General features: G+C 37.7%; 2 protein-coding genes and 3 non-coding genes across 7 annotated transcripts; 3 read left to right on the top strand and 2 right to left on the bottom strand.

The window, feature by feature from the left end:
* The first annotated feature begins 62,555 nt into the window (after nt 1–62,555).
* On the top strand, nt 62,556–62,659 carry LOC127483612 (U6 spliceosomal RNA). The gene has a single exon (XR_007910053.1). It is a non-coding gene; the product is annotated as a U6 spliceosomal RNA (small nuclear RNA).
* Nucleotides 62,660–336,107: 273,448 nt separating this feature from the next.
* Nucleotides 336,108–629,323, bottom strand: SPATA17 (spermatogenesis associated 17). Its single transcript, XM_002717401.5, has 11 exons — nt 629,177–629,323; nt 613,204–613,293; nt 611,317–611,398; nt 590,095–590,145; nt 575,905–576,008; nt 491,121–491,244; nt 451,798–452,001; nt 440,782–440,930; nt 404,757–404,892; nt 339,788–339,870; nt 336,108–336,386 (listed from the first exon to the last, which is right to left on the bottom strand). Exons 1-10 carry the CDS (start codon nt 629,242–629,244, stop codon nt 339,790–339,792), a joined length of 1,089 nt encoding a protein of 362 aa, XP_002717447.2. The 5' UTR covers nt 629,245–629,323; the 3' UTR covers nt 336,108–336,386; nt 339,788–339,789.
* On the top strand, nt 407,129–407,264 carry LOC127483626 (small nucleolar RNA SNORA24). The gene has a single exon (XR_007910064.2). It is a non-coding gene; the product is annotated as a small nucleolar RNA SNORA24 (small nucleolar RNA).
* On the bottom strand, nt 611,764–611,866 carry LOC127483619 (U6 spliceosomal RNA). The gene has a single exon (XR_007910058.1). It is a non-coding gene; the product is annotated as a U6 spliceosomal RNA (small nuclear RNA).
* Nucleotides 628,809–809,409, top strand: GPATCH2 (G-patch domain containing 2). Of its 3 annotated transcripts, none has more exons than XM_002717402.5 (11): nt 628,809–629,104; nt 629,460–629,711; nt 636,587–637,303; nt 641,567–641,628; nt 645,400–645,582; nt 646,050–646,129; nt 740,348–740,415; nt 756,757–756,796; nt 764,222–764,292; nt 792,945–793,033; nt 805,723–809,409. In XM_002717402.5, exons 2-11 carry the CDS (start codon nt 629,656–629,658, stop codon nt 805,941–805,943), a joined length of 1,587 nt encoding a protein of 528 aa, XP_002717448.1. In that variant the 5' UTR covers nt 628,809–629,104; nt 629,460–629,655; the 3' UTR covers nt 805,944–809,409. The 3 variants fall into 3 exon arrangements, with proteins under 3 accessions (XP_002717448.1, XP_051677302.1, XP_069911425.1); XM_051821342.2 differs by lacking the exon at nt 805,723–809,409 and adding an exon at nt 791,237–791,310 and having other exon boundaries at nt 628,812–629,104; nt 792,945–793,008; XM_070055324.1 differs by lacking the exons at nt 740,348–740,415; nt 756,757–756,796; nt 764,222–764,292; nt 792,945–793,033; nt 805,723–809,409 and adding an exon at nt 646,256–666,882 and having other exon boundaries at nt 628,817–629,104.
* The last annotated feature ends 19,842 nt before the right edge of the window (nt 809,410–829,251 follow it).

Genomic DNA, 829,251 nt, shown 5'->3' with positions numbered 1-829,251 from the left:
GAAGTCATTGTACTAAGCCATGCTTAAAGCCAGGTCCACGATGCTCTGCAAAGCTAAAGCCATCTAGTAAATCCATATTTTTTTTTTAATTGATGTCCATCAACTCTATGTCTATTTGTTATTTATGTTTTAGAATATAGCTTTCTAGAGCATAACAGTTTCCAAGTTTTTAGATATTGCTTTATAGAAAAAGACATAATAGTGTCTAGGAGCAGATATTGTAATCAAGTATATCTGAGTTGAAATTACAGCTCTGCTGTGACTTTGGGCAACCCAGTTACCTTCTTTGAGTGTCAATTTCCTTTCCTGTGTAATTAGATGTCATTGGTTGAATTAAAGAATTGTCATGATGGTTAGATGACAAATAATAAAAATGATTGGCAGAAGAGGTGATGTTGCAGCAGCTTCAAAATGGCAATATTAGCGTTAGTAGGGTAAACATTGTTGACTAGTAGCATAGGAGACATTGTGATTAGTACTTCTACCAAATTTTTCTCATTTATTGCTCACAAACACTCTCAAAGATAGCTATCTCCATTTTATAGAGTGATAAGTGAAGTTCAGTGGTCAATAGCTAAAATGTGGTAGAGCCAAGATTTGAAATCAGATTTTAAAATATTTATGTCTAATGTTTTAATCTACTCGTTTCTGACTTCTGAGGATTAGAGATAAGGGTTCCTTTCTGTTTCTCAACAGTTTCCAGTTTTGTACTGGATGGAAGCATGCTCTGTCAATACAGAGGAACAGGTCCAGGACGATTTGGAATATTTCCTGAGCTTCTACTGTATGCCAGGCACTGTAACACAGAGTGAGAGTACACTTAGCTCTAGCATCACCCTCGACATTGAGTCACAGCAGTTTTACAGAGAATTTTATTACAGCAAGGTATGCACTCAAAGAGAGATAGCAAAAAGGGTAACATGGCACAATGATGAGAGAACAATTTATTTTGTCGTAAGTTTGAGGATAGAAACGAAATACGGGCCGTATTGTGGAGTAGAGGTTAAAGCCGCTGCCTGCAGCGACCCATATGGGAGCCGGTTTGAGTCCTGGCTGCTCCACTTCCAATCCAGCTCTCTGCTGTGGCCTGGAAAAGCAGTAGAATATGGCCCAAGTCCTTGGGTTCCTGGCAGCCATGTGGAGACTTGAAAGAGGCTGCTGGTTCCTGGCTTTGGATCAGTACAGTTTCTGCCGTTGCAGCCAACTGGGGAGCGAACCAGCAGATGGAAGACTTTTTTCTCTCTCTCGCTCTCTGCCTCTCCTTCTCTCTATGTAACTCTGACTTTCAGATAAATAAACAAATCTTTAAAAAAAAAAAAGAAACGAAATCTGAAATGGGTCTATTTTGAAGTATTTAATACAAAAATAAAATCATTTTTATTCATGTCTATTAAATTGAGAACGTCATCGTTGATGTTAGACATCTTGATTACAAACCCACAGACCAGTAATAATGCTATATGAGATGGCTTATAATAATTGATGAGATTATTTTAGAAAAATAATCTATCTGCTTTAACAGATCTGGCTTTTGTAAAGTCAAACAGCTTTCCTGAATGCATAAATTCAAATTCCAAAACTATCTCTTACTTCATATGTGTGCTTGAGATATTACTTGTCTTTCCTAAGTTCAGCTTTATTTTTAAAAGAAGATTTTGGTAAAATTTGAATATTAGGAAGAGACAGTGAGATAGTAAAGGCTCAGCCTCTGGGAACAGCCTGCCTAAGTCTGAGCCCTGAAGCTGTGGAGTGTGACTGTGGGCAAGTTAACCGAGCCTCTCTGTGCTGGAGTTTCCGCATTTTTTTCTTTTTTTTTTCTTTTTTATTTGACAAGATAGAGTTATAGACAGTGAGAGAGAGAGACAGACAGAGAAAAAGGTCTTCCTTCTGTTGGTTCACTCCCCAAATGGTCACTATGGCCAGCACTGTGCTGATCTGAAGCCAGGAGCCAATTGCTTCCTCCTGGTGTCCCACACGGGTACAGGGGCCCAAGCAGCTGGGCCATCTTCTACTGCCTTCCCAGGCCACAGCAGAGAACTGGACTGGAAGAGGAGCAACCGGGACTAGAATCTGGCGCCCATTTGGGATGCCGGCGCCGCAGGTGGAGGATTAACCAAATGAGCCACGGCGCCAGCCTGAGTTTCCTCATTTGTACAATCTAATGCTAACCTACCTTAACCATACAATTTAGTGAATAGTCTGCCATTTCCACATTGATTGCAAAAACATTTTTATTCTATGCTAAATTCTCATATAAAATAAGTAAATTTGGGGCCTTTGTATTCATGTTTCATTGTTCCATCATTTGATCTGCATATTTTGTTAACTTTTTCATTATTTAAGACATAGCCCAATACATAAAATTTCAATTCTCTGCTCCTCATTCTCATGTGTCTATAGAGACAAGCATCTGCAAAGGTTTTCCTAACTCATTTATTCATCCTGGCAAACTTAGAGTCATTTTGTAAAGATAAGAAATAAAATCTCATTGAATTTTGATAGGAATTGCATTAACCCACAAATTAATTGGAGAGACATTGACTATTAGGTCTCACATGCCATAATTAAGACAATTGTTTTCCAGGCTTCTTTGATGTCCCATTGGAAGATTCTGTAATTTTCCTCAAAAAAGCCCGTGTCACTCCTGTTGCATTCATTTCTTATTCTGTTGCATACATTTGTTGTTAATGTGAATGGAATATTTTCCATTATTTTTCTGATTAATGCTTCGTATAGAAATGTCATTGATTTTAATTGTTATTTTGCAACTGGTCACTTTCTGAATTACCTTATAATTTTCCATAGTCTCAGTGGAACATACCTAACAATTAACTGGATTTTGCATTTATGACTTCTTTTTTTTTAGATTTATTTATTGGAAAAGCAAGAATTACAGAGAGAGAGAGAGAGAGAGGAGAGAGAGACAGAGACATTTGAGACTTCTTTAAAAAGAACTGAAATTATGTTTATAATGTTTTATGAGTTATTTCTAAAAATGAATTCAGCTAATGTATGTGGATTTATAAAATAAAAACTAACAAATATTTTACTCCAAGAAAGTATCAAGATTTTATATTAAAATATTGACAATTTATAGTCAACATACTCAGTAGGAAGTATAAATTAATTAATAAATATAATTAATAATATAAATTAATTCATTGTATGAATGTTTCGGCTGGCGCTACAGCTCACTAGGCTAATCCTCTGCCTGCAGCGCTGGCAGCCCGGGTTCTAGTCCTGGTTGGGGCACCGGATTCTGTCCGGGTTGCTCCTCTTCCAGTCCAGCTCTCTGCTTGGGCCCCGACCCGAATGGGAGACCAGAAGGAAGTACCTGGCTCCTGGCTTTGGATTGGCGCAGCTCCGGCTGCAGCGGCCATTTCCGGGGTGAACCAATGAAAGGAAAACCTTTCTCTCTGTTCTCTCTCTCTCACTGTCTAACTCTACCTGTCAAAAAAAAAATAACCAAATGTCTCACAATTAATAATATTTTTTCTAAATTTTGATATGCCATCATTTTTTGTCTGCTAGGGTTTACTCCTACTCTCTAAATTGTAGGAAAATTAAAGGTCCATTAAATGGTGTACATTAACACCAAATCTTACGGGTTAGCAACAGAAAGTGGGCAACTGTAATACTTGTAAAATTTGATTGCTTTGATGTCTGAACACAAGATTGATTTAATGATATTTGTTTATAAGAAGAAAAAAAACCAGGAAATCATTTGTTTTGAAACAGGTCATTGGCAGAAATGCTAAGTCTATTCCAAAAGCAGTCTGAAAAAGAAAATCTTTAAGCAAAGGGGAAAATACATTGAACTGAAAATAGAGCATTTTTATTAATGAAGATAAAACTAACAGACATTATATTCTTATATTGCTGATATATCCAATCTACACTTTTTTTTTGACAGGCAGAATTAGACAGTGAGAGAGCGACAGGGAGAGAAAGGTCTTCCTTCCATTGGTTCACCCCCGAAATGGCTGCTAAGGCCGGCGCGGTGCGCCGATCTGAAGCAAGGAGCCGCGGCGCCGGCCACTGGCCATACACATTGGTTTACTGCAAACTAGATTGAACTTTCTGATGAGGTTCTCTTAGTGAAACTATTTCTTGTCTGGGGGTTTTATTTTTTATTTTTTAAAGATTTATTTATTTATTTGAAAGTCAGAGTTACACAGAGAGAGGAGAGGCAGAGAGAGAGAGAGAGAGGGAGAGAGAGAGAGAGAGAGAGAGAGAGAGAGAGAGAATCTTCCATCTGATGGTTCACTCCCCAATTGGCCACAACCGGCAGAAGCTGCGCCGATCCGAAGTCAGGAGCCAGGAGCTTCCTCCGGGTCTCCCATGCTGATAAAGGGATCCAAGGACTTGGGCCATCTTCTACTGCTTTCCCAGGCCACAGCAGAGGGCTTGATTGGAAGTGGAGCAGCTGGGTTTCGAACCGGCACCCATATGGGATGCCAGCACCTCAGGCCAGTGCATTATCCTGCTATGCCACAGCGCCGGCCCCTATATGGGGGTTTTATTAAACCACAGTATAACTGAACATTAAAAATTACAAATAATATTTATTCTTATGAGCTTTGGCTGTAAAGATGTCTAAATATCTAAGACCTAAAATTTTAAGATTTGGGATTGTGTACACAGTGGATGAGCCATGCAATTGTTTATCTGTCTACATATTTTATTTCTGCCAGCAGCTTCCAAAGAACTGAGTAAATTTTCATTATGTGAAATAAAGTGACAGCAGAAAAGATTTTGAATGCCAAAGCTGCTGTGAAGCAATGAAAAGCAAGCTAAATAAGTAAATAAAAAGTCTATGGGAGGCATCTCAAAGGATTCCTAACACTAGTGCCATCAGAAAGCCATTTTGTCAGTAAAGCACATAGATGTGATTGGGAATTGAATCTGCTGTCATTGCTGAATTGCATGTTGAAAGGTAAAGTTGTTTTTTTAAGATTTATTGATTTATTTGAAAGTCAGAGATAGAGATAGAGATGGAGAGAGAGAGAGAGAGAGAGAGAGAGAGAGAGAGGGAGGGAGAGAGAGTCTTCCACCCATTGGTTTACTCCCCAAATGGCCACAATGGCCAGAACTGAGCCAATCCGAAGCCAGGAACCAAGACCTTCTTCCAGGTCTCTCCCACAGGTTCAGGGACCCAAGCATTTGGGCTATCTTTTCTGCCTTCCCAGGCAAATTAGCAGGGAGCTGGATTGGAAGTGGAGCAGCTTTGTTCATATAGGATGCTAGCACTGCAGGCAGAAGCTTAACATTCTATGCCACAGCACCAGCCCCAAAAGGTAAAGTTTTATTCATTTAATATCATTTGTTAGTTTTATGAGAAAAGGTTTTCTTTTTTTAAAGATTTATTTGTATATTTGAAAGGCAGAATTACAGAAAGAGGGGGAGAGACGAAGAGAGAATCTTCCATCCACTGATGGCCACAACGGCCAGTGCTGGGTCAGGCTGTATCCAGGATCCAGGAGCTTCATCCAGGTCTCCTGTGTGGGTGGCAGGTTCCCAAGTACTCAGGCCATTGTTTTACTGCTTTTCCAAGGCCTTTAGCCAGGAGCTGGATCAGAAATGAAGCAGTTAGTACTGGAACCAGTGCACATATGGGATGCCATAGCGGCTTCACCTGCTATGCCACAATGCCAATCCTAAGAAAGGTTTTCTTCAAAATCATAACATCAGAAAATATTAACATAGTCCATTGTTATATGAAGTGAGTGGGATATTTAAGGTTATAAATATATTTGATAATGTATTATAGAGAAATTACTTTTAAGACAATGCATAATGAAATCTCACACAATAAACTCTGCTATTCCACCACAATAGAAGCCTATCTCATTGTTTTACACATTTATCTCACTGATATATCCCAATTGGACTATTGTATCCGTGATTGACTAACAAGTAACTTGATGAAACATCTGTATATTCCATTATCTATTCCACTATTTTATGTATAAGAGGCACTGAATAAATAGTTTTATTTGAAAGAATGATAATTCCATCAGATACTTCCAACATCATAGAAACTTTAAATTTAAATCTGGTTTGCAACTTCAATCCCATGAACAAAGGCCAACATTTTCTATGTACTCTCATTTCAAATGTTTTTCAAAACTGGGGTGGGTGTTTGGTCTAACACTTAAGCTGCTGATTAGAACACTATGTCCCATATCCATGTACTGGGGTCGGGATCCTAGCGGCAGTACCTGATTCCAACTTCCTGCTAACGCAGATCCTGGGAGTCAGTGGTGATGGCTCAAGCAACTAACTCTCTGCCATCCACATGGAAGACCAAGGTGGAGTTTCCAGTTCCTGTATTCAGTCTGGCCCAACCTCAGCCATTGGAGATATTCAAGCAGTAAACTGGGAGATGGGAGCTGTCTGTCTGATGGGTGTATGTCTCTTTCAAATAAATAAAAATTAATAAATCAATACACATTATTAATGTTATAGCATTCCATAAGATTCTTTGATATCTATTATTATGTGTAAAGCATGAACATTTTTTTTTGAATGAGAATATAATACTTTTTACACATCACCACATTTGGCATTATATTTCAAGTAAGAGGATCATTTGTAATGAAAAATTAAAAAAAAACTAATCTGTAAAAATATAGAAAACCATAAAAAGGGCTATGTAACCTAGATTCATTAAATACCTTGCTTTATAAAAAATCTTATGAAACTACAGTACCAAAAATCATAAAATGAAACTATACTACTAAGTTAAGATGATCTGTTGGGTATTCATAGTCATTCTTGATCACTTACTCCTTCTCAACTTTTGTATCTATCTCATCCCTAAATTCTATTGATCTCCAGGCAAGTCACTCTGTCCATTTGTCCAACATATTTGTATTGCTTAAGCACAGCTTCAGTACTGTCTAAGCACAGCTTCAGTGTTGGAGACTGATGGGCCTGAGAAACTCAGTGAGATCTATGGAAATGCTCTGTTGCTCAGACCTATGTGCAAGTATTATGCACTGTGGGGGGTGGGCAGTAGTACAATATCTTGGATGACGTATTGTAACTAACTCCTAGTTGTCATCTTGTTTGCAATATGCACCCAAGTCAATAATATAATGTATCTTGGATTATTTCCTTATCCTGGGTGTAGAATTGGCAAATACAGTCAGAGTAACAAATGATAATTATCTAAAATCATGTTAAATATATCATAGTGGTGCATGAGTCGGAGAAAATGAAATTTTAGTGGCCAGTATAAAAGACTGAATGAAGATGTTTAAATTTAAATCTATTCCTTTTCAAAGTTGGTGACTTTTTAAAAATATCTATTATCTCCTTTGTCCTGAAGGAAATATGAAAAGACATGTCCAAGTAATTTCTGACGACATGACTATAAAAAGAAAAGACTTAGAGACTTGGCTCTTTGCCAATAAATCTTTCCTTTCCATTATTGGCTACTGTCTATTTTATGAGCTTTGAATAAGCCACAAATACTCCAACAGCATAATACCCTAATTTAGTGGAAGATGCTAATGAGAGAAATGTCTTCTATATTCCACAGGTAATGAAATACCTTTTCAAGTAACGTTATTATAGTGTTTGCCTTTTTATTTTCACTAATATCTAATCATCCTGAATTAATTAATTGAGATTCAAGAGTAGTAAATGTACAATTACCTGACACACATACACAGCTAACAAGTATAAAATATTTGCATTATGCACCATCCATCAGGTTTATGTTATTTTCCATGTCCATTATGATTGTAGGCTCAAATAGCAATGGCCATTAAACTGGTGAAAATACTGGTATTCAGGAAGTTGTGTGGTAATGAAGGCATTTGGACTTGTCTGGTTTCAATGTATGTATTTATGAAGAATTTAAAATATCATGTTACTTTAAAAAATAATCATGCTCCACATAACAGTGTCTCGGTCAACAGTGGGCTGTGTATGATGGTGGTCCCATAGGATGATAGCAGAGCTGAAAAATCCCTATCTGCTAGCAATGTTGCAGCTGCCCTATTGCTGTAACTCAGCACCTTCCTCATGTGTCTGTGGGGATGCTGGTGTCAGCAAACTTGCTGCCCTACTAGTCCTATAAAAACGTAACAGTACGGTTATGACTGGTACATACTACTTGATAATGATAATCAATGACTATAATGCCAATTTATATATTTACTGAACTATTTATTGTTGTTTAACAATGTGCTTCTACTTCAAAAATATTCACTTGAAAGCAATATGCTGTTCCACAACAATCTTTTTTTTTTTTTTTTTTTTTTTTTTTTTTTGACAGGCAGAGTGGACAGTGAGAGAGAGACAGAGAGAAAGGTTTTCCTTTGCCGTTGGTTCACCCTCCAATGGCTGCCGTGGCCGGTGCATCGCGCTGATCCGAAGCCAGGAGCCAGGTGCTTTTCCTGGTCTCCCATGCGGGTGCAGGGCCCAAGGACTTGGGCCATCCTCCACTGCACTCCCGGGCCATAGCAGAGAGCTGGCCTGGAAGAGGGGCAACCGGGAAAGAATCTGGCACCCCGACCAGGACTGGATTAGCCTATTGAGCCACGGCGCCGGCCCCCACAACAATCTTAAGAGACCATGTGGAGGGCTGGCGCCGCGGCTCACTAGGCTAATCCTCCGCCTAGCGGCGCCGGCACACCGGGTTCTAGTCCCGGTCGGGGCGCCGGATTCTGTCCCGGTTGCCCCTCTTCCAGGCCAGCCCTCTGCTGTGGCCAGGGAGTGCAGTGGGGGATGGCCCAGGTGCTTGGGCCCTGCACCCCATGGGAGACCAGGAAAAGCACCTGGCTCCTGGCTCCTGCCATCGGATCGGTGCGGTGCGCCGGCCGCAGCGCGCAGGTGCGCCGGCCGCAGCGCGCCGGCCGTGGCGGCCATTGGAGGGTGAACCAACGGCAAAGGAAGACCTTTCTCTCTCTGTCTCTCTCTCTCACTATCCACTCTGCCTGTAAAAAAAAAAAAAAAAAAAAAAAAAAGAGACCATGTGGAGGGATTGACCTAGGCCATCTCAAATTGTGTAAGTACGCCCTGTGCTGTCCATACAATGCCAAAGTCACCTAACAATGCACTTCTCAGAATACATTCCTGTCATTCGGTGAGGTATGACTGTGTATGGATAATTCTATCACTTAGAACACAAGGATAAGTGAATGTAAAGCATGCATTACTTTTATCAGAATTGGGATGGGTAAGAACGTGTTGCTCCCAGTTCTAGCTGAGCAGTCGCTTCCAGCAGAAAATCTTTCCAGCACACTCCTGCTTGTCTAAGAGCCCCTCCTCTGTCTTTCAATTTGCACAACCATTTGTAAATTTTTTATGGCTCTGAGTAACTCTATGAAAATAAATTTTTAACTTACTATCCACATGTTTATCATCTTTGTATGCCCAGGGCATGGAAAAATACAACAGATAAGTGCTCAGTAAATATTCATTGAACTAACTAGTTGGGTAACTTTTATACGCAATGTCTTAAACTAAGTATTATTTCAAAATATAGAACCTAAAATAATCTTTTTAAAGCCTATAAAGCATAAATGCCTCTAAATCACATTGCCCTAATTTTTATCATATGATTGCATTTTAAAAATACCATATTCAGGTGTTATATATTTAAATGTTTAAAATACTATCATTGTGGCATAGTGGGTAAAGCTGCCACCTTTGACGCTGGTGCCCCGAATTGGTGCCAGTTTGTGCCCCACTGATCTACTTGCCGTCCAGCTCCCTGCTAATGAGCCTGAGAAAACAGTGGAGGATGGCCCCAGCACTTGAGCCCCTGTACCCATGTGGGAGACCCAAATTAAGCCTCTGCTCCTGGCTTCTGGCTTCTGGCTTCTGGCTTCAGCCTGGCCCAGCCCTGACTGTTGCAGCCATCTGGGGAGTGAACCAGCAGATGGAAGACCTCTTTCTTTCTTCTTTTGGTGTAATTGACTTTCAAATAAATAAAAAATCTTAAAAAAATACTATATGGAAGTGTCAGTCCTCTTTTTCTTTAAAAGATCAGTTAATAAATGGTTTCAGTGATAGCTTCCATCCTAACTACACTCTGCTGTGTAGCACAAAAGAAGCCATATGAAATATACAAAGGAATGTTTCAATAAAACTTTATTTGACACATTGATTTTGAATTTCATGGAATTTTAATGTGTCATTAAATATTTTTCTTTTGATTTTTTTTTCACCACGTAGTGTTTTCTTGACTATTGTTCAAAGACACGTGGCCAATCCCCACCATACAATATTAAATTCCACATTGCTATCATTTTCACCTCATCACTGTAATGGTCATTTCCCTAGACTGTAAGTAAAAATTTGTGGTCTATAAATATTTGTGAAATAAATGAATGCATGAATATTGGACTCTACTGACTATGCATGTTGAATTTGAAAGGTCAAGACTAGAAGCAGGTGGCTTTTATAATAAATCTCGTTAGAGGAAATAATGACCTCTACTAGTAGGAAGAGGAAATTATCAATTACAGCTTAGCAGTTCCAGGCACACTTATATCATTGGGTCTCTATAGTTGATTATAGGGAGATGAATCCGGGATAACTTAATGACTTTGAGGTCTTTGTGGACAGTTGTACCATGAAGAGAAATTGGAATACAGAAAAAGGAGCAATTTGAGAGAAGGGTGCATCTATTTTAGATACATTGAGTGTTTAGTTGTTCAAGTAATATCTAGATGGGCTTTCTCAGTATAAAGGATGAATAATTGAATCTGAATCTAACAAGAGGTCTTGTATGAAGTCATAAATTTGTTAGTCATTTTTATATAAATGGTGCAAAAATTTTTGAAATTGTATACAAGGAGTCTTCAAAAACTTCACAGAGGAGCCTGTGCTGTGGCAGAGCAGGTTACTCCACTGACTGTGGTGCCAGCATCCCATATGTGCACCCATTCAAGTTCCAGCTGCTCCACTTCTGATCCAGCTCCCTGCTAATGTATCTGGGAGAGCAGCGGAAGATGGTTCAAGTGCTTGGGCCCCTGTACCCACATGGGAGACCTGGAAGAAGCTCTAGACTCCTGGCTTTGGCCTGGCACAGCCCTGACAATTGCGCACATTTGGGAAATGAGCCAGTGGATAAGAAATCTCTCTCTCTGTCTCTCCCTCTCTCTATATATACTTCTGTCTTTATAATAAATAAATAAATCTTTAAAAAAACTTCACAGAATATAATTTGGCCTTGAAAAATTATTATTATGTATTATGAAAAACTGTACTCATTTAAAATATTTTTGCAGAAATATGAACTTATCCTTTAATTCCACTTTTCTATAAACTTTTTGAAGTGTCCTCATGTATGTAAGCTTTTGTTCTTATTTCTGTCAATTTCAGGGAGTATCTTTTGACTTCCCGTAATATAAAGGGATGAAAATCCTGATACAGCCCTTTGCTTTATCTCATTCTTCTCTCCTTATCTTCCAGCTTCTCTCAGGTTTCCCATAACTACATGGTCAAAATTTTTCATGTGTAGACCCATGTCCAAGAAATAGTTTCTAGATCTTCAGTGTTGTCTTTAGCCATGATACGCTTTGGCTGGGCATAGAACTCTAGACTCAGAATAATTTTCCACTTAAAGTTGAAAGATTTTGCCAGTGGCTTCTACCTGACATCCAATATTGCTAATGAAAACTCTGCTGAAAATTTAATTCCTTTCCTTATAACTGATGCCCCTTTTTTGTGACTCTGGAAGCTCCCGGAGTCTTCCTTTGGTAGATAGTATGACATTTCATATCCAAGAATGTGCATGGGCATTTGGTGAGCTCGTTCAATGTGAAAATCATGTTCTTCTTCAGCTCCTAGTAAATTTAATTAATGTGTTTAGCTTTTTTTTTTATTTTTATTTTTTATTTGACAGAGTTAGTGAGAGAGAGAGGGAAACCAAGAGAAAGGTCTTCCTTCCATTGTTTCACCCCCTAAATGGCCGCTACGGCCGGAGCTGCGCCATAGCCAGGAGCCAGGTGCTGTGCCAGGAGCTGCGCCAAACCCAGGAGCCAGGTGCTTCCTCCTGGTCTCCCATGCGGGTGCAGGAGCCCAAGCACATGTATATTACCTGGGGAAACTTGTTAAAATGCAGACTCTAATTCAGTGAGTTTGTAGCGGGGCCTAGGAGTTTGGATTTTGAACAGGTTCAAGGCTTTTATTCTGGAGATCACACTTCAAGAAGTACGGCCCTAGCAGGGCTGGCATTGTGGCACAGTGGATAAAGCTGCTGCCTGCCACATCTGTCCCAGCTGTCCCACTTCTGATCCAGCTCCCTGCCCATGGTCTGGGAAAAGCAGCAGAAGATGGTGCAGGTGTTTGGTTCCCTTCCACTCATGTAGGAACCTGGGTGAAGCTCCTGGCTCCTGGCTTCAGCCTGGGCCTCCATTGCAGCCATCTGGAGTGACCCAGCAAATGGAAAATCAATCTTTCTGTTTCTGAACTCTGACTTTCAAATAAATAAACAGAATCTTTTTAAGAAAACTAAAGTATGACCTAAGAAATCCTCTAGCTTCTTTCTTACCTTCGAGGATTTTCTCATAATTATGCTCAGGCATGTAGATGGTGAAATCAATTTATTGTAATTTGTCGTAAAATATGGGGATGCTTTTTGAGCTATGATTGGATGTAATCCATATGAAAAACCCAGTGATGGTCATGGCATAACGCAATAACTGCCACTGGGAGAACAAAGTTGATTGAGATCAGGAAGATTATCTTACGGAAACATTTACGTATGTTTCCATGAACGTTAAGAATGACAAATCTTGTCAACAAGTCCTTGAATGTGAACTTGGAAAACAGGTTGGCAGAATAATAAAGGAAAAAGCTTTTGTTATAACGAAAGCCAACCATGAACACATACTCTTGGAAACTCACCATTATGTATAAGAAGAAAACAACATACATATGCAGAAAAATCAAGGGGCAAGTTATTACAGGGTTAAAACTGAGTATGTGGGCAGCTAAAGTACATGCCACTTTTGAGAATAAAAATAGTGTGTACCTTATTAAAAGCCGCCTGACAGGGTCAGTACCCTAGTCACAGAATACCTACCAAGAACAATTTCAATTTTAATAGGTTTTACTATGTATTTCATAAGCATGCCCATTGAAATTGAGTCATCAAAGCCTCCCAGTTCCTCCAAGACAGATTTTAGCCTGAGAGCTTGGAGTAATTATCCCACTGGATGTTAGCCTGTGTAGCTATTTCAGCCTCGTTCATCATTTCAAACAGCTACATACTCTGCCTGCTAATTTCTTCCGATGGATTAGCTGCTCTCACTTGTCTATCTTTTTTTATTTCTGGGGGGTGAAATATTGCCTTCTTCCCATGTTTTAATAAGCTGAGCAGGCATGCACCACTGCACAGCTCCTGACTCCTATTTCTTTCAGCTCAAAGAATGATCTTCTGGGGGAAGAGCTGGGTGTAAATGTGAAGGTGAAAACTTAGCCATTACTACCTGCAGCCTGAAGCCAGCTGCAGCGAAACGAGGCTGGACACAGTGCCGGGCTGCTCTGCACTTACCTGTTTATAGGCCACTCAAAGCGGTCCTTCCTCCACCGTATTTCTTAGCTTCTGTTTCTTCTAGACTCTGATCTTTTTCTTTTTTTCTTCCCTGAATTTCACCTCTGTGCTGCCTGTGTGTCTCCCATTAAAAAACCACAATGCACAGGATATAACTGTAGGATATAACTTCCTCAGTTCTTCACAACAATGACCCGGTTTGAGCTTTTTAATTCAAGGGTTCCATGATTTTATTCTGTGACCTCCTGGTGGGAACACACAACTTTTCACACTAGAATCTGACTCCTGTATAGGTAAGTGGTGAAGAAGAAGCATCCCAACAACAAACAAAGCAAGATTTTCATCCCTGAAGCTCTGTGATTTTGGGTAACATTCTCAGCCTCTCTGAGCTCCAGATTTCTCATCTATGGAAAAGAGGTTTTATTTTATTTTTTTAAAATGAGTTATCATGAGAAGTAAGCAAGTAAGGTAATGTGTATCTTTCAAGTGGTTGACATTTCACCACGTGAAACCCATTGTGTTTCCTTTGTCCAAGTAATTTAATAAATGGACTTTTTCATCACTTACACTGGCTGTTAATATTCATTTGTTGTTAGAGCAAACAGCTTTGCATGAATCTTTAAAAATCTAAAGGGAGTAGAGGCACAAATTGAGGAAGCCTGCTCACTCAGCTCACAAGTCTAGTCTAAAACTCACAGCCATCCGTACTGAAAAAGTGTCTGAATTTCTATAACATCAGTCTAGGTCACTTACTTAATGCTGTCTCATGACGCATTTGAGTCTATTTTTTTAACGACAGATTTTTAAATTGACATATAACAATTGTAAGCATTTATAGGGTTCAGTGTGATAATGATAAGGTGTAATGACCAAATCATAGTAATTAGCAATTACTCATCTCTGTAAATATTTGCCATTTATTTGTGTTGTGAACTTGAACTTCTCTCTTCTAGTTCTTTATAAAATAAATAGTAAGTTGTTGTGAACTATCATCACTCTACTTTGCTGTGGAACTTTTGAACTTACTCCTTCAATGTAGCATACTGGTTGGGAAGGCACTCATTTTCACTGGAGTGAAGTGGAAAAAAACAGCCTGGAACCTACAGAGAAAGGGACAGTAGGTATACTGCTTCTTGCTCAGTTAAAATTTTCGAAGAGATAAAGGGAAACGTAATGGGGGCTAAATTTTCTAACCTTTAGAAAAGACCAGTCCCTGGAGAGCTGGCAATTTAAGGAAAAGCTTCTTTGACTCTTGCCTCCTGAACTATAATGTATTTTCTGATAAATTGGAGATGGATAATTTTTATCTAGCTCAGGAGGACGTGTGAAAGATAGTAATTGGTAATTCTTAGAGAGAGTGTTGTAGCTCTCAAGGTACTCTCTAGAGATTTTTTTGGAAATGTGATATCATTTGGAATTATATTAATAAGGGCATTGCCTTGGATCAGAAACATGGAAGTGGCAGAAGTTTTTTTTTTCTTCAGAAACATAAAGCACCCATATTCTTCATTTACACATAAATTATGTAAGTGGATAAAATCATCATAATTATAGAATGACCTTGATGTTAGGACACATTGATATTATGGGTGATGTTCTTTGAATTTTTGCAAATTTTTGACATTAGTTATGGTTCAGTGCCAGTATCAAGATCATTAGTGTTGAGTCAAATACTTTTGTATTCACAAGGTAGTAATTAAAACGACGTTTCCAACTATTTATATATTTCATCCAATGAGATTTTATGTATATATTAATATTTCATCTTCAATTTTTCATTCTTTGTGTCCTCTTATCTCCTGTCCTAATTTTTTTTTAACTATGGATGAGTAAGATGGAAATGTTTAGATTCTAGCAAACAGGCACCATCTCAAGACTTAGCTGTAGACAGTCACCTTCTTAGAGCTGGCATGTGGTATAGTGGGTAAAGTGCCTCCTGCAATGCAAAATCACCATTCATTTTTTTAGATTTATTTATTTATTTGAAAGTCAGAGCTACAGAGAGAGAGGAGGGACAGAGAGAGAGTGAGATATTCCATCCACTGGATTACTCCCCAGGTGGCTGCAATGGTCAGGGCTGGGCCAGGCAGAAGCCAGGAGCCAGGATCTTTTTACAGGTCTCCCACATGGGTGCAGGGGCCCAAGGACTTGGGCCATCCTCTGCTGCTTTCCCAGACCATTGGCCCATTGGCAGGGAACTGAATCAGAAACAGAGCAGTAGGGACTCAAACCAGCACCCACATGGGATGCCCACACTGCAGGCAATGGCTTAACCAGCTCCCAAATCACCCTTCTTATATATACTTTGCTCATTTTATTCAGGAAAATTCCTACCATATGTGTGTCTTTCTTTACTTATTTATCTCCATTCCTGTCCCAATGCAGCAATTTCAAAATAGCTCTATAATGTTTTAAAAGTTAAGATTTATTGATTTCCATTTTATTTGAAAGGCAGAGAGACAGTGGGACAACAGATGGAGAGAAATTTTGCATCTGCTGGTTCACTCCATAAATGCTCACAAAAACTGGGACTGGACCAGGTCAATCCTGAAAACTGGGAAATCAAACCACGTCTTCTACGTGGGTGGTGGGAATCCAAGTACCTGGACCACTGCCTGCTGTCTCCCAGGGTACACATTAACAGGAAGCTGGATTGAAAGCAGAGGAGCCAGGACTCAGAGCAGGCACATCCATATGGGATGTGGGTGTCCCAAGAGGCAACTTAACAACTGTACCCAATACCCACTTGAGTTTTATTATCTTAACTGAAGAAATAAAATTAGGTATAAAGCAAACTCTCCTTTCCAAAAGTAGGCAGCTTCTGTACACCCTAAATTCAATAGGATCTTTATTGTGACCATTTAATTATATTAATGAGAAACTATTTATAGAATAAAACTATCTTATGTTGATTCTGTGAATCATTGTGTTTGTCTCACATATGAGATGTTGTAATAAAAGATTGAGATTTTTAAAGTGAAGTTATCTTATCATGTCTAGCCAAATGTCTGTTATCCTTCAAAACAATCTCTGGTTCTTAATACATCTACAAAAAACAATTTCCACAGACATGTGGCACATCAACATCCTTACCCAAGAGAACAAGTGAACTTTGGAAAGATGCTACACATTCATACATCCTGAAATACGAAGTAAATGAGTCACATTAACTCAATACTTTGTATACTTGAAACTGAAGCCAATCATGTGTCAATGGAAAACTCCAGTGCTGACAGTGAGGATGAGGAGACTTGAATTCACACAAGTGGTTAGCCATTAAGAAAGAATAAGTAGAACTGACATGAATGATTTGCCAGGTATTCTCTAGTTCAGACATTACGGTTTGTGTTTTAAACAGGTTTAATATAAGGGATGAAATATACATAATACATAGAAGTTTGAAAAGAAAGGTAAGTAAATTTAAAAAGTTCACTCACCAATGCACACAGAACAGAATTATTAGTTTGTAAGTTTCCTTCTATATTTTATGTGCACATATATCTGTATATATTTACCATTTTTAATTAAACTTTGCATGTTACTTAATGACTTTTTTCCTTTTAGGTATTCTCCCTGTCTTAACATATTCATTGGTCATTGGTTTAAATAAAAATGATACATTCTATTGTAGAGATTAATTGAAGTTATTGCTTCCATTAATGGACATTACAATTATTTTCAATTTTTGCGAACATTAATAATTCCATGACAAACTTCCTTATGCATAGTGTTGTCTTCAAGCTGAGTATGAATTTTTTAGAATAAATTTTCAGAAAGGGTGTTACCTCCCTAAATGAATGAAAAAAATCTTAATTTCAAAAGAGGTATTTTAATTCATCCTAGTTTTAGAACACCTTGAAAAGCAAAAGTAGAAAGCTATAATTATATACAATACTACAGAATAGAAAAATAATTACTAATAGAATCTTGGTGTGCTTTCACCAACTTTATTTTTTCTATGCATATATACATAGGCAAAATATATGATATAAAATTGAAATTTTACTGTGTTGCAGATATAAATTCTACATTTCTTTTCACATTGAGTGATAAGCATTTTCTCAGGTCATTAGTTTCTCAAATATTTTTTAATGGTTATATCATTACTCATTATTCATTTCCTTATTGTTGAATTTTAAAGTGTTTCCAAATTTTATTGTTATAAATAATGTATCTGTGTATCTATTTCTGATATTTTCTCTTTATAATGGAGTTCCAGAACTCTTATTTCTCTGCTCTGTTAGTAATTCACACCACTCATTTGCTTCCCAAATAAATGGGGTCAAAGCGCCTTCTTACTGGGGGTGCACGAAGGGACTTGCCTTATTGAACCCTGGATAATATTTAATATTGTCAGATTTTACTAATTTTTAATTATAGAAGCACCATATTCAAACATTTCACTCATTTTAATTACTGATGAAGTTTTCTTTGACCATATGTTGACTGCCAGCTTTTTGTTTTTTCAGCTGTTTATGTTCTTTGCATGTTGATGATTTTCTAGTTGATGTGAAACTAGTTTTTATATACCAAGGGCTACGTGCTACAAAGTTTTGCAAATTTGTATTGCCTTTTAGTTAGATGTCATATTCTTCATTTTTAAAAATAGATTTATTTATTTATTTATTTATTTGAAAGGCAGAGTTACAGAGAGAGAGAGAGAGAGAGAGAATCTTCCACCTGCTGGTTCATTCCACAAATGGCTGCAATGGGCCGATTTGAAGCCAGGATCCAGGAGCTTCATCCAGGTCTCCCACATGGGTGCAGGGGCCCAAGTATCTGAGTCATCTCCTATTGCTTTCCCAGGTACATTAGCAGAGAGATGGTCTGGAAGTGGAGCAGACAGGACTCCAACTGTTGCCCACAGGGGATGCCTATGCTGCAGGTGGCAGCTTTACCTGCTACACCACAGCACTGACCCCTAATATTCTTCATTATTTTGTATTGCTTTTTTACTTAGATATACTGAAATCAAATAAACATTGAACTCTTTCTAACTATTTTTACTTTATAAGATTTAATCCTTTAATTTAAAAGAAAATATTTGACAGGTAGAGTTACAGACAGTGAGAGAGAGAGACAGAAAGAAAGATCTTCCTTCCATTGGTTCAATCCCCAAATGGCCACTACAGCCAGAGCTGAGTCAATCCGAAGCCAGGAGCCAGGTGCTTCCTCCTGGTCTCCCATGCGGATGCAGGGGCCCAAGCACCTGGGCCATCCTCCACTGCCCTCCTGGGCCATAGCAGAGAGCTGGACTGGAAGAGGAGCAACCAGGACTAGAACCTGGTGCCCGTATGGGATGCTGGCACCTTAGGCGGAGGATTAACCAAGTGAGCCTCGGCGCCAACCCCTATCCTCTAATTTTTTAAAGATATATTTATCTGTTAGAAGGGCAGAAAGTGAGAGACAGACAGACAGACAGAGAGCTCTTCCATCTGTTGGTTCACTCCCCAAATGCTGACAACAGATATTGGAGCCGGGAGTATAATCCAGGTCTCCCACCAGGGTGGCAGAAACTACGTAAGTGGTCACTGCTGTCTTCCAGTGTCTGAAATGACAGGAAGCTGGAGTCAGGAGCCAGGACCTGGAACCCAACAAGGGTGCTCAGTTACGCATGCTAGCATTTTAACTGCTAAGCTGCTTTTTTTTTTTTTTTTTTTTTGTATCTTTGCATTCTGACATTCCACTGCCCATTTTTGTGAAGTGGTTAACTTGCTTACAGTAAAGTATTATTTGAATACTCTGACTATTCACAGTATGTGCAGAATATTGATTTTTCAGAAAAATAGACATTTCTATTACAAAAAATCCAATTACAAAGAGGAAAGTAATAATTGGTAAAAATCTTATCATCATATATAATCAACATTTATTCTGAGAGACCATTATTCCAGATGGCCTCATTCATGTACACATTTTGAAGCAAAAATAAATTGATATATCGACACAAATAATATTTATTACAATGAACTCACTTTAGCAATGGCATTGTAAATAAAAAGCCTTTAATTTTGTTTTGACGGCAACCAAAGAAGTTAAGTTGAAGGATGTGTTGAACTTCTTAAAAATATGTTCTAATTGAAGAAGAATTAAGATTTAAAATCATTATTTTAAAAACTAGTTATTTTTTAAAAGACAAGTTTCACTTTTAGACAATATCACAGACTAATCTCCTACTGGGCAAATTAAGGAAATTAGCACATTCACAGTTCTTCCTACCTCCTAAATTGTATTCATTATGTGCTATTTTTCTTTTCTTACAGTTTGTACTATTTACTTTCCTGTATTCTTACAGCTGCAATTCTGATAGTTGTCTTTTTTATTTAACACACTGAAATGAATTTAAAGCTTATTCCCAGTTCTATCATTGCTTTTCTATTCCTGAGGTCTTAATTTTAATTCATTTCCTAACTGGATAAACCTCATTTCCAGGATTTCTTAAAAGATTTATTTAGTTATTTTAAAGGAAAAATTAGAGAAAGAGAGGGAAAGAGACACAGAGAAAGATTTTCCATTCATTTGGTCACTCCCCAAATGGTCACAAAATCCAGGGTTAAGCTAGTAACTTCTTTCAGGTCTCCCACGTGAGTGGCAGGGGCCCAAACACTTGGACCACCCTCCACTGCCTTCCCAGGCACTGCCTTCCATTTTAGGGAGCTAGACTTGAAGTGAGCAACCAGGACAGTAACCCATATGGGATGGCAACATCACAGGCAGCAACTTAACTCAGTGCAGCACAATGACAGCCCCAGGATTTTTTTTTTTAATCAGAGGCAAGAATGGCTCCAAGAACCAGTGGAATAAAAAAGCAAACACTTGAGTGACAAACTACCACCTTTCATTCCTTAATGAATGTGGCATCCCTCACTCCAAAGTCCCCTAGAACTTCCTCTCGGGGGTCCTTCTATTCCCATTCTGAAGAGTTTGTCCTCAGAGTCTGAAATATTGCTAAGTATGTGCATTATGCATGAACATTTTGTATGAGACGGTGCTATGAAAACTTTTCAGTCTGGAATAGAGTTGCACAGGCACTCCAAACTGTGAGATTTTTACTCTAACAGTATTTTATTCTTCATATAACCTTTTTTTTTTTTTTACAGGCAGAGTGGACAGTGAGAGAGAGAGACAGAGAGAAAGGTCTTCCTTTGCCGTTGGTTCACCCTCCAATGGCCGCCGTGGCCAGCGTGCTGCGGCCGGCACACCACGCTGATCCGATGGCAGGAGCCAGGTACTTATCCTGGTCTGGGGTGCAGGGCCCAAGCACTTGGGCCATCCTCCACTGCACTCCCGGGCCACAGCAGAGAGCTGGCCTGGAAGAGGGGCAACTGGGACAGAATCCGGTGCCCCGACTGGGACTAGAACCCGGTGTGCCGGCGTCGCAAGGCGGAGGATTAGCCTAGTGAGCCATGGTGCTGGCCTTCATATAACCTTAATATAGATTTCCAGCTCCTCACAGATTCTGTCTGCTCTGTTAGCCTTATATTGTGTCTTGTACAGTTTATGAGGATTTATACATTAAAAGTTGTGTTATATTAACATTAGTAATAGAATTGCTTTGGGCAAACACTTAATAAATCTTTTGTTGATTATAAAATGCTATTTTCCAAATTCTTCAAATTTCAGAACATATGCACATTACCAGGAAGCTGGAATCCAGAGCAGAGCTGGGACTCAAACCCAGGAACTCCCCTGTAGGATGAATGGATCTTAACCACTAGGCAAAATATCTAACTCTAGAAAAGATTTAGTGCATGATCTTATTTATTCTTTTCTTTAAAAAAACAGCCTCTTTTAGGTAGGAAGGCAGCTGTACATTTTAACATCAGTAAAAAATTAGATTATTCCCTTTAGTACCTAAGAACATCTATGTTGATATCAAACTGTGTGGTACATTTAACCAGAACAATAAAGAATTCAATTGGAGTTCCTGAAGGCATGGAGAGAGGATTAGAAGGCCTTTTTAGTGAGATACTAGCAGAAAATTTCCCGGTTTTGGAGAAGGTCAGAGACATCCTAGTACAGGAAGCTCATAGTACCCCTAAAAACATGACCAAAATAGATCCTCACCACGACACGTTGTGATTAAACTCACCACAGTGAAACATAAAGAAAAGATCCTAAAATGTGCAAGAGAGAAATGTCAGATTAATCTCAGAGGATCTCTAATTAGACTCACAGCTGACTTCTCATCAGAAACCCCACAGGCTAGGAGGGAATGGCGAGACATAGCACAGGTGCTAAGAGAGAAAAACTGCCAGCCCAGAATATAATATCCTGCAAAGCTCTCATTTGTGAATGAAGGTGAAATAAAGATCTTTCATAGCAAACAGAAATTGAAAGAATTTGTCGCCACTTGTCCAGCCCTGCAAAAAATGCTTAAAGATATGCTACACACAGAAACACAGAAACACAGTCATCAATATGAAAGAAGGTAAAGGAAGAAAACCTCCCAGTAAAAGATCATTGGAAGCTTAAAGCATATACTAGAAAATATCTTTGGGAAAATGGCAGGGCAAAGCTACTACTTATCAGTAGTCACATTGAACATTAATGGCCTCAACTCTCCAGTTAAAAGACACAGACTGGCTGAATGGACTAAGGAACAAAACCCATCTATTTGTTGCTTACAAGAAACACATCTTTCCAACAAAGATGCATGCAGACTGAAAGTGAAAGGTTAGAAAAAGATATTCCATGCCAACAGAAACCAAAAAAAAGCAGGTGTAGCCATATTAACATCAGACAAAAAAACTTTAACACAAAAACTGTTAAGAGAGACAAAGAGGGGCACTATATAATGATTAAGGGTTCAATTCAACAGGAAGAAGCAACTATTATACATGTATATGCACCTAATTACAGGGCACTGGTTTATTTAAAAGATATGTTAAGGGACTTAAAGGGAGACTTAAACTTCAATACAATAGTACTGGGGGACTTCAATACTCTACTCTCAGAAATACACAGATCAACCAGACAGAAGATCAACAAGGAAACAGCAGATTTAATCGACACTATTGCCCAAATGGATCTAACAGATATCTACAGAACTTTCAATCCTACATTTAAAGAATTTACATTTTTCTCAGCAGTGCATGGAATCTTCTCTAGGACTGACCACATACTAGGCCATAAAGCAAGTCTCAGCAAATTCAAAAGAATTAGAATCATACCATGCAGCTTCTCAGATCACAGCGGAATGAAGGTGGAAATTAGCAACACAGGAATCCCTAGAGAGTATGCAAACACATGGAGACTGAACAAAATGCTCCTGAATGAACACTGGGTCACAGAAGAAATCAAAAGAGAAATCAAAACTTTCTGGAACTAAATGAGGATAACAACACATCAAAACTTACGGGATACGGCAAAAGCAGTGTTGAGAGGAAAGTTTATAGCATAGGTGACTACATCAAGAAATTGTAAAGGCACCAAATAAATGAGCTTTCAACGCATCTCAAGGATCGAGAAAAACTGCAGCAAACCAGACCCAAACCTAGTAGGAGAAGAGAAATAATTAAAATCAGAGAAGAAATCAACAGGATTGACTCCAAAAACACATTACAAAAAATCAGCCAAGTGAAGAGCTGTTTTTTTGAAAAAATAAACAAAATTGACAGCATTGGCAAAACTAACTAAAAAAGAAAAGACCCAAATCAATAAAATCAGAGATGAAAAAGGAAATGTAACAAAAGACAAAACAGAAATAAAAAGAATCATCAGAAATTACTACAAGGACTTGTATGCCAGCAAACAGGGAAATCTATTAGAAATGGACAGATTCTTGGACACATGCAATCTACCTAAATTGAACCATGAAGACATAGAAAACCTAAACAGACCCATAACTGAGAAAGAAATTGAAAAAGTAATAAAGGCCCTCCCAACGAAGAAAAGTCCAGGACCAGACGGATTCACTGCTGAATTCTATCAGACATTTAAAGAAGAACTAACTGCAATTCTTCTCAAACTATTCAGAACAATCAAAAAAGAGGGAATCCTCCCAAATTCTATGAAGCCAGCATTACCTTAATCCCTAAGCAAGAGAAAGATGCAGCATTGAAAGAAAATTACAGACCAATATCCCTGATGAACATAGACGCAAAAATCCTCAATAAAATTCTGGCCAATAGAATACAACAACACATCAGAAAAATCATCCACCCAGACCAAGTGGGATTTATCCCTGGTATGCAGGGATGGTTCAATGTTCGCAAATCAATCAATGTGATACACCACATTAACAAACTATAGAAGAAAAAACCATATGATTATCTCAATAGATGCAGAGAAAGCATTTGATAAAATTCAATGCCCTTTCATGATGAAAACTCTAAGCAAACTGGGTATAGAAGGAACATTCCTCAATACAACCAAAGCAATTTATGAAAAACCCAAGGCCAACATCCTATTGAATGGGGAAAAGTTGGAAGCATTCCCACTGAGATTGGGTACCAGACAGGGATGCCTACTCTCACCACTGCTATTCAATATAGTTCTGGAAGTTTTAGCCAGAGCTATTAGGCAAGAAAAAGAAATTAAAGGAATACAAATTGAGAAGGAAGAATTCAAACTATCCCTCTTTGCAGATGATATGATTCTTTATTTAGGGGATCCAAAGAACGATACTAAGAGACCATTGGAACACATAGAAGAGTTTGGCAAAGTAGCAGGATATAAAATCAATGCACAAAAATCAACAGCCTTTGTATACAAAGGCAATGCTGGGCTGAGAAATAGCTGCTAAGATCAATCCCATTCACAATAGCCACAAAAACAAATACCTTGGAAAGAACTTAACCAAGGATGTTAAAGATCTCTACAATGTGAATTACAAAATCTTAAAGAAAGAAATAAAAGAGGATACCAAAAAATGGAAAAATCTTCCATGCTCATGGATTGGAAGAATCAATATCATCAAAATGTCCATTCTCCCAAAAGCAATTTATACATTTAATGCAATACCAATCAAAATACCAAAGACATTCTTCACAGATGTGGAAAAAATGATGCTGAAATTCATATGGACACACAAGAGACCTCGAATAGCTAAAGCAATCTTGTACAACAAAAACAAAGCCGGAGGCATCACAATACCAGATTTCAGGACATACTACAGGGCAGTTGTAATCAAAATAGCATGGTACTGGTACAGAAACAGATGGATAGACCAATGGAACAGAATAAAAACAGCAGAAATCAACCCAAATATCTATAGCCAACTTATATTTGATCAAGGATCTAAAACCAATTCATGGAGCAAGGACAGTCTATTCAATAAATCGTGCTGGGATTTCCACATGCAGAAGCATGAAGCAAGACCCCTACCTTATACCTTATACAGAAATCTACTGAACATGGATTAAACGCGTAAATCTACTATCTGACACCATCAAATTATTAGAGAACATTGGAGAAACCCTGCAAAATATTGGTACCGGCAAAGACTTCTTGGAAAAGACCCCAGAAGCACAGGCAGTCAAAGCCAAAATTAACTATTGGGATTACATTAAATTGAGAAGTTTCTGTACTGCAAAAGAAACAGACAGGAAAGTGAAGAGGCAACCGACAGAATGGGAAAAAATATTTGCAAACTATGCAACAGATAAAGGATTAATAACCAGAATCTACAAAGAGATCAAGAAACTCCACAACATCAAAACAAACAACCCACTTAAGAGATGGGCCAAGGACCTCAATAGACATTTTTCAAAAGAGGAAATCCAAATGGCCAACAGGCACATGAAAAAAATGTTCAGGATCACTAGCAATCAGAGAAATGCAAATCAAAATCACAATGAGGTTTCACCTCACCCCAGTTAGAATGGCTCACATACAGAAATCTACCAACAACAGAGGGTGGAGAGGATGTGGGGAAAAAAGCACACTAACCCACTGTTGGTGGGAATGCAAACTGGTCAAGCCACTATGGAAGTCAGTCTGGAGATTCCTCAGAAACCTGAATATAACCCTACCATACAACCCAGCCATCCCACTCCTTGGAACTTACCCAAAGGAAATTAAATTGTCAAACAAAAAAGCTGTCTGCCCATTAATGTTTATTGCAGCTCAATTCATAATAGCTAAGACCTGGAATCAACCTAAATGCCCATCAACAGTAGACTGGATAAAGAAATTATGGGACATGTACTCTATAGAATACTATACAGCACTAAAAAAAAACACAATGAAATCCAGTCATTTGCAACAAAATGTAGGAATCTGGAAAACACATGCTGAGTGAAATAAGCCAGTCCCAAAGGGACAAATATCATATGCTCTCCCTGATCTGTGACAACTAACTGAGCACCAAAAAAGAAAACCTGTTGAAGTGAAATGGACACTATGAGAAATGGTGACTTGATCAGCCCTTGCCCTGACTGTTGATGAACAATTTAATACTTTATCCCTTTTAGTATTTTTTGTTCTATTTAATACTATTGGTTGAACTCTGTAATTAATACACAATTATTCTAAGTGTTGAAACTTAACCGAAAAGTGATCCCTGTTAAATATAAGAGTGGGAATAAGAGAGGGAAGAGATGTACAATTTGGGACATGCTCAATAGGACTTGCCCCAACTGGTAGAGTTAGAAACGTGCCAGGGGATTCCAATTCAATCTCATCAAGGTGGCATGTACCAATGCCATCTCACTAGTCAAAGTGATAAATTTCTGTCCACAATTGATCATAATGTCAGGTCTAAGAGTCAAAGGGATCATATAAACAAGACTAGTATCTGCAAATACTATCTGATAGAATAAAAAAGGGAGAGAACGATCCAACATGGGAAGCGGGATACACAGCAGACTCAAAGAATGGCAGATGTCCTAAATAGCACTCTGGCCTCATAATCAGCCCTTAAGGCATTTAGATCTGGCTGAAAAACCCATGAGAGTATTTCAGGCATGGAAAGCCAAGACACTCTGGAAAAAAAAAAAAAAAGACCTAAATGAAAGATCTCTTTGTGTGAGATCCCAGTGGAAAGAACAGATCATCAAAGAAGGAGGTACCTTTCTCTGAAGCAGGGAGAGAACTTCCACTTTGACTATGACCTTGTGTAAATATGATCAGAGTCGGCGAACTTAGAAGGCTTCCATAGCCTTTGCAGCTCATGACAAGAGCCTAGGGTGCTTACTGACGCCATAAACAAGAGTGTCAATTTGTTAAGTCAACAACAGGAGTCACTGTGCACTTACTCCTCATGTAGGATCTATGTCCTTAATGTGCTGTACATTGTGATTTAATGCTATAACTGTACTCAAACAGTATTTTACACTTTGTGTTTCTGTGTGGGTGCAAATTGTTGAAATCTTTACTTAATGTATGCTAAACTGATCTTCTGTATATAAAGAGAATCGAAAATGAATCTTGATGAGAATGGAAGGGGAGAGGGAGTGGGAGATGGGAGGGTTGCAGGTTGGAGCAAAGTTAAGGGGGGGGGAAAGCCATTGTAATCCATAAGCTGTACTTTGGAAATTTACATTCGTTAAATAAAAGTTAAAAAAAAAAAAAGAATTCAATTGGGCCGGCGCAGCGGCTCACTAGGCTAATCCTCCACCTGCGGCGCTGGCTCCCCAGATTCTAGTCATGGTTGTGGCACCGGATTCTGTCCTGTTTGCTCCTCTTCCAGTCCAGCTCTCTGCTGTGGCCCAGGAGTGAAGTGGAAGATGGCCCAAGTCCTTGGGCCCTGCACCCACATGGGAGACCAGGAGGAGGCACCTGGCTTCAGATTGGTGCAGTGCATCAGTCGCAATGCACCGTCTGTAGCCGCCACTTGGGGAGTGAACCAATGGAAAAAGGAAGACCTTTCTCTCTGTCTCTCTCTCTCACTGTCTAACTCTGCCTGTCAATAAATAAAAAAAGAAAAAAGAAATAAAGAAACGTATAATATTAAAATTATCTATTAAATTATCTATCTATTATCACTATCTAACTCTGCCTGTCCAAAAAAAAAAAAAAAAGAATTCAATTGATCATTAATAGGCTGTATAGATCTAATACCCTGCATTAATGTTATTTTTGGAATTTTCCCTCTGTATCCAATTTGCTGAAATTTGATCTGAATTTATTCAGGATCTCAGTGTCCTATTGAAATATTCTCCATGTCAGATCGTTGTTCTATACAGCTAACCTAAGTTCTCAATGATATTCTTCTTGAATATTGGAAAGCCCTTGCTTTTAAAGATTTTATTTATTTATTTATATTTGAAAAGCTGAACCAGGAGGGAGAGAAGAGAGAGAGAAAGGGAGACAGACACAGACACATGCAGGGATTCTCCAAATGCCCCCCATGGCCAGAGCTAGGTCAGGCTCAAGTCAGGTGTGTGGAACTCAATTCAGTCTTGAGTCATCACCTGCTGTCTCCTAGGGTGCACATAAGCAGGAAACTGTATCATAAGCAGGACCAGGACACAAACCTTAGGCACTGTCATACGGCATGTGGGTTTTCACAGCAGCAGCCTACAGCTATACCACAATGTCTGCCCCTGCCTTTTGCTTTGTTTGTTTGTTTGTTTTTTCCTTGTCTGTGCTAGACACACTTCTGGGATCAGGGCTCAGTGGTTCTTGGGTAGCACAGTGTGGAGCTGCCCACCTAACCCTGCACCAACCAGTCACCTTTCATTTTCACCCTCCTTTGAGTTTGATGGTGCGGTACCCTCCGGAATCTTTTCCACTTTGTCTCACAGTAAGCAGATTGTTTAATAGAAGGATGGATCTGAATATTAAATTAAAAAAAAAAACAAAATTTAGGATAATTCTTTGAATAATTTCAGCCTCACAAACTCAGAGTTTCCTCTTACATGCTTAGGTACATTATTTTTGCTTGAGATACTTACAAATATTTCTAAATTCCCGTTTGGATGTTTGGAGACAGATTTTGCATGAACCCATGGTATCAACAGAATGTAACCAGACTGAAGACAGGTGCAGACGTCAAGCCAGTGTGCTGTGATGGACCTGAAACTTCCCCTGCATTCATTAGTCAAGTACCAAAGCTGAGTAATCAGGAAGTGGGGGAACTAAGCCCAGCGAAGCAGTGCCCCAGGATGGGCAGACAGAGGAAGACAGTAAGGTAGGGTCATACCAGACTTGAGAAAAAAGCAGCAGAGGTGACAAGGTTGCAATTAAGTCAACAGCATGGCCTCAACTCTGCCAATAAATCTCTTGTTATTGGCCGGCGCCGCGGCTCACTAGGCTAATCCTCCGCCTAGCGGCGCCGGCACACCGGGTTCTAGTCCCGGTCGGGGCGCCGGATTCTGTCCCGGTTGCCCCTCTTCCAGGCCAGCCCTCTGCCGTGGCTAGGGAGTGCAGTGGAGGATGGCCCAGGTGCTTGGGCCCTGCACCCCATGGGAGACCAGGAAAAGCACCTGGCTCCTGGCTCCTGCCATCGGATCAGCGCGGTGCGCCGGCCGCAGCGCGCCGGCCGCGGCGGCCATTGGAGGGTGAACCAACGGCAAAGGAAGACCTTTCTCTCTGTCTCTCTCTCTCACTGTCCACTCTGCCTGTCAAAAAAAAAAAAAAAAAAAAGAAATAACTCTGGCAAGCTATATTATCTTTCTGTGTCTCAAATTTCTCAACTGAATATAGAGAATAATAATAATAATAGTCTCAGAACTGTTAGGAAGAGTGAGGTAATTCACATACGGAAATGAGGCTAGTGCCTGACATGTGTTACTCTCAAAAAAATGGTAACTGGTGATTATAATTATAAAGATGATGATGTATTTTTTATCTATACTTTAGAAAAATAGATGATTTAAAAGAGACATTTAAATGCTAATGTAAAAAGTTATCAAGTTCTAGTATGAATATTGACTGTGAATATTGACTTTCTGAGGAAAGTGAATATGAGATTATGGTGATTTAATCCAAGTAGTTACTATAAGAAAAGTGCATAATGGTGAATTTTATAAAAGACTGTATTGAAAGAATGATCAGTGGGAAATACATTTAAACCTTGTTAAATAATTATGAAGATTCACAGTTTTCTATTCTCTCCCCACTTGACCCTTCATCAAAAAAACAAACACAATTACCTCTCTGGTAAACAAATTGAGCTTTTGTTTCTTTTAAAAATATTTATTTATTTATTTATTTTCATTTTATTTAAAGGGTGGAATAACAAAAGACAGAGAGATTTTTCCTTCTACTGGTTCACTCCCCAAATGCCCACAACAATGACAGTTGAGCCAGGCCAAAGCCAGGAACCTGGAACTCCACCCAGGCTCACCTGAAGGTAGCAGTGACTCAAGTACTCAAGCTGTCATCTGCTGCCTCTCGAGATATGCATTGGCAGGAATCTGGATCAGAAGCAGAGTAGCTGAGACTTGAATTGGGCACTGCAGTCCCTGAGTGTCCTAAGTGGGTGCTTAAACACCTGTGCAAAATGCCCACCTCCAAAGTGGGGTTTTCAAGACCAACTTCAACATAACTGCTATAAAACTGTTGAAATATGTAGCAAGAAAATAGAAAGACATATCAGAATACTAAATACACATCCATCCAGCGGCAAAACCAGATGCATGTTACATCTGGGCCAGTAATTAATATACTGAAGGAGAAAGCTCAATGAACCATTGGCAAAATTGACTTCAGCAATAGAACTGTTGGCTCTCACATCATATCAATGCCATACTTTGCTATAATTTGAGGATACTTGCAAGATATTTCAGTTTATAACTGAACAGATCTATTCACTTGCATGATATGAATCAACTATTGGCACCAATCAGGTACAGATGACTGAGAAAAGATTTTATTTTATCAGTGAACACTCATGCTGGAGATGATTGGTTTTAGTTGGTCATTCCCTCAGTCATGTTTCTCTGAGAAGGTGAGTAATTTCAGTTACTAATGTTGGGCAATAAACCATCTCCAAATTCAGTGGCTTAAAACAACACCCATTTAATTATATCACATCAATTTTCTAGGTCAGGATTCAAAGAGGTGTGAGCTGGGGGTTTGTTCTAGCCCTCATTGCCGTGAGGGTCACTCAATAGAATTCACCTCGTGGATAGGCTCATCTGAGAGTCACAACAGCTTAATTCATGTGACTGGTGCCTTGGTAGCAGATAGCTGGGAGGCCAGGTGCACCTGGGGCCCGTACAGTTTGAAAACCTTAAGGGAGTCAGACAAAGCAGCTGGATGCTCCAGAACCAGTGTTCTGAGATAAACCAATGTGCCCTGCTGACCTAGCCTCAGAAGTCTTGCGGTTTTGCGTCCACCCCTTGCACTGGTTATAAAAAAGTTCTACGCTTGGCCCAGATTCAACCAAGGGCAGTTAGACCTTCTGAGGGGAGAGCTGTGAAAGGATTTGTGGCGTGTTTTACAAGTACCCTAAGTGCAGAAGGCAATACCTGGGAATCGAACAGAAGTTGTAGACGCAGCAAACCCAGATCAAAAGAACTGGTGACAACTAACTGAGCACCAAAAAGGAAACCTTTAAAGTGAAATGAACACTATGAGAAACGGTGACTTGATCAGCCCTCACCCTGACTGTTGATGAGCAGCTTAATATTGTCGCTCCCCCTCTTCATGGAGGAACGACACTAAACCCTGCACTCACCACGGAGGTGAGGGACGGTAGCCAACCCGGGAAGAACCAGCAGCAAACCCAGGGAGGGTCAAGCAGACCAAAGAACAGCGCAGGGTCCTGTGTCGTTCCTCCACGAAGACGGGGAGCGACATAATGGTGCCGAAACCCGGGAAGAACCAGCAGCAAACCCGGGGAGGACCGAGTAGACCAAAGAACAACGCAGGGTTTAGTGTCGTTCCTCCATGAAGAGGGGGAGTGACATAATGGTGCCGTGACTCGGATAGGAAACCTAGGAGGGAAGAAACGGGAAAAAGTGGGAAAATACCGGAGAGAGAGACTAGCAAAGAGCCTAGGGAAAAGCCGGACGGAAAAGGTGCCGGAAGAAGCTATTGAAAGCCTAGGCATAGACTCGGATACGGACTGTGGGAAAGAAGTTAGGATTTAAAGTGAAAGCAAGAAGAAACTTAGACTCAGATACGGACTGCAGGTTGAAAGTGAAAGTGAAACCTAGAAGAAACTTAGACTCGGATACGGACTGTGGGGAGAAGCCAGGAGAAATGAGAGGGGAATATTGTTGGAAGAAAACTTAGGGAAACATACCGGGTAGAGAAAAATGTTAGGGAAAATGAAGCTGCGGGAGCAGGCTGAGGCGGAGACGTAAGCCAGCTTGGGATTCTTCAAGTCAGCCCGAGGAGCAAAAGGTGAAAATCTGGAACCAGAGGCGGAGACTTGGGCCAGGTTGGAATTCACCAGGTTAGCCCGGGGAACTTAGACTGAATACCAGTGGCGGAAACATGAGCTAGGCTGTGCGACTCGCGGAAGCTGCCGCGCGCAGAGAGTGCGCGGGGCACGAACAGGGAGAGCGCATGGGGCGCTAATAAATAGGGAACGAGGGGCTAGCGCGAAGGCCGTGGTGCGGGCGCAAAGGGGCGTGGAGACCGCGGAGAGCGCGTGAAGCCGGGAAGCAGCTCAGAGCCGGGAAGCCGCTACGGGGCGAGGCACCGAGAAGCAGCCTCGGGGCGGGCGCCGGGAAGCCACGGGGATAAGAGAAACAGAAGTTTAGAAATAAAATGAGAGAAATAGGAATGCTGGCAGATAGAAGTAAAATAGGAGAAATAGGAATGCCTGGAGGTAGAGAAATAGAGAAAAATAAGGCCTCCCCACACCATGGCAATGAGAGAGCTTGGATTCGGTCTGCCTGATTAGTAAGACGATAAGCACTTGTGGGCGGCTGCAGGTCACCGAACACAGGCACGTTATCAACACCAATAAGTCTCCCCACAAGACGGCAATGAGAGGGCTTGGATTCGGTTTGCCTGATTGGTAGGGCTTGTAAACACCTGCAGGCAGTTCTAGCAGAGCAGAGCATGCACTGCAGGGCACCGAACACAGGCACACATCAGCGCCTAAAAACCTCCTCACAACATGGCGAAGAGAGGATCCGGATTCGGTTTGCCTGATTGGTAGGGATTGTAAGCACCTGTGGGCAACTCCAGCAAGCAGAGCAGAGTGTGTGCCACGGGACACCGAAGACAGGCGCGTATCAACGCCAAAAATAAAAAGAAAGGGGGATCTGTGGGGAGCAACTGGGAGCAACTCGGACTAGACTGTTACTGGAATTAAGACTTATTCTATGCATCTGCTCTCCCACAATATGGCGCTGGGAGAGGAGTAACAGCTTCTACACAGCTGCCTCCAGTTCAACCAATAAACAGCAGGACCTGCTCCTGATTGGAGGAGAGCAGCGTGCTCGGCATGTGGGTAGCAGAGTTGGGATTGGTGGAAGAGGACTATAAAGGAGGAGAGAGACAACATGCACCAGGAACATCTGAAGGAACACCTGAGCAGCCCCCGAGAGAGCCGGCTGGCGGTGTGCCGCTCCCCTGCGGAAGTGGGGAAAGTGGCAGGGGGCCCGCCCCTCCACGGAGGTGGAGGGACGGTAGCCAACCCGGGAAGAACCAGCAGCAAACCCGGGGAGGGCCGAGCAGACCAAAGAACAGCGCAGGGTTTAGTGTCATTCCTCCATGAAGAGGGGGAGCGACATAATGGTGCCGTGACTCGGATATGAAGCCTAGGCAGGGTTTAGTGTCGTTCCTCCATGAAGAGGGGGAGCGACAAATATGTTATTCCTCTTAGTATTTTTTTTTGTTTGTTCTACTTAATACTTTTGGTTGAATACTGTAATCAATACACAATTCTTCTTAAGTGCTGAAACTTAACTGAAAAGTGTTTGCTGTTAAATATGAGTGGGAATAAGAGAGGGAAGAGATGTGCAATTCGGGACATGCTCAAGCTGACTTACCTCAAACAGTAGAGTTAGAAACATACCAGGGGATTCCAATTCAATCCCATCGAGGTGGCATGTACCAATGCCATCTCACTAGTCCCAGTGATCAATTTCTGTTCACAATTGATCGTAATGATAGGACTAAGAACCAAAGGGATCACATAAACAAGAATAGTGTCTGCAAATACTAGCTGATAGAATCAAAAAGGGAGAGAATGATCCAATATGGGAAGTGAGATACACAGCAGACCCATAGAATGGCAAATGTCCTAAGAGCACTCTGGCCTCATAATCAGCCCTTAAGGCATGCGGATCCGGCTGAAATGCCCATGAGAGTATTTCAGGCATGGAAAGCCAAGACACTCTGGGGGAAAAAAAACCTAAATGAAAGATCTCTGCGAGTGAGATCCCAGTGGAAAGAATGGGTCATCAAAGAAGGAGGTACCTTTCTCTGAAGGGAGGAGAGAACTTCCACTTTGACCATGGCCTTGTCTAAAAATTATCAGAGTCAGTGAACTCAGGGGGCTTCCATAGCCTTGGCAGCTCATGACAAGAGCCTAGGGTGATTACTGATGCCATAAACAAGAGTGTCAATTTGTTAAGACAACAACAGGAGTCACTGTGCACTTACTCCTCATGTAGGATCTCTGTCCTTAGTGTGCTGTACATTGAGATTTAATGCTATAACTAGTATTCAAACAGTATTTTTCACTTTATGTTTCTGTGTGGGAGCAAACTGTTGAAATCTTTACTTAATATATACTAAATGGATCTTCTGTATATAAAGATAATTGAAAATGAATCTTGATGTGAATGGAAGGGGAGAGGGAGTGGGAAAGGGGAGGGTTGTGGGTTGGAGGGACGTTATGGGGGGGGAAGCCATTGTAATCCATAAGCTGTACTTTGGAAATTTATATTCATTAAATAAAAGTTAAAAAGATTAAAAAAAAAAAAAAGAACTGATTGAAATAAATTATATACCCCCTGATCTCGATTTAAAATTAAAGAAGTTTGAGACTATGGCCAGACAGTAGTCACTAAATGAATACAAGGGGGGAAAACCCAAACTTAGCTTTTTCATATAAGCATACATGGACTCAGGAGCTTTGGAAGTACAGTGTGATTGGAAAAATGTTCTCCATGACACTGTGAATTTCATTAAGGGCCTTGGCTACGCAAGTGGCCTATTACTATGATATGCTCACTTCAAGGTATGTCAGAAAACTTTGTGTAAAAATGGAGTTAAAAGATCAATCTGTTTCAGCTCAAATTTGAAGTCCATGCATAAGTTTTTCATAATATATATTTTTTTCCATAAACTTTTAAAGTATTTTTGTATCTTGAAAATTGCCTGAACTTATCATTTTAGGGTTGAACTACTTTGGTTTTCATGAGAAACCTAAACAGTGGTAAAAACAAATTCCATTGCCAAGAGTTTTCCTCTTTTCTGACATTGATCTTTACCACATTACGAAAGAAAGAAATGATATGTTGAATTTATTTGTGAACATTTTTTTACAAAAAATTTAAAAGATTGACATTTTTATTTGCTTGAAAGGCATAGTAACACAGAGAGGGAAAGGGAGTGAAAAATCTAACATCTGCTGGTTCATTCCCCAAATGCCCACAACAACCAAGGCTGGGCCAGGACAAAACCAGGAGCTAGGAACTCTAGTTGAGACTCCCATATGGATGTCAGGGACCCAATTATTGAGCCATTATCTTCTCCTTTTCTGGAGCATTAGCAGAGAGCCAGATAAGAAGCAGAGAACCGGATTCGAACTGGCAGTTCAATATGGGATATGGGCATTCCAAATATCAGCTTACCTTCTGGACCACAATGCCAGCCTCTCAAAAATTTTAAACACACAAATATAAGTTTAAAGAATTATACAGCAAAAAAATATGTAATCCAGATTCTATAATTAACATTTTACTATACTTACATCTCTTTTTGTATATTTCAAAGTAAGTTGTAGATATTTGTACATGTTGCCACATTTTAAATGCATATCTTGGTGCTAGAACAAACTATGAAAATATTCTTTCCAGAACTAAATGCAACTGAAAGGAGGTTTAGATTTTACTGGCTGCTATCTGTCAAGTTTAAATTATATTTCCTCTTTTTTAGTATGATGTGCATATTCACTTAGCATCTGATTGAGCATAAAAAAATTTACATTACACTCCATCATTTTTTAGTTCAAATTTACTTGTAATATCCATAACTCAGATAAAGTCACTTCCTTCAATTTCCAGTGATATACAATCATTATTTTCCAAATTCCAGTTTAGAAATAAAATGAGTAAAAAAAATTGTAATTAAAAAAAGAAACTGTGAAACCAGTCTGTAATGCAGCCTATATTTGACTCAGGTATAAAAAAAAACTTAGGTCAAAGATTGCAAATAACATTACAGTTTCAAGTGACATGAAACTGTCATTATTCAATTTGATTGTGCTTTTAGATACTTATATTTTAACACCTCAATGAATTTTTAAATAAACTCTTTGAAAATGATGTATATACCAAGTTCTGTTAGGCCTCAGATGCAACTTATACTATACATAAGGCCTTAAATAATAAAACAATTGGTGGGGAGTGAAGCTGTGGTATAGTAAGCTAAGCTTCTGCCTACATTGCCAGCATCCCATATGGGTGCTGGTTCAAGACCTGGCTGCTCCACTTTCAATCCAGCTCTCTGCTATGGCCTGGAGAAGCAGTGGAAGATGGCCCAAGTGGTTGGGCTCCTGCACCTGAATGGGAGACCTGGAAGAAACTCTTGGCTCCTTGCTTAGGATTGGCCCAGCTCCAGCTGTTGTGGCCATTTGGGAAGTGAATCAACAGAAGGAAGACCCTTCTCTCTGTCTCTCCCTCTCTCTGTCTGTAACTCTACCTCTCAAATAAATAAATAAAATATTAGAAAAAAGAGAATAAAACAATTGATATCAGTTGTCTATGAGTAAGTAAGTAACTCATGAAAGTGATAGAAATGTGGTGCCAGGGACATTTGGGCTCATGTTCCAAGTTTGCAACTATATATATCAGGGTGTCTCATCACTACAAAACGAGGTTTTTTTTTGTTTGTTTGTTTGTTTGTTTGACAGGCAGAGTAGACAGTGAGAGAGAGAGAGAGAGAAAGGTCTTCCTTTGCCGTTGGTTCACCCTCCAATGGCCGCCGCGGCCAGCGCGCTGCGACCGGTGCACCACGCTGATCCAATGGCAGGAGCCAGGTACTTCTCCTGGTCTCCCATGGGGTGCAGGGCCCAAGCACTTGGGCCATCCTCCACTGCACTCCCGGGCCACAGCAGAGAGCTGGCCTGGAAGAGGGGCAAACGGGACAGAATCCGGCGCCCCAACCGGGACTGGAACCCGGCGTGCCAGTGCCGCAAGGCGGAGGATTAGCCCAGTGAGCCGCGGCGCCGGCCACACATTTGTATCAATTGCAAGAAGACTGATGGAGCCAGAGAAGATAAGGTAAAGGTCAGAGAAACCTTAGCATTGCAATGGGTAAAGGCATTCGTGTCCTTTTTAATGCGCCATCTAAAATTCACTCTCACTGCCACTTCTTTTACACTCCTTGATCAATATGGATCAAATAAATAAAAAACACATCTTGACTTTTAGTGTTGACACATAAATATCTTAAAAACCATGGAATCAAAAAATTATGCCAATATTTAATTTTGTTCTAAAATATTATATATTAGTTCTGACACAAAAGAATAAAATTATATAGTATAAACTTACTTCAATCTGTGTGCAAAGAAAAACAATCAATAAGAACTATGAGTTTTGCATTAAAGGTATTCCAAGGGTTAAATCAATAGCACAGTGGCTTCAAATTCTTCTTAAAATATGCCCCCTTTAGAGAATAAAAAAAAGAAAAATGATGGGTATTCACATGATTGACAACCTTTCCAAATAGAAGTGTTGCTATAATTAAGCAATAATGTATGAGTGAGTGTACATTATGACAAATTGGAAGCTTGGTTGATTAGATTGAGCATATAAGATGTCAGTATAATTATCATATTTTAATCATTTTTCTCCATTTTTAATAACAGCATTGTCCTCAGCCTCATTTGGTGCTTATTAGATTGATATTCTAAGAGGAATTGTACAACATAAAACATGTCCTTAAACAGGATGAACTTTAGATAAGGCTCTAGTTATATCTATAAACATTTATAATGATTGGTGTCATGTTTCCACTTTCTTTTATCTGCTGTTTTACTTTGTATACGAATGAAAATTTCTCTTCCAAGATAACACAGATAAATTTGAGAATATATGCCTCTGAAACTTCACTATTTTTCAACAGAAACATATGAAATATTTATTAAAACTGCCTTCAAAATGTTGGGCTTTTTCCCCTTCCATTGCCTGATTTATCTGCAGACAGATTTTTCAAATTGATAACTCAGTCCTTTAGGGCAAATGCTTTGGTTCTATTCCTCAGTTTGACTCTCTTTAATCACAAATGTTGAACTGCTAGTCACATAAGGGAATTTTTTGGCAGATGGAGGAGGGTAGTGATGGTCAAGCTTAAAAGGGCTGCTCAGGCAACCAATGAAGAGAGAACTCAAGAGATAGACAAGATGTCTTTTAGTATTCAAGTTTTAAATGCAGGTGCAAAGCTCATAACATTATTTTGATGGCACGATGCAGAAATTTAAGAAAGACTTTGAAGGACTTGCATATTAATGTTCATTTCTACCTCGAATCAGAAAGCTACTACCTTCCAAGAATCCATTATTTTCTCATCTCTAAAATGGGGACACTTATCTATGCCATAGGCATTTTGAAGATTAATCTACAGTATTTTTATGAAGATGTTTATAATTTTACTGTTCACTTCATTATATGCTCAATAATGAATTGATTAGCCTGAATAATAAATATTTAAGGAGCATATAGTATGTGTTAAGTATTCTGGGTGTTTGGTCTAAAAGATGAATAGGTCTCTGTCTTCAACAATCTATTTATTTACTTAGGGAGGCAGATTTGAAAGACAAATGACTTCTTTACTGCGCAAACAAATTAACCTAAAAATTCAGTTAACACAAAAGTCATCATCCAAGATGTTTATTTGAGTATGTATGAATTTAATACTGCAACCTGGAAAGCATGAGTTACTCACCAGTACCTTCTTTTCTAAGTGCTCGGGCTTGATGGGTTTTATTGTCAACAGCCCTTTCTTTTCCATCTTTACTCAATACATGCTTATGGGTGACAGAATAAAGGTTATGCATATATCAGGACAATACAGTCACAACTGCAGTTTAATTCTTGAAGAGTCCACTTGACTTGATTGTTCTCTATCTATTGTCTTTGTACAAACGTAACTTCCCTTAAATCAAAGTCACTAGTCGAAGAGGAACAGGTGGGCATAGAGCCACAAACACACCTGCGCATCTCCCAGTTCATCTCTGACCTACAGTAGCTGAAGTGACTGTTCATGCACTCAGGCAGCCTGCTGCAGGCTCTCTCCACTGTTTGGGCTTACAGCTTTCTTCAAAGTTTGCTCAGCATGCATGCAAGCACAGTTTATAAGTGCAGAAGAGTTATCACCAGCTGGGAAAATTCGTGATTTTGGTGAGCAGGAGTCTATGAGTAAGTGCCCCAGATTTCCATTAGTGGTAAGGAAAATTCTGAGGCACGTGGTTCCTTGGAGGGGTTCCAGCTCATGTTTCTTCATGTCCTCTGTAGTTTACTAGGCATTACAGAGACATAAAGGACAATATTGAGGGCTTTGTCTACAAGAACTGTATACCATGTGTTGCATGCAATTACAATGGTACTCAATTTGTTTTGGTGTTGATCATATGGATTGTTGTGCCTAGGTTGATCTACTGGTTTGTAAGATCCTTAGGGAAAACTGTGCCATCAGCTTCTTTTTCATATAATTTCTTATGTTATTCATTCAATGAGTATTGAATAATGTTATTGGTGATGACACTATAAAAAATTTACAGTCATTTGCAATATTTAGACTATTTTTTTAACCTGGTTGAGTAATTTTGATTTAAAGCTTTAGTCAAAAAAGTAATATTAAGCAGAAGAGTTAATATGAGTATATATTCTTCAATAGTCAAAATTTGATGTTGTAATTAATTAAAAGATTAAAAGCTTCTTGGGCCAGCATTGCAGCTTAGCAAGTAAAGCAGCTGCCTGCAATGTCGGCATCCCATATGGGTACTGGTTTGTGTCCTGGCTGCTCCATTTCCGATCCAACTCCCTGCTAGTGGCTTGGGAAAACAGTGGAAGATGGCCCAAGTGCTTGGGCCCCTGCACTCACATGGGAGTCCTGGAAGATGCTCCTGGCTCCTGGCTCCTGGCTCCTGGCTTCGGCCTGGCTCATCCCTTGGCCTCTTGGAGGAGTGAACCAGCAGATGGAAGATCTCTCTCTCTGTCTCTCTGCCTTTCAAATAAATAAATAGGCCTTTAAAAAAAGATAGTTTCCCACAACAACCTGAGCTATAAGCTCCCAAAGGACTGTTCTCCACTACCCAACAGCCTGGAATTAGAGAGATCTGTTAGGAGGTTACAGTCATGATTTAGGCATTTGGGGAAAAAAAACTAAAAAATTTCCAATGAGTCTACAAGTTGATAATATGTATGTCATCAAACTATTGTATCAGCAAGGAAGGTAGAATTTACTGAATCAAGTACGTTATGGTTTCTGGGTTGAACTGTTTCTTACAGAATACAACCACAAGTAAGTCCTTGGGTTGTAAGTTCATATTCCAATTATATCATATATTTCACCCAAGTTGCTTGTTTTCTCTGTTCCTCAGTTTCCTAATCTGCAAAATGGGGCTGAATTAGTCAATTATTCATCACTATAATGAAAATATCTCAGATGAGATACCAAGGAGAGGAGGTTTACTTTGGTGAAGTTTTGGAGGTTCCCAGTCCAAGATCAGTCAGCCCTATCAGTTCAAGCATCTGGTGAGGTTAGGCGATTGTGGAGGACAACCACTGGGTGAATAAAGGGAGAACTACTTGGTGACCAGAGAGACACAGGTAACAAGTCCATCTTATAAAACCAGTCCTATCATAAGAACTATCTTCTAAAGCCAAGCCTTCAATGAATTAAAGATTTCCCACAAGTTCCACATCCAGAAACTGTAATTAGGTCAAATCTCTACACTTAATCCATCAACCATTAGAATTAATCCATTAACCATTAATATAAGAGCTTGGAACTTAAATGTCTGAATGAGTTTGGAGAGAAAAATACTTCTCAAATAATACCAGGGAATAATCACATTGCCTCATAGGATTTTTGAAAAATTAAATGAGGACATGCATGTAAAGAAAGCATTTATCTCATACACTTTATGAGCTAAACAAATGTTTCTAGCAAAACACCTCTTCACCCTGAGAGAACCTAAAAGTCCTATACAAAATTCAAATAAAAAACCTATAATCTTTTCATGTTTTATGTATCAAATATCATGAATACTAGCTTATTTTGGCAATGTTCTATATTGATGTTTTATTTTGTGCAGACAGTAAATTAGGGTGAAATTTAAGCAGTTCTTTTGAATGAATCTGATTACGATTCTGCCCTTGAAATTACTTGAATTTGAAAATATCCCAGTATCATACTGCTAACTGGATTCTTAACAGAACTGAAAGATCATATACATTTATGTGCATTACCATTGTTTTTATTATAGGCCTGTATGAATATTTTTTCATCCTATGAATTCAGCATATTATGTATACGCAGACTTAGTCATGTACCTGTTATTTCTTGAATTCTCAACTGATTAATTTTCTATTTAAATCTAAAGTTTTACTCTAGTTGTGTAAAGCAGTGGTATTATATTAAAATGGGGTGGACTGAGGGGGCATTGTGGTGCAACAGGTCAAGCCTCTGCTTGAGATGCCCACATTGCATCTCACAGCATTGATTCAAACCTAGGTTGCTCCGCTTCTAGTCCAGCTCTCAGCTAATGTGTCTATGAAGGCAGTGAAGGATGACCCAAGTGCTTGGGTCCCTGCTGCTCATGTAGGAGATCAGATTGGAATTCCTGGATCCTGACTTCTGTCTGGACTAGCAGTGACTGTTGCAGGCCTTTGAAGAGGAAGCAGTGGATGACTCCTTCTGTCTGTCATTATGCCTTTCAAATAAATAAATCATAAAAAAGACAATTTATATTATAGTTACTTTAAGGGGCTAAGGTGTAGAATCAACATCTCCAATTTATGAACAAGTTCAGATATTCACAGAAAGCTAGAGATGACAACTAATTCCTGGCAAATCTTCATATTAAGTGATCAGAATCTGTTCCTTTGTTTGCTTGCTACTGCAATGATATCCCAGTTTTCTTGACTGCAGGATATCACATGCTAAAAAATCCAATTTTATACCTACACACTTAAAGGGATTATGTTTTTTCTACCTGGATTTTCCCATTCAAACATTCCAGAATATGGACACAGGCCCTCTTCTTGAGTAATATCCTATGTCTTCCTACAACATTATTCCACTGATTTGCTAGTGAAATGAAATACTGCAGTGACCTTTTTAATTCCCCAGACTTTTTACAATCTTGGAAATTTAGCACAACAGCAAGAATTTAATCATATTCACTGATGTAAAAGACAAAATAAGGCACCTTTAAATTCAGAGGGAGGTACGACCTCCAAGGTGTCACAGCTTTCAGAGATATGTGGCTACCCTTAGCGTTGGCTGAAGCTCTCAGTCCATTTTCTCTGGATGCATCCCTCATCCCAGGCTGGTGCATCCATCTCCTCCTTACATTTGATTTTAACCTGTAGACCACAAACGCCTGCCTCTGGACCACATTTTGCAACTTTCTTGCCTGAAGCTTTATATTCTGCATTTTTTTCCCTAAGAATGTAACTTTTTATTTGTTCAAAATTGCATTTATTCAGAGGTTGCAAAGTCCCTAATTTAATTTTACAGATGTAACCAGTGACATTGGATATTTAAAATGTCTATTGTAGTAGACTGTGGTTTCACACGACATGGCGGCAAACACCGGTGTGTTTGCACGAACGTTTAACTGGTGGGATGTTTCTCTAAACCCAACTGAATGTTTACTCTGATTCCTTGTGGATTTGGCAGTGCCCAATCACTTAGCCAAGTGTCATTATATGTGTTTTTTAGTTTTAGGTCTCAATTGTTGTGTAGTTCGGTTGATGGATGAGATGGCCTAAAGAAAAGAAAGGAAGAAAAAAAAAAGAGGACTGTTCTTCACACAGCCCACAGTGACAGAACAGATCAGCTCTCTTAAATCCCCTGTCCATACAGCCATTGTGATCAAGGTGATTGATGAAGAATCCTATCAGCTCTGAGCTGCTGAGGTGTCAAACTGATAGGAAAAAGCAGTACTCACAGTATCCTGCAAACAGTTTGAGAGGTCAACATCTCACGCATCACTACATAATGCCCGTGGCTTCTGTCCTTTAGATGCCTGCAAGTGATTATCAATTTACATTTATCATGAGAGTTCTCTCTCTGCAGCTTTCTATGCCATCACCGTTAAAAAGAAAATAACTGCAATGTGGCATCTTCCATAACTACTTCTTCAAAGTTTTAAGTTGAGCCCTGTTAATGAAAATTGGGATGCTGTATTATTAGCAAAAAGAGGCTAGATTCGGGTCACTTGTGAATTGCAATGCAAAAAGTAGGATGCACTAGGCTTTATTTATTTTTTAACACTTCTCAGGTATTTTGTTCACTGCATGATTAAAGTGGCAGAGAGCAGACTTGCTCTCTTTCAAGTTAACAGTTTTTCCTTTCCAAAAGAATGTGTGTCTTTCAATGACTTGTGTTCATAACTAGCCCCTCAAACATGAGTCCTCATTAAAACATGAAACCAAAGAAAAATGAGGAAAGACTTTGTATCACTTATTTTCAGGCCTGACTTTACTAAGATCCCTGCATATCAAAATATTGATGATGACTGGAGAATTCTCCTTAGCCTACAAAATAGATTTTCTGATAAATCATAATTAATACAAGCCCAAGTTATATTATCATTAACCAAAACCAAATATAGTTGTAAGGATATATACTTAGTAAAGTTATACTTACCTTAATCTGATTACTATTTGAATTCTAAAATGTCATGCATTTCTACTCATGTATGTAAAGACTTAGGGCAAGGCAGTTCTTTTCCTGTATTTAAAACTGCATGTCTCTTAGTTGAGTTGCAAATAATAAAGGTGTCATTGATTTGATCTGAGACTGGGGAACTTCAGGCTCCATAAATTTGTCTTATTTGATTTGAACTAGGTAGTAGATAATATATCTGGACACAGTTGACAAGAATTAATTTTTTTTATTTAAAGAAGAATAAGCTCATTAAAGAAAACTTAGAGGGCACTGGGAAAATAAGCCAAACAATCAAATACACAAATGGTTCCATTACCCAAATTATAGGCAATGTATTACTTGCATTTTGACATGCTGTCTGGTCTTTTTGAACATGCAGACTTTTTACATATAGTTTTGAATATTTTCATATAGTTATAAAATTATGCAAATATATGTATATATAAAAAGATCTTTGTTATTTGACCCAAATACTTCTAAATTACTATCTAGTTTTCACAAACCAAAAAACCACATATTCTTGGAAGTTTTTTAGGCAGACACTGTTGGCTATCTACCAAATATACTTTCCTCACTGAATCATTACAGGAAAAACTCCAATTATTTCAAATAACCATTCCTCCCCTACATGACTTGGAGGAAGGTGATCTTCTTTCCTTGGAATATCTTGAATTGGTCTCAATCAATCATAGCAGTTTGTTCTTCTTTCCACTGAGTGGCTATAGGGTGCCATGTAACACATTTACATCCAGCGAGGTATAAGCGGAGGTCTGTTTTGCTCATAGCTGCAAAGCAAGCATTTAGAATATTACATGGCATTCATCAGGTGCTGTACAACTATCTGATGAGTGAATTTTAAATGCAAAAGAGTTTTTCTTTCAAAATAAGAATTTGTTGCAAGGGATGGTTCCTTCTGGATGTTGCTGTGTCTGGAAGAAGTATGACAGCAACCGCATTACTACCACAATAAGGATGAAGTCAATTTACAAATAAGGCAGATCTATAAGACTCTAAGAGTTCAAACTATCCCTCTGGAGTTCTGATTTATGAATTTCTTCAGATACTATTTCTTTGTTGAAGGCTTTCATTTAGGGGCTTCTGTTATTTGCTGCGAAAATAATCTTAATTGATACATACCATTTAAATCAGAAATTTTCACATTTTTTAGCAGTACATTTAAAAAGATTTAACATGCTCCATTTGACTATGTACCATTGCAAAACAAAACCATAAAAATCTGTTGGCAGCTTTAATGAAGATAGATATTTATTTTTAAGAGATTGAATGAATAGAATATGCATTTTGTAAAAATTTAACAGTATTTTGTAAAACATGGTAAACTAAGTATAGCCATCCTTCTGTATCTGTGGATTCCACATTGAGGAGATGCAACCAACCAAAGATTAAAAATATCCAGAAAAATGGTTGTAAATGAACTTCACATGGACAAACTTTTGTTGCCATTGTTCCTGAAACAACACAGTATAACAACTATTGACATAGCACTTATATTGTATAATTTAGAGACAATTTAATGTGCACAGGAGGATTGCATGGGTTAAATGCAAATTCTACACAATTCTGTGTAAGGCACTTAAGCATCTGTGGATTTTGGTATGCACAGGAATCCTGGAATCAGTGTTCATTTCAGTACCAATTTTCTGAAAGTTGTTGTTCCTGTTATCTATCACTGCGTAACAAATGACCACAAAATATAATGGCTTAGAACTACATCTGTTTTATTATGCTTTATGGTTCTTGTGGTTCAGGAATTTGGGGAGGGCTAACTGGGTTGATTTTGGATATGGGTCTGTGACTGCAGTGAGATGGTGACTGGTCCCAAAAGAGGGGCAGGGCATGGGCTGAGGCAACATTCTGCTAGAGACCAATGTTGCATCTCACTTTCCTCCCATGGCGTCAGGACCTCTCCAGTGACTCTCAGAGGCTAAAGTGACTTTCCTCACCTCAGGGTGGCCTCCAGTTATCAAGTTCTTAAGCAGCAGCTGAGGGCTTCTAGACAGAAGTGAGCCAGGCAGAAGGTACATTTCCTTTTAGGATCTAGCCCAGAAGTCATTAAACATCTCTAATGCCTGCCTCATATTATTGCCTTTCCAGAGTCAAGAGGAAGAGAATTATCCTCCATTTTAATCAGGAGCGGCAAAGTTGCACAAAATGGGTCAAGAAACAACATGGCAGCCATCTTTGGAAAATGCAATCTGTTGTGACTATTAATATTGTGGCTTTTTAATTCTTGATTCTTGAATTTCCATGATCCTTTTAGGCTAATTTGCCTTTTTCTCTGTATGTCTAAAGTCTAGGGAGTGTGCCAAGGTGCACATTACTCAGGAGAAGAAATGATTCTCCCCATACAATTCCAGGATCACTTTCTTTCCATCACAAGCAATCAGTTCAGTTGAGAAAGTGAGAGCTAAAAATAATGGTATACGAGACCATGAGTTTGAATTGAAAGAATATGAAGAGAATGATGTGTCTCAATGTGAGTGATAAGCAGCAGCAGGCATGTTTCTAAAAAAAAAAGTTAAGATCAAAGGAAAGAACTAAGAGAAAAAAAGGAAGAAAATAGTAATATTTGAATAATAAATAGTAAATATTTTAGATGCAGTTTTCACCCTGCAAACTGATTGTCTAGTTACAAGCATACATCATAGCATGTAAGCATCTCCATTTAAAATTTTATGATCAATAACTTTATATGATATGATTGATGACATGTATTATTTAGTACAAGAAACTAGTCATTTGATTAATGATCTAAATGTATATAAAGAGAATTTTTGCAATATCCAATCCAATGCACACATTGCAAATATGCAAGTTCTAAAACTACACAATATTTCTTCATAATAATAACATTATATTTTACAAGAAAAAATATGAAGCTTTATCTAGAAAGTCAATCTAGTTTCCAAGAGAACAAATAAAATTAGGACACAATGATGTCTTAGCAGCTTATGATAATATCTTATCTTATTTTTAAGTAAACCAAATGTAAACTCTTCTTTTAGTTAATTCTCTCCATGCCTGGGACTCTGTTAAGGCCAGACTGTTACCACATTGAGAAAAACTCACAAATTTAATTTCAAAATTAGCCTCTAAGTAATGAACCTCTTTAGGCTGGGAGGAAGGAAGGACAAGCAGGCAGAAGGGTGTGACATTGCACATCTGTTTTAGACTCAGCACAACTTGGGGCTGCCTCTCTTCTGAACCAGATTTTACATTGGTCCTTTTTGATCTTGTACTTCTTATTCAAGCATTGTGCTTAACATGTGTTATGAACATAATGTGTTTAATTATCTGTCTCTCCCATTTGACTATGTGGACATGAAAGCAGGGATTGTTTCTGTCTGGCACACCTAGCAGAGTGAACGAGCAATGTCAGCAATGTTTTATTCAAAAAGGAAAATAAGTGTGTGTGTGTGTGTGTGTGTGTGCGTGCATGAACGTATTGGAAGAGCAATTATGTAGAAATTGACTTGTTTTTATAGGTCCGTAGAGCAAAAGGAGAACTTGTGCATGTCTCAGCAAGCCAGGCATTGAGTCATCATAAGAAAGACCTCTCTAAAAACACTAGCTTTCCCAAAGTGGCTCTGGTTGCTGCAATACATGATGACCTTCATATCATGAGGATATAAGCAGAACCCACCGGAGTATCTCACAGGCATATTATACAGTAGATTCTTGCTCTGCATAGACAGTGAGAACAAATAGACTCTAAATTCTTTTATAACACTATGAATCTAATCTTAGTAAGATATCAATTCTCTATAAAGGGAAAATTAGAACTTATTAAGCACCTCTTGTAGAGAGACAAACTTTTAGCCCTTGCAGGCAAAACCAAGCACAAAGCAGAAAGGCGCCTGTCCTCATGGAGTTTAGATGCTCGTGAGGCATATAGATGACAAGGAAGTAAAAACAATCCAAAGAACAAAAAAGTTATTTTAGATAGCTATTAGTACTATGAAAAAATACATTAATGTACAAATAGTGAATGTTGTTGGACTGGACCACATTAGATGAACCTGCAAACAAGAAAATCTTTTCTATATAATATAATCTCTGTTCTATTCTGGTAGCATTTCTGCAGAAACAAACATCCAGGGCATATGCAGTGCTGGCACTTCACAGTTAACATTACCCCTGAAACGCTGGTTGTGTGTAGTATGTGAATGCCAGAGGGGAGCCACACTCCCTCATCTGGAGAAGAAACAACTGTTTGGGAAAGACAATGGGGTCCTTAGTAAATAGTCAAACAGTAAAACACAGTTGTGAATAGCAAATGAGAGGCTAGAGAGTGACTATTGTAAGATAGAATCAAAGGGGAACAAATAACATGGTTGGGAGTCATCAGGGAAGATGTGGAAATTAAGAGGACTCTAAAAATATATAATTTTACAGTAAAAACATCAGCAAACCAAATGTTCGCATTATGGTTAACATGATAATGGAATGCCTATTATGGACCCACAAAGTTGATCTGTTACAAATTTCTGACATGCTCCTGCATGTAAAATATATCATTGCAAGCTCAGGGCCCATTAATATGTGCAAATGTTCAAGCAGCAGATGGCATCTCACTGTATAAACATTATCAATGCAGATATTAACAGATAAAATGTTACCTATTTCATGTACCTACTCCTGCAACATGGGCCCCAAGGATTGCTTAATTGTAAAGGTTTGTGATGTACAAATCTCATCTTTTGCTCTCTTTTTGTTGTTGTTCAAAGAAAACAGCCTTCAAAGTCTTCACACATAATGTACCTATGTGTTGTAATAATTTATCTTACTATTTTCTCAATCACACATATTGCAATTTTGTGTTCTCATTTAGTAAATTTCAGTACTTATACTCGGGGGAAAGAAAAAATAATGTTTGACTTTGTGCATGATTTATTCATTAAAAAATTTGTTGATATCCTACCATGTACTAGACACTGAGAAACCAGAGATGAGATCCTTTCATCCTTCAGACTTGTGCAAATAGCAAGGAGCTCAACAGCAGGCCAGGAAGGGTGAGATGAAGGAAAAACACATTTGCTCATCTAAAGAGCCTTCAGCAAGTATACTCTGGAACTCAAGTATGTTCATTTTTATGAGAAAGAAAAGTTGGCTCCTTTTCTGGGGAAGATGAACACATTTATGAATGGACTTACAGAGTTGTTTTTATTCTAAATGCTTTGAAATTATGTTGCATTACTTATAAGTCTCTGCTAAGAAAAAATTCTATCTTCAAAGCGTTTGGAGAGTGTTGATATATAAAATAACAACATCAATAATTGTTCAATATAGGAATAAAATTTTTTTCTGAATCTATGCCTATTATTTGATAAGCATTCTTATATTAATATGGACAGTAAGAACAAAGTAATTTAAAACTCTTTCCAATATGTAAAAAGATGATCAACTTTCATGAATAAATCAATAGGAACAGTTTTATGTCTTTGATTGCAGTGGTATGAGGGCGGGGGGATTCCTCTCACCCTCTTTTCTGAGTATCCCTGACCATCTGAAACGGCCTCTGGAAAGTGCTTTAGGGAATTCACAATGCATTATGAATTCAACTTCCTGTACTACACAAATGGCATAAATGTGGCAGACCAATAACCAAGCCAGGATAACCATCATCCCTTACAGGAGTTCAGTTTAAAACTCCAGGGAGAAAAGGGACAACCAGAAGTTGATGTTAAGATACCACTGCACATCTGCCACTGGAGAAGGCTTTATGAAATGCTATACTGACAGGAACCTTTTCCACACTGGCAACATTCTCTATGGCTGAGTGTCACACTGCCTCTTGGATGAAGACATCAAAGAGCCACAACCAGTGACAACAAAGTTAGCTCTAAGCTTCTGCCTACAAACACTAAGCAAAACAGAAATTCAAGAAAATTGCCAGTACATGTTTTTATAACTACCAACAATTGTCTCACTGTTTGGCCAAATCTTTTAGGGAACATAAATCATGTAAAAGTCTTACCCTTTGGCTACATCACTTTAGTTTGAATATGTCGGAGATATCAGATTGCACATTCCTTTCTGGTTTTGTATCTTGAAATTTAAAGGTATAATGAAAAGCTTTCTGTTATATGGTAATATTTTTAGAAAGTATTTGAGGAACATGTGAAAATAATATTAACTATCTTGAAAAAGTATTTTGCAATAATTATTGTTACTAATTTCATTTTTAAAATTGACATTGTAATTTATTTACTGCATAATTTATGCAAGACCAATTGTAGCCAGTATAAACAGATTCCATTGTAGAACACAGTTTGCCATATCAACTTTCTCATTCTTTTAGATCATTTTAATTAAATGTAGTATTATGGGTTAAGAGAATAATTTCATGTCAATAGTTTTGTTCTGTGAATTACATTTTCAATATTTATCAGGAACTAGGATTATCTTTCAGTTTAAAGGTTTAAAGTCTTTCATTGTTATTCTTGCTCTTTACTGATAATGGCTAAATTTCCTTATGGATTTTTTTATGTTTTCATTTTTCATTGGGAAGATTTAGGAAAGTTTCATTTTGATTCCAAGAGCACATATAAAATTGATTTTCAATGATTTTAGTATTAACATTTCTAACCGTATATCCATTACTATTTGAAAAACATCTGCTGATCAATATTTTGATCTTCAGAAAATAGCTTTAACATAAACAATATATAAATATAAAAAGGACTCATGGAAAAATCACTAAGAAAAAGTGATACTTTCATGTAAAATGTTTAAAATGTAGACAAAACAAAAGAATTTCTTGTAATCTTTTTTTTCCTATTTGCTTGAAAGGCAGGGCAATACAGGAAAATATCTTCCATCTACTGGTTCACTCCCCAAATGCCCGCAACAGCCAGGGCTGAGTCAGGGTGAAACAAAGGGCCCAAAAATTCATCCAGGTGTCTCATTTGGATGTCCAGACCCAAGCCTTGGCGCCATCACCTACTGCTCCTGGGCACATTAGCAGGAATGCTGGATGGAAGCAGAGCATCTGGGACTCCAACCACACTCCAATATGGGAAGGGGGTACCCCAAGAGGCAGCGTCAATGGCTGTGCCACAACGTCAGCCTCTCTTATAATTTTTAATTCGGTTTTTATCTTATAAAAGCCAGATGGGTTTTACCATAGCCTCTTCCTCTTCCGATGCTCCCATATTTGGCCACCAGATGTCAGACATTCACTGCAAATTTAAATTCCTTCATTGTACAGCAGACACCATTATCTTTTTATTTGTAAATATTCACTATTCTGATATCATCTGTCTCTTTAATTTCCAGAACCGAGCTTACAAAAACTCACCTTTGCATATGAATTCAAATACAATGGTGTTAGCTGTTTCAGGCATCTATTTACAGCTTCTAATTACAGTATTCCAAATTCCAGTTCACTCAAGTGCTTTCATGTACTTTGAGATACCTCTTTACCTTTATACATGCACATTGAAACTGCCTTTGGAAATAAAAATGGCATACATGTCAAAAAGGCTATGTTGAAACAAAATTTAGAAAAAAGTATAATTTAAATTTCTTCAATTAGTTTATTTTTGATTTCAGCAAAATAAAAAAACGTGTGAAACTAGTATTTTTCACATAAAATATTCTACATAGATGTTGTTTTCTCACAAATGTCTGCAATGGCTATGTCAAACTTCTTAATTTTCTCATTTGAGAAGCAATTTATTAACCTTTATCTAACATAACTTGAACCAGAAAAAAATAAAAATCAGAGTACAATACTTTCTTTGATTTGTCATGTTCCTAAAATACAAGTTTAGTCTTTCATGGAGATATATAAGGTGTTCTGAATATTGAATTAATTATGTAATACTTTATTGCATGTTCTCAAAGAATGCTTATTACCCTGTGTGTAACCCTGAAATGCATTAACAAAACTATGGTATATGAAGCAATATGTGAAAATAATGGAAGGATTTGGTTGTTACTGTTTTTATGCATAATAAGATTTTAAGTTTAACATTAAGTAGATTAGTTAATATCTGATTCTATATAATGCTGAACCTAAGTAATCTCAAGAAGTATGTCACTGGAATAGGATAAGCCAGGACAAAGCATATTCTGTTTGGATCACTCAAAATGTGTTTTTAAAAACATCTAAACCCTATCATAAGCATTAAAATCTTTTAGTAAGTTGGTAAGGAATTGCAAGCATGCTACTATTATTTCTGCTTCTGACCCACCATTTATAAGAGCAATTGTAAAGTTACTAAACAATTAGTTACAGTGAATTAACATGAGACAGTTATCTTTAAAGAAAGGAAAGGAAAAGAAAGAAAAGCAGAGAATGTTGGAATGTGTGCACCAGGGAACTCTCTTATTTAAATCCCAGCTCCCTTCCCTTTTAATCTGCTTGCTTCTTGGCAGTGGATCAAAAATAATGCAATTGACATTGTTCTCTGTCTTCACTTCTGTTAAAACTTTAAGTTCTATTGTTCTTTCCAGTTGAAAAATATCAAATCCCAAGAATTTCTAAGACTAGCAGTGGGTAGTTGTGATTCTTTTATGATAATATTTTCACTGTGGTTGGTTTTAAAAGTTTTATTAAAATAAAAATAGAAATACTTGGTTATTTTTCAGTGTTAATATAATTATTGCTTACTCATTTTATTATATGTGCTTTTGAAATCTTTCTCCTTCTAACATCACCTGAACATATTTATCATCACTTTTTGCCTTTAATTCTGCTAGATGTCCTTAATTAAAAAAAAAAAAAACTTCATTCTGATCTCTTTGAGGAATATGCACACATGCCTTAGGAAGCGAATACAACTCTGCTTTCATTTGATAGTAGGTACTTCATCCTCATTATTGAGACTATGCTGAAACCTTGAATGCTTGTCAAAGATTCATTGTATAATCCCGAGGTTGGTGTGGCATTCCGTGATTTACGCAGGGGCTCTGCTTACAATAATTGATTCATTCCATACTTAGAACCCACTGATCTCATTACAATTATGGGAAGGCATTTTAGCTGTTGCAATTTAGACTTACATCAAAGAAAAAAAAAATAAAGGCTCCCTCTACCCCCACTGGATTTCTGCAACACATGAAAGAATTAGGTCAAATCATGTATCAAAATAAATTCCTGTGACTGCCCTTTCTAGAGTCAAAAGGTTGCCCTGGAAATATAAAATAATGAAATATTTCATTTTGAGCAATATTTGCATAGTTGAGAATGAAAATAATATCAACCATATGATCTTTATATATTTTTCCAATTAATAATTTAATAATATTACAGTGGCCAAACACACTTTTGTACTATAAATTCTAAAAAGAAAGTCAGTTTCCACAAAGGAGCTATCCTAAGAACTCAAAACATAAAAAAGCAGCATATTAAGCACACGTGCTGAATACATGGGCATGCATCCTTATCGTTAAAGGCAGATATCCTATTTCTTTATTTCATATACCTGTTCTGGGAAAATAAATGAAAAAATTCTTAAAACCAATTGATCATATTAATTTTGCATTGGTATGTTTTCCATAATTTGGAAACTTTAATAAAACTGCAGTACTTCCTAAATAACACCTGGAGTGAGTTCTTTTTATATTCTAATATTTTGAACATTTAAGAAGATGGAGAATAACTGGTGAAGTAGTGGTCATGAAAGGCAAACTAAAGTAGCATTTTAATTTCATAAATCATTTAAAGCTATTAAAGAAGTAAGGGGAGTGTTACACATCTCTTTATTCTTTTCGTTGAAATTTTTTTATTATTGCAAAATATAATTATAGTATATCAGCATTGTGATTTTAACCACGGTAGAAAACATGCTTCAGAAAATAAAGGGGATAATCTTACAAGAAGCATTTTCAAACATTTATGAAGAGCTACATGAAATAAATACAACAGAAATTATGTTGAGTGCACTTAAAGTTTATTACTTGTGAAACATACTCTTTAAGCTAACATAATCATTTCGATGACTTACCAGCTCTTAGCTATGGAAGGCTGTTTCTCTGGTGGGAAAAAAGAAACTTGGAGTTACCCATCAACTGTGAATATTCTTGATTTGGCTGATGGGAGTCTTGATCTCCCACTCCTAATATCTTCAAGTGCAGGGAAATCTAATTCATTAACTTTTCCAAACGTTTTAAAAATTTCTTTTCATCGGGGATCATTTTGACCTTCTTTATCCATACCACTCTAGAGATCAGAAATACAAATGACAATAACTGGTAGTTAGTAGCTCAGAATCCCACTCCACATGACCGTACACTTTAAAGGCAAACTGTCTTTGTACAAAAATATCCATATTTTAAACTGTCAGATATACAATGCCCTGATAAGTCTTCTAAGATCAGTCTAATATCATTTTAAATGTTTTGATCTTAACAATGTGAGGCACAAAATATTTCCTAAATTATGTTTACAGCAAAATTTATTTTCACTTAACTCTCTTCTACCATTTATGTTTAAATTAAATGTTACAAGTAAAGCAAAAATCCTAATAAATGTTCAATTTTCAGACAAAAGAGACTTGTTTTGTCTTAGTTACTTCAAATTTGTAGGGGAGTTGGGTTTTAAACTTGCATCTGCCTGAACTACATTTACACATATGTTCTTCTTACTGAATAACCCCTCAATGCTTAGAATACTGGTGTAAGATGTGTTCTGAATAAAGCAGTCCAAAGGATAGTATCAAATGCATTTATCAGGAATTTTTAGTCATTAACTAAAACTATTTTAAAGAATTATTTTATTTTCATAGTTAAATAAAATACTTACAGTTCATTTGTTACAAAATACTATAATTCTTATGTAATAGAATATTTAATAGAAACAAAAAGGGTGTTATGGTTCAAGTTTAGGTTATATTAGAGTTTTTAAGAAATCATGGACAAATTATTTAAATGTTTTTCAAGATTAAGACAAAATGATTATTTTCCAAGGCTATCCACGATTGTGGGTGGTGTTACTGAATTTTCCAGACTTTGTATTTGTATTTTTTTGTTTCATAAAGTTGTGTTACACCCACCAAAGGAGAGGGAGTTGTAAATTGAAAAAAAATTTGGAAATTTAAAACAGAAATGTTAAGGTAAATGATAACTGTTAACTTTCCTTAGCCAACCACAAGTATCCTCAGTAAGGTCAGCAAAATTAGTAAACTTCAATGCTTGAAAAATAAAAAAGTTAGAATTAACTAGAAAATCAATTCTGAAGGGCAATACCAGTGAGAATAACTACAAATCTGACAAGTAATTTAAAACTTCATCTACAAAAGAAACTGTCTTAAAACTGACTTAATTTTCTGTCATCTAAGCCTGTCCCTTTTAGTCTACACAGTTTAGACTTTAGATACACTCCTGTTCTATACATTTTACAGAAATCACGAGATGTACAAGCTTAATATATATTAATCAGACATTTCAAACTATAGCCATACTTAAAATGTCACTAGAAAAAATAATAGAAAGGATTTTAAAATAAACCTGGAAACATTTGCATTCTAATAAGCTTCTCATGGCCCCAGATAATTTCTTCATTAGGGTGTTATAATGTGGACACAGAAGGCACCTATACATGGAGTTTTGTTACTCTTGAGAAGATTTCCTTCTTCTCAGGAATAACTAATATACTGAACTCACTCTCCCTTCACTTCCATAATTGCAACCATTAATAAACATTTGTGTGGCGGCGATAGAACCGCAGCACCTAGGGTAAACAGGTACTTCGCACATTCTGGATGGTGTCCTCAATTTGCACTCCATTTCCTCTTTCCACTTGGTTATCCCACCCCCTCCCCCAACTTCCCTTATGTTCTTAATCACACCTTCCTGGACCTGTCCAAAGAACTCCCGTGATTATGATTACAAACAAGGGGTACAAACACATTTGTTTTTACAGCCAGTGCAGATGGATATTGATATATCTGGGTGCTTTTCATGCCACTCTACTTTTTCTGTCATTTTCACATCTCCTTATTAGGGGCACTTAATTAATTTTCCTCTTAGTTAGTTGTTGATTTCATCCCTCCCCCAAGTATTAAGCCCCTTGAGAGACTTCTCCCGGATCTCTTTCTGTGCTGGGTACAGTAACTTCAATTTTAGAAACTGGGTTTCCTGTGAGCGTTGGCTTTGTGATGGGTTATTCAAAATTCTCTTTGCATTCAGAATAACAGTATACAGAAATTTCCTTCTGTTTCCTTTTCTCATTCTCCACCATAATGGCAAATAAGGTGAGATTGCATATATTTGACAACTTTGAAATCCAAATCATGCTTCACGTTGTAAGCCTAACTTCCTGAACAAAATTTCAAAGAGAAATAATATGCCGATAGTAACCCCCTTCAAGACGGTTCAAATTTTTTTTCTCATTTGCATAGCAAGATTTAATTTCCATCCCTTAAATATGACGAATTGCTGAGATTTTCTCCAGTTAATGCTTTTAACAGCTCCCAATAAACTTCATTAATCAGGCGAGCTCAAGGCCCAACGTGGAGCCTGGAAGCAGCTAATTTGCTTGATGAGACCCCGACTTTAGTGAATAAACAGGTGTATAATCCGAGGGCTTTATGGCCTTAATTACAGTCTAATCAGTTCAGCCCATGGCGGGCAAAAGAAAGGGAAAGGGCTGCGGGCGGGGGCGGGGGTGCACAGAGCCACTTTCTCTTTCTGGATCCCCCGATTCTTCTCCCCTCTCTCCTGTCCCCGCCGCGGCTTCGTCGCGGCCTCGGGCGCCTCCCGCAAAGCCCTGGGCCCCGCACCTCGGCGGAGCCCGGCCTCCTCCCTCCCTCTGCGGGCGGGACGCGTGCGCTCGCCGCCCGCCGGCTCGGCTTCCCCCTCTCCCGCCCGCGCCCCTCGCCCCCGCCCCCCGCCGCACATCCTCCCTGTCACCCGTGGGCCGCCTGACAAATCACTTCAAGGGCAGCCGAACTTTGAAGGACAAGACAAAGCGCCAGCATATGGCCCGATCCCCAGATGTTTGTCTTTCCTGCTCCGGCCCTCGCCCGCCGCCCCTTCCTCGGCCTCGCGCGCAGCCCTCCGCGCCCCGCGCCGCGCCCGCTCCCCCACCTCCAAGTGCAGAGCCCACCGCGAAGTCGCCTACTTTTCCTTAACGTCTTTTGTTTCGCCGATTAGTGGGGGCGGGGGGCAAGGCGAGATTTGTTTGGATCTAATGGTTTCTGTCGAGCTTGGCAATTAAAGGGAGTCCCCGGTGGCCCAACACGACGTGGGTGCGCAGGCGGGACGCGGACAGGCCCGAGCGGCCCGGCAGTCGGTACCCTAAGCCAGGCACCGTCCCAAGCCGCTTTCGCCCTCCGTGGCCCCGCGGGGGCGCGGGCTGGGGCCGCTCTGGGTCCCCGCACCACCGTGAGCACGGAACCTCCCCAAAAGAGAGAGGAAGGAGTGCGGCAGCAGCTGGGCTCTGGCGTGACCCACGCAGCTCCCGGTCGGGGTGCCCCCCAGGCCAACTCCTGAAACAGGGGTGTCGGAGGCGGCATCCCCAGCTTGGGCGGGTGGAAGTGGAGAAAGGGCCCCGCGCGGGAGCGGCCTCCTGCTGGGGAAAGTGCGGGACCGGACGCGGAGGAAGGAGCGGGGCGAAGGCGGACTGGACCCCGCGGGGTTCACGCGGGAGCGCCCCGCGAGCTGAGCCGCACCGGCTCGGTGATGAACCCGCACTTCTCCGTTTGTCTCGGACCAGCCCGACCCCCCGCCCCGTCTCCCGGGTGCAGCTGATGACCGGAAGCTGAGGAAGACTGGCTTTGGGTCGAGTGGCGCACATGTGGCCACAGCTCCAGGGCGAACGAATTGTGTTTGCACTGAGCCAAACTGCCTGGCAGTTGACGGCATCCACCCGGCCCCTGCATCCCCGCAGCGGCGACTGTTCGTGGGCGCCCACAGAAAGTCACTTCCCTTCTTTCTAACCAGCTGCCTCTCTCCGTGTGTAGCCACGCAACTTTGCCGGCAACCGGTCAACAAAGGCGCGGAGCCGCCAACGCTCGGCGGTGCAAACAATGAAATAAGCGGGACGTGTGTGTTTGCATATACATTACCCGGTGAAATCGGTTGTCTTGCTCCCAGCACTCAAACGCTGCACACATTTTATTTCTCCGTAATTTTATTTGCCTACATGGTGGGAAGGTGGAAGGCAATAGTCCTGCAGAGAAAAATAAAAGGAGACCGACAAACAATCTAATGTCTAACACTGCATTTTTTTAAGAAGTCTGAGCATGTGTTGATGTCTTACAGTACTGCGAATGGTCGTTCGGGAGAAATGCAAATTCTAACCCAAGAAACTGAGTTTCTGTATTCGGATGTTGTTATTGTGTCTGCCCATCCTCCACTCAAAACACACACACACACACACACACACACACACACACCCCACAGAGTTTTCCAATTTATTGAGTGGTGAATTGTTTGCGTTTTGATCATTCCCTTCTTCAGACTTCCTTTAGTAGGTGATACTGTTATTTTCACAAAAGTATTTGGTCATTTGAGAAACCTGAATTCGAGTTACAAGAGCAACGGACATAATAAAATACGTTATCAATATTCTTTATTTCTGTAGAATAGAGAAACACGTATAGTTCTATAGAGCAGGATCAGCTCGAATAAAATATTGACTACTGTAGAATAGGCACTTTAAAATATATGTTCACTCCCTATTTTCATTAAGTGGTTGAATTAGTAGAAAATTATTTAAACTGCATACACTGATTTCTTAAAATCAGACCACGGCACTAACTAGATTAAAGTAGTAAATCAGAGGTTTCCAAAACATAGCAGAAAGAACTTAATAGATGAGATAAGAATTGTTTTTACTGTTGTGCTAAATTAAGGAGATTCTACAGTCATTTTGGACAATAGGTGCGCCTGGGCCTTTTGTTCTTTTTCTTTTATGTGATCATAAAGGAACAAATGTCTGTTTGGCGAGGACTGAGTGAGACATCTCCAAGAGCATGACCACGACCAGCAGCCTCTACTTATCTAAACTAAATTACAGCTTAATAATAGCACCTCATGCGCTGCCCTGCTGCGTTCCCCACCTGAGTGGACTGAGGCATCTTTCTGCTTAATTTCTCTCCTGTATTATGTCTTGATAATCAAAATGCATTATTATTTCTTTTCGAAATACAATGGGAATCCCTCCCACATCCCCCAAGTTCTGAAAATTCTCAAACCAGCCCTGGAGAAATACAAATGCACAAAGCGACAGGCGAAGCAGGCCCTGTGTTCAGCACTCAATCATTTCCTGTCACAGGTGCAGCCACTATGCATTATCCTGCCATGATTGATAGAGTGGGTTTGTGCAGACTGGGGGAGCTGGGGAGGCTCAGATGGGGTCCTGTCATTTGGGCTCCATTTCATACTACCTGTAGGGAAAAGGAAATTCTTTGCAGGGATTGGCTGTTTGGTGAGTTTTAAATTTTACTTCCTTATATACAATAGAAAGGTCATATTTTCTAAAAGATAAGTATAGCTTGGAGCCTTATCTTAAACTTCATGCGCAGCAAAACAGAACAACTAATCGGAACACAGTAGACTTCATTTCTTTTAGAGTTGACATGTTATAGAAGCGCATCACAACATTCCATGATTATGTTAACTATGTAGAATCATTTTCCTTAAACCTTAGTTTTTCAATAGGAAACACACATGCACACACACAAAACCTCAAAACATCTTGGTTTTTACCCCTAAATGGCTTAAGGAATAACCAACTAATATGGAGCTTGATGTCTGTGTAACAAGGCTAAAAAATGCACTTAAAATATTGTAAATCATTTTAGTAGACAGTGAATTATATTATATGCCATTCAATAACACAAGAAACAGGGGCACTATGATATGAAACAAAGTGGAAATCTTTATTATTTTAGGTTGTGGCTGTACTTCATTTTAGCTGGGGACTAGATTTTTGAGTTTGCTTTTACTGTGATCAGTCAAGATCTTAACTAATTAATGTAAGATCAAAGTTGACAACCATCTCACCAGTGTTATGTAAAACTGTAAAATCCTCTAGGTCCTTCATTTCTTTTTGAAATGGCTAAAGGCAAAATGATTTGCATAAGGAGATCTCAGATTCTAAAATGTAAAACTTCTTTCATTGGGATTATTAAGTGACTTTCAATGATGTCCACAGATGTTCATGCACCCACTGTAATGCTTTAAAATTTTTCCTTGTGTTTTTTTATAACCAGCCTAATAGATGGTCTAAAATTAGAGGAATGGGGAATGAGGTAGCCTTTGAACTATTACCAATTTTTTGACACCAGAATGTTCTTTTGTATCAATATATCTTCATTTTATAATTGCAACACATGATATTGAATTGCTCTGAAAAATTTACCAACTAAATTATATTACCAAATATCAGCTTATACTTTGTGTGTTTTTCCTAAACTGGTATATTATGCCCAAATAAAAAGAGGATTAACCATTTTAGCTGATAAATGCCTTTTTAGAAAACAGATGGGCATCTATAAAATATTTTTGTTTTATAGTTATACAGAAACAGCCTGGCAAATACAACAGTTTTAAACATCTGATGATCCAGGTAATCATTTGGGGTAAACGTTTTATATAAGAAGCATTGTAAATATATATTAACAAAAGGAATTTTATATTGCCATTTTCTCTTTTTTACAAGAATGAGAATGAAAAAGGATATAAAATCTTAAATATTTTCTAGTAAACCTTTAGTGACTAAAAAAAGCATTGGCCAGGTCTCACACATGGGTGGCAGGGCCCCAGGCGCTTGGGTTCTCATCTGCTGCTTTTCCTGGGCCATTGGCGGGAAGCTGGATAGGAAATGGAAAGGTCAGGATAGGAACTGGCGCCCATACTGGGTGCCACTGTCATAAGCAGCGGCTTTGGTCGTTGTGCCACGATGCCAGCCTCAGAATCCACTTTCTTTTTTTTTTTTTTTTTTTATCACACATGAATTTGATTGAAAATGAGAGGTAAGTCAACCAATCAGGACTGGCTACTGATCAGGACCGACACTCCTTACCAGAGTGCGGCCCCCAACAGCGGGTTACACAACTTTTTATAATATTCTGTCCACTAGGGCTCACAATTTTGAACCAAACCCCTGGTATGCAGTGAACAATAAACATTCATTAATTGCAATACACAACTTAGATATGATATAAGCTTAGATAATTCATTTATTCAGAAAATCACTTACAATTGTGAGTATGTTAGCTATATAATAAAAATTATTGTAAAAATATTTTATATATCATATCTATGCTTTTAAAAATATGTGTTTGGGACTGGCATTGTGGCATAATGGGTAAAGCCACCACCTGTAGTGCCGGCATCCCATGTGGGCGCCAGTTCAAGTCCTGGCTGCTTCACTTCTATTCCGGCTCTCTACTATGTCCTGGAAAGGCGGTAGAGGATGGCCCGGGTCTTGGGACCCCTGCATCCACATGGGAGGATCCGGAGGAGGCTCCTGCCTTGGCTTTGGATCAGCGCAGCTCTGGCCATTGTGGCCAGTTGGGGAGTGAACCAGTGGATGGAAGACCCCTCTCTCTCTGCCTCTCCTTCTCTCTCAGTGTAACTCTGATTTTCAAATAAATAAATAAATCTTTTAAAAAAAAAAAAAAAAAAAAAAAAGCATTGGCCATTATTTGAATGAACATAATACTGAGGAAATGTGTGGACGGATGTATTTTTGGATGTTTCAGAATGTTCCTTCAGTGTGTCATTTATTTTCAGATGAAAAATGTTCTCTACCTTATAACACTACTATTTTTAGGTTGTATTCAAGAAATAAGTAGTTTTCTTGAATACCAGTGAGTATCAGGTATTGTGTTGAATTACATTTATGACTTACAAATAAAATCAATGCAAGATGAAAAATGATTATAGTTAAATACAACAAAAACTTTGTGAGAGGGTGAAACTTTGACTGGCTTTGGATGTGAGTATGTGTCTGTCCTTTTCACGTTGAGAATTAACAACCTTACTTAAATATTCATATATTCCCCAATAAACCCCAATTTGACTAAAAAACCAAATGAGTTAATGCAAGGGCAGTTCAGCAGGTAGGTAGGTAGATAGATAGATAGACAGACACTTCAAGCAGTTTATGGAAAATTAGAATTAAAAGATAAGTTTATTTTTGTGCAAAAATTTTATGAAATCTATTTTTTCAAAATATGCGATTTTCCATGAGCTTTTTGAAAATCCCCTGTATTCGTGGGTTTCAAAAATTTTTTACAAAATTAATATCTTTCAAAAAAAAATGTACCATCCACTGGTTATAGTCTCCAGATTCCAGCAAAGGAGCTGGCTTGTGACAGAACCAGGGAATTCAGTCTAGGTCTCCCACGAGACCTAGCTACTTGAGCCAGCACCACTGTGTCCCAGAGTGTGCATTGGTGGGAAGCTGAAGTCAGAAGTTGTAGCCAGGAATTGAAATCAGGTACTTCAATGTGGGACCCAAGCCCCTTATCCACTTATCCACTAGGTTAAAGGCCTGCTCCATCATCTTTAAATTCCATACATGATATGCTGAAAAGCGGACCCAAGGCTGCCAATGTGACCACTAAGAAAGTCTGATGAAAGAGCCTGATGCTGCAGTGGGAAACATTTTCTTTGTCTTTGCAGCTGTTTGCTGTGATGTCACCTCAGAAAGAAGAGAAGTGGAGAGGGTCTACTTCTAAATGATAGGTGATATTGATCATGAATAAAAGGGAATGCACGTTTCTTTCTCTCAAACACACATACACAATGGCATTCTTGAGAGCATACTAAAATGCCCATTGCTGGCAGTGAAGGAGGGAAAACAATGTAAGAAAGTATGAAAGCTGAAGCTTAAAAATGTTTTTGACTGGCTGGAAAAATAACACTTAATTATTTTCTTTGCATTTTTCTTCTTGAGGGCTGTAAGTACTGGTTATCAGGTTCAGTGCTCCTTCAGCACCTTTTGGCTGAAAGCTAGGACGACAACTGTGTGGATGTATCTCGAGGAGACTGAACAAGCACACGAAACAAGTGCCTGAGGAAGCTATCCCATGACCATATCCATATCCCCTTTTGGAAAGACACAATTTTCACCTTTTAGCATCTCCTTTTTTCTCCCCCCTCTTGTTTGTGTAATATACTGTAGCTTGTGCTCGCTTTGGCTGTACATATCCTAAAATTGGAATGATCCAGAGTTCAGCATGGCCCCTGCACAAGGATGACTTGCAAATTCATGAAGCATTCTGTATTTTATATCTCATTAATTGATATTCTTCAAATTTTTAAATAAAATTCCTGAATTGCAATTGAAAAAAAATATATTATAGCTTTTGTTTATCTATGGCCTATAAGCCCAGTTTATTTTCCCCTGATTGGTATCATGTATACAGCTTCCTAAGGAAACTTTTTTGAAGTAGACTGGCATAGTGTTTGCTAGTGGTAATATTACTAGTAATATACATAAGAGTATTTCCCAAGTGAAGCAATATAATTAGTACTACCAAGAATACAGAGAGAGAGATTCAAATGCCTGTCTACAAACAAGATAAATATCATATAACCAAATCAGTACACAGTAACCCATTCAGCTCAAGAGAAGATTTTATGCAAATTATTTTCCTTTTAGCTAAAGAACGGTTTAGAAAAATTAGATAGAGCTACAATTCTAAATCATGTAAATCAATTGAGTCAACAAAAGGCATTTAGGTAGAAACTTGGTTTTCCAACATTATAGTTGCAACTTATTGGCCTTAATAATAACCTAGTTTGCAGAAAAGTTGGAAACAATATGAATTTGCCACTATTCTGAGGGAATTCTGCTAGCAAACAATTCAGTGCAGTTAGTGTGAGTATGGGCTGTGAGTCAGCAGTGTCAGCAATAGGTCATCACTCACATTCTTAGTAGATGGGTTCCAGGTATCTGTTCTAATAAGCTCCTGGTAATTCTTATGCATGACAGAGATTGAGAACCACTATTGTAGAGTGTAGCAGTACGTCTTAGTCTTTGTCAGGAAAGCACTTCCTGAAATTTTATGTAGATTTCTATCAGAAGATTTTTTTAAAAGATTTATTTATTTATTTATTTATTAGAGAGGCAGAGAGAGAGAGAGAGAGGTCTTCAATCCACTGGTTCACTCCCCAGATGGCCACAACGGCTGGAAATGTGCCAATACAAAGGCAAGAGCCAGGAACTTTTTCCAGGTCTCCCACATGGGTGCAGGGGCCTAAGGACTCGGGCCGTCTTCCACTTCTTTCCCAGGCCATAGCAGAGAGCTGGATCAGAAGAGGAGCAGCAGGGACTGGAACAGGCACATATATAAGATGCTGACACTGCAGGTGGTATATGGGATGCTGGTACTGCTATGCCACAGCAGCAGCCTCAGAAGATATTTTTAATATAAAAAATAAAACATGGTCATCTTAGAAATGTGGAATCTATCTAAATGAAGTTTATAGACTCTACTTTGCTTCAGTTGAGGCCAAGTTGAGACAATATACAAACATTTCCTATAGTAGTTTTTAAATTTTTTGTTTGTTTGAGAAGCAGAGAGAGAAAGAGAGACAGGGAGAGAGAGAGAGAAAGAGAATGAGAGAGATATTCCATCCTTGTGATGGCTGTACCTGGGTCAAGCCACAGCCAGGAGTAGTAAACTCAATCCAAATCTCCCATATGGATGGCAGGAACCCAATTACAAGAACCATTATTTGCTGCCTCCCAGGGTCTGCATTAGCAGGAGGCTTAAGTTAAGAGTCAGAGACAGGAATTGAACTCAGGTATTCTGATGTGGGACCCAGGCATCTTAACCACTAGGCTAAACACCCACCCCATTATGTGAATTTAAATATCATAGAGCACAACAGTGTTAAATAGATTTATTATGAAGCAGTTTGCTCTATTTGTTTTATATGTATGTAAAGAGCTTCCCTGAAAAACCAGCCATAGTTTTGAGGGTGTACGGCAGGTCTGCTGTTGCTTGTATCCCTTCCCAGCCAGGATCACATACAAAATGAGAGCACAGCGGAAATACAACAAGGCAATGATTGTTGCTTGATAAAAATGATGTCTGCGATTTTTGGAAAGACCTCAGTGAATCTGTCAACGCTGAGATGCCCATAAGAGATAGGTAGTGGAACATAGATTTAGTCAACAGACATTTGTTGAATAGACTCATAGAAGTATAGTAAAAATCGGCTTAGAGAGCTTCTCATCACCTCATGTATCTCCTCCTGGACATGGGGGGTGACAGTGACTTCTATACTGCCATCCAACAGAGCGCACTCTCCCGATGGAGTGAGCAGGTTGTAAAGCATGAGACACAACTGCCTGAAGAAATGATGTGTTTGTCACTGAGAAATCAAACCATGAGTGTACACTGAATAGTGGCCACAGGGTACCAGCACAATGGAAGGTGTCAGGGAGAAAGATAGGAGAATCAATGGACAAAAGGCTTTCAACTTTGTTGAAGACAGAGTGACTGCCTACTAAAAAAAGCAAGAACAGCCACACTAAGCAGAGTCTGTTTATTATAAATACAAATTGAGTCCAAACAAGAAAGTAGTGCTTTTTATTACAGAAACTGAAACTCAAAGCGAATACTCAGGTCACAAAAGTGAGGAATATTTGTACTGGCAACTGAAAAGGCCTCCCTGAATGATTCTCCAGAGCTCTCATTTCTTCCCTTGTCTCTGCCTTACCCATGGCACTGTCAGCCTCATCCTAAGACCAACTTTTCCATTGTTTCAAGGTATTCTCAACAGCTTCTACACCTGTGTGTTTGTTTTCACAATTAAGAAAACAGTGCATGTGTGCATGTGTGTGTGTGTATGTTATATATACATATATATATAGTGTATATATATATATATATATATATCAGCATTTTAGCAAAAACCCTAACAAATTTCATATGCTTATCCTGGAACCAAATATGCCATCCAAAGCAATTCTGTGCCTAGGTTTAGCCGATGTCTCAAGTCCCACTTGTAACGTGGAGGAGGGAAACAGCAGGGTTGAAACCACTGTCTTGCCAAACACATCTCGTGACTGGTAAGAAGGAAGGAGTGGAAGATAAGGAGGCAGACACCAGACTCTTAATAGAAGGGGAAAAGGGAGGCAAGAGTAACAAAGGAATACTTCCTGTAAGAGGTGGTTCCAGTCTGGCTGTAGAAGGATGTAAATGGAGGGAATGCAAACACTCCAAGTAGTGAGAAGTGGAAAAGGAAAGGTGAAAAATTAGTGTGAACAATGGGAACAATGAAGCAGTGCTGATGAAATCAAAAACCATCGCACGGGAGAGTACAGGAACTGCATTTGGGTTGGGGGCCATATTTCACAGGGCAGACAGTGTAGATTTAATGAAGCGCTGGGGAGTCATAGATTGGTAGAGTAGAGAAGTCACAAAGTGCAAGTAGTCACATACACTATTTTGCTCTTTCCCAAACCAATTCCAAGTGTCTTCTTTATCTTAAGCAAACAACCAGGCACAAGGTGCTGGATATACAGAGATAAAAGGCCCAGATTCGGCACCTGGAGGAGTTCCCCGCCTGGCAACGCCACAGACTTCATGACGCAAACCACGCCCAACAGATTTTACCTCACTAATTCAGTTATCACTAGAAATAGAAAAATATGATAACATAGGATTTTATATTTTGGTATGACATATTACATTCCCTGAATTTTGGAGTCTTTATATTCTGATTTAAGACAGGTTTGGTCTTCCTTCTCTCTGGCCACAGTAAAATAAGGCCTCATGAGCTGTGGATGTGAGAAAGAAATTGAGAAGTATAAGCTGCAAAGGATACTCAAGTTATTTTGGGGAAAAATGTATTACCAGATCTTGAAAAGAAATGCCCTACAAAGGAAGTTGCAGGGCCGAGAGAGAGAGAGAGAGAGAGAGAGAGAAGGATCTCTTGCATGCCCCACGAAAGAGTCCTCCTGGCTCCCAGTGGGGCTGGGCAGCTTGGCTGTTCTGTGCAGCAGGGACGGGTGTCAGGTTGCTGCAGGTGTCGCTGACGGCCGGTGAGTGATTGCACCATCAGCTTCCTACCGCGATCCATCATGCGGCCCCAGCCGGTGAAGAATCACAGCCTCTGCAAGGTGCTGAGCCCAGCAACATATCATTAAACAAGGTTACCACCGGCAGATTTGTTCCCATGATCAATCTGGTCAATAACCGTTCCACCTCACTGTACAATCTCTCCCCCACGCCCCCACCCTCCAACATAAACAAGTATTATGAAAGCACTTGCAGAACAATGTAAAGCTTTCAGAAGTCTTCATTTCTCCCGTGGCATTCTGCAAGCTTCTTTAAAAACCCTTATAAATCATGAAAAATAACCTTTACTACAGGATATACCCTCAGGCAAGTGCTCTATCCTAATTCCATATTTTATTACCTGATACTCACTGATTTTTTTCCTCCAATTGATTACTGAATAGCATTGGGACAATTTCTTTTTTTATTTCCCCTCAAGTCTGCATAGCTCACTAGTTTCTTCCCTTAGGAGGTCCCAAATGAGATAGAAGTAAAACACTTATTGCTTTTACTGCTCAACTTTAATTCTTGTGTTTTGCATTTAACTCTCCACGTGCCTTGGCCGACAAATCATTCAATGGTATTGGATATTTGACTAACAGAAATGTCTTGACTTTGTTCTGGTGTGATTGAGACCAGTAAGTGTTATAATGATTAGAATTGAGGAAAAATGAACAGTAATTTCCTGAGAAAAACCTAGTAAGTGTGTCCTACTTGCTAGTTTGACAGAAGATCCCAATATATATGAGAAATTTTAAAAAATGAAAAAGCCTATTTATGTGAGTTTTTATCCCAGAAAAGAAATAACATTTTCCAAAAATAACTCATCATTTTCCACTGAGTTCCTGTGATTAGTTTAGGAAACTTGCATGCCAGTCCAGTTAGTATACTTTCAGTATAAAATCACCTAGAATATTAATCTTGCTCTAACAGAAGCTCTTTCCCCATTCCAAAATTAAATTCATGATGTGATTGCTTCTATGAGTCACTTATGGTTGTAAGTTTATATCCATGTAATTAACAGATACCCATCTATGTATATCTGATTAAAAATGGACACTGGTGACTATGGCCTTCTTGAAAGGGTTTGGTTATATAACCAAGCTGAATAACTGATTCTGGAGAAACTTAATTAGCAAATATGAACTCCAACGCCATACCAAACTTTGAAAACTTTGACTAGTACGTAAAGACTATTCTCACTCATACATCTTAAGCATTCTCCTTTGAATCCCAAAGAGAGAAATCAGATTTCATTTTCAAGCCCTTCTAGAAAAAGATTCCTAAAAGTATTCTTTAGTAATTGCATTTAGCAGGAAATCCATACAGCAATTCAAACTGTGGGACCTGCTTTTCTTCATTCGTTTCTTTAAATCCGTTTCCTCTGTTCCTTCTCTATCTGCTTGGTGGAGATGAACTGTGGCTGAGGATTTTCTCTGTGTAAAATCCTGTATTCTTAAGTAGTCACGCATGGAGATTAACACCTTTAAATTTTCTTGATACAAAGTGTACCTATGGCTTCATAGGTCTGAGAGTTTCTGCCAAAAAAATTTTACATTTTTAGGGAAACAGAACTCATTGTTTAGATTTTAAAAATCTATAATTTTTCCTCTTAAATGTATGATATATTTACTGTTTACTAATGGAATTCAGCCATCACATATTTATTTTAAAATATTTATTCTTTAGTATCTTTGCAAATATTCTCCAAGTAATTCTTGGCAATGAAGCCAGTGTTAAGGGGAATCTCTAACTTATGTTGATATGAACATTAGGAAGTGACAGGCTACTGGTATGGATTAAAAAAATGTCTGTCCCTTCAGAAAATGTATGTTAGTCTATTCCATTGTGGCAAATGTGAGTTCCAAATTCTCATTTGGAATATCATTTCATATATCAAGGCTGATGACATGATAAAAATGTTATAGATTGGTGTCTCTTAATTCAGTTTAGAAGAAAAATAGGAAAGATTTGTAGTAGGCCCAGGTCATATCTTCAGTTCAACAAATATTTATTGTATGCTCATTGTGTATAAGCCACTATGTTTTAGTTTTCTCTTATAATAATTCCATGGCTGCAGATTACATTGCTATGTTCAGAAGATACTAAATCTGAGTCATGTAGTAGGGACTTAATTTGGTTAAAACCAAGATGACTTATAGTCTAGACACAATATTCATGGCAGTTTTGTAATGGGCTTAGGTGGCTCTTACAGTACAATAATGCAAAAGATTGAAGGAAGCTATTGCTTCCATAATATACTATAATTTGACTTAGGCTCTGCATAGATACAGTCATCAATAACTCAGTAAAAACAATTTCACATCTAAGCATCAGCTGTTACGACAACGCTTCGACTCTTGAAAGGAAGGTGATGGAAATACAAAGCATTCTTCCTCCTATCCATTATCTGACTTTTGTATTGATTTAACTAAAGACCAAAACACAAATTTTGAGAGGGTGTAAATGAAAAGAAAATGCATGAAAAACAGATATCTGAAAATATATTAGTTGTAGGTGATGTTAAGAGCATTTTCATGGCTTTTTTTGTATCCTTCATAAAATTAGTTTCAATCTTCATGAAATTATTCTCAAGTATTAGTAAACAACTAGATACTGTTTAGTAATAGCATTTCATTTTTAATTCAATAAAAAATTTTCATCAACATGGACTAGGCACAGTTGTCCTTATTTATTATAATATAAAACTTCCCCATTTGGGTGTTTGTATTTTTTGTTTTCCTGGGTTCTATTCTGAGTCTTAGCTATGTAACTTTCACCAATTAGATAATTTTTGAATGCCCTCCAATTCTATCTCATATAACTTTTATTCTCAGTGGAAATGTTGTGAGAGAGCCAATCAAATACTTTAGAGATTCAATCATGACATTTAGCACTCATTCTGCTTTTAATTCTTCATTCGCAAATCGTTCCCCTTAATTCCACTCACCTCAGATTCCATGTGTTAGTTGGAATGCATTATGAATTGAGCATCACTTAATGGCAGAGAATATTTTAGTCTGCTTCCACATTTGTGTGTGTGTGTGTGTGTGTTTCTGGATCATTCTTTTTAGACACCGTATGGTGAGCTCAACATATAAGAAAGCCTTGAACCTTTGCTTTAACAGAAGTTGACTCCTTTCCTCACATCAGGTACATTACCAGGTGGCAAGAGTCCATTGACTTAAGACTTGAAGCCAACTGTTATATATTTTAGAACATTCTATTCTGTTTTCAGTTCCAATTCCTCTGAGAAATAAAATTCCACATATGTCTTTAGGACAAAGGAAATCCCCTTTCATTTGAGAGAATGGGTTCATTTCAACAATGATGAAGTTCTGGAATAGGGAGTGCGGATAATATGAAAGGCAAGATTCTTGTTTTCATTTGTTTTTAATTTCTTTTAGGCTATGAAGTGAGCTTACCAAGGCATTACAAGTGGAGAGCTCAACAGTATAGAGAATGGCTTTTTCTAGGTTTTGGCGCTGATGCAAGTAAAGATGTGCAGCAAGTTATTCCTGAAGGACTTTGTCTTGGATTTGCCATTTAGGCTCTAACTCATGGCCATCCTGACTTGCATACTTTCTATTCATTAAGGCACAGCTATGAGAGGTCAGCACGACAGAGTGCATATTAGACACTCCAGCAGTACATATTAGGGAATTTTCCATTGGTATTATTCCAGGTTTGGAGTCCTTTGAATGGCAACAATCTTATAAATGTTGAGACTCTGGAAGATATATCACCTCTCTTTCTGCTAATTCAGGCAGCTGTATAGCATTTTGTTATCATTTCTGGATAGAGTTGTATGCACCATGGCCAAACAAGACTAATTGAGAGTTTCTGTGTGTCCAATCAGCCATGATGCATTAAGATGGCTAAACATGAACAGCAGGAACCTGTAAGTTCAGGCTCTTGCAATTCATCTCACTAGAGTAGACAAGTTGCAGCAAATCACATCTACTAAAACACTAAATGCACTTGATTTTGCTGTGTTCTTGATGTTTTGCCTGTTCACTTGCTTCACTCAACAAACATGATAGGAACTTGGGCAGTTTGTGTATTAACTGGGGATTTAAAAACACAGCTCCACCGCCAAGCATTTAGCCTACCAATTAAGACACTTGGTTAAGATGCTTAGGTCCCATATCAGAGAACCTGTGTTCAATTCCATGCTCCAGTTTCTGATTCCAGCTGCCTGCTAATGCAGACTCTTGTAGGCAGAAGGTGATGAGTCAAGTGGTTAGATCTGTGCCATCCACATGGGACACCCAGATTGAGATTCTGGCTTCTGGCTTCTGGCTTTGGCCTCACCAAGTCCTTGCGGTTGCAGGCATTTGGAGAGTGAAACAGCAGATGAGACCTGCTCCCCTCCCCCCTTTTGTGTGTGTGTGTGTGTCTGTATGTGTCTCACTGCTTCTTATATAATTAATTTTAGAAAGCTCAAAATTCCAGAAGCCCAAAGTCCAAAGCAGTAGCCAGACAGGTGATGAAATCATTGCAGGATTATGTGATAAGAGCAACAACAGGGTGTGCATACGGTGCTCTGAGAGCAGGAGTCAGGAAGTTCTATGTTCACCAGCATGTCAGAAAGGGATTTGTGAAGCAGTTAATATTTAATAGTAGGAGACTACTCCTCGGTGAAGCAGGGGAAAAGAGCAGCACAGATGTAAAGAGGTACAGATAAGGAAGCAGCCAGCTTCCCCTTCCCAACTCCAAATGAGAGCAATTAGTCAGCTATGAGTGGATGACAAATTACCCGTAGAGTACAGGTGTGAGGAGAGGTTGTCTCAATGGGCAGGACCCACCTCCTGAAGGAATGTGCTGAGAAGTCTAGATTTAATTTTTACTTGCAGAAGGCAAATAACTCATCAATGACCTTAGGAAAGGATTCTCCCTTTTCTATGAAACTTCAACTCACTGACAAATCCTTTAAAATGTGTTTCCCATTATACACTTGCAAAAGCAGCTAACTCTCATTGTCAGTGTTAACACAAATTCCAGTTCTTTAGACGTTTATCACTGCAGTAGCCATTGAGGAAGAGATCAGTCCATTCTGTCTGCAAGTCCTCTACAGAAAGGGAAATAGCAGTATTACAGAAATAAGTACTATCCAAAGCAGCAATAAGGTGAGTACCACGTGAACTGCAAGGAGCCCACGTACCCAGTGGAATTGTACTGAAGAGAGAAATTGCGTAATCACTCTGCACATGTTTTTTCATCTTCTTTAAGAAATATTGCTGATGAAAGGATTTTAAAAGATCGACTAGGGGCCGGCATTGTGGCATAGTGGGTAAAGCTACACTCTGCAGTGCTGGCATCCCATATGGGCACTGGTTAGTGTCTCAGCTGCTCTACTTCTGTTCCAGCTCTCTGCTATGGCCTGGAAAAACAGTAGAGGATGGCCCAAGTCCTCGGACCCCTGCACCCACGTGGAAGGAGCTGGAGGAAGCTCCTGGCTCCTGGCACCTGGCTCCTGGCTCGGTTCGATATAGCTCCAGCCATTGCAGCCAACTGGGGAGTGAACCAGCGGATGAAAGACCTTTCTCTCTGCCTCTCTTTCTTTCTGTGTAGCTCTGACTTTCAAATAAATAAATAAATCTTTAAAAACACAAAAGATAGATAAAATGGGAGGTGAGGAGGAGGAGCCTCCAGGTATTGTTAAGGACTGGAGACCTAATATTCGTTCAGTTTGTCAGCTTTTCCTCTGTTAATCCTGTGCGGGACAGGGCTCCCCATATCTTTTTGTTTCCACTCTGAAAGCAGAAACAGTTGCACTTAGGAGCCGTTAGTGAGAGGCTTGAGCTGGACGCAGGTAAAGCATCCAGTGGTCACCTTGACGGGTATATTTGAGGTAAGATAGGCTTCAAGCCAGCAATAGTAAAACCCTTTCCCTAACATTTATTACAGAAGTTAATTGAGAAGATCTAAAGAGAGGATATTGGAGTCGTATACAAAAACAGCACGTATTTCCACAAGGACTATATTATGATAACTAATTTTTTAAAGTTATTTGTCTTTACACACAAAACTCAAATTGGAAACACAAACATCATACAAAATATTAAACTTAAGATTTTCAGGAGCCATTTACATTTCAATTTCATAGCTAATAAATATTTTAGGCCAATTTCTGTATTTTTATCTTTGTGAGAACATTTGGAGATATTGGACAAATCCTATTCAAATTGTAAACTTATTTTATATAAAATTAGCTTATACTTTATTTTCCAGGAAATTTTACTTTTTTTCTTTTTAATTTGAGGTATAGATGGACCCACAGGCAAAATAGAGTTCTTTTTTTTTTTTTTAAGATTTATTTACTTACATTGAAAGGCAGAGTTAGAGAGAGGCAGAGAGAGAGAGACAGAGAGACAGAGAGAGACAGAGAGAGAGAGAGACTTCCATCCACTGGTTCACTCCCCAAATGGCCAGAGCTCAGCTGATCTAAAGCCAGGAGCCTGGAGCTTCTTCCAGATCTCCCACATGGTGCAGGGTCCAAGGACTTGGGCCATCTTCCACCACTTCCCCAGGCCATATTTGAGAGCTGGATCAGAAGTGGAGCAGCTGGGACTCGAACCGGCATCCAAATGGGATGCTGGCACTGCAGGCGATGGCTTTACCCTCTAAGCCACAGCACTGGCCTCTGCTTGTGAACTTTATAGAAATGAAATCATACCTTGTACTTTTTTTGTATATTGCTTTTTTGTTAAATGTTATGTTTATGAGATTCACACATGTTGTATGTTCAGCAGTCTTTTAGTTGATGTACAATATTCCATGCTATGGCTGAATAGTAATTTATTTTTATTATTGTTTGTAGGTTTTAGGGTATAAACTTATTACAATCAGTGCTGCTGTGTCACTAAAAGACAAAGGATGCACTGTGGTGTACTTATGTGCCTATTTCTGGCTGGTAGATAGCTGAAAGTGGAATTAGTAATTGGATATGTGTTCAGCTTTAGTGAAGAAGTTTTGCTAAATAGTTGTACAAATTATATTCTTGTCAGCAGTGTCTAATTGTTGCTTCACATTCATGCTAACTACTCAGTAGTGCTTGTGATTCTTCTTCTTCCTCTTCTTCTTATTATCATCATTATTATTATTCCTTATTCTTTTGACCGTTTTGGAGCATATGAAGTAGTATCTCATTTGTGTGTTAAACTTATATCTCTCTGATGGATGATGTTGAACATCTTATGTATTTATTGGTTCTTGAATATACTATTTGTAATACCCCATTTAAATCTTTTGTTACTGAGATGTCTGTATTTTTCTTAGTGATGTGTAAGCAGGTAATGCTGCCGCCTGCAATGCCAGCACCCCTCATGGGTACTGGTGTGTGTCCCGGCTGCTCCACTCTGATCCTCCATTTTGTTGCAAATGACTGGATTTCATTGTTTTTTTTTTTTAATACTGTATAGTATTCTATAGAGAACATATCCCATAATTTCTTTATCCAGTCTACTGTTGATGGGCATTTGGGTTGATTCCAGGTCTTAGTTATTGTGAATTGAGCTGCAATAAACATTAAGGAGCAGACCACTTTTTTGTTTGCCAATTTAATTTCCTTTGGGTAAATTCCAAGGGGTGGGATGGCTGGGTTGTATGGTAGGGTTATATTCAGGTTTCTGAGGAATCTCCAGACTGACTTCCATAGTGGCTTAACCAGTTTGCATTCCCACCAACAGTGGGTTAGTGTCTCTTTTTCCCCACATCCTCTTCAGCATCTGTTGTTGGTAGATTTTTGTATGTGAGCCATTCTAATCGGAGTGAGGTGAAACCTCATTGTGATTTTGATTTGCATTTCCCTGATTGCTAGTGATCCTGAATATTTTTTCATGTGCCTGTTGGCCATTTGGATTTCCTCTTTTGAAAAATATCTATTGAGGTCCTTGGCCCATCTCTTAAGTGGGTTGTTTGTTTTGTTGTTGTGGAGTTTCTTGATCTCTTTGTAGATTCTGGTTATTAATCCTTTATCTGGGCTGGCGCTGCAGCTCACTAGGCTAATCCTCCGCCTTGAGGCGCCGGCACACCAGGTTCTAGTCCCGGTCGGGGCACCGGATTCTGTCCCGGTTGCCCCTCTTCCAGGCCAGCTCTCTGCTATGGCCAGGGAGTGCAGTGGAGGATGGCCCAAGTGCTTGGGCCCTGCACCCCATGGGAGACCAGGAGAAGCACCTGGTTCTGCCATCAGATCAGCGCGGTGCGCCGGCCGCAGCGGCCATTGGAGGGTGAACCAACGGCAAAGGAAGACCTTTCTCTCTGTCTCTCTCTCACTGTCCACTCTGCCTGTCAAAAAAGAAAAAAAAAAAAAAAACCTTTATCTGTTACATAGTTTGCAAATATTTTTTACAGCTCCAGGGACCTAGAGGAAAACACCATCTCTGGAGTCAGATGACTAGCTGAGAGTTAAAACTAATTTAACTTACATGACTTTAGATAAGTGTCACTGAATTCACATGGTTCATTTGTCTTATTCTTAGGTTTAGTGTATGTTTTAAATATAACCATAGATATAAAATCCAATTTTTTATGAGATTTATGCATTTTCCACCAAAATGGACTTTAATTATGAACTTTATTTTTAAAGTTGTGAGTGTGTATTAGTGGTGCACAGCAATGCAATTTCTTTCCACTCTGGGGAGTTAACAATTTTCAAATTTCCTAGGAAACAGAAGGAAAGAATAAATAACAACAACAACAAATAAGTAGGAAAAATTTTTTATTATTGCTAGTTTTGGACAATTGCTCTTTAGTTCTTCTTTTAAATAAAGCACAATTTAGGTTGGGGTGACCTAAGTTCTAAGAAAATTCTCCAATGGATGTCTCTTTAGAATATTTTACTTTTTGTTATAAAATAAGCACTTGCTGTAGGGATTATCTTAATTTATCGCAATCTATTTTAGACTAATACTGATTTGTTTACAACTTATCATGACACTTTTTGCTGTAATAAAATGTTTTCTGCTCTTTATTTGGTGCTATTATTATCATTTATATTTCATTTTATATGTTACAAACCCAATAATACAGCAAGATCATCATTGCTTCATTAAGTTTTGGATTTTAAATAAATTAAGATAACAAAAAACTATATAGAATTTTTTATATTTACTCATATAAATTTGCCATTTCCAATGCAAAGATCAGTTTGGTAGCATTGAATTTTCTCAGTCTTCATTAATTTGCTAATGTTTCTTTATTCTTCTTTGCTTTTTGAAGGATAGTTCTTCTGGATATAAAATTCTTGATTGGCAGTTATTTTTCTCACAGAACTTTGAATATAACTTTCTGCCTTTTTTCCGGGCTCTGATGTTTCTGAAGAAAAGCTGATTGTTCATTATATTACTGCTTTCCTTTACATGATAAATCAATTTTTCCTTTCTTCTATTTTCTCTCTCTCTCTCTCTCTCTTTTTTTTTTTTTATAACAGTTTGAGCATGATGAATGTCTTTGGTTTGATTCTATATGATACTTCATTAGCTTCCTTGGACCTGTAGGTTAATGTTTTTCATCAAATTTGGGAATATTTTGCCTCTTCCTTTGCCGTTGGTTCACCCTCCAATGGCCGCCACGGCTGGTGCACTGCAGCCAGCACACCGCGCTGATATAATGGCAGGAGCCAGGTGCCTCTCCTGGTCTCCCATGGGGTGCAGGGCCCAAGCACCTGGGCCATCCTCCACTGCACTCCCTGGCCACAGCAGAGAGCTGGCCTGGAAGAGGGGCAACCGGGACAGAATCCGGCGCCCCGACCAGGACTAGAACCCGGTGTGCCGGCGCTGCAAGGCGGAGGATTAGCCTAGTGAGCCGCGGCGCCGGCCACCTCTTATTTCTTTGTATATTTTCCCTCTTTTCTCTCCTTCTCCATTACTTCTGAGACTTCTGTTTATGATATGGTGAATATTATCCCACATGTCTTTGTTTCTGTGTTTAATTTTCTTCTATCTTTTTCCCTTTTATCTTCATATTAGATAATTTCTATTGGCCTACTTTCAAGTTCATTGATTCATTTTTGAGAATTTCCCTCAGTTATTTTTTATATTTTCTGTTTTTTAATAAGATTTATTTGAATAGATGGTATGTTCTGTCATAAATTTTTGTTAAAATGTGGAAATCAGATAATAAATTTTGGTGGTTTTGGATTCTGATTTTTTCTTTAAGGACTTTCATCATGGTTTGTTTTTATTTAGTTTTGTTCACTTTTTTTTTTTTTTTTTTTTCAGGCAGAGTGGACAGAGAGAGAGAGACAGAGACAGAGAGAAAGGTCTTCCTTTGCCATTGGTTCACCCTCCAATGGCCGCCGCGGCCGGCGCGCTGCAGCCAGCACACTGCGCTGATCCGATGGCAGGAGCCAGGTACTTATCCTGGTCTCCCATGGGGTGCAGGGCCCAAGCACTTGGGCCATCCTCCACTGCACTCCCTGGCCACAGCAGAGAGCTGGCCTGGAAGAGGGGCAACTGGGACAGAATCCGGCACCCTGACCGGGACTAGAACCCGGTGTGCCGGCGCTGCAAGGCGAGGATTAGCCTAGTGAGCCGCGGCTCCAGTTTGTTCACTTTTTGAAAACTTGCTTTTACTTCTCTCTATTGAATCTCTCTTGCTATAGTGTTGCTCTGCCGATTTGTCTGCTGATTTCTCTTTTACATTCCTTCTCAAAAAAATATTTTTTGGAGTTTGCCATTGGCACAGCAGGGTAAGCCATCACTTGTGATGGTGACATCCCATATTGGAGTGCTGGTTCAAATTCTGGCTCCACTTCCAATCCAACTTGTTGCTAATGTACCTGGTAGGGCAGTGAAAGATGGTCCAAGTACTTGGGCCCTTACCAACCATATGGGAGACCTGGATGGAATTCCTGTCTCCTAGTTTCAGCCTGGTCCAGACCTGGTTGTTGTAGCCATTTGGGAAGTGAACCAGTAGATGAGATTTCTCTCTCTCTCTCTCTTTTTCTACTCACCCCCTGCTGTCCATCTCATACTTTCCCCCTCTCTATGTTGCTCTGCCTTTCAAATAAACAAATAAATAAATCTTTAACAATTGTTTTTCATTTTAATTTGATATCCTAGGAGTTGGTGCTTCACAGGCTTCCTTGTCAAATTAATGGTGAATCTTCAGGCTTTTGCCTAACAAAGCTGCAGTTTTTTGCCCTGCATTGAGTTTAGTATTTTTTATCAACAATACCGCTCTATATGGACACCTCTCATATGGACACCTCTCCCTTTGCTTAAAATAAACTGAACACCTTCGTCAGCAAAGCTGATGATTTTCACAGTGAGCACTTCCCTGGGAGCACCAGAGCCCCAAATTAGCTGGGATTTCCAGCAAGAGTTCTCCACGCTCCCACTATTCTTTTTTTTTATTAGACAGGCAGAGTTAGACAGTGAGAGAGAGAGACAGAGAGAAAGGTCTTTCTTCCGTTGGTTCACTCCCCAAATGGCTGCTACGGCCGGTGCTGTGCGGATCCGAAGCCAGGAACCAGGTGCCTCCTCCTGGTCTCCCATGAGGGTGCAGGGGTCCAAGCACTTGGGCCATCCTCCACTGCCTTCCCCGGCCACAGCAGAGAGCTGGAGTGGAAAAGGAGCAACCGGGACCAGAACCTGGAGCCCATATGGGATGCTGGCACTGCAGGTGGAGGATTAACCAAGTGAGCCACAGTATGAGCCCAACTCCCACTATTCTTACCTGGGGTTCAATATACTTCGTTAATAATGTGTTTAAGTTTGTTGTTTGCTTTTGGTCAATTTTCAGAGCCTTGAAATGCTAGTGTTGAGCAATTCTGTCTAGGTTTATAGTCATATTTTTGAGGGAATTTGATTTCATCTTGTTGCCATTACCAGAGTTACCACCATGTTGTCCCCAGGAAGGTTTAATAAACTTTCTCAGTTTTTGATTGCTCCCCCAAAAGATATGAAATATGTTGATGTTATAAGCCCTGGCATCTGTAAATATGACTTTATATGGAAATAAGATGTTGTCTGTAACCAAGTAAAGATGAGTTCATATGGGACAGCACTATGGTGCAGGGGGATTAAAGTCCTGGCCTGCAGCACCGGCATCCCATATGGGTGCCTGTTCAAGTCCCAGCAGCTCCAATTCTGATCCAGCTCCCTGCTAATACGCCTGGGAAACAGTGGAGGATGGCCCAAGTCCTTGGGCTCCTGCCCCTATGAGGGAGACCTAGAAGAAGCTCCTGGCTCCTTGCTTCAGATCAGCTCAGCTCTGGCCATTGCAGCTATTTGGGGAGTGAATCAGTGGATGGAAGACCCCCCCCCCCCCGTAACTCTTTCAAATAAATAAAACAAATCTTTAAAAAAAAGATGAGATCATACCAGATTAGAGTGAGCCCTATTCTAGTAAGTGATACCTTAATAAGAAAAAGGAGAGAATTATTTGGATGCATAGACAGACACTCCCAGATGGAAGATGATCATATGAAGATTTAGGAAAGTTGGATTGATATGGCTGCAGTAACTATATATTATTTTTATATAGATGTATATATATTTAAAAAAAGCCAAAGGATTCCAACAATCATCAGATTCCGGGAAGAAGCAAAAAAGAATGTTTTCCAGGAGATTTCAGAGGGAGCATAGCCCTGCTGACACCCTGATTTAGGAATTTTACCTTCCAGGACCATGAAAAAAAATAATTTCTATCATTTTGACCTATGAGTTTGTGAAACTTTGCTTATGGAAGTCCTAGGAAACTGATTTTAGAACAAATAAGCAAAATCAGCAAAAGATATATAGACTATTTGAGTAACATAATAATATCGATTTAATGGACTCAGAAAATACTTTGTGTTTAATAGAAAATACACATTCTTCAGTGTACAGTCATATTTGCCAAAATAACAACCTCTAGTCCATGAGTCAAGTGCCCTCTTATTTTGAAGACTCAGTATCATAAAGACAGAAATTCAACTGAACAGGGGCCTGCATTGTGGCACCGTGTATTAAACTGCTGCAAGTGACACCAGCATCCCATATGAGCACTAATTTAAGTCCTGGATGCTCCACTGCCAATCCTCTCTGCTAATGCACCGAGGAAAGCAGTGGAAAAGAGTCTCCTGCCACTCCTGTGGGAGACCTGGATGGCACTGCAGGCTCCTGGCTTTGGCCTGGAGCTTTTGAGGCCATTTGAGGAATGAAAACCAGTGGATGGATGATCTCTCTCTCTCTCTCTGCCGGCGTGGCAGGTAGAGGATTAGCCAAGTGAGCCATGGCACTGGCCAATGAATTAAAAGAATATGGTACTAAGAAGAACATTCACAGTGCTGATAGGCTCATGTTGGCAATTTCGTTTTCTTCACCTGGAAGAATTAGCTCCACTAACAAGAATGGCAGCTCCGAGAGGATGCAGAGTAATGTAAAACTCTGCAAAAGTCTCATGAAAACATTCTGGGGAACCAGCCTGCTTACCTAGTGACTTACTCCCCCCAGGGCATCTGGTCCCCTGCTCTCAGTGCCTTCCCAATTGTAAACAAAACAAGTTTAGTAAACCCTGCCTAATTCCCTGTGAGTTGTTTATGAGACACCATTACCCACTTCAGGCTGACTTTATTCTCAGGTGGGGCTGTGCTGTGAAATGAGCAGGTGGTGGAAGGATAGAGTTCCCGCACTGTCGTGAGGAAAGGGAAAGGCACTGACACAATGCCTGTCTACCCTTCAGCTCATTTCAAGTCACTGCCTGACATGCATAGCACCTGGGAATATAATAATTCTGCCTACTCTAGCTTTAAAGGTGAATTTTGCAATTTTTGAAAAGGTCCTTAGAATCACATTGCAGAATTAAAGGGTGTATTATAATTATCAATATCAATAGTAATAAAAGTTTATTAAAGGTCATTAAAATGAAAGGGGATGGCTCTAGATCCCATCAATCTGAATTGACTCCCTCCTCTTGTGTTAATTAGAAAACTCAGATAATGGTTCTATGGGGGAGTACAGGGAAAATTTAATTACGAAAGTTTAATGGGCCACTATCTACTTCCTGCCAGATTAAAAACTGATGATTTACGCAATTTTAGATACTACCACAGGCTTTTCTAACAAAACATGTTGCAGAGTAATGTGAAAGTTTACTGAGAAGGTTCTTTCATTTTAAAACAGTGCCAGCTAAAGCCACATTTGCATGACCCGTTGTAAAACGTAGGCCACCTTTGAAGTCATAGATCCTCTGTTAACCAATGTTTATAACCTTCAAATAAACAGCAATCAGGAAATGCAGATTTTTCCACATATATGGAATATATATATATATACACCAAATATACATACACACACACATTTTGATGGGTAGGTAGATTTTAAGCCACCAAGGAAAGAAAGTATGTCTTGATGTTTCTGATTGGTTTTATGTGGAGAGCTCTCTCCTTAGTCTCAGCATCAGATCCTTCTCGCTTGAAGCAACAGCTGCCTGTGCCCAGTACAAAGTGATAGGTTCTATGGAAAACCTGAAATCTAAGATATTGTTGCAGTGGAAAGAAATGTGATACAAAAGAGACAAGAAAAAGAAGTAGCAGCTCATTCTTAACCCTGACTTAGCTTTTAAATGTTAGAGCATGCGCTCACTGAGAAGTTAGATTTTTCATCCTGGCTTGGAGAATATAGAATATTCTAAATATGTATATAAAGATGCTCATGAATTTAATGTTGGGTTTAGAATTTTAGCAAGCCCTCTTGATCTGCACTATTCAGGATGGTAGCCAATAGCCACATGGCTAGTGACCACTTAACATGTCACTAGTCCAAATTGAGATATGCTGCAAGTACCAAAGAAATAACAGTTATTAAAGACTTGGTATTTTACAAGGATGTAAAATGTCTAAGAATTTTTAATATAGATTACATCTTAACATGATTAATCTTTTGGAATAAATAAGCTATATTAATTTCACTTGCTTTTATTTTTTCAGTATGGTTACCGGAAAATTGAAAATTAAACATGTAGTTTCAGTTTTGCTTCTATAGGACAGTGCCTCTCTAGTTATCTGATAATGACATTCAGGGGGAGTGATGGCGTCTAGGATAGAACCCTTTGAAAATCACTTTAGAGATCAGCAGGACACCTCTTTGAGGAAAGACAAGTGAGATTCAGTTCAAGGGCAGCTAAACAGGCAAAGTGTGATGCCCTGAATATCAGCCTGGCTCACAGCTACAGGGATCCAAACAGCTTTCTGAGAAGACGCATGGTAGTGTCATATGATGCACACTTTTATTTGAAAGCCATACACACATACAAACACAAAGATACATATATATATATATATGCACACACACACAGAGAGAGAGAGAGAGAGAGAGAGAGAGAGAGTCTTCCATCTGCTGTTTCACTCCCTAAAAACCTGTAAGAACCTAGGCTGGACCAAGCTGAAGCCAGGTACCTGGAATTTAATTTGGGTCTTCCCAATGTGTGGCAAGGATTTAAGTACTTAAACCCTCACCTGCTGTCTACCAGAGTGTGCATCAGTGGAAGTGAAATCAGAAGTGAAGGAGCTAGAACTCAAACCACACACTCCTAAGGCATCCTAAGTGGCATCTTAATAGTTGCAGCAAACACAGATCCCATACATATTTTTCACTTGTGCTAAAGAAGAAAAAACAGAGAAAGACCTAGACTGAGCTGGAGAGAGTATGCAATTTAAAGAGGTCGGGTTGTTCAGCATTGTCTTCCATTTCATTCTTTGACCATGTGCCTCAGAATAATAGAGTATGAAAGAGACAGAGGAATTTTACATTTCTTTAGCTTCCATCCCTTTGAACATCTCACGATATGGGAATCTGTTGAGTATTATCTAAAACTTAAAGATGATGAACTCAGGCTAGTTTGTTTCCCTGACATCACACATTTTAAAACATCAATTTTTCTCAAACCAAAGACAGTGGCTATTTTAAATTTACAAAGGGTCTGTATGTCTTCATCTAATATTTTGTGTGCTATGTAAGGGAATTTTCACCATGACTTTAATCACATATAATAAAGTCAACATTAAAAAATCTTTCCTGTAGTGGATTTTCACCATGTACAGGTGTCACCATATATTTCTTTTGGAAATCTGGTGATGTTTGAAGCCATTTCTGGGTTAAGGCTTTACAGATTGTGAATGATAGCTTGGTCCTTAAAAAGGATAAGATAAAGATAAAATAAGTAACATTTAAAAATAACTTTTCTCCCATTTGTTGTTTGGTATAAAAACAAAATATCATAGAAATTGTGATTTAATATGCTTTATTAGTTTTGAAAATTTTGGAGTTGATTCTTTGAGTACAGAGATTTGAAGGTCTGGCTTTAAGGTCTTTCATTGATGGCAAAGTTATAAGGGCTGTCAGTGCTGGGAGAGAAACTCCTTACAAAGAAAGAGAGATCTAAATGGAAGACATTCGTCCCTGGCTCATCTGACTAAATCATGATGCTCATTTTTTAATCCAAAGCTCCAATTACGCAAAGGTACTTATTGTTGGCAAGACTGCAGGAAGCAGACACTCTCATATATTGCTGGTAGGAGTGTAAATTGGTACACCACTTATGAAGATAATTTGACAGTATCTTTCCATATTACAAATGCACACCCTTTTTGATCCAGTCATACTAGCATGTGTGCAAGATGGCACACAAAACATTATTATCGAATGCAACATTGTTTACAATAGCAAAAGACTAGGAACAACATAAATGTATGTTATTTGGGGACAGGAAATCAATCATGGTATATCATTATAAAGGGATATTGTGCAGCCATAAAAAAGAACATGAAAATTCTTTGGAGATTGATATGGAAGTATCTATAGGGTATAGCGAGTGAAAGAAATTAAGGTGCAAAGTGCTGCTGCTATTTTTACAATTAAAGAGAAGGAGTAAAAAGGGGAATATGGAGGCTCTTCCACTTGTTGTATATGCTTAGCAGATCTTTAGAAAGACCCATAATGAGCTTGTTCCTCTGATTATTTCCAGGATGCAGACTGAGGATTGGATACCTGAGTGGGAGAGTGACTTTTTATACATTATTGTCTTAAATTTTCTGTATTTTTTACAAAATGGAGGTGCCAAATGTTTATTTTTTTATTATTCAAAGGACTAGTTTTTACAAAATTAGGCACATTGATCACATCCTATAGTATGTAAGTTACAATATATTGCAATTAGTAAATTAAGTCCAGGGAACTATGCTGTTAGCCTTTCATTGTGTAGTTCTTCCACTCAGAATACAGCACACTCCAGCTATCACACAGAACCAAAAGGGTAAGTGGTGCCTATCCCTACATGAAAGAGCAGCAAAAATTAATTTATTTCTATGATTAATATATAAAGTAACTCTAAATAAAGTTGCATATTATTATCATTGGCTCTAAGGAATTCTTAAAAATCCTCCAAATGCAGGCAACATGCTTTGGGGTATACTGGGTTCAGATCTGTCAAAAGTCATGGTACCATTGATACAGCAGTCAAACACTGGCATAAACAAAGAAGCAAGACTTTACCAATGTGTCCTACATACTCAAATTATTAATAGCCAACGTTTCCCATGATGTAAATTCTATTTAATAAAATCCACATCAACTCAGTGGGAAGGAACAGATCGTTCCAAAGCCTTTGTACCATTCTAGTTCTGCAGCACGCACACTAACGATGGTTTACATTAAGGTCACTTTGGACATTAACATGAATAACTAGTTTTGATTACTCATTTTAACATCTGAAATATTTCCCTTTACAATAAAGGGACATTTATGTGAAGGGCAACAAAGGAGGCGCCCCAAAGCAAAACAAACAAACAGAAAAACTGAGTTTGTGGTGTTTTGTTTCCTAGCTAGGTTTCAATGTCCACACTGAAGACTTCTGCACTGTAAATCCAGGGCTGGATTGTCAGCTCTAATTTAGGCAGCTGCAGACAGTTTTCCACAACAGCTTTCTGGCCTGAAGCTGTCTATCTGGCTTCTAGACACCACTGTGTCAAAAGTGTGTCCTTGAATATTTCAGGTGCAGATAGAGTTAGCTAGTGGTTCACAGCAGAGAGGAGACACAGAAACCAAAACGCCAAGCAAGTGGAGCCATGTGACAGTAGATATTAGATCATCCTCATAGTCTCATTTTATAAGATGTACAGTGAACCCAAAGACTCAACATAGCACAGAACAGTCGTACCATGAACACCTAATAAATACATTGCAATGAGCTTTTCCCAAAGTTCTTCCATGTTTTCTTGGAAGAGAAAGGCATGCCACAAATAGCAAGAGAGTGTAAGTCGAAAAAAAAATTGTCAAGTATGGGAGCTGGTGTTGCGGCACAGTTGGCTAGGTTGCCACTGACATCAGTAACATGTATTAAGAGTGCCACTTTAAGTCCTGGATGTTTTGCTTCTGATCCAGCTTCCACCTAATGCACCTGGGAAGGTAGTGGAGGATCCCACATGCTCGGATCCAGGCCATCAATTTGGGAGACCTAGATGGAGTTCCTGGCTTCTGGCTTTGGTCTGGCCCAGATCCTGCTATTGTGACTATTTGGGGAATGAACCAGCAGGAGGATCTCTGTCCATCTCTCTATCATTCTGTTTTTCAGATAAATAAATAAATACTTTAAAAAATGCATATCATATATACATCACGAGACAGGCATTCTGCTTCTTCCTGATGTTCATTCGCAAACATCAAACTCAAAATCGGACCAGCCATTTCCATCTTGCCCATCTGACCAGTGCCTACTCTTTATCTCAGTTTCATCTGCATTGAAGCCTCCTGACTGTAGCCTTCCCCAGATTTGACAGTCCCTACCACAATGCAGAAGTAATTGCCGCCTCTCTCATAGCAATAGCACGTTTGGGCAATGCCAATTCCTGCACTTCTGTGTTACATTCTGGCTTTGCCCTCATGTCCAATTCCACTACTACAATGAGCTTCTCAGGCAATGACTATAGGAAATATGCTTGATTTGTGTTTGGTCTTTTGGGGCCTCGTGCTTTGCCTGACACTTTAGGATTACTCATAAAAAATTTAGAGCAGATGAATAAATAAAATTTGATTTGATTGAATACACATTAAATTCTTTCCTCTCGAATCTTTAAAAAAATTTTTTTAAAGATTTTATTTATTTATTTGAAAGGAAGAGTTAAGGAGAGGCAGAGGCAGAGAGAGGTCTTCCTTTCACTGGTTCACTCCCCTGATGGCCACAACGTCTAGAGCTGTGCCGATCTGAAGCCAGGACCCAGGAGCTTTCTCCATTCTCCCATGTGGGTACAGGAGCCCAAGGACTTGGGCCATCCTCTACTGCTTTCTCAGGCCATATCAGAGAGCTGGATTGTAAATGGAGGAGCCAGGACTCAAATGGGTGCCCATGTGGCACCTGCAGTAACGGCTTTACCTGCTATGCCACTGCAAAAGTCCCCTCTCAAATCTTTCAACATTATGTTGAATTTTCTAGTTACTGTACATAGTCTGTGGCCTACTGTGATTATTGCAGATATAAATACTTCTTCATGTGTCCATAAATCTGTGGCTATATATTTTAGTTAAGAAAATGGTTGGGGGGCCAGCACCATGGCTCACTAGGTTAATTCTCCGCCTGCTGCGCTGGCATCCCATATGGGTGCCGGGTTCTAGTCCCAGTTGCTCCTCTTCCAGTCCAGCTTTCTGCTGTGGCCTGGGAGGACAGCGGAGGATGGCCCAAGTCCTTGGGCCCCTGCACCTGCATGGGAGACCAGGAAGAAGCACCTGGCTCCTGGCTTCGGATCAGCACAGCGCCAGCCATAGTGGCCATTTGGGGAGTGAACCAATGGAAGGAAGACCTTTCTCTCTCTCTCTCTCTCTCTCTCTCTCTCTCTCTCTAACTCTACCTGTCAAATAAATTTTAAAAAAAGAAAATGGTTGGGAAATAATAATCAATGACTGGGAAAGAATGAACTCTGATTTCAGAACGATTTTCTTGTTCCTATTGAATCATTTTCATAAAGAAAAACTCCCCTCAACTCTACACAAGTTATAGGAAACAACCAGAATAGAAATTAATTAGGCAGATTGGTTTTTTTTTTGTAGTTGCCCAATTACTCTTTCCTTGTGCCTTACTCTCTAATATCCTGTGTCTACCTTATCACCTATCTTTCATTTGGAAATTTTTTGAAGAAAAAGTTAAACTCTAAATAGAAACTCAGGATTTAGAGATGAAGGGTACAATCATTTGAATAAAAATATTGGGTGCCAGCATTTTTCTTGTGGTTAAGATGCTGGTTGGGATGCCTCAACCCATATTACAGCACATGTTTTCAATATCTTGACTCCAGCTTACTGCTAAAGCAGAACTCGGGAAGCAGCAGGAATGATCCAAGTGATTAGATTCTTGCTAGAAAAATGGGAAATCTGAGTTATGTTCCCAACCCCCAGATTTGGACTCAGACAAGTGTCCTTGCTTGCATCTAGGGAGTGAACCAACAGATAGATAGGAGCTGTATCTCTGACTCTGTTTATGTATCTGTTTTCTGCTTTGCCTTTAAACTGAATAGATGTATTTTAAAGAATATTTATAGAATCTTTGCCTAAGATATTAAAGAAAAGTTTTTAAAAGTGAATATATCTTTGAGAATAAAAAAAAAAATCTTTGGTAAATGAGTGAGATGATGGGGCTGGTGTCATGGCTCTCTTGACTAATCCTTCGCCTGTGGCTCCAGCATCCCATATGGGCACCAGGTTCTAGTCCCGGATTGCTCCTCTTCCAGTCCAGCTCTCTGCTGTGGCCTGAGAGGGCAGTGGAGGATGGCCCAAGTGCTTGGGCCCCTGCACCCGCATGAGAGACCCGGAAGAAGCACCTGGCTCCTGGCTTCAGATAAGCACAGCGCCAGCCCTTAGCGGCCATTTGGGGAGTGAACCAACAGAAAAAGGAAAACCTTTCTCTCTCTCTCTCTCTCTCACTATCTATAACTCTACCTGTCAAATAAAAAAAAAATAAATGAGTGAGATGATGTGGTACTGTGAGCAGAGTTTTGAACTCAGAATCAGGAGCTCTGTAAGAAGTTGGAAGCCTGCTGCTTGGAAAAGGGCCCTAGTCACTACCCAACTAGACTAGCACCCTGATCCGTGATGTTCAGTTTCCAGAATGTGAATAATAAATTTCTGTTGCATGTAAGCCACTCTGTCATGATACTTTGGTGTTGCACCTAGATTGATTATAACATTTGCTCATCTCTTAATATTTCTGAAATCAGAAAACATCTGGTGATCAGTGACATATTATAATTTAATTGACATTATTTTTTCTTTCTTAATGGTTCATGAAATAATGATACATTGTATAATGTGGGGCATTTTAGAGTCATTAAAACATTGTAGGGGCCGGCGCTATGGCGAAGTGGGTAAAGCTGCCGCCTGCAGTGCTGGCATCCCATGTGGGAGCCAGTTCCAGTCACGGATGCTCCACTTCTGATCCAGCTCTCTGCTATGGCCTAGGAAAGCAGTGGAAGGTGTCTCAGGTCTTCAGGTGCCTGCACCCACTTGGGAGACCTGGAGGAAGCTCCTGGATTCTGGCTTTGGATCGGCGCAGCTCCGGCCGTTGCAGTCATCTGGGGAGTGAACCAGCAGATGGATGATGTCTCTTCCTTTGCCTTTCAAATAAATAAATAAATCTTTTAAAAAATGGTAGGGGCAGGTGTTGTGGTGCAACAGGTTAAGCCATTGTCTGGGATGCCTGCATACTATTTCAGAGTGCCAGTTTTAGCCCTGGCAACTCAACTTCCAACCCAGTTCTGCTAAAGGCCCTGGGAAGGCAGAAGACAATGGAGTAAATAAAGAATGGTGAGATATTGTTTAATTAGCTTAAAATAGTTCCAAAAATGGGTAAAGAAAAGTAACCAAATATGAATATAAATACAATATAGTAAATATTACCAAATCTTACCAATAATACACTAAATTAAAATGGAATAGGCATTTTTGTTCAAAGAGTACTACCTACAAAAGATACACTTCAAATATGAAAATATGAACAGAATAAAAGCAAAAGGACAGAAAAGCTCCACCAGGCAAAACGAATCACAAGAAAGTTGAGTAACTAATCACACAGTGGATTGGAAAGAAAGGACATTGAGAAAGTGAACTCTAATGATGAAAGTCAATTCATCAAGAAGACACGCAGCAATCTTCAATGTACATGAATCTAAGAACAAAGCTTAAAAAAATTTAAAGCAAAAATTGAAAGGACTGAAGGGAGAAATAACGAAATTCACATAGTTGAAGATTTTTAGCAGCATTTTTTTCAGTAACTAAGGGAACAAGTGGACAACATATAAGAATATATATTTACTTATGAAAAATATTCTCAACATTTTTGATCTGTGATTTTTTTGAAAACACCATACCCAACCATCATATACTGTATTCTTTTCAATAGTTCATGGAACATTAATCAAGATAGACACTCAATAAAAGTCATGTCAATCTTGTGCTCAATCTTAAACATTGATAATAAAAATATAATTGGAAACCCCTCTAAAATTTGGAATTAAGTAACACACATTTCTAAGTAACATACAAATTAAAAAAAAACAATTGTTTTGGCTAAATGATAATAAAAACACAACTTTAAAATTTGTGAGATCAGCTTAAATGCTCAGAGGAAATTTATTTGTTTAAAATGCTTATGTTGAATAAGAGAAAAGTTCTAAAATCAATGATCTAAGTTACAGCCTTAAGATTCTTGAAAGCAAAAATGCAAATTAAGAAGTAGATTGTTGCTCCCCCACTCACGGAGGAACGACACCGGACGCTGCGCTGTTCTCTTTCCCAGGCCCTTCCCCAGTTTGCTGCCACTCCCCTCCACCTCCGTGGAGGGGCAGCATCCCCGCCGCTTCCCCCGCTTCTGCAGAGGAGCGGCACACCGCCGTCCAGCTCTCTCAGGGGTTCCTCAGATGTTTCTCCTGCATGTTGTCTCTCTCCTCCTTTATAGTCCTCTTCCACCAATCCCAACTCTGCTGGAGTTCTCTCCCCACGTGCTGAGCATGCTGCTCTCCTCCAATCAGGAGCAGGATCGGCTCCTGGAGCTTGTTAGTCGAATTGGTGAGGCAGCTGTGTGGAAGTTGTTTATTCCCTCTCAGCGCCATATTGTGGGAGATCAGATGCGTAGAATTAGTCTTAGCAGTTCCAGTAGTTTAGTCTAGTCTCGGTTGCTCCCCACAGTAGATAGAATAGGGGCAGGCTCTGTGGCGTAGTGGGTAAAGCCGCCTCCCGCAATAGCAGCATCTCATATAGGAGCCTGTTCAAGTCCTGGCTGCTCCACTTCCAATCCAGCTCTCTGCTATGGCCTTGGAAAGCAGTAGAAGATGACCCAAGTCCTTGGGCCCCTGCAGCTGAGTGGGAGATCTGGAAGAAGCTCCTGGTTCCTGGCGTTAGATTGGCACAGCTCTGGCCATTGTGGCCATTTGGGAGTGAACCAACAGATGGAATACCTCTTTCTCTCTGTGAAACTTTGCCTTTCAAATAAATCTTTAAAAAAAGTAGATAGAATAAAGATAATAATAAAGATGAGAATGAAATTCAGTGAAATTTAAGACAAAAGAAAAATCAACATAGTTGAAAGTTCATTTTTTAAAAAGATTAATACAATTAGTAAACCTCTAGACAAACTAATCAAGAAAAATGAAAAGAGAAAAGAAGTTAATTACCAGTATAAGGAGATAAAGTGAGGATAGCACTACAGATCCTACAGATACTAATTTTTTGCTTGTTATTTCCTCAGTGGCTATTCTAGGGCTTATTATATATATCTATTTATCAAAATCTACTTTAGATTTATTCTAACAATTCCAGTAAATTATAGAAACATTATTCCTATATGACTCCTTTCCTTTTTCCTTTTTAACATATTATGATTATATATGTTGTATATACATGTTACAAAACCACTAGTATGTTGTTATAATCATTATTTTATACAATCTTATACTTTTTAAAGAACCTAGGAGAAAAATTAGATCACAAATACACATGTATCACATATTAAAGGAAAAAAATGTACTATTATATTATCCTTGTACTTACCTACATAACTTTTTATCAAAATTCTTTGTTGTTATTGCTTTCCAATGAATTCAATTTTGTATCGTGCCACTTTCTTTCAACCTGAAGAATTTCCTTCAGTATTTCTTTGAAGGTGATTCTAACAATGAATTCTCCGTTTTTGTTTATCTGGGAATTTATGTATTTCATAATTGTATTGGATGTGGATTTCTTGGCTGACTGAGGTTTTTCTTTTCTTTTTTTTGGGGGGTTTGTTTGTTTTTTCAATACTTAAAATACATTATCTCACTGCCTTTTAACTGGTATGTTTTTCTGATGATAAACCTGCTATTAACCTTATTGTGCTTTCTTTGTACATTATGAGTCATTTTTCCCTGGCTGTTTTTAAGAATCTCTGTCTTTCAACAATTCAGTTGTAAGCTGTTAGGTATGGATTTCCTTGAGTTTATTCTACTTGAAGGATAAGCTTGTTACACTTCTTGAATGTGTAGATTAATGTCTTTAATCAAATTTAGAATGTTTTCAATAATCATTTCTTTATATTTTATTTATATTCTCTTTTTACTCTCTTTGCTTTCTGATACTCTTATTATGTTGCTGCACTGAATGATGTTCTTCAGTTCTCTAAGGCTTGTTAGGTTCTTTTCATTTTTCTCTTCTTTCTGTTCTTCAGATTACACAATCTCTATAAACCTACCTACAAGCTTGTTGATTCTTTCTTCTGCCAATTCAGATGTACTGGTGAGCCTCTCTAGTAAGTTGTTTTTAGGTTATGGTATTCACCAACTTTATAATTCCAGTTAGTTCTTTCTCTCTCTCTCTTTTTTTTTTTTTTTTGTAAGCTTTTTATTGTAGAACAGTTTAAGATATACAGGAACATTGAAAACACAGTACAGTGGATTCCTGAACACAATTTCTCCTATTACTAATATCCTATACTAGCAAAGAAATTATGTTACAGTAAATGAACTAATATTGATATAGGTCATACTTTCCTGTCTATTTGCATGTCTCATACCTTTCTATTGAAACTGAACACTTTATATGATATATTATAGATGTTCTGGATACTGATTCCAACCCTCTGGGACTGATTATTGCTTTCTCAGTTAACTGTATATTTTTTCACTGACTTGTTTGGACTAATTCTGTGAAGTCTTTTATCTGTAGTGTTCAATCTATAACATTCCTGCTCAGATTTTCACCTGGCTTATCTTTTACCATTTTGTGGGTCACCTCAGGTCATTATAAACCACTTGTTGGTCAAAGTTTGTACTTAAGCCCCCTTAGCCAATTAGGTTTTCACTCTTTATTAGTTGGATATGGTTGTATCTTGGAGACTGTTTGCACAGTTCAGGGAAATAATGATTGTGCTCTGCATTTAACTAGTGGTTCAGAGATGCTGTTTCTGGTAACTCCTGGTCGAGTGCAACCTTGGGGATGTACCTAATCTTTTGTCTCAGGAATATACTAATGTGTTTTACTTTTAATCCCAGATTCCCTGGTGTTGCCCTTGAGTCAGAGTAGCTTATTGTTCTGCTAGTGGTTGGTCAGAGATTGTACTGAAGCCTCCTGAGCCAGAAGAATTTCTGATGGATCTGTTTGTGGCTTGGGGAATGCTTTCAGGTCTTCCCAGTCCATCTCTGATTAGCCCAGAAATGTGGTACTGCCTTGTGCATGTGCTCAGCCCAAAGACTGCAGAGTTGACAGTGATCCTAGCAGGGCTTTTTTTTTGGTTCTTTCTTTTCCTGGATCTAATTCTAAATGTCTGGCGCACAAGGATTTTTGCTTGTTTCATGGAACTAGTAGGTTCCTCTTAATGGCTGTCCAAAATGATCTCCAATGTTTTTAATAAGAATATTGAGCATGGAGTTCTCCTTATATTCTGTTTCAAATAAAGTCAGTACCCTTAGGCATAGTTAAGGGACTATCCATTTTATAGTCCATCTTTCTTGAGCAAAACATCAGCTTTTCCTAGAATGAGACATCTGCAGACTCCTGGTCTTACAGACTACCCCCTCAAAACACACACACCCCTTCTTCCCCTCAACACACGCATATCCCCACTTCAATGGCCCAACATGTAACCTCTGGTCTACAAGCAAGATGGAGGGAGACATGGGATGTGTATGTGTCTGTGTATGTGTGTATGTGTGTGTGTGTGTGTGTGTTGGGAGGGGTGATCCAGCATCAGACACTAATAACTGGCCTGCTGAAACTAGCATACATATTCTCATCCAAAAGCTGAGTAGGAAAAGACAGCCCAGTCCCCTGGGTCATGTGTGTTCAGAAAAGACCTGTAACATGAGCTAGTCTGTCCCTCCCAGGGTGAAACCATGGTCTAGGCTGAGAGCTGAGAGAAGCCTCCATAAAATGGAGATGGCTAAAAGGAGAATGGGGACTAGTCTTTGGTTATTCTTATTGCAACAGAACAAATTTTCTTGGATTAATGTTGTCTATTTGCTGTATGTTCCTGGTGAATTCTAGACACTAATATTTAATACAGTTAAATGGTTAAATGGTTGTTAAGAAGAGGGCTGGTGGTAGGCATTTTTCATAATATGCTGGTTAACATGCTCTTGTCCCATATTGGAATGCCTGGGTTCAAGTCTGGGCTCTGCTCCTGATTCTAGCTTTCTGCTAATGTGCATCCTAGGTGGCAGTGGTCATGGCTCAAGTAGTTATATTCCTGCCAACCACATAGGAGGCCTAAATTGAGCTCCTGCATCCTGGTTTCAGTCATTAGTCCAAATTCGTTATGTGCATTTGGGGAGTGAATCAGCAGAAGGAAGTGTCTCTCTCTCTCTCTCTCTCTCTCTCATTCAGAGAAGAAGAAAAAGAGGAGGAAGAGGAGGAGGAAGAGGACTGTTCAAGTTCCTCATGGGGCAGTTTCAGAAGTACTGCCTCTACAGATGGGAACTCACAATAGTGGAGTATTATGAGTAACTTTATGCCAATAGAGTAATCAACTTAGATAAAAAGAATAAGTTAATTAAAAATTACAACTTACTGAATGATAACAAAAAGATACAGAAATAATCCTTTTTTTCCTTTAGATATGAAATTTGATATAAAATGCTGCAGCTTATAATAGGTATTAAAATACTTGTTGATAAGTACTGGATTACCGTAGGTGGAAAGGAACAGCATCATCCATTTAGCTGAATTAGATGATTTCATCTAATTATTAGTGGGACAGTTTTACTACTCACTATCCAGTTGGAAAGATTTGAAAAATCAAGGATTTAATTTCTAAAGCTGTGTAAAAATTTAGTTTAGAAATATAACAACAAATTATATTAAGAAGAAATCACTGACATTAAATCATTTGAAAATCAAAATGGTTTATCATTTTATCATATTTATTCAAATAGATTTCATGAATAGTCCTAAGAAAGCTTATTTTTTTTTCTATTTTACCACTACCTTTTTTTTTTCTTTTTTCTTTGACAGGCAGAGTGGACAGTGTGAGAGAGACAGAGAGAAAGGTCTTCCTTTGCCGTTGGTTCACTCTCCAATGGCCACCGCGGCCGGCGCGCGGAGGCCAGGGCACCGCACTGATCCAATGGCAGGAGCCAGGTGCTTCTCCTGGTCTCCCATGGGGTGCAGGGCCCAAGCACTTGGGCCATCCTCCACTGCACTCCCTGGCCACAGCAGAGAGCTGGCCTGGAAGAGGGGCAACTGGGACAGAATCCGGCGCCCCGACCGGGACTAGAACCCAGTGTGCCGGTGCCACAAGGCAGAGGATTCGCTACCTTTTTTTTTTTTTAATAAAGATTTTATTTATTTATTTGAGAGATAGAGTTACAGACAGTGAGAGGGAGAGACAGAGAGAGAGGTCTTCCTTCTGTTGATTCACTCCCCAAATGGCCGAAATGGCCAGAGCTGCGCGGATCTGAAGCCAGGAGCCAGGAGCTTCTTCCAGGTCTCCCACATGGTTTCAGGGGCCCAAGGACTTGGGACATCTTCTACTGCTTTCCCGGGCCACAGCAGAGAGCTGGATTGGAAGAGGAGCAGCTGGGACTAGAACCGGCACCCATATGGATGCCAGCGCTGCAGGCGGAGTATTAACCTGCTGTGCTATGGCACCAGCCCCTTACCACTACCTTTGAGAATATACTGAAACCACCACTTTCAGACCTGGCTAATCTATAAAATCAGTTGTCGGATATAAGTTTACTTCTTTCTTTATAAAGTTCCTAGAGGTCTTACTAGAAATGATGGAATAGAGTATAAAAGGGGAAAGAATCATATTCTAAAATAATGACTAACACATATGCAGTTGCTTGTTTTGTAGACCATTTCTATTCATGAAAGGCAAAGTAGAGAGTTGCTGTCAGTGTCTGTGTGCTTTCAAGTTCCAAATACTCTTGTTTAAATTGCCTTAGTGTTGATACTAAAGTAGTATTGAACTTGGGTAAATTTCCTCAGTTTCCTTTTATACTTTGGGTGAAGAGACACCACCTGGAAGAAGTGACTGAGGATGTTATTCTATAGGTACCTTGCAGCTGTTCTTTTTAAGACTGGGACACTGCATCATTAATGATGATAAATGACAAAGTTGAAGGACAAGAGGTGAATTTGGCAGCTTATCCTGGAATATGGTAATGGAACATTGTAATAGCACTTGGATTGGCTTCAGTAACTCCATGTGCAGAAATGTCTGATGCATCTGGTGTCAAATTATTGAGTTCTACCTCCAGGAAGGAGTGATGTTAAAAATATACCTGGCTCCTATTAGCAGTGATGGGGACTTCAGAAGAACCAGTGGATAAACTTAGCAAATTTTTCCTAACGTAGAACAGCACCCTTATTTCAGTTGTTCTGTAAGCCTTTAATGTAAGTTCTTTTTTGTTTTTTCACAAACTTCTGCCAAAGATATCCCATACTATATAATCGAATTTTTCATCCATTATTCCAGCCTGCTGAGTGATGTTGAAGTCTGTTTTAATGCCCTAATAGATAATTCTCATCTCAACTTTATGTCATCTCAAGATATGGTCAGCATGTCACTGTGTCCTAGTTTTCTCATCTATGAAAAGGGAATAGTAATAGTATCTAATCCAAAGAGTTCTTGAAAGCATCAAATGAATTAATGTAGGAAAAGTTTAAATTTGCAATATTCTATTTTATTTTTAAATATTTATTATCCTAGTTGAAAGACAAGGTTACAGGGAGAGGGAGGGAGAGAGAGAGAGAGTGAGAGAGAAAGAGAGAGAGAGAGAATCTTCCATCTGCTGTTTCACTCCCCAGATGGCTACAATGCCTAAGTCTGCCAGGCTGAAGCCAGGACCCAGGAGCTTCATCTGGGTCTCCCACATGAATGCAGGGGCCCAAGCACTTGATCCATCTCTGTTGCTTTCCCAGGCTCATTATCAGGGAGCTGGATGGGAAGTGGAACAGCTGAGAATTGAACCAGAGCCCATATGGGATGCCGGTGTTGCAGGCAGTGGTTTAACCTACTATGCCACAGCACCAGCCCCTAAACTCACATTATTTCAGATGTTATCACTGTTGTTACTATCTAATAAATTGATTTAAAATGAAGAGTTCGAAGTCAAGATGTCACCCCATATGTCACTATACATGCTACTGCAAACCTCTTCCAGGGGATGATGAATGGTCTAATAATCAAAATGATTTGAGTTGTTTATCCAGTGACATATCCATGTAGCTGGACCGTACTCTGTCCATGTTTCTCTGTCTCCTCACAAGAATAAATGAGACGTTTTGTCACATGAGTTGTTCAAATCAAGGTGTGCCATGATATAATAAATAATCCCCAAAGAGGAAAGACAGTTTTCTCAAGTATGATTTTTCCTCTGTGAGTATCTGACATTCCAGAGACCACCATAGCCTTTCAAAAATGTTTATAAACTCTGAATATACTGATTCTTTCTTTATTTTGACTTGCTATTTTATTTTTAAAAATTATTTATTTATTTATTTCCATTCATGTGAATGGCAGAGAGAGAGGAAGAGAGAAAGAAAGAGAAAGCACTCTTATGCACTGACTCACTTCCCAAACTTCTGCAACAGCCAAAGCAGGGTCATCCCAAAGCCAAGAGTCAGGAACTCTGTCTGTAACTCTCATGTGAGTGGCAGAGACCCAAATACTTGAGCCATCACCTGTTACCTCCCAGGATACATATTAACAGGACACTGGAATTGAAACAAACAAACAAACAAACAAAACTGGGACTCAAGCCCTGAGACAGTCCCAGAGGGATGTAGCCATTCCCAGCAGTGTCTTAACTCCTATGCCAAATACATACCCTCTAATGAGTACTTTAAGTGTGTTAGATAGTGGCCTAATGTTACAGATGAAGAAATAGATGTAAATTATTATTTGGGTATCTTTATAGTCTAAAGAAATGTAGATAATCATCAAAAAATTTATAAAGATTTTATTTATTTATTTGAAAGGCAGAGTTACAGAGAGAGGAGAGACACAGAGAGAGACATCTTCATCAGCTAATTCAGTCCCCAAAGGAGGCTAGGCCAAAACTGGGAGCTAGGAGCTTCTTTTGAATCTCCCACATGGTTGCAGGGGTCCAAGTAGTTGGACCACCCTCTGTTGCTTTCACATGCACATTAGCAGGGAGCTGGATCAGAAGTGAAGCAGCTGGGGCTCGAATCGGTGCCCATATGGGATGTTGGTGCTGCAGGCTGTGGCTTAGCCAGCTGTGCCACAGAACTGACCCAAATCATCAAATTTTTGTAAGGAAACTATCACAGAGGGAACCATGAAGCCTCCATAGAGGGACTAAGGCGAGGTTTCTTTTAGGATAGGACATATGAGCTAAGTCCGAAGTAAATCCTAGCAAATAAAACAAGTAGGACATTCTAAGAAGTAAGGGTTTGTTTGAAGGATGAAGGTGTTTGAGAGAGGCAACAATTGAGACCAGGGATATAGTTAGTGTATTCAGCAGAGTTGTAGGAAATTAGTGGGAAATGATCTTGAAGAGGTGGGTTACACATACAGGTTGAAATTAATTAGAAGATAATACTATACGGTATACTATTTAATGATAACTTGATTTGGGTGGGTGGGTGGGTGTGTGTGTGAGAGAGAAAATGCATTTATCTATTTATTTGAAAGGAAGAGTGGCAGAAAGAGAACAACACAGAGAGATTTTCCATATACTTGTTCACTCCTTAAATGTCTACAACAACCAAGAAGACCGTGTGGAAGCCAGGAGACCTGGAACTCCATCTGAGTCCCTCTTGTGGTAGGGACTCCAGTACTTGAGCCATCATGTTCTGCTTCCAAGGTCTATTATCGGGAGCTGAATGGGAAGTGGAGTAGACAGGGACTTGAACCAGGGTTCCAACATGGGATGCAGGGCATCCCCAGTGACAGCTTAACCTACTGCACCCCAATGCCATCACAGTTGCTGGTTAACTATGGTAATGTTAAAGGAATTGAAGGTAAAGGATAGCTCAAGGATGGGGAAAGGTTGGATAATTTTATGAAGAATGGAGTCTACTTGGAATATGACTGTGCTCCAAGACCCATGTCTAAATACTCTCAAGTGTTGCGTGCTCATTGAGAAAAAGGTCATGGGGAGGTCAACCTGTTCCCAATATCAGTGCAGATCATCAGGCCCATCAAGCACCAGACACTGGGATGCCTCTGACCAGCACCCTTGGGTGGCAGAGCAATGACTCTTGCCATCCCATTTCATAGACCTTAGTGAAGGCAGCCCATATGAGATGGCTCACTCCTTTCTATGCCAGAGCAAAAGGCAGAGAGAAGTTCCATTTTTAACACGTGCCTTCCTCTGTATATGTGAGTTCTTTTGTTCTCCATGCAATGGGAAGGAGAGGAAACTTTCCAGGATAACTAACATTAGAATTGTGATTCCACTTCAATCCATTCTTAGTTCAGACCTCACTTCTGACTCACCAATTTTTATATTTGACTCTCGTATTACTTGTTTGAAAACTATTAGAAAAAGTGGAGATGAAATTTCCATGTTGTACACAGAAATTTTAGTTCAATAAATTTCCTAGGATCTAGCCATTATGGGATATAAAATTTTCCTTGAGTTGGAGCTTAAGATATCAATGAACAATAATATATTAAGGGTCAAAGAGTGTCACCAACCACTCTGACCAATTCTTGCTGACTTAATCCCAAACTGATTAGTTTAAGAACCCCAAGAAGAAGTGTCTTACTTCTCAAGATTGTTGTCACAAAATCTTAATGTTCCTTTCAAATGAAAATGTACCTTGCAGGCCTGGTAACTGACCTATTTGATTCCAACATAGATCATAATAATTTGACAGTGTCACTTATTTTAGAGTCTGATTGCCTTCTTTGCCTCCGGGTGCTAGAGAAAAAGGGATTTGTGACTGAAAGGGTTAAGTGGATTTTATTATAATGTGCTCCTATTTCATTTCCCTCCCTTCAGCTCCTTCACAAAATGTTAATCTAATTGTGATACTATCACTTTGATGACAATATGACAAGACAGACAAATTTGATTTTATTCTCCACAGAGCAAAGCATATGCTGCTTGGGAGGCTTTGACAGAGAGAAGGACATAAAACAAATGGAGTTCATGAATATACAATTTTTATTGTACACAGTAGTGACATCCAAACTTCAGAGACTAGGTGGGTGAGACTGAGACTTTACTATTGAGATTAATGGGTACGTAAAAAGGTGCCAACAGAGAGTACTACAGTTTGTGTTAAAAATGTCGATGTGGATAAGAATAATTTTCTTCTCAAGATAAATGATACACTTAATGGCTGTGAGACATTTGTGCCCAGTAGCAGTTCCTCCGAAGTAATTTTTTGTTGTTATTGTAAATTATATAATCTTAACTGCAATTATAGTCCTGTTTAGGTAAAGGTCAAGTTAGTGCTGTGGATGGTTATAAAGCAAAAATGAAATTGGTGTATGGATTCCCTTGTTGATAGCTTATGAATGATTTCAAGTAAGATGATTTTTTGGTAACTCTATTTCTGGTTTAATGTAATATAGCAAGTAAAGACAGCACACATTAACAAAACACAAATTAGATTTCTCTACGTAAACATGTATCTTCTAAAGGAGTGAGGCTGTTGGAGAAAGGACAGTTTGAAGGTGAAAGAAACTGTGAGGAAAGGGGAGGCTCCTTTTCGAGAAAATTGGAAGCATGAGAAGTATTGAGAAATTCTCATTGTTGGGTTTAAACCTCCATTTTTTTATTAAGTTGGCTTACTGAAACACAAAATCTAACATGACTTCTGGTCTTGGCTTTTAAAAACTGTCTCTGACATACAGTGAAATTCCAGATACCTTGTCTAACAGGAATAAAAATGATTGTGTGAATATCCTGGTTGCTAAGCAATAGAGTTTAGATCTTCATCTGATAATGAGTTTGGGGTGATGCAATGGAGGTCCAATATGAATCTCAAAGTTTTTTCTTTATTTTACAAAGAAGAGTAAATACCAAGGTCGTAAATGCAAACTCAGTGTCACACTTAAAAGATTTTTTAAGAAACAAAAATTAATATATTTCCTGAAATTGAAGACCTAAAAATAAACCTGAAATTAATTGAAGTAATCTATCCCAAGAAGTACCAAATTCTATGATTTTACTATGTGATTTCCTTCCAGTTGAGCATCCATATGGCTTTGGTCAACAGAAAAACCTTCACAGAATGTAATCTTGAATAGTATAACCATATTTTCTCTCTCTTCAGAACTGCATTGGGGAAATGCCTTTTCTGGAATCAGATGGTGCTGCCTGCTCTCCCAGGATCTGAGAGTGAGTTTCTGAGCCAGATGTGTCCTCTGCATTTTCTCCTGGAATTGTTTACTGGAGAGTTCAGGAAAGTGGTACTCTCTTTTCTCACTTAGCTGTCTGCTTGAGTGTAGCTGTGGAGATACACTTTACTATGCTGAGTTGCTGTAATTCCAGCATTAAAGTAAACCTGGTGTTGGTTTGTGCTGGATCAAACCATCTAGGTACAGGTATGATTTCCATGGGGCCTTTCACTGTACTACAAATATCATATGGACACCTTTCAGGGTCTTCGAGGGAAACTTTGATGAACTTGGCCTTGGATTGTCATAATTGCTTCTGGATTTGATTACATGTTTTGGAATCCTTTTCAGCTGGAGTTCAGCTCCCACATCAACAAAGAGTTCAACTGTTTTTAGTTTATCTTGGGTACATATCGTATGCAGAAAGGTAACTATAAATGTAGTTTTGTTTTAACTTTACATTAGTTAATTTTAATTATTAAATTTTTGGTGTTACACAACTCAGTTCATTTAGAGGCCAAGCAGTCTAGCCTACTGATTAGAAGGTAGATTCTGGCCCTAGATTGGGTTTGAATATTGATTTCTTACTAGATGTATGATCCCAGGAAAGAAACTTAATATATGTTTTCTTAGTCTTCTTCTCTGTAGATTGAGGAATAGAATAGCATTATTGTGGAGGATTAAATTAATGAATATATGCAAAGTACTAAGGAAAGTGCCTGGTACTTACTATGTAAATCACACTTGGCTATTATTATTATGGTTAATTTCTCCACTTGTATTGCCTGTCTTTTCCCTGAAGGCGATCAGAATGTTCTGGTTTGGCATAAATATTCTTTTGGGTTGAAGTCAACTGAGAAAAGCAGTCATAGGAAAAGCTCTCTGCCGTCCCTCTATTTGCCTAAACGCTTGGCATAAATTTCTCCTGTGTAGGTGTCCCCTACCCCTTGTACCTGGAAAGGAAGAACAACCTTTATTACTAGGGATGGAGATAGCACTGAAGTAAACCTTACTAAATAATACTTATCTTCCATTTTTTTCCCATTTATCTACCTTTCCACAACTTACCACTCTTAAAAAGGTTAAGCCTCTTTTCCTGTGTGGTGTCACTTCTCCACAGTTTATTGCCTTTGTTAAAATGGTATATATGCCCTTGAGTTTAACCAGTTTTTATTTTTATTAATATAGAAAGAACAGATTTCATGTGTTTCATAGGTACAATTCTATGATAACTATACTTCTTTCTCTTACCTCAATCTCCCTTTCTTTCTTTTTTTTCCCCTTTAATTTTTGTAATAGCATACTCAACCAGTTCTATTTTGCTTTTTAGTTTTTTTCTATGAAGATTTCCAAGCATGTGAAAACTAAATTAGTGCCAAATTAAATTGTATGCCTTTTTTTTCTGTTACTCTTTTTCTTTAAATATTTATTTATTTGAAAGACAGAGTGGTACGAAGAGAGGGAGAAATGTAGAGAGAGATTTTCCATCCAGTGGTTCAATCCTCAATTGAACTCCATGCCATGTGAGTGGCAAGGTTCCAAGTAATTCAGCAATCTTCATTGCCTTACCAGGTGTATCATCAGGAAGCTGGATTAGAAGTAGAGCAACCAGGACCCAAATGAGCACTCCAATATGGGCTGGCAGCATTGCAAGTGACAGCTTAAACTGCTGTGCCACAATGCTGTTCTTGCTGTTTCTATTTTTGTCAGTTTAATTCACAGACACACCTACAGAATCTCACAGGGTTCAGAAAAAGACTTTTTTTCCTCTTCCCTATATCTGCTACCCACTGCTTGCCAAGTCGGTAATCATTTTCTCTGAAGTTTCTTCTAGGTGCTGTTAGAACTATCTAGAACCCAAGCCATTTGTTCTCATCTTGGCAGCACAGCAGAATCTGAACCCCTGAATCAAAGTCCCTGGGAGCATGAGTTGGACATCAGGATTTTACAGTTTTTGAAGTTTTTAGGATTATTTATTTATTTGAAAGTCAGAGTTACAGAGAGAAATAGAGAAAGAGGGAGAGAGAGAGAAAGGAAGAGAGAGAAAGAGAGATCATCCATCCACTGGTGCATTCTCTAAGTGGCTGCAACACCCAGTGCTGAGCCAGGCCAAAGTCAGGAACCAGGAGTTTCATCTGGATATCTCAAGTGGGTAGTAGGGATCCAAGCACTTGGACCATCTTTTGCTGTTTTTCTCAGGCCCTTAGCAGGAAGCTGGATCCCAAGCGGAGCAGCCAGGACATGAACCAGAATCCCTATGGGATGCTGACATCACAGGCAGTGGCTTTACCTGCTATGCCACAATGTCAGTCCAAGCATTTTTTCTTAAACTTTTAAGCATGATCATAACACCAGGGATAATGCTGAAGCAATATTGTTATCGGGATCCTACTCATAAATTTTCTGATTTAATCAATCTGGATGGCGCATGGAAGTGATATTTTTAAAAGCTTCCAAATGAATAAAATTTTCGATAAGGATTGAGAACCAGTAGGGCATAGTTACTAGAGAGATGAAAATTTGCAAGAATGGTTTCAGAACCGGAAGAGCTGAGTTTCCCAACCCATTTTTAGAGTCCAGCTCAGCTGGGGGAAGGGTACGAGACTGAGCAAGTAGAAGCATGCCACATGATCACAGCAGTATTTGAAATAGAAGAGAGTGCAAATGGGAAACAGAATTTATAAGCAGTTAGAGAGACATCTGACTGTGGGGGAAGAAAGGTTGTGCAAGGGAGAGTGAGTCTGATTAGAGCAGAAGTAGAGAATGATTTGTGGTGAGTCTGGAAAGGCAGGCAGAGGTTAGCAAGGCGCAGACCTGCAGGCCGTGTTATGGACAAAACAGAAAAGCACATTAACAATTTTAAACAGGGAGCACTGACCACTTTTCCCCAGGTCCTCATGTTCCCCCTCCTCAGGCTGTAGGTTTTCTCCATAGAAAGTTACCATCATCACTGAAATTTAGTGTGTTGAGCCACATGAAACACCTGACATTAAATCATTTTGAACTACAAAAATGGAAATTTCATTTAACACAATCTAAGATTTGTTTAGTCTTATTTCTCTTTCGCTAGAATGCAAGTTCCATGAAGGTTTGGAATTTTGACTTTTCTATTCACTCTTGCAACCTTATAGTTTAAAACAGTGAGTGGCACAAAAAAAAATTCCATTTATATTGTTGAATGTATAAATAAATCTTATTAAAAGGATACTTTGAGAATTAGTCAATGAAAAAATCCATATTTTTTATGTTTGCTTGGTGAGATGTTTGAATTTAAACAGTAAAAAAAAATGTCAACACATATTCAAGCAAGAAAATAAGAGACAAATTAAAAGTTTTCCTGTAAAAAAAATTATCCTCTTTGCTCTCTAATTTTGCCTAATACTAAATTACTCAGGAACCCTTGGAACACACTTCTCAGAAATTTGATGGAAAAAAATAATTGTTCTGAAATTTTGTATTTTTCATTTTTATGCAAAAGCACATTCAGATTCTCAGATAGGAGAGTAAAATAAAAATACATTTTTCTCACACTTTTCTAGAAACAATAAGATCTCTCAAAGGAAAACTGGAAAACTGAGAAATGAGTCACAATAACAAGCATAAGAAAGAGAAATCTTAGTTTTAAAAAACACAGTGCTAGGGCTGGCACTGTGGAGTAGTAGGTTAAGCCTCCACCTGCAACACGTAATCCCATATGGATGCCAATTCTGGACTGGGCTGCTTGATTTCTGATCAAGACCTCTGCTAATGTGCTTGGGAAAGCAGGTAAAATGACCCAAGTGCTTGAGTTCTGCACCCACGCTGGAGACCTGGAAGAATTTCTGAGCGCCTGGCTCTGACCTGGCACAGTTCCAACCATTTGGGGAGTGAATCAGCAGATGAAAGATCCTTCTGTCTCTGTAACTCTGCCTTTAAAATGTTAAAAATAAATATTGAAAAAACATACAGTGTTGAGCAATGGAACCATAAAATGTGGAATTAATTCAGTGCCAATACAGTGTTTATGTGTGGGGTTCCCTTCATACTAGTTGTCAGGACAGTTATGAAACAATGCAAATGTTAAAATAATTACTGAAAGATTCATAGCTTATAAAATTAATTACATATTCCACATCTAATATTCCAAATTATCAACAAAATTTTGGAGAGATGAAAAGTTTAAAGAACGTGATTTCTAATGACAAAGGAATACATTTACATATTTCTTTTACTTATGTAAATAGATACTTGTCTTAATTGCTAACTTTGGGACCACTATTCAAAAAGAATTTTGATTTCAAGAAACTTAAAATATCAAGATAAGTATAGGACCTTTCTCTCTGTCTCTCTCTCTCACTGTCCACTCTGCCTGTCCAAAAAAAAAAAAAAATATTATAGCCTGAAAAGGTGTTTTGGCTCAGCAGGTTAAGTCACTACTTAGGACACTTGAATCCACGTCAGAAAGCCTGGGATTGAGCCCTGCCTCCAGTTCCAATCCAGCTTCCTGCTAATGAGCACCCTGGAAAGCAGCAGGTGATGAACCAAGTACTTGGATCTCTGCCACCCATGTGGGCTACTCAAATGGAGTTCCTTGCTCCTGGCTTCAGTCTGGTCTAGCTCCAGCTGTTAAGGGCATTTGGAAAGTGAACCAGTAGATGAAAGGTGTGTGTGTGTGTGTGTGTGTGTGTGTCACTGTGCCTATCAAATAAACAAAACTTTAAAAAAATAGGACTTATCTTACTTTTATATACATAAAAATTGTTAATAACGCATCCCTCTTCCAATATAGATGGGATAATAGATATGCCATCCCTTCTTAGCTTCTGCAAGCTACCACAAATGCAAATACATTTAAGCCAATTCACCTTATCAATAGCTTTGTTTGGAATAAAATTACTAATTCTCTTTAAACTGGGGTCTGTGTGTTTCACTTAGTAGGAGGAACAATATGTGAATTCCTGCCCCATATTAAGTGGGACACTAGCAGAGAGCTCCTGAATTCATCATACCTTCCAAAGCACATCAGTGGTGACATGGCTTTGCTCTGAATGAACGCCAAGGCTGACCTCTTTCCTTTTTCCTCCCCTGGGGACCCAAGTCATTCTCACGAACCAAAAGTTTGTGAAAAATCATAAATTCTGCCATTTGCGTATATTAGAGTGTTTATAAATATCCTATGTAATGACATCATTATAATGCAGTTGCAATAGAGCTTAAAAAAATACCAGTTCTATCAATCAAGGTGCGGTAGAATTGTAAAGCAATGCTTTCCTGGGCTACTTTCTTCCCTTTGTTATTTTGGTGTACCCTTCTTTCAGAGTGATCATCAGAAAGATCTTTCCTTCTTCCCTCTTTTTGTTCCTTCCTCTCTCTCTCTCTCTTTCTCTTTCTCCCTCCCCCTCTGCCTTTCAAGTAAGTGAAAAGAAACAAAAATAAATATTAATAAAGAATTAGTAAAATATGTTTATTTGTTGCAAAAATTTTTAAAGCTATGCATAATTGTTCATAATGTGCATTTTCCATGAATTTTTTGAGGACTCCTCATATCTGGCAGCTCAGGATATCAACAACCAATTCTGTTTCCTATGGATGCTATATTTCCACTATAGGATGAATTTCAGCTGACTACATATCAGAACTGTGTTTTTCAGAGTCCTTCACTGGTTTTAAACTCCTTTAAGATAAACCAAATTTGGTTCTGTATCTCTTCAAACATCTAGATAGTGGCAGGTAGAGAAACTTAAGTAGCCTTCAGGCAGAAAAATATTTCTTCAAACTTCATTTATCTTCCTGAACATCTCTATTCCATCAGAATTGCATTTCTGTTTACTCCCACCATTTTTCATTGGCCTTTCAAGCTCTGATCATTTTGTCTTCTTAGGTATCTTCTTAAAAAAATTGATCATGTTGGTCAAGATATCATACCCAGCATCCAAACAGTTTTCTCCTGCCCTTTGTGGTCAATCTCCACCTCCATTTCCCAACCCATAAAAAACCATGCATCTAATTTCTCTCACTTTAGATTTACTTGATATTTTCTTGAATTGTTTACAAAAAGAATTACAGAATACATTTTTTTCTGGTGCCTTACATTAAACCTAATGATTTTCACCTTAATTCTTTTGTAAATGTCAGTAATTCATTCCTATTGGTCTGCATTTTTACTTTCTTGTATTACCTTTCAAGTTTGGGTATTAGGGTTATGCTGCTCTAAAAAAATGTTTAAATAATTTGTGTGGAACTGGGATTCCTTCTAAAATATTTGACAGAATTCATTAATGAAACCATATGGATCTTGAGTTTTCTTTATTAGAAGGTTTTTGAAGATAAATTCAACATTTTTGATATAGGACTATATAAGTCTTCTGTTTCTTCTCATGTTAATTTTGGATTTCTTGTAATTTTAAACAAATTTGTCTACTTTAACCTGCTTTTGTTAATTACTTGTTCTAACTACTATATTCTTTTCATGTTTCAGATGTCTTCATTATAGTATTCATTTTTTATATTGATATTATTTATTGATTTTATTTCTCTTTATAAAGAAGCAATTTTTATTTTGCTAATTTTCTCATTGTTTCCTATTTCAAGTAACATCTGCTCTATCTTTATTTTCTTATCTCTACATACTTTGACTTTTAATTTACTCTGTTCTAGCCTGTTAAGGTAGAAGCTGATTTCATTTTCTTCATATATTTGAGCATGATGGGCCTCTTTGACTTGTTTGTGTTATTATCTATGAAATTTATGAATTTTCAGTCATTTTTAATCAGTTGTTTCCTTTTTCTCCTTTCTCTCTCTTTCTTTCTTTCTCTCTTTATTCCTTTCTTGTTTTGTTTGTTTTTTTGTCTTTGTCTCTTCCATCTCTCCTCTCCTTCTGGAACATTTAAATGCATGTATATTTGACTTGTACATATTGACTTATTTCCTTAGTACCTTGCTTTGTTGGGATTTATTAGGCTATTTTTCTCTGTCTTCATTAGATCAGATAATATAAATATCCAGTATTTGTCCTCGAATACACTGACTCTTCTGCTATTTTCATATTGCTGTTGAGTTGTTTTGGAGTTTATTTTTTTTTTATTTTAAATATTATGCTTTTCAACTCTAGACATTTCCATTGAACTGTCTTTTCATCATTTCCATATCTGTGCTGAGAACCCCTATCTCTTCATTCACTATAAAAATCTTTTCCATTAAGCCTTAGAACATATTTATAAAAACTCTTCTAAAGTCTTGGATAATTCCAGTACCTAAGGCATCTCTCTATTTCTCTTAATTGTTTTTATTCTTGATTGTGGCCCATATTTTCCTACAAGTTTGAAACTCCTTAAATCCTATGTTAAGAATCTTGAGTGATAAGTCATAGAAATTCTGAATTATATTAACTTCTTTTGATTCTTAGTTTTGTTCTGAAGACAGTTAAATTAATGACAACCTCTTTTAGACCTGTAAATCTTGATTGTATTTTTTGTTAGGGTGATCTTTTTTCATTTTGACTTCATCCCCTTAGTGTAGCATGATACTTATTTCTAAATTGTATCTTTTAGAGGTGTTAATGAAATGCATGAGGAGGTTATGAGGTCTCCTCCTCTTGGTTGAGCTGGACCTCAGTTATCTCTCAGAATTTTACACCTCTAATATTTTCATATTAGACCATCCTGCAGCTATCACTGCCTGCTAACTCTTTCCCCATTCATACAGCTTGGCTTGAACTAAGAGTTCATGGTAAACTTTCCATGCAAATCTTTGGTGATTGTCCCCCAGTCCTTGTACAATTCCGTTTTCTCAGGACAACAAAGATGTCCTACAAATTCAGCAGCTTGGCATTTGATCTGTCTCCCCTCACTTCACTGTGACTGCTGCTGCTCTCTTTGACTCTACCTCCTGCACTAGCTGTAGCAGAAGTGGCCCCATACAGAGGACTGTGTTACCCATGATGCTTACTTCATGATTTCCCCTTAGGTCTTCTGTCGCTTAATATCTGAAAACAGTGCATAATATGATTGGTCCAGGTTTAGACTAGTTTACTGCAAAAGGTTTACCCTACCGGTATTTACAATCTCTTTCTACCTTGCTTTCCTTGCAGAAGTCAAAGTGTTAGCTCTTAAATGTGAATCTGATTATGCTGTCTCATTGCTGAAGATGTTTTATCATTCTTTTAGGCAGAACATAACTTATCTCAAATGGGCTGCTTGGTCCTGTCTGAATGCCCCTCTTCAGCATCCACTTAAACAGAGCTCACTCATGATCTCTCTCTGCCCCAGTCTTGCCAGATTTGCATATCCAGGGCTTTTGCATATTCTGTTCCATCTCCCCGGAAGTCCCTAAGAGCCCAATTTAAGCATTACTTTCTAAATGACCTTGACAAAATTATATTCTATTAAAGTAAGCTTCTAGGGCATGCATTTGGCTCAGCAGTTAAGGCGTTGCTTGAGATACCTGCTCATATTATAGTACTGGGTTAGAGTTCCACCTCTGCTAGTGTACATCCTCAGAGTTGACAGATGATGACTCTAATACTTGAGTTCCTGCACCCATGGGAGAGTTAGGCCTGATCCAACCTGTTTGTTGCATGTATTTGGGGAGTGACCAGTAGGCAGGATATCTCTCTGTCTGGTTCTGCCTCTGTTTCACTCCCTTTCAAATAAAATAGAAAATAAACTATTTTTTTAAATAAAAAGCTCTGTAGCACAACAAACCTCTCCTTCATTTCATTGCAATTTCACACATATTTCTATAATTATTTGGCAAATTCATATGACTATCTCCCTCACTAGACTGTAAACCTCACTAGGGAATGAGTAGTACATGTTTTTGTTCACTATTATATAATCCAAGCATAGGATAAGTATTTGCTGCATGAAAGAATTCCTATAGCAGGTCCCTAGATTCTTTGTAAGCTTATATACATGTAATTAATATAATTTACCCACTAGAAAAATAGAATAAGCAAAATTATGATTCAGTTAGGGGAATTCAGAAAATATTGTAAAAGTAGCTTAACTATGAAGGAAAATCTTGGCTATATTTGTGCAGTCACACTATACAATGAAAATACAAAAAGTCAATCAACATTTATTATAGTTAAAAGCACTCATATGTATTTATGAATTTAAACATGAAAATTTACAACATGCTTTGTGGATCTTGCAATCAAAACTGATGAAATTCATTTAAATAATTTTATTTGATGACAATGTTTCCTTTAAAAAATGTGAGTTGCCAATTTTTTTTAAATAAATTGTTTTAAAGATTTTTTTTTATTTATTTAAAAGGCAGAGTTACAGAGACAGGAGGAGAAGTGGAGAGAGAGAAAGGCAGAGCCATCTTCCATCTGCTGGTTCACTCCCCAAATGGCTGCAACGGCCAGGGCTAGGCCAGGCAGAAGCCAGAAGCCCAGGGCTTCTTCCAGGTATCCCACATGGGTACATGGCCCAAGCACTTGAGCCATCTTCTACTGCTTTCCTAGGCACATTAGCAGAGGGCTGGATTGGAAGTGGAGCAGCTGGATCTTGAACTGGGAGGTTGGCATCACAGGCGAAGGCTTAATCTGCTGTCCCACAACGCCAGCCCAGTTACCATTTTTAAAGGCTCCAACTCCTGGCTTTTATGTATAGGACTTAGTTACAGCACACACATTTTATTTGCTTGGTATAAATAAGAAACATCTATCAGTACTCTATGAGAATTTAAGCTAGGTTAATACAAAAGTATTTTAGGGTGAAACTGAGTAAAATACCACATTGACATGATTTTACAAATCAATCCAAAAAGTCCACTCATGAGACTTAAAGTTTTCTGGTGTTGATCATTATTATCTTTATTTTACCTCAACTACTACTAGAAATGCTGTCAATCAGCATAAAAATGCCTTTCACTGATACTGTAACTATAATTTGCATTACAAGATTCTCCTATGAATCTTCAGTTTTAGAATATCCAAGCTAAACTAAATGGTTTAAATACAGCTAACTATTACCCATATGTTCATATACATAAATACTTACATATGTGTATATATTTACATATGTAAATACACTTGTATGTGTTTATTGCATATATGATATATGTATGATGTATCCTTTATTAACTAGCATGAACACATAGTGAGACAGCAGGTAAAATTCACTGATTGTTGAGAGAAAGCACAGACTATTATGTGTGAACTGCAACCAAGACTCTTTCATAACTAAAGTGAGATTGGCAACTATCAGAATATTATTGATGAGTTTTGTTTTAAAGAAAAATCATTTATTTATTTATTTATTTATTTATTTGAAAGGCAGGGTGATGGAGGGAGGGATGGGAAACAGCAAGAGAGATCTTCCATCCACTGTTTCATTCTTCAAATGACCACAAAGGCTATTGCTGGTCCAGGCTGAAGCCAGGATCTCAGAACTCCATCTTGGTCTCCCACATGGTTGGCAACCTCCACTACCTTCTCAGGCACATTAGCAGGGGCACAGTTCAGAAATAGAGCAGCCAGGACTCAAACTAGCACTCACATGGGATGCAGGCTTTGCAGGAGGTGATTTAACCAATGTGCCATGTCCTATAGTGGCTTTGATATGAATGTGCAATTCAGATATCATCTTAAGTAAAGAAACTGGTTAAAAGACAAACAATTGTGCTACTACACAGTTGAGAAATCAATGGCTAAATGGAGTAGCATTTGGGTATTTTGCCTATATATTCTTTGATTTTAGAAGCATGCATTAATCATGAAAAATCAGAATGGGCATTGTGGCACTGCATGTTAAGCCACCACTTGGGACACCCACATCCCATACTTAAATGCCTGGGGTTCAGGCCTGCCTCTGCTTCCAACACAGCTTTCTGCTAATGTACCTGGGAGGTGACAGATGATGGTTCAAGTGCTAGGACCCCTGCCACCAGTATGGGAGACCTGGATGGAGTTCTTGGCTCCTGGCCTTAGTTTGGTCTAACCCAACTGTTGTGGGCTCTTGGGAGTGAATCAGCATATGAGAAACAAATCTCTCTCTCTCTCTTTCTCTCTCTCTCTCCTCTCTTGCTCTGCTTTCAAATAAAAATAAAATCTAAAAAGTGAAAGATCATGTGTTAGGGGTAAAAAGTGACAGGATTTGTGCACTGAAAAACACATTTTGATGTGAGATTCTGATCATGTTGTGGCACAGATGTAATTTCATCCTTCTGATCATAAACTGAAAGGGATTAAGATAGGAGTAGTGGAGGGAAAGGGTATGGTAAGGATGGAGGGTGGAGAAAAGGGAAGGATCACTTTTCCATTTTGCTTGCTTCTGTTTTTGCATCCATTAGATGCTAGTCACTTCATATAAATTACCTAACTTAATTTTGGAAAGAACTCTCTCAAATAGCTATTGCTATTTGGTTTGTTTTATTTTCAAGGAAAAAAAACTGAAATGCAGAAAATTAAGTACTGTGATGATTATGAAGACCTGATGGACTTGGAATTCAAGACAAATCGAAAGGAAATTTTGAGAAATTTCTAGCATAACTTTCTAAGAATCAGTCTGATCCTTTATTCTACAATTTCTATCATTTAATATTTTACCTATGGCATTAGCTATCAAAAGGCCATTTTAAAATCTCTTGGGTAAATAGGATAATAGTATCATAAAACTAATAAGATGTAACACAAAATATAGGAAAAGATGGTGTCTAAAGAGGTTGGTAAGATGGTTGCTGTGACCTACTCAACAAAAGATCATTTTTTTTTTTTTTGACAGGCAGAGTGGACAGTGAGAGAGAGACAGAGAGAAAGGTCTTTCTTTTGCCGTTGGTTCACCCTCCAATGGCCGCCACGGCCGGCGCACCGCGCTGATCTGAAGACAGAAGCCAGGTGCTTCTCCTGGTCTCCCATGGGGTGCAGGGCCCAAGGACCTGGGCCATCCACTGCACTCCCGGGCCATAGCAGAGAGCTGGCCTGGAAGAGGGGCGACTGGGACTAGAACCTGGTGTGCTGGCACCACAAGGCGGAGGATTAGCTTAGTGAGCCACGGCACCGGCAAACATCATTCTTACACTTTCTGTTAGCACTGTCTGAAGGGAGGACTGTTGATTGGAGGGCTTGCTGGAGCTGCAGGGAATCTGGACTGGATGATGTGCTGTCTCCTCTGCTCTTCCACCTCCCAGCTGCTAGAAGGCTTCAGTCACTCACAGGGCACTTTCCCAATTTCCCCCCCTTCTTGTAGTGGATGGTTGATCCAGGGTTGGTTTTCTCACATTTCTAAAATTGCTGCTGCAACTGCAAATCAAATAGTTGTTTCAAAGCATAGTAAGGTATATTTATTTTCAAAATTTCAACACATGCAGCAATTATGATTTCCATGGGTTTATGGTTAAAGACGAAGAGAGCCAATTAAAGACATACCTGTGTGAATATTCTGTCTTCTAGCAAAGTTTAGTACCAGGCAGTATTTACACAGTTGTTAGGATTTAAGTAGAAGGAATATACTTACATATTTTCTGCTAACCATTTAAAAGGCCTTAAGTATGTCACTTCAGTTTTCAGTAGCTTAATATTTTCATCTGGAAAACGTATGATAAGGCATATGTGTGAGTGACTACTGAGATTTTGTTCATCCATCCATCTCTAACCTGTCTAAACACTGATAATTGAATAAAAATAAATTTTATTATAAGGCTAGGCAAATCACAATTAGGGAGATAAAGGCTCCAGTAAAGTTACATAATAAATCTCAAGCCAAGTACATGTGCACATTTGTGTACAGGTATATATTATGTGCACATGCACATATAAAAACACACATTTGTGAATTGTATATACATGTGTAATTTATTTATTTTGACTGATCTTCATCATTATTCCACCTCATTTTACTGTATTCAGAGGATTTCTTCATCTGTATGGTGCTTACATTTTGTGCTCCCTACCACAGAATCAGCTCCCACAGAATCTGGAAGTTGCTTATTCTTCCTATGAGAGTTGTACCTTTCAGCTGTGGTTTTACAATGTGAGATGATCCCCAGAATTTAAACTGCTTTAGTCACAAGTGGACTCGACCCAGTTTGGGTCAATGAGGAGAATGGGTTTGGGTAGGGGCCGGTGCTGTGGCACAGCGGGTTAATGCCCTGGCCTGAAGCGCCCGCATCCCATATGGGTTCTAGTACCAGCTGCTCCTCTTCTGATCCAGCTCTCTGCTATGGCCTGGCATAGCAGTAGAAGATGGCCCAAGTCTTTGGGCCTCTGCACCCACGTGGGAGACCTGGAAGAAGCTCCCGGCTCCTGGCTTCGGATTGGCGCAGCTCCAGCCGTTGTGGCCATCTGGGGAGTGAACCATTGGATGGAAGACCTCTCTCTTTCTCTGCCTCTCCTCTCTCTGTGTAACTCTGACTTTCAAATAAATAAATCTTTTTTTTTTTTAAAAAAAGAAAGGGTTTGGGTAATGAGCCAAGGGCTAGTAGACATAGGAGATTTCTGAGGGGGGCATGCTATCTACAGTTTCACCAGGACATGCAGAGGAAACTGGCCTGCAAAGCAACAACAACAAAAAATGGGTAGGATGGATGCCCGGAGAGGAGCAGAAATACAGATGAAGAACTAGTACTGAAAGTGTCCAGGCCTAGTTCCAAAGCTTGTTACAAACGCCAATTATATCTCTGCCATCCAATTCTGTAAGGCGCTCTTATTTTTATGATCGAATCCCTTTTTGCTTAAATTGGCTCCAGGGGCATTTTGTTAGTTTCAACAAAAATAGTCTTAACCAATGTAGTCTCCAGCCAGCCAAATGTGTTTAATCCTCTCTCTGTATAGTAAATACTGTGATCTGCACAATCGAGGTCTATGTAATGTGCATTCACTTTGATCAATGTATGCAGCTACCATAACAGCCTTTCAAGGTAATTTCCATTAAAAATATTCTTTACTCCATTTTCCCCACCAGCTGCAGAGCCGTTGCTCTGCAGCAAAATGCCTGGGCAGAGTTTCTGTCTCCAATTAGTGTCCTCCCATTCTCCATGTTGCCTACTCTAATCTACTTTTCCATCTTTCTATCTAAAATGCTTTTGCTGTGGTCACTAATAAACTCCTTCAGAAAGCCCATGGTGGATGCTCTATCTTTGCTTTCCTTGGCCCATCACCATTTTATAGTTGATTATTCCCTCTTCTGTAATATACAGACACTCCCCAGCTTACAATGTTTCAATTTCTAATGGCTTAATTTATGATTTTTCAACTTCATGGTGGCAATATGCGTTCAGTAGACACTGAACTTCGAATTTTTGTCTTTTCCTGCAGTAGTAACTTGTGGCGTCATGCTCAGAAGCTGAGCAGGGAGCTGCAGCTTGTGGACAGCCCTATGTCATGAGAATGAACTAATACTCTGCTGTATGTTATGTTGCTAAGTTATGATTTTGGGTAGGCTAGGTATGTTAAATGCATTTTCAAGCAACAATATTTTTAATTTATGGTGAATTTATTGGATATAACCCTGTCATGCATGTGGTGACTTTGCTTTATAACAATCCACTCTCAAGAGAACTAATCCAATTACATAAGTGCTAAAGCACTCCCACATGACAGCATTAATTTATTCACAAGGGTGGAGCCTCTGTAACCTGATTATCTTCCACTGGGCTCTATGTCTTAAAGATTCCACCACTTCAATACAGTCATGCTAGGGACCAAAGATCTAGCATATCAAGCTTTGGGGAACAAATTAGATCCAAATTGTAGCATTTAGCATTTCCAAAGAGGACAAGGCCGCAAGCCTCACAGGTCCAGTGAGGGGTGGGGTAGGGCATCCATGACACATATGCTTTACCAGTGGACAGGAAGCAAAAGAGAGAGCAAGGGGTTTGTGGGATCCAAGGCATTCCCCAAGCAGGCTTTCCTTCAAGAGCTCTAATTGGTGGATTTATAGCAAGCAGGTAAGAACTCCATGGAATTGCACTGTGAATGGAGGAGGTCACTGTGATATATCTTAGAAGACCATGTGGGGTGGAGGGTCAGTGGGGCAAGTGTCTCTAGTGGCTCTAGTGGTCTCAGAGTGGGGTGGGTCACCAGGAGCAATTGTGTAAGGCAGATGCCTGGATCAACCACACTGGGAAACTGGGAGGAAGCAGAGAAGTAGAAACTGTGTGAAGAGTGATGAAGCACTGAGTCTGGAATGAGAAAGTCCAGCTTATTATCACAATGAGTTTTAAGATAACATAAAATATTAATAATTCACTGCAAGGTGATGAGAAAAAAATGTGATATATTCATATAATGAACCATAAAAAGGAACAAACCACCAAAATATACAACAACATATATGGATCTCAACATTACTATGCTGAATGAAAGGAGCAAACACACATGAGTGTATGCTGTGTGATTCCACTTATAAAATATTTTTTAAAACTGTAGAATACTATATAATCACAGAAAACTGATCCATGAAGGAGCAGGTGGAATCTTTGGGAGCCAAGGAAATATTTATTTTCTTGACTATGGCATTGGTTTCAGGGGTACATAAAACTGTCAAAACTTGTCATGTTATATACTTAAGTATCCTTTAATACAGTTTATAGCACATAGATTTTACTTCAATGATAAAAAAAATTGCTCTAAGTTGAAAGTAAACCCAAATTATAGACTCTTCACCAAAACTCAAATGAAACAACTCAGTTGGGTTTCTCTCACTTTCTGAAGTCAAGAAAAGAACTTGTGGGGCCTGTACTATGGCATAATAGGCTAAGCCTCCACCGAGAGTGCCAGGATCCCATATGGGTGCTGGTTCATGTCCTGACTGCTCCTCTTCCAATCCAGCTCTCTGCAGATGGCCTGGGAAAGCAGTAGAAGATGGCCCAAGTGCTTGGGCCCCTGCACCTAAATGGCAGACCTGAAAGAAGCTACTGGCTCCTAAGCTACTAGGTCAGGTCAGTTCCAGCCATTGTGGTCATCTGGGGAGTGAACCAGTGGATGGAAGACCTTTCTCTCTGTCTCTCCTTTTTTTTTTTTTTTTCTGTAAGTTTACCCCTCAAGTAAATACATAAAAATCTAAAAAGAAAAGAAAAAAAAGAACTTGTAACTACTTTGTTTATGAATATTTAAAGTAAAAGATCATAGGCATATTGGGTGATGTCAATCATACTGCAAGCACCTTTACCATCAAGTCATGAAGCATTGGATCCCCTTTGTGATGGTTGTCAAGATCATAGATGGCTATCAGAGAAGATGAAAATTCACCAGAGGCAAGTATGACTTCATTTAACCTTGCTGTGCAGCCAAACCACTAATTCTCTCAAGAGATGTAAAAATACAATTGTTTTGATATTTTCTATTAGGGTGTGATTGCCAAAGTTAGTATTTATTTTTAAATGTTGAAACATTTTTTTTACAAATACGTATGACACTTTGCCATAAGAAATTCCAGTGTTCTCCAGATTGTTAATGAAACCCTAGCATAAAATAGCAATCAACGGGCCTCGCTTTTCTTCAGTTTCCTGTGTGCCACATCTGTCTGTTTCTAAAACCATACTGTAATTTCGAGAAACATGTGTGAACTACGGTTTGCAGTAGGATACATTGTCCAGAAGGTCCCCGGCCAGCGTCACATAGGCAGCACAGGTCCATCACACTGCTACAGCGGCAGATGGCAGCTTTTAGAAATCTAGTGACATATGGTCTGCATTCACAGTGGTGAGGCGTGCTTGTCACCCTGTGGCTGGATTGCTGCAAACACCACAGTCCTCCTTGCCTCTGGTTCATCTTGCACAGACCATACTCATAACATCTCACCCCTATTTAGAAATAACATTGCAACACACCAACATGTTATTTCATTTAGTTTTTACTTTGTACCCCTTGGGGTACTCAGGTGGCTTCCAGTTACTAATCAGATGACATCAACATTCTTTAGGTGAGAATTAAGGTATTCATATAATATGCACCCTAGCAACCAACGTGTCTCTCAGTACTCCTTATGATGTTGTGCCAGTTAGGGCAGTTCTTCCACTTTTTTCTTCATCAGAACAACTTCCTTACTCTTATCCACCTACCGTGATTTTCAGCTTCTTCAAGGCTCAGATCCATATTACCTTCTCCAGGAAGCCATTCTTAACTAAGGGACTCCCAGGATACAAAGTGTTCTTTTCCTACTATCTTTATCCATTGATTCTGTGCCATGCTGGTATAGACATGTCTAGAAATTGCTTTGAAATAAATAATTGCCTAGATTTTTTCATAATTTTGAATTTTTGTTGAAGTGGCTTTTAAGCATCTTAAATACCTCATTTTATTTACATATATAGACATTACATATATATGACATTCAAAAAAAGTTCTTGTTAATGCAATTTGTTTCTTTGGGGGCAAAATTTTGAAATCTATAGTTTTTTCATAATCATTCTCTCATAATATGCATTTCCTTGAATTCTATGTATGAGAGGTTTTCACAAAGTTTGTGGAAAATTCATTTAAAATATGTGCATATGGCCGGCGCTGCGGCTCACTAGGCTAATCCTCCACCTGGGGCGCCGGTACCCTGGGTTCTAGCCCTGATTGGGGCGCCAGATTCTGACCTGGTTGCTCTTCTTCCAGTCCAGCTCTCTGCTGTGGCCCGGGAAGGCAGTGGAGGATGTCCCAAGTCCTTGGGCGCTGCACCCTCATGGGAAACCAGGAGGAAGCACCTGGCTCCTAGATTCGGATGGGTGCAGCGCACCGGCCGTAGCAGCCATTTGGGGGGTGAACCAATGGAAGGAAGACCTTTTCCTCTGTCTCTCTCACTGTCTAACTCTGCCTATCAAAAAATATGTGTATATATATAATTACATATATAATGTATACATATGTATAATTTGTGTATGGACGTTATATATTTATAGGCATCTCAAAGTTCCTAAGGAGTCATCTATAGCCCTAGTCACTAAAGTTAATCATTAAATTGAGTTCTATTTTGTGAAAGAATATTTTAATATGTTTGCCTCCAAGTTAAGTTCAAGATCCCTTGACTCAAAATATAACACTGAGCACCTGAGCTTGTGTTGTGAGGGGGATTCATTTAGGTTCTTGTCTCAATCAGGGAACATCCCGTGTGGTGATGACTGGTGCACAAAGACCTTGGGAAAGTTGATGCTAGGGCCCAGAACCTCCTCTCCACCATATTGGTCGTAGTCATCTTTCTCCTTCAGAGATGCCTGGTGGTACAAAAGGGATTCAGAAACTCAATTGGGGATTGGTGTTGTGGCTTAATGGGTTAAGCTGCCACCTGCAATGCCAGCATCCTATAAATGCACCAGTTCGATTCCAGACTACTCTACTTCCAGTCCAGCTTACTGTTAATGCACCTGAGAAAGCAGTGGAAGATGGCCCAAGTCCTTGGGCCCCTGCACCTACATGGAAGACCCAGAAGAAGCTTTTGGCTCCTGGCTTTGTCCTCATCCAGCACTGGCCATTGCAGCCATTTGGGGAATAAACCAGCAGATGAAAGATATCTCTCTGTGTATTTTTCCCTCTCTCTCTGTAACTCTGCCTTTCAAATAAATAAAATAAATCTTCAAACAAACAAAAAAGGAAGCTTGACTCTGTAAGAAGATGGCAATACAAAGAATGTCAACCAAGAATTTGAATGAGTGTTTACTGAATAAAGTGAATCAGAGCCTCATGTTCTCTTGGTTATATTATCAGAAAAGACTTCTTGGTCAACAGGACCCTTACAGTAGTCTGTCTTTATCCTTGGTTTTGCTATCTGCTGTTTGAGTTACTCAAAGTCAACCAGTATCAGCATGGCTCAATGAAGTGCCCCCTGCTGTATCATCAGAAGGTCAACACAAGCCTACCTGTGCCACAATGCCTATCTCATTCACTTCGCTTCATTCTCATCATGTCGGCATTGTATCTGTCATCTTATAGTATCACAAGAAGGGTGACTGCAGTACAACGCTTTGAGTGAGACCAGCCACATAACTTTTATTAAGGTATATTTTTATGATGATCGTACTTTATTATTATTGTTATTAATGTCTTACTAGGCCTAACTGACAAATGAAGCTTTTTTTATTGGTATGTATATACAGGAAATATACATAGGCTTTGGAACTGTTCATGATTTCAGGAATCCACTGGAGGTCTTGGAACACATGCCCATGGACAAGGAAAGATTACTGCACTCTTCTGACATACAATGTCCTGTCTCTGTGAGAATAACTTGGTAAAGAAGTGCAGTGCTCAGCATGAGAGAGTACCTTAGACTTACAACTCCAAATTCCAATTACTTTGAACCAATGGCCATCAGTTGTTTTCACCCTTCTTATTATGGTTACTTAAATTATAGTTTCTCTATTTCAGTTCTACTAAATATGAATGAAGCAGGTGAAGTGTGGCCCAGTTGGAACGCTACAGTGTTTGGGGCTGGTTACTATCTTTAGCAGAGATGCTGGAATTCATTCTCATCTCATTTGCTGAGCGCTCTATCATTAAAGTGTCATTGAGAACTGACACCACTTAATTTTAGCAGCTTTCAATTCTCGTTTGCAGCAAGAATAGCTTTAAATGGAGAGGAGTGCAAATTACAGAGAGAGGGATATTTTTACACCACACTCAGCATTTTATCAAACAAAGCAGCCTCCAGGGGAATAGAGGACAATACATTATAAAACCAAACTCTCCTCTGATGCTGGTAAATGGGTATTTAATCTTCCGATTGCAGGCAGCCACTCTGATGAGCCTGTCATGAATATACTGGCAGGGACATTATCTGAGCTGTTGTGCTTTCCCACTCCTCAAGATATCCTTAGTTTTTATTTTGGGTGTGGTCAGAGTAGGGTGGGGGGAGAAAAAGAAGCAAAAAAAAAAAAAAACAGGCTTCAGAGATCAGCTGTCCCCTGCAGGCCAGCGTGGAACCTTTACCTCTTTGCAAATTACAGAGCTCTGGAGATTTTTCCCCTATTAATTGCATAATTGCTTTTCCTGCCAAAGTAATTTGAACCCTTGGGGGTTAAGAAAATCACTTACTGTGAAATAGTGGCATTTTTTAACCCATTCAGCTGGAGTTTCTTTGCCTAATTAAATGTAAAACGGCTGTTGGCTGCCCACGCTGTATGTTTCTAAGGCTGCTCGAATTGCTTTGCATTGGAAACCTCTAAGTATTTAAGCCTTGATAAAATTATTACCCTTAGCATGTGTGTGTTCTGACTACCTACGTCCACGTTTTGTGCAGCAGAAAATGTTAAGTATTGATCTTCATCTCTAATATTTGTGGTTTTTTGCACATGAAAGACATCAGTTATAGAGAATATTTTGGCTGCTGGAAAAATATCTTGTCTCATGATGGCGTTGAGAACCACTCAAAGGGTTTTTGTCAAAATCCAAGTTCTTATTCCTATTCCATGGTGTAAAAACTTGGACCCAGAGGCTTCATGACTTTTCCAAGGTCACACCTGAAGTCAGCTTTTGGATTTCCAAATTATCTCTGCATTTGTTGCCTCTTTGTTTCTTGCTTTAGCACACACCACATTCTTCTCTCATGAACCATTTGTTAGAGGCAATTTACCCAAAGTTTTATAGTTCTTGTTACTGGATGGAATTTGGTGTCTTGGAAGATATAAAATCGACCTGTAGCAAAGAAATTATAAGCCACAGTTCTATACTCGGAACAGATCTTGCTGCTTTGCCATGTCTGCACATATACAGTGCAGGAAGAGAGTGCCTGGCTGGGCTCTGGGTTATAAACTGATAAAACAGGAACCTCAATTTAGAGTCTGTTTTGCCAGTGTATCTGTTTTGGCTCTTTTTTTTAAAAAAAAAAAAAAAGATTTTTTTTTTGAAAGGCAGAGTTAACGGAGAGGTGGGTAGAGGGGAGGACATCTGTTCACTCCCCAGATGGCCACAAAGGCCGGAGCTACACCGATCCAAAGCCAGGAGCCAGGAGCTTATTCTGGGTCTCCCACACGTGGTTGTAGGGACCCAAGGACTTGGGCCATTTTGTACTGTTTCCCAGTCCATGGCAGAGAGCTGGATTGGAAGTGGAGCAGCTGGGACTAGAACCTGTGCCCCTATGGGATGATGGCATTGCAGGCTGTGGCTTTACCCACTATGCCACAATGTTGACCCTGTTTTGTCTCTTTTTAATATCTAAAAATCACCTGTTCCTTTCTCTCTTATTATTTTTTCTTAACACTTTCCTTTTCCATTTCTAGCCCTATTGTTGCATATGTTTGACCTTAGGGATCTTTCTCTCTCCTCTCTATCATCTATCTCTATCACTTTATACAGAGATAATTCGATTGGTAAAGAAAAAGGTTCTTATTAAAGCAAAACTCAGCCTTTGTAAAACTCAGATATCAACTGAAAAATAAAGGCATTGTACAGTCAGAATACATTTTTATCCTCGCTTCACCAAAGGAATTATGCTATAAGGAATAAATTTTCAGTGGATATGATTTGTGGAAGGAAGTGGGTACAAGGCAGGAAAGGAGGGTGGGGTGGCATTTTGGGAGTTTCTTCTTGGGCTGTTTGGCCACCCCAGTGTGGAGAAAATGAGGATGTATGAGCAAGTCTAGAAAAGAAGGGACAAATCTGGAATGAGATACAAATCACACATCATATTTCTATAATTTTGTTCACCTCCATACTACAATGTCATACATTGAAGACATTAAATCTGAAATATTTTGTATGCCCTTGCATTACTTTAAGTGATTAAATCATAGCATCAGTAATTATAAGGTTGTATGTGCAAACTTTTCAGCTATCTGCATCCTACAATTGTTACTTTAGCTTGTTTCTGTTAGAGATAGATTCTCAACATCTACAGTCATTACTCACCCTGGCAATTTCTTGACCTTCTTTAGGGCACAGACCAAATCATTAATCCATTCTGAGTGACCCTCTAAGCCACTGTGTTCTTGTCATCATGGATATCTAAAGTAAATAGGACTACCCTTCGCATCTACTGTTGGCAAATAACCCTGATCTATAGACTTGTTTCTAAAAGGCACCCACACTGAAAAGCAAGCAGGATTTGAGCATAGACAGGTAATTTGAGCTTGTTGGAGAGTACAAAGACAAGCACACACAGACAGGCTACTTCTGTGTATGGATGGGAAATAGTGAGTAACTGAGTTGGACTCTGGATTGAGAAATTGAGATCATGGCAGACTTCAAATACTGGATTACAGAAGGAATTCTTTACTTTTGGGGCAATAGGGAGCCTTTCAAGTTTCAGCTTTTAGTAGCACTCTCCAACATGAGAGCCAATGAAGGAGAGACTTCTAAGGCTAACTGGTCCATGTGTTAAATACTGCAGTGAAGCAGCATGACAACCAAGCAAAATAACCTAGTAAATTAAGTGACATTTTGAAGTGGTAGACTTAGGAAGCTACTGTGATAGTTAAAGAGTTAATGAGTACAGAAAAAAAGGCTAATTTTAGCTTAGCGAGAATAACAAGAGAAGCTTGGCAGAGAAAAGAAAGAAAAAGACTGAGCAACAGAAGGAATGAAAGAAAGTTTTTATTTGAAAGAGAAGGCTCTTCTTTTTTTAAATAAAGAGACCAATTATGTAATCGTGACAAAGAAAGAAGGAGAACAGCTGTTGGTGCAGGCTCTTGCAATAGGCAGCAATACAGGCAAGTATGATTAACAGTATGAAGTACCAGAGATACATCAATCTCAGGGGTTGGCTAGGCAAAGAAAAAGAATGGATGAAATTAAAAGGAAATATTGAAATGAAAGAGAAGGAAAACAAATCAGCTTATGTCAAATGTTATTAAAACACTACTTGAGGCCGGCACCGTGGCTCAATAGGCTAATCCTCCGCCTAGCGGCACCGGCACACGGGGTTCTCGTTCCGGTCGGGGCACCAGATTCTGTCCCGGTTGCCCCTCTTCCAGGCCGGCTCTCTGCTGTGGCCCGGGAGTGCAGTGGAGGATGGCCCAAGTGCTTGGGCCCTGCACCCCATGGGAGACCAGGCTAAGTGCCTGGCTCCTGCCTTCGGATCGACGCAGTTTCAGTCCTGACTCTTCTCTCAATTCAGCTTCCTGTTAATGTTCATTCTGGAAGGCAGTGGGTGATTGCTCAAGGGGGAGACCTGGATCGAGTCCTACCTCCCGGCTTTGGCATAGCACAGTCCTTGCTGCTGCAGGCATTTGGGGAGTGAACCACAGAAGATGGGATATCTTTATCTCTGTCTCTGTTTCTTTCTGCCTTTCAAATAAAGTGAAGATAAAACATTTTAATCTTTAAATGTTATCAGTAAAATAGAGACTAAGTTAACTGAAGAGAGGAAGGGAACTAAGGTTAGGTGTTGCAAAATGTACTGGAGTAGATACAATAGAAACATGAATTATCATTATTATTATAACAAGCACATGTACAGTGCTTATAATGTACAAGCACTGCTATAAAAGTACTATTGCTATATTAGTTTATTTAACACTTTTAACAATCCTGAGTGTTACTATAACCTGCATTTTACAGATTGGGAAATTGAGGTACATGGAGCCTAAGAAGTTTGGACAGAGTCATACAGCCAGAGTCAGGATCCAGAGTCTAGCAGCAGAGTCAATACCACCCAGGAAGCCCTGTTCCAGGGTTCCTCTGCTTTTCTCCTAGTAGCCGACCATGGACTACAGGCAAAGGGAATGCCCAGCAACTCCAGTGACATGGGCAGATCCTATTACTTTAATAGGAGTAAATTAATTGGTCCATCTGGAACTCTTCATCAACCCAAAGGCCAAGGCAGTCTGGTAAAAGTGCTGAGGGTAAGCATGGAATGAAGAAGAGCCTTTTCATTAGGCCTTCTCCAACTATCTGTGGGAACACAGCATATTCTTGTTGGTTTGCTTGTTTTAATTTCCGACTTGGTATGATCTGATATTTTTGTAAACTAGAATTTAAGAAATGATTTTTTAAACCTCAAATGGATGCAAAATGCAAGCTCAACCAATTATTCTATCTAATGTCCATAATCTGTCTAAACACTCTCAGTTGCGGCACCCTAACATTTCATCATAAACACTTCAGAGACCAGCTCCAGTTCATGAACCATACTTTTAACACCCAGAGTTTACCTTTCCTCTACTTGCAACTATGCACATGTTTTGTGCCATCTCTATGTTTCTCTCTGAAAACCTAGAGCCAGGGTTGGTTGCCTAATTTTCAGAGCTCAGCGGAAAATGAAAAATGCAGGGTTTGTTTTTCACATCCCTCTGTTCTCTCCCACCGCCCAGAGGACGTCCTCTGTATACCTTGAACTGATTCTTCAGGGTGCAGTTTTTGCATTAAATTCTTCAGAGATTTCCTTAATATTCAGATTGTGTTGGAAAATTCTTCTCTTGGTTTCTCTACAGCCCCTTATTGTGTGCTATATGATCCAGAGTCTTCTTGCTACAGCTAAGACCTCTCCAAGACAGGAGGCTGTGTGTACCCACCTTGCCCTTCACCAAACCAGTTAGTAGGCATCTAAGAAATGTCTAGGAAATGTTTGTTGAAATACATTAGTTAATACTTAATAATTAGTATTATGTATTAATTTGAGTTATTATCAAATCCCCTTCTGGGGAATATTTCAATGTGGAGGAAAGGGGAAGAATCCTATCTCCTGATGTTCTAATTTAAAAGGACTTCTACTTTGTGTAAAGGATGTGTATGTCTATGTATGTAATCATTTTTGCTGAATTTTTATTTTTAAAATAAATTTTACTGGGGCCAACACTGTGGCGTTAGTCCCCAGATCCTCCACTTCCCATCCAGCTGTCAGCTATGACCTGGCATAGCAGTAGAAGATGGCCCAAGTGCTTAGGCCCCTGCACCCACGTGGGAGACCCAGAAGAAGCTCCTGGTTGCTGGCTTCAGATCAGCACAGCTGCTAACATTGTAGCTAATTGGGGAGTGAACCAGTGGATGGAAGACAGCTCTCTCTTTCTCTCTCTCTGCCTCTCATCTCTCTGTGTAACTCAGGCTTTCAAATAAATATAAATCTTTAAAATAAAATAAAATAAATTTTATTTTAAAATAAATTTTAATGTATTACTCAGGATCTGTTTTTCTTTTCTTTTCTTTTCTTTTTTTTTTTTTTTTACTTATTTGACAGGTAGAGTTATAGATAGTGAGAGAGAGAGACAGAGAGAAAGGTCTTCCTTTTCCATTGGTTCACCCCCCCAAAATGGCCGCCACTGCTGGAATGCTGGGACAATCCGAAGCCAAGAGCCAGGTGCTTCTTCCTGGTCTCCCATGCGGGTGCAGGGCCCAAGCACCTGGGCCATCCTCCACTGCCCTCCTGGGCCACAGCAGAGAGCTGGACTGGAAGAGGAGCAACCGGGACTAGAACCCAGTGCCCATATGGGATGCTGGCGCCGCAGGCGGAGGATTAACCAAATGAGCCAGGGCGCCGGCCCCAGGATCTGTTTTTCATCTTCAACTTCTCCATCTTTCAAAAAAAAAAAAAAAAAAAGTGAGTTTCCAAAAGTTGAATGTAGTATAACAGAAAAAAGCACTAGTGTTAGAGAAACTTAGATTTTAATCTGAGCCCAGCCTCTTAACAGTCTCTAATATCCTTAAGAATCAATATTTCCATCTTCAAAGGGAGACTAAGTGTGGGGAGCAAACCGGACTAGACTGAGTTACTGGAATTAAGACTTATTCTATGCATCTGCTCTCCCACAATATGGCGCTGGGAGAGAAGTAAACAGCTTCCGCACAGCTGCCTCCAGTTCAACCAATAAACTGTAGGACTTGCTCCTGATTGGAGAGCAGCATACTCGGCGTGTGGGCAGCCGAGTTGGGATTGGCGGAGGAGGACTATAAAGGAGGAGAGAGACGGCATGCACAAGGGAACATCTAAGGGGAACATCTAGCTGAAGGAACACCTGTGCAGCCCCCGAGAGAGCCGGCCGGCGGTGTGCCGCTCCCCTGCGGAAGTGGGGAATGTGACCAGGGGGAACTGCCCTTCCACGGAGGTGGAAGGGATAGTAGCCAACCCTGGAAGAACCAGCAGCAAACCCGGGGAGGGCCGAGCAGACGAAAGAACAGCGCAGGGTCCTGTGTCGTTCCTCCACGAAGACGGGGAGCGACAACTAAGGATTACTGCCTTAGTGCCTAAGACATCTTTCCCAGAAACTCTTACATAATAAGCACTCAATGGGCAGTTATTATTTTGATTCCTAAATATAGAGCTTAGAATCTGAGATAAGAACTGAAATCATTCAAAATACTACATAAAATGGTAACATGTTAGATAAAGAGGAATTTGGGGTTCCCTACTTGATGCTTTATAGATGAGAAGACAAAGTCTCACAGCAATCAAGTGATATACTTGTCTGAGGTTTTACAGCTAAAAAGGACCACGTTGGGCCTCCAGTCTTGATCTTCTATTCCCAAGTACATTGTTCACTTTCTAACTGCCATTTTTAAAATTCCCAGCGACAGGCAGCTCTAAGTGGAGCGCTGACTACTGAAGAGCCTGTTTGCTCTCTGAATATGACTTCCATCCACTATACTCTAGTAGCCAAGACTATCTTCCCACAGTTTGATGCTCATATTGGCATCATAAGAGCACTTGTTTAGTCAAAGACTGTAGCAATGAGAGTGAAAATATAGGAGAAAGAGGAAAAATAAAGTGCTCATTGGCCAGAAAGTAAGAAAAAGAAGCCGACACTGTGGCAAAAAAAAAAAAAAAAAAAAAAACCTAAATGAAAGATCTCTGTGAGTGAGGTCCCAGTGGAAAGAACAGGCCATCAAAGAAGACGGTACCTTTCTCTGAAGGGAGGAGGGAGGAGAGAACTTCCACTTTGACTATGACCTTGTCTAAATAAGATTGGAGTTGGTGAACCTCATGACAAGAGCCTCGAGTGATAACTGACACCATAAACAAGAGTGTCAATTGTTAAATCAACAACCAGGAGTCACTGTGCACTTACTCCCTATGTAAGGATCTCTGTCCTTAATGTGTGGTACTGTGTGAATTAACGGTATAACTAGTACTCAAAGAGTACTTTACACTTTGTGTTTCTGTGTGGGTGCAAACTGTTGAAATCTTTACTTAGTATATGCTAAATTGATCTTCTGTATATAAAGATAACTGAAAATGAATCTTGATGTGAATGGAATAGAAGAGAGAGCAAGAGATGGGAGGGTTGCAGGTGAGAGGGAGGTTATGGGGGGCGGGGAAGCCACTGTAATCCAAAAGCTGTACTTTGGAAATTTATATTTATTAAATAAAAGTTAAAAAAAGAAAAAGATGCCTTATTCCTCTATATTTTGACCTGCTGGCCTTCTGAGATAGAATGCCACAAAGCAGATTATAGTGGCAAATTTGCTTTCTGCTATCTTGCCACTCACCAAAAACATTCCTCCTTGGCATCACAGCCTGGCAAATCAATGATGCTTATTGGCTGATGCCTATTGGCTGTGAGCACCTGGCTATTTTCCCCTGCAATTGAGAGACCACTTAGTAATAGATCTACAATTTAGGCCATTATAATGAATGCATTATAATGCATGGATTTCAAACTTAATTCAGTGTAGATGTTGAGATTGAGCAGTTGAAAACAGTATTTTCCACGAATTTGCATTGACCTTTATTTATTCATTCAGTAACTTAACTAGAATTGTACTGGAATGGTACAGGATGTCTCACAGTTTTATCACTTTATTTTGCATGATAATGGAGCACATATTAAGTGGACTTTAGCCTTTTTATGTTTCTTCCGGCAAGTACCTGAACTCCCACAGCATGTTGTCATTAGAATATCTCAACTCTTGTACATGTCATAGGTGAATCTGCTGTTCTTCAAAGCTTGCACTGCAGTTATTCGTCCCACAGACAGGCAGAGTGTCCTTTGAATTAGACTTTGGGATTACTTTTGTCGTTTAGGGAATAAATTTGTAATGATCCACACACCTTGCATACAACCTCTTTCTTTTTTTAATTTTGTTTTTTAAAGATTTTATTTATTTATTTGAAAGGCAGAGTTAGAGAGAGAGAGAGCGCCAGAGACAGAGAAATGTCCTCCATCTGCTGATTCACTCCCTAAGTGATCACAACAGCTGGAGCTGGGCCAATCTGAAGCCAGGAGCCAGGATTTTCTTTCAGGTCTCCCACACAGGCATAAGGGCTCAAGCACTTGGGCCATCTTCTACTGCTTTTCCAGGCCATAATTAGAGAGCTGGATTGGAAGAGGAGCAAATTGATTGAAAAATATTAAGTCAAGGGTCCCAACTGACTTGAAGAGTGAGTAAGGGGGCCAGGACTGAACCGGTACTTATATGGGATGCAGGCAACACAGGCAGAGGCTTAGCCTACTATGCCACAGCGCCAGCCTGACATACAACTTCTTTTCTTTTTTTAATAGAAAACTTTTATTTCATAAATATAAATTTCAAAAGTACAACTTTTGGATTATAGTGGTTCTTCCCCCCATAATAACCCTCCACCCTCAAACAACCCCATCTCCTACTCCCTCTCCCATCCCATTCACATCAAGATTCATTTTCAATTCTCTTTATATACAGAAGATCAATTTAGTAAATACTAAGTAATGATTTCAACAGTTTGTACCCACACAGAAACATAAAGTATAAAGTACTGTTTGAGTACTAGTTATACCGTTAATTCACATAGTACAACACATTAAGGACAGAGATCTACAAGGGGAGTAAGTGCACAGTTGTTGATTTAACAATTGACACTCTTATTTATGGCATCAGTAATCACCCAAGGCTCTTGTCATGAACTGCCAAGGCTATGGAAGCCTCTTGAGTTCACGAACTCCGACCTTATTTAGACTAGGCCATAATCAAAGTGGAAGTTCTCTCCTCCCTTCAGAGAAAGGTCCCTCCTTCTTTGATGCCCCGTTCTTTCCGCTGGGACCTCACTCACAGAGATCTTTCATTTAGGTCAGTTTTTGCCACAGTGTCTTAGCTTTCCATGCCTGAGATACTCTCATGCGCTATTTATCCAGATTCGAATGCCTTAAAGGCTGATTCTGAGGCCAGAGTGCTGTTTAGGGCATTTGTCATTCTATGAGTCTGCATGGAATCAATCTAAATGCCATCAACAGAAGACTGGATAAAGAAATTATGGGAAATGTACTCTATGGAATACTACACAGTGGTAAAAAAAATGAAATCCAGTCATTTGCAACAAAATGGGGAATCTGGAAAACATCATGCTGAGTGAAATAAGCCAGCCCCAAAAGGAAAAATATCATGTTCTCCCTGATCTGTGACAACTAACTGAGCACCTAAAAGGAAATCTGTAGAAGTGAAACTGACACTATGAGAAACAATGACTTGATCAGCCTTTGTCCTGTCTGTCGATGAACAGCTTACTATTTTATTCTTTTTAGTTTTTTTTCTCTTTCTACTTAATGCCATAGGTTAATTAACACAGAATTATTCTTAGTTATTTAAATCCAACTTAAAATTGATCCCTGTTAAAAATAAGAGTGGGAATAAGAGAGGGAGTTCGGCACACACTCCTTTGGAGTTATCCCTAAGGGTAAAGCTAAAAACTTGCCATGGGACTCCAAATCCCATTAAGTTGGAAGGTACCAATGCCATCCTACTAGTTGAAGTTATCTGTTTAAGTTCATAAATGATCATAAAGATATGCTAATAATAATTGATAGGATTAAAAAGGAGACAACTTCTTTCTAAAAAGATGCTTCTTGGGGCCAGTGCTGTGGCGTAGCAGACATATGGGAGTCCCAGCTGCTCCACTTCCCATCCAGCTCTCTGCTATGGCCTGGGAAAGCAGTAGAAGATGGCCCAAGTCCTTGGGCCCCTGCACCCACATAGGAGACCCAAAAGAAGCATCTGGCTCCTGGCTTCAGATCAGTGCAGCTCCTGCTGTTGCGGCCAACTGGGGAGTGAACCAATGGATAGAAGATCTCTCTCTCTCTCTCTCTCTCTCTCTATATATATATATATATATATATATATACACTTCTCCTCTCTCTGTATAACTCTTTCAAATAAATAAATAAACCTTTTTTTTTTAAACGCTTCTTTCCAAGGAAGCTGTGTAAAGTTACAGGTAAAATCAGAGTCTGGGCAAAGAATGAGAAAGTAAACTAACTTTCTTTCTTTCTTTCTTTCTTTTTTTTGAGAGGCAGAGTTAGACAGTGAGAGAGAGAGACAGAGAGAAAGGTCTTCCTTCCATGGGGTTCACCCCCCCGATGGCCACTACAGCTGGCATGCTGCACCGATCCGAAGCCAGGAGCCAGGTGCTTCCTCCTGGTCTCCCATGGAGTACAGGGTCCAAGCACTTGGGCCATCCTCTACTGCACTCCCGGGCTACAGCAGAGAGCTGGACTGGAAAAGGAGCAACCGGGACAGAATCCGGCACCCCAACCAGGACTAGAACCCGGGGTGCCAGTGCAGCAGGCGGAGGATTAGCCAAGTGAGCTGTGGCACCGGTGAGAAAGTAAACTTTCTAATTGTAACCTGAATTCCACTCCTCTGTTCCTTTTATTTTGTTAAATAAACACAGAGGCAGAGACAGACTGATAGGCACACAGAGAGTGAACTCACATTGCTAGTCCACTCTCCAAATTCTGAGAGCCAGGGACTCAATCAAGGTCTTCCACGTGGCTGACCAGAACTCAATTACTTGAGCCATCAGAAGTGCCCCCCAGAATCCCACTGTTTTAAGCAAATGAAACACTGGGCAAAAATTGTTACTATGGCACCAACAAAATAGGATTTGGCTCCAGATCTTGATACTGTTATTTTTCATCTCCTGGATGGTACAAGAGTGTTTTCTTTCTTCCCTCCTTATATCTGGCATCTGTGACCCCCCTCCACCTTTACCAACCTACTGAAGAAAAACTCTCGCTGATGGTGTCCCCTTTGCCCTGCCCATACCCCACCTTCTCTTTCCTTTTTAAAGTTCATTTTTGTTCAATTAACTATCCTTAAGAAGTCTTGCTATTTCTTTTACTGACTTTTGGTTACTGACACTCTTCACTTTTTTCATTCCATTTTGTATACCCACCTTTGTTTTCATAGCAATACTTTTCTTGTCAGTCATCTCAAGACTGCATTTTTTCCTGATCAGTTAGACACCAAATACTTAGCTTTCATTTAAGCAAAACCAATAGTATTTTTATTTGAGGTGTTCAAAAACATGTACCTTAAGACTTTGACAACTGTTAGTTTTTATTACCAAAGCAGGTGCTAAAGGGGCCTGAAATATTATTGCTTTCATGCCTCCATTCTCAGTACTATGAGTATGATAAAAATAAAGGCACAGAGATATCCATATACCAATTTCTTTACTCAAAGAGTATCTATATGGTTAAAAATGATATTTTAGTTAATAAGTTACAATTAATTCACCCAGAATGATACCCCCTTCAAAGTTGACACCTTGGAAAAACAAATAAATTCCATTGATATATTCATGATCAAAAACATTGTTTAACTCCCTTTTTGAAACAACCTTGAGAACTTGAGAATGTCCTGATTATGGGCAAAGGTACCCTTTTTTGAAGATGGGATTTTTTTTGGAAGCAGCCAAATGTCATGTAGGAGTCAAACTAGATGTATAATTTGATCATTAGTGGTATAATATCGTCCATGCATTAAAAAGAAATTTTACCCTAAATAACAGACAGTGATGCTCAAGGCATTTCATATAGAGTTATAGGACTTTTTGAGCAATGACATCATTAAAGCAACCAAAGGCTTTTGTATGTTTGTTAAATTCAAAATATGATTTAGATTCAGTTTACAACTTCCTTCACCATGTAAAGTCCCATTTTATCTAGGATTAGGCCAAAGAATTATAGGTCCGAGGTTCTGGGCTGCTTTCTTAGACTCAGAAGACGCTTTCAGCTTTCCTGGCCTCTGGTTTTCATGAGACTCTTTTCTGTCTTCCATTGTGTTTTCTCACATTTGGGTTTCTTTTTTTCTCATATTTTTATTTCTCGGTCCAGGTAAAAGGGATTGAAATTGAATGTAGAGCCTAGTTGGGACAGCAGCAGAAAGAGCAGTTAGGATCAGGGAGAACAATGCTTCCATAGCAATGGAGCTGCTGCTTTTATTGTTTAGGTCATAGCAGAGAGCTAGATGGGAAGTGGAGCAGCCAGGACTAGAACCAGCTCCCGTATGGGATGCCGGCACTGCAGGCACTGGCTTTACCTGCTACGCCACATTGTCGGCCCTGCGGAGCTGCTGCTTTTAAGCATATGGGAAATGGTTTCTTTGTTTTTCCTCTTCTTTGCTATTATAGACTTTATTGATCTTGTTAAACTTTTTAAGACAATAAGTAATAAACATTATCAATCTTTTTAGGTAACATATATGATGCTTCTAACTATGTTAAAATTACCCTCTTCTCTCAGTGCCATTTCATTCATGGAACAACTGCTATTTGACACGGTACACCAGAAGTCAGCACTGAGTCTTTCTGAATTATCACAAATCTTTAATTAAAGTGCGTACATTTTAAATATGCTGCTGAGGCTTATTTAACACCGTTAATCTGAGACTTCAATGTTCATCAAAAAAATTTACCTGCATTTGGTATCAGCCTCATTTCATCTTAACTTTAATCAAATTAGTATCATAACCCAAACCTTAAAATGACAAACATGACTTAATATCCTGCTTTAAAGCTTGCAATCATTTTTCATTCGCCCTCATGTTTCTTCACAAGCATCAAGATAAGGTGTTTTCTCCAAGTGGATGGGCAGAGCCGCCTAACGCTGCATGGGAGATCCTCATATTCTTTCTTATTTCAGAAATGTGTACTTGACTTGTGTGGTAAAAAATACTATCTCATTCCTTAACCTAGGCATTTTTGATATGACATGTGTTAAGTATTCCTTCGTCTAGTAGCCTAAATTCAGTGTAATATCTTCTAAAAAATAAAATCCCTTCGACTTTTATGCATTTCGTGTATGTATCATCCTTGGAGAAATGGATCACAACAACACACAGTTGCACAATTGTAGGGGGAAAGCACAATTCGAATCATTGAAAAAGATACATTTCATTATTAAAAGTCACATCAAAAATGGGCATGATGCCAATAGAAATGCAATGCTACTTTCCATGCAAGCAAGCTTTGCAATAGCTGATTATATTTTTTACAGCTTCAAAAATCTGACTTCAATGTGTGTTCTGTTTCTGAAGAAAACCATGATTTCTGCTCTTTTTCTAAAAGTATTTATATCTCTTTTTGAGTTGCCTGTGATTTGGTGTATATCACTCTTTGCTTCACTTTAGCTAATATGTTTGGATGTTCAGATTGGGTTGTCAAAATTCCCTGTGCTCCGTTCTGAAGTCCCAGTTTTAATTCCTTTGTCATGCTGCAGTTCATGGTTATTAGATTTCCCTTGGACCTTTATTCAAAAGGTAATACATCAAAAACACAACGTGCCAACTTTCTCTCCTCTACATGCTGAAAAAAAAATATGCGCTTTTGTGTTTGGAACAAGATATGATACCCACATACATAAACATATTTGAAATCCAAGTGTCTCCTTCAGTTCTTTCTGTAAAAGAAGCCAGAAAGTAGATCGTGGTAGGGACAGAAAAGGGATGCGGGGGCGGGGGGAGAAAATTGAACTTTCCAAGATCAGTACTTAACATAAAAATTTCATCACAATCTTTATCATCTTGCAGCGGTTGCAGAAAAGGCCTAGGCTCCCTCCACCTTTAACTTCCTAAAGTCGCCCATTTTACCTTCAAATCTGATGAAGTGTCAAAGTCATTTACCAGTAATGAGTTCTGCTGCAAATTTTATTTTGCTTGGAATTTAATTAATGGGCCAAAGACTTTCCATTGTGATTTGAGCAAATGAATAATAAATCAAGAAAGGAGATTTGTCAGGGAAAGAACATCTGTTTCTTACAAGCGTTACAACATGACTACAGCTTGGCTGTGCATTACCAGCACAAAGACAGTAGGAGTCCTCTCCGGTGAAGCTCTCTTCATTTATTGCTCCAGTGAAGGTGAACAGAGAGCACTCTAATGGGCCTCTGGTGTTAATAAAAGCTTTGCGCTTCTCCAGTTTGGCTGGAGCCTCTTCCTTGAGGGTGCTACTGTCCTTAGTCCATGGTTTGTTGAGCCACGTCAGGATTCTGCAGTGTCAGTACTTTATTGGATGATTAATAAGGGAAAGACAAATTCATAAGCAGAAACAGTATGAAATTACCATCATATTAGTGTTCACTGTCATGCTTTTTATTTTGGGGGGTTTGCAAATGAGATCGTGATTGAAGTTAAGTACTTTGACTTGCACTGTCAAAAAGCAAAAATAGGTCACCCGACCTGTTGGGCTTTGTCTAGTTAACCAATAACAGACTATCTAGAGTAGTGTGACTTTTGTAATCGTGCCAGAGCATCCAGTCAGTGGTGAAAAGAGAAGAAGAATGTCTGATCCACCAAGGGCTGCACTTGTGGGGGGAAAGGAGACGCGATAGTGCTTTCTGTGCTATTTATTGCTGGAACACACTTTGCTCCTATACACAAAGGAGGTTTAACTGCCCACTAGGCAGGAATAAATCGCCTTATGAAAATTTGCACTGCAGGGTTCATGATGACCCTTGTGTAATGTTTATAATGTATGCAGAACAGTAATGGGCGCTAATGTCATACAGAAATAACACGGGTCCTCCGCGTTACCCCTTTTCAAAAAGCTTTTTTTCAAGGCTGCTAAGATGATAAGAAGAATTTCAAATTTTATGATTTTTTATATGTCTCTGGGATACACCTTAGAGAAATGTTTCCCTGATGAACCGAGTAGTTCCCATCATTAGAATAATGAGCAGATCCCTAAACAATTCTTTGTAGCATCCTGCACAAGGTTGCTTTGTTTGATATGACAAGCTTCATGCACTTTCTGGTCAGAAATAGCTCTTATCAGGTGAAAGTAAAAGCAACATACTTAGTAATGATGGGAAAGAAGACGACATGGAGACCGAGACAGGAGCTATTTTGGACAGAATCTAGTAAGCACTGAGTCAGTGTGATGGGCTGGGCTTGTTGCCACGTTTCAGTGTCTGAGAATCCAGAAAATAAATCTCTCCCCAAAGTTACTGTACTGAAAATCCCTCTAGCAATTTTCTCCATTCATCCATTTTAAACATGAAAACAGTAAATTCTTAATTCACCACAGGAAAAGACTACAGATAAAATGCAGGTCATTTGGTGATATTTGAATTTGAGAGGAACAGCTGATCTTTTGTAGTACAGTATGTTTGGAATTCTGCACAGGACAAACTTACATTTAAAAAATGCATTGCTCATCTGAAATTCAAATTTAAGTGGGCATCCTATACTTTATTTGCTAAATATGGCTGCCTTACTCTTAAAAACATTAAAATTTTAAGCAACCAACATATTATCTTCTGACTACAATGACTTAAAATACACTTGCAATGATAAAATAAATGAAAAAACAAATATAGACACACTATCAACAAATAATTCTTAAATGGGGGCCAACGCTATAGCCTGGCAGTTAAAGCCACTGCCTGCAGCACCAGCATCCCAATGGGCACTGGTTCATGTTTCAGTTGCTCTACTTCTGATCCTGCTAATACGCTTGGGAAAGCAGTGGAAGATGGCCCAAGTGCTAGGGCCCTTGCACCCATGTGGGAGATTCCAGAGAAGCTCCTGGCTCCTGGCTTCAGATCAGACCAGCTCCTGATGTTGGGCCCATTTGGGGAATAAACTAGAAAATGGAACATCTCTCTGTCTCCCCTCACCCAACTCTGGGACTCTGCATTTCAAATAAATAAACAAATAAGTCTTAAAAATTTAAATGGTAAATAATGATGCTTGGGTTTAAAGCAAATGAATAACTTACTTGAGTTGGGCAAAGGCTAACACACTTAATTCTGAAGTGTAAAAGTATAAGCATAATAAGCATAATACCATGTATGTCTATACCTAATATGAGCTGAAATACAAGATGAAATACGATGTTTCATTTCTTTCATTAAGATTAAAAAGTCATTTAACTTGAATAAATAATTTTGAGCTACATTGGAAATAATCAAATGTCAACTTAAATAATTGACTTTAGAGATTCACATATACATTACCTAATGCACCAATTTTAAAAATAAAAGCGTTTGCTCACTTTATGTCAATCTTTTTAAAGAGGCAGAAACAGAGAGAGAGAGAGAGAGAGAGAGAGAGAGAGACATATAGAGCTCCCATCCACTGGTTCACTCCCCAAATGCCCACGATGGCCAGCACAGGACCCTGAGTCAAAGCTGGGAGCTGAAAATATGAGCTAAATAAACATCTTTCATTTATAAAGTTAGTTTGTCTTGAGTATTGCATATTTTGTTATAGCAACAACAAATGGAAGAATACAATGGTATTTTTAAATGATCTTTAAAAGACTTGATTACAGTGGCAGCCATAATTGTAATTGTGGCTTATACTCCCAGAATAATTATTGACCTATGCTATATTTTGTAGTTTTTTTCTTAAACCATTTCCATCAGCAATATAAATTTATGACATGTAGAGTTGTTCATTTTTAGCCCCTGAATGCTATGTTATCTTTCAATATGAAGTCATTGAGAGTATACCCTTGAATATGAGAAGATTCATAATGACTAAAATATAAGATGATGCTCTTTTTTCCAAGGAATAATTTTTGAAGATACTTTCGCCTTGTAATATGGCACAGAATAAAACTGTGTGAATCACAAAATCTTGCAGGTAGATTTTGCAATTAGACGGTATCAAGGTCACTTTTGGAGCTCACAACCCTTTCAAGCCCCATCAGTATGGCTATGTCCATTTTTCTTCTGAGTCACAGGAAATCAGAAAGACTTTCTCTTTGGATGGATATATACCAGGACCTTAGAAATTGGGAATCTTCCCAGGTATGGTCAGGAACAAAATAATTAATCAAGGTAGAGGGCACAGAGTGTGGGGAGCAATCCGGACTGGACTGAGTTACTGGAATTAAGACTTATTCTATGCATCTGCTCTCCCACAATATGGCGCTGGGAGAGGAGTAAACAGCTTCCGCACAGCTGCCTCCAGTTCAACCAATAAACTGTAGGACTTGCTCCTGATTGGAGAGCAGCGTACTCGGCGTGTGGGCAGCCGAGTTAGGATTGGCGGAGGAGGACTATAAAGGAGGAGAGAGACGGCATGCACCGGGAACATCTATGGGGAACATCTATGGGGAACATCTAAGAGAACCCGTGCAGCCCCCGAGAAAGCCGGCCGGCGGTGTGCCGCTCCCCTGCGGAAGTGGGGAATGTGGCCAGGGGGAACTGCCCTTCCACGGAGGTGGAAGGGATAGTAGCCAACCCGGGAAGAACCAGCAGCAAACCCGGGGAGGGCCGAGCAGACGAAAGAACAGCGCAGGGTCCTGTGTTGCTCCTCCACGAAGAGGGGGAGCGACACAGAGTTGTAAGCATTTTATGTTCTTGTGATTCCATCTTTCTTAATTGTCTAGGTAAATTATATATAAAAGTGAGGGTAAGAGCTCTTGTATTTTATTTTATGTTTGAACATTTGATAGTAATTAAATGATCAAGCTCATGTGGCATATTACTCACCTAATTCTGGACATTAATCTTTGGTTTAATATAGTTAAATTGTGTGTGTCTTCTTAATAAGGGTATTTAGACATGTGTATATAATATGTAGTTATACAAACATGCAGAATACAAAAATAGAAGACTATTTATGGCATGGTTTTTAGAAAACCCTAATAAGAGAAATTCACTTCTAATATTTAAAACTGACTTTTGTTTAATTTTATATTCCTAAGACTGAAATGAATTGGGCTGATTTTTAAAGCAATTCAAGACTTTTTAATGCACAAGAAACTAGCAACAAAAGTTACACAATAAGAAGTTACTGAACCCAGTAGAATATAGAGAAGTAGATCCATCAAAAATGTATGTTAAACAAATGAAAACACAAATTGAAATTATTTCTTGCTTAAAATCACTTGCCTATCCCAAAATCAATTATGTAGAAATATGGTCAAGGTAGCAATTTTGTTTCAATAACCTCACACAGTTATTGAAGTTGGCCATTTCAATCAGTGTTACCTTGTTTTCTATCTCAGTTTGGTTGTATAGTACAATCTTAAAATTGGTCTAGAAGTCTAGTCTTTGAAAATGGTGACTTAAATACCATAATTGATGATGTCATTTTCAGTGTGAGGCCACTGAGACAGCTCACTCATAAAACGCCTCATTTCTAAGTCTTTGCCTCATGATGGTCCCCTAGGGGGACATCTGAGAATCACCTGAGAGACTTTCCCAAGTCCCTCCCTCCATCGAAAGCGGAACAAGTCCCCTCCCCACCCCTTGAGAATTACTCTAACGGATGGGGTGTTTTGTAACCCTCAGGTGTGTTCAAGTAGAAAATAATTTGAAAACAACCAATCAAATGTAAAGCCAAACATATGGCCAATTATCAGCTATTTTCCATTCAGTTGATGTACATGACATCTGATCATTCAAATAACAAAATTTTTACTTTAACTCAGCTTTTGCCATCATGCAAATACGGCTTTAGACTCAGTGGATTTTGTGGAAAAAATTTTCTGACATTCAGAAATTTTAACAGTTTTTCAAGGGAGGAGTTCAAAACATGATTGGCAGTGAAGTTGCCTCCTGTGTTCTGATAACTTTTCTTTCATAAACATCTAACAATTACGAAGAAATTTCTATTCATAAAACAGGGTCTTAACATCAGAGGAAATTCAAACTGCAGTTTCACCAATCAAAACTGCACTGTCTAACTCTGGTTATCGGGGCAGAAGTACAGCCAGCTTTCACACATTACATTGGTGAGAACAGCCAATTTCCTGCCCCTTGACTGTAAGAGTACTAGCAGTTCATTCCTATGCACACCCACAATGCACTTAGCACTGAACAGCCACCTTCGTTCACACATGAAGCACTAAGTGTTAGCCCTTCTCTGGAGTCATTACTGTACTCAACTAAGAGAAAGTTTCATGACACAATGAAGTGGTGACCAGCACTTCTCTATAAAATAAATAGATTACTCTCTCGATCGCTAATTGTGTTTATTTCATTATGGACTCAGATTAATTTTTCTGAATTTAATATAGTGCGTACACAAGATTGTTCTATAAAAATAACTTACTTATGGAAGGAGGCTGAGAACGGGGACTGTGAAAGAAGTTCTCTAAAGATGGTGGCAAAAGTTGTTCCAATGGAGTATTTCAGCTGCTGATCAAGTCATTTTCACAGGGCTCATTTTTAGTGGGAGCCACACATTTTGGGCAGAGAAGCAACAGCTTTTGTCTGATCAGAGATCAAGCAGAGTGCTGCATTTGTAGTAAACTCAGACTTTTCCAAGCAGTCACAAGAGTCGTATCCTAGAACACCCATTTGGGGGCGGGGTGGGGGGGAAGCTTGAGTCTTCTGCCTGCATGTTCTCACCTGATAGGAAAAGACAATCTTTTGGGGAGTGGGGAAGGGAGGGTAGACAGATCTACATTTATGAGTGGGACAAGAAATCCCTTCCCACTTTGCCAAAGTTGCAAGAGTTTCTATGTCCCAGTTACAAAAGGCCTCCTTTCCCTTCTGAGAAGTTGCTTTTGTTTTCTCTTTGTCTGTAATGCTCTCTGCATTGCTCTCTCCCGTCCACTCTCCTTATTTTTTAGGTCTCAACTTGTATATCCCAAAGGAGATAGGACATCAGCCCCAAATAGATCAAATCTCGACTCAGCCAGCTATCCCTTGACTCTTTGCTACCACTGCATCCTGATGGTGGTCTTTGTAACACTGGGGAACTTCACTATCTTCTGTCCCAAGGATTCTTTTCTAGTCCACTTACTGGAAATCATTCATATCAGGTGTAGTTAGTTCATAATTTAGATTTTTATTTTTTCAGTAAGATGATGTGCTGCATAAACAATATTTTAAAGAATAGTACAATCCCTTGTACTCCAGCACATTAAAATTTCTGTAGTGAAACACACAAATACTTCCACCAAGTGGGATGGATGGATAACTAAGCAAACAAATAAATTAGGTTTTACACATAAATAGATCAGATTTTACTGTCAAAGGAATTAAGAAAACACTTTCTGCTAACTAAGTTTTTTATATATCAAAATAATTGACAAGGGGTTTTGGACGTGTATATTTCTTGACTTATGCGGTTATGGAAAGTAACTTATGTAACTTCCATTAGAGGGGGGACAAGGTCTTTTCTGTTCATCCCAGGTTCTCTGTTACCTTGCGCCATACCTGATATAACAGGCATTCAAAAGATATTGAGTTAATGGATAAATAAACAAAACTACATTTTTTTTTTTCTGAAAAGGTCTGTGCAAGTCCTTGGCTCTCCCATACAATTCCTGTATCACTTGTGGAAGGTCTACAGAAGTTTCTCCATTTTTTGTTGGCATTTGTTGTCTTGCCACAGCATGCATGACACTGGAATGTGTGACAACAGAAACCTTTTCATCTTTATTTTATCATTTCATTTTTATTGTATTAACCATCTTTTTCTTCCCTGCCTAAACAACTGGAATCAGCATATCACATGATACTATTCAGGTAGGAAGAGTATCTGTATTATTTTAATGTATTCTATTACAAATTAGCAGTCCTAAAACAATACAAAGGTTATTGTTCAAAATATTCCCTTAGGGGCCGGCACTGTGGCGTAGCGGGTAAAGCCGCCGCCTGCAGTGCCAGCATCCCATAAAGGTGCTGGTTCGGGTTCCAGCTGCTTCGTTTCCAATCCACCTCTCTGTTATGGCCTGGGAAAGCAGTAGAAGATGGTCCAAGTCCTTGGGCCCCTGCACCTTTGTGGGAGACCCAGAAGAAGCTCCTGGCTCCTGGCTTTGGATTGGCGCAGCCACGGCCTTTGCAGCCATTGGGGAGCTAACCAGTGGATGGAAGACCCCCTTTCTCCAGCTCTACCTCTCTTTGTAACTCTGTCTTTCAAATAAATAAAATAAATCTTTTTTAAAAAGATAATAATACTCTCCAAGTTGGTTTAAAAGTTCAGTGCAATGTCTATCAAAATTCCTCCTGTCTTTATCATAAAAATGGACAAAGTTACTTCTGAAATTCATATAGGAATGCAATGATCTAAGAATAGTCAAACATCATGAAAAACAACAAAGTTGAAGGACTCATGCTTCTGGATTTCAAAATTTACAGTGAAGTTGCAGAAATGAAGACGAAATGATAGTGCCAGGAGAAGAGCCATATTGCTCATGGAAGAAATCTGAGAGCACTGGAGTAAACTCAGACATCTGTGGTAAACTGATTGTCAACAGGCTGCCAAGGCAACTCAATGGGAAAAAAAGTCTTTAACAAGTGGTGCTGGGACAACTAGATATCCATCTAGAAAAGAATAACCATCTGCAAAGAACTTGGATCTTTATTTCATATCATAGCAAAAAATGAGCTCAAAATTAATCAAAGCCTCAAATGTGAAAGCTAAAACTACAAAACTCAGAAGGATAAATCTTTTTTTTTTAAGATTTATTTTATTTGGGGCCAGCACCCTGGTGCAGTAGGTTAATCCTCCGCCTGCAGCACCAGCATCCCATATGGGCACCGGTGCTAGTCCCAGCTGCTCCACTTCCGATCCAGCTCTCTGCTATGGCCTGGAATAGCAGTAGAGGATGGCCCAAGTCCTTGGGGCCCCTGCACCCACGTGGGAGACCTGGAAGCAGCTCCTGGCTCCTGCTTTGGATCAGTGCATCTTCAGCCGTTGCAGCAAATATGGGAGTGAACCATCAGATGGAAGACCTCTCTCTCTCTCCTCTCTCTCTCTCTTTGCCTCTCCTCTCTCTATGTAACTCTGACTTTCAAATAAATTTTTAAAGATTTATTTATTTATTTGAAAGTCAGAGTTACACAGAGAGAGAAACAGGCAGAGAGAGAGAGAGGTCTTCCATCTGCCAGGAGCTGCTTCTCACGTGGGTGCAGGGGCCCCAAGGACTTGGGCCAGCTTCTACTGTTTTCTCAGGCCATAGCAGAGAGCTGGATCAGAAGTGGAGCAGCCAGGACTCGAACTGGGGCCCAAATGGGATGTCAGCACTGCAGGCGGAGCTTTACCCACTAAGCCACAGCACTGGCCCTGTAAGTATAATTCTTGACCTTGAATTGGGCAATAGTTTCAAAGATATGGCACAGAAAGCACAAGCAACCAAATAAAAAGTATCTCAGTTTGACTTCATTTAAAGTGTTTGTGCATCAATAGACATCACTCGGGGCAGGCGTTGTGTCGCGGTGGGTTAAACTGCCAGTTGAGATGCTGTCATCTTATCACAGTGCTTCAGGATTGAGTCTCACAATCCAACTTCTTGCCAATCTGCCTGAAAGCAGCACGTGGGGATTGCTGCCACCCACATGGGAGACCCCAATAAGTTACGAGCTCCTGACTGCAGTCCCAGCTGTTATGGGCATTTGGGAAGTGAACCAGTAAGTGGAAGGTTGCCTGACTCTCTCTTTCCTTTTGTTTCTCCCTCCTTCTCTGTCACTCTGCCTTCTAAATGAACAATTAAAACAAAATAAGACATCATGAAAGTACAAGGGCAGTTCAGAGAATGGGAGAAAATATTTATAAAGCACGAATCTAATAAGGTTCTAGTGGTATCCAGAATATGTAAAGAATTCTTACAACTCAACAAAAAAAATTAAAAGTTGACAATGAGTTTGAATAGATGTTTCTCCGTGGACTATGTGGAAGTAGCCAAAAAGCACAGGAAAGATGATCAACATTATTAGTCATAAGAGAAATGAAAATCAAAGCAACAATGAGATACCAATTCAAATCCACCAGGATGGTTTAATTTTTTTTAAGTAAAATATATGTGGACAGGAAAATAAAGAAATAAGAACTCACACACATTGCTGGTGTGAACATAAAATAATGCAGCTGTTAGGGAAAAGAGCCTGGTATTCTCTCAAAATATTATATATTTGCATATGATGTAGGAATTCTTTTTTAAAAAATTATTTATTTATTTGAAAGGCAGAGCTACACAGAGAGAAGGAGAGACAGAGAGCTAGAACTTCCATCCATTGGTTCATTCCTCCAAATGCCTGCAACAGCCAGAGCTGGGACAGACCAAAGCCAGGAGTCAGGAGCTTCATCCTGGTCTCCAACATGGCTGTAGGGGCCCAAGCACTTGGGCCACCTTCATTGCTTTCCCAGGTGCATTAGCAGGGAGCTGGATCATATGTGGAGCAGCTGGGATGTGAACTGGTGCCCATATTGGATGCTGGTGCTGCAGGCAATTAGCTTTAACCCTTATGCCACAGCTGGCCCCATGATGCAGGAATTCTATTCCTAGAGAACTGAACACATGTACTCTCTTAAAAACTTGTACACAAATGTTGAAAACAGCATAATTAAGTAACTACAAAATGCAAACAATACAAATGTTTCTCATGATATGTACTAATATAACGAAATATTATTAGGCCATGAAAAGGAGTGAAATACTGATTCATGTTATACCATGAAGGAATTTTTTTCCTCTTTTTTTAACTTTTATTAAATGAATATAAATTTCCAAAGTACAACTTATGGATTACAATGGCCTTTCCCCCCTCCATAACTTCCCTCCCACCCGCAACCCTCCCCTCTCCCACTTCCTCTCCCCTTCCATTCACATCAAGATTCATTTTCAGTTATCTTTATATACAGAAGATCAATTTAGTATATATTAAGTAAAGATTTCAACAGTTTGCACCCACACAGAAACATAAAGTGAAAAATACTGTTTGAGTACTAGTTACAGCATTAAATCACAATGTACAGCACATTAAGGACAGAGATCCTACATGAGGAGTAAGTGCACAGTGACACCTATTGTTGACTTAACAAATTGACACTGTTGTTTATGGCATCAGTAATCACCCTAGGTTCTTGTCATGAGTTGCCAAGGCTATGGAAGCCTTTTAAGTTCGCTGACTCTGATCATATTTAGACAAGGTCATACATAGTCGAATTGGAAGTTCTCTCCTCCCTTCAGAGAAAGGTATCTCCTTCTTTGATGACCTGTTATTTCCACTGGGATATCACTCGCAGAGATCTTGCATTTAGGTCATTTTTTTTTTTTTTTTTTTTTGCCAGAGTGTCTTGGCTTTCCATGCCTGAAATACTCTCATGGGCTTTTCAGCCAGATCCGAATGCCTTAAGGGCTGATTCTGAGGCCAGAGTGCTGTTTAGGACATCCGCCATTCTATGAGTCTGCTGTGTATCTCGCTTCCCATGTTGGATCATTCTCTTCCTTTTTTTTTATTCTATCAGTTACTATTTTCAGACACTAGACTTGCTTATGTGATCCCGTTGACTCTTAGTCCTATTATTATGATCAATTGTGAACAGCAACTGATCACTTGGACTAGTGAGATGGCATTGGTACATGCCACCTTGATGAGATTGAACTGGAATCCCCTGGCACGTTTCTAACTCTACCATTTGGGGCAAGTCCAATTGAGCATGTCCCAAATTGTACATCTCTTCCCTATCTTATTCCCACTCTTATATTTAACAGGTTCAACACTTAAGAATAATTGTGTATTAATTACAGAATTCAACCAATAGTATTAAGTAGAACAACCAAAAAATACTAAAAGGGATAAAGTATTAAGTTGTTCATCAACAGTCAGGGCAAGGGCTGATCAAGTCATTGTATCTCATAGTGTCAGTTTCACTTTAACAGGTTTCCTTTTTGGTGCTTGGATAGTTGTCACTGATCGTGGAGAACATATGATATTTTTCCTTTTGGAGCTGGCTTATTTCACTCAGCATGATGTTTTCCAGAATCCCCATTTTTTGGCAAATGACTGGATTTCATTTTTTAGTGCTGTATAGTATTCTATAGAGTACATGTCCCATAATTTCTTTATCCAGCCTACTGTTGATGGGCATTTAGGTTGATTCCAGGTCTTAGCTATTGTGAATTGAGCTGCAATAAACATTAAGGTGCAGACAGCTTGTTTGTTTGCCAATTTAATTTCCTTTGGGTAAATTCCAAGGAGTGGGATGGCTGGGTTATATGGTAGGGTTATATTCAGGTTTCTGAGGAATCTCCAGACTGACTTCCATAGTGGCTTAACCATTTTGCATTCTCACCAACAGTGGATTAGTGTTCCTTTTTCCTCACATCCTTGCCAGCATCTGTTGTTGGTAGATTTCTGTATGTGAGCCATTCTAACTGGGGTGAGGTGAAACCTCATTGTGGTTTTGATTTGCATTTCTCTGATTGCTAGTGATCTTGAACATTTTTTCGTGTGTCTGCTGGCCATTTGGATTTCCTCATTTGAAAATATCTATTGAGGTCCTTGTCCCATCTCTTAAGTGGGTTTTTTGTTTTGTTGTTGTGGAGTTTCTTGATTTCTTTGTAGATTCTGGTTATTAATCCTTTATCTGTAGCATAGTTTGCAAATATCTTTTCCCATTCTGTCGGTTGCCTCTTCACCTTCCTGTCTGAACTTCTCAATTTGATGCAATCCCAATAGTTAATTTTGGCTTTGACTGCCTGTGCCTCCCGGGTCTTTTCCAAGAAGTTTTTGCCAGTGCCAATATTTTGCAGGGTTTCTGCAATGTTCTCTAATAATTTGATGGTATCGGGTTGTAGATTTAGGTCTTTAATCTATGTTGAGTGGATTTTTGTGTAAGGTGTAAGGTAGGGATCTTGCTTCATGATTCTGCTCGTGGAAATCCAGTTTTCCCAGCACCATTTATTGAATAGACTGTCCTTACTCCAGGGATTGGTTTTAGATCCTTGATCAAATATAAGTTGGCTGTACATGTTTGGGTTGATTTCTGGTGTTTCTATTCTATTCCATTGGTCTATCCTTCTGTTTCCATACCAGTACCATGCTGTTTTGATTACAACTACCCTGTAGTATGCCCTGAAATCTGGTATTGTGATGCCTCTGGCTCTGTTTTTGTTGTACAAAATTGCTTTAGCTATTCGAGGTCTCCTGTGTCTCCATATGAATTTCAGCATCATTTTTTCTAGATCTGAGAAGAATGTCTTTGGTATCTTGAGTGGTATCGCATTGAATCTATAAATTGCTTGGGAGAATGGACATTTTGATGATGTTGATTCTTCCAATCCATGAGCATGGAAGATTTTTCCATTTTTTGGTATCCTCTTCTATTTCTTTCCTTAAGATTTTGTAATTCTCATCGTAGAGATCTTTAACATCCTTGGTTAAGTTTATTCCAATGTATTTGATTGTTTTTGTAGCTATTGTGAATGGGATTGATCTTAGAAGTTCTTTCTAGGCCGGCGCCACGGCTCACTAGGCTAAACCTCCGCCTTGCGGTGCTGGCACACCGGGTTCTAGTCCTGGTCGGGGCACCGGATTCTGTCCCGGTTGCCCCTCTTCCAGGCCAGCTCTCTGCTGTGGCCAGGGAGTGCAGTGGAGGATGGCCCAAGTGCTTGGGCCCTGCACCCCATGGGAGACCAGGAGAAGTACCTGGCTCCTGCCATTGGATCAGCGTGGTGTGCGGCCGCAGCGCACCGGCCGCGGCGGCCATTGGAGGGTGAACCAACGGCAAAAGGAAGACCTTTCTGTCTCTCTCTCACTGTCCACTCTGCCTGTCAAAAAAATAAATAAATAAATAAATAAATAAACCTAAAACCCTACACTGAGTAAAAGTATCTTTCAAAAAAAAAAAGTTCTTTCTCAGCCTTGGCATTGCACTGATTTTATATCCTGCTACTTTGCCAAACTCTTCTATGAGTTCCAATAATCTCTTAATAGAGTTCTTTGGGTCCCCTAAGTAAAGAATCACATCGTCTGCAAAGAGGGATAGTTTGACTTCTTCCTTCCCAATTTGTATCCCTTTAATTTCTTTTTCTTCCCTGATGGCTCTGACTAAAACTTCCAGAACTATATTGAATAGCAATTGTGAGAACCACAAAGGAATTTTTAAAAACATTACACTAAGTGAAAGAAGCTAGACACATGAGACCTCTTAGTACATGATCCATTGATGTGAAATGTCCAGAACAGCCTATTCCATAGAGAGAGAAGCCGGTGAGTGGTTTCCAGATGCTGGGGGCAGCATGGACCTGCAGAGTAACTGCTGATAGGGACAGAGTTTTATTTGGGCAATAAAAATGTTCCCAAATTAGAGTTAAAGAGTGATGATGGTTGAACAACCCTATGAATATATTAAATGATGAACTGAGAGTATGTGAACTATGCCTTAAATTTTGTTTTTAAGTTGAAGAACTATTTCTGAGGACATAATCTGTACAGTAAAGGGTTGAGTAGCTTTGTTTTTTAAATAAAGCACTCACTCTTTGATATTATTTTGCTTAAATTTCATTGTATTATATTTATTATTATTATTGTTTTATTTTAAAGGTAGAGAGAGAAACTGATAAAGATCTTCAGTCTCCTGGTACACTTCCCAGATGTAACAGCTGTGGCTAGACCAGGCTGAAGCCAGGAGTTCTGAAATCAACCCAGGTCTTCCACAAGAGTGTCAGAAACCCAGTACCTGAGCCAATTACCTGTTGCCTCCCAGAGTGTGCATTAGCAGAAAGCTGGAACTGAAAACAGCCTGAACTCAAACTCAGGCACTCTGATAGAGAATGCAGGCATCCCCAGTGATGTCTCAATTGTTGCTTCAAACTCCAGCTAGTGAGTGGCTTTATTTGAAAGAAATAGAAAGGAAGGAAGTGATAAGAAGAGAAATTGGAGACAGCTATAATAAAAAATCTATGAAACATAAAATATAAATGAAATGTAAGCTCTCATCGAAAGCTGTTTAGAGCAGAAGTGAAACTGCAGAAGCTTTAAAGGGTTTCTAGCTCTACCATTAGGGCTAAGTCCAAGTGAGCATGTGCCGAACTGTACATCCCCTCCCTCCCTTATTCCCACCCTTATATTTAACAGGGATCAATTTTCAGTTAAATTTAAACACCTAAGAATAATTGTGTGTTAATTAAAGAGTTCAACCTATGGTATTAAGTAGAAAGAGAAAATAATAAAATGAATAAAACAGTAAGTTGTTCCTCGACAGACGGGGCAAGGGCTGATCAAGTCATTGTTTCTCTTCTGCAGTTATCCTTTTAGTTTCTCAGTTAGTTGTCACAGATTAGGGAGAACATATGGTATTTGTCCCTTTGGGGCTGGTTTATTTCACTCCGCATGATGTTTTCCAGATTCCCCATTTTGTTGCAAATGACTGGATTTCATTTTTTTTACCGCTGTGTAGTATTCCATAGAGTACATATCCAATAATTTCTTTATCCAGTCTACTGTTGATGGGCATTTGGGTTGATTCCAGGTCTTAGCTATTGTGAATTGAGCTGCAATAAACACTAAGGTGCAGACAGCTTGTTTGTTGCCAATTTAATTTCCTTTGGCTAAGTTCCAGGGAGTGGGATGGCTGGGTTGTATGGTAGGGCTATATTCAGGTTTCTGAGGACTCTCCAGACTGACTTCCATAGTGGCTTGACCAGTTTGCATTCCCACCAACAGTGGATTAGTGTGCCTTTTTCCCCACAACCTTGCCAGCATCTGTTGTTGGTAGATTTCTGTATGTGAGCCATTCTAATTGGGGTGAGGTGAAACCTCGTTGTGGTTTTGATTTGCATTTCCCTGATGGCTAGTGATTGTGAACATTTTTTCATTTGTCTGTTGGCCACTTGGAAAAATGTCTATTGAGGTCCTTGGCCATCTCTTAAGTGGGTTGTTTGTTTTGCTGTTGTGGAGTTTCTTGATCTTTTTGTAGATTCTGGTAATAATAATAATAATAACAACAGGGTACAAAAACTGATAAAATTTCATAAAGATAAAATGAAAAACAAATAAAAACCCCAAACAACAAAAATAAAATAAATGCTTTACTTAAAAAAAAAAAGGTGCTGAGGCAGGGGTCGCGCTCTGGCATAGTAGGTAAAGCTGCCACTTGTAGTGTTGGCATCCCATATGGGCACTGGTTCTGGCTGCTCCACTTCTGATCAAGTTCTCTGTTATGGCCTGGGAAGGCTGTAAAGGATGGCTTGTGTCTTTTGGCCCTTGCACCCACGTGGGAGACCTGGAGAGACGCTCCTGGCTCCTGGCTTTGGGTCAGCCCAGCTCCAGCTTTTGTGGCCATTTGGGGAATGAATAGCAGATGGAAGACTCCCCTCTCTCTCTGTCTCTTACCTTTCAAATAAATAAATCTCTTTTTTTTTTTAAAGAAAATAAAGGTGATAAGCAAAAAAACTTGAAAGAGTAATGTAAAATGCAGGTGATAATAATGGAGAAATAAAACAAAATAAGAAAATGGCAGGAACAGAATAAAGAACAAATATCTACCACCAATACTGAAATATACATCTTTTAGGAGCTAAGATCCTTTAGTTTTCCTCAATTGCTATGAATTATTTTGTTTATAAACATGAAAAATCAAGGTATAAAATGCTACCTTATCCACTCATTTTCTAACACAGGGTTTAGCACATAGAAGATATCTGTAAAATTAATTGTATTCGAGAAGCACAACCCAGAACAAAAGGACACAATGAATCACTGTTATAATGAGGAAAATATAATCTGAGCTCAACAAATATCAATCAAGATTTTGAAGGGATTTCTAAAATGTAGACACATTTGATTATCGAAACCCCCACAGTAGAAAAAAAATGAGTTTTAATAACTAAAGTAACTAGAGCATCCAAGTAGAAATAATAGGTTATCCACAAGGGAACTGGGCTCATACTTCTCTTCTACTAGATTTAATGCCAAAAGACAAGAAGTAAAACAGAATGACCTAAGAATTTGAATTTAATACCCAGCCAACTTACCACGCTCCCACTAAGCCAAAATTAAGATGCTCTCTGATAAAGAAAGGCTCAAAAATTGTCAAGTTTGTATGCTGTCTGGGAAAACAATGTCCTAAGGATAAACCCTAGCAAAATGAAAAGCTAAATAAAGCACAGGAATGTTGTAGTACACAGAAATGTATAATAAACATGGAAATTAGTTCATCTGAACTGATGTGTTGTTGTTGTAACAAGTGATAATAATAAGTATGGTTAAAAAATTAACACAAATATCCAAAAATATTTACATAGAGAGAAAATGCTAGTGCATTGTGTTGGGTATAATCGGATGAGTGTGTTGGCAGGCTCAGACCCTCTACGTAGCCCTGTTTGCTGAGGGTCGACATGAAGGTACATCTGTAGCTCAGTGTGTCACATGTGTAAATAGACTTAGATTTTGCTTTCACTGAAATGGAAAACCATTGGAGAGTTCTAACAAGTAAATGATAATGAAAAAAAATACTCATGGGACAAATTGGGGTTAAAAGCATACTTCCATTTTGGCTAAATGTATTTCACACAATTGGCATACATGAAATAGCATATTATTGGGATAGTGGGAGAGTTTAATTTTTGTCCTTATACTTTCCTTATTTCCCATTAAAATGTGTGTTTTCATAATCTCCAAGATGCTGCAGATTTTTTTTACAATATCAACAATAACTATGAACAAGTCTTTTAAGAAGTTCGTTTTTGTTTTTTCATGGCACAATATAGCAACAGATTAAGAGAAGAGCTCTCAAATAGATTCATTCATATACTTGTATGAATATATTAAAATAATGTGTAAAAATAAATATATAAATAAAACAAATAATTCAAATTTGTAGGCAGGTTAATAGATGTATTTTTCTATGTAATATATCCATTAATTTTAAAGAGGGCATTAAATAGCAGTTATTTTATTAATAATATTAGTCACTATTATTTCCAGAGGGACCTTAACTTATTCCTGTTTTAAGCACTTCGACTTTTCTGGCACTGACTTCCCTTAATTTTATCTGAAAGTTGTCTCTCCTCCAGTTCCCTTTCTTCCCAGTCCATGAGATTGAACAACTTAGTGTTAAATGACTTCAATACTATTTAATTTATTTTCCTTAGAAAACCCACTGTCTTTCTGCTTCCCATTGATCCCAACAGGTGCATCTTCTGCCTTGTTCTGTCCTAATGAACTCTTTCATTTGCTCAGCTTTGATTTTTTTTCTTCTCTGAGCAACATGAGAAAGAACAGCTCTATAATTCTGAGAGTTCTACAAACCTAATGTAGAATTGGTTGTCTCAATAAAACATTTGTCCAGTTTTGGGATCACTGCTACTTGTTTTCTCCCTTTTCTGCATAACTCAGGGAATATTGAACCAGCTGCCTCAACAGATAAATGCTCTTGGTGGCTAAGCAAAAGTTAATTTCTCTTTCATGTGACAGTCTAAAACTGCACTTTTTTGTGTCTGAACTAAAGCATTTGAAAGTTGTGGTTCCAGGATTACTAAGAAAAGGAAAAGGAGAGCTGAGTTCTCAACAAAATGTTTTAATGGCCAGGCCTAGAAATGACCAATATCATTTCCATTCACATTTCATTAGCTAGAATTTAGCCCACCACAACCTCACTGCATGAGGATCTGGGAAACATAATTTTGCCATGTGCCCTGGCTTAGAAAATGCTGTGGCAGCACACTGCACTGCTTTTGCTGCATCCTCTGAAACAAACACGGTGTCTATTTACCAGCTCTGACTTCCATCAACTTTTTGTGAAACTGTCTCCATATGGTACTTTTTCCAGATTAGCAAAATACTGAGTACACATTAAAAAGTTTTTCATCACATGCTATAGGCCAGAGTACTCAAATGTTAGTTGTAATTATGAACAATAATCCACCTATCTTAATTTCATTCTCCAATACATTAGATAACAGGCACAGGGAGGGACAGTCTATGTCCTTTTGCAAATCAACATAATTATTGATACCTGGAGCCTTGCTGATTCATAGACCAGAAAATATTTCAAACTTATGTTAAATTTTCTCACCTAAAGTTTGAAGTGAAAAGGCCACAAACCTTCCCTTCAGTGGCTGGACTAGGATGTCGTACACAGTAGGCACTTGATACACTCATGTGTATTGTATGAGTCTATTTCCCATCATCTACTTTGAGAAAATGGTTGTTGAGATAGAAGGGAAGGGGCTTTGGGATTCCTGATACCACTTTACTTCTGCTCATTCTTGGGAACATGGGGTCAGAATGTAAGTTTTAAAGTCCCCCTTTGTGCTTCCTCCCTTCTCTCTTCTGTTTTTCTCTGGTCCAAATACAGATATGATGCAAAAGGGGTCAGTGAATAGTTTAGTTGAGGGGGAAAGCAGGGAGGTTTGGCCAATACAGAAACTGCATACATGTTCACATAACTAAACTGGTAAGTTGCAAACTCAAAGCTGAGGGTTGAGCTATACTTGTTGTCCTTCAAGAAGTAGAAGTAATATCATTTACTATTTTGCTAGTATCAGACGTAGTGGAAGCATTGCTCAGATGTTTTTAGTTGACATCAGGTTACCTGTCAGAAGACAGGCATTTCACTTTTCCTTTTCTAATGCCTTGTTGAAGCAAGAGAATAATTTATCAAAAACAGCAATGAAGTAAAACTGATGCACATTTCCAATATTTTTTCTCACTGGAACCTGTGTGATTGCAAACAAACATTCCACACATATGCAAACTGGAATCAGTTAACAATGTTTCACTGGTTAACCCAAACATTCCAATGAAAGCTTGCATTGAAAACATCAGAACCACTCTGTTCCACTCTGGGTTTCCAGCCAAAATTAATTAGGGCCTAATCAAGAGGAGCACTCACCTTGACTTTCAATGAGCCATGGATAAATAATGAACTAAGTTTCAGTTGACAATAAAAGGGCTTTAATACTTGGTTTGGGAACAGTCACCTGCAGTAGGTACCTGTGATTTTTCCTCTTAATATCTGTCTGTAAAGCCTCATCACCACCCTCTGACATGTGCAATGAGAGTGTGGGTCAAAATTGCAACTACATTTTGATAAAGGCAAGTTTGGCACTGCATGTCTGCCTTGGAGAACAATTTTGCACAAAACAACCAATCTCCTAAAATAAACCATATTGAAGCTATTATGAGAATGGAGTAGTAAGCAGAATGGTCTATGCATCTTACACTGAAATTTTGATCCAGAATCAACTCTTTCCCTCTTCATTGCTGTGTGAGTTCTTATCTCCCCATGACATACACTTCATTGTACTTTATGCACTGGACTTTGATTTGACCTCAGAACAACTCCTGTTGACATAACTTTTGATAAGAATGTGGAACATTTATTTATGCAAGGAAGTCTTTACTGTAATTTTCATACTTCCCAAATCTGAGTTAAAACTTACGTGTGTGGAAGAGAACTTAAACATTGGGTAAGACACATTGATTTTACAAAGTGAAGACCACATAAGACACATACCCTCAATCTGGGTGAAAAGTTTGTGGGTTTGGCGTTATTATTTCTCTTTCAACCATGTCCTATTTGGAAGAGGATAATAGTGCCTGACAGATCTTTTGTTTAGTGCTTCTTATATATAGTAAAATACTGTAATTTAACAGCTTTCTGGGGGAACAAGAATTTGTTCCAGTTCCTGATTTAAATGTTTATGCTAATTGCTATTTATTGGCCCAGATGCAAATGATAGGTTGGCCAAAGTGAAATTTTATGACGAGCAAACTCCCCCCTTTTGTGCAAATTGAAAAAGTGAAACAAGAGGAGGATGAAATGAGCCGAAGATGGTCTTAATGGCTGCTTTTTAATGGGGAAGATAAAATTAAGACTGATTTACGTGGCCAACTCCCCTGTTTTCTCTTATCAGCTCATTTGGCAGGAAAAATGGAAAAGTAATTGTTCCTCTTTCAATGTGGGCCTCAAACCATTATTTATTGGCTGAAATTAATCGCTGTTTATCCTTCATTCACGTGGAAACCGCTCTATCAGCATTATGAACCCCAGCAACTCAACTGGTCCCTTGCAATTTAGTCGACAGCAAGCTCGGATCCTGATGAGGCGTGCCTTAATTTTCTGGGCTGTGGGAGTTAATGAAGACTCCTTTCTGAGGTGGACATATTTGTATTTCTACAACATTAATAACAAAGACCCACTCTTTCTCTTTGGCAGCAAATAAAGATTTTTTTAAAAAAAAATTATTGAAAGCTCAGGGCTTGGGAAAAAAAAAACAGAAATAGAATAATAAAACCAATTTGTTTTTACTTCAAGCACATTTAAAACAGTAGGAGATGTGTAGACCTTCTGGGAACCCTTTGTGGACCCAAGGGCTCCTGGGAACGTCTTCGGATTGGTGCACGGAAGTGAAGATGCTGCAAAAGCTAGCTACTGAAGAGCAAGTTCGAGTTCATTTTTGCTTCCACGGTGCCTCTTTTCAACATTGCTTGATGCATGTCGTTGACAGCCTGTGGCTTTTTTGGGGCAGATTCCTGGATCACCTCCTGTTCCTCCTCAGGGGACCATCTGGAACTGACAGTCTGTCTTCCAGACTCGTAACTTCCTCTTTTCAATCAACCAGTCAATCACCAAGCTTTTGTGCACACCTTATGTGCCCAAAAGGCCTCCTTTGCTGGGGTAAAGGAGCAGAGCCAGAGTGCCCTCCACATCAACTAAGTGTCAAGACTTAGGTCAGATCTTTAGGGAGCAAGGTGTAATTGCAGGTATTTTAAAGATAATATTGGATATTTCTGGGAGCGCCTTTGGATCTTATCTCCGGTATTTTCCCGCCAAAGCCCAATCTTTCTACCCATGCCTGCTGATTATATGCTAAGGCTTTTGATCTAGGAGAGTATATTATTATGTTTTTATATTTATATTAGTTTATGTTTTCCTGAGTCCCTAATTTCCACAGTCAAAATTTGAATCACCTCACCATGTAATAGCTCAACAGACGCTTTGAACATTTTCAAAGTGTTCATACAAATGCACGTTATGAAAACCATGTATGATTTCAAAATTCTTTTGTATGAAAATTAACTTTAAGTCCACTTTTCTGTGAACTTTTAGAAGTATACCCATAGATTCTCACTTGAAATTTTTTTAGCTTTTATTTACTTTTTTTGAAGGAAGAACAAATAGCATATTTCCTTCAATTTCTAAATGATTTTTATAATAAAGTTAATCATGGACGTGCACTTTTTTACCCTATGTTTAAAGCCATTTACACAGTCTTTTATTCAACATGCATTTAATGCATGTTATTTATCAGATGATATTTAGGCACCTAGGGATAAAGCAGTAAACCAAAGAGACAAAAGTCTCTGACTCCATGAAGCCTATTTCTAGTGGATTTTAAGTATTCCAAGACTTTCCTAAATTCTCTATCTTCGTAATTATGTATAGGTGCATGCTTGTCCATTTATATGTGACATGATTACTTAGCAATTCATTAATTTGTTATTAGAAATAATGCAATGATGATATTATTAGAAATAGTGCAATGATGAGCACCTTCATGCATGCTTGTTTTCTTCATTTCTTATTATTTCCTTAGGATGTCCAGAAGTCTGTGCTTTCATTTCAGGTTCCCATCCTGGCTGCACACCAGAATCACATGATCCCAGGCTTAATAAATCAGCAAATCCATGGAACTTCCAAGCACAAGTGTTTCTGGTTCTTTGCCAAAGTTTGAAATATTATCTTATTAAGATCAGGCAGCCCTCCTTTGGTTCCTCTTTTAATTACATACTTATATTTATTATATTATATATATTTAATGTATTTATGATTCCAATTTTTTATTTTTAATAATATTGTACTGAAATCAAACCATTATTGAAAAGCTGGTGTGTTGGTATTTTTCTCATGAGAGTTAGGCTCAGTCTTCCTTATTCTGCTGTAATGCATAGTTAAAAGAATGCTACCAGAAGAATGACATAAACTTTGCAAGTGAAAAGAGAGAAAATGGTTTGTTTTATCTGGACACTTCCTCACCTTCCCTAAGAAGCATTTTCTCAAGTCATGTTGAAATATTGACTTTGGAATCCATATTATAGATTTTTATATACTGATGCTGTCTTTCAACCATTTCTATTGACTCTCCATTAGCCCTTAACTGTGTTTTTTTTAAAAAAAAATCATTTGTATTAATTCATTGGTTTTTTCAAAAAAAAATCCTATATCTAAATAAAATCCACTCTAATTGATTTAAACAAAACAAACAAACAAACAAAACAAAAAGCTCTGGATTGAGGCAGAGGGTGGTAAGAAAATGTGTGAAGATAGATGAGAAGTAATGCTTAGTGAGAAAGCTAGAGAGATTTTGCAGTCTAGTACTTTAGAAATCTTACAAAAAATTCATTCTGATTTTTTAAAAATTAAGATGTCTTAAAAAAAAGCAGAGAAAAATTGTATTTTGGTTTGGAAATTTTAAAGCATGACTACAGTAAAAAGAAAATGAAGATTCATATGGGAATTGGTCACTAAATTTGGTTTTAATCTTCCTGGGAGCCAAAGCAAGAAAGAGCAATCTGTAGTCCTCATTATCCTACTGAAGAAGCCAATATCACTCAGAAAAGCAATGTTTCCTTCAGCAGGCTTTGTAAAATCTAGCCTAAATTCTCTTGAAAATATGATGGTTACTGTTTTCTGAGGGTTAGAATGACTTCCAAAACCTTTCATCCTCCCCTCTACTCGCTTAATCTCAATGTATCTTAATTCTAACACTTCTCTTGTTATTGTTATTTCTTTATAATTTGGTATTCTGTATTGGCTATGAAATGCAGCCATCAAAGACAGTAGGACAAGTCTTGCATGATGGTTCCAATGACAGCTCTACATCTGCCTTCCTAGCACTTGATCTTCTATAGTACAAGTGAGGAAAACTCACCAGAGAAACAGAGAGGGGAGGGAGAGTGGGAGAAGAGGGGGGGAGTAAGGGGGAGAGGAGTAGAAGGGGGGAGGGGGGAGGGGGGGAGTGAGAGGGGCCTTTATATTAACCTTACTAGTTTCTTCTAATTATAGCATTAAATTCTATTAGATAAGGGTCAAGAAAGAAAATTTTTTAGCCTTAAAAGTTTTCATATTATTTTTGTGATTTAAATGATTAAAATCATATAACATTGTTCTTAGTCATTTGTTATTTTTGTTCATCACTATGAGAATCAATTTCAGTGATTTACAGTTGAGCTTTCAGTGAAGTTGTATGACTTGTTGAATACTCTCTTTGGCCTTACTGATTAGCTTTGTAGTGAAAGTTTTGACAATAAACATACCCTGATAATATAATTGTCACAAGATAGCAATATTTGCTTTCTAAAAGGAAGTATTAACATTTTGGAAATAACAGTAACTTTTACTTGCAAGATGTAATTTAAAATTTTTATTTAACATATACTTATTTATCACTTAAGAATTCTCAGTTCCATGGAATAAATTATCTAAAAAACACTCTGTTTAATCACAGTGAAAATCCTATGAAGCTGAAGCACGGAGAGATTTAATCATTTGTCTTAAATTGCACAACTAAGAAGTGGCAGTCCAAAATTCAAATCCAGGCTACTCAACTTCTAATTCTTTTCTTAAATTTACAAAGCTCCTAATTCCTCTAACATCCTTTACTAGCAAAACTAAACAAAAAGCAAAGCAAAAACAAAAACTCTCCATCTTTGGGATTTCTCAGACACAATGAAATTTCCATACTTCAAACCTTTATAAAATCTCTTTTAATTTGTACATTTTAAAAATGTGCATTTATTTATTTTATTTGAAAAGCAAGACAATAGAGACAGAGAGGGGGAGACACACACACACACACACACACACACACACACAGAAAGAGAGATCTTTCTTCTACTGGTTTACTCCCTGAATGCCTACAACAGTTGGAGCTGGGCCAGACTGAAGCCAAGAACCAGGAACACCAGGTAGGTCTCCGATGTGGATGGCAGGGATCCAAGTCCTTCAAACTTCATCTATGCCTCCCAGGGTGTACATTAGGAGGACTCTGGATGGGGGTGGAGGTGGGACTAGAACACAGGCACTGCCACATGGGATGGGCATCCTAAGGAATAGCTTAATCGGCTGAGCCACAACATCCACCCCAATTTGTGTATCTTTTAAAATTACCATTTTATCATTCTGTTGAGTTACCAAACGAGATAATTAAATTTGAATTTTTATAATCATTTTTTGCATAAGCATGTCCCAAATATTGCAAATTTAACTGGGCATCCAATATTTTTATTTGCTAAATTTGGCAATTCTATCATCTTCCCCTTGTCTTGAAACTTCTCTGCCTTCACTTTCTATTATTTTCCCTTTACTCCTTTGTGATACAACTCTGCCCTCAATTCTATGCTGACTCTGCTTTCTCAAAGGGAGCCATAGTTAATGCCCCATCTCCGTTCCCATAATACCAGATCTCTCAGTCACGCTACATCATTTTGGAGGTGGGATCACCTAACAACATTCAAATTAGGTACCTTCACCCAAGAGATGAAACTGTATAACAAAAATCAGGGCTTATCACCCAACTATATATTGGTCATTCCTTCCTTGTTAGGACTTTATTTTTCATAGTTTCTGGCTGATGCTATCCTGTTTCTTGCACATTTAACTCAATACATACTCAAATCTTCTTCACTAGTATTTGTGTTTTCTTCACTTTCTATAACTAAATGCAGGCATTGTGATTTCCCCACAGGTTTATATGTTGGGACTTGATTGCTTCCAAGAAGGTATTTTCCATTTTCTTCTAGACACACTCACCTCATGTCTCCCAGACATAGCAAATGTCATGTAGATGACAGATAGATAGCTATAGATAGATAGTTGATATAATCATCTAAATAGTGCTTATTTATATTTCACATAGGTTGATTTTTATTTTTACAGTTCATTAATGATACATAGATTGAATCATTTGCATAGAGCTTATTCATACATCATGTATACTTTTTTATTTTTACAATGCATTATTGTACCTATTTTACAGAAACTGAGGTGCTAAGAGGTTTAAATTTCAAGTCCAAGGTTTTACTACCTCTTAAAATTGAATGTGGACGGCTAAAAGTGTCACCCCTTCTCCAGATATATGCTTCCTCTGGTATTAAGGGCTGGAAAACTTGCCAAGAGCAGCTTTCCACAATGGGGTGGATCTGGCAGCCACTTCTGAGCTGGCCTGGTTTTCTATTTCCTGCTTCCTTTTTTTGCACAAAGCACAAAGCCTTGGCCAAACCCTTGCCTCTTCTCCTTGTGCTAGCAACCACCACTGTTATCTTCTGAACCCTGTCCTTAGCCTGGTTGTCACAATGTCTCCAGCAATGCCCCTTAATACTCCCCACTAAGAACAAGCACATAATATGGGGAACAGTGCAAGTTTTAACAAGAGATCACAAATATAAACATTCAGGGAAATAATCACTCAAACTTCTAGCTCATAATCCTGCTCTAGAATTTTTGTGTCTTCCAATAGAATAGCTAACTATAAGTCCAATAGAAATTAGCACTTTTCTTTGATTACCTTTAAAGTACATTTCATCAGCTCCTTATCTGACATTTGACCCTACATAATGATGAAATTTCAACATTTATTTGACCTTATTGTGCAACACAATGTCTAATGTATGATAGAGGTTCAAACAAATGCATTAAATGAAAGAGTAAGTACCTAGATGCAACCAAGGACAAGGTCTCTCTTACATATCGGTGGAGTAGACTTGAGAGTTCAGAAATAAATTCATTCATGGCCAACTGAATTTCAATCAAGTGGAAATATCTACAATATCCATTAACTGGTGAATGGATGTACCATGTGTGGTGTATCAAACAATGGACTATTATTTTGTAATAAAAAGGAATTCCAAAAACATCATGCTAAGTAAAAGAATCCTGACACTTGTGATATTATTTCTTTTATGCAAAAATTTAAAAAAAACAACCCTAGCATAAATACAGACTCAGGGTGGGAATGGAAAATGACTGAAAATAGACATGAGCAATGTTTTGGCATTGATAGAAATCTCTGGAAAGTGTTTTATTATGGTGATTTCATCAACTTATTTACCAAAGAACACAGGAAATTTATGATGCGATGGTTATGTTTGATACTTTGATTGTGATGATAGAAAATTGGGAATTTCTGCATACAAGAGGTCTTCAAAACATTTGTGGAAATGTGTATTATGAAAATAGTATGTGTGGATTTCAAAATTGTTTTGCACTGATCTTTGCATTGTATTTTATGATGAACTTATGGAAGTACTATTGTTTCTCCAAACTCATCTAGATTATAATTTTATATACACTGTAGGTAATTTTTATCAGGTCTACCTCAAGAAAATTAATAAAATGAAATAAAATGAGAGTTTATACAACAATAAACATATTCTAAAAACTAAAAAAATTCAAAAACGCTCATCCAATTTTTTCACAGTCTCCACAATTCAGATCCTGGCCTCTTTCCCCAGATACAGCCACTGTTGTAGATTTTGTTTACTTATTGATATTAAAAGTTATTCTTGAGCATCTAAGGTGTGTCAGGCCATGTTCTAGAAACAGAGGCTGCAGCAGTCCATAGCAGAACCTTTTCCATGTGGAGACAGATGCTAGATGTGAAAACACAAGTCTCACCTGCCTAACTTGAAAGGCAGGATCTGCTGCCTCTAGTGGTCACTCCATAGAGGCCATTTTTTCATCTGTGAAATGGGAATTCTAATCTGTGTGCTTATCACTTGACTTTGTAAAAAGAATCCAGGGAACTGAGTTTTATGAAAATTCCTAATGTTAAGATGTATTACAAATGTAAGATTAAAACACAGAAAGTGTATATTCAAAGAAAAGTTTATAGCTAAATAGAAAAGTTGCTGTGAATCTGAGATAGAGTTTTCTCATTCACCTTTCTTGGACCATGTATTAACTTTTTGTGATGGTGCTTAAGGTTGTATAACTGAGTATTTGATCGAAACAGTCAAGATTACCCTTTAAAGCAGTCATAGCACTATCTTCTCCTAACTCAATACAGTTACCTTAACAAATAAAAACAGCTTTTAGATTTGAAAAACTCACTGAAGAAAAGGAGAAAAGAAGAAGAAAAAGAAGGACAAGGAGAAAGAAAAGAATACATTTGCTAAACTTGCAGTTTTTTTCTTAGAAAAATGAGCTTAAAATACTTGGAGGGAAAGATTTTTCACATGATATATACTTTGAAATTTTTTAAAATTTTAATAAAGGTAAATTTGTTATTGGTAAAGATAAACATTTGCATATAGAGTTTCACAGTCTATAGTGTATATTTAATTCGCTGGAGTTTAAAAATGATTGCCCTGGACATACTTTTTCTTTTTCTTGATTCCTTTATTTAACTTTTGAATTTAGGGGGAAAAAAGTCTCAGTTTTATTGCAATTCAAGAGATTAAAGATGACCTTTACATTTTCCTTTTTTAAATTCAAAACATTGGTCACTGTTCTTTCATAATGAGACAGTTATATAAAATTGCTCCACCTACAAATTAGGTAGGAATTTGAGGGCTTCTTGAGATGAGCCCCTATTAATTAATCATAAGATGCATTAATTATACTCTAAGTGATAATGCCTATTCTCTAATCTGTTGTTTCTCATTGGTTTCATGCTTGACTTTTTACAAATCAGAATTTAAGCTAGAAGAAGTTTGGACACTTTGAGTAAAAAGTCCTGCATCATTAAGAAGTTTGCGAATTTTGTGTAAGCTGGAAAAATATTATAAAACTGTAAGTTAATAACAGTATTTATCTTAGTCTGTTGCAGACTGCTGTAACAACATACCGTGGACTATGTGGCTTATAAACAATTGAAAATTATTTCCAAGAAGTACCAAAACCATGACCTCTATAGATTTACTATCTGGTGAACACTCTCTGGATACCAACGTTTTCTTGCTATTGCCTCACCTGGGAGGAGGGAATCTCTTGGAGTCTCCTTCATCCCTTCATCAAGGGCACTAATCCCATCAGGGAGTGACCTGATAATCTCCAGAAAGCTCTCTCCTACACTGGATCTCCTAATGCCTTCACCTTGGGATTGAGTGTAAGGCCACCACAAAACACACCAAATACCGGAGTTAGAGGAAAGGTTTATTGATGGGAAGCCTAAAGGGCTGGGGGCGGGGGGGGGGGGGGGGGGTGCGGCGAGAGGAGGAGAGCATAAGAGAGATCAAGAGAGCATGTGTTTGGGAACAGGTCCTGTTAAACCTTTGCCAAAAAGCGGGCAGCAAAGTAGGAGTAGTGAATCTCATTAGGGTGGGGGTGGAGCTACACACACTTGATCTTAGCCAAAAGGCCAAGAAGTGATGGGGGTGGAGCTGACACCGGTGGTTGGGCCATGGGGCTTAGAACCAAAACCTACTGTGCAACATAGCGATGGGAGCCAGGGCCTAAGATGGCATCCGGGGCATAAGATGGTGCCACAGATAAGACTGCGCCATTTTACTAACCTTGAAGATTTCGCCATACAAATGGGCAGCAAGCGTTCAGACCTTACATTCAGCCTCAAATATCACCATCTCCATGGACAGGACACCATTTCCTCTCACTCCAAATTTCCACAGAAATGTGTTTCTGTTCTTCTAATTCTGCATATTTTAAGTATCCTGTTACATATAGCCTGATGCTATGGGTATGTATGTTCACCGACGTTAGTGAACCATCCCACAGGATTTTCCTGAGTCTCCCTTCCCAAAGATGAAAGGCCAGCATTCCATAAGGGTGCTCCATATTTCTTGAACCATGTACATTGAGGAGAGAAAAGAAAACAGCCCTCTGGGGAATTTTGAAGCATCCTTGAAGGGTGTGAAATTAATACAGGAACCCCCAGGCTTTTTCAATTGTCTTCTGATATATGAAAAATGCCTATGTGGATTAAAAATCCATCATTAGTGGGTGTTAATGGGAGCAGGACCTGTGAAGGTAAAGCAGCTAAGACAGAGCCATGTGGAGCTGAAAATGCCTTCATGGCAAAATGCTCTGCCACCTTAAGACCTGAAGCAAATAAACTTCAGTAAGAACACTTCTATAAAGACACATTCACCATTATCTCTCCCCTCCAAGGGCAAGGGATGGATCTCAGTGTCTTTCTTTGAGTCATATCATCCTGTTCATCCTGAAGTGGTACTCACTTGTAAAATATCGCTTTGTATTAGAATATTAAAAAATACTACTTCAGGCTTTCAGAGTGATATTTATGTCTATTGTAGAGGAGATCTGCTGCTATTTAAAAACTACAGGGAAAAACAGACACAATACTAGGCACCCCTGGGAACTGGAAAAAACTACATGAGAACAAGAATTACTTGAACTCCAATTTACCCTGAAAAACCAAAAAAACTGAGATTGTAATTGTGGTAATTGCACTTGAAGAATAATAGATTGCTGGCATTGGAATAGTTTTAATTTTAGTATCAACTACCCCACGTCCTAATCTTCTTTGTGATAATCTAGTCATGAGAGTAGCACATAGTTGTTTTTTTGTCTCAAGGATCTGCTGCCAACTCTTTGAATGAACCAACCCAATCTGATTCCTAAGGTCTAATTCTGAGAATAACAAATTCATTATCTTGCACCTTTATTGTTGGGGAATAATTTCCTAGATGTGGAAGGCAATTACATAGCTTCAGAGTACATTTCCTAATATATACGCAGTCGAATTCTCTTTTTTAACAGCTTTATTATGATATAATTCACACCCCATACAATTCACCCATTAAAGTGTACAATGCAATTGGCGTATTTATAGATAAGTGCAACCTTCGCTATAGCCAATTTTAAAATGATTTCATTACCACCCAAAGGAACCCAATACCATTTAGTTATCATCCCCGTACCCATCCACTTCCACCTCTCCTCACACCTCAACACAATTCCCAACTGGCTTTCTGTTTTCACAGATTTCCATATTCTGGACATTCATAGGAATGGAATCATATAATGAGAGATCTTTTGGTTGGCTTGCTTCATTTAGCACAGTGTTTACTAGACACATCCCTGTTGTCATATGTATCAACATATTCATTCCTTTTCATGGCTGGATAATATCCTGTTGCATGAATATACTGCATTTCATTTTTTAAAGAAAAGCTTTATTTATATGAGTTACAGAGAGAGAGAGAGAGAGAGAGAGAGAGAGGGAGAGAGAGATGTGGTGGGAGAGAGAGAAAGGACTTCCATCTGCTGGTTCATTTCCAAAATGATCATAATGACCAGGGCTGGGCCAGGTTGAAGCCAGGAGCTAGGAGCTTCATCTAGGTTGCTATCAGGGGCCCAAGTACTGGAACCATCTTCTGCTTTTCCCAGGTACTTAACAGGGAGCTGGATTGGAAGCAGAGCAGCCTGTACACGAACTGGTACCAATACGGGATGCCAGTGTTGCAGGTGGTGGCTTTACCTGTTATACCACAATGGTGTCTCTGAAGATTTTACATTTCCTATATCAGCTTGTTTACTGATGGTCATTTGGGTTATTTCCACACTTTGGCTATTACGAATAATGCTGATGTAAACACTCATGAACAAATTTTTGTGTGAACATATCTCTTGGATATATACCTCTGAGTACAACTTCTGGGTTATGGTAACTCAATGTTTGATCCTTTGAAGAACTGCTAGTCTGTGTTTGAAAGTGACTGTACCATTTTATATTCTCATTAGCAGTGTATGCGGCCTATGATTTCTCCTTATCTGCTCCAAGACTTGTTATTATCTAAATTTTTTATTCTAGCCATCTCAGTGGATATAAAGTAGTATCTCACTGTGATTTTCACTTTTAATATACTAATGATGTTGAACATTTTTCATTGGTTTATCAAGCATGTGTACATCTTCCTTATAATATCTATTCAGATCTTTTGTCCAATTTCAGAAGTTAGATTTTATTATTGAGTTATAAGAACTGTTTATATATTCTACAAGTATATACCAGTCCACTATTGGATTACTAATTTTCAAGTATTTTATTCCATTCTTTGAGTTTCCTTTTCAATTTGTTGATGGTGTCCTTTGAAGCAAGAACACTTTTTAATTTTGACAAAATTCAATTTTTTTCTATTTTTTGCTCATGTTTTGGGTGTTATATCTAAGAATATCATGTCAAATTCAAGATCCTGATCATTTCTTTAACCTTATAATTTCTTCTAAGCATTTTATAGTTTTAGCTCTAATATATGGGTTTTTTATCCACTTCAAGGACCCAACTTCATTCTCTTGCATGTGGTTATCATTGTCTTTGAACCATTTGTGGAAAAAAAAAAAACTATTTCTTCTCATTGAATGATGTTGTCACTGTTGCTGAAAATCAGTTGAGGGGCTAGCACTGTGGCATAGCCGATAAAGCTGCTGCCTGCTGTGCTGGCATCCCATATGGGCACCAGTTCAATACCTGGCTGCTCCACTTCCATCCAGCTCTCTGCTATGGCCTGGGAAAGCAGTAGAAGATGGTTCAAGTCCTTGGGCTCCTGCACCCATGTGGGAGACCTGGAAGAAGCTCCTGGCTCTTGGCTTCGGTTTGACACAGCTCCGGTGGCTGTTGCAGCCACTTGGGGAGTGAACCATCGGATGGAAGACCGCTCTCTCTTTCTGCCTCTCCTCTCTCTGTGTAACTCACTTTCAAATAAATAAATAAATCTTTTAAAAAAGTCAGTTGAGGGGCCAGTGCTGTGGCACAGCAGGTTAATCCTCTGCCTGCAGCGCCGGCATCCCACATAAGCACCGGTTCTAGTCCCAGCTGCTCCTCTTCCTATCCAGCTCTCTGCTGTGGCCCAGGAGGGCAGTAGAGGATGGCCCAAGTGCTTGGGCCCCTGAACCCACGTGGGAGACCTGGAAGAGGCTTCTGGCTCTTGGCTTTGGATTGGCACAACTCCGGCCGTTGCAGCCATTTGGGGAGTGAGCCATCTAGGGAGGGAAGACCTTTCTCTCTGCTCTCCCTCTCACTGTCTGTAACTCTGCCTCTCAAATAAATAAATTAAAAAAACTTAAAAAAAATTTCAGTTGAACATAGATGTATGGATTTATTTCTGGATTATCCGTTCTATTTCACTGATTTACATGTCTTTTGTTGTGCTAGTTTTTTGTTTTTTTTTTTTTTTTTAAGATTTAGTTATTTATTTGAAAGGCAGAGTTACAGAGAGGCAGAGAGAGAGAGAGAGAGAGAGAGAGAGAGAGAAATCTCAGTTTCACTCCCCAGATAGCCACAATGACCAGAGCTGTGCCAATCCAAACCATAAGCTTCTTCCAGGTCTCCCATGCGGGTACAGGGGCCAAAAGACTTGGGCCATCTTCGACTTCTTTCCCAGGCAATAGCAGAGAGCTGGATTGGAAGTGGAGCAGCTGGGACTCAAACCAGCGCCCATATGGAATGCCGGCACTTCAGGCAGTGCTTTACCCACTAGGCCACAGTGCCGGCCTCATTGTAATAGTTTTGAAGTGTGAATTCTCCAACTTTTTTTCATCAGTATCATTATACCTATTTTGGATCCTCCATATACAATTTAATATCAAATTATTAATTTCTGTGGAAAAAATCAGCTGGGATTAGAGATTGAGTTGAATCTCTGTATGAATTTGTGAAACATTACCATCTTAATAATATTAAGTTTTATGATTCGTGAACACCAGATGTTTTTCATTTGTTTGGTCTCTCTTAGTTACTTTAAACAATGTTTTGTGGGTTTCAGGGTATAAGTTTGTGCTTCACTTATTAAATTTCATGACAAGTATTTTGTTATCCTTTTTTGAATGGAATTATTTTCCTTAATTTCTTTTTCGGATTGTTCATTTCAAGTGTATAGAAATACTATTGACTTTTGTGGATTGATCTTATATCCTACAACCTTGCTGAACTTGTTTATTAGTTTATTGGTAGATGACTTGGGATTTTCTATACACAACATCATCTATGGATAGAGATAGTTTTACTTTTTCCATTTCACTATGAATTTCTTTAATTTCTTTTCCTTGCCTAATTATCCTAGTTTAAACCTTTAGTACAAATGCTGAATAGAAGTGACAAGATCAGAAAATCTTGTCTTGTTCCTGATGTAAATGAGAAAACATCCAGTTTTTTAACATTAAGTATAATGTTAATTACACCTTTTTGTTTCATGGATGTTCCATTTGTTGATTGTGTTTATTATAAAAGAGTGTTGGATTTTGTTAAATGCTTTTTTCTGTATCTATTGAATTAATATTGTGAGGGCTTGTCTTATTCCATTGAAATGTTTTATATTAGTTGATTAGGGAATGTGAAACCCATCTTTCTTCACTAGGATAAACCCCAAATGATTGTGGTGCATAATTCTTTTCATGGTTTTGAGTATGCTCCATGAATCTTGTCCCTTGTATAGAGTGTGGTAATGTTCTTGGCAGCATGAGAGATGCAAGAGAAATGCAGGCATTGCCCTGAAAGTTCTGCATTTTATATTCATTACAATGGTAATACTATTTGTAGGCTGCATTCTGAGCATTATTAAAAATACTTGGTTTCTTTAAGGATTATAAGGGAGTTCACGCAGTCATTTAATTCACCACCAACAGTAATGTAACCAGTTCCTTACTGTTGCAGAGTAGGTGCTTTATACATACTCATGGAGTAATTAAATGATTGGTTTGTGTTTTTGTAACTGGGTCATGAGACATGCAAGCAGCTCACGTGGCAAGTCTGATATCTTGTGCACATTCGTCAGTCATCCATACAGAGAAGATCAGAATCATCATGAAGAGACAATTTGGGAGAGCCAAGTTAGAAACTTAGAAGGAAGCAAAGTGGGTACTCCCTATTCTGGAAGCATATCGCCAAGCCTCTTGGGTAGTAGATGCATCGTGAGCTGAAGTGAAAAGGGAGATATGGAAGTACAGAGCACAACTTTATTTCAACTGTTAAGGAAGTGCATGATAGACAGCTTTCCCTGAGTTGCTATCTTCAGGTAAAAGACTCAGTCATAGCAGTTATCACACCTCCAGCACCAGAATGTCCGCATATTGAAAGTACTTAAAGTGTTCACTCATTGCTTGACTGAAGAACCCATGAATAGAACGCTGACTGATCTCCTTGGTTGGTTGACAATCAGTGTTGTCATAGCTCTGGCCATATAAAGCCAAGGAAACAGGCAGAGATTTCACAAAAGGCATTTTTAAAATATCAGTAGCTACTGTGATCAAGTAACAGATTTTGATGTCTTTGGCTTTAGCAGAGTATAATTTACTTCCTTTATCAGAATTATTGGATACTGTAAGCAATGCCATTTATACTCCAAAGGCTAAGCTGCCATCCTCAACGGCTTCTTCTCTTTATCATTTCTAGAAAATAGCAATACCAAAAAACAGTTTTTCCAAGGTTAACATATACACAATAGATCAAGATTAGAGAGGGGGTGGTTACATCTTCAATCAATTCACTCTTTATTCCAAATCTAAGGCACTCTCAATTAAAAGAGATTTTCCAGGACTTAAAAATGTACTATTAAATATAAAAATTGCTTGCAATTTGGGTCCTAATTTTCAAAACATTAAAATAAATCTATATATATATAAATGGTCTATTTGCTTTCTCTTTTCAACTCATGATATGCCACTAGAAAATCAAATCACATTTAAAACATATGTTTAATGTGGTGCATTCTTTTCATATCAAGATGACAATGAGGTACTTTAATGATAATACTAATGACCATAGTACTCTTTAAATCTCTCTAGGATACTTATCCAACAGGGCTTAGCTTGTGGGTAAATAGATATCTGATTATATTTATGCAAACCAACGGCAATCATTCTTATCCTTCAAATAATAAAGGCTTCTCACTTTGGGTGGTTTCAAAGAGAAACATTTTGGTCTTTAAAATAAACTAACTAACTATAGGCAGAAATCAGAACAATATTTAAATTCCTGGGAAAAAGTTATCACTTTGTCAGAGAGAAGGTGCTTACAAGCCAGGGAAAGGATAGCATGTGGTTTCCAGTTTAGTGTTCTTTGGCTTAAGTTCTCAGTTCTCAAATCTTTCTAGGTTGCATAGTTGATTTCACATAGAAAAAAAATCAATAAATGGGAAACACTTTTACCCTCCAACTATATAGCTCAGCCGAGACAGCAGGAACGAGTCCATTTTGGGCTTGGTAAAATGTATCAGGTATTTTCCTTCCACTGGATGATGTTGTAGCCTAAAACCTAGTCTCCTAGACCTTTTTTGGGTTAAAGGTATCTGAATGGTGAAATTTTCCAAGTTCTGGCTCCCTCATCCCACACATCTGATGTAAGAGATGTTCTAGTTAATCTTCTTTAAGGTCCTATTCATTTAATGGAAATGCTTAGCTGCATAATTGCTTTGAGCCTATTGCTATTCCAAATGAAAAATATAATAATCTAATGGTATTGTCTCTATAAGCGAATGAGAATTTCAGGAGGGGCTGTTGGTGCCACCCATGTGATCCAGAGAGGTTAATGCAGTTAAAGTTATTTCACAGTCCATTAAGGAGCTTACGGTGACCTCATGACCTTTGCGCCAACAACACGGAATCCATTATCATCACAATGGAGGGGCTGTGAGTTCGGCTGACTTGACAATGGGCCGGGGAAATCCCAAGTTAGTACTTAGTTTAAAAAAATGCACTTTTCTTTCTGCTTCTTGGGTATGGCTATTAATATGCCCTCCTATAATTTGTAACATTAACATTGCTGAAGGTACAGAAAAGGACATTGAAATGAAGATGTCAAAACTGCTGACTTAGTTCAGTGCATGATAATATTGGCTACCTATTGAAGTAGTAGATATCTAACAGGAAAATCAAGATGAAGAAAGTCAAGGAACTCAGTTAAATTAATGATAAATTATCATAGATTGTGAGATTCATTTAGGCCAATAATAGCTTTCCTCCGTATTTAATATCTTATTCCCTTCTGAGATTTAATATTTGATTGGGAGGTAAACACTTCTAAATATACCAATATAATTAATCAAAACTTCATTAAAACACAAACTTTACCAAAGTCCACATTTCAGGGAAATAGGACGCACCATATATTCTTAAACACATCTCACCTTGATCAGAAATGCCGCTTACAGGCATCAATTGTTTATCTTTCTTCTATATGTGATTGGCTGAAGGACATCACTGTCACATTGAAAGACAGATTTAAGGCATGGGGTTAAAAATAAAGATTTCATAGAATACTGGCTAGTGTGAAAGTGTCAATTAGCAGTTTTACCCTCCAGGATGAAGCTGACTGAACAATTGCCTCCTCTGGAGATATTAACAAGCATGGAAATTAAAATTATATTTTGCAGTACTTTGTATAAAAAGAAAAAAACAGTAGATCAACTATTCCTTATACCAAAAAAAATTATACCAGATTGTTTATAGATAGAAAGGTTAAACTGTAAACACTGGCTGTGAAAGAGACATTTATAGTCCCAGAACCTAGAAAGGAAGCATTTTAAAATAATTTAAGGAAAGCATTTAAAAGTAATTAAAGAATCCAGCAGTAGATTTCAAAGATAGTTATTGCTGATGGTAGTTAACATATCTTACCTCATTTAAACACAATAAGGTTTCAGCACTTATTGCTGCTCCAAATGCCTGTAATATAATCACTAAAACTGAAGCTGAGATCTCGAGTTAATTTTCAGGAACACATTGTGATGATGTCTTTTTATGGTTTGCTATCTGAGAAAATAATTGAATAAAAAAGTTTCAGTTACTTCTGATGATTCAAAAGAAAACAGCATGGCCAAACAGTATTTCCTAAACAATTCCAGTACCTGTTTTATTTAAGAACAATCATTCAAATAATATAATCAATTTAGTGTTGGGAATGTATTAAAATTATCTGTTTAGAGTGTTTAGAACTAACAGAAAACTATCAGATAGTAGTAGAACATTAAGTCTTAATAAATATACTTTCAAATAATATATGTGATAACAGTTATTTAATCACTTCTTATTAAAGAAGGTATGGAAGCTATAGTCACGATCATAGCTAGAATGATGCTAATCCTAGAAGAACAGCATTTGGCTTTTGAATTTGTGCACTGATTTTTAAATTTTTGGATATTTAAAGCAACCGGAGACTTCTTTTAAAGAGTCATTGAATTTGATTCTGTAATTCATTATATCATTCACAAATCCAAAATGACCAGAAAATAAACTTTAATCATCTGCTCTAATTCATTAGCATGAAATGTTTTGCAAGATGTTTACAATAGTTGGAAGATGTGTTTTTAACTTATGAAACTCTAAAAGGTATGCTGTTAAATTTTTTCCTTGTGAGCATGTTTTAATGATTAATCTTTACCTAATGCATTTAATACAGCTCCTGGTAAGCATCTTATCTTTTAAATGAGCCAGAATTCCAGACGCGAACAGTACAATAACAGTGCATATGAGGATCTGACAAATGGGAAAGCAACCACAATAATAGGATTAAAAACAGTATTATTATAAAGGTAAAAGCAACAATATAAAGCAATCACAGATCAGAATTTTATGTGTGTAACCTAGGTTGAATGCTGATGGGAGTCTTAAGCCATAATATATAAATTATTCTCCATAGTTTGAAAAATGCAATGTTAAAAGTCATTGTAAATACTTTTCTACATATAATGCACCTGGCATTAAAAACTGCTGTAACCGTTAGGGTTGACTTTCTCATAGCGTTATCAAAAACAACAGCTATCAGCACAGGTCAGAAACTGAAGATTCAAGCATCACTTTTGTTTTTGTTCAACTTTTTCTTTAAAAATGTCAGTTCCAATGGTTCTGTTTTCCTAGGGCTTTGTCTGGAATGAGACTCCCTCCATCAAAAAATCTATTATAGACCTTTAAGAATTAATAATCGAACAGAAAAAAAAAATCCTCAACACTCCATCAAGCTATACAACCTGACTCTTAGAGAAGAAATGTGCAACTCCAAACTCGAAGGCAGACAGCAAATTTGCTCTGTGAAGACGCCTCTATTTGACTAAAGGGAAAGTTATCACCGACAGGCTGGCAAAAAGCGTGGAAGTGTAAACGCTGCTTGCAAAGTGAGTCTCAGACTTCAAGAGCCAAAAATAAACTGGCTCCTGGCTGAAAGACATAAGTGCAATTGTGAAATTGATATCCCTCCTTGGCCGAGTCCCAGACAATATGTTGCCTTTCGGGGGCTGATCAACGTGATTGATGCGATCTGTGAAAGCCAGGGGGGCGCTCCCCTTTAATCAAACCCACCGTCCTCGACAGAGAGGCAGCTGTGGGCTTGCAAGTTCTTCAAGCTTTTTCCCTCCGCGGAGATCTGACAGCCCAGAAAGGAAAGGTGACAAAACCAAAACTCCTCTCTGGAAAAGAACAGGGGAGGGAAGAAAGAAAGAAAAGCCCAGCTATTGATTGAGACATAAGATGGCAGCAACTGAACAGTTTATCGCCTTTCAAAGAGTAATTCAGACTTCACTTGCAATGTCATAGCAAACTTAAGACAGGTGCGCGGCTAAGTTTTTCTTCTCGAAACAGATTTTTCTTACCGTCTAGCTAGAAGGGAACAGTGTCATCATCTACTCCCCTGTTTTCGTTTTTCTCCTCAGTTTTCATGTTTGCCTCCTAGATTTTAGAGTTGTGGTAATCTGTCCCCCAAACATTGTGAAGGGAGAGTCAGCGAGGAAAGCAACCTGAAATCTTCACGGGAACATTGGGGTGCAGGTGCTCTGGTGTTCAGTGTGCTGAATTCTCACCATCAGCTCCTTCATCTCCTGACCACTGACTGATCCCTAAGTCAGACTTGAAAGGACAGGGATATCAAATTGGAGTGAGTTTCTGCATTTCCTACAGTAAATATTTCTAAACCTAGAGCAAATTGGCATCGTTCACTTCTCTTATAACCATCATAACAACTCAAATTGGATTCTAGCTGAAAAGATCAACACTAGGATATAATCTATTTTTTCAGGGTTTCCTTTAATGTTGAGAAGCTTCTAAATTGGTTAACTTTACCACACTCCCCGACACTGTTGTCCTATTTGCACAGAACATTCTAGTGCCAGATTGTCAGCTCATTATGTCACAAGCAATCAGCTAACAAAACACAGCCATTCTCGTCTGGTGAATGAACTTTGTTTCAAAGATGCTCCAAGGAAAAGATAGACCCCCTTTCATTAAAGAAATCTGGAGTGAGGATTTTATTTAACTCTGCATCCCATTACCAGCACTGCTGTTTCTTTGATGTTATTTCTTAAGTAACTGCATGGGAGAACATCCTGGAAAGCCGCAGAGCCAGTGGTTCAGCATACAGAGAAAGTGGGAAGACATGCAACTACTGTGTAAACCCTATTATGGAAATTTGTAAAATGAAAATCAACAAGTTATCTTCCTCCAAAGGGTCTTTTCTCATTCGATTACCTTTTTCCTCTGTAAAGACTAAATGTGGAACAAAAATACAGCAAATGTTCAATGATCTGTTTTAATGAAGATAAGATTTAGTATAGGCGTGCAAACCATGAGAATACTCAGAGCTCACTGACGGTTGAGAAGCAAATTTGTGATAACAGTATGGAGTCGCCTGGGTGTGTTTTCAGTGGAAGATAAAATCACATCTATCAAGTGGCTAAAGAGCCCAGGATGATGTTGGCACTTTGTAAAGAACAGCTCCCTCTTTTATGTAGGGAAACTTTAAGATTAGTTCTCAATTTTTGAATGCATGCCCACTTGCAAGAACAGAGAACTAGCCAAGTGATATAGCACTAAGCAGTTCCCTTGGATAAAATATAAGAATAAATGAGCTGCATTAGTAGCCCTCTCTTAAAATAGTCCTCTTCTAAAATTCATCTATTTAAAACTTTAATGCTATTTATTATCTACTTAATATAATAATCACAATTCAATGATGAATATATCTTAAAAAATCCTACTGGGGAGACAGATATAACACACAAAAAGAAAATGGATAGATCATTTCAATACACAACTAAGTGATGTATTTTTTAGCATGAATAATCAATGCAGCAGGGATCCAGAAAATAGTAAAATTTTCTAACTGCCTCTTCATAAGGTTCTTACATTGTTTCTGAATTGTGAAGCTAAAAAGAGCTTTTGATTCTAGGTTATAAGGGGAATAATCTCTTGGAATGCTCATTAGTCTAATACTTTACTCTAATAATTAACATTTTTAAACTTTAAATCCTAATAAATTAGGAATAAGATCTAAACTAAAATTTTCAGTACTCTGATCACCAGGATCCCAAGGACTGAGGCATTTTTCCTATCCCTCCAGTGGTTCCTAAGGGAATTTCCTTACAATTCTCACAGATTTCTTTAATTGCGTAGATTTACATAAACAAGCCCTTCAAAAATTACCAAAGAATCAAGAGTATTAATGGCATCTTCATGGAAAACAGAGAGAAAAAAAATTGCTTGCAATATATGAAACACATTCTCAGTAAGGCATACTGTATTTTCATCTAGTGTAACAGTAAGCACCTTTATCCAAAAATGGTTTTTATTTTATAACAGATGATTCAGGGAAAATAAAGCCTCAGCTTGAAAAATGAGGAGGTAGATATGCAGAAATGCTAAAAAAAAGGTGGTATCATTTCATAAGCTGAATCTTATTCAGCTTTGTAACATCTGTGTAAGAGCTTCTTCTTGACAGCACATATAGAAATCAGTCACTAAACTTCTTGTTATATTGGCAATAATCAACACTTCATTTCAAGCTTTTTAACTAAAACTAGATAGGCTAAAATCATAGATAAATCTTAGGAGAGTCACAGAAACTTAGGGGAGGTTAAAAGTAACCACATGACAAAAACTTAAGAGGTTTGTATTTCCTAGCTTATGAAATGATCTGTGATTAATATTTTAGAATAGAAGAAGTTATAAGAGATTAAAGTAAATGTGGTCAAATATTTCCAGTTTCAATCAATAGAAGGAAAAAAGAATAAATTCAAAATATGTGGGGCTGGTGCTGTGGCATAGCGGGTAAAACTGCCACCTGCAGTGTGGGCATCCCATAAGGGCACCAGTTCGAGATCCAGCTGCTCCACTTCCAATCCAGCTCTCTGCTATGGCCTGGAAAAAGCAGTAGAAGATGGCCCAAGTCCTTGGACGCCTGCACCTGCATGGGAAGACCTGGAGGAAGCTCCTGGCTCCTGGCTCCTGGCTCCTGGCTCCTGGCTTCAGATCAGCGCAGCTCCGGCCGTTTTGGCCAATTTGGAAGTGAACCAACAGATGGAAGACCTCTCTATCTGCCTCTCCTTCTCTCTCTCTGTGTAACTCTGACTTTCAAATAAATACACAAATCTTTAAAAACTAAAATAAAATAAAATACATGAGTGGGATCAAAGTTAGAAATATAAAGATGGCCTGAACAGAGAAGGTTATACTGAAATTTATAACTAGGAAATATTTGAAACTATTTTCCCTGGAGATATTTGAAAATAGTCAAGAAATTATGAATTTTGGCCCAGAATGATTTTAATGCCATACTGTCTAGAGTCAAAGAAAGAAGTGACTACAAATGTTGCATCCTGGCTTTGAAAACAAGATCATTGCAAAGTCAGCCTACTTCTTTCCATTAAAGGAATATCCACAGGGAAAGAACAATTTGATCTTTGTTGATGAATTACTGGGTTAAGTTTAACTTTTCTATTTATAAGTTGCACACTCATTGGTAAATTTCGTCAAATGCTCCCCATATACAGACCTTAATGAACTTGTTGGATCTATGATTAGGGAACATTAGTTAGAGCTTTATATTCACAAGGCTTTTGATGTTTGACATTTGACAGGAAATGCAGGATTTCCAAGACATTAGTGTAGTATAATTGTACCTATTTAGGATTTGTTTTGGCAAATTTGTTTTTTAAAAGAATTATAGATGTTTGGTTTTGCATTTGTTCTCTTTAGATAACAGAAAGGATAGAAGCAAAGATTACATGAAGTAGCAGTCCATAGTCAGATCCAGTTACAGGCTGGAAAGCTTTAAAAAAAATCTATTTAACATGTACATGATAGAAATTGTGTTTTAGTACCTGTTTCAGAAGTAAATAGAAAATAATTTAGGGTTGTACATGCATAAGTGATGATTTTAGAAGTTTTGCTAATCACTGTATTTATGTACACATGGAAAACAGTTTTTGTCAAGGACCCCTTGCCCTTGGGTCTGGAACTTCTATCCTAAGAAAGTGACACTTGCCCTTTTTGGCATGCCCCCCCCCACCACCACCCCGAACCTATAATTCAACATCATCAGTGGAGAAGAAAATGTCTTTTGGGTGAATTAAAATATGAAATAAATGACTCAACAGTGACCAGAGATGACTAACTACAGAGGAAGACACTATGCTATTTACAGTGAGAAATTTTATATTTGTTTAACTCATTTAACCACTTAGGGGAAATTTATTTATTCAACTACTAAAGTTTAATAAATCAGTAAGGGATCAATCTCTCATTTATGATTTTTCAATTTATCTTTTTTAAAACAGCACCTTATATATTGCATAGTTTCCAGATCAACATTTAAAAGGTCTTCCTCCAGCCTTTGTCAAGCAAGCCTATTAGGAAGAGAGGAAATTTAATAAACACACAACTATGCTGAGTATGCATCACCTCATTTGCATGTCTGTGCGGGTACAAGTGCAGTCAGTGTGGGTAAACAGCTGTCTGCTCTTCCTTTGTGAGGGTATGTAAATGAAGCACTTAGAAAAACGTGTCCTTACCAAAAATATCAAAACTGGGGCTGGAAGGGAGTTCCAGAAGCCATCCAGGACATCCCTGAGCACAAGGTGTTGGTCTGCTTGCTTAGATCACTAGGGAAAGATATGCCTCTAAAGGAGTTAGAAAAGAACAACACATGCATAGAGAAAGGAGGGAAAAAACAGTATATGGTGTATTCTTCATTTTTTTAAAATTTTCAGTCACATAGGAGGTATAGCACAATTATTTCATTCTGTTATGTTCATTATTTTAAAAAATTGGATTTGAACCCTGTTTGTTGTAAAAACGAAATGCTTAAGTAAATTAGTTGCTAGCTTCACACACAATGGTGACAAATATTTGCACTATACAGCATGAGGCGTGTAACACCACATAGTGACACCAAGCCCTCTACAGTGCCTTGGATGCAGATGGTATCATCAGGTCTTAGTCTCCTGCCACAATCTCCCAGAATCTCTCTCTTAGCTTAAAGCTTCCTAGCCTTGCTTTTATGATTGCAAACTAATCTCTAACTAAAATTGACTCACTGAACTGAGGGAGACATGCAGCCAGCCCTACAAGGTCCCTGATCACCCCCGATTACCAAGCTTATGAGGTGATTTATTTCTCCAATAGCTAGCATCTTGAGTTCCAGTCTTGACTTGAGGGGTTTCTTTGCCAAGAACTTCAGGTCCTGAGCAAAAAGTGCCATGTGCATATAGCTCCCAGATTAATTGGAACCCATTTTACCATCATCAAAATTCTGTAAAGAACATGATAACATCAACCAAAGGAAGGCTAAGAATACTGCAGCCCATCCAGGGATCTGGACACATCATGGGCATGCACCTCTCAACTCCAAGTTCAAACTATAGAAACCTTTACCCGTAATCCCTTGAGGAGCCCAGGAGTCAAGTGCTAGCAGCCTGGCTCCTGCTCTGTGCTTTGCAATAAAAATCTGCTTCCTGGCACCATCTTAGTGTCAGTGATTTGTTTGCTGCATGTCAGGCAAGTGGACCCAGTTTGGGGGATTCTCCAGCAATTTCTCCACCATCTTTGAGGGGTTCTATAATGAAAGGACCACAATGTTGGAAAGGGTAAGAAGGTTGGGAGTCATTTAGTGAGGGGGTCCTCCGTATGTTTGCATTAGGTCCACTCAGATAATTTCAGCTTTCAAAACAAGTTCACATCTCTAAAATTCTATTACAAAATACAATTAAGCCCCATCAACTTTTTCTATGTTCAGATTTTATGATTAAAATGAAATGTAGCCAAAGAACTTCATTTTCTTCATGTAAATACATAAATAACAACTCACAGTTTTGGTTTGGTTTGGTATGTCAAACCATATAGGCTTTTGTAAAAGGAAAGAGAAAAGTTAACAAGGAGTTATAGGCTTGGACGATGGGGGGAGATATCTTCGATTTCTTAATTTAGCTACACCATAAAAGATAAACATTTCTAATGTGAATCAGTTCAGTAAATATAAATACATATGCAATGATTATATGTTAATAGGAATGCTCACAATCCCAGGCATTCATTGGAAATGCTTTCTCAATGACTATTCCATTTAATAGAGTCTCACTAGAGCCACGCTCCAAAAGACACCATGTTCTGCTATGAGGGGACCCTGCAGAGGTGCTGCAGATCTTATCTGGTGCACCGGAGCTAAACTTGGCATATGTTGCCAAGTTCCTGTTTGTCCTTCACATGAAGTCCATATTGACTGCTTCAAAAACTCTTTGTATGAGCTATTATTTTCAAATTGTTTCCCAACTTATACTGCAATTGAAAATTGGACAGCTTTTCAATTGCTCTCGCATTCCGATTGATTACCAATACAGTTTTTCAGAATTAAGAATATCACTCTATTCTGTCCCCTGGCATCGTGTGGTTTTCATTTAAATACTGCAGTCCAGTTTGTGCCTGACTCTGTGTTGAGATAACGTACACGGCGATCAATTAGATTTATTATCTCTTCTCTCCACTCTACCGTATGTATCACTGTGAAACAAAACAACCTGAGACATAATGTTGCCTTCACTTCAAGGTCTCCTAGGATTAGTATCTGAACTTAGTTTCTGCTGCATCAGACAGGTCTCAAGGTTTGTGATGTATATTTCAGGTCAAGGCAATTGTAATGATCAAATAACTAATATGTTTTCTGAATAAATGCATTCTAACACTGTTAGGTTATCAGATCAAATCAATAAATATTTATTGAGTGATTACTATGTATAAGCTACTGGGCCAGGTCCTGGGGGAAGGGAAAGGAAGTGTTACATCTTAGAATGGAACCTGAAATTCTCAGAAACATCTCAGAAAATACTCAAATGCTAAATCAATAGGAAAACAAAATTTTATGATGTAGAAGGAAATTTGGAGTATTTTAGAAGCCATTCCCGTAATGTCCTGGGTATAAGGTCCTGTATTAAAGATGGAAGAGGTTAAATATTTTTCTCAAGGTCACACAGCAGCACAGCTGAGGCTGCTACTATGTATAGATGGCTGTCTCCTGGATTTGCGTTCCAACTGTTCTGGAACAGATGTTCCAGGGGTGGGACTGTCCCTGCTTTGGCTTGGCTGTGCTCTGGAAACTGGTGTTAATGGCATCATTGGCACAGGATTCCTACAATTTAATACACATGGTACAACCAGTCTTTCTCTATCAATTCAGATTTCTTGTGCAAATGAGTCTAAATTCTGTTTTTTAACATAACCAATTAAAATAGAACATAGTTGTTCCATCCCTCAAAATCCTAATGTCCCAAGGACACTGATTCCACGACCCCTCCATGGATGCTAAAATCTGCAGATGCTAAAGTCTTATATAAAATGGTGTTATATTTACATTAAAACCTACTCATATCCTCTCAACTATAATAAATCATTTCTAGATTGCTTACAATACCTAATAAAAAGGACATATCATTGAATAGTTGTTATACAACATTGTTCAGGGAATAATGAAAGAAAAATTGTCTGGACATGTTCAGTACAAATGCATTTTTACCCAAAATATTTGATCTTTTTAAAAGATTTATTTATGTATTTGAAAGTCAGAGTTAAAGAGAGCAAAAGATGCAGAAAGAGAGAGAGGGAGAGGGAGAGGGAGAGAGAGAGAGATCTTCCACCAGCTGGTTCACTCCCCAGATGGCTGCAATGGCCAGGGCTAAGTCAAGCCAAAGTGAAGAATCAGAGGCTTCATCTGGTCTCCCACCCGTGTAGCAAGGGCCCAAACACTTGGGCCATCTTCTGCTGCCTTCCAAGGCCATTATCAGGGAGCTGGATCAGAAGTGGAGCAGCTGGGATGCTGGCATCACAGGTGGTGGCTTTATTTGATATGCCACAATGCTGTTCCCCACCCCCCGCCCCGAATATTTTCAGTCCACAGCTCTTTGCATCTGTGGTTACAGAAACTTCCGATATGGAGGGGTGACTGTATATCTCTCATTTTAACAAGTGTTCCATTTTCTTGTGAAAAATTTTTAACCCACAAAATATTGAAAGAATTTTATAGTGAACACCATATACCCATGAATGTCATTTGTATTTATTGCTTTATCATATATATATCCATTCTTCTATTTATCCATCAATCTATCCCAATTTGGAAATATTTCCAATATAACCATTTGGAAATTGTTTTTTTTATTTATTTTTAATTTTTTTGACAGGCAGAGTGGACAGTGAGAGAGAGAGACAGAGAGAAAGGTCTTCCTTTGCCGTTGGTTCACCCTCCAATGGCCACTGCGGCCAGTGTGCTGCGGCCGGAACACCATGCTGATCCGATGGCAGGAGCCAGGTACTTCTCCTGGTCTCCCATGGGGTGCAGGGCCCAAGCACTTGGGTTATCCTCCACTGCACTCCCTTGCCACAGCAGAGAGCTGGCCTGGAAGAGGGGAAACCGGGACAGAATCCGGTGCCCCGACCGGGACTAGAACCCGGTGTGCCGGCGCCACAAGGCGGAGGATTAGTCTAGTGAGCCGCGGCGCCGGCCGAAATTGTTTTTTATTGCAGAGCAAAGAAGTTTCTAACAGTGGCATAACAGTTTGGGCAGAAATAGCAATTGATGTTTAAGCAAATTTGTTCAGAATTCTCCAAAGGACTGAATAGTCTCTCTCGGGTGGTGCTGCGATCATTAGTTTATTTGATCCAAGCAATATTCCCATCTGGTGGAAAGGCAGATGGAAATGACTCCAAAATTTACAAATCACTAAGCTCAGGTTTGGAGATTGACGGTCAACTTCAAGGTCACCAGGAGGTGGTTTATCTTCTTCCAGATTCTGGTCTTTCTTGTGTTCTCTATACTAGAGTTTTCCTTCTTTTGTAAAGACTTCAAGGTAAGTTTAGTAACAAGTTCTACTAGCTCTTTTTTTTTTTTTAAGATTTATTTTATTTTATTTGAAAGGAAGAGTTACAGAGAGAGGGAGAGACAGGCCTTTCATCTGCTGGTTCATTCCCCATTTGGCTGGCCATTCCACAATGGCTGGAGCTGTGACAATCTGAAGCCAGGAGCCAGGAGCTTCTTCCTAGTCTACCACATGGGTGGCAGGGGCCCAAGCACTAGGAGCTGGATCGGAAATGGAGCAGCCAGGACTCGAAATGGTGGCCATATGGGATGCCGGCATAGCAGGTGGTAGCTTAAACTACTACACCATGATGCCAGCCCCAGGAACAAGTTCTTGAACCATAACTATTTTAAGAGCCGGATATATGCCATAGCCCTGCATTCACACACTTACAAACTTGTTTCACTGGTATTTTTTTAAAAGATTTTATTTATTTATTTATCTATCTATCTATCTATCTATCTGAGCAGTAGAGTTACAGAGAGAGGGAGAGACAGAGAAAGGTCTTCCATCTACTGGTTCATTGCCCAGATGGTTGCAATGGCTGGAGCTGAGCCAAACCAAAGCCAGGAGCCAGGAGGCCTCCTCCAGGTCTTCCATGTAAGTGCAAGGGCCCAAGCACTTGGGCCATCCTCCACTGCTCTCCCAGGCCATAGCAGAGAGCTGGGTCAGAAGAGGAGCAGCCGGACCTGAACCGGTACCCCATAGGGCGCCACAGGTGAAGGTTTAGCCCACTGTGCCACAGCGCCAGCCCCCGTCCACTGTCCACTGGTATTTTTGTTAGAAACACTTGCCAAATTTCATTTGAGGAAGAACTTCAGGGTAAGGTGTTATTTCAACTCTGATACAGCTCTGTTTGAGCAGTCTATACCTATTTGTTTCTAAATATCCAAATGATATTGATTCTACTGGCCTGTTTGTGGTTTTCTTATTAAAATTGAACACGTTAAAAAAAAAACTTGATTTAGCAACCTTTATGTTAATCCTCATTATCTCCATTTTGCCAAGCTTGTTAAATTTGTCTAATTTTGTTTATTTTCATTTTATTTGGAAAGGCAGAGACACAGAGAGACAGAGACAGACTCAGACAGTTGGGGATCTCTCATCTGCTGATTCACTCCAGAAATACAACAGTCAGGGCTCTGCCAAGCCGAAACCAGGAGCTTGGAATCTAATCTGGGTCTCCAAAGTAAGTGGCAGGGACACAAGCACTTGACCCATCACCTGCTGCCTCCCAGGGTGCACGTTGGTAGGAAGTTGATAGAATCAGGAGCTGGAGAGTGAAGCCAGGATTTGAATCCAGGCACTCTGGTATGGGATGTAAACATCCCAAGCCAGATCTTAACCATTGTGCCAAATGCCTAGCCCCTGATGTTTAGCTAAGTGATGAAATATTGTCTTGAATAATCTATCTTCTACCCCCGGCTATGAATAACCCATCCTCTACTCATTGCTCTGTAATGATCCATTTCTCATAAAGAAAAGTTCCACATACACTCTTTTCTCTACCTAATTTAATTAATCCATTCTATACAATGTCAGATATATTTTTTATTGTAGCCTGAAATATATATTTTGATATATGATTAGGTGGATTTCTCCTCATATTCTTTCTAGGATATTTCCCTATATATATGTATTTCCCAAATAAATTTTTTAAAATTGTCAAATTCAAAAAACAATTTGTTGGTCTTTTTCAGAGAATTATTTTATATCATTATTAAATGAAATGGCATCTTTAGAATGCCAAGCATTTCAGTTGAACAACAGGCTTGATGTCTTCATTCATTTCTGTGTATTTTATTGTTCTTCCATGACAGGTTATGGTTCCCATCTCATCCAAGACCTTTACGAGCTGGGCTCCATCACCATCACCCCCATTCCCACCCCAGGTGACTTTCGGCACACTGTCTTCTCCTTTTACTCTCATTCATCCTACTTCAGCTGTCCTGGCCTTCTGGTTGGTTCAGGAACGTGTCACACCCCTCTTAAGAGTTTCTGTGTTTGTTATTCCATCTGCCTGGAGATCTGTTAACTTCCCAGGTAAGCTTAATGGCTCACTCCTCACTTTCTTCAGCTCTGCTTGTATTAGTCTGCCTTTCATTACTTTGACTAAAATACCTGAGAACAGCTTCTTGGGAAAGAAAAGGTTTGTTTCGTCTCACAGTTCGGAGGTTACAGACTGGGACGAGGCAGACCCATAGTCTGAAGTCTATGGAGGCTGCTCATGGCAGGTGCAGAGAAACAATCACATGGTGAGAGAAAGAGAGAAAACAGCTGCGATGAACTGGAACTCAAATAATCAGATCTCCCATGAGAATCACACTTCTGGTGACCCAAAGTCCAACCTCCAGCCCCACTCTCAGAACCATCATTAGATCAAGTCTCCACCCTTAATTCATTAATCATTGACTTGAAGATATCCAAGTTTAAACATCTGCATGAGTTTTGGGAAGACGGGTCCTGCTTTATCCATAACATCATTCAAATGTCAGCCTCTTGGAGAGGTTTTTCTTGACCATACTACATAAAATAGCACCCCCTTTCCTTCTTCTCCTGATTCTTACCCCTCTGCACACACACATACACACACACATATTGTTTAAAGTCTCTCTTCAGCGTTATTCCTACCTCAGTTACTACACATTACTTTGTCTATTTGTGTATTGTCTCTCATCACCTGGGAGAATGTGGGCTTCAGGAAAACAAAGATTTGCTTTAGCTTTTGTCCCACTGCTGTGTGCTCAGTTGCATCATTCATTGAGTCATAGCTCCTTCTGTGAGAAGAAATTTCACTATCTTCTCATCCCTAACTCCAGTTAAAAGAAGAAAAAGCCTGCACACAGGTAGTGACTGGTACAAAGTCACAGTGTTCGGGTCTGCAGGCTCAATCCCATGTCAGCACTGGGGATAACACCGTGGGTGAAAAACAGTTTTTTCCCACAACTGGCTAAGAATTTAGTAAAGATTCCAAGCATATTTTGTTAATAAACCACACCTCTCTTTTACCAAAGAAAATTGTGAAAATGGTCATACTATTTATTTTCTAAAGCTTCCATAATGCAATGAAAGATTAATTCTATTTAGAGGGACAACAGGAGACTACTTTTAAATGTTACCAAGGAAACTAATTTTCCTATAATTTAAAAATCTAAAGGAGTTGGTCCATAAAAATGAGCCAGCCACCAGCCAAGATCATCTGAATGAAACTATATTTGCAATGTTATTTTTAATTTTGCAAATTTCTATATTTACATAGGTAAAGTTGTAAGAATAAGCAAATGCAGCATACCTCCATTTTAATTTATGTTAATAACATTTACATACTGCTTATTTAAGGATAATTTTTAAAAATCTCATTTGATACACATGTTTAATATGTCTTTTTTTCAAGGATATATTTTATTTAAAAGGCAGAGTGACAGTGGGGGAGAGACAGACAGATAAACAGATCTTCCATTCACTCTCCAAATGGTCACAGTGATTAGAGCTAGGCCAGGCCAAAGCTAGGAGCCCTAGACTCTATTCCACCTGTGTGGCAGGGGCCCAAGTACTTTGGTTATCTTCTGCTTTCCAAGGCACATTAGTAGAGAGCTGAATCAGAAGTGGAGTAGCTAGGACTCAAACTAGGACCCTGATGTGGGATGTTGGCACAACGCCAGCCCCCATCTACTCTATGTTCCAGGAGAGGTCATAATGGGAAATGTAAATAATCTAAATAGGATTTTTTAATTGTTCAGTTTGGACAGTCATTTTTATTTTCCAGAATAAATTTGTGAATTGTTAGCATGGTCATAATTATGATTATGGAATATTCCTCTAGACAATGGGTAATATGTGTCAAATCAAATTTCCATATGTTTTCCCTGATCTGAGGTAACTAATAGAGTACCTAAAATGTAATGTACTGGAGTGAAATGGACATTTTGAGATTCTATTTATAGCCCTTGTCTCCTTTGTCGAGGATCGGTGTTTGTTTTCTTCACACTATTTGTCCAACTCTTTTATGATCATGAAGTAAATTAGAAGTAGATCTTTATAAAAATTAAGAGTGTGGATGAGAGAGGGAGGAGGAAAAAGGATTGGAGTGTGAGCGGGAGGGAAGATTGGGTGGGAAGTATCACTATGTTCCTAAATCTGTATATATGAAATACATGAAACTTGCATAACTTAAATAATTTTTAAATCAAATTTATACTTTGTTGCTCCCCCTCTTCGTGGAGGAATGACACAGGACCCTGAGCTGTTCTTTTGTCTGCTCGGCCCTCCCCGGGTTTGCTGCTGGTTCTTCCTGGGTTGGCTTCCGACCCTTCCACCTCTGTGGAAGGGCGGTTCCCCCTGCCACTTTCCCCACTTCCGCGGGGGAGCGGCACACCTCCGGCCGGCTCTCTCGGGGGCTGCTCAGGTGTTCCCTTTAGATGTTCCCAGTGCATGTTGTCTCTCTCCTCCTTTATAGTCCTCTTCCGCCAATCCCAACTCTGCTACCCACACGCCGAGTACGCTGCTCTCCTCCAATCAGGAGCAGGATCAGCTCCTGCAGGTCATCACTCAAGTTGGCGAGAGGCAGCTGCGTAGAAGTTGTTACTCCCTTCTCAGCGCCATATTGTGGGAGAGCAGATGCATAGAATAAGTCTTAATTCCAGTAACAGTCTAGTCCAAGTTGCTCCCCACAATACTTCTTAAACAAAAAGTACTTATTTTTATATTTGAAAGGCAGAGAGACAGAGGCAGACAGAGAAATGTTCTACCTACTTGTCCACTTCCCAAATGCCTGCAGGAGCCTGAGCTGCGCCAGTCTGAAGCCAGCAGTTGGGAACTCTCTACTTCTCTATTGCTTCTTGCATTTTTTTTAAAAAAAATCTTTAATCACAAGAACACCTGCCATAGTTTCTTTTCGCATCAGCAGCAAATGCTTAGTTTAATAAAGGGGCCCCTACAGTGTCAATTGTTTGGGTTCCTTCATATAAGGATACAGCAAACTTCTTTCTCTGTCCTGGCCATGTCAAGTAGTGCTGAACCTGAAATGAATTTAAAATACCAATGGGTTCTTGAGTGAATCTCTGATAACCAAGTTGCATTTCCATGGTTTTTGTTTAGTTTCTTGTTTGACTCCCAGTGATTTCTCCAGCAATCTGTTTTGTCTGTAGAGGCTGACAGTATCTCAGGAAACCCAGCTCAGTAAGATTGATTGGAACCTCCAACTTGGCCATTTCCTTGCAGAATGGCTACTTCCCTACCTCCTCCTGCCCCCTTTCTTTCTTCCTTTTTTTCCCCCTAATGATGTTACATTTGTCCTGTGGATGATGTAGAGCACACTGCGCAGGATGAACGGCTGGGCTCAGATCGCTCCTTTCTTGGCAAGCTCTCACACTTCACACCAGCCCTCCTCGGCACCATTAATATTATATATAGATACCCTTGTCACAGATTTACATTCTGCGATCCGAAATCAGGACGGGAGGGTGAAGTGTGTGTGAGGAGGGGCTGGGGGAAACTGGGCTGATTTATTGTGGGGAATGTTAGAGAATAAAAAGGAGGCGATCAAATTTTTATTAATGTCCTGACCTATATTCTTAAAACTGCTTTTTGCTCATTTCAGTTCTTAAGTATTTTGCTGCCTGAAGCCAAGAAAAAAAAAGAAACAGAAAGAAAAAGAAAGAAAAAAAATTGAGCACTAATTCATCTTGTTGCGTATTTATTTTATTTCCTGGAAACTTGTTCAAGTTATCACCAGTGTGCGAACTTCAGTAGAGAATATGGAGATTGATTGTTTTGTAGATTACAGTGTTGCCTGTTTCTGCCTCTCCATAGAAGCAAACAGCAGCTGGAAGTCTATGAGAGTTGGTAGGCAATAGTCTGAATCAAATTAGATGTGTTGTTTGTCCTGACCTGATCTAGTTTAACATAAACCACAAAAACCTTAGAGTGGACTAACACCACTTTAATACATGTGGGTTCTATGTGGAAAGTCAAAGGGAAGATTTACTTTATAAGATATTGAGATGGGGCTGGTGCCATGGTGCAGCAGGTTAAAGCCCTGGCATGAAGCACCAGTTCAAGTCCCAGCCACTCCACTTCTGACCCAACTTCCTGCTAATGCGCCTGAGAAAGCAGTGGAGGATGGCCCAGGTCATTGGGTCCCTGCACTCAAATGGGAGACCTGGAAGAAGCTCCTGGCTCCTGGCTTCAGATCGGCTTCAAATATTTGGGGAGTAAACCAGCAGATGGAAGATCTCTCTCGCGTCTCTACCTGTCTCTGTAACTCTGTCTTTCAAATAAATAAAGTAAGTCTTTATTTTAAAACAATAAAGATATTGAGATAACTTTTGCATATTTCTGTGGCTGGGTCCCCAATTTTTCAAACAGCATTAGAACTAGTGTATGTTGACTTTAGTTATACTCTAAAGTAGGTAGCAAGATTCTGAAGTTTTTGTCTATATTTTATTGTGTGATTACATATGGATTGTTCATTCTATAAGATATTTGTCATTCCTAAAACTTCAAATTTCTTTTTACCAGTTCAATACGAACTAGTCTCCAGTGAGTCTGTTTGGGAACTGAATGGAGGACACCTGTAATTGCAGTCTCCTTGTTAGTTGTACTGTCATGGATTTGTGAATATCTCAAGTTTTTATTGGCTATTCAGGACTCATTATTGAAATCAGATGCTTAGTGCAAATAAAATAGTCACATTTTATATTTTTTCATATTATTCTGAGAAATCTTACTTGCCAGCTTTTAATGGTACATTTTGCATTTATCATCTCTCCAAAGAGACTCCATACAGAATCAAAATCATTACATCTTAAGTATGAATAGTAGAACTACTGATAATCATTGGTTGGGTGGAAACTGGGGAATGCTGAGGTCAGTACTAAGAGTTGTAACTGTTTACAGTTCAAAAATATCTATTTTTTCTTTTAATTTATTTGAAAGGCAGAGTTACAGAGAGACAGAGAGAGAAATCTCCCATTCACTGGTTCACTCCCCAAATGGCAGCAATGGCCAGGTCTGGGCCAGGCCAGAACCTAGAGCCAGGAGCCTCCTCCCAGTTATTCCACCTTGGGGTAGGGGTCCAAGCACTCGGGCCACCCTTAGCTGCCCTCCCAAGTGCACCAGCAGGGAGCTGAATTGCAAATGGAGCAGCCGGAAGGAACTGGCACCCATATGGAATGCCAGCTCTGCAGGCAGAGTCTTAATCTTCTATGCCACAGTGCCAGCCTCTAAAAGTTATATTTAAATTCACAGATGCTTGAGCTTGCTCATTCGATTTGCTATAGTTTTGCATTTATTGATAATCAGTTGTGAGCAGAATTTTGTTGCAGGTTTTGGACTAAGCCATAATTCAGGAGTTGACTTTCCATCCAATTCGGGCTTGTTGTGGCATCTTGGCTATTGCTTTTGTACTTGTATCTATTGCCTCTTGTGAATTAAAGAAATCATAATATCATAGGCATCTACGAGATATGTAATTGAAGATGATATTTCTGTGAGCCCCTTTTTGTTAGGGCAAGATTAATAAGATTTTTAGATTATGGCTAGCCTTTTCTAGACCGGAACCATAATTTTTATTACCCAGTACTGTCATAAAGCTGCTTCATAGACCGAGAGTTTGCACCAGAGTTCACAATCCATTGTAATTATTCTCTTCCTAAATCTATGTGCCAGACTCATCTGTTCATGGTTTGATTCTCCACAGTAGATGATTGTATTTCATTATTTAAATTTGTGTTCTAGAACTTTCTAAACATTATTTTATTCTTCCTTTACAGAGCAATGGTTCTACGCCAGAACCCTCAAGTAGCGGGGTTGGTTGGGCGTAACCAGGACAGGTGGAGCAGGAGCTACCACCATCAGAAAATGGCTGGAATTTAAGTCAATCAATTACACTCCTATTGGTTTGCTTCTTGGGTCCTGCATACTAAAAATGAGGAGGTTCTTTCAGTTCTGCCCTTAGATCAGGCAAGCGAGCCCCTGGATATGTATAGTAGACTGAACAATGAAACATGAACCCACAGTATTTTTCCTAAGAAACTTTATTGATTGGGGCTGGCACTGTGGTGTAGCAGGTAAAGCCGCCGCCTGCAGTGCTGGCATCCCATATGGATTCCGGTTCAAGTTCCGGCTGCTCCACTTCCAATCCAGCTCTCTGCTATGGCCTGGGAAAGCAGTAGAAGATGGCCCAAGTCCTTGGGCCCCTGCACCCACATGGGAAATCTGGAGGAAGCTCCTGGCTCCTGGCTTCGGATCAGCGCAGCTCTAGCCACTGCAACCAAATGCGGAGTGAACCAGCGGATAGAAGACCCCTCTCTCACTCTCTGTCTCTCTTTCTCTCTGTGTAACTTCGACTTTCAAATAAATAAATAAGTCTTTAAAAAAAGAAAGTTTATTGAAATATCTGTAACTGATGGAGCAATCAGGTGTTATAGAGGAATGGAAATGGCAGAGCTGAGAATGTGTAGGTGCCTATGAGGGAGAAGAGCCAGTTCCTATCCTGCCCCTGCAAAGGAAGACAGGCTAATGTTGCTTAAACGTGGCTGTTCCAATTCCCAAAGTGGATGCTGCCTCCCTCCTTGGAGTGCAGGGATTTAGTTTTAGATGTATTTGCAACTGCCTGAGACTCTCGAATGGGACAAATATGGGGAAAGGGAAATTGCCCCTCCAGGCTCCCTTGGGAGTTCAGTGTGCACCATGCATTCTGGGTTTGTGCTAGTCGTGGTGCCTTGAGCTAGGCTTGCCCCAGCAGATCCAAGTTCACACCCTGGCCAGCAGCCAGCAGCCAGCAGCCAGCAGACTTCACAAAGGTCCTGGGGGTGGGTAAGAACATGAGCAGAGGCTTGGGCAGAACTTGAATTATAACTTTTAAAAGATTTTATTTATTTATTCGAGAGGCAGAGTGAGAGAGCATTTTCATCTGGTGGTCACTCTCCAAATTCCTATGACAGTCAGGGTTGGACTGGGACCACAATCCAAGTCTCCCATGTGGGTGGCAAGGATCTAATCACTTGAGTCATCACCTGCAACCTCTCAGGCCCTGCATTAGGCGAGAGCCAGAGGCAGGCATTCCACTGTGGGACACAAGCAGCTAAACCATAGTCTTAACTTCTAGGTCAAATGCTCCCTCTGAGTTACAATTTCAAAGCATAAGACATGAGATGTGGGCTTTCATTTGTACTATTGTTTTGGGCCTCAACCCTTTGAGGGGTGATCCAGGACGCTTTCTCTTTCCAATCCGGGTTCTGGCTTTTCTCTGTCTTTGAGGTTGATTTTTCAATGTGATTCTGACCGTGTTCTGACTTCACTTTACATGTGTACCCCTCTCTCTTCTCCTTATATCTAATGATCATATTTCAGACCCAAGCTTCTTCCTTTGCTTAATGATGTAACACTGCTTGTACTCTATTTGTATGGCTTAGGAATTCCAACTAATACACCCACTCAGAAAAGTTTACCTAGAGGAACATATCATTCTCTGACTAAACTTAAATATTCATTTGGGAAAAAGGAGGACAGCACTGTGTGTTTGGTGAGGGATAAGCAATTTGAAGCAAAGCACAATTGAGAGAGAGAGAGAAAAAAAACATCACCAGCAGTATACTTTCATCAACCCTGGTGACATGCTTTTGTTGTAACACTGATAACGTTAATAGCAATTCAGGAATCACTGTTCAGTTCCCTGAGTAGAGCTTGTCTCATGCCACCTTGACACTTACTAAGAAGTTGAGTGTTAAATGGCAATGTAATATTAGAAGCACTATTCAATTTAGATTAAGCTGCCCTCGTTTGTTCAATAGGAGTTCCCCGGCTGATTGTAAAAGGCAGGCAGCTAATGGTGCTGGCATCTTGGCCAACATTTTTGCTGTGGGAACAAAAGTTGCACATACAAACTGTTCACATTGACAGGAATCCACTTAGTCCACAAAATCATTGCAAATTAAGTCAAGAGGTTTCCTGATAAAATGATTTAGGAGTCAGTGGGGGAAACACTACCATTTTCCCTGTTTGGCAGCTTTTCCAAGACGATGAGGAACTTTGTTGTTTCCTCTTTAAATACTATAGAAAGAATCTTAATCAAATTTTCTTAACTTTTTATTCTAACAAATATTTGAAAAAAATTATCGACTTATAAAAGCCTCAAAGATGGAGGTATTGAGGCATAGACTGAACTTCCCTTGAAACAGTGAAATTTCAAAGCAGTCTTCCAAGCTCACAGAAAGTACAGCTGGCTGAGGAAAAACAGACTCTTACGCTGTTGCTTACCAGAAAACATTTTTTCTAAAGTAAACATCTTAGGACTAAAGACAATAGCTCCTAGGTTGTCTCATTTGTATCTTTCAGGTGCTTGTTGCCCATTTTCCACTTATCCATTATTTTAAAAATAAAATATTATCTGAGGGATGAGAGTATTGCAGTCTGTCAGATCTCAGTTTACTACCAACTCTGCTCCTTACTAGATATGTGAATTGGTTTTCTACTTACATTCTCTAGATAATCAGCTTCCTGATTTCTAAGCTACAGATGGTATATTTTCTTCATAAGGACCACGAGGGGATTAAATGAGAGGACCTGTGCTAAACAGCAATCGAGAGCACATTTTGGTTATCCAGCTATGAAGAAAGGCCTAAGTAGTAAGAACACACATGTTCCTGAAGCTTTTTCTCTGCTCTGTTAACAGACTCTGATCTATACTTCATTTCTATGGCCTTTATCGTATTTGATTCTCTTTGCCAGTGGGGCAACAGTTTAATGTTGTATGTGCATCAAAGTAGACTGTATGGGCTGGCTGTCAGGAGCTTACTTTATGCCGATCTGAGATTTAGTTTGAAACAATACTACACAGAAATTGTATCTTTAAAGACAAAGACTTGATCTGTCTTGTCACCACTCGAATGCTCAGCACACAGCCCAGTGCTTAGCATGTAATAGATGTTCAGTACATTTTTGTCACAAAAATTTAAAAATGCATAGAAAACTTTGTGATTGGGTGTGAGGTTTATATGGCAAAAGAGGCTACCAAAATGGGGAATTTGTATCCTTGCATTAGACTCTGCAGTTAGAAAGCAACAATGCATTACAACAAAATAAGCCATTCTAGATGCATCGCTCTCACCTTTAAACAGAAAAAACAGGGGAAACCAACATTTCATTAGCAGGATGTGAATTTAGTTGCATTTGGGACATCAAGTGATTATTGTTGATGTAATTAGAGATAAATGAATTTCCTTCAAGTATTGTTCATAAGTTTTATAAATGCCTTTTAATGTTTTAAATGTTAATTCTGTTATGAAGTGAGTATATTTGGATTAGGGAATTAAACTAAATTAATTTAAATGCCCAGGATTCATAATTGCCAATCTCAGAAGTCTCTTCTTGCCCACTTTATAATTAGCCTTAATTATAGGTCTATAATGTGTTTATTTAGTTATTCAAAGCTTTCTGTGCCTTGAAGTATAAAACAATACAAGGAGTGTTTAAATTTGTGGCAAATAAAATTCACTGTGGTCATTAAAGTAACACTGTCAGGTGATTAGGATACCATCTACCTACCTATATATTTTAAATGAGTTCCTTAGAATAAATGCATGTGTAAAGAAAGATAAATCTTTAAGTTACAATATTATAATGTTGTTCATAAAAGAAAACAAGACAGTGATCCCTTTACCTATTTAACTATGGTAGCCATACTTATTTGCTTAGTGAGTTATATCAAAATCATAGAGCAACAGTGTCATGTTCATGTTGGGATCCCAGAAGTTCATGGCTAGGGTCAGAAATGAGAATACTGAAAAGAGGGGAACATGAGAAGAAGAGGTAGAATAATTGATAAAATGACAAGATACTTGATAGAACATCCAGTTTTTGGTGAAAGAGCTAAATTTCAGAATTTGTGAAGTTGCAGGGAAGCAGCCCCATGTGATTGAAGAGTTCACAGTCTGTGCCATCTTCACTGGAAAAAAAATGACAGGAGTTGGTGGAAGGTGGGTGAAATGTGTTACAAACCTTAGTCACTGCTTTAGTTTTGGTTCATATTTTGCCATAATTGTATAATTCCACTGAATAAATAGAACTACACTTATTTATGCTGGGGAATCACATAGTATTGATGTTTGTGTTTAATACAGCCAATTTTCATTCTTTCATACCAGAATAATATGTTGAGATTTCTTTCTTCTTATACTCCAGGACATTATGATGGGAAGATGATGTCTCATATACCGGGATCATATATTGATATTAAATTATTCTCACACATGATGATAATATAAAGGTTATATTTTGCTGTGGGCAGAGTGCCGCTTCAACCAACACACTGTGTGCACCCTATCCAAGTCAAATAACTGAGATTATTCCATGTTTGAGAATTTATGTCTTATTCATCTCTGTATTGATTTTCTTTTTTTAAAGGTTTATTTATTTATTTGAAAGTCAGAGGTATACACAGAGAGAAGGAGAGGCATAGAGAGAGAAAGAGAGGTCTTCTACACGCAGGTTCACTCCCCAGTGTCTGCAACAGCTGGAGCTGAGCCTATCCAAGCCAGGAGCCAGGAGTGTCTTCCGGGTCTCCTATGTGGGTGCAGGGGCCCAAGAACTTGGGCTATCTTCCACTGCTTTCCCAGGCCATAGCAGAGAGCTGGACCAGAAGTGGAGAAGCCAGGACTAGAACCGGAGCCGGTATGGAATGCCGGCACTACAGGCAGTGGCTTTACCCTCTACGCCACAGCACCGGCCCCTGTATTGATTCTTAGCAGAATCTCTCATACTTAGGAAATGTTTGATGACTATTTGGTGAATGAAAGAGTGAATGAATGAATGAACTGAGGGGAGCAAGAGCAGAACATAAAATAAAATTATAATTCAAGTTTGCAGAAAGTGGAGAAATGAAAACAAAGTTCAATGAGTGACATGAGGATGAGAAAAAAGTGGTCTCTTTAAATGAAATTAACTTCAAATGAGAGAGCGCTATTGAATTATGCTTCTGGAAGCAGTTCTGGGGAATGAGACGAATTCAGGCCCTTCTCTGAAGCATTGAGGAGGGGGCACGAGTGAGGTGTCAGCAGGGAGAGCCATAAACAGTGCTGAAGTCCTTCAAGGAGAAGTGATTCACAGTAGCACTGTGTACCTATTAAAAGGATGTGACATTTGCCTTGGTGCTTGGCAAGGCATATATTTTAAAGTTTGCTTGAGTGTGGCTTTGATCTTTCAAGAAGTCTGAGTAAAGATTAACGCTTATTTGCTAAATATTTCTTACAGAATTAATTTTTCAGTCTTGCTTTTTATATAGCTACAGTCTGCATAACATGATTTAAAATTCTGGTCTCATGTGGCTAGTTCCAAAGTACAGTTTTGATTAATCAGAGAATTGGTTTAATCATTTGTTGCAAGGAATTATAAATTACTGCAGCTGACGACTCTACGGCTGTCTCTGGAACTAGGTCTGTTATGGCCTACTTCTAAATATTTGACATACTGTGCCATGTTCTCATGTTCAAATAGGATTGAAATATGTATAAGCTCTGAAATGGAAACTAAAACAATGGTATGGGGATTAGCAGCAGGGAAACATATGAATTATATTAGGTTGTTATTGTTTTACCTAATGAAAGAAGAATAAAATGCAAAAGGCTGGCAAGTTGCCTGAAGACTGGTTTGTAAGTGTGTAAAGTGCACAGATGGTGAAACTAAGGAATCTTACACAGTTTGGAAGTGAGTTGCTGCAAGTTCAGAAATCTTTGGCATAGGACACTTCAGATTCCGAGTTTCGTACTTAGAAATATCTACTATGAGAGACAGAGGCCATTCTCCCATTCCTATAATACTTTACCTAACATTGTAGGTTATTTGCTATCCATTGTAGTCTTTAATACCAACTACTACAATAAGGGATGAAGACATAAATGTCACATAGCATCAAACAAGTTAAATAGCAGAACTGAGGTGTTACCTGGTAAAATATTCATAAAACAGCCTTCTATTGTTGCAAGTAATGAAGCTGCCGTATACAGTTCCTGACAGGCCTTTCACAGTTCTGGGAATTCAGGAAAAAATTCAGAATTCCTAGGAAAGTAAGGACAGTAGGTATTTATTATTATTATTATTATTACTATTATTATTGAAGAGAATTCTACATAAATAAGTTCACCTGTCAGAGTCTGGTGAATTGAAGCAAAAATGAATACCAAACTGATGTCATGGATCAAAAGGAAATTTTTCAAAGAATTTAATTTCCTGTCATGCGTCAAATCTGTAGAGAGAAAAGAGAGGAAATTGACAACTTTAAATACATAAAAGTTTTTTTCTTCGGAATGTTATTTCCTTGCATTTTATCTTTGCCTCAGGAGTCTTTTACCCCAGCGCTTGAATCATCATCTACTCCCTCCTGGGTTGCGCATTTGCAGGAAGCTGGATCAGAAGTGGAGGCAAGACTTAAACGCATGCACTCAGATATGGGAAGAGGGCATCCCTCTTAACCCCCTGTGCCATACTGCTAGCCCACCTCTGACCCACTTCTGTCTAAACTAGGAGTCCTGAATAGAATGGGAGAGGAGGGGAAAGAAGGGATGGCACCATTTTTTAGAGGACATTTTGGCTGTCACAGTGATGGAGGATACAATTGGCTTTAAATGAGCAGATCTCAGGAGGTTAGATGTTGCAACATACCTGTTTATTTTCTGCATGAATCCTTAAAGTTACAGATTTTACAGTACTCATCTTTGTTCTTCCAGCACTAAGGTCAACACGTGTTTCTTGAATGACTGAGAAAGACAAGAAGTGTGTGTAAATGTAGTTAGAGACAATGTTTGATCGAACTAATGAAGTTTTAAAATTTACTTCGTTATATGAAAGATTTAAGGGACACAAGAACTTAAAGGAGTTACAAACTGTTGATTGGATAAAGAATTATATTCTTAGTAGCCTTTCAGATTTATTTACTCCAGGAATGATTGCGTTTTGGACAGTCTTTGTGATTGATGAAAATGGCCAAGGAAATAATTGCCTTACAAAAATCAAGAGACTCTCGGATCCTCCTTTTGAAGAAAAGCTATTTCCTTAACTGATGAATATTAGAACTTGCTATCATGACCCCGGACGGAAACATGTTCGGAATCTTAAGAGCGGCTCAAAAGGAGACCTTCCTGGAAGCCTGTTTCGTTCAGAACGGTGTCACTTCCTTCCGAAGCCCCAGCTGTTTCACTGCACACAGTTAAATTAAGTGTAAGCACTGTTAAATAGGAGGTAACCATTAGGATATTTTTTTAGCAACCAATGTTTTAATCAAATAATTTGCTAATCATTCACTGCGGCGCAGCCTCCCAGGCAGCGGCTTCCTCCCTAAGTCTTCCCCGCTGCCTGAGACGTGTGCCCCTCCCGCCTCCTCCCTGGCCCTCCCCAGCCCACTAGGCCCTGATTTCTCTTTGGAATGTTCCTGGGAGCCCATTAAGGAGCGCTTTAATCCAAGAGGATCTAGATGATCAAGAAAAATTAAGCTCCTAATAACAGCAAAATCGTAAGAAATTTGGACAAAATGACTCTCCGCATCACAGATTTTGTTTACTAGTGGGTAATTAATTCTCCACATATGCTGGGAACATCTGTCGCCGTGACCTGCCATCGGAGCTGCGAAACCACTGCTGTGCAGCGGCTTCCCCGCAGGTCATTAGCAGCGCTCTGAAAGGAAGCTCTTTCCTCCTGCCCGCAGCCCGGGCAACTTTCTCTTTCGCCGGGACTTTCTCCGTGTAAGTGCCTCGGCCTGAGCTGCGCTCCACCACTTTTGCCTCTCCCTCTGGCAGCTTCTTGTTCGCCCCCACCAAGTTCAAAGGAAGAGGAAAGCGAGCTGGTGGGTCAGACGCGGGAGGAAGCTCCCCTGCTTCACTGGGCCCAAGTCTTCCAGCAAAGCTGTATGGGATCCAACAGAAATCTAGGCATTTCTGCCCTGCAACTTCCGACTCTAATGGATGAAAAATTGGCCTCAGATTTCTAGGGTACCATTGCCAAGCGACTTTGTCTTGACAGAAACTAAAGATGGCAAAGAAGTCTGGGAAGGGGCTTTGGCATGCATTGGGAATCTCATTCATTGCTTGGAAGTGAGTGAGCGCCGGAGCGGGGAGGCTTGTGAGAAAGGGAGAGCATTTGCCCTTCTCCCTGAGTGTCTGATAAGAAGCCAGCGCTCCTCCTGGCAGCTGCAGGGCCCACCAAGAAGCCAGGAAAACCAGTGATGCAAAATGACAGATATCTAGGAACTTCTAAAGTACAGTGGTGCTGGAAGGGACTCAGCTGACCAGCAGCTGCACACTATGACACAGCGCTGAACATATTTTGTTGTCCCTTGTTCCTCTCACTAGAGCAGTAAGCTTCTTGGGTACTAGAAATTTGCCTTACCCATCTTAATATCTTAAGCATTCATTTTTACCGATTGCAGAGCAGACACTCAAAAGAAAAAACAAGTATGTGATCAATGCATGGGTGGGTGTCACAATTGTTTCTCACTACAGACCTTCAAGGTCAGCATGAGCATGTCTACTCTTCTAGTAAACAAACCGAGGTTCAGAGAGTTCGAGCTGAGCCAATCTCCACCTCCACCACATCTGTCGCCAGCTTCTAGGTCTTTCTATACAGTAGTGCTGTCTCTGAATAACAGCTTTTGCCTAGGAAGATTGGGTGATGTTCTCCCAGAAATGAGAAGGATTTATAATTTTTTAATGAAATTGGTGTTAATTTCTTTTTAAAAATTAAGTCCTTATTTATTCAGCATGTGGAGGGATGAAGAACACAGATGTTGAAGAGGAAATCCAGACCTCCTGGGTTCTATTCTGAGTTCCTGGATCACTATTGGCAAGGACGTGATCTCAATAAGCCACCTGTAGAATTAGGATGTTAATAGTTTTCAGTTGGTAGGATTGCCATGAAGATTACAAAAACAATGTAAGCACTTTGCCAAAGTACTTATTTGCACACTGTGGTATATAGTAAATGCTCAATTAATTGTGCAAAAGAGAAATTCACTTTTTCCTGTTGGCTTTTTTTTTCTAATATTTTTTATTTTATTTATTTATTTGAGAGGTAGAGTTACAGACAGTGAGAAGGGGAGACAGAGAGAAAGCTCTTCCTTCCCTAGATGGCTCACTCCCTAGACGGCCGCAACTGCCAGAGTTGTGCCGATACGTAGCCAGGAGCCAGGTGCTTCCTCCGGGTATCTCATGCAGGTTCAGGGGCCCAAGCACCTGGGCTATCTTCTGCTTTCCCAGGCCATAGCAGAGAGCTGGATCGGAAGAGTTGCAGCTGAGACTAGAACCGGCGCCCATATGGGATGCCGGCGCCGCAGGCAGAGGATTAACCTACTGCGCCATGGTGGCAGCCCCCCCTGTTGGTTTTTTAAAATTACACTGAACACACATCTCATGTAACTAGTATTTGTTGGCTAATTATGATTATGTTTCTGGTTACCAGAAGTGTACTTAGTTTACCATAATTACAAGAGTAGTTGTTTCTAAGTGTTTGTTTAATACCTGCTTTCTCTTTTTAGAGAATGCCCTCCGAGATGGCAGGCGCTAGTTTATATACTTTAGTGCTCCTGGTTCCTGCTTGAATCCTAAAAGATTGCATTAGGTTGAAGTTGAGTGAATCATAAATCAGTAATAAATAAATAAATATTCCATAAATTCCTTTTTTTAAAAAAGATTTATTTATTTGAAAGGTAGGCTGACAGAGAGAACTGGACAAAGAGAGAAAGAGATCTTCCATCTACTGGTCCACTCGCCAAGTGGCCACAATGGCTGGGACTGGGCCAACCAAGTCAGGAGCTCAGCACTGCCTCTGGGTCTCCCACATGGATGGCAGGGCCCCAAGTTCCTGGGCCATCTTCCTCTGCCTTGCTATGGGTACCAGCAGATAACTGGATTAGAAGCAGAGCAGCTAGGACTTGAACCAGCACTTCAATAAGGGAAGCCAGCATTGCAAGCTATGTCTCAACCCTGCTCTGTCACACATTGGCCCCATATTCTGTATATTCTTAAAATGGCTCATCTAATTGCTTCCACAAATAACAGTTTCTTACTAGTGCCTGAGCCAACTTTTAAGCTAGTGTTATGTTTCCAGATATATACTTTTTGACCAGGAACAGAATATAAAGTTGGGACATAATTGTAGTTTCCTGTATAGGAATCAGGAGAAGGTGTAGCCAGTAAAAGAATCATGATCTTTTGAAATATGGAAAAATGAGTATCTCTTTTTACCTTCATGCTGGGTGTTTTCTTTATTTCAGTGCTGTCCTTTTATGTGACCCATACAAACTTTTGTTAACAAGAGTAGGAAAAATGGGGAATGATGGTCAATATGATGTACTTGTAAGTATCAAGTTCAGACAAGGGTAGGAGCCAGTCCTACCATTTGAGGGAGCATTATGTAGAGATTTTGGAAAAATGGGAGCATCAGGGACACCTTTCCTGAGTAACAACCATGATCCAGGTATTATAATTATAAGGGATACACAAACTTAGAAAATAGTCCCTGTACTAAGATGTTTACCACAACACAGACTACACTGAAATAAAATGGGATGAAGCAGTTGGGGTGTGTTCAAGTGCTGTTACCTTTAAGTTTGGGAAAAATGAGATAGATGTCCCATAAAAAGATGCCATTTGATTTGGCTCTTGAAGGATGAGTAGGAGTTAACTGAGCTGCACTGTAGATAGGGGTTTGGACTTGGGAGCTGCTAGGGTTCAAATTCTGGTGCTGTCAGCCATGAGACTTTGAACAAGGTACTTAACTTCCTGTTCCTCAGTTTTCTTACCTGTAAAGGAAGGAAATTAATAGTACTTGCCTCAACGCGTTAAAATGAAATTTCTAGAGGTTCATACAGATAGTACCCAATCATGATGGTTGACTCAAAATTTTTCAACTTTGCCATAGTGTGAAAGTACTATGAATTCGGTACAAACTATCTTTTACATTTTTACCAGATCTTTTCCTGAACTAGCAATGTACATTACAATACATTCTCATAATGGGGACCAGAAGCAGCCATGCTGTCAGGAGGGTAAACAACTGATCCTCTACACTTCAATATGCTGCTGAGATAAGATACTTGGTGAGAGTACTAAGTGCATTTTCAACTTACAATATTTTTCACCTTGAGATGGCTTTATTAGGAATTAGCCCCATGGTAAATTGAATAATAAAATTATTAGAATTCTTAGCATATTCTCATGTTATAAAAGTGCTACACAAATAAAGAAAAATACATAGACTAAACCAAGGAATGGAAAACTGTTGTGTCCAGAAATCAAAAAATAGTTGATGTGAGTGGGGTGTAGTTTATTTACTGGCTGGTCCCCTCTGGATAATAGCCATGAAAACCCAGAAAAATTATTCTGCATTAGAATTTTCTTTCCTACATGATCTAGTTTTACTGTCACACATTGCTTCACTCCAGCTGGGACCCTAGGTAACGCTAATGTTGCTTCGTATTCACTTGGATAGCTGTCATTCAATCTCAATGTGTATCCTTACAAGCAGCTCACTCATTTCTACTGAAATTTCCATTTGCTCACGGTCTTTTGGTTACATAAGTTGTAAGTTTTTATTGTTATCTGACATTGCTGATTGGAGAACATTGCAGTCCACCATGTTTGTGGAGAGATACGTGACAGCGTAAGACACCCTCAGAACTCTTTATGCCTGACCTCCTGTACTCCATATTTTATATAAGCATAGCTGGGGCTCTCTACCCTTCCTTTCACATGGAGACTTCTATATTTGCAACATACAGTAGCCAAAACACAAGTCTCTGTGATCTCTTCCACTTAGATTCTAATGTCTACATGGATTTTATATGGGGTCCATCTATGCAGAGTTTGAATGACAGTCTGAGGAATTTAAATTTAAGTCAGTGAACAATGTAAATATGTTAAGGGTCTTTGTTTAAGAGGGTGTTATAATTCATAAGGTTATATGAATCCTTAGGATTTAAGATTAGAAAAACAGCATAAGGAAATGCAAAAGAAAATTTTAAAAGACAAGTAAAGAGCTCATATATCATGGAGGCAGTCAAGAAGGAATTTTAAGAATGAAAGGTTGGTAATCAGTACTAAAACTATTCTAGGAAGATTATGCCTGAGTTTTTTGTTTTGTTTTATTTTGCTTTGAGAGGGAGAGGGAGGGAAGGAGAGAGGCAGAGAGAGAGAGGGAAAGAGAGAGAGAATAGGAAAGATACAGAGAGAGTTCCCTTCTGCTGGCTCACTTCCAGAATATCCACAATAGTTGGGTGCTGAAGCTGGAAACTCAGTCTAGGTCTCTCAGGTGAGTGTTAGGGACCCAACCACCAGCACCATCACTTCTGTCTCCCAGGGTGCTCATTAGTAGGAAGCTGGGTATCAAATCCATGGGTCAGACAGGAAAGAGACTTTTTGTTTGCTTGCTTTGTCTTTTTAAATAGTGTAAAGTGAAAGGGAAAAAAGGCTCTCTCATTGCAGCCTTTGTGTTTTCATTAGGGAACTGATGCCTCCTCAGGGATTTTCCTTCCTATCTTATTGCTCAGAATGGTGCCATATTGCTACCCCTGCTGGAAAGAAGAGTAGGAGATCAAGTCGTTAGCCCTTATTTTCTTTATGCTAGAAGGGGTTGGAAATTGTGGTTGAGTCAACCAACTAATAGCATTTGGTTTCTATCCACTCTTTTCAACTGTTTAATCCATAACTTCATTTTTTCTTTCTTTTTTTAAAGATTTATTTATTTATTTGAAACAGCTACAGAGAGGAGAGAGAGAGAGAGATTGGTCTTTCATCCACTGGTTCACTCCCCAAATGGCTGCAACAACTGGAGCTGAGCCGATCCAAAGCCAGGAGCCAGGAGCCTCCTCCGGGTCTCCCACGTAGATGCAGGGGCCCAAGGACTTTTCTATTGCTTTCCCAGGCCACAGCAGAGAGATGGATCAGAAGAGATGCAGCCGGGACTAGAACCGGCACCCATATGGGATGCCAGTGCTGCAGGCGGCAACTTTACCCACTACGCCACAGCACCAGCCCCCCATAGCTTCATTTTTTTAATCTCAACATAAATACCATCTTCTCCAAAAAGCCCTTTCTCATACCTGTTGAATCCAATTGTTACAAACTTGGTAGATTATAAACTGTCCAGCAGGGCAGAGATCATATCTCTGGTATACTTAGCAGTCGCACAAAACCTAGAACATAGTCCTGGCAGTCCTGGTAAGCACTGCAAGCTATGAAATACTGGGATGCCATCTGCCTCTTCTACTGTGTCGTCTTTCCAGAATTTTGTTGAAGTGACAGAAAATGGGAATTCAGTGAGATTACCAATAGGGTCTCTTTGCTTATGACTAAAGTTGTCATTCTTGCAATCTTGAGAAAGCCATATAATTGATTTTTAGCATGTGGAAGAGGAGGCACTTATATAGAGAACCCACACACACAGTCTTCAAGACAACTCCCCTAGCATAGCCTGATAAAAGCATCCAAGAGGACCTGCCTATAATTAGCTATCCTCATTTACTGGAGGATTTCTCCACTACATACAAAACATACATAACTATCGTTCACTAAAAGAAGATTCACTGTCCTTCATCTACTCATCAGTCTGTTCTTTAAGATTTTGCAGGAGACCAAAAGCTTGGGCTGTTATCTTAGCTATTTGGATGCTGCAACTGAAGGGAAAATAGCTTTGCTGTGACCTTGGTGAGATGTTAAAGACAATGCAGTGGATTAGTTTGATAACCACCCCCCTCTGTATTCATCCTCACCTTGAGTTCTTCAGTTCTCTCATTAGCTGGGCTAGCTTGCTTACACAGGAAACTTTAGTAAAGACTTCAGCTTATTCTCAGGAAATCAGATATGTACTGATGAGGTTTTAATCGTTTACATAGCTAGATATCAGGTTAATACCTGAGAAATATCTTAATTTGTATTTTCTGATAGATGTCAGATTAAGATAATAGAATGAAAGCTCAGTAAGAGCAAGGACTTTGTTACTGTTGCTGGTATCTGTGTGTGTGTGTGTGTGCGCCCCATGTTGGTCTCAGAGTCACGAGCAGTTCCTGGCTTATGGGCACTCAGTAAATATTTGTAGAGTACATTATTACAGAGTTATGAGGTGGTATTATGTTTATACCTGTCACTCTTATCCTATTTATATGATGAATCACATTGATTGAATTTTTAATGTAAACCCAGCCTGCATATCTGGCATAAACCCAAGTTGGCAGTTGAGCTAACACATGCAACTAACTCACTCACCTGATCAAACCTTACTAATACTTTTGAAGAAAGAAGCAAAAAAAGTGGGGAAAGTCTGTGAAAACACACTTACTTCTTGGTTACAACTTTTCTGCATTGAGCACAGGCTTTCTGGACCAGAATGAAAGTTGAGGTCCATGGGGCCGGCGCTGTGGTGTAGCAGGTAAAACCGCTACCTGCAATGCCAGCATTCCATATGGGTGCCGGTTCAGGACCCAGCTGCTCCATTTCTGATCGGGCTCTCTGCTATGGCCTGGGAAAGCAGTAGAAGATGGCCCAAGTCCTTGGGTTCCTGCACTGGTATGGGAAATGGCAAGGGAGACACAGACACAGAAGAAGCTCCTGGCTCCTGGCTTCAGATTGGCACAGCTCCAGCCATTGTAGCCAATTGGGGAGTGAACCAGCAGACAGAAGACCTCTCTCTCTCTCTCTCTCTGCCTCTCCTTCTCTTCTCTGTGTAACTCTGATTTGCAAATAAATAAATAAATCTTAAGCCCATGAGAGTTTCTCAGGCATGGAAAGCCAAGAGACTGTGGCAAAAACTGACCTAAATGAAAGATCTCTGTGAGTGAGATCCCAGTGGAAAGAACGGGCCATCAAAGAAGACGGTACCTTTCTCTGAAGGGAGGAGAGAACTTCCACTTTGATTTGTTTTAATAAGGTCAGAGTTTGTGAACTCAAGAGGCTTCCATAGCCTTGGCAGCTCATGAAAAGAGCCTCGAGGCCGGCTAATCCTCCGCCTAGCGGCGCCGGCACAACAGGTTCTAGTCCCGGTCGGGGTGCCGGATTCTGTCCCGGTTGCCCCTCTTCCAGGCCAGCTCTCTGCTGTGGCCAGGGAGTGCAGTGGAGGATGGCCCAGGTGCTTGGGCCCTGCACCCCATGGGAGACCAGGAAAAGCACCTGGCTCCTGGCTCCTGCCATCGGATCAGCGTGGTGCGCTGGCCGCAGCGCGCCGGCCGCGGCGGCCATTGGAGGGTGAACCAACGGCAAAAGGAAGACCTTTCTCTCTGTCTCTCTCTCTCTCACTGTCCACTCTGCCTGTTAAAAAATAAAAAAGAAAAAGAAAAAGAGCCTCGAGTGATTACTGACGTCATAAATAAGAGAGTCAATTGTTAAATCAACAGCAAGAGTCACTGTGCACTTACTCCCCATGTAGGATCTCTGTCCTTAGTGTGTTGTACTATGAGCATTAATGGTAAAAATAGTTCAAACGGTACTTTATACTTTGTGTCTGTGTGGGTTCAAACTGTTGAAATCTTCACTTAGTATATACTAAGTGGATCTTCTGTATATAAAGATAATTAAAAATGAATCTTAAAGAAGAATGGGATGGGAGAGGGAATAGGAGATGGGATGGTTTGTGGGTGGGAGGGGGGCTATGGGGGGAAAACTGCTGTAATCCAAAAGTTGTACTTTAAAATTTATATTTATTAAAAAAGTTTTCTAAAAAATTAATTAATTAATTTAAACAAATGAAATAAAACACCAATTTCTCAGTAAAAAATAAATAAATCTTAAAAAAAAAAAAGAAAGTTGAGGTCGCTAAGTAAAGTCATGGCATTATGTTACACATTGGAGAACATTTATGTCATGAAATACTTCCTGGTCGGCGCCGCAGCTCACTAGGCTAATCCTCCGCCTGGCGGCGCTGGCACACCGGGTTCTAGTCCCGGTCGGGGCGCCGGATTCTGTCCCGGTTGCCCCTCTTCCAGGCCAGCTCTCTGCTATGGCCAGGGAGTGCAGTGGAGGATGGCCCAAATACTTGGGCCCTGCACCGGCATGGGAGACCAGGAGAAGTACCTGGCTCCTGCCATCGGATCAGCGTGGTGCGCCGGCCGCAGCGCGCCAGCCACGGCGGCCATTGGAGGGTGAACCAACAGCAAAGGAAGACCTTTCTCTCTGTCTCTCTCTCTCTCACTGTCCACTCTGCCTATCAAAAAAATTTAAAAAAATAAAATAAAATAAAGAAATACTTCTCTCTATGCCTCTAATATTTGTACATTCTAGGCAGCATTCTCCAGGGATGCATATCTCCATCGTCACTAGATTATATATAGGTTTGTCTACCATACAGTCTTTTTTTTTTTTTTAAGATTTATTTTATTTTATTTTATTTGAAAGGCAGAGTTACAGAGAGGCAAAGGCAGAGAGAAGTTCTTGTGTGGCCCCTTGGGTTCTCATGCCAGAGTTGGCATGAAAGCCTGTTGAGCCCAGTGATTCTCTCTTTGCTTCCTTGCTCACCAAGTGACCCTGTCTCTGTATAGGTTCCACTATCCACCATCCACCACTTAACATGGGCCCTTGGCCAAGGCCACAGTCTCCACTATGCTGTTTGTACTTTCAGCCTCCGAAAGTGAGAGGTAAATTAATGTCTGTTTTCTTCATAAATAGCTTATCTCAGTAATTAAAAGTTAACTAAGACAGTTGGGGTCACTTGCCTGGTTTCACTCCTGGCCCACCCCAATAATTCAAGGATAAATGGATCACAGTTAAGTTGCTTTTAATTACTCCAGTTATCTTATGTGTTTATACACACACATGCACATATGAAACTGGGTAAATTTTTTGAATCCCTATTCATGGTTTGAAATTTTCTTTCCTTTTACTGTCTGGTAATTTAGTATTGGATTCAGAAGTGAGTTGGGATTCAGTTCCTCCTTTTCTATATTCTGAATGAGTTTGTGTAGTGTAAGTGTTGTATCTTCCTTTAATACTTGTAAGAACTTACCAACAAAGTTATGCAGGTATAGCCTTTTCTGCGTGGAAAGGGCTTTAATTACAAATTCAATTTATTTCATTGATAGGGGCCTCTTAATGTTTTCCATTTTTTCATGAATTAACTTTAATAATTTGTGTTTTTCAAGACATTTCTCCATTTTATTCACTTTGTCAAATTTAGTGCATTAAATTTGTCATGATACTCTCATTACATTTTAATGTCTGTAGAATCCATAATTGTGTCTCTTATTTTATTTCCAATATTAGTTTCTTGCTTCTTTTTATGAGACTAGCTGAGGTATGTTGGCTTTATTGTTTGAAAGAACTAACATCATGTTCCATTGTTTATTATTATGTTTGTCCATTCTCTATTTTCCTTCCTCCTTCTTACTTTGTGTTTAATTTGTTCTTTTCTTAGTTTCATTTCTTCAGCTAGAAATTAATATTATTGATTGTAGGTTTTTCTTACTTTCTAATGTATTTTAAGCTGCAAATGTATCCCTAAAAACTTCTTAAACTACATCCAATATTAAACTGGTTCTTTGAAAAGATAAAAGGGAAAAACATACATTAGTTTCTAGAATTTACCAATATCTATAATGTAAATACTCCCACAGTGGTCAGTTTCAAGTTAGCAATGTGATGTAATTGCAGAATTGAGAATAGATGTACACACCTAACTTTTGTGAGATAAACAAAACAATTCTAACATTCCACTGACTACATCCACAAATTTTGCTGTTTTCTTTTTATTTTTTACTCATTTCAAAATGTTTCTAATTTCTTATGATTTCTCCTTTAACTTATGGTTGTTATTTCCTTTCCTTATTTGGTGATTCTAATGATTTAGCTATATTTCTACTTCCAATTCTGTTTGAATTAGAGAACATAGTCAATATATTTCAGTCCCTTTATGTGTACTGAAATTTGTTTCTTTAGACATTTTATATACTAGTATACACTCTACCTTAGCAAATGCTTTGTGTGTACTTGAGAGGGTATATACTCTCCTGTTAGGTGGAGTCCTCTGTGATTGCCAGGTTGATCTAGTTGTCAATGTGTTCACGTCTGCTAGCAATAGTCTATCTCAACAGTCATCATATTATTTTTATATGGCCTGCAAGCTAAGAATAGAACTTACATTTTAAAGGTTATTTAAATAACATACAACAAAGACTAAATGTGACCTGTAAAGCCTCAAATATCTAATTGGTATTTTAGAGAAAGTCTTCTACCTCCTAGTAAATCTCTTGATCAGTTACCAAGAGAGGACTGTTGAAATTGTCAGTTGTAATTAAGTATTGGTCTTTCTCCCATTTCTTTTATTTTTTTTCCTTCAACAATTGGATTTATGTACACAGAGATCATTGGTGAGATTTACAACAGAATTTTGGTGAAATTTAGGGAGTGTAGGCCTAATTAGAGTGGTTTTAGAAATACCTGGAAGATGAGAACAAGTTCACTTGGGAACACCTTTAGTTTCTCCCCAAAACAAATAAATCAGCTGGGATAATATAACTAAAAGCTCATAAAGAACATCTATAGCAGCAGCACTGTGTGAGAAGATAACCCCAACAAATCTCAAATCCTAAAATGTGTAGAGACAATCAACGAGGAGCTAGAAGACCTATGTGGTGTCAAGCTATCAGAAGAAAGACATAGAGAGCTAGCAATGTGGTTTTTGAAAACGGAAGATCCCCTCTCCCCACCCCTACCACCAAATGCTAACAAATTCTGACTACAAAGAACACTGAGTCACCTGGAAACAACCTTTGAAAGTGGAAGATTGTGTAGGATCTAATTTACGGGTAATATAAGTGCAAGATGATGAGTTCTGTAGGCTAAAATGTTTGTGCCACATGAGCTATCAAAGGTAACAAAATGAAGCCTTGCTTCTAGGGCATAGCTCCATTCTTCAAGAGACATTGCTGCGTGTGGAATCCAAACTGATCAGGGCAGGGCCAATCAGGGTATAGGAAAAAGGAAGCCTAGAAGAAATGGGGAAGGGGACATGGGGAGACAAATCTCTGAAAATGAGTATATACTTTTTCCTTCTGAGAAAACAGTAGAAAGTGAAGTTTAGACCTAAGAAGCTGGAAACATTGTAATGGCCCATTCTTTTTCCTTATGTCTATTGGAAAACTAATTTAATGATACATGAAAGGATTATAATCTGATACTGTAAAAGTGCTTTAGAAAAATAAAAAAGAACAAGGAGCAGAAAAACATTTTAAAGATAATTGTAGCACACCAACAATATATATTCACCAACTGATGAAAACTGTAACCTACTTATCTAACTCAGTCAAAAGAAATGTTAAGTGTTAGAATCTATGAATCCTCAGCCGGTGCCGTGGCTCACTAGGCTAATCCTCCGCCTTGCGGCGCCAGCACACTGGGTTCTAGTCCCGCTCGGGGCACCGGATTCTGTCCCGGTTGCCCCTCTTCCAGGCCAGCTCTCTGCTGTGGCCAGGGAGTGCAGTGGAGGATGGCCCAAGTACTTGGGCCCTGCACCCCATGGGAGACCAGGATAAGTACCTGGCTCCTGCCATCAGATCAGCAGGGTGCGCCGGCCGCAGCGCACTGGCCGCGGCGGCCATTGGAGGGTGAACCAAAGGCAAAGGAAGACCTTTCTCTCTGTCTCTTTCTCTCCCTGTCCACTCTGCCTGTCAAAAAAAAAAAAAAAAAAAAAGAATCTGTGAATCCTTACTCTAGGTTAAAGTTAATATACAATCGAGATTAAATGTGGCCTGCAAAACTTTAAATATCTAATTGACCTTTTAGAGAAAGTCTTACGCATCCTAGTAAATCTCTTGATTGGATACCAAGAGAGGACTGTTGAAATTATCAGTTAATATTGAGTATTGGTCTTTCTCCATTTTTTTAAAATATTTTTGCCTTCCATAATTGGATTTAGAAACAGAGATTATTGGTGAGATTTACAATAGAATTTTGATGAAATTTGGAGGTGAAAGCATAATTAGAGTGGTAAAAGTATTAATATCTAGAAATAGTATAATTGTAAAAAACTTAGATTCATGAAAGAACATGGATATTTAGAAGTGAAGGAATTGATCACTTCAGAAATGAGAATTAGAAGAAACATAAGAGTAAATATATGCAACATACAATGCTTTAAAAGACATGGCAAATAAAAAGAAGTAAATCCTAAAAATTAAAATAATTAAGTAAAAAATAAAATAATTAAGTAAAAAAAACTTGAAATGAGAGTGAAAACTATGAAAAATAAACAACAATGATAATATATACATATGAACATATATATCCAATATCCAATATATATCATATATATATACAATATATATATTCTAGGACTACTATATATTATAGAAATGATATACCATATGTCATAGGAGTCCCAAAAAAAGAAAAACATATCAATGAACAGGATAAATTTATAAATTTTATTTCAAGTTAACTTTCTTAAAATTAAAGGTGACTTAAAACTATATGTAGAAAGGCAATACTACAATTAGGAAAACTGAATGAGTGGCCAACACTGAGAAATTCTAGTAAAATTATTGGACATTAAGTAAACTTACAAATAATAACATATCTTTGTCCAAGTGAGCAAAACATGATAAGGAACAGAATATAATTTCATCAATAGGCTTTTGACAGCTAAGCTTTATTCTGATACACAATGGTACAACATTTAAGATATCCAAAGCAATATATAAAAGCCAAAAATTTTATACCCAGCCAAACTTACCTTTTAGAATAAACATTATAGACTATAACATATATGCAAAATTTCGGGAAACATTATTTCAGAAAATATTTCAAAACTTCACAAAATATCTAATATTGAATAAGCCTCCAGAAATCACAATGATGAGAAGATATTAGCATAAAGATCAGCAGTGACTATGAAATATGTGTATATCTACAGAACTATGTTAAAGCAATGGATTTAAGGAGTTATTTTAAAATTTAAAGATTGGTGCTTTACCAGTGCAGGTACTGAATAATTATCAAAAATTGCCAGGATGAACTTCTGCTTTTGGGGAGTGAATCAGTGGGTGGAAAATTTTTGTCTTTCTCTGTTTCTCACTCTATAAGTTACTCTGCCTTTCAAATAAATACATAATTTTTTAATCCAGGAATCAGTAATGTAAAATTTGCAGCACTCAATCAAAGATATTAAAAATACAAGGGCCAGCACTGTGGCACAGCAAGTTAAACCACCACCTGTGATGCTTGCATCCCATATGACCACCTGTTCAAATCCCAGTTGCTCCACTTCTGATTTAGCTCTCTGCATATGGCCTGGGAAAACAGCAGAGGATGCCCCAGTGCTGGGGCCCCTGCAACCCACATGAGAGTTCCAAATGAAACTCCTGATGCCTGACTTAGGCCTGGCCTAACCCTGGACATTGCAGCCATCCATGGAGTGAACCATGGATGGAAGAGCTCTCTCTCTTCATCTCTCTCCCTCACTGTAATTCTGCCTTTCAAATAAATAAATAAATTTTAAAAATAAAAATATTAAACATATAAGGAAACAATAACGTATAACCCATAATAAAAAGAAAAATTAGTCAATAGAAAGGTACCAAAAATGAGAGATAATGAAACTAGCAGACAAGATATTACCTATTATAAATATGTTCAAAAATTAAAGGAGAAAATGAACAAAAGGATGAGAAAGTAAAAGATAAAATGGAAATTTCTAGAGACAAAAATATATCTGAAATACAATTTTCACTAGATGAGATTAATAGCAGAATAGATATTCCTGCAAAACGGAATGTTAATTTGAAGACACAGTAACAGACTACCCAAACTAAGCAAAAGATTAAAAGAAAGAAAAGGGAGGAAGGAAGGAAGAAAGTAAGAAGGATGAATGGATGGAAAGAAGAAAGCACTTGTGGCTTTTGGGATTAAATAAAGTGTCCTAAATAAGTGAAATTGAAGTATCAAAGTAAGGTTTAAGGGTAATAAAAATAGGGGTTTCAAAATATCGGCCAAAATATAATGAAAAATATCAAGCTATAGTCAGAGAAATTCAGTGAACTCTATGCTAGATCAATACAAATTAAACTACAGGAATGTATATCATAATCAATGACTGAAGATCAGAATAAAGTTATAATCATTAAACAGATAAAAATGAAAAATGGGAACACAGGAACAAGAATGACAACATAGTACTCTTCATTCAGAAAACAACAGTGTTTTCAAACACTAAAACATAAAAATAATATCAGGATTCTATATCATTCAAACTATTGTTCAAAAATTAAGACAAAACAAAGGAATTAAAAGAAAGAAAATTTGAAAAAATATATTGCTAATAGACCTGCACTATAAAATATTAAGACAAGTTCTTCAGGAAGAAAGAAATTAAATCACATGGCAGTGATGTCTATTATAAAAAAGAGGATATTCAAAAACGACATGTATAGTAATATATAGTTCATAACATATATAGAATAATAATAGATGATAATAGCATATAATAAACTACAGGAGGGACAAGCTAAAGACTACTTTTATAAGGTTCTTATATTCAATATCAAAAGCCATAATAGTATTTGAAGGACCTTCTGATAAAATAAAGATGGATATTGTGAGACAGAGAGAAGCTATAAAAAAATTAAGAATTGCAGCTAAGGAAACATTAATGGCTAAAAAAATGCAATACTTAATCCAAATGAACTCAAGAAGAAAAAAAATAAAAACAGCAAAACATGCTACTAATAAAAATAATCTATAATCTTGAACTCAATTTTTATCTATAAGCAATCTAAAAGATTCTAATCAAAAGGCAGTAAATCTCAATGAGATAAACAAGCAAGACCTAAATAAATGCTGTTTATAAGAAATCCACTTTAGGTGTACAGTATAAAAAATAGGAATAGTTTAATATAGCTAGAGTCATATATTAATATTATACAAAGTAATCTTTAGGAAAGGAATATTATCAAGGTTCAAAAAGAATGTTTCCTAATACTAAAATACTAATTCAGTAAGAATATGAAAAGTCTTAAAATATTTTTAATATTCATTTTATTTATCTGAAAGGCAGAGAGGCAGAGTTACAGAGAAAGAGAGAGAAAGAGAGAGAGAGAGAGAGGTCTTTCATCCACTGGTTCTCTCCCCAAATGGCCACAACAGCTGGGGCTGGGCCAGACAAAGCCAGGAGTCAGGAGCTTTGTCTGGACCTCCCACATGGACACAGAGGCCCAAGCACTTGGGCCATCCTCTGCTGCTTTCCCAGGTACATTAACAGAGAGTTGGATTGGAATTGGAGTAGCCAGGACCCAAATGGGTTGCTAGTGCTGCAGGCATGCCATAGTGCTGGCCTCAAGTCTTCAAAATTTTTATAAACAGTTTATCTTATGAAACTTATGCATAAATTTCAAATTTTTGTACCAAAATAAAGTTATCTTTTTAATTCAAGTTTTTCCACACACTGCTAGAAGTACTCTCATACTTAGCATTCCTAACAGACTATGAACCTTGAATGGATGAAGCAAAAAGGAAGAAAAAAAAAAAGCTGAAAAAAGAAAGTATACAATTACAGCTAAAAAGTTCAGCACTGCTCTCATGCTAATTGATTAAGAGCTACAACAAGGTTGGTAATACTTTCTCTAAAGTGCAAAATAGTAAATATTTTAGGCTTTGCAGGCAACACTGAATTTCTGTTGTATATTCTTTCCTTTTTAAATAACCATTCAAAATGTAAATACTATTTTTAGCTTGCAGACCATAGAAAAATAATTTGTCTTTCTGGCAACTAGTGCACACCCTGAAGCTATCTTGGGACCTCCAGCCATCAGTCATCTCACTAGCCCACAAAAGAAACTCATATCACTCCAGAGATTCCAAGAGTAATAGTACTTCTGTGCTAGAAAACTGTACAAAGTCCAAACATATATTTTCCAATGTCATACAGACCAGCAGACAAGGATGGAGCTCATCGTCCCTTTCTGTTTTTTGCAAATATTTACTTTGTTCTCTGTTCCACTCTCATGATTTCAAATACTATCTACATGCTGATGACTTTTACTCTAGTTCAACCATCTTCAGATGCTAGACTTGAATATCCCATTGTCCAGTCAAGGCCTGTTGAACTTGAATCTCTGGAATTTGGAACTTAACACATCTCAAACTAAGTACTTGATAGCCCTTCTCACCACCTACACACTTTCTCATCTCGGTTTGTGGAAATTCCAAAATATTAGTACTCAGACCCAAAGCTGTGAAGTCATTGTTGATTTATAGTACTCTCTTCCATTCTATCCAGTCTCTTGGGAAAAATCTTATCAGTTCTACCTGCAAAATACTAGTCTATAGAGAGTCTGACCACTTCTCATCTGTTTCACAGCTAAAATTCTGGTCAAGTTAACTCCTTGTTCTCATTCATTAACACAATAGACTCTCTTATAGCCCATTTTGCGCTGCTGTAACAGAATACCTAAGACTAGATTATCGATAATGTACAGAATTTTATTGGCTCACCATTCTGGAGGTTTGAAAGCCAAGGATCTCAAGGTCAATATCTGTTGAGGGCCTTTGTGCATCATCTTACAGGAGATGGGCAGAGTGCAAAAGATTGCAAAGGATTGAAGTTGCAGCCCCAAGATCTTCTATAATTATCTAGAATATGTCCATAAAGACAGATTTTTCATTACCTTAACACCTACCATTAAATTCTAACTCCCAACACTGTTGCATTGGGGGTTAATTTTCAAACACTTTTTGGGAAACATCCAAATCATAGCAGCCTCCTAACTAATCTTCCTGTCTCCAGCATTACTTTCCTATGTATGATACAGAGGGATCCTTTCAATATTTAAGTCAAATCACCTTACTCAAAATAGAGTAAAGGTCACATCCTCAATGGTCTACAAGACTTTGGATATTCTGTCCCACGTACTTTCTGACAGCAATTCCTACGTCTCTCCTACTTGCTCTAGCTACCATGATCTCACTCCTGCTCCTCCATGATGCCAGCCATGTTCCCACTTTTGTCAGCTGTAAACCTCTATGTGGAATGTTCTTTGCTAAAATAAATGCTTTGCTAATACCCTCACCTCCTTCGAGTATCTGCCCTTATATCACCTCAAAAAGACTTCCTGGCCAGCGCCACGGCTCAATAGGCTAATCCTCCGCCTTGCGGCGCTGGCACACCGGTTTCTAGTCCCAGTTGGGGCACCAGATTCTGTCCCGGTTGCCCCTCTTTCAGGCCAGCTCTCTGCTGTGGCCAGGGAGTGCAGTGGAGGATGGCCCAAGTACTTGGGCCCTGCACCCCATGGGAGACCAGGAGAAGTACCTGGCTCCTGCCATCGGATCAGCGTGGTGAGCCGGCCGCGACAGCCATTGGAGGGTGAACCAACAGCAAAGGAAGACCTTTCTCTCTGTCTCTCTCTCTCACTGTCCACTCTGCTTGTCAAAAAAAAAAAAAAAAAAAAAAAAAAAGACTTCCTGACTATCATATTTAATCCCTTTCAATCTAATGGAGTTTGTATGCTACATAGTTAAACGTATGTTACATCTATTTCTTATTTTCTGCATCTCCTGTTATGTCAGCTGCACGGGAACAGGGATCTTTGTTTTCTTCAATTATGCAGTTAAAGCAAAAAGAACCCAGTCTAACATATCATAGGTATCCAATAAGTTGAGGGTAAATGAATGAATTTTTTCAATTCATTTTGCTCCTGAATCACCTTATATTTTTGTTACCAAAAATCCGGTCCATGTCATGGTGCTGAATCAGAATAACGAGGACAAAGTTTGAGGAAAAATGAAAGAGGGAGTTCAATCTATTGATAGATGAGGAGGTAGCAGACTGACTTTTTTTTTTTTTTTTTTTTTTTTGACAGGCAGGAGTGGACAGTGAGAGAGAGAGACAGAGAGAAAGGTCTTCCTTTGCCGTTGGTTCACCCTCCAATGGCCGCCGCGGACGGCGCGCTGCAACCAGCGCACCGCGCCGATCCGATGGCAGGAGCCAGGTACTTATCCTGGTCTGCCATCCTCCTGGGTGAGGACAGTTCAGGGTTTTTAAGGAGCTCAGAGGAGAAGCTGTGTTTGGGAGGATATGATTAATGGCACATTGAAGATTAGAGTTAGGGGTTCAGGGATGAACAGCCAAACACTGAAAATGGCTGTGGGTCCAATAAGAGGATGTTTCTTAAATAAATTTCAAATGTCAGTACCATTAGTTGAGTAACATGCTGAAGAAAAATTTATGGCTTTATCTTAACGTGGTTGGCACAAAACAGCACATTATGCATGGGTGCATAGAAGAAAACACTATTTTGAAAAGCATTGTGAAAGAGATTCTAGTGCTGTATTAACCATAAAAAGCCCACTTCCCTAAGGTCTATGATTTGTAGAATTTATTGTGCCCTTAATCACCTACACACCATTATACCCTTTTAAGTTACCTGTACCCCATTACACCCTGATATATATTTTCTGGATTTTTCTTCTTTCTTTCCCTCATTTTATCTTTCTTCCTCAGTTAATAATATGTAGGCACTAATGCTTGCTGTTTCTGATGTCTAGTTAACCAGGATCTTCTTTTTCCGCATTGATTCTCACCATCTTTTCTCATATTTATACTTTCTCTTTTTAGGGAGCTCTTGCTAGATAGTAAAACTGATGAGCTTCTCAATGTTTTCTTTATTTTCAAAATCATTGGAGTTTTTTTTTTTTTTCAAGAAAATGAACTCAAACTCAAGGATTCTTTATTATCAGGAACATGCATCAAATTTTTAATCTGTATATAATGCTGCTTTGATAAGCATTATGCAAGAAATTTATTCATAAGTGGGCCTTGCTCTCTAAATTAATAATTCACCTCACCTTTTGTGCTCGCTATCAATGAATGCTAAAAAGCAAATTACCACTTTTCTATATTTTAATGGAAGGATATCCTGTCTTAACATTTACAATACAAGGGCTTTTCTAAAGCTGTACTGCTAATAAACTCTAGTATATTTAGCAAGTCATCAAACTTTTGCATTTCCACATTAACTGTAAAATGAAGGCAGCACAAAGGAATGCAACCAACTACATACCAATCCATGTGTTACAGTTGCTACAACTTTTCTCTTGTTTACTACTAACACTTCCTACTGAAACAGGGATGATTTAAAATCTGCTATGGTTTTAAACTGCCAAACTTGGTTAGAGTGATTGTGATAGAGCCTCCAAATCTGGTCTGATCAGCAAGTCAATTACTGACGCTGCAGTGGTAGAAAAGAAGCAAGAGTTTATTTGCAAAGTGCAACCAAGGAGTCAGGGAGCTAATGCTCAATTCCCAGACTTCCTAAGGGATTAAAGGCAGTGAATGTTACAGTTCAAAGTTGGAGATGAGTAGCGCATGATTGACTTGTGTGTAGGCCTCAGGTTGGTCCACAGAGCATGTTTTCTTGCTTTTTTTGGCTCTTTGATGGGTCAGTGATAAAAGCCACTCTTTATTTTTATTTTTCTAAATTTATTGATATGAGCATGTAAGTTTTCTTCTTTAGCCTGTTAGTATGATAGATAATAGTAACTGAATTTTGAATGTTGAACCAGATTTGTATATCTGTAGTAAATACTACTCAATCATTGTATATAATCCCTTTTGTACATTGTTGGATTTTATTTGCTAATATTTTTGAGGATAATTGCATAATGTGTTCATGAGATATACTGTTTTGTAGTATTTTTCTCTTGTAGTATTTTTGTCTGGTTTTGATATTAGCATGATGCTAGCTTCATGGGATGAGTTAGGAACTATTCTTTCAGCCTTTATCTTTTGAAAGAGAGTATAGATTAGTATAATTTCTTCTTAAGTGTTTAGTAGAATGTACTACTGATTCCATTCAGGCCTTGGTGCTTTCTGTTTTGGAAGATTACTAATTACTGGTTCAATTTTTAAAATAAATATATGTTTATTGCAGTCATCTATTTTTTTTCCTCTTTGAGTTTGGCAGGCTATGTCTTCCAAGAAATTGTTCCATATTATCTAGGTTATCAAGTTTATGGGCATGGAATTTGTCACAGTACTTCTTTATTTATCCTTTTAATGTCCATGAGATCTGTAGTGATGTTCTCTAATTTCTGATGTTAGTAATCTTTGTCTACTGTGCTTTTTTTTAGTTAGCTGCCTATGAGCATATCAATTGTATTGATGTATTTCAAGAACTGACTTTTGGTTTTGCTGATTTTATTTGTGGATTTCCCATTTTAAAATTTCACTGTTTTTTGCCCTGATTTTTATTACTTCCATACTTCCACTTATTTTGCAGTTAACTTTCCCCTCTTTTTCTCATTTCCCAAGGTGGAATATTTAGATTATTGGTTTTAAATCTTTTTTTCTTTTCTAATACATTCAAGCAATGCTATAAATTTCCTTCTAAGCACTGCTTTTGCTGCATCTCTCAATTTTTCTTGTTTTGATACTCATTTACTGCAAAATACTTTCAAATTTTTCAAGATTTCTTCTTTGAATATTTTATTTTTTAGAAATTTTCTATCTAATCACTACATATTTTGAAATTTTCAGTTGCTTTTTGATGATTTCTGGTTTAACTCCACTGTCTGAAAGCAGGCATTGTATGGTCTCCATGTTTTTAAAAAATTATTAAGGTGTATTTTATGGCCCAGACTGTGGTCAGTCTTGGTGAATGTTCGTGTGACCTTGAAAAGTATGTGTATTTTGCTGTTCTTGGATAAAGTAGTCTATAAATGCCAATTGCATCCAGTTGATTAATGGTGTTGTTAAGTTCAACTATGTCCTTACTGATTTTCTGCTTGCTGGATTTTTCCATTTCTGATAGAAAGGTGTTAAAAATCTCTGTTGCTTCTTGCAGTTCTGTGACCTTTTGCTTCATAGTTTGATGCTCTGTTAGTGCATCTACATAAAGGATTTCTGTGTCTTCTTGGAGAATTGACCCTTTATCTTTCATCTTTATCCTAGATAACTTTTCCTGCTTTGAAGCTTGCAACGGCTTAAATTATTATAGCTATTATTGCTGTCTTTTTTAAAAGATTTATTTATTATTTGAAAGTCAGAGTTACATAGAGAAGGAGAGGCAGAAGCAGAGAGGTCTTCATCCACTGGTTCACTCCCCAGTTGGCCGCATCAGCCAGAGCTGTGCTGATCCGAAGCCAGAAGCTAGGAGCTTCTTCCAGGTCTCCCACATATGTACAGCAGCCCAAAGCCTTGGGCCATCTTCTACTGCTTTCCTAAGCCATAGCAGAGAGCTGGATCCAAAGTGGAGCAGCCGTGACTCGAACTGGTGCCCATGTGGGATGCTGGTACTGCAGGTGGTGGCTTTACCTGCTATACCACAGTGCCGGCCCCTATTACTTTCTTTTGATTAATGTTAGCATAGTATATTTTTTCGTGTTTTTTTTTTTTTTAGAGTGAATTTCTTGCACTTTGTTTTTAGATATACTATGATGATCTTTGTCATTTGGTTGGTATATTTGCAATATTGACACACAAAGTGATTATTGATATGATTAGATGAATACCATATTTGTTACTGTTTTCTATTTATTGCCCTTATTCTTCATCCTTATTTTTGTCTTCCACTCTTTTTCTGTGTTTTTTTTCTTTCTTTCTTTTTTTTTTTTTTTTTTGACAGGCAGAGTGGACAGTGAGAGAGAGAGACAGAGAGAAAGGTCTTCCTTTGCCGTTGGTTCACCCTCCAATGGCCACCGCAGCTGGCGCACTGCGGCTGGCGCACCATGCCAATCTGAAGGCAGGAGCCAGGTGCTTCTCCTGGTCTCCCATGGGGTGCAGGGTCCAAGGACTTGGGCCATCCTCCACTGCACTCCCTGGCCACAGCAGAGAGCTGGCCTGGAAGAGGGGCAACCGGGACAGAATCTGGCACCCCGACTGGGACTAGAACCCGGTGTGCTGGCACCGCTAGGCGGAGGATTAGCCTAGTGAGCCACGGCACTGGCTTTTAATTGGGTTTTTATAGTTCCGTTTTCTATTTTCTCTTGGTACATCATTTGTACTTTTTTTTCCTATGTTTAGTAGTTACCTTATAGTACACAGTATGCTAATCCAAGTCTACTTTCAAATAAAATTCAATTTCATGGGTAGTGTAAATCCCTTATAATAGCAAAATAATTCACATCTCTCTCTCCTGTCTGTCCCAGGGATCATTGCTGTCATTCATCCCACTTTTATATAAGAATATTAAGTATATTTATACACATATATATGTATGTGCATATGACATACATAAATATACATAATTTTTGTTATTACTTTAGACAAGCTATAGTTAGATCAACTAAGAATAAGTTTTTATTTTATATTCACTTATTTCTTCTTTGATGGACTTCCTTTCTCTGTGTAGATCCATGTTTCTGATCTGTATTATTTTTCTTCTCTCTGAAGACTTTAAACTTTTTTTTTTACATTTCTCACAAGGCAGATCAACTGCCAACAAATTTCCTCAATTTTTATTTGAATGAGTCTGTATTTCTCTGTCACTTTTGAAAGATAACTCCACAGGGTACAATTCTAGGTTGCCAGATATTTTTTCTGTCAACATATAAATATTATACATTCTCTTCTTGCCTTCATGGTTTCTGAGAAGTTAGATGTGGATTCTTATCTACTATATGAGATATATATTTCCCTCTGGCTTCTTATGGAATTATTTTTCTTTATCTTTAATTTTCTGTACTTTAAAAATGACGTGCCTAGGATTTGTGGGTTTTTTGCTTTTGCTTTTGATTTTTGTATTTATCCTGTTAGGTATTCTCTGAGTTTTTTTGATCTGTGATTTGTTGTTTAATTTGAAAAAATTCTATTTCAAATATTTATTTTATTCATTTCTCTTTTCTTTCTGGAATTACCATTTTACATTCATCACACTTCTACAATTTCCTTGGATGTTCTGTGTATGTACACACATGTTTTAAGTCTTTATTCTCTTTACTTTTCTATTATAGAGGTTTTTATTGATACGGCTTCAAATTTCCCCTTTCCTCACTTGATCCCATTTACTAAGAAGTCCATCAAAGATATTCTTCAATTCTTTTAACAGTGTATTAAATATATTATAAAATATATTATACCGGATATATTATATATATAATTACTTTTTTGCTGTGCTTTAAGATTTTTTTCTTCGCTTACATTGTTCATCTATTCTTGCATGCTATCTACTTTATCCATTAGCAGCTTTGGTGTTTTAATCATAGCCCTTGGGGCTGACATTGTGGCATAGCAGGTAAAGCCACCACTTGTGATACCAGCATCCCATATGGGTGCCTGTGTCCTGGTTGCTCTACTTCTGATCCACCTCCCTGCTAATGGCCTTGGAAGAGCAGCAGAAGATGGCCCAAGTATTTGGGGCTCTGCCACCCACATGGGAGACCAGAGGGAGCTCCTGGTTTTTGGTTTCTGGCTTTGGCCTGGCCCAGCCCTGGCTGTTGTGGCCATCTGGGGAGTGAACCAGTGTATGGAAGAGCTCTCTCTCTGTCTCCCTCTCTCTTTGTAACTCTGACTTCCAAAATAAGTAAATCCATGACACTTTCTGCTTGTGTCTTGCCCCTTAAGCTATGACTCCCCATATTCATTTGTGGGCCTCACATATCTTGAGGGCACGGTTTGCTCTGTGTCTTCATTTCTCTTCTGGATTCAAGAACTGTTCTTGATGTTTCAGTCAGTTCAGTTTCTCACTTGTTAGGAGAGAGTAACAGCACTCAGATTAAGCCAGAAGCCTATGTATAAGTGTCTTAAAATTTTTCATAGTAAAGTAACTATAATATAGTTCAATTAAGTTCTCATTTACCCTGTTTTCAGTATATTGACACTTTAAAAAAAATGTGTGTGTATGTGTTTATATGTGTGCCTGGGCTAAGCTTGTCTCAGGGGCTGTCCAAGACACTGTCAAGTGGGCAACACTGTACCTAATTGAGATTTAGAAGGTGGAAGTAATGTGATTAGGGACCTGCCCCTAGTTGGTGACAGAGGTGAGGTAGGGAGTTGGGTCTTTCTAATATTACAGTGCATGTCTACACTAGCCTATTGCACTTGAGGATAAAGCAAGGTAGCAAACATGAGCATAAAGTCTATCAACTCCTTCTATTTTAATAGAGATTTATGACAGTCCATAGCATTGTGAATCTTTTTAGTTTTTGGTTAGAGTTCATAAATGTAAATAAGTAGGCATTACCAACAGAAGCTACCTATACTGTCTCATTCATTCCAAGAGATAGCTCTTTCACATGTTAACATCTCTGAAGTAAGGATATATCTTATAATAGCATCTTACATTTAATGAAATCCAGTAATATATTAGAAGAGCTTATTTTTCATCAGGCATTATTCTTTTATTAAGTATTCCCATTAACCCTATGTGGTAATGATACTATTAATTTCATTTTCCAGGTGTGTGTGGTGGGGCTAAGGTATAGAAAGATCAAATAATAGGGCAGGAATTGTGGCACAGCAGGTTAAGTCACCATTTGGGACACCTGTGTCCCATATTGGATTGCTATTTCAAATCCTGCAACTAGCTAATCCACTTCTGATCCAGCTTCCTGCTAATATATATGGGAAGGCAGCCGCCAATGGGGGAAACTCAGATGGAGATTTCAGCTCTTGGCTTCTGCCTGGCACAGCCCCCAGCTGTTGCAGGATTTAGAAGATAAACAGGCAGATGGAAAATCTCTCTGTCATTTTGTCTTTCAAACAAATAAATAAAAATAATAAATAAAATTTTTTAATTATTCTTTTTTTTTATTTGACAGAGTTAGACAGTGAGAGAGAGAGAGAGAGAGAGAGAGAGAAAGGTCTTCCTTCTGTTGGTTCACTCCCCAAACAGCCGCCACAGCTGGCGCTGTGCCGATCCGAAGCCAAGAGCCAGGTGCCTCCTCCTGGTCTCCCATGCGGGTGCAGGGGCGCAAGCACTTGGGCCATCCTCCACTGCCCTCCTGGGCCACGGCAGAGAGCTGGACTGGAAGAGGAGCAACTGGGACTAGAACCCAGTGCCCATATGGGATGCCGGCACTGCAGGTGGAGGATTAGCCAAGTAAGCCACAGCACCAGCCCCATAAATAAAATTTTTATCAAGAAAAGAAATACTAAATGCATGCCCATGGCCACAAATCTAACAAGAGGATACTTGAAAAACATGCTTAAAAGGGGCATTTTCCATGAACTTTTTGAAACATTGTCATATGTGGTACAAATGAGATTCAGGCCTTGAAAATCTGGCTCCAGAGCTTACAGGATTAGCTAAAACAAACAAACAAAACAAAACAACAACAACAAAAACCATGTAGCTACTCATTGCTCCCAGAAAGAAAGGCAGACTGAGGCTACTCATGGCTGTAAAAGCTCCCGATTTAAAGGTTAAATGAAAGTTGACTGCATTACCTAGGCATAACTTCCTTCCCTTGCTCTCATATCTCCTTCCAAATCTTCTAGCAGTGTGTTTCACCCAGGATACAAGTTGACCTATCAGCTTGCATGAATCAAACATTATGTGAAAAAGGAAAGGAGAGGGAGGCAGGTGTCAGGAGAATGTGATGCTGGGAGTTATAACAGTGTTGGGCTCCCTGAAGGCAACTTGGCAACCTCCCATCGACATTTAGAATCTGCTCCAAATCTGACCTCCACAATTCCTTGTCCTACCATGTTTTTTGGTCCTGAATTTTGTGAAATTGTTTATCATTTTTGTGCAGTAACAATAGCAGGAGACATGAATTAGGGATGGAGAGAATCATTCTAAGCTTCCTGCTCTGCCTTCCAAACTCCAGATGAAATGAGCATTTAAAGAAAAAAAAAAAAAAAAACTAAAGCCTGTACAGATGTAGTTCTCATGATAAATCACTTTTTAATCAGTCATAATTTTGCATTAAGTGCTGAATAAATGCCCTTTGTTTCATACTTAAACTGTCACAGACTAACATCGGGAGGGCAGACTAGTGCCTATCATTAGAGCAGAGGAAAATCAATACCATTTTTAATTAAAGGCAGGCACAGCCGAGCTTTGAGACAAGCAAATCTCCTTGTCAGATCATCTCCCCTTTAAACTCTTTCAGAAGTTCAGTTCAGAAGTTAACAGACAGCTAAAGGCAGGAAGAGAGTGACACACATGCTTTGGGGGAGGGGAGTAGGCAAACATGAAGATGACCGAGGGAAATGCCTGCTTTTACTTAGCCTGTCTCTAGGATAAAAGGTAGCTACAGGCTTAGGCTACAGAGATGATCTTTCAATTCACAGACTAAAAGAGAATCGAAGAAGAGTCAAACAGGCCTTCTTGCCAGTCATATTTTATTATGGTTTAGAAGCCAGCACACAGCATATTTTAAATAAGTCCTTTCATATTACATTTTACAACTTGAGATTTTTCTCACTTTGTAGAGCAGGAGTCCAGCAAGACAGAACCCACAGCCTCTTATAACCTAATGACAGAAGTGACATTTCATCACTTTTGCAGTATTCTGTTTGCAGGAAATCTGCACTCAAGGGGAGGGGATTACACAATGTAGGTATCCCACAAGATGGGGGCATTGAGGCCCTTCCTTGAAAGCTCCCATCCTATACCCTGATATCACACAACTTTTACTCTACTTGGAGAGGGAATACAAATGAATTTGGAGCAATAGAAGAAAAGTAAGAGAAAGCACTGAATCAAATCCGGGTGTAAACAGTGAGTCCTAGGGAAAGACAGGAAGGATAGAAATGACACGAAATGAATCTAATTAATGAAGGCTGATGGCACTCTGGTACAGGTACAAGAACATTCAGAATAACGTTACTCTTCTCCTGGTTATGACAGAATTATTAGGGAAAGGAGCCTCAGGGGCCTCTCCTTAGTGCTCCGAGTTTTTTAGGCTATGGATCGATCTACTAATTACTGTTCTATTCTTCTTGGGATGGGAAATCTCAGGCTGGTTTTGTAGTCAGTCCTTTTACCAATTAGGGTCTCTTTGGTTCTAAGTAATTTTCTTTTAAATCCATCTCAAAATGTCTTAAGAATAAAATAGGATTAAGTAAGTAGCTCATTGAATCCAAAAACACAGAGGTGAGTTAAGCCCGAGGCTCACTGTGGTCCAGGAAAGCAGCTCCTTTTCTGGGATTCTCTGAGCTCTGCCCTCCTTTGTGTGTTGGTGTCATCTGCAGGCAGTTCCCATCCCAGGGTCAAGATGACTGTTGACAGCAGCCAGGGCAACAGACATACTCACTCCCATCCAGGAATCCCTATTTGCCCTTCACTCCAAACTCAACGTTTTGTTTCCATAGTGGCTACGAATCTCTGCCTAAATTCCCATGCTTTTGTGAAACCCAACAAAAATGGGCCTTATTTTAAATCAATACCTTGGAACAAGACAGAAGCAGGATGCACAAAAGGCATTATACAATAATCAATAAATCAGTCATTTACATTGTTATTAGACCACATGGGTGGGTGGGGAAAAGCATTGCACATTTCTAGGTACTGTTCTTAGATTCTGTCAAGGAAGTCCCTATCACTTGCCCTCTCTATTTTAGAGTTCTTTCCTCAAAATGCTCAAGCTCTCTCCCTCCATCAGACAAGACAGGAAACCCAGGGTACCTGTTTCTGCCCATTTTGGATGGTACTCTGATCCTGTGCCCTCCATGGTCAAGTAAATGCCCTGAAGCCAGAGTGGTGCCAGCAGACTAATTTGGGGTGACTGCCACTCATATCAGACACAAGGAAGAGTTAAAGGACTACAATGAGCCACCACTAGATTCCTCTCTGCTGGAGTTATGCCTTTGTTCTGATCACAGTGTTACTTCCAAGGGCAGCAGGCTTCCTTTTTTCCTTTAGACTATGTGTCTGAGGCTGCCACCTAGGACAGGCACCCACCCTCTCTTCAGGATCCATCACACAGGACAGGCAATCCTAGCATAGCCACTATTCAACCAGGTCAACAGGCTCTCCCAACAATTCAACAGGCTTTCTCAATGATGTGACTGTTGACGCGCGCGTTTCTGAGTTGGTGTTAAGGATGTTATGGGAAAGGGGCTGCTCTTTTCATGCCAGCAACTAGGTGCTATATAGAAGGCAAGTGTATGTTCAACAGTGAAGAATCAATGAAGTCATTGATCATTTTGTTTCATGAAACTTTGGTTTAAGAAGTTGTAGACTCCCTGAAGAGTCATCAGAAATTATTGCCTTTACTGCTACAGCAATTATTTGGATATTAAGCACAAAAACTGCACAAAAATGTTGCAATTCCTGTTTTATCTTACATGTTTTGTTGTCTTTTAATACTGTGCTTTTATTCTCTTTTGCATTATCCTAGGCAATTGCACAAAGTTGATTGCCATTATGTATCTATTGATATGTAAACAGATTTGATGGGATTCCAGACAGTTGTTTGTCCCAAGAAGTAACTGGGCCAGCTACAATCATCTTGGTAGAGTTGGGTAAAAGAATTGGGGACAGAGTGGTACACATGTGTATGACAGAAAAATGACAGGATAGTATTCTATGCCACTTATTGCCTTACAGGAAGAACTTGTAATAATTATAGTTAAATAAGACCTATCTTTAAATTTTAAAAAATCCCTTAGTGAATTTCTTATAACATTTCTTCTATAATTGTAGTATAAGCTATCAATTAGTAGTTTCAGATATCAATAATGATTTGCTAATTTAAAAAAAAATTATTTGAGAGACAGAGAAATACAGACAGAGACAGAAAGAAAACAATTTCCCATCCACTAGCTCACTTTCCAAATGCCTGAAGGCAGGGGCTAGCAACTCAGTGCAGATCTCCTACATGGGAGTCATCACAGCTGCCTCCTGGGGTCTGTATTAGCAGCAGGCCCCAGTCAGAAGCTAGAGCTGGTGATCCAACTCAGGTGCTCCAATACGAACATAGCATCTTAACTGGTGTCTTAACCAACAGGCTAAACACCCACTCCTCTGATTTTATTTTAATCGTAAAATTAAATTTTGGTAATTTTTTATATTTTCTGCTAAGCATGGAGAAAGGAATCTATTATAGAGATCTTTGAATTCTTTCCCACCCTACTGCATGTTCTTTGTGAGCACAGCTATGGTATTCATTGTTTTGATAGACGATGTTGTAGAATAGAAAAACTGAGAAGACAGTGCAGTGTTCCTATATACATATGTACTTAGTTTCCCCTATAATTAATATCTTATGTTACTATGGTCCATTTGTCAAAATTAATGACCCAATAGTCATAAATTACTATTAACAAACGTTCATACTTTACTCAGATCTCTTTAGTGTTACCAATGTCCTTCTTTCTTTTCCAGGATCCTCTCCAGGGTACCACATTACATGTATTTGTCATGTCTCTGTAAGTTCCTCTTGATTGTAAAAGCTTGTCAGACTTTCCTTATTTTTGTTGACCTTAACAGTTTTAAAGAATACTAGTCAAGTATTTGGAAGGATGCTTGTTTATCAGAAGTTACCTGATTTTGTGTGTGTGTGATTAGAATAGGTCCATGGGTTTGTGAAAGCATGACCTTCATTCCATCATATCAAGGATAATACAATCAAAAGAACAGCACTGTTGGTGTTGACCGACATCACCTGGTTGAGGTAGTCTTGTTAGGCCCACTTTCCATACTGAACTTTTTGGAAGTCACTATGCACAGCTCACACTGCTGCAGTTGGGAGAAATATTCATATTCCCTAAGAACAGAGTATCCACATAAATTACTTGGCATTTTGCCCATTCCTCCCATTTATTAATAAGTTTACATTGATTTGACCTCATGAACACATAGGTATTTATCTAGTACTTTGAGTTGTCATCGAATACTGCTTTATTTTATCACTCAAATTGTTCCAGCTTTGGTCATTGGGATCTCTTCAGTTGGCACCTGTGCCCTTTGCAGTGTTTGGGGATTAGGGTTGTTTGCTTTTAGCCTTTCCCTACTTCATGGTACAGTCATTCTAATTCTTAATAACTCAATTAACTAATTATTAAATAAAGATAATAAATCTTGATTTACAGTGCAGTTTATTTTGCTATCATACATATTAGTTTAATTTCCAAAAATAATAACACCTCCTGTTGTAGTCTCTCCCTTACAGAAATACACCCATATTTTTTGACTAAATAAAAATGCATTTTTCTTTCCTGAACATGTCTCCCTCTATGTAAGTGTACTTTAAAATGTTTGAAGGAAAATATATTTAAAAGATAAGCTTATTTTGGTGCAAACTAATTGTAGAACCATGAATAGATTTTTACATAATAATAGATTTCCATGAATTTTTAAAATATCCCTCAGATTTATTATTGGCAAATGTTTTCTGGAGACATTTCAGCAATTTTTTTTCTGTAGCCACTTAAAAATTCTAAAGGCTTTCTTAAATTTAGAGAATAAAATCAAAACTCTCAAAGCTCAAATGAGTCACCATGGCCAAGTTGGAGATGGGAGCTTTGTTTGTACTCTTCTCACCTTTGGTCTCCCTGTTCCCTCACCCACAGCCAACATAAAATGAGACATTGACCTGGGAGTTGAAAAAGCAAAGATAAGACCCTGGCATGAGTGTGGGTAGATATAGTCAATTTATGTCTTGGGTCAACACAATTTACTCCTGCCTCCTCCCCAGCTCTCTCCTCTGCTACCCCCCAGACTTGCTTCAGACAATGAATTTCCAGGGAGTTTTTGCCTTTTGATCTCCCCACTGATCTAATGCAATTGTCCACTGGCAGAAGCGCTGTGAGGTGCAGAATAAAGTAATGAAGTTAATTTGATTTCCCTCCACCCCCACCCTTAAGATCTACATGTCTTGATTATATTAGATTCCTAATGAGATTCTCTGTCTGCAGTGCAGCAAGAGACTCCCAGTGTGGTGGCTGTGGGAGGGCTTCATCCCAGGAGACTCTCCCATTTACATCCCATCTTTAATGGATGTGGACCCGCCTGCCCTTGAGCCATAAGGTGAACATATTTCACTTCCAGGACCCTACTGGTCAAGGCGTGGGGAAGCAGTCACTGCTGCAGGGAAGAGTGGGGCCTCTGAAATTCCAGAGGAGAGAACACAGGACTGATGCTTGCAGTCCAGCCAGACAGTGCACACACAGAAAGAGCTCCAAGCGAATTTCCAGGCCCAAGTCGTCTATTTCAAAAGGAGAATGGCTCCTGGGTGGAAGGCTTCTTATTTCGAATTTGCCACCAGCACTGTAAGTAGCAAACAACAACAGCAAGATAACATTTCACAAGGCCTTGTCCAGAGCACGGAATTCCCTGAACTATTTCCGTTGCACTGAAATGAGTGCACGGATTTCCAATTAAGTCCTATCCAAAATATAGCTGGCCAGGGACCAGCTGTAAATACGAATCTCATTCTAGAGAACCCTGTCCCTTCTGATGCAACCTTATTCACTCTCTCCTTCCTCCCCTACCACGAGGGTTTAGAGACTTAAACCATTTCACAAACGCCAGCCCTCCATTAATTGGACCACTCTTTATAACCTCCAGGACTTTTCCAATGTTACCTATATTACCCTTTACCTACTTTCCTGATCCAAAATAGCTCCTTTAGCTGTCTCAAATTATACACTTGGAATACAGTTGGAATATAATATGATGTCATTTTGCTGTTGCTTGTTTTTTTTTTGGTCCAAAGCTACTTTTGAGCTGGTTGATGACCTTGCTGGACACTACATAAGGTGCACTTACTTGCATAGTTCAGTGAATGATTTTAACTCAAGATAAGGGTTCACGGGAACAACCTTGATAATTCACAATCACGTAACTCCAACTTAAAAGGGTTTTTGACTATTTCAGATCAATGAAAGGAGAGAGAAACCAGATGGCCACCCTAAGAGTGTTTTATAAAAGCAAACATCACTCAGTTTGTTTTAGGCCTCTCTTGAATCCCTGAAGTCACAGGAGAAAAGGAAAGGCGAGGTGATTGGCACCATGACGACTTTTCAAGGGGGGGAAAGGTAGTTTATATCTAATCTAAGGTCTTTAAGAGGAATCTATCAGCTTTGGTTTGGCTCTCAGCGGACAGGTGTCTGTATCATAGAAGCACCATACATAATTCACCACCAGAGAGCCCCAGAACTTAGCAAGAAGGCTAAATTACCTGTCACTTCCAGAGAGGGTGTTCCCTTCAGGTCAAGGTTGAAAGCTCCGGGAAACCCGTGTGAGGAAGAGCACATCAGTCTGTATTTAAATGTCAACGCTGCTTCTCAGCTGTGGGAAACACAGGCTGGCAGATTTGCCCCTTGAATCTGCCTGCCACCTCTGCAGGGCTAATTAACATGCTCTCATTCTCAGGTCGTATTGGAAAGAAGGAAGTGAGGTTTGTTTTAATGATCAAAGACCACTTTGCTTACGTCAAATCAAGGAAAGCCAGGAGAACCATGCTCTTCGTGGAGGGGTGCACTTGGGGTCCTGTCAGAGGTGCTAGGCATTGCAGCCTCTACTGAATACAAAAACGTGGTTATTACCTAGGGATAGAACACGAATCTAGTCCTGGAAAGATTCTGATTTAGGAACATAGTTCATGAAAGGTGCATGCCACCTGGCTGTCATTAAGCTGCTGATTCTACCCCTCTCCTTGATTGACTGGTGATTGATTGGCAGGTGAGAAGTAGAGGTGGATGCTGGCTATGTCAGGGAGATGGGGGTGTTTGTGTTTGGCCTCTGTAGTTTTGGGGGACTTAGAGAAGTCATACATGGATTTCCCTTCAAATTTATCACCTCTACTTCAGGAGTTTTGGTTTTGAAGAAATATATACAATGTAAAACTGAAAACCCAGACCTATCTCACACTCACAGGGAAGGGGGGGCTTTTTAAAAAATAGTTTTACTTTGCTTCGGACGTTCCATTTACAATTCTTTGTACTTTTGAGACAAAATTTTAGTGTCAAATAAGAAGTTGTTCTTATTTCTAATTGTTCTTTATTTCTAATCAAATGAAAGAGTGACTACTTCAGATTTCTTGAGGATGTTTGAATACAGAAGGATATTTTGTTGCACAAATACTTTAATCAAATTTAAGTGCTAATCAGATTAGTAAAATCAAAATTAAGGACCAATTTGGTAATATCTGAAAAATTTGCTGCCTTTGCTATTTCAGAGCAATGGGAAGGGAAAATTCATAACCATAAATATTTCTTTTTTTAAAGGTTTATTTATTTTTACTTGAAAGAGTTACACAGAGAAGAGGATAGACAGAGAGAGAGGGGGGTGTTCCAGCCACCAGTTCACTCCCCAACTGGCCGAATCAGCCAGAGCTGCACTGATCTGAAGCCAGGAGTCAGGAGCTTCTTCCAGCTCTCCCACACAGGTGCAGGGGGCCCAAGGACTTGGGCCATCTTCTACTGCTTTCCCAGGCCATAACAGCCGGATCAGAAGTGGAGAAACCAGGACCTGAACCAATGCCCATATGGGACGCCAGCACTGCACCAGCGCCCATATGGGGTGCCGGCACAGCACAGGCGGCCGGTGCTGTGGCTCAATAGGCTAATCCTCCACCTGCAGCGCCAGCACACCAGGTTCTAGTCCCAGTCAGGGTGCCAGATTCTGTCCTGGTTGCCCCTCTTCCAGGCCAGCTCTCTGCTGTGGCCTGGGAGGGCAGTGGAGGATGGCCCAGGTCCTTGGGCCCTGCACCCACATGGGAAACCAGGAAAAGCACCTGGCTCCTGGCTTCAGATCAGTGCAGCGCGCTGGCCACAGCGGCCATTGGTGGGTGAACCAATGGAAAAGGAAGACCTTTCTCTCTGTCTCTCTCTCTCACTGTCCACTCTGCCTGTCCAAAAAATAAATTTTTTTTTAAAAAAAGCACAGGCTCCAACACAAATATTTCTAAGGAAGTAAAATGCCAGACATTTTGGCACAACAGTGCCATTTGGCACACGGACATCACTTATGAAAGTGCCTGGGTAACAGTCCCAGCTCTAATTCTGATTCTACCTTCTTGCTAATGTGCACCCTGGGAAGTAGCAGGAGATGGCTTAATTTCCTGGGCCCTGCCACCCACATGGGAAGCCCAGATTGTGTCCCCCGGGTTTGGCCTGGCCCAACCTCAGGTGTAATGAGTATTTGGGGAGTGAATCACTGGATGCCAAATCTCTTGACTCTCTGATGCTCTACCTTTTTGATAAATACATTTAAAACATTTTTAAAATGCAAGGCAATTGTGTATCAGTATTAAATCAGATAAATATTTGATTAATTGATTGAGAGCTATTTGTGTCAGCTTGGAAAAATATCCAGTGTTTGAATTCAAATGATCTTTTTGCTGAGAAAACTTTTTCAGATAAAAATTTTCAGTTAAAGGTATTGCTTTCAAGGCATGTAAAAAGTGTCTTTATTTTGGTAAGCTCAGGAGAGGAATACATAAAAATGACTAACTCAACAGAGCACTTTCTAGGTTTTTGGTGGTAGAAATTATTTTCTCTACAGAGCATTATTATGAGGTGATATAGATAAGACTACTGAGCTTTAAAATCTAGCTTTTATAAATGTACCTAATTTATAAAAGTAGTACAATATGAAAAGTTCTTATTAACTACTGATTCAAAAGTAATTTTTTATATTTTATATGTGTTACTTGTGAAAATGTATACTAGTTATACATAGTCATAGTATAATTTTTCTTGTTTATATACATAATCCAAGTTTTCTGCCAGGTTATACCTCAATAATTCTATTTATAATCAAATGAAATCTATTTTAATAAGAGACTGTCTAAACCCAAAGATCCATTTAAAATGTATATACAATACACACACACACACACAGGAACTTCCTGAGTGTCCTCATTATAAAGGACATTGCTGGGTGTATGTGTATCATTGATATAGCTAATATGAGACACATGGATGAGAGCCCTTAAAACAGTTCAAGGAAAAATGGAATTAAAGATAAGTTTGTTTTGGTGAACAAAGTTTTTGAAATTCATGCACAGTTTCTTCCTAATATGCATTTCCATGCTTTTTGAAGGACCCTCATAAAACAGAAAAGATTATACAGAATTCTCAGAAAGCCGGATATGAAGAGAGGAGGAGAATCTATTGCTATCATTTCAAGGCTTTCTCACCTTCGAGTTAAACATTTGGAAAATCTCCTTTCGTGCCTCTCACTCAGATTTCTGGAATATATGTGGGGGATAGGTATAGTACTTGAACCTTAGAGCTGTTTTCTGTCTTGCAAGGGAGTGAGTATTTGGATACACCTATGGGGCAAAGACTCTCTTTGCTTGAGAAAATGATTTGCATGGTTCCTCTGACTTTTAATAACATCTATTCACTGATTACTCTCAAATCTCTTCCTTGAGTATTTCCCCTGAAATCCAAACTTATATATCTAACTGTTCACCAGACATCTAGCTCCACTTGGAAGTTCACATTTCAGACATAGTAAGTTCACAAATTAACTCATAATTTACAACTCACAATTTTGGCTTCCAAACCAATTCTTCTACTGCTTTCCTCATCATAGACAATATCAAATCCATCTTTCAGGTTATCAAGCCAAAAAATTTGAGTCCTCCTTGACTTCTCTCTTTTTCTCACATTCTTCATCCATTCTGTGATGAAATTTTGTTATCTTTTCTTCCAGATCCTCATTTATCTAGAATTACTCTTCCTCAGAGTCACCACCACCACTCCAGCCCAAGTCTCCTGTATCTCATCATTGATGGTTTTAGCCTTCTGATTGGTTTCTGGCTTTCATTCTCCTCCCTACCCAAACCAATTCCATTTTCACATAGCAGACAGAATGATCCCTTTAGAAGGCAGATTGTACTGCCCCATCCCCTAGAACCCCACCAATAGCACTCCTCACACCACTCAAGTTTTCACATGTGTTAAGGAGCCTTCCTTGCCCTACTGATCTCATCTTTCAGTTCTCTCCCTCTGGTCCCCCAGGTTGACCAGCCCTCCTCTCCTTGGACTGCACCAAGAACATCTCTCCCTGATGTCCTTGGGACCCTTCATTGGCTTCCCCCAGATGACCACAGTCCCACCCTTTCATCTTTTTTAAGACTTTCTCAAGCATTTCTTCTCTGAGAAGGCTCTCTCTATTCTTTGCTTCTCTTTCCCTATAGCACTTACCATGATCTATACAACTTAGTACTTTTGCCTTCCCCCACTAAAACGTAAGCTCTTTGAATATGGGGCCTTTTCTATTTACTGCTCTGTCCCTAGAGCCAGCCATTGTCTATAAATCAACAGCACTCAATAAATAGTTAGTGAGTGAATAAATACATTTTCTTACAAAAATGTAAAACTGAGACCTGATAATTCTATGGTCTATGTTCTTTGAATAATATTTTTGAAATTTTCTTTTCAATGTAAATAAAGTAAAATGTGTTTTTCAGTGTACAGTTTTATGAATTTCATAAATGCATACAGTCATATAACTTCCAGTTTTGTCAAGGAACAGAACAATTCCACCACCCTCAAAGGTTCTCCATGCTAGCCCTTTTGGAATAAACTTTCTTCCCCACCTCTAACCTCTGGAAACCATTGATCTGTTCTCTGTTCTACAGATTTGCTTCTTTCAGAATGCCATATAAATGCAACCATACAGCATTTAGCTTTCAGGTCTGGCTTTATTTATTTACTTATTTAACTTGAAAGTCAGAGAGACAGAGAGATTACACATCTGCTGGTTCACTCTCCAAATGCTCACAACAGCTGCAGCTGAGTCAGACTCAAGTCAGGAGCTAGGAACTCAATCCAGGTCTTGCATATGGGTGGCAAGAATCCAAGTACTAGAGCCATTACCTGCTGCATCCCAGAGTGTGCATTAGCAGGAGGCTGAAATTGGGAGCAGAGCCACAACTGGAACTTAGGCATTCTGAAATGGGATGCAATTATCCCATTTAACTGCTGTACCAAACACCTGCTCCATGGCTTCTTTAACTTAGCACAGTGTATTTGAGATTTATCCATGTCATTGCATATATTAATAGCTTGTTCTGTTTTACTGTTGAGTAATATTCCATTATAGGAACATAATAGCTTGAATTTTAGAAATTCCCAGGGATCCAGGAATAAAAGAAATATACTATCAAGTTGTGTATATCACAAAACCAAGATTCTAAGAGAATACATACACTTTTGTAGGGATTATAGAAATAAACTTACATACCAAAATATTAATAGTGACTGCTTTGGTGAGTAATTTTGTCTTTTTATTCTTATTTATCTAGATTTTTCTAATAAATGATATATGAGGATACTTCAAAAAGCTAATGACAAATGTGTACTGTGAAAAAAAGCATGCTTGAATTTCAAAAATTTGCACCAAAACTAACACAGTTTAATTAAAAATTTTCATGAACTTTTTGAAGTAACCTCAAATATCCTTTTTATGACAGAAAAATATTATCTTGGAAAATATGATACATTATTATAGAAACTAAAGTATTCAGAGGGTATGAGTTTAGGAAATGAAGAAACTATTTCATTTCCTTTCAATTAAAATTGTTTTTAAATAGTTTTAGTCACCTACATTTTTAATTGGGGAATAAGAAAAAAATAGGATCAAAAATTTACTTAACCCGAGGAAGGAAAATAGATGCTAATGTTAAGATGCTAATTTACAATTTTTTCAGAAACAATTTTATACATGCTATCAAGAAGGCTGCTGCTTTTTTAAGAAATGAGGGTCTCCAAACAGTTTATGAAGTAATAGATCATATATAAATAGGTTGTTTGCTCTCCGTACAGATGCCATCATTACTAACTACTTTCAGGCTCTTTGAGAGCTAAATAATTCCGTAATGCATCATTGAACATTTAGTTGCTTCATAGCAGATGGTTTCAGGGGTCCATCTGCTCACAGCAATGTTTTCAACAAGCCCCCTTCACCTTCACCAAAAGGTTCGGAAGCATTAGAATATTTATTCTCCACTACAGGTGCATTGTCTTAGCTCCCCTGTATTAGGGAAAGGGCCACTACCGTCTTTTTTATTTTTTTACACAAGAAAAAAGATGCTAGCCTATATACGTGTTAGAAGGCTTACTGTAAGTGTCAAGGAAACTACTGGAAAAGGTTCTTGATCTCAAGAATTTGTAGATTTACCCAAGTTGTTGTGTGTATGTGCATATGTGAGTGTGTAAGTAATTGCCTTCCTAGACTGATGATGTTTAAAACAAAATTATTAGACAGTCAACTTTGTTCTGTTTTTCTTGCCCCTAATATGTGTAGAAGCAGTGTCCGCTTCTTCTGGGTTTTCTGAGAAAAAAAAATATATATATATATATTCTCTCTGCCTTCGAGGATGTGGGGGGAGTCCCTCAGGCAAGGTCAGGATGATCATATGAAATACATGAAGGAACTCCAACTAAAACCATATGGATAAGAGCAAACTGAATATAATATCAGAATGCTGAGGGTATCCAGGAGTCAGTGTTATGGGGACACAGCTAGTTTTATTCCAGAAATCCCAAATGCCCCATTACCTATGTGATCACTGAAATTTGCAGTCAGGCTGCTGGAGCAAACAGAATGGTGGCATGCAATGAATAAGACATGTGCAGCAGCTGCTCTCTAAATATGTAGAGTTTTCTTTTCCAAATTGGAAAATAATAAGGAAATACAAAGTTGGTGAAGAGGAAGCCCGGAAAAGGCTTTTGATGGATTACAATACACTAACAAACAATTTACTTGGATTGAGTCAACGGACACCCCCCAATCCAAATACATCAAATGCATGATTCAACCCTGTGAATTATGTCTATACTTTTCAGGTCTGAATAGTTACAGAAATGTCAGTTTATCACCCATTTCTCAGCAAAGCACACAGTGAAGACACTGCTATTTCACAGAACAGTGTATATACCAATTATTGCTCCTCTCCGTGGCCAGAGAGTGTTCAGAGAAGAGAATAAGTTGCTTTGTGTTCAAATGACTGTGTTTTAAATTGTCTTTCTAAATGGAACAAATGGAGTCAGATTAGGAAATTGAAGAAAACTGCTATAGCTTTCAGAACCACATTTCAGAGAGCTGTTTGAAGGCAATTTAATTATGGTTTTGTAAAGATACAAAAATTTAGGAAAAAAAATAAATATCTTTGTCTTGCTGAAATGAATGGTACATATTTCCAACTTCAAGGATCTTCTAGTTTCTAAGCTGAACTCCCTGCTAAATGTTTTGTAACAAAGGTGAATGATTTATTACTAACCACAAGTTTGTAGGAGTGGTCTGTGTTGGAAGCCTGGGAAAGTACATGTTCCCCATATTAACATCAATGTCATCTTGATTATCCTGTCAAGAAAATCCACTGAAACTGACTTTATCATCACTCCTGCCTTTGCAGCCAAAGCAAAAATACTACTTCAGATGTGTTGTCTGTGCTTACAAATGCTTTACAATTCATTTAATTTAATCAAATTTTCTGAATACTTAAGTGTTCTAAGCACTAGTAGCTCTACGAGAAACCTAAGTAAAGGACCTGTTTCATGCCCTGAAGGAGTTTATTACCCAACTGGAGAAAGAAGAGAGACCTGTCTGAAACTGTAGGAAACAACTCTCAGAAGCATTGAAGGACTTCAACATTAAGGAATGAGGGCATAACAACCAAGGAAAAGGGAACAGAGGGTGGTGCATCTGTCTTTCTGTGCTGTCATGGACTTAGCCAGCATTTGGGTTTTTAGAACAGAAGAAGGGAGACAAAGAGGTTCAAGCAAACTTTAAATAATTTGAGACTGATTTTGAAAACATCGAAGTGGTTGTGTCTGTGTGTTTGGACAAGGCACAGTCTGAGTGAATATACAAAGGTAGGAAAAAATGTAATGCAATCAGGAAACAGCTGGGAAAGGTATAAGGGAGTACCTGGCTGGAGCTAACAGGCTATGTGGTAAGAGGAAAGTGTGGCTGGATAAAGAGGAGTCTGAGTGTGGCTGGTCATAAATATTTGCATATGGGAGCTAAACTAGATTTACTCTGTGTTATATCCAGCTCAATATAGCACAGCTGTTGACACATTCAAGACTGAGGCCTATGCAGATAGCAACCTGAGCACTGGAGGCTCTGGATATAGTGTGCATCAAACACATTGTCTCATAGATTAAAGGAAGATCAACAACCAGTAAAAATGAGTTTACACATCAGAAAACAGATTTGATTTCAGAAAACAAAAAAGTTACTGCAAACCTGGAAGGAGCAAACTCCTTATACGAAGCAATTTTTTTTTAAAGATTTACTTTATTTATTTGAAAGACACAGTTACAGAAAGAGGTAGAGACAGACAGAGAGGTCTTCCATCCAATGGTTCACTCCCCAGATGGCCGCAATGTCTGGAGCTGCGCCAATCCGAAGCCAGGAGCCAGGAGCCAGGAGCCAGGAGCTTCTTCTGGGTCTCCCACGTGGGTGCAGGGGCCCAAGGACTTGGGCCATCTTCTACTGTTTTCCCAGGCCATAGCGAGAGCTGGATAGGAAGAGGAGCAGCCGGGGTTAGAACCGGTGCCCATATGGGATGCCAACGCTTCAGGCCAGGGCTTTAACCCGCTGCTCCACAGCACCAGCCCCTATACAAAGCATTTTAAAGAAAAGGATCATTGTTGGGGGGAGTGGGAGAATATTAACTAGTGGTTATGAGTTACACTCTACACTGGAGCGCCTGGGCTTGATTTCCATCTCTGGCTGCTGATTCCAGTTTCCTGCTAACACACACCTTGGGAGGCAGTGGTGATGACTTAAATGATTGGATTCCTGCCAGCCACATGGGAGAACTGGATTGCACTCCTGGCCTCTGCTCCCAGACCCAATTTTGACTGTTGCAGGCATTTGGGAAGCTTGCATCTCTCTCTCTCTCTCTCTCTCTCCCTCTCTCTCTCTCTCTCTCTCTCTCGCATTCATTGTCCCCAGTAAAGAAACAAAAATTTAAAATATAACCCAGGGCTAGCGCCATGGCGTAGCAGGTAAAGTCTCTGCCTACAGTGCCGGCATCCCATATGGATGCCAATTTGAGTTCCGGCTGCTCCACTTCCAATCCAGCACTCTGCTATGGCCTGAGAAAGCAGTGGAAGATGGCCCAGGTCCTTGGGCCCCTGCACCTGCTTGGGAGATCTGAAAGAAGCTCCAGGCTCCTGGCTCCTGGCTTTGGATCAGCACAGCTCTGGTTGCTGTGGCCATCTGAGGAGTGAACCAATGGGTGGAAGACTTCTCTCTCTGTCTCTCCCTCTCTTTGTGTAACTCTGCCTTTCAAATAAATAAATAAATAAATCTTTTAAAAAAAAGTTAACCCAACAAAATTTAAAATTAAAGAGTCAGTGGAATGAATAGCATTTTTCAGGGTTGGAGAGCTTCTTGCAGTTTTCAATCAGAGACTAAAGATGCCAGCAAACTAGTTTAATTCTTTTGGAAGGTTTGAGTTCAGTTAAAAAACAAAGTAATGATTAGAAGAATTGTTTATTGCTAAGTGTGGATTTAGATATTCTCAGACATTCATCCTGTGATTTTAAAGAATACTGTGAAACATTTTGTTTCAGCAAACTCGAACTCTGGATTGCTTTATCTATTGATAGATAGGCATCTATCTTTTGCCTAGAGCACCATAAGATAGACAATTTGGAAAGGTTGTATGAAGAAAGAATGCCAAACCAATCATATGAGTTATTTTTTAAGAAGCATGACCCTGTTTTCACATGAAATCTTGTCCAGGACCTCACCATATGAACTTGTGAAAATAAAAGTGGTTTTGGGGCCAGTGCTGTGGTGCAATGGGTGAAGCTGCTGCCTGTAACACCGGTATCCCATTTGGGCTCCGGTTCAAGTCCCAGCTGTTCCACTTCCAATCCAGCTTCCTGCTAATGCACCTAGGAAAGTAGTGGAAGATGGCCCAAGTGCTTAGGACCCTGCCACTCATGTGGGAGACCTGGATGAGGCTCCCAGCTTCTGCCTGGTCCAGCCCTAACTTCTGGGGCCAATTGAGGAACAAACCAGCAGATGGAAGGTCTCTCTTTCTTTCTCCCTCTCCTTGTGTAACTCTGCCTTTCAAATAAATAAATCATTTTAATGGCTTTTACTGATGCAGAGAAGGAATTCTGAGGCTCTGTGCACTTACAGTCCTGCTCCTGGCAACTGTCCCTGATGCCCTAGCATCAGGAATCATAATGTGACCAAGTAAGCTTTTCTTTTTTCCTTTTTCCCTCTGTATTTTTCTTTTTAAGATTTAATTATTAACAAACTGGCACCCATATGGGATGACAGTGCTACAAGTGCTGAATTAACTCACCATGCCACAATGTCAGTCCTTCTTTTTCTTTCTTTTTTTTTTTTTTATTTTTTGGACAGGCAGAGTGGACAGTGAGAGAGAGAGAGAGACAGAGAGAAAGGTCTTCCTTTGCCATTGGTTCACTCCCCAAATGGCCGCTGCGGCCAGCGCACCATGCTGATCCAAAGCCAGGAGCCAGGTGCTTCTTTGGTCTCCCATGCAGGTGCAGGGCCCAAGGACTTAGGCCATCCTCCACTGCACTCCCGGGCTACAGCAGAGAGCTGGACTGGAAGAGGAGCAACCGGGACAGAATCCGGCGCCCCAACCGGGACTAGAACCCGCAGGCGGAGGATTAGCCTAGTGAGCTGTGGCGCCGGCCAGTCCTTCTTTTTCTTAATATCACTTAATATCACTTCTGGGGAATCTAGATTGGAGTTCCAGGTTTATGGCTTCAACCTAGCCTGGTTCTAGCTGTTTTGGCCATTTACAGAGTGAACCAGTGGATGGGAAGACCTTTCTCTCTTTGTCTCTCCTTTTCTCTGCCATTCTGCCCTTGAAATATAAATAAAATAAAATAAAATTTTAATATATATGTAGTTGACTAAAATTATATATTTATATAATATACAACATGATATTTTGGTATATGCATACTTTGTGGAATGGCTAAATCAGGTAAATTAACATAGCTCTATTTTACATGTTTATCTCTTTTTGTGGTGACAACTCTTAAAATCTGCTACATAATATGTTGTTGTTAACTATAGTCCCAACTTGCACTCCAGATCTCTTGAACTTATTCTTCTTGACTAATCAATATTTTATATCTTTTGACCAACATCATCCCAATCCCCCTAGTAACTATTACTGTGCTCTCTGAGTCTGTGTATTTGACTTTTTTAGATGCCATATATATGTGAGATCATGTAGCATTTGTCTTTCTCTGTACCACTTGGCAAGCATAGCACCGAAACTGATTGGCCCAGATTTCTCATGTTCAATCAATTTCTATGACACTCAGAACAAAATGGCCTAGATTATGTCACGTTTGGGTATTAGATAACTTCTACCTTCCCATATAAGCGTGCCTTTTTTCTCTGTTTATTCTCCTGGACAATAGATGATCCTGTGTTATAAGCATCTCCAGCAGCATATTCTGTCATGTATAATCACCAGCATATAGTTTATTTGCAAAGTACTCAAGAGATATGTAAAAAATTATTTGATTTTATACACTCTAAAATGAATATATTTTCTTTACAAAATTTTGCATAGAAAACTAGACATTTGTGTCTTTGGACCAAAAAAAAATCATGAAAAACATTTTCCTATTATTTCTAGAGACAGAAGTCATTTAATTAAAGGCCATTATCTATAAATCTTAGTGGAAAGCATGTACATTAGTTTTCTCAGGCTACTATAAAACAAATTGAGATGCTTAAACAATAGACATGGCTAGTCTCACAGCTTTGGAGGTTAGTGTCCACATTCAAGGTGTCATAAGGGCTGACACCTTTAGAAAACCAGGAGGGAGAATCTGTCCCAGGCTTCTTCCCTTGCTTCTGATGGTTTGCTGGCCATCTCTGTTAGTCCTTGGCTTGCAGAAGCATCCCTCCAGCCTATGACTTCATCCTCATATTGTGTTCTCCCTCTGGTGTATGTTTGTCTCTGTGTTAAAATTTCCCTTTCTCATAAGGTTGCCAATTATTTCAGATTAGAGACCATCCTAATAACATCATCTTAACTTTATTACATCCAAAAGGACCCTGTTTCTAAATAAGTTCACATTCATGGGTGCTGGATCTTAAGACTTTAACATTTTTCAGGGAGACACAATTGAACCCATGAAAGAAGAACTATCTGATCAGCTGAAGTGTGCCACTATCTGCCTACCCAAAGACCATGGCAGCAACTTCCAGCGTCTATAAGCTGAGATAATTGCAGGCTCACAATTCAGTAACAGGTAGAAATGTATCTATGTTACTATAAAGGGAAGCAGCCTTTTTGAAGAAAGCTTTTTTTTTTTTTTTTTTTTTTTTTTTTTTTTTTTTTTTTTCCCAACAGGCAGAGTGAGAGAGAGACAGAGAGAAAGGTCTTCCTTTACCGTCAGTTCACCCTCCAATGGCTGCTGTGGCCAGCGCAGATCCAAAGCCAGGAGCCAGTTGCTTCTCCTGGTCTCTCATATGGGTGCAGGGCCCAAGCACTTGGGCCATCCTCCACTGCATACTCGGGCCACAGCAGAGAGCTAGACTGGAAGAGGAGTGACCGATAGTATCCGGCGCCCCGACCGGGACTAGAACCTGGGGTGCCGGCGCCGCAGGCGGAAGATTAGCCTATTGAGCCGCGAAGCCGGCCTGAAGAAAGCTTTAAGGAGTGATAGATTGCAAGCTAATGTTAGTGATTCAGTAAAAATGAAAGTACTCTCAGGGACTCTTTGGATATCTACATTGGTTCTACCAAATCTTATGGGCTATTTACATCTGCAATTATGGTATAGCACAAAGGTTAGGAGTTGATTTCAAGTCTCTAACACTTAGAGATAGTGAATAAGAGAATGATGAATAAGAGAAGAGAAAGCCTCATACAAGTGACAGATAGGCAAACAGATGATTAAGCTAAAGTGATCACGTTTGGGGTTTTCCTCCCTTGGAGCCGCGCTCCATGCTGCTCTGACTGGATGTCTTTGACTCTAATAAATCTTGTATTAAAAAAGAAATAAATGATCATGTTTCACATTGGCTGGCAGTCTACATGGAAAATGTAAAGAATAACTGAGTCACTGAGAACTTCTTGGGGACTTTCCCTAAACATGGCACCATGCTAGGAACTCTGAGCGAGATATAAAATGGAATACTCGATTGTGATGAATTTGACATGTATGGATTTTGAGACAAAAACACCATGGAATATGAAATTCAAAAGCCCTGACTTTAAATACTGATTTCATCACTGAAGAATGAGGTCACTGTAGGCAAGTTAGTTAATGTCTCTGAGCTTCCATCCACTCCTCACTTGTAGACTGGCTGTGGTTGTGCTTTCTTCACATGACTGTGAGGGTGGTATGAAATAGCAGCACTTGTCGGTGAGCCTGCTGGACGGCAGGGACTCACAAGTGTTTTAAAGTGCTTGACTGGGAGATGAGACAAGTCCTTATTAAAACAACAACTAGCAGGAGGTGGTGTATTCAAACACAAAGGAATGACCTTATGGGATTCAGAGGAGGGAGACTACAGGGCTTCCTTGGAGCAAGCTAATAAGGGGACAGGGGTGCTTATTTATCTAGACATTCAATAAATAAGGATGTTCCATGGCCCTTACTATGTTGGCTAACAGACAGGTTATGAAACATTTATAGAAATGAGCCCTAGAATATGAAAATATAAAAGTCTCAAAAGGTAGGCTATATAGCTTTATATACAATTTTTATTATGTTTTTACAAAAGGAAACAAAGAGAAATCCTTGCAACTGAGAATAACTCAGTGTCCTGAAGTGTTACCTTTCAAGCACCTCAAAATAAGAGGGTCTATGAATGAATCACAACCTCAAAACAATCTCACTTCAGCTCTGTTAAATATAAAGTCTCATCAAACAGATAGGTCAAGAGCAATGCAGATTTGTACTTCAAAATCTATAAAGCATGTGGAATGTTAAGTGACTCCCTAACAATTTCATGTGATTCAAAACCAGGATCAAGTTTGTCAGCTTGCCACTGCCTACACACAGAGTTGCCATTATCTCCCTTATCCCTGGCTTATGCTACTTGCTAACAGCATAACCTCCAGCCTCAAAGAAAGGGGTCCCCATCATCTCTTCAAACATTAGGAACCTACATAGCCACCTGCCCACCTGATTGAAAATATGTCTGTTTTCAAAATGTGGGTAAAGGAAACAGGAAAAGTAAGTTGAGTAGGGATTTTTCTGCCCTAATTTATGATAGGAGACACTGCTCACAATCTGCACTCTGAGCACCTATCTGCCTTGCAGCCCTGTTTAAATTCCCTTATAGACCCAAAGCCAAATGAATGACCTAAAAATTGGCAGGTAATCAGGTCAATATATACTACTCAGATAATCATCAAATCTCCCCTCCTTTTATTGTTGTTGTGGTGGTAATAAAGGCAATTTTTATACACAGTCTGGTTGAAATATAGGGAAAAGAAAATTGTGAAATGAAAATTACAAGTTTTCATGGTTGCTGCAAACACCTAAATAATTTTTGTTAAAAAACACTAGTTTAGTCTGAAATGCTAATGCAGTCACCATGAAGACTTGATGCAGGCTCAGCCACCTCTCTGCAGAAAGTTTGATTTGCGCCATATATTCGGAGATCTAATTATAATGATTCATTGATAATTTTGTTTAGAGTAGGTTATCAATCTGAAGATTATTAGTGGGAAAATGTATTTTAAATAAAAAGCATCACTACCAACAAATGGCTGACTTGTCTTTCCAAAAATGACTAAATTACAGTGATTAAATTTGAGGCAATTTAGGCATTTTGTTACAATAGGAAATTGAGCTTCTTTGCCATGTTTATTTTGTGATACTCACTGCTCATTTTAGCATTTGGCTCAGTCTTTAAAATGAGCAGCGTCTTATTGTTTTAGAAACAAAAAGAATATGCACTGAATTAAAACAACACTTTCTTCTTTCAAAACAAAGTCTGATTCAGTCAAATGTGCCCATTCAAAATTACCATAGCAGAGGGTTTCACAGACCACACAGATAAAAGGTGGTGACATTCGCATGTTTGGAGTATTTCATTTGGGGATGTGTAGTCACTTGGTTTTTAAATTAAGCTTGGGTTTCTCTATCAGAGGCACAGTAAAATGAGCCTACCTCTGGATGCTAAAGTAGGCTTTTTCTCGCAAACCTTCTCCCTCGTCCCTGTTCCGTTTCATTTGTACCTAGCGAATGACCAATAAGCTCTGACTGAAGCCGCTTTCCTTCTTAACATTTCCAGTCTCCCAACATTAGTTCAGACGGGATCAGAGTCATTTACTTTTCAGTCTGTAGTGCCCCTGGTGCCAGACCAGCTGGAGAGGGTGACACGGCTGAGGAGCCTGCTAATCTCAATGGCCCTTGGGTCTTTCCTCTAAAAGACACAGCAAGCAAACATGCCAAGTGCTATCTATAAAAAGGTGGGATGTCACTGCTTCGCAAAAGCACTCGTGGTGTTGCTTGTCCACCGCCACGATTTTTGAGATCAGGACAACCTGGAAACGCACCAGCGGCAAGAACAGTTGCCACTCTGAATCACGGTTCCTTTTTTACCATTCTGTGGAAATAGGGCTAATAAAGCTTTTAATTCCTCTTTGTAAATGCGTGCAGACAGAGGTCTGGCATGCAACTATACAAAATGCCTCATCTTAATTATTGTCTAACTGCAGAGACAGGCAAGTTCAGGAACGGTAAAAAGTCACTTTGGAGATGACTAAGGACCATCTCTCTTTCCAAATACTGTGATGAAAATGTCTTCTAAGGAGAGATACAGTCCTTAATTAAGTGAGGTAAATAAAAATCCTCTACTTGATGATAAAACCCAAACTAAACGTGCTCTGAAAAAAAAAAAATCTCTGGATGCCATTGATACCCAAAAGTATCATATTTTCCAAAATTTTTGTTCATAAAACATGAGACAATTTCTATTTTAAAAAGTATGAAAAGGAAAAGCTATGTTCTTACATGTTAGTTGAAAAGCTTTTATAGTAGCTGAATTGCTCCAGGAATGACACTAAATCTTGTTTTAGATAAAACAAAAAATAGATGAATGCTGACTTCCTCAAATAAAACGTGTCAGTGTTTTAGTGAATAACTCTGTCAATCCCTTTTCCAAAACTCATTTGTAATAAAATTTAAAGGTTTTCATCAAGTGGCATCTATTGTACTAAAAGAAATATGGCTTTCTCTATTCTTGCCTCCCTGTACTCACAAATTATCAAAAAATAAAACATTTTACATGACTTCACAATAAAATTACTGTATTTTATATGGATATGAATTAATTTAGTTTGGGTTTATAATCTTTAAAGGGCCAATGCTACCTTTAAATGTTTTTAAATAACATTAACAAAAACAAGTAATTGTAAGCATCCAATAGTATTTTTAACTAAGAATTTAAACTTAAAATATTTTCTTTGAAAATTGTATTATCACACCTAGAATTCTTGACTGTGTTAACAAGAGAAGCATGTTAAATTCCATTCTTAATATATGTAGTTAAAAATTTTATGATTATTTTGTGATGATTACGTCATTATTTTGTCATAATTAAAAGCGATCTTGTAGGACAGAATTACTCACCTCATAAAGCAATTCCCACTTGACCGAAAATAGCATAATTTTCATTTTAATGAGACTTGAAAATATTAGAATTAATTTTTCTCTGTGTATTTGTGCTTAGTTTTACAAAGCAGAATTTCTAAAGAGGAAACCATAAATGAAACTCTTATCTCAGTCTTAAAATGTCCAATATTTTAGCATTAAGAAGGAAAAGAGTGTGATTATTTAAGGTCTTAAACATTAAACTGATCCAAGTGCTCTTTTCCTCTTGAATGCACATATTTTAAGTTCAGAATCTTCCTGGGATTTGTTGCCAAGATACAAACCCTGGAAGCCAACATGGGGGTGGCAGAGGGACGAGGGTGAGGATTGTGGGGCTCTGTTTTCATTTCTTTTCATTACTTGTGAAATGCTGTTCACCTTTAGTAGCCATCACTTGAGGTCTTAAATAGTTTGGCCCCACAGCACTTGAAACCCTATAACCTCAATTTTTCAATGGTGTGCTTTGCTGGCCTAGTTGGGTTGTGACATTATTTCCTCTGCCTTCCGAGTTAAGAAAATTACTTTTAGCAGGTCATAGTCAAGGCAGGATTATTACATAATTGGAAGAAGCATGTTCCATTTTTCAGGAACCACACAGTATTATCAAGGTACGTAGTGTGTGTGTTTTCTTTCTTCCCCCACTATTTACACAAGTGCCCTGTGTTCCTTTTGGATAAAGACAAGACTTCTCAGCACCCATTTCGCCTCCAATTTAATGAAGTTGTTAAAGTAGCAAGACTGACAGGTTAATTATCCTTTATAAAAGGGGGACAAATTGAACTGTGTCTTTCCATCATTTTTTGATATATCAAGAAGCTCTGGAGGTGCCCAGATGCGGCTCTGGTGAATAGAACAGCTAATCCACTCTGCAGTTCTTTGCTGACCCCGCTCTCCCCACCGGGGCCTCACTATATTGCAGTTGGTTTTTGTTTCACATTCAACAGATTCCACTTTATTATAAATTCAGAAGGATTTTTTTTCTCCCTCTCTCCATATGTTGGCTGACAGCTCCCCTGAAATAACTGATGGCTAAATTTAAACTCTGATGAAAATTAACCCAAGTGTTAAATGCAAACAGGAGCTGCTTGGAAGAGAAAAGAGTTATCATGGTAGATGCCAAACAGTGGAAATGTGTGTAAATTAATGGAGCCTCGCTGGTGACAAGCCGTCAGGCAGTTTGATGGCTCTGGCTCGGGCTTTAGTCCCACTGAAGTTGGCCAGAGGGCAGAATGGACAAGTCCTGCTTTTCAAAAAGACGGCGGGAAGCTTGACAGTAACGCTAACTAGATCATCGAAAGTTCATGGTCAAATAAGAGATTTTTTTTTTTTTTTTGCAAAGCTTTGCACTAAACAGAGTTTGCAGACAGGAGAGCCATGAATGAGATATAAAATTGCAAGTGCAGCAAAATGATCGAAAAAAGAGGAAGCCAGTGAGAAACGATTTAAAAAAATAAACTGGCTTTAAAGTTAATATTGAGAAATTGGTTTTGTTAACAATAATAAGCACTTAACTTGAAATGGTTCCTACTTAGGGAGTAGTGCTTTGCTCATGTTAGGCATTTTTCACAGAAATTACATTTGTATTTCTCAGTTTTTCAGGTTAAGATATGTGATTGTACTGGAGCTCACTGAAAAGAAATGGAAATCTGATCAAAAATAACTCCAATTGTGATGTATTTGTGACATTTGTAAGAATCTAAGGAAGAAAGTGCCACCATTCAATTATGTTTCATCATGAATGAGGCAGCTTTTGCTTCTCTACAAATATAGCATTAGTAATGTGCCATTATCACCATATATTAATAAGCTATAATAAGGCTTTGAATTATGAGACAGAAAAACTACTTTCACCCTAGCCTCAAACTCTTGACAGTACTATGACTTTGAACACATGAGTGAAATTTAGTTTGTGAAACAGAATAACAGTATTAGGATTGAATGGGATTCTGAAGGTGAAAGTTAACCTTTTGCCAGCTGAACTAAAGGAAACTTACAACACCCACAGGCAAACTTTTAGACACCAAAGGAAGATCCTGATCATGGGACAGTGAAAAGAATGTGAGAATAAGAATCTGGTAAGTTCTATCAAGTCTAAGCTTTTGCCACTAGTGCATTGCATGTCCTTGGCCAATTACATAATGGGAGACTTGTTTCCTTACTAGATTATTGTGAGTGCTAAGTATGATGACTTACATGAAAATGCCTTTTTTTTTTTTTTTGTAGGCTGTGACATCCCACATAGATGTTAGCTCATATGACTTTCCTTCCTTCACCTGCCTAAATCTTGCCCCTAAAATGAAGGTAGACCTCAATGCTCACCTGCCTCACCTTCTAGGGCTTCAATCTCCCCCATTTGTTGTGCTGTTTTCTTCAGCAGGGTTCAGCAGCCTGGGGATAGGAGAGAATTTAGAAGATTGAGGTTTCGAAGAGTCAATGTGTCAGAAAGACAGTGAGGTATGATACATACAAATTGGAGTCCCCAAAGCTGGTAGGTGACAAGAATTTTTTCCTATGACTAAATTGAGTTGCTCTCTTGAGCCCCCTTTTCTTTTTTTAAGGAAGGCAGTTTAATAATTCCAGGTAAAATTCACTTATTGATCAATCACATTAGTACTAAATTCAGGCAAATTCAGGATTTGTTGGTCCTCCTCTCTCCTGCACCTGGGGATTGCATAGGATCATGGGATCAACACCTGTGATCTACTGACATGTAACTCTTCCCATGTGTTTTTCAGGTATCCCATCTCCACAGAACTTCTGCTGACAGATGATGACTGATCTTCCCTGGCTGGCCCAGGCAGATTCTTCCTTTACAGCTCCTCAAGCAGTTGCAAATGTCCCTACAGATCTATCAAATGACTCAACTTTCAGCCCCTGGGGCTGGTAAGAACCTGGGGAATCATAAAGGCCCTTCTTGTTCTTTTGGGGCTGAGGGAGATTGCACCTTCTCCTTACTGAATCCCTAGTAACTCTTCAAGCATCACTGCCCTACCACCTCTAGGCCACTTGAGTTGAGAGCAACTCCTTAAGACTTGCTCCCTCCCAGGGTTCAAGAGTGAAACCGAGCATCTGTGTATGCCTTCAGATCCCAAGCTACACAGGGCAGGGGGTAGTACAGTTACCTCCCACAGGATGCATTCCCATCTCCTTTTTCTGCCTTCTCACCTACTTTCTTTCTGCTTTATAGCTGGATATTTTTCCCCCTTGCAGGGAGAGAGGGTTATTCAGTAACAAAGAATGAACTTTTTTTTTTTCAGTCTTTCCTATCTGAGCCCTAGATTAAGGCTTTTGAACAAAGAGATAGGGATGTGGAGTCTTAGTCCACAACAGCTTTCTAAAGCAATGGTTAACCCCGCTAGTCCAGCTGCTTAACCTATATAGAGGCAGGCAAAACATCAACGGGATACTTCACATAAGGACTGAGGTTTGCATGTTTCTGTGCAAGCAGTAGATAGAGGGCCAAGACCTTAATAAGAGAGATAGTGGTTGGATGAAAGAAAATAACAATTTGATTAGAGAAAACAGGAAGTTAAGACAGAGTGGGAAGAGAGCTATTGAAATATCAAGATTTGCCTAAGAGTAGTGTGGACTAAGCAAATGAGGGAGGTAACCAGAGGGACTGAAGGTCCTGGTAAGAGTACAATGGTTTTGTTTATATTTCCAAAGTGGAATCATGCTAAGTATTTCCAATAATATGGATTCCCGACAGAAAAACCTGAAGTTAAAAAGTTTAGCAAATTAGTAAACTCCTGGACCTTGAGCTTAATTTACTAATCACTGAATTCTTACATCATCAATGATACTTACTACCTATTTTGAATTGTGCCATTTCTTTAGATTGTGTATGGTGAGTGCTATTTCAGGTGAGTTAGAGTTAGAGGGAGCCCTGTTCCTTGGGTCAGAAACCAAGCCTTTCCCTGCCCTCCAAGGAAACAGAATAAATGTAGACATTTTATATATGCACATAAACATAATATTTTTTCCAGGGAGAAAAAAACATAAATACTGCAGCATTACATTTGGCTAATAAACGGTTTCCTTGCTGTGTAAGAACATGTAACATGCTTTAGAACTTGAGAAAAATATTTTGAATTATTAGTTGGTTATTTTTGGGGGAGGGGGTGTTTCTGTGCCTGTTTTCCCTTTCGAATAGAATTAAGAAAATGAAGAGCTGATTAAAGAAAAAAAACCCACCGCTGGTGATTATAGTCTTCTTGTATCTGCCTGTAGGAAACACAGAGAATCTTATGCACAAAGCAAACTCCCCCTAAAACCATTTTACACGTCTGAAATAGTTGCTATCTTCCATAGTAACCTCTAATTCATAAGCAATTTGGCGAGGATCTGATCAGCTACTCTCATTGGCAGAGTTGTTAAGCAACTCCTTTTGGACAGATACGTAACGAATCGGTGCACGGGCCGGCCTAAAACGTGTGCTTCCCTTCGTTCAGGCGCTCTCAAAATAGCATGCTCCTTTCTGATTTCCTCAAGGGCTTTCACTTATCCTGGAAAAAAAAAAAATCCTCTAATGCCTCTGTTTATTTTCTTAAAGTGCTTCCGTTCACTCAGGAGCCCTGCCTTCGAGTTAACGAGCCAAGTATACCCATATCCAATGCATTCTAACTTCTGGAAGGGCAGGGAACTCGGGGCGCAATCCTACGGCCGGGCTGCGTCGGGGCCAGGAGCTGGGCAGCCCCCTGGGCCGGCCGGGAGTGATGATGGAAAGCTGTTGACATCCCACGGCCCTGCCAGTGGCCTCTGCCAAGAGACCAGGGAGCGGTTTTCGTCCCCAGCGGACCCATCTCTGCATCACAGCTCCCACTAATTGGTCCTCTCGTTGGCCCTCGCGGCGGGGAGGCGGGAGATTGGCAATGGAGTCTTGCCGCCCGCCCCGGGGCAGGGCGCGCCCAGGACCTCCAGGCCCCGCGGGCCGCGGACGCACAGCGCGGCCGCCGAGCGCAGCGCCTGGGCGGCTGAGTCAGCGCGCACCGCCGCGCTCCTGAGTCCCCGCGCCCGGGCGCACTGGCGGCGAGGAGAAAGGGGACCTTCCGGTGAGATTGACGCCCAGCAGGAGCAGGCAGCCTTCTGTTTAAAAACATTGGCAGCGATTCACTGGGAAATATGGAAATGGCTATTTTAAAAAAAGTAATCTGAGTTAGTTAACCTTGGGTCTCGTGTGTGTGTGTGTGTGTGTGTGTGTGTGTGTGTGTAAGAAGCGTGTTCTCTTTTTTCTCAAACTTCACTCGTGGTGATTCCCTCCTTCTTTCTGGAATCCTATAAATCCTCTTACCTGCTCACTGCATGCAACAGAGATGTCATCTCTTCTTTGGTTATTCATGTAACCTCTATATACTGAGACGCCAAAGTGTAAGTTCATGAAGTGAGCCCTTCTGTCTTAGAGGTAAGCACGGGACTTAGATGCCTCTCCCCTTCTGAGGCGTGCTAGGTGTACCGCATGGGCTTCAGGTGCTCACCAGGGCCCACAGGCTGCTGGCGGCAGTAACTGTAAGGGTGCCAGGTGGCTGTGACTTCTGAGCGCCCTCTGTGTCAAGGGTGCAGGCATTTTCTAGGACCTTGGAGCTTGTATACAGCCTTGAGCCTCTCCCCTGTGCACTTGCACACACATAGCACCGAAGGGCACACATCTGGAGAGATGGAAAACATGTGCTTCTCATCAGTCACACTGCTTGCTCTCCTAGGGAGTGGGTGCATCCCATTCACTTCGTTAATACAGTGCTAGCTACATAAAGGATGATGCAGTGGAATACTATGCAACCATTTAAAGAGATTTGTTAGTCTTATGAGTATTTATTCGCAATGAAAGTCCATGATATTTGTTTTTTTTTTTTCCCAAATGGCATGCCCTATTGTTTGTTTTTGCAAGAAAACATTTTAAAAGGTCGTGTGTGTGTGTACGTGTGATGTGTGTGTGTGTGTGTATACAGAAGAAATCTGGAAGAAAATGTTCCATGGGCATGGGTGACTTTGTCTCAGACTGCATTAATCATCCCATTTGGCAATACCAGAAGTCCCTGTTCCTAGATTCAGGTAAGAGTGACTGCCCTCCCCACTCTCAGTCAGGGAAACAAACATATGCCTTGGCATTGCCTGTCGGAGAACTTAGGCAAGTTGAGAGTTTAACACAAGAGACAAGATGGGCTGTTCAGAAATTTCTCAGAATTTTTTTCTTAGAGATCTCTTTGGGATGAAACAATTTCCACTGGGATTACTCCTCTAATTTTATGCTCATCTAAGGCCTGTGGCAACCACTGTGCTCTTTGCAATAAGACACTGGGTAGCAATGAAGAACCCAGCGCCCAAGATGGCAAGGGGTTCATCTCTAGATCATCCACTCCTGATGATCTAACTCCTGACCGTTTCAGGTACCTGAGTTAAACTATTACCTTTTTACTCAAGCTACATTGTGTAGAAAACTTAATGGGTTGATTGTGTTCCATTTTCTATATGTTTTTATTTTCTAAATCTTTTGCATTTCAAAAAATTTCTATAGTCAACCAATACATTTTATGTACTTTCACAAGCTATTTAAAGAGATGCATGACACATCCGAGGGGATTACTATGTTCCAAATAATGGACGTAGGTAATTCTATTTTTTTTTTTTTTTTTGGACAGGCAGAGTGGACAGTGAGAGAGAGAGAGACAGAGAGAAATGTCTTCCTTTGCCGTTGGTTCACCCTCCGCTGGCCACCGCGGCCGGCATGCTGCGGCCGGCGCACCGCACTGATCCGAAGCCAGGAGCCAGGTACTTCTCCTGGTCTCCCATGGGGTGCAGGGCCCAAGCACATGGGCCATCCTCCACTGCACTCCCTGGCCACAGCAGAGAGCTGGCCTGGAAGAGGGGCAACCAGGACACAATCTGGTGCCCCGACCAGGACTAGAACCTGGGGTGCCGGTGCCGCTAGGCGGAGGATTAGCTTATTGAGCCACCGCGCTGGCCAATTCTTACAACACCCCTTTGAAGTAAATGCTATTGCCCTCACTTCATAGAAAGAGAGCCTCAGAGAAGTTAAATAATCCAGATCACACTGCTTGTTAGTAAGCAGGGAATGGAACCACAACCTGAGATTCTAAAGCCTATCACTACTATTCTTTACTCCCTAGAATAATTGAAAGGGAAAAAAGAATAGATCTTTAAAAAGCAAGTCTTTTGTTGTTTGAGTTATGTATCTGTATACCTATTTAATATTTATCATAAATATACTTGAATGTATGCATATATGTATATATATGAACATATGACAAGTAATGACTTCCCCAAACCTTGTCTTTTCAGAAATTACCACCAACTCTACCTCAGTAAGTGCTCCTTAAATATTCCTATTCCATTGGTTTTATCTTAGAAATATTTGATCTATTTGTTATTTGGTTGTTTGATCTATTTGGTTATTTGATCTATTTGGATTTATCCTGCATTCCAGCTTCCAAAGTTGTCCAGGTTTATGCCTGTTGTCCTACTGTTTTTATATATTACACCCCCTACTCTCAGCAGCATCCCTGTGATGACGATAAATTATTGTATTAGTCATCTTTCTCTTAGTCACTACAGTGAAATACTTGAGATAAACCACTTATGAGAGAAAGAAGGGTTTCTTTAACTCAAAGTTTTGGAGGCTGGATGTCCAAATGGCCTGATGCACGCTGTAGGGAAGAGCCCATGGTAGACTGTGGGGCATGTGTGGAGGAAGAATCACACAGAGAGGAAGCAGAAAGACAGGAGGTGGGGCCAAGCTCGGGCCTTTATAACAAACTTCTTGAGAGAACTTGACTTAAGCACCTCCCATACAACCCCCCTTTCTAAGAGCTTCATCACCTCTCAACAGCATCACTCTGAGGACCAGCTCTTTAGCATATGGGTCATTGGGAGATATTCAGCATAAAAAACATAGCACTATATAGTCACTTCAGGTGTCTTAAAGTCTGCCCATGATGACATAGTGAAGCCATCCTGAGTCTCAGCCCTCCATTTTGACCTCTTCCTAAACCTTAGAACGATATTGATTATCTGCTAATCCAGCTGATGTTGCTGCCTTGTCCTAAAAGCTTAAGTGCCCTCAGAAGTCTTCCAGATAAAGTCAAGAAGAGAAGCAAGCCACCTGAAGAGCTAACTCCTAAAGCATACAGAAAAGGAAATTGGTAAAATAAGTTCCTACGCCATCTCTCTGTCTCCCTATTAGATTTGCAAATATATAAATGTTTCCCTCAACTGCCATCATAGCTGGAAAAAAATCTTGCTGCATGCAGCTTCTGACCAGATCTGGTCTGCCCCAGTCTTATATCCTGTTTGCAATTTACCCAAATAATCTCTTTATTCTTCTGTGGAGCTTCCTTGTTCAGTCATAGGTCTCAAGATTTCTTTTCAGTTCAGGGGCCATTTCACATTTTGGCCACTGATGCCCATGTACCAGATACATATGTGTGTACTTGCAGATCATGCCTGGTTCATTTTGGAGAATGCCCAGCATGCAAAAATGTATAGGTTAATGCACAATGTGGCTTGAAACCTTAACTGAACAAGTCTACCCCACCCCTGGCATCATGTGATAACCAGCTGTGCCAAAGTCACCCCTTTATCTAGAGTGCCCATTGTCCTCTACCCCATGGGTCCACATCTCTTTCAGATTTTTCCTGTCCTTACAGCATTTGTCCATGTTTCTAAGCTAACACTCTAGCACTAAGCTTCTGTGTCCTGTTAGATTTCTACATAAGCCTTTTAATGTTGACCTTTATCCTCACTGCCATCCCTCTCCCCCATACTGCACCCAATTCTGTGTACCATCAGGCTGATTAATCCCAGTGTACTCCAGAACAGGCCACTGCTGTCTACTCCTGAGAAGAATTTATCCCTTTCTTACTAATCTGGTGAAAAATCTATTTTTCTTCCAATACAACTCTGGCAATCGTCTTTCCAGAAAGCCTTCCTACACCCTCATTTTGAGATGTGCCTTCTTGCACTCCAGAGCACACTGCACACCTCCTTTCATGGTGCTTGCAGTTCTATAATTGCCCAATAGTTCTCCATATCACTTCTGGAGTTCATGTCTAGTGAGGACCAAAACTCCAGGTTCAAGTGTTAAGTATTTACTTATTTATTTATTTACTTATTTATTTTGGTTTTTGTCTGTTGGGTCCAGCCCAATGTATCACATAAATGTTGGAGTGTTATTTGTTCTGTTCCTGCTGGTCTGTGAATCCATGGTCTGCTCTGTAGGAAAGAATCATGTGTGTGTGTGTGTGTGTGTGTATTTTAAAGATTTTATTTATTCACTTGAGAGGTAGAATTACAGACAGTGAGAGGGAGAGACAGAGAGAAAGGTCTTCCATCCGCTGGTTCACTCCCCAAATGGCCACAACAGCTGGAGCTGAGCCGAACTGAAGCCAGGAGCCAGGAGCTTCTTCTGGGTCTCCCACGCCAGTGCAGGGGCCCAAGGACTTGGGCCATCTTCCACTGCTTTCCCAGGCCATATCAAAGAGGTGGAATGGAAGAGGAGCATCTGGGACTAGAACTGGAACCGGGGCCCATGTGTAATACTGCACCACAGTGCCGGCCCCAAGAATCATGTTTGATTCTTTGTTGTACCCCAGTGCCTTGAATAATCCCTACAAATAATAAGTTCTCAATAAAAGTATGTTTAATACACTATTAAAGGACAGTATTTCAAAATAAAAAAAACCCTGTGTTTTATTCATGAGCATACCTTTTGACGAAGCCTTTTGAAGAAAATATTGACTTCTGTGTCTCTGTATTATAGATCTCATAGTGACTAGCACTGTATCTTGTACACAATCAGTAAACACAGAACAATTTGGAAAATTTGGTAACCCTGGCTCTACTAGTTACTAGTTGTGTTACTATTGGGCAAGGCATTCATGGGCATACAGTCTTTCAATCCCTATATAGTCACCTAAGAATGTGCCTTGGAGTGGGAAATTTTTTCTTACAAAGAGATTAAGAGCTCTCACAGCTGGTCCTGGGCCTATTTGTTCCTTTGGGAAAATTCCTGTTGTAGATTTGATATATACCTTTTTTGTTGTTCTAAAGTGTGTGCATCAGATGGCACCTGGCTGACCCAAATGCTCCATCCATTCCAGGTCAGGAGGGAATGGCAAGCACAAAGAACCTACAGTTTCCTTTCATAGACTGCAGTGAGAGACCAGCTGGCTACAGGGACAAGTGCTCACTATTGGAGAAAATCTTTCTGTCTCTTCTCTACATGATGCTGTAGGGAAGTATTATACTATCAGTGCCTGTGTGAGTCATGACTTTCTTGATGACACCAACACCTGCTGATCATGCAGTGGGTTGACATACTAGGCTGACTATTCTTTGATTTAGGCATTGTTATGCTCTTTGCTGTCTGCCATCCAGTGGGACTTCTCTCCTAGAGGTGGTAACAGGTGTCACTTCCTTGACAGTGACTTTCAGAAAATTGCTTCCCTTTCTACCTTTCTACTATTTCTTTCCTCCTCCTCCTCCTCCTCCTTCTTCTTCTTCTTCTTCCTCCTCCTCCTCCTCCTTCTCCTCTTCTTGATTTATGTTATTTATTTGAAAGACAGAGTTACAAAGAGAAATATAGACAGAGAGGTCTACCATCTGTTGGTTCACTCCTGAAATGGCTGCAATGGCCAGAGCTGGGCTGGTCTGAAGTCAGGAGCCAGAAGCTTCTTCCAGGTTTCCCACATGGGTGCAGGGACTCAAGGACTTGGGTGATCCTCCGCTGCTCTCCAGGCACATTAGCAGGAAGCTGGATCAGAAGTGGAGCAGCTGGGACTCGAACCAGTGCCCATATGGGATGTTGGCACTGCAGGCCGTGGGTTTAACCTGCTGTGCCACAGTGCAGACCCTCTCTGTTTCTTCTTTAAAATAAGAAAATCACACTTGCTGTATATATGAATAATACTAATAAAACGTAACACTTTTAGATATTTTGTGTGTTAGCATACTCATTTCACAGGTTAAGAATCCGAGGCACAGAGAGATTAAGTGAGTTTTCCAGAGTCTCCTAGTAGGAAGTGAGACAAGGCACATACGTGCATATTGTTATTGCACAATGAGTGGTTGAGTCACTGTGGTGGTAGTTATTGATGCTCTTTCCACCATCGTTATCATTAAGACAACCCTAGTAAAATCAGGTACAGACAATATCACTACTGCACTACTCTAAACAGAATGCCACATCACCTTGGGGGTGGAGACAGAAACGAAGTCTCATTGCTAAGTGTGCAGGGGGCTCCAGAATGCAGGTGGAGGTGCTCATGGTATTCTGCAAATCTCTCACTGCTTTGAGGACTCTGTTCTCCCCAGTGTAGATATAATGTGGCTAAAACCAGCCTCTCCTAAGACCCTCCTTCCCAGAATTCCACAGGGGAATCCTGGGACTCTTTTGTTTCACAGGTTTCTAGTTGTGGACCTGGCAGAAAGTCCAAGTTTTGCAGTAACCACTGGGACAGCAGCCCTTCAGGGATATTCTAACTTCTTGGGGCCTCTCTCAGAAGCTTTTTTGGGTGGGAAGAATTGGAAACCTGTGTATCATATTGTATAGTACTCTAGCACTTCCATAACTACTTCAAACTGAGGTGATTAAAAACTGAAAACCTCTTGTTTGTCTAGTGAAGAACTTGTGGAGTTCTTTTTTTTTAAAAAAGATTTATGTATTTATTTGAAAGTCAGAGTTACACAGAGAGAGGAGAGGCAGAGAGAGAGAAGTCTTCCATTTGATGGTTCATTCCCCAATTGGCCGCAATGGCTGGAGCTGCGCCTATCCGAAGCCAGGAACCAGGAGCTTCTTCCGGGTCTCCCACATGGGTGCAGGGGCCCAAGGACTTGGGCCATCTTCTACTGCTTTCCCAGGCCATACCAAAGAGCTGGATTGGAAGTGGAGCAGCCGAGTTTCAAACTGGTGCCCATATGGGATGCCAGCACTTCAGGCCAGCGTGTTAACCCACTGTGCCACAGTGCTGGCCCTTGAAATTGTGGAGTTTAGAAGGCTGCGATCAAGGTATCAGCAGGGCCATGCTTCCTCCGAAGGCTCCAGGCAGGCATCCCTTCCATGCCTCTCCTCTAGCTTCCAGTCTTAGCTTGTGACGGAAACACTCGTCTTCACAGGATATTCTCCCTGTGTGTGTGTGTGTGTCTGTAGTCATGTTTTTTTTTTTTTTTTTTTAAATCAGGGCACTAGTCATATTAGACTAGGGGTCCCCGCTACTCCAGAATGAGCTCATCTTAAATAATTACATCTACAATGATTCTGTTTCCAAACAAGCAGACATTCTGAAGTGCTAGGAATTAGGAATTCAACATAGGTGAGTTTGGGGTAGGAAGTGGATCTTAGTTATTCCCGTGTAGTATTATGCAGGGAAAGCACAGAGCCAGCAACCCAGACTCCATTTCCACCCCTCGATGGCATGGCAGAGGACAAATGGGACCATGGGCCCCTTCAGCAGCTGGGCCAGAGTGAGGCCCCTGTCCCTAAAGAGGCCTGAACTTGATTCCTCATGCCAATCGCTACATTCCTCCTGGGAGAGCAGCCTGAGAGAAAGCAAGGCAATAACTAAACTTCAAAAACCACCCAGGGAGGCAGCAGGGGAGAAGTGAAGAAGTAAATGGCCCAGCTGCCAAGTAATTCTCTGAACACTGCTGTCCTCCCAGGCAGCACTGTAACTTCAGCGCTGGGGAAGTGAATTAAGTGAGAATGAGAACCCGCAGACGGGTTGTTAGCTCACTGTTACAATGCAATGTGACATTTACGTTAAAAATCATGTGGAAGCAGTTAACAAATTCTGTTACAGCATTTACAGAACTTCCCCGCAGCTGCTGTTCCACAATGGTGCCCAGAGTACGCTGCGCAGGCTGCAGGGCAGGGAGAGGAGGCCCTGCAGCTGGTCAGCGTTTCTCCGTTCTTACCTAGAAAAATAGGACCACAATAAAGCAATCACCTGTGCCAGCCAGCATCACAGCCTGTGAGTCAAAAAGGTACACGCGAAAGAGAAAAATGTATTTCAGGTTAAAAAGGTGCATCCATTGAGATGTCTGAATTTAAAGGCTCTGGATTTTTTCCATGTGAACTCAAGTGGCTGTGAGGCAAAACTTCTGTTGTGCCTCAGTTTCTCCTTCCTCTGCATATTACCAAGATTAGTAGATATCAAAATTTTTGGTGTTCTGAAGGGAGACACTTTTGGAAAAGCTGTGGGAGGCATTTGAAGACATTCAGCAAGCATTTATACTTGACTCTTCATGTGCTCCAAAAGGATTCAAGAAATGGCATGATTTCTACATTGTTCCTACACAAGACAGAATGCTTCTTGTGCTGACACCTAGCAGCCAAGGCAGTGTTTTCCAAAGGCCAGAGTCATTGGAAGCCCATTCAGTAGACAGCATAGATAGTAGTAAAACTGCTATCAATTCAGGACTTAACCATGGATTAGAGGTGTGGAACCAGGAAGGACTTTCTGACTTAGCTCATTAGGGTGAGAAGTGATGATATCACAATACTAGGTACAAACAAAGTAGGGCAATAGGAAGAAGACAAAGCTCGCAGGGCTGCATGGTGTAGAGTGGGATGGAGGAGGCAGAAGGGAACCAAGAGCAGTGACACCACCCAGCCAACCACTAAGGACCCTGGCACGCACGTCCCAGCTCTGCATCGTTCTTGGCCTTTAAATAGACTGTATTTCACAGGGATGTTGTGAGTACAAACCAAGATAATCAAAGCGAAAGGGTTATAACATGTAAAAGGCCCAGTGCAATTGCAAGGCATGATTACAAGTCTCTAGCAAGCCCTCTCCAGCCTTTCTGTAATCAGTGAGGTGATTGGAAGCCGTGATTAAATCTCTACATCAAGCTCTTCCTCACTTCTCTCTCTGCTTTTTCAGTAATGTGTTCCTGCAGTGTAGGCAGTGTCCAATATTTCCAGGATTTAGACCATGGGAGTCCCACACTACTCTTCAAACAAGAATGCCACTTGAATCCTCCAGGAGGCCAGAGAGGTCTTTGAGAAGGCTCATGGTGATCAGAGACTGTGGGGTGGACCCAGCGGCCTGGTCTGACCTGAATCATCGCATCAGCTAACAGAATATCTAACCTGGTCCATGTGCATCTTTTCTGTCTTATGAATATCTTTGAAATATTACTCTCAGTAGGTTGTTTTCTTGCCTTTTCCTCAAGCCTACATCTTGGCTGAGACTGTGGGAGAACACAGAATGAGCAATGACCTGTTCCTGTCCCAGGCCAGCTGAGGCTTTCTCTATAGCGATGTTGTGGGGCTGTGGCAAGTGTGCCCGTGTTGGTGGAAAATGCTGCCTACCTTGTGCTTGTGAGGAAGAAAGGCAGGGATGGAATAACACTTGTGAGCCTGAGGGTCAGAAGGCTGGATGGAGCCTGAGGAGCCCACAGTTTCTCCAGCCTGGTGCCACCTTGGAGCATAAGACCCACAGCTGTGTGTAGCAGAGAAGGGAGGAGGGAGGAAGAAGAAATGGAGTAACCAAAGAAGCCCCACCCCACTCCCAAGCAGCAATCCCGACAGATCTCCACCACCAAAGACTGCAGGGGATGATGGACAGTGAGCAATGTGGACACAGGGTGCAATGTGTTTTCCTTGGAACATTTTTTTAAAAAATAGTTTTCTTTTTCTTTTTTTTTTAATTTTATTTGAAAGACACACACACACCACGCACACAGAGATCTTCCATCTGCTGGTTCCTTCTCCAAAAGCCCAGGCTGAAATCAGAAACCTAGAACTCCATTTGGGTTTCCCATGTGGTTGGCAGGGACCATTATCTTCTGTCTCCCAGGAGCACATTAGCAGGAAGTTGGATTAGAAGAAGAGTAACTGAGACTGGAAGCCAGCATTCTGATAAGGGATGCAGATGTCCCAAGAGTCAACTTAACTGCTGTGCCACAGGCTCACCCACTTTGAAAATTTTAATAAATTCTAGAGGAAGGGAGGATGCTGAATGAAATAAAGTTTCCATCATTCCCGAAGGGTCTGATCAGAAAATGAAATGAAGTTAACAGAAAAATAAAGTTATATATGTTTTACACACTTGGATTTGCAGACTGCCATTCATATGGGATGGAAGCAATGGACTCCCATTCTCCTTTCCTTTCCTCCTCTGTGGACATCCCCTTTTTGGAAAAATAATGCTAAGTGCACAGAAAGAGAAAATGGAACATAGGCCTGGAGCAGACAAATAACGCACAGCCATTGGCAGACAATGCCGTTAAGCACAACTCCAGGGCTCCACTGCTGTCAAGGAAGGTGCAGTGTTTAAGGACAGTGAGTGCGCACCCTGGCCGGTGCACTGTGTCTCACCGCCCAGCAGCCGACCCTCCACCTTTCCCCAGTCTCTCCAGCAAGTTGGGCTTCTCCGTCTTCCCCTCCTAGCCATCTGTTCCTGCTGCTGCGGCAGCCTCCTCACTCCCTACCCGCCAGGGCCTGTCTGAGCAGGAGGGTGTGGGGGCCTCTGATGAGGTGGGCCTCGGCCCCTCCATCACACTCAGCCTCGAGGAGAGCACCAGCTGTCTGGCTTCATTTGCATTTTTCTCTCCCAAATAATGAAATTAGCCATGAGTTTCCTGAGGTGATGCAAGACGCAAATTTAGGCTAGAAGTGTCAGTGTGTGATGGAGAGGGAAGGGGAAGGTCAGGCAGCATTTTGATAACCAATTTGCAGCACTAAAACAGAAGGGGAAATGATACCAATTTCACTGGAGACGCACCTTTTAGCTCAGAGGAAAGTTAGATGAGGCTTTTAAAAGGCAATTTCCCCCCTCTGGGATAAAGGCACAAACATTTTATGAACAAACAGAAAAAGATGCTGGCCAAAGCTGAAGCAATTCTCAATTACTGAACATTTCTTTGGCCACATTCAGAGCTACCCTAAAAGACCCACCTAAGCCAGGGAGTCAGACGTGGCTGCTGACTGCGAGCAAGGTGCAGAAGCTGATTGCCTTTTTCTCTGAGCTCTCATTTGAACTCACTCTGCTGATTACAAATAAATCAACACTCTTGTCATTGGTCATGAGGATTTGACTACTGGATCGGTGAATGTTTCTTGAATTTATCATTCCTTTTTCATATTTTAAAACTAATCATTTAGTTAGCCCTGAGGCAACTATACAAACCCTTGGTTCTGTTTTGAATCAAGTCCAGAATGAAGGCTTTTTAAGATCCTGGTGTCATCAACAAGTTCTGAGGGTTCTTCAAATGACCTTCTTTAAGGGCAGAGAAAATTGGACCCTAAGATAGGCAAAGGAAGAATTAAATACTTTACACGGTTAGACAGCAATGTTTCTCCTGTTCTCGGAAGAAAATTTAAATTTTTTCCCAGAGTTTAAAAAGCCCCTAGATAAAAAGGCTTTGGACATCTTTCTAACTTTATCTACTACCTCTCTTCATTCATTTACTCATTCACTTACTCATCAATTTTTTTTTTAGTATCTTCTATGTTCTAGGCATGCTATGAGGCACATGAAATATATAAAGGAGCAAAATAAAGGTTCCTGCAGTATGGAGCTTACTTACACTCACCATGTTTATGTTGAGGGAATGGACAATTATTATCATATACAATAAATAATTAATTGTATAATATGTTAGAAGATGATGATTACGCTGGAAAACAAAGTAAGAATAAGTGTGATGTAGGAGGAGGCAGGAGAAGGTTATGTAAAATAGGGTGCTCAGATAAGCCCCATGGAGAGGGTGACCTTCAAGACAGAGGCTTGAAGGGAGGGAAGCAGTGAGCCATGAGAATATCAGGAGGTGGAGTCATCCACGCAAAGGGAGCAGCCTTTGCAGGGACCTGGGGTGTGGTGGGGGAGGAGTAAGGGAGGAGCAGAACACATCTGACGTACAGAGGGAGCATATAGAGATCAGTGTGGCCAGAGTAGAGTGAGGAAGGGGAGATTGATTAGGACTCTCTGTACTACTGTAAACACTTGGGCTTCTATACTATGGAGATGACTGGGAGTTGGTATAGTGTTTTGATCAGGGAATAATGTGATGCAATTTATTTGTAGAAGAGTTATTCAGTCTGGTAAGTTGAGAATAGACCATAGAGAGATGAGCAGAGTGACCACTTAGGGGGCTATTGCAGTATCCGAGAACATGGTATCTTTGAGGGTTATGGAGGAGGAGGTGGTAAAGTGTCCTTTGATTCTTGATCATTTTTGAAAGGACCATGTGTTAGTTCCCTAAGACCTCTATAACAAATTACCAGAAATTTAGTAGATTAAATCAAGAGAAACTTATTCTGTCACAGCTAGGGAAGCTACAGGCATGCAGTCAAGGTGCTGCCAGGGTTGGCTCCTTTTAGAACTGGGAGGGAAAAGTCGAATCATGGCTATGCCTTTCCTTTGGCTTCTAATGACTGCTGGCAATCATTGACATTCCTTGACTGTGGCATCATCATCCCAATTTCATGTTAGCCTCTTCTCTTCTGACTCTGTATTTACTCTCCTCACAAGGACATCACTCATTGGATTTAGGGCCCATCCTAATCCAGTGTGATTGCACTTTTATTCTTCACTAATGACATTTACAATGGCTAATTTAAGGTCACATTCTGAGATTTTTGGTGGATAAGAATTTTGGAGGTGGTGCTATTCAACCCACCATCGACAGTCATCAGGATTCCCAGGTACAATGAGTGAGATAGAAGAGAGGGGCCAAAGATAATCCAAAGTTGTTTGGCTAAGCAACTGGAAAACTGGAGCTTTTACTTACTGAAAGGGAATGATGGCAAGGGGAATCAGCTTGCAGTGGGAATGGCATGAAGAGTTTCGTTTGAGGCACATTCAGATTAAAGTATCTTTAGATATTGAAGATGAGATGTCACATAGGCAACTGGACATGCAAATTTCCATAAAGCAACTCATTCTGGTGTCATCCTGGACTCATTTAATGCAGAATAAAACACTTTAAGACTCCATATTTTGAAAAGCCAATTATGAGATGTTTTTAGACTGCCCTGCAGGTCATGCCAGCCTCTCCCACTTTCACAACTTGCCAAATTTACTCAGATAATTTAGGACTACTGTCCCTGGCCATTTTCAAATTCTGTCATTTATTGTGTGGCTTTGGGCAAGTAACGGAGCTTAGGCCCAGTTTCATCATTCATAAAATAGGCATGAAAATCAGCCTATTGCTATGGTTTGGCTATAAGTTGAGTGTGGCCCTCAAGGGTTCATGTGTTAGAAGCCTTTTCCCCAGTGTGGCAGTGTTGAGATGGTGGAAACTTTCAGAAGTGAGGTCTTCAAGGAGGTTGTTAGATCATGGGGGAACCACCCTCCAAAGGAGTAAGGCTGGACTAGCAGAGGGAATTAGCTCTGTGACATCAACTGGAAAACTGGAGCTTTCACTTACTGAAAGGGAATGATGGCAAGGGGAGTAAGTGTGCAGTGGGAATAAGTGAGCAGGTTGTTGGGGGCTGGCGCTGTGGCTCACTTGGCTAATCCTCCTCCTGCAGTGCCAGAATCCCATATAGGCCTCGGGTTCTAGTCCCAGTTGCTCCTCTTCCAGTCCAGCTCTCTGCTGTGGCCCAGGAAAGCAGTGGAGGATGGCCCTGCACCCGCATGGGAGACCAGGAGGAAGCACTTGGCTCCTGGTTTTGGATCGGCGCAGTGCGCCGGCCGTAGTGGCCATTTTGGGGGTGAACCAACGGAAAAGGAAGACCTTTCTCTCTGTATCTCCCCCTCACTGTCTGTAACTCTACCTGTCAAATAAATAAAAAAAGAGCAGGTTGTTGTAAAAAGGACAATCCTGATCTGTGCTGGGTCTCTTGCTTCCTGTCTCAATGTGTATCTCTTTTGCAGGTGCTGCTGCCTTTCTGATGCCATGCACAATGGGGCCAAGCAAGCAGATGCTGGCTCCATGACCTAGACTCTACAGAGCTGTGAGCTAAAGAACCATCTTTTCTTTATACATCACCCAGAATCAGATTCCCTGGTATAGCAACACAAAACTGACCATGACTTCTATCTTTAGATGATATTGTTAAGAATTCTGTTAGATAAAATAATATGATAGATGTAATGCACTAGTGAACACTAAGCAAAAGGATGTGCTTCAGGACTTTTACTGACTCCTACACCGTTATAAAGGGAAGTGCCTGAACAATTTTACTTTGAGAACTTATTCTGTGTTGTGGCCCTGTCTGATTTTCAAGTGGACATAGAGTCAATTTTGTAGGAACACAAGGAGGAGGTATAGGTAGTACTGGGCTTATACAGGCCAGAGTCCTAACAGCTGGTATGCCCTGCTCCCCCAAAAAGAATATTCAAGAAGTATTAATTTGTAAAGAAACTAATCAATAAGATATAGATGAGTTGTGGAGACCACTAAGGATACTTTGAGATTCAACAGTCAGCTATAGCAGACCAGTCACTGCTCCTAGGTTCAAGAGAAAAGAGGGGAAGGAGAAATGTTTGGACTCTTGAAGAGAGAAGAGCCATAAAGAATAGCCTCCTAGAGAGGCTCCATGACCATCTGTAGAGGTGACTCGTGAGTAACTAGGAGAATTCAAGCCAGAGTCTTGTTCAGCTCCTTCCTTCATTTGTTCTACACTCTAGCACTGCTGTTGGGGGCTGGATGACACTACAGCCCACTGCAGCAGTCCCTGAGGATCAGTGTTGGGCAAAGAGCAGGGAAAGATGGAGATGGGGCAACAGAAGTGATGAGCACAGGCTTCTTCTAGTTACTCCAAGACTAGTTTGGGGTGGGGGTGCCCAAACCCCCCTGGCCCCTTCAAGTCTGGGGATTATTTAGGCTCAACTCTGCTCATGTAATAGTGTGATTTTGATGTCACTTTCCCAGAATATTAATTTTAGAAAAGGATAGCAAAGAACTAATATTTTGTGAGTATAAGCAGGACCCACCATCCCCTATCTGTCTCCAGCTTGGTCTGTGCTGCTCTTCGCAGTGTGATGACATCCCAAAGGTGCTGACAGTCTTATTCTTTTATGTATAATTCCAATTGTATTAATAATCAAGTGTACTTGGTCCTTGGGCTGGTTACTTAGCCTCTCCGAGGCACAGCTTGCTCATCTCTAAAGAGGTTGTGATGGTGTCAACTTCTCAAAGATTGGTGGTCAGCATGAAAGTTGATGTCACAGTATCTGCTGGGGAAGAAGCATCTCTGAGGAGCAACAGCAAAGGCTGCTAAGCAAAGGACAGGCTAGTTTTGGCTGGGGTAGGGGGGCAGCACGATTTACCAACAATCTTACTATCTGTCAGGAGGCATCATCACAACTCAAAAGAGAGAATCTGAAATTTAAAATTACAGCTTCTTGACAGGTGAAGTAACCTAAGTGAAATAACTTTGCAAATATTTGTTGGAAAGCCTAGAAAAAATATGGACAGAATAAATGATATGGTCAATCTAGCATACATTCTACTGCATTTTCCTTGAAGAGGTCATGGGTCCAAATATGACCTAAAACAGGAATAACGCAGTTTAGGACACTTCTGGACCTCTCTAACATTCACTGCATGTTTCTTTTCAAGGGTGTAGCTGTAAACTTTCCTGTATGATAGCATAGGAAAAGTTTGCTCTATATCTAATGTTATTCCTATAGTCATTTTGGAAAGGGGATTAAAAATATGAATGATAATACTATATTGAATTGAGACAGATGTTTGCTTTTTTCCAAATCCCATTCATGGAATTCTCAGACTTGGATGTACTCCCCTCCTTTATCCAGCATAGGTTCTGAATGTCATTTTGAACATGTAGTTGCCTGGGGTGCATCTAGAGGGCCCAGCTGTGTCCACCAGGGAGTGAGATCCTTTCCTGGGCTTCTCTTTTCCCTCTCCCCTCTCCTCCTGTCTTGTTGTCAGCACTGGAAAAGAAGATTTCTTCTTGACAGCTCTTCATGTCAGTCACAAGTCTAGGTCAGACACTTATCAATTGACCTGGTGTTAAAGGTAGACACTCATTTCAGCATCTGTCAATAGACCTTTTTGATCCATTTAGACCAGAGCCTGCATGGCTGCAGTGATTTAGATGGAAGCGTGCACTGACTTTTGAAGACAGGGAAACATTTCTACAACTAGAGAAATCAGCTGGCATGTGTGCTGCTGCTTCTGGTGCTCTCACACGAAGAATCCTAGGGAGAAGAGTATGCCTGGGGAATAATCCCTGAATCCTTCTGAGATTCTCATTATAGCGTCTGGCTGGAAAGCCACTCACTCTCCAGGGCCCAGGTGTGGAGTCTCAGCATCCATCCTGCAAAGTGTACTTGCCGAGCCTCTGGCCTTGTGCTCTGAGCAAACTGGGAAGGGCTTCACCAGGTTTGCTGAGCTGATTCCTGAGTTACTAGGCTGTGGAGGTGCATCCCCAAGGGTCAGAGGCCATGGCTAATCTATACACTCTGTTGGAAAAGGGCCCACAATTCTAGGAGGTAGGGCCCATGTGTGATGTCCCTCTGGACTGGCCAGGCCTGCTCTCCCCTCCCATTTGGCAAAGGACCAGCAGAGACGCCACACTGAAACTCAGATGTCTTTTCACCTCCACACCTGCCTGTTCCTAACAGGGATAATGCATTTTTCTTTCCCAGGTGTTTGTCATAAAGCTGCCAATCCCTCTGTACTTGTGAGACAGGAAAAGAAATGTGAACATGGAAGAAATTCAGAGGGGCTCAGGAAATTTTCCTGACATGCTCCTGCTGTGACACCACGGCAGTTGAAGAAGGCCCGTCATTGGGCTGTCAACCTTTAACCTCCCCCAGACATATTTTGAAATGCTGTGAAAAGCATTGCTGTGCCCTACCAGCGGCTCCTTCCAGCTCTGCACGTCTGTCCTTGATGTCAGTCAAAAGTAGTTAACTGGCACCCATGGAGCCTTCAAAAAAAGCCTCCAAAAAATACCAGTAATGACTTTAGTTAGGAAGAGTAGCTCTTGTCAAGTAATGACTTTTTGACATAAGGTATTGTTTACCTAGGCAACGTTCTCTTACTTGCATTTTAATGAGCCTAATTAATAATAAGTTAGGAGTCCTCAGCTATTTCTTCACAGCTGGACCATATGCACTAATTACACTGAATGTGCAAACCTAAAATAATCCATTTAGTCAGATGAATAGTTTAAATATAGGAGAAAGCTTGTTTATGTATATTTCTTCTTCATATCCTCCATGGTGTCCACTGTGATCTCACAGTGGCTCTTGGTCAACAAGGCAGAAAATACCACTAGAATGTAGGTTTTCTTTGTGTTTTCTGGTTGAACTGTGCACTGGTAAAAGTTTCAGGATGAGGAATTGACTGATATACTTGCTTGATACATCCTATGAATAACAGACCAGAATAGTTCTCAGGTTAAAGACTGAGCACCAATAACATGTATAACGAATAAACACCTGCAAAGTTCATTTCGGGGCTTATGAAAATCTTTTCTATATTACATAAAGCATGTTTCAGCCTCCCCTAATATTAAGCTCCTGGTTAGCTTCTGCACTGTCCTTAACACCATTCTAGACACTAAAATGAATGTTTGAAATCAGGACAACTCCAAAGGCAAAATGCCAAGTTACTAGATGGGGTTTCTAACTTTTCCAACCCCCAACCCTGTCTGGTGTGTAAAAATGCAAGATACCCCTATGGGGACTTTCCTTGGGAAAGTGCAGGGAATCCTATCATCTCGGAGGGAGCTCAGCCCTATCAGCAGCTGAAACTTCAGTGTGATCGACTTGCACACAGGTATTGGGACTGTCGCAAGGATACCATGAGCTGAGATGCAGCTGCCAAAGGAGAGATAATCTGTGATATAATATACCATTGATCCCTTGAGCAGGAAGTCAGTTATTAATTTGTTTTTCAAAATGAGTCATGCACTTTAGATTTTAAGATGTGGAACGATTCTTGAGGAAATGTCACAAGAAATGCTTCAGGGAAGGCGTTGCTGGCGATCCTTATTGGGATTCTGCCAGAAGTCACTCTGCAAACTTGAGCACTAAGATGGCTAACTAAGTAAATCCGAGCCGTTTGAGAAGACTTCATTCTCAGAGTGACTTTTGGACTTCACCAGGTCCCCATCCACCCATGTTTTAACAAGACATAGTTCAGAGCAGTCAGAGACGATTTGAGCTAATTGGTTGATTCAGCAAGAAACCTGGGAAAAGGTGGTGCTGAGGTTGGAGGCATCAGGCTGGCAGGGTTAGCAGATGCTCTCCAGAAAGGGCTTTGGAGTGGAGGTGCACCCTGCCAGGCACCATATGTGTGACGGACATGACAGAGAGCACAGGATGCCTGAGCGAAGGTGACAGCCTGGCTTGCATTCACAGAGAAAGAAATTTCCCTTGGAGTAGACACAAGTGAAATAATGTCCACAAAGTGGGCACAATTGCTTCTGGCCACTTGACAGGATGTCTCTGCTGTAATTGCCTCTTCCAAAGGAGGTGGGGAACCTACACTCTTTTCCATGACAGGACACTCCAAGACATCAGAGGAGGAATTCCCTAAGGCAGAGACGTGGGCCCCAGGAACTTCGTGAATACTCCGCAAGCATGTTCACAGATAGTAGCTCTCTGGATCCTCAAGGCTGCAGGTTGAGGCGGACATGCAGTGCATCAGCAGTAGAGCCAGAACTCAAAAGCCTCCAGACGCAGTGGCCCATGCTAATTTCAGTGCCTTCTTGAGTTTAAGTCAGAAAAATTCAAGAGAATGTTATCACAAACTTTATGTCGAAAATCCTTTATGTTGAGACAGATGCCATTCTTTGAGGACATTTGCTGGTCTCTCTTAAATACCCGAGGTTTCCTCTTCCCTGCCTCTGCTGGGAACTTCTCTCCATCCTCAGCCCTCTTGCCCTGTCTATGCATTGTGAATCTGCTGTTTGTGACCCCCAACCTATACATCTCCTGTACAAAAGAGATTTTTAAAAGTTTGTACAAATGTACAAAGCACCAGCCTGTGGGGTAAGCTTGAGAGAGACCTCGGATAAGTGTTAAAGTGCTGAGATCTGTACACACAGAGAAGTTAACCTGGGACTGAGCCTAAACTGTAATTTATCTTCCTTATTCTCAGCTGGAGGTCTCAGGACAAGGTTGATTGACATCCAGGCTAGAATTTTCCTTCTGGCCTCTCACACTTGGCACAGTTTAGACCAAAATGATCTTTCAGAGTGCAGACAAAGAGAAGATGACCCAGGGTATGTTTAGAGGATTTTCTGTTGCCCAAACAGGTACTGACTGAGCTTCCACTTTCTTGCCTTTAACTCAACTATTCCCTTTTGGGAAAATTTCTCTCCAACCCTACCTCATTTGTCCATTTTTTTTAAATTTAAAACCTACCCTTTAAAAACCACATTTAATCTTCCTATCTCCTTATCCAGAATTATTCCTGATTCCTATTGCAAATGTAAGTTTGCCCCCTTTTTACAATGATGTTCCTTTGTTTCTGTCTCTTTTATGGCCATTTCCTAAGTGTTAGTTTGCTCTTTCTGTCATAACAAATGAGCACAAGTTTAGCAGCTTAAAACAATCCACACTTAGGATTGTCTCACTGTTGTGTAGGTCAGAAGTCTGCTCACAGGGTGGTTCATTTGGATTCTCTGCTTACAGTCCTGCTGGCTGAGAATCAAGGTATCTGCCAAAGTAGCAGTTCTCACCTGAGGTTCAAGTCCTCGTCCACATTCCTCGGTTGTTGATAAAATTCATTTCCCTCTCACGTCTTCACATGACCCCTCCATCTCCAAGCCAGAGATGGTTTTAAAACTCTTGAGCTTGAAATTTCTCTAACAACTCGTTCTGATGCATCTCTCTGCCTTCTTCCACTTCTGCTATCAATAGGGGAAATGTCTTCCTTTAAAGAGCTCATATCATTACACAGGGTTGGCCAGGTAATCTAGGATAATCTCCCAATCTTCAAGTTCCTTTTTCCATGCAACATCACATATTCATGCGCATAATTCCAGAGGATGGAGGTCACAGAGGCTTACATTTTGGTCATCACTTTTATCAAGCAGCCTCTAATATGGTGGTAGCTCAGAGAAGTGGACAGTGACCTCCTGTAGAGAGTTTTGGATTCCCATTTCCCTTTTTACTTAGGTAGGTTGGAAGAGGTCATTCACATTCAGTAAAGGGATCCTTGGAGGTCCCCAAATATCCAGGTCTAATTCCAGAGGATTTTAGGATTTCCTAGGTATCCTTTTACATAGGTAAAGAAAGTATACATTTGAGAGTCCAGGTCAACTTACAAATAGCTAAAGACTCTTAAGTTTGGGATGTCCTATAGTCTCTGTGTTTCCCAGAAATTAAAAAGATTACACATGGTCACATATATTAAAATATCTAAAAACACTAGAAGTGTCATACAAAATAGAGAGATAGTTTCCTGTTTCTGCCATAAATAAATTACTCCAAAGTTAGTAGCTTAACACAATACAAATTTATTATTTTACTATTCCTAAAGCCAGAAATCCAAAGCAGGCCTTGCAGAGTTGAAATCAAGGTGTCATCAGAGCTGCGTTCCTTTCCGGAGGTTCTGGAAGAGAGTCTTCCTTGGATTGTGACCCTCCCCACTTCCAGTTTCAAAGCCAGCAGTGGATGGTGAGGTCTTACATCACAACACTCTGACACTGACTCTTCTGCCACCAACTGGGCTCACTCAGATAACCCAAGATAATTTCCTGATTTGTCAGTTTATTAGCAAACTTAATTCCATTTCCAACTTAAATCCCCTTATGCCATATAACATAACAGTGTCATGAGTTCTGGGGATTAGAACATGGGCATATTTCAGGGGGCATTGTTCTATCTGTCGGCCACAGTGATTATGAGAATAAATGAGGACTCCAGCCTTTGAGATTGGTGTGCCTATCAGGCACATTATTGGGGGTAAGACTACTTCCACAAGATTAGAGAAGCGACTCCCAATAATTTTCTGTTTTGTTGTTCCACTCTCAACATACACTCCTATAGGCATGCCAAAGTGAGATCTGTTTTGCCAGTTTTCTACCCTGGAATTTGCAATCAATTTCCTTGGACATCTTTCTGTCTCTGGACCTCCAAGTCTCTCTGCAGCTACTGGAGTTGTAGCAAATGGATTGCTATCCTGTAGCCTCCTTCTCTGTGAGTCAGCTTCAGCTACTTCCTGCTGTGTTGGTCCTCTTCTCTCCAATTTCTCTATGTAGTTTGTATACTAGAGTTTTTCAAAACATTCATGGAAAAATGTATATTATGAAAAAAAAACTAGGCAAGTATTTCAATTTTTTCACCCAAATAAACTTATCATTTAGTTCCATTTTTCCATGAACTTTAATAAGCATGCTCACTTACCAGTGAGCACAGGACTCTGTCTAGCACCATTACCAAGCTTTAGGGTGCAAATCTTTTGGCTTCATTGATTCATTCACTTAAATATTCATTGAGTTTTATTAAGTGTTACACTAGCACTCACCGTCAGCAGTCACTAGCGGGACTCTCATTAAACTAACTTTTTAAAAAATATATATTTACTTGAAAAGCAGAGTTATGGAGAGGCAGAGGCAGAGAGAGAGAGAGAGAGAGAGAGAGAGAGAGAGGGAGAGATCCTCCACCTGCTGGTTCACTCCACAGATGGCCACAATGGCCAGAGCTATGCCGATTGGAAGCCAAGAGCTTCTTCTGGGTCTCCCACATGGGTGCAGGGGCCCAAGGACTTGGGCAATTTTCTACTGCTTTCCCAGGCCATAGCAGAGAGCTGGATAGTAAAAGAAGCAGCCGGAACTCAAACCAGTACTCATTTGGGAATGCCAAAACGGCAGGCGGTCGCTTTACCAGCTACACCACAGCGCCGGCCCCTAAACTAACTCTTAAAAAGATATAATTGTTTCTAGTTATTTGCAGTAGTTTATTCTTTGAAGTAATTGCAAACACCAAATTAGTAAATATTGAACCTTCATTCCTAAGGGAAATGCCAAGTTAGGTTCCTGCAAGCTTTTGGTAACAACATTTTTGTCAACTGATCAAAAGACAACCCTGTTTTATGAGTGCATCTGTTTGCACCTTATTTAACATGTAGTGTCCATTCATTAACATTGAGGTCATACCTAACAGTACTATAACTCATGCTTAAAGAAAACATATCTAATACATGTGGTTTCTTTCTTCCTTCTATCTTTCTTTTCAATGATTTATTTATTTATTTGAAAGAGTTGTAAAGAGGAAGAGACAGAGAGATCTTCCATCTGTTGGTTCACAGCCAAGATGGCTGCAATGGCGAGGGCTGGGCCAGCCTGAAGCCAGGAGCCAGGAGCTTCATCCAGGTCTCCAACATGGGTGGCAGCGGCCCAAACACTTGGGCCATTTTCTGCTACCTTCCCAGGCCATTAGCAGGGAGCTGGATTAGAAGTGGAATGACTAGGACTCGAACCAGCATCCATATGGGATGCCAATGTACCAGACAGTGGCTTTACCCACTACATACAATGCTGGTCCCCACATGGGCTTCTGGTCTCTACATGGGCTTTCTTCCTAAGGCACGTCATTGCCTTATTAGGCTTAGAAGCACTAAATAGACTCCTAGCACTCCACTTGGATCTATCTGAAGAAGCAAAATCACTAATAAAATTCACAAAATAATGGAAACTGTAGTATTCAGTAAACCACAGAGAAGATTGTCTATCACATGAGACAACTGAAACAAAGCAGAGAATCACTGTGTTTGACCTCAACTGAGAATGTTCATGTTGTGTTATTCCAATTTTTCACCTCTCTGTGCATGTCCTCAAATGACCATGAGAAGCATCATGAGTATTGATTTGGGGCTTACAAATAAATTTTAGCAAGCAGGCAAATTCACAAATATGAAATCCATGCTTGATAAGAATTGACTGTTCTTTATTAAAAAGGTGTGCTTGAAAAATCAATTAAGAGACAATATTGACACAAATCCCCCAAATGTAATATCTTATTTTTTTAAAAGAAGTATCATTGTGCTTATATGAAAAGAAACCTATTCTGAGACAAACTTAAACTTGCAGGAGATTTGGGTTCAGTCACACTTACTGGCTATCTAAGGCCATTGATGACTTGTCTAATTTATATTATTTTCTCTTTGTCTCCTTAAACAGATTGATCTGTTTTGCTACCTGATCTGCCTTCAATTATACATTTTACCTTCTCAATGTTTTAGCCTCTCCCAAGACATGGAGTTCACCTACTTCAGTGCAACCTCTCCCTGCTTTCGGGAGGTGGGTCTGTTGGAGTAGCGTGCACTGTTGCTGCCCCCTGCCCCATGGTTCTGGCCTGCCTGGAATTCACAGTGCTCTCCCAGCAGAGGAGCCCCAGCATAATGATCTTCAGAGGGCGATGAGCTGAAGGAGGAGAGTGAGCCTTGTGTTGAGCTCTTTAAGCATCATGCTCATTTACTCTGTTTCTTCACGTATGAACCAGGGACGGCGGTAACTTCCCAGCCCTCCTCACATGACTGTTCCTCTTGGGCTAGAATCAGGAAGAGCATGTTGGAGGAACTCGGAGACTGCAGATAAATATGACGATTATTTAACCTTTTGAACTCTTGACTGCTTTGTTTCTTTTCTTCTCCTTGTCTCACGTTTTCTCAACCTTAGGAAAATAGCTGAAAATCTAATAACCCTATGAGATTATTTGTGAATGGTTCTAGCAAAACTGAAGAGAACACAAGCCTTCTGACTAAAGCAGGGGTTTGTGGATTTTTCTGTCCCTTTTATTGAGCCCATAAGTAATGTATATTGCTTAGGTCTTGACTTCTTTTCCCTTATTTGTCAAAAACCAAGCTCTTAGGACTTGTAAGCTAAAAGCAGTGCTCTTTTGGCAGCTACATTTTGTAAAACAATAATTCAAATGAAACATTTGTCACCAGGAAGCACTTATTAAACATTCACAGTGCTCAAGACCCAGGCTTTACACTGTAGTAGATAGGAAAGAAGTGTTAAGTCATGGCCCTTAACGTTGAAGACATCATGTAAATAAAATCTCTTGAAAATAGTTGGAAGTATCTTTTACTTACCAATGCATTTTATTTTTTAGAAAATTATTTAGGCAAAGGGAAACCATTTAAACCAAGTGTCTGGTGCCTAGAGAACTTCTGGTAACTTTTCAAAGAGTATTTTTGTCATCCAGGAACCCAACAAGCACATCTACTGAAGGTATTTTCTGAAAATAGTATGCAGCTATGAAAGGAATATGTGTATTAGAGTCAAATAGACATGCATTTCATTCATTCATTCATTCATTCATTCAAAAGGCAGAAAGAGAGAGAAAAGAGATTTTCCAACTATGGGTCCATTCCCCAAATATACGTAACTACCAGGATTGGGCCAAGTCAAACTCAGAAGTCTGGAATCCCATCCAGATCTCCCATATGTGTGTCAGAAACCCAACTAGTTGAGCCATCGCTGTGTCATTCCAGGGCAAACATTAGCAGGAAGCTGGAATCAAAAGGACAGTCAGGACTTGAATCCAGGCATTCTATTAGGAGATACAGGTATCTCAAGTGGTGTTAACCACCATGCTAACAGATAGGGATTTGAATCCCAAGTCTCCTACTTACTGACATCTGAGCGTGGGTTAGTTATTCAATCTATATGAACTTCAGTTGTTTCACATATCAAAAGGAGATAATCAGATCCTTTTCAATGTGTTTTGTTTTGTATATGAGAGCTCTGAGTTTAGTGACTGGCACATGGGAGATGAACAAATAAATAGTAGGATCCTTTCCCTCCATGAGCCTCCAAATGATATGATTCAGACAGAATCTATTCACATGGCCACATTCATTCACAGTGCATTTTTCTGCAATAAGCCCTCAACTGAGTGGGGAAAAGAAAAAATAATAAAATAATACATACTTTTTAACCTAAAGGAGCTTACAACCTATTGGATTTAATCAAAGGACAGGTCACACTCACTACAAATTGAATAGCACTTTACTTTACTCAAAGAGGAATATTCTTCATGAAGCCAATTTCAGGATCCCTCATCTCAGTCTTTTCTGTGCCGAGACTCTATGATGATGGCAGAAGTTGTTCTCTACATTTATTTGTTTTCCCACTGAGATCTTTTTTTGAAAAATCTACTGAGTTCTGCCAGAAGAAGCTCATGACATGTTGTAAGTTTAATTATGTTCAATTCATTAACACAATTAGAGCTGTGAACAAATTTATTGACACAGCCAGAATCACTTAGTAACAGGCAGTAAGTCATAGATTAAAAAACTCATTCTTGTAGGCCTCTAAACTCTGGGAATGAGAAATGGGAAATTCATCTTTAGTTCCTTGGAACAGTTCTAAGAGACCTGACCAGAGGTTGCCACTAATAATTCATTGCAGGAATCGTTCATATTTTAAGGCTGGTTCTTATGTCCCTTGGATCATAAATTGAATCCCCTTGAAATACTACTTTTCATTTTAACATAATAAGTGACCCAAACAGGGAGATTTGATGAATATGGATTTGATTTCAGCAGAGCTGAGCTGGCCTCTCTTAACAAATAGGGGATGGAGACTCACTCTTGCTTTTCTAGTGAAGGCCAAAGGGAAACGGTAGGTTGAGAAGAATCTAGTGATCAATTGCCTTTCCCTCTGGATTAATTCTTTCCAGGCAAATTTCTGTCCTTCATCTGAGATTGATTTGCACAAATGAATGGTGAGGAAACTTGATGTACATATATGAGGTAGTGCTCCCAAAGAAAGATTTTTGGATCTGAAATAGTTTCAAGAATATTCTTTTGGATGGAAATTTATCTGTCATTCTCCAGGCAAAGAATTTTTAAAGAGGCCATAATAAAGTAGCATTTTGCTTTTTGGTTGTTTTACAATAAGAAGTTAATCAAAATAAAGTTTTCACTCTTCTAGTCATTTTTGTCTACTTCCCTTGCAATGTTTAGTAGATATCATACTATTAGCAACTTGGTTCTCAAAAAGTAGAACGCATACATTTTTGACAACCAAGGCTAGGATAGACACCTGATAGCTATCTGATCTATAGGCTTTACCTATGTTAAAAATATGTGCTTACATGGGACACTAGCAAATGATTAGGTCTGCAGCCTTTTGAGCAGATTGCCTGGATCTGAATTCTGCACTCTGCCAACTTAAACTATACCAAACTTCAGCGCATTTTCAGTGTTTCTGTGCCTTAGTTTCTGCCTCTACAAAATGGCCACAACAATTGTGTCTCTCCAAGATATTTGCTTTAAATTTAAATGAGATTTGTGAAAAAAAAAAAAAAAAGAAACAAACCTTAGACTACTAGCTGGCACCTTGTAAGCACTCAAAAAATGGAAGCAATTATTACCATGTACAAGTCATCAATTCCATCCCTTGCCCAGAGGGCCTTGTAAATTGTCCCTTCCCTGGGACTAATAAGGAACCTAAGACTTCCCAAGTTTTCTTTGTTGCTTCTCAGATAATTTTGTTACACTTATAAGCTTGCCACCTTTGCAAAACAAGATACTTTAACTGGAACAAGCATCTGTATTTTGTTCCTCTTCAAATGTAGTCTTACAATTTTCAGCTGACATGTGGTACAATTTAGCAAAGAGTTAAGAAATAGAGTTGCCAAAAAAAGTGGCTTTAGAAATTCAAAGCTATGTGACTTGGGAAGCTATGGTCATAGCTGAATCTAATATGAATGAAACACAGGAGACATCAGAGATGAGCAAGCAGCACATTGTTGGGTCTCTGTTATGCTGTGTTTATTGAGTCTCATGAAATGGTGGGAAGTGGATATTCTAGGAGACAGGAGGTGGCTGGCCCCCTCCATGCTGTACACTCAGTGGCACCCAGCTGAGGCTGACAGTGGGATGGTAAAGAGGAGTAAGGGAGCAAACGCCTGTGCTCAGGAGCAGATAGGGGCCATCATATTAGAGAAAACTCAAGAGATCAATAAAAATGATTAAGGGAGTCAGGGAATTGATTTTTGAGAAAAGATTAAGAAAAATAAATGTGCAGCTTGACACATAGCCAGGGAGGAGTCTGATAGCCGGGTGGTCAAATGAGGTCTGGGAGACACCGCCGAGAAGGCGTTCTTCAGAACGGGGAGATGAATTCCTCAATGCCTTCCCTGAGGATACATCTTCTCTAAGATGTGGGGGATGCCCTGCCACAGATGCACTGGTGAGCCAAGTGGCCAGAGACTCTTGGAATATCAGTGGCAGGTTGTGTGGAAGCAGACAAGATAACCAGGCACATCTTCTTATCGTGTGATTTTAGAGATTCCCAAGTGCATCAGGACAGAGTTACAATTTCAAACAAGCTCCTATTTTCAGGTGAAGGAAGGTACGAGTATTAGCTTATTTCAGACTACATAATTCAAAGGAAGGAGTGAGGAACAACTGTACTTCCCAATTTTATACACCCTTAAAATAAAGACATAATATTGCATGTGTATGTATGAACGTATCTGTACTACATACCTCTACATATGGAGCAGAAATTCATATGTATAAACAAATACACACACAAACACACACACACACACACACACACACATATATATATATATAACAATTAAAATGTTTGTATTTAGTGATATGCCACCATTTCCAAATTGGATTGGATGATGATGGAGCCCCTTAGTGAATTACTTCTGTCCTTTGTCCTGGCAGTTTCCAGAAATGGCTCCTAAGCCAAGTATGAATCATCTTTTTCTGGCACTGGAAAAGCCATTTTCAGCAGAGCCACATTGCAGGGTCATTATTCTTAGGGCTGCATTACAGGGCATCAGAGGAAATGACATAATCCAACTCAATTCACAAAGAGTGGCAGGTGGAGGAAGCTTAAGGCTACATCACAGCATCTATATATTCTCTTCCCAAAGTCACAAAACTTCTTAATACAGTCCCTGGGGGAGAAAATCCTCTCTGAGGATGAATGGGGGGGGCAATGATGAAGATACACACTTCTGGTATAAAACATCCTTCATATATGTATTATAACATATAGTAACACGTTTTTATCTATATTACAAAAAATACTATACTCAGTGTTTGGCTGGTATTTTCATATTTTCTAAATAGTTTATAAGACCCTTTAATACCTATCATAATAATAAAATGCTTAGAAGATAAAAGGACTGTGAAAAAAATGTTGACCCATGGATTTTGAAGAGGTGGCCTCACATACACTGTATAGTGTTACTTAGATTTACTTCTCACATTATCAGAAGGATGCAGGGGGTTAATGTGCCACCTTTTCACTGCTTGAGGATGGAAAGAAAATTTGATTTTCCTCTCAAGTGAACTGTGTGTGGGACTCCACTGAACAGCTTTCCCAATAGGCCCCTGAGTGTTGTTATCCCTGGAAGAGAGCTTGGTACCACTCAGCATGGAAGAAGATTGGACTATGCATGTCATTTTTTTAATTTAAATTTTATTTTTTAAAATTTATTTGACAGGTAGAGTTATAGATAGTGAGTGAGAGAGAGAGAGAGAGAGAGAGAGAAAGGTCTTCCTTCCATTGGTTCACTCCCCAAATGGCCGCTACGGCTGGCGCTGCGCTGATCTGAAGCCAGGAGCTAAGTGCTTTTTCCTAGTCTCCCATGCGGGTGCAGGGCCCAAGCACTTGGGCCATCCTCCGCTGCCTTCCCGGGCCACAGCAGAGAGCTGGACTGGAAGAGGGGCAGCCGGGACTAGAACTCAGCACCCATATGGGATGCTGGTGCCGCAGGTGGAGGATTAACTAAGTGAGCCATGACGCCAGGCCCCTATTCATGTCATTTTAAAAAATTTATAACCACATTTCTTGCTGTTTCTTCAAGTGATGCTATCACTGACTCATTCTGCTCCAAAGATGTCTAAACATGACTGCTGATAATTCTAAAAATGAAACAAAATGAACCAATCTGATCTAAAATATCTTGTATTCTGGGAAATAGCACAGTGATTATTCTGTGAATTAACAGAACTTGGGAATCAAGCTGTAGGTATTCTAAGAAAAAATAATAACAAAAAATCATTTTAATGTAAACGGAACAATATTATGGGAATATTGACTGAGGTATATGTGATGCTAGATTGAGAGGAAATGATTTTTACAGCAAGTGGTTGAGAAGTCTCTTCATAACTCCTAAATCTCTCCCTCACATTGCGAGTATAAAAGGGCCAGTGCAGGAGATTGGAGGAGGATTTAGGAGGCAGATTTCAAGGGAAAGGTAGGTATGCTGTGAAAACAACTCCACCCCAGGGAAATGGTGATGGGTCTTTCTTTCACCTCAAGCCAAGAAGATAGACTTCAAAGAACAGCTTGAGGGTAGGTTAATCCTCCGCCTGCAGCGCCGGCATCCCATATGGGTGCCGGTTCTAGTCCCGGCTGCTCCACTTTCAATCCAGCTCTCTGCTGTGGCTGGGAAAGCAGTAGAAGATGGCCCAAGTCCTTGGGCCCTTGCACCCACATGGGAGACCAGGAAGAAGCACCTGGCTCCTGGCTTCAGATCAGCGCAGCTCTGGCCATTGTGGCCATTTGGGGAGTGAACCAATGGACTGAAGACCTTTCTTTCTGTCTCTCCTTTTCACTGCCTGAAACTCTACCTCTCAAATAAATAAATAAAATCTTAAAAAAAAAAAACCCAGCAGCTTATAAATTACTGTATAATCCACATAGTATTTGGGCATATGAATTGTTTCTGAGAAATAAGGAGAGTGTTAGCCTAAGATGGCCAGTGGTAGCAAAGGGGAAGTTGTGGCTTGGAAGGAATTATGATTTGGAACATCTTCAGTGCAAACAATATGTGAGTATACCCTGTGCCTCAGATGAGGAACTTTTACAAATTTGGAGACAAACTGACAGTTTCTTGCTCTTACTCCCTAGAAATCCACTTGGAGGAACAAGAAAACCTCAGGAGAAAGCAGCTAGAGGTGGAGCCTCAGATGACCAGTGGCTGGAGGAATCACAGATCAGGAGAGAATTCCAGGGCAGCCAGAATATAGCTGAACTCAAGGGCACTCCAGGGATGTATCTGTGGTATTAAATCACTGGAAAAAAATCCCTGAAATATCCCAAGAGAGAAAGAGTCATCTGAAACATCTGTCAGGTCCAAGAGCACTGAGCTCAATCACCTGACAGTACCAACCAAGTGAGAATGTTTCTGTGCTCTCTCTCTTTTTTCTCCTCTTCTTTGAAACCAAAGGGACCAGATCCTGCGTTGGCAAGAGACAGGAAGAGGAAGAGAACAACAGGGAAGGCAGGGAAGAAGAAATCAACTGGAGAAAGCCCAAGATAGGGAAGGAGAGATACTGCAATTCTAACTTTTATTTATTACATGGAATGGGACACTATTTATTGAAATGGGAGGATGTTTTGTGTCTCAATGAGATCATCAGGACTTTCAGGATCTGAGCACGACTGTAAAAGTCCTGGACTTGCCTGCATCCTCACGCAATGGCAGACGACCCGGAGGAGTAGAATATATTTACAGGGAAAGGAGGAGAGCAAAATAGCTGCTTGTGAAAATGTTCTGTGATTTGTCCTCATGAATGAAACAGTTACATATTCCATGGTACTTCAGAAAGTTTGTGGGGAGATGTAATTAAAACACAAACTTCTTTTGGTGTAAAAGTTTTGAAATCCATAGATAACTTTTTCATCATACACATTTTCCATGAACTTTTTTGAAGATTCCTCATTTGCAATGCTTTCAAAAATTTTTGTGCGGAAATAAACTTAAGTTTTAGTTCCATTTTCTAAGAATTTTGAAGACCCCTGAAATATCTTTGTGTGCACCATCCAACCAGAAGAACTTGGTCAGCATGTGATAATCTGATTTATGAGTGTATATGTGGCTGCTGACTTCAGAATCCCACCCCTAGCGCTTCCAGACACTTTCTGAACTACTTGTGTATCCGAGTCTTGATGGCCTCATTATTGCTGCTGTACTGAGCCATACTGATTTTGTAACTCAGGTCTGTTATAAAAGCCTAATCATGATTTGCAGAGCTCAGGAAGTTTTCATTATATTTCCCTCTCACTGGTTGTTTCATCTCTTTCTCCTCTATTCCTTTCCTTCTTTTTATATTTGCTTTTCTCCTTCCTCTATAAAATCTAAAATGGAAAACAAGTAAGGTATGTAGGTCACAGGGGATGATTTTGATTGTTTTCTCCTATTTTGGTAATCCCTCATGGCACTACAACATTATTTCTCTTTGTGTTTGAAAAAAGAGTTACTTAAAATAATGTCTTACACAATTATATATGATGCATGGGTGTGTATGGATTCCTTTGTTTTAACTTTTTCCTTTGGAATAAGTTTAGATTTACAGAGAAGTTGCCAAGATAGTATAGAGAGTTCCAATATTCCTAAGCATCCCGGAAGTTAATGTCTTAACATAATTGTGTTATAGCCATATTTGTTAAAACTAATAGTTTGCTACTGGTTTAATACTATTATCTAAATTACAGATTTTATTCATCAGCTTTTCGACTGACATCGTTTTTTCTATTCTAGGATCCAATTCAGAATGCCATGCTGCATTTGTTTGCATTGTCTCTTTTGCCTACTCCAATCTATGATAGTTTCATAGTTTTTCCATCTTTTAAAATAATCTTGACATTTTTTGAAAGATGCTACTCAAGAATTTGATTTCCCTCAGTTTTATTTTAAAATAGGGTTAAGAATTTGGGAAAAAATACCAGAGAGGTGAAGTGGGGATCATATTAAGGGGTATAAGAAATCAGCATGATTTATCAAAAGTGATGTTAACCTTGATTATCTAGTTAAGGTGGTGATCCACCAGTTGTCTCCACTGTGAGGTAACCGTTTTTCTGTTTCCATGTCGGTTCTTAGGAAGTGAGTTACTAAGTCTAATGCATACAGGGGAGGGGAAATAAGCACCATCTGCAGGGGAGACTACCTATATAAATTGGGATTTTTTTTTTGTAAGGAAGACTTGATTTTCCCATTTAATTATTTACAACAATGTGCACTTGAAGAATATTCTTTGAGTTATAATTCAATATTATTATTATTATTTTATTGCTAAAATCACTCTAGCTGTGGCTCCTGGGAGTCTTTTTGAAATAGCCCCATGTTTTTTTTTGGGGGGGGGGGGGAAGTACTCTTTTACTTGTGTCACTAAAATGCTTTAGAATTGGCTTGTTGGGTCTTTTTTGGCATCTTGGAGTTATTTTTTGGCACAGACTTAGGATCTGCTATTTCTCTGAGGAGCTCTGGTTCCTGTTATTTGAGAACGACATTTAGATAACAAGATTGGATACTGAATGTGCTCATTGTTACTGAGGTATCACTTATCTAGCCTGCCTCTGGAGATGGTACTAGAATATATGTAAACTATCCAACATGTAAACATGTACTTCTGAATTCATCTATTTATGTATACATGAAGGTAAATCATATTGGTATCTCCAAGGCTAAGACATCACTAATGGAAGTATTCTAGCCTCCCCCAACCTCTGCTTGCCTATTTGTAACTTATTTCTGGAATAACAAGGAAGTTTATTTACATATTTGCTCAATCCTAGTCTACATGTAAATTAGTTTCAGAATTGATAACACATACCCTAGTGAGAAACAAACTTATCAACCAGAATACAGTATTTATGCATAATTATTTTGTCTTTACAGAGTTCAATCCAACATCATTTTCTCAAAATTACCCAGATTGGCTTTTCCTCTCCAACACACATGCCTTCATTGTACCATACATTTATAATACTCTTAGGTACAGTCTTTATTCCTTCTTGGGATCCCCAATATCTTGGTTGATTTTATTTTAAATGTCCATACAAAAAGGCTCACTCTGAAAGGCTTGCTATTTGATAGTCAACCCCTTTAGACTTCCTGGCAATCACTGATCTATTTTCCATCACTATAATTTTCCTCTTTTCATAACATCATGCAAATTAAATTAATAATATACACTATGTTGCTTTTGGCTCTTTCTTCCTTCACTTAGCAAAACTCATTTAAAATTTTTTCATGCTATTGCATGAATTGATTAGCTTATGCTTTCCTTTTTTTTTTCTCTTGGTGAACAGTAAACCAGTATAAGGATGTACCATCCATTCACCTTGGTTGTTTTCAGCTTTTAGCAGTTATGAATAAACCATTAATATATAGACCTTTGTGTTACCATAAGTTTTCAGTTCTCTCAGGTAAATACCTAGGAGTAGGATTGTTGGTTTATATGTTAAATGTATGTTTACCTATACCAGAAAACATCAAATTGTCTCTCAAAATGGATGTACCATTTCCTACCCCTATTAGCAATGAATGAAATTTCTTGTTCCTTGTATTTGGCATTGTCAGTTTTTATTATATATTCTACCAGGGAAGTTCCACAAAGCAAAATTTAGATTTGCTGCATGCCCTCTGCTGAATCCATAAAAATAAAGTGTTATATAGGCACACCTTTCTGTGACTCCTCACCTCTTCATAGACCCTTGGTCTTTCTCCAGCACACTTTATTTGAGCACTCTTTGCTTCACATTTCTTTCAGGTTTTATATATTTATACATATAAATGTATATATTTAGCTAGCCTTAGGATGGTTGCCTCTATACTAAACATGTACCAGCACTACTTTCTTTTTATATAACCATTTACATCATATTAAGTATTGTAAGTAATCTAAACATGATTTAAAGTATGAGAAGGAGGATGTACAAAGGTGATATCAAATACTATTCCATTTTAAATAAGAAACTTGAGCATCTAGAGATTTTGGTATTTTGAGAGGGGGCTGGCATCCTGGGAACAATCATCAGAGAGTATCATAGGATGACTGTACTTTGAACGTTTTTGGAAACTAACTGAGGCTAAAGATGTCATTAAGTAGTAGTTCTGACTCAGAGCCTTGCCTTGAATAAGGAATTCCAATAGGAACAAAAGGATTAAAAACATATATGGGTCTCATTTTTACCATGGCACTTTGCCTTTGGATATTCCATCTATCCTGTAGTATGTGCTCTCTAAGTAATGAAAACCCATAGTTCACCCTATTTTATACAATTTAGTACCTAATATTGATATGCTAGGGCAACGTCTATTTGGTAGGCATCTGGTCCAATGAATCAAAGCTTCTGTCTGCAGGGTAGAGGCCCTTAAAGCATTCCCTACTATTTGGCCCTGTAGTCAGTCATTCTCATATTTAAAGGGATTGCTACAATAGTGTTTCTGCTGTCAGTTGTTACCCCTTTGACTTTTGGAGCCAGTAAGCTCAAGATCTATTGCTTTTTCTAAACCACAGAACTATATCTATTAGTAGTGGAGTTACTGGGCATGACTTGAATGCACAGAAGCTGATTGATGGAACATGGTGCATCTCTTAATTAAACAGAAGCTACTAATAAAAATGAGCTTACTGGATGATTTGTAGGGTCCTAGCCACAGCCATATGTGGCTCACAGCAATAAGAAGCAGAAGTGACACCCGACTGGTACCAGCTGGTAATGGAGATCAGCATTTTATTGTAAAGTGGGGAGAACTTGTGGCCTCTTTCATCTTTGCAGAATGAAAAAAATGAGAGCACCTGGTGTAATAAGTTATTTATCTTGTTTATTCTCCTTTGATTTAACTGTCCTGGAATTTGCCCCCTTCTTTGGTTCTCCCTGATGTGGAAGTATGAGACTGGTCTAATTGGAGTTCTGCTAGGTTTATCCAAGGCTCTAGAGTGGAGTTGGACCTCAGGAGCGAGAGGGTTGGGGAGATGGAAGGACTGGGAGGGTGAGGATAGGGTGAATTGGTTTGGCTGCACTTATCTTGCTAAAAGATAAATTTGAAAATTCTCAATTAATGCATTCCATGGATAGGACACTCTGTACTGAGAAAATTATTATTCTGGAGAAACGCTACAATGTGGTCAGATTACATTAGCCTTCTCTTCAAGGAGCTCCTCCAATCTCACTTCCTCTATGACAACATCATAATGAAGTACAAGCTCGACACAGACACTTGTTTCTTGGCTAACACCCTGGCTGATACTAGCACACAATGTCAATGTCTGCTTTTACTGCCTTCTATTCCTAGCTGTTCTTCCTTTTTCCACTATACTTGTGGATCAGATAAGCTTACCCACTCCTAAATCAATCATCTTCACAGTGAGGTCTTAGATAGTTGGTACTGGCCATCTACATTCCTAGGGAGACCTTCTCTGACCCCTATGTCAAATTCCAGCTCTCCCCCTATTAGCTCTACTTGCCATTTTGCACTATCCCTATACATTTACTTGTAACTTGTTACTGTATATATATTTTACTTATCCTTACTGTCTTTCTCCAAAACTTAAGTTCTGAGAGATGAGGAATTTGTGTTTCCTATCACCATTACTACATCTTCAGCTTATAGAATAGTGCTCAGCATAGAAGTGATTCAGTATATATATTTATTGAGTATACTAAAGAAATGATCTTTTTTATAGCAATTTTCCAAAGATGAGATCTATGTCTATTTAGTTCACATGGTATAAGCCATTGCCATGAGTGGTCATTTATTAATGTCTTCAAGGCTAATATGAGGGAGAAGGGAAAATTTCCCCTTTACCCTCTGAATATTCAGTGGGATGAACTGACAATAGAACATTAAGAGAAAAAGGTATGTAAATATATTTGCTATGCACAAGGGACAGCCACAAGAGTATTGCTACACAATGCTAGAGTTTGAACATGACTTATGTTTAATACAATGCTTATCAGTTCATATAAATGTCTAAACCCCAAAGTCAAATGTTGATGGTACCAGCAGGGTGAAAAGTTAATCTGATTATAGTGTCTAGAAGGTGGGCCTAGTGGAAGATGTTTGGCTCAGGGAGTGTGTACCTGGTTGGCAGTCATCAGGAGAGCGTTGGTTATCAAGGCTTGGTTGGCCCCTGAATCTCTGCTTTCCAACTCACTATGCACTCCATGATTGCCATCTTTGGTTTTCATTAAACAGCTGCACCAATGGAGCCCACACAATTTTGAACTGTGAACCTCCAAAACCATGAGCCAAAATAAACCTCCTAACTTCATAAGGACCTTGTCTTTGACACTGAGTTGTAGTAACAAAAAGTTGAATAATATACCCAACAACCTGGTATGGTTAATATGCTTATATATCCTTTTTCAGTGGGAAGAAGGAGATGGGAAATGTGACAGTTTTGAGGAGTAGTAAATGATTTTAAGTGAACAAATGTGTCCAATGCTCAGACAATAGTAAATGATTCTCTTTGAGAATTCAACGAACCTAGGAGATGCACAACAAACTGTGACAAAAATCTGGCCTGGTGTAGTTAGATTCTCTAATCTTCCTTCCTGCAGATATGAAATTATTTAATGACAACTCAAGGAAAGAACCAAAAGTAATTGTTTTCTTCTTTGTCAGGTCCATTCTTTAGTCACACAAGGAAATATCAGAGTAAAGCATCCTTGAGTACCTGCTGTTACAGACATTTAATTTAAAATGATCAGCATACCAGGGGGTGGCACTGTGGTGTAGCAAGTAAAGCCTCTGTCTGCAGTGCTGGCATCCTATATGGGCACTGGTTCGAGCCCTGGCTGCTCCACTTCCCATCCAGCTCTCTGCTGTGGTCTGAAAGGGCGGTAGAAGATGGCCCAAGTCCTTGGGCCCCTTCACCCACATGGGAGACCCGGAAGAGGTTCCTGGCTTTGGATTGGCACAGCTCCAGCTGTTGTGGTCAGTTGGGGAGTGAACCAGTGGATGGAAGACCTCTCTCTCTCTTTCTCTCTCTCTCCTTCTCTCTACCTCTTCTCTCTCTGTGTAACTCTGACTTTCAAAATAAATAGATACATCTTAAAAAATAGTCAGCATACCAAGGCACCATATTTTAAGGTGCAATTCCCTGGACTCTTTCAGTAAATATGAGGACTTGACTTTGCTTTGTGATAGATGCTAGGTATTTAGAATAGTAAGCCTACAGCTACTTATAATGTTAGGAAGCATAGCCATTGTGTTTGTTTTCCCTGTCCAGGGAAGATGTCACCTTTTTTCGCAGTGAAATCTTCCAGAAAGCCTGCTAACTCTCAGGCAGAGATACATGGAAATCAAAGCCCATCAATTTTTTTTCCCCCAATCTTAAGATCAGGTTACCATCTGGCTGCAATAAGCATTTGGTGTCTGGATAAGGTCATGAGTCCAAGTTAATGTCAACATTATTTAGAATAAAGCCCTTTTTGTATACTCATATTGATGGCTAACAAACAATACATATTCATAAATTCTGATAAGGTGATAGATCTGACATGGTTTCCAAAGAGCAATAGGACAAGTGTGGGCCGGGAAGTGGATGGACAGTCATAAATGTACTGCATACCTCTGTCATGAATGGAAGTTCTGTCTTACTGGCTATTTTCTTTTCTTTTTAATGTAATTTATTTTCTTTTTGAAGACAGCATTTATATAGCGCACCTGTAGTGAAATTTTGGGTCTTTTCGACTTCTGTTAAACAATGCTTTTTTAATTTCTATTTTTTTTTCTCTCAAAGAGATCATACAACTGACATTTCTTCAGTGTTGATTATGTAAAGGGCAGTGTGTTAAGGACCAGAAACAGGGCCACACGTGATTGTGTCCTCTCAACCAAGAATCACATATTGACCTTTATTTCGGGTCCAGCAATTATTATTTTGCTACTCAAGTCATCTTTGTAGGAAGGTAAGAGTTACATTCAGAAAATTATAAGAGAACAATACAAACTGACTGCTGCAGTTGGTAACTCTATTATTTAAATCCTGGTGTTCAGAGAAGGGAGACTTCATGCACGGCACTACGCTTGCAGTGCACCTTAAGATAATTTTTTTAAGGTATAAAATGCCCGTGTTTAGTACCTCACACTCCCCTCTAGAAAATAAGATGGCTCTCATAGATTATTTTTACACAGCTTATAAAACGAAAATTCTCAAATTATTTTCATTCCCTTTCTTTCACTTATCTTGAAATCTCTTTAAAAGGAGAGAAGGATAAGGAGTAGTACTTCTAGTATAAAAGGTATGAAGTCTTACATTTAAAAAAATTTTATTTATTTATTTGAAAGGCAGAGCTACAGATAGAAAAGGAGAGGCAAAGATCTTCCATTCTCTGGTTCACTCTCCAAATGGCTGCAATGTGCTGGGGCTGGACCAGGCCAAATCCAGGAGTCTCGAATACCATCTCTGTCTCCCATGTGGTTAGCAGGGGCCCAAGCAGTTGGACCATCTTCCGCTGCTTTCCTAGTCAACTTAGCAGGGAGCTGGATCAGAAATGGGGCAGCAGGAACTTGAATGGGTACTTATACAGGATTGTTAGCACCACAGGCAGTGACTGAACCACTGTGCCACAACAGCTCTGAAAATCTTGGATCTTTAAGCCTATGTTAGCCTAGATTTTTTTTTTTTAAAAGGGCAGTTGCCATCCTATCTCAACAAAATAGGGAAAAATATTGTAGACTCATGAGATTAGCAAACCTTTTCTGTAAAAGCCAGATAGTAAATATTTTAGGTTTTGTAGAACATACAGCCTGTCACAAATACTCATCATACCACTGTAATGGAAAAGACATCATGGATAAGAAGTGAATGAATGCAAAAAGTGTGACTCATTAATTATAAAAAGAGGCAGTTAGCCAGATCCGCAAGTAGTGATTTTCATACTTGGATGGGCATATGACACTGAAGTTCTTGTGAAAAACGCAGATTTGAATCCTGCAGTTTTGCACGGGGGCCTGATTTCGCACCTCTAACAACCTTCTAAGCACAATGCTGATGCTGGTGATATAGGTTGTAAGAGAGCATACAGGGAAACCGTTCTGATGCTGTACTACTATACTTACATCATTTGACTGCTTAGGTGGAGTGTCAATGTCTGACAATCAGTCAATGAGCTCATATCAAGAATATATTCACCATGTTTATGGCCATGATTCTGATCATGCCTGATATGATATGATCTAGGAAGAATATATTTACCATTACTTCCTCCATGAATCTTTGATGATTTGTGTGTATGTACTGAATTTTACTACTTAGTGAATTTAATACAAATTTTCTTGAGATCAAGAACATTTCTTCCTTGGTGACTTTGTCATTTTCTCTTTCTCTCATTTTGGTAATAAATGAGCTCTTAAGTTGATGGGATTGTCCCAGAATTACACAAACTGTAGACTGGCCATCATACCTACTCTACATGATGGTTTTTAATGATACATTATCCTGGTCTCCTCCAGGAGTAATGATTTCTAAGGCAACATGCTACAATATTTGTGAAGATACCATTCCATAAGACCAGTGAATGAAGTGTCAATCAAGCAGCAAGCATTTGGTATATTAGTGGAAGTTGTTGGGACTCAGGTGAGCATGGTGCCTTGGCAGATGGAATACTTTGAACTAAAGGAAAGAGTCTCAGAAGCAAGATCTTTCTTTTGTCTGCCTTTCTTTCTCTTGCTCCCCTTTCTTCCCACAAGCAAGAAACCTTCTCTTCCAAAGCCACCATAAATCTAGAAATATTACTCTAATCTTCACCCACATTTTTGTATAAGGACTGGCTCTAAAGAAATTTTTGACTTATATTGACTGATGGTAATGATAAGATATTCATTCCAGAATATACTAAGCTCTATATTCAAAAAGAAGAAAAATCACACAGAGAAGTCAAAAATCTGAACAGACAGACCTCACTCACAGCCTTTTTGTCCAATCTTATTTCTGTACAGCTTCCCATTATTCATTGAACTAAAGCATAAAAACAGTTTTCCTGGGCCTTTTTAATAAAGACTTTATTTTATTTGAAAGGCAGAGTTACAGAGAGAGAGAGACACAGATGTACAGAGAGAGATCTTCCATCCACTAGTTCACTCCCCAAATAGCTGCAATGGCCAAGGGTAGGCCAGGCAGAAGCCAAGAACCTGGAGCTGCTTCTGGATCTCCACATGGGTTCAGGGGTCCAAGCACTTGGGCCATCTTCCACTGTTTTCCCAGGCCATTAGTAGGGAGCTGGATCAGAAGTGGAGCAGCCAAGACATGAACTGGTGCCCGCATGGAATGCTGATAATGCAGGTGACAGCTTAACCCACTGTGCAACAGTGCTAGTACCTTCCCTGAGTCTTTAAATATTCATTTATGAAATCTCCTGTGTTACCAAAAACTTTGTTTAAACAAATGTGTTGTGCTTGTTTTTCCTGTTAACCTGTATCTTGTTATAGGTGTGTCCCTTATGATGGGTAAGGAAAGGTGTCACACCTTTCTGCAACTACTATGTTAATTGGCATTGCCCCATGCTGAGTCAAGTTTATGTGCTTGACTAGTTACTTATGGATTTGCTCTACAGACAGAAAATCTATTACTATAAAAGCATGGTAATTGTGGCTTTCAAATTCATTTTATCTTCCTTTGAGCAAAAGCCTATTCCTACACAGAGCTGGAATACTCGCTCAAACATAATTCTATGTTCTATCATTTCTCGTCCCAGTGTAATATTCAAAATAAATCCATCTTCAAGCTGAAGCTTAAACTGAAATGGAAAGTGCCATAAATATGCCCTGTCTACTAAAACTTTCTAGTCTGCATTTGGAGCCTGAGATGCTGAGTTTATTTTGGATATGGTTTAACTTCTGAGTTTAAGGAGTTACAACAAAAATGGCATCTTTGTAAGGTCAGATTTAAACATAAAAGAATACACTTTCTGAGGTTTTCATAGACCAGGAGACTCCATAAACCTTGATAACTTTTTTAGTTTTTCATGTTCCTTGCAAATTGTCTTTAAATTGAACATAAATTCTTCCATCTGCAATATAAATCTATCCACTATCACCCCTGCTGATTTTTCCCTCCTTTTATTTTATTTTATTTCTTGTGTATTTCATAGGTACAGTTTTATTTTATTATTTTTAATTTATTCCTCCTTCTTATTTTAAACAGCTAATAAGCCCTATTTACCCAGCAGCAATTAATCTGAGCTAATTTTCAAAAGTTTCCTGAGAGGCACTCATTTTTCAGAGATTTGGGTGGGGATTCTAGGTAGGGTGGAGGGCCAGGAGGAGTGTGGCTTGGAAACAGAACCATTTGCCTTTGCAAGCTGAACATGAAGAAAAAGAGAACTATTCCCCAATTGAAATGTGTCCTTGCTTCACTCTCTGGTGTTTCTTAAATGATTTGTTGAATGAGAATGGTCTTTTAAAACTTACTTATGTGTTGCTTACTTAAAAATTTAAAGCACTGTTACATTTTAAAGCTAGTCATTACTTTGGCCCAGTTTGCTTTTATCCCAAGGTATAGAAGACATAGGAGACAACTGGGCAAAGACAGAGGTTAAATGATGAATAATATAGGGTTAACACAGGGTTGCCGATACCCTGCACATTTCAAAACAAGGTTTTGGTCTTGCCAGGTTCCTGGAAGTAACCTCAAAGCCTCTGCTATGTCCTCCTTGATAAGAATGCCTTTGTTTATCTGGGGGCTTTGGGCCATGCCGGAGAGTCTATGCTAACACAGTGATTAATGGTGGAGGTCTTGGACCATGCCAGACAGCCAGAAAGTCTACGCTAAATATGTGATTTATGGTAGAAGCCTTGGGCTATGTGCCATCAACTTGACCTCTGGTGGGGGTTGAGACTAAGGTTAGCCTCATGGGTACTCAGCAACACTTATGTGCAAACCCTGGATGCCAAGGCTCAGGTAAGCTTTCCCTGTTGGCAGTGCTCCCGAATGTCTTCACACTACTGTGGGAGAAGTGTAGGGTAGTGTGAAGTTCACATATCTCTACTGGAAGTGAACAAATGGAACTATGCCTTGTGTCTTCACCTTACACATGTTCTTCCTCTTCTGTGGATGATTTTAAACTATATCCTTTGGTTGTATAACAGCTGTAACCATGAGCATAAAAGCTTGGCTGAGTTCTGTTGTTACTTATATAAAGTGAGTTCTTGGTGAGGGGATAGCGAAACCTTCACTGGAAATAGTTGTCACACAAAGTATTTTTTTTTATTTGTAGCAAATAAGATCACGAGGAATCATTTCTAAAGCCATAGCTCCCTGAGTAAGGGAAATCAGGTTCTCTTAGTTTGGGTGAGGCACGAATATTGAAAAGAGGAAGTTTTGTCATTACATGTAGCGGGGGATATATGCTTACACAGGCACAGTTTGCAAACATGCTCTGATACACAATGAACTTATGCTATAGCAATGATGCTCAGTCTCCTCCTGGGACAGAGATCTTATTACTTCATCTTAATTAGAATCAAGCAAAGGGTGAATTTTGGACACTTTTGGGCCCATCTATGTAGGCATCACTTTTATGGTAGGGTCTGGGCCAGTTCAGAATGGTTTGTGATCAAATCTCTTGAAATGTAACTGAAAAACAACTTGGAAAGACATCAGGGGCTTTGAAAGCTTTAGGGATTTGAACTAGAAATGATTCAGGATCAAGATTTTTGAGACTTGGGGCATTAGCTGGTGATGCTACAATTCTTTCCAGAGAATCGCTGAACCTCAGGGTGATCCTGGGGACCCTTAAGCACAAGATTTTTTTCCAAGTTCAGCTATTTTGTAGCAGAATCAGAACAGATTTGATCTTTTTCATAGCCACTCCACATAGCTAAATGGTTACCCCTTAGATAATTTATGTGCATATAGACAACCATTAAATACACCGAGAGTCCACCATTAGCAGGAGCCAGGAAGGCAATGGCAAACCTGACAAGCTTCCTTCCTTAAGGAGTTAACATTCTAGTCCACGGTGATCCTCTTCTTCTTATATGAATCTAATCTTAAAATTCTATTTTTAACTAGCTGGTTCTTAGATTATAAAATTTACATTTCTGATTAGTTTACTGTTGTGAAATTCTTTAGCAGTTGTGCTATCTTTCTATCCTGATTTGAAGTGTTGTCCAGATGCAAAATCTGTCATGCATATCTGCAGTCATGCTTCTCCCCAATACCAACCATAATGAATCATATGTTCAATATATACTTATATACAATGAATCATACATGAATGAGTAAGTACTGAGTGAATATTGGTAGCACTGAAAATGCCTTCAGGTTCAAGTTATAATCAAATGTTTTCTTCAGGCTTTGTGGACTAATTATGGTGGATAGACCACTGAGTAAGTGAAATAAAAGTGCCCAAAAACTTAACACTGAAGATATATACAAAGAATTTTCATTACTCAAATACATTTTTACATGTTGTATTTTCCAAAATACAATAAATGCAACAGTTTCTTAAAACTGTATCTTTCAAAGTGAAAATATCTCAGTAGTCCTCTGTGACATTGAATCCTTGTGTAAAACCATCTGAAGCAATGTGACCCCTCTTGTAGGCAAAGAAAATTAAAGGCAACAAAGTATCATTCCTGAGACTCAGCCTTGTGCCAGAAAATTAGCCAGCATAAGAGCAATCTCATACTGTCCACCAGACTTCCTCCAGCAACATAAAGCTAGGATACACTCGTCCGGGAAAAAAGGCTCAGAGTGGTTGAGCTATGGGCTCACGCAGAGTAAAAGAAACCTATGTCTGTGTGAGAGATAGGAATGTGAAGACATAGGTGGATTCACCAGCATGTTAACAATACAAAATCATCCTTTCTACTGAGCATTCAAATATAAACATTTTCAAGAAATTGAGGAGATAGAAGAGGACAATATTTCCAAGTAATCAGTCAAGTGTATGTATCATAGTGCACTCTCTCACAGATAAATACAGACACAAACACACACACACACACACACACACACAACACATACATATCCCAAGTATATAGATTGCATTAAAGAATGTACTCTTTTTGCCAGTTACTAACTCACTGCTTCTAAGCTCTAACACCACATAAAATGCCTGGTCTGTAAAAATAGATCTGGGTCTTTTAGACACTTCCCCTTTGTCAGCTGGCACCATGGCAAATTTGCCAGTAGAGGGCACTAGAGAGACATCTCAAGAGGGAGGGCCTCGCTTCCCAAGTTCTTTGTGTCCCAAGGCCCTTGCAGCAGGTGCTGCTTCTCCAAGATGGACCACTTTGTAGGCCCTCAGCTCCTGTGACTTCATTGCCAAGTTGCTACAGATGACTTCCCCCACGCCAGTATCCTAGAGTGTTGGAGGTTTCTCCAGCATCTGGCTCTTGAAGTTTCAGCAGCTTCTTTAGTGCCTGAGTCCGGCAGTGTTGGCAGTCAGCAGCAGCCACAACCAGCAGATTCTCCCAGTGAGACACCTTTTGTGAAAAATTTTTTCCAGCATCCTAAAGGCTACAAGTTCTACTAGGGTGGCACACAGCAACTTCTCTGCCATTTCAACTATCCTAAGTGGTGGGTGCTCTTCCTTGCATGCTCTAACTCAGCCCTAAAGATATTGACTTCTTTTATCTGCTGTTTTATATTCCTTAGAGTTCCCCAAATTTCTACTTTTTAATTATCTATTTGAAAGGCAGAGAGAGTGAGAGCGAGAGAGAGAGAGAAAGAGAGAAAGAGGCTTCCATCCTCTTCTGTTTCACTTGCCAAATACGTGGAATGACTAAGAGTGGGCTGGGCCAAAGCCAGGAATCAGGAACTCAGCCCAGGCCTCCCACTTGGCTGTCAGGGACCCAGTCACCTGAGCTATCACATGCTGTCTCCCGGGGTCTGCAGTAGCAGAAGCTGGAATTGAGGGCAGAGCTGGGACTTGAAGTCAGGCACTCTGACATAGGATTCAGGCACCTTAACTGCCAAGTGCTCACTCAATTCCAGTTCTTCTCACTCGCCAGTTCCTTAGAATGCCAGAGTTAAGTTATACTTACTGTTTATGGAAATAAACAAGATCCATAAAAAGGTTAATGCAAAGTTTATTCAGGGCAGAATATGAGAGACCTAGGCCCTGGAGACACAAGCATAGTGACTTTCCATGAGACTTGGTGAGTGCTCCACAAAGTGACCGAATTCTAGTCAGAATTTATGTATCATACAGTAAGTAAGCATACATTGGTTTGGCCCAAAAAGGAAGGCTTAGGTGAGCAGGGGCCAATTTCTCACTGGATGGAGATTATTTTCTTCAGAATATGATTGGCTATCAGCACCTTCAGAGACAGGGAGGGGTACTGTCTCTGTAAAGAGGCTACTAAAAAGAAGGCTACTTATTAATTTTAAGAAGGACATTGTCTAGAATAGACAAGAAATAAATAAAGAACAAAGGATTGCTCAAGGTTGCTCCAGATGGCCAAGACAAAACAGACCCAATGTGCACATTACTCAAGTCAAATAGGCCTGATAAGATAAGACTAATAGTTCTGTCCAGCCACTCCTCAGTCAAGTCTCTGTAGAGGTTTCTCTGGAATGCTTTGCAGGCTTTTTAGGGACAGTTTGTACTTATTACTAATTCTTTCTAGCAAACTTTCCCTATTCAAATTACTGTCTTTTTTTGTGTCCTGATTGTGTACAACTTCTATCAGGGGGATTGAGACTAGCAGAATTGCTTTTTCTTTGTGAAATTAAGTAGCACATAATAATCTAGAAAATTTTTATACCTCACCAAGTTTATAGGAATGAGGAAAATTCTCTGTTCTCTGAAGGGTTACTGAAATGAGATGACAAAAAGCATGCAAACTTAGGAAGGTGCGCTGGGGCATTACATGGAGGTGATTGCTCTAATAACTCAATGAGGTTCAGAAACTTATACGCCCTTCTTCAGAAGGGAGAGAGAAATGCGGAATGTAGGTGATTTAGAACATTAGTAAATGATTTTCAGGGAATTGAATGGGTACAAAATGTGTACAAAGGGACAGTGATTTGTCAGTGATTCTCTCTGGAAGTAGAATGGACCAAAAAACAGACGGTACTTTGTGACAAAGTCTATGCACTCAATCTTCTGTCCTTGGATGTAGGTTTAATCTTGTCTGGTTAACTGAACCTCAAGGAGCAGACAGAAGACTACTGTGTCCCTTTTTGGTGCATCCAGTCTTGAGGTAGATAAGGGACTTTCAGAGAAAAGCCGCTCCCTGAGCTTGGGAGTGTGTGGGGGGGGACCACAGAAGGTTAGAGATTTTGATTCAAGAGCAGCTTCTAAGACCTTTCAGTTTCCTTTAATCCAGGAGGTATCATTCTCTGATCCCCCATAACTGTTATTAAAAATTTTACTCTTGATGGCATTTGATATGTATTGGTTATGTTACCACAGAGTTCTATTCAGAGAGCGCCTCAGCTACACAGCTTTCAGTAAACATGACACTACAGCCAAAATAGCTTAAACTGTTGCAAGCCTTTTTGGACAACATTATGTGAGAGAGTACATAACAGCTTTGGAAAACTGATCTCACTGCCTTCTCCTTTCTCTTAATCGCTCTCATCTCACTTGAAAAATTCTAAAAGGACTTCTCATTGTCCTCTTCCATCTTCTGCCTCTAGAGGATATCTTCTGGGCTTTGAACAACTTGGGAGTGAATTAAAGGTGTCTAAATTCAACCTCTAAATCCAAGCATAACAGGGCAATTAGAAACTTGGAAAATCTCCCGATTTCTTTTATGTCAGTAACAAAGGTTTAAAGAAGTAGGAATAGGGTGCCATGGTCACTTACTCAAACATCTTTTCAGTGAGATTCAAGACCTTATGCTTTGTAGGTTTATAAGACTCAATATAGTTACATTCCAGGAAGAGAGAAATAAATGTCCACTTTTAAAAAAAAGGGTTTAAAAGCAAGATTTATTAGAGTCAGAGATCTCCAGCGAGAATGACATGGTGGGGAGGGGGTCCAAGAGAGGCAAAACCCTGAACTTAATCTTACAATCTAGAATACACAAGTATCACAGTGAAGAAGTCTTGATTATTTTTTAAGTATGGAGAATCAGAGAGAGAGAGAGAGAGACAGAGAAAGAGAGAGAGTCAGAGAGACAGAGACAGAGAGAGAGAGAGAGAGAATCACTTAGGAGGATGCTTTGTTTGACTCCTTCCAGACACTCTTGGGGAAGGAAACTGGATGTTGTCTACAATTTTCTACATTTATGTTTTAGTTTTGCCAGGAATCCACATCAAGTTCCCATACAAGTGTTCATTTGAAATCTTCTTATATAACTTTATAAATCACTTATTTATTAATAGCTATTTGAAAATAGCTAATTTAACCAGATATGTTTATGTAAATGTTTATGAAAAATGGAATTAAAAAATAAGTGATTAGTGTTTGGTTTAGCTGTTCAAACACTGTCAGAGTGCCTAGGTTGGAGTCCAGGCTCCACTCCTGATTTCAGCTTCCTACTAATGTATACTCTGGGTAGCAGCTCTGATGGCTCATGTGGTGGGGTCCTTGCCACCCACATGGGAGACTCAGAATTCCCAGCTCCTGGCTTTGGCCTGGTCCAGTCAGGTTGTTGTGGGTATTTGAGGTGTGAATCAGTGGATGGGAACTGTCTATCTGCTTGATTCACAAATAAATAAATAAAAATGTTTAAAGATAAATTTACTTTGGTGCAAAAAATTGAAATACAAGCATAGTTTTTTCATAATATGTACTTTCCATAAACTTTTTGAGGTTCAAAAGAGATGGAGGTAGAGAGATTTGAACATCTGAATTGAAAATAAATCAGATCATGTATGAAGTAGATAAGGATTGTTCATCAACTGCAACAGTAGAAACAGAAGGTATATTCTGAAATAAAGGAAGAAAGCTATGTACAGAATACATTTATATATAGAAAAAAATGAAAAAATTCATTATGGCAAAAGGTAATAGGCATTGGCAATGCTAGGGTTTAATTAAAGTAAATCAAATATTTGATTTCCTACAATATATCAGAAGTTCAAATCAACAGAAGGAAATACTAATAGCATTTAATGAGTGCTTATTATATGTTAGAGAAGCTAGACTATTATGAGTGATTTACATGTATTTCTTCAAAACAGATCTGTTGATTATCATCATTGTTTAGGATTTTTAAAAGTGATGCAGGGAGAGATTACATAATTTGCCTAAGATCACTGTTTAAGTTGCAGAGTCAAGATGGAATCCAGGAAATGGAAATTAGAGGCTCTAGTGCCCACCCCCTCTTAATGTTTTCTGTTAAGAGGGGAAGAAGAAAAGAAGGAAGGTAGGTTTTCAGGGAGGGAAGATGGAGCTGGTTCTCATACATAGTAAGAGCACCAGGGGTTGATGACTAAGTATCCTTTCTTCTGGCTAGTACTTGGATGGGCACAATAAGCTTTTGCCTCTGTGCCTCTATGTTTCAAATAATCTACTTTGCGACTGAACCTTTTTCAGATACATTAAGCCTCATTCCAGGGCAGATGTACTGGTCAAGGAAACCATCCATCTCCTCTTTGTTCACTCATTCATCCATTCAACACGTATGGTACCTACCATGTACCTGATATTGTTTGAGATGCTAAGACACCATTAATAAGGAGACAGAAAACCTGTTGTTCTTTGGAAGCACACATTCCAGGGGAAATAATTCAATAAACAAATGAACATCAGGTACTATACTACAAGTAACTATGAAGAAACTAAAACAGGGTTGAGAAGTGATAGCGATTGAAGGATTAGAGACTTTCGTTCAATTTGGTTAGCAGGGAAGATCTCTCTGATAAAATTATATCCAAATTGTGACTTGAATGGTTAAGATAGAGTCAGCCTGCAGCTTTGCATATTTCTGTTCTGTTCTGCTCTGTGTGGATTTTACAGTTTGATACATAGGGTTGATATATTTCCTTTCTCATATGTGTGGACAAGCACTTCCCTGAACTCTCTAGATTCTTGCAGCGCTAAAAATATTGCTGGATTTCCTTTGTAAATTTTGGATGACAAAATATCATAAAATAAGTTTTAGATGTTAGGACTAAAGCAAAGTTGGAATTTGAGTGGTGCTCCCAACACCTGCTGTGTTATATGCTATCTTTTGGACTTTTCTGTAGTCAGTTTAAGATTTCTGTGGATAAATTCAAGTCATGAGCAGGAAATGATCACTTGGCCTTCCACCCTGAAATATATTTTTATATTAGATTTTAAGCTCAGAATATTTAATATCAATGCAATACTTACTTTCAGAGTGATCCCACTGCTTCACATCTTCCACATCGTTTCTTCAGATTGTCTAATCAATCATCTCTGTGTACTGTTCCACATTAAGAAGTCTATATTACTAAAACATAATTCCTTATAAGAGTTTGGTGGGGGCTGGCGTTGTGGTACAGAGTGTTAAGCTCCCATATCAAAGTGCTAGTTGAAGCCCTAGCTGCTCGAATTCTGATCCAGCTTCCTGCTAATGGGCCTGGGAAGGCAGCAGAATATGGCCCAACTACTTGGGCCTCTGCCATCCAAGTGGGAGACTAGAAGAGGGTTCCTGCCTCCTGGCTTTGGCCTGGTTCAGACCCCTACCAGTGTTGAGGTCATTTGGGAAATGAACCAGCAGATGGAAGATCTCTCTCTTTTAAGTAAATAAGTGCATCAGTGTTTAAAAAAAGAATTTGATGATAAGTTTGAGAATGATAAGCCATCTGGCCTTGAAAACGTCAGAGTTCTAAGGAAAAAGACACCATCTGCTAATGACAAATTAGTTGATCACTGCATGATGAGCAGGAAGTTGAGCAGAAGACTGAAGAGACTAGAGGATGAAAAGAAAAACGAAGAGCTGACTGGGTCTTCTACTTCATTCAGGAGCACATTTTTTTTTTTTTTACTTTTATTTAATGAATATAAATTTCCAAAGTACAGCTTATGGATTACAATGGCTCCCCCTCCCCATAACTTCCCTCCCACCCACAACCATCCCCTTTCCCGCACCCTCTCCCATTCCATTCACATCAAGATTCATTTTCAATTCTCTTTATATACAGAAGATCAGTTTAGTATATATTAAGTAAAGATTTCAACAGTTTGCATCCACACAGAAACACAAAGTGAAAAATACTGTTTCAGTACTAGTTATAGCATTAAATCACAATGTACAGTACATTAAGGACAGAGATCCTACATGAGGAGTAAGTGCACAGTGACTCCTGTTGTTGACTTAACAAATTGACACTCTTGTTTATGGCGTCAGTAATCACTCTAGGCTCTTGTCATGAGTTGCCAAGGCTATGGAAGCCTTTTGAGTTCACTGACTCTGATTATATTTAGACAAGGTCATAGTCAAAGTGGAAGTTCTCTCCTCCCTTCAGAGAAAGGTTCCTCCTTCTTTGATGACCTGTTCTTTCCACTGGGATCTTACTCGTGGAGATCTTTCATTTAGGTCATTTTTTTTTTTTTTTTGCCAGAATGTCTTGGCTTTCCACGCCTGAAATACTCTCATGGGCTTTTCAGCCGGATCCGCATGCCTTAAGGGCTGATTCTGAGGCCAGAGTACTCTTTAAGACATCCGCCATTCTATGAGTCTGCTGCAGGAGCACATTTTTTACAAGATGGATCAACACTGTAACCAATGAGTAAAAGGTTTATATTGGTCAGCTAAATACCTAGAAGAAATTATTTCCCACATTGCTTCTCCCTTCCTTCTATTTGGAGGCTATAAATTGTTAGGAAGAATTATCTTCTTTTTGATTGTCTGACTGGAAAAACCTTTTTATGGATTAGCATTGAAGCAATCAGGCAATATACAATTTGAACCAAGCGTTTAAGCTAGTTAACTCAGGTGATCATGATTATTATGTCACCCAAAAGTCATAAACTTTACTTTTGTACAATCAGGTTATCATTACAAAGAGACTGACTTCATTCCATAACCAGCATGCCATCCTTATCCTTAGTAAGTAGCTGAAGGGTGCCATCAGGGGATAGAGGATAATGCAACCCATTATATTTACTCAACAAAAGAACTTACAAGTTCATGTCCTAGTGATGGTGATCCTGTTGGATTGTGACTCACAGAGCAGCTGATTAGAAACAGAATTATTTGGTTACTGGAAACTGAGAGCAACTATAATAATCAGTGATAAGGAAAATCAGTCTTCCTGAACATTTTTCTCTCCAACCATTTGACATCATATTGCTAGGCACTGTGTGCAGTTGTTGACCACCGACCCTGAATTCTCTTTCTCAGGTTTTTGTGACAACTGAAAAGATTCCAGGGACAGGCCTTTGGTGTAGTGGTTGAGATGCTGCTGAAGACACTCACATCCCATCTGGAGCGCCTGGGTTCCAGTCCTGGCTCTGCTTTGATGCCAGTTTCCTGATAGTTCCCACACTTGGAGACAGCAGGTGATGGCTCAAGTAGCTGAGCTCCTGTTATGTGGGATCTGGATTGAGTTCCCAGATCCCAGCTTCAGCCTCGTCAAATGCCAGCTGTTGTAGGTATTTAGGGGAATAGACCAACAGATGGGAGATATCTCTCTCTGTCTCTCTCTCTCTTCTTAAATAAAAATAAATAGAAATTTAAAGAAAAACATACCTACTATTACTCTATTTCTTGTTTTCTTTGCATTCACTTATGCCCAATTCCCAGGCTGTTTACTTTTACCCAGTTCAGTGAACTAATCCCCTATCATTGATTCTAACATAACCTATGAATATATCCTGATTAATATCTAAATTTATATCTTCAGTCATGTTTTTCACCAGAACTACATATGTATAACTTTATATTTTGTCAAAACTTTCACATATATATCAAAGCCACTTCAAAGTTAATATAATATCTAAGACTAAATGATCTTCTTTCAGAAACTAGGCCCTAGTCCAACATTCGCTAAGTCATTGGGACTCTTCATCGAGGGTTTGCATTCATTCTGCCCCAAGGCTTTTATTTTTAATCCATTTAATCATATCCTTGGAGTTCATTCTTTTTAAAAATATTTTCACCAAAAGAATAATTAAAGTTGTAATTTTTCCACTGTTACTAAGGAAAGACATTTGAGCCATGATTCAGTGTTCCTAAGTAAATGAGTACAGTGCTATGCACTGAAGTCCAGCCATTGACAGATACTTGATGTTTGTTTAGTCTGTATCACCAGCAAATATAGAATACACAGGTAAGTGAAGAGGAATTAAGTGCTCTGTTATTTGGAAGCAACTTTTCTACTTAAAAAAAATTAATCTCTCTCTGCTTCAGATCTGGCTGAGGAGCCCATGAGAGTATTTTAGGCGTGGAAAGCCAAGACACCCTGGCAAAATAAAAAAATAAAAACAAAACCCTAAATGAAGGATCTCTGTGAGTGAGATCCCAGTGGAAAGAACGGGCCATCAAAGAAGGAGGTGCCTTTCTCTAAAGGGAGGAGAGAACTTCCACTTTGACTATGACCTTTTCTAAATATAATCAGAGTCAGTGAACTCAAAAGGCTTCCATAGCCTTGGCAACTCATGATAAGAGCCTAGGGTGATTACTGACACCACAAACAAGAGTGTCAATTTGTTAAGTCAACAACAGGAGTCACTGTGCACTTACTCCCCATGTAGGATCTCTGTCCTTAATGTGTTGTCCAGTGTGAAGTAATGCTATAACTAGTACTGAAACAGTATTTTTCACTTTGTGTTTCTGTGTGGATGCAAACTGTTGAAATCTTTACTTAATATATACTAAACTGATCTTCTGTGTATAAAGAGAATTGAAAATGAATCTTGATGTGAATGGAAGGGGAGAGGGAGTGGGAAAGGGGAGCGTTGTGTGTGGGAGGGAAGTTATGGGGGGGAAAACCACTGTAATACATAAACTGTACTTTGTAAATTTATATTTATTAAATAAAAGTTAAAAAAAAGAAAATAATCTCTCTCACATGTAGAAGTTACCAAAAAATGTAAATCTGAACTTAGAATAGTGATGACTACAGACTGAGAAGGGTAGGGGAGACATGATAGAGGCAGGAGGGATAAAGTGTACCAAAACACAGTCAGATAGATGTGACAAGATCTGGGGGCAGGCAATTAATTGAGTGATTAAGATGTCCACATACCACATTGGAGGGCTGGGTCTGACATGGCTCTGGCTCCTAACTCCAGCTTCTTCCCAGTGAAGATCCCAGTGATGACTCAAGTAATTGGGTTCCTGCCAATCATGTGGGAGACTTGGATTTTATTCCCAGCTGCTGGCTGTGGCCCTGGCCGTGGCCCTGTCCCTGGCCCAGTCCCAAAAACTGTAGGCATTTAGGAAATGAAACAGTGGATGGGGGAGTGCTCTTTCTCTCTAATAACAATTTAAAGTGGAAGCAATAGGTTTTAGTGCTCAACTACACAATAGGGTAATTATAGGTTATGATGATGTATTATATAATATCTTAAAACTAGAAGAGAGAAACTGATAAGCTCCAAGGATGAGGAAGGGGCATGCGGAGGTGGAGGAGCTGATTGTCTGAGTTCATCAATTTATTCTATATGCATATGCTGGAATATTGCAGTATACCATAAAATTGTGCAAGTATTTTATATTCACAGAAAAATTAGAAAATAACTAAATCTACTAAGTTTCATGTTGATTTATTTTAATTAGTCATTAAATTTGCATGCTTAACTTCTCAAAACTTTGCACCCAAAGGAAGAGTCACACAATTTATGGATGAATAATCATATGGATGATTATTCATCCATAAATTTCAATGGTTTCATGGTGCTGACAGATGGAGAAATACAAACTCTGGTGACCTCTCTGAAGTTTGGCAGTAGATGTGTATGATCTCATACAACAAAGACAGAACATTCCCAAGTTCTCTTGGCAGAAGGTGATGAAGAATGTAAAATAAGGTTAATCTTTTGAGCAATATTTTCCTTCTAAAAATCTTCTACAAGTATTTGATAAAGAAATAACATGCCTAAAGTAAAGCTAACATGAACATTAGCTACACATTTCTGTCAAACAAGGATAGGCTCAATTTTAAGTGTTTGACACAAGCTGTGAAATATATAGTCTTGAGTAAAAATGAATAAAATCTAATTAATCATTTCTTAAATGACAGCAAACCTCAATTCAAACATATTTCCAGCTATCACTCAGGCAGTTGATCTTTGTTTTTATTGTCTTGTTCTCTTAGTAATCTAACATGGAGGACCTTGCCAAATACGGTCCCAATGATCAGCTTAGGAACAATTCTTCTTAATGGAAGTTGTATTATCAAGGACACAGTTGACATCCTAAAGAATTTGGAGTCGAGGATACACTGACATCAACCTTGGATCAGTACTTAAACTAGAACATGTTCCAAATGCTAAAGAGTTTTACTCCACTTCCCATTCTTCGCTGATCTTTGTTATAATGAAATCAGAATGTGCAGGATGAAAAGATGGGCTTCAGTTTATACACCAATTCAAATGGAATAGTGGCTGTCTGGGGAGGCCTGTGGAGAGATTCTAAGCTCAGGTCAGTAGAAATAGGGATGTTAATTAGCAATTACTGCAAAGCAGAAATAGTGGGAGAGACAAGCAGGGGATTAAAGTCGTTGTGGAACCTAAAGATGTTTAGCACAGAGAAAAGAACTCTCAGGTATCTTTTCCAAAAGCTTGACAGACAACTATAGTCAAAGGGAATCAACTGGTTCTAAAGTACCAAGTTTGTACCAGTAAGTGAAATCACATACTCCATACAACAAAGAACTTTTAAGTAATTAGAAAAGCCCAACATGGAATAAACTCTGCTGAGAGGAGTTTGACTTCCAAGACTTACTTCCATATATTTGAGACAAGATTCCAGAATAGAATAAGTGATTTATTAGGGATATCCCATCAAATCTGCAACAAAGAAAAACATTGCCTTCTATACTCTGATCACTTGTCAGGGAAACAAACATACCAAAAAATCCAATTATTTTGGATAAATTAATACACTCAGCATTTTCACTGAAATTCATCTCAATATGAGGCAAGTCTGCATCCTGCTATATATTTTAGGAAATATTTGATTCAATTAAAAAACTTTTGAGATTAACAGAATATTTTTAAGGTCTCAGAATTCAGGATTGTAGTGTGTGAATGTGGACACATTTGAACAAATAGTCTATGCCAAAAATGAAACTTGTCAAAAGATTTGTGCCATAGATTTGAAACCAATTGGTTGCCTTGGAAGGTTAGGTATTGGATCAGTTATTGTCCCATCAGAAACCAGCATCTTTGCCATAAAGTGAAAGAGATGGGGAGAAAATCGCACAAGACAGAAATGAAAGCTGTGTAGTCAGAAGAAAAAAGCCTCCTTTGATTATGCTGTGGACTTTCTGAAGTCTTTAATTCTCCCTCTAGCCCATCTTCAAACTGGCATGTGGGACGTACTCTAGATGGATGGTGATGCTCATCAGGAAAAGCACACACATATATCTTCTGGGTTGATTTTTTTATTTGCCAGCTCAAGAGGAGCAGGGAGATTTATTTGGAAGGATGGTAATGAAGGTGGGGAGGCACTAGTTAGACTGCAGTTTCTGTTCCCAGTATGTTATTTGCACTTTTTTTTCTCCTTGGTGCTGACTTATTTCCTTTATTTTTACTTATATTTCCTTAAAAGAAAATATTTTGATATCATTTCCAGTGACTTCAGAGACTATGGTAGGGAAGATGTGGAAACATAGAGTTTCTGTGTATAATATCTGCTAGGATATTTCAAATGTTTTCATTTTTATTTATTTATTTGAAAGGCATACTTCAGAGTCAGGGAAAGAAAAGGAGAGACACAGAAAGAGACAAAGAAAGAGACATACAGAGAGAGATCTGGTTCACTTCCCAAATGGCCACAAAGGCCAAGGCTGGGTCAGAACAAAGCCAGGAGCCTGGAACTCCATTCAGATCTCTACATGGGAGGTAGGGGCTCAAGCACTTGGGACATTTTCAGCTGCTTTTCCAGGTACATTTGCAGGAGCTGGATCAGAAATAGAGCAGCCTGGACTTGAACCAGAGCCAATACGGGATACTGGTGTTGCAGGCAGATGTTTAATCAGCTGCGCCACAACACTGGCCCCATACATTTTTTTATTGTATGTGTGCACACACACATAAATACTAAGTTATACACAATTACATATTGCTTGCTTCATTCTTCATGTCCCCTTTCTTTCACTCTGTCTTACAAGAATGAAATAATGCATAACAATAACCAATCACTTTCTTCCTTCATAATAACAGCCAAGGAAATGAGTAGACACTGTTGAACCTTAAAAAGAGAACACCACCATCATCCTGAACCAAACCAAAGAATGGGATTATTCACTAAAATGAAGGAGTAAATTAATAGGCTCTTGGTTTCCAGAATGCTGTTTCACGCCAAGGAGACAGCATGGTCTGGGAGGACTGCTATCCACTTGCACCAGGAGAAGCATTTTAATGCGACAATTAAGGACCCAAGTTGATGGTTATCTACTAGACCTGAGTCCAACCCCAACTTTGTTATTTATCATGTGACATCAGTTAATTTGCTTTTCTTGCCTTAATTTCTTCATCTGAGTATCAGGATAATAAATTCTAACCTCACATAGTTTTGGAAATACTAATCAGAATCAAGCAATCAATATTTAGTTATTAAATATTACTTATTTTCAACTTATATATTTGGTAAAAGAGCTATATGGATAAGTACCCCCAAAATGCTTTCAAATGCCTAAAATTAACTGCAGGTGGTCAAAATATAGTACAGCAAATTCTCGATTACATAGATGATGGCTAGTCACTTTATGAATTACCCTTAAGATTGCCTTCTCCCTGCCAACCTAAGTGTTTTTTTATTTCAATTATTTCTTCAAATATCAAAACATAGGAATAGGGGGCCGGCGCTGTGGCACAGTGGGTTAACGCCCTGGCCTGAAGCACCAGTATCCCATATGGGCGCCGGTTCTAGTCCTGGCTACTCCTCTTCCAATCCAGCTCTCTGCTATGGCCTGGGAAAACAGTGGAAGATAGCCCAAGTCTTTGGACCCCTGCACCTATGTGGGAGACCGGGAAGAGGCTCCAGGCTCCTGGCTCCTGGCTTCGGATTGGCGCAGCTCCAGCCATTGTGGCCAATTGGAGAGTGAACCGTCGGATGTAAGAACTCTCTCTGCCTCTCCTCTCTCTAACTCTTTCAAATAAATAAATAAATCTTAAAAAAAAAATAGGAAAAGGGATTTTGGAATGCAAAATATTTTTATTTACTACTGGTTTTGTAAAATTTGAGTTCCAAGAGCTAATATGAAAATTTTATTATCTATGGGCTCTCATTTCATGAGAACATCTTTAACGGTTTTGTGTACAAAATATATGAAATTGAAGCATTTTATTATTGCTGTATAGAAATTTTCATGCTAAAAAATAAATATGTGGCAAATTTTCTTTTTTTAGACAGTTTGGAATTGCTAATGCATGGGCCTCAGAATATAATGCTATACTATAATATTGTCCAGGGCAGTCCACAGAAATCTATTCCAGTGCTACCATATATTCTCTAGACTAGGAAAACAATTTTATAAGTAAAATTCCATGAAAAATGGTGTTTCTGTGAGGAAAAAGTGGGTTTGTATGGGACATAGATCTCACACCTGCTCCATCTGATCTCATTCTGTACAAGTTGGGGTGGCTCAGTGGTTTTTAGTAGGGCTGTAGCAAGAGGGGAGTTAAGCTTGGAATGCAATCAGTGGAAGAGAAGGGAGATAGTGATAGAAAAATATGGGTCTAGGGAACTGTAGCTGTATGTTTTTGTTTGAAGCTGTTACCATTTTTTCCTTTCTGTTATTCCCAGAGAGTACTTTGGCAATATAAAAATATTGCCAATATAAAATAAAATATATTATATATATAATTATATATTTCATTTATTGAGAGCTTACTGTACTAGAGACATAGGATTTAGTGATTTTAACATGCAGTCAACCCTCTTAAGAACCCTAAGAGGAAAGTATTGTTACCCTAATTTTTATAGATGAGAGAATTGAGGCTTAGAGAGATTAAGAAATGTTGCCAAGATCACATGTACAGTGTGTGTCAGAACCAATAGAAACAGCCATTGCAGTTGCCCAAACTGTCAACCAAAGGAAGAATCGAGCTCTAGTTGTGCTTTGTATGGTTTTCATAACAACTGTTTGCCAACACCTAAAAATGGGGAATTTCATGTTAACATTTGTATTGTCTCTTAAAATTAGACGGTAAGTTATTGGGCCTCCTTTTCCATACGCAAGATTGAGGTGGTGGTGGGGGGGTGGGGTGCTGAGGAACAGCTGCCATTTACATAAAGAATAGTGCCCAGAGCTTTGGTTTTTTGTTTGTACTACTCTTACACTGTTACTGCACCAACTTTGTAATGAAACAAAACATACACATAGGGAGGTATAAAATTCATGAAAAATATTGTTCATTGAAGTCTCACAAATGGTGAGACTCATAAATGTATCCACAACCTAGGACAAAAACCATGAGGGAGTTCCAACAAGTTCATGTAAATGAGTATAATGAAAAAATCTACTAATGCATTTCAAATTTTTTTGCACCATTATAATTTTACCTTGCAATTCAACTTACCTACAAACTTTTTGAAATGCCCTTGTAGAACATTTGCACACATCCCAGAAGACCCATGGTTTCCTCACCGACAGTATGACCACACCCCAAATCACAATGCTTTGGCCTATTTTTAATGTTAGTAAATGGAATGGCGTATTTGTGTGTATGTTTTTTTCTGGTAGCCTGTACTCATGATTGTTTAACAGACTCTTCTATATTAATTAGAATTGTGGTAGAGCAGCTAACTATTTTTGTGTTGTTGCCTTCTGTTTTGTGAATATGAACTTCAATTTCTATCTCCCAAGCCCCATGAAACTCTGTCAACCTTCACTTTCCAGCTCTCAGCTTCCACTTTCTGCACTGATTCTTAGTTTCTTGATTCAGCAGTGTTTAGAAATCCAGGAATGCTTCAAGTGGAGGAGCAATGGAGCATGTTGGGCAATTTATTTCTTCTCATTAGTGTCTTGGCCCCTAAAGGTGGTCCTGCATTATGAGCTCCTGATGTATTTGAACAGGGGGTATATTTTATCCAGTGTTACTAGTTGTTTTATGGCAGGAGGGTTGTTGTTCCAATAACATCTCCTTCATAGCAGGAAGCAGAAGTGGAAAAATAACTCCACTCATTATTGTTATCTATTTGTACCTCCAAGTATCACTTACACTGCTGTCTCCTGGAACATCTGACCAAGGTCTCTCTGAACCACCCTGAAACAACACTCTCTCACTGAAAAGTTTTCTTCTTTCTTTTAAATAGACTCTTTGGGGATCTTCTAAAGATTTGAGCAATTGGCATAAATGTAAGCATATCCCAGAGAGAGAACTTTCTCTACTAGGCTTCATTACTCTACTCTCTAATGTCCAATAGAAGAATGATCTACTCACATGATATGGGGTATATTGTATGTGCTTTAAAAGAAAAATGGGGGCTGGCGCCATGGCTCACTTGGCTAATCCTCCACCTGCGGTGCCAGCATCCCATATGGGTGCCGGGTTCTAGTCCCTGTTGCTGCTCTTCCAGGCCAGTTCTCTGCTGTGGCCTGGGAGGGCAATGGAGGATGGCCCAAGTGCATGAGCCCTGCACCCACATGGGATACCAGGAAGAAGCACCTGGCTCCTGGCTTTGGATCAGCACAGCACCGGCCGTGGCGGCCGTTTGGGGAGTGAACCAACCGAAGGAAGGCTTTTCTGTCTGTCTCTCTCACTGTCTATAACTCTACCTGTCAAATAAAAAAAGAAAAATAGACACTTTTCTAATCTTATAATTATTTAATGATATTTGGCTATTTTGAAAACACTGAGTGAATGAATGGATACAAATTATGAGTTTTCTAGAGAGGGCTTTTATATCATTTGAATATTGTCTCTAATTATTTAATTCCTTCCTTTAGTTTATTTCAAACCAAACTATTTTAATGTTTGTGTTACCTGCCCAAAGAAGATTTTTAAAAATTTCCTTCTACACACATCTTGAACATTTCTGTTTCAGTGATTTTGCCTAGGTAATTTTCTTAGCCAGATAAGCCCTCTCACTCATATTTTCAATTCAGTTAATTTAAGATCCTTAATATTTAGAGACTTAATATTCGCTTCCTCTAAGAAATTTTCCTTAACTATTCCCATTACACTATATGTCTTACCATTTATGGATATAGCAAACTTAGTTTTAAAAAGTATACATTACGGCCGGCGCCGCGGCTCACTAGGCTAATCCTCCGCCTAGCGGCGCCGGCACACCGGGTTCTAGTCCCGGTCGGGGCGCCGGATTCTGTCCCGGTTGCCCCTCTTCCAGGCCAGCCCTCTGCTGTGGCCCGGGAGTGCAGTGGAGGATGGCCCAGGTGCTTGGGCCCTGCACCCCATGGGAGACCAGGAAAAGCACCTGGCTCCTGGCTCCTGCCATCGGATCAGCGCGGTGCGCCGGCCGCATCGCGCTGGCTGCGGCGGCCATTGGAGGGTGAACCAACGGCAAAGGAAGACCTTTCTCTCTGTCTCTCTCTCTCACTGTCCACTCTGCCTGTCAAAAAAAAAAAAAAGATAAAAAAAAAATTAAAAAAAAAAAAAAAAGTATACATTACTTAATTACACACAATTATTCTTAGGTGTTTAAATTTAACTGAAAAGTGATCCCTGTTAAATATAAGAGTGGGAATAAGAGAGGGAGGAGATGTACAATTTGGGACATGCTCAATCGGACTTGCCCCAAATGGTGGAGTTAGAAACGTGCCAGGGGATTCCAATACAATCCCATCAAGGTGGCATGTACCAATGCCATCTCACTAGTCCAAGTGATCAATTTCAGGTCACAATTGATCACACTGATAGGTCTAAGAGTCAAAGGGATCACACAAACAAGACTAGTGTCTGCGAATACTAACTGATAGAATCAAAAAGGGAGAGAACGATCCAACATGGGAAGCGAGATACACAGCAGACTCATAGATGGCAGATGTCCTAAACAGCACTCTGGCCTCAGAATCAGCCCTTAAGGCATTCGGATCTGGCTGAAGAGCCCATGAGAGTATTTTAGGCATGGAAAGCCAAGACACTCTGGAAAAAAAAAAAAAAAAAAAAAAACCTAAATGAAAGATATCTGTGAGTGAGATCCCAGTGGAAAGAATGGGGCCATCAAAGAAGGAGGTACCTTTCTCTGAAGGAAGGCGAGAACTTCTACTTTGACTATGACCCTGTCTGAATAAGATCGAAGTCGGTGAACTCATAAGGCTTCCATAGCCTTGGCAACTCATGACTAGAGCCTAGGGAGATTACTGATGCCATAAACAAGAGTGTCAATTTGTTAAGTCAACAGCAGGAGTCACTGTGTACTTACTTCTTATTTGGGATCTGTCCTTAATGTGTTGTCCAATGTGAATCAATGCTATAACTAGTACTGAAACAGTATTTTTCACTTTGTGTTTCTGTGTGGGTGCAAACTGTTGAAATCTTTACTTAATATATACTAAACTGATCTTCTGTGTATAAAGATAATTGAAAAATGAATCTTGATGTGAATGGAATGGGAGAGGGAGCAAGAGGTGGGAGGGGTGTGAGTGGGAGGGAATTTATGGGGGGGAAAGCCATTGTAATCCGTAAACTGTACTTTGGAAATTTATATTTATTAACTAAAAGTAAAAAACAAAAACAAAAAAGTATACATTAAATAAGGTATTTTTTCTGATTTTAATTACTCTTAAGATTCTAGTGAGTGATTCCATTTTCTAATTACTAACAAACTTTCTTTGCTCATATTACTTATTAATACATAAATGAAAGATTCTCTATTGAATTTATGACATCGATGGGTAAACTATCTAGGCTCCCAAACTCAGAAAATGACGTTGCTTTGTATTTTCTTTTCCTGATCAGTGATATTAATACGGTACAACAGTAAGTATGAATGAGGGACATTCATACTTTTTATATTTAGTTTCCATGTTTCTTTCAGTTACATGTATTATTTTCACACTGGCAGAAGTATAACTAATTTCTGTGGGATAGTTTGGAATGAAATATAAATGCCTTGAAAATGCATTAAATAGCACAGGCTAATTCCAAGTTGAAAAACAGGTAAGTTATGGAGTGATTAGAATCTAGTAAACAATCATTATTTGATTTCATAATAGGAGTTAGGGCTTCACTTGCAATTTGAATGATCTTACAGTCCCTCCAATGAGGCAGCAATTCATTTTGCAAGTTAACATTAAACACACACCATGTTTCTCCTCTACTTACTTCGGTGATCTATCCAACGAGAATGTCCGGTTGCATGATTCAATATAAGGATTTTAAAAAAATTTTTTAAGAGAGCGAGAAAGAAAGAGAGATAGAGAGAGACAGAGAGAGAGACAAGAAGAGAGACAGAGAGAAAGAGTGTTTCTATCCACTGGTTCACTCTCCAAATTCCCACAACAGGCAGAGCTGGATCAGGCTGAAGCCAAGAGCCAGGAACACCATCAGTGTCTCCCACATGGGTGGTGAGGACTCAATTACTTGGACCATCAGCTGCTACTTTCCCAGGTACTATAGCAGAAAGCTAAATCAGAAGTGGAGCAGCTTCAAACTGGCACTCTGATCTGGGGTGCTTATCCTGCTCTACCACAATGTTGGCCCCTTCCTGCTCAGACATGTCACTTTGTGGCAAATTTTGCTTAAACCCATGGTGTACTAATGGATGCCTAACTGTGTCCCGTGATCACAAATATGAAGTTGAGAACTACAAATTAAACTCAATGTACTGTTTTTTGTTTTGTTTTGTTTTGGTAAGTGACTGCACCTGCTAGGACCAATAGCAAGGTGATTTCTTCATTAACGCTAGTTTAGACATGAAGAATGCCTAGCACGACCCTACTGTGCCCTGTGAGAGAGCATGCTGGGGAAACTGAGCCTCAAAAGAGGAAGCTAAATACCAATCACATTTCAAATTGAGATTTCACTGCATTCTCATAGAAAAAATTTTTGAATCACAAAATGAGAGGAATGAACAGTTATTTTTTATTTATTTATTTATTTATTTTTTTAGGAATGAACAGTTAGGTGTGGGGAGCAACTCGGACTAGACTAAGTTACTGGAATTAAGACTTATTTTATGCATCTGCTCTCCCACAATATGGCGCTGGGAGAGGAGGAAACAGCTTCTACACAGCTGCCTCCAGTTCAACCAATAAACAGCAGGACTTGCTCCTGATTGGAGGAGAGCAGCGTACTCGGCGTGTGGGTAGCAGAGTTGGGATTGGTGGAAGAGGACTATAAAGGAGGAGAGAGACAACATGCACCAGGAACATCTATCTGAAGGAACACCTGTGCAGCCCCCGAGAGAGCCGGCCGGCAGTGTGCCGCTCCCCCGCGGAAGTGGGGAAAGTGGCAGGGGGAACCGCCCTTCCACAGAGGTGGAAGGGACGGTAGCCAACCAGGGAAGAACCAGCAGCAAACCCGGGGAGGGCCGAGCAGACAAAAGAACAGCGCAGGGTCCTGTGTCGTTCCTCCACGAAGAGGGGGAGCGACATAATGGTGCCGTGACTCGGATAGGAAGCCTAGACAGGGTTCAGTGTCGCTCCTCCACGAAGAGGGGGAGCGACAGTTAGGTGTTTTGTCGTCATGGACTCTTTTAGTCTTTTTAGGACACATCAAACAATCCTTCCCATTGTTAGTCCAGATTAGCGCCATCACTCTCAGTTAAAATCTTTCACTTGCAGTGGTACACTATAGAAGAATACTGGAAGATGTAACACAAAATACATGGATAGGCCGGTGCCGCAGCTCAATAGGCTAATCCTCTGCCTAGTGGCACCAGCACACGGGGTTCTAGTCCCGGTCGGGGCACCGAATTCTGTCCCGGTTGCCCCTCTTCCAGGCCAGCTCTCTGCTGTGGCCCGGGAGTGCAGTGGAGGATGGCCCAAGTGCTTGGGCCCTGCACCCCATGGGAGACCAGGAGAAGCACCTGGCTCCTGGCTTTGGATCAGCGCAGTGCGCTGGCTGCGGCGCGCTGGCCACAGCGGCCATTGGAGGGTGAACCAACGGCAAAAGGAAGACCTTTCTCTCTCTCTCTCTCTCTCTCTCTCTCTCACTGTCCACTCTGCCTGTCAAAAAAAAAAAAAAATACATGGATAAAGGAGCAGATAAAGGAGCAAACTGGAATTTAAATCACAAAAAAAATAGACCAAATGAAAGATCATCCCTCAGTGGTTCACTCACTCACACACTCATTCATTCATTTTCCAGTGTAGCGGCTTATTATAATCTGAAACTTGGGCCAACTAAATTCTACTGATACAGCAATATTTTAACTTTTCAGGCATCATTACTGTATTTAAGAAGTTCTGCACATTGCTTTGTGAATTTGTTAGAATTCCATCTTGTTCCTAAAAGTTTTGTGCAAACTTAACAATGTAAAAACAACAGAATGGAAGAGAAAATGAGGAAAATGTTAAAAGAGATGGGTTAAAAAAAGTTGAAATTGGGAATAAGGTTAAGCACAGAAATTGGATACCATGTAGTTGCAAAGAACCATAAATGTGAATGGACAGCATAACAAAGGTAGGCAATTGATGTTAAGATTAATAATTTCCCTAAGAATGTAATGTTGAGTTTGCAACTACATTCCATAAATATGAATTACTCCAAAGTTTCTTGACAAATATTTTCTCAAAGGAACACTTTACTCAAGCAGCAATCCTAACTTGACCTAGTGATAAATCAAGGTAGTATATGTCAAAACCTATATCTAAAAATTGCATAGGATGTAACTATAAGTTAATGAGACTAGTTAGAAATCAGACACCACAATGTGTGCACTGAAGTGAGCAACAGTGTTTTTATGGCATCACATTAGGAAGCCATATGATACGTTAGAGCTTCTATTCCTTGAAGCATTTTGAATTTCTTTATCATTGAGTCATTCATATTGATATGACAGGAAGGAAATTCTGTATAAGGCAATGGAACTAAATCGTTTTCCACAAGAAACAGACTCTTTTTCCTTTCTCTGTTCTACTTTCTAATAAGATTCCATTGCAGTGTTCTGTCTCCTTAATGCAAAAGTGTGATTTATTCATCGGGATACCCCTGTAATTATCAAAAGCTTATGTGTGTGTAGGGGGAGGGGAACAGTGGTGAAGAACAATGGCATTACTTGCATACTCTGGCTTTAAAGCACTGTTAGAATTTTTAAAAAGACCTTGGGTCTCAGTGAGAAATATGAAACAGATATTCTGATCAATAAAAGACTTAGAAATTTTCAAGAATATATCAAAAGCAGGAATTAATTTGTTTACATCTATTGATATAACTTGAAAGAAAAAAGAGAGTGATGGAGAAAGCATGTAAGGTTGGTCATTATATACGTGAACTGGCAACTTGAGATAGACCAATTCAAATTTTCTGAGCAGAAAATTCAGATGTCTTTTATAATTGCTTTTGTTTCTGGATTTCCAAGGATTGGTATCTTTGTAGTCCTAAAGCCATGATACAGTTCTGAATCATTTAAATCAATTTTTAAAAAATGAGTTGTCCCCAAATTTTGGTTTTGTTAAGAATACTAGAATAAGATTTCTTTCTTCTAAATGATTATTATAAAAGAATCACAATCAATAATTCCACAATACATCCTAATTTTTAAAATAAGAATTGAGGTAAAAAAGACACTAGGTTTAGAAGAGTTACAAACTATTGTAGCACACAAGGCCAAATTATATAGACCATCCTCCTAAAAATGTCACCTTATGTTTTCTTTTACTAGTTGTTTACAGATTAAGTGAAATTTTTTTTAAAGATTTATTTATTTACTTTGAAAGTCAGAGGTACACAGAGAGAAAAGGAGAGGGAGAGAGAGAGATGTCTTCCATCTGCTGGTTCACTCCCCAATTGGCTGCAAAGGCTGGAGCTGCGCTGATCTGAAGCCAAGAGCCACGAGCTTCCTCTGGGTCTCCCATGCGGGTACAGGGACCAAAGGGCATGGGCCAACTTCTACTGCTTTCTCAGGCCATAGCACAGAGCCGGATCGGAAGTGGAGCAGCCGGGTCTCGAACGGGTGCCCATACAGGATGCCGGCGCTGCAGGTGGCGGCTTTACCCGCTACACCACAGCACTGGCCCAATTAAATGAATTTTGATAGGTGAATTATGCATTTTGCTGTATGGGATATATTCGATGCATGATGCTTCAAAGGAAACTTCTCTGTTCTGAATTTAGCTATTTCTACTGAATTTCTTATACTATAAAACTTAAAATAATTCTTTATTCTCTTCCATTATTTTGTGTCATATTGAATAATAATATATTTTCTATTCTATTCCTATTTTTCTACCTTACAATGTCAATAAATTCTTCCTTGCAGTAAATGTTGTCTTACTAAGAAAGCATGTGCCTTTGCTACTCATTTGAATTGCCTTCAAACACATATTTACTATAATGCCTTCTCTATTCACCAAATTTGACTACATGCATGCTTTTTTTTTAATTTGTTTAAGGAACACAACTGCATGCATTTAATATATACAGATTTGGGAACATATTTCTTCCCTTTCTACCTCTCTCCCACCCATACTCCCACCTTTCTTCCTCCTCCTTTCCCATTCTTATTTTTTACAGGGATCAATTTTTGGTTAATTTTTACATTCATAAGATTAACCCTACACTAAGTAGAGAGTTCGCCAATTAGTATGAAGAAAAAAAAAAAAAGAACAAAAACAAACAAGAAAAACATTATTCCCTGATAGTTAAGGCAAGGGCTGTTTAAAATCATCAGATATCAAAGTGTCGGTTTTGCTCTTATAGATTACATTTTAAGTTCTTTATTAGTTACCACAGTTCAGAGAGACCATATGGCATTTATCTTTTTATGACTGGCTTATTTCACTAAGTATAATGGTTTCCAGTTGCATTGATTTTGTTGCAAATGAAAGGATTTCATTTTTTTTACCACTGTGTAGCATTCCATAGTTTATATATAAATCATAATTTCTTTATCTAGTGTTCTCTTGATGGACATCTGGGTTGATTCTACATCTTAGCTATTGTTAATTGAGTTGAAATGAACATGAGGTTAAAGATAATTCTTTTATATGCTGATTCATTTCCTTTGGATAAATTTCCAGGAGTGGGAATGCTGGGTCATATGGGTCACATTACAGCTGAGATATCTCCATACTGTCTCCCACCGTGGCTGTTCCAGTTTACATTCCTACCAACAGTGGATTAAGGTTCCCTTCTTCCCACATCCTCATCAGCATTTGTTGTTTGTTGATTTCTGTATGAGAGTCATTCTAACAGGGGTGAGATGAAATCTTATTGTGGTTGTGATTTGCATTTCTCTGATGGCTAGTAATCCTGAGCATTTTTCCATGTGTCTATTGGCCATTTGAATTTCTTCTCTTGAAAAATGTCTGTTTATGTCCTTTGCCCATTTCTTAATTGACTGTTTTGTTGTTCTTGAGTTTCTTGAGCTCTTCATAGAATCTGGAAGTTAATCTTTTGTCAGTTGCATTGTTTGTAAATATTTTCTCCCATTCTGTTGGTTGCCTCTTCACTTTGCTGAGTGATTCTTTTGTAGTACAGAAGCTTCTCAGTTTGATGTAATTCCACTTGTTAATTTTGGCTTTGATTTCCTGTGCTTCTGGGGTTTTTCCAAGAAGTATTTACCTATGCCAATATCTTGAAGGGTTTTCCCATTGTTTTCTAGTAATTTGAGGGTATCACATTGTAGATTTAGGTTTCTGATCCATTTTTAGTGGATTTTTGTGTAAGATGTGAGGTACAGGTCTTGTTTCATACTTCTACATGTAGAGATTCAATTTTCTCAGCAAAATTTGTTCAAGACACTGTCTTGGCTCAGGATTTGATTTTAGCTACTTTGTAAGATAAATTGGTACATAAAAGATAAATTGTAGATGCATGGATTTATTTCTGGAGTTTCTATTCTGCCCCATTGGTCTACATGTCTGTTTTTGTGCCAGTACCAAGCTGTTTTTATTTAATTGCCTTATAGTATGTCTTGAGGTCTGGTATTGTGATGCCTCTGGTTTTATTTTTGTTGTTTAAGACTGCTTTAGACATGAGGGGTCTTTTGTGTTACCATATAATTTTTTTAATATTTTATTTATTTATTTGAAAGTCAGAGTTACACAGAGATAGGAGAGGCAGAGAGAGAGAGAGAGGTCTTCCATCTGCTAGTTCACTCCCCAGAAGGCCGCAGTGGCCTGAGCTGTGCCGATCCAAAGCCAGGAGCCAGGACTTCTCCTGGGTCTCCATAACGGGTGCAGAAGCCCAAGCATTTGGGTCATCTTCTACTGCTTTCCCAGGCCATAGCAGAGAGCTGGATTGGAAGAGGAGCAGCCAGGACTAGAACCGGTACCCATATGGGATGCTGGCGCTTCAGGCCAGGGCATTAACCTGCTGTGCCACAGCGCCGGCCCCTCCATATGAATTTTAACATCTTTTTTTTTTCTAGATCAGAGAATATTGTTGATATTTTGATTGGTGTCGCATTGAATCTATAAACTGATTTTGGTAGTATGGTATTTTCTTTTTTTTTTTTTCTTTTTTCTTTCTTTTTTTTTTTTTTTTTTACAGGCAGAGTGGACAGTAAGAGAGAGAGACAGAGAGAAAGGTCTTCCTTTTGCCATTGGTTCACCCTCCAATGGCCGCCGCGGCCGGCGCGCTGTGGCCGGCGCACCTCACCTATCCAAAGGCAGGAGCCAGGTGCTTCTCCTGGTCTCCCATGGGGTGCAGGGCCCAAGGACTTGGGCCATCCTCCACTGTACTCCTGGGCCACAGCAGAGAGCTGGCCTGAAAGAGGTGCAACCGGGACAGAATCTGGTGCCCCGACCAGGGTTACAACCTGGTGTGTCGGCGCCGCTAGGTGAATGATTAGCCTATTGAGCCATGGCGTAGGCCGGTATTTGTTTTTTTTTTTTTTTAAACTTTTATTTAATAAATATAAATTTCCAAAGTACAGGTTTTGGATTACAGTGGCTTTTCCCCCCCATAGCCTCCCTCCCACCTGCAACCATCCCATCTCCCACTCCCTCTCCCATTCCATTCACATCAAGATTCATTTTCAATTCTCTTTATATACAGAAGAGATCAATTTAGTATATACTAAGTAAAGATTTTAACAGTTGGCACCCACACAGAAACACAAAGTATAAAGTACTGTTTGAAGACTAGTTATACCGTTAATTCACATAGTACAAAACATTAAGGACAGAAATCCAGAAATGGGGAGTAAGTGAACAGTGACTCCCATTGTTGATTTAACAATTGACACTCTTGTTTATGGCGTCATTAATCACCCCAGGCTCTTGTCATGAGTTGCCAAGGCTATGGAGTCCCTTTGAGTTCACCAATTCCGATGTTATTTAGACAAGGTCATAGTCAAAGTGGAAGTTCTCTCCTCCTTTCAGAGAAAGGTACCTCCTTCTTTGATGGCCCATTCTTTCCGCTGGGATCTCACTCACAGAGATCTTTCATTTAGGTGTTTTGTTTTGTTTTTTGCCAGAATGTCTTTGCTTTCCACGCCTGAAATACTCTCATGGGCTTTTTAGCTGGATCCGAATGCCTTATGGGCTGATTCTGAGGCCAGAGTGCTATTTAGGATATCTTCCATTCTATGAGTCTGCTGTATATCCTGCTTCCCATGTTGGATAGTTCTCTCCCTTTTTGATTCTATCAGTTAGTATTAGCAGACACTATTCTTGTTTATGTGATCCCTTTGACTCTTAATCCTATCATTATGATCAATTGTGAACTGATGAAATCCTTACTTAAGGTATACTAAGCTGATCTTCTGTATACTAAGATAATCGAAAATGAATCTTGATGTGAATGGAAGGGGAGAGGGAGTGGGAAAGGGGAGGGTGGTGGGTGGGAGGGACGGTATGGGGGGGAAAGCCATTGTAACCCATGAGACGTACTTTGGAAATTTATATTCATTAAATAAAAGATAAAAAAAAAAATTGTGAACTGAAACTGATCTTTTTACTAGTGAGATGGCATTGGTACATGCCACCTTAATGGGAATGAAGATTTTGATTCTTCCAATCCATGAAGATGGAACATTTTTCCACTTTTTTATGTCTTTTTCTATTTCTTTTTTAATGTTTTGTAATTTTCATCATAGAGATCTTTGACATCCTTGGTTGAATTTATTCCAAAGTATTTAAATTTTTTATAGCTACTATGACTGGGATTTATTTAGGGAGTTCTTTCTCAGCTATGGTATTGTCTGTGTATTTAAAGGCTATTGAATTTGTATGTTGATGTTATATCCTGCTACTTTACCCAAACTCTTTTATGAGTTCCAATAGTCTCTTTGTGGAGTCTTTTGAGTTCCCTATGTATAGAATCATGTCATCAGCAAATATGGATAGTTTGACTTCTTCCTTTTCTATTTATATCCCTTTGATTTCTTTTTCTTTCCTTATGGCTCTGACTAAAACTTCCAGGAGTATATAAAACAGCAATGGTAAGAGTGGGTATCCTTGTCTGGTTCTGGATCTTACTGGGAATGCCTCCAATTTTTCCCCATTCAGTAGGATGCTGGCTGTGGGATTTTATAAATTGCCTTGATTATATGAGGAATGTTCCTTTGATACCCAGTTTGCTTATGGTTTTCATCATTAAACGGTGCTGACTTTTGTTAAGTGCTTTCTCTTCATCTGTTGAGATAATCATATGGGTTTTGGTCTTCAGTATGTTAATGTGGTTAATCACATTTATTGATTTTTTTTAGATGTTGAACCATCCTTGCATATGAGGAATAAATCCCACTTGGTCCTCATGAATGATATTTCTAATTTGTTGTTGGGATTCTGTTGGCAAGTATTTTGTTGAGGATTTTTACATCTATGTTTATCAGGAATATTGGTCTATAGTTCCTTTCTCTGTTGTCTCTTTTTTAGATTTAGGAACAAAGTAATGCTGGCTTCGTAGCAGGAATTTGGGATGATTCCTCCCTTTCAATTGTTTTGAATAGCTTGAGAAGAATTGGAATTAGTTCTTCAAATGTCTGGTAAAATTCAACAGTGAACCCTTGGGACCTGGACTTTTCTTTGTTGGAAGGGTCTTTATTATTGATTCAATCTTCATCTTGGTTATTTTTTTTGAATTAAAATGCATTTATTTATTTGAGAGAGAGAGAGAGAGAGAGAGAGATCTCATCCAGCAGTTCACTCCTCAAATGCGAGCCATAGCCCTCAGCTGAGGCAAATCCAGGATCTTAGAAATCAACCCAGGTCTCCCATCCATGAACCCAATTGCTTGGGTCATCACAGATGCCCCCCAGAGTGTGATCAGAAGGAAGTTAATTGGGAGTTGATACATGAACCCAGACACTCAGATATGGAATGTCTAAACTGCTATGCTCAAAGCTCACTCCTCTTCCTTTTTTACTGGTAAATACTGAATTGATTATATCAATGCAAATAGTTTTCTTTCTTTTTTTTTAACTTTTATTTAATGAATATAAATTTCCAAAGTATGACTTATGGATTACAATGGCTTCCCCCCCATAACGTCCCTCCCACCCACAACCCTTCCCTTTCCCACTCCCTCTCCCCTTTCATTCACATCAAGATTCATTTTCGATTCTCTTAATATACAGAAGATCAGCTTAGTATACATTAAGTAAAGATTTCAACAGTTTGCTCCCACACAGAAACATAAAGTGAAAAATAATAGATGATTTTTTAAATGATGATGAAATCAGATCAGACCTATTGTCATGTTTAACCCCAGTAAGAGTAAAGTTGGGAATTGATAATTTCTTGTTTTTTTTTTTTTTTTTTTTTTACAGAAGATCAATTTAGTATACATTAAGTAAAGATTTCAACAGTTTGCACCCCCATAGAAACACAAAGTGAAATATACTGTTTGAGTACTGTTATAGCATTAAATCTCAATGTACAGCACACTAAGGGCAAAGATCCTACATGAGGAGTAAGTGCACAGTGACTCCTGTTGTTGACTTTACAAATTGACACTCCTGTTCATGGCCTCAGTAATCACCCTAGGCTCTTGTCATGAGTTTCTAAGGCTATGGAAGCCTTTTGAGTTCTCTGACTCTTATCTTGTTTAGACAAGTTCATAGTCAAAGTGGGGGTTCTCTCCTCCCTTCAGAGAAAGGTACCTCCTTCTTTGAAGACCTGTTCTTTCCACTGGGATCTCATTCACAGAGATCTTTCATTTAGGTGTTTTTTTTTTTTTTCCAGAGTGTCTTGGCTTTCCATGCTTGAAATACTCTCATGGGCTTTTCAGCCAGATCCGAGTGCCTTTAGGGCTGATTCTGAGGCCAGAGTGCTATTTAGGACATCCGCCATTCTATGAGTCTGCTGAGTATCTCGCCTCCCATGTTGGATCACTCTCCCCTTTATTCTATCGGTTAGTATTAGCAGGTACTAGACTTGTTTATGTGCTCCCTTTGACTCTTAGTCCTTTCATTATGATCAATTGTGAACTGAAATTGATCACTTGGACTAGTGAGATGGCATTGGTACATGCCACCTTGATGGGATTGAGTTGGAGTCCCCTGGTATGTTTCTAACTCTACCATTTGGGGCAAGTCAGCTTGAGCATGTCCCAAATTGTACATCTCTTCCCTCTCTTATTCCCACTCTTATGTTTAAGAGGGATCACATTTCAGTTAATTTTCAACACTTAAGAATAACTGTGTATTAATTACAGAATTAAACCAGTAAAATTAAGTAGAACAGACAAAAAAAATACTAAGAGGGATAATGTATTAAGTTGTTCATTAACAGTCAGGGCTATGCTGATCAAGTCACCATTTCTCATAGTGTCCATTTCACTTCAACAGGTTTCCTTTTTGGTGTTCAGTCAGTTGTCACCAATCAGGGAGAACATATGGTATTGGTCCCTTTGGAACTGGCTTATTTCACTCAGCATGATGTGTTCCAGATTCCTCCATTTTGTTGCAAATGACTGGATTTCGTTGTTTCTTACTGCGGTATAGTATTCTAAAGAGTACATATCCCATAATTTCTTTATCCAGTCTACCATTGATGGGCATTTAGGTTGGTTCCAGGTCTTGGCTATTGTGAATTGTGCTGCGATAAACATTAGGCTGCAGACCGCTTTTTTGTTTGCCAATTTAAATTCCTTTGGGTAAATTCCAAGGAGTGTGATGGCTGGGTCGAAGGTAGGGTTATATTCAGGTTTCTGAGGAATCTCCAGACTGACTTCCATAGTGGCTTGACCAGTTTGCATTCCCACCAACAGTGAGTGAGTGTCCCTTTTTCCCCACATCCTTGCCAGCATCTGTTGTTGGTAGATTTCTGTATGTGAGACATTCTAACTGGGGTGAGGTGAAACCTCATTTGGTTTTGATTTGCATTTCCCTGATTGCTAGTGATCCTGAACAGTTTTTCATGTGCCTGTTGGCCATTTGGATTTCCTCTTTTGAAAAATGTCTATTGAGGTCCTTGGCCCATCTGTTAAGTGGGTTGTTTGTTTTGACGTTGTGGAGTTTCTTGATTTCTTTGTAGATTCTGGTTATTAATCCTTTATCTGTTGCATAGTTTGCAAATATTTTTTCCCATTCTGTCGGTTGTCTCTTCACTCTCCTGACTGTTTCTTTTGCAGTACAGAAACTTCTCAATTTGATGCAATCCCAATAATTGATTTTGGCTTTGACTGCCTGTGCCTCCTGGGTCTTTTCCAGAAATTCTTTGCCTGTGCCAATATCTTGAAGGGTTTCTCCAATGTTCTCTAATAACTTGATGGTGTCAGGTCATAGATTTAGGTCTTTAATCTATGTTGAGTGGATTTTTGTGTAAGGTGTAAGGTAGGGGTCTTGCTTCGTGCTTCTGCACATGGAAATCCAGTTTTCCCAGCACCATTTATTGAATAGACTGTCCTTGCTCCAGAAATTGGTTTTAGATCCTTGATCAAATATAAGTTGGCTGTAGATGTTTGGGTTGATTTCTGGTGTTTCAATTCTGTTCCATTGGTCTATCCATCTGTTTCTGTACCAGTACCATGCTGTTTTGATAACAACTGCCCTGTAGTATGTCCTGAAATCTGGTATTGTGATGCCTCTGGCTTTGTTTTTGTTGTACAAGATTGCTTTAGCTATTCGAGGTCTCTTGTGCCTTCATATGAATTTCAGCATCATTTTTTCTAGATCTGAGAAGAATGTCTTTGGTATCTTGATTGGGATTGCATTGAATCTATAAATTGCTTTTCGGAGAATGGACATTTTGATGATGTTGATTCTTCCAATCCATGAGCACGGAAGATTTTTCCATTTTTAGGGATCCTCTTCTATTTCTTTCTTTAAGATTTTGTAATTCTCATCGTAGAGATCTTTAACGTCCTTGGTTAAGTTTATTCCAAGGTATTTGATTGTTTTTGTAGCTTTTGTGAATGGGCTGATTCTCAGCCATGGCATTGCTTGTGTATACAAAGGCTGTTGATTTTTGTGCATTGATTTTATATCCTGCCACTTTGCCAAACTCCTCTATGAGTTCTAATAGTCTCTTAGTAGAGTTCTTTGGATCCTCTAAGTAAAGAATCGTATCTTCTGCAAAGAGGGATAGTTTGACTTCTTCCTTCTCAATTTGTATTCTTTTAATTTCTTTTTCTTGTCTGATGGCTCTGGCTAAAACTTCCAGAACTATGTTAAATAGCAGTGGTGAGAGTGGGCATCCCTGCCTGGTACCAGATCTCAGTGGAAATGCTTCCAACTTTTCCCCATTCAATAGGATGCTGGCCTTGGGTTTTTCATAAATTGCTTTGATTATATTGAGGAATGTTCCTTCTATACCCAATTTGCTTAGAGTTTTCATCATGAAAGGGTGTTGAATTTTATCGAATGCTTTCTCTGCATCTACTGAGATAATCATATGGTTTTTCTTCTGAAGTCTGTTAATGTGGTGAATCACATTGATTGATTTGCGAATGTTGAACCATCCCTGCATACCAGGGATAAATCCCACTTGGTCTGGGTGGATGATTTTCCTGATGTGTTGTTGTATTCTATTGGCGAGAATTTTATTGAGGATTTTTGCGTGTATGTTCATCAGGGATATTGGTCTATAATTTTCTTTCAGTGCTGCATCTTTCTCTGGCTTAGGGATTAAGGTGATGCTGGCTTCATAGAAAGAATTTGGGAGGATTCCCTCTTTTTCGATTGTTCTGAATAGTTTGAGAAGAAATGGAATTAGTTTTTAAATGTCTGGTAGAATTCAGCAGTGAATCCATTTGGTCCTGGGCTTTTCTTTGTTGGGAGGGCCTTTATTACTGTTTCAATTTCTGTCTCAGTTATGGGTCTATTTAGGTTTTCTAGGTAGATTGCATGTGTCCAGGAATCTATCCATTTCTGATAGATTTTCTTGTTTGCTGGCATACAAGTCCTTGTAGTAATTTCTGATGATTCTTTTTATTTCTGTGGTGTCTGTTGTTACGTTTCCTTTTTCATCTCTGATTTTATTGATTTGGGTCTTTTCTTTTTTTAGTTAGTTGGGCCAATGGGGTGTCAATTTTGTTTATTTTTTCAAAAATCCAGCTCTTCGCTTGGCTGATTTTTTGTAATGTTTTTTTGGATTCAATCCTGTTAATTTCTTCTCTGATTTTAATTATTTCTCTTCTCCTACTAGATTTGGGTCTGGTTTGCTGCAGTTTTTCTAGGTCCTTGAGATGCGCTGAAAGCTCATTTATTTGGTGTCTTTCCAATTTCTTGATTTAGGCACCTATTGCTATAAACTTGCCTCTCAATACTGCTTTTGCGGTATCCCATAAGTTTTGATATGTTATGTTTTTATCCTCATTTATTTCCAGAAAGTTTTTGATTTCTCTTTTGATTTCTTGAATGACCCAGTGTTCATTCAGGAGCATGTTGTTCAGTCTCCATGTGTTTGCATACTTTCTGGGGTTTCCTGAGTTGCTAATTTCCAGCTTCATTCCGCTGTGGTCTGAGAAGCTGCATGGTATGATTCTAATTCTTTTAAATTTGCTGAGACTTGCTTTATGACCTAGTTTGTGATCAATCCTAGAGAAGGTTCCATGCACTGCTGAGAAGAATGTAAAGTCTTTAGATGTAGGATTGAAAGTTCTGTAGATATCTGTTAGATCCATTTGGGCAATAGTGTCGATTAAATCTGCTATTTCCTTGTTGATCTTCTGTCCGGATGATCTATCTATTTCTGAAAGTGGAGTATTGAAGTCCCCCAGTACTATTGTATTGGAATCAAAGTCTCCCTTTAAGTCCCTTAACATATCTTTTAAATAGACCAGTGCCCTGTAATTAGGTGCATATACATTTATAATAGTTTCATCTTCCTGTTGAATTGAACCCTTAATCATTATATAGTGCCCCTCTTTGTCTCTCTTAACAGTTTTTGTATTAAAGTTTATTTTGTCAGATATTAATATGGCTACACCTGCTTTTTTGTTTTTTGTTGGCATGGAATATCTTTTTCCAACCTTTCACTTTCAGTCTGCATGCCTCTTTGTTAGAGAGATGTGTTTCTTGTAGGCAACAAATAGATGGGTTTTGTTCCTTAATCCATTCAGCCAGTCTGTGTCTTTTAACTGAAGAGTTAAGTCCATTAACGTTTAATGTGACTATTGATACATAGTGACTGTGCCCTGACATTTTCCCGGAGATATTTTCTAGTATATGCTTTGAGCTTCCCATGCTCTTTTAATGGTAGGTGTTCTTCCTTTACCTTCTTTCATATTGATGGCTGTGTTTCTGTGTTTCTGAGTGTAGCACATCTTTAAGTATCTTTTGCAGGGCCGGACGAGTGGCCACAAAGTCTTTCAATTTCTGTTTGCTAAGAAAGGTCTTTATTTCACCTTCATTCACAAATGAGAGCTTAGCAGGATATAATATTCTGGCTTGCAATTTTTCTCTCTTAGCACCTGTGCTATGTCTCGCCATTCCCTCCTAGCCTGTAGTGTTTCTGATGAGAAGTCAGCTGTGAGTCTGATTGGAGATCCTCTGAGAGTAATCTGACGTTTCTCTCTTGCACATTTTAGGATCTTTTCTTTATGTTTCACTGTGGTGAGTTTAATTACAACGTGTCATGGTGAGGATCTCTTTTGGTCACGTTTACTGGGGGTTCTATGAGCTTCCTGTACTAGGATGTCTCTGTCCTTCTCCAAACCCGGAAAGTTCTCTGCTAGTATCTCACTAAAAAGGCCTTCTAATCCTTTCTCCCTCTCCATGCCTTCAGGAACTCCTAGAACCCGAATGTTTTTTTTTTTTTTTTTAACAGTATCCTGTAGATTCCCCACAATATTTTTTAGATTTCTAATTTCCTCTTCTTTTTTTTTGGTTTGACTGTATCCTTTCCTGTTCTCTGTCTTCTAAGTCCGATATTCTCTCTTCTGCTTCACCCATTCTGTTTTTAAGGCTCTCTAATGTGTTTGTCATTTGATCTATTGAGCTCTTCATTTCATTTTGATTTCTCTTCACTATCACACTTTCCTGTTCTACTAGTTTCTGCATTTCATTTTGATTCTTCCTTAAAATTTCATTTTCACGAGAGAGATTTTCAATCCTGTCCATTAAGGATTTCTGTAGTTCAAGGATTTGCTTTTGAAAACTTCTAAATGTTCTTATCATAAATTTTTTGAAATCCGTATCTTGCATTTCTTCTATCTCATCATCTTCATAATCTTGGCTTGGGGTGTTTTGTTTATTTGGAGGTGTCATAGTGTCATCGTTGATCTTGTTCCCTCGATTTCTGTGTTTATTGCTTGGCATGGTTAATTCTTTTTCCCTCACTGTGTGTTTTTTTTTTTTTTTTAATACTATGTCTGTGTTAAGTGGACTGCCTGCTGTTGGAGGAGCCTTGGAGGCTTGAGATGGGGGTGGCCTGAGAGCTCTGCTTGGTTCTTCAGGGTTACAGGTGTGCAAAGGTGACACCCTCAGGTTATTCGTGGTAAATATCTCTTTATTTATTTATTTATTCATTTATTTATTTTATTTTATTTTATTTTTTATTCAGGAGGTAAGTAATACTGCAAGGCTGAGCAGAATGGATGGTATTTAGCTTCCGATCTCTGGCTTCTACCCAAAGAGTCTGTGCAGACTCCTTTTCTCCTGTAGACTCCCACTGGGTTGCCTAGGCTACTGAATTGTAGCCTTAACTCTCCCCTTTTATTATGTATATCCCAGCTCTTTTTCTCTTGCTAGCCTTTGCAAGGTTGGCAGAGAGAGAAACTTGTCTGTACCAGTATGCCCTCACCTTTTTTTTTTTTTTTTCCTTCTCTCCTGTAGTCTGGTGAACTTTCCCGCTTCAAAGCCCGCTTCCCTCTAAAATTCTGTCTGCCGTTTCCCCGCCAATGTCTCTGGTTACTGAGCTCACCTCCGCTTCCAGCGCCGATGTGTGGACTCGGAGCCCTGGGCATCCCTCCTCTCCCCGCCTGTGTCTGTGTCACATCGACTCCCCTTCCTGCACTGGCACTCAGACTCTGTGGCTCCCGTGGTTTGGCTTCCATGCGGTGGGCGACCCTGCTCTCCCAGTAGGTCCTCTGAGTCACAGCCACTAGATCTGGAAGAGTTTCCTCTGCAATTTTTTCCTGATCCTTTTTCTGAGGCTACCGTAACTCCACTTTTATTAAGCTAAATTTTCCCAGACTATCGGTGGGCGCCCTCACTATTCTGCCATCTTGGCTCTGCCCCCGCAAATAGTTTTACCATCTTGGTTATTGTTCTGTTTAGATGTTCTATGCCTTCATGACTCAGCTCAGTTACATTGTATGTGTACAGGAATCTATCCATTTCTTCAAGGTTTCCTGATTTGTTGGCATATAGCTCTTTGTAGTAATTCTTTTTTTTTTATCTTTTATTTAATGAATATAAATTTCCGAAGTACGACTCATGGGTTACAATGGCTTCCCCCCCCCATACCGTCCCTCCCACCCACAACCCTCCCTTTTCCCACTCCCTCTCCCCTTCCATTCACATCAAGATTTATTTTCGATTATCTTAATATACAGAAGATCAGCTTAGTATACCTTAAGTAAGGATTTCAACAGTTTGCTCCCACACAGAAACATAAAGTGAAAAATAATAGATGATTTTTTTAAATGATGATGAAATCAGATCAGACCTATTGTCATGTTTAATCCCAGTGAGAGTCAAGTTGGGAATTGATAATTTCTTTTTTTTTTTTTTTTTTTTTACAGAAGATCAGTTTAGTGTACATTAAGTAAAGATTTCAATCGTTTGCACCCCCATAGAAACACAAAGTGAAATATACTGTTTGAGTACTCGTTATAGCATTAAGCCTCAGTGTACAGCACATTAAGGACAGAGATCCTACATGAGGAGTAAGTGCACAGTGACTCCTGTTGTTGACTTTACAAATTGACACTCCTGTTTATGGCATCAGTAATCTCCCTATGCACCAGTCATGAGTTTCCAAGGCTATGGAAGCCCCTTGAGTTCTCCGACTCTTATCTTGTTTAGACACGGTCATAGTCAAAGTGGAGGTTCTCTCCTCCCTTCAGAGAAAGGCACCTCCTTCTTTGAAGACCTGTTCTTTCCACTGGGATCTCACTCACAGAGATCTTTTTGCCAGAGTGTCTTGGCTTTCCATGCCTGAAATACTCTCATGGGCTTTTCAGCCAGATCCGAGTGCCTTTAGGGCTGATTCTGAGGCCAGAGTGCTATTTAGGACATCCGCCATTCTATGAGTCTGCTGAGTATCTCGCTTCCCATGTTGGATCACTCTCCCCTTTATTTATTCTATCGGTTAGTGTTAGCAGGTAGTAGACATGTTTATGTGCTCCCTTCGACTCTTAGTCCTTTCATTATGATCAATTGTGAACTGAAATTGATCACTTGGAATAGTGAGATGGCATTGGCACATGCCACCTTGATGGGATTGAATTGGAATCCCCTGGTATGTTTCCAACTCTACCAATTGGGGCAAGTCAGACCGAGCATGCCCCAAATTATACATCTCTTCCCTCTCTTATTCCCACTCTTATGTTTAACAGGGGTCACATTTCAGTTAATTTTCAACACTTAAGAATAACTGTGTGATAATTACAGAATTAAACCAGTCATATTAAGTAGAACAGACAAAAAAAATACTATGAGAGATAATGTATTAAGTTGTCCATTAGCAGTCAGGGCTATGCTGATCAAGTCACCATTTCTCATAGTGTCCATTTCACTTCAACAGGTTTCCTTTTTGGTGTTCAGTTAGTTGTCACCGATCAGGGAGAACATATGGTATTTGTACCTTTGGGACTTGCTTACTTCACTCAGCATGATGTGTTCCAGATTCCTCCATTTTGTTGCAAATGACTGGATTTCGTTGTTTCTTACTGCGGTATAGTATTCTAAAGAATACATATCCCATAATTTCTTTATCCAGTTCTTTGTAGTAATTCTTGATGATTCTTTTTATTTCTGTGGTATCTGTTTACATTCCCTTTTTCATCTCTAATTTTACTTATTTTGTTCTTCTTCCTCTTTTTTTTTGTTTATTTGGGCCAATCACGTCAATTTTGTTTATTTTTTCAAAAAACCTGCTTTTCATTTCATTGATCTTTTGTATTTTTTGTTTCAATATTGTTTTATTTCTTCTTTAATTTTAATTATTTCTTTCCTCCTACTAATTTGGAGTTTGCTTGCTGTTTTTTTCCTAGGTCATTGAGATGCATAGATAGATCATTTATTTGGTGACTTTCCAGTTTCTTGATGTAGGCTGATTGCTATAAACTTCCTTATTGATACTGCTTTTGCTGTATCCCATAAGTTTTGATATGAGGTATTGTCATCTTCATTCATATCTAGAAATTTTTTAATCTCTCTTTTGATTTCTTTTATGACTCACTGTTCATTTAGGAGCATGTTGTTCATTCTGCATGTGTTTTCATATGTTCTTGAGATTCTCAGTTGTCAGTTTCAAGCTTCAATCCATTGTGATCAAAGAAGGTGCACAGTATGATTTTGATGTTTTTGAATTTTCTGAGACTTATTTTATGACCTGGTATATGGTGTAATATGGACAAAGTTCCATGCATTTCTGAGAAGAATATATATTCTGCAACTGTGGGTTGAAAAGTTCTGTAGATGTTAATTAGGTCCATTTGGTCCACAATGTTGATAAGCTCTATTGTTTCTTTGTTGGTTTTCTGTCTGGTTGATCTGTCCATTGATGAAAGTTGGGTGTTGAAGTCCCCAATTACAATTGTATTGGAGTCTGTGTCTCCCTTGAGAACTGTTAACAGATCTTTTAAATAGCCAGGCACATTGTAATTATAGTCATGTCTTCCTGTTGTACTGATCCCTTAATCAAGATAGTGTCCTTATTTATCTTTTTTTTTTTACAGTTTTTGTGTTAAAGTCTGTTTTGTCTGATATTATGATGGTTACAGCTGCTCCCCTTTTTTCCCATTTGCATGGCATATCTTTTTCCATCCTTTCGCTCTCCATCTAAGTGTATCTTTGTCAGTTATGTGTATTTTTTGTAGGCAGCAAATAGATGGGTCTTGTTTTTTAGTCCATTCAATCAGTCTGTCTCTTTTAACTGGAGAGTTGAGGCCATTTATATTCAAGGTAACTATTGATATGTAACTACTTGGTCTTGACATTTTTCCATGAATATTCCTATCATTTACTTTGGATTTCTTTTGTACTTCTATTGGGCGATTTTCTGCCTCACATTCTTTCATGATGGTGGGTTTCCTTTTGTGTTTCTGTGTGCAGAACATCCTTTAGTACCTTTTGTAAGGCTGGATGCATGGTGATAAATTCTTTCAATTTCTGTTTGTTATTGAAGGCATTTATTTTGCAGGGTACAGTATTCTGAGTTGACAACTTTATTCTCTTAAGATTTGAACTATATCTTGCCATTCTCTCCTAGCTTGTAGGGTTTCTGATGAAAAATCAGCTGTAAGTCTAATTGGAGATCCTCTGAAGGCAATCTGGTATTTTCTCTCATGCACATTTTTGAATATTTTCTTTATGCTTTACTGTGGAAAGATTGACTACAATGTGTCATGGTGAAGAGCTCTTCTGGTCATATCTGATAGGTGTTTTATGTGCATCCTGTACTTGGATCTTCCTTTCTATCTCCAAGTTAGGGAAGTTTTATGTAATTATTTCACTAAGTAGGCCTTCTATTCCTGTCTCTTTTTCCATTCATTCAGGCACCCCTAAGATCCATATGTTGGGTTGTTTGATAGTATCCCATATATCTCCAAAACTGTTTTTAAGTTTTCTAATTTCTTCTTCTTGTTTTTGGTCTGACTGTAAAATTTCCAGAGATTTGTCTTCTAGCTCAGATATTGTTTCTTCTGCCTAAACACCTCTATTGATAAGGCTTTCCACTGCATTTTTTATTTGATATTGAATTCTTCAATCCCAGTATTTCATGGGAAAAATTTCATTCACATCATATATGGTTTTCTTTAGCTCATGGATTGCTTCTGATTACTTTGGGTAATACCATGATTAGTTTTTTGAATTCCATTTCCAGCATTTCCTCAATCTCTTCATCTTCAGATTCTAATATTGAAATGTTTTTGTACTCCTTTGCAGACATCATAATGATCTTCCTTATTCTTGTTTCTTGAATTTTTGCATTATTTTTAGGCATTTTTAGAATTTTTTTTTCTTCTGATGGCTTTTTACCTTTGAGCTTTGCCTCTGTGGCTCATTGGAATATTTAGAATGTTTATACTTTCAGTACCAAGAGATATGCGGTGTGTGTGTGCCCAGGGAGTTCTGGTCAGTGCTTCAGGATGGGGTGAGTATCCAGGGTAACATCAAGTTTATAGCTTTCCTTTGGTTAACTGGGTAGAGAGGAATGGTCACCTCTGTTGTTGGGACCACTCCTTCTCCTCCAAGCTGAGAAGTGCCCGGGTGTTAGCTCCCAGTGTGTTCAATCTCATCCACACTACTGTATGAACTGAACATATGGTCTGCACAGATCCTCCTGTGAGCACTGTTCTCTCTGCTATGACTCCTCTAGGCAACCAAGGAGCTCTGAGCATGCACCATAGCACCCTCTGATTGCCCAGATCCCACTCTATTGTCTTAAAAAGGGTAAAGTAACACTGAAGATGTTCTAAAATGAATCTTTCACAAAAAATTTACAAAACATAACTCTTGCATAATACCTCATTTACATAAAACAGTTTTAAGATTTCCAGCTCCAAATATTATATTGATATGAGCATAATTAAGGATTGAATTATAAGACTTGTCATATGGCTTCCAAGTGAGCAATGTTTTGATTGTCTTCAATTACAGCTAATTGTCTTACAAATTTGCGTTAAGGTTAGATTCAATGACTATTTACTGAGGAACTACAAAATATCTAACTGATTGCTAATTGTTAGTAGAGAATAAGAAAGCTAGAAGACATACTCTGAATCTTCATCATCTAATTAGGCAGAAAATTGTCTTTCACTTAGAAATAACTTTCTGTCCACAAGATATGAGGTACTATGTGAGGCAAAATATATATAAATAAAACTGAGGAATAATATTATATATAACAATAATTCAGTAATCACCAGGATTACATATATGAAATCCATTGTGACTGGTAAAACAACAACTTTCCAAATGTAGGCCTAATAGAAACAATCATAATAAATATTTATTGCGTGCTTGATCCATACCAGATATTAGTGGTAAGATTCATTGGGGAACCAGAGAGATTTGAGATTTGATGAGTTTATAACAGTTGTGAGAATGTCAACGAATTGCAAGATTGATCTTATACGAAAGGAGACATATGACTGCTACAAGGAAGATAGCAGATTTTTAGTTTTTGTGACTCAGGGAAAACATCTCTGAGAAAGTGATTTTAGGTTCTTAGTTGAATACTTATGAAGCTATTTTGTAGGTGGATGTAGGGATAGCATTTCAAGCTAATAGAATAACAGATATGGTAGCCAGAGAAATGGAAAAAGACATTGAGAAACTGAAAGAATTCCGGATTATACAATGTGAAAAACAACAGTATTTAATGATGATACAGCTTCCTGCTAATATGCCTAGGAAAGCAGATGGATGTCTGCCCAAGTAGTTGGGCCCCTGACTCCCATGTAGGAGACCAGGATGGAGTTCCAGGCTTTTGGTTTCAGCTTGGCCCATCCTAAGCTGTACAAGGCATTTGGGGGAGTGAACCAGTGGATGGAAGACCTCTCTTTGTGAGTCTCTCTCCCTCTTTCTTTGTCATTCTGACTTTAAAATAAATTAATTAAACAAATGGATGAATGGAAGGATGTATGTATATATGTATGTATGTATGGATGGATGGATCTTCAAAAATAAAGCCATTCATACCTGATTCAGTTAGGGGTATTGATGTCATTTGCACAAAACTAATGGGAAGAAATGGCTTCATAATCAGATAGAGATGGCCAAGTATTTATTTTATTAAAACTTTACAAAAGCAGACAAAAATCATATTATAAACACATATATACTCAATCACCAGCTTTAACAAAAATAAGCTCTTTATTTTTCATTCATATATCCTTCCACTTTTCTGCCTCCTTAATTAAAACACAGAGATCATATCACTGCATCTATAACTATTTCCATATTTAACTCTAAACAATGTCTTTTTATAATGAAATAATATAATTATCACACCTAAAACACTAATAATTCCTTCCTATTACTGAATATCCATTCAGTATTCAAACTCCCAACAATTATATCAAAGGATCTTTTTTTATTTTAAGATTTATTTTTTTAATTATTTGAAGTCACAGAGTTCCAGAAAGAGAGAGGGAGAGACAGAGCATCCACCTGCTGGTTCAGTCCCCCAGATGGCCGCAGTGGCTGATGCCAGGAGCCAGAAGCTTCTTCTGGGTCTCCTATGTGGGTGCAGGGGCCCCCACACTTGGGCCATCTTCCACTGCTTTTTCCAGCCCATTAGCAGGGAGCTATATCAGAAGTGGAGCTGCCAAGCTAGAACTGGTGCCCATATGGAATGCTGGCATTGCAGGAGGTGGCTTAACCCACTATGCTGCAATGCTGATTCTCTCTCTCTCTCTCTCTCTCTCTTTCTCTCTCTCTCTTACACTTCATTTATTCAGGTCAGGAACCAAAGTGTGCACATAATGTAATTGGTTGATACATCTTTTTAATAAGTTCCTTTTTTTTCTTTCTCCAGTTTGCTGCAGAAAAGTTTGTTGAAGTTTGTTGAAGAAACAGATCATTTGGCCTGTAACATTTCCCAGAGTCTAGGTTTTGCTGGCTACAAATTTTAAATTAAGGCTTTTATGATCAATGAATTAGGTTTTCTGTCTCTGTATGCTATCATTGGCTCCAGGCCCCAAATCACATGCAACGAGATTTGTATACACTTCAGATGCAGGATACAAAGGTTCATTTGAGCTACTCTATCTCTAGTGGGAAATTTTATTGTAAGCATATACATGGGATGAAAGCAAAGGGTACAGGAATCTTATTGCTGGATTAACATCTGAGGATTCCAGGAAAATTTAGGCCCCTAATAAAAAGCAAAATCTCACAAAAGCCCAGCTTCTGGGAAACCAATCATAACTCAGAGTCATGCAGGTTCTGACATTGCCCTAGAAAACAGATTACTGGTGTGCTCTCTTCAAACCAGAGACCTGCAAATATCTGCTCTATTTGGTAGCACCTGTAGTTCTACTCCTGAACCCTCTGGTTTATGTCTCTCGTGTCTGTGAGTCTTGAGTTCAATATCCTGAGTGGTTTGTAATTTGAGTCCTTATTTCCTTTAGGAATTACTTTTATGCCAAAGTACTTCATATGATCCACACTGCAAATCACTCATTCCTACTTACATGTTAGCTCCCCTTACTTTAGGTATCAGACACTGACACTGTCATTTGTGACCAGGGTGATGTGGTCAGAATATAGCCACTTTAGTGGAAATATTTACCGTGATTTTGGTCATGAGGGGCTGTGATGGTGACACATTTTCAGAGGCAAAAGACTCAAGTTTAAGCATTTATTCTAAAAGATAAATCTAGGAGATTTAATATACAACCCCATACAATAATTAATTCATAACCAGGGCTGTAAAATATACTTTATTGGATTGTAGTAAGTATGGTTTAAGTGTATTTCCTATAGGGTCCTAATTTTATTTTTTTTTAGAAGTATACAGGATTTTTTAAAAATGAACAAGAAATGGTTTCAATTTCTTTCTTGACAGATAAGAGATGGAGAGGAAACAGCCTCATGTCATGATTACTCACTGGCCCTAGAGGTACAATCCAGAAATCCAGAGTGGGGTCTTCTATTTCACACTCACTTCACATCTTAACCGTAGTTTTACATTTTGTCTTCTTTCAGTTTCTAAAAACAAATCAGTAGCATAAGAGGAGAAAAGAAAACTCAGTAACAGGAGTTGTCAAATTCTCTGTTTAAATATTTCTCTCTTGGCTTTAGCTGGGCTAGGATCTGGGAGGTGATCGTCCCTGACATGACTCATTTATAGTCCTACTGGGTCCATCCTGTTCTCTGAACTGTTTGTACCACTGTAGATCCTGATGAACAATCCTGAGCACGTCTGCCACCGGATACATGGAGTACTCAGAAAATCTATCTCAGTAATGGAAAAACACAGTAAAACACATTCCTATAGGCAGGTGAGATACTTATAAAATCTTCAGTAAAGGACGACTTGACCAAGAGAAAGATACAGAAGATATTTTTCTCTTTTCTTTGCCAATTTATTATGATTAAACTTAAAAAGGCTTATAAAAACTCACACAATGCCAAGCTGACAAATTTTAATAATTTTTCATGTCAAATAACTTTCAACTCCCAAGAGGAATATACATAATTTAAATGCTTGATTATTACTTCCTCTTCTTATAACTTATTTTTCCTCACACAGTTGCTAAGGTTTTTTTCCCTCTGGATATAGACAATGGGATGTGACCCCTTTCCCAACCCAGGTTCTAATCATATTTCTTTTTCTTTTTCATTTTTATTTCTGTTTGAGTTATTTGTATGCCAAATTTATGGAAAAGGAAAAATGGTACATTGTTTTTCATGTCTAACAAGTAATTTGATTAATATTCATTTTATCTGGCTTCAGAATGAACCACATTCTAGAAGGAAGCCAGCCTGGACCAAAGCCCGTTGTGAAGAAGAATCTGAGAAAATTAAGAAGCACACAATGCATGGAAATTCACTTGATGCCAGACTGAATTGGATACATTTTTCAATTCAGAAAATTATAACCAATGACTTCACCCTTTTTGCTAATTTTTTCCACTCTAATCTTTATAGAGACTCTTTGGCCTGGAAAGATGAATTGAGTTAAAACGTTGGCAAAGTCCTCTGACAGCACATAGCACACTAGCACACTCTGATTTAGACAAAACTGTTTTGGGGAAACTACCAAAGGCTGTAAAAAGTGACCATTTATAGACAAAGTAAAGAAAGTAAAAGGAAGCATAATATTCTAGTCAGGGTAGTATTAAAATATGTGTGCGTGTAAAATTTAATTCTCTCTGAGCAATTTTAGTGGGTAAACCCTTAGCGCATTAATGGTAATGGGTAAGTCCAGGCTCTGTTTATCCTAAATTCAGACTGCTAAAGAAAAGAAAGATTAGTATGGTAAAGGCATCACTATTTCTAATCGGACTGATGGGAAAATGTAGTATTGGGTGTAAGAGGTAATGTCAAATGAATTATAGTGAAGTGATGAACTACCTTGAAGCCGAGGCAATCAAATAGATAGCTCTAAAAATGACTACAGCATCTTTATTCAACAGTTTGGAGCAAGTGTCCTCATCTTGGCCTTCTTTACAAAGAGCAGAAGCACTCTGTATTTGGTGAAATTAAATCTTAATAAGAGAGCCTCAGCTGAGGCTGCTACCCTTCACTTACCAAAATTAAACACTCAATGTTCATTCTCCCATCTAAGAGGAGAAGGTGGTATTTTGATATTATTGTTGATTCACACAGTTTAAAATGCAAGGACAGAGTTAGCAAACACTAGAACGAATTCAGTCACAAATTTGTGTCTTTGCATTGCATACATTTTTAAATTAATAATTGGAAACATTTGTTACTCATTCTTGCCTTACTGTATAAATAATTAAACAAGCAATTATTTTGTCTTCAGAAAAAAGATAATTATCTCTAAATGATTGTGATTAAATAGGATAAAGTCAAGATGTTTTCATAATTGGCAGAGTAAAACAAATACTCCCTACTGGAGTATTTTAATAATTTGTTTTTGTTTGATTACATAAAAAATATCAAAACATGGAATAAAAAGAAGCAACTCCCAAAAAGATATTCACAATCATATCACTCAAATAAGACCACCGTTAACATTTTTCCAATATATAAAAGTATGCATATTAATATATAAACATATGAAAGTGTGCTTTTACACACAGACATATCAATATAAGCATTCATGTATGTATATATATATTATTTAATGAAATCTGAATATACAGATTGCTTTGCATTGAGCTTCCTTTTTTAAAAAATATATTTTAGGCATTTTTTCTTATTAATAGGTAAAGACTTATGTTAACATTTTTAATGCCTGCATTATATGTTTAATCATTTATTTAACTTAGCAAATATTAATGAAAGTTCAAGTTGTTTTCAACATTTCACCTTTACAAATAGGATTAATGTATCTTTAAATTAAAAACTGAAGTCACACCCAAATATATAACACTTTATTTAGACTACTTTACACGGTGGCTCATAAATGCCAGATGAAGGCTCTAATGGGTAATAATACTTTACACACTTTGGAAACAGCATTATCCTTTGGTATTAGATATACATTTTGCTACTGGCTTAGAATATTTCATCGTTCCCTTTGTGTATTCCTTCAAAGGAGTTAAAAGGTGGATAATAGTATCTGCATTTAATATATTAACCTCCAAGTTGAAGCATTCAGAGTTGTAAGTGGAGTGGAGGAAATATTCACACTAAATCTAAGGAACTTAAGTTCCTTGAATCTGTCCTGTGTGCTATTTCCAATGGATGGGTGGTTCTTTGTTTGAGAGGATATCAGGGACATCCTAACCAGCATGATTTCTCATTCCTGCCTCTTGCATTCGAGTACAGTAATCTTTGTTTTCTTTACTCAATACCTCCTTTAAATTTAGTTGAAAAATGCAAGAATGCCTTCTATTATTCTCACTTCAAATATAACTATGTTTCTATTCTAAAACATATTAGATACAGTATTTGTTGAATGCTAATTTTATGATCTTGAATTTTATGAGATTATCTCTATCCTTGTTTATCCTGTAAACTTTGATAACCATAACCAGAGACCCTAGATTCTATTTCTTTGGGAGCCCCTAAAGATGACACATACTTCAAATAATGTGCATGTCTAGCACACTATTTTAAATGATATTGTAAAAATATAGTAGAAAGAAGCATTTTAGCTTTTGGATACCATTAGTATTTTTGATTATATTTTATATAACTATTTGTTGTATTAATTAATTTCAAGATGAATATTACAGATTTTTGTCAGTTTTACTTCTTAATGTATTTTTGAACTATTTTGGAGAAGACAGTGGGAAAATAAAACCCATTATTTTTAGATGTTAGAAACCATTAGATTAGAGTGAAAGCTTAAGCATTCTTATTAGGTATAAATATTATAGTATCATTTTAAAAATTCTTGAAAGGTCAAACTCATTTGACTTTTTATGTTATTTAATATAATTTTTGAAGCACTTCTCAGCAAAAATGCATACCTTTATATAATCTGTCCAGCTTTTGAATATGATTTTCCATATTTTGAGAAGAGATCAAATGATGGTAACACAGTTTGGAAATCCTAGAAGGAAAAAGATCAAAGATTAACAGGAAGATCAAACTGATTTTTTTTTTTGACAGGCAGAGTGGACAGTGAGAGAGAGACAGAGAGAAAGGTCTTTCTTTTGCCATTGGTTCACCCTCCAATGGCTGCCGCGGCCGGCGCGCTGTGGCCGGCGCACCGCGCTAATCCTATGGCAGGAGCCAGGTACTTATCCTGGTTTCCTATGGGGTGCAGGGCCCAAGTACTTGGGCCATCCTCCACTGCACTCCCTGGCCACAGCAGAGGGCTGGCCTGGAAGAGGGGCAACCAGGACAGAATCCGGCACCCCGACCAGACTAGAACCCGGTGTGCCGGCGCCGTAAGGCAGAGGATTAGCCTAGTGAGCCGCGGTGCCGGCCCAAACTGATGTTAAACTGTACTTCAAATGGAATTTACATCATACCCTTAAAACAAAATTTGCAGGTAAGTTTTCTAAGTTTTTTCAATTGAAGACTTAATATATGGAAGCCTTCTTTTTTTTTTTTTTTAACTTTCATTTAATGAATATAATTTCCAAAGTACAGCTTATGGATTACAATGGTTTCCCCCCCCTCCCATAACTTCCCTCCCACCCCCCACTCTCTCTCCCCTTCCATTCACATCAAGATTCATTTTCAATTCTCTTTATATACAGAAGATCAGTTTAGTATATATTAAGTAAAGATTTCATCAGTTTGCACCCACACAGAAACACAGAGTGAAAAATACTGTTTGAGTACTAGTTATAGCATTAAATCACAATGTACAGCACATTAAGGACAGAGATCCTACATTAGGAGTAAGTGCACAGTGACTCCTGTTGTTGACTTAACAAATTGACACTCTTGTTTATGGCATCAGGCATCAGTAATCCCCCTAGGTTCTTGTCATGAGTTGCCAAGGCTATGGAAGCCTTTTGAGTTCACTGACTCTGATCATATTTGGACAAGGTCATAGTCAAAGTGGAAATTGTCTCCTCCCTTCAGAGAAAGGTACCTCCTTCTTTGATGGCCCTGTTCTTTCCACAGGGATCTCACTCGCAGAGATCTTTCATTTAGGTCATTTTTTTTTTCCAGAGTCTTGGCTTTTCATGCCTGAAATACTCTCATGGGCTTTTCAGCCGATCTGAATGCCTTAAGGGCTGATTCTGAGGCCAGAGTGCTGTTTAGGACAGCTGCTATTCTATGAGTCTGCTGTGTATCGTGCTTCCCATGTTGGATAGTTCTCTCCCTTTTTGATTCTATCAGTTAGTATTCGCAGACACTGGTCTTGTTTGTGTGATCCCTTTGACTCTTATACCTATCATTATGATCAATTGTGAACAGAAATTGGTCACTTGGACTAGTGAGATGGCATTGGTACATGCCACCTTGATGAGATTGAATTAGAATCCCCTGGCACGTTTCTAACTCTACCATTTGGGGCAAGTCCGATTGAGCATGTCCCAAATTGTACATCTCCTCCCTCTCTTGTTCCCACTCTTATATTTAACAGGGATCACTTTTCAGTTAAGTTTCAATACTTGAGAATAATTGTGTATAAATTACAGAATTCAACCAATAGTATTAAGTAGAACAAACAGAAAAAAATACTAAAAGGGATAAAGTATTAAGTTGTTCATCAACAGTCAGGGCAAGGGCTGCCCAAGTCATTATTTCTCATAGTGTCCATTTCACTTCAACAGGTTTTCTTTTTGGTGCTCAGTTAGTTGTCACCGATCAGGGAGAACATATGATACTTGTATCTTTGGGACTGGCTTAATTCACTCAGCATGATGTTTTCCAGATTCCTCCATTTTGTTGCAAATGACCGGATTTCATTGTTTTTTACTGCTGTATAGTATTCTATAGAGTACATATCCCATAATTTCTTTATCCTGTCTACTGTTGATGGGCATTTAGGTTGCCTTCTTAAGCCCATAATTTTTAGTAGCTGTGGGTATTATCTGCATACAACCCTGATTCATGCATAAACCACACATAGCTACCCGGTCTTCAAGAAGCTCACAATCTATTAATTTTTTTTAACCTTAGCATGTTACCATAGTTGTCACCACTTTGTTTTGTGAAAAAAAATTTGTTGAATGCACATATGAAAAGGGAAAGGTGATATATATACCCAAATAACTCTAATAGAGAGCAAACTGTCAGGTATCACAGAACTGACTCAAATTGATGTTAAACAAGCTCTAAAGGTAAAGAGGAGAAATAATTTTTGATTGGTTAACTACAGAAACAGCATTTAGTTGAGGATAGAAATAAATGTTTTCCATGTTTGTTAAAAAGGTAAAATCACTGAAAATTTATGCTATTAAAATCAACAACAGTGCATATGCAATAAGCTATATATAAAAGTATAGATTTCTTCTTGGAAAAGAGGCCTTTTCCTTATTAGAGGTAATTTTGACTGAATTTTTCTTTTCTTTTCTTATGAACACCCAGGAGATTAAGGAACTCTACCCTGGCCCCATAGCTTTTGATACCTCCATACATCACAGCCACACAAAAAGTTAGCATTTTGGCAGGCACTGTGGCACAGTAGGTGCTGGCTTCACATATGGGGGCTAGTTCTAGTCCTGGCTGCTCCTCTTCAAATAGAGCTCTCTGCTGTCGCCTGGGAAAGCAGTAGAAGATGGCCCAAGTGCTTGGGCCCCTGCACCCGCGTGGGAGACCTGGACGAAGCTCTTGGCTCCTGGCTTCAGATCGGTGCAGCTCCATCCATTGCGGCCATTTGGGAAGTGAACTAGTAGATGGAAGACCTATCTCTCTGTCTCTCCCTCTCACTGTCTGTAACTCTACATTTCAAATAAATAAATCAAATCTTTTTAAATAAATGTCAACGTGTCAGAGATCATGCGGGCATGTGGGTGCCTCTGTGACGAGGAATCGGCATCTGAACTCTAATACAACAGAGGCCCTCCCCCGAAATATCTGCTTCAATAATTAATGCATTTTTATGCCCCAGGGAAAAGCTCTGCATCTGTTGCACTGTCTGTCATGTCCAACTGACATGAAGCATGGGTGTGACAGACACTGTTTAAGTGCAATGAAAATCTGAGCAGCAAAAATGCTTAGACAAAAGACAAATTAATTCATATGAATAAAGCCTTCTTCTTGAATAGCATGAATACAGTTGAATTTTTTTTAATTTTTAAAAATCTATCTGAGAGGCAGAGATATAAGACAGACCAGAGAGCTCCTTGCCATTTATTCACTCCCCAAGTGCCTGTAATAGCAAGGATTGGGATGGGACCAGAGTCAGGAGCCAGCAACAAATTTAGGTCCTCTACATGAGTGGAAGAAGCCCAGTTATTCCATCCATTACCATTGCCTCCTAGGCCCTCCCTGCATTTGCATGACTGGAGTCAGGAGCTAGAGCTGGGAATCCAACTCAGGAAACTCTGATTTGGGATGTGAGTGTTTTAGCCACGAAGCTGAATATCTGTTCCTCCAGTGTTTTATGTAATATAGTGTTTTCCTCTGGTGCTGAGCATCCAAATTCTTACTTTCTCTTTTTTCTGAATTCTAATTCTGGAGAAATCAGCATAGTATTTGCAATAATTACAACTATTGAGCAATAGTTAATAGTTCATATTACAGAAATATTGAGCAATAGTTAATAATTCATATTACTATTTTTTTTTTGCCAGGCAGTTAGACAGTGAGAGAGAGTCACAGGGAGTTATAGACAGTGAGAGAGACAGAGAGAAAGGTCTTCCTTTCATTGGTTCACTCCCTTAATGGCCGCTACGGCCGGTGCTGCGCAGACCTAGCCAGGAGCTGGGTACTTCCTCCCGGTCTCCCATGTGGGTGCAGGGGCCCAAGCACTTGGACCATCCTCCACTGCCCTCCCGGGCCACAGCAGAGAGCTAGACTGGAAGAGGAGCAACCGGGACTAGTACCCGGTGCCCCAACTGGGACTAGAACCCGGGGTGCTGATGCCGCAGGTGGAGGATTAGCCAAGTGAGCCATGGTGCCAGCCCATATTACTATTTTTAAAAAAAACATTATTTTTTTTTGTCTGTTCTACTTAATATGACTGGTTTAATTCTGTAATTAATACACAGTTATTCTTAAGTGTTAAAAATTAACGGAAATGTGACCCCTGTTAAACATAAGAGTGGGAATAAGAGAGGGAAGAGATGTATAATTTGGGACATGCTCAATCGGACTTGCCCCAAATGGTAGAGTTAGAAACATACCAGGGGATTCCAATTCAATCCCATCAAGGTGGCATGTGCCAATGCCATCTCAGTATTCCAAGTGATCAATTTCAGTTCACAATTGATCATAATGAAAGGACTAAGAGTCGAAGGGAGCACATAAACATGTCTACTACCTGCTAACACTAACCGATAGAATAAATAAAGGGGAGAGTGATCCAACATGGGAAGCGAGATACTCAGCAGACTCATAGAATGGTGGATGTCCTAAATAGCACTCTGGCCTCAGAATCAGCCCTAAAGGCATTCGGATCTGGCTGAAAAGCCCATGAGAGTATTTCAGGCATGGAAAGCCAAGACACTCTGGCAAAAGATCTCTGTGAGTGAGATCCCTGTGGAAAGAACAGGTCTTCAAAGAAGGAGTTACCTTTCTCTGAAGGGAGGAGAGAACCTCCACTTTGACTATGACCTTGTCTAAACAAGATAAGAATCGGAGAACTCAGAGGGCTTCCATAGCCTTGGAAACTCATGACTGGAGCATAGGGAGATTACTGATGCAATAGACAGGAGTGTCAATTGGTAAAGTCAACAAAAGGAGTCACTGTGCACTTACTCCTCATGTAGGATCTCTGTCCTTAATGTGTTGTGCATTGAGATTTAATGCTATAACGAGTACTCAAACAATATATTTCACTTTGTGTTTCTATGGGGGTGCAAACTGTTGAAATCTTAATGCATACTAAACTGATCCTCTGTGAAAAAAAAAAAAAAAGAAATTATCAACTCCCAACTTGACTCTCACTGGGATTAAACATGACAATAGGTCTGATTTGATTTCATCTTCATTTAAAAAAAATCATCTATTATTTTTCACTTTATGTTTCTGTGTGGGAGCAAACTGTTGAAATCCTTACTTAATGTATACTAAGCTGATCTTCTGTATATTAAGATAATCGAAAATGAATCTTGATGTGAATGGAAGGGGAGAGGGAGTGGGAAAGGGGAGGGTTGTGGGTGGGAGGGACGGTATGGGGGGGAAGCCATTGTAATCCATAAATTGTACTTTGGAAATTTATATTCATTAAATAAAAGTTAAAAAATCATTATTTATTTATTTGAAAGGCAGGGTAACACACACAGAGAGAGGGACAAACAGAGAGAGAGAGAGAGATCGTCCATCTACTGGTTCATTCCCCAAATGGCTGCAATGGTCAAAGAGCCCAAGGACTTGGGTCATCTTTTTCTGCTTTCCCAGGCACACCAACAGGGAGCTGGAACTGAACGTAAGTTGAGATGACCGTAGGGGATACCAGCACCATAGGCAGGACCCACTATGCTACAATGCCACAAAGCCAGTACCTCTTATTAATTTTTTTAAAGATTTATTTATTTATTGAAAGGCAGAGTTAAAGAGAGGCAGAGGCAGAGAGAGAGAGAGAGAGAGAGAGAGATCTTCCATCTGCTGGTTCACTCCCTAAATGGCCACAACAGTCAGAGCTGGGCTGATCTGAAGCCAGGAGCCAGGAGCTTCTGTGGGTCTCCCACGTGTTAGGGGCTTAAGGTCTTAGGCCATCTTCTACTGCTTTCCCAGGCCGTAGTAGAGAGCTGGATCAGAAGTGGAACAGCCGGGATTTGAACCAGTGCCCATATGGAATGCCAGCACTGCAAACAGTGGCTTTACCTACTATGCCACAGTGTCGGCCCCTCTTATTACTCTTACAATTGAGTCTAGGCATATTGTGAACCATGACAAGGAGTTCTTATGTTGGCAACTTGATGAAAATTGAAATCTAGGACTGTGAATAGCCTTATTTTTATTATGTAACAATATTTTATTTTTTTACAAATGGACCTGTAGTGCAGGAAGACTTAGAAAAAGATTTTCAGAGAAGGAAAATGATACATGTTAGAAATTAAACTCTATATAAAGAAATGAAGAGTTATAAAGAGAGAAAAAAGAAAAGGTAAATTTTCTTGTTCTTAATTGACCTAACAGTTCAACATACTAGTGACAACAATGTAGGTGATTAAACCTTGTGGATAAGAGAAATGGATGACAGCAATGTTAGAAAGGATAGGAGGAGCTGGCGCCGCGGCTCAATAGGCTAATCCTCTGCCTTGCAGTGCCGGCACACCAGGTTCTAGTCCTGGTGGGGGCACCAGATTCTGTCCCGGTTGCCCCTCTTCCAGGCCAGCTCTCTGCTGTGGCCCGGGAGTGCAGTGGAGGATGCCCAAGTCCTTGGGCCCTGCACCCCATGGGAGACCAGGAGAAGCACCTGGCTCCTGCCTTCGGATAGGCGCGGTGCGCTGGCCACAGCACACTGGCCGTGGCGGCCATTGGAGGGTGAACCAACAGCAAAAGGAAGACCTTTCTCTCTCTCTCTCTCACTGTCCACTCTGTCTGTTAAAAAAAAAAAGAAGAAAAAAGAAAGGATAGGAGAGGGCCAGCACTGGAGGGTGAACCAACGGCAAAAGGAAGACCTTTCTCTCTCTCTCTCTCTCTCTCTCTCACTGTCCACTCTGCCTGTTAAAAAAAAAAAGAAGAAGAAAAAAGAAAGGATAGGAGAGGGCCAGCATTGTGGCACAGTGGGGTAGGCCTCCACCAGTGATGTCAGCATCCCATGTGGGCACTGATTCATGTCCTGGCTGCTCCACGACCCATCCAGTTCCTAGCTAATGCTCTGGGAAAAGCAATGGAATATGGCCCAAGTGCTTGGGCCCCTGCCACATATGTGGGAGACCCAGATGAAGCTTCTGGCTCTTGGCTCCTGGCTTTGGCCTAGCCCAGCACTGACCATGCCATCTGGGGAATGAACCAGATAACAGAAGATGGATCTCTCTCTCTTTTTGTCTCTCCCTTTTTTTTTTTGTAACTCTGCCTTTCAAAATAAACACTTAAATCTTAAAAAATAAAAAAGAAGGAATGGGAGGAAGGCATTTCAGATAATCTAAGTTATGTGCACTACTCATGAAGTAGCACAGAGTTATTTAAAAGTGAATTTGAATTGGCAAATATGTACTCCGAACTCTAGAACAACCACTTAAAAAACTATAAATAAGGATTATAATTGATATGCTAAGAGTAGAGACAGCAGAATCATAAAATGCTTAAAACCGAAGAAGCCTGAAAGGATGGAAAGCAAAAATAAGACAAAAGAATAATGATGAATAAGGGAAAACAGTAACAAATATGGTAGATATATAACCAACTATATAATAATCACTTTGTGAAAGGTTTTAAAGCATCAATAAACGACAAAGCATAAAAAACACACAAGATCTAGCTATATGCTTTCCATCAGCATATTGGAAATATAGGGATGGATAACAATTTTCTATGCTAACACAGATCAAAAGAAAGCTAAAATTGTTAATGTCAGACAAAACAGACTTCAAAATGAGAAAAATCAACCATAATAAAGAAGGGCAATTCATAAAATAGTCGTGTCTAATAAAATGTAACAATTTCTAAAGTGTATTTGCCTAATAAAATGGTTTAAAAATACATGAGACGAAAATAGATGGAACTGCTAGATGAAATAGATGAATTCTTATTGTTCTTGGAGATTACGACACTTCTTTATCAGTAGATGACAGATCCAGCAGGCAGTAAATAAGGTTACAATTGACCTGAAAAATACTATCAATCAACTGGATATAATTGATAAGTAAAGAATACTTTATCCAATAATAGCAGCATTCCCAAGCTCACATGGAACATTCCCTAAGATAGACCACATCATGGGCCAAAAAATGCATCTTAACTCATTTTAAAAAATAGAAATCATGCAAAGTATGTTCTCATAACACAACAGATTTAAATAAAAAAATCAATAATAGAACCATAGCTGAAGACATTCCAAATATCTGAGTATAAAAAATACACTTCTACGTAACACATAGGTCAAAGACAAAGTTTCAAGAGAGAAAATATTTCAAAATAAATGAAAATACAATCTTTAAAAATTGTGGGATGCAGCAAAAGCAGTGAGTAGAGGGAAATGTATAGCATTGAATGCATAAAGTAGGAAACGAAGAAAACCAACAAAATCAAAATCTGGTTCCTTGAAAATATTAGTAAAATAGATAAACTTCTAAGGAAAAAGAGAGAAGATATAATTACTAATATCAAAACTGAATGATAATCATACTTCTCTGATCCAATTAACATTAAAAGGATAACGAAGAAATATTATGAGGAACTCTAGGACTACAAATTTGATAACTTAGGTGAAATGGTCCAATTCCTCAGAAGACAGAATATAACAAAACTCACATAAGGAAAAATGTATAATCTGAACAGGCCTGTATCTATTTTAAAAACAACCAAAAATTAATAACCTTCTAATACAGGTCAAGATGGTATCATTGGTGAATTCTACTGAAAGGGGGAAATGATACCAGTTCTCTATAATATGTTCCAGGAAATGGAAGCAAAAGAAATATTTCCCAATTTATTCTGTTTTATCATCTGTAACAGGGGGCTATCTTCTATGCAGTGTTTTCATAATAATTAAATTGGATAAAACATGGGCACACTTAGCAATAGTATTTTCTTCCACTATTCTTTCAATGATAGAAGTCAGTTCATATTCTATTTACCATGTTCTTTCAAAAATCAGGTTAAATAAATTCCATTTAAACCTACAGAAGACTAATTTGGAACAATAATATAGTAAAAGAGGACTTTGATCATATACTCCATCAGTGGAATTTTTTTTAAGATTTTTTTTTATTCTTCTAGGTCTCCCACATGGGTGGCAGGGGCTGATCACTTGGGACATCTTCTGCTGTACTTCCCAGGTCATTAGTGGGGAGCTGGATTGGAAGGGGAGCAGCTGGACATGCACCAGCGCTCACCGGTGGTGATTTTACCTGCTATTCCACGATACTGGCCCCTTATCAGTAGAACTATTTTGAGCAAGCACCCTAAATATGTGTAATGTTGTGGTATGATAATGCAAAGATACATACACACACACACACACACACACACACAGAAATGAGATAAAAATATCAGTAGCAGCTCCATTGTTTTCTTCCTTTAATCCCATGGATCTATTGTGTGCTTAATATTGGAATCCTCTGATCTAATAAAGCAACAATTAATTCTGAGTAATATTTTTATCTGTGCAGTGAACTAGCATTTGAGCATCTACACCGTGTCAGGCACTAGCCTGGCTTCCAACCTGTGGTAATCAACACCTAGTCTGGTTTAGTGTTAGACACTGGTATTCAGTTGGGCAGATAAACAAAGATTGACTCAAATACCTACCTTCTATATCCTCTAAATAAAACATTTCAGAAACTCCTTATCACTTTTATTTATTTCATTTTATTTTATTTTTTTATTTTTTGACAGATAGAGTTAGACAGTGAGAGACATTAGAGAGAAAGGTCTTCCTTCCCTTGGTTTACCCCCCAAATGGCCGCTACGGCCGCTACGGCCGGAGCTACTCTGATACAAAGCCAGGAGCCAGGTGCTTCTTCCTGGTCTCCCAGGGGGGTACAGGGGCCCAAGCACTTGGGCCATCCTCCATTGCCCTCCCAGGCCGCAGCAGAGAGCTGGACTGGAACAGGAGCAACCGGGACTAGAACCTGGTGCCCATATGGGATGCCAGCGCCACAGGCGGAGGATTAGCCAAGTGAGCCACGGCGCCGGCCCATCACTTTTATTTTTAAACATAATCCTGAAATCTCATTTAGCATCCATTGTTAATATTAGCTCTTGTACAAGAAGAAGTGAATATGCCATTAGGACAACTTTGGTTTTGGGAATAATGTGGTGCTGATAATCATTAAATCATTAAAATTTGCCTCTGATAAAATAAAACAGATCATCCTGCCACAGAAAGCCATTTATGAGCTCAAGACTATCACCTTGCACGTCACTTGTGCAGTGTCACTTTCTAAATGGGGGGTGGGGGAATTGCTTTTCTGAAAAATAACCTCATCAAGCAAAAACACTGGGGATGGTAATTCTAAATCCTGCCACAGCTCTTGCTTGCCAGAGCAGACAGCTTTTGCTATTAGGATGCCCAGCCAAACACAAATAATCCACTGCCAAAATGAGCTCCTTGGGACAATTTAGGAGTCTCTGGAAGTGAATGGCTCTTTGAGCTGGAATGAAGCCCAGGTCCATTTTCAAACCCAAGTCAAAATGACAAAGAGCAAATTTCCTGGGCCACTCACCCCCTAAGTGTAAGATTACTTTAGGTTGGCAGCTGCACTGTTTATCTAGTTATTTAAAGCTTTTCACCAGATATTCACAGCTGAGTACCTAACCAGCTTCAATGTTAGTAAGCAGGACAGTGGTAATATACCATCAGAGACAGAAATCTCTGGGATAAGTGGAACAAGGTAGAAATCAAAGGTTATGCATACAATGTTCAAGTTAAAGTATTTTTGGTTATTAAGCTTGAACATATTGCAAACTTTTTTTTCTTGGAGTTTAAGAATAAAAAGAGGTGATGAAACTTTTGGCTGAATATCAAACACTATTTTCATACAAAATACCTTCTGCCCCCGGCCCCACCATGTTGAGGTGCAGTGTCTTAACAAGCCTCTGTTTACTATACCATGAGCTGTAGTACTGGCTTCTCTGCTTGTGATCCAACTTCCTGCTGATATACATGGGAAAGGAGCAGAACACGGCCTGAGTATGTGGGACCCTGCCACCCCTGGGAGACACAGATGGAATTCCTGGCTCCTAGCTCAAACCAGCGGCTGAAAGACCAATCTCTCTCTATCTCTCTCTCTTTCTCTGTTGCTCTTTCATGTAAATAAATAATAAATCTTAAACAAAAAGACCAAAATATTTTTGGAATAGGACCTCAACTAAGTTAGCCTCACATTTGGAATTTTCCATACTCTTCAAATGAGGGCTCATGGGCAAGTTTAAAAGATCACCTGTCATTATTCCTGAAAGATCAAACTTTACTTTCATTACATAGAAACTCTGTGATGATGTGAACATCTATGCTTTGAAAAAATGAATATATAGACAACTATTAGAGCTTTAGGAGTTATCCCCTTCTTTCTGCTCACTTTGAATTTTCAGGAAAATATCCTTTGGTATTTTCTACTTTTTTTTTTAAATCCAGAGATTTAGGACTTATCATGTATTCTTTCAAAGAAACCATTTTAAACACTCCCAATGAAACAAACTGTAGCTGAGAGGAGTTGATCATGTATTATCAATCTAAATCTAAAAAGGAAGAATATTATCTTATACTCAAAGTTTTATTAATGATTGTAAGCTTGAAAACCTTCTGTGTCTTCCACTTAAAGGTAGTACTGCCTTGGAGTCAAGATAAATGGGTTTCAAATCCAGCTTTATTTATTTATAAAGACTAATTTTATTTATTTGAAAGGCAGAGTTACAAAGACAGAGAGAGAGAGAGAGAGAGAGAGAGAGAGAGAGATCTTTATCTTCTGGTTTACTCCCAGATGACTGCAACAGCCATGGCTATGCCAGGCCGAAGCCAGGAGCCAGGAGCCAGGAGCTTCATTTGGGTCTACCCCATGGGTGCGGGGGCCCAAGCACTTGGGCCATCTTCTGATGCTTTCTCATGTGCTTTAGCAGGAAACTGGATTGGAAGTAGAGCAACTGGGACTCAAATCTGTACCCATATGGGATGCCTGCACTGCTGTCAGTGGCTTAATCCAATATACCACAATGCTGGCCCCTAATTTTTTTAAAATTGTATTTATTTCAGAGGCAGAGAAAGAGAGATATCTTATCCATTGGTTCACTCCTGAAGTTCCCACAACAGCCGTGGGGTAGGCCAGGGCTGGGAACTCAGTCCAGATCTGCTATCCGGGCAGCAGAACCCAATTTCCTACCAGGGGTGGGCAACCTCGTATAAGACCTGTGAAATCATTTGGTTTGTCCCTGCCAAAGCAACTGCAGGTGAGATTCAAATTATCAATAAATCTATGGCAGGCTAATTTGTTTAGTTGATATTTTTGATGGCCTGCAAATGACGTTATAAATATCCAACAGTCCTTGACAGAAAAACATTCCCTCAACCCTGAAACTATCACCACTGCCTTGCAGGATGTGCATTAGCAGGAAGCTAGAGTCAGGAGGAGGAAGAGCTTGGTAGCGGACCCTGGCACTCTTGACTTGGGATGCAGCATCTTAACTGCTAGGCCAAACAAGACTTTATCCTTAAGAGCTTTGTGATTTTGCTTACATTATCTAACCCCTGCAATGTTTGTTTCCTGTCAAAGATCTCTGTGAGTGAGCTCCCTGTGGAAAGAATGGGGCCATTAAAGAAGGAGGTACCTTTCTCTGAAGGGAGGAGACAATTTCCACTTTGACTATGACCTTGTCCAAATATGATCAGAGTCAGTGAACTCAAAAGGCTTCCATAGCCTTGGCAGCTCATGACAAGAGCCTAGGGGGATTACTGATGCCTGATGCCATAAACAAGAGTGTCAATTTGTTAAGTCAACAACAGGAGTCACTGTGCACTTACTCCTAATGTAGGATCTCTGTCCTTAATGTGCTGTACATTGTGATTTAATGCTATAACTAGTACTCAAACAGTATTTTTCACTTTGTGTTTCTGTGTGGGTGCAAACTGTTGAAATCTTTACTTAATATATGCTAAACTGATCTTCTGTATATAAAGAGAATTGAAAATGAATCTTGATGTGAATGGAAGGGGAAAGGGAGCGGGAAAGGGGAGCGTTGCGGGTGGGAGGGAAGTTGTGGGGGGGGGAGCCATTGTAATCCATAAGCTGTACTTTGGAAATTTATATTCATTAAATAAAAGTTAAAAAAAAAAAAAAGTAATGTCAAAACTCACTAAGCCACCCTAACAAGACCTATCCATTTGCTCTGAGATGTTTTTAGGGGGCAAAATATTCCAAATGACTTTGGCATCTGCAGTGTAGAATATAGACCAGCATTGATTTTTCTCTGGAAGCTACAAGACAGGGGCACCATGGCCTTGTATATGAAAAAAGTACTGTTAATTTCACTTCTTTCAACAAGCACTTTCAAGTCCTAATGCCATCACACAGGTGCATTGGCTCTGTCATGGTCCCTGAAAAAGAAGAGTGCCATAGTTCAGCCAGTGAATGGGACCTAGCCCATAATTTCTAATCTCTAGTGGTGTATTTATATTCCTGAAGCAGCACTGCCCAAGAGAGACACCTGGAGAAATAAAAAGGACTGTTAATAATGATTACTTATTTCTTTCATTGATGCTACAAATGGTGTCTAATGTCAAAAAGTAATTAGCCAAAAAAAAGAGATTATGTATAAACAATGTATAAACAACATTTGGTCTATTGTCTGGGCAAGTGGCAGCTGAAATTTTTTGTTTGTTTCTTTTTTTTTTTTTTTTATATAGTAGTAACTGAACTTTATCAAGGTTATGTGTTCCTTTCGAGACCATGGGCTCTGTTAAAAAAAAAAGTGATCTTTTACAAGAAAAGTATTAACAACATGCATTTTTCTTCCACTTGCTTTTTTGAAATTGTTCATGCCTAAGTTTTTGTGATGGGATTTACTGTTTGTTGGTTAGTGTTAGCTGGAGGGGAGGCCTGTGTACAACATGCCTTGTTCATTTTCTAATTACCTCCTGAAAAGGCAAACATCCCCCAAAACAATAAGCTGGCTAATTTAAAAAGGCAAAGCTGACAAAAATGAAGGGCAATTTTCTATTTATTTTAATGGCTTTTAAAACACAAATCTTACCCTTGGAATCAACCAGTCATTAGATCTTAAAATAAAAAGCAATATTGTCTTGCCTTCATAAAAGCTAGTTTATCTCCTTCTGTATACCATTTTCATCAAACACTGTTTCTACTTGTTGGTTTACTCTTTTACTGTGAGAATGTGTATGATAATGTGTGGTATAAAAATCAAGAAATTAGTCTCACAGCAGGGAGTCTGCTAACAGCACCATTTTAATCTTATCCTTCAAGCAGCGGCAGAAAACATATTAATTGCCATTTAATTTATGCAACAAATATTTCATTTTAATTATGCTTAATTTTTGCCAAGTTATAAAAATGTCAATAGTTCTGACAGTTTTTTTTCTTAAAAGATTTTTTTAAATGAAAGAATTAAAATCAAGTGCCATTTCTGAAAGAAATTATGAAAGATTTCTAATTACTGCTTATGTTTTTGAAAAGTTGCTAATCTAGTAGTCCCCAAATACCATCTGGGAACATGTGAACTTGAAGCTTTATTACTCAATATGTATAATTCTTAATAATGTACATGCTTCATTACTATCATGGGATTTCACAGGAAGGCTTTTTTTTTTTAATTATAGGATATATCAGTAACTGTCATTGAATGGTGAATTTTCTCTCTAGAAATGCTTTCATTTTTCATTATTTCTTCTCAGGGAAACTAAGACAAAAATAAGTGGAACTGATTGCCGCTGAGACAGCAATTTGAAGAAAGGAATATTTACCATTAAACAAAGTAGAAAGAAAAATGTCAAACCACCAAAGCTGAACAGTACTAATTATATTCAGCAAATATTTATGAAATTTTAGTTGGTGAAAATCATGCCAAACATTAAGTCTCAAGTAAAAATTCTACTTCCTCTAGGAAATCTTTCTCTCTTCAGATGTGATGAAGACTTCCGTGCCTTGAGTATCCATAGCGAATTCTGATACTTTCTCAGGCCTTTTACACACTTTGCATCATAGTAATTTCCTCACAAATTTCATCTCATCTACTAGATGGCAAGGTTCCTGGGGGTAGGATCCAAAGTTTCTGTGTTTATATCTGGTGTGTCAGTCTGTTGTTTTTTTTTTTTTTTTTATAAAACTGAATACCACAGACTGTATAATTTATGAAGAATAGGCATTTATTATGCTCATTCATCTGGAAGCTGGGAAGAGTATAGTGTCACCAGCTGATGGGCACCTGGTGAGGGCCTTCTGGCTGCCATAGAACATGGTGGAAGGTATTATGTAGTGAGACAGAGCAAGTATGCTGCCTCAGGTCCCTCTTCCCCTTCCGATAAAGCCACTAATGCTATCATGGGGGCCATATCCTAAAGACCCCATAAAATCCTAATTACCACTCAAAGGTCCTACCACCAAATATCATTAACATAGGAATTAGGGGATTATATTGTCAACACATGAACTTTTGGAGGACATACTCAGACCATACATCCTCCATCTACCACATTCAAATATATGTGAAAATGAAAACTTAGAGGCATGATAAAATCTTCTCTGTGTTATGATTTTGAAAATAACATTATTGAGGTATGTGTATGTGTCTGTGTGTGGGTCCAGTGGGTTAAACTACTGCTTGGGATGTCTGCATCCTGTATCAGAGTGCTGGTTTGAGTCCTGGCTACTCCACTTCCAATCCAACTTCTTGCCAAGGTGCCTGGGAAGTAGAAGATGGCAGAGTTGGGGGGGGGGGGCTTACTGCTCTAGTCTAGGAGAAGATAGTTTTAAAAAAAGTGGAGAGAGTGAAGTCTCAGGGGACAGTTGGGGAGAAAACAGCAGAGGAAACTAAGCAATTAGAGGGACACAGTGGACCTACAAGAAGGGTGTGGATGCCCACAACTCAAGACTCTAGCAGCCAAGAGCCTACACACCAGTTCTGGAAAGTGAAGTGAGACCAGACTGCAGCAGCCCAAGCTGCTGGTGATAAATTGCAGGAAGAGCCTAAAGGAAAACTGGCTTGGAGCCCCGTGGGGAAAGTATACCTACTAAACTAAAGAAGAAAGAAAAAAAGGAGGGGCATTTATCTTTTCTAGATCACTTTACAACGGAGATAGAATGGGTGCCATTTTTGATACGTAATGGCTGTGCCAGCTATGTCCATGCCCAGCAACCAGCCGAGTGGAGATTTCTGACTCTTGGGGGGAGAACTTACAGGGGTCTGGGAGCTTGTGACTGTAGGAGGCTTCTCTGCTGGGACTATGAAAAACCTGAGGCTGTGTGGGAGGACTCATGGCTGTGTGGTTGGGACTCTGAGCAGTCACTGTGGGAGCCTCCACACACTCAGGGATTCCTGGTTTTCTGGTGAGGGACATTGCTGGGGAATCTGAGCTTACACTGATGACTACACAGATCCTTTGTGTGGTATTTGGGGAAGAGTGGGTAACTATTATACCCACTGGGACTAGCACTCAGGCACTAGTCTCTTTTGAGGAGAGGAGCTCAGTTGAGAATAAACTTCCCTTCTAATTAAAAAAAAAGATTTACCATGCCAAAAAGAACTTCTAAGATCAATCCCACTCAAAATAGCTACAAAAATATCAAATACCAGAATAAACTTCACCAAGGAAATAGTAAAAGAAGAAACATTAAAGGAAGTAATAGAAGATACAAAAAAATGGAAAAATCTCCCATGTTCATGGATTGGAAGAATCAATATCATCAAAATGTCTATTCTTCTGAAGCAGTTTACAGATTCAATGTAATACCAATCAAAATACCACAGAAATTCTTATCAGATATAGAAAAAATGATGCTGGAATTCATATGGAGACATAGGAGATCTCAAATAGCTACAGCAACCTTATACAACTAAAACAAAGAGGGAGGCATCAGAATACCAGATTTCAAGACATACTACATGACAGTTATAATCAAAACAGCCTGGTACTGGTACAAAAACAGATGGATAGACCAATGGAACAGAATAGAAACACCAGAAATCAATACAAACTTCTACAACCAACTTATATTTGACCAAGGAGCTTAAAGCAATCCCTGGAGCAAGGACAGTCTCTTCAACAAATGGTGTAGGAAAACTAGATTTCCACATGCAGAAGTATAAAGCAATACCCCTACCTTATACCTTATGCAAAAATCCACTCAACATAGATTAAAGATCTAAATCTATGATCCAACATAATCAAATTATTAGAGAACATTGGGGAAATCCTGAACGACATTGGCATAGGCAAAGAGTTCTTGGAAAAGACTCCAGAGGAGCAAGCAGTCAAAGCCAAATTTAACAAATGGGATTACATCAAATTGAGAAGTTTCTATATGGCAAAAGAAACAATCAGGAAAGTGTAGAAGCAACCGAAAGAATGGAAGAAATCTACAAAGAGATCAAGAAACTCAACAACAACAAAACAAACAACCCACTTAAGAGATGGGCCAAGGACTTAAACAGACATTTTTCAAGAGGAAATCCAAATGGCCAACAAACACATGAAAAAATGTTAAAGATCGCTAGCTGTCAGGGAAATGCAAATCAAAACCATAGTGAGGTTTCACCTCACCCCAGGTAGAATGGCTTTCATATAGAAATCAACAAACAACAAATGCTTGTAAGGATGAGTGGTAAAAGGTACCCTAATCCACCACTGTTGGGAATGTAAACTGATAAAGCCACTAAGGAAGACAGTTTAGAAATATCTCAAAAATCTGAATATAGACTTACCATATTACCCAGCTATCCAACTCCTAGGAATTTACTCAAGGGAAATGAAATCATTGAACAAAAGATATATCTGTAGTTCCATGTTTATTGCAACTCAATTCACAATAACTAATACATGGAATCACCCTAAATGCCCATCAACTGAAGACTGGGTAAAGAAATTATGGGATATGTACACTATGGAATAGTACACAGCAGTAAAAAATGAAATCCGGTTATTTGCAACAAAATGAATGAATCATGAAAACATCATACTTACTGAAATAAGCCAGTGCTAAAGGGACAAATACCATATGTTCTCCCTGATCTGTGACAACTAACTGAGCACCTAAAAGGAAACCTGTAGGAGTGAATATGATATTATGAGAATCAATGACTTAATCAGTCCTTGTCTTGACTGTTGAGGAATAGTTTATTACTCTATTTTTTTTTACTATTTTCTTTTTTTAATTAATACCATTAGTTGAACTCTTAACTTAGGTGTTTAAATCCAATTGAAAATTTATCCCAGTAAAAAGTAAGAGTGGGAATAAGAGATGGAGGAGAATGTTTGTAGCTGTAAAGCTGTATACTGCTACATACCTTCCTAGGGACTTACTTCTAAGGGTACAGTTTAAAAACTTATCATAGGACTCCAATTCCCATTAGGTTTGGTGGTAAAAATGTCATCTTCATTGTTAAAGTGATTATTTTAAGTGTTAAAATGAATAAATGAATATATAGACAGGATTAAGTGTTAAAATGCTCATATAAATAAGATCAATTGTCTGGTAATCATAATAGATAGAATTAAAAAGGAGAGAATGATCCAACATGGGAAGCAGGCCAAACAGCATACTCATAGACTGACAATCACTTTAAGTAACACTTCAACCTCAGAATCAACCCTTAAGGCTGCCTGGTCTTGTTGAAATCCAATGAATGCATTTCTTGCATGGAAAGCCAATATATTATGGCAAAAAATGTTCTACATGAAGGATCTCTGTGAGTGAGACCCCAATGGAAAGAAGTGGCCGTCAAAGAAGGATGTACTTTTCTTTAAAGGGAGGAGAGTACTTCCACTTTGCTTACGGCCTTGCCAAATACTGATGTAATTTGTGGACTCCAAAGGCTTCCATAGCCTAGACAGCTCATGTCAAGAGCCTCGGGTGGTCCCTGACATCATACATAAGTGTGTTGTTAAATTAACCACAGGAGTCATTGTGCACTATAACTCTCCACGCAGGAACTCTGTCCTCAGTGAGTTGTATTATGAGAGTTAAGTGTAAAACTAGTTCTCAGTTTGTGTGTGTGTATGTGTGTGTGCAAATTGTTGAAATCTTTACTTAGTATAGAGTTGGTCTTCTGTGTACAAAGTTAATCGAAAATCAATCTTAATGGAGAATATTATTGGCAAGGGGAGAGGGAGGAGTCGGAGGAGTAGGAGGGAGGATATGGTGGGAAGAATAACTATATGCCTAAAGTTGTACTTATGAAATTCATATTCCTTAAAAATAAATTAAAAAAATAAAAATAAATTAAAAAAAGATTGTGTAACATCCAAGCTCCTTTCCCAGGTTACTCCCAGAAATCCTTATCCACTTCTCCAACTAGATTTGGAAGAAGTATCCTCCAATGTGAGGGAATTGGCGAACTGGAGGCACCAGGCAAGTAGAGGGCAAGTTTAAAGTTTAGTCTATACTGAGAATGAAATGAAAGTCGGCATACTGAATGGTGAGAGCACTCATAATCCCCACTCACATTCCCATTTCCCAGGATCCCAATATACTTCATAGGAAATTAGATTTTTTTTTTGTTGGAAAATTTGAATTGGTCATAGCCCCTGCACAAGTCACCTATACAACAAAAATCACCATTTCACAAGCCTTGACCAACTATATACAATGATTTCAACTAGCATTTCCATGTCTCCTTTCAAAATACAGCTGAATAGCAAAAATTCAACAGAAGTCTAGGAAAAGCTTCTCATATTAAAGGTTAAGAGAATCAGGTGTTTAGCCCAGCGGCTAAGATGCCAGCTTAGATGCCCACATCCCCTATCATAGTGCCTGGGTTCAAGTCCCAGATCTGCTCTGAAATCCAGTTTGCTGCTAATGTACACCCAGAGGGGCAGCAGGTGAGTGCTCACATAGCTGAGTTCTTGCCACCCACATAGAAGAACCTTGACTAAGATTCTGGTTTCTGGTTTTGGCTTTGCCCAGCTTCAGCTATTGTGGGCATTTGGAGAATGGATGGGTGGATAGGAGCTCTCTTTTTGATTCTCTCTCTCTCAGATTAAAAAAAAAGTGGACAAAGATAAGAACACAAACACATGAAATTTAGGTGAATTTGAGAGGATTCAGGAAGCCGAACAAAGTACCACTAAAATCTATAATAAATATTCTGAGACATTATTAAAAAACAATGTACTCATTATACAAATGGAGCCTTCTATTTGAAAAAATTGAGCAGAGCTTTAGGGAAGTATAATAAGACAGCGAAGAACACACCTTGAAGAAAACTTGCAATTTTGGGTGGGTTGTTGGGACATCCACATCCCATATCTGAGTGTGTGCGATTGAGTTCTGCTTATGCTTCTGAAACATAAGCCTGCAAACATAATTCCTGCAAAATAAGCCTGAGATGATGGATGATGGGCCAGTTTGGGTTCCTGTTATCCACATGGGACACTTGGCATGGAGTTCCTGGCCCTGACTTTGGCCTGGTCCAGTCCCAACTGCTGCAGGTATTTGGGGTAACAAACAGGTGAATTGAAGATCTCTATCCCCCTACCCCCTCTCTGTGTCTTTGTAACACTCTGTCTTTAAAATAAATAAATATTTTAAAAACAAGAAAAAAATTAGAATTCAACACCAATCAATTCTCCTATAAAGAAAACAAAAGGATAATGAGGTTGAAATAGAAACTTAAGACCAAAAAAAAAAAAAAAAAAAAAGGTACAGCTCAATTAAAGAATCTGATCTCTGCCTAAAGGAACTCTGGTTCAGAAAAAAGATTTGAGAAAAGAATTAGGAAAAAAGCAATGCAAGGATATTTCCCCAAAGCAGAATGATATATAACAATGACTTAAAACAGAGAAGAAACATCGTGCAACTTAAAATTTACATTGAATCAAATCTATCAATTTTGTGTGAGATGAAAATTTTAGGCATAAAATTTGTATTAAGATAAGCTTATGGGGAAAAATAAGAGATGATTAAAAAATTAAGCAATTGGAGAAAAAGGCAAGTAATAACCCCAGGAAATACAAAAGAAAATATAAAGTAAAGATGATCATAGCATATTTCTTGTTGCAATAATAAATAATTTTTAGATAGTAAAGTCTGAATATTTGTTTCCATAAGACTTAGAGCTACATTACAAGAAAGTGAACTCCTTATCTGTCATAGTTGAAGGCAAATGGCTAACAACTAAAGATGCTAAATCAGAGATACCATATTATTTATATAGAAGACAAAAGAGCTGAAAGTGGTATCCTTTGGGAATGAAACCCAGACATGTAGAACATGGACAAGTGAGTCACCAATTTGTCAGTTTTCATTATAAATCTTTGAACATTTCTCTTTAACTATGTACATGCTTTACTTTGATATGAATAAAAATAACTGACATATCAAATGTTTATGATTCTTAGGTCTGTATCATTTCTACTTGGACAATTAGTCATATGTTTCTCAGTAACTGATGCCTTATTTTTAAATCATTTATATAAAATACTAGCTACATTTATCCTAAATACTTAAGCATATGGGTTCACAATATTATTTTTTTTACCACATTCATCTATTCCTTTCTGAGCATTTTAACAGTGTTTCCCATAAGTAACTCTAGACAGTAAAACATATTAAAATGCAGATAAGATTGTACATAGAAACAAATGTGTTTTATAATGCCAGTTTCCTCTATAGACTATTCTGTGCACAATGCTTAATGTCTATATTAGAACAAAAATTATTAAAGATCTATTTTCCAAAATAGTGTCCTTTTCCATAACTAAATCAAATTAAGAAAGCAATGTGAATTCTTCCACAAGCTATTTCATACTTGGATACCCTTGAACTTTACTAAGTGTGAACTAAAAAACATGTGTATGTAAAATACCCTGGTATTCAAAATACTAGGGAATGTTTGTTTGCTGTTGCTTTTCAAAGAAGAACTAGTGCAGAATATAGAAACAGAACTCTAAACTGTGTAAATGAAAGATTCAAATACAAGATCACTGATATCTGATGAATATATAATTTAGTCTCAACATATAATATATTATTCTATTATTTTTGGACAGCATAGAAATTATTTAAATATTGAGAGTCTAAAAACTATAACAAATTTAATTGATTATTGCCTGTTGAAACTATGGTTGGCACAGTCACACAATATAATAGAAAAATACTTCTTGAATAAAGTTAAATTCAACTACTGTGTATGCATCATCTTGACTTACATATACAGGTATATATATACATTTACACTTTAGCTCTGCAAATAAGAATTTAACACGAACAAAATAAAAAAAAAAAAAAAGAAAACAAGTATTTCTCACCATGGCCAATTTAGAATTAACTGATGCCCTTTTTCAAACTATAATTTAAATTTGCCCCATTAGTCTATATTCTTAGTAAATTAAATATAATAAATTGCTATATATAAAACCTTGGGAAATATTAAAAAATTTTGACCACACCTGTAATATTGGTTAAATTATTATTGCATTTAATAAAACCATTTATATAGAAACAGAACATTCATTCAATGTAAGAATAACTAAATCAAGTACAAAAATAGCAACCTTACTCACATATGGCATTAAGCTCAGATCTGAAAATAAAATAATTTACCAGGTAATAAACTGTCTATTAACCATTAGCAACTTGGGTAATATAAATTACTAGTAAGAAAAGTCTGTGAATTAAGATTGATCAATTGGGCCAGCACCGCAGCTCACTTGGCTAATCCTCCGCCTGGGCGGCGGCACCCCAGATTCTAGGCCAGGTTGGGGCACCAGATTCTGTCCCGGTTGCTCCTCTTCCTGTCCAGCTCTCTGCTGTGGCCCAGGAAGGCAATGGAGGATGGCCCAAGTGCTTGGGCCCTGCACCCACATGGGAGACCAGGAAGAAGCACCTGGCTCCTGGCTTCAGATGGGCGCAGCGCACCAGCCGCAACACGCCAGCCGTGGCAGCCATTTGGGGGGGTGAACCAACGGAAAAAGGAAGACCTTTCTCTCTGTCTCTCTCTCTCTCTCTCTCACTAACTGTGTCAGAAAAAAAAAAAAAAAAAAAAAAAAAAAAAAAGGTTGATCAATTCAAAGTGTTGTAAACAAATAAAATTCTTCCAGGGGGTAATTCACAAGGTCTCTTTAGCAAATAAGAGTTAGAATGTTCTTGATTTTATCCAATTTAACTAAGTAAATTTTGACAAGTATTCATATATATTTGCTTGGCTTAAGAAAGTAAAAGAAGTGTAAGAATTTTTTCATCTGTAAAAGTCAATTAAAACTCTATAATGAACATAATATTAATACAATAGATGGGTTGAGGATTTGTTTTATGCAGGTTTTCTTTATTTAGCAATATGGTTTATGTTATTAATGTATATTGCTTTATATATTTATGTTTACCTAGTATAATTAAATAGATGCTAACAATTTAATGATATTTCTAGGAACCCATCAGTTTTTTGTTGTTTTTTTTTTATTTATTTATTTTTTTTGACAGGCAGAGTGGACAGTGAGAGAGAGAGAGACAGAGAGAAAGGTCTTCCTTTGCCATTGGTTCACCCTCCAATGGCCGCCGCGGCCGGCACACCGCGCTGATCCGATGGCAGGAGCCAGGTGCTTCTCCTGGTCTCCCATGGGGTGCAGGGCCCAAGCACTTGGGCCATCCTCCACTGCACTCCCTGGCCACAGCAGAGAGCTGGTCTGGAAGAGGGGCAACTGGGACAGAATCCGGCACCCCGACCAGGACTAGAACCTGGTGTGCCGGTGCCGCAAGGCGGAGGATTAGCCTAGTGAGCCGCGGCGCTGGCCTGGAACCCATCAGTTTTTAAGAACTTGTACAGTAATGGTAAAGTGTTTCAATTAGTTTTGTTTATTTTGCAATCACATGGTTAGGATCTATTCAGATTTTTTAAAACTGTTAATGTAATTTACTGTATTTTAAGCTCACAATTTTGCTATTACACATAGTGAGGGATAGTCAGTTAGCCTAGAGGAGGAATTTCCTCTTTCAAGAAATCTTATATTTCAAACCCTATCAACACATGGACAAATTGTCTGAGGACAGAAAGTGGGTATTTCAAACAACTAATGTCTATGTGTTCATGAGTGGAACTGAAAATTCATCAAAAAATCATCTCCAGAAAAGGGTCTGGTAGACAGACAATTACACCAGGAAATATTCTGAGGGTTTCTAGTAGCAGATAATTCTAAAGAAACTTTTTTGGAACCTCTAACTTTTTACTTAATCAAAGCATAAAGTTCCATGTCCCTTGGGGTCATTAGGTCATTATTTGTTTTTTAAGGGAAATTTCTATCCCATCAAGAAAAGTTGAGTATAATCAGTACAAAAGTACAACATTGTAGAACAGAAGAAACAAAACTGTAGGCTAGGCTTTACACAGGCCAGGCAACTCAGTTCCATATAGGCTCATGGGCAGAGGAAAAAGTTATAAGAGGAAGTGGGGAGTAGGAGGTGCTGTGGCATAGAGGGTAAAGCTAACACCTGTAGTGCTAGCATTCCATACATTTGCCATTTCCTGTCCTGCCTGCTTCTCTTCTGATCCAGCTCTCTAATTATGGCCTGGGAAAGCAGTATAAGATTACCCAAGTGCTTGGACCCCTACACCCACGTGGGAGACTTGGAAGAATCTCCTGGCTTCTGGCTTTATATTGTCCCAGCTCCAGCCATTATGGCCATTTGGGGAAAGGACCAGTGGATTGAAGACCTCTCCTTCTGTCTCTCTCTCTCTCTCTCTGTAACTATGTCTCTCAAGTAAATAGATAAATCTTTTAAAAATGAAAAAAGGAGGAAGACGAGGTAAAACTGTAAATTTTCATCTCTTCCATCAATTATTAGTGTTGGAGAGTAGGAACAGACTGTCTTCCAAAAAGAACATGGGAAGATGTCTTGATCTAAATAGATGGGCCAAGTCCACAGGCCCTCAATGTTGACAAAATGTTAATAAGAGGAAAAAAATTATACACACTCATGGAAGAAAATTAGGCCCATTTGGTAGAGACTTGAATGAAAATTAGACATTTGAAAGTCAGGAACCTATAGAAAGTTTCAATCAAACCCCAGAATACTTGGATTCTATGAAACAGAGTCAAACACTAAAAGTATAAAAGAGGCTAGAAAAAGGACCAGATACCCATAAAAGCAACCCGGTTAGTAATATTAGAGAAAAGAGTATATGAGTTAAGATAACAATATCAGAATTAAAATTCACTTTCAAGGCCAATAATTGGCTACTCAAGGTTGAATTAGAGATGAAGGTCATACTTCAGAACAAAGAAAATGATTCAAAAAAAGCACACTTCCTTTTATCTCCCTCCACCATATAACAATCAATCTCATCTTGGACATTTGTTTTATAACACAATTGATAGATGATCACAAGCTAATACCTGCTAAATTATGAGAAAAAGGATGGTATCCCAGTATTTTATGCATATTCTACTTTTCTCTTTCATATGAAAGCAACAGAAAGGTATTCGTAGATATGGTATCAGACGGTGATTAGATGTAGCTCCAATAAACAGAAAGCTCAAATTAACAATGACTTTAAAAGTGAATTTTTCTTCTACACAAAAGTTCAGGATTAGTGTGATACTCTCCAGTATAAGGGACCCAGCATTATTCTACATTATTTATACTATCTTTCGTGGCCTACATTGATTCAAGTATTACATTATTATTGAAGATTCCAATCAATTTCTGGCAACCAAATCTCCCATTCTATACAAGAAGGAGATGAAAAGAATGACACTTTTTTTTTTAAGATTCATTTATTTGACAGGAAGTAAGTGAAAGAGAGAGAGAGAGAGATCTTACATCGCTGGTTCACTCCCCAGATGGCTGTACCAGCCAGGGCTAGATTGAGCCAAAGCTAGGAACTTCATCTGGGTCTCCCACATGGGACCAGGTCGCAAATACTTGGACTATCTCTTGTTGCTTCCCCAGGCACATTAGCAAGGAGTTGGATTGGAAGTGGAGCACCTGAGACATGAACTGGTGCCCATATTGGATGCTGGTATCACAGGTTGTGGCTTTACCTATTATTCCACAACACCGGCCTCTCACTTTTTTTTAGACACTCAACTGGGTGGCAGTCCATTATGGAACTCCCGAGTTCCTACAAGTCTTGAGGAATGTGCCTTAATTATAAATTGTTATTATCCTTTCAATTAGGTCTCTTCTTTTTTTTTAAAGATTTATTTATTTATTTGAAAGGCACAGTTGCAGAGAGGCAGAGCAGATATATCTACATATCCATATATACATCTGAATATGTAGACAACCCACTGTCTGATTTGTAAATTGAGTTTTATTGGAACATAGTTATGTCCATTCATTTATGTATTGTTTGTGACAACTTTGCATTACAATGGCAAAGGTGAGTAGTGGTAGCATAGACTTTGTGGCCATCAAAACTAAAAAAAAAAAAAATCTGCTCTAGTTTGCTGACCCCTTATAAAGAAGAAGAGAGAAACAGATATTGAGGGACCATAAATTGTCACAGATATTCAAGGCCTTAGAAAATATACTGCTAATGCCTTCCTGTGGGGAGCAACTCGGACTAGACTAAGTTACTGGAATTAAGACTTATTCTATACATCTGCTCTCCCACAATATGGCGCTGAGAAGGGAGTAAACAGCTTCTATGCAGCTGCCTCTCACCAACTTGAGTGACGATCTGCAGGAGCTGATCTTGCTCCTGATTGGAGGAGAGCAGCGTACTCGGCGTGTGGGTAGCAGAGTTGGGATTGGCGGAAGAGGACTATAAAGGAGGAGAGAGACAACATGCACCAGGAACACCTGAGGAACATCTGAGCAGCCCCCTAGAGAGCCAGCCGGCGGTGTGCCGCTCCCCCACGGAAGTGGGGAAAGTGGCAGGGGGAACCGCCCTTCCACGGAGGTGGAAGGGACGGTAGCCAACCCGGAAAACCAGCAGCAAACCCAGGAAGGGCCAAGCAGACAAAAGAACAGCGCAGGGTCCTGTGTCGTTCCTCCGCGAAGAGGGGGAGCAACACCTTCCTTTAAATAAGCCTTAATGATATATTCCATGATTCAAAGAAATGATTTGTTCTGATATCTCAGGAAGAAGAATCAGTAATATTGATATTAATAACACCAATATGATCTCAAACAGTAAAGACACAGATGATTACAGAACCATTAAAAACATCAAGAAATTGATGAATACAGAGCATTATACGTAATAATGATACATATTTTTGCTGTTTTTATTGACATATAATAGTTATATATATTTATGTGATACAGTATGATAATTTGATAGATAAATACAATGTGACTGCTCAAACAAGGTAGTCAGCATTTCCATATCCTGAAACATTGATGATTTCTTGTGTTGGGAGCTTTCAAATTCCTACATTCTGGTTCTTTATAAATGCATAATAATTTTGTGAGCTACAGTACACTACTGCACCACAGAACATTAGAACTTATTCTTCCTCTTTAACTGTATTTTTTTTTTTTGACAGGCAGAGTGGACAGTGAGAGAGAGAGAGACAGAGAGAAAGGTCTTCCTTTGCCGTTGGTTCACCCTCCAATGGCCACCGTGGCCAGCGCACCGCGCTGATCCGATGGCAGGAGCCAGGTACTTCTCCTGGTCTCCCATGGGGTGCAGGGCCCAAGCACTTGGGCCATCCTCCACCGCACTCCTGGGCCACAGCAGAGAGCTGGCCTGGAAGAGGGGCAACCGGGACAGAATCCAGCACCCCGACCGGGACTAGAACCCGGTGTGCCGGCGCCGCAAGGCGGAGGATTAGCCTAGTGAGCCGCGGCGCCGGCTTTAACTGTATTTTGGTACCCGTTATTCCCCCTCTATTATCATTCTTCCTTCCCCTTCCCAACCTCTAGTGACCAATATTCTACACTATTTTGGTGAACTCAATGCTTTTAGCTTCCACATATGAGTGAAAACTTACGATATTTGTCTTTTTCTGCCTAATATCACTTACACAATGTTCTCCAGTCTCATCATGCTACTGCAAATGATAGATTTCATTCTTATTTATGGATGAATAATAGTGAACATACATTATTTTTTACATGCTTGAATCATTTAACACAACGATAAGATCCTGAGCAATAAAGCAATTCTTAAGAAATTTCAGAATATTAAAAATCACCCAGTTTGTTCTCTGATCAGAGAGGACTCAAACTAATAAATTAATAGAAATATAACTAGAAAATCTCTATATACACAAATTCAATAAGATACTTCAAGAGAAGACATTAATTGATATGAAAATTAAAAAAATAGAAACATTTTTAAGTTTAAAAGAAAACTTATGGGGACCAGAACTGTGGCATGGCAGTAAAGCTGCCACATGCAATGCCGGCATCCTACATGGGTGCTCATTCGAGTCCTGGCAACTCCAAGTCTGATCCAGCTCTCTGTTATGGCCTGGGAAAGCAGCAGAAGATGGCCCAAGTCCTCGGGCCCCTGCACTCACAAGGGAGACCCGGAAGAATCTCCTGACTCCTGGATACATATCAGCATAACTCCAGCCATTGTGACCATCCGAGGAGTGAACCAATGGATGGAAGACCTCTCTCTCTCTCTTTCTCTCTCTCTCCCTCTGCCTCTCTGTAACTCTGCCTTTCAAATAAATAATTTTTTTTTTAAAGAAAACTTATGGGATACCACCAAATTCATGTTTTCAGAGAAACTTATGGCCTTTTTATTAGAAACAAAGATTCAAAATGAATTATCCCAGTATTTATCTCAAAAATGATAAAAATAACAGCAAATTTAATTAAAGGGAGTAAAACATAGTGGCAACTATTAAAGAAATATAAAATAATCATTAAATTAAGAAAACCAGTAAGACTTATTGATGAAACTGAAAAATCCTCAGTAAGATTGATAATAAAATATTTGTCAGTATTGATAAATTTAAAAACTATCATCACTACACATCCTAGATATTAAGTATAGAATAAATTTGAAAACTTAGAGTCATAGAGCAAACTTAGCAGAAACATAACATCACTACAGACGTCATAAGAAATGACAATCTTGGCCGGTGCTGTGGCTCAATAAGCTAATCCTCCATCTTGTGGCGCTGGCACACCGGGTTCTTGTTCCGGTCGGGACTTCGGATTCTGTCCCGGTTGCCCCTCTTCCAGGCCAGCTCTCTGCTATGGCCCAAGAGTGCAGTGGAGGATGGCCCAAGTGCTTGGGCCCTGCACCCGCATGGGAGACCAGGAGAAGCACCTGGCTCCTGGCTTCGGATCAACGCGATGCACCGGCCGAAGCGCGCCAGCCGTGGCGGCCATTGGAGGGTGAACCAACAGCAAAAGGAAGATCTTTCTCTCTCTCTCTCTCTCTCTCTCTCTGCCTGTCAAAAATAAATAAATAAATAACAATTAAAAAATAAAAAGAAATGGCAATCTTAATTGTCCTCTATGTTTTAAAAGAATTGAATCAGTAAACAGAAACCTACCCCACAAGGAATACCCCAAAAACCTGATGGACTCACTAGTGAATTCTTCCAAATATTAAGGAAGAAATCATACCCTACATACATTCTTCCAAAGACAGAAAAAGGTGGAATACTAACCAAATTATTTTATGAGGTGAAAATCACCTTGCTACCAAAATCTAAAAAGCACATTATAAGAAAGGAAAAACAGAGATCTATTTATCTCACTAACCTAATGTAAAATACACTAAACAAAGTATTAGCAAAATGAATGCCGTGATACAGAAAAATCATAATTCATGTGATATAAATAAATCTCATGATCAGTTTGAGTTCTTTGTTGGAACAGAAGGTTGTGATAGTATTATTTTTCAAATGGTATAATTTACTATAATAATAAAAAAGAAATCATATGATCATCTCATGGATGCAGAAGTATTTGACAAAGTCTAACAACTATTTGTATTTTTAAAAGTTTTCTAGCCAACAGAGCAAATAACCATATTTAATTTGATTAAACATACTTATTAAATATAACAAAACATAATTTGTACAGGAAAATAATAAAAGTATGTCACGTGAGACCAGAAATGATTGGAAAGGAAGACACAAAACTTAATGATTGATAGAAAACATGATTTCACATATAGAGAAAATCTATAAACAATTATTATTAGTGAATTTGGCAAACTACAGGATATTAGATTTGACACAGCCGAAAAAGTACAAAAATGCACGAATAGAGTTTGATATCATTTTTCTCTATTTTGAACTATAAACAATGTATGGATAAATATCATGTATCCACTATCTACACTTAATCAGTGTATTTTGCTATACTTTTCTATATAAATAATTTTTTTAATAACTAAAAATGTTGTATGTGGAGGTACAATGTTTAAGACACCACTTGGGTAAGAGTCCTGGCTCTGCTCCCAATTCCAGCTTCCTGCTAATGTGCACCATGGGAAGCAGCAGTGATGGCTCAGGTAGTTGAGTCCCTGCAACCTAAGTAGGAGACCTGGATTGAGTTCATGGTTCCTGGCTTTAGCCTGACACAGCCCTGATTGTTGTGGGCATTTAAAAAGTGGACCAGGGGTAGATATCTCTCTTTCTCTCTCTCTTTCTCTCAGACTTTAAAATTTAAAAAATTTGTATGCCAAAATATTGTAAGAGGAAGCAATAGTATCAGTATCCTAGTTTAGTTTAGTTCTGATGATTAGAAGCCTTTTTTCCCCATTGTACTTTGGAAATTTTTATTTACTAAATAAAAGTTAAAAAATCAATAAAATAAAAAAAGAATCAAGACTTGAAGTCAGTATTTTCTGATTCATAACTAATAAACATATTTTGTCATGTAAAAAAAAAAGAAGCCTTTTTTTCGCACATGTCAGTTTAATAAGTACAATTTTAACTCTAAGTTACCACAAAAAGGGAGAACTGAAATGTATGTATAGGAGCTCTGTAGCTCTTGCAGTCTGTCTTAAAAAGCAATGGTACTAGCAAAACATCTGTGTTTTTCTTACCATTTTAAATGACATATATATATATACACACACACACACACACACACACACAAGTGTAATTTAATACTTTTATTCTGTTGAATTGTTTTCCAAATCAAGAGAGCACTCCATCCATAGTGGGTGCTTAATTGTTGTTATGACCAACTTTCAATAATATTAAAAATGAGATTTAGTTGTACAGAAATTGCAGTCAAGCCTGAGAAATGACTGATTATCTTTTTTTTCAACCAGATAAAAATCTTTGAAGAAGGTTTTCTGTGTTGAACTTCGAGATTATATGGAATGCTTTAACCAGAAACATAAATATAGACATTTGGTCTTAATGTTTCAAAATATTAGGCTCAATGAAAAGTGTGCAATGTTATAAATCTTATAAATGTTAGGCTATTATCCTCTAAAAAAAGCTAACATCTGTGCATTTATTAAACTCTTGGTGGAATTTTAGCTACCTTGCCACCAACTGTGACTCTCCTGTTGTATTATATATACAGGCATGCTTGAAAAAATGATATACATAGATATACTTTATTGCTACCTTTAGCAGGATTGAAACACTGTATCAAATTTTATTTTGGTGGTCCTTTTATTAGCTTTTCATCACTTGATCAGCTGATATCACTAATAATAAATTTTTTTTTATAAACTAGAGTTTGCAAGTCCTGTCCCGAGACTGTAATATTTCAAAAAACAGTCTAAGCTTTAGGGAAAAAACCAATTACAGAAACAGCATTAAAAACGCCAAGCACCGGGCAGAAGCAATTCTGGATCAGTTTAAAAAAGTGATTGATGAAACTCTAATCCAAGCTGAAGGAACAGTTTCACGACAAGCTGTGACCATTCCACACACTTCATTAGCTGCCATAATTAGCCTGGTGTTTCAATTTGTTAGAACTGGTGGGGACAATTTTCCTCAGAATGCAAACATCAAAAACAGGGTCCCTCAGACTTCAGAAGAGGCTGATGAGAGGCTTTTCTAGTCTCTGTTAACTAAAAGATTAATTATTGCTGATGGGAGGCTGTGCTGTGATTGTCACTCTGTCTATGTGCATTACTTTTAGCATTAGAAGAAAGATATGGTTGACACCGCACTACTCAATCAAGCGGCTTCACATTAGAGCACAAAGTCGGTTTTAATATCCAAGGTATTTCTGATTGATTTTTCTTCCTGTTTTCTGGGTCCAAGAGTCATACCTACTTATTCATATTATAATTTTTAACCAGTCTCTAAAATATTGAGAGGTTTTGTTGATGTGCTTTGCCTCAAGTCATGCCTTCCTTCCACTATCAGCAAACAGTGATTTCTTATTATTGTATTATTCCAAATATGTTTATTAACAAAGATTAAAAATGTTAAACCAACCCAGAAAGTACAATCATTTGAACCATATTTAGAAATATAGTTGTATCACCTTATCCCTTAATTAAAGCAATGCACTCTGATTTTCACAATAAGAAATTCATAGAACCTAATTAAGAGGGATGGTAATAATGGGACACTCTACTTAGTAGATTCCTTAGAACAAAAGTGATTTCTTTAATCATTGGGCCACAGGCAAAACGAATCCAAAATCAGTAGTACCCAGATATACCAATTAGCAATAGTATTGTAAATTTTAACAAAGCTTTAATTTTTAATCTTTTTTAGTTTGCTATTATTTTCATTTAGATATTTGAAAAGAAAAATTACTACATTATATATCATTTTTAAAAAAACCCACTTCTTTACTTGACCCATAATGAAAAAGTGGAAGGAATAACTGAGAATGAAAGCAGCAGCAACATCTGAAGAAAGTGGTGATGTTTTCATATCCAATATAATATCAGAGTGGAACAGTTTGTAAGTGAAAGAATAACAGTTTGTAAGTGAAAGAATATAATCAGACAAAAATGCTTTCCCAAGTTTCCAGAGGAAAATTTTCCATCATTCTGCTAAAATCAAGTCCCTTCTATCTCAAACAATTGGACAAATAAATAATTTTAAGCAGTGTAATCCAAAAGAACACAATGTGGACCACAAAGGTACTTTTATTTTTCTACTAGCCGCATTAAAAATAGCAACAAGAAATAAGTGCAATTAACTAAATGTTAATAAGTTATTTTAACCCAAGATACCTGAAATATCAGTGCAACATATTAATAAGTTATATTATCTAAGTCTTCAAAATTCAATGCAAATTTTATGCTTATGGTACAGCTAAATTTAGAGGAATCACATTTCAAGGGATCAGTAGCTATATGGCTATCATACTAAACACAGACTTAAGGAATGTGGAGCTTGCTTTCTCAGGGAGTCATTTTCTGCTATTAGTGAACAGACCAATTCTGGAGTTATGTGGAGCCAAAAATGGGACAGTTAAGAGTAAAAATGCTTCTGTCTTAACACGTGTACCCTGAACACACACACACCTAGATTATAAACATTCCCCAAATCAGTCAGAAAATGAAGACTTAAGAAATCAATAGACCAAACAAATGAAAATACAGATGATAGAGGACTAAACCCACTGTGAAGTTGGGTACAGCTACATCCCATGCCGGAAACACATACAATTGCTAGGGTAGGAGTGCATGATTAAAACAAGACCATTTTCCTTAGTTATAATAAGAGCTGAGATTCAGCCAACATGCACCAGTATATAGTTACATAGGTTACTAAGTCATAAAAATGTTTTTATTATCTGTAAGTAAATAGCGGCTAACTCAAGCACTTCCTCTTTACAATCCTATGATCCAGCAATTAAAGAGTTACTATTTATCACAGCAGGGAGCCCCAGGATTATCATCCATTCTGATTGTTTAGTAGCTGCACAGTGTATTTAGCAAATATTTTTAATATCATTTATGCCTATAATATATCTACATAATTAGCTGTGCACATTGACCACAGTTAATTATCTAGTAAATCTGTGGTTAATTTAGTCATATTGTTGTTTTTGATCTTCTCATCAAATGGTTTCTTCCTAAAATCTCAGGAAACATACTCAGAAAATAATATTATTCAGTAGCTCTCAACAGCCACAGAGAAAACATATAAAAATGAATTCCAATCAAATCTACCAAGCCATTTGTTATTCAAAAAATATTACAAAGATTATTTCTGTTTGGGTGTTGCAGCATGCCAAAGGTTCTACGTTTGCAATTCTATGTCTTCACTTTTCATCCTGGATTTAATTTTTAAACAGTGGAGGATATATTCCAAATAACTCTGTAGTTCATATGTAGCATTTAAGATTGTTGAATCTTAATGTTGTTACATACAGAGAGACTTGAATTATAAAATAGCAAAGAAAATAAACATCAAGAAGATGTAGTGAAGATTTTAGCGTTGAAAATATGAAACAAATCCAGCTGGACCACTTCTGTCCTTTGTGAACATATATCAGAGAATGCGACTCTTTGTCATTGAATGTAGCTTGATTTGAAAGGGCTGAAAACTAATTCAAGCTATGATTTTCCCCATCTGAAGACCTTTGCTTTTCAGCAAGTCAGAGCGCAGGTGGAATATCCCTTCTCTGAAATGTTTGGGTCCAGACATGTTTGGGATTTCCTATTTTTTTTCGAATTTTGCACACCTCATGTGAAATTTTGGGATGGAAATCAAATCTACAGATGGAATTCATTTATATTTCATATGCATCTTATAAACATAGCCTGATGGTAATTTTAACAATATTTTTAGTGTGCCTACATTTTGACTGTGGCTCATAACTTGAGTTTAGGTGTGGTATTTTCCACTTGTGATGTCATGTCAGCACTCAGAAAGTTTTGGATTTTAAAGCATTTCAGATTTCACCTTTTCAGATTAGGAATGCTCAACTTGGGAGAAACCATATAGCATTAGAAAAAAATCATATGGTATGAAAATAAGCATTGAAGTTTATTCTTTTAAAAGAATAAAATAGAAACAACACTTTATTCTCTCTTGCACTTGATATTTCATAGTCTGTCATAGTGTAAATGACAGAGCCAACATTTTGCCTTGGCCTGGTACAGGATGTTTCTGAAAGAAAACAATGCATGAATTTTGTCCATTCCTACTGACATCATGCTAAAAGAATTAGTATTTTGTGAACCCTTTTGGAAACTATATAGGCCATTTTCTTGTCTTCAAAATGATTAGAAGTTATTTTGTTGAATATAATTTCAATTGAAAGGAAAATCTGAAATTTCATGCCCAGGTAGACTATCTGTGATCTTTAGAAACATATCTGGTTTTACTGTTAGATGCAAAAAGTACTATGTGTTATCTTGAACATTTCTTTTTAAATTAGCATGAATTACTGCTTAAAATATTGAATGAGAACTTGCATACTCCCTTATGGTAGTTACCTTCAGAGCCAAAGACTTTTCACATGATATAGTGAAAATAAGAGCAGAATATGACAAAAATTCATATTTAAATAGAAATTTCAAAAATAACTTGAGGGGTCAGCACCACCACCTGCAGTGCTGGCATCCCATATGGGTGCAGGTTTGAGTTCTGGCTGCTCCACTTCTGATCCAGCTCCCTACTATGGCCTGGGAGGGCAATGGGGGATGGCCCAAGTTGGGCCCCTGCATCTACATGGGAGGCCTGGAGGAACCGCCTGGCTCCTGGCTTTGGATCAGTGCAGCTCTGGCTGTTGTGGCCATGTGGGGAGTAAACCAGCAGACGGAAGACCTCTCTCTTTCTTTCTGCCTGTGCCTCTCTACAACTCTGCCTTTTAAATAAAATAAATACATCTTTAAAAAATAACTTGAGAGAAATAGGTAGTGATGGCTAGAACAATATGGTAAGGTGCTCATTCATGGCTTGGACCACATATATAATTTTATTATTCAATATTCAATCACTACAGTCATATTATACAATATTCTGAAAAGTGATGAATTCTTTTGAACAAATTCTTACACTCGAAAATAAGATTAGAGGAAGATAATAATGCCAACTCTCTAGTTCTAAAGGAAGCAGGCTGAAGTAGAAAATGGCAATGTGTTGATTTCTGCACAAGTACTGGCAGGGATCTCTGAACACTTTGCTGAAGTTAACTTCTGCTTCAACATCCTTGAAATGATACCTGAATTCATACATTTCATCTGCCACAGACTACATCAACAACATAGACTCCAAAACACAGAACTGTAGTAACTTAAAGGCACATGCAATAATACACATTTACCATAGGAAATTTTTTTGGAAAAAAGTTGTATGCCTTTACTTCAGTCTCTGCTTTCCCTCTCCGAAAGGGCAAGTTATTGGAGTTGTTATTCCATTTGACATTACATATCTGGATGAATTATTTTTAACACTGCTGCCATCGAACAAAAAATTGAAATAAAATTAATTCCAAAGATAATATGTGTGTTGCTATTAAAACCACAATCTTTAAACCTAAAAAAATTATTTGAGAGAGAAAGATATTGGAGTGGTGGGATATAAGGGGAGAGAGAGAAAGAGAAAAAGAGAATATCAGATCACTCCCATTCACTAATTATTCTCCAAATACTTGCAGTGGGTCTGGGCCAGAGTCAAAGCTAGGAGCAGAGTGTAAACCAAGTCCCTCACATGGGTGGCAAGAACCCTATTACTTGAGCAATTGCTGCTGTTTGCTAGGGTTTGCATTAGCAGGGAGATGGAGTTGGGAGCCGCAGAGCTAGGAATAGAACTGAGGTATTCCAAAGGGAGACACAGGCATCTTAACTACTATGCTAAATAGCTGTACTTCTACTTTGTATACAAGTGATACAATAGCAGTATTTGCACTGGAATTTACTTTTGTACAATTTCATTTCCTGCAAAGTTTGAAATCATGTCCATGTTTTTATAAAATAGACTTTGAGAGTCACGATTATAAAAAGAAAACTTTTTGCTTTCAATAAAATAAAAATGATTATATGCAAATTATTTGCATCTACTTATCTATAGTGTTTTCTAGAAAGAAAATCCATAGCTTCAATCAGATTCTCTAAAAAGTCAGATGTCAAAAAGGTATTAAATGATTAACTTCACATTTTAACATTATTCTGAAGAAAATAGCAAGTTCTGAATTAAACTGAAAACCTACTTTGCTACTCTAAATCAAGCTTCCCACATAAAATATGGTATCTTATCAAGGAAAATAAAACTTAATGGATAAGTGGAAGACAGATGGTTTCTCAACTTATATTAGTGATCTTGTGAGCCTGTATGGTGAACAAGTCTGGAGCAGGAAAGCCCAAGTTCACATACACGCAACATATACTTATATTGTCTGGCCTCACTCTAATCAACTATTCCCCCATAAAGAAAATAATTACAGCATAACATTTCACTTTAGCTGCTTCAGCTTAAGATATGGTTCTCCCCTGACTTCTTCTCCTCTTTCCCGAAGCCATGACATCTGACCCAGGTGTTCCTATATGTTCACAATTCAGCAAGATCAATAGAACAAAGGGAGACAAATGTGATACACATAGCAGACACACTTCTACTATTGTGCTATAAAAATAACTAACTTTTGCCTATAACATTTAGAAAACAAAACCAAGCATACAGTCTTCCTTTAGGACATCATAATATGTAATAATTTGGAAATAATTACTTGTTTACTAAAAATTAAAATATTTATTGGAAAACAGGCAATATATGAAAATATGGTTCTGTTTGGAATAATACACTTTGCTGAGTCAATAATAAAAGTACCCAATAGCACAAAGATTTCTTGAAAGTGAATTTATGTTTAGGTTAGAATAGCATCAAAAATCAATCTTTAAAATCATAATTTTAATGCCACTATGACATAACTTTATATTAATACAGTAGCAATATTACGCAATGATTTTTCTTCATAGAACACCAAATACCTAACATTTGGCACCTGAAAACCTCAGTCTGAAAAAATTCACCCAATTACAGATCTTCTTTTGTTGTCAGCAGTTGTATCTATTATAGATCAATAAAATGACAGAATGGTAAAGCCTTGGAAACTTTATCAATAATGTTTTGAGACAAGAGAAAGCATATATGCTAGTTATTAATATACTCAACATATCCTATCATTTGTTTTTCTAATATATTGTTAGAATTTTTGCTATGCATTAAATTTTAGATAACACTAGCTATGAGTAAGTTTTAAAAAACTAAGCATAGATTTTACATGTACTATTTTGTACTTCCATAATTATACCATAAGAAGTAGAAAGTATACTAGTACCTCAGATTGGAATTCTCCCACACTTTGGACATTATTTATGTATATTAAATGTCAAAACTAAGATGACAAATGATTTTTGCATTGTTAACGAAACAATATGCAATATCTCAAAAAAATCACAGAGCTAAAGTATACAGAATTTTAGCTCCCGTGTTTCAAATTTAATTTATTTCTTTTAAAAATACTTTTTTCAAGAAAATGTTAACCATTTAAAATAATTTATATGTTTTAGCAATCTGAAGGAGTTTCTACTAAATACAATTGAATACAATTACAAATAAAATGGAAATAATTTTCTTAAAGTAGTACATATGAGTAGATGACACAAAAGTGAAGGAAAAAAGTTCAAGGTAACTGCTAATTGTTCTTCATTACTGCCACAGTAGTCTTATAGTTTTCTAAGGGCAAATCGATTCAGATGGAAACATACTCACAAAATATATGTAATAAAAATGACTAACAATCATAGCTGGGCAAGTACATAAATAATTATATTTTATTTACCACAAGAAAATTTATGTTTTGACTAGGACTTTATTTTTATATCGAGGTTTGAGCCTTCAAGTACTAAGCTTGCTTGTCCAGTGTAATGGGGGGCTGAGGTTAGGTGAAGCTTTCATAAGGAAAGAAGTGGACAAAACTAGTGTCTCTCTAATATTTGCCAGAAGTGACTGGATCTCTAGAGGAGTTTGTAGAGAGTACATGTCAGAGAATATATGAAGAATTCTGTATTGGGCATATTAAGTATGAACTGTCTTTGGGACAAGCAAAGCAAACAGTTAAAAGAGAAATAAAACAACATTTCTTCTCTATTGCTGCTTTATAGGCAAGTTACAAGAAGGTAGGGAAAGCAAGACATTTATACTCCAACAGACAAATGACAATGCATTGCTAGTTAGACAGCATAATAAGTACCATCTAATTTTCTCTTTAGAATCCATTTATTCTTCAAAGCCCTAGATCATCATCAGGGGACCACATTTTCCAACTGAGGAATTACAGAAGAGGAAAATTAGATTTTATTAAATATTCCAATTGTGAGCAAACATTTTGCAAATAGCTCTTGGAATAGATTAAATAAGAATGGAAGGTCAACATGTGTATCTTTTCAACCAACAGTATAAATATTCTCACTGCTTTTATAACTTTATAATATTTAATTGATATTCTTAATGTCAGTTGCTTCCAATCAAGTTATCACTTTCTGCTCCTTTAGTCATTTACATTTCATAACTTTCAACATGTGAGATTATAATTTTATGTAAAAATTTAAACTTGTATAGTCACCTAAAAAGTAACTTAGAGGTTAATTCAGAATTAATAACACAATTATCAGTCTGCCAATTAAATGACAAAAGTTTAAACAGGCATCATTCTCAAAATCAGTCCCACAGTACATTTATGGCATCTTCTGAGGATGACTATGAATATTTAAATAATTCCGTGAAGAATGTCTTCAGAAGAAAATAGATTGATTTTAGGTGAATTTAGAAATACTCCATTATGTATATTAAAATAAATTAAATCGGCAACAACTTTTCACAATGGAACCATTTCTTCAAGCAGATTCTCAAGCAGGAAGCCCAGTATGTGACACAGATGAATGGAACTCTGAGTTGAGCAGACATTTCGGATAGTCTAAGCACTCCTTGGTGCACACTATACAAGGTGACATGAGTGGGCAAGTAACACAAAATTAAGAGAAGTACTGGATTTGTTATTTTTATGGTCTGTGTCATTACTGGCTTCCTTTACCTTTCTGTAAGTGGTAAAATATTAAGCACCAACTTGGGGACTTAGCAAAAATAATTTTCAAAGAGCTGCTTTTAATGATCTTATATAAAATCAAATGGAAGATAAAAAGGTTATGAAATGCTATCTATAAATTGAAATCTGACTTGATACTAAGCTTTTACAAATTTGCTTTATAAATAGCACAAACTAGATGTTTGGTATATATAAATGTCAATATTTACCTTTTATATTAAAATCTAAATTTATAAAAATGTATTTATAGTAATGAAAGACAAATTAGCTTTTTAACAATCAATTTTTCTACATAGCATATTCTAATATTCATTCATGAAAATAGAGCTTATAATGGATATATTTTAAATGGTAGATAAATGTAGCATTAGAGACATTGTAATATATGCAATCAGATTATAATATATATTAACAAATTAGGAAAATAAATAAAATGTGTCATAAGTATAATAATAACTAAAATGTATGTTTACCATGAGTATTTTTCTAAATGAGTCACATGATTCTATAATTCAGTCTTCATAATACCATTTTGAATAAAGTGAAATATTTCTTTCCACAGATGTGGAAACTAAGGTACAGAAAGTTTAAATAATTTGCTTAAATTAAGCATCTAGGGACAGACATTTAGCCTATCAATTAAGATGCTGGTTAGGATACGTGTCTTTCATGTTAGAGTACACAAGTTTGATACTCCAGCTTTCTTTTTGCCAATTCAGGCTTTGTGAGACAGCAGTTGATGGCTCAAGTAATTGGATTCCTGCCACCCACATGGGAGACATAGATTGAGCTCCTGGCTTTGGCCCTTTCCAGGGGCAACTGCAGGCATTTGAAGGGAGAACCAATAGATGGGAACTTTCTCTGTCTTCCTCTCTCTTTCTTCTTCTCAAATTTAAACTAATTATGCATATAAATTAGAATAAATTTAAATAATTGAAATGTAGTTATGCATATAACTTGGAATTTGAACCCAGGGAATTTGATTTTAAAATGTAATTTCATAATTATTATGTTCCAATACCATGGGTTTCATATATAGTGATGTTAATGAATGACAGTTCTGTAGTTTCCACATTAAATTTTTGAAGACTTATTATATGAGTCAGAAAATAAATGAGAAAATATCATTTTCACATAAACAACAAAATTAGGTTTATTTCTCAGTAAACCTAGTAACAAATGTATAGACTGTATATGAAAACAACTATAATTTTTATGGAGAAGAAGAATGTTTTCAGAGAAGAAAGCATAATAATTAAAATCAAGGAAATGCTAATTTAAATGGTCGTTTCAGTCCTATGTGATTTGAAAATCTTAAAGTCAACAATATTACATGTTAGCAAGAACACAGAATGTCACTGTTGTAGACAAAATTGACATAATCCTTTGGAAAATGCATTTTTCTGGAACAAATTTAAAAGTGTACACATCCTACAATCCAACAACACTTTTTAAATATGTGCACTAGGAAACATGGAAAAGAATAAATATAGCATTCATATTAGCATGGCTTGTTAGAGCAAAAGGCTAGAAATAAACCCAGATTCATTTCTAGTAAAATGAGTAAAATGTAACAAATTTATGTGTATAATATTTTATCCAGAAACCCTCTATTTAAGAAATACAAACTACAATGATTTTTCCCACCATACCCGCCCTCCCAGCCACACTCCCACCCATCTTCCTCCTCCCTCTTCTATCCCCATTCCTATTTTTTACTAAGATCTATTTTTAATTAACTTTATAAGCATATGATTGACTCTATATTAAGTAAAGATTTCAACAAATAGACAAATAGTATAAAAAAAAAAAAAACTTGTTCCTCAACAGTCAAGACAAGGGCTATTCAAAGTCATTGCATCTTGCAGTGTTAATTTCACTTCTATAGATTAACTTTTAGGTGCTCTATTAGTTATCACTGATCAGGGAGAACATATGGTATTTTTCCTTTTGGGACTGGCTTATTTCACTAAGTATGATGTTTTCCAGTTTCATCCATTTTGTTGCAAAAGACAGGATTTCACTGTTTTTATCACTGCATAGTATTCTCTGGTGTATATATCCCATAATTTCTTCATCATTCTTCAGTTGATGGGCATTTGGGTTGATTCCATATGCTAGCTAGTGTGAATTGAGCTGCAATAAACATGGGGGTACAGGTAATTCTTTCATATGCTGATTTCATTTCATTTGGTAAATTCCTAGTAGTGAGATGGCTGAGTCATATGGTAGATCTATATTCAGATTTCTGAGATATCTCCATAGTCTTCCACAGTGGCTGTACCAATTTGCATTCTCACCAAGAGTGGACTAGGTAGGGTACCTTTTCCCCCACATCCTCACCAGCATTTATTATTTGTTAATTTGTGCATGAACGAGGGTGAGGTGAAACCTCATTGTGGTTTTGATTTGCATTTCCCTGATGGCTTGTGATTCTGAGCATTTTTTCATGTGTCTGTTGGCCATTTGGATTTCCTCTTTTGAAAAATTTCTGTTTAAGTCCTTTGTCCATTTCTTAACTGGGCTGTTTGCTTTGTTGCTGTGGAGTTTCTTGATCTTGTTATAAATTCTAGTTATTAATCCCTTATCAGTTATATAGTTTGCAAATAATTTCTCCCATTCTGTCAGTTGCCTCTTCACTCTCCTATTTATTTTGCCGTGCAGAAGCTTCTCATTTTGATGTAATCCTATTTGTCAATTTTGGCTTTGGCTGCCTGTGCCCTTGGGGTCTTTTCCAAGAACTTTTAGTCTATGCTGATGTATTGCAGGGTTTCCTCAATGTTCTCTAAAAATGTGATGTTATCAGGTTGTAAGTTTAGGTATTTAATCCACGTTTAGTGGATTTTTGTATAAGGTGTAAGGCAGAGGTCTTGCTTCATACTTCTGCATGTGGCAAACCAGTTTTCCCAGCACAATTTATTGAAGAGACTGTCCTTGTTCTAGGGATTGATTTTAGCTCCACTGTCAAAGATAATTTGGTTGCAGATGCATGGGTTGATTTCTGGTGTTTCTGTTCTGTTCCATTGGTCTATCTGTTTTTGTACAAGTAAAAGGATGGGTTGATTATAACTTTGATTATAAATTCAAGTATGTCTTGAAATCTGATATCATGATACTTCTCACTTGTTTTTTGTTGTATAGGATTGCTTTAGCTATTTGGGGTTTCCTGTGTTTCTATATGAATTTTAGCATCATTTTTTCTATATCTGAGAAGAAAGTTCTTGGTATTTTGACTGGTATTGCATTGAATCTGTAAATTGCATTCGGTAGTATGGGCATTTTCATGATATTGATACTTCCAATCTGTGAACATGGAAGATTTTTCCTTTTTTGTGTCTTCTTCTATTTCTTTGTTTAATGTTTAGTAATTCTCATCATAAAGATCTTTGACATCCTTTGTTAAATTTATTCCAAGGTATTTTTTGTAGTTATTATGAATGGGATTGAACTTAGAGGTTCTTTCTCAGCTGTGGCATTGTATGTATATACAAAGGCTATGGATTTTTATGTGTTGATTTTATATCCTGCTACTTTACTCTTTTATGAGTTCCAATAGTATCTTAATAGAATCTTTTGGATGTCCTATATATAGAATCATGTCATCTGCAAGTAGGGATAATTTGACTTACTCCTGCACAGTTTGTATCTCTTAGATTACTGTTTCTTGTCTAATGTACTTTCAGGACTATACTGAATAGCAATGGTGAGAGTGGGCATCCTTGTCTGGTTCTGGGTGTCAGTGGGAATGCTTCCAACTCTTCCCCATTCAATAGGATGCTGGTCATTGATTTGTCATAAACTGCTTTGATTGTATTGAGGAATGTTCTTTCTATACCCAATTTTCTTAAAGTTTTTATCATGAAATGGTGTCATGTTTTATAAGTGGTTTTTCTGCATCTATTGACATAATCATATAATTTTTTCTTCAATTTGTTAATATGACATATCACATGATTTGATTTGCAAATGTTGAAACATTCCTGCATAACTGGGATAAATGCCACTTGGTCCAGGTAAATGATCTTTCTGATGTGTTCTTGTATTTGATTGGCTAGTATTTTGTTGAGGATTTTTGTGTCTATGTTCATCAGGGAAATTGGTCTGTAGTTCTCTTTCTCTGTTGTATCTTTTTCAGGTTTAGTAATTAATGTTATGCTGGCTTCATAGAAGGAGTTCAGGAGGATTCCTTCCCTTCCAATTTTTTAGAATAGCTTGAGAGGAATTGTAGTTAGCTCTTTTTTTAAATGTCTGGTAGAATTCTGCAGCAAAGCCATCTGGTACTGAGCTTTCTTTGCTGGGAGAACCTTTATTACGGATTCAATTTCCATCAATATTTTTTAATTGGAAGAATCAATATCATCAAAATATCCATTCTCCCAAAAGCAATTTATAGATTCATTGTGATGCCAATCAAAATACCAAAGACATTCTTCTCAGATCTAGAAAAAAAATGATTCTCAAATTCATATGGAGACACAGGAGACCTCGAATAGCTAAAGCAATCTTGTACAACAAAAACAAAGCTGGAGGCATCACAATACCAGATGTTAGGACATACTACAGGGCAGTTGTAATCAAAACAGCATGGGTACTGGTACAGAAACAGATGGATAGACCAATGGAACAGAATTGAAACACCAGAAATCAACCCAAACATCTACAGCCAGCTTATATTTGATCAAGGATCTAAAACCAATTCCTGGAGCAAGGACAGTCTATTCAATAAATGGTGCTGGGAAAACTGGATTTCCACATGCAGAAGCATGAAGCAAGACACCTACCTTACACCTTACACAAAAATCCACTCAACATGCATTAAAGACCTAAATCTACGACGTGACACCATCAAGTTATTAGAGAACATTGGAGAAATCCTACAAGACATTGGCACAGGCAAAGAGTTCTTAGAAAAGACCCCGGAGGCACAGGCAGTCAAAGCCAAAATTAACATTTGGGATTGCATCAAATTGAGAAGTTTCTGTACTGCAAAAGAAGCAGTCAGGAAAGTGAAGAGGCAACCGACAGAATGGGAAAAATATATTTGCAAACTATGCAACAGATAAAGGGTTAATAACCAGAATCTACAAAGAGATCAAGAAACTCCACAACAACAAAACAAACAACCCACTTAAGAGATGGGCCAAGGACCTCAATAGACATTTTTCAAAAGAGGAAATCCAAATGGCCAACAGACACATGAAAAACTGTTCAGGATCACTAGCAATCAGGGAAATGCAAATCAAAACCAAATGAGGTTTCACCTCACCCCAGTTAGAATGGCTCACATACAGAAATCTACCAACAGATGCTGGCAGGGATGTGGGGAAAAAAGGACACTAACCCATTGTTGGTAGGAATGCAGATTGGTTAAGTCACTATGGAAGTCAGTCTGGAGATTCCTCAGAAACCTGAATATAACCCTACCATACAACCCAGCCATCCCACTCCTTGGAACTTACCCAAAGGAAATTAATTTGGCAAACAAAAAAGTGGTCTACACCTTAATATTTATTGCAGCTCAATTCACAATAGCTAAGACCTGGTATCAACCTAAATGCCCATCAACGGTAGACTGAATAAAGAAATTATGGGACATGTACTCTATAGAATTCTATACATCAGTAAAAACAATGAAATCCGGTCATTTGCAACAAAATGGAAGAATCTGGAAAACATTATGCTGAGTGAAATAAGCCAATCCCAAAGGGACAAATACAATATGTTCTCCCTGATTGGTGACAACTAACCGAACACCAAAAAGGAACCTTGTTGAAGTGAAATGGACAGACACTATGAAACAGTGACTTGGACAGCCCTTGCCCTGACAGTTGTTGACAACTTAATACTTTATCCCTTTTAGTATTTTTTTCTGTTTGTTCTACTTAATACTATTGGTTGAACTCTGTAATTAATACACAATTATTCTTAAGTGTTGAAACTTAACTGAAATGTGATCCCTGTTAAATATAAGAGTGGGAATAAGAGAGGGAGGAGATGTACAATTTGGACATGCTCAAGCTGACTTGCCCCAAATGGTAGAGTTAGAAACGTGCCAGGGGATTCCAATTCAATCTCATCAAGGTGGCATGTACCAATTCCATCTCACTAGTCCAAGTGACCAATTTCTGTTCACAATTGATCATAATGATAGGACTAAGAGTCAAAGGGATCACATAAACAAGACTAGTGTTTGCAAATACTAACTGATGGAATAAAAAAGGGAGAGAACTATCCAACATGGGAAGCAGGATATAGCAGGCTCATAGAATATCAGATATCTAAACAGCACTCTGGCCTCAGAATCAGCCCTGAAAGCATTTGGATCCAGCTTAAAAGCCCATGAGAGTATTTCAGGCATGGAAAGCCAAGACACTCTGGCAAAAAAAAATGAACTAAATGAAAGATCTCTGCAAGTGAGATCCCAGTGGAAAGAACAGGTCATCAAATAAAGAGGTACCTTTCTCTGAAGGGAGGAGAGAACTTCCACATTGACTATGACCTTGTCTAAATAAGATTGGAGTTGCTGAATTCAAAAGGCCTCCATAGCCTTGGTAACTCATGACAGGAGCCTAGGGTGGTTACTGATGCCATAAACAAGAATGTCAATTTGTTAAGTCGACAACAGGAGTCACTGTGCACTTACTCCTCATGTAGGTTCTCTGTCCTTAATGTACTGTATATTGTGATTTAATGCTATAACTAGTACTGAAACAGTATTTTACACTTTGTGTTTCTGTGTGGGTGCAAACTATTGAAATCTTTATTTAATATATACTAAATTGATCTTCTGTAAATAAAGAGAATTGAAAATGAATCGTGATGTGAATGGAAGGGGAGTGGAAGCGGGAGAGGGGAGGGTTGCGGGTGGTAGGGAAGTTGTTGGGGGGGAAGCCATTGTAATCCATAAGCTGTACTTTGGAAATTTATATTCATTAAATAAAAGTTAAAAAAAAAAAACGATTTATGGCCGGTGCCGTGGCTCAATAGGCTAATCCTCTGCCTGTGGCACTGGCACACTGATTTCTAGTCCCGGTTGGGATGCCAGATTCTGTCCCAGTTGCCCCTCTTCCAGGTCACCTCTCTGCTGTGGCCTGGGAGTGCAGTGGAGGATGATCCAAGTTCTTGGGCCCTCACCCGCATGGGAGACCAGGAGAAGCACCTGGCTCCCAGCTTTGGATCAGCACAGTGCGCCAGCCGCAGCATTCGGCCGCGGTGGCCCTTGGAGGGTGAACCAATGGCAAAGGTAGACCTTTCTCTCTGTCTCTCTCTCACTGTCCACTCTGTCAAAAAATAAATAAAAAATAAAATAATAAAAAAAGATTTATTTATTTATTTGAAAGTCAGAGTTACACAGAGAAAGGAGAGGCAGAAAGAGAAAGGTCTTCCATGTGGTGGTTCACTCCCCAATTGGCAGCAATGACCGGAACTGCACCAATTCAAAGCCAGGATCCAGGAGCTTCATCCTGGTCTCCCATGCAGGTGCAGTGGCCCAAGGACTTATGCCATCTTCTGCTTTCCCAGGCCATAGCAGAGAGCTGGATTGTTAGTGCAGCAGCCGGGACTCGAACCGGCCCCCATATGGGATGCTGGTGCCTCAGGCCAGGGCGTTAACCCACTGTGCCACAGGGCCGGCCCCTTAACATTTCTTTTAAATAGCTGTGTGCTCTTAATTAGGTGCATATATATTTATAATAGTCACATCTCCCTGTTGAATGATCCCTTCATCATTACACAGTGCCCTTGTTTGGCTTTTTTATCAGTTTTTATGTTATTCTATTTTGGCTGATATTAGGATGGCTACATCAGCTCTTTTTTGGTCTGTTGGCATGGAATATCTTTTTCCATTCTTTCACTTTCAGTCTGCGTTTATCTTTGTTAGTGAGATGTTTTTCTTGAAGGCAGCAAATAGATGGGTTTTGTTTTTTTAATCCATTCAGAAAGTCTGTATCTTTAAACCAGACAGTTGAGCCCGTTTACATTCAAAATGTGTATTGATAAGTAGTGACTTGGCCCTGCCATTTTTCCATAAATAATTCTATTGTTTACTTTGGATTGTATTTTTTTGGGGGAGATTTTCTGACTTCACCTTCTTTCATAGTGATGTTCATGTTTTTGTGTTTCTGTTTCAGGCACATCCTTAAACACCTTTGTGTAAAGCTGGGTGCTTGTTTTTCTTGTTCAAATATTTATTTTATTTATTTAAAAGACAGAGTTACAGAGAGAGGTAGAGACAGAGAGAGAGGTCTTCCACCCATTGGTTTATTCCCTAGATGACTGTAGCAGCCAGCCTGTGCTGATCCGAAGCCAGGAGCCAGGAGCTTCTTCCAGGTCTCTGACATAGGTTCAGGGGCCCAAGGACTTGGGCCATCTTCTGATGCTTTCCCAGGCTATAGCAGAGAGCTGGATTGGAAGTGGAACAGCTAGGACTTGAACTGGAGCCCATATGGGATGCCAGAGATGCAGGTTGGGGCTTTAACCCTCTGTTCCACAGTGCCAGAACCTAATTTCTGTTTGTTATGGAAGGTTTTTATTTCATCTTCATTCATAAATGAGAGCTTTTCAGGGTACAGTATTCTGTGTTGACAATTTTTTTCTCTTAAGACTTGGAATATATCTCTCCATTCTCTTCCTAGCCTGTAGGATTTCTGATGAGGCACTTGTTAGTCTAATTGGAGATCCTCTGAAAGTAATCTGGCATTTCTCTTAGGCACACTTTAGAATCTTTATGTTTTACTGTGGAGAATTTTACTACAATGTTTGTGGTGAAGATATTTTCTAGTCATGTCTATTAGGAGTTCTATGAGCTTTCTGTACTTGAATGTCATTTTTTTTTCCAAATTGGGGTAGTTTTCTGTAAGTATTTCACTAAAAAGGGTCTTTTAATCCATTCTCTCTTTACAAACCTTCAGAAATTCCTAAGACCCATTTGTTGAGTCTTTTGATAGTATCCTATAAATCTGATTTTTTTAGTTTTCTAATTTTTTCTTCCATTTTTTGGTCTACTGTAAGATTTCCAGAGATCTGTTTTCTAACTCTTTCTTATGCCTCACCAAGTATTTTCTTAAGTCTTTCCACCATACTTTTTATTTGTTCTATTGAATTCTTCATTTCCAATATTTCATTTTGATTTCTCTTTAAAATATCAATTCTGTGCAAAAGATTTTCATTCATGTTATGTATAGATTTCTTTGGTTCATGGACTGGCTTCTGAATACTTGCTAGTAATTCATGATCAGATTTTTGAATTCCACTTCTGGCATTTCACCAGTCTCTTCATATTCACATTCTAGTATTGAAGTGTTGTTTCTTTTGGAGGCATCCTGTTGTCTTCCTTATTGTTTCTTGAATTGCTGCATTTTATATTAGGCATTTGTGGTTACACTTTTTTTCCCCATGCAATGGTTTTTATATTTGAATTATACCTCTTTGGCTTAGTAGTGAATACCTAGAGGCATATGATGGGTGTGGTCAGGGAACTCTGTTCAGTGGTCCAGGATGAGGGAATTGCCCAAGGTGACACTCATGTTGGAGTGGTAAGTCTTTTTTTTTTTTTCTTTTAATCAGAGGGGAGGTTTGTTCTACTCTGTTGGCATATTCTCATGCTCATTTTTTCTCCTCAAAGGAGATCAATGCCCGGTACTAGCCCCAGTGGGTTTACAAAAGGTCCATGTAGTCTGTGCAGTACTCAGTGTGAACAAGGATCCTGCCAGGGAATCAGGAGCCCCAAGCATGTTCAGCCACCCACAGTGACTGCTCAAAGTCTCAGGCACACCCTGTGCTCTCCCACACAGCCACAATTTTTTCACAGTCCTACACACAAGGCTCTCACAGTCACAAGCACTCAGCCCCATGTCAATTTTCTCAGCTAGACTCAGGCATCACCCTCTTGGTTGTTTGCTGGGCATGTGGACAGCAGCTGGTGCAGCTGTTAGATATGTCCAAAATGGTGCCTGCTCTCTCTCAGGTAGTTATAGGATGCCAGCATCAGGTGGTTGGGGAGAGAGAAATGTGTGTCTGTGTTTTTTCTCTCAAGGTTAGCAGGTACACTGTACCCCATAGGGTTCCAAGCCAGACTCATGCCAGCCTCTTCCTACAGCATTATCTTCAATGGTTTGGGCTTTGCAGTCTGGTCTAACCTCACTCCAAAGATAGTGCTAAGGCTCTCTGTTTCTGAGGTCCTGAGTTGTGCACATCCAAACCCTCCACGTGGGTCCACAGTGCCCCTCTAATTTGAGTGGAGTTTCCTCTGCAGTTTTCTCCCTAATTCTTCCCTGAGGTTGCATTCTCGCCACTGTTTTTTCAGCCATCTTCCCCTAGACTACAACAGTAAGCTCTCTCTTTATTCCACCATCTTGACAAAACTTCTATGTGTATAATAGTTTACAACAGTGGAAAGGAATGAAATATGTGCTTTCTACTGAGTTATAAGAACAAAAACAAAAAAACATACTATGATTTACAAACTTATATAAATCTATTTATAGAAGGTGCCTAAACTTATATAAATGTGTTTATGAAATATGCTTAAATTGTAAATTACACTACTATTTAGGAATACACACATATATAAGACATGATTTTGAAAATTCAGGATAGTAGGTATCTCTGATCAGGAACAGAAAAAATGGAGTCATTAAGAAAAACATGAGTTCAAAAAAATAAGAATGTTCTTTTCTAAACCAGATAGATCCTCATACAAATATTTTTATAAATAACATGCTAGTATTCTATAATACTTGACATTTAATGGAGGAATTGAATTTCAGTTTATAAATATACATACATATATGTTATTTTATATAAAAGTAGCTAGTAAACTGAAACTAATAAAAATTCTATAGAAGTCACAATGTAAGTAAAATTAAAGGAAATGAAAAATAAAATAAAAATGACAGACTTGCTATTTGTCTTAGTTTACTTTCTACTGTATAATAGAATACCAAATACAAAGTAATTTACAAAGAAAGCAATTCAGTTCTCACAGTTCAGAGGCTGGGAAGATCAATCTGAAGATGCCAGCATCTGGTAAGGGCATTACACAGCAAGAGCAAGAGCTGGATTTTATAACAAAACCACTCGTGTAATAACAGCATTAATATATTCATAAGGCTGGAGCCCTCATTGCCTTATTATTTAGAGGTCATACTTGTTAACACTGTTTTAATGGCAATTAAATTTCCACGTGTGTTTTTGAGGGGACATTCAAATCTTAGCACTAATCATGGGAAAATGAGTAAATGTCAATCAGAAAAATCAGAAGTTACTGGAAAATTTATATAACTTAATCATCATTGTAAAAGAATAAATTTCAGATCAATTTCTACTATCATAAATATACCAGAAAAAACATAAATGATTGTTTCATATTTAGAAAGACTTGAGAAGTATATTCTAGACAAAACTGCTCCCCTTCTAAAATAATCAGATAAAATTAGTAAAGTGGTATGGGTTTAGCAGGATTTGTCTTCCTAAAACTCATGCATCTGTTTAAACTCTGATGTCTTAATGTTGATGGTTGATGGATTAAGGGTAGAGATTTAATCTAATGATGGCTTTTGAGACTTGGAGCCAATGGGATGTCATTGGGTTCTTGGACATGGTGTTCTTGCAAGAGATTTTATTATTTGAGTTGAAGTTCTGCCTAGTTGTTCTCTCTCTCTCCTTCCTGGATCACGATGAGATTATTCCTCCATACCTGAAATGACCAGCCTCCACAGGCACCAGAATATGAGGCCACTTGATCCTGAACTGTAACCTTCAAACTAAAAGATGACATAAACCTTTTCTTTCTTATAAAGCTCCTCTAGGGTATTTTGGCTAAAGTAAGGAAAATCAGAATAATATAATAACCAATGAATTCCAAGCAGGATAAGTAAGAACAAATATATACTTGAACCAAATGTTCATATACTATATAATTAGATGTATTAGAAAAGGACAAGCCCATGAAAAGTAATACAGGCAAAAGATACGAATATGTAATTTTTGAAGTGCCCACAAAGTATCTGAAAATATTTTTAGTTCATGTTGTTATCAAAGCAATGAAACTTTTAAAGATATAATAATTTGTACCTATCAAATTAATGATAATAAAACAATATTCAATGTTGATGAGAATGTAGGAAAATAAAATTCACACAAACCCCTGGAAAGGTAAATTAGTTTCATCTTTAAGACACATGGGAAGATGAATCAAAAGTCTTAAGAATGTACAAATTCTTTAGCTCAGGGTTTCTCAACAGTAGCACAACTGATATTTTAGGTAGGTAATTGTTGTGAGGTTTAACAAGTTTCACAATCCCTAGCGGGCATCCATTAGATTCATGTGACATCCTCCACTCAGCTAAAAAGCTATGGTCAAAGCTTCAAAACTACTCTTCATGGAGAACCACTGCTTCAAATTGTCATTTCCATTACTAGGAACTTATTTCTAAGGAAATACTTTTGTGGGCAAAGACTGAGTGGCAGGAGAGATCCTCTCAGCATTACTTTCCAAATATGAAAATTTGGAGAGATTAATTTAAAATCAAAAGAAATTGGTTAAATAGTAACATCCACAAAAGATAGCATAATTTATTCATGCTAAACATCTTCTATTCTTCAAAAATGATATTTTATCATGTATCTCCCTACAACTATTGCTCAATACCTCTTCTCCTGTTCATAGCCAAACTTATTCAAATTATTATATATATTTGATACCCACTTTCCCTCCCAACTCCCTTCTCAACCCACTCCAGTGAGAGTTAGTTTCCCATACTATCATTGAATCAGCTCCTGCTAAGGAACCAATGACCTTCATTTTGCTAAATCTATGGGGCTTTTCCAGTACTCATCTTATTTGACTTCATGGCATCATTTGACATGGCTCATCACTCCTTTCTTCTTATTGCATTATCTTTCCTTGACTTCTTTGATAAGTATATTCTCTTGGCTTCCCTCACATTTATCAACCTCCTTTAAAGGTTCATCCTACTCCAAATGGCCATTAAATATTGGCATTGCTCAAAATCTCTCATAGCTGTTCTTTCTTCTTATTCTATATACCTAATTCTGGCAATTTAATCTACTTTCTTTTTTTGAAGGTTTTTATCTAATGAATACAAATTTTCATATGTACAGCTTTTAGGGATATAGTGTTTCTTTCCCCCATACCCGCCCTCCCACCCACACTCCCATCCCACCTCCCAGTCCCTTTCCCGTTCCATTTTCCATTAAGATTTGTTTTTAATTTACATTATATACAGAAGACCAACTCTTTACTAAGGAGAGATTTCAACTATTTGCACCCATACAGACACACAAAGTATAAAGTACAGTTTGAAGACAAGTTTTACCATTCATTCTCATAGTACAACTCATTAAGGACAGAGGTCCAGCATGGGGATCAAGTGCACAGTGACTCCTGTTATTGATTTAACAATTGACACTCTTATTTATGGCATTGTTGATCACCCGAGGCTCTTGACATAAGCTGCCAAGGCTATGGAAGCCTTCTGAGTTCACAAACTGTCAGTTTTTAGACAGGGCCATATGCAAAGTGGAAGTTCTCTCCTTCCTTCAGAGGAAAGTACATCCTTCTTTGATGGCCCCCCTCTTTCCACTGGGGTCTCACTCACAGTGATCCCTCATGCGGAACCATTTTTGCTACTATGTCTTGGCTTTCCATGCCTGAAACACTCTCATGGTGTTTTCAGTCAGGCCTTAGGGCTGTTTAATCTACTTTCATTGTTTCAGTTATTTATGGACCAAATATACTCAATTTTGTGACTGTAGTCAATACTGGCATTCTATGCAATGAGCTTTCTGTATTCAGCTATTTATTTTACATCTCTAATTGGGTAAGTCAAAACCTCAAATTCAAACATGTCCAAAATTGAACTCAAGATTTTTTCTTATTACTACCCAGATTCTATTCCTTTGATTTCTTTCCTCAATCTCAAAGAGTAGTATAACTATAAATTCAGTTGCCCCTCGCAGAAAATGAAGTGATCAGCAATATCCTCCTCCTTTAATCATGCCCCTTCATATTACAAGTGAAACCTTATATTCTCGGAAGTGAGAGGTATTTAGCACATTGTAATCTTTCTTCTAGAAGCTCTTTACATCCCTCATGCATTCACCAAATACACACAGAAGCACACAAACACGGAGTCTTATTTCTTATCACCATATCTTCACAATTCAGCTGAAGTATCATTTCTTCTCAGAGTCCCTTCACAGTCCCCAGATAAGACAGGGTCTTTTATATATAGCCTCATAGATTAACAACCTTTTTGGAGAATCAAAATTTCTGCTATTTGTGACTAATTTCCGCTATTCCTGTCAAATAGTGAGATAAGGCCAATAGCAGAGTAGAAAACTATACCTATAACTAAGTTATTATACTCAGATTATAGAGTTCATTTCAAGGTGGATCCTGCAGCCAAATAGGGTAAGTTATGTTGGAATTTCAGGGCAACAGGTTTGGAAGTAAAACAGATTTGCTGTTTCTATTCAATGGAAGATCTCCCTGTGGACATGGCCATCATCATCACCATCAGAAAGACACACCCATGAGAAAACTGGGGAGAACTAAGTCTGTATTTACTGAATATCTTCCAGTACAATATTCATTAATTTCTTTAAAATATGTTTGATATTATTTCATTGAAACAAATTTTATAAGTTTTGTCACAATGTATTCATTTTTCCTCAAGCCCAGTTCCCTGTAACACTAATTCAGTTGCTGTATACAAAGGAAGTAGAAGATAATAACTGAGTCAATTAAAATTGATATACAGTATTTATTTTATAAATATATGTATTAAAATTAGATCAATTTTAGCATCATTGAGGGAGGGTTTGTACCAAGAATAAAATCAATCAAAGAAGGCTCAATATTAGGACATATATAATACAACATTTTAATGGGTTAAGGGGAAAACAGTCATAGTGATCTTTCTGGATGCTGAAAAATTGCTTGATAAAATTTGATAATCTCATTTTAAAAATAATAGTATTTCAATGTAATATTTTAAAATACTTATATGCAAATATGACACTGCCAAAGGGTTATAATCATGTTTTGTATGTATTATATATACAACAGCCAATACTACATACAGAAAAATACATGATGTCTTCTTCTGTCATATCTTCATCATTCTATAAGTGCTAATAAATCTTATCAGAAAATTTTAAAGTTAAGTAAAGAGATTATAAAGTAAGAGGTAGAAGTCTGGGTATATGAATATTTATTAATTGTGTAATGGTGTTGGTAAACCTAACCACTAGAATTAGTGGTAAAATTTATAAAGTAATCATTCAAATATAGCATTCTATATAAATATTTCCTGTAAATCAAAAACAATTTATAGAGTAAGATGACAGAAAATTCTATTCATAACAGCAATATGAACATAAAATAATTAGAAAATGCTTAAACAATACACAGAAACTGAAAAAATATAAAACTCTCCTAGAGGTCATTTTTATCAAATACAAAGCATACTATGAATGCTAAGACTTAAAAATATTATATCAATTCTCCAAATTAATCTAAATATTATATAACATCAAATAAAATAATGTGAAAACATCACTTTTATAAATGACTGACAATAACCTAATGTTGATGATGGTAAAGGAAAATGCATATATTGAATAATGTATACATTTTATTAGGAAAGTTTGACAATATAGAACAAAAATATTAATAATGTGCTCACTCTGCATCAGTCAGGGTTCTTCAAAGAAAATTAACAGGTTACAGATGGATTATCTCTATTTCTTAAAAAATAGAGAGAGAGAGGGAGAGAGAGTGAGAGAACTTAATGAATTGATTCAAATAATTCTGGAAATGAGCAGATTTAAAATCTGTAAGGCAGGCCCTATACTGAAAGCTCAGGCAGGAATTGATTTTGTAGTCTTGAGACATTAACTCTTCTTCTCTGGTAAATCTCAGTTTTTGTTCTTAAGATCTTCAACTGATTATATGAGACCCACCTATATTATGGGTAATCAACTTAAAGTCAACTAGATGTAAATGATGCACCACAATCTGCAAAATATCTTATCTGCACCACCTAACTAGATTCAATGTTTGATGAAACAATGGTATTATATCTTAGTCAAACTGACACTGAAAACCTATGATCACATTCTCTGACTCTGCAGTATCACTTTCAGGAATTCATTAGGGGAGATAAAATGGTGAGGGAAGGAGTGGAGATGTATGCATAAAACTAAATACCTCAGCAGTAGTACCAAAACAGTGCTGCTACCTAATGGTTTGATATTGCACTACCTAGAACTATATACAAATGACCCTATGATTTCCCTATGTCAAACAACAGACATAGCAGCTAGAATGACATTATACTAAGTACTGTTAAATGTTATCTCTTGGTTCACATAATGTTTCAAAAGTACTTCCATGATTGCTAAGGTGAAAATCAGCTTCTTTCTAAGGTGGAAAGTCTATTTCCTAGTTATATCTCCAGTCATTTTAGGACCTTGATTCTGGTAAACTTGCTCTATTTTCAAGCCAAAGAATAGGAAATCACAGAAAGAAATTAAAGCAATAATGCTACAACTAGGGATGAGGAACATAAAGATGGAGGGACCAGTGCTGTGTTGCAGTGGGTTAAGCTGCCACCTGTAATTCTTGCATCCCATGAGTGGCCAGTTGGATTCCCAGCTGCTCCACTTCTGATCCAGCTCCCTGCTAATGCACCTAGGAAATCAGTGGAAGATGGCTCAGTACTTGGGCCTCTGTCATCCATTTGGGAGACCCAGATGCATCCCAGGCTCCTGCTGGGCCCAGCCCTGGAGATTGGCCATTTGGGGAGAGGGAGTGTCTCTCCATCACTCTTTGTAACTCTTTCAAATAAATTAATAAATCTTAAAAAAATGACAGAGACCAAATTTCCCACTGATATCTCAACATACTTTCCAACAACAGCAACAAAGAGTAATTTGAGGCTTTGAAATTAAAAAGCATCAAGTTTAAGAGTTTAATTATAGAATAGTACAGAGACACCCATTCCATTATCTCTGTCCATTGAACAATTTAACTGTCATTATTCTAGTTTTGCAATAGTGCAGAGAAGAAAATAATGTGTTGAATTTTTAGAGAGTTAAAATCTTACAGGGGAACTTCTGGTACAGTTCAAAAATCACACTGGGAATAAAAACTCTGAGAAGAAAAATTCTATAGACAAACCATAAAAATCTCTCACTTTCAGACTAAGATTTTTGACCTCTACCACAGCGTACAGCTGTGTATTTAGGGGAAGCAACTTACTTGCGGTAACGTAAATCTTACAGATCTCAGAGGGAAAGGTTTACCATAGTCTCTTTAGCATTGTGTGGTTTTTAATAATCTGAGAGAGATATCTCAATTTCAGACCTTACTGCAGTCACAGAATAAAAACTTTTGTTTTAAATGGCTTATCATTCTTCTTAAAACCTTGGTGTCAAATAAGACCAGTGTCTGAAAATAATAATAGATACAATTAAAAAGGAGAAAATGATCCTACATTGGAAGCAGGATACACAGCAGACTCAGAGGATGGCAAATGTTCTAAATAGCACTCTGGCCTCAGAATCAGCCCTGAAAGCATTTGGATCCAGCTTAAAAGCCCATGAGAGTATTTCAGGCATGGAAAGCCAAGACACTCTGGCAAAAAAAAAAAAAAAAAAATGACCTAAATGAAAGATCTCTGCAAGTGAGATCCCAGTGGAAAGAACAGGTCATCAAAGAAAGAGGTACCTTTCTCTGAAGGGAGGAGAGAACTTCCACTTTGAATATGGCCTTGTCTAAATAATATCGGAGTTGGTGAGCTCAAGAGGCTTCCATAGGCTTGGAAGCTCATGAAAAGAGCCTTGGGTGATTACTGACGTCATAAATGGGAGTGTGAGTTGTTAAGTCAACAACAGGAGTCACTGTGCAATTACTCCCCATGTAGGACCTCTGTCTTACTTAAAGTTTTGTACTATGCGAATTAATGGTAAAACTACTACCCAAACAGTACTCTATACTTTGTGTGTCTTTGTGGGTACAGTTTGTTGAAATCTTTACTTAGTATACACTAAGTTGATTTCTGTATATGAAGATAATTAAAAATGAATCACAATGAAGAATGGGATGGGAGAGGGAGTGGGAGATGGGATGGTTGCAGGTGGGAGGGAGGTTATGTGGGGAAAAGCCACTATAATTCAAAAGTTGTACTTTGGAAATTTATATTTATTAAATAAAAGTTGAAAAAAAAAACCTTGGTGCCTTTATATTGTTCATCACTCAAATTAAATACTTTAGAGTAAAATGCAAATTGAGTCCTTAGGTTAATGATCAGATATAATCTTTGGAAAAATCTTAGAAACATCACTGCACATATTATTTTCATTCACAAGTTAAAATTCAAGTATGAAAATAAGTTGAAGCCACTTTAAAATATATAATTAAAAATTACTGAACAATATAACAAATTGATCAGAAACAAGAGTGATAAAAAGCAAAGGTAGCATACATTTGTTTTAACATTTTAAATTATACTATATGTTAGATATTATTATAATAAATAGCAGAAGGAAATATTTACCTTTGCCCAATTTTTTAAAATGCATAACTGATGAAAGTGTAGATAACATATGCGTATATAAACACATCTATAGTTATTTAATAAAATTTGTGAAAACTTACACTTTTCTTGAATCCTACAGTGCTTAGGAAAAATAAGAAAGGGCAATTGCTGGTAGGTGAGGGAAATTGAAGACTTTCAGTCCCTGATATATTGGAGAGAGCAAAAGTGAGAGAATGTATTTAAACTGAATATTTGATTATTGAAGGTGATCCCCATAAGCAAAATATTTTCCCATAATTACACCTAATTATTTAATTGTTTACATTCACTAATGATATGAAACAACACAAAACAAACAAATGTAAGGGGCTGTTTTCCAGCAAGTGCATAATCGTCAATCAACATGTACTGAAAGATTCTTAAAATTATAGGAAGCTGGCCTGTTTAAATAGAAAGACATATTTTATTCCAATCAATGCATAAAAGTAAAATTATCCATAACTGAAGCATGTTTCTCTGCTGTACAGTTCAGCTGTAATGATCCCCACACACTGCACTTGCACATCAATTATGATAATCGTAATCACGGTCGTTAAGCTGAATGTTCATTATTATCAGGATGCTGGTGACAGCAGATTCAATCACCGGGTGCAATGGGCAAGCAGTCACAGTCCCACCCAAGTTTCTGCAGACAACGATGTGCCACATTAAATCTATGATGTGTTCCACATCCCACTCTATTCCAAAAGCTGTAGACAGTAAAGGTCAACTTTATGTTCTGTGCAATATGCTTAGGTTCTCTAAATTAATTCTTTGGAGTACTGGATATTTTTATGCTTTGTAGCTTATAAAATTCTTTTTAGGATCGAAATGCATGTGAAAATAACAAAAAGGGACTGCTCTACTGTTGTAATTCACCTGTAATAAGGCAGATGAGGATAGATTCTACCTATAGGAACGATCTTAAGAGTCTCTTCCTTTCGCAAACAAGGAAAGATGAAACAGTTCCATTAAAATCAGTTGTCTAAAATGCACATGGAAACTCATTCTGATTCAGATAAAGGCCTCAGACTATCATTTCTGCTTCAGTAAATATGAACATATGTAAATGTTTTGACAACTAAAAGAATGTTTTTAGTACACTGAAGTTTTTATTGTCCTACTCTTTTTAGATCTATCCAAATAGATTAAATTAATAGTGACTGGTATACTCCAATTTAATTTCACATCTATTTTAAATATTGAGATAAGCACAATAAAGAATTTATAAGTATAAAGTATTTACCTGAACTTAAAATGTTTCACCATTTAAAGATGGAAACTTAGAATCTAACAATTTAATTTGTGGTAGTTTATAAGTAGATCAAAGAAGTAAAAGTAAATAATATGATATGGACATTGATTTTTATTGATTTCTACTCTTTCAAGTAAATTATATATCACTATGTTATTTTTTATTATTGACTTTCATATTTCATAGAAAAACACTATCATTTGCGCTCAATTCTCTGATTTTGTGATTTCATTGTACAGTACTCTTCAGAGCAATGCATTAAATAAAACAAAAAGCTAAATTATATTTTATTTATTTGATGAAAATGTGATTGGAGAACAGATTGAGTAACATTTGATTTTTCTACTGATTGATACTCATTAAAGCCACTGGTTAACAAATCATTTAAAATCAGTAACTTTCATGTTTAAAAGTGATGGGAAAAAAGTTCTCCAAATAAACAATTCTGAAACATGATGGAAAGGTTGGAGAACAGCAGCCAGATAAACTTGATTGAGCTTTTTCTTGGCAGAATCCAGTCTGCTACATGCTACTAAATGTTATGTACATGTAAATATGTGAAAATATTCCATTTTCCCACAGAAACACCATAACTTCATGTCAATCCTTTCTTTCTTCTACATTTTGAGCCTAATGACTCCAGTCTCCTCAATATTCTCTTTAATGTGCCAATAATAAATAATTTATGGCTTAGTATCCAAAATCAAAAATCAAATTTTGGGGGCAGGCATTTGGCCTAGTGGTTAAGAGGATGGCTAAAGACATTTAAATTTCATATTGGAGGAGTACATGGGCTCAATGCATCTTCCTGCTAATGCAGAAATGTTGACCATGGAAGGCAGTGATGATGGCTCAGGTGGTTAGTTCCTGTCAATGACATGATGAAACCCAGGTTGAGTTTCCATTTCCTGGCTCTGGGAACAGCCTGGGTCCAGTTATGAGGATATCAAAGAAATAAAGATTAGTTAATTCACTTGTAAAACACAAAATCTTATAAAAAATGCCTGCTTTTAGAAACCTGTTGAGTGAAATTATCTAAATAATTTAATATAGAATCAAAATATAAAATATTTCAAGTAATTCTAATATTTTACATATAATCAACATGATGGCTAATTTTTTTTAAAGATTTATTTATTTATTTGAAAGTCAGAGTTACACAGAGAGAGAAGGAGAGGTAGAGAGAGAGGGAGAGGTCTTCCATATGCTGGTTCACTTCCCATTTTGTTGCAATGGCTGGAGTTGAGCCTATCCAAAGCCAGGAGCCAGGAGCTTCCTCTGGGTCTCCCACATGGGTGCCGGGGCCCAAGGACTTGGGCCATCTTCCACTGCTTTCCGAGGCCACAGCAGAGAGCTGGATTGGAAGTGGAACAGCCAGGACTCGAACTGTTTTCCATATAGGATGCTGGCACTGGAGGCGATGGCTTTACCTGCTATGCTGCAGCGCCAGCCCCCATAATGGCAACTTTTATACTATGTAGATTTCATTAGCCACAAAGGAATAAATGATTTAATAATTGTATTTTAAGAGATGAAAAGGAAGACAGGGAGAAATAAGGAATGAAGGGAGGATATGAAGATGAAAAAAAGTAATGAAGATTAGGAGGGAGGTAGGAAGGCAAGTTGGTATTTGATATTGTCTACACAGTTTTTTTTTAAGATTTATTTATTTTTATTTATTTAAAAGTAGGAGTTACACAGAGAGAGAAGGAGAGGCAGAGAGAGAACGAGAGGTCTTCCATCCGCTGGCTCACTCCTCGATTGGCTGCAACTATCAGAACTGCACCAATCTGAAGACAGGAGCCAGGAGCTTCTTCCGGGTCTCCCAAGTGGGTGCAGGCATCTAAGGACTTGGCCCATCTTCTACTGCTTTCCCAGGCCATAGGAGAGAACTGGATAGTAAGTGGAGCATCCAGGACTCGAACTGGCATCCACATGGGATGCTAGCACTGCAGGAGGTGGCTTTACAGGCTATGCTTCAGCGCTGACTGCTATACAGCTTGTATTGGGTTAGGAGGACCAATGATTTATTGAGATTTGAATCTTTATACCTTTCCTTTCCTTAATTTTCACAGAATACAACAGCAATTACTTGTGATTAATTTTGTTGAGTAAATGCACTTCTTTTTTTTCTCATGTTTTAATTTTTAATTTTTTTTTTTTTTTATTTTTTGACAGGCAGAGTTAGACAGTGAGAGAAAGGTCTTCCTTTTTCCGTTGGTTCACCCCGCAAGTGGACACTAAGGCCGGAGTGTTGCGGCTGGCACACTGTGCGGATTTGAAGCCAGGAGCCAGGTGCTTCCTCCTGGTCTCCCGTGCGGGTGCAGGGCCCAAGCACTTGGGCCATCCTCCACTGCACTCCCGGGCCACAGCAGAGAGCTGGACTGGAAGAGAAGCAACTGGGATAGAATCTGGCACCCCGACTGGGACTAGAGCCCGGGATTAGTCTAGTGAGCCACGGTGCCGGCCAAGTAAATACACTTTTTTTTTTTTTTTTTTTGACAGGCAGAGTGGACAGTGAGGGAGAGAGAGAGAAAGGTCTTCCTTTGCCGTTGGTTCACCCTCCAATGGCTGCCGCGGCCGGTGCGCTGCGGCCGGCACACCGCGCAGATCCGATGGCAGGAGCCAGGTACTTATCCTGGTCTCCCATGGCGTGCAAGGCCCAAACACTTGGGACATCCTCCACTGCACTCCCGGGCCATAGCAGAGAGTTGGCCTGGAAGAGGGGCAACCGGGACAGAATCCAGCGCCCCGACCAGGACCAGAACCCGGTGTGCCGGCGCCGCAGGCGGAGGATTAGTCTAGTGAGCCGCGGCGCCGGCTAAAATACAATTCTTAAAGCATAAAGAGGCACATAATAATTCCTCCAAAATAAGAAAACAAATTTAAATTTGGTGTAAAATAACAGTGCAATTGTAACAACAGCTTCTGGCAAAACAAGTTTTCTCTTTAAATGATAATATGATTTCCTTTTAAATCATTTAAACATTTAACTTTTCCTTTCAATAGCTGAAAGGTAAATATGTATATGTATGTATATATATATAGCTATATATATATATATGTACATATTAAAACATGAATGCCATGTTTCAGACATAATGTCTGTCATACGGTGGGACTGAACTGTTTCCCCTCATTCAAATGCTGAACTCTATTTTTGACTGTATTGCTGATAGGGCCTTTCAGGAGGAGACTAAGATTAAATGAGGTCATTCAATAACCCGTAAGTGATGTGTTTTTAACTACAGCAGGAACACATTGATAAGGAACCTAATCATATAACATGGTGAAAACAATATCTTACATACCTCTTTATTCCCAGTGCCTGGAAAAAGTTCTTGACTAATAGACTACAGTAACGAGATAGTGGCTACAATCAGGAACATAATAATCAGTCACATCAACAGAAACCAGGAACAGTGATGTGATTATAGTAGCAAAGACATTGCCAATTTGAACTAAATGGGACACAGAAAGTACTACAGAATGAAGGCAGGCTACTGTACTTCTTAAGATTAGACAGCATGATCCACTATTCTTCAAGGAAATGATTCCATAGGAAAATGTATATTAAATTTATGTCATATATCTTTATTTCAGTTATGTATATTACATGCCTCTTACTTTCCCCATCTATTTATAAACATAAATATACAACAACACAACACTGGAATAAACCTCCAATCTCTTATTGACAGTAGGTCAGTTGCGCCATCTTTAAGCATACAACTACAAATAATTTTGTCTTTTTTCATACACTGAGTATTTAATAAGCATGTAAAATAACTCACACAAATCTATCAGAAAAAAAAATATAAAAAACTAGGTAGAATACTTGAGCAGCCACTTCACAAATGAGGTTTTCCAAATGGCCAGTGAACACTGGAAAAGACCTCAACCTTATTAAATTCAATAAAGTTAAATCTACAAGATCCTATTACACACCCACTAGAATGGCTAAAAATAAGACAGACAATACAAAGTTTTGAAAAAGACATGGAACAACTGAAATCCTCATATTCTAGGCAGGAGTATGAATTGGTACAACTAGCCGGCGCCGTGGCTCAATAGGCTAATCCTCCGCCTAGCGGCGCCGGCACACCGGGTTCTAGTCCCGGTCGGGGCGCCGGATTCTGTCCCGGTTGCCCCTCTTCCAGGCCAGCTCTCTGCTATGGCCAGGGAGTGCAGTGGAGGATGGCCCAGGTGCTTGGGCCCTGCACCCCATGGGAGACCAGGAAAAGCACCTGGATCCTGGCTCCTGCCATCGGATCAGCGCGGTGCGCCGGCTGCAGTGGCGGCCATTGGAGGGTGAACCAACGGCAAAGGAAGACCTTTCTCTCTCTGTCTCTCTCACTGTCCACTCTGCCTATCAAAAAAAAAAAAAAATTGGTACAACTGCTAAGCAAAGTTGTTTCCAAACTGAACATGACATCTAAACATAATGCAACCATTATGACACAGATATTGTACCTCTAGATGGATAGCCTACTTAAACATATTACATGTCTGCCAACAGTGAGGAGGCCATATATACTTTGTTATATTTCAAACAATGGGATGTGCAGCAATGGACATGAATGAACTGTAGCTACACATCGCGTGAAGCAGAAGTGTGCCTGTACATCTCAAATGAACTGCCTTTGCCGAATGTGCAACAGACAGAACTCATATATGGTGACAACATATTAGACCATATTTTGGGAAAAGGAGCATGCAACTGAGGAGAAATCTGGGGTGGAGGGGCTGGCCACACTCTATTTCCTGATGAGAGTATGCTCCCTTAGTGAAAATTCATTGCTTATTTGGGTGTTCTTTTTTTGTTTGTTTGTTTCACCTTTTAAAATTTTATTAATATAAAGAGAATAGACTTTGTTTATTTCATAGATATGATTCTAAGAATGTAATGATTCTTCCCTTCCTCTCTTTCCTCCATCCTCCTTCCTTTCATTTTGTCTTTCAGTTTTTTGTGATGATATACTTTCAAACCACAGGCTTAATACTCTTCTAAATAAAGAGTTTTACAAGTAAAAAGTAGAATGACTACTGTCCTGCAGGAATGTAGACAAGGGTTATAACAATAATCAAATCACAAGATGTCAATTTCACTCATTTACATTAAGTGTTGCGTGTTTGCGCTCTATATATTAGCTACCACAAATCAAAGCAAACATGTGTTTTGTGTTTTGGGATACTGCTTATTCCACAAATATAAGCTTAATGGTCTCCAGTTGCACCCAACTGGTCTTAATCATGATGAGAATATTTATATTTAATTTTTAACCTTTCAAAATTGGAATAATTTTTTTTTACTCTTTCATGAATTTACCTTATCACAGATCCATTTCTTAGGGTTTTCACTTCGGAAATGTTGTTCCCCACAGGAATCAGGACCATACTTGCTTGATGAATGCATTGATGGGATGTACTTTTCATTTTTATGGTAGGAAGAAAATGGCAAAAACCTGAAAGAATATTTAGGTTAATATGCTTAATGCACATGTATTTGATTTAAAGAATATACATTTGAAGGAACAGTAGTCTAGCATCATGAAAATAATGGATGGTTTGGAGTCAGAATACCAGGTTTCCATTTCACCCTCTCTGTCATTATCAGTATTAGTAACTTCTAGAACTCATTATTTCTGATTGTGAAAATTGAAATACTAAAACTATTGACAGATTTTCATAAGTCTCAAATATATTATAAATATAGATATTAAATAATAAATATATGAATTAAAGATAGGCAAAATACCTCAAAATTTACTATGTCAGTAAAAATATGATTCATTGTAAAGTAGGATCCCAAAATTAAAAGGACAATCAAGCAATTCTCATTGAAATGCATTTTCTTCAAAGCTTCAGTTGCTTAACTATCAGAGGCGTTTTCATAGAGGTTAAAAAATTCATGGCCAGCAGATCTGTAGTCACACCTTTGCTAGACCTATTCCCTTTTCAAATTACTTAACCTCCAGGACTCTTTCCTTCCACATAGGGCTGCTATGAAAGATGAAAAATTCAATATACATAAAGGATTTAAAATGGAGACTGAAAAGAACCAGAATCTAATAAACAATGGTGATGCTAAAAGTAGAAGTAAAAGCAGAAAATAACTTGTTAATGTGATAATCATTACTATTTTATCAAAATTACTATTACATTTAGGTGTTAAGATCAACATAAAAGAAAAGGTTTTCAAAATTTATGTAAACTCTCAGAGAACATCCTAAGATTGTGATGTACATTCACTGTAACTCAAATCCCTCAACACAACTCACTGAAGTAAGAATAAAATAATTTATAAACACACACAAAGAAAGAAGATGAAAAGAATACAACAGATGAAAAGAAAACATTTTTGGCTCAGGAAATCAGGTGGTAAATTAGTAACTGGCAGAAAAGAATTAAGAAAACTGAATTTTGAGACCAGAGTTGTGGTGCAGCAGGTTAAGCTGCTGCCTATGACACCAGCATCTCATATGAGCACTCATTCTGAGTCTCAGTTGCTCCATTTCCAATAGAAGTCCCTGCTAACGTGCCTAGGAAAGCAGCAAATGCTGGCCTGAGTCTTCAAGCCCCTGCCACCTCCATGAGAAAACAGGATGGAGTTTAAGCTCCTGGCTTCAGCCTGGCCCAGCCTTGGCCATTGAAGCAATTTGGGGATTGAACCAGAGGCTGGAAGAACTCTCTGCTCTCTTTTCTCTCTGTAACTCTGCTTTTCAAATAAATAAAATAAATACTAAAAAAAAACAAAAACAAACAAAAAAAACCCACATCTGTTAACATATGTGGTTAAAAACAAACTGAAGTTTAAGAGGCCAAGGAGCAACCTGTCCTGCAGAACTCGGTAAAACCTTGTGAACTGAAGGTGCAGTGAGTTCAGATGAGAATGAGAAATAAAGCTGAAAACAGATTTTGAAAACCTATATATGGATAAAGCTCCGCATCTCTGTATCAATTCATTTATCTATACGAACAGACTAGGGGGCTGGCATTGTGACTTAGCAGGTAAAGCCATGGGTACTGGTTTGTGTATCAGCTGTTCCACTTCTGATCCATTTCTCTGCTAATGGCCTGGGAAAAGCAGTAGAAGGTGGTCCAAGTGCTTGGGCCCCAATCATCCACGTGAGAGACCAGGATGAAGCTCTTGGCTCCTGGCTTCCACCTGGCCCGGTGCTGGCCATTGAGGCCGTCTTGCATGGAAGTCTCTCCGTCTTGCATGTGTTTCTCCCTCTTTGTAACTCTTTGAAATAAATAAATATTTTTTTTTATTTTTTTTTAACAGATCATTCACAAAAAAATTATGGCAAACAACTCTGGTCTCAGAGAAAGCAGACACAAGGCCAAAGTGATGCACCAAATGGAATTACATGAGTTTTATTGCAAAGTCTTCCTTGCTGATCTCTTCAGTGAACTGGTAGTTGGGCTTATATCATTCAGAAGACTGCATCTTCCGAGAGTTCCCAGAAATGAATTCAAATGTCAACATTTGGGGTTGTTTTAATTTAATGGGCCACTTAACAATACAATAAAGTCTGGTATCATTTTTAGAATTTCCTTTTCAATCTAAATTTAAATGTATTACTAATTGCGAAAAAAATCAAACATAAAAGATAATCTAGAGAAAATATACATCATAATGCAGGAAACAGAGTAAATTCAGAATTTTTTAATAAATATAATCAAAGGAGATATGGTATTAATGTAATAAGAGCAGGATTCATTTTAAATAAAAGGGACATTCTTCCTAGCCATAGAAGAGCCTATTTCTGTTTATTGGCAAAGCTGCTATCATTTAATTGGTATCAGATTCTTACTTGCACAAATAACATTCTTTAAAAAAATAAATAAATGAAGGGGCAGGCGCCGTGGCTCACTTGGTTAATCCTGCGGCACTGACATCCCATATGGCTGCCAGGTTCTAGTCCCGGTTGCTCCTCTTCCAATCCAGCTCTCTGCTGTGGCCCGGGAAGGCAGTGGAGGATGGCCCAAATGCTTGAGCCCCTGCACTCGCATGGGAGACCAGGAGGAAGCACCTGGCTCCTGCCTTCAGATGAATGCAGTGCACTGGCCATAGTGGCCATTTGGGGAGTGAACCAATGGCCTCTCTGTCTCTCTCTCTCTCACTGTCTAACTCTGCTTGTCAAATTACAAAAATTAAATAAATAAATAAATAAATACAAACAAAAAAAGAAAAATAAAGAAAAGGGACATTCAGAGAAAAGAACAAAGTCTGGGAAAAATATATACGTATTTCCTATATATAGCAATCACTGTGAAATTTTGATTTTATTAATTCAATATATTTATGTATTTTATATGCACTTGCTATGTATATAAAGTAAAATATCCTGCTATGAAAAATATTAAAATTTAGACTTTTAAAAAATAAATTTGAAGTTCAACAAATATTTATTAACCATTATGAAATGCTAAAATTTTTCATAAATCTCGGAGCAGTGGAGACACTAACCAGCATACATCTGGAATGTCAACATTGTAGGTGGCAGCTTTACTTGCTATGCCATAATATTGGTCTCAAGGCAAGAGTTTTTTACAAATATAAATTCTTTAATATTAAGATTAACATACAAAACTTTGAATTTATCAAATTATGGAAGTATCATCATATCTGCTTTTGGGCAAAGAGCTCTTATAGAAGACAGATTATGGTCATTTCAGCAATAATTTGCACATGGGATGGGTATCACATGCACAAAAATAAATGCTGCCCCAAAGTCCCTGAGCTTACAAAGAAGGTGCTGTGAGTTGGCTACTGCACTTCGTTTTTAATCACTTCTGAATTGCATTTTAATAATTTGTCTTTTATGTCTGAACAAAACTTGCTTTCTCAAGGGAATAGATGGCTCAAAAGACATAGATGAAAGACTAGCTATTTTCCTGCCCATGAATTAACACTAATTTAGTCATAATGCTTCTTTCTTTTTCTTTTATTGAGTCTTGATACACTTTTTTTTACTTCGAAATAAAATTATCCTGTTTTTTAAATACGGCATGAGTAAAAACATCTATAACTATGAAAGATTCAGAAAGTAATGTCAAAAGAAGAAATGCATGTATGATTCTAGTGCCTAAGAAAACTGTTTAATATATGGCACAATTCCTCTAGTGCTTTATTTCCTACTTTCTTACATGTATAATTGGATTATACTGTAAATATTCGTATATTAATTTATAATGAGCATTTTCCAATATAAACATTTTAATGTCCACATGATAAAACATCAGTTTTTACATATTACAGTTGCAACGTGCTTTCCAAAACAGCTTTAAAACAGAACATTGTGACAACAATTTGGTACAAACAGATCTGGCATGGAATATTCAGTTTAGATGATAAGTTTTCAAAGAATTACAACATGAAACAACAAAAAATTTATATAACCATAATCTTTCAAAAAATTATACCAAAACTATGCCAACTTTTAACCCTTAACTTTTTCTTTTAGGCTTCAGGAATCATCTCCTACTTCCCCTGTTCATCTCAAGTGTCACACAGGGAGCAGACAGGCACTGCACCATCTTGCCAGCTGTGCTGCACCTTCCTAAGGGTCTCCTCTGCCCCAGGCTGTGCCTTTTTTTTTAAACTGACAAAATTCCATTTATAACATATAATTTTATGTTTTATGCATATACTGTGAAATGACTAAATCAAAAGAGTTAATATATCTATCACCTAATATACTTCTTTTGTGTATGATTATGCCTTTTGCTAGCTTCATAAACTGCTTAACATTATAAAGTCATTATGGAAATCTATTTCCTTCATTCTGAATTGATGCATCACTTTTATGTATAATGAACTCGGACAATATGAGTTCAAACATGAAATAGAGCCATTCCCATGTGAACAGAAATTTCAGACCGAAAAGCTCAAGTTCAGACACTGCTGACTTCTTCAAATTAACAATAAATAGGAAATATTCTGAAGCAAAGATTTATAAAATAACAAGGAATTGGATGAAATAAGCTATAAAGGAAATAAAGGTTAAGTACAAGCCTTTTAAAACTAGGTAACTTCCCATCTTGAATTTAAACGTCAGGCTAGTTAAGAAGAGAATGGAACCAAACACAGAAAGGACTTTGGCCTCTTGGCAATGAGGGAAATCCAAGGCAAGGTCCAAACTCCCAGGCCCAGCCACATTCACACAGCAAAGCAGCAGACCTTGGCTGCTATGCCATTTAAATCTACTCGCTTTTGAAACCCAGACACACAAGAAGACACTCAGTTCAAAAATTCAAAAATAAAGAGAACAGTCTCAGGCCTGAAATGTACCAACTGAATTGGGCATTTCCTGTGAGGCACTAAACTCTGTGGGAGCTGTGTCTGACAGCTCGTAATCCCCCAGCCGTGATGGGGTAAGGTCACAAAATTTCACTTAAATAAAACTGAAGTTGGACCCAGAAAGTGAACAAAGGAACTGGAAAGGGAACTAGAAAAGTAAACACGAGGAGCTGCTTTCTGAGAGAGCAGAAATTTGCCTTTTATTCTAATTTTGAGTAGCATGTGCTCATCTATCACAAGACTAAGAAATGTGCAGCAAAAGGCACCAGACTATTACCAAATGCAACAGCTTGCAAGCAAAGCAACTGGCCCCTGGAATCAGCTCAAGTGTACCTGGGGAAGAGAGAACACACATCTCTCCACACACAAGGGAACACCAATCTGGCTCTAGAACCTTCTACTTAGTCAAGGCAAACAGTAGGTTGAAAATATGAGGGGATGAAGGGAGGCTGAGGAAGCTAAGATGAAGAGTAGACAGCTCAAGTACTGAACTAAGGATGAACTACACACTATTATTTATATTTAAGGCAATTTAAAACAGAGGCCTTTAAAAAAAAAGATTTACTTCTTTTATTTGAAAGTCAGAGTTACACACAGAGAGAGAGGCAGAGAAAGAAAGAGGTCTTCTATCTGCTGGTTCACTCCCTAATTGGCTACAATGGCTGGGGAGATGCCAATCTGAAGCCAGGAGCTAGGAGCTTCTTCTGTCTCCCAGGCCGGTGCAGAAGCTCAAACTTGGGCCATCTTCTACTGCTTTCCCAGGCTATAGTAGACAGCTGGGTCTGAAGTGGAGCAGCCAGGTTTCGAACCAGTGCCCATATGGGATTTTGGCACTATAGGAGGAAGCTTTACCCGCAACACCACAGTGCTGGCCCCAAAGAGAGGTCTTAACCAAAAAACCATTACATAACATTCAAAAAAAAAATCTCTTGGACTGACTAAAAGAGCTACATTGTCTACTCCAAATCTATTCAGCAGGAATCTGCTTTCAGCAGGTAAGCCTATTTAGAAATTACTCTTACAACATTGTCCTGTTTTGTTTTAAGAGAATATATAACTCCTATCCCCACAGAGGTAGCCTGCAAGGCCTCAAGGATCCCATGTACATAGGGACCCATCTCTACAAAGGAATTATTTACATTGCATTGGAAGCACACCTGTTCCACCCAACTGCCTTGGGTGAAGGGGTTATGGCTCATTCATTTTTTCATGTACAATGACAAGTAGTAGTCTCCCAACAATTTTTATTTTGTATGAATGCTACCTGAAAATGGTTTTACAATACCACTACTGTTTACATTTCAAACATTGTCACCATTATCCATCTCCAAAATAAAAGCAATAAACTACTACCAACTTTACTGCAATTTCTTTTTTTTATTTTTTTATTTTTTTTTAACTTTTATTTAATGAATATAAATTTCCAAAGTACGGCTTATGAATTACAATGGCTTCCCCCCATATCGTCTCTCCCACCCGCATCCCTCCCCTCTCCCACTCCCTCTCCCCTTCCATTCACATGAGGATTCATTTTCGATTCTCTTTATATACTGAAGATCAGTTTAGCATACATTAAGTAAAGATTTCAACAGTTTGCTCCCACACAAACATAAAGTGAAAAATAATAGATGATTTTTTAAATGCTGATGAAATCTTAAAAAAAAAAAAATGCTGATGAAATCAGATCAGACCTATTGTCATGTTTAATCCCAGTGAGAGTCAAGTTGGGAATTGATAATTTCTTCTTCTTTTTTTTTTTTTTTTTTTTTAACAGAAGATCAGTTTAGTATACATTAAGTAAAGATTTCAACAGTTTGCACCCCCATAGAAACACAAAGCGAAATATACTGTTTGAGTACTCATTATAGCATTAAGTATCAATGTACAGCACATTGAGGACAGAGATCCTACATGAGGAGTAAGTGCACAGTGACTCCTGTTGTTGACCTTACAAATTGACACTCCTGTTTATGGCATCAGTAATCTCCCTATGCACCAGTCTTGAGTTTACAAGGCTATGGAAGCCGACTCTTATCTTGTTTAGACAAGGTCATATTCAAAGTGGAGGTTCTCTCCTCCCTTCAGAGAAAGGTACCTCCTTCTTTGAAGACCTGTTCTTTCCACTGGGATCTCACTCACAGAGATCTTTCATTTAGGGTGTTTTTTTTTTTGTTTTTTTTTGTTTTTTTTGTTTGTTTTTTTTTTTTTTTTTTTTTTTGCCAGAGTGTCTTGGCTTTCCATGCCTGAAATACTCTCATGGGCTTTTCGGCCAGATCCGAATGCCTTTTAGGGCTGATTCTGAGGCCAGAGTGCTGTTTAGGACATCCACCATTCTATGAGTCTGCTGAGTATCTCGCTTCCCATGTTGGATCACTCTCCCCTTTATTTATTCTATCAGTTAGTATTAGCAGGTACTAGACTTGTTTATGTGCTTCCTTTGACTCTCAGTCCTTTCATTATGATCAATTGTGAACTGAAATTGATCACTTGGACTGGTGAGATGGCATTGGTACATGCCACCTGGATGGGATTAAATTGGAGTCCCCCGGTATGTTTCTAACTCTACCATTTGGGGCTTGAGCATGTCCCAAACTTTACTGCAATTTCTACAATATAACACTTCTGGACTTTTAAATGTGAACCAACATTCTTGCTCTACTAATACTCAGAGCAATGATATATACTTAGCAAACTTAGCATTCTCTTTGGATTGGAAAACTTGCTGGGAAGTTACTTCATTCTTTTTCTCTTTTTCAAAAGTGCATTTCATAGCACCACTGCTTTTTTTGGAAGGAATGCTTGTTTTTTGGAATGCTTGTTTTTGTTTTTGGAAGGAATGCCTGCAAAAATTCTGGCTATACTGGATCATCATAAAGTTTTTCTGCTTTTTCTTCTTTTTATTTGTGGCACTAGCAAATGGATTCATTTTGGTTTTCTTCCTCACAGATTCCTTTTTGTCTGTTTTCCCAACCATTGCAGTTACCAGTCTTGTCTCCTCATCAGACTTGGGCTTTTTATGGAGGCGTTCACGATCCCAAAGGGAAAGTAACTTGCCCCTACATTCCTCATCACTATCTATCTCACTATATTTCCTCTTGTTGGCTTTCCCAGAGGCAGTGTCCAGTTCCTTCCTCATTTGGGCAATGCAGATTTTCTGGAAATCTTACTGAGTCAAAACTTGACTGGTGCTGATGGTGGTAGTTTTGGCTTTCCACTCTTCCTTGGGTATGCTGTTCATCTTCTGGGAGAGTTCTTGCTGTTCTTCTTCAGAAGAGTGATGCACATCAACCCACCAGCATCCTCCTTATACTCATCAAGACTGGCACTTTCCCACCTGTCTTCATCATTTTCAGCATTGTCTTCTTTCTCAACTTCCAAAACTTCTGCTCATCGAATATAATCTTTAGCATCAAATTTTCCATATTCCTATACTCCAGCCTCTGTAGAGGCCTCTGTAGGCTTACCCCAGAATTTCTTTTGCAAAATCTACAGATTCAGTAACTGGAAGAGCTAAATCAAAGTTCTAGCAGCCATCACAACATTCTTATCTTTGTGAGTCTTACACTGAGTCAAGTCTTGGAAAAGTTCTTCAGTCATGGCTAGAGGCCATCGAGCTGTTATTGATATGCATGTGTATTCTTAAATGTGTGTATGCATGTACATGTCTACACTCAAATATGTGCATTCATGTTCATATATGTATATACAAAAATTGACTAATGATTCTTAAAATAATACTTCTCTTAAATTAAGAAGAAATTATTGAATTTTCAAATAGGAGTTGCTCAGTAAAATATAAATAGCAAATGAAAAGCCAAAAATCACAAGTAATTTTACTTTGTATTCAAATTTCAGATAATTTTCAATTACTATAAAATTGTTATCTTTTATAATTTACTTTCTATGGACAAGTTTGAACATTTTTGATTGGTTATTATTTATAGCTCCTGCCTATTTTCCTGCTGAACTATAGTCTTTTTATTTTTTATTTGTTGAGCTTTTCATTAAGTGGAACATTGAGCCTTTTGCTATAACAAAAATTACAAATATGTTATCTCAAAAATAATACCAGTTTAAAAAACATACTAAGTTGTACATTATGCTTAAAGCAGGTACTTTTCAATTAACTGAGCACCATATTAAGGAAGACATGTATTTCTCTGTGTTTTCAGTCTAATATTTTTAAAGATAGAAATCTTGCAAAAATTATCACTAAGAATGTGGTGGAATCATGTTATAAACAAACAAGTTATCACATGAATGAGCAGTTACAGAAGAATTGGCACAGGTCTCAGGAAGCAAAAAACAAAAAGGAAGCTAAAATGGATAATTAATTTCAGGGAAAACAGGACCAATTCAAATATTTTACAAAGTCTTTCTACACTAAGTATTAATATTTTTATATTATTTTCCAAATAGCAATGCCACACTACACTTATCTTTTTTCTCCTTCTCTTCCATTTTCTCCTGTTCATACAATGCAACTATTGTCACTCATAATTCTAGGTTTTTCTCTAACCCATTTATTTCTCTGCCAGATAATTCAAACCTTCAAACTATGAACTTATATTACCTATTGATTCCAGTCTAAATTCTTCAGCTGAGCTGTCAGGTTTCCTAGAATGCTCTGGGTCAGTTTAGTCTTCTGCCACTCCCTGCCTGCCATTGATGGACGTCATTTGCCTGTCCATGTTTCTTACCCAATCCTACTCCCATGCCTTTGTATGCACTCCTCTTCCCCAAATGCTGATCTGTGATACTACTTATCTTTCAAAACCAGCTTTCCTGGGGAGCCTGGTCTACTCACTCCAACTCACAATGATTTCTCTCTTGTCTAAATATTTATTCATTAAACAAACACTAAATGGATTTTTTTAATCCTATGTACTTTGAAATACATAGGAACATAGTAATGGAAGCTACATCTAAAAAGAAGTCACCTTATAGTAGATGGTAGGGAATGATAACATCAACACATTTTGTGACAGTAATGTTTGCATACGCATGTATCTATGTGGATATAGGAGGTTACTGGTAGACAGATAGGGGCTGCAGCATGGAAAAGTTATCTTCCTACACTATGTATGGCAGAGATGAATATTGAAAGACAAGTAGAGTTCATCAACACAAGAAGCTAGTGAAGCCTATTTTAGACAGAAGAAACAATACATACAAAGATATGGAGGTGAGTTAGAGCATAAAAAGGAATGTTGAAAAAATTGAAGAGTTCAACACAGCTAGAAAATTGACTTTTGTTGAAGGAAACAAAGTAGATGATAACAGCCTTATAATAGAGATGAGATTGTTCATGGAGATATGGATAGTAGCATATTTGTATCAATAGCAAAAAGATTTTTCATATTTTAACATATTAATTTACATGGATTCTGAATGCCCAATAGGATAATTATCTGGCAACAGTAAATTCTGCCTTAGGTAAATTGTTCCAAAATGGACATGGTGAAAGAGATTTATAGATAGCAGGATAAAAATACGCTGTGATGGAACAGGTCTAAGACATCAGACATGTCCTAGATTAGTTCCCTCTCTAGTAAGCCTCTCAGTGCAATACATTCACTAGGCACAAAGCAGGATAGAGGGACACTCTATTAGAAGCTGGGAATTTGACTCCAGACTACAATAAATTCTCCAATGAGATATACAAGAGCATACCAATAACTTTTTGCACAAGTTGGAGCCAAAAGAAAGTGCAAATTGGACCAAAATTCTAGAAAAATTACAGCAGAGTTTGTATAATTCTAGGGTAGGGACCACCCCTAGATCTGACCTCTCTGTCTCCATAGTTAACAAAAATCAGAGATATGCTAAGAGGCAATGCAGCTGGCTATACAGGGAGAATCACCTTAACTTTCTCATCATTGCCCAATAAAGGCAAAGCACAGAAAGCCAAGGATTCTCTCTGTAGGGAGTGTACTCATGGTGACATTTACTACTGGAATCTCCCAAGAGAAAAAGAGAAATTCTCTAAAGAGATGGAAGCCTCATCATCAGAGTCTTTGCTTCCTGCTCCTCTCCCTTCCCCCACCACTTTCTCCATGTGCCTCAAGGAGGCATAAAGCTGCTGCAGTCAGTCTTATGTCTAAATAACTAGTATGTTCAATACATGTGCTAGACATTATGGGTATAAAATGGTGAGTAAGCAGGTATCTCATCCAATGTCTCAAAAATCTAATGAAGTTTAAAAACAAATAACTGCAAAGGTGGAGAGAAAAGCTTAACAATAGAAGTACAATAAAAGAATATAAGAACAGAAGGCACTAAGGGTGATATTTACCCTGGGATTTAACTTATGGGTATGATTTAGTTAGAAATGGGAACTGGTGAAGAGGACACATGTAAGGGACCTATTTAAGCAGATATGCAGCAGTAAGAGAATACACTTTTATGGTGCTTAAACTGGTTCCTATCGAACATGCTAAGATTCCACATCTTACTTAACATCTCTAAGGAATATTATCCCAGTTGCTGATGCTGACTTCACCACAGCATTACAAAAGCTGTTGAACAGCAGATTAAGGCCGATGGCCCATTATCACATTTCTTTCTCTAACCCATGTTGTGAAATTACATGCCTTGTGATCCTTTGATATTGAAAGAGTTCTGACATTCTCCACCTTTTACTGAGAGATTTCTTATTTATAAATTACAAGATAAATAAAGGAATCTTACAAAATAAGTGATTATCAATGAATTTACTTTTTCATCCGGGTGAAGAGAAACACATAAAGGATACTTTATAAAGTATCCTTTACCTGGCATAGCAGGTAAAGTTCCTGCCTGCAGTGCTGCAAACCATGTGGATACATTTGAGACCCGGTTGCTCCACTTCTGACCCAGCTTTCTGCTATGGCTCAATCCTTGGACCCCTGAACCTGCATGGGAGACCAGGAAGAAGCTCCTGGTTCCTGGCTTCAGACTTGCAAAACTCTGGCCATTGCGGTCATTTGGGGAATGAACCTGCGATGGAAGACTTCTCTTTCTCTTCTTCTGCCTCTGCCTCTCTATAACTCTGTCTTTTAAATAAATAAATAAATCTTTAAAAAAAAAAAAAAAGAAAAGAAAACTTCATGGAAGGGCCTGTGCTGCGGCGTGGTGGGCTAAGCTGCCACCTATGATACTGTCATCACTTATGGAAACCTGTTTGAGTTCAGGCTGCTCCACTTCTGATCCAGCTCCCTGCTAATGCATCTGGGAAAGCAGTAGATGACTCAAGTGCTTGGGCCCCTGCACCCATGTGGGAGACCCAGATGAAGCTCCTGGCTCCTGGCTTCAGCCGGGCCTAGTCTTGGTCGTTGTGGCCATTTGGGAAGTGAACCAGCAGATGAAAATCTCTCTATCTCTCCCTCTCTCTGTAACTCTCTGCCTTTCAAATAAATAAATTTTTTTGAAAAAGTTCTTGGAATATGAAATTGAAAGATAAGTTTATTTTAGTGTAACAAATTTCGAAATCCATACATGGGTATACTTTTTTTCATAATATTCATTTTCTTTCTTTAAAAAAAAAAGATTTATTTATTTGAAGGAGTTACAGAGAGAGAGGTAGAGCCGGAGAGGTAGAGCCAGAGAAAGAGAGAGAGAGAGAAAGAGAGTTTTTCTGTCTGCTGGTTCATTCCCTAAATGATTTCAATGGCTAGAGCTGAGCTGATCCAAAGCCAGGAGCCAAGAGCCAGGAGCTTTAATGGGTCTCCCACGTGGGTACATGGGCCCAAAGACTTGGACCATCTTCCACTGCTTTCCCAGGCCATAACAGAGAGCTGGACTGAAAGCAGAGCAGCCAGGACCCGAATAGGTGCCCAGATGGGATGCCAGCGCTGTAGGTGGCAGCTTTAACCCACTGCACCACAGTGCCAGCACCCATAATGCTCATTTTCAATGGGCCTTTAAAAGTCCCCTGATATTTTCCATTTTCTCCAGAGTGGATGTAAAATTATTACTTTTCAAGTTTCAAGCCTCTACCCTTTGTAGACAAGAAAATGTATTGTAATAAAATGATAGAATAGCAAATATAGTCTCAATATTTGAATAGTTGAACTTGGCATGTTCAAGTAGAAGTTTATTTCTGACTTCCTTTGAGTGACTGTAAGACATTATTGTTTTTTCAGCATGTACTATGAGATAATAAATGATTAAAAATTCTCTCAGAAAAAATCAGTATTTTTCTATTTTACACCTCAAAGATTAGGAATTATGCCAATTTGCCAATTATTTTTCTTTTGTTATAGTAGAACCTCAGCACATACTCAGAAGACTATACTAAAAAAGATGACAACATCTGAGCAGCCCTTGTCACGTCTGTCATTAACACTGTAAGGGCAGTCTTCTATAAAAGTGACACGAGAGTGAGAGCGAGGCAGCATCCCAGAATTTTTCTTAACAGTTCTATCTCAAATAAGAGCAAGTATTAAGAGCTGTATAATACTCAAAATAGACTAGTTATTTAATGTGGGTTAAAGAAAGAACAGAAAAAAAAATCCCCTATGGTCTAATTATGGGAAAGGGATTTATACCCTGTTCTACAAACTTAATTTTTCAAAGGATGAAATTCAAATGGCAAACAGACACATAAAAACGCTCAGGATCACTAGCCATCAGGAAAATGCAGATAAAAACCACAATGAGGGCCGGCGCCGCGGCTCACTAGGCTAATCCTCCGCCTTGCGGCGCCGGCACACCGGGTTCTAGTCCCGGTTGGGGCGCCGGATTCTGTCCCGGTTGCCCCTCTTCCAGACCAGCCCTCTGCTGTGGCCAGGGAGTGCAGTGGAGGATGGCCCAGGTGCTTGGGCCCTGCACCCCATGGGAGACCAGGAAAAGCACCTGGCTCCTGGCTCTTGCCATCGGATCAGCGCGGTGCGCCAGCCGCGGCGGCCATTGGAGGGTGAACCAACGGCAAAGGAAGACCTTTCTCTCTGTCTCTCTCTCTCACTGTCCACTCTGCCTGTCAAAAAAAATAAATAAATAAAAATAAAAAATAAAAAAAATAAAAAATAAAAAAAAAAAACACAATGAGGTTTCACCCCACCCCAGTTAGAATGGCTATCATCCAAAAATCAAAAACAATAAATGTTGGCGAGGATGTGGGGAAAAGGTACCCTAATACACTGTTGGTGGGGATGTATAGTAGTACAACCATTATGGAAGACAGTATAGAGATTCCTCAGAGATCTGAAAATTGATCTACCATATGACCCAGCCATCCCACTCCTGGGAATTTACCCAAATTAAGTGAGATCAGCATTGAAAGAGTTATCTGTACCCTCATGTTTATAGCAGCTCAACTCACAATAGCTAAGACATGAAATCAACACAGATGTTCATCAACTGATAACTGGATAAAGAAAATGTGATACACACACACACACACACACACACTATAGAATACTACTCAGCCCCCCAAAAGAATGAAATCCTGTCTTTTGCAATAAAATAGATGCAACTGGAAACCATTATGCTTAGTGAAATAAGCCAATTCCAAAAGACAAATATGTTTTCTGTGATTTGTAGTAATTAATATACAGAGCACAAAATAATGTAATGAGTGATATTGACATTTTGAGATTTGATTATTGTTTACAGTCCTTGTGTATACTCTACAAGAACAATGGTTTTTCTACTTACTGCCTGTTGCATTCTTTATTTGGTGGAGGGTTACGCTTATGATTATAAAATAAGCTGAAAGTATATCATTGTAAAAATTAAAATAAGAAAGGAAGGAGGGGGTAGATGGGGGCATGGGTGAATGGAGCATAGGGTAGGAAGTATCATTATGCTCTAAAATACAGGAAATTTATTCATCTTAAATGGATTTAGAACTTTTTAAATAAGTTAAGGGAATGAAATTTATACTCTGTTCTATAAACTTAATTTGAAAAGCAAAGACACCAAGATTTAAAAGTTTGGAAAGAGTTGATGAAGGAATTAAAAAGAGAAAATACAGACAAAGGAAGCTGATTTAATAATTAAGAGATGATAAGAAATTTTCATGTTATAAAAGTATATCAGCTCAAAAATTATTCTTAGACTCTAATATGTTAATCATTATTAAGATATAAAAAATAGTAAATTTTAACATTTTGAGGACTGAATTCTAACCAGTTCATGTTTCATCTTATTATCAAATGGGTCAGTTCATATTAAAAAGTCGCAGGATTTTTTAAGACAAAGTACTTAGAGAATATATTTAATTGAAAAACATGAACTGTTTATGTCAATTTTATTTGAAATTGGATGAGGCACATTTAGAATTTTGGTATGTATGTTCATAAGCAATTTTAGTTCTCCTAAAAAAAAAATCATGCCTATTACCCAGTTTAACAAAAAAGAGCCGTAAAAAGTTGATTATTTGTTCTTTCTAGTACAGAATAGTCTGTTTCAGAAAAAGTAAATAAATACATAACAGCTCTTTTTATCATCTTCTATTTGAGAAATTAAAAATGGTTTCAATATATGCATCAACCACTTAAATTTCCAGTTATACCTAATATATAGCTCGTTAATATAACAGAAAGATTTTCAAACATGTTACACTCAGATGTTTTAACTAGTAGAATTTTTGTTGAAGAGATGTTAGTAAAATGAGAAACAAAATGAAATAAGAGTTAGACAGATTTCCTTTATGGACAAACATAGCTTTTATTGAGATTTTATAAATGTTTAACATATATGGTATTTTATTCTTAGAGTAGAATTCACAATTTAAAACTCATGAACAATTTCAGCAGCAATATTGACAGTATAGGTCTCTGCCTCATGGTAGAAGCAGATCAAAATATTTAAGTATAAAGAATGCAAGTGGCAAGATTATCAGTGCAACCATGAGTTTGTACTGCAAGACATCTGGCTCAGTAATTTCATTACATGTATGTAACAACTTTCTGGCACATTTTGTGCAGCCGACTTCAATTTCCACTAATTGATTGTAAAAACTCTTTTTTAAAAATCTTCTTAAAAAAAACTACTACTATGTGCTGGCATTGTGGCGTAGCTGATTAAGCAGCCAACTGCAGTGCTGGCATCCCATACCGGCACCAGTACAAGCCTTAGCTGCTCCACTTCTGATCCACCTCCCTGCAAATGTACCTAGAAAAGCAGCAGAAGTTGGCACAAGTCCTTGGGCCCCTGCACCCACGTGGGAGACCTGGAAGAAGCTACTAGCTCGTGGCTTTGGCCTGGCCCAGCCCTGGCTGTTGTGGCCTTTGGGGAGTGAACCAGTGGGTGGAAGATCTCTCTTTCTCTCTCTCTCTATCTGTAACTCTGCCTTTCAAATAAATAAAATAAATCATTTTTTAAAAACTACTAAATTTAAATATCCATTAAATAACATTTACACAGACCTTTCTTTGGGCCAATTAAAACATCAAATGTTTTAAAACTAAATTTCCAAAATGGCTAAGAATGATGGGCTCAGATGTTTTAAGCACTTGCATAAATGATACAGGAAACGTGTATATTTTTTATTTATTTATTTATTTATTTTTTACAGGCAGAGTGGACAGTTAGAGAGAGAGAGACAGAGAGAAAGGTCTTCCTTTGCTGTTGGTTCACCCTCCAATGGCAGCTGTGGCCAGCGCACCGCGCTGATCCAAAGGCAGGAGCCAGGTACTTCTCCTGGTCTCCCATGGGGTGCAGGGCCCAAGCACTTGGGCCATCCTCCACTGCACTCCCTGACCACAGCAGAGAGCTGGTCTGGAAGAGGGGCAACCGGGACAGAATCCGGCACCCCAAATGGGACTAGAACCCGGTGTGCCAGCGCCATAAGGCGGAGGATTAGCCTAGTGAGCCGCGGCGCCGGCAGGAAACGTGTATATTTAAGAAGGAAAATAAGGAAGCAAGAAACAAATTATTCTTACAAAGGCATAAGGAAAAAAAAACAAGCTAAAAATTATGAGAAATCGTAAGAGAAAGCAAAAATTCTTTTTTGAGTTGCATCCAAACAGCATATTTCAAACTATGGTCTGTGGATAATAAGAAAATTTCACGGCCAACTATACACGAAGACAGGGGACCTTCACCAATCTTGTTCACTGTTATGTCTTCAGTGCCTAATGAGGGTCCAACATATAGTGAGCATGCAATAATATTTGTAGAAAGAATAAACGAATGCATTTTCAAGATGCTTTATATTTCTCCTCATTGATGTTCACACTAAATAAATGTGTGTTTAAAACCAAGAAGTCCTGTAAATGCCAAAAATCTGTTTTCTGTTTTTCATGTAATTTTTCCAAATTTATTTGACTGAAAATTCATTAAATTTTACAGGCTAGTTTTTCAGGAAATGGAATTTGGAAAACACTATTCATAGTAAGAAAAGAAACCTGCTAGCATAATATCAATAAACATCAGAGTTCAATTGACTTATCTGTTTTTGTTTGACTTTGTTCAATGAGAACAATTTCTGGAATCAGATACATTACAGCAAAATAAATAAAACTTGGTTCACACTCAAGTGTCAAATTTCAATATGTAAGAAAAAACACTGAGTACTTGACATTACTCTAAGTTTAGTGCCATGTAATGGGCTCTGTTGTTGAGGAGTTTATCATTTAATCAAGGGTAACAAATTTATCTGTCTGAAAGTGCCAGGATGGTAATACAAATGAGTCAGATATAAGAACTAAAGAGTGGAGGCTGTTGTATGGTAGCAGGTTAAGCCACAGTTTGCACACTAGTTTCCCATACTGGAGTGCTGGCTGCTCTGGTTATGATTAAGCCCTTGGCTAATGGGCCTGAAAAAAGCAGAAGATGGCCTGAGTACTAGGGCCCCTGTCATCCATATATGAGACCTGGATGGAATTCTGGAAACTTGGCTTTGGCACGGCCCAGCCATGGTAGTTGTGGCCATTTGGAGAGTGAACCAGTAGATGGAAGATCAAGTTCTCACTCTCTTTCTGCCTTTCATATAAATTTATCTTTTTTTTTTTTTCACAAAAAGAAATGAAGAACACATATTTTAATCAATAGCTGCCATGTAAACTGTGGACTCACTATTTCCATATCTCTTGATTTTTTTTTTATTTGAAAGGCAGAGCAAGAATGAGAATAAGAGTGAGAGCAAGAAAGAGAGGGAGGGAGGGAGGGAGGAAAAGTGAGAGAGATCTTATATCTGCTGATTTACTCCTTAAGTGTCTGAAATCGCTGGGGATGTACCAAGCCAAAATGAAAGTCCCTGCATTTCACTGGAGTCTCTCACACGAATAGCTGGGACCCAAGCACTTGAGCCATCCTTGTGGCTTCCCAGGGTGCCTGTTAGTGGGAAGCTGGAATCAGGAGATCTGGGACTTGAACCTAGGCATTTCAATAAAGGACACAAGGGTCCCAAGTGGGGTTTTAACCACTGTTGTCAATTGTCTATCCCTTGATTTTTAATATAGGCTCAATAATATGAATTCTAAAAAGATTTTAATTACTATTTTAATTACTTTTCAATTAATTTAATTTTTAGAAAATTGTATAATCCAAATGCAGCACACTAGAGGCTACCTACAGTTCACAAGCCACTAGTTTTCAACATCTGAATAGAATTTATAACTAAGCATTTAACTCTGTCAATGATTTCAAGGTTACTGACAAATTTTTATATGTCAAATTACTATATATCAAATTATATTAGATATCAAATTATTATATTTCATATTACTGATAAGCTTCTTATGAGATCACCAACTCACTATCAGTTACTCTAAAGAAATCTTGGAAGCCAGCACTGAGGCGTAGTGGGTAAATCCACTGCCTGCAGTGCTGGAGTCCATATATGGGCACCGGTTTGAGTCCCGGATGCTCCTCTTCCAATCCAGCTCTCTGCTATGGCCTGGCAAGTCAGTAGAAGATGGCCCAAGTCCATGGCCCCTGCATCCACGTGTGAGACCCAGAAGAAGCACCTGGCTCCTGGCTTTAGATCGGTGCAGCTCTGGCCATTGAGGCCAGTTGGGGAGTGAACCAGCAGATGGAAGATCTCTGTCTCTCTGCCTCTCCTTCTCTCTCTGTGTAACTGACTTTCAAATAAATAAGTCGTTTTTTTTAAAAAAAAGAAAAGAAATTCTGAACATGATGAAGATTCTTCTCTGAGAGAGAGAGAGAGAGAGAGAGAGAGAGTTAGATGTTTATTCCCAATAATATTCTAAAAATGTAATAATAAAATGAAATCCCCAGTGAGAATTTAGCCTAGCAGACAACATAACTGCATCCCACATCAAAGCGCCTGAGTTCAATTTCTGGCTTGGTTCATGGCTCCAGCTTCCTATCAGTGTAAATACTGGGAAGAAACAGTGATGATTTAAGTAATTGTGACCCTGCCATCCATATGGAATTCTGGTATCCATTCCTGGATCCTGGCTGGTCTAGCCCCAGCTATTGTGTGCATCTAAAGATGGGGGCTCTTTGACTGTCTCTTTATCTCTCTCAATTAAAAAAACTTACATAAAACATTAGAAAAATCACATATTATCAAATACACATCTAAGTATGACACATATGTAGCATATATGTGAAATATGGACATACACTTCTCATATATTTGAACTCTGCATCAAATTGTTCATCTACTTCTGGTAGCAAATTCTCTTCTCCTTTGATTTATACAATTTCTCTTGGTCTCTTTCTGGCTTTTGCTGTTTCTTCACTAACTAATCATTTTCTGATAATATCTTAAATTAGTGACTCTTAACCAGAAATATGTATCAGAATCACCTGGGTATATTTTTAAATCATGTATGTCTATTGAGGCAAATGCTTGAGACTGAGGAATTCATATATATATGATTTTAATCCTCAAGGTGATACAGTTAAGCAATAGGGACTAAGAAGTACTGCCCTAATATTAAAGCCAGAAAGGTGCGCTTCCTTATATATCTACTTTCTCCTGGAGGATTCTTTTACCATCAAGCTTTTAACTATCTCTACTACATTGATGACTTCTAAATCTATCTCCATACACAATATCTTTATTTAACTCAAGAACCGGGTTCTCAAGTACTCTCTAGGAATATTTGCCTAGATACAAATCAGGGGACTCAGAGCTGCTCCCAAAGTAAGCTGATATCCAAATCCTCTATCTTATCAAACTTGCAATGCATCTTTTTATGTGTTTCCTAGTTAAGTGAGGACATCACCACCTAACTAGTCACATGAATCAGAAGCCAACAAGTCAAGGAACTGGAGGATCCTCCACTACTCCACTTGCCTCAATCTAAGGAAATCCTTGTTCATGGCCCTATTCTGCTATCACTGTATTTGATATAATGTGACAGGCCTTCTCCCAGACCACAGCTGCAGTATATGTTAATTTAACATAGCCACTGATTTAACACATTATTTGATAAGCATTCATTGTGTATCAAACCTATGACCTGTGTCGTCTAGTTTGATTGAAATATTACATTGTACCCAATAAATATGTATAATTATTGTTTTTCAATAAAAACAAATAATCTAATAAAAAAGAATTTACCAAAACAGATAATTTATCAGGAATTTGACCTGAATAGCAGAATTACCTGTGGGTTCTAGATCTGGAAGATTATGCTGAATTTGGATTGGGATGTAACTAAGTGCAAGTTAAAACTTTATGGGAGTGGTTGGTGCTATGGCATAGTAGGCTAAGCCTCCACCTGGGGTGCCAGAATCCTATATAGCACCAGTTGGAGTCCCAGCTGCTCATTTTCTGATCTAGATCTCGGCTACGGCCTGGGAGATCAGAATAGGATGGCCCAAGTTCTTGGGTCCCTGCACCCATGTAGGAAACTCAGGAAAAGCTCTTGGCTCCTGGCTTCAGATCAGCTCAGCTCAGCACCAGCCATTGAGGCCATCTGGGGAGTGAACCAGCAGATGGAAGACCTTTCTGTCTCTCCCTCTCTGTCTATAACTTTGCCTCTCCGATAAATAAATAAATAAAATCTTAAAAAAGATTTATGGGAAAGAAAATTTGTGATATAGGAGTCAGTAGCGAAAGCTGGTCAGTACAAGGAAGCAAAGCAGCAGAAATGTAGAGAGAAATGCAGAGGAGCAAACCATGTTATGCAGCCTAGAGATAGTCATCCGTTTCTAGTTTTTCTTTGGTCCTCCTTTCTCTGTAAAACTCCTTGATGTATCTTTTAAACACCCTCTTAATTTTGTATGATACCTTGAATGGACCTTTGTTCTTTTTACTGGAGTCTAACTATGAGGTTTGCCAATCTTTCCCTTCCCTCCATTACCAATTTCTCTGTTCTGTAGCAAATTCTTTATCTCTTAACTAGACTAAGTCTGTAGTCCCCTAACTGATCTCTCTTCCAAATAACTTCCATTTCCAAAATATCTGCATAGCTAATAAACTGGCATTTATACACCATCAGATCCTTTAATTCCAGTGCTTATAATACTGTGATGGTTTCCCATTCTACAGGGTAACATCCACTTTATCACTGGAGTACATGGTGCTTTATCAGATGGCAATAATGTACACTTTCCATCTCACATCTCCCAGTCTTTATGATGTACCAAGGCTATGAGCAAAGCTTCATAGGATACCTCAGACAGCAGACTGAAACCCCCATGATCTACATGCTTTTAACAGACGGATGGTTCTGTCAGTGCCACCTCCTCTGTCACTGCCCTTGCTCTGCCTGGCAAACTTCTATTCAGCTGTCAAATCTCTTCTGATTTCTCCACATATTTTTGTAAACCCTGAATAGAAACACATTTGAATTTATGATAATGTTTGAGGGCTATGAAAAAAAATCACAAATAGACAAAATCTGTTCTGCAGCAATATCATGTCAATGTAAGAATGTATGTGAGTATGACCCACAGAATGTCTAGCAAATGCTACATGCCTCATATCAACTAAAAGTCAAAGACAAACCTTTTCTAGGTATAGAAAGGGTATTCAAAAGTTCATAGAAATGTATGTTATTTTTAAATTCCACATTTCCCCAAATTTTTTTGAAGTATCATGTATGTTAGGCATTATATTAAAATAAGTGCTTATAATACGACAAAACTTAAGAGACAAAAAACTCTTTATGATGTATCTTACTGTATACAGTAATACTTTTTACATAATATTATCAGGTATAACACACTAAAAGCACTCAAAATTATCAAAGGACATAGATGTTATAAATCTTAAACTTGTTTAAATTTGATATCTATAAAAATAGAATTCTGGTATTCTGTGGTCATTCATTTAAAGTACATTTTTTTCATAGAAATAGTAGATAAAAAGAGAGCACAGTTCTTACCATATAACCAAAGTAATAAAGGACCCTTTTGTAGACAAATTCTAGAACTTCTTAATTATACACAGAATTATCTATATCCCCAGTGTTATAAAGTACCAGAACTTCATTAGAAAAATTAAGCTGGAAAAATGAAGGCAGCACTTTGTAAATTTCTACTGAAAATTAGCTGGGAGAGGCAGAGGAATACTGGATCAAAAGAGGGTAATCATGCTTAACTGTGCCCTAGAGCACCCGCATGTATAATACGATTTGCACAGTAACTACCTCTCCTATTACTGCTTGTTTGGAGTATTCTGTGTTAATGGGGTTAGCTAATTTTGTATTTTAACTTAAAAAGGCTCTGCTGATTAATAAATGTTGCACACTGTGATAGTAATTAAAATAAATGGAAAAGTTACAAATAAAAGTTGAATTGTTAAGAAAACATTATCTGAAAATATATGATAATCCCTATTTATCATAATACAATAACAGTTCAGGAAATATGCAAATTATAAAGGTCTAAAGTGTTTGAAAATATCACACAAGTCAAAAAAGTTTTGAGATGTGCTCAATTTCTTTTTCACTATTGTTTAGTGAAAAGTATAACCAAATCTCATTGAATTATACCACATATCTTCAATGCCTCTCATTAAAACTACTCTATGGATCTAATTTCCTAATCTTTCCCACATTTTTCCCATAGTAATATCTATGAAATGATGCTGATGGTTATTTAGAAATGGTATTTAAAAGGTTTAAGATAGAGCAACCTAACATTTACCAAGGCTTCTATTTGAGGAAAATGAAGGGAAATAAAATACATATTTTTCATTTGTTTGAGTAATTGGGGAGTTCAAGAAACTGTTGCTAATTCTGTTTTGCTACAACATTTATAAGATGTTTCCCATTTCATTGACTCTGAATAACTATTAGAAAATTAATATCTAAATTTTCCAAATTGAAAACTATTGAATTGTCTGTACTCAGGTTTTTAAATAAAAATCTGTGTGAGTTTAAAATATAATACAGCTCTAATGTGATTTGATCATGAACTTCACAGGAAAACTCAAATCACTGTCATATTTTCAAAATCCTCAATGTCCATACAGTTAACTAGCAGAAAAATTTTGAATTCCTAGAATCTAAGAATTCTCCTCAAGTTTAGTTCAGGTTTAAAGTTAGTCTAAACACCAAAGCCTGATCTAGTAGGTACCTCCTTCATTTGAAAACCTCTTAGAAGAACACTAGTTATGTGCTTTCCTTTGCTGCTACAACAAATTACCACAAATTTGGTAGCTTAAACAACATACATCCATTAATTCTGGAGGTCAGAAATGCAAAATAGGTCTCAGTGGGCTAAAGTCAAGATGTGAGTGGTGTGCATTCCTTCTAGAAGCTCTAGGAAAGAATCTATTTTTTTGTCTACCAGTTTCTAGAGATTGCCCACATTCCTTTGGTGTGACCCTCATTCCTCTAAGCTAGGAAAGCTAGAAAAGGTGAATTGAACCTTTTCACACGACATCATTCTGACCTCCTTTCATTTAGACAAATCTCTTTCTGCCTTCTGCTTCCACTTTTGAGGACTTTTGTGATTACATTGGTCCCACCCAGGTAGTCCAGGATAATCTCTTTATCTACAAATCCCCAATGTAATCACATCCCAAAGGCATTGTTATTATGTAAGATAACATATTCACAAGTTCCTGGGATTGGGACTCCAAGACTCTTTCAGGGGCTTTTATTCTGCCTACCATAACAGTGATTGGCATTGGTTGCTATTGTGAAACCTAAATCTACTCTATTTTTTATAAATCATAGTCTGCATAGTCTCCTGAATTAAATAAGGCTGTTTCAATTAATCAAAGGCACAGTACTCCCTGTATTAGGCAGCTTTTCATTACTTTCACTAAAATATTTGAGAGGAGCTTCTCGGGAAAGGAAAGGATTACTTGGGCTCACAGTTTGGAGGCTCACAGGTCAGGATCAGGCACCTGATGGAGGCTGGCTATGTGTGGGGAGCAACCCGGACTAGACTGTTACTGGAATTAAGACTTATTCTATGCATCTGCTCTCCCACAATATGGCGCTGGGAGAGAAGAAAACAGCTTCTACACAGCTGCCTCCAGTTCAGCCAATAAACTGTAGGACTTGCTCCTGATTGGAGGAGAGCAGCGAACTCGGCGTGTGGGTAGCCGAGTTGGGATTGGCAGAGGAGGACAATAAAGGAGGAGAGAGACGGCATGCACCAGGAACATCTAAGGGGAACATCTAAGGGGAACACCTGTGCAGCCCCCGAGAGAGCCGGCCGGCGGTGTGCCGCTCCCCTGCGGAAGTGGGGAATGTGGCCAGGGGGAGCTGCCCTTCCACGGAGGTGGAAGGGACAGTAGCCAACCCGGGAAGAACCAGCAGCAAACCCGGGGAGGGCCGAGCAGACGAAAGAGCAACGCAGGGTCCTGTGTCGTTCCTCCGTGAAGAGGGGGAGCGACAGCTATGGTGCAGTATGTGTGCAGGGAGGATCACATGGTAAGCCATAAATCACAGAGACATAGGAAACAATCAACACTCTCATGAGTATGATCTTTCAAGGGTACATCCCCAATGACTAAAAACACCCCCTACCAGGCTCACCTCTTAGATGCCATAATTATATAAATCACTTATTAATCCATCAACTCTGATGTCAGATTTTGGGGTTTAACCTTTGTATGATTTAGGGATCCAAGTCCTGTTTAATACATAATATTCCTCTTATAAGGAGTTTCATTTTCTTTGTTTTCAGTTACTGAAGGGCCTGTGTCTTGCAATAAAGAATTAAAATTCATCCCGGAGGTGATAAAAAGACATTGAAAAGCATTTGGCTGAATAACAGTGGGACTTAATTTCTCTGATGTTGGTTTGGTAAGATGCACTAAATGGGAAATAAGTCTGGGTAGATCAAATAGAAGATATTTTCTGGCAATTGAAGAAATTATAAATGTTTAAGACAGTAGATAAATAACAAAGGCTGAATTTGAGAGAGAATCAATAGGGCTTCAGGATTGAAGGGATACTGGTAATGCAGGAGAAGGAGGTAATGCAAACATCCCTAGTGTGGGGAGAGAGATGGTACTGAAATTCATACTTGCAGTGCCTCTTTAACCTTGCTTCTCTGGAGTGGTGGATGAATTCCAGGCATCTTTGGAATTTGTCCTTTCCTATGCACTTGCACCCCCACCCATTTTTTAAAGTATTTATTTATTTCAAAGGTATAGAAGTTAGGTTGTGGAGGGGAAAGAGGGAGAGAGGGAAGAAAGGAGGAAGGAGGAAGAAAGAAGGAGGAGAGAGAGAGAGAGAGAGAGAGATGGGAGAGACAGAGAAAGTGATCTTCTATTCACTGGTTCACTCTCTAAATGCCCATAACAGCTCCAAAACACACAAGCAGGGACCAAAACTAGGAGCAAGGATCTCAGTCTAGGCCTCCCATGTGGGTGGAAGGAATTCAGTCACTTGAGCTATCACTTTTGCCTCTCAAAGCCTGCATTAGTAGGAAACTAGATTCAGAAGTTGCAGCCAGAAATTTAATCTTGGTGCTCTGATGTGGGACATAGCCATTTTAACTGCAAGGCTAAACACAAACCTTTTCCCCTTTTTGATGTCTTACATGTGGAATTATGATGTTTGTAGCAAACATGAAGTATGATAATAATTATATTTTTTAAGACCATACTATGTTCCTGGCATTTTATACTAATTATCTCATTAAACCTTCTTTTTAGAAAGCTTTTATTTAATGAATTCATATTTCATAGGTACGGTTTTAGGAATATAGCAGTTCTCCCATTCATACCTACCCTCCCAACCAAACTCCCATCCTACCTCCTACTCCCTCTCCAATCCCCATTCCTCATTAAGACTCATTTTAAATTATCTTTATATACAGAAGACCAACTCTATACTAAGTAAAGATTTCAATAGTTTGCACCCATATAGACATGCAAAGTATAAAGTACTGTTTAAAAACAAGTTTTACCATTAAGTCTCATAGTACAACTCATTGAGGACAGAGGTCCTACATGGGGAGTAAGTGTAAAGTGACTCCTGTTGTTTATTCAACAAATGACACTCGTATTTATGATGTCAGTGATCACCGGAGGCTCTTGTCATGAGCTGTCAAGGCTACAGAAGCCATTTGAGTCCACAAACCCCATCAGTATATAGACAGCTCCATAAGCAAGGGAGAAGTTCTCCCCTCCCTTCAGAGAAAAGTACACTCTTCTTTGATGGTCTCATTTTTCTACTGGGTTCTCATTCATAGAGATCCTTCATATAGAACATTTTTTTGTCACAGTGTCTTGGATTCCATGCCTGAAATGCTCTCATGGACTTTAAAATGCTCTCATGGGCTATGAATGCCTTAAGGGCTGATATGAGGTCAGAATCCTGTTTAGGATATTTGTCATTCTATGAGTCCGCTGTGTGGTCTGCTTCCCATATTGGATCATTCTCTCCTTTTTAATTCTAACTATTGTTATTACCAGACACTTGGTCTTATTTATATGATCCCTTTGATACTTATTCCTATATATATGATCAGTTACGTACTTAAAATTATCTCTTTAACATGAAAGATGGCATTAGTATCACCCAGCTTAATGGGATTTGGAGTCCCACGGAAATTTTTTAGCTTTATCCTTAGGGGTAAATCTGTGGGAACATGTGCTGAATTGTACATCTCCTCCCTCTCTTATTCCCACTCTTATTTTTTACTAGGATCTACTTTCAACTAGATTTAAACACCTTGAATAATGGTGTGTTAAGTGAAGAGTTCAAAAAATGGTATTAAGTAGAAAAAGAAAATAGTAAAAACATAAAATGATAAACTGTTCTACAACAGTCAAGACAAGGGCTGTTCAAGTCATTGCTTCTCATAGTGTCAATTTCAGTTCTACAGGTTTCCTTTAGGTGCTCTGTTAGTTGTCACAGATCAGGGAGAACATATGGTATTTGACCCTTTGGGACTGGCTTATTTCACTAGGTATGATGTTTTCCAGATTCAAACACTTTGTTGCAAATGACTGGATTATTTTTTTTACTGCTGTGTAGTATTCCATAGAGTGTACATCCAATAATTTCTTCATCTAGTCTTCAGTTGATGGGCATTTAGGTTGATTCCATGTCTTAGCTATTGTGAATTGAGCTGCAATAAACATGAAGGTGCAGATATCTCTTTTGTTTATTGACTTCATTTCTCTTAGAGAAATTCCCAGGAGTGGGATGGCTGCATCATATGGTAGGTCTATATTCATATTTTTGAGGTATCTCTCTATTGTCTTCCTTAGTGGATCTATCAGTTTACATTCCCACCAGTGGTGGATCAGGATACCTTTTTCTCTGCATCCTCACTAGTATTTGTTGTTTGTTGATTTCTGTATGAAAGCCATTCTAACTGGGGTGAGGTAAACCTCACTGTGGCTGTGATTTGCATTTCCCTCATAGCTAGTAATCCTGACATTTTTTCATGCGTCTGTTGGCCATTTGGATTTCCTCTTTTAATAATTTCTCTAAGTCCTTGGAAAATCAATTGGTTGTTTGTTTTGTTGTTCTGGAGTTTCTTGATCTCTTTGTAGATTCTGGCTATTAATCTTTTATCAGTTGCATAGTTTGAAAATAATTTCTCCCATTCCATCGGTTGCCTCTTCACTTTCCTGTTTCTTTTTCTGTACAGAAACTTCTCAGTTTGAAGTATTTCCATTTGTTAATTTTGGTTTTGATTGCCTGTGCCTCTGGGGTCTCTTTCTGAGTCTCTGACAGAGTGTCTCCAATGTTCTCTAATAATTTGATAGTGTTGCATCATAGATTTAAATCTTTATTCCATGGTGAGTAGATTTTTTAAAATTTTATTGACAGGCAGAGTTAGACAGTGAGAGAGAGAGAGAGAGAGAGAGAGAGAGAGAGAAAAGTCTTCCTTTTCTGTTGGTTCACCCCCAAAGTGACCGCTACGGCTGGCGCATTGTGGCTGGTGCGCTGCACTGATCTGAAGCCAGGAGCCAGGTGCTTCCTCCTGGTTCCCATGCGGGTGCAGGGCCCAAGCACTTGAGCCATCCTCCACTGCCTTCCTGGGCCACAGCAGAGAGCAGGACTGGAAGAGGAGCAACCGGGACAGAATCTGGTGCCCGGACCGGGACTAGAACCCAGGGTGCTGGCGCCGCAGGAGGATTAGCCTATTGAGCTGCGGAACCAGCCAGTGAGTAGATTTTTGACTAAAGTATAAGGTAGGGGTCTTGCTTCATACTTCTGCATGTGGGAATCCAGTTTTCCCAGCACCATTTGTTGAAGAGTCTCTTCTTGCACCAGGAATTGGTTTTAGCTCCTTGATCAAATATAAGTTGGTTGTAGATGTTTGGATTGATTTCTGGGTTTTCTATTTTGTTTCACTAATCTATCCATTTATTTTTGTACCAGTATCAGGCTGTTTTGATTATAACTGCCCTGTAGTATATCTTGAAATCGGGTATTGTGATGCCTCCAGTTTTGTTTTTGTACTGCAAGATTGCTTTAGGTATTCGAGGTCTCCTGTGTCTCCATTTGAATTTAAACATCATTGTTTCTAGATCTGAGAAGAATGTCTTTGGTATTTTAATTGGTATTGCATTGAATTTGTAAATTGTTTTGAAAGAATGAACATTTTGATGCTATTGATTCTTCCAATCATGAACATGGAAGATTTTTCCATTTTTTTCTATCTTCTTCCATTTCTTTTTTTAATGTTTTTTAATTCATATCATAGAGATCTTTGACATGCTTGGTTAAATTTATTCCAAGTTATTTGATTTGTTTTGTAACCATTATGAATGGCATTGATCTTAGAATTCATTCTCAACTGTATCATTGCCTGTGTATACAAAGGCTGATGATTTTTGTGTATTGACTTTATATCCTGCTACTTTACAAACACTTTTATGAGTTTTGAAATACTCATTTTGAAGTTTTTTTGATCCCCTATATATAGAATCATGTTGTCTGCAAATAGGGATAATTTACTTCCTTCTTCCCAGTTTGTATCCATTCGATATCTTTTTCTTGCCTAATGACTCTAGCTAAAACTTCCAGGACTATATTGAATAGCAATGGTGAGAGTGGTTATCTGTATCTGGTACCAGATCTCAGTAGGAATGCCTCCAGCTTTCTCCTATTCAATATGATGCTGCTTGTGGTTTTGTCATAAACTTCCTTGATTGTGTTGAGGAATGTTCCTTCTATACCCAATTCGCTTAGAGTTTTCATCATGAAAGGGTGTTGTATTTTATCAAATGTTTTCTCTGCATGCATTGAAATAATCATACAGTTTTTGTTCAGTAGTTTGTTAATGTGATGTATCACATTGATTGATTTGCAAATGTTGAACCATCCCTGCATAACAGCGATAAACCCACTTGGTCTGGGTGGATGATCTTTCCGATGTGTTGTTGGGTTAGATTGGCTCAATTTTGTTGAGAATTTTTGCATCTATGTTCAACCAAGGAAACTGATCTGTAATTCTCTTTCTCTATTGTATCTTTTTCATGATTAGGAATTAAGGTGATACTGGCTTCGTAGAAAAAATATGGAAAGATTCCTCTTTTTTTTTTAATTTTTTTTTTGACAGTCAGAGTGGACAGTGAGAGAGAGAGACAGAGAGAAAGGTCTTCCTTTTGCTGTTGGTTCACCCTCCAATGGCCGCCGCGTCTGGCACACTGTGGCTGGCACACCACGCTGATCCGATGGCAGGAGCCAGGTGCTTCTCCTGGTCTCCCATGGGGTGCAGAGCCCAAGCACTTGGGCCGTCCTCCACTGTACTCCCTGGCCACAGCAGAGAGCTGGCCTGGAAGAGGGGCAACCGGGACAGAATCCGGTGCCCTGACCGGGACTAGAACCCGGTGTGCTGGCACCACAAGGCGGAGGATTAGCCTAGTGAGCCGCGGCGCCAGCCAAGATACCTCTTTTTAACTGTTTTGAATAACTTGAGAAGAATTGGAGTTAGTTCCTCTTTAAATGTCTGGTGGAATTTAGCAGTGAAGCCATCTGACCCTAGACTTTTCTTTGTTGTGAGGGCCTTTATTGCTGTTTCAATTTCTTTCTTGGTCATGGGTCTGTTTACGTTTTCTATGTCTTCATGGTTCAAAATAGGTAGTTTGTATGTGTCCAGGAATCTATCCATTTCTTCTAGGTCTCCCAGTTTTTTGGCATACATCTCTTTGTAGTAATTTCTGATGGTTCTTTTTATTTCTGTGGTGTCTTTTGTTACGTTTCCTTTTACATCTCTAATTTTATTGATTTGGGTCTTCTCTCTCCTTGGGTGTGTTGGACCAAAGGTGTGTCAATTTGGTTTATTTTTTCAAAAAATCAGCTCTTCGTGTTGTTGATTTTATGTATTGTTATTTTTGATTAAATGTTGTTGATTTCTTCTCTAATTTAATTATTTCTTTTATCCTACTAGTTTTGGGTTTTGTTTGCTGATATTTTTCTAGATCCTTGAGATACATTGATAGCTCATTTATTTGGTGCTTTTCCAATTTCTTGATATAGGCACCAATTGCTATTTAATTTCCTCTTAACAATGCTTTTGCTGTATCACATAAGTTTTGATGAGTTGTCATCTTCAATTTTTTCCAGAAATTATTTTATTTCTCTTTTGATTGCTTCTATAACCCAGTCTTCATTCAGGAGCATGTTGTTCAGTCTCTGTGTGTTTGCATATGCTCTAGAGTTTCCTGAATTCCTGATTTCCAGCTTCATTCCATCGTGTTCTGAGAAGATAGAGGATGCATGGTATGATTTGATTTTTTGAATTTGCCGAGAGTTGCTTTATGGCCTAGTATATGGTCAATCCAAGAGACAGTTCCATGCACTGCTGAGAAGAATGTGTATTCTGCAACTGTAGGATGAAAAATTCTGTAGGTATCTTTTAGGTCCATTTGGTCAATCGTGTGGATTAATCTGCTATTTCCTTGTTGATCTTTCCATCAGGTTCATCTGTCCATTGCTGAAAATGGAGTATTGAAGTCCCCCAATACTATTGTATTGGAGTCTAAGTCTTCCTTTAAATGACTTAACATATCTTTTAAATAGCCACTTGTCCTGTAATTAGGTGCATATATGTTTATAATATTTACAGCTTCCTTCTTAATGGATCCATTAATCATTATATAGTTCCCTTATTTGTCTCTTTTACAGTTTTTGTGTTAAAGTCTATCTTGTCTGAAATTAAGATGACTACACCAGCTCTTTTTTGATGTCTATTGGCATGTAATATCTTTTTCCATCCTTTCACTTTCAGTCTGTGTGCATCTTTGTTGGTGAGATGTGTTTCTTATAGGCAGCAAATAGATGGGTTTTGTTTTTTAATCCATTCAGCCTGTCTGTGTATTTTAACTGGGGAGTTGAGGCCATTTACATTCAAGGTTACTATTGATAACTAACTTAGTCCTGTCATTTTTCCAAAAATATTCCTATTTTTAATATTAATTTCCTTTGAACTTTTACTGAGAGATTTCTTCCTTTACCTTCTTTGGTAGTGATGACCATGTTATTGTGTTTCTGTGTTTCTGTCTGCAACACATCCTTAAGCATCTTTTGTAGGGCTGGAAAGGTGGCAACAAATTCTTTCGAATTCTGTTTGTTATGGAAGGTTTTTATTTCACCTTCATTCACAAATGAGAGCTTTGAAGGGTATAATATTCTGGGATGACCTTTTTTTTTTCTCTTAAGACATGTAGGGTTTCTGATGAGAATACTGCTGTGAATCTAATTGTTGATCCTCTGAAAGTAATCTGGTGTTTATCTCATTCTAATTTTAGAATCTTGTTATGTTTTACTGTGGTGAGTTTGATTACAAGGTGTCATGGCAAGGATCTTTTCTGGTCATGTCTATTAGCAGTTCTGTGTGCTTTCTATACTTGGATGTCCCTTTCTTTCTGGAAACCAGGGAAGTTTTCTGCTATTATTTTACTAAAGAGGCCTTTCTCTCCATGCCTTCAGGAACTCTTAGAACTTGTATGTTGGGTCTTTTTATAGTAGCCTATAGATTCCCAACAGTGTTTTTTAGTTTTCTAATTTCTTCTTCTTATCTTTGGTTTGACTGTATGCTTTGTGTTCTAAGACCAATATTCTTTCTTCTGCTTCACCAATTCTGTTGTTAAGTCTCTCCACTGCATAATTTTTATTTGTTCCAGTTAATTTTTCATTTCATTTTGATTTCATTTTAAGATCTCAACTTCATGTTCTATTGAATTCTTCATTTCATTTTGTTTTCTCTTTAATCTCAATTTCATGGGAGAAATTTTCTGTCCTATATAGATTTCAGTAGTTCATACATTTGCTTCTGATTATTTCTATGTAATCTTATGATCAATTTTTTGCATTTTTCCATTTCTTGCATTTCTTCTATCTCATCATTTTCACAATCTAGCACTGAAGTGTCATGTTCTTTTGGAGGTGTGATGTTGTCTTCCTTTATCTCGTTTTCGGAATTGGTGCATTTGCGGAGATAGTTGTTGATTTCTTTCTTGCTTGCTTGCTTGCTTTGGCAGCCTTTATCTTTGTATTATGACTCTGTAGATAAGTGGAATGTCTGCTTTCAGTGAATCTCTAGAGGCTTGTAGTGGGTGTGGCCAAAGGCTCTGTTCAGTTCTCCAGGGTTAAGGGTGTGCCTAAAGGGACACACCCAGGTTTAGCATGGTAAATCTTCTCTCTCTGTTTTTTTTAATCAGAAGAGAAATCCATTCTGCTCAGCTGAGTTCCTCTCCTCAATGGAAACCACTGCCTCAGTGGTATAATCTTCATCTGCTCTGTCCCAAGGACCACATAAAGGATCTGTGCAGTCCTCGATGAAAGTTCAGATTCTTCAGCAATGTCTCTCAGTGGGTAAGCAGGAAACCCTGAGCTTGTGGAATCTCCCACTCTGACTGCTCAAAATCTCAGCTACACCCTGAGTCCTCCCACACACCCTCAGTTTTTTTTCACTGTCCCAGTACAGAAGCCTCACACAGTCACAAGCTCCTAGCCCCCTGTTAGTTCGCCCCACCAGAGTCAGGAGTCTTCACTCGATTGGTTGCTGGGCACAGATATGAGCTGGTGCAGCTACTATGTATGTCCAAAATGGTGCCCACTCTATTGGCTTGTTACAGGATGCTGTTGTAAAGTGATCAGGGAGAGAGAAATGTATCTGTCGTGTCCTCTTTTTTTTTTTTTTCCTCCTCCTGGTATACTTTTCCGCATGGGGATCTAAGCCACGTTCCCTCCAGGCTCTTCCTGCAGCTTTTTCACCAGTGGCTTGGGCTGCTATGGTCTGGTCTTACCTGTCTTTCCAATGCTGGTGCATAGGCTCTCGGCTGCTGGAGTCCTGAGCCACCGGCGCCCAAGCCCTCCACTTAGGTCTACCATGTTCCTCTAATTTCAGTAGAGTTTCTTCTGCTCTTTTCTCCCTAACTCTTCCCTGAGACTGTACTTTCTCCACTTTTTAAAAACTATCTTCTCCTGGGCTAGAACAGTAAGCTGACTCCCTACTGCAGCATTTTGAACCCTCATTTAATGTTCATTATAACCTTTTATGGGAAGATTTCTGTCTCTATCTTATAAACAAGGAAACAGGCTCAGGGAGGCAAATTACTTACCTACATTACTACTCATCTTGTGAAGTAGAACAGAGATTTGTGCTCCCTTAGGTCTAGTTTCAAAGTTCATATACCTTTATATAATACATTGCAATGCTCACAATAGGACAATGAAAGAGCTAAATGTATCAAACACTTAGATATGCTTCTCTTTAAGTTTTTTAAATTAGAAATAAAAGGGCCTACCGTGTCATGTTTAAATACAGGGTTCCAGGTTAAGGACTTTAGATGACAAACATACTGACTTTAATTCATTATAGATAAAAATGGTATTGTAGCAAAGGATGTTCTACATTAAAAAACCATGCATCTCTTTGTCAAGAATACACCTTCCTCTAATGTCTATCATACAATTATTATCTACAAAGATATAAAACCTATATTTCTAACATTTCTTTTGTTGTATAAGATGTAATTATCTAGAACATGAAAAACCAAAATGCTTTTGGGAGAAACTATAAAATGTCAATGTTTCAATTTTTTGTAATAGTGGAGTTACTTTAGGTTTGCTGCTAATACAAATTGCTTAGCTTAGTTGCTAAAACATATAGTTTCATATATTAGTAATTTCTTTAATATTTCTTATTTCTAATTGGTTGATAATCCTAGAAACTCTTTCCATCTCTGACAGCTTTAGGGTAAAAGGTCAACAGCAACACTGTAGAAAGTGAAGACATTTACAAGTATTTTACACAAACTACAAGTTGAACACCTTTCTCTGGGAATAATACTGAGAGCTAATTCTTCTAAGCTTTTCATAGAAAATAGTAAGAAAGGATATCTCAGTGTCTTTGATATGCAATGATTTCTACTGAAATAGCTTTGAGATGGTCAATAATATCTCAAATATTTGGGCAATTAATTTTGCTATTTCATAAACCCTTGCATTGTTGAAAATAGAAAACTAATGCTGAGCAATATAACTTTAACTATTTATCACCAAATTATACATTTTGCTTCGCTAAGTCTGAGCAGCATTGATCTTTGATATCTTTATGACAAATCTACCTCCCCAAAACTGATTGTATAAATGTTTCTCATTTTTTAAATCATCATATGTTGGGTTAACTGATCATTTACTGAAACAATATGCTAAACACACTATATGTAATTATTTCACACCAGGTAATATCTATAAAATGCAGACATTTATAAACTTACTTGCAACACTTGCCATTTTTACCTTTGATGATTAAGTGAAAATATTTTTCAAGGGTTTTTCAGAAATGTATTATTAAAATAAAGCATATTACTGTACTATCTCTTATGACCAATAAAATCTTCTAAAATTCACTGTGATAGATAAGAGATTTCAAATTTCTTTATATAACAAAGCATACCTTTTAATGTACTACTTTACTATTATATAAATTTTACAGTGTTACCTATAATATACTATGTAAATAACAATAAATAATAGTTGAAATGCTGTATGTTGTAATATTTATGTAGTAATTTATATCATAAATTATTTCATTATGATTATAATAATTTGTATATTATAGTAATGCCATTATGATTCAGTATATAAATAATACTAAGAAATTATCATAAAATATATTGCAATGGCAATTACAAAAGACATTACAGGATAATAATAATAATTATAGTAAAGCCATTATAGATTGAAAATGGTCTATTTATAAATTATATATGCCTCTTGTGATGACAAAGTACCTTAAGAGAGAGGAAGTACCCTGAAAAAAAGATGTATGAATAGAGACCCAAATCAATGATGCTAACAAACTAATTTAAAACCACATGTGCTATTTGATCATCCTTCATTTCTTTTTCAGTCATCCTCCTCTGTTGTAAAGAGACTTCCTTTGTGTTTGATTTATTAACACTATAACATTATCCCTATATATCCAAATGAAATTTAGTTTGTTAGAAACATTTTGTTTCATTGGATATTATTTTAGAAGCATTATAAATACATTATCTCCATAGATATATGGTGGTCATTTATCCCCCTTAAAATGACATTCATTAATTTTCTTTCCTTTTGAGTAGCACATACAGTGCTTTGCCATCAACACTGTCTTCTTGTAAAATATTTACATGTTGAAAAATGATGACTTCTGAATCAGTCAAGAGTGGTTTTACCTTTTCTGACAAAAGATTCTCTACAATATTATCAAGTGGAAAATTTAGAGCATCAGCCTGGCACAGTTATATTCTTTTCATCCAAACACTCACATTTTGTCATTCACATTTTGCACCCATTCCTTTCTTCTGAGCTCCTCTCTGGACAACTTTAAATGATTGAATGGTTCTGCTACACGTAATGTTGGCTCCAAAGGTTTGTAGCGCTGTTCTAACACTTCATTGATATCTCGAAAGGGACCCTGAGAAGAAAAGCATGAGGAACATATTTTATAATGGAAGATTTTTTTAACATGTTGTTAATGACCAATGCTAGTGAACATCTACAAGGGACATCAAGTTTATTAAATTATTTTTTAAAGATTTATTTGAAAGTGTTACAGAGAGACATAGAGATTTTCTATCTGCTGGCTCATTTCCCAAATATTAGCAATGGCTAGGGCTGGGCTAGGATAAGGACCAGGAAATCCTTCCAGGTCTTCCATGTGGGTGTCAGGGATCTAAACACTTGGGCCATCTTCTGCTGCTTTTCCCAGGTTTGATAGTAGGGAGCTGGATCAGAAGTGGAGCAGTCAGGACATAAACTGACCGAATACAGGATGCTGGGTTCACAGGTGAGTTTAATCCACTGCACTACAACAAAAGCCCCAATTATTTCTTCAATTAATTTTTTATTCAAGAAGCAGAGACAGACAGACAGAACTCCCATATGCTGGTTCATTTTGTAAATGCCAAAAATGGCTGGGGTTAGGAAAGGCTGAAGTTGGGAGCTGGGAATTTAATCAAGTTCTCTCATATGGGTGACTGGTACCCAACTGCTTGAGCCATCCTTTGCTACCTCCCAGGGTCTGCACTGGTAGGACGCTGTTATCATGAACCAGGATTGGGAACTGAATACAGCCAGGTACTCTGATACAGATGTAGGCATCCTAATCATTAGGCAACACACCTTCCTGTAAATTATTTTTAAAACACAGTTTGTTCTCCTCTGAATTAGGAAATATAACAATATCAAAAATAAGACCATCACTTGCATTCAAGAAATTTTCTCTCAAATCAAAGTGATTTCACTAAAAATGTTCACACAGGTAGATGGCCTTGTGGCACAGCAGGTCAAGCCACCACCTGTGATGTGGGCATCCCATAACAGTCCCATCTGCTCCACTTCAGATCCAGTTCCCTGCAAATAGTCTGGGAAAGGAGTGGAAGATGGCTAAAGTGTCGAGTCCCTGCCACCCATATGGGAGATCTGGGTAGTGTTCAGCCTGGCCCAGCCCTAGATGTTAGGCCATATTAGGAGTGAACCAATAGATGAAAGCTCTCCCTCTCTCTGTAACTCTTTCAAATAATAAATAAATCTTTTTTAAAAAGTTTAAGTAAAATTTACCCCACTTAGATGAAAAAGATTTTAATGTTATAATTAGTAAACTTATAGTTATAGATTGCTTTGGTTTCTAATTTAAAAAAGCACATTTATTGGGCTGGCACCATGGCTCACTTGGTTAATCCTCTCCCTGTGACGCTGGCATCCCATATGGGCACCGGGATCTGGTCCCAGTTGCTCCTCTTCCTGTCCAGCTTGCTGTGGCCTGGAGGGCAGTGGAGGATGGCTCAAGTGCTTGGGCCACTTGGAGAGACCAGGAAGAAGCACCTGGCTCCTGGCTTCAGATCAGCGCAGCTCCGGCCGTGGCGGCCATTTGGGGAGTGAACCAACGGGAGGAAGACCTTTCTCTCTGTCTCTCTCTGTCTCTGTCTCTCTCTCTCTCTGTCTACAACTCTGTCAAATTAAGAAAAAAAAAAACACATTTATTTTAACTAAATGTTTAGTTAAATTAAAAATAATCTGAGGAAAATAATATAATTTATTATTAATTAAAATAATTCTCTCAAATCAATACCAAATTATGTGTTTGTTACTTATTTCAAAAATTTTTTACTTTTTTCCAACTTCTCTGGTACTAACAGCTATTTTTAATGGCACAAACATAGCAAAAGTAAGGCCACAGTTGCACTGCAAAGTGACCTACAACATATCATACCTTTAAAGTAGTTACTTATACAAGAGTACTTAAAAACAGTAGTGGAAAGGAATTAAAAGTTGTTTATTTCAGTGCAGAAAAAAAGGTGAAACACATGCATTTTTTTTCATAATACACATTTTCCATGAATCTTTTGAAGACCCCCAAAATGCATGAATTCCAATTTTTTTGCACCAATATAAACTTACCTTTTAATTCCATTTTTCCACAAAATTTTGTAGGTACCCTTGTCTAGGAGTAGTTACCAGAATTCATTGCTTTCTAATTAGTGTATTAAGCACAATACAAATCAGAGGCCGCTCAGGACTTTGCTGTGCCATTAATTAGATATTATTTTCTTTTTTCAACACCATAGTACAGGAAAGAAGTAACAATGATATCTAATCATATTCCTTATTCTCAAAAATCTCTTCTTTAAATAGGTTATCACTAACAAGACACAGCTGGAGTTACTGCAAGCACTGAGTGAAGACTGTAGGGCTAATAAAAAGAAATGATTCACGCCTCATTTATGTTCACTTATGTTTTACATTAATAGAAACCAATAATAGGAACCAGTTACCATAAAAGTCATGGACCGTAAATAACACAAATGGCAAATAAGTATCATCTCGTACTTTTCACAGCTGGACAGGAGGATTGCTATATTTGAAAGTAGTTAATGGATTTTTATTGGAACTTTATTTTTAAAGATACAGTAACATGCTTCCAAGTCCACTATTAAAAAATCAAGTAGCGCTTTTCACAAAACAGATTCTTACTCTTTTATTTTAACAAATTCTCTGGTTTTAAAGTTAATATTTGGCTATGTAACTATTAGCAAAGTACTTCTCTAGGCCTATTTTCATTGATTGTATAATATAATAACTATAGGCCGGCGCCGCGGCTCACTAGGCTAATCCTCCGGCTTCCAGCGCCGGCACACCGGGTTCTAGTCCCGGTCAGGGCGCCGCATTCTGTCCCGGTTGCCCCTCTTCCAGGCCAGCTCTCTGCTGAGGCCAAGGAGTACAGTGGAGGATGGCCCAAGTACTTGGGCCCTGCACCCCATGGGAGACCAGGAGAAGCACCTGGCTCCTGCCTTGGGATTCGCGTCATCTCTCACTGTCCACTCTGCCTGTCAAAAAAAATATAACCATATCCCAAAATTACTTTTTATTTTTTAAAGATTTATTTATTTATGTATCAAAATTACTTTTTAAAAAAGATTTATGTATTTATATATTTATTTGAAAGGCAGAGTTACAGAGAGGCAGAGAGAGAGAGAAAGATCTTCCATCTGCTGGTTCACCCCCCAAATGTCCACAATGGCCAGAGCTGCGCTGATCCAAAGCCAGGAGCCAGGAGCTTCTTCTAGGTTTCCCATGTGGTTTCAGGAGCCCAAGGACTTGCATCTTCCACTGCTATCCCAGGCTATAGCAGAGAGCTGGATCAGGAGAGGAGCAGCCAGGATGCAAACCAGCACTCAATGGGATACTGCCACTGTAAGTGGTGGCTTTACCTGCTACACCACAGCGCCAGCCCCCAAAATTACTCTTAAGATTTGTAAGATGATACAACGCTATTAGCATTGTACTTGGGACACAGCAAACATTCAAAAATGATGCCTTTGTTGTTACTACTACTACTACTACTACTCTTTCATTAGCTTTAAGAGTAGTTTTAAAAGGTCTTTTTTTTTTAAGATTTTTTATTTGTTTATTTGAGAGGTAGAGTTATAGACAGTGAGAGGGAGAAACAGAGAGAAAGGTCTGGCATCCATTGCTTCACTCCCCAAATGGCCGCAATGGTCGGAGCTGCGCCAATCTGAAGCCAGGACCCAGGTGTTTCCTTTTGGTCTCCCACATGGGTGCAGGGGCCCAAGTATTTGGGCCATCTTCTACTGCTTTCTCAGGCCATAGCAGAAAGCTGCATTGGAAGTGGAGCAGCCAGGACTAGAACCGGCGCCCATATAGGATGCCGGTGACTCAAGCAGAGGTTTAACTGTGGGGAGCAACTTGCACTAGACTAAGTTACTGGAATTAAGACTTATTCTATGCATCTGCTCTCCCACAATATGGTGCTGGGAGAGGAGTAAACAACTTCTACACAGCTGCCTCTCTTTGGAGGAGAGCAGTGTGCTCGGCATGTGGGTAGCAGAGCTGGGATTGGTGGAAGAGGACTATAAAGGAGGAGAGAGACAACATGCACCAGGAACATCCGGATAACATCTGAGCAGCCCCCGAGAGAGCCGGCTGGCAGTGTGCCACTCCTCCATGGAAGTGGGGAAAATGGCAGGGGGAGCCGCCCCTCCACGGAGGTGGAGGGATCGGCAGCCAACCCGGGAAGGACCAGCAGCAAACCCGGGGAGGGCCGAGCAGACAAAAGAACAGCACAGGGTCTAGTGTCATTCTCCACGAATGGGGGAGCGACATTAACCTACTGTGCCACAGTGCTGGCCCTACAAAGGTTTTGAATAACAGTAGCATCAAAGAAATAAAAGAATGACCCATATCTATGACTTTGAAGATACAAACACTCATCTTTGCCTTCTAACCTTGTTGGCATACATATATAGCTATTTCTAGACTTATGCTATTATTTTTTTTCTGAGAATTACTCATCCCAATGAGACTCAAAATGAGCGAGAATGAGTCTTCTTAAGCAGCATTTTGAAAATAAACTCAGTCTTTCTTTTGGGTTCACAATCACGCGTAGGACTCCCAACCCTCCTGTGATCATCACCATCTCCCTGTGTCTTTCAGTGCCTGGCCCATACATTTGTATGTTAAATTAACAACTTGCTCTTGAGCTTAATAGTCTACCTCTTTGGTTAGCAAATTTGGTATCAGCTGTCAGGCTTCTCTTTCTCTGTTAAATAATAATTTTTTAAGCATTTATTTATTTTGTCAACTTCTCTTATGCCAAAGCTTTTATTGATTTGTATTTTTTTGTAGCCTGCCCTTTTAGATCCCAGGTGATCACCTATTCCTATTATCCCAGGGATCCTAAAATCTGGAAATAGTTTCAAACTTTAGGTTTTTCTATATTTAGCTTACCTTACCTCCACCAAAGTCTTGGTTATGAGAGCTAAATATATTTATTTTTTTAAATATATAATAACTCATATTACTTTATAGGTATCTTGCATTTCTAAGCTTTTCTTAAAGCTTAAATAATAATGAAGTTATTTTTTTAAAACCTGCTATAATTGTTCCATATATTTATTGCTTTCTTTTTTTAAAAAAATGTATATATTTTATTTGAAAGGCAGAGTTAGACATAGAGGGAGAGATAGAGAGATCTTTCATCTGCTGGTTCACTCCCCAAAAGGCCATTAATTGGCCAGGCTGAAGCAAAGAGACCAGAAGTCCATATGGGTCTCCCACGTGGGTGGCAGTGGCCAAGTACTTGGGCCATTTTCACCCTCTTTCTCACAGGGTGCATTAGTAGAACGCTGGATCAGAAATGGAGTAGACAGGATTTGAACTGGTGTTCATATAGGATGCTGGCGTCACAGGTGGCTGCTTAACCTGCTGCACTACAGAGCTGATCCTGTTCCACACATTCATGAAATTCACTTGACAAGTACATATACTCTGGTGGTCAGAGTACAGATATCATTTGAGCATAATCTTAAATGTCCTTAAAGAAAAGATACAGGAAATATAATAAAAAACACAGCAAGATTAAGAAAAGGTCCATTTTGTGAAAAAGAAAAGGAAAGAAAGAAAGTGAAGAGGAAAGAGAAAATTTTAAAAAGGACAGAAGAATGGGGAAGAAAAAGTGTGGGTGATGAGAAGGAGAGAAAGGTGAGAGAAAGAAGGATAGACCAGAGGACATGGCTAGAGGAAATGGAGGAGGAGGAAGGATGCCAAGGTGAGGAAAGAGATAGAACAGAAGGAAAACAAAAGAAAAACTAAATGAAGAAAAAACAATCAAGAGATGGGAAAAGAAGAGAAGAAAATGAAAAAGGAAGGAACTAGGGAAGTAAAAGAAAAGAAAATACTTGAATATTAGTGGGGATCATTTTGTGGTATGCCTGACAAATAACTGCAGTTCAGTAGTGTGTGTGTATGTAGACAGATTTGTAAATATATATTTTATATGTTTATAAATTACTGCATAGATTTATATATACATTTCTTTATGTAAACATGTATATTTATCTTTCTACAGATTTTTCTATATAAATATATATTTTTGTTTTAATATATATGAATCCACATTATACAAGTATAATAAAGCAAACCAATAAAGAAAAAGTGAAAGTTATAAATCACTTTTGAAATAAGATGTTTAATGTTTAATGATTAATGTTGTGAATATTATACAGTGAGTTTAATTCAGATGACCTCCAGGTTGCTGTCAATTTAGAAGTGCTAATATATGCCCTTATTTTATCCATACTATATAATTTTCACACTTCTTAAAAAGTTATATGCAAAATTATTCTCAATTCCTTGTAGCACCAATAGCTACCTCAAAGAATATAACATGTAATGTTGATTATTGAAAATTCAAATATGCAATGTTATTTATGTAACAACCATTGAATACTACATTGAACACATAACAGGCCAGTGCCGCGGCTCAATAGGCTAATCCTCTGCCTTGCGGCACTGGCACACTGGGTACTAGTCCCGGTTGGGGCACCGGATTCTGTCCCGGTTGCCCCTCCTCCAGGCCAGCTCTCTGCTGTGTTCAGGGAGTGCAGTGGAGGATGGCCCAAGTACTTGGGCCCTGCACCCCATGGGAGACCAGGAGAAGCACCTGGCTCCTGCCTTCGGATCAGCGCGGTGTGCTGGCCGCAGCGGCCATTGGAGAGTGAACCAACGGCAAAGGAAGACCTTTCTCTCTTTCTCTCTCTCTCTCTCTCTCTGTCCACTCTGCCTGTAAACACACACACACACACACACACACACACACATAACAGATATGCAAAGGGAGTAAGTTATTATTTTCTTTATGGAACAATTGATAAATTGAATTGTAGTAATGTTATATAAAACCATTACTTGTTCTAACAGAAATAAAAAGTAATATGTGTAACTCAAAATGGTAAAAATTCAATTATTCATAATGTAAATTTCATTTTAAATTTAAAATGACTTTAAATGCTTACATTAGAATATTGGTTTAACATTTAAAAAGAACTATTACATCATATTCTAAATATACATGAGTCTAAATGAATGAAAAATTTCCCCACTATCTCTGTTTTGTTCTCTTGCTCAACTCCAGCCTGACATTCCATTTCAGAAAGTGGAAGAATTTTCAGTTTCCGTCTTATTTGGAGAAATAGATTAGTTTAAAGGTAATTATAGATACTGACATAAATAGAATTTCAGAGGAAATGAATCATGGATGAGGAAATAGACAAAGTAGTCTGGGGAATATTGACTTTATAGATTTTCAATGATTCTTTGTAGCTCCTTTTATGATGTAGTACAACCAATAGCTAATAGTATTAATTGTCAGTTAATAGTTTGAGAGAGCAAAAATAATAAAGTATATTAACAACTTAACAATACAGAGTAGAAACACAACTTATCACAAATAATTACAGTAAAATGGAAAACTTTTTAATGGCATTGAATGAAGGGTCATCTTATTGCAGAGGTTGATTCAATGGTTGGGCTGTAAATGAGCCCTCAATGATCCCTGACTCTTGGTATTCACACTTTTGTGTAATCTCTTACCCTTGAGTATAGAATGTACATACTCATTTCTAACTAATAGACTATGGCAGAAGTGATGGAATGTCACTTCTGGCAATATAAGTTGTAAAAAGTCTGTAACCTCAGAAATCTGAATATAGACCTATCATATGACCCAGGCATCTCACTCATGGGAATTTACTGAAATGAAATAAAATCAGAATATGAAAAAGTGATGTTTATTGCAGTTCAAGTCACAATAGCTAAGATGCAATCATCTCAGATGTCCATCAACTGATGACTGGACAAAGGAATTATGCCATATACATATATATATATATATGAAATAAACGAATATAAGATAAATGAAATTTGTAAACCTTAAATAAAATTTAAAATGAGAAAAATTGGGGCCAGTGCTGTGGCATAGCGAATAAAGCTACTGTCTGCAGTGCCGGCATCCCATATGGGCGCCAGTTTGAGTGCTAGCTGCTCCACTTCCCATCCAGCTCTCTGCTATGGCCTGGGAAAGCAGTGGAAGATGGCCCAAGTCCTTGGACCCCTGCACCCACATGGGAGACCTGGAAGAAGCTCCTGGCTCCTAGCTTCAGATCAATGCAGTTCTGGGCATTGCAGCCAATTGAGGAGTGAACCAGTGGGTGGAAGACCTTTTCTCTCTCTCTCTCTCTCTGCCTCTCCTATCTCTGTGTAACTCTTTCAAATAAATAAATAAATCTATAAAAAAAGAAAAATTACCATTCAAAAGTGAAAAAACGTCTGTGACATTTATTTTGAAAGCTCTCTCTGACTTTCTCAAGGATCATTTGCCCTGAAGGAGGCCAACTGCCGTATTGTAAGGCAGTCCTTTTGGGAGGCCAATGTGCAGAAGAGATGAAACGTGTTAATAATGCATCATATGAGCAAGGAAAACAACTAAGAGGGTCTTCCTACTCTCATCATTCCAACTCCCTCCCATAAGCTAAGTACTCATACAAGATCATGGCCCTGGCTGACATCTTGAGTGTAACTTCTTGAGAAACTTGAGTCAGAGGCACTCATAAAATCTGTACTTGAAATGCCAATCCACGGAAATTAAAATAACAAATGCTTTCTGCTTTAACCCATTAGGTTTTACAGTAATTTCTTATTTAGCAATAGATCTACAGGGGACAAGCCTGTATAAGGAACTAATGGCTAGAAGTTCTAGAGGTCTAACTCGAAGTCAGATATAACCCAACTCTCAATTGATACTACCTGGTGGCAGTTGTTTGTTGCATCTTATATATTGATGCGGGTGATAAGAACTTTTAGGAACTTTTAGTCTCTAGGACTTTAAGGATAGTGATAATCATCACTCATTCCATCTACTCACCCTTTTGCTCCTGAAGTTTTATTCTATTACAATCCAGTTATACTGAAGAAGTCCCTGTTTTCGCCATGAGTTTTGTCTTGTCTCTAATTTTTAAACTTACACTTTTTAAATTATTCAAACCCACAAGGTATGTTTAAAATTGCTTAAGAAGAGATAGATAATCATATGACAGCATAAATAAATAAATTTGATAATACATGTCGATTTTCAAGCAATAACAATCTATATCAAGTGCTGCATTAACAATTTTTCACATGAAAAAGCAGATTCGAAGCAAAATATTCACATTTTAACTTCAGATTCAACACACCAAAACTTAATATGAAACATGAATTTGCCTACTTCCTTACTTAGTATGTTTAATTGATATGTGAAGGTGTGTGTGTATGTATGTGTGTGTAGTACCATGTAATGTTTGCATTGTATTAACAATATGTTTAAAAATATGTTGTACACATTGTATTATGTTCAACATGAGAGAAAACAGGGATGGTAGGGATGAGAAAAGGTTAGTCAATGGGTACTAAGTTACAATTAGGAGAAATAATAGTAGGGTGACTTTAGAGAATATACTATTTATCTCAAAAAAAGCTAGAAGAAAGGATTTTGGTCTTCCTTAGCATCATGGAATACTAAATGTTTGATACATATATATGCAATCTGTATTTGTGATTTTAAACCAGATTCCTGAGAAAATAATTTTCTTCTCAATAAAAGAAAAACCAAAAGAACAGGGGCAGGTGTTTGATGTAGTGGTTAATACAACACTTAGGATGTCTGCATTCCATATTGGAGTGCCCAGATTTGAATAGGACATTGCTCCTAATTGCAGCTTCATGCTAATGAGCACCCTGTGAAGCAGCTGGTGATGGCTCAAGTTTCTGGGTCTTTGTCACCCATGTGGGAGACTTAGAGTGAGCTCCTGGTTTTTAGTTTCAATCTGGCCAAGCTCCAGCATTGTGGGCATATGGGGAGTGAACCAGTGGACAGGAGACATAAAAATGTGACAATATGCCCATAAAAACAAAGAATGCTCAAAATGACAAATCAAGACTACAAGGAAATACCACCAAACTCATTTCCACTGGAATGACTAATATCAAAGAAACAGAGAATAACAAATACTAGGGGCTGGCGCCGTGGCTCACTTGGTTAGTCCTCTGCCTGCGGTGCCGGCATCCCATATGAGCACTGGGTTCTAGTCCCAGTTGTTCCTCTTCTGGTCCAGCTCTCTGCTGTGGCCTGGGAGGTCAGTGGAGGATGGCCCAAGTGCTTGGGCCCCTGCACCCGCATGGGAGACCAGGAAGAAGCACCTGGCTCCTGGCTTCAGATCAGTGCAGTGCCAGCCACAGCGGCCATTTGGGGAGTGAACCAACAGAAGGCAGACCTTTCTCTTTGTCTCTCTCTCTCTCTCACTGTCTATAACTCTACCTGTCAAATAAATAAAAAAACAAATACTAGTAGGAATACATTGTAAACTGCTAATGAGAATGGAAATGGCATAGACACTGTAAGAAATACTATAACATTTCCTCAAAAAATTAAGATCTCACAATACCATATTGGAGTATATATTCAAAACACATAAAAGCAAGGTATCTAAGAGATATCTATACACTCATGATCATAGCAGCATTATTCATAACAGTAAAATATGGAAGAAACCCTAAATATGTATAAACGGATAGATGTGTAAGTAAAATGTGGTATGTATACAATGGCATTCAACCTTAATAAGAAAGAAATTCTGACATGTTATAACATGAATGAACCTTAAGGACATTATGCTAAATCAAATAAGCCATGCTAGTGACAAAGAGCAATGGAAAAGAGAGAACTATTGAGTGGCTACAGGGTTCAATTTTGTATGTTGAAAAGAGATCTAAAGGTGGATGGTGCTGATGGCTGCATAACAACATGAATGTACTTAATATCACTGAACTGCATACTTTGAAATGGTTAAGAGAGAAAATTTCATTGTATATCATTAACCACAATAAAAAATGGACAAATTTAGCAAGAATAAAATTGATAACAGACTTCTAGTAGGTCTAATTAGTACCTGACATTTCTTCCTGGTAATAGGTGGCAGAAATTTGGACTGAGGAAAAGAATGGGCACTGGTACAAGCCAGCCAATCCGTAAGACTTGGTGAGTACATCTGCTTCACTTGAGGTCTTGGATGTACTAAAGGCTTTGCCTTCTGTAACTGCAGCTCCCATGGGTCAGGCTCTGTTCTGAATGGTGAATTGTATATACCTGGGATCTGAAAAGAAAAGGAAAGCAATTTCCACTTTTGCCTTCAATTTTAATATTTTATAAAATAAAAATAACATTATACCTTGAAAATTTTTATGTTTAAAGAATATTTTAAACTAAAACTCTTCCTCTTAGAAGTAGACTTCAGATTTAACAAAAGATGTTTTACAAAATACTCACAGTTCACCTCAATTCTAGACCAACAATTTTAGTATCTTTAAGGATTGAACTTTAAACATGTCAAAAACTACTGGGGGATGGTTCCTATAGGCCAAATAAGGCATTTTAATATAATTATATTTAAGAAAAAAATAACAGAAGGTCTTTAAGTCATCCATTTTATATTCAAACTGTATATTACATCTATATAATCATAACTATACATCACACATTCACTAGAGAAAGTCAAATATACCATGGTTGAACCAGTTTTGGGTATCAGGATGTACTCAATAAACATTTGATTGATTATTGAATTTTTACTAATCATATATCTTTTTTTTATTTTATTTATTTGACAGATAGAGTTAGACAGTGAGAGAGAGACAGAGAGAAAGGTCTTCCTTCTGTTGGTTCACCCCCAAAATGGCCGCTATGGCTGGAGCTACACCGATCCAAAGCCAGGAGCCAGGTACTTCTTCCTGGTCTCTTATGCAGGTGCAGGGGCCCAAGCACTTGGGCCATCCTCCACTGCCCTCCCGGGCCACAGCAGAGAACTGGACTGGAAGAGGAGCAACAGGGACTATAACCCGGTGCCCATATGGGATGCCGGTGTGGCAGGCGGAGGATTAACCAAGTGAGCCACGGCACCGGCCCCACTAATCATATATCTTAATGGCAGCCTTTTAAGTCTTATACTTTAATAATCAAGCTGTGTCATACACACATACACACACACACATACACATACATATATTCTGTCTTATAGTCACTCAAAATAACATCCTATATTTAATGAATAGTATGTAGTTAGGTGTTATTCTTCTATAGTGTCACATTATCCTTGCCGGTCTATCACTAACTGTCACAACTGCATCAAAACAGTCCAGATTATCACAATGCCTGCCGTGCAATAGAGGTACAATAGACAGATGTATGAAAATTGCTAAAGTGACCATATGCCCATTTTCTGAAAATATAATGTATTTGACTATACAAATGCATAGAATATTTTGATAAAATTATACCATTGCAATGCTATTTGATATAAATCTTTGATTTTAATATATATACATTTTTTTTCTAATTTCTTTTTTTTTAACTTTTATTTAATGAATATAAATTTCTAAAGTACGACTTATGGATTACAATGGCTTCCCCCCCATACCGTCCCTCCCACCCACAACCCTCCCCTTTCCCACTCTCTCTCCCCTTCCATTCACATCAAGATTCATTTTCGATTATCTTAATATACAGAAGATCAGCTTAGTATACATTAAGTAAGGATTTCAACAGTTTGCTCCCACACAGAAACATAAAGTGAAAAATAATAGATGATTTTTTTTAAATGATGATGAAATCAGATCAGACCTATTGTCATGTTTAATCCCAGTGAGAGCCAAGTTGGAAATTGATAATCTCTTTTTTTTTTTTTTACAGAAGATCAGTTTAGTATGCCTTAAGTAAAGATTTCAACAGTTTGCACCCCCATAGAAACACAAAGTGAAATATATTGTTTGAGTACTCGTTATAGCATTAAATCTCAATGCACAGCACATTAAGGACAGAGATCCTACATGAGGAGTAAGTGCACAGTGACTCCTGTTGTTGACTTTACCAATTGACACTCCTGTCTATGGCATCAGTAATCTCCCTATGCTCCAGTCATGAGTTTCCAAGGCTATGGAAGCCCTCTGAGTTCTCCGATTCTTCTTTGAAGACCTGTTCTTTCCACTGGGATCTCACTCACAGAGATCTTTTTGCCAGTGTGTCTTGGCTTTCCATGCCTGAAATATTCTCATGGGCTTTTCAGCCAGATCCGAATGCCTTTAGGGCTGATTCTGAGGCCAGAGTGCTATTTAGGACATCTGCCATTCTATGAGTCTGCTGAGTATCTCGCTTCCCATGTTGGATCACTCTCCCCTTTATTTATTCTATCGGTTAGTGTTAGCAGGTACTAGACTTGTTTATGTGCTCCCTTTGACTCTTAGTCCTTTCATTATGATCAATTGTGAACTGAAATTGATCACTTGGACTAGTGAGATGGCATTGGTACATGCCACCTTGATGGGATTGAATTGGAATCCCCTGGTATGTTTCTAACTCTACCATTTATACACTGATTTGTGTGATGTGAATATTGCACAGAAAAAAACATACTCAAAACCATAATCTACATTTTTAAAGAGCAACACAAAATTTTTGGTTGCATCTCAGACACTGGACTACACAAAGGCAGTATCACTAAATCTCTCAAATGGGCTTTTCTCTTATGTCTTCACCATACTTATAATCATTTCTGGTTGTTATGTTTACCTCATATAATCAGCAGTTCCCTGGTATTAAGAATAACCAGATTATATGGTTTGGAAAAACTATCCAAGAAAATTTTATATGTATTGGTGAATACTTCAATTAATATTAATCTCTACCTAAATCTGCCCAGGCTGGATTCAGTGTCGTATTTCTAATGCTTCCTTAATAACCTGGGGGATAGCTGTACCACAGCAGCTATCAAATTGTTTCCTAGTCATCTTTGAGAGTATCAGTATTCCATAAGCAAATAATCAGAGCACAGGGACTTTGTTTTGGACATTTTTGTAACCCCCAGTCCTAAAAGAGTGCTAGGCACAAAGTATACACTCAATAAATGGGTGCTAAACACTAATTAGAATAACAATCCATAATTTAGAAAACACCACAAAAGTCTCTATTTTACCTTTGCTCTCCAAAGCCACATAAAGATCACAGTAAAATGTTTGAAATAAATTTTAAAATATTATTCATTATTTTCAAAGATGTTATAGATGAACCTTTCTCTTAATATTTCAGTTTCAATTTTCTTTAAAGAAAAATGGTCAGTCCAGAACTAAACTGTTATAAAACAACTTTTAGCATCTCTAACTTAACTTTTCCTATTTTATCATTGGGGACTAAATTCTATTGTATATAGAGAAGTTAATATAACCACATTCACATATTTATAAATACTTTTGAGCTTTTTCTTCTCTGAGATAAACTGATACAAAAAAACGCAACGTGTCAACAAATATTATATGCAGTGTATTAATAATTTTTAAAGTCATTCAAACATTTTCGTCCATAGTAAATACAGACAAGGTAGACATACAGTTTAAATTAATATTAATAAAAGATGGCCGGTGCTGCGGCTCACTAGGCTAATCCTTCACCTTGTGGCGCCGGCACACCGGGTTCTAATCCCAGTCAGAGCGCCGGATTCTGTCCCGGTTGCCCCTCTTCCAGGCCAGCTCTCTGCTGTGGCCAGTGAGTGCAGTGGAGGATGGCCCACGTGCTTGGGCCCTGCACCCCATGGGAGACCAGGAGAAGCACCTGGCTCCTGCCATTGGATCAGCGCAGTGCGCTGGCCATGGCGGCCATTGGAGGGTGAACCAACGGCAAAGGAAGACCTTTCTCTCTCTTTCTCTCTCTCACTGTCCACTCTGCCTGTCAAAAAAATTAATATTAATAAAAGAAAAATATATATACACATATATTTATAACAGCTTTCAATGGCTATTAATATTCAAGAGGATGGCAATTTTTAAGATGATTTTTAAAAAAATCATCTTAAAAGAGAATGTGTCAATTGTAATGAGAAAAAAACCAATGTTATGTATTAAAATATTATTCTAACATTAAGTGTAACTAAGTCTATATACTCTATGACAAAAATACAAGAAAATATTCTGATTAGTAATGATCTAATTAACTGAAGCCTCTTAATCAAATGCTAAATTTTCACAACTTTCCAGATTACAATGGCAATATATGCAATTTAACTGGATTAAAACTTATCATTTAAAATCTCTATCTACCTGAATAACTACCAACTATTAACTTTACCCCATTAGGAATCTTCTTTGATCTCCTTCCACATTTGCATGCACATGTATACATAGGCTAGATGGGAAATGCAAATAGATCAGTAGATATGATAGCTTTCTTAAATTATATTTTGCAACCTATATGGAGACTTCCTCATGTGTATTCTCTTTGCAATTTAAATCAAATATAGATAGAAAATATACTTTAATTGAATTTCAAATGAATCACTTAAAGAGTTCAAGGTGTCAGTATTTTAGAAATTAACACATTTAATAACTTATGTCAATAAAAACAGTTCAAAGTTTATATACCTTAAATAAAAGGTTTCTGGTGAAAAAAAAAAACAGTTCAGCACTCAACTCCAACAGCAAGTAAATAACCCATTTATTTATTTAATGGAATGGTATGTACTTAATAACTGTTTTATTTCTTCAAGTAAATAAAGCAACAAATACTATTGTCTCAACTGCCATATTTCGTAATTTGTAAGCCTTTGTGAATAATGGCTTGTTGTTGACTTTTAAAAATATTACTATGAGTCACAAAAGACAGACTTAACCCTAAGGGACTGTGACATATTTTTCAGTTTTCACATTTTTCACAACTTAGAAGGGCTACTGCCAACGTAGCTTTGGGGACTTCATTTTCAGCAATAATTTTCTAGAGTGACCAACACTATGGGGAAATCTGTGCTAACTGTTTAAAAAAAAAAAAGAAAGAAAAAGCCTACAACTGAGTTATTTGCAGTACTGTCATGCTAACATTCAACTCAATAAGACCCAAGAAATCTCAGGAGAGGACTCTGCTAATAGCTTCTTACCGACCTCCTTGCATCAGGCCTGGCTGCTGACTGGTGGCCCAGTGGTGAATACGGCAAATGAGGTGTAAAAGCACTGATTTTTTTTTTTAAAGGCTATGATTCTGACTCGTCAGAAGGAAAAAAAGGCAATGAGTTATATAATAGATATATATTTTTCTTGAATTCCCCCCTTCAGACCTTCCATCATGGGAACTTAAGCATGACCTAGAATATTAATTATGTCAGGTTGAGCAACGAGCAAATGTACCGTTTGTTACCCAGTCACCCTTAGCATCACATTAATATTTTGAATCATTCCATATTTCTAACAATCGGTTGGTTCTTTTCTTCTCGGCTTTTATTCTTATATTTAAGTACCCATGGAAAGTATTTTAAAAATGCAATTGATTTGAAAAGAAATGAATATATTAGTTATATTTGGTATGTTGACTTATTTCATGAAGACTGTTTTTTATGACTATTTTCCACTCATACGCTGACCTTTATTTTGTAATTGCCTGGGGGAAGCCATAGCCTAATTTTTTTCTCTTCTCTTTGTTATTGAGGTTCACTTTTAAAATATGTTTCTGTAAAATAAGAAGAATATAAAACAGGATTGTGTACACCTTCAGTTCTCAAATTGCAATTACTATTTCAATTTCACAATTTACCATGTGACAAATAATAATTTTTCCTGATTTGAAAGTAACTACTTCTTTCATTAATGAAGAGTGATAATACAAGGTATGTAGGATAATTCAAGTTTTACTCTTGGAAATGACAATTACACTACAAACAGGATTTGCTGATTGCCACTCAAAGGAACAAAATTTAAAAATACTGCTGTGCTTCTTAATTAAAAATTTGTGAATACTGTGAGAAATAATCAATTCTTAAAGACTTGTTTAAACTTGACTTCAAGTTTTAATCACACATGCTTTTAAAAAAAATACAGTAGGCAAAGTAGGGAACAGTTGCAAAGATCTCTAATAACCAGGAAAGTAAAAATGGGCCAGAGAACTGTGAATGAAATATAGGCTAGGGTAGGGACTGCTGAATCAACACTGACCAATGCACTTCATCATAATTATCAGGACATACTAGTGCCAGGGGATTTATAAAAATCCCACTCAGCAAATAATTGCCCTGCTGTTAGGAGATAGTCAGAGTGTTAACACACTGTCACAGTCCAGCGTTTAGTAAGATATTCTACATTCAATTACTCTTGCTGAGAACTAAAAGAAACATGGTTATTTCCCAGGTACTGCTGTTATGTTCCCATTTGTATTTCAGACAATAGTCACGTTAACCCTGAGGTACAATACCTTAGAAATAATACGAATTTCATGGAAACATTAGGGATTCAAAAAGAAAATCCTTAGTATAGTATTTATTGATATGAAGCAAGACTTAAAAAATTATTTACAAATGTGGTTTTTTGTCTTTTTTACTTCAGTTAAGAAATAATTCTTTTTAATTTTTGTAAGCCAAATTGCAGAATGGGGTCACCTTAAATGTAGACCAAGAAAAGTTATTTGTGGGGCCAGGATTGTGTAAGCCACCTTTTGTGAAGCTGGCATACCAATATCAGAGCACTGGTTTGAGTCCCAGCTGCTCTGCTTCCAATCCAGTTTCCTGCTAATGTGCCTGGAAGACAGCAAAAACGACTGAAGAACTTGGGCCCTGTCCCATTGTGAGAGATGAGGATGGAATTCCTGGCTCTGGTCTGTCCAGACCTGGCTACTGCAGGACATTTGAGAAGTGAATCAGCACATGGACAATTTCTTTCTCTCTGTATTTGTCTTTTCCTTTCTCTGTGTTGCTTTGCGGTTCACATAAATAAATAAGTAAATCTTTAAAAAAATAAAAAACCATTGGAAGGATCTATTTAGAACTCTTCTAGGATCTCAGAGGATATAGATGTTAACACTATCGAGGGCATTATTTCAGCCAATATCGCCAGGTTGTTGTTATGCTCATTCTAAGACCATTCTTCCTGAGTTCCTCAGTGGCACAGAAGAGGGTAATCTTTCAAAAATATTAACTGCATTTAGCTTAAGTGTGTTTGGATAAGAATTCTAGAATTCGTTTGTGCAAGATGCAAGCAGATCTATGGGAAAATGCATCCTTAGAAGGTTACTAACTATTCTGCCAGGCTTTGTTCATCCTAGAGAATACTCAATTTTTCCTCATGTATATACCTGAAAAAATCCAAAGGTATAAATTGACTTTTTTCTTGATAGAAAAGAAACACTTCAAGTGAAATATTATTTAGATATAGCTGGCTTTGTTCATGAAAATGTGTATTTTCAGAACTCATTTATATCCTTACAGTATTCTCAATAAAATATTCTCACAAAATATTGATTAAAATGAATTTAAATAAGATACCATTCTTTATATACTAGTTAAATAAATGTGGAGTATCTACTATCTGAAAAACATCTTGACAGATCTAACATGGGTATAGAGACTAAAAAAAAAAAACATCATCCCATCAAGCCATTGTGATTAGGATGGTTTGGGGACTGATTATAACACAATCAGCCTGCAGCAAGTTATCTTCTAATCATTGTTGTAGAAGAGGATACACCAGGCTATGGTAAATGTATACATCTTTTGGAAAGCTCTGTGGGAAAACATCTTATTTTGTTCTAAAGATAGGTGAACTTTGCAATTTAAAAAAAGAAGGAAGAAAGGTATTCTAGACCAAGGATATAATATAAATAAGACCAAGTTGTGTGGAAACTTAAGAGTCTCTTTTTAGAGAACACTAATTAGTTTAAGCGAGAGGCTATTGTCAGATATGAGCTTGCAAAAATCAGGGTCAATACTAGAAAGCTGAACACTTGGACTTAATCCTATATAAAATGGAAATCTCCTGATTTCCACATATCCTTTTATGGAAAAAACCACAGGAGAACATCTTAAATAGGCCATACTGGTGAATGAAACTTTCAGAAGCAGTATCTATAAAAAAATTGGAAAAAAACTGTAGTTTAAAGAGACAAATCCAGCATTAGAACAATATTCAGATATGGCATGAATGTTGGAATTCACAGAACAGGAATTTAAAACAATTGCAAATAAAATGCTAAAAGATCTAATGAATAAAATAGATAACACAGGAGAATTGATAATCATTGTAAGCAGAGATGGAAATTCTAAGAAAGGGACAACACCATACAGAAAGGAAGAATGCCTTTGGAGAGCTCATTAACAGACTGGATATGAATGAGGAAAGGATCACTGAGCTTGAGGTTTCAAGAGAAACTTCCAAAATGACAAGAGGCAAAGACACAAAATCTGATAAAAATGATACACACTATCTAGAAACTATGGGAAAATTACAATAGGTATAACATATATTTAATGGGACTAACAGAAGAAAAAGGATGAGAAAGAGAAGAAAAATTTGAAGCAATAATGATTGAGTTTTCCCGAATTGATGTTAGATATCAAATCACAGATACAAGAAGGTCAAAGAACACCAAGAATGATAAACTTGACAAACAAAACACACACAGAGACGTACACTTAGGCATATTATATTCACACTTCAGAAAACCAAAAGTAAAGAAAAATTTTGAATGACGCTAAGAGGGTCATAAACTTTACCTACAGAAGAACACAGGTAAGAATTATATCCAACTTTTCCTCAGAACCACACAAGTAACAGAAGAATGAAGCCAAAGTTTTAAATTTTTGAGAGAAAACTAATGCCAACATAGAAATCATTACCCTTGTGAAATTATCTTTCACATATCAAGGAGAAATATGGGTTTTTAATAAATAGAAATTAATGGAATAGGTTGCCAGTATACCTGCCTTGCAAGAAATGCTGAAAGATGTTTTCAGAGAAAAGAAAAATCCCATATGTTAGTAACTCAGAATGACATAAAGAAACAAAGAGCACTGGAGAAGGATAAGTCAAGTGAAATACAACTTTCATTTTTCTTGATCTTATTAATAACATCATCAATGTATTCAATTAAGTATGCCTATATATAATAATATTTATGTAGAAGTGAAGTGAGTGATAAAAATAAATGTAAGAAATGAGAAGGATAAATGAGAATTACTTTGTTATTATACGGTATCTGGACTGCCTGTAAGGTAGTATAGTTACTTGAAACTTGAGTTGGATGGGTTGCAAATATACACTGGAAACTCTATAGTAGCCACCAAAATAAGTCTACAGAGAAGTAGAACTTATATGGCAATACAGGTAAAAAAGTGCAACAACATAAAATGCTCATCAAAACCATATAAGGCAAAAATGAGTAGAAGACCAAACAAGAAACAAAAAACCAGAAAGCAAATGAAAAACAGTAACAAAGATGAGGAACAATAGTACAACTATATTAATAATCATCAATTATCTAAAAACATCAATTAAAAGAGGTTGATAGTATATCTAGGTATTGATAGAAAGTATATTATATACATATAATACATGTATATTATATATAAGGAACAAACTAAATTTAGTTATATAGATTAAAAGTAAAAGGATGTCAAAAGATATACATGCTAATACTAAAAAATGAAAACATGAGTAGTTATGTTAACTGAAAACAGAACAGAGAAATGGCACAATTGGTCATATCAACATTATTGCCATTATCTCCATAGCAAGGAAAGTTATACAGATAAGAAGGTTATTAAATAATTAAAAAGTGAATTTCCAAAGAAGGCAATAATCCTTAATATCTGTGCCCCCAAGCAGTAAAATATCTGAGGCAAAAATCGACAGAAATGCAAGTTGAAAAAGAAGAATCCACTAGTACAGTTGGAAATTTCAACATACAGGTGTCATGATGCAGCATGTTAACTTGGCACTTAGGATGCCTGTACCCCATTTCAAAGTGAGACCCACATAGAGTTCTGGGCTCCTGGCTTCAGCCTGGCCAAGTCCTGGTTGTGTATGCATTTGGGGAGTGAACCAGCAGATGGTAGATCCCTTTCTATCTCTGTACTACTTTGCCATTCAAGTGGATGTAGAAAAAAAAAAAAAAAGAAAAAGAAATGGACAGACTCAGCTGGCAGAAAACCAGTGAGAACAGAGTTAAACTCACCTGTGTGTTATATTAATCAACTGGATATAAATAACATCTATAGACTATTTTTCCAACAACAGAATGAATATACATTCTTTTTTCTTAGATTTATTTATTTATTTGAAAGAGTTACAGAGGGAAAGAGAGTATATAGAGAGAATAGAGACAGAGAGAGAGAGAGAGAGAGAGAGAGAGAGAGAGAGAGAGAGAGAGAGAGGGTTCTCACACCTGCTGGTTCACTCCCCAAATGGCCACAACAGCCAGAACTGGGTCAGGCTGAACCTAGGAGCCGTAGTCAGGATCCTGGAGCCACAAGCCAGGAGCCAGGAGCCAGGAGCTTCTTCTGGATCTCCCACATGGGCATAGGGCCCAAGGCCTTGTGTCATCCTCTGCTGCTTTCCTAGGTGCATTAATAGGGAGCAGAATCAGAAGTGGTGCAGTCGAGACTTGAACCGGTGTCAAAATGTGATGCCAGTGATCCATGTGGCAGCTTAATCTGCTGTGCCACAGGAACAGCCCCCACAATCTTCTTAAGCTCACATGGAACATCCAGTTAAACAGACCATATTCTATGCCATCAAACTCATCTTAACTAATTTAAAATAGATATCATACAGTATATACCTGATATCAGACCACAATGTACCTGAACTAGAAATCAATCACAGAAAGATAGCTGGAAACCCCAAAATAGTTGAAGATTAAACAACACATGTCTAAATAACACAGAGATCAAAGAGGAAATCTTAAGAGAAATTTTAATATATTTTTATTTTGCACTAAATGAAAATAAAAATACAACTTATCAAAATTTGTGGGATCCCTGAGGTAGTGCTGAGAGTGTATATATTACAAAAAAAATCAATATCTAAAAAGCCTGTATTAGAAACAAGAGAAAATTCAAAAGTAAGAAAAAGAATAAAAGTAATAAAAAATAGAGAATAAAATGATAAAATTGAAGACAGGAAGTCAATAGAGAAAAATCAACAAAAGAAAAAGCTTGAAAAGATCAGCCAAAATGATAAGCCTTGCAAAGACAGACATTGCTAACATCATTAATGAAAAATAAAGCATTAATACAGATTCCTTAGAAACTAAAAAGATAATAAAGGAATATTATGAATAATTTTGTATCTACTAATCTGATGACCTAAGCAAAATGGGCCAGTTCCTTAAAAGACACAATCTGCCACAATTCATACAAGAATAAATACAGGAGTAAGACTATATCTATTAAATTGAAGCAGCAATTAATAAACTTCCAAAACAGAGAGTATCAGGCATATTTGGATTCAGCAGTGAATACTACAAACATTTAAAGAAAGAGTCAGACTTTTTTTTAAAAAAAACCTTTTACAGGATAAAGGAGAGGGAATTCCTTCCAATTCATTCTACATGACCAACATTGTCCAATATTCAAGTTATACACAGACATTATAAGAAAAAAACCTTTCTAACAATCATGATATTTTTACCAACATACTTCACAATTACAGTCTCCCTGTATCTTCTCTACTTTGAAACCTGCTTGCTCTCTTTCCACAGGGTATTCAGTAATAATTAAAAACAAAACAATTGTTGTAGTTCCCTACTAAAAACCTGTCATTGGGCTTTAAATGCATATAAGATAAGCTAACAAATTCTTACCAAAACCCATTTTTTTTCTTTTTCAAATTAATTTTAGCCATTCTCCCTATCCATCATCCCATGTTAGCTACATTGGCTTTTTGTTTTCACTTATTCAAAACATACCAGTCATATTAGTGATTCAAAAATTACCCAATATTTTTCCATCTGGTTATCTGTCTGGTCAGATCCTACTCATCCTTAAGAATTAATATTAAATATCACTCCTTCAGAAAAGAGGTCACTTCCAATTAGACAGGACTATATTTTATTTTTTTCACCAAGTAGAGTTTAATTTCAATCAGGACAAGGACTGTGACTATTGAGTTCTATATAACTTAAGTCAGTAGTTCTCAGCTGTGGCTACACATTACAGTCATTTGGAGAACTGGAAAAATATTGAAGTCCAAGATCCTTGGAGCAGATTCAGAATCTTTGGAACATGTGCCTATGCCTTTGTCTAGTTGATTTTTTTGTTTGTGGGTGACTTTATGCAAGCAGCCAAAGTTGAGAAACTGACCTATTACCTATTTCTGTTCCTGGCTCCAAGTTGACAATCAATCCATATTACTTTGAAAAAGTGAGATGAGACCAGTGGCTGGTAGAAGTCAAGATTTTAATTCAGATGTAAAGGAAAAGACCAATAAAAATAAAAGAAGGAGATGGACAGGAAAAAAAAATCTATGGAAGTGGAATAAAAAATATTGATACCAGATTAACTGAGAGGAATATAAAATATTTATACACGGAGTCATAAATGCTTGAGTGTATAATCCAGGTAGAGAAAGTAGAAAGAGGAATAATTATGTAACTTGTTTAAGAGTTATTAAAGTTGAGCTTCCAACAGATCATTTGGGTTAAACTGTATTAAGGGGGAAAGAAAAGGAACATTACCTTTTCTCCTAAAGACAAAACACCTGTACTTGGTATCCACTTTGAAAGTCACAATTTTTTACCTACCAGTGCTTATGAAATCCTGTATTTGAGATGCTTTTTCTATAATAAAATACAATTTGGGTGTCAAAAAATTTTTAAAAACAGAGTACATCGGGACTTAGAAAAGAGGTTATCAGCAGCAACAGTGTTTTCTGAATCAACAGAGCTAAAGCTGAAAAAACAGGATCACTGCGGGAGAGATTGCAGACTGAGAAGACTAGAGAAAAGTCTTAGGAGTGTGCACGTTTAAGAAATAAGTGGAAGAAGAGAAGACTATGAAGGGCACTCAAAAGAGCAAACAGAGGAGGAGGAGCCAGGACATAAGGGAAAAGGCAGTTTCATGAAGGTCAGCAGTGTCAATGGCACAGAGCAGTGGAACAGCCTGAGGATGGAGAATGCACCACTGGAATGGTAAACAGAAGGTGGCAAGTGACCTCTGCAAAAGTAGATTCTGTTCTTGTGGCAGAAATCGCATCGTAATTCAATGAATGTGAGATAAGAAAGAGCAAGTAGAAACTGGATTTCTCTTTAACCATGCAGCACTTTAAAAGATTTTGTGAGACTCTATTTAAAGAACTTTCTGGATAATCTTCCTCACTAAACAATTCTCTCTTTACTTAGACGTTTCAGGCCCCTAAATTACTTAATGCATACCAGAACTAAACTAGAGTTCCTTGTTTTCTTGCTTAGGCAATTCACTATGTTCTGCTTATTTCCCCAAACCTGCAGTGCCCCATTCAAATTCCCATCCTGCGCCCCACCCCCAATATGGCTTCATTTATAATTTCTTCTATCTGCTAGTCTGGAAACTTCTTAAGATGTGTCTTTGATTTCTACTTTTCCATTGTAGTCATAGCCTTGATAAGTTTATAAATAATTAGAAAATACTGATCAGCATGTGCACTTATATGATTGATATATATATATATATAGAGAGAGAGAGAGAGAGAGAGAGACTAGATCATTCTGAGGGGTTAGAGTTCCTGGCGTTTGAGCAGAATCAAGAAGGAAGGGAAGGAGTTTGCCTGGTGTATAAGATAGGAGAAGGGATTCTCAAATAACAGCAACAACAGCAAGAACAACAATGACAATACCACTGTGATGTGCTAAGAAACAGAAACTGTAGACAACTTGATATTAAAGAACTATAAATATTCCCATATAGTATCAGAATAAATGGGATATACCAGAATTATTGAAGACTGAGAAAGAAAGACAAAAGAGTGAATGAAGAGTGAAAGGAAAAGATAACCACAGAGTCACAAAGGCCAGTGAGCAGATCTTAGAGATGTCCTCTGGATTTATGATAGATTCCTGGGGGCCTCGACAAGACATAATTTTTAGTAGAGTTGTAGAAGTGGACACCCAATTTCACAGTGATTTGAAGACTTTCTACTGTGACTTTTTCTAATAAAATCTCCACATCTCATGAACAGGTTTATAATATATTGTAACAATGCCAGCATACCCTAAGAAAAATAAAAGAAAAATGGTGAAAAATGTTTTTATGACCACTACCTTCCTCAAAACCTTCCATTAGATACTTTTTCCTCCCCCCCCCCCCCGAATATCCAGTGTTTTCACCTATTCAATTTCCCTGCAGATGATCTGACTTAAAAATGATTCTATACTTTGGATTTAAAAGATGACATCCAGGGTAATTAATTGCTCAAAGAAAAATATTCAAAGTTATAGAATCAGACAAGTGAATAAAATATTTTTCTGGTTATAGAAAATGTAATAACAGGCTTGAACATTTACTAAACTTTATTTCCAGGAGTGAGATGGCTGGATCATATGGTTGGTCTATATTCAGATTTCTGAGGGATCTCTGTACTGTCTTCCATAGTGGCTTTACTAGTTTACATTCCTACTGACAGTGGATTAGAGTACCTTTTTTTCTCCACATTTTTGCCAGCATTTATTGTTTTTTGATTACTGTATGAAAGCCATTCTAACTGGGGTGAGGTCAGACCTCATTGTGGTTTTGATTTGTATTTCCCTGACTGCTAGTGATACTCAGCATTTTTTCATGTGTCTGTTGGCCATTTAGATTTCTTCTTTTGAAAAATGTCTGCTTAAATCCTTTGCCCATTTCTTCACTGAATTGTTTGTTTTGTTGTAGTTGAGTTTCTTGATCTCTTTGTATAGTATACATTCTAGTTATTACCAAAGGGAAATGAAATCAACACATGAAAGAATTATCTACACCTCCATGTTTATTGCAGCTTAATTCACAATAGCTAAGACATGGAATCAACACAAACACCCAACAAGTGAAAGCTAGATAAAGAAATTTTGGGATATGTACACCATGGAATACTATACAGTGGTCCAAAAAAGTGAAATCAGGTTATTTGTGTCAAAATGGATGAATCTGGAAAACAACATACTTAGTGAAATAATCCAGTCCCAAAAGGACAAATAGCATATATTCTCCCTGACCTGTGATAACTAATACAGCACTTAAAAGGAAATCTGTAGAAGTGAAATTGACACTTTGAAAAGCAATAACTTGAACAGCCCTTGACCTGACTGTTGAGGAACAGTTTTTTTTTTTTTTCATACTATTTGTTGAACTCTTTACTTAACTTGGCAGTAAACATATGTGTATAGAGTCAACTAACATATCTCAGTAAAAAAAAAAAAAAAAATGAGTGGGAAGAGAGGGAGAAGGAAGAGTGGTGGGAGTATGCATGGGAGGGTAGGCATGATGGGAAGAATCACCATGTTCCTAAAGTTGTAACTATGAAGTGTATGAAGTTTGTAACTGTAAAGCTGTTCTGCATACATTCCTAAGGACTTAAGTCTATACAGTTTAAAAACTTGCCAGGGGACCCCAAATTCCCTTAAGCTGAGTGGTTAAAATACCATCTAAGTGTTGAAGAGATTATATGGATAGTATTAAGTGTCTGGCAATAATAGAATTAAAAAGGAGTGAATGCTCCAACATGGGAAGCAGTCCACTAGCAGACTCATTGAATGACAATTGCTTTAAGTGGCACTCTAACCTCAGAATCAGCCCTTAAGGCATTCTGGTCTGGCTAAACCCATGAGAGCATTTCAGGAATGGAAAGCCAAGACATTGTGGCAAACAAATGTCCTACATGAAAGACCTCAGTGGGTAAGACCTCATTGGAAAGAAGTAGTCATCGAAGAAGGATGTACTTTTCTCAGAAGGGAGGAGAGAATTTCCATTTTGCTTATGGCCTTGTCTAACTACTGACATAGTTTGTGGATCCAAAAGGCTTCCATAGCCTCAGCAGCCCATGTCAAGCATCTTGGGTGATCACTGACGTCATACATAAGACTGTTAATTGTTAAATTAGCAAGAGTCATGGTACACTAACTTCCCATGTGGGACCTCTGTCCTCAAAGAGTTGTATTATAATTATGTCTAAGTGCTTGAAAAAGATGTATCACTCTTGGGTGTGTCTTCAAAGTTAATTAAGTTTCTAAAAACAAGTGAAATTAACTTCAAGATGCAACAATTTTGAACAACCCTTGTCTTGACTGTTCAGAAAGTTTTTTTTTTTTTTTTTGAAAATTGTTGAACTCTTTACTTAGAATAGAGTTGGTCTTCTATATATAAAGTTAATTGAAAATGGATCTTAGTAGAGAATGGGACTGGAAATGGGAGAGAGAGGGGGAGGAAGGGTGAGAGTGTGGGTGGGAATGCGGGTATGGTGGGAAGAATCACTATATTCCTAAAGTTGTACTTATGAAATGCATGAAGTTTGTATTCCTTAAATAAAAGGTTTATTTAAGGAAAAAAAAACTTTATTTCTAGTGTTATATAGGGTTCTGTAAGAAACTGACTTCCATGACTTTAAATAGGAAGAAGCCATTTTAGGTTTCATCAAAGTCTAGGATTGACTGCTTCATGAGAAATGCTGTTGCCCTAATCTAGACGACCACCATATTTGTTCAGATTTTTGGATCATTGTAGTCTCATACAGTCTTATTCTGTAGAGCTGTCTAATTTGTTTTTCAAAATTGGAGGGAATGGTTTCTCCCATGTACATTTTAATCCATAATTTGCTTTTAGTCTGTCATCACTGAATCATTTGAAATAAGGACCGAATGAAAACTTAGTTCTTTCATTAGGAGATAGATGGATCAAGTAATTATTGATCCACTTTCTTTAGGATCAAATTGCTGATGCCCAAATAACTTTCTTCCAAATTAATCACAACTCTCTTATATATATGTTCCCAAGAAAGCTCATCCTCAAACTATTGAACTACTTTTCCCAATACTTGCGATTTCCTTGCCTATATTCTTTCAACTTTGTTCTAAGGAACCCTGTCCAATCTATGCTAAGCAAAGAGCCTATGTTCCCACATTTTTCATTAAATTCACTCTCTACTGTTTTATTTTGACTGAGCTTCCCTCTCCTCTAGAAGACCACTGTATCTGCAGTCCTAATAAGGAAGGCATTTTAGTATTCCTCTGCATCAAAGTGATTACAGCTAGATCTTCCCAAATCCACTGTCCAATGTCACTTTCACTCAGTAGTCATCTTGCAATCCGAATATTTCACTTTATCTCTTTCTTACAGTTATCATAAGCAGATTTGCTGAGTTTACTCTTGGACCTGGTTTAGCCTTGGTACCCTATTTGATATTCCTTTCTATTATAGGCTCCTGTATAATTTCAGATTATTTAATATACACATAGGTGACCAATCCCAATATTATAACTCTCCAGTACTTTGACTCCTTCATCGTGACTGACCTTCGCATTTATGCAATATTAGTCACAACTCATACATCCCAATATCACAACTGCTCTGTAGAATTCAATAATCTTAAATATCAATATCTCACCCTCCTATCATTCTTTATGATATGCTAATTTGCTTATATTCCTATTCTTGATACTGATAATAATCATCCTCTGAGTACCACAAGGCAATTTCCTAATCTACTACTGTCTCTTCTTTGCCTTCACTTATTTCTCTACTTATTTAAGTTAAATAGTTAATTATGCTAATCCTTCAAGGTCTGAATACCAACTATCTTGTCCTATCTTCTCTCTGGCCATACATTAAATCATAATCTATTCAACTGTCCAAAATATCTGACTGATTCTAAGTATGGGTTCTGGGGCCTGATTTAAAAATCGAATCCCTAATTCTTTCTCATAATACCTCTCTAATAGTAACCTGTATTGCTTAACCTCATGTATCTTTGTTTCCTTGTCTAATACAATATAAGAAGATAAACAATCCATGTCAAATACTTCTATTAGTACTTGGCTTATAATAATTATTCAATAAATGTTAGCTGTTACTACTATTATTATTCTATATTCCTACAATATGAAATTGCAGAAAACTGAGGGAATAAATCATGTAACTAGACTGAGATATTACATAATTTCCTTACAAATGTATCCATATGTAATCCTACATAATTTCATTTGCTGCTGACTTAGAGGTCTTATTCAACCTATTTAAGCCTACACCTTTATGATCTTTATGATTTTCATTATACTCATGCTTTCTGGTTTCAGACTTATTTAGCAATTTCATCTTTTTTGTATTTTTGAGCTTCTACTCCAAAAAACTCTTTTAGAAAGAAGTACCATTCTTGGGGCTGGTGCTGTGGTACAGCAGGTTAATACCCTGGCCTGAAGTGCCGGCATCCCATATGGGCGCCGGTTTGAGGCCTGGCTGCTCCACTTCTGATCCAGCTCTCTGCTATGGCCTGGGAAAGCAGTGGAAGATGGCCCAGGTCCTTGGGCCCCTGCACCTGCCTGGGAGAGCTGGAGGAAGCTCCTGTCTCCTGGCTTTGGATCGGCGCAGCTCCGGCCATTGCGGCTGATTGGGGATTGAACCAGCGGATGGAAGACCTCTCTCTCTCTCTGTCTGCCTCTCTCCTCTCTGTGTTCATTTACAAAAATATAAATAAATAAATAAATAAATAAATAAATAAATAAAAACTAGCGATGAGAAAGCTGAAAACTGAACTGAAAAAAAAAAGCACCATACTAAAAATACTCCAAATTTGCTTCCTGCTAACCTTACCTTATAAATCTAATCAGTGAGGAATACATGTTTCCCCATTTCTCATATTTTAATTAACTTCTCTCTGCCCTTCATTTTGTCAATGAAAAAAAGAGTTTTCAGTTTGATGCATCAGGAATGGAATTATTCCCAAGAGTTGTAGCCCCTTCCTCACAACCTTGAAAGACAGCCTACATATGGGATGCAAATATCCTTTGTTCCCACTTCCTTTCAAATTCATGGGAATAGGCCTGGTTTTCTTGCTTTGTCTATGACTAAGAGGTAGATTTAATTATGGAATTAAATAGAAGCAAGATTATATTAATGCAGATGTAAGCCTCCCATCCAGGTTTTATTACTAATAAAATGGATACTTTTGTTCTCCATCTATCTTGAACTCAGGCAGTGAAAGGGGGGTTTATGTATCCAACTATAGCACCTTTGTCTCCTTTCTTAGCCAAGTTTTCATCCTGAGTATTCCATAACAGTGCTTTGGCAAATATTGTATGCCTTGTTTATGCCATTAAATATATTAATGTATCCAGTGATCTGAATATTAGCTTCAATTTGATCATGTGGGGTATAACAAAATCATTCCTTTCATTGGCACAAGTATTCATTAATTAAAAAAAAAAGATCAAGAGTGACATGTCAAACACATTTGTATTCTTATAAATAATTCTTCATCTCAAATAAAATGATCCTAACACAATGTATAACTGAATGTTGAATTGGGTTTGTTTCAAAATTTCCACTGGTGCCTCAAAGATGGAAGTACTACACAGTTGATGAGTACTCACTCTACTCTTTTCCTGACAAGACGAATACATTAATAATGGCTATCCATAAGAACCACAAAACTGTGCTTGCCTTCCTATGGGAGGGCCTTGCATCTGAGATTTGTTCCATAACCTTCTGATGTTCGAAGGAATTGATAAACTAATCCCAACAAGTCACTAAAGGTTAATAATGTCAAATTTATTGTCTGGTAGTTTCTTTCAAATAAATAGAACTTAAAAAATATGATTTCAGGGGACAGCATTGTGGCACAGCAGGTAAAGTCGCCACCTGCAATGTCAGAATCCTATATGGATGCAAGTTCATGTCCTGGCTGCTGCACTTAAATCCAGCTCTCCCCTTAAAGCCTGAGAAAAGCAGCAGAAGATGATCCAACTGCTTGGGTCCTTTGCCATCTATTTTAGAGGCCAGCAAGAAGCTCCTGGCTCTTGGCTTCGGCCTTGCTCATCCCTGGCCATTGCAGCCATCTGGGGAGTGGACCAGAGGATGCAAGATCTCTCTCTCCCTCTCTCTGATATGATTTCACCCATTATTCAGGAAAATATTCTTGAAGTAAGTCCTTACTCTTTCCCCTTAAAAGACTATACAGAAAAAGTATGGTTCTGAAGACAGATCTGATTTTGAGTTACAACTTTCCCTTACCTAGTTGTGTTACTTTGTTTGAGTCCTGGAGTCTTTAGAAATGTTACATTCCTCTTTGCCTTTTCTTTGTAAGATTAGCTCCTCAAAAAAGTACATTCTTGAGCAAATATGTGTGTGTGTGTATTTCAACTATCAAGCTACTAAAGAGTTGTTATAGTTTTCAAACTAACTTAGCTTTACTTACATTATTTTTGAACAGAAAGAAGTAATACAGAATAACTGGGATTAAAATAGAAAATCCCCATCTTGTATTAACCTAAAATTATTACAAATCAGACTTGCAAATACATCACTCATTAGTCAGTTGATATTACTTGTAAACCTGTCTGTTATTAGAAACAGGGTATATCAAAATGGCATGACTGTGCTGCTTTATGAATTCATTCACATTAGAGGAAAATAACTGTAAGCATAGTACTGATGGCACATGTTACACTAAGACCTACAGAGAGATAAAAAATGGAAAAAATCTACCTTGAAAAGTCAGGGAAAACAACAACAATTTTAACATTCAGATAAAACTTGACAGAAAAGTAGATTTAGCTAAGTAGAAGGATAAATTTTAAGATAATATGCTACTTTAATGATTCATAGTTTATTTAATGTCATTTTAGAAGTGAAATGACAAGCATATACAAATATATAGGTTTTGCCCTAAAAATAAATGGAAAATAAAGCAGAATATAGTTGAAGGAAAATCTCAGAAATTCAACTCATTAAGGAGACTACTGAGCTAATCAGCATTTTATATTATAAAAGAGATTGAAAATATTTTTATCAAAACAAACATTATATTCTTTTGGCAAGAGTTTGTAGCTTTATTAACAGCTATTGAGAAATGCAGTTACATTATTTTAGGCCCAAGAGATATTATTCATTAGATTAATATTTAAAGACAAATTATTTTCCTTTTCTTCTCCACACATGGCTTTTATTTTCACATCTTTTATTTTACTGTGTTGTGATATTGTATGAATAACATAACTCATTGCTAAGTGAAATACTTCCAACTATCAAAAGATAGAAACATCAAATTACAAGTCTATTACTTATACAGAAAACCTGTCACTGTACACTAAAACACTCAAAATCTTATACCAAATTGAAACCAATTTTGCGTATTTTTAAAATAGGTAACTATAATTCTTCTTTGCTTATGTTTCATTTGTGAGTATAATAATACATAAAATAATAAGTAAGTTTTCTGTATCTTTAAAAGCATTCATCTTTTTATATTGCATAAAATCTAAAGTTCATGGGCTGGTATCATAACACAGTGGCTTAAGTTGCCCCTTGGACACCTATATCCCATGATGGAGTGCTTAGAATAGAGTTGGGTGCCTGCCTCCCACCCAGCTTCCCATGAATATGCCTAAGATGATGGCCCAAGTGCTTGAGTTCCTGCCACCCATTTGGGAGATCCAGATGGAGCTTGTGGCTCCTGGCTTTTGCCTGGCTCAGTTCTGGCCTTTGTAGGCATTTGGGTAATGAAGCAGCAGATGGAAGTTCTCTCTTTTCCTCTCTCTGTGTCTGTGCCCTTAAAATAATTAAATAAATGACCCTTCAAAGAAATCCTAAAGTTCAGGAGCAGGAAGTTAGAGTGACACCCACATCCCACATCAGAGTGCTTGGTACTATTTCCAGCTCTGGCTTCTCACTCAGGTTCCTGTCAATACAGATCCTGAGAGGCAGCAGTGATGGCTTAAGTAGTTAGATTTCTCCCACTCACATGGAAGACCTGGATTATACCAAGGCTCCTGGCTCTGGTCTTAGACTTAGCCCTGAGCACTGTGAGGCACTTGAGGAGAGAACCAGTGGAAGGGTGCACTGTTTTTTTTTTTTTTTTTTTTTCCTGTCTCTCTCTCTGTCTCTCCCTGTGCCTCAAATAAATTTTGGGACAATTTAAAATTCATAGATCTGTGATGGACTATATTTTAACATCATCTCAAAAGTTAAGAAATATTTACATTATTATAGTAGTGACCTTAATAATCAGTTTCATTAGTCAGTGTGAGTATCTTAACTACTTGGTTATGAGCTAATTTTATGAAAAGGTTTGGGAGTATACACTCTCTTTTTATGTCCTAGCTTTAACAGCAAGAGTGTAATGTGCTTGATTACCAGGTACATGTGGTGAAGAGGAGATTAAATAGAAAGATTAAAGGAAGAAGGAGAGGGGAATAAAAAAGATGGATTAGACCAAGGCTTGAAAATTCTAAATCCAGTCACTTGATAACCATTTTAAAGTTTCCCAATCTAAAAGAATAATTAAGCCAGCGCCGTGGCTCAATAGGCTAATCCTCCACCTAGCGGCGCCGGCACACTGGGTTCTAGTCCCGGTCGGGGCGCCGGATTCTCTCCCGGTTGCCCCTCTTCCAGGCCAGCTCTCTGCTATGGCCCGGGAGTGCAGTGGAGGATGGCCCAAGTACTTAGGCCCTGCACCCCATAGGAGACCAGGAAAAGCACCTGGCTCCTGCCTTGGGATCCGCACCGTGTGCTGGGCCGCAGCGCGCCAGCCGTGGCAGCCATTGGAGGGTGAACCAGCGGCAAAAGGAAGACCTTTCTCTCTATCTCTCTCTCTCACTATCCACTCTGCCTGTCAAAAAAAAAAAAAAAAAAAAAGTAAATTAAGTATCAGTCACACTGGGAAAGCATGGCTTATCTACCTAAAGTTATTCTGATCTTACAGAAGGATAGGATGAATAGTGATCTGAAAAATTGTAGCTCTTCATTATTTATTAGTTTTAATAGCAAGTAAATCATAACTGTTATCAAATTGAAATATTTCTAAAGTGTCTCAAAAAATAGCCAAAGTAATAAAAGAATAAATCTTCAAATCTCAAAAACTATTGCAGCTACAATGATTTCATCAGATCTTGTTAGAGCGATGGTTTAATTTCCTTGTATTTCAAAGTTTTAGATGTCATTATGTTATAAATTTAATTAGTGATAATAAAAGGCACCACAAAAGCCTAGTCTTTTCTAATCAATGAAGACAATTATGGGATTGATTGTAGTTAATTTACCAGCACATTAATTTTATACAGAGCCAATAGAAATAAATAAATATTAGTTAACTTTCAATTACCTTGTATAAAATGTTTATACATGATGCAATCTAAAATATGGTATGCTGGGGTACAATATAAGTTAGGGATATTTAGTACTGACGTAGGATATAAAAAATGTATTTGTATACATTTTGCTCTAATTCTTTTCCAACTTAACTTTTGTACTAAAATTGTATTGGAAATTTTATATGTTCATATTTGGATGGGTATATATACACACATGTGAACATATATATATGTGTATATATGATTTTTTAAAACAAATTTAATTTATTTGAGAGGCAGAGAAACAGTGAAAGAGAAAACCTCCCATCCACTGATTCACTTCCCCAAAAGCTTGCAACAAACAGGGCCAGCCAGGATGAAACTAGAAGCTAGGAACTTGATTTTGGACTGACAGGTGGATAGTAGGGATGCAACACTTCTTTTTTCTTTTTTCTTTTTTTTTTTTTTTTTGACAGGTAGAGTGGACAGTGAGAGAGACAGAGAGGAAGGTCTTCCTTTTCCGTTGGTTCACCCCTCAATGGCCGCTGAGACTGGCGCGCTGTGGGCCACTGCACTCCCGGGCCACAGCAGAGAGCTGGACTGGAAGAGGAGCAACCGGGACAGAACCCAGCGCCCCAACCGGGACTAGAACCCGGGGTGCCGACGTTGCAGGTAGAGGATTAGCCTATTGAGCCGCAGCGCCGGCCAGCACTTCTGTCATTGCCTGCTACCTAATGGGTTGTACATTAGTAGGCAGACAGAATAGAGAGCTTAGCCAAGGCTTCATCCCAGGTATTAAAGTTAGGTACTCAGGTGTGCCAAGTGGCGTCTTAACTGCTAAGCTAAAAACCCATACCTTGGTTATTTTTAAATACCTAATAAGAATTATCATTAACCCATACCCTAATACATTAAAAACAATCCAATCTAATGAATGGAAATGGGCTGACCTTATGTTTTGATGTCCTAATTTTTTTTTTTTAATTTTAAAAAAAAGAAAGGGAGGTCAGCATTGTGGCACAGTGTAAAGCCACCTCTTGAAATGCCAGCATTCCATATCAGAGTGCCAGTTTGAGTCCTGGCTACTCTTCTTTGGATCCAGCTTCCTGTTAACCTGTCTGGGAAGGAAGCAGAAGAAGATCCAATTACTTGAGCCCATGTCACTCATGTGAGAAACTAGGATGGAGTTGCTGGCTCCTGGCTTTGGCCTAGCCCAGCCCGATCCGTAGCAACCATTTGGGAATTGAACCAGTGATTCTTTCTCTTTCTCTCTCTTTCTCTTCTCTCTTTCTCTCCTCTCTCCTCTCTCTCTCTCTGTTTTACAAATAAATAAATATATTCTTTTTAAGGCAGAACTAAAGAAAATTATGTGCTTCAATTTTAAAGATAGAACTAAAATAATATATATTATTTAGATGCCTGAATGTTAGATTTGAAAATTGTCATGCAGATTATTTTTTACAGCATGTAAAAACATCATGAGTTTACACTTATTTGCATAAGTGTAATAAGAGCAGCAGGGTTTTATTTATACTAAAATAGAATTAGCCCAGAGGTGAACAGTGAAATTAATGAAACATAAACTCCATGACCCCCCACCTTCCTGGGTTCCTTCCAAGGCACAAAGAGGGACTCTGAGAGTGTTCACATGCTCTTGTTTTTTGGAAAATTTGCAAAATTTGTCACTGTCTCTTCATTCTGTGACTTATCATGTCACACCTTCCTTTGGGTTGGGTGACACAAGAGTGGTTATGGGCATGTTGGGGATCAAGCTATGAAAAAGATGAAATGGGTAAATATTTAAATTTAGTCAGATCTATTTTTTAGAAAGCTTTTATTTAATAAATATAAATTTCTTAGGTACAGTTTTTAGAATATAGTAGTAGTTAGATATATTAATAAGGGTTTTCTGTCACTTCCAAGTATAGCTAAAATTTTTCACCTCTCTAGAGGAAGAAGTCCCAGGGATATTCCTACCACTCACTGGGTAGACTCCTCAGGCACCTGAGTGAAGGTATAGGCCAGAGACTACATTGCAACATGCACATCCTGAAGTGCTTGGTCCTAGAAGTATGTGGGAGACGGAAGAGAAGCCGAATTTAAAATGTATCAGCCCGAAACTAGTCTGTGGAAAATTGTCTTGATCTTCATATGTGTACAATGTAAATGGGGAATTTGACCTTCATAGTTTCCGATGCAAAATGGAAGATGTTTTGTTTCAAAAATATTATTGATATATCAAGTAACTTTTTATGTTAATAAAATTTATATCAATGTTAATGTAGAAAAGAGTAAATAATATTCTGAATTAGAAAGCATAACAAAATATTGAAAAAAAACAAAAAAAAGAATATAAAGCCAAAATATGGAGAATATTCTTTAAATTCTTATTAATATAAAGAGAACAGATTTTTTGTATTCCATAGGTACAATTCCAAGAAGACACCACACTTCTCTCACGCCCCTGCTTCCATCCACCAATAATCCTCCCTCACTACCCTCTCTTCATCGGTTTTTGCAAAGACACAACTTTAATCAACTCTAAATTCACAAGCTTAATTCACCACTAATCATAATATACAATAAGTAAAAAGCAGGAACACCACAGTTCCACAGGAGTATAAACACAGGCTAAAAGTGACAACCATAACCAAAACTATTTCATTCCTATAAATTTTTTTGGTATTCTATATAAGCTACCACTATCAGAGAAAACATATATTTTTTTGAGACTTGTTTATTTCACTAAATAATGGTTTCCAGTTGTATTCATTTTGTTGCAAAGAACAACATTTCAATCTTTTTACGGTTGTGAAATATGTAGCATTCCATGGTGTATTTTACCTCATTTTTTTTTTTTATCTAGTCATCAGTTGATGGACATCTGGGTTGATTCCATATTTTAACTATTGTCAATTGAGCTGCAATAAACATGAGATTACAAACAACTCTTTCATATGCTCATTTCATTTTCTTTGGGTAAATTCCCAAGAGTGGGATGGTTGGGTTACATGGAAGATCTTTCAGATTTCTGAGGAATCTCCATACTGACTTCCATAATGGTTGTACTAGTTTACATTCCCACCAACAGTGGATTAGGGTACCTTTTCCACACATACTCATCAGAATTTATTGTTTATTGATTTTTGTAGTATAGTAATTCTAACTGGGGTGAGGTGAAATCTCATTGTGGTTTTGATTTGCTTTTCCTTGATGGCTAGTGATCCTAATATTTTTCCATGTGTCTGATGGTCATTTGAATTTCACCTTTTAGAAATTTTCTGTTCATGTCCTTTACCTATTTCTTAACTGGATTGTTTCTTTTGTTGTTGTTGAGTTTCTTGAGCTCTTTAAAGATCTTAGATATTAATTATTTTTTTAAATTTTTTATTTAATGAATGCATTTTTACATAGATACACCTTTAGGAATATAGTAGTCCTTTCTCCCATGTCCCCACCCTGCTCCCATCCTACCTCCCATTCCCTCTCCCATCTCCTTCTTCATTATGGATCATTTTTAGTATGACTTTATATAAGAGGACCAACCAACTCTATGCTAATCATAGATTTCAACAATTCGCCCCCACACCCACACACAATATATAGAGTATAGTTTTGGGAGAGAATTTGCAGTCGATTCTCATATTACAATTCAATAGGGACAGAGGTCCTACCTGGGAGCAAGTGCACAGTGACTACTGTTGTTCCTTTATCAATTAACACTTTTTTTTATGACACCAGTGATCATCTGAGGCTCTTGTCATGGGCTGCCAAGGCTATGGAAGCCTTTTGCGACCATAGGCTCTGTGGGTATTTGGGCATGGCCATAAGCAAAGTGGATGTTCTCTTCTCCCTTCAGAGAAGAGTGTCTCCTTCTTTGATGACCCTTTCTTTCCTCTGAGGTTTCACAGAGATCCTCCGTGTAGGATTTTTTTTGTCACAGTCTTGTCTTTCCATGCCTGAAATGCACTTTCAGGCCTTTCAGCCCGACCAAGAAGCCTTATGGGTTTCTTCTTAGGTCAGAGTGTTATTTACTGCAAAAGTCATTCTAGGAATCTGCTGTGTGGACTGCATCCCATGTTGGTCTTTCCTTCCTTTTTTAATTCTATTATTTTTATCGGGTACTTTATGTTATTTATGTCATCCCTTTTAAATTTTGACTGGTCTATCTGTTGCCTTTAACATTTAATATGATCATTGTAACAGTGAAGATGTTGTTTATACCACCAATTCTTATGGGTTTGGAGCCCCATGATTGGTTCTTAGGCTGTAACCAGAGAGGTAAGTCTATATGCCTGCATGCAGCACTATATTGTTTTACAGTTTTAGACTGCCTCTTCCATCTCTTGTTCCCTCCCTTATTTTTAACTAGGATCTTCTTCCAATTGCCTTAAAATACATATAATTAACTCTGTGTTACACAGAGAGTTCAGCCTATAATGTGAAGTAGAGATGAGAAAGAAAGAAAACAGAGAAAAAACCAACAAAACAAAACAAAAAGGATATACATAGTAAAAAGTATCAATGGTTAACTGTCTCGATAATCAGGTCAAGGATTCTTAAAGACATTGGTTCTAAAAGTGACTACTTCACTTCTATAATTTTCATTTTAGCTGTGTTATTAATTCTCCCAAATCAGGGAGAACATATGGTGTTTGTCTCTTTGGGACTGGGTTATTTCACTAAGCATGAGGTTTTCCAGCTTGCTCCATCTTGTTGCAAAGGACCAGATTTCATCCTTTTTTACTGCTGTGTAGTATTCCATAGTGTACATATCCTGGACATTAATTCTTTATCAGTTACGTAGTGTACAAATACATTCTCCCATTCTGATGGTTGCCTGTTCACTTTGTTGAGTGTTTCCTTTGCAGTGAAGAAACTTCTTAGCTTAATGAAATCCCATTTGCCTGTTTTTGCTATAATTGCCTGTGCTTCTAGGATTTTTCCAAAACTTTGCCTATGCCAATGTCGTGCAGGGTTTCCCTGAAGATTTCCTGTAGTGCAACTTGATGGTATTAGGTTGTAGATTTAGATCCTTGATCCATTTTGAATTTATTTTTGTATAAGGTATAAGGTTGGGGTCATACTTATGCATATAGAGATCTGATTTTCTAAGCATCACTATTGAAGAGAATGTTCTGACTCTAGGGATTGATTTTAGCTCATTTGTCAAAGATTAGTTGGCTGTACATGTGTGGATTAATTTCTGGGGTTTCTATTCAGTTCCATTGGTCTACATGTTTATTTTTGTGCTAGTATCAGGCTGTTTTGATTATAACTGTCCAATAGTATGTCTTGATCTGGTATTGTGATGCCTCCAGCTTCGTTTTTGTTGTTTCAGATTGCTTTACCTATTTGAGGTCTCTTGTGTTTCCATGTGAATTTGAGCATTGTTTTCTCTAGATATGAGCAGAATGTCATTGCTATTTTGATTGGTAACAAGTTAAATTTGTAAATTGCTTTAGGTAGTATTGAAACTTTGATTATATTAATTCTTCCAATCACAAACATGGAAGATTTTTCCATTTTTGATGTCTTCTATTTCTTTCTTTAATGTTTTATAATTTTCATTGTACAGGCGTTTTATCTTCTTAAATTTATTCCAAGGTATTTAAATTTTTTTTTTTAGCTATTGTGAATGGGATTGATCTTGTAAGTTCTTTCCTAGCCATGGCATTGTTTGTTTTTACAAAGGGTATTGATTTTTGTGTGTTGATTTTATTTTCTGGAACTTTACTAAACTCTCTTATGAGTTCCAATAGTCTCTCAATTGAGTCTTTTGGTTCCCCATATATAGAATCATGTCATCTTCAAACAGGGATAATTTATCTTAATCCTGTTGAATCTGTATCCCTTTGATTTCTTTTTCTTGCCTAATGGTTCTTGTTAAAATTTCCAGAAGTATATTGAATAGCAATGATGAAAGAGGGCATACTTGTCTGGTTCTGGATCTTAGTAGTAATGTTTTCAACTTTTCTCAAATCAGTATGATTTTGGCTCTTGGATTGTCACACATTATCTTGTGCTGAATGTCCCTTCTATAATCAATTTGATTCCTGTTTTTGTGATAAACAAATATTATGGAGCTGTGTCACGTAGTTATTAAAAATACTGTCATATTTTTAGATTTTAGTTGACTGTCAGAGTGCTAACATTTTATATGTTTGAAATATGATAAAATATAGTTTTTATTGAATTGTAAAATTGGTACACATTACATTGTTCTTGAAGGTAGATTTCAAAATTGTATAAGATCCAAGTCCACAACACGTAAATCTATGTCAATTACACATAAAAGAAAGCTTCATAGTACGTTTTGCTGAAAAAGTTACTTTAAAATGACACTTCAAATAGTGCATATAGAAAAGGAAAAATATATAAGGAAAATAGCTAAGGTAAGTGCTTCTCTTGCAATTAATTTTGATTTTATTTTTGCCTCTATCAACAATTTCCCGCCTAATTTTGAGATGTACAGTGATCAAAAGATTACAAGGAGAAAAGACCAAAAAAGAGGCTTACTTGGGGATATAAGATTTTTTTTTCTGTCTTCTCAGATAGAACTGACAATAGATAATAATTCTATCCCTTTCAGATGTTACAAGATAATAAAAACTATAATGTTAAAGAGAGAGGAAATAAAATGTAAAAGTTAATAGCCAATTCATTCTCCATGGTAGTTCAGTCCTTGGCCTTTCTGAAGAGAGCCTGCCAAAAGTAAGAAATTATGTGATGATTCTGTGATATGGACTCTTCACTTGGTACTAAGAACTTGAAGACCAACTTCTTAAACTATGGATCTAAAGATCATAGGTCAGATCTTCATTCACTACATGATTTGAAAGTATAAGCCTACTAAGTGTCCAGAGGAAATAATAGTTCCTAACAACACATTAGTAATCAAAAAGATAATTGTCATTTTATGAAATATTGTAGAGATAAATCTAACAAATTATTCTGAGCTATTCACAGGCAGTCACTACAGAAGTCTAAATTGTTATCTGGCTTTCTTCACCCTTTTATATACACCCTTTTATTTATTCTCTAAATTTGTACGTGGCTCATTCAATCAATGCTTCTTATAAACTAATCAAATTATGAGAAAAGGAAAAAATTCAATGAACTAAGAATAACTGAAAGAGTGGTACATATCACTTAAAGTTGAATAAATGGATAGCCATAAACCTAGGATAAAATTCCTTCCAAGTCAGGTTTCTTTAGTTGAATCAAATGTAGACGAAAGATTTTCACCATGACTGCAGATGCCCCAACTCCAAAGATTTTATTTAAACTAGTTTGTTAAGTTGAGCAAGTTGTTTCATCTTTCAGATCTAACTTCTTTGGTCTGTTAAAAGAAGGACTGAGGAAGATCAACCTAAATATCCCATGCTACTCAGGCACAATTCAATGAATGGCCCTCCAAATAAGTGAGTTCCTACTGTTAAATTTTCTCTGTGTAAATATACACACAAATTACATGGAAGATAGCAAAAAAACAATACAAGACCCTTCATGTAAAACTTATGAATATATCTCCCAAAACATACGACTATAATTTTGTCTTACTGAGAGAACTCTTCAATTCTTATAGAAATTTGCTATAACTAAGTGGTAGGTAATATAAGAATTAAAAATTGGTCATTGAGAACATTGGGCTATGTATGAAGGAAACAAGATGTACCTACAGTGATAACATTTAATGATTACATTAATTGCCATGTATCTAAGCAAAAGGACAAAATTAACTAGCTTCTCCTAGATTTCTCCCCAATTTTCTTTTTACTGCCACAAACACCTGTCTTCCTCAGATATTACATCGATTCAATATGCTCTGCATCTCTGGGTCCCTTCCTTACCAACCCTATGTCTATTTGTGTATTCACAGTTGAAATACTGCCTTGGGTTTCTGGCTCTCCTTTTCTTTCCTACTCCATCATAAACAGTTCACACTCTGCTATTTTTCACCAGGCTCTACTAATAAGGACAGCTGAGCAACTTACATACCTCCATTCCAAAAGTATTTTGACTCTGTAGGAGGAAGGAATATGTCACTAACGATAAGGTAAATTTCTAAAACTCAAGAGTACTAGTAAGATATCCTTATTTGTGAAGGGTAGAAGAAAGTTTCTGAATTTCCACAATATAACAAAGTATACAAGGTCACTTACTATAAGGAGAACCTTATGAATTTTGATAGTATACAAAGTAATACTGTATTGGGATTCTCATCTTAAGAAGAAAAGATAGAACAGGCATGGCAGAGCCAGATTATGGAGAGTTTTGAATGTTTGTGGTGAAAACAATGGATTTTAACCTCTGGACAACAGAGATTTTATGAGGTTTATAAACATCAGAAAGAAAAAGAAATGAAATAAACTGTGTTTTAGAAAGATTTACCTGGTGGTAGTAAATATACTAGCTTAGGGCAAAAGACACCATAAAAAGACAATTATTTTAGAGACTACTACCATTGCTCAGGGTTCAGGGAGTAGACATTAAAGGATTGATTTGAAAGACAGCTAGAACGATGAACTGAAAGAAGCTGGTAAAAAATGAAGAGTCAAATATTTTAAAAATTTGGATAATGGAATATTTTGGTATTACTGACCTTTCAAAATAAAGAGTTATTTGGAAAATAGCATACTGTCCAAAATCAGGTTGCATCAAACCATAAATGTAATATTCAGTGGAGATAAAAGTACTATTAACTGTCGTAAGTAACAAAGCATGTATCATTTTACATGTATATTGTATCAATACTGTGTGTATGTGTGTGTGAGAGAGAAAGAGATACAAAGATAGAGAAAAAGAGAGAGAGAAATTCCTCTAAGAAACTAAACAGAATATATTAGTATTTTTGAAGTCAAATAAATGGTTTTGAAGTAAGCATCCAAGGAAGTCTACAAATGTGTTCCAAAGGCATTATGGGTACATTTTAACATCACTCTGGAGTTTCCCTATCATACCTGTGGTACATCATCATAAAGGGCAATGCATTATGAGAAGCATCTCCAGAAATACTCAAAATTTCCAAGCATATCACATATACAAAGACACATAACACAAAAATGAACAAAATACACACAAAATCTGCCTAGAGTACACTGAAAGGTTGTCGTTTCTACTATGACCTCATTATCTCAAAATAAAAGTAAACCATTATATATTTAGCATTTAATATATACATGCATAGAATCTGCTTATACTGAGACAACAGAGTTGATCTAAGCAATAAATGATTTAGAAGAACTCAATATTTATTAATTTAAATTTTTTTCACCTTTTGTCTTATAAACTTGTTTTCCATATCAATATACTGTCAAATAAATATAGATATACCAAATTTAATTTTTAAAATTAAGATATATTCCTTCTCTTTACAAATATGATTTATCATGACTTTGGAAAGGAAGTAGCTGAAACTATTTCTTATTCTCAACATTTAAGGCAATTCCAATTAAAGTCTTTTTTTTTTTTTTTTTTTTTTTTTTACAGGCAGAGTGGACAGTGAGAGAGAGAAAGAGAGAAAGAGAGGAAGGTCTTCCTTTTCCGTTGGTTCACCCCCCAATGGCCGCTGCCGGCCAGCGCACAGCACTGATCCGAAGCCAGGAGCCAGGTGCTTCTCCTGGTCTCCCATGGGGTGCAGGGCCCAAGCACTTGGGCCATCCTCCACTGCACTCCCAGGCCACAGCAGAGAGCTGGCCTGGAAGAGGAGCGACCGGGACAGAATCCGGCGCCCCTACTGGGACTAGAACCTGGTGTGCCAGCGCCGCAGGCAGAGGATTAAAATATTGAGCCATGGCGCCGGCCCCAATTAAAGTCTTAACAATATTAATCACAATATATGGACATTTAAAAAATAAATAACTGAAAATAATTATGTCAGTGTACTTATGCACATTTTCATTACCTATTATAGGGAAAACATAAAAACATATTATAAAAATGACATGAAAATTCTTTCCTCAATATTGTAAATTTTTAAATTAAATTAAAAATGTTTTCATTTTAGTTTTAATTTGTATACATATAAACTATTAAATGTCATAACTGAAATGAAATATACATATATACATATATATTGTTATTTGTATATATTGTATTTACTTCTCCTTTAGGATTTTTTTGAGAGAAAGAGAAATAGAAATTTAAGCTTCATCTGAAATTTCACTTCGCACATGCCTGTAACAGCTGGGGCTGGGCCATACAGAAAGCAAGAACCAGGAATTCAATCCAGGCCTCATATGAGAGTGTCAAGAACCCTACAACTGGAGCCCTCACCTACTGCTTCCCAGAATGCATATTAGCAGGAAGCTGGAATCAAGAGTGGAGCCAGAGCAGGCACACACATGTGAGATGCAGGCATAGTAGAATCTTAAAACTACTTGGCCCAAAGTCTGCTCCTTTTTATTCATTTTTGTTATATTAAAATGAAACATAAGGTTCCATTTTCACTAATCATGTAATTATACTGTGTATAATTCTGTATCAAATCTGTATTTCCAAACATTTATTTTTATATTTGTATCGTGCTGATATCCAAGAGGATTCGTAACATTCTGGACATTTCAGAAGGAGTATCTGTTAAAGAATCTGATCATAAGCCTTTGCATGTATCTACCAGTAGGTGGAGCAGACAACATAATTTATTACCCAAGAACAAGGGCAAGGGAATGAAAGTCAGTTTATTTGAAATAAAACAAATCTGCAAATGAGATTTTCTTCAAAGGAAATATGTCTTATATGTGTTAGATTTAGTTTGACTGGTTACTGAATCAAAATAAATAACTTTATTAAGTAATCAATCTTTGCAGAAATATAAATTTACAAATGGAAGCAATGCTTGCATTTTACTTTATTCAAATCAACTAAAATTAGCTTTCCTTTCATATAACTTTTACAGGGACAAAGACTTTTTGATGTGTTCATTTAATAAGGGCGCTAAACTCAATCCTGTTTTACAGGTGATGGGGTGCATAACAAATAGTATTTTCTGGGAAATATAATTGACTAATCCTATTATGTCTGTAGCAACAAATTAACCTTATTACTACTAGTAAATGGTGATTGATTATTTATGCAAATAAGTTACCATGTTCAGCTTTCTGATTGAAATAAACATATACAAAAGGTGCTTTAATATGACTTGAACTTTTTAATTAATAAAACCCTGAGGGGTCTATTAATTCACTCATTGCAATATTAGTTATTTACTTGTGTAATTTCTATTAGCACTAACAAATTTGCTTGAATAAAGATGAGATAGTTAATACCAGTAAAAATCTGTAATAGCTTTTAGAACTATTTTAAATATGTATTGAATTTATACTAAAAATAGGCTTAAACTGACTTCAGAAATTTGCTATCAGTATATGAATATATCAACACATCAGCATAATCATCCTAAAATTATTAATGCATTAAATAACACATTGGTTCACTATTATCTATATCTGAATTCACAAAGACAATTATACCTTACGGTATTCTTTAGCTTTTTTTACATCATTGTGTGTCTGAATTAATGTTCTATTTTCATCTAAATTAACCTATATTAGAAATATAAAAGTAAAATAAAAAAATAATATTCTATAGATGATATTAATAACAATGCTAATTATTGAAATTACCAGTGAAAATATTGTTTCTTTCTTTGTTAAAAATGCTATTAGATGTATACCCTTTAATCAGATCAATAGAACTGTTACCCTACTGATATACTTCTTACAAAAAAAGATATACACTAGTTAAAACTCATACAAGTATTTAAAATAAATACTTCTTAAATACTTCCTATTTTTAACTTAGAAGGCATATTTAATAAAATATGATATCAAAATTCTAAAAACAAGTATGAACTTAACCTGTGAACAACTAAGGAATAGTTTTAAATCCCTGCTTAATTTCTTAGCAGGAATCAAAGTTATGTGGGGAAAATCAGTATTAATATTCAGAGTGAAGAATGTCTCTTCCCTTCTGTGAGTCTTCCTTAGGTTAGGGAAATTATTTACAATTTTTGATTAAAATAAAACAAAATAGTCAATTGCATCAGCAAAATAATTATAAATGGTTGCAAATTTCACCAAGATTATCCATATAAGCTGTAATAGAAAGATGGTGATTTCTTGCTACTGAGATAAACTGCTTCCAATTATTCTGAAATTAGGTCAAGTGGTTCTTATAGTAAAGGATCATGTGGTACATGAAAAGTATTTCTGGGGCCAGTGCTATGGCATAGTAGGTTAAGCCTCCTCCTGTGGCATCTGCATCCCATTCAGGTGCCAGTTCAAGTCCTGTCTGCTCCACTTCTGATCTAGCTCCCTGCTAGTAGCCTGGGAAAGCAGTGGAAGATGACCCAAGTGCTTGGGCTGCTGTGCTCAAGTGAGAGACCTAGAGGAAGCTCCTGGCTTCGAATTGGCTCATTTCTAGCTGTTGCAGCCATTTGGGGAGTGAACCAGTGGATGGAAGACCTCCCTCTCTGTCTCTCCCTCTCTTTGCTTGTAACACTGTCTCTCAAATAAATAAATAAATCTTTTAAAAAATATTTCAAAATGTTCCTGAGAAATTTGAATTAAAAGATAAGATTACTTTGGTGCAAAGAATTTCGAAATCCATGCATACAAGAGTCTTCAAAAGAGTTATGGAAAAATGTATATTAATAAAAAAACACACATCAATTTATATATACTATAGTCCTAGCATAGTTATCAATAGATGATAGGTACTCAAAAATATGTTATTTGGAATAATAATAATTTCATATTCACTTTATTTATTTATTTATTTTGACAGGCAGAGTGGACAGTGAGAGAGACAGAGAGAAAGGTCTTCCTTTGCCGTTGGTTCACCCTCCAATGGCCTCCGCGGCCGGTGCGCTGTGGCCAGCGCACCACGCTGATGTGAAGGCAGGAGCCAGGTGCTTATCCTGGTCTCCCATGGGGTGCAGGGCCCAAGGACCTGGGCCATCCTCCACTGCACTCCCTGGCCACAGCAGAGAGCTGGCCTGGAAGAGGGGCAACCAGGACAGAATCCGACGCCTCGACTGGGACTAGAGCCCTGTGTGCCGGCGCCGCAAGGTGGAGGATTAGCCTAGTGAGCCGCGGCGCCAGCCATATTCACTTTATTTATTCAATCTTGGTGTTGCACACCTTCATTTAGGTGGAGATAGTTTACAATCATGAGTTGTATTAGTTTTAAAATTCAATTGTTTTTATATCATGATGAAAATATACTGATTTAAAGCTAAGTAAATTAAACCTAGCTGGTTACAAAGAATAAAATATAAGAGCTTTCTTTTTTTCTTTATTTATTTTACAGAGAGAGTTACAGACAGTGAAAGGGAGAGAAAGAGAGAAAGGTCTTCCTTCCATTGGTTCACTCCCCAAATGGCCGCAATGGCTGGAGCTGTACTGATCTGAAGCCAGAGTCAGGTGCTTTTTCCTGGTCTCTCATGCAGGTGCAGGGACCCAAGCATTTGGGCCATCTTCTACTGCTTTCCCAGGCCACAGCAGAGAGCTGGATTGGAAGAGCAGTAGCTGGGATGCCAGTGCAGCAGGCAGAGGATTAACCTACTGCACCATGGCACCGGCCCCCATGAACTTTCTAACCATCCTGTTAATACAGCTAATGCTCTGAAAAAAATGAACAGATGAGACATTAAGATAATACCACTCTTTTATCACACACACACACACATGTACACACACACAAACAATTTGCTTTGGAGATAGTGTCTTCACAGGCTGTAAGGGTTGTTATTTCATCTTTAGCTCCCTGTGATAAAATACTAAGGTCAATTATGACAATGTACACCAACTCGCCAGAGCCAAATTAAAATCCATGATATTTTTATGATGTTCTTTAAGGGAGGTGATATGAAAACATAATTTCATGTGTAATGCCCAAAAGTCTGTGAAGCCAGGTATAAAATAGGAGTGGGCAGTATTAGTATAAATATTTCTAACTGATTTTCATTAATATCCAAAGGAAAGCAAAGACAGACAATGAGAAAACAATTATTTCTGATTGGCAATACTAATAGCAGAAAATCAAAGTAAAAAACTTTGGTTTATCCTTGATAGGTTAAATTCTAATAATATGATTGTTATTATTTATGGAATGCCCATTAAGAGTCTGGCACAATTTCAAATTTTTACATTTAATCCTTATACTCTTCTTTAAAGGTGGGTTTCATTATATCACATATGCATAATGAAACAGAGGCTTAGAAAATTCAAGATTATTCCCTAATGTCTTACCCTAAGTGGGTGAGCCAGGATGCCCACTCAGATATGTCTGATGACAATGCCCATGCTCTTCCCACTGTATCACAGTATCTCAAAAATAATTTTATTAGATGCCAGAGAATTCTGGAGACAAAGGGTCACTAAAGTAGAGTTCATATAAATTAATATTACCAGCATGTGCATAGTATATTCAAGGAGATAAAATGAACACAGCATTGGCAGCTAATACATATTTGCTAACACAAATGTACCCGACACACAATGGTAGTATTTTGAAATTCATTAAGGTTTATAAGTCAAGTTTGCTAGCCAGATTTGCAAAATTACTTGTCATATCACGTAGTTAATTTAAAAACTGAGATGAAATCAAAAGGGCTAAAGTAATAATGCATATAAAATTTTTATCATTCTCTCTAGCACAGAGTAAGAGCTCTATATATGTTTACTATATCATTTTTATTAATAAAACAATTGAGTTATTACATACTTTATAAATCAATCCATTAAATAATCAGTAACCTTGTATAAAACAGATCAAAAAATGCTATAATGTAATTTCACCAGTTTCAAAGTTGCTTTCTCTATTATAAGCTAGATATCATAAGTATAAGCACAATCTGAATTTTGATAAGAAATATTCAAATTATAACAACTGTATCTTAGAAATGATTATAAGGTTTAAAGGGTATTAGTAGCCCTCTTAGTGTAATATAAATTAATAACTGAAGTTAGAAAAAACATTTTGCTTAAAATGAATTCTTACTTGGAATTCTGTACAAAAATGTAGCCTACCAATCTCACAACTAAAAGTTGTACACTGTTGTGGATTATGTAATGTTCAAAAATGTTGATTTTAATTTAAAAATTATATTATTCCTAAGCAGAGTCAAAAGACCTAATTTTGAATATTAGTTCTATTCCTAAAAATTTGATATCAGTAAACTGGTCACATGATAGCTCTGATCTTTCCTTGCCTGTTAAATGAAGATAACTTAGTTATGCAAATCCAAGTAAATATAAAGATATTCAACATTATTGAAAAGTTTTGTGTTCAGTCTCCCCAGTAGTGGCTAGAGGTACAAATGTATGTGATATCTCTGTCCTTAATATGTTGTTACATGTGGATGCCTTTAAGAATAATATTCAGCCTTACATCTCACTCTTCACCACTAGGACTTCACACCTACCGCTGAAGACATTTGAATATGTGACTCTGGTTAGAACTCTAACACTGGAATTTTAAGGTCTATGATGAAAAAAAAATCCAGTAATTGCTAGTTTCCTGACTAGAGTTAAAGTAAAAAACATATCTCAATTCTCATATTTATATAAAAAAAACTATTTCTTTGTGAGTTATTCCACATGTAATGTATTGTTTCTTAGCAATTATGACAAAATGAGTTATTGATATGTTAGCAAGTTTAGGAAAATCAATTTCTACGTATTCCAAATTCACATCTTTTATTTTTCTATATGAGGATAAAACTGCTGAAGCAAATTTAAAAGCTGTACCAGAAACTTCCATCAAAATTTAGAAAGGGTGGAAGAAGAATTTTTAATCTCAGCACCAGCTCAATTAAAAGAAAAATGCGAGGGCCACCTCTGCTTAATAACTTGCTAGTTCTTGATCAATTCCCAACAACACAATAAGCCACTCAGAATGAGTTTTGAGAGCGAGGTTGTGCCCTCCGTGTTGTGCTATCACTGTGGCAGAGCACACTGCTGACTTGGAGCTTTCTGCCAGCATCACAACGGCTGCCTCTAGGAAGCTGCTGTCACGGGCGAGTCATGGTGCCTGCATGCACCTACACAGAAGCACAGAATTGAACCCGAAGTACTGTCTTTGTGATATCTTTTCAACAAGTCATGTCCCATTCAGCCTGCTAGTTTATCTCTGTCGGGCTAGGGGCCCAAGTGGCTTACGGGAGCTGTCAGGGACAGGTAGACCAACCTGCGCTGTGCTGAGGAGGTAATGCATCTTTCGGGCTTGGTAATCTCTTTTCTTCTCTTCCCTTTCGAGGTTAGCCTTCTTCTCCTCTCTTTCTTGCATCTCTGCAAACTCCTCCAGTGTCTCCCTGCATTAAAATCATCTGTAATTATTTAAGATACTATTATCATTTTAATTCTTTCAAAGATAATAATCAAATTTTTTGAGGGGAACCATCATACCTCTATCAAAATTAGTGGTATAATTACTTTTATCTGCAGTCTTTGCAATTTCAGTGATTACGTTTTTTAAATCAAATATTAATAGCTGAGTAAATACTCACATCAAATATCAAGTAAGTGACTTACTACATTATCAATTTCTTTAGTTGAAGATGAGCTATTTTGGACATCTTTACATAGCCCAAGAAAGCATCTGAACTATTGATTTCTTATAATGATTTGGTTGTGTATTTATAAATCTCTAATCATTTATTTTGTACACTAATTAATGGGCTAATTTTAGAAGCATGCATGTTTTATAATCAGGCTTAATTTGCTGTAAGTTTATATCAGTTAAAAACTCAAATAACATCAAGAAGATACCAGAAAATGCTACACTTTAAAAGTTGACATTTGCTCTATTATATAAATAACTGCAATAAAAGCAATAAATTAGGCAAATTCATGTCTTTTCCAAGTTTGCAAATTCCCTTATGATAATCAAACTTCTCATCATTTATGGCTGATATTTAAACCAAAAATTAACTGTAAAATATACTATGTGAAAAACATTTGCTAAACAGAAAAATATATTATCAAACATGAAAGAATAAATCTTTTTTTCCAAGGAACAAATTTCACTTCTCAAAGGACAAATGCCACAATGTCTTGGAATTGTATTTTATACTTTTTAAAAACCAGATATGTAACTTAGTGTCTAGTTCTATAAGTACAACTTTAAGTAAATCATCTGAGCATTTTCCTCAAAGTTGTGAAGAAAAAAAGAGGGAAATGTTGCACAAACATAAAAAGGTTCCTATTTCTACTTCAATGTCTAGAAATATTTTCATTGCAATTTTCTGTTAAAGGCTACTAATACAATAATTCATACAAGGTTACTTATGAAACTCACTGACGTTTAAAAATCACCATGCTTTGCTATTGCAGCAGAGCAATTTTTTTCAACATAAGATTAAATTGCAAAATAAATGAATTACTTGGAGTGGCATGGCCCCCATTTTGCCACCCTTCTCTTGAAAATTGCTTATTAATATGAAAAAAGGAGTGAGAAAATAGCCTGTTTTACTTTCTGCATAGTATTTTGGGGGCTTCTGCACCCACAGAGCTGGGCTGGCTGCACGTTTAGATTGTGTTGGCAAGCTGGTACAATGACCTTTACGACCTGCATCTCAAGGCTATTATTAATCGCTAAGTAACCTGGTAAAGCCAAACAAATTTGTTTTCATTGAAAGGATCTCTATCTGTGTCTGAGAATTTGTTCTGTACCAAACAAACCTCATTAACTGTGTCCATTTTTGACAAAGAACCAGGAGTTAGAGGGATTGGTGACCTTTCTTTGTCCTCAAGGTACAAATTTCAAGGCTGTTACATATAAATAGATGAGAATTTTTACCAGGAAAAAATAACAACCATGTGTTACATAAAAAAGTGAAAACTTTATTAATTTTAATCTTTACTATAAATATATGTAAAAATATTTATTCTGTAAATGCTCATATACCTTTAAATAATTTAAAATAACCAGTAAACTGACACTATAATTACTGAGGATACATTTATCTAATTTTATACTACTTCAAAAGTAAGTACAATAATTTTCTTTAAAAATGATAAAAATAAAAGATGCATCTACACAGAAGTTATGCTCTATAAATGATTTAATGAACATGAAGATCTCTTACATTAGGCCCTATAAAATGGAAAACATCTGTAAATGGGTAGAGTAGAAAGAAGTACATAGAATTTGACCACAGAGAGAAAAATCTTAAGTTATTTAATTTGTAAAAACAATTCATCCCCAGGATATAGGACTGTAAAATAATACAGTGTGTTTTGAGGGGAAGTAAGGGAGAACTAAAACTGGGCAACAGAGAAAACAATGTCAGCTTCCAGTGTATAAACAAAATGCAGAGGAAATGCAAAAGGAACTGAGAAACCCAAAAAATAAATCCAAGAAACCAGACTAGGAAAACTAAAGAGGCATAATCTCAAAACACAAAAGTAGTTCATTTAATAAATTCATACAATTACTGAAAAAATCGATTTTTAGGTCCTTGATTTACTATAATTCTAGAGAGTATGAGGTTACATTGAATAACAGCTATATTAATGTCAAATATTCTTTGTTAAATGACAAAGTAGGAAGAAGAACTGGATAAATTATTTTCTCTTTTATATATGAGGTTTTGTTATATCAATAGAGATGAAGATACAGTTCAATGTGTGCAGTGAAGTATGCAATAATAATTATCATCCTACTAAAAATTAAAGGATGGAAACCATTCTAACTGATTTCCTATAAATTTGTAAAAATTATCTATTTTTAACCTGGAATATTTTAAAACAATTTAATTGAATGATTTTAATTTTTTTAAAAAATTAAGAAATGTTTTATCATTTCTATCCTCAAAAAGACAATCCTGTAATATATATAGCATAGCTCTTACTCATTACCTTAAGTTACAAATATGGAAACACATAAAGAGATTAAACAACCTATTCAAATAGCATATCAGTTAATGGCAGAAATGGATAGAATCCCTGAATATGCAGAATTTCTAACTCCAGAGCAAGTGGCAATCACTATCCTGATATAAGAAATATTATGCAGGCCGGTGCCGCAGCTCAATAGGCTAATCCTCCACCTTGTGGACCGGCACACCAGGTTCTAGTCCCGGTCAGGGCGCCGGATTCGGTCCCAGTTGTCCCTCTTCCAGGCCAGCTCTCTGCTGTGGCCAGGGAGTGCAGTGGAGGATGGCCCAAGTGCTTGGGCCCTGCATCCCATGGGAGACCAGGATAAGTACCTGGCTCCTGCCAACGGCAAAAGGAAGACCTTTCTCTCTGTCTCTCTCTCTCTCTCTTACTGTCCACCCTGCCTGTCAAAAAAAAAAAAAAAAGAAATATTATGCAGACTATTTTTTATTGAATTACCCATGCATACTTTCTTTTAGCTTATGATCCCTTTTCAACTATATAAAGAACTATATAGAACTACAAAGAATGAAAGCTAATGATTACTTCTTAGCATGCAATAATGAGTTTGCTTGCATTGTACATTTTATTTCTCTTATTGTGCTGACTTTTTAAATTATTTCTTGACATTTTTCTATTTTTAAAATTTTTTCTTAAATATTTATTTATTTATTTGAAAGACAGTTACAGAGACAGAGATGGAGAGATAGAGAGAGATCTTTCTTCCACTCTCCAAATGGCCGCAACTGCTGGAAGCTAGGAGCTTTCTCCGGGTCTCCTACGTGGGTGCAGGGGCCTAAGCACTTGAGTCATCTTCCACTGCTTTCCCAGGAGCATTAGCAGTGAGCTGAATAAGATGTGGAGCAGGGGGGATCCAAGATGGCAGAATAGCAACAGCTGGTCCAACTGATGCAGGGTGAAATTAATGTTTAAAAAGAGGGGTAAACACACTCATAGGATAGAGCCGACAGAAGATCCTGTGAGAGCCATAGAAATGCTTCAGACTCACGCAGAGGGAGCAAATAAACAGCAGAAAACAATGGAAGCTTGGATCTTAGGAGGAAGACATCTGCCCTGGCAAACCAGGTGAGAGGGGATTCCACATGCCCACAGCACCACAGATTCTGCTTTTAAAGTTACATGTGAATCCCTTAAGACAAAAGTGGGAATAAAGAGGGAGACTGTGCGTCTCCCCTGCGCCACCCAGCCCCACCACAGCAGAGAACTGCAACCAGCTGGGGAAGGACACATGGATTCTTGCCACTTTTTTTTTTTTTTTTTTTTTTTTGGACATACTCAGGTAGCTGCTGCCCCACTTCCAGTGCATGCCCAACAATAAATAATAGGGGTCGCATCCCACCCAATCAACGAGGGCCACAAAAATTCAGAATTCCTTCCCTTGCTATGCCAGCTGCACCAGACCAGTTGCCTGGCAATGGGAAGGAAGAGGAAGCACTAACTGTGGGACTCTCCAACCCACAGAGCACCATTGAGAAGTGAGTGGGGGGCTACAGTGGGTGGGCACTTTACTCAACTGTGAATCACAAAGCTAATCAGAGGAAAACCTTCCCCCAGACACTGAAGCTGGTTGGGAGGACCACACACAAACAGTGGCTCTGGGAACAGGACGCACTAGGAGGGCGGCCTAGCCCCATTGACAGTCCACAACCCATAGAGCCCTGAGAGCTGAGTCTGAGAAAACAGTGACCGCATAAGAGGAGACAGAGTATGGCTAGATATGGGCAACCACAGAGAGCATCTCCACACTCTCCAAGCTCCTCATTTATTTACAATAGCTCTTAAAAGAGGGAACCTTGCTCACGGGAAACACTCAGCAGATCAAATGAGCAGTTCATCATGCAGAGTGGATGACTGCTGAGCACACCTGGAACTAACACAGGGGCATCCATCAGCTCAGAGGAGAGCTACCATGCCCATGGGGGTCATACCCTGGGACAGAGCATGCTGGCCACATCCAGCACACACCACTTGGCACTCACTGCAAGTGAATTCACTAAGCCACAGAGATGCAGACCAAAGATAAAAGCCACCAAAATAAACGTCAAAGAATAAAGGAAAATATTCAAGAAATAATAAGGAAGTAAACAAGAGCCCCCTAAAGGAACACTACAACATTTCAATATTAGAAGCTGAAGATGAAGAGATTGAGGAAATATCAGAAATGGAATTCAAAACACTAATCATTAGATTACTCAGAAGGTCAGAAGCAAACTCACGAACTAAAGAAAACTATACATGGTATGAATGAAATTTTTTCCATGAAATTGAGATCTTAAAGAGAAATCATGACTAAGATTTCAATAGATCAAATCAAACATGCAGTAGAAAGTCTTAACAATAGGGTTGGTGAAGAGAGAAGATACAAACTATATGACAAACCTCTGAAAATTTTAAAGTTGGACCAAATACAAGAATACTGTTGGAGATCTGCAGGATACCATCAACAGCTCAACATACAGGTCTTAGCAGTCCCTGAAGGCATGGAAGGAGAGAAAGGATTAGAAGGCCTATTCAGTAAAATAATAACAGAAAACTTCCTTAATTTGGAGAAAGAAAGGGACATCTAAGTACAAGAAGCACATAGAACAACCAATAGACATGACCAGAAAAGGTCTTCACAATGACACATTGTAGTAAAACTACACAGAAAAACATAAATATTCTAAAATGTGCGTGAGAGAAATGCCAAATTACTTTCAGAGGAACTCTTATTAGACTCACAGCAGACTTCTCATCAGAAACCCTACAAGCTAGGAGAGAATGGCAAGATATGTTCCAAATCTAAAGAGAAAAAAACTGTCAAGGCTGGAGCGGTGGCACAGTAGGTTAATCCTCTGCCTGTGGCGCTGGCATCCCATATGGGCGTCAATTCGTGTCTGGGCTGTTCCTCTTCCAAACCAGCTCTCTGCTATGGCCTGAGAAAACAGGAGGGGATGGCCCAAGTGCTTAGACCCCCGCACCCACATGGGAGACCTGGAGAAACTTCTTGGCTCCTGGCTTCGGATAGGCTCAGTTCTGGCCCTTGTGACCATTTAGGGAGTGAACAGCAGATGGAAAACCTTTCTCTCTGTCTCTCCCTCTCTCTGTAACTCTACCTCTCAAATAAATAATAAATAAAATTTTTTTAAAAATTTAAAAAAGAGAAAAAAAATTATCAAACTGAATACTACACCCTGCAAAGCTCTCATTTATAAATGAAGGTGAAATAAGGACCTTCCATAACAAATAGAAATTGAAAGAAATTGTAACCATGCAACCAGCCTTACAAAAGATGCTTAAGGATGTGCTATACACAGAAACACAGAAACATAGTTATCACTACTAAAGAAGGTGAAGGCAGAAAATCTCCTAGCATATGTACAAAGGAAATCTAAAATAAAAATAAACAGGAATACTAAAGGAAAAATGGCCAGGCAATGTCTCTGATTGTAAATAGTTACCCTGACTGTAAATAGCCTCAACTCTCCAGTTAAAAGACACAGACTGGCTGAATAGATTTTAAAAAAGCTCAGAATTTACTGCCTACAAGAATCACATCTCAGCAACAATGATACTTGCAGACTGAAAGTGAAAGGATGGAAAAAGATAATCCAAGCAAACAGAAATCAAAAAAGAGCTGGTTTGCCTATCTTATTATCAGACAAAATAGACACAAGAACTATTAAAAGAGACAAAGAAGGATACTATTTATTGATTAAAGGATCAATTCAATAGGAAGATGTTCCTATTATAAATATATATGCACCTAATTACAAGGCACCTGGCTATTTAAAAGAATTTTTAAGGGATTTAAAGGGAGATAGAAACTCAAATACTATAGTAACAGGGGACATCAATACCCCACTTTCAGCAATGGACCAATCAACCAGAGAGAAAACCAACAAGGAAACACTAGTTAATTGATAGACCAAATAGACCTAGCGGATCCTACAGACCACCCACTGCACAGCCACAGAGTTTACATTTTTCCCCAGTGCATGGAACTATCTCTAGGATTGACCATGTTAGGCAATAGAGTGAGTCTCAGAAAATTAAAAAAATGGAAATCATACCATGCATATTCTCAGACCACAATGCAATGAAGCTGGAAATCGACAACTCAAGAATCTCTACATCATATGGAAACACATGGAGAATGAACAACATGTTTCTGAATGAACAGTGGGCTATAGAAGAAATGAAAAGTGAAATACAAAAAAAATCAAGGAAACAAATGAAGACAGTAATACAACATACCAAAATATGTGGGATACAGCAAAAGCAGTGTTAAGAGGAAAGTTTATAGCAATAGGTACCTACATCAAGAAACTAGAAAGTCACCAGATAAATGAACTATCTATACAGTTCAAGGATTTAAAAAAAACAACAGCAAAGCAAACTCAAAATAGTAGCAGAAAAGAAATAATTAAAACTATAAAAGAAATCAACAAAATTGAAACAAAAATTACAAAATATCAGCAAAATGAAGAGATTTTTTTGAAAAAATATAAAAATTGACAAACCATTAGTCAAACTAACCAAAAAAAGGAGAAATACAAATCAATAAAATTAGATATTAGAAAGGAAATGCAACAACAAACACTACAGAAATAAATGGAATCATCAGAAATCACTACAAGGAGCTGTATGCCAAAACACAGGAAACCTAGAAGAAATAGATAGATTCTTGGACATATACAATCTACCTAACTTGAACCATGAAGACATAGAAAACCTAAACAGACCCATAACCAAGACAGAAATTGAATCAGTAATAAAGATCCTTCCAACAAGAAAAGCACAAGACAGGATGGCTTCACTGCTGAATTCTACTAAACATATAAAGAAAGATTAACTCCAATTCTTTTCAAGTTATTCAAAACATTTGAAGGGAACTGAATTCTCCCAAATTCTTTCTATGAAGCCAGCATCACCTTAATTCCTAAACCCAGAAAAGATGCAACAGAGAAAGAGAAGTACAGATCAATTTCCCTGATGAGCATAGATGCAAAAATACTCAACAAAATTCTAGCCAATTGAATCCAACAACACTTCAGAAAGATCATTCACCCAGACCAAGTGGGATATGTCCATGGTATGCAGGGATGGTTCAAAATTTATAAATAAAACAATGTGATGCATCACATTAACAAATTGAAGAATAAAAACTATATGATTATATCAATAATTGCAGAGAAATCATTTGACAAAATACAGCACCCTTCCATGATGAAAACTCTAAGCAAATTGGCTATAGAAGGAACATTTCTAACACAATTAAGGCAATTTATGACAAACCCACGGCCAGCATCACACTGAATGGGGACAAGTTGAAAGCATTTCCACTGAGATCCGGTACCAGCAGGGATGCCCATTCTCACCATTGCTACTTAATATAGGCCTGGAAGTTTTAGCTAGAGCAATTAGGCAAGAAAAAGAAATCATAGGGATACAAATTGGGAAGGAGGGAGGCAATCTATCACTATTTTGCAGATGACATGATGCTATATACAGGGGATTCAAAAGAATCCACTAAGAGACAAAAACTCATAAAAGAGTTTAGTAAAGTAGCAGGATATAAAGTCAACACACAAAAATCAACAACCTGTGTATACACAGACAATGCCATGGCTGAGAAAGAACTTCTAAGATCAATCCCATTCACATAGCTACGAAAATAATCAAATACCTGAGAATAAATTATCCAAGGATGCCAAAAATCTCCTCGATGACAATTAGAAAACCTTAAAGACTGAAATAGAACAAGATTCAAAACTGGAAAAATCTTCCATTTTCATGGATTAGAAGAATCAATATCATCAAAATGCCCATTCTACAGAAAGCAATTTATAGGTTCAATATGATACCAACCAAAATATTAAAGAAATTCTTCTCAGATATAAAAAAGATGCTGAAATTCATATGAAGGCAAAGGAGACCTGAATAGCTAAAGCAATCTTATACAACAAAAAGAAAGCCAGAGGCATCATGATACCAGATTTCAAGACATACTATAAGGCAGTTATAATCAAAAAAGCCTGGTAATGGTACAAATATAGATGGATAGACCAATAGAACAGAATAGAAACATGAGATATCAATCCAAACATCTAAATTCAACTTAATTTGTTCAAGGAGCTAAAACCAATCCCTGGAGCAAGGACAGTATATTCAACAAATGGTCCTGGGAAAACTGGATTTTCACATGCAGAAGTATGAAGCAAGACCCCTACCTTACACCTTACACACACACACACACACACACACACACACTCAACATGGACTAAAGATCTAATTCTATAACCTGAAACCATAAAAGTTGGAAACATTGAGGAAACCCTGCAAGACATTGGCACTGGCAAAGACTTCTTGGAAAAAACTCAGAGGCACAGGCAGTCAAAGCCAAAATTAACAAGTGGGATTACTTCAAATTGAGAAACTTCTGTATGCAAAAGAAACAGGAAGGTGAAGAAGCAACTGATAGAATGGGAGAAATTATTTGCAAACTATGCAACAGATAAAGGATTAATAACCAGAATCTACAAAGAGATCAAGAACTCCACAACAACAAAATAAACAACCCAATTAAGAGATGGGCAAATGACTTAAATATTTTTCAAAAGAGGAAATCCAAATGGCCAAAAGACACATGAAAATATGTTCAATATCACTAGCAATCAGGGAAATGCAAATCAAAACCACAATGAGGTTTCACCTCACCCTGGATAGAATGGCTTTCATACAGAAATCAACCAACAACAAATGCTGTCTAGGATGTGAGGAAAAAGGTGCCCTAATCCACTGTTGGTGGGAATGTAAACTGGTAAAGCCACTATGGAAGGCAGTATTGAGATATCTCAAAAATCTGAATATAGATCTAAAATATGACCCAGATATCCCACTCCTGGGAATTTACCCAAGGTAAATGAAAGTAAAAAAAGTGATATCTGCATCTTAATGTTTATTGCAGCTCAATGCACAATAGCTAAGACATGGAATCAACCTAAATGCCCATTTATGGAAGACTAGATAATGCAATTAAGGGATATGCACTCTATGGAATACTACACAGTAGTAAAAAAATGAAATCCGGTCATTTGCAACAAAATGGATCAATCTGAAAACTTCAAACTTAGTGAAATAAGCCAGTCCAAGGGGAAAAATACAATATGTTCTCCTTGATCTTTGATAACTAATAGAGTATCGAAAATGAAAGTTGTAGAAGTGAAAATGACACTTTGAGAAGCAATGAATTAAACAGACCTTGTCCTGACTGTGGAGGAAAGTTTTTTATTTTTATTTTTCATTTTTAATTTATTTTTTCTCTTCTTCATACTATATGCTGAACTCTTTACTTCTTTTTTAACTTTTATTTAATAAATAAAAATTTCCAAACTACACCTTTTGGATTACAGTGGCTTTTTCTCTCCAATAACATCCATCCCACCCGCAACCCTCCCATCTCCTGCTCCCTCTCCCATTCGATTCACATCCATATTAATTTTCAATATTCTTTATATACAAAGATCAATTTTGTATATATTAAGTAAAGATTTCAATAGTTTGCACCGACATAGAAACACAAAGTGAAAAATACTGTTTCAGTACTAGTTATAGCATTAATTCACATTGTACAACACATTAAGGACAGAGATCCTACACAGGGAGTAAATGCACAGTGACTCCTGTTGTTGACTTAACAATTGACACTCTTATTTATAGCGTCAGTAATTACCCTAGGCTCTTGTCATGAGTTGCCAAGGCTATGGAAGCCTTTTGAGTTCACCAACTCCGAACTTATTTAGATAAGTTCATAGTCAAAGTGGAAGTTCTCTCCTCCCTTCAGAGAAAGGTACCTCCTTCTTTGATGGCCCATTCTTTCCACTGGGATCTCACTCACAGAGATCATTCATTTACATTTTTTTGGTTTTTTTTTGTTTGTTGTTGTTGTTGTTGTTGTTTTTTGTTTTTTTTTTTTTTGTTTTTTTTTTGTTTTTTTTTTGTTTTTGCCAGAGTGTCTTGGCTTTCCATGCCTAAAATACTCTCATGGATTCTTCAGCCGGATATGAATGCCTTAAGGGCTGATTCTGATGCCAGAGTGCAGTTTAGGACATCTGCCATTGTATGAGTCTGCTGTGTATCCCGCTTCCTATGTTGGATCGTTCTCTCCCTTTTTTTTATTCTATCAGTTAGTATTCGCAGACACTGGTCTTGTTTATGTGATCCCTTCGACTCTTAGTCCTATCATTATGATAAATTGTGAACAGAAATTGATCACTTGGACTAGTGAGACAGCATTGGTACATGCCACCTTGATGAGATTGAATTGGAATCCCCTGGCACGTTTCTAACTCTGCCATTTGGGGCAAGTCAGATTGAGCATGTCCCAAATTGTACATCTCTTCCCTCTCTTATTCCCACTCTTATATTTAACAGGGATCACTTTTCAGTTAAATTTAAACACCTAAGAATATTTGTGTGTTAATTAAAGAGTTCAACCAATAGTATTAAGTAGAACAAAAAATACTAAAAGGGATAAAGTATTAAGTTGAGAATAGTCAGGGCAAGGGCTGACCAAGTCATCATTTCTCATAGTGTCCCTTTCACTTCAACAGGTTTCCTTTTGGTTCTCGGTTAGTTGTCACCGATCAGGGAGAACATATGATATTTGTCCCTTTGGGGCTGGTTTATTTCACTCAGCATGATGTTTTCCAGATTCTTCCATTTTGTTGCAAATGACTGGATTTCATTGTTTCTTACTGCGGTATAGTATTCTAAAGAGTACATATCCCATAATTTCTTTATCCAGTCTACTGTTGTCGGGCATTTAGGTTGTTCCAGGTCTTAGCTATTGTGAATTGAGCTGAAATAAACATTAATGTGCAGACAGCTTGTTTGTTTGCCAATTTAATTTCCTTTGGGTAAATTCCAAGGAGTAGGATGGCTGGGTTGTATGGTAGGGTTATATTCAGATTTCTGAGGAATCTCCAGACTGACTTCCATAGTGGCTTAACCAGTCTGCATTCCTACCAACAGTGGGTTAGTGTCCCTTTTTCCCCACATCCTCGCCAGCATCTCTTGTTGGTAGATTTCTGTATGTGAGCCATTCTAACTGGGGTGAGGTGAATCCTCATTTTGTTTTGATTTGCATTTCCCTGATTGCTAGTGATCCTGAACATTTTTTCATGTGTATGTTGGCCATTTGGCTTTCCTCTTTTGAAAAATGTCTATTGAGGACCTTGACCCATCTCTTAAGTGGATTGTTGGTTTTGTTGTTGTGGAGTTTCTTGATCTCTTTGTAGATTCTGGTTATTAACCCTTTATCTGTTGCATAGTTTGCAAATATTTTTTTCCATTCTGTTGGTTGCCTCTTCACTTTCCTGACTGCTTCTTTTGCAGTACAGAAACTGCTCAATTTGATGCAATCCCAAATGTTAATTTTGGCTTTGACTGCCTGTGCTTCTGGGGTCTTTTCCAAGAAGTCTTTGCCAGTGCCAATATCTTGCCAGTTTTCTCCAATGTTTTCTAATAGTTTGATGGTGTTGGGTCATAGATTTAATCCATATTGAGTGGATTTTTGTGTAAAGTATAAGGTAGGGTTCTTGCTTCATGCTTCTGCACATGGAATCCAGTTTTCCCAGCACGATTTATTGAATAGACTGTCCTTGCTCCAGGAATTGGTTTTAGATCCTTGATCAAATATAAGTTGGCTGTAGATGTTTGGATTGAATTCTGGTGTTTCTATTCTATTCCATTGGTCTATCCATCTGTTTCTGTACCAGTACCATGCTGTTTTGATTACAACTGCCCTGTAGTATGTTCTGACATCTGGTATTGTGATGCCTCCAGCTTTGTTTTTGTATACAAGATTGCCTTAGCTATTTGAGGTTTCCTGTGTCTCTATATGAATTTCAACATCATTTTTTTTCAGATCTGAGAAGAATGTCCTTGGTATTTTGATTGGTATCGCATTGAATCTATAAATTGCTTTTGGGAGAATGGACATTTTGATGATGTTGACTCTTCCAATCCATGAGCATGGAAGATTTTTCCATTTGTTTGTATCCTCTTCTATTTCTTTCTTTAAGATTTTGTAATTCTCATTGTAGAGATATTTAACATCCTTGGTTAAGTTTATTCCAAGTTATTTGATTGTTTTTGTGGCTATTGTGAATGGGATTGATCTTAGAAATTCTTTCTCAGCCGTGGCATTGCCTGTGTATACAAAGGCTATTGATTTTTGTGCACTGATTTTATATCCTGCTGCTTTGCCAAACTCTTCCATGAGTTCTAATAATAATAGACAGAATTAAAAAGGAGCAAATGCTCCAACATGGGAAGCTGTCCAGTCCATACAGCAGACTCATATATGACAATCCCCTTAAGTAGCACTCTGATCTCAGAATCAATCCTTAAGGCATTCTATCTTGGATGAAAAACCCAGGGGAGAATTTCAGGCATGGAAAGCCAAGACACCGTAGCAAAAAATATTCTACATGTAAGACCTCTGTGGGCAAGATCCCAGTGGGAAGAAGTGGCCACCAAAGAAGGATATACTTTCCTCTGAAGGGAGATTCCACTTTGCCTATAGCTTCATCGAAATACTGAAGTAGTTTGTCGATCCAAACTGCTTCCATAGCCTTCACAGTTCTCCTCTAGAGCCTAGGGTTATCACTGATGCCATACATAAGAGTGTTAATTGTTAAATAAACAATAGGAGTCACTGTGTGCTAATTTCCCATGCAGGACCTCTGTTGTCAAAGAGCTATATCAAGAGACTTAATATAAAACTTGTTCTAAAAGAATTACTTCATTTTAGTGTAGTAAGTGGAGGATATTCTTATGTCACACAAATTATACTTATTTCTAACTGCTCACAAAAGATGTATCATTCTTAGGTTTCTCTTGAAAGATAATTAAGTATCCAAAAAAAAAAAAAGCAAAATTACCATCAAGATCCAATGACTTTGAGAGCCCTTCTCTGGACTGTTGAGGAACAGTTTTTGTGCTTGGTTATTTTTTATGTTTTTTATGCTTTGTTTTGTGTTTTAATATTCTTATTTCTCTCTTTTTCTTTTTCTCACTCATATAAAGTGCTGAACTCTTTGCCTAGAATAGATTTAATTTTCTGTGTATAAAGTTAAATGAAAATAGATCTTTGTAAAAACCAAGACTGGGAACAGGAGAGGGAAAAGAAGGAGGTGGGAGTGTGGGTGGGAGGGCAGGCACACTGTATAGTTCTATTTATGAAATGTATGCAAATAAAAAAAGTGGAGCAGCATGGTCTTGAACCGGCATCCATATGAGAAGCTGGTGCTCATATGTGATGCCGGCATCACAGGTGGCGGCTTTACATAATATGCCACTATGCCAGCTCCTTGATTTTTTTCCAATGTCTGAGCCAAAGAGAAAAAACAATATACTTTTATAAGCTATTTTTGAGGAGAAACAAAACTGCTCAAAATTATTTCCAAAAACAAATCATATTTTAAATGAAAAATATCCAACTCATAATATACTATAGGCATGCTTTAATATTTGTTCTGTAGACTCATTAAGTATTTTATTCAAAGTCACAAAAATTATTAACAAAGGTGAATACTGTCATTCAGAAGGGAGATATATATTTAGCTACACTTTGTTTTTCTTACTCATTTCAAAATATAGTACTAAAATAGAATTTCTGCTCATGTTTGTTTTCTCTTCTTTGTAGTCCACAACAAAAACTCCCAAATCTCCACCCTTTCCAATAAGAAGGTTCCGTAAAGACTCACAACAATACTAAATCTTTAGCTTTAGTTGCACTCCTACAATCTTTATTTCTCTTTTTTATGTCCATTATATTTTTCAATAAATTATAGTTGTATGCATGCACAAATTCATCTCCTACACTCATTCTAAGAGCTAAAATTCTGCCGTGAACTAAATATTCACATCACCCCAAATTCATATGTTGAAACCCAAATCCTCAATGTCAGTATATGGAAGGGGGCCTTTAGGAAATAATGAAGTCATAACGGTAGAGCTCGGACTGAATGAGATTAATGCTCTTATATAAAGAAACACAAGAGACAGACCCTCTCCACCATGTGAGGATGCAATGAGAATATATGGCTTGGTCTGCAAATAAAGAAGAGACCTTACCAAACACTGCATCTAATAGCATGATGATCTTAGATGTCCCAGTCTCCAAAATGGTGAGAAACAAATCTCTAGTGTTTAAGCCACCCAGTTTGTGGTGTTCTGTTCTAGCAGGCCAAACTGACTGACAGACCCTGAAGGTCAAGATTAAGGTTTATTCATTAACATGCCCCTCCAAAAGCGCTTGGCCTGATACTTGATATTAATTCAATGCTCACATCCTTTTAAACTGTTTCTCAGCTGACTTTTACATTTGATCATTTCTGATAGTTCCACTACAGAGCTGCACTGAGAGATTCCCCACGTGGGAAGTGGAACCAAGTCTAGGACAGTTCGCAAAGTGTGGTCCCTGGGCAAGCGGCATCATCCTTAACTGGGAACATTCTAAATATATGTTCTCATTATGATTTAGTTTTGAAATGTGCATTCTAAACACATTCTCAGCCACCACCTCAGACCTGCTCAATCAGATTACTCTGAGGCAATCTCCACCTATTAAAGTTTAAGAGGCAGTACCCCCATAGCTCTAAAAACTGTGAGGTTTTTGCTTCTTTTTCTTTTTTATTTATTTGAAAGGCTGAGTTACAGAAACACACACACACACACAAACACAGATATTCCATCTGCGGATTCACTCCTCAAATGACTGCAATGGTATGGGATAGGCTGGGCTGAAGCTAGAATCCTAGAACTCTATCCATGTCTCCCACATTAGTGGCAGGGGCCCAAGCACTTGGAACACCTTTTGCTGCTTTCTTAGGTACATTAGCAGAGAGTTGCATCACAGGTGAAGCAGCTGGGAGTTGAACCAGTGCTTGCATCAAATGTTAGTGGTGCAGGTGGTAGCTTAATCTGCTTCACAGCGGATTGCTTCACCACAATACAGGTCCCTGTCAGATCTTTTAAAGGATTACAGTTACTCAATTATATTCACTGGAATGGTATTATGAAGAGATGAAATTATGTTTCAGTTAATCTTAATGTATGCATCACCATATTACTTAAAAATGACAGGATATATGGCCGGTGCCACGGCTCAATAGGCTAATCCTCTGCCTGTGGCGCCAGTACACCGGATTCTAGTCCTGGTTAGGGCACTGGATTCTGTCCTGGTTGCCCCTCTTCCAGGCCAGCTCTCTGCTGTGGCCCGGGGGTGCAGTGGAGGATGGCCCAAGTGCTTGGGCCCTGCACCCACATGGGAGACCAGGATAAATACCTGGCTCCTGGCTTCCAATTGGCGCGGTGCGCTGGCCGCAGCGGCCATTGTGGGATGAACCAACGGAAAAAGGAAGGCCTTTCTCTCTGTCTCTCTCTCTCACTGTCTAACTCTGCCTGTCAAAAAAAAATGACAGGATATGTACATTACAAAAATTTCATAGAAATTGTAACTTTGGTAGAGAAAGAAATATATATAATTATTATATATTCCTATATTAAAAATTACATTAAAAGTACAAATGTCCAAAATTTCAGGGATAATTGCTACTAATACTATGTAGATTTTCAAATAGAAACAATGCCATCATCTATGTCATTTTAAAAAATTTTAAGGAAATAGATTGAAAAAATCTGATGGTAAACAGTCAGTGTGTGCTTCTGCTACAAAATGCCTTCAGAATAAAAATAGATGAGCAGCACCCGTTTCTGCTAGGGTATTTATGCAATAAAAGTATTTTAGGTATATTTATTGAATGTATTTATCTTCTAACAACTATAGGCTTTCAATATATTCATATTAATTTCATAAAATAAGTAGACAATTTTAAAGAAGCAAGCTAAATCTATAACAATTTAAAAATACCAACTATAAAAAGGAAGTTATATGCTTTTACTGGGTATTTGACATCCAGAACCATCTTGTGACTTATAAAACTTTAAATAGATTATGTAGAAGTCATTAAGATACCCAAAATGTTTTCACCAGAAACAAAATACTCACTTCAAGTCAGTCAAACCATTTATACCATTAATGTTATCTGTCTTGTTTTGCCACCTAGTCACCTATTCCCTGGATCTGTTTGACCAATGTTGCAAATTTCACTAGGGCAGTACTTCAAAATGTAAAAATACTGAATGACTTCCATAAAAGTGGACATCCTTGTCTAGTTCCAGATTTCCCCTTTCAATATGATATTTGCTTTGGGTTTGCCACATTTAATCTTTCTTATGTTGAGGTATGATCCTTCTATACCTAATTTGTTACCAATTTTGCTTGAAATTCCTTTGTTTTGTTGCAGTATAGATAAGTTTCTCTTCAAAATGTCTAACCTACTTTTAAGGATTAATATATAGATAATTAACGCTCATTTGGTTATTATGAGGCAGGAAGTCACAAGTAGATTTAAGATATTAAAAGAAGTCAAAATAAAAAGAAATAAAGTCTGGTCTCTGACTTTAAGGAGCTTGCAAATAAATCTGCTAATAAGACTATACACAGAAGTCTAAAAGAAATACATACACAGTGCTTAAGTTCATGAAGTATTTATTTGCTTATTTGAGAGGCAGAGGGTGAGAGAGAAATGGGGGTGGGCAATTCCATCCACTCACTCACTCCCCAAGCCCACAATAGCTGGGATTGAGCCAGGCCAAAGCCAAGAGATGGAATACAATCCTCCTCTCCCATGCGATGGCAGAAACCTAACCCTAACTCTCTGAGCCATCACGGTTGCCTCCTAGGGTCTGCATTAGCTGGAGCCAGAGGCAGCTATTAAACATATGGGTATCAGATACTGGGACACAGGCATCTTAACCATTAGACCCAATGTCTGCCCCAGTTCACTTCTGATTAAAGGAATCAGAAAAGTCTTTATGGAAGTAGAAATTGGAAATGTGGGCCAGTGTCGTGCAAACAGCCTCCTTGTACACCAGCATCCCATACGTGGGCTGGTTTGAGTCCTGGCTGCTCTACTTCGGATTCAGCTCTCTGCTAATGTGCCTCAGAGAGCAGTGGAAGGTGATCCAAATACCTGGGCCCCTGCCATCCGGGAAGGAGACCCAAAAGGAGTTCTAGGTTCCTGGCTTTGGCCTGGCCTAGCCCTGGTCCTTTGTAACTATTTGGGGAGTGAACCAGCAGATGGAAGATCTGCCTCACTCTCTTCCTCTCCCTCTCTTTATGTAACTCTGCCTTTAAAATAAATAAATAAGCCTTTTAAAAAACAAAGAAACTGGGAATGGAAAATGAATAGGCTGTCACTAAATAGTGAGATCAGGGATTGAGAAGAGTGGTAATAAAAGGAAGCTGAATTGTTTAGAAGAAATTTATTCTCTGCCTGGTAGATATTTTAAAACTATATTTTTAATTGACATATCAGGTTATACTTATAAGTGGGATCCAGTATTAAAAATGTTCAGGCAAGCTCAGTACCTGTCCCCAGTGCCAAATCAAAATAATGAGAATGAGTTTTTAAGGTGAAGGAAAGAGATATTTAATCTGTTGACAGATGAGAAGGTAGTAGACCTCTGGGTCTCTCAAGAAACTATCAGTTTGTTCAGTGAGGATGTTTCAGTGTTTATAAGAGGGCTATGAGGAAAGGAGAGTTGGACTGGTGAAATCCCAAAGGAGCCACGGCCTCTGGTGTCAGGTACCAAGGCTTACACACTCCTGCTCTGGTGCTCTGGTTGTCTCACAAAAGAAGTAGAGATAAGGAACAAGACAATATATATCTTAGGGCATGGTCAAGTGGAAAGCCAACAGTCCAGCCCAGGAAGCATGAACACCATGCTTTGCTGCTATGATAGCCAAGTGGGCTTCAGTCAGCTTGGTGGCTCCTTGTAGGTGACAGCTGTCATCTGTCCCAGAACTACAATTCCCCTGACCAGACTTTAAATCCCTCCAATCTGAAGTCCTGGAGACAATACTGCCCACGAGTGTGTCATCCATTGCAGAATCAAACGACTTCATAATCTGATGACTAAAATCCTATAGGGCCAGCTATACTACTCCCTCAATTCAGTGGTAATGCCAAGGGAGGATGGCTAGGTTAATGGTACCTTGTGGTATCTAGCAGTTGCATTCAAGACACTGCTTTGGGGTTCAGTTCTGTAACTTCATGTATTTATACTTATTATTATATTATATTTATAATGACTAACACAGGGGAATTTATTCATACATTATTATTTGTATGTATTTGAAATCTTCAAATTCTTCTCCTTAAGCTATTTTGAAATGTGTAAATAATTGCTGTAGACTGTAGTCACTCTACCATGCTATAAAACACTAGAACTGCCCCATTCACACTGTACTTTGGTACCCATTATCCTGCCTCTCTCTATTCCCCCTGTTCTATACTCTTCCTAGTTTCTAGTGACCTCGATTCAACTTTCTAGCTTCCACAAATAAATGGCAAGCTGTTGTATTTGCCTTCCAGGGACTGGCTTATTTCACTTAGCACAGACTTTCACCAACAATAGCAAAGGGCAGAAATGGACTTTACATTAGATGAAAGGTTTCTGGACATGAGTAAATAACACTGTCTAAAACTAATGCTAGCAAATCTGTACTCTATAGACTAGATAATGTGATAATCAAAAAAGTAAAGAGCAGAACAATAGCCCATGTTAAAAAAGTTACAAAAGCATGGCTTCACTTCAATCATAGAAATGTCTAATTGGTCTATTATTTCATTTACCTACTTTGCATAATTTTAAAAAACAATAGAACTATATTCAAAGATTATTCATGAAATACAACTTTTTGCTGGCTCTTTTGAATGAACAAAGTAGAAAATAATTTTTTGTATAACATTCATTCCAATAATATGTACATATTTGGTGTGAAATTATATTCTTTTTTATTATTCTGGATAGGCTATATAAAAGGAGTGATAACTATATATGATATGTATATCATAAAATGTCAAGTAATTGAGAGTAATATTGAACTAAGTGCATAAGAATAGTAAAATATATTTACATGATACATTATTTTCAGGGGTCCCATTCATTTCATACATATTAATTCATCATCACAACATTCCACTGAGTTTGGTAAGGGGCAGGTTTCATTAATAAGATGACCATTCTCAAAAAATGAAATGCCTATACAGATGGGGACTTTGAGACATAGCATGTTTCAAAGCTTGGGGGCTTTCCTGTATAAAAGGAGATCAAGACACATAACTCATTAAATTGCACATCCTCACAGTGATTCAGCTGTGGAGTAGGAGGATCAATCTACTGAATTTATGTTTAGACTGCAAAGTTGAGGTAGAGTTTCCATTTCATGTGAAGAGTGTTTCATAATCTTTATTTTTCTTATATTTACTTAAACACTTCATACTCTCAGTTAAAATGTGTTAATTTTGTTCTGAAGAAAAAATGATTACTGCTTTGTATGCAATCCACTCAACAAAGACCAGGGACATCTAAAAGTTCATTTCACCACAGTCATAAAGTGATAGTTACATGACCATTGATTGGTGTCCATGTAGTTTAAAGCAGAATGCTCCACGTAACTTCAGAAAACATGTAACAAGTTTTGAGAAACTATTTATTGACCAGCTTTTTCCTCACCAATCTTAATCAGTTCTACATGAATGCAAAAAACATCAATTCCAATTATTTTTGGATAGAAATCATTACAAAATAATAATGGTAAAAAACAGGACAAAGAAAGATAAGAAGAGACTGGAGTATTTTTCTTTCACCATTTTCTTCACTGCTACCTCTCAAGAGAAGGGAGAGATTATAAAGGAAAGATATATAAATAGTCAAAAAGCATAACAAAGGAACAATGAAAAAAGTAAATAAAATTAAATGGACAGAATCCAAGATGGTTAAACATGGAATGAGAGGATGGATTAGATGGCCTATTCAGGGAAAAATAGAAGAAATATTCCTTAATTTGAAGAAAAATAGGGACACCCAAGCATACACAACAAATACACAGAACAAAAGTTTGAAAGGATGGAAGCATATCGTACTCTTAATAGGCATAGTCATAAAAGATCTTCACCACCACACATTGTAGTCAAAATTTCAACAGTAAAACATGAAGGAAAGATTCTAAAATGTGCATAAGTGAAATGCTAGTTTATCTTCAGAGCATCCCCAATTAGACAAACAGCTGCTTTCTCATCAGAAACCATATAGGCTAAGAGAGAATGGAGAGACACAGTACAAGTCCCAAAAGAAAAAAATATTAAACTAAAATACTGTTCCCAGGAAAGCTCTCATTTATTAATGAAGGTGAAATAAAGACCTTCAAAAACAAACAGAAATTGAAAGAATTTTTCACCACTCATCCAGCTTTAGAAATGATACTTAGATTTGCTACACACAGAAACAGAACATGATGGCTATCATTATGAAAGAATGTGAAGGCAGGAAACCTCCTAGTAAAGTACAAAGGAAATCCAAAGCAAACAAAAGAAATATTTATGGAAAAATGGCAGGACTACATCATTATTTGTCAATAATGAAATTGAATGTAAATGGCCTAAATACTCCAATTAAAAAATACAGGCTGGCTGAATGGACTAAAAAACAAGACCCATTTATTTGCTGCCTACAAGAAACACATGTCACCAACAAAGATGCACACAACAAAAGTAAAAAGATGGAAAACATAGCCCATGGTAACTGAAAGTAAAAATGAGAAGTGTAGCCATCCTAATATCAAACAAAAATAGACTTCAACACAAAAACTATTATTAGAGACAAAGAAGTACATGATGTAGCTATTAATGGATGAATTCAACAGGAAAATGTGACTATAATAAATGTTTATGCACCCAATGCCATGGAGCCTGGCTATTCAAAATAAATGTTAACATATTTAAAGGGAGACATAAACTCCAATATAATAATAATGGGAGACTTCAAAACCCCACCTTCATCAATGAACACATCAACTAGACAAAGAATCAATAAAAAACAACAGAGCTAATCTACGCTATGGACCAAATGAACCTAATTGATATCTATAAAACATTGCATTACACAACTCCAGGATACATGTTCTTTGCATACTGCATGGAACTTTGTTATGATAGACCACATGTTAAGACATAAAGTAAGTCTCAACAAACTAAAAAATAAATTGGAATCATAGCATGTATCTTTTCAGACAACAATGGAATGAAATTGGAATTAACAACTTAAGAATCTCTAGAAATATATAAACATATGGAGACTGAACAATGTGTTCTTGAATAAATAGTGGGTCATAGATGAAGTCAAATGGGAAATAAAAAAATTCCTAGAAACAAAAAATGATGACAATACAACATATCAAAATTTAGGAGATGCAGCTAATGCAATGTTAAGATGAATGTTTATAGCAATTAATGCTTACATCAAGAAATTGGAGAGGCATCAAATAAATGATCTAACAAAGCATCTCAGACCTAGAAAAACAAACAAAAAGCCAAACCCAAAATTAGTAGGATGAAAGAAATAATTAAAATTAGAGAGAAATAAACAAAATTGAAACCAAAAATATAAAAAGTCAATAAAGGGGTGAGCACTATGGCATGGTGGGCTGAGCTTCAACCTGCATCACCAGCCTCCCATATGGGCAGTGGTTAATGTCTCAGCTCTTCCTCTTCTAACTCAGCTCTCTGCTTGTAGTAGAAGATGGTCAAAGTGCTTGGGCCTCTGCACCTGCTTGAGAGTACTGGAGGAAGCCCCTGGCCCCTGGCTTTAGATTGGTACAGCTCTGGCCATTATAGCCATTTGGAGAGTGAACCTGCAAATGGAAGACTTTTCTCTCTCTCTTTCCTTCTCTGTCTGTAACTCTAACACTCAAATAAACAGATAAAACCTTTAAAAAAGAAGATCAATGAAAAGAACCACTGGGTTTCTAAAAAAGTAAACAAATTGATACACCACTGGTCCAACTAAACAGAAAAAGAGAAAAGACCAAAATTAATAAATCAAGATGGAAAATGAGATGTTTTAACAGATATCACAGATAAAACCATCATGAAGAATTACTACAACAGCTATATACCAACAAATTAGAAAATCTGCAAGAAATGGATAGACTTCTGGACACATACAATCTACCAAAATTGAGTCATGAAGACACAGAAAACCTAAGTAGATCAATAGCCAAGAAAGAAATTTAATCAGTGATAAAGACTCTCCCAACAAAGAAAAGCCCAGGAGTGCATGGCTTCACTGCTGAATTGTACCAGACATTTAAGGAACAAATAATTTCGATTCTTCCCAAGCTATTCAAAACAACTTAAAGGATTAGAATCCTCCCAAACTCCTTTTATGAGGCCAGCATTATCTAAATTCCAAAACTAGAAAAAGATACAAGGAATTTAGGTGCAAAAATCAACAGAATATGCTGAGTGAAATAAGCCAATGCCAAAGGGACAAATACCACTTGTTCTCCCTGACAGGTGACAACTAACTGAGCACCAAAAAGGAAACCTGTTAAAGTGAAATGAACACTATGAGAAACGGTGACTTGATCAGCCCTCACCCTGACTGTTGATGAGCAACTTAATATGATATCCCTCTTAGTATTTTTTTTTGTTTGTTCTACTTAATACCTTTGGTTGAATACTGTAATCAATACACAATTATTCTAAAGTGCTGAAACTTAACTGAAAAGTGATCACTGTTAAATATAAGAGTGGGAATAAGAGAGGGAAGAGATGTGCAATTCGGGACATGCTCAAGCTGACTTACCTCAAACGGTAGAGTTAGAAACATACCAGGGGATTCCAATTCAATCCCATCAAGGTGGCATGTACCAATGCCATCTCACTAGTCCCAGTGATCAATTTCTGTTCACAATTTATCATAATGATAGGACTAAGAACCAAAGGGATCACATAAACAAGAATAGTGTCTTCAAATACTAGCTGATAGAATCAAAAAGGGAGAGAATGATCCCACATGGGAAGTGAGATACACAGCAGACCCATAGAATGGCAAATGTCCTAAACAGCACTCTGGCCTCAGAATCAGCCCTTAAGGCATGTGGATCTGGCTGAAAAGCCCATGAGAGTATTTCAGGCATGGAAAGCCAAGACACTCTGGGGAAAAAAAAAAAAAAAAAAAAAAAAACTAAATGAAAGATCTCCAAAGTGAGATCCCAGTGGAAAGAACAGGTCATCAAAGAAGGAGGTACCTTTCTCTGAAGGGAGGAGAGAACTTCCACTTGGACCATGGCCTTGTTTAAATATGATTAGAGTCGGTGAACTCAGGGGGCTTCCATAGCCTTGGCAGCTCATGACAAGAGCCATGGTGATTAGTGATAACATAAACAAGAGTGTCAATTTGTTAAGTCAACAATAGGAGTCACTGTGCACTTGCTCCTCATGTAGGATCTTTGGCCTTAGTGTGCTGTACATTGTGATTTAATGCTATAACTAGTACTCAAACAGTATTTTTCACTTTATGTTTCTGTGTGGGAGCAAACTGTTGAAATCTTTACTTAATGTATGCTAAACTGATCTTCTGTATATAAAGAGAATCGAAAATGAATTTTGATGTGAATGGAAGGGGAGAGGGAGTGGGAAAGGGGAGGGTTGCGGGTGGGATGGACGTTATTGGGGGGGAAGCCATTGTAATCCATAAGCTGTACTTTGGAATTTATATTCATTAAATAAAAGTTCAAAAAAAAATCAACAGAATACTAGCTGATTGAATATAACATCACATCAGAAAGGTCACTCACCCTGACCAAGTGGGACTTATCCCTGGTATGCAGGGATAGTTCAAGATATGCAAATCAATAAATGTGATACATCACATTAACAATTTGAAGAATAAATTCTATATGATTATCTCAATAGATGCAGAGAAAGCATTTGATAAAGTACAACATCATTTCATGATAAAAACCTTAAGAAAATTTGATAAAGAAAAAACATTTCTAAACATAGTCACAACATTATGACAAACCCACATACAGCATCTTATTGAATGGGGAAAAGTTGGAAGAATTTCCGCTAATACCAGAACCAGACAAGGATGCTCACTTTCATCACTACTATTCAATACAGTTCTGAAAGTTTCAGCCAGAGCCCTTAGGCAAGAGAAAGAAATCAAAGGGATCCAAATTGAAAAATGAGGATTTTAAATTATCGTTATTTGTAGATGACAATAAACAAATACATATATATCCAGTGAGAGACTTCTGGAACTCATAAGATAGTTTGGTAAAGTAAAAATCAATACCCTATGTATACACAAAGAGAGCGTTGGCTGAAAAAAATACTTGTAAGATCAGTCCCATTCAAAATAGGTGCAGTCTCTGGCACTGTGGCACAGCAAGTTAAAGTCCGGGCCTGCAAAGTCAACATCCAATGGAACAGGAGAGAAACTCCAGAAATTAATCTAAACCTCTCTAACCAACTAGTCTTTGACAAGGAGCTGGAATCAATGCCCAGAGAAAGGACAGTGTCTTCAACAATTGGTTCTGGGATAATTGGATCTATGTGTGCATACAGATGATCCCAACCTTACACCTATACAAAAACCAACTCAAAATGGATCAAGGATACAAATCTATGACCTGATACCCTCAAGTTACTAAAGAAAAATTTTAGGGAAACTCTATAAGACATTGACATAGGCAAAAACTTTTTGGAAAAGATTCAGAAACATAGGGAATTAAAGCAAAAATAGGCAAATGGAATTACATGAAGCTAAGAAGTTTCTTTACTGCAAAGGAAGCACTCAACAAAGTGAAGACAACTGAGAGTATGGGGGAAAATATTTGGAAGCTATGGAACTGATAAAGAACTCATATCCAAGATCTATAAAGAGCTCAAGAAACTCAAAAACCACAAAACACACATTCCAGTTAAGAAATGGACATTTCTCAAAGGATGAAATACAAATGGCCAACAGACACATGATAAAATGCTTAGGGTCACTAGCCATCAGGGAAATTCAGATAAAAACTAAAATGAGGTTTGACCTCAGCCCAGTTAAAATGGATATCATTAAAAAAAATGGAAGAAAACACAATAAATGCTGGAGAGGATGTGGGGGAAAATGTACCATATTATAATTTTGGTGGGAATGTAATCTAGTACAACCATTATGAAAGATAGTATGGTGATTCTCCAGAAGTTTATTTCCAGAAATCTAGAAATGAATCTACCATATGATCCAGCTATCCAACTGCTGGGAATTTATGCAAAGGAAATGAAGTCAACATGTGAAAGAGTTATCTGCATACCATGTTTATTGCAGCTCAACTCACATTAGCTGATATACAGAATCAATACAGATGTTCATCAATTGATAACTAGATAAAGAAAACATATACACACATACATATGCATACACACACACACACACACACAGACTATGGAATACTCTGCAGCCACAAAAAAGAATGAAATGCTGTCTTTTGCAACAAAATGGATGCAATTGAAAACCATTGTGCTGAGTGAATCAAGCCAGTCTCAGAAAGACAAGAAACATATGTTTTCTGACATGTGGCAATTAATATAGAATACAAAAATTATATAGGAAATGGACATTTTGTGAAATGATTGTCATTTTCGGACCATATTTGTACTCCTGTGGAACTGTGATCTCCCTGCTTTTTACTCGGTGATTAGGATTAGTGGTGATTTAAGCCTGTTAATATAGAGTAGATTTAAAATAAGAGAGAGGAAGGAGTAAGGAAAAAATAGGGAATGAGAAAGGAGGGAAGTATGATTGCCTTCTTGGAACTGTACCTATGGAATGCTTAAAATCTGTTGTTTATATTACTAAGAAATAAAATGATACTTCAACTCATTGCTTCTATAGTAAGTCATCATTGCATAATTTTCTCTTCACCATAATGTTTCTCTTACTTTAGGTAAACATATATTCTACACTAATTTTACAATTAGGATACAGTATATCAACATTTTCCTCAAAGATTCAAGTTTTTAGTATTGTAACTATTTTTTTTTTTGACAGGCAGAGTAGACAGTAAGAAAGAGAGACAGAGAGAAAGGTCTTCCTTTACCGTTGGCTCACCTTCCAATGGCTGCTGCGGCCGGTGCTCTGTGGCTGGCGCACCGTGCTGATCTGAAGCTAGGAGCCAGGTGCTTCTCCTGGTCTCCCATGCGGGTGCAGGACACAAGGACTTGGGCCATCCTCCACTGTACTCCTGGGTCACATCAGAGAGCTGGATGGAAGAGGGGCAACCGGGACAGAATCCAGCGCCCCAACCGGGACGAGAACCCGGTGTGCTGGCGCCGCAGGTGGAGGATTAGCCTATTGAGTCACGGCGCTGGCCAGTATTGTAACTATTTAAAATATGATTTAAATATTTCTTTTGGGTTTGTTCAATTCCTATGGTAACAATATGCTCTAAAACATAATCCCGATATTTATATTACACACATTTCTAGGATCTTTAAGTAACTCTTTTTTCAACCTTTTTAAAATGACACATTAAGATTTACATACTAATGGAGTACCATGTCATGTTCTGCTATATGTAAACACTGTGTAGTGTTCAAATTAGGGTAAGCCATATCATTTCTTTGTAGTAAAAATATTCAAAATACTCTCTTCTAGCTGTTTTGAAGATTGTCTTTCAGTAAAGAACCCTTAAAAGAAAGGAAATGTAAGAGATTACAATGATCAGACTTGTATTTTAGAAAGTTCAAATAGGCAGCAGCAGGGAGGACAGACTGATGAGGAATGAGAAGCGAGAACTAGTAAAAGAATTCATAGGGCTTGTTCACCAATAGACTAGAGAAAACAATCTTTAGAATGAATCACAGTTTTATTGACTTGGGCATCTAAACTAAGAATGGTCTAATTTGCCATAGGAAGAGAAAGGTTTATGGAAATAATTATTTTACATACAAACATACTTAAATATATGTAAAGTGTCTTCCGGATACCAACGTTGCAATATTGGTAGGCATCTGAAAAGACAGTTATGATAATCTGGAAAAAATTCTAAGGTAGGATAATATTTGGATTTCTGAATCATACAAGTGATAGTGAAAGTAAAAAAATTAGAAGATTGCACACAGCATGTACAATGAAAAGACAAGAGTGAATCTAAGTTGGAATATGAATAATTAAGTCCAGGTTAACAAAGGAAAATACACAACAAAAATGGAAATGGAATCATAGACAAGCAGAACGGAATCCATGAGGGAATGGTACCAGACAATTTAATTTATAAGAGATATTAGAGAAGAAAATGACTAATGATGTCATTATGCTCCAAACAGATCAAATAAGATGAAGGCAAATAGTCCAACAGATAGTACTGTAAATAACTTTACCAATAGTTATTTTCTCAATATAATTTCAGATTAATTTAAACATAACTTCAAGCATGACTTTAAAAGTTTGCTCATTAACAAATCAATCACTTGCATCTGAGATAAATCTACTTTCTTTTTTTTAAGATTTATTTATTTATTTAAAGAGTTAGAGAGAGAGAGAGAGAGAGAGATCTCTCAACTGCTGGCTCACTCCCTACCTGGCAGCAATGGCTAGAGCTGGTCCAGGCCAAAGTCTGGAGCCAGGAGCCAAGAGCTTCTTCTGGGTCTCCCAGCTGGGTGGAAGGAGCCCAAGGACTTTGGCCATCTTCCATTGCTTTCCCAAGCCATGGGCAGACAGTTGGATTGGAAGTGGAGCAGACAGGACTCAAACTGTTGCCCATATGGGATAACAATGTCACAGGCAGCAGTTTTACCTGCTATGTCATAGTGCCAGCCGCAAATCTACTTTCAATCAGCAATGAAAATGTTTTAAAGTGGACTTTGTTCCATTCATCTTTTTTGAAAAGATCAGCTAAAAAAAGTGAGATAAGAATTTCTAGTGCATCTATTCCTCAAAAGTTGGACAAGAAGGCTAACTCCATGAATTAATATAGAAGTATTTTGGTCCCTTGTTTTCAAATGAACAAAATTTTAGTGCTATGTCCTGGATTTTTTTTTCCCACAATCACCACAGCAGAGGGGGGTCTGAAATGCATACTGATTTTCTTTTCATCAGAAAGAACAAATGGGGCCAGCGCTGTGGCATAGCAGGTAAAGGCACTGCCTGCAGTGTTGGCATCCCATATGGGCGCCAGTTCAAGTCCTGGCTGCTCCACTTCTGATTCTGCTCTCTGCTATGGCTTGGGAAAGCAGTAGAAGATGGCCCAAGTCCTTGGGCCCCTGCACTCGTGTGGAAAGACCTGGAAGAAGCTCCTGGCTCCTGGCTTTGGATCAGCGCAGCTTCAGCTGTTGCAGCTATATGGGGAGTTAACCAGCGGATGGAAGATCTCTCTATATCTCTCTGTCTCTGCCTCTGTAACTCTGTCTTCAAATAAATAAATAAATCTTAAAAATAAAAAAGAACAAAAAACTTTACTGAAACACTGTTCATTACATCACTTGGTTTCTCCTAATGAATAGTCACATGTGAAATTTCTTTAGGATCTATTCTAAAAAAAGCATTTTTTTTTGCATATGCAGTAATGTTTCTTCATTCCTTAACTAATAGGACATAATTAACTAATTATCTTCCTTTATCAATCACAATGTTGCAGTTATATCTGTATTTTCTTTTATGATAGTCCTTCCTTTAATTACTCATTACTTTTATATTCTTATGTAAGCTGCTTAGAATTTATTGTTGAAAGAGTTAAATTTAAATAAGGTTTTTCCATTTACTAGATCCCAATTGGGATGGAAGCTTTTCTCCTTTTTATATACTTGGCTTTCAAAAAAATTAGAAACAAAAAAGTGTTAAAGCCAGTACATTCTTGCTAAAAATAATAGAGTATGTAAAAAGATTATGATCAAATGGTTCACACCATTCCATATTTTAAAGTGATTATATGGAATATGTCACTAATTAATAACTTGAAAGAAACATAAGACTTTTTAAAGCAAATGTATTCTGTATCTTTAGCTAGTCATGGTATGTGTTATTACCTAAATTCTAACAAATTAATTACAATATTTATTGTATCCTCATACATATGAAATGATTCTATAGGAAAAAGTTACATGGATAAGTTAACATTATAGACTAAACTGCTTTTGGCCAAAGCACATGTTATTTTCTTTAACTCCTAGGCTAGCCCTTTCTAAAGAAGAGCCTATCATCTATATATAATGAGATAAATCCACACTGCTTTTTCATTTAGTCAGCTGAGGTCAAAATATCATATTTTTTAAGATGAGGCTTATTGAAATGATATCTTTAGGTAATCATATTTATTCTCCTTAGTTACACAATATCTGTGGTGCTCTAATCCTGACCTTGAAATAGAGAACAGGGACACCATACTATGAAAAAGTGGCCTAGCTGGTGGGGTTCATAAATTTTGTTCAGCTTTGGATGAGTTCAAAGAATTGCCATGTAAGAAAAGCCTTACAGAGGGAATTTATCTGATTATGGCAGTAATAATTACCCAGCTGTTTATTGCAGATAGAGAAATAATTCATGTAGGCAATAGGCCGTGGTGGCAATGACACTCCACATTTAGTAAATATGCAAACTGTTCACTTCTAATTAACCAAGCTAGAGGATGCCCTTATTAAATGTATAAACTAAAAGTGCCTTCCTGACAAGTGATGAATTGTTACAATGCACAAACTCTTGCCACAGAATTATTGGAGTGAACTTGGGGCTTAACTTCATTAAGAGATCTTGTGGGATAGTTAAATGAGGATGGACAGCATAACAAGGCCTACCTGACAGCCAATGATATGTTAGAGCTTAATGGAACAGCACCTTTTCTTCCTTCCTACTTAACTGTTCAGATTCACAATAGATAAATTGTGAAATGGAAAGTTAATTTGAGTTTGAATAATAAAAATAAATGAAATAACATGACAGCTCACTTAGGCAGACTACCTGACATGTTACCTATTGAGTGGACATACAAAACAGCCATTTTTTATGATTCAAATAGCTATCATATATCAAAACCTGAGAGTTTACCAAGCTTTTCCTTAACTTTAAAATTATTTGTTCAACAAAAATGGTTTTGTGGATTAGCTTTAAAATCAAATATCTTTCGAAAAGCAAATGGATCACTATTATTGTTTTTTAAAATTAAAATGTAGAAATTAATATTAAAATTGAGCCTGAGTTTCATTTCATTTTACCAAGTAATCAATTATTAATTCATTGTCTATATTTTATGCTTAGCCTTATAATTTTTTTAGCAAGCATCTATACTAATGTTCATAATCCCAATTAAGGATTTTACATATATGGAAGTCACATATATAATGGAGCAGATCTAAATTATTTCTATTTTCATTATGGAAGAGTTAATAATAACAACTTTCTATACATAAATGAAGTACAAAACCACGGTCTTTCCCTTCATTCATTAACCATTATTGGAAAAAAATTAAAAAAGAACTTACTCTGATAACACAAAATGTACACTAAAAAGAAGTAACTCATCTTTTATTAGTTAATATAATTTTTAATTAAATGTCCCCAGTTCAAATCACTATGTGGTTTCTGTCTCCTTACTAATCTCTGACAAAATATCCAAATAACCTACTTTTTTGTATAATTTATGTATGGAGTACCTTGACCTTGCCAAGGAAGAGGATTGCAAAGTTTCATACATTAGTAGTACTCAATTTAAAATTAGGTGTAGTCCTATCCATCAAGTTTAGATGTTACTCTTAATGATCTGCCAATTAAGCAAAACAAAAATACAAATTATCTGCCTCCAATACAGCCGGAATTGAATGATGGAGAAGGAATGGAAGAACCACAACAAAAACTCCCCATTAGAAAAAAATGAAAAATCAGAAAAAAATAGTAGCTACTGAGCTGTAGCAAACATCAACTTCTGCTAAATAGATGTCATAGAGTTCCCGCTGTAGAGGCATTTTCTTAGGTAGATAAGTAGAATATTAGCTGTCTATTATATTCCATGATCACATATGAGGTGAGCATTGGCCAAAATAATCTTCCTGACACTGCACTGATCTAGTAGCCCAGTAGGAGCCTATTGGTCCACATTCAGCAGTCATATTGCCAGAAGGCAGGCTATAGCTGCCAGGTTGAGATTTTTTGGCCAAATAATTATGTATAGAAGGCTTCTGTTTTCTTTGTTTCTGGTCAGTTCAATGAGCAAGTAATCACACCAAAGGATCTTGTCTAGACATAGTTTCCCAAGCCTGGGATTTTAGTGTTAATGATGGTTTCCAACCTTTGCTTTTTGCTTTTTCTTTTTCTTTACATTTTTTTTTTTTTTAGAAGCCAACACATACACCAAAAACAACAGATTTGCACAGGAAGCCAGGAATTCACTGATCTGCTAAATTTTTAGCTTGGATTTTATTCTTAAGCATAATGTTACTACTACTGTTAAGACACCAACATCTGCGGTCCATGTTGTGGCAGAGCAGGTTAAGCTGCCTCCTTAGAAGCTGGCATACCATACAAGCACTGGTTCAAGCCCAGGCTGCTCTACTTCTGATCCAGCTCTCTGCTAATGAGTTCAGGAAAGCAGCAGAAAATGGACCAAGTTCTTGGCCCCTGCACCCATGTGGCAGACCTGGATGGAGTTCTTAGTTCCTGTGTCCTGGCTTTGGCCTGGCCTAGTCTAAGCCATTGTGGCCATTTGGAGAGTGAACCAGCAGAAGGAAGATCAATCAATACCTCTCTATCTCTCTCTATAATCTCTCTATATAACTCTGAATTCAAATAAAGTAAATCTTAAAAACAACAAAAAATATATGCATCCTACATTAGAGTATCTGGGTTTGAGTTCCAGTACTGGCTCTTGACTCTAGCCTCCCCCTAATGCAGAATCTGTGATGCAGCAATGATGACTCAAGCAATTGGGTTCCTGCCAACACATGGGAGCCCTGGATTTCTTTTCAAGTTCTAGTCTCAGCCCATCCCTGGTTCTGGCCGGCATTTGGGGAATGAAACAACAGGTAAGAGCTTTTACTCTTTATCTGCAAGTCTCTGTCTCAGTTCCTCTCAAAGAAAACTAAATAACTTAAAAAAATAAATAAACATAATAAGATTAGCCCCTAAGCACATTATCAGGAAGCTGTAGCCAGGACTCCTTCCAGCACTGTGATATGGGAGTTGGGCATCAAAAATGATAGCTTAACTCAGTGCAGTACAACACCCACCCCAACAGTGGTATCTTGTTTATCGAAGTCCCTGATGCCTTTGATGTGCAGAATACTGCATTTGAAAAATTATTAGTAGGAATCATTTTAAGCCTAGACTATAGTGTCTTTCCTGAGAAAGGCTTATTATATGTTTCTGTCATATTTAGGGAATCCCTAAATTTAATTTCCAGATTTCAGTTTACCTGATCACCACATGTAGTTTAGTCTATGGCTTTTGAGGATCCTGGTTAAAAGAACCTTTGGTTAATCTTAGAATTTTTTCCTTCCTGACCTTTCTTTTTATTTTATTTTATTTTATTTTATTTTTTTTTTTTTTGGTCAGTCACAACTTTGGTATATAACCTAACCTTTTAATTAAACCCCAAGTTTTATTTTTTCACCTTTGAGACATAGGAATACACATCCCAAACAGTGTAGAGTGGTGAAATAACGTGCAAAACAACATCCACATAATATGTGCTGAGTAAATATGATTTTCTGTGATTGCCCTTATCTACTAAGCTGGTCACTGTTTGTGATGTCTAAATTTATCCATTTAAACGTTTGGCTTAATAATTAATTATGACGTTTCTGATTACAACATGCTAGATTGATCACTCTCTTATTGTTATTTACCAAGGATATATAGGTATGCTCTACCAACAGCCAGCGGCCTTTAATTAAATTATTTCTTTTGTTTATGTTTGTATCATTTCAGCAGCTACTCAGTTAAAATGCTGTCTACTTCAAGCATGTAAAAAGAATTTAGTAATAGGCTAGATGCATTCCAATTCTTGTTTTCTACTTGCAATTTTCTACTTATTATTATTGTGCCTTCAAAATAATGTTGGTAAAAGTTATGAAGAATCAGCTTGAGCATGTCCCAAATTGTACATCTCTTCCTCTCTTATTCCCACTCTTATATTTAACAGGGATCACTTTTCAGTTAAGTTTCAACACGAATAACTGTGTATTAGTTACAGAATTCAACCAATAGTATTATGTAGAACAAACAAAAAAATACTAGGAGGGATAAAGTATTAAGTTGTTCATCAACAGTCAGCTCAAGCTGACTTGCCCCAAATGGTAGAGTTAGAAACATACCAGGGGATTCCAATTCAATCCCATCAAGGTGGCATGTACCAATGCCATCTCACTAGTCCCAGTGATCAATTTCTGTTCACAATTGATCATAATGATAGGACTAAGAGTCAAAAGGATCACATAAATAAGACTAGTGTCTGAAAATACTAATCGATAGAATAAAAAAGGGAGAGAACGATCCAACATGGGAAGCGGGATACACAGCAGACTCATAGAATAGCGGCTGTCCTAAACAGCACTCTGGCCTCAGAATCAGCCCTTAAGGCATTCAGATCTGGCTGAAAAGCCCATGAGAGTATTTCAGGCATGGAAAGCCAAGACACTCTGGCAAAAAAAAAAAAAAAAACACACCTAAATGAAAGATCTCCACAAGTGAGATCCCAGTGGAAAGAACAGGTCATCAAAGAGGTACCTTTCTCTGAAGGGAGGAGAGAACTTCCACTTTGACTATTATGACCTTGTCTAAATAGGATTGGAGTCGGTGAACTCAAAAGGCGTCCATAGCCTTGGTAACTCATGACAAGAGCCCAGGGTGATTACTGACGCCAAAAACAAGAGTGTCAATTTGTTGTCAACAACAGGAGTCACTGTGCACTTACTCCTCATGTAGGATCTCTGTCCTTAATGTGCTGTACATTGAGATTTAATGCTATAATGAGTACTCAAACAGTATTTTTCACTTTGTGTTTCTATGTGGATGCAAACTGTTGAAATCTTTACTTAGTATATACTAAATTGATCTGTATATAAAGAGAATTGAAAATGAATCTTGATGTGAATGGAAGGGGAGAGGGAGCGGGAAAGGGGAGGTTTGTGGGTGGGAGGGAAGTTATAGGGGGGAAAGCCATTGTAATCCATACGCTGTACTTTGGAAATTTATATTCATTAAATAAAAGTTAAAAAAAAAAGTTCTGAAGAATCCCTATGTTATGGCAAAAAGAGGGCAAATACCAACACTGTCCTACAGATTTTTACTCTGGGTTGCCACTTTGACTTTTAGAGGCTACACAAGCTACTAGTCTGAAAGGGCATGTTGATTTCCTGCATGGTCCTATTTCTTCATTAACTAAAGCGCAAAGGGAAGTGTACTCACCAAATAGCTTAATGTATTAAAACACCTCAACTCCAAAGAACTAGAAATCTTTAGTATGTGCTTCCCTGGTACAGAAGTGATCTCAATTGGCTCCAGCTTTGTCCTTTTAGCCTACTGAATTTGTTGGCTCTGTATGGTCTTCTGCCAGAGCAAGATTATTAAAAGACTACGATAAGGCTTCCAGATAACTATTATAAGCAGAAGTGATTATCCTTAAATTTTTTGAACTGAGTTTTCCAGAAACTAGTCATATTTTCATAAACATCACTTTCTTTTTTGTTTTTTATTAATTTTTATTTATATAAATGGCAGAAAATTCACATATCTCATATAAACAATTCCCACCCAAAAAACCTTTTATTTAAGGAATACAGACTTCATGCATTTCATAAGTACAACTTTAGGAATATAGCGATTTTTCTTATCATACCCACCCTCCCATCCACTCTCCCACATCTCCTCCTCCTCCCTCTCCCAATCTCAGTCCCATTCTCCACTAAGATCCATTTATGGTTAATTTTATACATAGAAGACCAACTCTATACTAAGTAAAGGGTTCAACAATTTGTACAGTAAATAAAAAAAACAAAAATGAAACAAAACAAAACAAAAAAACCTGTTTCTCAGCAGTTGAGACAAGGGTTGTACTTTTACTGGCCAATTTTCTTTCTTTACCTTCTTTCTTAGTGATGACCATGTTTCTGTAAACATCACTTTCAATAATATTTTTTGCTTTATTCTTGAAAATAAATGCAAATTAGTAGACTACAAAGACAACAGTTAACACAAATATGATATAAATATTTTTAAAAGGCAAGCTGTTCTGTATTGTGAGTACAATCACTGGGAAAACCCAGAGACAGTGTTAACAGAGGAAATGCAACATACAGAGAGAAACTGAATTTTAAGATCTAAGTGGATTTCTTGTAGTACAATTGGGAGTTGTTCACCTAAAAGTAATAGCAATAGTCATAGAACACAGAGTTAATTTTTATATGCCATGCTAAGCACACGGATATACGGATATAAGAATAATCAAGGAAATCAAGCATAAAGCTCAGCACATGCCAACATGACTGAGCTGCTTAGGGCTCTGGAAAGCACTGGAGGGTGTTTTCATAAATGTGATATTTCATCAGCATGACAGAGATCATGAAAAAGCTGATAATGCATTTTAATAGACCACGGCTATTAGCATTTTGGCAAGCAAGTCAATGAATCCACGAACTTTTTAATATAATATTGAAATTGGAATAATGTTCTTATTAATGATAAATCCATTAGACATTCTTCTCCAAAACTGTAAAAGACAAATTCAGTGATTTGTGGAAGTGGTACCATCTCTGAGATAACTTTCAATATTTGTGGGAATGTAAGATAGCTACTATATCTCAGGAATAAATAAACTATTTCAATTATATCATTTAATACTATGGAGAATTTTTAAAAATTTCATGGTAACTAACCTAGAGCACTTTTAACTTACATTAAAGGCTTTAAATATATAATATGTGTGTATATAAAATCTTGAGTTACATATATTATCATGTCCATCTCAGTCATGGTCAATTACTATTTTATAACATACACTTTACCATGAATCCATTATGCCACAGATTAGAATTATTTACATGTTTCTTAGACCTTTATGAAATGCAAAGTAACTTCATTTTCAAAGTAAATACATATATACACTTTTTTTATCTTTTTTTTAAAGATTTATTTAGTTATTTGAAAGGAAGAGCTACAGAAAGATAAAGGCAGAGAGTTTTCAATCCATTGGTTCACTCCTAAAATGGCTGCAATGACTGGAGCTGAGCCAATCTAAAGCCAGGATCCAGGAGCTTCTTCTGAGTCTCCCATGTGGGTGCAAGGACCCAAAGACTTGGGCCATCTTCCACTGCCTTCTCAGGCCATAGCAGAGACCTGGATAGGAAGTGTAGCAGCTGGGACTTGAATTGGCACCCCTATGGGATTCCAGCACTGCAGGAGGAAGCTTTACCCCGTATGCCTCAGTGCAAACCCCCTTTTTTATATTTTCAATGTATTTGTTATCACATTAGCAAATTATCTCTGACTTTAAGTGATACTGGAAATCTTCCAATATCATATCAAATTCAGAAATCCTTTCTACGCAAGTCCTGACATCATAGATGAATCTTTCTGTCGGGGCATTTAAAACTCTTTAATCAGTCTACTACTGAATACCTCTAAGCAATGGAAACGTGTCTTTTATGTTGAATTCAAAATCTACCAATTTGTCTTCATTTTTCCCCTTTTTCACAAATACAGTTCAGGATGGTTCTTGAAATCGTTGAAGATAGATTAATGCCTTCCTTCAGGCTTCTGTACTCTAGTCTTGGCCTCTTCTTCATGATTTCCAACACCCTTAAAATTTTTGGTTGTTTTCTGACTGATACAATTTTTTGTCAATGTTCATCATCAACAGTGGCATCCAGAATTTAATACCATATGACAAATGTAGTCCAACTGAGGAACATTTATTTTCTAAGATTTTTCTGTCATTTAACTTATTTTGTAAACATGAAAATAGTGTAATATCCTGGAAAAAGTACTATAATTGAGATATTGAGATCAGAATTCTCAGTTCTGCTACAATGTAGCAATTTAACTATTTTTGCCACACAAATACAATGGCTATATACTTATGTTTATTTTTGTTTACATACACATACAGAATGCATCTAATCTTTCATCTCTTAGGCTCAAAGGTGGGCTCTCTCAAGAAAATGACAAAAAAGGCATAAAACTCAGCATATAGTAATCTATGGACCTTAAGTACAAGGCCCCTCCCTTACCTCCTTACTCAACTGCAAGTATAGCATCAGTTTCCTTAACAGAGCATCAGAAATTTATTTGAAGAAACCAAGGTAACCTGAAAGAAAGACCTCCCTAAATAAGTATTTGGGCATCTTCAAATAAAATGATCAGATTTCTGTTCAATCACCAAAACCTACCCATCAACAAAACAGTATGCATACATGCACACATTAACATTATCATTTCATTTTCCCATGCCCATGTATAAACAAAAAGCCAGAGATTACCAGTGACCTGAGGAGATATTTTAACATAAAAAACATAAAATGGAAGGTGAAAATAATCAGTTAAAAAGAAAAAAAAAAACTTCGAAGAAACTGATAGCACATAACAAACTGATCTGCATCATAAAATCTCTGCTGATCCCTTCACCCTGCCCACACCTCTATAAATTATCCTTTTATTTTATGCCATTGAAGCCACATGAAGTGGATTCTGCTTTCTACAAAGAACCCAACTGCACCAATGGTTTTTAGAATAAAGCAAGATATTTTATTAAAAAATAAAGAACAGAATGCTATGGGAAAAAAAGCTATAAAAATAACAGAAATAAATCAGGAAAGTAAAACATTATTGCTAAAATTTAAAAAATGTCATGAGAAGAGAAAGAAGAAATTCTCTCTCTCATACAAACACACACACACACACACACACACACACAAACAAAAACCAGAATGGAAGGAAAAGGCCTGGGGAAGATGAGTGGGCAGAAAAGTTTACCTGACTCTAAAATTTTAACAGGATATAGCTATCAAATTCATGCAAACATTTAATTCTGAATGATAATTGGGATATAGATGGTAGAAACAGAACCCAGTTATAACATTAAGGATGTAAGCCTTGGAGACTTTGGAGTCACTGGAGCCCTTGAGAGCTTGAGTTGTGCCTAAACTTTCTGTTTGCTTCACATACTTCCCAGTGATTATCAACTTCCTCTATCTACCCCAACTACCAAACCTCTGAACCCCTACAACACACACATTCTCTGCTATTGCAATCTTTTGGCCTCACCAGACAGCCCAAACAATGAGGCCCACCTAGTTTCAGACTGTAAACCTCCAAAATCATGAGCTGAAATAAACTACCATCCTTCTAAACTAGCCATCTGGGATATTTTCATCTGTAGTAATGAAAAGCCAAGTGATACATGAAGTTGTACTATTTCTGGAGGGCCAACATCCAACCAATAAGAACCACATGATGTAAAGTTAAAAAATCAGAAGTGAGGAAATTAACACATAAGTAATATAATAGAGTAGAACTGAAGAATTCATTGACGCTTCAGAACACTGGAAAGAAAATACTCATAAAAGTCATAATTCTAAGAAATGTCAAAAACTTCAGGGGAAAAAAGAAATTTAGGGTTGCAGTGATCATAAAAAAGGTACCCCTGAATCTATCAGCATGGTCACACCAACTTCACATCTCTTTCAGTTCACTTGCCAACAGTGATTGGGAAGGCAGGACCATTTGGGCAGGACAGCAGACTCCTCTATAGTAACTTAGTTCAGAATAAATCATTAGTCTGTCTTACTGCATCTTTCTTGGAAAAGCACTGCCATCCTTGTATTTTTTCATTCTTCTTTCTTATCTCTTTTTTCTTTATTAACATGGGTGTCAGATTCGTGTTGTGGAATAAATTTTTCTCCAAGTTCTCCAGTTTATAATTATTAGCTCTCCATTGTTTCCCATTTGTCCTTTTTTTTAAAGATTTATTTTTATTTATTTGAAAGACAGAGTTACAGAGAGAGGCAGAGGCAGAGAGTTCTTCCATCTGCAGGTTTACTCTCCAAATGGCTGCAACAGCCAGAGTTGAGCTGATCCAAAGTCAGGAGCCATGAGCTTCTTCCAAGTCTCCCAGGTGGTTACAGTGGCCCAAGGACTTAGGCCATCTTCTACTGCCATTCCAATCCATAGCAGAGAGCTGGATTGGAAGAGGAGCAGCTGGGACTTGAACCGTCGCCCATATGGGATGCCAGTGCTTTAGGCCGGGGCTTTAATTTGCCGCACAACATTGTTAGCCCCTCTCATTTACCCTTGATTGCTGAATGTCAACTATGTATTAGTGTTTTACATATTCAATGCTTCACAAAAACCCTGGAAGCTATTACTGTTTTAATGTACTGATGAAAAACCACCATATAATTTCTGTAAGATTAAGCAACTAGTTCAAAGTCACATAGATAGAAAGTAGCAAAACCATAACTCTAACTCTGATGTAACTGAATCCAAAGTCAATGTTAAAATTCCTCCCATCTTAAATTGTGAAATTTAAAATTTTTATGATATACTCAAGAGAAATGAAAACATATGGCCACTTAAAAATTTGCACATGAATATTCATAGCAGCATTATTCATGACAGTAAATAAAGGGAAACAACTCAAATGGTTAATGGATTGAAAATATGTGGTTTATCCATATATTGGAATATTATTTGGCAATAAAAAGGAATGAAGTGTTAATATATGATACAACATTAACTTTGAATGCATCACACTAAGTGAAAGAAGGAAATATAAAAGATCACATATTGTAAGATTTAGTTTATATGAAATGCCCATAACTGGCAAACTATAGAGACAGAAAGTAGATGAGCAATTACTTAGTGCTAAGAGGGAATAATAATAGCGGATGAAAGCTAAAATGCAGAAGTTTCCTTTTTAGGATAACAATGCTTTAAATTGATTTTGGTGGTGTTTACATATAAACATATTTATCTCTGTAAATATGTATACTACTATTAAAACATGTATATTACTATTAAAAATTGATATTACAAGGCCGGTGCCGTGGCTCAATAGGCTAATCCTCTGCCTGCGGCGCCGGCACACCGGGTTCTAGTCCCGGTTGGGGCACTGGTCCTGTCCTGGTTGCTCCTCTTCCAGTCCAGCTCTCTGCTGTGGCCCAGGAGCGCAGTGGAGGATGGCCCAAGTGCTTGGGTCCTGTACCCGCATGGGAGACCAGGAGAAACAACTGGCTCCTGGCTTTGGATCAGCGCCGTGTGCCAGCTGCAGCGAGCTGGCTGCAGCAGCCATTGGGGGGTGAACCAACGGAAAAAGGAAGACCTTTCTCTCTCTCTCTCTCTCACTGTCTAACTCTGCCTGTCAAAAAAAAAATAGATATTACATGGTATGTGAATTTTATCTTAATAAAACTGTTACATTAAAAGCAAAACAAACAAATATATCCTTTAGAAAGACTCTCATGATCCATGAAAAGACAGGTAAGAAAATAATATCTATGAAAATATTTCCAGTTAAACCATACTATAAAAAATCAACATTCTGAGAAACTAATTTGTTTTTGTGAATCATATTTACATTCAAAACAGAGCTACTGTTATGAAATATTATCAAACACTGTATTCAAGCATTAAACTTTGGAAAACGCATTACTCTAATCTTAAATTTCTGTCAAAAGTTTTAAAAAGTCAGTTTTCTACTCTCCAACCTAATGTTTTATTAATGCTTCCAATCTGTAACTCTACAGCTAATTTTTAATTTCATTATGTAATTCTCTTATTCATAACCTGGAGCAGTTTTTGCATATCAGGCTAGAGGTTACAAAGCAACACATCCACCAACAACAAACTCAGGCTTAAATTAATCAATATCATTTATCTTTATAATAGGTCTGCTCTCAGTTAAGAAATATATTCTTGTATATGTATTACAGATTTTTTCTTTATTATTAACTATAAACTAGAGCAGCTATTTCTATTAACAAATGAGCAGATAAACTAAAGTTAAGTCTACTGTTATCTGGTACACTATACAAGTCAAATGTAAAACACATCTTCATGTAAAATGCTATACTAAATTTTCTTTTCTGAATGATCTAATCATTCACAAACACAGAGGACTGGACTAGTTCTTTCATATTCACTGAATTCCTGCCTATCTGAGGCAGAGTTTGATGTAGCAGTTAAATGCTGGTTAGGACATCCATATTCCATAAAACAGTTCCTGGGTTCAACAACTCTCTACTCTCCAGACTCTAGCTTCCCTCTAATGCAGATGGTTGGAGGTGGCAATGGTGATTCAACTGATTGGGCTCCTGCCACCCACATGGGAGACCTGGATTGAGATAATGGCTCCTGGTTTCAGCACCAACCAGAGGCTTTTGGGCTTGGGAGGGGAGCACAGAGAATGAGCAAACCAATAGGAGCTCTCAATGTGTCTCTCTCTCTGCTTTGGAAATATATACAATTTTTAATAAAAAATGCAATGCTTCCTGATATAATTAGGATAAATCATAATTGCTTTGAAACAATGTTAAAGTTTGAAATGTAATATTGAAAAGGCATGACATTAAAAAATTACATTCAGCAAAATGAAAAAATAATCTTTATCCTAGGGAAAATGCTGAAAATCAACATGCTTTATTGAAATACAAGATGCAAGTAACTGAGTGTAAAAGGCATTCTCTAGATTGGCCTTCAATGATCCCTACTGTGGAACTAATACTTTTGTGTAATTGCCTCCCATTGATCGTGGATAGACCTAGTTTTTTACTTCGATGAACGGAAGAGTAAAAGTAATAGGATGTCACTTCTGATACTACGTCACAATAAGAATGCAGATTCCATCTTGGGTGTTTTCTGTGTTCTCCTATTCAATTGCTCTAAAAGAAGCAAATCCATGTTATAAGCTGTCCTTTGGGAAGCCTCATGTTCAGGAAACAGAGACACCACTGACCAGTTACCAGAAGGAGTAAGGCACTTTCACTAATCTTGGAGGTAGATTTTCCCCCAACTGAGTCTTCACATGAGACAGCACTCCTGGATGCCAGCTTGACTACTGTCTGATGTGAGATCTTGAGCCTAGGCGACCAGCAAAGTCCCACCTCAGATTCATGATTGAGAGAACTATGAGAAAATAAATATTTACTGTTTTAAGCTGCTTTGAATATATTTGTTATGCAGCAAAAGGTAACTAGATCTCTGATTCCAGTGATTTACATTGAAAAATAGGATTTCAAAATTTGGGAAAACAATTCTAAATATGTATTGTATATTCTTCTATGCGAAGGAAAAACATTGCTATCTCAGCAAAATGAATAAGCCTTGTAAAGCCTTTAAAATTTACTAGACTATTTAAATAAAATTATTTTGAAAAGTAGAATGAAACATCTGATGCAAAACACAATTTAATGTGGTCTCCCCTGTGGGGCAGGCCAATTAAGCCACGGTCTATAGCATTGTCATCCCATGTGGGCACCAGTTCAAGAACTGGTTGCTTCACTTTCGATCTAGCTCTATGTTGATGTGTCTGGGAAATCAGCAGATGATGGCTCAAGTGTTTGTGCCCCTGTTACTCACGCAGTAAACCCATATGAAGCTCCTGGTTCCTGGTTTCCATCTGGCCCACCCCTAGCTTTTGTGACATTTGGGGAATGAATCAGCAGATGAAAGATTCTTCTATGCTTCTGTTTTCTTTGTAACTCTGCCTTTCAAATAAATAATGCTTAAAATTTAATCATGCCACTGTCCTCTCTAAAAGGAAAGCCTACCACAATGTTCTTAGAACAGCATGTGGACACTTTACTATGGCCTAAAATACTATGGTGTGGCATAGCTCCTGCTACATGTCTGGATTTACCCTTAGTCAATCTTCCCAGTGTGTTCTTTCTTTTTTAATTTATTTGACAGGTAGAGAGAGAGAGAGAGGTCTGCCTTCTATTGGTTCACCTCCCAAATGGCCGTGGTGGCCAGTGCTGCGCTGATGGAAGCCAGGAGCCAGATGCTTCCTCCTGATCTCCCATGCGGGTGCAGGGACCCAAGCTCTTGGGCCATCCTCCACTGCCCTCTGGGGCCACAGCAGAGAGCTGGATTAGAAGAGGCACAACCGGGACTAGAACCCTGCGCCCATATGGGATGCTGGTGCCACAGGCAGAGGATTAACCAAGTGGGCCAAGGCACGGCCCCCTCCCAATGTGTTCTAAACAGCAAACCCGACTGAAATTTTATATGCTAATGTCCTAATTTCTGTACAAGTTTAAAGGCTCAGCTTTATTATCTTTAAGAAATCTCTGTAAGCATTGAGTTCCCACTTCTGCCTGACCCACGCCACCTAATTTTACCTTAATTATTCCTCTTTTATGCCTCCTGTATGGCGCCCTGTAACATATCATCACTGCATTTATAAAACCGCATATGCAACAGAAAGGAAAATGAAATGTGAATTACTTTAAAAAGTTTAGTATAAATTTCCAATATTGAGATTAGAGAGTAAAATCACATTTTCCATTAAACCTTTCATAAAATTACAAAGGTACTAAGAAATATAAGAGGGAGGCTGGCGCTGTGGCATAGTGGGTAAAGCCACTGCTTGCAGTGCTGGCATCTCATATGGCCATTGGTTCAAGTCCCGGCTGCTCCTCTTCTGATCCAGCTCTCTGCTATGGCCTAGGAAAACAGTGGAAGATGGCCCAAGTCCTTGGCCCCTGCACCCATGTGGGAGGCCTGGGAGAAGCTCCTGGCTCCTGGCTTCAGATAGGCGCATCTCCAGCCATTTCGGCCAATTGGGGAGTAACCTAGTGGATGGAAGACCTCTCTCTTTCTTTCTCTCTCTCTCTCTCTCTCTGCCTCTCCTCTCTCTATGTAGCTCTGACTTTCAAATCAATAAATAAATCTTTATTTAAAAAAAGAAATATAAAAGTATATCATAATAAAACTGGGAAGCAATGTATATGAAGAAATTCACCAAGATAACGAAAATTCAGCCAGGATTACAGAACTCATGGAAGCAGGACACCTAAAGATGCGGATTTCAGTAAATGTCAAGTGCAGGATTCTCAAAAAATCAGTGGCATACTCTGAAGAGAAGAAAAAATGCCTTTCATGCTCAAAGGAAGCGAAACACAGAGCAGTGCTTTACTGTGCACATTCCCTGGACTACATCAAGGAGGGGCAGAAGGTGTGTAGCACTGCAGGAAGAAATGCACGGGATTACCGTCTTCATCGCAGATCTCCAAGAATGAAGAGACTCTGTAAGTGCTAATCAGTCTCCCCTGCCAATTCCTGCCAACTTAGAATAAAGCTAAGCCAGTGCACATGTACAATATCATAGAGACTACATTCAGAGCCGGGAAACCCCCAAACACACCCCCCCAGAGAATAGACCTGGCCCTAAATAAATAACTATATATAATCTAATAAATACCAGAAGAATAGAAAGGGGGTAAAGAATTACAAAAGTTAAACAGCAACCGAGATTATTCACCTCAAAACAGAACCATATTTAAGAAAAAAACTCATCAACATATTAATGTCAATTAAGAAAAACATTCAAAAATCAGTTTTCTCTTAAAAGTAGTAGAGATGGGGCAGGTGTTTAAGCTCTGCTTGGGATATCCAGACCCCAAGGCAGAGTGCCTGGGTTCGAGTCCTGGCTTTGCTCCTGATTACGGATTTTGCTAAAACAGACCCTGGGAAACAGCAGGTGAAGGCTGAAGCACTTGGGTCCCAGCTACTCATACAGGAGACCCAGATTTTATCACTGGCTCCTGGCTTCATCCTGGCCCAGTTGCAGCTATTATGAGCATTTGGGGAGTGAAAAAGCAAGTTGGAGATTTCTTTCTCTCTCTGCCTCTCAAATAAATGTTTGTAAAAGGTAGTAGAGATACTATAAGGGCATATTAATGAAAAGATTAAAGAGAAAGAAATGAAAATTAAAGGGTATATTTGCAATTGGTGGACTTAACTAGACAATCTGCCATCTCCTCTAACTCCGAATACCCGGAACACAGATAAGTGAAGAATTCTTGGGTATCTTTGGATACTTATCCAGATCAAAAACCAAGAAATTATAATATACAGGTGGAAGATCAAAATTAGCTAAGAAGTGAAGCTGAACAGACCTACAGACCTATGAAGAACAAACTGAGGATGTTGTCTCTGGCCTTTTAATTTTAGGAAGAGGGAATTAAGTAACAGCCTGTAACTTGAAGGAGGCCACACTGTGCCACATATTAACTAGGAATCCCAAAAGCAGCATGTTTCCAGTTAGGAAGAATGTCAACTGCTTGACCTATGTGAACAAAAAGATTCCTTACGAGAAATCAGAGATGCAGATTCTATATGTGTATATGTATAATTACTCACATGGTCACATGATATGGGATATCTGGGTCTAAAAGCTTGCAATCACTACAGTTACCTATTCTTGCAATAATGAAACTCATGGCAATTGACAGAGGCAACTGCCACATGAACATGGCACATGAAACTCTAACAGAGGCATATATATAAGCTCACAATCAAATTTAGAAACTATAAAAGGAATTAAAATGTTATCAGAGAGGGAGAGAGAGTGAGAGCAAGAGAGAGACAGAAAGGACAAATCATCTAAGAGTATTTCTTCTCCCTTTCCCCAAAAAGAGAGTGTTTTCATCCTAAGAAGGACAAACAAGAACATCTGAAACAGACTAATACGTTAAAATGTTTTAGGGGATTTTTCATCTCTTGGAGCCCCTCTCCATGCCATTCTGGCTGGAGGTCTTTGACTCTAATAAACCTTGCTTTTAAATCTCTCTGCTTGTCCACTTGGAAATTATTCTCCCATGTGAGAAAAAGAACCGAGGTAATAATATTTTCTTCACTACTGTTTCACCCATAAACATTTTGGTGCCATGACTCAGAGAACAATTCGAACGTAATGCGATCCCGCTCGAGTTTGACTCCAGCCAGCATTGGATCATCCTGTGGACTGATGAGCATGCAAACAGCTCTTGAGTTTTTTCAGAGAATTTCTCTCTCCTCTATAGCAATTCTCATTTTCTCAAAAACACCGGGTCCCTGTCAGCCAGTTAAAAGCGTTTAGTGTAGCTGCTGGTCTTTAGACTCAGGGGCAAGGCTTGCTGATTAAGGCCAGAGCAATGCTCTGGAGCTGAGACTATTCTAACCCCTCTCTTCTCCGGTGTGGATCAGCCTTTCATGAAAGAACTGGGAAAAGGCCTTGAGATGACATTGGAGGACACTGGCCACGGCACTTCCTGGTGTATTCTGAAAATCTGTTGGCTGGACCATAGGACCTAACAAGCCGATGTGGGCATCAGGCTGTGAAACACCTCCCCTGCCTCTTGCATGGATCGACCCTTCATGTGGGACTAGAAGGCAGCTTGAGACAACTGACAGATCCAGGGTGGGGCAACACTCCAGTGCTTCCAGAAGGTCTTGTAGCTGGGCACCAGACCCCGACAGCTGAAATGATGTGGGGCCAGGAAACCCACTTTCCAGCACGGAGCAAGACCCCTGCTGTTTTGGAGTCCTCATGAGCTGTAAAGCTAGAGGCTGCACTATTCATACTTTTTCCTTTGCTTTGAGAATGCTGATTTGGTCCAATTCAGCTTCCTTTTGCAGGGATAGGCTCAAAAAGCAGGGCTGGGAGAAGGGCTGAGTATCCTTGAAATTCAGGCCAGGGTCACTCTCTGGCATTTTTCAAGGACTCCCTGACTGGAAACCAGACCCCCAACAGCCCATTAGGGTATTGGCCAAAAACTCAATCTGTTCTACCTTCCTTGGAGATCAATTTGTTAGCAAGATTGGGTGCAGCTTGTAGCAAGGCCATGGCTCCAGGCTCCACACTTCAATGAGTTTTTCCTTTACCCCAGATCCTGAGAAAATGTTCATCTCTTTCTGCTCCGCTAAATGCTTTCCATAACTTGCCATGTCTCCTCACTTCCTAAAAATTCAAACTCTTGGTCCCATTAGCAGGTATTTCCTAGATATTTTGTTCATTAACTCTGGGTTGAAGTTCAATTATCCTGTTTGCAGACAGGTAGCTTTCCAGTCTAGACTCCCATTAGATGCAGTCCCCATGTGGCCTGAACTTGTGTGGACAAGTCTCAGCATGTCTCTGGTATCCCCTATCTTCCTTCTCAGGTTCCCTCTTTTGGGTCATTTCTGTCTTGCTCTTCCTATGTTGTATCTATGTCAGGGAAGTTTACTGGGGAGAATTTTTATTCCCCCACTCAGTTTCTTTATCTCTTTACTCGCTTAGTCACTAAACTAAGTGGAAACCAGGACTGGTTCCTTCTCTCCAAACTCTGGCTCATAACAATTTTGTTTGCTAAGGCTTTCACCATGAAGGCTCATTGTAGAAATCAGGCCTATTAGATAAGACTCAAGGTTAAGAGGAATAGAAAAACTATTTGTCCTTATGTATAAGAACAAAGCAATAGTATATATTTCACCAGGTAGAGGCCCAGTCTAGCTCACCACCAGTAAGCTAACTGATCACTCTCTCCGTGTGCTGTTCTGACAAATATATACCCTAGGCAACAGGTGTGGAAGGCTGAGTGAGAGTGGGTGCACATGCTAATCGCACCCTCACCTTCCCCCCTTTCCTGTGGGCTTCAGTGCATGTCTGGATGCCACAGAGAGTGAGAGAGTTTTGAGAGATGTCTCAAACTCAGGAGAGATAACACCTGAAGTATGCTTCCATTTTTATCCTCTTATTCTAGTCAGGAGGCAAACTTTGAGATTTCTTTGACCCCTGAGCTTAAAGGAAAATGCCTCATCTTTTTCGGTAAAACAATCTGGCCTGCTTATAAGCTAGAGGATGGAGAAGTTAGCCTAAGTGAGTTGTGAAAAGTGCCAGCCCCTCTGACTCCCTATCTCAGAACTCTGCCTTCTAACTCTTGTCTCTATTTCCCTGCATCTGTTCCAATATGCATGAAATTATTTTCCAGAGTGTCACAGGGTCCTTGGGTCTATTCCTTAGTGAGCTACCAGGCTCCCTCTGTTACAGTGTCTGACTGTTGAGGCTTTTGATCCTCAGTGGAGGAGAGTTTTTTTTAATCAGGTGACAATTGCCCCATTGTTGTAATTTTGCCCCGGGGATTTCTAGGCACAACAAATTCAGATGCTATTGATTATACATGGATTAATCCAGATGATGAAGTCTTGAACTTAAGACACTTCCCGACTTGACTCCTCATTCTTCAGCCTGGTTTGACTGACAGCCCCACAACTGAACACTTCCATTATTGGCTTTCGGGCTAGGGCATAAGGTTATTGTCTCTTTGCAGGGCCTCCAGTTTTTCTCCCTCTACCCTGTCTCTTTGTAGGCACTTCCAGGAGCTCCTTGTAGCCTTCTTTATTATGACTCCTATCAAATTCTTCTTAGGAATCTCTGGAGGGGCGCCCATCTGCTCTGATGAATGCCCTCTCTCATTAAAGCTAACATAATGGTGAACAATCTCCAATGCACTTCTTGTCCCTGGCACATTGGCCCCTAGCCCACAGTCACCCCTGGGACCTGTATGACAGCTGCCTGAACCTTTTGTTTCAGAGGCAGTCCTAAGTAGCTGACTATTGACTAGGCATCGCTGGCCTAAGGCTTTTTTGTGTGTGTAAAAGGAAAATTGGATTCAAATTCAATTAGAATTTAAAGAGATGCCTTTGGTAAATAACAATCTCATGGACATTGGGTTTAAAGGAATTTCTCTGTTTTGAACCTATGGAGATCACTGCTTTTAAAAAATTTTGCTTTGTAATTTGCTGAACTTTTTGCAATTTGGTTTAACAGGTTTTTCATGAAATAGCAGTGGGTATTCAGTGATTATTATAGTCCCCCTAAGCTGGATTTTGTAGTCTCTGGTTTAATGTCATGATTTATAGCTAGAGTTTTATAAAAAGAAGTATGTATAATATCAGCATCTTAAGTCATCTAGGTATATTTTCTAAATGTAAATTATATAAAGACAAATGAGATAAATCTGTCTAAACGTAATCTTTGGTACCCTTAGCACCTTACATTCTATGGGAAAACTATTTAGGTTTGCTAACATATGTTTTCATAAATTGTCCATAAGAAAATAGTTCAATACTGATTGAAAGTAGAATTAGAATCTGATCCTCTGTTACAGCCATGAGGTTTTATTATTTTTTTTTTTTTGCAAAAATCTCTTTAAAAACTGAAGCATCTCCTTTTAATAGTTTTTGTTTACTTGGTGACTCTGCCAGTTTTCTAGCCAGCTCCAGTAAGCTCTCTTCTCTTACCTACTATTGATTCTGTTAAAACTGTTACAAGTTATGGCATGATTCTATTTGCTAACTCTTATATTTAAGGTTTTATTTCCAATTCTTGGTATGACCAAAGAGACACAGATTTTGTATTCTATTGTAGTAATCTATCGTGTTCCCTTAATGTCTCTGTTAAGTTCCGATTGTTTCAGAACAGCTGAGTTTTAAAAGAGTTATGGTTTTGGCTGGCGCCACGGCTCAATAGGCTAATCCTCCACCTGCGGCGCTGGCACACTGGGTTCTAGTCCCGGTCGAAGCTGCTTTCTGTCCCAGTTGCCCCTCTTCCAGTCCAGCTCTCTGCTATGGCCCGGGACTGCAGTGGAGGATGGCCCAAGTCATTGGGCCCTGCACCTGCATGGGAGACCAGGAGAAGCACCTGGCTCCTGGCTTCAGATCAGTGCGGTGCACTGGCTGCAGTGCACCGGCTGCAGCGGCCATTGGGGGGTGAACCAACAGCAAAAGGAAGACCTTTCTCTCTGTCTCTCTCTCTCTCACTATCCACTCTGCCTGTCAAAAAAAAAAGAGTTATGGTCTGTTTAAATATATTTTTAATCTAAAGCAGCTGAGTGATCACTTTGTAACAATGATCAAATCTTTTCTATATTATGTCATGATGTTAAGGAATCTTGTTTCTAACAGCTATTTAAAGCCTTCTTGGCATATTAGACATTTATTTAAAAAAAATCAAAGTTCTAAATTCTCTGGACTTTGATATTTCCAGTTGGGCCCCAGGAAATGTCAAAGCATACATGTCTCTCATATCATATAGATTGCAACTAATAAGGCTATTTTTGTATGGATAGAGTCCCTAGCTTGCTAAATATTGGTTTCTCACTCTGGCTTGCTCATTGCCAGCCATAAGGCCATGACAGGCCTCATTCTGGACCAGGAAGAAGGCAGGTCAGGTCCTTGAGAACAAAGAAAGTAAGCTCTCCTGGAATTTATGACCTCCTGCCCTCCACCAGCTCCCCTGGAATTTATGGCCCAATGCTTCCTGCCAGTGACTCCATATGCCATTTCCTTTGTGTGGCCTTCCCGCCACATAACGTATATAGCCTATATGTTTAAATGAACCAATGAACATGTTAGGTCCCAATACCTTGCCATATAGAGTAAGAAGGTAACCTACTTAGGAGATGACCTGCACTCTTGCAAGTGTGAGGCTATAAAAACCTCTCTTATGCAAATGAAGGGACCTTTTGCCTGTGCACTGCTAAAGGGCTGTGTGCAGGTAGGGGGTCCCAGCCAGCTGGTAACAAATAAACCTCTGCTTTTGCATCCACGACTGTGCCTTGTGCATTGACTGGGAAATTCGGACTCAACATTTTGATTATAATAAAGGTATTGTAAAGATGTTAAGTGGTGCTAAATTTTAAGTTATGATAATGTAAAATGCTACTGAATCAAATGACCAAAAGTTAAAAAAATCTAATGATCTTGTTGTTGTCAGACATAATGGTTATCTTAATGAGAAAGACCCAGAGGCCTAAACCTGGTTAAATGTTTTATAAAATCCTATAGGTGCGGGGGCGGAACCAAGATGGCGGAATAGTGAGGCGCGCACCGATAGTCCGGGAAAATTTAGTTTAATAAAAGGGGAGTTATGGTAGCCTCAGAAAAAAGAACCAGGGAAATATTGCAGAGGAAACTCTTCTGGATCGAGTGGCTGTGAATCGGAGGACCTACTGGGAGAACAAGGTCACCCACCGCGCGGAAGCCGAGCCGCGGGACCGAGCCGCGGAAGCCACAGGGTCTGTGCGCCAGTGCTCAAAGGGAAGTGGATGCCACACAGACAACAGCGGGGAGACTTGCGACGTCCAGGGCTCCGAGTCCACACATCGGCGCTGGAAGGGGAGGAAGAACCAAGCAGAGCTCTCAGGCTGCACCCATCTCAAGCCTCCAAGGCTCCTCCAACAGCAGGCAGTCCACTTAACACGGACATAGTATAAAATAAAAAAAAAAAAAAACGCACAGTGACGAAAGAAGAATTAACTATGCCAAGTAACAAACACAGAAATCGAGGGAACAAGATCAACGATGACACTATGACGCCTCCAAATAAACAAAACACCCCAAACCAAGATTATGAAGATGATGAGATAGAAGAAATGCAAGATACGGATTTCAAAAAATTTATGATAAGAACATTTAGAAGTTTTCAAAAGCAAATCCTTGAACTACAGAAATCATTAATGGACAAGATAGAAAATCTCTCTCATGAAAATGAAATTTTAAGGAAGAATCAAAATGAAACTCAGAAACTAGTAGAACAGGAAAGTGTGATAGTGAAGAGAAATCAAAATGAAATGAAGAGCTCAATAGATCAAATGACAAACACATTAGAAAGCCTTAAAAACAGAATGGGTGAAGCAGAAGAGAGAATATTGGACTTAGAAGACAGAGCACAGGAAAACATACAGTCAAACCAAAGAAAAGAAGAGGAAATTAGAAATCTAAAAAATATTGTGGGGAATCTACAGGATACTATTAAAAAAAACCAACATTCGGGTTCAAGGAGTTCATGAAGGCATGGAGAGGGAGAAAGGATTAGAAGGCCTTTTTAGTGAGATACTAGCAGAGAACTTTCTGGGTTTGGAGGACAGAGACATCCTAGTACAGGAAGCTCATAGAACCCCTAGTAAACATGACCAAAAGAGATCCTCACCACGACACGTGGTAATTAAACTTACCACAGTGAAACATAAAGAAAAGATCCTAAAATGTGCAAGAGAGAAACGTCAGATTACTCTCAGAGGATCTCCAATCAGACTCACAGCTGACTTCTCATCAGAAACACTACAGGTTAGGAGGGAATGGCGAGACATAGCACAGGTGCTAAGAGAGAAAAATTGCCAGCCCAGAATATTATATCCTGCCAAGCTCTCATTTGTGAATGAAGGTGAAATAAAGACCTTTCATAGCAAACAGAAATTGAAAGACTTTGTCGCCACTCGTCCAGCCCTGCAAAAGATACTTAAAGATGTGCTACACTCAGAAACACAGAAACGCGGCCATCAATATGAAAGAAGGGAAAGGAAGAACACCTACCAGTAAAAGAGCATGGGAAGCTCAAAGCATATACTAGAAAATATTTCCGGGAAAATGGCAGGGCAAAGTCACTACGTATCAATAGTCACATTGAACATTAATGGTCTGAATTCTTCAGTTAAAAGACACTGTTTGGCTGACTGGCTCACAGAACACAACCCAACTATTTGTTGCCTACAAGAAACACATCTCTCTAACAAAGAGGCATGCAGACTGAAAGTGAAAGGTTGCAAAAAGATATTCCATGCCAACAGAAACCAAAAAAAAGCAGGTGTAGCCATATTAATATCTGACAAAATAAACTTTAATACAAAAACTGTTAAGAGAGACAAAGAGGGACACTATATAATGATTAAGGGTTCAATTCAACAGGAAGATGTAACTATTATAAATGTATATGCACCTAATTACAGGGCACCGGTCTATTTAAAAGATATGTTAAGGGACTTAAAGGGAGATTTAGATTCCAATACAATAGTACTGGGGGACTTCAATACTCCACTCTCAGAAATAGACAGATCATCCGGACAGAAGATCAACAAGGAAATAGCAGATTTAATTGACACTATTGCCCAAATGGATGTAACAGATATCTACAGAACTTTCAACCCTACATCTACAGAATTCACATTCTTCTCAGCAGCGCATGGAACCTTCTCTAGGATTGATCACATACTAGGCCATAAAGCAAGTCTCAGCAAATTTAAAAGAATTAGAATCATACCATGCAGCTTCTCAGACCACAGCGGAATGAAGCTGGAAATTAGCAACTCAGGAAACCCCAGAAAGTATGCAAACACATGGAGACTGAACAACATGCTCCTGAATGAACACTGGGTCATTCAAGAAATCAAAAGGGAAATAAAAACTTTCTGGAAGTAAATGAAGACAACAACACAACATATCAAAACTTATGGGATACAGCAAAAGCAGTATGAGAGGCAAATTTATAGCAATAGGTGCCTATATCAAGAAATTGGAAAGGTACCAAATAAATGAGCTTTCAGCGCATCTCAAGGATCTAGAAAAACTGCAGCAAACCAGACCCAAATCTAGTAGGAGAAGAGAAATAATTAAAATCAGAGAAGAAATCAACAGGATTGAATCCAAAAAAACACTACAAAAAATCAGCCAAACAAGGAGCTGGTTTTTTGAAAAAATAAACAAAATTGACACTCCATTGGCCCAACTAACTAAAAAAAGAAAAGACCCAAATCAATAAAATCAGAGATGAAAAAGGAAACGTAACAACAGACACCACAGAAATAAAAAGAATCATCAGAAATTACTACAAGGACCTGTATGCCAGCAAACAGGAAAACCTATCAGAAATGGATAGATTCCTGGACACATGCAATCTACCAAAATTGAACCATGAAGACATCGAAAACCTAAATAGACCCATAACTGAAACAGAAATTGAAACAGTAATTAAGGCCCTCCCAACAAAGAAAAGCCCAGGACCAGATGGATTCACTGCTGAATTCTACCAGACATTTAAAGAAGAACTAATCCCATTTCTTCTCAAACTATTCAGAAAATCGAAAAAGAGGGAATCCTCCCAAATTCTTTCTATGAAGCCAGCATCACCTTAATCCCTAAGCCAGAGAAAGATGCAGCACTGAAAGAAAATTACAGACCAATATCCCTGATGAACATAGACGCAAAAATCCTCAATAAAATTCTGGCCAATAGAGTACAACAACACATCAGGAAAATCATCCACCCAGACCAAGAGGGATTCATCCCTGGTATGCAGGGATGGTTCAACATTCCCAAATCAATCAATGTGATTCACCACATTAACAGACTGCAAAAGAAAAACCATATGATTATCTCAATTGATGCAAAGAAAGCATTTGATAACATTCAACACCCTTTCATGATGAAAACTCTAAGCAAATTGGGTACAGAGGGAACATTCCTCAATATAATCAAAGCAATTTATAAAAAACCCACAGCCAGCATCCTATTGAATGGGGAAAAGTTGGAAGCATTTCCACTGAAATCTGGCACCAGGCAGGAATGCCCACTCTCACCACTGCTATTTAACATAGTTCTGGAAGTTTTAGCCAGAGCCATCAGACAAGAAAAAGAAATCAAAGGAATACAAATTGAGAAGGAAGAAGTCAAACTATCCCTCTTTGCAGACGATATGATTCTTTACTTAGCGGATCCACAGAACTCTACTAAGAGACTATTGGAACTCATAGAGGAGTTTGGCAAAGTGGCAAGATATAAAATCAATGCACAAAAATCAACAGCCTTTATATACACAAGCAATGCCATGACTGAGAAAGAACTGCTAAGACCAATCCCATTCACAATAGCTACAAAAACAATCAAATACCTTGGAATAAACTTAACCAAGGACGTTAAAGATCTCTACGATGAGAATTACAAAACCTTAAAGAAAGAAATAGAAGAGGATACCAAAAAATGGAAAAATCTTCCATGCTCATGGATTGGAAGAATCAACATCATCAAAATGTCCATTTTCCCAAAAGCAATTTATAGATTCAATGCAATCCCAATCAAGATACCGAAGACATTCTTCTCAGATCTGGAAAAAATGATGCTGAAATTCATATGGAGACACAGGAGACCTCGAATAGCTAAAGCAATCTTGTACAACAAAAACAAAGCCGGAGGCATCACAATACCAGATGTCAGGACATACTACAGGGCAGTTGTAATCAAAACAGCATGGTACTGGTACAGAAACAGATGGATAGATCAATGGAACAGAATGGAAACACCAGAAATCAACCCAAACATCTACAGCCAACTTATATTTGATCAAGGATCCACAACCAATCCCTGGAGTAAGGACGGTCTATTCAATAAATGGTGCTGGGAAAATTTTATTTCCACGTGCAGAAGCACGAAGCAAGACCCCTACCTTACACCTTATACAAAAATCCACTCAACGTGGATTAAAGACTTAAATCTACAACCTGACACCATCAAATTATTAGAGAACATTGGAGAAACCCTTCAAGATATTGGCACAGGCAAAGAGTTTCTGGAAAAGACCCGGGAGGCACAGGCAGTCAAAGCCAAAATCAACTATTGGGATTGCATCAAATTGAGAAGTTTCTGTACTGCAAAAGAAACAGTCAGGAGAGTGAAGAGACAACCGACAGAATGGGAAAAAATATTCCCAAACTATGCAACAGATAAAGGGTTAATAACCAGAATCTACAAAGAGATCAAGAAACTCCACAAAAACAAAACCAACAACCCACTTAAGAGATGGGCCAAGGACCTCAATAGACATTTTTCAAAAGAGGAAATCCAAATGGCCAACAGACACATGAAAAAATGTTCAAGGTCATTAGCAATCAGGGAAATGCAAATCAAAACCACAATGAGGTTTCACCTCACCCCGGTTAGAATGGCTCACATACAGAAATCTACCAACAACAGATGCTGGCGAGGATGTGGGGAAAAAGGGACACTAACCCACTGTTGGTGGGAATGCAAACTGGTCAAGCCACTATGGAAGTCAGTCTGGAGATTCCTCAGAAACCTGAAGATAACCCTACCGTTCGACCCAGCCATCCCACTCCTTGGAATTTACCCAAAGGAGTTTAAATTGACAAACAAAAAATTGGTCTGCACCTAATGTTTATTGCAGCACAATTCACAATAGCCAAGACCTGGAACCAACCTGAATGCCCATCAACGGTAGACTGGATAAAGAAATTATGGGATATGTATTCTTTAGAATACTATACCGCAGTAAGAAACAACGAAATCCAGTCATTTGCAACAAAATGGAGGAATCTGGAACACATCATGCTGAGTGAAGTAAGCCAGTCCCAAAGGGACAAATACCATATGTTCTCCCTGATCGGTGACAACTGACTGAACACCAAAAAGGAAACCTGTTGAAGTGAAATGGACACTATGAGAAATGGTGACTTGATCGGCATAGCCCTGACTGTTAATGAACAACTTAATACATTATCCCTCTTAGTAGTTTTTTTGTCTGTTCTACTTAATATGACTGGTTTAATTCTGTAATTAATACACAGTTATTCTTAAGTGTTGAAATTTAACTGAAAATGTGATCCCTGTTAAACATAAGAGTGGGAATAAGAGAGGGAAGAGATGTATAATTTGGGACATGCTCAGGCTGACTTGCCCCAAATGGTAGAGTTAGAAATATACCAGGGGATTCCAATTCAATCCCATCAAGGTGGCATGTACCAATGCCATCTCACTAGTCCAAGTGATCAATTTCAGTTCACAATTGATCATAATGAAAGGACTAAGAGTCAAAGGGAGCACATAAACAAGTCTAGTACCTGCTAACACTAACCGATAGAATAAATAAAGGGGAGAGTGATCCAACATGGGAAGTGAGATACTCAGCAGACTCATAGAATGGCAGATGTCCTAAATAGCACTCTGGCCTCAGAATCAGCCCTAAACGCATTTGGATCTGGCTGAAAAGCCCATGAGAGTATTTCAGGCATGGAAAGCCAAGACACTCTGGCAAAAAGATCTCTGTGAGTGAGATCCCAGTGGAAAGAACAGGTCTTCAAAGAAGGAGGTACCTTTCTCTGAAGGGAGGAGAGAACCTCCACTTTGACTATGACCTTGTCTAAACAAGATAAGAGTCGGAGAACTCAGAGGGCTTCCATAGCCTTGGAAACTCATGACTGGAGCATAGGGAGATTACTGATGCCATAAACAGGAGTGTCAATTTGTAAAGTCATCAACAGGAGTCACGGTGCACTTACTCCTCATGTAGGATCTCTGTCCTTAATGTGCTGTACATTGAGGCTTAATGCTATAACGAGTACTCAAACAGTATATTTCACTTTGTGTTTCTATGGGGGTGCAAACGATTGAAATCTTTACTTAATGTACACTAAACTGATCTTCTGTAAAAAAAAAGAAAAAGAAAAAGAAAAAGAAATTATCAATTCCCAACTTGACTCTCACTGGGATTAAACATGACAATAGGTCTGATCTGATTTCATCATCATTTAAAAAAATCATCTATTATTTTTCACTTTATGTTTCTGTGTGGGAGCAAACTGTTGAAATCCTTACTTAATGTATACTAAGCTGATCTTCTGTATATTAAGATAATTGAAAATGAATCTTGATGTGAATGGAAGGGGAGAGGGAGTGGGAAAGGGGAGGGTTGTGGGTGGGAGGGACGGTATGGGGGGGAAGCCATTGTAATCCATAAGTCGTACTTTGGAAATTTATATTCATTAAATAAAAGTTAAAAAAAATAAAATAAAATAAACATAAGTTCTAAACCCTAAAAAAAAATCCTATAGGTGCTTTCAAAAATACTATGTAAGATCTGTTAATTCCAAAATTGCAGACTAGGGAGGGTATTGACTGCTCTAGCCCAGGAGAAGATAGTTCCAAAAAAGTGAAGAGAGCGCACTCTCAGGAAAGAGTTAGAGAGAAAATGGCAGAGGATACATACTCTATCAAAAGTTGAGGGACACAGTGGACCTATGTGGAGGGCATGGGTGCCCATGGCTCAAGACTCCAGCAGCCAAGAGCCTATGTACCAGGGCTGGAATGTGAGGTGAGACCAGACCGCAGCAGCCCAAGCCACTGGCAAAAAAAGCATCAGGGAGAGCCTAGAGGGAACCCGGCTTGAAGGGCTGAGGGGGAAAGTGTACCAGCCAAATTAAAGGAGAATAAAAAATAAGAGAGGATAGGATGGACACTTTTCTCTCTCCCTGAACACTACACAATGGCATCCTATAAGAAACTGATAACAGTGGGTGCTATTTTGGAAATACATAACAGCTGCACCAGCTAATGTCTGTGCCCAGCAACTAACCGAGGGGAGACTACTAACCCTGGTGGGGAGAACTAACAGGAATGTTGGAGCTTGTGACTGTGTGAGGCTTCTGTACTGGGACTATGAAAAAAAACAAGAGAGTGTGGCAGGATTCACGGTATGGCTTGGACATTGAGCATCACAGTGAAAGATTCCACATGCTCAGGGTTTCCTGGCAACCTAGTGGGAGACATTGAAGGGGAAACTGATCTTACATTGAGTACTGCACAGATCCTTTGTGTGGTTTTTGGGACAGAACAGACGAATCTTATACCCACTGAGGCTAACCTTCAGGCACTGGTATCCATTGAAGAGAGGAGTTCAGCTGAACAGAATAAATTTCCCTTTTGTTTAAAGAGAGCAAGAGTGAGAGCAAGAGAGAGAGAAAGAGAGAGAGAGAGAGAGAGAGAGAGAGAGAGAGAGAGATCAATCTACCATGCCAAACCTGGGAGTGTCACTTTAGGTATGCCTTTAACCATGGAGAACTGAACAGTTCTCTGGCCACACCCACTACAGTCCTTTAGATATTCACTGAAAGCAGACATTCCACTTATCTACAAAGTCATAGTACAAATATAAAAGCCATCACAGCAAACAGAAAAAGAAAAAACCAATGAATATCTCCACAAATGCCAAACAACAGATGCACCAATACAACAAGCAAAAATAAGGAAGACAATATGATGCCACCAAAAGAGCATAACACTTTAATACAAGATTATGAAGATGATGAGACAGAAGAAATGCAAGAAATGGAGTAAAAAATTGATCATGAAATTACATAGAACTAATCAGAAGCAAATGCACAAACTACTAAAATCCATACAGGACATGAAACAAAATTTCTCCCATGAAATTGAGATCTTAATGAGAAATCAAAAAGAAATGAAGAATTCCAGAGAACAAATAAAAAATGCAGTGGAGAGCCTTAACAGCAAATTTGATGAAGCAGAAGAAAAAATATCAGATTTAGAGGACAAAGCACAGGAAAGTATACAATCAAACGAAAGAAGAGGAAATTAGAAAACTAAAAAACATTTTTGGGAATCTAAGGATACTATAAAAAGAGCCAATATAGGGGTTCTAGAAGTTTCTGAAGGTATGGAAAAAGAGAAAAGAGTAGAAGGCCTGTTTAGTGAGATACTAGCAGAAAACTTCCCAGGTTTGGAGAAAGAAAGAGATGTCCAATTACAGGAAGCACAAAAAACTTGCAATAGATATGAAGAGAAAATATCCTTGCCATGACACATGTAATCAAACTCAACACAGTAAAATATGAAGAGAAGATTCTAAAATGTGCATGAGAGAAACACCAGATTACTTTCAGAGGATTTCCAATTAGACTCACAGTGGGCTTCTCATCAGGAAACTCAAAGGCTAGGAGAAAATGGAGAGACATAATCCAAGTCTTAAGAAAAATAAACTGCCATCTCATAATATTATACCATGCAAAGCTCTTATTTATGAATGAAGCTGAAATAAAGACCTTCCATAACAAACAAAATTGAATTTGTCACCACATATCTAGTCATACAAAAGATGCTTAAGGATGTGTTGCACACAGAAACACAAAAACATCGTAATTACTACCAAAGAAAAGTAAAGGAAGATTCTTAGTAAAAATTCAACTGAAATTAAAAGTAAAAAATAGGAATATTATTTTTTTGTTTGTTTTACTTTTTTATTTTTCTTTAAATTTTTTATTTAGTAAATATAAATTTTGAAAGTACAGTTAATGGGTAACAATGGCTCCCCCCCCCATTAATTTCCCTCCCACTCACACCCTTCCCATCTCCCGCTGCCTCTCCCATTCCATTCACATCAAGATTCATTTTCAATTATCTTTATACACAGAAGATCAATTCAGTATATATTAACTAAAGATTTCATCAATTTGCACCCACACAAAGCACTCTGGCCTCATAATCAGCCCTTAAGGCATGCGGATCTGGCTGAAATGCCCATGAGAGTATTTCAGGCATGGAAAGCCAAGACACTCTGGGGGAAAAAAAAACCCTAAATGAAAGATCTCCACGAGTGAGATCCCAGTGGAAAGAATGGGTCATCAAAGAAGGAGGTACCTTTCTCTGAAGGGAGGAGAGAACTTCCACTTTGACTATGACCTTGTCTAAAAATGATCAGAGTCAGTGAACTCAGGGGGCTTCCATAGCCTTGGCAGCTCATGACAAGAGCCATGGTGATTACTGATGACATAAACAAGAGTGTCATTTTGTTAAGTCAACAACAGGAATCACTGTGCACTTACTCCTCATGTAGGATCTTTGTCCTTAGTGTGCTGTACATTGAGATTTAATGCTATAACTAGTACTCAAACAGTATTTTTCACTTTATGTTTCTGTGTGAGAGCAAACTGTTGAAATCTTTACTTAATGTATGCTAAACTGACCTTCTGTATATAAAGAGAATCGAAAATGAATGTTGAAATGAATGGAAGGGGAGAGGGAGTAGATAAGGGGAGGGTTGCGGGTTGGAGGGACGTTATGGGGGGAAGCCATTGTAATCGATATTCTGTACTTTGGAAATTTATATTCATTAAATAAAAGTTTAAAAAAAAAGATTTCATCAGTTTGCACCCACACAGAAACACAAAGTGTAAAATATTGTTTCAGTACTAGTTATAGCATTACTTCACATTGGACAACACACTAAGGACAGATCCCACATGAGATGTAGGTACACAGTGACTCCTGTTGTTGACTTAACAATTTGACAATCTTGTTTATGGCGTCAGTAATCTCCCTAGGCTCTAGTCATGAGTTCCCAAGGCTATGGAAGCCTTTTGAGTTCACTGACTTCGATCTTATTCCAAGAGGGTCATAGTTAAAGTGGAAGTTCTCTCCTCCATTCAGAGAAAGGTACCTCCTTCTTTGATGGCCCCATTCTTTCCACTGGGATCTCACTTGCAGAGATCTTCCATTTATCTTCCTTTTTTTTTTTTCCAGGATGTCTTTGCTTTCCATGCCGAAAATACTCTCGTGGGCTCTTCAGCCATATCTGAATGCCTTAAGGGCTGATTCTGAGGCCAGAGTGCTATTTAGGACATCTGCTATTCTATGAGTCTACTGTGTACCCCGCTTCCCATGATGGATCATTCTCTCCATTTTTGATTCTATCAGTTAGTATTAGCAGACACTAGACTTGTTTGTGTGCTCCCTTTGACTCTTAGACCTATCAGTGTGATCAATTGTGAACTGAAATTGATCACTTGGACTAGTGAGATGGCATAGGTACATGCCACCTTGATGGGATTGTATTGGTATCCCCTGCCATGATTCTAACTCCACCATTTGGGGCAAGTCCGATTGAGCATGTCCCAAATTGTACATCTCCTCCTCTCTTATTCCCACTCTTATATTTAACAGGGATCACTTTTCAGTTAAAATTTAAACACCTAAGAATAATTGTGTGTTAATCACAGAGTTCAACCAATAGTACTAGAACAAACAAAGAGAAAATAATAAAATGGATAAAGTATTACATTGTACATCAACAGTCAGGACAAGGGCTGATCAAGTCACTGTTTAAAATAGTGTCCATTTCACTTCAACAGATTTCCCCTTTGGTGCTCAGTTAGTTGTCGCCAATCAGGGAGAACATATGATATTTGCCCCTTTGGGACGGGCTTAATTCACTCAGCATAATGTTTTCCAGATTCCTCCATCTTGTTGCAAATGTCTGGGTTTCATTGTTTTTGACTGCTGTATAGTATTCTACAGAGTATATGTCCCATAATCTCTTTATCCAGTCTACTGTTGATGGGCATTTGGGTTGGTTCCAGGTCTTAGCTATTGTGAATTGAGCTGCAATAAACATTAATGTGCAGACAGCTTGTTTGTTTGCCAATTTAATTTCCTTTGGGTAAATTCCAAGGAGTGGGATGGCTGGGTTGAATGGTAGGGTTATACTCAGGTTTCTGAGGAATCTCCAGACTGACTTCCATAGTGGCTTAACCAGTTTGCATTCCCACCAACAGTGGGTTAGTGTCCCTTTTTCCCCACATCCTCGCCAGCATTTATTGTTGGTAGATTCTGAATGTGAGACATTCTAACCGGGGTGAGGTGGAACGTCATTGTGGTTTTGATTTGCATTTCCCTGATTGCTAGTGATCTTTAACATTTTTTTCATGTGTCTGTTGGCCATTAGGATTTCCTCTTTTGAAAAATGTCTATTGAGGTCCTTGGCCCATCTCTTAAGTGGATTGTTTGTTTTGTTTTTGTGGAGTTTCTTGATTTCTTTGTAGATTCTGGTTATCAACACTTTATCTGTTGCATAGTTTGGGAATATTTTTTCCCATTCTGTCGGTTGTCTCTTCACTCTCCTGACTGTTTCTTTTGCAGTACAGAAACTTCTCAATTTGATGCAATCCCAATAGTTGATTTTGGCTTTGACTGCCTGTGCCTCCCGGGTCTTTTCCAAGAAGTCTTTGCCAGTACCTATATCTTCAAGGGTTTCTGCAATGCTCTCTAAAAATTTGATGGTGTCAGGTTGTAGATTTAAGTCTTTAATCCACGTTGAGTGGATTTTTGTATAAGGTGTAAGGTAGGGGTCTTGCTTCGTGCTTCTGCACGTGGAAATAAAATTTTCCCAGCACCATTTATTGAATAGACCGTCCTTACTCCAGGGATTGGTTGTGGATCCTTGATCAAATATAAGTTGGCTGTAGATGTTTGGGTTGATTTCTGGTGTTTCCATTCTGTTCCATTGATCTATCCATCTGTTTCTGTACCAGTACCATGCTGTTTTGATTACAACTGCCCTGTAGTATGTCCTGACATCTGGTATTGTGATGCCTCCGGCTTTGTTTTTGTTGTACAAGATTGCTTTAGCTATTCGAGGTCTCCTGTGTCTCCATATGAATTTCAGCATCATTTTTTCCAGATCTGAGAAGAATGTCTTCGGTATCTTGATTGGGATTGCATTGAATCTATAAATTGCTTTTGGGAAAATGGACATTTTGATGATGTTGATTCTTCCAATCCATGAGCATGGAAGATTTTTCCATTTTTTGGTATCCTCTTCTATTTCTTTCTTTAAGGTTTTGTAATTCTCATCGTAGAGATCTTTAACGTCCTTGGTTAAGTTTATTCCAAGGTATTTGATTGTTTTTGTAGCTATTGTGAATGGGATTGGTCTTAGCAGTTCTTTCTCAGTCATGGCATTGCTTGTGTATATAAAGGCTGTTGATTTTTGTGCATTGATTTTATATCTTGCCACTTTGCCAAACTCCTCTATGAGTTCCAATAGTCTCTTAGTAGAGTTCTGTGGATCCGCTAAGTAAAGAATCATATCGTCTGCAAAGAGGGATAGTTTGACTTCTTCCTTCTCAATTTGTATTCCTTTGATTTCTTTTTCTTGTCTGATGGCTCTGGCTAAAACTTCCAGAACTATGTTAAATAGCAGTGGTGAGAGTGGGCATTCCTGCCTGGTGCCAGATTTCAGTGGAAATGCTTCCAACTTTTCCCCATTCAATAGGATGCTGGCTGTGGGTTTTTTATAAATTGCTTTGATTATATTGAGGAATGTTCCCTCTGTACCCAATTTGCTTAGAGTTTTCATCATGAAAGGGTGTTGAATGTTATCAAATGCTTTCTTTGCATCAATTGAGATAATCATATGGTTTTTCTTTTGCAGTCTGTTAATGTGGTGAATCACATTGATTGATTTGGGAATGTTGAACCATCCCTGCATACCAGGGATGAATCCCTCTTGGTCTGGGTGGATGATTTTCCTGATGTGTTGTTGTACTCTATTGGCCAGAATTTTATTGAGGATTTTTGCGTCTATGTTCATCAGGGATATTGGTCTGTAATTTTCTTTCAGTGCTGCATCTTTCTCTGGCTTAGGGATTAAGGTGATGCTGGCTTCATAGAAAGAATTTGGGAGGATTCCCTCTTTTTCGATTTTCTGAATAGTTTGAGAAGAAATGGGATTAGTTCTTCTTTAAATGTCTGGTAGAATTCAGCAGTGAATCCATCTGGTCCTGGGCTTTTCTTTGTTGGGAGGGCCTTAATTACTGTTTCAATTTCTGTTTCAGTTATGGGTCTATTTAGGTTTTCGATGTCTTCATGGTTCAATTTTGGTAGATTGCATGTGTCCAGGAATCTATCCATTTCTGATAGGTTTTCCTGTTTGCTGGCATACAGGTCCTTGTAGTAATTTCTGATGATTCTTTTTATTTCTGTGGTGTCTGTTGTTACGTTTCCTTTTTCATCTCTGATTTTATTGATTTGGGTCTTTTCTTTTTTTAGTTAGTTGGGCCAATGGAGTGTCAATTTTGTTTATTTTTTCAAAAAACCAGCTCCTTGTTTGGCTGATTTTTTGTAGTGTTTTTTTGGATTCAATCCTGTTGATTTCTTCTCTGATTTTAATTATTTCTCTTCTCCTACTAGATTTGGGTCTGGTTTGCTGCAGTTTTTCTAGATCCTTGAGATGTGTTGAAAGCTCATCTATTTGGTGCCTTTCCAATTTCTTGATGTAGGCACCTATTGAGATAAACTTTCCTCTTAACACTGCTTTTTCTGCGTCCCATAAGTTTTGGTATGTTGTACTGTTATCCTCATTTATTCCAGAAAATTTTTGATTTCTCTTTTAATTTCTTCTATGACCCATTGTTCATTCAGGAGCATGTTGTTCAATCTCCATGTGTTTTCATATGCTCTAGGGATTCCTGAGTTGCTAATTTCCAACTTCATTCCTTTATGGTCTGAGAAGCTGCATGGTATGATTCTAATTCTTTTAAATTTGCTGAGACTTGCTTTATGGCCTAGTATGTGGTCAATCCTAGAGAAGGTTCCATGTACTGCTGAGAAGAATGTAAAATCTTTAGCTGTAGGATTTAAAGTTCTGTATATATCTGTTAGATCCATTTGGGCTATAGTGTCGTTTAAATCTACTGTATCCTTGTTGATCTTCTGTCCTAGATCTGTCTATTTCTGAGAGTGGAGTATTGAAGTCCCCCAGTACTATTGTATTGGGGTCTAAGTCTCCCTTTAAGTCCCTTAACAAATCTTTTAGATAAACCGGTGCCCTGTAGTTAGGTGGATATGATTGATAATTGTTATATCTCTTGTTGAATTGATCCCTTAATCATTATATAGTGTCCCTCTTTGTCTCTCTTAATCGTTTTTGTGGTAAAGTTTATGTTGTCTGAAATTAAGATGGCTACGCCTGCTCTTTTTTCATTTCTGTTGGCATGGTATATCTTTTTCCAGCCTTTCACTTTCAGTCTGTATGCATCTTTGTTGGAAAGATGTGTTTCTTGTAAGCAGCAAATAGATGGGTTTTGTTCCGTAACCCAATCATCCAATCGGTGTCTTTTAACTGGACAGTTCAGGCCATTAACGTTCAATGTGACTAATGATAAGTGGTAACTTTGCCCTGCCATTTGCCAAAGATAAGTTCTAATATATGCTTTGAATTCCCTGTGATCTTTTGCTGTGAGGTTTCCTTCCTTTACCTTCTTTCATATTGATGACCATGTTTCTGTGTTTCTGTGTACAACACATCTTTAAGCATCATTTGCAGGGCTGGACGAGTGGCAACAAATTCTTTCAATTTCTATTTGCTATGAAAGGTCTTTATTTCACCTTCATTCACAAATGATAGCTTTGCAGAATATAATATTCTGGGCTGGCAGTTTTTCTCTCTTAGTACCTGGGCTATATCTCGCCATTCCCTCCTAGCTTGTAGGGTTTCTGATGAGAAGTCTGCTGTGAGTCTGATTGGAGATCCTCTGAAAGTAATCTGGCATTTCTCTCTTGCACATTTTAGGATCTTTTCTTTCTGTTTCACTGTGGTGAGTTTAATTACAACGTGTCATGGTGAGGATCTCTTTTGGTCGTGTTTACTAGGGGTTCTGTGAGCTTCCTGTACTAGGATGTCTCTGTCCTCCAAACCTGGGAAATTTTCTGCTAGTATCTCACTAAAAAGGCATTCTAATCCTTTCTCCCTCTCCATGCCTTCATGAACTCCTAGAACCCGAATGTTGGTTTTTTTAATAGTATCCTGTAGATTCCCCACAATATTTTTTAGATTTCTAATTTCCTCTTCTTTTCTTTGGTTTGACTGTATACTTTCCTGTTCTCTGTCTTCTAAGTCTGATATTCTCTCTTCTGCTTCACCATTCTGTTTGTAAGGCTCTCTAATGTGTTTGTCATTTGATCTATTGAATTCGTCATTTCATTATGATTTCTCTTCACTATCACAATTTCATGTTCTACTAGTTGTTTCATTTCATTTTGATTCCTCCTTAATATTTCATTTTCACAAGAAAGATTTCCTATCTTGCCCATTAAGGATTTCTGTAGTTCAAGAATTTGCTTTTGAGAACTTCTTAATGTTCTTATCAATTTTTTGAGATCCCCTTCTTGCATTTCTTCTACCTCATCATCTTCATAATCTTGAATTGGGGTGTCTTTTTCATTTGGGGGTGTCATAGTGTCTTCCTTGTTCTTGTTACCTTGGTTTTTGCGTTTGTTGTTTGGCATATTGGAGATATTATTTGGTTTCTTCACTGGTGTTTTTTCTTGTTATGCTATGACTCTAGATTAAGTGGACTGTCTGCTTTTGATGGAGCCTTAAAGGCTTTAGCTGGATGTGGCCTGAGAGCTCTGTTTTGTTCCTCAGGGTTAAGGGTGCGCCAAAGGTGACACTCCCAGTTTAGGCATGGTAAATCTCTCTCTCTCTCTCTTTCTTTTTTTGATGCAAGAGGGAAGTAATTCCGCACAGCTGAATGGAATTGGAGGTAGTTAGCAGGTGAATGATATACCCACAGGCACCAGAGATCGGAAGCTCTTTCCCAAGGACCACACAGGGAATCTGTTCTGCCCTCAGTGTGGGTTCAAATTCTCCTGCAGTCTCCCACTGGGCTGCCAAGGTTACCAAATTGTAGCATCTCTGGAGAGTACTCACGTGAATTCCGTGAGTTCTCTCCCCCACCGTCTCTTTTTTCACAGTCTCAGTTCAGTAGCATTACACATTCATTAGGTCCTAATCTCCTGTTATTTCACACACACACCCAGAGTCAGGTTTTTCTGCTAGGCTCAGGGTCAGGGCAGACCTGAGGTCACCCTGCTTATGACATATGTCCAAGATTACACCTGTTCTTTGTCTTGCTCACCTTTGAGAGGTGAGCGAAGAGAGAGAAACTCGTGTCCGTATTGGTCACTTTTTTTCTCTCTCTCTCTCTCTCTCTTCTAGTTAGCCTGGTGAACTTTTCCCCATGGGGTTTCAGGCCTCGTTCCCTCTAGTCTCCTCTTTCCGGTTGCCTGCCGGTGTCTTGGGCTACTGAGCTTCGGCTCACCTTGCGTTCCATTGCTGGTGTGTTGAGTCTGCCGCTGGTGTCCCAAACTGTGGGCTCCCACGCTCTCCACGCAGGTCCACTGTGAATCACTAGTTCCAGAAGAGTTTCCTTTGCTGTTTCTTCCCCTACTCTTCCTTGAACCTGCAGTATCTCCACTTATATTAAACTGTCTCTCCCCGGACTATCAGTGTGCTTGCTTCCTATTCCGCCATCTTGCCACTATTTTCTTTATATTTCACTCTGGTGAGTTTGATTACAATGTGTCATGGCAAGGATCACTTCTAGTCATGTCTATTGGGAATTCTGTGTGCTTCCTGTACTTTGACATCTATTTCTTTCTCCAAACGGAATGTTTTCTGCTAGTATTTCACTAAAAAGGCCTAATAATCCTTTGTCTCTCGACATGCCTTCAGGAACTACTAGAATCTGAATGTTGCTTTTTTTTAATAGTATCCTATAGATTCCTAACAATATTTTTTAGATTTCTAATTTCCTCTTCTTGTCTTTGGTTTGACTGTATTCTTTCCTGTGCTCCATCTTCTAAGTCTGATATTTTCTCTTCTGCTTCACTAATATCATTTTTAAGACTTTCCACTGCCTTTTTTATTTGTTCTATTGAATTCATTTCATTTTGATATCTCTTTAACATCTCAATTTCATGTTCTATTGAATTCCTCATTTGATTTTATTCCTCCTTAAGATTTCAATTTCATGAGAGAGATTTTCTTTTATGTCCTGTATGGATTTCAGTAGTTCATGCATTTGCTTTTGATTACATCTATGTAATCTTATCATCAATTTTTTGACTTTCATTTCTTGTATTTCTTCTATTTCATTGTCTTCATAAACTTGTATTGAAGTGTCATGTTCTTTTGGGTGTGCATTGTCTTCCTTATTCTTTTTTTTTAACTTTTATTTAATGAATATAAATTTCCAAAGTACAGCTTATGGATTACAATGGCTTCCCCCCATAAGGTCCCTCCCACCAGCAACCCTCCCCTTTCCCACTCCCTCTCCACTTCCATTCACATCAAGATTCATTTTCGATTCTCTTTATATACAGAAGATCAGTTTAGCATACATTAAGTAAAGATTTCAACAGTTTGCTCCCACACAGAAACATAAAGTGAAAAATACTGTTAGAGTACTAGTTATAGCATTAAATCTCAATGTACAGCACACTAAGGACAAAGATCCTACATGAGGAGTAAGTGCACAGTGATTCCTGTTGTTGACTTAACAAAATGACACTCTTGTTTATGTCATCAGTAATCACCATGGCTCTTGTCATGAGCTGCCAAGGCTATGGAAGCCCCCTGAGTTCACCGATTCTAATCATATTTAGACAAGGCCATGGTCAAAGTGGAAGTTCTCTCCTCCCTTCAGAGAAAGGTACCTCCTTCTTTGATGACCCGTTCTTTCCACTGGGATCTCACTCGTGGAGATCTTTCATTTAGGTTTTTTTTTTCCCCCAGAGTGTCTTGGCTTTCCATGCCTGAAATACTCTCATGGGCTTTTCAGCCGGATCCACATGCCTTAAGGGCTGATTCTAAGGCCAGAGTGCCACCTAGGACATCTGCCATTCTATGGGTCTGCTGTGTATCTCACTTCCCATGCTGGATTGTTCTCTCCCTTTTTCATTCTATCAGCTAGTATTTGCAGACACTATTCTTGTTTATATGATCCCTTTGGTTCTTAGTCCTATCATTATGATCAATTGTGAACAGAAATTGATCACCGGGACTACTGAGATGGCATTGGTACATGCCACCTTGATGGGATTGAATTGGAGTACCCTGGTATGTTTCTAACTCTACCGTTTGAGGTAAGTCAGCTTGAGCATGTCCCGAATTGCACACCTCTTCCCTCTCTTATTCCCTTCTTATTTTTAACAGCGATCACTTTTCAGTTAAGTTTCAGCACTTAAGAAGAGTTGTGTATTGATTATAGTATTCAACCAAAAGTATTAAGTAGAACAAACAAAAAAAATACTAAGAGGGATAACATATTAAGTTGTTCATCAACAGTCAGGGTGAGGGCTGATCAAGTCACCGTTTCTCATAGTGTTCATTTCACTTTAACAGGTTTCCTTTTTGGTGCTCAGTTAGTTGTCACCTATCAAGGAGAACAAGTGGTATTTGTCCCTTTTTGATTGGCTTATTTCACTCAGCATAATGTTTTCCAAATTCCTAACAGGGATCACTTTTCAGTTAAAATTTAAACACCTAAGAATAATTGTGTGTTAATTACAGAGTTCAACCAATGGTACTAGAACAAAAAAAAATACTAAAATGGATAAAGTATTACATTGTACATCAACCCTCAGGACAAGAGCTGAATAAGTCACTGTTTCTCATAGTGTCCATTTCACTTCAACAAGTTTCCCTTTGGTGCTTACATCTTGGATTGGTGCATTTGTTGTTTGGCATTTGTGGAGATATTCTTTTTTTTCTTTTTCTTTTTGCTGTTATGGCTTTTATCTTTGTACTATGACTCTGTAGATAAGTGGACTATGTGCTTTCAGTGAATCTCTAGAGGCTTGTGGTGGGTGTGGCCAGAGAGAACTGTTCAGTTCTCCAGGGCTAAGGGTGTGCCTAAGGTGACACACCTGGGTTTGGCATAGTAAATCTTCTCTCTCTTTTTTTCAATCAGAAGGGAAGTAATTCTGCTCAGCTGAGCTCTGCTTCTCATTGGCGATCAGTGTCTGAGCACTAGCCCTAGTGGGTATAATATTCATCTGCTCTGTCCCAAGGAACACACAAAGGATCTGTGGAGGCCTCAGTGTAAGTTCGGATTCACCAGCAATGTCTCTCACTGGGTAACCAGGACTGCCAGAGCTTATGGCATCACCTATTGAGACTGTTCAAAGTCTCAGCTAGACTGTGAGTTCTCCCACACACCCTCAGTGTTTTGTTGTTTTTTTTTCTCATAGTCCCAATTCAGAAGCTTCACACAGTCACAAAGTCCAACATTTCTGTTATTTCTCCCCACCAGAGTCAGGAGTCTTCACTCGGCTGCTTGTAGGCACAAACATGAGTTAGCGCTGATTGCCAGGTACAGATATGTGCTGGTTCAGCTGTAATATATGTCAAAAATGGCACCTGATTTATAGGCTTGTACTTGCCTTTGTAAGGTGATCAGAGACAAACGTGTCTGTACCGTCCTTTTTTCTCTCTCTCTCCTCTAGTTAGGCTGTTGCACTTTCTCCCATTGGACTTCAAGCCTCATTCCATCTAGGCCCTTCCTACCACTTATTCACCAGTGTCTTGGGCTACTGTGGTCTCATCTCACCTCACTTTCCAGCGCTGGTGTGTAGGCTCTCAGTTACCAGAGTCCTGAGAAGTGGGCGTCCAAGCTCTCCATGTAGGTCCACCATGTCCCTCTAATTTCTGTAGAGTTTCCTCTGCCATTTTTTCCCTAACACTTCCCTGAGACTACACTGCGTCCACTTTTTTTTAAACTGTCTTCTCTTGGGCTAGAGCAATTAGCTCCTTACCTATTCCACCATCTTGGAGCAGTTATCTGCTCCATGTCTGATCCAGCTCTCTGCTATGGCCTGGGAAAGCAGTAGAAGATGGCCCAAGTCCTTGTGCCCCTGCACCTGCATAAGAGACCTGGAAGAAACTCCTGCTCCTGGCTTTAGATTGGCACAATTCTGGCCCTTACAGCCAACTGGGGAATGAACCAGTGGATGGAAGACCTCTCTCTCTCCCTGCCTCTCCTTCTCTCTCTGTGTAACTCTCACTTCCAAATAAATAAATAAATCTTAAAAATAAATGGAGAACAGACATTGCTGAGGATTCAGAAAACTACATTAAGACCAGGTATAAAAAAATTGACTAAAATGAAGTACAAACAAATGAGAATAAAATTAGGTATAATAAGATGGATATTGAAAGAGTAAATAAAAGCCATAGTAATAGGCAACACTAAGAAATAAACACACACACAAATAAGGAATAAAGAAAATTCAATAAATATTTCTTGACATAAAAGAAAATAGGAATGCACAAATTGAGAAGTTGCTTTATATTCAAGACATAAACATAAAAAAGACCATTTTAGAGAAACTATAAAGACACCTTAGTAAAGAACCTAGAATTTAAAGCCTCTCTTTTTTTAGATTCTAGGAGGTATGACTATTTTCTTTCTAAAAAAAAAAAAACTAAAGCAGCTATGCTCACACTATCTTACAACACAAAATACTCTTGCTGAAAAATTTCTAATAGGAGAAACTGAAGAAATATCAGGTACAAGTGGGAAAGGACTGCAAAAATATTTCTGAGCAAGAGATGCACATAAATATATTTGTAAACCTAAAATAACTGGTGAATTCATGATCACAGGAAAAAGTCAAGCAACAGGAGTTGCAAAAAAGTTACAAAGTGTGTATAAGTACATTGATGGCGCATCTTAAAACAAGTTTTGAAAGAATTGAAGAAAGTAAGTCAATCAGTTATATATGTATATTAATGTATAGTAGTAATTACTAAAAGAAAATAATTCAATCAATTAAAATTATATAGCACAAGAGACAAAGCATTACGCAAATAGTCTTATACTTTCAGATGAAAAGCCAATAGAATCTGTCTAAATAGGAATATTAAATATATATTTAGGAAAAAGACATAGTGATGATACCCATAAGAACTAAAAGTTTAGATAAATATTTCAAATTATTAGACTTAAAGCAAATACACAAGGTCATATACAGAAAGTTTCAACATAAAATCCATAGCATAAAATTAACAGAACTGGGATAGCTGTTTGGCCAGTGGTTAAATTACTTTAGGGATGTCTGGTTCTCATATCAGAGTTTCTGTGTTTGAGTCCTAGCTCCACTTCCAATTCCAGCTTTCTGCTAAGGTGGGTCCTAGTAGGCAGTTGGAACTCTGTACCCATGAAGGAGACTGAAACATAGTTTCAAGGATACTGGTTTCTGCCTGGCCCAGCACCAGCTGCTTTGGGCATTTAAGGAGTGCAGTGGATAGATTCTCTCTCTCTCTCTCTCTCTCTCTCTCTCTCTCTCTCTCCCTCCCTCCCTCTCTCCCTCTCTGACTTTCAAATAATTTAAAACAATAATTTTTTTCAAAAAGTAACAGAACTAAGAGAGCACATGTAATACATCAAAAGTGTAAGAGAAAATAATTTATTCTTAAAACAAAGTGAATGAATTCTCCCCACATTGACCATAGATTCAATTAAAGTTCTACCAAAATCACAGTTGAAACTATGTTGGAAATAAAAAAGAATAAAGAGGAATGATTTTGGAGGAATCACTGTGCCTAATATTATGGTTTATTATATACGTACAGTAAAACCAATGTAGTCATGGCAGTGAAATAGACACTCAGATACACAGAACAGAGAACACAGAAATAGACTTATATAATATGTCTAATTTGTTTTTGACAACAGTACATAAATAATTCAATCAAGAGAGTATAGCGTTTTCCAAAAACCGTGCAAGGACAACTGCACAGGAATTCAAACGGGATCACAAATGTAAAACAAAGGACAAAACTTTCAGAAAAAAAAAAAAAAACAATGAGAAAATCTTTAGGAAACAGGGATAAGGAAAGAGGTTGTAGACTTGATTATAAAGCATGATGTAGAGAAGGAAAAAAATTCAGAAACTCTGAAATGGGAAATCTTATCTGCTAGACTAATTAATTATCAGGATGACAGGATAAGAAGTACTAAAACAATGAACCATAAAGGCATAAAAATGAAAATATTCTCAGCTCCCTTCCAAGCCCTTCAATTATTTGAAAAGGGGCACTGATTAACTTAAGAGTTTTTTAAACATAAAATTTCAAGGCTAATGAGAAAATGGATAGAGGTAGAAGTCTTAGTTCCTAAATCAATAGAATGAAAAGAAATTGAATAAGAAAGGATCGATATAAAAGATGACAAACAAAATGGGGGAAAAATAGAATGAAAAAATATAGAAGATTAACAGATAAAATAATGAAGAACATTGACAGGGAAAAATTACCAAAATAAATACAGTTAGGATTGTCACACATCATTTAGCTCCATGTGAGTTCACAGTACAATTAAAAAAAAACCATGAAACATATAACAATATATTTTCAGTTTTGATAACACAATTCATAATTCCAGTCAAGGTAAGGGGAGATTTCCACATCTTTGTCAATTACTATGTAAGCTGAGCAACATATTTATAAGAAACTTAAGTTCCAAATATAATTTATCAGATTAAAGGAAAAAATATCACAGTAAGTATACAACAGTATTTGAGAATATTCAGTGTTCATTCATGATAAATTTTTTTAAGATTTATTTTATTTATTTGAAAGACGGAGTTAGAGAGAGAGGTAGAGACAGAGAGAAATTTTCCATCTGCTAGTTCACTCTCCAGATGGCCGCAACAGTTGGAGCTGTGCCCATCCATCCAAAGCCAGGAGCCAGCAGATTCTTCCGGGTCTCCCATGTGGGTGCAGGGGTCCAAGGACTTGGGCTACCCTCTACTGCTTTCCCAGGCCACAGCAGAGAGCTGCATTGGAAGAGGAACAGCCGAGACTAGAACCAGCGCCCATATAGGATGCTGGCGCTTCAGGCCATGGCTTTAACCCGCTGCACCACAGCACTGGCCTCCCATTCACGATAATTTAAAAATATTTAGTAAACAAAGTATAGAAGGAAGTTTTATTCAGAGAAAGTATCTGCTATAAATTTTGGAATTATTCTTCGTTGTGAAATACCAAAAGTTTTCACTTTTAAATCATAACTACCACAACAATATCACCATTTCTAGTCAGCTTTGTGCAAGAGGTCCTAATCCATGTAGTAAGATAAAAGAAAAAAGAAAAGATTGGAATAAAGAAAACATTAGTTATTTTAAATTTTTTTATATGATATGATTATTTATATAGAAACTCCCCCAAATCAACTGATTATCAAATTAGTAGAATTTTAGGATGGTGGTTGGATATAATGCTATTTAAAAAAAAAAAAAACTAATCTGGATAGGCATTTGGCTTAATAATTAAAATGCCAATTGGTCCTCTTATACTCCATATTGTAGTAGATGGTTCAGTAATCACCTCTAGCTCCTCATCCCTGCCTCCCACCAACGTGTACCCCAGGAGGTGGCAAGTGACAACACAGTAGTTGGGTCCCTGCCACCCATGAGGGAGATTTAGATTGAGTTCCTTGCTCCTGGCCTTGGCATGGCCCAGCCTTGGTCAAAGTAGCTATTTGAGGAGAGAATCAGAAGACAGGAGCTCTCTCCCCACTTTATGTCTCAAATAAACATTTAAAAATTAGAACTTTAAAAATGCATCACTTTTCTATCACTAAAATTAAAAGTAAAGCACAATTTCAAAAGATAATTTACAAATAAACAAAAAAAAGTTTCTAGGAACAAATTTAACAGATAATAAAAACATTTAAAAACATTACTCAAAAATGTTAACTTTAAACGAGTGTGAGCAAGTGAACTGTATTTAATCAAAAACTCAGTACAGCACAGATGTAATTTTCCTCAATTTTACCTATAAATTCATGTAATTTCTATCAAATTTCTTATAGTAAAGTTTGAAGAATTTCACAAGCTGATACTATAATACTTATTTGAGAGAATAAAGGGCTAAGGAAAATCAAGACACATTCATACAAAGATATTTAATGTAGCTCTATCTTTGTGATCGCATACAGTAACAATTTCAGTTTCCATCACCAGATGACTGAATAAGTTAATGTTTATTCATTCTAGGCAAAGATTAAAACATGGAAGGAAGGCCCTCAGTTATTGAACAATATTCAGGCTATTATTTACAGGTAAGAATGTCAAGTTGAAGAACTATGTATGGTATAATTTTATATTCTTAAAATGAAGGACATATAAATATGTGCTCATATATAAACAAAATATCTCCAGAATGATACATATTAAATTAGAAATAATATTTCCTTCAAAGTGGATAACTAGAGAGCTTATAGGATAGAGTAAGGAAATGTTGGCTTGTATGCTTTGGGCATTCTGCAATAGCCAATAAAAGATTGTGTGTGCATATGTGTTTACACATACTACAGTTGCTTCTGCATTTTATAAGACTTGCATTACTTATGGATTGATGGTGGCATTCTTTCATTTAGGAAAACACTGTAAAAACCTGTTAGTTAGGAAAAAATGAAACCATTAAGGTACAAGGAAATTTAAAGACAAACAAGAATGAATTAATTGATATAAGAACATAATAGGGGAATTTAAAGTTATCCTGAGTAACTTCAGAGTATTAGAGTACTGGGGATGGAGTAAGACCATGAAAATAGTATAAAAACATAAAGAAAAAAAAGAGATGATAACAAAAGAAGAAGAAAAGAAAGAGAGGAAGGAGGAGAAATTGAGAGAGAGAGAGGAGAAGACTATGGTTATTTTCCATTCAATTATTATTTATACTATTGTCTTTATTCCCACTAAACTAGAGTATTTTTGCTTTTTACTTATTAAACTTATTATTCAGAGAAACATTATTGCTTTTACTGTAATGTAAATTTAAAATGTTAACTCAAAACTAAAAAGAATAAAGGAAGGAAGGAAGGAAGGAAGGGAGGAAGGAAGGAAGGAAGGGAGGAAGGGAGGAAGGGAGGAAGGGAGGAAGGGAGGAAGGGAGAAAGAAAGAAAGAAAGAGAGAAAGAGAGAAAGAAAGAGAGAAAGAAAGAGAGAAAGAAAGAGAGAAAGAAAGAGAGAAAGAAAGAAAGAAAGAAAGAAAGAAAGAGGAAAGAAAGAGAAAGAAAGAGAGAGAGAAAGAGAAAGAGAGAGAGAGAAAGAAAGAGAGAGAGAGGGAAAGGAAGGAAGGAAGGGGGGAGCAAGAAGGGAATATAAAATTCTTAGAATTATATCTATGAGCTATATTGAATTTGTTAAAAATTAAAAATTTTGAAAAATAACAAAATCATATCTATGAAATACATGAAATCTGTTTATATTAATAAAAATAAAAATTTATAATAATAGATTTTCACTTTATCAGTCATTCATTCTTTGATTCAGTGAGTATTTAAGAAGTAAATGTTATTTTGGGTTTACTACATGTCAGGAGTTGTGCTAGGCATTGAATTTTAGAGGAAAATTAAGTCAGAGTGTCCACCTACATTCCCCCACTGATTTTAAAACACAAGGGTAAAGGCAGAGAGGCAAGCAAATCTAATACCACAAAGTAGTTGGTATAAATAGCTTTGCATGAAAGCCTCTGAGCACTCATATGGGGAGTATCCTAACTCTAGCCACACTTAAACAACAATGCAAAGCATGATAAAGCCAGCGCTGCGGCTCAATGGGCTAATCCTCAACCTAGCAGCGCTGAAACACCGGGTTCTAAACCTGGTTGGGGCGCCGGATTCTGTCCCGGTTGCCCCTCTTCCAGGACAGCTCTCTGCTGTGGCCTGGGAGTGCAGTGGAGGATGGCCCAAGTGCTTGGGCCCTACACCCCATGGGAGACCAGGAAAAGCACCTGGCTCCTGCCATCGGATCAGCGCTGTTCGCCGGCCGCAGCACACCAGCCGTGGCGGCCATTGGAGGGTGAACCAACGGCAAAAGGAAGACCTTTCTCTCTGTCTCTCTCTCTCATTCACTGCCACTCTGCCTGTCCAAAAAAAAAAAAAAAAAAAAAAAAAAAAAGAATAGCCTGTCCAAAGGTCTGGAAGCTCTAAGGAAAATGATTTCTTTTAAAATTGAAAGATCTTCAGTATAGGTGAGCAAAGGGAGATGAGACTGAAAGAACTATGTAAAATTCTAAGAAATGTGAGTCATATCCTGAAGTCAAAAGGGAGTTTATTTAATTAGCAATAGCCCAGTTAGATGTATAACACACTGATGTTTTAATGTTATAATATTTATTAATAATGCATGCCAATAGGTAAAAAGGGCAAGCATCAATAGATAATGTAGGAGACTATGTTAAATTCAAACTTTATTATTGGCATTCACACTCTATGAGAAATGGAAATAAAAAGAAAAAGATCTGCAAACTGAGAAACAATACAGACAGAACTAGCTGTTGAACAGAATAGATGGGGCTTCCTAATACCCTATTTCCTCTGTTCAACTACCTGAGGACTTCTTCAAACTCAGGGCTCAGGACGTGCATGGTAAGCAAGTAAGGCCCCTAAAATAAAAACTTCAAGACATACTCATTCTTGGGGTTATGAAAGTACAGGGTTGGCATTCTCATAATCCTAACATTGAGCATTCCTTCCATTTGGAGCCTCAAAAGCTAAATTGTCTCACCCTACTCACAGCCCACTTATATTCTTTCTCACATCATCTTCCAGCTCTTTAGTCCTTTCAAGCTCATGCTGGCCATTTATGTCAATTTCTGAAATGTTAGCTTTCTCAAGATTAAATAGCAGTTCCCTAGGGTCCATGTGTTTCTGAGTTTTCCAACTCCTTCTACTGACTAACACTTATTGAAGTCTCACAGACCATTATTACTTCTTCCAAAGAAATCAACTTAACAAATTCACCATACTTAATCTACAAAATCAATCCATTTTTAGGTACAACATTGGTAAAAACATGAGTTTTGAAAGTAGTTGTCAAATATTTTGTTTTTAAAAGGAAGTTTCGCATCAGTATAACACTTAAAATATCATAAATTAGATTTATAACCTGGATTCTTATTTCTGTAACTATATGACTCTTAGACCTTATTCATCAGCCTGCTGAACTGTTCCTTTGTCATAAACTTAGATACAATCCAAATTTCTGATATCCCTGTTTTTACACTTGATCTTAGCCAAAAGGCTGAGAAACGATCTGATATCCCTGTTTTTAACTGTTATTGCCTAGTAAATCAAAACTGAATTTGAGAGAAATTCAAGATGGTGGAATAGGGAGGGAGCTTACAGTTATAGTCTAAGGGAAGATAGTTTTTAAAAAAGTGGAGAGAGTGCAGACTTAGAAAAGAGTTAGGGAGAAAATGACAGAAGAAACTCCACATAAATTAGAGGGACAATGAGGACCTAAATGGAGGGTGTAGACACACACAACTCAAGAACTGAGCAACTGAGAGCCTCAGAACCAGCTTTGGAGAAAAGTGAGACCAGACTGCAATACTTCAAGCCACTGGCGACAAAGCTATGGGAAGAGCCTGGTGGGAAACCAGATTAGAGTCCTGTAGGGCATAGTATACCTGACAAACTAGAGGGAAACAAAGAGGGGGCATGTTTCTTTCTCCATGACCACCTGCACCAGCATCCTGTAAGAAAGTGTGAGAGGGCAGGTGCCATTTTGGACATACACAATAGCTGTGCCAGCTCAGGTCTGTACGCCCAACAACCTGCCTAGTAAAGACGCCTGAATTTGGCTGGGAGAACTGACAGGGGATGGATGCACGTGACTGTGGGAGGCTTCTGTGCTGGAACTGTGAATACACTGTGGCTGTGTGGGAGGGTGCAGTGTGTGTCTGTGACTTTGGGAAGACACAGTGGGCAGCTCCACATGCTTGGGGCTCCCTGAATCCCAGGTGAGGATCATTGTTGTGGGACCCATGCTCAAAGGACTGCAGAAATCATTGGCGTGGTTTCTGGGGCAGTGTGAACAAATATTGGACCCACTGGGGCTAGCACACAGGCATTGCTCTCCTTTGAGTAAAGGAGGTGAGGTGAGACTATGCCAACAGAGCAGAACAAACCTCTCCTCTGATAAAGAAATAAAAGAGAAGATTTACCACATCCAACCTGGGTGTCATCTTGGACACTCCCTTCACCCTGGATCACTGAACAGAGCTCCCTGGCCACACCAATCACATGTCTCTGGGTATTCACTGAAAGAGCAGACCCTCCACTAAGTCAAAGAGGAACAGTCCAAAGATAAAAGACATTATGGGGGGAAAAACAAAACATACAAAAAAGAAACTAACAAATATCTCTACAAATGCCAAATAACAAACATAGCAATTCAAGAAACAAGAATAAGGAAGACAATATTACCCCCCAAAAAAGAACATAACACTTCAACACTAGAATATGAAGATGAAGAGATTAAAGAAATGCCAGAAATAGATTTCAAAAAATTGATAATAGGACTACTGAAAGTAATCAGAAGCAAATGCACAAGCTAATGAAATCCAATATGAAAGAAAATTTCTCCCAACAGAAATTAAAAGAATCAGCAGAAATTACTACAGAGAGCTGTATGTCAACAAACTGGAAACCCAGAAGAAATGGACCGATTCCTGGACAGAGACAACCTACCTAAATTTTGCCATGAAATTGTAGAAAACCTAAACAGACCAACAACCAAGAAAGAAATCCAATCAGTAATAGATTCTCCCAACAAAGAAAAGCCCAGGACCAGATGGTTTCACTGCAGAATTCTACCAGACATTTAAAGAACTATCTCCATTTCTTCTCAGTCTATTCAAAATAATTGAAAGGGAAGCAATCCTCCCAAATTCTTTCTATGAAGCCAGCATCACCTTAATATCAAAACCTGGAAAAGATACAACAAGGAAAGGAGCTACAGACCAATTTCCCTGATTAACATAAATGCAAAAATCCTCAACAAAACACTAGCCAATTGAATCCAACAACATATCAGAAAGATCATTCACAAGGACCAAGGAGGATTTAACCTTGGTGTGTAGGATTGGGTCAAGATTCACAAATCAATCAATGTGATACACCACTTGTACAAACTGATGAAAAAAAACCTTATGATTATCTCAATAGATGCAGAAAAACCATTTGATAAAATGCCACACCCTTTCATAATGAAAACTATAAGTAAACTGGGAACAGGACAATCCTCAACACAATCAAGGCAATTTTTGACAAACCCACGGCCAGCACGCTATTGAATGGAGAAAAGTTGCAAGCATTCCCACTGAGATCCACAACTAGACAAACCCACTATCACCATTCCTATTCAATATAGTCTTGAAATTTTAGCCAGAGCCATTAGGCAAGGAAAAAAAAAAGGACACAAATTGGGAAAGAGGAAGTCAAACTATCCCTATTTGCACACGACACGGTTCTGTATATAGTGGATACAAAAGACTCTGTTAGGTCAGGCACCATGGTTAATCCTCTGTCTGTGGCACCAGCATCCCATATGGGTGCTGGGTTCTAGTCCCAGTTGCTCCTCTTCCACTCCAGCTCTCTCTGCTGTGGCCCGGGATGGCAGTGGAGGATGGCCCAAGTGCTTGGGCCCCTGCACCCTCATGGGAGACCAGGAGAAGCACCTGGCTCCTGGCTTCGAATTGGCACAGCACTAGCCATAGAGTCCATTTGGGAAGTGAACCAACGGAAAGAAGACCTTTCTCTCTGTCTCTTTCTCTATCACTGTCTATAACTCTACCTGTCAAATAAATTTTAAAAAAAGACCCCACTAAGAAACTATTGGAATTCATAGAGGAGTTTGGTAAAGTGGCGGGATATAAAATCAACACAAAAAAATGAACAGCTTTTGTATACACAGACAATGGCACAGCTGAGAAAGAATTTCTAAGATCAATCACATTCACAATAACTAGAAAAAAATCAATTACCTTGAAATAAATTTAACCAAGGAAGTCAAAGATCTATATGATGTGGATTATAAGACATTAAAGAAAGAAATAGAAGAAGATACCAAAAAATGGAAAAATTTTCCATGTTCATGGATTGGAAGAATCAATATCATCAAAATGTCCATACTACAAAAAGCAATACAGATTTAATGTGATACCAAGCAAAATACCAAAGATATTTTTCTGAGATATAGCAAAAATGATGCTTAAATTCATATGGAAAAACAGAAGACCCTGAATAGCTAAAACAATCTTATACAACCAAAACAAAGCCAGTAGTAACACTATACCAGATATTAAGACATACTACTGGCTGGCGCTGTGGCTCAATAGGCTAATCCTCAACCAAGCGGTGCTGGCACACCAGGTTCTAGTCTTGGTCAGGGCGCCGGATTCTTTCCCGGTTGCCCCTCTTCCAGGCCAGCTCTCTGCTATGGCCAGGGAGTGCAGTGGAGGATGGCCCAAGTGCTTGGGCCCTGCACCCCATGGGAGACCAGGAGAAGTACCTGGCTCCTGCCTTCGGATCAGCGCTGTGTGTTGGCCGCAGCGCACCAGCCGTGCCAGCCACTGGAGGGTGAACCAACGGCAAAAGGAAGACCTTTCTCTCTGTCTCTCTCTCTCACTATCCACTCTCCCTGTCAAAAAAAAAAAAAAAAAAGACATACTACAGGATAGTTATATTCAAAACAGCCTGGTACTGGTACAGAAACAGATGGGTAAACCAATGGAACAGAATCGAGTTGCCAGAAATCAATCCACGCATCTACAACCAACTTATCTTTGACAAATGAGCTAAAATCAATTCCTGGAGCAATGACAGTTTCTTCAACAATTGGACCTGGAAAACTGGATATCCACATGCAGAAGTAAGAAGCAAGACCCCTTCTTATACTATACACAAAAATCCACTCTACATGGATTAAATACCTAAACCTATGCCCAGATATCATCAAGTTATTAGAGAACATTGGGGAAATCCTGCAAGACATTGGCATAGGCAAAGAATTCTAAAAAAAGACCTCAGAGGCACAGGCAATCAAATCCAAAATTGACAAACGGGATTACATTAAATTGAGAAGCTTCTGCACTGTAAAAGAAACACTCAGCAAAGTCAAGAGGCAACCAATAGAATGGGAGAAATTATTTGTGAACTATGCAACTAATAAAGGATTAATAACCAGAATATATAATGGGATCAAAAACACAACAACAACAAAGCAAACGACACAGTTAAGAAATGGGCAAAGGACTTAAACAAGCATTTTTCAAAAGAAAAAATCCAAATGGCCAACAGACACATGAAAAAATGCTCCGGACCACTAACCATCAGAGAAAGCAAATCAAAACCACAATGAGAGGGCTGGCACTGTGGCGTAGCAGGTAAAGCCGCAGCCTGCAATGCTGGCATCCCATATGGGTGCTGGTTTGAATCCTGGCTGCTCCACTTCTGATCTAGCTCTCTGCTATGATCTAGGAAAGCAGTGGAAGATGGCCCAAGGTATGGGAGACCCAGAGGAAGCTTCTGGCTTCAGATCAGCTCAGCCCCACCCATTGTGGCCAATTAGGGAGTGAACCAGCAGATGGAAGACACCTCTCTCTCTCTCTCTCTCTCACTCTCTCTCTCTGCCTCTGTTTCTCCTTCTCTCTCTGTGTGTAACACTTTCAAATAAATGTTTTAAAAAAAAACACAATGTTTCACCTCACCCTCATTAGAATGACTTTCATACAAAAATCAACAAACAACAAATGCTGGCAAAGTTGTGGGGGAAAAGGTACCCTAATCCACTGCTGATGGGAATGTAAGCTGATAAAAGCCACTATGAAAGACAGTATGGAGATATCTCAGAAGTCTTAATATAGAACTATCATATGACTCAGTCATCCCAATCCTGGGAATTTACCCAATGGAAATGATATCAGCATATGAAAGAAGTAGCTGTACTCCTATGTTTATTGCAACTCAATTCACAATAGCTAACATATGTAATCAACTCAAATGCCCATCAACTGAAGACTGGATAAAGAAATTATGGGATACTACCATGGAACACTACACAGCCGTAAAAAAAAAAAAAAAGAAAGAAAGAAAGAAAGAAAGAAAGAAAGAAAGAAAGAAAGAAAGAAAACAAAATCCGTTGTTTGCAACAAAATGGATGAAACTGGGAAACATAATACTTCATGTAATAAGCCAGTTTCAAAAGGACAAAACCATATTTTCTTCCTGACCTGTGATAACTATTAGTATACCTAAATGATAATCTGTAGAAGTGAAGTTAACATCCTGAGAAGCAATAACTCTGAAGAGTCCTTGTCTCCACTGTTGAAGAACAGATTTTTTTGATTTTAATAAATTATTACAAATTATTTACTTTCTCTAGTTCAAAAAATTTAAGACTAAAATAATATGTAGAATTTTTTGGAAGTAAACTACCACATGTATGCTGGCTATTATTAAATACCATTTTTTATCTAAATGTAGTATAGGTATATAGTTCCTTATAAATGTTATTAGAATGGGGAATATCACAAGAGGAAAAAACATTTTTGAAGTAATACAGAAACTTAACACGTGGAGAGCTTTAGAAAGTATACTGAATAGCTTTAATATCTTTACTTTGAAAAAATCTATAGAAGATGTCACCATATTACCTAAATTCAGATCCTATCTTCCTGGGTGTCTTATGAAATAAAATGGACAGTAAAACAGTCCTATTAATTTTTCCACAATGTTTTTTTCTTTGGGAAGCAAGTTCTTGCTACTGAATGCATTTCTCAAAATAAATTGAAAGCTTAGCTTATTTACAGTTTCATTTGTAGAATTGTTTTTACATAAAGTGCATTTCATTATGAGATAATGTTACTGAAAATATTTTGCCTAGTACCAAGATAATATACCCATAAATAATCTACTTACAGTCAATTTACATAGTGTTTTTAAGTGTAACAATTACCTTCTAAGGTAAATTGAAGCATGTTTCTGTACCTTACCATTACATATCTGCCTAAAATATTACTGAGTTTCAGAAAATGGTTATAAGTATTATAATGATCGACACTTCTTAATAATCTTTCTGAAAGGTTTACCACTAGGCTGGCTAGTGATTGTGTTACTTACCTAATTGCCTCATTGGTCTCTGAAACAGCTCTCAAGTATTCTTTCAAATAAAAATAATTAAAGCAGTACTTTCGAATCCTGTATCCTCGCCACACTTTCTGAATCTATAGATGTAATAAAAACAGAATAAGTCATGAACATTTTTGTTAAAAACAATAGTTCTTTAAAATTCAGCTAAATATGGTTGATATATCATATAAAGTCTTATAGCATTTCCACTAATATATATGAGAGTTCTTAAAATACTTCATGAAAAACACGTATTATGAGAAAGCTATGTGTGAACTTCAAAAACTCTGCACAAAATAAACTTCTATTTTTTAAGGACTGTATTTCTTTTTTTTTTTTTTTTTTTTTTTTTTTTTTTTTTTTTTTTTTTTTTTTACAGGCAGAGTGGACAGGGAGAGAGAGAGACAGAGAAAAAGGTCTTCCTTTTGCTGTTGGTTCACCCTCCAATGGCCGCCACGGCTGGTGTGCTGCGGCCGGCACACCGCGCTGATCCAATGGCAGGAGCCAGGTACTTATCCTGGTCTCCCATGGGGTGCAGGGAGGGTGAGTTACGACAGTGAGAGGGAGAGACAGAAAGTTCTTCCATTTTCTGGTTCACTTCCTAAATGGCCACAATTTCTAGAGCTGGGTTTATCCAAAACCAGGAGCCTAGAGCTTCTTCCAGGTCTCCCATGTGGGTGCAGGGGCCCAAGCATTTGGGCCATCTTTCTCAGTCCATAGCAGAGAGCTGGATCAGAAGAGGAGCAGCTGGACTAGAACCAGGGTGCTGCAGGTGGAAGATTAACCTACTGCACCACAGTGCCGGTCCCTAAGTTATCTTTTAACTCCCACACACTTTTTGAAGTTCTCTTGTATTATTGCAAATGTAAGTTCATTCGTGTATTTAATTTACAGTATGTAAAAATCATAATATAATTGGAGGTAATTGAATTATCTTGAAATATTTATTTCATAAAACTCAACTATTTAACTATTGAAAGAGTCTAAAGTCCCTTTAGGGTAAATTTTTTCATAGCCAATTGGTTAGAAGATTGCAATAAATCTTTTAGATAGACCAACTCAGTGGTATCTAAATATTTAAATTGAATATTGCCTTGTTCAGGAATGACAAAATTAACACTTCTTTAAACAATAACAGCTAACATTTATGAGTTCTTATGTGCAGGCATTACTCTAAGGATTTGGCTTATTTCTGCATTTAAAAATTCAGAATCTTCTTATGAGATACAACTCTTATTGACACATTTACTGATGAGAAAAATGGCTACAAAGACAAGGTTACATAAATTTCCTATTATTACCCAGCTACCACTGATGGATCCAGTAATCGAATTAGGGCTTCAGAAAGCCCATTCTGTTATTCATAGTAATGTAGAACTATAAAGTGAACTGCAATTTTCAATGAATGGAAACCTCTACTGCAATAATCTGCTCTTTGTGTTTTCCACTGCATGCTAACATTCAGTTTCAGTACTAAACACATAATTGTGTGTGTTTGTGTGTGTGTGTGTGTGTGTGTGTATTTTGATGAGAGGAGTGCTGAGGGTCTAAGAGGATATAATTAAATAAGCTACTAGGTATCTTATAAAGCCCCAGTAATCATGAGACTCAATTTCCTTAAGTCCTATATTTGATAATACAACACATGTGAGAAAAAATCAGAAGAAAAACAATAATGCATATCAGTTCTGTTGAAAAAATAATACCTAAATTACCTTGACAAAATTAGAAGAGGAAGAAATAGCAAATATTAAGAAATAATAACTCAGCTTAAAACAATAATTTTCACTAAATATATATACTTATTCTTAATTGGAAAAAGTAATGAGACTGTGCTATACTCTATTGGTTTTATTCCCAAAGACCATTTTTTTGCAATCTGAGAAATGTTTAAATATTTATAAATTGAATGCTGAAAAGATAAAAAAAATGCAGAAAAATGTTTCACATGAATTTTGATTATTTATATTTTTTCTCATTTAAAACATGGTCATATTGGTCATGTACACAGTAATTGAGGTTCCACTTGCGTTGTCCAAATCCCATAATGGAACAACTGGGATCAAATGGCTCTACTTCTAATTCCAACTTCCTGCTAATGCACACCTTGGGAGGCAGCAGTGATGGTTCAAGTAATTGCACACTTGCCACCCACAAAGGAGACTCAGCTCCAGCCTCAATTGTTGTGGGGATTTGTGGAGTGAATCAGTGGATGAAATATCCTTTTTCTTGGACCTAGTGTTGTAGTGCCGCAGGTTAAGCTGCTGCCTACAATGCCAGCATCCCCCGTGAGTGCTGGTTTGGGTCCTGGCTGCTCCAAATCCAGCTCCCTGCTATTGTGACTGGGAAGGCAGTGGAGGACAGCACAGGTACTCAGGCACCTGCCAGCTATCTGGGAGACCTGGATGGAGTTCCAGGCTTCTGGTGTTGGCCTGGCCCAGTCCCATCTGTTGCAGCCATTTGGGGAGTTAACCAGCAGATGGAAGATATCTCTCTCCCTCTCTGTAACTCTGCCTTTCAAATAAATAAATAAATCTTTAAAAAAGATTTTCTTCCTCTATTTCAATCTCTCTCTCTCTCTCTCTCTCTCTCTCTCTCTCTCTCTTTCTCTCTCTGGCTCTCTGTAACCCTGCCTTTCAATAAATACAAATAATTTTTTTTAAAAATGGCCATTTTAAAGGTACTTCATAATCTGATATATTAATTGTGAAAATTTTGATGAAGTGTTTTAGTCAAATTCCCAGTAAGAGAAAGGAAAAAATAACTGTAGATATGAACAACAGCTTATAAGAACAATTAAACCAAGGACATAACTCTTGAAAGTAAAAGTAAATAGTTTATAGATACATAATGTAACAAAATTATACAATGAATCTTTAAAAATACTTCTTAGGAGCTGGTATTGTGGTATAGTAGATTAAGCTGCCACCTACAACAATGGCATCCTGTATGGGCACTGATTCAAACCCAGGTGCTCCACTTCCCATGTAACTCTCTATTAATGCACCTAGGAAAGCATCAGAAGATAGCTCAAGTGCCTGGGTCCCTGAACCAATCTGCAAGATCAGGATGAAGCTCCTAGCTTTGAGCTGGCACAGCCCTGGCCATTGCAGCCATTTGGGGAGTGAAACAACAGGCGGAGGTTCTCTCTCCCTTCTCTCTCTCTCTTTGTCTCTCCCTATTTCTCTGAAACTTGGTCTTTCAAATAAAGAAAATCTTTTTAAAAAGTACTTCTCAAATGATCATATTCTTTAACAAAAATTCATTTCTCTGAAATTATATTCCTTTATTTAATTTAGAAACTATATCTCACTGATTTGACCAAATCATATTATGGCTAACAAGAAATAGGAGGGATTGATAAACCTACTTTCCTAATGAAAATGAATAATCAATTGTAAAATGTGTATGTATGTATATATAGATACCTATAAAAAAACAAAAATGAATATTTTCCTGGATTAATCAATACAATAGGATTATTATCAGTCACATTTGATATAAGAGGAAACTAATACTCAGAAAAGTTACATAATTGCCTAAGGTGATATATTTGGCTGTGGTTTCAAATGATTTGCATGTTTATATTGCATCTACTGTAATAATTTTATTACAGAAGGGGACATTTGTAAATATGCAGCAGGAAAAAGTCCGGTATTTAGAGTGACCCAGGTTACAGGTGAAAATATTAGGATATTGAATAACATTAAGGGAGGAGCTACCTACATCATGAATAAATCATTAAATTCTAGGCTGGCACTGCAGCTCAATAAGCTAATCTTCCACCTGCGGCGCCAGCACCCCGGGGTTCTAGTCCCGGTTGGGGCGCTGGACCCTGCCCCAGTTGCTCCTCTTCCAGTCCAGCTCTCTGCTGGGGCCCAGGAGTGCAGTGGAGGATGGCCCAGGTCCTTGGGCCCTGCACCCGCATGGGAGACCAGGAGGAAGCACCTGGCTCCTGGCTTCGGATCAGCGCGGTGCGCTGGCCACAGCATGCCAGCCGCAGCGGCCATTGGGAGGTGAACCAACGGAAAAAAGGAAGACCTTTCTCTCCGTCTCTCTCTCTCTCACTGTCCACTCTGTCAATAAATAAATAAATAAATAAATAAATAAAAATTCTAAATGAAATAAGATTCAGTGTGCCAGAAAACATGAGAGATGCATGCTGGAGTATGAAGAGCAACGAGGGATGATGGTGATTTATGAGTAGGTAATACTACCTTATTGGTATGCCCATTTCGGAGACAATATGTGTATAAGCATAAAAACTGACTGGTTGAAAACTCTGTGCTAGAGTATGAAGGGTTTCCTGTATCATAAAAAAAGCGCCAGTGCCCTGGGCTTCTGTCCTCCCCAAACTCAGCAACTACTGGAAATATTACCAAGCACAACCAGAGAAACTACAATTGATTTAATATTAGAGAACCTTTTAATTCCTTAACACCCTAGGCCTCTACCCAACGGCAGGCTACAATTCCCTTCCAAGACAAATCCTTTTGTTCACAATTGGGTATTAAAGGACATAATAAGTAAGTGATAGTTAAGGTATCAAATTAAAAGTCACCCACACTAAAGTATAAATTAAAGCCACACTTTAAGTGGTTTGTGAGTGATGAGAGGGTATAAAGAGCTAGTAAAAACTGAACATTTGAGTGGGTGAAGAAGCTGCCATCACTGAAATGAAGAATCTTAAATTTATGGAGCTCCACTCTTGAGCCAGGTATTATGCAAACTGCTTTAATTCACACAATATCCTTGTGAATGGGGCATGATCTCCATGTTAAAAATGAAGAAACTGAGGTTAAGTAATTAATTCAAGGTCACCTAATCAGTTAAAGAGTAAATGGCAGAGTCAGGATACAAATCCAGGTCAGTCTGAAGTTAAATCATTTGTTTTTTAATTTAACATCTTACACATATACTGTTTAAAGAGAAACATGATGTGTGTGTATGTTTGTACTTGAATTTAAAAGATAACATTTTCTTAGATTCTACAGAGCCCAGTTTTTTTTTTTTTTTTTTTTTTTTTTTTTTTTTTTGACAGGCAGAGTGGACAGTGAGAGAGAGAGACAGAGAGAAAGGTCTTCCTTTGCCATTGGTTCACCCTCCAGTGGCCGCCACAGCTGGCACGCTGCAACCGGCGCACCGCGCCGATCCGAAGCCAGGAGCCAGGTACTTATCCTGGTCTCCCATGGGGTGCAGGGCCCAAGCACTTGGGCTATCCTCCACTGCACTCCCGGGCCCCAGCAGAGAGCTGGCCTGGAAGATGGGGTAACCGGGACAGAATCCGGCGCCCCGGCCAGGACTAGAACCCGGTGTGCCAGCGCCGCAAGGCGGAGGATTAGCCTAGTGAGCCGCGGCGCCGGCCCAGAGCCCAGTTTAACCAATAGTTAATGTATATAATAAGATACAATATAGCCGGCGCCACGGCTCAATAGGCTAATCCTCCACCTAGCAGCGCTGAAACACCGGGTTCTAGTCCTGGGCGGGGCACCGGATCCTGTCCCAGTTACCCCTCTTCCAGGCCAGCTCTCTGCTATGGCCAGGGAGTGCAACGGAGGATGGCCCAAGTACTTGGGCCCTGCACCCCATGGGAGACCAGGAGAAGCACCTGGCTCCTGCCTTCGGATCAGCTCGGTGCGCCGGCCACAGCCTGCCGGCCCGGCAGCCATTGGAGGGTGAACCAATGGCAAAAGGAAGACCTTTCTCTCTGTCTCTCTCTCTCACTATCCGCTCTGCCTGTCAAAAAAAAAAAAAATAATACAATATAGAGAGATTTAACTACATCTCCTGCTACAAGAATGAGTGACTTGAGTTTTGCCTGTTTTCTCTTAATATTTCATTAATAATGAATAAACTTTCATCTTTAAAAAAAAACTATTTTCAAGAAGCAAGACAAATTTTGATTACATCTGTTACTATTTCAAGGTAACTGGGTTACCATTTTCCAAAATAGGAATAGGAGAACTAGTATTCATGTCCTTCAAACTAATTAGCAAATTTCAGAAGTGATTGGTATAAAACAATTATTGTCATTGATCAGCTCTGAATAGATAATTTTGAACAAAGTCATTGTATGCTCAGCAGATTACAGCTTGTTAACAGGCAAGTTCTAAATGACCTCTTAAGCTAGTCAAATCAATGATGCATATTCTTCATTAAGTAACATCAAAATGTAAGTGGTCTTATAAATAATGTTTATTTAAGCACTAAAACAAATGGCAAAACCTTGATATATCAAAAGCCATCTGCTCATAGAAAAGATTTTCCCTGCATTGGGTTTACTTTCATTCCTCAAATTCCATAGCACCCTTAAAATGCTCAAAAAAGAGAAAAGAAACCTTATTTCCTATAGTTAGAATGAAGATATGAAAAATAAATTCACTTATAAAAATCTATCTACTATTCATGAAGTAGAACTCAGTTATTCACAATTAAACTTTTGTTTATTAAAATGTTCAACATTCCAGAAGACAATACAGTGAACACAGAAGAGTGAGTTCACTAAGATATTATTAAGATAGCTTAATAAAGAGCAATAAACAAATAATATAACATGTTTTCTTTTTTTTTCTTTTTTTTGTTTTTTGAAAGGCAGAGTGGACAGTGAGAGAGAGAGACAGAGAGAAAGGTCTTCTTTTGCTGTTGGTTCACCCTCCAATGGCTGCCGCGCTGCGGCCGGCGCACCGAGCTGATCCGAAGCCAGAAGCCAGGTGCTTCCTCCTGGTCTCCCATGGGGTGCAGGGCCCAAGCACCTGGGCCATCCTCCACTGCACTCCCTGGCCACAGCAGAGAGCTGGCCTGGAAGAGGGGTAACTGGGACAGAATCCGGTGCCCCGACCAGGACTAGAACCCGGTGTGCCGGCGCCACAGGCAGAGGATTAGCCTATTAAGCCATGGCGCCTGCTGGTATAACCTATTTTCATTCAAGATGTTGCTGCATTGTCATTCAAAAGTATACATATAGTATATGGAAATATATATGAAAACATTTTTCATACATTTGAATAGAAGTAAAAATCTTAAATATTTTAGAGAAAAATATGAATAATTTCACATGTAGTTACTTCCCTTTAATATTATTTCCTCATTCTACATGACTTCATACTTCCTCATTCTCTACAGATCAATGTAATTTCACAATAATTTTGGTACAAGAAATAGCAAGAAGAAAAATATTCTTTTTCATGGTAATAGAATATTGAAATATCTCTTCATCATCAGGTAAAAATTTGGTATGGTCTCCTCTCTTCTTTTTTAGGTTCACATTCTGGGGTATTTTTGTATGAGTAAAACTACATGTTATTTATTTTCTATTCCTAGAATTGCAATGTAACATCCAATATACAAGAGACTTTTATTACCCCTTTTCTGAATTAATTTACCTATCAATTTCCATCTATCTAATTTCCTTATGGTGCTAATTCTAAATGTAAATGTTTACTTCATAGTTTTATAAATATGAAAATAGGACGACAGTTTAGGAGACTGAGATGGATGAAGCTTCCTTCATATATATCTGATACATATTAACTCATCTTTAAGTAAAACTGCTATATAATCTTTTCTGTATATATATATAGTATTTCAGAGATAATAAAGAAAATGATTACTTAATGTTTTAAGTGTGATTAAGTTTTGTAAACTAAAATTTTTATTATATAGCTCTGGAGTTGTAAGAGGAAATATATCAATAAAGTTATAGTACTTTGCAGATTTGTTGCTTCAAGTGATCTTTATATTTGTGTTCCATTTATTATTAAAGTTTTTATTTTCCTTAAAGTGAGAATTTCAATCTAAATTAAAACATTTTGGAATTCTAAAATCAAATTAAATCATTTAAATAAGTGCAATATTTTAGATCCAGCATAGTTTCACTAAGTATATGAGATTGATCAACAACCATCTAGAAAGACTCCAGGGGTAAAGGAATTCTACTTGAAACAATCAATTACAATTTGTTATAGTTTAGAAATGGTCTGGGTGTCCCCAAAGGTTCATGTGCTTAAAGGCTGGATTCTCTGGACTGGTGGTATGGTAGGTGCTAAGGAACCATTAAGAGATGGGGCCTACTACTGTATTCTTGGGTCCCTGCAGGTACTGCTCTCTAGCAGGATTATGGTATTTATCTTTTGGCCCATGTGACTCATGATAGGGTTGTTATAAAAGAATCAAGCCTGGCTCCACCCTTTCTTGTTTCATTTCATCTTCACACCTGATCTTTCACATGTGCTATTTCCACAAGTCATGGGGTTTTCACCAGCTTTTCTTGCTGTTTGGACTTTCAGCCTCCAAAACGGTCAGCTAAATGAACCTCTTGTTGAAGGTAGAACTTCTGGTGCTTCATTGCAGTGAGAAAAAGCTCATTAATGCATATCTGTATATCCTGAAAACTCTGAGTTTATATTATTACCATTTCTCATTTCTTATAGATCTTTGAAAGGGAAAAGTATGATAGATATCTTATATATGGCTAAGATGCTGTATCCTTGTAGTTTTTAATATCTGTATTTATATGATATTGTGCCAGTTGTCCTAGGACTTAAAAGTAAAGCAAATAAGGACCAAAGGTATATAAGATGATCAAATTGCAACTTTTCAAAGGTATCAGAAGGAATAAATGTTTCCCAGATAGCTACTTTTACTAATTTCCAAATCTAATTCAGATTACATACTCATACTCATATTATGCTTAGTTTATTGGAGGTCAGTATACTATAAACATTATTTTAGCAGTGGGGAATTAACAGTTGCATAAAGCAGTCCTAGTAACAATTTTTTGTGGATCCCAAAGTTATAATGAAGTTAGAACTTCATTTTCTTTTCCATTAATGTGTCAGGGTAAAAATCAGGCATGGTAGAGGTACAAATATCATCAAATACAGACTACAGATCACAAAAATCTGCACGTTAGACTCCAAACAGTGTAGAAAAGACAATTTCTTTTTCTTATAATTTGCTATTATCTTCTATAAAATCTACTTAAAATTGTAGCAAGAAGCATATTTCATCTACAGCGATGAGAGGTGACAATCTTGATGTTGGCAATAGAAAAATGTGAAGTCCACAGCCTGAATATTCTTTTATGTGGTGAAGTTTGTCATCCTAAATCATCCAGTTCCGCTACAAGGGGAAGAATGTGACACTGTGTAGGGTTGATTCAACCGAATCTGTTACTAATTATCTCTAAATTCAAGATTCTCTAAGTAAAATGACTACCAGTAAGGATGCCAATAAATTTTTTATGTCATAGGATCTCAGGAAATCTAGGGCATGAGTAATAAAAATTCCCTAAAGGCTTGGTTTAGCATTCATAGTGTTGCTTTTATCTAGATTTTGAGAAAATGAAAAGATAAAGGCAGGATTACAGGTGACCAGAATTGACAAGCATGTGGGTGCCAGATATCCTGGGTTTAGTTTATAACACTCACTTACTAACTGTCTGATCCTAGAAAAGATATCTTTCTATGATTCCATTTTTTTCTCAATTATAATCATAATGGAATAAACCTCTCCAATAGTTAGTTGGCTGTGAGGATTACAAAGAAGAACTACAGTATTTAAAATACATAGAATTATGCCTCTGGAGTAGTAACTGCTATACAATTGCTAATTATTGTTAGAGTTTTTACCAATACTTCTGACTTACCAAATTCGGCAATATGTGATATGGCCCTCTTTTCTTGCCTGGCCCCGGAAACACAGAGATATTCTGCATTAAGTTTCATTAAGGTGCATTCAAGTAGCTCCTTGCTATGTCGTTTTATCCTTGGGAATTAAATTTCAGAATCTACAATCATCCTGCCGGGAACTTCTGGGCCTCGGTAACACAGTTGAGAATTAATGTTTGTAATCATGGCCTTGTGTAATTTTCCCTCACTAAATGGAAGAATAAGGTGTAAGGGGTGTAATTCCATACGAGACTTCCTCTTGGATGGTGTCAGCCAGTAAGCATAAGCTAGAAGGTAGAGAAAACTCTAAATCCTAAGAATCTTGAATCAAGGCGCTGGGCAAAGGGAATGGTAACAGACCTTAGGTTGAATGAATCCCTTCACTGCATTTTTTGACTACCTGGAGATATTTTAAATAAGCTTTCCATTGCCCTTATCCTTACACTACTGTCAGGAAATCTGACTCTCTAGGTGCAGTATGTGATGGGCGGTAGATGACAACATGCTCACTAACATCAGAAATAGGAGGGTCAGTTCTATCATAGGCTACAAGAGGAAATAAAATTGTCTGTCTAGATGGGACAGGGAAAGAAATGAGTTGAGCAACTAATTTACTTCATGGAATTTTCAGATACAGAAAACTATCCAAGCAAAGAGAACTGAAAATAAAAGTTGGTGGCCAAATTCAAATGGAATCCACATCACAGAGCTCAAAATTGCTCCAAAAAGAAAAAGCAGAAACCTAATCTAGAATAAAGTCAAATTAAAGACTAAAAGAGAAAATAAAGTGTCCCATAGAGAAACAAGAGGAATATGGCTCCAGAGCTAAGATAAAAATTCACCATGCAATTTATGGCTGCATTAATTGACTGTCACTGGCCTAGCAGCAAATCAACACCAAGGCAATAGTGTGGGTTCTGACAGTAGCTTATATCATAACAACCCTCCTTCAAACCTGTCTGCATGATACTTTGGCAAAGGATTAAATCTTACGAGGTTTTCCATTCATATATGAACTACACTAACCAAATTTTACCTTAAAATGTCTAATTTACACATCCCATTTAGCCTAATCAGGTAATCAACAGAGGCTTAAATATCCCCCAGCAAAGACTTCAATATAACAAGGCATGTATGGACTTACAGCAAAAAAAAAAAAAAAAAAAAAAAAAAAAAACATAAATAAAGCAAAGATTCTTTTGATTTCTTGTTTAGTAAAGAATAGGCCAGTATTATTGACTGAACCAGGGATTTATTTACCTGTCTACTACAAGTAAGCCATTGAGACACAAAGATGAAAAAGATGGGCCCTGGGCCTCAAGGGACTTCCAGTGTGTAGTGGGTGGAGCTAGGCATGTAAATTAGTAAGGATAATACACTCTTACAGGTTCTATAACAGAAGTATGTTGATGATAAAATATTGACATAAAAAATGGAATGATCAATCCTAGGAGAATAAGAAAATTGTAAAGTCTTTAGAGAAGAGATGACTCTTCTAAAAAAGAATGCAGAAAATCAAGAGATTAATAACATCACCTAAAGCAAAATCACATATGCGGATTTTTGTTCTTCATTACTAAAGAGTGGCATCTATTTATAGATAACTAGGCTATAAATAAATTTGTAAATCTCCTCTCTTTTCAGAAACCTTCACTAGCCCCTAGGACAACTGAATATAATTTAGTTGTCATGCGATCAAGATAACATTTTTTCTTATTTATTGTATGCAAAGTTCCTATTCATAATTTAAGTAAATGTGTGTCTGTCCATATATATTTTTGTTAATTATCTGTTAACTTAGAGGTTCTTCTTTTTGGATATTCACAGCCACCGATTTCAAACCATTAATAGAGTAGTGATTTTGGAGAAAGTTATTTGGTAGCTTGAACTGAGAAAGCAAAGTTGTAGTTATTAGAGGTAATATCTCAAGTACTGGTATCCAATAAGAGTTGTAAGCTCCAAATGTGTACAACACAAAGGTATGTGGACTACACATTGTTCCCTTCAGTCACTCACTCCTGCAGAAAGCAAAAAATTTAGAGCACTAACTTACAATAATCCACTTATAAATAAACTGGACAAAGTCCACTTACAAATAAATTCAGTCCAGTCACTGAATTAAATTTGAAAATAAGATTTACAAACATTAATCAGGAAATAAGTTTTTCTTTCATAGGAAGGTGTCGACAAGTCTGGAAAGATGTGACATGGGGAAATGGTGTGAAAGGGTGGCATGATTTGTTAGTAGAGCAGAGAATGCCCTACCCTGAATTCAGCCTATTCCCAGGAGAAAATGTTAAAAAGATACTGTCTACAGGACAAAGTTCAGGTCCTGGAGGAAGCAGACAAGCTGTAGCATAAGCAATCATTTTTTCCAGTGAGCAGTGGAACAAACAGTAGAGACAGGCAATTCAGCTAACACTGGTGAAGTAAAGAAAGGAGTTTAGTGGGGATGTATCTACTTTGCCACAGGGAAGCAAAGGCAGCACTCTTGTGTACTCTTGTGTACTTTTTTTTTCTTTTCTTTTTGATAAGCTGATTTCAAAACACAAAAGGACAAGAGATTTGCTTAACCCTTGCTGTTTTCCAAAATTAACTCACTTTAAAGCTCAACCTTGGCAGGCACAGCGACTCACTAGGCTAATCCTTCACCCGTGATGCCGGCACCCCAGGTTGTAGTCCCGGTTGGGGCTCCGGATTCTGTCCGGGTTGCTCCTCTTCCAGTCCAGCTCTCTGCTGTGGCCCGGGAAGGCAGTGGAGGATGGCCCAGGTGCTTGGGCCCTGCACCCGCATGGGAGACCAGGAGGAAGCATCTGGCTCCTGGCTTCAGATCCGGTGCAGCGCGCCGGCCATGGCGGCCATTTGAGGGGTGAACCAACGGAAAGGAAGGCCTTTCTCTCTGTCTCTGTCTGTCTCTCTCTCTCTCACTGTCTAAATCTGCCTGTCCAAAAAAAAAAAAAAAAAAAAAAAAAAGTTCAACCTTGTCCAATGATGTTAATCAAAGACAAATTGACATTTGATAACCCCTGTCAAGAGCTAGTGCTCTTAGTTTGATGTTGAAATAAGTAAAAAAAAAAAAAAAAAAAAAAAAAAAAAAAAAAAACACTGTCTTCCAAGTGGCTTGCACTGATGTGAGTTTCTTAGGTAAGAGAAACATTAATACTCCGAGCCAGATCAGAATTCAGTATGAAGATTTGGGGCTAAGTATCAAATAAAAATATGCACTTTCCTAATGCTCTCTTCTATGCCTCTCTCTAGCAGTACAGAAGATAGGGAAGAGGGTCCGTAATCTCCCCTGGGAATCTAAGGACTAGGTAAGTCATTAGTCAACAACTGCTTTAGGTTCTCAGTCATCTACTTTTACATGGGAGACACACCTAACTATGATTTAAAAAAATCTAAATCTTAGACTTGGAGGTTAAGTCTTCAGGAGGGCTGGACTGTACAGAGAATTAAAATCTGCTCAATTCCCAGGCTAAAGCAATCTCATTAAAAGAAGAAAATCAAATTGCTTTCCCATATGAATGTTGCTGAGAATGGTAAATACCTCACTGCAGCCGAAGTATTTGCTTCCGTCTTGGGAGAAGCAGCAAGGAAATCTACTTTTTTTCTCTTGTTTTTGCTTCAGTCTCCAGGAGAGCAGAGACTTGGGCAGAAAGAGGCTGTAGACTGTCCCTGACCTATGCTCCCAGTATACTCATCCTTGTAGAGACAAGCACTTGTTTCAAAACAATACAAATAGTCTGTATAATGCTAATTCACCTTCCTTGGTTCAATGCAGGACTTTTCAGAAAGCATTTATTACCATGCTTCATCTGAAATAACATCATTTATTTGCAGAAAAACTACTGGATTAATGAAAGAGACTAAGGTAACATAGGTCTTAGCAGTGAAATTCATGTAACAAATTTTTCCATTTATAATAGTTTAGCAATTAAGATGTTATTATATTGTCTGAAACAAAAGAAATATTTTTGTTATATCCATTCCTAAAATCTACATAAGCCAAGTTCAAGGCCCATAATTGCTAAATTCAGTTTTCTATTAAAAAATAGCACAGAAAAATGAACATAGAAATGACAAAAATAAATCTTCTAAGCTGGAAATTGGCTTTATTACTGTTAAATCATATGAATAATTTCTAATTGATTTATATTGAGCAACAGTCTTATATTCCAGAACCATGTTCATCTATTTATCACAATATTCTATATGACACATGCAAACTAATACATTTTTGCATTAATATCTCCAGTCTTTTTCTAGTTGTGGTTCATAGATATTTAACATTCTTAAACTTAAGCATTTATAATTACACATTTTACATTTTACTTTAATTTTTAATACCAACAAGATTACTTAGCATAAGTAACTTTTTAACTATGTACTCTTTTCTCTCATTGCCATTAGCATATCAATCAAATTTGCATTATTCTGCTTTGCTCATTTTATTAAAAGAGAATTCAGGGCACAATTGACTTTTCATTTGTTTAACAAGTTAAGAAATATTTACCCTGACAGCCATTGCATTGTAGAGATTCATCTTCATAGTATAATACGCTACCTGTGAATCAAGAAAAAAAAAGATGGCATACATTTCAGTTACACAAAGACAGTGCAGCCTATTTTTACATATAAAAGATAAGAATCTTTATACATAATACATAATAAGAGTTCTAGGCTTAGAAAAATGAAATCAAACTTTGTATTGAAGAGATAGGCTTCCTAATACATAATGCAAGCTTAACCAGAAAAATCTATGGTAGTCAAACTAGGAGCTAATGGAGATATATGATCATAAAATGCTCTCCGCTGAGTTTGATAATCAATGGTGCTCTACTGAGAATAGAATAACAAAGCAGAAATATTCACAAGTGCTGGTGACACGTAGTATTGTATGATTTATTCACTGGGGTTCTTTTAGCCAAAACTCACAGAAACATAAAAGGAATTCATATTTCAAGACGTCTGGTTTAATGAAAAATTCAAAGAAATGCTGTCTTCAGTCGAAATCGTTCAAGGATATGGATGCAGTGATGGAGCAAAATTGAGCCTTCTAACCATCTATGCAAAATGTTATGTACTTAGCCGCCTCCTGAGTAATCCTTGTGAATTTTGTTTCATTTAATATTCATTTTAACACCATAAAATCATAAATACAATGATATCATCTTACAGCCGATCCCTTGATATAGTAAAGACTTCCTAATGTCTTGGCTTCTTTCTGGTAAAGACATACTTGTCAAAGTACAAATATTTGTTATAGTAAATTATTTTTAGCAATGTATCTTATTTCAACAACAATATTGCTTTAAATAAAGCTTTCACATCTGCTCTTTTAATTAAAATATAAAATTTACATAGCTCATAACAGTAAACAGTAACAGCAATGAAAAAATACTTTTTCAAGGTGATAAACATTATTCATATTTCCTCAAGCAAAATTCATTCAATTAATATAACTAGAGCCCAGGTAATAGATTTTAAGTTCCAGGTAATATCAGAGAAAAGCAACTTAACCCTTTCTAAAGGGATTCTCTGCACTGTGACAAACAGGGATGCATATCCAAGGGTTTCGCCGTAATTAGTGTTGCTTGAATTGTCGGGTCTGATCCAAAGCAAATTGTCTGTGGAGAGCAGCAGGGCTGGATTATTTATCAACAGTCTGAGCAATTAAGAAACAGTTGGCTGCAATATGTTATTTACAAATGAACACAATGATGTTACTTCATTTTAAATTCTCTTTCTTTGTAACAGCAAGCAAGGCATAAATCTTGGATTTGAGGTGACCTAAAATATTTACCATAGTATTATATTATATTTCAAGTCATATTGAAGCAGATGTTGGCATTAAATATTCTTTTTGAAGGAAATAAATATATTTGAATCAGAAAAAATAAAGGATTCTTATCTTTGCCATGTCATTGTTTAAAGGAGAGAGCATGTGTGGGCTTTTCAGCCTCAGACCTGTAGGAATTCTCGATTTTTGTTTACCAGCTGGGAGGTATTAAACAATTTACTTGAAGTTCCTCAGTCCTGATTTCTATCTTTACAAGGCAGAGCACAAGGCTTCATTGTTGTTGAGAAGATTAAAATGAGATAAGGTACTGAAGGTACTTGGGACATAGCTGAGAGTTATTATAAAAAGAGTTATCAGTGGTACTAACATATATTTTGTGGCTGTATGTATGTAATTTAACTATAATTTCAATTCCAAAAAGTATAAAAGGCTAAATTTTATTATAAAATGATGCGAAAGAGGATGCAAATATTGAGCCTAAGAATTCTAAATTCTGTAATGAAGAGGTGGAAAAGCACTTGGATTTCAGCATATCATTCTCAAATGAATAATTTTTATAGTATTACATTTATTCTCAAGCTCAGATGTTTTCAAAAGTATTAAGACATGTATGTGACACAAATAATTCATTTATGTGAGGTACCTAGAATAGTCAACTTCACACAAACAGAAAGTAGAAGGGTCATTAAAAGGGGCTACAGAAAGCAGTGAATTATTACCTAATGGTTACAGAGCTTCAGTTTGGGAATGATGGAAAAGTCCTGGAGATGGAAAGTCCTGGTGATGGATTCACAACAATGCGAGTGTACTTAAAGCCACTGAATAGTACACTTAGATGATAAAGGTAAAATTTAATGTTATGAATATTTTATCACAACTTTTAAAATACTAAAAAATGTGTGTATGAGTATGAACTATTAATTTATATAAGCAATCTAGGAGATACACATAGACACAAACATTTCATGAAATATCATCCATTCTTTCTTTCTCCACCCTAGGTGATAATGATAGTTGGTCATATTAATATTTGTCTTTTCAGTTATATGAATAGTTAAAATATAACATAAAAAAGCCCTTGTCCTTAAAATTATTTTCTAGAGTTCTGTGCTAAAAGGCTTTTTTCTTTCTATAGCATACAACTGAATAAACACAGAGTATTGTAGCTACTAAATGTTAGTAACAGATTCAAAAATAACAAGCTATTGTAATTTCTCAGGAACAAAATTCTTATTTTCTTTACTATCTATTAGTTTCATATTTCTTTATCAGCAAAGTACCAAGTCTACTTTAGAGGGAAGACTAAAGACCCAGGGTGCAAATCAAGCATAGGAGGAATAAACTATTTTATTCTAATGGAAACATGATGCTCAATTATAGAAGATTACCAAATGTTTACTCAATGAACTAAATGAGGAGAAAAAGAAAAGAAGCAGAGCAGAATAAAGAGAATTGATATCCTGCATTTACAACAGGTCAAGTAGGAAGAATTCCAGGGATCAAAAATACAACAGAATTTGATACTATCAACCATTTGTTAGTTGTATAGCCTTTTTCATAGCTTCTAGCTCAATTTTCAGAAGGCTTTTGGACATTTTCATGGAGAATATATTCCTGTTGGAAACATAATAGTCTAACTAGTTAATATTCACATGGACCTTTTGGACAGCGTTGCTATTCAGAAGAATTAGACTAGATTGGCTATATTTGTTACTTATAGTTGGTGTCCTTTCTGATTTGTTGATCACAAATTTTGATGACTGAGGACCTGGCCTGTTGAGATGGCAAAGTATTTTGAGTATTTTCTTGCTTTTAAGACAAACTTTTAAGTACTAAAAAAGCCACTATAAGTGGCTGTTTGTTTTCTATTTTACATTAAGAATTTGATTCTTATTTCTATCCAGCATTTTTAATAATTCTCTGGGCTTTATCAATTCTTCTTTTCCTATGACTAAAGTAGTTATAGTCTTCATAACTTCTTTATTTTTAATCAATTCTAAACAGCTTTGCTGAGTGAATTTGCGAAGTACTGCTTTTAGCAATTCCTTCTATAATTTTCAAAAATCATAGCTCTTTAATCATTTCCAATTGCTTTGGGTAAAGATACATAGGTTGAGCTAACTGATGTAACTAACACTTGAGTAAATACTAGGATCAGTAGGAGTGAGACAGAGATGAAGTTACAAGCTAGGCACATAACACTTAACCTTTTTATTTTTATAGTAGGGTAATGATTATTGATAAGAGTATATCATTTGATTTTCATTTTTTTTTTGTATTTTGGTTGTTTTTCTTCTATCTTGTGAATTACATTCTAGTAAACAATAGGTGAGAACCATTTTCTTACAGGTCAAATTGATAGTCAAAGTTCATGATATAATCTCAATATAAATAATTTTTCCAATTATCTATTACTACTCCCATCCCTTAAAACTCAGTGTTAGGGGCCTGAGGTTATGGTAGAGTAAGTCAAGCTGCTGTCTCATGTCAGATCCCTGGTGCATGTCCTGTCTGCTCCACTTCTGATTGATCCACCTCCCTGCTAATATGTATGGAAAGCAGTGGATGATGGCCCCATTGGCTGTGCCCCTGCTACCCAGGTGGTACACCAAGATGGAGTTCCAGGTTCCTGACTTTGGCCTGGCCCAGCTCCAACTGTGGTGATTATCTGAGGAGTAAACCAGTAAGTAAAAATCTCTCTCTTTTTTTTTTTTCCCCTCTCTCTAACACTCTGCCTTGCAAATTAATAAATCTTTTTAAAAAACTCAATTCCAACAAATTAGTGCATATTTTTCCCTTCTCCATTTCTATATTCATTTTACTTCTTTAGACTGAAAAGTCTCACCATTGCTTTCTAGCTATTCAAATCCTATCCCTCCTGTTTTTCTTGCAAGTATTTATAGGAGAAACTGAAACTACCTTTTCTCTCCTTCTGTAATCACCCCCAAGCAGCATAAGAAGCTATTAATCTGTATCCCTTTTTGGTGTTGTCATCCTTCCTTAGGCCTTTAGATCATACTATCCTCCTATCTTTCTTGCCCTTCCCAACCCGCTCCAATTATGTGGTATAAAGATTCTGACAACTAACTAAAGGTAATACTCTTCATCAGAACTGCTGCCCTTATCCTAAGACTTCATGAGAACAGCACATTCAATTATTTAACTCACAATTGCTTTCCTTTCTCAGTCCCCATGACCTCTATGTCAGTTTTGCCTTTTATTTTCATTGCATGCTCCAGACTTTGCCAACTAGAAATGTTCCACCTCCTGACTGCAAATTCCCCTCCTTATATCCTTGGTGGCTTAATTTCTATTGAAAGCTTTTTCTACCTAATTTAGACAGATCTAGTACAAGCACTCCTTTCCCTCAGTTTTAAGTTCCTTCTTTACATATTTTCAAACACAATATACAGTGGTTATAAAGTATTTTGTTACATGAATATGTCATAAGCTATTTAATCCTTCCTTTATTACTGAGCATTTTGATTGGAAATCAAGAAAAGATGAGCTTCAGGGAGGAAATGGTCCACTATTTCAAAAGAACATTCAAAGTCATACATATTTATTATAATTTTGAGTCTATTAACTTTATTTATTTGCAAGATTGGACAATACAAAGGAAATATCTGCATTAAAGTGATGACAACAGAACTTTAGAAGGCCATGCACATATGGATAACAGATCTGATCAGCCTGAGTCTTTGTTATTTTCCACACCACTGCCAGCCTCATTTCATAATTTTGAGTTTAATCATTAAAATGATTTATTATCAAGTAATCAGGAGTATTCATTGCATATGCTTTGCCTTGTTTGCTGGCAACCAAAAACAATATGGTCATTATCAACAGTTGATTTACAAATAATCTTTCTTTTTCCATAAAAATAAAAGAATTAAAAACCAATTAAGCTCTTTCTCCAAGTTACTAATAATTTTTCTTTGAAGCAAGTGAACCAAATCTAAACACATTTCATAACTATGATGAAGCATGTTAAAGCTTTAAATTAACATTAGTAACTCATTCTAGGATATCCTGCATTTGTTGTTTATTTAAAACGTTAGGATGCTAAAGGAAGAAAGTACATATGTTATAGTTTCTTTTCTTACACTAAAAGGTAAAGAATTTGCATTATCTAAATAACTAATTTTGAAGTCCTATAAAGAGAAATATCCAAAGAATTTGGCATTTTTCATCCGTACAAAAAATATTAATCTAATGAAGAAAACTAAAAATATGTACAGAAGCTACCATGTCAATCTCTCTTCTGTTTGTTTTTTCTTTTAAAAATTTATTTACTTATTTGAAAGCGACAGTTGCAGAAAGAGAGGGAAGGACAGAGAAAAGATCTTTCATCTAATGGTTTACTTCCGCAGAAGGCTACAATCTCCGGGTTTGGGCTAGGCTGAAACCAGGAGCCAGGAGCTTCTTCCAGGTCCCCCTAATGGGTGGCAGAGTCTCAAGCAGGTAGATGGACTGGAAATGGAGCAGCTGGGACTTGAACCAGGGCCCATATGGGATATTGATGTCACAGGCAGAGGCTTTTTCTGCTATATCACAATGCTGGCTCCAGTTTTAAAATTATTCACTGATATTGAATACTTTATTTTTTTTTTTACCAACCATAGTAAGAGCAGATTGCTGGGATTTATTATAACAACATACAATGAAATTTGATAGTAGATAAAATCTTCTGTCTTACTCAAAGCTACTAAAACTTCTTTTCAAGTTCTGAATGTGAAGTATTAAACTGGAAAGTCAAATATAATATTTTGAGTCTTCATTTTCAGTAATATAGTAAATAATTTTTCTGTCTTGAACAATAACATCTTTTAAAAACATAATTAACTTTATTAACTAAATTGTTCCACTATAAGCTATTGATACATCCAACAAAAATTTTAAATGAATTGCCTGTTAAGATAATTGTCATACAAGTTATTTACTAATGGATGTCAATTTAAAAGGATAATGTTGAAATATCTAGAACTAAAGTCATATACATTTATTTAATGAAATGTATTTGAATTCATCTTGTATTGTGAGACCCTTTATATTTTCCTGCTCTCAAACTATCAACATAAAAAATGGCATATTTGATATTAAATCAATGTAAATTGTTATGATAAAATATAAAGATAACAGCAAATTTAAAATTATACAAGCTATACTCTATAGTTTATATTGATAAATTTTCTCAGGGAACACTCAAAAAAGATGAATGAAAAATATCTACAGGGCTGGCGTACATGGCGCGGTAGGTTAATCCTCTGCCTACAGTGCTGGCATCCCATATGGGCGCCGGTTCTAGTCCCGGCTGCTCCTCTTCTAGTCCAGCTCTCTGCTATGGCCTGGGAAAACAGTGGAAGATGGCTCAAGTCCTTGGGCCCCTGCACCTGCATGGGAAGACCCAGAAGAAGCTCCCAGCTCCTGGCTTCAGATTGGCTCAGCTCCGGCCATTGCAGCCATTTGGGGAGTGAACCAGTGGACAGAAGACCTCTCTTTCTGCCTCTCCTTCTCACTGTCTGTAACTCTACCTCTCAAATAAATAAATAAAATCTTAAAAAGAATACTTCTACATTTTTCTAGTCTACAAGAATGATAACTTTTATTTCATCTTTTATGAAATAAGGTAGTGAGCGGTAAGGAGAGGTTAATACTACACAGGTTTAAAAGAGTAGAATGATTTGAGTGTCCAATGGGATAACCATTCACAGGAAAATTATTGCAGGAGTTCAGCATGGATGAAACGCATGTGCAATGAGCACACACACTAAGTGACACATAAATTCACTGTTAACAAAGAGAAGAATCAGAGCAAGTCCTCAACAATAGGAAAGTGTTTTCATGACTGTAAACCAACAGGCCAGGACTCCTATGATAGATAAATTTGTGTTATGTACTAGACACAGCAACATGAATATCAGCAGGAAGGCCTGAATGGAGGATGAAATGAAAAACAAGCCAAAACAACAGCCAAATAGGAAGCAAGAAAGAGTTAGACCATGAAGGAAGATGAGAATAACTCTATTCTTGCGGGTTAATGAGGCTGCAGTGGTGGAGAATGCGTGACACTTCAGGACTTGATGAGCTATTTTACATCACTGTGAGAACTATTTAAAACCTGGATAGAAATATTCTGTTCAGTACCATTTTGAGGAATGTTGTTTCTCTATTTGTTAGAAGTTTTATTTATTTGAGAGATAGAGAGAGAGAGCGCAACAGAATGACAGAGCTCTCATCAGCTGATTCACTCCCAAATAACTGTAATGGGCCAGGCTGTGCTGAGGCAGATGTCAGAAGCCAGGAATACAATCCAAGTGTCTCACATGGGTGGCTGGAACCCAATTACTTGATCCATCACTGCTCCATCCTAAGTTCCACACAGGGACTTACAACCTATACAAAACCCAAGTACTCCAATATGGGATGCAGGCTTTTTAACTATTAGGATAAATACCCACTCCTGGCTGTCTCTCTATAAATCCAGGGCTTCTATAAAGAGTTTTGTTTTTCACAGTCCTTTTTGTTTGAACTTTACCACAGTTGGACTATTGACAACCCCGAGTTTCTTACAAGTTTTCTTCCCTGGACTCTACAATATTTTGTCATTCGGCTTTCCTTTTTATTCTCTATTTTAATTCTCTTTTTTCATCCTAAGTCCTACCAAATGCATTATTCAAGCTTCAGTTCCTAGCGCTCTACTCTAAAATTCTGATATTCTTTTCTTTAGGTAGAATTTCCTATCAGTTTTTGATGATAGCTGTAGAAATCTTTGTCTCCAGTTTTGACCTAAGCTTTCACTCAATACTGTAGTTTAACAAATATTTGTTGAGTGATAATTATGATCCAGACAGTGCTGAGAGACAGCATCTTCTTACAAGATACCACCACATGGAGGTGTCCTAACATCATCACAAACTCAAAAAGCCCAAAGAATTTATTGTAAGCATCACTGAATACTCCATTCAGTATGTTTCTTATAAACATCTTTGATTTTGTTGTCACTGTAATTATAATAAGCTTTGAGATTACAAAACAACAAAGTTCACTTCTGACCCTCATTGAATGTGACCTAAGGTTTCACATGTCTCATCATCTTAACCCCAAGGCAGCAGGATCTGAGGTGTGCCATTTCTATGTACCAGGAAAAGAATAAGAAACCTTATTAAAGCTACTGCATGGGCATGGCATATGTCCCATTCTTCTCTCAAAACATGGTCATGTCCAAAATCAGTAGGATGGAAATTAATCATTCTTCTGTGAGGAAAAGGAGGAAAGATGAACCAGAATCTAACTAACTGAAACAGGCACGTATTGATACTAAACATCATTCATGCTTACCACAGCAAAACATCTTCCAACTCAGATCCCTGTTAGTCATTCATTTACCCAGTCAGTAAAAATTTCTGCAGGCCTTCGATATGAAATTCACTGATATATGGAAGACAATACATAAAACTATGACTGATATTCAGGAGCTCCCAAATGAATGAGACAGGTATAAATAAACAAATGTGCCAAAGTGGAACAATGTCCACATGACAAAGCATTAGGAAGTCACACCTAGTATCTATAGTCATTCTGAATTTTACTTTCCACTTCAGATCAGAAAAAGTTAATCATTAAATAAGGTATTGAAGGATAAGTAGAAACTCAGACCAATGGAGTCAGGAAAGAATGAAGAAGGATAATCTAGGCAGAGTGAACATTTTTAAAATGATGACAAATGACAAGACAAATGGTTTCACATGGCCAAAGCATATTTACACAGATGCAGCAAGAAGTGAGAATATATATGAAGCAATCATCATCTATGAAGGACCTGATAAGTTGAACGATGAGAACTTTATACTCCTTGTTACAGGAGAAGGACTGCAGGCATGGCAATAAAATGATATACTTTAGATTGGAACTGAGTCTTTGTGTTTTTTTAACATTTATTTATTTGAAAGGCAGAACAACAGAGGGAGGGAGACACACAACAGAGGAAGGGAGGGAGACACACAAGCACACACAGAGACAAAGGCAGAGACATAGGCCGAGAACGGATCTGCTTCACTCCCCAAATTGCTGCAACAGCTAGGGCTGGGCCAGGCTAAAGCCAGGAGCCAGGAGCTCCATTCAAGTCTCCCACAAGGGTGGCAGGGGCCCAATTATCTGGGCTATCATCTACTGCCACCCCTCCAACTCCCAGTTAGGTGAATTACTAGGCAATTGGATTGGAAGTAGAGCAACTGGGACTTCAACTCCACTCTGATGTGGGATATTGGCATCACAAGCTGCAGCTTCACTCATTGAATCATAACATTAGTCCCTCATCTAACTGAGACTTCAATGAGAAAAAAATGGAAATTATTTCATGACCAATAGAAGATTGGAGGTAAGAAGTAGGAGGTGGCAAGGAGACTAGAATGACTGCTGCTCAGGCTTACATTTCTGATTGAATTGGGGCACTGTTTAGGAACATAGAAAGAGAATATTTGGAGTGCCTGAGGGACACACAGAGAAGACAGGTAATAGTCAGCATGTGAATCCATACAGACCTGTATGGATTAGGAGCTCAGATCTTTGGGCACACCAATTAGTCCCCCTGATACTCCATTTCTTCAACTATGAAACGAAGGTAGGGATGGATTTGGCACACGGCAGCCTGCATCTCATTTCACAGCACCTGGTGCAAGTCCTGGCCAGCTCTAGATTCCTGCTTCCTAGTAAGACATATCCTGGGAAGTACGAGGTGATGGCCCAAGTACTAAGGTACCTGCCATTCACATGAGAGATGTGAAACAAGGTGTGAGCTCCTGGTTTCAGCCTGGTCTAGCCCTGGCTGTTGTGAGCAGTTGGAGTGAACTGGCAGATGTAAGATCTCAATATGTCTGTCTGTTTTTCTGTCTGTCTGTCAAATAAAGTGAAAAGAAACAAAAATTTTTCAAAATAAAATGAAAGAAGATACCATCTCCACTTTCCACCTTGACAGAAACACTGCTAGACAAATGTAAAAAATGCTTTTAAAAAAGAAATTCCTTTAAAATACAGAAAAAATATTTTATGAGAGTCATAATCAACTCTTTTCCACCCTTCAGATACTTTCCAAACACTTTGTGTCATCAAGATCAACAGCCTCAGTGTTTCTCAATATGACATGCTCATTCTCACTTTCAAAATGTCATGTTGTTACCCTTAAGGGTCAGTTCAAGGGTCATTTCTTTGACCTTTAGAACCTACATTAACTCTACATCTGAATACTTTTTATCTCTACCTGTGTGTATGTGCACATGGATACATATTCATGTGTTATTGGAGGGTGAAGTCCCTCTTAATTAATTTCTTTGTTAACTCAACTTATTAAGTAGATAATACACTTCCACTGTATCAAATTCTAAAGCTAGAATAATTTATAGTGAAGCTTTTTTCCATCCCTTTTCCTCAAATATTCAATTCTTTTCCCCCCAGGCAATTAATATCTTCAGGTTTGTTGTTTGTTTCCTTGATCCTTCCAAAGATCCTTTCAGAGACAAGCAAATTGAATCAGTGGCTTTCAGAACATGCACAGTGGCTCAAGTGACAATACGGGTAACAGGAAATGAATCTAAGCAGTAGGCGGTCATAATTCTCTACCCACCAAATAGCTTCATTGGGTGTATCTGTGTATCTGTTTAGTTTAAAAAGGATATCTGTTATTAAAGTTTTAAAATCACTGTACTATACCATTCATTTTTTTAAATTTTATTTAAGGGGTACAAATTTCATATGTACAGATGCAGGAACACTTCAGAACCCCCCCTTCCTCCTGCTTCCACTCCCACCCTTCATCTCCCTCTCCTATTTCCACTCTTAATTTTTACTAAGATCTATTTTCAGTTTACAGTTTTTAAAGAATCATTCATTCTGAAAGGCAGAGTTACAGAGAGGCAGAGAGAGAGAGAATCTTCCATCTGCTGGTTCACTCCCCAATTGGCTGCCAGGGCCAGCACCGTGCTGATCCAAAGCCAGGAGGCAGGAACTTCTTTCAGATCACCCACATGGGTGCAGGAGCCCAAGGACTTGGGCCATCTTCTACTGCTCTCCCAGGTCTTAGCAGAGAGCTGAATCTAAATTGGAGTAGCCAAAACTCGAACCAGTGACCATTAGGGATGCTGGAACTGCAGGCGACAGCCTCACCTGCTACGTCAGAGAGCTGGGCCCTTATTTTACTTTTATGTTCACAGGGACAAATACCACTTGTTCTCCTTGATAGGTGACAACTAACTGAGCACCAAAAAGGAAACCTGTTAAAGTGAAATGAACACTATGAGAAACGGTGACTTGATCAGCCCTTGCCCTGACTGTTGACGAGCAACTTGATATGTTATCCCTCTTGGTATTTTTTTTCTTTGTTCTACTTAATACTTTTGGTTGAATACTGTAATCAATACACAATTCTTCTTAAGTGCTGAAACTTAACTGAAAAATGATCGCTGTTAAATATAAGAGTGGGCATAAGAGAGGGAAGAGGTGTGCAATTCGGGACATGCTCAAGCTGACTTACCTCAAACGGTAGAGTTAGAAACATACCAGGGGATTCCAATTCAATCCCATCAAGGTGGCATGTACCAATGCCACCTCACTAGTCCCAGTGATCAATTTCTGTTCACAATTGATCATAATGATAGGACTAAGAACCAAAGGGATCACATAAACAAGAATAGTGTCTGCAAATACTAGCTGATAGAATCAAAAAGGGAGAGAATGATCCAACATGGGAAGTGAGATACACAGCAGACCCATAGAATGGCAGATGTCCTAAACAGCACTCTGGCCTCAGAATCAGCCCTTAAGGCATGCGGATCCGGCTGAAAAGCCCATGAGAGTATTTCAGGCATGGAAAGCCAAGACACTCTGGGGGGGAATAAAAAACCTAAATGGAAGATCTCCACGAGTGAGATCCCAGTGGAAAGAACGGGTCATCAAAGAAGGAGGTACCTTTCTCTGAAGGGAGGAGAGAACTTCCACTTTGACCATGGCCTTGTCTAAAAATTATCAGAGTCAGTGAACTCAGGGGGCTTCCATAGCCTTGGCAGCTCATGACAAGAGCCTAGGGTGATTACTGAGGCCATAAACAAGAGTGTCAATTTGTTAAGTCAACAACAGGAGTCACTGTGCACTTACTCCTCATGTAGGATCTTTGTCCTTAGTGTACTGTACATTGAGATTTAATGCTATAACTAGTACTCAAACAGTATTTTTCACTTTATGTTTCTGTGTGGGAGCAAACTGTTGAAATCTTTACTTAATGTATGCTAAAATGATCTTCTGTATATAAAGAGAAATGAAAATGAATCTTGATGTGAATGGAAGTAGAGAGGGAGTGGGAAAGGGGAGGGTTGCGGGTGGGAGGGACGTTATGGGGGGGGGGGGATGCCATTGTAATCCATAAGCTGTACTTTGGAAATCTATATTCATTAAATAAAAGTTAAAAAAAAAAAAGAGTATGGTGGGAATCCAACTTGCAGCCCTGTAGGGGATAGTGTATGCCAAACTAGAGGAAAAAAAGGGGGGCACATTTCTCTCTTCCTGACCACCCTGAACCAGTATCCTGCAATAAGGCAAGAGAGGGAGGGCATCATTTTGGACATACATAACAGCTATGCCAGCTCATGTCTGCACACCCAACTACCAGCCAAGCAGAGAGACCTGAGTCTGGCTGGAAGAACTGACAGGGTGATGGGTGCCCATGACTGTGGGAAGCTTGTGTGCTGGGACTATGAAAACACTGTGGCTGCATGGGAGGGTGCGTGGTGTGGGTGGGACTTTGGGCAGGCACTGTGGGCAGCTCCTCATGCTCGGGGCTCCATGAATCCCTGGTGAGGGTTATAATGTGGAATCCATGCTCACACCAAGGATACACAGATCCTTCATGTGGTTACTGGGGCAGTGTGGGCAAATATTATAACCACTGTGCCTAGTGCCCAGGCACTGGTATCCTTTGAAGACAGTGTGAGACTATGCCAACAGAGCAGAACAAACCTCCCCTTTGCTAAAAAAAAAAAAAAAAAAAACGAGAGAGAGAGAGAGAGAGATTTACCACCCCAACCTGGATGTCACCTTGGACACTCCCTATACCCTGGAGCACTGAATAGAGCTCCCTGGCCACACATACCACATGCCTCTGGGTATTCACTGAAAAAGCAGACAATCCACTAAGCCAAAGATGCACAGTCCAAAGACAAAAGCAATTACAGGGAAAAAAACAAAACAAAAAAGAATCCAACAAGTATCTCTACAAATGCTGAAAATAAATGAAACAATTCAAGAAACAAGAATAAGGAAGATAACATGACACCTCTAAAAGAACACAACACCTCAATAATATAGTGTGAAGATGAAGATATTGAAGAAATTCAAAAAATGGATTTCAAAAAAAGATCATTGGCTTACTTAGAAGTAATCAGAAGCAAATGCATGAAATAATGAAATCTGTATATGACATGAAACAAAATTTCAAACATGAAATTGAGATTTTAAAGAGAAATCAAAATGAAATATTGGAAATGAAGAATTCAATAGAACAAATAAAGAATGCAGTAGAAAGCCTTAACAACAGACTCACTGAAGCAAAGGAAAGAATATACAAGTTAGAAGACAAATCTTGGGAGATTATACATTCAGACCTAAAACAAGAAGACATTAGAAAACTAAAAAACACTGTTGGAGATCTACAGGATACTATCAAACAACACAACATACAGGTCTTAGGAGTTCCTGAAGGTGTGGAAAGAGAGAAAGGAATAGAAGTCCTTTTTTAGGGAAATAATTACAAAAAACTTCCATAATTTGAAGAAAGAAAGAGACATTCAAGTATAGGAAGCACATGGAACTAATAGACATGACCAGAAAAGAACTTCACCACAACACATTGTAGTCAAACTCTCTACAGTAAAAAATAAACAAAAGATTCTAAAATGTGCAGGAGAGAAATGTCAGATTACTTTCAGAGGATCTCCAAAGAGACTCACAGCATATTTCTTATCAGAACCCCTATAAGCTATAAGAGAATGACAAGATATATTCTAAGTCTTAAGAGAAAGAAATTATCAACCCAGAATAATGTAGTTTGCAATGATCTCAGTTATGAATGAAGGTGAAATAACAACCTTCCGTAACAAACAGAAATTGAAAGAATTTGTCACCACTTGTCCAGACTTAGAAAAGATGATTAAGGATGTGCTATACATAGAAACACAGACACATGGTCATCACTTTGAAAGAAGGTAAAGCAGAAAATATCCCAGTAAAAGTACAAAGGATATCAACAGTAAACAATAGGAATATTTATGGAAAAATGTCAGGGCAAAGTTATTACTTATCAATAGTCACCTTGAATACAAATAACCTCGAAATCTCCAGTTAAAAGACAAAGACTGACTGAATGGATTAAAAAACAAAACCCATCTATTTGTTGCCTAAAAGAGGCACATCTCACCAACAAAGATACCTGCAGACTGAAAGTGAAATGATGGAAAATGTTATTCTATGTGAGCAGAAACCAAAAAAGATCTGGTGTAGCCATCCTATTAGCAGACAAAATAGACTTAAACACAAAAACTGTTAAAAGAGAAAGAGAAGGGCACTATGTAATGATTAAGTGATCAATTTAACAGGATAATGTAACTATTATAAATGTATATGCACCTAATTACAGGGCACCTGGCTATTTAAAAGAAAAGGGTTTTTTGTTTTGTTTTTAAAGATTTATTTATTCATTTGAAAGGCAGAGTTACAAAGAGGCAGAGAGAGGCAGAGAGGTCTTCCATCTGCTAGTTCACTCCCCAGATAGCTGTAACAGCTGAAGCTGTGCCAATCCAAAGTCAGGAGCCAGGAGCTTATTCTGGGTCTTCCACATGAGTGCAGGGGCCCAAGGACTTGGTCCATCTGCTACTACTTTCTCAGGCCATGGCCGAGAGATGGATTGGAAATGGGGCAATTGGGACTTGAACCAGCACCCCATGTGGGTGGCTGACACTGCAGGCAGTGGCTTTACCCATTATGCCACAGCACCAACCCCTAAAAGAAATGTTAATGGGTCTAAAGGGAGAAATAAACTCCAACACAATAGTAATGGAGGATTTCAATACCTCACTTTCAGCTACCAGAAAGTAAATCAGCAAAGAAACAATAGAGTTAATTGACACTATATACCAAATGGACCTAACAGATATCTACAGAACTTTCCATCCTACAGTCACAGAATACACCTTATTATCATTAGCACATGAAACTTTCACTAGGATTGATTGCATGCTAGGTCATAAAACAAGTAGCAGCAAATTCCAAAATATCAGAATCATACCATACATCCTCTGCGACCACAATGTAATTAATCTGCAAATCAACAACTAAAGAATCTCTAGAACATATGCAAATACATGGAGACCAAACAACATATTCCTGAATGAACAATGGGTCATTGATGAAATCAAAACAAAACTCAAAATATTTCAGGAAATAAATGAAGATGACAATACAACATATCAAAACTATTGAGTACAGCAAAAGCAGTGTTAACAGGAAAGTTTATAGAAATTTGTGCCTATATCAAGAAATTGGACAGGCACCACATAAATGGCCTATCAGTGTATCTCAAGGATCTAGAAAAGCAACAGCATACCAAACCAAAAACTAGTAGGAGAAAGAAATAATTAACATCAGAGAAGAAATAAACAAAAAAACTGTACAAAAATCAGCAAAATGAAGAGCTGGGGCCAGCGCTGTGGAGCAGCAGGTTAAAGCCCTGGCCTGAAGCACCGGCATCCCATATGGGTGCCTTTTCAAGTCCCGGCTGCTCCTCTTCTAATCCAGCTCTCTGCTATGGCCTGGAATAGCAGTAGAAGATGGCTCAAGTGCTTGGGTCCCTGCACCCACGTGGGAGATCCAGAAGAAGATCTTGGATCCTGGCTTTAGATTGGTGCAGCTCCAGCCATTGAGGCCAGTTGGGGAGTGAACCATCAGATGGAAGCTCTCTCTCTGTTTCTCTGCTTCTCTGTAACTCTGCCTTTCAAATAAATAAATAAATAAATAAATAAATTAACACATCTTTGACCCAACATACCAAAAAAAGAAGAGAGAAGAACCAAATCAATAAAATTAGAGATGAAAAAGGAAATTAACAACAGACAAAACAGAAATAAAGAGTATCATCAGAAATTACTACAAAGAGTATATGCCAACAAACCTGGAAACCTAGAAGAAATGGACAGATTTCTGGACACATAAAACCTACCTAAACTGAGCCATGAAGACAGAGAAAACATAAAAAGACCAATAACCAAGAGAGAAATTAAATCAGTAATAAAGACCCTTCTAACAAAGAAAAGCCATGGAATGGATGGTTTCACTGCTGAATTCTATCAGACAATTAAAGAAGAACTAACTCCAATTCTTTTCAAGCTGTTCTATACAATTGAAAGGGAGAGAATCCCCCAAAATTCTTTCTATGAAGCCAGCATCACCTTAATTCCTAAACCTGAAAAAGATATAACAGAAAAAGGAAAAACAGACCAATTTCCCTGAGGAACATAAATGCAAAAATCCTCAACAAAATACTAGCCAATCAAAATTCAACAACATATCAGAGAGATCATTCACCAGAACCAAGTGGGATTTATCCCTGTTATGTGGAGATGGTTCAACATTTGCAGTCAATCAACGTGATACCACACATTAACAAATTGAATAACAAAAACCATGTGAATATCTCAATTATTGCAGAGAAAGCATTTGATAAAATACCACATTGTTTCATGGTGAAAATTCTAAGCAAATTGGGTATAGAAGGAACATTCCTCTACACAATCAGAGAAATTTATGACAAACCCACAGCAGGCATCCTATTGAATGGGGAAAAGTAGGAAGCATTCCCACTGAAATCCAGAACCAGAAAAAGTTGCCCATTATTGCCATTGCTATTCAATATAGTCTTGAAATTTTTAGCCAGAGGCATTAGGCAAAAAACAGAAATCAAATAGATACAAATTGGGAAGGAGGAAGTCAAACTATCCCTATTTGCAGATGAAATGATTATGACACCATGTGAAAGACTCAAAAGAAGATCCTAGCCTCAGCCCAGCCAAGCTCCAGTAATTGTGGCCATTTGGGGAGTGAGTCAGTGCACAGAAGCACTCTTTCTCTGTATCTCCCTTTCTCTCTGTAACTCTGACTTTCAAATAAATAAATTTTTTTAAAAAACAAACAAACTCTAGGGGCTGGTGCTGTGGTAGAGTGGATAACCTGTGGTATTGACAGCCTATCATATGGTTGCCAGTTCAAGTCCTAGCTCCTCCTCCTCCAATCCAGTTCCTTACTTTGGCCTGGGAAAGCAAGAGAAGACAGCCCAAGTGCTTGGGCCCCTGCAACTGCATTGGAGACCTGGAAGAAGTTCATAGCCTCTGGCTTCAAATCCATGCAGCTCTGGCCATTGCAGACATTTGGGAAATGAACCACTGTATGGAATACCTGTCTGTCACATTTGTATCTTTGCATCAAATGATTCATAATAATTATCTAAATAGAGAGAGAAAAATTAAAAAATATATATATAAGAAAAAAATAATGAAGCATATTTCTTCACATGGGTGAAGAAATCTGAGTAATGAATATATGAAGAATTGTTTATTGTTTTAGTTTTTCTGTAAACCTGAAATTATTTCAAAATTTAAAAGTTCCTTTTAAAGAGGCCTGAAATGTCAATAGAAATACAATGAACAAGAAAACCCCACAGAAAACTGTATGTCAAAATTGGAAACAATGGGAGGAAAAAAGGCAGCAAGAAACAAAATACTTCAATCTAGAAAATAGTACTAAGAAGGCATAAAAATTTGATGCACATAAGCAGCAGTGATATTTATTTTCCAATATTTGTAGGAAAAAATAAGTTCAAGTATGAAATAAGATTCTCTACTAAGCCAGTACAATTAAATTCAGATCCATATGGAATATATACAGTACCCAGTGAATTTCTATATGCAGGGATACATTAAAAGTTAGCAGAAAAAATGAAATAAAAGTTTAAGGCCAGCAGTGTGGCACAACAGATTAAACTTCTTGTGAGGCTGGTATCCCATATGAGCACCAGTTCAAGTCCCAGTTGCTCTACTTCCAATCCAGCTCCCTGTTAATGTGCCTGGGAAAGCAATGAAAAATTGCCCAAATGCTTGGGTCCTTGCCATTCACGTGGTAGACCCAGATGGAGTTGGTTCCAGTCTCCTGGCTTTGGCCTGGCCCAGCCTCACTGTTGCAGCCATTTGGGGAGTGAACCAACAGATAAAAATTTCTCTCTCTCTCTATTTATTTTGATAAAAAAAATTTGAAACCTAGACATGCTTTTTATAATATACATTTTACATAAACTCATTGAAAACCTCTCACATACATGAATTTCAAAATTATCACACCAAAATAAATTTCTTCCAACTAATTTTCCATCAACATTTTGAAATACCCTTATCTATTAATAAATAAACAATATGGGTCATTTGTATATACTCCAGATAAAAGGTAGTTACCAAAATCCCCAAAACTTTAACTTGAGAAATATCAGAAGAAAATCTCTTCTTAAACATTCGATAATATGACGTTTATTAACATTATTATTTTTATAAAGTTTTTAAGTATGACTTCATCTCATTTTATTAATGCTCTCTCCACGTCAGCAGTTGTCAGAGATGTTTTAAAAGTTTTGTTCCTATAACCACCCACATCTTAATTACATCAATTTTAGTATATACACAACAGAGAGACATAGCCAATGAAAAGGACAAATTATCTTGAAGTTGACCTTTAGTATTCTAAAATGCCAAGCTCTAGATTTGAGGAGTATATGTTAAATAGCAGTTTAGATGGACTGTAGTATCTAGGTTTAAATCCTGAAAAGCTGCTTTTTCTCTTCAATATTCTTTTCTTTTTAAAACATATTTAAAAATACGTATCTTTGATTTTACTTACTTGCCTCCTTCATATATCTACAGTCAATAACTCTAAGAAAGGTGGGCTTCAAACTTGATGGAGTTTTCCAAACCTTTATATAAATGTTTTATGCAAATATATGTGTACACACACACATATAATGAAATCTTCATAGGGTTTGCTTCAGTGACATACACATAAAATGGAGCAGATAGGATTTGAAAATTTCTCTCATAACACTCCAAGAAAACTGTTTCAACATTCTGGGAATAATAACAACAGCATTGCTAATGAAATAGTAACCATTTTTGAGCACCTATTATGGCTCTATCATAGTTCTGGAGATTTCAAATACAGTATTTCACTTAATTTTCACAAAAATTTATAAAATATTCTTAACCTCATTTGAAAGGCAAGGGACATAAGCAAGGCCCACATAGGCTAACAAATATTCCCAAAGTCAGCCAACTTTCATCATCATGTCTAAAACCAAGCTATTTCTATTGTTTACCAAGAGTTAAAAGTTGAGTAGAAGACTCAGAAATTATTCAAATAAAATGTTGTCTGGCACCTATCAGATACTCTGTAAATATTAGTGTTAGTTAAACACTGCTTTCCAATTTCACCTTTCCACAATCATAAGCAGAAACAGAAATAGATGCATTTTAAAGAGTTACTTTGCAAAATCCTATTTTAACCAAAATCAAGTCAAGAAAGGGGAAGCAAAGTAAGACCATGCTATATTTAACTGATGACTGATCTGTTTCAGTTTTCAGATTCTGCCTGATTAGGGTATCACAGTGTAGTAGAAATAACATTGGCATTCTTTCTTCTACTCATTTATATAAATGTAAACTAAAAATTTATTATGTGCTAGGCACCATGCTAGGCAAAAGCAACAATAATAGATAGTTTCTGCTTTCATGGAAATTAAGCCGGATGTGGGCAATTATCAGACAATTTACACCAAATGTGAAAAACTCTATAACAAAGGTAAGGTTGCTATGCATACTAATTATGTCACTATGTATTCATAGATAATGTTAACCCAGTGTTTCCTTACCTGCCAAATAGGTCTTAACTTTTTTGTTTGGTTTTTATTTTTATTGTTACTTTTAAATATTTATTTTATTTATTTAAAAGGGTGGAGGGGATAGAGAGATATATCTTCCGTCTGGTAGTTTACTCCCTAAAGGGCTGCAAATGCCCAGGAAAGGGCCAGGCTGAAGCCAGGGACATGGAATTCCATCTGGGTCCTCTACTGTGGGTATTACCTTTTAGTAGGCATAATGATATACAAATAAATAATCTGCACAAAAAGTCTGGCAAGTATCAGGTGTTTAATAAACAATAGCTTCATAAAACCTTTTGTTGCTTTCCAATAGTATTTGGAATACATTAGTTTATATCTATTTATATATGTACCTTTCTATAAAAATCCATTTGGAATTATCATTTACTGATTTATTCAAATCTTATTTATACCTTAAAAAAATTCAGTAGAAAGTTCTGAAGATATTACAAAAAAGGCCTAGTGTTTACCTCTACCAACTGAGCATCCCTTTGGGGATATTTATTGACTATGCAACGGATGAAGCCATTCATGTAAAATGTTGGTTACTGAAAAATGAACTAGCTCTGATGCCTATACTATCAAAGTAAATCTAGCAGATACAGATCTAGAAAACATAAATTATCTAGAAAATACCCATAATCATAAATAAAAGTCTAAATATATACACATTATGAATATATTAACAAAATTAAAATTTCTGGTATAGTTTGGGTACAAATAAATAAGTAGATTCTTCATGGAAAAATCAGGAAAGGCTTCTCTGAAGAGGTTTCATACCAAAAGTTATGCTTAATTTTGTCCTTATGTAAATGCTTATTATTAATAATTCCAAACTACATATAAATACAACCTAAGTAAATAACTACAGCATACTATATAAATCAAATGCTAACATACATATATTTAAATTTTATATTTACCTTCACAACTAGTTGATACATTTTTCTGCCTAAGAAACCTCTCCACCATTTTTGAATAATTATTGCTATTTTGTGTAAATGCCTAGGAATAAAAAAAAGCTTATTAGAATGCTTTCATTGAATCAAGAATGTCTCTTAAATCTTATATCTTAGAATATATTCGCCTATAATCCAAGAGACCAAATTCAAAGCCATGTTTATGTATACTTCTAAAGAACAGAAAAAGTTATTCTGGAATACAGTTAATAATTTTGAGAAGTAGGAAAAAAGACATAGATAACTTCATTATTTTGCGCTTGTGATTAAACTACATTTTAATTTCAATTGCTCATTAATAGTCTTTAAAATACTTTTAAATTTTAAAATTATCACACAGAGCATAGTGACATGTTCAGAAGTAAGGTCCTATCAATACAAAGTATTGTAAATAATTAGAAATATTTAAAAGCAAACATGGAATGCTCCACAAATTTGTATGTCATGATTGTGCAGGGGCCAGGCTTACTTTCTATCATTCCAATTTGCATATATGTGCTGCCTAAGCAGGCACTAGAAATAATTCTTTACATCAAGAGACAGTTCCCTCAATATTCATTTTTTTTAATCCCCACATCTATATAAGCCAAAAACAGAATGAATGAATTTTAAAAAAGAAAGATGTTGCTTTTATGGTTATGCTTCCAGTTTCCACAGTGGTCAAAAGAGAAGCCTCTTGTAAAGTTGTATGTTTGGGTCTTTCTAGACAGTATAAGGAAGTATTTTAAAGTATAATTCCCACTCTACTCTCTTTTTTTTTTTCCAGAATTGAAGGGAAACTTGGGAACATTTGGGTACTTAAGAAAAAGTGGTGGTGGTGGAGCAGGTGCTGTGGCGTAGTGGGTTAAGCTGCTGCCTCCAATGCCAGCACCCCATATGGGCACTGGTTCGAGACTTGGCTGCTCCACTTCCAATCCAGCTCTCTGCTATGCCCTGGGAAAGGCCAACTGGGGAGTGAACCAGTGGATGGAAGACCTCTCTCTCTTTCTCTCTGCCTCTCCTTCTCTTTATGTGTAACACTGACTTTCAAATAAATAAATAAATCTTAAAAAAAAAAAGAAAAAGTGGGAGCTAATCCTCCGCCTTGCAGCGCCAGCACACCGGGTTCTAGTGCCGGTCGGGGCGCCGGATTCTGTCCCGGTTACCCCTCTTCCAGGCCAGCTCTCTGCTGTGGCCAGGGGGTGCAGTGGAGGATGGCCCAAGTCCTTGGGCCCTGCGCCCCATGGGAGACCAGGATAAGCACCTGGCTCCTGGCTTTGGATCAGCGTGGTGCTCTGGCCGCAGTGCGCTGGCCGCGGCGGCCATTGGAGGGTGAACCAATGGCAAAGGAAAACCTTTCTCTCTGTCTCTCTCTCACTGTCTACTCTGCCTGTCAAAAAAAATATATATATACAAAACAAACAAACAAAAAAGTGGGAAGAATTACAATGGGAATAAATTTTACTCTCTGAATAACTGGAGCCACATCACTCAAGTATCATTTGCTTTGATCCACCAACAAGTTGGAAAGGATTGGAACAGCTTCCCTGCCCCTTTGTCACCACTCGATGAATTCACTACTAAAAATAGAAATCCACTCATGTGTTGTATCCTATGGAAATTGGGCAAAAGAGTGTGATCAAGCTTATTTATAATACTAAGAATTCTTGTTAGCAGAGATGGGTCAATATAATTTGGTTTTCACTGATAAAAGATCACAAATTTCCTTTAAAAGGACATGCTACAATTTATTAACTTCATTTTGAGTAATGTAAAGATTATTTCAAACAAGCACTACACGAATAAATTAATTTCTAAGAAAGATATACTTTATGATATATTTGAGCAGTTTAAATGACAAAATCAATATACCTGATATATGCCCGAACTTGACATCCCCGAAACCAGCTCTGGATTTTAACTGCTGCATCATACTCCTTTTTTCTAAATACATCCACAACGCTAGGGTAAGAGTATAAACAGCATTTCATTAGTAACTAAATATAATCTTAAAGCAAGTCAACCTGTTAATCTTTAATTTCTTCCAAAATGATACTTACAATTCAAACGTCATTTAAATTCTAAATAAAACATTTTAAATTACAAGCTGTGTTTTAAAAATTAACCTTTCTCTAAGAAGCCATGTGCTTTAAACAGCTTTACTTTTTTATTTTTATAATCACCTATTTTGCAACTAATTAATGTACCAGTAATTCTTATTAGGAAATAAAAAAGCAACATGTTACTTTGTCATTATTTTAAAAATATAATTATTTCAATTTAGTTTAAATGCCACTACACATGCATCACGCAAGTCTAAACTACTGTCATATTTCACTCATTCATCAGTAAATGAATGCTTCTAAATAAAATGAATCTATCATACAATGCTTATGCTAGCCAGAATTTTCAGAAAGCCCATTTAAGTTAAAGGAGGCTGGAGTTGCTCATGGGACTTAGGAAGAAATACATTCAATTTTTACATTTTAGTGATATATGAAAGGTAAAGTTTCAGTAAAGATAAATCTCTATCTTAATTTTATCAGTCATTAACTATTCTCTCTCCCCATTCCCAATTAATAAAGTGCTACCACTTAGGCCAACCACAGTGTTGGCCTTACAGGGTAATTTATCTCCTAGAATACTGGGTGACACATATTTAGCACTTTCTGTTTGCTGAATAAATTGTTATTCATTTTTTTTTCAGTTTTCAACAGTTTTAATTGGGAGGCTTTGTTTTTTCTTTTTACCCCAGAAATCTTTTATTTAAAGAATAAAAACATCATGTATTTCATAAATAGAACTTTAGGAACATAATGACTCCTCCCACTCACACTCGCACCCTTCTTCCTCCACCCTCTCCTATTCCCATCCTTATTTTTTACTAAAGTCTATTACTTATCAAAAAATACCCTCAGACTTCTGTTTTCTTGGGCAGTTAGTTTTGGTGCTCATTATGCTAGACTATGTATATATATAGCATATTTACAAAACTGATTTTGTCATTTTACATAATGTAAAACAGAATGGAGAAACAATTTCAAACAATAAAATTCTTGAACAATATATAAGGTTGATTGAGAGAAAGAAAGTAGGGTTACCAATAAGCTGTTATTAGCAAAAAAAAGTTGTAGCAGATTATGGTTCTAGAGAAGCAGGCAGGAAAGTTACCTAGAAAGCCTAGCTGAGAAGAGCCCATGACAGCAAAGAGAGAAATGCAAACTTAGGCATCAAAGTCAGTGACCTAGTCACCAAACACATGATGGAGGGAATGCACACAAGTCAATACGATGACATAAGATATAGTTTAAGTGCAGAATGAGATGTAAAAATTACACATGAGAATACATAAGATTACAATGCAAAGGAAGTTTGGGAAAATAATTAGAAGATTCTCTATTGTTTCTAACTCTACCGTTTGAGGTAAGTCAGCTTGAGCATGTCCCGAATTGCACATCTCTTCCCTCTCTTATTCCCACTCTTATATTTAACAGTGATCATTTTTCAGTTAAGTTTCAGCACTTAAGAAGAATTGTGTATTGATTACAGTATTCAACCAAAAGTATTAAGTAGAACAAACAAAAAAAATACTAAGAGGGATAACATATTCAGTTGCTCATCAACAGTCAAGGTGAGGGCTGATCAAGTCACCGTTTCTCATAGTGTTCATTTCACTTTAACAGGTTTCCATTTTGGTGCTCAGTTAGTTGTCACCTATCATGGAGAACAAGTGGTATTTGTCCCTTTGGGAGTATTTCAGGCATGGAAAGCCAAGACACTCTGGGGGAAAAAAAAAAAAAACCTAAATGAAAGATCTCCGCGAGAGAGATCCCAGTGGAAAGAACAGGTCATCAAAGAAGGAGGTACCTTTCTCTGAAGGGAGGAGAGAACTTCCACTTTGACCATGGCCTTGTCTAAATATGATCAGAGTCAGTGAACTCAGGGGGCTTCCATAGCCTTGGCAGCTCATGACAAGAGCCTAGGGTGATTACTGAGGCCATAAACAAGAGTGTCAATTTGTTAAAAGTCAACAACAGGAGTCACTGTGCACTTACTCCTCATGTAGGATCTCTGTCCTTAATGTGCTGTGCATTGAGATTTAATGCTATAACGAGTACTCAAACAGTATATTTCACTTTGTGTTTCTATGGGGGTGCAAACGGTTGAAATCTTTACTTAATGTATGCTAAACTGATCTTCTGTATACAAAGAGAATCGAAAATGAATCTTGATGTGAATGGAAGGGAAGAGGGAGTGGGAAAGGGGAGGGTTGCAGGTGGGAGGGACGTTATAGGGGGGAAGCCATTGTAATCCATAAGCTGTACTTTGGAAATTTATATTCATTAAATAAAAGTTAAAAAATAAATAAATAAATAAATAAAAGAAAGGAAAAAAAAAAGATTCTCTATTGTTGTATGCTTGTGTTACATGTACCAAATGAAAAAAAGAATTTGTATTCAATGTATTCTTGTCTCATATTGTTGTATTCCAAGTAGGAAGGACAACAGTTTCAAATTCTTTTTTCTGGAGCCTTCTCTAACTTGCCCTACTACAATCAGATCTTTCCATTTTATACCCTCATAGTTCTTCATAACATTTAACACTATACTATTTTAATAATTGTTTAATGATGATCTCTTCCACTAAACTTTGCAATCCAATCTATCTTTTCCTACACTGTATTTTTAGTGGCTCCTGTAAGATTGTTGGTATAATTCCTAACATTTAACCTTTGTCTTAACTAAAAGGGAACAATGTGGCTTTTGGCACATCATTTGTGGGCCATACAAAATGATTAAGTTAAAAATTAACTTGCTGGGCTTAGTGAAAGAAGCTAGATCCAAGAGGACAAATATCATATGTTTTCTTCCATTTGTGGCAACTAATATAGAGTACACAAAAAATGCATATGTGTGAAATTGACATCTGGAGATTTGATTATTGTTTACAGCCCTTGTCTTAACTTCTGAATTCTTTAAATTTTCATATAATAGCCATGTAACACTTCTATAACTAAGAAATGAAAAATGAAATAAACTAATAGAGTATTTTTAAAAACTATAAATATATTTTCAAGTCAAAGGGAAGCATTAGACTTATCTGGGAATTAAATCCTAAAGAATTTGGCCAGTTAGCATATTAGAAACCCTGGGCTAGCCTAGGTAAAACTCTAAGGTAGAGAAAAGCAGGTTAGCTTTGCAGAGAGACAGTGATTCAAATCCTAACTGTGCCACCTATTAGCTGGTTAATCGCAAGCAAGTTATTAAACCAAAAATCCATCTTCTTTAACATTCATATGAAATAGTGATCTTTCTACTTTCTATTTGTTGAGTACTTTATTTGCTGGAGGATTTAAGCTGTGACTATTAAGTAAATTAAATATATTATTACCAAAATTAAAAGAAAAAAAAGAAAGGAAGGAAGGAAGGTGGAAGGGTAGGAAATACCACTATGGGTTTAAAATTATATATATGAAATACATGAAATCTGTTCTCTTTATACAAATAATAAAAGAAGCTAAAAAATTTAGCTTGCTATGGATTTATTAAACTTCAAGTCCCACCTGCAGCTGCTTTGGCAGAGCCAGACCAAATGATTTTCAGGCCTTCTATGACTTAATAGGCCAGATGTTCTCTATCCATATGGTCTTTTGAAAACATAAATCTGATCAAACATTTTTTCTTAAAATCCTTTAGTAACCATAAAATATTTCAAGCTTTCTGAATGTAGTCTAAAGCCCTATAGAATGTGGAATTCCTTCTAGATCTAGCCTGAACCTCATTTGCCATATCTTCTTCACCATTTCCATTCTATAATAGAGCCATTCTGTTCTTATTGCTCCCTGAATAGCCCATGTTCTCTCTTCCATTCAAACTATGTCACAGTTACTTTTTTTTTGAAATGGTTTTTCCAACTATAACTTTCAACAACTATATCTTCATGGTGATTGAAACCTTGTGCTACATACTACTTATAATAACATTTACATTCCTGAATGCTGTGCTCACATTTTATTCATGCTTACATTTCACACATAGTAAAGTATCTGATATATTGGAGATACTAAACAAATGTCTATGGAAAGAAGGACAGAACAAAAGGGGGCAGCAATGAAGATCTGTTAAGTAGTAGTTGAAGCCAGGTAAGAAGGAAAATATTAATATTAGAGAATACTGGGCTCATTGAATATCATCATTTTGTTAACAGAATCACACAATCTCTGGTTTGGAAACATGTTACATAAGGGAAAGAGAAAACAAGGTCCAATTATAAGAAACAAGTATTGTGCAGTGTCACAGAAGTTAATGGAAAAGGCATCAAAAACAGGAGACCATGATTAAGAAATGTCAAATGTTGTGAAGCAGTCATGGAAAACAAGGTCATTGTTCAAGAGGTTGAAGGGTTAAAGGAAATTTTTTTTTCTTTTAAAATCTTATCCTAGTCAATTACAAGATGTGATAGAACATACAAAATGTCATTTATGGAAAACATGGAAAAGATATAGTAACATAATGTCTAGTAAAGAAGGCAGCTAAAGAAGATAAGAGTTTTAAGAAAATAAGGAGCATATTTTGTTCAATAAGACTAATGTGAAATATAATTCATGATAATGGAACAAATCTGTTTCTTATCTAATGGTTATTTAACCTTTTGAACTATCAACATTTATGACTTTATCAGCTTCCATATTTTAATATAGTCTATTGAAATAAGTGAAAACATTTGTTTTTCCTTCCCTAGCAACTATCAACAGCTGGCTTTCTTTGCATAGGAAATAGCAAAATATGAATAAGGTACACAGATACACTTCATACATCTTTTGAACTAATGTATTAATTACTCTATTTGGTTGAATTTACCTGTTATTAATAGTTGTCAGTCAAAAAATTCAGAAGATAAGCAATTAAATTCACTTTTAAGGCTTATGTCTTTAAACCATTCCTAGTGACACCACTCATCAAGTGGAAAATTAATCTTTCTGGAATATTAATAATAAATACATAAATGTAAGCACAAATTATATTAATAAGCCCTCCATATAGCAACTAAAAGGAAGGAAACACTAAAAACTTAACTAGTTGTTAACTTGGTGCTAAGCTTTCACTTATGTACTAAAATCTGACTGCTTATACACATTTTTCTGTTGACCTTTTATGAATTGCTTCAAAATGAAATTTTTTTTTTTTTTTTGACAGGCAGAGTGGACAGTGTGAGAGAGAGACAGAGAGAAAGGTCTTCCTTTTTGCCGTTGGTTCACCCTCCAATGGCCGCCGCTGCAGCCGGCGCACCGCGCTGATCCGATGGCAGGAGCCAGGATCCAGGTGCTTTTCCTGGTCTCCCATGGGGTGCAGGGCCCAAGCACCTGGGCCATCCTCCACTGCACTCCCTGGCCATAGCAGAGAGCTGGCCTGGAAGAGGGGCAACCGGGACAGAATCCGGCGCCCTGACCGGGACTAGAACCCGGTGTGCCGGCGCCGTAAGGCGGAGGATTAGCCTATTGAGCCACGGCGCCGGCTTCAAAATGAAATTTACAGATACTTGGGTTACCCTGGGATGCTGAATACTATTAGTACAATATGTCATGAACTACTAGACATGTTATGCTTAAAGTGAAAAATGTGGGTAACACTTTAAGAGTGTATTAATTGCTTCAAAATTATAATGAAAATCCTATAGCAGTGAATAAAATATGACATCTATATGAATTCAAAATAAATGTATTATGATCGGTATTATCACAATTCATCCTAAGTGGATTAATGATAAAAGACTAAAATATTACCAGTAATATAATAAAACATCAAGAACAAGTAAGAAGTTTTTATCATCAACTAAAATAGTGTCACCCCAGATAATAAATATTAATATTATCAAAATATTGTTAGAGGCCAGAAATTAACTGAAAATAAATATAAAATGAAAAAAGATGTCTGCTTAAATCTCTTTTCACCAATATGCAGAAAACATTTTCCATATCAGGACACTGTATCAATTCTGATCTGTGTAATTTAGCTATGAGTAAATATTAGATTAAAAACCCAATTGTCTTTTTCATTACCATACAACTTCTAACAATTTTAGACAATTTGAATAAAATTCCAATATTAGCTGTCCTGTGCTATAAGATATGTTGATGAGTAAAATTATTAATGATTTGCATATAATTTCACTTTTGAGTCTTAAGGATTCCAAGCTCCTTCTAAGCAGAAACTATATATAATCTATATTTGGTGCTTGGATTATCAGTCATGAATAATGGGATTGTTTTAGAAATATAATTTTCATAATTTATAGTGAACTTTAAAATGGAAAACGGAATTAAAAGGTGTTTCGTTGGGCACACAAAAATTCTTGAAATCTATGCAGTACGCATTGCTGTGAATTTGTGAAGACCTATCATATATTTTGTTTGGCTTAATAGTCCTCATTATTCTTATATTACTACTAATGAATAATGTGTTGCAAATTCATTAGTATTTAGTCCTATAGCAGGAGTTATTATAGTGTGTTACACAGATTTATATTGTCAGTGAAATTTTAAAATATATTATATTTACTGTTCCTCACTTCAGTTCCTAAATAAGGTAGATTCTAGTGCTACTAGGAATGGGCAGGGAAAGCAGGGGTCTGAGCTAGAGGGAGCCACAGTGGCTCAGAATGGGCTATCAGATCCTCAGTTCAGTAATGTGAGCATCCAAATGTTCAGGAAAGACAGGGCTCAGAAGAAAGAAGGCCTTGGTTTTAGGTGTGAAAAGGGAAGTGAAGAGTCTACGTGTGAGGGCAATCAGCACAGGGAATCAGAGCTCATGAGTTATTAGAGGGGCATTCTAGTTTGTGGAAAAGTAATGGTTTAACTTGGGGTGGTTTAGTCCACACTGGGTGAGAAGAGGTAGTTGCAGTGACTGAGGTTTGTCTACAAATGGAGGAACTTATGAAATAATTAAAAAAAAAATAAGGGTAAGGATGGCCATATTTCTTGATAGGTAAAGAAGCTAAGTTATTGTTCTCCAGGTAAACCCATGAATTTTAATATATATATTGATTAACACTTAGATACAGAAATAAGCATAGATGTAAAAATATAAATATATACACATATATTCTCTAACTTTGTACACTGAGAGGGTCTGATGGTACCATCACCCAACAATAATGTGCATCCCCAAAGAAAAGAAGTGTTCCTTGGAGAAATGGAGGGTTTCAGGGTTCAGGCAGGAAAAGAACAAGATGAACCAGGTTCATGATTTTTGTTTATCAGAAAAAATAATTGTTACCATGATCAGGAAAGAGAAGGAAGGATGAAGAGGATATCACTAGTCCGGCTTGGGACAAAGTTAGCATGAAAACAAGTAAGAGTAGTGGATTTTTACACACAGTATAAAATAAAAAACTACTGAGTCCTCATGATAGAGATAAATAAATTACAGGTTTGATGATTGTTAGACTACATACATGGTTTCAAAGTACCCACTTTTTAAAATATTTACTAATGAAAAAGGGGGAAAAGAGAATATTTCAGTACAGAAACATAATGGATATCATTTTAATGAAGTGATTCAAATTAATATTGTCCATAATTGGAAAAATAAAAATTCTGCAGTATTTGTAGGGAATACATGGAGATAAATGAATGAATTCTGTGATATTACCACCAAAATGCATAAAAATTAATCTAAGAGTTGGAAAATAAGACAAACATAAATTGAGGGAAATTCTATAAATAAACTGGTCTTGCTCCTCAGAAGTGTCAAAGTCATGAAAATCAAAGAAAGATGGAAAAAATATTCCACATTGAAGACAACTGAAAAACAAAACAAAACAATAAGGATAATTTTTCTATGAGAAACATTATTGGGGCAATTGTCAAGCTTGAATGCAGTCTAAAGGTTAGATACTAGAAATGTGCTAATGTTAATTTCTTGATTTTGATGGTTGAATTGTGGTTATACAAAGTCTTTCTGTGTTAAGAATTTGGGGGGGGGGCAATGGGCATAAAGTTGCAACTTACCCTCATGATTTAGGAAAAATGTTTATATACTGTGTTTTTACTTTTTCTGTAAGCATCAGATTGTTTCAACAATTTTAAATGTGCTAGTGTACCTATATGTTTGTGTAGCTGGTGAATTTTTTACTTCAGATCCTCTGGTTTTTATTTCTAAAAATTCTACCTACTGCCTTTTAAAATTATTTGAGAAGCAAAGTGAACAGGAAGAGAGAGAGAAGGAGGGAGATGGGGAGGGGCAAGGGAGAGAGAGAGAGAGAGAGTTCCCACCTGGGAATTCACTCCTCAAATGCCTTTAAAAAGGCTAGGGTTGGGCAAGGGCTGCAGTCAGGAGTGAAGAACTCAATCCAGGTCTCCCCAAAATGTGACAGAAGCCCAATTACTTGAGGCATTATTGCTGTCTCCCAGTATCTGTATTGGCAGGAAGCTGGAGTCTGGAGCTGGAGGTGGGAATCAACTATTTAACTACTCATTATGTTCATATTTTTCTCTTACATGCCTAGGCATTTTTGGATACATATTTTTAAAACATTGCTAATTCTATCAGACATATCTGTCTGTGTTTACTGAGTATATATTCTTTCTCTCAGTTATGGGACATAGTTATGGGACATAGTTACATTTCTGTGCTATCCTTAATTTATAAATAAATGTTAGACACTATGAATGTTATGTTGCTGGTAGTTTGGATTTTGTTCAAAAACTGACTATAGGCAAAAAGATGGTATAATTTTCTGGTTCACCTGTTTTCCTTTCTCTCAGGGAAAAAATTCTGTATTTGCCTATTTTATTAATGCCTAAAAACAATGTTTTGAATAATCTGTTCATTCTTCTAATTTTTTTTATAGTGGGAGGGCAAGATTTGTAGCTGTCATATATTCATGGACACTTCATGAATATGTTTAATTTTGTATTTTCAAAGCAAAATTTTTGTGGCCAAGAACAAATGTTTTCTTACTCATCCACTGTTTTGCAAATAATATGAGGAATCCTGGAAAAGTTCATGGGAAATGCATGTTATGAAAAAAAACTATGTATATTAAACTATAGATATTAAGACTTTGCACCAAAATAAATGCATTTCCTCTGAACTTTCTGTAGCCTCCCAAACATGATTACCTAACACTCAATTCAAAATTTTTAAATACACTGGGAAATGTAGAGAAAAAATTAAGATTCTATTAAAACTATCCACATCCTCTAATTTTCAAGCTCTAATCACTGTTAATAGCTTGTTATGTATAATTCAAGATTCACAGTTTTGGGCAATGCCTCTCAGGGAGCGACCCTCCTCCTCACTGCTGCAGCAGAAGGTTTCTGATGTAAATAAATCTCACTTTGCTAAAAAAAAAAATCATTGTTTTGTGTCTCAACATATTTTCACATTAAAAGATCACTAAATGCATTATATGTTTCCCATGACTTATTTTTACCTTAATTTTTTGGAGATATTTTTCATATAATTATGTATAACATCTTTACACTTTTAAAATGGTATCTATATTCCATCATAGGTATATGATTTCATTTACTTGATCATATTACTTATAAGTACACATAAGTTATTTTCATTTTTTTCCTATTAAAAATAACAACATAGGTCGGCGCCGCGGCTCACTAGGCTAATCCTCCCCCTGCGGCGCCGGAACACCGGGTTCGAGTCCCGGTCGGGGAGCCGGATTCTGTCCCAATTGCCCCTCTTCCAGGCCAGCTCTCTGCTATGGTCCGGGAGTGCAGTGGAGGATGGCCCAAGACCTGCAACCGCATGGGAGACCAGGAGAAGCGCCTGGCTCCTGGCTTCGGATCAGCGCAGTGTCCCGAACTCAGCGGCCATTGGAGGGTGAACCAACGGCAAAGGAAGACTTTCTCTCTATCTCTCTCTCTCTCTCACTGTCCACTCTGCCTGTCAAAAAAAAAAAAAAAAAAAAAAAACCAACATAATATATCCAACCTTATGCATAAAATAGTCTCATATACAAATTGTGTATACATGAGAGCACTGTTATAAGGTCAATAGAAAAAGGGATATTTTGGCATCAAATGACATGCATTTTGATTCTATTCAAATGACATTATTGTATTTCGAAATTATAATTGTCCACCTCTATAAGAAAGTGAATTACATATTGCTCTATATATTCTGTAAACTTGTCAAATCATCATTTCTAGATTTTTTTTCATATATGACGAGGTTTTCTAGGCACACAAGTTGTCAGTAAAGATAATTTTACTATTCCTTTGTAGTTTTTATGGTTACTTATTTTAATTTACAATTAATAAGAAAAATATGGGCCATTTAATAAATGGTGCTAAGACAACTGTATATCCATTCAAAAAGTTAGCTATCTAATAATGCATGCACATAAACACAACTTCAAAAAGAGTGAAGGAAAAATGTAATAAAACTTTAAAAATACTGTAAGTAAATAGAGATTACTTTATAATCTTGGGTTAGGAAAAATGTTCCAAAAAGCCTAAAATCCCTAATGCCAGAGGAATAGATTAATATAACTACATGAAATTCAACAACAAAAACTTGATGGTATAATAATCACTGCATCAAAAGAGCGAAACAGGATGGCATTGGCTTTGGGACAGCGTGATGGAAGAGGTGGAGGAGTTGTAGAGGTCGGTAAAAGATTATTCATGTGGTCTAGAAGAGTGGTGAGGAAATTGATATTGCAATCAGAAAAAAAGAAGAACCGATAGTATATATGAGGGATACAGTTAGCAGGACTATCGCCTATACTCAGTCATGTAAAGACTAAAAATACACAATGAATTTTTGGAATTGCCAAAGAAATGTCTACGAAGAACACTTAAAGTCTCTGTTGGATTCTTCTAGTCACATATAAAAAGCTATCCCATAGATCTCAGTCACATAATGCTCATTTAAATTTAGCTGTAAGTATCATAACTGGTCATTGTGTTTCTATTATTTCTTTTCCTCCTCTTTCCCTATATTGAGGTCTGTGTTCTGGTTTAATATTCACTCAGTTGAAAAGTATACATTCTTAAGTACATTTCCTCAGATCAGGTACACAGAAATAAAACTCTCGAATTTTTACACATCTGAAAATTTCTCTATTTCATCCTCTGTCCTAAAATTTAATTTATGCTCAGATCCTGTCACAAATCGATAGTAGATACCATTTTTTTCCTGTGTTCTAGCTTCCTATGTTGAGCTGATAAGGGAACCAAAACTGGCCTCCTTCCTTGGCAAATAATTTTTCTTTTCAGTCCAGATGGGAAGCTTCTGTGATTTTTTTTCTAGCCTTGGAATTTCACCAGATAATAGCTCAGAAGCACATCTTCTTTAAAAAACAAAAATCCTATTTTGAACTTAAAGAGATGTTTCCAATCAAAGCCATATTCTTTCTTTAGGAAAGTTTTTTTTCTATAAATCTATCTCATCTCCATTCCTATTCTACATTCTGCAACTATTATTCCTATACTAAGCTCTCTAGATATGTACTCCATAGTGTTAATTCATCATGATTCATTTTTTTAACTTCAGTTAGCCACCAGTGAACATGTTGGCAAAATGAGAGCTCTGATTTGGGCACAAGGCATGAGCAGGGATCATGTGCATTTCCATTTATCTTTTGAATTAATGGAACCATTTTTATTGTATTTCCCTAGTACTTTTTATGCTGGCTGTTGATTTTAGAAATGTATTCCTATTAGATAGTGACTTCAACAAGGATGCTAACTAGAGGCACCTAGTGTTCTTCCCTCCTTTAAAGGAAGAAAAAAAAAATCAACTGCTATTACACTGGAATGTGTGAAGCAGAGGGCCACAGTACAGTAGGAATGTGGCAGAGAAGTTGTGGAGCATGGAGACACACCATGATCTTATAAAGAAGAGATATAAACATACAGCATCCATCATCAAAATCAATACAAAACCGACAGGGACTAACATTGTGGGGAAAGGATCTAGCAGTTCCCACCAACACCACAGACACAGAAAGAATCTGCTGCTGATGAAACTTGCAGCTTTCACAAGTCCTAAGGCACCGTTTTGGAAGCTTCTGGATAATGACACCACCGCATGTCACTGGAGAAGGAGCCAGGTCACATTGTGCCTCCCCCTACCTAGGTTCCTCATATAGAGTGTAATACTGAGATTCCATACAACAATGTCTGGTGAAGCAGCTGAGCAGCTGCCCCTAGGAACTCCGTCGACTCAGTCCTGGGAACGAGTAGAGGGGCCCAACTCACTCACCACAAGCCTGGGAAGTAGCCAGGAAGCCCATCCAGAGTGGTCAGGTTGGTAACAGCCCTGGGAAGATGGCAAGGAGCCCTACCCACCTGCAAACAGCTAAGCAGTCAGCCTTAAGCAGCTTGCAGTGCTCTAAGGAAGCAACTGAGAAATCCGCCCTGGGGAACTTGGCCCACTGAGGCCCCAGGAAGAAGACAGGCAGTAGAACCCACGCACCCTCTGTGCTGAGAAGTAGCCAAGTGGCCACATTCCTGTGGCTTCAAGAAAAAGCCAGGAAGCCCTTCCTGAGAAGCTTGGCCTACCAAGACTCCAGCAAATAACCAGGCAGGCTGGTCCACCCACTAAAGCCTCCAAGAAGTAAAACAGGGCACCTTAAGTGCCTCAGCCCATATTAGAGCACTGGTTCAAGTTCCAGCTACTCTACTTCCAATCAATTCCCTGTTAATAAGTCACCTGGGAAAGCAATGGAAGATGACCAAAGTACTTGGGGCCCTGCCACCCACATGGGAGACCCAGATGGAGTCTGTGGCTTTTGGCCACAGAGGTGGGTCTTTGGCCCAGAGGTGTGCCCATTTCGGGAATGAACCAGCAGATGGAAGATCTCTTTTTCTCCTCTGTCTCTTCTTTCTCTGTCACTCTGCCTTTCAAATAAATAGAAATAAATCTTTCAATAAAAGTCTTAAAGGCCAGCAGGTAACGAGATGATACACTCAAAGTTCCAAATGAAATAAACTGCCCTCCAAGAATATTGTGACTAAAAGTGATATCCTCCAAAATAAATGAAATAAAAAAATCTTTCCAAGACAAGCAAAAGCTGAGGGAATTCATAACCACAAGGTAATTCTTATAAGAAATGCTTAAGGAAATCCTACACTGGAAGTAAAAAGTGTAACTATCATGAAAATATACAAAAGTACAAAACTCATTAGGAGAGCAGATACCAAAAAAGTAAAGAGGGATCAGCAATAACAAAGATGAATATCAAACAACGCAGATGAGTATCAAGGGAGGAAAAAAGGAACAGAGAACATATGAAACAAAAAATTCAGAGCCATTTAGTACTGTGTCTTCACTTATGAATATTTTGGTGCAAAAATTAATCTGTGCATTGCTTTTTTATAATATGCATTTTCAATGAACATTTGAAGACAAATTATATGCATGGATTTACTTTATGTGCAAAAATAAACACACCTTTGTATTACATTTTCCATAATATTTTTGAAATACCCTTGAACAGACTGCTAATGAAGGGATGGAAGATATATCACAACCAAAGGGAAACCAAAGCAAGCAGGAATAAGTACATTTATATCAGATAAAATATTTACATTAAAAACTAAAAAAAAAATAAAGAAGACCAACTTAAAAAGAGACAGTCAATTCACCAATAAGAGATAAAATAAAAATTGCAAGTATATATATTATTTATAATGCAAACACCAAAAGATCAAAAGAGACAGAATCCAGTACAATAATATCTGGAGACTTTAACACCTCATTTCATCAGTAGACAGATTATCAAGACAAAAACATCAACAAAGAAATATTGGATATATAGTTACAAAGTGAATATTTAATTCATAATTACAGCATTGATAATCTTAGTAGAATATATTGTTATCACAAGAAATATCAGAAATAATTTTGTTTAAATGTTGAAAATAAAATATAGCTTACTTTTAAGAAATCATGATACAAGAGTAATAAGAATTAAATAGTAGTTTAAACTAGGATAACATGTGAAATATCTATATAGCAGACACAATAATGAATGTAAAGGGACTAGTTTAAACCATCATAAACTTTAGTTTTGATTTTTAACCCTTCCCCCAAATTTGGGGTGGGCATTTGGCATGTTGGTAAAGATACCACTGGGAATATTTACAAATCATATCTGAGTACCTGGTTTCATGTCCCAGTTCTGCTCCCCATTCCAGTTTCCTGCCAATATACATCTTGGGAGGTTGCAGGTGACAGTTCAAGTTGTTGGGTCACTGCCAACTACCTGGGAAACTAAGTTTTGGGTTTCCAGCTTCCAGTTTTGGCCTGACCTCACTCAGACTAGTGCTGAAACTTGGGTATTAAGCCAAAGAAGGAATATACCTTTTATTCTTATATATTATATATATACCTTTTATTCTATATATGTACCTTTTTTTCTAATTTCAAATAATTTCTTTTAATTTCTACAGAGTAAAAATTAAAACCTCCAAATTCACTTCTAGTAGGGAGAAAATACAGAATTATATGAGCAACTCATCAGATACAGAAGGGGCAGTATTAATGACAAGCAGAATTTGTTTTTTTAAAGATTTATTTATTTACTTGAAAGTCAGAGTTACACAGAGAGGCAGAGAGAGAGAGAGAGAGAGAGAGAAAGAGAGGTCTTCCATCTGTTGGTTCACCCCCCAGACAGCCACAATGGCTGGAGCTGTGCCATTCCAAAGCCAGGAGCCAGGAGCTTCTTCCAGGTCCCCCACACGGTTGCAGGGGCCCAAGGACTTGGGCCATCTTCTATTGATTTCCTAGGCAACAGCAGAGAGCTGGATCGGAAGTGGAGCAGCCGAGACTCAAACTGGTGCCCATTTGGGATGCTGGCACTGCAGATGGCTGCAGCGGGGGAGGGGGAGGGGAGGGGGAGGGGGAAGGGGGAGAGGGAAGAGAAGGGGAAGGGGAGGGGGAGGGGGGAGAGGGAGAGAGGGGGAGGGCAGAGAGGGAGAGTCTGACTTTTTTGGTCTAGTTTAAGAAAGATCGAAATCTCACAAAATAATGTAAAAGTGAACTGTGATCAGTGAGGAAAGAGATGTGCACGAGGAAATAATGCAGCCAATGAGATAAATGCTAGGATATGAAGAGTTCAGCAAGATCTTGTTTTATTATTTTCAGTTGGCCTCCCGGGTTGCTATATTCTACCGTCGTGGTATTCACTTTTTTTTTTTTTTTTTTCCCCAGTTGCTCTTAAGTTGGAAAAATTCCCGAGGCAGTGCTTACAGAGCCAGTGCGCCCAGGGTTCAGGAGTTTGTGTAGCGAAATGGAGAAGGCGGCCAGCCTCTTCCATTGCCCTCTTGTATCAATTAACAAGCAGGCACTAATTATCTTGTCAGAATGGTGTGGACCTTATCGCTTTAAGAAGACAAATGAGTCCTAGGACGACTGAGTTCAGTGACGTTTATGAAACAATAGAGGCTCAAATCAGTAGAAGGATGGGAGAGACACAGAGCTCACTCAGCGAGGGAGACTCCCTGACCCCAGAAAGGCTGGGAAGCCGTCAACAGGCGGAACAGGAGCTTCATCAAACGGTGGAGCGGTGATGCTGAGCGGGGAAAAAAAAAAACGCCAAAAACCAAAAACCAAAACAAACAAACAAAAAACTTACAACTATAACCTACGCTAAGCTTTCTCTTAAATCTTCTCAAACCGAATGTCTATGGCCCACCCCAACGTACAGTCCCTCTGCGGGGTGAAACTTTCTTTACACTTCTGCTTAGGTTTGCAGTTGCTGAGGAGAACGGGGCGCTGGGAACGGAGGCGATTCCTGAATAGTAAGCTCCAGCTGAGGAGAAAGTGGGTACAGTCATGGAGCCCTTTGCGCCGTCCCTCTCTTCCTGACTTACCGGTTCCTAAAGTAGTACTGACTTCTTAAAAACGACGACCGGGCTTGCAGCCGGGCTAGCGTGGCCATGGTGCCTCAGCCCCCGGTTTACAACTGGTGTTACTATCGGTCTCCATGACAACTGGGCGGCACCATAGGCCAGTTCCTGCGGGGGGGTGACTTTTCGTTCGCTCTTCTTTTCTTTCACACTGTCTCGGCTTTAAGGGGACTAAAAAGAGAATGAAGAAATTGTGGGGTCGCAAAACATTTCACTGACTCGTCTTTTTCTCTTCTGTGACTACAAGGAAGCGATTACAAGGAGAGGAAAACGGTGAGGGGAGAAGACCTAATGGTTGCTCCGGGCATCCGGTTTCCGCCTGCAGTCGGCTTCCGGAAGCTCCTCTCAAAATGCTGAACTGCTCTTTGGAAGTCGCCGGTGCTGTAGTAGTTGGAGTCTGTTCTCGGGCCTGAGCCTCGAGGCTAGGCTCCTGGGTGTCGTTAATGTTCGGGGCCACCGGGCGCCAACCGATCGGATCTCCTGCCGCCGGGAACAGCTGGTGAGGCTGGCGGCTCTGGGGATGGGAGATCAGGAAAGGGGGTGAATGGCCGGAGGCCGCTGGACCAGGAATGGAAGGGGGAGGGAGTTGTGATGGATGATCTGAAGACATCGAGGCCTGGCTCTCACTTGTAAGGACGCAGGCTGAGGGAGGCGTTGAAGAACTACAGTAAAGGCTGGCTGATTGCTTGTCTGACGTTTAGGATAATTTAGGAATGTAGCATTCCATACCATAGGAGCAGTTCATCTCCCTCTTGACTGTTGACAAGACTAGGGACAGGAGCCATGTATCCTAATCCAGACCCTCTTCCCCAAGCCTCTTTTAAAATTTATCAGATTGTACTAAGGGCCAAATCCCAGAAATCTAGAGTTCTGAAAGTTTAGTACTAGAAGAGGCATTGCCTTTTTATTTATTTATTTTGAAGAGGGAGTAGCCTGCCTGTTTCCATCATCTTCAACGTTTCTTTATAGTGTAAATTAGTTGTATATGGGTGTGCTTAGACTACACCAGGATTTGATTGGGATTTGACTCTGTCTGTACTATCATATCAGCAGTGACCCTTTAGGATGAGAGACTGCTTTGACTTCTCAAAGTGCTCTCACACACTGTATCCTTATGACAGCCTTCTGATACCAGCATATGGTAGGTGCAGAATACTTCAATGACTTGTTCAGAGTTGCCCTACACATTTTAGAAGATATCTTTTGGATTTCCAGTTGAAAACTATAATGTCTGTTGTGTTTTTCTCCCAAGACCTTTCCCTCCCAAGTATACACACAAGACAAGCAGTAAAACAAACAAGCAAATTCCCCCACTGAATATCTTGAAACAAAAAGTGTTGATCAACAAGTAAAAGAAATGCTGCTTAAAAAGGCCTATCCATTCCCAAGGGATCCTGAAGAAAATGGAACATAGGGAATTTTAGTAGTCTGTGATCTCAGAGAAGTTCTTTTGCATCAGCTGCCAGTGAGGAGTTAAAGGAGTATCTTACCCAAATATTGAGATGGATCAGATAAGTTGTTCCTTTTATAAAGAATGTAGGATTGGTTATACTACTTTTAAATCTCACATTTTTCAGTGAGAAATATAGGAAGCACTTTTAATGAACCATTTTTGAAAGGTGTAGCTAGCATGAAATAAAATCCACAATTGCTAAGTACTTCATTTTATTGGTTTCGGCAGTTGTATGTAGGTAGCTGCCACACATAACAAGATAAATGCTATTTCCATCATCCCAGAGTTTCTTTTCAGGGATACTTTTCTTAATCTTTCAAAATTCAATGTTGTGGTAACAGAGAGAGACAAAATGTGTTCTGTAGGTTCGTCTGCTCCTGCTATGGTGATATTGATTTGTAGGATAGATGGCTATTTTATTTAAAAGTATGGCTCTCTTAAATCATCTACCTTCTCCCTTCTAACGAAATCATGATCAGTTACCTTAGTATAATTTAGACAAGTCTCTTTCAGTTCTCTTTTGCAGAACCTAAACTGTTTTCACAGGTTGGCATACAAGTTGTTCTGTATTATGGCACCAGTCTGTATCAAGTACCTACACTTTGTGCTTTTGAATGAAATATTTAAAATCATACCTGATTTGCCAAAATGAATATTTATCTGTACAACTGTCTAATCATTCACAATTTCTTAATGGAAATTTCTTTTTTAATCATTGAGTATAAATATTTACAATACCATTCTGGTAATGAAACCCTACGGTCTCTGAGGTTGCCTCCGAGTACTTATTTGGTGCCAGATTTTACATACATCATCATCTTCTGTAAATCTTTTGACGTAAGTATGTTATTCATTGCATTTTTAGATAAGCTAACACAGAGGCAAAATTAGTTTAAATAACTTGCCTAACCATCATGTTTGCAGCATTCCAGTATACCTAAAGAATATTCTTAAACATCTGGGTATACTACCTGTGTGTCTGCATAATACAGTATGGCAAATAATATGTCAACTATGACCACATTTGTTAACAAACCTAGGATCTGTGACTTCTAGTTTGACTTTTTAAATTTTTTCTCCAAGGTGGAGATTGTTTTTTTAATTTTTAGGCACCAAATGGACATGTAGGTGATTTCTTTATTAAGCTGTATTTCTATAATTGTGTTATATGATTTTGCTTGTCTTAAAAAAGTCATCAAAATAAACTGTGTTGATTCTGGACGTTTGTTTCTGCAGTTTCATTCCTATTCTGTTGTTTTGATTTTCCATAGATCTGGAAAACTGCTTAGTAAAAGATGTACGATTAGCTGGTTTTTGTGTTTTGTGGTATTGAACTCAATTTTATACAGTCAAACTTATTTGACTTGGGTTTCTTTTTCAACCTCTAAGATAGTCATAACTTTGTTGTAGTTCCTATCATTCTTATTTTGTGAAACTAGAAACCTTTCAACCAGCTTTGATAATTTTCCTAAAACTTCACATTTATCTAACTGATAACTTAAAATGTCTGACTTACTAATGTGTCAGAAAAATTAAAATCTGGGTTATCAAGTTTCTAGTCATCAGATTTTCTTTTGTTACTTGTTATTCATTTAGTAATTCATTGACTTGCTCAACAGACTTTTTAATAAACATCTGTTTCAAGTAATACGCTAGGCACTTTAATATTCAGTTGTCTCTGTTCTCATTTTAGGATTTCATAATTTATAATCAATAAATATTTATTGGGTATGATGTATCAACAATAAATAAGACTCATATTCTACTTCCTAAACTTGTCTGAATGCACTTGAATATATGCACGTTGACAAAAATTAGAATGGATTTCTTGTTAGATTCTAAACATTAGTTTTCAATTCTGCTTTATTTTACTTTATGTTTTATTCAATAGCTTACATTCTGAAAGCAAATGGAGGGAAGTAGGAAAGAAGCTTTGATTACCTTTCCAGCCACTGAATGAAGTACCAAAAAAGTCAAAAGGATGGGCTTCCTTATTTAATCACTAATTTGGAAAGTAGAAATATTTTTCTTTAAAGCCAGTCAAGGTTTTGTTTTCAGCAAGTTGCCTGGGTGTTCCTGCAGTGACAAAGGTGGCAAAATATAGCAGCTGCCAGTAGCACCTCCAGTTCAATCCCAGTCATTGGAGCTTTTGCTCTTCTCACCATGGTTTGGTGGCAAGCCTTATAACCATTTACTGAAAAGGTTCGTTTGCTTTCATCAGTAATGTTAACGAATTATTGTGTTAGACATTATATGCAATGCTAACTGATCCCAAAACATTACATTTCTTTATGAATTCCAACATAAGAGAAATACAAATACAAATACAAAAAAATTCAAGTTGATCATGTAGTACATTCACTGAATTTATTTTAATTCAGACTTTAAATCTGTGGATGTTTATGAGGACAGATTTGTGGAAAATTATGTAATTCTAGGCTTCATCTCCAGTAGGAAAGTCCTTAGGAAAATAAAATGAAGTGTTTTAATACAATGAGCTTCTTTTGATGTTTCATTAGGATTGTCAAAACAAAGGAAGTAAAGCATCCTACTGATCATGAATGATCTCTTATTCATTTAATGACTTCATTTCTGAAAGACCAGTTGATGTCAGTTTTATCTGGGAGATGTTAGTGAAGCAACTTGACATTAACCGACTTTAGTATTAACAGGGATTTTAGTTGGGATTGACTTTCAGAAGAATCTAATTATTTGAAACTGAAGGGGAGAAGGTGACTTGAACTCTGAAAAGCACCCATATGAGATGGATCTTTTTTGTTTTTGAATAAAGCTTTTAGAGGTAAATTTTTAATTGATTATTTGAGTGACATGGAATAAATTGAATTCTAGTTAGAATATTTTTAAAAACATTTTCCTTGAGATAAACAATATAAAATCAAATAAGGCTGAAACAGTTGTAATCAGATTCTACAAGAATTTTTATTTCATTATTAGTAGTATTATTGGTTATTAGACTGTATTAGTTTTTAAGCAAAATTGAGAAGTATCAGATTTCAACTCATTAAATTAGATGTTTTCATCTTTATCTGATGTAAAGACCACAAGATTTTCTCTTCTAAAATAAAACACTAAATTGTAACTTCCAAAATAAACTGCAGTTTTAATTATGTGTTCACATACTGTTTTAATTTTATGTTTTCATACTTCAAATTAGTCATTTAGCCATTGTTAAGAAACTATCTTCAAAAAAGTAAGTTATTCTCATATGAGTTGATACAAAATCTTTGTTTAGAGAAAGGACCCTTGTTAAAATGAAGCCATGTGAAACTGACTTCAAGTGAATTTTTTTCAAGGTATCGCATTATATTTAGATATAATACATATTTCATATTATATTTCTCCCAAAGAGCATTAAAATAAAAATAAGCAAAACATTTTTTGCATTTAGGGCTAATATACAAGTAATTATTAAGATATATATAGTGGAAGATAGATTTTTTTGGCATATCAATGTATTCAGGGTTGTAGCCTTTCTAAGTGTTGTGTGATGCATATTTCTCTTAAGTCAATGCAATGTTCTGAAGCTAGTTATATAAATAATCATTATTAAGGGGAAAAGAAATCTTAGCGGCTTTCCAGAGGTTGTTTAAAATGTATGTTTGCATCACTATTATTTTTTTAAGATCTTTATTCATATTAACTTTTTTGTTTATACTTTCTGAATTCCAAGGATTAGATCTTGAGAATACAAACTGAAAGGCAATTCCTTATTACATAACTGTTTGTTTATTTTACTCATCACTACAAGTTTGGTTCTTTCAGCTCAGTTCAGTTTCATGAGTCATACCACTCTGTTCCTTAGGTTGATTTGGATTTCTGACCTCATTGTCTATTCAAAACAGTTTAATACATATAAGTGGGATTTTTACATAGATATAAATATTAAGTCATCAAGTATTAGAAGCTGTATGTGTGTATCCTGAGTTCTAAAGCCATTTGGATTACAAAATATGTTTGTTTTGGAGTTATTAAAATTTAAAAAAATTGGAAGTTGTCATAAGGAACTTGCAAAAGCTTGAAATTCAATGCTACATGACTATAGAGCCTAAATAGATCAAGTGTTGCCAAACTATAGCCAGCCATTGTCACCTGTTTGATTATATGTGTGTGTGTGTACATACTGATGTCTTTATTCCATTTGCCTTTCTTTCTCTCTCTCTCTCTTTTTTTTTTTTTTTTTTTTTTTTTTTTTTTTTTTTTTTTTACTTATTTGAGAGTTCCCTCTGCTTGTTCATTACCCTAGTGCTCACAGCAGCTCTGGGCCAAGAAACTAGAAACTCAATCTTGGTTTCCTATCTGGGTGGTAGAAACCCAGTCATCTGAGTCATTGCTCCCAGCTGGAAATAGGAGCTGGAGCAAGGGATGGAAACCAGGCACTTGGATATAGGACGGAGGCATCTTAACTGGGTTTTTTACCACTTAGACCAAATGCCCAGTCCATCACCTGATTTTATAAGTGAAATTTCATTAGAATACAGCCATATCCATTCACTCATGGGTTGCTGTGGCTGTTTTGCATGACAATGGCAAGTTGAGTAGTTGTGAGAGACCTAATGTGCTACAGAGGCTAAGATAATTATTTTGTGGCCCTTTTAGTAAAGTAGACCTAGTTCTGCAATAGACTCTAGAAATTAAATGGGCTTTGGCTGGCGCCTTGGCTCACTAGGCTAATCCTCCGCCTGCGGTGCCGGCACCCCGGGTTCTAGTCCCAGTTGCTCCTCTTCCAGTCCAGCTCTCTGCTGTGGCCCAGGAGGGCAGTGGAGGATGGCCCAAGTGCTTGGGCCCTGCACCTGGCTCCTGGCTTCAGATCTGCACAGTGTGCCGGCCATAGCAGCTTTTTGTGGGGTGAACCAATGGAAGGAAGACCTTTCTCTCTGACTCTCTCTCTCTCACTATCTAACTCTGCCTGTCCAAAAAAAAAAAAAAAAAAAAAAGAAAGAAAGAAATTAAATGGGCTTCTACAGAACTATTCAGAATATTTTGATCCCTAGGTTCCTCTAGAGCTCAACCTGAAAAAATGATTGCCTATGTTCTTCATAAGTACATATCTGAATTACCTGCAATATTTAAAAAAATAAGATGATATGCTTCAGCTGTATATTACACTAACTAATTTTAGATTTGGAAAGAATTAATATAATGTATATAATGTATAAAAGTTTCCAAAGAATGCCAGTGCTTATCCTTGCTGACTAGTAGGTCATTTTCTCACTAACAGTGTGGTTCATTGCTCTCAGGGAAGCTGAAAGATCTAAGAATACTTCAGAATGAATTAATGATGGGCCCCTGTAGCCCAGAGGCTCCTATTTGAGTATGAAGATAGTTTGTTTCACTGGATTATGAGATTAATGTAGCTTAAACATATGCCTAGCATTTGGTTAAACTTTCTTTTCACATAGATTATAAATATTGAAAGGACCTGTATCTTTTTCTGTCTGCCTCTTTCGGCAGTGAGTGGGTAGAGCATGTGGTGAACAAAGCATTTCGTGCTTCCTTTTTCCACCTAGAAATTAATGTGTGGGGATGGGCTTGAGAAAGTTCTATGTTTGCTGTAGGAAAATTGGCTCTAGAAAATGGACAGAAGTCTGGAGAACAGTGATTTAAAAGAGAAAACTTTTGTGTAATTACACAGTAAAATATAGAAATAACCAGGATCTTTCATTGTCATTACACTCTGTTTTTAATGAATTACTATGTCTAGTATAAGAACGTTAACAAAAAGAGGCTAAAAAATGAATCTAAATATCTGAAACTGCAATAGTTTGGATAGGAGAATTAAGTAGCTTTTAAATATTTTATAATGACTATTAATTTAGTCAAATTTAGAGTGAATTATCTGCCATAGAACACTAGATTAATATGGTTGAGAGTGACACTGTTTTTCTCTCTGAAAAATTTAGGCATTTCAGCAGAACCATGGAAGAACTGGTTCATGATCTTGTCTCAGCATTGGAGGAGAGCTCAGAGCAAGCCCGAGGTGGATTTGCTGAAACAGGAGATCATTCTCGAAGTATTTCTTGCCCTCTGAAACGCCAGGCAAGGAAAAGGAGAGGTAGAAAGCGGAGGTCTTACAATGTTCATCACTCGTGGGAGACTGGTCACTGTTTAAGTGAAGGCTCTGATTCTAGTGTAGAAGAACCGAGCAAGGACTATAGAGATAATCACAATAATAATAAAAAAGATCATAGTGACTCTGATGACCAGATGTTAGTGGCAAAGCGCAGACCATCATCAAACCTAAATAATAATGTTCGAGGGAAAAGACCTCTGTGGCATGAGTCCGATTTTGCTGTGGACAACCTTGGAAACAGAACTCTTCGCAGGAGGAGAAAGGTAAAACGCATGGCAGTAGATGTCCCACAGGACATCTCTAACAAACGGACAATGACCCAGCCCCCTGAAGGTTGCAGAGATCAAGACATGGACAATGATAGAGCTTACCAGTATCAAGAATTCACCAAGAACAAAGTCAAAAAAAGGAAGTTGAAAATAATTAGACAAGGACCAAAAAACCAAGATGAAGGAGTGGTTTTAGAAAATGAGGAAATAAGCCAGACCAATAAGGACAAAATGGAATATGAAGAACAAAAAGTCTCAGATGAGCTCATGAGTGAAAGGTGACTTTTATATTCTGTAAATATAAAAATACTTGTCTCCAAAGTTTGTCTTTGAATGTGTTTTAATTTTAATTAAATCTATTTTAAAATCATTATAAATTGTAATAATGGTAGTGATATTACTGTTTAACTATAGCTATAATTCCTTATAATTTATGAAGTTTACCACAAAGCAAAATTGCTTATTTGATTTAAAAAGTCTTTTGATTGTATTATAATGACTTAATTTTCAGCTACGAAAAGAAAAGGAAATGAATTTTCAGTGAGAAAGAATGTACTTTTGAATAACCGTGCGTTTGTAGCTCTTCAAATTGAATGCATTATTATTTATTTGTTAAAGAGCTTTAGCCTTTGGTGCTTTTTAGAGTGCCTCAATTGATAGATAGTCTAATTCCGGACAATCAAAATTTATACCCAATCAACATATGTGGGTTGATGTTTATCGAAATCTGTAGCTTGCTGGGAATTCTGATCACTTATGAACTAGATAATCAAATTTATGGTTTGGAAACACCTAGTTTTGTCATTAGTAAAATGGAAGAAGCAACAGTCCTTTGGCAGTTAGTCTAATCTATTCTAGGAGGCAGGTGTAACACAGTGATGATTTTAAGAACTCTTGACAACATCAAAGGTAAGTGATTATTTTTCTTTTCACATAGAATGAATGCTTACTTGGAGAAAGTGAGGAGGAGTTGATACAGTTCAGCCTTTTTAGTGTGTATACTTAAAAACCAAATACCATGCTGTGAACCAAGAAGAACACACCTCAAATATGGTCTGGGAAAGAGTATTTGATTTTTAATTTGGAGAGTTGTGATCATTTAATCATGTAGATTGCATTTTTTTTCTTTTTTTTGTAAATATGATTCAGACATGATTAGGACCTGGTAGAAGACGATATAGAATAATCCTTTAATTAGCCACAGTTTTCAATCTGTGTAATTTTCCCAAAGAAGTAAAGTTCACACAAAGTAAAAACAAGTATTGAAAAGGCTTTGAAAAGTTTATACTGTTCTTTCCTTCCAAGAAGATTATCATTTTTATATACACTGAAAATTATTTGTATGTTATTGTTGGGCCATTGTGACTTAGGACCACATATCCTGACTAAAAATAATTATCTTGCTCTATTGCTGGGAGGGAGAGTGTGGCAGTGGAGATAAAATATTCAATTCTAGATTATTCACAGTTAGATCCCCTGCTTTTTGGATTGATTATGCAACGCACCCCCCCCCCCCCCCCCCCTTATTGTCTGCCTGTTATTGATCTGCTTCTGAGGACATCTACTCTGGAAGAGAAATGAGGTGAAACTCCCGTGATTCATTTCTTTTCATTGTAAAAAATATATTAGTATCTACTAGGATAATCAGGCTCCCCAGCAGATGACAACCCAGGTACTGTTTTTCAAAGAGGATGTTTTCATAGTTAAAAAAATTCTAAAAATATTTCTCTCAGATTTTAAATGCATCTATAGACATGAACTGTTGTCACTGAAGAGGTATGTATAAATTCTTTCATGGGAAGAATGCTTGATACTGAAGGTATTTTCTTCATAAGTCTGTTTTGTTTTACAAATATTTCCAAAGTTTTCCTAGTATAAAAATCTGTACTGCTCTATTTCATTGGAACTGATTTATAAATAAGAACAACTGCATAGCGTGCGTGCGTGTGTGTTTGTGTTTCTCAGAGTTAAGAAACATTTGATTGACTACTCTTTATGATTCACTGGTGGTTCCTGGACTAAGAGTCTTGTCCTTAGCAGCCTTGTAGCCAGAGTAGAGATGATAATGAATTATGATGAGTGGAAGGTGTTTAGGGAAGACTTCTTAAAGGAGCTGTGTAAGAACTAAGACTTATTCAGAGATTGGAGAGTAGAGAGGACAGAGGGAATAGTGTTCCTAGGTATAGGAAACAGCTTGTGTGAAGACATGGATTATGAAACAAATGTGATGTATTAGAGATGTATTTGATTATTGCAGTTGAGACTAGAGCACTAAGCATTTTTTGAAGGCCTATTTACATGTTCAGTAGTTTGGATTTCATCCTATAAACAGATTGAAGTCAATGAAGAACTTTTAGCAGTGAAAAACTATTTAGATTTACATTTTATCAAGATAACATAATGGTAACAGGAACGTTTTATTTACCTTTCACTGACCTCCAGTCTATCTTTAAATGGAAGATAAATTATGGCCTTGACAGTAAAGGAAGAAAAATATTTAAGAACACCTTTAGGATTTGGAACTAATGATGAACATGGAGCAACTGAATAGGTATTAGTGAGGTGAAATGTAAATAGGAAACATGTTTGGCTATACATGCAAGTAAGTGCAAACATACCTGAAAGCAAGACAAAGACCAGGGGAATTCTGATATTCTTATATAAGGGTATTTCAAAAAGTTCATGAAAATGGAATTAAAAAATTTTATTTTGATGTGTAAAAAGTTTTGAAATCCATGCATAGTTTATCATAATGTGCATTTGTCATGAACTTTTTGAAGACCCCTCCTGTTTTTCAGAGAGAGAACATGTGGAGAGAAAAGAGGAGACAGGTATACCTCTCAGAAAACAAAGGATCAGAGATGGGAAGAACTTGGATGGAAACCTACCTATGGAAGGTCCTGAAATCAATCCAATAAGGAAGGATTTTAAACTTCTAAATAGAACACTGTGTTTCTTACAGTGTGTGTGTGTGTGTGTGTGTGTGTATTATAAACTTCTTTCTTTTGGATTAGTTTTAAATTTATAGAAAAGTTGTAAAAATTTTGTACAGTGTGCTTATATTCCCATGTACCCTACATACAGTTTCCCAGTGATAAGTTTTGTACATAACTCTAGTACACCTGTCACAATGAACCAATAGGGAAACATTTTTAGGTAAAGTCTACAGTTGATTAGAATTTCCTTTCCTTTTATTTAGTGTCCTTTTTCCATTCCAGGATATCACATTGCTTTTAAATGACCAATTATATTTTGAAGAGATTAATCTGCTTCTGTGTAGAAGAGTAGACAGGGATAAATCTAAATTCAGTTTAGAAAATCATAGTACAGAAAAGTATAGCATTAGCAGGAAGCTGGATCTGAAGCAGAGAAGCTAGGACTTGGACCAGGCTCTGTTATAGGGATGCAGGCATCCCAAGAAGCGTCATAACTGCTGCTCCAAATGTCTGCCACTTATTTATTTTTAGAAAATCAAATAAAAACTAAAATATCTTGTGAAAATGTATGTGGATTTAATATAATCTATGATTTTAAATGTCTCATTTTAGACATTTCAATATGCTTTTCTAAGTAAGCCAAGTTTAAGTTCTACATGCTTATAGAAAACATTTTAATTTAAAAAAAAATCACTTGGGGAGATAGCCTGATTGGTTAAAATTAAGAATTACAGTAAAAAGAATGTTCATGACAATTTTTGAAGACTATCACTTAATTTTATTCAGAAGCCAAACCTCTCATTATATAACCTGGTTCTTGGTGTTTTAACTTATGTATTCTGTTATGTAAACAAGTTAAGTACTATCATGTAAACATTGCTTCTGCTAGACCTAATAGTGTCATGTTGTTTGTGTTAGTCAAATATCTGCTAATTGTTTTCATTTGTATGTTAAATTAAACTGTATGGTATTCCCAAACATTTATGGAAGTAATGAGAACCTATGTTATTTTGTACATACCCTCCTTAATATTTATCTTTTTTGTATTCAGAGTGACCTCAACTTTGATTTAATGGATTGCCACTGTTGTAAACTTTTTTCTTCCTTTCAGAGTAATAGAGTTGTGAATTTTTAAGTAATGTCGTTTCTAGAATATTTGGGAACGTGGTTATGAAAAGTAATTCATCCCAGGCCCTTGTATTTCATGTGCTGAAGAAAGGCTTAGCCTGTTTTTGATTGAGACTTTTCCCATTTTATTGAGCAGTGGTGTTTCAGGCTCAAGCTGAATTGCATGGCATAAGAGAGGAGCAGTGAGCATTTGATGAAAGCAGATAATAAAATGCATCAATTGTGTCAGCACCTCTTGCAGTCACATCTGGCTTACTGTCAGGGTCCCATTAGATTCCTGTGGTTTTATGTGCCAAAAATAATATGCTCTGTAGTTAATGGAACCAGGATATTTGCAGTTTGATTAAAAAGAATCATTTTCTTTCAGATCTTTGTCAGGCTTAAGTTCCATCTCTGAGCTGCCATGTCTCTTTAAAATTTTACGACTGAGAGATCAATTGTTCTTTTGATCTGTTTCTTTCTTTTTCCTTATTACAGTGATTCCAGCAGTCTCAGCAGCACTGATGCTGGTTTATTTACCAATGATGAGGGAAGACAAGGTATTGAAATGCCTCTTTTCTCTCTTTGGGAAAAGTTCTCGTTTTTAAGTTGCACTTAAAATTGGTTATTTCATAAGTTAATAACTGCAATCTGTTTAGCTTACACATGCTACTTAGTGGAGTGGAGTTTGGTATTACTGTTGGTTTTTAACCTGCTGTGGAATATGCCCTGTCTCCCTTACTTAAAGAAATTGATTACCTACAAAAGCTAGTATATGGATTATCCTCTTGGAGAAAGCTTTTCATACTTGTCTTTTCAATTTGGACTCTTAGGGCAAGTTCAAAAGACATTCTCCACCTGATTCCAAATGTATTTCATACTGTTAAAGCATTCATAAAGGTGCAATTGCAAGTCATTTATAATTTTTATTCAGCTGTGAAATTACTTCATTCTATCCAGTTTATAATTAAATGATTTTTATAAATTCAGTACTGTACACTATGAAATAGAAATGTCTTACATCTTAGATGTTTTCCATCTTTGAGACTTCCTGGAAGATTTTCACATCTTAAATTGGCCAAACTTTGAAGCTATGAAAAATATGAAAATTTTAGTAAAGGGACAGGTTTAATTCTTAATTGGATTAATGTCATTTATTCACATCTGCTTATGATTGTTTACTTTCATATTCTATAGAGATCATGAAATTGAGCTAATACATATAAATACTTATTCCAAATGTTATCTTCATTTCTTAATAATACCTTACAGGACAATAGTAAGTTCAAAGGAAATAAACTATATATACGTGTGTGTATGTGTGTGTGTGTGTGTGTATGTTTGTGTGTATAGTTTAAAGTATAATTGTGTTACAAAATATATAAACTGAGAATATTTTACTCTTCCAGTGAGAGTAATGTAAATAATCATTCTTTTTTTGCTTATCTATAAACCATATTGTAGATAAATATGTATGTAACTATTTTAAAGTTTGTAGTCTTTTAGAAGTTGTGACTTTACTTATATATGCTAGAATCTGGCAACATACTTAAGTAAGCTTAACCACTTTGATAACATCCCTAAATTCTAATAAAAAAAAAGGCCTTTATTCCCAATATATTATAAATGTTGATACTGGTAATGACATGAAATGAAAAAACTTTTTAAAAAAATAATTTTTGACCAACTCTCAATCTCTGAAAAGCACTGAGTGGTTTAGAATGATGTACTAGCATTTATTGTGAGCTTACTGTGTTTCATAGTGCCAAGTGCTTTTCTTGCATTTAACTTGCTCTAAGTTCCTATTTAATTCTTTAAAAACCGTGAGATTCCCAATTTTTAAAGTAAGAAAACCTATGCTAATAGAGTTGACGTAAATTCTCCATTACTGCAAAACACTAGAGTTTTAATTTGTCTAACTGCATATTCAAGTTCTTCATGAACAGCGGTTTGATTTCTCTGTTAAGAACAAAGTTACAAGGCCTACATTGTGGCACAGTAGGTTAAGCCACTGCTTCTGACCAAGCATCTTGTGTGGTCATCGGTTGGAGTTCTGGCTGCCCCACTTCTGATCCAGCTCCCTGCTAAAGCACCTAAGAGAGCAGTGGAAGATAGCCCAAGTGGTTGGGCCCCTACCACCATGTGGGAGACCTAGATGGAATACCAGGCTCCTGGCTTTGGCCTGGTCCAGCCCTAACCATTGCGGCCATTTGGGGAATGAACCAGCAGATGGAAGATCTCTTTCTCTCTCTGTCTCTCCCTCTATCGCTCTGTAACTCTGCCTTTCAAATAAATAAATATCTTTTAAAAAAGAATAAAATTATCACATCAATAGTAAAATAGCTTCCTTTTTTCTTAATAATGTCTCAGTAGGAATTTAATCTAGGGTATTCAGTTTCAAGTTACTTTCTTTATTTTCTTGTGCTCAAATCTGATTTGTGATACTTTAAATATAACACAGTATAAGTATTAATATTAAGTTCTATGAATTCTACTTTTTATGAAATTAAGATTTTATTCCTCAGTTGAAATGTGCTATTGATTCTAGTTTTCTAAATGCTTTTGTCATTTCCTTTTCATTTAAAATACAACTATTTTTCATAAAATCATTTTTTCTATTGAATCTTTAGGTTTTTATTTTTTTAACTTTGCCCTTAAAAATGATTATAGTAAGAGAGTTTCAAGATAAGAAAACTTTGTTTAAAGAGAAAAAGTGTTTGGTAACTATGATGACTCTCTTAGAACCCAGAATTGGTGGTACCTTCTAAGAATCAAAAGAAAAGGGCTGATGCTGTGGCATAACAGGTTAAGAAGCTTCTACCTGCGACGCTGCCATTCCATATAAGCACCAGTTTAAGTGCTGGCTGTTCCACTTCTGATCTAGCTCCCTGCTAATGGGCCTGGGAAAGCAGCAGACAATGTTACAAGTGCTTGGGCCCCTTTAACTCACATTGGAGACCTAGATGGAGTTCTAAGTTCCAGGGTTCGGACTGGCCCAGCCCTAACTATTGCAGCCATTTAGGGAGTGAACTAGCAGTTAGAAGACTCTCTCTGCCTTTCTCTCTGTCTGTCTGTCTCTCTCTCTGTAACTCTACCATTCAAATAAATAAAATTAATTATTAAAAAAAATCACAGCAGGAAGACTTTAATGAATCTCAGATCATATTCAAAGTGCTAATTGTATATTATTTTGAAAAGCCTTCTGCCTTATTTTCCATTTATACAGCTCTTTATTTTCCTTTTTTTAAAAAATATTGATAATCACTAAAGACCACTTCATACTGGATTTTAAATTGACCTTTAAAATTGTCTCACGGTTATTCATGGATGTTCCCAAAAATCAAAATTAATGAATAGTGTTGTGTTTTAAAAACACCTCACTTACAATAGTTTGTTATATTTTCTTTATAAACTCTGTGTATTGTCATTTTTCATTTAAAATCAAGTTTTTCAAAGCTATTTCTTAATGAACTTAATTAGATTAATTTCATTTATTCACATCTGTTAATGACTATTTCCCCCTTTATACTCCATAGAAATCATGGAATTAAGCTAATTATATACCATTATCAGCCTTAAAGAACAGGTTCCACAGTTTTATACCTTTTAATTCCCAGTAGGAGATTAAGGCACATTTTCTTTTAATGTAGAATGGGTAGTACCTTAAATGGATTTCCCTATAGTTATTGCCAAAGGATTAACTTTGCATTTTAATTGGTTCTAAAATATAACATTTTGTGTTTTTGTTGATGGCAATGCTTATTGTAATATTAGAGAACATTTATTTCAGCTGTGGTATAGTGTAAAAAGCTTTCTTTATAGATAATATATATATATGTTTAACAGGTGATCTTGTATTCTATCATATATATGTAGTGTGTATATATATGTATACATGTATATATGTATGTATAAAATGTATATATACATATATACACTATATATATATAGTTGATAGAATACAATCCTGTATTCTAATATATAGTATATATATACATGTGTATGTATGTATAAAATATATATATACATATATACACTATATATATACTATATTATATATATATATAGTTGATAGAATACAGGATCACCAGTTGAATTTGAAATGTAGATAAATAAGACATAATCTTGTAGTATAAATGTGTCCCATGCAGTGTTTAGATATATTTATATTAAAAATATAGTACAAGACAACATACTCGCATTAAAAGTTAATCTTTTACCTGAAATCCAGATTTAACTGCCATCTTATATTTTTTATTATATAATAGCCCTAATTGTGTATTTGGGTGATAAGACTGAATTTTTAGTCCAGGGGCCTTCTGTCTTCACAGGTGATGATGAGCAGAGTGACTGGTTCTATGAAAAGGAGTCAGGGGGAGCATGTGGCATCACTGGAGTCATTCCCTGGTGGGAAAAGGAAGATCCTGCAGAACTAGATAAAAATTTACCAGATCCCGTCTTTGAAAGTATCTTAACTGGTTCTTTCCCCCTTATGTCGCATTCAAGCCGAAGAGGTAAGTAGCACTGTCTAATTAGTGGGTACAAAGGATTTTTGGTCAATCTAGGAAAGTTCATTGGAAGAGGAGAGGCTAAAATGGAAATTAAACATAAACTGGATATTAAACACAAACATGTGGGCACTAATTCAGCTATATTTATCATGCCTTCAAATGATGAGAAAATATTGAATTGCTTTTGTGCTAGGCCCATTGTGAAAATGTTGCAAAGATAGGAAAGTGAATTGAGAAAAAAAAGTTACCTACATGTTACTCTAGGGCTTAAGAGACTAGAAAGTAAAGTGATGACTGCATTGGAACCCTGCTAGGCATTTGCTTCATTCTTTTAGGTGTGAATTTTATATTTTCCTCAGTAATATTCATGCTGTTACCATGCTAGTACCAACTTTTAATTCTCTACTGATAGAATCTTCTATGCTCCAATGATCATAGAACCTTCTACATTGAATACTTTGATTTCCCAGGTTTCCAGGCTAGACTCAGTCGCCTTCATGGAATGCCTTCAAAGAATATGAAAAAATCTGGAGGGACTCCATCTTCAACGGTAGGCATGCTTTTTTGTTGAATTGTCATGTTTGGGAATGTTTCCATTTCTATGGAATAAAAGCCACATCCTCATCCTTTATTCATTTTCTAATGTTATACTTAAAAATAATCCATTTTTTTGTAGGCTACAAACTGGACCAGTGAGATTCCCCTATAAACAAAATCTTCTAATGCTAATAAATTAGTTACGTTTTGAACATCTGGGGAATGACATTCGAGGGAACCTGGCTCCTGTCCTCTTCCCTGGAGGAATATCATTGAAGTGAGAGCCTCTTTGATGAAAAGATGGGGCTGTTTTTGCTGGAGGACTGGTATTCTTCCTTTTTAGTCAGAAGTGAACCTGAGTGAGGAGGCTTTCTAGGGATCTAGGTTGGCCCGGGGTGGATAGAAACTACTGTAAATTTTATATATTTTTCTCTTTTATGGTTTTTTAATTGACTCCGTTTATGTATTACTTGCTTTGCCAAAATGCTTACAAAAGCTAAATAATTGAAAACTTCCAGACCTAACCTAAGTATTCCTTAATGTTTATACTGTGATGGTTAAGAATGAATTTTTGCATATCTAACTGTTGTAAATAAAAAAGCTGATGCATTAACATTTATGATTCATTTTTAGAGAAGTCTTAAGTAACCAGCATTATTTAAAATATTTGCATTTTACTCAGGGTATTTCAATAAGGGCTAAGATTAGTAGTAGGTAAGGTCAATAATCTTTGCTAGAGTTTGTATTTTGTTCAGTTTTCTTTATTTGGATTATCTGCTCTGTATTTCAAACCCATTGTATTTTATAGTATAGTTTTCATTGTACTGCAAAAATCATCCTAGTTCTAAACTAGCCACAGTGATAACTAGTCTGCACTAATAGAATCATTTGCTATTACCTTTTAAATTATCTGCTTTGTCTGATACCTAAAGCACATCAAAAATTATTTTGGTGTAGAGCTTAGTGAAATCATGTGAAAACTGGTATTATTGCAAATACTTTGTGACCCTGAATTATATTGTCATGTTTAAAAGTGAGAGCTGCTTGTACAGCCTTTGAGTGGCAGACCATATGTGTCACTGTGTCAAAAATACTTGCATGAGCTCATTTTCACCAAGCAGTGGGGAAAATGTAACATTTCTATTTATGGTATAATTTAGAAACTATATTAAGTTCAGGCCATTTGAATTCTTCAAAATGGTTATATTAAAGTCGTTAATATTTTTATTAAGTTCCAATAATTGATGGAAACAATGTGATTTATTATGTGTATTTTTATATTATTGTATGGATCAATTAATTGTTAATTCAACATTTAATGGTTAACTTAAATATGATTGGAAAAGAAAACTAAAAAGTTGACATTGCCTTTACCTGAAGTTAATATCAAACAGAAAGATTTCAACAAATGTATTAAGTGGAAATGTTTGACATCTCCAAAGATTGCTTCTCTGCACTGGAGAGATTAAAAATGATGAAACGCAACTTTGAGTCTCGTTACCTTTGCATATTTAAAGTGATATTTATAGGTACAATAATGTGGTGTTTGGTAATTGTAAGTAAGCTTTTTTGTGCTTTGTCTTTGGAGTGAAATTCATGAATTTTCTTCTGAATTACATAAATGCTTTTTTATTTTATTTTGTATAATGATTGTCTCTTAGACCTCAATAAGTCACTTTAAAACCTTGGCCTTTGAACTTTGCCTTACCATTCATGAATCTTGATGAATGCTCTCTAGTTCTTGGTTCAGTTTTACCTATTTTTATTTTTGGTTCACTGCTTGCTTGAGCATAGCTGGGATTTGTAGCCCATTTTCTAGGCTTATTGCGGTCTCACTGTGGTATTTTATAGAAGCTATTACAACTGATAGGCTAGCTTCATGGTATTGATGATACATGGCTTAACCATACTAAAAGCTGCCTTCCCTCTCTAAATTGTAAAAAGGTGATTAAGTTTCACTTGATGGAGATATACTATATATGTGTGTTTATCATGAAACTAGTGCATTAGGCCATAAACTGTTTTCCTGCTCTGCGTTTTGTATTCAAAATTTTACTGAAGACAATGGACTCCTTCAGGTTTTCATTTTCTCAACCCTGAATTGTCCTTGTTTGAATTTTGAAGTACTGTAATTTTTTTCCCCCAATAAAATCTCTGACTTGGGCAAGAAAGGTAAGAGTTTCAATTTGTGCTGATATTTTTCTAATTTGCTGTGCTGTTTTTGTTGTTTCTGTTGTTAAATGTATTGCTTATACTGTTCATATTATGTATAACTACCTAGTGTAAAAAACTGTAACTTTGAAAACAGTCATCTTTAGAAACAGTACTTATGACCTCTGGTAATACATGACATTTAATTACCTTAGACTTTTATGCTGGAAAGCCACATTGCTTTTAAGAGAGATTAATATTCTGAGCTAGTTGGATACATGTAGCTGCAACCCCTTAAACAGAATGGCAACAAAAGATTTCTTAAGCAGATGAGTGACGCCAGCAAAAGTGTGATCATATAGTATCTTTGAAGGAAATGACAGAAGGAAAATCTTTTACTGAATTCTTAATGTAAACATTTTTCAGAGGAAAAGTTTCCAGTTTGATTACAGTAAATTTTTGTTGCTCACTATAGTTTTTCTATGAAATCTCTGCAAACATGGTTCTCTGGAACCATGGCTCCTAAAGAAAAGACCGGTTCAGTTTCTGCAAGCCCCTGCTGGCAACATTTTCATCAGCTAATCAGCATATAACCTTGTTTTACGTATATTTGTGTCTAAAGACATTTAACATATATTTTGACTCATTAACATTGAACTCATGCCCAACAGCACTATAAATCTTGCTTAAACAAAGCTTATCAAACACATGATTTCTTCCCCAAACATATCCAAGCCTTCTTGTTCTTAGGTATACTAGAAAGCACTATACTTTTGGGCCATTCAAAACAGTGAAATCACCAACAAAAAGTACAAAAATACATAAAACCTAGCCCTAAAAGGACAGCGAAAAGAACACTTGTTTACATTATGGTAGCTAAAACAAGAAAGCAGAGTTACTGTGTTGATCAACTGGGAGTGCACATGTCGGTCAGGCCACCCACAATTTTCAGTGCGTTGTATGTCCAGGAAAGACTGCAAAATATCTGTGAATATTGGCTTCGGGGTTACAAATAAATCTTAGCCAGTAGACCAATTTGCCAATGTAGAAGGAATCCATGAAGTGGAATAAGTATTGACTGCTTTGAGTTTTGTAGAGATCAAAGTGATATTGTAGGAAATTTAGATTCTGAAGTCAGACTTCTGTGAGTCTACACTCTGATTCTTCTTGTCACTTGTTATTATATGTTAAACCTCATTTTCTCCTTTTATTAAATATGAGCAGTACCTACTTTGCAAAAGTGTTATCAGGCTTAAATTAGATTATATGTAATGAGCACAATAGCATTCTGGCATAGTGTATATGTTAAATAAATGATAGTTACTATTATTGTTAGGTATATTTGGTCCAAGAAGCTGGTTACTTAAAAAACATTTGTATCATGGTCAAACTGCAGAATTTTAGACTTTAAACTTTTCTGTTCATATTTTATATATAATTTCTTTTATATTTAATATTTAAAGTGCTTTATATAGCAGCCTTTTATGTTTCTTTTATACCTCATTTATATTCAAGCTGGCCCTTGTCTTTAATATAGTCTGTGAACAATAGTTTGAAATGAATTTTACATTGACAGCTACTGCACTAAATCTCAAAAATTTAATTGTACTCTGAAAAATTGCTCTAAACTCCCTGCTAACCTATCACTCCACTCCCCAATCATTAAGCTATTCACTTGTTGAAAGACTTAAACACTGTTCACTGTTTGGGAAGTTTGGCTCCAGACTGATCTTGTAGTTAAAAATAATTCTGTCCATTTATGTGAGGGTGAATGCAGAGAACCTGAGAATATAACATTAATAGGAATCACTAATGCTATCTTTCAGTTAAAACAAAACACCAGTTACTTGGAGCCCAGCCAACCAGCCTGTTTTATTTACTACTTTTACACAAATTAAGCAAGTGACAATTCCAAGAACTGTCCTGGGACCATTATCCAAAAGATTAAGCTTAAGTCTTTTTTTCTTTCCAGGATTTCTGTGTTCTGTACAATACAGAATAATAGCCCTCACAATAAGGATACCAGATCATTTTTTGGGATAGAATACTTACCAAGTAATCTTACTTGAGTGAAGCGTTCCAGCTTAGCCAGCATACCCTCTTCCTAAACATTCTAATTAATCAGTGTTTTCTGTATTTAAGAGTTTTGAAAAAAATTTTTTAACTCATTGTCTTTTTTTTTTTTTTTTTTTTTTGAGAGGCAGAGTGGATAGTGAGACAGAGACAGAGAGAAAGGTCTTCCTTTTGCCGTTGGTTCACCCTACAATGGCCGCCGAGGCTGGCGCGCTGCGGCCAGCGCACCGCGCTGATCCGAAGGCAGGAGCCAGGTGCTTCCTCCTGGTCTCCCATGGGGTGCAGGGCCCAAGCACTTGGGCCATCCTCCCCTGTACTCCCTGGCCACAGCAGAGAGCTGGCCTGGAAGAGGGGCAACCGGCAAAGAATCCAGCGCCCCGACCAGCACTAAAACCCGGTGTGCTGGTGCCGCAAGGTGGAGGGTTAGCCTATTGAGCCGCGGCGCCGGCCTAACTCATTGTCTTTCAACAGGAGTTAACCTGTGTCCACTGAGTTACCATTCAAATTGTGTTATTGAAAAATTGGGAAATAAATGACTCTACTTAAACCTTGGTTTGTTGAAAGCCAATATAAGTATTACATGAGGTATTGCATGTATTAGTTATAGGGTTTTGTTTAAGTGTTTATAATTTTGCAGTTCATTTTTTTGTATGAGAATGCAAATGGTGGTGGTGGTATTTGTGGTTATTTTGCCATAGAATATGAAACTGATATAATTGAATTCTTATTGATATATCAAATTTATCAAGTTAGGATATCTGAAAAAAATTTGTACATTGACTTATAATTTATATTGGCATGCCATGTAAGTAAGAATGCAATCTACATTCATAATAAAACATCCTTAAACACAGTAATATATCTGTTCAGTATCTTGAGCCAGGATAGAAGGAGTATGATAGATTTTATTTCACTTATAAAGTCAAATAAAATAAGGATTGCATAAGTGGCATTTTGATCATGATATTCAAATTGTAATGATTTACTCTATATATCTTGATAAACTTTTGGTTTTTTTAGGATACTGAATTAGGAATGTTTATTCTGATTTATAGCCTATTACAACAGAAGAACCATTTAAAATACAGTTAGTTTAAATAAAACAACTATATAAACTTTTTCGTTTTTTCTTTTTTGATAAAAATTGTTGCAAAAAGTCAAATCTAAAATGATTTTTGAAAATACCAATAGCCTTTAATTTGACTGTGTGCTGACTAGTTATCTAAAATTCTTCAGTGAAATTCAGTACCAAAATGCTTCATTAAAGCCCCTGTCAGTTGATACTTGTGTTGTATCCTGAAAGACATTTGAATACTTTGGAAAGCATAAAAAGATTGCATACTTAGCATATTAGTATATTATAAATATCACATAAATTCTGATTAATTACTGTGTGTGTTAATTGAGCATTCATCTTATCCGAGTTGCCCTGAGATTCAGATTTCACTTTAGAAACTGATACTTTTTTCTTACTACTTCTTTTGAGATAAAGCTGATTATATACCAGAGAAAAATAAAACTTAATAGAATATTTATTTCTTTTACAAAAGACATTATAATAGTATCTCTTGTTTGATTTACAATTCTGTATTTTGGTGTCACTCAATCATTGCCTACAGTATAAATCCATATCCATAATTGATATTTGAAACAATGAACCCAACAAGTTGTCCGTCAGTTCCATTAAGCAATATCAATATCAATATTGGTACTCTGATATATTTTATTAAAAGTGGGGTTGATATTCACAAATTCAAATTGCACAGATAGAGTAGTATATTCATTTATTCAGTCAATAGTTGTTGAATGTTTCTTATGTGCTCCATGCTTAGTCTTAAAAACCTGGCAGGAGGCACAGGCGTTTCACACAGTGGTTAAGGTGTTGGTTAGAATACCCACATCTCATATCAAGAGTGCCTAGGTTTGAATTCCAGCTCCACTTCTGATTTGCACTTCCTCCTAATGTGCATTCTGGGAGACAACAGGTAGTGGTAGTTCATTCCATCCTGTTTTATAATGTGCCTCATCACTGTCACATCACCACTTTTGTTCAACTGTGTTGATGTTGTCTGCATGTCTTATGTACTTTTCCTCCATTTTCTCATGTAAATTGGGAAAATTCTGGGAAGACCTCATACAAGGTGAAGATGCTTTATCTGGGTATTTAAGAATTAATTGAAGCTCACTAATTCACTGGGGATGGGAATTGGCAACCAAAAGTCATTTTTAATACTTAAGTTAAAACAGCATAAGCTTTTCATAAAATTATAAATCCACTAATGCTGAGGTATATAATGCCTGCTTGTGTGGAGGAATATATAACAGAATGGGTTTGGTTGATACCTTGAACAGGGGTTGGATCATTGTGGATTTTGTGAACCCATGTAATCTCTGAAGGGTTAAAGTAATCAGTTTGAACTTTGAAAATCACACTGACAGTAGTAGTTTAGAGGAAATCTTAAGTGGTTATATAAGTTAATGCACTATATCAGGAGTCAATGGTCCATACCTATTCATCCATTAGGTAGCACCCACAGATTAGACTGAGCCTCTCTATTTTACAGGACTTAATATCTGGATCAACTTTGGGATGCCACCCATTCATTTGCCATTGACTTATTGATGCCAGTTATGCTGGTTCTAGGTGTTGGGTGTTACAGTGGTAAACAAGACAGACATGGTCTCCTGGAGCTTACATTTTAGTGAATAAAAATCAACCTGGCTGAGGGGTTGGAGGAAAGTAAGAAAACAAAGATGACCATGGAGAAAATTAAGCTGGGTAATGTGTTAGAGAATTAATTATAAGACATGAAGGTGATTGGAGAAAATATGATCTGTAGGCTGCAATAATTTTCAGTCTTGGCTGGGGTAGAACCTTTCTTCACATTGCTCTTGTAACAACGTCGGGGAAGGAGCAAGTGTGTTCAGTAATCAGAGTATTCATTCAAGAAATTGTGTTAGGTTTTAGCTGACTTTCCTGATTCCTGACTAGGATGACTGAAGCTTTTAAGCTTATACACAGGCCTGCCAACGGTGAAAGAATATCATTTTTTTTAACAGAATATTGCATGATTACTAATGCTTTGAATGTTTTTAAAGAAAGTTTGCGTATGCCATATAGATATTTGAGTGCTCCTTTAGGGAGATTTAATCACAATTAGTGTATGTGCTGAAATTTAATATGTAAGAACTTTGCTATAGAAGTTAGCAGTTTGCTCTTCCGTTTTCATGGCTACTGAAAGATTTTGCATTGCAACCACTCTTAGAATATTTGTAAATACACAACATGCCATGCTTTCTGTTTTCTTTTTCACTTTAGTATTCATGTAGAAATTCTTAGATTTCCTCTTATTTGTAAAGAAATAGCTTGTTTTTTGAGGATCTGATCAGTGGACTTTTTCATAAACCCCTTTAAAAATATTGAATTTGCAAACATATGAAGTTCTTTTAAAATATTTATTGAACTATGGTTATCTTTTTAAATTTTTATTATTATTATTATTTTTTTAGAAACAGAGAGCCCTCCTATCTACTGTTTCATTCTTTAAATGCCTGTGATAGCCATAGGGCCGTAGTTGGGAGTTTGAGACTTAATTCGGGTCTCCCACATAGGTGGCAGGGACCAAACTACTTCAGCTGTCACAACTGCCTCCTATCTCATTGGTTTACATTTCAAAAATGTAAGAAACTCTTAAAATGTGTTCTAAAATGTACTTTCTTTAGAAATTAAGGCAGCTGATTAATAATCATTTGACTCCACCTATGGATTCTCTACATCTTTTCTTTTGTGCCCTTTAAAATGGTAGTGACATTGCCAGAATTCCCATTATTTTTCTTTTTTAAATCAAAATCAGGGAAACAGAAATGCTGCATTTTACTTTCTAAGAAGCTTCAACTCTGGTTTTCTGCCTTTTATGTTGCTGATAGAATTATTCTGATGGTCTATAAAACTCAGTTTTCTAATTTGCCTTCAGATATGTTAGATACCTATTATCCAAAAAGTTCAAAATCAATGATGGGTAGAACACTTCCAAATAATATTTAACAAGTGCTTTCTATACTGAAGTCACCTGCAAATCCTCCAACTGAAGGTCAGTTTAAACAACTGAGAATTCGCAAAGAAATTGTGTGGATAGAAGGGATCCCTGTATTGCAGTTAGCAGAACCAGGCAGTTGTTGCCTGTCCTCCAGGAAAAGGAGTTCTGAGAAGCCAAGGGTACATGGTAACAGGTGTTCATCCACTTTTTAAGCTGAGAAAACTTTTGAAATTTTTGTTGCTGTTAAATCACAATTTTCTGAAATACTGATCAGCACTTGGTGGACAAATAAAGTAGAAGTGTAACCTTTTTTTGTATAATAGAAGAGTAATTACTTGTGTCATTACAATGTGACATCTTGCTCTAAAAAATGCATTTTTAAATCCCCTAATTGGTTATAGACCTTTTACTATTAAAATGTTTCGGGTAAACATAATTGTGGTCTTACAGAAATATTTATACTTAGGTTACAATGTAATTGCAGTAAATTTTAATAATATGTACATGTTTTTTTTTAAGAATTTAGATATTCTTTAAAAACTAAACATTTATTACTTTAGACTTCCTCTCATTTTATTTACATATATTCTTGTTAAACTCTTCTAATTTCATGATCCACAAAAACATTTGAGAGAATTTTGTATTATTTATCAGATGAATAAATAAATATATTTTCATTTGACTCAGAAATTTAGGGTCTTGCTTAATTGTATTCTCAGCCACAAATTGGTTGATGCAACAGTTCATACACGTTATGAAAGTTTGAGGTCTTGTGTTATAATGTTTTGTGTGAGGAGCCAGGGAAACAAAATCTGTCAGAGATGTCTTTGTCCTCAAGTATATTGTAGTTTGATTAGTAACAATGGGAAAGGAGAGGGAAAAAAGGAGACATTAGATTTGTTAAGGGAAGCATTGATTGTAGGTCATTTTTCATTCTTCAACTTCAACTTTGGTTTTATCTGTTGTCTTTGTACTCCTCCACTCTTTCTATACACCTGACTCTATTTCTCTTTGTGCCTTAACAGTATCATCTTTCCAAGTGCATCTGTCATTGCCCTGCTGTTATCCCTCCTACACTTAGCATTTTGATAGCACATTAGTCTCCTCCCTGGTCTCTGATTTTCCTGCCTCTAATTCATATCACATGTAACTTCAAGTGAACATTTCTAAAACAAGGTTAGAATGTCAACACCTAATCAAGTAAGTTTAGGCACTATTTTGTTACCACCATGTCACCACCTACTGGAAAAATAGTTTTCTGTGTCTTTATAACAAAATTAAGATTTGTTGCTTTCTACCTTCACCTACCCACAACACTTTAATCCTTTCCAGATGGTCTTAGGTTCTTGGGGCCTCCACTCCTCCTCAGATCTTCCCATATTCAACCATATTCATTTTTTCTATGCCTTTGCTTACAACAGTGTAACCTCTCCTCTTCTTCATGCTAAATTCATACTCTTCAATGAACAGTTTAATTCTGGACTTTTTCTTCAAAACCATCCCTAATCTCCACACTTCTGAGGCCACTTTATCACCTGAAATATCATTGCACGCGCCATTTTTACCATTTAATCATTCATTTGTGCATAACCTGTTATTTTATACTGTTACTCTTCTGCTTGTTTTTGTATTATATTCCTAACTGCCTGTAACACTCCAATATTCGGAGTCCAAACTTAACACATAGCATATGTTAATAGGTTTTTAAGTGTTGATGGTGATTTAGTGGGTGTAACTTTGTTTTTTAAGGAAGTTTTTGCCACCAGTTATATTGCCAGTGCCACTATATGTAGCAGCATCCTTGCCACCAAATATTAGTATTAAAGTCATTCATGTTTTTAGTTTATCATTTCATGTATTTCATGAAATGATAGCATATAAGATTTCATTTGAGAGAGCACTAAAAAGCTGATCAGATGCCTGCAGTGCAGATGCTGGGCTTGCTGACCTCTTGGTTGCTGGGATGGGCAGGGGGAGCGGAGTCTTTAAATGTTGCCATCCATAGGGTTATAGGGATTTCCTTTGACCAACTGCAGAGAGGATAATCTCCCTCAGGTCACTTAGAGTGAAGGTAGGATGGTGTTGGAGTCCACTTGCCAGCATTTCTTTTGTAAAGCAGGTAACAGGAGATTTTCCGAGGCTCACTTGCTCTTTCCTTCCCTGACTTCAGTAAAGTTATAGCAAGTGGTCTATGATAGCTAACTCTATAGTTCAACACCTTCATAGAATACAGTTTGAACTTTCACTGGCATATGGAATAGGAGTAGTAATGTATGACTGTTTGAGCTGAGTAGTGGGATCTAGAAATCAGCCTTTCTAAAAGTAGATTTTCCACTAGGTGCCTGTTTAAGAGGCATGTAGAGCCTCTAATTCCTGAGCTTTTCTGGAGTTTGGTGCTTCAATCATCTTGTGGCTTATTGCCATCTTCTCACCTGGTTGCACAAAGGACAAACTGAGCAACCAGTCTTAAATCCTTTTGATTTTCATTTTCAGATTTTATTGACTTCTCTTCTTTGGTGGTATCTTCTTTTGTATTCTCTTTGCTCTTGTAGAGTTATAGCTTTTTACCCCTTTAGTTGCATTTAGATAGGGTTATGAGACAGAGCTGAAATAAGTGTATGACCACTGTGTTATGTTTACACGAAAGCCCCACCAGTGTCTTTAATTGTTATTGTTTTGTAAAGTAGTGGTTACACAGTTTTTAAAATTCAAATGGGACAAAAAATATCCAGTGGAAAGTCCTCCCTTAAACCCAGTCTATTCTAGGCCAGTCTGTGCAAATATAGTATCTATTAACTCTGCACTGTGCTTTTCATACTCTAACAAAGTATTTGAGAGATTGTAATAATACTTACATTTTTATTTATTTGGTAGCATAATAGTTCATTATGTTTTGCAAAAAGGCTTCAAAAAGTTCATGGAAATGTATGTTATTAAAAATTTATTTTTTATATAAGCTTTTATTTTGTGTTAAACTAATGTGAAAGGGTAGAAATATTTGATTACTGTTAATTCTAATGGCTTACAGCATTATTTGACATTATTATCTTACTACTTGCCCTGTAATGTTCTTACCTCTTTATGTGTATTAATTCATTCTATATTCACAAAAAGTCCACTGGGGTCAAAATTACTTGTCTCTTCATTTTATGGACCAGAAAACTAGGGAAAAATGACTTAAATGATTTGCTCAAAGTCACAGCTGGTAATTTGTAGTGTCAAGTTAAATTCTACTCCTGTGGACGCTTTCCAAGGACTTAACAATCATACTATGCGGACTCCTCTGCAAGAGTAAAATATAATTTCCATTTTTTTAAATTGGGTAATTGGATAGTTCTAATGCTTTACATATTTTGGTCAAAGCAATGAATTCATCAGCTATGTGATTATTTAGGTTTGTTTAATCAAATTAATATATTATACATGCACTTTTTTCAATGCAATAGTTCTTTACCATATAAAGGTACTCTTGATCACCCTTCCAATTAATTCTTCCTTCTTCCACTCCTACCTCACTTCCTTTTTCTGCACTATCCTTTGGTAATTGTTGATTCAACTTATTAGGTTCTTACTGACATTTAAATCTTTTCTTTCTCAAATATACTGGAAAAAAATGTTCTGTTACTCATTTTCTGTTCTTTTCTATTATAAAATGTTAGTGACAATATTTGAATAGCACTTAGTATTTTGTAAGCTGCACCTTTATAATCACTATCCATCCTATTATGTACGTATCATTATAATCCCCATTTTATGCATTCCCAAAAAGCGATTTTCTTTTTTACTTTTGTTAAAATATTTTATTTATGGGGCCAGCCGCTATGGCACAGTGGGTTAAAGCCCTGGCCTGAAGCACCGGCATCCAATATGGGCGCCAGTTCAGGTCCCAGCAGCTCCTCTTTAGATCCAGCTCTTTGCTATGGTCTGGGAAAGCAGTGGAAGATGGCACAAGTCCTTGGGCCCCTGCATCCATGTGGATGACCCGGAAGAAGCTCCTGGCTCCTGGCTCCAGATCAGCGCAGCTCCGGCTGTTGCGGCCATCTGGGGCGTGAACCAGTGGATGGAAGACTTCTCTCTCTGTGGCTCTGTCTTTTAAATAAATAAAATAAATCTTTAAAAATATATATTTCATTTATTTATTTGAGATGTAGAATTACAGAGAGAGAGAGAGGAAAGGTGTTCTATCCACTGGTTCACTCCCCACATGGCCGCGAGCCAGGAGCTTCTTCCAGGTCTCCCATGTGGGTGCAGGGGCCCAAGCACTTGGGCCATCTTCTATTGCTTTCACAGGCTATAGCAGGGAGCTGGATCCAAAGAGGAGCAGCAGTGACATGAACTGGCACCCATATGGGACGCTGGTGCCACAGGTGGAGGTTTAGCCTACTGTACCACAGTGCTAGACCCCCCAAATAGCAATTTTTTTTTTTAACAGGCAGAGTTAGACAGTGAGAGAGATAGAGAGAAAGGTCTTCCTTCCATTGGATCACCCCTCAAATGGCCGCTATGGCCAGCGCTCTAAGCCGATGCAAAGCCAGGAGCCAGGTGCTTCCTCCTGGTCTCCCATGCGGGTGCAGGGCCCAAACACTTGGGCCATCCTCCACTGCACTCCTGGGCCATAGCAGAGAGCTGGACTGGAAGAGGAGCAACTGAGACAGAATCCGGCGCCCCAACCAGGACTAGAACCCCGGGTGCCTGTGCCGCAGGTGGAAGATTAGCCTATTGAGCCAAATAGTAATTTTAAAAGAATTGGTTACATAAAGGATTAGAGTCAGATATTTTGAACACCAATCGTTTATAAATTAAAATTTTCAGAAATTGTCCCTTTTTTCTGTACTTTCAGAAGGAGCTTAAGTGATGTGATTTTGCTGTTTTAACTGTTAATTTGGATAGCATCAGGAGACCTGAAACTTAAATTTCTTATCAACTTGTAAAAGTCACCTATTTCAAAATTTGATTGTGTTCTCATTTGAGGAATTATCAAAAAATTTTATTGTTGAATGCTTAATTAACCCTTTCAATTTGTTACAGATTGCATTGGTATAAATAATTTAGTTCAAGCCATAAATTTGACATATACCAATATCAGACATTTTTCCCCTTAACTAATGCTCTTTCTTTATATAGCTTCCCAAAAGAAGTACATGCTTAACTTTTTGAAATTGATTTCAGGAAATATTAATTAATATAATAAGTTTGTTAGTGAAATACTTTTACTTTCCACTGGAATGTTCTTGAAGTTGTTAGTTGTCTTGCTAAGTTTTTTTTCCAAAATATTCTCCCAATATATTACCTACAGTTCGAAAATATAGCACTATCAAGGACAAGAAGTAAAAAGCAGACAATTCATATGTGAAAAAGGTACCTTTACCTTTTTCATAAATATCCATACACTTTCTTTTAGGATTATCTTGTTTCTAATAGATAATCCTTTAATCTATTTAGTCAGTACCTAGACATCAACTTATTTTCAGGATACTTATTATGACTTACATTATGTATGAATTAATGTATGAACATAGATGAAGAAATTAGATGTTATAATCATGAATATATGACATCACTGGGTCTTGAGTAAATTACAGACTTTACTCATATCTGGAGCATTTGTTTTATATATAGATTACATATAGATAATCATTCACTTAACAGGGTACCTTATTTGCTGTATCTCTAAGTACCACATGAAGTTATAGTGTGATTGCTATATAATTTGGATTCATTAATACCAAAATTAACGTTTTATATAAATTAAAATTTAAAAGTTGGAATTTGATTTTCTTTAAAGAATTTTACTTTTAGTGGTTATTTTGATATCTTAACAATATGCAGTTTAAGATTATGATTTTAGTTACTTTTAAGGCTACATGTAAAATACAAAAATACTTCATAACTGTTCTGTATTAAGCATTAGCTTCATAAGTTATTACTCATATTTGCCTTATGTTTTACTTGTATAAGATATTATGATTTGAATTTTTTTGTTGAGAATAAATATGCATCATGTTACATTCAAATTTATGTTTACATTTATTGGACATTTAGCCATGTACCTTGATGTTCAATAATTGTTCTACACAACTCTTTTTTTTTTTTTTAAAGATTTGTTTATTTATTTGAAAGTCAGAGTTACACAGAGAGAGGAGAGGCAGAGAAAGAGAGAGAGGTTTTGCATCTGATGGTTCACTCCCCAGATGGCCACAATGGCCAGAGCCATGCCGATCCGATGCCAGGAGCCAGGAGCTTCTTCTGGGTCTTCCACGTGGGTGCAGGGGCCCAAGGACTTGGGCCATCCTCCACTGCTTTCCAGGGCCACAGCAGAGAGCTGACAGGAAGTGGAGCAGCTGGGACTTAAACCAGTGTCCATATAGGATGCCGGCACTTCAGGCCAGGGCATTAACCTACTGCACCACAGTGATGGCTCCTCTACACAACTCTTAATATTTTGTCTTACAGTAGTATGTGCTTTGAATGGATGTTAAATTGTTACCCTGCTTAGAATTTATTTGTATAGCCATTGAGATTTGTTACTGAGAGATTAAAATTATAAAATTCTAAACTATCATGTTTTAATCTTATTTTTTTTAAATTTTGTTTGGTTCTTCAAAAAGGATTTTATGTTTCTGATTCAAAGTGAATATACCTGCTCTTTAGGTTAATGCAGGAAAAGCATATCTATTCTGGCTGCTATGCATTTTATTTAATTTTATAGTTTTTATGATACCCTATATTAGAGATTGCCAAAAGTATAGAAAAATTTTAGAGAACATTTTTGGATTTGATGGATTACCACTCTTGAAAGGGAAACAAAACACTAAATATTTCTAATCCCGCATTATTTACCGCATGGGTGGTTAAATGCTACTTTAAGCCTCATAAAATTAAAAGGAAGAAATCTGCCAAGTGTAGCAGGAATTGGATTTAGGAAGAGTGGTACAGAGCCAAAATATTGCTACAGAATTAAATGTCAAAAATCTTCTTTAATAGTAGATATATAGTTCACAGTGCTTGGTTATGATTAATACATTTAATCTAAATCACTGAAAGTTGCACTCTCCTTTTCCATAAAATACAATAGGACACAAATCAGTTTTACTGTAGATGGATAACAATTGGAAAATAATGCATCTTCCCGCCCAATAAATTGTCAGTTATACCTTTTAACTAAAATCAATTCATCTTTCCAAAATTTATTGCAATTTCTAATAATAAATCTCCTCAAATGTTTATTCATTTGGTTTTTGATACATTTGTGCCACTTTTGCTATGGTCTAATGTTTTCTCTTTTGATTCATTGTAAATTAGAAAATCTATTTTGAGTCAATTTCCTAGTTAAGAAGTTAAAATCTATAACCTGGCACCTTTTTCACTCTCCTTTGTACATTTTAATACCCTTGAACTTGAACTTAAATACAATCCACTAAATTCTTTTCAGAAGATTAAAAGACTTTTCAGTGTAACTTCTTGAATAAGGGCCAGATTCATAAAACAAGCATTTAGGAGGTTGTTAGGATATTGTTGCCATAGATCCATTTGTGATTTAAAGACAGGAGGAGTAAGGGTGAAAGAGATACGTGGGGTTATGGCACCATTTCATATAAGTATTTGATACAAAGGAAGGAAATGCTTATTTGATTTAGGGTCAGATGTTGATTATAATAGGAACCTACTTCTACTTTCTGTTGATAGCAGTACCTCAGAAGTGGCATTAAAATTAAGAAATAATCAGCAGTATTTTATGTTTTTACACAAAGGCCTTTCCCTTAGTAGTCTTATTTTCCAGGTGTATATTTTAATCTCTAAATATACATTTCCAGATTGTTGTTTTTTTCATTGTATTCTACATGTATAAAATCAATTTAGTTTTCTACACATAATATACATACTACAAATTTTAGAATGTAATTATCACCTCCTTTAATAGATTTTAATAAATAAATTTTAATAAATTTAGCTTGCTGTAAAAGCTTCTGGATTTCCTAATTTGTTCTTCCCATCCCATAGTTTGAAAGTTAATCAAATCATGCTTCTTTAAGTTAAGAAAGAAAAAGATAAACTATAATGTGTATGCCTTTCTTTTAAGATACCAATTTTAATTTTTAGTGGTATTCCTCTGGTTATTTTATAAGCATTGGCTAATAAAGAGTCAATATATTGCTAAGAGTTTAGAGTGTAATGACTGTCAACAATGAAAACTATAACAGTGACTATAAAATATCACAATTATGTCTTTTTCAGTTTTGTGAGGAGCAAGTTTATCATACCCACGTTCCAAAAGAGGAAGTTACAATTTGTAGAAGATAGGAACAGACATGACTAATACAAGGCAGAACTGAGGTTGAGTGTGCAGATTCTGACCAGCAGTATACTTGCCTGTTTTCTCCTGTCTCTCTAATCTTACAGTTGAATGATACCTCATTCTAGATACTGAAATGTTGTTAATTGCCAGGGAAATTTTACTAACTTCATGCAAAATGAGTGTTTTTAAGGAGGACAATTAGTATTATATATTAGCTTTTCATTATTTCAACTATAGTACCAAAGAGGAGTTTCTTACAAGAAAGAAGATATTTTTAGCCTACAGTTGAGGTTACAGGATCCAGTGGCTCTGTAGTCCAGTGTATAGTGATCGCTGCTTATGGTGGGTATGGTTTTTTTTTTTTTTTTTAAGATTTATTTATTTTACTTGAAAGTCACAGTTACACAGAGGAGAGGCACAGAGAGAGAGAGAGAGAGGGCTCTTCCATCTGCTGGTTCTCCCCAGAGGGCCACAGCAGCCAGAGCTGCGCCGATCTGAAGCCAGGAGCCAGGAGCTTCTTCCGGTTCTCCCACGTGGGTGCTAGGGCCCAAGGACTTGGGCCATCTTGTACTGCTTTCCCAGGCCATAGCAGAGAGCTGGATCGGAAGTGGAGGAGCTGGGTCTCGAGCTGGCGCCCATATGGGATGCCAGTACTGCAGGCGGCAGCTTTACCCACTACGCCACAGCACCGGCCTCTATGGTGGGTATGTTGACAGTGATCACATCACAAGCCAGGAAGGAGAAAGAACGTAGTTCATGACCTCCTCAAAGCTCTCACAAGAACCACCTTCTGAGGGCATGCCCCCATTGACCCAAAGAACTCCCTCCTCATAAAACTGCTAGAGGCATCTCTGGTCTCATTCAGGGGCATCTTTCTCTCCATCACTTGGTTACTGAAAGATCTGTGTTTTAGTCATTTCTGGTGTAGTGCAAAAAACATGCATCTAGAAAGCAGAATAACTTCTCTCAGATCCATGATTTACTAGCTGTATGACCTTGGAGAAATCACTTTTTTGAGCTTCAGTTTCCTCATCCTTAAAATAGGGATAATAAAAGATAAAATGAAATAATGTATATAATAGGATTTTGTGGACTGTAAAGAAGCTATTATTAATCATTTACCTCAAGAGTCCAAAGCTCAAATGCCTTCAGGGACCAGGCAAATGATATACCTGTGTGAAGTAGCTTGGTGTTAGGGATATATAGGCATGCTAGAAAGTTCATTCCCTAACTAATGGTATTCAATTTCAAACCCCTTTTATGATCCTGTGATTTAAAAAAAAAAAAAAAAAAAAAAAAGCACTGGCCAACTAGTGGCCAGTTACTGCCACCTCCTTGTGTATTTCATCTTCCCTATCCTAGCTTAAGCTGAAAAAGGCTTCATTGCATTTCCACAAAACATTGCATGTTGCAAATACTTAATGAACTTTGGGAAGGTGGATGAGTGAGCAGATGATTTCAGTGGGCACGTGAAGTTTAAATGCATCATGAGGGAAATGGAATGCTTGCATTTTAAGCAATTTCCTTGATCAGAATGCAGGAGATAGGAAAAATAGAAAAAGGATTATGTGGACCATAGTTTGTCTTTTAGTTCTCCAGTAAAAACGTTTTGTGTATATTCTATGCATAGTTTTGTCTTAACTCCTTTTCAGATAGAGTTGACCATAGAAGCACTGTTATAGTTAATTGGGATTTTAGGCATTTTGCTGTTAAGATGTTATTTCCCTGTTATCTTTGCATTGGTAAGCTGCGGCGGCCTAGTCCCTATTCTGTTCAATTGCTTTTCCCTCTGATGTTTGACAGTTGGCTGAAGAAAACCCCAGTGCTTGAGATTTAATGATTCTTTTCCCTGAGATCTGGGAAATGTGTCCTATTTATTTTCTCATCCTTAGAAACTAAATCCAATGTACTTGAAACTACTTTTAAAACTTGGATTTAGCTACAGTTAATTCTTGGGTCTTTAAAACGAAGTAATATAGTCGTAGCTCAACAGTTTAAAATAAATCAGAGACCCAGCAGACCCTAATGTCTCTGTATTCCTTTTATATTTCTCATATTTGCCAGTGAAATAAGCATCTGTGCAAGAACAGCTGGTAACAGATGACCTTGATAAGAGAAAAAATTATCTTCTGCGAGTGTTACCAAAACCGATACATTGATTTTCAAAAATAAGTAAGGCACAAGCTTACCTCTAGTACTAGTTCATTGAAACTTGACTGCATTAGATTAACTGAATACAAATGAATGAAGAATTTTTTAATTCAGCATTTATTATCTGAATGGTACATTGCACTCATCAAGAAATAGAGGATAAATGTTTTGATCTCATTTAACTTTCTTAAAATTACAGTAAGGAATAGATGCCTTTTCTGAGAAGATCAGTCATTAAGATAATGAAATAGTATTGCTCAGTAAGTTGCCTGGCATAAGTTCATTGAAAAGAAACTCCCTTAAAGTTCTTTCTGTATTTCATTTGACTGGCTTTTAGAGCATTTGTTTATTTATAAAGTAACAGACTTATTCTATTGTAGGTTTTTCACCCAAATAATTATCTTTCTTCATTAATACATAACTCTCCAGCTGTGTATATGTTTGGTTACAAGGTTCTATACATATTGCACTTCAAAATTTGGAGATATTTACAAAAATTGGGTATCTTCCAATCATACAGTTCATTTTAGTTTATAAAGCATTTCTTAAACACTGATTAGCACATAGTTGTACTCATGGAGTACAACTTGGTGTTTCAGGCACCATACTGAATACTTGGGAACCATTAACAAGTCAAAACACACACCAAAAAACCCCTGCTTTTGTAAAGCTTACAAGGCAAAGATTGCCTGTTATTTGTCAAGCACTTTTATATGAATGGAATAGACAATTCTGAAGTAGTTTTTGTCCTTGCCCCTAGAAGAGCCTTCACTCTAATTATAGAAATAGGTATAGAGAATTACAACACAGAGATAAGAGATACTATACCTACCTTTAGTTGATGATCAAGGAAATGATGTTAAGGAAATACTGAAAGATGGATCAGAGGTTTCCAAGTAAGAAGAGTAGAATATATGGATTTTCACTGGGATCTGGGAAACATCATCTATTTATTTTCTCAACCTTAGAGATCTAAATATGTTTCTAAATACATATTTTCCAATGTGCTAAAATGTAGATTTAAGTACAACTAGGTTCTTGGGCCTTTAAAAAGAATTAATACGGACTTATTTCAATAGTAATATAAAAAACAAAGACTCAGTAGATTCTAGTGAATCTATATTCCTCTGTGTGTTGGGAGGTGAGGTGAGGGTGGTCATTTATCAGTGAAATGACAATCTCTACAATCTGGAAATGACTTGCCAAGGAGATAGAACTTGAGTTTAGTCTTGGCAAGGTAGTTGCTGCTATTCAAGTGAAGAGCAATAGAATTAGCACTTTACACAGAGTGGAAAGCATGTGAGGACTTTTGGCTTGAAGCAGCATGGTGTGAGCTGGTAGCCACAGGCACTTAGGCATTCTGGAGTAGAATTTGTAGAAGAGACAGTAATGTAAGACTGAAGAGGTATAAAGAAACACACCATGAGTTGCCTGGAAATTAGACATTTTAATGAAGGGGATAAAGGTCCTGTTGAAGATTTTTAAATGACTTGGAATAACATATGGGCTCGATAAGGTCCTGCTGAAGATGAAGAACATGTGGGCTCACATTCTTTCACATGTAAGAGAAACATGTCTAATACCACCACGTGGGACTCAGAACTTTTATCAGGTTTTTAAAGAATAGGTCTCATGTGCCAAGTCTCACTTTTTAAAACCTTTTCTTGATAGAGTATTTTATTCATAAGTTCTCAGTGTTTCTCCTTTATTGAACTTGCTTTACATTTGTCGTTTTGAGTTGTCTGCCATCTAGTTCATACAAATAAATGACTTTGCATAACTAATATTGGCCTTGCATACTTGATTGTGTTTTAGTTGGATTTAAAGTGTATACTATTGGTCTTATATGTTTGTAGTAAAATATTATTTATTCTGTATTAAATGATTTGTTTTCGACAGAATGAATGAAACGTCTCTGCTGATATCAACTGACAAATGTGTATAATTGTTACCTATTATAATGGCTATGATTTTTGAAGGTTGTCATTTATTTCAGTTGTATATAATTGTTTACATGAATGATGATGCTAAGAAAGGAATAAAGAACTATGAAGAAGATGTTACTGGGTTAGACATTTCTTTTTTTTTTTTTTTCACTTTTTCATTTTGATAAGCATTTAACTATGTGATTGGCATTTTTCAGAGAATGTCACACCCTGGATTGATTTGGTTGAATTTTAATAGGTAAAAAGCTTCATTTGAAAAAAGCAAAATGTCAGCCTTTTAAAAAATGACAAGGTCATCCTAATAGTCAAAATAATAATGTTTAAAAATATAACTATGTACTTAAAAAAGTTACCCTTTGAATAGCTTGCTTCCAGTAGGTAGGTTAGCACTCTTGATTGTTTTCATCATTGGGTAAGGTGCTGTCCAGATATGGTAATTATGTAATTGCTGTTAGTTGTCCTTCACATTTGGATCCTTGGCTGTGGTACTGAAAAGACTCTATGTCCCTGCAGGGATTTAATTGTTCTTCATTGATCTATCTGTGCCATTCCTTTCTATTTCCTTTATAAATTTTTTAAAAATTTTTATTAATATCAATAGAACAGACATCATGAATTTCATAAGTACAGTTCTAAGAAGGTAACCATACTTTCTTCCCTCACTGTCTTCCTCCCTCAGTCCTCCTCCTTCTCTCTGTCGTTACAATCCCAGGTCACCATTACTGTTATGGCTGAAGATTTAAGTCTTTCTCAACTTTATCTCCTGCTACTCTTCAACATTGGTCGCTTTAGCATCATCATGCCTACCTTGATTTCTATTGATTTTCCAGTTTCAGCTTTTTCCTATATTCTAATAGTTCTTTGACTGTTGTCCTGCATTCTCCTTTTCCTGCTTTTTGAATATTGGCACTCTCATATATTGTTTTGTTTTGTCTTTAAAATCAGACATTCTTCTATCTATACTTTCTCTTTTGTTATAACAGCTACCAGTTTTTTCTCTGTATAGAAGCAACTAAGTATTTTGTCTTTACGTCTGTGTTTCCTGGTTCTTAGTATTTTTGCCATCCCAATATATCTAAGAAATGATAACATGGTACCTCAATGCAGTGATTCACTCAAATAGCAATTCTTAACAGTGGCTGTGGGTCATAGCTACCACAGTGGGAAAGAGTGTTAGAGCTGAAATCCCACCAGATAACTCTGATACATGACTTGAGGCCATGGCTAGTCTGCTCTTTGATTTCCTCCTTTCCTTTCTCTGATTAAGAATCACCGTTGTTCCCCAATGAGAATTTTATCTGCTTTCTGGTCAATTCCCATGAAGTTATCACTATGGCCATTTGGCTTGTATATCCTTTTGAAGGACATCCAAATTTTTCTTTGAAGAAGTATAGTAAGTATATAGTACATATTTTGACCATAAAAATTTGAAAACCATAATTGCATTCAGGAACAAAAATGTATTGAGATGTACTGTGTTCTAAGAATTCTGCTAATAATTTGAAGCTGAAAGTTAATTAATGAAAGATGTCCCTACTTTTACAAATCTCACAATCATTTGTGATGTAAGACTTGTACACACATAAGATAAGTTTAAGTGCATAACAAACATGTGAACTATAGCACTGTTGGAAACAGAATACAGAGAATAATCACTTCCCCTAGGAGTATCACAGAGGGCATTTGATCTGTGCCTTTGACAGATTAGATCTTTGTATAAAGAATGTGAGGAAGAGTAGTGTGATGTAGTAGAAAGACCAAGAGACAGAATTAGATGAACCAGGTTCAAGATACCATTTATTACATGATCTTAGGCAAAATTATTTTGCTGTCTTTATCTCCCTCTGTATTTTAATTACTTTCCCTCATATCATCCTCTCTTTCATTTATAGCATTTCTATTCATCTGAAATTGTCTTTGTTTTCTTGTTTTTTGTCTCCAACTGTAATCATGTAAGCTTCTCAAAGGCAAAGGATCTTTTCTGTGTTGTGCACTTGTATTTTCCTTTCCATGCTGCCTGTTTTATTCTAGTCCCTTATTAGCTGTCAGACTCTAAACAGGGCTTTATGATCGGTACCCCAGCTCCTAATTTCACATTACTATTCATATAACATGTTATACTTACTTTAATCTTACTAAAATATAATTCTGTTCATGACTGTGTCAGGTACTTATTCAGAAACTTTTACTGGTTTCCCTTTGCCTGCTGACTTTCAAGGCCCTGTGTAATTTCGTCAGTGCCTTTCTTTCCAGCTTAATCGTCTATACTTTAACACACATTCTTAAGTTCTGAAATTTCTTGATCTCTAAAATATTATTTTATTGTATATAAAAGAAAGAGACTGATGTTCTATAATCAAATTTGTCAGGGACTCACCAGATTTAAACAATTTAAGTAGGTTTCTGAAATTAGAAGCTCTGAAGCCTTTTAGTAAGAACTCTCTGCAGAGAAACATGACTTGTAATATATCCCCAAGAATCTACCCTCACTTTTTTTTTTTTAAGGGGCTGTTTCTAGAACTCTCATTTTGTGAAATGCTCTTGGAAACTTGTTTAGATTCAAGAAATTCAGGTTTCCATCTTATTCTTGCTAACAACCACCTAGCTATCTGCAATCATTTGAATTTAGGGTCAGAAAACCAACCAAACTTACAGAACTATAATGTATGTATGACCTAGCCCAAAGAATTTTAAAGCAATTTTTTCTTTGAAAAAATGAAATATAGTATGCGTAAAAAGAATCTTGTGTTGATATATATATATCAAATTAAGTACAATTTAATGTATATTATACATATATTTAGATTTTATTTAAAAGAATATTCCTATATACATATCAAATGGCTGAAGAAATGATACATCATCCATGCCTTCAAAACTCTTTTTATGGCACTCCCAGATTACATCACTTCTTCTCACAGATGTAACTACTATCAAGAATTTCAAGTTAATCAGCACTATGTTTGTTTTATAGTACATGGTTCTCTGTGTATGAGCACACCATCAACATTTTTTGGTATTTGGATTATTCCTAGCTTTTGACTATTACAACATTTTTTCTGGTACTCATCTGATTAATTTTTTGCCTATCAAGAGTAGAATGCATTTTAAATGTGTATTTTAATTCTATGGAATTTAGCAATGAAATCAACAGAAATGCAAAGATCAACACGGATGAGTCTCAGGAAAAAATGTTGATGGGGAGAAAAGGAAGTTACAGAAAAAAATGTAATTTAAGAGCCCATCTATATAAAATATGTGCCTAAATAAACAAAATGAAGGAAGCTATGGAATAAGTTTCCTAGTGAATTTAAACTTTTTATGAAATCCTTAATAAGTTCCTTATCTTATAATTTCTACCATCCATTATAGTAAAATATCTACCTTCAGTTCTCTATAGCTTATGTTTTCCTAGTATTATTTCTACCATCTTTTTTTTTTATTGTTTTCTACTTCTCTCTGTTCTTTTGTTTTAGGTATATGTTTTATAACCAGTATATACTTGGATTTAAATAGGTGTACTATTATAATTTTTACCATAATAACTAACCATTTCATATTTTCATTTATTGTGATTTCTGATATATGCAAACTTGGTTATACCATCCTTTTTTGTGTTTTCAATTTTTCTTTCTTTTGAAGTTTCCTCTTACTTTTTGTTGTTTTCTTCCCTTCCCTTTTTGTTTTATTCTCATTTCCTCCTTCATTCTATGACTTTGGAGGCTAGGTGGCTTGCTTCCTTGCCCACCATTTCTTCTAATATTGAAATTGTGTTAGACATGTTTAACAGCTTTCATAATCTGCTGTTAATGTCACCTGAATAAAAGAATCCAAGGACGTTAGAACACTAAATTTGCCACCCCATGAACAAAGCATTTTGTTGCTTTCTAATGTCTTAGTTTTAGAAACCTGTGAATTAGACATTTTTTAAAATATTAATTTGAGAGACAGAAGGAGAAGGGCCAGGCTGAAGCCAGCAGCAAAGAACTCCTTTAAGGTCCTCCCTTATGGTAGGTAAGAACTCAAATCCTTGAGTCATCATCTGCTATTTCCTAGGTACATTAGCAGGAAGCTGAGTCAGAGCAGAGTAGCCAGGACTTGAACTAGCATTGGACTGGCAGGCCAGTAGGATGCAGGCATCCCAAGAGGCAGCTTAACCTGCTGTACCACAACACCTGCCCCTAGACATTATTCGTATTATTCAGGATTTATTTAGATCTATAAGGGTTATCAAATTCTTTCTCACTGTTTCTTATATTTTGGACTTTCCTCACAGGGTCAGTTTTCTTATTCTTCCACTATGTTCCTAGAGGATCTTTTAATGAAATTCTAAAGTGATAGATTTGCTGGGCTTAATCTGAAACTGACTTTATTTCATCCCTTTTCTTGAATATTAATTTTTCTGGTTATGTAAATCCAAGTTATATAATATTTCTGAAATATTAGAAGATAGCCTCACATTGTCTTCTGGTATTTACTGTTGCTATCAGAAAGTTATTGTCAGACTAATCATACACATTTATTTTTCCTCCGTGGCTGCTTTTAAGAATATTTTTTGTCTTGATATTCTATAGTTTCATAACAAATGTACAGGTATGAATTTATTTGCTTTGCTTTTTTATGTTGTCCTTCCTTTATGTTAGAATTCATATCTTTAGTCATTGCTTTAAAGAGTGTCAACCCTTATCCAAATAAATCCTATCATTTAGATTCTGTCTTCTTAGGATTCCAAACAGAATTATTGCACTTTCTCATTTTATTCATAATGTGTCTTGGACCTTTTCTCCTAGTTTCCATTTCTTTGCCTTTCTGTGTTTCATTGTAATTTTTTTAGCTCTGTCTTCCAGGTAACTAATTCTCTTTTTCTTCCTGTCTAATCTGTTGTTCAATTCATTCATGCTTTGAGGAATATCAAATACATGTATAATATGTGTATCAGATGCTAAATAACAGACTTTAAATTATCCTTGTTCTTACTACTTTTTATCTGTGAAGAAATTTAGAAGACAGAAAATTCTAATAAATGCCTCCATAATAAAGTTAGTCATATCATTGTATCATTGCAAAAACTTATTTATTTCAGTAGTTCTTTTTCCATTATAGAATAAACTATGCAGCCTCAGTTAACTATTGCTCACAACTGAGTATATTTTATACTCAAATGTAACATGTAATGGGCCGGCGCCGTGGCTCATTAGGCTAATCCTCTGCCTGCAGCGCCGGCACCCCGGGTTCTAGTCCCGGTTGGGGTGCCCGGTACTAGTCCCGGTTGCTCCTCTTCCAGTCCAGCTCTCAGCTGTGGCCCGGGAGGGTAGTGGAGGATGGCCCAAGTGTTTGCATCCCTGCACCCGCATGGGAGACTGGGAGGAAGCACGCAGCTCCTGGCTTTGGATTGGCGCAGCGCCGGCCGTGGGGGCCATTAGGGGAGTGAACCAACGAAAGGAAGACCTTTCTCTCTGTCTCTCTCTCACTGTCTATGTCTCTCTCTCTGTCTAACTCTGCCTGTTAAAAAATTTAAAAAAAAAAGGTTAAAAAAATGAACATGTAACGAAGCAGTCATTAAAACTGTTAAAGCTCTGTTTTCTGACATGCTTACTAGTTATGTACATTTCACTTTTTTTCCTGTGCTTTTGTAAGACACAGTTTAATCCATTATCTTTGGCTCTACAGTATTTGGATTTTCAGGCATTCTGTTTTTGAGAAGTATTACAATATTTTTTATAAACTTTAATATTGAGAGTTTTTTTAAACTTAAATTATGGTGTTATTTTTTGTGCTGTTGAAATTTTTAGTTCATTGCCTGAATATTTTCTTTTAAAGCTTTTTATAATATGCTGCTATTTGGAAAAGTGTAGTAGTTTTTATCTTGTGTTAAGTAAGCTCTTATATAAAACCTATCTTTGTAACCATTGCTATTATCAAAATCTTCTTGAGAGGATGACATTTATCCTCATGATTAAGATGCCACTTGGGATGCCTGTATACTGGGGTGCCTGGGTTCAACTCTTAGCTCCAATCTCAGTTCTAGTTTCCTGCTAATCCATACTCTGGGATGCAACAGGTGATGTCTCAAGTAGTTAGGTCCCTACCATCCAGGCAGGAGAGCTTAATTGAATTCCCAGATCCCTGCTATGGGCTGACCTAACCAAGGTTCTTGTGAGCATCTGGGGAGTGAACCAATGGATTGGAGTTCTTTGGCTATCTCTCTCTGTCACTGTGTTTTGGTTTCTCTGCCTCTAAAACAAAACAACAAAAAACATAAAAACAAAAACTGGACAGTGGAGTTAAAGATAAGTTCATTTGAAAAAATTGACATTGTTAAAAGAACTTTAAGAAAATTTTTGTGAAAATAAAATTAAAAATACTTAGTGAAATTTTAAATACTATAGAATTCTGTTGTCATTTGCAATAAAAATTATGTTTACAAAGTACTTTCTTACCAAAGAATTCTGAGTATTGTCCCAGTAATTTCGACATTGTCTTTTCTGTGACTGTCAAAGAAAAATGAGCAGTGGACAGTGGAACAGGAAGAGGGTGGCAAAAGAAATAGGGGAGAGTGGACAGTGGCAGACGCAAGCAGTAAAGCCCAACCCAGAGAAGGCCATTTGTTTATGTTTTAAAGTTGTCTCATATACCGCTTGCACTTGCCTTCCTGATACCCACTCTTAGGGAACACCAATGTTTTTTTGACAGAAGGAAAGAGTATCGAGGAACATTAGGGGAAATTTGCCCAAATTGACCTTAAGTTGAACAAAAGTGCCATATTTATAATAGTTATATTTTTAAACTTCTAAATGTTCACACCACTCCCTAAGGAAGCAGTTAGGCAAATGTATTTGTTAACATGTGAACACATCTACCCAAAGAGCATATGCTCGCCTGCATAGCCCACCCAGTGAGAAGTAAGGAGGGATGAGAGCACTCAGAAACTCTGCTCTTGTCTTGTTAGTAACCTCATATGTTGCAAGAAGATTTGGACTGTGGAATCCTCATGAGATTCTTATTTTAGACCAGCAATGAAATTACAATAACTTGTGTAAATCCTTAACCTCTTTTTTTACTTCAGTTTCCCTCCTCTTGTCTTTATTGTCTATCAAGAACATTTCCCTGCAATGTCTTGTTCTAGGTTTTCACATTTATATCTAGTTTTCTTATCTGTTTTGAAATCAGTTATCTCTAAAATGCTTTATAATCTGAGAGTAGATAGTGTGTGTGTGTGTGTGTGTGTGTGTGTGAAGTAAAAGGACAAGAAAAACAAATTGTGGGGGTAGAAGCTCTTCTAAGAGTGTATAATAGCACCTCCTAAATTTATCATTCCTACAAATAACCAGAGATTGTGAGGGTAGAACTTGTTTAAATGTGAATTCTGATTCATAACTCCTAGGTAGAGCCCAGATACTGCACTTATCACAAGCTCCCAAATGATGCTGATCATGCTGGTCTGGGGTCACCCTTATGAAGTAGCAAGGCTTGATAGCATAGTTGGCGAAAGGAAAACTATTAAAGGATGAGGATGATAAGAGTAACAAGGAGAGGGAATACTGAAGGCAGAGAGCTGTACCTGTTATAAAGAGAAATTACAGTATGGTAAAAGGAGCAGATCTCTTTGCTGTGGTTTTGAATAATTGGTGAAACATTGCTACAGCCAACTCTAGTAAATATAAGCAATTCACAAGCCTTTTTGTTTGCTGGAGATTTATTTTTTAAGAAATAAAACATTTTCTTATTAAGTTTGAAAATGGAAAGCTTAGCTTGCTCATGATCAAGGTGATGATTGTTACGTTTCCTTCCTGTGTATAATGCTATGTGATGGGCAGCAGATAAAAGATGAGGGAGCCAGGACATTACCAACTTACTTAAATTCAGGGAAGTTTAGATTTATAGTGTGATATACCAAGTTAAATGTGTGCATCAAAAGGTATTAAATAGATTAAGTTAAACTATAGTCAATTGTTTCGCTTGTCTTTGGAAGTCTCACTTTTTTTTGATATAATAAGTACATTTCTAAATGAAATAAATGATTATTTCTGGTTTTGTATCCCAAAAATCTGTGTGTATAATAATAAAATTATTATAGCCAAATGACTAAATATGTTATACTTTCTTTCTAGGGAATCTTCAATCTATTTATGTATTTCATACTTTCAACACAAGACTGGTAGCTATCATACTGAGATAATACGGGTAAAGTCTTTGCATAGAAAATCACACAGATTAAGATTAAGGGGTACTTTCTGTTCTTTAATTTTCCTCATTTTATTTGGAAAGCTCACACTAATTGTGGTTGTATATAAAAATAAGACTTTTTATCAGCAGCAGATAGGTGGTGCCCTGGTTGCAGGCTTTGAAGGATTCCCAATAAAATTCAGTTTATGTGGTGCTTACAAATATATTACAGCAAATTTAGTAAAGATTGTCTTATATGTGATTTAAAAAGTGAGAATTTTAATGGTCAAAATTTAGTATTTGACATTCACCTTTAGGTGTTGGTTAGCCCCAGTATTATGTCTCAACATTTAAACTCTTGATGATTTTTATGTGCTAAGTGCATAGATTTACTGCTGCAGTTTGAACATTTTTAAATTAAAATATATCTTTCATTCTGAATGTATTGATTTACACATCTCTGTGTCAATATTAAGTCAAGCGAATTTTCCAATAAGTTAAAAAGATCTGGCAGTGCAAGTTAAATTTATTAGATTTGCTAGAGTTTTTTTCTTGTCTGTGTTTGGGCATCTCTGCCTTTTTATTCTTGATTGGAATTTTATCTGAAAAAATAATACTAAAAGTTACTAATACATTCCCATGCCTTAATATTTTTGTGATTACTATCATGAATGAATTACCATTGGAAACACCGGTGTCCCTTATTATATTCTTGGCATTCTTTGTGACTATTTTAAAACAATGTGTTTTAAGTTTTTCGTATTATTACGATATATATCATTATTTGGGTTTTATTCATATAAAAATCACTTTCCTTTATATCCCTTTTTTTTAAGATTAGGAGAAATTGTACTTTTTTAAAAAAGAAATGAAGCAAGGATACCTCAGCTCCTTGGAAATGCAGACGTTTTCATGAGAATATAATCCACCATAATTTCAAAGTGTCCATCTGAATAAAGTGTATATATTGGATTTTAAATGTTGCATATTTTTACTAATGCAGAATATTGTCAGGTCATTAAGATGCATGAAAAGATCACTCATTCTGTATTCACACACAAAGAAGACAAGAACTAGTGTTTTAGATTTATCAGTGATGCTGCTCCAATTCATTGATACATTCATTATTATGATTTTACACAGATATTTTAGACTAACATAAATATACTCATGTCAGCTATATTGTATGCCATTAATTTAACATTGACTTTACAAGAGAAAAGATGTACTACATACACTTAATATCAAAATATCTAAATTATATGATAAGAGAGAAGTAGTGTACATAATTTAAAAATGGCTGAAAACTTTATATAAGAAAATGACAGAAAATAGTACCAGAAACTTTAACCAGAATTTTGTGAACTAATCAAAATGCATTATTTTCACTTAAAATTTCAAAGCTATTTTTGGGTCTCAGTGGTATTTGCAGTTCAGACTAGCAGTTTTCCCTTGGCTGTTCACTGAAGTCTGCTCAGTGCTTTGTGATTTTTTTTAACTGGGTGGAGTTGGGGTTTCAGTTTTATGTAAAACCAATTTTTATGAAATACTTTGTCATTAGTAACCACTATTTAATACTTAGGAATTCCATTCACTATGTAACAAAACTGAATTTTGTCTAGAGACAAAATAGCTGATTTCAATACAAAAATAAAACTTAACATTTTAGAATAGCTAAAGCTAACACTAATCGAGTACTAGGCTAGGTTTTTTACAGAAGCATGCTCATGTAACCTCACAACAACCATATAATGCAGGTATTATATCTTAATATTACAGATTAGGAAATTAAAACATAGGTTAAATAACTTCTTCAAGATCACAAAGCTATGTCAAATGGCAGAGTTCAGACTTAAAATAAGTCTCTAATGCAAAGATCATGGTCTCATATATTAGGGTGTACTGCATTCTTCTGTTTTAGAATTGTTTAGTTTTATAATCAGTTGAGTTGTATCATTCTTTTTTTTTTAAAAGGTATCATTTTCAAAGTACAATTAAGGAATTTTCTGGATTAATACATTTATCAAAATACCTTTTATTATCTCTCCTGTGTGCCTTTATTTGTAAACAGATGCCGATTTCTATTAAATCTTTGTTAAGTTGCTAAAATACTACTCATGTGAAATTACTTGTGCCCTATCTGATTAGCAAATATATTATGATTTGTGTGTTTTTTTTTCAGTGATGGTATTAGTAATTAATCTTCTTTGCACATTCCTATTTTAGAGTTTTTTAAGAAACTTTGTTCAGCAAAACACAACAGTGTTAAAGAACCAAACTATGATCACCACTGTTTGCAATATATTCAGTCATCTGCTTAATCCTTATCCCCTTCGCATTGTCAATACCCATCTAATTCCACTTTAACAACAGTAATTGGCTGATGGAGTAGAAGATATAGATTTGTTTTCTTGATGACTCCTTGACTTTTTTTCCTCTGGTAATACTAATAGAATTCCAAATCCGTACTGGTGCGATCATGTCATGAGTAGGTCAACAGTCATGTCAAGGTCCTATTGGAAACCTCATAGCCAACATCTTAATTTAGACTTAGCTATCTTTTTTACTTGTATGTGCAATTGTAAGCAATTTTTTCAAGTCTCAACTCTCCATTATAACGGAATTCATTTAGTTCAAAGGGGGATAGTTCTGCATCTGAATTATGTGGCTGGCTACAAGGGAATAAAGAGAATATATAAAAATCTGGGATCACATTTGCATGTTTATATACATGTGTTTCCTTTTTGAAGCTATATAGATTGAACAAAATTTTGAAAAGTATTACCTATTTTCTTTTTGAAATTACTACTTTAAATGTTATATTATCATTTGAAATATGAAATATGTATGACTTAGTAGTATTAAGTGCAAAGAAAGTGTACTGTTACTTCAAATCAGACCTCAATCATTGAATTATTGGTAGTATATAATCACTGTCCCAACTTTATTTCATTGCTTGTGACAGGAAAAAGACATAAAAGAAAGTATATTTTTATAAAGTACTAAACTACTTTGAGGGAGATGGAAGGTATATGATTCAGACATGTTCATTCCAAATATTGAAATATGGATATATAAGTGAGTGTATATGTACATTCATCTGTATATGTGTGTATATATAACTATGTACTTTCTATATATTTCCATTTTCTCTGCTCATAAACACATTCCTATTAGCTGTATTATTTTCTGTGTATAAAAGAATCCCACTATGTTCACTGTTTTTGTAATAATAATTTGAGGTTATTAGGTTTGGATTTTTTAAATTGGACTTATGAAGAAAAAAGCATGAACTAAAGTAGGAACAGTAAGCTAAAAGAGAAAAGCTATTTGCTATTAAGATTTACAGAAATAAACGTCTGTAGGGATGCAAAGAAGATGAACACTTCTGATCCTTTAAAATTTTAGATTTTTAATTTGTTCTAATGTTCTTTTATTGAATTGAAATCTAGAGCAGGTCTTTACACTGACTTTTGTTTGTTTATTTGTTATCCTCCAAGTATAGAGATTGTACACATCCAGGAGCGAAGAGGCTTTATTATCATACTAATAGGTTTCTGGTACTGCCATTTATTTGTTTGGAAGGCCAAAGCAATCAAATTGGAAACACATAAAGAATCAGTAACAGTTTTCTCATGTCATGATACATTGATCTTTTTACATCAACTGTATTTTAAATCTGAGCTACGTAGAATTTTAACCAATAAATCCAAAATTTTGATTTAAGTGAGTTTACCTAGTTTTGTGTGTTTTTTAATGCCATTTGATTATTTTTGAAAACATGGATATCTCCTGGTAATTAGTTTCCTTCTTAATGTAATGACTGTATATGCTAATTTTCAGAAGATTTTTAATGTTATTCTCATGGTTGTATAATATACTTATGGTAACTAACAATTACAACCTTTTGTAGCACTATGAGAAAAACCAAATCAAAATAGCACTTTGTAATGGAAAACACCAGACTATGGGTCAGACTTCTAATGCCAGCTTTGTGGAAATCTAGCACTGTGATCTTGAGCAAGACAAATATTTATTTATTTATTTATTTTGGTTGCTATTTTTGTTTTTGCAAGACCTAGAGATAGAGACAGAGTCCTCTATCCACTGTTCATCCCTGAAATATTTGCAAATAGTGGTACTGAGCCAGGTTGAAGTGAGTAGCCTAGGACTCAGTCTGGGTCTGCTGTGTAGATGAACAGGAATTCAGGTATTTTAGCAATCACTTTCTGCCTCCCAGGGTGCATTAGCCGGTAACTGAAATTGAAAACGTAGCCAGTATTTGAACACAGGCACTGTGATATGTGATGTGGGCATCCAAGTGGTGTCTTAACCACTGTGCCAAATGTCCATTTCTCATTTTATTTTTTTAATTTATAAATTATATGATTGTAAATACAAAGGTCTCTATATGCCAAATGATTTCTCAGATCAAGACCAAACATATAAGCAACTCATTTCCAGACCTGTATTTGGATTTATCAGGAATTGAAGGGGGAAAATGATTTTTACATTTCAGATACCATTTGGTATGAGATTGGATTTCATATCTCCCTTATCTCTGAATTCAATCCTGTATCTTGCCTTCCTTTTTTAGTTTTCTAGATAAGCATCTCTTTGGAGCCAAAAGACTCAGACTCAAATTCTGGTTAGACCTGTTACTGAGTGATTCTGGACAGTTTACTTAACTACTTTTGCGAAGGGGTATAGTATTATTTGCTGAAAAGATTATGGGAAAAGAAGCATTGTATCCATGTAAGGTATGTAAAGAAACCCCAACATGACTAGCTCATCATAATGCTTAAAAATGTTATTTTTCTTCTGTCTTTTGGAGACTGTGATTATCCCGTTTATCATTTTGTCTCACTTTGATAAATTGCAAGCTGGCTACCCACAGGCAGATAAACCATCCACTAACTGAACACTACATGTCACTCTCCATTGCAGGCATCAGTAGAAGGGCACTTGGTGGACTTACACTTAGTCTTGCAGCTCTGGGGGATTCCCAGTCAACTCTGTCAGCTCCAGGCTTTCCCTGGGGCAGTTATGGGTTTCTTGGTTTCAGTCTAAATTTCCATGGCAGGTTCTGGAGCACAGGCTTGGGTGGGACCTGGAGAAAAACAGACCATTGAGAAAATAAGACTGTTGCAAAATATATATATATATATATATATATATATATAAAAGTGTTTTTTAAAAAAAATATACTTTGTATTTCTATCCTTCTAAGGACTTTGTCTTGGCCTGAATATTCCTCTTGTTTGTCCATTTGCTCAGTATTTGAGAAAGTCTCTAAGAAATAATATGTCAATGCTAGGCACTCTGAGAATAATCATTATTTGTCTTAGTATCCAAACTGTGGTTTCTATCCTGTGTCCATGTCAAGACTGCACACATTTCTTTTCTGTATGGAAATCATCCCTGCAGATATCATTTTGGAAAAGTAAACCATTCTCATGTCCTCTGCAAAATAATTAAGTAAACATATTTAGCTAAGTCATTAATTGAGTTTTTCTTACAACTTGTTCTATGAGCATTAGAATCAGACCGTTAACATTATTTGAACATATTTCTGTAGTATAATTAACAGCCAGGATAGGTTGATTCTGAAAAGGACATCTAGCAGTTTTGACACTGAGAATTAATTATAAGAGAAAAGACAGATTTGTACTCCGGCTAGAATTAACTAGCAGTTCAAAACATAAGCAGTCACCTTGGGCTCTTATAACAAAAAATGACACTTCTTTTCCTAACATCTAGCTTGTAAAGTTTATTTAGACAACTCATCTGCTTGTCAGCGCTCTCTTTTTCCATTTAATTAAATTTAGAAAATGGTTCTTACTTTTCTTCAAACACTGCAAAGTTTATGTTTGTTAAATTAGAAAAAAAATCACATTTTATGTGTGTTTGTGTTTAAATGGTTTAGATACTTATCAGAGGTTATTCTTTATAGGAGAAAAGGGATGACATTCAACCTAACATTTGTTCCTGATTTTAAAGAATATCTCTTTAATTAAAGAGTTGAAAACTGTGTTAGTCCTTTGCAAGGAAAGATTCACATAAAATGCTGGCACTGTATTTTGCTGATTTTTTTTTCCAAGTGACCACAATTATTTTAATGCTTTTAATGCAACTTTCCTCATTTTACAACAACAAAGACCTGTTCAAATGTCTTACATTGGTTAATCCAAAGAAACACTGTGATAGTGGGGTGAATTTTGAGTGCACAAAGAGCTATTGGAGGGCACAGAGAGGGCATCTGGTGGATAAGCTTTCAATATGATGAGAATGATAACAGATCTGCCACTTGTGCAAAAGACAAGTTATCTTTTACAGTATTTGACTTTAAAAAGTGCCATTTTATTTGTTTAAGAAGCATATTGTAGATGAATGGATTATGAACTGCAGTATCAGACTGCTTTTTTCTTGCATCTTTAATATTTCGGATCTTAGAATACCTGGATTTGTTTTAACATAAGCAGGTTCACACATTACAATTAAAATTAATTTATATTATGGAGCTACACACTATTTAAGATTTCTTCTTATTTTTTCACTATTATTCCCACCCTCACCATCCTGAAAAATAACTTTTCTCTCTTAGATGTGTGACCATGTATGTACCCAATTGTTTGAGAAATCATGTGCAGGTATCAACAACTGGCTCAACCCAGTAAATCAGAACCTCTAGAAGTGTGACCCAGACATCGGCATTTTAAAAGAGATTTAGTGAATAAAATTTTTCTAAGATTTATTTTTATTTATTTATTGTCTTTGAAAGTCAGAATTACAGAGGGAGAGGAAGAGACAGAAATCTTCCCATCTGCTGGTTCACTCACCAAATGGCTGCAATGACCAGGGCTTGGCCAAGCCAAAGCCCTGGAGCCAAACCCAGGAGCTTCATCCGGGTCTCCTATGCTGCTGCTGGGGCCCAAGGACTTGGGCCATCCTCCACTGCTTTCTCTGGCACATTAGCAGAGAGCTGAATGGAAAGTGGAGCAGCTGGGACTCGAACTGGTGCCCATATGTGATACCTGCACTGCAGGCAATGGCTTAACCGACTGAGCCAGAGTCTGGCCCCATGGTGATTAGAATTTGCAATTGGTGACAGAACTAAAGGAAGCATCAGGAATGCCTGTGATTGAATTTTGATTATGTTTGTTCAATTTGCAGCTGTGAGCAAACTCATAATTTTTTTTAAATTCATTTATTTGAAAGAGTTACACAGAAAGAGAAGGAGAGGCAGAGAGAGAGAGAGAGAGAGAGAGAGAGAGAGAGAGATCTTCCATCCATTGATTCACTCCCCAGTTGGCCACAAGAGCTGGAGCTGCGACAATCCAAAGCCAGGAGCCAGGAGCTTCTTCCAGGTCTCCCATGCAGTTTCAGGTGCCCAAGGACTTGCGCCATCTTCCACTGCTTTCCCAGGCCATAGCAGAGAGTTGCATCAAAAGTGGAGTAGCTGGGACTTGAATCAGCGCCATATGGGAGGCTGGCACTGCAGGCAGCAGCTTTACCCACCACACCACAGCACCAGCCCCCAAACTCTTAGTCTTTAATAAGACTCCTTGTTTTTTTTGGGGGGGAGGAGAGGGGAGCGCTTATTGTGCAGAGTAAAGGATTATGATATCATATCTGGCACAATGGTTAATTATGTAAATTCAGTGAATACAGTGTGTCCAGGAGCAGGCCTTTTTAGCCTAGCAGCTGTAGTGCCCACATCTTCCATCACAGTAACTGAGATCCATTCTCGGCTCTAGTTCCCAACTCAAACTTCCAACCATTGTAGATCTTGGGATGCAACAGTAACTGGGTTCCTGCCATCCACGTGGGAGACCTAGGTCATGGCTTTTGCTGGATTGGCCATTGCAGGCGTTCAGGGAAACTACAAATGGGATCTGTGAGTGCATGTGTGTGTGTATGTCCCAGCCTCTCTGCCTCTCAAACAAAAACAAGCAAAAAAAGTATGTAATGAATGCCCTTAATTTAAGGAAACAATAAATAATCTTCTTAAATACTGACATTCTTGATGACATTTTATACATATATTTAACTTTATGAAATTTCTGTACACCATTGTATAAGGTTTTAAGCTTTTTCCTTGTTTTTGTATCTTTCTTTTAGTGGCCAGCAATCTTCTTTCAGAAAGAATTGAGTACTATCCTCTGGAATTGGACAGAATAAGCTAGATTCCTTTTTTTCACAAGAAGTAAATTTAGATTCTAATTCTTCTACTAGATATCTGTGTAATCTCTTTTAACCTATAGAATATATACAGTGATATCAGGAAAATGGAAGCTATAAAGAATGGCCACATGATCTACATTTGGATGGTTTTGAATCATATGTTACTCATGCAAGATAACTCACTTTTTCCAGTTATTTTTCACATTTCTGAACCCTCACATTTTTCTATTTGCTGTCATGTGTGTGTATACATATATATTTATATGTGTATATATACACACACACATATATCCTTTCTAACGGCCTTTAGATGTGGTGCACAGAAGTAAAATATATTGAATGTGTTGAATATTTTTCCTTCTCTTACTCTAAATGTATTTTATTGGGATGTAGGGTGAAGCAAACTAGGCATGTCACATTTTGTATTTAGTCTAAAACTGAGCACCTATTTGAATTTACAATGAAAACCTTCAATTTACAAAAAGACTTGTACTAATGTAGTTTTCCATTTTCTCTAGAGCAGTTTTTGTGCTGTATGTGTGTTAAAATAAATATATATGTCGCGTCCCTATTAATTTTTAGTTCAATACTAAATTCAACCCATAGGATTTTCTTTTGAGTCTTAATTCTTTCGTCTAAAGTGAACTAGTATCATTAGAGAACCATACATTCTATTCATTCTGAGACATCAAAACAATGTAGATTAAACTGAAGAACCAAGAATAACACCTAGTAGTCTGCCATTGGAAACTTCTTCTTAGGTTTATTTCAATCCATTAATTAATGTTATTTGCCTAAGGTTATAAAATTTGTTATAATTTTACCTAACTAAACTCTTGGCCAGCCACAGTCTACTGCCAGTGTTGCAATAATGCCATTAGAGACGGCCAGATACCATTTTGAAGTTCAAATACACCATATTTCTACCATTTGACTCTCAGAACTTTGCCAATATAATGAAATGATATTGTCTTACAGAATTTATTTTTACTGAACATATGCTGACAGTGTCTCCTTTTCCATGTCCACATAAATGCCTTGATGAATCATAGAATACAGAACTTTACCTCCACTTTGCCTCACTTTGCTGGTCATTAGTCTGTAGATCTAATAATTTATACAGATAAAGGTAATCTGAAATATCTTTGATACTAGCAGTTTGAACTCATTTTAAAAAATAAATACTCTTATCTTCTCTGCCTTGGGCTAAGCTGCTTCTTATAGAGAAAGATTTGGAGAAGTGGCATTTGAGTTGGGGTACAAGCCAGAAAAGAGCACTAATACCCCTTTTAAGTATCTGTTTTGCATTGTGTTTATTATCTCAGTTATAGATCAAGATACCTTTTCAGGGTAGATATTGTTATTCACACGTTTACTGATGAAACGGAGGCCTACAGAGATTAAACGATTTACTTCAAAATTTGAGGATTCAAGATTCTTATCTTCTCTATATCTTATTACAACTCTCCAAGCAATAAATATTTTTTCTGTTCATTTACTTGCATCAAACATTGCTAAAAATAAATTAGAATCCCCCTACACACTTTTTTTTTGCCTTTACCATTTTTCAGCATCTCCAATTAATATTATGGGCTCTTGTCTTCCTTGTGATATTTTAATGAGTTTGTGTGACTATTTTATGTTCATCCTTGGCTTCGACCCATATTATGTACATATTCTTTTAAAGGCTGTGCTTATTTGATCCATTATCTTAAGTACTGACTTCATAAAATATATCAACCCCACATATACCCCAACCTGCATTATTTGATGAAAATATTCATTGCTTCTCATTTAGGATTTTGAATAGACTAACCTGTCCCTTTGTGGATATAGTTTTTTCTATCATTTTCATCCAAATCAAACATAACATTTAACCAGTTATGAATGGATTTTCCAAAATATCCTGCTCCCATTCCACCAAACTACTCTTAAATTGAACTTTGACCATTGTTCCTCTTGTAGTTTCTCTTTGAAAGAGCAAATAGCTGTATTGTATTTTTAGTTTTTAATACCATAAATCTTAGTATCATCCTTGATTCTCTGTCTCTCATATTTTTGATCAATTAGCAAATCTTACTGGATCTGTCTTCAGATGTACTTAATATCAAATCCTTTCTAGTCACCCTCAATTTTGCCTCCTTGTTCTAACACCACTTCATCTCTTTTCCGATTATTATAAAACATATGTGTCTGTAGCCTAGAACATTGTCTAACATATAACTGGCAACGCTCATTGATGTCTGAATTAATGAATACATGCTGTGCATGCAGTTTTTAATACTTTGACTAGATGTACTTAAGTTGTTATTTAGCTATATATTGTTTAACTTATTTAAGGATATATTACTAATCAAATATATTAATAGTCACATAACATTTCATTGTGTATATATAAAGTATTTAGGTTCTCAGTTTTACACTAAATAATCTTTTGGTGAATGTCTTTATGAATGAAATAGTCTATCTTCCAAAACACATATTTGTGCAATTATTTTCTTAGGGCAAGTTACAATTAGTTTCTTAGAGCAGTTATTTTCTTAGAGCAAGTTACATTAATAAAATTACTTTGTTGAAGATTATGGATATTCTTAAATATTTACAATTAAAACACACATTAATATATCAGCAGTGTCTAAACATTACAACTGGGCAAACACTCTTCAACATCACTAATGGGCATTTCTCCTGCATTATGTATATGTGTTCATAAAGAAAATAGGATTATAAGAGAATATGATTTGCATTGAGAACGAGCTAAGTCAGTCTGCTTACACCTCATACATCACAGGTGCATTGTTTTAGTGGCTTTAGGCTTTTTCAGAGGTGATTTTAAAAATGTATAAAGCATTACATTAATTATATTGCTGATCATGAATTGGGAAAGAAAGACAATAATCTTAAGCAAATGCTAGTTGTAATTAAGGGCTATATTTTACTGAGTGATATTTAGGTTTTATAGCTATATACTCCTAGTCATAAAAAACCTTTTAGTCTTTAACTGTTTTCCTGAAAATAACCATGTTATTGTGAGTCTAAAAGCCCAATCTTTCAACCAGGTATTTCCCATTGAAACAATAATTTTAATAGCATTCAAATAAACTGTGAAATTTGTTAGGAGTAAAACTCCTACACTAGCAAGACAATCAAATGTTATATCTTTTTGATATTTATTTGCTTATTTGAAAGAGTCACACAGAGAGAAGGAGACGCAGAGAGAGAGAGAGAGAGAGAGAGGGAGAGAGAGAGAGAGGTCCTTCATCCTCCGGTTCACTCCCCAATTGGCCGCAACGGCTGGAGCTGGGCCAATCCGAAGCCAGGAGCCAGGAGCCAGGAGCCTCCTTCAGGTCTCCCACCTGGGTGCAGGGGCCCAAGGGCTTGGGCCATCTTCCACTGCTTTCCCAGGCCATAACAGAGAGCTGAATTGGAAGTGGAGCAGCTAGGACTCGAGCCGGCCCCCATATGGGATGCTGGCACCACCGGCGGTGGCCTCACTCACTACACCACAGCGCCAGCCTCAAATATTATATTTTAAACATCTACCTCTGTGTTAAATGAAAAATAGAATATCAGTATTCCAACTTAATATTTTAGCATACCTTTCAGATATTTCATACTCAATCCTTTAAGTATTAACTTAAGTATTACTTTTAATATATGTCATTCTTGATCTTTTCCAAACTGATCAAATTGTTTAGTTGAGTAATGAAGGAATTTTGCAAACAAAAGAATGAATATTTGCCTATATATTTCACCAATAATTGGATTGATAAATTAATTTTCCATATACCGAAAATGATAGCCATTCATGTTTTACCTGAGTATTTATTTGTTTGAACTATATATAAAAATACCATATCCATCACATTTGTCTATTGTTAACTGTTCCAATATGCCAGAGACCTGTAACAGTTAAGACATTAATGATTTTAGAGCTAGTGATGGAGAAATAACTGAAGATTAAGCAGTTTACCCTCTGTACAATATCAGGTGAATATGCAGTTGATAAGGCCAAGTGAGCACAAAAAGATGTTTTAACTTTTCATTATCTCTATTGTGTATTTTTTCTCTGGATGTGAATTGTTTGAGCTGAGACTAGATGACTGTTAAAGAAGTTTATAAGATAAAATTATGTATTGAGAAAAAATTTAACTTACAAAATGAGTTTGTAAGAACTAGGAAAATATTGGTTCTTCCATCTTATTTATTTGAAATCTCTTTGACTTTGGGTATCATGTTAGATCACATAAAACGTAGAACTTTCTGTTCCATACATCATGGAAGTTTCCTGTCTCAGGTCTTGTTAAACTCTCCCCTGTCATGCTTTTTCCTTAGAACAGTTATTCTAAGATATTGAAGATATTGAGGACTTATTTTACTTGTTACAAATATAAATACAATAAAAATAAAGATGAAGAAAATCAATATATTATGGATACTTATTTGCTAGTTTACAATATTAAAATAACCATTATGCATTGACCCTGTATCTGACTTGGGTGTACATGTATTGTTTTTTCCTAATTCTTTGAGAGTATAAAATGCAGTTTTTCCAATGACTTTTTTTGCGGATTGTTGTGAATGATGAAATAAAACTCCTGAAAAAAATTGCTATTCCTTCTCAGAAATTTCCTTTAATTTCATGCATAATAGTGATTATTTTCAAAACTGAAGTTTCTCTTCCTCTCTAGTATTTCTGTAGGTTCTTATGAAGTTATTTTCTTCAGTTTTTTTTTTGTCTCTCTACCAACACATTTGTTGATAACATATGCAGTTGCCTCTATACATTTGAGTTTGAATTGAAACTCAACACATTATGCATAGATTTAAGTCTTCTTGGACTAAAGCAGTATCAGGGACTATGGTCAATGGTGAATAATGCAGTGAGTAAACCTCAAACAATAAGTTGCTTGTTGAATTTGCAATATCTTTTAGAGTTGAACATAAAATTGAATCATCAGCCCATTTATGACAGTACAAAAGTCCAACTAGTTCTGTTTCTGTGCTCATAACCATATAAACTTTCTGCTCCTTTTCAAACTCTAACATGCCTAGTTTTAGGAGGAAATGGTGGCTTTTACTTAATTGTTTTTCACATTTTCAATTTAAACAAATATTTTAACTATAAATAGATAAAATAAATACAATTATTCCTGGATTCAATTAGTAGCTTTTAAATTCAAGTTAAGGAAATATTCTTACTGTAAAATCTATAAAGGAAAATAAATTAAATTATAATCTTCTTTCTAGGATATGATATATACAAACAACACAAATTGTTTTCTTTCCTACAGTGAACCTTTTGGAAATGTATTAGTAACTTAACATAGGTTTTGTAACCAAGTTAGGACTTCACTGACACTTGTTTCTTCATTCTTTATGCAAAGAGCAAACTCTTCCAAAGTAGATTGTAGGCATTGGGAATTTCATGATGATGATTGTTCAACACAAATGAAACTGCCTATTATATGCCTGTTAACCAGAAAAACATGTAACTAAAATGAGTGAGAGGGGATTTAAATGTGGAAAAAGAGAATGGGATATTCTATCACATTTGGAATATGCTTTCAGAGTTGCTAGAAGGTTAGCTTTAACTCAGTGATGTAATGTGTGGAGTCCAGCTGAGTATTTGCTGTGCTGGAGAAAACTAATGGAAACATTCACTTGGGGTAAGACAAATGGTATTAAATGAGAAAACACACCATGAATTGCAAATGGAGCTGAGTTAATTTGTTGCTACAGTAGTGTTGCCCTACTGTTAAATGAAGGCTGTGTAATTATCTTGCTGGCAGAGATAATGTCAAAACCTCATTTCTCCTTACATGCCTCGTTTTTACATGAGGGCTAATTGAGCTGCAAGGTGACAACTGATTATATATGGCTATCATCCGGTCCTCTTGCTCAATTTGCAAATAATGCTACCCCTTTTTCAAGTGAGGAATTTTATCAGACTTCAAGTAAGGTATTAAAGAAACTTTTTGAACTCATTGAGTAATTCGCAGCTTTCCAGTCTATCTGTAAATTATTCTGAAATAAATTATTTGTTTCGCACGTAATTCTTTAAAACTTTCTCTTCATTCATGTCAACACACTATAGTGAAAAGAGATGCAATATTAATTTTCTTTTTTGTTCATAGAATATTACAGTTATGTTCAGTAAAAATTATTCATTTTTTGTTTCTTTAATTCCTGGAAGTCTAAGCTTTTTAGGTATTTAGAATACAGTTCAGAAAATGAGAAAATGCACTTTATTTTTTGATCAATGTCAGTTGACTTATTATGTAAATTTCTTCCTGTGGATACCTAGGATTATACTTATTAGCTCAAAAGTCTTTTCTGTCTCACTTCCATGGTAGATCTTAGTAAACAGAAGGCCATTTCTTTACCTTACAACCAGTCTGATTAATTTTGCCTCAGTCCATGAGGAGGCAGCATTTTATATAACAAAATTCTTCCACTTATTAAAAGTTTGAAGAGTTGATCAGAAGAACTATTTTTTGTGATTTTGATGTTCCTGAATATAGACTTGACACAATTCTTTGTAAGCTGGAGGAAAAGCACTAAGAATGGTGACTCTGTAACTTAAGCTGAATTAAATGAGCAAAGTTATGCTCTGTTGGCAAATCCCCTGGCTTAATGTAAAATTCTACAAAGGAATTCAAGCTTGGATTTTCAACAAGGGTTGTAGGATTTCCCTTACTTGTGGGATAACTTAAATTTGAGAATAAAGATCCAATCAATGGGAACTCTGAAATCTAAGTGTAGACTGGAGTTCGGTAGAAATCATAACAACTCAATACCTGGTCCAAAGTCATTAACTAAGCAAAATAACTCCAAAATGTTAATAATATAACAAAAATTCTGTGTTGCCAAATATTTTATGATACTTTTATGGTTTTCAAAGTTTACTACTCACAATAGTAGGAGGTAATAGCTGATTTTCACTGAGTATTTCCTGGTGAGCAGATATCTTGTTAACCTTTGTAACAACTGTTTGAGGTAGATAATAAAATCATTCTTTAGCAGATGAAGAAATTAAAGTGCAGAGAGAGAAAGTGACTTGTTGAGGATCACAGTGCCTACAAGGCACTCATTTGACACTAATGGAACCCTGTGGTTTAGTCATCCATGTCTATTTCCAGTTTATTATGAGAACAGGGAAGCACAGTGAAGTGAGCCCCTCGGTTCAGTTTGGGCCACTAGTACATGCAGGACTATGGTTCACGTCCAGTTCTTTGAACTCTAGGTTCATCACTGCACTTGTCTTGGCGATTTTCTTCCCTCTTATTAAAACGAGGCTCCGTATGTTCTTGATCAGTGTTTCTGTCCCAGTGGTTCTCCAGCTGTGTTCCACGAAGCTGGTGCTCAGATCCCTCAGGCTGAGTGACGGGACCCAGGAATGAGTAAGAGGACAGCAGCTCTTCTCCATGTAACATTATTAGTAGGACTTTATCCCTGATTATGAAGTTAGCAAGCCTAATGCTAACATTTAAAGGAGCGGAAAAAGAGACATCAGTATTTTTCTAAGCTACATGTCTCCTCCCTGGCACTGGGATACTTTTCATGTCATTAGGAATTGCTACAGTCAGGTCCACCTCCTGGGGCACCAGTGTGGCTGTGGTGTTATGACCCTGTGGTACTTGGTGGTGAATTGTGATTTGCTCAGGTATGCTCAGAACTCAGCATGGCTGATGATAAGAGGTATATTCTTCTTTGAAATTCCACTATACCTTCTTGAAGAAACTCAGACTAGCACCATTCTTCCAGAGAGGAATTTTCTGTCCTGCCAGGCTTACCATAGCCTTGCAAAAATCGTCTGGGTCAGGTCAGAAGAAAAATCAAGGCATCATAGCCTTGCCCTGCAGAGTGTGTCTGTGAGCTGTGTACCCCATGTTGTCTCTCTGTTTTATCTCCTGAACTTACCAGAGGTGACAGTAAGGGTGATGATGTGGTTAATGGGTGCTTAGTCTGTAAGTGTGCCTTCCACACTCCTTGGTGGGCCTTCTGGACAACTGCAGTTTCCTCAAAGAAAGGGAAAGACCATTGGCAGAAGAAATACCAATGTGCGAAAATGTGGTTTTGAAAAATGAGATTGCACAAATCAAAATTCAGAAAGAAAAAATTTTTGTTTGCATTTAAAAAAAAGAGAAGGCACTTCCACCAAATGAAGTGGGCTTGCCTGAAATGCATTAAATACACTCTCGCACGCACACACACACAAACACACACACATCCCATTGACAAACATTGTCATCAGTCTTCTCACTGCTTGAAATGCTCCTTATTTTTCAGCTTTTTCTCCAAATTTAATTTTTACTCCAGTAACTGCCATGCATATGTTTTTAAATAAGCCTTTTCTTCAGTTGTAATGACATCAGAGCTCCTCCTGCCAGCAGTGCAGCAGTTTTTGTGATCATTTTATTAAGTTTCCGAGCAGATGCAGTTACTTACCCTCATATTGAATTGTAATTTTAAATGTCTGTTTTGATTCTACCTACAAGGAAAAAGTAAAGAGTATTACAGAAGTGACTTTGAAAGCTACAAAATTCCCAAAAAAGTGTAAATAATGTATTAATGGTATATTTTCTTTTCGGTTTTCAAAAGTGAGTGAAATTATTTGTGTTATCAAAACTTTCTTTACAAACTTCCATTATTATCTTTACCTTTCAAAGTGAAGTTTGAATTCATTGTACTTTTTTTTTGTCTTATACCTTGTCAACTAATCTTATGAAAATTTATGTCAGTTTTTGAGGTACTTTTTCTTTTGTTCAAATTTTTCATTTGTTTGAGAAGTACCAAGACACACAGAGAGAGACACAGAGAGTACTGTCATCTGCTGTTCAGTCCCCAAATGACTGCATGACTGGGGTAGGCCAGGCTGAAGCCAGGAGTGGGGAACCCTATTCAGATGCCTTATGTAGGTGACAGAACCCCCACCATTTGAGGCATCACTGTTGCCACCAGGGTCTACATTAAGAGGATGCTGGAATCAGGTGTGGGGCTACAGCTTGAACCCTGGCCCTTTACTATGGAATTTGCATGTCTTAACTGATAGGCTAAATGCCTGCTTCAACCTATTTTTAAGTTTAAGATTAAAATGGAGCTGCCCTGTATAGAGAAAGTGGCAAAGGAAAAACTTTAACTGACTAGTATCCAAAGAAAATGGCAATCCTTGTAAATCAATAGTTCCCCAAGTGGAAGAAAATTATTCTTGGTTGTTAAATCAGGGTGGGTAAGCTACTCATCTCTAGCAGGTAGAGGTCAGAAATTCTGCTAAACTTCTACAATTCATAGACCAGTCTCCTGCAGCAAAGAATTCTATGGCCCCAGAGGTCAGTAGTGCAACAGTTGAGAAATTCTGCTCTACTTGAAGCACATGAGCCATTATATTTAGAATGCTTATGTTTTACATAGTCAATGTAGATTAATCGAGATTAAAGAAAAATGTGTTAAAGAAAGTGAGTGTATATTTTTGTGGTGGGGAGAGACATGGTAATTGGGCAATGAATTTCTTCATTATTTTTATGTTGATTGGAGAAGTTGAAAAACTCTAGTTTGTCATCATTCACTCAATATTTATTGAACCCATTATGTGAAAGACACTGTTGATCAACGAGAAAACAGTACCCTAAGGAATTACACTGAAGGATGGAGAAAATCAGAGTGCCTTCCAAACCCATTTGCTAAGGGCCTGATATTTGTAGAGACATGATATCCTGAGTGATATTTGTAAAGGTAGGATACTGTGAGTGCCGAGTGGAAGGGCATGCATGCACTGTGTACTCACAGTGTGGGTATGGAGATGGCCTTTGGAGTAAAAGGACCCTGAACTGAGTTTTGAAAGACAAGTTAGAGTAATCAGAAAAATGGGTAGAGAGGAGGGACAAAAGATATTTCAGGCCCAGAGTGGCCTGATGCAGGGCAGTGAGGAGCATAGACTTCTCCCCTCTCTGGATTATTGTGTCACTCTTGTCTCTCACTCTCTTTTTCCGAGTGCTAAATAGGTTTCCAAGCTCTCTTTCATTCAGTTATGGGCTCTCATTTGTTGTCTGGTTTGTCTTCAGCCAAGCCCATTCTGTGGTTTCTCCCTGAACAGAGCTGGGGCTTCCTTGTACACTTTCAGACTCTTGTGTATGCTTTCTCATTCACTCTCACCTAGCTAGACCTCTCTTGGGATCACATTCTCTCTTGCCTTCACCCTATTTGGTTATCACTCTTTGCATTTTCCAGCTCCCTTGAGTTAGCTTAACATATGTGTATTGCTACAATATTAAGGTAATGATATTTATTAAGGAAGGAGAAAAGAGAACATTCAAATTGGGTGAGGAAGAGGAATGGGACTCAGTCTCAGGGAAAACAGTGCACAGCTTTCAAGGGAGTATTAAAAAATGAGTTTGATTATTCATGCTGCAGGTAGAGAGGAGCCACTGAAAAATCTGTATTCAAAATATATCTAGAATCAGATATTTTGAAGGATTCTTACCAGGGGTAACATGTTTACATTTTAGAATTATTCATAATCTGTGGCATAGTGTGGTGGTTGAAAGGTGTATTCTGGCATTGGTTGGTCTGGTTTGAATTCTAGATCAAGTACTAAAGCTGTATGGCATAGACGTGTCATCTAACCTCTTCCATTTTCTTGTTTCAAAATAATTATATTCTCCCCACCCCGTGTGGGTTTATTGTAATATTCAATAAGACTCGGTGTGATTTCAAAAATTTGTTAATTTTTGTTTTTGTTTTTATTTGACAGATAGAGTTAGACAGTGAGAGAGAGAGACAGAGAGAAAGGTCTTCCTTCCATTGGTTCACCCCCCCAAATGGCTGATATGGCCGGAGCTACGCTGATCCAAAGCCAAGAGCCAGGTGCTTCCTCCTGGTCTCCCATGCAGGTTCAGGGCCCAAGCACTTGGGCCATCCTCCACTGCCTTCCCGGGCCACAGCAGAGAGCTGGACTGGAAGAGGAGCAACTGGTACTAGAACCCGGCTCCCATATGGGATGCCGGCGCCGCAGGCAGAGGATTAACCAAGTGAGCCACGGCGCTGGCCCTCATGTTAATTAATTTTTAAAATGATGATTGATTATAGGTGTTACTGAAGCAGTGTGTAAGGTATAGGGCAGTGTGGTCAGTTAGGAATGAGGAACTTGAAGAATAAGGGAGATGATAAATAGGAATACTTGCTTGAGAAAGATTTAATGAGTTTGTTGGACAGGATTTTATTTCCGCAAGTGTGTTGGATGAAGTGAAAGGAAGGAGGACTCAAGAATGACTTCTAGGCCTCTGGGTTTTAATTGATGATAATTTTTGTTTTAATGTTAACCACAAGTTATTTGAGTTTTGATGGGTTTAGAATAGGGGAAGTATAAACAGGGAAATATCAGAATTTGACTTTAAAAGATCTAAACTAGTGAACTGGAATTGCATCGCAGGATGGTTGGCTGGCTGGTTCTTGACATTTTAGTAATCAGCTGGATACAGGTAGTCAGTGTTAGGATTCCATGGGGTAGTTGATTATAAAAAATATAATTAAATTTGTATATTTGTTGTTTGATTACATTGTTTAATGTTATCTTATACTACCTCATTAGTAAAAGATACATGAACTGACATAAATAAATATTATTATTTATTTAATGCATATTCTATTCAGGTGCTGTGTTGTATGTCTCAATATGTTATCTCTATTACATTCCAAAACCTTTCAAGATAGTGGTTTCCAACATGGTATAGATGAGATCATTTTATCCTTGGAAAGGCAAATGATTTATTCTAGTTGATACAACCAGTCTTTACAGAACCCTGTCTCTGATCATTTGTGTGTGTGTGTTTGTGTATGTCTCCAAAACTTGTTCTTTTTCCATAATAATATAAAGCCGTTGAATACATGTGGTGACATATTAAATTTGAGATTGATGAGATAACATGAAAATTTTTTTAAAAAATCAGTGGGTTAAAAAATTAACAGTTTGAAAATCATAAGATGTGGATCATGATTCAGAAGCACTCTTCAGATTAACTTGGACTTTCAGTTTATTAACTTGCAAGTGGTAGTAACATTTCCTCCTGTTTTAGGATATGAATATTATGTCCTGAAAATTTTTAGAAATTCTAATATTTATAAAGGGTACATTAATGGGCAGTATTGGTTCAAGGATAAGAAATAACCAAATGAAAAACAACAAGGAGTCCAAAACAAAACCATCGATTAGTGTCATTTGACTAAGGTAATTTCACAGATCAGTGGGAAAGAGTAGACTTTTTAATCAGTGATGGATAATCAGTTATCCATATGGGGGGAAATGAACTTGGAATCCCTGCCTCATTAGCACATGCAAAAATTTATTCCAAGTGTACTTAACAGGTAAATGCAAAGGCAAAGCTACAACACTATTATAACAAATATTGGTAATATCTCTATGCCTTCAAGACAAAGAAAAAAATCTTAAATAATGCGAAGGTTGTTAAAGTATAAAGGAAGAGATTGATAAATTCAAACACAATCAAAATTAAGAACTTGATATCTTAACATAATAGAGAGTAAAATAAGCCTACAAACACAGATGCAAACGCACATACCCCAAGAAAAAAAGTAGGGGAAGCTTTCTGTGAGTGTAACATAAATACCTGGTAGAAAGATGGGCAAAGGAAAATAATAGAGATCTGTAAACTTTAAATGTGTTCAATTTTGTTAGAAATTAGGAAACTGTAGTTAAAATCAGAATGAAATACCATGTCTTGCCCATAAAACTGCCAAAAATTCAAAATAGACAATATAAATTGTTAACTAGGTAAGGATCAATGGGATGCCCAAAACACTGCTTTTGGGAATATACACTGGTATTTCTGTTTTGGAAAAATGCAGTAGTCGGTAAAGACTGCATGTCTCATGAACTTGCATAGCCTCACAAGGTATATCCCCTGGAGAAAGTTCTGCGGTTTTGTGCTGAGACATGTCAAAAATATTGGTAGTGGCAGTTTTTGCCGTGGAGGAAACCGAATCCTCCCCAGAAACACCAGAAATGTATATTGGCATGAGAACAGATAAATTGTTGTGTACCCATTCACTGATATATCAATAGGAGGAATGAATGAACTACAGCTACATGAGTCAACATTAATGAATCTCATATATATATATATAAAATTTATAATATCGGAAGGAAAAAGCAAGTTGCACAACAACACATTCAGTGTGATTGCATTTTTATGAGGTTCAAAGATTGGTCAAAGTAAACAGTTCTGTTTAGGAGGACATACTCCAGTGGTAACAACCAGTGGGAGGAAAGGGAATGATGAAATCTGACTCAGGGTACTCGTCGCTCCTCAGAGAGAAGGAAGAAGATTTCAATGTAATGGGGTGAGTGAGGGCATCCAGAGTATGTCAGCATTCTAGTTCTTGGCCTGAATTGCTGTTCCTGAAATTACTCACATGGTTTCATGCAGCCTTCACTATGTAAGCTATATTTCACAGTTTTAAAAAGAGCAAAAACAGATATTATGATGTTCTTCTGTATTTTCGTTTCTATCCCCTTGGTGATTTCATCTTTTAAAAAATAAAGGATTTTTTTTCGAGAAAATATAGAGATGCACATTTATTCATTATATAATCTCAAAAATATAGTCAGTATTAGGAAAAGCTGTTCCACTGATTGTTAAGGTGACTACTTTGGTTCTGCCTATGGTGTAGTACAAAGAAAATAATTAAGAGTAAGAAATGAGTTCAAGATCCAGCTCTACAACTTGGAAATCTGTTACTTTTGAAAATCCATTCCCTATCTGAGTTTCAGTCTTCCCCCTGTACAAAACTGGTATAATGTTAACCGTTACCTCACAGGATCAGATGAGGTGGTGTTTGTGAGGTAAGTTCATACACTTTAGGTGAAGATGAATATGTATGTGAGATCAAAATTCTGGCCTCTCACTCTGTAGCTGAGCACCCTAGCTAACACCTGACCAAAGATGAGTTTCATATGCTAGAGATGATTTGCAAAATTTGAGTGACACATTTTTGAATGAAGATTTCCTAGATCTCCTTAACTTGCTGATTTATTAGTCATTTTTCTTGTGAACTTTATCTCCCATGGTTGCAGGCTTGTTCCTATTAGATGTTTCTACAGGTATTTGTTCCAATGCAACTTTATACTGAGTAGTCAGCTGATGAAAAGTGAGGAAGAGAAAAGTTTTCAGGATCCAATTCACTGCAGCCTTCCAGGAAATTCATAACATAGAACAGTTAGCTGAGATGTTAACTATGGTATTGTGTGATTGTCATTTTATTGATTAATTAGTATCGTGGACATAGTCTTTTCCATATCTCACAGTGGGATTTAAAATGGCAAAACAGTGCAGTCATTAGGCGCAGCAGTTGAGTAGATGCTTGGGATGCCTGCATCCCATATTGAAGTGGCAGGTTCAAGCCCTAGCTCTGGTTCCAGTCCAGCTTGATGCTGCTGCACACCTTGGAAAGGAACAGATGATGGCTCAAGCACTTGAATCCCTGCCATCCATGTGCAAGACCCAGATTGAGGTCTGGAATCCTGGCTTCAACTTGGCTCAGCCCTAGCTATTGCAGGTATTTGCAAAATGAGCCAGCAGGTAGAAGATCTCTTTCTGTCTCTCTCTCAAACAAAATTTAAAACAAAAACAAAAAACAAAAAAACAGGTACCAAACCTCTAAGTAAAATTATGTTATAACCTGAAACCATCATACTCCACCATAGAAGTAGGAACAAAGTGTCTTGCTCCAGCCGAATTAATAGTTGAGGTGGCAAAAAGCTGCTAATAGTATACGAATGATACCACTTGTAGAAGAATCCATAGACTAAAAATTGCCACTTAGAACTTTGATTCCTCAATAATCTCATAAAATGAAATCACTGAATATCACTAGGCTCTGAGGAATAACATGCAGACAATCTTTACAAATAGTTAGGGTTTTAACTTAAATTATGGTTGTAGCTTACCGTTACTTCAGTCTGACTTGTCACGTTGATTTTTAAAAAGAGGTCTTGGAACGAAAAATAGCTATCTCAGTAAATCTTGGAAATTCATTAACAATGAGGACATTGCACCAAGTAATAGCACAAGCAGGAAAAGATTCAGGTGTCATAAATTTTCAAGTCATCTGTACACAGAACTAACTGGTGAATGAATCATGTTTTTAAAGAAATCATATAAGCTTCTACTCTTGTACTGACAATAAAATCTAGAGTACTCAGTAGTACAGGTAAATCTCTCAGAATTGTTATTTCAAGGCAAAACAGTTTGTGTTTTTTTTAAGATTTATTTATCCAAAAATCAGAGTTACACAGAGAGAGAACGAGAGGCAGAGAGAGAGAGAGGTCTTCCATCCGCTGGTTCACTCCCCAACTGACCACAACAGCCAGAGCTGTGCTGATCCTAAGCCAGGAGCCAAGAACTTCTTCCAGTTCTCCCATGCGGGTATAGGGGCCCAAGGACTTGGGCCATCTTCTACTGCTTTCCCAGGTCATAGCAGAGAGCTGGATTGGAAGTGGAGCAGCCAGGATTCGAACCAGTGTCCATATAGGATGCCGGCACTGCAGGCAGCAGCTTTATCCTCTATGCCACAGCGCTGGCCCAGATTTGTGTATTTTTAAAAGTAAAACTAACAAATATATGAGAAAAGACAATTGAAAAACAAAGATTGGCTATTTTTATTACTGACAGTTTTCTGCATAAACTCATTTAACATACTCATTTAATAACATCCAGATCTCAAATACATGAAAATTTTCATTTTCTCTTCAATTACAATCATGCCTTTACATTGCTTTTAGCTGTCCTGCCAATAATACCAAAGTACTAGTTTTTAAAATATTATTATATAGGATTTATATTTCAGCCACTTTCACAACAGAGACTGGTTTGACTTCTGAAGATTAAAAAATTATGTCAGATTAAATAAAAGAAATGTTCCATGGTAATGGGTTTATATTCCCCCCCCCAATCGACACATTCTAATGACACCATTTACAGTGTTAACAGTAATGTTCAAACTGTGGCAGCAGCTCTAACAGTTGTATTATTTCTTTCTAATGACAGTACCATTTTAGTCTTTGCAATAGGGCAGGCTGTACTGTAGATACATTTTAATCAATTGCTAGGCAATATAACATTATTAATGTGATTTTAAGAGATTCTCAAGTATAGATAGGACCTGACTATTTTATACTTGAAGCTGCTGCAACTTTGGGGGCTCAGTGAGGACTAGGTTGCCCTAGCTGATGACCTCATAATTTCCAGAAGCAGGTGGAGGTGGCAATTATAGCTTCGGCCACTATCTTGAACTTTCTGTAGCAGGTGATGAATTGCAAATGGCTAGACCCTGTGGACCACAATAAACTCAAATAAATCTTCAATGTGTAATAATGACAAGACTGAAAGACTGGCAGCTATAACAAGGCTACTGTTGTCACCCACTTTACTGTAGCCTTGATATTCATCATTATCAGCTGGAGCTAGCTCAAGAGCTGGACAAGAAGGTCCGAAGAAGGATGAGCTGTTTGCACTGAAGCGTCCAGTTGGTCCCATCTGGACGAGAGTAAATGGGATTTTTTTTTTTTTTTGTCTCTTCACTAGGCCAGAGCTGTCCATCATTTTAGGCAGGTATCTGATCATTTCATGCTGTGGGACAATATGGCTTTGCACTGTTTGGTTCTCTCTTGGTAGTTCAGTAGAACATTTTTGCTCTGTTTGGGAGCTTTTGGTTACTTTGTTATTTTGCAGTTACATAAAAATACCAAAACTGAGCTAATGATGTTTTCCACCGTTGACAAAGAATTCTCAAATATGAACATAATCTTAATCCAATTTGAGTCATAATTGAAATCTGTCTCCTAAATCATATGCCTTTTTATGTTGAATAATACAGTTTCTCCAACATGATATATAACTTTTAATTTTGAAAATAATAATATAGATATTAATAAAAATATTTTAGAACTTTAAAATTATTTTTAAAGTATCACTTAATATTCCCTATTTTACTCTTATTGATGCATATAAGATTCATATTTATAATAAGAATAATTTTCCTGTGACAGTTCTGTCAAAGTTAAATATTGTTCCTTTTAAAATAAAACCCTATTTTTTGATCCTTCACCATTATACCTCTATGATAAGAGTAATCAATATACTATGATTCTTAGAGTGATTGTTCTTCCATAGAGGCATATTTAATTTTAAAAAATACACAACAATGTGGAATTTTCATTTATGACAATGATATAATTATGTATTCTGCATTTTCTCTTTACTGTGTGTACTGTGTGATTTTTTAAAATAAGATTTTACAAATTTAATAACCGAGGGGCCAGTGATTGTCCTATTAACCATAGTCATCTTCAATAAAAATTACAAACATCCTCTTAGTTTGTTTTTATTATGTTTTTTTCTCTTTATTTTCAGCCTTTTAAGAGAATTGATCATATAATTATTTCTTAACATTTTAGATTTAATGTGTGTCTTCAAGAAAAATGGACTCATTAATAGTGGAACCCTTTGAGCACTTTTGCTTTTAATGCATGATATTCTCACAATTATAACTTAAATATGTATTTTAGATAAACCAATATTATCTAATACAAATTCAGACTTCTGAGGTGATTAAAAGGTAAGACTTCTGAGGTTTCCATTCCTCCCAAATGCAGGTTCGCTGCCAGGGTTCAGGCCATGTGATGTGCCATTGTTCATTTTGTCTTTCCTTCATAATAAATCTTTAAGCCTTGAGGCACCAGACTCTTGCAGATTTCTTTGCGTTTTAGTATCTTGATGGAATAACAACTTCCAGTTTCTAAGCCAAAGCATGTTGTATTTTATCTCTGTAGGCTTAGCTTCAGCCAGTGGTGGCCACGTGAAAATGTATGTCAAGAACACTGTTTTCTCATATTGGAATTTAGGCAATTTGTTTTCAGACTGTGAGTGGTTTCAACCTATTTTTGGAACCCCTTTGTGGCCTAACCATTCATTCCAACATAATTTATGGTGGCATTGTAACATATGGACTTTTCATCACTGTCCAGCTGAAATCCTCTGTTGGGTGTAGACTCTTCTCCCTCTGCCCTCCTGTAGCCCCTTTCACTACTACCTTTACTGCTTCCAGAACACGTAAATCAGTATTGAATTTGTGTTAGGCCACATACATCTTTTACTTGATAAGTTATTAAATGATACAAATGCATTTTCAGTTGTACGTGCATGTATATGGATATGATCATGAATCTCATTTAAAGATCTAATGAATAGCAATATATTGGCAGTGCCTTGTTATAAATAAAGGCAGAAGCTTATTTGGGGGTGCTTCAGTAACTATTAGTAAAGTGTATGATATTTGATTCATACACACCAGGTTGACTTGTAAGTCAATCAGTGGTCTTTCTAAGCATTTTGCAACTACATATTTTACTTGTACTTATGTTAGAATGAGATGTTATTTATGAGATGATTATTATATAAGATGTTATTAAGAACTTAATTTCGTAATAAGGCTCTTGTCAGGGATGCTGACGAATTTTTTCTGTGGCCTCTAAGACTGTGATCATTGAAAAGTAAATAATGGACAAACAGATGATGTTACATAATTGTAGTTATTTTTTATAGATAAGCATGCTGTTACTTTCTCCTCCCTTGTCCTGATACAAGTTAAAAACCACCTCTAAACTCTGGTTTCCTCCCTTGTGAAGTGAGTTGATGGTAGTACTCCTCATGTAGAATTTGACTTAACAGGGCACAAGGTTTTCAAAAGCTACTAGACGATATTATGCCTAAAAACAGCACAGAATTACATTTTTGTTCTTGTTTCTCATTTCTCAGTTGAGATTGTTAAATGGGATGACAAAGGGGACTTTTAGGGCCATAGTTACCAGTAATCTTGGTTCTTTGAATATATTAATCTAGAGCAGTGATTCTCAAACTTGACTGTGTATAAAAATCACCTGGGGTGGGGGATGGAAGCATTGGCAGGGAATGTTAAAGAGAAGTTGGTGGGCACCAACCCCAGTTTCTGGTTCTGAGAGTCAGATTAGGGTTTGCATTTTTGCCCAGTTCCAAGGTGATGTCTATGCTTCCAGGAACACTGGTCTCAGAGAGCCTGACTCTTGATAGTGAACTACATGAATTTATGAGACCAGACTTTGGCTGTTTGGTAATATTGACATCATATAGAAGGCAGTGTAGCCCTAGAAAGAGTAAAAACTGTATTCCCTGCCCAGACTTCCTTTTCTGCTTCTGATCTAACCATATTTGCATTCATGACTGGTCTTAGTTTCACTGTTTTGTTAATGATTTCTAAAAAATTCTTATTTTTTTTAGCAACTCGAGAGTTTACAGAATGATTTTAATTAAAATAAACTATCTCAAATTTTAAATCTTTTTTATAGTTATAATCAAATACATAAGTATATGAAAAACTATCTGTCCATGTATGCAGATTCTCCATAAAGTCTGTGATTGTATGCTGTGTAATTATACTCCTAATCATGTAATTGCATATCTTAATTATCTCGTGTGTTACTTGCTTCCCTACATGTATTTAAATAATTATATTAATAGTATATAATTATAAAAATACAGTACCATATCACAGATATTTTACTGCTCATACTGAAAATATGTGTTCATTAAGATCGTATAGAACAGCCCATAATTTTTCAGTGGATAGTGGAAGTTAAACATTATTTTGAAATCATGCCTTTAAAATTATTTCAAGTACAGAGAAAGCTACTTTTTTTTTGAAAAAAACATTTTATCAAATTTTCATTACTGAATTAAATTATTAAACATCTTTATTTAATCAATAGTTTTTGTGAAATCTTTTTAAATATAAGAAAATCTGACTTTCAGCTGTTACTATGTCATAGTTACAATTGTCAGTTGAGTGAAATATAGTGAATTCCTTTTTGTGAAATTCACTGAAAAGAATTCATTTAATAATGGTAGCATAATTTCAGTTTGTATTTAACACTATCATAGTTTTATTTTGTGTGTGTTTTCAAAATCAATCTCCCTTCATGGGAATGACAACTTTGAAGGCAATGACTGTTTTTTCACCATTATCTTCAGTCAAGTCAATATTCAGCACTGAGCAGATATCTAGAAATAACTGGTGAATAAATGAATGATAATAATTTGTATTTCACTGTTAACCTACTGTATGCAGGGTCCTTGCTAAGTATTTACATGTATAGTCTTCATCATAGCCTGTAAGAATAGGCATTACTAATCACTAAGAAACTGAACTTACAGAAACATGGAACCACCAATATTACCACTAGCAAATGGTGGAGCTTTGTGTTTCTGCTAGAGAAGCTAGACTCTCACCTCTAAACCATACTTCCTCAAGTTCTTATCTTCAGCAGTGGGGTGTGGCAGAGTAGGAACTTATGTAGTACTTAGGGACAGAAGAATGGAACATTTTTAAGATTGGCATTTCGGAAAATAGAAATAAACAGTTATTCCTTGTAGAGACCTCCTATTAATCAGAGTCAGAGAAAAGGTTTTTTTGATTGTTTTTAATGAGAGATAAAGAACGAGAGAGAACTCCCAAGTGCTGGTTTATTCCCCAGGTGCATGCAATAACTAGGCTTGGGCTGAAGAAAAGCTGGGAGCTAGGAACACAACCCAGGTCTCTGCATTGAGTGGCAGGGACCAACTACTTGAGCTGTCACTAGCTGCTGTCCCAGTTCTACTTTGGCAAGAAGCAGGAATTGGGATCTGGAGCCAGAACTCAAACCCAGGTACTCTGAAATAGAACTCAGGTATCCCAATCAACATCTTAACTCCTAAGCCATACTCTAGCCCCAGAGGTTTGATTTTGTTTGTACATAATTTAAAGCAACTGGCATTTATCTGAAGCATGATTATTTGCACCATCTAAACTGAATCTAAGTGTGGTCAAAGTTCTCAGCCATTAAACTTTTCTCTTTTTCTAATTCCCATCAGTTTGCATAAAATGAATTCATTTTTAGATTCTCCTGCTGATTAAGAAGTTATATTTTATGATATCCTTCTTCAGTGATTTAACCAACTTGATCCCTTCTTTGATGATTCTCTTACCTGGTTCAACTTAAGTAGATTTGTCTTCTAAGGCATATGAGGGATCCTCAATTCCTTGTTCAGTGAACAATCAGTAACCAAAAGGGTGAATGAATGAGCAGAGTTCCCCAAATATTTCACTGCCTCTTTTTGAATGGTCCTGTATGAGCTACAGTTCAGATGTAATGAAACCGTTTGTTTGTATCATAAGATCAAAAATTGAGAAAGATGATATTAAGTCAAATAAACTTTTTTTCATGGGATACTAATCTTTCCATATGTAGTAGCAATAATATCTTAAGTGGTTCTGGAGCATTTTCATTGAAAAGCACATTTACTATCTTGATTTCCTAAATGTTAGATATGACTTAACAATACTATAATTTTTATAATATGAAAATGCATATATGAAGGGAAATAAAATTTGTAATTAAATTGAAAAAGATAAGCTATTTGAGTTATCAGCTCACAATATGTTATAATTGAGATTAATTAAAATAAATCTCACATAGTCCCTAATAAATTCTCAATAAATTGTTCTGTGATTGAACAGAGAAACTGTGGCCTTAGATCAGAGCTACATGAATAGAACTAAAGAGACTGAAAGACAAAACAAATATTTTGAAAAGAAGGTATTTAAAATTTCTTGGACAATGCTGTGTAAAAAAGGGAAAAGAAAAAGGAAATTAAATGCAAAGCTGAATGTTTGTGTGCATCTGGCAGTTCAGACTTCTCAGGTGCTAACTCTATGGTGACTTCTTTTGTTTTAAAGCCAAATGGAGAATCATCATGAAACTCTGATATTTTCCACTGTAGACCCAAAAAAGTTCCATAGAAAATTGTATTAAACATAATAAACCATTTGGTCCATTATATAAAGCCTGTAAATATTCAAAGTATTCTTTCACCATTGATGTTTCTGCTTTTGCATAGATTGAGAGAAGCAGGTGTCTCTTAGTGTTTACAGCAGGTGTAATTATTCCATTCTTTATTATGTAAAAACTCCATGGTAGGAGTAACTTCCTTTCACAGATAAGAACCTAAGAGTTGGCATATATTTAGACCCACAGTTTATCCCACAGATTAGCTTATTGAAATGGCATCATTGGCTTCAAAAAAAAATCACAAATGTCTGGTTAACCTTATCCATTTGTTCACCAAATGCATTATGAGCTAGCTACGTATAAAATAATTTCATACACAGTTGGTGCTTTATAGTTTATAAAACTTTTTCTGTATGTTAACTCATTTTATTTTCCACACATTAAGGCATCCCAAAATCCCTGTTTGCCATCTTGATTCCTTGACTTGTTCTAAGAATTCAGTATGCTGGCTGCCATGAGCAAAATGAGAAAAATAGTGCATAGACCACTGCCCAGAAGACTAGAATCAAGAATCAGATTTTTAGACAAATGACTATTAAATCAAATTACTCTTTGTTAAGTATTTAAACATCCAAAGAAGGACAGAGCATTCTGACTAAGTTCAGAATTTCTTGAGAAAATCCTTTCCTTTTGTTTTCCCTTTCTGCAGGAGGAAAATAGCCAGCATGCACCTTTATGTCGCCAACCTTTAAAGGTGCTCCCTGACTGCCCTGTACGACTACAACTACAGCAAAACATGCCAGGACCTGGCTCTAAGCCCTGAACACCAGGTCCCTTCCCAAGGTCTCAAAGTAATCTTGGCAACTGCTTCCCCATTGCTGGAACTCCTTCCATGAACAAACAGTCCCTCATTGTGCTCTCCATTCACATTTCTGAATTGAAGTGTCAGCTGAGACCCTGATTGCTGAGCCATTTATACTAGATTTTGTGTGTGTGAGTACGCGCGTGTGTGTTTTACTAAAATATTTGTGAAGTAGCACCAAAAAGTGATGTAAATTTATTTTTTAAAGATTTATTTATTTAAAAGAGTTACAGAGAGAGGCAGAGACAGAGAGGTCTTCCATCCTGGTTCACTTCCCAGATGGCTGCTATGGCTGGAACTGTGCCGATCTGAAGCCAGGAGCCAGGAGCTTCTTCCAGGTCTCCCACGTGGGTGCAGGGGCCCAAGCACTTGGGCCATCTTCTACTGCTATCCCAGGCCTTAGCAGAGAGCTGGATTGGAAGAGGAGCAGCCAGGACTAGAACCAGTGCCCATATGGGATGACGGTGCTTCAGGCCAGGACTGTAACCTGCTGTGCCACAGTTGCAGCCCCCTTAAAGTGATGTAAATTTAGATGAAAAAGTCCAAAGTGTGTTGTTTGAGATAGATGTTATTACATCTATACCTTCACCTTATTTATTAAGCAAGGAAACTTTAAGCAGCTTCAGGTTATATAAATTTATAGGAAAGTGCAGAATCCCAACCAAGATGGGACAGAATGTGTTCCAAGTTAGAAGGCAACAGCATGGTTCCCCAGTGATGTCTCCCATGGCGATTTAATTAGGATTTTGTTCCTACAAATCTGAATGTGACCTTTAGACTTTAGGCTGAGGCTGGATTAATCTCCTGGCACTAATGGGGTGCTGCTCTATTGCTTAGCACATTGATCTAAACTTCCAGGTCCCTGCCTCGTAGATGTGAATTATCTTCACGTGAGGCTCAGGAGAGCTCAGTCTGCAGGTTGGGAAAACTTGCTTAATGGAGGAAATATCATTCCAGAATAAACCAGCTGTCCTCAGTATTACTGCAAAAACTGTTTTCATTCCAGGGATGATGAGTCTGAGAAGATCATGACAAAGAAGGTATCCTAAGTGACTTCCTCTGAGAGTTTTTTCCGGTGAGGGAGCCATCGGGCCACTTGCTTTTTGTGACATTTCTGATAACCACTCATTTCTTCGAGAGCAGTTGTCAAATCATCCACTTGACCATGACATAAAATTTGCTGTTCTGGGAACTGTACCTTTTCTTCTTTCTCCATCTTCAGCTCTATCTGGAAGACCTGTAACTCTTCTGTCTACTTTTTCAGCTACAGCTCATCTGGCAAAGTGTCTAACAGCAATGCGGAGTGCACGTGATCTGTAGGAGATTGTTGCTGTGATGCTAGTGAGAAACTACAGGAACATCTTTCAGATTAAGGAAAATTGGGAAAGTCAATGGAAGAAACGAATACACCATGGCAACTCTAGGAGAGGATACTAACCATAAATTTCCAGTTTAGGATGTTAGTGTTAATCCTTTTTACTTTTTTTGATAGCAAGTAACAGAAGCCCAATTCAGTCTATCTCATGCAATTTTTTCAAAAAGAAAAATTTATTGGCTCAAAGAGCTGAAACATTGAATCCATAGGCTCAAACAGTGGCATCAGGATTAAATATTGTTCCTTCCATCTCTGGACTCTGTTTTCCATATCCTTCCCTCTCCCAAAAAGATAAGTTTTCTTTTCTCAGTAGTTAAAAATATCCTAGAATTAATTCTTGATGACTTTGACCAGGTCATATGCACATCCCTGAACCAGCTACACCGAGCATGGGATGAGAGATTGTGAATAGCCAGGTTTGGGCCAGTGGAGGAGGAATATCACTACACCTCATACATCAACAGTAGGAAAAGAGTACTTTCCTGTGCAGGAAAATTTCAGAAGAAGGAGTTAAAGTTGTTGCACATGCAGTCAATATATACCCCAGTGAGCTTAAATCCTGCCAGATTCCTGAAGGGGCAGGTGTTTAGTGCAGCAGTTAAGGTGCTGCTTGGGATACTTGCATCCCATATAGGAGTCCCTGGATTTGAATCCCAACTCTGCTTCCAATTCCAGTTCCTGCTAAGGCATGCCCTAGGAGATGTCAGATGATGGCTTGGGTACTTGGGTCACTGAAACCCACATAGGAGGCCTGGATTGAGTTCTGGGCTTCTGCCTGGCCTAGCTCTGGCTGTCAAGGGCATTTAGGGAATGAACCAGCAGATGGAAGATCTCTCTCTGTCTTGATGCCTTTCACATAAATTATATATTAGAAAAAGCTAAAGAAATAATGTTAAGCAAGAACAAAAAAGATTCCCCAAGAAACGAAGCTTGTATTGTGTAATGTTTACCCTCTTGACCTCATAACACTTAGCCATCCCAAGAATTTTTTTGCCAGAAAGAAAGTTATTGCATCATTTTTGTTGGACCACAGGACATGCTAATAAGAAAATGGGTAAAATTGTCTTCATATGTGCTTCATTCTGCTCACATGCAATATATCTAAAATATAATTTGTGAAGAGGTTGTAACGTTTCATTGGGAATTAGACTTGGTTGTCCTCAGTGTCTGCTGTGTCATTTGTTTAAAATATTTGTGTTGTATGCTTGGAGATCAAATATAGTATAGTGCATTGCCTTGCATGTAGTAGATGATAAAAATATTTGCAAGGATTAAGAAAAGATTTTGATGTTCTCTAGATGTGTACATCTAAGTACCACTAATTTTTTACAGTTCTGATGAGATTAAACAGAATATGTAAGCTTGAATTTTTTGATTTTCTTTGTTTTCTTAATGTATGCTATATTGTAGAAACTTAGTAAAAAAAAATGGAATGATCTCTCCTCAAATCAAGGACTTTTTGCAATTACCGGGTTTTGAAAGACTCTACTTGTCAGACCCCTAGTGACTCACAGACTGTACTTTTTAACCATAGTGACAGGACATCTGTACACTTTGTATTTGAAACTACAGGGACAAAAAAAAGGAATGAAAGAAAAAACAAGAATATTGATGATTTGTGTTAGAAAGTACAGCAATTTCAACTCATGTTGGGAAATTGACAGTATTTTTAGAATGAGACATTTTAATTTTCTTTGGCTTTCAAGAGCAAATCTTAGCCATGATAGATGTCACTGTTTCAAATGGAGCTAATAGGAGTGGGAAAATGGCTTAGTATTCAAGACCCCAAATGAGACACTGCACTCCAAATCAGAGTGTTTAGGGTCAAGTCCTGGCTGTCATCCCAAATTCAGCCTCCTGCTTATGTGCACCCTTGGAGGAAGCAGTGATGGTCAACTATTAGGTTCACTACTACTCCAATGGGAAACTCAGAGTGAGTTCCTAGCTCCTAAGTTCAGCCTGGCCCAGATCCAACCATTCTGGGCATTTGGAGAGTAAACCAGCAAAAGTGATCCATCTCTAGCTGTCCCTCTCTTCTCATTTCTCTGTCTCTCAAATAAATAATATTTTTTTAAAAAAAGTTAATAGTCCTTAATCAAATTTGTCTACAAAGGAAGGTGCTTACTACAGAAACTGTAGATGAATATTTTTGTCCCAGAGTGTTCTCAAATTTCTGGTTTTTTGATCAAACCCTCTACAGTGTTTCGCTTCAGTTTGAATAATGGTTGTCATGCCCTAAGTCCATAGGATACTTCTATCTCTTACATACCCATGTTCTCACTGAGTCTCCAGAAAACAGATGAATAAATTTTGGTATGAGGTCCTATTTATTATTTTTTTCTTTTTTCTTTTAATTTATTTAAAGAATACAAACTTTATGCATTTCATATATACAAATTCAGGAACATAGTGATTCTTTCCACCCTACCCTCCCTCCCACCCATACTCCCACCCTTCCTCCTCCCTCTCCTATTCTCAGTCTTATTTTTTTTACAAAGATCTATTCATAGATCAGTTTATATAACTTTATATAATCAAGGCTAGATTTGGGGGTCATTGCTCTTGGGATGATCTGTATGGAGAGATTGTGGGAGCACAGATAGTAGAGGACATTTAGAAAGCTTTTAAAAAAAAAAGAAAAAATCTTTCTCCTTCAATATGTTTTCCTAGGACAACTGCAGTCATATTGCTTAACTACAGGGCTAGGTTCTGAGAAATGTGTCCCGAGCAAATTTTGTCTTTCTGTGACTGCCTTAGAGTGCACTTACATATATCCACACAGTATAGGCCAATCACTCAATGTGTTCTCCTGGTGCAACCAACAAAGTCAATACAAGATGTCTGAGGCTGGCATAACACCCCATATTCTTTCACAGGAAGCTCTTTTTTTTTTTTTTTTCCAAAAAAAGTAGAGGTACACTGTAATGTAACAGTAAAAAGTACAGTGTAACAGATCAATAAATCAGTACCAGTCCATCCTTATTACTGTCATCAATGTGATATTCTTTTATATAACTGGCAGTGCAATAGGATTCTTTATCTCACTATCACCAATCAACAGATGAATGCATTATATGACTGTTACAATGATTACCTGGTCACTAGGCATTAGGAATTGTTCAGCTCCATTATAATCTTATGAGATTATATCCATTATTGACTGAAATTTCTTTATACAGTGCATGAGTATACTTTATAGATATATAGGACCCTCACTGCTACAAACCAGATGCTTTTTCCATGGTATTAAATTTCATTAAGTGGCTTATTTTGAATGTTAAATAAAATACTTTTGAATCAGTTTCCACCAGAATGAGTCAAATATTCTCATGAACTGGAATCAGAACAGATCCTCTAGAGAGCAGCACTATTGTGCAAACACTGTGCACTTGACTGTAATAAAGTTGACAAAGTAGCAAGAAGTAATCACTAGCTATATTGATACAAGAAAACCATGTATTTTGGGGGAAAAAATGAACAGGCTTTCATTCATCACTGCTGTCAATATAAAAATTCATGTTACTTCCATCCTTAAGCTTGTAGTGTTTTGTTGAAAACCTGGGACTCTGCAGCTTTAGAATAAATTGTTATTATAGGACTATAAAGTAAGGGAACAGCCTGAAGCTGTACTTCCGAGTAATCTCAGCAGTAGTTGTAAAGGTGGCACCTGGCTGCAGGTCTGTCTGTCTGGCTTTATGTTCATTGTTTCTTTTTCTTTTTACTTTTTTAATATTAATTTGTAATTAGTTTTTAACAGATGCAGTGTGGTCTGTTGACACAATTCTGAGAACATAATGATGGCCGGCGCCGCAGCGGCTCAATAGGCTAATCCTCCGCCTGCGGCACTGGCACCCCGGGTTCTAATCCCGGTCGGGGCGCCAGATTCTGTCCCGGTTGCTCCTCTTGCAGGCCAGCTCTCTGCTATGGCCCGGCAGTGCAGTGGAGGATGGCCCAAGTCCTTGGGCCCTGCACCCGCATGGGAGACCAGGAGAAGCACCTGGCTCCTGGCTTCGGATCAGCGCTATGCGCCGGCCGCAGCGTGCTGGCCACGACGGCCACTGGAGGGTGAACCAAAGGCAAAATGAAGACCTTTCTCTCTGTCTCTCTCTCTCACTGTCCACTCTGCCTGTCAAAAAAAACCCATAATGATATTTCCTTCCTCCTATCTCCCTTCCTCTCTCTCTTTCTCCTTCTTTCCTTCTTTTCTTCCTTCCTTAAATTTCAGAGGAAAGACCATTGGAACTCCTTTGTGATTGTGCCATAATTTATTCTGCTTTGCTTATTGATCATAAAATTGAAATACACTACTTTTTTATTTTTCAATTGACAGAGAGAGAGAGAGAGAGAGCGCTGCCATTTACTGATTCATTCCCCCCAGATGCCTGTCTTGTGAGCTAGGGGAGGGTTGGGATGGAGGTGGGGTTGATAGGACAACGCTGGGAGCCAGGAAATAAATCCAAGTCTCCTAGTGGGTGGAAGGAACTCAGTCACTTGGACCATCACCTCTGCATCCCAGGGTCTGCATTAGCAGGAAGCTAGAATGAGAAGCCAGAGCCAGGAGTTAAAACAAGACATTCTGATATGGGAAGTGGGAGTCCAAGCTGGCATCTTAACAGCTTGGCCAAATGCCCACTTCTGTATAATTTTTAAATAGCTTTACCTCACAAAACTTCTTCATGTGAAAAACTCGAAAGAAATACAGAAAACTGGGGGTTGAACCTAATATGCTAATTTTTATCCTAAACAAGTTTTATGCCTGACATATTAACTCAAAAGTAGGTGATTATAATAAAAATGGATATTTCAAAAATGCAGTAGGCATAATGTATATTCAATATGGTTTTATATACATACATATATAAATAAATTATAAAACAATCAAGAAATCAAGTCTTCCGGGGTTATCTATTGCCATTGTTTCCTATGCATTGAAGCCCTCACTAGCCATTACGATAAAACGTTCCCTAAGTACATAAAGGCTCTGATCGTTAAGATTTTTATTGCCAGCCACACATACAGAGCTGCAAATTGCCTTGTTTCAGATTTATTATGTATTACTCCAGAAATTCTATAAAGATCAAAAGAACTGATTACAATGTTGACCTTTGCATTAACTCATCTGAATTTAAATTCAAGTGTTTGATTTGGGAAAATAAGTCCATTTATCATGGGTCTGCTACTGAGGGATTGTGCAGCACTGATTGGGAGTGCTGAGACCAAATTTATTTATTGAGCGTGGGCTTGAAAATTGTTTGTAGGACAAGAGGAACAAAAGTTTGACCTGCGATTGTATAGTACCAGGGGAAAAATGAGGATGTTGTCCTTCTCAAATTTCAAGTAGTCTGTTTCAATCTTGTTGGTAGAATCTCTAGATATTAAATTGAGCTAATAGATACTGTTTTAATCATATAAACTACTCTTGATTTAAAACTAATGATCCTTCTTTTGCTGAGAAAATAACCATTTATAGACTCTGAAGATATTGAGATGCTTCTCATTCTGAAATTAGCCCTAATGTGTTATACTTGAAGTCATACTTGTCGATATTTCTGCTTTACTAAAAAGAAAACTGTTTGTAGTAATGTCTTCATATATAGAATGATGGGTTTAATTCTTGTTCACTTATTGAACTATTCAGTTATCAGCACACAGAAATTCTAAATTTAAACCTATTCTATCCACACTACCCCCCAAACCCAAATCTTATCCACCTTGATACACTTTCTCATCTGCTTTCAGTTGAGCAGGTAGTCCATACAGGAAAATGAACTGAATAAACAGAAGGGTGATGGCAGTCAGCACAGGTATTAAATGAATTTGTCCCTAAACACCATGCTGTTGGATAGTAGAACATTTATAAAAACAGCATGGAAAATTTGGAACCAACACTGCTATGTCTAGTAATGATGAACTTAGCTTGGCTGGTGGTAACCTGAAGAGCCTGTTCGTTAAAATAAAAATATACTGTGGATTAGAATTTATGTCCCTCTTAACACTAAGGTTCAGTTCTGCTCTCAATAGTGATTAACCCTCCAACCCAAGCTACGGTCAGAATGGAGGGGCCAAGGTGTTAGCCATTTGCTAAGTTTCAGTGGGCAGACTGGAAACAATTACAGTAGACCCTTGACATTTACAAGACATTTGTCCTGAGACCTCCATGTATGTGCAGATAGTAAAATATAGCACAGTATTTCCCCTATAAAATCAGTGAAATGTAACTAAAAAAATTAATTAGACCTCCAGGCTATTAATAATTTACAAACATAATACTAAAGTACTTACAATGCTATTAAAGTAAATTCTGTCACTAAAATAAACTCTTTACTAAATTATATAATTTTAGTAACATTAGCCCCATATTTGTAGAAGCTGTAGATTAGAAATCAAAGAGAAGGAACCCTTTTTGAATTGCATCAACAACACTGATGTACTGACATTTTAGGAATAACAGAAGTGTGTTGAGATAGGAGTGCTCGCTCAGCTTACTTGTCAAGCACTTTCCCCATTATGTGATTCACGTTAAATTGTCACAAAAACATGAGTAATCATGGCAGGTGTGTGTTTCCGCTATATTTTCCTCTAGCAATTTCATAGTCTCAGGTTTTAAATCTAAGTCTTGAGTACAATTTGGATTGATGTTTATATATGGTGAGAGGTAGGGATCTAATTTCAATTTTGATTATGGTATCAAAAGGTTGCTTTTAGGTCTCTTGAATAACCTCACTTGCAAAAATTCTTGAATTCAAACTTTTTAAAAAAGATTTAAATGTTGCAGTTTTTTATATCTACAGAATCCTTCTGCTTTATGATGTAAAGGGGGCTAAGGTTATAGTTGTATACTTGTTTTAACTGTATGTAGTCCTAAAATAGAGGATCCTCATAAGGGAGAGGTAATGTTTATATAACTAAAAATCTGATGTTTGTAACTGAAATATAGATATGTGAGGTAGTTTAATACTTATCGTCTTTAAAGAATCTTTTTTGTTAATTTCTGGGATAAAAAATTAGAATTACAGTGAGAAATTCTTGAAAGATACAATTTCGTTGTCATTGTCAGTTTGAAATTCTTAGCATTATCAAAATTATTGAATTAGTGGGAAAATGTACTTATAAATTAATTTAAACATTTCCCTTTTTTTCTTATTTAATCTTTTAAATGGACATTGATGGCCAATGTGGTGTGAATGTACTTTGGTATAATTGACACTTTTGTTCTCTGTATGTATCATATAATCTTGACGTGGTTTTATTGATTGCAGTGATAGTTCTTCCACTTATTATAGTTTAATATCATCAGTAACATCAAGACAGTGATAGAGTGGTGGGTTTTATAAAGAAAATAGCTGTTGTTTGGAACATGTGCTTGGCCTTGCAGTTAAGATACCTGCATCCTTTATTGTAGTACTTTTATTAGATACTCAGCTCCTTCACTGACTCCAGCTTCCTGCTATTGCAGCCCCTGAGTGGCAACAATGATGTCCCAATTGATAGGGTTCTTGCCACTCACATTTCTCAGCTTTGGCCCTAGTCTCAGGCTATTGCTGGCATTTGGAGAGTGAACCCACAGATGGACCCTCTCTCTCTCTCTCTCTATTTGAAAGGAAGAGAGAGAAAGAGAGAACCTGTTGTCAGTGAAGCAAATTATCCCTTGCTCATCTCAAACCTCTTAAGGGAACTCATTGCAATTTAGCAAACTTGTATTAGATGCCTACCATGTGCTGGTCACTGTCTTAAGTAAAGACATAAAGATCAATTGGAATAGTCTCTACTGCCCAGGGATTTGCTACTAGTAGAGTAGACATGCACTCACTCTAATCTTGTAAAGGTAAGGGCTTTGTTAATAGAATGAGTAAAGGACTGCGGAAATTCAGAGAAGGGATGAACCAAAAAGAATTCCTTCTCTTTGAATTCTAATCTATATGAAAATGATCTAAGAACTAAACATAGACCCTCAGACAGGTTTTGATAATAAGAGACTTTAAAGAAAATGTATATTAAAAAAGATTTGAAAATTGAGTTCCTGTGACTCTCCAAAGCTCATACATCTAGTTTTTTTTTTTTTTTCTTAAATTTAATTCTTGACTAAGGATTTAGTACATTCATAGAGGTTACTGTTTAGGTGAAGCCTTCCTAATAACTTGAAATTTAGCAGGTAAGTTCAGAATTATATAGTAGTCACCATAATTACCATTGCATTTCAAATAAATTAGAAATGTAGGCAGATAGAAAAGGAGAAGTCTACTGTAGAAGACATGGACAAATGGAGTTTTATGTTTTTGACAGATGCAGAGGTTTACAGGCATGATGTGTGTCAAGGGAAGAAATAAGAGACAACAGTGAACTTGAAGTTTAAAAATGACAGCTCCTGGCACAAAAGTCATGATGAAATATTCAGTAATATTCAGTGTGTAGGTGTGTGTGTTTATTGCAAGCATTCTGGGACTTCTGTTTTTTCCTATTTATTCCTTCATTTCAATATGTACAGACATCTTATTAGTTCAACATTAGATCCAAATTATGGATGTGACTATTGAGGAACAGTGAGTTAATTAGCATAGCTTGATTACATAATTGCTGTGTGACAGAGCCAACATAGATTGCTTCAGAAGAAGGCACTCCTTCTTCTTCTGTAATACTATTCTGTAAATTCAGAGAGCCCAGAATTTTCTTACCTGTGAGACTAAAAGAGTACTGGTGTTGGCCAGTAACCAAAAGTAAGTAAATAAATAAGTAAACTTAGTGATTGGGTTTCAGGAAAAGAAGCTAATGGGGAAAGAGTACAGTGAATTTATTTAGATATATGGGGTTTGGGGTGATTCTTGCATATTCAGAACAGATAAAAAATTACAGAATATATGAAATAGCAAATTAAAACAGGCAGTGTTATTTATGGAATATTCATCAACAGTCCTGACTGTTGATGTACAATGTAATACTTTACCCATTTTAGTATTTTATTTTTGTTCTAGTACCATTGGTTGAACTCTGTAATTAACATACAGTTATTCTTAGGTGTTTAAATTTAACTGAAAAGTGATCCCTGTTAGGAATTTGGAAAACATTATGCTTAGTGAAATAAGCCAATCCCAAAGGGACAAATACCACATGTTCTCCCTGATAGGTGACAACTAACCGAGCACCAAAAAGGAAACCTGTTAAAGTGAAATGAACACTATGAGAAACGGTGACTTGATCAGCCCTTGCCCTGACTGTTGATGAACAACTTAATATGTTATCCCTCTTAGTATTTTTTTTGTTTGTTTTACTTAATACTTTTGGTTGAATACTGTAATCAATACACAATTCTTCTTAAGTGCTGAAACTTAACTGAAAAGGGATCGCTGTTAAAAATAAGAGTGGGAATAAGAGAGGGAAGAGATGTGCAATTCGGGACATGCTCAAGCTGACTTACCTCAAATGGTAGAGTTAGAAACATACCAGGGGATTCCAATTCAATCCCATCAAGGTGGCATGTACCAATGCCATCTCACTAGTCCCAGTGATCAATTTCTGTTCACAATTGATCATAATGATAGGACTAAGAACCAAAGGGATCACATAAACAAGAATAGTGTCTGCAAATACTAGCTGATAGAATAAAAAAGGGAGAGAACAATCCAACATGGGAAGTGAGATACACAGCAGACCCATAGAATGGCAGATGTCCTAAACAGCACTCTGGCCTCAGAATCAGCCCTTAAGGCATGCGGATCTGGCTGAAAAGCCCTTGAGATTTCAGGCATAGAAAGCTAAGACACTCTGGGGGGGGGGGGAACTAAATAAAAGATCTCCACAAGTGAGATCCCAGTGGAAAGAACGGGTCATCAAAGAAGGGGGTACCTTTCTCTGAAGGGAGGAGAGAACTTCTACTTTGACCATGACCTTGTCTAAATATGATCAGAGTCAGTGAACTCAGGGGGCTTCCATAGCCTTGGCAGCTCATGACAAGAGCCATGGTGATTACTGATGCCATAAACAAGAGTGTCAATTTGTTAAGTCAACAACAGGAGTCACTGTGCACTTACTCCTCATGTAGGATCTCTGTCCTTAGTGAGCTGTACCTTGAGATTTAATGCTATAACTAGTACTCAAACAGTATTTTTCACTTTATGTTTCTGTGTGGGAGCAAACTGTTGAAATCTTTACTTAATGTATGCTAAACTGATCTTCTGTATATAAAGAGAATTGAAAAGGAATCTTGATGTGAATGGAAGTGGAGAGGGAGTGGGAAAGGGGAGGGTTGCGGGTGGGAGAGACGTTATTGGGGGGGAAGCCATTGTAATCCATAAGCTGTATTTTGGAAATTTATATTCATTAAATAAAAGTTAAAAAAAAAAGAAAAAAAGAGATAATAATTGAACCTTCAATAAACACAATATAGAGAAAAGAATTGAGGGCAAAAGATATCACCACGGAAAATGTGCCAGTTAGAAAAAATAAGTAAATTTGTAGACATGCTGATTTTGTCCTACCGACAGGTTTTTAATATGGATATATCATTGCTATAAATTACCAAATTTATGTACTTTCACTTTCCTACTTTCCTGTATAGTCAAGACGTTTTTAAGCACAATTATATCCATGTGAGTTTGAAGTTTTACTAACTATCTAAAGAATCATATGATTAACCAAATAGAAAGTTCTATGGGATTTATATGAAATCAAAGAAAGAAAGAAAAGGTAAGCTCTAAAGTAAGTGATTTGGGGAGAAAAAGAGGTGGATAAAGTGAAAAGGAATAAAAAAGTTAAAAACATGTTTGAAAGCTGAAATCAATAGAAGTGAGGAAGTGGATCTATTGCTAGAGTATGCAGTAGGCTAATCATTCCTTCCTTGCTGATTTTTAATTTCATTTCCAAGTATAAGGTTGAGTCAGTTTTCTATTTACTCATTGAACAAATGTTCTAGGTACTATTTTAGGTACATAAGATGCATATCTAATAGTCTCCCCTTCCTGGCTTTGATTTAAACAACCTTTTATAGAAGCCTGAAAAGAAAATAATAACTTCCTCCTTATTAGACTTTTACCTCAGTATCACTTCACCCATTCTGTTAGCTTTGAAGAAGTAGCTGCTTGACATTGAAGTAACAGTCAACTACTGAGAAAGTTAATTTTTTTCTATTTTGATTATGTTTAGTGATTGGAACCGAAATCTAGCAACAAAGGAATGCATAGTACTAATAACTAGGTCTGTAGTGAAATGTCAATCTTGTTGGTAAAGCAGATTGGAGCTATAAAATCTAGATGTGCTACTTCTGATAATGACTAGCACTTATTGAGTCTTTACTATGTGCTAGGCATTTTTCCAAGCACTTTATGTGTGTCAACTCCTATAAGTCTCCCAACAGCCTTTGGAGCCAGGTTTTATTATTATTGACCTTTTAAATATAAAGCAACAGAAGTAAAGGGAAGTGAAGTAACTGCATAACTAAAAAGTGTCCAGGCATGAATTTGAACCAGACAGTCTGACTTTAAAATCTAGGCTAACTCCAGTTATTCAATGCCAAGTTGAGCTAACTGAGACAGGTGTCTGCAGTATCCTAGACTGAATTAAGTTAGTATTTTACATTTTGTATTGCAATACATTTTGTAAACTATGCAACTCTGTGATCATGTGACATCTGGTCACCATCTGAGAATTGGGAAAGAACCAAAAGGTCTAGATTTTAAAGAGGACAGTTAATTGTTGCTTCGTCTAGGTCATGGAGGATGCATGTTACCCATTGTGAGATTTTATTATCTCTAAGTATCCTAAAAAAAATTTACACACTATACATAATTTAATAGAAGTTTAAAGGAGAATTTCATTTTGACTAAAACATGGTATTGTTTCAGATTTAAAGTTAATTGCATCAGGAAGATACTGTTCAATAGTAAGAAAATGGGGGCCAGTGTTGTGGTGCAGCGGGTTAATGCCCTAGCCTGAAGTGCTGGCATCCATATGGGTGCCAGATCTAGTCCCGGCTGCTCCTCTTCCTATCCAGCTCTCTGCTATGGCCTGGGATAGCAGTGGAAGATGGCCCAAGTCCTTGGCCCCTGTGCCCATGTGGGAGACCCGGAGGAAGCTCCTGGCTCCTGGCTTCGTATCGGCACAGCTCCAGCCATTGCAGCCATCTGGGGAGTGAACCGGTGGATGTAAGACCTCTCTCTCTCTCTCTCTCTCTCTGCCTCTGCTTCTCTGTAATTCTGCCTTTTAAATAAATAAATAAATCTTACAAAAGAGACATTCTAGCAAACAATTCAATTCTTAAACCAAAAGTTCTAAACATGCAATTTAAAGTCAGGAGCTGGAAGCATCTTCCCATGTGGGTGCAAGGGACCAAGGATTTGGGCCATCTTCTACTGCTTTCCCAGATCATAGCAGAGAACTGGATTGGAAGTAGAGCAGCCGGTACTTGAACTGGCGCCCATATGGGATGCCGGCGCTTCAGGTGGCGCTTTACCTGCTATGCTACAGTGCCAGCCCCTCTACATCTTTTAAGAATTGAGCACTGTAGAATTTTGTTGTATTATTTTTATGAAAAGAGGACAATTCTGTAAGAATTTTTTATAGATCCTATTTTATGCTTATTAAAATATTCCTATACACAATTAAAGCATATTGAGTTTCTCCATTAATTCTATTTGTTATTCCCATTGTAATTTACCAAAGAAAAAGTATGTATCTCTAAACTCTGCAAGTATGGGCTTATTGAAAACATGTATACTTAGGATTCTGTTACATGAGTCACAAAACAACTGAAATAACTGATAAGACTTTTGAACTGGAGATTTCAATGTAAATGTCAAGATAAAACTTAAGTTCTTAAGTCAGCTAATTAATATTATTTCATTTCTGCTGTTTTGCAGACACTGAACATTGTATGGGAGATACAAAGTTGAATAAGAAATGATTCCTAATCTCAGATTCTGTAATCTATAAGACAATTAGCTAAGTAAATAAATACTTAAAATACTATGTAATGAATCATTTAAGTATAGTGATTAAAATATATAAAGATTGATAGAATCCCAAAGTACAGTTATGATGTCATTATGAATACAGATTTATAACATTGTAGATGAGGTATAATGAAAAGAACAAAAATATTATTTGGCATATAGTAAACATTTTTAAATGCATTAATCAAAATATTAATGCACATCACCAAACTCATTTGTTCTTCTAAACTGCTAAACAATGCCTGATGAGTTATGTAGAGTGTTCTCAAGAAATAATTATTTGCATGAACTAAGATTTTTCTTCATAAGTGCATTATCTTTGTTAGCATTTTTGATGTTGTGCATTATCTGTGGGTATCCATATTCCTAAGAAGACTGACACTTCAGCACTGGCCCTGTTTGTGTTACTCACCCATGAAAATTGACATTTGGATATGCTCACATGCGTATTTGCAAAATCTGTCAATGTTTCCAGTTTTGCTTCTTAAATTTTCATTCAGCCTGAAAACCTTTGTTTAAAAAGAAGTCACCCTTCTATTGATTCTCCTCGCTACAAGGTTGTTGTTGTTTTCTACATTCTGTTTCTAGCCATTTATTTATGCTTATGGCAGCCAATTTTTGCACATGTTAAAGCATTTCTTAGGATCTCCTTGTTAGTGTTTTTCTCCAGTTTGTCCTGCTTTGGTCAGTAAGTTACAGTGGTTCTTGAACTTTAGTGTGTATCAGAATCACCTGGAAAAGTTGTTAGAACACGTGGCTGGGCGGCTAATTCAGTAGGTTTCAGGCAAGGCCTGAGAATTTGCATTTTCAGCAGGTTCCCAGGTAATGCTGGTACTGATAGTTTGGGAGGCACACTTGGAACTACCACAGTATATAGCAAGTACCAGAGTGTGGCGGAAGTCCCTGAAACTCTTTCACGGGTTCCACAAGGGCAAAACTGTTGTTAGAATAATACTAAGATATTATTTGTCTATTTTCATTTTTTTCACAACTTCACAGTGATACTTTTCAGTCTCCAGGAAGTATGTGCTTATATATGTGGCTGTTTAGAAATTAACACCATTTTAATTTCTAAGATATAAAATATGAATAGGTATAACCCACACGAACAAAATCGCTTTATAACTTTGTAGTCCTAAATTTTTCTAAAGGTAGAAAAATAAGGGACTTTTGCTATAAAATAAAAGAGCACAACTTTTTGGAATTCAGACCACCAGGACCCTATATGGTCTGGCTCCTTTCTGCTCTCTGACCTCCTTTTCCAGTCCCTGACCTGTCTTCCCTTGTGCAAACCAATCTCCATTCTATCCTTGAGCCTGTAAACTCATGAGAGTGGGCCATTCCATCCAGCAGTTAAGATCCCACAACTGAGTGCATAGGTTGTGTTGCTAGCTCCAGCTCCTGAGAGACGCTGAGAGATGCCCCCACCTTTTAAAATCCCATGACCTGTCACATCGCCACAATTGGGAGCAAACTTCCAGCACCTGAATTCATGGGGGCAAACCAGAGGCAAGCCATAGAATTCTGCCCCAGGCCCCCAAAATTCATGTCTTTCTCACAATGCAAAATAAAAGACACTTCCAGTAGTCTCAGATCCTTATCTTGTTCCAGCATCATTCAGGTGACCAAGTCCAAAGTCTCATCTGATATTTAACACAAATTCTTGTAGCTATGAGCCCCTGTAAAGTCAGAAAACAAGGTGTGGATTTCCAAGGTCCACTGGCAGGACACAGAAAGGGATAAACAGGCAAGAGAAAGGAGCAATCAGCCCAAAGTAAGACTGAAACCTAGCAGGGAACATATTAGCTCCCAAGTTCAGCATTCTGTGCACGCTGTGGCAGGTGGTGGGCCTCAAAGACCTCAGACATCTGTGCTCCCATGGCTTTGCTGATTGAATGCCATTTTGCTGATTGAATGCCATTTGGTTACTCTTTAAGGTTGGCCTTTCACACTGCCTCCCACTTTCCATAGTGGGCACTGCATATTGCTGGTTTCTTCACCTTTCTAGAGTTCCCATTGGCTCTCTATTAGGCATCACCCCATCAGGAGGTCTCTGGAGGGGCTCTCACCTTGTGGCAATCTTTTGCCCGGTTTCCATGGTTTTTCTTTGCGATTCAGGCAGAAGCCACCATGACCCCGTATCTCTTGCATTCTGAATGCCTGTTAAAACCAGCACCACATGGCTGCCACAAAGATCTACTGATGGCATGAGGAGTGCTTGGACCCACTTGAACTACAGCTGCAGCCATGGAGTGCTTTGTCAGAAAACAAATGGAATTCTAGGGCGGCCTGAGCAGTAAGCTTGTTGGAGAGCACCCCAGAGTTACCTGAAAGCTTTGTGGCCTATAATGGGAGAGGTAGCCTCGCAAATTTCAACGATGCACAGCACCTGGCTCTCTTGTAGCTGCACTAATCTTTTTACCAAACAAACACTTGGCAGCAACTTACACAGCTTTTCTTCTCACTCCTCCCATGGCCAGGCTGGTGAATCTCCTGAATCTCAATATTCTATTTTCTTTTGCTCTTAAATCACTCTGAAATCCACCAAAACACCTAGAAAGTCCCTTCTACATTTTATTTAGAAACTCTCCTGCCAGTTTTCAACGTTTTTAAATGCAGCCTTCCATAAAGCTCTAGGACATGAACACAGTGCAGCCAAAAGTTCTTTTGCTGTGGTGTAGTTAATAATGATGACTTTTAATCCTGTTTCCAATAGAATCTTCGTTTCCAGCTGAAACTAGTCTCCTTCTCTTCTGGAACCCTCACCTGATTCACCCATAACACTCTATATACAGGCCTGTTCTAGCCCTCTCCTCCAGATTATGCCAACCTCAGCCCATTATCCAGCTCCAAAGCCACTTCCACATTTTCAGGTATGATTTTAGCCATGATCCCACACAAAATTTTTCTAGAAACATCCTTACAGACACAACTAGGAATACTGATCTCACAATTCTCTAGGCATCCCTCATTCCAGTCAAGTTGGTACCTAAAATTAATCCCAATGAACGAAACATTTCTAGACCACAGTTTTGGGTCTGCTGCTTCTTAGGTAAATGTCCCTAAGTGAGTTATTTTAATCCCCTTCGGGAGCATTTGTAAGTCTGAGATAATAATTAGAATCTGGCAAAGCTGTGAGCATTCAAAATATTATATATGCAGTTTCTGAGAGTCCTTGCCATGTAGGAAGTGTTCAGCATTTGTGGAAGCCAATAATAATAGATACTATTTACCGAATCCATACTGGGTTAATCACAGAGGACCAAAGAAACACAAGTTTCTCTGCTCGTGGAATTGCTCACAGCCCAGTGAAAGTGTGCTATCTGGCATTCTGTTTGTGTATCCAGGCCAGCAAAGTGGTGTTACAGTGACATTATTTCACTGATTCACAAACTGACCATGGTAGAAGATAGCGTGTCAAGTTCTGTGGTATGGTTTAATGTCCACTGAGCTCATAGTTAATAGCGACTAAACAATTCAAGGAATAATTGGTGATGATCTAGATTTTTAGCTCTGTTGATGCTTAGATGCTAGAATTGTTTTATGGATTTCTTCTCCTAGAGCTGATCTTAAGATCATATGAAATATTCTTGAAAGGTAGCCCAGCATACTTTTGATCTTAAAAGTTCCTAAGAGATAGTCCATTATATTGTGAGAATATATATATAACTTCTTGACAGCGTCCTTTCTTTCAATGGATTATTTTAATTATGTGCTGCCTAAAGAGGTAAGTCTGCATTCTTTTTCTTTGTATTCTCTATTTTATATTACTTTTGACAACTTGTTTGAAAGGGTTCTGGCAGCTCATTAAAGGTAGCAATAATATATATTTCATTTTCTACATGTTCAAAAGTATGAACTACTTTTTATGCAGACCACCTAGTAAATTGTCTTCATTTGCTCAGTTTATTCTCTGCATGCTAAATTTCATTTTTTTGGACTATTTAATTTTTTGAGAGCAGTGTGAGAATGGTTTTAATTAGACAGATGGCAACATGGCTTCTAAGACAACATACCCAGATTTTTTGAAAAACTGTTTGTGAATTATTTCAGATATACACTGAGTTTTATGACTATCTCTAAATGCTAATCAGCTTTCATGAACAATATTTGTGCTTTTGACTAGTTCCACACATGTTTCAGTGTAGGTAAAGATGCCAAGCCCTGATGGCAACACAACAGTAAATTGGATGTAGCCTCTACTTTTGAGAAATGCATATTATTCTAGAGAAGACAAACATACATATGTGATTTCAACATGAGACAGACTACAGTGATATAAGAAAGATACAAAGAAACATAGGAATTCAAAGTGGATTGAGAAATTACTTATATTGTTTGTGATCGAGAAGTCGTCTTCAAGATTTTTCATTGTTGTTTTGTGAAAAATTAAGGGAAACTATTAAACATGAAAGAAGGCAGGAGTGGGGGAGGGGAGGAGGGGGAGGGAGAGACAGGGAGAGAGAGGAGAGAGACTGGACACAAGAGAGGTACATTTCCTTTATCATTTCTGGTAGTATGTATTCAGCTGGTCTGCAAATTTTAAGTTTCTTTCAGTTTCTTATAACTGAAAAAGCAAATCAGCTGTAAAATATTCAATTTAGAGACCATTATTTTAGATAAGACACTTAACTGTTTTATTTAAACTCATGACCTTTATACTAATTGGAAAGCATCAGAATTATCAGCCTATATAGTCACTAATGATGTCTTTAAAATTATTAAGTTTTGTGATTCAGACAAGGTACTGTAAGGTTTTAACTTAATTTGTAAAGTAACTACTCTTTAAAATTCAGTGTGTTTTGTAAATTAAATATGTAACTGCATTTCTGATATACTCACGAGAAGCAATTGTTCCTTTGATTTTTATCAAACCTATCCAAGGTTATTTCAAGTAATTGAATGAGAGAAGTGGTGATGACTTCAAAATAACCAACTCCACTTGTACCATTTCTCTGCGTGCATACTCCCATTCCTATCAATTGTATAAAAGCCCTTTATTGTTTCTTACATCTACTGTAGTACCTCTTGTGTCACAGTGAGAGTGTATCTCACATTGGACTGTGAAACAATTAATACACATATGATAGCTGATAGACACTGATGTATATGCTTTACAAATGGTGTCATCAAATTCTCATAAAACAGGTATTATTATCATCTCCACTTTATAAGCAGGGAGATTCAGGCAATCACAAGCTGAAATGCAGGGGACTCGGGATTTGGACACAGGCTATCTGGCTCCATACCTGTCACCTTTCATCACTATGTTATTCTAAAGAACCACTTTACACTGCAGGGGGAAAAAATGATGAAATCCATAAATTCCAGTTTATTTTGCTAAAGCTCATGGATGGTAAAACCCATTATTATCCCTACATTGGATAGTGAGGATTGCTCTTAGAATTTTGCATTGCTTTGTTTTCTAAGCTTAACACTAAGTTTATCCTTGTCACAGTTGATTTTGCAACATGTGGATTGAAAACGATGGTATACATTATATGAAATTTTGCCACAAAACAGTGAAAAAACAAACCAATATTTAGTGCTTTACTCTTTGTTTTTGAATCAAATATAAAAAATTATTCTAATATTGTAGGAATAATAACTCTATTCATAAGTATATTCTAAAGGGTTGATGTCAGTTTGTAAGAGTAGTGAAACAAAAATTTAACACTAGGGCAAAAGAAATTATATAGTTTGCTTATTTACTACATTTTGCTATATTTCATATGTCTCCATTACTAATACTGGGTATGTGGGCAATGGGGAGAGAAGTGAATATTGGGGAACATGAGTCTGAGAAAGGAAAACAGACCCTCCCAGTACTTCATTGTGAGCCATGTATTTGGTGACTCAGCTCCTTTCAAACAAATGCTGGATCTTGCAGCCCCCTCCCCCCACACAGTTTCTTTCCATGGTGGTACTAGGGAATTTATGATCCCTGGGGATTATGGGCAGTCTGTTACCTTAGATACATGCACCGTCCTTCTGTTCATGCTGACATCTGGCTGATGTGGTCTGAACCCTGGTACTGTATTCATTTAAATGAGTCTGCTTCCATTTGGTCTTTTAGGATTTCGGAGTACCCCAATCCTGAAGCCCTTGAATTCTAGCCATTTACCTCTGATCTCCAAGTCCCAACATTTCCTGGGATTCCCAAACTGTGCTAATCCACTAGTCCACTCACTAGGCTATAAGAAATCTTGGTGTTCTGTCTAGTATATTGAGGCCTTAAGGAGCCAGCCTGATTATCTCAGGCTCCTATCTCGCCTCCTTCCACAAATATAGCATTGTAACTTCTGTGTCATATTGGGCAAGATGCTAACTGAAAAGTGGGGCTACTTCCAGAGACCTTTCTCCTTTTAAGTGGTACCTCAGTTTGCTCATATCTCTCTACCTTCCAACTGACTTTAAACTCCTGCCTTAGTTTTCCTTACCCTGCTGCACAGGAGCAAGAAAGGGCAAGAAGTTTCATTGTCTAGCAATTGTAGGCAAAAGGGGTTGCCTACTGCAGCATTGTAGAGAATACTCTGTATCTTCCAGAATACTGAAATAGGAACCAGAAAGCAGCAAGGAATAAGAATTCAAAAATATGGCAACTTAATAAGTTCAAATATCTCCTTTTTTGTTTGTTTCTTTTTAGTTATTTTGATTTGACAGCATTCACCAGTCAGGATAATTTAGCGTAAGTTCCAAAGATGTGAACATAGATTATTTTACAGAATGAATGATAGCCCTAGATTTCTGAATTTCATTATCTGTAGCCTTCATTTCCTCTTGGCTTCTAACCATGTACATTTCCTCCTTTTCAACATCTGTACCCTTTTGATCCATAAAATTGGACTTATGTTTAGCGTTTATTTTCCCTTCTCCCATTCCCTGAAATGCTACCCACTGGTGACACTCAGTTGAGTATCATCACCTCCCGAAAACACATGTGCTGATTTGGGCTTTAGTGATCGTTCTTTTCGTAAGTCTTGTTTCATTTATGCTCAGATTTTAGCAGTTGTTTAATCTTTATTGGTTTTCTATATTTTAAGTTCCACTATATTTTCTAGAGCAGCTTACATTATCCAGTTGTTTGGAATCCTCTATTTAGCATCTAGTAGACTGTTGGACAGATAAAGTAGATGTTCAATATCTCCTCTCTTTTATGGATTCCAGATTCATTGAATGTCATTGTTATTTTTTAAGAATAGAGGTGGGCCGGCGCCGCGGCTCACTAGGCTAATCCTCCACCTGCAGCGCCAGCACCCCGGGTTCTAGTCCCGGTTGGGGCGCTGGATTCTGTCCCAGTTGCCCCTCTTTCAGGCCAGCTCTGTAATTCCTAGTTCAAAACTAGACATCTGCTGGTAGGTGCCATGAAATACAAAGAAGAGTGTAAGGCCCATTTAAAGCTCCTTGCTTGTAAGCTCTACTCGGTGATTGCATGCACTTATTTGCTCAGACATGGCTGCCTGATGGACTCTGTGTGACCAGAGTTGAGACAGATAGTTACTTCTCTCCATTTAAAGCTAATTCTGCAAAATATTGGAGTCTGAGTAGGTGACTGTTTACATGAAATAGATATAGGCTAAATGTTAAAGCTACATGTTATTACCCGGGATTTTTGTGGCCAGTCATTGAGCATGTAATACACTAAGATTATACTTAAACTGCTCTCTAATAAATAATAGTTGACTTTCTTTCCTTTGGTTATATGTTAAAGAATAGTTTGTATGTGTTTGTATGTGTATGTACTTGTGATCTTTTTCCTCTTTCCTTTCAAACTACTGGAAACAACCTTTCAAACAAATGAAAACATCTTTTTTGCAAGTTACACTTTTTTTTTAATTACTGAAGGTAAATTAAACTGCATCATAAAAGACTGGGTGAGTGATTGCTTGCCTGTCCAGGAAAACAGCCCTCTAGAATACAAAATTTTAAGTGTTTTATTTGCTAAATATGAACGATGTTATCAGTTTAAAAATTGAAGACTTAGTATTTTTCTTATTAACTGCTGTCAACATATCCTTGAGATTCTCAGAAATAATATTTCTTAAAAATTGTGTTTGAAAAGCAGAGAGACAGAGCAAGAGAGTGAGAGCAAGAGCAGTAGTGAAAGAGTGAGCAAGAGAAAGAGCAAGAGAGATCTTCCATACACTGATTCAGAGCCAGGCCGAGGCCAGGAGCCAGGAGCTAAATATGTGTTGCCCACGTAGGTAGTAAGGACCCAAGTACTTAAGCCATCACCTACTGCCTCCCAAGGTCTGTATGAGCAGAAAGCTAGATCAAAATGAGAGTCAGGATTTGATCCCAGGGACTCCAGTTTGTGATACTGGTGTCCTACGCGGCACATTAACCTTTCCACCAACGACCTGCCCCACTAGAATCAGTCTTTGTTACATCAAAACCAGCTGTAATTTTTTGCCCTTGGTGCAAACTGAGATTACATACACTACCGCCGTAGCTTAAGGTAGGAAGAAATGGACAAGATTATCAAAATACTTATAAAAACAAAACAATAAAAATATACACAATTCAAAAGATATATAGATATATATATACTACTGATAATGTTGAGAAACACTGCCAACTAATGTGGAAAAAAATTTTATCTATTGATGTGATTTTTAGTTTTAGTATAAAAATAATGTATAACAAACCACTTAAAAGTTTTCCCACTTTGCCTTCATTTTATGTAATCTTTTTAACATACATGTAACTTTTTGTCAAAATCTCTCAATTTGTTATGTCATCAAATGGGTTTGCTGAATTTTGTTGAAGTCTTAACTTATGTTACCCTCTGACCTCTTCTATTACCAAAAACGAACAAAGAAAAACAGTGAATTCCACAGGTACGGATCTCTGCACCATGTTGTAATTCTTAGGAATGAAAACTGTTAATTTCCCTTTTTTATTTTAGGCCCTACCCTTTAGGTTATAGTCTTTGTACTTTGCTCCAAGGAGATAACACTTTTATTTTCTGTATATGTATTAGACTTTCTTTTTCTTTTGTGAAATTGTGGAGGATGGGAGAGGAGGCTTTAAAACATATAATTTTCATTCACTGAAATTCCTTAAAATTGTAGAACATCACTTTTTGAAAGTGTTTTAAATGTCCAGAGAAATAAAAAGATTTTATAAACAAATTCCTTGGCAGGAGATACATTATGTACTATGTATTTCAGGCTAATAAGAAGGGCTTACTATGGGTCATGTGTCATATCCCAGTGGTGTCTGGTGAGATGGAGGGTTATCTTATGTGTCAGCTAGATAACCCTGTGAACAATTTTGAGCAGGCTAGATAATGGGCCTGAATTCTGAAATGAGGGTTGATATATATTGGATTATCATCACGTTATTGTTTAGTAACTTTAAAATAAATGTAGCCACCTTTTAACATCATTAGAAATATTTGATAATAATCCTTAATAGGATGAAAAATGAAGCAAATCAAATGCATATAGCTTATGTTTACATAGATAAATAAAAAATTAATAAATTCTCCCATGTGTGGGAAGCCTATATTAAATGAAAGCTGCTGACTGAAAAATTGAAGCATTTGTCTTCTCTATTATGGATACTGAATTGACATTTCCTAATACTAGCAAGATTTTTCTTTCTTCCTGCTATTTTATATTTTGTATGTACAATTACTTCAACTCAAACCTAAGTACAATAATACAGAATTCTTTAATATTGCCTTGGATTACTGTGTCCAGGATAGTATTTTCATAAGCCATTACATAGAATATCCATGCATTTTTTTAAAATCACAACTTCTTTCAAAGAGTTCCAATTCTGATTTTCTTTGTATTTGCCTCCAAAGTCAATTTGACAAGCCTAAATATATACTTCGTTTTGAAGGGGTGTATGTGTATGTGTGTGTATACAGTGAATCTCAAGAAAATATTTTAATGTGAAATAATGTAAATTACTTTAATATGAGCTAAATAAAAAATTCACATTTGGAATGTAATGGTTTATAGGTAAAAATTTCAGAGGAGTATGGATTCTCAATATAATTTAAACATGTAACAGTGGAATGAAATTATTAAGTTTTTTTATAACATCTTTTGTACATCTTGGTTCCTATTTTGACATTTACTCTCCGGAAAATGAGGTCTTATGCACAGCAGGTTTTATGTAAACATTTGTTGACATACCCTTATTTTCTGTAAGCCTATAATATTGCAGGATTTATAAGTGAGGGATTTAGGAAGCTTTTGGTCAGCCAGTAGAGGCCACTCATGGCTTGCTACTAAAACTGGACAGCAAAGTGAAATTCTTTCTTTACTATCACTATTAGGAATCATTCTGAGTGGGTTAATTTTTAGTTTATTACCAAGAAGCAGTATGAAAAAAGTTGTAGCTGTATTTGTTTTTTTAATTACATAGTGATTAATCTTTTCCATTAAAGCATTTAGATCATTCATTAGGAATGTATACTAGAAATGAGAATTTATGTACTTAATAATTAGAAGTATTACTATTCTAATAGACCAATAATTCTCAATTCTTAATTATTAATGCTGACTTATTTTAACTAGGAAAAAACATTGATGATGATTTGAAATGATTACATTATTTAGTTTAAGGTTAAAAAATGATGCTTGCTCACATCATCTATATGACTATATCAGTACAATACATTTCTAAACCTTCATCAATTTAACCTAATTTTCATTTGATACTTCTTAGAAAAATATACATGCTTTTATTGCTCAAAAATGTATGGAGATTAGTTCAAAATTACCTGAAGTCTGTCTTCAGTCACTGCTTAATGTGGTGCAGGCAGCTATGTGCTTGGTGTCTTTCCTGTGACACATGAACTGACTCCCTGCTAGGAAGGCTAATCCTCAATTGAAAGGAAAGCCTTGTGCTTCTCTGTGGTTTACTTCCTGTGATTTTTTGATTCATTGTAAAACCTTTCTGGTTTAAGGGTGTAATCTAACAGTTAGATTGATATCTACTTGGGAAGAAAAGGTGGTCCTGGTTCTCTAATTTTTTCCAAGCTCTTTCATGTATTCTCATCATTGAATGCTTATTCTCCTATATAGGGCAGTGTTTAAATCTCTTAACTACTTTTGCAATAATGATCAGTAGTAGAGCCATTTGTTGTTTCATTAGTCTATTCATAACATATTCTGGCAACCCTGTCGCATGCTACCGTGCCCACTTTTGGCTATATTTACAATAAATTAGGGGCAGGCATTTGATCTAGCCAGTAAGATGACCTCGTCTCATTTCAGAGTGCCAGGGTTTGATTCCTGGCTCCTTATCCCAGCTTCCTATCAGTGCAAACCAAAGACGTAGCAGTAATGGCTCAAGTAGTTGAGTCCCTGACACCTACATGTGAAACCTGTATTGAGTTCCCAGCTTCAGCCTGGCCCATTCCTGACTGTTGCAAGCATTTGGGGCATGTTGGTCTTTCTTCCCCTCAACCCATCCAATAAGTAATAGGTTATGTATGTGCTATCTGGAAGTTACAAGCCAGGTCCAGAATGGTTTTGGATGTATAATTCTAAGCTGGAGATTTCCAAGACTATAGATTTAGGCTGTAATCTCCACTAGTCAATCTCCAAATACAAAAAATACTGGCTTTGTTATTTCTTGGTGTGTTATTCTCTTTGTGTAGTCCCCTTATGACTGGGGGGGGGGCAGGGAGTACAAGGTGGTAAATAGGACAACATAGGTTTAAAGATAACTCTCTTGAAACTGTAATCTAGAAATCTTGGAACTTTATAATATGTACGCTCATGTCAATGAGTGTTAGTTCCTACATCTGTTTTGAGAATAATGATGTCTCTTGACTGTAGTCACCTTCTTTGTGAAAATACATTTATAAGCTTGCAGAGCTATAAAAAAAGGGGGTGTCACAATCATTAATGACAGTATTAATATTTCTACAAATTAATTCATTCTTGATGTGTCATGTGGGACCATTATTACTCATTTTTTGTTGCTTTGTTCGTGCTTAAGTCCTTCCAAGAAGAATTAAAAACATCCTAGTAAAAATAGAACATTACAGGCTGGCGCCGTGGCTCACTTGGCTAATTCTCCGCCTGCGGCACCGGCACCCCGGGTTCTAGTCCCAGTTGTGGCACCAGATTCTGTCCCGGTTGCTCCTCTTCCAGTCCAGCTCTCTGCTGTGGCCCGGGAAGGCAGTGGAGGATGGCCCAAGTACTTGGGCCCTGCACCCCATGGGAGACCAGGAGGAAGCACCTGGCTCCTGGCTTTGGATTGGCGCAGCACGCCAGCCGTGGCAACCATTTGGGGAGTGAACTAATGGAAGGAAGACCTTTCTCTCTGTCTCTCTCTCTCACTGTCTAACTCTGCCTGAAAAAAAAAAAAAAAAAAGAAAGAAAGAAAGAAAGAGAAAAAAAATAGAACATAACAACGTGGAACTCTTAATCTTGACTAACATGTAAATCATCAGATTCAACCACTGTGTTATACCCACTATAATTAAAACAACATGAAGGCTATGAATGGTAGATACCACATAGGTTCTAATAAAAGATTTTCTTCTAAAAACTGTACCAGTGTTAGCTATGTTGATAAAAGTGAGAAAAGTGGTAAACTATTGGCATCATTTAAAAATTTGTATAAGGTGAACAAATTTCATGTATTTCATATGTACAAATTTGGGAACTTAGTGATACTTCCCACCCTCCCCTCCCTCTTGCCCATGCTCCCAGCCTCCCTCCTCCTCCCTTTCTTATTCTGTCTTTTGATTTTTACAGTGATATACTTTCAGGTTTGTTTTTTTTTTATATATAATCATAAGCTTAACTCTCCACTAAGTAAAAAATTCAATAAATAGTAAGAAGGAAAAACGGCTGTCCCTCAACAGTAGAAACAAGAGCTATAAACAATAATCCAATCTCAAAATGTCAATTTTGCTCATATATATTACATTTTTTCTTCTCTAATAGTTACCACAGATAAAGGAAAACATAATATCTGTCTTTTTGAGACTGGCTTATTTCACCAAGTATAATGGTTTCCAGTTGCATCCATTTTGTTGCAAAAGACAGGATTTCATTCTTTTTTACAGCTGAGTAGTATTCCATAGTGCATATATACCAACTAACATACCATTTTGTATGATTATTAGGTTTTATAAAATTCCAGGCTTCTAGGCATTTTGAGGCATATACTATAGAATGCCAGATTATATAAATTTGGTAATGTAGTCTGGAAGTTTTCAAAATTTTAGGTACTCTGGTTGTCCTCAGAAATGGATCGTATTCCCCCCTGAACACTTCTAGAAAGCATAACACTATGAAGCTAAAACTCCTCCTGATAATTGAAGTGACCTCTCCAAAGTTTTCAGCACACTTCAGGCACCCTACATGTACCTATTTGTTTGGCTTCTTGTTGCCAGTGAAAATGATTTGTATTGGTCTACTGTATAAGCCCATATTTTCCTTTAATAGAAATCCAAACAATTGAAAGGAAAATATGAATTCTCACATGGATTACTTACTGATGTTATATTTAAAACATAGAACAGCAACAACTTACCATTAGAGGAATTCCATAAATCAAGACTTTAGCAAAGCATCAAAAAGGTTAGTTCTGTGAAATAATATAACTAAAAAGCACCCAACTAAATGAGAACCATCTACTACTTATTATACAGTAAATTTCAGCATACTTTTATATATTCAGTAGTATTCTTTTAAATATTTACTATCAAGTAAGCAGTAGTATTGAGTTTCGAACAGGAGCGACTAGGGGCTGCATTAAGTGCTAGATCACATTGGCAAGTCAGTAAGGACTGTATTAGGGAGAGCCCTGAATGCATAGCTCATTAGTTTTCATTTTACTTTCCGTGTAGAACTAGGGGTGGCTCTGAAATGAGGAAGTTGACAGGTAAAATGTAGCAATTTAGAAAGTTGAATTTGTCAAGTTGGTGAGATGGATTGGATCCAGGGGAGATAAATTGCATAGAACTCTAGTGAGAGAGAGAGAGAGAGAAAAGTCTTCCTTTGCCGTTGGTTCACCCTCCAATGGCCGCCAAGGCTGGCGCACTGTGGCCGGCGACCGCACTGATCCGATGGTAGGAGCCAGGTACTTATCCTGGTCTCCCTTGGGGTGCAGGGCCCAAGCACTTGGGCCATCCTCCACTGCACTCCCTGACCACAGCAGAGATCTGGCCTGGAAGATGGACAACCGGGACAGAATCCGGCGCCCCAAACGGGACTAGAAGCCAGTGTGCCGGTGCCACAAGGCGGAGGATTAGCCTAGTGAGCCGCGGCGCCGGCCCTTACCCATCTTAAATCAGATAACCATTACTGTTTTCCTTCAATCTTGTAAATAATATCCAATTTATACTACTTGAATTGCCACCCTTTATATTTTCTATAAAAGTAATTCCAAAATAGGGGCTGGCACCGTGGCTCACTTGGTTAATCCTCCACCTGCAGCGCCTGCATCCCATATGGGTGCCAGGTTCTAGTCCCGGTTGCTCCTCTTCCAGTCCAGCTCTCTGCTGTGGTCTGGGAGTGCAGTGGAGGATGGCCCAAGTGCTTGGTCCCCTGCACCCGCACAGGAGACCAGGAGGAAGCACCTGGCACCTAGTTTCGGATCAGTGCAGCGCTGGCCATAGCCGCCATTTGGGGAGTGAACCAGCAGAAGAAAGACCTTTCTCTCTGTCTCTCTCTCTCACTGTCTATAATTCTACCTGTCAAATAAAAAAGTAATTCCAAAGTAATTTTTACTTTTTTGATATGTTGTTTTCAAGTAATTCTAATGTTATTTTCTTGCATATGTTTTCTATCCTCAGATAGTACCTTTTGTGAATTGTGACCATTCTGTAATTTATGAGAATAGATGATATGATGAAATATTCTATTCACTCCCCCCAACTATGCTGTAATAGAATTCTGAGAGCACCAATACACAGGTACCCTCATTTGAAATGTTTTGAAGAATATTTCTTTATGCTTCTGTATAGGATTAAAATATAAACATTCAAGATTTGTTTTTAGTTTCTAAATTTTATTATATTTGAGAATTCTATCAGAGAAAAAAGAGAAAAAATCCTTGTATTCATTAGCCCCCTCCCAAAATGATTGCAATAGCTGGGGGCTAGGCGAGGCTAATGTCAGGAGCTCCAACTCGGTCCAGGCTCCCACATGAGTGGCAGAGATGCAACTACTGGTACATCATCTTCTGCCTTCCAGGGTACACATTAGCTGAACCAGGACTCGAACGCAGACACTCTGATACGGGATCAAAGTATCCCAAGCAGTAACTTAACCATTGTGCCAAACAAATGGCCACCCAAACAGAATGATTTTAATAACCATTTTGATTAGTTACAGCAGAACATTTAGAAAAATTTCCTTGGCTTACTTTTAAAAATGATGATACATTTACAGACCAGCACCTAAAATTGATTTCTTTTTACCTCTTTTTGCCCTCTTCCTCTTACTTACTACCCCTAAGGTTTAGAGTCACATTTTTAAACCTGTTTCTGCTAAGTTGTTTTCCATAATATCTGTCACATGTATTGATTGACATATTTGTTGAACGTACTAGAAGCCCTCACGCAGAGCTTGCCAGACTTTGAAGGCTTACTTCTTTCTTCAAAGAAGTTGCGTCAAATTAATAATTGTACTAAGAGAAGCAGAAAACTTCTGGGTCTTGACAAACTGCAGGGAGGCTCAGGCTAGGCCTCCTTACAACCTAGCACCTGGGCAGATCTGATTGACCAGTCCTCACAAGATTGAAAAGCCCTCTTTTGGCTGGCACCCTGCCACCATAAGTGTTTGTCAGTGCGGGCACTGAAGCAGAGTAGCATTTGGAAAGCAAATAAAGTGAAGCTGGAAATCAAAGTAAAGTTGGAGGGGAATGGCCTTACTAAGGGGAAGGAAGCAAAGATGATTCTAGTACTTACATGGGGATGTGAAACTTCATTAATTTTCAGGAAGAATATTACTCATTGACCCTGTTGGCAGGATATCATTCATATTGAACCTTGGCTTTGATCTGATAATATTGTGCTTCTCAGATAAGGGTATCTGATTTGAGAAGAGATTTGTTCAGCTATAATTGTAGAAGAACAGGGTGGGATGCAATGGAATTGGTAATGACAAAATGAAAATGAGATATAAAACCATCTGTTCTGTTTATCTTTTTTGAAAGTCATAAAACTAGTGTTAATATGTCACAGACAAAAAGAAAAAGAAATTGCTTTCAATATGTCTGCTAAACTTTAGGGACTGGGTATTTTGCCATTGATATAATGTAAATTCCCAATGTTGATATTGCTGGCTTTATGAACTGATAGTGGGACTTGTACGACTATTGTAAACTTTTCATTTTACTCCTGTATTCCCTGTTTTCTGAGTTTGATAACTTGATTGTGAACCCAACAGCAAACACTGAGACTCGTGATCTTTTAGCATTATGACATAACAGTAATGTTATCTATTCTTGTTAAAAAGCCTGTGCAGTAAGCATAGGTAATGAAATGTAATATTGCTATTTTATTAGGATTGTAGTTATTGGTGTAGTAATATTTAACAAATGAGTCATGAGATTTAGCCCGTAATGTGTGATATCTATGGTCATCATCACTAAATATTAGCTAATTACGTAAATGACTGTTTTCAGAATTTTAACAATAACAGGAGTTGGATAAGAGATTCTGTTTCTTGTTTTTTTGGGGGGGTTTTTTAAGATTTATTTATTTATTTGAGTGGCAGAGTTACAGAAAGAGACAAAGAGATCTTCCATCTATTGGTTCACTCTCCTAATGACTGCAATGGATGGAGCTGCGCCAACCCAAACCCAGGAGCCAGGAGCTTTTTCTGGATCTTCCCTGTGGGTGCAGGAGGTCAAGCACTTGGCCCATCTTCCACTGCTTTCCCAGGAACATTAGGAGGGAGCTGGATGGGAAGTAGAGCAGCCAGGACAGGATTCAGTGCCCTTAAGAGATGCCGGCGCCACAGGTGGTGGCTTTATCCACTATACCTCATTGGGGTCCCCAGAGATCCTATTTCTTATGAAGAATAAATTCCTTGTTCTCTATAAAATTTTATGAATTTTTTTATTTTTATTCATTTTATTTTGTAAAATAAATTTTATTTCATAAAATTTTATTTTTTACTAATAAATTTTATTCGATACTTAAAGTGATTTTTCAAAGCAGTTATCTTTATTTTGTTGTTGCTGTTGTTCCCCAGAAACCTTTTATTTAAGGCATAAAAACTTCATGCATTTTATAAATAAAACTTTAAGAATATAGAGATTCTTACCTAAAGTGATGATTTTTTTAAAAGATTTATTTATTTATTTGAAAGTCAAGAGTTACACAGAGAGAGGAGAGGCAGAGAGAGAGAGAGAGAGAGAGAGAGAGGTCTTCCATCCAATGGTTCACTCTCCAATTGGCCGCAACGGGGAGGAGCTGTGCCAATCCAAAGCCAGGAGCCAGGAGCTTCCTCCGGGTCTCCCACATGGGTGCAGAGGTCCAAGGACTTGGGCCATCTTCTACTGCTTTCCCAGGCCATAGCAGAGAGCTGGATCAAAAGTGGAGCTGCCGGGTCTCGAACCTGCGCCCATATGGGATGCCGGCACTTCAAGCCAGGGCATTAACCTGCTGTGCCACAGCCCCGGACCCTAAAGTGATTTTTTTCAACTTATGATTTTTGTCTAAGATGTTTTTGGAATTATTGGAAGGCATATATTTTGGAGAATAAAATTGTCATCTTAATGGTTTCCTAGAAATTATTGCTTTTATGTTGAAACCACCTCACTTTATTTTTCTAAACATTGTCTACTTGGAATTAGAGATGAAACAATTATAAATTTTTCCAAATAATTCATTATGTATGTTTCTTAAATGTTTATAATAAGTTTTTTACTGATAATCAGTCATATTAAACATTATAATGCTTAAAGTCAACTTTTTTTTTCATAATTTAGGGTCAAAGAATAAGGATTTTTTTTTAATTATTTGACAGGTAGAGTTATAGACAGTGAGAGAGAGAGAGAGACAGAGAGAAAGAGAAAGGTCTTCCTTCCACTGGTTCATCCCCTAAATGGCCGCTATGGCCAGAACTGCACCAATCCGAAGCCAGGAGCTAGGTGCTTCCTCCCGGTCTCCCATGTGGGTGCAGCGGCCCAAGCACTTGGGCCATCCTCCAGTTTAAAGTCAACTTGAACTTAAGTGTAACACTGTTTTGAACAAGTTGAATTCCATTTGAAAGATCTGATTTTCAGAGTTTACATAAGGGTGGCTAATTGTAAAGTAGCAAAAGGTTCTCATTGTAGAAATAGTCTACTTCTGAGGCACACCAGTGCCACTGATGCTCAGACCATCATGCTTGTCTATCAGTGTTGTTTTATTTCACTTTTTCAACATTATAAAAGATGCCTATTTTGGCTACCTTTTTAAGAAAAGGGAAATTGACTTTCAATAAGAGTAAAGGAAATTCACTTCTATTTTTTTAAAGAGCCATGTGCTTCGTAAATATGTAAAACCATTTAAATATCTCATTTGATACTGTAAATCTTCTTTGAGTTATTTGCTGCAATTGAATTGAGCTTATAGTTTCTTTATACATATATACAGTTTCTGAGAAATACGTAGTATGATTATTTCTGACTAGATTGAAAGCTTACATTTGTATTATGGTATAAATTAGTTATAAATTCTATTTTATTGTATTCAGCTGCATTGTTTTCATCAGGCAATTTATCACGTGGGTGTATGTGAAATTTCTTCATTTATTAAATTTCAGATTATGTATTTCAAGCAAGAGCTAGACTTAAACATTTTTCCATAAGTGTAGCTTCAGGTAAACAAGCAATTTTAGTCCTGAAAATAGCTTCTGCTTCTGTCAACATGTTGTTTATTTTTTCTCTGAGATAAAAAGTTCAGTTTTTTGATATTTGTACCAAGATAAAGTCAGTAAACAAGATTAATATAGTGTGGAAAAGGTTGTCAGCAGCCCTGGCAAAGGAAATAAGTTGCCTGTACATAGAACATACTGTAAACTGAATAAAAGTGTCAGGTCCACCATGAGATAATGTGATCATGAACCTCTAACAAAGCATGACATAGGCACAGTCGGCTTTTCTCATAGCCACAGTGTAGAAAATGGATTACTGTATTCCAGGGATACCCACTGGAATAGCATGAAAACCTCATTTTGAGATGAATGCAGGATGTAGTCCTGGAGTTGAGCCACATGTTTACCTGTGGTGCTCAAGCTATTGGGTTATTAATGGCATTATCTGTGTACATTTACAATATTTGCATTTCTGGAATTCTTTGCTGACATCCGTATTACCCAAGAGATAAGAAAACTTTTGAAAATGCAGGCTTTTCTTTTTTACAGGTAGTTTGCTTCCTGTTAAGCCTTTTTTTAAAAATTATGTTACATAAAATGGTACTTCTACAATTACAGTTGTTTTTATTATGATAGAGCATAATGGTCTATCAGTGTAAGCTCATGCCTTGTCAGTTGTGATGGTAGTACATGGTACTGTGTTTTTGCCCCCTTTGGAAATCCTCCATGAAATAGGAACGTTGAGAATTTTTTTAAATGGGAATACTTTACTTCACTAAGAAAATATATGAATAGTTCTTTGTCATATTTCTAATTTTATTTAGAAATAAAGGAGTAAAATATGTTGTTAGGTGAAATTACATTTTATTCCATGTGAATACATGGATAATTTCTAACTATGGGGAAATTATTAAATTTCACTGTTTCCTTAACTTGTGTTTGTGTAATCATTAAAATGTGTAGGTGATAATACATGTTATTTATAGTTAGAGAGTAGCTGCACATAACTTGGGCCCCTAGAAATATCAGCTGCTCAATACTGATCTAGTTAAATTTCTTTTTCTCAAGTAAGATTATGTGCATGGTTGAACAGTATTTGGAAATAAGAGTCACTGGTCTGTTGGATAAGAAAAGTATTTACACATTTATAAAGAAACTTTTAGAGTAGTCTTAAAATTCTCACAGAGGAACTATACTAGACAACACCAGGTATAGCATTCTTTCTAGACATTTAATACTCACTTGATCCTTTCCATTTTGTCTTAGATTTGAGTTTTAATTTTATGTTCTCTATTTCAGAATGATGTCCTCAAATGGATCCATTGTCTTTTTGCAAACAAATTCTTGACTTACTTTTTTTTTTTAAATCTCCCTCCAGGTGCCCAGTACTGGCCCAGTCAATAACAAGAGAATGGTTCACTTTTCCCCAGATTCCCACCACCATGAGTGAGTACTCAGTGTATTTATATACCCCTGTTGGGTGTCCCACTACATTTTTTTGGTGAAATTGGCAGATATTACTTGTAAAAGTGGTTTATTTTGTACCTTTTTAAAAAATAATAAATATCATATACCAATGGTAATTTTTTGTGAAATTGGTAGACATTACTCGTAATTGTGGTTTAATTTGTACCACTTTAAAAATAGTAAATATCATACACCAATGGTAATAATGCATGACAAGTTAAATGAAACCCATGACAGAAAGTTAAATAGTTTAAAAATATAATCATTCTTTTGTGTCATTTGTGATAGAAGTTTAAATTCAGGCATCACTGAAATTCATGAACTATCTGGAAACATTTAAAATGTTATTACAATGAGTAGTGTCAAGCCCCTCATTAGCCTCCACCTTTCCTCTCTCTGCCTCAACCCATATAAAGTAGACAAAGGAAGCCTAAGTGACTGGTTTTCTTGTTACTTCTCTACTCTCTGTTCCTGCCCAGCATTTGATATTAAAGAGCTGTGATGGGACCAGACGTATTTCCATCAAGCAACAAAAAGAAGAGACTGCACAACTTTACTAGAGAATTTCAAAAAATTGAGCAATTAAATTTGACTCTCATAAATTGTGTGTTGAATTTTTAGGTGCTAATTTTATTTCTAAACACAACATTGCTGGATAAGCTTACATAAGTTATATGTTTAAGTAAAATATTGTATGTCTCCTGTGAAATTGGTTGAATTAGCAGAAGGCCATAAAGAATGGAAAAACATGAATTAATTATTGAATGATTGTGGGTTTTTTTTCTGGCATGCAATCATATTAGGAACCATTAATTCCTATTATATCTGTTCTTTAACAAACACAAAACAAATTATTGTTCAGTTATAGGGAAACAATGTCATAATCTTTAGTCTTCTCTGATTTCATTCATTTTTATTTTCCTATAACACCTTATCTTTTTTTCCCTCCATTGAAAAAATGCCAACAGCAAGTAAAGCATTTATTATAGCCAAGAAAAAGTTTATATTTTCTTCTTAATTTTGTTTTGATTTAAAAAAAAAAACACACAAATCTCAGGCAAGTAAATATAAGTCTATTTTTAAACCACAGATTTTATTTAGTAAAGACTAAATGCTCTGCGAGTGTGCATATGCTGTCACCATTGTAGTGCTAGTTCTAATACCATGGCTGGATACGGTGAACAGTCAGAAGTAGTTGTAAGTAAATGAAGACATGAAAGTGTGAATTTAAAATAAGATGAATTGGATAATGTCAATTTTGCTGTTGCTTCTAGAGTGGTAGACATAGCCCTTGCCATATCTTCCTGCATCCCTTCCACCTCAATCTCTGGTGGTTCCAATCAATTAAACTCCTCCAGGGGTGGCACCTGAGTGTCAGTATTTTTAGCGCTCCCAAGGTGATTCCAGTATGTGTAGAATACAGTTCTCTTAACTCAGGACTAAAATGTTGGGATAATTATGTTCCCTCACATTTTATGTTCTGAAAGTCCATTCTTTTCAGTATCACACACTGACCCCTTCTATTCCATTTCTTGCTCCATTACCTTAATCAAAGCTCTGTTATCTTTTATATAGGATCCTACTGGATCTGTCCATCTCAGCTTTCTCAGTGTTTCATTACATACTGCTTATTTCTGCTACTCAAGTTCACTCCTGATTATCTTCTTCCCTTACTCAAATGCTCCAATATTTCCTCTGGCCATGGAGAAACCTCCTTAGCATATCAATGAACACCCTCCACAATCTGGCCCCATTTACCCTTGGACCTTATCTCTCCCTCATAGAAACTTCAGTCCAGCTCTCTGCTAGGCTTCTGTTCGCTCCTGACTTTAACCTGCACTTCACTGCCCCCTTTAGCCTGGGAGTTTGCTCATGTGTCCCCTCCTACTTGTATCTATCAAAATCCTATTTTTATTCAAGGCTGATTTTAAAACATTTATCAGAATTCAGTAGGTGGAATTAACATAATTACAACTAACAGCAATTTACACAAGAATCTCCCCCTCACCCCACCCCATCACATAAGAACTCAAGAAGGACTTGTTTAGTAGTTTAGTGATGCCTTTTAGGACCAGACCCTTTCTATTTTTCAAAACATTTCATTGTCTATGTCAGTTTACTAGGGCTGCATAGCAAAGCACAACAAACTGGGTGGCTTGTACAATGGAAATTTATTCTCTCCCAGTTTTGAAGGCTGGAAGTCCAAGGTTAAGTTCTTGGCAGAGTTAGTTTCTTTTTTTTTTTCCTTTTTTTTAACTCTTATTTAATAAATATAAATTTCCAAACTACAGCTTTTGTATTACAGTGGCTTTTCCCCCCCATAACTTCCATCCCACCCACAACCCTCCCATTTCCCGCTCCCTCTCCCATTCCATTAGTTTTTTTTGAATTTCTTCCAGGCCTCCCCTTTGGTTTCTCGTGATGTGCTGCAATCTTTGATGTTTCTGGGCTTTTCTGCATCACCCCTGTCTCCACCATTGTCTTCACATGGTGTTCATGTGTGACTATGTCTCTGAGTCCTATTTTCACCTTTCTATGAGGACACAGAGACAGCTGTAAATGTAAGGACATTGTGTAAGGTCACAATTGGATGAAAGCCCACTTTAATGACCTCATTTTAACTTGATTACTTCTGTAAAGGGCCCTGCCTCTAAATGATTTCATATTCTCAAGTATTGGGGGTTAGAATTCTACTAAGTCTTTTAGGATTGCCCACAATATTTTCTTTTCCTTTTTTCTTTTGTCTGCATATGTTTTTCCTCATAGTGTTAAGATGGCTGCTGTTGAACCACATCTGATATCTCTTTTGATGAGGGAAAGACAGTGCTAGCAGCTCTCCTATTTTGCCTTTTTTTTTTTTTTTTTTTTTTTTTTTTTAAGAGACAAAGTCTCAAATCTCTCAGTCACCTTCTATACTTGCTATGGAAGGGCAGCATCTAGCAAAATTTTCGTTCCGTCATGACTGATTACTAGAGTCTGGCACATGGTTACTCCTCACAAAATAAGAAGATACTGTCATCTGGGTAACTAGTAACAAAATTTGTTGTAGTTAAGTCATTGACTTCTCCACATCCATACACACTGTTCCTTCCATACATACTCCTATGGAATTCCTTTCTTGGCTTTCTCAAAGAGACTACTACTGTCTCAAACTCTCATCCAGGCCCTCAGAGTGATGTGAAGTTTTAATCAGATCTGGCTATGGCTTTTTGTGGAATGGTGGCCTATAAATTAAATGTGCATGAATACAAATTTGGAATTCTGGGGAAGGCAAGCCATTTCAATAAAAGCTCCCATTCAGGAACTACATACTTAATACATAGATTTTATAAGACTCATATCCCATTTGGCAAACAGTCCTCTCTCTGTTTCTTTGGAGGGCCCTTCTTGTTATTTATATTGATAGGATCATTGCTATGGCCTGATGCAGCAGATATCCTTCCAGGATACCACACATTTTTAACAGTCTATTTGTTGGTGAAAATCAAGGGTTTGCCATTTGCCTTGGCACTTACCACTGATTATTGGTCACAAAGTTGTTTAAACATTAAGGTTTCTTTACAAAATTAGCTGAAGGGTGAGTATCACTTGGTGATGAGGATACTGGGTTGCAACACTACCAAAAGTGCCTTGATTTAAGACCCAGATCCACCACCAATTCCAGCTTCCTTCTGATGTGCTTCCTGGGAGGCAGGAATTGATAGCTCAAGTAATTAAGATCTGCCACCCACATGAGAGACATGGATTGAGTTCCTGGCTCCTGGCTTTGTCCTGGCCCAGTCTAGCTTTTGCAGGCACATGGGAGTGAGCTAGCTAGATGGGAGTGCTCACTAATTCTGTCTCCCTGCCTGCTCCCAAATAAACAATTTCAATGTAGTTGATTTATATTGTTTATTTGTATAATTACATGCAAGAAAATGCTGCTGGCCTTGATGTTCTTCCTGTACCTTACTTAGTACTTAGTTTAAAGATTTCTGCCCTAAAACAGTTTAGGGCCTCCAGAGGTTGGGTCCCAGTCTTTAAGAAATCTTTGCCAATAGGCTCCTCCTCTTTGCCAAAGATATTCTACAGAAAAGTATTCCAAAGGAAGTCTAGGTGAGCACCTTGGTCCTATTACTTATGATACTTGTTAAATCTCGCTTCCGTGTCACTGTCTCTTTCCATTTAGGGATTCCAAATTTGACTTCTAGTCTGTAATTCCATGCTTAACAAAGCTTTCATTCAATTTAGGATTTTTGGTTTTTAGCAAATGTGTATTTTTACTCCTGTCTACCTAATAGAGGGCCTTTTTTCTTTCTTTCTTTCTTTCTTTCTTTCTTTCTTTCTTTCTTTCTTTCTTCCTTCCTTCCTTCCTTCCTTCCTTCCTTCCTTCCTTCCTTCCTTCCTTCCTTCCTTCCTTCCTTTCTTCCTTCCTTCCTTCCTTCCTTCCTTCCTTCCTTCCTTCCTTCCTTCCTACCTAATAGAGCCAACAGGGAAGCTACCTTCTAGATCTTAGTCTTAGCAAAGAGAAGCTGGAGGACACTACAGCATGGGAATGGTATTTTACCCAAACAGATGCGTGGCTTTGCACTCTGTCAAACACACACACACACACACACACAGAATCCCAATTGCTTTACCTTGGGTCGACCCCCTTCTAGGGACAGCTCAGCTCTCTGCTTTGAAACAGACTCCACTTTGCTTCACTTTGTCTCTCATTGCCCTAAAAGGAAAATCCAGTATTATTGTTTTATTTACAGAAGAAAGTACATGGTCAGTGTACATGGTATGGCCAAAGATAGTTTTAGTTATATGCTTCACCAAATTTTAGCCAGAATAAGTGTGTCCATATTGCCTGTTGCCTGTCTTCCATTCAACCTGCTCTCTAGGCTAGATGAATTACATGAAACTGATTCTTATCAAATTCAGCACCTCATAATAGAAAACCAAGGTATTCATGCTCTCATGATCTACAGGTAATATCCAAGGAAATCATGGCCACCCATAGTTTTAAGAGGGTGAATTTCCAAATCCCTTGTGTCTACCTGTAAGCCTCTTTCCTGGAATCATCACCCCTGGTTATTTTACTAGTTTTTGCTTTTCACAATTACCTTCCCCAGCATGAGGAAGAAAAAGACACTTCCTACCTCCAGTCGTAATGGTGCATAGTGTAAAATCCTCTTGGGTTCCAGACAAAGAGACCTTCTAAATATTGTACCGGTTTCTATATAGAGGGGCTGAATGCTAGCTGGTGATGGAAAGTATTCATAAAAGTACATGCTGGATGCTTGTTGAAAAAAATTGGTAATTGGCAAAAGAAGCAAATCCTAGAGCTATAATGGATCTTAGACACAGTCTAATCCAATCACTTTATTTTTATAAGTGAGAAATTGAAGCTCAGGAAGGCTAAAAGCTTGCTTAGGTTCTCACACCAGCTCTCAAAAAATATAGGACAGACCATCATCAGAAGTAAACATTAAAATTAGTCATCTCTGAATGATTGCAAGTTTGTCTTGCATTTGCTTGATAAGGGGCAAAGTAGGAGTCCCTTTTGATATTTAACAAGCTTTATTTCAGTCCGCATGCTATTTTTATATTTAGAGGATGGGAAAGCCACTCTGAATATTATAATAAGAATGTTACCTATGTATAACCATATTGTATAGTTCTTCTAAGTAGATTACATTTTTTTGTATGCTTCTTCTGGTAAAAAAAAAAAAAGCACTGCAAGTAAATAAGTAGGATATGGATTATGAGCCCCATTTTGAATATAGGAAGACAGAAATTCAAACCATCTCTGCAACTTGTTCTAACACACGTGCCACTAAATAATGGATCCAGAACTTGAAGCCAGACTCTGTGTTCCTTCTATTATGACTCAGAATTAAATTAAAGATAGTGAACTCAGACCCTGTTGTCATACCGTGTTATCAGATTCTTTGGTTCTCTATGCTCCTGATCCCTTAAATCTATTCTCCTATCCATGAGCAGAGTAATTTAATCATTGATTTTTCCTGCTGTAATCTTACATCACCACTATGTGATAATGTTTTCACATTCGAAAGGGGGCACTTATTCAGTCCCATATGGTAGCATAACCAACAAATGAATCAGTTGTCAAGGTATATGAACATTAACACAATCAATGCTTACACAATAGTACAGGAAAAACACAGATTCATTGTACTTAGATTAACTGTGATTTTGTATAATCTTTACAGTAGTTTACCTCAGAGTTTTTAGTAAAGAACCTGTAAGAATGCTAAGAAATGGTGGTTAAATTATTGAATATTTAGGGACTCCAAATTGAATAAAAAGCAAACTATTATTTTCATCCAGTTAATGATTCCTCTAAATCAGCATAATTTTTTGTTGGAGTATCTCCTCTAAAAACAGCCTTTTCTATGACTACTTAATCTCACTGGCTAAAATTTCAATCTGAAAAAATAGATTTTAATAAACAGGGAAATATTTTATAGGCCTTAATGCAATAATATTTTACAATGGTTCAATTTTAAATCTGTGTGCTTGGATTATTTCATACAGCTAAAATTCAATGAAGGGCAGTCTTGAAATAGTTATCAAGAGAAACAGAGGGGCTGATGCTGTGGTGTAGCTGGTTAAAATCTTGGCCTGCAGCACCGGCATCCCATATGGGTCCCAGTTTGAGTCATGGCTGCTCCAGTTCTGATCTAGTCTCCTGCTAATGTGCCTGGGAAAGCAGTGGAAGATGGCCCAAGTCCTAGGCTCCTGTACCCACATGGGAGACTTGGAAGAAGCTCCTGACTCCTGGCTTCAGATTAGCCCAGCTCTACCACTGCAGCTATCTAGGGAGTGAACCAGTGGATAGAAGACCTCTTTCTGTCTCTACCTCTCTCTGTAACTCTTTAAAATAACTCATCATAAAAAATAGAGAGAGCCACTGAGCTGGAGAGGGGCAGAGGGTGTTCTTAGAATTAGTTGATCAACACCTAGCTTGGTGTTGGGTGTGGAAAGATATCAATTTAACTATCCAGCTCAGTGTATTAGAAGAATGGAAGCAAGTCAGTAAAAATTTGCATAGTTTCTTTGAAAATATATTTTATGGGCCAGTACTGTGGCGGAGCAGGTAAAGCCGCCTTCTGATCCAGCTGTCTGCTATGGCCTGGGAAAGCAGAAGATGGCCCAAGTCCTTGGGCCCCTGCCACCCACATGTGAGACCCGGCTCCTGGCTTCAGATCAGTGCACCTCCAGCTGTTGAGGCCAGTTGGGGCGTGAACCAGCAGATGGAAGACCTCTCTCTCTCTTTGCTTCTCCTTTTCTCTAACTCTTTCAAATAAATAAATAAATATTAAAAAAAAAAAAAAGAACTTCAAAAAAAAAAAAAAGAAAGTAACTTCAAAATTGTTGGGTGAATGGCCAACTTTGCTGCATACATGTGGAAAAATGGACTCTTGTTTTTACAAGGTAAAGTAATGTGCTCTGGACAGTTACTGAGAAGCCTGGCAGAAAGTCATAATTGTGAAAATGTTACCATCTTAATAAAATGGCACTTCGAGTCCAATTGTTAATATATGTTGTTTCTTTTAGTACGAACCATTTAGCTCAGAAAAGTGAAATATTCATTACAATAGCTAAACAGCTAAACAAAACTGACAAGAGCCTCAATCTAGCTAAAGTGGAGAAATTAGCATCCAGTTTCTGAGTAAAAACAGTGTTAAGTTTTGAAATTGGCATTCATTTACTATGTTAATTTTCTGAAAATATAAATATTAAAATTGAAAAAAATTACATATTACCTTTTTAAAAATATGAAGAATAAATTAGAATTCCTTTTCATTAGCTTCAACTCCTTTTGTTTACCCTCTAAATGGTTGCAGAATATTTTCTTTTCTCTCTTTTTCCAGTCAGTTAAGAGATACTAGTTTTCAAGTAGAGATAAATAGAATTATTAACTGATTTTCCACTGGCATTTATATTTTTATTTTAAGTATAGGATATTTACCTGAAGTATTGTATTTACATCAAACTTATTTTAAATGCACATGGGTGACTCATAATCCTATGATGAATTCCTTAATAAAGCAAATATTCACCCCTTATTTTACCTTTTGTGTAAATATCAAATTTGTTTGAAACCATATTTGCCTGGATTAAAGGTTGCGTTCTTTGGAAATACTTTCACACTTTTAAATTTAGCATCTGTTGCTTTATAGTAAAATTAACACTAGATTGTGATAAATAAGATATACGAGACAATTCCTCTGATTTAGAATGATTTCCTTGGGAAAGTCCTTTAGCTTATGCATGTCTTCATTTTTATGTATAGAACAAATACAGTAACAGCCCTTCCTTATGTAAAAGTGCTTACAAAATATAGAAAGATAAAACTAGGTATGAAACATTTCAAAATGACAATGATACTTTTTATTGTATTGTATATATTTTATTTTTCAGAGAATTTCCACATGTGCCACCATTTTTAATGTTTTTTACTACCTCTCTGCAGTAGTTATAGTGGGTGTTATACATTTATTTTATAGATAATTTGACCTTTGCAAAGTCACACTCTTCACTCAATCAAAAGCCAGTTAAAAAGCAAATGTATTAATGATCTATGTGTTTGATAACATGCTAACTTGTTGGGGAATTCAGTGAGTAGCATCCAATTGCACTGTTTTCTCTATAGCTATTTAGGAATTAAAAGGTAATTATTGACTATAAAAACTCATAGAATAAAAGTTCACATATTAATATATTCCACTGTCTATTGCTGGGGGAACAAAATTAATATTTATTTTAAACACCTACTTTGTTTCCTTAATCTTATTAAAGCCTCCAGTACTGGCAGGGATTTATTTTATATGTGAGGAAGAAACTAAGAATCAGAAAATAAAAATAATTTACCAGAGTTCACCTAACTAGCCAGTGCCTATATCCAAACCTAAGTCTTTCTGATTTAGTAAGCACATCAAGCCAAACTTGCTGAATTTTTGTTTGTAGTTTCGTAAAAGAAATGAACTTTTAAAAGATCCCCAAGAGCATAATTTTAGAGTTGACTATTTCATAGAAAAAGTTAATGAATGAGGGGCTGGCGCCGTGGCTCACTTGGTTAATCCTCCACCTGCAGCGCCAGCATCCCTTATGAGCCGGTTGCTCCTCTTCCAGTCCAGCTCTCTGCTGTGGCCCAGGAGGGCAGTGTAGGATGGCCCAAGTGCTTGGGCCCTGCACCTGCATGGGAGACCATGAGAAGCACCTGGCTCCTGGCTTCAGATCAGCATGGTGCGCCGGCCACAGCAGCCGTTAGGGGAGTGAACCAACAGAAGGAAGACCTTTCTCTCTGTCTCTCTCTCACTGTCTATAACTCTACCTGTCAAATTAAAAAAAAGGAAAAAGTTAATGAGGAATATCTTTATCAGGTTATGTAGTATATAAAACTTAAGAGCCCAAAAGAATCTTCAAAGTTCACAAGGCCCTGTGCTGTCATTCATGGAGAAAAACATAATGGCTGTAATTGATGGAACTTTGTCCCTTGTCTCGCAACATTCATTTATCCATTAAGGAAATATCTATGATGGACTACAGACATGATGGCTGTCCTCACAGTACTCAACATTCTAAAGAGATAACAAACATTAATTAGTAAGCATCGACTTCGGTGTACAATTGTACAGTGATATATAAATGCATTGTTATGTACTGAGCCAGGTACTCTAACAGAGAACTTTAAAAGTGAATTTGAGATAGACAAAAGGGAAGGAAAGCTTATGAAATCTCCTAAGAGTAGTGGAAAAACCACTTAAGACCACTTGTTTTGTTTATTTGTTTGTTCACTTGTTCTGTATTGACCATTGTGTCATCCTTGGTTGTGGTTGCTGACAGGATGTTGTTCTTAACTAGCTAGATGACATTGTAATACTCTGCCTGCTTACACTGTTATAGGATATTTGGTTAGGAGTTTGGCATATATATTTACTTCTCAAATCCTCTACCCCTTCCTATTATATATTTCTTCATACTTGGCAAATCTCTTCAATAAAGCAGTTAGTTCACAGTGAAGATGTTTAAGATGGAAGATTATTTTCCATTTCTGAAGTTTATGCAAATTTTCACTGATAATTTATTTAGGCTAATGTTAAGGAATAGAACCCTTTACAGTATAATGAAAATACTCTTTATCTACACTACCCATTATAGTAGCTACTAAACCACATGTGCCTAGAATTGAGTTGTGGCTATTTAATTACCCATATATGGCTAGGGGTTACCATGTAGGGCAGCAGAGATTTAGATCATTTTGTATATGCAAGGTTCACTATTTGTGCTTCTGAGTTCAAAAAATAGGAACTTACCTCTAACAATAAAATATCTATATCATAAACTGCAATAACTCTTTTCTTCTGAAAAGCACATTTTAGGAGCACTTAGTTGAGAATCTTAAAGTTGGCTCTATCCTTTTACCTTAGATGGGATATTAATTGACTTCATATGAAATCCTATACATTTCTACTACCTGTTGTTCAACACTATTATTGGGGAAGAGGGATTAAGAGGTAGTGGGGGCCGGCGCCGCAGCTCACTAGGCTAATCCTCCGCCTTGCGGCGCCGGCACACCGGGTTCTAGTCCCGGTCGGGGCGCCGGATTCTGTCCCGGTTGCCCCTCTTCCAGGCCAGCCCTCTGCTGTGGCCAGGGAGTGCAGTGGAGGATGTCCCAAGTACTTGGGCCCTGCACCCCATGGGAGACCAGAAGTACCTGGCTCCTGGCTTCGGATCAGTGCGGTGTGCTGGCCACAGCGCGCTGGCTGGCCGCGGCGGCCATTGGAGGGTGAACCAATGGCAAAGGAAGACCTTTCTCTCTGTCTCTCTCTCTCTCACTGTCCACTCTGCCTGTCAAAAAAAAAAAAAAAATTAAAAAAAAGAGGTAGTGGGAAGAATTAGTGTGAAACTGTATTTGCAGAGATTTAAAAAAAAAAAAACACTTTTTTTTCTAAGGATTCATTTTCTAGTCATTCTAACAGGAAGGGAAAAAAATCCACACAACAGAGTTTCCAACCACAACCTCTCTACTTGAAAGACCCCAATAGTGAGGGCTTAATAGGTGATCCATCTTCCTGTTGTCAACAGAGCTATGATGACAACCAAATGAAATAATATATGTCAGGCTTTGTGCTAGCCATGCCTAAACTGCTTCTTATGTCCCAGAGGGAGTTTTGAGTTGGAAACTACGTTTATTTCCCCTGAATTGTGAGAACAGGAAATCCTTGTGTCTCTCAGCTTACCCATTCTCTGAAAGTGGTCGGTTTCTTTTTCTTTTTTTTTTTTTAAAGATTTATTTATGTTATTTGAAAGGCAGAGTTACAGAGAGGCAGAGGCAGAAAGAGAGAGAGGTCTTCCATCTACTGTTTCACTCCCCAGATAGCCGCAATGACCAGAGCTGCACTGATCCAAAACCAGGAGCCAGGAGCTTCTTCCAGGTCTCCCACACAGGTGCCAGGGCCCAAGAATTTGGGCCATCTTTTTCTACTGCTTTCCCAGGCCAAAGCAGAGAGCTGGATTGGAAGTGGAGCAGCTGGGTCCTGAATCGGCGCCCGTATGAGATTCTGGCACTGCAGGCGGCGGCTTTACCTGCTACAGCACAGTGCCGCCCCGTAAGTGATCAGTTTCAAACTATGCTGTGCTTCCTACTCCCAGAGAGTTCTACCACTGCTGGTCTCCCTGGGAACCCCTCGTGAAACTTGGCTCTAATGTAAATAAATGCCTCTCTATGACTCTTTTTCTCTTTTAAGGCATTTTTCCCTCCTTTGCCTTTACATAAACTTGATTCTTTCAATTTCAAGGAAATAACTACTTCTGTATTTCCTTATTTGCTCATTTTTTCCACTAAAATATTATTAAGTAACTTTTATTTTCCATGTATTAGGCTAAGCTTTGGGAGTGTACAATCAATCAATAGAAAGTCAGCCCTTTCCCTCCAAAAGGTTCATAATACCATCTATCGCTCCTTGTTTACCTTTATTCATGGAGGACTTGGGCACCTGGTTTAGGCTCCCTTCTGCATCAGTTGATGCTATCCTGATTAATGATAGTATGTGTAATGGTAACAAGAAACTTGGGCTTTGAATTTCAGCTGTGCTACTTGATTATCAAACCACTGGCAAATCAGTAATCTCTCTGAGTCTTTATTTGCAGACTGGAGATAGTACCTGCCCCCCAGGATAGTGTAAGGATTAAGTAAGAACAGGGTCTGGACCTTTAGTAAGGGCTCAGTGTTGTGGTGAGGCTTCAGTGGAATAAAATATCTGTCACTTGGCACAGCTGATCCTCCTCCCTGACTCTAACACTCTAACATCCTTCATCTGCTTACCATTGAGTAACTCACTCTCCTTGCTCCTCTTGACTAGAACCATCACTCAGAACCGATGTTCTGAAACTTTAAGTTGTGTTGTACCATTTTCAAACCACACGTGTTGCAGCGTTTTTCTTCTCCTCTGCTTCCTACCCTGTCCTTTTTTTTTTTTTTTTTTTTTTTTTTTTTTTGACAGGCAGAGTGGACAATGAGAGAGACAGAGAGAAGACAGAGAGAAAGGTCTTCCTTTTGCCATTGGTTCACCCTCCAATGGCCGCCGCTGCCAGGGCGTGGCGGCCGGCGCACCGCGCTGATCCAAAGGCAGGAGCCAGGTGCTTCTCCTGGTCTCCCATGGGGTGCAGGGCCCAAGCACTTGGGCCATCCTCCACTGCACTCCCTGGCCACAGCAGAGAGCTGGCCTGGAAGAGGGGCAACCGGGACAGAATCCGGCGCCAGACTAGAATCCGGTGTGCTGGCGCCGCTAGGCGGAGGATTAGCCTATTGAGCCGTGGCGCCGGCCCTACCCTGTCCTTTAGAGTCATTAAGACTGACCTTCAAATAAGGATGAACTTATCCAAATATATTTTCCTTCATTCTCCTTTTTCTTTGTCTTAGAGGAAAGGATTTTTCTTCTCTCAAAGGCTGACTCTGTGACCTGTGGTTTTGAGTGAAAGGAGCTTTATTTTTTTCCCTTTCCAAAAGCTTCCTGCATTATCTGATGTATTTTATAGCCTCTTCTTTAGTTCTTTTCAACCCTACTGCTCGCTTGCTCTCTTTCTGTCTCTCTCTTTCTCTCTCTCTCTCAAAGCCAAACTTCTAGAAAGAATGGATTACACTACACCCAATCTAAAACTCACATACACCTTGTTCAGTACCCAGCAATGACATTATGATTCTGATCTCTTCCCATGGTGCTTCCTGGAAACTTCTCTAGAAGTGATCCTCCAAATGTGTTTTGTTGATCTCTATCAGACTTGATTTCAGCATTTTTTACACCAGTGACAACTCCCTTCTTGAAACTTCCTTCCATGGCTTCAGTGATGCCGCTGTCTTTTGGGTTATTTACCTCCCCAAACATTTATTTTCAGTCTTCAAACCCAAATACCACCAAAAAGAAGGAACAAGTTAAATAAACCCACAATACGATGAGAGAGTGTTACTCAACAGCAAGCAGATGAAGTGACAGATATTTTATTCCATCGAAGCCTCCATCGAAGCCTTAATGCTTATTCATTGCTCTTGTGATCAGTTTTATAGTATCTTTTAAATATTGAATGGATAACTGCGGATCACTAGATATTTAAGAAAAGCCTTCAGTCTAAAGATAATCCATTACAAACAACCGAGGGTGGGGTACCCACTCATCAAAAGACATCATTAAATAGATTGATAGATATTTTATAATCCAAATATAATAAAATGTTAATGATAGAATCTAAATAATAGAAACATGAGTGTTGCTTCTAAAATTCTTTCAACTTTACTATTTGAAATTTTTCTTTTTTAAATCTTAGAAAAAATTAGTGTGAGTGATGAAAGATTAAATAAGGTATAAATAAGGATGAAATAAATTGAAGAAGAGCTAGAAATATAATGAAACATTCCATGTCCATGGATTGGGAGATTCAACTTAGTAAAGATGTCAGTTCTCCTCCTATTGATATTCAGATTTAATGCAATTCCTCTCAAAACCCAGCAAGATTTTCTTATAGATGTAAATGAAATTTTTTAATTTGTATATAAAAGCAAAGGAATTAAAATAGCTAAAACTATTTTTAAATGGAGAATAAAGTTGTGGGAAGTATTCTACTATATTTTAAGACTTACCTGCATAAATACATATTCAAGAATGTATATATTGCAAATTAAAGCATGTGAAGAAAAAGACAAAGCAAGAGAGGCTGGGGAAGATCAACTCAAACAAGGTACTTCTCAATAATTCTCAAAGCAGTATGAGGGCTTTGGCAAAAGGCAAAAATTAGGACACCAGAAAGTATCTAAGGAAAGGTAAAAAAATGACATGAACATGTAATGAAAGCCAAGACAGTTCCAGACCAGATCTGAGGATTGCTGCTAGTTGAGATCATAGGATAAAGGGCTCTAGAAAGGAGATCTCTGCAGGCTATAACGAGGAAGGAGTAAAGGATGGATATATTTTCAGAAATTTTTTAATATTTAGATGGGATAGCTCGTAATCAAGAAGGCTGGTGTGTACATAGAAAAAAAGCAAAGGAAAAAATGAAGGCAATATCAACTTTAGGAGAAACAAAATCTCAGCAGCAGAAAGTATTCACATAGTCATACTAATGTCTATTCACAATTGATTAATCAAAAATAATATTGTCAATGGAAATAGAGGGTTGAGAGTTAAATCTATATTTATGATAATATAAAATCAGTTATTAACATCTAATCACTAACTCTCAATATAGCCCTGTTTAGAAATATGAGAGAACTTAAAACAGCTCATCAGAAAATTAAACTGTAAATTTTTCTGCTGCAAAGAAATCTTGAAATCTACGGAAAGTGTTTTCCTAATATGTATTTGTCATGGCTTTTTTGAAGTACCTCCACATGACATTATCCCAAAGGAAAAGACCAAAAAACTGTTGGCAATTGTTTCCCTAGAGGAGCTTTGGAGTCAGGACAGAGGAGACAAATGACTATTGTTTTTAATTCTTTTACTCTGTGTTTTTTTTTTTAACTGAGCTACGCATTTTGATTTTTAAAATATGTTTTTCTTTATAGCAAAAGGCACAATCCAAAGCAGAGGGGGAAAATATTTTAAAACATTGGCAAGGGAATAATTTGTTTCTAGCTGGTGATTAATTCAGTTGTCACTCACTGATACCAGTATGTGCCCATCAGTGGTAAAAACTTACCTGCCAAGGGACAATATTTTAATGGTAACTGTGTACAGAAATTCTATTAAGGCAGAAGCTATTTATTCCCAATTTTAGTACCACAGAGGCTCTATAATATATGAAAGTCTTAGAAAGTACCAGGAGATGTACCCTTTCAATGTAAGCTCCTTGAACTTCAAGAGTAGGTATGGTAAAGGCACACTTTGGACAACTAACCTTAATATCTGTGCACTCATTTCTGCATCCAAAACTTGAATGTTGTTATCAGAGTGGGAAGTAGTACATGCCATGTGTCTAAAGAGGACTTAGTACATAGGGGTTGAACTCAATACTATTTATTGTTCTTGAAATAGTACATCACATTAAAATATTGTGGACTTTTCATGGTTCATTTGCCACAGTATCTCTCTTAATTTCCCAGTCCTTGATGTCAGCTTGTTTTTATATAGAACACTGCCAGAAAGCTGGGCACCCAGCTAATGGTAGTAACCATTAACCATTTGTCAGCCGCATAGGTCAGGAGTGAGAGTATAAGAGCAGCTGATGCAATATGGAGTGGACTGAGCTGTGAGAAGGGAAGGCTACCGCTGTGAAGTGACTTCTGTGTTGTTATTGTTGAACTTGTGCTCAGCCAGAACCCCAGTTCTTTAAACTGTGAAAGGATTAGTTCCACTGATGCTCCAGAATCCATATCAAGGGTTTTTATGTTGTTCCTGGGGGGCTTTTCCAGAAAATATAATGTTCTTGTGTTTTTAACATTTTTTCATTACTTCAACAACCAAAAGGTCATAATTTGTTGTAATGATGCTATAATTAAGTTGTGGTAAATGATAGCATTTGTAGATTTTATAACCAGAATTGATTCATAAAATGAATACAGTCCCAGCAGTTTATGTTAACATAATTAAATGGAAATGTAATTCTAACTCAGTTTGCTTATTAAATTGAAAATTACTGGGTTATGAGCACTCTTACATTTCTGTCAAAATTGGTGTAAGTCTAGAATTACATGAAATATCCATTAAAATAAAGCATATTTAAGGCCTTATTGCTATTGGCGAATAAATGTCTTAAAGCACATGCAAACTGATCACGTGTGACCAGATGCTTTTAGTTAGGTTCCCACTAATTCCTTTTCTCTTTCCTCTGCAGCCATTGGTTTAGCCCTGGGGCTAGGACAGAGCTTGGCCAGGTAAGGAGCTCATAAGAAAGTTACTTAGTGTCTTTCATTTATCCATCTCCCTTCAGTGTAGTCAGTCAGCTCTATGAGAAAGGATGTAAATCCCTGGCTTATTTTAAAAGAAGTGTAATTGTGCCAAGGTTGAATCCGCTAAACAAATAAACTCCCCTCAACAAGCACCAGTGTTTGTTTTTGTTCCTTTGTTTGTTTTACTGTCACCCTCCTCAGTCACACATACATGTGACCACATGGAAAGCCTCTGGAACTCTTGCAGGATTTCACTGTTTATATTTGTTGTTCACAAAATTAAGGTATCACAACAGCACCTAAACTTTAAAAATTAAGTGATATTAAAGATCAGCCAGTGAGAGCATATTTTTATCTTGAATTTTACAGCTTGGCAGTAGTGTTTTTCAAGTTCACATTATAGCTCTAGATGAATTGTTGTTTTGTTTTGTTTTTTAAAATCTTTTGCTGGTATACATGGGAGCACAATGATTAGTTGACTTAGCAAGAACTTGACATTTACTTTAGTTTTTTTATATATTAAAGAAATAGACTATTTTCTTTGTTCCTTGAATATATTAATTCTCTTTCTGAAGCATGTTATGATAATTCAGGGCTTAAATTTATGGTAGTTCTAAAACATATCCACTTTAGAGTTTACATCCTTGCAAGTTTCTTTCCTTACGAAAGATAGAAGTTGTTTATTAAGTGACACAAAACTATGGTATGTAAGAAAGTATGCCTTTAAAAGACATAAGAATGATGAACTGCATACCTCTGCAGATCATTTCTTCTGAGAGAACAGTAAGGTAGTAAAGAGGGGGTTGTGTTGGGTAATGGTAATTGGTAACATTGCTACACTGGTGAGATTGACTTAAGTTGAACAACAGGTCCATAGTTGGGTGCAGATGCCATAGTTCTTTCTACTCAATAATGCACTTCATTATAAACTGTATTTCATAACACATAGCTAAAAAAATTCTCATGAATTCAGCTGTAACAATTTTTTCCTTTAATTTGCCTTTTTTACTGAGTAATTTGCCTTTTAAAAGATACTCCTCACATTTAAAATAGAACCTACACCAGTGTTCCTATAAATTTTGAAGTTAACTAGGCCAAGTTACATCAATGATGTGTTGTCTTGCTTATTTTTTAAAAAAAAATTCAATGGGGCCGGCGCTGTGGTACAACTGGTTAATTCCCTGGCCTGAAGCACTGGCATCCCATATGGGTGCTGGTTTGAGACCCAGCTGCTCCACTCCGATCCAGCTCTCTGCTGTGACTTGGGAAAGCAGTAGAAGATGGCGCAAGTCCTTGGGCCCCTGCACCCGGGTGGGAGACCCAGAGAAAGCTCCTGTCTCCTGGCTTTGGATTGGCGAAGCTCCGGCCATTGCAGCCAATTAGGGAGTGAACCATCTCTCTCTCTCTCTGCCTCTCCCCTCTCTGGGTAACTCTGACTTTCAAATAAATAAATATTTTTTTAAGATTTATTTATTTGAAAAGCAGAATAACAGAGATAAAGGGATAGAAGGAGAAAAAGAAGGAGAAAGAGAGATCTTCTGTCTGCTAGTTCCATCTCCAAATGGCTGCAGCCAGCATGGGCCAGGCTGAGGCAAGGATCCTGGAACTCCATCTGGGTCTCCCACATGGGTGGCAGGGGCACAAGTAACTAGGCCGTCAACCTCTGTTTTCTCAGGAGCTTAGGAGGGAGTCAGATCAGAAGCGAAGCAACCAGGACTCGAACTGGCACTCTGTATAGGATGCCAGTGTCACAAGTGATGCTTTAACCTGCTGAGCCCCAAAGCCAGCCCCATGTTATCTTACTTATGATTCGAAACACAGAGTATTCAAAAAATAGACTTACTGCTTTCTCAGGTGGTATGTGTCCCTCTTTATTCAATGCTTACAAAAATGATCCTACTGGGACTATTAGGTTGCATAAGGATATGTTTTATTTCCAAACATAATTTTTAAGTACATTTTCCACCCTTTAGAACTTGGGAAGTACTAAAGTGTATAACTTTGTGTTTTAGTTTATGGTTTACTTGGATGCTTCCAATCAAGTTTAATTCTCCATTCAAAATTTAACTAGGGGGGCCAGTGCTGTGGCATAGTGTGTAAAGCTGCCACCTGCAGCGCCAGCATCCCATATGTGCGTGGTGCAAGTCCCAGCTCCTCCACTTCAGATCCAGCTCTCTGCTATGGCCTAGGAAAGCAGTAGAAGATGGCCTAAGTGCTTGGGCCCCTGTACCCACATGGGAGACCCAGAAGAAGCTCCTGGCTCCTGGCTTCAGATTGGCCCTGCTCTAGCCATCGCAGTCATCTGGGGAGTGCACTGGCGGATCAAGGACCTCACTGTCCCTCTCTGCCTCTGCCTCTCTGTAACTCTGCCTTTCAAATAAAATAAATGTTAAAAGAAAAAAAACTAGTAGCTAATATTATATAAGTAGAAAAATCAAGCAATTCTTTTTATTTTCAAAATTTTGCCATCTTTTTAAACTAATGCTTAAATGAGCCATTTGCTTAAACTTTGGTATTCTGTTTCAGATTTTTATATTGACTAGATAGGTTATAAATGAATAGAATTAGTTCTTGTTACTTACTGTAGTTCTGTTTTATGAAGTAGACTGAACACTAAATTATTGAATACAAAACCAATGCCTGGAGGGAGGGAGGGCAGAAAATATTGTGTGTTCTTAGAATAGTATCTATGAAATTCATGAAATCTGTTCTCTGTATATTAATAAGTTAAAAAAAGTAAATAAAAAAAACCTAATGCTTGCAGGGAAATTGCACAGTCTCCTTCAAGTCTCCAGTCAAAATATTTTAATCAGTCTATGCATTTATAACCTTGTGTTATGTGGTTTAAAGAATCTCATTATATATATCTATATATGTGTGTGTGTGTGTGTGTGTGTATAAATAATTGAGTCACTAACATTGAACATGAGGTCAGCAGCACTATAGCTCATGCCTGAACAAGGTTTATCTGACACACATGCATTTTCTCTGTACAACCCATTCCAACCTCCTTGTGCTTAGCCACACTAGAAAGCTCGTCAGCACTATGCTTATTGGCAGTTTTGGACAGTGAAGTCATTTACAAAAGTACAAACTGAAAAAAAAATATCATACTAAAGAGATTGTTAAAAAGACATTTGGTTATGATATGAGAGCTGAATCAAAAAGGCAGTGTCACCTTGTTGAATCTCAGCTGGAAACATGCCATTACCAGTGACTCAGATCTTTTTATCACTTTGCATATGCCTATGAAGAACTGCAAAAGCAGATGAAGTACTGATTTTGTAATACAAATACATTTTAGCAAGTAGATGAATTCACAATACAGAATCTACAAATAACAAGGATCAGCTGTGTATACTCAACTGTCAAAAAATGATAATGTTTACTCCACTTATTTCTTTAAAAAGATTTATTTATTTATTTATTTGAATGGCAGAGTTACAGAGAGGCAGAGACAGAGAGAGAAGGCTTCCATTCGCTGGTTCACTCCCCAGATGGCCACAATGGCCGGAGCTGCACTGATCCAAAGCAAAGAGCCAGAAGCCTCCTCCAGGTCTCCGACATGGGTGCATGGGCCCAAGGACTTGGGCCATCTTCTACTGCTTTCCCAGGCCATAGGAGAAAGCTGGATCAGAAGTGGAGTGGCCAGGACTTGAACCGGCACTGCAGGAAGCAGCTTTACATGCTATGCCTCAGCACTGGCCCCAACTCCACTTATTTTTAAAACCATCTTTCACTCCTTTTCTATATCTTACAGTTCTGTTTTGGTTACTTCAATAATAAACACTGTTTTTATTTACACCATTCATAGATCATACCTTTCTTACATAATTGTTAAATAACTTAGGCATTATCTATTAGGGACTCTCAGTTTTATAAAAAGAGATATTTATACAGAACAGCTTGGCTTTTTTCTCTTGAGGTGGTTATAGTCTGAGGCAGAGAAGCTTTAATTAGAATATGTTGATAAATGTTTAGGAAATCCATAGAGAGGATACAAGAAAGGCCAATAGAATAAAATTGTTCAAAGTCAGTTCAGAGATGGAAGGAAGGATGGAGAAGCAATGGTATGTCACATCTTTTTGCTTTATTTTTTTTTTATCTTTTCAAATCTGAGGCTTTCCTCATTGAACATCATAGTTTGACATTTTGACAGAATTTACAAGTATCTAATTGAGTCGTGAGTCATAGTTTAGATATTACATAGTTCTCCTTTCAATGTTGAGAACACTAAGAAGCCAAGTATGAAAAACCTTGAAGTTCTTTTAGAGACATTTAAAGAGTTTTCTGGAAAGTGGCTACCAGTAGAAATATCCCTAAGCTTGATTGCTTTATGCATATAAGACAGTAAAGAGAGGATTGCTGTGGAGTGAGAATTCTAGTCTTTACTATTTCCTTTTGCATTTGGGATTTGAGACTTTCATTAAGTTTTTTTTAAATGTCATGAATAGTTAGCTCCATTTCTGTAACAGTAAAAACCATTATCCACAGAAACACTTCCTGATGTAATTCAGCATTTTTCTTTTACAATTGTGTACCTAGGTTTTACATTTATGGATTTTAATGTCATTCTTATATGAGTCATTTTTAATATACACCTGCAGGTCACTAATAAGGGAATTGTATCTTCGTTTGGCCTAAGTTCAGCAATCTGAAAGTTGGAAGGTAAGAAGCACTTCGCACCATATTCCAAAGTTTTATTTTTAAACAGAATTGATATTATTGAGCCAGAACCTTGAAAAATGACCTCACTTGTGACACTGATAGAAGTCCAAGGAAAAAGAAATTATCAATAAGAATGAAGAATTTCTTAGAATCTGATGAGCTACTCTTGCTTATTAGAGCAGAGAGTGGGGATTCTTACATCTTTCATTGTGAATTTGTAACCTGACTTATTTCAGAAGATAGTGACCTGCTGAGAACCTTTTAAGTACAAATATTCATCTTCTCTTCTAATATCTCATTAGATTGTTTTATCTTTGCCCTGAAAAAGATCTGTGTTCATGTATTAACTTGTTATATCCACGACCAAGAGATCTAAGTCTGTAGTTTTATCTGAACTTCATTTTAAAGTTACAAATTTACAGATTCCTAATGTCATTGACAAAGTGAGGTAATTTTGTGATGCTTTTTATATGGATATATTGCACTAAATAATTCCAGTGTTTGTGACTTCTTTATGTTCAAAGTCCATTGAAACTGTGAATTTGAAAAAAAAAATACTCTCATATGGATCTAAAAGAAGGAGCTGTCACATCAAAATTCAGAGAAGGTGATTCTCATTAGAGGTCATCTAAGTAGTAGCCTCTCTGAGAGCTATCCAGAGCAAACAGGTACAGCATATGTTTGTTGTGGTCATTAGAATTGCATTTTTCAAAGAGAAACCATAGAATTTTTATTTCAGAACAATGTATGTATTTAGAATTTTAAGATCTTTGAACATTTTTATCAACAACTTTAGGAATAGTCTTCAATATATTTTTTTCCTTAGAATTAGAAAGTTAATTAACTACTATTAATAAAGATGGAGGTAGAGATTCCATCATCTTACCTCTACCTATCTGTGTCACAACTGTTGGTTTGTAGCTACATATTTTTAAAGGCACTAGACTTAGAAATGCCGAAGTAATTTATTTTTATTTTCAGAAGCAATTTAGTGTTCATGGTACGAAGTGTTTCTAGATTGAAACACTTTCAGATTAATGGACTTCAAATAAATGGTTGTTAATTTCTTTACTACTAACGAGATATGATTTCAGTTATGTATCAGATATCAGATCTCACTCCCTATACATCTCATCTTCTCATTCATTTATTCGTTCATTCATGAAATATTTATTGAGCACTCAAATTGTTCAGATGCAGTGCTACACCTGAGAATGCAGGCAGATTGAATAACTGAAGCAAAGGACCAGAGATGTGCAGGACTATGGTGCACATCCCAAACAAAAGATTCAGATGGCTGAGTTTATATGATTTATAAAGTAAGGGGGTTAGGTCAGGGTTAGGAGGAAGCCCAATAAATTATGAGTTTAGATGTATACTAAGCTATGAAGGGTCATGAAAGCCCTTATAAGATTTTAGGTTTTATCTCAAGTGAGCGATATGATCAGATTACTTTCAGAAAGTTCATATTGGCCATAACATGAAAAAAGGATTAGATGAGAGCAAGGCCAGGGTCTGGGAAGCCGTCTAGGGGACTATTACAGGTGAGAGAAATAGACTAGTATGTTGGTAGTGGAAATCTAAAGAAATAGACATTTTCAAGAGGTTTCAGATGTATTTATTTAGTTAAGACATTCCTGAGCGAATCATCTAACCATGCTCTTAGTGATCTAGTTAAACTGAATTCCTTCTCAGAGATAACCAAATAAAATAATTGATTCTAAATGATGTCATTGAACAGTTAAAAGCAGCTATTCTTCAGTAAAAACTATTGATATTGGTAAGATAGTACCCACTGACAGCCTCACTCATTAATTATAATAAAAATCTTAGCATTTTCTGTCTTCTGGTCCCATAGAGCTAAGCATTTTACATCATCTTGCTTTAATACTCTCAACAGCCTTACACATGGATATTATTGTTATCTCCATTTTACAGTTGGAGACTTGGGCTCTGAGAGGTTAAGTACTTTGCCTAAGGTTACCTAGCTTGTAAGTGGTAAAGCTGTTATTGGAACTTAATGACTTGTTAGTTACTGGTACACCTGGGATTAGAGCCTGCATTATTACCTCTGAGACTGCTGTTTTTGTCAGGGTTAATTTTCTAATATACTGGATAACTTTTTTTCTGCCTAATCTTGCATATAATCATAGATCTGCATAAATAAGCTAAGCTGAGTTTGAATAAACACATAATGAAGAGTATTGGCTATTTCTTTTTTCTTTCCAATTAGTTAGAGGAGTAGATGATAAGGTATTTTGAAGAGGAAATTAGTTATATTTTTCTAATTATATATTTCCAAGCCGTTAATTCCTTTGAAGAATAATGTTGTAAGTATGTTTCTTTACCATGTTTAGGCCAGTAGGTACAGTATGGTGACAAAGCCCCAAAATATCCTTAGCTGAATGTCATGCATAGTAGAGGTTATTGCCAAAAGTGGTTACATTACCAGGAACAGAACTGAGTTCTAGACCTCCAGCTCCAGAATAGGTATTCAAAGACTGAGAGCAGTTTAGCTCTCAAGAAAATACTGCATTGCCAGCTCTCAAGACCATTTTTCAACAGTGACAGTGGCATCTCAATCCAAATGAGTAGTCTTTGCTTGAAGAGAAACTAGAAGAAAAAAAGTAAAGCAAGTGAATGAATACTGTTCCATTGAATGAGCAGAATATTTTTCTACTTGCAAAATAATATAGTGAAAATATTTTTGTTTCTACAACTTTGTCTTAACACTTTGTATAGCACCAGCTTCTGAGAGATAACCGAGCCGAAAGAGGACACAAGAAAAACTGTTCTGTGAAAACAGCCAGCAGGTAAGCCATTCAAGTTCACTTTTAATTCTCATCATGAAATCACCTGCCATTGTTTTCCATACCAATCTGAATATGGTGAGTAGTAGTTTATGTTGCCTTAGACTCTAAAAAGCTGGCTTAAGATATTTTCTGTACTGTTTACTTATATATGTATCATATTATTTAATTGTTTAACACTGGTGAAAAACAAAGAATGGATTTTTGAAATTTATTTATGGGCCTGACAGAGAGAGAAGACAGAGTTCTCCCAACTGCTAGCTCGCTTCTTAAATGCCTGCAATGGCCAGAGCTGGGCCAAGCTGAAGCCAGGAGCCAGGAATTCAACCCAGCTCTCACACTTGGGTGGCAAGGATTCAGCTCCTTAAGCTATCACTTGCTGCCTCACACGGTCACATTCTCAGGAAGCTAGAAGTAGGAGCAGTGGATATAAGACTCAAGCCAAGGCACTCTATTACGCGACGTGGGTGTTACAAGCAGTATTGTAATCACTAAGCCAGATGCATAACCCTGAAGAATACATTTTAAAAAGAAAAGAATTTGGCGGGCCCAGGCACACCGGGTTCTAGTCCTGGTAGGGGCGCTGGATTCTGTCCCGGTTGCCCCTCTTCCAGGCCAGCTCTCTGCTGTGGCCCGGGAGTGCAGTGGAGGATGGCCCAAATCCTTGGGCCCTGCACCCGCATGGGAGACCAGGAGAAGCACCTGGCTTCTGGCTTCGGATCAGCGGCCATTGGAGGGTGAACCAACGGAAAAGGAAGACCCCTCTCTCTGTCTCTCTCTCTCACTGTCCACTCTGCCTGTCAAAAAAATAAAATAAAAAAAGAAAGGGATTTTTTCTGTCTCTTGTAATGGGTGAATTTTAGATCAACATTTAGAATAATTGTTCTATTTTTGACTTTAAAAAACGATTTAATCTTTCTCCCCAAATTTAAATGTTACTTATCCTTATGAGAGCAAAATGTGTATTTATGCTAGTAATATATAAATGATGAACGACTGAAAAGATAATAGTGTCTTTTTTTTTTTTAAGATTTTTAAAGTTTATTTGAAAGAGTTACATAGAGAGAGGGAGAGACAGAGATCTTCCATTTGCTGGTTCACTCCCCAGCCAAAGCCAGGAACCAGGAGGTCATCCGAGGTCTCCCACATGGTTGGCAGGGTCCCAACTACGTGAGCCTTCTTGCAATGCCTTTCCCAGGCCCTTAGCAGGGAGCAGGATTGGAAGTGGAGCAGCGGGGACTCAAGAGATGCTGGTGTTTCATGTGGTGGCCTTACCCACTAGCCCATGATGCCAGCACCTAATCTCTTTCTTAAAAATGCTTTTACGGCCATGTCCATTTTATGTTGTACGTTGATGTTGTTGTTTTCTTTAATACAAAACATTTGCCCCAATTTATTGTTTTAGACAACATATAAAGCACATGTCAATAGCAATACACAGAGAAACTCACTAACTACTATCATGTTGATCCCACTTCATGATATTGGTAACTTAAGTCATCAGAAAATGTATAAACAAAAAATTTTTCCACAAAATTACCTAGCCTAAATGAATGTAATTCTATAAAACCCAGCATATAAACTATTAAAGAGGATATATTCTTAAAGATACAGAATCCTTAGAAAATTAACCATTTAACAGGCCATAAAGCTAGTATCAACAAATTTTAATGAATATTTATCATTAAAATCATATTCCCTGACTGATGTAGTTGACTTGGAAATCAGTAACAAACATGCAATATTTTTTAAAGTTCGGAGTTAATAAACGTTATTTCTGAGTAATTCCTATATCTGGAAAACGAATGAAATCAAAATGTGTGGGTTACAGTTAAATGGTAAATAGAGAAAATTTTACTGCCTTAAATATTTATGTAGAAAGTTTGTTCAAGTTCCTGTTGTAATCAAGAGTCGAATCTAAAAGTTTACTGCCACAGTCTCATAATATCAACCCAGGAAAAAATTATAGAAAAATAAACAGGGAACTGCAAGAAGTGCTTTGTCTTGTTAAACTTGTGCATATGAGGTGGGGCAGCTGGGACCTGAAGCCGGAGGTGGTCCAGCCTAACGGAGGAAGACTGTGACGTACCATGGGAATCCTTAAGGATCTAAGCTTGCTTAAAACTTCAGGACGAATGGTGCCTGCCCCACTCAGAAAGATGCTCTGATGTCTTCAAAAATAAATTGAGTGGCTCTCAGTGCTGCTGGTGAGCTGGGAAAGTTGGTGGAACATGGGACAAATGGTCATGCCTTTGCTCTATCCCCTCCAAACCCCAGAGCTCTTAATTAGGAGTATGATATTATTGTTGTCCTATTCACCTGTGTGTTTCCTAAACACTTGTTAATTTGTAACCTTCAGTAATTTTATCCTTATGCATAGTTTGGAATCTTAAATTGTTCTATTCCTGTAAGACTTAAATTACAGCGGGCTCCAGCCCTATTCTTCTTCATCATTTAATTTCACTCCCGAGAGGAAACCACTTTTAACTCTTGTAGCTATTTCTTCTACTACAGACCTCCATGTTTCTAGTATTACATGCTTAAGTTACTATTTTTGGAAGTTTTTACTTTAATATTACGACTCTCTCTCTCTCTCTCTCTCCTGAATTTATATTTCTCTTTCATCAAGACCAAATAAGTATTCTCTGTTTGCACTAATATGATTATGTTTGTAGTTATTATTCACAGATGTATGGTATTTAATTGTCATAGAGGTCATTGTTTTGTTTTTGATTTTGCTTTTTTCTCCCTCTGTGTACCTGTCCCTAACTCACCATCCACTTCCTCAGAAGTGTACCTCCTCCCCATTCTTTGACTTGGTGGTACCCTTTTTGGAGCCCTCTATTTTTGGGGTTCATTCTAGAATGCTTGCTCTCTGCACCTGCTGAATATCTGATTTCCTGGAATATCTCTTCACTGTCATCCTGAGAATTTTGTTTATCTCTCTCCTTGTGGGATTTCTCATTCCCTGAATCCCATAGCATTATTTTTCTTTAGATTTTTTTAAAAATATTTTTTTTACTTGAAAGAGTTAGAGAGAGAGGGAGAAAAACAGAGAAAGAGATATCTCCCATTCAGTGGTTCACTTCACAAATTACTGCAACAGCTATAGCTGGACCAAGCCAAAGCCAGTAGCCAGGAATTCCATCTGGTTCTCCCATGCAGGTGGCAGGTGCCCAGGCACATGAGCCACCTTCTGCTGCCTTCCCAAACACATTAACAGGGAGCTGGATTGTAAGTGGAGAAGCTGGGACTTGAACCAGTGCCCATATTGGATGCTGGCATCACAGATGCCAGCTAAAACCATTGTGCCACAAATCCGGCCCCTTTTCTTTAGCTTTCTAAGAAAGGGAACAGGCCTGGTTTAATTTCTCGGATTTCACATGTCTGAAAATGCCTTTATTCTTGACTCATAGTGATTTACCTGGGAATTGATCTGGCTTGGAATCATTTTTTGAACAATTTATTAAGACACATTATACGTACCAGAAAATGCATATAAGTGTACAGATCGGTGAGTTTTTTTTCATCTGATCATGTTCATAACTAATACCCAAAATAAGAACAAAGCATTACTATTACCCAAAGAGTCCTCACTATTCCTCTGCCTCCCCATTCCCTTTTTTTAACTTACAGAATAAAGGTATATTGTCATTTACATGATATGATTCAGTGAAGCAGCATTTATAACTGTATACCAAATGATCTGACATCCACACAATTTTTATCCTCTCTATAAATTAGCTATCACAAATAAGCAAAATTGTGATATTTTTCTTCTTGGGTCTGGCTTATTTCACTTAGCATAGTGATCATCCATTTTGTTGCAAATGTGAGGATTTTGTCTTTTATGGCTCAAAATATTCAATTGCTTATATATATACCATATTTTCTTTATCCAGTCTTCAGTTGTTGGATGCTAACTTGATTCAATGTCTTAGCTATTGGGAATTGAACTGCTATAAACATGGAAGTCCAGGTAGCTCTTTTTATGTGCAGCTTTCATTTCCTTTGGATATATTCTGAGGGGTATAGCTGGGTCATATGGTAGATTAATTTTTAGTTTTCTGAGAAATCTCCATGCTGTTTTCCATAGTGGTTGTACAAGTTTACATTCCTACAACAGTGTATCAAGGTCACTTTTTCTTCACATCCTTGCCAGCATTTTTTTTTTTTTTTTGATTTTTAGATGATAGCCATTCTAACTGGAGTGAGGTGGTACCTCATGGTAGTTTTTATGAGCATTTTTCTCATGCGTCTGATGGTCACTTGTAGTTTATCCTTTGAAAAATACATATTCATATTCTTTGCCCATTTCTTAACTGGACTGTTTGCTTTGTTATTTTCTTGACCACCTTATATATTCTAGATATTAGTCCTTTATCAGATACACAGCTTGGAAATATTCTCTTCCATTCTTTCAGAAGGCTCTTCACTTTGTTAATTGTTTCCTCTTGCTGTGCAGAAGCTTCTTAGTTTGATGTAATCCCATTTGTCTATTTTTGCTTTAATTGCCTCTGCTTCTGGGATCTTATCCAAGAGGCTTTTGCCTCTGCCAATGTCTTTCAATGTTATCCCCTAGAAATTTGATGGCTTTATGTCTTAGGTTTAGACCCTTGATACATTGTGAGTTGATTTTTGTTTAGGGTGTAAGGCAGAGGTCTTGCTTCAAACTTCTGCATGTGGAAATCTAATTTTCCAAACACCTTTTATTGAAGATACTTTCCTTTCTCCAAGGACTGATTTTAACTCATTTGATTGATTATAGGTGTATGGATTAATTTCTGGGGTTTCTACTCTTTTCCATGGGTCTGCATGTTTATTTTGTCTAATACCAGTCTGTTTTGATTATAATAATCATGTAGTACTTCTTAAAATCTGGTTTTGTGATACCTCTGGCTTTGTTTTTAGGATTGCTTTTTTGTACTGCTGTGAGGAATGTCCTGGGTATTTTGATTGAGATTGCATTTAATCTGTACATTGCTTTGGATAGTTTAGACATTTTGACGATATTAATTCTTCCAATTTATGAACATTGAAGATTTTTCTGTGTGTGTGTGTGTATGCGTGTGTGTGTCTTCTGTTTGTTTCATTAATGCTTTATAATTTTCATTGTAGAGATCTTTCACATCCTTGGTTAAATTTATCCCAAGGTATTCAATTTTTTTTGTAGCTATTGTGAATGTGACTGATCTCACAAGTTCTTTCTCATCCCAAGCATTGCTGGTGTATAAGAATGTTCTTGATTTTTGTGTGTTGATTTTGTATCCTACAAATATGCCAAATTCTCTTCTGAGTTCCAATAGTCTCTTAGTACAATCTTTTGGTTCCCTATATAAAGGATCATGTCATCTACAAGTAGTGATAATTTGACTTCCTCTTTTCCAATTTGTATCCTTTTGATTTCTTTTTGTTATCTAATGGCTCTGGCTAATACCTCCAAAAATATATTGAGTAATATGGCAAAAATGGGCATCTTTGTCTGGTTCTAGATCTTAGTGGTGTTGCTTCGAACTTTTTGCCCATTCAAAATTATTCAGGCTGTGGGTCTGGCTTATACTGCCGTTATTGTGTTGAGGTATATTCCTTCTATACTCAATTTTTTAATGTTTTTATAGTGAAAGGAGGTGTATTGTACCAACTGCTTTCTTTGCATATGTTGAGATAATTTTTTTTTTTTGACAGGCAGCATTAGACAGTGAGAGAGAGAGAGAGAGAGAGAAAGGTCTTCCTTCCATTGGTTCACTCCCCAAATGGCCACTACGGCCGGTGCGCTGTGCTGATCCGGAACAAGGAGCCAGGTGCTTCCTCCTGGTCTCCCATGCGGGTGCAGGGCCCAAGGATTTGGGCCATCCTCCACTGCACTCCCGGGCCACAGCAGAGAGCTGGACTGGAAGAGGAGCAACTGGGACAGAATCCGGCACCCAAATTGGGACTAGAATCCGGGGTGCCAGCGCCGCAGGCGGAAGATTAGCCTAGTGAGCCGTGACACCGGCCAGAGATAATCTTAATGGTTTTTATCCTTCATTTTGCTGATGTGATATGTCACATTTATTGATTTGCTTAAGTTGAACTGTCCCTGCATCCCTGAGATGAAATCCCACTTTGTCTAGGTGGATGATCTTTTCTTTTTTTGTATATATTTTTATTTGTAATGCAGAGAGAGATCCATCTTCCATCCGCTGGTTCACTCCCCCAAATGTCCACATTGGCTCATTCCAGGCCAGGCTGAAGCTGGGAGCTCGGAGCTTCTTCTGGGTCTCCAACATGGGTGACAGGGGCCCAAGGACATGGGGCATCTTCCAGTGTTTTCCCAGTTGCATTAGCAGAGAGCTGGATCAGAAGTGGAGCAGCCATGATTCAAACCAACCATCATATGGGATGTCGGCACTGCAGGTGGAGACTTAACCTTCTATGCTACAGTCCCAGCCATATGAATCATCTTTTTGATGTGTTGTTGGATTTAATTTGCCAATATTTTCTTGAGGATTTTTGTATGTGTTTTCATCAGGGATCCTGGTTGATAGTTCTCTTTTTTTGTTGTATCTTTCTCTGGTTTGGGAATGAAGGCAATGCTGGACATAGAATGAGGTAGGAAGGGTTCCCTCCCTTTCAATTATTTGAACACTTTAAGAAGAATTGGGATTAGTTCTTCCTTAAAAGTTTGGTTGGATTCAGCAGTGAAGCCATCTGGGTATTGGGGTTTTCTTTATTGTAATTGCTTATGATAGTCCCTAATTACTCTTTTTTTTTTTCTGTTGAGTCAATTGTAAAATCTCTTTTTTCATCTTTGATTTTATTAATGTGGGTCTTCTCGCTTTTTTGGTTAGTTGGATCAACAGTTTATCAATTTTGTTTTCAAAAAGTGAGTTCTTCATTTCACTAATCTTTTGTATATTTTTTAACTTATATTTTACTTCTCTAATCTTTACAATTTCTTTTCTTCTCCTAGCTTGGGGTTTTGTTTGTTCTTGAGATGCATTACCAGATCATTTATTTTGTACTGTTCTAAGTTTTTGGTGCAGACTCTAATTGCTATACACTTTCATTTTAACATTGCTTTTGCTGTATTCAGTAAATTCTGATGTGTTTCATTTTCATTCATTTCAAGGAATTTTGTAATTTCACTTTTGATTTCTTCTATGACGCACTGTTCATTCAGGAGCATGGTCAGTCTACGTGTGTTTGTATAGTTTGTTTATTTTATTGTTAATTTCCAGTTTCATTACATTGTGGCCTGAAAAATGATTCTATTTCAATTTTTTTTGAATTTGTTGAGACTTGTTCTATAGCCTCGTATATGGTCTATCCTGGAGAATGTTCATGCACTGGTGATAAGAATGCATATTCTGTAGCATTGGGATGAAATGTTCTGTAGATGTCTTTTAGGCCCATTTAGTCTACAGTATAGGTTAGCTCTGTTATTTATTGATTTTTTTTGGGGGGAGGGATAGTTGAACTGCCCATTGATGAAAGTAGGATGTTGTAGTCTGCCATTATTATATTGGAGTTTATGTTTCCCTTTAGACATTTGTTTTCTAAAACTGGGTGCCCTAGCATTGGGTTCATGTACAGACTTGGTTACATCTTCTTGTAGAATTGACCCCATAACCATCACATAATGACTTTCTTGTCTCTATAATGGTTTTTGTATTAAAGTCTGTTTTGTCTGATTTGACTATAGCTACTCCTGCTGGCTTTTTATTTCCATTTGTATGGAATATCTTTTTTTTGATATGTCTGCATAATTTTTTTAAACTTTTATTTAATAAATAAAAATTTTGAAAGTACAACTTTCAGATTATAGCAGCTTTTCCTCACGTAACCTCCCTCCCACCCACAATCATTCATCCTTTTACTTTGAATCTGTTTGTATCTTTGTTGGTGAAGTATGTTTCTTGCTGGCAGAATATAGATGGATCTTGTTTTTTTCTTTTATCAATCCATCCAGCCTGTATTTTTTTAGTTGGAAAAATTTAGTTCACTTACATATAAGGTTGTTTTTTGTAAGTAAGAACTTTGTACTGCCATTTTCCCATAAATATTTCTGTTGTTTACTTGAATCTCTTTTGTTTCTTTACTAGGAGATTTTCTGCCTTCACATTCTTTCATAATGTTGATTGTCTTTTTCTATTTCTGTGTGTATTACATCCTTAAGTGTCATCCTTAAGTAAGGCTGGTGGGTCTTTTAAGGTTTTTATTTTCCCTTCATTTATGAATGAGAGCTTTGCTGGGTGAAAGTACTCTGGGTTAGCAGTTTTGTTTTGTTTTTTCTTTTAGAACTTGAACTGTATCTATCCATTCTCATGGCCTCTAGGGTTCCTGTTGAGAAATACGCTATCAATCTAAGGGGATTTCCTTAAAAAGTGTTGTGGCATTTCTCTCTTAACAATTTTAGGATATTTTTATGTTTTACTTTTGAAAGTTTGACAATATTGTGCCATGGTGAGGATCTTTTCTAAGCATTCCTACCTAGGGTTCTATGCACTTCCTGTTTTTGGATGTCCATATCTTCCTCCAAATTGGAGAAATTCTATTCTGTTCCTTCATTGAATAAGTTTTTTAACTCATTCATTCTTTTCCATACCTTCAGGAACTCCTAAGACTTGTAGATTTGGTCAACTGATGATGGCCCATAGATCCTGAACACTGCTTTTGGTATAATTCCTCCTTTTTTTTTGTTTGTTTGTTTTTAGTTTGAGGTATTTCAAAAGATTTGTCTTTTAGAATGATACCCTTTCATCTGCCTTCTCAAGACTGCGCTATATTTTTATTTGACTTATGTGTACTTCATTTCTAATATTTCTGTTTGCTTTTTCTTCAGTATCTCTCTTTGCAAAATTTCTCATCCATTTCATGTTTGGACTTCCTTATTTTATTTAACTGCTTCTATGTGTTTTTGAGTAACCATAAAATCATTCTTTTCAATTCCTCATCAACTATTTCATCACTCTCTCCTTCTTCACAGTCTACTATTAATGTATTAGTATATTCCTTTTGGAGAGTCATATTTCATTACTTGTTCATGTTTCTTGTGTTTCCGCACTGATTTTTATTTACCTGGGGGAATCTCTTGTTATCTCCTCTGGGGGGATTTTTATTTGTTTATTTTTTGTTACATTGCTACAGGCTTTATTCTTGGAAGTGTGCCTCTGTGGCTTAGTGGAATGCCTGAGGCTTACATTATAATTCCCAGTATTTTGTGCTGGGTGGGGTCAGGGAGCTCTGGCTGCTTTGTAAGTGAGATCCAGAGTGACAAACAAATTGGGAGTGGGGTAGCACCTCTGGTTACAGTCGGTTAGGGGAGGGGATGTAGGAGCTGGCTAGTGTGTTCACAATCCCAGCCCTTTCCTGTGCCGAAGTGAACCAACTGATTCACGGCCTGGAGTGAGATCTTGGTGCCTGCGCACCCGACCCACACAGGCATGAGCACCATGCAGAGCACTGATGTACTTTGTAGTGTGTCCCCTTTACCTTCTGTGAGATCCGTGCCTGGCGCAGGGAACTCTCAGTTTTCTCAGTCAGAAGCTGGCAAACTGGCAGAGGAACCCAGCCACAAAGCACATCCCTTTCAGTTCCATGGCTTATGCGTAGAACGCTCACACTCATAGGGTAGAGGAGCTGCCTCGTCCCTGGCGAGAGCTGCCCACTGTTCCCCGAGTCAGCACAGAGATTAGCTGCAGCTTCGCCTCAGAAAATTGAGTCTGTCACTTGAGTGGGAGCAGAGGAAGGCAGCGATGTGGCCTCCCTTCACGGAGCGTAGTCGCTGATCAGCGCCCCCAGAGTTCCCCGTGCCCATCGCAAAGCCAGGGAGGACCGTGGAGTTGTCTCTCAGTCAAAGACACCAGTGCGGGGGGCCGTGGCAGCCTCCTCTCTCCGTGCCTTGGAAAAAAGGCGCTTCTCCCCTGGGTAACAGCTGTAGATGCGGGAGTCACTGGCGGCATGCAGCCAGCGGCCGCGTATCTGTCCTCTTGCTGCTACGCAGAGTGTCTGCCCTGTTCTGTCCATTCTCCGCTAAAAATTTCTCTCAGCCAGTGTCCCGGGAATATTGTCCTTCCTCTGTGTGTGTGTGTGTGTGTGTGTGTCTTTTCGTGGCTGAAGTAAGTGCAGCTTCTTGCTGTTCTTCAGTCTTGGGTTTCATGGAAATCATTTGCCTCAGACATTCCTCCAGGGTCTCAGTATTCAGTGTTAACATTTTCTGTCGTCTTCTTCTTATAATTTTGTATTGAACACCTTTTAATAATATTCTAATTTCTTGAATTTTTAAAAAATACATTATTGTTTTATTGGAAGACTTCTGGGTGATTTTCTCAACATTATGTCCTAAACGTTGTAATGATCAAAGTCATGCTATTATATTTTTTTATTTACAAACTATCCCTTTGTTCCTCTCATATATCCTCTCTATCTTTATTTATGGATTCAGTGTATTTTCTCATCTTTCTGAAGCTGTTTATTGTGTTAGACACAGAGCAGTTTAAAAAGTGAAATAAACATAAGGAGAGAAAAACTTAGTCAAGTTTAGTTTTTGTGGCAAGCTTTATGAATGCAAGATAAAAATTCTTCACCTTCCTTATCTGCGTATATTTCTCTATTTTCTTCCTAAATCCATTTTGTTTCTTAGTGTTTTTAGTATTATTTTGACTTTTTTTGCCCCTTTCAGATGAGTGACTACACTTCCCATTTTGAACTTGTGGGAAAACGTAAGGTTAGACAAGAGAACCGTAATGTATTAAATCAATAAATTGTAGGATCATTTACTCTCAGAATATACCAAGCAACTAAGAAAAGCCAAATTCAGAAGTGGTCCACTGTCAGTGACTGAAATATTAGATTTCAAAGTTCATGACCATAGCATGTTCTTAAAGTAGGCATTCCTTTGAAGTGTAGTACATCTCGCTCTCAGCTCCTCGGGAGAGTTCTCAAGATCATGTACTCATTTGATGTGTCTTCCCAAGAATTTGCATTGTGATATTTGTTGTTATATGTTTCTTGACTGATGTTCTTTCATGTTGTTTATATCTTGATTATTCCCATATGATATTTCTATTTGATTTGTCTGTAGGGTTTTATTTTCTAGTCATTCTTCCATTATCCAGTGTTTTCTGTGCATTTTCCTACTATGAAGTATCATCTTAATTTTATTGCATTTTATCCCTTATCTAATATTTAATTAATATCTCAGAGTTTCTTCATATCATTCAATCATTTACATATACTTTAAAACTTTTGAGCATTTAAATATAAATGCAAGAAAACATAAAATTCTTTAAATGAAAACATAAAAGCATGTTTGTAATGTATGAACTACATACCTGTTATCTGTTACTTTCAATATTTAATGATTAACATTTTCAGGTATTATTGCATGTAATTGCTGGAGTGAACAAACATATTTACATGCACACACATACATACACACACAGAAAAATGCACTTTAGGGTTTGTTAGAGACACATTCTAGTGACACCTAGATTGATTTCTTCAACTCTTGTCCTCATAAATTCCAGATTTGGAATCTGGTTTGCCAACTTATCGAAGTTCACTGGTTGCCAAATTATCTTAAGTCCTGTGAGACAGAACACACTCACTATCAACTAGTTATATGGAACAGATTTGTTATTTACAGATTGAATGCAAGGAACAAAAGAAAGCTAGGATCCATCACGAGCTGCTACCCCAAGATTCAAGAAAGCTCCATGGAGCAGAGTCTCAACTGCACGTACTCCTCTTGCACCACATCTGAGAGACCTTGAAAGGCAGCGGTGTCAGGTTATATACCTCAAGGGCAACAGGTCCTACCAGGACATCCTGTTTCTGAGGGGTCCTAGACTAGAGCCAGGCTGTCCTTCCCTGTCTCAGAATGTGGTACTCCCAGCACCTTCTACAGATGCTGAGAGAAGTAGATGGGAAAAACTGATTTGGTCCAAGGCCACCCAGAAAGCTGTCCTGCACTATCCAATCTTGCTTTCTGGTTTTCCGTATTTAAATATAATTTTAAGCTTCTCAAAATTAGAAAGATCTAACACCCTGCCATCACCTCATTTAATCCCATAGTTAAACAGTACCACGTTGTTTCTCATGTCAGAAACCTTTGGCTCGCACCAGAAAGCTCAACTGAAATATTGAGATCATGGCAAGGCCTTTGTTTTTGGCCCTGTTATGTTGTAGGGAAGGAGTGGGTTTTCCTGCTTCCTTACCTTAATCACTTTTGTCACTTGCTCTTGTGAAACACAAAGACCAAATCTTTTAATAGTCTGACATATAATTTCAAATCAAGCAAGAATACTTTTATTGCTGATATTTATAAAATTCTACATAGTGTTTTAAAGTTTTTTATTAAAAACATGTGTTAATTCACTTTTAGTAATTTCTGACAGCATTTTGTTTTTCATCTACTTACTATCAAATGATTTAATAATCCCTGGTACTGAATGCTCTAATTCTTTGTTAATTATTAATAGTGAGAAAGAAAAAGTAAACTTTCTTTGTCACTGTCAGTTTGCCCAATTAGTAGTAAAAACAGCCTCCTGAAGTAGATAAAAGGCAATAGACTTAATCATAGCTATAAAGCCAATAACATTTTCTCTCTCACATACACATGCACACGCATACACACACACACACACATATTCATGCCAGCCTTCTTCCCTCAAGTTAGAAGGATGTTCCTATTTATATTCAACCTGAGCATGTTCATTTTCCTAGCACAGCACAGATCACTATATTTGATTGCAGATGCAACAGATAGAAGTGCAGCTGCTCTTTATTTGATCTTCCCAAGATGCAGACGCTCAAGGGTTGCGTGTGCTCCGTTTTGCCATTCATTGTTTGGAAAGGAGACCTAATTCAGTTCAGATACAAAACTATTTGTCATTTTGCATCTTTGCCAAAAATAAATGAAACTATTAATTACTACATTTTGTAGCAGCTGTTAATAAATTGGACTAGGATAACTGTTCATTAGAGTACGATTCAGTGGCGAGGACTCTGTTTAATGTTTCTTTTCACAGAAATGTATCAACAAAATTAAGTGTATCAGCAAAGTTAAGTGATGTTTCATTTCATTTATTTAAAATGAGAATTTACCTATCCTGTCTTGATAGAGTTAGGATTTTAACACAAATTCTTCTTTGTTATATAAAAACCATAGTGATTCAACATTGTATTTTAAAGTAAGTTGGGTCACTTGTCATTTTATGTTATATATTTAATAATGATATGTACAAAATAATAGATTGAAGCTTCACTTAACTACTCTAGTTAAAAATACTCTATTTTTACTCTAAGTAAAAATTTTAGTACTCCATCATTTTTTCTTTCCAAACCCAAAATTGGCATTAAATTTCATTGTTCTGAAAGTTTACCCAGTGCTTCAGATACAAAAAGCATATTCTTGATTATTTTGATTCATTCTTCAGTATGCATGAGCAAACTAATAAAAATATTCACATGCTCCACTTAATTAGAATCTATGCATTCCATATTTGTTTAATTTGAATATATCCAATTACATATGTGTTCTAAATTAAAAAGAAAATGTGAATAGCTTGTGGGTATAGAGACACTTTGAGTGATTAATTGGAAACATGCCACATATACATCATAAAATTATTTTAAGTAGCATTTAATTAATCTGTTTTACTATATATGACCAAATTAGTATAACCAAATTAGTATATTTTATAAAATTATCCTGTCCTTAAATTGCCTGTTTTCATGCCTCCTGTCCTCTTGGCAACCTGAAATTCTAACCTTCCTTGCCAAGGTTTTAAAGTAATCATTATAGAGAGTTATTTTAAGTTGTGATTATTCTAAATCAAATTAGTTAGCCAATTAGGATTTCAAGAGGCTGCTTTTCATTTTAATATGAGGAACTCATGCAGGAAAAAAAAAGTTTGCCTTTTGCAAATATCTAATATGTCCACTGTGTGCTAACCTTAAAAAAAGAAAGAAATCAAATACTCCCTAGTAAAACTCTTATACACACATCCTCTCTTGTTCTGTAGATGAATTAGATACTTTCAAATGACTAAAGCATGAACAGCCTCTTACCTCTAGGACTACCGTGCAAGTTGGCCATGGTCACTAATTGATGGAAAATAGTTAACATGTGAAAGCTGTTCCAGTGACCCTTAGTGGAAATAAATTCATGGCCAGAAGTCCATTTTCTTAAGGACAGGTGTCTGTTTCACAGTTGGCATTCTCTAAATTGGTCCTGTGATTAAATGGGTATGGACACAGAACTAACCTTTAACTCCCAGAGATGGTTCTCCTAGGAAATGATTAAGGTACACCTGCAGGGCCATATCGTAACAGCTTGTGTCACTACTGCAACCTGTGTTATAACTTCATTATGAGTACATTTAGGGATCTGTTAATCCAATGTGTATATGAGCCTGAATACTTCCCAAAACAAGCAGTCCTAATTTATGAAAAGGGAATCACTGTAAAAATTAATATTTGAAATTAGCAAAATAATAAACAACCACTACTTTTGCACCTTTTAGTCCCTAGAAATCTTCTGCACTCATATGCCACATTGACAATTCTTTAAATTTAAAAATACTATTTTTATCAGTAGAACTGAAATGACATCAGTCTTTAATTTAAGGTATTTACTGCTCATCAGGACTTACCGTGTAATCTAAAAATTTAATGCATATATAATTAGAATATTTTACTTAATGTACAAAATGTTCAGGTATTAAACATTTAACTATGACTTACTTTAGCCATTTGTCACTTCCATTTAATTATGAGATTAATTTTAAAATAGCAAGATAAAGTCCCATGGAGTCAGAACTATATTAGCACTATGTTTTTAAAAGAATGAATTTCTTTATAATCAAAACTTTTCTTTTGCCTCTTCTATTTAGAAATAAATGTTTTTCATCATTCCTTAGTGATTTGCTTGTAAACCCAGATATTGGTGGGGATTTACCTTTGTTTATTTCATATACGTCTGATCAATTTCAACTCATGCCCAATTATATTACACTAAATTAACATAATTCAACAGATGTTGATATTTAAATGTTTTCTGGCATTCCAATCTTGGACAGCTGTCTTTGAGCTTGGGGAAAAGGCAAACATTTAGACTTAAATGCTGAACATATGTTTAAATTACTAATTAGAAAGATGGAATAAAAACTGTGCATTATCCTTTCTAAGGACAATAAACCTCAGATAAAGATTTTTGTTCACTTTTTTATATCAAGTTCCAGTCCAGGTATGTATACTAATGACATGACCTAGGCATCATGGAAAATCTAATTTCAAATTTAGGTTCACTAGCCCTGGGAAAGCTATAATGACTTTACAGTGGCAGTCTTAAGAGTTGAGAAGATGTTCTTTCGCTTGCATTGTCAGAGTGGTAAGAGCAATTTTTAACAATACTTTATTGTCTCTTGGCTCTTGACTCTTCTCTCTTGGTTCTGCTCTCTTGGTCCTTCTCTCCTGCGCTCCCTTGGCCTCTCTTGGCTCCTCTCCTCCTCCCGTCTCTCTTCTCCCTCCTCTCTGTCTCTCTCTCTTAAAGTTTCCATCTCTTTTTCCTTTGCCGCCCCTTCACTCCGGTCTGTTGGGTGTTCCCCAATAAACCCTTTCCCTTAAAAAAAATACTTTATTGTAGAAAATTTCATTATATACAGAAATACAGAGAAGAAGATAGAACCAGTGTATCTCTCAGCTGGCCTAGATAATTATCAATGTATGAGTAATTTGTTTCTTCTATATCTCTACCTACTCCTTCCTCCAGTCTCAAACCCAACCTATCACAATGTCAGCTGAAAAATATCAGTATGTTCCTATAAACAATAACAGCCTCTTAAAAGTAAGTTAAAATCCCATTGTCAAGTCTCTGTAAAAATAACAGTAATTCTTTAATACATCCAGTTGAGGAGCATTGAACCTATTATTATAAAGTATATGGAAAGTATGTTACAGCAAAACATTTAAAAGAAAAAAAAAGGAAAGGAGTGAGGGAAGGAAATATCATTGTATTCTTGGAATTCTATCTATGAAATTAATCAAATCTGTTCTCTATATATTAATAAATAAAAACGTAGTTAAAAAAAGAATTTACCCATGGCATGGATACTAAAAGGTCATTGTGGACAGAAATAACCCATGACTCATATTTTCTTTCCTTATCTCTCTAAATATGTTACTCTATTATGTGTATCAAAAATTACTTTCAAAGTCTAATATAGTCTGAATTTTATTTGACATATAAGTAACCTGGTTTTTCCTGGATACCCAAGACTATTTTCCTCTTCTATAAAGCCAAAACATTTGAATAGCTTGTATTCTTCTTTTATTATAATTTTTATTTATTTTCATCTGCTTGAAAGGCAGAAAGAGAGAGAGAGAAAGAAAGATCCTTCATTCACAGATTCACTTACCAACTGCCTGCTACAGTCAGGGCGGGGCCAGGCTGAAATCACAAGCCCAGAACTGTCTGCATTCATAATAATCTAAAAATGCAACCTTCTTTACTCTTGAGCTGTTTTACCCTGCTGTATTTGCTTCTTGGAACATGCTGTGGCTTGAGTGTGTTCGCCAAAGGTTCAGCACCAGACACTGAATGCCCAGGGTGGCAGTGCTGAGGTGGTGGAACCTTTAAGAGTGGGGCTTAATGGAAGGTGACTGTGTCGTTGGAGGTGTGTCTTTGGAAGAGACTAATGTAGTTCTCATGGGGCCCCAGTCAGTCCCTGTGAGTTCCTGGGTTGTTTATAATGGCGTCCCTGACTCGCTCTTGCGTTCTGTCTTACCCTGTCATCTCTCCTTCTTGCATGTGCTCCTGTGATGCCATCTGCCAGGTTGTGACGTAGCAAGAAGCCTGCATCAGAGCTAAGCAAATGCTGGCCCCAGAATCTTGGATCTCCAGAATTCTGAGCTGTATCACCATCTTTTCTACAGAATACATACTGGACTCAGATATTACTGTTACAGCAACACAAAGCAAACTCAGACAGTACACTAAGCTACATGCCCCAGTAAATGACTATGCATGTGTGTCAGCGGAAAGGTATGGAAGACTGCAACAACAGAGCGATGGTCGTTCCTGTGGGATGGCATTTTGCAGGAACTTTCTTCTTCATAGCTGCCATTATTATTAGATTCCTTTCTGCAATAAGAATGCAACAAGATAGAAACCAATAAGAACTAGAAGTATTAGAAAAGAGAAAAACAGGGTGAGGGCTGATCAAGTCACCATTTCTCATAGTGTTCATTTCACTTTAACAGGTTTCCTTTTTGGTGCTCAGTTAGTTTGTCACCTATCAAGGAGAACAAGTGGTATTTGTTCCTTTGGGATTGGCTTATTTCACTCAGCATAATGTTTTCCAAATTCCTAACAGGGATCACTTTTCAGTTAAATTTAAACACCTAAGAATAATTGTGTGTTAATTACAGAGTTCAACCAATGGTACTAGAACAAAAAAATAATAAAATGGATAAAGTATTACATTGTACATCAACCGTCAGGACAAGAGCTGATCAAGTCACTGTTTCTCATAGTGTCCATTTCATTTCAACAAGTTTCCGCTTTGGTGCTCAGTTAGTTGTCGCGGATCAGGGAGAACATATGATATTTGTCCCTTTGGGACTGGCTTAATTCACTCAGCATGATGTTTTCCAAATTCCTCCATCTTGTTGCAAATGACCGGGTTTCGTTGTTTTTGACTGCTGTATAGTATTCTATAGAGTACATGATCAGCCCTCACCTTGACTGTTGATGAGCAACTTGATATGTTATCCCTGTTAGTATTTTTTTTTTGTTTATTCTACTTAATACTTTTGGTTGAATACTGTAATCAATACACAATTATTCTTAAGTGCTGAAACTTAACTGAAAAGGGATCGCTGTTAAATATAAGAGTGGGAATAAGAGAGGGAAGAGATGTGCAATTCGGGACATGCTCAAGCTGACTTACCTCAAACGGTAGAGTTAGAAACAATAGAGAATCTCTGACAGGCCCACTTGTTATGTTTGTCAATGTTTTGAGAAAGATTTTTCTCTACCTTTGGCATGCCACTCTATGCCTCAATTTCCTTTACCTTTAAGAACCATGATTAGACTATGTCTTACTGAAAGATTTTATTTTTTTGAATATTCAGAAATCATTCATGTAAAACATCTGGTACAACAGTGCTCAGTAAGCAACTGTTAACTGTTAGTTATTAATTCTCCTATTATTCTCATCTGCACTTTGCAGCTAAGAAGCCCAGGGCACAGAAAAATGGAATAATTTGGCTTGGTCCACACAGTTAAGGGGAATCCATGGTCAACACTTAATCATGTAAGGTACTTACAAGAATGCTTATGACAGGATAAAGTCATTACAGGTGAATGCTATTAATATGCTAAAGAACTTGTGTAGTCTAACAACAGCAAGTAGTTACTTGGGGGTAAATAATCCAAAAGATTAAATTTTTATTTAGTGTTCGCCTCTACTTGCTTCAAATGTGTCTTAGTATCCCAGAATGTACCACTCACTTTCAAAAACCCTCAAAAGCCACTAAGTCTAAAAACCACTTACATTCTCATGTCATCCCTTTACTGTGGGTTTTCTGTTCACTATCACTTTGTACTTTTTTTTTATTTTTTGACAGGCAGAGTGGACAGTGAGAGAGAGAGACAGAGAGAAAGGTCTTCCTTTTTTCCGTTGGTTCATCCTCACAATGGCCGCTGCGGCAGGTGTGCTGTGGCCGGTGCACCACGCTGATCCGAAGCCAGGAGCCAGGTGCCTCTCCTGGTCTCCCATGCAGGTGCAGGGCCCAAGCGCTTGGGCCATCCTCCATTGCACTCCCGGGCCACAGCAGAGAGCTGGACTGGAAGAGGAGCAACTGGGACAGAATCCGGCACCCTGACCGGGACTAGAACCCGGGGTGCCAGTGCCGCAGGCAGAGGATTAGCCTATTGAGCCGCAGCACCGGCCCACTTTGTACTTTTAAGATGTGTTGTTCCATTATATGGTGTGTGCTGGGCTTTTCCTGAAGCCAAGAGGGACTGCTGTTCTAATGGTATCATGACTTGTGTATGTTAATAAACACACACTTCCCATATTTCAAGAGTTCATCTAAATTATTCTTTTTCTACCACTTCTTTATCTACATAAATTATATTTGTAAGTGGTGGTGATTGTTTTGTGCAAATTATTATAGTTTTCTAAGTAAATAAGTGTGAAGAAGACATTTCTCACATCTGGAGAAATGAACTTTCCATAGAATAAAACATTCAGTGAAGTTTCTTTAAAAAGTCTACTTGGGAGAATTGGTGTTGCATTTTAATGACATCATGCTTCTCATATTTGTCTAATTCTTTCACATTGCTAAATGGGCTGCTAATCACACAGACCATCCATCTATGTTAATGTAAGAGCACTAGAGCAATGTGTTTTCCCTATCACAAAACTTCCCCTTTTTATAATTCCTAATTCTGCTCACCTTGGAAAGCCTGCTCTTTATCCCTTCATAGTTCTTCCAGCTCACCCAAGTCTAAATGTTCTTTCTCTCCTTCTTTTTTAATTGTTTTAGCTTTTAACAAGTTCAATATAGTTCATAGATACAATTTTAAAGATTTAATGATCTCGGCCGGCGCCGTGGCTCACTAGGTTAATCCTCTGCCTGTGGCACCAGCACACCAGATTCTAGTCCCAGTTGGGGCACCGGTTCTGTCCCAGTTGCTCCTCTTCCAGCCCAGCTCTCTGCTGTGGCCTGGGAGGGCAGCGGAGGATGGCCCAGGTACTTGGGCCCTGCACCTGCATGGGAGACCAGGAGGAAGTGTCTGGCTCCTGGCTTTGGATTGACGCAGCATGCCGGCCACAACACACCAGCCTTAGCGGCCACTTCAGGGGTGAACCAGTGGAAAAAGGAAGACCTTTCTTTCTCTCTCTTTCTATCTATCTATCTCTCCTTCTCTCCTTCCCTCCCTCACTCTGCCTCTCCTCTCTTTTTCTCTCTCTCTCTCTCCTCCTTCAAAGAATAATTTTTTAAAAAAAAATTTAAAAGAAATTCAGCCAGCTGCCAGAAACACTTTGCCTATATCAATTCTTTGTTTTTCTCTTTTCTAATACTTCTAGTTCTTATTGGTTTCTATCTTGTTGCATTCTTATTGCAGAAAGGAATCTAATAATAATGGCAGCTATGAAGAAGAAAGTTCCTGCAAAATGCCATCCCACAGGAACGACCATCGCTCTGTTGTTGCAGTCTTCCATACCTTTCCGCTGACACACATGCATAGTCACTTACTGGGGCATGTAGCTTAGTGTACTGTCTGAGTTTGCTTTGTGTTGCTGTAACAGTAATATCTGAGTCCAGTATGTATTCTGTAGAAAAGATGGTGATACAGCTCAGAATTCTGGAGATCCAAGATTCTGGGGCCAGCATTTGCTTAGCTCTGATGCAGGCTTCTTGCTACATCACAACCTGGCAGATGGCATCACAGGAGCACATGCAAGAAGGAGAGATGACAGGGTAAGACAGAACGCAAGAGCGAGTCAGGGACGCCATTATAAACAACCCAGGAACTCACAGGGACTGACTGGGCCCCATGAGAACTACATTAGTCTCTTCCAAAGACACACCTCCAACGACACAGTCACCTTCCATTAAGCCCCACTCTTAAAGGTTCCACCACCTCAGCACTGCCACCCTGGGCATTCCGTGTCTGGCGCATGAACCTTTGGCGAACACACTCAAGCCACAGCATGTTCCAAGAAGCAAATACAGCAGGGTAAAACGGCTCAAGAGTAAAGAAGGTTGCATTTTTAGATTATTGTAAATGTAGATACTTAGATGAGTATTTTATTTTAAACTTACACTATTAAATTCTGTTATTTGTGATATTTTGATTTTAAAAGATGACCTATGTATGGCATGTTTTACACATTCTATTAAAATTTTAAGGTAACTTTTCCATTTTTCATTACGAACACCAAATTAAATCAACTTTTTCTGTTATTTAGGTAACGTTCTCTGTTAATGGTGCAAATGGGTAAAAACCATTGTCCCCTGGCTTGCTAAGTGTGCCTGGCTTTCATGAGATTCGCGGAGTACCTGATGGTTCCCACCTAGCTTCTTACTTCCATGTCTCCTTGCTCATATCAGTTCAGCTATGCTGGCACTATTTTTGAGGAGTCGGGAGAGTCCTTGACTGACAAAGTGAGAGCAGAGTGAAACAAGGTCCCAAAACTCCCACGGAAACCTCCTGACACACAGGGGTGCCTCCCTCACACTCGGCACACGAGAAACAGAGTACACTTTAGCCCCAACAGCAGCCACCCATTACCCGCAGCCAGATAAAGCCGATTGGCAAGTAGCTGGAACTCAACATTGTGACTGGGGCAGAAGAGGAACTAACAGCACAGAGCCAACAGCAGCAGTTGAGAGGAACTGCACTGGCAGGCAGACCACTGTATCCAAGGGATGAAGTCTCAGATGACAGGTGATGGAAGGTTAGTTGGCATAAAGTTGAGTTGCCAACAGGTAAGCAGTGAATAGAAATGGAAGCCAGCAACAGCTGATGCTGAGACAGGCCAGCGGGTGTGTTCAAAGCACCACTATCTCCAGATTGCATTTCAGGGCCGAATTTTTAGCATATGATGAGGTAAGGACCTCATTCTAAAGAACTAAGATACTAGGGGCCACCATTGTGGCACAGCAGGTTAAGCTGTGGCCTGTGATTGCGCGATGCTGACATCCCATGTGGGAGCACCAATTGGAATCCCATCTGCTCTTCTTCTGATAAAACTTTCTGCTAATGTGCCTAGGAAAACACCAGATGATGGTCCAAGTGCTTGGACCCCGGCCACCCTTGTGAGAGACCCAGATGGAGCTTTATCTATCTATCTATCTAGATATCTATCTATTTATTTATTTATTTATTTATTTATTGCCAGGCAGAATTAGACAGTGAGAGAGAGACAGAGAGAGAGTTATAGACAGTGAGAGAGAGAGACAGAGAGCAAGGTCTTCTTCCTTTGGTTCACTCCGCTAATGGCTGCTACGTCCGGCGCTGTGCCAATCCGAAGCCAGGAGCTGGGTGCTTCCTCCTGGTCTCCCATGCGGGTGCAGGGACCCAAGTACCTGGGCCATTCTCTGCTGCCCTCCCAGGCCACAGCAGAGAGCTGGACTGGAAGAGGAGCAACCCGGACTAGAACGTGGGGTGCCGGCACTGCAGGCAGAGGATTAGCAAAGTGAGCCAAGGCGCCGGCCCAGATGGAGTTTCTTGAGGCACCTAGCTTTGCTCAGCCTTGTCCATTGCAGCCACTTCAGGAGTGAACCAGCAGATGGAAGATCTGTCTCTCTCTCCCTCTCTTTGTCACTCTACCTTTCAAATAAATATTTTTAAAAGAGCTAAGTTATTAGAAGACTTATAGCAAAATAGTTAAGTCCATAAAATAATGCATGCAACCTTTTACTGGAACCCTAGTCCTGACTTTATTGTGCTGAGCAAAAACTTAAACCATCCCTTGCTAAGGTCAAGATTGTTCCAAAAAGGAGTAGAGTGGGATTGAAACAGAATGTGTTTTCTAATGACTAAAGCCAGAGGGTGGGGAGAAGAAAAGTTGCCAGAACCACAGACTGGTCAGGGTGTGATTGACAATAGCAAATGCAAGGGGTTGCTGTGGTATCCTTCCTGAGCAAGAAAGGGCTTTGGAAGAAAACACTGTTAAAAACAAAGATTTAATGCAGGCCTCCTAGTAGTTAAAAATATTTACGCTTGAAAGTACTTGATACTTAGTGTACATTTGAGCACAAAAGGAAAAGAGCTAGATACTGATGTCTGCTTGCTCAGTTTAATGTGTTAAGACATGTTGACACACAGTAACGGGGGAGGGAGGGTAATTTGGATCTAGAAAAGGAAGTTCACAGGGGGCCGGGTTTCCCAGCCCCCATCTTCCCCTCTGCCACTGGATTGCTCCTCCTGTGACACTGCAGACCTGCATCATTTCTGTGCAGCTGATGCCCTGTCCAGGCCGATATTTCTCTAACTGACAGTGAGCGTTCTTGCCAAACGCCAGGGCCCACAGTCACATCTGTTTGTCTCTGCTCTGCAGCTTGTCTGAGGCTACTTGGGAACACATTTTATCCAGGGGGCAGCTTTAACTGGGTCTAATTCTCTGAAAAGTCTCTATTTGTAAATGTATTCGATGAAGAGACACGTTCCTTTTGTCTTCTTTTTAATATTATTGTGGTTGACACTGCCTGCTTCGGTCCTCGTCAGCTCATGCCAAAAGTCAAGTTTTCAGGCAAGGTGGTTCACACTCAGGCTTGTGTTTCTGTTTTGGCTTCATTACTTTTTTTTCTTCTGGATAAGATGCCCAACTGCCTAACAGCACACCGTTTTAAAGGATAGCTTGCTGCAGACTGTTGGGATAAATCAAGTTAAATCTGTTGAAAAAGCAAAACAATACAATATTTCATAGAAAAATTTTCAGAACCAATATATGGAAACCATGTTTCAAATCACATCTGACAAATCCATAAAAAAGCATTTGTTTATTCTTTCCACTTAAAAAACAATGTTAGTTTTGATTTGTCTCCCTCTGTCTCCCCCACCCCCATGAAAATACCCTCACTGAAACAAATACAAAGGTTCTTCACAAAATTCATGGAAAGTGGAATTAAAAAGATACATTTATTTTGGTTCAATATGTTTTGAAATCTATGCAGTTTCTATAATGGACATTTCCATGAACTTTTTGAACACCCTTATATACCAATCTAGTTTGTTGGTAATTTTCTTACAGAGAACGACAAAATTGTCTTAACATTATTTTTTAATAACTGAACCTCTTCATAGGACATTCTATTGTCATTCGTCAAAACGCTAAAGCAAGAAAAAAAAATTGTGCTATCACCTTGAGTAGTAATCCAAGTTTTCCGGTTTGCAAAGACAAGTGACTCATTTAGACTGAAGAAACAAGTCTGCCTTTCAGACATTCATTGATTTTAAATTAAAAAACCAACAGCTATGTTTTACATTAAGAATGACAACTAAATAACAGAGTAGACCTCACTTAGGGTTGTTTGTGGCAACTCCATCACAGGTGTCTGAAGGAAAGCAGGGAGGGGCAGGCCTAAATAGGGTATCTCACTAATCAATAATCCAGACTTCTCGATGTGCTGTAGCAGATAGTCAGTTTTTGATAGAATTATTGAAATACAGCCAGCTGTTTCCTTAGGACTCAGGTCTTCAGGTTCACTGCTGGTGAGTTTAACTTTCCTTTCCTTGAACATTGGTTTCTTTTCTCTTCTATGGCTATGGGCTATCAAATGGGAAAAAGGTTTAGAAGAGGGAGTTGTTCTGAAGTTTGATTTTCACTATCTTTATAAACACTCCTTCCTAATAAATTTTAAATAGGATAAAAAATAAAGTTGTAAAGGCAATGTTAGCCTCAGAGAGTGATTTGCAAGCATTTAGAACACTCCAGGCATCCACAGCTGCTGCAAGAACAATGTCCTATTCATAGTCACAGTGAGCAATTCTATGTAACATTCACCCGAGTATTTCTTCTAATTATTTCTAAAAGTGTGTTTATTAATGGGGGTTCTCCTGGTGATAATTGTCTGGCTTAATTTGAACTATAAATGCATCTGAAATAAAACCAGGCTATATTTTTAATAATCTAGAATTATGACCATTCATGGACTACCTTTCCACCCTATTCCACATCCTTACCTAGTTGCACCAATACAAAGTTTTATTATGCAGCAACTTTGTACTATGCTGAAGTCATTATAACTAAAATGAGTACTCCAAGAGGAAATATGTGCCTAGATTATTGGAAACCTTACTGACATCTCCTCTCTTCCTTCTCAACTCCGCCAAACCCGAGTTCCCTACCAGCAGCTGGTGAATCCAGACCTTTTCTCTCCTATAAAACCTATAATGACCCCACATCCTCAGTACAGTCGAAACACCTTCCTGGACATCTGTGGCATATATGGCCCCATGACCCAGCCCCAGCATTCTCCATCCGTAACATATAGTCCCATGTCAGATCATGGCCCTGCAGACATCATGAACTACTCATAGTTTTCTGGACAGAGCAGACTCTTTGCCACTCAGAAATTCTTTCTGAATCTGTATGAAATTTATATACTTTAAATAAAATTGTAAAAAAAAGATTTAATTGAAAAAGACTGCTTTGTTACTGTCCATTTCAGGGACTTTGTGAAATTGCTTGCTAGGTTAGCTTTCAATTTTAATCACATATCAGAGTTTGAAAAAGGCTCAGAAGGATTGAAGGAATGTGACAGTGCTTCTATATAGAGTTTCTCAATGAATGTGTTTATTGAATTGCAAGACTGTGAATCTGATTAATTATATGTAGTTTAAAGTGAAAAATATGACAATAATTGGTCAGAGTTAGAAATGTGCCGGGGGATTCTAATCCAATCCCATCAAGGTGGCATGTACCAATGCCATCTCACTAGTCAAAGTGATCAATTTCTGTTCACAGTTGATCATACTGATAGGTCTAAGAGTCAAAGGGATCACATAAACAAGACTAGTGTCTGCTAATACTAACTGATAGAATAAAAAAGGGAGAGAACAATCCAACATGGGAAGCAGGATACACAGCAGACTCATAGAATGGCAGATGTCCTAAACAGCACTCTGGCCTCAGAATCAGCCCTTAAGGCATTTGGATCCAGCTGAAAAGCCCATGAGAGTATTACAGGCATGGAAAGCCAAGACACTCTGGCAAAAAAAAAAAAAAAAAAAAAAACCCTAAATGAAAGATCTCTGTGAGTGAGATCCCAGTGGAAAGAATGGGCCATCAAAGAAGGAGATACCTTTCTCTGAAGGGAGGAGTGAACCTCCACTTTGACTATGACCTTGTCTAAATAAGAGTCGGCAAACTCAAAAGGCTTCCATAGCCTTGGCAACTCATGACAAGAGCCTAGGGTGATTACTGACACCATAAACAAGAGTGTCAATTTGTTAAGTCAACAACAGGAGTCACTGTGCACTTACTCCTCATGTGGGATCTCTGTCCTTAATGTGTTGTTCAATGTGAATTAATGCTATAACTAGTACTCAAACAGTATTTTACACTTTATGTTCTGTGTGGGCACAACTGTTGAAATCTTTACTTAATACATACTAAATTGATCTTCTGTATATAAAGAGAATTGAAAATGAATCTTGATGTGAATGGAATGGGAGAGGGAGCAGGAATTGGGAGGGTGATGGGCGGGAGGGAAGTTATGGGGGAAAAAAGCCATTGTAATCCATAAATTGTACTTTGGAAATTTATATTTGCTAAATAAAAGTTTTAAAAAAAGAATAATATAAAAGTAAATAATTAAACTAAATAACAAAAGAGAAAAAAAAGAAATTCTTTCAGTAGCAAATAAAAAAAACCAGATCAGCAGCTGCTAAAACTGCAAAACTGGTTATTATAGCAGAGTATCCTAAGTAGGGAGTCTATGGGAGGACTTCTCAGAGCTCCATAATGGAAGGACAACAGTTCAGAATACAGATTCCTACCTTATTCCTGTTTTCAAAAAGGGTACTTTCCCTGCCTTGTCAGTTTTTCCTGGTGTCTTAGCCTGTCTGGTATATGCTGTGCTAAGATACACTTTACTCCAGTCTGCACTAAGAGATTTCATGAATGATGAGATAGAATCATTTTGTACAAAAAGGTAAAATCACAGCTCTTACTCAGATATAAAATTGTTACATGTTAAAGTTTTTTAACTCATTAATTAAAGAGAGAAATAGGCAGATATTACAACAGGTTAAAAGGAGAAGTCAGAAAAAAAAAGGAGAAGTCAGAGAAGCACAATATTTTATAAGGAGTAAAGGAATATTGAAATGAACATGAAAATGTACATAAAACTGGGCTTCTCAACAGAAGGATAGCTGTCCTTCCTCAAGACAGAATTAATTTGCATTTCTATATACAGAATTATTTCTCATTACTTTCAGTTATCTGCAACCTGAAGTTGTAAAGTAGCTCCCATGGAATTAGAATAAGATGACTGGAAGGGTTTACTCCAAAGGTATAGTTTTCTCATTGAAATTTTTCCTACACACCCTTGCAAAAGATATATATTCAGTGCAATATGTTTAGAATTGTTGTAAGGACTAAATAATGCCATCTCTAGTAGTAGTTTTTTAAGTTGGTTGTGCATGCCACCACCAACACTGTCCTTATTTATTTCACATATTTATGATTTTATTTTCCCACTCAAACTTTAAATTTTTCCAATAATAGAATTTAAATGATCCATACCCTTTGTATCCTCCATCTCCTCTTCCTGTTCTTCCTATTTTCACCACCACTGTAGTGTTTTAATCTAAATTTATAATACTACTGATAAATGCTTGATGAATAAGGGGATGAATTAACTTGGCACCAAAGGAATATGTCTTCTCTGTAGCACTATTATAATTGTTAAAAATTTCAAGAGAAATCTCCATTTACTGTTAAGCTACGTTGATAGATGCTCACAGCATATTTTATTTAAATGTACATCCCTTGGATTATCCAGGTTGGTCATTGTGATTTGACTTTGTGCCTCCACAACCCAGTACTAATTTTTCATTATAGTAAAACCTCTGAATGTATGTGTATAGTACATATATTCATATATATAGCTTGGCTTTTACCTGAACCAATTTTTTCCTTTTATATTCTGTGTAATAATATGGTTGTTTTCAAGTTGGATATTTGAAAACACCAGGAAATCAGCTGTTTCAGTATATTACTGAAAGAACTTGTACTATAGTAAACATGCTTCATTTATCTCTGCTTCATGATCCCTAGGTCCTAACCCAAACCCACATCAAAAATTATGAACCAGGAAACAAACACAAGATCCTTCCATAGTTTGAAAATTTGAAGACCTTTAAATCCTTTCCTTTTTTTTTTTTTAGTCTTTTTTTATTTCCAGTTGGCCCATTTCTTATTTTTACAAAACTCTTTAATGTAGGAGACAAAGAGTAAACAGAATAATCTAACTATAACTGATTCCAAGATAGCTGAAGGTCCATTCTCAGTTTTTATGTATCATGGCTTTCCAAAGATACTCCAGTTTCATGTTAGACTATTCAGTAGCAGTAGACAAGCATCAATGTGTTCAAATTACATTTTCTCACCTGTTAGTAAATAATTAATTAAAGAATTCTAATGAGATGGGTTATAAGGGGAACATCACTTTCCTTCCATTTATTTTAAATGTTTTAAAAGAATTCACTGCTGCATAATATCCTAAAAGAAATTGATCATACTTTTCCTGTAATAAATGTTGTTCTGACAGTAAAGCATTAGTAACCAATTGATAACCTAGCAACAATATTGTGATCTCTTTAGATAATTAATCTTAGCTATTTTCCTGTCAGAAGCAACAGTGCTTGATTTTATGTTGAGCCAGAAAGATTGCCAGTTTTGAAAATTAAAAAGCATTCCTTTTATATTATTCATTCCAGTAACAATTTATGATGGCGCATTTAGCTGCTGAACGCTTGTCAACAAACGTAATTACGTTTCGATATAAACAAGATTGGTGGTTTTACTATGCAGCTCCATCTTTGTTGAGAATGTTTTGATTTAAGTTCAGATTATACAAGCTGTGTATTTATGTGTCATTTTTTCCCTCCTTTGTTAATAGTTTTTTCTGATAATTATTTGTAGGCAAACAAGCATGCATTTAGGATCCTTATGCACGGGAGATATCAAACGGAGGAGAAAAGCTGCACCTTTGCCTGGACCTACTGCAGCAGGTAAAAAAAAGGAGGTGTTGGAGTGGAGCTCCAGTGTAGAGTTCATAAATCATCAGGAGTAAAATAGATAATCTGTAAGCAGTGCAGTTGCAAGAAACAATTAAAACAAATCATTTGATTTTGGTGTCAGGTTGTATTACCTGTTCCTTCTGCAAATTTTCCAGGTAGCCAATCAATAAAGTATTTGCTACACACCTGCCCAAATGCAAGACTTTCTGTGAAGAAATAACAGATACAAAAATTTCAAAGGTTATATCTTTGGTCTTAGGAAATTTACAGACTTGTTGGGGAAATAGGCATATGTAGACAAAATGGTAATAAATAAAAAATTCAAAAGATAAAGCAGCAGCCTCAAAACACATGCCCCATGTAGCAGTAGTAGATGGGAACTTGGCTTATGCATGTGGCAGTCTAGTTTCTAATCCTGGCCACCCAGCGGTCTTAGATTCATCTTCCCTTATTTAGACATCATTAGCTTTAGGATAAAAGAAAATCTCATTTTTCCTGCAAAAGTTATCATTCTGATAACATGTAATTCTTATTATGTGCATGGTTTGGGAGAACACCACAAGTGTTAATAAGAGGGAAGTCAGTACAGACCAGAGGGAACTAGAAGCCTTTTGGAAATGGCAAAGACTTGTGCTTGGAAATGGAATATTGAGTAAGATTAATATGTAATGCAAGAGCAGTGGTAAGTGAGGCACAGTAACAGAAGGAAGTCACCTGGGCATTAATATGTACACAGTCACACAGGATTATAAAATAGTTAGCCATGATGGGTTTATGATGTAGCAAAATCTATGAGAAAATTCAGCCAAAGTGGATACTTGGTCAGTTAACTAAGAGTAACAACCTTGGCCTATTGCCTGGGATCCTTAACCATTCCAGGTTTATAAACTTTCACTTGACTTCCTTTCATCTGAGCAATCTTTTCTAAGAAAAATGATGTTAAATATAGACTATGAAAATAAGAACCATATCAATAGAATAAGCAGTGACAAGAAATAAATATATATGTGTATATAGATAGATTTTTCCTTTTCCTGCCTTTTTTTTTAAGATTTATTTGAGAGAGAGAGAGGGAGAGACAGAGATCTTCCATCCTCTGATTCACTCTCCAGATGGCTGCAATGGCCAAGGTTTGGCCAGGCCAAACCTGAAACCAAGAACTTCATCTGAGTTTCTCATAGGGGTGGCAGAGGCCCAAACACTTGAGCCATCTTCTGCTGCTTTCCCCAGGTACATTAACAAGGCGCTGTATCAGAAGTGGAGCAGCCGAGACTCTAACTGTCTCCCGTATGGGATGCCAGCATTGCAGGCAGTGACTTTACCTGCTACGCCACAATGCAGGCCCCTTTCTTTCTTTTCCTTCCTTTTTTGTTATTTCTGTTTTGTTGGCCTGGTTATTTTAAAGGAAGTAAAAGATGTAAAGCTTACATTCTCTGTTTAGGAAACCCATTGCATAGTTCAGCTCCAGAAAATTCAAGAATTACTTAAAATCGGAGGATTCCTTATGCAATTATTCCATATAAGGGGCTACACTAAAAAGGCATGCATTTAATCACAATATCTGCTCTTTATGCTTCTAGTGGTATGAAATTTCAGGATTTGGAATTGGGGAATGTTTTGTGTATATAGCACATTTGTGCTTATATAGAGTGATATTTACCACTTACTGGGGACCTGCTATATACCTGAAACTTTATGATTTTAGGTATATAACTCTATAAGCTAGATGTTGTTAATATTTTACAGATCAGAAAATTAAGGTGCAGGTTTAGGCTAGCTACCTAAGATGATATAATTATTGAATGGGAAGAGGAGATGCAAGCTTAGGTCAGTTATTCCTAACCCCCATGCTCTTTCCATAATAACATACTTACAGCCTCTTTGTGAGACTGTCCTATTGTTTTTGTTGATTTGAACTCACTGTTATGTGCATTGAATTGTATAGAAGATGTATTTAGCTATGATATATAGAAATACAGAATATTCATGAAACACTTTAGAAGTATCTATCTCTTCATAAAGAGATACACTCATCTAGCCCATTCTAGATCAAATACATAAGTTCTTTCCTTCAAATCTTTCATAAGGCAGGCGGAGGATTCTTTAACGTTCCCATTAAAGCTGAATGGTCCCCTGAATTCTCCTACCTTTCAGTGATTTCAAGCATTAGTGGCAAAGACAGCCCAAGAGCAGTCTGAGGCATGCTACTAGCACCATTGTGTCAGCAGTGAGTCAGGTCCAAACGCTCTGAACACCCATGAGGTGAGAAGGAAAATGCACAGTGGTTGAAGCGTGGGTAATATAATTATTTCTACCAGGCAGTTTTGGTGTTACAACTGAGTACCATCAGAGGAAAGCATCTATATGGAGTATGGGTACAAACATTAAATGTTAGCCTAAAACAGCTTTTTTTCATAAACTTTCACCAGCATATTTGAGATGTTACATCTCAAAATTGTCATGATTCTCTTAACAGTAAGAATTTTTATTACACTGCTGTATTTTTATTTAAAGATAAAATTTGTAGAAGTGTAATGCATTTTTAATTAACTCAAAAAGTACTGGAGGAGGTGAATGATATTACTGGTTTTCAACGTATTTTTTAAATCTATGCATAACTGCTTCTCTCAAAGAGGAAGAGATTGAGGTTATTTTAAAGTTCTCAGTTTTAAATAGGATATCTTCTAGCACTAATGAATCAACTCTAAGGTGAAGATTATTATCTGAATTCACATAAGAAATGCTTTTGCATAAATACACTTTGATAATGAGGTTATGGATCCTAGATCATCTTGCCTCTGAAGATTACAATTTTCAAATTCTGGAATATCCTCAGTCACATAATAAAGAATCTGTTATAATTTGTAAACCTCTGAAGTTAAGCTCACATGTAGAATTATTTTAAAGAATATTCTTGCCATTTTACAAGCCCTTGCAGACCTCTTAGAAAGCACATTAAATTGAATTGAGATATATCTTGCCTTTAGTCAACATTAAATCTAAGCTGCAAAAATACAGAGGAAGATAAAGCTCTCTCATTTGAAACAGGGAGTAAGAGTTAAAAGACTGACAGCTTGAATATGGTTTGGTAATTCCCTCCAATTGATATTTGAAATATTATACAAACAGCAGTTTTAGAAAAGGTATATCAGAAAAGAATGTTAGAAAATTGTATTTGGGCATTTTAACTTTATAATCCCAAACTAAGTTTGTATCATAATTTATGACCCTAAGGATAAATAATAATATATTATGTTCATAGTAAATATTTTTTTAAAAATCTAAGTCCCCACTGAACACAAAATCGGATCCAGTTTACCTGCCGATACTGAAAATGTTTCTGATCTTGTAGCAACAGCTTTGAAGCATAATTTTGCCACTTTACAATGCCCCAGACCAGCCGGCCTTGTTATCAGTTGAACATTTATTAATTGTGACAGGAACACCAAATTTATTTCAGTGCTTTAGCTTATTTACTGCTCTTTCACCTTTGTATTTTGTATTGACAAAGTAAAATGAATATTGATAAGGTTAGATATTGATTTTTTTTTTTTATGTATAGCTTGTTCTCTGCCTGAAAGTCACATACCAAAAGATAGTGGAGGTCTCAGTAGCAAAGGATGTAGATTTACTGTTATGAAATTGAGAACTACTGACTAGAAGGTTTGCCAGCAGAATGCATTTAATAGTTTGAAAAATGTCACCTGTAAAGGTGAAAAAAAGAGTAAGCAAAACAGGAGAAATATTATAAGCATTCTTAAAAAATAGTCAGCAGTATTGGTTATGGTCTATGTTTTAGGGAGAAGTCCGTTTACAAAGGATTTGGTATTAAAAGATCTAAGTATGTTTGTTGAGATATTGTGGCTACAGCTTTTTTGGTTTTATTTTGTTTTGTGAAGTACAGAGACAGAGAAAAACATAGAGAGACAGAGACTCCCATTTGTTGGGTCACTCCCCAGATGCCCACACAGCTGGAGTTAAGCCAGAGCAGGAGCCAGGAGCTGGGAGTGCAATGTTGAGCCATCACTGCTGCCTCCCAGGATCTATGTTGGCAGGGAGCCAGACCAGGACTTGAACCCAGATGCTCCAGTGTGGGATGCACACATCTTACATACTAGGCTAGATGATTCATTCCTATATTACTAAGTTTGAAACCAGAGTGTCTGAATGTACAGCAGAAGCCTAGGACATAAACAACCCTAAATACCTAGACACACACACCACCAAACCTCCCTTTATTTATGCATTTTAGTAGTCTTGAACAAGTCTCATTAGCATTCATGCTAGGGAACATTACAAACTGGTATTAAAAAAAAAAAAAACAGTCATTCCTGGCGATATGAAAAACTAAATAATCAGAAAAGATTTTAACTACAGGATAACTGGAAATGCTGAATAAAATGTATTACCATCTTTTTAGACGTGAAGCTGAGAATGCAGGAAAGACAAAGAAATGTTCAGATCTAAAATTGATACGAGGACCACATCCCCATGTCCACAAATACTGTGGCCCATCTCAGAAATCTGGAAATCTGTTTGTTAGAGCTCCCACGGGAAGAGAGCCAGATCTGGGAGCTGGATGTGAGGCTCCTTGTCAAGTCAAAACTTCCAGGAAGCTCCATCCTGGGAAATGAGCAGAGCAGAAACAAACCCCACCTATTTGCAAAAGGGGAAAATAAATAATGTTTTTACCTGGGCTCCATATAGAAAACTTATTAAAATTTGTAACCAACAAGTTATTCTCTCATGAGTCACTAGTTTAAAATTACATCACGTCAAAATATTGAGATAAAAACAGATCCCTGAAGCACATGTACATTGGAGGTACATGCCTTCAACCCAAACCTCACAGAACCACCACAAATAAAAACCTGCTGAAGATGATCTCATAAACCAAAACTGAAAAATGTTATACTAACAGTTTCAAAACTGAAAAGGAGGAGCCGGCATGTGGCAGAGCAGGTTAAGCCTGTCACCTGCCACTCCAGCATCCCACATAAGCACCAGTTTGAGTCCCAACCTTTCCGCTTCTGATCTAGCTCTCTGCTACTGCACCTGGGAAAGCAGCAAAAGATGACCCAAGTCCTTGGGCCCCTGCCACCAGGCTCCTGACTTTATTTGGGGAGTGAACCAAAGTATATGGAAAAAATTCCTTCTCTCTCTCTTTCTGTCTCTCCCTATTTCCCTGTAACTCTGCCTCTCAGATATATAAGTAAATCTTTTAGAAAAATGAAAAGGAATAATTATGTATTATGTACTATGAAAATATCTTAAAATTATAACTGCACAGATTAAGTGACAGTTTTAGTACAGCCAAAAGACAGTGAATTTTAAGAGAAATCTGAAGAGATTACCTCTCCCCCTCTCCTTTTGTCTCTCAAATAAAAAAAAATACATCTTCAAAGTCGGGAAGTCCAAGTCTGTGTGAGGAAATGTTACATATAAATAAAATCATAATTAGACATATATAACAAAATTTCAGAACACCATAGGTAAAGAGAAGAACTTAAGAATAGTCAAAGAGAAGAGATATAGACTCCATACTATGAAATTATACAAGTAGTAAACTTCAAAACAGCAGTACAGTTTAGAAGATAAGAAATAATGTTTCAAAGTACTTAGATAAAATGACTGGATTAATCTAAGTTATATATCCAGTTAAGCTATTACCCACCAATGAGGATAAAATAAAGTGATTTTCAGGTAAAGACCTACCATACTAAATTCTTTACCTTAAGTGGAACAAGATAATCGATTTGGAAAAGAATGGCAATCGGGAGGAATGGTAGACAATGAAAATTGTTGAACATGTACTTAAAGCTAAACTAATACTAAATGTATACAAATAGTAATAATGGTGGTGACAATGGCCATAGAGATGATTAATAAGATGGAACTAAAATTCTGAACAGTGATGAATAAAATTTGAGGAAATAAGTCAGATAGACATGTTGACTCTTTGAAAGTAATTTGTAAAGTAATACAAATATAGTGTATAGTTTCCAAGCTGTTATAATCAATTAGTAGATGTCAGAAAGGAAGAAATAAAAATGTATAGAAAAAGCATTATTAATAGCCTTAAAAGGTGGGCCTGTGGCCTAGTGATTAACTTGCTAGTTAAGAGATCACATCCCATTTTAGAGTGTCTAGGTCTGATTCCCTGCTCCAACGCCTGATTCCAGCTTCCTATTGATGCTGACCCTGGGAGGCAGTGCCAATGGCCAAGTAATTGGATTCCTGCTATCCATTTGGGAGACCTTGATTGAATTCCTAGCTCCTGCCCCAGCCCAGCCTTGGCCACTGTGAACATATGTGGAGTACACCAGCAGACAGGAGCACTCTTGTGCCTCTCAAAATAAAGACAAATATAAAAATTGCATTAAATGCAAAAGAAATACAAATGTATCAGTAATCACAATAAATGTAAATGGAGTAAATGTATCAGTTTATTTCAGGGATTATCATAATGGATAAAAGAACAAAACCTAGTATGTGCTATTCACAGTAAATGCAAGTAAAACATCTGGTATGATTTAGATACAAGCCAAAGAAAGTGAAAGTAGCTAGAATTCTAACGAGCAAAAATGAATCTTGAGGTATTTCAGGAGATAGAACAATATTTTTAGTAAGACTTGCTATACTGCTTAAAGCTACTAAAATTTTTTCCAGGAGTTTAAAGTTTCTGAATAGAATAAAACCTCAGTCAGTTGCAAAAATGTGGCAGAAGAAATGACAGAATATAACATATTGATGATATAATTCTATATTATTTCAATCAATAGAAAGAGTAATATTTGCACTCAGATGCCCTAAGTAAATGTTCTAACTGGGACACTTACTAGGTAGTTGACTTAGACAGGTACATTCCCTCTCGAAACATCAGTTTAATGTATACAATAGGGCCAATAATCCCCACCTTTCCTATTGATAAGGAAGATCAAAAGAAATTATAGAAATGGAGACCTTTTTAATTTCCAAAGACTATAAACATTATTTATTTCAAGTTTTCCAAGAGTTTCAGTGTATATATGCCATGATTTTTCCATATATAAATTGAGAGAAGTTAGTGTTGCAATTCACATATTACCCAACAAACTATTAAAATACAGTTGTGGGGCTGGTGTTATGGCATAACAGGTAAAGCCGCTGCCTGTGATGCCAGCATCCTGTAGAAGCACTGATTCATGTCCTGCTGCTCCACTTCCGAACCAGCTACCTGCTAATGCACCTGGGAAAGCAGTGGAAGATGGCCCAAGTGCTTGAGCCCCTGTATCCACACAGGAGACCTGGATGGAGCTTCTGCCTCCTGGCTTTGGCCTGGCTCAGCCCTTGCCATTGCAGCCTTCTGGGGAGGCAACCAGCAGATAAAAGACCTCGATCTCTCTCTGTCACTCTCTCCTCCCCAAAGCTCTGACTTTCAAATAAATAAATAAATAAATCTTTTGTTAAAAATTAAAATAAATAAATAAAATATTGTTTGAAACATTATCTCTACTAAAAATTCTCAACAGGTGACAGTGCAGGTAATAGAAGATGTGTAGGCTTTTGGAGTAACCTTAACTAAAGTTAAATCCTACCGTACTCACTATATGGTCAAGGTCAGTTTGGTTCATCTCTTTGAGAATCATTAAATTCCCTCTCCCTAGCACAGTTGTTGTGAAGAATAGAGATAATGGATATCACCTACAGAATGCTGATACCTTGTACCAGGTACATAGTAAGCAGGAAATATATGGTCTGGATGATGTTACAGCAAATATTCACCCTTCTGTGCTTACAAATTTAGTGTAACAGATTTTTAAGGTTTTTGGTGTTTGGGTTTTTTTTGTTTGTTTGTTTTGTTTTTTTTTTTTTTTTTTTATTAGGTAGAGTTATAGACAGTGAGAGAGAGACAGAGAGAAAGGTCTTCCTTCCTTTGGTTCACTCCCCTAGTGGCCGCCACGGCCAGCACTGTGTCAATCCGAAGCCAGGAGCCGGGTGCTTCCTCCTGGTCTCCCATGCGGGTGCAGGGACCCAAGCACTTGGGCCATCATCCACTGCCCTTCCCGGGCCACAGCAGAGAGCTGGACTGGAAGAGAAGCAACTGGGACTAGTACCCGGCGCCCCAACCGGGACTAGAACCCGGGGTGCCGGCACCACAGGCGGAGAATTAGCCAAGTGAGCCAGGGCACCGGCCCTAAGGTGTTTTTTTTTTTTTTTTTTTTTTGTGGCTTTGATGATCATTCCATGATAAATATATGTTTTATAACAAAATATTTCTTTATAAGAACACTCCCTTCTCCAAATATGTCAATAGTAGACCACATTTTCCTTTTCTACAAAATAGATGCTGGTTTCTTTGAATTGCCATTGTTGCAATTAACTATTTGAACTTACTATTTTTAAGAAATCATATGAGAAATATCTGCAATGTGGCAGATAAAATACAAAGTAGTCTGAATCAGTGAGTCTTTCTTACTGTATTAAAAAAATTAAAGCCCTTGACAAATAGTAGCATCTACCACTATCTCACATCTCAAATTATACTAAATGTTGTTCGTTGAGTTACTGTCTTCAAAAATTCGAGTTATTAACTTTCTTCAAAAATCATGGCCCTCCCCTTATTGAAAATGGAATTGAGGTCCCATAATGAGTTTACTGAGAATCACTTGCTGTTTTACTAACATCTCTAATAATGATATCAGTAGCCCTGCCCCTCAGCTGGCTAATGAAGTGATAAGAAAAAGAAGATGGGAAGAAAGAGTGACCACAAACTACTAAGTGTCTTCGTAATATTAGTGCATTAGCTGTTATATGGGAGGCAGCATGTGTCACCTCCCCTTCCATTGGCTGTTGAGCCAACATCAATACAACACTTTCAGAGCCAAATTACTAAACAAGCTGCCAATTAGGCTTGCAGTCAGCTGGATAGATTAGTGGCTAAGAGAGGCCGTTACAAGATTTTCATCTCTTGAACCAATTACGCAAGTGAATTACCCTCCACAATACTCTTTGGAAGATTTGAAGGGAAAGGACCTACTCAGCTGTAATAGAAACAAGAGATCCAGCATACAGGCTGGGAGTGGGAGCATGCAGAAGGGTTTGCAGGCTATGTTTTGTGAAAACTGCCAGAGCAGAAGAGCTTTCTAGAAAAGGACTTAAAGGATTTAACACTGCGAGAGCAGAAGAAGGGGAAATGATGGTTATGGTATATACTGTGCTAAGACAGTTATTCCACTCCCATGCTTTAATCTCATAAAAGACAGATAAGAGACCAACAGTAGGGCTAGTATCATCTTCCATGAAAAATGAAGTATTTGTGACTTTTGACTTTTTTAGGTTGTATTTCTATGGGGAAAGCTTTAGCATTTGAGGAATTAACTGTTACACTTTTTTCTTCCTTTTTTGTTTCAAGTATAAACAATACTTTATTTTAAAGAAGAGAAGTGAACTCAGCATTATAAGAGATAGAGGTGGGGAAATGAGTTAGTTTCCACCTATATTAAAAACACAAACATGAGAATAGTCAGACCACCCCTGGATTGAAACAAAATATTTGAAAATTATGAAAGTGAATTCTTTTCACTTGCTGTTAACTGTAGAGCTGAAAATTGGCCATAATTTAGCAGTTTTATGTAGAAATTTTTAAATTGGCCTTATTTTTTTTCTTAAAATTAAACAAATTTTAAACTTGAATTTTTGCAAATGTTGTGTCTGAAATGTGAGTAAACAGATGTGTAGCCTACGGCAACATTAGACCTCTGATATGCTTTTAGCTTACGAATGAAATTGAATTAATTCATGGCTATCACCAAAAAATCAGGGTTATAAGACTGACTGCTGGTGCACTGTTGAACCTAGCATACCCGATCAGCAGCTGTTTTGACAAAAATTACATGTTTTGGAAGCCTGCCTTGGTTGTCACTTTAAACATAAATTCAAAATAAAAACTCAATTACTCTTTTGCTCAACAAAATTTATTGGTAAATGGCTTTTCTTTGAGTTTGTCTACTTATAATCTCTATTTACACATATTTTGCCCTCAGTAAATAATGTTATGCAGTATATTTTCTTTGACCTCAGACATGGCCATTCAAAGTACAGGTAATGGAAATTTTTTCTGTTTCACATTAAAGTGCTTGTTTCCAAGTAAGAATCCATTTGATATGTCCAGAGTCACTGTTTACTTAATCTTTAATTCCCGATAATAAATTTTGCAAATGGCAGTGATTCATTCTATTCTCACTCCTAAAATGTAATGAAGATTGAGCATCCCAAAATGTCCCACAAGGGGCTCTGAAAATCAATGAGTGATTGCTCTGTAGTAAATAAGAGTTACACTTAGAAAACTCATCTCCAACACTTTGCAGTTTTCCTTCTTTTACAAGTCAAAAACCACAAGAAACAACCCACCTGCTGTTTGCCAGAATGCCAGATACAAATTTCCAGATATACTACTGGTTCAACAAACAATAGTTCTTTTTATCATTACTTCACTTTTTGCTGTGAAATATGTATACCAAAGAACACATAGATATATACATATATATATATATATATATATATGTTTAAAGAATAATGATTAGTTGACCATTTGTGCAGCCATGACCCAGGCCAAGAAATAGAGCACTTTGGGGTCCCATAGGTAATATTTTGTTGTGACTGAATCTTAAGGATTTTTCTGTCTGTGACACCACTGCGATCATGAGCGTGGGCTCAGAAAAGGAGTTCTGAGGGACAAAAGGGACAGAAGTTCTCAGCTTTTGTTGTTGTTGCTGCTGCTGGGTATGTGCAGTGTCATAATCCTGAGTCAGGGAGGAAATATGTGATGATAGAAAAGGTCAGTGGGGGCTGGGGGGAGGTCTAGGTTGGTCCTAGAAAGACATGTGACTCACAAGCTTTGGAAAGCAGTGAGCAGTCTTGTCAAAAGCTGCCCATCTCAGCCTCCTTGTAGGAAGATTCAGCCCACATTTCAGGGCATAAATACAAGTATGCTAGACCCAGGGCTCAATTGATACACTAGGAACATCATGCAGATCTTTGAAAAGTAAGGTATCTTCAACCTTGGAGGCCCAGGGAGGGAATGTCAGTCAAGCACTGCATCCCCGTAAGTGTGCAACTCCAGAGCTCTACAGCACTTTTGTGGGAAGCCCTGGTGGAAGAGATGGGACTGAATGTGTTCTCACTAAAGCAAAGGTTATATGAAGGTACAGTCACTACCTACCTTTTCTAATCTTTTTTTCTAATCTACAGTCTCTAATGCTGATAACCACTTTTGTGGTTAGGAAGTAACCACAAGAAATGCTCTGGTAATTAAGGTTCTAGTTGTTAGTATTTGGCTAGGTCAAGATTTTCTTGCTATCTTCTTTTCTTGTACCATAATCTAATTGCTGCCACTACAGTATGAACAGATACAGACCAAACAAGGAGTACTAACCTATACTGTACCTGGGGCAGACAGACCAAGTCCATGCCTGCAGTTACAAGAAAGATCTCAGGTTCTTGTGATTCTTTGACATGTATGATATTTGTTAATTTCTCAGTTCACTGACTTCAAATATTTAATACTCCTAAGTTTTTCCCTAAAATCAAACAGTATATATGCTCAACTTTTCCCATACGGGCCTAAAATCCAATTTTAAATAAAAAAACTTATCTTTGAAACTGTCATCCAAGAGAATCTTAAAATTAGATGCATTTCTCAGGTGTCTTTGCTAAGAGAAGAAAACAACAGCTCTATCTAATTCTCATGACAAGCACTAGACTATTCCTTGCCAAATAATGAAGATGGTGAGAAGGGGAGGTAGACAGAAGGAGAAGGAAGAGCAAGAAATAAGAAGGACTATTTATATGTGGTGAGAGATATATATCTGTTTTTACATTATATGTGTATGTTTATATATACATATATATTTAAATTTCAATATTATTTTCCTCTCCTTACCCATCTCTATACTCATTAAAACATGGACCTGGAAGGAAAGAAGAGAGCTAAAGGATGCATATGTTTACAGACTGAATAATAAATAACAAGAAGGGGATTATAAGAATATAAATTCCTAGGAATTTAGAATGCCATCAGTAGTGCTTTGGGTTTAGTTTGAATTTGGTTTTGCTGAATGTCAAAGTCCTGGGCAAATGTAAGATATTATGCTATAAGTTAGTGATTTTCAGAATCACCCATTGAGACTTTAATTGTAATAAAAAGAAAAAATATCCATTTGTAGAGTACTTCACAATTTACTGTCAATTACCCTTACATATTGAGGTACTTCAAAAAAAATCAGAAACAATGGAATTTACTTTGCTGCAAATATATTTTAAAATCCATGGATCATTTTTTTCATAATATCCATTTTCCATGAACTTGTAGAAGACCACTCATGCATGATCTCATCTGATAGTACAACTTTCTGTGAGCTAAGCAGTGTATGGTGTAGTATACCTGCTTTTTACAGATGAGAAAACAAAAGCTCAGAGGGTCTTAAATAATTTATCCTGCTTCAAAGTGGTGGAAATGAAATTCCAAGCAAGATCTGTCTTCCATTGATCTCACTACTGTGTGTGTTTCCAAAGATGAAGAAACGACCCTCCTTGGTACCTTTTTGAAAAAAAAAAAATGTTTCAAGCATGTGGTTTTCATATCCTAAGATGTTCAACTGTGTCCCTATTAATGCACAATTATCACTTTATCATTTCAGGACTTGTGGGTGAAAATGCCCAGCCAATCCTAGAAAACAACATTGGAAACCGAATGCTTCAGAATATGGGCTGGATGCCTGGATCAGGCCTTGGACGAGACGGCAAAGGGATCTCTGAGCCCATTCAGGCCATGCAGAGGCCAAAAGGCTTAGGACTTGGATTTCCTCTACCAAAAAACACTCCTGTAACTACGACCCCCAATTCAGGGAAATCCACCTAAGAAGAAAGGCAAAGAAGAAATGCTGTACACTTGTTATTCATTAGATCCTGTTGTCCTTAAATTACAACATACTTCTGTTTTTGAAGCAGAAGTCTGCATTTCCTCAATATTGTCACTCTAGCTTCCTAACTGCACACAGTACTGCCACAGTGTTAGAACTGGGATTTCATCACAATTCATGGTGCTAAAGTGAAAACCTCTCCCCTTACTTCTTTTTTTTTTTTTTTTTTGGAGTTATTTCTTGGTATAAAGAGCTGCTCATTTCTCTTATTTATTTTGATCTCATCTTTCAGTACCCTCTAATGCTTTGCTTGATTCGTGCATGAGTGTGATGCAGGCAAGTGTGAGCACATCCACAGTTTTCTAAAATGGAGCCGGCCTGAAAGGATTATGTTTCATAGCCTCATTACCTGTAGTAACCCAAAAACCCTATTATCCCATCAGTGAAGTCCTAAGCAAATCTTTGTTCGAAAGGCTTGACAATTTTCATATCCCTTGAATTTGGTTTTCTCGTAAGGATTTTTTTCCAGTATTTTACCCATTAATTTTCTATCTTTGGACAATGTAGGATGAAGTTCACAGTTGATAAGCAGCAATTAATATTTCCCTCAGACATTTTGACAAAGTAAACCTCTTCATTGTTATCACCACAGTGCCCTCAACATTAATGCAGATAATATAAATTTTACCTCATTTAGAACATAAGATAGTTATCTAAATGTATAAATACATTTATAAAAAATGTATTTTTTAAATTCACCATTACTAAACTGTAAACTCTATTAATCCAGACTTACTTCTACCTCTTTCTTCCCAAAGTTGTTATTTTTTTAAGATCAACTCAAATGCATTAAACTGAGTTTTGATTTTAATCATTGGACTGAGTTGTTAGAATATTGAATAAATTCATTTGAAGATTTGAAAATGACTCTCTCAAGAATTCAAATTTCTCACAATGGCCCAACCCACTTAAGAGATGAACAGAGGGAGTGCACAGCACTAATTTGCGCTTAATGAGATGTAAGCTATTCCTCTAAAACGAAGCAAAACAAGTCCTGATCATCATGTGCCAAAGACTGAGTGATTGCTGGATCAGTTACTTCCTGTCAGAAATTCTAAATTGCTCTTGGTTTAGATGAAGTGATTTGTTATCTTCATTACCAAGAATTTCATTATTAATAACTATTAACAGTAACAGTTGTATTTATAGTGACCTATGTTGGTTGGGTAAAGATTGAGATTACTTATGTAATAATATCACATCATTCTCGTGGGTTTTTTGAATTTTGTTAATCCCCAAAAGAATTCTTACAAGGTAGTAAAGGAAGTTTATACATTTAATAAACGTTTCTCAGGTGGTCCCTAAATAAATGACTGCCAACTAGGGAGGGGGAAGTTTGAATTTGAAACAATTTGAAGCTTTGATGGTTTGCCAAATGTACACATTTGTTGTAAGAATTATTTTCTTTTCTGGAGGTATGGTTATAAGAGGAAAGCTTGGTTAAGGGACTGTAGAATAGCAGATGAGTTGCTTTTTTGAAGCATTCCTATGGGATAAAGTAACCCTGTGGTAACCGTATTATGTGATTAATTTTTTTCAAGCTTGTCACTTAGAAAATTGCCATTTTTAATGATTTTTTAAATGTTCTGTCTATGAAGAGGGGGGAAGAGGGGAGATTATATTCCAATTTTAAAATTTCTTTATGATAATGTATTGTGTTCTAAGATCTATTCAAAAGCTTCATTTTGTTTTTGTTTTTGTTTTTGTTTTTGTTTTTGTTTTTGTTTTTTTTAATTCCAAAGCCTGAAGTTCTTCTAAATTCCTAGAATTTCAAAAAGTCAAATGCTGAGCAACTGGTAACAAATGATGATACCATTGTGAGACTGTTTTAAGACTCCCAAGGATGTGGCAATTCTTTTCACTCCATCATGTCCAATGAATGTAAAACTTGCATAGTGAAGAAAAGCATTGCATTTCCCAAGCTATTATGGGGGAACTCCTTAATGAAATATTCAGTCTTTATGAAGGGTTTTTTTTGATTGCCTTTATGGATGGCTGTGATTTGAATGCATAGATTTTATAACTCATATTGTAGTATGAGTTAAGCCAAAGTTAAAATGCAACCCCTCTAAAGAGTTTACTTGGCTTCTCTAACACACCCCAAAATTCATCTTCATATTTTCTGCAAAAAAAAAAAAAATTTCTTAATCTTGACACCAGGAGCCTACAATGTGGCTTACCAGAGAACTTAAAATATTTTGTATTCCTTTTATGTGTTAAACTCTACAGAATATATGAAGCAACACTTAGAGAAGTGACAACATCCCAAGCTTCCCCCATACTTCTTAGAGATATGCCTTCACATTCAGCCATTAAGAAAAATCAGTGCCAACCTGATGTTCTGGTTGTTCCTAAACTTAATTGAAGAAATACACACTCACAATTAAAATAAAGAATGTTTAATGTAAATCAAATGTCCTTTTAGATATGAAGCCTACAGAGTTATTATTTACATATCGTTATAGTTAATATTGCCATCTATTGCACCCTTAGAGCCCAAAGTATCCAATGGAGCTCATGATTTAGAATATCTCATTTATTCACATGTCCTAAAAAAGGTGTGAGGCAGTTCCTCTGCTCTCTTATAAAGCTACTCTTCTATTCCGCGGTATCTCGTATCTCACATCAAACCCACTGGTTATGCTATATTTTTTGAGAGTGCATAGGTCTCTTCCCTTACTATCCAAATTATCCATTCCTGCGATACCTTAGAGAGGCTGAGCATGACTACTTTAGCAATTTGACTTTTTTTTTTTTATGTAGTTGTTGTGCTTGATATTGATTAGGCTGTTTGCTTTAGTCGTTTCCTTCCTTCCTTCTCCCCAAATACAATTTTTAAGGTTACATTCCCCTCAGGTTTGTTTGCCTTTATTTCTAAATGGTATGGCAGCTCTTTAGAAGGAGATTCAGTGCTAACTAAAAGTTGCCAATTAATGGTATCAGTGATTTGAATGCATAGATTTTATAACTCATGTGTAGTATGAGTTAAGCTGAAGTTAAGACAATGGGTTAAAGATATGCATAATGTGTACATAGAGGGGTATCTTCTGTGCACATATGTCTACCATGTACAGTCATGATTGCAAAATATTGCATTTTATGAACATTTATTTTAACCTTTCAAATTGTTATTCTTGTAATTAATTGAACTGACAATTGCTTCTCTTCAGTACGTTTCATTTTAAGCAGATAGCAAAGAGAAAAATCACTGGTGACATGCTTTTTAAAATCATTTTCACCTGTATTTTGTCTTTCAAAGAGAAAAGTGATCTAAATTGGTATTGTAAAATGAAGTTGTTAGCAAAGAATATTTTGGATTTTTCTCTAGTTTTTTTCTTTTGGTAGTAAACAATTATTAACAGTACAACACATAATGAAAGAATAAAGCAATGTTTGAGAGTGTAATTTATAAGTGGTCATTGTCTTTATACTTGAAATACTTCCTTCTTACCTTAAAGTTAAAAAAAAAGTTAAAAACAAAACAAGAAAAAATAGAGTTGCAAGTACTTTTAGTTTGTTTTTTTTTTTTTTTAATGTACTGCCCATTGGCAATATTAAATAGTGCAGTAAAATCATTGTTATCTTTAAGTCTTGGAAATTTTCAATATTTCAAAAGAAGTTAGAGAAAGAAATTGGTAAACTTATTTGACTCACAAATTTATTCATAGTGAACCGTGACCTGCATTGCCACATTTTCTTGTTTGTTTTCTCTGAAGCTTGGCTGGACTGGTTACCGACATTAACTGCCAGGAGTATGATCTGCTGTGCCACTTTTCATTTTATCTGTACATAAGAGTTGGCTTAAGTTTTCTTTCCACTCCAGGATTTATGATTATTATTCCAGGTTTTCTCTCAAGTTACTTAAAGTATCAATCACAGTCACATGTGTCACATTCATTCTGTCTCCCGCTGGAACCAGAACCTCTCATGAAGCTACTTGGGTATTTTAGATGTTTTGTAATTGTCATGAATGTGCTAAATTTTGTTTGTTTTAATTGCTAGAAGAAGCATTTCACTCTTTATGTTGATTCAATTTTATCTTTTCTTCCAAAATATTGAGTAGAGTTTTATTAGTATGTGTTTTTTTTTTATCCAGTGGTATTAAATACTCATTTATTTCACAGGCGCGCAGTAATACATGCTCAACTGACAAGTGGACCATGAAGACTCCTTCTGCTGGGTTCCTCCTAAGCAAAGAATCATTACTTTATACACCTGACATCTTAAGTAGATCCAGATTTGACTCCAGTGAGTCAGTGCCATTAACTGCCAGGAGTATGATCTACTGTTGCCACTTTTAGTTTTATCTGTACATTAGAGTTGTCTCCTATCTTGGGATTGTCAGATAGTTTAAATCATTCTCAGATTCACCGACCTCACTCGTTGCATTGTCAGAATGTCCTGTGTTTACTCCTTAATTTTTTAAGAATGAAGTTGGGCAAAGGTTATTTTTTAAATACTGTGGGGTTTTTTGCTTCCTATTAATTTGAACTTTGAAAATAAATCCCCAGCATTTTAAGAGTGTATATAAGGCTTCATTTCTCAGCTAGAAGATGGAAGAGATATGACTGTCTTACAGCAGTTTCCCAAAAAAGGGAAATAGTCAAAACCATTTTGTTTGCTTCTTCCTAGTAAATTTCTAAGAAATGTTCATTTCTTCCTGAAAGCAGCATTCTCTTAAGAAAAGCAGAAAGAATGAGAATTTGTAATGTTAACCCATTTAGTACTTGCTTCCCAAAAGCAAATGCTCATATCCCCTATTAAAGTGAATTTCTTCAAGTGCCAAAATTTCAGTTAGAATAAAACAGATGACTTGGAAGGGGGAGGGAGGGGTAAGATACAGGTTCTGTTACTTGAATGTGTGGCTAATCTGTGATTCTAAAGTTCCTCATTGACGGCTACAGTTCACTGTGGAAACAACAGAGGTAACCTACATTACATACACACGGTGAGAAACAAAGTACAAAGCCACGATATTTCTAATGCACTGGCTCTCGTGTCTTTAGGTCTCAGCAGTAAGTCCGGTGGTGCGTAATCTGTGAGGCTTTATTTTTTGACCCTCCTGCGTCGTCATACATCTATCTTTTTATTGTACCACATGTAATTTCTTTCCTGTTTTTTTCCTTAACATGTCTTAGGCTACTTACACATATTTTAATATCACAAGATAGCCTTCCAAAATGAAGAAACAATTGCCGAGCACACAGGAACCAGCCTCTTTTGACTCCCATGCCATTGTCTTTCTCCATTAGGTCCCTTAACAACTCAGCTAGAAACACACGGCAGATTTTTTTTTCCCCGACTCAGTGAGTAATTGTCTGCGCTGCAGTGACAGATGTGCAATATAGCAGCTTCTTCAGGAAAAAATTAACAGTTTGTCCAGCATGTCAGCTCGCTCTTTTTAGTGCTTGGGAGGTCTTGGCCCCATTATGGATGATTTAGAAATTGAGGCAAGCAAAGACCAGCTGCTTGTGCTGAAAGCCTTCGTTAGTGGGTCTCATCTGCATTCCAGGACTCGCTTACATCCAGAAATTGGTGGAGCCCCTCTGGCCACAAGATGAGTATGGGCTGACAATGCCTTGATTTGTTGAGAGAGAATAAATGGGTTTTTCAGAAGATGAGGAAATATCACCATTACTGGCCAATTTACAGCATTTTATCTGTTCTTCAAACATGTCACTTTTGTTATTGTTGCATGGTAATTACATAGGGAAACGGGAAGAAAACAAATTCTGGTTACGTATTCAGATGGATTGCAAAATCATATAATCCTGATAAATGCCCATTTATGATACACACGGATGAAAGGTTCATTTTAATTTTGAATGGCCAGCTCAGCCATAAATAGGATATAGGATTAAATTTCCGAGAATCTGATTACATCAAAGTAAACCGTCTTTCTCCTCACTTTTTCAAATTCAGGGCAATACCACAAGGCATTTCCACCAAGGAGATTCTCCGGAGATAACACAAAAAATAAGTCCAAAAGTACATTGCAAAAGGATGGGTGAAGCTTGAGGGCTGCTGTGTTCTGGGGACCGCTCTGTCCTACATGCTTCTCCATGGGCCTGGGCTGAAATACTTGCAGCTTAGCGGAATCGCCCAGTATTCTCAAGCTCATGTTCCTACATGGTCACCTCTAGCATCTTAGCAAATATGTGAAGAGGAGAAGTCCAGAGTTCCCCTTGTGTTCCTCTTTGGATTATTCCTCTTGCCCACTCCCATCCCCAGCCGGGGTATCACAGAGGGATGCTGCCTCTGGATGTTTAGCTGAGAGCACAGGTAATGAAAAGCAGAGAGATGGAAAGGATACAAGCAGGGAGCAGCCCCCCAGGGCCACTGCTAAGTGTCAGGTGTGTAAAGTAATGAGTCTTGCGTAGGAGGAGCCCAGCAGAAGGAGTCTTCATGGTCCAGTTGTCAGGTGAGTGTATATTACTGCACGCCTGTGAAATAAATGAGTATTTAATACCTGTTGGCTCCCAAGTTTGCGGTGACGAGGAAAAGCAAACGGAAGAGACACTGGGCCTGAGGGAACACATGTCACCTCTGTTCGTGAACCACCGGCCAGACCTGGCCATGTGGGCACAGGAGAGTAGCAAAGAAGCGCAGCCAGTAGGCAAGCATGTGGATATTTAATGAGCACTATTTCTGCCATGTGGTTTTAACAGGACACATCCACTGTTCAGTATCAAAGCAGCATATATCGTATTTCACTTAATCAAACAGGCTAGCAATTTTAAGATGCATTTAATTTTGTGTGCCATTAAGAAACAAAAATGAAAAAACTGTCAAGTTATTATCTACCACTCACAGCAATATGTGTCTCAATTTCAGAATTTTTTTAGGATAATAAAATATGTTTATAAGTATTGAATAAAAGAGCAGAGAAAAAAAAATATAAGAATGTCAGCAAAGCCTGCATGGCTGGCTGAGATTGGAGCTGCTCCTTGAAGAATGACAGGATGTGCCAGTAGCCCCCTTCGTGTGTATGTTGACATAATGTGATCTAAAACGCAGAGGCATTGGTGTTACTCCTAGCTGGTCTCAAATCAGCCCTAACACTTTGATTTGGGACCAGTCTTGCACATTTCAAGCTACTTTGCTGAATTCATAAGTAGTAATTACTATGTCATAACATTAACTACCTCAGGCCAGCGCCGCAGCTCACTAGGCTAATCCTCCGCCTGCAGTGCCGGCACCCCGGGTTCTAGTCCCGGTCGGGGCACCGGATTCTGTCCCGGTTGCCCCTCTTCCAGGCCAGCTCTCTACTGTGGCCAGGGAGTGCAGTGGAGGATGGCCCAAGTGCTTGGGCCCTGCACCCGCATAGGAGACCAGGAGAAGCACCTGGCTCCTGGCTTTGGATCAGCGCAGTGCGACGGCCGCAGCGCGCTGGCCACAGCAGCCACTGAGGGGTGAACCAAGAGAAAAAGGAAGACCTTTCTCTCTGTCTCTCTCTCTCTCACTATCCACTCTGCCTGTCAAAAAGAAGAAGAAAAAAAAAAAATTAACTACCTCATGAAGATTTACTGAAGTAATGCACATTAAATACCCCAGCACAGTGGCTGACACATAGCAGGTGCTTTAAATTAAATACCTTTTCTTTTTCTTTTTCTAATAAAGTGAAAAATTGTTCTTGTTACTCTTCTTCCTAAAAGGTCAGAGGAACAGGATTGGAAAGGAATGTGAACACATATGTTTTGTTAATGGGTCCCTATAAAAATAGTAATAAGCCATCTTCCTATTTTTGTAGGCAGTGATAAACATACTATTAAAAAGGAAACTTTGAGAGCTGGAGCTGTGGCATAGTGGATTAAGCCACCATCTGCGGCATTGGCATCCCTATGGGTACCGTTTGAGTCCCGGCTGCTCCACTTCCCATCCAGCTCCCTGCTAATGCATCTGGGAAAGCAGCAGAGGGTTACCCAGGTCTGTGGGCTCCTGCCCTGTCTGGTAGACCAAGAAGCAGCTCCTGGTTCCTGGCTTCAGCCTGGCCAAACCCTTGCCATGGCAGCCATTTGGGTAGTGAACCAGTGGGTGGAAAATATTTCTGTGTCTCTTTTCTCTCTAACTCTGCTTTTAATAAAATAAAGCTTTAAAAAAAAAGTTGGATGACTCTAAGTGATAATGGTTTTTAAAACTGTACCAAGCTACAACCTATAAACTCAAAAGCACAAAGTTCAACCCCTTGAACTCAATGAATAATCTACTAGCAGAATGCCAAATACCTAAGAACCACCATCCACCCCTACCGTGGCCTCTGGAACCAACTAGGGCTCTCCCTGTTCTTCTGCTTATGTCCTAGAACCAAGAGCTTGAGATAAGTAGCCCAACCCCACTGGAGAGTGTGGTATACCCAAGACATTAAGAAAAGCTAATGTTTGAAAAATGTTCTTAGAGGAAATACTTATTAAAGATACTTAGGCTGAAATTTTGTCTTTTCATGAAGTCTTTTTGAGAGCATATTAGAAAACAGTGCCTACCAACTGTGTAAGAATCACCAAAAGATCCCTTGCACTTAAAAAATTGACATTCTCAAACACTGCGCTCAAAGAGACACCTGAGGCTAAGAGTGCAATTGAAAAAACTTTGCTAGAAGGACCAGTATAAGAAATCACCAAACCTTTGCCCTCATCCATGACCGTATTGGATCATGTGCCCAAGATCTCCTTTTCTGACAAGTGTTCTGGACGCTACCACTGTCCAACTTGCTGCCAAAGAAAATTCCTGGGAATTTAGAATTAGGAATAAGAGATTGGTTTGCAACTTGGTGTGACTGGTTTCCTGAAGAGAGGAGCCATTGAAAAACAGAAGCAGAGAAAAATTCTGTGAGTGGGGAAAAAGGAATGAAACAGAAGGAGAGAGAACAAAGATGGAAAAGACAAGGTCTATAGCCCTCCTCGGCTGGCTTAAGTTGTTGTATGTTGTCTACAAAATGAGGAATATCACTGGGAATGTGCAGGAAGCAACACTTTTCCTGCGCATTTTCCTGTAGGAGAGTATGACTTTTCACAGGACTGGATTTTACAATACTAGACAGAATGCTTATTATGTGGATCTAAACATATATTTTTAAATGTATTTATTTGAAAGGCTGAGATACAGACAGACTGAGTAAAAGAGAAACAGAAGGAGAGATGTCTTCCATCCATTGGCTCAAACACCCAACATCTGCCACTTGAAAGGGTACATTAGCAGGAAGCTGAAATCAGAAGTGGAGGCAGGACACTGATACAGGCAGGATGTGGGCATCCAACAGCATCTTAATCGCTACACCAAATAGCCACCCTGGTCCTAAACATCTTATTAGCCAACAGATAACCCAGGGGTAAATCATTCTTGCTAAGCAAAAAATTTGTATGTTTTAGAAGAACACAGGGTCCCTTTAGGTAGCTTTTTCTCAAGTGCTTATTTACAGATGGTTAAAAAGGGAAAAAGCAAAACCTGACATGCTTAAGCTAGTATTTATTAAATATCCATTGTGGATTCAGATAAAACATATTAAAATTATAATGACAGTTAATTGTCCCATTTTTATATTTTTATGTTGGCAGACAAGAAGGTAAAAGAACAGCCTGTCCAGGTTAATACAGGACGCCTGAGCATTCTACCATAGTTATAATTCTTTTCTGAGCCCTTATCCTCAATCCCATAAGACACCCCTTTATCTTATAATTAATGTCCCTTTTTTGTATGAGCTAAATTAAGAGGTTTTATGTTACTTCCATATAATACTAATTGTTTGCTGGATGTTGGATAATGTTTAAAAGTATTGTAAAACTGACAAGTACTACCATACTTGACCAATTAGATTTTCTTGATTTAACAATTTATAGTTTGAAAGGAGCTGTTTGCCCCAAATGGTAGAGTTAGAAACATACCAGGGGATTCCAATTCAATCCCATCAAGGTGGCATGTACCAATGCCATCTCACTCGTCCAAGTGATCAATTTCAGTTCACAATTGATCATCATGAAAGGACTAAGAGTCAAAGGGATCACATAAACAAGTCTAGTACCTGCTAATACTAACCAATAGAATAAATAAAGGGGAGAGTGATCCAACATGGGAAGCGAGATACTCAGCAGACTCATAGAATGGCAGATGTCCTAAACAGCACTCTGGCCTCAGAATCAGCCCTAAAGGCATTCTGATCTGGCTGAAAAGCCCATGAGAGTATTTCAGGCATGGAAAGCCAAGACACTCTGGCAAAAAAAAAAAAAAAAAAAAAAAAAAAAACACCTAAATGAAAGATCTCTGTGAGTGAGATCCCAGTGGAAAGAACAGGTCATCAAAGAAGGAGGTACCTTTCTCTGAAGGGAGGAGAGAACCTCCCTATGAGGTTGACTATGACCTTGTCTAAACAAGATAAGAGTCGGAGAACTCAAGGGGCTTCCATAGCCTTGGAAACTCATGACTGGTGCATAGGGAGATTACTGATGCCATAAACAGGAGTGTCAATTTGTAAAGTCAACAACAGGAGTCACTGTGCACTTACTCCTCATGTAGGATCTTTGTCCTTAATGTGCTGTACATTGAGACTTAATGCTATAACGAGTACTCAAATAGTATATTTCACTTTGTGTTTCTATGTGGGTGCAAACTGTTGAAATCTTTACTTAATGTATACTAAACTGATCTTCGGGAAAAAAAAAAAAAGAAGAAGAAATTATCAATTCCCAACTTGACTCTCACTGGGATTAAACATGACAATAGGTCTGATCTGATTTAATCATCATTTAAAAAATCATCTATTATTTTTCACTTTATGTTTCTGTGTGGGAGCAAACTGTTGAAATCTTTACTTAATGTATGCTAAACTGATCTTCTGTATATAAAGAGAAAATGTATCCTCATGTGAATGGAAGGGAGAGGGAGTGGGAAAGGGGAGGGTTGCAGGTGGGAGGGACGCTATGGGGGGGAAGCCATTGTAATCCATAAGCTGTACTTTAGAAATTTATATTCATTAAATAAAAGTTTAAAAAAATTGTAAAAAAAAAAAAAAAAAAGAAAGGAGCTGTTACACATTGCATCACTTTCATGAAGTTCTGCCATCTGGCAAGAGAGCACTTTAAGTGATTGCCCATGTTTTTCCTTTTTTATGATGGAACCCAGCAGCCAGCATTGTCCTCAGCAAGCTAAGCTGCCTCCTGAAACATTGGCATCCCATGACAGAGCACCAGTTCAAGTGCTGGCTGCTCCACTTCCAATTCAGCTTCCTGCCAATCTTCCTGGGAAGGCAGCAGCAGATGGCCCCTGCCACCCATGTGGAGCCCCAGATGGAGTTCCAGACTCCCAGATGTGGCCTCGCCCAGCCCTACTTGTAGCTATTTGGAAAGTAAACCAACAGATGGAATATCTCAATCAATTTATCTTTCACTCTGCCTTTCAAATAAATCTTTTAAAAGAAAAACTTGATTCCAATTCCACCAAATTCTAACTCTGGTTCCTAGCTATGGGGGGGGGGGGGGCATTACGTCAAAGGAGTTTCATAAGATTGGAAAGGAATCCTGAATGTTACTTGAAAATTTACAGATGCTAGTGGGTATACAATGTGGTGTGTTTTCACTAGCTATTTTAACAATTCGCATGTATTGCAGGGTAAAGGAGAAACACAGAGTGAAAAACAATGAAAAGCCACTTTCACTTTTTTGTATCCCATCTTGTGGCTACCTACTTGTCACAGTGAGCTCACTGTTGGTTTGTTGAAAGGAAAAGGCTGCCACTACTCAGTTGGTTTCTGTTGCAATCAGCAGCTGTCCTCATTCTGCAATCCAGCTCCCCTCCTGCCTCCAACCCACCAGACAAGAGTTCCAGGGCTCCTTTTAAGGAAAGAAGCAACTAACAGGCAGATCTGGCTTGTTTTCCTCTTATGTGAGTATCTGGGACCCGGAGGCAAAGAGTTACAGAAGCAGGAGCTGCGGACTAGGAGCTGGAGGATCTAGATTCAAGCCTGCCACTTCAGGACACTCACCCGACTTTGCTGGTTTCTGTATGCAGAGTTGCAAAATGAGGTTAGTTGGGAAAGGATTGATATTTCTGAATGCCTAATGCATGCTGCAGATTTCATTCACCATTTCAATTTCATAAGAAGGCATGAAGGTTTTTCCAAAAGTTCATAGAAATGGAACTACAAAGCTCATCTGGTGCACAAAAAATTTAAATCTATCTACATGAGTGGTCTTCAAAAAGTTCATGGAAAATGCATACTGTAAAAAAAACTAGGCATGGATTTCAATTTTTTTGCACCAAAATAAGAATCACTTACTTCCATTTTTTTCCCACAAACTCTTAAAAAATTGTAGTTATTTGAAAAGCAGAGCAACAGAGAGAGGGAGAGAGTATGATGGAACCATTTTGAAACAAATCTTCCAGCTGCTGGGTTACTCTCCAGATGCAGTGGTTGAGGTTGACCAGGCCAAAGCCAGGGGCTAAGAACTTGATCCAGGTCTCCCATGTAGGTGGCAGGTATTCAATTACTTGAGCCATCACCTGCTACCTCCCAAGCTGCAAATTAGCAGAAAGCCAGGAATGGAAGTGGAGCCAGGACTTGAACAGACACTCGATATGGAATGCAGGTTTCCCAATCTCTGTGCCAAATGCCCATCTATTCGAGGAATCTTTGGAGTATACTCATTTTACTCCTTCTCTTTGGGCCTTCTCAGTTTATAAAGGTTAGATGGCACTTCCATAATGCAGACTAATTAAGAAAAATTCCACTCCTAAATTAGCAGAAAGTCCAAGTTATTTAATACTTATGGATATGCAGTGTTATTACTTACAGTTAGCTCATTAGCAATTCAAATTAACACTGAATAAAATTTTGTTATTAATGTCTAAATACATATTTTCATATAAAAAGTAGTTGTGCAGTACTGAGAGTTTTGGAAATTTTAATATTCCATAAATACCTTATTTTTCCCATAATGTGCATCTGCCTTTGATTTATTTGATAAAACTTCCATTATAGTACACAGACACACTAGCTCAACCCATTTTCCACTTACCACAAATTAAAAATTTGTGGGGTCCAAATAACTAACATTTGACAATATCCCCTAGTATGTATGTCATGATATGTGGGTATGCTGATCATAGATACACAGTGACACTAATTTGGCAATATGACCTTGGGCAAGAGCCCAGGCATGATTTCCCAGAACAATGAAAAAGAAAATGATGGTATTTTCTTTTAAAGAAGGGGTCCAGGGTCAGTGAACTTAATTCCACATACAATTCGAGGAATTGGAACCGATTCAGAGAAAATCAAGACAAATGATTAAAGGCTAAAGGGACTGACTTTAAGAAAAATATAGGCAATGAATAATGTAGAGTATGCTAAATAATGGCCACAGAGAAGGTTTAATAACCCCCAAGAATAAAGATACAAACAACCTGGAGGGATGGAATTTTTTCTCTATGGTCCTTATGTTCTAGGATGTAAAAGTATCTGTCAGTTTCTTTAAAATTTAGAGCAAAAAACAGGAGCTGGATTTTTGAGTAAAAAGAAAGCAGAAGGGCCTCTATTTGAATGGGAAACATTACACGAAGGAAGGAAGCATTTCAAAGTCTCAGTCAGGGTTGGTTGAAGCCCTTTGTGAACTGGTTAAGGATGGCAATTCAGCCCACCTCTGTGGTGAGGGGCAGAAATGCTGTCACACACCCGGGTGTTGAATCTCCCAGCTCTACTTCTAAGCCAGGCTTGGCAGTAGTTTGAGCCAGGAAAGGTTATTTTGGTGCATGGGTCCTCTGTCCATTCTTGTGTTGATGAGAGGTCTAGGGTTTTGTCATGATCCTTTCTGGGGCCATTCTTTAACCTGACTTTTGTTGCAGTGAAAATAGCCAAAGTACCTCACAGGTCATTAGGCTAGGTAAACGGCTTGTTACAGAGTGAAATGAGACCGGTGATAGTCGCATTCTGCCAATGCGCAGTGTGCCCACTTCCTATCACCTAATTAAATGCCAAGTATTTATAGAGCATCTACCATATGCTCATCACTGAGTTGGTTGCTGTGAAGGTTCATAAGAATTTTTTTACCATACTCGCTGCCCACAAGGGACTTAGCGTCTTTCCGGGGACATGTAACATATATTCAAGGATAATATTCCAAATAATTCATAACCAGACTGGCATGGACTGTGGCCAGTGAGTGCAAACACTCGTCTTATCTGAATGGATGCCAGCTAAAAATGATTGTTACAGTGTAATGGTGTGTGATCATTAACACCAGCCCTGCTTCCATCTGATTGTAAAGAAGTTGGAGAGGAAGAGTGTATGTCTGAAGCAGGGCTGGGGAACCTCTTTCACCTAAGGCCTATGATATCATTTGGTCTGGCCTTGCCAAGGCAAGTGTAGGCAGGATATGGAATTCAATAAATTTATAGCAGGATAATTTTTTAAGCAGATAATTTTATAAGACCTATGAATGATGTTACTAATATCCAAATGGCCCTTGGCAGAACAAAGCTTCCCCAGCCCTGGAAGTGTTGTATTGATTGTAATCAAATGCAGAACAGATGATGGGATTTAAACGCTGCATACACTGCCCTTCCTGTCCATAGCAAACACTGCCAACCGATAGCGGCACTCGTTCATGATGAACCCACACATCTGGAAGCGTCTCTCAGGAGATCAGAGTGAGTTCTTAGGATGAAATCACTTACAATCCCTATGGACAGCAAAAAATGTTGGTCCCCAAAGGAGAATAACACGAAGGTACCCTACTACCCAGATCTCTCCAGTGATACTTTCTTGTACTCTTAAGGAATCATTTTGTTTCTATATTAATCAAATGACTCTCCCTTCTTTGTAATGTGCACAACTTGGGTTTTTCCATTTCTCTGCATTTGCCTGTAGCCTTTCTCTTGTCCAGTTAAAGAGATTCCTTGGTAATCTCTGTCCATTTGGAGTAAGGTTAAATCTCATCTCTTTCTTCCAATCTTATATAGTCTTATAAGCTTAAAATCTTTTTTGACGGACAGAAAGAGATACAGAGGGAGAGAGAAGGAGAGAAAGAGAGAGCTACAATCTGCTGCTTCACTACCTAGATGCCTGCAATAGCTGAGGGTGCTGAGCTAGGTATACATTCCAGCCAGAAACTGGAATCAGAAGACGTAGCCATGACTCAGACCCAGACACTCAGCTGGGGGACAAGGGTCTAACAGAGGCCTTAGCTGTGAGGCCAAGGCCCACTCCTCCCTTGTTTTAAAAACCTTTTCAAAACATTGATTATCAGAGTGAAAATAATATTGTAACTTTCTCTGAAGAAGGCATTACTTTCTAATTGTTCTTTTATCATTTACATTGTATCTTATATCTCTGTATTTTAAGCTTCTCAGCACGAAAGGTATATTCTCTGCATTTAGTGACACCATGCACAATGATTGATGTCCTATCATTGAAAAATTTTTTAAAGATTTATTTATTTATTTTAAAGGCAGAGTTACAGAGAGGCGCAGAGAGAGAGAGACAGAGAGAGAGAGAAAGTCTTCCATTCGCTGGTTCACTTCCAAGTGGCCACAACAGCTGGAGCTGTGCCAATCCGAAGCCAGGAGCTTCTTCTGGGTCTCTCACATGGGTGCAGAGGCCCAAGGACTTGGGCCATCTTCCACTGCTTTGCCAGGCTGTAGCAGAGAGCTGGATCCGAAGTGGAGCAGCTGGGACTTGAACCAGCACCCACATGGGATGCCAGCATTGCAGGTGGTGGCTTTACCTGTTGTGCCACAGCGCCAGCCCCCTAATATTGAAATTTGACTCAGTAAATGAAGAGATGAAGCTACAGGTAGTAGCTCAAGAACTTGGGTCCATGCTGCCTTCATCAGAGACCCAGGTTGGATTCCTGGCTATGGGCTTCAGACTGATCAGCCTGGCTGCTGCAAGCATTTGAGGAGTAAACCAGAAGTTGGAAGATCTCTCTCTGTCTCTGTGTTTCTCTGATTTTCAAATAAATGAAAATAAATAATAAAACTGTAGAAGAAAAAATGAAAAGAAAATCTCATGAAAAATTCAGGATTATTTTGCATCAGCTTGTTGAGAATGACAATGAAAGCACCACTTTCATGCTCAAAGTCAGAATGGCTATTTGCACAATTTTATTGAAGGGATAACACTTTTTCAAGCAAATACAATGGAAATGAGTGTAAATATTTCACACAGGCTGCCTCTGGCCAAATTTCTCAACTAAGTTCACAAAAGATTGTAAACAAAACACCTGCCAGAGGTGACAAGAAACTGTAACTCACAAGCCCTCCAGTGAGTGTAATTTCTCAGTGAGGCCAGCTGGCATTTTACAAAACTTTACCTGGTGTCAAACCTGCTGGTGTCTGTGTTGTCCTGTTTTAGAAATAAAGGATTGACTCAGAGGTGTCTATAAAATCATTCTGCAGGGTGATAAATCCCAACTTGAGCACCAAAAGAAGAGGGCAAACCTTTGGACCTCATGCTTAACCCAGACTTCAGAGGTTGTCCGTGCGGCTGGGAGAAGAGTTCACCGAGCAGGCGCTGAGGTCCTTCTTGAGGCCTGTCTGCGTGAGACCACTAGCAGCCTGCCAAGGGTTCCCCTATCTCAGGCCCTGTGTGAATGAGTGAAGCACCCAGAGTGGTTTTTGAAATCTGACTAAAAGCTCGGCAATCATCTACAAAATTGTGGTTCGCGGAGTAGAAATTATGCCGAATCCTGTTTGGCCCTTTGTTATATTGGCAAGCATCCTTAGTGGTACTTACTCTTTCCATAATAAACTGTCATCGGATGCAATTGTTTCAGAATATGGTCTCCGTGTTTGATTGCAGGGTCTGCAGCTTCAGACAGTAGGAATGCAATGCTTAAGCTTCTTCACTTATTGCCTGCTGGTGTACAAATATAGCATTTGGCAATTTAGCCTCAAGCCTGTGTCTCCTGCTCCATACCCCCCACTCTGGGAGGCACGGGGAATGCAACTTTCCACAGCCTCTGAGGCAAGAGGAGGCCCATAAAGCTGAAATCACAGCCAAGGTGTGCGCCTGCCTCATGCATAATCCACCCACAAAATACAGTTGATGGACCCCTTGCTAGAGTTGAACTCTGGACTCCCCACCACTGAAATAAAAAAATAAATAACGGCCAAATCCTCATAAATGCTGAAAAGCAGCAGCTGGTAGCCAAAAGACCACTTTAATCATAGGAACAAAAATAAAACCAAAGCTGGGTACAAAAAGGCTTATATCTGTAGGGAGAATTAATGTAAAGAAGGGGGTCAAAGCCACTTTTCTATCATGCAACTCTAGCAAGAGAAGGCAGGAACAAGGAAGAAATGTCACAATGACAAACCCTCCAGACAACCACCAGATAATAAGACATGACGTATTTTAAAATCCCTATGCTAACATGCTCTGTTAGGATACATCAAGTTATTCCAATTTCCTCTTACAGTAAAAGTATCCCCATATAATTAAAATATTGATGAGCTAGTTCTTGGTCTGGGTGCATGCATGCTGGTAGCTGAATCCTCCCTAAAGTTTGGTGAGCCAAAACACTTTGCTATTAACTGCATTTCCAAATCCTTCACAATTAAGCAATCTGTCACCAGGTTCGCTTTCATGCATATTGATTGAGGATGGTAAGACTTGGATGCATGTCCAATGTAAGCAATGACAGACAGAAGTTTAGGGTTAAAAGGAGCTGACATTGTGGCACAGTAGATTAGGACACTGCTTACAAGGCCAATATCCTATATTGTGGAGTGTCAGTTTGAGTCGTGGCTGCTCAGCTTCCAATCCAGGTTCCTGCTAATGCACCTGGGCAGCAAGAGCTGATCCAAGTACTTGGGTCCCTGGTACCTGTGTGAGACACCTGGACAGAGCTCCTGTCTCCTGGCTTCAGGTTACCCCAGCCCTGGCTGTTTTAGCCATTTGGGGAGAGGATCAGCAGATGGAAGATCTCTCCTCACTGACTCCCTTCCCAGCCCCTGTCACACTACCATTCAAATAAACAAGTCTTTAAAAAAAAAAAAAAAAAAAAAAAAAAAAAGCCTGTAGGGTTAAAAGCTATGTGCAGGGCAGGTAACTGGCACAAGGGTTAAAATGCCACTTGGGACACCTGCATATCAGAGCACCTACGTTCAAGTCCTGGTTCCACTTTAATTAGAGCTTCCTGCTAATGCACACACTGGGAGACAGGAAGTGAATGCTCCAGTCCCTGGGCCCCCTGCCACTCACGTGGGAGACCCAGATAGAATTTCTGGTTCCAGGCTTCAGCCTGGAAATGGTTACTTGAAGAATGAGCCAGGATATTGGAGATCTAGTTCTTTCTCTGTCTTCAAATAAATAATAAAAACTTTAAAAATAAAACTGTGTGCGGAGCATTTGGAGGCTCCATGACAACATAAAACATATCCGTATTTGGAGATTTTGAGAGAAATGAGTTAGCTGTTATCTTTCTGCTCTCTCGTGACATTCAGCCTAACCAGGAAAGATGAGAACATGGTTCTGAGACGTTGCCTGGAATCCCAGAATAGGCAGCAGAGCCTCAATGAGTCTGACTCTTCATGCACATACTGGCTTGTCTCGGGCAGCCTGAGCCTTGGGAAGCATTTTCCTCCTCTTTAAGCTCCTACTTTTCCAAGGGGTTATAATGAAAACCAAATGAAGCAATCTCAAGTGAAAACGCTTTGAAAATTGAAATGCTATGTTACTCTGTACAAAAAACATTTATGACAAGTACCCCAAAAAATTATATGCAAACTTAAAGATGCCTAATGTGGGGGGATAAAATCAGGTGTTTTTATACCAAACCTTAAGAAAAGTAAATATACAGAGACGAAGTTAGATGTGGTAGATGGAGGAAACAGAGTTGGAAAAATGCATGTGCGGCTAATTCAAAATTTGGGAAGTAGCTTCATTTGTCAAGCATGGGATATGTGGTATTTAAGAGAATTGTTTTGGCGTCTGTTTTAAATTGCAAAATTTCCCATCCTTTCACTGCAAATGTTAGTTAAAGAAATCCCAACAACTTGGATTCTACATGACACATCTAAATGTGTAAATATTTACAGCTCAATTTTGTATTTTCACTATTTTTGCAATAGTCCCTGCTGTAGACCACATTAACATCAACCATAAAAAATTGAAACTACTTTCTCAATTTCCTTTGCTGTTCTTTGCTAGAATGACTGATTTTTTATGTTAATGTTTCTATTGTTTTAATATTCTTGCCTTTCTCATTCATATTCTAAGAGATTATTGTTAGTAGCAACACATTTGATTTATCATTTAGAGAAAGCACTTGTTCAAAAAGTCAGCACTGGGTATTAAATGATGATTGCCTGCAGTGATTTCTTCCCCAACATCTGCAAAGACAATTTTGCCTTTTCTTCTTCCACTTCTCCCTAATTGAAAGATCTTAAATATATTTAAATAGGATTCATATAGCTTATAAAATATCTTCTTAAAAGCTAGGATGTTAAAAAATGGTTCAGTTCCTAATGCTTAGTTTTCTTGGTTAAAGTAAAATATCCACGCATGAACCAAGATAACGTCAAAGATGATACATATAACCTTTTTCCTAAATGTCAGCTAATACCATACAATTTAAAAAGTTTTGGGCTGGCGCTGTGGTGTAGCAGGTAAAGCTGCTACCTGGCATCCCATGGGGACGCTGGTTCGAGTACTGGCTGTTCCACTTCCAATCCAGCTCTCTGCTATGGCTTGGGAAAGCAGTAGAAGATGGCCCAAGTCCTTGGGCCCCTGCATCCGCATGGGAGACCCTGAGCAAGCTCCTGGCTCCTGGCACAGCTCCAGCCATTGCGGTCAACTGGGTAGTGAACCAGCAGATGGAAGAGCTCTCTCTCTCTCTGCCTCTCCTTCTCTCTCTGGAACTCTGACTTTCAAATAGATAAATAAATAAATTTTAAAGAAGAAGTTTCTGTTTCTTTTCAAATTATTTCTATTCCATATTCACAGAGCACTTTATAAGTTATCTGCTGCTCTTAATTTCAGAGGATATTTTTTTCTTGACCATTGAATCATGAAAATTCAAGTAGGGAAGATTAAAGTTGTTATTTTTAAGTAAATGCACATTTATTGAACTCTCTATATTTACTATGTGATATATATTTGTCAAAGCATCACATTGTAACCTGTGAATATAAATATATATTTCATTGTTCCTACTTACTCTTACTGCCATATTAAGAGTCGTGACCCCAGAAAGAAGTTCATTACATAAATATACAATAATTTATTCAACTAGTTATCTATAATTAGATATTTTAGTTAAGTTTCAGCAGATAAAAATGCACAGCATTTCTGCCCAACAGTTTATGAATGCTTTCTAACATAGTTTTGTTATGCTTTTTTAAGTTGTTTTTAGTTAAACATAAATAAACACATTTTCTTAGTCAAGTAAATACTGGAAAGGGTTCCTCAAACTTACAAGAATGCTGGTAGCTCCTGAGGGTAGGGTCCTGAGGACTGTAGACATGGATGGTGCGTAGGTCCTGGTTCTCAAGGGATGCTAGAGGGCAAAGGCACGGGAACCTCACCAAAGCCCACACCACCATGTCAACACCTGGGCAAAGGAGGCTTCAAGACCCTAACACCAGTTCTTCGTTTTCAGTGGCCTTGAATGAGATGAGGGTAATTATTGATCCAACAAACTATAATGGCTTCCCCTAAGTCCTCGGAGACTGTTGTGCAAATGTGGACTCAGGGACTCTTAAATACTGCTTATTAATGGTTTGGCAGGTCATAACTGCTGTGAAGGGGCCATTAAAGACTGGGGTATAAATCCTTTTGGACTCTCATTTCTTTGACACAACCTGTCAGAGACTGCTGCACATGTGTACTGACGCAGGCTGTTCAGAGTACTCGTATACCCACAGTATCCGGAGCAAGCTGGCAGTTTCTGCAGAAATCCACCAATTCCCCCACTTTTCACCCTTTAATAGAATGTATTTAATCCATTTTTGTATTTTGAAATAGCATGTACAATTACTTGCTTCAATTGTTTCTAACTTTCTTAAACCTTTTCTAGAAATTTTTACATTTTTCAAAAAATGTATTGAACAGGAACAGAGAGAGAGAGAGAGAGAGGACACTCATCCTCTGGTTCACTCCTCAAACGCCTACAACAGCAGGGGTTGGGCTGGTACTGAAACAGTGCTGGTATGCAATTTAGGTCTCTGACATGGATGGCAGAAAGTCAGCCGCTTCCCATGGTTCACGCGGGTGCAGGGCTCAGGCACTTGGGCCATCTTCCACCGCTTCCCCAGGCCATAGCAGAGAGCTGGATTGGAAGTAGAGGAGCTGGGACAGATGGGACACCGCCACTGCAGGTGGTGACTCAACCCGTCACACCACAGCACCCGGCCCCAGCACTGACACATTTTAAACTGCCCCAAAGGACGTTGCAATAACGGCAACACTGAGGGAACTGTGCCTCACAGCACTTCCCGTGCCAAAGTCAAGCATGTTTTCTCTTTCATAACCAAGTTTCGCGGAGACACTTATGGGAGCTAAATTACGACGTTCTGCCAGCATAGATCTCATTTTGAGTTATCTTCTTTGTTTTACAAACCTAATCTGGAGGACTGGACTTCTAAGGCCTGTGATATGTTGCCTGAGGAACACGCAAAGGTTTAAATTGCATCTTTTCAATGTGTTCTGGCACGGCAGCCTGAAGCCAATACTTGTTTTTTAACTGGCAACCTGCCTCCCACGAATGGAGGAAGCAGATTGCCTCTTTGCTGCATACTTAGACAAGGTACTGATGTAACAACAGTGGACAAGCAGCTGGGAGCTGGGCTGTCAGCCTGTCACACACTGACAAATCTGTTGTTCAGATTCAGGCAGGGCGTGCGTGTTCGCTCGCCACGGCTATCATCCATCTAGCGCCGGGCTGGGGGTGGGGTCCCAGTAGCTTGGGCCCCGCCTGCCTGTGCACCAGACGTTGTTATTACATCTTTCTGAAGGATCTCCGCTAAGCAACTCATTGACTTGTTCGTGACGGGGGTCGGGCAAATGAAAAGGAAGATAGCCTGCTGGATTTTTGTTTCCCTCTCTTCCTTCAGCACGCTAAGACGGGCTGTATTAACATTTCACGTCACATCCATGAAACCCTAACTCCAAACTGCTTTTCTAAAAAACCCACAAGGCAGAAGGAACGGCGAATACAAAGAAATATTAAATGAAAATGCTGTTGCATGAGGGGGAAATTACTTGAGCACAGTGTGGAGTGGGGGCTCTCTTTGTCTCGCTCTCATTTTTCAGGCAGCGCTGACTTTCAGGATGATCTCTAACAAATTTCCCCTAGAGCCGCTGGGTTTGTAACACTCAGACACTCCCTCCCTCTGCAGATTCAGTTCAGGCTGAACGCAAAGTCCACCTGAGACTGAATTTACAATTCCCAAGGCAAACCATATCTATATTTATATGGGCCTTTGTGAATCAATGAAAGAAATTTTCTTTTTAAAATGCAGGCATTTGGGGGAATTTAAAGGTAATTGAGTCTCTATCCCAGAGTTTCTGATATGATGCAGTTCACCGTGTGTTGGTCCTTACCTGGAATGTTTAAAACCTAACTCCTGGCCCTGGCCTATCGATTCGCCTCAGGTTATACTGAGGCGTACACACAGGCTGTGGTTTTTACCCTTTTCTAATTACACTCATTCTAGTGCTCTGGAAAGAAGCTAAACCTGTCAGAATCAGGCCTGCTGTGCAGCGTGGAGGGGATTGTTTTGTGGTTTTGATTCTCACCTGTCAATTGTTTTTATGCCGTGGTCAGCTGAATAGCTCTTTTAAAGAATTTTTTTTGCAATATTTCAGGTAATGTGTTCCATAAGAGCCACAAAAGTGTGCACCAAATTAAAGAGATGTACCACATTTTTTTTTTTATTTTATTTTTTTTTTTTTATTTTTTTTTTTTTATTTTTTGACAGGCAGAGTGGACAGTGAGAGAGAGAGACAGAGAGAGAAAGGTCTTCCTTTGCCGTTGGATCACCCTCCAATGGCCGCTGCTGCAGCCGGCGCACCGCGCTGATCCGATGGCAGGAGCCAGGATCCAGGTGCTTTTTCCTGGTCTCCCATGGGGTGCAGGGCCCAAGCACCTGGGCCATCCTCCACTGCACTCCCTGGCCATAGCAGAGAGCTGGCCTGGAAGAGGGGCAACCGGGACAGAATCCGGCGCCCCAACCGGGACTAGAACCCGGTGTGCCGGCGCCGCAAGGTGGAGGATTAGCCTATTGAGCCACGGCGCCGGCTCGAGATGTACCACATTT

This window comes from Oryctolagus cuniculus, chromosome 13, assembly GCF_964237555.1.
Source record: "Oryctolagus cuniculus chromosome 13, mOryCun1.1, whole genome shotgun sequence".
NCBI classification, from domain to species: domain Eukaryota; kingdom Metazoa; phylum Chordata; class Mammalia; order Lagomorpha; family Leporidae; genus Oryctolagus; species Oryctolagus cuniculus.
Note: the sequence above shows the minus strand (reverse complement) of the source record. Positions and strands in the feature narration are given on the sequence as shown.

What these genes read in the sequence shown, in the direction of transcription:
- GPATCH2 (XM_002717402.5), top strand. Translation starts at nt 629,656, where the DNA reads ATGTTCGGGGCCACCGGGCGCCAACCGATCGGATCTCCTGCCGCCGGG. An exon ending in GAGGGACTCCATCTTCAACG is followed by an intron (nt 646,130 to 740,347) that starts GTAGGCATGCTT and finishes ATCTCCCTCCAG; the next exon opens with GTGCCCAGTACTGGCCCAGT. An exon ending in TCTGTGAAAACAGCCAGCAG is followed by an intron (nt 764,293 to 792,944) that starts GTAAGCCATTCA and finishes AATTATTTGTAG; the next exon opens with GCAAACAAGCATGCATTTAG.
- SPATA17 (XM_002717401.5), bottom strand. Translation starts at nt 629,244, where the DNA reads ATGGCCACGCTAGCCCGGCTGCAAGCCCGGTCGTCGTTTTTAAGAAGT. An exon ending in TGTATCAACTAGTTGTGAAG is followed by an intron (nt 590,146 to 611,316) that starts GTAAATATAAAA and finishes CTTGATTCACAG; the next exon opens with GTAGCGTATTATACTATGAA. An exon ending in TTACCAGGAAGAAATGTCAG is followed by an intron (nt 440,931 to 451,797) that starts GTACTAATTAGA and finishes TTTTCTTCTCAG; the next exon opens with GGTCCCTTTCGAGATATCAA.